The following is a 1153433-nucleotide window of genomic DNA, read 5'->3' as shown; positions in this document are numbered from 1 at the left end:
CTTACATTCATTTTTCTAGGAACAAAAATATATCATTGTCCTATTCCAGATTGTTTCTTGTCTAGAAAATTGTCTTGTCTACTGTGATCTTCCAATTCTACTCACCAAATTCATCAAAAAAACACTTCTTGGACACCTCCCAATCAGGCTTATAGACAGAGATTCCACATCTCTACCTCTCTCTCACACATCCAGAAGCTTCAGTCTTGCTTCCAGTGAAGGAATAGTAGATGTTAGACCTGATAGCCTTAGGGTGGTCTTTCCCGCACTTTTTGCCTTCCTACGACACTCTTTCTGACTTCGTGTTTGCTGGTCTTAGGACTCTACATAGTTTACCACTGCTAACCAGTGCTAAAATGATTGTGCTCTCTCCCCTTAACATGATAATATTGTTTCATCCCCAATTGGCATGTTTATTTTATAAGTCCCTAGTAAAGTGGTACTCCCTGTACCGAAGGCCTGTAAATGAAATTCTACTAGTAGACTTGCAGCACAGATTGTACTACACACTTAAGTAGCCCTTTATTCATGTCTCAGGTCTGCTATTGCAGAGCATGAGTGTGCAGTTTACACTGCCCTGTCAACCTGGCAAAATAAACCTTTTGCCAGGCCCAAACCTTCCTTGTTTACACATCTAAATCACCCGTAAAGTAGGCCCTGGACAACCCAGAGGGCAGGGTACAATGTATTTAAAAGGAAGAACATGTACTTTTAGGTTCTGCATGTCCTGGTAGTGAAAAACACTTACATTCCATTTGTTTTTCACTACAGCAAGGCTTGTATCTCTCATGTGATAACAGAGAATGACCTTATTACATTTTATAAGAGTGATTTACAAATGGGATTAGATAACTGATTAAAGTTTAATGTTGCTGGAATCACAATTTGAAAGGCAAACATGGTGAAGTTTGATTTTAAATTGCAATTCTGAAAATGCCACTTTTAGAAAGTTGGCTTTTCCATGCTTTAACCATTTGGTGTCTGTAGCCTGTGTCTGATCACATGACTGGGTTGCTGGGTTTATAGGGGTAAAGGGTGGGAAGTAATTTATTTTGAATTAATGAATAATTAGTTGTTATTTAATATTAATTATTGAATTGAAAATTAAATATGGAAATCGTGCAATTATTTTTAGGTGCGGGTTGTGGTATTCATAGGGCTAAAGGGGGGGATGTAATTTATTTTCAATTAATCAATAATTAGTTATTTAATATAATTATTGAATTGAAAATTAAATATGGAAATTGTGCAATTATTTTTGGGTGCAGGTTGTGGAGTTTATAGGGGTAAAGGGTGGGAAGTAATTTATTTTCAAGTAATAAATAGTTAGTTGTTAATTAATACTATTTCATTGATTGAAAATTAAATATGGGAATTGTCAATTAATTTTAGGTATGGGTTGTTAATATTTATTTAATCGATAATTAATTATGTTAATTATGGAAGTACATTTTATTTTTAATTTAGATGTGGGTTGTGAATTGTGTGGTGTTAGAGGGTAGAATGTAAATTAAATGAAGGGATGTAATAATGTTTTTGTTTATACATAATGTGTAACTAAAATATTTCTTTGAAAAAGATTTTTATATTTTATTTAATATAATATTTTTAGGTAGTGGAACATGGCGGCCGCACGTTAGCCGCTAGCACCCAGAGCTCCCACAGCAGCCACTCAATGAGCTGAATTCGGGATGGAGAGAAGCCTACGTGAATCCATGAGTCGGGACAGAGATTGAGGCAGAGATTGAGAAGGAAGAGATTGTCTTTTTAACTTTAAGCACCCCCGCCACTCCTTACCGGTGAGGTCGGATTTTTCCTCAGTTGCGGCGTGCTACGAGTCAGCCACGCGGCCGGGAATGTGCAGAGAGAAGGCGGGGAAACGTCTACCCACACCACCTCGCTGGCTGGAAGCCGCCCTGGAACTCCGAAGAGGACGTAGGGCGGCCGCGCGAGGCCACCTTAGGGGAACGACACCCGAATCGGCATTAGCTGCTTCTTCCGCCAGGAAATGGACCGAAGTGGAGAAGCAGCGCAGGAAGGTGGCGGTAAGGTCAGCGAGGCAGCAGCTGCTGCTACCGGTATACAGGACCGAGGCACCAGGGGGGAGACAGAGGACGGGGCGTTAGTTTCTCTGCAGGGGCAGCACTTGCAAGGGATTGTGGTTCTTGGCAGTCAAACCTCTCGAATCCCTAGTAGCACACAGGATGTTAATACACCGCAAACAGCTGTCATAGCTATTACCAGGAGAGGGCAAAAAAAATCAAACAAGGTCACAGCGAGTGGAAGGAGGGCCAAAGTAAATAGTAAAAATATCTCTGGGAGAATAGATACTCCGAGGAACATCGTAGAGCAATCTCAGGATCTGACCACTGCCGGGTTTATTCTAGACCCCTCCCACATTACTGAATTAGTGTCTTCAAGCAGTGGCTCTGCCTTTCAGGTATACCAGGTTAAAGGGAGGTCTATAAAACATAAGAAGCAAAAGAGTAAGTCAGTTAACAGCTTGGGTAGAGTGACTCCGTCGCTGCGCTCTTATTTCAGGGTTCAACCAGAGGTGCTGGTTATTAGTGCAAGAACTGAACCTCCAGGACAGAGCTCGGTAAGCTTAAACACCCCTATAGCACCAGCATTTACATCAGATATGGTCTCTGGGAGCAGTATGGAATCAGCATCAGACATGGCCTCTCAACAACAAAGTGATTCAGGGGAAACTCTTGGGGGCAAGAATGGTTCGAGCGCGGGCCTATTGAGCTGTCCTCTGAGTCAACCACAGTTACAGTTACAGCCACAGCCACAGTCACTGATAGTGTTTAACAGTAGTCCTGATGGGGAGCATGAGGGGGGGCCCTATCTGTACCGTCATCGATATCCTTACCCTCAGGTTGGGAGGGTCTTTTCGCTACACTTTCTGAGGACATTAAAAAGGGTTTTGCAGTATCCACAGTGAATCAAGGGGAAATTAGGAATTTCTGCGAATCCTTGGAAAAAAAGTAGTCTTAATAAACTCTAGGACGGTAGCTCTAGAGAATACTGTTGGAGAACTGAAAGAAGATCTGGGGCGGGCAAAATCTGATATTGATTTGCTAAATACATGTCATGTCGACCTTAGCGATAGAATGGAGAGGCTTGAGAACAATGCACGTAGGAATAACCTGCGCTTATTGAACATTCCAGAAGGCAGCGAAGGATATGACATCCGCTCTTATATCGTCTCCCTACCCAAGGCTTCTTTACAGCTTGAAGACTCGGAGGAAGAACTTAGCCGGACATACAGAGGGTGCACAGATATCCTTTTCGTAGGAACCCTGATAGACCTAAACCCAGAAAAATCCTCGTTAATTTCCTTACCTTCACCTTAAAGGATAAAATTCTCCATTCTGCATTGAAATTGAAAACAGTGAGAGCAAAAGAATTCTCGTTTGAGATCCGGTCTGATCTCTCGAGGAGTACTCTGGAGAGGCAGTGGGAGCTGGGCAGGAAGCTGGAAGATTTTAAAAAACTAGGCGCAGTAGCCCAGTTGAAATTCCCGGCCTTTTTAAAGGTGATGCATAACAATAAAATGCACAATATAAGATCAGTGCAGGAAACGGACGAGCTGCTTAACAGCATCAGTAAGGGAGGTTTATAATGGCTGAGCTTAGTTTAAGGAGCTAGTCAGGGGTGATACTGGGCCCAGTAGGGTCTTACCTTTTTCTCCTCTTGCACGGAAGAATAAGCATAATTAGAGACTACAGAGTCTATAGAGACTATAGAGTTTAAAGGTTAGTGACACCAATATCAGGATAGAGTACACTTATTTAAATTTCACACTATTTTTGTTTGATTAGATTCCATTTGAGTCTGCTTTACATGAAATATGGATAGAGCCTCTTCTCGTATCTGGTCTCCTTAGGTATTTTCTCTTTTTTCTCTACGCAGTGGCTGGGTGGGTACCTCTGGGATGTATTGCCTGGACTTCATCTGTCCAGATAATTGGGGTAAGGGTTCCTAGAGGTGGGGGGTGGGTTTGGGGAGGGCACTGGGTAGGGGTTTGGGTTAGGTGTGGCAAAAAAACAAATAATATCCTCATTCTCTATCTTTCTTCTTTTTTGTTTGTATTTGTACTCACGTCACTCTTAAGGTTAGGGTTTTGGAACTGAGCTGGTTCAAATGCTGGTGTGGGTTGCTCCAATTCATATTTTCAATATCCTGTGGGGCATTTCGGTTGACTTAACATGAGTCTTATACAGATTTTGTCTTGGAATGTCAATGGGTTGCGAACTAGACCAAGAAGGGACAAGATTATACAGTTTCTTCAAGATTCACCGGCCTAGGTCTTGATTCTTCAGGAGACACATCTTCTTAAAGAGGAGATAGCCTCTCTCCTTAAAAATAAAAGATGGATGGGCTCATATATATGCACGAACCAGACAGCAAACATTACAGGAGTCCTTATCATATTTAAGAAATCAGCCAAAGCATACGTTTTACAGCAACTGGTTGACCCAGGTGGCAGATGGGTTATCAGTAAAGTTATGATGAGAGAGACTCTATTCACCCTGGTGGGTTATTATGGACCTAACCAAGATGACCCCTCCAGTTTTAAGACCATTTTCTCACATTTATTAGATTTTCCTGAACCGATAATCCTAGCTGGGGGTTTTAATATAGTTTTGAGCCCTGCGTTGGACAAAACCCCAAACAGTAGAGCTATGGTCCTTTCCAAATGTCGCAAGTTTTTATTGGAGGCAATGGAACAATTTGCTTTTTTGGATATATGGAGTGAGAGATCGGGTCTGCAGCCGGGTGTATCATTTTGAAATCAAAAATATCAGCACCAATCTAGGATAGATTATGTGCTGATAAGTAACTCGCTAAGAGGCAGAGTGAAGGAAATTTCATATCTGGCCAACCATCTTTCAGATCATTCAGGGGTCCATCTATGTCTGGTGGGTCCACCAGTAGGGCCCGTCCGGACATGGTCATTTGACCGCTCCTTACTTCTGGAGGAGGAAGAGAAGTCCTTTTTATTACAAGAAACAGAATGGTTTCTGGAAACAAATCTGGGGTAAACTTCAATGATTAATGTATGGGATTCTCTTCAAGCTTTTTTGCAGGGCCAAATTACCAGCAGGGTATGATTTAGAAATAAAAGATACAAGGTGGAGGTATCATCTATAGAAGGGAAGCTGAAGGATGTAGAGGCTGATTTAAATCTCCAAGCCCCTCCTGAAATCCAGCAAGATCGGAAAGCTGAGTGGGACAGCTTAAAGGGGCAGCTAGAGAATATTCTACACTCTAGGCTAATGCGTAGATGGGAGACCAGCAAAATTGCCCATTTCGAGTATGGTGAAGATGCAGGCAAGCTCCTTGCATGGAAAACCAAAGTTGACCGGGTAAGAAATCATATTAAAGAGATCATTAGTTGTAACAATACTCTCTCCTCAGATGGGGAAATTAGTCAGGCCTTTCAGACCTACTTTCAGGACATCTATTGTGAAGACAAAAGTCTAGATGCCCTTAGTGTTCAAAGCTGGTTGGGGGACATCACCCTTCCCTCCTTGGGGCCTGAACAACAACAACAATTGGACCAGGTCTTTACACAAACTGAGGTTGGAGAAGCCATTCAACGTTGCAAGAATGGGAAAGCAGCGGGTCCGGACGGCCTCCCAGGGGAGATCTATAAGATGTTGGGTGATAATACCATTCCCACTCTTACGTTGCTTTTTAACCATGTGCTGGAGGTAGGTCTCCCAGCTTCCTGGACTGATGCTTTAATAATCCTGATTTTGAAAACGGGGAAATCTCCATCAAGCTGAGGGTCATATAGACCTATATCATTATTGAATGTAGATTGTAACATTTTGACTTCAATTTTAGCAGCAAGACCAGGCCTCATGACGTGGGATGTCCCCCACTTAAATCATAAGGGTTTTGTCAGAAACTGGCAGCTTTCGGATCTCACCTACGATTTGATTGGTGCTATTGATCTCGCTTCCACATATTCTCTCACTTTGGCAGCCATGACTTTGGACGCCACCAAGGCCTTCGACAGAGTGAACTGGATTTATCTCTCGGAGGTCTTGAGGAAGTTCAACTTGGGGGAGAAATTTTTCCGAATGGTCCAGTTGATCTACCAGAACCCATCGGCCAGACTTTTGGTTAACGGGAATATCACAGACCTGTTAAGATCACAATATGGACCAGGCAGGGCTGCCCACTCTCCCCTCTTCTTTTTGATCTTTACATCGAGCCATTTGCTCAACGGCTTAGGGATGGACCCTAATATTCAGACTTCTAAGTATGGAGAGTGGGAGAGGAAGGTAGCCCTGTACGCTGATGACATTCCGGTTTTATCTGCTAATTTACAGTCAGCCTTCCCAGTGGTCATCAGTTTAGCCCAGGAGTTTGGTTCTGCCTCCGGATATGAAATCAATGCTTCGAAGACGGAGATCATGACCTGGAATCTTGCAGGGACCCAGCATCGGGGCCAGCTTAGTTCCAAAATGAGATATTTGGGAGTTCATGTGGTCCAAGACATCACTAAGATTGCTGATACCAACATGACTATAGTGGCAAGAGACTGCCAGAGGCTAATGAGATCTTGGGTCTACTGCCTTTATCTATCGTGGGTAGAATTAATCTGATTAAGATGTCGATACCCCAGAAGATTACTTTTCTCTTTAATTGTATCCCTCTGTATTTTGAAAAATCTATGATTGATAAGTTGCAGAGTGAACTTAATTAATTTGTTTGGGCATCCAAGTCACCTAGGATCACCTGGAAAAAGATGAGGCGGAGAAGAGAAAAACGTGGCCTAGCTTTACCAGATCTTCAGTTGTATGCCTGGGCTTTCCAACTATCACATTCACGCATGTTATTAAGAATGCCTGTGAATACAGGTGCTGGAGGGATGTTTCTGGCTATGCTTAGGGGTGCCAAATTATCAGAAGAGGGTTTTTTGTTCAAATATGGGGATCGAAGTTTTAAAAAAAAGTCAAGCTGAAGGTTCTTCAGGGGGTGGCTAAAACTTGGGCCAAACTGAGAGGTTCGGTTTCCCTGGGGTACTTTTCCAGCTTAGCTCCCCTTTGGGATTCTCCAGGAGCCCCAGATTGTTTAAAGGACGTGTTGGCAAAACCTTTCTGAGAGGCTGGGTTGACGGTCTGGGGAGACCTCCTCCCTGGAGGCACTTTTGTTTCTTGGGAACATCTTGTACACAGAGTGGGAGTAGGCCTTTCCTGATTTAAATATTTTCAACTGGCAAGCTGGGTTCAATCCCACCCACAACCAAATTATAAGAACGCATTGGGTTGTGGTAGTTTTTTAGAACGCCAGCTTGTAACAAAACCCCCAGGGAGGAAGGAAGTTTCTTTTTGGTACTAAGCTTTGTTAGGGGAAGTAGATGGTGAATTCAACCTGGCTGAGGAACTGTGGGGCGGTTCTTTACCTGCACAGGACTGTGTTCAACTATAGATGAATTCTTGCAAGACCTTACACAAAGTTGTGAAACCGGCTTGGTTAAAAAGAAACCACCTGTTTACCATTCACAGTGCCTACTTTACCCCTCATAAACTGTCAAAATTCACCAAAGGGCCACCAGTGAGTTGCAAGAAATGCGGTCAGGTTGCTGCTACCGACATCCACATGTTTAATGAGTGCCCATCCCTGGCTGTCTTCTGAGGAGGTGTGGGTGAATTTTTAACAAACACTTTGGGTAGCCCTATCAACATAGATTTGCCCCTAATCATATTTGGCTTTGCAGAAAAAGTTACTGGCCCCGCGGGAGCTCTGCTCTTCTATGCTATTTTATTAGCTAGGAGGCAAATTTGTATAAAATGGACAGAATCATCTCCTCCCACCTTTTTAGACTGGCAATCTTCAGTCTTGGCGGTTTCCAAAATGGATCTTGCCAAATCAGGCAGTAATAAGAAGAGAGCATTTTGGAACCTTTTGCAATCAAGATGGGGTTCAGAGTCGCCGTAGTGAATGGTTTTTTGTTTTTTTCCCCCTGAGTCCTATGATTAAGCCATTAACACTCTTCGGGCTAAGTTGGGGAGTGCCACATTCTATGGCAAATTCTCTGACAGAAGTCATTTGGGGGCATATCAACAAGGGCTTTATCTCTGCTTTTTTGGCTTTAAAAGCCAAAAAAGGAGAGATAAAACTAGCGCCCTATCAACAACAGGGTGCTAACATGCACCCTTTTACTCTACGCTTCCCCTTGCATCTCTAATGAGATGCAAAGGGGGTGTTCCAGAGTAAAATAATAGGAGAAATGTCGCTAAGCAACATTTCTCCTATTATCAAGAATGTCGCTAACCCTGTTAGAGACAAAAAAAGCAGCGCTAACCGCGGTTAACGCTGCTTTTTTACGTCTGGTATTTTTCTGACTTAGCCATGATATCCTATGGAAGGAGGATATCATGGCTAAGTTTGCCTGTCCCTATCAACAAGGTAACGTGAGATTATCGCTGGGTTTCCAGCGATAATCTCACGTTAGCCTGTTAGCGTGAGGATTTTTATCGCTATTGAGATAAGCGTTGCTAATCGCATGCTATCTCAGCGATAAAAATTCACGCTAGCTGGCGATAATTATCCTAGCGCTAAGTGCGCTTAGAGATAATTATCGCCGGTTGTTGTTGATATGCCCCCTAGCTCTTAGAGCTTGGCAGAAGAGGTATCTCAGTGGTTACTTCATTGATCCCCAAGATGTTCTGGTACTAGTAGGTGGGTCTCCCTCTCTAACAACCTACGCCTCTCAGCTGTCTGGGGGTGAGTACAGACATCTAGGGTGTGATTTGAAGTGGGATAGGTGGCGAATGAGGACAACAAATATATATATATATATATTTTTTTTTAGGTAATAGTGATATGTATTTAACATTATATGTTTTTTATTTTTTTTATTTATAATATTACATTATTTGTATTTTAATTTCTTACATATTTATATATTTTTTTAATTTATTTTGTTTTTCAAATATTTTTTGTTGTTGTTGATATATTGTTTGTTTTTAATTTTGAATTGACTGTAGTGGGAATAGTAATTTATATCCCTCTGCAATCCAACACTTTCCCTCCTGATACACTCACTGGGGTGGTAATAGTAATTTTTACACCTCCGCTATCCAGCACTTTCCCTACCATTGCACTTATTGGAGTGGTAATAGTAATTTTTACCCCTCCGCTATCCAACACTTTCTCTAATGTTACACTCACTGGAGTGGAAATAGTAATTTGTACCTCTCTGCTATACAACACTTTCCCTACTGTTGCACTGACTGGAGTGGGTATAGTCATTTTTACCCCTCTGCTATCCAACAGTTTCACTACTTTTGCACTGACTGGAGTGAGAATAGTAATTTTTACCCCTTCGCTATCCAACACTTTCCCTACTGTTGCACTGACTGGAGTGGGAATAGTAATTTTTACCCCTTCACTATCCAACACTTTCCCTACTGTTGCACTTATTGGAGTGGGACTATTTTTACCCCTGCGCTATCCAATACTTTCCCTACTGCTGCACTCATTAAAGTGGGAATAGAAATTTTTACCCCTCCGCTATCTGCCACATTCTCTACTGTTGCACTGACTGGTGTGGGAATAATAATTTTTACTCCTCTGCTACCCAACAGTTTTCCCACTGTTGCACTCATTGGAGTGGGAATAGTAATGTTTACCCCTCTGCTATCCAACACTTTCCCTACTGTTGCACTTAGTGGAGTAGGAATAGTAATGTTTCCCCCTCTGCTATCCAACACTTTCCCTACTGTTGCACTGAATGGAGTGGTAATAGTAATTTGTACTCCTCTGCTATCCAAAATGTTCCCTACTGTTGCACTCATTGGAGTGGGAATAGTCATTTTTACCCCTCCGCTATCCAACACTTTCCCTACTGTTGCACTTACAGGAGTGGGAATAGTAACTTTTACCACCACTCCGCTATCCAAAACCTTCCCTACTGTTGCACTGACTGGAGTGGGAATAGTAATTTTTATCTCTCTGCTATCCAACACTTTCCCTACTGTTTCACTCACTGGAGTGGGAATAGTATTTTTTACCCCTCCGCTATCCAACACTTTCTCTACTGTTGCACTGACTGGAGTGGGAATAGTAATATTTTCTCCTGCGCTATCCAACAGTTTCCCTACTGTTGCACTCATTGGAGTTGGAATAGTAATTTTTACCTCTCCGGTATTCAGCACTTTCTCTACTGTTGCACTGACTGGAGTGGGAATAGTAACTTTTCCCCCTCCGCTATCCAACACTTTCCCTCTTGTTGCTCTGACTGTAGTTGGAATAGTAAATTGTATCCCTCCGCTATCCAACACTTTCCCTACAGTTGCATTGATTAGAGTGGGAAATGTAAGTTTAAATATTTTTAAATAGTTTAAGGTTTTATTTAATAATGGAATTTTTTTTAACACAAATTTTATGTTATCGGTATATGTATTTGTTACATTTTTATATATATTTAAATTATAAAATTTAAATTAATAGTTTATTGATTGTTTTACAGCAAATATATATAATAATTATTCTATATGTGTATTTAACTTTTTTAGATTGTTAAAATGTATATTAAATCTAGTTTTTCAAAATTAAGTTTATTATTTTATATATTTATTATTGATTTTTATGATATATATATATATGTATATATATATATGAAAAAACAATATTTTTACAGTTATATTTATGTTTTGTTTTGATATTTTTTTACTTACCTTTATAAATATAGGATGTCGATATTGTTGACATCTATATTTATGACTCAATATTGTGGTATGGGGATGTTTTGGGTGTTGATGTTTTGTCAGTGAACCGGCCAGTACTATAATGCCCCACATGCCCTTCAGGGGGGCTCTTTGCTTGAGGTCTTTTGAGCACGAGATACAGATGTGAGGTGTAGGGAGGAGGTGTTCTTAGGTGTTGGTTGGTGTAATGTGAAATGTGAATTTAAAAATAGCTTTGAGAAGGGAGTCGATGAAATAAGTTGCACAGTGGGTCATATGTGAAGGAAAAGGCATCCAGGGACCTCCATAACTTCCTATGTGTTTTACGCCAGGGAGAGGAGTGAAGAGAGATGTTTTCAGCCTCTCTTAGGAAGGTCAACCATTCTTTCCACATCCTAAAGGATATTTCTTTGGAATTTTTCCACTTACTGAGTACTATTTTGCAGGCCAGGGTGAGCATAAGATCTAACAAATACTGATCATTCTCATCCGGGAGCAGTGGGTCCAGAAAGCCTACCAGGATATAGGAAAATTCCCTTGGTAGGTCAATATTGAATGTTTTGCTAATACAATTGTACATTTTGTCCCAATATGTTTGCAGGATGGGGCATTAAAAGAGCATGTGGGCAAGGTTACCATCATGAGAATTACAATTCCAGCATATAGGACTCTGGCTGAGGTTAAGTTTAAAGATCCTTTCAGGGGTCCAGTGTGTCCTGTTTATTAGCATAAGTTTTGTTTGGGATAATATTGGTGATACTTCATTTTAGAAGGGAGTAATATGTATCTTGTCCCAGTGGAATGGGATTTCTCTGGAGTTAGCTTCAGATTCCCATTTTAGCTCACACTTCCTGTGAGTTTTGTGAGGCTTAGGGGATAAGAGTTTTTACACCTTAGAAACAGTGTGTCCTGACTCTAGTAACTGAATTATCTTTGAGAGGAGCGATGGTTTGGTGGGTTTTATAGAGCGTAGCGTGAGCAGTGACTTTAGTTTTAGAAATTTATAAAAATCTATTGATTTTTGGTCATGCCGAATCTGAAGATCGGAAAAAGGCAAGGGGAGATTCCCTGTATAGAGGTCTTTGACTAGATTTATGCAATTTTTTTACTATGTTTCCCAGAGGAGCATCTCTCCGTCGATCTTCTAGTGCGGGTTGCACCAAAGAGAAGTTAAGTTGGATTTGTTAACTTTTACTGCATATATATTATCCAGTCGTAGTAGGGCTCTTTTAGTATTTAGCATAATATATTTTGAGTGGGAATGGAGGATATATCCATCACACATACTAGGGTGCTCGTCCTCCATTAGTGAATTTACAAGCGTACACCCCGTATAGGATTTGTTTATCGATTTTCTATAATGTAATGCATATAAGCTGCTATGCCTTCTGTGGTACACCTGTATGGTATTTCTTCTTATAGAACATGTGAAGATTATGATATTTAAAGACCACCTATATTTCTTTCTAGTTTCACTGCAACTCCTACTGTAACGCACTTGAATAACTTACTGCCTTTTTACTTTTGTAATTTTTCCTGATTTTTATTATTACTCGTCAGTATTCTTGTGATCATTATTATTTTATCACTGTGTTTATCATTTATTTGTTCTTTTCCTGAAAATTCAATAAAAACGATTTGAGATTTTAAAAAAAAATAGAGATACCCAATTTAATTTAATAGGTGGGTTCTCTTGTTATGATTAAAAAGCAATGGGTGGCTGAATGTGAAATTAATGTTCCTAGCCAGGTCATAAAATAGTGTGTGTGTAGATCAGCATGTTTCTTGCCTCTAGTGTTGCTATTGATCTGGACACTTCTTCAGGACCGAAAAATTAAATCTTATCAACTTTTGACTGGGGGTAATATTTGTAGCATTAGCAAAAAGTACCCTAATCACACAACCACATCTTTGCAGTAAATTAAACCTAGCGATGTCTAAAACCAGACGTAGAAAAAATCAAGGAAATGTACACTAGTACAGTAAATATTCAATAAAGATACTTAACGCAGGTGCACTTGTCACACCCTTAATGATTACAATTAGTGGGAAAAAATCATGCCATGGTGCATATCTGTGTAGGTGCAGAATGGCATGACAAGCACACACCCAAACAAGCAGGTGACACACAAATGAAGTAATGCAGAAATCACAACCTGGCTAAAATACCATTTTGGGTAATACTTACCCCATGTGTGATGGCAGAGACCACACTAGCTGTGGAACAAAATTGAGAGAAATTGTCAAGTTAGACCTTAAGGATTCTTTAAATGCAGAAGTAACAGTAGGCGGTGGCCCTTAGTACTCCTAGAAGTTTCTTGCTCCCCTTCCCTCAAGAACTACATAACTTTTGTATTACATAGTATCCTATGGAGACTGTATGCTGCACCTTAAGGTGCTTTTAGCCAACATCTGTGTTTAGCCATTGTGCATGTATCCAGATTGGCCAGGTCAAATTCCATGTTGCCAGACAGGACCACAGACATTGCAGAAAAAATGGGATTTGGGTAAAAATACTATTGGAAAAATGAAAAATTTGAAATCAGGTAGAATTGAAAAAGGTTTGACTTGGTCTTAGTACAGAGTTGTAGTGAACAATGAGCTACTATATGGTATTGCACAAATACAAGTCCTATCTTCACCACTGATCACCAATGTTAGAAATTGGATTTTTGTATGGCTGAGGTATGCGCCAAAGCCAGGCAGAAACCACCACTCTAGTCAGGATAAGCTAAGTACACACTGAAAATTAACCTCTGCCCACCCTCTAGTAGGTTGGCACAAAGCAGCCAGGCTTATCTAAAGATGTAATGTGTTAAATATTTAGTTAAAACACACTCTCACAGTAACACAATGAATACACCCAAAAAAGACTCCACATAGGTTTATATAAATATTAGGCCTGGGCCAAAATTCCGTTCCCTCGCGGAAATTGCGATAATTTGGCATTTTCGCATTCCGTGGAAAGCGCGAAAATGTCAAAAATTCCGCAATCCGCATTTTACCGGTTTTTTTTCTTGCTCGCACTGTAAAAAAATACATTCTCGCGTGCGCGTGATCGCTTACCTGAATCCCCACGTTCGCCGACAAGTTTTCCCGATCCGGTCGCGTTCTCCACGAGATGTTGGATTGTTGGTAGCCAATTGCGCTGTCTCGTGACGTATTAACGTAATTTGCCGCACGATCACGTAATTTGTCGCGTGATCACGTCTTCTTCTCGCGATCATGCACCGTGAGAGTATGAGAAGATTGAGATCTCGAACACGTCATATCGAACGCGAGTGGGCGGGACAAGTGAAAACAAGATAGCCGCGCCCATGAGCATCCGCATGGGTAAGTTGGTGAGCCGTGATCATGCAAAAAATACCGCAAACAGGCGGGAAAAAACCTTCTGCGTCTTCGCGATATTTACGGTGTGTTTGCGGAGATTTTCAACATTTTCGTGATAGTTTGCGAAAGTGAATTTCGCAAATTCCGCCCACCCCTAATAAATATATTATTATATAATGAAAGAAGACCAAATCAACAAAAATCCAATGTATAGAAGTTGAGATATTGAATAAATGCAGTAAAGTGCTCAGAAGCAAGTAGTGCTAAAAGGATTACCTGAGGGCATGCTGGACCAGGGCAAAGTCAAAGTTTGCGCCAACCGCATTAGAGTCCCGGCCGGCTACAGGACCCAAGCAGGCCCTGGTGAACAAACTACGTTTCCTGGTCACAAGAAGCGAGATGAGTCGAGGTTGAGGCCTTCAGGTGCAGTATGCATTGATCTTCTCCACGCAGTGAAGGCAACGCGTCAGTTCTGAAAAACGATCCCAGAGTCAAGAGGCATTGAGCGATGTGTCGTAATTGCAGGGATGTGTCAATCTCACCAAGCTGCAACTGTGGCAATACGCTGTCTAATGCATCGTTCTCTAGAGGCAAAGAGCCTGCTCTAAGGTGATGCACCTATTTTACTCCTGAAACTGGGTGGATGCGCCGGTTCTGCTACATGCAGACAGGAAAAACATCGAAATCCATGTTGTAAGTATCTGGGACACTTCCAGTGAACCAGGCACAGAAGCAGAGGTAGAGGTAGAGTCTCAAGCAAAAGGAGGCAAGCCAACAAGCTCTTAGAGATCATTTGGAGTGAATACAGAGTACAGCTCTACTTCAGCAGAGTCGGAGAGCAGCAGGCATCAGGGCAACAAACGGAACAGCAGGCCTTCCATATCAGCAGTCTTGATGAGTCCTTTAAGCAGCACATCAGTTCTTCTGGCAGAGCTTAGTTAAAAGTCCAGTAGTATCTCATTTTAGAAGGTCAGAGACCCAGTACTTGTACTCAAAAGTGCCTTTGATGTGGGGGTAACTTCAAAGCATCTTTCTGAAGTGCACAAGGCTCCCTTTCAACCCAGTCATGTCTGTAGGCTACGCTTAAGGATAAAGAAAGTGACATTGAAAGTCTATGTGTTGTTGGTGACCAGGAACTGAATGAAGCAGCAGCAAAAAAATGAACTGTGTCATTACGCAAATTAATGTCATATGCTATACGGAGCAATAACGATAAAGGTGGATGCAACCAGTTTGCAATAGCAGTGCACAGCAATAGTTCAATACAAATAAAACTGAAATCCATGTGCTATGAAGCAGAGATTAACCCGGTGTTGGCGAAGAAATATTTAAGCACAATATCGGCCAATGTTATCTGCTTTCATGGACTTGTAATGTAAAAAGATGTATCTACTAGTCGAAACATTACGAAATCATCATTTCACACCATGCTGAGAAGCCACCCAGGAGGAAGGAATGGGGTTGTACTTTTGGAGCTGATCCCCACGAAGATCCCACCCCACCACTAAAAGCTGACGCATGGGGGCCCAAAACAACTAGTTAGACAGCTATAAATTAAAGTGCTCCGATGGAGAGCCAGGGCAAGATCCAAGCTCCAAAAGTTGCTAAAGCTGAGCCTGAAGCCAGCAAGTTCAAAGGGACGTGAGAAACTCTGCATGTCCAAGTTCCGCAAAAAGCGCCCGAGAGACCACTAGTGTCCACCAATGTATATACGGCTGCTGCATTCTTAAAACCGCCATCTGTATTTAGTACAGCTAAGAAACATAATATTGGCAATGGATGGGCTGCATGGATAGAGACTTTTGAAGATTTCATATATGCAATTGACTAAATAGATCATAAAATATCTGAGGAACATGGCTGGCGAAGGAGTGAAAGACGCCATGAAAAAGATAACATGTGAAGGTGACGTGACTTCTGATCTAATTAAATGGCCTCGAATGTCAAGTTTAAACTAAGGCTGGGCACAGTGCTACACTCTGGCCGCGGAGTGTGCGTAGCTTTGCCTACTTCACGATCCGCGAAGTAGGCGTAGGGCAGGCACGCTACGCACACCCACGGCGGAGCGAGTTGCCCGCCACCCGCCTCCCTCCTGCCCGCTTTTAAAATGCAGTAAGAATGATCCTAAACTTTTAAAGAACAAGCTTAAAGTAATTTAAATACCTTACCTGAGCTGCGGGCGTCCCGGGGCTTCTTCTTCCTTCTCTCGCCGACTTCTTCCTCACAAATGCGCATGCGCGGCTGCCCGCGCATGCGCATTTGACAAATGAAGAGGGAGCCCCGGGACGCCGCAGCTCAGGTAAGTTATTTAAATTACTTCAAGCTTGTTTTTTAAAAGTTTAGGATCATTCTTACTACATTTTAAAAGTGGGCGGGAGGGAGGCAGGTGGCGCGTAGTGGGGCTACGCGGAGTGTGCAGGTGTGCGTAGATTTGCCCCACTCCGTGATGCTCCGCTTAGCCCGGGGTTCGTTTAAACCAGTTCCAAATGTCAGTTATTATAGATACATGCTGATCGTTGCGGACAGGTACCTTTTGGGAACTGGTCCAATTTGTTTTTATTTAAAATTTGCACTGTACTCTAAACTGCTAACAAATCAATTTTAAAGTTGTTTATTTTAACAAGCGCCGTAATCTGATATTTTATACTGGTGAAATGATACCTCAGTGATTGTTGCTCACTTGTTATCCTCCCCAGTCCACTGCAGTCTTTTTGGGCTGTTTGAGTGGAGGGAAGAGTTTCTTACTTCGGGGGCCATTTAATTGATGCCATACGGGGAAGGAAATGTTCTTGTCTCTCCCCTGTGCACCTCCCTTCTTGTACTTAAGCAAGGAATGGTGCCGGCGCGCAGCCCGTCTGCGCCCGTCCATATCCGGAATGCGTCAAGCGCCAGATATGCGGCTCAAATTTCAGTAAACACATATTTTACTCAAGAAACTCTTGGCATTCAATAACAACTCGCATAACTGTAAAGACTCCAACAATGTGGCTATATGGCGGGGTCCCATCGGCTGTAGATTTTGTAACACAACTCTTGAACCCACTCAAGGTACACTGAAGAATAATAGCTGAAAATCGATGTACTTACAAGGGGGACTCATCAATGCCCTCTCACCATGTAAACATGCCCAACACATAAATGGTCTTATCCTTAATAACAAAGTAGATTGCCTTTTTATAACAGAAACCTGGCTTAAATAGTGGTGCAACCCCAACATTGTTTGTGCTTTCCCCCCTGACTATCTAATTTATAGACAGGATAGACCTGAACAGCGGGGAGGAGTCCTGCCGTTCATTTACTGCAAATCACTCAAATGCTCAGTATTTGTAATATTTGATCTTAGGGGAGCAGAGAGTATTGGCTTTTGTTTTCAACTAGACCACTCCTTTGCCTTCTCAGGAGCCTTGGTCTATCACCCACCAGGCCCCAATACCACCTTTCTAGAAAGCATAGGTGACATCACAAGTGCACTCACCCTTAGATTTGCCAACCTCACCCTATAAGGAGACTTCAGTATTCACTTAGACGTCCAAAGTGACCCTGGGACAATTCAGTTCCAAGAAACCATGACAATTCTTGGCCTAAAGCAGCATATACTGAAGTTCACCCATGACGCAGGCCACACCTTGGATGAAATTTGCTCAAACCTTATGACCATCATTGTTAAGGATTCAATCAGCCTCACCTGGTCGGATCATAAACGTATATCTCTGGAAATTAGACATGAGCATATGGCAAATCACTCAGCCCACGTATGCACTAACCAGATGGAAGGACATGGCTGCCCACCCTGATCTTAGTCTTGTAGCCTCAACAAGTAAGCCTATACTATCAGGGGACCCCACTGAAAATAACAAACGATTTACACTATGGTTAAACAACCTTAAGGATCATTTTACTTCCTCAGGTCCTGGAAAGAACCACTTGTTAAATAAACCCTCGGCCCCTTGGTTTACTCAAAAGTTAAAAGAAATGCACATCCATTGCAGAAAATTGAAACGTAGATGGCGACGCATATATAATCAGACGGAATGTATTTATTTTAAGGCTGACCTTAAAAACTACCATCAGAGCATAACAAATGCGAAGAAGTTGTACTTTACTGATATGCTTGAACAGGCTAACTCCAAGCAAAAAATCATTTTTAAGATTGTGAGTTTTTTTTAAAATCCCACTACACTTAAACAAGAGATTCCTCCCTCCCAATCTCTCTGTGATCACATAGCATATTTCTTTGCAATAAAAGTCCAGCTTTTGCAAAAAGACTTTCTTCCTCCTCCTACTCACCTTATACACACCACAACTGTCTTTGATAAATAGAGGCCCTACCCTTCAAGCGTTCCAAAACGTTATTCTAGATCAAACCCGTCAAGCAATTCTGGCTTTTAAATCTGGCTCACTTTTTGACCCCTGCCCCCCTCTGGTTTTACAAGCCTTAATAGATATGGTTAACCCAGTTATCCATAATATTATAAATACCTCCTCAATCCACAAGCCACTGCTCTCTGGGGTTCCACAAGGTTCTATCCTCAGTCCAGTGCTTTTTAACATTGAGACCATCTCTTACATGGACAACACACAGCTGGTGTTGGTTCTGGACAAAAATACCACACTGGCTGAGGAAAACCTATGCCAATGCCTCACAACTTTCTTTCTCTGGATGAGGACAAACCACCTGAGATGCAACTCGGAAAAAACGGAAATCATGCCGTTAGGGAAGGAGAATAATTTCGGCCCCAGACGATGGTTGCTGGCCAAGACCCCCGAACACATTAAAGGCAGCCAGAAACCTGGTGGTCAGATTTGATTCAGCCCTTTCCTTCCACTAACAAGCGTTATCTGTGGCAAGCACCTGCTTCCACCTAATCAAATCAATAAAAAAGATTTTTTCAACCTTCTCCCCATTACGACGAGGCAGACAATTGCAACAGCTTTAATTATATCTAGAACTGACTATTGCAACTGCCTCTATGCAGGAACTAATACATTTGTGCTCCATAAACTTCAGATGGTCCAACATGCTGCAGCAAGATTAACATTAAAATGGCATAGGAAATCATCTACATCAGCTGCTCTCATAATGCTGCACTGGTTACCGATTCACAAAAGAATTGTGTTTAAAATTCTGATAATCACCTACAGAAGTTTTCATTTCTTTGGTCCCTAGTATCTTCGTTCTATGTTCACTTGCTATGTACCTTACCGAACGCTTAGATCCTCCAATTCAAATCTACTAAAATCCCCTGCTTTCAGATGTATCACAAAAGGGGGTAAATCCATTGCAGTGTTGGGAACTAAGGCATGGAACCAACTCTCTAGCATCCTCCACCTCATACAATTAGAATCCCTCTTTAGGAAGACCCTGAAAACATGGATTTTCATGGAACCAGATGTACTATGTTGAGCACTCATCTAACCCCTTTTATTACAGTCCTTAATTGTCTTTCCACCTGAAACTCAATCTATTATAGCGCTATGATGCTCCTAGGAGTGACAGCTGTTCTCTATAAATATTCTCTAACATAACATAACATATTCAGTCAATAATGACAGAGACCAGGTGAAACCATCGATGAATTTGTTGAGAGGATGGATGTTCTGGTGAAGCACTGTAAATTAAATGATTTTAACTATGCGGATGCTATCTATCTCATAGTAATCGATGGTTGTCTGTCAGATGATTTTTGACTACGAATGCTGAAGGGTACTCTGAGCTTGGAGCAAGTCCTCAAGGCTGCTCACGTTGAAGTGCGTGTTGATTTTCAAGTGACTAGCATGGAGGTCAGAGGTGACCAAAGGGTGTCAGTCATGAGCATGGAAAGTGAGCCAAGGTACAAGGCAGAGGGTAACAAGGTAATGTCTCCACAGACAAAAAAAACGTGTCACAGATGTGGACTGTCATTTCCACACAACGGTAAATGTCCCGCCATTGGACAGATATGCATTGGCTATGGTAAAACAAACCATTTCATGATGACTTGCAAGGTGAAGAGAAAGGAAAGTGCATCATAGCTTGAAGACAAAATGGTCAACCAAAGGCTACCTCAGCGACATTCAACACCTTTCTACAAGGCCAAGCGCTCACATCAACTGAGGCAAATCGACATCAAACGAAGTCAATCATTATCTAAATCCTCCATAAAGAGTTCCTCAGTATCAGTTTCCAGTGAAAGTAACAATGACGATTGTGCAATGTTGATGTTTACTTCAAAAAGGCATGTACAAATTGGATTAGTCGAATCTGAAAAAAATTTCAAGTGATGAAAAATGGACATAACAAAAGCACCAAACACATTTGAACATTGTCCAAAGATCACTCTAAAGATAAAAGTGTGATCAATTTGATACCAATGTATCATCAACAGTGGTATGTCGATAAATATCATGCCTGAGGAAAAGTATCAAGATTTATCTCCATTACCGCAACCGACGAAGCCAAAGACTAAAGCATGCACATAGGCCGCCTCAGTGCTCTTAAAAAGTCAAGGTTTAATTATCAAGACTTTATTGTTTGATTATTAAAAATCTTTATAACAGAAACGCTCTGATAAAAAAATATATAAAAAGGAGATTTGTTAAGTACAAAAATTAAAATATTTAAGGATGCATAATTACATAAAGCCATGAGGGCACTGGATTTGAGTTTTCATGATTTTCCTAATAGAGTGCAATTTCTGTAAGAATTGTTCACGGAAGGGTTGCAGAATTAATTTGTTGCGAAAGAAACCTTTTCATTTAGAGCACAGTAAAAATACAGCAATGGATATCATTTAACTTCCAGCTGAAGGAAATAGACATGGCTCTAGTCAAAAACAGGTCAGAGTATCAATGCCACTCACTTTTTAGGGTCTGTTTCAAAGGAGAATAATCCATACATAGAGAAAGGAAAACTTTAAAGTCACAGGAGAACTTGGAACCTTGAGATGAGAGGCTGGTGTGCCACACAGGGCTGAAAACGAATAATCCAGAAAAAAGGTGACAATTAACTACTTGTTTAATGGATAGCAACCCAGTACAGTATAGTGGTGATAGTCATACTGGCACTCCCACTGCATAAGCCTTTTTACCGCTCTTGTGACGAGCTTGGTGAACCGAATGTTAAGCATCGGGTTCTCTGGGTTCATCGATGTTAAGATGACTTGGCGGCAGGAGCGAACACCAAGTTTGTTTCATTCAACCCATAGCAGCATCCTTCGGACATTAAGTTGGGCAGGGCAAACACACACCACGCACTCAATCAACTCCGGGTTGCACCCGCACCCCCTGCATGTTATATTGTCATTTGAACTGCGCCAGTCGGGTAAGTGGTGCAAAAAAGGTCGTTCCCCCATCCTATGGGCCAAAAATCTTTTTTGCCATACTGCTGCATAGGAGCACAAAATGTATGACACCAAAGTTCTTGGCTTAAACCCCACTGTAACCATCCAGGCGTGTTTACATTTTGCCAGTAGTGCCCTGTCAGAATGAAAAGACCAGCAGCTGACTCTTTTTTATGTATGTTTTGAGCACCAGCTGGGATGGATTGGTTCCCCAGATTTCATTCACTTCAACATTTACAGGGAGTGTTCTAGGTGACAACAGTCTTTTCGTCCCAGCAGACTAGTTGATATTTCTTCCCACAGCATAGCCTCCAAATTTCCTTCACTTGAGATGCGCAGCTTATTACACAGCTTGATAAAAGCAAGGTTTCTTTGTAGCCACAAAGAAACATAAGAAAACTGTGGTACAAGTGCCTATTCATGTACTTCAGGGAGAAGCTTCAAGTGTCTTGTTTGCTTGAGTTTCAACACTACTGCTGATATGGGACTGATATCAGTAAGCTACAATGTAAATGCTCATCATTAAATTGTAAGTCAATTTCCTTTATTATTTCATGGGTTAGGAAAACTCAAAACAACTAAGGTTTTGCATAAATGTGGATGTTTATCCTGTTGATCCCAGACACAGATGAGTTGCATTTCACTTGTAAGAAGCAGTTGAAAAAGATCTTAATTTGTTGCTTCAACATAACATCATTCGCCGCTCCACTGGTTCAACACCATGGGTTTTTCTCATTGTATTAGTGCCCAAAAGAGACATTAAAAAGCTGTACTTATATGAGCTGACATGCGTCAGACCAACAAGGCAATTGAATGAGAGAGACATCGAGGTCCACACATTGCTGATATGATAACTCAATTAAATGGTGGGAATTTCTTCTGACTCAACTTAAATAAAGGATCTTAGCGATTGGAACTTTAAGAAAAATCCAGGTACATTACAATCTCTTCTATGCCTATTGGGTTGTTTTGCTATCAGCGATTGACTTTTGGTGCATCCTCTGGTGCCCAACTTTTCCATGATATCATTTGGCATATCATGCAGTCTGTAGTAAATGCTTTTACATATAGTGATGAGATATTGATTTTCAGAGCTACACAGAAATAGCATGACATTTGTGAATGATGCAGGCTTAACTCTAAATGCTGACAATTGTGAATTCCACAAGAAAAGTTTGAAATTCTTTGGCCATGACTTTTCTGATGGGGTATTGAAACTTGGTCCAGCTAAAGTACAAGTATTGTCTTCTGCAAATACCCAACAAGACATTTCTATGTCACGATAATTTTTTGGAATGGCCTGTTACTGGTCTGAATGCATTGGAAACTTTGCTACAGTCAGTGCACTGTAACGAGAATTAAAGAGGAAGAATGTATCTTTTCATTAGTCACAAGAATGTGAGCAGAGCTTTCCAAAAAATCAAGCAAGCTATCGACAGTGCCACTTAAATGGCTACTTTGATCCCAAACTTTGGGGTTTGAGGTTGCAAGAATATAACGATACAATCCTTCATCATCCAGAGAAAGATCATATTCCTGCTGATTACTTTTTAAAAGTGCCATTACAATTAGGGGTGGGCGGAATTTGTGAAATTAACTTTCGCAAACTATCGCGAAAATGCTGAAAATCTCCGCAAACACGCCGGAAATATCGCGAAGACGCGGATGTTTTTTTCCCGCCTGTTCGCGGTATTTTTGGCGTGAACGCGGCACGCCAACTTACCCATGCAGTTGCTCACGGGCGCGGCCATCTTGTTTTCACTTGTCCCGCCCTCTCGCGATGCTTACTTCCTGTTCCGGGTCACGCAATGCATGTTTGCGCCCGTTCGCGGTAGATATTTCCTGTTGTTTTTACTTGATCGCGTTGCTTTTTGCTTGCTCGGGTAGAAAATATCGCACGAACTTGCGCACGTGGCCGCAATGGGCGCGGCCATCTTGTTTTTCACTCTATTGCATGGTTCTGGGGCCTGATTTTGAATCCTCCTTACATCTTTTCAATCCTTTGTTTAAAGCCACTTTTTTTTATCTTTCTTATTTATTATTTCTCTAACTATTTTCCTGCTTCTATATTTTTTGTTTTTGGCTACTTTTTTTTTGTTTTTTAGCTACTTTTTCTCTCTTTCTATTGCCTGCTATTTATTCCCTTTACTTCTTTAATTTTATTACCTTTTCTTTCCCGCCCTGTCCCAGAACCATGTCAAAGGGTAGGGCTGGTCGTCGCAGCCAGAGCCGCGACCGCCTTCATTGCGGAAGGTGGTGCCCACAAGGGGTGCAGGCACGGGCCTTATTCGGGGAGGTGGAGTTGGCTGCACTCATTTTCTTTGTGCAGCGCCACCTCCCCTCAACCCTGGCAGCAGGTGGCAGGCCTGGGTCTGGGTACGGCCTCCGGGAGCGTCGGCAGCAGTGGGGGACAGTGTCGCGCTTCTCTGGGGTCCGGCGCACCCAGGCGCAGCTGACGCACTGGTGGTCCGACATCCTGGACCTTGAGCAGGACCTGCTGGACCTGCTAGGAGTGGAGGTCCCGGGGCTTGGTGAGTAACTATTTAATTATTACTACTTTGTGTCTGTTCTTCTGCTCTGTGTTATATATTGCGAATATCTTTTTTTTCTTCCAACCAGCTAGAATGTTGCTGCTTACATTCCAGGTTAATTACGTTTAAAAGTCTTCTGTGATTATGACACAGGTGCTCTTCTGCGCTACTACTAATCTTACTTGTTTGCAACTTTGCGTTTGCGCTCGCTTAGCGTGATTCTGTAAGACTTTATTTTAGAGAAATTAAGTTACGTAATGCTACAGTGACTCTAGTCCACTCCTTACTTTGTCCTGTCACTAAGAGATAGGGGCGGATTGATACTTAGGTTTAGGTACTTTGTATGAGTTTCTAATTTGTTAGTGGTATGCGTGATGCTCCCTCAGTTATGTGACATGCTGCTAGTACGGCAGCCTTTATTAGAACCTTTTCTAGTTTGTTCAATGAGTGGTGGTAATTGGCTTAGCACTAGCAGAACATCAGCATCAATCAATCAACCCAAAATTTGGTGTATACAAAAAATGTAGTCATGTGTCCTCCATTTGACCATATGCATTGTTGAGGAATAAAAGAAGTGGAAATGCATACTTAATGTACAATTGGCATACCTGGAATAGGTGGGCTAGGTCGGGTGGTACGTCGTACTTAGGCTTAGTTGTAACTTAGTATTCTGGAATCAGAATGGAAGACTGGATTACTGTTGATAAAAAGTAACTTAAGTAGTCGATCCGCGAATCCCCCTATACTACTTGTTGACCAGATGAGATCGGTCAATTTAGTTATTGCAATTGTTGTTTACATAAGTGTTTTTTGACCATTCTTTAAAAATATTGTATTTGTTTGACACCATCCATCAATGTTTGTCTCTTTCTTATATCTTTCCTGTTTATCAGCACCCAGGGGCAGACAGACAGGGAGTGGGCAGTCGGCGGGACAACAGTCCGAACACCTCCACCAGGAGGACACCAATGAGGGCTCCTCTGCTGGCCCCAGTAAGTCTTCTTGTTTTTAATAATATTTCTTATTCCATAACATTCACTGCACCATATTTTTCACCAACTATTGTTTCAGTTTCCCAATGCTATTTTTTACCAACAATTATCCTTTGATCTGTACGGTTTCAAAAATCTTGTTATCCCTGCCTCTGCTATGATGACTCTCAGTACTACTACTACTACCAGTCTGTCTGTACTGTAGTAGCTAAGCTTGCCCAGTTGGCCAGTGCCACTCTTTATGTGAAAGGTTGTAATAAAACTCAGATTCACCAGTAGCTCTAGCCATTGAGTCCAGTCCTTTGGGTCGACCTCTTATACCACTTCTAGTCTTATTGCTCTTGAGTCTTTGTTAATCTTGAGGCTTTGACAATTCACAGCAACAAATTCCCAACCAGATTTATTACTGTTTTGATATGATAGCCTATAGGACATACTACTACTGTTGTAGGGATCTTGCACATACAGACCTTTGCACAAGAAAATAGGATGTTGGTGATGGTAGGTTGGACCTTCCTCACACACCTCAATCAGAAATTCAGAACCCACCCCAATCCCCTGCTCGACTACAGTACTGTCTTGTCATAACTATTAGGTCTCCAAACCCTCCCCCCAAGATACCCAACAAGTAGACAACCCAGAACATAACACACCCAACCTCTCAGTCGTGGAAGCAATGCACATGCACACCCTTACTTTAATTTGCTCACTCGTGTAAGTTAGTCCACACCAAATACCACCAAGTCTATGTAAGTTCAAAATGTTTATTTTGAATTGAGAAGCTCTGTACATTGTTCTATTATAAAATGCAGCACCAACTGTGACATTAAAACAATAAACATTGTTACACTTACTTACAGTTGGGAATTCAATCATGATAACTGAACAGTGGTGGAAGGCAGCACCACCATCCCCTAGGAATTTAGTTTATATAAATTTATAAATGAAGATCTGAGTGAAGGGACCCCTCACCTTAGAAGAACCTAGTACTGGTAGTTGTTGCATCATTCATAAGCTCTGCAAAGCTCTGGTTCGTAGAAGGGAATCTTCCATCTGTAATGCGAAAAATTAAATGGTGCGCGTTAGTATATTGCAACTTGCAAGCATTTCTCAGCCGTGCCAAAAAGTGTAGCATTTATGGATAAGCAATATGGACTAACAGTACACCAGTACTTCATAAAAAAGTGGCTTGTTAATGTTTTTGTTGACCGCTTGTACACAGCGCGTAGACAGTAGCAGTGTGAGGCAGGTCATGTGGGCTCAAAGGTGTCATACAAAAAGCTGCAAGGTAACGTCACATGTGCAAAAATAAAAGACACAAAGGTTAAATAGTTGCATGGCTCGGGCTAATTAAGCAAAGGCTAGAATGACCATATATAACTATTAAGGTCTACTCTACTACTACCTGATTTGTACTAGTGATGTATGTTAGTATACTATTAACTCATTTTTCAACCTTGCTACTGATCAATAGGGGGAGGTGTATATGACGCCTAATAAATGTGTAATGTTTTCTAGGCGCACTACCGACCACCATTGCCGGGGCCAGCGAAGGCGACGCGGAGGGAGAGGATGCGGCAGTTGCTGCAGATACCGACGATGGAGCGGTAGGGGGAGTGGCAGCACCAGTGGCGGGCGGTGCTAAGTTAGATTCATAGTCCTTAACTATTGTTGAACTTGACAGTACACTCACTGCAAGGGTGTACTGTATGTATACTGTACTGTTGAGACATAGGGCCCCATTAGGATGGCGGGCGTATTGCCCCCGCCAGGCCGGCGGTATTTACCGCCGACACCGCAGGGGCAAACCTCCCGCCATCCCTGTAGAAAAGAGTCAGACCCCCCACATGTCGACCAGGCGGAAAAGGGTTCAATAGGGTGGTGGTGTCTCTCTGAACACACCGCCAGCCATATAATCTGCATTTTGGAATGCCTTTGCGTGGCGGCATTGCCGTCCGCCACGGAAAGGCATGCAGACATTGCAGAGTATGCTTGGGGTCCCCCATGGAGGGTACCTATGCTATGGTTCCCCCCCTGCCTTTCAAAGCAAAACGTGACAGGCTCCGCGCGGGGCCTGTCATGTTGTGCTTGGAAAAGCAGCACAACATGTATTTTTAGCATTGCTTTCGGCACCGCCAACCAGAATGTAAAAAAACAGGATGCGCCCGCCACTCTGCCGGGCTCATCCTCCTAATTAATTGTCCCCACGGGACCCCACCCTTTTTAGCATGAGAGTGTTATGGAGAAGAGCACCTGGTGCACTGTTCAACTAAAAAGTGAAAGACGGGTGGAAGGAAGAAGGACGGGCGAGATTTAAAATGTTATGTACTACTGTGCTTTATATTATAGTGCTACTCTACCATGCCACTATGTGTATAAATAATTAACTTGTCTTACTGTTTTTCTAAGAATATATTTTACAATTGTCTTGTTTTTTTTCTTTTTGATACACAGCTACTCAATCGAAAGGAGTTGGCCGCCAAGCCACGGTGCCGGAAGCTGGAGGCAATCCAGCGTGAATACCGGCGGCTGGTGGTCTTGGCAGAGGAGGAGGAGGAGACTGCAGCAGCACTTGAAGCCTCCTCCAGTGCCCCGGGCCCCAGCCACCGCCCTCCAGCGGTACGGCGCCACCATCTGGCGGCTGCCCGCCGCCACCGCAATGCCATCTCTGGTGCCCCCCCACTGTGGCTGCAACTGCAGCGCCCTCAGACGCCGCGTCGCCCGTTTAGAGGGGCAGATGCGTGTCCTCCTTCAGTCCTGCCCCACTCCTTAGTCCCTATCTTCAAGTTTTAATTCTTGTTTGGGTGGGTGGGAACTGGTTTAGGCGTTGGGATTTCGGACTACTATTTACTCCTGGACTTTCCTACGGACATTGGTTGGGGTTAGGGAGGGGGGTGGGTCAGCTTTTGTGGGTTTTTAGTTTATTTTTGTTAGGGTAAATTAAATATATTTTTCTATGTTACATGCAATGTTGTTAATGTTTTGTAGGTGGGGTTACTGTTTTACATCACACTGTTTCCTTGCTGGTGCAGTGCCACCCATAGCCTGTGTTTGATTTAAATAATTGTCTGACTGTGTAAGACACAAACAGATAGATGCAACACACCTCACTGATTGACTTGTCCTACTAGTACTTTCAGTCTGTCCTCTAGTCTATGCATTCTTTATCTGGACTGGTGTGTGAAATTGAATTCATTGAAAACATGTCCATTATTAATTCTGCCTCCCCCAAACTTCTCTCTTACCTGTGCTTGATGTTTATGTTTAACTTAGGCACAGCAATGGCTGCATGGTGAAGATGGTTTCCTTTTTCTAACATGCCATGATTGGGGTGGTGGTGGTAGCATAGTAGTAGTAGTAGACACTGGCAGGGCGGCAGCATTTGCAAAAAAAGAAAAGGAGACAGTCAATCGGCTTTGAGAGACTGTTAGAGGAGTAGTAGAATGAAGTACAGTACAGAACTTACCGAGCAACAATAATATGCTAAAATATTTTATAACAAAACATAATGGTGGTTGGGATAGCTTACTAGACAGAGTTACAAACTATAGTTGTGTCGACTCGAGTCACTTGACTAGGTCTACAGCCTAACAGTTAGTGCTGTGTATGAGGAATGACAACAAACAAATCCAATCAATGCCGGCAATTAATGCTGAGGTATATGTTCCTTTGTTAAATAAAATAACCTCTAAAATATCCTACTCATGGGTGGGCAAGCAGAAGAAGATCATCGCTCTGCCTTGAAATTGAAGTACTGTTGCTTTTGCAACATCCGCCCCAGCAAGTGTGTGATTAAGTATTGGTGTACATTTAATTTAGTCACACCGACAATAAGTCACACAGCCCAGGGGAAGAGGGTTAGGGTTTATTGAATGGATAGGAAGGGGGTTTTGGGAAAGGTTTGACATTGAAAAACAGTATGCATGTACAAACAAACGACAATCTTTGAAGACTAACATATCCATATGTTAAGGGAGAAAAAGGAAATGCATGCATGATGATGAGAGACCCGGATTACATACACTTCTTGTTCTTTTGTTCCGGCCTTAATACTTTTACAGATAGCAAATAGAAATTTTAAATATTGGTAGGGAAGAATCGTAAACAGAGAGCAAACCTAATGATGATAATAACAACAACAAGAACACACTGTTGTGAAGATTGTATACAAAACAATTTTTCAAATTATTTAAAAGAAGATAAAAGTTGATACTGTTACTGTGTTATCCTGGTAATAAATGTTGACTGGATTTGCATCTCGGCATTCCTCTTGGTCCTCTCGTCCATCAATCTTGGATGTGTCGCCACTCGCCACTGCCCGGCTGGAAAAAAAATGTCGATTTATTGGTAAGGTAAGTGTGCAGTGTAATGTTTTCCAAAGTATAAGGCAAGGCCCGGCCTGTAATTGTAGATGGAAAACCAAAGGGGATATTGAGAAACAAATTTGAAACAAATGAACAAGTTATGGTGTAGTAACACTTTCCGAGGTGGCATGTATGCATCATCTCTACTCTAGTCTGTTTCCAGCATTGACCTTCAACAATAACAGGAGAGAGCAGGCCCACAGTGACAGGCCTGATGGCACTTTGCTTAGCAGTAGCGCATCCTACTTTTAGACTTTAGAGTACTTTTTTTTACTTTTATTTTTAAAGAGTTGGACAAAGGCAATGCACATTATCCATTCCAAACATAGCATTTTACAGTTTAAGTTAGTAAATCAATGCACCGCAGTCATCCCACCGCTACACTCTATTCCACTTCTACACAGACATTTGGGTCTGCTGTGGTTGTTGTTGACGTGTTTACCTTTAGGCTTTTAAGTTTTTCTTTTATGCCACTCATGAAATGTCCTCCTGACTTCATCATCATCTACGATACTTTTACTGACTGACTGTGAAGATCGTCCTGCAGTAGAAGTAACATTTTTATTACACAACAAGAGTAGAAATATTATTGACTTGAGTCAGTCTTTAGTGTGTACAGAAAGATAGATTACTAGTACACTTTGACTTCACTTTGTGCACAACAAACAAACAACGAAAACACAAACACCAATCGCTCAGAGTCAGGTGCCCAATGCATGCCATTAATTGTCATTACCTATTCCTTCTCATCTTAAGTTAACGGGCCGTCTATTTCACCATCATCATCATGGACAGTGCTGTTGTCTCAATCATACTCATTGCGCAGATTGAGTGAGTCCCCTTCCTGTATTTAATTAAAAGCAATGTATCACCAAGCTGCAAGGGAAGTACAAATTTCTTATTTGCAAGAAGGGGAAAATTGAAATCACCTTGAGTTAAGTTTAGTGTGTTCTGTAAAAAGATGATTAGTGCACAGTTACATAATTCATTGCACAACAAACACAACAAAATCATTCAGTCTGCGACTCTGCGTCCAATGCATGGCATCAATCATTACCTGTTCCATCTTATTTTCAGTTAATAATGGGCAGTATCTCTCGGCTCTGAAAGGAGGATAGCTATAGTAGTCATCTGATTCATGCTCCACTTCTTTTGGCAGGACTAGGAAAGTTTGAATTTGTTCTTCTAGTATTTACCATCATCCAATCATCATTCATGAGGGCAATGGATTTGGGCGGGACATTCAGTATGATGGAGCGGAGGAGCTGGATTTGGAGAACTGTACTGTCTTTAGTGTGTACAGAAAGATAGATTACTAGTACACTTTGACTTCACTTTGTGCACAACAAACAAACAACGAAAACACAAACACCAATCGCTCAGAGTCAGGTGTCCAATGCTTGCCATTAATTGTCATTACCTATTCCTTCTCATCTTAAGTTAACAGGCCGTCTATTTCACCATCATCATCATGGACGGTGCTGTTGTCTCAATCATACTCATTGCGCAGATTGAGTGAGTCCCCTTCCTGTATTTAATTAAAAGCAATGTATCACCAAGCTGCAGGAGAAGTACAAATTTCTTATTTGCAAGAAGGGGAAAATTGAAATCACCTTGAGTTAAGTTTAGTGTGTTCTGTAAAAAGATGATTAGTGCACAATTACATAACTTCATGCACAACAAACACAACAAAATCATTCAGTCTGCGACTCTGCGTTCAATGCATGGCATCAATCATTATCTGTTCCATCTTATTTTCAGTTAATAATGGGCAGTATCTCTCGGCTCTGAAAGGAGGATAGCTATAGTAGTCATCTGATTCATGCTCCACTTCTTTTGGCAGGACTAGGAAAGTTTGAATTTGTTCTTCTAGTATTTACCATCATCCAATCATCATTCATGAGGGCAATGGATTTGGGCGGGACATTCAGTATGATGGAGCGGAGGAGCTGGATTTGGAGAACTGTACTGTCAAATTGCAGACACCTGAAACTTGTATATGAAATAAGAAGAGTAGAAGACGGTGGTAATGGATTTGTTGTGATTCACAAGTTTGTAACCGGAACGACAGACACACAAATAAAGGGGGAAAAAAGGGAGGAAGACAGTAAGTGCAAGCCTAATTGTCAGGAAAGTATAGCTCGTCCTCAAACTCTGGGCGGTCAGCCAGTAGTAGGTAATCATCATGTGATACACTACTTCCGTCACCTGAGCCGCTGTCCTCATCTTTCTCCATTGCTTCATGTATTGTGTAATTCGGTGGTATGAAGTGCTGATTCATTTTGATCATTGTTAACCTCTCCACGTTTTTGGGCGAGAGACTGGTCCTTCTCAATGTTACAATGGAACCAGCAGCACTGAAAACATGTTCGGAAGAGACACTTGCGACAGGGCAAGCCAGATAGCTTATCGCCAGCCTGCTGAGCAGTGGCAATTCAGACCTTTTCCTATACCAATACTGCAATGGGTTTTGATCAATGTACACCTCTGTTGGGTCGTCCAGATAGGCCTGGACCATCCGCTCAATGTTCAGGGGTGCTGCTGGTAAGCTTTCGTGCTCTTTTCTCTGTGCATCAGCACTGTGCTTATTAATGCCTAACTGTACATACCAATCGTCTAACGATTGTACTGGGCCTAATGATCCAGTTATTGTTGCTGTTGTCGATAGTGATGGTGAGTGTTGTGATCCAAACGCACTGCCCTTAGCCAACGAAGTTGCACTTGATCCTGCATGCCCGGCTGCAGTACTTCTTGTGGGTTGATCTTGCGGGCTTTTAATTAGCAACCGTTCGTTTTCCAACTTACTGGCTGCTTCAGCTATACAAGTTTTGTAGCGGGCAACATCAATCCCGGAAAAAGCAAAGAATGTCTTCAGTCCAAATTTTGCACGTGGGTCCAGAATTGTGGCACAAATGTAATGTTCTTGTGACAAAATGTTATTTTGTATCCTTACATTTTCAGCTAAGCGACGGGCTAAGCTCTCCACCAAGTGATAGGCTTCCCTTTTGTCCTCTACACCTTTGTATGATTCAGACACATTCTTCAGGTGATGCTCTAGCATTTGCAATAATGGGATAGCTTGGCCCATTGTACAGTCCTCCTTGCTGACTTCATGTGTGAAGACCTCAAAAGGACAAAGCATCTCAGTCAGGCATTTAAGACGTATTCATGGAGCGACCTGTACTGCTTATACAGACGATCAAGCATGTAATACGTTGAGTTCCAACGTGTTGCCACCTCCTGGATGAGTGCCTTGACTGGCATCCTATGTTCACGTTGGATGATCCTCAGCTGCTTCTGAGCTTTAAAAGAATGTCTGAAATGAGTGCATATTCTTCGGCAGATGACCAGTAAATTGCTGACTATGGGTTCTTTTTTCAGAAAGTCTTGAACTATAATGTTTATGCAGTGCGCCAAACACGGAACCCTGAAATAGGAACCAAGTTCCATGGCCTTAAGTACATTACTGCCATTGTCTGTGGCAACAAAACCAATACTAAGCCCTCTTGGCCGCAGCCATTCCAAAACCTTGCTGCGAAACTCGTCTAAAATGTTTTCAGCCGTATGAGATTTCTCCATGGCGAACATGGCTACAGTTGCATGTTTCCGAGTACCTTTAAAAACCGCAGCTGTGTCAACAGCACCTCGTGCAGATAGCTTATCTCTAACCCCCACAAAAGAGACCCAGTGTGCAGTGATGCACATGCAATCGGTGGCTAGGCAACTGGTCCACATGTCTGTTGTCAGGTGGATATTGTGAACAGCACTCTGCTGCAAAGCTTGTCCAACCAATTCCAGCACATCATGATGTAGTGCCGGAACAGCAATTCTTGCGAAATAGGACCGGCGGGGAACCTTCCATTTAGGGCAGATGGCTGACACAAATTCAAGGAAACCCACCCCTTCCACAAATGAAAAAGGAAGAAGGTCCAGCGCTAACATTTTAGCCAGCTTCGCATTGTACAACCGTGCCATTGGGTGGTTGCGTTGGAACTGCCCCTCCAATCTAAACATGCTCTCAATGGTAGTCTGGATTACTTTCCTTTGTGGTGCTGTTTTCATTAACCCACTTAGGCTCAACGACACAGTTTGTCTCATTGCGGTACTCGGTTGCCTTGGTGTCTCAGCCTGACTCTGAGTATGGCTCTTACTGCGGTGCCACTCAGATGTTACTGAGGAGGATGTGGGCGGTACCACTGCACTACTGGGGACAGGGCTAGAAATGCCTCCCTCTTCTTCACCTTCCACCGCAATAATATCGCTTCCTGATTCTTCCTGACCAACTTCAATGGGTTGAGTTTTTCTACTTTCTTTTAACTGAAGTAGGTGATTCTCCCACACAATAGTGTGGTGTATTCTGAGATGACTTGCTTGGCCTCCGGTACCATAGTTTGTACCAAGCTTACCCCGCCGAACACCTTGCCGACAAATTGAGCAGATAGCAAAGTTCTCCTCCTTGGTGCTAACAGAAAAGAAGTCCCAAACTGGGGAGGAGAACTTTCTGGCACTGCTGGATGTGCCACTTTCAATACCAGATGAACTGGAGGGTGTGCTTGAAATGTGACCCTGTGCACCTAGATTGTGACTTTTACTACCAGTACCTACTGAGATGGTTGAGCTGGATGTAGGTCCCTGCCGGGCCTTGGAAAATATGGCAGCTGGAGGTAGTGGTGGTGTAACCTGTGTTGGTGATATCCGTGCTACATCCCGCTCAGGAGCAGCCTTTCTGTATAGGGTGAGAATGTTGGTCTCCAATCCCTTTGGGGCGGGAGTAATGTGCGTGATGACTGGCTCGTCTTCATCCACATCAGCAGCACCCCCCTCTTCTACATCTACCTCCATAACTCTAAGTTTTTCTGGGACCTTCCTTTTCAGAAGCATTGTCTTGTGGCGTATATCACTCTCAGACTGAGCTGGTGGGTGCAAAGTGGCATCACGATCATCAGAAGCAGGGCTTGAAGAAGAAGATGATGGACTAAGTCTCCTTTTCCTTGATGGTGGTCTGGAAGACAATAGATCTTCTGAAACAGTGGTTTGACTTTGCTCCACTTTGTCTGCAGGAAGCTCGATTTCCTGAAATGCCCCAACGTCAGGAGCAACAACTACTATGGTGGACTGTTGCGGCTGCTGCTGTTCTTGTTGCGGCTGCTGCTGTTCTTGTTGCGGCCGCTGCTGTTCTTGTTGCGGCTGCTGCTGTTCTTGTTGCAGCTGCTGCTGTTCTTGTTGCGGCTGCACCCTTATCTGCTGAGTTTGCGCCTGTGTTGATTGTGTACTACTTTGCGATAATGACATTTCTTCAACATCGCTGCTCGTTAGTAGACTGGCTACCTCTGCGACACTAAAGCCCTTGGGCCTATGTTGGTGGGGTTGGACCGCTGGTGCTGAGGTGCTGCTCCCAGCTTGGTTCCCGGACAACGCTGCTGCAGGCGTAACTTTTTTGGTGCCAAAAAAAACATTGGCCGGCACACCACCAGTCGTGGTTAATGGCACTTCCTTTTCCTGTTCCTTCTTCTCACCGGCAACTTTCTTGGTACTGGACCTGGTACCTTTCTTTGGGGTCATCTTCTTCAGATGTCAGGCAGGATACAGAAGCAACACAAGTTCTGGTCACACGTGGACGTGATGCGCAGCAGGACTTCTGTCTGGCTGGCAGTACAACAGGTAGCCAGGTGATGCTGATGACACCTCCTCCTCTGGCTTTTTGTGCACCTAAAAGCAAATAAGCCAGAAGAAGAACATCAGTGAAAAGTTGCATTTGTTGTTGTGGTTCAGTTACTTACTACTGTACTAGTGCAAACAAAAGATATAGTCTAGCCATTTATGACTTTTTTTTTAACAAGGGCTATGTTATACTACTGTGTACAGTCAGTCACACACTACACTCTCAGGAAGGATAGGAAAGTTAATAAGAACCACCAAAATAAAAATGTAATGGAAGTGGGGTGGACCCTATTTGCCATTAAATTATTTGAGCATCTCAGCATCCATGGAGCTGCTGCTGGCAAAGGGGGTGGATGGATGGAAGCAGTAAGCCAATCGGAAAACCATGCAGGCCTATATGGCAAAAGCAGGACACTAATAACTCCCAACACAAAAAAAGGCCACCAGCCACATGGACACTCACAAATCACAAACAAACAGGGGACCTGGGAAACACCAGGAGCTGACAAAAGGCCTATAAAAGCCAGGTAAAGGATGCATGCTAAAGCAGACTGCCCTGCCTTTTTAATGCAACAAAATGCAAATACGAACATTCACAGGCCCCAAAAAGGTCTGCAGGGTGCATGCATTGCACACCAACACACACCAGACATACACAACAAAAGCATGTGTTTAAGACAACCAACATCAGAAAGCCCACCCCCAAAAAACATACTTCCCCAACTCAATCCAATGCCATCCATGCCCTAAATGATGTCTAAATTCAACAGACCACACAGAAAACACTTGATTAATAAAGCTGGGGCTACCTGCTCTGATCCTACTGGATGAAAGCAGGCCTGTTGGCAGAAAAGGCCAGGCAAGCTTGCAGGCCTAGGCTTCAAAATGGCCACCAGCCACATGGCCAGGCCCAACAACATCAGAAAGCCCACCCCCCAAAAAAAAACACTTCTCCAACTCAATCCAATGCCATCCATGCCCTAAATGATGTCTAAATTCAACAGACCACGCAGAAAACACGGGATTAATAAAACTGTGGCTACCTGCTCTGATCCTACTGGATGAAAGCAGGCCTGTTGGCAGACAAGGCCAGGCAAACTTGCAGGCATAGGCTTCAAAATGGCCACCAGCCACATGGCCAGGCCCAACAACATCAGAAAGCCCACCCCAAAAAAACACACTTCCCCAAATCAATCCAATGCCATCCATGCCCTAAATGATGTCTAAATTCAACAGACCACACAGAAAACACTTGATTAATAAAGCTGTGGCTACCTGCTCTGATCCTACTGGATGAAAGCAGGCCTGTTGGCAGACAAGGCCAGGCAAACGTGCAGGCCTAGGCTTCAAAATGGCCACCAGCCACATGGCCAGGCCCAACAACATCAGAAAGCCCACCCCAAAAAAAACACACTTCCCCAAATCAATCCAATGCCATCCATGCCCTAAATAATGTCTAAATTCAACAGACCACACAGAAAACACTTGATTAATAAAGCTGTGGCTAGCTGCTCTGATCCTACTGGATGAAAGCAGGCCTGTTGGCAGACAAGGCCAGACAAGCTTGCAGGCCTAAGCTTCATAATGGCCACCAGCCACATGGCCAGGCCCAGCAACATCAGAAGCCCACCCCAAAAAAACACACTTCCCCAACTCAATCCAATGCCATCCATGCCCTAAATGATGTCTAAATTCAACAGACCACACAGAAAACACTTGATTAATAAAGCTGTGGCTACCTGCTCTGATACTACTGGATGAAAGCAGGCCTGTTGGCAGACAAGGCCAGGCAAGCTTGCAGGCCTAGGATTCAAATGGCTACCAGCCACATGGCCAGGCCCAACAACATCAGAAAGCCCACCCCAAAAAAACACATTTCCCAACTCAATCCAATGCCATCCAGGCCCTAAATGATGCTTGAAAATGAAATACATTAAAAAAACACCAAAGGAACAGTTGCTTCATCATGCACACACCCATGAGGCCATGACTAGCTCGGGCCTACTACTGACTACTACTACCCACAACATTTAAAAAAAAAGGAATGATGATAGTTACCAAAAATAAATTGTAGTTACAACAACTGCAATGCCCACAATCAAACAGACACAACAACCACTTACTTGTAAAATATCCAAATAAAAAATACTCAAATCCAATTGCAATGATGCAGCAGACAAAAAGAGTGATCTTTCCAGCTCAAAATCCAAAGGCAGAATGAGCAGGAGATGGACAAAGCACTGCGAGGAGCCTGCTGGACAGGAACAGGAAGTTGGAGATTCTGTGGCACTTCCTCCCTCTCCCCACCTTTTTAAAAAAGGACTCCTTGCACAAAAAAAGACAGCCAAATGTCAATCTGAGGAGTTGTTTTCATCCAAAATCATCATTTGCAGAAGGTTTCATGCTGCTAGAGCTGATATTCTTCTCCAAATTGAAAATTTTACATGTTCGAGTTCTCGAGCTTCACATTACTTCCACCGGATGTCGATGGCATGTCCACAATGACTTGACCGCGTTCTCTCGCTCCCTGTCGCGTTGGATATGACGTGTTCGGGGTCTCTTTCTCCTTTTCGCGTTCGATTAGACATGCCCGCGTCCTCACGCTCTCGCTCGCAGTGGAGAATGACGTGTTCGAGATCGCAATCTTCTCATATTCTCGCGGTGCATGATCGATCGTGAGAAGAAAGACGTGATCGCGCGACAAATGGCGTGATCGCGCCACAAATGACGTTAATGCAGGCGCGAACTGTCGCGAGACAGCGCAAAATGGCTACCAACAATCTAACATCTCGTGGAGAACGCGACCGGGTCGGGAAAACTTGTCGGCGATCACGCGGATTCAGGTAAGGCGATCGCGCTCACGCGTGAATTTATTTTTTTACAGCGCGAGCAAGAAACAAATTATTGCTAAGATGCGGATTGCGGAAATTTTGACATTTTCGCTAAAATGCCAAATTATCGCAATTTCCGCGAGCGGAACGGAATTTTGGCCCAGGCCTAATTACAATACCCTGATACCCCATCTAAGACAGCGGAGGCCTATATCAATTTTATTGTGAAATCGAGCAAACCAACTGCATTGTCTTTAGAACAAATTGTCATGAGCCAAAAACTGACATGTTAAAGTTAAAAGACATAATTTCTCATCAATCGTGGAACCAGCACTCTAGATCTCTCACTAATGACAGTGAGTATTTGAAGTTCAAAAACTTTAAAAATGAATTTTCATTGACTCAAGAAGGCCTCATTCTGCAAGGTACATGAATTGTTATTCACAAGAGTCTCCGACAACAACTAATCAACGTTGCCCATTAGTGATATCAAGGAATGGTTGCCCCTAAGAGAGCCCCCCGTGATTGAATCTGGTTTCTGTATCTCGGTGAAAGGGTCAAACATGAATCGAAGACTTGTCACATATGCCCCCTGAAATTCGATCAACTTCTAGCGACCTGACTGAGTGGCTGCGTAGGCTGCCACCACCAGACATGTTTCTGGACCCCTGGGTCAAGAGCCTGCTGCTCTTGTGGGCCTGAAACAATGCACATTCTGGGACGAGGTGCCAACGCTCCTCCCGCAGGATGGGCAGGATTCACGAAGGAGAAGTTTCAAAGGCATGCCGCCTTTGTGAGCCTCTCCAGACCATATGCTGCTTTCAGAAACTAGTCCCCACTGGTTCTACCCCCCACTTTGGGCAGGAGAACCAGCGGGAAAAACAAGTGAAGAAGGGAGGTGTGCCCACCTCTGCCAACTCCACCCCTCAGGTGGGGGAGGCAAGGTGAAGCACAACCTTGAGTCCCCACCATCTTGAGGACAGGCTCCTGCCCCCCCTCCCACAGGAGAGTGGCAGAATCGGGGGGTGTACCTACCCCAGGGAAGGGACCCATTGGTCCCTGCCCTTTACCTACCTGTAACATCCCTAAATTTAGTATTTAGGGAGCACCCTGAACCTTGCTTCCTCAGATTAGAAACCACAAGAAAAGAAGATAAGAAGAAGGACCACAGAGCCGTGCAGAGTTAACAAGAGGATGACGCCCACTGACTTGGCCCCAGCCCTACAGGACTGTCTCCCCTCGAACCTGCTTTTGCGAAATCCCAGTGTGTCCTGCAGCCAGCAACCTCACAAACCCCGGAGGACCTGCCCGCCTTCACTTCCAGGACTCTATCTCCCGAGAACACCGGACGTGTTTAAACTGCAGCTTCTGGTGCCAGCCAGAGAACGCGAATTCAGCACACTCTGCACCCGCCAACCCTGGCCTGAGCTCGAGCTCTTGTCCCAGAGAATCTCCATTAAAATCAACAGGACACCCGACCTCAAAACAGCACCCTGCACCTGGCCGTCTTCGTGCTGCTGAGGGCGCACCTTTGGTGCTACTTTGGTCCCCAACTTGCCCTGAGCTAAACCCTAGGAGATTTGCTCCCACGACCCCATGGCCCGCTTGCCAGCAGCCACCAACCGGAGTCCCCCTATCCTCCATAGGATAACATTGGGCCTCACACTCTGCACCCGGCCGCCCTAGTGCCGTTGAGGGTGCAACAACAGTGCATCACTGACCCTGGGAGACCCCTGAGTCTAATCCCAGAACCCCAACTTCAAAGACCAAGTACTTACCTTGAAACGGATAACCTGCTTTTCCTCACAGGATAACATTGACACTTTTTCTCCCCAAAAGTTTTTGTCGACTTTTGAAAACTAAGAATATTCTTTAAAAATCGCACAAATAACCAAAACACATTTTCTCAACTGTTTTCAGGAAATTACCCAGTGCTGAATCTAGGTATCCAGCATTGAGTAGGAAAAGTAACGTAAGAGTAACTTACCTGTGAATTGAATTTCCTTCCATAGGATAGCATTGGTGGTTCTCTGTGAAAAAGTTTCTAAGTGTCACCTTTTGAAATACAAGAATATTCTTTAAAAATCGTACATCTAACTAAAACGCATTTTCGCAACTGTTTTCAGGAAATGTCCCAGTGCTGAATACAGGATCCAGCACCGTGTTAGAAAAAGTAATCCGAAAAGTAACTTACCTGCAATTTATTGAAAAAGCCTATTTATTTGAATGTACTATACCTGCTAAGTGTTGCAAACTGCTTCCTTAACTGTAAACCAAAACCAGTATAATTTCTACAGCAATTTTGAACTGTGTTCACACAAGTATCATATTACCGCAAAGTATGTAAATGCTTACCTGTACCAGGCTTGCTTGGTTCTAGAAAAATAAAACAACAGTATATATTTTTATACAACAACTGTTGGCCTAGAGTTCAGTTCTTGAGTGTGTGACTTCATTTGCTGACTGAGTGTGTACATCAAATGCTTAACACTGTCCTCCGATACTGCCTCACTGCTCGACCAAGCTACCACTTTGGAGAGTAAGGTTCTATCTAACTTTAACCTCTGCCTACCTTTGGGGACTCTTGGAATCTATACACCCTGTAACTCACATTGGTGCAGTATATATAGAGCCAGTTTCTTACAAGTTGTCTTTGATCTCAAGTTATTCAGCACCCTTTGAAGATGTCAGAATTGCCAGATCATTCTTGAGAGAAAATTACTATTGATTTCTTTGGTCCTCTGGGGAATGGACATTGTTTTCTTTTTATTGTTGATAAATACACCCCATTTCCATTAGTAGCAGACCTTTCATCCACTGCACACGAAAGGTTTTGTGAAAATTAGATGACATCTTTGTGACATAGAGTGTACCTGCAATCTTAAAATCTAACAATAACCCCCGTTTTAATAGTTGAGAATTCAAATACTTTCCAAATCACCTCAATAGAAACCATTAAAAAAGTACTCCTCTTTGGCCCCAGGCCAATGGTCTGGTAGATTGGTTAATGAGTACTCTAAAGAAAGTTATTTAGCATGCTGCATTGGAGAAGCTTGACCTCAAAGTTGTTTTGAATACTATTCTTCGAGCTTTCCGTTCGACCTCTCACTCAATGTCAGGGCAACTCTCATGTCTTGAAAAATCAAGATGGCCAAGCTGTCCCAATGAACCAACCTTAGGTGCAGTAATATGAAAGACACTCATGCTATGGACTTTGATTGCAAACAGAAGATGAAAAGTATATGCTGACAGACAACGTCATGAAAAAGATGCACCTTTACAAGAGGAGATCGAGTGTTTGTCAGACAGCACATAAAAAGAAAGTTTGATGCTCCTTTTGCAGCGGAACCCTTCACCATCACTAACATCAAAGGGGACATGGTGACTGCCCAGCGTCTTGGGAAGTCCCTTACAAGAGATTAATCTCATTTTCAACATGTGGCCCATCACTCACTAAACATGGTTGTCAATGTAGAGACTGTTGCTGACACTGCGCCTGCTGATAATTCCACCTCACCTGTACAGATCACTGACACTTCAACTGCCAGTTCCTGATTTCCAGTGACCCGATCGGGACATGTCATTTAGACACCACAATGCTTAATTGAAGAAATATATTTGCCTGTATATCTATGATGATCTGTGTATTTACTCATGTATTCATTTTTGTATTTATTTATTGACTTATTTGTCTTTTTTGAAAAAATTGTAACTTTTTATTTTACAAAGCTAGAGATGTAGGGCCATATGTAGATAGCTAAATACCGGTCGGTAACGGCCAAATATCGGTAATTTTCCCCTTTACCGACCAGTATTTAGCCCTTTCCAATGTAGGAGGCAGGTTTTAAGGATTCGGTAATTTACCGAATCGGTATTTTAAGGAATCGGTAAAATACCGATTCGGTAAATTACCGAATCCTTAAATCCTATGTAGGGAGCACTCAAGTGAGTGCTTTTTTGTTTTAAGGATTCGTTATTTACCACCAACTACAGGTTGGTGGTAAATACTGAATACCTGTTAAAAAGCACTTTTGTGCTTTTCTAGAAATGCCATGTGGCAGACATACATGCCCTTAGGGCATGTATGTGCGCCACATGTGCACACATGCACGATTCAGGGGTGCAACAGGGTGTCAATGTGACACCCTGCCACCCTTGAATATGCTCCCCCTATTACCGAATCGGTATTTACCGAATCGGTAATAGTCAATGGCTTCCCATTCATTCCTATGGGCCTCCAGGTCCTTAGGAATGAATAGGAAGGTATTCCTTATTACCGATTCGGTAAATACCGAATCAGTAATACCGAATATTACCGAATCGGTAATATGTACTGATTTTTTACCTACATTCTATTTACCGATTCTTAAATACCGGTAAAATTCAGTATTTAGGAATCGGTAAATAAAAATTACCTACATATGGCCCGTAGTGTCTTGTAAATAAAAGAACGCAGGAACTCTTTTGTTTCCCACTGTACATCGAAGGCCGATGACATAAGTGTTGGAGAAATGAGTTGAAGGCAGGCTTAGAATGTTGAGTTCTGATACACACACAGCTGAATAAAGGTGTGTAAAATTACCCTCAATGTGTGGCTAGTTCATTGGCGAGTACCTGGGCTGACAGGACTCTACAAAACCCACCTTCACCAGTAAAGAAGAATTATCGTTACCATTCCAAATATATGAACAACTGCTTCCCTCCATATCAGAAATTACCATTTAAAAGTGTAAATGAGAATTCCCAATTTAAGCCTATGAGAAAGGTAGGCCTCACAGTAGTGAAAAACAAATTTGGGTGTTTGTCACTACTAGGACATGCAAAGATTAAACACACATTTCCTACCTTCTACTCCCATGGCACCCTGACCTTAGAATTACTTAAGGCATACCTTAGGGGTGACTTATTTGTAATAAAAGAGAAGTTTAAGGCTTGGCAAGTAGTTTTACATGCTAAATCAAAGTGGCAGTTAACTGCACGCAGGCACTGTAGTGGCAGGAGTGAGACAGGTTTGAAAGACTACTTATGTGGGTGGCACAATTAGTGCTGTAAGCCTACTGGTAGCATTTGAAGTACAGACCCTGGATATATGGTATTCGACTTTACAAGGAACTTAACAGAGTACCAAATGTGTCAATTAGGTAAGCACCAATGCGATCACATTTATGGGGAAAACACACGCACTTTAGCACTGGTTAGCAGTGGTAAAGTGCTAAGGCCAGAAAAAGGTCTCAGCAAAAAGAGGAGGTCAAAGGCAAAATGTCTGGGGAAACACCATCCTTAGGATGCCAGGTCTAATACCCACTCTGGAAAATGTATGAACCTACACAGTAATAAGGCAAAGATCTTAAAATAGCAAATCGCATCAGAACGAAGGAACGTTAAAATTAACGCAAAACATAATATCATACATAACCACTGAATATTTGGCAACAAAAGATCTTCTCATTGATTTTCTATTTGTATTCAAGTCCTATTGTAAATGAAATTTTACACTTTTAGCACTATTTATATTCATTTAAATAATGACAAGCAACAGACCTATTTTGTGGTATGTACTTATTGTAACGGATTTAAATATTCAAATCAATACAGTTTAATTTTCACTAATTGTGGTGTGGTATTCTAATATCGTGTTGTGGTTTTGCTGTTTCTAAACTGCTGTTTGTCGGTTCAAATGCTGTCTGGTCTCATAATATCGTGGTAAAAGATGTTTTGCACCAAGCACTTCCTTGTTTACCAGCAAGGAAATATAATACCATCAGCCAAAAATATGTTGTTATCCAGAACGAAGCCTCTGGGTCGACGATTTAATGAACAAATTAAATTACTGGAATTTCATAATATAAAGCTGTTTTTTGTTGGAGTGAAATTGCCTTTTAGTTCAAGTTATTATAACTATTTATAACGCACTCATTTAAATCAACATACTCTTTACTGCCTTTAGGAAACCTGCCTCCTACATATATGCCAGGAGAGACAACCCTTAGCACAGTGAATGTTATTGGAAATGTACTTTAGCTCCACTTTGAAGCAAACACCAGTTTGCTTCCAAATCTTAGCAGATGCTGCAGTCAATGTGGCATGAAGACTTCAGAGCAGATGGAGTGTGGTTTGCTTGTAAGAAGAGTTAGCCCTGCCACAGACAGACTAAGGATGATTGATGATTATGTTGTCAACAGTTGAAACTCCCACACGTTTGGCAAGAAGTGCCCGAGTTGACTAAATATACAGCAGGTTTTCTTATGCTACTTTTACAAGGATTATGACATCAAATATGTTCAGAACCGAATGCATTTCGCTACTAGTTTTAAAGGGTCTGATATAGTAAACTGCAGACCACCGGCTAGAAAAGATACGGTATAGAACCCCACAGTACTCCAAGACATTAATAACATACCTGCATTTATCAAAGTTTTGCAATTGAACTTTACACAATAAACTCGAAATACGAACAGTACCTTCTATATTTTATTACCTAGATGTACACAGCTGAGAGAAAAGGCTCTTCTTTAAACTCAATCCAGTTCATTCTCCTAACTAGTACCTGTAGCGTATTGATGTCATGTGCACTAGGAACCTTGTGGTTCTCGGACTTTGAAGAGGAATAGCGTAATGCTATTAGGTGGTGTTAATGATTGGTTGATGTAAAGTATGATGTAATGTGAAGTTTGTGAGTGTATCCTGAGCCATAAAGGAGTGTTTGACCGCAGCTCCTGGGTGGCGTATTTCATTTGTATGCTCCAGAGCTGGAAAAGACGCAATATATGGCAACGTGTAGGGGATACGTGCCCCAAAGAAAACAAGGGTGCTCTCCCTGAGAGTTTGCCACCCTACGGCAAACTACTTGTGCATGCCACGTGTGGATTAAATCAATGCAATGCAGTCTGCAACTGGTACATGTGGAGTCAAAGCTCTGCTCCAGCTCATACATGGCCAAATAAGAAAGTAAGGCCCTGCAGAGAAGCACATTCAAAACAACCACCAAAACCGCCAGCGATGAGGTCGATGGAAGTGCTGTGCTATGTCCCATATACAGAGCAATTACTAAATAGAGGCAGAATTAAATGTCCGCGACAACCAGGTATGAGAAACAAAGAATTTACTCACAGTCGAGTGCCATTGAAACATCCTGCAACCCCAAGTTAAGCACAAGACCTGTGTTTGCAGGTGTTGTCGGTGCGGAGGAAGGCAGTCTGAACAGCACGTGCTCTCAATGGTGGAAGAAGTGAGAGTGAAATACAATGCAGCCGTGTTCCTGAAGCTACCAACGCTCCTTCAACACCTCAAAGAAGCGGAACATTGGTGCCAGGTGGGCTGTGTGGATTGAACCATTTGATGACTTCATAGATGCACTAGAAGAAGAAGATCATCAAATACTTAAATAACCTTGTAGGCCATGGAATGAAAGAAGAGCTAAAGAAAGTGCCACAGAGTGATGGAAAATCATACCAGAAAGTAAAAGAAGCTTTGGAAGCCAAGTTCAATCCAATGCCAAATGTTGACTATGAAAGGTATATTGTCAACCAAGCACAACAATAGATTTGTAAAACAATGGATGAATTTGCTGAAAGGCTTGATGCACTCATAAAACATTGCAATTTCTGTGATTTCACCGACGAAGAAGCCATGCACCTCAGAGTCATTGATGGCTGCCATTCAGATTCGTCTAGAAGGCGCATGTTTAGAGAAATCCACAGCATGGAGAAAATGCTGATGGCACGTGCCACGTGTGGCTGAAATCAATGCAAATAAGTCTGCATCTTGTACATGTGGAGTCAAAGCAACGCTCCAGCTCATACACGGCCAAAGAAGAAAGTAAGGCCCTGCAGAGGAGCACATTCAAAACAACCACGAAAACTGCTAGAGAAGAGGTCGATGAAAAAGCTGTGCTATGCCCCAATACGGATGGAGCATTTACTAAATAGAGGTAGAAGAAAATGGCAGCAACAAGCAGAATGAACAGACTGACAAGCTGCTGACATTGAAGCAGGAACAGCTCACAGTAAATTGGTATTGGCTGTGAAAAGCAAGCACATGTAAAAGCAAGATGCATGTAAGTCGACATCTTCAAAGAAATCAAAGCTATGCTTTAAATGTGGGTTTTCGTTTCCCCATGAAGGTCACTGTCCAACCATCAGGCAGACCTGCGAAGATTGTGGGAAAAAAAATCATTTCATAAATGTGGTGAGGCAAAAACAAAATCCAGTATGTCACGATGGAAAGAAAAGATGGACGTGAAAATGGTCCAGGAACACTATCGCCAACCTCACAAAACAATAAAGCAACATCAGCTATGAAAAATGTAAACCAGTAAAAATTAATTGTCGTCAATCTCATCGTACAAAGGCTCTTTAACTTCAAGGACACCTTGCACATGTGGGGTTGGCTGCCTGTAATGAAGATCACAATTCCAAGAAAACTCATCACACAAAGAGACAAATTCCAGTTGGACATTGTCCCAAAATCATGTTTAAGGGAAGATCACTGAATAACTTTTATCATAGACAGTGGTGCATCGATTAATATTATTCCTTTGAATAAGTTTAATGACTTATACCCTGTGTCTCGCCTACCTCCATCCGGCACAAAAATATACACCTGGGATGCTTCTGAGCCACTGTAAAGCCAAGGGCTGTTGACAGCGACAATGCAACACAAAAAGATGCAAAAAGATATCGGTGCAACTCGCCATTGATATTTCTACAAGGTACTTCATTAAGTGAATCTTTGCTCAATTTTGCCACCACTGCTGACCTGGGATTAATATCCCTCAACTACAACCTCTGTGCTAAGTCGAACATGAGCCAATTCCTATTGTTGTTTTATGGCCTTCGAAAATACAAGAAATTGAAAATGCAGCTTCACATCAATGAAGACGTTTGCCCTGTTGCTCAGCGGCACCATCAAGTTGCTTTCCATTTACAAGAAGCTGTAGAGAAAGATTTTGAAGCACTTGCAAGCCATAGCATTATTGAATGTTTCACAGGCCCGAGCCTTGGGTTTCGCCCATGGAACAAGTGCCAAAGAAGGACATTAGGGGAGCGGTGGGCATTTGCATTGATATGCGCCAGGCAAACCAAGTCATCAAGAGGGAGCGACACCATGGTCTGCACAGAGCGGACATGATTATGCAGTTGAATGGACCCAAAGTGTTTTCCAGTCTTGACTTGAATAAAGGATACAATCAACTCAAGCTGGAAGAGAACTACAGTTACATTACTACCTTTTCGACTCATGTTGGTTTGTTCAGATATAAGAGACTGAGGGGCATATGTAAAAGAAGTTAACGCCACCATAGCAACGGCTTTTTTTTAGCGCTGTAATTACAAGTTGCCGTAAACCACAGTTAGTGGCAGTTTTCCTGCTTAAACGTGTGTTTACCACATTGCCACTTCTGTTAACGGGACTTAACAAAAATTAGATGCAAGGTGGGCATTCCGGTGTAAAAATTGCCGATAACCCCACTTCGCGATATTTACAATTATTTATTGGTCCGGCGATACTTCTGTGCATTAGGGAGACTAACCCAGAACCTCATTTGCTTACCTAAGGATGCCATTGAGTTACTACTCTTGCAGCATGGAGCCCCAAGAAGACCACTACCATCGCCACCGGTACCACCACAGCAGCAGCACCAAAGTAAAGAGCGAGTCTACCGCCAATGCATCACCCTGATAGACCTCCGGCCAGAGGATGTGATATCCCACTACGGGCTGAAAAGGACCTCCGTCGTACGCGTACTCACACAGATAGCGCCAAGGCTGCAGGCACCATCAGAGCTCTTACAAACATCCCACTGCAGACAAAGCTCCTTGCAGTGCTGCACATGTTGGCCTCTGGTACTTTCTAACCAACCACTGCCAGAGTTGGTGGAGCCTCACAGTCAGCCTTCTCCAGGTTCCTCCTAAATGTATTGGATGCCTATATTAGCCTGACACTACAGCACCTACACTTCCCCAACACTGCACAGGAACAACTTGACAACAAGCAAGGCTTCTATGACATTGACGGTTTTCCGCATTCATGGCTTATTCCTCCAAAAGTTCATATATCTGTTAAGTGAAAGGTAACTAAAAAAATGTGCCACACAGCTATCTTATATAGCAGTAGACCGAACATAAATTAAATGAAGATTGTGGTTGTTACAACGTATTGGCTATACGAGCAAATCAATGTGTATAGTCCCTCAGTGACAATCAATATGTGTGTGCTCTGTCATCCCGGGAGCACATACATGTCTGATGATATAAAAGAGTGCAGTACAACAAACACTGTATGTCTGATGCATCATTGTAGCTGTGCCCACATAGCTAGAAAACATCATAATATGTACAATCAAACATATCTGTGAAACCAATGGCACAGGAATAAAGGTGAGTGACAACAGTATCAAAAATACATTGCAGATCTGTACTGCATCCACTTCTGTGTGTGGAGGATGAAGATACAGATGATAGTACAGATATAACAACTTGTGTGTCAACACAGCTCTGGGAATGCCCCAAACACCAAGCACCTACAGCGAAACAACACATGTATTTGAGAACAACTCAAAAGCTAACACATTTGCCATTGCAATGATCAATAGTCACATGACATGCATCATTCACTGTGCATGTATCATTCTACAACACAGCAAATGATCTGTCAATGCTATTGACATACAAGTACAAACAATGACACAAATGCCAGACATGGGACAAATTGCTAAATAGCAGCACACAACTATGTGTATGTAGGACCATGTACCTGCCAATGCAATGTCAATGTTTGGTCTATGTCACATGCACCACAACATCTTGTCTCATAGCAATTAAGGGGTAGAATGGGCTACATCCTCATCAAAGAACTCTAGCTGCGTGTTCACACACCCAAAACAGTAAACTGCTTCAGGAAATACACTCAGTACAGCAAAACATCCCAACAACATGCAACATATTACAACAGGAATGGACATTGTGTGGGGTCATACGGTCATGAAATGATTCATCATAGCCCCAGGAAGGTGCAGCACCTAGATCTGGATTATGACTGCACGTTCAAACATGTGATTTGTATGATGTGTGTACGTTTGCACTTCAGCACAACTACAACAATCTAAATCGCAACACATCTGCAGGCACAGTTCAACACAAAGACAAGCATGCTTCTAAGAAGAAACGTTAATGTCACACAATGTAGCATCTCTCAAACAATATACACATTCTCATTATGAAATGGTGTTGTGAAGGCTGGCCAGCTATCATGTATGACTCATGTAACAGTACAGGGTGGACACCAAGACACTCCACCACAGTAAGGAGTATGACTGACATAAATATATGCACCAATATCATCCAGGGAAATCCAAAATACAACAAAGTTCTCCCCCACATGTGTTGATGATAGGCTGCACCACATGTTTGCCTCATGAATAGCAACATTGTCAAGCAGATACCATGTCCCATATCGTACATGGTAAACTGTTAGGTGCAATCAGTATTTTTCCAGATATTGTGAAGATACAACCCATGGTCTTCCTCTGCTTCACACTCAACCATTTCCACCAAATCAATACTACAGCAGGCATCACTACACAACACTCTCTCTCACTCACTGACTCAGCCAGCATAATCCTTGCTGAGTACATATAAAACTATCCTGGGTGCATCATGGTACGCAAACTATGCATTTAAAAATACTGATGCAAGGGATGCTATTGTACACTCTATTTTGCCCATTCACATGCCCCTTGCATCACACGTTTTGTAGAGTAGATGGGCCTCAACCTGGACAGTGACGGACATTGCAACCTACTCTTGCCTAATGATGTTCAGAGGACATTCAAAGAGATATGATGTCTACCTGTTAAATCAGTGTCCTCATGGTGTGTGTCCAGTGATCCACACTAAAATTTGCACATGACCAGTGGCACCTTCAATGATCAACACAACAAGTTGCACCATGCATACTTTTCATGTCAGTGATGTTAAAACAATAACATGACAAGCCTTGCCATCAGATAATGTTCATTGGTCACACAAGAATGACAAGAAAATGAGCCAAACATATCACACATAACACAGGCATTGTCATCCCTGTCAGTCTGCTGTAACTCAGCAGCATCTGTGTCTAGACACCAGGGTCTTATACAAAGGCACAGCATGATCTTCAGGCCATGTGGACTACTTGTGCTCACAGGCATCATCACTGTTGCTGTTGCAAGGACTGTGACATGCAAAGTGCTGCCTTGCCATTCCAAAGTGGCAATGACATGTTCACATGTGAATCTGGGCCTTCAACATGCTTGCACATGGCTGAGTGGGGCATGTAGAGCTATGCATCATTTTGAGGTTTCTGCTCCATTACGCCAATTGTCACACACATTTCACTATGCATCATCACAGCTGTCCCTGTAAGATCTTGTAGCCCATAGGGTACTAATAATATGTGTAGACACAACACCAAAATAAGTTACGATGGTATCTGTCCAGTCATAACATAATTTGACTTTACCCGCTAATATTAGCTCATTGCTGACATGCTGGAGCTATCTTGTGATGTTGCTTGCACAAGAACATACTCACACCATGTAACGCCTTGGTTAGAATTTTTTGGTAATATTGACAATGGAGATGGCCATTGCAAACAAACCATAGACCAAGTCATGCATAGCACAGCATAACATGCATAGACATATCTTGTGAAAATGAAGCCATTAGTGCGCTAACACAGACTGTCACCAATGTCCCCCTCTGTGTCTCCAGCTAGTCATTTTCACAAATGTGAATGTGAATTCATAGCTGTGCATTGCATGCTTTTTTTCAAATAGCATAGGCAAGTAGTGACTGCCTGTTGGTCAAGTACATTTGTGTAGCAAGACCATCGAACATGCACAGACATCACAGCAATGTGTGATGTAAGAGGCTCACATGTAGTGACACATACCACCAATGTCAACCCTAATGTGTGGTGACACTGTGGCATGTCTCTACGTACACACATGACCAGTCATGAACAGACATCAATGTGAGTGAATAGTGCCTCCTAATAGCTCAGGATCACTCATACCCGTACTGTACAGATACACTACACAAAAGTACAACACACAGATCACATCACAAATACATATTCTGCTTAGTCCAGACACATCTAATGAAATGGCACATACACTTAAAAAGCATCAATAATAGATAAAAAAAGCAAGCAAATCCACATTTGGGGTAATCTTTTTCATATCCGGCATGAAAAGTACTCTCAAAATATGACATCAAATCTTCCAGCGCACCCCTAGGTGTGTGTAAATATGTCGCAAATCACGGAAATGGGCCGCAAACGGCAGGAAAATATGTCAGTCTGCATCCTGTCCCATGGAGGAGTACAGTACACTTTCACTTTCTCTTTCAGCCACACTGTCAGTGGAGGTGTTGGAAGGTGTCTGCTGGTCTTGGTGTTTTTGAGAGCATTCGGTGTGTAGTGTACTGTCCATAATGTCCTTGGTGAGTCCTGTGCCTCTGTCCCTACGTGTTTTTGCGACTGTCTGATTGTTTTGTCGGGTGTACGTCTCTGGGGTATCTTTGTATATTTCTAAAGTTGATAGGTATTAATTGTGTTGTTTTGTGGTTTGCCAGGGGACAAGAATGCATTTGGGGAAGTTAGGTCAGGGTAGGGTGGGCAGGAAGTCCGAGGGGGCCTTAGGGGCCTTCCTCTGGCTTGTTACATTTTACCTGCCCAGGATGGTCGAGGCTGTGGGATGTATCCTACAGGGATACAATGTTAAAATCTGGAAAGAGAGATGGGAGTACATCCGGGAGAAGATGCTCAACATGTTTGGCGTGGACCGGTCTCTCCAGCTGTGGAAGCACCGGTGGCAGGACTTTGTGAGCTGTGAGTGGGACCAATTGGATCACCTTGGAATTATCTTCAGCAGGCAAAGTGGTAAGTGCATGACCAACATCGTATCACATCAGAGGATGAATGCACAAGACACAAATTAGGTTGAGCACAAGATATATGCACCCTTCATGGAAATTGCCATTTGGCAAAATAAGCATGCCTGTCATGATGTACTGTGCCACCCTACATGCTTTGATATAGGTACACTTCACATGATCAACAGGCTGACAATATCTGTGAGATACACAATGTGGGTCACCAACATGTCAAAGCTTGTGATACACCTGTGTGTAGTAGAAAACAGATTTGACCTACAAACGTCCTGTCTATTGATGTGTAAGAGAAAATTTGCCATTCATGAAGCAGTGTGACAGGTCGTAGTATGTTACATCACTCAGACTGTTGCAGGGATGTCCATTATGCCACCAGGGTGAAATTGATATGTGTTGTGGGTAAGACAGGCTCTGCATACGGCAACATGTATTTAATATGGTACCACACCTGACTATTACTGTGAATGGAATTGTATCATGAAACCATCAATGATGTATGTGAATCTTTTATGGAATTAATTTTCTGGTGGCTATGGTACATAGTACGCAACTGAATTAATAGCCCATCAATAAAAACTCTGTACATCACTCCAGCCATTGTTGGTACATCCCATAATGTACACACTGAAGTAGATACATTTGAGTAATGATGTTGATGTGTATGAACCGACCTGGAACACGTTGACATCCATGAATGATGTGCATGTTGGTAATTGTCCTGTCTAATAGCAGTTCCAGTTGACACTGACAGTTAGTTGTTCAAAGGGCATGTCACATAGCGACAATGACAACGTGATTATGTGTCACAGAGGGTTGACTGACATTATGAAACTTCAACAAGTTTGTCAGGAAAACTCTTCCAATGTAACACATGTTGTTGTTACATAAATCTGTCCCATCAAATACTTGTGTGTTTGATAAAATATCCTGTGAATCCTTTCCATACTGATGCAAGTAAGCAGGTCTCTAGCCAAAAAAAGGTTTGTTTTCTCACACTCAGTGCAGAAGCAGACATGAGAAAATCAACGTAGGACAATCTTGACTCATGCACCTGACATCCTTTCAGACTGCATTTAGGTGTTGAGGGTTTTACATTGTTACACTGCTAAGCTCATTCAGCATCACACAGAACCATTCACACAGGGGCAATATCGTGGAGTGTCAGATTTTGAGACTGTGTGTAAAATATGTCTATATTATGCTCTTTATGGTGACATGATCAACAGTTCTCTAATTCACATGCTACTAGTTGGTCATCAGAATGTGTCACACATGAAAAACACCATAGTACACTGATGGATGCGTAACATTGACTAACATGTGCTCAAATCAGACAACATAGCACTGTTGGGCGAGGGTGCATTCCTTAGCACTAGCATATGTGTGTTCACACTGCCACTGTTTGAAATGCAGTGCAGACAAATGTGTTGTTGACATGCAGCAGCATTGCTGTCCCGTTAGGACATTGCACAGATATGGGCAGTGCTGGTCAATACTGGTACGCAATACTTCATGCAACATATGCCCTCTTTCCTTGCATGCATGTGGAAATATAGCCATTCTTCCACAAATTGGCAGGTACATTTGTACATGATATAATTTGGTTGTGTAGCTGTGGTGACACCTCCAAGGGTTCCCTAATACAATGATTTTGCATTTCCTAAAATTTACAACATGTCTACCACTGTTGTGATTAGTCACCTGACATGATTGCAGACTGGGCAGCCTACTGTCTTTGTGTAGTCGGTATGGCACAGTCTGTCATACTTACTGTACTCCCCCTGTTGGACTCAATCGTTCATTTTCAAAGACAAATTACAAACAGCAATTCTACAACTGTTGTCACTGCACTCTGTGCTAACTTTGTCCAAGACCAGGCATAACCATGTTTTCATGAACATCCTACTCTATGATGTGTTTATGAATTCTCAGGTTATGTGTGTACTAGCATGTTGTTATTGATGATGTTCCCAAAATGTATGGCTCATTAGTTTTTGGTGTGGCAATTATGCATAATGCCATCATGTTCTTGGAGTCAGGAAACATGACAACTTGTCCCCGGAGGAGTAGCGTCTGTTCCTACAGCGGAAGGAACGTTACCAGCACATCAGGCTGGTGGCTAAGGTTTTCCACGCAATGGCTAAGAGGTACCGCGAGGGAAGGGCTTCTAGCAGGTGAAAGTCTATCACAGACAGCACTAATAAAGCTGGGAAACAACAGGCTACCCTGCCAGCCACCACAACACACAACACACCAGAGCCAGACCCAGCTAATACCTGGACCATCAGGAATTCATCGGAAGACACAAAATAAAAGGTCAGCTGTCCCTGGACCATCAGGAGCTGCCCTACATGTGGCACCCACATCTTCAAGCCAAAGTCGAGCCCCCTCACAGAGTGCACACGCGTGGACATCTTCCCGAGCTGCAGGACACAGAGAGAGGTCTGTCCTCACAAAAAAGTCAGAGGAGGCTCATGTACAATTTGAACGTTCGTATGGCCCGATTTAGATGGGACAATGATGAGATTAAGGAACACCTCATGGACATAAAGGGGGCCTTGGGGCTACCCTATTGATATGCAATATAATTTTTATCCCCACCCTGTACAGTCCCACATTTCCCCTCACCTATTTACCATCCTTTACATAGATTCAGCAGTGAGTTCATGTTAAATGTAGATTTAGTGTAGGGTTAGTATAGTGTTAGGTGTAGTTAGCTTTTTAAATTAGGATATACTCTTTTTAGTGCTTTTGGTTAAGTTTCCTTTTCCTTTGGGTGGGGGGTTGATGTATTTTTAGACTTATTAATAAAAAATATATAAAACAACAAAAAAATATATAATTGTTTAGTATGTATGTTCAGTCAGTTGATGTATAGGTTAAGGTGTCTTTGTGCCGTCCCTGATGTGCTGTAAGGGGGAGGTGGGTTGATGTTTAACATATGTTGTTATGTGTATAGTCTTAGGTAAGCTGGTTAGTTTAGAGTAGTTTAATATTAGTACAAGTTAGGTTAGTGTAGTGTAGGATTGGTAAGTATCATTAGTTTAGTTTTATAAGAGTGTTTTTTTTGTATTAATAAATTGCCAATGGTTGATGGTTTTTGTGCTCTCATTCATTTTTGCTGAATGGACATATTCTGTTGAATTGGTAGTGGATTACAACAGATGCATCCCCCACACAATCAAATAAAATGCTGACAAATGTAATTACAGCATTTTCAAGGGACAGGGTGCCATCAATCCAAATTTGATAATTTTTTTACAAAATGTACTGTACATTGTGGGCAACACTTTGAACAAATTGGCAACTTTTGGGCGAGGGATGTTGTGATGTGCGTTACAGCAAACATGTGCATGTATCTGAACCAGTAACAATTTTCTAGCTATGCTTTCCTACGCCATTCCTCTTCTTTCTGCTAGATAGAATTATTACAAATATGACATGTTGAGTGAAATGTCTTTACATGTGTCATGCCACAGCATACATCTATTCAAACATTGTCCTCCACATTCACTATGGGTAATTCTTTTAAGTAAATATTGTTAACATAGTTTTTTGAGGCACTTCATGTGGATTTACTCTGACATGAGTATTGTTCCAAGTCACGATCAACATCATGGACATGGATTATTTTTGTGTTGCCGAGACAGTGTTGTCTTACAGATCAGAGCACTGGTTGGGTCACACGTTTCAGACCCTCACAATGCCTATCATGGACACAGAGTAAGCATATTCCCTTTGCCAAATGTTCCTTGATTAGTAGTTATGGCTAGCGTGAACATGCATGTTTGGCAGATTTAAATATAAATGGTCACAGGTAAATAACATCTTAGTGTCTCAATTATGTTTATTTACATGTGCAGTAACTGTGGTAGCACACTAGCCCAGTTCTTTGTGCAACAACATCCCATTGTGTGAATGCCCAGTGTGGGGCCAGACAGAGTCTGGGGGTGGGGACATGTGCAGAGACATGTTGAGGAAGAGGCAGAGTTCAGTCAGCAGGCTGATTGCAGTGTCATTGGGAACTACACAAAAACTGGTAATCTATATCAAAGTCCAAGGTGAGTGTTCATTTGACAGAGATGAATGCTATCGCTGACTTCTTCACAAGATTGTTGGATCATCCACATCTTCCGCTTCTGATATGTCATGTACCTCCCGTAAGCGTGATGGAGAATTGGCTGGAGGGCTTTGAGGCTGTGACACATCAGGGGATGAGTTGTGGATGTTGAAGATGTAGCAGCATTTTTCTGTGCCAAAGGTTGAGGCAGCACTGCAGTAATGATAAGCTGCATGGCTTGCAAGACTCCAGCAACATCTCTGTGGTATGCAGCCATGGCTGCCATGTGTGCAACCTGCATCCGCTCCATGTTCTCCATGATCTTTCTCATTTCACACAACTACTTGGTGACATCGCTGGAGCCACTTTGACTGGACAGTTGTTCTTGTCTCTGAGTAAGTACTTAAGCGATGTCAGCTATGGAATGCTGGAGAGCAAGGAGTGGACTGTGGGTGCCTGCGATGGACTCTAGGTGGTCCCTAATGGGACTGAGACATCCACAGACCCCATCTAGTTTGGCTGCCAGGCTGTCAAACCCCACCCGCACCTGACCAGCCATCTCCTGCTGGACCTCTACCGCACAGCGTTGAAATATTAGAAGTAGGTCCTCAAGGTCCTGGGAGACAGCTGTGGTGGTAGGTGCTTGCTGCTCGGTGTTTTGTGCAGGGGGTGGAGGTACCACAATGCTACTGGATGTCCCTGCTTCCAGAGATGGGCTGCCAACGGAGATGAGCAGCTCTTGGAGGGTGTCCTGGTTGATAGTTGGGATGTCTTCATCTTCATCATTGAAGAGTGGGACAGGCTGCTGTACAGGAGGTGATGTGTCTACCTCTGCAATGTAATAGTGAGATGCTGTTGTCTGTGTGTCTCAAGTATGATCAGGCATTTGATCAGTTTACAAGCAGACTGCATGACACTGTCCAATCCAAAAACTTTAAGAGGAGATACCTATTATATACAGGATAGTGAATCACTATACAACATCACTGTTGTGACATTTGAGTTGTAATTTCTTTTCTTACAGTTTTCAAGCAGTTTTTAAGCATGCCAAATGTGAGTGGCCAATTTCTACACATGTGCTGCATCAGTTGTGTCCTCTGTTCAAGTAGTGACAGTGGTGCAGGTTGTACCACATTGTTGTCAAAGCAGATTCGCTCAGATGTATGTGTCTGTACACTGTATTGTAGTTGAGTCACCCCTACTCAATACACTTCAAACTTTTTTCAGATTGTCTAGTTTTGGAGGTGTGGATTGCATGCTACCACACATTGCTGTTGGCAATGCCACATGATTGTTATTGTGGCATGAGTAGGGCTATCATGCTGTTGAGATCAGGGTTGATGTGATGTGCCCCATGATATGACCAGGGAGATATGCTTGATTTGCCATGATCCAAACAGTGTAGATCCATTTTAATGTTGCCAAATCACATTGACAAATGACATCCTCATTGATGTATGTTGATATGGAGGTATGGTACTGCTTCTGTTTTTCTCTCCCTTCTTCCTTTTACCCGTTGACCCTTGCACTTATGTGCAATTACAATGGTGAGATGTTTCAAGCTGGAGGAAATATGGCTCTTGGTCAAGGTTGATACACTTGTGCATTGTTGGACTGTTGAAGTATGTCTTGTATTGGGGGTATGGATACATTGAAGAGACAGAGTGAGGCCTTCTCCTAACAGGATTGACTCTGCACTCATCCACTTCAGTGACAGATACCTGCACCATGTTTACAAGTTTATGGTGCAGGCATGCGTTTCATTATGCACTGGCACTTGACTTGTCAGTGTGGCACACAGACAGGTACCTTAGCAGGGTAGTGCAAGTGTGTCTGGGTTCAGGGCAAGAATGCTTATGGGGAAAAAGGGGCCCCTTCAGGCACATTAGCAATGATTGACAAATTGCTCTTTGTATGTGTGCTGCACAATACAGTACACATGTATACAGCAAACGCGTTAGCAATTGAGGATTTGCTTTATTTTTGCATGTTAGGGGTCATGGTTTTCCTTGTATACATTGCTTACTGGCCTCCGATTGGCTTCACCCTTGCGAGCATATGGCAGTGTGTCTTTCTATGGGTGTTGCAGGGTGGACAGCCAAAACAACACCCATTACCCTCTCCTTTTACACCATGTGAAGTATGTAAGTGGGCCTAGATTACATGCCTGTGGATTTACATTGGCTTCTTAGTGGTGCGAAGCCACTATCACCACTCCAACGTCACATCAAGTGACATTGGCATGGATGTGTGTGCTTGGAAATATGCCACTCTGATGGACACAGGGATGATACATGCTGTTCTGCTCAGGGTGATTGGATGCCTGTTGACTTTCCCCAAGGACTGGTTTCCATGCACGGCAATGTGTAATGGCCATCTCACACCAGGACTCTGATTAATGTAGAATGCTGTTATCTGTATGGCACATGTGGAGACTTTGATGTGGGTGAGTGCATTTTGACATATAGGGTGAAGGTGACATTTAGCAAGTTGACATGCACTGGTGCTACATTGTTATTCTTGCTCAGTGTCATACTTCACTTGATATGCACCTTGACAGGGACTGTATGGTTTTGTGAGCATGGCACACAGACTAGACATGTAGATAATTTTTATGGGACGCATTCCTGATATGCCTTACACTGTACTTTTGGACGCATATCCTTTCCGCTCATAGTTGAACATCACATTAGCCCTCCAGTACGCTGAATTTAGACATTGTGGAATATGCACCTTTTAGACACAAGAGTGCATATTTACTATGTAGTGGCAATGCATGCGTTTATGGTATAGAGACTCACTACATGCTTTGTCACTCTGGGAACACAGGGCGCATTTCATGAACAATCAAAGGGGCATATTGACTGAAGAGGTGGCATAGTGTAGCATTGGCCTCCTTGCCTCAACACCACGCTCATACAAATTGACTATACAGGGCTGCATCTCATCGACAACAACATGATACAGCCCATGAACCAAACTGCTCTGGAGCTAAAGTTAGCAGGCCGCCACCGATGGGGGCACACATCTACTATTGTGCAGGGGTGTCCTGAGTTGAGTTGAAGTTTGTACATGTGCATGAAGGGGGACCTTACTGCACATACACATTCTTGCACACAACACAGGCTTTGGTACTTCGCAGATTTTTGTAGTTTATTTTTCACGCGAAACATGAAAAAAGTGGCGTCACGCATATTAGCGTGCATTTTCTGTCCGCTGACTGGCCGGCCATCACTTTTTTCACGTTAGCGTCAAGATTTTTAGCTCCATAACGCTGGGCATAACATCAGCAATTCCCACAGCGGTGAGAAACTATTGCCCTGTAGCTACTTATTGTATATACATCTGTAACATGGCCATAGTTTTCAGTGGTACAAGGATAAAAGAGTTGCTAGAATTGCTAGAATTGTTAGTTTGCGGCAATTCTTGTACATACCCCCCTCAGTTTTGGAGTATCTTTGGCTGAAGAGATATTTCGAGGCATCGTTTTTTGGGAGAACTTAAGAAGAACACGACAAAGCCCTCACACAAGTGTGCAAGTTACTCATCGATGCAGGTCTCACTCTGAACGCTGCAAAGTGTGAGTTTCACAAAACTAAACTCAAGTTTTTTGGGCACATGTTTTCTGGTGTGGGGAATGACTCCAGACCCTGACAAGGTGAAGGAATTGTCATCTGCTTGCCCCCCCCCCACAAGATGTTACCATGCTGTGATCCTTTCTAAACATGGTCAGTTTTTGCTCAAGATACATTCTCAAATTTGATACAGTGAGTGCCCCATTGAGAGACTTGATGAAACAAAATGTACAGATTCAGTGGTTTCCCAAATGAGATTAGAGTTTCAAAGACATTAAACCTATAATTGAGAATGCAACTGAAATGGCCTACTTTGACATCAAGTTACATACCGAAATAACGGTTGATGCGAGCCCGGTAGTGCTATGGGTCATAATTACTCAACACTATGGCCACCTGAATGCTCAGAGACACATTGTGTGGCCTATTGTAGTCAAAGCCGGTCTGAAACAGAATGTGCCAACTCTCAGCAGGAGAAAGAAAGTCTGGCTGTGGTATGGGTCTGCAAACATTTTAACCTATCCCTATATAGAAAGCGCTTCACCATCATCACAGATCACCAGGCTCCGCTTACAATTTTTGGAAACCCGAAGGCTGAGATGGCCCCTCGCATTGAGAAGTGGAGGTTAAGACTACAAGAGTATGACTATGAGATCGTACACAAATCGGGGAAGTATCAAAACCTGGTAGATTACTTATCTCAAGTGCAGCTATCTCGCAACAGGTCAACCTCAAAGACAGCTAAAGCATATCTCAACTTTATTGTGAGATCTAGCACATCAGCAGGTCTGTCTGTGGAACAAATCATTGCTGAAACCCATGCTAACAAAGACATGACCATCATCAAAGAACTCATTACCGTGCACTCTTGTAGGAGAAATACCCAGCTCCTTGCTGATGATGTTTAATTCCCAAAGGTCAGAAATGTACAGGATGAGTTAGCAGTCACCCAAGAAGGCTTGGGAATCGTCCTACCTGAAAGCCTAAGACAGCGAATTGAAATGGCACATGAATTATACTATGGTATCGTGGCCACCAGGAGAGTCAAAAAGATTGAGTGTGGTTCTATCGGCTAGATGCATGAGTTGAGAAAGAGCTGAAGGCATGCCCCATTTGCAACTTCTTGTCCCCCAACGTGACTCAACATCCAGTGAGAATGTATGACCTTCCTGCCCATGCCTGGGAGAGGGTTGCTGTTGATTTTTTTAGGCCTTTTGGAGATGGATACCATTTCATGGTGGTCATAGACGAATATTCGCATTTTCCTATGGTGGAAGACTTGTCTTCGATAACCCATGACAAAATCTTATAATGGCTTAATAACATTTTTGCATTGTGGGGCATCCCCAAAATCAACGGCCTGCCCTTTAACAGCAAAGATGTTAAAGAATTTCTTGTCAGGCTCAACATCAAACACCAAAGGAGTACACCCCTCCAGCCCCAGGCCAATGGTATAGAAAAATGATTCAAAGGCACCCTCAAGAGGGTTATTGAATGAGCGTCCATGGAAGAAATTGATCTGAACCCAGCCATGAGTCAGGTGCTCCAAGCCTCTCAATCAACTCCTCACTCCACAATTGGTGAGAGTAGAGCCACCTTGCTATTTGGTAGAGCTATCAGAACAAAATTACCTCAATGGATGCTTGTCCAGTCAGTTAACACTGACAAGTTTCGAGATACCGACACAGCTCGGGAAAGGAAAATGAAAACATTTGCATCACTGTGCCCAGGAGACAGTCTTTGACAAAGGAGACTGGGTGCTGGTTAAGCAGGAACAGAGACAGAAAATGGGCACTCCTTTTGCTGCTAAGCCTTTACAGGGTGTGTCATGCAAAGGACACATGGTGACAGCACAGAGTTCTGGACAATCCATTTCTCTGGACACACCTCATTTCTCATTTCAGACACCTACTGCAACATTTGTTGAGTCCTGAAACCATGTGTGAGGTAGCTCCGCCAGCAGGTGCAGCTGAAGTGCCTGAGCATATGCCCAATGATGGTGGACCTCGATCATCTTGAATCACTCGAGCTGGCCGACCAGTGCAAACTCCACACCAACTAATTGGGGAAATGTAAATCTAGTGGTGCCTGCCATTTTTAATTTAACAAAGGGGGACATGCAGTATTTTGATATCATGCACACTAGGATCCTTGTGGTTCTGGGAGGACTTTGAAGAGGAAGTACTTAATGCGATAGGAGGTGTTTAGGTGTGGTTAATGTGAAATGTAATTTGATGTGCAGTGTGTGCTCAGAAATAAAAAAGCGTTTGACTGCAGATCCCATGTGGCTTATTTCATTCCCATGCCCCAAGGCTGGGGAAGATGCTACTATACCCTCATCCCAGGTTGGGCAGGAAATCCACATTGGTTACTCCACACCCAGAATTACCAATACCACAGGGTGCAGTCATTCTAGGATTCAAGATTCACAGATTATTACATGTTTGATAGTCTTGAATGGGGAATACCTACAGGAACCAGAGTTTGTTCGCTGGTTCTCAAATGCTATTTATTCTCTTGGGCCCTTTTCCCCAGCACAGATTTTGACACATTTTCCCTTGTGAAATGCTTATGGGCAAAGCAAAAATCAATGTTGTTTCTCTGCATAATTTATGATTCCAAGTTGAGCAGAAGCACCCATCTCCTCCCAAACTGGAATTTCAGAAACATCTGGAGTAAGTGTTGCAATCTTTCCAATATTCGCTCCTGTAATTGACCCTCTCTATATGCTTCAGTCGAGCATCAGTTTAGTAATATTGGACTTAGAAATCTCAATACCATTTGGTGCTGTAATTTCCAGGTGCAATCATTGTATACCATTACATTTCCCTTGGTTTCTGCACCAATTCTCACATGTATCTCCCACATTTAAGGTTTTCTTTGTACAAATTAAACAATGTTTTATCTGACAAAAAGTGTCATTAGGAACCCCAGAGTATGCGGCATTACTGCACATCTCGGAATCCCTATGTGGGCGGAAACTTAGATTTTAATTTAAAACTGGATTACTGAGATACTCCTAATGATGAGCATTGTGTGCTTCACATTTCATAGTCTCCTAAATTGAGCAAGTGATAAAAGAGAAACGCGTACTTTTAAGCATAAACCAGATTATGTTTTAAAAAAACTTAAAAACACACAATTTTAGAGTTAGATAAGATGCAACATAACTGGTGATCTGGAAAAAATACTCAGTACAAAAAGTAGACTACAAGCAGATAACCAAAGAATTACAAAGATAAGTGCTAGGTGAAGTCTGAGACCGAAGTTGCTGAAAAACAGTTTCAGAAATATATTCCCCAATACAAAATGACAAGTTTTTCATGAACCTCACCCAGTAAAGTAATTTTCTTTTTCTGCTGGTTCAGCAGCTAAATTTATGCACAAACACAGTTGCTGAAACTGGTGAAATCAATTTTCCGTACTGCCAGAAATGCACGACCATTTCCTTGCAACTTCCGCAATGCAGACACATTTTCCACTCCAGCCAGTAAAAACATCTATAGTAGTTATTTAAAACTGGATGTGAAAAAAGTCCTTGACTTCGCTTTAGGAAGTAATTTGTCGCTGAACCTACATGAAGCACAATTTTGTGTGAGTTTATTGTATGGTTTTCTAATAAAAACGGCTGTGCTTGAGTGTTTTTCCTATGCTGAATTTTTCTATCCCAAAAGACCATTGGCAAATTTGGTTATTGCAAATCAGAAGCTGATTAAAGAGCACACCTGTTACTGAGAGTTCAAAACAATAATAGATATGTGCAGGAATTGTTTGTACTGTAAGACTATCTGAACTCCCTCCTCCTGTCCTGCTGCGTGAGTAGTGATAATTTATGTGGGCCCTGGAAGCCCAGCAACACTGGGTCGCAGCATCCTTTGCCTGCAGCACCCACTAGCCTTTTTGGGAACAAGTGACTTTTTTCAGTATGGCTAGATAGACAATATGTATCAAAGTCTCAGAGTCCGAAGGTGAATATATCCTATTCCAAATCACACGTAGGTTTTCAAGGACCTTCCACAAAGTGAATGAAAAAGATCTTTATTTATGTACAACAAATTCCCAGCAGTCATTGAAGCCAACACGTGTTTCGAGTCCTTCTTGTTGGTGGTGTCCAAATATACACTACCAAATAGTCATATGATTCTTGGAATAGTTGGCGAGTTCACCCTTACATCCAACGCGTGTTCAAAATTCACACCGTCCGTGCATTGCTCTGCGTTATTCTGAAGCTTCAGAATAACGCGGAGCAATGCACGGACAATGTGAATTTTGATCACTCTGGCGGGATAGGGAACTGACGTATCAGGATCTGGCCTCCTTCGTTAATAGAGGCTATCTCCGCTTCACTGACCGTGTTCCTAATCACCACGTGGGACAGTACGGTCTTGAGTTGGGGCCACCAGTTGTGTGGATGTTCCCTTCACAATAATCACAAGACAGCCAGCATTATTTCACTGTCTATTTTAATTTCTGAACGAGTGATTGCAGCTACGGAAGCCGTTTGCACAGCCCCCTTCACGGCTTCATCAGCCAATGAATTCCCTTCAACGTGAATGCCATCACGTTGATGACTCAGCGTGTGTATCACGTGAGTGTTTTGTAGTCCATTTCGTAACTGAACTACTTGTTCCCAAAGCATTTTATGCTTAATTGTGCCACCTTTTGCATCCTTGAAACCATTTTAAAGCCAATTCTGTAAATATTCTTTATAAAACTGAACACAGTAAAAAGAATCACACACTATGAGTGTGGGGAATTCGCGATCCGTGTTTTCAAGTGCCATCTTGAATGCTTGTAGTTCAGCTCGCTGAGCTGTACAATCTCCTAGAGATTGCATTTTTGTGACCATTGGTCTGAATTTGCCATCACGTATACGACCTTTAACGATCGTGCATGCTGCACTGCAAGCTTGCTAACTCTCCGTAGCGGGTTGTGCAGATCCATCAGTATAAATTAATATAAATTAATAAATTCGTACTGATCAAGAGGGAGAATTTCAGTAGGCAGAGGACATTCGTGTTCGTATTGCAGGAATGCTTGTGTTTTCAAAAAAGGATCAAAAACATATTCAACATCAGTTGCAGCAAGAGAATTAACCCATTGTATCCATCTTGGATGTAAAGCTTTTGCATTTGGAATGCTAGCTTTAGTAACTGGCTCTAAGGCTGGTACAGGGGTTACGACCATAATGCGTTTCCCCTGTGCTAGGGCTCTTTCATTTGCTACAGCGGTTTGAACTGCTGTCAGAATCTTTTCTGTAGAAGTGAATTTCATTTCTGCTTGCGTATACAAATGTGATTTGTATGCAATTGGTACTTTTTCACCTTCGTTAAAAGTTGAGTAGGTGAATCCACATTGACCCGGAATGATTCGGATCACTAAGTTGTGTAACTTTTACGCATGTTTGCAGGTGTCTTGTTGCTAACATGTCTGTTTGAAGTCCACGCAGAATTTCTGTGTGTCCTTGTGTCCAAGTTGTGGTGTAGAAATCAGGTTTGATTAATTCGTAGATAGGTTTAACCCTGTATGAGTAGTTTAGAATGTATATTCTTCCAATATTCAGGAAACCTAGAATCAACTGTACGTTTTTCAGCGTTTTTGGAGGTTGGAACAGCGCACACTTTTCTAAAAAGTTGGATGCCAGGCTTTTTCCTTCACTTGATAGTTATATATACAAGGAAAAGGACGTTGAGATGGGCAATTCTGGACTTTTTAAAGTTGAATTTGTAACCCTCAGAGGCGAAGCCCAATAAATGGTGTTCACCCTGTTCAAGTGTCTGTCCAGGTCATCGTCTGTCAGATATATATCATCGACATATGACAATGCCTCGTCATTATAAATTTGTAGTAACTCTATTATTCTTGCCGAGAATAACCCCAGGCTGTTTTTGAACCCCTGTGGGAGTCGACAAAATTGATGCTGTGTCTCCATTATTGAGAAAGTGGTCAAATATCTACTTTTAGGTGCAATATTTTGACAAAAGAAACCATTTGAAATGTCTAATGTGGTTTTGTACCTTTTACGCACAATGTTATTCATTAATACTGTACTGTGTGCATTTTGCATTTCAAATGTTTTACAACATGAGTTTAGGTGTCTGTAGTCCAAAACTAGACGATATGTATTGTCTGGTTTGGAAACAGGAAACAAAGGATTGTTCATTGATGAGGTGCATGTTTCAATCACCCCTTGGTATTCAAGTTGATCTAAGAGCTCCCTGGCCTGTTTTTTAGCTTCTTGCTTAACCGGGTACTGCCTTTGTGCAGTTGGTTGATTTTTTAACTGGATTTTGTGGTGAGGTGAGTCCTCATCCCATCCTACATGATTTTTATATAATGCTGGGGCTTGGGCCACTGCCCATTTCCTGGCATAAGTATATTTTAAATGTATTGGAACATTGTTGGAGAAGGCTGGCATAATGATGTCTTCGCCATATGGACAATCCTGACAAATTCTGGTGGCCAGTCTCGTTCTGCTAGAAGTATATCATAACCCCTTGAAAGATGCTCCCAAAAGAGTGCTTTCACTTTTCTTGGTATGTCTCCCTCCATCCGGAGTGTTATTTCATATAACCTGTGCGGAGAACTAACCCTGGTGTCTGCAGTTTCAACTTGAATGTCCTCATTCTTGTCCACTGTCTCCAGAAGCCCCTTCAGGTTCTGGTGAGCTACTGTAACTTCTGCTGCACTGTCCAACATTGCCTGAGCCCATTCTCCGTTCTTGAGTGACTTTCTCAGAATCCTCGGCATGTCTGCTCTTCAGACCTGCTACCTTCTTCTTGGAGAATTGAGATTTTTGTTTGTTTTTCTGAACGTGTTGATCGTCTTTGGACTTCACGCGTTCTTCTTTGTTCTCTGACCATCCTCTTCTTTCGGATGTCTGTGATGATATCTGAAAAGGTACGAGAGGAACGTGTATCAGTATCTTGATATCTGTCAGGTTTTCTCAAATTATCCCTGTGCCTGATGTTGTACCTCCTTTCAGAGGGCTCCTTTTGAAGAGACCGGCCTCGGGATTGAGAACGCTTCTCTTTGGAATGCTGTTTGCTATTTTCCCACTTCTTTTTAGAAGAGGTAGGAGTGTTTTTTGGGGAAGACCTTATGAGGACTGTCAGACAGTCGTGGTTTAACTGGTTTCCCTCCCAAACTGTCTCTGCCTAATTCCTCATAGGATTTTTCCATTATTCTGGCTAGTTCTTGAGGTTGTTCTGTGATATAAAATTTTCTTAATTTCTGGTGGATTGCCACTGATGCTGCTTCTCATTTAATATTATATAATAATATTGTTGAGACCTGGTCGAAATTTTTCAGTAACTTCATACCTAAATTCAGAGCAGGCTCTGCCCCGTATTCATTTTGAATTTGTTTCAGCATATCAGGTATTACCGCCATGGACGGTACACCATGTGTTTTTGTGTAGATTGCAGCAAAGAATGTGCTCCAAGTGGTGCAGTCTTCCAGATATGGTGTGATCCCCATCGGTAAACAGATTGTTAGAATTCTGTGTTTCTCATAAGGGCTAGTATTAGGAAATACTGCTTCGATTTGAGTAATTTTTTGAGCTATCCAGAATGGAATTTGTTTGCGTTTTGTGGGCATTTTACCCATGACTGCGTGTAAAGTCTGTGGAGAGATTTTTAGTGTATTCCCCTGATGAGGGGCTGGATTTTGAATGGTTAATAGTGGTTGGACTGTGAAAGTCCGCATGACATATTGAACCAATTGTCTATAAATTTTGACCAGCTCCTTGAGTTGAGCTAGTAATTCTACATCTGTCATTTCTTCAATGTCAGGATGAGGTTTGTTGCCGGCTAAAATCGGCCATGTTGCTCCTGGTCTACCTAGTGGACCGAGCCTGGTAATGTGATTGTAATGTTTTAGGCCACCTTTAAACCAGAGCTCATGCTCCTGGTATGTGAGTGGAATTTCAATATCCTCGAAAGGAATATATTCTTCAGGTGGATCATCTTCTTTGTAGAAGTGAAACAAGTGTGTTACTGGATTTGATTCTGGGAATACTATCTATGAATAGAATATCTCTGTCTGGTGAGATTCATGTGCCTCTATTACAAAAACTGCTCTATCACCTCTTGGTGTTAGGCCATGTTTTGTAAGTTTTAGAGTGATGGCTCTCCTTAAATTTGGATGGATGATTATAGCATCCTCGTCGGTTTCTTGAAAACCTGTGCAATTAAAAGCTGCTGTGACTTGGTCAGCCGCAGCTCCACCAGTATCAGTGTTTGTGCTGTTTTCGGTCATTGTTTAGTGAAAGTGTCAGAGCAAGTTTCAAGGGAACAAAGATAAGGTGCACAATATTTTGGAACACTGTATCCTTCAACGTTGAACAAGCCAAACAGCTAATACATAGGATTTTTAACCTACTCAGCTATGGCGGATATTATCCCTACCCACTCCAGACGTCTTATGGAGTATTATGAATAGGGGTCTCTGAGAAAACCACGACTGAGTTACTCCAGTGTCTAGCGTTAAATTAGTGCCTTACCAAACGTTGGACGCCATGTAATGTAGTTCCTATATCCCTGATAGGCTCTGCGCATTGGAATAATACACACTATAGATTTGACATAGGACTGAAGTCAGTATGTCTCTACTGAGTACATTAAACTTAATTACTTGTGTGTGCCAGCTAACTCAGAGGTCACTAGAAACTACTCAAATATACAAGAAGGGATAAGTTTCTGACCACCGCATAAACATGACAACTTTGTTTCCTTTTGAGTCAGAACAATCTCAGAACCGTGGAAACAATAGATAACAGTTTCACTCAGTCAATCGTGCGTGCTTAGTTTCTACAGAGTTGCACAGAAGTAGAGAGACGGGCATTTCAATAAAAAGGGTTTATTAAACAGTCTAATTTCTCATGCAAGAGATATGAACTGCTACAATCGTAAGACAGGCTGCGAAGTACAATATGTACAGAGTTAGCAGTAAGATAAAATAATACTGCAATAGCATGGTTTGTAGCTATGACATATATTTATAAAATACATACATAAATAACACAGGCTAAAATGTGAATACTCATCTGATGCTTCTAAATAGTTCTACCCCAGTGTACCTAACCTAAGTATAGTATGAGGTAAGAAGTAGGTGCTGTTTTCTAAAGTATATCTAGCCATAGCTATAGTTTTGCCAAGAGTTGCCAAAAGTTACTCTAAGTTCTAGTCTGCTCCATACCTTAGAATGTGCGAGGTTGGAATCTCTTTCCGGGACTCGATATCTAACACTCCGCAAGGGGAGTCAGAAACACTGTAGCTGGATTCTCTGTGAGGAGGATGACAGTGTCTGGTCAGTGCATCGGACTGGGACTCGATCTCCTTCCGAATTTGCCGTGGTGAACCGCAAGTAGGCAGTCGAGCTGGACCGCACCGGAACCGTGGTTTGCCAGCAGAAGTGCAGGTATATTTATACCTTGAAGGTGTTTAGGAATGCCTATATTGACGTAAAAGTCGGGCATCGGAACGTCATGAGTGAACCCCTAAGGAATAGATGTTCATGCATAATAAATAAGTTCTTGGAGAAATCAATAACCAAGCAAGGGAAATTCCTAAAGGCTTAAGAGTCTGGTTTTCCAAGAACTCGTTGTGACGTGGATGGACGGATGTAGGAGACCATACCTGTATTTGCTTAGCATGGACAATGCCTAAATAGGGGCTGGATTTTCTATGCCTAAATAAGGTCAATATGAATTGTACCTATATAAGGGCATAAATCGGGAAACCTATGTACGGAATCTAAATCTACACACAACAATACATCAACCATACCCTGAACTTCCACCAAACCCCAAAGACCTTTACTCTGCCTCCCTTGCACAGACACCATCACATTCTCCGAAGCATCAGTAGAGGTCCTTCCTTGCTGCCAAGTCCTAAAACAGCCTTCCCCTCCCCCTCCAGACATAACCCTACTTAACAGAATTCAGAAAGAGACTCAAGACCTGCCTTTTCGACTGAGACCAGCAACCTACCACCTGGATACCCTAATGGGTGAATACAAGCGCTGTCGATATATGATTCGATTGATTAATATCACTTGCTTTGCTTACTTTACAAGTCTAGGTCTTGTAAACTAGGAAAGCAATTTTTTAAAAGAATAAAAATGGCCAGTGTTTTTTGTACCTTGTATCCAGTATCTTGACACAGATGTATTTTTGGGAGGACACAATCTCTTTTTGCAGCCTTTGATTAGTGTTCAAGCAAAGGACTGAGCTATTTACCAAAAAGGCTCTTTCTTAAATGACAATGGCAAATGTTTGCTCCACCTTTTAGAAATGATCTTACAGATGATACAACAACAGTATTGCGTGGCTCATAGTACGGTCCTCCTTGCAGAGTTTCCATGTCATAATCTGTAGAGGAAGTAGCATTTGAATCAGGCACTCAATTAGTCCTCTTTTGTCCACTTCCATGATCACGGCTTTGGCATTTGCATCTTCGCTCCTTTGAGTTAGAGAATCCTTGATAGTAGTTTAAGCTCCAATGTGTTGGCATCTCCTGTACATTTCACAGGTACTTTTTTTTTATAATACCGAATAATCCTTTAGTGCTTCTAGGCTTTGAATGAATGACTAAAATGTGTATAAATTCTTCCGCAGGTGACCAGTATGTTGTGGCCCATGTCTTCTTTTTTGAGGAAGCCCTCCAAAATTAGGTTTAAGCAATGCGCTAAACACTGGATTCTGAAGTATCCTCTGTCAGCCATGGATTTGACCACATTACTGCCATTGTCAGTGGAAAGAAATCCAGCGAAAAGAAATCCAATACTATGATGGAAGCTTGGCGATCCTGGCTGTTAGAAAATAATTTTGGGCATCGCAATTGATGGTGATCAATGACTGGGTCTACTTAAGTTGGGAGGAAACAGCCTACAGGGTTGATAGAGACTTGATGCCGTCCAGCAACTTTGAGACTATCCTCTACACATGCCGATCAAGGACAACCTTCTCAAGTCACACAGCCATGGTGGTTGAGTGCTGGTCAGGGGCCGAGACATACCTAGGGTGGCAGAATAGATTGACAGCCATGACCCCCCCTCTGGCTTAGCGATTGCTTGGCAGAGGTTTCCAACCTACAGGAGTTTTCACGTTGAGCACTAATAGGAATTGAACAACTGGGAGATGTCTAGAGGGATGGAGCTTTTAATACCCTTGACACATTGAGGTGAGAATACAACATGGCTGCCACCCAAGTATTTCAGTATTACCAGCTGTAACATGTTCTCCGCGTGCATATTCATTGCCAAACTCCTCCCCCTCAGAGGATTGTTTGCTCGCAGACCCCATTTCCAAGAAGGGAGTGTCAGTGATATATCAAAAATTGCTGAACAACTCCCAGGACCCATTGGGCCCCATATGAAGGGCCTGGAGCGACGATCTGGGTGACCTGAAGGAAGAGGATTGGGTGGAGGCACTCCAGGTACCTCGAGTCATATCAATCCATGCCAAAGTTTGGCTGATACAGCTTAAGTTCTTACATAGAGGTTAATATCTGCACACCCGGCTGTATACAATGGGGGCAATAGACATGTCGCAATGCGTGAGAGGGTGTGGACAGATTGGCTCCTTCTATCATATTTTATGGGAATGTCCGATGGACAGTAATATTAGCGGGCAGTGACCTTGGTGATGTCGGAAGCCCTCTCGATTGAAGTGCCAATGCATGCAAAGAAGTTGCTCCTATTGATTCAGGGGGAGGAGGTCTGGCCCAAACATAGTAAATTGTAGTTGGCATTGGCGGCAGGGGTGGCTAAACACAACATTACGAGGCGGTGCGAAGGCCTCACACCCCCGTCAATTTGGGAGTGGGAAAAGGACTTAGACTGGTGTCAGCGGGCAGTCCTGTTATACCTAATTTCAGTGTTTGTATTGATCCACTGTATCGTGTGAGCGCAGCAAGATACTCTCCAGATGTATTAGCGATACCATGTTATATTCAGCTACCAGCTTTGTACTTTCAGATTTTGTACTACTTGATGAGCATGTTTAAGAAAAAGAGTTAACAAAAAAATAAATCCAAAGCTGAGACATCGGTGTTGTCTCTATGAGAAGCAATGAAAAGTAGGCGAAAATTGACTAAATGAATAAAATAGTTGCTACGGCCCCTTAAAGGCCCAAGGAGGAGGCAGGAAAAAATTAAATAAATGAATAAAATAAATGCTGGTGGCATGGGGGCTCAACGGAAGGCAGGGAGAGTCTGGTAAAAAATTGAATAAATATATAAAATAATTCTGCTGCCTCTCCAAGTCCCTGAGGAACTCTATGCTAGGCATGGGGAGAAAACAATTGAATAAATACATTAAATAACTGGTGGTGTCATCCTAGAGCCCATGGTAACTCTATGGGAGTCAGGCAAAAATCGAATAAATTATTTTAAAAAAACAACACTGCACTACAATCAGCCATAAGCACAATTAAATCTATCAGGAAAAAACAAAACAATGAACAAACATGTCATGGGCCTTTTCTAAAAAATTTTACTGGAAAATGGCTCTTAAAAGTGGAATAAAAGGATTGATACACACACTGGCTGCTCATTCACCACATGGCAACTGAAGTAGTAGACATGGAAAACAGAGAAACACACTCACTAGCTTCACAAACTGATGGGACGTTGCACGGCCAACAAAGAAGGAGGTATAGAGAACAAACACAAAATGGCGGCCAATGATAAACACACATTTGGCTACACAAAATATCCATCACTGCATGGGCAGCAAAGAATGAGGCTTAGAGAACAAAGACAAAATGGCAGCTTATGGCAAACAAATACAATGGCTACACAAAATGACCACTGCAACATGGCCAGCAAAGGATGAGGCATGGAGAACAAGGATCATGATTAATCTGTTTTGCCTGGAGCACCCCTCAAAAAAACATCTAGTAGCATTGTGGGGTAAGGATTCCACTGAGGTACATTATCTACCCAAAATGTGTCTGGGCCCAGAAATGGAACTGCCCTTAACCAACCACCATTATACATATTGTATTGCCAGAAAACGATGAGCCTATCAATTAGTCCTCTAAAAACAAAACTATTATTGGTTGTAGATAAACCTGTAAAACACATTATCAACTCTATCACACATACACAAACTCACAAACAAATGGTGGGCAAGTAGTTAGTATATAGGAAATAAGGTAGCTGAGAACAAAGGGACATGCCTGGATACATGGCCTAGAACTTCAGGATTACACAGAAGAACAACAGTCCCTATAGATCATGTAAACGAGATAAATGATAATATGTGCTCAATCACAAGTATTAATTATAGGATACTCATAAAGAAGAAAACCAGTACATACTTAAATAATATGACCAAACACTGTATATGGTAAATATTCATATGTATTTGGGAGAAAGTATGTACACATAAGAAAATAATAGTGCTAAGTGTCCCATGTGAATATAGAACCAAAGAAAGTGACAAAATATGGCATACAACAAGGTTTCTAAATATGATTAAACGACCATGGCATAATGCAAAATACAAATGTATTGCCAACTGTACACATTCCAGAGACAGTAAATGGGTTGTTCATTTAAATAGTTGACAGTGTTTCTACCCCGTAATTAATGAGGGGTCTCATCAGGACCTAAAAATGAGGAACACCTGAAAATTGTATCTCAGAGTTGCCAACCAAAGTGCTCAAAACACTACGTTAGAATTAAGTGTACTACTCACGTAGGGCCCAGCCGAGCACCTAGGGGCATATTTACAATGAGGCGATAAAAAATTATCGCCGCTTTAGCGGCCGTTTTCGTCTGAAAAGCGGCGATAATTTTATCGCTATATTAGCAAGGTCACGTTAACGCGTGAAACCTTGCTTTAGCGTGGGGATTTCTAACGCCCAGCTTTGCATCTCTAATGTAATGCAAAGTGGGCGTTCCTGACCTGACATGATAGGAAAAATGACGCTAAGTGACATTTCTCCTATCATCAAGCCCCACGCTATGAAGCATAGCGTCAGGAAAAGTAGCGATAACACCTGTTATCGCTACTTTCCTAACACCTGCTTCAGGACTGACTTAGCCATGATATCCTATGGAAGGTGGATATCATGGCTAAGTTTGTGAGTCCTTATCAACTAGCTAACGTGAGATTATCGCTGGGTTTCCAGCGATAATCTCACGTTAGCCAGTGAGCACTAGGATTTTTATCGCCGATGAGATAAGCGTTGCTAATAGCACGCTATCTCAGCGATAAAAATCGGCGCTAGCCGGCGATAATTATCCGAGCGCTAAGTGCGCTCAGTGATAATTATCGCCCTTTGTTGTTGATATGCCCCTTAGTGAGGCAGGAGTTGTAGCATACGATAACTTTCTGGAGATACAGTAAAGGAGAAGCGGGCAATTGCACTCTGCGATGTACGGTTTCTAGCATAAGCGGTATAGCTGTTGCTGAAGAGGTGCGCTCAGTATAAAAGCAGTGCTGCCACGTGGAATGTGATGTAACTACGTTTCCTCCAGTTGCCCTGCCAGTGGAGTGACAGGATAAGCTGGAGCATAAGAGTACTGAGATGTGTCCCATTGTGGCCATGACCGGCTGAGGTGGGTTCATCCAGTTGCAATGAACTTCAGGACTAACCCCAATCCTACGCACAAACAGGCACATGCAGGCAAAAAATAACCTTCATTTTACATTTATTGCAAGGCTATACACAAGACACTACAGTAAAAAAATATATATAAAGCACAATGGGCAATGAGAAAAATACATCAAAAATACACCCAAGATCTAGTGCAGGGCAGACTACATCCCAAGCCACAAAAATATTACAGCAAAATAATAAATAAATCAGCTAAAATAAATCACATTTTCCATTATAATGTGAATCCCAGAAGGGCCCCTATTTCAAACTCCAAGCCATTCACCAACACAGATACAAAACAAAAAATCACAAAAAAAGAACAAAAGTGGGGGAATCTGCCTCTCCTCAAACAACAAACTTTTCCTAAATTGCTGTTATGAACTTATATGATTTTTTGATGAAAAAGTGAAGACACAAAGGGGCATATTCTTAAGGAGTTATCGCCGAGTTAACGGCACTTGAGCGCAGCCAAAGTCGCGATAAATTTATCACCCCATTCACAAGCTGGTGCTAACTGCCCATAGCACCAGTTTACCTGAGATAGCAGGCGCAAAAAACATCGCCACAGATGACCCCGGCAACTATATCTAATGAGATGCAGAGTAGGCGTTCTCGTGCAAAAAGCAGCATCAACACCACTCCTGAGCATACTCAACGACCAGCCAGATCAGCGATAAGATCACAAAACATGCGATAAGGCGCGTTAGCAGCAGGAAATTAACACCTGATCTCACCTGGTGAAAAGTCAGACAATAACCGGCAACAGACAAAGGAGCACAGCCCAGAGCCAAACATGAAGAACAACAGATGCACCCGGGCAACTGAACATGCAGCCCGGAGCCCCAATAGAGCAACAGCACCCACCACCACCACCGCCAGGACCCCCCGCTCGGACCAACACTGAGGCAGCGCAGACAAAGACAGCGACCTGCTAAAAACGCACCAGCCTCACAGACCCAGCACCTGGCAACGTCATTGTCCACCACAGTCTCAAAAGGACAACCGTCCTACGCATCCTGACCACCATTGCCCACAGGCCGACGGTACCAACACGGCGGACAACCAACATCCATCTGCAGACAAAGCTGCTGGCTGTGCCACCCCTGTTGGCCTCTGGGACCTTTCAACCAACAACCACCAGAGTCCGAGGAGTTTCACAGCCAGCCACATCAAAGCCCCCCAACTGTCTTGGATGCCATCATCAGCTTGATACCACACTACCTATCCTTCCCCCACACTGCGCAGGAACAGCTGTAGACCAAGCAAGGTGTCAAAGCCATAACTGGATTCCCTCACGTGTCAGGGGGCACTAGAATGCACACATGTCCTACTTGTGCCCCCTGGTGACACTGCACAAAATATCCGCAACCGAAAGCACACACATATCATCACTGTGCAGGCAATAGTGGACCACCTGGGAATCTTCACCAACCTCGACGCCAGCCATCCATTCCGAGTGCATGAGTCCTACGTCTTGCGACAGCCCATCATCACCCGGTGCTTCCTGGCTGGCACCTACGTAAATGCACTGCTCGTTGGCAAGTACCAAATGAACACAACACACACCTCAACTCCACAACCATGCAACTCACAACACTGGGAATGCACATGTCACAAACTCACATACAGCATGCCAAACAACATGCCCACCCACCAGACATGACAGCACAACTCACTCTGGCCACCTGGGCCAGCCATGCACATAAGCCATCAACTGCATGGCACCTCTGCCACACGATAGCAGATTGTGGGAAGAGGCGGGGACCAGGCAAGTGCGAAGGAGGCAAATGACCGATAAATGACAATGTACACAATGCCAAGTGTGGCGTTGAAGCGATGGCCAGACTGCAGTATGTAGACCGCACACACATCCATGTCGACATACACCAACTGGTGTGGACAGTGGACGCAACCATGTCACCCCAGCCAGTGGGGAAGATCCCGGAAATGTAGCTTGTTACGTCCCCCCCTGTGAGCGTGAGCGGAGTGGGCTGGCCAGGTTTACGACAGGCACATGTAGGGGTGTGAATAAAAAGCACGTAGCTCTGGGCGTGGTCTTCTTCCGGAATGCCCAACGACTCTGCCAGGGCGGCGCCCCTCACCATGCCACGAGGCCGATGCTGTCCCCATTAGCGGTGTTTCCTGCATTCCTGTGCGCCTGCTACACCCTGGGCCGCAGGGCCCTGTACCAGTTCTGCCAGGCCTGGCGCACCCAGGCCTCAGTGCACACCTGCCAACACCGGTGTGTGTCGATGAGGGCCCACCATGTGCAGGTGCAAGCTCGAAGCCAGAGTGCCGCGAACCTGCCAGCCTCCTTAGACCATCACGGCCTCCGTGACACCGGCCTGCTGTACCCCCTTCTCGTTGAGGTACTCCACCTGCATGCACAGCGGAAACATAGGTCACACATTTGGAACTGAGTCTTGATTACACTATGGCAGAAAAAATCAATTATGGCAGATTTTATCTCACTATACTCCCATGTGGTGCAACCAAGTCTGTGCATAGCAGTCCATTCACAGGTGTCTGTGGGCCCACGTGGACTACTGCCCTCGGGCCACGCTGCGCTCGAGTCATTCACACATGTGGGACTGAGTCTTAATTTGTCAATGGCAGAGTACATATCATTGCACACAAGGAGAGGTGTAAGAGGATGACGCGTTTCAGTCCAGAGGGTAAAAGGATCATCGTTACGGAGGTGATCGAACACTACCGACAACTGCCCTGGTGTCACTAACTCATGGGCAACGCAAGACAACAACACGTGGCTGTGGGTCCTTGCTGATCACTGCCTCCGGCCTATGCTGCGGGCGAGTAGGTCACACATTTGGTATTAAGTCTTGATCATACATTGTCTGAGTACGCACATTAATGCAGAGTTTACATCACTGTACTCCCTTCGATGTGGTGACACCAAGTATGTGCCTGGAATCCCAACCACATGTGTCTGTGAGCCCTAGATGACTACGCTGTCAGCCTACACTGCGACCCAGCAGGCCTCACGCCAATCCAATCCAGTCTGTACCAGGCAGGACACGTCATCTTCGCTGACTGAATTCCCGCTCGGCTCTGGTGCTTTTGCCTCCATCAACCACAAGTCACCCCAAATGTCATGTCAATGTCGTGTGTTAGAGTTCCAGGATGAGCTCACTGGCCCGCGCTGCCCGCTGCCTCAGGCCTCCACTGCAGTCGAGTAGGTCACACTATTCAAATTCAGTCTTGATTTATTTATGGCTGACTTGATGTCATTGTACAGGCCTCAACGCAGACTGCATCCCCTTTCAGCCCCGGTGCCACCAAGTCTGTTCCCCGAGACCCATGGACACTTTCTGGTTGAACTTTGTTGGCGACTGAGTCCATGGACTTGGGGTTGTCGTCGCCATCATGTCGGTGATACTAACTTTGTGGCTAAAATGATGCTGTGCCATTCCACTCCTCCATGTGCTGCTTCCAGAGAGCTTCCACCCTCTGCATCATGCCCTGGAGGACACCTTCCACTGTCCCCCACAACCCTCCGCTACATATACCTCAGATATTGATGAGGACCCGCTCAGCTCGCATGGCCTATCTGACTGCACCGCAAGTCACCGCCCAGAAATTCTGCTGTGTGCCTTTTATTCTTCTGCTCGCACTGACCTTTTGTGTGTTGTATTTCTTGCTACTAACGTCCTTACCTGCTATTTCTGCCTAGACCCCATTCCGCCACGGCTTGTGCCGATTGTGCGGAGGGTCGATCGGCAGCATACACGTCCGGTCCCGGAAGTGAAGGTCGGCGTCCTAGTGGTTGAGCTGCCCCGGTCACCCCTACTTAATCCGGGTTAGGGCGCGGACGCGCGCAGCAGCTCCTTTGGAGCACTGGCACCCCTGCTTTTCATGCTATTTGCACCTGACAAAAGGAAAAGTCACTGTAGGATCTGTTTTTATTTGTAGTATTATCGCCGTTTTTTAATAGAAATTCTTCTGTGTGCCTTTTATTCTTCTGCTCGCACTGACCTTTTGTGTGTTGTATTTTTTGCTACTAACGTCCTTACCTGCTATTTCTGCCTAGACCCCGTTCCGCCACGGCTTGTGCCGATTGTGCGGAGGGTCGATCGGCAGCATACACTTCCGACCCCGGAAGTGAGGGTCGGCGTTCTAGTGGTTGAGCTGCCCCGGTCACCTCTACTTAATCCGGGTTAGGGCGCGGACGCGCGCAGCGGTGCCTGTGGAGCACTGGCACCCCTGCTTTTCATGCTATTTGCACCTGACGAAAGGAAAAGTCACTGTAGGATCTGCTTTTATTTGTAGTATTATCGCCTTTTTGTTAATAGAAATTCTGCTGTGTGCCTTTTATTCTTCTGCTCGCACTGACCTTTTGTGTGTTGTATTTCTTGCTACTAACGTCCTTACCTGCTATTTCTGCCTAGACCCCGTTCCGCCACGGCTTGCGCCGATTGTGCGGAGGGTCGATCGGCAGCATACACTTCCGGTTCCGGAAGTGAAGGTCGGCGTCCTAGTGGTTGAGCTGCCCCGGTCACCTCTACTTAATCCGGGTTAGGACGCGGACGCGCGCAGCGGCGTGCCTGCAGCGCGCCAAAGGCAAGCCCGTCTGCGCCTGAACGCCGCCAGTCGCCACGACCTCTGTTCCTTGTCAGGTAATTTCGTACTTTTTGTGGGAAATTGATTCCCTCCTATAGTCAATTTGCTGTCCATTCTCAATAATGACTACTCTGAGATACTCGAGGGAGGAATTATTAGAAATCAACACTCCCATTCTGGTCAGCTCTGATTGTTATATAGTGAGTCCCGGGATAGCCTCAAGTATCCTGTATATAATTAGGAGGCGGATCCATCGTGCATCACAGATGGACAAAAACATCAGCAACTCAGGGCCGCTTATCTGAATGCTCGTTCCATCCCTAAGCACTCCATTGAACTATGGGCCCTTTTAGATCAAGAGGCTCCTGATATCTGTCTAATTACGGAGACTTGGCTTCATGACCATGCTTTGCCTGACATACATGTTGCTTTTCCTCCTCAATACAAAATAATAAGAGCAGATAGGACTCAGACAAACGGTGGGGGTTTACTAATGGCCATTTCTGGTGACCTGGATCTGACTGTTCTGGAAATCCATGTTGAAAGTTGCCTTAAAATTTGTATTTTTAAATTCAAGGGCGGCCAGCATGGATCGTGGAGGGGGGCTTTGGTGTACCGTCCGCCTGGTCCCAAAGGCAACTTTACAGAGAAATTACTGGAGCTCTTAGCCCCTCACGCCCTAGGCAGCAGATAATTTTCTTGTGATTGGGGATTTCAACTACCATATTGATGCATATGGTAACCCTGACACAGAAAAACTAATCTCTGCTATGAGTATTTTAGGCCTTACTCAAATGGTGCATGAACCTACTCACAAGGCTGGTCATATTCTGGACCTTCTTTTTACTAATCAGTCCGAAATAGTTGTATCATCTCCCGTTCCATTACTCTGGACTGATCACTGCCTCTTAAAATTTCTAATTCCCAATATGTCCAGGGAAAATAAGTCTCTGGAAATTGATTTCGCGTAGCGAAGATCTTGGCGTAAAGTAACCCTGCCTCTTTTCTAGAACATCTTCCCTGTGACCTAATAAGATCTGACCAAAATGTAACCCAGACGCTGGATTCATTGGAGGAAGCAGTTTCAAATGTGCTGGACACTATAGTCCCGCTGACGTTGGTAAAGACCAAGATAAGAACTGCTCCTTGGTTTACGGACCAGCTTAGAGCTACTAAGACTATGTGTCGTACAGCGGAGCGCAAATGGCGTAAGAATAAACGTCCAGAGGACCGCGCCAGATATAAAGAAGCTCATCATAGTTATATGTTGGAAATCAGAACTACAAAAAAATGGTTCCTCACTAACAGGATAAATAAGGCAGGCAATTCCACTAAGGAGCTTTATAAGGTCCTGAAAGAATTTACCATTCCTAGGAACTTGCCGTCTGCTCCTGTTTCACCACACTGGGTGGATTCTATTTCTAAATTTTTTGAAGATAAAATCTTATCCATCCATCAGTCTCTGACTTCCAATACTAACAGTTCGGACTTTGCGGAATTTACTGAGGTTGATCCAGGATCAGTCCTTAAGACTCTACAGAGGATAAAATCTGGTTCTCCCACCGATTTGATTTCCTCTAAACTACTTGTAATGATTTCCCCCGCATTGGTCGACAACATTACTGACTTATTTAACAAATCACTATCAGAAGCTGTTTTACCCTCAAATTGGAAAACTGCCTGCGTGAAGCCTATTCTGAAAAAACCCACGGCCGATCCTAGCCTCCTCTCCAATTATCGTCCGATCTCTTTACTCCCCTATCTAGGGAAAGTATTGGAATCTCTTGCTAATCAGCAACTTGTCGGTTATTTGGAGAGTTATGAGTTATTAGACCCTTCACAATCAGGGATCAGAGTGGCTCGGAGTAGCACGGAGACGGCATTGGTCGAGGTCACTGATAACATCAGACGGGCTTTGGATAGACAACAACCAGTAATTCTCGTACTCCTTGACCTGTCGGCCGCATTCGACACCATCTCCCACAGCATTCTAATACATCGGCTGCGGGAGATTGGTGTCAGCGGCACGGCTTTGAACTGGTTTAGAAGCTATCTCTTGGACCGCAGCACCACTGTCCAGTTGGGACTTAGTACCTCCTCTACTAGACCTGTTACTATGGGTGTCCCGCAGGGTTCCACTTTGAGTCCCACTCTTTTCAATCTTTATGTGGCTCCTTTGGCCCCAGTGATTAGAGCATACGGATTTGAGGTCATATCGTATGCCGATGACAATCAGATCATAGTCACGCTGGGCCCTGACCCAAAAGAAACCATGACGCGTTTCAAAAAGTGTATGTCCCATATCAACAGGTGGATGAAGGATAACCATCTGCAACTGAATGGTGCAAAATCCGAGATTATGCTTTTCGTGAAAGCGTTAGAATACTGGTCTTCAGAATGGTGGCCCAGTGACCTTGGTGCCTGTCCTGTTCCCAAGGAGGTGGTCCTCAACTTGGGTTTTTACATGGACAATCAATTGTCCAAGAGGGCCCAGGTTAATCATGTTGTCAGCTCCTGTTTTGGAATAATGCGTACGTTGTGGAGAGTCTTTAAGTGGATCCCCCTGGAAGCGAGAAAACTGCTGCTTCAGTGTTTGATCACCAACCGAATGGACTATGGAAATGCACTTCTGCAGTCCATAAATGAATCCTTTTTGAATAAACTTCAGACGTTACAAAATATTGTGGCCAAGTTGATTTTGAATCTCCCTCAACGAACCTCCTCTGCCCCATGTCTTAGAGCTCTACACTGGCTCCCAGTGAGAAAGCGCATTCTCTTCAAGGTTTTATGCCTTACCCATAAATACCTGTATGGGAACAAACCGCAATACTGGTCCAGAAAACTCTGCTGGTACAAGCCCCAGAAGGCATTGCGGTCGAGTACTAAGTCCCTGCTCACTCCTTTTAGAATTTACACCACTAGGCAGGGTGGTAGATCCTTTTCTTACTTGGCTCCGTCTTCTTGGAACAAGTTGCCTGTTGACTTGCGATCCATCCCCGTTCTTGGGTGTTTTCGAAATAAACTCAAAACCTGGTTATTCGATCAGTAATCTTGTCCTATTTCCTCTCCGCTTCCAGCCGCTGCATGCGCCATGAAACTCTTCGGAGTGATATGTTTGCGCTATAGAAGTGTTGATGACTTGACTTGACTAACTCTGTGCTGGTCAGGTCCGGGTCCCCTTCTTTTGAGATGTTGGATGGCCTCCAAGACGATGGCCTTGGGGTCATCAACGCCATATGTCTGTGGCCCTGCACTGTCTGCTGCCTCCGGCCTCAAATGAGGTCCACCAGGGCTCACACATCAAATCAAGTCCTGACCGGCCCATACATCGCATTACCGCAGGAAGCACACGCCGCCACTGCCAGGACCAACTCCAACCGCCAACTGCCAATGTCGAAACAGTCGTGCTGGCAGACTGACGGAGTTGCCCGCACCTGTCGTGGATGCCATCTTCTGCCTGATCCCCTGCTCGGCACTCCAGGTGCCATTAGCTCTGTACACCATGAATCATCGTCCATTACTGTTTTGGTTATGTGCTGTGGAGAGCTCATGCAGCAGTGTCACCTCAGGCAGTGTGGGAGATCTGGGACTGTGATGAGGAAGATGATACAGGTGAGACACTTTCTACACATGAGCACGCTCAGTTCTGGGGACCCAACCGCAGCACACTGAAACTCACCGACACTTCTGTTTGTATTTTGGGTGACCTTTGTTCTTGCTCTGGCTCCCTCCATGTTGATCAGCAGTTGACTATGTTATGCAGGTGTTTTCTGTTTCCATTGTACTGGTGTCCACTGTTCAAGTTGTTGCCAGCACCAACCACTCCGTGCGGGCTGGCTTATACTCACCCCACACACTTCCAGCACAGGCGTCACTGTACATGTGGCCCTGCCAATAAAGGGGCAGGGCGCACGTGCCTGTAGCCAGTTCAACATGATATCTGCGTGTGTCCCTGTCGTCTTGTTGTATGCATGAGGGCCCTGGGCCCTAGGACATTACATTGTGCTGTGTACAGTGGATGCAAACATGTCACCGCAGACAGCGGGTTAGAGCTTGGACATGTAGCTTTGTCGTCACCCATACAATTCGTAAGGGCAGTGGACTGTGCCATCATACGCAGAGCCAACGTGGGTGTGCAACTGATATGTGCGTGCCCCTGGGCGTGGTTCTGTACTAGGAATTGTTGCAGGGATTCTGCTTATACACAGAACTATGCGTAGAACCCCAGGACCTCAGTGAATTGTGGTGTACCAGAAACTCACCTCAGAACCCAGAACCCAGTACCCGGCTAGCATAAGTGTCCCATTCGTTATCCGAGGTTTAGCTCGGCGGTCCCAATGAAAAGACAACCCAGAACAAGCGACTCAGTGTACTCTCAGGAATGGTGGGAATCGGAAATACCTGTTCGTATATTATTCTCACATCAGTCCACAACAAGAATAAACAAAGACACGGAAAAAATAAAAAGGGTTTATTTTATAGACCACGTGTCCTAAGATGCAGTACGTTGGCTAATACAAGCAGACAAATGATTATAATTAAAACCATCAGCATCGTTACAATACCATAGAATATAAAGGGAGTGACCATGTTATAAATGACAGTGGATACTACCACCTTGCCTTTGCTAAGAAGCTAATATTATTATTATGCTAATAAAAGGTCTCTTAGGCTTGAATAGGGGACCCCATACCTCAAAGATCAGCTTAGTGAAATCACATCACAGGAGCATCAGAAGTCTTCTCGCAGGAAGGCTCGTCTTCGGTCTGAATATTAAACATGATGTCTGCAATATTAAAAGCACCAACTTTCAGGTATTCGCAGCTGCCTGTATGTTATGGCTAAATAGTGAGTCGATCAACCTAGAGTGGAAAACATGCATTGTCTAACGACCCAGACTGTTCTTGTTACACCATGTACAGACCAAGGTCGCTGCGCAGAGCTCGGGATGGTAACAACAGATTGCTCTCGTGTGAGGCAAAGCGTGAGCCAGCAGTTTGTTTGAACAATAACATGTAGATGCAGTGTCGTGCGCAAAAGCAGCAAGATGGCTTCCTAACATCTAACGTGGTTATGCTAACTTAACAATGTATGTACGTATTAAGGGATTCCTTACTACATGCCCCCTTGATCGAAGCACTAACCAGTAGGGAAGAAATGAGAGAACGCAGAGTTCAAATTCGACAGAGCTGAACAAGGTGTACTCAAATTGAAACCAAGTATCGGTGCAGAGAAAGTTCAAAAGAAAAAAGAAAAGCAAAAAACCTCAAAAAGGGAGAAAAAAAATGAAAAATGCTGCTTTAGCTAGCAATCCAAAGTCACAGGTAATGTCTTAGACATGGTAGAAAAAATATAGTGGATGACAGTTCACTCAATCCATGAACGTGTATGCAGCATACGTAGCAACAGCTTCCAACAGAAAATCGTTGGCACGGCCACTAAAAGTTTCAGCCATCCAGTTAATCAAAGAAAAGGAACATACATGTTCTTCAATAAGCGGAGCCTCTAGCACCATCAGAGGGCAACCGACGTGTTCTTCCAGATAACTCATATCCAAGAAGTCATAGGCAGCCCTTGCGATGTCCCAATTACCCAGGATTCCATGCGCCGCACCACAGGCCATAATCCGAACACCAGAACAGGCAAACTCGTGAGACACTAAGGGACTCATCAGTCGATCATAATCCGGGACCGGAGACACCGTGTTGGTTAAGCACAAATCCAGAGGCCATTCAAAGGGACAATCTAGGCAGTGAAAGACAGGTTGCACGCAGGTAAAGTAGGAATACCGGAAGGATAATCCATACGCCAGGCTCAAAGTCGCCAATGGCAGCGTACCATAATATTCAAGCATCCTGTCACGAAGAAGATGCAGACGGGGCAGGTTGTCGTGAGGCACAGAAAGTGCAGCCATTTCGTAGTATGAAAAGTAAAAGTAGCACACCTGCCACCAGTGCCAGAATCAGCGGGACACCGCCAAAGACGCTCGAAAAAATAGAATGAAAAAATGCCGGAATCACACCAAAAATAGTTTGGAAGGAGGTCACGAGGCCTGAGCCTACAAGTTTAAAAAAATGAGCCAGGCCAGTTGTTGACGAGGCATTGAAGATTGTTTGGATCAAAGCACCAAAATGCTGGGGGAGGTCAGTATTCAAAAGCGCCTGTACCTCAGTGCGCGTATTTGCCACGTGAAGGACAAATGTTTCGCGGGAGGAAGTCAATGGCACCTCCTTTTGGGACAATAGAGCTCTTATTCTGCTCATCTTGTTGAACTCTGCCTTCAAGGTCGGAATTGAAGGCCAGATGGAAACATCCAGCCGCCCATGCGGGGGTGGAAATAGAACATTATTGCAGCAGACTACTCTCTGCGATACAGTTACTATATATGGGATTCCCACTAATATCCCGCAGCAAGCTTCATTATTCAAAATTAAATAACTACCGTTTGCAAGCAGCATGAAAGATGGTGTAATCACTGGCACTGGGATCCCTTTGAGGACGCAGGCCAAATTTGGGGCGTGTACATTGCATGCACCGTGTAACTGAATGTGCCTACATACTACAGAATGATCAGGTGTCGAGGTGCACTCCTCACCTTTCAGGTAAACCTCTTGACCGTCTCTTGTACATCTATACGTAAAAGGGAGAGACCAAACCTCATGTAAGAACGCGGTACCCAACTGTTCATATCTACCCAGAGCATAGTGTTTCATGCATGACGTAAACTTAAAAAGCGCGAAAGGGAGCGTGATCAACCCATGTACTAACCACACGGCTGAATTCAATTCCGCCACAGAGAAAGGTAACGGCTCCAATTGTTCAATGTGTAACAATGAATATGTAGCATCTTTCATGGACATGAACTGCTGCTTTACAGTAAGGTTAAAGGGAAGGAATAATGATGTCGTATTCATATAGTCCCAGGGGACCTTTCCTGCCTTTAACGTTTGTAATGTCCATGCAAACTGCACAACAGAACGCAACTGGTTTTGACCATGATACAATACAGACATATCATCATGTACAATATCAACAATTGAAGAAACAATATTGTCTAATGTATAAATTCTGGAAGAAAGAGTGTTAATGCTGTTATCTATAACGGCCAAGACCTTTTCCATATTTGCTTGATCAATAGCCCTCAATCTTGAAGCCGCTTCAATCTGCGACAATTTCCATACTTCGTTGTAAATAGCATACGCCCACCTCTTGGATCTGCCACCCACAGGACCTTTAACAAAATCATTCAAATCTATTTTGTCATGTAATTTTGATAAATGAACTTTGACAGACGCCAAGGTGGAATGTCGCAGCCAGGATTGACATAATTTCCCTACAGAATAGGTAGTTACTGTATGAGAGGACTCAAACCGAGGGTCTGCGCGTTGCTGCGCATACCCCGGTTTCAGACCTAGAAAACGACGTTGACAGGCATCTGAACTGCTTTGCCAAATTAACCATCCTTCTCGACTAAATTTCGAAAGATTGAAAGATGTATTAGAGACTAATGACTGCAAAGCATGAAGGGACAGATCCGTGTGGTTATCCCAATTTGGGTAAGTTTCCAGATCTAGAACAGAGGGGAAATTTAGTTTTTTAGAAGTGGCCAATCCGAAACAGGTGGTCTGGAAGATGGTTGAATTTAAAAACAACATATGATTTGGTATAAGACAGGCACGATGTAAAGCTTCAGTTCCCTGAACCTGCCACGGTTTGGAACCCCAAACCGATTTAAGATCAATTGTAGCCTTCCACAGATCATAACCTTTGATTGACAACTCATCCATGAAGGACTTAGAATATAGTAATTTGGTGTGTGTCAGTCTAACCTTCGAGGCAGACTCAGCCCTCACTTTAAAATAAAAAGATGCTGGGCTGGAAACACTGAAATCAGTAAAATAAGTATATTTATCAACCAATGTAGGTGAACTGCCTAAAGATGGTGTAGGACAGTGTTCCCATTGGGTAAAATTTACAAAATTTCGAAACGTATTTGCTTTATGCAGGAAGTGATTGCCATAATGTTGAAAACAATACTGTTCTGCATAGTTAGCCGCATTTTCATATAAATCTTCTGCATCAAAAGCGGCATAATATTTCAAATCAGAAAACAGTGCTTCAATGGCATGAACATCCCAATCATCAGAACGAATGTTCTGCTTAACCACATCACCCATAGAAACACGAAATACATTAGGTACATTGATGACCTCAGTAGGACCATGAATTTGGAATTTAACAGCATCCCACGCAATTCCATCCAAAACGGGCCAGGCAGTAACATTCACAAAAGTCTGGTCCCTTTTCATGATGTGGGACGAGGAGTGGGGGGCCAAAGTTCCATTGATAAGTCTAATTGTAGATCTCTCTTTGAGATAGTGGCCATTCACCAGACGGAAAAATACTATTACAAATCCAATGGACATAAACAAAAAAATACTTATAAGCACCAGCCAAATGTATGTCTAAGGGGGAATCAAAAAATGTCTTTTGAACCAACTAACAAATATAGCGATGTTCGAAGGGGAAGTGGAAGGCAATGAGTTAGTGTCAAAGGAGAAACGTGACTGGTCAACCGCCGTAGATTGTAAAACAGGCGATTGACCATTTGTAGGATAAGCATACCCAGTCTCTTCGGGCAGACCACCAGCCGGCGGTATTAACAAGGGATCAGTAACTGACTGCATCTCGATGGCAACATCAGACAAGGTGGTTGAAGCAGGAACCAACACTGAATTTCTTTGCATCGTCTGGCATGAAACTGCTGGAGTCATACTAAGAAGTATCGGCCACTCGCTGAAGTTTGACATTGTCAACAGAGATGTACCTGTTATCCTTGCGACCAGGAAGTGGAGGTAAAATGACTGTTCGTGTACCCTGCACTCCAAGCACTGGAACCGGTGCACGATAAGAGGGGCCGAACTCCTTCTTGTTCTCCACCTTCTCACGGACCAGGTCTCCAACTCGGGGTAGCCAGCCGACTACCGGAATCTGAAGCTCAGCATCAGATGTGGAGGGCAAGTGTTCCTTCGATAGAGTGTCTCTGGCTTCTTGTAGGGTCTGCAAAACAGCACAGTGATCATCTACGTCAAAGGGTGCGGCCGACGCCGCCATGTCTAGACCATCAAGGTCTGGGACAAACATTCTGATTCCGAAGAGCATCATGTATGGGGTCCGCCCACCCAGAGACCTTCTATGGAGATTATTAAGTGCACGTTGGACGTTATACAAATGGGCTAGCCAATTCAGGCCTGTGCCTAAAACTCGTGCTGTCAAAGATTGCTTTAAGTCACGGTTCATTCGCTCCACCACACTATTACCCTCAGGTCGGTAGGGGGACGAAAATTTGACTTGGACCCCCAAATTTCTCATAGCCTCCTTGTAAGCCTTAGAGGCGAACGCAGGGCCCTGATCAGAATGGAAGGTACCACACGCAAAAGTTCCCACAAAGACACGCAAATCCCTGATGACAGTCCGTGAATCAGCACTCCTTTGTGGCCATACCCAAAGAAAACGTGTGCACGAATCCACTGCAACCAAGATATACTTGTACGCAGTATCAGAAGAAAAAGGACCGCAGTGATCTAGATAAACACAACCAAATGGTTTATTAGATATGTACAACTGTGTTTGTGGTGGGCGCGCAACAGTGGAAGGTTTAATCTGTTGGCAAATGTCATAATCAAGAACATAAGCGCGCGTTTGTTTGTATAAACCGAACCACCAGTAACGTTGTTGTAACAGAGATACAGTAGCGGACACGCCGGCGTGGGCAGATGCCAACCCCTCGTGCGCTGCTAGTATCAGAGATGGTCTGCAGTCCGCGTTGGGAATAATTCTGTCACCAACGTCGTTAATCCTCACTCACGGGACGTTATCAGGACTTAAGTGATAAAAATAACGCGAAGGAAAACCCTTCGGGTAATCACTTCCCTTCTCTGTAGCAGCAATAGCTGCCAAGATGTCATCATCAATCTTACTTTTAGATCTTGTAACTGCTGCCACTAAGTATGTAGCCACTGCTGTTTTTGCTGCCTCGTCAGCCAAGCTGTTACCGACAGCATGGACACCAAGTCGTTGGTGACCAAGAGTGTGAATAACATTCACGAGATGGAGACGTTCTTTAAAGTCTGCCACTCGAACCCAAAGCAATTTATGCTTAATTGTGCTACCTTTGGTATCGCGATATTCGTTTTGAGACCAGAAGTGTAAATTGTCATTGTAGGACTGGACACAATAAAAGGAGTCACTTACTATAAGAGTAGTGACCCGGGGATCAGCAAACTCCAGTGCAAGCACCAGAGCCCGGAGCTCCGCCAGTTGCGCGGTACAATCACCCAACGACTGCATATGCACGGCATCAGATTGGAATTCACCATTTACGAATGTACCCACGACAATTGCGCAAGCCGCAGAACAGGCATGCTTCTATCCAATCGCCGGCTGCGCCGAGCCGTCAGTGTATATGACACAATGGTATTCTTCGAGCGGGCGCAAAGACAGAGGAGCCGGATGAACGAATTCATACTGTAAGTACTCCTGAGTCTGCAAAGAGGCGTCAAAGATATAAGTGACATCTGGTGATGTCAGAGTCGTGGCCCATTGTATCCACCGTGGATGCAAAGCTTTAGAATTTGGTACACTTGCTTTTGTCACTGCCTCCAGGGCAGGATACGGTGTTACAACCAGTATGTGTTTTCCTTGTGACAGTGCGCGTTCTTTAAGGATCGCCATCTGTACTGCCGTCAGAACTTTCTCGACAGTGGAAAAACGCAACTCAGCAGAGGTGTACAAGTGTGATTTATACGCAATGGGGACTGTATCGCCCTCATTGAACGTCAAGTACGTGAAACCCACTGCGCCTGGTACTATTCTTATTACCAGGTTAGTGCGGTTATCACGCGTCAGTAAGTATTGTGAAGCAAGAAGATCAGCCTGTAAAGACTGTAGAATAGCAGAATGTTCTAGCTGCCAGCTAGACTTCGAAAAAGAAGGTTGTACCAAGGCATAAAGCGGCTTGATACGCTGGGCATAATCAGGAATATACGTACGTCCGAAATTCAGAAAGCTCAGCAAAGATTGTAATTTTTTCAGTATTGTAAAAGCACGCAGGCATGCGCACTTCTCCAGAAAGTGAGGAGCCAATCCCTTACCTTCATTGTTGAGCTCGTAGCCCAAAAACAACACTGTATATTCCGCGATGTGAGACTTCGCAAAATTAAATTTGTAGCCATAGTCCGCAAAACTCGTAATGATATTGTCGACTCGAGACAGATGTGGCATCAGCTCATCATCCGTGAGGTAGATATCGTCAACATAGGAGTATGCGTCGGGGTCCATTCTTTCTAAGAGAGAGACCACGCGAGCGGCAAAGACGCCAGGGCTGTTTTTATAGCCCATGGCTAATCTTGTGAACTGTTTTTGTTTGCCGCCTGAAGTAAACGCCATCCACTGGCTACTCAGTGTGGACAGGTTATGGCTAAAAAAGCCATTGGAGATGTCAAGTGTCGTTTTAAATCTCTTACGCAGGAGACTATCGACAAGAGCCGAACTGTGAGTATTTTGTACCGCGCAGGTCCGGCAATGCGACTTTAAGTGCCGGTAATCCAAAACTAAACGGTACGACCCGTCAGGCTTCGTCACAGTGAATAAAGGGTTATTCATAGGGGACACACAAGTTTCAATAACACCCTGATATTCCAATTGGTCGAGGATTGCAGCGACGTGCGGTCTAGCTTCACGACGCATAGGATATTGGGGCTGTGGCTGGGGCATAGACCACAATGGAATCTCATGGCAGGGGGACAACCGGTCCCATCCCACCTGAGTACGATACAATGCCGGCGCTAGCGCCAGTGCCCACTCCTCAGCGTACACTTCAGCCCGGTCCTTAGGCACTGTGTGCGCAAAGGACGGGAGGATTACCTCCTCCCCTCTAGGAGCTTCTAAAATGAAAGCTGGGGGCCAATCCGCCTCCGCTAGGAGGACATCATAGGTGGTAGTCAGATTATCCCCAAAAAATCCCTTTTATTGTACGTTGTATGTCACCCTCAATTAGTAAGACTATTTCATAGAGTCTGTCAGGGGGAGCCACTCTGGTGTCAGCTGCCTCAACAGTAACCAATGTATCAGTTGCTGTCGCCGCCAGAAATGGACGCAGAGCTTGACGGACTATGGTAATTTCCGCTGCGCTGTCTAGTAGCGTCAGCGCCCATGTCCGGTTCCGAAGCCGTGTCCGCACTATCTGAGGCATACCTTGCCGTCAGAGCAGCCACTTTCTTCTTCTGAAACGGGGGTCTTTGTCTTGCGAATTCTTCTTGCTTGCCTTTACCTTCAGTCTGTCGGGGTTGGTCACGTGTTTGTGGAGCACACCGACCTTTGCTACCGCCTCCGCCACCGGACTGTGAAGCCGATGTTTCCTGTGAAGAATGAGGAGAACGTTGTTCAGAAACCTGAAATCTATCAGGAGACTTAATAGTAGCACGATCACGCAGATCATAAGTGCGCTCACTACCTGACTGAACGGGAGAGGCAGGCCGAGACCCCTGTTTCTTCTGCTGCTTTCCCTGTTGTTTTGCCCGCCAACTCTGTTTCGGAAAGTTTGGACGGTCATCCTTACCAGAGGCTTCTGCCTTACCCTGCTGCTTAATTTCGGGAGTTTTTACAACTGGTTTAACTCCTAAAGAGCTACGACACACATCCTTGTATGCCGTCGAAATTATTTTCGCGAACTCCAGCGGCTTATCCTCTTCAGCAACTTTCTTCAGTTCATTACGAACCTGGAATTGCATAGCATCACCCTTAAGGTTACACATCACCATGGTAGCCACCAGGTCAAACTGTCCGAGGAGCCGCATGCCCAATTCTATCGCAGACTCCGCACCGTGATTATCTTGAACACGTTTAATAACGGAGGGCAGCACCGAAATAGATGGAGTGCCAAAGCACTGCGAGTACGTCGCTGCAAAGACCTTGCCCCAGTTTACACAATCATCAATGTCGGGGACCAAGTCTTTAGGCAAACTAATGGTAAGGATCCTGTGTTTCTCCACAGGAGATGTATTCGGGTAAACCGCTTCTATTTGGTCAAATTTTTCAGCAAGCCAAAAAGGGAAATCATCCCTATTTGGGGGGCGCTTGCCCATAACAGAATTAACCATAACAGGACTAATGACCACTGCGTGGTGGTCAGTAGACTGCCCCGCAACAGCAGGTGCCCCCACCTGCACATTGCGTGACACGTACTGCACCAAAGCCCTATGTACTGTAATAAGGGCAGTGTGCAGTACACACAAATCAGCCACCGGCACCGTTAGGTAACGGGGATGAGGCGTGTATCCGGCTAGTACCGGCCAAGTGGCCCCTGCAATTGACAAAGGGCCCATTCTCGGCGGTATAACCGCATGGGGGAGGGCGCCATTAAACCAAATAAGATGCTGCCAAGCAGATATTGGTATTTCTTGTGTCCTATACGGTGTATAGTTCGCTGGCACGGCAGTGGCAGTGTAAGTATGAAAAGAGTTATCGTCCTCACTCACCGCCGGAAGCGTCACCCAAGAGTAAAACAACTCATAAGGATGAGCCGCATCGGCTCCTACCACAAAGATTACGTTCATACCAGTGTCCGGCACCCCATACTGCGTCAAATGACGTCTCAGAGGTGCCCGACTGTGCGCCGCTATATCGACCGCCATAAGGACAAGCTACACTCGAAGTAATTAGTAGCACAAGGGTTCAATAACCTTTTTAATGATCAAGCTTGAAGAAACCTATATCAACAGAAATAGGTAGGTTGAAATCCGTCAGACTTGTTATCCGGAAACAAGAATGAGGGTGCTGTGGACTAATATAAGCACTACTAAGGCGTTTCAACTCATAGACCAAACGTTAGGTGCGCCATGTTGCAGGGATTCTGCTTATACACAGAACTATGCGTAGAACCTCAGGACCTCAGTGAATTGTGGTGTACCAGAAACTCACCTCAGAACCCAGAACCCAGTATCCGGCTAGCATAAGTGTCCCATTCGTTATCCGAGGTTTAGCTCGGCGGTCCCAATGAAAAGACAACCCAGAACAAGCGACTCAGTGTACTCTCAGGAATGGTGGGAATCGGAAATACCTGTTCGTATATTATTCTCACATCAGTCCACAACAAGAATAAACAAAGACACGGAAAAAATAAAAAGGGTTTATTTTATAGACCACGTGTCCTAAGATGCAGTACGTTGGCTAATACAAGCAGACAAATGATTATAATTAAAACCATCAGCATCGATAGAATATAAAGGGAGTGACCATGTTATAAATGACAGTGGATACTACCACCTTCCCTTTACTAAGAAGCTAATATTATTATTATGCTAATAAAAGGTCTCTTAGGCTTGAATAGGGGACCCCATACCTCAAAGATCAGCTTAGTGAAATCACATCACAGGAGCATCAGAAGTCTTCTCGCAGGAAGGCTCGTCTTCGGTCTGAATATTAAACATGATGTCTGCAATATTAAAAGCACCAACTTTCAGGTATTCGCAGCTGCCTGTATGTTATGGCTAAATAGTGAGTCGATCAACCTAGAGTGGAAAACATGCATTGTCTAACGACCCAGACTGTTCTTGTTACACCATGTACAGACCAAGGTCGCTGCGCAGAGCTCGGGATGGTAACAACAGGTTGCTCTCGTGTGAGGCAAATCGCGAGCCAGCAGTTTGTTTGAACAATAACATGTAGATGCAGTGTCGTGCGCAAAAGCAGCAAGATGGCTTCCTAACATCTAACGTGGTTATGCTAACTTAACAATGTATGTACGTATTAAGGGATTCCTTACTACAGAATGTGCATCTGCATGTGTCTCTATGGCAGTGTGGGTCTCCTTTGTGGGTGTAGGTCGTCCCTGAAGGGTAATAGACACCCACGTATGTGATCTAGTTCGCCTTCTATGGGTTCGGAACACACCCGCACCTGTTGGGCCACCTCCTTTTTGAGCTCTGACACCTGGTATTGGGGTGCCATGTGTGGGTCGGTGAAGTGTTGTGAGCCTGTGTGCTTGCGGGTGCTTCATGCTGTGTGGTCTGTTGCAGGGGCTGGGTTCTCCTCTAAGTAGCTTTGCTGCCCTGGTTCTGGTGGTGGGTTGCGTGGGATGTCCATGGGCTGTTGTAGGGCGTTTGTGTCGAAGGTGTGGTGGTCCTCTCCAGCATCACTGATGTGTGGTCTTCTGTGCTCTGCTGGAGGTTTTGTGTGTCCCTTTGCAATGTGGAGGGGAGATGCATGTTGACATTGTGTTAACATGTGTGTTGGTGCATTGTTCTTGTTTACATGCAGACTGTATGACAATGTACATTGTGACTGTTTTGGAGGTGCAGGATTTAGATGCGGTACAGTGTACATTTGGACTACATGACGGGTGTGATGTTTTACGCGTACATTTCCATTACACAGTTTCCAGCTCTGTCAGATGTAGTGGGCCTGTTCCTGCACGTGTGCAGAGCCAGTTGTATCCTCTGTTCTGCATTGTCGTGGTTTCACATTGTAACATATTGTCGTCAATGTGGATGTGCTGTTATTGCTATGTGTGTGTGCTGTAGTGTGCCACGGGGATGAGGGACATGACTCAGGGTCATTGTCGGTGTGCAGTGTGCTCTGCTTATTTGTGCGTGTGTGCCATTGTGCTCATCTCCCCCATCCCCACAGTTCCTGGTCTTTACTCGCCCTGTTGATGTTGTGTCAGTTCCTCCTGAGCTGTGTCCGCACTCCCGACTCCTTACACCATCTCCGCACTCTTGACTGTGGCCTCCGTTTCCTCCAGCTCCTCCTTTGGGGCAGGACTCCCACCTTCTGTCGCCGTTACTGCCTTCTGTGTCGGCGGCGTCTTTGTGCCTGGTTTAGATATTCACGTCATGCCAGCGCCTCTTGGCTTCCCCCATTGGCCTCTTCGACACTCCGGCTGCATTCAAGGTAGTCTGATTGTGGGTCAGTTGCTGGTTGAGTTCTATCACCTCCGTGATGCTGGTCTTGTTTTCCTGCGGACTGCACCCCGTCTTCCTCTCCCTCTTCCCCTTGGCCTTCCCCAAGCCTGTTGTTCCTTGCTGGAGGTCTGTGGGGCTTGTGGGGTTCGCGCTGGCCTCTGTGCTCGGTCAGGGTGCATCCATGTTGCTACGCACTTTGGCTTCTTTCTGGTGTGTTGTTTTTGTCGCTTTTATAGTGCATTTTCCCACCAGACGCGTGGGATTTGCAGGCCTGCCGCTGGTTTTTGGTGCTTTTTGTATCGCGATTGGCCTCATCGCATCTTTTTTTGGCATTCCTGTTTCGCATTTTGGCAGCGTGGTGTTGATTTTAACACGGTCAGTTGAAGCATTATCTGGTGACTATCGCATGGTACAGCCGTGTTGTGAATACCTAGTTAACACGGCATCAATTTCCCGCGAAGGACTGCGATGTTGAGGGTTGAGTTAAGTAGCTTTTATGATGGTTATCACACGTTCTTGAGAATATCCCCCAAAGTGTGTGGATGCAGCAGAGATTACAGACAAAGAGAGGGTGATGCATTCCTTCCAAAATACAAATCTAAAGTGACCAATGACTGAACAGATCAGAGGAAGGAGCCATCAGGCCTTGGAATAGGAAGCTACTACTGTATGTACATTTTGCTTCTAGTCTCTATGGTGCTGTCTTCCTGTTTAAAAAAGAAACCTGTTTTGTTTTCAAAATATTACCCAAACGATCGTTTTGGGTTCAAATTCAACTAGAAAATGTAATTTTGAGTTTAATTCCCGGTCGTTCTCATTCAAAACAGTGTCGCCCAATTCGGATTAGCAGTTTGGCACTTAGAAAAATTCCATGAGCGTTCTGTTCGGACAAAAATAAAATCGACCTGAAATGTTTATTGACTGAACTGCTGCTAATGTTGGGTTGGGAAGATGCTGCTTTCATTCCTGCTTTCATTCATGACAAATGGTTTCCCCTAGCATGTGTTAAGATTTGACCCTTAATAGAAGTGTTGTTCCATGATGTGGAGTAATTGCGTAATATCTGTAATTACTCGTAAATACCATTACCTAAAATTGCGCCATGTACGCAGGCAGCATAAAACTTTGCCTAGGCCTAGCCACTTGGTCTAGATTTGCGGACCACTTTGATACTAGAATTAGCAACTGAAAGTTGCACAGACCACAGCACTAGCCTGTGAAGCTTGCCCTGCCCTGTGTCCATGGCTCTTATTTGCAATCATGAATCATAACAATGGTTTTGAAAAAACAGAAAGAAGGGTCTGGCTGCACTCAGCAGGGATTGCCCACCCACTGAGGTTTGGATGCATTGCTTGAGCAGGGGCAAAGGCCCAGTGACCAACCCCCACAGTGCATGGCTGTAGGTTGTGCACAGTGGGGGTTGGCCACCTGCGGAGGGTGTTTGCCACCAAAGGCAGGACGGGTGCAGGGCCTGTTTGAGGCCAAACTTTGCAGCCAGTCTTCACTGCACACGACTGAGGTTGGTGCTAAGTGCCCCGGGAATGTTGAGCTCAGAGCCTGGTAGGAGGCCAGTAGGGTTGGCCACCCGTGGAAGTTGTGGTCAGCAGGTGTTAGATACCATGGAGTGTTGGGTGCAGGGACTGGACATCCACGGTGAGGTTGGGTTCAGAGGCCAGGCTCTAGCAGAGGCCGCCCCCAAAGGGGGCCTCGAGGGCCGGCGCCATAACGGCCGCCCGAGCCCACAAGGAACGGATCCAGTTTGCTCTGGTTAGCGCCGCCGGGAATCGCCACATGGCAAAAAGCACCTGAGGCCCTCTCCTCCCCCTCCCCAAGAACAAAGGGAAGAAGGAAAGGGAGAGGGGGATATAAGGCGACATTTCCCCTGGGCAGCTCACCTTTTAAATCAGGGAGCTGGGGGAGCGGTACCGACAGTTTTTGAATGCGTGGCATTTACAGCCAACGCTGCCCACTTTGAGAGCTAAGGAACTGAGTTTGAGTCTCGGCTACGGCAGAAAGTAATTTTAGGCGAGTTCATCACATCCCCCACTGTGGTTACCCCCACTGGCTACCAGGAGGCAGCACAGCCGGAACTTGGAGGGCCACGGCGAAAAGGGGGCTGGCGGCTGGATGCATGACCCCCAGCTTGCCCAGACATCGGAGCTCGGGAGGGAGGCCCGATGCACAACCAACCCCCCCAGCTCTCCCAGACATTGGAGCTCTCCCAGACATCGTTAAAGGAGGATATTGCGGCCCCCAGGGGAAGTGAGGTCGACAGACCAGTCTTCCCCTGGGGAGTTCGCGCGAGAGCAGGACAGGGGGTTAGAGTTAGTTTGGGGGGTGGGGTTTAGGATAGGTGATAAATGGGGCAGGAGAGGAAGTTCTTCCTCTTTCTGTCCCCAGCGCCCCAGGGTGGGTTAAGGAAGTTTTGCGTTGTCCACCCGCCCACCCTACTGTTGCAGGTGGAAGGAAAGGGTGTAGGATACAAAGCGTGCCAGTTTAGGACGAGTTGAGAGGGTGTGTGGCGGTACTTGGAAGGGGGGGAGTCCATGACGGGCATACTCACCCTTCCGGGGAGGAGGATACAGGTGCAAGGTGGGGGTGCGTCATGCAGGAGTGCGATGGCTGGAGATGATGGAGGAGGTTGGAAGAGAAGTGATGAAGCGAATGGGATAAGTGAGAAGGTTGCTGGGTGATGCGGGAGTGAGTATTTGGAGTATGGGAGTGAATGGAAGGATGAGAGACATGACGTTGGGGATTGTTGGGGGGTTTGATTGATGTTGTGTTATATGGTGTTCAACCCTGTCCTAATAAATGGCCTTTTACGCCAACTAACTGCGTGGAGTGGTTATTGCGCAACAGCTCCGGCTATGAACCGGGCGAAGCGGGACAGCAGCGGTTGCAAGGCGGGTTTGTGCGCTAGCTGCAACAAGGCAAGAGCGGGCGCAGACAGGGGTAGGAAATCCTGGAAGGTACTGCAGAGTCGGGCTGCTGCTTGGGTCAGGCCCATCTGCTCTAGGCAACTGCTGCGCATGGTCCGTTTGAGGCTGGGAATAGACTGTAGTTTCTGGCCAGTCGAAGATTGAACGTTGAACTATGCAATGCCGACAGATATCAACTTCTTGGGTTTTAATTGCATTTGAAGGTGGCTGGGAGGATAGCTCAGCGAGTAAACGCTTGCCGCTGAGAATGAGCTAATGGGAAGAGGATCGGGTGTTACGGCCAATGCTGGCGACCTTGTCAATGAAAACGTGCACGATTTATTGAATAGTGTGAGGGGCTCATACTACAAACTTCGCAAATTTACTGGTAGTACAATGGGTTATATAAAAATGATAGTTTAAAGGGGTTTTAACTCCCTGGAGCACAAAACACGTAGCGCTCAAGTTTTTGAGAATTTGCGAACTGGAGAGGGACTAAGAATGACCACGAGGATAGAAGGCAGACTAGTAAAAACCCGTAATTGATTGTGCGCGCTATACATATCCCAGAGAAAGAGGCAGTTACGCACCATCGTGTCGCAGCTTCGCAAGTTAAGTCGCAGTACTTTAGCTTAAAATGCCGCGACTCGAAAGCAAAAGGGGACGCAGTCGTTAGTACCCATGTCTCACTATAGGGCGCAGCTAAAGGGAAAAGCGTACAGAGGCCAACGACACCCTAAAGCAGAAACTGTGGCCAAATCAGGTGTTGGGACAGAACGGTGGAAACGGGGACACCAAAAGGGCAGGAGAGGTTGTGGCCGTACGGTCACAGCTGCCGACTTTGGAGCTAGGGAACAGGGTTCGATCCCTGGTTCGGCTCAGCTTCCTGGGATTTTTGGCAAATCACTTTAGCGCCACGCGCCTACCAAAAAAATAAAAAATAAAAAAATTAAAAAATGAACGTATGCTTGCCATCTCAAGAGTGTTAATATCTACGTGAGGGGAAGTGGCCTAGTGGCTAGGGCGGGGAATCCCGCATCGGGGAACGGGTCTCGAGTAGCTGGACAAATCACTATATCCCCATGCCTAAGAAAGAATGCCCTCAGCATGAAACACAACCGGGGCTCATGTAAAGCGCTCTGGTACCTCTGGTACCTTTGGGCCAAGTGAATAACAAAAGTTAGATTTTTATCAATTGCGACTTCACAGGCCCAGGCTGCACGCATGCTGCGCAGCTCAGGGCTGGCTCTAGAGCGGTCCGACCGCACCGGGTGCTGACTTGGCTTGGGGGCGCCTGTGTTACAATTTATATTGTGATAAAAAGCCCTGCTTCCATTCCCGTGCTCCAGATATTTCCAGGGAACGGTAATAAACGTTCTTCCTGGCGAGAGAGTCTGGCACTTTACAAACCTGGCAATATAGTTGCTAGGAGGCGAGTTAGACACGTAGACCTGTTGTTAATAACACTCAGTAAACACAGAGGTCATCTCGGGTCTAAGAAGGTAGTGAACACAAAAGACCAAGGCAGGTGAATTGAATCCCCACAGGGATAATCCTGAAAGAGGACTGGAGCCCTCACTCACCAAGAGGTGACGTGCTTCATCATCGGGTTCGTTCCTTGAGTGGAAAAACCTAGTTCCAAAGGGGGATACAGCTACAGCTTTTAGAAGTTTCCCCACTTCTAAAAGCCAGCAGCATAACCCAGGTTTTAAAAACAGTGATTTCTAAACATGCCTATTTGTTGTGCTTGCCTTTCCCACACGCGAGGGGCGGCATGGGGTAGGCAAGCTTGGAAAGTCACAGCCAGAGCTGTGCATTGGCTTTGCTTTCAGAAAAGCGTGGGCCGACACAGCAAGGGAGTCGACTTGTAAATGATACAGTGAAGGGCAAGGCTATTAACTGTCAAGGAACTACATGCAGATTGCAAGGCATGGAGTAGAGCATAGGTATGTTGACCCCCCGACTTTCATTATTCTAATGTCGCAAAAAGGGTTCAGTTGGGTTACATTTTAAATTCAGAGTTTGTGCTGGTCCAGACCAAGGACTCTTCAACCATACTGGCTGCCAGTATGGACAACATGCAAATTCACCCCTTGTTGTCCTGTGTCTAAGGTAACATTTTTATATACGCTGATTTACACACCTATAAAAGTCGGAAGGCCCGGTTACAAGGCAATTGGATGCTGCAATTTTGTAAGCTAGTTGGTGGGGAATGGCTCCCATCAGAGTATGTTTAATGGCTGTCAAAAAAAATGCCTGGTTTATTCACATCACGACAGTCCCAGGCATAGCTTCATGATCCCTTTGTTCAGGCTACAAGAGCACTTTCGTTTCTGGTGCTTGGCAGTACTGGTAATAGGAGCGGTAGGGCAAGGTCCTTAAAACAGTCTGCCTAAATACGGATGGCCTTTTGCTTAGTTTAAAGGCCAGGTTGAGGGGAGTCCAGCTTAGACACTTGGCAGAGAAATGTTGTGTTAGTGTTCCAAGCAGCACCCAAGAAAAGGTTTCTTTTGGGGTCAAAACAGGGTCCCAATTATGAGAATTGGAAGGGTGTCACCGAGAGTATTTGCAGTAATAGTAGTGAACTGCTGCAGTGTTTCAAGATTCAAAAACACACAAAACTATCCCTGAAGATGGGTGGTAAACACATTAGAAGTTGGAGGTATTAGAAGCAACAAATGCAATGTTAAAAGTGTTAAAATAAAATAAATAAATAATAATAATAGTAATATAAATAAAAAGCAATAATAATAATAATATTCTTACAAGACTACTTTGGAATGGGCGCCCCTACAAAGTTTAAGCAAACATTTTGCCAATGCAACGTTTACTAAATGGAAATGATTGACTGCAACCCAATAGAGCAGGTCATAGGCAGCTTTCTGGTAGTGTCCTGGTCCCCGGGGACAGGGGTAAAAGCGTGATCTGGGGCATCCACACCATTAGATGGAATTGCGCCCATTACACAGGATCAGATGGACAGGAGGGAAGTCAAAGTGAGACCTTCGCGAGGTCTTGTCGAACGCTCAATTGATGCAGCAATATAAAAATATGTACCATGGAGTTGGGTAACAATAAACAGCTGCGATTCAGTGCTAGGACCCCCTTGGGTGCAAGTGCAAGTCACAAACACGTAGGTTATGTTATCTGCATCCCCGGCAGTGCCAACTCAGGATTTCATCCTTCCAAGATAAAAAACAAGTAGAAGTGTGGGGGTAGTATATAAAGAAAAAGGTCCAATATGACAAAAGTACAACAAGGAAATGCGCAATTAAGTCCATGGGGGCAATCTGGGTACTAGTTGCGCAGGGTTCTTACTGGGGGGAGCCTGCCAGGAGCAAAGGAGAGGATGGTATTTAAGGAGTTATGTTGTATCACACCTCCACAAGCGGTATCTGACTATCTCCCAATTTTGTTTAATTTCATGTGTGACCGACCCATGGTGAGCGGATACAATGCCATAAGACTCTGAACGGGACACAAGCGTGCCACTACGCGAGGACGGAGCACCATGGCGTTTGTGGGGAAGATTACCTTCAGAACTTACCAGACGTCAGCCTCCCGGAGACACAGCTAGAGGTTGGTATCCTTGAGCGGAGCAACGGAATGGGCAGGCTCCACAGTAAGAGCAGCGGGAGGCACAAAGGGACGACAGAAGGTTGGGGGAGCCACAGGAAGACGGAAGCCTCCCTGGCGGCATGGTGGAACAGAAGATGTATTGTTTTGGTTATGGAAAGACACCGACAGGGCGGTGTGTAGAAGGAGGGCCACTCACTCTGGGATGCCTTACGGCTGGGTGAGTACACCTGACAAAAAGCGGGGTAGCAAACGGAGACGGCACTCGCAGCCCAGCCCCCGCCAGACAGCTGGGCGCAGCAGATACTAGCACGGTAGCGAGTTGTGGCCTGGCTCTGGGAAAAGGCTACCCCTCACACGCAAAGGGGCGTGGAAAACAACAAAGAACAATCTACAAGCTGTCAGGGTGATTTACGACCCTAGGATATGCAAATGAGCAAAAGACAAACCAGTGATATATGGCCAGCCAAGGATTTATGGCTGGTGATTTATGGTGCCCATGCAGAATGATTTAGGATGACAGATTTGTGACAGAATGATTTATGACATCCCGATGATTTATGACCATGATTTATGGCGGCTGATTTATGATGATCAGACAGAGCGATTTATGACAACAAAATGATGATAGATTTGTGACAGAATGATTTATGATACCCGATGATTTATGACCCATGATTTATGACGTCCAAATGACACTGAGTGATAACCAATTGTGATAATGTAGGATAATGATTTATGACCCGGCACGAGAAGGTGTCCAGGGGAGTTGTACAAATATGACGTATGTAATGAGTAATAAAACTGCGGCCAACAACCACCACAAAAGCAATGACTGTTGGCTGTATGTAGTAATACAGATATACAGGTATGGTATGGTTCCGGGAATGGGCGCGGTGCGGCTGTTATTGGAAGTTTGGGAACTCTCAGAAACATATACATTTTTGGGCAGTTCCAGACGATCATCCAACTTCTTCTCGCTCTTAGAATGGTCGGAGATGTACTCCAGCCCAGAGTGAAGTAACAGCCCTCACTGGATGGAAAGGGGAACAGATCACCCTAACCTTTAGTGGGGACTAGGTGAACGGCTTTCTGCATAGAGAAAAACAGTTTTCCTGCAGAGAAAGAAAGTGTGCATTTGCACACTCTCATGCAGGCTTCTTCACAATTATGAACTACTCCGTAGAGGGGGAGTAGGAACTGGCAGGGTCACCTAACATTCCGAAAAGGCACCTCTTTTTCAGCAGAGACTGTGTTGAACACCCCTTCCTACAGTGTGACTGCACATGGCCTTCAGCCATGACCACTATGTTCTGGGTGCCTCTGGATAGGGAATGCAATTGAATCCTCAGAGCCCAGCTGTCTTCTCACCTCCATTAATGTTATGAGTGTCATTTGTGATATTATTTGTGACATCATGTGGGGGTCATAAGCAATACATCAATAGAGTTATGTTGATGTTGCTCAACATCATTATCACAGTTGAGTGGTATTTATTCTTTGTATCATAACCTTGACGTTTCCACAACTAACATGTGTAAGAAATTGTATTTTTTTTTCACAAACATCTGTATATCAGACACAAATATTCCCTTCATTTCAAATGCTCTACTCCTTATCATTTCAGGGCGCTGAACCGCGCCAATTTTCAGGGACTTCACTGCTTGACCTATAGTAGATTCGGTAGGCATCAACCTGGTGTTGTCATTTCATGCAGTTGTACTTGTGGTCACGTTTTGTCAGCTGCAGCAAGTGAGTGCCTTGTAGTCTCTGAAGTTGCATTCAATCTCTGGCTTAATCTATTGAGCTACAGACAGACGCATGTAAAGAATCACATAGGATGTCTTCACGTGGGATGAACAGCTTTGAAAGATTTCTCCCTCCTGCACGCTAACTTGGGACACGTCATTGTATCCCCGGGTGAACTCGTGGTCTTTTTGTGACTCAGAGTTCTCTTTCTGTCAGATTGCCTGACAGTCTTATGATTGCTTATACAGAATTGCCATGAATACTCATAACATTTCAGTATCTAGATGAAGGAAATTTACTGCAATGATTCTTTCATTGCAAAATGTATTTTGTACTTGTTGTCCTTTGAATAAATGCATAAATGCATGTTAAGATTCAGGCACATAGAGGCGATTCTTTATTTGGTCCATTGCAGCGTTTAGGTATGAATGAGACTGTTCCTGCTCTTTACTGTCAAAATACATAAACGCTGGAGTCCCACCTTCAGTCCCGCTCTACTCTTTTTTGTTTTCAAGACCTAACTCTGTTCTCAGTTGAGCTATTGGCCTGATCACTTACCGATGCTCTTCATTACTCTAATTCCAAGGCTTGCTCATCACAGTCCATCCTCAGTAGCTGAGTCCTTACCCTAAAACAGGCAGGCACTTGAACAGGCACTTTAAATTCAATAATTCTCCCTCCCGCACCATCTATTTTAAACCCCTCCCCTTCTGATTCCTAAAAGAATGTCCAGGAACCACCACACGTTCTGGAAATCCCCGTGCTAGACCAGAGGCATAAAAAGCCAGTGACATGCATTGCCTTTCTGCTGGCAGCTTTTTGCCAGTGACTGTGGCATGGCAGAAAACTGGTGCACTCAGCTGGTAACACATCTTAGTACGTGTTGCAAGCAGCATAATTAGTTTACATGTGAGATGCCCACCATGTCCGCACTGCCCTCTGTAAAAATCCAGGCCAGGAAATGGAGTGCAGCCACTAGGGATAGCATGGGTGTGGGCTGCAGGTGGACTGAGCTCCTACTTCCAGTTACAACTAAGTCAAAAATCAAATCAGAAGACAATGACTGCTTCTCTGGACATGCAAATACTCTTAATCCTCCACCTGTAAATCCTCTCTCTGTCCTCCTCAAATCTCCTCCTCCCAAGGAGGGGCAAGAAAACAAAGATGTTCACCAGCATGGTGAAAAACAAATTTGTAGGCTTTGTTTTGCATTCTTATGTTGGCAGAGTGTGTGTGATCTGTTGAAAACTTGTTGATGGGTGTGGTGGAGTCCTGACTGTTCATATCCCTTGCAATAACAGATGTTTTTAATGTGAATTAAGCTTTGTTATAATATGTTTTCTCTAATATCATTTACTTGAAGGCTTGAAAATAGTTGATTTCAGCAGTTTTTTCATTATGCTACTGTAGTAGGCGAAGGAGTAACTTTGGTAAACAACGAATGTCTTAGTCTTTTGTAAGTATGTTTTAGTATTTGCATGTGTCTACCGAAAGCCCTCCTTATTATTTGCCTAACTCCACCCATTTATTAGTAGATATTCCACATGTTCCTACCATTCCCCCTTGCCCCTCCCACATGTAGCATTTCTACATGGAGATCTAACTGTGGAGTTCTTCACACTTGTGGCAGGGTATCTGCACATACAACATAGGGCAAGCATAGGTGGAGATCTCCAGCTGGAGATTTGTGAATACTTAAAAATGCTTTGAGATAGGCACCATAGTCAGCATCAGGCTGGGACACAAACGTATTAAAAGGGTATCTCAAGTGGACAATATCTTATGTTTCTTACCAACTTCAATTGATTATCCGTAGCTCAGTTGGGGCTTTCTCTAAAGCATCTGTTTATGGGATAAACTTTGATAATACAATTGTTACAGGTTTTAAAATAGGATAAGTAAAGGTGCTCAACTGATTTGGGTTACCATATACAGATGGTGCTCTCAAGTATTTAGTGGACCTTCCTCAAAATTGGTCAAATTATATTTACAGCACCAATGTCCTGGCCCTTTTAGACATGCTCTACAAGCACTTAGATAAGATGGAACAGACTCGAGCCGTCCTGCTCAAAGATTGCCTCTTCGTCTCCCTAAGTTGACCTTTGGTGATATCCTGAATAAACTGTTGGAGTTTGTTTGCAAAAAATAAATCAGTGAAGTTGGCGATAGAGTCTCTGTTTAAATCAAGATATGAACGGGGTCTGGATATGCCTAACGTAAAGAAATGCATATAAGCTGCACAATGGAACCAGACCTACACCGGTGAATTAGGCCTTACACCATAGTAAGACTGGAAAGGTAATGATAAAAAGTAAGCATGGAACGTTTACTCCTCAAATTTAGTAGTTGATCTCAACAATGTTGTGGTACTGGGAGCATGCGCTTCATTTGGGGACCATTACTATAATCCTATCAGTGATGTCATCTATACTGTGCAAAACATTTTCAAAATTTGAAGGCATGATGATCCTCTTTTACCAGGGGAACTATATGTAGAAGGGTAGTTCGTTTTGAACTCTCTGTGACATCATTGTATACAGACTCAGCGGCTGCAATGGGCAGGAGAAGAGGGGAATCGAGGAAAGCCAGGGAGGACCAAAAACACTGATGGAACAACTGTTTGAGCTGCAATAGAATGAAAAGAGTAATTCTAGATTTTACAATTTATTGAACACTCCAATACACATGCCAATATGTTTTGTTGGGAGAAGAAGGTGAGCCTAGAGGTCCCTGAAGGCAAAGGGAACACAGTATTGTTAATGACAGAGAAGTCATCTCTTCTCAATGTAGAAAGAGTTCTTACTGTATATCTATCTGATGGTTTTACACTCCTTTGGGACTTAAAACCATGTTTAATAGCTTGCACAAGTGTTGGGAGGGTGTGAGATGAGAAATGTACAATGTTGATTATATGGCGGTCTTGCCCTTATGGACCTGGAATGTGACTAGATGTAGACCCTTTGGCGATTTGTTTTGGGAGAGCTATTCATTTGCCCTTACTTCAATGGTAGGTGTTCTGAAACCCACATGCTATTAGCAACCTGAGTAATGATAACGTATACTTGGAAATGATCCGTATTCCCACCGGTAGCTCTGTGTTGGCAATAGCTATGCAGTATTTACGCTATGGAGAATATTGAATACATTGTGAATACATTAAAAGGTCTGTGCACCATTCTTGACTTAGCAAAGCGAGAAAGTGTACTTTCAAGTCTGGAATTTAAGGAAATTCTCCTTAGTGATAGTGAGCTCTTCAAATCTGTATAATAAAGTAATGTATGTGTCAACACTGATAAGTCAGTCAAATGTTTGCCTACATTCCTCTTCTGCAAGCCCTACAGGTGACATTTGTTTGTGGAATCACCTTTAAATGACGACCTGATTCCACCCTAGTATTTTCAACATACTTTTTATGGAGGGTTTCAAACAAAGTTTGTTACTTATATTTCATTGAGATTTCTTCCAACTCTACGTTCATTGTGCAGTCCCAGTCCTATTTTTTCATTATTATTATTGTGCCGATGCTTTATTCTTTATGCCAATATAATCTAAATAAAGTTCTTATATCACAAAGAGCAAAAGAGACACACAAAAAGCGGGTCCACGCTTGAAAAGTACCCTAATTCCGGGGGACTCTTGGATCCCTATATGGCCTACGACCTTAATAGGACCAAGATACTTGAGAAAAGTTATCAAAGTTTGTAAACAATTTAAAAATATTCTAAAGACTGGCCTCACACACACCTGGGTGTCGTCGTGCTTCATCATTGTCCACCCTTGCTCACCAAAGGATCCTCTAATTGCGCACAGGCTTCCCATGTTTGCAGGAAGCACTTATGGATGGAGGGTGGGGAATGGGATCCAGACAATGCAAAATAAATCACAGTTCCTGCCTCGTAGGGACTACTTTAAATCTTTTGAGAAAGCAGTGAGACGGATACAAACTGAGGGGATGCAGAGGAGCAATTATTACCCCTGCATCTACCAGGGTGAAATGTTTCAGTCTGTGTCCCCGTCCGGGGTCATGGGCTTTCGTCGGGACCAGAGATCCCTATCTTCCTATGCTGTTAGTACAAACACAATCAACACACAGCAGGCGTACATACAACACCCAACCTTCTCTTCCTGCTGGCCACTAGGATACTTCTTCAGCACAGATTATATGGTCCTGTGGTAAATAAACATACAGAAATAAGTAAGCTAAAATAATAAGGCGAAGGACATAAAGGAGAAACAGGGATCGGTAAAACTCAAAGACAATGCTCCTTGTTTCATGTTGAATTCCAGCTGTATGTGAAACACCATGCAGCACTTACAGTGGTTAGACACTGCAATCTGCAAACTAGTGAAGAAAGGAGAAAAGTGATAGCCATGAATGCATGCATATGGCCCACATCACATATCAAACTAAATACCCTGGGGCAGATTTACAAGGTCCGGCGCTTCTCTGCAAATCAGCAGGGATGCGCCAGAACACTTGCGACCCACAAAACCACCCGAGCGCCACCACTGATGCGCTGCATGGATGGGCAGATACGTGTCGCATCCCCCGGTGGAAATGCGGCGCATTTCTGGAGTCGCGTCGCAAGTGCGGCGCTGCTCTAGCAAGGCTCGGGGGTGCCCTAAGGCTAACATGCTGCGTCAAACCTTACACCTGCTTCAAGCAGGCGCAGGGTTTTGACGCAGCATGGCCGTAAAAGTGACTCCGTGAAATCTTGTAGATTTCACTGCGTCACTTTTATGAGGCGTACCTGCGAGGGAACGCCCACCCTGCGCTGGAACGCCCACATGAAACCTGATGCAGGTTTCATGTGGCCCAGGGGTTTACAACATGACGCACCTCCCTAGATGCGTCACGTTGTAAATACGGCGCAACATGGCGCATGATTTACGCTGCCACTGCGTCACAGAAGTGAGGCAACGGCGGAGTAAATTTGTCGCAAGGGGCTTGTAAATCTGCCCCCCAAACTTAACTCGGGCAAACATCACGGAGAAGAACAATGAGGGTGTCCTTGAAGTCACACACTGTATGAGCCCACAAACAAATACATTAGCGTATTCTATCATATAAAATGGTGGAAGGACTCAAATGGTATATTGAAACACCCGTTCAGCATTTACTTTGCCAAAGCTTGCACCCTGGCCATTCACCTAGAAATGCGCCTATCTACCCCTGACGGTATCTTGGAGGGAGCAGCATGTTTAAAAGGAGTTCCTTTGGGCTGTCCTGCATTAATTGTGTCACTGCACGGTCACGTGGTGCACAGGGCTGATGGGAAGTAGAGTCCTGCCTGCTATCCTTCACCCCGAATGACACCGGGCTGGGGATGTTGAAACTAAAAAGTCATAGGTTTCAAAAAATATAACCGAGGTAGCCTGGTATTTTACGATATGCAGAAAATGGGAATTTGAAAGAGGAGTAACACCATTTTTTATTCTCTGTACAATTACACAGATTGCATATATTGATGTAGCTGAGATGTGCTATATGTGTGTATATAGAATCAGTGTTCTTGGGAGTACCAGCCTTCGTTATGCCCTGTACAACTACATGGATTACATATATAGATGAAGCTGAAATGTGCTATTCATCTGTACATAGTCAGTGTTCTGGGGAGACATTTAAAATATTGAGAGGAAATATATGTGAAATAGGGTAAACAGCACTTTATGATAGAATACTCCTCCAGATAAGGGGGACTTACAACAGGACGAGTGGCTTCTTGGGATACAGATAAACTGATGAATTATGGGAATGATAGACCACCGCTGTCAGAAAGGCCTATTTGATCTGTAGCCATGGAAAATTATCATTCAATCCGTCAGTGTAGGTTTTGCGACGATACACTCAATGGTGTCCCCTAATAAATAACATCTGCACAATATTGCCTGTGGCAAATGGACACCTTCTCAAGCATTACCCATGTCATCTTTAGTGTGTTGAGTTTCAATGAAATGGTTAGCCATCTTGGTTGTGCGTTTCTTTCACCTGATATAACTCCTGCGTTCCTTGATCCTGATCCGGACCTTGCGTAATTCCATACCCACATATCTAATACCCCAAGAAAAAGTGATCAAGCACACCACTTTTCTATTACGCAGTTAGTGTGGGTTTTAATTTTCCGTGGGGCATTCCTTAGATCAGTCTCCTTATTTTTTTTTTTTTTAAGTTTAGAAAGATTTATTGAATATAATAGACAATGTAGAACATCAATACATTGAAAAAAGTAAAAAACGAGGTTGCCAGAAAAATTATAAGAAATTAAGTCCTAAAAAGGAATTTAAAAGCTATACCAATTACAAAAAGCTTTTACGGAGTTTTCTTTTTAAGAAGGAAAAGGAAAAAGAGAAAGGAAGAGAGAAAGAAAAAAAAAAAAAGAGGAAAGAGGAGAGATAGAAGAGAAAGAGCAACAAATCATGTACATTCAATATATAGTATTCAAATAACATGTCTGTAAGTGAGTGGTAACCATAACAAATCCTTTTTGATTAATAAAGGTAAAGAGGTGGTATAAGCACGATCAAGTCTATGATGGTGACATAACAGATTCCACCAAGCATTATATGAGATTTTTGACATGTCCTTCCAATTAGTTGTGATGATCTGAAAGGAAATAGCTATAAACAAATCAATAAACTTTCGTACATTACAAGAAACATTCCAAAGAGGTGAAGAGCCACCTAAAAAAATATGTACAATGTCAAAAGGTATATCTGTATTTAAAATAACATTAAGCTTAGACCATATGTGAGACCAAAGGGATTTAACCACATGGCAGTAAAAGAACATATGGAGGAAGTCACTATTAGCATGTGGACAGGACCAACAATTCTTGGAGTCAATTAATCTAAATTTATGAAGGTCGGAAGGGGTGAAAAAGAGTCTATTATAGAAGAAATATAAGGTCTGTGTAGTGCTTGCGGAGCGAGATGTTGTATGTATTTTTGACCAAATAGAATCCCAGATTTGATAGGAAAATTCCTGAGCTAGATCTTGTTCCCATATGAGTTCCAGCTTTGATTTAACCCTAACGACTTGCGAACTGGAAAGCATTTTGTATATAGCAGCAGCTCTGAGAGGAGTAGAAAAATCTGGTGAAGGGGGGAGGGTCGGAACATTAATGGGCAGAAGGATGTTTTGAGAAAGTGCTGAGGCTAAGGCATTTTTTAACAAGGGGTATTGAGAGGAATATAAATTAGAGACTTGAAAAGATTTGCGAATGTCTGAGAAATCCCTCGGTGAGTTATTTTTAAGTAAGTGGTCATAAGCGATGATGCCTTTATCGATCCACTCCTTCCAAAATAATGCCCTATTATTGATTTTTAAGAATTTATTATACCAAATCGGGGTCTGGGAATGAGAATCGATATGAAAAGTAAAGAAGCGAGACAGCAAAAGAGCGAGAGCTTTAGAATGTTTAAATATGGGGGTGATAAAGCGTTTTGGAGGTTGAGATAGACGAGTTGCTGTAAGAAATGAAAAAGGTGAGATTTGTGCGAGTTCGATAGAACTCCAGGCAGTTGAGGTAGAGCATGAGGTGTCTGAAAGAAAAGGCCAAATCTGTTTTAACGTGAAAGCAGAGTGGTATCTGCTAATATTGGGAAAGTTAATACCTCCTAGGTCTTTAGGTTGTTGAAGCCGGGACAAAGAAATCCTAGCTTTACGATTGTTCCATAAACATTTTATAAAGATTCGATTGATGGTTCTGAAGAAGAGGAGCGGGAGAGAGATGGGAAGCATGGAAAGATAAAAATTAACAATGGGAAGGAGCATCATTTTAATGGCGGAAAGTCTTCCCCACCAGGATAGAAAGAGAGGGGACCAACCTTCAATTATATTAGATAACTTTTTCAGTATGTCTGCATGATTGATATTAATGGTTTCTCTGATAGTATTCGCGTATAAGACACCTAAACATTTAATGTTCTGAGGATTCCATTCAAAGCCAGAACCTTGAAACATGTGAGGGAGGCAGAAGATCAGTCTCCTTATTGACCTTGGTAAATTTCCATACCAAGCATCTCTCAAATGGGTGGGGACCTGTAACTGGGGGAAGACCGCATAGTGTCATAGTAGGACCCTGTTTTATGTGTTTATTATGATATAAGTGATGCTTAATACTACTGCACCTTTTAAAGGAGAACCAAGTGCGGTCCAAGTTGTTGCCTGTATTCCACAGTATGTTCGAAATGTATAATATGATCTTTTGAACTTTATTCAAAATGTGAGTAATAAATAGTTACACATGTTAGTCTATTAGATGGAGCCTTAGGGACAGTTTCTAGCAGGGAGTCTCAGTTGTTGTTTCTAGCAGGGAGTCTCAGTTGTTGTTGCATGCTTGTTTCTTTGCTCTCCTGGTTACTCTCATAGGATATTGTCTAGCTCTGAGCTTATTGGTTAGGACATTCGCTTGTTCATCAAAAGTATTAAAATTGGAACAGTTCTGTCTGATGTGGATATATTGTCCAAATGGAAGGTTTTCCCTCAATGTATGACCTCCAATACCTTCAATTCTCTCCTTGGGGACGCCTGCATATAGTGGCTTGATTTTCATTGTAATGAGGAGATGGTTAGCCATATCAACATTCAGTTCTCCACTCCTTAAAATTTCTTGAAATTGTTTACAAACCTTGATGATTTTTCTCAGGTATCTTTGTCCTATTAAGATCGTAGTCCATATAGGGACCTAAGGGTCCCCAGAATTAGGATACTCCCTAGGCATGGACCATCTTTTGGTATGCCTTGTTTGCTTTACTCGATGTGGAATCTATTTTGGTGCATGCAAATGTAGAAAAGCCACACATCCCTCTCATCCCCTCAAACCCCATGACAGAAGGGATTCATAGGTTACCACAAAAAAACTTAGGGGCCTTAGCTCCATTACGATGTCCGCCCGCCACCGCAATGGCTAAAGGGACTGCCTGCCATAGGTGTGGCGGTCCCACTGTACGCATTAGGATGCCCCCGCCACACTGGCGGGCGCATCCCGCATTCCTAACATTGCGGTGGGCGGTGCTGTCAGCAGCACCCGCCGCAATGTCAGAAATGCATGTCGTGCATTTGCATGCACAACGTGGCAGGCACGGCGCGGTGCCTGCCACCTTGTGCATGCAAATACAGGGGGGTACCATAGGTACTCCCCATGTTCACCCCCCACCCCTCAACACCCTGAGGCCCATAACGGGCCCCAAAAAGCAAAGACCACATTCCTTTTCATGGCGGCAATGTCACCATGGAAAGGCTGATCTCCGCCAACATCCTAATATAGATGGCGGTGTCTTGCAGACACCACCACCATATTAAACATGTTTTCCGACCAGTCGACGAGTCGACCGGCGGAAAAGCGGTGGACGGTCTTTCCATCCGCCGCGAACCCCCAGCCATCCTAATATGGCGGGGGGTATTTCCGGTGTGGATGGCTAGAACTCACAGCAGGCAGAGTCCAGGTGCAAGGCTCAAGTTGGTTGGAGCCTTTTCTGTCCCTGATGCTCTAATCAGGAGGCCAGCCAACTAGCCCTTGGAGTCCCTCTAGTTGTCCTAGGTTCAGGGTGCAGATCCAGTTGTTCTTCCTCATACAGCAGGGTAGCAAAGCAGTCCTCTCACAGCAGGGCAGAAGAGCAGCTGAGCAGTCCTTTTTGCATCAGAACATTCCTTCTTCTGAGTCTTCCACAGGTCCAGAAGTGATCTGAAGAGTGAGTCTGCGGGTTCTCTTTTTATACCTGTTGCCTCCTTTCAAGTAGGAGAAGTTTCAAGAAGTTCCCCTTTCAAGGTGCTTGGAATTTCCTGCCTTCCTACCTCCCTGCCCTGGCTCAAGCCTGGCTGCAGGAAGAATGGGCTAGTGTTCTGACCCCAAATCTTGCCTGAGATGGCCCATCAATACACAACTGATCTCTCTTTTGTGTGACTGTTTGGGAGGAATATGTAAAGGTCAACCAACACTCACGCCCAGTCATGGCATCCTGGCACAGGCTGCAGGCACGAAATAGGACAGGAAAATGCAAACTTTCTAAAAGTGGCGTTTTCAAAATTATGACTTAAAATCTGACTTTACCATTAAAGAGGATTTTAAATGATACTGTTTCAGACACCAAAAATGACTTTCCTACCTGCTTCCGAAAAAAACGTTAGCATGTATTAATGTAATAAGGTAACCCAGTGTTATTCTATGGGAGAAGTAGGCCTCACAGTAGTGAAAAATAAATTTGGGAGTTTTTCACTACCAGGACATTTTAAACTTAAAAGCACATATGCAACTTTTTATTTGCAATGCACCCAAATTTATGGGCTTTCTAGGGCCTACCTTAGGGATGACATATGTAATAGAAAGGGAGTTTGGAGTTTTAGACTTGGCAAAGGGGATATTTTGCCAAACCAAATTGGCAGTTTAAAACTGCTAACAGGTTGTGATGCCAGGTCTGAGACTTGTTTTAAGGGCTACTTAAGTGGGTGGCACAATAAGTGTTGTAGGTCTCTTGTACCATTTAATTTACTAGCCAGGGGTACATGGTATACCACATTACTATGGACTTTCAAGTAAATAAAATATGTCAATCTGGGGTAAGCCAATTTTTCAATTTTTAGAGAGTATGCACAAGCCCTTTACCACTGGTTAGCAGTGCTAAAGTGCACAGAGTACAAAGGTCAACACAAACAAACTCAGTAAAAAAAGGAAGGGTGAAGCCCATAGGTTTGGGGGAAGACTACCCTAAGGCGGAAAGGCCTAATGCTCACTCTCATATCTACTATTTAACCTCACACATGCAGCCCCTCAACAGAAACTGTATTTCCTGGCCAGCTCCTGCAAGTGCACATGATCCAAAACGTTCACCAAAATATTTTTTAATTCAACATCTGTTAACTCATATCTTTGCAATATTCTATTGGTGCCACTCTCTTACAGTTCACACACGTGGCATATTTTGTCATCAAATTATTCTCTGTGTTCTATTTCATATTATACCTCCTTCAGCTTATCAAGTGCCTTGCCCCTTTTGGAAAATACATTGATTATGTTTAGCAGGCATATAATAGATGAATGCCTGCACAAAGCCAAATATCACCGTCAGTTTTAGGAACTAACTTATTATTCAATACCCTCAATGGTTTATAAAATAATTGTACCTCATAATTGTTAAATATTAAGAAGGAAATCTACTCTGCTGATGACAAGATCAGACTTTCAGCAACTTTGAGCAGTATCAGAATTGGGTAATTCTGTTAACTTGGGGGTAGGGGCAATTATTCTGGCTGTGGGAAGTCCATTCTTCAAGAGCTATGATCTTGAAGAATACTTGTTTGAACTTGCATTTTTATATTAGTAACTTTAATTTATATAGCTCTTCACCACACAGTTCTACTAGTTCAATGTGTTGCAACTTTCAGCAGTTGGTATTAACTGATTTAATGGTACTAAAAGTCCTGAAATTGGATGGAAGGACGTGGGCATGCTTCGTTTAGCGATATTCTGACATGGTTGACTAGATTGAGAACAATATTTAAATTAGTATTCTCGGAGTCCATTTTAGGTGTGAGGTACATTTAATTAGCTTCTGTAATAACATTCTTCAGCTGTTCACAAAAGGAGGCACATTTAGCGATGAAATACCCTCAATTTAGTTTGTTGAAAGTACGAGGCAAACTCAAAGACTTAACTTTGCAAAAACAGGTATCAATAATCCCAGTGCAATTAACCTATTTTAGTAAATAGTAAATGAGCAGAAATGGCAGCCAACTTGTGTGCTTAAATCCTTGGGCATATTTCCCATGTTTACTCATTACAGTGCATATCAAGTCCCTCCAATATACAGGGATTTAATTTTAAATACAACTATACTGAATTTCTACTAAAAAGAGGAGTGCTACCTTTGAAATCCTGCAAAAAGACTAGCCTCCTAATTATCTTTGGTAGATGCATGATCGCTCTTACTAGCTCTTCTTCTCTTATGATAGTCTCTAGCTCCATTTATAAGACACCTTAAAGGTTTATCAATTGCCCCACGAATAAATGTCTCACAGTGGCATCTATCTTTGCTATTTGGTACCGCATAAAGATTCTGAAAGCATTCAAACGTTTTCTAATAATGTTCGGCCTAGATTCGTTTGAAGCAGGATCACAAAATATTTTAGTGCCATTTCATGTACTTTGTGGCAAATAAGGCAGTGCTTGGTGCACACAACTTTATCCACCATATAAAGAAAGAAGTCTGGAGGTGGTTGTGTGTGGCAAGTTTTTGCATAATTATTGTGTTGCATATTGTTGTGGTAGTTATGAGATGATTAGTTTTTTGTGCTATTGGTTTTTGGGCTACATGATTGTAATGTAATGTTGGAGATATGCACTGTGGTTGATGCAGTTGTTTTTATTTTCATTGTTTTGCTGTGTTTTGCCCTGTTATATTTTAATTGTGTCATGTTGCTTTTAGTAATGTTATTGTGTTGTGTTCTGTTATTTATTTTGCAGATGTCACCAATTGCTGTTACATTTAAATCAAAAGCAGTGTATGCCTTTAAGGTTTCTGTGATAAGCAAGCATTTATAAACATGACTCATGAGGCCCTCATTACAAGTTCAGGGCTAAAAGCCCGTACTTGTGCAAAGAGAAGTTTGCACATGAATCAGAATTATAATTTGTGTGAGAATCATCACACTCTTGCAGTTTTTCCCTGATAGATTCCAACTGGACAAACCTACTCAACTTTATCAGGGGAAAGGCAACATGTGTGGTAATTTGTGTTAGCACTCATTTTCAATTTGGAAACTTGGAATAGGGAGTATTTACCAGGCATAGTTAATACCTCACCTGAGGTAATGGTATTTACCAGGTGTCGTAAATATCCCATCCCATTTTGCCTAACTTGTAATGAGGGCCTTTGGTAGCACAAGTCCAATGCTCCGGCTCTTCAACTGTTTAAGACACCAGTTAGCTCAATGATAAGGCAGTATATGATTGGGAAATGACAGCCTTTACAAAAGTAAAAGGCAGCCATGTTGTTTTACCCACACTTTTTGCTCTGTTCTGGGCTAGAGCCTTAGATATTGGTAAATAATAGGGTTTAAATTTTTTCCCTACCTAGTACAACTTTATTAAAGTTATAATAATAGGTAGGGCAAATTAATTATATTTTGCTATATATTTTTAATAAAGTCACTTTTGAAATCCTGCAAAAAGACTGGCCTCCAAATTATCTTTGGTAGATGCATGATCACTTTGTCTAGCTCTTCCATTTTGATCGGGCCCGATTCACAGAACTAACTTAAGACAAAATCCTAAACTTACTACCATTTTGGTATTCACAGAATGCACTTACTCATTTTGGTATTCACAGAAGGCACTTACTCATTTCGGTATTCACAGAAGTTAGGAGTCCTAACTTTAGGACTCCTAAATGCCTTCTGTGAATACCGAAAGTCTTAAAATTAGGATTTTTCTCAGTTTAGTAGTAGTATAGTTAGGACTCCTAACTTTAGGACTCCTAAATGCCTTCTGTGAATACCGAAAGTCTTAAAATTAGGATTTTTCTCAATTTAGTAGTCCTAAATCTAAACTTAGGACTACTAAATTGAGAAAAATCCTAATTTTAAGACTTTCGGTATTCACAGAAGGCATTTAGGAGTCCTAAAGTTAGGAGTCCTAACTATACTACTACTAAACTGAGAAAAATCCTAATTTTAAGACTTTCGGTATTCACAGAAGGCATTTAGGAGTCCTAAAGTTAGGACTCCTAACTTCTGTGAATACCGAAATGAGTAAGTGCCTTCTGTGAATACCAAAATGAGTAAGTGCCTTCTGTGAATACCAAAATGGTAGTAAGTTTAGGATTTTGTCTTAAGTTAGTTCTGTGAATCGGGCCCATAGTCTTTAGCTCCATCAATATAACACTCTGAAGATTTCCCAATTACCTTCCCAAAGAAATATCTCACTGTGGCTTCTATCTTTCCTATTTTTTAGCACATAGAACTTCTGAAAGCGTTCAAACTTTTTCTAATAATGTTCGGCCCAGATTCGTTTGAGGCTGGATCATAAAATATTTCTGCACCATTTCATGACCTTTGTGGGAAATAAGGCAGTGCTTGGTGCAAACAACTTTACACACCGTATTAAGAACAATTCTGGAGGGGGTTGTGTGTGACAAGACTGTTTGTGCATAACTGTTGTGTTGCATATTGTTGTGACAGGAATGGGATGATTTGTCTTTTGTGCAATTGTGTTTTTGTGCTAAAATATTGTAATATAATGTTGGTGTGTGTTACTGTGGTTGATGTAGTGGTTTTTATTTTCATTTTTTTGCTGTGTTTTGCCCTGGTATGTTTTAATTGTGTTATGTTGCTTTGAGTAATGTTATTGTGTTGTATTCTGTTATTAATTTTACAGATGTCATCAATTGCTGCTACATTTCCACCAGAAGCAGCTTATGGCTTTCAAGTTCCTATGTTCAGCAAACATTTACCAACACAACTTATGAGGGCCTCATTTCAAGTTCAGGGCTAAATTCTTGTACTTGTGCAAACAAGTTTGCACAGGGATCAGAATTATAATTTGTGTGAGAATTACCACACCCTTTAAGTTTTTCCCTGATAGATTCCAGCTGGCCAAACCTACTGAAATTTACCAGGGAAAAGGCAACGTGTGGTAACTTGTGTTATCACTCATGTTCAATTTGAAAACTTGGGATAGGAAGTATTTACCAGACATAGTAAATAATTCACTCTACACCACTCCAGTCTACGCTGCTCCACTCTACACTGTTTCCCTTTATGCCACCCCACTCTATGCTACTCGACTCTACGTTATTCTAATGTACACCACTCCACTGTGTGCCACTCAACTCAACACCACTCCACCCGACGACGCCACTCGCGTCTTATCCATCCACTGATTATGCCCTTTCATATTTCATCACTTATACCATCTGAAATTATAGCATTCATAACACCAACAAAATTGCAAAACACATCATTTGTAGGAACACAGTAAATAGTAGAGGGCGAGTTATAGTTAAAGTATCATGGCTACAGATGTATTTATTTATTTTTATTTTTATTTGCAAAGTTTTATATAGCGCTGGCTAGACCCGGAGGTGTCAGAGCGCTTTACCTGAGGATTAGCGAGTTACAGGTTATAAAATTACATCAATTACAGGATCCAGGTATAGACATAGAAAAACATGAGATTATGCAATAATATGAGTTATAAGCTTGTGGGGAATGAAATGTGGAGGAGGAATGGTAAACAGGGTTAAAGGAGTGCAGATAGAGTCAGGCAGACCGTCATTGGGGAAAAGTACTTCAGGGGGAACAAAGCGTTCAAAGTCAGAGACAGACAATACCGACCTGAGTATCGGTGAAAGTATAAGAGGGGAGGGGTGTGGGAGACCAACAGGGGGGTGTAGACTAGAAGAAAAGGTCAATCAAGCCAACAAGGTGCAGTCCAGCGGAAAAAGAGGGTAGGTTGAAACCGCCAAGAGGGAGGACATACAGAAGCCGATAGCATTATCCCCGAATGGTGGGAGATACAAAATTTAAAAAAAACAATAAAGGTAGATGACTCCATGGTTCCACGAGGGCTGGAAAAGGGGAGGCAGTCAAAGAGTCTCGGAGGGCTGGAGGCGGGAGGCGGGGAAGAAACACAACGGGGAGACGAGGAAAAACAATGTCCGATGTCTTGCTGGGTAGGTGACGGCCGAGGGGGTGAACCAGAGCCAGACTCCTCTGTAGGGACAGCTCCACCAGACATTGGCCAAGGTTGCTTGGGCTCTGCGGTAGGTGTAGACAGTTATGGTTTCTGCCCAGGGGGCATCGTTATAGTTCCATCAAAAGCACCAGTCCCGCAATTATTGGGGAGCACCGTCCGTCTCTTCCTCCAGTTTGCCTCCTGGTCAAGCGTGGTGAGATGAGAAATGGAAGGGACAGTTCCCAAGTCTGCAGATCTTCCCCATTTCCAGAAGCAGTAGTGAGTGTTGGGCATTTTTGCAGGATCCCAGCACACTCCCAATCCTCTACTGAATGTGTCTCCATTGCCGCTGTGGTCCCTCTCAGAGAGGTCCCTGTAGCCCCGGAGAACAAATGATGGATCCCTTGCCAACAAGGGGAGAAAAGAGTGCTTTTGTAGAAAGCCCACTCGTGGCGGCCATCTTAGGGACAGTCAGGCTGGTATGAATGTCCCTCACTGCTGTAGGGGGTATTGATTGCACGGCCTGTCCTGAGTGTTGCCGGCTGTTCCGAGGTAATCTCTAATTTCCCAGCACTATGCAACAGGAAGCCGGGGGCTCCTGAGTCCATCTTTTACTCTCCCCGCTCTGATGGCAGAACGCCTGTGCAGTCAAGAGGGTATGGCGCAGGGCCCTGAATCCCGGAAGGTGCCGCGATCATCGTCGGGGCAAACACCACGTCTGAGGCACATGCGGGGCCCAGCGGGTGTCCACAAAACACCTTGCAATCTCCCTGGCCTCAGCTATCGCTCCAGAGTTCACTACACTGTGTATGCAGGTGTGTGCATTATAATATTATGAAGGTGGTTGACTGAACCATATAGTCCTGGAGCCAGAATATTCCCTTTAAATTGAGTGTGTGCTAAAAGTCCCTCTCCTCTTTTGAGCCATTCAAACAACTATACCCTACCAGATAATCAAAATGTATTTTTCAGCTCGCCATTGTACCACAATCCTGAGTGGCCGGATGCTTCTGCTGAACATGATATTGACTGTGACTCTGAAAACAGTCTAGTGTTGCTGATTGCTTGAGCTTCTACTTGCATTTCAATGAAGTGGAACGTATGACGAAGGACTGGATTCAAGCTAGTCTGGCTGATATGGGGCGTTATCCCGAAACCAGTCCCAAAATGCTTAGTTCCGGTCCAGGGAAGACCTGGTTTGGCAGTTAAGGCTGGACTGTTCCCATGAGGAGCAGGGTCAAGACTGATTTGCATGTGGCTGGGTCTGAACTGGAGTGACAAAGGGCCATATGTAGGTAGCCTAACATTTACCACTTCATAAATAACGAATTTTACAGATTCGGTATTTATGAAGCGGTAAATGATATGTAGGTAATCCATCGGTAATATTTACCGATTGGGAATGGGTCGGTAATTTAGAATCGGTATTTACCGATTCGGTAATGATGCATACCTTCCCATTGATTCCTATTGGCCAGGAGGCCCATAGGAATCAATGGGAAGCCAGTTACCATTACCGAATCGGTAAATACCGATTCGGTAATGGGGGGAGCACAATCAAGGGTGGCAGGGTGTCACAGTGACACCCTGTTGCACCCCTGATTCCTGCATGTGTGCACATGTGGCGCACATACATGCCCTAAGGGCATGTATGTCTGCCACATGGCACTGTTAGTCCAGCAAAATATTGCTTTTTGCAATGTATTCGGTATTAAGCACCAACATATATTTGGTGCTAAATACCGAATTATTTTCCCTACACATCACTCAATTGAGTGTCACCTACATATCATTTCAGGATTCGGTATTTACCGAATCGGTAAAATTACCGATTCGGTAATTTTACCGATTCGGTAAATTACTGAATCCTGAAATGTGCCCCCTACATAGCAAAAGCCTAAATACCGGTCGGTAACGGGATATTTACCGAAAACCGGCCGTTACCGACCGGAATTAGGCTTCCTACATATGGCCCTAAGTGAGCTAAAGAACAATGATGGACTCAACCCAGATGTGTGACGGGGGGTGAGTGTCTGAAAAGTTTCAGTGCTCCATCCATCATCTCCTTGTGTTTGCTTTGTTCGCCCTAAGTTGGAAGGGCATGCCCAAACATGATCCCTTGCTCACTTTTCCACTGGATTCAAGCTAGCTTGGCTCATGAGTGGTGTTACCCGAAACCGGCCCCAGGATTCTCGTTTCTTGTCCAGGGAAGACCTAGCTTGGCAGTTCGGGCTGGACTGTTCCCACGAGGAACAGGCTCAATACTGATTTGCATATGGCTAGATCTTAACTGGGGTTGCAAATTGAGCTAAAGAACGATGATGTATTCAGCCCAGATCTAATAGTGACTGGGGGTGAGTGTCTGAAAAGTTTCAGTGCTCCGTCCATTATCTCCCTGTGTTTGCTTTGTTTGTCCTAATTTGGCAGGGATGCCCAGACGTGGGTCCCTTGCTCATTTTGCCACTGGATTCAAGCTAGCCTGGCTGATGAGGGGTGTTACCCCGAAACTGGTCCAAGGATGCTTGTGTCTGGCCCAGGGAAGACTTGGCTTGTCAGTTTGGGCTGGACTGTTCCCATGAGGAACAGGGTTAAGACTGATTTGCATATGTCTGGGTCTGAACCGGAGTGGCAAAGTGAGCTAAAGAACTATGATGGATTCAACCTAGATCTAATGGTGACCGGGTGGTGAGTTTCTGAAAAGTTTCAGTGCTCCGTCCATCATCTCCTTGTGTTTGTTTGTTTGCCCTAAGTTGGCAGGGTATGCCCAAACTTGGGTCCCTTGTTCACTTTGCCACTGGATTCAAGCTACCCAGGCTAATGAGGGGTGTTACTCTGAAGCTGGTGCCAGGATACTTGTTTCAGGTCCAGGGAACACCTGGCTTGGCAGTTCGGGCTGGACTGTTCCGATGAGCAACAAAGTCAAGACTGATTTGCATATGGATTGGTCAGAACTGGGGTGGTGAATTGAGCTAAAGAACGATGGTGGATACAACTCAGATCTAATAGTGACCGAGGGTGAGTGTCTGAAAAGTTTCAGCACACCCTCCATCATCTCCTTGTGTTTGCTATATTACTGAAGTAACCAACCACACTAATATTGCCTTTGCCAGTACTAAAATTGCAACAATACCACGCTTCACTAAATATTTTTCTTGCTTGTTTATGTGCACAACAGAAGAGGAGACATGACCCGCAGTACTGCCAAACAGAAGGCCTGCACAGTGACGTCACACGTCAGTCCTCTAATCTCTTCCGCTTGTGTAGCTCAGTGCCACTGCCAACTGACAGCTTTAAGACGGCCCAAAAGAAAGTTGCTGCCAAGAAAGTTGTCAGTGAAAAGAAGCAGCTTTCTACCAGTGGCGGTCCAACCCGTTTTTGGGCAATGTTTTGTGCCTGCCGCAACGGGCTCCAGGGAGCAATCTGGGAGCAGGACTCCCGCATCAACAGCACCACCCCAATCTAAGTCGAAGACCATGTCTGTCAGTGAAGCAGCCACTGCAATCATGGTGATGCAGACGAGCAGTGACTTTGAATTGGATTTGTCCCCTTTGCAATGTGGTACCCAGTCATTTAAGAAAACAGAGCTAAGTGGACAGCAGCCTCAGCCAGCAATATTACATCTTCCTGATGTTGGAGCAGAACTAGGGGTTGAGCATCCTGCTGAGCAAGAACCTCCTCTTTTAGAATCATTGGCTCCCAAACATCCAGCAAGGAATGGGAAGGGTACTATTCCACCGTCTTCTTCAAGCACCACTTCTGATGATGATGATAGGGGCACAATGTGAACCTGGCTAGAATGCAGGAGACACCAGGAGGGTAAAGAAAAGTTCCTGAAAGCCTTGGAATTATGGAAGGGGATAACAAGGAGGATGACAACAATGAGCTAATCACTGTGGAAGGTGACACAGGAGTCTATCATTGCTATTCAACCTGCTCCAATGGATATGGCACAGGTAGCAATGCCACCTCCCATATTTGCGGAGCCCCAGCTAAGACCTGCAGTAACCACTGCCTCAGAAGAAGTATGCACTGCAGAGAGGCAATCAATGACATGCCCACCTACCTCCAGTTCTTCTTCAGGCTTTGGCAGTGGCACAGTAAAAAAGTACTATTGCCCAGTTTGGGTCTTTTTTACGATTAGCAAAGATGAGGAGAACATTGCATTAAGCACCAATTGCCACATGAGTGTTCATTGAGGCACGTCTGGTTTACATTATGGTACTGGAGGTCAAATGACCCCTATGGAAAAACATCACGCAATCCGGCGGGAGGAGCACCTTAAAAAATTGCTGAAAGCGGTTGTGGTGGTGAAAGTGAGGTGAGCCGGGGAACATCAGCTACAAGTCCAATAATGGTGGGAGGTGATGATGAGGAAGAAGAGGGTGATATCCTTGCATAAAGCAGCCATGTCCCAAGCAGTGCACCAGCAGAATCACCTACCTCAGCAAATTCACAATGGCACAAGACTGAGAGGCAGATGGAGACACCATGTCACTCAGTGACTGCCCCACCACAACGCACACTGAGTCTTCCACCACTTACTTTTCAAAAGTCACCTGCATCAGTGGCCCCAGTAAATAAGAAAAAAATACAAGCTACTATTACGGGCAGGAGGTACTCTACAATCGCAACCACCCATTTTTGTACAATGTGAAGCTGCCAAAAATGTTAGCGCTGGATGATCTCCCTCCTTTATTTTGTGGAAGTAGTGAGATTCTTAGAATTTGCAGCAGCCATCTACCCAAAATGGAAGGTTCCAAGTCGGACCTATTTTGGCAGAGTTGCTGTTTCAGCGCTGCATCACAATGTGCTGCACTTGGTTGGACAAACTTTGCAGCAAAGTGTTGCTCACACTATCCACCTGATGACAAACATGTGGACCACTTGTCAGGCGACTGTTCACATGTGCATCACTTCATACTGGATCTCTTTTTTAGGGGTAAAGCAAAAGATATCTACAGCTTTTGGCCCTGAGTAAAGATTTAAGAGAGTTCTACGGCATGCAACAGTGGCCATGTTCACCATGGAGAAATAACATACAGCTGCAAACATCTTGGATGAATTTTACAGTAAGGTGTCTGAATGACTTCAAACCAGAGGTCTCAGAATTGGATTTGTTGCCACCGGCAACGGATGTAAAATAGTCAAGGCCATGGCAGACAATGGCTATTTCAGGGTCCTGTGGTTGGCTCATTGCATCAACGTAGTGGTGCAAGACTTTTTAAAAAAACAAGACATAGCTACATGCTGAACACCTGCAGAATAATTTGCACTCATTTCAGCCATTCTTTTAAAGCCCTGAATCAGTTGCAGATTATACAGTGTGCTTATAGAGTACCAGTTCAAACCCTGGTACAGGAGGTGCCAACACATAGGAACTCGACCTATTACATGTTGCAACCTTTGTTTGAGGACTACAAAGAGATCAATGACTATGTCATTCAAAAAGGATGGATTGCAGTTGAGAAAGCTATGACCATGGATGCAGAGAAATGGGGCCTAGTCAAATGCCTGAAACAGATGATGCTCCCTTTTGAAGTTTTCACAAGGTAAATTAGCAAGGAGGACATTACAATGGGCCAAGTTATCTCGTTGTTGCCTCTGTAATAGAACCAGCTAAAGAAGGTGTCTGAAAGGTTCACCCTTGCAGGTGTAACTGAAAGCACGGAAGATCAGAACTTGATTGAGAGCTTACTCTTTCGATTGTCTTCAAATGCAAGGCTGCAAGATGGTATCATCTTGTCCAAACAGTGCATCTGTCCCACACTACTTGACCCACTGCACTAAACAATTATGCACACTGGCATTCCTTTTCCTGTAGGGGATGTTTCAAAATACAAGAGGTGGATTGTTGAGGAATCTGGAGACCTGGAAGAACAACGGCTGGAACTTAGAGTCCCACCCCACAGTTTTAGGGTACAGCCTTCAAATTCCAGAGACGGCAGTCTTGTCTCACAGCAGCCAACAACACCATCAACCAAAACACCGGCAACAACAGCAAAAGAAGGACCAGACCCAACCTCTGCATTGTATTGGTATCAATAAGCAGCGCTTAAGTCCAGTGCGGAGGCATTGGCAAAAGAGGTCAAGCAAGTGGCAACAGCAATGACATCCAAAGGATGTTCCAGAAGTATCTGGATGATTCAAAAGAGAACTATGTGGATCAAAACCCATTGAGGTATTGGTTTGGGAAGATGCACAAATGGCCAGAGCTCAGCAGGCTGGCAAAAACGTCTCTGACTTGTCCTGTAGAGTGTGTCTGCTGAGCGTGTGTTCAGTCCAGCTGGTACAGTTGGTATAGTGAGATGGACCAGTCTCTCACCTCAAAACATGGAGAGATTGACTTTGGTCAAAATAACCAACATTTCATACCAAACAATTATACCATTCCTGAAACAGCACACGAGGAGGAGGAGGAGTGGTCAGAACCAAGTGTGTTAGCTGACCAACTTCTGGGTGAACCACCTGAGTTTGAGGACAAACTTTACTTCCCGGACTGAGTATGCCAATGCCAATATAGAACTTTTAAATTATTTCTCTTTGAACTTCTTCCTTTGCAAAAAAAATGTAACTTGTGGAACATTATGTTTGTGTCATATTTATGCTGCCCTGACCATTTTTTGTCTCATATATTGTTGGATTGCAGTTGGACCAGTGTGCAGTGAAGAAGCTTCCACAATTCCTTCATGACATTGAGACAATGCCTGCCTCCATCACATGCCTATCCTTTTTTATATCACTTAGCAGGGCTGTCCCAGAAGATCATTAATTTACAAGATTGCCAATACCAAATTCCATTGTGATGCCTGTGTCAAAGATATAACTGTGTACCTACTACCTTACCTATCCATGCTTGGATTGGAAGAGGTAACTACAATTATTGCAACATTGAGTGAGTGAGTGAGTGAGTGAGTGATTGTGAGTGAAGATTGATAGTTCATGTGGTGGCAGATAGTAAGGTCGGGTGATCACCTGTAAGTTATAAACTGGATTGAGATGATTTGCAATGTTTGGGGCCTAAATTATGGGTGATCATTTTCCTGGAGATGATTGGCATTTATAAAATTAGTTAGCGAAAAGTAACCTGCACGGTCCACTCCTATGATCCTTTTTTTTCATCACCTAGAAGGGCTGCCCTGGAAGTTCATTTGATTTGCAAGACTGCCAAATTCCGATCTGTTGTTTGCGTCAGAGAGGAGATACAATTGTATTCCTACCACCAAGCTTGGATTGGAACAGGTAACTATTTCACCAATGAATGATATATTATTGAGTGATTGTGAGTGATGATTGATGATTCATGTGGTGGCAGACAGTAATGGAGTGTGTTCAACTGTAATTTATAATCTTGAGTGAGATGATTTGTAATGTTTGGGGCCTGAATGATGGGTGATCATTTTTCCTGCAGGTCTTTTACAAACTTAGGGCCAGATGTAGGTGGCTAAATACCGGTAGGTTACGCCGCATTTCGTTAAATAAGGGAAACCAGTTACTGATTCCTTATTTAGCGATTAGCAGACACCGAAACTCCTAAATATTGAATCAGTAAATGAGAAATCAAATGCGATGTACCAAAAATCGGTAATACCGAATTTTCGATTTTTCAGTATTTAAGAGTCACTAATTACCACTGACTCAAAGCAGGTGGTAATCAGGTGCACTGCATATAAACAGCCCCGAAATGCAAAAGTGTGAACACAGTGGCGGCCCTCTACGTGATAGCAAGGCGGCCACGTTTGCGTGCATCAGGACTGATGACCTGGAGACGGGAGGAGCGCGTGTACAGACTGCATGTTACACTGTTCTAAATGACTGAGGATGAAATACATGAGAGGTACAGGCTACACCCCAAACCATCCTAGACCTGATATGGGACCTGCACCCACTCCTGGAGCATCAGACACCAAGGGCGCACGCCATAAGAACACATGTTCAGGTGCTCTGTAGCATGCACCTACTTGCATCTGGAATTACCAGGGGGTGATAGCTGTGGCAGGTGGTGTGTCACAGAGTTGCCTGTCCTGTTTCTGCAACTCCTTCTTGGATGCCATGTTGCAGAGAATGCATCACTACATACGCTTCCCCAGCACACAGGCGGAACTGCAGAAGACGAAGCTTGATTTCTACCAAAAGGCACAGTTCCCACATGTAATAGGGTGCATTGATGGGACCCACATACCAATCTGCCCACCTGCAGCTACAGAATACATATACCGGAACCGCAAATCTACGCATTCCATCAACGTGCAGGTGATATGCGATGCGGACAACCTCATCACTGACATCGTGGCCAAATGGACTCCTACATATTCAGGAACAGTGGGATCTACACACGTCTGGCTGGGGGTGAATTTGGAGAAGGATACCTGCTAGGTAAATCAATGTGACACACCCTGCTGTATACCTTAGATGAATGTGTTGGTGACTCTTATTAATAGCACTTCCTTTCTCATTTAGGTGACAGCGCATTTGCCGTACGGGCATCTATCCTAACTCCATACCTCAACCCTTCCATCCCAAGTGAGAGAAGATACAATGTGGCACATAAAAGCACGCGCGACATTGTGGAGCGCACCTTTGGACTTCTAAAAAGCAGGTTCCGTTGTCTCCACAAAAGTGGAGGTGCACGTCAGTACCGCCCCATCATCTGCTGCAAAATAATAGCAAAATGTGCCATGCTGCATAACCTTGCCACAAAGAAAGGAACAGCAGTGGAACTAACTGACTCTGAGGACGAGGGTGAAGACTGTCCACAGCCTGAGCACAGTGCAGCAGGTGCGGCAGCAGCACCAGATGGGAGACTCAGGCGGGCTGAGATAACACGCAACTATTTCTGAGTAAGTAAGGAGACACAGCCAGTTACTGTAAGTGAGTGACGGTGTTTAATTATCATAGCACAATACCACAACATGAAGGGCGTCACATGCCAGGCCTCATATAAATGCAGTTTCCAAAGCCAAAATGGGTTACACCGCCCATTTCGGTAAACCATGTGGTGGCTGGCATTACTTCCTGCGCCCACGCGCTGCACTGCTGTGTTCCTTGGGCACACTGTCCTCACTGCCAGTCTGTCCTGCAGCAGCGCTGTGCCGTTCGCTGCGCCTCCTGGACTCTGTGATAGGTGGCGTGATGCTACTGCGGCTAGAAGCCTCTTCACTATCCCCCATCACCTGTAGTGGCTACCTGGTTGGTCTGTAGCACTTCTAGTGCACTGGTCACTGTGACCAGCCCCCTTGCCACATCGCAGCTGCAGTGGGCCATCTCCTCCTGCATGGCCACTGAGCGCCTGCAGAGCAGAGAGGTTGGAGGGTGAAGTTCTCAAGTTTCTGCCTCTCCCTGCGCCTTGCAAGACGCGCCTCATCGAATTTGCTGCACAGCAGCCTCACTGCCTCGGAGATGTCCCTCATTCCCTCAGCCACCGTATCGTTCATGGAACAGATGCCCTTCTCTATTCGCAGCATGTGCCCATTCATCTGTACCATCTGCCACTGGACTGACCTTATGGCTTTGCCTTGCAGGCACTGCACCTTTAGCACGTTCCCTTCGAGACCAGCGAACACACTCTCATCATCGCCCTGTGAAGCTAGACTGGCAGCCCTTGCCCTGCGGCATCTTGCATGTGTGTGGGCGTGCTCTGTTGGGGACTGTGAGCCTGCACCTTTGGCATCCTCAGCCACCGTGGACTGTTGTCCTCCTATGCTGTCCTCCTCGGACACCTCCATCTGCTGGAGGCTGGCCACTGCAGGCCTCCTGGCTCTCGGTGCTGGTGGCGTTGATGGTGGCAGTGGTGATGGTGATGGTGGTGGTGATGGTGTGGTGGTGGTGGTGATGGTGGTGGTGGGGTGGTGTGCCCTGCGGGCAACAGGACCTCCTCCTCTTGTGTCCTCTCTGTCCTGGCTGCCTTTCCTTTGCTCCTCTCCACAGCCCGGCGCGATGGCTCGCCTGTGAAGACAGAATGTACATTTGCTCACTTATCTGGCAGCATTAGTATGATAATAAATTTCATGCCTGCCAATCCAACTGACTGTCCTCTGCTTGCTAATTGCTGATGTGTGTCACATGCCTTTGGGTTCAGTGAACTGACTGTTCTGACATGTGTTACTTCTGACTACATCTCCCATAATGCATTGCTGGTTTTTAGTAAAACATGTACCGGAGTGGGATTCACAATGCCTCATTGGGGATTGGGGTTAGGGAGTGGGGGGCACAGCAAGCAGTTCATGCATCTTACCTTGTTTGTTGCCAGCTCTGGCTGAGCTGTCTGCATCCCCAATCACACTCACACTCTCCGGCTGGAGGGTGGACTTGACCAGGAGATCCAGGGCAGTTGGTGCAGGTGCAGTGTTTCTCCCTCCACCTGTGCGGTTGGCTGGCTTCTGCCTCTCTGCCAGCCTCTCCTTAGAGAGCTTCCTCAGGTCATACCACCTTTTTTTGAGTTCCTCGATGGAGCGCTGGGTTACTCCAATTGAATATAATGGGAAACCCAATCTACCCTTGAGGGCTTGGGCAAATCAAATGAACGGGTAAAAGGCGCCTTCAAGGGATTGATTTGGAATACTCTGTTCTATTGCTTTTGATATATATTTTTAACTGCAAGAATTATTGATAAACTCGCCAGAGAGATATTATTCAAATGTATTTTATCTAAGAAATATTTTTGATCCTTGTGAGGACATAAGAACCAATGAACAAATCACAAAACAATAAATATTCAAAACACGGGTATATATAGAAAAAGGTTTTATCTTTTGAAATTTATCAAGGGTACTACACAGTTATACAAACAATGGAACAAGAGGAAAATAAATACAATTGTATAATCCTTCAATGTCACTATTGTAAACACTTCCTCTCATTGTACATTATTTTCCAGAAGAGAGTGTGAATGTCGACGTTTCAGTCTCTATGCATTTGTCCATGAGACCATCTTCAGGACTATCATAAATTTAACAGTTGACCCCTGAATGGTGTTTCCAAAGATTCAAGAATTATAGAATACAATTGATACGTATATGTCAAATCGATCGTCATTCTGTAGCTTTTGTTTAAGGTGAATAATCATCAAAAGATACAGGTAAGTGAACTCTGGTGCTTTTTGGACGGTGTAATTAAATTTCCAGTCCCCAGCAACTTCTCAATTGAAGAAGTTTATTCTGTTAAGTTTTGTAGCGCAGCCTTAAAGCTACAGAATGACGATCGATTTGACATATACGTATCAATTGTATTCTATAATTCTTGAATCTTTGGAAACACCATTCAGGGGTCAACTGTTGAATTTATGATAGTCCTGAAGATGGTCTCATGGCAAATGCATATTGTATGTTGCCTACATCAAAGAGGAGCTACAATTGTTTACCTACCACCATGCTTGGATTGGAACAGGTAACCATTGTGCACCTTAGTGATATATTATTGAATGATTGTGAGTGATGATTAATGATTCATGTGGTGGCAGGCAGTGAGGGAGGGTGTTCAACTGTAATTTGGGAACTTGATTTAGATTATTTGCAATTTTTGGGGCCTGAATGAAGGGTGATATTTTTTTTCCTGAAGGTGACTGATCCTTTCACATTTAGCCAGATTTACTTGCAGGGTCCACTCCTTTTTTCTGGTTCTTCAGAGACCAGACCAGTCACTTTAGTTAACAAACAGAAACCTATACAAAATACTGCAATTCTGTTTCTCTATTACTTCTTCAACAGCAGTGCACTACACGTCTATCTTGCTCAGGTCATGACTGGGACGGAGTAACTCAGAGTCAGGAGGAGGAGGAAAGAACTCAGGGCAAGACTGCCTCATCAACAGCGAGAAGAAAGAAGGTATTGACTTTAAAGAGAAACCATGACTCTGAGGCCTAGTACTTAGCTATATGGAATGGAGAGAGGTGTGTTGATTTCTGAAATGCTGCTGATTGTGTGTGTTGCACTGATGGCAAAATTGAAACTCTGAATCCTCTGGTTTTTTGCTATGCCTCTGAGTCTTCTTGGTACACTCCTCATGAAACTTGTCTTTCTTCTGTCCTTCTCCTGGACTCTACAATACAGCTTCTGCTTTATAATCTGCATGCCTTCTTGTCTCCTGCACGAACGAAGGGTGAAAGCTGAGCTCAGCACTCCAGTTTACCTACAGGACCAGTCCAGACAGGCACCCAAGAGTGATGGACATTCCTGTGGAGAATGCATATGCACCACCTATTTTTGCAATACAGGATCATTTTTCTTTTAACAATAGTATAGTTAGAACTGGGTGGGCTCACTCCTCCAAATTTTGATTTTTACCAAATCCAGAATAGAGAACATTTAGATATCTGATAACTTGGGTCGTTGGGGGAGAAGGACTGTTTACAATGCATTTAACTGTATTGTGTCATACACATTCCTTTGTTTACTTCCGCAACAGATTGATGACGATAATATGCTATCCATTCATCGAACCCCCAATCCTCTTCCCGCGGTCTGTGCGATTTATTGAGGACTGTCTTGATTTACATCATAAATGGATCACAGACTTGGTGGGGCAGATGTAGTGAAAGCAACACCAACTCACCGCAGGATTTTCTATGACCTAAGCAATAGTCCACACTTGTCCCATTTGCCTTCCTGCACATAAATGTGATCCATATTTTAGATGTAGAAAAACATCAGTTATCATTCATGCCTTGTGTTGCATAAACACTTGGGGCCATATGTAGGTAGGTAAATACCGGTCGGTAACGGCCGAAAATCGGTAATTTTCCCGTTACCGACCGGTATTTCGCCCTTTCTAATGTAGGAGGCAGGTTTTAAGGATTCGGTAATTTACCGATTCGGTATTTTAAGGAATCGGTAAAATACCGAATCGGTAAATTACCGAATCCTTAAATCCTATGTAGGGAGCACTCAAGTGAGTGCTTTTTTGTTTTAAGGATTCGTTATTTACCACCAACTACAGGTTGGTGGTAAATACTGAATACCTTTTAAAAAGCAATTTTGTGCTTTTCTAGAAATGCCATGTGGCAGACATGTATGTGCGCCACATGTGCACACATGCACAATTCAGGGGTGAAACAGGGTGTCAATGTGACACCCTGCCACCCTTGAATATGCTCTCCCTATTACCGAATCGGTATTTACCGAATCGGTAATAGTCATTGGCTACCCATTCATTCCTATGGGCCTCCAGGCCCATAGGAATGAATAGGAAGGTATTCCTTATTACCAATTCGGTTAATACCGATTCAGTAATACCGAATATTACCGAATCGGTAAAATTTACAGATTTTTTACCTACATTCTATTTACCGATTCTTAAATACCGAATCGGTAAAATTCGGTATTAAGGAATCGGTAAATAGAATTTACCTACATATGGCCCTTAATCTTGTCCACTCCAGACTTTGAGTCCACTTTTGATGACGCAAGGATTTTGTAACTTTAGTTTCAGTTAAATACTGGATCCTCATTGCTAAGAAGAAGTTACTCTTGCTTTTTTGTTATTTTACCACTATAATTATTCTTTGTTGCGTCCAGTCTCAATTCTTTGTAAAGCTATGATATAATTTATAACCCACTAACTTAGTGCTTTTTTTTCATTTAATTGCCTACACTGGATAATCCTTCCAATTAATCTTACTGTTGGAGCTCATCTAGGTGTTATTGGGACCTCGCTTGTGAAGTTGTGATGCCTTCCCTGTTATAGCTTCATTTATATTCTGGTAAGAGAACTTTGTAGTGAAGTTAACTAGTTAAGTTAGTAAGTAAGCAAGTAACTGCTACTGCATAAGACATCATTTATCTGTCAGGAATCGCGTTCGTTAGCGCCTGCCTGACTGTTGAACTACATGCCCCAGAATGCCTGAGGAGGAGGAGGTGGAGCTTGGGTCTGTATCAGGAAACGTCACACACAGGCTTGTGTGTGTAATTCTTTGTTTGAGTTCGGCTCTCAGCTGAGGGCGGAAACGGACGGAGAGATCTCCGTGCTCCGCGTTTGTTTGTAGGGGTGTTGCGCTCAGACACAGCCGTGGTTGGTGCTCCGCTGAGCACATAGAGAATCCCGCAGCTGGTTCGAGTGCTGCTCTTGACGTTCCACAGTTGAGGAAACCGGTACCTGCGGAGACATCTTCCCATGCCTGAAGGAGCTTTGCAGAAGTACCGAGAACTAGGGGTGGGCGGAATTTGCGTAGTCGCGCTACGCAAAGCACCGCGAAACAGTAAAAAATCTCCGCGGACACGCAGAAATTCCGTGAACATGCAGAATTGCTTGTTCGCGATGCTTTTTTCCTCTTCGCAAACACTGTTTGCGTGAGAACGTGAACAAGCAAAAATGTCCGCAAAGCAGCGGAACACAGAATTTTGGGCAATTGAGCGTTCTCGGTGGAACGCGAAAATACCCAAATTCCGTGAGCGGAACGGAATTTACTGCCCAGGCCTACCGGGAACTGGTGTCCTGTCCCCGTAGGGGCATCACTTTCCTTGTGCGGTAAGGAGACCGCTTACCGAGCTCAGAACTACTATACTCTGAGGTAGGAGTACAGCTTACTTTTCTTTCATGTTTCTTTGGTTTGGAATGTTCGTGATAAGGAGCAGTTCCAACGAGGAGCCCAGACAACTTTCTTTTAAAGTCCGGATATAACAGCCGAGACACTGTTTGTATGTGCTGTGATTCCATTTAGGACCAAGACTTTTATAATTGGTTTCAAGACTTTTTCTCCCAGACCCCACCTCATATATTTTGATAGCAAGTCTTATTACCGGTATGTATGGGAGTGATAGTGAGGGATGAATGCCTTGGTTTTGTGGTTGTGTTAGGATTTGGTAATCTTTTGTTTTTGTGTTTCTACCGACAGAGCCACGCTTGACTATTCATTTGGTTCCTGAGGTAAGGGTCTTTTGTGCTTGACGTCAGTGTGGATAAGGTAGTTAAGGAACTAGTGAGACCAATTGAGAGTAGTATTGCATGTACCTGTATTTACCTTTTTGTTCTTTGTTGTTCTATGTTCTTTCCATGCTGTCTCCATCCTACCCTTCTCTCATTCGATCACCCTAATTCTCCGTATATTTGAATGGGAGTTTGGGGATGTCGAAAGGTGGACCCTTTATTGGATTATCTGGACCGTGAGGAGTTGGCAATCCTGGCATTATCTTGGTTGTTGTAGGCAATATTGGTCATGTCAGCATTCCCCCACAAAGGACAAGATAGTTACAGTAGTATATAACTAACCAGAATACACTTTTATAAACAGATTAGAAGAAAACAGGCTGCATAACTAAAAAGACAGCATTGCAAAGCAAAAGTAAATCACAAATAAACTACATCAGTCATAAATCATTAAGATATAAAATGTTCCCCTTTACTTTTCTTTACAAAAAAAACACCCCTCTCTCCAAACAAATTGAGCAATCCCCATTCCACAACCAATGTCCAAATGTCCTACAAATATCAAAACCTGGCCCTAACTCTCTTCCCACCCTCTCCACTCACAACAAGTCCCTCCCACCAAAACAAAAATTATAAAAAGGGCTAAAAGAGAGCATTGTACATTTATGTCCTGAGCTGGTCCAGGCTTTACTCTGTCCTGTCCAGCTGGCTCTCTATACACCTCTCCTTGCAGTCCAGCTGCTGCAGGATGATCCACAGCAATGTCCTGTCAGAGTGGGAAGGGTTGGCAGCAGTTCCAGTCAGGGCCCCTACCAGCTGGCGGCGGCGCCGGTGATTGAATGGCCTGGGTGGCTGGAGGCTGTGACTAACTGGCTTCACTGGGGCCCGGCGGTTGACAGGCAGCTATTTTAGCCTCTTCTTCTTCATCCGCCTGGGCCACCAGCAGCCAATATTTCAGCTGGATAGTGTCCAGCCTCTGCCAACACAGCCAGGCCACTATCTACTACCAGTTGGGTGCTACGGGTGGACCAGCAGGAGTAGCTATATCAAAAAAACAAAAAGGAAAAGTCAAATTGTAAATAATGCTTTGTGCAGACAATTGTTTAACATTAGTGAATGGCACAGTAGCAGTAAATTGCTAGTCCCCTAGTGCCATCAGAATTTGATGTGATTATGATTAGGAGAGTCACAAGGCCAATGTTATATTTTACCCACACATGCCATTCACATAAAAAAACACTGTTTGTCTGTATTGTATTGTAGTAACTTTATTCGATATATAAAAATATCATAAAAGTATAAAACATTGTAAAACAATAATGAGTAAAAAGAACCCACTACAACGACGGGTTCCCCGTATATACAAGAATAAAATATCAACATAATTAAAACAACATAATTCATTGCCCCCAAAAAATGGGACAACAGATGCATTCACTTAGGGGCTGGGGGGGGTGGGGCAGAGGTAAGAAGGATGGAGTTTTACTCAATTAGTGGTACTTCTCGAGAAGCCTCTGCCTTATCCTCCAAGCCCTGCCCAGAAACTTAGCAGTCCCACAGATGATACTGGGCACTGTCGTTTCATACGTTAGAATACGCAAGGCCACCAAATGTGACCTGCATCCCAAATTGAGGCATACGGGTTTCAGACATCTAGACCACGGTTGTTTATAGGCCCGACAGGCAAAGAGAAAAGGGCCAATAGATTCCGTAGTGGATGCACAGCCTGGGCAACCCTTAGCAACCTCCGACCCGCCACTCCACCCTGCTTGAAACTCATGTAGTGGGAGTGTGCCATACCTTAATTTGAGGTAAAGTGACCTATCAATGGGGGATTCAATAAGGTCCAGCAGCATCTCCAGACTGGGAGCAGGTTTAACACTTAGAAATTTTTCAGTAAGGGAACCTCTCTGTGACCTCAAAGTAGTAGCATTAACCCAATCCCAGTAGATTTTTTTTACAATGGGTTTGGGAGGTGGCTGCTGATTCTCCCAAAACTCGCCCAAACCTAGCTCCAGCACCAGTTTTTTTAAGTTGGATAACCACAGAATCTCATGGCATGCTCCAAGATGAAGTAAGTCGTTCAGAGCCGCGGCATACTGACTTAGGTCCGGAGACCTTCTAAGCCTGACCCAGTACGGTAAAGGGCGCAGCCTTGCCACATCATTTATAGGGTGTCTACCAAGGTCACTGCAAAGAGGAACTAATGGTGTAGATTGGGGGAGTGAAAGAATATCTCTAAATAACTTATTTTCCGATTTTATCAGCTCTGTTACGTTATCGAATCCCCATAGTTCCGCCCCGTAGAGATAAGCTGATAAGGCCTTCCCCTGGTAGACCATAGTTACTGCAGCTATTGGTCGGCTGTATGATAGCCTCTGATGCCTGGTTATAGCTCCTGTGGCTCGTTTGTGGTACAGGAGCATTTTAGAAAGGTGAGGTGCCCAATTCAGCTTGTTATTAACCCTCACCCCAAGGTAATCAAATGCGGTCACAAGCTCCAGATTACAGTTGTCCACCCTGATGTTATTCCTAAATCTTTTAGAGGGGGACATGGTCATTAGCTTGGTTTTTGATGTGTTAATCTTAAGACCCCTAATATTGCAAAACTCCATGAAGCGAGACAATAGTTTTTGGAGACCCATAGGGCTCTTAGAGATCAGCAGCGTGTCATCTGCAAAAAGCAGAGAGGGTGATCTTTCCCCACTCAGGGTTGGGGCGTCGACCCCGTCATCTCTCAAATAGTCTGCCACCCCATTTATGAAGAGAGAGAACAGGGTCGGCGCCAAAACACAACCCTGGCGGACACCCCTCCTTACTGCTATTCTCTCAGTCATCTGGCCCTGAAGCCCCCGCCTGACTCTCGCGAAATTACCCTCATGAAGCCGCTTAAGGAGGTCCAAAATTAGGGGGGGAATACCCATATCAGCCAGGACTTGCCACAATTTTGACCTGGGTACCAAGTCAAAGGCTGTTTTAAGGTCGATAAATGCCAAATAGAGGCTACCCCCTTCAATGACGGATTTCCAGTAGATTGTACAGAATCTGAAAACCTGGTCAATAGTTCCGACCCCTTGCCTGAATCCCGCCTGGAAGTGAGACAGGATACCATCTTCATCAATCCAGGCTTTAATCCTGGTTAGGCTGACCCTGCCTACCACTTTTTGGATCACATCAATTAAACTAATTGGTCTGTAGTTGGCAGGGTCCTCTCTGTCACCTTTTTTGAAGATGGCCACCACCTTTGCCCCCTTCCAGGAATCTGGTACTGGATGCCCAATTACTATGTTATTCAGAGTTAGAAGAATGAACTCAGCCCAGAGTTCCCTGTCATATAGAAGGAGGTCTCCATGGAGGCCATCCGGTCCGGCCGCCTTGCCCGGCGCTATCATTTTAATGGCTGAGTGGATCTCTCCTAGGCTAAACTTACCCCCCCCCCCTCAAGGAGACTAAGGGCTCAGGTGTAGGGCCCATATTTCCCGGAGGGCACTCTTCACCAGGGGAATATAGGCCAGAAAAATGGTCGAACCACTGATGCCCAGTTATGTGGTTTGGAATTGGGTCTACCCCACCTCTTGTACTGATATTAATGAGGTCCCAAAACTGAGTAGAGTCTTTCAATCGTGCTGCGCACTTCAAGTCCTGCCAGTGGTCTTCGTCCCATAAACGCTTAGCTTTTCTAATAGAGCTATAGTAAAGTTTGCGCGCATGAGTAATAGATGACTGATCCCTTTGTTTTAAAGCCCTAACTAGGTCCTGTCTCTTTTCCCTGCAGTCGCTCGAAAACCACAGATTTTCCGTATGTGGTCGGGGTGTCTTGCGATCCCTTTTGGTATTGGATCGCAAAAACTCCCCCACCTTGGTGATGGTCTCCAAGTAGATCTCATTAAAGCTCTTAGTTGGCAAAGCATTGGGGGCACCATCTAAATCAAGCTCCATTAGGTTTGTGCTGGCTTTCACAATTTTGTTGATATTACCCAAATCCAGCTCTCGTTTGGCGACTACGGACTATTTGAGCCGTCTATTACAATTAGACGGGATGACCTCTCTAGACCAAAGTGTCTGGGCACTAATAGGCTCAATGGAGGTAGTAAACATCTCACGCTTGAGTTGCATGGTTAACGGGTTGTGATCGCTCTCATGCCTAGGGATGACTTCCATATCAATGAGATCCGGCCACAGCTCGACATCTGGCAAGATGTAATCAATGCGCGATGGGGCCCTAGTTCTAATGAATGTAGGTGCTCCCCTGGTGTCTGAGCGGGTTCTGCCATTTGTTGCCCTTAGATTGAACTCCAGGGTCAAGGCATTAATCTGCATGGCCCTTTTTGACCACTTTTTAAGAGGTAAGCAGAGGAATACCTCGCCTGGAGTCGGCCTCATCCGTGCCCAAGATGTTGTAGTCGCTAAGGGGCTCAAAGGTGCAGTTGAAATCACCGGCGACTACGACACCCGAGCCAGTACGGATGGCTGAGAGTTCAGACTCGAGAATTAATAACGTGGGGCATGGTTGTGCACCTGACGAACCTCTGGTGTAAACATTAAACATTTCTAAACAGGGATGGGATTCTATCCCAACAGTAGATAGATGAAGAATGTCCTGGGACATGCTTGTATTTTGCTTGACTGACCAATTCAAATCAATGCTCACCCAAATTAAAAGATCCCCCGAAGGGCGTCCTCTCGGAGAACTGGACGCTGGTACAAAATAAGTGGCAAACCCAGATCTGTGGACAGGATCCAAGCTCCATATTTCCTGGAAAAGGATGATATCAAATTTATTAATAAACTCATTCCACTCGGGATCGACAAGGTTTCTTTTTAAACCAGCGATATTCCATGATAAGAACTGGATAACTCTCGGGGAGTGCAGTAAGGATGAAGGAACTGCGGGTGCTAAGCATCCACCATCTAAGCCCCCCCCAGGAGCTACACCGTATGTCACAAAGTCAGCTGGTCCAGCTCCTGTGGGGTCTAGAAAAGAGGCGGGAGTCAAGCCTGTTCCCTCCAAAGAGGGACAATCAGGAATTGATGAAAGAGAGATTGCACGAGGATTGGTTAGTCAATCCACCTGTCTAAGGCCAGAATCATCGTATTCACTAGAATTTGACCAAACCGGGGTTCTACGAATTTGGATGGAGGAGTGTGCGGGAGATGATGTCCTAAATTCAAGCATTATTAGGTTTTCCGCCAGGGCTGGATCTATAAGCTCAATCTCCCCGCAATCCAATGGCGAGTCCACCCTAGACAGCCGGCGCACTCTCATGATGTCATCTCTGATAATAGATCTACATCCTCTAGTGTGCCTCAACCAGTGGATAACTTTATTGTGCAGTGACTCACTTCCTTCAGACCCCCCTCGAATGTACGATTTCGGGACATGCGTCATAAAAACAGTGGGCTTTACAGGAGGCTAATGAGGCCTAAGGCCACCAGCCATAGAGCGGGAAGAAAGGCCGTGCTCACCCCTTTTCAAAGAAGGGGTAGCATGGATATTGGGCCTAATTTGAGGGTATGTATTCAGCAGCCTATTGGACGCCAGGTTGCGCGTCACCTCGGCAAAGGACCTAGAGGCAGGGGCGGGTTTATTGTTACCCTCCCCTGATGCCCTGCCTTGAGGCGGACCCAAAGGGCCTTGTAGGTGGGGGCAAGTGAGAGGGGCCCGGTCACACGACTTTGGGGAAGATATAAGCCCCGAAGAAGGTAACGGGGCAGGAAGTACCTGGGGCATGCCTTGACCTGAAGCAAGGGTCTCCACCCTTCTGCTAAGTACTACAACCAACTCTTCCAGCCTTATAATCCTGTCCTGAAGTTCTTCTAAAGAACCAGCTGGTGAACCGACAGGGCTAGGGGAAATTGAAAGCGCCTTTTCGGAAAACGAACTGGGCTTGTCGGGATTAGGGTCTAATAAAGAAAACCTATTAGAACATAAAATGGGATTAGGGAGGGACTCATAATTATCTAAATCTGGTGCAAATACATGCTCATTTGCCATGGTCTGTTCCACAATAGCTGGGGGGTCATCAGTGGGCTTCGATGCAAGCATAATATTTTTGTAATGATGATTAGTGAACATAGAGGGAATCATTTTCTTGCCTTTTATTGGAGCGGGCTTGGGCGTGTTACACCCCCCTTTAGTTAATACATCGGTAATCCCGCACCCAAGCGACTCCTCACAATCATGAACAATGTGCTCTATTCGAGATAAAACACAGTTCATGGCGGCATGGGTAGTTTTTTTTAGCCTTTTTGTCTCTTTTGCTGCAGGTCACCAACCTCCCTCTGTGCATTTCCTCTTGCCCATGGGGATGATCCCAGATAACAGCACAAATGGCCAGTGATGAGTATCAATGCAGTCAATAGAACCAGCAAACGGATATAATGGCAGTATGACAAATCACAGTACCTTGCAATGGTCAACTATGGCAGGGGACTGTTTGTCTGGCATAAAAGTATTGAGGCAAAGAAACACTGGATTAAAAAACGGTGATTTGATTTTTATCTTCTTAAAAGGCTTTTCTGGTAATAGACTCTTTGTATGGAAAAATTAAAATAAATGACCTCTCATTAATGAATAAGGCATTATGCACTATGGAGTACAAGTTGTGTTGTGCTAAATTAATGAAGGCATGTTAGCCAGTACATAGGGTACTTTGCTACTTACTGTCTGTAGCTGGTGCAGCTATAGTTTACAAGTATCTATCTTTAATTCCAATGGCCCTGCACTTCTCCAAATGCCTTTCACTTTCTACCCTGACTCCAAAGAGGCAGATGAATAATAAATAAGATGCTACATCACACACCTCATGTATAAAATGTGGATATTATCCTGTCTGCCGTAAGTAGACCTTGGGAAAAAAACAATGCACTGCAGTACAGAGAAAGGAACATGCTATATAGATTGTATTTGGCATGTTTGTAACAGAGTATCCCGTATGCCAAACTTGAAATCAATTCAGGCACTTAGTCCCACTTTACTCACTGGTCTTGCCCACCACCACAAATTATTTCCAACAAATGCATTCACAGGGTAGTAAGGAAAGGACACTTGACTTATTCTACTGCATGGTAAGGCAAAGGAATTATGCGGGTAGGTTGAACTATTGATATAGAATAGTGGGGTGCCAATGATGATCAATTTGTCATGTGACTATTAAGCTTTGGATTATTTCATCTCTGTAGTTGCTGAAAGTCGAAAGGGAAAAATCTGAAAAGGCGTAACATAAATCTTTTATGGGAAACCATGAAATATATTTTGAAAGCACTTCACATGGCCACAAAATGTGGCACATGCCAAAAAAAGATTTTTACATTTTTGGCAGGCAGGAACAGAATGACTTATGGAAAGAATAAAGGGGTGAATTACTATGAAGTGACTGAGTGAGTGAAGGTAAACACACCTTGTGTGTTCGTAATACAGCAGAATGGTGGTATAATATATAGGGAAATTGGCGCATAAAAGGGTGAATTCACTTGATATCTCAATCTTATCCTAGTTGCAATGGTGCTGAAGGGTGGAGAGAACCACCAGCCTCCCCAAATCTTGTAGCCTGAGCTACAAACAATCTCTCCTAGGCAATCCTCCTCACCCAGCAGAATCCGTAAAAAGCCTAGGGGTCATAATAAGCAAAGATCTGTCCATGAAATCCCAGATCGGCGCGGTGGTATCGTCCTGCTTCTTCCACCTATGAAGAATCCGGAAAATTTGCAGATTCTTAACCGCCAAGGTTCTAACTCTAGTTCTCCTGGCCCTTGTCATCTCCCGTATTGACTACGCCCACTCACTCTATGTTGGCATCCCAGCTTACCAGCTCCATCGTCTACAATTGGTTCAGAACCAAGCAGCTAGGCTCATTTTCCATCAACCCAGACATCAACATGTCCGCCCCTTGATGGAGAGCCTACACTGGGTCCCGGTGGCCAAACGCTGTGCATTCAAATTGGGCTGCACCATCTTCAAAGCCCTGGACGGTCACGGCCCGGCTTTTATCTCCTCTATGATACATCGCTATACCCCCTCAAGTGAACTTCGCTCCTCCCACCTGAACTTTCTCACCATCCCCTCCTTCAAGCGGAAAAAGCACGGTGATCTTAGATTCTCACTCCGGGACCCTCAATTCTGGAACTTCCTTCCCACGGAGTTCAGATCAGTAACCTCATATACCCAATTTAGAACACTCCTTAAAACCCTTCTGTTTTCTCAGGCATACGAGTAAGCGCCTGTCACTACATTACTGCCGCATCCCGTCCTCAGCGCCATGAAACCGCCTGGTGTAAGCGTGCTCTACAAATAACTTTAACATAACATAACAGTGGGAATACAACCCACAACTTTTTCAAGGCAAAGTGGAGATACAGAATACATCACTATTGTAATTACGTCTTATCACTACATCACAAACACATTTCTTCAAAACCACCACAGTGTCTCCTTTCAATGGTGCAGAGCAAATAGTGAATGGCAATTCTAATCATGCACCCTGTGACCAACATCTGATCGGTAAACACCACATGAATGAGTGTGAACACAAGGTGGTTTATTGTTCAGATATTTCTAAATATAACACACCAAGCAAATAAGTGTGCTATGTGCATGTACATATCTTCTATATGAGCCTTTCTCACCATTACTAGTCATCTCTAGTGCATGCATCGGACTAGTCGGTGCTATGGCATGCTGTACCGTGGTACACCCTCTTAACACTTGTGAGCGAGTGCCTGTTCATGCAAAAGTTAAACCCGACCTATCCCACTCGTTAGTGCAGAGCAATGAGAAATCACCAACCTCTAATGTCTCTTGTTCTTAACCATCTATAGTACACAAGGGGAAATATATAATAAGAAGTATATGAATAGAAAGGTTACTTTATTAAACAACCACGTACTAATTCCCAATCATCGTGAACACATCAATCATAGGTCACCTACTGCATGTGTGGTGATAATTCCAACACACACGATCCTCCGGCATGGGCAAAAGTATTTGGGTAACTTTCAATCTCTTCATATACTGAACACCGATTATTAGGGTGAGTCCTCTGTAACAAAGAATAGATTTCATGACCACGCCAGTGCCTGTACCGAGTTACATTCCCTATCACTATCCACACCGGTAGGTATAACGCTGGTCAAAACTACTGTTATCGCTATTGCTTTTTTGAACAGTTCACTTCTCCACAGCTCGGAATCCATTCAAAACAATCCCACAATTTCGAACTACTAAACACTACTCCACATCGGTAGGTCTGATGCCGATGAATGACTTCCTTACGCTCTCATCTCAATAAGCAATATGTATTTCTAGAACTCAGTATCAGTAAATATTATTTCTTCATAATCCAAACGCTCACCAGCAACGCTATACTCCTCTCCATTAGAGCTCCCTTGCTCATTCATCCAAGATTTCCAATTAATCATTTATCCTTTCATTCATCTATATTCACTCATAACCACCATGATTTAAGTTTTACTTTCTCCCATCCAGTCTTTAACCAAAATTTCCAGCCCATTAACCATCAATTCAGTATCCACTCTTTCTTTGAACCATCCTTTCACCCATCCATCCATTTACCCAATACTCGCCCATGCACGCTTTCACCCACCCATGCAACCTTTCACTCATAGACCATTTCATCCATCCTTTCTTTTAACCTTCCTGTCTTTCCCATTTCCGTCAAGCCATCATTTTTAGCATTCATTATGTGAGCTTTTGCTGTGTTGCAGATAGAAGAGAGCATAACTCAACCACTGCTGAAGCTGCACAATCATGAGTCACAATGCTTCCCTTGTAGCTGTTTAGTATAATCCCTGCTGCTGCTTCTCCCTCTCCGATTCTCTTCCTCCTGCAGTAGCACTTGAACTGGCAGCACAGGTGGTTGGTGTAGCTAGAAAAACAATGATACATTTTTTAGAAGGCAGATATGCCTCAACTTAAGTTTTTTTAAATAAAAAATATACAACTGCAATACATCACTACAATTCGGTTAGCACTGTACTATCTTCTAACAAAAATATCAGTCTGAGCAAAGTCAGGCAGTGAAACCAAGCAAACACTTTATTGTAATAGCGGGGCAGAGCTATAGCCTATGATGATCATGATGACCCTGAGTCATTGAAGCACAATGTAGTGGTGGAATAATGGTCAATGAAAGACATATGGTATTGGTTGGCAAATGCAATAGAACCTCCTACTTTCCAGCCATGCTTCACTATCATGGAAACTGCTAGAATACTGTATGAATGAACTACACACCACAACACTGGAGGGGTTGGGGAGGTGGTCCATGACCATGGCCACTCTCTCATTAACTGTTAAACTATGAGCAATAAAAAGAAACCCTTTTCATCAAACATACATGGTGAATAATATTCATAATCCTAGCTTACATTATCCTGCAATATTCACAGTAGACAGTAGAGTACAAAACTCTGTTCTTAGTCTTACAGTACCACTAACCCTGGGTGTAGTTCTCGTAGTAGCGCTACGCGTAGCTACACGAAGTTCACTTCACACTAGGCGAGATACGCATAGCACTAAGGAAACTGCGTAGTATGCTGTTTGCAATGATTGCACAGTGCCGGATGCTTGTCTTCACTGTACAATCATTGCAAACAGCATCTAGCACAATGCAAGCGGTCGTTTTCTGCCGCTCGAGTAGATTTTTACTCAAGCGGCATCTTTCTCAACGCGGACTAGTAGTTTCTCATTGATGTTGCTGATCACGAACGAGGAAAACGTCTCGCAGGGATGTCATTTTGCTCGCTCGCCAACTTGATGTTGGGGACTGCGAGCGAGCAAAAAATGCTCACTACGCTACACAATTTTGCACTGTGCTACGTGCAATTCTCACAGCGCAAAGTAGCACAAACTACGTAAACTTCGCGAGCGTAGCGTAGTTGTCCGCCCATGGTAAAGTACCACAAGATATATAGGAGAGAGGGAAAGATTACCAACAAAGCAGAAGATAAGTGAACTCGACATTAGTACTGACCGGAAAAGGTTAGCAACCAAATAAACATGAAATAAGAAAAAAAAGAGATAATGTAGGAATGAAACAAATATTGGATAGGGGAGTGGGAAAAAAGGAGGCAGTATAAAAAAATTAACAAGGCAACATTTTACCATAGCATAGGGGGTAGAGGCAAAAGAGCTAATTCATTCTGATTTGCACATAAGGGTTTATATCCCATCGTCGTTGCCACATAAAAGGAAGACAGCAGGTAAGGGAGCCAGAGCAACCTTATTTCTCACCAGCAACAGCTGCCTCCAAGCAGCAACTCTCGTCCTGGAAGCCAGCACCCACAATCCAATACACAGGCCCCCCCCCAGGCTTATTATGCACTGGGGACCACCATCTCCTTGGAGCTTGATTAATGATAAATGGGGATTGCTCTTGAACTCCCTTTTGGTCCATCACCACCTCGTGGCCATACTCCAAACAGAAGTCGGGCGCCTTGATGACCCCCGTGCCCCAGGTACCACCACCTCTTGTGGGTTTATGCACTCTATGGGGGGACTCTTGGGCCCCCCGGTCCCTGGGACCACCACCTCCCCAGGGCCAAAAGCAAGTTTTAGATGGGGGCCTCAGGGGCCTTCCTGACTCCTGGACACCACCACCTCCCAGGGGCCAAGTTCATTTTTTAAAAATGGGAGCGAGACTGTGCGCCCCCCCCAACCCCCCTCCTGGCTGTTCTTGGCTCCAGGGATGCATACCACTCTGGGGAAGGCCCTGCAATAAGAAAGGAGGGGGGCCATGCCCCCCTCCTGGAGCCAAAGATGGCCCTGCCGACCTCAGTCCCCAGGTCCGGCTCCTGCTATGTCCTCGAGTGGCCACCTTTGGACATAGCTGTTTGCTATGGCTTGGGAGAGCTTTACCGCTCCCACCAAGCCATAGCAAACTGTGTTCTGCTTCCAGCACAAGAGCATTAAGAATACGCTGGCTGAAAGCGGAGCAGAATTTCTTTCAGAGAGAGGGAGCTTCGTGTTCAGCAGCCCCCTCTCTGTACAAGTAATGCCAGCTCCCACAAGAGACAGGGAGCCGGCAGGGACTGCGGTTGTTCTTCAGGCTTCCCCTCAACAAAAGTAACTGGGTGTCCTGGGTGTGACAAGGGCACCCAGAAGAGAGGCCCATCCCAGGGGCTGAAATCGGCTCGGGAGAGGGGCCGGATGGCCCCCTCCCTTAATTACAAAAGCAAATAAAAAGGCCGGGGAGGGTTGCTGATGGACACCCACCCCTATATTAAAAAAATGAAAAGCTTGGGCCACAGGGTCTGGCCGTGCTGCACCCCTCCCCCATTGCAGAAAGGCCTGGTCCTAGGGGATGGGATCACCGGGGCTGAAATTGCTGATGTCATATGTGAGGTCATAAGCAGTGTATTGCAGGGGCGTACGCTAGTTAGCTCAGTTAACTATAACTGCTGAATTTCACAGGTTTTGTACAAAGGAAATCTGAGCCTAACTATAACATCCCTGTAAACTTTGTTTTTATAAGTGAATATATAAATATATGTATATATATATATTCACTTAAAAAACTATAGGTTTCACACATGTTATAGTTAGTTGGACATTTCACTCGTAAAAAACCAATGAAATTCCCCGTTATAGTTAGTTCAGATAACTATAACTCGTGCGCCCGCAATCCACTGCTCATGATGTCACATATTACATCACTCATGACATGGTGAGTGGCATCACTCATGACATCACTGATGACATCATCCTTGTGGTAGAGTGGCGGTTGCGCGAGTTATAGTTATCTGAACTAACTATAACGGGGGAATTTCATTGTTTTTTTACGAGTGAAATGTCCACCTAACTATAACATGTGTGAAACCTATGGTTTTTTAAGTGAATTTGCAAGGTTTATTAAATGCTAATTCCTAACTATAACGTGTGTGAAACCTATGGTTTTTTAAGTGAATTTGTACGGTTTTTTAAATGCTAAGTTTTGTATGTATTATTATATATTTTTTTTTAAGGTTTTTCACCGTTCGCGCATGGTGCGCGCACCCCGCGATTTAAAAAAAATAATAATGTTTTTTTACCCTTCGGGGTCCTTCAGGGACCCCCTGACAAAGGCTAGGGGGTCAGGAACTCTCTACCCTGCCCCCTTTTCACGCTCGCCACCTCTCTTTTTCACTGTCGCACCCAAAACAAACAAAATGGCGGACGACACTTCCTGATTTCGACCGATTCGAATGTTGACTGACATGTAACCACCAATCAGAATTACGCTCACGCACGTTAGGGTGGGCGCACCGTGCGCACACGGTGTGCGCACGGTGCGCGCAGATAGATATTTATGTACTTTTAACTGCAATTTTCTCAGGAAATACTGAACAGATTGACTCCATATATGCAAAAGGCACATGCCTGGCCTGAGGACTACCTCTTTGCCAAATTTCAAGTAATTCTGTTCAGCCGTTCGGGCTGTACCTTCGACTAAAGGTCCTATGTGAAAATCTCAGCCCCCGCTTGACGAATCACCCCGAGACTTTCAGGGTAGGAGCTGAGCGGAGCGCCCCATTAGTTTTAAAAATTTCGCGAGGATTCGTCAACCGGCGCCAAAATTATTCAAAATAGAATTTTCAGATTTCCTATGGAAACACGGTCCTAACTATAACTATCTATATATATATAAATAGAAAGATAGATAGAGATAGATAGATAGATGTAGTTATAGTTAGAACCTAGTTTCTATAGGAAAAGCATTTTTGGATCTTCTAATAACTTTGGTGTCGTTTGACAAATGTTCGCGAAATTCTCCCCCCAAAAAAGTCTATCCAGGTCAGCTCCTATCCTGAAAGTTTGGGGGTGATTAGTCAAGCGGGGGCTGAGAAAAAAGGGGGTCCCAAAATGCATTTTCTCCATGTTAATTTCCATTGGACATTTTGAGACGGGCTACAGCCTGAAGTACTGAACGGAATTACCCCAAATTTGGCAAATAGGTAGAGCTTGGTTCAGAAGCAACCTTTTTTTTAAATGGTGTAAATCCATTAAGTAGTTTTAGAGACATTCAAAAAATAAGAGTTAAAAAATTAATTTCCCATAGGAAACTTTGGGCAAGGCTACAGCCAAAACTGCTGAACGGAATTACCCCAAATTTGGCAAAAAGGTAGTGCTTGGTTCAGAAAGCGACCTTTTTTTAAATGGGTTAAATCCGTTCAGTAGTTGCTGAGAAATTAAACAAATAAAATTTTCGATATCTGGGGCAGCGGTGGAGTCGCGACCCCTCCTGATCACGAGCTTCATTCTAATTGGCTGTCAACACTCCAAACCAGGAAGTGTTGGCAGCCATCTTGTGACTCAGTAGAAGCGAGTCACCAGAAAACAGAGAAACAAAGATATAAAACAAGAGAAAAAGCATTTTTTATTTTATTTCGGCGCAATACGAGCTGGGGTTGCGAGTTCTGCCGAAATTGTTTAAAAACAATGAAGCGTGGGTTCCCACGTTTTATTTTAATGAGGCCCCCGGGTGGGCTAGGTAACGGGGGAATTTCTTAAAAAATAATAACGGGGCCCGCTGGGGCCATCACGGGCTCCTCCTGGAGCCCATGATGGCCCTGGGGACCGCCACCCCCCCAGGGCCAGCTCATGCAGCATCCCAGGGTGCCCACCCCGGGACACTGCTGTTTGCTATGACAGTGTGGGAGCCGCACGGCTCCCGCCCTGTTATAGCAAACTTGCTTTGGATTTTGGAAGAGAGAGCAGGAAAACCTGCTCTCGCTTCCAAAATCCAAAGCTGATTGCTTTTCCACACGGGGAGCTGCATGTCAGCAGCTTCCAGTGTGGAAAAGCAATGCCGGCTCACGCAGGACGCGGGGAGCCGGCGGGACCATGGGGGCTTTGGGGCTCCACCCACGGTCCCCAACGGTGAGGCCAGGCCCCAGGGGATGGGGTCATTGGTGCCGGAATTGGCGACGGGAGGGGGCCAACGTGGCCCTCTTCTTGTTTTTTTTAAATTTAAATAATGAACATGTCGGCATGCTTTGGGGGATGGTGTCACCGAGGAGAATGTAAATTAGTGAAAGTGGATTTTTTTTTTAAAAATGGAGTCGCGACTCTAGCGCAGCTCTCCGCGCAGCCCCCGTGTGAAAGCGATGGGTGCGCTCCTCTCTGCGCGGCACTCGAGTACTTCTAAGTCGTTCAAACACCGAGGGGTATATTCTGAGGGATAAATCGCCGAGTTAATGGCACTTTTTCGCAACCAAAATGGTGATAAATTTAACACACCATTCACAAGCTGGAGCAAACAGCCCATATCACCAGTTTACGGATGACCCCGGCAAATATTGCTAATGAGATGTAGAGTAGGTGTTTCCGTGTAAAAAGCAGCAAACACATCACTTCGCAAGTTTCTCAACCACCAGCAAGATCGTCAGAGAGAGCACAAAACAGGCTATAAGGTGTGTTAGTAGCAGGAAGTTTACACCTGCTCTGAGCTGGTGTAAAGTTGGACTACAACCTGCAACATGAAAGGGAGCCCAGCCCAGAGCCACACCTGAATAATAACAGATGAAATGGAGCCAACGATCATGCAGCTCGGACACCCAACACTGCTCCGACACCCCCAGCCACCAGCCCCTTGTCTGCCATCCCCCCTCACCCCCACCCCCACAAACAAATGTGACAGCAACCTTAGGCCTGCTGCTGTGCACCCAGGCTGCTGCACCCCATCCACTCCCAGTGCCCGAAGGTGACTGCCCATTCCTGCGCACCCAGACAACTGCACCCCATCCACTCCCACTGCCTAGAGGTGTCTGCCTGCTCCTGTGCACGCAGGCTGCTGCCCCCCCCATCCACTCCAACTGCTCGGAGGTGTCTGCCGGCTCTTGGGGACCCAGGTTGCTACACACTATCCCCTCCCACTGCCCAGAGGTGACTGCCTGCTGCTGCGGAAGCAAGCCTCTCTGCTCACCTTCTGCCACCGGCTTGTGTGTAAGAGGGTCCACCACGTGCCAAAGCAACTTCCTCAGCTGTTGCGTACACGCAGTCAAGCCAAGCTCACAATTCAGAGTGGGTGTTGATTGCCAGGATGGCCATGCATCATCGCAGGCTAAACATGCGTTCAGCTCTGGTGGAACTAACTCAGTGGAACTGAAGTCATCGCCTCATGGCGGGAGGTCCATGTGGGGGGGTCGTCAATCTGTGAATCACAGCCTGCAAGACAAAAAGCAAGATAAGATTGTGCGTCATGCGTCCATCAAAGGAGAGAGAGAGAGAGAGAGTGAGATAGAGAGAGTAAGAGAGAGAAAGAAAGAAAGAGTGAGAAAAAGAGTGAGAGAGAGAGGAAGAGAGAGGGTAACAGTGCGAGAAAGAGAGAAACAGAGGAAGAGTGAGAGAGAGAGAAAGAGAAAGAGAAAGAGTGAGAGAGAGAGGAAGAGAGAGAGAAAGAGAGAAACAGTGTGAGAGAGAGGAAGAGAGAAAGAGTGTGAGGGAGAGAAAGGAAGTGATGGAGAGGGACAGTGAGTGCCCACACTGAGGACAAAACCCTGTCTCCAACTACGTGCCGGGACATAGTGGAGCCCTCAAGCTCACTCATCTGAAACATAGTACAGAATCAGTAATGGCAGAGTACATACATACGACTGCGCACGCCTAAATCGCTGTCCCACATTTGTGCATCCAGGCTGCTGCACCCCATCCACTTCCACTGCCCAGAGGTGTCTGCCTGCCGCAGCGCACCCAGGCTGCTGCACCCCATCGACTCCCACTGCCCGGAGGTGACTGCCCGCCACTGCGCACCCAGATTACTGCACCACATCCACTCCCACTGCTCGGAGGTGTGAGAAAGTGGAAGAGAGAAAACAGAGGAAGAGTGAGAGAGAGAGAAAAAGAGCGAGAAAGAGTGAGAGAGAGAGGAAGAGAGAGAGAAAGAGAGAAACAGTGTGAGAGAGAGAAAGAGAGAGAGAAAGAGTGTGAGGGACAGAAAGGAAGAGCTGGAGAGGGAAAGTGAGTACCCACACTGTGGACAAAACCCTCACAGCTCACCTTTCCACCACCGGTGTGTCTCCTACCACGTGCTGGGACATAGTGGAGCCCTCAAGCTCACTCATCTGAAACATAGTACAGAATCAGTAATGGCAGAGTACATACGACTGCGCATGCCTAAATCGCTGTCCCGCCTTTGTGCATCCAGGCTGCTGCACCCCATCCACTTCCACTGCCCAGAGGTGTCTTCCCGCCACTGCGCACCCAGGCTGCTGCACCACATCCACTCCCACTGCCCGGAGGTGACTGCCCGCCGCTGCACACCCAGGCTGCTGCACCACATCCACTCCCACTGCCTGGAGGTGACTGCCTGTCGCTGCGCAAACAAGCCTCTCTGCTCACCTTTTGCAACCTGCGTGTAGAAAAGAGTACGGGTGGGCGGAATTTGCAAAATTGACTTTCGCAAATTATCACGAAATTGCTCAAAATCTCCACGAGCACGGTGAACTTTCGCGAAGATGCGGAGATTGCTTTTCCTGCCCGTTCGCAATGTGTTTTTGTGTGGTCGCAGGAAAATATATCTCCAACTTGCCCATGCGGTCGCTAATGGGCGCGGCCATCTTGCTCGCGATGCTTATTTTCTGTTCCGGGTCGGATGACTCGTTCGCGATCGCAAACTCTCGCGGGATTGCGCGACCGGCTACCAACAATTCAACATCTTGTGGCACACGAGAACGGATAGGAAAACTCGTCGGCGAATGCAGGGACCCGGTAAGTCGCGACAGCATGCGCGAGAACGCATTTTTAAAGCACGAACTGGAAAAATACTTCCGTTTTGTGGCAGATTGCGAAAGTTTTGACTTTTTCGCGCTTTCCGCGGAACGCAAAAATGTCAAAATATCGCAAATTCCACGAGCAGAACGAAATTTACCACCCAGGCCTATAAAAGAGGGCCTACCATGTGCCGCTGCATGCCCCAAGCCTGGGGCCCGCGGACAGGGCACCCTTCATATCATGCAGCCCCGCTCCGCAGGCCACCAGGTCTCACATTCCGTGCTGGGTTTTGATTTTGTCATTGCAGAGGACATACCAGTGCACCCGGCTTTTCATCGCAGGCTGCACACACGCTCAGCCCTTGCGGTGCCACTAACTCTGTGACCAGCGAGGCAACGCCACATGGCGGTAGGCCTGCGCTGTCTGATGGCTCAGACCTACACTGCGGTCCAGCAGGGCACACAAAACCTGAGCTATCCAGACCGCCGGGACGGGCCATCACCGCAGGCTGCACACCCGCTCAGCAGTTACAGTACCCGTACCTCAGTGGACCTTAAGTCACCATCCCATGCCGGAGTGCCTGTGCCGGCCGTAGTGCACCCGGTGTGCGCAAATCTGAAATGGCGTAGAGCACGTGCATCCAGTCTTTTTTATTGGCAGGGTCACATGTCCTGTGACGCCTGTGCTGGATGGGTGTGGAGTGGGTGTATACCAGCCATGAGGGAGTGGCTATGGCGTAATGACAACTAGGCTGTGACCAGCAGATCACTGCAATGAAAATCTGGCCATGTAGCATTGTTGTGCTTCCCTGTAAGTGTAAGCGGAGTGGGCTGGCCTGGCATATGCCAGTCCTGCGCGAGGCTGTGATGAATGACTCAGGAGCTATGGGCGTGGCTTCGTCCTGGGCTGTATGAGGAATCAACTGATGCAGGTGTCCCTGTTGTAGTGCTGACGTCACCCGGGTCGCAAGCTCCAATGTGTCACTCTGTGAGCCAAGTTCCACAACATGGCCAACATGATAGGTACGGAGAATTACTGACCCTACATTCATCCATAGTTCCAAACATGAAAGATGGTGGACATGACACATCTGTGTGGATATGAATGTTTATTGCACATTCAGTGGAGTGTTGCAGCTATAGCAATACATGCAAAGTTCAAGTTTCAGTTTTTGGCACATGGAGGGCAGCCAATTAGAGGCAAGCTCGTGTTTGGCGCTAGGCTGCGCCAACATATGTACTTATACAATCACACCGCCAATCCCCAGGCATTTATAAATTCACTATACACTCTCCTTGCAGTACTCTAAAGTCCAAGTCTCTACCTATGTACTTATACAATGACCGAGACAAAGTTAAATACCCAAAGTTTTCCACACTGCCAGAGGTAACTTGGTTGTATACGCTGTCCACAGCACAATGTAATGTAGTATGGCCCAGGGGCAGCATCATGCATACATAATGAGCACACGGACACAGTTAGATATAGATTGGAACTGGGTACGGGCACGTGCACTCTGCCCCTTTTTATTACCAGGGTCATATGTCCAGTGACGTCTGTGCTGGGTGCGTGTGGGGTGAGTGTAAGCCAGCCCTCAGGGAATGGTTAGTGCTGGCAACAAGTACAACAGTAATCATCGGATCACACACATAGATTCAATCATAAAGGGTCAATGATTTGTGCTGCACTAAGTTAGGGGCACCAGATCTGAAATAATACACAAAAGATTCTATCATAAAGGGTCCATGAGTTATGGTGCACTGCGATAGGGGCATCAGAAGCATTCAGCATATGCATAGGCAGCGATGATGCGTGGTCCGGGAGGGCTGCACTGGTAGCAATGTCTGTTGCCTACTGGACTGCGTCATCTGCAATCGCGACTCGATGTGAATTGTGAGCCCTGTTATCCGCAGTGTAGATCGAAGGCAGTAGTCAGCACAGACATCGAGGAATGCTTTTTGCCACTTCCTCTTGACAAAATCCGAGAACATAGAGAACATTTCTGTCTGTAATTAATACATCAAGACTGAATTCAAATTGTGGGCTCTGCTGACCGCAGTGTAGGCGTATTGAACAAAAGATGAAACATTTATGGAATACACTGTCGAAACATGTAGGTTCCAGGGACGTTATAGTTAGTTGCCTACTGGACTGTGAAATTAATGAATGAAGACTGAATTTGAATTGTGTGCCCTGTTGAGCACAGTGTAGGCCGTAGGCAGCGGTCAGCAAAGGGCCACAGCGTGGCGTTCATTTGAGCTGCACAAATTGGGAGAATTTGGTTTTCTTAACCGATTATAGTCTCTTACACAATTTGCATAGGTACTAATCTTGAATTGTGAGCCCTGCTGACCGCAGTGTAGACCGGAGGCAGTGGTCATGAAGGGCCCACAGCCACTTGGCATTGACTTGAGCTGTATAGAGTTAGTGGTAGGTGTGGCGCTCAGCGTGTGGGCAGCCAGCGATGATGCAGGCCGCACTGGGAGCAATGTCTCTTGCCTACTGGACTGCGTCATCTGCAATCGCGACTCCACCTGAATTGTGAGCCCTCCTGTCCTCAGTGTAGATCGAAGGCAATAGTCATCACAGACATCGAGAAATGCATTTTGTGACTTCTTCTTGAGAAAATCCAATGAAATAGAGTACAGTTCACTCTGCAATAAATAAATCAAAACTGAATTTGAAATTTGAGCTCTACTGTCCGCAGTGTAGACTGCCAATTAGTGTTCCTTTGGACTTGCAAGATGAATTTGGTCATTATACTAAAGTGATAATTGATATCAAAAAAGTTCTTGAAGCAAGGATACTAAAAGGATATGATGTAGGTTTTAGGGACCTTGTAGTTAGTTGCCTACTGGACTCTGCAATTAATGAATCAAGACTCCATTTTAATTGTGAGCCCTGCTGACCGCAGTGTAGGCCAGAGGCAGCGGTCAGCAAGGGTCCACAGCCATGTGGCGTTGAGTTGAACTGCACAGTTAGTGGCATCAGAAGCATTCAGCGTGTACAGAGCTTGCGATGCTGTGTGGTCCGTCGGGCCGCACTGGTAGCAATGTCTTTTGTCTAATGAATTCTGCCTTAATAAGGGTACGTGGCGATGACTCATGGTGCAGTGAGTTAGTGGCACCTGAAGCAAGCAGCGCGTGCGCACCCTGCGATGATGCATGGTCCCGGTGGGCCACACTGGTAGCAATGTCTTTTGTCTAATGAATTCTTCCTCAGTAAGGCCACGTGGCAGTGACTTATGGTGCACTGAGTTAGTGACACCTGAAGCACTCAGCGTGTGCACAGCCTGCGATGATGTGTGGTCCGGGTTGGCCGCACTGGTAGCAATGTCTTTTCTCTAATGAGCTCTGCTTTAAGAAGGCCACGTGGCGTTGACTTGTAGTGCACTGAGATAGTGGTACATCTGGCGCTCAGCGTGTACGCAGCCTGCGATGATGCGTGGCCTGGGCGGTCTGCACTGGGAGCAATGTGTCTTGCCTACTGGACTGCATCATCTGCAATCGCGACTCCATCTGAATTGTGAGCCCTGCTGTCCGCAGTGTAGATCGAAGGCAGTAGTCTGTACAGACATAACTCTGTGGTGCTGTGCCGCTGTGTGCGCAGGGGGCCTGTGTCGAGGAGGCCCGCGGTCATGGAGGCAGCCATGTAGCAGGGTGAGGGCTGCCGCTCTGGCAAATGCGTTGGCCTTCACACAAGTGAACCATGCTCAGAGCCACGACCTATTTATTCACACTTCTACGCTGGAGTGGCGTACGTTGGACCAGCCCACTGCGCTTCCGCTTACAGGGGACGACGACACAGGTACATGACCGAGATCTTCCCCACTGCCTGAGGTAACATGGTTGTGTCCACTGTCCACAACTCTACAAGCACCAGCAGAATATGTACACATTGAGAAGTTTGTGCTCTGCATAGTGAGGACTGTCCAGCAAATCACCTCTACATTTGCTATTGTGTGCATTATTATTGGTGGGTGACTTGCGTCCTTCACACATGTTTGGTTGCCACATCTCGCAACATTCAGCTATTGTGTGGCTGAGGGGCCATGCCATTTTTGGAAGGGCAGCTGTCCTGTTGTGCGCTGCCTCAGTGGTAGTGGGGGGGTGGTCCGGGGGTAGGTCCTGAGGGTGGTGGCAGTGGGTTTTGTGGCCTTCTGGGTGTTCGGAGGTGCATGATCAGTAGCTCTATGACATGTGTTGGTCTTCAGAAGTGATTCTGGGCTGGGCTCCCTTTCACACTGTAGGTAGTCGTCCTACTTTACACCTGTAAAAGGCAGATGTTACATTCCTACTGCTAACGCAGCTAACCACCTGTTTTTGGATCGCACCGCAGATTTGGCTCCTCGTTGAAAATATCGAGAAGTGGTGTTTTCGTGTTATTTTTGCACAGGAACGCCTACTCTGAATATTATTTGCGTTAGTTGTTGCTATCATTAATGGCGATTTTTTTTGTGGAAGCTATTGCTGGAAAACTGGCAATATCGGCGGTTTTCACCAGGTTGAGAATGGAATAATAATTTAAAATCACTGAAAAAACTATAGGTTTAATGAACATTATAATTAGAAATTAGCATTTAAAAAACCTTTGAAATTCACTGAAAAAACCATAGGTTTCAGGGACGTTATAGTTAGAAATTAGCATTTAAAATACCGTAGAAATTCAGTGAGAGCATAATTAATATAACTCCAATTCTAATGCTGCTAGGATGTGATGAGAAGCTAAAGTACGATTATCGTAAGAAGAAATTTGTTTTTATTGCAACAGCTGTAACTCGACTTCCCATTGCTACCCATTGGAAAGATGCGGACCCTCCTCACTTCCAAGTATGGCTAGGTCACCTGCTGGCTATATATCATCTGGAGGTTTCATTATATAATTGTAAAGGCCGGGCTGCAAGCAGGAGAGGTAGGGGAATTTGGGTGCCCATGAAGAAATGGATTATAAACGAATCTACTATGCAAGGTGACAGACTGAATTATGTGGTTTCAGAAATTTTCTGAAAGGTAACAATTGATCAGGGATCAAAGATTTTTAACTTCTCTGTTTCTACATTGTAAATATATATGCAATACTGAAAAATAAGCTCTTGCTGATCAGATGTTAGCAGTATTTATATGTGAAAATTGCTTATGTACTTATTTTTTTCTACTCTGTATACTCTCTCCAAATAAAAAAGAAAAAAGAAAAAAAAAGAGACAAATATCAATAAGAAATTTAAAAAAAAGAAATTCACTGAAAAAAAACATAATTTTCAGGGACGTTATAGTTAGTTGGACATTTCACTCGGACAAAACCAGAGAAATTCTAACGTTATAGTTAGTAGAGCTAACTATAACTCGCGCCCCCTCAATGCACTGCTGATGATGTCACATAGTACATCACTCATGACATGGTCAGTGACATCACTGATGACATCTCAAATGAGATCACTGAGTGGGCCCCCACCTCTTCAGGCCAACGTCCTGGGGCCGTCATATGCCCCGTTGGTATTGCCAACTGCCTACCAGCCTCACCTACTGGCATCACTGATCTTTTACCCACCAGGCTACAAAAACTAGAAGGGTCCACCACACCACCGAAGCCTCGAGCCGCATGAGTTCCTCCAGTCTTTGATCCCTTGACCTTCGTCTGGCACCTATAACCATCACCCTCCCCCACCCTGCCCTTCAAACCTGTCTCCTGGCTCCTTGTTCACTGGCATGCCCTTTAACAAGGTGGCCCTGGTCCATCTGGATCTCAGTTCTGACCCCAGTCCTGCTGGCCTCTGCTCAGCTTTCTCCCCACCCCCGTGCCTTCACTGTTCCTTGGGCCCCTGCTCTGGGCCCTGCACCAGCCCCCTTTTTGCCTTGTGTGCTATTTGAGTGGGGACGCTGTGCCACCCCCCTTTTTTTAATTGAAACCGCAGCTGGCAGCATGCGCCGTCCGCACTCTGCCCACCCTTTCCTGCCCTGAGCCTTTCCACACGAGGAGATCATGCCACTACGGTGCCCACTACTCTGCCCGATGCGGTATGCTTCGGTCAGCTCATTGTGACCCAGGCCCGGTTTAAGACACCAGGCCTGACTACATCTGAGCGCCCTGTCGCACCGTGGGTATGCACGGTGGCCCTCACAACCTTGTGTTCATCCATGCACCCACTCATCCTGCGCGCAGACTTTCCTCATCCCTTCCCTATCTCTCTTCACAGCTTTCCTATCTCCTCTCTCCCTGTAGTGCGAAGGAGTCTGGAAGAGGCTGTCCATGCCTCCCTTGACTCCTTAAATACTTTCCATAACACCCATCCAACATCTGTCCCTCCATATCCTCTGCCTGGCCTTTCCCTTTCACAAAGTTTCCCGGGGGAAGACTGTTAATTCCTCACCACTGACATCTGTGATGAAATGGTAGTCACAAAATCACCATGCTTTTAGCAAGCTTAACTCAGGCTTTCATCCATTCAACATTGGGACATTCAGTACCAGTCAATTGATTAATATTAACAGCAGTTAACTACATCACCTGTAGACCGCAAAACCGGTGCATGAAGTGCTCTGCAACAAATTGCTATATTGTCAACAACAGTGATATCAATGTGTGCCTGCAAATAATTTAAAAGCAGCTATACACTTCGTACCATGTGTTTTATCAGGTGGACGCCAAAATTAACAGGGACATCTTAAGGAGTTTGGGGGACCTGGGCCAAACGTATTTTGGGGGCACCTGTTTTGATTTTATGATCCAGTGTCAGCTCTTTCACGCCCTCTTTGGCCAGGTCACTGACAGTGCACAGGCAGACTTATACAAATTCTAAATGTGTTTACAGCTAATATTCAGGGACAGTGGTGTGTGTTTTCACTATTGTAACACAGCAGAAGCTCATTAATATTACTGCAAATAATCTCTGTGACCCCCTTCTCAATTCTCATATGTGAGGTCATGTTTTGATCTAAAAGGACTTTTTAATGGATGTTGCATGAAACATAGACACAATATTCCTGTGCAAATTCTCTGTAATAGACCCTCACACATCACCCACATTAAAAATACATTTAATGAAAACTATATTTAAAACAATCTGTTTCAGAATTATTCAAGGTCACCAGGGCCAGACTCTGCAGAAAAGAGCTGGCTCTGTCAGGGGGCACCCTGAAAGGCTGTGGTCCTGGGCCACCCACTACGCCCATGCCTTACAGCGTCTCTGAACATTAACAAGTCTCCTCTGCTCTCCAGAGCCTGGATTGTTAGGTCGAGCATTCGAGACCTCTTGTATATACTTTAGTATATACTTTAGTAAATATACTTTAGTATACACTTATATGTGTATGTACTATGTACTTTGTGGGCTCTGGAGATCAGCCTTAGGACTTTTCTGCTTCCGCTTAGGGACTTTTTTCTGTTCAACTGCCTCTATTTAACTGTCTTGATAGAAAACGACCAGCAGAGGTCAGTAAAATACCAGCATTGCTTTCTGCATGAGGGACTTTCTTTTTTTTCTTTTTCTGGCAACTGCTTCTATTTAACTTTCTTGATAGAAACGACCAACAGAGGTCAGAAAAATACCATAATCACTTTAGCATTCTCAAGATTCCAGTCCATAGAAATTCTCTTCCACGAGCATCCGTAGACAATAATATTTTTTTCAAACCTTGTATTTTCAGTGATATGACAATGAAGGCCTTGCTTTTATATTAAAAACAGAGCTTTGGACTATACCATTTCCTGCTGAAAGGCAATATTTCTCTCCATGTGTTCCCATTCCGGGCGTATCACGCAGTTTGGGGATTACTTTCCATTAATGTTAAAGAACAGTAGATGTTTCAGCACCCAGGCTAACGTGCTGCAGAGCTAAATACATTTAAGGTCCCAAAGGCGAGACCAATTGCATTGCAAATGCTTGTTTTTGACTGAAGACAGCGCAGCTTCGACACTCCCCTTTGGTCCACGCACTTCCCCAGATGTTCTACATCCTGCTGCAGATATGGCTGCTGTGATATCGCTGGCCTAGCCAGGCTTCTCTTGTTCTAGTTTCCAGAGCACTAACTTCAGCTGAACTTTCACTAACTCCCCCCTCTTAGCTCGCGTCTGGAGCACCGATGTGAACGGATCTGACAGCGTTCGATGCTGGCGCTTGTTTGAAATGTTAGACAGTGGAGCGCGAACAAAGAAACCTACCTTTTAGCTCCTCCGACGGAAGGCAAGCTGCCATTTACAGCGCGTTTAGCAGGCTGAGGCTCAGTGATGCTAATAAGGCCGACAGCTAGCAGCAAGGGACTGGAGCTTCTCGGCCATATGCAGGCTTTGTGCCAGGGATGGGGAAGTGGCGGCGAGGGCGTCAGCTGAACCGCGGTTCCGCAGCCGCTCTTTTCCATTAGCGCAGCTTGCACCGGCCAATTATCCATTAATTATTGATCACAAGCCTCCAAATGAGTGCAGAACGTACGCCGGTGATCATTTACATGAGCCCTGTCTGTACAGCACATGAAATGTATAGTGTGAAAAACAGGCCCGTGCCGCGGCGCCACCCCTGTGCATGCTGAGATATTTGTAACTCTATAGTCAGGAGCCAGACTGATGAGCAGCAGTGTTCTCAAATCAGAAATGTATTTTCTACTTAGATTTCCCTTTAAAGTACTGTCATGGTCAAAGTTTCGTCAGTTCAAAGTTCAAACGCTTTCCAAGAAGTTGTGGACAGTGTCAAGAAAGAGATGATCTGAAAGATAGTTTACATTTATGCAGTGCCTGTAAACGTACCGCGGATTAACGGCAGAGATGAGCTGTGATTTTAAGGGCTTTTGATGGCAGGTGACAAGAAGCAGCAACAGCCACTGAAACCTGGCCCTCTGATGTCATCAGTTCGTTTCACAATCAAGTTTGTAAATTTCTAACCAAGAGCAACATCCTCATAAAGGGCTCAGAGATCTCAGCTGAAGTATAGTTTCATTGAAACATAGTTTAAATACCTTGCTTCTTGGTATTCTGTGGAAAATAGTCAACCTCTGCTCTGGCAGTGACACACTGAACACAGGGATATAGCTTTTCGATTTTTTTTTTAAATCAAACTTTGTTTATTCATTTAAACACTTTCCTAAAAAAAAAAAAAACATCGTTGATAAAATTTCAGCCTTGATGCAAAATCAAGGACAGCAGACAGATGACATACTGCTGAACCTCAAAACCTTGGGGTTCATAGATCTTTCAGGCAAATACCACCTACATTCTATCATACAAACAATTTTGCCTTTTCTTACAATAGCATAGCACAAAAACTAAAGATACACCCCAAGACTTGGCCAGACCAGGAAATTGGCATATTCTGGGTCCAAGCCTGCTTTGCAAACTGTTGGCCTGGGTTCTCGAGAGCACCCAGTGCCAGGGGTCACAGTACTCACAATAAATAAGACATTAGGCCCAATGATGCTTTCTCATTGCCTGTCCCTGTTGGGGTTAAGTTATCTTAGTTCTCTCTTGCTGGTGACAGTCGTTCTTCCTGGCTTTTGGAAGAGTCTGGTGGAGGACTTGGATCAACAGAATAGTACAAGAGGTCTGCAGGTACAGGTAGCAGGGCAACTTTTTTCAACCTCAATGCAACAAGGACATTAACCAAGTGGCAAACTAAAATGTGATTGTTTCTAATGCTCACATTTGCCCTGGGACTCTTCCCTTTCATTTGCACGGTGAAGAAACCAGGGGGAACATCTGGGGTCTGGTCATTTGTCTGACAGTTCGGCAGGCAACATGTTGCTCTTCTAAGATATTTTCAGGTGCAATATGCTTATTATTCACCACGGCTTGCCCCAAAATCTTCATAGGAGATCACTTTCTTTGTCATCAGTGAGCACATTATGCAAAACGTGGTGATTGTTTGGGAAGAGAACAGTGTGGTCTTCAGTCTAGACCTCTACATCACAATCTATCTCAGTGTATTTACCATCTGAGGCATGGTTCATGTCAAACCTAAGTTGAAGACAAAGTTGACAGTTTGGACTCCTGGAGGCATGTTGGGTCCTGGACTTGGCCCTGTCTGCAGGGTCATTCCCAGATGTTTTGCCTTCATCCCCCTGTTTTCTGAAACCTTTTCCGTTGACGTTTGGGACTCTGAACAATTTACCATTGCTAACCAGTGGCAAAGTGCTTGTGCTCTCCCCTTTAATCATGGCAGAATCGGCTTACACCCGATTAACATGACTTAATTTACTTGCAAGCCCCTAGCCTGTAAATTAAATGCTACTAGTGGGCCTGCAGCAGCGATGTGCCACCAACTTAAGTCAATCAATCAAACAATCAATCAGGGGGTTTATAGAGCGCGCTACTCACCCGTGAGCGTCTCAAGGCGCTGGGGGGGCGGGGGTTGGGCAGCTCCAACTCAGTCGAAGAGCAAGGTCTTGAGGTCCTTCCTGAAGGCGCGCAGGTTTGGGAGCATCTGATGCTGATTGGGAGCTTGTTTCATGTCTTGGCTGCGATGTAGGAGAATGCCCTTCCTCCTGCTCTGCTTCTGCGGATGTGGGGGATCTCTGCTAGGGCGAGGTCAGAGGATCAGAGATTCCAATTGGGTGTGTGGAAGCAGACTCTTTCGTTGAGGTATTTGGGACCGATGTTGCGGAGGGATTTGTAGCTGTGGGTTGGAAGTTTGAAAGTTATTCTCTTCTCGACGGGGAGCCAGTGTAGGTCGCGAAGGTGTTGCGTCATGTGTTCCTGCTGAGGAGTCCCGAGCACGAGTCTGGCCGCGGCGTTCGGGATGGTTTGGAGCTTGTGTAGGAGGGTCTTGTTGATGCTGGCATAGAGGGTGTTTCCGTAGTCCAGTCTGCTGGTTATGAGTGCATGGGTGACGGTTTTTCTGTGCTCGGGGGGATCCATTTGAAGGTCTCTCGGAGGATGCGGAGGCAGTTGTGGCTGGTGGAGGAGACGGCGTTGATCTGGCGGGTCATGGTGAGGGAGGAGTCAAGGATGATGCAGAGGTTTTGCACGTGGCCTGTCGGGGTGGGAGGGCTCCCGAGGGCCACCATGTGTCGTCCCAGGCGGAGGTCGAGGGTCCCAGGACGAGGACCTCTGTTTTCTCTGTGTTGAGCTTCAGGCAGCTGTCCTTCATCCAGGCCGTGACATGCTTCATTCCTTCCTGGAAGCTGGTCCTGGTGTCCTCGGGGTCCTTCGTATGGGAGAGGATGAGCTGGGTGTCGTCTGCCGAAGATACTATGTTGAGTCCGTGCTGTCTGACGATGGCGGTGAGGGGGGCCATGTAGATGTTGAACAGCATGGAGCTGGGCAATGATCCCTGTGGTACTCCGCAGTTGATCTCTGTGGGTTCGGAGGTGAAGGGGGGCAGTCTAATCCTCTGGGTTCTGCCAGAGAGAAAGGAACAAATCCAGTTAAGGTTAATTCCTTGTATCCCGGCGTCGTGTAGTCTGGCTGCGAGGGTGTGGTGTGAGACGGTGCCGAACGCTGCAGAGAGGTCTGTGAGAAGGTGGCCTGATATATGCTGTTCACTAGTTCTAGTGGTATTTATAATATTGGTCCCAGTATTAGAGCATCGTGTGCAAAAGGGGAAGAAAAAAATACAATCGTACTTAGAGCAAAATATTAAAACAAGACTGGATAAATTGTTACAGTGTTGTTTAATCACACTGAAACTAATTGAAAAATCATTAGGCAAATAATAATAGACATACATTTTAGTGAAACAACATCATCATTACAGTGCCCAAGGGGGGAGGAGGGAGGGGAGGGAAAGTGATTTGTGTACGGTGGTGAGGTAAATGAAATATAGGTAGTGATATCAATATCGTAGTTTAACAGTAGGGCATTTACAATTCGCAAGCACAAAAGTCAATAGGATATTAATCACATTTCATCTATGCATATTTAGCCATGTCATATACAAGTCCACAGTAAAGTAAGTACTGCTGAGAAAAACTGGCAAATTTTATATGCCCTGTTGTTTCACTAAAACGTATGTCTATTAATATTTGCCTAATGATTTGTCAATTAGTTTCAGTGAGATTAAACAACACTGTTTATCCAGTCTTGTCTTGTTTTAATATTTTGCTCTAAGTACGATTGTATGCTTTTCTTCCCCTTTTGCACACGATGCTCTAATACTGGGACCACTATTATAAATACTGCCTTGTACCCAGGTCCCAGTGATTTTTGGGTTTACCCGCTATCTGTCTCCACCATGGCTTCTTCCCTACCACCTGGAAGGAGGCCTTGGTGATTCCCATACTAAAAAAAGCGGATGCAGATCCCACTGTTTTTGCTAACTATCGCCCCATCTCCCTTCTCCCTAAACCCGCCAAAGTCCTGGAAAAAGCCGTGCAGCTGCAACTCACGGAATATTTGGAAAACCACTCTCTACTGCACGAATCACAATCCGGATTCAGAGCTGGATTCAGCACTGAGACGGCATTGTTGGAAGTATCCGAAACCATTCGGGAATGCGTGGACAGGGGCGAGGAGGCCATGCTGGTCCTCCTCGACCTGTCCGCAGCTTTCGATACGGTCTCCCACCCCATCCTCCTTGACCGACTTAAACAGATAGGCATTGGCGGCACTGCCTTCAGCTGGATCGAGTCCTTCCTCTCGACAAGAAGTCAGAGGGTTTTGCTGCGGCCCTTCAAGTCAGAGAAAAAACCCCTGTCATGCGGGGTGCCACAAGGTTCCGCCCTCAGCCCCCTGTTCTTCAACGTCTATCTTGCCCCACTGGCCGACGTTGTGGAGTCCTACGGAGTCAGGGTGGTCTCTTATGCTGACGACACTCAGCTGGTGTTTTCTTTCAGGGACCACTCGGACTCCGCATTCGCCAACTTCCGCCAGTGCCTCAACAACATCAGTGTCTGGATGACCGCTAACCACCTCAGACTGAATGCAGACAAAACGGAGGTTCTGTTTTTCAATCAGAAAGCTTCCATCCCCTCTTCTTGGTGGTGGCCCACGGCGCTTGATCCCGCCCCTTCTCCCGTTCACTCGGCTCGGAATCTGGGTTTCCAGTTTGATGACTCCCTTTCATGCAAAACTCAGGTTAATAAAGTGACCTCTGCCTGTTTCATGAAGTTGCGCATGATCAGAAAAATTCTTCCCTATCTCCCCCTGGATTCCCGCCGTACAGTTACCCAAGCCCTCATCACGTCCCACCTGGACTATGCTAACAGCCTCTATGCTGGTGCCCCCCAGTATCTGGTAGGCCGGCTGCAGATTGTCCAGAATGCTGCGGCCAGACTGATTGGTAATATCCCCTACCGCCAATCTGTTTCTGCGTATCGTAAGGAACTCCACTGGCTCCCAGTGGCTAGACGCATCCAGTTCAAGGTCCTTACCCTCACCTATCGAGCCGTCAACGACCGCGGACCCAACTACCTGAAAAAACGTGTCTCGATATCCCGCTCCACCAGATCCTTGAGATCCAATGACCTCCGCCTCCTGATCTCGCCCCGTTTTAGATTATCTAGAATGGGTGGCAGAGGGTTCAGTGTCATTGCTGCTAAACTGTGGAACTCTTTACCAATCGAGTTGAGATTCTGTCCCTCCGAACCCATCTTCCGAGCCAAACTCAAAACCTGGCTCTTCTCCGAACTCTGAGTCACCCTACTGTTTCTCCTTGCTCTATGCTCCCTCTTCTCCCTTGGAGGCTCAGGTTTTTAGCGCCGGGACACCCCTTCGGGGGTAGCTGTGCGCTCTATAAACTACATAAAATAAATAAATAAAATAAATCTGTAACCACTAATTCTAGTGGGCACCTTGTATCAGTTCCAACAACCCCTTATGGTGATAGGTTAAAGACAACCTTTATTGAAAGCTATCCTAGGGGTAGCTATGGAGAGCAGCCTTCAGGCTAAGCCTTGAAGGAATGTAAAGCAGCTTGTTTTACCAGTCTATAATCTCTTGAATGATCAAATGAAAAGACAACCACACCAGGTATACATTTAAAATATATGTATTTAAGATAACACACACCCCTCTAGTCTCTTTATGAGACTGGAGTTCGAAGTACTTAGTTTACAAGTAAGCAAGCATCAGTAAAAGCACAAAATACATGTTTGGGCCCTAGGGGCGTACCAAACCATATACCAAAAAAATGGTATAAGAACCACGAATGAAATAGGCACTAGGCCTATTGCCTCTAGAATCGCTGGGACCCCAAGGAACCACCCAAGGTAGTGACACAGGGGACCCACGGGAGCTGTATGCAGTGTGAAAACACAACCGCGGGTTCCTATTATCGTCTACGGGCAATGTCACGGTTGGAATTTTAAAGATTAGGGACACTTCTAATCGAGTCAGGAATAAACCCTTTTGGACTTAGGAAGTTCTAGGGCTAGCACCCACATGAGCACCGGAGTACTCGAGTTACCTCACCCAGGGAAGCCGGGTGCATAGGTGTCTTTAGGTGTCGGGTCGTGTCGTCAATTTCAATGGAAGCCTGCAAAGAACTGCTGCTGCCGTGAAGTGGAGAAGTGTCCAGAGAGATCCAAGCCTGGATCTAGGATGTAAGGAACCTTAAAGCAGAGGGGACAGAGTCTGAGTCACTAGCCAGTGACCTAGGGCAGGATGGACCAATGCCCACAGATGTCGGGTGCTTCAGGTGAGTGGATGGGTGTCTTGACTCTTCAGCCACGAGGTCCAGGAGGCGTTGACGAAGTCCACAACCCAGATTCGAGCTGTCCCACAAAGTCTGTCGAGTGCTGCGGTGTCGGCGACTAGAATGGACCCAAAAAGCCATGGCAAAGGCAAGTCACTGGAAATCAGAGAAAGGACTGCGGTGCAGACCAGCAAGGTCTGATGGACTCACCCAGCAAGGGTAAGTAAGAGCACGTCTGGAGCAACCAGGAAAGCCCAAGCAGAAGAGGAGTTGCCTCCGTGGGGACCTGCTAGCCAACAGGCTAGTGATCGCAAAGGAGCCTCGAGCGGTTGCACTTGAAGCTGGCCCACGGGTCACTCGTGGAGTGGAGGCCAACAATCTTCGGTGCAGGAGGTGCTCTAGGCTGGGGCTACTCGGAGCCCAAAGCACAACTTCGAGGAGGACCAGGAAGATAATGTTGCTGCAAAAGTTCACGGTGTCCAGGGGTCACGGTTCCACATCACCCACGATAGCCAGGGGCCTCAGCTTTGCTGTGGACTCAGGGTAGCCTCGGGGAAGTCTGGAAATCCACCTCTGGGGATGCAGAGACTTCGGCGTCTGGCGGGAGCTTCAGAATTGCAGACCGGTCAGTTGCTTCTTTGGTGCCTGCCAAGCAGGGGAGTCACTCCTTGACCCCAAGATCTCTTCAGTCTTCTAGTCAGGATAGAACGTCGAAGGTCCAGGAATGTAGTTGCAGAGTTTCGTCCAGGGTAATCTAAAGTCCTAGGGACTGGATTCCTATACTTATAGTGAGTTTTTAGGGGATGGACTAACTCTAAGGCCCCACCTATGGGTGGGCCAGGAAAGAGGGGTGGTTACACCCATTTCCTTTGTCCAGTTTCGCACCAGAGCAGGGGCAGGTAGCCCCTACAACCGGTTTGAACTGGAGTATGCACGGGGACACCAAGTGTGCCCCCAGTGCAGGACTTCAAAGCACCAGAGAGTGCTCCCGCCCAGCCCCAATACACATCAGCCTGTCTGGGGAGGTGTTTACACCTCCCCCTGACAGGAAACCTATTGTCCAGGCCTCCCCAGCCGGAGTTTCAGTCAGCAGCAGGAGGCAAGACCCGTGTCTGTGGCAGAGGCATCCATTTTGTGATGCCAGGGCTCAGGAAAGTCCTACTGGGTTTAGCCAGTGTGAACATGTCTCCCCCTCTAGAAGGGTGGAATGCGACACCCGCTGCCAGAATTGGCGGGGGGTAGTATTCCAAAGCATTTGACACCATACACAACATGTTTTGATGCAGCCATTCCAAAGCTAGCGTTTACCGCGAGGTTATAATGCACTTAAGAGTATATGGTATGGCTGTATCACAGAACAGCCATAAGGAAGTATTTCTGAAAGCTGCAGAGGGGCTCAGCTCATGCTTGGGCACCCTCTCACATAAAACCAAGCACTCTGCCTTCAGGATTGTCAAGGCCTGCCACAGGAGTGGCTTACAGCTTTATATGTGTCTGTATAGAGTAGTGATATAGGTAACCTATACCAAAGTAAGGGGTGCAAGCACACCCTTACCCAGGCTGCAATAGCAGACCTGTGGTGTCATTTTGGAGTGCTTCCCAGGGGTGGCATAATATATGCTGAAGCACCTGGTAGGCCTCTGATGTACCTATGCCCTAGGTACATAGTATACCATATACTAGGGGCTTATAAGGCACTCCAGAATCCAATTAGATATATACCTAATGTACATGCAAACCATTTTACAGAGAACGCAGATAGACTGGGGCCCTGAATAGCAGGATCCCAGTCCAACTAAGTCATAAACCAGCAAAATACCAGGAAAACAGTGGGGGCAACCATATAGTCAGATTCCACCTTCCTACAAGGTCCAGTAGGATGAGGGCTGTGGTGTGTCCCTGGTCGAGTAGCATGCAGATGTCGGTGGTGGCGAGGAGGGTGGTCTCGGTGCTGTGGTTGCTGCAGAATCTGGACTGGGAGGCATCTAGGATGGCGTTTTCTTCGATGAACTTGGTCAGCTGGGAATTCACGAGTCTTTCGGTGACCTTTGCGGTGAAAGGGAGCTGGGAGATGGGACGGTAGTTCTTCAGGTCCGTAAGGTCGGCTGTGGGTTTCTTGATGAGGGGCTTGACTTCCGCCCGCTTCCAGATGTCGGGGAAGATGGCGGATTGGAGGGAGGTGTTGATGGTCCTTCGTAGTTCGGGGCCGATGGCGATAGTGGCCCTCTGGTAGATGTGCGGTGGGCAGGGGTCCATGGGACCTGGTTTTCATCATGGTTGTGGTGATGAGTTCCACCATTGCGGGAGTCCAGGTGGTGATGGTCAGCTGGTGGTCAGTGGAGGGGGTAGGGGTGGTGAACGATGTCTGGTCACTGAAGTGGTTGTAGATGGCCTTGATCTTCTGATGGAAGTAGGAGCGGAGCTTGTTGCAGAGTTCCTGGGAAGATGTGACGTCTGTGGCCTTGCTGGGGGGGTTTGATGAATGGCTGTATGACGTTGAAGAGTTCCTTGGCATTGGTTGCGTTTGCGTCAATTTTGCTCTTGATGAAGGTTCGTTTGGTGTCCCTTAGGAGCTGGTGGTACTTCCTCAGGGCGCTCCTGTGGTTGTTAAGGTCTTCTGTGGTTTTCCGGCTTTGCCAGTTCTTCTTTTGGCGTCTGCAGGAGCGCCTGGCGACTTGGTATTCAGTGGTGAACCAGGCGGCTTTCGGGGGGCGTTGTTTGGCTGGGTGGCGGAGGGCGGCATCTGGAGAGCCATCTGTGGAATTCTGTGGCTGCGGAGTTGGCGTCGTCGCGGTGATGAGGGGCCTAGGAGGAGGGTGGAGTTGAGGATTTCTTCTGTGATTTTGCTCCAGTACCTTCGTGCCGGGTGTGGGTCCGGTATGGGTGCGGTGGTGGTGTTGAAGGTGAAATGCACGCAGTGGTGGTCGGTCCAGGGAGGCTGCGTGGTGTGGCTGAAGTGGATGTTCGATTCTCCTGCGAAGATGGGGTCAAGGGTGTGTCCTGCTCTGTACGTGGAAGTGTTGACGAGCTGCTTCAGTCTGAGGTTGGAGAGGTTGTCAAGGAGGGCTGTGGAGTCGGGGTCGCTGAGGTTGTCGAGGTGGAAATTCAGGTCTCCGAGTAGGATGTAGTCCGTGGAGGTGATGGCCTGGGGTTCGATGAGGTTGGTAATAGCTGTTGTGGCTGGGGAGCGGGCTCCCGGGGGTCTGTAGGCGAAGGTGCTGCATATCGTGGTCCTGGGGTTCTGGATCTGGGAGTGGAGGTGTTCTGTGTTGGAGTGGGGGTCACTCATGCTGGAGGTGGAGAGTCGGTGGAAGGTTTTGTGTGCGATAGCGAGTCCTCCTCCTGGGTGGTCTGGGCAGTCCTTCCCCTGGATCTTGTAACTTTCGGGGATTGCGGTGGCGATGTCAGGGCCAGAGGAGGCTGTGGTCCAGGTCACCGTGAAGAAGGCGAGGTCGGGCACAAGGGTGTCAATCAGGTCCCAGATCTCAATGGCGTGTCTGTGGAGAGAGCGCATGTTGAGGAGGATGCACATCAGGCCTTCTGTAATGCGGGCATCCCGTGAGCCTGCGACGGACGTGGGGCGCTGTCAACATTGCAGGATCATTGGCAGTGTCTGCAGGTGAAGGGTCCATGGGTGGTGTTCGGTGAGGAGCTCTGGCAGCCAGGATGTCTTCCGGGGTTGGGAGCGAGGAGTTTGGCGGCGTCATATCAGCGGGGCCCTGGGGAGCCAGTGTTCCTGGCTCTGGCCGCGGTCGGGTCACGGACGGGTGAAGACGGGCTAGCCTTTGGCGTGCCTTCGGCATGCCGGCAGCGCAACCGTGCACAGGTTGTCATTATGTAGGGGAGGGGAGGTACGCTCAGCTGGTAGGCAGGAAATGGGCAAGGGCAGGGGGAGGGGCCGCGGGTCAGCAGCGGCAGGCACAGGGTGAAGGGGACACGATGGGGCAGTGAGGCACAGCACAACCAGGGCAGAAAAACAAATACAGGTACAAGCCCAACAATGGCGAATGAAATGAAATACAAAATGAGGAGGGCAAATGAGAACAGAGGCATAATACTAATACACAGCACAACCAGGGCAGGAAAACAAATATAGGTACAAGCACAACAATGGGGAATGAAATGAAAATACAAAATGAGGAGGGCAAAAGAGAACAAGAGGCACAATACTAATAACGATTTACCGCGAAGCAGCAGGCGGGCAGAAGCAGCCTCGAACACCCAGACTGGGGACTCAGCGGCAGAGACAGAGTGCCGGAGCTGCCAGGGAGAGTGTAGGCCTGTGACCCAGGTCCAGGTCTCACAAGCGCTCCCCCATAGCCTTCGTCATTATGTAGGGGAGGGGAGGGACACTCAGCTGAGAGGCGGGAAACGGGCGAGGCAGAGGGAGGGGCCGCAGGTCAGCAGCGGCGGGCACAGGGAGAAGGGAACAGCGAGGGGAAGCAATAAGGGCAGTGAGACACAGCACAACCAGGGCAGAAAAACAAATACAGGTGCAAGCACAACAATGGGGAAGGAAATGAAATTGAAAATGAGGAGGGCTAATGAGAACAGAGGCACAATACTAATACACAGCACAACCAGGGCAGGAAAACAAATACAGGTACAAGCACAACAATGGGGAATGAAATGAAAATACAAAATGAGGAGGGCAAAAGAGAACAAGAGGCACAAAACTAATAAAGATTTACCGCGAAGCGGCAGGTGGACAGCAGCATACTTGAACACCCAGGCTGGAGGACAAGCAGCAGAGACGGAGCGCCGGAGCAGCCTGGGAGAGTGTAGGCCTGTGACCGAGGTCCAGGTCTTACTGGGACCTCATTTAAACATGTCTCAAGCCTGCCATTGCAGCCTGTGTGCACAGTTTTACACCTTTCCTTTTAATACATATGTCACCTCTAGGGTAGGATCTAAACGGCCTGGGGGCGGGATGTAGTGTATATAAAGTGTAGGACATGTACTTTTAAGTTTTACATGTACTAGTATTGGAAACTCCCAAAGGAGTTTTTCACTAATGCAAGGCCTCTCTTGCCCATAGGATAATATTGGAATTGCCTTATTACTTTTTATAAGTGCAATTTCCAAATGGGAAGAGATAATCAGCTCATGTTCGGTGTCTCTTGACTCTTAAAAATCCGGATGGTGAAGTCGGATTTCAAAATGCAATTTTAAAAATGCCACTTTTAGAAAGTTGGCATTTTTTTGGCTTAGCTGTTTAGTGCCTGTACTCTGTCTCTGGTCACATGACTGGGAGTAGCTGACAGTTGGGCTTTGTGTATTCCTCCTTGGCAGCCACACACAATAGGGAGCATAGATATGCCTGGAAGGGCCATCACTGGCATGATAGGAAGGAGGAGGTGGACACAGACCCACTTACACCTGAATAGGCTGTGCACTGCTTTCACACAAAGGGCTGCATATCCACTGTAGTTAGTCAGGGAGAGCAGCATGCCTGGGGACTACACAGGGAAACATCTAGAAGTTTCACCCCACTCCAAAAGCTCAACTGTGTATAAAAGAAGCACCTCAGACACCACCACTGCAGTGCACATCTGGACCTGTGTATACTCTGTCAGGAAGAAGGACTGCTGTGCTGCTAAAGGAATGCCACTCTGCTGGACTGTACTCTGATGGACTCCTGCTTTGCTAGGCTGACTTGCTGCCTCCTGGTTGGGTGAGAAGGACTGGGCCTGCATCTCTTGAACCCAGACCCCCAGAGTGACTCCAAGGGCTGGTTGGCTGACCTCCTGACTTGAGCTTCAGGGACAGAAGGCTCCAATAACCTTGTACCTGCACCTGAACTCTGCCATCTGTGAGTCTACCCTACCAAGTGGTGCCACCCCAGTCCTGGATTATTGGAAGTAGGCTTAAGGAGCTTCCCAGTCTCTGTGGATTGAGCGGAACAGATGAATCTCTGCTGCACGGCTCAAGTCTGAGCAGAAGCGGCGCATCCCTGCTACTGTGTGCATGGACCTATTGCAAAGATCCGCATTGCATCTTTTTGGAACCACCACATCACCCCAACTATACGATGTATCCTCAGCACAGGTCTTCGTCAACGGCCACCTAGACAATGACAGTGGACTCCGCATCGCAGCTCTTCAGAATCAACGCATTTACCCGACTGTGCACCGCATCCTTGAGGCTGGACTTTGCACCACAAGCCCCATCTACGGGATCCTCAATAAAAATGTAGGCCCTCACACTGCAGTCGCACCACACCTCACAACTGACGCATCGCTTTAGCTGCACAATGCGTCTTTGACACAGACCTTCATAATGCTCCGCAAACCAGGATTGAAGATACTTTGTTCAGCAGACCTAACTGTGTTCCTGTAGCCAGACCACTCTCCATCATGGTCAGCCTGAACTTGTGACTTGTGTCCCTGTCCGATGCAACAAGATATCCACAGTTGGTGCTTTATGCCTTTTTGGCACTATGTCTACCAAAACCTTCATATTGACTATCTCCATTTCTATTAGTTGGATGTTTGTCATTTTGGTCTTGTATATTTCTAATTTTATAAATTGGTGTGGGATCTTTTTTGTGTGTTGTTTTGACTTTATTACTGTTTGAGTGCTGCATAAATATTTTACGCATTGCCTCTAAGTTAAGCCTGACTGCTCTGTGCCAAGCTACCAGGAGATTGGGCACAGCTCAATTTGGGGTTTGCTTGTGCCTTACCCTGACAAGGCTTGTGGTTGCTGCTTGACCAGAGTTCACACACTAGTCAACCAGTAACCCAGTTTTGTACATAGGTGTTAATAGGATGGGCCACTCTGAGTTAACCAGGGGGAGTACCATCACCTACCACACTTGCGCATCACAGAGGCTCTGCCTGAGTACTCTCACAAAGAGATTGTTGGTAGTCTATTCTATTGTGACCCCAGACAAGCTGGGAACAGGACAGGGAGGAAGAGGGTGCCTGACACCTCAGGGGGTTGAAACCTCTAGAAGCTTCCTCGACTTCACAGTTGACATCATGTATAATTGTTGGCCCTCAGACCCTAAATCTTTAGTACACTTCTGGATCTGTAGACTCTGCCAGGAAGAAGGACTGCTGTGCTACTGAAAGGACTGCCACTCTACTGGACGTCTGCTCTGAAGGACTGCAGCCCTGCTGTGCAGATCTGCTGACTTTTGCATGGGTGGGAAGGACTTTTATGTCAAGAGCACCGAACAGAAACGGCAGGCGCTGCACCTAGATAACCCCTCTAGGACGGCATACTGTCCTTGGCACATACTTTCTTTGAAATACCAGGAGGGGATCAAATGTATAAGAATTATTGAACACCGCAGGCGTGTGGTGCATTCTTACTTTTGTGAAAACGGTGCCAGGATCGATAATATTCGCTGTTGGACTTACGCATGACACAAAGTGGAAGTACTATTTCCAGTAATAATTGATGAGTATACTGCCGAGTACTACTACTTATCCTGAAGAATTTTACTTCTTACTATGTTCTTTTGACATATATTATATCTTTTTGCCCTGATGAAGCCTTGTTAGGTGAAAAGCATTGGCTGCGCTCCTCTGAACAAATACAAAATGAAGCTCAAGATTGATTTCAGCAATGAATAACTACGAGTACTAACTTAATGTGGAATATGTATCACTCACCGTGTTTTAAATGAGATATATGTGTTGCCCCTCAAACATCTTGTATACAATTATCTCTTGTGGGAAGGACTGGACGTGCATCTGTTGAACTCAGGACCCCAGAGTGACGCCATGGGCTAGTTGACTGGAATCCTGTCTAGAGCCTCAGGGACATATAGCTGCAACAACCTTGAACACACCACGAGGCCTGCGTCAAGTTCACTGAGTTTCACTCCATGGAACTCCACAGTTACCAAAAAACTCCTCCCTATTCCGCGGAGTTCCACGAACCGGCTGAGCTTCCTACCACATTGACCAATTACCTTATTCGTTGATGGTGCAACTGCTTATCATATTATAAATATTATTACACATAAGCACCGTGCAGTCTAGCGCTTACCTGCAAGGTATGGCCCTCGGTGAGGGGCAGCCTGGCCGCCAGAGCGCTGCCCGCTAAAGTCACCAGACACAAGCCGCAGAGCCAGGCGTGCATCCCCAGCTGAGCCTGTTGGGTCAGGCTCTGTCCTCAGACATGCTGCTGTGTCTCCCGCAGGGTGCTCCTGATGCCAGCTCCAACCCATGGTCATGGCTGCTCAGCCACTGCAAGGGAAAGAGGGGAGAGGCATCATGCTGCTTGAGCACACACATCGGTTTTACTCGCACAACCACTACAGAAAGAAAGGCACGCTAATACTGTGCTGCTTCCTTCTCACAGTGGTACAAAAGGGGGGTGGTGATGGACGGAGCATCAGAACCAATCAAACACTCACACCTAGTCAACAGATCTGGGTTTGATCCATCACCGTTCTTTAGCCCACTCTGCCACCCCAGTTCACACATGGCCATATGCAAATCAGTCTGACACTGTGCCTCATGGGAACAGTCCAGCCCAAACTGCCAAGCCATGCCTTCCCTGGACCGGAAACAAGCTTCCTAGGACCGGTTTCTGGCATTTCAGCCGTCTTCAGCCAGGCTTGCTTGAATCCAGTGGCAAAGTGAGCAGGGGACACACGTCTGAGCATACCCTGCCAACTTATGGCAAACAAAGCGGTACAAAAGGGGGTGGTGATGGTCGGAGCATCAGAACCAATCAAACACTCACACCCAGTCAACAGATCTGGGTTTGATCCATCACCGTTCTTTAGCCCACTCTGCCACCCCAGTTAAGACATGGCCATATGCAAATCAGTCTGACACTGTGCCTCATGGGAACAGTCCAGCCCGAACTGCCAAGCCATGCCTTCCCTGGACCGGAAACAAGCTTCCTAGGACCGGTTTCTGGCATTTCAGCCGTCTTCAGCCAGGCTTGCTTGGCAGTTCGGGCTGGACTGTTCCCGAGAGGCACTGGGTCAGACTGATTTGCATATGGCCATGTCTGAACTGGGGTGGCAGAGTGGGCTAAAGAACGGCGATGGATTAAACCCAGATCAGTGGGGTGAGTGCTTGCAATGTTCAACACTCCGTCCATCATTTCCTTTGGTTTTTGCTTTGTTCGCCATAAGTTGGCAGGGTATGCTCAGACGTGAGTCCCTTGCTCACTTTGCCACTGGATTCAAGCAATCCTGGCTGAAGACGGCTGAAATGCCAGAAACCGGTCTTAGGAAGCTTGTTTCCGGTCCAGGGAAGACATGGCTTGGCAGTTCGGGCTGGACTGTTCCCATGAGGCACAGGGTCAGACTGATTTGCATATGGCCATGTCTGAACTGGGGTGGCAGAGTGGGCTAAAGAGCGGTGATGGATTAAACCCAGATCAGTTGACTGGGGGTGAGTGCTTGCAATGTTCAACACTCCGTCCATTATTTCCTTTGGTTTTTGCTTTGTTCGCCATAAGTTGGCAGGGTATGCTCAGACGTGAGTCTCTTGCTCACTTTGCCACTGGATTCAAGCAAGCCTGGCTGAAGACGGCTGAAATGCTAGAAACCGGTCCTAGGAAGTTTGTTTCCGGTCCAGGGAAGACATGGCTTGGAAGTTCGGGCTGGACTGTTCACATGAGGCACAGGGTCAGACTGATTTGCATATGGCCATGTCTGAACTGGGGTGGCAGAGTGGGCTAAAGAACGGTGATGGATTAAATCCAGATCAGTTGACTGGGGGTTAGTGCTTGTAATGTTCAACACTCCATCCATCATTTCCTTTGGTTTTTGCTTTGTTCACCATAAGTTGGCAGGGTATGCTCAGACGTGAGTCCCTTGCTCACTTTGCCTCTGGATTCAAGCAAGCCTGGCAGAAGACGGCTGAAATGCCAGAAACCGGTCCTAGGAATCTTGTTTCCGGTCCAGGGAAGACATGGCCTGGCAGTTCGGGCTGGACTGTTCCCATGAGGCACAGGGTCAGACTGATTTGCATATGGCCATGTCTGAACTGGGGTGGCAGAGTGGGCTAAAGAACGGTGATGGATTAAACCCAGATCAGTTGACTGGGGGTGAGTGCTTGCAATGTTCAACACTCCGTCCATCATTTCCTTTGGTTTTTGCTTCCTTCTCACAAGCACAACCAAAAAGGAGGAAACAATCCAGCACATGTGGGCAGGGCCACGACTTATGACGTTGATTGCTGCTTTACTGTCACTTGCTCAACAAAATGTTAGCATTCTAGTCTTTTGTATTATCGATGGTCCCTACACCCACTCCCTTCCGAGGATAGGTTCAAGCTCATCATGCAACCAATTAGGTCATGATGACATTCCTTCCATGGTGGCCTTGAGTGGAAAGACATTCTCTCCATGGTAACTGTCTCAGCGCCGTCCCAGAGCCATCATGGCTGCTCGACTTAGTGGCAGCTGAGTTTGGTTGTCTCCTACTTGCTTCCAGGCCATGCAGGTAGCCGGTAGCCCTGTTCTTCTCTCAGTGCCATCAGGCTTATGGGCCCTGCTGACACCACAAGCGTAGCCCCGGGGAGGTAGGTCTTCCTGGGGAAGTGGTTTTAGTAGAATACTGTACAATGACAGTATTTGTGGTGGTTGAGCATGATTGGGGTGACAGTGTGTGTAGAGGGCTTGTGTGGCGCGCACTGGTGCAATCCTTTTTGGTGACAGCTGCAATGTCTGATTCCTGTAATGAGCACATGTAGGGGAAATGTTGTTGAACACTTAAGACATGACTGTTGGGTAACGGGTACAAGAGTGTGTGTGAAACTGTTGGATTGCCACATAAGGGTGTGTATTGAGCTATTAATGGGGTAATATGTGTAGGGACGACAATGTTGAACTCAGACTAGGAGGTCACTGTTGGGATAACGATGTGGGCAGTGCAGGAATTGAAAAAAATGCTTTGGGATCCTCTAGAGGTGAGCTGTGAGTGGCGGTAAACTCCTACCCATGGCATAGGCAGAGTTGTTGCCAAACTGAGTTGCAAAAACTCAGCAAACTCCGTTGGTGGAGCACAGTTTACCACACACCCTTGCCAAGGACCTGGTCTCTGCCATTTTTGAGTTCTACACTGCCAAGTGGTGCCATCCCAGTCCTGGGCCATTGGAAGTAGTCCTGAAGGTGCTCTGCCAGTCAATCTGTGGTTCCAGTAGAATCAACCCAGTTCCTCTGCTGCACGGACCAACCCCAAGCAGTTTCTGCACATTGCCTCTGCTGTGTGGATTTCCCTGACACAAGTACTTAGCATCACTGCCAGCAGTCTCCCTAGAAACGCTACTGTTGTTGTATCCTTGACACAGGCCTTCCCTTGGAAAGGCCCTCCTCAACTGTATCCTCAAGGTCATTGTCATACATGAAGTGTATGAAAGCACTTTATGTATAACAATGATCTTGAGCGAACTATAGCTGTATTAAAAAAAAAGGAAACATTGTTTCTTAAAAACTGTTTATTGATGCATGTTTTCAATCTGCGTATAATATATGATATATCAAGATACACTTCTTTGTTTTTTTATTATTACTGCTTGTTATGTAAATAAAAATTAATGATTTTGTATAATAAGGAGACAGAGTTCGTCAGTCTTTAATATTTATTGCATCTCCATTTAGCCAAGGATAGTATAATTAGGGTTTCATGAAAACAAGTTCATTGGCTTAAGCACAAATACTTTACACATTGCCCCTAAGTTGAGTCTGACTGCTCTGTGCCAAGCTACCAGAGGGTTGAGCACAGGTTAATTTGGGGTTTGCTTGTGCCTTGCCCAGACAAGGACTGTGGTCACTGCTTGAATAGGGTCTCACTTCCTCTCAACCAGTAACCCACTTTTATCTACTGGGGCATTTAAAATATTCCTACTTGTGGGTCTTGCTTCAACAGTCCCAGCAGCCACCTTCTTTCTTGATTGAAGTGAAGGGAAATTGCTTTGCTAATCCAGCACTGAGCTTTGCTCACTACTCAATAATTTCTACCTGCCTTCAATCAATCTGGTCCCATCAGACTATTTGAGGACTTCTGGGCATATTCTTTAGAAGCTTTGCTTGACTTTTATGACTTCCCACTAGGCACTTCTGCATCCTATTTTCTGCAACCTACCAGTCACTGCCACATCTAACAGCTGGTTATCGGTATAATCTGCATGTCAGCAAGATATCTATGAAAGCCGTCAAAAGGTGTTAAACTAATATAAGGTTAAATAGCACATAACAGGTTGCCATCTTGCTCCCCTTAACACAATCCTCATGTTCTTTGTTTTCAAGGTCCCCAAGTTCAAAGTCTCATTTGTCTCATGCATCTTTTCTGAACCTGAGAGAAATATTGTCCTGCTGAGTGTTGAATGGCTAGGCAAGCATGTAACTTTTTCCTTATGTGTTCCGTTACATGCTTCACATGCTAACTCATGGGGAGCAAACCATACTAGTAAATCATTTCACACATCGAATATCTCAAGCAATTGCTTTGGCATATGAAGTCAATAGGGTGGGGAAATTTGCAGGGGTTTAACAAGATTGGGAACTTCTGCTTCATGCTCTCTATCTTCAGAGTGTGGGCATGTTCTTGATCTGTTCTTTGTTTTAATCTATGCCCAACTTGTTTCTCTGCACTTCCTCTCTTCTCCATTACTTTGTTTTTGCCAGCTCCAACTCTAACTTCATAGTAAGAGGTTTACATCTTGGATCAAACATTCTTAGACAGAGTTCTTTTTTGACTTGAGGACTCAGAGAAACAAAGGCTATCTCATTCTCATATACTTCTTCTTCCCTGTATACAGGCTGGTACATTAACAAGAACTCAGGAAAAGCTGTCTTGTTGTATGATACATTTGACTCCCTCAGTGTGCAGTACACTTTCAATGGCTCACCACTCAGGGTCCTCAACTTTACCTCTTCTATTTCCATAATAAGATCAATTTGCATCACAATAGATATTAAGACACAAACTTTATTGTTCTATTATAGTGTATTTCTTCAGATTGTAAAATTAGCCACCAGTCTGAGGCTGGGTCTTCAGCTAATACAGTCACAAGGTCCCACCAAGCCTGCAACAGAAAGTGGGTCTCAATTAGGCGCTATTGACTCTCTTGGCCAAGCCTTACCCGTAGAGAAGTTCTGGGGGGGGGGGGGGCAAACATGACAGCAAGGGAGATGGCTGTGCCGTTTGAAGGCTCTGGACCAATGTACCCCATAATGGCAGAACTAGTGGCGATAGTTGAAGTTATACTCAAGTCTCCCCTGTGGGCCAGAGAGCAGTGTCCACTCACTGTAAAGCACAGATAAAGTGGCATGGGACCTTATGGAGAATCTGACCAAGAGATGCAAGACCTCACATAATAGACAATTAAGAAGCTAGCACAGAGCCCATGTTGTTGCATTGCAACATAAAGCACTGTTAGCACCCACCTTGAAGTGCATTGATCCAGTGTTGGAGGGGGATAGTCCACAGGGAATGATTAGTGCTGTAAGCCTGGGCCGGTGGTGCCATATTCCTCTCATACACATTACTGAGCATTAGTTGTGCTGTATGAAGGTACTACTTTGTCATTATATGCAATAACGTGCTGCTCAATAGTGCCATTACCCCTGGCATACATCACTTTAGAGTGTGTACTCCTGTTCAGGAACTGACAAATTCCCCTGCCAACTGTTCAACCATACTTGAAAAGATGTACAGTATTACATCTATACTTACTCCTTCAGCCAGGTCCAGGATGTAAAGCATTTGTAGTACTAAAGGGCACATGTTTTGGCACCTGAATGAGGAGATTGTGTCAAAATTTGGTCTACATCCAACAGGATCCTGCACTGTAGCAGGCAACCTCTTATGATATATGCATACAAAGTGCCCTTCCTTTGCCAAGACAACCAGAGACCGGTGCCTTGATCAGAGCTCTTGTTCACAGAAGTGGTCACAGGGAAACCTCACAGGACTCCAAAAGACACTGAGGCAATGGCACAAAACACAGCCCTAGAATCAGTTCTGAAGGAGCAGGCTGCCCTTCCAACATCATTCTCCTCCATAGAAGAGAATACTATCAGGACATTGGTGGATGTCACCTTAATCAAAGCAGAAATAACCCTTAAACTCCAGTCTACTGGAGACAGATGCAGGCTCACAACCATGGAACATAAACTGGTGACCACAATGGGTAGGTATCAAAATCAGGTTACGGAGCTGTGGGAAAGAAACAGATAAAATAATGTGATTCTCAGAGATGCCAGAGACAATGAAGAAGGATAATATACTGACCTTTATTGCACTGATTTATTGTAAAACTCGCACCATTTGAACTGCAAAGAGCTCAAAGGATCAATTCTTGGAAAGATGACAGAGTGGCTGCTTCAAGGCAAATGATAAATGCAAAGAATGGGCAGAATGCAGAACAATGTCATAAATTCACCCCAGAGATCTGGGCCTAAATCCATCGTTTTTTTTCTCCCCATGCCATTCCAGTTTGAACCCAGCCATGTGCAAATCAGTCTTGACCCTGCGCCCAATGGGAACAGTCCAGCCCGAACTGCCAGGCCAGGTCTTCCCTGGACAGGAAACAAGCATTCTTGGACCTACCCTCATCGGCCAGGATAGCCTGACTCCAGTGGCATGGAGAGCACAGGACCCACGTCTGGCCATACCCATCCCACTTGGGGTGCCAAATGCAAAAAGAACAATTGATGGACATAATGCAGAACAATGTCATACATTCACCCCCGTACAGAGATCTTGGTCTGAATCCTTTGTTTTTTTGTTCCCCATGCCATGCTAGTTGGAACCCAGCCATATGCAAATCGGTCTTGACCATGCGCCCAATGGGAACAGTACAGCCTGAACTGCCTTGCCAGGTCCTCCCTATACTGGAAACAAGTATCCTAGGACTGGTTTGGGGGTTTTGCACCTCATCAGCCAGGATAGCCTGACACCAGTGGTATGGAGAGCACGAGAACCACGTCCGGGCATACCCATCCCACTCGGGGTGACAAATGCAAAAAGAACAATTGATGGACAGAATGCAGAACAATGTCATACATTCACCTCAGTACAGAGATCTAGGTCTAAATCCATCGTTATTTTGCTGCCCATGCCATTCCAGTTTGAACCCAGCCATATGCAAATCAGTCTTGACCCTGCGCCAAGTGGTAACAGTCCAGCCCGAACTGCCAGGCTAGGTCCTCCCTGGACTGGAAACAAGCATGCTAGGAACGGTTTCGGGGTTTCACCCATCATCAGCTGGGATAGCCTGACCCCAGTGGCATTGAGAGCACGGGGCCCACATCTGGGCATACCCGTCCCACTCGGGGTGACAAACGCAAAAAGAACAATTGAAGGACAGAATTCAGAACTGGGGTGGCATGGTGGGCAAAATAATGATGAATTTAACCCAGTGTCTTTTGCTTTCTCGCCCTAAGTGCGCTGGGTATGCCCAGACGTGGGTACCGGTCTCCATGTGCCACTGGATTCAAGCTAGCCTGACTGATGAGGGGTGATGCCCCAAAACGGGTCCCAGGATGCTTGTTTCCGGTCCAGGGAGGACCTGGCTTGGCAGTTCCATCTGGACTGTTCTCATGAGGCACAGGGTTAAGACTGATTTGCACATGGCTGGGTCTAAACTGGGGCGGCAAGGTTAGCATAGGAACAATGGATTTAACCCAGATCTATTGACTGGGGAAGAATGTTTGATGTGTTCTGCATACCGTCCATCATCTGTGTGTCTTTTGCTTTCTCCCCCTAAGGGCACCGGGTATGCCCAGACATGGGTCCTGGGTTCACTGCGCCACTGGATGGATTCAAGGTAGCCTTGCTGATGAATGGTGATGCCCCGTAACTGGTCCCAGTATGCTTGTTTCTGGTCCAGGGAGGACCTGGCTTGGCACTTCGGTCTGGACTGTTCCCATGAGGCACAGGATCAAGACTGATTTGCATATGGCTGGGTCTAAACTGGGGTGGCATGGTGAGCAAAAGAAAGATGGATTTAACACAGATCTATTGACTGGGGGAGAATGTTTTATTTGCTCTGCATTCCGTCCATCATCTGTGTGTCTTTTGCTTTCTCACCCTAAGTACGCCGAGTATGCCCAGACGTGGGTCCCAGGCTCACTGTGCCACTGGATTCAAGCTAGCCTGGCTGATGAGTAGTCATGCCCCGAAACCGGTCCCAGGATGCTTGTTTCCTGTCCAAGGAGGAACTGGCTTGGCAGTTCCGTCTGGACTGTTTCCATGAGGGACAGGGTCAAGACTGATTTGCATATGGCTGGGTCTACACTGGGGTGGCATGGTATGCAAAAGAACGATGGATTTAACCCAGATCTATTGACTGGGGGAGAATATTTGATTTGCTCTGCATTCCGTCCATCATCTGTGTGTCTTTTGCCAAGGTCAAATGATGGTCTCTTTTTTACACCACCAACAAGCTTGAGGCGTTCTTCTGGTGGCCAAGTGATGAGGTCTCTATACGGATGATGGACAAAATACATGTTAACCAGGATGTTTCCAGAGATATCATGATAAAAAGTAAATGCTTTCAGTCCCTGAGGCCCTGGCTTAAGAAATTTAAAATCTGCTATGGGCTCCTGAATTCGGCAATCATGGTAATTACCAGAGATGGCTGCATGAGAAAGTTCGATGAGCCAAGACACTTGTAATACAGACCAACCCCCACCTATGGAAACAGAATGACTAGAGGAAGTCACAAGAGTTTGGGCTACTGACCTCAAACCTAAGCATTCAAACTAAGCAGCACCTGTGAGGGACAAATTACGATCCCAGTGAAAAACATCCTTATGTATACTTCTAACACTGAAGTAGCAGGAAAAACCTATGCTGTGTGCATGTTGGTGTTCTCAATGGCACCTTACATGGAACTGACTCAGGAAGAATTGGTGTTATCAGCTTCGGTGTAATTGTATGATACTGCTTTGTTTTGCTTGGCTATGCTGTGTCATGTTAGAGAGCCTTATGGTGTTATATGTTTCACTTCCAACTGAAGTTAAAAAACTTTGAAGGAGAACTCCTGATGGCTTACTCACCGCTAAATATAACAGAGTTTATATTTTTTAATTAGTATGTTTCTGGTGGCATTCTCACTGTGGTGTCTAGGCAGCTTAATACCTTACAGGACTCACACTACCACCATGAGGTGAGAGGCTGGGGCCCTTGGATACAAATGACACACCCAGTTACAAAGTTTATACTCACATATCCCTTAAATCTTGGCTGCACTAGAAGCCACTTTAGGTGGTCCTGACCAAGTCAGGACTTAATCAAAATTCCCTGTGGATGCCAGATCAGTTATTGGATGATTGCAACATATACACCCGGGCACCACACAGGTGCCACCCAACTCTTCCCCAAGCAAATAGGATAGGCTGATCTGCCCTGAACCTTTCAGCAGAGCTTTACTTTAGCCAATGCCATTGTTTACCTTCCTTTTTCTCCACATGCTCTTATCTCTCTATTATGCAATCCACATGTGATCTGAGGGCTATTTCACTCAATGTCAATGTTTAGGAAAGTGTCCCTTTTTGACATGGTCATCTCACTTTTTGCCTGGTATCTGATGTAGTTTTGACAGAAGTGCCCTCGGTTTCTACTATCCAGGTCCCCAGTTCTGGATCTAATTCTCTAAAATTGTGCAATTGTTCTCCCAATTCCTTTAGCACCCCCTGTAAGTCCCTAGTAAATGGTACCCCTGGTACCTAGGCAAGGGGGCTAAAGAGGGTCCCTAAGGACTGCAGCAAGTATTGTGCCATTGTAAGAGATCCTTTAAGACCAACATGCAAACTGCCATTGCAGGCTGCATGCCTTGGTGCTGAGAAAAATAAAGACAAGACATAACACACCTCCTGTGTGCAATGCCTACAGACACTGCATGCAATATAGGTAAGTCACCGCTACAGCTGGCTTACAGCCCTGATGCAGTGTGCATTATACTACATGTGCGGACATATCTTCATGAACAGATATGCCCCTGTGATGTCTTAGTTGATTCTCAGATATTACAACTGAACAGGGAAGCCATTTTGAGAACATGTGCTGAACACTGGTGTTTACGAATTCCCCAGCTACATGATGCCTTTACTGAAACTTGAGATGTTTGGTATCAAACCTCTCATATTATTAAACCCACACGTATTCCCGTGTTGGATTTAATAATACATGCACCCAGAGGGTACCTTAGAGGTGCCACATGAAAACCTACAGACTACTAGTGTGCTGGGTGACTGGTGTAGACCAGCCTGCCACCACAGACAGGTTTCTGACCACTACAGGTGGGAGCCTGTTGTCTCTGAGGGCAGAAAAAATGCCTGGTCTAGCCGGAGGTGTTGTTACTCCTCCAAGCAGTATGGCTACGTGATCAGCATACTAAGGCAGGAGACTTCAAAGGCCTCTGCAGCCTTTGATATGTGACCTGAAGAAATAGAGCTATTACTAGGCCTGGGCGAAGCACTACGCTACGCTCGCGTAGTTTGCGAAGTTCGCGCTACTTCGCACTACGCGAACTGCACGTAGCACAGTGCGAACACGCGTAGCGTAGTGTTGCGTAGTGCTGCGGTCATTTTTTGCTTGCTCGCGGTCCTCAACGTCAAGTTGGCGACCGCGAGCAAGCAAAATGACATCCCGGCGAGACTTTTTCCTTGTTCGCGATCGCGAGCATGGAAAATAAACCTCCCGGCGAGATTCCCAACGCGAGGAGGTCAGGTTTCTCATTGCGAGGGGTCACGTATGCTCGCGACCGCTCGCGATGAGAAACTACCAGTTCGCGTTGAAAAAGCTGCCGCTCGAGTAAAAATCTACTCGAGCAGCAGAAAACTACAGCTCGCACTGTGCAAGATGTCATTTTCAATGATTGCACAGTGCCGGTTGCTTGTCCGCACTGTGCAATCATTGAAAACAACATCTTGCACAGTGCGAACATGTTACTACGCAGTTCGCGAAGTGCCACGCGTAGCTCGCGTAGTGCGAACTTCACTTTGCGTAGCTTCGCGAAATGATACTTCGCGAACTACGCCCACCCTTAGCTATTACAGCACAACCATGAATAGTATATACGAAGTCACACTGAATAACCAATAGTAAACACATGCGTTATTCAGAAACAGAACCCTGACCCAGAGAGCCTAATTCCACCAAAACTAAGATGGTGGGATTCTAAAACTCGTGTTCATATCAGTTTGCCCATCTTTTGGGTGGAACTAGCTTGAGAGGGGAAAACTACTCCTGACTAGCTAATTTCCCCACCTGTCCAGGTGCTAAATGGGTATGGGCCAGGGGGTGGCATTTCTCCTGTCTGTGGAAGCCTTGGGTCACATATCAAAAACAAATAAGGAAGGGTAGTGGTGTTCCTAAAAAGGAAAAGACCTGCACATTAAAGAGCACACAGTTGTATACAATTCAGTAAAATGACGTCAAACAGTTGGTTGTATAGAAAATAGATTTGGGTGCTTGACTAGCTATGGGCACTCACTACCCAAAAGTGCCAATAAGGTAGATGTAAAATCTACCTATATAACATGAAGAAATAGAGCTATTACAGCACAACCATGAATAGTATATACAAAGTCACACTGAATAACCAATAGTAAACACATGCGTTATTCAGAAACGGAAACAGATATATATATATATCAAAAGTTCTTCTGTAGAAATCTTCTGTTCAGAAAGAGTGAGATGAAAGGTCCATATTGTTTGTGATGCAAAACATTCTTTTATTCGATAGCTGTATCAGGATCAGAATTCAAAAGCGAAAACAGCCAACTCGTGTTTTGTCAGTACATTATTGGTACTAAAGACTTTCTCAAGGCTGTAAACAAACAAATAAGGTATAAAAAACTCAATATAAAAAAAAAAATTATTTTTATTTTTTGGCATAAAACATATACATTTAATATTATAATCCAAAAGACGATAACAAAGAAGTGTAATCATGAAAAGGCACCGATAAGGTTTATATATAGTACCAAAGACTGTGAACAGAGGCCAACGTCGATTAGAGAACACACCAAAGTGTGAAAAGATAGTGGATATTTGACAAAATTGATGTAAGATGACATATACTAAGCATACAAAAGCCCGTGTATAGAAAGAGGAGAGGGTCATATGAGGAAATAGAGAGAGATCAGAGATTGTAGGGTACGATGAAGAAGGGAAGTATGTAGGTACACTGACTTATTAAGTAGGTGAACTAACAAAGTGACCAGTCTTGAATATAAAGAGTCAATAGTATAGTGAAAAACGGAGAAAAAAAGAGTCGGAAGTCTAAAATAGCGACTCCTAGAAAAATGTATATATGAGTCACATACCTATATAAGCAAATAATGTGCAATGGAGTCCAAAGGTTTTTATAAAGAGTACATAAGGTGTGGCTCGAGTTAAGTAAAACAAGAGCGTCAAGGATATCTAATGAAAAAACATAGAAATCAAATTGGTCTTGGTCTGACTGCATAATAAACGCAATATGTATATAAGTATATCGCAAAAAATCGAATGACAGAGGAAGTCAGATATAAAAATAACCATCCGTGGCAACGTATACAATATGATGATCCATAAAGGAGTACACCTATAATGCCAAAATTAAAGAACAAGAATGTACTAGGTAACGAAGTAAATAGAAACCTAGTGGTGGCGTAGACGTGACCAATTGGGCACAAAAATCCATGGTAGTGGAGTGATAGTCATGATATTAATTAAAAAACCCAGCCATTGTTTTGCCCAAAACAGCAACTCACCTATATATTATCCCAAAAATCTTTGGTGCGGGAGTAGAGGGTCAGTGGATAATGTCCATTCAATACAATAACATCTAAAAACAAAATGAGCCATAAGTAAGAGAGAAACGGGGGGGTCCCAATGTAACTAGTAACCTTACTGTTAGTACCAGCTAGGACCAAACAATGACTCACCATAAGTAAAAGACGGAAGACATTCTCCAAAGTCGTACTCTTATAGTATCAAAAAGTCTTAATGCGAGAGTAGAGGGTCAGTGGATGATGTCCATATAGTACAAAAACATCTAAAAATAAAGTGAGCCATATGTACGAAAAAACGGGAGGTCCCAATAAAACTAGTAATCTTACTGTTAGTACCCGGTTGGACCAAACAACGACTCACCATAAGTAGAAAACGGTAGATATTCTCCTATCTCGTGTGCTTGATAACGCTCCACAGGAAGCAAAGTCAGACCAAGAAACGCCATGTTGGGTGGACTCATATAGTGAACCCAATCACATGATCAGCGCTGAGGGCCACCAGGCAGGAAAGTAGAGAGAGAGAGTGGACTGGTATGTGAAAAGTCCACTCTCAAGAAATACATTGAATTAAAAGAGGTACCAAGAGGCTTAAGAGTTATCATATTTCCAACATTTGAGGATCTTGATCCAGATCTCCTCCTAGAGTGGGAGAATCTGATATCCTCATCTTCTTTTGGTATGATGGATTTATTAATCCGACATGCAGAAAGGAAGAGAGGGAAAATAATAGAGGAAATAGAACAGATTGAGGAGGAAATCAAGAAACTGAATTTAGCTGAGGCAACAGAGAAAAACTTTAAAATTTTAAAAAAGGTACTTAACGTACATCAAACATATATTCGAGATAAAAAAATACGCAAACTAAAGAGGGATGAAAACGACTATAAAAATGGTCGCATCTTTACATTTGCGAAGAAATTTGACAAGGCGAGGCCCAGAGCTGGTATAAAAGAATTGGATACCAAGAGATCTGATGCCCACATAACAGTAACTGATTCCGATCTCTCTAGCACTGCTAGTGATACCAGTGATGTAAGAAGTGAGACAGCATCTACATCACTGTGCAACGCAAACATTGCTCCAGGAACATCTTCTTTTTTATCAGAACTAGAGAGATACAGAAAGGGGACCAGGTTGGGGTTCAACAACCCAAAACAAGCAGGAAGAAGAGAACCAGGCGAGGGGGGCACAAAAACAGACTTAGAAAACAGCAAAAGAATTATGAGATCGGCGTCGCGCGCACAGAGGAATTGAGTGATGACATTAGACTCTCTATGATTACCAGCGAATCAGTTGTTAATAGTTCTATGACTAACATTGAAGAGGATGTGTCGATCGTTAATTTGTCTAAATTAACATTGGATAATGCTGAGACAATAGTGTTGAAAAAGGGATTAAGTTTTTGTCCCAATTCGAGACCTGATTTCACTCAAATTCACATTGACTTATTCAAATTTATTCGTAAATTGAAATTAAAAAAATTCTTTGACAATCAGAACAAACTGTGTCCGTTACCTATATATACAGCTTCCAAGAGTGGACAAACTATTGAAGACATCAACAATATACAAATGCTCCTGTCCCTTGATGAAAGTTTGGACATGACACCTAGTATTGGAATGATACTGGAAGATCTAAACATAACCACCAATTTACAAACTGATAGTGGCTTGAAATTGAAATCTACATTCACCCCTATGTTGGCTTCAGACAATCTAATAGATTGCTTTTATAAAGCAGTCACCTCTGATTTGTATAAACTCGAGGACAAGTTAATACGCACTCCTAATAGACATAGAGACAATTTGACAACTCAAGAAAGAAAGGCTCTCTTTCATCTAGCTAAAAATACTGACATAACCATTAAGGAGGCCGACAAGGGAGGCAATATTGTCCTCATGGACAATGCTGACTACTATGGTGAAATAGAGAGACAGCTATCTGACAACAGGGCATATACTAAGATCGCTTACAATCCATTGCCAGCAATCAATAAACTAGTTGAAAGTACATTAAAATATTGGCAATCTGAAGGACTGTTATCAGACATGGAAGCTAAATATTTGTTCACCCCCTCACCCAGAATAGCATAGCTGTATATTCTGCCCAAGATCCACAAAAACCTTACATCACAACCTGGGAGACCCATCATTTCGGGTATTGGGGGACCCACGGAACACATTTCAGAATTTATTGACATCTACCTCCAACCAATAGTGCGCCAATTACCGGCCTTTATTGAGGACACTAAAGACCTACTTAACAAATTGGAAAATTTCACCTGGCAGGATGACCTAACTTTTGTTACACTAGATGTAAATGCGCTTTATACTAGCATTCCGTTGGACAAGGGTATGGAAGCCCTTACATATTTTCTGTCCAAAAGGGATGCCACTTTATATGAACATACTAAAATGTTGATTGAACTCACTAGGTTAACCCTGGATAACAACTACTTTAAACATCGTGATACTTGGTACAGACAACACCTGGGGGTGGCTATGGGAGCCAAATTTTCACCTTCCTTCGCCAATATCTATATGGGTCTATTTGAACACCAACACATTTGGAGATCCTGTCCATCCCACCTCACCAACTCCATTGTCTACTGGGGTCGCTTTATTGACGACATTCTTATGATTTGGAGAGTAAGTGACATTGACCTACATGATTTCATTACCTACATGAATACCAATGAGTACAATCTTAGTTTTACATATAGTTCCAATAAAGAAAGCATTGACTTCTTAGATGTCACACTGTATGTAGGGAATGGCAAACTGGAATCCAGGTTATTTCGTAAGGAGACGGCCTGCAACTCCGTCCTACATGCAACTAGTGCTCATCCAACTGCACAAATTAGGTCAATCCCTTATGGTGAGATGACACGCATAAGAAGAAATTGTAGCACGGATCAGATCTTTCAACAAGAAATCATAAATCTTAAGCAACGTTTCTCTACTAGAGGCTATGATAAGGATACACTTGATAGAGCACACACCAGGATCAACAACAAAAAACGCTCAGATCTACTGAAGTACAAACCAAGCAATGTCAACAAATCTTGTAGAAAAGTGGCTATTATCACACGATTTCACACACATAGCAATGAGGTATTCCGTACTCTTCATAAACATTGGCATTTACTTCGATTAGATCATGACTTGGATCCTTATCTTGGGAACAAACCTGTGGTTACATATGTAAGGGGTAACACTTTAAGGAACATTTTAAATTCTACCAACAAACAGCCCATAAAAAATGATTTAGCCCTGACCTGGCTACCGGTTAAACCGATAGGTTTCTATAAATGTTCAATGTGCAACATATGTCAGTTTGCCCACAACAAAATTACGAGCTTTAGTTACAATACTGGCCAAACACATAACATAACGCAGTTTATTAACTGCAACACTAAATATGTCTTATACTGTATTTTGTGCAAATGTAATCTTATTTACGTGGGAAGTACTATAAGAGCCCTCAAAGAACGAGTACAAGAACACATTCGAGCCATACGAAATAACAGTACGAATTCTCCTCTAGCCGTTCACTACAACACCGAACATAAATCTACGGAACTTCTGGGCTTAAAATTTCATGGTATTGCTACATTGCGAGATAACCCCAGGGGTGGAGATAAGACCTCAGCCCTTAGAAAATTAGAAGCTATGTGGCTCATTAAACTGAGATCAGTAGATCATGGGTTGAACATAGATAGAGAACTACATGTATTCCGACGGGATTAATCATATGCTTTCACCTTATGTTTTTTCTGTATTATCTTTGTTGTTTACTAAATTGCTAGCACAGGGATAATATAAGTAGAATAATGTTATCACTTCTACATCGGAAAGTTCTATACGTATACAGTATGTGACCTAGAACTCTGTTTCTACTTACTGCAACAATCCAGTATCGACAGAGTTTTTTCAGAACAATATAATATTGCTGTTGCCTTAACCCACTATATGTGTTATCATGTATCATATGCCGGTTTGCATATAAGTCTTGTCTCTTGGAGCTTTTGTTATAGCTTCACACTTCCTTTTCTCCTATATGTCTCATTATTTCTGAGCCTCAGCATCTTTTCTCCTTTTCACCCTTGCCCACTTCCAATATTGGATTTAGAAATCATTGATCCTAGTATTAGTGTGTGTAACACCTACCACTGCCTCGACTATATTACAGACATTGTTCATTGTTGCACTAACCATTACAAGATGGCGCCCGTTAATCTACTTTACGGCCCTTCTTACATAACTATTATAATGAAGTTACAGTGTTCACGTGTGGAGATTTGGCCATACTTGCCATTACACCACTATGTGTAGATCCCGTTCTCGGGACTACATATACTATCTCAACATTAGTTTAGTTACATATATTAGCCACTACAAAATGGCGCTGACTTTTCACATACCAGTCCACTCTCTCTCTCTACTTTCCTGCCTGGTGGCCCTCAGCGCTGATCATGTGATTGGGTTCACTATATGAGTCCACCCAACATGGCGTTTCTTGGTCTAACTTTGCTTCCTGTGGAGCGTTATCAAGCGCACGAGATAGGAGAATATCTACCGTTTTCTACTTATGGTAAGTCATTGTTTGGTCCAATCGGGTACTAACAGTAAGATTACTAGTTTTATTGGGACCTCCCGTTTTTTCTTACATATGGCTCACTTTATTTTTAGATGTTTTTGTACTATATGGACATCATCCACTGACCCTCTACTCTCGCATTAAGACTTTTTGATACTATAAGAGTACGACTTTGGAGAATGTCTTCCGTCTTTTACTTATGGTGAGTCATTGTTTGGTCCTAGCTGGTACTAACAGTAAGGTTACTAGTTACATTGGGACCCCCCCGTTTCTCTCTTACTTATGGCTCATTTTGTTTTTAGATGTTATTGTATTGAATGGACATTATCCACTGACTCTCTACTGCCGCACCAAAGATTTTTGGGATAATATATAGGTGAGTTGCTGTTTTGGGCAAAAAAATGGCTGGGTTTTTTAATTAATATCATGACTATCACTCCACTACCATGGATTTTTGTGCCCAATTGGTCACGTCTACGCCACCACTAGGTTTCTATTTACTTCGTTACCTAGTACATTCTTGTTCTTTAATTTTGGCATTATAGGTGTACTCCTTTATGGATCATCATATTGTATACGTTGCCACGGATGGTTATTTTTATATCTGACTTCCTCTGTCATTCGATTTTTTGCGATATACTTATATACATATTGCGTTTATTATGCAGTCAGACTAAGACCAATTTGATTTCTATGTTTTTTCATTAGATATCCTTGACGCTCTCGTTTTACTTAACTCGAGCCACACCTTGTGTACTCCTTATGAAAACCTTTGGACTCCATTGCACATTATTTGCTTATATAGGTATGTGACTCATATATACATTTTTCTAGGAGTCGCTATTTTAGACTTCCGACTATTTTTTTCTCCGTTTTTCACTATACTATTGACTCTTTATATTCAAGACTGGTCACTTTGTTAGTTCACCTACTTAATAAGTCAGTGTACCTACATACTTCCCTTCTTCATCGTACCCTACAATCTCTGATCTGTCTCTATTTCCTCATATGACCCTCTCCTCTTTCTATACACGGGCTTTTGTATGCTTAGTATATGTCATCTTACATCAATTTTGTCAAATATCCACTATCTTTTCACACTTTGGTGTGTTCTCTAATCAGGACGTTGGCCTCTGTTCACAGTCTTTGGTACTATATATAAACCTTATCGGTGCCTTTTCATGATTACACTTCTTTGTTATCGTCTTTTGGATTATAATACTAAATGTATATGTTTTATGCCAAAAAATAAAAATAATTTTTTTTTTTATATTGAGTTTTTTATACCTTATTTGTTTGTTTACAGCCTTGAGAAAGTCTTTAGTACCAATAATGTACTGACAAAACACGTGTTGGCTGTTTTCGCTTTTGAATTCTGATCCTGATACAGCTATCGAATAAAAGAATGTTTTGCATCACAAACAATATGGACCTTTCATCTCACTCTTTCTGAACAGAAGATTTCTACAGATGAACTTTTGATATATATATATATCTGTTTCCGTTTCTGAATAACGCATGTGTTTACTATTGGTTATTCAGTGTGACTTCGTATATACTATTCATGGTTGTGCTGTAATAGCTCTATTTCTTCATGTTATATAGGTAGATTTTACATCTACCTTATTGGCACTTTTGGGTAGTGAGTGCCCATAGCTAGTCAAGCACCCAAATCTATTTTCTATACAACCAACTGTTTGACGTCATTTTACTGAATTCTATACAACTGTGTGCTCTTTGATGTGCAGGTCTTTTCCTTTTTAGGAACACCACTACCCTTCCTAATTTGTTTTTGATATGTGACCCAAGGCTTCCACAGACAGGAGAAATGCCACCCCCTGGCCCATACCCATTTAGCACCTGGACAGGTGGGGAAATTAGCTAGTCAGGAGTAGTTTTCCCCTCTCAAGCTAGTTCCACCCAAAAGATGGGCAAACTGATATGAACACGAGTTTTAGAATCCCACCATCTTAGTTTTGGTGGAATTAGGCTCTCTGGGTCAGGGTTCTGTCCACTTCCTACAGGAAGGGGTCATATAGATGGTGTAGACACCCTAAAGGTAAGTAGCCCCTGCCACTCCCCTTAACAGCCTTAAATTGAGTATTTAGGTGGCACTCCTGACACCAGGAACTCAGATTCTATGGATCAAGATGGAGGACAAAGAAGAGCTGTGAGAAAAGCCAGAACTGAAGACTTGTTGTGGACTTTCATCACCAAACCCGGACTGCCTGCACCAGGCTTGAAAATTGTGACCAGAAGAGCTACTCTCCTGCAGTCTGCTGGCATCAAAAATGCAAAATCTGGTGTACCGAGTTGCTGCTCCCAGGTTAACCCCATGCATCAGCCTCCCAGCAAGAGGAACTCATGCTCCTAAAGGTCAGATCTGTCCTCCCCACCAAGAGAGGACATCAGGACCAACCGGAGCCGCACAGGACCAATACACAGGACCAATACCCAGGGTATCGAACCCCTTGCAGCAAGCAGAGCCCCTGAGAGTCAAATCAAGACTCCCACTACACCAAGCAGTCATCAAGTGACATCAGCATTGTGGAAATCCACCACCGAGTGGCCCAGATGCCCTGAATTTGCACCCTCAACTAGCGAGACTGACAGCCGAAAGGCCCTAGGATGCACAGAGCACAGCCGACGAACCGGCTGAGTCCCCTTGCCCCCAGGACCTTTGTGACCCAAGCCACCCATTGGCAGCTCCTGGGCTTGTCCCCAAGTACCCCTCTGCAGGCTGTTTCTAGGTCGTCCCCATTCTTTTCACCAGGGTAGCGCTCACAGCTACCATTCCGACCAGCACCTCTGCACCAGATGCTCAAGGGCAGGTAACGTGTAACTGCTGGTGGTTCATAATGAGACCCTTGGTCTACGGGAAGCTGCCAAGACTGGTGTATGAGGGGAGAACAGACATGCGTGTTCTGACTGGAAGGCATTAGAGTAGAAAGTGTCAGTTCTAACAGCTCAATATTATGCCAGGCCCATACCCGAGAATCTAGGTTTGCTCTTAAAAGTGAAATTTGACCAAAACAATTTATAGATCTCAAAGGCTGTGAAAATCCTTTTCTGATTAAAATATCAACAATATGAACAGGGTATAAAAGCAGAGACCTCCTAGCTTACTACCATAGAAAATTAGAAGCCCCCTAGATTACAGCAGTAATAAAAGATGATCAGGACCAGCTAGTGATGCACCTAAGGGAAATTGTTTTGGTCTTCTGCTTGTTTTATAACACCATATATTCTGCTGAACACTGCTGATAGCTGTTCTGCTGATTTCTATGGATTGAATTTATTTAACTTTTGAAAAATGGTATCGTAACTTCTGTATGTTGAATTTTTGTTGTTTTGATCTTGTTTTACTCAGATAAATATTGGCTATTTCTCTAAACTGATGTGGACTCATTTTGTAGTGTTTTCACTGTGTTTCTGTGTGTACATACAAATTCTTTACACATTACCTCTGATATAAGCCTGACTGCTCTTGCCAAGCTACCAAGGGGGTGAGTGGGGGTAATCTTAACCGTGTGACTCCTTTACCTTGAGTAGAGTCAGGGTCCCACTGCCAACTAGAGACTCCATCCCTATACAGGGGTTTAACTCGCTCAGCATAGTGAGGGAAGCAAGTACATCCAAAGTTGAGAAACTCCAGCAGCTTTTTTTTTTTTTTTTTTAAATTCTTTTTATTTGCAGTTTTCAAAAGCAAACTTAAAACAACATCACTCACTATTGTGTACATATGACAAGCAATGACGATACGCCTCCACATCGAGCAGCTCATCACAATTTGGGTACCATCACACGTACTCAGTGCTACATTATCAAGTGCGTGGCATACAGGAGCCGATCGACCCATCCCGCCCGCATGCGGCATCATAAACCAGTTCAGCACCCAAAAAAGTCCCCCCGAGAAGTACGGTCATCTCCATCTTGCGTCCGCCTTAGGGAATAGTATCGAGTCACAGCGCCTGCAGTGTAGCTTGCTCCAACCATTGTGTGAAAGGCCCCCAAATGTCCTTAGGTCGTGAACGCAGCGGCATAAGCTCCCAGTACAGGGCAAGTTGTGTCTGACAATAGACTGCGCTCGTGACCCACGCACGAATGCTAGGTGACGTAGCAACTCCCCAGTGCATCGCAACTTGTCTTCTAGCTAATAACAATAGCATCGCTGGCAGCTTGCGGTGCTTGGGCTTAATCATGTGCAAAATACCAAGCAGCGCAGCCTGCGGGGTGCACGGGATCTGTAGGCCAGTGAGTTCGCATATAATCTCTACTACCCTTTCCCAGAATGACGACAATGTAGGGCAGTGCCATGCCATATGCAAAAAGGTGGCGCCATGAGTGTAGCAGCGCCAACATTCATCCGTGTCTCTTAAACCCATTCGGTGCAGTCGACTAGGGGTACGGTAGGTCATGTGTATATATTTGAAGTGGATCAGGCGCAGCCTGTAGTTGGGGGACAAAATCTCAAGATTCTTACAGCACAAGTCCCAATGTTGTTCCGAAATATCCATACCCAACTCCGCCTCCCACAAGCCCCGCGCCGCAGGAAGAACCACGGGATGGTAAGTCTGCATTTGCACATACAAGCGGGATATAAGTTTGCGCCCAGACTCCACAGCTAGTACATTTTTCAAAGCAAGCAGGGCCGGCGGCGGCGCCGGGAACGCAGGAGACAGCCTCCGGCACGAGTGACGGAGCTGATAGTAAAGAAGCGTGTCCAGCATCGTCGGAGCCTCTGCATTACACATCTGCTCCGTAGTTAGGAAGGTGTCTCCCGGAAACAAATCGCCCCCAGTGCGGAGACCCAGCTCTTCAGCGCGCTCCCCGGTCTGCATGCTGCGCAGCGGCGGCCACATCGGATTCCCGCGCAGGGGCACAGAAGGTGAATAAAGAAGGTCAAGTCCGGCCCTCCGCCGCAGCCCATCCCATGCCCACCTGAGTGCGTGTACCGGGTCTATGTCCGCGCATCTCCGGGTGTGTGGCACGTAAAGTGCCACTTTCAGCGGCAGCGGTGCTACTCTGTCCGTCTCTATCGCCACATGTGGTTGAAACGGTGTGGGATGCGCCCAGTAATGCAGGAATTGAGCCTGTGCACAGTAGGCATATAAGGAGAAGTCCGGCGCTGCCAAGCCTCCCTGTCGCTGTGGGAGAGTCAGGGTCTCCCATGCCACCCTCGGTTGCTTACCCCCCCAGGCAAGCTCCACCATCTGCGAGCGTAGCCGCCGCAAAAAATGTGCAGTCAGGGGTAGAGGAATATTCCCAAACAGGTAGAGGAGTTTGGGCAGGATCACCATTTTGGCCACCGCAATTCTGCCAGCCAGCGAAAGGGGCAAGTGCTTCCAGCGGTCGACCCTCTCCTCCACCCAATTCATCACCCGTCCATAATTCTCCGTCCATATTTGCTGTTTATCCGTGCTAATCCAAATCCCCAAGTATCGCACCGGGCCAGTGGCCCATTTCAGCGGGCAATCTGGAGTAAAGCGGGGAGTCCCGGACGTCAGGGGCATAATTACCGACTTCTCCCAATTTATATTCACCCCCGATAGTTGACCATAATGCATCAGCTCTCCTGTCAGAGGGGAGAGGTTCGTCTGAGGATCAGTGACATATAACGTGATATCATCAGCATATAGTGAGATCGTCAGTGCCCTCGACGAGAACCCAATGCCTCTAGCCGCGTGATGCTAACTCCAGCAGCTTTTTCAGTGTATCGGGAGCTTGCAAGGTAGCACATTTCTGAAGGAAGTCTGGGGCTAAACCCTTGCCCTTGTTGGATAACCTGTATCCTAGGTCACCATCAAGTAGGCAATTTTCAATTTCTTGACTTCAGCAGCACTGTCTAGAAGCACTCTTGCCCAAGTCCTGTTTTTCAGGAGAACTCGTAGCAGTATCAGCATGTTTCTTAGAAAGTCCTGCTACTTTCTTCTTCTTTACTCTGATTTTAGAATTTAGTCCTTTATCCACTCACTTGACTTTGCCATCAGTCATGCATCTTGCTTTACTTTTCCTTCTGTGCTGCTCTGTTTTTTACTCGGACTTGCTCCCCCTTTCTGTTCTTTTACTGTCGGTATCCTGGAAAGAACGTGAGGAGCGGCTGCCAGAATACAAATACAGTTCAGGTTTTTACATTTTTTTGTGATCTCTTAAATAATAACCATGCCTACCAGATTCCTGAGAAATAGGTGATCCAGTCTGTCTATTATCTTTCTCCCTCTGTTTCTTTTTCCCTTGCATTCCAGATTCCTCCTTAACTGAACCCTCGGTATACACTTTAGGTTTTAAGTGTGGTTTAGCAGGTCAAGTACCTAAGGTATCTCTACCCACGGAGGTATAATCTTCTACAATTTCTTTTTGTAATCCAGTTCACAATTTTGAACTGGAACTGCATCCATTCTCTGGGGATGGTCTGAAAGGTTCCCCGTGTAATTTTATTCCTACATCTAGAATTGATACTGCTCCGTGCTTATTTTGTACCTGCCTAAGTACCGCAGGGAGAACTGCTAATGAAGGCATGCCATGTGTGCTAGTGTAAATACATGCAAAGATGCTTCCCCAGGTATTACATTTCTCTATGTCTCTATGTTTGTCTTGGGGTGTAGTGTACGGATACACTGCCTCTATCTGGTTGGTCTTGCGGGCAATCCAGAAGACCATTTAATTGCGCTTCATGAGCGCTTTTCCATGATAGCATTAATTGTCTGGGGACTAATGGTTTGAGCAGTCAGTCCTGATATGAGTGCAGGTCTGGAGTTCAAAGTACATTGTAGGAATGGTACAAGTCTCCTGTATAATCCGCTTGCATAGTTTAAAAACCTGACCACCTCAGCAAGTGTTTGGTTGTCCAGAAATGGAACAGCTGTGTAGCCAGTCAAGACCGGCCACCCAGCCCCTGTGTTGCTCAGAGGTCCCAAGGGTACATTTATGTATGTGTGTGGTAATTGATCAGCAAACCAGTTCTGATGGTTCTGGTAGGCCAGAGGGATTTCCAAATCTTAGTAAGCTCTATAATGTGCCAGCGGGTCTAATGCTATGTAGGCATCCATAGGATTGAACTCCACCCATGAGTACATGTCTCAAAGGCATTGGCTGCATTTGCAGTGATTACAAAGTAACTGCCCCCCTTCATAGGGGGCACCTTGAGATTTGGGATGTCGAGTAACTGCTTCCCTGTAACTGGCCCCTTTCAAAATAGGTGCTGCCATAGTGAATGGATTCTAATTAAATATGGAATCAAAGAACTAGGAAACACACAGAAAGGAGATTTGAAGAGTCAAGCTTGAAAAACCTGTGACCAAAGGTGCTCCCTTATCCACAGTAGGAGGTAACCATGATTACTACAGATATCTCCATAATAGCGCATTAATGGTTCATGTGTGTGTGAATAGTAAAAAACTACCAAAGGCGTAACAGTAAGATACAAACTAAATTTGGGTGCCAACTGTTGTGTAGGCTACAACTTTGGTGTAGTTCTACAAGGTATGCTTTCCCACCCATGGGGGATAACATTGAACTCAGCTCAGTGCACCAGTGCTGAATGTGAAAGACAGGTTATTGTAGCCCCGCAGAACCCTATCACATGCATTGATAAAATAGAGTTATTGCTTTTGATTTACTAACAATCCTTACGAAGTGATCAGAGGCACAGTGGTGACAAATGAACCGGTTTTGTTATTCACAATATCACATACTCACTGCACTAAGAAGAATAGACACTTTAAATAAAATGATTTATTGTGACAAGAATACCCTGTTTCTCAGTACATCTAAAGGAACTATACCGGATATCATAAAAACAGTAAAAAGGCACATTGCGAGCAATGAAAATAAAATGAACATTTTCAACATGGTTAAAATGTAATCTAAAATCGAACAGTTAAAACCTACTTCTATGTGCTAAACTAAGAGTGCATGAGTAGCAGAGAACTTGCAGTCATGAGTTTCTTAGGGAGAAGCACCGCATTGCATAAAATTATTGACATCAAATGCTGTTGTTATTAGCGGAGGTGTGAAGGCAGAGTTACCTGCAAAGGGCACACACATGTTGCGGTAGCAGCCTTCCTCTGTTGCTTGGCTTTATCAGCACTGAGTGAGCTATTGCCTCTTTGAAGTGCGCCTGCAGCAGGGGAGACCGTCTTCTGGCAGAATCTTGGGTGCTAATCTGGGTGAAGGACCTCTTAATTAATTGGTTAAATCACTGTCCATATATACTAAATCTTATCAGAGATTGAGATTTCTGACAAAAAGAGGATGTAAATTCAGACTACTCTATTTTGACTATGTGTCTGGACTTTTTTCACCTAGACATGGTGATAAGCAGACATTTGACCCAGATCTATATGGGATCAGGTGTTATATCTTTGTAATCAGGTGGATGACCTGACACATTCACAGTTCTTAGAAAGATAGGCAGACGTGACAATGATTCTGCATAAAGGAAGAAAAAAGACGACCTCTATGATCTGGGATGGCAACCTTTATGATCTGGGATGGCGACCTCTATGATCTAGGATGGCGACCTCAATGATCTAAAGTTACGACCACAATGATTTAAAATTGTAACAGGGCCTGCCCGAAATAAAGTCAGATTAGTCAGAGCTTAGGGGCTTTACATTAGGAGAGTCTAAAGAAAGAGAGATTATCCTAGTGAAATACCTAGTAACATGTCGGAGGTAGTCCTTTCAGTGAACAATGGAGCATGAAAGGGCAGGGGAAACTCCCTAAGCATCAAAGGAACCATCCATTTCCTCTCGTTCACATCCAAAGTATGACCTAGTACAAAGGATCTCTGGAATGTTCTGGAGAAGGCCTGCAATTCACATGGTTGTGTGGGTCTCTTTCCTGCCCTCCATCTCATCTACCACTTGAATATAGGAAACAAAATGAATTCCATTGTAACCACATGACATACAAGTGCCTCACGACCTATGAACTAGCAGGAGAGGCTACACAAAGTCCCAGGGTACATCCTCCCTAAGTTATAACTGTATACTAGGATGTTCTAGCTTTTCTGATGTATAGGAAATATTTATTTTCTTAGCACAAAAGATCCCACCCTCCCAAAGGTGGCGTCAAAAGGCTCCTCATCAAATTCATCAGTTGTGAGCACCAATGTTGGCTACTATCCTGCTATTCAAAGTACTCTTTCCTGTGTATGTGAGTTTTGTTTGAAGGTGTCCTTAGCTATTACAACAGAGAGGAAAGAACACAAAAAGTTAAACTACCCCCTGGTACACTATACACTTTGGGGCTTATTTACAAGCCCCTTGCGCCACCCTTACGTCACATTTCCCATGTTAAAAATGATGCAAAAGTGGCGCAAGGGGCTTGTAAATCTGCCCCTTTATTTTTGTCTCCAGTGAGAAGACTAAATGTGCAGGAGAATCATTAGACATTGTAAATAGATCAATATGTTTCAACCCAAAAGGTTGCCCAGGAGCAGGTCACCGGTATTTCATGAACACCATGATCCCAAATGATTTTTGAGATGGGAGACAAAGTGGTTCACTTCCAGAGTTCTCAAGAGATAGTCGATCATCAGGGAAACTTCAGGGAGCAGTATCCATTCACTGCAATCTTTTAGATTCATTGGATGCTGATCAGCAGTGCTGTTTGAGAGGCTGTGTAGGAATTCAACCCAAGCAATGAGGGACTTATTGTGGATGTAAGACAGACTTACTTGGACTTCTTGAACACTCGCCACATCAAGAAAACATTAAATGTTTTTGTTGATCTTTGCCACACAATGGGTATTTACACCCTGAAAGCCGAAGAACTATTCTCATAGTTGTGAAAGTGCACCATGAACATTAATGGGATGATTAAGAGAAGATATAATTTACTTCTAAACATCCTGACAAAGAGTACTCTTTGTGTGATTTACACTTACAAGATGATAAGGACATTGCATCCAATTTCACTGTAAGTGTTGCCGGTCTATACTATATAGTTTTGAAGCACTCCTCTGGGCACTTGGGCCACCACCAGGTTAGGCATATTGCAATACAACAATGAAACTGTATTCCCATTTGCACTATACCCAGGAACAATATACCCTTTGGCCAAACTACCTTATAAGTAGATTTTGGTTGAGCTGGGAGATATAGTGATCTTCTCACAGAGGACTTCAAAGGCAGCCAATCATTCAGAGAAGTTGGGAATCAGGAAAACCTGGAGATCCAGCACCTAGTCAGTGAAGTTTTTCAGATTTCTTTAGTGCTATCTGGCAAGGTTGTTGTAGTGTCCAGAGAGGAATTCGTCCAGACAATGAGGTGCCATGGCTAGTGTGCAAAGAACCATGGCTAGTGTTCTTCCAGGTTCTTCGGTCTCATGCCTCACACAATTTATATGCTGTCTATTTAAAGCATGGATGTGCAGGAGAAACCGTTTCTGGCTAGAGTCTTGACAGAAAAGATCCCTACTAGCAACTTGAGGGAAGATTTATCTGGGGATCAGAAACCACAGTAATGGATGCCTGAATATAGGCCCCACAGGCTAGCCAGCTCTGTCCTGATTTCAGGATCACATCGAGTTGGAACCCAAAAAGGGCTGTTTCATTACGGCCTCTAGGTTGTCTAATCACAATTGTTACTTCCCTGTGGAGTTGTAGTCTAGAGAGATTAAGTCCAAACAGGTGAAATGGTGCCTCAAGTGGAAAAACCTCCATAGCTGGATGCCTTTCTGTTGAAGTAAACTTGGTCCAATCACTGAATGGCCCATGATTCAGGCAAGGTATCTCAGAGCCTGTTTTGATCTTATGTTTTTGATCTTGGCACCCATGAAGATGGTGAGGTGCTCTGTCTCCTGAGAGGGAACACAGGCTGATTACTCAGTTGATAATGAGTCCTAGTTGATGGAGCAAGCTAAGGTATAAAGAGATGTTCCTCCCGCAAGACTCAATTAGGTGCTGGTTTATCAATGAATGAAAGCCTTTGGATACCTAGGCACAATGCAGATGGAGATTACAAAGTACCAACAGAGCAAAGTAAGAACCATTATCAAGGAGTTTTCTTCAGAGTACAAGCAATATAGCCAATACATTGACAGTTTAGAAAACTCAAGTGTAATGGTTAATCTTTACCCATTGAGGACAAAAATCATTATGAAAATCATTATGCACCTGGCCTCCTGGGCCTTGGGTGAGGGGGACGGACAATCCCCTTCTGTCTTTCACTTCAGGTGGAGCCTCTTCTGCAAAAAATAAACTCCAATTAACTTGAAAGCCACCTTTGCCTTTACTGCCATGTCCACATCCAAAATCAGTCTTGGTTAGACAAACCTCCTGCCCACAAAGTGCTTTCGTTTAACAAGATCGATCACAAAACTCATTTCCTATAAATGATGCAGCATATCGATGCCTGGGCTCTCTTGAGGGAGGAGCTGGTCCCCTAAGAGGAGACCTGCAGGGAAATCGAGATCCTGTTAATAGAGACATTTTTGCAATCAGATTGTCCATGCATCTGAGACTGAACTTGTGGCATGGTCCTGTAACAGTGGTGTTAATGTCACTGATCCAACAAATGAACTTCTGAGTTCAGACGCTGGGACTTGGACTGTCCAGCTGAAGAAGAGCAAGCTAGTTCCTACATATTCAAAAGTCTTTTTTTTAGGCTTAGGGTATTCAAAAGGCCATCTATTGCTTTAGAACATGGTCAATATATTTCGTAGGGTCCTGCACTATCCTCAAAATGCCTTGCATCTTCTACAAAGCAATCAAGGTCAGAACTCCAGCCTACCTTGCTGAAAAGTTCACCATGTACGGTGCACACCACAGAGAGGACACTACAAGCCTGGAGCAAAGAAGTGTAGAAAAATAAGTAAGGCAACAAACCTTCTCCATTTATGCACCCAGGATCACGAATGACATTCACATACACATCAGGATTGTCGCAACCCTCCTCTAATTTCTAAAGAAGCTAAAGATATTGTTCTCTAAAGAACATTACATCAAAGTAGAGTAACAGTCCACTTTGAGTTTCAGACTCTAGTTACCTCTCCAATAGCTCATTGACTATGTCCTTGCCTTTTGGCCATGCACAGTTCTCCTCTGCCTTTCAGGTAGCTTGTGCTATGCAAATAGTATATACATGCATGAACACCTACCTGACCTTTGAAAAAAGAAACCGTCAAGGAGTCGGTATCAGGGGTTAGGTAACGTTTTCAAACAGCAAATGTTGAGGATGGCACTGGAGTTGTCATGCTTTAGCATCAGATACACCCTTGCGATATGTGTTCACTGAGAATGAGAGTATAGAGGGCCACACCCCCAGGGGGAAGAAGTCAGAGCTAAGGACTGCTAAACTACTGTAAGACTTGAAGTAAATCAAAGAAATATAGCCAAATGGTTATGGACTAAAAGTAACAAATACATCTAACTACACATCTAAAAAGGAGCTGGAGCCCCTAATGTACACGGAATATAAATGCAAATAGGCATGAAACTCTAATCATACCAAGCTGAGCAAGTCAAACAAAATAAACAGCTTCTTTGAGCCCGCAGCAGCTTACTTGGAAAACAATTGATGCAGGAATCAATTAATGTTAGCACGTACACATCATGTGTTCAAGATTAGCTGTTCTGAGGCATCAGTGACATTGTTGTGTGCATGAGAAGATCACGCCCCCTAGCTGCATCTGAATGCGATGGAGCACCTGCAGCAAGGTGTGAAAGAAATTGAATAGATTAAATCTGTGAAAATTCTGAAAATGGGCCATCCTCTATGGTAGATGTAAGATCATGTTGAGAGGGGTACAAGTGATTACATCTGAACTTAAATAAAAGTAATAGAAATACAGGGAAGCCCCATCCAGCCAGTGATGTTTACTTGGAAAATAGCACATGCGGATGGCAAATAAAAGAAGCAATCATTTTAAACGCTAAGCAAATCTAATTTAGAGTACCACAATATGAAGCTGGACAGCAGTCTTAACTGTGATGGTTATGTGGCCAAGGAAGGGTGCTCATGACTTAGGTTGTGGGTGTAGCACAAAGGTGGTAGATCAGTGTAAGACTGCTCTAACACTGTTGCCTTTTCATGATGTTTTAGGAGAGTGGAGAAAGGTGGTCAATTATTGTTTACGGCAGGTGAGTCACATGGATTGATCCACGTTTCAGAAAGAGTAATGAAGTAAGAAGTACTGGAAGCCAAAGGAATCAGTGATGTATGAGGTTGCATTGCATTGCATATAAAATAGCCACCCTCTATACAACTTAACAATGAGTTGTTATAGGGTTCAGAAATTAGTGTTTTCAGGATTTTGTGGGTGTGGAAATTCTGATAATGTGAGATGGTCTGCTAGTGCATTTCTGCAAATTTCTTGGGGTATCAAGTCAGCAAGTGGGAATCAGGATTTTCAGAACAGGCCGGCAAAGAGGAAAAGATGAGAAGGGTAGATTAAAGTAGCATGGGTGGTGGATGATGGATGATGTCTGGAACGTTTCAGTGTTATCAGGATGCCAAGAAACCAAGCACTCAAAAGATGTATTGTGTCAGTGTTAGTAGAGTGCAAGCACAGGGTTAGAAGGGTACAATCAGCCTGTGGATCCACCACAGCATGAGTGGGGCACCAACAACTCTAAGGATACAGTTCACAGGATGTGGGCACCAGTCACACACAGGGTATAGTGCTAAGGAGACGTGGGGCACAAATCTATATAGAACGCATGGTTTATGTACCAGCAGTCATTGAGTGTACAAGTTTCGGGGTGCATGAAACTTCACCTACTCAGTGGGTTCAATTCTTAGGGTACTTTGGGCATCAACACTAAAATAGTGAAATATTCAAGACAATGAGGTGACAGACACTCACAAGGTGATGTCCACAGGATGCATTGGGCACCAATCAACTAGATCAGTGGCTCTTAACCTATTGCCCGGGTAGTGCTGGGGGTCCGTAAAGCCTACTCCGGGGGTCCGTGACTGCTTACAAAATTAAATAATTTTAACAGATTATTAAAGTGTATGCAAATAAAGCAGAAAAACGACCTACATACGCCGTTACTGATAGTATTGATACCCAGTTCCTTTTAATCATTACAGACATAAATCCCCTGATGAAGGGCTGTTGCCCGAGATACATTTAGCATATTGGTACACACTAAAATCATTCAAGTTTTGTGAACTTTAAAACTGTTGTTATGATGGAATAACACAGGACTGTTTCAAGATGTATGTCACACGAATACATTCAAAGTAAATGAACACTAGGAGGAACTTCAACAAGAAAGTATTATGTGATTGATTTTCATTTGAGTGCTGGTTGGAGCCCAGGGGCGTAACACAGGCCCCCGCATATCCCGCAGTGTTGGCAGGCCCCCGAGCTGCAGGGGGCCCCCTCCACCCAGTACTCGGCCTTAGAGCTCCGGATTAAATCCGGAATGGGGGCCCCTACATGTACCTTGCAGGGGGGCCCCCTCAGTTTTTGTTACGCCAGTGTTGGAGCCGCCCTTCACTTGGTGAGGTCAGCGCATTGTTTTACTTGTATCATTATCCTCAAACTCAGGAGGATACACCTCCCAGCATCACTGACCTTTCTGACCAAGAGCAAACGGATTACCAAGGAGTGCATTGGATCACACATTTTGAGGAATCAGCTGCACACATAGCATGAAAATGACTATTTTGCTTCTGTCTGGCCCATGTCTTAGAAGTGAATTGAGGTTATCTGCTTCAGGGCGCTAAGTCTTTTTTCAGAGTACTCTATTCACATTGAAAGTTAAGCAAACAATCTGACTTTTTCAATATGAATAGCCCGTGGCTGTAATTTACTCTGTGATTCAAGTGAACTGTTTAACATCGTTAAATGGTCTTGAACTTTTCCACAGCCACTTTTATTGCCTCTAGAAATCATTATTGTCAGCTGAACACTGCACTTTTACTTTTATTCTTTTCCTGTTCCATGGTCTGGAAATCACCTAATACTGCCTTTTTTAGCTCGAGCTAACAACCTCGAAAAGTGCATTGTCATTTCAGTTCAGAGTTGCAACAAAAATAAGTTTACATATTATGTATGCATAAGAATGTGGACTTACATACTGTAAATTGGGATATGACGCAACAAAAGAGTTAATTTAGACCCTAGCACATGGTCTCCCTTCCACTAGTGGGGTGAAGGCCATGTCCCCTGTCAACCCGATGGAGAACCATTAGCAATATTTAGAGATAACCGTATTCCTGGGTGTTTTCTCTGTGTTGTGAAGGGAGCCACCACTGCAGCACTCCCTTCCCAGCACTGCAGGTTTGCCAACAGGTGGCATATTGCCAGCCAAAGTATGTTTGAATAAAGCAATTCCCGGCTTGCCGGGAGCTTCTTTTGGCATGTGAGGGGCCATTGCGCATTGTTCCAGCTTGTGTCCACCAGTCCCCACCTGGTGGACAAAGACAGGGACAATAAGCGAGGGTCACCCCACTCGCCGAAGGGTGGGGCAAGTTTCACTACGATAGGGTACCTCTATGGAGGATGAGCTGCCAGGTCAAAGGTTTAATGTGGCGGAGTCAGCGAAGGCTCTGCCGCGGTACAGTAAACCAGACACCCCCGCTGCCTCTAAAAAGCCAAGGGGGAATGCTAGTTTGGCGGGAAAAAGCACATCTGCATAATGCCAGACGTGCTGCACCATTATGAGGGACAATATAATACAAACAGAGAGAGGGGGGTGTTTGCACTGGGTGGTGTGGGTAGGCAAGATGGAACTGCATTTCTGTTTATGTTATACTACAGAACATAGATCTCTTCATTATAAAAGAAGGAATTACAGCTCTCGGTATGAGAAAGATCAGATCTCGTCTATTGTTTGTTCCTCGACCAAATTATGAAGAGGACTCCCTCTCCCTCCGGCCCTTCCTGTCGGTAAGCATAGGTTGTTAAAGATCCCCACTGCTACATACAACACTTCTATGCTTCCTGAGTAGTAGGGTTCCAAGATGTATGTCTCACTACACATGTAGATACGATGGATCTTGATGTAGTGGAAGCGGGGGCAACATTTTTTACCACAATAACAACTTCAATATCTACCTGTCATTTCCCGCATAAACTAAATTTGGCCCATCCCTTTAATAACTGGTCCTCCGATGAATCTTTGGAGAGTTAATAGGGGCTGACTATTGATAAAACGGATAATATCCCCCTTATGAGGACCTACAACAAAGGAATATTCTTCAAGAAGCTAACTTTCCAATGTATAAATCATATTAATAATATTTATCAATAATGAAAAACTCTAATTACTTATCAGCTTGCTTTTATCTATTTCTTAAGCATATGAATGGTCAAACCAAACAACAGAGCATTGAATCACAGATCATTACACAAGAGTAAAAAAGCAATTCACAATAACATGTCATTTAACAAGCATGAGTGAGTGGATAGGAGAGGAGACAAAGAGCACTGCAATAAGATCAATGCAATTAAAGAGTTTCCTAAAAACCTAGTGAAAATGATAGCACAGCGTGCGAATAGTCTGAAAAGCTAACCCTCCAGCTAGAAGGGAAAGCTGAGCAACCTCACAAAGATATGAGGTCCAAAGTTAGAGTCAGGATCAGACTGCAGCAGCGAAAAAGGAAGCTTAAAGAAACAGCTTCACTCTCACTTTGACGCTCAAATACGCTTGCTCTCAAGGACAATGATCACACCAAGTGAATTCTACCACTAGTAGTTCTTCCATAAATTGTTCAAGTCCATCCCTAACTTTGTTTCACATCTCAAATGTTCACAGTTCTCATTGGTCGAGAAACGTAGGGTGTTTAGTCACACCACTTCCTTCGCACCTGACTTTCAAAAGTTCTTTGTTAGAAACAGGCTGTCATCATCGTCCTTCAGCAGAGGAAATCAAGTTATTCTCCTTCCGAAGCCTGCGCACATCTTCTGAGTATTTGCAACATTTTACTACTTACATTTTACATTTTACTATAAACATTTCTCCGGTCAGCAAGGAAATTCCACCAATATCTTCTCTGCATAACCGTGGACAAGGAATAATAAAAGACTCATTGTAAGAGACAAAATACAATTCTTTCTAGAGTTAGCCTACACTTAAAAAAAGCAAATTAATCCTAACAGTGGTTTGAGGCCTTCTCTGTGAAACCTGCCACTCTCTTGAAAAAATAAATAAACGTAGTTATTTGTTCACATAAAAAGCTTCATTGCATTATTCACTCTAGTCTTCTATTTTTCTAATGTAAACACAAATATTCTCAACAGGTATTTTATACAAATAATACCAATCAAGTAAAGCTCTTTTATTATTGTATTTTATTTACTTTGCACTAACATTATTTCTCTGCTACCTTTTGTGCAGACGTCATTTACGTCCTAGAAAAATCATTTGTCATATTCTCCTGCACATTTCTCGATTCCCTTTCCAAATACCCCATGTTAATATTTTCGCCGTTAATTTTTCATGACTTTTGTTAATAATTTTCACACAGAAGGAGGTTTAATCCGAGGTTTATCTTGCAAAAATCCTGCTCCATCAATCCCCCGTTGATGGCTACTTAAACCATCATAAATCCAAAAATCTGATTACAATCTGATTTGCCAAGAAAACCATAGTTCTCATTTGTTTCCACCTAACCCCATCTATAGCTTTCATTGCTTCATAATAAGCTCTTTTCTTCTCTTCCATTTCTTTTTCTTCTCTCTTTCCGCTGGGGGCCGTTGGGAAGATTAAGCAAGCTATTGCCCAGAGTCACATGGTGCTGGGCTAATCTGCCACCGGTGCCGGGGATCGAACCGTGATCCCCAGATTCCAGTGTCAGTCGCCATGGCCGCGGCGTCACACTTTTCAACCCAGTTCATTTAGGGTGGCTCATAACAATTTCTGTGGCTTGATTCAACAATTTCTTTAGCACAATTTTATAATGAAGCAACTGTTTCAGCAATCAAATACGTCCATGCAGGTGCTGTATATTTCTTGTTTGGAACTCTTTCTCTTTTTGTTCTTCGAACTGTATCTTTTTCAGAATCGCTTTGTTCAGATTGGCTCGATATTTCAATTATTGTATTTGGATTGCTTTTATTCATAGCATAACTCAGTCTTTTCACTCCTTTAGGCCGTACATCTCCTTTTCTTGCTTGTTTCTTCTGAACACCTTCAGTCTCATCGGATTCAAGACTTGTCTCAAAAATCTCTTTAGTTGATTCCTTTTATCTTTTTTTCTTTTTCGTTCCGGAACCAACTTTTTCACTGCATCGACATTGACAGTCTTACGAGACTCAGTACCTGCTGCCCACTTTACTCGACTTTCAGTCTGTTCAGGTTCTCTTTGATCAGTTTTATTTCTTCTTTCTTGATCACCTTAAACTGATACTGTACTTTCAAGTGGCTTGGGACTCTTCGTGTGTGACTAGCACAAATCCAATTTGGCAAGCCTCCACACTTCACTGCTGTTGTTGTCACCAGTATCACTTGATATGGCCCATGCCAACGAGGTTCCAAACACGATTTTCTCACGTGCTTCTTGACAAGAACCTACTCTCCAGGGCTCAAGTCATGTGCATGTTCTTGCTGTGTTGTAGTTGCAACTTCTCCAACGTGATAAAATACAGAATGCAAAACATTAGCCAATCCTTTGCAATAATCAAGCACTAAATCATCAGTTATATTCATCAGTTGATTCACTGGAGTTATTGGCTGTCTCTTTGCTCTGCCCATGACAATTTCATGCGGCGACAATCCAGTTCTTCTATCAGGGATAGACTCATCGGGACTAATGGCAACATATCTGGCCATTTCAGTGTAGTGGATGCACACAATTTTGTAAGTCTTGACTTAATTGTGCCATTAACCTGCTCAACCACACCTGATGCTTCTGGTTGATAGGCACAGTGTAATTTTGGTTCAATCTGTAATGCTGCACAAATCATCCAAATGATTTCATTATTAAAATGTGTCCCTCTATCAGATTTTAGAGGAGACTGGAAATCTATATCTTGGAATAGTCTCTTTAAGAAGCAGTTTAGCAACAGTTAGGCTATAATTGAGTCTTGTTGGGTAACCCTCCACCCAACGAGAAAACAAACAAACAATCTTCAGTACATATTTTAGTCCATTACATGGTGGTAGTTCTATGAAATCAGCCTGTAATCGTGTAAACGGACCAGCTGCTTTTCCAATTCGTCCCCAACTCACAACTGTTTTTCTCCCTGCATTTTGCTGCTGACAAGTCACACACCTTTGGCAAACACTTTCTGCAATGACTCTGAATCTGGGATTAAACCATGTCTGCTTGAACAACCTAATCATTGTGTCTCTACCAATATGTGTAGGACCATGATAAACTCTGGCCATCTGGGACAACAATCTATCTGGCATGATTGGTCTTCCATCAGTGAATATCCACACTACATCTTCTGCCCTATGTGAAGAACCTTCCTTGATCCAATTTTCCTTTTTTCCTACACTTGCTTCTTCCTGTATCTGCCTAATTTCTTCCCAAATTTCAACAGATGAGAGCATCAGATTGCACAATTTTTCATCAGATTTCTGTGTGTCTTTATTGATTGAAACTAAATTTAGTGCACAATAGCATGCAACTTCATCAGCATACCTATTTCTAACCGTGATGTAAACATTGCCGGATTTGTGTGTTGAACATTTCACAACCCCAATTTCTTTGGGCAATTGTAGTGCCACCAATAGGCCTCTTACATATTCTCCATTTTGAATTGTGAGCCTGATGAGGTCAAAAGAACATGTTGAGACCACAATTGCCCGAAATCGTGTATGACTCTGAAACCATATTAACTATCAGTAAATATGGTTATTCTAATGTTCTTTCCAAAGTAACACACCCTAGTTATTGCAACCAATTCTGATATTTGAGCAGATTTTACTCCCCTCAAGCATGAAGCTTTGATGACAATAGCCACTGTACAGATTGTGTAGAAAGCTCGTAAGGTAACCATTTCATCTCTCAAACAAGATCCATCCACAAACATAAACCTTATGTCATGCCTTGGCTTCGTACAGAACTCAGTCACATCCAGACAATCATGATCTGCTTCATCCACCACCACTTCACAATTCATATTGGGCAACAAGGTAGCTGGATTCAAATTTGTTCATCACATCACAGTCACATAATCAGCTCCCATTATCACTTGCTCATATTTTGTCAACCAACTGCTTGTAAGGTGCTATGTTTGAGTACAAGTCAACAAAATCTCAACAGAATGTGGTACATACACTTTCAATGGATGTCCCATCACAATCGCTTCACTCTGTTCCAAACTTACAGAAGTAGCAGCAAATGCTTTTAAACATCCTGGTAAAGCTACAGCTACGGAATCTAAAGGGACAGAGAAGTATGTCACTGGACGATGTGCTGTTCAATGCATTTGCATTAGGACTGAAAGTGTACATCCGTCTTTATCGCAACAGAACAATGCAAAGTCCTTGTTGAAATCTGGCATTCCTAATACTGGTGCTCGACAAAGGCTGTCTCACAACTCAACAAATGCCTTCATGCATTCCTCATTCAATTGAATCGGATCTGACACATCTTTGTGAGATAATCTGTGTAATGGCTTGGCTGTCAATGAAAATCCATTGATCAACCATACCCAAAATCATTAAAATTTCTCTCTGTGTTTTGGGTAGATTCATTTGCAAAATTGCATTTATTCGATCTTGTAACATTTTCCTAACTCCTTTTTTCAATTTTGTGGCCAAAATAATTTTATGGCAAAAGTGTAGTTTTTCTGGGGACACCTCATGCCCACCTACTAAAGAAAATATTCAGTAGAGCAATAGTATGTGACACACAGGCTTCTTTTGTCTTCGATGCAACAAACAAATCATCAATATATTGCCCCAAGACTGAGTCATTAGGCATTACTAGTGACTCTTAGAACCTCTTCAAAATATTTTTGAAGATTGAGGGGCTCGCTCTATACCCTTGAGGAACTTGGCATCATGCCAAAACATGGTCCCCAAACCGGAATGCAAATAAATATAGACTATCCGGATGCAAATGTATCAAGAAAAATGCTTGACACAAATCAATCACCGTGAGCCACTCCGCACCACGAGGAATTTGATAAAGAATTACTGCTGGATTTGGCATTTTTGAACAACAAGGTATTACTATCTGATTAATTTTTCTCAAATCTTGAACAATTGTATATTTCCTGCTTGGTTTTTTGAATTCCCATCATAGGTGAATTACAAGGAATACATAATATCTCTTTCAGAATACCTTGTTCAATCATCAATATTTAATCACAGGCGTTGCTCCTGTGATCGTCTTAAGACTCATTTTGTAAGGTGGCGTTTTTGGAAATTCTGCTCCTTGTTTAACTGAAATTTGAATAGGATCAACTTGTTTCATCAATCCAATGTCTTTCCCTGAAAAATCCCACACATCAGTCAACACAGTGTCTCTCAAATCAACAGGCATATCCTTTGCTGTAAATAAAAGACACAAATAATTCACCTCTACCTCTTGCTTTGTCATTGCCATTTTAAAAACCACATCCTCATCTTTGGTATGAAATGCTATTCCATCTGGTGTACAATAGATGGTGCAATTCATTTTGCACAACGAGTCCCTACCCAATAGGTTAACTGGACTTTTATCACACACCACAAAACAATGTAAATCTCGGAAATCTCCAATCTGCACTTTCATTGGTTTTGTCACTGGAGTTTTAATTAATTGATTTGAAACACTCACAAATTGGATACTATCTCCCGAGAGGGATAGGTTAGGAATTCCCACAGTTCTCACAGTGGAACGGATAGCACCAGTGTCTACAAGGAATGTAATCACATTACCCTCTACTTTACCATCCACAAAAAGACCACACTGATCTACCTCTAGGGATGCACCAAGCATGCACTCCTCCTCCCCCTCAGTCACCGTCATTGAGATGTATCTGAATCACTCTCTTGGCATTGCAACCAATATTGTGAAGCCACTTGTGCATTTGAATTAGCTGATTCATCCGTGTGAAAACCTACATTCGCACTGTATCTCTGCACTTGACCACTCATGTTCTGATTTGGCAAAGGAGCTTGTGGTCCCTGTTACTGTTGACTCTTATTCATCTCAGCCGGCATCTGCTGCTTCTGATTCATTTCATTATTTCCTAGCAAAGCCCTACACTCGCGCCTCCATGGTCCCAACTTGCCACACTCATGACATGGATATTTCTTCTTGAAATCCTCTCTGTTACCTCTACCCTTTCCTTGTGCAGAAATACCACCATTTACCACAACATCTCTCAAAACAATGATAGTCTGTCCATCCTGAACATTTTGACCCTTTCCCTAAAAACCTGTCTGAGAGAAATCTACAAACCCACCTGTCTATGCCGCTTTCATCTGAGACCACATTAATTTCTGGTTCAACTCTTTCTGTCTCATCTCAATGTTATCACTACAATACTTTGCATAACGCAATATCTCGTCAATGGTCTTACTTTGCCAACAACTCAAATGCTGCTGAATCATACCACTAATCTCTGGTCTTAAACCAAACACAAACCTGTATACAAAATGACCCATATCTTTGTCCGTAATGTTTTCAATACCACTATACTGTTTAAACACTTGAAAAAGCCTTTTATAATAAGCATGGACTGTTTCTTTCGATTCCTGAGTAGTTCTATCTATTTTGACCCAATCTGTCTCTTTAGGTGAAATCTTCCCTTTCAAATAAGTAATGACCTGATTATATTTTTTCATCACTTTATCACATGGTGCTCCAGTTTTTGCATCTCTTGGATATTCTTCTTTCGGTCAATCTATAGCAATTTTACACTCGACCCACACATCAGCTGGAACCACAATATCAAACAAGCCATCTAAGTCTTTCCAAAAACCTTTGAAATTTTCACAAACCTTTCTACCTGTTTGTACCACTCCTCTGGTTTCTCTCTCAATCTGGGAAATTCATTTGTAAAAGACAATATATCCTGCCTTGACCATGGGCCATGAACATATCCTCTTCCTGGTACTTCTCTCATTGGATATATCATCTCAGTCGCCTCTGCACCTGTTTCTCTCACTGGAAACAGTTGTAAAGCTCCTTGATTTACAACTGTTTCTTCCTTCTTTTTAGGCCAGCTGCCTCTCAAACGATCCAATTAACCCCATCATCTCAAGGTACTAATTAACTCCTTAATTTGCAATCGTTTCCCAGAAACATTCAAACTCTCCAAACCTTTATCATTGAAATCCAATCTGTATGTTTTTTGTAAAGCCTTTGACTTTTCTAAGTCCACTCCATATGTCTGTGCAACTTCAGCAAACTTCTCATGAAGATTTCTCGCTCTCATTGTAATGTTCTTACATAAGAATAACAACTCCTCTTCTTGATACTTACTCAATATCTCTGGACTAATCGTACCCAAAATCATTTCTTCCAAATCCGCTTTTAATTTACCCACATCCATGTTCGTGCCAACTTTATTAGACGTCATTCCTCTAATCCATTCATCCAATTCCTCTGATGAAGGCCCTAATGACCCTCCTGATATAGGTGTCACTCCCTTCGTATTCTGCACCAATCTCCCTGGAACTATTTTTCACTACTTTTTGGGGTTTCCACTGATCTCTCTAAAATATCAATCACTGTCTCTGTTTCACTTGCGCCAATATTAGTCCTATCATTCGCTACGGGAACAAAAGTGTTATCTAGAACTACAGGCACCGGTAGAGCATGTACTTTTGAAATACTCTGTCCTTCACTGTATAATGGAACAATTGTAGCAATAGTCACGGGAACTGACAAAGCATCTGCATTCAAATTCAAATGATTAATTCTTTTTGCTAAACCATCTTTTACCTGACTCACTGCATTTGTATTTTTCTCTCAAGGAGTTTCTAACTCAGTTACCAGAGCACTTGGTGTAACCCTCTCGTGTTCCTCCTGATACAGGGGTGATCTGTTCATTAATAACTCATCCAATAGTTCATCATCTACCTCATTTGGATCTGTCTCTGATTCTACAACATTCTTCTTCTTCTCCTTACAATTTCCTCTTACCTGATTCTCCACTATCACAACTGGATACATTCCTTCATCCATTGCCAGTACATCCCTTCTCCATTTTTTCATCTGTGCATCTGATTTCGCTTCTGAGTATCTACTCACGGTATTTCTGTATCTATTCTCAGTCATGTCTCTATCTCTTTTGAATGCCTCATGTTCCCATTCTCATACTGCATAGATCTAGGACTTGGTCTCAACTCGTTCATTTGATATCTCAGATTCTCGAAAATTCTAGTGTTAAAGGCACCATGTTCTGGAAAAGCTAAAATACCATCACCTTCTGTATATTTCACTCAATTTTCCAACCATGTACATGTATGGCAATCCCTTTCCAATGACATAAAAAAAGCAGGCGTACCCTCAGGAGCTACAGAGATTCCCTATCTAATGGGTATAGGCTCATCCTTTCTAAACAAAGTTTTCAACAATTTTAATAACTTCATATTATCTCGTTCGCTAAAACCTAAACAAAAACTCCTTCCATACTTCTAACAATCTGATTAGTTCACCCTGACCACTATTAGCACGACTCACACCAACCAACCAATAGCAGCACAGTACTTTCATGTCGATTCACACTAACTGACCAATAGCAGTAAAGGTTTTTGTGACGTCAGTATAACTCCGGCAACTGATCCTCCCTTTACAAAATTAATGGCAGCAATTTTAAAGAACTTTTTAGACAAAACAAGACTAGACCACATGAACACAAACAAGCTTGTCTGCTCCACCAAAAGAAAGAGAGATATGATTCACTCTAAGAAATCTTCTACTACTAGCAGAATCTCGACCAGCGTGATTCTACTCTCAATCAAGTAAAAACTTTCAGGACTTCTCCAGATGCGCTTTCCGAAGGTACCCAAATAAATCTCCACTTTACTAACTTCAAAGTTCCCTTTGCAATACCAACAATATGACCATTGCTCAGCACTGCATCAACAGCAGACAATGCAATTCTACTTGGATGCCACACTAAGACACGACATTATACTTATCCCGGAATCTTAGGCCTACTCCAGATCTGCTAACTCAATTCCTTTAAGGTGAGCAGCGGACCACAACATATAACAAAAAAGGTACGTAAACAATATTAATAGCAAGAAAATGATTTCCGTCTTTATCACTGGCCAGTATAATCAATCTAATCTAACCATCCTCTGCTACCAAAAACGGATGTAGCGGAAGTGGGGACAACATTTTTTACCACTAATAACCAACTTGAATATCTACCTGTCATTACCCACATAAACTAAATTTGGCCTATACCTTTAATAACTGGTCTTCCGATGAATCTTTAGAGAGTTGATAGGGGCTGACTATTGATAAGAAGGATAATATACCCCTTATGAGGACCAACAACAAGAGGAATATTCTACAAGAAGCTACATTTACAAAGTATAAATCAAATCGATAATATTCATCAATAATGACAGACTCTGATTACTTATCAACTTGCTTTTGTCTATTTTTTAAGCACATGAATGGTCAAACCAAACGACACAGCATTGAATCACAGATCATCCCACAAGAGGAAATAAGCAATTCACAATAACATCTCATTTAACAAGGATGAGTGAGTGAATAGGAGAAGAGACAAAGAGCATTACAATAAGATCAATGCTATTACAGAGTTTCATACGAACCTAGCGAAAACTATAGCACAGCGGGCTTATAGTCTGAAATGTTAACCATCCGGCCGGAAAGGAAAGCTAAACAACCTCACAAAGATATGAGGAGAAAAGATAAAGAATCAGGATCAGCCTGCAACAGCCAAAAATGAAGCTTAAGGAAACAGCTTCACTCTTGCTTCGACGATCAAAGATGCTTGCTGTCAAGGAAATTGCTCACACCGAGTAAATTCTACCACTAGTAGTTATACCGTAAATTGTTAAAGTCCTTCCCTAACTTTGCTTCAAATCTCGATCATTCACAGTTCTCATTGGTCCAGAAACGTTGGGTGTTTAGTCACACCACTTCCTTTGCACCTGACTTTCAAATGTTCCTTGTTAGAAACAGGCTTTCATCATCGTCCTTCAGCAGAGGAAATCCTTCTGAAGCCCGCGCACATCTTCTGAGTATTTGCAACATTTTACTAGCCAGTTATCCACAAAAGTAAACATTTCACAGGACAGCAAATAAATTCCACCAATATCTTCTCTGCACAACCGTCGACAAGAAATAACAGAACACTCATTGTAAGAGACAAAATACAATTCTTTTTACAGTTAGCCTAAATTTAAAAAGTAAATTAATCCTTACACTGGTTTGAGACCTTCTCTGTAAATCTTGCCATTCTCTAGGAAAAATAAACAAACTTAGTTATTCGTTCACATAAAAAGCTTCATTTCATTATTCATTTTAGTCTTCTATGTTTCTAATGTAAACGCAAATATTCCCAAAAGGTATTTTATACAATTTATACCACTCACGTAAAGCTCTTTTATTAGCGTATTTTATTTACTTTGCACTAACATTATTTCTCTGCTACCTTTTGTGCAGATGTCATTTACGGCCTACAAAAATCATTTGTCATTTTCTCCTGCATTTTCTCCTGCGCATTTCTCGATTCCCTTTCCAAATATTTTCACACAGAAGGAGTTTTAAACCGAGCAGGTTTATTTTCCGAAAATCCTGCTCCATCAATCTCATTAGCTTTACATATATCTTCTCGTCAGGCTGGGTTACACCTCATAGGTATAACTGTCGGCGTAGCAGTCTTTCAACAAAACCACTGTCATAATATATTAAATTGTTTAATTATTTATTGGCAATATACGTGAAATCCTGAACCAAGTATGCTTCCCAACCGCATTAATCTGGTTCATGTACAGTAAGGTACTGTTATCCAACACACTTTATAACAATAATTGACATTTCTCATTGTTGTGCACCTCTGAGAGAGGTGAAATTGAGTCTGTTTGGGCCATAAGCGAGAAAGATGCATATTTTCTCATATAAGAAGCCTACACACTTTTGAAAACAGGTGACTTTTAGACACCAAAACTATTTGTCAAATAATAACCTACTTTTTGATGGATTCATTTTGTATACAACTACTAACGGTGTACTAAAATAAATATCAATTATCATACGTGTAATCCTTCCTCACACCTAACACATGAATGTTATTTTTCAGAATAAACTGTAAACCGAGTGAATTTATATTTGTACTTACATGTTTTGATGTAATCTGTCTTACGTAGAATTGAAAACCCCCTGATGCCAGTGAGCATCAGAGGTGTATGCTAAAGATCGACACAAAATGCATAAAGGAATAAACTGATCAATTATTAAAATTATTTTACATTTATGTTACATGACACATTTGATTGATCTTGCATATCTTTAGTCCAAGAGCACATATATCCGGTACCGCTCATAGGTCTGAAATTATTTGAGTACCATAACTCAAATAAACAAATTTACTTCAATTTTACAACTCACAGGGTTTTGCCCATGAGTGCTGTTAGTGGAGTGAGGGTGTAGCCCTGACAGAAGATCATGTATTTTTAATGTGTAATGGTGAGCGGTGTTGCTTGGGGTTTTACAATTAGTACATGATGAGAAATGCTAAGGTTTTTTAGACCTTGGCAAGGCTATGAAAAGTCCCCTCTACAGGTGATAGTTTCAGGTTGAGTACTCCAATGATAACGTTCAATCTTGACCTAACAAAGAAAATGATGGTAAATTATGCATTTGCCTGAGCTGATTCAGCTGGCGTTAGTAGATGGTGGGTAAAGTAAGCTACCTACATGTGTCTTCCTCTTGATTGTGATGGTAACTTCAGGTTCTGATATGTAATATTGTATTATTTTACATAGCGCGCAAATGTCAAATGCGTCTTGGTGCTGATGTCTGCAGCAAGAGATCAGGAGCTACCCTTTAGTAACCAGAAAAGGACATATAGCTAATCAGGTGTCTGAGAAAAGAACCAGGTTTTAAGGTGCTTCCTAAAAATGATAAGCTAGGCTGACCTCTGAGCTGGTCAGGTAAATTATTCCAGAGTTGTGATGTAGTATGGATGAAGCTCCTGCCACCCTAATCCTTTCCAGGGGCGGCTCCTCTGCAATGGCGGAGGAGTGTCCCCCCCACTGACTCAGATGAAGCAGCAAAAATTAAAACGATATTTCATTATTGTTTTATTTTTAAGCAGCTGGCTTTTCCAGCATGTGCAAGGAGGGGCGGGCCAGGGCATGGGAAGGGGGGGGGAAGCAGTGCTATGTGCACTCTATAAGTGCGGATCTGTGTTTGGCCGGCCGTCTCCGGCTGGCAAAACACACATGGGCACTTAGGTTTCTCTAACCCGGCTGTATTGAGCAGCCAGGTTGAATAAACCCCACAGACTCTCTGACCTGAGTGAAGCATGTTTTCAGCCCGCTCAGGCCAATCTCCCTGCTGCTCTGAAGCACGGGTATTGGGCAAGAAGTCTGTGATGTAGTCGCTCGCTCCTGTCCCTCAGGCTGAGTGGTCGCTCCCCAGTGTCCCCTCGTGACACTCGGTATCGTTGTGCTGCTTTTGCCCTTGATTTCTGCCTAATTGCATTTGCCTGCTGTGTGCCTGCCTGCCGAGTTGTTCTTTTTGTTAGTTAATTAATTATACGTGCCGCTTTCACTGTACTCGGTATCGTTGTACCGCTTTTGCCCTTGATTTCCGCCTAATTGCATTTGCCTGCTGTATGCCTGCCTGCCGAGTTGTTCTTTTTGTTATTTAATTAATTATACGTGCCGCTTTCACTATATTTGCGCGTTCTGACTAGCGCGACGCTGTGCTCCCCCCTCCGCCTCCATTTTGTTGTTGTTGTGATCCCTGGAGCCCGCCCCGCCTCCCAGCTGAGCCGCCCTCCCACTGACCTGATCAGCGCTGCAGAACCTTAGAGCGCCGTGACTCGCTCCTGTCCCTCAGGCTGAGTGGTCGCTCCCCAGTGTCCCCTCGTGACACTCGGTATCGTTGTGCTGCTTTTGCCCTTGATTTCTGCCTAATTGCATTTGCCTGCTGTGTGCCTGCCTGCCGAGTTGTTCTTTTTGTTAGTTAATTAATTATACGTGCCGCTTTCACTGTACTCGGTATCGTTGTACCGCTTTTGCCCTTGATTTCCGCCTAATTGCATTTGCCTGCTGTATGCCTGCTTGCCGAGTTGTTCTTTTTGTTATTTAATTAATTATACGTGCCGCTTTCACTATATTTGCGCGTTCTGACTAGCGCGACGCTGTGCTCCCCCCTCCGCCTCCATTTTGTTGTTGTTGTGATCCCTGGAGCCCGCCCCGCCTCCCAGCTGAGCCGCCCTCCCACTGACCTGATCAGCGCTGCAGAACCTTAGAGCGCCGTGACTCGCTCCTGTCCCTCAGGCTGAGTGGTCGCCCCTCCCCCCCCACTATCCATATATGACAGTAGTTACCGCGCGCAGCGTTCACGCGCAGCGACCGCGCCCAACCCGCGCCGAAGGTGCGCCAAAGGTAAGCCCGTCTACGCCCGTCCGCGCCTGGACCGCGCCCAGCGCCAGACCCCCTGTCCCTCGCGCTGCCCAGCCCTCCCGCATTACTTACGATGCCGCCACCCTCCAAGCCCTTAACCCCGGTCGCGCCCCCAACTGCGCCCAAGCCGCTCCTGGACACACCCATGGTCCTTTCTCCTGCTACTCCTGCAAATTTAGCGGCACCGACAACATCTCCGCTACGACTACACCACAGATTCCCGACCCCAACCACCTACAATGCATCCTTCTCAACACCCGATCGGTGCACAGGCACGCCATTGACCTATGGAACCTACTAGACACCTTCTCTCCAGACGTCGCCTTCCTTACGGAAACATGGATGAATGCTTCCTCCGCACCAGACATCACCATTGCCATCCCTGAAGACTATAAGATCACTCGCAAAGACCGTACCAGCCACACAGGAGGAGGAATTGCTATCGTCCATAAGAAATCAATCCGCATCTCAACCAGCTCTGACACCAACCTCGCCAACTCCGAACACCTTCACTTCCAGATCCACATCGACCCTAAAACCACACTCAGAGGCACTCTCCTCTACAGACCACCAGGACCCCGCGCAAAATTCAGTGAAGACCTCACGGACTTCATCTCTCCACACGCGCTCCCCTCCAAAGACTATATTCTTCTGGGAGACCTCAACTTTCACCTCGAAAAGATAAACGACCACAACACCGCCACCCTCGTGGACAACCTCGCCAACCTCGGACTTAAACAACTAGTCACTTCCCCCACCCATATCGCAGGTCACACACTCGACCCCATCTTCACTTCCAGCAATCATGTCTCCTTCAGCCACACTACGGATCTCCTCTGGACTGACCACAGCTGCGTTCACTTCACCTACAACAAGCCAAAACCCATCAACCACTCCCAACCTACCCTGCAAAGAAACTGGAACAAAATCACCACGGACCAAATCTCCGCATCGCTCCTTCGAAACTCCCCAGCCCTCTCTTCTAACGCCAACGAAGCCGCCGCCAACCTCACCCTATGGTTATCCAATACCGCCGACACCTTAGCACCACTGAAAAAACGTCAAAGCAAACCTGGCAGCAAGAAGGCCTCATGGTTCAACGATGATCTCAAGAAGTCCAAGAAACTCTGCCGCTCCCTTGAAAAGGCCTGGAAAAAAGACCCAACCACCAGCACCAAGGACACCTTCAAAAGCGCCACCCGCACTCACCACCAACTGATCCGAAAAGCCAAGAAAACAGCATTCAAGGATCGACTTGACAACAACGCCCACAACAGCAAGGAACTTTTCAACATCGTCAAGGAATTTTCCAACCCCTCGGCCAACTCCAATGACATCACCCCCTCTCAAACCCTCTGCGACTCCCTAGCCTCTTTTTTCCACAACAAGATTGCAGACATCCACAACAGCTTTGACAACCAACCCGGAAACCAACCCACCCTACCATCTGCTGACCATCTTCCCCCCGTAAACACCCTTAACGCCTGGAACCCAATCTCCACTGAGGACACCATCCGCCTGATGAATTCCATCCACTCCGGATCCCCCACAGACCCATGCCCTCACCACATCTTCAACAAAGCAGACTCCGTCATTGCACCGCACCTCCGAGACGTCATCAACTGCTCCTTCAACACCGCTACCTTCCCAGAAGACTGGAAACACGCTGAACTCACCGCCCTTCTGAAAAAACCAACAGCGGACCCCACCGAACTCAAAAATTACCGCCCCATCTCGCTTCTTCCATTCCCGGCCAAAGTCATCGAGAAAGCCGTCAACAACCAGCTCGCCGCCTTCCTCGAAGCCAACAAATCCCTCGACCCCTCACAATCTGGCTTCCGAGCAAAACACAGCACTGAGACCGCCCTCATCGCAGCAACAGACGACATTCGAACTCTACTGGACAATGGAGACACAGTCGCCCTCATCCTCCTCGACCTCTCTGCAGCATTCGACACAGTCTGCCACAGCACCCTTCTACAACGCCTCAATAACATCGGAATCCAAGGAAAAGCACTTGAATGGATCACCTCGTTCCTCACCGGAAGAACCCAGAGAGTCCGCCTTCCTCCATTCAAGTCCGAGGCCTCTGAAGTCATCTGCGGCGTACCTCAAGGATCCTCACTCAGTCCCACCCTCTTCAACGTATACATGAGCCCCCTCGCGGCCATCGCCCGCCAACACAACCTCAACATCATCTCTTACGCGGATGACACTCAAATGATCCTTTCTCTCACCAAGGACCCCAGCACCGCCAAAACTAACCTACACGAAGGAATGAAAGAAGTCGCCGAATGGATGAAACAAAGCCGTCTGAAACTGAACTCAGACAAAACAGAAGTCCTCATCTTAGGTACATCCCCCTCTGCTTGGGACGACTCCTGGTGGCCGGAAGCCCTCGGAAAAGCACCCATCCCGACAGACCACGCACGGAACCTTGGCGTCATCCTGGATTCTTCACTCTCAATGAACAGACAAGTCAGCGCCGTATCCTCTTCCTGCTTCAACATCCTTCGCATGCTCAGAAAAACATTTCGCTGGATCGCCTCCGAAACAAGGAAAACAGTCACCCACGCTCTGGTCACGAGCCGACTAGACTACGGAAACACCCTCTACGCAGGTACCACCGCTAAACTCCAGAAGAAACTCCAACAAATCCAAAACGCCTCAGCCAGGCTCATATTAGACATCCCACGCAACGAACACATCTCTGGTCACCTTAAAGACCTCCACTGGCTACCCGTCAATAAGAGGATCACTTTCCGACTGCTTACCCACGCACACAAATCACTCTACGACATCGGACCAGATTGCCTCAACTCTCGACTGTCCTTCTACACCCCCTCCCGCCAACTACGTTCTTCCAGCCAAGCCTTTGCCACTGTACCTCGCATCAACAAGACCACCATGGGAGGCAGATCCTTTTCATACCTGGCTGCTAAAACATGGAACTCACTCCCCGCTTACCTTCGCCTCACCCAGAACCACCTAGCGTTCAGAAAGCAGCTTAAAACGTGGATATTTGACAAATAATCCTCCTCCCCTTCCTAAGCGCCTTGAAACCCTCTGGGTATGTAGTGTGCTATACAAATTTTATGACTTATGACTTATACAAATTTTATGACTTAAGTGTCTGCCGGGACACGGAAGACCCAGCACCGAGGCACAACACAGGAGGATGCCGGCAGCAGGTAAGTTTACATTTTTTTTAATTTTTATTATTATTAAAGACCTCACCCCCTCGCCCCCTCTTCCACGCTTCCCCATGCGTACCCCTACCCACCACTTTTTTTATGTGATGGCTGCCACTGACTCTTTCTTCTGATTTTGGAGAGATTTTCTGTTTTAGAATTTGCAGAGTGCAAGACTCTTCTTGAGGAGTACTGTGAAGGATTTTTTTTCCGGCGAGTATGCTGGGTCGTCAGCATACAGAGTATTGTGTACCATACAGTAGGCGTTGAACATTACTCTCTTCCTCACTGGGAGCCAATGGGGATTCAATAAAGCCTTTGAGACTGACTTGAACTTGGGAATTTTCTTTAGAAGTCGAACTGCTGCTTCCTGTTGGCATTGAAGTTTCTTTAAAGGGCGTTGATGAATGGCAACATGTAGGGCATTATAATTGTCCAACCTAGACAGAACTAAGGCAGTAACCAAAGATTTCTGAAGTTCATATGCAATGAATGGGAGAACTTTCCTGAAGGTGCACAAAAAAAAGCAAGAAGAAGTAAGTTTGTTATTTGAGCATCAAAGGCCAAACTGCAATCAAGAATTATTCTCAAGTTCCTAACAGAGGATACCAGAGTTGAAGGTATACCGAGCGACTGAGGCCACCAAGCTTGATCCCAAACAACCCTGTCCTTACCGAAAAGGAGAATCTCAGTTTTGTCTAAGTTCAGCATAAAGCTATTGTTGCTCATCCATTCTACAATTGCGCCCATACAGTTATTGAAACAAAATAAAGTCTTGTCAACATCATTCGAGATGGAGACAACAATTTGTATGTCATCTGCACAGGCTACTGGAGTGAAGCCAAATGGGAAAATCAATCTTATCAGGGGAGCCACATAGATATTCAACAGTGTGTGACTTGATGATGAACCCCGGGAAACACCACAGGGTAGTGAAAAGGACTTACAAATCAAGTCCCCTAGGGCGACTGATTGTTATCAGTGAGAAAAGAATAAAATAGTTGAAGGGCGATGCCTCCAATACCTATATCTACCAAGCGATCTATCATGAGAGCATGATTCACGGTATTGAAGGCTGCCGATAGATCCAACAAGATCATTGCTGCCTTCCCACCATTATCTAGAATAGCTCTCAAATCCTCTGTGGCCGCTACTAGAGCTGACTTGGTACTATGGTTTGGTCTAGATCCAAACTGCGCGGAGTTGAGAACAGCACTGTTCATATTCCTCTGAATAATTTTTCCTGGAAAAGTAGACAAGATGTTGGGTGATAGTTCTTTTCCTCTTTTCGGTCTAACAATGTTTTTTTCAACAAGGGGAGTATGGAGGCCTTTTTAGATCTCGCCTGCTCGCATGCACAGCGCGTGTGCTGTGCTTGTGAAATCTCTTGTATTTAATATATCTTAAAAGGGAAGGGGGCTCTTATCAGTTCCCCAATGCAAAATGGCTGTGTTCATTCGCTTTAGTGTGGAACCTTTTTTTTAACTTCCTCTAGCTGCATGCTTTTATGATACTTCTACGAAGCTGTTCACCCTCTTTAAGACACATTCACTGTCAAGATAAGATCTCCTCCCACAGAAAAGGCAGACAGCTACTAACAGCATGCTTGAATGCTTGCTTTTTATTACTTGGTTGTGTAAAGCAGATGCTTTAGCCTTAGAACATTTGTGGCTTTTCCTATTCATGCCTCAGTACTTTACTTTGCACTTTGTGGGCATTATCAGATAGATTTTTTCAACTTAATCTATTCGGACATTATGATCAAATTCAAAATATTGTAATAAACATTGCACTTTAAAAAGAAAGTTAATATACAAGAGCTATGCTATATTTTGCTACTAGACAGGCAGCCACAACTGCAGTTATCTTGCAGACAACAGGTCATAATTTGAATTGTGCGGCGGGTGAAGTAGCACCGGGCCCAAAAGTTGTCAGAACTCCTCTAAACACATAATATTGCCATATTCGACTAGTAAACAGGCAGTCACAGTTGCAGTTGCCTTGCAGTTAAGATGGACCTGATTTAAATTGTGCAGCAGGTGCAGTGACACCGAGGTTAAAAGCTCTAGGGACGCCACTAAACCCAGATTACTGCTAACATTTAAAACTAAACAGGCAGTCACAAGTGTAGTTACCTTGCAGAGAAAAAGGGTCATGATTTCAATAGTGCAGCAGGCGCAGTGACACCAGGACCAAAAGCTTCAGGCACCCTACCAAACACCTAAAATTGCTATATTTTACTATGAAACAGGCAACAGGCAGTCACAAGTGCAGTTACCTAGTGAACAACAGGCCCATGATTTGAATTTTGCAGCAGGTGCAGCAGCACCAGTCCCAAAAGTTGTCAGAACTTCTCTAAACACCTAATATTCCTATAGTTTACTACTATACAGGCAGATACAATTGCAGCTATCTTGCAGTTAAAAGGGGCTTGATTTGAATGGTGCAGCAAGTGCAGTGGGACCAGGGCCAAAAGCTCTACAGACCTCACTAAACACCAAATATTACTATGTTTGACTAATAAATAAGCAGTCTCAAGTGCAGTTACCTTGCAGCCACTAAAGTCATGATTTCAATGGTGCTGCAGGTGCAGTGACACTGGGGCCCAAAGCTCTAGGAACCCTTCTAAGCACCAAATATTGCAATGTTTTACTACTAAACAAACAGTCTTGTGTGCACTTACCTTACAGGCAATAGGGTCATGATTTGAATGGTGCACTAGGTGCAGTGGCACCTGGGCCAAAAGTTGTCATAGCTCCTCTAAATACCAAATATTGCTATATTTTACTACAAAACAGGCAGTCACAAATTCAGTTATCTTGCAGGTACTATGGGCATGATTTGAATGGTGCAGTAGGTGGCCTTTAAATTAGTAGTCCATTAACCCCTTCTGTGCGTCAGACGCGCGGGAGCTGTCCGACGCATAAGTGGTCATGACCCAGGGAATCCCTCTGGTGCGGGCACCAGAGGGATTCCCATTACCCCCATTACCCCCCCCCCCAAGAACCTCGGGAGCTGGGGAAGAGCTTCCCCAGATTCCGAGGCCCCACCCCTGGTTTCCCTGAAATGACGATCAGCGTGCACGTCGCGCTGACGTAATTTTAGTGAAACCGTAACAGAAACAGAGGCTCATTTAAGTTTCCCTTTCTACGTGCTCAGGGGGGTATCTCAGCCCCCTGAGCATGTAGAACGCCCTACCCCCCCAAAAAAATGCTACAGTCTTTCTACACCCCCCTGAGAGGCATATGGGGATTTTTTTCTCCAAAGTTTGGGGTGGGGGCTGCCAAGAATGGACATGCCAATGCCCCCACCCACCCTAAAAAAGATGCCACAGTCTTTCTGCCCCTCCCAGGAGGCCGATGGGGTAGTAGCCCCTTATCTGCGCCCCGGGGGGCAGAAAGCCCACTATGCGCCAGCAAACATGCTGACTTTTTGATACGCAGGGGTGGAGGCTGACCAGAATGGGCATCCCAATGTCCCCGATCCCCGGGGGGAAAACGGACTGTGCCTACCTGGGGATTTTGGGTCCTAGCGCAGTCAGCACCTAGGGAAACATAGTGAACCTATATATATTTGAAAACTAGACACTGAGGGAAATCCAGGATGGGGTGACTTGTGTGGCTCTCACTAGGTTCTGTTACCCAGAATCCCTTGCAAACCTCAAACTTAGTTAAAAAAACAAATTTTCCTCGCATTTCTGTGATGGAAAGTTCTGGGATCTGCATGGTTCCACAAACTTCCACCCACCACGCATTCCCAAAATATTTCCAAGAAAAATGGTACCTCACTTGTGTGGGTAGGCCTAGTGCCCGTGACAGGAAATGGCCCAAAACGCAACGTGGACACACCACATTTTTACAGTGAAAGCTGACCCCTTTTTTTCCAAAGTGCCTAGCTGTAGATTTTAACCCTAGCTCTACCGGTACCTAGGGAAACCTAGCAAACCTATACATTTTTGAAAACTAGACACTCAGGGTAACCCAGGATGGGGTGACTTGTCTGTCTCCCACCTGGTCCTGTTACCCAGAATCCCTTGCAAACCTCAAACTTTGTAAAAGAAACACATTTTCCTCACATTTATGTGATGGAAAGTGCTGGAATCTGCGTGGGACCACAAACTTCCACCCACCCTGCATTCTTCAAAGTCTCCCGGTAAAAATGGTACTTCACTTGTATGGGTAGGCCTTATGCTAGTGACAGGAAACAGCTCAAAATGCAACAGGGACACCACATTTTCACAGTGAAAACTGACCCTTGTTTTGCAAAGTGCCTAGCTGTAGATTTTGAACTTTAGCTCTGCAGGCACCTAGGGAAACCTAGCAAACCTATACATTTTTGAAAACTAGACACCCAGGGAAATCCAGGATGGGGTGACTTGTCTGGCTCTTTGTCAAAAAACCCACATTTTCCTCACATTTCTGTGGTGGAAAGTTCTGGAATCTGTGTGGATAAACAAAATTCCACCCACCCCGCAATCCACAAAATCTTCCGATAAAAATGGTACCTCACTTGTGTGGGTGGGTCAAGTACCCGTGACAGGCAAGGGCCCAAAACCTATTGAGGCCACATCAAAATGACCTATCACAAAACAACCTAGTTTTGCTAAGGGGGTCCCATGAGTTTTTGGCCCCTGGTTCGGCGGGCATCTAGGGAAACCTACCAAACCCACAACTTTCTGAAAACTAGACACCGGCAGGAGTCCAGCAAGGTTTGGCTTGCGTGGGTCCCCCAACATTTCTCTACCCAGAATCCTGTGCAAACCTCAAATTTAGCTGAAAAAAATCACTTTTTTCTCAAATTTCTGCGTGGGAAAGTTCTGGAATCTGCATGAATCCACAAATTTCCTTCTATAGAGCAGTCCCTCAGGTCTCCCGATACAAATGGTACCTCACTCGGGTGGGTGGGTCAAGTACCCGCAACAGGCAAGGGCCCAAAACCTATTGAGGCAACATCAAAATTACCTATCACAAAACAACCTGGTTTTGCAAGGGGGTTCCATGAGTTTTTGGCCCCAGAATCGGCAGCCATCTAGGGAAACCTACCACACCCACACATTTCTGAAAACTAGACTCCCGGGGGAGTCCAGCAAGGTATGGCTTGCGTGGGTCCCCCAACATTTCCCTACCCAGAATCCCCCGCAAACCTCAGATTTTGTTGAAATTTTCTTTTTCTCACATTCCTGTGTGGGAAAGTAGTAGGATCACTGGGCTGACACAAATTTCCTACCACCCTGCATTCCCCTAGGTCTCCCGATAAAAATGGTACCTCACTTGTGTGGGTAGGCATAGTGGCTGCAACAGGAAATGGCCCAAGTCATACCTATAACAAAACGACCTGGTTCTAGGGGAGGCACCTGTTTTTTTTGCCCCGGGCTCGCTGGGATCTTGGGAAACCACCAAATCCACACATTTCTGAAAACTAGACAACCTGGGGGAGTCCAGCAAGGCTTGGCTTGCGTGGATACCCCAGCGTTTTCCTACCCAGAATGCCCTGCAAACCTCAAATTTAGCTAAAAAGTCAAATTTGGTTTTCTGGCTAAAGTCTGCTTGTCCCTGAAAGCTGGGAAGATGATGATTTCTGCACCACAACCCCTTTTTTGATACCATTTGCGGAGGGAAAAATGCTTTCATCTGTAGCCCTTTTTTCCCATGTTTCCCAAAAAAAACCATTTAGCTGTATTTTTGCTAATTTCTGGGTCCCCTCCAGGGGAATCCACAAACCCTGGGGACCATTAGAATCCCCATGATGTTGGAAGAAAAGGACGCAAATTTGGCGTGGATACCTTATGTGGTTGAAAAGTTACAGGGGCATATGAGCGAACTACCCCAAATAGCCAAAAAAAAGGCTTAGCGGGAGGGGGGAGGCCTAGCAGCGAAGGGGTTAAAGTTGGCATTATTGGGTTGTTTGCTGCTAAATAACATTGCTTCATAGACCAATGCCAAACCACAACCTCTCTTACCTACTCTGTCTATCCTCATGATAGCGAATCAAGCTGGTAAAGCATCAACTAGATCAGGGTCAGAAGTTTCATCAGACCCGTTTCAGTTAAAAACACTATATCAGGAGTATGAGTTTCCAAAAAATAAACTAAATTCCATTTTATGCTTAATGAGAGAACATGTATTTATCAATGTACATTTCTATCTAGGGCCTTCAAGATTTTGAGGCTGAATGATAGAAAACCCATCCATTTTACCTTCAGGGAAAGTTTGTTCCAACCGACGAACAAAGTTGCATTACGGCAATATAAATTGTCTGAGACCTGGTTCAGGATAAAGCTGTTACATAACAGAAGCTTACCCATGTTAAGCTGCAGGAGATGCACTCTAGAATATGTATGGGATGGCTTTTGGACAGGGATCCTGGCACCAGGCGCAGTCTTGGCCCAGACAGCCGCAGACTGGAGCAGATCAGCTTGCCTTTGGCATGCCGCTGGTGCACCTGCTGTACATGTCCGCATCTCCAGGCTCCGTAAATCAAGACGTCTGAGCGAGACCTAGATTGCCAACCCAAAATGGTGTCACTTTTGGCCAATTTCGGCACTGAACATGGACAGGTTCTGCGAGTGCTTACTGAGTGCAAAATCACATAGTAGCACCTAGCATGCAGTGTGCAAAACTGTAAAAAGTTAAAATCAGTTAAAACTTTACAAATTCTCTCCTTTGAAATACACAGATAGACCGATCAGACATACAGGTACCACCTATTTCATATGTACACACAACATGTTTGCTGGGATAGTACCATTCATGCATCAAATTGCCACTATACCCATCACCACATCTATGTCACTCAATATAATGTCATTGTCATTGAATAATGGAGTAACCACCTGCCAATTTCTAAGATGTTCACTGGCTCAGCGGACATCTTTAGCACTGGCCAGTTTGACAGACAGCTCTGACAACATTAAAGAGCCGACGGGCAAACTTACATTGTCCTTTTTTTATTCCCTGAAACAAAAACCCAAAGTGGGATTTTGTTTTGAAAAATACAATAAAAAATACTTCCCTCACCATAGAAATTTTCTCCCATGGTGAAGGGGGCGTTTTGCAGCTTTCGCTGCTCCTTAGCGATGTGGTGATGGACAGTGAAAAGTGGCAATGTGTTCGCACATCCCAAATCGGGTAAGCAGACACATGGCAAAACACCCGATGACCCAACAGAGTAAGGTTTATGTTGACAGCAAAGACGGAATAGTTAATTTTTTTAATTATCTCAGAAAAATACCAAAAGGTTTTTAACCAGAGCCTCTGAAAGGGTTACTGTATTCATGTGGCATTTCCTACAGCATTAACATCACTACACAAATGGAGAGGAGGAGGAAAGGCTCCCAAGGCACACTTTTCTGGTTGAAAAAGGGGGGTCCCAAAACCCTAACCCGGAACCTAAGCACACATCTCATCGTGAGATCTGATTGGCTGTCAGTACTTCATCCAAGAAGCGTTGGCAGACATCTTGGGACCAATATACATGATAGCACCTCATTAAAAAGCATTGCAGTTAATAGAAGGTTTTAAGACTTTATTTACATTATAAATCATTTGTTGATGGTACCATACTCATTTTAGGAATTGTGGTATGTTCTAAGGTGATTTTACCATCTGAAAAAGTTTTCTGCTGTGATATCATGAATCATGTTTGAGAGAAAACTATTTTCTCATGTTTTTCCCACAGAGGTTTGGAAGGTGATCTATAAGCTAAACTGAGAGCATATTTTCTGTAAATTCACATTATCTTTCTCAGTCATGTGAGAATGAAGTCTGACATTCTCAGTAAAACATGTACATCCAACAAGGGCAGAGACTGTCAGTTGATTCCTTTGTGTTCTACTGCAGCTTCCCAGAGTGTTCTAAAGAACATCTAGAGCGCTAACAGTCCTACTTATGACAAACGTATTGCACACCTAAAGCCATCTTGATTGGAATAAAGTGGTAACTCTTAAAACATTTAATTTAAAAAGGAAAAAAATGAGGGGGTTCATTTTGCCATAGAAAGTATGATTAGTGCTGCAGAAAGAAAAATTGGGGCACATTTTGACTTCTTAAATCCTCTAATATTTCATAAAAAAATTCTGACATGCAGACTGAAACATGCACTTTGAATACCAGCAGCAGACTTCCTGGTGAGCAGTAGCTTTACTACAGTGATCTAATGAGCAACTAGAGTGCTAACATTCAGAATTTATGGCAAATGTGTGACACATCTGAATGCCTTCTTGATGGAACCAAAGTAAAAAACTGAAAGTATTTCCTACTGAGGAGACTGCAGTAAATGAGGAAATTAGGAAACTTCATAACAAATAAATCTCCCAAGATGCCACCAGAGACAAAAGAGCCCAAATGTAGCCCAAATATCACCCAGATGTAGCCCAAGTATAGCCCAATGACAGAATGTCCCAGAGTGTTCTTAAGAACAACTAGAGCGCTTACTGTCTTACTTATGACAAAAGTATGGCACACCTGAAGCCATCTTGATTGGAATAAACTGGTAACACTTAAAACATTTAATTTAAAAAGGAACACAATGAGGGGGTTCATTTTGCCATAGAAATTATGATTAGTGCTGAAGAAAGAAAAATTAGGGCACATTTTGAGTGACTTCTCAAATCCTCTTCTGTTTCATTGAAAAATTCTGATATGCAGACTGAAACATGCACTTTTAATACCAGCAGCAGACTTCCGTGGTGAGCAGTAGCTTTACTACAGTGATCTAATGAGCAACTAGAGTGCTAACATTCAGAATTTATGGAAAATGTGTGACATATCTGCATACCTTCTAAATGGAATCAAAGTGAAAAAACTGAAAGCATTTCCTACTGAGGAGACTGCAGTAAATGAGGAAATTAGGAAACTTCATAACAAATAAATCTCCCAAGATGGCCACCAGAGACAAAAGAGCCCAAACGCAGCACAAATATTACCCAGATGTGGTCCACATGTAGCCCAATGACAGAAGTGTGCAAAACACTTACTTTTTGTGTATTTGCAGTTTTATATAGTGCAGATCAAATTCATTTTGGTTGTATACATGGGGAGATTAAGTGATTGACCAGAATCACAGAATGTTGAGTTGAAGCAGAAACTCCAACCTGGTTCCCCAGTTGCAAAGTTTGCAGCTCTGGAAGTAACACCACATCCTCTCCCCTAAGTGCAACATTTAATCAAGTGGTCAAATGGATAAAAAAACACAAAGATTACAAATAATTTAAAAGTATTTTGTTGCTATTTGAAAACTCAGAAAATATGTCCTCATTTTAGTTTTTTAGAGCACTAACCATAATTTTGATGCAAATAAGACCCTCTCATATATGTAATTTCTAAAGGAAATACTCTAGGTATTACAGTTTTGATTACATCAAGATGACGTCAGGCGTTCCACACTTTTGTAATAAATATAGAATGTTAGCAATCTAGTTGTTCATTGGGCTACTGTTGAGACTTGAGAGGCAGAGGCCAGGGGCACGGACTCTGAAAATTGAAGGCAGGTAGGAGAGTGCAGAGGCAACAATTTGACCACACTGGGCAGGCAGGAAGGGCAGTGGCAGCACAACAGACTATGGAGGGAAGTGGAAAGGGGGGCAGGGGCAACAAACCAACAATACAGGACTGGCAAGAGAGGCCATTGCGGGCAGAAGGAAGAGGCAGTGGTAGTACAACCATACATGCCAACAGACCCGTTTCAGCCAGGAAACGTCCAATGTTTTTAAGCTCAAATGGGCTTTATTTGATCTGTCTCCTGTCTACAATCTCCTCTTTTTCAATGTAACTCAAAGGGGAAAATCAATACCCCAGTTTGTTTTTAAAATCTCCCTCTTACCAAGTTCAAAATGTATGGTACATTGGATCATGGAAGGCAGGAGGAATTGGGGTAGGGACATGGACTCGGATAACAGAGGACAGGGGGGACATGGAGAGGTGCACCAAACTGACCGTACAGGGCAGGCATCAGGGTTTGCAGCAGCACAATACACCACACAGGGCATGCGGGATGGTAGTGCAGCACAACAATCCATAGAAAGCAATAGGGAGGGGACAGGACCATGCACATGGACAACAGAGAACAGAGCGGAAAGAGGCAATGGTAGCTAGCTGACCATAATGGACAGACAGGAGAGAAAGCTGCAGCATAACAGACCATAAAGGGCAGGAGGGACGGATGAGGGGCATTACAATGGAACAGACAAGCCAGGAGGGAGGGAATGTGGGTCTGCACTTGGAAACAGAGGGCTGGGGGCAATGGGGCAGGAGCAGCAAGATGACCATGGAGGTCAGGCAGGATGGGCACTAGAAACAAGACACACCATGGAGAGCAACAGTGAGACGATGATGGCATACACACAGACCATGGAGGGAAGGTGAGAGGGGGTCAGGGGCAGCAAGCTGACCACAAAGGGAAGGTGGGAGGGGCCATGGCAGCACAGAAGACCATGCATGGCAAGCGGGAGCGTTAGTGGCAGCACAATGGCTATGATGGGCAAGAAGGAGGGTGCAGGGGCATGCACAAAGGACCATGGAGGATAGAAGGGAGGGTCAGGACCTGGGCACAGACAAGAGAGTTCAGGGGAAGGGGCCTCAAAACAGACCGCGTGGGGCAGGCAGGAGGAGCAGTTGCAGCACAACAGACCAGGGAGGGCAGAAGGGTGTGGCAGTACAATGGACCATGGAGGACAGGAGGAAGGGGATAGGGGCATGGCATGTGGACAGGCAGGGTGGAGGTGGCAGGGACAGGTTACAGTCATCTGACAATGCTAGGCAGGTGGGAGTGGAGTGGCAGCTCAACAGAACAGAGCAAAAAGGAAATTGAGGAAAAGGTTCGTGGGTGTGAGTGTGATGTAGACCAGATACTCCTGGACGGTGTTCGAAGTGCCCTCGCACACCCTTGCGGGTGCAAAGCATCATCATAGGGCGAAGCTCCTCGTGGGGGTGGCGCTGCAGTCCCTCACGGGCCCTTCAAGAGGGCTCTCTGTCGGAGATCTTTTATTGGAGTAGCCGTAGTTGTGCATGCGGGTGTGTGGGGATAGTAAGTGACGTGGTGAGGCTAAAGAGACCCTATGGTACCCCAAAATGATTTATTAGTGAGTCCGTCGGGTCTGGGTAAAATCTAACGGGGAATGGTGCCTAAAAAGCACTGTAATGAGTAGGGGAAAAAAGGTAGGCAATCCCACTGCTCTCAACCCGTGTATGAGGTTTAGAGTGAGAGTGAGGATGTGAAGAGGGTGGTCAACATGTTTCGCGCAGCCCGTGGTCCCTAGTGGATCCTTAGCGCTTCGTCAGGACCTTAGTGAAGAGGAGGAAAAATTCAAGATACGGGAACAGGAGTATCCTATAATCCCATCTTAAAGTGAGGGAAACACGTATTATTCGTGTCCCATACGTCGAACCTAGAGGGAAAAGAGGAGACAAAAGAAGCACAATGAGGAGGTCATCGCTATATCCAGGGTCATGGTACAAGTCGCCAGTGTGGAGAGCGGACCAGCTCCAAGTCATGCTGGGGAAGTGGTTGTACCTAATGCCAGGGAAGAAGGGTCGGGGTGAGTACAACCAGCCCCTCGTTGGGGTATGAACAAGATAAACTTATAGCTCTGTGAACTATGCAGGTGTGATGATCTGCTGGGATCAAGAACATAGCACATAGATGACAATGGGTGTGAGGCATACAGTGCTGTGGTCATACGTAGTGGTGATGGATGGTGGCCGTGCCATCGTGCGTACGACATGGAGCAAGGTATCATGGCAGTTCAAAAATAGCCTATGCAGTTATAAGTATAACGTATAACGTCGTCAGATTGGCTGGTTTGGAGGTTAGTAGAGCTAGACAATATCCAAGCCTAGTGTGCCGATTATAGGTGGCCGTGTGACAGACTGACGCTGAAAGGGGCGTGGAGAGGGTTGGGGAGACAGAAATCCTACCCACATTTATGTGGGTCCAGGCTGTACCGGAATAGACCGACTGGGGCGGGGGCAACAGCTAGGGAAAAATCGTATGTTAGCCAAAAACGAGCTGTATCTAAGTCATATCAAACGGGGGGGAAAAAACAGACACTTAAATGCAGATATAACGGAGCATAAGTCATCTGATTGGATACAGATGCAGGACGCTAAACAAACCAAGGGGTAGCAGCAGAGTTCTGCCAGTACTTACATGAACCCCGGGGAATACTGATCCGTAAACCTAGGGTGCCTCCAGGGTCGCCGGTAGCTTGTTTTGTGTGGAAGCTCATTATATGCGGGGAGTTGATTGGATAATTGTAGTCCAGGAAGTGAGTCAAGATGGACTGTGTTAGAGACTGAAAAGAGACTCTTGTGTCCCTGCGGTGGCGGCCATGATGGAACAGGTCCGCATCACACTTGAGAAAATGTCAGATTGATCCAATATACACGTGTCCTGGTATGGATAACTAAATAAAAAGAGACTAGTGAGGTTAGTCTTGGTGCATCACAAGGTGAGACTGTATGAGAAGTCCAACTGAAGGTTTCCAAAAAGTCGGACAAGAAATCGCGTCCTCATACCAGCACCAGGTTATCATGTACCAGAGGGCGGCCATGATGGAACAGTTCCATGGTAAGACTTGTGAGTGTGTTAGTCTGCTAAAATACACTCATGTCCTGGTCTGGGTAGTTATCAAAGAGGAGGATGGATGCAAAAGACTGGTGGGGCTGGTCTTGGTGTGCCATGCGGTGAGGCTGTGTGGTGACCCAACTGAGAGTTACCCGAAGGCGGAATGTGTAGGGGCCATGATGGTCACGCCCAGCAGCCAGCTCAACATTGAGTGGGTGTGTGGATGACATGCTGGACCCCACCAAGGGATAGGCATTACTAAGGGTTGTCAGTCTGTGAGTCTTAGTAAGTCACAAACACTTATATTGTGAACATAATAAGCTGTGGGGAAGACAAGCATGGCAAGTGTCTGCTGTGATCGTCTACGGTCAATCTAAGATTCGCTACCATAAAGTGGAGGTGGGTGACTGGAAAAAGGTCAAGCCCTGGTCAAGGTGGGGGTCAATGTAATGAATGGAGCGGAAGGCAGGATATGGGATGATCTGCCGGGTCTCATGGGAGGAGGGAGCTCCATGGGATATCGTCGTTGAGACCAGTGACATTGGATCTGAGTCTAAAGACCCAGCGTTGTTCAGTTTTGAACAGGGTCGCCGGTGTCCATGAAGGATTATGGTCAATCACGGTCCAGCTGAGACTGTCAGGGGGGTGGTTGAGTTCCAGGAAGTGGTTCTGCAACCTGGTCTGAGTCTTTTTGCACCGTATCGTACTCTTATGTTCCCCGATACATGTTTTGACAGGTCTTGTAGTCATGCCTATGTATCGGAGTCCGCAAGGGCAGGTGAGTAGATAAATGCAGTTTTTGGAATTGCAGTTCGTATGACGTTTTAACTGCCATGGTCTTGGTAGTCCCAGATCCAGCTTTTTCATGGGTTTAGTTTGGGGACAGGAGGTACATGAACCGCATGGAAAATGACCTACAACTGGAGGTAAGGACCAAAGGGTCTCTGGTGGTTTAGCATTATTTCTAGGACGGGTATGTACTAGAATATCTCTCAAATTCTGGGTGCGTTTGAACGCAAAAAGGGGGCTAGGACCAGGGTCAAAAGAGCCCGTTTTTAGTATTTTCCAGTGTCTTTTCACTATCCTCTGGATATTGTTCGAGAGAGGGGTGAAGGAGGTGACGCACGTCAGGGCAGTATTCTCTGGTCTTGTTTTGGTTTCCAACAAGGCCTCGCGATGATTATTCCTAGCCCTTTTGTGCGCTGTTTTTACAATGCTGCTGGGGTACTTTCTGGCTATTAAGTTCTTTTTAAAGATGGCCGCTTGGGCTTCGAACACAGTGAGGGTGTTACAATTCCTTCTCAGTCGTAGGAACTGTCCCACAGGGAGGTTATCCCTCAATGCTTTAGGATGGTGGCTCTGATAGAGTAGGAGACTATTCCTATCAGTGGGTTTTTTGTAATTCGTTGTTAGTAAACCGCCATTTTTGAGGGATATGGAAAGGTCCAGGAAAGGAATGGACTCGTGTGATTGGGTGCCCGTGAATTTGAGGAAGGGGTTGATCGTATTCATCCAGGTGAAGAAAGCTGCACATTCATCTGCACTCCCCCTCCAAAAGACAAGGATGTCGTCGATATATCGGCGCCAAAGAAGGATGTTATCTTGGAATGGGTTGGATGGATTTTGGATTTTTTCTTCCTCCAGCCTGGCCATGTAGAGACAGGCCAGGCTCGGCGCAAATGTACTCCCCATACATGTGCCTTGTGTTTGATGGTAGAGTTTGTTGTTGAACTCAAAGAAATTCTCTTTGAGTGCAAGTTGAGCACATTCACAAATGAAGGGTATCGGGGAAACAAATGGCCAGGGATCCAGACTGTGAAGAGCATCTTCCAGGACGGTCAGAGTGGCGTCCTGGGGTATGTTGGTGTACAATGCCTCTACATCAAGGGTGACAAGAAGATCGATAGTTTCAGGGGATTCAAACTGTTGTATCAGGTTGAGAACCTCCATGGTGTCTCTCAAGTAGGTAGGAGTTTTGGTAACGAGGGGTCGTAGGAAAAAATCACAAAATTTGCTCAGTGGTTCCAATAAGGAGTTAATCCCTGAGACGATGGGGCGGCCTGGGGGATATTGATGCCTTTATGAATCTTCGGAAGGCAGTAGAAATACGGTGTCCGAGGATTCGTTTGGTTCAGGAACACGGCTTCATCATGTGAAATCCAATCTTCTGCTTCAGCTTCAGTGGGCAAGCTGTGTATTTTGGTCATAAGACGCTTCGTAGGGTCCACGTTGATTGGTTGATAATATCTGGTATCTGAGAGTTGACGTTCGCATTCTGCTTCGTAGGTCCCTCTGTCAAGGATAACGATGGCACCACCCTTATCAGCAGGTTTGAGAATGATGGTCTGGTCGTCTGTAAACTTGGTAAGGATGTGACGTTCCTCTTTGGAAAGGTTATCAAAATGGTGGTGAGTAGTTGCATCGGAGACATCTTTCAGGACCGCCTGTTCAAAGGTCAGAACTTCGTTGGGTGTCATGGCCGAGGTAGGGGTAAACTTGGATTTGTTCTTCAGGCCAGTCCCTACCATTGGAGTTTCGGGTTTGCCTTCGAAAAATGCTTTAAGGCGCACCTTCCCGAAAAATTGATGGAGTTCTTGATGGAGTCTGAAATCGTCTTCTTTGGGGGTGGGGACGAAACCGAGGCCTTTCTCCAGAAGTCTCTGTTCGTCCACTGTCAACGCTCTGGTGGACAGGTTCACTACAAGGGTCTGGAGGATTTGCTCCTGAGGATCATCTGTTCCTGATCTTGCCACTGAGCAGTTTTGGGTCCTGTTCTTCTTCTGCCTCTTCCTCTGCCCCTCCCTCTGTTCAGAAAAGGGGGGTTCTGGAATTGGTGGTATTGAGGCATAGGTGGATTGGGTCCTAAGGGAGGGTTCCACATGGGTTGTGGGCCCATCCAGGGTCCTTGATACATGGGTGGTTGGTACGGAAGGCCCGGGAAGCCTTGAAACAAAGGGGGAAGTTGGGATGGATGTCTGTATCCTCCACGGTACCTTGGTTGCCTATTCTCATAGCTCGAGTTGCTATTGGTAGAGTGGGATCCAGATGAATGATTACTGCTAGCATCGTCCGATGTTTCAGCAGTTTGGAAGACATAGTCTTCCTTGGTGTAAGGGTAGATCTTCTCCTTGTCAAACCGTTTGACATCCTTCTGGAGTTGATGTATTTTCTGTTTAGTAAGGTATTCCTTGTGTTCGTTCATCTCTTGGTTTATCTCGGAGAGACGAGATTTGAATGTCGTGATGGCAATACATGTCTTTAGTCTGTTTTCGGAAAGGGTGATCTGAATCAAGAGTTCATCTGACAGCCGTTTGGCTGTGTTGATAATTAGTACCAGCCAGTCTCTGGTGCATTTCCACGAGATGCGTGACCATTCCCGCCGGAAGGTGTGATCTTCCAGGAAAATTTTAGGTGCCAGAGTGACAAGGAGGCCATTCGGGGCAATATTGGCTCTAAGGTATTCGGTCATGACTGTACCGTGTAGAGCGGTTTTGATTTGTAATCTTCTCAAGGCTTGTAGTGATTTCCAATCGTCGTCTCTACTACCTGATGGAAGGTTGCCATCCTCTGATAGTAAAGAGGGCGCCCTTAGGATTTCCACTACTGTTTCGTCATCGAAACAGAGACCGGGATCATCCATAATGGATGTAGGTGAGCTGAGTAAATCTTGTGATAGGGGAAGGGAGGGGGGTAGCGAGGAAAGGGCGCAGAGGGGATGTCCCACGGCTGGCTGCCGTACTAAAATGTAAACACACTAAGGGGGGGACGAGGAGCAAGAATAAGAGAGTTGGTCCTGTGCCAATGCTCCTAAGGTAACTACACAAACAATGGGGTAACAGTTCCTAAGAAAGACAGTGCCGGTATGGTCTACTGTCTGAGAGGTAAGAAACAGAGCAAAAAGGAAATTGAGGAAAAGGTTTGTGGGTGTGAGTGTGATGTAGACCAGATACTCCTGGACGGTGTTCGAAGTGCCCTCACACACCCTTGCGGGTACAAAGCATCATCATATGGCGAAGCTCCTCGTGGGAGTGGCGCTGCAGTCCCTCACAGGCCCTTCAAGAAGATCGATAGTTTCAGGGGATTCAAACTGTTGTATCAGGTTGAGAACCTCCATGGTGTCTCTCAAGTAGGTAGGAGTTTTGGTAACGAGGGGTCGTAGGAAAAAATCACAAAATTTGCTCAGTGGTTCCAATAAGGAGTTAATCCCTGAGACGATGGGGCGGCCTGGGGGGGGATTGATGCCTTTATGAATCTTCGGAAGGCTGTAGAAATACGGTGTCCGAGGATTCGTTTGGTTCAGGAACATGGCTTCATCATGTGAAATCCAATCTTCTGCTTCAGCTTCAGTGGTCAAGCTGTGTATTTTGGTCATAAGATGCTTCGTAGGGTCCACGTTGATTGGTTGATAATATCTGGTATCTGAGAGTTGACGTTCGCATTCTGCTTCGTAGGTCCCTCTGTCAAGGATAACGATGGCACCACCCTTATCAGCAGGTTTGAGAATGATGGTCTGGTCGTCTGTAAACTTGGAAAGGATGTGCCGTTCCTCTTTGGAAAGGTTATCAAAATGGTGGTGAGTAGTTGCATCGGAGACATCTTTCAGGACCGCCTGTTCAAAGGTCAGAACTTCGTTGGGTGTCATGGCCGAGGTAGGGGTAAACTTGGATTTGTTCTTCAGGCCAGTCCCTACCGTTGGAGTTTCGGGTTTGCCTTCGAAAAATGCTTTAAGGCGCACCTTCCCGAAAAATTGATGGAGTTCTTGATGGAGTCTGAAATCGTCTTCTTTGGGGGTGGGGACGAAACCGAGGCCTTTCTCCAGAAGTCTCTGTTCGTCCACTGTCAACGCTCTGGTGGACAGGTTCACTACAAGGGTCTGGAGGATTTGCTCCTGAGGATCATCTGTTCCTGATCTTGCCACTGAGCAGTTTTGGGTCCTGTTCTTCTTCTGCCTCTTCCTCTGCCCCTCCCTCTGTTCAGAAGGGAGGGGGGTAGCGAGGAAAGGGCGCAGAGGGGATGTCCCACGGCTGGCTGCCGTACTAAAATGTAAACACACTAAGGGGGGGATGAGGAGCAATAATAAGAGAGTTGGTCCTGTGCCAATGCTCCTAAGGTAACTACACAAACAATGGGGTAACAGTTCCTAAGAAAGACAGTGCCGGTATGGTCTACTGTCTGAGAGGTAAGAAACAGAGCAAAAAGGAAATTGAGGAAAAGGTTCGTGGGTGTGAGTGTGATGTAGACCAGATACTCCTGGACGGTGTTCGAAGTGCCCTCACACACCCTTGCGGGTACAAAGCATCATCATATGGCGAAGCTCCTCGTGGGAGTGGCGCTGCAGTCCCTCACGGGCCCTTCAAGAGGGCTCTCTGTCGGAGATCTTTTATTGGAGTAGCCGTAGTTGTGCATGCGGGTGTGTGGGGATAGTAAGTGACGTGGTGAAGCTAAAAAGACCCTATGGTACCCCAAAATGATTTATTAGTGAGTCCGCCGGGTCTGGGTAAAATCTAACGGGGATTGGTGCCTAAAAAACACTGTAATGAGTAGGGGAAAAAGGTAGGCAATCCCACTGCTTTCAACCCGTGTGTGAGGTTTAGAGTGAGAGTAATGATGTGAAGAGGGTGGTCAACATGTTTCGCGCTGCCCGTGGTCCCTAGTGGATCCTTAGCGCTTCGTCAGGACCTTAGTGAAGAGGAGGAAAAATTCGGGATACGGGAATAGGAGTATCCTATAATCCCATCTTAAAGTGAGGGAAACACGTATTATTCGTGTCCCATACGTCGAACCTAGAAGGAAAAGAGGAGACAAAAGAAGCACAATGAGGAGGTCATCGCTATATCCAGGGTCATGGTACAAGTCACCAGTGTGGAGAGCGGACCAGCTCCAAGTCATGCTGGGGAAGGGGTTGTACCTAATGCCAGGGAAGAAGGGTCGGGGTGAGTACAACCAGGCCCTCGTTGGGGCATGAACAAGATAAACTTATAGCTCTGTGAACTATGCAGGTGTGATGATCTGCTGGGATCAAGAACATAGCACATAGATGACAATGGGTGTGAGGCATACAGTGCTGTGGTCATAAGTAGTGGTGATGGATGGTGGCCGTGCCATCGTGCATACGACATGGAGCAAGGTATCATGGCAGTTCAAAAATAGCCTATGCAGTTATAAGTATAACGTATAACGTCGTCAGATTGGCTGGTTGGGAGGTTAGTAGAGCTAGACAATATCCAAGCCTAGTGTGCCGATTATAGGTGGCTGTGTGACAGACTGACGCTGAAAGGGGCGTGGAGAGGGTTGGGGAGACAGAAATCCTACCTGCATTTATGTGGGTCCAGGCTGTACCGGAATAGACCAACTGGGGCGGGGGCAACAGCTAGGGAAAAATCGTATGTTAGCCAAAAACGAGCTGTATCTAAGTCATATCAAACGGGGGAAAAAAACAGACACTTAAATGCAGATATAACAGAGCATAAGTCATCTGATTGGATACAGATGCAGGACGCTAAACAAACCAAGGGGTAGCAGCAGAGTTCTGCCAGTACTTACATGAACCCCGGGGAATACTGATCCGTAAACCTAGGGTGCCTCCAGGGTCGCCGGTAGCTTGTGTTGTGTGGAAGCTCATTATATGCGGGGAGTTGATTGGATAATTGTAGTCCAGGAAGTGAGTCAAGATGGACTGTGTTAGAGACTGAAAAGAGACTCTCGTGTCCCTGCGGTGGCGGCCATGATGGAACAGGTCCGCATCACACTTGAGAAAATGTCATATTGATCCCATATACACGTGTCCTGGTATAGATAACTAAATAAAAAGAGACTAGTGAGGTTAGTCTTGGTGCATCACTAGGTGAGACTGTATGACAAGTCCAACTGAAGGTTTCCAAAAAGTCGGACAAGAAATCGCGTCCTCATACCAGCACCAGGTTATCATGTACCAGAGGGCGGCCATGATGGAACAGTTCCATGGTAAGACTTGTGAGTGTGTTAGTCTGCTAAAATACACTCATGTCCTGGTCTGGGTAGTTATCAAAGAGGAGGATGGATGCAAAAGACTGGTGGGGCTGGTCTCGGTGTGCCATGCGGTGAGGCTGTGTGGTGACCCAACTGAGAGTTACCCGAAGGCGGAATGTGTAGGGGCCGTGATGGTCACGTCCAGCAGCCAGCTCAACATTGAGTGGGTGTGTGGATGACATGCTGGACCCCACCAAGGGATGGGCATTACTAAGGGTTGTCAGTCTGCGAGTCTTAGTAAGTCACAAACACGTATATTGTGAACATAATAAGCTGTGGGGAAGACAAGCATGGCAAGTGTCTGCTGTGAATGTCTACGGTCAATCTAAAATTCGCTACCATAAAGTGGAGGCGGGTGACTGGAAAAAGGTCAAGCCCTGGTGAAGGTGGGGGTCAATGTAATGAATGGAGCGGAAGGCAGGATATGGGATGATCTGCCGGGTGTCATGGGAGGAGGGAGCTCCATGGGATATCGTCGTTGAGACCAGTGACATTGGATCTGAGTCTAAAGACCCAGCGTTGTTCAGTTTTGAACAGGGTCGCCGGTGTCCATGAAGGATTATGGTCAATCACGGTCCAGCTGAGACTGTCAGGGGGGTGGTTGAGTTCCAGGAAGTGGTTCTGCAACCTGGTCTGAGTCTTTTTGCACTGTATCGTACTCTTATGTTCCCCGATACGTGTTTTGACAGGTCTTGTAGTCATGCCTATGTATCGGAGTCCGCAAGGGCAGGTGAGTAGATAAATGCAGTTTTTGGAATTGCAGTTCGTATGACGTTTTAACTGCCATGGTCTTGGTAGTCCCAGATCCAGCTCTTTCATGGGTTTAGTTTGGGGACAGGAGGTACATGAACCGCATGGAAAATGACCTACAACTGGAGGTAAGGACCAAAGGGTCTCTGGTGGTTTAGCATTATTTCTAGGACGGGTATGTACTAGAATATCTCTCAAAGTCTGGGTGCGTTTGAACGCAAAAAAGGGACTAGGACCAGGGTCAAAAGAGCCCGTTTTTAGTATTTTCCAGTGTCTTTTCACTATCCTCTGGATATTGTTAGAGAGAGGGGTGAAGGAGGTGACGCACGTCAGGGCAGTATTCTCTGGTCTTGTTTTGGTTTCCAACAAGGCCTCGCGATGATTATTCCTAGCCCTTTTGTGCGCTGTTTTTACAATGCTGGTGGGGTACTTTCTGGCTATTAAGTTCTTTTTAGGGATGGCCGCTTGGGCTTCGAACTCAGTGAGCGTGTTACAATTCCGTCTCAGTCGTAGGAACTGTCCCACAGGGAGGTTATCCCTCAATGCTTTAGGATGGTGGCTCTGATAGAGTAGGAGACTATTCCTATCAGTGGGTTTTTTGTAATTCGTTGTTAGTAAACCGCCATTTTTGAGGGATATGGAAAGGTCCAGGAAAGGAATGGACTCGTGTGATTGGGTGCCCGTGAGTTTGAGGAAGGGGTTGATCGTATTCATCCAGGTGAAGAAAGCTGCACAGTCATCTGCACTCCCCCTCCAAAAGACAAGGTTGTCGTCGATATATCGGCGCCAAAGAAGGATGTTATCTTGGAATGGGTTGGATGGATTTTGGATTTTTTCTTCCTCCAGCCTGGCCATATAGAGACAGGCCAGGCTCGGCGCAAATGTACTCCCCATACATGTGCCTTGTGTTTGATGGTAGAGTTTGTTGTTGAACTCAAAGAAATTCTCTTTGAGTGCAAGTTGGGCACATTCACAAATGAAGGGTATCAGGGTAACAAATGGCCAGGGATCCAGACTGTGTAGAGCATCTTCCAGGACGGTCAGAGTGGCGTCCTGGGGTATGTTGGTGTACAATGCCTCTACATCAAGGGTGACAAGAAGATCGATAGTTTCAGGGGATTCAAACTGTTGTATCAGGTTGAGAACCTCCATGGTGTCTCTCAAGTAGGTAGGAGTTTTGGTAACGAGGGGTCGTAGGAAAAAATCACAAAATTTGCTCAGTGGTTCCAATAAGGAGTTAATCCCTGAGACGATGGGGCGGCCTGGGGGGGGATTGATACCTTTATGAATCTTTGGAAGGCAGTAGAAATACGGTGTCCGAGGATTCGTTTGGTTCAGGAACACGGCTTCATCATGTGAAATCCAATCTTCTGCTTCAGCTTCAGTGGTCAAGCTGTGTATTTTGGTCATAAGACGCTTTGTAGGGTCCACGTTGATTGGTTGATAATATCTGGTATCTGAGAGTTGACGTTCGCATTCTGCTTCGTAGGTCCCTCTGTCAAGGATAACGATGGCACCACCCTTATCAGCAGGTTTGAGAATGATGGTCTGGTCGTCTGTAACCTTGGTAAGGATGTGCCGTTCCTCTTTGGAAAGGTTATCAAAATGGTGGTGAGTAGTTGCATCGGAGACATCTTTCAGGACCGCCTGTTCAAAGGTCAGAACTTGGTTGGGTGTCATGGCCGAGGTAGGGGTAATCTTGGATTTGTTCTTGAGGCCAGTCCCTACCGTTGGAGTTTCGGGTTTGCCTTCGAAAAACGCTTTAAGGCGCACCTTCCTGAAAAATTGATGGAGTTCTTGATGGAGTCTGAAATCGTCTTCTTTGGGGGTGGGGACGAAACCGAGGCCTTTCTCCAGAAGTCTCTGTTCGTCCACTGTCAACGCTCTGGTAGACAGGTCTGGAGGATTTGCTCCTGAGGATCATCTGTTCCTGATCTTGCCACTGAACAGTTTTGGGTCCTGTTCTTCTTCTGCCTCTTCCTCTGCCCCTCCCTCTGTTCAGAAAAGGGGGGTTCTGGAATTGGTGGTATTGAGGCATAGGTGGATTGGGTCCTAAGGGAGGGTTCCACATGGGTTGTGGGCCCATCCAGGGTCCTTGATACAACCTCCCACACCGGCACACCGAGACCAGCCCCACCAGTCTTTTGCATCCATCCTCCTCTTTGATAACTACCCAGACCAGGACATGAGTGTATTTTAGCAGACTAACACACTCACAAGTCTTACCATGGAACTGTTCCATCATGGCCGCCCTCTGGTACATGATAACCTGGTGCTGGTATGAGGACGCGATTTCTTGTCCGACTTTTTGGAAACCTTCAGTTGGACTTGTCATACAGTCTCACCTTGTGATGCACCAAGACTAACCTCACTAGTCTCTTTTTATTTAGTTATCCATACCAGGACACGTGTATATTGGATCAATCTGACATTTTCTCAAGTGTGATGCGGACCTGTTCCATCATGGCCGCCACCGCAGGGACACGAGAGTCTCTTTTCAGTCTCTAACACAGTCCATCTTGACTCACTTCCTGGACTACAATTATCCAATCAACTCCCCGCATATAATGAGCTTCCACACAACACAAGCTACCGGCGAACCTGGAGGCACCCTAGGTTTTCGGATCAGTATTCCCCGGGGTTCATGTAAGTACTGGCAGAACTCTGCTGCTACCCCTTGGTTTGTTTAGCGTCCTGCATCTGTATCCAATCAGATGACTTATGCTCCGTTATATCTGCATTTAAGTGTCTATTTTTTTTCCTCCGTTTGATATGACTTAGATACAGCTCGTTTTTGGCTAACATACGATTTTTCCCTAGCTGTTGCCCCCGCCCCAGTCGGTCTATTCCGGTACAGCCTGGACCCACATAAATGCGGGTAGGATTTCTGTCTCCCCAACCCTCTCCACGCCCCTTTCAGCGTCAGTCTGTCACACGGCCACCTATAATCGGCACACTAGGCTTGGATATTTTGTAGCTCTACTAACCTCCAAACCAGCCAATCTGACGACGTTATACGTTATACTTATAACTGCAAAGGCTATTTTTAAACTGCCATGATACCTTGCTCCATGTCGTATGCACGATGGCACGGCCACCATCCATCACCACTACATATGAGCACAGCACTGTATGCCTCACACCCATTGTCATCTATGTGCTATGTTCTTGATCCCAGCAGATCATCACACCTGCATAGTTCACAGAGCTATAAGTTTATCTTGTTCATGCCCCAACGAGGGCCTGGTTGTACTTACCCGACCCTTCTTCCCTGGCATTAGGTACAACCACTTCCCCAGCATGACTTGGAGCTGGTCCGCTCTCCACACTGGTGACTTGTACCATGACCCTGGATATAGCTATGACCTCCTCATTGTGCTTCTTTTGTCTCCTCTCTTCCCTCTAGGTTCGACGTATGGGACACGAATAATACGTGTTTCCCTCACTTTAAGATGGGATTATAGGATACTCCTGTTCCCGTATCCCGAATTTTTCCTCCTCTTCACTAAGGTCCTGACGAAGCGCTAAGGATCCACTAGGGACCCCGGGCAGTGTGAAACATGTTGACTACCCTCTTCACATCCTCACCCTCACTCTAAACCTCACACACGGGTTGAGAGCAGTGGGATTGCCTACCTTTTTTCCCCTACTCATTACAGTGCTTTTTAGGCACCATTCCCCGTTAGATTTTACCCAGACCCGACGGACTCACTAATAAATCATTTTGGGGTACCATAGGGTCTTTTTAGCCTCACCACGTCACTTACTATCCCCACACACCCACATGCACAACTACGGCTACTCCAATAAAAGATCTCCGACAGAGAGCCCTCTTGAAGGGCCCGTGAGGGACTGCAGCGCCACCCCCACGAGTAGCTTCGCCCTATGATGATGCTTTGCACCCGCAAGGGTGTGTGAGGGCTCTTCGAACACCGTCCAGGAGTATCTGGTCTACATCACACTCACACCCACGAACCTTTTCCTCAATTTCCTTTTTGTTCTGTTTCTTACCTCTCAGACAGTAGACCATACCGGCACTGTCTTTCTTAGGAACTGTTACCCCATTGTTTGTGTAGTTACCTTAGGAGCATTGGTACAGGACCTACTCTCTTATTCTTGCTCCTCGTCCCCCCCTTAGTGTGTTTACATTTTAGTACGGCAGCCAGCCGTGGGACATCCCCTCTGCTCCCTTTCCTCGCTACCCCCATCCCTTCTCCTATCACAAGATTTACTCAGCTCACCTACATCCATTATGGATGATCCCGGTCTCTGTTTCGATGACGAAACAGTAGCAGAAATCCTAAGGGCGCCCTCTTTACTATCAGAGGATGGCAACCTTCCATCAGGTAGCAGAGACGACGATTGGAAATCACTACAAGCCTTGAGAAGATTACAAATCAAAACCGCTAAACACGGGACAGTCATGACCGAATACCTTAGAGCCAATATGGCCCCGAATGGCCTCCTTGTCACTCTGGCACCTAGAATTTTCCTGGAAGATCTCACCTTCCGGCGGGAATGGTCACGCATCTCGTGGAAATGCACCAGAGACTGGCTGGTACTAATTATCAACACAGACAAACGGCTGTCAGACGAACTCTTGATTCGGATCACCCTTTCCAAAAACAGACTAAACACAGGTATTGCCATCACGACATTCAAATCTCGTCTCTCCGAGATAAACCAAGAGATGAACGAACACAAGGAATACCTTACTAAACAGAAAATACATCAACTCCAGAAGGATGTCAAACGGTTTGACAAGGAGAAGATCTACCCTTACACCAAGGAAGACTATGTCTTCCAAACTGCTGAAACATCGGACGATGCTAGCAGTAATCGTTCATCTGGATCACACTCTACCAATAGCAACTCGAGCTATGAGAATAGGCAACCAAGGTACCGTGGAGGATACAGACATCTGTCCCAACTTCCCCCTTTGTTTCAAGGCTTCCCGGGCCTTCCGTACCAACCACCCATGTATCAAGGACCCTGGATGGGCCCACAACCCATGTGGAACCCTCCCTTAGGACACAATCCACCTATGCCTCAATACCACCAATTCCAGAACCCCCATTTTCTGAACAGAGGGATGGGCAGAGGAAGAGGCAGAAGAAGAACAGGACCCAAAACTGTTCAGTGGCAAGATCAGGGACAGATGATCCTCAGGAGCAAATCCTCCAGACCCTTGTAGTGAACCTGTCCACCAGAGCGTTGACAGTGGACGAACAGAGACTTCTGGAGAAAGGCCTCGGTTTCGTCCCCACCCCCAAAAGAAGATGATTTCAGACTCCATCAAGAACTCCAACAATTTTTCAGGAAGGTGCGCCTTAAAGCATTTTTCGAAGGCAAACCCGAAACTCCAACGGTAGGGACTGGCCTGAAGAACAAATCCAAGTTTACCCCTACCTCGGCCATGACACCCAACGAAGTTCTTACCTTTGAACAGGCGGTCCTGAAAGATGTCTCCGATGCAACTACTCACCACCATTTTGATAACCTTTCCAAAGAGGAACGGCACATCCTTACCAAGTTTACAGACGACCAGACCATCATTCTCAAACCTGCTGATAAGGGTGGTGCCATCGTTATCCTTGACAGAGGGACCTACGAAGCAGAATGCGAACGTCAACTCTCAGATACCAGATATTATCAACCAATCAACGTGGACCCTACGAAGCGTCTTATGACCAAAATACACAGCTTGACCACTGAAGCTGAAGCAGAAGATTGGATTTCACATGATGAAGCCGTGTTCCTGAACCAAACGAATCCTCGGACACCGTATTTCTACTGCCTTCCGAAGATTCATAAAGGCATCAATCCCCCCCCCCCCAGGCCGCCCCATCGTCTCAGGGATTAACTCCTTATTGGAACCACTGAGCAAATTTTGTGATTTTTTCCTACGACCCCTCGTTACCAAAACTCCTACCTACTTGAGAGACACCATGGAGGTTCTCAACCTGATACAACAGTTTGAATCCCCTGAAACTATCGATCTTCTTGTCACCCTTGATGTAGAGGCATTGTACACCAACATACCCCAGGACGCCACTCTGACCGTCCTGGAAGATGCTCTACATAGTCTGGATCCCTGGCCATTTGTTACCCCGATACCCTTCATTTGTGAATGTGTCCAACTTGCACTCAAAGAGAATTTCTTTGAGTTCAACAACAAACTCTACCATCAAACACAAGGCACATGTATGGGGAGTACATTTGCGCCGAGCCTGGCCTGTCTCTATATGGCCAGGCTGGAGGAAGAAAAAATCCAAAATCCATCCAACCCATTCCAAGATAACATCCTTCTGTGGCGCCGATATATCGATGACATCCTTGTCTTTTGGAGGGGGAGTGCAGATGAATGTGCAGCTTTCTTCACCTGGATGAATACGATCAGCCCCTTCCTCAAATTCACGGGCACCCAATCACACGAGTCCATTCCTTTCCTGGACCTTTCCATATCCCTCAAAAATGGCGGTTTACTAACAACGAATTACAAAAAACCCACTGATAGGAATAGTCTCCTACTCTATCAGAGCCACCATCCTAAAGCATTGAGGGATAACCTCCCTGTGGGACAGTTCCTACGACTGAGAAGGAATAGTAACACCCTCACTGAGTTTGAAGCCCAAGCGGCCATCCTTAAAAAGAACTTAATAGCCAGAAAGTACCCCACCAGCATTGTAAAAACAGCGCACAAAAGGGCTAGGAATAATCATCGCGAGGCCTTGTTGTAAACCAAAACAAGACCAGAGAATACTGCCCTGACGTGCGTCACCTCCTTCACCCCTCTCTCTAACAATATCCAGAGGATAGTGAAAAGACACTGGAAAATACTAAAAACGGGCTCTTTTGACCCTGGTCCTAGTCCCCTTTTTGCGTTCAAACGCACCCAGAATTTGAGAGATATTCTAGTACATACCCGTCCTAGAAATAATGCTAAACCACCAGAGACCCTTTGGTCCTTACCTGCAGTTGTAGGTCATTTTCCATGCGGTTCATGTACCTCCTGTCCCCAAACTAAACCCATGAAAGAGCTGGATCTGGGACTACCAAGACCATGGCAGTTAAAACGTCATACGAACTGCAATTCCAAAAACTGCATTTATCTACTCACCTGCCCTTGCGGACTCCGATACATAGGCATGACAACAAGGCCTGTCAAAACACGTATCGGGGAACATAAGAGTACGATACGGTGCAAAAAGACTCAGACAAGGTTGCAGAACCACTTCCTGGAACTCAACCACCCCCCTGACAGTCTCAGCTGACCGTGATTGACCATAATCCTTCATGGACACCGGCGACCCTGTTCAAAACTGAACAACGCTGGGTCTTTAGACTCAGATCCAATGTCACTGGTCTCAACGACGATATCCCATGGAGCTCCATCCTCCCATGACACCCGGCAGATCATCCCATATCCTGCCTTCCGCTCCATTCATTTCATTGACCCCCAGCTTGACCAGGGCTTGACCTTTTTCCAGTCACCCGCCTCCACTTTATGGTAGCGAATCTTAGATTGACCGTAGACATTCACAGCAGACACTTGCCATGCTTGTCTTCCCCACAGCTTATTATGTTCACAATATACGTGTTTGTGACTTACTAAGACTCGCAGACTGACAGCCCTTAGTAATGCCCATCCCTTGGTGGGGTCCAGCATGTCATCCACACACCCACTCAATGTTGAGCTGGCTGCTGGACGTGACCATCACGGCCCCTACACATTCCGCCTTCGGGTAACTCTCAGTTGGGTCACCACACAGCCTCACCGCATGGCACACCGAGACCAGCCCCACCAGTCTTTTGCATCCATCCTCCTCTTTGATAACTACCCAGACCAGGACATGAGTGTATTTTAGCAGACTAACACACTCACAAGTCTTACCATGGAACTGTTCCATCATGGCCGCCCTCTGGTACATGATAACCTGGTGCTGGTATGAGGACGTGATTTCTTGTCCGACTTTTTGGAAACCTTCAGTTGGACTTGTCATACAGTCTCACCTTGTGATGCACCAAGACTAAACTCACTAGTCTCTTTTTATTTAGTTATCCATACCAGGACACATGTATATTGGATCAATCTGACATTTTCTCAAGTGTGATGCGGACCTGTTCCATCATGGCCGCCACCGCAGGGACACGAGAGTCTCTTTTCAGTCTCTAACACAGTCCATCTTGACTCACTTCCTGGACTACAATTATCCAATCAACTCCCCGCATATAATGAGCTTCCACACAACACAAGCTAACGGCGACCCTGGAGGCACCCTAGGTTTTCGGATCAGTATTCCCCGGGGTTCATATAAGTACTGGCAGAACTCTGCTGCTACCCCTTGGTTTGTTTAGCGTCCTGCATCTGTATGCAATCAGATGACTTATGCTCCGTTATATCTGCATTTAAGTGTCTGGTTTTTTTACCCCGTTTGATATGACTTAGATACAGCTCGTTTTTGGCTAACATACGATTTTTCCCTAGCTGTTGCCCCCGCCCCAGTTGGTCTATTCCGGTACAGCCTGCACCCACATAAATGCGGGTAGGATTTCTGTCTCCCCAACCCTCTCCACGCCCCTTTCAGCGTCAGTCTGTCACACGGCCACCTATAATTGGCACACTAGGCTTGGATATTGTCTAGCTCTACTAACCTCCCAACCAGCCAATCTGACGACGTTATACGTTATACTTATAACTGCATAGGCTATTTTTTAACTGCCATGATACCTTGCTCCATGTCATATGCACGATGGCACGGCCACCATCCATCACCACTACGTATGACCACAGCACTGTATGCCTTACACCCATTGTCATCTATGTGCTATGTTCTTGATCCCCGCAGATCATCACACCTGCATAGTTCACAGAGCTATAAGTTTATCTTGTTCATGCCCCAACGAGGGCCTGGTTGTACTCACCCCGACCCTTCTTCCCTGGCATTAGGTACAACCACTTCCCCAGCATGACTTGGAGCTGGTCCGCTCTCCACACTGGTGACTTGTACCATGACCCTGGATATAGCGATGACCTCCTCATTGTGCTTCTTTTGTCTCCTCTTTTCCCTCTAGGTTCGACGTATGGGACACGAATAATACGTGTTTCCCTCACTTTAAGATGGGATTATAGGATACTCCTGTTCCCGTATCCCAAATTTTTCCTCCTCTTCACTAAGGTCCTGACGAAGCACTAAGGATCCACTAGGGACCACGGGCAGCGCGAAACATGTTGACCACCCTCTTCACATCCTCACTCTCACTCTAAACCTCACACACGGGTTGAGAGCAGAGGGATTGCCTACCTTTTTTCCCCTACTCATTACAGTGCTTTTTAGGCACCATTCCCCGTTAGATTTTACCCAGACCCGACGGACTCACTAATAAATCATTTTGGGGTACCATAGGGTCTTTTTAGCCTCACCACATCACTTACTGTCCCCACACACCCGCATGCACAATTACGGCTACTCCAATAAAAGATCTCCGACAGAGAGCCCTCTTGAAGGGCCCGTGAGGGACTGCAGCACCACCCCCACGAGGAGCTTCGCCCTATGATGATGCTTTGCACCCGCAAGTGTGTGTGAGGGCACTTCGAACACCGTCCAGGAGTATCTGGTCTACATCACACTCACACCCACAAACCTTTTCCTCAATTTCCTTTTTGCTCTGTTTCTTACCTCTCAGACAGTAGACCATACCGGCACTGTCTTTCTTAGGAACTGTTACCCCATTGTTTGTGTAGTTATTTAGGAGCATTGGTACAGGACCTACTCTCTTATTCTTGCTCCTCGTCCCCCCCTTAGTGTGTTTACATTTTAGTACGGCAGCCAGCCGTGGGACATCCCCTCTGCTCCCTTTCCTCGCTACCCCCCTCCCTTCCCCTATCACAAGATTTACTCAGCTCACCTACATCCATTATGGATGATCCCGGTCTCTGTTTTGATGACGAAACAGTAGCAGAAATCCTAAGGGCGCCCTCTGTACTATCAGAGGATGGCAACCTTCCATCAGGTAGTAGAGACGACGATTGGAAATCACTACAAGCCTTGAAAAGATTACAAATCAAAACCGCTCTACACGGTACAGTCATGACCGAATACCTTAGAGCCAATATTGCCCCGAATGGCCTCCTTGTCACTCTGGCACCTAGAATTTTCCTGGAAGATCTCACCTTCCGGCGGGAATGGTCACGCATCTCGTGGAAATGCACCAGAGACTGGCTGGTACTAATTATCAACACAGCCAAACGGCTGTCAGACGAACTCTTGATTCAGATCACCCTTTCCGAAAACAGACTAAAGACAGGTATTGTCATCACGACATTCAAATCTCGTCTCTCCGAGATAAACCAAGAGATGAACGAACACAAGGAATACCTTACTAAACAGAAAATACATCAACTCCAGAAGGATGTCAAACGGTTTGACAAGGAGAAGATCTACCCTTACACCAAGGAAGACTATGTCTTCCAAACTGCTGAAACATCGGACGATGCTAGCAGTAAACATTCATCTGGATCCCACTCTACCAATAGCAACTCAAGGTATGAGAATAGGCAACCAAGGTACCGTGGAGGATACAGACATCCGTCCCAACTTCCCCCTTTGTTTCAAGGCTTCCCGGGCCTTCCGTACCAACCACCCATGTATCAAGGACCCTGGATGGGCCCACAACCCATGTGGAACCCTCCCTTAGGACCCAATCACCTATTCCTCTATACCACCAATTCCAGAACCCCCCTTTTCTGAACAGAGGGAGGGGCAGAGGAAGAGGCAGAAGAAGAACAGGACCCAAAACTGTTCAGTGGCAAGATCAGGAACAGATGATCCTCAGGAGCAAATACTCCAGACCCTTGTAGTGAACCTGTCCACCAGAGCGTTGACAGTGGACGAACAGAGACTTCTGGAGAAAGGCCTCGGTTTCGTCCCCACCCCCAAAGAAGACGATTTCAGACTCCATCAAGAACTCCATCAATTTTTCAGGAAGGTGCGCCTTAAAGCATTTTTCGAAGGCAAACCCGAAACTCCAACGGTAGGGACTGGCCTGAAGAACAAATCCAAGTTTACCCCTACCTCGGCCATGACACCCAACGAAGTTCTGACCTTTGAACAGGCGGTCCTGAAAGATGTCTCCGATGCAACTACTCACCACCATTTTGATAACGTTTCCAAAGAGGAACGGCACATCCTTACCAAGTTTACAGACGACCAGACCATCATTCTCAAACCTGCTGATAAGGGTGGTGCCATCGATATCATTGACAGAGGGACCTACGAAGCAGAATGCGAACGTCAACTCTCAGATACCAGATATTATCAACCAATCAACGTGGACCCTACGAAGCGTCTTATGACCAAAATACACAGCTTGACCACTGAAGCTGAAGCAGAAGATTGGATTTCACATGATGAAGCCGTGTTCCTGAACCAAACGAATCCTCGGACACCGTATTTCTACTGCCTTCCGAAGATTCATAAAGGCATCAATCCCCCCCAGGCCGCCCCATCGTCTCAGGGATTAACTCCTTATTGGAACCACTGAGCAAATTTTGTGATTTTTTCCTACGACCCCTCGTTACCAAAACTCCTACCTACTTGAGAGACACCATGGAGGTTCTCAACCTGATACAACAGTTTGTATCCCCTGAAACTATCGATCTTCTTGTCACCCTTGATGTAGAGGCATTGTACACCAACATACCCCAGGACGCCACTCTGACCGTCCTGGAAGATGCTCTACACAGTCTGGATCCCTGGCCATTTGTTACCCCGATACCCTTCATTTGTGAATGTGCCCAACTTGCACTCAAAGAGAATTTCTTTGAGTTCAACAACAAACTCTACCATCAAACACAAGGAACATGTATGGGGAGTACATTTGCACAGAGCCTGGCCTGTCTCTATATGGCCAGGCTGGAGGAAGAAAAAATCCAAAATCCATCCAACCCATTCCAAGATAACATCCTTCTTTGGCGCCGATATATCGACGACATCCTTGTCTTTTGGAGGGGGAGTGCAGATGAATGTGCAGCTTTCTTCACCTGGATGAATACGATCAACCCCTTCCTCAAATTCACGGGCACCCAATCACACGAGTCCATTCCTTTCCTGGACCTTTCCATATCCCTCAAAAATGGCGGTTTACTAACAACGAATGACAAAAAACCCACTGATAGGAATAGTCTCCTACTCTATCAGAGCCACCATCCTAAAGCACTGAGGGATAACCTCCCTGTGGGACAGTTCCTATGACTGAGAAGGAATTGTAACACCCTCACTGAGTTCGAAGCCCAAGCGGCCATCCTTAAAAAGAACTTAATAGCCGGAAAGTACCCCACCAGCATTGTAAAAACAGCGCACAAAAGGGCTAGGAATAATCATCGCGAGGCCTTGTTGGAAACCAAAACAAGACCAGAGAATACTGCCCTGACGTGCGTCACCTCCTTCACCCCTCTCTCTAACAATATCCAGAGGATAGTGAAAAGACACTGGAAAATACTAAAAACGGGCTCTTTTGACCCTGGTCCTAGTCCCCTTTTTGCGTTCAAACGCACCCAGAATTTGAGAGATATTCTAGTACATACCCGTCCTAGAAATAATGCTAAACCACCAGAGACCCTTTGGTCCTTACCTCCAGTTGTAGGTCATTTTCCATGCGGTTCATGTACCTCCTGTCCCCAAACTAAACCCATGAAAGAGCTGGATCTGGGACTACCAAGACCATGGCAGTTAAAACGTCATACGAACTGCAATTCCAAAAACTGCATTTATCTACTCACCAGCTCTTGCGGACTCCGATACAGAGGCATGACTACAAGGCCTGTCAAAAAACGTATCGGGGAACATAAGAGTACGATACGGTGCAAAAAGACTCAGACCAGGTTGCAGAACCACTTCCTGGAACTCAACCACCCCCCTGACAGTCTCAGCTGGACCGTGATTGACCATAATCCTTCATGGACACCGGCGACCCTGTTCAAAACTGAACAACACTGGGTCTTTAGACTCAGATCCAATGTCACTGGTCTCAACGACGATATCCCATGGAGCTCCCTCCTCCCATTACACCCGGCAGATCATCCCATATCCTGCCTTCCGCTCCATTCATTACATTGACCCCCACCTTGACCAGGGCTTGACCTTTTTCCAGTCACCCGCCTCCACTTTATGGTAGCGAATCTTAGATTGACCGTAGACATTCACAGCAGACACTTGCCATGCTTGTCTTCCCCACAGCTTATTATGTTCACAATATACGTGTTTGTGACTTACTAAGACTCGCAGACTGACAACCCTTAGTAATGCCCATCCCTTGGTGGGGTCCAGCATGTCATCCACACACCCACTCAATGTTGAGCTGGCTGCTGGACGTGACCATCACGGCCCCTACACATTCCGCCTTCGGGTAACTCTCAGTTGGGTCACCACACAGCCTCACCGCATGGCACACCGAGACCAGCCCCACCAGTCTTTTGCATCCATCCTCCTCTTTGATAACTACCCAGACCAGGACATGAGTGTATTTTAGCAGACTAACACACTCACAAGTCTTACCATGGAACTGTTCCATCATGGCCGCCCTCTGGTACATGATAACCTGGTGCTGGTATGAGGACGCGATTTCTTGTCCGACTTTTTGGAAACCTTCAGTTGGACTTGTCATACAGTCTCACCTTGTGATGCACCAAGACTAATCTCACTAGTCTCTTTTTATTTAGTTATCCATACCAGGACACGTGTATATTGGATCAATCTGACATTTTCTCAAGTGTGATGCGGACCTGTTCCATCATGGCCGCCACCGCAGGGACACGAGAGTCTCTTTTCAGTCTCTAACACAGTCCATCTTGACTCACTTCCTGGACTACAATTATCCAATCAACTCCCCGCATATAATGAGCTTCCAGACAACACAAGCTACCGGCGAACCTGGAGGCACCCTCGGTTTACGGATCAGTATTCCCCAGGGTTCATGTAAGTACTGGCAGAACTCTGCTGCTACCCCTTGGTTTGTTTAGCTTCCTGCATCTGTATCCAATCAGATGACTTATGCTCCGTTATATCTGCATTTAAGTGTCTGTTTTTTTCCCCCTGTTTGATATGACTTAGATACAGCTCGTTTTTGGCTAACATACGATTTTTCCCTAGCTGTTTCCCCCGCCCCAGTTGGTCTATTCCGGTACAGCCTGGACCCACATAAATGCGGGTAGGATTTCTGTCTCCCCAACCCTCTCCACGCCCCTTTCAGCGTCAGTCTGTCACACGGCCACCTATAATCGGCACACTAGGCTTGGATATTGTCTAGCTCTACTAACCTCCCAACCAGCCAATCTGACGACGTTATACGTTATACTTATAACTGCATAGGCTATTTTTGAACTGCCATGATACCTTGCTCCATGTCGTATGCACGATGGCACGGCCACCATCCATCACCACTACGTATGACCACAGCACTGTATGCCTCACACCCATTGTCATCTATGTGCTATGTTCTTGATCCCAGCAGATCATCACACCTGCATAGTTCACAGAGCTATAAGTTTATCTTGTTCATGCCCCAACGAGGGCCTGGTTGTACTCACCCCGACCCTTCTTCCCTGGCATTAGGTACAACCACTTCCCCAGCATGACTTGGAGCTGGTCCGCTCTCCACACTGGTGACTTGTACCATGACCCTGGATATAGCGATGACCTCCTCATTGTGCTTCTTTTGTCTCCTCTTTTCCCTCTAGGTTCGACGTATGGGACACGAATAATACGTGTTTCCCTCACTTTAAGATGGGATTATAGGATACTCCTGTTCCCGTATCCCGAATTTTTCCTCCTCTTCACTAAGGTCCTGACGAAGCGCTAAGGATCCACTAGGGACCACGGGCAGCGCGAAACATGTTGACCACCCTCTTCACATCCTCACTCTCACTCTAAACCTCACACACGGGTTGAGAGCAGTGGGATTGCCTACCTTTTTTCCCCTACTCATTACAGTGCTTTTTAGGCACCATTCCCCGTTAGATTTTACCCAGACCCGACGGACTCACTAATAAATCCTTTTGGGGTACCATAGGGTCTTTTTAGCCTCACCACATCACTTACTATCCCCACACACCCGCATGCACAACTACGGCTACTCCAATAAAAGATCTCCGACAGAGAGCCCTCTTGAAGGGCCCGTGAGGGACTGCAGCGCCACCCCCACGAGGAGCTTCGCCCTATGATGATGCTTTGCACCCGCAAGGGTGTGTGAGGGCACTTCGAACACCGTCCAGGAGTATCTGGTCTACATCACACTCACACCCACGAACCTTTTCCTCAATTTCCTTTTTGCTCTGTTTCTTACCTCTCAGACAGTAGACCATACCGGCACTGTCTTTCTTAGGAACTGTTACCCCATTGTTTGTGTAGTTATCTTAGGAACATTGGTACAGGACCTACTCTCTTATTCTTGCTCCTCGTCGTCCCCGTCTTAGTGTGTTTACAGCTCAACAGAACATTCAGAGTAGATAGAAGTGGCAGGTCCATGGAACATGGTGGGCAAAAAGGATGGAGCAGGGGCATGCACAAAGACATCGGCGGGCAGAGGGAAGGAGAATAGGGGCAGCAAGCTAAGCACAGAGGCTAAGCAGGATGTCAATGATGGGCCATAGAATTGGGCAATTGAGGGCAGGAGGAGTGGACTGGTACATCATGCTAAATGGAGGGCAGTGGCAGCACATCAGACCATGCATGGCAGGAGGGAGGAGGCTAGTCCATGGATTCAGACAACAGAGGATAGGGAGGAGGTGGATGGGGCAGCAAGCTAACTGTTCAGAGAAGGTGGATATTAGGAACTTAATTGTTTTTAAAATGTGTGTCTGTGCGAACTACTTAAAATATGAACAAGTATGCAGCATAATCTCACTTTTATTCAGGAAGAAGAGGACGTTTGTGACTGTGACTCCGGGCTCACTTGGTAGAAACACCCCCTGACCCTCCACCACCCATCGCAAAATGTAATGCCCGTGAAAAGGGTAGGTGGACGCAGTGTTATATAGAACATAGTCCTGAGAGCACGATTGAAAATGAAAACTAAATATAGTATATGGTATAAACTATGCACCAAAAAGTGTTATATAAGATGAACCGGGGCGTGAAATATAATATGCAATACATTGTGCGCAATGACAGATTCATTGGAGAGCGCGAGATAGCACAGGCACTAGCGCGTGCTATGCGATATGCACCTTGGAGTGTAATATGCACAGGGCAGTGTTGTGTTACCTAACTAGTCTCTAAAGTTGTAATATAAAATATGTGCTGGGAAGTGTAACGTTGCATATGCACTGTGACAAAGATATGGATCCCAGATTGTAATATGTATGGCATAGCGATGTGCGTTATAACATAGGCATTGAGGAAGGCACGTTAGATGGGGCAATATAACCTGTGCGAAGGCAAGTGTGGCATGACATATTCACGGGGTGGTGTTACAGTGCACATGGGCTAGAGAGTGTCATAGCATACGCACTAGCTGGTGGAATACAACACAGAGGTGTGTGGCACTCGGCGGGCACTGGTGGGTGTAACACAGCATTTGTCTCAGCCAGGAGCACGCTGTGACTCTCAAGTGAGGTTTGTCTCCTTTCCAGAGAGTAAAACAAAAAGTATTACACATCCGGCGGTGGATGTGTGTTTTATTAACCGTGAGGGGGGTTTCTTGCATAGTTTGGTGGAATTTTTGTCGAATCCCCTTTGAATGGCTTGGTGTGCGTGTGTATTAAATGTGACCGTCAATAGCTACCCATGTTTGTATAAATAAATGACAAGGGTGTCTACTTGGAGAGTACCCACCGGTGGGGGTGCCGGGATTAGGCACGGTAGGGCGTCAGACACGTCAGAGCTTCACTAGCGGTGTAAATACATTCCACGTGGATTAATTGTATGCATAGTCGCCTTTTAATGAATATCACGCAAATCGTCATGGTGATAGGTACATACGGTTTGTCCAGCATGTCCTAGGTGTTTCTATAAATATATATTTTAAAAAAATATTAAAAAACAAAGGCCGGCCCCGGGGAATGGGGTCCCCGTGGCCATAAGTGGCCTGGGGAGGGGGGCAACGCAGTCCCCCTCCTAAAGATTTTTTTTAAAAAAGGCCATGACCCGGGGATTGGGGTCCCCGGGGCCGATTAAGGCCTTGGGAGGGGGGCCACGTGGCCCCCTTCCAAATTTTTTTTTTCAACAAAAAAAATTAGGGTGCAGGCATGGGGTCCCCAGGGCCAATAAATTAGAAAAAGAAGGGGGGGCACACAGCCCTCCTTCTTAAAAAAATAAAATAAATAAAAGACCGGCATCACGCCAGTGGCCACGCCCCCTCCTTGCAGCACTCTGCAAACGCGCCCCCTGGCTAGTTGTAAATTGAGGAATTAATTTCCCTTCAATACTGAGTGTCCCTGAGGGCCAACTAGCCCAACAGGTATCTCCAGTATGCTCCATGGAGCTGCGTTGCAGACAGGTGTTCTGAGGCCACGCCCCTTTTTACACCTCTATGCAACGCAGCTCTGTGGCGCTTACTGGAGGTACCTAGTGGGATAGTTTGACCCTATGGACCCTTAGGATGCAAGGGGACTTAATTTCTCAATTTAGAACGGCCACAGGGCGCGTTTACACAGTGGTGAAGGGAGGGGACGGGGCCTGAGGTGACGTGTGCAAACACGCCCTGTGGCGCGTTTTAAGTTGGGGAAATAATTCCCTTTCAATCCTGAGGGACCCTGGGGGCCAACTAGCCCACCAGGTGCTTCCAGTAAGCGCCACTGCTCTGCGTTGCAGAGAGATGGTGCAGGCCGTGCCCCTTTTTACACCTCTCTGCAATGGCGCTTACTGGACGTACCTAGTGGGCTATTGTGCCCCTAGGGACCCTGAGGATTCAAGGGGACTTAATCTCCCAACTTAAAACGGCCACAGGGCGTGTTTACACAGTGGGGAACGGAGGGGACGGGGCCTGAGGTGACGTGTGCAAACGCGCCCTATGGCACGTTTGAGGTTGGGGAAATAATTCCCCTTCAATCCTGAGGGCCCCTGGGGGCTAACTAGCCCACCAGGTGCTTCCAGTAAGTGCCACTGAGCTGCGTTGCAGAGAGGTGGTCCAGGCCGTGCCACTTTTTACACCTCTCTGTAACGCAGCTCTTTGGCGCTTACTGGAGGTACCTAGTGGTCTAGTTGGACCCTAGGGACCCTCAGGATTCAAGGGGACTTAATCTCCCAACTTAAAACGGCCACAGGGCGTTTTTACACAGTGGGGAAGGGAGGGGGCGGGGCCTGAGGTGACGTGTGCAAACACGGCCAGTGGCGCGTTTTAAGAGGTAGTTTTAATCACCTGCCCTATTATATACTAGGGGCTTACAAAGGAGGTCATGCTAATCACAGGGGGACCCCAACGCATAGTGTTCCCTAGTGTATGTAGGTGTTTTCACTGTATTCTGAGTGTCTTTTAACATAGCACTGGCTCTAGGACTGGTTAGTCAGACTCAGTTACCACCAGTATCTGTCTGAAAAAGTTGAGGGTACAGGATGATTTTGCAGTAAGACTTCTTTCTGCTCTTCTGTTTGTTCTTTCTGCACGTTATCCTACTTCCTGCACTTTTCTTTGTCTTTGAGGACTTCTGTTGCTTCTTTCTGCATTTCTTTTTTTCTATCTGTGTGTTTTTTCTTCTTTCTTCACATGTCCTATCTCTGTAAGCATAGTTAGAAATTAGCATTTAAAAAAACCTTTGAAATTCACTGAAAAAACCATAGGTTTCAGGCACGTTATAGTTAGGAATTAGCATTTAAAAAACCTTAGAAATTCACAGAAAAAACCATAGGTTTCAGGGGCGTTATAGTTAGCTGGACTTTTCACTCATACAAAACCATTGAAATTCCCCCGTTATAGTTAGTTCAGCTAACTATAACTCGCGTGCCCGCAATGCACTGCTGATGACGTCACATATTACATCACTCATGACATGGTCAGTGACATCACTCATGACATATATATATAAAACAGGCTGGGGTAAAACAAATGGCTATGGTTCTATCCCCCTCAGAGGTTAGCAAACATGTTATAGCAAGACGTGATCATGGTGGTGTTGCATTAAGTGATGGTGTGTTTTTTTGTTGCTGATTTTCCCTGACTTGGGGTGGATTCAGACTCCTCGCAGCAGTGCAGATGCAGATCACCTGTAGTCACACACTACATAATGGGAAAGAATAAACAGTCTACCTCATCCTAACACTGGGAATTCTCTATGTGGATTGTTTTTTATTAATTCTTAGGTGTGACCACAAGATGCTTGCTTCTTTGCCTTGGGGCTCGTTATTGCCATATTCTTTTTTATTCCTGCAATCGTTAGTAAAGTGAGAAAATTGTCATGTAATACAAACATTTGATGTGAACACAAAGAAGCGAGAATTGCGAATGTGCAGGGGATAATTCACTGGATTTCAATTCATATTGTAAGGGAGGTTCTTTTCTGTATGTGTAACTTTGTGATTGCACCACGTTTTAATCAAAGTTCTGTAAAGAAGGCCTAGAAGGGACCACCACAAGATGCATGCAAACAGACATGCAGGTGAAATAATTCAACTCTCTCATCGAGTGGCTGGATGCCATGTAAACAGATACATATTGTGAGCCATTAATAAAGGCCCTTTTCGTAAGAGGAATTCTTGACACCAACCCATTATCTCTTGCAGTTTTTAGTGGAGATGGGTGCAAGGATTTTCATAGAAAGTGTGCCGAGCAAGCGGGCATACACGATGAACGGTTACATATGATCAGACAAGTTTATTTTTTTAACCCTGAACATCAGAATGAAGGTTTTTACACAGGCATTTTACATGGTCTGTGCCCATCTCTCACGCAGGTAGCCATGTTTAGCCATATTTCCATAGTAAGAGATCTCCTGTATACACTCTGCATTGCAAAATAACATGCTACTGACTTTGTTAAGGGGAAACTGCCCCCGATTAACCTATGATGGTCCAATCTGCTAGTTGCTGAACACCGGGAGCTACCCTGGTGGTCCATTTATTCATAGACAGAATGAATAAATAGAAGGGCATGGCTCTGCCCACCCCCTGTTCAGTGCTGTGGTAAAACTTGAGGGGGGCCCCCTGCAAGATGCATGTAGACCCCCCCCACCCCCCCCGGACTCAATCAGTATCTCACTGGTCATGGTCCTGTGCTGAGAGGCTTCACTGGAACTTGCGAAACCACCCCCGCACTGTAGGGGCTGTGGGGGCCTATGTTACACCACTGCCCCTGTTACCACGTCATCACATCAGTGGATCGAAAGAAGGGATTCGCCACAGCGATCATGGAAGTACTATTTCAATGGCCATGGGGGAAGTAGTTCAATAGTGCAGAATCTCAAGTATTTTCCACTGAGGAATTTTTACCTGGTTTACAGCATATTATTTTTTTTTTCTTGAAACTCTTATAATTCTTCCTGAGCTTTATTAGAGATAGGTGTTTAACCCACCCTTACAGTTTTAACCAGTCCTTGGAGGAATCAAAAGTATTATCCAGCTATATGGGTTTTTCTGGAGTTAGGGGAGGGTGACATTAATAAAGGTTTTTAAAGAAAGTTTCTCTTTAAGTTAGGTACATATGCTGTCATGTCAGTGGCTTTGGCTTAGTGGTCATTGCTACGAGTTCTTGTTTTCCCTTGTGGGTTAAAGTATATTTCAGATGTTATTATAATGGGGTACATACCAATTCCCAATATTATCTTGTCACACAAATCCCTTTAAAGGTTGTTCATAACTCCATGTTACTGTATGTACTGTGGTTAATATTTTCCATGTAAATAGTATAAATTACCTGCCATAGCCCAGCTGACAAATAATTAATTCCAACCACACATTGGAGGCCATATGCACAGTGTCATTTTTTTGTTGTTGTTTTTCTTCTGGCCCATTCCTGTTTCTGTGGATCTTGTGAATTTACTGGTTTCCTGATACCAGATTCCATTGAATGTTATCATTCAAGCCAATAATTGAAATATTTGGAGAATAGATCCATCTTTGTTTATAACATAGAAGGTTAGTGTTGGAAAATGGCCCTCTCTGAAGGGTCTCCCTAAACGTTTTTCCTTCAATCAGTCTATCAATCAAATAATTTGTAGAGCGCGCTACATACCCTCAAGGGTTCCAAGGCGCTGAGGGAGGGGAGAGGGGGGGTGCTGTTGCTACTGGTTGAACAGCCAGGTCTTGAGTTGTCTCCTGAAGGTTAGAGGGTCTTCGGTTTGTCGTAGGATGAGGGGGAGGGTGTTCCAGGTCTTGGCGGTGCGGTGGGAGAAGGATCTGCCTCCAGCAGAGGTTCTACGGATGTGTGGGACGGTAGCCAGGGAGAGGTCTGCGGAGCAGAGTTTCCTGTTGGGTACGTAGAAAGAGAGTCGACTGTTGAGGTAGGTCTTGTGGAGTGCCTTGTGTGCGTGGATTCGGAGCTTGAAGGAGATTCTTTTGTCGACAGGGAGCCAGTGCAGGATCCTGAGGTGGGGGGTGATGTGGTCGCGGCGCGGCATGTCGAGGATCAGGCGTGCAGAGGCATTCTGGATTCTTTGCAGTCTGTTAATGAGCTTGGTCGGTGCGCCGACGTAGAGGGCGTTTCTCTGCTGACTAGGGCCTGGGTGACTGTTTTCCTTGTGTCTGTCGGGATCCATCTGTAGATCTTGTGGAGCATACGGAGGGTGTTGAGGCAGGTGGAGGAGACAGCGTTGACTTGTTTGGTCATTGTGAGTTTCGAGTCGAGGATGACTCCCAGGTTGCATGCGTGGTTGGTGAGTGTGTGGGGTGTCCCTAGTGATGTGGGCCACCAGGAGTCATCCCATGCTGAGGGGTTGGGCCCGAGGATGAGGATCTCCGTCTTGTCTGTGTTCAGCTGAAGGTGGCTATCCTCCATCCATTCGCCGACTGCCTTCATTCCCTGGTGGAGGTTGGATTTGGTGGTGAGGGGTTCCTTGGTGAGGGAGAGGATCAGCTGTGTGTCATCAGCATAGGAGATTATGTTGAGGTCGTGATGTCGGGTGATGCGTGCGAGGGGCGCCATGTAAACGTTGAACAGCGTTGGGCTGAGGGAGGATCCGTGCGGGACGCCGCAGATGATCTCAGAGGCTTTGGATCGGAACGGAGGGAGGCGGACTCTCTGGGTTTTGCCAGAGAGGAAGGAGGAGGTCCAGTCCAGGGCCTTGTCTCAGATCCCTGCGTCATGGAGTCATGTGCGTAGTGTGCGGTGGCAGATGGTGTCGAAGGCGGCGGAGAAGTCCAGAAGGATGAGGCCCGCCATCTCGCCGTTGTCCAGTAGGATCCTGCTGTCATCTGTGGCGGCGATGAGGGCGGTCTCGGTGCTGTGGTTGCTGCGGAATCCTGACTGGGAGGGGTCCTGGATGCTGTTGTCTTCGAGGTAGCAGGTGAGCTGGATGTTGACTATCTTCTCGATGACCTTAGCTGGGAACGGAAGCAGGGAGATGGGCCGGACATTTTTGAGTTCGCTCGGGTCCGTCTTGGGTTTCTTCAGTAGGGTGTTGATCTCGGCGTGTTTCCAGCTCTCAGGGAAGGTCGCGTTCTTGAAGGAGAGGTTGATGATGTTGCACAGGTGGGGTGCGATAGAGCTGCCAGCTTTGTTGAAGATTTGGTGTGGAAAAGGGTCAGACAGCGAGCCGGAGTGGATCTTGTCCATGGTCTTGAATGTGTCCTCGATGCTCACGTTGGCCCAGGTTGTCAGGGGGTTGTGGTCGGTGGGGTGTGGTGGGTCCAGCGTGTTGGGGCCTGTTAGGGTCGTCCGGGGGTTGAAGCTGTCACGGATGTCGTAGATCTTGCGGTGGAAGAAGGTGGCGAGGGAGTCGCACAGGGCTTGTGACGGCGGGATGTCGTTAGCATTGGAGCTGGGGTTGGAGAGTTCCTTCACGACGTTGAAGAGCTCCTTGCTGTTGTGTGCGTTGTTGTCGAGCACTCTTTGAAGGAGGTTCTTTTGGCAGTCCTGATGAGGTGGTGGTGTTTGCGGATGGCGTCTTTGTGGGTTGCGCGGCTGCCCGGCGACTTCTCGCTGTGCCATTTGTTCTCCAATTTCCGGCAGGTGCGCTTTGACGCTCGGAGTTCCGGGGTGAACCAGTTGGCTCTCTTGCTGGTGTCTTTGAGGGTTTGATTTTTCAGTGGGCTAGGGTGTTAGCGCAGTCGTCCATCCATCGTCTGAGGGTGCGCGCACCATCGTTGGGTTCGAGGGGTTGGTCGTGGGTTGAGTGTGAGGTTTGTCTGTAGTTATACTTCGGTGATTTTGCCCCAGCAGCGACGGGGGATCTGTAGGGTGCGGTGATGTGCGACGGGTTTCCGAAAGGTGAAGTGGATGCAGTGGTGGTCGGTCCAGGTGGGTTCGGAGACGTGGCTAAAGGAGACATGTGGGCTTGAGGAGAAGATGGCGTCGAGCGTGTGTCCGGCGATGTGGGTCGGCGTCGTGACGAGCTGTTCCAGTCCTAGGTTGGCAAGGTTGTCTATCAGGGTGGAGGAGCTGCTGTTGTTGTTGTTCTCCAGATGGAAGTTCAGGTCTCCGAGGAGGATGTAGTCGGTGGAGGCCAGTGCATGCGTGCTGATGAAGTTGGCGATGGCGTCGCAGAAATGTGGTCGGGGCCCGGGTGGTCTGTATACGAGGGTGCCTCTTAGGGTGGTCTTGGGGTCCGTGTGGATCTGGAAGTGCATGTGTTCGGCGGTGCTGAGAGTTTCGTCGGTTTTTGTTGAGACCTTGATGGTCTTCTTGTGGACGATGGCGATTCCTCCTCTGACTCCGTTGGTGCGGTCTCTGCGGGCGATCTTGTATCCGTCGGGGATGGCTATGGCGATGTCTGAAGAGGCGGCTTCATTCATCCAGGTCTCTGTCAGGAAGGCGACGTCTGGTGATGTGGTGTCGAGTAGGTCCCAGAGCTCGACGGCGTGTTTGCGTGCAGAGCGGGTGTTGATCAGGATGCATTGGAGCTGGTTGTGCTCTGTCGTGGCGGAAGTCTCAGTGTCTTTGATGCAGGAGAAGCTGCAGTTCTGGCAGGTGAAGGGACCGTGGGTGCGCTTCGGGGTCGCCCTTCAGCAGGTGGGGGTCCGTTCTGGGCTGAGAGCAATGAGGGTGCTGGCGTCGTATCGGAGGCGGTCTCCATGGCTGGTGCGGGGTCCAAGGGTTCTGGGGCTAGGCGTGGTCCAGGCGCGGACGGGCGCATAAGGGCTTCCCTTAGGCGCGCCAGCGGCACGCCAGTGGCACAGCCACTGCGAGCGGCCACCATTTTAAGGGTAGGTGGGAGGGAGGAGCAGCTGGGAGGCAGGAGGCGGGTGGCAGGGGGCAGCGAATGGGCACAGGGCGGGGCTGCAGGGGCAGCAGCGGCAAGAACTGCGAGAGAATGGGCACGGAGGAGCAAGGAACGAAGCAAAATGGTCGCACAAGGAAACAAAAGCAAAGTGGTCACACAGGGAACAAAAAGCAAAAAATGGTCATACAAGTAAGGGGAAACGAAGGAGAGATGGTCAGTGGGGCACAGAGGATCACAGGGCACAGAAGACAATCAGAGCGCTGGTGGAGCTGTAGCGGGGGGAGCGACCTACCTAGCAAGGTCAAGGGTCGCTCTCCTCACCGCGCAGCGGCTGCCATTTTAAGGGGAGGTGGGAGGGAGGGGCAGCTGGGAGGCGGGAGGCGGGTGGCAGGGGGCAGCGAATCAGCACGGGGGCGGGGCCACAGGGGCAGCAGTGGCGGGAACTGCGAGAGAATGGGCACGGAGGAGCAAGGAACGAAGCAAAATGGTCGCACAAGGAAACAAAAGCAAAGTGGTCACACAGGGAACAAAAAGCAAAAAATGGTCATACAAGTAAGGAGAAACGAAGGAGAGATGGTCATTGGGGCACAGAGGATCACAGGGCACAGAAGACAATCGGAGCGCTGGTGGAGCTGTAGCGGGGGGAGCGACCTACCTAGCAAGGTCAAGGGTCGCTCTCCTCACCGCGCAGCGGCTGCCATTTTAAGGGGAGGTGGGAGGGAGGGGCAGCTGGGAGGCGGGTGGCAGGGGGCAGCGAATCAGCACGGGGGCGGGGCCACAGGGGCAGCAGCGGCGGGAACTGCGAGAGAATGGGCACGGAGGAGCAAGGAACGAAGCAAAATGGTCACACAAGGAAACAAAAAGACAAATGGTCACACAAGGAAACAAAAGCAAAGTGGTCACACAAGGAACAAAAAGCAAAAAATGGTCATACAAGTAAGGGGAAACAAAGGAGAGATGGTCAGTGGGGCACAGAGGATCACAGGGCACAGAAGACAATCAGAGCGCTGGTGGAGCTGCAGCGGGAGGGAACGATCAAGGGTCACTCTCCTCACCACGCAGCAGCCGCCATTTTAAGGGGAGGTGGGAGGGAGGAGCAGCTGGGAGGCGGAAGGCGGGTGGCAGGGGGCAGTGAATGGGTGCGGGGGGTCGGGCCACAGGGGAAGCAGAGGCGGGAACTGCGAGAGAATGGGCATGGAGGAGCAAGGAACGAAGCAAAATGGTCACACAAGGAAACAAAAAGAAAAATGGTCACACAAGGAAACAAAAGCACAGTGGTCACACAGGGAACAAAAAGCAAAAAATGGTCATACAAGTAAGGGGAAACGAAGGAGAAATGGTCAGTGGGGCACAGAGGAGCACAGGGCACAGAAGACAATCAGAGCGCTGGTGGAGCTGCAGCGGGGTGAGCGACCTACCTGGCAAAGTCAAGGGTCGCTCGCCTCACCGCGCAGCAGCGCCATTTTAAGGGGAGGTGGGAGGGAGAAGCAGCTGGGAGGCGGGTGGCGGGTGGCAGGGTGCAGCGAATGGGTGCGGGGGGCGGGGCCGCAGGGGCAGCAGCGGCGGGAACTGCAAGAGAATGAGCACAGAGGAGCGAGGAACGAAGCAAAATGGTCACACAAGGAAACAAAAAGAAAAATGGTCACACAAGGAAACAAAAGCAAAGTGGTCACACAGGGAACAAAAAGCAAAAAATGGTCATACAAGTAAAGGGAAACGAAGGAGAGATGGTCAGTGGGGCACAGAGGATCACAGGGCACAGAAGAAAATCAGAGCGCTGGGGGAGCTGCAGCGGGGGGAGCGACCTACCTGGCAAGGTCAAGGGTCGCTCTCCTCACCGCGCAGCGGCGCCATTTTAAGGGGAGGTGGGAGGGAGGAGCAGCTGGGAGGTGGGTGGCGGGTGGCGGGTGGCAGGGTGCAGCGAATTGGTGCAGGGGGTGGGGCCGCAGGGGAAGCAGCGGCGGGAACTGCGAGAGAATGGGCACAGAGGAGCAAGGAACAAAGCAAAGTGGTCACACAAGGAAACAAAAAGAAAAAGGGTCACACAAGGAAACAAATGCAAAGTGGTCACACAGGGAACACAAAGCAAAAAATGGTCATACAAGTAAGGGGAAATGAAGGAGAGATGGTCAGTGGGGCACAGAGGACCACAGGGCACAGAAGGCAATCAGAGCGCTGGTGGAGCTGCAGCGGGGGGGGGGGGGCGACCTACCTGGCAAGGTCAAGGGACGCGCCTTCTTCTCTTTTTGCTAAACTCTTTTGGTTGGCCTTAGGACTCTGAGCAATTTACCACTGCAGGCCAGTGCTAAAGTGCCTGTGCTTCTTCACTAAATGTGTGTAATTGGTGTCTACATAATTAGCATATTCAATTTACCTGTAAGTCCATTGTAAAGTGGTATACCATATACCCAGGGCATGTAAATTAAATGCTATTCGTGGGCATGCAAAACAAACACAAGGAGATGATGGATGGAGTGCTGAAACTTTTCAAACACTCACCCCCAGTCACAGATCTGGGTTGAATCCATCATCATTATTTAGCTCACTTTGCCACCCCAGTTCAGACACAGCAATATGCAAATCAGTCTTGACCCTGTGCCTCATAGGAACTGTCCAGGCCGAACTGCCAAGCCATGTCTTCCCTGGACCGGTAACAAGCATCCTGGGACTGGTTTCGGGCTAACAGCCCTCTTCAGACAGTGTAGCTTGAATCCTGTGGCAAAATGAACAAGGGACCCACGTCTGGGCATACCCTGCCAACTTAGGGCGAACAAAGCAAACACAAGGAGATGATGGACGGAGTGCTAAAACTTTACAAACACTCAACCCCAGTCAGGGATCTGGGTTGAATCCATCATCATTCTTTAGCTCACTTTGTCACCCTAGTTGAGACACAGCTAGATGCAAATCAGTCTTGACCCTGTGCCTCATGGGAACAGTCCAGCCCAAACTGGGCTTGCAGCACTGATTGTGCCACCCACAGAAGTAAACTTTCAAACCCATCTCAAGCCTGTCACTGCAGTGCCTGTGTTTGCAGTTTACTGCCACTTCGACATTGCATTTAAAACTACTTGTCAAGGCTTAAGTTTTCCTTTTCTTAAACATAAGCTAACCGTAAGGTAGGCCCTAGGTAACCCTAAGGGCAGGGTGCTGTGTAAGTGAAAGATAAGATGTGTACTTTTATGTTTTGCATGTATTGGTAGTGACAAACAGCTAAATTCGTTTTTCACTACCGTGAAGCCCACCCCTCATGTAGGTTAACATTGAGAATTCCCTAATAGCAAGAGGGATTGATCAATTATTTTCTAAAATGCCTTTGCAGGTAGACAACTTTTTAACCCAAGTCTGGTCAGATCATTTTCTGATTTAGTTTTCCTGGTTGACCCCCATTAAATCACGACTTTGTTTAGCTCAGCCTCTGCCTATGAGAAGAGATTTGCATGGAATCCAGCCACTGGACTTCGTCTGTGCCTTCAAAGATAATTGCCTTTCTCTGGATGGTCAGGTGGATGTGGATGTCCTACTGTTAGATAACTGGATTAGGGACTCAGCGGAGAAATAAGCTCAGCCTCTAACTTGTAGGTCACAGAAAATCAAGCCCTCTAGTCCTTGGTTCTTTTGCAGTCTTTTGGATGAGAAGTAACAATGCAGAATTCTAGAGAGACATTGGAGGAAAGGTTATAATCTGAACGGAATAAATGCTATAAACTGGCACATAAGAAATATCATGCTTAAATTAAAACAGCCATACTTGAGTTTTTTAGGCCAACATTGCTAGAGCAGGTAACAAAACCAGGGACATTTTCTCCATAGTTAAAAGGTTCCTAGCCCCCACAGCTGCTACCAGTTCCCTTAAACCCTCTACTGTTTAGTGTGAACAGTTAGCATCCTATTATCAGTCCAAGATTTTGATAATTCAGGCTAGCCTGTCCTCCAGCTTTCAACCAAATGTTGAGATACTAGATACGATACAGAGAAGCAGACGTTATGTAATCAATGTGTTGTTATCCAATTTTGAGCCTATTTCGCTTGAAGGTTCATTTACAGCTCTAAGGAGTTTAAAATCTGGTTCTCCATCTGACCCTGACCTGCCTGATGTGCATGCGTGAGGGACGCATGTAAATAACCCTTTGGTAAATAGGGTGCTTAGCTCATCACTAGAATTAGCTAGGGTACGTATCTCCTAGCAGCAAGCCATAATTCTGCCCTTGTTAAAGAAACCTTCAGCATATCCTTGAGTACCATCTAATTATAGACTAATATCCCTGCTCCCAGCCTTCTTTAAGACATTGCAGAAGCATGTGAATCATAAGCTCTCCACTCATCTGGAATTCTATAACCTGCTCTTCTCCAGTCAGTCAGGGTTTAGACTCCCCTTTAGCACTGAGACAGCACTCTTGGAGGTCAGTGAAAACACCAAAGGTACTCTTGATGTAGGTGGAAAGACAGTGCTGATTATGCTTGACCTATTAGCAGCCTTTGATATGGTCCCCCAGCTCTACCTCCTGAGGAGTCTGCAATCAATTGGGTATCTCATTCCTCTTGCTCAGTTAGTAGAGTCCCTGGGCACCAAAGTTATATCGTACACTGATGATACTAAGCTGCTGTTTTCATGTGGCAAAGGAGAAGAGCTTCCAGGGAGTTTGATTAAAACCTGTCTGATGGTTGTTTTTTATTGGATGACTATACCTTAGCTGAAATGTGATGCGGAAAAGACAGAGATTATTTTCTTTGGCAACAGCTCTTCCGATAGCTGGCAGGCTTTCTGGCCCGATAATGCCCCACCTCTGGGTGTCCGGTAAGGCAGTGCTAAGAACTTAGGAGTTTAATTTGATGATTGCATGTAATTTAAGCCACTAATTACATCAGTGGTGGGCACCTGTTTTGGTGTATTGCGCCAGCTGAAAATGTTTTTACATTTCCTGTCTTCTCCTGCTAAATAAATCGTAATCCAGGCCCTGGTCACATCAAGGCTGGATTGTGGCAGTGCACTCTATCTGTGTTTCCCAGAGTACCTGCTGGAGAAACTGCAGGTGATCCAAAATGGTGCAGCTTATCTCCTCCTGAAATTGATTGTAAAAGTGTATATATCACTTCATTTGCACACTCTACAATAGCTTGCCATTAGGAAGAGAATTCGGTTGAAGACACTAGTGTTAGTGCATGGAGGATTGCACTTATCAGGTGAAGAATATCTTAGAGCATGGTTATTGTTCAGGTTCCAGCTAGAAACTGGAGGTCTGCCAACAAACTACTGGCAATGACACCCTGAATTCGGAAGGACAGATCCGGAGACAGATCTTTGGGTCATCGGGTGCCACAGCTCAGAACATGCTCCCTCTGGAACGTTGCACTACTAGTGACCCAGCAGCAATTAAAAAAGTGCTGAAAAACGGGCTTTTCAATCAGGATTAAATGACGGAACTGGCCTATTTCTCTGAGCTGTGCAAATGTGCCAGGACACTCTGTGGAGTAGCCATGCACAATATAAATCACATTTATTTTGAGTAACCCTGGGTGTTAAACTCCGCTCAGCTTGCGGTGTTTGCGGATTTTTGGCAACTCCGCTTAGAACGCGAAGTTACCAAAAACTCTGCGCTCCGCACTGGAGCGGAGTTTTTTTTGAGTTCGCTCACTCAAAATGCATTTTCGCAGGAGCGACTTACCGGGATTTATTTATTTATAAAGTTTTACATAGCGCGAACTTGACCCTAGAGGGTATCAGAGCGCTTTACATTTAGGATCGTTGCATTACAAGTTACATCAATTACAGTAGCGTAGTAAGGTACAGTAAACAAAAATGAAGTGGCGAGAATTCATAGGAAAGGAGGGGAGGAAGGAGCCATAACAGGGAGACTAGGAAGAACTGTGCCCAATGTCCGGCTGGGTAGGTGACGGTTGAGGGGGAAACCAGGGCCAATCTCCTCAATAGCTGTCTAGCAGCTCCATCGGGCTTCGGCCATGTTGCTCAGGTCTCAACGTTCAGGAAAAACAGTTTTGAATAGATACATAGGATACAGTAGCACAGTCAAGTAATGGAAGAGCATGTCCCCACTAGAGGATAGAGGTAAAAGAAGGGGGAGTATAAAACAAACCAGAGAAGGAGCTGGGGCTGCCATTTAGGCTGCTGAGTAAACGAAGTCAGAGACGGCTGCCATTTTAAGGTCAGACACATCAAGTCCAGGCATCTGTATGTCCCTGTGTAGGCGCTGATGCGGTAGTTAGTCTCGGCCATGCTGAAGCCCTGCTCGTGGGAGGCAGCAGACAGCTCAGACCCCCTAGACGCCATTTAGAAGCCGAAACATTTGAGGTAAAAGCGGCAGTACTTCCTCTTTCTCTGGAAGACGAGGTCAAATTACGGAGGGACTGCAGGAAGATGAACAACAACTCCCCAAGTCCTCCACTGAGCAGTCCTTTGCCAGGAATAGAGAAACTAAGCTGAGTATAGCATGCGTGCTATGGGTGGTATTAGAGGTCAAGCACCTAAACCAGGGAATCCAATGTGGTATGATTAATAGAGCTCTTCAGCTCAAAGGAGAGATCAGTTCCTCTTTTTAAGCACTTCTCCTGCTATTCTGAGATGCTAATTTCACCGGGAGGCTTGCACTGTCATGATTCTCGTTGTTTCAGCGGAGTGCTGGCCGCCATTTTTAAGTCAGGCACAGTCAGGCTTGGGTTCACAACGGTGCTATTTTCATAATGTGGCTTGGCTGGTCGGGGCCCCTATTACATCTGCCGCCCTGAGGTCCTGCCAGGCCGCCGCAATGCTGCTCTACCTCACCCGTTGTAAGGGAACCTCCGTGTGCGTCTCCGGGGGTCGTCAGGTTTGCTTCCCGTCTTGTTTTTCCGATATGCCACTCAACTGGTCTCAGCTCACCGCGATGTAAGTACTGCTCCCTTGTTTCTTTTTTGCAGGGGTGGTAGTGCCTCTCAGCTGCTCAGATTGCACCGCGGGGGCTCAGCAGTGGATTCTTCCCCCTCCGGGCATGGTGAGGTGATCACCATTTTGTGATGTTCCGTGTCCGGGTCTGTCAAGCTCCAATGCGACTTGGAAAAGGGATCACGGCCAAACCTTAAGCCCTCTGTGTGGTTGCTAGGAGTTCAGCTGCATTGTAGTAGCCTTAGAAGCAAATTCTGGCAATTTTTACCAGCGCTTATGAGCTCGGACGCTGGCGTGGTCCGGGAGCCGAGACGAGTCACGCCTGCTCCCCCATCTTAAGCCTCCTATCAAGATGCCTTCGATCGCTGCCGAGATTTCCCATCCGTTCGCGAGCGCCACGAGATTTGATAGCCGGCCCTACAGTCCAGCGAGAGTGTGCGATCATGAACATGTCATTCGGACTTGCCATCGTACTTCTGGTGGAAGTTTTGTGAAGATCATGATCCCGAACATGCAGAATTTGGAAACAGGAGAAGAATCTCTCTCGAGTAGCATCAAATCCTTCTCAAAATGATGATTTGGATTGAAAAAACTCCTGATTGACATTTGGCTGTACTTTTTTTTTGCAAGGAGTCCTTTGTATTTTTTGGTTAAGTTTTGTAGAGGGAGGAAGTGCCCCAGTGTCTCCAACGTCCTGTTCCTGTCCAGCAGGCTCCTCCCAGTGATTTGTCCATCGCATGCTCACTTTTCATTTGGATTTGGAGCTGGAAGGATCCATATTTGTGTCTGCTGTATCATATATCATTGGATTTGAGGACTTTTGAATTTGAGATTTCACAAGTAAGTTGGAAAATTGGTGTAGTTTTATTTGATTCGGGCATTGCACCTACTTTTTTTGTACTTTTCATAGTTTTTCAAAATGTATTGTGGTGGGTGGCCTGTAGTTTCAGTAGGGGCCTAGTTGTTTCTATGTAAGTAATTGTTCTTCTTTTATAAAGGGAACATGTTGCAAAGTTCACTACATTTTTTTCCAACTTTTAAAATCAATTTGTAATATTTATTTAATTCACTAGCCCAGTAGTCTGCCAATAGGTCTTTCAGCCAGTAGGCCCAGAGCTACTCATGGGTGCATGAAACCACTGTTTCTGTGGTGTCTGTTGAATTTAAACATCATCTAGGGCATGGGTGGCATTGGATTGAAAGTAAAAAATAGTTTTTGGGGGTATTTCACTTTTTATGTGTGTTAAATAAATGCCTTTGTTGAATGTGTGTGGTTGTAACTTGCAAACCTTTATTAGCCCTGTGGATTTTCGTTGTTGGCATTGTTGTATTTAAGCTGTGTTACTTAGCATGCCTCCTTTGTCTGGCCAGTTTGTGATTGTGTTTGTTATGGTGGGCCAGCATTTGCCTTGGCTGTGCCTTCCCGTGTGGCCAGGGGCCATTGTGTAAAGTCTGTGTCCATATAGGCCTGATTGAGTTCATTGTTTTCCAGGCTTCCTGCTTGTTGTTGTTGCTTGTTGTGAGTGACCAAGTGACTGATGGCCATTTTGTTGTGGTGGTAGGTAGAGCGCTTGCGTTTGCCATAGGCCGGCATGTCTTCTTTCCTTTATTCCTCTTGGCTAATTGCTTTTTGTTGTGGTAGCCTGGCCATGTGGTTGGCGGCCATTTTGTGAATACAGCAAGTGTGCTTTTGCCATAGGCCTGCATTGTCTGTCTTCCCTTTCTTGTTGTTGTTGCCTGGCTATGTGGCTGGTTGTCATTTTGTGAAGGGGCAGCCAGTGGGCTTCTGCATTAGGCCTTCAAGCCTTCTTTGTGGTGGCCATGCCTTCTTGCTCGTTGTTGGTTTGCATGCAATTTTTTCTTCTTTTATCCGGCAAAAATTGTGGCACAGTTCACTACATTTTCTAATAAATTTGCAATATTATTGATTTGAATTGATTCATTCACTATGTGGCCGAGTCTGCCAATGGGTTTTCCAACCAATAGGCACAGAGCTACTCATGGGTGCATGAAACAACTGTTTCTGTTGCGTCTGCTGAATTTAAAACATCATTTAAGGCATGAATGGCATTGGATTGAAATGCAAAATATGTTTTGGGTGGGGTTTTCACTTCTTTTCATGTGTGTTAAATAAATGCCTTTGTTGGATGTGTGTAGCTGTGTTGTGGAACTTGAAAACCTTTTATAGTCCTGTGGATATTCGTTTTTGGCATTGTTGTATTAAAGCTGAGTTGTTTAGCATGTCTCCTTTGCCTGGCCAGTGTGTGAGTGTGTTTGTAATAGTGGGCCAGCATTTGCTGTGGCTGAGCCTCCCCGTGCGTCCAGAGGCCATTTTGTAAAGTCTGTGTCCATATAGGCCTGCTTGAGTTCATTGTTTTCCAGGCCTCCTGCTTGCAGTTGTTGTGAGTGACTGACCATGTGGCTGGTGGCCATTTTCTGGTGGTGGTAGTGCTTTGGTCATAGACCTGCATGTCTCATTTCCTTTGTTCCTCTTGGCTTATTGCTTCTTGTTGTGGGTGGCCTGCCTGGCCATGTGGCTGGTGGCCATTTTCTGAAGGCAGCCAGTGTTCTTTTGCCATGGGCCTGCATTGTCTGTCTTCACTTTCTTGTTGTTGTGACCTGCCTGGCCATGTGGCTGGCAGCCATTTTGTGAAGGCAATCAGTTTGCTTTTGCTATAGGCCTGTATTGTCTGTCTTCCCTTTCCTGTTGTTGTGGCCTGGCGATGTGGCTGGTGGCCATATTGTGAAGGCAGCCAGTGTGCTTCTGCATTAGGCCTGCATGTCTTTCCTTTGTTCCTCTTGGCTTATTGCTTCTATCCATTGTCAGCTGCAGTTCCCTGTATGCTGAATCCCACATGATGCGCAATGCCAAACCGGGTCTGTTATATTTGTATTTTTGTTGTTGTTCTTTTTCTTTCCTATCCTTCCTCAGTGTACTGTACACACTAGTACACCAACCATGAAAGCCCTTGTTTTTTATCAAAGTCTCACAAATGTCTACACTGTGTTGTTATGTTTTTTAATAACTGAGGTAATACATTTAATAATAATTAACCCTGGGCGTAGTTTGCGTAGTAGCACTACGTGTAGCTACGCGAAGTGCTCTTCGCACTACACGAGATACTCGTAGCTCTACGCGAACGGCGTAGTGCACTGTTCGGGATGAATGCACAGTGCCGGATGCTTGTCCGCACTGTGCAATCATTGAAAATGACTTCTCGCACAGTGCGAGCTGTTGTTTTCTGCCGCTCGAGTAAATTTTTACTAGAGCGGCAGCTTTCTCAACGCGGACTCGTAGTTTCTCATCGCGAGCGGTCGCGAACATACACGATCACTCGCAATGAGAAACCTGACCTGCCCGCGCTGAGAATCTCGCCGGGAGGTTTATTTTCCACGCTTGCGATCGCGAACTTGATTGCCAACTTGATGTTGCTGATCGCGAACGAGGAAAAAGTCTCACCGGGATGACTTTTTGCTCGCTCGCAGTCGCCAACTTGACGTTGAGGATGGCGAGCAAGCAAAAAATGCTAACTATGCTACTCTACACGTTTTAGCACTGTTCTACGTGCAATCCGCTTAGCACACACTACGCAAACTACGCGAGTGTAGCGTAGCTGGCAGCCCAGGGTTAATAATATTAATAACACTAAGTCTATATTATATTTGTTTATTTGTAGTAATTGAACCACAGCATTGAATGCCACGTATTACTAATGTTCTTCTTGCTTCTTTGCTTTTAGATGTTCAAAAGAGGAGGAGACATCTTCACCCATTGTACTACCAGACAATATTCCTGCTGCGCACAATGTCATGTGACATGTGACCATAGACAACTCTTCAACTCGTGCCACAGCGTTCTGCTGACATCTTCAAGATGGCCCCAAAGAAAGGTACCAGTTCCAGTACCAAGAATGTTGCCAGTGAGAAGAAGGCAATTTCACTTACCGAGACCGGTATGTCACCCAAGAATTTTTTAGCGAAAACAAAAACTGCGCCTGCAGCAGTGAGAGCAGCACCCCTGCATCAGTGGACCCACTGCACCAAACAAGGCCCAAGCCCATGTCTGTCACAGAGACAGCCAGTCTAATCACGACAACGCCAACGAGCAGTGATGTTGAAATTGACTTATCGTTATCGCAAAGTAGTGCCCAATCGATGCAGGGAACTGAGGTAAGTGGGTAACAACAGTCGCAACCACCCTCAATTGTAGTTGTTCTCCAGAAGTAGGGGCAGTTCAGGAGATCGAGCTTCCTGCAGAGGAAGAAGAAGAGCAAGCCACTCTTTCAGAAGAGCAATTGTCTTTCAGATCCCCAGCAAAAGAAAAGGAGTGTAAGTCCATCAACTTCTTCTCCAAGCCCCCTTTCTGACGATCTAGACACCACTTGGATCCTGCCTCCATTTGAGTTAGAGACACACCACACCCATGAGACAAGGCTAGGGAAAAGGAAGGTTCCAGAAAGTCTTAGAGTTATGGAAGTAGATGTAGAAGAGGAGGATGATGATGATGATCCAGTCATCATGGACATTAGTACAGCCCCAGAGGAGACTGACATTACCCCATCCCACATTGTTGTGAGGGATGCACGGATACCATCAACACAGATGATACCACAAATACCATCTCCAGCTTCCATATTTCGCCGGCAGCGACCTACATCCACCACAACCAACTCAGTGGAAGTAGGTACTGCAGAGGGTCAAACTTCACACCCACCTACCAGTTTATCTGGCATTGCAAGTGGCACCAGCAGTGCCAGAAAGTTGACCTCCCCAGTTTGGAACTTCTTTTCGGTTAGCATGAAGGAGGTGAACATTGCTATATAGTCCATTTGTGGACAAGGTGTTAGTCGGGGTACAAACTATGGTACCGGAGACCAAACAACCCAACTGAAAAAACACCACTTGATCCAGTGAGAGTCGCACTTTTGCGCCGAAAAAAATGTACCCATTGTTGTTGGAGGGTATGAAGACATAGAAGATCTGGTTGTGGTGTAAAGTGAACAGGAGGGAGACATTTTCTCTGCTACACAAAGTAGCTCTGTCCCCAGCAGTGCAGTGGTACCGCCCACATCCTCATCAGCAACATTGCAGTGGCACAAGAGTAAGAGTCAGGCTGAGACACCAAGGTGTCCCAGGCAAGAGAGTACTGCAACGAAACTTGCGTTGAGTCTAACAACATCTGGTGTCAAGAGGTTACCTGCATCAGTGGCACCAGAAAAGAAAAAATCCAGGCTACCATTCTCATCATGGTTAGGTTGGAGGGGTAGTACGAATGCAACCACCCAATGGCATGTTTGGCACGTTTGGGGAGAGGAGTTGGCCTAACGGCTAGGGCGCTCGACCTCGGATCTGGGGAACTGGGTTCGAGTCTCGTAATGACGCTGAACATCCTGTGATTCTGGGCAAATCACTTAATCTCCCCGTGCCTAACAAAGAATGAATGTGTGTCCTAATGTAACGTAACTGGTGCTATGTAAAGCGCTCTGATACCTGATTGGATTCGGGTCAAGTTCGCGCTATATAAAACTCTGCACCAAAAAAAAAAAGCCAAGCTGGCTAAAATGTTAGTGCTGGACCTCCTCCCTTTTTCTTTTGTGGAAGGGGGTGGTTTTCTTGAATTTGTAACAGCCATCTGCCCAAAATAGACGGTTCCCAGCCAGTTCTATTTCCCCAGAGTTGCTGTTCCAGCACTACAACATGACGTGCTGAAATTGCTTGGACAAGCTCTTAAGCAGAATGCTGTTCACACTAGCCACCTGACAACAGACATGTGGACCAGTTGCCAAGCCAGTGACTACATGTGCATCACTGCACACTGGATCTCTTTTGTGGGGGTTAGGGAAAAGATATCTACAGGAGGTGTTTTTGACACTGCTGAGATTTTTAATGGCACTCGGAAGCATGCAACTGTAGCCATGTTGGCCATGCAGAAATCTCATACTGCTGCAAAAAATTTGGAAGACTTTGACAGCAAGGTCTTTGAATGGCTGCACCCAAGAGGGCTTAACATTGGTTTTGTTGCCTTGGACAGTGGCAGTAATATAGCTAGGGCCATGACCGATGGTGGCTATATCAGGGTCCTGTGTTTGGCGCACTACATTAACATTATTGTTCAAGACTTTCTGAAAAAAGAACACTGAGACAGCAACTTACTGACCACATGCAGAAGAATCTGCACACATTTCAGCCATTCTTTTAAAGCCTGGAAGCAGCTCAGGATCATTCAACATGAAAATAGAATGCCAGTTAAAGCACTCATCCAGAAGGTGCCAACACTTTGGAACTCCACTTATTACATGCTTGAACGTCTGTTTCAGCAGTACAGACCAATCAATGAATATGTCATGCAAAGAGGGGATGCTACTGTGAAAGACATGATCATTGAGATGGACCAATGGGGCCTAGTTAAATGCCTGACAGAGATGTTACTTCCTTTCGAGCTCTGCACACCTGAAGTCAGCAAGGAGGACTGCACTATGGGCCAAGCTATCCCATTGTTGCACATGCTAAAGGAACAGCTGAAGGGGGTGTCTGCAATGTACGCTGATGTGGAGAAAAAAAGAAGCATATCAGTTGGTGGAGAGCTTAACCCTTCGCTTATCTGAAAATACAAGGGTGCAAAGGGGCATTGTGTCATCCAAACATTAAATTTGTGCCACAATTCTGGATCCAAGGTACAAACCAGTACTGAACACAGTGATTCCTTTTTTGGAAGGGGATGGTATCAACTAGAAAACTTGGATGGCTGCGGAAGCCAGTCACTTAGATAAAGAAGGGCTGGGAATTAGAGGCCCACTACTCCAGGCCACAACAAGTACTGCAGGGTAGCCGGCATCAAGTTCAACTTCAGAGCCTGAGGCCATGGGCAGTGTGGTTGGCTCACATTAGCCAAAACCACCAACACCACCAAGAACAGGAGCATCAGCCTCACCAAAAATGACACAGGAATGGTTTCTACAGCAAGGGTTTGTTAGGTCCAGTGCTGAGGCAAAGGCAAAAGAGGCTGAACAGAGCAGAGCACCCCTGAGCATTGAGCGGATGGTCCAGGCCTATATGGATGACCCAATAGAGGTCTACATTGATCAAAGCCCTTGCTGTATTGGTATAGGAAAGGCCAATGGGCAGTGCGCAGCAGGATGGCGATAAACTATCTGGCTTGCCCTATCGCAAGTATCTCTTCTGAGTGTGTTTTCAGTGCTGCTGGTGCCGTTCTGACAGTGAGAAGGACCAGTCTCTCACCCCAAAACATGGGAGGTTAACCATGATCAAAATGAATCAGCACTTTATACCACCGGATTGCACCATACCTGAAGTAGCAAAGCAGGAAGATGATGACGGTGACGTAGGTCATGGAAGTAGTGTGTTAGATGACCTACTTCTGGGTAAACTACCAGAGTTTGAGGACAAGCTCTACTTCCCTGACAACTAGACTCTTTCAATTTCCAGTTACTTTCTTTCTTTCTTTGACGTCCCTCCAAGAAACCCAAAAAGATATAGCCAAGAAACATTATTTACTTTATTATTTGTGTGTGTCACTGTCTTTCTGGTTCACAAATCCATCCCCACCATCTTACTCTTTTTATTGCTGGATCAGAGTTGCAACAGTGCGCAGTCAATAAAGAAATAAGTCCACTCCTCCGACTCCTGCTCCAGTCCTGACTCGCCCTAAATCCATTCCCCTCAAGCCAGACATTGGATGGGGAATAGTACAGGAAATGTGAAATGTGTGCCTGCCTCGTCGAGTCCCTCCAAAGAACCTGACTATAGCTATCCACCTTTCCGAGCCTAGAGGGACTGCCCCGTAGGAACAGGTAAATGATGGCATTCATTGGAAGCTGACTCTGAGTGATTGGTGTTCGTGTTGTTGTTGTGTATGATGTCTACTAGTATGAATCTATACACAAAAAAGTGACTCAAGTCAATGTTTCCCTTCTTGTTGTTCAATAACAAAATTGTACTACTGCAGGCTGATCCATTGCATTTTGGATTCTGGACTCACTTGGTACACTAAAGAGTTGGACACCATGATGACCATACCATACTTGCAGTCAGTCAGTAGGATCGGAGATGATTGATGGAATAACTTGGGGCATTTCATGAAGTGGCCTAAAAGGTCAACAAGTCAACAACAACAACACCAGACCTACATGTCTATGTAGTGGTGGAGGTGAGTGTAGTGGTATGACTGACAGCAGTGCAGTGATTTAGTTACTTAATTTGGAAAACTCTATGTTACTGTGTATTTGTTTTTGCTCAGAGCTGTCTGGCTCAAAATCTAAGCTAAGTAGAGATTGGGTGCGCGCCTTTGGCCTGATCCTGTTGTTGATGTAGATGTTGGAAACAGAGTAGACATGATTCAGCCATGCTGCTCTGAAAGTTTTCTTGTTGCACTCCTCCTTAATTTATGCAGTTTAACTTTACTTTTCTCCTTGATTTTTCAATATGCCTTTTGTTTTTCCTTCTACACTTACAGGCCGGCATTTACCTTTTGCTACTGGGAAAGACAACTCAAACTTACCTTACCAATCTGCAACCACCAGGCAGGCACCCAAGATTGACGGAGGGAGCGTCCATGGAAGGAAGGACCAAGAGGAATGCTGACTGCCGAGATGCAACTCCCAATTTGACCATAACATAGTCATAGTATCATATTCTTTTCATTTGATTCATTTTTTCCCTTCGATCATAAGGAGTGTGTGTGTTGTTGTTATTATGTTTGCTTATATTTGACCCCTACAGATATTTTTTAAATTTCTTTGCTAGCTTTAAAAGGACGCCCAGTACAACAGAACATAAACTGTATGGAACTTGGGTCTCTCTGGGGGCAGACAAGCATGGCAATTGCATATTAATAATTAATAATGTACTGCTGCCCTGTACTACTACTAGTATAGTACTACTCATCATCATCAAGTCATCATCATGTATGCATTTCCTTTTTCTCCCTTAACAGATTTATGATGGTCGTCTGCCGAGATTGTGTGTTGTCCATGTTTAGTGTTTGTCTTAGTCAAACCTTTCCTTCAAATACCCCTTCACAACCATTCATCAAAGCCTAACCCTCTTTCCCCGGGCTGTGTGATTTATATTGAGGTGTGACTAAATTAAATTTACGCCAGTAATTGATTGCACATTTGTTGGTGCGGGTGTGGAGAAAGCAACACTAACTCAAGGCAGGACGAGGATCTAATTCTGCTTGTCCACCCATGCTCAGTATTCACAAGTAATTATTTTTACAGAGGAACATAATCCATCATAATAAATTGCCGGCATCGATTCATCATCCTTCCAGCACTAAAGGTTACTCTTGTTCACTTCACAGGTCGAGTCAACTTCAGTTTGTGACATGTAGTAGGCTATCCACGCCACTATTATGTTTTATTTTACTTTAGCATTAATTATCATCATCCTGGTTACTAGTTTGCCGGTCTTCTTGTGTACTGTACTTCTACTACTCTTTCCGGAGTCTCCCTCAGGTGACTGATTGTCTCATTTTGCAAATGCTACTGTCAGTGTCTACTACTACTAGCACCACCACCACCGTGGCATCTTGGGAAACAAAATCATCATCAGCATGCAGCCATCGCTTTGCCTAAGTAAGTATAAAGAAACATCAATCACATGTAGGAGTTTGGGGGTGGTATAATGAATAATATGGAAATTAATTCATTAATTCACACACCTACACCCTTATGAGTCCAGTAGCAGACTGCATAGACTAGGAGCAGAGACTGACAGTACAAGTAGGACACGTCACAAGTGAGGATACCACAACTACCGGCAGATTATTATTTAAATCAAAAACTTGCTGCAGCCCTGCAGCAGCAAAGGAAACTGTGTGAAGTAAGAGTAACCCCCCACAAAACATTTACATCGTATGTAAAGTAAGTATAAATAATTTATTCCCCTAACAAAATAAACTAATGGAAAAACCCAAAACACCTGACCCACCCCTCTCCCTAACCCCAACCAATGTCCAAAGGGAAGGGTCCAATCCAATGTCCAGTCCAAAAGTCCATTGTCCATAAATATATAAACCCCAACTTTTCCCCAATGCCCAATTACCACCCACCCCAAAAAATTTAAAGAGGGGTGAGGCCACGGAGTTCTAGTTCGTGCTCGCAGTCGCTGGTTAATCTCCAGGCCCTCCTTTACTCGCTCCTCTAGGCATGCCATCCGGAGGAGCACGCAGCACTTGAATACTCTACAATTGCATCCACGGGGGGTGGACAGCAGTGTTCAATGAAGATGAAGTGCAGCGGGCGGCTTCCAGACCTCGGTGCTGTACTACTGGGAGGCCTGGCTGGGGCCCGGGGTATTGTGGGAGGCTGCAGCTGCTGCCGCCTCCTCCTCCTCTTCCGCCAGAGCCACCAGCCGCCAATATTCTGTGCAGATGGCCTCCAGCTTCCGGAGCCGGGCCATGGCTGCTAACTCCTTCCTGGTTGGTTGGGAAGGAGTAGCTACATCAATAAAGAAATAAGACATTTGTAACCAATACGCTTAGAAAAAGAGTAACACAAAATTAATTATACACATAGTGGCACAGTAGCACTAGCAAGCACAGTACATAACATTTGTGGTATCCTCCCACTTCCTTGGCCTCTAACATTTGTGGGAGTTTCAGGCATTACTAATGCTAGGCACTATGGAGACAACAAGTCTTTCTCTTTTCTCTCTCTTGTTTATCTAAATTAACCTTGAAGGCATGCCAGCTCAGTCAGCTTGCGCCCCAGACAGACAGACTTGTGTCGCAGACTCAAGTTATTTTTATTTGCTACTGTCTGCAGGTGGGGCAGCTGTAGTCTTCAACTACACAATTATCTTAAGTTCTATTATGGCCATACTCTGTTACTTCAATGGCAACTGCTCAATTTCACTTTCACCCTGACTACTACAACAAGGCAGATGATATCTGATCTAAATGATCATTGATTATATAGGGGATGACTTGTAACCATGCAGCCGATAGGCCACCCATGGCAGGCTGACATAGTTGAAAATGACATAGGTAGGGATTAGGGAGTGGGCCTCGAAGTTGTATGGAGGTACTTGATAATGGGTGGGTATGAGTGCCTTCATACACAATATACGTGCTGAGATTACAAACTACTGTGAGTAAAGGGAGTACTCTGAAATACAACCTTGAATCAAAAACCTTTTTAAAAAACAGTCCTTGTTTCTCTTCCCAGCAAATTTTCTATTTATCATTGCATTGCTCTTCTAGCATTATATTTTTTTAATTCAAATGTCTTTTTCTATTCTCCTTGGCTTTGCTACTCCTGGCAAAGTATGTTTTTCTTTTACATTGTCTTCATCCAGTGACAGTCTCTACCTATGCTATGATGATTGTACCATCCAGGCATCCATACATTTAAAGTAAACATGGCTATCATCCTTCTTAAATAATCTCTCAAAAAACCTTTAACCAACAACATACATTGTATGTTTTTTAATCACCACCCATGCGTCCTTCCTTGCTTGCCTTTGAGTTTGACCCATGAAACCCCCCAGAGGATTCTTCTTATCACCCGTACAGTTTTACCCACCCAGGCAGGCATCTTTTCTTTCACCTTCCACCGATCCTTCAACCACCCATGCATCTGATTCCTATCAGCCACCTATGCACCCCACGCATTCTTCTGTGCCAGTCATATATTACATGTCACCCGTCCTTCCTCCCTCCATCCTTCTTTCCCTTTTCGTTCAACCCATCCATCAAAGTCGTATGGCTCTTAGTTGTCTTTATAAAACTTTCCCAGCGGAGTGAAGTCAGATAGAAGAGGCCATTAGTTATTAAACTCCCGCAGCTAATGCTATTGCTAATGCTAAGTAAAGGGTGCCTTCTTCAACCGTTGTTCACAACTGCTTAGACTCTCTCAAAAGTACAGTGTTTACACATTTGAAGCGACTGTGTAACTCTTAGAAAGGAATATAGGTACAACTTTCCACTGCCTGCCACTGCTGCTGGCTCACCCACTCCTGCAGCAGCGGCCGCATCTGCACCCTCCTGGCTGGCATCGCCAGCCACGCCGCTGGCCCTGGGACTGTATGTATTAATGTATTAAATTCTTGTTGAGCGCAACTGTCACCCCAAGGGTATCCTGGCGCTGGGACTGGTGGTTGGTACACCTAGAAAAAACATTACACATTTTTTAGATGCCATATACGCCTCCCGCATTTATTTATTTTCATTAGCAAGGTTGAGAAAATACAATGCATACATATACCACATACATCACCAGTACAAATCGGGTACTAAAGTAGAGTAGACAGTAGTATGTCCTATCCTATCAAAAAATTGTAAAATTTCTGGTGGGGCATTTTGTTGTTGGCAATTGTCGAAAAGCCTCTCAAGATTAAGAAGAGGACAACCCAAAGGACTGGACTCAGTGGCTAGAGCTATTGGTGAATCTGAGTTTTAAAACCTTTTAAAAATTAAGAGTAGCCAACTGGGCAAGCTACAGCCAGACTGATAGTAGTACAGAGTCAGAGGCAGTTAGATTGATGTACAAAAATATAACTAAGTAGGTAGGTAGTGCAGAGATAACAAACATTTTGAAACAAATATATCGAAGATTTGGTAAAAAAAAGAATTAGGAAACGGAAATAATAGTTTGGAAAAAATGAGGTGCAGTAAAGGTTAGGGAAATATAATTTTTAATATTAACAACTGGAGGACTTACTGGGGCCAGCAGCAGAGCCCTCGGTGGAGGAGCAACCTGGCCCTGGGAGGCATCTCCAGCTCCGTGTCCCGCCTTAGACAACCCTGTTGTCTTCTTGCCCCTGGATGCTGATCAGCTAAGATATAATAAAGAGACAAAAATTGATTGGTGTGAAACAAATAAAATATTTTTTAAAACACACAAAAAACATTTTTGGACAGGAAAAATTGCAATAAAATTGACCTATCTAATCTAATTGACTAGTAGCAGTATTGCATACCTTCTAGTTATTATTTATTAATCCAGTCTTACATTCCGATTTCAGAATCCTAAACCTGTAAGTACCACCTAGCCTAGCCCGCCTATTCCAGAGACATTGGAAATAAATTGCTCAAAAATATTTTTGCTTCTTCTAAATTTCAATCTCATTCGAAATCATCAATAAATCAACCCCCTTTGACGGGCCAATTGTTCACTAAGTCTGCATTTCAATTCATTTTAGTCCTCAAAAATGCAAAGATGGATGCATGCATGTTGGATACACCAAATTGTTGGTTGGTTGCTGCTGATGTGCTGATGAGTTGCTATATTACTCACTCACTAACAAACTACAAAAGTTTTTACTAAGGACTGGAGTCAGCAGCACGTGACGGAGGACGCTTCACACCACGTATGCCCAGAAGTGGGTCCCTTGCTCACTTTGCCACTGGATTCAAGCTAGCCTGGCTGATGACGGCTTATTAGCCAGAAACCGGTCCCAGGATGCTTGTTTCCAGTCTATGGAAGACATGGCTTGGCAGTTCGGGCTGGACTGTTCCCATGAGGTACAGGGTCAGACTGATTAGCATATGGCCATGTTTGAACTGGGCTGGCGGAGTGAGCTTAAGAATGATGATGGATTAATACCAGATCTGTGACTGGGGTTGAGTGTCTGAAAAGTTTCAGCGCTCCGTCCATCATCTCCTTGTGTTTGCACTTTTAGAATGTTGGCATTTCTCTGCACTTACAGCTATGTGGGCCTTGCAGCTTGTCTTCATGTCTGAGGTTAGTGACTGCTACACTTGGTGCCTTCCCTCTGGACAGCGACAAACACAGGAAGGTTAGCTCTACCTGAGTACCCGTCAACATACCTCTACATTCTGATCGCCCTCCCTGGGCAGGATGTAAGGAAGGGGCTAGCACTTCACGGAATAGGTTGTGTCCTGTCTCCACACAAATGGCTGATATACCCCCTTAGATACCTTGGCAGACAGGACTGGATCGAAAAGATACTTGTGCACTTCAAAGACCACTCTTTGAAGTCTACCCCACTTCAAAGGCACTTTTCAGTGTAAGTACTTAAAATCAGACACTAATGGACTTGTAACTGAAGATCTGCCAGACAAACTGCTGTGTTGCTTCAATTTCTCCACTGGGCTGCTGATCTGGAAGGCCTGCTTCTCCCTGACTCGGGTGAAGGAGAGCTGAACTCTGCCTTCACTCCAAGTGTGCTGCAGGGGCTTGTTGGCTTGCCTCCTGTTGCTTGATGCTCAGGGATCTCAAAGTCTCTACCATGCTCCTGTGCCTGGTTCACTGGATGTGGACCCAGATACTTGCAACACAGGCAGCGATGCATCTCCTGTCTACGTGTAGCAGAACCGATGCATCGATCCAGTTGCAGGAGTAAAATTAGAGCTTTGCTTTCGGAACCAACACAGCGGCTGAAGAGACCTATGCATCGGAACCGAGCGGCGCCGCCACAGCTGGGAGCGATTGATGCATCTCTTGACTGTGAGGAAAAACCAGATGCATCGCTCTACGAACCATCACATCTCGGCCCGGCATTTGGCATTCGGAAACAACGCATTGCCGTTACTGTGTGGAGAAGAATTGACACATCCTCAACCTGAGGGATTGACATCGACGCATCTCCCAACAAATCTTGCAGTGGCGACCAGGCATGGTACTTTGTTCACTGGGGCCAGCATGGGTCCTGTAGCCAGCCGGTGCTTCATTGTGGTCGGCACACACTTTGACTTTGCCCCGGTGCAGCGCGACCTCAAGTAACCACTAAATCACTGTTTGCTTCTAAGTGCTATTTTTCAAGATTACATGGACATGTGATGGTGAAGACTACATTCCTTGAGTCAGAATTTGCATAACTCTTCAGAATCCAGTTGGTGTAAGACTGAAGTCTAGTTCCTTAGACTTACGTTAGGGGGCAGATGTTACATCGTTCACAGTGATAATGTCCAGTAACTGAGGAAAGATTCCATGTCGCACTTAGAATACTCTGTGAGAATTGGTTAACTAGATGATCACACAGCGATCTTCCACACATAAATTGATACATTGGATTTCAAAACTCAATAGTCGAGGTGTTAAAATTATCCAATGTCTGTTGATGATTTTCTTCACCAGGTTAGAATGGTATCTGAAAGTTGCAACACAAATTTGGTGATCTATCTAAAATTCTGAAAGGTTTAGGGTAGTTGTTCACAGGGTTTGTTTGAAGCCCTCATAATCCAAATTTTCTGGAAATCTCAAGATGATATCTTCACTGTTGATCCATTTCATGAATACATGTACTTGTTCCGAATCACCCTTCCAGAGCCTTAGATACCTAAGGAAGGAGTGTAAAACTCGCTTCCCCATAAATATATAACAGCGCTGTCCCCCCAGGCACTGGCCCACCCGGCGCAGGTGTTTTTGGAAGCATTTTTAAAACATTTTTGCCATAGGTCTACCGCAAATTTGTGGCAAAATATTTTAGAAATAATGTTTTTGATCCCTTGGAGGTCAATCAGGCTTAGTGGGGCAGGGTATCTACGCCTTCCCCTTATACTTTTTTAACCTTTTTTCTAGGACTCAGGACTGAGTGCCTGGTCCTAAGATGGCTGCTGCCACATTGTTGTTTATATGGTGGCAGTAAATCAAATCTCATTGCAAGATCGGTGGGTTCCTCAGACCCTCCACTTGGTGAAATGTACACATTTTTTTTAGGCTTAATTTCTCAAAAACAAATGAATGGATTTACACCAAATGACTAAAAGCACACTTTCTGGAACAAGATATAGCTTTCTGCCCATTCTGGTGTGATTCTGTTCAGCAGTTTTTGTGGCCCTGCTATTCAATTAGTCTATAGAAAAACAAGTAGGGAAAATGCGTTTTGCGACCCCTACCTCTTCTCGCCCCCTCATAACAGATCTTCCCAAAACTTTCCAAGACATAGCTGAGGTGGATGAGTCTTTTTTTGGAAAGTTTAGCAAAGGTTTGCCAAACAGTGCCAAAGTTATAAGCAAAGCAAAAAATGCATTTCCTATGGAAACATGATCCTTTCTATAACTACGCAGTGTGGCCCACCACTGGGTAATATTGCAGGTCATAATGAGATTAGCCTCACTGTTAAAAATAAGGCCACTGGTGTAATAAAGAAAGTATTCGAGCTGGCAGTCCATTTGGATTTGTGAGCCCATCAGATCTATTTACACATTTTAAACCAGGTTGCAAACAGGTTGTAGATCAAAAGCTGAAACCTTGATTAGAAGTTTGGCTCTGTCGATAATGATTTATAAATTTCTGAGATGTTACAATATTTGCTATTTTTACGTTTACACACTTTAAAACTGCCTTTGAAGGGTTCAATAGAGAAACTTCCTTGTACAAATTAGCCACTTGAGGTATCTCCTGATTATTACTGAGGGCTATACAGCTTTTTAACAAGGTGCCTGAGTGATTGTTAATCTTGGTAAACATTTAATTGTATCTAGAACGATCTACAGAAGTAGAAGGTAAAACAAGACTTAGTGGTTACCATAATACCTTTCAATCTTTATGTGACAGGTCTAGGGGCAAGCTCTGGTGAATTCTCAGTTATGACCACCGAAACTTAGGGAAGGGGCAACTCGCACAAATTCTAGAATACACAGCGTCAAAGTGAATTGGTGTTGTGGTGGAACAGCCACCGCAACACCCACTGCACGCCGCTTTCAAGCTCATTTTAGCATGAGAGGGGCCTTATTACCAAGGCAGCGTTAAGCCACTTAATGTGGCTTTTAGCCACGTTATGTGGTTAAACGCTGCCTTGGTAATAGGGCGCTGGCCTTATCGCCACCACAAAGTCACAAAAAGTGACGTTGTGGTGGCAATAGGGGCTTGGTAATATGCCCCATAGTGTCTTCTGTGGGACTTTGTGTCCACAGTTTTAAGTAGGTTTTACATTTATGGAATGATAGTAACGTATGCGTTGGATCCTTTTGGGATGTATGTATTCAAATGTGTGTAAGGCATTTGTATGTGCAAGCCCAGCGAAAAAGCAGTGAAGGGCATGTACAGGGACAAATAGGCACAGATAAATTCAATGAGTGATTGCAGTGGTTTCCAGGACCTGGGAGTTGAAGTGGACTGTTACTTTGTTGTGTATTTTTTAAAGAGGTGTGGTTTAAGCGTTGCTAAGTGGGGGGGCTGGGTCAGAGCAGTCTTGGTTGCACAGGAATGTTGTTCGAGCTCTTGGGATGCATAAAATGGAGAAGGTGGATTGCTTGCTTTTTTCAGTTTTTAGCACACAGTCATATAACAAATGTCCTGGCAGTGAATATGCTGACAGCCTCCAGAAATTATGAACTTCACAGACAGATAGTTGTGGCTGCTGGTTGTGTGTTAATGATGCGACTACTTCTGAGAATGGTGTAGGCTGGTATGTGGAGCCAGTGGAGTTTCAACTGGGTGTGAGTGATGTGGTTAAATATCTTCATGCTCAATATGATGCATGTTGTGGTGTGTAGATTACCCTTTAATGTGAGCCAGTATGAGTCTGAGAGGCTATGAAGCAGGGTGTTACATCATCATGGTAGAAATGTAAGAGGGCTTGAACAGCAGCTCTGAAGTAGCACTCTGGGAGGAACCATTTTACTTCTTTATGAGAGAAAGCTGACACAAGGTCTTCTTGGTTTTGATGTTTCTTAAGGGTGAGGTTAGTGGGCAGGGTAAATCTGAATGGCTTCACTGTAGATGAAAGTTGGGGTGTGAATTTATCAAGGATGTGTGAATTAATTGTTGCTTGTTGTTCTGGGTGAATTATAGACCTGTCAGCCTTAGGAATGTCTTTCCCCAAACATTTTGCCTTCTCCCCTCCTGTTTTGCAGAGTTCTTTTTTGTGTGATTGGTGTATTTAAGTTAATTTTAAGTCCCTAGTAAAGGGGGAAACCATATACCCAGGGCTAGGAAATTAAATGCTACTAGTGGGTCTGCACTTACAAAAAAGGGCATCCGCATCTACCCCTGTGGACTTGGGTACTCAAATGTAAACAGTTAACTGTGCCAACAAGGGATATTGTTCTGAAATACTCTGTTTATGATTTTCTCCTATTCAGTGATGCCTGTCATTTGCCTCTAAATCTAATACACTATCAATGCAATGAATATAACATATTTTTAATAAAATAAAAAGACAAATTATTAACACAGATGTGTAAACTGAAAAATGTGTATTTAACATCCAATATCAAAACAGCATTTTTTTTTCAACATTAATAAATATATTTTTTCCAGGGGTTATCTATAAGAAAGTTTCAAATACATCGATACTGTACAGTCTGTTACACCTGTTGGGTTGATGTTCTTAAACAAACATCAATGTATTGGATGCCACTTTCTATGTATATCTTGAGGATGTATGTCTGGTGAACATTACAAACCAGCTCTAATGGATATTATCAAAAGAAAGATGTGAAATGCATTGACGTTTCAGTCTCAAAATGTTTTTATCCCCAAGACCACCCTTAGGACAGCGTCGTTTGTATAAAAACAAAAGGCCCCTATGAAGATTTGAGAGCACAATGTCTGGAGTGTTGGCAAATTAAAGTCTTCCAGATAAGCAATGATTTGCATCAGTGTGCAATGGGCTCAGATTCGAATCCAGGCTCCTGGTCAAGATTAATCCAGCTTAATTTGGGCAAGTCGCAAAATGTTGATGGCTTCAGTGTATCGTGTCCTTCAGGTACAGCACTTGGGAGTCTAGCAGCACTTATTCTCTCACCCACTTAAAAAGCCCAAGTTTCAAGTTTATTTTATTTTTGATTATGGAACTCCAAAGAGGTCTACATAAAATCAAACAATTAAATACATATAAATGGGATAAGATTCTAATTTACATTTAAATACTCATAGTGAAATGTCCCCCCCACAACATAAGATCTGACAATTGTGGAACATATTGAAGGTTCTAAAAGGCTATCATTTAACAAGTAGACCTTTAAAACATGTACCATGTCTACCATTGCACAACCTGTGTGCAGTTTTAATCTGCAGATTCAGCTTGGCAGGCCTTAGCCTACCTTTTTATTCTATTTACAATACCCCTAAGGTAGCCCTTAAAGAGTTGGTAGGGCAAGGTGAATTGTATTTCAAAAGTTGGACATGTACTTTAAAGTTCTACATGTCCTGGTAGTAAAAAACTCACACATTCATTTTTCACTACTGTGAGGTCTCCCTCACCTGCAGGATAACATTGGGTGACCTTATTACATTTAATAAGTGATAACATTTGTTTGGGAGTAGGCGGAAATGTCATGTTTGATGTCTAAGGACCGTAATCTAAAATCCACTTTAATGGTAAAGTTGGATTTCACGATACAGTTCTGAAAATGTTCCTTTTAGATGGTTGGCATTTTCTTCTCCTAACATTTGGTGCCTACAGCCTGTTACTTGGATCACATTGCTAGGTGTAGTTGGTAGCTGGTCTTTGTGTATTCCTCCGAGACAGGCACACAATAGAGGGAGTGGGTTTTGGCATCATTCAAGCAAGATGGGGGGGAGAAGGGATCTGTGCACAGCCCACAGCACTTCAAAGATACTGCCTCAGATCACACACAAAGAACTGCACACCAGCCTTTTGTGACTGCAAACAACCAGGGCAGGGAGACAGTACATTTTTTAAATGTCTGTGGGGGGTGAACTCCAGAAGTTTCTTCCACTCCAAAGCTGGCATCAGGTATAAAACTAGCACCCTCTGACCCACTCTTCAGTACACCTCTGGACATGCGAGGGGCTCTCAGATGACTGCCTTGCTGCCTTTGGTCTACTGTGTACTTCAGAGGAATATCCTGCTTCACCAAGAGGACAGTCCTGCTGCCTGAAGCATGCCTTGTGTCCTCAGAGGACTGTCCTTATGCTTGAAACACGATTTCATGCTTAAACCAAGGACTTCCAGAGTGACTCCAAGGGCTAGTTGGCTGGCTTACTGATCAGAGCATCCGAGACAGAAAAGGCTCCAACTATCTTAAATCTGCACCTGGACCCGGCCTGAGTGAGTCCTGACCCTTCAAGTGGTGCCCCACCAGTCCTGGACCCTCAGAAGTGATGATAAAGGTGCCTCCTCTAGCACAAATCAAAACATTTCTGCCAAAAAGTGCTCTGAGAAGCGAGAGGAGATCGGGACCTACCTACTCATCTTTCCACGCAGGGTGCATCGCTGGTCGGCTTGACTTTGAGGCAGCTCCTCCTACGTTGTTCTTTGCTTCAGCGAATCCTGCTCTGCAGCTCCTTGCAGAAGGGTTATCCAGGCTCATGTAGTCCTCATCGGCTCCAACGTTCCGCTTCGCCCTGCTGGAGATTTTCGACTTCCATAAAAAAGATTACGTTCAAATGTTGAAATCTTCCCTGCGACTTGGTCCAGCGGCTCCTCAACCACAACCCCTCCTCCTAAAACACTGCTGGCTGCCTTGCCCTGCTAAACTTTTACCTTCTCAGACATTTTTCTTTTAAGTCCGAAGATAAGCGGAGACTGGGCCCAATCGTCTTTGTGTATAAAAACCATGCTCCATCATGGTCAGCGATAACTTTCAATTTTGCCCCATTCTTATGTGACTTCATGTTGGCGCGTTGAACATTTATATCTCTAGTTCTACGATTAAATGTTTGTTGTTTTGGTGTCAAGTACTTTATTAAAATGTACTCTATTTTTCTAAATTGGTGAGGGATTTTTCATGTGTTATGTTTTCACTTTATTACTGTTTAAGTGATGGACAAATACTTCTCACATTATCTCTAAGTGAAACTTGACTGCCTTTGTGGCAAGCTACCAGTGGGTTAAGCACAGGTTAATTTAGTAACACTTTTTAGTTAACCCTGAAAAGGATTGTGGCTGTTGCTTGAGAAGGGCTCGCATCTTCCTTAGTCAACAGCCCTATTTCTTACAAGGATCAAGTAGGTGCTGGACATCCAGGTGTGACTAAGTTGAAGGCAGTGTTTGAGACACTAGTTGTTTGGAGAAGAGACTTTCAAGTAGAGTTGACTGTTCTTGTCATACTGTTAAATTCTGATGCTGTTATCAGTGACTTGAGTTGGGATCTGCTCTTTTAAAGTTTATAAATGAGGCTGACCAAGATGGAACCTTGGGGTACTCCTCATGGGATAGGGACCCTTCTGGTACCTGGAGATGGCCAGGTGAACAAACTGGGGTCCATTAGTTAGGCAGGAGAAGGGACAGTGAACTAGAATTTCTCTTAAATCTGCTTGCTTCCTGCATATTTATGCCACTGAGCCACATTCATGTATTTTCAGCACTATGTTTTATGCCGCTTAGATGGAAATAATGCTTTAAGATGGATTTCTCTATAATAACAGCCTCTCACATATAACAATGTCTTATTAGGGCCTTAGGATATAGGATAGGATAGGATAGGATAGGATAGGATAGGATATATGCTTGTAGAGCGCTCGTATGCCATGGCATCTTGGCGCTGAGGGAGGAACGAGCCTAGTAAGACCAATAGCCTGTCACATACAACTATGTTTTCGCAAATAGCCATGTTTTCAAAGCTCTCCTAAATGTCAATCTGTTAGGTTGTAGACGCATGGCTACAGGCAACAAATTCCATAATAGAGCCGCACGGTGTGAAAACGATCTACCACCCCATCTTGCCTTCCTGATCCTATCCAGGCAAAGAAGATTCAGGGTTCCCGATCGTAGTGATCGGGCCGGAACATAGGGTCTAAACAATATACACATAGCCCTGGCACCTCCTCCAAAGAGAGAATATTTCTTGCAATATTACACTGAGTGAACTTTGGATCAGCCCCTTGCTAATGACTAGTTGGCTTTCTAGTCTATCCCAGTTCTCTGCTCTTCACTGGATGACGTTTTCCGCTATTTTTGAGTTCAACCACACCTTCCGCAATGCATTTATTCTTTGCTCTGGTTCTTCATTTGATGTCATATCCTTTCATTCCTCATGATATGGAACTATTTTTCTTTTTTATATTGTCTAGCATAATTTAATACTTAATGGGAGTGACTGCCCTTCTCCTTCCTCTCCATTTTTTGGCCAAGCATGCATGTGTGCTCTTTCTCCCCAATCCTCTCCCCTCTCTAGTCATGCTGTGTAGTCAGCACTGCCTTTGCACGGTTTTGGCTTCTTGCTCCCCTCCTCTGCCTCTCTCTCTCCTTAGCCTTTCTCTCCCCTTCCCGCCCATCCGCCACTCACCATCTCCTGCCACCCCTCTCTGATCACTCCTTTCCCATTTCTATTGACTTTGCCAATGCTTGATGCGTGTACAATTATGCTTTTGCTGTCAAAACCACAGCCTCCATGGTCGTAAAATGACTATTAGTAAAAGTTGTTTGAGAATACATAAAAAAAATAGTCATCTTACTCAAAAGTGTAAATTTACCCTTGTGAACTAGGCCCAAAAAGGCTATTTGTGCAGTAAGCTGAACTGCAACATGAAAGTATATTTTCAGATCGGGCCCACACAGTCTAAAACCCTGGCTATAGCGGCCCTCAAGTTTCCCTAGGGTATTGGTATCTTCATTAATTTACCTAGCTACCAATCTTCATCATAGTCACCACAGTGTGTGAAGTCCATAAGTGGTTGAAATGTAATATTAGACTGCAGAGTAATTGCTGATTTTGCTGCGGGCATAAAGGCAAGATTCTGAGATTCTGGCCCGCGGTATCTCCACCAAATTCGGCAAACTGGTAATAAGGGCCTTAGTGTGTGATTCACAAACCCATCACGGTGGATACGGCCATCCTTTTCATGAAAGTTCAGGAGCAAGTCACACATAAGACTGAAATAAAACACAGCTACTCAAAAAAGGCATCACAGATCAGCCCGCTGGTCTTTAGGTAACATTTGTTTTATGTCATCAGCTTTTGTTTTCAATTAGGAAGAGTACAATAGTTCTTCTAATGTCGAGGTCTGGTAAGAATTATAGGATCTCTGTGGTCATTATCACATCATTTCCTCAGCTGGACAGCTGTAAGAAATGATGTGACTGGGGAAGGCACACCTAAGTGTCATGCGGAGAAACCACACATCGGCTGCTCATCACCCCGACTGCAGCCCTACCCCGGCCTCGGAGATTGCGAGCAGGCCTTCTGAGGTGACGAGATACGGATGCACGCCGACCCTGCCAACGCAGATACAGAAAGCTGTTTGCAATTGTCCGCCCAATGCCTGGAGACGATCTGAAATGACCTCATACGCATTAGTGTGAATGCTACTTTTCCACTGTGGTCAACCAATAAACTCACGAGGGGTTTCTCGTTTTTGGCCACAAATTTCAAGTTCTGAGACAGGTTTGCTGAAAACGTTCACAGTAAGTGAAGTATATCAACAGCGTCTCGAGAGAAAAGGTTTGGATCCAAGAATGTGGTCATTTTTCTCCGTAGGTGCCATTCACCCAACAAAAGAGTAGACCCATTGTTAACATTTGGAAAAACATAACAGGCACGAAATGCTTCGATTATAGTGAATGGTTCATATGTTCACATACCTTTAATTCAGAAAACGTTAATTATGTTTTAAATGACAGCACCGTAAACGTTACTAAAAACAATACCGTGTTGATTAACACCAGCCTGTCAGTTGGATAAATTGCACATCAGTGTACCCTGTCTTTAGTTCATTGTCAGTATTTGATTATATCCTTTATGTCACATTTGCCCAATACATTGCTTATGAAACATATCATGAAATAAAGCATCAGTTGGCATTTATAAATATAAAAACATTAAACTGTACTGGTGTGCATTAAAAAAGATCGAGAATGTGCACCACAGAGCTATGATTTCGGAAACGTGATGTAAATTTCACTTTGAAGGTGGAGTGTGGATTTTTCTTACGGTTTTGCTGGTCTATAGTTTGCATTATCAGAGCTGACACTATGCTCTGAGAGGGATCCACCTTTAACTCGGTGCAGATTTACAATAACCCATTTTTACCCAGATGAAAAGAAACAACAAGGGGGAGATTTACCAAAAATTCACGCAACGCAGCGCAGCCCCCCACGAGATACGGCTCTTTCCACCCCTTTCCCTTGCGCCGCCACTGATTTCAGTGTCCGTCGGCCACGCACACACCTTAGCACCATAGTGCTAGGATGTGTGCATTAGTCTAGCATAGGTTTTCTACAGGAAGGGTACCCTTCCTTTACAAAACGCGATGCCCAGACACGATGCAAAGCTTTTCCCACTTTGTGTGCGTGCTGCACAGAGCAGCATGCATGCAAAGTAGGAAAAGGGAGGAGAAACGAAAGCATTCCTCCTTTCTAGCGTCTACTTTAAAAGGGCGCAGTTTCTCATGCTAAACCCAATCTACTTTATTAAGTAAATTGGGTTTAGCGTGAGAAACGTTGGGTCGTTGCATGGGAATGCCAATGCTCCACCCTTGGTGCAATCCCATGGCGCAAAGTAAAGCAAAGCAGCGCTATGCGCTGCTTCGCATTACTTTTCCGGTATTTCCAGCATTAAACATGTTTAGCACTGGAATGTAAAATGGGAAAAAAAGATTTTGCGCCGAATTGCGTCACCTTTGTGATGCAAACACGGTGCAAAACTTAGTAAATCCCCCCCAACATGTGCAGCAGGTATGTCCCGTGGTGAGAAGTTTCCTGGTAATCTTCATTGCTTTGAGCCTGTATTACTTGTAATCGTTCATACTCCTTCAAGTGAGCCAGGACACTAGACAGGGCAGCAGTGGTGCACCGGCTTAAGGTGTTAGACTGTAAGATGCAGTCACACCCTCTAAATACGACGTGGTCAAATTGTGCAAGTTATCAGCACTGGCACTCACTACGCCACTGGAGTCAAGCTATCCTGGCTGAAGAGGGGTGAAACCCGAAACCAGTCCTGGGATGCTTGATTCCGGTCCAGGAAACACATGGCTTGGCAGTTCGGGCTGGACTGTTCCCATGAGGCACAGGGTCAAGGCTGATTTGCATATGGCCATGTCTGAATTGGGGTGGCGTGGTGAGCAAAATAACGATGGAATAAACCCAGATCTGTGACTGGGGGTGAATGTTTTGCCAATGTGCAACATTCCGTCCATCTTGTGTGTTTTGCTGTTCGCCCTATGTGGGAAGGGTATGCCCAGACGTGGGTCCCGTGCTCACTACGCCACTGGAGTAAAGCTATCCTGGCTGAAGAGGGGTGAAACCTGAAACCAGTCCTAGGATGCTTGATTCCGGTCCAGGAAACCCCGATATCGGTCCTCGGATGCTTGATTCTGGTCCAGGTAAGACATGGCCTGGCAGTTCGGGCTGGACTGTTCTCATGAGGCACAGGGTCAAGACTGATTTGCATATGGCCATGTCTGAACTGGGGTGGTGTGGTGAGCAAAATAACGATGGATTAAACCCAGGTCTGTGACTGGGGGTGAATGTTTTGCCAATGTGCAACATTCCGTCCATCATCTTGTGTGTTTTGCTGCTCACTCTTGGAGACCAGGACTTGTGTTTCATCATAAGATTTTGACCTAGGCTAAAGAAGTCCTGAAAACAAGAACAGGGTAAATAATGAGAGAAAGCAAGTATAAAAAAGAACCGTCATGAGTAAAAATAAGAGACAGAAATTGTCGGGTGGTGAGAGAAAGAGGCATGAGGTGGAATCAAGAATAGTCAACCCTGGCATCCGGAACTCTCCATCCTAAGAATATATTTGGGCCTCTGCACTTATTTGTTTTACAATATAAGCTGCGAGTTTCACAGAATTTAATTGCTGCCCAAAACACTTAGAGGGCTCAGCGATTCTACATGCAGCAGCTGAACGCGGGCTATCGCGAATAAACAGTGGTCGGGGAACTACACGAAGGACAATATCATGTTCCATAAGAAATTCCAGATGCCTTTGGATATTTTATCATCCACTAAGATTCTGGCTGAGGTCAGATTGGATAATTTAAACACCTAGCCACAGTCCCCAACTCTTAAGTTTTTCAGGGAACAAGAGGCATTTCTCGCCAGCAATGGAGGTCAGATCTTTTTATATACAGTTTATGACTCAATGGATGGATCAATTCATAAAAGATTTGAATTGTGAATCTATTGTAAAAATTAATCATATTCAATGCTGCCTCTTGTTCTAGGGGTTCCTTCTACACCATAGTGTCGCTTCTGAGCTTCCCTGACTATTTTGTGCTGCAAAAAGAGGATCTGGCCCTGCTCACCATGTATCTCTGTGGCTTCTGAATCTGAGTTTGATGAGATTTGCTCATCCAGGGGAACAACAAGGGCTCTACGTGGATGGTGACTTAAGTAGCATGAAAGGGTTTTGTGCTCCGCAGGATTGCAAAATATATTTATGTACAATCTATTGGCTTTAATCCTAATAACTCAGTCCCAAAAAATGATTTCTGAACTGCTCTGAGAAATGGTAAACTGTATATCAGAGACCCGGTAATTAAGTAAGTCTTGGAACAATTTCAGTTTGACAACATCTACCGTCCAGATCAATAGAACATCATCTAAGTATCTACACCAACTGGCCCAATTTTGTGGATATGGATTAGCGTCATTGTATACATAGATATGCTAAAAATGATCCATGTTAAGAATGATTTGCCAGGTCTGGAGCAAAACCGGCCCCCATTGCAACACCCTTCACCTGTTAAAAGTAATCCTTTTGGAATTTGACATTGTTTTGTCCTAGAGAGGTCTCTAACATGGACATAATGAAAACAGAAGACACTGGAGTCGTAAAAATCCTTTTCTCCACTGTTTCTCGTATGACATTTAAAGGTTCCTGTTGAGGAATATTGGTTTATTATGATTGTGTGTCCATGATCACCAGCACTTGCTGAGTGGGGTCCAATAGGAAATCCTGAATAATGTCCATGCTGTCCCTGATGTATGCTTTGGTATTCGGAATGAATGGTTTAATTAAATAAAGCAATGTATGCACACAATTATTCCAAAATGGAATCACAGCCATGTACTATGATGTGCCAGGTAGATTATCTCGCAGTATGTTTATTAATTTTTGAAAGAGTGTAGATAGTAGACATCCAAGTAAAACATTTGTTTACGTACTCACATTCATTATGGTTGAGAAGCCTAGTCAGTAAGGCATCATTTGCTAACTCTCTTATGTGACTACTGAGCCCCAAAGTGGGGTCAGATCTAAGCTTGGTGTATCGCGTTGGTACCAATAATTGCTTCAGGATTTCCTTTCTGCTCTCTGCCACATTCTGGACCGCTATGGCACTTCACTGGTTTGCTGGTCTGATTGCTGTCTTACTGTTGCCTCTATGTGTGATAAGGGCAGCACATTCCTCTCTTAAAATGTTACGTTTGATACATCTCCTCTTCCCCAAGACATTTTGTAAATCTATTAACACTACCTATTCAAATGTTAAGATATTTGTAGCTGCAGTGTGAGCAGGTTGGCTGAATGTGTATCCATAAGAAACATAGTGCCATCATAGGCAGCAAAAACACACAATAGGAATAGAAGAATTAAAAAACTTTCATGTCTCAGTGGTACAGAAAAAACAAAATCAATGTACTGAAATTGCACCATCACCCACTTTGCTAAAAATGTTTCAATGAAGTATGTCTTGAACCTTTAGAGTGGCAGTAAGTTCTCAGCTGCCCAATACTCCCACCCAATTGTGTAACTTAAAAGCTTTAGGTGTCTTTAAACATGCATTCTCTGCTAGCAGATCGCTCACATCAGTAGGTCTAGTGTCTACTAACAGTTACTCTTTTGATTCAATTGATTAACTTTTCATAACCATCCTTGGTGCAGCCAGTTTGCAGGTATCCAGGAGCAAAGGATCAAATGGAGACCCAGATTTGCAGCTGGCCAGTAGATTGGATGAGTTCTTAAGTGTGAGGGGATCAAAATTGGATAGCAATAGTCCAGAATAGATATTCCTGTCCAAGATGGGGATTGGAGCCTCTTGTGGTGGAAATTTGCCGTAAATCAATTGGATTTCCTTATAGAAAAAGTCTGAGAGTTCCTTGCACATCATGGCAGAAGATATCAGGTTATTTTCAGAGGCACTGGGTGAGAAAAAAGAATTCACCACTCTAAAACATTTGCTGGGTTTATTGGCGGTGGTGGCTGTAGATGATGAAACAAACTCTGTATGCGCCTTGTGTACTGCACTACGAAAGTTATGTCGCTTTTTTTTATAAGTTGCTTTAGAATCTAGGTTGTAAGATTTCCTCCACCTGTGTTCAAGGTGCTAGCAGTGTGACCTATCCTTTTTTTAAAGCAGCAGTAAACCAAGGTGCTGATGGAGTTGATCCCTGTTGAGATACTGCTTTTAAAGAAGCGATGAGGTCAAGGGCCAAGGACAGCAGTTATACACTCTGGCCAGGTTAGGGCATACTGCCCCTGTAACGTTTGAGCGGGATTGTCTATAATGCTTCCAAGAACAGCTGTTCAGAGACTTGCTTCCAAGACATGATCTTTTTCGGAAAGAGAGCTGCTATTTCTTAGGGCAGACCCTGTCAATTTTAAAAGGCACCAGGAAGGGATCTGACCATGTTACTTTAAGGATCAGAGCCATCTGAATATTCAAGCAATGAGAGAAAATAAGGTCAACTGTGTGACCGGCCTCATGGGTCGACCCTACCACATGTTGAGTTAAGTTTAAGTCGAGAGGAGATGTTTAGCCAAAGAGCAGTTAGGAACGGCTGTGGACATGCTAAAGATGCCTAGCAGCAGGAAGTTTGAGCGGGGAATGGAAAGTTGACCTATCAATAGGGGTGGGCGGAATTTACGTAATCGCGTTACGCAAATCTCCGCGAAACAGTAAAAAATCTCCGCGAACACGCGGAACTGCTTGTTCGCGATGCTTTTTTCCTGTTCACAGTTGCTGTTTGCGTGCTCGGGGAAAAATATCTCGCGAACACGCATTTTGAGAACGCGAATAAGAAAAAATTTTGCGAAGTCGCGGAAAGCGGAATTTTGGGCAATTTTGCGTTCTCCGCGGAATGCGAAATTACCGAAATTCCGCAAATTCCGCGAGCGGAACGGAATTTACCGCCCAGGCCTACATCAAGTCCGTTAGTCGGTTAAGTGATTAGGGCAAACAGTTGGGGGTTCTATAAACTAGTAGCCCTGTAACTGTAAAAGAGGGATTAGGGTGATTGTAAGAGAGAGGGCCTCAATGGCACCCATATTCAGAAGTTTAGACATAGAGCACTGGTAGGAGACTCTATACACTATCGCCACTCCCTGCCCTGTTTATCGGCTCTGTTTATGTGCTGGATTCGGAAACCAGCTGGGCTGGAGAGAGCGATACCTGGGACAGAGGAGTCTGAGAGCCAAGTTTCTGTCAGGAAAAGAAGATCACTTTTATTTCCTGAATGTAGTTAGCTTATTTTGAAAGAATGTTTAGGGAGGTATCAGTAATTGATTAAGATGGCTGAAAGCGAGGCTCCCTCCTGATCATTGCTGGGACAAGTGATCCCTTCTGGTCATTGGTGGGACAAGTAATCTCAGCCAGAGGCGGGTGATTTAAAATCAGGCACATGTGACCTCAGTAAAGGAAATGTAAACAAAGCCACAGGACGGACAGATTTTTGCAACAGGGCTCAGTAGAGTACTCAAGTCAAATGTGTGGCTAACTGAGGTCAAAGTTGGCTAATTTTTAATCGTTAGAAACTCATACTTAGAGTAGGCTAACAAGAAAGGAGCTTGCTTGACTCACCAACAGCGTGGCTGGTGCCGGACCTTCGGCTGCCTGCTGCACACATATGATGATCATACGCGGCATATTCCACTTTTTATCTGCTAAGGAAGCAGAGATTCCAACCACTAGAGTGCGACCTGCCAAAAATGGTATCTCTGTGGTGGAATTAAAGTAAAAGTGAAATACGCGCTCCCAAAATTGCACTAGCCCAAGACTTTAAAATAAAGGTCTTTAGCTGCTCAAAACAGTCAAAACAGGAATTTTACGTGCAGAAGGAGCCGCTGTGTGTCTGTGGCATTTCCCGCTTTTGATCTGTTATAGAGCACAACATTTTAAAAGGAATAAAAGGTTTTAGCTGCTCCCAATCCCATTATCCTTCCTCATTTTCACCATTCAAAATAGCATTCTTCTAAACATTCAAAACAGGAATTTTAAGTGCAGAATGGGCTCCATATCTTTTTATTTTTAGTAGAAAAATCCTGCTGCACACCAGGGGTGTAACACAAGCCTCTGCAATGCTTGTGGCACAGGGGTGACCACACCCTTCGGAGGACCCCCATTCAGTCTTAGGTCTGTGTAGTTATGTGAGGTATGTTTGTCTCTCACCTCATTCTGTCGGGGGGCGAATTTTCTACATTACAACAGTGCTGCACAATGAAACCAGTGTAATGATTTTAATATCTGAGAGCAGCCTAGCTGCTGTACATTGAACCAGATGTAAGTGATATATCATTTTAGCTGCCCATCCTATTAGGCAGCATTACCATATAGATCAATAGAACACAGTATTTTCTGTGGGAGACCTTAAGAACCTGAGTCCTCACCAAAAGATCTGCATCCACCCAAATGTGCAGGTTAAAGACGGTCTTTACTGGTCGATGTGAAGGTCTCATAACTTCAGGTCAGACACCCTTTCTCAAATCTGGTCATTAGTTGTAGTGAGAAAAATCTTGGTTTTGATGAGGTTGAGTTTAGGAAGTTCTTGAACATCCACCCATTAGTAACAGTAGGGTTATTTGCTAATATGGCCTGACCTTGGGTTCCTCCCTTCAATGCCCAGCATTTTGTCCAGCCCACAGAAAAAGTATGTGTTGTCTGGATGCCTATAAAATCGAGGTTCTGCAGGATGAGGGAGAGTAGAAAGAAGCTCTATAAGGAGGTTGTATAACGGGACAATATCAACCCTTTTGATACACCACAGCTGGTCTCTCAGGGCTTTGATAGTAGGAAACACAACGGTTTGAACCACAGCCTACATCCCTTCCATACAAAGTCCCATCAAACTTCACACCACAAGGCCTCTATTGAAAATAAGCCTTTCCATATGCAATGTATTTCTGCTTTACATTTTCCAGTATCTATATTGTGATCATTCTTTCTGCGTAGATGTGTAAGTCACAGGTCCGCAACAGGAAATCTGCACATGACATGCTTTTAGAAAGTGGAACCTAACACATCCAAATGCATGCACACACCCACCCACACATACACACACAGTGTACCTTACTGCACATTTACATGAAGAGAGGACACGTATATAGGTGCACAAAGAGTGTTTACATTTGTCTTTAATGTAATGCTCTATTGCAACCATACTGAAATGTGTTAATATCATACCACACTGAAGAACACTAAAACTATTACCACCTGCAAATGGTTGGTGACAACTACTCTGCACATCATTGTGAAAAAACAATGGTAAACTCAATTAAAATAATTATCGCCCATGGATGTGCATTAAAACCAGTGCAATACCTAACATACTGAATGTGGTATTAGACATTATCCCTTTAGGATCGATACATTCCATCCTTACGACTGCCTTTATAATGTTGTTTAGGGCGCAACCTTTAATTTTTCTTCATAAAAACCATGTTCTATAAGTTATTTTTGGGGGGTTTGAATCATCAACAATACTTATGGCTGTCACTTGTCAGCCTTAGGGTGGTCTTCCCACATACGTTTTGGTTTTACCTTCCATTTTCTGCTGAAATTAGTTTTCGTTGGCTCCAGGCCTCGGTTCACATTACAACTGCTGGCCAGTGCTAAGGTGCTTGGGCTCCCTCATGGTAAAATTGGTTTACACCTGATTGGCATATTTAATTTACATATAAGTCCCTTTAGAGTGATATATCATATACCCAGAGGCAGTAAATTAAATGCTACTAGTGGGCCTGCAGCGCTTATTGTGTCACCCACTTAAGTAGCCCCTTAAATCATGTCCCAGGCCTGCCATTGCAGCCTGTATGCAGTTTTAAACTGACAATTTGACTTGGCAATGTAACCCCCTTGCCAAGCCTGAACTCCCCTCTTATTGCATATAAGTCACCTCTAAGGTAGACCCTAGGTAGCCCAAGGGCAGGGTCCATTGTAATTTAAAGATTGAACGTGTACTGGTAGTGGGTTGCCTTATTACATTTGATAAGTGCTAACTTTTGATTGGGAATGGGTAAACATTGTGTGTTTGGTGTCTGAGAAATTGTATTTAAAAATCTTCTTTAATGGTAAAGTCAGATTTTAAGTTACTGTTTTGAATATTACAGTTTTAGAAAGTGAGCATTTTCCTGTCCTTATGATTTGGTGCGTCCAGCCTGTTACTAGGTGACAAAACTAGGTATAGTTGGCAGTTAGACTTTGTATATTCCTCCTGGACAGTCACACAAGGTGTGCCTGGATATGCCATCAACTGGCTGGATGGGGGGTGGAGCTGGGTACAGCCCCACTTGCAACTAAATAGGCTAAGCTCTGCCTTAAAACAAAGGACTTGTCACCCCTGCATTGTTCATGCAGACAGCACAAAGCCAGGACAGGGGAGCCTTCAAGCACATCGAAGGAAATTCTCTAGAAACTCCTAACCTCAATGAAGTCACCAGTTAAAAAATTAGAAGCCTCAGACCCACTCTTCAGTTCACATTCTGGACCTAGGGAAGGTAGTTCAGAGGACTGCCTGCTGTTGTGGCCTGTTGTGTAATCCACAAGACTGTATTGCTGCTCCTGGAAGGACTGTTTTGCTGCCAGGAGCCTGGCTTGAAACCTCAGAGGTATGTCCTACTGCTTGAGCCATGTTTCATCACTTGAACACAGGCCGACCAGAGTGACTCCAAGGGCTAGTTGGCTGTCCTCCTGTTCAGAGCCCGCTCGGACAGAAAAGGCTCCGCCCATCTTTAACTCACTCCTGGACCCAGCCTAAGTGAGTGCTAATGCCCCAAGTGGTGCCTCACCAGTCCTGGACAATTGTTGGTGGTGCTAAACGTTCCTAGATAGCCAAAAGCCAAAACTTAGGACTTAGAAATTTTGGGCCGAAAAACTGCTCTGAGAACCAAGAGAAAACTGAGACTAACCTGCTCGTTTATCCATCCAAGGTGCATTGCTATTTGGCCTCACTTCGCAGAACCTGTTGCTAAAGTCTTTTCCACAGCAGCAAATCCTGCTCAGCAGTCCTTCGCCAAAGGGGTATCCGGCCTAAAGGAATTCTTGTTGACTGCAGCCTCCAGCCTCATCCCGCTGTAGATTGTTGACTTTCCACAAATATACTAAGTCTGAAAGTAGAAATCTTCACCATGACTTCAAACAGCAGCGCCCGGATGATTGCGCTTCCTTCTTGCCATGCTGAAATTTACCTTCTAAGAAGGTTTTTCTTCTAAATTTCTTCTAAGGCTGCAGCAAGGCATCAACTGGGCTCAATACGCTTTTTATATGCGACTTGTGCTCCATCGCGATCAGGCATATTTTTTTACTTTTACGCAGTCTGGCATGAGTAGATAGCCACAGTTAGCGCTTTAATATTTTAGCCGCTTGTTTCTCCCATTAACTTTAAAAATTCATACATCCACTTACACTAATTGGGTTTTTGTTGCTTTGGTGTCAAATAATTTATTAAAAGTTACTGTATTTTTCTAAATTGGTGTGGGATTTTTCTTGTGTTGTCTTTTGATTGTATTACTGTTTGAGTACTGCATACTTTCTTTACAAGTTACTTCTAAGTTATGTCTGACTGATGACTGATTTTATGCCAGGCTACCTGAGGGTTAAGCACAGGTTAATTTAGTGACTTTTGTGGTTAACCCCGACAGGGAATGGGGCTGCTTCTTGACCAGGGTTAACACCCCAGTCAACCAACAACCCCAATTCTCACATAACTGTAGACTGTATTAAATGAATGTTGGTTATGTATTTAGGACAGATAATAAGATTAATACCATTGTTCTTATATATTTGCCAATTGCAGCCAAGATATCTATGATTTTGGGTTGTTGTCTAACTGTTCATCACACCTCATGCACCACCTCTTTCCACTTTTTCTTTATGGAGCACCTTATGTTTATTAATTGTTATTATGAAGATTTTGATGATCTCACCTGCACTAGGCTGAGAATTGGTTTTGTATGAATAAAATGCTTTATTGAGAGGACTTAATTACTCTCTGCCAAGCAGTGGAATGTTATATGAAGTGATCCACAGGAACTGTACGAAAGTGGAATATTATTAGATAGGGGTATTCATCACCCTCAGTGAGTAATAATACCACAAACACTAATAGGTCCTGTCAAGTTTCAGTAAATTGATAATTGCACAATCCTTGGTAGCTTGGCAAATTAGCAGTCAGGCTTAACTTAGGAAATATGCATGTGTAAAGCATTTAACACCACTAAAACAGTATATAAGTAAAAGACACAATACAATAAAAATCCAACACCAATTTATTTAACCCCTCCCCTGCTCATGACGGAACCACTCCTTCATGAGCCACGGTCGCCGTGTGCTCATGACGGAGTGGTTCCGTCATGCCGCGGCCGTTGGCGGCCGCTCCGCCCACGCGGCGCTAATTCCCCGCCTGTGCAGGCGATTAGCGCCGTGGGCGGAGTCATGACGGAACCACTCCGTCATGAGCACAGCTCAACCGTGGCTCATGACGGAGTGGCTCCGTCATGAGCACAGCGCCACCGCGCTGCCCCCAAACCCCCCCCAGCGCTGCAGCGGAATTCCCGCCGCAGCGAAGTGGTTAAATAGCTAATATTTGTTATCCTTAAAAAACACCAATAAAGCAAAAATCCAATATAGGGAACCAGTGATATGAATGTCTAAAGATTCAGATGAATTAGCGCCAAAAGGCGCAAAGCACACACTGAGGGTATCTAGTCTCATCGGACTGGGACAAAGTCACAAGCTCAGGCTAATTTCAATGGAGCGCAGTCCCAACATAAGACCAAGTAAGGCCCACTCAATATTGTACCATATGTCTTTGGTGCATGGTCTGTGCAGCATTGCTTTGCAGGGCTTCGCTTGATCCAGCTTCAGTTCAGTGAAGCTGCGAGGGCTGTGATGTAAGGCCTTGCGCCATGTCACATCACGCTGAGTCGGTTCCAATGATGCTGTGCAGAGAGGCTTTGTGAGGATTCACATCGACTTGCATTGGTCCAGTTGAATCTGTGGGGTGAGGCTTGATGAGGCTTTGTTTCAACTCTGTTGATTCTGTTCAAGCTGGCAGTTGAGCAGCTCAGCTTTGCAACATCTCATGTCAGTTACGATGAGGCTGCCAGCTGGTTTTTAGTTCATTTGGGATGATAAGTGTCCTCTAGCACTGGCCAAGGGTTCAGAGGTTCTGGGGTGGCACTTGGGGGGCTCGGCCTCTATCTCCCACAATGCAATTGTACAGTCCAGGACAAGGCCAGTTACAAGAGGTCAGATAGGGTGTCCTCTTTTTGGCTTTGCAGGTGACTTCTTAAGCTGTTTTATGCCTGTTACTGATCAGTGAGTCCCCTCTTTTCCTTTTGAAGTCAGGCACAGTCCTTTCTATGTGAAGCCTTATGTGTGCAGCAGGTGAAGTCTTTTCAAGTGCAGTTCTTTCTGTGGTGCAGTCCAGAAGTCTAGCAGGGCAGTCCTTCTTCTCTTCTTCTTTTCCAGGCAATGAACTGAGGAGCACCTTTGGCTCTTCCATATTTATCCTCCAATTCTGGGCTTTCAGGAGAGCTCAAAGATGCTCAAGAAAGCTCCTGATTCTGTACGCTCAATGGGGGTGAAGTCTGGTTGAGTCCTCGGTCCACATGTGAATGGGGGCAACTGTCCATGGATCTCGGGGTCCCACGAAGTCCTTTGTACAAGGTTCCAAGGGCTGCCAATGCAGACCTTGCACTTTTGCAACAGAGCTGTCATGGTGCAAATCTTTGGTGACGGCTGATGTTCATCTTAGGTGATGAATCTGGTCAAAACCAACACCCACTAGTCCAGCAGACATGAGTGAACCTTTTGGCTATCTCTGAATTGTCTTTTAGGCTGCTTAGCATCCAGAAGCAGAAACGTTTCTTCAGCTGCTACCAGAGATGCAACTTTGACTTTTTCAGCTTTAATGTCCCCATTGCCATTCTGGGAGGTCACCCAACTGACAGAGTCTCTGCAGTGGCATAACACATGCCCCTGCAGCCCCCGTGGCGCTGGGGCCCCCAAGGTCCAGGGGGCCCCCTCAGCCCGGCATTCTGGCCAGAGAGCTCTTGATTGAGTCTGGAGAGGGCCCCTCCACATACCTTGCAGGGGGGCCCCCTCAGGTTTTGTTATGCAAGTGAGTCTCTGCTTCAGACTGGGGTCAGGAATCATCTTTTCCCCTAGCCAGGCACACAAAACAGGGTCAAAACTCTGCTAGCCCAAAGTGCAACAGGTGGAGTCACTCCGGCATCGCAGGCTCTCTTTGTGCACTTCCAACTGGTGCAAAGTGGTCTTCTAATTGTCCTCTTTGCAAGTCCAGCAAGTACTGAGAGGCAGGGTGCCAGTGGTGCCCTACTTATCCCAAGAATGTTCACCGGGGGACCACGCGGCCACCAGACAATGGGCTATTGGATACCCTCCTCTCTATCGATGATGTTCCTGTGCTGTGTGGCATCTGGCTCTCCCAGAGTGCCCCATTCTTACCCCCTTCAAGATGACATGACCCTTCCTCGGTAGTCGGGAGCAGGGTAGCCCACCCTATAGGTGTGGCTACCAGTGGACTACACACATACAGGAAAACTTGTTTGAACACAGTTTTCCCTCCCATAGCTCTGTCTTCTAATTGTCTGCAGGAGCAAAAGGCATCCTGCTAGGGGATGTTGTCACAAGTGGCCTATCACAAGTTGCCCTGGAAGAGGAAGGGGACACCTCGCTTTTCTGCAACTGCCTTTGTTCCCGGGTGCGGGAGTCGTTCACACTTCTCCCCAGGTGGTCCAAAACCTGTCTATCAGTCAGTGCCTGTGAGAGGCTACTGAACTAGCTGGAGTGCAGAGTGGCAACTTTTCAAAAGTTGCTTAAGTTTAATAGTGACTTTAAATCTGGCCTGGGCAGAAGGTCAGATTTAATGTCCCAATAAATGTCATACTTTACGTGACCCTGTTAAGTGGTCCCATTCAGATATTAGACGGGTTGGGGTGCCAACCGTTCAGCCCTGTGTTAGTCAATGGGGCTCCTAACCTTTCTAAAGCAAAACTACAATTTAGAAGTGTTGCTGCAAAGACTTATTAAAAATTATATGCCTAGGCGCGCTGCGGCGGCGATTCAAGATGGCCGGTCCCTGAAACAATCTCCGACACTGAGCTTCGGTCAGCGCTGGAAGGCTCTTTAAACGTTTGCGGTCCCGCCACTTAAGTATGGCTCCATCTGTAGGAAGTAGCAGGGCACCCTGAGGCAAGTTTGTGGACCTATTGAAGGTCATTTTCACTGCTTTTTCTCCAGTGCTTGCCTCACCTCAGTGTCTCTGCTCTGAGCAACCGCCATTTTGCGAGTTTGCTGTTGCTATTTTCCCTTCCACAGCAATGACTTGTCACAACCTTTTTTGGGGGGATTCTAGTCTTTTCTCAACAAAAATCATAACCTGGCTTATTAAGAGGAACCTAAATGGATCACTACTGTCATATATTTGTTGGACTTTCTAATTTTCCCTTTTTAATTGCCTGCCATTTACAGCTGCCCATTAATTGCAGGCACTTCACCACAGTGTTATGTGCAATGAAGGTCTCAGGTCTCTTCTTTCTTTTGTGGCCTCTTTTTTGAAACCTTGCTCCTCACGTTAAGGTTTTAGGGGCTCATTGACCCAAGTTTATAGACCCGTTGTCGGTCTTTTTTTTACATCTACTCCTTTAAACTTACTTCTCCTCAAGTGCTTCATTCTATGTGGCCGCCATTTTGTGCTTTCTGCTACCAGAGACTTGTTATTAGAGAGTTCTTTCCACAGCATATATGAATGAAAGTAATTTTTGGTTCTTTCTGTAATATCTGCAAGCAATGGACTTTGTTTGATATCTGCACATCAGAACGGTTCAGTTATTGCCACATGTCTGTTGGATGGATCATCTCTTTTACATTCAAAGGTAAGCTTCGATGTGCTTTAATCTGTCCTCCTTTCTATTGAGGCACTGAAGCTCTTTGGCACTTTTCAGTTAGCTTTGCAAGTGGTTTACTGACATAATTTCTAATTGTCTGCACTACTGGTAACCTTGGAGTTTTATGTCCTACAAGATCCTACCTTCTGCTGCGTTGTTCACATTATTTCGCTATGGATTCTTCACACTCAAACAAGCCCCTTGGAGCTACTGGGTCCACTTCTGGAATTCGTAAAGATTCAGTTGCAAGCACTAACAAACGCCCCAAAAAAGGCCCGTCTTCTCCAACAAAATCACCTCTTCCTCTGACGTTAGAGGACATAATGGACGAACTACGCCACATTAGACCTTTCATGTCGGATACTACTGCTACTCTTCAGAGAATTGAAGAGAAATGGTCTGGACTTGAGTCAAGACTTTCGGATGTGGAACAAAAAATTAGTGATTCACAGTACGTTGGTGCCAGAGTCGATATCCTCATTAAAGAAGTTATTCAACTTAAAAAGTCTACAGAGGCATTAGGTGCAACAATTTACACATCTATGGAATTCCAGAAGGTTCTGAAGGCTCGGACATGATCTCCTTTTTGAAGTCTCAAGTCCTACAGATTGTTGGTCTTCCGAAATCTCTGGCTTTTAACATTCAAAGGACGCACAGGTTGGGTCCACAAAATGCATCTTCCTCATCTAAACCAAGAGGCATCATTGCCTATTTCCTCCTGTACTCAGATCTCATAACAATTCTTAATGCTGCCAAGCAACACAAGCAGATGCTCTGGTCCGGTCACAAAGTATTTTTCAGTCAAGATGTATCTAAACCAACTGCCACTCGGCGTCAGGAATTTCTCGACCTCAGACCATCTTTGAGATCCATGAATGACCGCTATGGTCTTACACATCCGTGCTTTTTCAAAGTGACTTATAAAGATAGAACTTTTTCTTTTGACGATCCAGCTGATCTTTGGAAATTCATCCATACTTATAAAGGAGAAGCTACGGAATTGAGCAAATCTTAATTGTTTTCATGTCTGTTCTCTTCCCCATTTCTTAGGTCTTCTCTGTGCAGTTCCTGACTCTGATGTTCATACTCCTGTTCTCCCTATGTTTCGTTATGTATGAGTTATTCCGTTCATTGTCTTCCCAATGTCTGGTAAGTTCCCTCCCATTTTGTTTAGTATGTTTACCATTTATTTTTAATCTCTTATTTCTTCTTTTTTCTTTTCCATTTGTAAACTTAACCCTTCTCGGTGTCCCCCCTTTTTTGGAGTGGCGTCTTGTTCTTTGCCTCCCTCCCTCATTAATGTTTTTCCTGTTTTTGACCACCATGACCAAAGCCTCTCGGCTTTTCTTCATATTTTCTATGTTAACTCTTTCTGGGCGACTATACTCCCCTTTTCATTTCCTCTTCTGTCCCCTCTTCCTTTTCATGCTCCCCCTCTCCTTTTTACGCCTCTTCGCTCTTGTCTCTACCACATCTCCTTTTATCCATCTCATGCTTATGGTACGTCATTACTTTCTCCTTCTTTCATTCTTATGGATACAGCAAGTTAGTAATTCTAATTTCCTTCCTCTTTGTTTCTTTCTATTTTCTGCTCCTTATTAATTTTTACTTATCTCGATGTTATCTAAATATGCTTTTTTCAAATACTGGTATATCCTTTTTTTGATGGGCTTGTCACACCTTTTTTTCCTACTTCTTCTTTAACTTTCTTTTACTTTCATGCTTATTTTTAGTTACATTTTATCGATGACTGGCTTTCGTGTAATCTCATGGAATATTAATGGTATTTGTAATCCTGTCAAAAATCAGCGAGTCTTGTCTCACCTCTCAAAATTGAAATGTCATATAGCGCTATTACAAGAAACACACCTCAAGTTGCAGGATCTGTCTTCACTGCGCAAACAGTGGGTAGGAGAGGTTTTCTGCTCCCCGGCAGTGAACAATAAGAATGGTGTTGTTATTTTGTTTCATATGTCTTCAAATGTTCGGTTACAAAATGAATTCCAAGATACTAATGGTAGATGGCTGTTTTTGAATGCTAAAGTTAATAATATTCAACTCTCCGTTTGTAATGTTTATGGCCCTAATGGCATTGATTTAACTTTTTGGAATGATTTTTCTACTCTTCTCTCTTCCCATGCCGGAGATAATTTGATTGTGGGTGGCAATTGTAACCAATTTATGGACCCCTTCCTAGATCTGAAATCTCAAACTAAATACATTGCTAACAAGATGCAGAAAACTTTTCACAAGGTTATCACCTCTAGACGACTGGTTGATTCATGGAGAAACTCTCAGAATATTCCCTTTTCTCCCCGTTCATAGATCTCACTCGCATAGACTACATTTTTCTCACTCAAAATGCTCTCCAATTTATGACTAATGCAGATATTGGCTCCATTCTTATTTCAGATCACTCCCCCGTAACTTTAGCTATTGCCTATCCTTCCCCTACATCCCGTCGCTGGTGTTTTAACAACTCACTTCTCTTGGATTTTCAATTTGTTGAACAATTCACACTTTTTTATACAGGAATTTTTTCACAATAATCTCTCCTCTGCTTCTCAGTATCATTTTATTTGGGATGCCTTCAAAGCTACTGCCACGGGCTTCATAATCGACTTTGTATCCCAGAAAAAAAAGAAAACTCTTATGGATTCAACCCTTATCCTCAAACAAATCAAAGCTCTTGAGCATAAATACTTCACTACCAATTGTCCTGACACTTTGTTAACTCTTATCAAAGCAAAAATGCAATATAACAAATATTCTTGGGATTCCGCTTGTTATAATCTCCTTAAATTCAATGCAAAAATGTACGGTGGCCGGAATAAGGCAGGTAGATCCTTAGCCAATTAACTTAAAATCAAAAAACAAAAATCTAAAATTGTGGTTATCACAGATAACTCTGGAGTCGGCATATTACAGAGCTAAGATTCTTGACTGCTTTACTCAAAATTATACCTCCCTTTACACTCCAGAGTCCACCCCTTCTCCTGAACAAATTGATTCCTTTTTTCAAACTATCCCCAAACCTCCTGAAGATTTCATCGACCTCACATCCTTGGATGTTCCTATCTTGGAACAGGTAATCATTAATGCCATTAACCTATTACCCAAAGATAAATCACCTGGCCCGGACGGTTTTACCGTTCGATTTTTTCTTCATTTTAAACAACTTTTAGTTCCCCAGTTATTCTCATTGATAAGTCATTTTCTCACTAGAGGTGAATCACGAGGATCTTTCACTCAGGCAATGTTATGTTTGATCCCTAAAAAAGATAAAGACCCCTCCCTTTGCAAAAACTATAGGCCCATTTCCCTCATTAACACAGACTGTAAAATCTTTGCTAAAATACTTGCCCTCCATATTAATAAGGTAATCCCAGACCTCATCAATGTTTACCAATCAGGATTCATCAAAGGACGATCTATCACAGATAATTCAAGAACCTTTCTCAATATTATTCACCTTGCTTCTAAAATGGATTCACCAGTTACTGCCATTACATTAGATGCTGAGAAAGCATTTGATAGGGTCAACTGGGAATTTATTTTTGGCGCATTGAGATGGAACGGCTTCAGCCCTTCTATTATTAAATACATTCAATTGTTATACTCTGCCCCCTCTACCTCCATTTGGGTAAATGGCTGTCAATCTAAATATTTTACACTCCTTAGAGGTACTAGGCAAGGCTGCCCTCTTTCCCCACTTTTATTCATTCTTGCTTTAGAACCCTTCTTAGAGAAACTTAGACGTTTTCCACATAATACAGGTCTCCAATTTAAAAACATCGACATTAAATTCACTGCTTATGCAGACGAAATCTTGTTATATATCTCCAATCCGTCTACTTCCTTGCCGGCTCTTTTCTCTTTATTACAATATTATTTGTTAGTTTACGGCTATAGACTGAACATTGATAAATCTGAAGTTCTACCTTTAAACAAATACTGCCTTTCTCATATGTTTCACGGCTCAGGTTTTGAGTGGAACCCCAAAAGTATCAAATGCTTAGACATTCTATATGCTAATAGCATTAGGGAAACTATTAAAATTAACCTTGCTGATATACTCAAAAAGCTCTCTGTCCTTATTGAGAGCTGGTCCCCTCTTTTCTTAATCTGGTGGGGTAGATTGGCCACAATTAAAATGATGCTGCTTCCAACTATTAATTTTTATCTTTCTATGCTCCCTGTTTCCCTCCCGCTAACCTTTTTTAGTACCATTAATCGCTCCCTGATCACATTTATGTGGAACAACCGTAAAGCTAGAATTTCACTTTCTCGTCTTCAACAATCCAATTATTTAGGTGGAGTCAATTTTCCCAATCTCAGACGTTACCACTCTGCATTCACCTCGAAACAAATATGGACTTTTTTAACCGAGTCTCTTCATACACCTAAAACGGCTTGGAACTCGTTAGAACAAGCTCAACACACACCTTTTTCGTTTATTACAGCTACTCGCTGATCTCAACCCCTGAAGCGTTTTTCCTCACCCACCTTTATTCATTCCAAAGCACTTGCATCCTCTCTGCTTCGAACTCATCTTTCCTCTGCGGATCAACACCCCAATCTGGTAAAATAAATATTTAAAGATTAATTATAGAGCATTATTCTTGCAGGAATGGATTGATCATTACTCTATACCATTTATTGAAGGATGGATCCCCTATGGACTGTTCTGACATTTGTGAGTCTTTTGGCATCTCCACCACAAATGCCCCTCATTATCTCTTACTTAAGGCGCCCCTGATTCATCTCCTTTCCCAAGATTGTTCCTCTAATACACCTGACCAGGCCTCCTCCACCCCACTTGATTTTTCTACCCAGCACAAAGCAGCTGTTATTTACAAAATGCTATCCCGTTCTCTGGATGTTAGATCTAAATCCAACTTAGAACTCTTATGGGAGAAAGATTTGGCCCAAGATTTTTCGTTTCAAACATGGAATTCTATTTGGTAAAAAATACACACTTCTTCACGCTCAGCTAGCACTACTCAGACTTTTTATTATTTTTACAGCAGACTTTTTATCACTCCTACTGAACTGCACAAATTCAAGTTATTAGACTCCAACAAATGCTGGTCTTGCTCCCATGTGAATAGTGATTTCCTTCATATGTTTTTCCACTGCCCTTTGGTTAAGTCCTTCTGGTCTCGTATTTGGATGAAATTGAATGAAATGTTATCTACAAACTTTTCTTTTGAAATTGTACATGTGTTTTTGGGTAGTTCTTCGCTTATCTGGGATGTCCAGAGTAATGTGGGTAAATTTATAGACTTGCTTTTAGCTATTTCCTTTCAGATTATCACCACCAATGGAAGGACACCTCAAAAATCTAATATCAAGCTTGGTGGAATTCGCTTTGTCATCATCACAGGCTTGATCGTGCCCACGCCACTTCATTACTTCTATTGATAAAAAAGACTTGTTGTGGTCACCACTAACCTCTTTTCTTTCTAGAATTGCTACCTGATTTCACTTGTTTTTAATGGTACCATTGATATCTTTTATCACTTCATAATACTTAACGTTTTCCACGATTATGCATTACTGTTTTAACTTCTGATTTATTTCCCCTCCCTCTCTCTTTCCCCCCTTCTTTTTCTTCTTCTTCTCATTCTTTGAAATTCAATATGTTAAAATGCATTTATTCTATGTACAATTTTTCCCTTTTGAGGGTTTTGGTTGCATTTTAGTCATTTATACTTTTTGCTATTATTTCTTTTTGCTACATGACCATGTAATGATGTTTTACTTTGTTTATTATATCAATAAAGCATTTTAAACTGCAAAAATGGTATGTCTTAGTTAAGTTTTTATAGCTTTCTGCCATAGGCTTCATAGGCCTTCATTAGGTGAGACTTGAAAATATCCTTAAGGGAAGTGGTGAACTTGCCATTAAGTGTAATGGCAAAGTCAAATAGGCAGTCTGCAGTGGCAGGCTGAGGTCTATTATGTCTCTGTCACATGCAGGGTGGCACAAACAGTGCTGCACCCCTGGGTGAACACCTTACATGCCATTGGTACCCTGTGTATCATAGACTAGGGCCTCATAAGTAAGTCAATCCTTGCCAAATTGGTGTAATCAATTAAGCATACCTTTTGTAATGGGTCAGAATACTGGCACTGAGGTCTGGACAGCAGGCTGCTGTGCACTTTCAGAGTTGAAAGACCAGCAGCTAATATTCCAAATGGGGGAAAAAAGTAGGGGGAAACGTTCACAAAAGCCTCTTTACTTACACTTACCTATCAAAGGTTTTCGGTAAATAACATACAGATTTTTGTGCTTTCCATAACAAAATACACATATTCTAACAAATACCAGGCATTTTGCCCAATGAATATTGGCAGTTCTGAACTGGGATATTTATCACAAAACTCATATTTAGGATAGGTTGGGACACAGGATTTACCGAACACACCAGAATTTATTGGCCCGCTCATAATGAGTGCCTTATTGAATAGCGGAAATGTAAAACTTAGGAGTGGCAAAGAGTTCCACATTACACAGTTCTCTGAATGTCATGTTAGGTTTTGGTGACTGGAGCCCGTGGTTAACTCTTCACAGACTAAAAAAAGCATCACACAAATGCGAGTTAGCAGGTGCTAATGACAAATCCTATTGCACCAAGCGATTCCTCTATGTCCTCAGTTCCACATACATGATAATAATAAAAGTACGCCTGTGTCACAGGGTGAGGGTATATCTTTTTTGAAGCAGAAACCTCTCTGCATGGAATGCAGCTTGATTTAGTTCAAAGCGTTATTTGTTGGTACCTGGCATATCATATTTCAAAGACCCGCTATTGAGATGTCGATGAGCTGATTTTAAATACATATTGGCTTCCTTTGCCACTATTGAGAACCACTTTTGAATGACGTATGTCACTTAGAAGTTGCACTTTGCCTCATAATCTGCTTCTATATCTGACCAGAGTAAGCCTTGTGCAATGCCGAGAGGCCCACTGTGTCAGCGTCACTATATGTACTTACCGATCGTTATTCAATGCTGTCTTAACGAACGAATGCCAGAATTTAAATCTACTTGTACCTCTCCGCTTTCCCTGAATGTTAAATCATACTTCAGCTCCTAACCTGATCTATTTGTTTAGAACATGACGGCTGCACGTTCTTATTCCTCCCAGAATCACTTCCCCTCTCGGGTCCATCTGAGGTCATACTCAGCAGTGAACACGCGCCATTTCGCCTACTTGAGGCGTGCATAACAATGATTTTTTTTTAAAAAACACACACCGTCAAAACGTTAACATGAATTTCATGCGTGTAAAGTAAATATAACAAGCCACAGGCCAAAAGGAGTGTGAGTGTTCAGCTTCAGACGGGCGAGAAAATTCCCCAGAGACACCAGTCATCCGCAAAACAGCTGGTGCAGTGAACAGTGTGAAATGCTCCTGTGGCATACTGTAAGTGGCAGACATTGAAACCTGTAAGGAAAGAGTAAATGAGCATAAATTAAACTTTTGAACAAGGGAAGTGAAAGGACATATTCCCCATCAGTTTCATTTTTGAAAGTGGCCCCTCCCTTGCCATGTGGGAGAGAGAGGCTGTGGTCATTAACCTTTCCGAAGAGCACCGGGTTAAGCCTCTGTACAGGGAGTTCAAAGGCTGAAACAGTTCCCATAAAGATATATTTTTAATAAATATTTCACTGTTCCTTGCTCATTTTGGTTATTGAACAAACTGTTGATAAAAAAATTGATATGGAGACATAGGACCAGATTAATAAAAGTATTTTTACGTGTCAGCTGTTCTCAGTTAACATTTCTAAATGAAGATGCTTGCTCACATCATAGTTGGTATTCACAAATTGAATTTGCTCACACTTACGATTACACAATATGTTCAATGTTCAGTGCATACAATCTGGTCACAAGGAAGAGTTGTTGCTATTCTAGGGTTGGGATGATTCCCAAAATAGGTGAACATTCGCAAACATCAAACTTGCGGGTATTTAGAAACCTTTTGTGTGGCATCTTCCCACCTTGAACATGGTCAGCACGTTACTCTTGCCAGACCCATGAGTAAGTCCCTTTTCAGATTCAAAACGAGGAGAAAACACCCCCAACACTGGTGGGTCTATAAGGAAAGAAGATTGCTCCAAGGAACTTATGTAGTATATGTACCCCTGCGCGCGTGTATACGTCGAACACTCATGTTTAACTAGTTACGTATGTGAAGACGCCTGGAAAACTGAAGTATTCAGCTTTTGAATAATTCTTGAAATGTTTGTGAAGAGAAAAAAAAAAAATCTGAAATGTTCTCTAAATGTAAGCGAAAGTCCACGGGAGTGTATCACAATTGTTATTTGAGAATTTTGACCCATAAACACATATGTTCTTTCAAAAGATAAATGAATAGTGGGTACAGTTTGCCTTGTGTAATACCACCAGGGGCTGAAGCGTAATCTACTCTCACCTTTAATACATGTGCGGTCGTGGTGGTGATGGAACCGAACAGGCTATCTAACATCCCACGATATGGGGCTGCATTGATCTAAGGAAGGCCAAAGGATGGACAGCTTTTTGCAGCCGTTACAAACCATGGGGCATATTAACAAGGGCTTTATCTCCGCTTTTTTGGCTTTAAAAGCCAAAGAAGCGGAGATAAAAATATCGCCCTATCAACAACAGGGTGCTAACATGCAAAATCGCATGTTAGCACCCTTTTTCACTGCGCTTCCCTCTGCATCTCTAATGAGATGCAAAGTGGGCGTTCCAGAGCAAAATATTAGGAGAAATGTCGCTAAGCGACATTTCTCCTATTATCAAGCTTCACGCTAACCCTGTTAGAGACAAAAAAGCAGCGCTAACCACGGTTAACGCTGCTTTTTTACATCTGCTATTTTTCAGACTTAGCCATGTAATCCAATTGGAGATGAATTACATGGCTAAGTCCACCATGGGCTATCAACAAGGATATCCCTATCCTTGTAGTTTTATCGCTGCATTACCAGCGATATCCTCACAAAATGCCGCTATCGCTGGATTTTTTATCGCCTAGGCAGTTAGTGTTGTTAATAACGCGATAACCAGGTGATATTATCCAGCGATAGCGGGCATTAAAAAACTTAATGCTAAGCGCCCTTAGCGTTAATTTTCCCTGTTCCTTGTTAATATGCCCCTTAGGATCATGGACACTGGGGCATATTAACAAGGAACAGGGAAAATTAACGCTAAGGGTGCTTAGCGTTAATTTTTTTAACGCCCGCTATCGCTGGATAATATCGCTTGGTTATCGCGTTATTAACAACGCTAACCGCCTAGGCGATAAAAAATCCAGCGATAGCGGCATTTTGGGAGGTTATCGCTGGTAATGCAGCGATAAAACTACAAGGATAGGGATATCCTTGTTGATAGCCCATGGTGGACTTAGCCATGTAATCCACCACCCATTGGATTACATGGATAAGTCTGAAAAATAGCAGATGTAAAAAAGCAGCGTTAACCGTGGTTAGCGCTGCTTTTTTTGTCTCTAACAGTGTTAGCGTGAAGCTTGATAATAGGAGAAATGTCGCTTAGCGACATTTCTCCTAATATTTTGCACTGGAACGCCCACTTTGCATCTCATTAGAGATGCAAAGGGAAGTGTAGTGAAAAAGGGTGCTAACATGCGATTTTGCATGTTAGCACCCTGTTGTTGATAGGGCGATATTTTTATCTCCGCTTCTTTGGCTTTTAAAGCCAAAAAAGCGGAGATAAAGCCCTTGTTAATATGCCCCACTGTTTGTTCCAAGTTGTTTTTGATTGACTTTACATTTTGAAGAATGCTTTTAGTTGGTGTTTTCTTCCTTGGACCTTTGACGGTTTGTTTTGAATGTCCTCTAATAACCGCTGCTATTACAAGACGGAAAGTGATAGAGCCCCTCCTCTCTATCAGGTGCTTTCTTCTGTGCTCACCTTTTGGGTGTGTTGATGGCTCTGCGCCCTTCTCTGTGGCTACAGACAAATAACATACAGATCACGGAGAATGCATATTTTGAATCACAACTGAGACATTTTTACTATCAATTACTTGCCCCTATGCAGTAAAACAGACACAAACTCAGAAGGCATAGGCAGAATACATCAAAAGAATATAAGTAAGGTGAGTTGCCCTGCAGGGCTGCCTGGCAAGCCGACAACCACTAAAATGAATTGAAAAGAGGCGGTATAAAAGGAAAAAATGGAAAACGAAATGATTGGCCTGCTAAGGCAGCACTGAAGCACGCTCGTTTTTAGGTGGGGGTGCACATTTGATAAAGTAAAAAGCCATCATTCAAATGTCAAAGAAGCCATTGGCAGAAATGGATTCACGCATTGCCCCATGCAGTATGCTGTCAAGGGGAGAGTTAGAATGTGAATGGCACTTGAACAGACAGTTGAGGGCTTACTCAAAGTCTCTTCATGCATGCATGTACACATGTATGTAGAGTCTGTAATTACAGGTATTTTGCAGACATGTACACCAGCCATGTCCTCCTAAGAGAGTCTAGCAGGGATTATCATGGTGCAAATCTTCAAACCCCAGGCTTCGGTTAAGAAGGAAATTAACACCACCATGCCTGTCTAATATAGCAATATGGAGATTCCATATAACAAAAACCTGTATGCAGGCTTTAACAGAATGTAATAAGAATCCACCCAGATATGCCTAATTTCTTTAACATTGGATTCTCACAATAGGTCAGGCTTACTGCATCTGTGGTAATATTTGCATAATAAACAGATTGAACCTATAGCATCAGACATTATATTTTCTTAAAGAACCAATCAGGCATATAACCTCTATAATTGGCTCATCAACAAAAGCAACTCAGGTTTGCCATAAAAATCATAAGCTTTCTCAATAAAAAGCAATCAGGCAAAGAGGCAGCAAAATTACAAATACCTATAAAATTACTGTTGCAAAAACTCCACTTAGAAAGGTCTCACAAGGACTATCACAGTACAGGTAGTCTACTCCAGGGGAAACCAATACTGGAACCCTCTCTTTCCAAGGTAATCTGAGATTCCATGTAAAAACAAAATACCACGCTGCAGCCTTCCACTCAGTGTAATAACAATGCACCCTTAAGGCCTACTGGCTTTGAAAAAAAGCATTCCACAATAGGTTAGTCAGGTCTACTTCTTTTGCAATAACTTGAACATATGCATGCTTCAATAAATCAGTCAGGCCCACCGTCTTTGTTGTACCTTAAGGAAAAACTGATGAGACATATGGTATTTTTCATAATATTTCTCAATGAAACAATCATGCCCATAGCCTTTATCACAGGCGTCTCACCATACTCCACTCTGGACTATAGTATTAAGCGTAAACATTCCCACAAATCAATCAACAGGGAAACAGTCGTAAAAGTAAAAACATACAAAAAACTACAAATGGTAAAACAATTTTCAACCTATCCTAAAAGGTCCTAGCCAGGATTGTAACAGTTAAAGTTTTGTACCACCTGGTATTCTCAGAGAGGGTAACCAACACCAAAATACTTGAATCTGAGATTCCATATAACAATATAACTGAAATTCCAATGTGCACGCTTTAACATAATATAATTATCGGCTTTAGTATATTGTTTCACAATAAACTAGTCCTACGTCTAACTTTTCATAATAGGCAGATTAGACCTATAGTCTTCATCGTAGCTTTTCCAATGACACAATCTATCTTTATTTTAAAGTATTGGTAAAAAGTTCTCCTCTGGTGTTATCCACCCCTTTGCTCATCAAGGTACTGCTTCTCTCTTGCACTGGTGCTGTTATGTCTCCAAGGTACGCTGATCCCCTCCTCTCTCCTCAGTGTACTGATCAGTTCCTCTCTCCTCACTATTCTAACCACACTTTATTTTATGGTGTACCCTTCCCAGTGTGCTGTTTTTTTTTCTCTCTCTCTTGCTGCAGTCCATTGAATCTAGGTTTTTTTTTCATCTGGGTGTTGCTCACGTGTTTTCAGAAAGTGCTTTCCTGTCACTCTCATGGTGGAACTTTCTCTTAGGGCGTTGCCTTCTATAAAGGGCTAGTGCCCACTCTCTGGCTCGCACATCCATCTCCGCATCAGTGTGGCATTCTCTCCTTTCCAGGTACCGTTGTGTCATTCTCAGCATGCCACTACCTATTTGACTACTTTCTCCTCTGAGGTGGAGTTCACTGCTATGGATTCCACACTGTCCCTCACCAAAATACACAAACTCTTGGGGTACTGTTCTTACTGTAAGTTCTGTGGAATGCCTCTCTAGTACTGGCCCACCCGTTTCAAGAGTATCTTTGACAGATCTATTGGGAAGAAATTAACAAATTGAATTATTGATTGTTCAATTGTAGGTTACCAGTTGGAACCTATATGCATTGTTGTATGTTTTAATTTTTAAACTGAGTGCGTAGAAAGAAATCCCTTGCAGGCACATTTGCCTGCTAGTACATACATTACCCAAGCCTCCAAGGGTTAATTGGGTTCCCCACTTTTTCATGCTGGGCTGAGTTCTAGGCGCTCTTCCACCCGCAGGCACCCACTGCGCCTCATCTCTGGTGGTCCAGTGGGGGGCATCTCTTTTTGCACCCTTTTTCCTCCATGTCCTTGCCACTGTTCGTCCTCTGCGGCCCGCACCCTCCAGTGCAGCTTTCCTGCTTCCCGCTTCCTGCTTTCCCACCGCCCAGCTGTCCAGCCTCCCTCTCACACTACTTAATGGCGGCTGCTACATGGTGAAAGGAACAATCCCACTAACATTGTCAGTGAACTGATTCCCTTCCTGCACAGCTCTGCGTAGGTAGCTGCTGCCCCTGACCCTTGTTAGTCTGAGTTTGAGGCCCTCCTACACCCACAGGCATCCGCCTGCACCTGATCCCTGGTGATCCAGTGGGGAGCATCTCTCCTCTTCTGCTGTTTTGCCCACTGTCTCTTTGCTTTCTGCCTTTCTGATCTATTTTTCCCTGCGTTCACCTTTCTTCTCTTTTTGTCACTTATTGTCTCTTTTTCTTTCACTCGTCCTCATTTTGTGCCAGCCATTGCTCATCCCCTGCAGCCCGCCCCCTCTGTTTTCGACATCGCCACTGGCATCCTAAATGGTTACAAGATCACTCACAAGGACTGCATCAACAAGCCGGGTAGAGGCATCACCATCATACACAAAAGCACCCTCAGCCTCACTGTCCACTTAGACTACCACTTGACCAACACGGAGCACCTCAACTTCCAACTCCAGACCAACCCGAACACCACCCTCTGTGGCACCCTCATCTACAGATCCCCACAGGCCCTGTCCATCCTTCAGCAATTCCATCCTCGACTTCTTCGCACCCCACGCTCTTGCCTCCACAGGCTACATCCTCCTCAGTGACTTCAACTTTCACCTGGACAAACCCAATGACAAGAACACCTCTTACCTGCTGGAGAACCTCACCACCGTCAGACTCAAACAACGGGTCACCTCCCCAACCCGCTCAGCAGAACACACGCTCGACCCCAACTTCACTTTAGTGACAACATCTCCTTCAGCCACACAACGGAGCTCCTGTGGACCAACCACAGCTGTGTCCACTTCTCCTTCAACATACCCACAGTACATCACCACACCTACCGTGCCCCTAGCAGAAGCTGGAGCAAGGTCACGAAGAACAGCTTACTCCTTCCTCAGCAAAACCCTTCCACCGACATCCATGGATGTTAATACCTTACCACGCAACCTCCACCGATGGATCTCCAACTGCGCCAACACACTGGCTCCCCTGCAGAAAGCCCCAGGCAAGCAACAGTCCAAGAAAACCAGCTGGTTCTCTCCCACCTTCATGAGGCCAGACACACCTGTAGATAGCTCAAGAAGAGATGGAGAAGATACAAGACCCCGGAAGACAACTCAGCCGTCAAAACCGCAGTCACTGTACACCACCACTTCATTAGAACAACTAAGAAAGCGGCCCTACAAGAAAGGATCAACGTCAAAACGCTCAGCAGCAATGAACTGTTCGCTGTGGTCAATAAATTTGCCAAACCCAGCACAAAGACAGCAGCTATCCCATCCTCCCAAGACCTCTGCAACAACCTTGGCACCCACTTCCACCACAAGATTAAGGAGATATATGACACCTTTGACAGCTTTGATACCCAAGACCATCCCACCCCACCCTCAACCACTGCACCCAACAACACTGGACCCCAGCAGACCCTGCTCAGCTGGATTCAACTCACCACTGGCAACACCCTCAAGATTATGCGGAGCATCCACTCCCGAACACCCTTTGACCCCTGCCCCAATCACTTCAAGAGAGCCAGTACCCCCATTGCCTCCGAACTCTGCTGCACCATCAACTGCTCCATCAACTCCGACACCTTCCCAGAAGCCTGGAAACACTCAGTGATCAACCACTTGTTAAAGAAACCCTCTGCCGACCCAACGGACCTCAAAAACTTTAGACCCATCTCAATGCTACCCATCCCAGCCAAAGTCATTGAGAAGGCTATCAACGCCCAACTGCCTGAGTTAATCAAAGCGAACCACATCCTGGACCTCTCCCACTCCAACTTCTGAAGCAACCACAGCATCAAGACCACCCTCCTCACCTCCACAGATGATGTCCGCAGACCTCATCTTCCTGGATCCACTCCTTCCTCACTGGCCAAAAACAGAGAATCAGACTCCCACAGAGATCAGCTGCGGAGAGCCTCTGTGCTCCTCCCTGAGCCCAACTCTCTTCAACATCTATGTGGCCTGCTCACAGCCATCATCACGAACCACTGACAACATCATTGCAGAACACACCCAGCTGATTCTTTCCTTCACCAATGAACCCACAGTCACCAAGATCAACTTCCATGACTGGATGAAAGCTGTCACCACCTGGATGAGGAGCATCTGCCTCAAGCTCAAATCAGATAAGACCAAAATCCTCACCCTGGGCTCCACCCCCTCTGCCTGGAATGACTCCTGGTTGCCCACAGCTCTCAGAACCCCCAAAGACAAAGCACAAAACCTCGGCATCATCTTGTACTCCACAGTCACCATGAACTGCCAAACCAATACCATCTCATCATCCTGTTTCTACTCACTACACCTGCTCCAAAAGTTATTTTAGTGGATCCCCACCAAGTCCAGAAAGACAGTCACCCACGCACTCATCAGCAGCAGAATTGACTACGGCAATACACTATACGTCGGCATCTCCCAGAAACTCTTCAAGAATCAGCGGAACACTCAGAACGCCTCTGCCAGAGTTATCCTCAACATCCCCCACCACGGCCTCGTCACTGGCCACCTGAGGGACATCCACTGACTCACAGTCAACAAAAGAATCACCTTTAAGCTCCTCACACACGCCTGCAAAGCCCTACAGGACGTGGGACCTGCGTATCTCAACCACCACCTCGCATTCCATGCAGCCACCAGAGACCTCCGCTCCGCCACACTTGTCCTGACCACCGTCCCATGGAACCACAAGACCAAGGCCGAAGGAAGATCCTGCTCCTACCTCGCAACACAGACCTGGAACACCATGTGCCCCCACCTCAGGCAAACTCCATCACTGACTCAATTCACAAAGAATCTCAAGACTTGGCTCTTCCAATAAACCACAGCACCTTCAATGGGTCAGCATCACCCCATCTCCTCTAGTGCCTTGAGACCCTAACAGGTGAGTAGTCGTGCTTTACAAGACACTTGATTGATTGATTGATGCAGACTTCATGTGAATCTCTTCCCAGGGCACTGCTTAGAGTTTCCGCCTAGAGCAGTGCTCTCTGCATGCCACCACCCTCTCCTATGCTATATTTATGGAGCTCTCCCCTCTCTTTGAAAACTTTCAGGATAAGCTCCTGGCTTCTCCTTCTGTGTGCTGTCTTTTCTCACGGTACTTTCCCCTTCCTGTGAAATGCCTCCCTGGGAGCAGTTCTCTCTCAGGGAACTTTTTCATCCTAGGAACAATAATCAGTGCACTGTTATTACCGTAAGTGGTTTCTCTCAGAGTGCTGCTGCCTTTCTCTTTCGTGCTATTTGTCAGGGTACATCTAGTTCCCTCTGAAATACCTCTAAGATCACTGTTCTTTACTACATTTACACGTCTGCACTGGCTCAGAGTCCTATGCCCTCTGCTAACTTACAGAATGCTGTCCTACATGTCTGCCCATCTTATGCCATTGTTCCCCTCATGACTCTGCTGGTCTCTCAAATTCAGTAAGATGGCTGTCTTCATATGTATATTTTTGCCATGTTCTCCACTTGATCTTTGGTTGTCCCCCGATCACACTGTTTCCCACATTTTCACTTTCATGCTTTGAGCTTTGTCTAACAAAAGTGTTACTGTGCTTACCATCTGTCTAACAAGCAGGACCCGTTTGTTGTTTCTCTGAGCCTTTTCTTTTTTCAATTTGCGTTTTATTTATGGAAAACAAGTATGTGATTTACCAACATCCTCCACGTCCGGTTAACATTCTGTGATTTTGTTGAATTCCACCTCTGCCTTGGTCCTCACTTTCCATCTTTGGCATGACTCTCCACCCATTTCTTGATCTTGTCTCCCAGATTATGCCTTTGTCTCGGTTTCAAAACCAATGTATCTCCTATACCTGGTTTCTCCACACAGAAATAGGGTGCAGCACTTGTTCGGGGGGGCCCTCTCTGCTGCCTCTTGCCGCACCGTCTTTTCTAGCTGGCCTCCCGAGGGCCTGATGGTGCTGCGGGTCGCACAAATGCACTCCTTTCCACTTTACTCCCCATTCCCTTTCCTCACCTCATCGATTCGTTTTTCTGCTCATTTAAGCAACTTTTAGGCTTAACAGAAATAGTGCCCCAGGTCAGGCTTCCAGCCCCTCCAATGAGGTCACCTCCTTGGTTGCCGGTCAGGGGTCTCCTCGCTGGTCAGCATAGAAAGATATACCCAGGGCCGGCTTTAGGGCCTGGTGCTGACTTTGGTGGGGGGAGCTGTGTTTAATAATAACTGTTGGTTTAAATGCATGTGAACTTCATTGTGCATCTAGCAGTGTTCAGGCAACAATAAAATGCCAAGATGACGCTGGTGATAAATGTTCCTACTGGCGAGAGATCAAATTTTGTCTTGTGGCAGTTTGACTCATCATAAAGAAGTTGGGAGGGTTAATATGCCTACTGCAAAGAACATGTACCATGGAGATCACTGCAGTCCCCCCCACCCGCGGGGTCACGCGGGGTGGGGGGGGACAGGCGAGTGGTCACGAGGGAAGTGGGGGTCGCGCAGGGAGGGGAGGTTTAAATAATAAAAATCGAAAAAAATCAACCGTACCTTTTCCTGTCCCACGTCTTCACCACTCGGTCTGCTCCTGCTTTCCTGCCTCCGCAGGAACAGGAAGCAGGCAGCCTCCTTCCCCTCCCCTAAGCCAATTACAATGCTGCAATGATAGCATTGTGATTAGTTGGAACGCCAACCACACAAGCATCTGTGGGGAGACCATTTTCTCCATGTAGGCTGCATGCAAAAGGGAGAATGCACATGACTGGTTTGGTTGGCCCCAGAGGGCCGGCCAAACAGTCAGGGCCTGCAACATTGGGCAAGCCACTCCTCCCCAGCCCCCGTGCAGACCCACTCACCCGCCCGCGCCCTACCAAAACCCTTCTGCTTTTACACAGTGCAAGAAGCAGAAACATAAAATGGTATTTATAATACCATTTTATGTTTCTGCTTCTCACACTGCGATGAAGCAGTGGGGTGACGCTCTTCCGTCCACATGGAGGAGACTCCCCAGTTTAAATGGTGCCCGGTGCTGTGAATGTGTATTGATAGCCATGATTGCTGGGCTACTGCGACAGCAGGAATCCTGGGAAAAAAAATGGTTCCCAGAATCCCCTATTCTCATCATCCCTTGATCCATTGTTGTTTCTACACTGTACACCGTCTACCACTCCTCGCACTTTTTGCACAGAGGCCAAGTTGAGAACAAATTTGTGTCCTCAAGGAGAAGTCGCAGCTGGTTGTCTGCAGCCCTGGCTGAGAAAGACAAAATGCGGTGGTGGCGGCAGGGGGTTGGGGGTATCTGAAGCCCTTTTAGCCCATTGGGCATTTGCGCGCCTGATGCTGACACGTACATGAGCTGCTTGGAAAAGAACACAAAAATGCTGAAGTGATCCCGCATGCTTGAAACTCCACCAGAGTCATGCCTTGTGTCATTAATTCAGAAGTCACTCACACAAACACATCACCAAGTGCAATTTGCGGCTGCGATTTGAGAGGACAAATAGACAAATGTTCCCATGTCCGGAAGATGCCTAAGTGGACCAATTGTCATTTACTATAAGTGTTTTGTCTCCTTCAGAGAAGCAGCCGTTTTTGTGCAATTTTGCAGACGTAGACGGTGATCTATTTCTTGTCCCTGTATCTTGTCCTTATGTGTGCCTTTCGATGCTCCTTAAGAGAAAATATATTTAATTGCTGTTGCAAGTCAGGCTAACTTGCCAAAGTAAATTTTATTTTAGGTTTCATAACACTTAATAAAAAATCCTTACATTTACTTTACAAGGCAGCAGCATATTTTTCTCGAACAGAAATGTGGCTGGATGACATGTTTCATTTATAAGACAGATTGCATCCCTTCATCCTCATCAGGCTGCAAATAAATTAGATATTGATTATACATTTTGCATGAACATTTGCATAACTTCAATATTGCATTTATGACTTTATTTATTAAACACTTTACAACTTCTCACAAAATAAGGCAGAAGGGCATGCCTGCCACTAGGTCAGAGCCGCCTCACTGCACAATTAGCACCACCTGAAGATCAAACATGCAGAACTAGCGCCGTTATTGCAAGCCAAAACGACATTTTGCTTTGGTCAGTTGGTTCAAATATCATTCCAAATATTCCTGTCAAATCACCAAACTAGTGAAATGTAGGCCATCTGGAAAGTCTGCAAAATATTGACAAACCAAACCTATGTATAAGACCTAATGAGCAACAAATACTGTAAGCCGCTCGAGATCCCAGGAAAATGATGTACTTATCACTCAGACATGACAGAAACTGCGGAAGAGTCTGTGCTCCGTGTGCTTCCAAACTTTACCCAAAATGTTTTTCAGATTGTGTGTGGGGATAGCATATGGCGTTGCTGAGAGCCATAGGCTGTAGAAATTGCATCCACGTGACAAGAAAATCTTCTCTGCGAGTGTTTGGCAGAAGTTATGGTAATTTAATTTTCAGTTCAGTTAATGTATAGCGTGTCTGGGCAACCAAATGAGTGGGAATTTACCTTAGTGGTGCTTAGAAGCGACCCTTCAGTTGGCATGACGACTGCCACTCCCTCCATCACAGAGATGCTCATAACTTTTGAAATGACTACAGAGCACATAATTCCAGGTTCATTAAAAGGATCAGCATTGATGAACAAGGTAACTTATGCATACTAAAATATGTGCTTTACAAATAACTTTCGGATATCAGCCTGCCGGGCGTCCATTATGGTGGCCTTCACAACTCCACTTACCATTTGGTTTTACTATTTATTTGTCAAAACACCAGAAATGTGAGGCCCCGATTACAGGAGGGATTGGTCTGCTTTATTCTTAGTTTGTTTACTTGCTACAGACAGAGCCATTCATGTGTAATCTTCTTTACGAAAGCTGCATCTGACACATGTTTCACAGTTACATCTCCTTTCTCAGGGCACCTCTTCAAATTTTAACTCACTAGTCTTGTGTCATAATTTGGGGGCATATCAACAAGCAGGCGATTACAAATTATCGCCGCTTTTGCGGCCGTTTTCGGCCGAAAAGCGGCGATAATTTTATCGCCTAATCAGCAAGGTCACGCTAACGCGTGAAACCTTGCTTTAGCTTCAGGATTCCTAACGCCCAGCTTTGCATCTCTAATGAGATGCAAAGTGGGCGTTCCTGACCTAACATGGCAGGAGAAATGTCGCTAAGCGACATTTCTCCTATCAGCAAGCCTAACGCTATGAAGCATAGCGTCAGGAAAAGTAGCGATAAACCCTGTTATCGCTACTTTCCTTACGCCTGCTTCAGGACTGACTTAGCCATGATATCCTATGGAAGGTGGATATCATGGCTAAGTTTGTGAGTCCCTATCAACTAGCTAACGTGAGATTATCGCTGGGTTTCCAGCAATAATCTCACGTTAGCCAGTTAGCGGTAGGATTTTTATCGCTGATGAGATAAGCGTTGCTAATAGCACGCAATCTCAGCGATAAAAATCGGCGCTAGCTGGCGATAATTATCCGAGCGCTAAGTGCGCTCAGCGATAATTATTGCCGGTTGTTGTTGATATGCCCCTTGGTTCGCTTACTGTGAGGATTTTAATAGCTTTTTCAGATTCCATGTTTTTCTTCTACTCAATAACGCGCCTAAATAACGCAAACTTAATTTATCGTTCTCACATGGTTAGAGTTTTATGAACATTTTATTCTGAAAATAAATATTATACTAAATTCAATTATGCATCATGGGTGGAATTATAGAAACACAATAGTCCAAAGTGGTATATTCTATAAACTGTGAACAACTAAAGAAAATGTTCTGATTCTTATAGTCCAGCATGCGGAGACTCACAGAGTCTAATTCACAAAGGTAACCTTACACTTCGATTGTAAGTATATGGGGGCAGATTTACGTTCCCTGGCGCATCCCTGCAAATCAGCAGGGATGCGCCAGGGAAGAAGCGTCACGCAAGTTTGCCCTTGCGCCACTGCAGATGCGCCGCAATTAAAATGCGGTGCATCGTGGCGCAAGGACAAGCAGATGCGTGACGCATCTGCCGGCGTAAGGTTGGCGCAGTGCTGAAGTTGTGTCACAAGCGCGATGCAACCCCAGCACTGTTCCAACCTGCCCTATCCCTAACATGGTGCGTCACGCCTTACGCCTGCTTGAAGCAGGCGTAAGAATTTGACGCACCAGCGTCAGAAATGTGACTGAGTGAAATCTTGTAGATTTCACTGCGTCACTTTTCCGAGGCTTTTTCCGACATAACGCCCACCCTGCATACATTAAACCTGACGCAGGTTTAATGTGGCGCAGGGCTTTACAACATGACGCATCTCCCTAGATGCGTCACGTTGTAAATCTGCCGCAGCATGGCGCTAGCTTTGCGCCGCTGCTGCGTCACAAAAGTGATGCAACAGCAGTGCAAAAGTGGCGCACAGGGCTTGTAAATCTGCGCCTACATGTTTTGCAATTCACAAAGGAATTTTACGAATACTATCTTTACGAGTGCGGAGCCATAAAGAGCCTACTTGCAAAATTTCTTTTTGTATAGCAAAAAAATGTAAAAATACACCAAAGTGACCCGAAATACCCATTTGCTGCGCACTTCGGTCAACATCACGGTCCTGAACATTTACTAAAGGCAAAATTCATGGAGCATTATAAGCTAATCATAGGTGACAATTTCAGGTTTTTGGATTTTATTTGAATATGCACCATCCTGGACATACTGAAGTTCAACCTGCCTCCAACTAGAGTGGCTGGACCTTGAGTTTGGCCGAGAGAGATGGAGTACCCTCGCCTTAAAATTCTAAATCTTTCTCTTTCCATCTCAGTGCATGGAAGTAACATAGAAGCATATATTGCCATCATGTAAAATTGAGGTACTGAGCTTCTGTAGCTGAATTTTCGTGAAATTTGATTTATTATATTCAGTTTGGTCCTTATAATATTAACCATAGTGAAGCTGGTGGTGTTATATTGTAATACAACAAACAAATGATGGACGGAATGCTGACAATGCAGACATTCTCCCCCAGTCAAGAGATCTGGGTTAAATCCATCGTTCTTTTGCCCACTACGCCACCCCAGTTTAGACATGGCCATATGCAAATCAGTCTTGACCCTGTGCCTCATGGGAACAGTCCAGCCCGAACTGCCAAGCCATGTCTTCCCTGGACCGGAATCAAGCATCCTAGGACCGGTGTTATATTGTACACAGGATTACCTATGCGGCGCGGTTTGGTATTTATCAGATGCAGGAATACAGCAGCGGCCTAAATTCATCCCCTTAAATAATATATTTTCTTCCATTACAAAGTGCAATTCTGGGCTTCTATGTTTTTCCCCACACAAATTAAACCAGGATTTATCTGTGGAAAATAATGCAGGATAAAACAGGCGTGGCATTTAACTACTGACCCTTTTGGAATCCCAAATTCGATGCAAACTCTTAATTGCACGAAGGCGGATTCCTGCCACAATCCTAATGAGGGCCTCAATGTTGTATCGAACATATTTTATTACATCTTCCAGCTGAGGCCATTTATATAGATACCCAAAGAAGCCAGTGCTCTTCGATTGGGAAAGAGGTGGAGACATTACATTAGTATATAATGCTATTACCAAAAGGCTTAGAAACTGCGCTTAAAGCAGGGGCACACCTGTTTAAGAACAGATGCAGAAACGACACTCCTGAGGCGATCAGCCGGGAGGAAACGCACTTTTTTAAAAATGTAATTGAATTTTTGAAATTGATTTTACTTGTGTACTGCACCTCCCCCTGGGCACTCCCCCCTCGCCAACCAGTCCAGCTCTCCCCGCGCAGCCGATTGAAGCGCTGCTTCGGGTTAGAGAACCAATCAGGTCACGCCACTGTCTAGGCCACGCCCCTCTCCCCTGCACAAAATGTGCCTCCACGGACGCGCAGCGGACGCGTGCAGCGGGCACGCCGCCAGCGCTCCGAAGGCACGCCAAAGGCAAGCCCGTCTGCACCCGTCCGCGCCAGATCGGGCCACGGGCCCAGCCCCCCTGCACCCCCGATCACATCACCCATCACATACTCTGCATGTGATTTACGGCAACTCAGGACTAGTACCCCTGACCATTGTCTCCACTCAATAACACCCGAGCAGAGTCAATGCATATGCAGACATTGCTCATACAGACTCACTCCCCACGCTACTCCCAAACCTCGCACAACTAAAATGGCCCTGCTCAACTGCAGATCCCTTCCAAAACACAGGACCGAGATTAATCTTCTCATACTGAAAAATGACATCGAGGTACTGTTCCTCACAGAAACCTGGACCAACCCAGCCTCCGACCCAGACATAGTCCAATCTCTACCTCTGGGCTACCTTATCAAACATCATGATAGACCATCAGGGCCAGGAGGCGGCATAGCAATCATCACCAAAGCACCCATCTCATGCCAGATCTTGGACAGCCCAATCTTTGATTGTGAAAACATCCACTTCTCCATTCACCTCTCCCCAGAGAAAACCTTGTCTGGACTGCTGGTCTATCGTCCCCCGGGCCCTCTGGGACAATTCCCCAACTCCCTAACGGACACAGTTACCTCACTAGCATGCCTCTCCTCCAACTTCACCGTGCTTGGAGATCTTAATATGCATTTCGATGATCCAGGGAACAAAGCAGCGGTAGATCTTAAAGAAGACCTAGCCGCACTCAGCCTCTCCCTGAAAAATCATCACCCCACCCATAACAAGGGCCATCTCCTGGACCCAATCTTCTCCAATATCCTGGGACTCTCCACAACGACTCCCCTACCCATTCCCTGGTCTGATCACCACTTGATTTGTCTAAACTATCCGTTTATCACCAAAACCACACACAGCTAGACACGGCTGTCTGGAACAACCTACTGACAGCTTCCACTCCTATGTTGGACTCGGACCCCTCTCTGGTGGACATAAATTCGTTCATGGTTAGAAACATCCCTAAACTCAATCCTCCCATACAAATACCTACCTAGCAAAAGGGGATCTTTCAAATCACCCTGGTTCACTCCAGAACTGCGCGAACAATGAAAACAATGCAAAAAACAAGAACGCCTCTGGAGGAAAGACTGGGCTCCCAGTAGTAGAGAAAAATATAAATCAACCATGAAACAGTACAAAACCTGTATTAAAAACACACAAGCCGCTTACTTCGAAAACAAAATCCTTGCAGCTGCCAACTCCTCTAAAGAGACCTATCGCATCGTACGGTCACTCATGAAAATCCCCGAACCTCAGCCCATCGCAGACCCCCCCGGCGCAAGATGCACCAAACTCGCCGAGTTCTTCTCCTCCAAAATCCTAAAAATCCTAAAAACCTTCTCCCCTCACCCCCCCCCGGCTAGATTCACCAGCCCAGTCAACTGTCCCAGACGTCCCCTGCCTGGACGCCTTCTTCCCCATCTCTATTGAGAGGATGACGGCCACCCTGACCCAAGTGAAGAGCGGGTCACCAGCATATCCTGCGCCCATGGGCAAATTGAAACTAGTCGCCCACATTATATCCCCTGTCCTCACTAAGCTGATCAACGCCTCCCTCTCCCAAGGGAAAGTTCCTACCAACTGGAAAAACACGATGGTATGCGCCCTCCTCAAAAAACCCCATCTGGACCCTACGGATCCCTCCAACTTTAGACCAATCTCCCTTCTCCCAGGCTTCAGCAAAACGGCAGAAAAAATAGTGAATGAACAACTTTCCACCTTCCTAGAAACCCACAACCTCCTCCGACAATCCCAGACAGGGTTTAGGCCTGGACAAGGGACTGACACCACCCTCCCGGCCGTGATAGAAGAGACGAGATCCATCTTGGACGCAGGGGATCAGTGGCAGTGATCCTCCTGGACCTGAGCGCCGCCTTTGACACGGTGGACCACACCATCCTCCTCCACCGTTTGCACAATAGCGGAATCACTGGGACCGCTCTAGCTTGGTTAAAATCGTTCCTAGAGCACAGGACCTTCCAAGTGACCGATACCTACGGTCGCTCCAATGCCCTTCCCCTTCAGTGTGGGGTCCCACAGGGATCCTCCCTGAGCCCCACCCTTTTTAATGTATACATGGCCCCTCTTGACGACATAGTCTCACCATTTGGCATAAAAGTGGTCATGTACGCTGACGACACCCAACTAGTCGTCTCCATCAATCAGGCTAACCAGTCCATGGAGAATCTGGTCTCCTGCCTGCAGAGCGTTTCCAAATGGATGGTAGACTCCCGCCTTAAACTCAACGGCGAGAAGTCGGAGATTATGCTTCTAGGCAACCGCGACAAACTCCCCAAGTCGCTCGCTTGGCCGCCCAGCATGGGCGTTCCCCCTACACCAAAAAACGAAATCAAGAGTCGAGGCATATGGCTTGACCAAGACCTCAGCTTTAGAACCCAAGCGAGAAAGACAGCCGGTACATGCCTTGGCCTCTTACGGTCAGCCCGGAAGATCCTCCCCCTGATTCCCCCCCAGTCCAGAAAAATTCTCATCCAAGGCCTTATCATATCCAGACTTGATTACGGGAACGTCCTATACCTGGGCGCCTCAGCAACTGTGATCAACAAACTCCAGCACGTGCAGAACGTGGCAGCAAGACTCCTCACGGGGACGAAATACAGATGTTCTGCCAAACCTTCTCTAAAGGCTCTGCACTGGCTCCCCATTCAGGAGCGCATCACCTTTAAAACCCTGTGTATCTCTCATAAAATCTTCCAGGGTAAAGGCCCCCCTATTCTCAAACCCCTTATCAAACCCCACACCTCCACCAGACAGCTAAGATAGGACTCCCTCTCATTGGCCAGCATACCCAGAATAAAAAGAGCACGTACGGGTGGGCGCCGTTTCGCTTACAACGCCCCAAAGCTCTGGAACAGTCTCCCCATCAGCATCCGTAAAGAAACCAACCTGCTGCCCTTCCACAGGCTTCTGAAGACCTGGCTCTTCCCCCGATAACTCCGTCCCAGGATCATTTCTAGCTGACACTATAGCGCTGGGACGCCCTCGGGTAGCTACACGCTTTACAAAACCAAATCCAAATCCAAATCTGGGCGTATATTACGTACAGGGCATACTGTGCTGGTCTGCACCATGGGACATGTTTAAGTGAGTGTGGTGAGCGGAACAGTATTCCGTATTACAGTTCATGCACTTTCCCTAGGACTGCTGCAATCTTTTACTAGCCCTAGGGACAGTGTATGTATTAGTGAGGCAAGCCGGCTTTTTAAAGGAGTGGATCCATTTGCACAGAAGTGTCAATATCTGCTAAACTGGTGCTTTTGGCCAATATAGAGGAAGAGGTTTATACATGTGGGGCATATTCCATTGTAGATCTGAGGTTCTTAATTGCTAAACATAAGGTAGCTAAACATTGGTGGTCACCCGCATGCCCCCACCCCTCCAAGAATAGTTCTATGGAATGGACAGCTGCTCACTGTCTGAGAAGGCAAATGACTGTCATAGAGGATGCCAAATGAAACATAAAAAAAGATGGGATCAGTGGCAGAATACAGAAGGGGAACTAAGTACATCTTACAATTACAAAGGCAGTAATTTGTGCGTGTTCTGTAATAAACCGAAAAACATTTTGACTTTTAATGTAGCTTATCTTTCATCCTGTCTGAGATGCTGTTACTATATTTAAATGCAAATAGATGTTTAATAAAAAGAACAGTAAACGTTCTGGTAGGAAATGCTTTGGTTCGGCCAACTGACTGATATAATGTTGAACGTTGTACTAGAACAGCAACATAATTTGCTTATTTTCTGCTCACCAATGAAACGTCTGTCCATTATTAAATGTCACCAAGACCCTGCACTGTTAGCCCCCTAGTATGTGTGATTCTGCCAGAATGTGGATTATTAATCTGGGTGGAGAGTACCCCTTCAACAGAATAAAAACACCAGGCTAACGTACAACATAGTTCTCAGAGAATCTGTGCTCTGGTAACAATTTCCTTATCCCATTCCAGGTTTTACCTTTAGACTCAGTCACTTTCTTGGTTCTCAAAATCTTCCAAATGGCAAGGCTGGAAACTGATGCAGGCAGGGCTCCATGTGGATAGATGTCTTAACTGCAAGGTCCTGTTGAAATCTTTTTCTTCACAGGAAAAACTCTTTGAGACAAAGCTAGATGTCTTGCCTGCTGAGGGTGCACATACCCTTGAGAGACCATAGCAACTTGTCCAGGTCCTCTGGAGGTTGTGAAAAGCCCTACAACTCTCTAATTGCTGAGAAAGTTCCTTTTGGCCACTCCAGCATCCCTCAGATATTCAGAGAAGACTACTAGGCACCTAGCCTCTCTCCTTCCTGGGTCTTCCCGTGGCCTAGTCCACAGTGGTCCACTAGGAATTCTTCAGACCAATGATCCCATCTTCTTTTGGTGTCCATACAACAGAAACAAGTAGGCAATAACTTGACCCTTGGAGCGCACTAACAGTACCTGAGTGAAAGCGGCAGTTAGAAGTCCTTGGGTCTCTTTTCACCAGCAGTCAGGCAGAGTCTTCTTCCTTCCTAATGTTTCATTCCAAGTTTTGAAAATGTTTTTATGGGTGATGTCAGTTGTATCCTGTGTAGGAGCTTGTGATCTGAGAATTCTCTATACCCAATCTATTGCCAGCCCTTGCAGCTTTCCTGCCTAAAACTACCCTTTCTCAGTTTAATTGCAAATCTTCCCAGAGTTTATCACTTCTTTTAAGGTTGACTGTGCTTCCATCTGGAGGGGGCCTGGCAGTAAGGGCTTGACAATTCCTACTGACTGATTTGCATATGTATGGCCTCTGTCTAGAGTGGCAAAGTAGACAAAAAAACATTGGACTGTACTTCATTCCAAGTAATTACTAGGTACTTTAATCTGGTGTAATCTTTCATAATTGTGTCAATTTTGCATATATTTGTTGCATGAAATTTCCAAATCACACTCTTAAGCCATATTGTGTAATTACAAGCGGTTTGTGACAAAAACTTTGCCTGAGCGCACTGAAACAACATAAACAGCCAGGACACAAGAGGCTGGTTTGTGGCACTTGTGTATTTGGATCTGAAAAAGAACTTTACGCAAATGACAGTTTGCCATATTGTGTATTGTTTCTAAAATGTGCATAATTACTGTCAGACCTGGCATCTTTTGGAATGGTTTCCCTGAATTTTTGAATTCTGACCCCCTGTTTTTGACTGTATGTTTACTTTCGTTTTTGCTAGCTTTAGGACTGTGTGCACGTTTTCACTGAAGGCCAGTGCTAAAGTGCATGAAATTAAATCAAACTGGTTTTGAACAGGGGCCCCCACAGTAGGTTTGGCCCAGGGCCCCCAAAATCCTTAAACTGTCCCTGCCTGGATTAAGGAAGAATGCTGGTAATTTGCTAATTGATGCACATTCTCAAGGTTCTTCTGCATCATTGCAGTCATTACACAACCCAAGGAGACCTACAGTTCAGGTCTATTGTGCACAAATCTTTCCAAAAGTCACAACAAAATCAAATCAATTGCACAAAGGGTGTCATTTTACTGAATGAAGAATGCAAACAGCTGACAAAGGTGTCACCAATGAACAATGCCACTGTGGGTGACACACTTAAGAAACCTGAGTAACAAAATCTGTTATTGCTAATCCCTCATCAATGTAATCTGTCAATTAGAAAAATTAGGAATGAGATACTAGTTTGGCTGCTCGATAGATCCTCTGCAGAAATGTGCTCTTCAGCTCTGCCCAAGAAATCAACATGCCATTGGTCGAGATGCATATGCATGTGTCAAATAAATCATTATCATCTTTAATCACCGTGGATGCACAAGTATTCAACTTGTTTTGTACCGCCTAAAACATTTCTGGATGAAGACACCAATTACCTGAAGTTCTGCCTTGCTGCTTGTCCAGGTATATCACTATAGTCTCATGGGCATCCGGAGGAGTGAAGCTTACCTCATCCAGAGAAACACAATTGGGAATTCAGCAGAATATTTTCCTTTAGGCAACAGAATCCATCTCTGCTGGTCTAAGCCGACAGATCATTCCCCTGAGGACGAGGAAGCTCAGAGTCAGAAGCTTCAGACGGTGATTGAGATAGAGCATTCTGCTATTTTGCAGCACCAAGGATAGACTCTGTTTAGAGACCTTGCTTTTATGGGCAGATTTCTAGAAACTGCAAAGTCCTTCAGCTGCTTGTGAACATGACTTTAAAATGTTGACACCCCACTCTATATTTTCATTATGGATTGATTGATGCCCACTGCGTGATGACTAATAAGCCCAAAACAAAATTCTTAGAAATTAGGCTGTTAATCTGCAAGGGAGTTATCCTTGCCAATTTATTAAACACAATGGGGCAGATTTACAAGCCCCTTGCGCCTCCTTGCACTGCCATTGCGTCACTTTTTTTGACGCAATGGTGGCACAAACAATGCGGCCTATTTACAACGTGACGCATCTAGGGAGATGCGTCACGTTGTAAAGCCCTGCGTCACATTATACCTGCGTCGGGTATAATGTATGCAGGGTGGGCGTTACCACGCAGGAAGGCCTCATAAAAGTGACGCAGTGAAATCTACAAGATTTCACTGCGTTACTTTTAGGATGCCACTGCATCAAAACCTTACACCTCCTTAAAGCAGGCGCAAGAAGTGACGCAGTCCAGTAAGTATAGGCCTCAAAATACATTGCTGGAGTTGTGTCGTGCTTGCGACACAACTCCAGCAATGCGTGACTTTTGAGCCAACAGATGCGTCAGAATTTCTGACTAATCTGTTAATCCTTGCGTCATGGAGGGTAAACAGTCATAATATCGAGAAAAAAATATCGACTGGACAGAATATCGAGTTTTTAATATAGAATGGACAGAATATCGAATTGCCAAAATATAGTGGTGAAGAATATCGAAAATCAGGTAAGAAATATCGATTTACATAATATAGAAGTAAGTAATATCGACAGTCAGAATATAGTTGTTAAAATATCGATTTTTTTAATAATGTTTTAAGTGTTAGTATATGTGTTAAAAGTATGTATTAATTTTGGAATGTATGTTTGAATATTTTTAAAGTAATGAATTTTATGTTATTTAATTTTTGTGTAATTTAATTCCGTAGCGGGTTGTGGGTTTATAGGGGATTAGGGTGGGAAGTAATTTAACTATAGTACATTAAATAATAATTTTTAGGAATTATTAATTATTTTTAATTTAATTTTGCGTTTTACTTCTGTAGCGGGTTGTGGGTTTATAGGGGAATAGGGTGGGAAGTAATTTAATTGTTATTAAGTAATTATTAATTGGTATTGATAATTAATTTATTGCAATTAATTATTAATTGGTAATTAATTTTTAATAATCGGTAATTCTTTTTTATTAATTGGTAATTCATTTGTATTAATTGATTAATTGATAATTATATTAATTGTATTAATTTATTATTCAGAGTGGGTTGTGGGTTTATAGGGTAATAGGGTGGGAAGTAATGTAATTATAATTAAGTAATTATTGAAAATATTTTTGTGTATTGATAATTAATTTACTGTTAATTATTAATAGTTTTTTTTATTATTTATCAATTTTTGGTATTGAAAATTTATTGGTTGTTGATTAATTGGTAATTGGTAATTAATTTGTATTAATTGGTAATTAATTTGTATTAAATGTTTAATTGATAATTATGTTAATTGTATTAATGTATTTTTTGTAGCGGGTTGTGGGTTTATAGGGGAATATGGTGGGAAGTAATTTAATTGTAAATAATTAATTATTTAAAATATTTTTTATATTGATAATTAATTTATTAATTAATTATTAATTGGTATTATTTGTATTTATTAATTTTTGGTATTGAAAATTAATTGGTTGTTAATTAATTATTAATAGGTAATTAATTAAAAAAATTATTGGTATGTATAATTAATTAATTATTAAACATATTGTGATTGGTAATTCATTTTAATACTTTTTTTATTGGTATTAATAATTAATTTATTTTTAATAAAATATTAAATTAATATTTTCCCTACTATTGCACTTACTGGAGTGGGAATAGTAATTTTTACCCCTACGCTATCCAACGCTTTCCCTACTATTGCACTCACTGGAGTGGGAATAGTAATTATTACCCCTACACTATCCAACGCTTTCCCTACTGTTGCACTCTTTGGAGTGGGAATAGTAATGTTTACCCCTACGCTATCCAACGCTTTCCCTACTGTTGCATTCTCTGGAGTGGGAATAGTAGTTTTTACCCCTACGCTATCCAACGCATTCCCTACTGTTGCACTCTTTGGAGTGGGAATAGTAGTTTGTACCCCCACGCCATCTGACGTTTTCCCTACTGTTGCACTCACTGGAGTGGGAATAGTAAATTTAGCCCTCCCGCTATCCAACGCTTTCCCTACTGTTGCACTCTCTGGAGTGGGAATAGTAATTTTTACCCCTACGCTATCCAACGCTTTCCCTACTGTTGCACTCTCTGGAGTGGGAATAGTAATTTTTACCCCTACGCTATCCAACGCTTTCCCTACTGTTGCACTCTTTGGAGTGGGAATAGTAATTTTTACCCCTACTCTATCCAACGCTTTCCCAACTGTTGCACTCTTTGGAGTGAGAATAGTAATTTTTACCCCTACGCTATCCAACGCTTTCCCTACTGTTGCACTCACTGGAGTGGGAATAGTAAATTTTACCTTCCCGCTATCCAACGCTTTCCCTACTGTTGCACTCCCTGGAGTGGGAATAGTAAATTTTACCCCTACGCTATCCAACGCTTTCCCTACTGTTGCACTCTCTGGAGTGGGAATAGTAATTTTTACCCCTACACTATCCAACGCTTTCCCTACTGTTGCACTCACTGGAGTGGTAATAGTAAATTTTACCCTCCTGCTATCCTGCGCTAAAATTTTTGAATATTTTTTATTAATATTACGTTAATATATATATGTATTAAAAAATAAAAATGTATGTTTATTTTTCTTTTACTTACATTAAGTATTTATTATATTTAAGGTTATTTAAGTATTTTTAAGTATGTTTTAGTTAATTATATTTATTATTTAATTTTTTTACATTATTTAAAAAAATCGATTTTTTTTGACTAACTATATTTTTTACAACGATATTTTTGATTCGATATTTTTGTACTTACCTGTTTGTAGATAGGAATTCGATATTTTTGCATTCTATATTTTGTCAACGATATTTTGGCAGGTCGATATTGTGGCATTCTATATTATGTCAGTGATCCGTCATGGAGCACTGTATTGTAAATACAGCGCATCCATGGAGGCGCAAGGACATCTGATTGTGGCGCAAGGAAACTGACGCATCTATGCAGATGCGTCAGTTCCTTGTAAATCTGGCCCAATGTGGTTAGTCTTTAAACATAGTTTGTAGCGAATGTCTGTTAATCCAGTGATAGACAACATGGCACAAGCAGTAGGCAATGGCACAAACAAATGCAAATTAAGTTTAATCAGTACAAACACACTTGAAGATAGCACCAAGAAATGGAGATATATAGTTGAATTTTTTCTTTTAAATACGCAGTCTAGTGCATACAATATGCACTGTAAACACACAGAATGCCCACCCAAAAAAATCAGTTAAGCATGTAACCATCAGTGGAAACAAGATAAATGTTTCAAAAATTGTTAATGAGTTCCCAACTTTGTAAAACCCTTAGCTATTTCTAAGGGCTAGCTTAAACCTTAGCTAAAACCTGCCTTGCAAGTTTCTTAGAATGGCTCGTACAGCTTACCTTTTAACGGTTGCAGCTATTTCTAACTAGGGCTCTGCCACAGTAGTAGGGTATATACTCTCTGTGAAGGACATCTTCTACGCAGCTTCTGGAATACATTTTTCGAATAAGAGAAAGGGGCTCTGCCAACTGCCATGACCTCCGAAGATAGTTCTGGCCAAAGACCTCTCCTAATCAACGGTCAATTCTCAGAGTTTATTTTCCATTTGAATACTGATCTCATTTTGTATATACAAAACAAAACAGGGTTGGGAGACAACAAAGCTTCTCTGAAACTAAACTAACGTGGCGAAAAATGAGTTAGCTCCATCCACATGTTGATGTAAAGCCTCCATCTTTGTAAACAATAAGCTCGAAATGCAAGGGACCATTTTGTAATGGTTGCAGCCAAAAATATGAACAGAAATAAGGTCAGCCTATAGGGTTGTCTGCATCATGTCAACCTTTTTCTGTGTGCTCGATTATGTGCAGACTGTCTAATAAAGATAAAGGAAATTCTAACTGCAGTCAATGAATAAAGACAGGCCTCTTAATAAGAACTGTCAGAGTGTTCATATCAGTGCTCCCTGAAGCCAGATATTTTTGTCATACATGTGGGTGCTGTAAATATGCATAACAGTCCACATCTGAGATGAAACTTCTACAGTCCACTTTCTGCACCAACTAACACATTTGCCTGATGGGACAATTAAATAAACTATTTGGGTGAGACAAAGTTTGTAGTACCATTTTAGAGGCAGAGCACATGCACTGTGTCACTGATTGGCAGACAGAGCCACAGTGCTGAGCGTTCTTATACCAGCAAAAAATAGAGTCCAAAAAAAGGTGCAAAATCATTTGGGAATCATCCAGAAAAGGTAGATTTCCTACAATAAGCATGCTAGAACAATTGTGGGACATGATTCTTCTCACTTGACATGGGCTATAAATGCTTAGCTCGAAAATATCCTTGAAACAAAAACCGGTGATATGAGAAGGACCAGAGGGTGAGCTGCATTTGAGATGCCCACAGGTCAAGACTAGTTGATGTGAAGGTCTATCAAGCTTCCCTCTTAATTGTCTGACAAATTAGTGACTCCTCCCAGTATCAACGGTTGCCTCCTTCATGTAATCTACACGAGAAGGGTGTTAGGTGTCTCCTTAAGAGCTTCCTAGTTTGGAGGAAATTCACATGTATAGTTATCACCAATCTCCATGAAACGAATAGAGTGTCTAAATTATATTCACCCTACATTGACCACCGTCACCAAATAGTGAGGCGCATGCTACTCAGATGGAACCCTAAATAAACGATTGTACCTTAATTCTTGTATTTGAGCACCTAAAACAATATGAAAAGTGTTGGACATTAATATTATCTGCGGAGCACATGAGGCATAGGCTGACTCTATCAACAGAAAATTTCCATGCCACTGACGTGCCTTGTCGCCTATAATGACATCCTCAGTGCCTTGCTACCAAACTCCCACAATATGAAAATGATGACGCTAACCTATAAATGAAATACAAAAATATGTGTAAACTTAAACCACTATACCAGACCTCGTGGTTCTTAAAGTTCATCCCGTCGACAAGTTACTCAAAAAAGACTTGTCTTACCTTGGTTAGTCTTTCCATGTGGCCCAGTGCAAAATTTGCACCTTTGCTCCGTATTTCATATGGTCGACTACAATCCTAATGTCCACGTTACATGTGTAGATATATTTAGTTCTCGTACACCAACCAATATAATTTCGGCAAAGTTCCCTGAAGTACGGGGATATATAAATAAAATACCAAGATATCCTTATTGTCCAAAACTCATATCCTTTAAAACTATCCTACGTGTAACTTCTAAGGCTCCTCTCCTGCTTACCTTTGAAACGCTCTCGCCCCCGGATTCAGGAACGCGTAGGCGTTGTCTATAATCCCGTCTACTCTTTTGTAATCACAAAAACCAATGAGGTGACTCCTGTCAGGTTCACCTAAAACGGGCGCCATCTTAAGTCGGTATCACATAAAGTAACCCCCTTAATCATAACGGGCGCTATTCTTTTACTGGTATTCACACATATCTTGGTTTCGCCCAAATCTATAACGAGATTCTTTTTCTTATGCACCTTACTTATCAATTCAATCATTCCTGTCTACTCTTAGGAAATCTTAAACAACGACGAGGTAACTCATGTCTGATTCGCCTCAAATGGGCGTCATCTTACGTCGGTACTATAAAAAGTAACTCCTTTACTCATAGTGGGTGCCATCTTAAGCTTGTATTCAAACATGTCTCAGTTTCGCCCTGAATCTATAATAGAATTTACTTTGCTTTGTACCTCCCTTATGAATTCATGCGCTCCTCAGTAACGCAAATTTAAATATTCAGACTCAATATCTATTTCAGTCGATTCCTCTCCCATATAGATCATGCATGCGCCAAAAACTCATACAAAAAATGTTCATATAAAAATTAAATTAAATAAAAAGATTGCATTGAAGGGGTTAACCGAAACTCTATTAGTATCATTTACAACCTTGTTCCTCATTGTTTACCAATAACTGAATATTCACTAATGATCAATAACCAAATTAATCAACCTCGTTGTCTACTCTCCTAAGAAGTACTGTAGCTCTCGGTCATAATTCAGACCCTCTTCCACAGCCCTCAAGCGCATGATCCACCTCGCCTCATGCATCCGCAGTATAAGTTCTCTATTCCCACCACGTGATTACCTTTTAACATGTTCTATACCAAAACTTTTAAAAGATTTGTGTGTGCCTTGTGCTGTACAATTATGAACATGCTCTGCAATGGGATACCTCACATCATTATTCTTAACTGCTCTCCAATGCTCACTTATATGGTCCTTAAGAGCCCGTATTGTGCTGCCCACATATATCTTCTCACATTTACACAAAATCAAATAAACTACATACTTTGTGTTACAATTAATATTAGTCCCAATATCAAATGTTTGTTCTCCATTCACCTTGAATTGTTTCGCTTTATCCTTTGCATATTTACACATTCCACAATGGCCACATTTAAAAAAAACCTTTACTAAACTGTGTCAGCCATTGTTCTCTATTCACATCTGATGGGTAGCTTGGACTCAAAATCGTACCTAATGTTCTGCCTCTTCAAAAGTAATCTGAGGCTTATCCGAAAGAAATTCCCATAGTGTCTTATCCGCTTTGAGAATGTGCCAATGCTTGAACATACTTTTGTATAAAATTCTACTTATAGGTGTATATCCAGTAATCATCCTGATGGGCAGTGATACTAGTGTTTTTACTTTGCTAGGTTTCAAGGTGGATGAGCGCTTTATCTTGAATGCCCTCTGTTTCGCTACACTAAGATCCTCTTTACCATAACCTCTTTGGATAAACCTTCTCTCCATGTCTTCAACACATATTTTAAAGTGATTTTCATCACTACAATTATGACGTGCCCTTAACATTTCTCCATAAGGGATTGCCCTAATCTGATGCCGGGGGTGCGCACTGTCAGCATGCAAGATAGCATTACATGATGTAGGTTTCCGGTACATATTGCTGCAAATCTTATCGTTTTGTATAGATAACTCTACATCCAAAAACACCACTTTAGTGGAGCTGATACATGATGTAAATCTTATATTCATGTCATTACTGTTCAGATAACAAATGAACTATCGTAATTTGTTTTCCGTTCCCGTCCAAATCATCAAACAATCATCAATGTATCGTCCCCAATACAGAATATCATCATTCCAATGTCTGCCTGATGGACCCCATATCACCATTTCCTCCATCCATCCCATGAATAGATTTGCATATGCTGGTGAAAATCTAGAACCCATTGCTACTCCTTGGGTTTGCCTAAACCATTCTGCATTAAAAAGAAAGTAATTATTAGACAATATCAATTCAGTCATAGCTAATAACATTTGGGTGTGTCCCCATTGACTCGCTGGTCTTTTTGTGAGAAAATGTTCCACCGCTTTGATTCCTAATTCATTTCGTATGCTAGTATATAGCGATACCACATCCAGTGTTACCAGCCAAATATCTCCAAGTACATTCAGAATATGCTTCATGTCCTTAATATATGATGGCAAATTCACTACTATTGGCTGTAGAAACAGATCAACAGACTGAGACAGTCGCTCTGTAGGTCCCCCGATTCCTGCCACAATTGGCCTTCCTGGTGGAAAAGGGAGGTCCTTATGAATTTTAGGCAACGTGTACAGGCAGGGATACCGTGGACGGTTCACTCTCAAATATAGGAATTCATCTTCATCTAGAAGAAACTCATCATGCCATTTTTGTAACAACCCATTAATCCTTGTTAACAGAGAGAACATGGGATTATACAATATTCTTTGATAACATTCTACATTATTCAGTTGAGAATATATCTCACAATCATAATCTGTCTTGTTCATCACCACAATATTTCCCCCCTTATCTGCCTTTCTGATAATTAGATTGGGGTCTTCCACTAAAGTCCTTAGTGCTTGACGTTCAAGTGTCGTTAGATTATCCCCTAGGTATTTAAGAGAGGAGCCTAACTTTCTCATACCATTCTCAAGATCATTAGTAACTAAGGTATTAAATATTTCTATATTGTTACCACTCACTAGATTTGGAGACCATCTCGATTTTTCTTTCAATCCACTTGTTACTGATAAGTCTGGTCTTACATCCAAGTCTTCTAATACTCTCCCTATAGTAACCGGATCTTCTTCCAATTCCGTAATTGAAAGTAAAGTCACGGTATCTTGAATGTCCCTGATTGTCAATACATTGGACACGGGATTACAGATTTGTGATATACTCTCTTTATTTGGCTTTGGATTTGAAGCAAAATGTTTTTTCAGTTTTATTACAAATCATAATAAATCTATCTTGGTGTCACAGATATCTCCCTTATAGTATGGACAGAAACCTAAACCTTTCTTCAATAGCATTACCATATCATCTGTCAAGGCTCGATCCGAAAGATTGATAACTTCCACTTCTCCTCCCCTTGATATATTTATTCCTTCTTGTTCCAAGACCGAGTCTTCATTCCTGTTCTGTCCCCTTCTGTTCCCATTTCTCTTGCCCCTCCTTGTTTTCTTGTGTTTTCTACTCTTTTGACCTGCTTCCTGTTCCCCCTCTTGATGCGATTTACCTCTTGTAGGAAAGAAGAGTTTCCTAAAGGGCATGGTTGTCTGATCAAAGTGTTAGGTCCACCCTCTACATCACTCTCACTCGTTGGTACCGTGCTAAGTGCCGTATTACTGGAGCTAGTGGATGGTGTTTCTGATATCTTTTTATTCTTATCCATCACAACCAAATGATCATACTTTTTTGAAAAAGTAAAAACTCTCCCATTATTATAGTCTACTTCATCCCTCTTTAGCTTCCGTGCTTTTCTTTGTCTGATATCATTTTGGTGATTTACTAAAACCCCTTTCAAGATCTCATAGTTTTTTGCTGTTGCCTCAGGCATGTTAAGAGATGCTATTTCACCCTCCAATTGTGCAATCTCTAACTGTAAACTTCCTGTGAGTCAGCCTGGGAGGAGAACTTGCAAAGTGCGCATGACTGTTTGGCCGGCCGGAGAGGGCCAGCCAATCAGTCATTACGCCACTCCTCGTCCTGCTCTGAGAGCAGAGCTGATCTGCCCTGCCCCTACAAGATGTGCAGCAGGAACAAATAAAATGAAAATAACATCAAGTTATATTTTTCCTGTTTTTTACACTGTAAAAAGCAGTGGCGCAACACTCCTATGCCTTACCGGAGGAGCCGCCACTGCAGGTGACAGTGGCATCAGTGAACTAAGAGGCAAGACACTTGTCATAAACCCTGTTTGAGGCCCAGATTCTGATATAGGTGCAACATTTTAGTCTATCGAATTAAACACAATACGTTTTTGTGCAATGGGTATTCTGAACGCGCCTATGTGCTTTCGTCTGCAAAAATAAAGAAAAAGGAGGAATGGTGAAATATAATAATTGCCTAAAATCACCCAGTTTGGTTAAGCGGGGAAGCAGCATTTAATCCATGTTTTCTGGTTTTAAATTGTACAAATCAGCCATTAAAAGAACATCTAACTTGTTTTTTTTTTTCACCCAAATGTTAATGTTTTGTTTTTACCTCTTTGTGAATCAGTGTAGAGTGACGGTGGCAGGCAGAAGCCAAGTGAAAGTTCGGCTCATTATGAGTTCCAGGTTCCAGCAGAACCCAGTGCTTGATTTACATAGGACAGTTTGCCACATGGTGGCCCTGTATATCTTATTTAGAGATGAGCACAATAGCAGTTGTGTATAAATTCAATATTCTCTAAAATGACTAATACCCGCTGCCCAAGCCATTCTATAGTTTTGGGTTTGTAGAATAGTCTGAATCCTCACACTTGTAGGAGTATGATAGTTAGTAGCTCTGTTTGTATTGTCTTTGGCACGCTGGCAGGGGCTATGAGTAGTACAAACTGAAGTGGCCTCCTAACAAGGGCCATGGCATTTATTTTTCTACAAATTAAGCACTCACAGAACCTCAAACTAAGACAGAGAGAGGCTTCATGCTTGAGCTTTCAGAGCCTCACCCTCCTGTATTCTGGTAGTGTACCTGCAACACGCTCACTGAAATACAGTCAGCTTCTTACCTCACAACCTTGTATACAACTCCCAGAACCCCACAGTACGTTAAACCAGAGAAATAATAACGAGTGGGATTCTCCGTATGTGGCATGTGCGTTCTACCTGTGCTTCACTCAAGAAGACGTCTTCAAAGCGCCTACTTATGGTCTATGCCCAGCATCTAGCCTTTCAAACAACAGGTTACTTCATGTCTCCAGGGGACACCTTGTTGTAATCCTGAGCATTCCTTTTCAATTGTGTTAGTCCAATTGTGGCTGTTGAAATGAAACAAGACTACCATTCCCAGCATACACTAGGTTCAAATAATAAGGCCAGGACAGGAAAATGGTGCCCCTGTTGACATGAAGCCATCTCGAAATCTTCTTAAGTAAACATATGAGGGTATTTGTTGTTACCTAGACCGAATAATCTGAAATTTGATGCTGCATCCTTATTTGGAACCTTTTGATGAAGATCATAAGAATTTCATCAAAATAGTATTTTCACATTTTAGTAACTTGCCAGTTTGGATTTTTACCATCCAAGGTCATCTTAATGTTGTTTCCAGTTTGGAAATGCTTTCGTATTTGAATTTTACATCATTATTTGTAATGGAGTGAATCCCAAAACAGGTCAGAGAACCCCAAAACAAGGCCCCATGTATGAACAAGTCCTGGGACCGTGCCTTTAAATCATCCCCCTCCTCCTTACCTTTGACATTTGTTAAAGATGTGAAGGAAGAGCAGTACAAGAGAGTTCCTGAGCTGTAGATTATAACAAATGTGACTGCTGGTCATGACGCTACCAAAACACATCCGGAGGGCGTTCTTTAAACCTGGAAGCTAGGCGCAAGGCTGTAAATTGGGCATGTCCGCTAGTAATTGGCACTTGCAAAAATTAAAAATACACATCCAAATTGATCTCTCTGAGTTTATACATTAATGCCCTTATCTTTGAAGGCACAACCTCTTACCTGTTTCAATGTTTTGAGATACTCAAAATAGCAATGGATAGGAGCCGAAGCCGAACCCAATGGAGGCCCGGGCCAAAGGCCGCACGTAGGCGGGAAGCTCCCCGAAACCCGGGAAAAAGGGGCGACCGCGATTGGTCGCCCCAGGTGTAACTCCGCCTCCCCCAATCAGGGGGAGCAGGCACAAGCCGCGGAGGGTTTTAAGAAGGGGTCAAGCAGCCCCCTCGAGCATTCAATCCCCTCAGACGGCAAGAGAAGAAGGTCAAAAGGGCGCAGTTGGAAAAGGACTAAGGGAGGGGGAGGCAACTTGCCGCCTGGGAGGGGTTGGAAGCTGAGCTCTCCTTGCATTCTTGGACTTGTAGTCTTGATTTTATAATGAGTCCAAAAGCACTTCAGAAACCTAGAATGCAAAGAAAAATTCTTGGGCTGGTTAAGTGACTCGTGCATGGAACTGTAAAACTTGAGTGCTCTAAGGTGAGAGACAAAGTGCAGGTGAATGGACTTCCAGCCACATGGAAAGAGATCTGTGGAGGAAAAGGGTGTGCCAAGAGAAGAATGCTAATAGCTGCACATTTTTCTGATGCTGAATAGACATCCGTGCTAACAAGCATTAGTAAAGCCATAGTTCTGGATTGTTTTAGGAGTATGTGTTCGTTCTAGTTTGGCATTTTGGATACACTAACCCAAAACACACATGGAAACACCGAAACACTGGTCAGGTGGCACACTTTGCCTAGCATAGGATTCTAGCCATCTCCCATAGTTTAGGCCATGATCAAACGTACATAGTTTGGCAAAGGATTTATCAACCCCACCAAGATGCGTCATGTGCTGCTGTGGACTTAATATTAAATTAAATTAAACATGGACTGGAACATCACACCACACATCGACATGGGAAACGTGGCAGGGCTGTGTTTACCTTCTTTGGCCACACCCTTTGATACCACTTGCCAGTCATAGATCTCATACTGAAGACTGGCAACCTCAAGTACCTTAAGGCACGAGTGGGGTGCGTCAAATCCATACTCTAGTGTGTAGTGGGATCAGTCCAAAATAGGTCTAACCAGTTAATGCATATGCAAACAGGACTCCTCTCCCCCCAACATGAGGGTAGATTTAACCCATTTCTTTTCACTGAGGAACACTAGTACAGTGAGACGTGTAGTTTTCTTTATCTAAATAATAAGGCATGGGCCTGCTCACCCCTTCATTGTAAATGTAAATGTAAATGTAAATGTACAGATATTTATATAGCGCAAACCACCAACCGGTCTCTAAGCGCTTGCTTAGGGAACCCGTCCTGGTATTCCCCTGTGAGATAACCCAGCAGGGCATCCACAAGGTGAAAGCCAGGCATCCCGCCGCGAGGGGCCATTGTGGAGATTAAGCAAGCTATTGCCCAGAGTCGCAGAGTGTGAACCCATGAATCGAGTATGCACTGGAGCGAGAATTATCGAGTCCATGGACAATTTATGGACTCAAGACCCAGCTGAGCCGGGAATTGATCCCTGGTTCCGGGTTGACCTCTGCTTCCAGGTCTGCCTACTCTAACCAGTGAGCCACACTTCTCCACATTCATTCTTAGTGGTGTTATTGAAACTTTTACACCTCGCTGTTATGACCGACAACTTAGTTACGAACTATGTTTTAGGTGTGGAAACAAAGCAAAGTAAGGGGTATGGCCACTGTAGTCTTTAAAATATGAGCAGGCATTGTTGTTAGGCATAGCAATATCAGAACACACCAGGAGGGTCTCCTCAATGTTTGAAGTGGATCAACTAATCTGGACAGCGAAAGTGATAAATTAGAGCTTTTTTATTCCAGGTCTGCGATTGGAGATATGTCTGCATTCACAAATAGAGTAACTGGCATACAGCTATTTTCGTTCAAATGCCCACATTATTGCCCTGGTTTTGCATGTGTGGCAGTGGAGACCCCGAGGATGCTTATCCGTGCAATCATCCCAAAATGCCTAGAACTATTCTCTGACTATCTAGAACATCGCCCAGGCTAATGTAGGTATGAAGTTAAATGAAGGGTATACCCAAAATCACTGGGACCTGGGTGTAGGATAATATAGTAAGAAATGGTCCCAGCACACCATGAACAATACAAAACGAACGTTAAGTAAACAAAAATTAAAGCAAAAAGAGAAAGTTCAAGTGTTCTTTAATCACACTGAACATCCAGTTTCATGTGTACAGCTTAAACATTTCAGCAAACAATACTTCACAGAATAGATCAAATGTGCCCAAACAGAGACGCATTGAGGATTGATTCTCTCACGGTGATCGAGTAAATGCGACACCCCTCGTTTTGCCGCAGTCCATGTTGATTCTTCCGTGGCTGTACACAGACAGTAATCCAATTGATAAGGGATTGATTTCACCTTGGCTAAGTGGCCATCACTCTCACCCATGTACCGCTGGGCGACTTATGACCCCTTTTCTCTGACGACATTCTGCGTCTCAGAATCCTGCCAACCCAGGCAGTAACGGTGCTCTTCCACTTTTTCACCCTCCACCCACGTCCTGAAGAAGACCCCATTTTGTCAGGTCCAGATGAAAACCTACACGAACCAGGGGGTCGAAACGTCGACATAATCTACCTACCAGTAACATCAACAGTGCATGCTGCGCTGTGATTCTCATTCTACATGGCAACTTATAAGCATAGTGTTTTATATGTCGTGATTAGTCCCATGTATAATATTTGGCATTAAGAGAAACATGCCGGTCAATTTGATTGCCAATTAAATTACATTCTGTCCTCTTCACATGTTCTTCTGATTCCACACTAATTCACAGAATCCCTCTTTCCCACTTCTTCTCTGTTTGGGCACATTTGATCTATTCTGTGAAGTATTGTTTGCTGAAATGTTTAAGCTGTACACATGAAACTGGATGTTCAGTATGATTAAAGAACACTTGAACTTTCTCTTTTTGCTTTAATTTTTGCTTACTTAACGTTCGTTTTGTATTGTTCATGGTGTGCTGGGACCATTTCTTACTATATTAATGTAGGTATGAAAGCAGAAGAAAATAATGGGCCATGTTCATTGCAGCCTTCACTGTAGAGGCTAGAGTAGGACACGCATGGAGACTATGATGTACCATTAGGGTGTGACTGGATTCCAGACCAGATTTGAGTTCAATGACGTCAGTTCCAAAGGAGGCCTTGGGGTCTTCCACACCTGTGCCTGTTTAACTGCAAACTGCATGGCAGTAACTGGCAGTCCCTCAAAGGCGACTCCAGTGGGACCGACCCACTGACAGCAGAAGATGGCCGGACTTTACACTTCTGTCCCAGGCAGTTTTATATGAGTTGACATTGTGTGACAAGATGATGGGAAATGGCCTCCAATGATCGGACTAGTTTCTGCTCAGAAAAAGAAAATAGAAACAAAGTTATATATTGAACGCCTGTAAAGTTTCATACACGAAGCCAGCAAACCCAGCAGTCTGCATTTCAGCATAACCCCCTTCTTTTTAAGAGTGGAGTCAGAGTAGTGCAAAGGAGCTTGTGAATTGTAGTCTTCCAAGTATCAGCACAGACATGATTAGCAGTCCTAGTACACCACAATGTATCAACATTTTAAAAAAACTACATTTTTTATGTGCATTTTTATGTAGCACAAACTTTACCTAAAGGTGCCAGAGCGCTTTGCAGTAGAAATTTGTTACTACATTGCATGTATGGTTGCAGTAGGTTAAAAATTGTCAAATGTTGCCAAATATAGTTACATAAGCTCTAGAATTATAAAATTACAGAGAGTGGCTAGTTACTCTGTAGCTAAATACAATAAGTATGTACAGTAGTAAGGCAGTAGGTATATGCGACCGTGAAACATTTGTAAGCATTCAATAACCTGGAGACATTGCAGATCCGGAGCAAGAGGGTAGCATATACACAGGGGGGAGGGGAGAGAATTGGCTGCAATGACGTAGCTAAAGTATTGTTGAAGGAGGAGGGTTTTCAGTTCCCATTTGAAGGTCACCAGAGAGGTAGTAGTATGAAGTTTTGGAGGTAGTGAGCTTCAAATCTGGGTTGTTCTACTCAAGAAGGATTGTGCAAGGAGCTGTTCCTTTTTAAGGATCGAGGGTTCTAGCAGCAATGCTTTTGGGGTTTGGGGAAGGACTAGAACCTCCTAAATGCTTGAGTTTTCCTTCCAGGTGATGGGGAGTGGATGTGTGCAAGGCCTGGTGGGTGATGCAACCGGTCTTGTATATGGCCCTGGCTTCGATACACAACCAATGGAGAGAGACCAGTATAGGAGTAATGTGGTAATTCCTTTTGACCCATTAGACAAAGTGTGCTGCCGAGTGTAGTATGTACTTCAGGGGGTTAGATGGGCTTTGGTGAAACCAGTTGGGAGGGTGTTACAATAGTCGCCTCAGGAGAGCACCAGTGTATGAGCAAGAGAGTTCAGATATTGCTCTGATTTGTATCAGTGGATTCCACAGACAAGACGCAGATGGTAGCGGGCATTTCTATCTGACCACGGTACTGATTTGAGACTGCAGGTTGAGATTCTTGTCTAGGATGACTCGTAAGGATTTGGCACTGTCAACTATGGTGAGTTTACTGTGAAGGATGTTGAGTGTGTCCATCCAGAATTGTACTGGAAGTGTTAATTTCAAAGGGGAGAGGAGGAAGGATTCATTTTTTGAAGGATTCTGCTTTAGGTGGTGAGAGTCACCCAGTTTTGAACTGAGCTTAGGGTGACGGTCAGGTGTGAGATTTTGTTTGGTGAGGAGCCCTTTAAATATAGTTATATGTTGTCTGCATATAGATTATAGAAAATCCTGCTTTCTTAAGGAGGAATTCTAGTGGTTCAATGTACAGGTTGAAAAGGTTGGGGCAAGGATATATGCTTGTGAGGCCTTTTGCTCAACCACCATCAGTGTTGAAAGACAGTCATCATTTTTCATCCTCTGTGATCTGACCACGAGGCAGGATTTGCACCATATAAGGACCATGCCATCAATGCCCATTCAATTTTGGGTGCACCTAGGAGCGTTTGATGCTTTTCTATGTCAAAGACTGATGACAGGTCAAGGTTGAGATGAATCAGGAAGCTGCAGTTGGCTGAGTCTAGGATACAATGTGTATCATCAACCTCCTGTAGCTAAGCTGTTTCTGTTCTGTAGCCCTGATTGAAAACAAATTGGCATTTACTTAGGAGGTTGTCATGTTTCATGCGTTGGTTGACCTATTCTGCGACACACCTTTCAATGATTTTTACTAGGTAAGGTAGTTTGGAGATTGTACGATAGCTCTTGAGGTTATTAGTATCTGCCGAGGGTTTTGTGAGGAGAGAGTTGACTTGTCCAGTTTTGAGGCAGTCAGGAAATGTTCTTTGACTGAGGAAGAGAACCACCAATTGTGTCTAATAGGGAAGCATGTGGTTATCAATGTCTTTGACAATGTTATCTGGGATTGGTCCCACAGAGTGGTTTGAGGATTGAATTTTTATTGAAGATTTTAATAGGTCTTGCTCCAAAATTGTGTTAAATATTTGCCAAGTGTCTTTTGATTTGCACAACAGAGGAGGGTGAGGGGGGATGTCTTGGTGTAGAAGCAATTTTAATTAGGAATTTAGAAGCGGTATAAATTCTTCTGCTTTTCTTTGGTAGGTCATCACATTGAACCATAAGGCTGATGGATTAGGGTGTTTCTTTTTGTTTTGAACTGAAGCAATATTATCAAGCAGGTCAGAGAGGCATTCAAGACTGTGGGAGGTCAGGTCATTAACCTCTGGGAAAGGGCAAAGGGGAGGTATTATTTTCTGGGCAGTGTAGCTAAGCATTCTGAAGCCTAAGTTCTTGGTATTGCAAAATCAGGTAAATGCCCTTTTAAGTTGGCCCATTGTCACTGTATGGGAGTCAGAAGGTGAAGGAAATAAGGAAATGATGAGACCAGTCTATTGTCTTCTTTGGAGATAATTGAGTTCAGTATGGAACCCTTTGCATGTCTTGGTTTTAGATTATGTTGAATTAGAACTCAGATATGTACTCAGCAACCCATACAGGCACTCACACATCCACTAAGCTACTCATACAGGTACTCACACACTCATTCACTCATCTATACAGCTCCTCACATACCCACTCACTCACCCATGCAATCGCTAACACATGTACTCATTCAGCCATGCAGTCACTCACACAGGCACTCACTTACCCATACAAGCACTGCCATACCAAATTATTCATTTATATAGCCAGTCATGGACCTATTCAATAACCTGTATAGGTACTCATGCACCCATTCCATAACCCAAAGGTCACTTGGACATGCAGTCACTCACCCATACTATAACTCACATATATACTCACCCACCCATACATCACTCATACATAAGCTCAGCCATCCTTACAGGTACTCAGATACCCACTCATTTACCTATACAGATACTGATATCCACTTACTCACCCATAGAGGCAGTTGTTCACCCTCTCACATACTCATAAGCCACTCACATACTCAGTCACCCATATAGCTATTCATATACCCTTTCACTCACTCAAATAGCTGAGACACTCTGGCACTCACCCATACAGCCAATTACACACCCTTTCATTCACTCATATAACCACACACAAACTCACTCACTCATACTACCACTCACACACTCACTCACTTACCCATGCAGCCACTCATGCACCCTTTCACTCACCTATATAGCCATTCATGTACCCACTTACTCACCCAAACACCTACTCATGCACCCTGTCACTCACTCATACAACCACTCACATAACTACTCACTCACAGATATACCCACCCAACAATGATTCACTCACCCACACAGAGACTAATGCACCCTCTCAATCACCCATATAGTCAGTCATGCAGCCACTCACCCATTCATACAGCCACTCACATACATACATACTCAACCACTGATACAGGCACTCACACACCTACTCACCAATACAGCTACTCATATACCATTTCTCTCATTCCTACCAGCACCCAGTCACTCATACAGTTAGACACATACCCACTCAGTCAACCATACAAATACTCAGACATCTAATCAGTTACCCATAGAACCAGTCATGCAATCCTCACTCATTATACTACCGCTCACATACTTGCTCAGTCACTTATACAGCTACTCACATACCCTCTCAGTCACTCATATAGATACTCGAACACTCACTCACCCATGCAGCCACTCACACACCCACTCACTCACACATACAGCCACTGATATATGTACTCATTCACCGATATAACCACTGACATGCACATTCACCTAGTCATGTAACCACTGACACACCTACTCAGTCACCAGAGAGGTAGTAGTATGAAGTTTTGGAGGTAGTGAGCTTCAAATCTGGGTTGTTCTACTCAAGAAGGATTGTGCCAGGAGCTGTTCCTTTTTAAGGATCGAGGGTTCTAGCAGCAATGCTTTTGGGGTTTGGGGAATGACTAGAACCTCCTAAATGCTTGAGTTTTCCTTCCAGGTGATGGGGAGTGGATGTGTGCAAGGCCTGATGGGTGATGCAACCGGTCTTGTATATGGCCCTGGCTTCGATACACAACCAATGGAGAGAGACCAGTATAGGAGTAATGTGGTAATTCCTTTTGACCCATTAGACAAAGTGTGCTGCCGAGTGTAGTATGTACTTCAGGGGGTTAGATGGGCTTTGGTGAAACCAGTTGGGAGGGTGTTACAATAGTCGCCTCGGGAGAGCACCAGTGTATGAGCAAGAGAGTTCAGATATTGCTCTGATTTGTATCAGTGGATTCCACAGACAAGACGCAGATGGTAGCGGGCATTTCTATCTGACCACGGTACTGATTTGAGACTGCAGGTTGAGATTCTTGTCTAGGATGACTCGTAAGGATTTGGCACTGTCAACTATGGTGAGTTTACTGTGAAGGATGTTGAGTGTGTCCATCCAGAATTGTACTGGAAGTGTTAATTTCAAAGGGGAGAGGAGGAAGGATTCATTTTTTGAAGGAGTCTGCTTTAGGTGGTGAGAGTCACCCAGTTTTGAACTGAGCTTAGGGTGACGGTGAGGTGTGAGATGTTGTTTGGTGAGGAGCCCTTTAGATATAGTTATATGTTGTCTGCATATAGATCATAGAAAATCCTGCTTTCTTAAGGAGGAATTCTAGTGGTTCAATGTACAGGTTGAAAAGGTTGGGGCAAGGATATATGCTTGTGAGGCCTTTTGCTCAACCACCATCAGTGTTGAAAGTCAGTCATCATTTTTCATCCTCTGTGATCTGACCACGAGGCAGGATTTGCACCATATAAGGACCATGCCATCAATGCCCATTCAATTTTGGGTGCACCTAGGAGCGTTTGATGCTTTTCTATGTCAAAGACTGATGACAGGTCAAGGTTGAGATGAATCAGGAAGCTGCAGTTGGCTGAGTCTAGGATACAATGTGTATCATCAACCTCCTGTAGCTAAGCTGTTTCTGTTCTGTAGCCCTGATTGAAAACAAATTGGCATTTACTTAGGAGGTTGTCATGTTTCATGCGTTGGTTGACCTATTCTGCGACACACCTTTCAATGATTTTTACTAGGTAAGGTAGTTTGGAGATTGTACGATAGCTCTTGAGGTTATTAGTATCTGCCGAGGGTTTTGTGAGGAGAGAGTTGACTTGTCCAGTTTTGAGGCAGTCAGGAAATGTTCTTTGACTGAGGAAGAGAACCACCAATTGTGTCTAATAGGGAAGCATGTGGTTATCAATGTCTTTGACAATGTTATCTGGGATTGGTGCCACAGAGTGGTTTGAGGATTGGATTTTTATTGAAGATTTTAAAAGGTCTTGCTCCAAAATTGTGTTAAATATTTGCCAAGTGTCTTTTGATTTGCACAACAGAGGAGGGTGAGGGGGGATGTCTTGGTGCAGAAGCAATTTTAATTAGGAATTTAGAAGCGGTATAAATTCTTCTGCTTTTCTTTGGTAGGTCATCACATTGAACCATAAGGCTGATGGATTAAGGTGTTTCTTTTTGTTTTGAACTGAAGCAATATTATCAAGCAGGTCAGAGAGGCATTCAAGACTGTGGGAGGTCAGGTCATTAACCTCTGGGTAAGGGCAAAGGGGAGGTATTATTTTCTGGGCAGTGTAGCTAAGCATTCTGAAGCCTAAGTTCTTGGTATTGCAAAATCAGGTAAATGCCCTTTTAAGTTGGCCCATTGTCACTGTATGGGAGTCAGAAGGTGAAGGGAATAAGGAAATGATGAGACCAGTCTATTGTCTTCTTTGGAGATAATTGGGTTCAGTATGGAACCCTTTGCATGTCTTGGTTTTAGATTATGTTGAATTAGAACTCACACATGTACTCAGCAACCCATACAGGCACTCACACATCCACTAAGCTACTCATACAGGTACTCACACACTCATTCACTCATCTATACAGCTCCTCACATACCCACTCACTCACCCATGCAATCGCTAACACATGTACTCATTCAGCCATGCAGTCACTCACACAGGCACTCACTTACCCATACAAGCACTGCCATACCAAATTATTCATTTATATAGCCAGTCATTGACCTATTCAATAACCTGTATAGGTACTCATGCACCCATTCCATAACCCAAAGGTCACTTGGACATGCAGTCACTCACCCATACTATAACTCACATATATACTCACCCACCCATACATCACTCATACATAAGCTCAGCCATCCTTACAGGTACTCAGATACCCACTCATTTACCTATACAGATACTGATATCCACTTACTCACCCATAGAGGCAGTTGTTCACCCTCTCACATACTCATAAGCCACTCACATACTCAGTCACCCATATAGCTATTCATATACCCTTTCACTCACTCAAATAGCTGAGACACTCTGGCACTCACCCATACAGCTAATTACACACCCTTTCATTCACTCATATAACCACACACAAACTCACTCACTCATACTACCACTCACACACTCACTCACTTACCCATGCAGCCACTCATGCACCCTTTCACTCACCTATATAGCCATTCATGTACCCACTTACTCACCCAAACACCTACTCATGCACCCTGTCACTCACTCATACAACCACTCACATAACTACTCACTCACAGATATAGCCACCCAACAATGATTCACTCACCCACACAGAGACTAATGCACCCTCTCAATCACCCATATAGTCAGTCATGCAGCCACGCACCCATTCATACAGCCACTCACATACATACATACTCAACCACTGATACAGGCACTCACACACCTACTCACCAATACAACTACTCATATACCATTTCTCTCATTCCTACCAGCACCCAGTCACTCATACAGTTAGACACATACCCACTCAGTCAACCATACAAATACTCAGACATCTAATCAGTTACCCATAGAACCAGTCATGCAATCCTCACTCATTATACTACCGCTCACATACTTGCTCAGTCACTTACACAGCTACTCACATACCCTCTCAGTCACTCATATAGATACTCGAACACTCACTCACCCATGCAGCCACTCACACACCCACTCACTCACACATACAGCCACTGATATATGTACTCATTCACCGATATAACCACTGACATGCACATTCACCTAGTCATGTAACCACTGACACACCTACTCAGTCATCCATACAGATGCTCAGACATCCACTCAGTCACCTATGGAGCCAGTTATGTACCCTTTCACTAACTCATATAAGCACTCACTCACTCAGTCACCCATACAGCTATTCATCTACAATTTCACTCACTCATATAGCCATTCAGATATCTACTCACTCCCCTATACAGCCTCTTATACAGCCACTCATTCATCCATATAGCTACTCACACTCCCCTCACCTACCCATACAGTCATTCATGCACCCACCCACTCATCTATACAGCCACTCATGCACCCTCTCACTCATTCATACAGCTACTCAAACACCCATCCCAGTCAATCATACAGATACTCTGACAACTACTCAAGTTACCCATAAAGCCAGTCATGCATCTTTTCACCAACTCATACAGCCACTGAAACACCAAGTCACTCACTCATACAGCTACTTACATACCCACTCACTCACTCACTCTTAAAACCACAGACATACCCATTTTCTCATCCAAATAGATACTCACTCACTCACTCACTCACTCACTCACATAGGCAGTCATGTACGCATTCACTCACTCATACAGCAACTGATACACCTAATCAATTATACATCCCGATACTCAGACACTCACTCGCTCACCCATGAAGCCATTCAGTCACCCATGTACCCACACATAAACCATGTCACTCACTCATACAACCACTCACATACCTACACACTCATATAGCCAGTCATGTTGCAGCTCACTCACCCATATAGCCACTTATGCATGACATTCACAATCACTAAGTCATACAACCACTGACATACCCACTCACTCACCCATACAATTGCTAACAGATGTACTCTTTAAGCCATGCAGTCACTCATACAGACACTCACTTACCCATGCAACAACTCATACACCCACCCACACAACCATAGAGACACATACGTAGGCCCTCACCCATCCATACAAGCACTGACACACCATAATATTAATTTATATAGCCAGTCATGTACCCATCAAATAACCTGTATAGGTACTCATGCAGCCATTCAATAACCCAAATGTCACTTGAACATGCGGTCACTCACCCTCACTGCAACTCACATATATACTTACCTACCCATACATCAGTCACACATACACTCAACCATCCTTACAGGTACTCAGATACCTACTCACTCATCCAAACAGATACTGACATCCACTCACTCACCCTTAGAGGCAGTTGTGCACCCTCTCACATACTAATATGCCACTCACATACTCAGTCACCCACACAGCCATTCACTCTGCCACTAAGACACCCAGGCACTCACCCATACAGTTACTATCCACTCACTCACTCATACAGCTGGTGACACACCCATTGCCTCACCCTCACACACCCTCTCATTTACTCATATAACCACTCATAAACTCACTCACTCATTCATCCATGTAGTCACTCACACACCCTTTCACTCACCTATATAGCCACTTATGCACCCATTTACTTACCCATATACATACTCATATACCCTATCACTCACTCATGCAACCACTCATGTATCCTCTCGCCCATACAGCCACTCAACACCTATTTACTCACTCATACAGGCAATCATGCACCCTCTCACTCACCCATATAGCTAGTCACGCACCCATATAGCTAGTCACGCAGTCATTCACTTACCCACACAGCCACTCATGCACATACTCAACCATCCATATAGACACATATACACCCACTCACTCACTTACCCATACAGTTATTCTTATATACTCTCACTCACTCATACAAGCACTCACACATTTATTTATTCATGCAGCTACTCACATACCCACTCAGTCACACATACAGATACTCAGACATCCACTCAGTCACCGACAGATCCAGTTATGCACCTTCTCACTTACTCATATAGCCACTCACACACTCACTCAGACACCTAGATAGCCATTCATGTGCCATTTCACTCACTTCTCATACAGCCACCCAGATACTCAGTCACTCACCCCTACAGTCACTTACAAATCCACTCACTCATGCAGCCACAGAAACACTACTGACTCAACCATACAGTCATTCACATACCCTCTCACTCACTCAGACAACCACTCACCCACTCACTCATTCACTCACTCACTCACTCACTCATATAGCGCTCACACTTACATACCCACTCACTCACCCATATAGATACTGAGGCACTCACTCAACCATGCACCTACTCATGTACCCTCTCACTCACCTAAATAGCCACTGATGCACCTAGTCCATCACCCAAACACCTACTCATACACCCTGTCACTCACTCATACAACCACTCACATATCCACTCACTCACACATATAGCCACCCAACACCTGGTCACTCACCTATACAGATATTAATGCACCCTCCTACTCACCCATATAGTCAGTCATGCTGCCACTCATCCATCTACACAGCCACTCACCCACATACTCAGCCACTGATACAGGCACTCACATACCTACTCACCCATACAGCTAATCATGTACCTTCTCTCATTCATACTAGCACTCACTCGCTCATACAGCTAGTCACATACCCACTCAGTCAACCATACAAATACTCAGACATCTACTCAGTCACCCATACAGCCAGTCATGCAACCCTCACTCACTCATACAACCACTCATACACCCGCTCACTCACTTTTACAGCTACTCACATACCCACTCAGTCACCCATATAGATACTCAGACACTCACTCACCCATGCAGCCACTCACACACCCACTCACTCACACATACAGCTATTCATATATGTACTCACTGACCAATACAACCACTGACATGCACAATCACTCAGTCATGCAAACACTGACACACCCACTCAGTCACCTATACAGATGCTCAGACATTCACTCAGTCACCCATAGAGCCAGTTATGTACCCTTTCACTTGCTCATATAACCACTCACTCACTCAGTCACCCATAAAGCTATTCATCTACCCTTTCACTCACTCATATAGCCATTCAGATATCCACTCACTCCCCCATACAGCCTCTTATACAGCCATTCACTTATCCATGCAGCCACTCACATCCCCCTCACCTACCCATGCAGCCACTCATGCACCCTCTCACTCACTCAAACAAACACTCACATATTTACTCACTCACTCACTCATACAGCCACTCAAACACCCACTCAGCCACTCATACAGATACTCTGACATCTACTCAAGTCACTCATAAAGCCAGTCATGTATCTTTTCACTACCTCATACAGCCACTCAAACACCTAGTCACTCACCCATACAGCTACTTACATACCCACTTGCTCAATCTTATAGCAACTGACATACCTATTATCTTACCCATATAGATAGTAACTCACTCACTCACATCGGCACTTATGCACCCACTCACTCACTCATACAGCCACTAACACACCAACTCACTTATAGATCCAGATACTCAGACACTCACTCATGCACCCCCTCACTTGTATAGCCAATGACCCACCCACTCACTTATGCATCCAGAGCCTATCAACAGTCCTCTTTTAAACGCCTTTTACGTAAACTGATGCTTGAGGATTTTCATGCCCTTCTTTCTTTACACGCTCCTAAACTGCTTAGTGACCCTGATTTGTCGTATAAATCACTCTGTAATTGGATTCTTCATGCTCCTGATTCCCTCATTCCAGCCAAATGGTCTAAATGCCATAACTTTGTTTCTAACCCATGGTTTAACGATTCTATGGCCGCTATACGTAAGTCTTGTAAAAAGTTGGAGCGTGCCTGAAGAAAGGACTATGACCCCCTGGCTAAAAAATGCTATCAGGCCGCCATCAAGAGCTACCATAGGACTATAAACTCTGTCCGGGCTGCTTACTTTGCCAATGACATCAATTTAAGTCGCAACCTGGCCAAGTGTATCTTCAAAATACTTAAGGATCTCAAAGTTAGGAAAAATGTTACTGCCTCCGTGATTATGTCTGAGCAACATTGTGAGGACCTTGCCACTTTCTTAGTTAATAAAGTGGAAACAATCTATAGGTATTTCCCTTTGGCTCCTCCTTCTCGTGCTGCTCCTCACGGACCCCCTCCTACCCATTCTCTGGAGGTTATTCCTTCCATCTCGCAGGATGAGTTTTTACTGCTGAGTGGTAAAGTTACATCTGGCTCTCCTGTATTTCCTTTGAAGCCTGCCCAGTTCAGGAACTCCCTACCTGTGATCCAGGCACCTCTGTGCCAGGTTGTTAATACATCTTTTTCCACAGCTGTTGTCCCTAAACTATGGAAGCAGTCTAAGGTAGTTCCTCTACTTAAAAAACCTTCACTGGATCCGACTAAGTTGAGAAACTTTCGTCCTATATCTCTCCTACCATGGGTAGCCAAGATTGCCAAGGCTCACACTAATAACATCTTAATGGAGTTCTTGAATATTAACGCCACCTTGGACCTCTCCCAGAATGGTTTACGCCCCAGTCACAGTACGGAGACCTCTCTCCTGGCTATGACCAAACATCTGCGGACCGTTCTCGATTCAGGGCTCACTGCGGCACTGATACTGCTTGACCTCAGTGCCACATTTAAGAAATTAACAACCTAGGCAACCATCAAGGCTAGAAACAATTGCTAAACATGTGTATTTTAGTCTAAACAACCTAAATCAACAATGAATAAGATGTAAAATATAGAAAATATTGAGTATTTTTTTATTATTTAGTTATCCTTAATTCATACATTCATACCATACAAGTTGTATGAAATTACAATTTTATTTTACATCAACATATAGTAAAATCATTACAATCATAAAAGACAAGTATACAATGCTGTGGCATGACTGTATACTTTTCGACGCGCGTTTCGGCGTAAATTACGCCTTCGTCAGGAAAAAGCCACAATTCCTATACTCCAAGGTGGAATAATTGGAGAACGGAAGATTAAAATATTGTCTGTGGGTAAATACCTTATTAATTATGTATTTATCCAGCTAGTGATAAGGGATCAATCAGGGTAATGCATAGCACTTCTTTTTTAGGTTGTATATGGAGATGATTTACAAAGATAATCAGATCTCAAATTGATAGGGAACCTATCCAGACAGTAAATTTTGTCGCTTGCTTAAATTGGCGAGCGTATTTCGTGTAGATGGGGAATATATAGAGAGGGTCTGATGTGACCTCAGTTTACGAGTATTCTTAACGTGGAGAGGCTTTCGTATGATATGAGAAGCGGTGCGTCACCGGATTTGACACGGTCTCCCACAAGATTCGTTTAAATCATCTGGAGGAGGCTGGTGTCATTGACCTAGCTTTTGGAATGGTTCAGATCTTTCCTGTTGGAGAGAACATTCCAAGTGATTGCCCCCCCTTTTCTCTCCCGTGTCCAGTTCATCGGGCAGGGTATGCCTCTGGGCTCTGCTCTGAGTACTGTACTATTTAATCTGTACGTTCAATCTCTTGCTGCGGTGGCTTGGGAAAAAGGTCTTACCATGGTCTCATATGCTGACGACACACAGTTGGTGGTGGCCCTCTCCGACGACTCCACGGAGGACGCCTCCAAATTTAGGAGTGGCCTGGTGGCAGTCGTGGAGTGGAAGACCGCCAACTGCCTCCAACTTAACCCAAATAAATCTGAGGGGTTGCTGGTGGGGAAAGACAAGGGACTATGGAGTGAGCAATGGCGGCCCAACACCCTTGGTAGTGCACCCACGTCAAAGGCGGTGGTAAAAAACCTAGGGTTATGGATGGACTCTACACTCAGCTTCTAGGAGTACACCAAGAAAGTGGCCAGCACTTGTGTCGGCCTTCTCTAGGAACTTAGGCCCCTGCTGGTGTTTTATAATCCACCCACCTGTCAGTTGATTGTCCAAGTGGCTATCTTATCTTGACTGGACTATGCCAGCTCACTCCTCTTAGAAGCTAATCAGGCATCGGTGGTGCATCTGCAGCGAGTTCAAAATGCAGCAGCCAGAGCCCTGCTGGGGCTCCCGCGAAGCTGCTCAACAGCCGGTGCCTTTCGGCGGTTACACTGGTTGCCTATGGCTAAGCGGATCGAATTCAAGGCTCTCTACTTGACCTTTAAAATTTTGAAGCTTGTGTCTCCTGGGAGTTTGGCCAGCTTGCTGGTACCTTCTGTTCCTATGCACCAGCTGCACTCCTTGGAGCAAAACTTGGTTGCTGTCCCTCGAGTGAACTGTCTCCGTGACGGGGGGCGGTCTTTCCGCTGTTTGGCAGCCAAACTGTGGAACTCCCTGCCCTTTCAGATTCGCAGTCTGGATAGCCTGCTGGCCTTCTGAAAGGCCATTAAGACATACCCTTTCCCTGTGGCCTAGTTCTTAGCCTCTATGTTACACTGCTTTCAGCGCCAATACACCACTTCGCTGAGGCAGCTGTGCGCTATATAAGTCTAGTTAACAGTAAAATTAACATTAACTCAGGCACTCACTTGCTCTCCCATGCAACCACTCATGCACCGATACAGGCACTGACACATGCACTAATTCACCCATACAGCCATTCCCATACCCTGTCATTCACTCATACAACTACTAACACACCCACACCCTTGCCTATACAGCCACTCATGCATCCACTCACTCACTCACCCATACAGCCACTAACAGGCACATTCACTGAAACAGACACTCTCATAGCCACTTACTCACAAATATACTCACTCACACAATGACAAACATAACAATCAATCAATCAATCATACAGTACTTATAAAGCACTGCTTGTCACCTGAGAGGTAATCCAGGTACTTTTCTGTGGAGTCAGTCAAAGAGACAGTTCTTGAGTCCCTTCCAGGAGTGGGTCAGCGAGGGTTAAGTGCAGAGGTGGAGGGAAGTGTGTCCATGACTTGGCGGCAAGGAGGGAGCAGGTGCGTCCTCCACTGCAGCATCAGTGGATGCATGGTACCTGTGCGATGGTTAGCAGAGTGTAAGTTCCTGGAAGGTAGACAGAAGTTCAGGCGCAGGTTCATTTAGGCAGGTCCTTTGTTGTTGGAGTGGGCCAGGAGCTTGAATTGCCATCTTTTCTGGATGAAGTGCCAGTGGAGGCCTTTCAAGTGCTCAGTGATGTGGGTTCTCTTTGTCAGGTTGAAGATGAATCTGGTTGCTTTGTTCTAGATCATCTGGAGTTTCCTCATGCGTTCAGTGGTGGTTCTTGCATAGAGTACATTGTCGTAGTATGGCTGGCTTGTGTTAAGGATCTGTGTCACAGTTTTACCGATGTGGATGGGGAGCCACTTGAAGACTTTGCAGAGCATACAGAGAGTGTGGAAGCATGCTGAGTAGACAGCGTTGACCTGATGTTTCAAGGAGAGTTCACTGTCCAGGATTTTGCCGCGGTTGGTCTTTTGTAGTGGGGGTAGGTCAGAGTTCTGATTGCCACCAGGACTCATTCCGGAGGGAGGTGAGTCTGCTGGAGATCAGTACTTCAGTTTTGTCAGTGTTTAGCGTCAAACAATTGTTCTTTATCCAGCTTGAGACATTCTTCAAACAATTTGAGGAAACTGGTCTTCATCGTGGTGAGGTCCGCTGAGAGTGAGAAGACAAGCTGAGTGTCGGTGGCGTAGGAGACGATGTTGATGTCGTGGGTTTTGACAATGTCTGCGATTGCTGTCATGTAGATTGTAGGAAAGTGCCTCTTTTTGCATGGTTAGCCCCACATTTTGCCTGATGTGATTTTGAACTGTAAGTGCACTGGGTCCCTGCTAACCAGGCTCCCAGTACCAGATCTCTTTTCCAAAACACTGTACCATGATTGGCACAACTTCAGCTACCGAGGTAAGTCTCTAGTAAGTAGAACCCCTGATACCTCAGACATAGGTACTGACAAGGATCCTCCGGGGCTGCAGCACTGGTTGGGCAACCACACGGCCCCCTCACCAAGGGTATGTACTCTGCCATTGCTTGGTGCAGGAAAATCCAAAGAGTCAACATGGTACACAGCCATGTGTGCTACGCCTCACATGTACTGCATTAGATATAGGTACGTCACCCCTACTTCAGGCCTTTAGCCCTACAGCAGGGTGCACTATATTCTATGGGTGGGCATATCAGCATGAACAAACATGGCTCTACAATGTCCAGTCCATTCTGTGATGTTGTAAGTGAACAGGGAAGCCATAAGGAGTACATGGGATGGCTACTTGTCAGCACAAGTTTCATAGCTCCATGATGGCTTCACTGATTTCTAAGATGTTTGGTACCAAACATTTCATCTTAATGAATCCTCACTGTAGCCAGTGTTAGATGTGTTAATAATTTCACAAAGGAGAACCTTTTAGAGGGTCCCCTGAAACTTAACCAAACACTAGTGGGGTCTCTGGCTAGTTTTCACCACTACCAGGCATGTTTCTGACCTCATGGGGTGAGAGCCAGGACTTTCAAAGTACAGAAACACTACCTGCTCTTGGTGGGGGTGTTTCACTCCTCCTCCAGGACAGGATGGCCATCCCAGGCAGGAAGCTTAAAATGCAATGCTGCCTTTGAAATCCAACCCAGGAACCCCCAGATAGTGGGAAAGGCCAATCCCCTTTTTCTGGTCCACATTTGGTGGAGGAAAGGCAGGAAAAGTGGTTAGATGAGGAGGAGGGTGGTGGGGCAGGTGAGGTGAACCCCTTTTCTGAAATTCCACCATCTTGAGATGGTGATAAAATCGCCAACCAGGGCTAGAATAGTGCCCCTTCCCACAGGAAGTGGTCACTAAAGGGTACAGACAGCCTAAAGGTAGATATCCTATTGGCTATTGCTTGTCTCCCTTTGTAATGCCACTAAATTCAGTGTTTAGGTGGCTCCCAAAGACCTGAATCTCAGATTCATTGGACCAAAGAAGACCAGGACAAAGAAGACCTACTGCATGAGAACTGAACCCTGCTGCAGAAGCAAAAGGTGCCAACCCTGCCAGCTGCCCCACGGACTTGACAATCACTGCCTGCTGTGTTGCCCTGAATCTGCAAACAAATAAAACCTTCGGGAAATCAAAGAAAAGCTCCCTTGGAGTGGAGGTATTACTCCCCTGCATCCTGCAGGCACCGATCCTGTGACGTCTGGTTTGTCGACTTGCTGCTCTGTGCCGACCTTGAGGCAGCACTGAAGCAGAGGTACAACAGCTCCTAAGGGCCAGATCTGCCTTTCAACCAAGATTGGAGGCACCAGGACCTACCGGAGCTGCAGTGTACCAATACCCGGGGTACCGGATCCACAATGGTAAAAACCAAGAAGACTCCCAAAGTACCAGAAGCAAGCACCCATTAAGGGTTGTTGAGACACCCAAGACCCACTTCCTGAGTGGCCTCGCTGTACCAAGATCACCTCTCCAAGTTTCCTGCTCCAGACCGCAAGGACTCTAAAGACGCACGACGGCCAGCTGACCTGTTTGCACTGCACCCGACTCCACTGGCCCCAACACTGACTGAACAGCTTATCACCCATGGTCCCCAGACCCTTGTGACCACCTCCCTCTAAGGAGACCCACCAGACTTACCTCTAAGTCCACCTGTGCATTTTCAAGTGAACCCTTTTTCTTTATGCACCAGTTTCCAGGACCTTCAGCACACTGCTCCCACCTGGTCTAGGATGATACCTAACTTCTCCTGCTGGAACTTTGGATCTGGTCCTGACATCAACCTAAAATGAGAAGGTGAGCTTTGTGAATGTATTCCCTCATTTTATATGCATTTTTCCTCTTTTCCCCTTTTATTTCCTATGGTGCATAATTGCGTACAAAAGTGATATAATTTTGGAACTTTGAAAAATCATTACTCCAAAAGTTCTTACCTTAGAATTATGTTCTTGGTATTTAACATACATAAAAATCAGTTAACATTTTTTAAAATTGGTCTTGGATTTATTCAAGTGTATGTCTCATGTATTGCCTCTGTGAGTACAACACATGCTTAGCACTACCCTCTGATAAGCCTAGATGCTCTCCCCGTCTACCACACAAAGAGCATTACAATTATCTGCTTTTACCTCTGTGTACCATTTGGGGATTCTCTGGACTCTCTTCACAGTGTACTTCTTTTTTAGAACACCATATAGAGAGCCAGCTTGTTGCAAAGATGTTGAAGAGGGTTGGACTGAAGTATGAGCCTTGGGGGACACCGCAGATGGTGAGCTTGCGTTGAGAGTTTAAAGTGATGGAGACGGATTCTCTGGGTGTGCCCCATTAGAAAGGAAGCCATCCATTTAAGCACATCACCAGTGATTCCCATCTGATGCAGTCGATCAATGAGTGTGTGGTGGGAGACGGTAGTGAAGGCTGTGAAGAAGTCGAGTAGGATCAGGGCGGTTGATTCTCCTCTATCAAGTAGAGTGCAGATGTTGTTTATTGCGGTGACCAGGACTGTCTTGGTGCTGTGGTTGGCTTTGAATCCTGATTGGGAAGGGTCCAGCAGATTGTTTCTCTCGTGGTCTTCAGTGAGTTGGAGGTTGAAGGCCTTCTCCAGGACTTTGGTGGGAAACAGGAGTAATGAGATGGGATGGTAGTTCTGAAGATCGCTGGGGTCTACAGAGTGTTTCTTGAAGAGCGGTCTAACCTCTGTATGTTTTCAGGCATCAGATAAGGTGGCTGTGGTGATGGATGATGAGGGTGGTGGTGAGCTTGTGTCTGATCTTGTCTCTTCCGAGGCTGAAAAGTTGGTGGGGACATCGGTCATGGGTGCTCCAGATTGGATGGAGTTCATCAGAGTTTGCTTGGTGTTTTGAGCTGTTCCCATGTTGTTAGCGAGTGGTCTGTTGCAGAGGTCGATGGGATGTCGAGGAGTTCAGTGGGCCGGGTATCAAAGTTTATTGCTATCTTGTCATGGAAGTGGTCTGCGTGGGCATCACAGAGTTCCCTGTGAGGAAGGGATTGAGTTTTCAGTGTTTGATGTTCAGGTGAACTCTCTTACGATGGTGAAGAGTTCCTTGGTTTGATTGCCACTCGTCTTGATCTGGTGTGTTAGAGCCTCTTTTTTGGCAGCTTTGAGCTGGCAATGGTAGTTGTTTAGGGCCAACTTGAAGGTGGCTAGGTCAGTGTTGTTCTTGCTGGTTTGCCACTTTCTTTCCAGTTGTTTGCATCTGCGTTTCAACATCCTAAACTCCGGGTGTACCAACTGGCTCGTTTGGTGGATCTGTGTGTTCAGGCTAGTTTGGTGAGAGCGACTCGGTCGGCTGCTCTTGTGATCCAGGCATTGAAGTTCTCTACTGCCTGATTAAGGTTTATGAGATGTTAAAGTTAAGTAATAAAATATTTTAAAAACCTCAAAATTCACGAAAAAACCAAAGGTTACAGAGACATTATAGTTAGGAAATAGAATTTTAAAAACCGTACAAATTCCCTGAAAAAACAAAGTTCACAGGAAAGTTATAGTTAGGAAATAAAGTTAAAAAAACACAGAAATTCACAGAAAAAAAGAAAGGTTACAGGGACATTATAGTTTGGAATAGAGCTTAAAGAAAACCTAGAAAGTCACTGAAAAATCCAAAGGTTAGAGAGACGTTATAGTCAGGAAATAGAATGTAAAAAAAAGTTGAAATCCACTGACAAAAACAAAGGCTACAGGGATGTTATAGTTAGGAAATTGAATTAAAAAAACCTAAAAAATTTGCAGAAAAAAACAAAGGTAACAGGTACGTTATAGTTAAGTTCACATTTTACTCTACAAGCCTATATAAATTCAGCAGTTATACTTACCTGAGGTAACCATAACTTACACCCCAGCAATGCACTGCTTATGACCTCATATATTACATCACTCATGACATGGTCAGTGACCTCACTGATGAAATCACTGATGGCTATTTTCTAACTATAACATCCCTGTAAGCTTGTTTTTTAAGTGTATTTGTAATGATTTCTAATGTTCCATTTCTTAACTATAACGTCCCTGTAACATTTGTTTTGTTCACTGAATTGCTACATATTTTTGTGACTGTATTTCCTAACTGCAATCCATAACCTTTGAGAGTGCCTTTGTGGTTCTGTGAGTGGGTGTATGAGTGTCTGAGTGGGTCTGTGAGTGTGTCTATGAGTGTGTGAGTGGGTCTGTGAGTAGATAAATCAGTGGGTAAGGGAGTGCCTGTGTGGGTCTTTGAGTACCTCTGTGGGTATGTAAGTGGTTGTGTGAGTGCATGGGTGGGTCTGTGACTGGGTCTGTGAGTGGCGCTATGGATCTGTGAGTGGGCATGTGAGTGGCTGTGTAAGTCTGTGAGTGGGTGTGTAAGTGCCTGTGTGTCTGTGAGTGGGTCTGTGAGTTGTGCTATAGATTTTGGGCATTATTTAAGACATTTAAAAGGGAGAACCATGGACTCTACTCTCAGCAGCAGATGACAAGAAAGAAACCCCTTGTCATAGTCACTACATGAGATGTTGTGATTGAAAAAAAGCAAGGATACAAACACCTCCAGCACGGATTACAGATAGCTTTTCACAGTGGAAATGCAGAGAAAACACACTTGCTTTGCCTTGGCCATGCGCACAAAGTTAGGATGATTAGTACTTTACAAAAGTGGAGCTTCAACTCGGGCACCTGCTTTGTTTTGTAACTAGTCGCTGCCCCGCATATATATTCAAGAAGAGGTCACTGTTTTGTGCAACACCTCTACCCAAGTGGACTACCTTCTACTGGCTACTTAGTAAGTCCTGGGTAAATGTATAGAGTGTTTCCTATACTGCAGCTGTGTAACGGACACCAAGGAAATGTCTCCAATGATCTTGTGTTTCTGTTACTTTGCCAAAGTGATTGTTCCTCGAGCGTCTCAGCCAGATAACCTTCCAAGGTGGAACTGCAGAGAAAACACACTTGGATGATTTGTACTTTACAGAAGTAAGTGCTTCTTTGTTTTGTGCAGATGTGATCATATTCCTAAGCATCAAGACCCCGTCTCCAAAATCGGTGGGAAACACGCTCCGGGGAGCCTTTTAATAAGCTGTCAATCATCCTGGGAACACGACGGGAAGACTAAGCATACCACTAATGTATATGAGGCAGGACCTAATGGGCGGGATTTTCAGGCATGTTTACCTACTTCCAGTTAAAAAAAGTTTAGAGCACGATCTCTGGTCTCAACAGCAGATGACAAGAAAGATCTGCCTTGGGGGAAGGAGGCCACAATTTCGGCCCTGAAGACCCATTACCCTGAGCCTGGCAATTAACAAATGGAGGAGGGGCCCTCCCAGGGCCGATATCAGACTCGGCTTCCCATGCCCTGGGGCCTGCTATTTTTGCAATGAGGGAGGGGGGGCTGCACAGTTTTGTTTGTTTGTTTTATTTCAGAATTATCTTTGGAGTACAGGAATCTTCGTGGAAGTGAAGGAGCAAATATATATTTGGGTTATGCCCTTCGGGCTGATAGGAGTGTGTAGTAGGCGAATAAGCTTCATTGGCTGCCATAACAGTAGTGCAAAACAAATTGTGTTGAGGTTTTAATAGGTTTTCATTTACAGAGGCAATAGAACTTAGAGGACATATGTTCCCCTACTTGTCTATTATTATAGGACAACTTAGTGAACACAGAGCACCACGTGCATTAGAAATCATAGGTCATTATCATATTCAATGTTATACTTCAGTGGCGTTAGTACCCTTTTGATCTATTGTGTTTTGGACTGTAAACAAAATGAATAATTAGAGGGACTTTGTGTAATGGAGCTTATTATGTGTTATGATTTGCATTAGATCCCTTGGTTTGTGCCACAGTGACAATCATTTAACTGTATTGGCAAATGCCTTTAGTCCACTTGGGCTTCATGTCTCTCACACACACTACATTGCACACATACCGGAATGCCTGTGTATATGACAATGCCTCTGCTATGTAGGTTTCATGGGCAGGGCAAGCCCCGAATGGGACCATTTTTGCTATTTATTGCAATTGCATTTTTAAGCATTTAGTGTGAGCTCCAGATTGGGGCTTACATGTGCATTATTGTTTACTTCATTTTAATTTATTGGCCCACTGGAACAGAATACTAGTTGAACCTTTTTAGTGGCAATTGACATTACTCACAGCTTGTGCCATAAATACTGGTGTGCCTGCTTCTTGAGCCTTTTTCTCGCAGCTTGAATGTGTCCCCGTAACCTTTCATTTGAGTAATTTACAAATGTGCTGCCTATTATTTATTTGTTACGAATGTATTAATATTGATGTGCTAAAAACGCATTGTGATTTATGAAAGGACATATGTCTTCCCGTTTTCGAATTTGTTTTAAATCATTAACTGCATAAGAAATCTTTTATGAGTCAATCACATGTGACAAATGCAGGTTTCCAGCCGAAACGCGTCATACGTACCGATGCTGTAGCATTAAAGAAATAGAATTTTCACACGCATTGGACTGCCCATACTTCTTATATATTTACTTTTAACATTAACACATTAACACTAATTAGCTTGCACCGAATAAGGACTAAACAGATTAAAAAGAAATTAAAATACCAAATAAAACAACCAATGAAACTATACTTAATATAAGCTAAACAAATAAACACTTTATTAATTAAACAACCCCTGTAAAAAACACTCCGAACTAGCAACACTTCAAGAAAGCAACATTCTACTGTATTTTACACAGTACAAATGAAGAAACTTACTTAAAAATCAAAAATAATAACTCTAAAAAGTAAGTCATATTAATTTTATCAAGATAAAACCACCAGCCACACTTATATTAATCTAAAAAATAATATAATGCTTTCTATTTATATTACCACCATAAAGCAAACCAGCAGAGTCAATCCAGAAATTGGGGGACAAAAATATGAATATAATCTTTCTAAGCTTCATGCTCTACAAACCTCATGTAACTTAACCTAAAGCAATCGAAAACATTGTGTTTCTTAAACATAAATGTATAGTAATATAATGGCCAATAAATATTCCAAAATTATTTTTCAAACAACTAACACTAACAAGTGGTGTTTTTTAAATAAGTAGAATCATGCATCTGTCTCAAAACATTCCAACAAAAACAAAGATCTCAACATGTTTACAAAACAACAGAAAATCTAATTTGTAAGTTCATAAAGTAAAAAAATAGTGCACGTGTAAATATAATTTCTACTAAAAATATAGTTATTAAAAACATAATAAATATTTCCAAATTCCACATATATATCGGAAAAGCTGTTTTCATCAAATCTCAAAAAGGCGACCTGTTGTTGATTCTCATGGGATATACTTGCAGTCAAGAGAGCAAAAACACAGTAAAAATGAATAGGAAATGCACTATTTGAGTGCAGGTTATGTGAGGGCTACAACTGGAAACAAAATTGTACAAAATGTTGGAGAGCATAATCACCCACCTAATGTTATAGAAATCAAAGTGAGAAATGTGTTACAAATTTTGGGGATGTAAAAGCTAAAGCAAATATTATAAAACATATCATACCAAACATTACTGACTATACTAAGAGATAGTCGTAGGTGTCCAAAACCTGAAAAAACTCAAAGCCAAAAAACCCACAAGTGAAACATCTGATGCCCCTAAAACATTCAGACCTAAATATTGTCAATAATTTAACTACAACAATTAGTGAGGCACCCGTCCTTACGTATGCTAACTCTAACAAGGACAGAAGAAGAAAAATGTATGCTACAGAAAATAACTTGCAAAAATTAGCAGGAAGCAACGCATGGAAAATGGACGTTGCATGTAAATCATGCCCTCCACCTTTCACACAAATACACACAATTTTCACTGAATACCACAACACAAACATACCTTTAGTGTATGCACTTCTGGATAATAAACAGCAGCCTATCACAAACTACTAACTCCAATAAAATCCTTAACTAACACTAACACTGCTCCCTAAAATCATCATTGACCTAGAACAAGCAATGATTAGTTATATTTTAAAAATATTCCCACATACCGCTATTCAGTGCTGTTTCTATCATTTTAGCCAGAGTACTTTTAGACACTTCAAAGCATTTACTCTAAGGGGCTTATTGGATGCACGTCCGACCTGCATCATGTCAGAATGGAAACCGCCTGACTAGTAGTCGGCAGTTCTAGCCACAAATTAAGATGCGACCACCCACGAAGCAGTCGGAAACATCATTTTTTCCCTTGCTGCTTGTGCTGCGGTCAGAAAAGGGCAAACATGAGGAGATGATAGGCGGAGTGCTGAAACCTTTTAACACTGACCCCAGTCACAGATCTGGGTTGAATCCATCCTCGTTCTTTAGCTCACTTCGCCACCCCAGTTCTGACCCAGCCATATGCAAATCAGTCTTGACCCTGTCCCTCATGCTAACAGACCAGCCTGAACTGCCAAGCCAGGTCTTTCCCGAACTGGAAACAAGCATCCTGGAACTGGTTTCGGGGTAACGCCTCTCATCAGCCAGGCTAGCTCGAATACAGTGGCAACGTGAGAAAGGGACCCACGTCTGGGCATACCCGGCCAACCATTGAAAGTCTGTCTGAAATTGACTTTGTAATCCCGACGGCGGTGCCTGAGCAGGCACCGCCCTTATTGTAGGAAATTACATTCCAACCAACAGTCGGACGGGCTCCTTTAGCCCATCTGAAGCGTCGGTTGGTCCCTCTGCTCTGCCTCCAACGCCGTGCATTTTAATTTGGGGGTCGGACAGCAGCAGCAGATGTCGGTCGGACCGCAAATGTTTGCCTGTCGGTTGCAATCCGACCAACATCGTAATGAGGCCCTATCTGTTGAGAACTCAACAAAAAGCCAATTTGCCTACAAAATAAAAATAATATTGCCCTAACACACATCCAAAAAACAGAGGTAGAAGGCCACTGAAACATTTAATGGGAATCTCCCTACTGCCTAAACATAAAGACAAATTAAATCTCCTAATGGACTATTTTGAACGTACTTGGGTTGGCAGACTATATTGTTCTGGTCACAGACGTCAGCCTATGTATCATAGACCATGGTGGAACATTTTGGCAGTACCATAGCACAGCAAACCAAAATAAAGACACAGGTGAAGGGTGGCACAACATCTTCAAAGGCACCCTACCCTCTACCAATTCCCAGAAATATAAAAAAAAGTACAAACCTACCAAGAAACTGGGAAAAAAAATATAATAATTAAATGAACTAAAACATAAAGTATAAAAATAAACCAATGAAATACCACAGTGCAAAGTGCAAACATGTACCAGCATCCAAAGCCTACAATAGCTAGAATCCAATGCAGGAAACCTACTCTTAAAAATGCAAATATTCCAATTAGAATGAAAATCCAAGTGTAAATATCAAAAACCTGCCGAACAAATGTATTTATAAATATTATTTTAATAAATCTTTCAAATTAGTCATAAATGTGCATTTTATTAAGAAGAAAATCCAGTCAGCTGAAAAATTAAGCTTACTAAAGCAAATAACTTTATCACACAGAAACCAAACAAATAACACCTCTTAAAACACAACACCTACAACCAATTAGCAAGACATAAATACAATAGATACACATTATAAACTCTCATAATAAGAGAAACACTTCTAAAAGAAATAAGCACTTACTATCTATTTAAAAAAATATACAACTTACAATTTAGCTGCTGTTGATTATGACCTTGAAGTAATCCACCAAAATATACACCCACAAAAACTAGATAAGAGCAAATCCCCTAAATCAATGCAAAAATTAAAAGTATGAAAAAGAATATCCACACAGAAGAATTGTAGTACTCGTAAACCATCTAAAACCCGAAAAATAATGTATAAAATTACTCCAGAAAATCAAAAAATAAATTACGTTAAAAATGCTACTGGATAACACGTAGTCTTATTTCCTGTACAATTTAAAAAACACACCCAAAAACTGGGAAAAATTATTAAGTCCAACAAAAAACATGAAATATAACACAAAAAATCTGCCAATGCAACCACTTTAAACATAAAAATTACAACATTAATTGTAAAATAACCGACATACAATACACTTTCGAAAACATAAAATAAAAACATACAAAATGCATTAAGGCCTACTGCAGTATACAATGAAAGCTAAAATTGCAACCTAAAATTTAACCTCTAAACCACAACACAACACTAACTTATGCAAGCTATACACATTCCCCAACTGCAACAGCCCCAAAAGGAACTTATAATTACAATTACCTGATTTGTACAGTAGCAACAAGGAACCACAACCATGTGAAAGATGGAGCAACCGAAAACGAGGTTGATTGACTAAAATATAAAATGCGTATAAAATCAAAAATGCTCCAAAATGAACATAAACAAGACTTACCATTGATAGAAAACAATGGAAAATAAATAACATACTTTAAATAACTTTCCTACATTGGAAAAATGTTTTAAACTGTCAAGTATGGACCAAAGTAAAGATACATGTAAATATATTGAGAAGTACTGACATAAATATATTTATTACTTTACAGTACTTACTAACATATGAAATTAGCATGTGTCTGTAACAATGCTATGAGAAAATATTTTTGTGAAAAATCAAGTTTATTAAAATAAAACGTCAAAAAGTGTTATAAAATTGTACAATTTGCAAAAGTTAAGAAAATGTATGTAAAATATTTTTTAAAGTAAAGATATGGACATGTAACAAACATATAAGTGAAATCAAAAACAATGTGTCTAAATATATTTTCAATAACACTACACTCTTGCCTTCGTAGAATGGAATGGAATGACATTTATAAAGCGCAATGGCTACCCGTAGGCCTCCCAGCGCTGCAGACAGACAGGCAAGGAACAGGAGACAAAGAAGGAAGCTAAAACAGCCACATTTTTAGTAGCCTGCGGAAAGAAAGAAGGTTAGGTTCCTTCCGTACTTGAAGCGGAAGAGCATTCCAACCAGTGGTACCATTATATGAAAAGGATCGGCCACCACATCTGGCCCTCCTTATTCTGGATTGTAGGGCAAGAAAAGATCCAGATGACCTAAGGTCTCTCTTTGGATGATAAGGGGTAATCAACGACTGAAGAATGGGATAGCCATTCTTCCAGAAAGCTTTGTGGACCAGACACATAGCTTTAAACTGGATCCTTTCTCTGCTGGCAGCCAGTGCAAGCTCAATGCCTGTTTGGCAGAATGCCAATGAGGAATCTGAAGAAGTCTACGGGCAGCACAATTCTGTATGACTTGGAGCTTATTGATGGTATATAGCGGTGCTCCCAGGTATAAAGCATTTCCATAATCCAGGCGAGAAAGGATCAGGGCTTGGACCATGATCCTTCTAGCGTGGAAAGGGAGAAGGGGAAGAACCTTATGCAGCATCCTTAATAGCCCGAAGCAGGTTGCAGAAAGTTTTGCTGCCTGATGATTAAACGAAAGAGAATGATCAATCCAGATGCCCAGGCTCTTGATTTTATCTTTAGGGGCCGGAGCTGGGCCGAGGCAGTCCGGCCAAAAAGAGGCTGGATTAAAGACAGGAGAGTTACCCAGGAGCATAAGCTCTGTCTTATCCACATTAAGCCCTTCAGTGCCCCGCCCTTTCCCCCTCCTGTGCCGGGCGTTACATTAGCGGGCGGGGTCCATGACGAGATAGTCTTGTCATGGGCACAGCGCAACCGTGCTCCATGACGAGACTATCTCGTCATGGGCATAGAAGATGTTAAGCTTACGGCACGATCATTCCATTCACTTGGCAACCTCCTCTAGGCAGCAGCCTAGCGTGCTAGATGACCCTTCGGGGTGGTTAAGAGCTACCACGAGCTGGGTATCATCTGCATGGGAGACGATTTTTATGCCAAATGGATGGACAATCTCTGCCAGAGGTCTCAGATACATATTAAATAGCTCAGGGCAGAGCCCTGAGGGACCCCGCAGTTGAGGGGATAGTGATCGGAAACTACATCTCCCTCAAAGACCCTAAAAGAGCGGCCACTGAGAAAATATTGCAGCCACTCTACTGCCATACCAGACACTCCCAGATTCATGAGTCTAAGAAGCAGGGTGGCATGATTAACAGTATCGAATGCAGCGCTGAGGTCAAGAAGGATAATAGCCACAGTGCCCCCTTGATCCAAAATCCTTCTTGATTCCTCTGTCACTGCAAGGAGGGCAGTCTCAGTACCCATTTGGGGACAAAACCAGGTCTGGGAGGGGTGTAGTAAATTATTAGTTTCTAGAAAGGCTACCATGATGTTATTTACATGCCTCTCTAGAATCTTACTCAACCAAGGCAGCAGGGAACTAGGGCGATAATTAGCGAGATTGTCCTGATCCAAGTTAGTTTTGTCTCAAATGTCTGTGCCCACTTCCCAGGATCAGCCAATGATTCCTTCGTACTGCAGAACAGTGCCATACACCAGCTGATGTCACAACTGCTACTGGAGAGGGCCTGGCTTGCTGGTATGTATGATCTGTCCTAACTTTGTGCGGGTGATGACAGGCAGTATGATCACAAAATATGTAACTTATTTTTGCACCTATGTCTGTCTTCCATCTAAGAGACACAGCGTATCCCAATGGTCCATAATAGTTGGCACAGCGGAAGAATCCAACTACACCAGGGGATGTCAGCTTCATTGAGGCCCATAGAAGATCACAGCAGCCAATGGAGTGGGCTTTTGGGCTCCTGAGGGCCAGATTCAAATGTTTGGACAGGACTGAGGGAGCTCTGCTCTATTCACCCGGGAACGTGTGTCCAATCACAATGGCCTGCTGCATGCTCCACAACATTGCCCTGTGAAGGAACATCCCATATAAGTTGCAGAGAATGGAGACCATGAAGTGCCACTGGGTGTGGATCTTGAAATGCAAAATGATGATGATAGTGGTGAAGAGGAATGAGCTGACTTTTGCCAAGATCTCATTGACAATTTTTCTCATGAGTATAAGTATGTTGTGAGATGTCATGACTTTAACTATTAAAGCAACGCTTGTTGTGATGATGCGAGGAGTATGTTTTGGAAAAATATTAGAAAGCTAACGCTCTGGCAAAATCTGGTGAAAGGTTTTTGTGGAGGAAGGGTTTAACCATGCTCACGTTGTTGGTGTTGTGAAGTTCACATGGCAGTACATATATACATTGCTAGATGTGGGAGACACTACAGCAGACAATGAGTTTGTGACTAGTGTATTTATTACAGTGAACAAAGAGATGCAACCTTTCTTACTAGGGGTAGTGGAAGTCTTGCCATCTGCACCTCCTGGATTTTTGGGTGGACATCCCCTTTGCAACCGTGGGGGGGATCCACTGCTGCTGAGACATGGGTGTCTAAATATGTGTATTCCTCTGACAGGGCCTCCCTTCCAGATGCTGCTGCAGATATAGATGGGCCTGATGTAGCTGGCCCACAGGAAGATGTAGATGGTGGTGAAAAAGCCATGCAGAGGGTGGTGTTGATTTCCTGCAGCACCCCAATGAGCTGGCCCATGTTGGTGTTGTGGGTGGCCAGCTCCTGGTGTGAGTTCCTCTGCAGCTGCTTCATCTCCTGGATTTCTGTTAGAACTCTGCCCATCACGTTTTGGGACTTCTCATAGGCTCTCAAAACTGGGTTGATGGTGGCCTGGGTGTGAGTGGCCCCAGTGGCCTCACTCAGCGGGCCCACAGTTACCCTCCCACAACCCCTACCCCAATAGGCCTGTGCCCTTGGCCCAGGTTGCACCGTCCCATTGGTTCCTGGTTCCTCAGTGACTGGGTTGGTGATTGTCACATCAGGAGCGAGGACTGAGTGGCACACAAGGTGGATACTGTGCAAGATTGGGGAACAGGGTTTGACTGAGGTGTTGCAGCTGGGGTGAGAGGTGTTGCTGTGGGCACCGGGAAACTCACTGTTGCCGTCTGCCCAGGCTGACCATAGGGGCCAGGAAGGTCATCCATGTCCACATCTCCAGGAGTGTCTACATATCTAAGCAGCCCCAAACCTGCCATGAAAAGGCTTCAAACAATACAAAACACAGCAGTTTGGATGGTGCAGAATATCCCGAAGTTTCAGTCAGTTACAGCTGAGAAAATGTCACTGCACTGACTTCCAGTAAAAAAGAGGATATATTTCAAAGCACTTTGCTTGGCATACAAACAAATACAGAAAAGAGGATCCACATTGATACAAAGACTTTTGACTTCCATCAACCTTCAAGGCATAGGTGATCCTCTACCCAGCAACATCTTGTTGTCCTCAGATTAAAAAAAGCTAAAGCTGGTGGCCGTTCCTTTGCCATTATTGTGCCTGAGCTGTGAAACGTACTTCCTCCACAGATAAGGAAGGCAGATTCTAAGCTCTCCTTTGGAAAGTTGTAAAAAGTTTTCTATTTGAGTAATTAATATTTTCTCTTCCCTGCCACCTGTCTAGCGCTGGGAAGCCCAGTGTGGGCATCCATGCGCTTTATAAATCCTATAGACTAGACTTGTCAAAACTGAGGGCTTCATCCAGGGATGGAGTGGGAGTCTATTCGGTGGTCAAGCTCTGGGCTTCTGCTGTGCTAGATTGACCTTTTGAGAAATAGAGAACATTGTTATTGGTGGAAGTGTGGTATCTACATCCAAATGGTTTGTGTCAATGTAACTAGAGAACTACGAAGAACAAAACAGATAGGGATTACTATTGTGATATATTTCCGTGGTACAGAACTTGTTAAGAAGGCATTTGGAGACATTCAGTACATGTACTAAAATTGAGCAGCTCATCATTAGATGTCCCGATATGTTGCATTTTGGACTAAGGAATGAACATGACATCTCCCAAGCATTTCAACCAACACAGTGGAGAAGTAATATGTGTATTTGACCATTCCAAGGCCTAGTTGTGTACAATACTGGCAAACACACAACTTGGTTGTATATTTAGCATTAGTCATCATGTGAGCAGTGCAGAGTCAGTGGGTCACGTGCCACTTCTAATCAGGTGAGTTGCCTTAATGCTTTACAATTATTTGAGGTACACACTTGGTATGGTGTCACTCATGCCAACAATAGTTTCAGTTGAGGAGACCAGTACAACATCAAGCCAAGTAGGCAAAATTGTCTCTGAGCAGAGCATTGTATGTAGATTCTTCAGTCCATGAGAATCTCGACTGGACAACCTTGACAAATGATGAAGTCCATGAGAAATGAACAGCAGTTGTAACATATGAGACAAATGAAAATGGGCATCTAGTTTTGATTTAGAGAAACAGAGCCTCATGGTAGTTGTAGTCATTTCAATCCTGACGTGCAAACAATTGCAAAATGGTTAGTATACCTGTTGGCAAAATGCAGTTGGGATGGACCATACATTTACATATTGACAAATATCATGGGCCCTTGGTAAGCCTGGGCAGCGAACTCTTCTCCGCTGCGGAGTTTGTGGATTTTTTCGTACTCCTCATTACGCGGAGCTCGTGGAGTTCCAAAAAACTCCGCTTTGCGCAGCGCAGTGGAGTTTTTTTCCACGCTCGCGTTCACCAACGTCAAGTTGGCGAGTGCGAGCGAGAAAAATGCACCTCCCGGCGAGATTTTTCCTCGATCGCGATCGTCAACATCAAGTTGGCGAGCGCAAGCTTGGAAAATAAACCTCCCAGTGAGATTTCCCAATGCGGAGGGGGGGTCAGGTTTCTCATTGCGAGAGGTCGCGTATGGTTGCGACCGCTCGCGGTGAGAAACTGCCCGTTCGCGTTGAGAAAGCTGCTGCTCAAGTAAAAAATCTAGTGGCAGAAAAGAAAAGAAGGGACCGCTTGCACTGCTCAAGGTGCTGTTCGCAATGATTGCACAGTGCGGACAAGCATCCGGCACTGTGTAATCACCGCAAACGGCATTTTTCTATGGAACTCCGCCGCTTGCTGAGCTCCGCGTAGTGCAACAGAGTTTTTTTGCCACTTGGCGGAGTTCTGCGTAGTGCAACTCTGCGAACTCTGCCCGGGGTTAGTCCTGGGATGATGCTTTCATAGTAATGCACTTACAGACAGCCTTCCCACATGTGGCATGTAATGGAGTTGTTATGTGTGATCTTACAAGCAACATTACACATTGAAACTGACAATCAAACATCTCTGATAATTTGAGTATTGGATTTTAGGAAAATAGATAGACAACACAATAGCAAAAGCTGAGATGAGAGCAAACAAGATATTGAAGTCTTGTGACAGTAAGTGAGGTGTAACTCACCAGACTCTACTCTCCCAGCTATTCCGTTCAACCCTCAGAATGCAGGATGGTGTACGCCTCCTCTTCCCAGGAAGAGTTGTAATGGAGTGCTGGGAGGATGACTGCCAGTCTTCCGGACCACCTGGTGATGCTTGGAGGCCAGGAAATGGACCTTCACTCCCCGTTCATGCCCCCTCTTCCTAATGTCCTCCTTTGTGCTCAGGGTGTTACCTACAGCATTCACTTTGTTGAGTTCCTGGACCACATTTCCATTTTCCTACTGAGAGTAGTATGTTGGACTTGTGCTCCAAACAATTGTGGATCTACTCTTATGATTTTATCTACTGTGACTGGCAACCTAGCCTCTGAAAAAAGTGTATTTGTTTGGTGTACCATAACTAGAAATTAAAGTGACAATGACTAACAAAAAACACCAAGGGATATTAGTGAAAAAAGCAAAAGAAATGTGTGGCGAGAGTTAAATGGGATAGGGAAAAAAGAGAAGCCGTCTAATGGCTGCTCTGAGTTGCTGTGCAGCTGTGTAGAGGCAAAGGGTCATGGTCTGGGATGGGGTGTGTTTTATAGAGTGATTAGTAGGTGTGTCCACTTGGCCAGTAGATATCAGCTGTGTAGTTTTTTAATCCATCCAATGGGCACTGTTCTGGTGCTTTGCTGACATCGTAACAAGATGGCCCACCGCCTTCGGGGAACTGCCACTAGGGAACCATCCCTAGGGAACCGCTGTTAGGGGACTGCCAGTACAACTGTGTTATCATAGTCAGTGGAAAACCACTGCCCTGATGGCATCAGTGTACAAATCGCCAACCTTGAAGTTTGCAGTTTGCCTCAGCCCAGGGGAGAACCCCTCCGATGACAGCGGTCGGCAGTTCAAGCTTCATGCATCGTAATAGAGCGGGTGGAAGACTACCAGATCAGTGGTCTTACTGGGACCGCCAATGAGGACGTACGGCAGTAAGACTGACAAACTAATAATCGTGGCGATAATTATTATTATCATCTTTTCATGCATTCTGCAAAACACAAAGCAATTTCTTCATCTTGCATTTTATTTTCAGATGTAACGGTCTAAAGTACTGACTGATTGTCAATGTCTTTGGTTGATTGCGATCCACTAATCACATTATCAACAGAGTGGTGAATCCATTGCACAGAAGGCTTCTGAGTTATATGAGAATGCACATTTTTAGTTTCAAAGAAAATTTACCTCTTTTCAATGAAGTCTGAAGTTTTATGGCTGCTGAGTAACTCATCAGAGGAGTGTGCAGGTTCGTTATGGGATTCACATAGCCTGTAACTTTCATCAGGTCAGTTCAGATTTTCAGAATGGCACTGGCAACAGGGAAACCTGACATGTATAGGCATCCAAAAGCTTTGCTCATTCTCTCTCCAATTGCTTTTTGACACTACTTCCTCAGGAAGAGGTGAAAGGGTGCACCAGGTGCAAGGAAATTATTATCATTGCACTATTGCACCATGAATTAGTCAACTGCTCCATTTCTCTATTGGAGCTTCAACAGCAATGTATGCTGATCGTTGCAGTTTCCATGTCATGTCTTAACACAAAATTCCAGTGCCAAAATAGAGGAATGGCTCACAGTGGCAAAACAATGCCCAAAAATCCTTCTAAATATATAGAAACAAAGTAAATGAGAAGCACAACTGTTGTCAAAGAACACAGCCCATTTAAACCCAGCAAACTATTAAATATGCAATAATAAAGACATATAAAAGAGTTTCAAATCAATATAAAAGGAGTGACATTGGGAACCTAACTTGTGGTTGAGCTGCAAAGAAAGAAGATGTTACTTAGTGATTATTTCTACAAATATATCAATATACTATGCTTATGAGTGGTGATTAAACTTCTCTCAACCTATAGTTTATGACACAGGGGTTGCTAGGAAGTACAGTTTTCTGTGATTTATGGCTGCTAAAATAAAATTAGCAAGTCAAGAATGCAGAATATGAAGCACCTATCTTGCTATAGAATCTTAGGGATGCCCTATACTTGTCACTTTTAGTTCCCCATAGTTAAACTTTACTTGAAATCTATGTTATAGCAAAATATTACCTGACAATTGCAATCAAATTATCATACCAGAATACTTTGCAATGCCTCATCAAAAAAGATTATGTTGATTTTCTACTGCTATAATGCCTTCTATATTAAAAACAATCATTTGTATACACCAGCACTGTCCATTATCTTAAGCCAATCCTAATGCTTTACCTTACTTTATTTGTGAAAAAAGCCTCTTTTTGCATGGTCACCCACATTTTATGGCTCGACTTTGTCTCTGTACACTGGGGCAGTGCAGACTTCTGACCCCTAAAACAAGTTGAAGTTGCCCAATCCCTCATTAGCTTATTTAGATCTTCTATAAAGCCATACTATGTGGTGTGGAAACACACCCGTGCATGAAAAGTTATATCTCACCTGTGGACCAGAGCACTTATTGTGATATTCAGTAGTGTCACATAAGAAAACATGGCTTCAGGCCTGCCACTGTAGCCTGACTATTGCAGTTGAAAACCTGAAGACAGACCTGTTAAAATAACCATTTTAACAGGTACAAATAGCCCTTTCAAATATTAGTAAGTAAGGCCTATGTAAGCCTTGAAGCTTATTAAGTAGGGTGCATAGAATTTAAAATGGGGCAGATAGAAAAGTAATGATACCCTATCCCTACAGTGTCAAGGCCCTTAATACCAATACTGCTGTCTTTGAAATGGTACAAGCTCTACAAATCATCAAACCACTTTTTTAATAGTTTTTAAACATCCAATGTTGAATGTGAATTTTTAACACAAAAGTTTAAGGATAATGTACTTTTAGAAAGCAAACTTTTCCAGCCTGAGCAGTTGGAAGGCTGATTAGCAGAAGCCTCTGCCAGCTCCAAGCCTGTGCTCAAGCCCTGGAATAGGTGTGAAATGTCACCCAAGAGCAGACAATAGGCTGACCTAAATTGTCAGATATGACTCCTCTGAACACCACAGAATACTGGGGGTATATAGAAACCAGCAAAACACGTGAGAGTAACCCTTCAAATAGCATTTCTTTCCTACAAACACAGGCTGAGGGCTGTGAATGGCCATTCCACTTCCGATTCTCAACTTCATCATACATACAAGAGGGCAAACAGGAAAACCCGAATAGCTTACTTTCCGATTGATGTCCACTTATGGTCAACTCTTGTGGACATGTGGGTCATAAAAACACGCGACAGTTATCACAATGCTCTCTCTCTCTAGAACTTAAAGGCACATCATGCTCATCCGAGCCACTAATAGAACCCAAATAACTTAATTGTATTATTACCAGTAACAATAGAAGGAGGGTTAGATTGCCACAAATAGAAAACAGTGCAGAGACCCTGGCACAAATATACAGTATAGTTAATGACTTTCTGAAGACGCTAGAGGCTGATAATGTGGAAGAGCAAGTTAAGGTAGACACATTCAAAACCTTAGTTAAAAATATAAACACATTTTTCTACAAAGTCAACAGTCAAAGGAGGAAGACCAAGAGCAAAACAAATGAGTGGTTTAACGAAAACTGTAAATCAGCACGCTAAGCCTTAATGGGAGCAATTAAGTCCGGCCTGGGAAATAAGATAGCCATTGACAGGAGGGCTTACAAAAATGCACAAAATGAGGCCCTCAGGAACTGGCACATGGGGATATGGCAAGATCTATTAGTCGCAGCACGCACCAATAATAGCAGAGAATTCTGGTACCTAATTGCGAAAGGATCAAGATCTCAGGTAATGAAAGAACATTTCCATATTCTCCCACGGACCAGGGAGGACCACTTTCCCAACTTATATGTAGGGCCAGTGGATAATGGTGCATCCCCCATAGTACCCTTACCCCAAGGGCCTGACAATGACAATGACTGCCTAACTTTCCCTATAGACGAAACCCTTGATGCAATTGCAACCACACACAGGGGGAAAGCTCCAGGATTAGATCTGATACCGGGTGATGTCTATTTATCAGAACCTCAAATATGGAGTGTCATACTCAACTGTACACACAATGCCATATTTAAAGGGGCAGAAGTACCAGATTCCTGGTTAGGTGCCGAGGTCGTCCCCAACAAGCATTTGCAATGCAATCGGTCTCACATATGGGACCTTACATGTATTTATCTATGCAGCACATTAGCCTGGGTGCTGAAACATCTACTGTTCTTTAAAATGGAGGGAAAGTAAGCACCAAACTGCGTGACACACCAGGTATGGGAACACATGGAGAGAAATGTTGCCTTTCAGCAGGAAATGGTAGAGGCAAAAGCTCTGTTTTAATATAAAAGCTGTCCCTTTGGTGGTCATATCACTGAAAATACAAGATTTGAAAAAAATATTATTATCTACGGGTGCTCATGGAAGACAATTTCTATCGACTGGAAACTAGAGCATGATAAAGTGATTCTGGTATTTTATTGACCTCTGCAGGTCAATTTCTATCAAGAAAGTTAAATAGAGGCATTTGCCAGAAAAATTAAAAAAGAAAGTTCCTCAGCAGAAAGCAATTCTGGTAGTTTTCTGACCTCGTTTTCTATCAAGACAGTTAAATAGAGGCAGTTGAACAGAAAAATGTCCCTAAGCGGAAGCAGACAAGTCCTAGGGCTGATCTCCAGATCCCACAAAGTACATACACATATAAGTATATACTAAAGTATATATTAAAGTATATACAAGAGGTCTTGAATGCTCGACCTAAAAAGGGAGACAAAAGTGACCCGGCAAATTACAGGCACATTAGCCTTATAGACATTGCCCGAAAAATATTCTGCTGTCAAGTGCTGGAGAGAATAAACGATTGGAAAAGGGAGGGGGATCTACTTTCACCCCTGCAGGCAGGTTTCAGAGCGAAGACAAGCACCCTAAATCAGCTATTCACTTTTCTCCTTATTCTATGGAAATATGTAGCAATTGGGAAGGGCACACTATACATGGTATTTGTAAAGCTCTGTGCTGCCTTTAATCTAATGCCACGAGGGAAACTTTGGGTTGCTCTGGATAAACTTGGGATCCCAAACCATCTCCTGCATACCATCAAGAGATTACATGCAAACAACTATGCCCAAATTAGATGGGGGAAGGAAGGTGGGCTCACAAATCGGATAGGGGTGAGTTGTGGAGTAAGGCAAGGGTGCGTTCTCGCCCCAACGCTTTTTACAGTTTACATGAACGGCATGACTTCTACACTAACAGATTGTGAGGGCGATCCACCCAAGCTAGCAGGCCTAGAGGTGCCTGCATTACTCTATGCAGATTAAACTCTACTCATTTCATGAACGCCGTTGGGGCTCCAAAATCTAGTAGGCAAGTTAGGGAGGGCCTGTACAGACCATGGTTTGGAAATTAATTTAAAAAAACGAAATTCATGGCTTTTAATTATCCAAAGACCTTCACGCGTAACATAATGCTGGGCTCAGCCAGATTAGAAGAGGTGATACAATTTGATTATCTTGGGGTACTGTTTAAAAATACACTCTCTTGGTCACCACTGGAAGTCAAACTATACACCACTGACCCCTGCAATTCAAGTATATCAATCCAAAGGATTAGGGGCCGCACTTTATCACTGGAAGAAGAGCATGCAAACGCCATCCTTGCATCCTCGCTACTTTTAGAGATGCGACGAATGAACGTTTGTCCTCCTTTGACGGCACATTTATCGCTTTCTTATTGACAATTTTCTTTCGCATACGTACTGAAATTGACATCAAGCTCCTAAGATACTTGTTACGTGAGTCTCCTTCATTAAAGTTCTTTGGTAAGGTGTCTTGGGCTCAAGCACCACTAAAGCACTAGTCTCTATCTTTGTAAGACTTTTTGGAACACCTACAGATTCACTCAATCTTCATTTTTCCTTTTTGCGTTTCATCAATCAACTACAAGTCGAGTGGAGTGGACGTAGCATCCTGTGCAGAATTACTTATCCAAAACAGTTCATATTACAAGTTGTCTACATATCAAGTGGACGTAGCGTCTTTTTCAGAATCACTTTTTCAAGACAGTTCATATTAGGCGCTTAGCCTCTGTCTCTCTTCTAACTTGATATTTATGTGGCTTTTCCTGAAGAAAGCGTCCTGCACGCCGAAACGCGCGTAGAGAAAAATCGTACATCTACAACTTTCAGCCACTCGTGGGTCATACCACTAGAATATTAATTTTGTCTTGTATTGTTCTTGGCTTATTTGTTTTATGGTATTGTCTAAACTGATTATTTTATTAATTTGTCAAATGTGTATACATTGTTGGTTTATATGTCACGTTTATGTTATATCATGGCTGTTTATGTCCAAAAACTATTTTGAAATTTTATATGAATAAAATGTAATATTTTTAACCTATTTTTGTAGTACACTGAGCCTATGTTCTTATTATCATTCCATGTATAAGACTTGATTCTCAAATAGTCCCTAGTTGCCTAGGAATGTTACTTCATAAAGAATTGTTTCCCTGTCCTAGGAACGTCTAGAATTTTCAGGGGGTCCTTTATTCTTGTATTAGATTTGTTGTAGCAGAATTGTGGGGATACATCATTGTAAAATAATCAATGGGGAGGGAAGGAGAAGCTGTGGTCCATTCGGCTTCCTTTTATTAATGCAAAGAATCAATGAAGAGTGGACCACTTGTCCTGTGTAGCCAGGGTCTTTTTGCTCTTGGTTTCGTCATAAAAGAACCCTCATAACTATACACAAGTGCGAAGGCGGTATAAACTGGGTCACCGCTTGTGTGTATTAGTACAGCATCATCATCGGGTCTTTTTTAGTATGTATGCTGACCTCCGCCGGGAGGAAGACCAACTGGTTGTACAGTAGCGTCCAGACATAAATATGAGGGAGGGTGTGAAAAGTGTTCAGATCAAGTGAAGTTAAAATTCTCTAAATCGTTGTTTCTGCTGTAGCTTTATTCTGGGAATATTGACTAGAGAAAGATAAAAAAGTTCGATTACGGATGAAGACCGAGTTACTGGTCTACCGTACTTATCAAATGATGAGGGTCGACATGTTTCAGCCTTCTGTCATAGTCTAAAGGCTTTCGTCAGGACCGATATGAAGGAAGGCGCGTTGTGGCTCCTTATTTAGTGAAAATTATCCACTAATCATGTTTATGTGGTCAGATCCGTGGTATCTGTACCTAATTGGAATAAAGAAAATAGTATTTGAGTATTCCTGGTGATACATATAGTAATGGATCTATGCCTCATGGGTTCATATGTGGGGCTACCGTTATGTTAAAAAATTGTGAGGTTAATGGCTAGGTGGACTAATGAGTAATCAAATCTGGGCAAATGGCCCGAAACAGAGCGACTATGTGAAGAGAGGGAACTCTTTATAACAAATGGATCGTATTTTCGTTTAAAAAGATGTAAATATCAGTAAAAAGTCACAGGTTAGAGCGTTACTGTGACCGCTATTCTGTGTAGTTAGTCGAGGGTGTAGTAAGTTGGTCGCATTTAGTTCAAACATAGTGGTATCAGCGTTGCGCGTTTATAGTGCACTAAGTGTGGCCGTGATTAGATATGTTCGATTGTAGCCCTGTTCTGCTTGTATCTCTATCAAGGTGCTGTGTAGATGGTGATTCAAATAGCCAGTAATTTATCAAGGAGTCGCCTTTCCCGCAGTATGTCCAAAGACCAACCAGGCCCCAGCAACGCGAGTCACTGGTGATAAATCTGACAGATACAACACTCACGGAAGACCAAGAGAAAATACTAAATAAAGGACTAGGTTTCGTCCCTACTCCTCCACTAGACATCTTCAAAGTGAAATGCGAACTATCAGAGTTCTGCAGAAAAATCAAACTCAAGGCCTTCTTTAGGAACAAAGAAAATGAGACCCCGAGAAGTGATACCAACCTGAGACCAAAATCAACCTTCTGTCCACCCAATCACCTGGTCCCCGTAGAAGTACTAGCCTTTGAACAACATCCTGAAAGAAGTGGATAACATCAAACACTTGTCCAATAAACCATACATCAACATCACGAGGCGAGAGAAACAAGCGATGGAAGAATTGAGCAGGAATGAAAATATAATTGTCAAACCAGCCGACAAAGGAGGTGGTATTGTCCTCCTCGATAAACAAGGATACGACACACAATGTCTGGATCTACTGTCTGACCAGAAATTCTATGAGAAAATTGTGAGTGACCCAACCAAGAGGTTACAAGGAACCATAAATTTGATGGTAGAAGAAGCACAGGTTAACCAGTGGATATCTAACCATGAGCCACAACGCGCCTTCCTTCATATCGGTCCTGACGAAAGCCTTTAGACTATGACAGAATGCTGAAACATGTCGACCCTCATCATTTGATAAGTACGGTAGACCAGTAACTCGGTCTTCATCCGTACTCGAACTTTTTTATCTTTCTCTAGTCAATATTCCCAGAATAAAGCTACAGCAGAAACAACGATTTAGAGAATTTTAACTTCACTTGATCTGAACACTTTTCATACCCTCCCTCATATTTATGTCTGGACGCTACTTTACAACCAGTTGGTCTTCCTCCCGGCGGAGGTCAGCATACATACTAAAAAAGACCCGATGATGATGCTGTACTAATACACACAAGCGGTGACCCAGTTTATACCGCCTTCGCACTTGTGTATAGTTATGAGGGTTCTTTTATGACGAAACCAAGAGCAAAAAGACCCTGGCTACACAGGACAAGTGGTCCACTCTTCATTGATTCTTTGCGATACATCATTGTAACCACCATCGAAACAACAGAAAATAACTTTATTAGATCTGTTTTGGAGCTCCCTCGAAACACCCCACTAACACCAATGTGATTAGATATGGGCACAAAGAGCATTGCTCATACAATTCACTTACAGCCTCTAATCTTTTAGATGCATATTTGGTTAAATGAGTCCCCACTGCCAATGAAAGAATCACTACAAGAAAAATTATTGCTGGACACCAAAGGTAGTGTCCAATGGCTAACCCACATCAAACAATGGCTGGGTAAACTTGGTATGAGTGACCTATGGTAATCCCCCGGAAATATCCCACCCAAAATCTGTCAATCTTCTTAAAAAGAAATACTGGAGCCAAGTAGAGGATACCTGGTTAAACAGAATCAATGCAGGGGCACTAACAATTTCATTTTTAAATATTAAAGACAAGATGCATCAAGAAGAATTATTGGACAGAATAGAGCCACCGTTTGCAAGATCACTTTGTCTAAAATTGGGATATGGCATCCTTCCAATTAACAGCTGTGTTGGTTGATGGAAGGGTGTTGATGTCTCAAACAGTTGCCCTAGGTGCAAAGGTGTTCTCGAATCAGAAGTCCACTTCTTGTTCTTTTGCCCCATTTATAAATAAATAAGAAGAACTTGGCTAATTCCGATTTGTCGAATTCAGGCAGCCAATCGCTTAGTAGAGATTGTCCGAATCCTCAAAAGCGACAGCATTGAATATCTAGTTTTGGCTTGTCCATATATTTATTCTACAACCAGGGTCAGGGTAGTTTTTATTTTTTTATTGTGAAAGACACTAGGCTGCTACCACTCAGTACATCCACTTCAGTCATGCCACAACGTGTTTTTAGCATGTGACGGCTTAAATGATTATGTTGATATCCTGTTAGTGACGACAACCTTGATGTTTGATGGCTCATGTAATTGCAAAGGAAATATTAATTTTATTTTTGATTTTACTCTATATAATTAACTGTTAAATGATTGCTTAGAGTTTTGTGATTGTAAAGGCTCCAGGCACTTTACAAAGAATTCTAATTGGATGTTTTATGTTTCACTTAGGAAACACCAATTTTACTACGATTTTATTGTATATACTCAATTTTATAAAGATTATTTAGAGCTGTCTGATCGCAAAGGCACCAGGCTCGCTACTAATAATTTGCTAAGTTTTACAGCACACACAGAGAGATACAGCATGACTCATAACTACATATCAAGAAACAGATAATGGAGATTGTTTATAGCTTCATGATTGAGTGACAAAGAATAGGTGTCAATCAGAATCTGACCCCATACCAACTAAGGATCACTGCTGTGGAACCTGTTTCCCACTCCCCACTATCTGTTCGAAAATGTATCACCTAAATGTTTGTAAATTATGTGCTTTTATGGTTTTTATAATGAAAATCAAATAAAGATATACTACTACTACTACTACTACTACTACTACTACTACTACTGGGGGGTATATTTACAAATATTTTGCATTGTGTTTTACCACAAAAGTGACACGAATCAACGCAAAATGTTTTTTCCTATTTAACACTTGAAAGTAGCGTAAAGCAGCGCATAGTGCTGCTGTGCATTAGTTAGCACAAAGGAGGCATTCCATGGATAGTCAGTGGGCATCCCCATGTGACCACTCAAGGTTTTTGAAGCAAACCCCTATTTGCTCCAAAAAGATAGACAAGGTTTTGCCTTAAAAAACAGCACCTATTTCAAATAGTCACTTTCACTGAGAAATGCTTTTACTTCTTTCTTTTCCGACCATTGCATGTGTGCTGCACTGTACAGCACACATGCAATGTAAGAAATTGTTAAAGTTAGTCTAAGCATAGTACATTGAGCTGGATGGGTATCTTTCCAGTACAAAGCCTTACTGGACTCATACAGACACCATGAACTATGGTGCAATGGTGTGCATGGTGCAGAGCTGCCTGACTGAGCGTTGGCACTAGGCAGAGGGGAGGAGACTGACACATTTCGATAAATATGGTGCTTTCCTGCGCTCTACTTCTCACGCAAGGCAGTGCAGGCTTTTTGGCTGCTGTGTGAGAATTTAGTAAATCTGGGCCTTGGAAAGGGGACTGTGGGAATCCACCACACTCTGAGATCCTGCATGATAAGTCTTTTGAACCACATGTTACACTTGGGGTACCCTGGGAAGAGAGAGAACAGTATGACAAGACAATTCCTGTGTAGCCCTGCGTGTTCCCCAGCTTTTGATCTACCAGTCTTTTGTCTCTCGGTTTGTTGTGGATACAGTGCCTGTTTCAAACTGGATTTTACTGTTAGATGTAGGAGAACACTGGTGATTTCCCTATGACACCCACACACACCCAGCTCCCAGAGCCCAAGTTTAATGTGGCTTACTATGTTTGCCATCTTGAAAATGCCCTGGCACATGGCGTTTGTGCCTGTTTGCAGAAAGACAAACCTGAATGACAGAAAAAGGAGGTAGGGTTGCCTGGGAATTTTTACCTGCCTACTAGCTGGTGCCAGGAAGGAATGTGGCACCTCAAGGGACCTTCATCAGAACACAGCTGGGCTTTTGGAAAGGATAGCAGGTAGAATGAACCTTCTGCACTTACCATCTGTGACCTGAGAGAAGGGTCTGATGAGGTAGGACTGCCTTTAATTTTAAATTGAAGAACAGAAACATCTCTGAGGATCATAAGACTGTTCCCCTAGGTGGCGTCAGGAACATAAAAAAGCTGAAGAGGACACTTTTGTGAATAATCCCAGCTGGACCTGGACTGGACTTTGTTGTTGCCCTCTGTCTGACACCCTGAGAGTCTCTAAGTGCTCCACCTGCGTTCATTGGAAGTGTACTCCTCTGGTTGTTTGGGCAGCAAAAGATGATTGGGAACTTTTTCAAACCTTTTACTCTGGAGTTTCACTAGACCGACTGTGAAAAGTATCTGATTGACAGTCCATGGCATCGGGTTAAATGTCAGATTTATCAGACATGAAAAAGAGCTTTTCTTCAGAAATATGACAAAGTTCCTTTTCAGATTAGGACTTTTTTGAACAAATACGATAGTGGTGAACACAATTCGAATCTACTTTTTTAAGTCACTTAAAAACAGTTTTTTCAGAGTCTTGGTACTGCAACCAAATTGCCAATTGTGTCCATCCTTAAAGTGAAATTTGGATGACACTTCTGAGTAAGGAAATGCACTGCACAGTTCTTCACTACCCATTAGCCCGATATGATTTTTTAAATCGTTGTGAGACTACTAGAGTCCTTGGCTATTTTATTATTGATGCTGCAAGGGAGAAAGATATATATATTGGCTCATTATTAAAAAAATCTGAAAGTGGCTGTAGGGATATTTTTTCGATTTATTAGCATTTCATTAAAATATACTAAATGAGGTTGAAATTAGTTTTCTTATTCGTCCTAGCTATTTCATAGAAATAAATAGTTTGACATTTTAATTCTTTTTTCCAATTTTCTCCAAGGGATTTTGGCGTTATTTTAATTATGCCCCCATCATTATTAAGATCTGTTCATTTGCTTCGAACAATTCGCTATTAATTTGCGCTTTACACTCTCCTGCACTAAAAGCATTCCTGACCACTCTTCAACTAAAATACAGAAATGCGCAGAAGCCTTCTGTGCAATTTTGAGAGCCTATTACAGCTTTTTGAACAAATACAGACCTATGTCCCGCAGTATGAGGTTGGAATGTATTAGAGAAGCAAGCTTTGCAAGTATCTGCCTTTTTAATCGGATCCTTTTAACTCTCTTAATGAAATCGTTTGAATGTATGCTAAGATAGAGTTCAGGTAAGGTGACGAATTTGGAGCTGAAGGCCCCACAACAGTCCCTTCTTTCGCACTCACCCTGCAAATATGCATTTAAAGTACTCAGGATGATGCTTACACACAATGCTTATGTAGCCACTGGTCTTCATTTTGTGAGTGCTCACCTAGATGTGTTTTTGTGATGAATCCTACAGTGCTTTCTATATGCAGTTAGCTTCTGTCCATCGGGAACTGAGCTAAGACCATAAACACATTTTACACATTTAGACGAGCAAGTAGCACATAATAATGTATTGTAATCAGCTACTGGGAGAATTACAAAATCTTTGCAACTAATTTGGCCCTACAATATCGACTCCCATTACAGCTTCCATTCCCAGGGACATTTTAAGGATTTTGGGGCCCTTGGCCAAACGTATTTTGGGGGCCCCTGTTCAGAACAGCTTTGAATTTATGATCCAATTCAAGCATTTTCATGCCCTCTTTGGCCAGGTCACTGAAAGTGCAAAGGCACACTCGTCCAAATTCTAAATGTGTTTACTTCTAATATTCAGGGACAGTGGCATGTGTTTTCAATATTGTAACACAGCAGCCGTTCACTAATATTACTGCAAATAATCTCAATATGTTTTAGATATATTCAAGGTCATCAGAGCGCAGCTCTCTGCAGGAAAGAGCTGACTCTATCAGGGCCCCCCTGAAAAGATGGTGTCCTGAGCCAGAGCCCACTTTTGCCCATGCATTAAAATAGCTCTGCCCATTACAAGATCCCCAGAGCAGTATCCCTAGTGTCCCCAGCGATACCGCTCCCCCAACCTCAAGTGGTCCATTGCTTCCTGACTTAAAATTTCTGGGATTGGACACACCAGAGTGCATTTACGAGGTATGAGCCTCTGTAAAAAACAGGGCGGGACTACAGGCTATACAGGGACAGTTTAAGGATTTTGGGGGCACGGGTGAATGCATTTTGGGAGCCCCTGTTTGGAACTGCTTTGAATTTATTATACAATTTCAGCTCTTTAACCCCTTCAGTGCCCATGACGAGCTGGACTCGTCATGGGCCGCGGTGGCGCTGTGCCCATGACGAGTCCAGCTCGTCATAGACCCCGCCCGCTAATGCAACGGCCGGCACTGGGCGGGGAAAGGGGCGGGCACTGAAGGGGTTAATACCTTCTCTGGCCAGGTCATTGACAGTGCACAAGGGCACTCGTCCAAATTCTAAAGTTGTTACATCTAATATTCAGGGATAGTAAAGTGTGTTTTCTATATTTTAGCATAGTAGCAGCACAGTAATATTACTGCTAATACCCCCTGTGACCCCCTCCCATTTCTCATATGTGAGGTCCTGTTTTGATCTAAAAGAAACTTTTTATTTTGATGTTGCATGAAACATAAACACACCATTTCTCTGCAAACTTTAATAGACTCTCACACATCACTCACCTTAAAAATAAGGTAAAGGGAAATAGTATTTAAAACAATCTGTTAAAGAATTTTTCAAGGTTATCAGGGGAAGACTTTCTGCAGAACAGAGCTGGCTGTATCAGGGGGTCCCTTGAAATTCTTGGGCCCTCGGCAAGAGCCCACTTTGCCCATGCCTTAAAACGTCCCCGAGGCTATTGGCACAGCCTGGCTCCTGCCTGCCACTTCAGGCATTACGGGCGAGCAGACAATCCTTCACCAGAGAGCCTAGAGCCTTCAGGCTCCTCACACCTAAGACTCCTTTACTGCCATGCAGTGATCTATAACAGTGCCCCACAGAGGGAAACAGCCTTTACCACGAAGGCTTTTCTACGCGTTACGTTTACAGCGGTACACTTACCTCGTAAACGTCTTTACAACGCGTATTGCTTCTACGATCGTCTTTACCACGCAAGCAACATCTTCACGTAACGTCTTCTTTCTCATCCGATTCAGTCCTTTTTTTAGTGTCGGCGAAGACGTAAGTAAAAGGCAAAAAAAAGAAAAAAGGGGGCTTGTGGGGGGTCTCCCCCCCCCCAAATAAATGCGTGGTAAAGGAATAATAGAGGTAAAGAATATGCGTAGAAAAATCATGCGTGGTAAAGGCATGCGTTGCAATGGAATGCGTAGTAACGACATATATTCCCCCACAGATATTTACCTCCTACTAGAAAAGGTGGTAAATGCTGACATTAAGCTCTCTGGAATCGGGGAAAACCTGCATAAAATTATCCTGTACTTCTAGGTCCAGCCAGTTATTCCCCACTGCAGGGACTTTTAACATGTGATCACTGTTATATCATGGGAAGACACCAGCCAGAATTGTAAATTCTAGCTCCTGTATCTCCTATCGGAGATAACAGGGAACTTGTAAAGTAGGCCTACATCTTCAAGATAAGTCGATAAGCAGTTAATAATAGGAAATTTACACTTCACTATCTATACTTACTTTGACAATATAGTGGTAGTCGATATTGTGGACCCAATATTGTTGCAGTCGAGGTTTTGACATGCAGTCTCACTAACAGTAAATCTAATAGCAGCTAAGAAAATCAGAAGGCTACGTGGCAACCTGTTTATGTATCCCTGAACCATGGGTGTTGTTGCAGACTGACTAGACATATACTGATAATTGTTTTGTGTCTATACTACTTCACAAATGCATAGTGCTGCAGGGGCATAGTGGGGGTGGCGGGGGAGGGCAGTCTCCAGGGCAGCATTAAGTCTAGCTACACCACTGTAGTACCAGGTACTTCTATTCACTACAATATTTGTGCAATAGGCGCAGGTGGTCGGCACTCACTCATTTATGTGTTTGCATGGACTTATTTCTCATCAGCAAACTTTTACCCACCACAAGAAAGTAACAGGACGAAGAAGTAGGACTATAAATATAGGATAACTGTGACAAAGCAGGGATGAAAGAGAACCTGGAAAAGTGAGAAAAGCAGAAAGGAAATGTGGAGTGGTGCAAGAAAGAGGCATCAGATTAAATTAGGACTAGGCAGGCTTGATATTCAACAACCCTGGCATTTAGCAGCACCAGTGCAAGGCTCCAAAGGGGAACTGCAGGCACTTACACACTGCACTATTTTTGTTGGCCAGTATTCACAATACCGTACACATGTTGGTGTTAATAAAAGTTGTTTCGTCAGAAAATTCTCATATCTTCCAATTTAGATAGTGATATGATCATGACTAGGCAGTCATTCATAATGTTTTGTACATGTAAACTTTTAGGATAATGTCAAAATACGTTTTTAAAAATTGCTGTATTAGTTACACAAGACAAATCCTACATAATAATTCAGTTGACCTGTCAGGTGTTCTGGTTGAGGGTATATCTCAATCTATCTTTGACCTTTTTACTGTGTGTGTCCTAGTGAGTCAGGTAGAGAATCATGAATCTTTCATTTTTAAAGGCATAAGAAGAAAATTGATATGACTCACTGACATTGGGTTAACAGTAATTTTTGCAGTCTTCCCATGTTTGAACAGGAGCTTTGATGTGGCAGTCTAGGGTAGATTAGGGTGGAGGGAGTAAGCTTAGTCCAGACTGTTGAGAATGATGGTCCTGAACCAACAAGGATGATGGTGAAGGTGATGAACTGTGTAATGTGCCATTTGAATGTTACAACATGAAGAAGCACACCATATTACAAAATATATTTCAATACATAAAAAAGAGGTGTTGAATATCTTAGTTATTCAAGGCTATTTGTTAGACTTATTTTTGTCAATATAATGGAGAAGTTAAAAAACAAACTGATGTAGAAGCATGCTTTGTATACATCGCCTTGCACTGGCAAATAGGAATTCTACTTCCAGTTTCAAAACTGAAAAAGACTCTAGACAAAGGGTGACGCTTGGTGCTGATGATGACAACAGGGTTCTGGTAGGGCTCCGCTCGAAGTTGCCCGTTCTTTAGAGCATGAGTGGAGGAATGGAAGGCCAAAACGCTGTAGAACAGAGCCGTGGATCGGAAGCCAGTCGGAGAGAGAATGTGCCACATTCTGACCTGCCCTGATGATGCAGGATTGTTGGAAAACAAAGCACGGTTCAAACATGGTGCTATCATATGTTTGCATCATTCAGGAACTGAGAGACGAGATCCATTCATCGGCCCTTGAGACCAGCAAGTACAAAAGTAGCAGCATCACAGAAGGTCTGAAACCCCATAGGGTACTTGCATATGGGCCTTAGAAGCCTCAACAGTGTATGCCACCTACTTGAATGCTGTATCTTAGAAGACATGCGCTGACCTTTGAGGTGGCAAACAAAGCAGCCAGATCCTGGAAGGAAGGCAGTCTCTGCCAATGAGGCACTATAGGAAGTGGCAGAGGGGATCAACCTACACTGGCTATCAGGAGATTGAACCACCAACAAGCAAGTTTTAAGTGCTTGGCAAAGAAAGGAGACTAGGTGCTTGGGGAATGGTGGTTATTTTACACTACTCCTCCTGGAACAGGTCTCCGTACACCAAGGTAGGCGATTATCCTGTCATACAATATTGGTACAACAAAAGTAGTGGTAGGCAAAATAAAAATACGACTCAAACAGAAAAGCTCAAACCATAAAAATGCTTATGTCACACTGGAGACAACTATGAAGGAGACCTGTAAAACTGGCCTTTGGATCAGTGAACACTGATATGAAATAGTGAGTTAGATAGTCTCAATATGAGCCGATATTGCATTGTTCAAAGAATGCCTGTCAGCAGCTGAACACATGGGGCCCGATTCACAGAACTAACTTACAACAAAATCCTAAACCTACTACCATTTTGATATTCACAGAAGGCACTTACTCATTTTGGTATTCACAGAATGAACTTACTCATTTTGGTATTCACAGAATAAACTTACTCATTTTGGTATTCACAGAATGAACTTACTCATCCTAACTTTACGTCTGCACTCGGGCCGGAGTTTACGGTCCGGTGGCAGAGATTCCTACCCAATGGCGAAATCTCCGCCTCTGGCCTGGAAACTCCAACTCCGGGCCGGAAGTTCCGCCTCTGGGCCGGAAAAAACACATTTTGGCCATTTTAGCATTTCAAGTGCCTACCATCCCCCACCATGCTCCAGCTGAAGTCAATTAAGACCAACTGCAAAATCAGTACCACATAAAAGCAGCACACATTTAAAGACCAGGTTCGGCCACAGAGAGTTCCTGTTTGCTTTGCTGTTCATCGCTACTGGAAAATGTACAAACTGAGGAGGAAGAAGAACTTCACAACTGAGGAGACCACCATGATTGTGGAGTTCATTGTGAGGCACCACAAACGCCTATATGGTCTCCCACCTTACTGCACCAGTGGCACACAGAAGGCAGCTCTCTGGCAGCAGTTAGCCACTGCTGTCACAGCATTGGGGGAGGATGTGTGCACAGTCTATGAAATAAAGAGGAAATGGCAGGACGAAAAGCTGAGTGTGAAGGAGAAGTACTCCAGGATCGAGTTGAACAGAATTCTTCCTGCCTCACACTCTGGACTCCGCCTCCATCTCACCCCACTAGAGGAGGATATCCTCACAACAATCCACCCTCACATGCTCCATGGGCTGCCTGTGAGTGATGTCCGCAACGTGGCACCAGGTAAATGGGATGACAAGAACAAGTATACAAAATGTTGTCTGTGTCGCACTGCCATTGTGAGTAAGAAAGTTGTCCAAAGTTCATATACAAATATAGTCAGTCAGAGGCCCATGTGTTTCCCTCTGTATGTGGCACCCCAAGTCCCAGAATCCTTTGTATTAGAAATGGAAAATCCCTTTCACACCATTAAATACAAAGGCCCAGTACTGATGCCGTATATACCTAACACTGTTAAGTAGCAATTGTCAAAGTGCCCTTTCCACTTATCCAGACGCGGCTGGGTCAGTCAAGAACGTAAGGGGGTGGGGCTGCAGTGCAGAGGCAAATCAACAGACAACGGAATAGAGAAAATAACTACAATATATTCTAAAAACAACTCACATTGGGCCTGCCAAAATCACAAAACCGAAGATGAGAGAATCCTTATTTCAAAATATTTCATTCCCATATCCCATTATTTAATTCCCACCCTGCCACGCCATCACATCACCAACACCCCACTGCTCCTACCTGCACCAGCCGTGGCAGTACTTCACAAACTGTTAGCATGCAGAAGATATGAGGAAATGTCTTACAAGTTACACATGTACATTTTCCATGTGTTCATTTTTCTCTCTTCACACCCATTGACACATTCAGCCAGAGCACAAACAACCACTGTAGCAGAGGTCCCTGCATCTTCTGGGAGGAAACATCATCCAGAGCAAAGCAGACCACCCTTACTAACTGGTAATTCAAACTTGTCAGGAGATAGTCAAAATGCATACATAGGCAGCAGACAACAGAGGGAGATACATAGTGTCTGCATTTCAAAGGCAACTGGAGAGGAACAACTAGCCTTACAACTATTGGCATTCTCAAAGGACATTTACCTTTAGCAAATTATATCTGTGAATAGCGAAAGACAAAATATAACATATCTAGGCTCATCACATCATTGTGTTTTATGAACATTACATGTATTCCACCAACAGTTCCAGGACTGGGAAGTCGATCATGGAATTGAGTGCTAGAGCAAGTCGGAATGTATCCACCTCTAGATTGCAATTATTTTTGTAGACAAAATCAAAAAATCCAATGAGAACAAATATGATAACGATGAACAAGAAGTAAGATTCAAATATCAGGACTGAGAATGCGTCCACTGTCTAACTTAGAATGTTTCTTTTCCATACATGAATTTGTCCAGTCCAAACAGCTGGTCATAGATGTCATAATTGTATTATATGTCTTTTGGTCCATTAACAAAACATGATAGTGGACCTTACTTCAGGAAGTGTTGTGTCAATTTGATAGATGTTGCTACTAGGCAGTGGGGCCATAATAAGTTGAATGTGGCATCACTCATGATAATTTGTGGTAGACACTTCTGCAACGGTAGGGCCCACACTGCTTGTGCTCATCCTTTGTGCTTCAAATTGAGTGCATCACATGTGGCAGCCGAAATGTAAAGTTGCGAACACACTTATCATTGTAGGTCCAATGATGTCCTCCCAGAGTCCAAGACACACATTGACTTCTGCTACAAGGTTGGCTCTGACATCTGCTCGGGGACCACACACTCATCAGGGGCTGGGCCATGGTAAGTAAACCCAGGAACAATGAACCTGAATGACCATGCCCATGAATGTGCCTTTAATCTCCGCTGTATGTTATATGTGTTTCACATAAATGTTGCCCTGCATCACAATATGCCTACAAATGGCATTGAACCATATACCAGATCACACCATGGTGGCTAGTGAAATGATGTCACAAAACATATGACAACTGAGTGTAGAATGGACATAAAAATAGTATATAGTCTCACATGAAGTGTACTAGACACAACTGGATCGTAATTCAATGATATGAAAACTAACCCCGGGCGTAGCACTACGCTTCGCCCACGTAGTGTACGTAGCGCTGCCTGCTTCGCACTTTCCGAAGTAGGCGAAGCAGGGCAGCGCTACGCACACGCCGAGGGCGAAGCGTAGCTGCTTGCCACCCGCCACCCACCTCCCGCCCGCCCTTCTTTTAAATAATATGAGCAATGAAAATTAAGTAAAGTAAGTCGACTTACCCGTAAGCGCGGCGTCTCCGGGGCTCCCTCTTTCAGTTTCTAATTTCTTCTGGCAAATGCGCATGCGCGGACACCCGTGCATGCGCATTTCTCGCGAGAAATGCGCATGCGCGGGCGTCCGCGCATGCGCATTTGCCAGAAGAAATTAGAAACTGAAAGAGGGAGCCCCGGAGACGCCGCGCTTACGGGTAAGTCGACTTACTTTACTTAATTTTCATTGCTCATATTATTTAAAAGAATGGCGGGTGGGAGGTGGGTGGCACGTAGTGGGGCTACGTGAAGCGCGTAGTGTGCGTAGATTTGGGCACACTACGTGCTGCTTCACGTAGCCCCACTACGCCCACTACGCCCACCCTTAAAGAAAACTTCCTAGCACAATTCCAAATGACAAAACAATTTGAAATTGGTGTGGATGATGCTCGCACTGCTGCCAGTTCTGCACATTTGTGATGGATGTATGGGCTGCTGAGGTGAATCTTCAGGAACTCACATTTCAAAATCTCTTGACTGAAAGGCCCAAACCTAATCCAGTGTAGGCGTCAACCATTAAAGATTCACAACTTACCCACAATGTGGTATCCTAATCAAATGTTGCCCTCTGCTTGCCTCCTCTTCTACTGTATCCACCTATATAAGTGAGTGTTTGATATATGAGGTAAGGATGTCTGCTGTGCAAGACATCATCCATTGTCAGCTTAGTTCTACCATGATGTAGGAAATGGATAATGGGAACAGAGGACACTCCAAGGATGAACATAACAAATGTGTGATCTCTCAATCCAAAATGAGCTTTGTGACTCAATTGGTAGGGAAGCACAAATGACACACAAAAGGTACCTGACTATTGTACATTTCACATATGAACTCTGCAATGCAATGTTTGAACTGATGTGCAAATGTGAAACTGGTCAGTCTGTGGATATACTCTCCTTTCAACTTGTCAACAGACAACAATGTATTGTATTGTATGTGATGCTTATATAGCGCAGACTGTCACCCCACGGGTATCCTGGCGCTGAAACTTAGTAGATGACATCAGCAAGCAACTCATGAGACATATTAGTCTTAACGATGAAGGTGTAAGCAATGTCATGCGGTGGCGTCCTGATCATTTCTCGCCTTCCTTCCTATATCAGTAACCTTCTCACAAACGTTTGTTGATGTGTCATCTCATTGATAACAGTGCTGTGTGGAGGTAACAGCTGCCAATTGCTGCATGTGAGCAGGGTCCCACGTGTAAAATCCATGAGGTGAACATGCTGCACATTGTCCAGGAATAAACTATCAATGGTCAATGAGAATGACATACACATGTTAGCTCATAGCTTCCATCTGGTGTGCTAAAATATGAATATGTATATCTCATCACAGCTGCTGACAGGATGACACCAGTGCAGCGTAGAACACCATCCCGGGGAATGCATGACTTCCTGGCTGCAGCAGTGAAACCCTCTCGCACATGTACATCAGGTAAATGTGGTGTGAAGTGTTTCCCTATCAAAACCATGCAAACATCAAAATCCCCTTCTGCATAGAACCTGCAGTTGTTGTTGACAAAGTTTCATCCATATCAGAAGTGTCACATGTGCCTGTTTGTAAATTGGTAATGCAGATGATTAACATTGGTGTCACTTCCCTCTACAGCTGCTGGATCGGGGACTGCTTCGTCAACAAAACCTATGAGGAGCATGGTTCAGCAATTGACATCAAGGGGGATCGCAAAAGGACACAAAGCTGTGGATGGAGCTGGTAAGTTTTCTTTTTCAGTGTACATCTCCGTTTCACCCCTCAGTGCTATTGTGTAAGCTGCCACTTGTAGGGGTACCCAAACCAGGTCACATGTGCGTCATCTGTTGATGCAAAGTGCAGTAGAACCAACCCTTGTGTTGCAGGACATATCATACTAGGTCAATTACTTATCCTGTTGCAACCTCTGCGTTCCAGGTGATGATGACGATGGGGAGGATGGACCTTCCACCAGTGTTAGGCGACGGGCTATCAGAGGTGAAAATCCACTGCTCCTCTAGGCAGTGATGTCAGCTGCAAGTACTGCGCAATAGGAGGAGGAGGAAGTATCGGAGGAGGATGAAGTATCAGCCGATAGTGACTGTCTGTTCATCCCCTCAGAGGATGAAGAATCTGATGCCATGGACAGTAATTTTCCCACATCGCCCACATTTAGCAAGGCATCACATCCTCCACCACGCAAAGTGCGTCAGCCTCCTCCAATGCAAAAGATTGCCTGTCCACAGCATAGAGATAACCAGCCACAGCTCACCCACACCCCAACACAGACCTCACAGCCCTCACATCCAGGACAGACATTGTGGTTCCCCTGCACACTCCTCCCCATACAGAGTATCCCAGGCATTCTCTTCGCCATCTGAGGGAAGTACCAACCCTGTTGTGCTGCAGGTATCCACTGGGCACCATTCACCTGTCCACAGGCTTCCACATGCCAACCCCAACCCCAGCTATTGGACCTGGCGGTCTCATCCATGGACGACCCATGTAGAGAGGGCCTGCAGCCCTGCACATGGTCGTGGTGGCCAGTGGGAGCAGGACTTCTTCAAACAGCAGACAGGTGTGAGGCAGGACATTCGTGCCATAGGGGCCACCCTGTCAGACATGTCTGAGGCCCTGCTCCAATTCCCTCAGGTGGTGGACAGACAGACCCATGTTTTGGATAGGTTGGATAGAACTTGGCAAGATATGTCCAAGAATATCAGAGACACAATATCTTTCCAAAGGGAAGAGAGTTTAAGACACCATGCCTTAGCGATGAAGGTGATGGACGGCATGATGAAAGTGACCAAAGTCTCCCTTCACGGTCAACGCAGGAAGGGGAGCCATCACATCTGCCTGCAGCACATCACACCCACACACCCGTAACACAAATTGCACAGCCCCACAGCACGGGTACACACCCACCACCACCCCCCATTCAGGCACTCCCCCCACCTGCGCATCCACCACCACCCCCTGAACAGGCACTACCACCACATGCACAACAACCCCCTGTCCATGCACATACACCAAGTGTACAGACACAATCCGCCCCTGCACATGAACTTCACCCTGTACAGGCACATGCAGGAGACCAACCAGCACCTCGGCGTCAACCTAGACTTAATCCCTCACAGCGATCATCACCCCTGAAATTGCAAAGTCACAATCATGATCCCCATTGAAAACATCCCAGGAACTTTTAGACCAGTGTGAATATGTGTAAATAAAAAAAGAAATCAGTTCCCAAGTCAAAACTCTGTTGCGTATCATGTACTGATAAGCTAATGTTCACCAAGTTAGTTGCCGTAGAGATGAGAGGATGTATGTGTGTGTGTGTGACACACGTACAAGTGTAACCCCGTCATTGCAGCAAGCCCTCATGTGCAGAGCAGATGACTACCAAAATACCTGGGCATATTTTGTAGAAGACATTCACAATGAAGCCAAACAAGATAGAGAAAGTATGAATCAAAATAAGTTTTTCTGAAAAAATATGTGGGGTTAGAAAAACAACAACAGTCCGCCTGGAAGGGAGAAAGGAAAACAAATGATGTCCTTACTGCAGAAGGAGAAGGGAACTTGGATTGGGGTAGGACAACATAAATATAACACGTCAGGGAGCGTCAGGGAAACCAGTCTATGTACAAGGGGAAAAGTGAATCATTGTCCACAAAGAAAAATCTGTCCAACAGTTCACGTGTCCTTCTGGTCATCCTCCAGTACCACAATGTCCAGATCCTCTGCATCTGATGCGTGCTCCTGGCTGGCCGGTGCATGAACAGGCACCACACGGGGTCGGGACACATGAGGAGTAGGGGGGGAAAGAGTATGGGGCAACGGACAGGGGGAGACATTGATGGTGGTGTTGGAGGGATGTTGGGACACAACAGACGACATGGCTGCACTCAGGGAATTGATACTGGCAGTGAGGGTGGCCAGTTCTCGTGCAATTTCCTCTCGCATCATGCGCACCTCTAGACACAATTGCAGCAAGATGCAAGAGGACATGTCTGGCTGACCATCACATGCCCACATCAAAACATCTGGTACAGCCACAGACAGAACAACACAGGGAGGGTTTTGGGTCACACGTGGGGGGTGTGGTGCCTCAGGTTCAGAGCCAATGTCGGTGTCTACCTGGCAGCTACGATGAGGGGGACAGATTGCAAGGGATGCAGCTGGAGGCCCCGATGGAATGGGGGCCTCTGGAGTTAGGGAGGGGCTGATGGCAGGCCCAGGTTGCGTAGTGGCCTGTCCCGGGGACACCTCGGCAAAAATCACAGGTGAATGGTCCATGGGAGAGTGGCTCTCCACCCCCCTGGCCAGAGGTGTTCAGTTCATCACCCCCCCCCCCCTCACTGTCCTAAGCCTCCACCCGGTCTGTAACACCAGAGTTGTCTTCCTGGTCAGTCCGGGTGGGCACAATCCCCATGCCTCCTGATGTTGAGAGTTCCGCCTCATCGTCCTCTTCCTCAATACTGGTCATAGCCGCCGGCGCACCACAGATGTCCTACTCAGAACCCGGTCCTCTTGGCCACTGAAATGTGAGACCAATCATTATGTAGTTGGTGTACACATCAGGAAAAGACACATATCAAGATGAGCCAAGGTCAGACTTTGTTCTCCTATGATCACACTATAGAGTTGTCAGTGTTTATGAGCTTACATGCATGTTCACTGTCATCTCCTGATTTGAGTCTGACATGGACATCTCACAAGATAATTGGTGGTTTGCACGTCTGTACTGCCAACCCTCGGCTATGGCATTCTTGTGACCTGTGTGTCCTGTCACTGCTACATGGGCAGGTTCCATGACCTAGTCCACAAAAGGAGATCAGTGAGAGTCCAGATGAAATTGGAAAGGGCCTGTGATATGGAGTGTCTGCATTTTCACGTCTGGACAAATGTTATCTGCTGTGTAGCATTGGATGGGACAACACAAAGGCCAATTGAGGATAACACATCCATATAGGGTCTGGCCAATTAGGTTTGCTAAGTTGTGAGTCTAAACTTTTGATATCCTCTCACAAAAGCTGACAATCCAGTCCCACATATTGGCTTTGGAGGCTGATCAGGTAGTGCTGTGCACTGGTGAACAGTAGTGGCTTGTTATTACAGCTACCTGTACATGGAAAATGGCATACAAGCTACTGGGGGTAAGACGTGTGTCTGTGGATAAACTTGGCAAAATTTGAAACATTTATGGGTGTGGCAAGGGTCTCAAAGTCTTGACTTCATGGCACATGATTATCTGACCCCATCAAAACCCAAAGTCACCGAAAGAAATGTAAGTCACAGCATCCAATTCCCATTGGCCTCACATACACACACTGGACAGTGTCTGTACCATTCCTCATCCAATGCACACATCAGTTATGATTCCCTTGGTTCACTGTTAGTGGTGCTGGCAGTGCAATTTCATTAGTAATGCAACTGTGTTTCTCAAATCCCCAGTTTTCATGATGACACTACAACTCCCAGAATGCACTCTGCCCTGTACAGATAATGCGCTACAGTGAGCTTTTTCCTTCATGATGACTGCTGCATAGACACAGAATAGGTGACTGGAGGCATGGGACAAAGAATGGTACAGCTCTGTCTGCACTCGCATCATACTTCCAGACACATTTTGCATATCCAGGTCTCTGCTGCTCTTGCTCCTCCAGATGAGCATGGAGGGTCAGAAAAGCTGCACGCAGGACCCTCCCGTACACTGGTGAGAGGCGAGGACGATGCACATGGTGCTGGGAAGACTGGCCCAGTAGCTCTTCAGCCTTGATCCTGGCCCAGCGTTTCAGGTCCTCCTAGCGCTTGCGGCATGCCATCGCGTTCCTGGTGTGAACGCCCACTGTACTCCAGCGCTCACCAATTCTGGCCCATAATCTGGCCCGCGCTGCATTGCTCAGCTGTTCCTTTGGCCCCCCCCATAAAGCTGAGGACATTTCAGTATCACCCTCTCAGCTAGGATGTCTAATTCCCTTTCACTGAAAGGGGGTGCTTTCTCTTCATAATCCTCAGCCATTTTGGGGGTAATAAGGATGATGAGAGCAGCAGAATATCAGAGGATCTGATCTGTGAGAGAGAATTACTCAGAATGAACACAAAATTGCTGTCAACAACTTCCTGTCATGTATTTCCTGTCTCCCACTTCCTGTATGTCATTTCCTGTATGAAATTATGGGTTCCGGTCATTTTCCGGAGTTTACGGTCCGAAAACGTATTTTCCACATGCGCAGAGTACTCTACGCATGCGCAGAGTATGCTACTGTGCCGGAGTGTGCGAATCCGACCAGGAACCCATTATTTCATACAAGAAGTGACAGACAGGTAGTGGGAGACAGGAAATACATCACAGGAAGTAGTTGTCAGCCATTATGTGTTCATTCTGTGTGCAATGACCCGGTTGCCCGGATTCAGAGCTAGCCGAGGTTCAAGAGGTATGTGTAAGCCATGCGTTAAAGCGATATTGTGCAAGACACAACAGGCCATAATGATCTTGCACACAACTTCAGGGGAGTACGTCAGCATACCACATGTATGGCTGAGACATCTGAAACGTTACTTCAACAGACCAAAAGTGCACTCTATGATGGCTCAAGTACGTATGTGTGCCCGATTGTACTTACACAGCAATACAGTGGTTGGATGTCTGTAAGGTGTAAGGAGTTGAGGGGAGAGTGCATACCCAGCATCGCCTGAGGAGGGAAGATAGGGCAATAGGTTACATTTTCATCTGAAATTTGAACACAACATGATCTTAACTTAGTACATGCAGTGTCTGTTGTGACCATGCATGTGGCTGGGTGATTCTTATTGTAGAATGGTTGTTGATATAAGGTGGCATTTATTCATTATTGGGCTTCTTGACAGGCCCCTTGCGCCACCAGTGGCTCACTTTTCATATGTGAGAAAGTGACGTACCGGCAGCGCAAGTGGCTTGTAAATGAGCCCTTTCATAAGCACACAGCACTCTTTTTAGTGCTTGGTACTTACCCAGTAACCACATGCTGCCAAATTCTCCTGCAGCCATCCGCCGAGCAAGAGGTGACATGCGGAATACGAAGCTGTCATGTGTACTGCCTGGAAACGCTGCATGCATATCTATGAATCTCCAACTGGCATCACAGACAGCCTGTACATTGATGGAATACCATCGGTGTCTGTTGCAGTATATGTGTGCTATGCGGCGGGGTGGCTGAAGGGCCACATGGGTACAGTCAATTGCACCCAGCACACGTGGGAAGCGGGAGATGAGGAAGAAATCCCTAACTGCCGTTTGTCAGCAGGATAGTGTATGGGGCATTCCTATGTGAAGGTGAGCTCTAGAATTGAAGCAGCTCAGTACCTGATGCAAGCACCGCGACTGGCTAGCCTGGGAGATGCCACAACATCACTGGTGACCCTTTGGAATGACCCAGTCGCAAAAAAATGGAGAGCAGAAAGGACCTTCAAACAGGCTGGTATGGCATGGGAGCAGCAGGTAGCAGAGTTAAGTTCCTCCTCCCAATCACATACCATCTCCAAGATGACTTCTGGAGAGAAGCGGTATCTGGCCCTTACATCTTGGGTGGACATCCCAAATATGTTGATCCTCTGTCTGAAGATCCTCTCTCTCCTCCTCTTCCTCTTCAAGTCTTCTTGCCGCATGGCAAGGGGCAGAGCAACAAATACATTCAGCGACATGTTGAAAGTGTTTCTTTGTGTCTGCTCTGCTTTTATATGTGCTGCAGGGCTGGAATTGGCTGCAGTGTGTAAGCTGATGCATCATGGGGGGTGGTAGGCACTTGCACTGGTGTTTAGCATTGAGGTAATGCTCAAACTGCCAAAATGCAGATATTCCGGCCCGGAAGCGGAGTTTCAAGGCCGGAGGCAGAGATTTCGCCATTGGGCCCGAATCTCCACCACCGGGCCGTAGATTCCGGCCCGAGTGTGTACGTAAAGTTAGGATGAGTAAGTTCATTCTGTGAACACCAAAATGAGTACGTTCACTCTGTGAATACCAAAATGAGTAAGTGCGTTCTGTGAATAACAAAATGGTAGTAAGTTTAGGATATTTTTGTAAGTTAGTTCTATGAATCGGGCACCTACTAACTAACGTTGAGCAGAGGAAGACCCAGTCATTAGATTAGAAAGGAGGCTACTGGCGCCTACAGAAAAAAAACTCCGACCTAGAAGACAGTGAGAGAAAAGATAATATCTGAGTCATCAGCATTGCTGAGAAAATAGAAGGGAACAACATGATCACTTTTCTCACTCGCCTCCTGCCAGAACTTACAACTATATTCAACCCACCTTTAGAATTCCAGAGAGTGCACAGAATTAGGATCTCTAGTATTTAACCAAGGCAGACAAGTGTTTGCTTCTACAGAAACCCACAGTCACACCAGATAGTCATCGCCACAAGAAGAATAGCCCCTTTATACATGTAGCCCATAAAATATACATAATGTATACAGAAGAAATTCATAGCCCTGAGACTACAGCTATGAAAGTGGGACATACTCTTTGGAGTGGCTAAGCATGTGACCATCTTGGCCAAAATAAATGGAAAGACCAAGGGATTTGGCAACCCTGACTCACTGGAGAAATTCCTGGCCCTCATGGATACCTCAGCCTTGGACATCTCTCCACTGACTAAACAAGTACACCTCCATAGAATCTTAACAGACAAACATCTGCTGATTTGCTGCAGGTGGAGAGGGAAAGATGTTTGGCATCTGGATCGAAACATAGAGTCAAACAATGTGAGGGCCCCAGAGACAAATCTCTTTTGCTTCTAAAAGATGCTTGATGGGAAAACAACTGCTTCTCCCTTTTTCTGCCATCACATCCCAGAGATAGAATATGTGGACTCAATGGTTCATGGAGTTCTAGTAGGAACAGCCAAGGCATGATTTATTGACTCTCGACCATATCATCTGATAAAACAATGATGTAAGCTGGGTGGACAGGTCAACTTAGATCTCCAAGGCCCACCAGTTTAAAGTAGTTTTGGTCTATTGACCATTAAGAGTCATTGTTTAACTCATTTTTTGTTCTATATCGACTCGCTCATTTCTCACATAAACTTACCTAGGAACACATACTTTTGCTAGTACACCCTTAGCAAACTCACCTACACCTATGTGGTATGAATACCCCATCTACCAGTCTATCTTCTGTTCCTTCCCAGGCCACACATGGTCTTAGAGATCATAGAGAAATCCTGAACTGCACTGATTTGTGGCCCAAAAAGCTACATGGTTGGGCATCTCTGGCTTTCAGGAGGATCTCCTCTTTCAGTTGAAAGTCATGAACACAGGCAGTATGTCCAGTGGTCTTACATTATTACCCCTGGGGTGGCCCACTCGGGGGACTCTGTCTAGCTATATGTTGTGCTCTCCCTCCAAGGCTAGGATCAGCTGGAAAAGCATCATCACATTTTCTGTGATGTCCTTTACCTCCGTGCCTGTTGGGATTACTCTTATTCTTATGGTGTTCCTGTGTCACCATTTCTCCAGGTCCATCGCAAGAGCCTGCAAGCCAGTTTTTCACTCCTGCAGCCTGAACACTTCTTGCTGGAGTTGTACCTTATCTTGTGCTGTCTCCTTATGCTCCAGCATAGCAACCCTGTACCTCAGAGCCCCGAGGCTTGCCGCACCACCTTAAGTTCCTGTGTGAGATCTCTTTTTACAACTTGAAGGTCTGCTCGGAGGGAGTCAAAGAGGGATTCCATGAATGCTCTAGTGAATGGTGCTGTGTCCACCATATAATATTCTGCTGTCGGGGCCCGGTATGGTGATGAGTTCTCTTTGGTGGTGGGATTCGTGGACCAAGTCCTCAGAGTTCAGTTCTTGTGGGTTTGATGTTGGAAATGTAACCACAAACACCAGCCAAAGATCAAACATCTTTTGGACATGAGTTGGGGGTTAGGATTCTCTGAGAATCTACAGGCAGGGTCCAGGGAAGATCCAGTTGGAACTGGTCAGTTGGGCTCATCATATGCTTGGGTGTATTGACGATTTTGTGTCCCTGGTGCTTCTTAGGAGGCCAGCCAACTAGCCCTTGAAGTCCACTCTTCTGTTCTGTTCTGGAAACAAGTAGGAGCAGGTCCAGCACTTAGGGTATCTATCCAATAGTTACAGCAGGCACAGTCCACTTTATCCAATGTTCAGCAGTGCAGTTCTTCTTCTGTCTTTTTCATTTCAAGCAGTGTTCTGGAGAAAGTATGCAGATGTGCCACTTTTATGACACTAGCTTGTGGGTTGAGGTGTGTTAGACCTGGCACCTTGGCGTGAGTTTCCCTTCCACTTTTTGATGGTGTGCCTCGATTGTTTTGCTGGTGTTGTCCGCTCAGGGCACTGCGCCACGGCTAATCCGTGCCGCAGTGCAAGTGCTCCCTAGGTAAAGTGTACCTGTAAATTGATGTCCATGATTGGTTTATTGGATTCACTGTCAGTCCCCAGTAAAGCGCACCAGGGGTGCCAGGGCTTGTGAATGCCAATGCTGCTGGTGGGCTTGCAGCGCTGGTTGCGCCACCCACAGAAAGCGGCCGTGTAAAATGTGTCTAGGGTCTGCCACCGCAGACCCTGTGCGCGGTCTGGGACCGTCGCGCTGACTGCGCAAGTGCCCCCACTTGCCAGTCCCTAAACCTTCCTTACCTACATATTAGCCACCCCTCTGGTAGGCCCAAGGGCAGGGTGCATTGTAGGCATAAGGTAGGACATGCCCTGATGTGTGTGGCATGTCCTAGTAGTGAATTACAGCCCTTTTCGTTTTTCACTATTGAAGGCTACCTGCTCTCCATAGGCCAGAATGGGCTGCTGGAGTCACTACACACTGTGACCCCAGTGGACTCAGAGAGCATGGTAGAATGTCAAGTATAGTATGCCTGAACTCAGAATAATAAAATACTTCTTGTAGTCAAGTTTATTTTAATATCCTGGGTTTGTAAATGCTACTTTTAGAAAGTTAGTATTTACTGACCTGGCCATTTCAGTCCGCCTCTGCTGTGTGTGTGTGTTCTGCCTAGCAACAGTAAGGAGCAGGGTTGGGGAATCCCCAGAGACAGGTTGGCTGCCAGGTGGTGGGTAGAGAGATGACACCAGGATGGGTGGGAGGAGTACACCTTGACTCTTGAATAGACCTGTGCTCTGCCACCACAAAGCCGGCGTCGCCCCCTGTGGAGCGGCTGATGTCTCTGCCCTGCTGCTGAAAGGAAAGAGCAGAGTCACCATAACAAAGTGCTCCAAAACTGGACTGAGCCAGGCCCAGGCCCTCTGGCGCTAAAGAACAAAAGAATCACGGTATAAAAGTAGGAGCCTGGCTCCTAAGAAATCAGAATCCTGTTTTACCACAAAGAACCTCTGCCCGACTAGAAGGAGAAGAAGACGCTGGAGGAGCTGGCCTGCTGCTTGCCTTGCTGAGGAAGGAGAGGAAGAGACTGCTGAGAAGACTTTGCTGCTTTGTGCTTTAAACATTCTCCAAGGGCTTGATCTGAGCTTGCCCCCTGAACTGAACCCCAGGACCAGTGGGTTCTCTGTGCTTTTGCTCGTCCTCCGATTCGAGCCGTGTGTGCATCCCGCTGGAAAGAGACTGCGCCCCTCATCGCCCCTCCTAGGGCCGTGACACTCAGGAGCTTGCCTGCCTCAACCCCGTGAGAGCCCCGCTCCGTCCAGAGCCGCTCTCTGTCCCCGGGCTAGGTTGCCTGCACCCCTGTCACCGCCTGCCACTGGAGCGCGCTGAACGCGCTATCACCCCTCCCGCCGGAAACCGTCCGACGACTGTGATCTACGCCGGGTCATCCAGCTGCACTGACCGTGCCCTGTGACCCCGCTTCGCTATCCCCGGACATCTCAGGCCGCGCCGCCCCCGCTGTGGAGACCCCCCCTGCACCGCCGTGCTGAGGGTCGCTGGCCGCGCCTGCCTACCTGCCCACACCCGCTGATCGAGGACCCAAGACCACTTCCCAAGCTGAGAGTCGCACCGACCTGTGCCGACTCTCCACATCACTGAAGAAGTTCCAGTATCGGGCTCGGGGCCCGCAACGCCTTATTTCCCCGTTCGCAGGAGTCGATCTCTGTAAGTACTGGAACCACAAGTAACATTTGCGAGAGACTACAAAGTATCCATTTGAAGCTACGAACAAAGAACATTTGCCTGCTTTACAACCTGGTGGCATAGCGAAAACGTTATTGGTCTTGTGATAAGTCTGCTGAAGATATATATACCTATTTTTACATAAAGAAGCGTATTTTTCTACATATCCAAGTCTGGTGTCCGTTTCTGGGGGGATTGATGAATTTACTGTGTGTGCGATTATAAGTGCTTAACCAACAACGCCTGAGGAATCGCCTTGGCTGCTCACGCCACGCACCTAGAGGGTGAGCAAGGGTCATTCAAAAGGGGTTATCCTGCGCCCTGACGTGGAGGAGAGGGTTCCTGCTTGACACAAGGGCAACCTTGCGCCAACCAGAGACCCCCAAGTCTAACAAGGTGATTCCCTAACCAATGGGGAAACATGCACATGGAAACCTTATCCACTTTGGCCTCATGCCTTGGCGGTTTGGCGCTAAACAATCCCATAGTGACCTGCTCTGTCAAAATCCAACATGGCAGAATCTTTCTTAACTAGGCCAGCGCTCTGGGCACACCTCTGAGGTGTGTCTAGGGAAATAAGAAACTACACATGAAAAAACAACTCTGGGACAGGTAACCCCCACTGAAATTGGTGCCATTCTGGCTACTTGGACCATGGCAGTGGCAGGCCTATGAGTGAGTTACATCTGCTTTTGATGAGGGTTGCCCCTCTGAAGGTTACACAGTTGGTGGCCACATCTAACATGAGTTAAGGCCCTTTGTTCCCAGTCATGAGAGCAATTCACTCTGCCCATCAGGCTGCCAGGTGACAGTAGAAGATTATCTCTGAAAAGGCTGCTAGAGGCCTTAGGCATGAAAATGCCAGCTTTCTACAATTGACAGTTTCCAAATAGTATAGTTTAAAATCTGGCTTTACCATCAAATTGGATTTTAAATTCCTATTAATAGGTCCTTGACTAATGATTCTAGCTATTCCCAAACTGGAGTTATACATTATAAGGTGTTATAATGTAACCCAGTGCTCTCGTATGGGAGAGCCAGCTTTGCCAAAGTAAAAAACAACATTAGAGATTTTTCAATGCTAGGACATGTAAAACTTAAGCACACATGACCTAATTTTTAAATATCATGCACCCTGCCCTACCCACATTCAGGGGCCTATCTTAGGGATTGCTTATAAGTAATTAAATAGGAAGGTTAAGCCTGTTAAAATGGTGATTTTAACTGATCTAAATTAGTTTTAATATTTTCTGTGTTAGGCTGCCACGCCAGGCCTAGAGTCATGTTTTACATAGCTACTCTAGAGGTGGCACAATACATGCTGCTGTTCACTAGTGACATTTAACTTACAGATCCTGGGTCCACTGGGTGCCATATGCTAGGGTCAAGAAATTATCTAACTCTCTACTAGAGAAATAGACAAAATCATCCCATAGCTTGGACTAAAATGTATGGAGAACAGTACAAATAATACAAATGAATGTGACAACCCAATTTACTTATATTTTCTCCATGGTACTGTTGACAGAAAACTCCTTGTAAAAGAAAACAAAGACTTTGATCTGGGGTGGTGCAAAACCTAGATTGAAAGGTTTGAAAGTCCATGCAACCACTAAATCAGGAGCCTTACATCTACCGCGCATGAAGTATTACTGGACAGCACACCAATTATTACAGGTAAAATATCTGCACGTACTTAAACTCACTATGGCATACATTGAAATTCAGTCCTCTACTAGGAGGATAGCAGGTACATTCTATATATTATCGATAACTAGATTAGGGAGAAATCAAATCCCAGGATTTACTCCTTTGCATATTCTTGGAGAAAGGCCCATACTACACTAGGTTCCCACAGTAGAATACATACCAGGGCACGCATTCAATATTCCCTCTAATTTCCTTTCCACTGTGTGTTGCAATCAAGGTACTCTGTGCACTGTGGCGAAGGTTAGGATATTTAATATGAAAGGGCTCCACAGACAAAGATTTGGTTCTTTAATTGATTCGAGGCTGAGCCTATTTTTGGAATCAGGACTTCGTTGTAGCAGATGTACTAGTCACTTCCTGGTTTTCTAGCAGCATACATCCTCATAATGATCTTAAATTGACATTGATCAGGACCTCACAAATGTTAGAACATAGTTGGCAGTAACAGAGAGATATTCCCAACTCCTCTAGCCATCTCTCCAATTCTCACCTTCTTCTTTAAGGTGGTTCTTATTCTCTCCTTCCCTACTCTTATGTTACTCTGTCTCTTCAAGGTACATTCTTCTTTCTACCTTCTCCCGTAATGCCTTATTCCATCTCCACCTGCTTCCAGATCCTTGTTTTTTTTCTTATTCAGCCATTCATCACATTTCCTTTATTTATCCACTGTTACCCTGTACCTCTCCGAAATCGCCAATTCTCAACAATTCTACACCTTGCACTACTAATTCTTCATTCCACTTCTGTTACCTTTTCTCATCAACATCTTTCTACCTTCAGAGCCATCGCCCTCCACTTTTCTTCCCTCCCATTTGCACATGTCATAATGCTTTACGTTTACTTTACACATCTCACAAGCCTTTACTTCCTTCCTCCCTGTTCCCTTCTTTGGTTTCTGCACTCTTTCTATCTAATTTAAACATGTTCTGCTACCCTGCTTCTCTCAAACTGTATCTATTTTCCTAATGTACAATATACCCTTTTTTCAGTCTAAACAACTGCACACCTTCCTTCCTCTCCCAGGCCTCATACGTAGATACCATGATGACAGTGATGCCAGGAGCTGTAATTGCGCCCCCTGGAAAACTAAGAAGAATAAGAAGTAGTTTAAGTGGGATGAAAATGGTTTGGTGTCTGCAGAGGGGCGTGTCCTTGAATACTTTATTCGAGGCATTGCCAATGCAGGTAAAGCCTAATCTAAACTATGTTTGCTGTTTAACATTCTCTTAAGAGGCATTCTTTTCAATGATGAATACCGAAATCAGCAAGCAAAAAGACATAGGACCTGATTACGAATGTGGGCGGTCCTACAGCGGGTGGGACAACGCGGGTAGGACTGCCAAAGTCATGGTGCTGCAGACCGCCAGATTAGGACTTCACTCCTGGTGCTGCAGCTGTCTGCCAGTGGCAGTCTGTGAGGCTCATAGAAGAGCCTAACATGCGGACCGTCACTGACAGAGCGCAGTGCAAATTCAGGGGGGCACAGCATGTGCCCCTCCCCGCATGCACCCCCAGGCCCCGAGGAACCATGGGGGGCCCTTTTCAGGGCGGGCTCACTTCCATGAAAAGGGTGGATAGAGAGGCAACTTAAAATATGCTTGTCGGTGCCGCTGCAGCACCACCAACGTATTTCAGCCTCTGACTGCTGCACGACCGCGCGGGATTCTGGATCCCCCACGGACAGCAGTCCTGTGGTGGTTCGACCGGCACACTTGTAATACTGCAGGCGGGCCTGCAGTATGGCGGTGGTCGGACCACCACCAGAAGTGGACTGCCTCACTGGTATCAGGCCCATAGAACAATGTATACACCATTGGAGATTTTAAGTGGACAAAGGTATTTTTCAGGGAAATTGCTGCTATTTTAGCATTATATTTTCAGCAACAAAATCAGCAACAAAATACTATAACACATTTACACGTTATCCTTCCCAACATTTTGCCTTTTGTTACACACTGCAAACAAGAACGTAATAGATGTTATTTTGGCTTTCTTAATCAAATACCGGTGCAGTAAGAGGCACTCAGTGTTTGAAGCAATTCGGCAAAAAATATAATGCCTTATAGCTGTACTTTATGATCTCAGTGATACTGCTATGATTGTTAAAAGGGTTTTAGTTTTAAGGTCTTTACTGCAAGAGCAGGTGACAAATAAACCAGTAAAGTTAACAAATAATTCTTGACCTCAGTCACATCTTTTTCCATTCCTGAGCTTTCTTTTAACACAAAAATGCATTATGGATGTTATAATCATGAATCCTTTCTAATGAGCCAATCACACTAACATTTAAAAAACAATGGGGCATATCAACAACAACCGGCGATAATTATCGCTCAGCGCTCTTAGCGTGAGGATAATTATCGCCGGCTAGCGTGAATTTTTATCGCTGAGATAGCGTGCTATTAGCAACGCTTATCTCAATAGCGATAAAAATCTACACGCTAACAGGCTAACGTGTGATTATCGCTGGAAACCCAGCGATAATCACACATTACCTTGTTGATAGGGACAGGCAAACTTAGCCATGATATCCTCCTTCCATAGGATATCATGGCTAAGTCTGAAAATTAGCAGACCTAAAAAAGCAGCGTTAACCGCGGTTAGCACTGCTTTTTTTGTCTCTAACAGGGTTAGCGACATTCTTGATAATAGGAGAAATGTCGCTTAGCGACATTTCTCCTATTATTTTACTCTGGAACGCCCCCTTTACATCTCATTAGAGATGCAAGGGGAAGCGTAGAGTAAAAGGGTGCTAACATGCAAATGTGCGTGTTAGCACCCTGTTGTTGATAGGGCGCTAGTTTTATCTCTGCTTTTTTGGCTTTTAAAGCCAAAAAAGCAGAGATAAATCCCTTGTTGATATGCCCCAATATGATTAAAGGATTTCTCCTGACTGGAACGTTGGGGCATATCAACAACAACCGGCGATAATTATCTCTAAGCGCACTTAGCGCTAGGATAATTATCGGCGGCTAGCGTGAATTTTTATCGCTGAGATAGCGTGCTATTAGCAACGCTTATCTCAATAGCGATAAAAATCCTCACGCTAACGTGAGATTATCGCTGGAAACCCAGCGATAATCTCACATTAACTTGTTGATAGGGACAGGCAAATTTAGCCATGATATCCTCCTTCCATAGGATATCATGGCTAAGTCTGAAAAATACCAGACGTAAGAAAGCAGCGTTAACCGCGGTTAGCGCTGCTTTGTTTGTCTCTAACAGCGTTAGCGACATTCTTGATAATAGGAGAAATGTCGCTTAGCGACATTTCTCCTATTATTTTACTCTGGAACGCCCCCTTTGCATCTCATTAGAGATGCAAGGGGAAGCGTAGAGTAAAAGGGTGCTAACATGCAAGTTTGCATGTTAGCACCCTGTTGTTGATAGGGCGCTAGTTTTATCTCTCCTTTTTTGGCTTTTAAAGCCAAAGAAGCAGAGATAAAGCCCTTGTTGATATGCCCCCTGGTGTCTTGGATGACATGGAGTCTTCTAGTAATTAAACATGATGCAGGACCGCAGGGGGGAAGAGCTAAAACAATGGGGCATATCAACAACAACCGGCGATAATTATCTCTAAGCGCACTTAGCGCTAGGATAATTATCGCCGGCTAGCGTGAATTTTTTTCGCTGAGATAGCGTGCTATTAACAACGCTTATCTCAATAGCGATAAAAATCCTCACGCTAACAGGCTAACGTGAGATTAACGATGGAAACCCAGCGATAATCTCACGTTACCTTGTTGATAGGGACAGGCAAACTTAGCCATGAAATCCTCCTTCCATAGGATATCATGGCTAAGTCAGAAAAATACCAGACGTAAAAAAGCAGCGTTAACCGCGGTTAGCGCTGCTTTTTTTGTCTCTAACAGGGTTAGCGACATTCTTGATAATAGGAGAAATGTCGCTTAGCGACATTTCTCCTATTATTATACTCTGGAACGCCCCCTTTGCATCTCATTAGAGATGCAAGGGGAATCGTAGAGTAAAAGGGTGCTAACATGCAAATTTGCATGTTAGCACCCTGTTGTTGATAGGGCGCTAGTTTTATCTCTCCTTTTTTGGCTTTTAATGCCAAAAAAGCAGAGATAAACCCCTTGTTGATATGCCCCTATGTTCCTTAAATGGCAAACTGTCACCAGAGTGAGTGACAGAACAAATGTGAGAGGCCAGCAGCAGGTGGAGGGTGAGAGACCAGCAACATCTAGCCACGATAGCACCTTTCACAGGGTACTTGGTCAGCAAAGTCCAGTGAGGGCAGTGTCCCTCACAGCGTGCCGGCCCAGCAGCATGTAGCGAGAGCCCGTACTTCTGGGAAGGTGAGGTGGGGGGGGGGAGTTGGATTATGTGTAGAAATATAGAGATTTGACGTTGGGCTGCCCAACCAGTGCTCAGCACTTACATAACTTAAAAACAGAAATTGAAAACTGCCTCTACCGGTCCTATATTCATATCCTCCTCTTCACATGCAACACTGTGAATTCTTTCTCGACATTGTGTATAAGATTCCTTAATGGGCCTTGCCAGTAAGGTCGTATTGATTACTTTTCACACATTTTATTTCAAGTTTAATGGAGTATCTGTGCCTATGTTCTGGAAGTATTTCCTTTTCCCAATTGTGTTTCTGTTGTTGTGCTTTTCATGCAACATGTGAATCTTGTTAAAAGCATAATGTACTCCATGTCACTTCTGGGCGCTCACAAGTCGCAACGGGTGTTCAACTTTGGACAATTGAGAGCTCTGGAGGCAGTGTGCGTTTCTGGCAGTGTCTGTCACTGTGTCAGAAAAGGGTTCCGAGTAAATGCTCATTCAATCCATGGCCTCTCTGCAAGCACAAAGACCGAAGCCTGTAACAAGGGTGCTGTAGGAGAGTGAAGGAACAATGTAAACAACGGTAGCAATATGGACAGCACCAAGGAGGCGAGGGATAGGGCAGGTAGTGTAAGACAAAGCTGCCTGCACCCCCGTCACTGATGCTGAGAGGCCAATGTCCCCTCCTTCAAATAAAGGGCATCTCTGTTTAAAACCTTCAGAGACATGCAGCTAGAATTGAATTTACCTCATTCTCAATCCTGGAAACAGAGGCAATTGACACACTGTTCAAAGGAAGCTTTTGTTTCCCCAACCAATGGTTTGTATCAATCAGCCATTTTGAAACGCACACTCATACTACACAAAAATCTGTTGAAAGCCTTAATAGGCTTTTTTTTAAATATAGATCAATGTTTTTCATAACCCATTTTTAGGGATTTGATAAACTGGTGGGAGAGTCCATTATCAGCAGAATTTGCAGATGTTAATCGAGAACAGTTGTTTTTTAAATCATGATAAAGGATTAAGAGAATTAAGTTCTTTTATAACCTGCATCAGTAGTGGCACTGGACCTTGTCCTGCCTACACTTGGCTGGGCTAAGCCCAGTGTCAACCTGCTGGAGATGTGAGCAATCCAACAGTGACACTTTCAACATTCACTAGAAATGTGGGAAACTAAGGAAGTTTAGGAAGTCTATATGATAAACAGGGAAAGAACACTAGGGGACAAGGGGAAACCTTGATGCCTGAACTGTACTGCTTCTGGAACCATTCACCCTACTGGAAACCATGCCCAAACAATGTAGGTGGTTTTCAACATCTATAAATATAGCAAAGGTTAGGATTTTATGAAACTCCAAGGTAACGATCATATCTACATACGAGTCATGGCTAAGTGATGTGCTCAACATGTCAACAAAAGAGAGTACATTGTATTAGCTGAATGATCAGATGGAAACACTTGACAAACTCTGGGGTGGTGTTCTAAGAGACTGATAAAGCCAAATGTGAGGAAGGTGTTGGTAGATTTACCAACTACTACACAAATTTGGAAACATTGGGGTTCCTGAGAGGGAATGCATTTATGACAGATGAGACTTGGGTTTTTTCTCACCCTTTTCATAGTATATAGTAAACACTATGTTTTTCTTTCATATATAAAAACATCACAATTCCTGTATGTTTCTAATGGTGGACCATATGGTTCTTTTCTTTTCTGTTTACTGTTGAGATAATTTAGTGTTATGATACTAACAAGATACACTAGATAAATATGTCCCTGTCACTAGCACTTATCAATTTCTTTTTTGAACCTCTGGCAAAATAAGTGTGCCTGAATATAGAGGTTACAGCATTGAATTTTAACAGGTATAGTATAAAGACATGACACTGACGAACTAAAGATGTATGCTTCCGAACTCCAGAGAATGACACCTCAAGTCAACAGGATAATTGTAGACTTTGGTGCAACGTCTGAGTGTGTGGAAACCTTTTGTGGGAAAGCTGATGTCTTATCGCCAATCATTACAGAGTGGCTAGTATGAGAAAGGCTCCCACCATTGAGACTTTGGGACACAACTAGACCTTCGGAAGAATAGAAAAAGATTAACCTAGTCCTGTACCTGCTTGTTGGGAGGTCTGACGCCTGGCCTGCCTTCTAAATTTACCCATCCTTTGTCAAAAAAATGCATATTTAAACTAGCAGACTAATGGGATCCAGAACCTGTGTCGGAGCCCTATCGGGAGATCATAAAAAACAAGCATGGTATATTATCAGGCAGGTGGGAAGTAGAGCATTTGCCAGGGCACTGGCGCAGGAGCGTGGTTGAGCCTGTCTTCTAATGCTATCTTTGCCTTGACATAATTTCATTTTCAATTTTCATTTCAGCTTGGGAACTTTAGGTGTGATTAGAAGGAAGATAATTAGCAACCTGAGACATTTGTGAGCATTTGAAGGTACCAGCCAGTAAGAAATTGACCCTGTCCTTGCTAATGTGGGGTAGCACAGTTTGCAGGTAACATTTTGTGGCTGCTTTTGGTAATTCACCTAGACTAACATTGACTGTTACATGATCCTGTGGGATTTTGTGACATTTTGCTAATAAAATCTGTCTGATGACCCACTTATCCGATTGTTGCTCCTTTGGCTTTGTTTTACTCATACAATATTTCTTCTTTAGACTAAACTAATTTAGGAGTTTTACTCAATGCTTTCTTGAACTTTAGTGTGTTGTACTCCTTCTTAGATATTTTACTCGAATATCCGAGGAAAAGTCAGTTGATTTGGGACGTAGATACCAGTGGTTCACTGAGGTTTTCTCATTTCAAGTGTATGTACTGAATAAGGAACCGAAATGTATAATTTTATAGAATCAATTAACCTTGCTTTCCCCCAGTTAATCATCACAAGATTAGCTTGGCTGGACCGACAATTAGACTTTATTTTTAATACAAACAAGAAGTTGACACAACACTGTAGTTATGGAGCAACAAGAGTAAACCGAGAATTACTAAGGACCTTGGCTAAGTGTAGTAAGTGAGCACAGTGATACCTAAGTAAATGATATGAAGAACTAATAAAGTTCAATTGGTAAATTAAGAAATTATAAACAATAAAATTGACTCAGTAGGCGCCATTGACAAACTTGCTCGGTGGTTGCTTATGAGTGATACACATGTGTGATCAAGTATGTATAGATTTGTAAAGCACAAATGCCAGGGTGGTTATAAAACTCACTAACAGCTTCAATAGAAAATATTAAGAGTTATCATTTCAATCATTAAAAATTGCATATGGCAAAATTATCACCCTAACTAACCCCTTTTGTGGGGTATATGGAGCAGCCGCGGTCTGTGCAGGTAACAATGGTGGGACAGTGGGGCCGCATGGGGGGATTTCGAGGGATGAAGCAGAGGGAAATGAATTATTTAATTTTCCCTCTGCATATTCCCTCGAAATCGCCCCTCACGCGGCCCCACCACCCCACCACTGTTACCTGCATGGACAGCGGCTGATATGGAGTGCTATGCTCAGCTGAATTTTACTGAGGGCCTTCTATGGAACGATGCATATGCCGTTTGTGAGTCTCCTCTGATTGGAGTAGTATGAATTGATTACAATGTCAAGGTCCTGATTTTGATCTTTGTGGAATCGGTCCAACCATTGCTTTTCTAGCGGCATTCCCACCCACCAACTTGGGGGTCCACCAACCTATTTCGATGTTGGCTATTGCATAGACGAAAGACTGCCGTGGTCCCGCCGTCACTGTCACAAACTCTCAACTGTGTTGACAGCTGGCTAGGCAAAAGCTGCTGTTGGAGGGCAGACCACCAGTTTCTCAGCCAGGCCAATCACAAATTTAAAATGTGCCTTGTGTGAGGCATGTCCTGATAGTGAATTACTGCCAATTTAGTTTTTGACTATTGTAAAGCAATCTCTTCCCATCGGACTGAATGGGGAGTTTGTTTATAACATCTTATAAACATAACTGGCCCTGGGAACAAGGAAGAAATAGAAAGTTTAGTTTGCCTGAGCTAAGAATGCTAAGTTGCATCTTATAGTGAGGGTGATTTTTGCATTCTGGGTTTCAAAATACCTCTTTTAGAAAGTAGGTATTTTGTTGCCTTACCATCCAGTGTGCCTCTGTTAGGTTTGTGTATTGCATGTCTGGCTTTTGGATGACAGGGGCTGAGAGGGGAAGTGGCTCCAGAAGTCTGATGAGTCCGGGCTGGGCTGAATAGGCCTGTCTGCATTTAGAGTAGGGGAGGAGATTTCCTTTCACCTACATGGGCGTTGTCTGCCTTCAACAATGCTGTCTCCACCTCCTGCCAGGAAACTTCACCAGTGAAGACAGAACTGGTTTTGGCTGGGTACAGACACTTTCTGTCTTCAGAGAACAAACGATTTTTGTGTATAAAAAGAGGAGCGCAGACCCCAGACTTTTGGATCACTTCTGGTAATCAAGAGGAACCTTTGCCAAGGAGAAGAGCCGGAGAAACTGAGGAGGAATACTGCCCCTGTGCTGTTTGCTGTCTGGGGTTGGCCTGCAGTTGCTACTTGCTGCCAAGGAAAGGAGAAAAGGACTTTGCTGTTTGCTTTGTCACGTGCTTGTGGAAAAGATCTCCAAGGGCTTGAACTTGTGTTTGCCTCCTGCTCTGAAGTCTTAGAGATACAAAGACTTAATTTCTTCTGTATCTGGAACTGCTGTTTCAGCTGCCACAGAAGTAAACTGCAACACCGACGCCAGCGAGCAATGCCGTAACCTTCACCGAAGCCGTGGGCACCACTCGTAAAGAGCTCGATGCACCGCCCTGACTTGCACCGTAGGCCCGATGCCTGCTGACCCCGTGCCACATCGACTCCAAAGCCGTCACTGAGGCCACTGCCTGCACTGGAGCCAAGGACACCACATGTGACGTCCACGATGCAACGTCCTGACTCGCACCCCAGCCCCGACTTCACCAACGCCGGTGCTTCATCAACACAGAGCTGATACTCGACGTGGGTGACTCCTGAATCCATCGACACCACACCGTTGTAAGGAACCGCTGCCTCGCTGCCACCATGACGTCACCTCCCTGACACAGTAAGGAACCGACGTCTCACCTACCCTGCACCGCAGTAAGGAATGGAGGCTTCACCTCCCTTGGGGTCGTAAGGAACCAACGCTACTCGGTCCCAACGAAGCATCACCCTCCCCGACGCCGTGCACCGTCTCTTGCTTTCATCATTTCCAAGGTACTGTTCTTTGGGGTCTACTTGAATTAGCGCCCGACACCAGGCACTTCACAGTTGGCACAGTTCTTTGGGATTTTTATCTGTCACAACGTCGTAATAACTCCAGGTGAAGTTATTTGTTGCTACAAACTTTAATTGAGTGAATAACCTATTTTTTGGGATATCTTGATAACTGTACTGTGGAATTTTGTCGTTTGGTCTTGTTTAGATAAAGATTACTTATTTTTTCAAACTGGTGTGGTGTGCATTTGTAGTGTTTTCAATGTATTACTGTATGTGTTCACAAATGCTTTACACACTGCCTCTGAGATAAGCCTGTCTGCTCGTGCCAAGCTACCAAGGGAGTGAGCAGGGATTATGTTAGAAGTGTATCCCCCTTACCCTGACTAGAAGCAAGGGCCCGTATTTGGACACAAGTACCTACCTCTGCCAACTAGAGACAACAATTTCTAACACCTGGGTGTTTATAAAACCCACTAACAGCTTCAATAGAATATATTAAGAGTTCTCATTTTAATCATTAAAAATTCCATATAGCAAAATTATCACCCTAATTAACCCCTTTTGTGGGGTATATGGAGCAGCCACAGTCTGTGCAGGTAACAGCGGTGGGGCGTTGGGGCCGCGTGAGGGGGATTTTGAGGGACAATGCAGAGGGAAAATTAATTGTTTATTTAATTTTCCCTCTGCACCGTCCCTCGCAATACCCCCCATGCCGCCCCACCGCCTCACCACTTTTACCTGCACGGACCGCGACTGATATGGAGTGCTATGCTCAGCTGAATCTAATTGAGGGCCTTCTATGGAACGATGCATTTGCAGTTTGTGAGCCTCCTCTGATTGGAGTAGTATGAATTGATTTGGATATTAAGGGCCTGATTTTGATCTTGGTGAAATTGGTCCCACCATTGCTTTTCCAGAGCTTTTCCACTCACCAACTTGGGAGTCTACCCACCCTATTTAGATGTTGGCTATTGCACAGACGAAAGACCGCCGCGGTCCCGCCGTCACTGCTAGAAAATGTCAACTATTTTGACAGCAGGATAGGCATAAGCTGCTGTTGGAGGGGGGACCACCAGTTTCTCAGCCGGGCCAATCACAAATTTACAATGTGCCTTCCCACCGATGTGACTATGGCGGTCAAACCTCTACACCTGAGTTGGCGGAATGAAACGGATATACACCTGAAACTCACCTTTTCTCACTTTCACACATCCTGTTTTGCCATGGATCTCGCCTGCCAAATCCTGACGCTGCTTGATGACAAACAAATCTAACACCGTCATGGATGCAATAGACAGTAAACCACACTCTTACCTGTTACCCATTGACCTGTCTGTCAACATTTGCACTGGACTTGTGCATTTATAAATAGCCTGTACAAGCAATAGTATACCAATATGCAATGCAGATGTCTCTAATGTTGAAGTCTTAAAAATATTAAGATACAGACCTATATCAACACATTGTATGTATGATTTTGGGTCAAGCTGCCATAAAAAAAATGGACACGCACAAAAATAGGATATCGAAATAAAAATCTAAAAGTCACCATACAGGTGTGTCTAAAGAAAGGTTGAAAATTCAAACATTAAAAACATGTACAGCACAGATCATAGGTTTAAGTGCAATGTAACACAATATGGAAATTGCACTCGACAAGGTATTACCATCACCTCAGAATTTAACAGTCACATGAATGTCTGTCACAAATTAGTAGTAAGCATACACATACATGTAACATTTCCTCTTGTCTATTGCAAGTTCTGTATTGTAGCCAATATCAGTTGTCACTATTGAAATTTAAAGGTGTCATGCATATGTTCTCATATTGATCAGTTATCAAGGTGAAACCAATACATCCCCAAAACCTTTACTACATCAATTAGTTGGTGCAATCGACCATTACTATGAAGGATGCCTGCATCTAAATTTAAATGACCATCACATACAATGTTAAGCAGTGTATGCATTTAACAAAGTAGACATTAAACAAATCAGTTGTATCATCTGCCATCATTGGAAAGACAAATTAGTACTACAGATTTTACTCAGAAACATTCCTAGTTATAAACCATTTGCTAAGGAAAAATAATGCCTCAACAATCTTGATTAAATGAAAAATAGGTATTTATTCATACCAATTAGTCTTTTAAGTTTTTAAGCTATTCAAATGGCAGCCCATTCCTACTGTTATTTGTCCTGGGCACTGTTGTGCTGTGGCATTCAGCTTGCTTCCTACATAACTGCCTAAGGGGACCTCCTCAGGAAGGCGCATCTAGTGGGCAGAGCAGGCACCTTCATGATCTTTCATTGGAGGGTTGGATGGGGGTTTGGGAGGGGTACCCTTGAGTTTGGAAGGGGTGCCCCTGGGTTTGAGAGGGGTGTCATTGGCTTTGGAAGGGGTGCCCTTGGGTTTGGGAGTGGCAGTGTCTGATGTGTATGTGTGTGTTGAGGGTGCCGGTGCATGTGGGTCTGGTGAAAGCTAGCCTTTTTTCTGGGTGTGTTTTCTGTTATAGGTCTCTGTTGTTTGTGTGCTTGTGAGTGTCTGAGTTTTTTTTAGTGTATATTTTAAGTTACTTGCGCCTGTATATGCGTGTGCTGTGTGTGGTAAAGGTGCATGTGGAGGATGTAGTGCATGTGAGTGTGGTGGGTCACTTGAGTTTCTTTTTGTGCTGTTTCTGTTTGTGTGTGTGCTGCTTGTGTCTGTTTGAGTGGGTGTATGAAAAGGTGTGAGTGTGCTTTGGACAGGGCTGGGAATAGAGAATTGGGATGGGGACGGGAGGTGGGGCAGAAAATTGGAATTACTGGAAGGCTGCAGTGAATGAGGAAGCCAGAGCTTGAAATAACCTCTGTAGGTAAATGCTTTCCAGGTAAGCTGCCATTTCTTGCATATGGCAGCTAAGCCCCTGGCAGGCATTCAGCAGGGCAGCCTGGCCTACAGAAATGCCCCGGAGGAGGGCAACAGGCTCCTCATTTAGCACAGCCGGGGAGACTGGGGTAAGGGGGTAAGTGCCTGCAGCAAAGGAGATCACTGGTCTTTTAGCGGACCTGGGTGGGCCAACTTTGAGGGGGAGCAAGTGAGAGGGTGGAAATGTTACTCTGGATGTCAGACAAAGATGCAGGTGTAACTTGAGCAGTAGGGTCCACTGTCAATAGGGAGTGCTCCCTGGAGGAGGCCTCCAAAGAAGATGTGGTGTCACTGGTGGCCTCCATTGCACTCCCCTCACCCTCAGGGCCACTGTGTCGATTGGTGACAGTACCAGAACCACTGTGGCCAGATGCTTCCTTGCATACGTTGAGACTTTCTCCTTTGCCTGCCCCAATTGATGCTAAATTGACATATACAATGGTGTTATTGTATCTGTGTAAACAGAACAGATCATTAACATTCATCAAAAAACCGTTACCAAGCTGCCACATTTTTTTTTTTTTTTTGTATATAAAAATATACAGTTGTTTTATTTTAGAACCAAAATGCTCTAGTTGAATACTTTCAATAAGCAATAGACTTTCAAATGCAATAGTTACAGTTGTTGCAATAGGCAACACAAGTTAAACACAATTATAACCTTGAGCTCAATGGGAGTTTTTAAGTAAAGGCAATATCAAATACTTTGCATAGGTTTTTCTTACTCAGGGCTGGATCCTGGATTCAGCCCTGGTGCATCTCCTGTAAACAGTTGAAATAAATCGTTTTTGTTACATAGGAATTTTTTTTTTTTTTTAAACTTGTTTTTATTTTATTCATTAGCAGCAGCACAATACAGCAATCAAACACATAATTTTCCATGATGAAGAGCAATGTAATAGCCCCTGAATGCGACAAGTTGGCAGAAAACAGTTCAACAACAGTACATTTCTCCAACATCCACCATCCCGCTCCCCCACCCCCGGGCTCCCCCATCCTAGTCTGAGTCTGAGGCATCGTCTTTAGGGTCCGAGGGCGGGTCACAGATGTCACCCCTATAGGAATTCCACACCCCCCCTACTTTACTCCATTTGCCAGGACAGCCCCGTCTAATAAAAGTTGCCACATTTAACCTGCTTCAAGCCTCTAAAACGTTGGTTCTACATTAGCAGAAGCACACACATGTAGATAACATTTTAAGAAGACACTTGGTCATGATGCCATTCTCCACAATAGCTCCTCTCTCATGTATGATCTTGTGTCATTTCCATTATTATGTCTCTTCAGGCACTGTTGCACACCTCTGAATGGTTGGCCTTTGTTGTGCAGATTAGTGAACTAACGTCACCAAAAAGCATATACACCAGCAATACCTTTGTACTGTGTGCCCACTAGTCCTTAAAATCTGCAAACTTATCATCATCAATAAGTCAAATATGACTCAATGTCTGCCAACATATACCACGATAATGTACCAGTATTGGCATAAACTGAAAGCGGGTTACCATTGTTTCGACATTTCATGATGGTAACACTCATGCCATGTCAGTAAAGTATATTTTGCAAGTGTAAACATTGATAAATTAATTCTGGACTGAAGTAGGTTAGCAATGTATCACATACTATCTACATACCTATACTGTTGTAGACAGTCTGAAAGTAATACATGGGTGGATAAACAAATGACTACTACAACATAATGACACACTTAGCCATTGTAACATTTCTAATACACCTCAGTACCGAGCAAAAACATCATCACATTTAAGTCCTAAATATCTATAGGTATTTGAACCTTGTATCTTTGTGAAATAGTTTCACTAAATATGCTGGCGACATGTTAACCACAATATGCAACGAAGTAAACCTTTATGCATTTCAACATTTGCCTAAGAAGTCATGAGTTTGGCCGAAATCTGAGTTTTCTTGATGGGATACTTATACTTATATGTTTATTCAAAGTTCTTTTTATAGCCATTTATCAATAAAGAACATTACAACAACAGGAACCACATATGAAGTGGGGGAGGATGTTTGAAAGAAGGTTCAAGTGGGAGGGGTGGGAATCAAAGAAGTGGTCTGAGGGCGAGCACAGAACAAAGTCAGGAGTTGACGCAGAACAGTTCCTTTTTGCAGGACAGTTAGAGAGAATAACAGACCAAGACTAGGATTTAGACCTCATGTCATATACACACAACATTTCAAAACATGTTGTCATGCAAAGAGTATAATCTGAATGCAGGCCTTGACATTGCCACAAACTCATTTACCTCTCATACATATATCAATCAGGGATTCTGTAAGCGCGCTACTCACCCGTGAGGGTCTCAAGGCGATGGGGGGGGGCAGCTCTGATCAGTTGAAGAGCCAGGTCTTGAGGATCTTCCTGAAGATGTGCAGGTTGGGGGCGCATCTGATGTCGATCGGGAGCTCGTTCCATGTCTTGGCCGTGATGAAGGAGAAGGTTCTGCCACCCGTTCTTGCTCTGCAGATCCCGCCACCTGGTCTTTTTCTGCGGAAGCGCGGAGGTTCGGCGAGGTCAGCCGATTGGAGGTTTCTTTTGGGTACATAGAAGGAGAGTCTATCGTTGAGAACTTGGGGTTCGGTGTTGTGGAGGCACTTGTAGGTGTGGATGAGTATCTTGAAGGTTACTCTCTTCTCAACGGGTAGCCAGTGGAGCTTACGCAGGTGTTGGGTTATGTGTTCGTGTTGAGGGATGCAGAGGATGAGTCTAGCGGCGGTGTTCTGTATGGTCTGGAGTATGCAGAGCAGAGACTTGTTGATGCCGTCGTAGAGGGCGTTTCCATAGTCCAGTCTGCTGGTTATGAGTGCATGGGTGATGGTCTTCCTTGATTCAGGGGGTCCATTTGAAGGTCTTTTGGAGGATGCCGAGGATTTTGAACCAGATGAAGGTGACGGCGTTGATCTGTCAGGACACATATATGTTATGTAACATTCCATCTTCCAAAATACCTTCACATTTCCCATTTTACTCCATCATGGATAGTTCGTCTGGACATGACAAAGGACATCGAGGAATGGTTTGGGCTATTTGGTACTCTGTCACAATTGTGTACACTTTCCTGTCTGTTTCATCACAATTGTACGACTATCTCAATAATTTGGCCAAAAGCAGACTGTCTTACACACGCACGTTTGTGAAGCAGTAAGATATCATGCTAATCTGTCACTGTTAAACATGTATGAAACAGTATTTCTGATGCAGAACACATTGTGGATATGACATTATATCAATATTTAGCCACCAATTCTGCAGTCAGTCATATTGGATCACTTGCTCGCTTTGGTTTGTGTAGAATCCCAATTTACCAATGTGACGGCTGGTACATCCACTGTATTATAAGTAACTAGTATGCTATGTCACCTGTAATAGGTTTAACATGACATCATCCACATCAGTGAAGGAGCATCACACCTGACACAATGAAGATCAGTTGCCTTTTTGTTACAACTGTCCCTCATGACATAAAATAACATGATGTATATGTGGAGTTTAGGCAGCCATGTGTTTGCTCAGAACAGTCCATTGTGGGAAACAGGAATCTGGTGGGAACATTATCCAAAAACACATCATCATACACCTTGTTCAAAAGGGAAGCAGCGTTTACATCGCATGCAGTACAACACATGCAATTACAACACTGTCATTACAAGGCTAACCATTACAATGCAAGTAGTTTCTACGACTTGCTGTAGGGGTGCTCTAAACTAAGGAATGATATAATTTAGTATTCCAAGACCTTCCGTACTGTTGCGCAGGCTGGATTTGGAATAGTAAATTATACTATTCCTAAGTCCAGCGTGCCCCCTACAGCAAGTCATAGAAACAACTTGCGATGTATTGCTATGCGTTGTAACAACGCGGTCATTGTAGTGACTGCATTGTAATTGCATGCGTTGTACCGCATGTGATGTAACGTCGCATATTCATTCAAACTTACATCTTCAAGAACTCTTCCTCAGGGTTGGACTTGAGTCACCCTGAATGTTGATGGCAAAAATCCTGGCTGTAACAAAAAATAGGTCATGTAATGTGTAACTCTGATAAGGACATACTCCCTTGTTGTTGCTGTTTGGCCCTCAACTGCCCATCAAGCTCCGGATAGGACACAGCAAGAATGCAGGCCATTTGGGAGAGGGTCAGTGTACGGCGCAGCCCTCACACATTGGGAGGACTTCCTGAGCTAAACTTCTGCGATCTTCCGGGTCCAACATCTTACATCCTCCCAATCTCTTGCGGCAATAGACGCTGCACCAGTTGTAGACCTCCAGGGTCCGCACCTTCCTGTCAATGGCCTTCCATATGTCTTGCTTCTAATGCGTGCTGACCTGTATGGATACACGAGAGGAAAGAACAAACAATGGTGTTGTGAGTTTTTGTTTGTCTGTATTGCTGTCACAGAATTGTCTACAGCTAAGTTACCATACATGTATTGTCACATGCTGAGCTAAATAAATATCATCATACACATGTTAATAGTGACCTGTTGCTATCCTCATCACATGTCATGGTCCCAACACACAAACCCAGGCCTGTGAAATCATCTAGCTTAGGTGCCCCTACATAATCTGTGATGTGACCTACTCCTTATAATTGCTAAAGATTGTGAACTACTGAAGGCTAAGAATTAAGGATTATGGCACAGTGAATAGTGATAACTGTAAATAAGGGGCCTGAAGTTTGTACAAAACATTCTTTGAAGTGTTATTCCATTGAAAAGAAGTGTTATCTCAATAAGCCAAGGAACTCACACTTTTAATTGTTGTTCATTTAAATGCATCTAGTGCATAATCTAAGCAGACCTCATATTTTGACCTGCAAAGGAGATATGTTCTTACCAGCTGTACCTCAGTGCATTGATTGTATGATCCTGTGACTCAGGCCCAGCCTGGCCCATGAATCCGAATGAGTACTACTCAATTACAGGCCTAGCTATCTGTAGCCTGATGATCACGATGTCACATGAACACAATATTTGCTCAACTTTCACATTACAATGGTCACCTTGTTCTCATCCAATAAGTCACCTCAAGCCTGTGTGCTACTCTGAAGGGGTCTGGGAGCTACTGGTAGCTCCCAAACTTTATTATAAAGTGCACTGTTCTAGGCTGAATGATGTGTGGGACTATCCACATGGCTATCATCATTTTCAATTTGGTTGGACACAGTACATACAGATCTCCAAGTGTAAAGAGTTTATGATGTTTTTACCATTTACCATGATGTTATTTGGCAACCTATCACAAGTACATCAAACATATGCTTGCATAGATCTCTATATAAACATCAATATGAATCTAAGGTTTGTAACATGCATGGTGGTGTTATATATTTGATATTGGAGAGAACATGCAATTCCCTAACATCATTGTCCTATGTAAGGATCACATTATGTGACACTTAACATCAATCACTACACTTCACTGTGGAACTCAAAGGGACATTGTAGCCTGTGGAAATGAAAAAGATCCAGTTAGGCAGATTCACATATGTATACCAAACATGTACCTGTTCCTCTGGTGAGCCATAGAGATGGCCATACAGGCAGAGGACCTCCTTTGCCAGCAACTCTAGATTCTCAGTTGTTGGACCTGGAATGGTTGTTCCCAGAGGTCAGAAACAGAAAAAAAGTAGAGGAAGTCTTATTAGCAGCAGTCTTAAGAGACAACTAAGCTTTTTTTGTACACCGCCACGCACATGTACACCACGACACATACGATTGTCAGCGGAGATGGACACAGCCATTGACATGCTACCATTACTTTTACCAACATTAGCTTATAGCTGTGTCCGTCGTGGAGCTTACTGCTCACTTCACAGTCAACTGCTAGCGCCGTCTCATTTGAAATGTCCTATCTGCAAAGTCAGGCATCCGCCATTTTAGGACTTCAAATTAATGTGTTAGTGACAGATAAGTGCGTCATTATTTGGACAGAGTAGCCCCTGGTGACATTGGCGTTTTACTTATGCTTTTTCATGTTTCACTTCAGAAAATATTTCATTACCGCCAGTATTTCGGTATAAAAATACACCTCAAGTGTCTCCAGACATGGAGTTTAAGTCGGACAATACTAATGAATGCACCTTTCCAATATGACTGACATCGGAGTATAGAATATCAGCCTTAGATCTACTCTTTCAGGGTGACCTGTGCTGTTTCTATTTCGTTTAGTTCCGGTTCTGGGAACCTCATGGATTTATAATCAGTTTCAAAACGCCTCTCTCGCTACATGCGATATGGACGGACTGGAGTCCATGATTACGGACGGTCTGTCTAAAAGTGAGGTAAGTGTCAAGCAATATTTTTGGTCCCTGGTATTAATGTACATTTTCATTCCCGACCTACGTAAACTCTGCTTAAAATTATATATCTAACGGTTGACAGCAGTGGTTTCTGTCACGTTAACGACGGCTAGCCCACGTAGAAAGATAATAATTGTTACTTTCTATCCTAACTATAGGGTCTTTTTATGTCCCTAAGTGTTTTCTCTGTTTTTACTACTTTTTGGACTTTACTTATATAAAGGAGGGACTTAGAGCCAGATGACTCTGCACTACATTATTATGCCGTAATGACTATTGTCGTTTTAAAATATGGACAACTGATGAAGAGTTTATTTGATGTTTAGAGGCTTATTAAAACTCTTCAAGATGACAGTAGAGGTTTCTGTTGTCTCAATGGTGGTTAGCCTACTTATAGAGATAAAACGTTGTATTCTCTATTTTAACTACGGGGTCTTTTCATGTCCCCATCTGTTTTAGTTGTTTTGGTGACTTCGGGCAGAATTTACACAAAGGAGGGACATAGAATAAGATGACTTTGCACCATACAACTATGCCGTGATGATTGATGTCGACTTTTCAGGGGCTTATCAAAGCTCTTCTAGATAGCCGTGTGTTACTACAAATACATCTCTTCATTGAACTGTTTCACCAGTAACACTTATGACACGTAAGTGTTTGGCCTTATACAGTTCACGTGGGTAGGGGTTGTCCACCACCTATTTAATAGTGATTGGGTCTTCAATATAACAATGGCTTTCCCTTCCTCTTTCGTTCATTAGGGGCCTATAATAGTCAGTCAGGAGTCATTTACGAACTTGAAATTTGGTCACCACCTGTTTTTTACTAAATCTATTCTGGTACAAGACGTGAATTCCACCTGAAAGACCTATTTGGCTGTGCTATCCGCAATTTGGTTCAGTACACTCAAGATTTCCCAGATGGTATTTGGAAGTAAACATAGAAGGCAGTGACTATAATACAACTAGACACACAAATCTGTAACTGTACTAATTTATTCTCTTCTCACTTTAGCCTTCAGAACGTAATTTGAATCTGAATTTATAATCTTACAACGTGAATTTACTGGCGAACCACCATCATCTCATAGCATAACAATCTCTACAAAGGTCAGAATTCGCAATAAGTCTGTTTCCATAAATTTGCAATCCCTTTTTTACATTCCTATACTGAGCAACACGTTTCCTTCTCTTTTTGAAGTATCACTGTGCATGTTGGTTCTGGATCCCCTTTTGTAGTTCCTTTCTTTCCTTGTAGAAAGGTTTTTATTTCTTCTCCTCCAAATATAATCTTGCTCATGGCACGATATGTCTCTTTTCACTTGGGTTAAACACTTTCCATCTTGCCGTAGGGCTGCTGGACCTTCTTCTTCTTCTTTTCCTAAAAATCCTCACTTATGTATCCCTCGGTCTTGAGAATACAAGATGTGTTATGTAATGTAAGGTTAAAATTAACAGTATGAATATGCCCATATTATTGTATTTACAGCCTTGAGGAAGTAACACATGTGACGACACACATGTTGGCTGTTCTCGTGTTCTCTTACAAGGACTGGATCACGCTATCATAACTTAAGAAACCTCATTTTGTAACCATTCGTCTGAATCTTTAGTGTTTTCAGTCCCGTTAAATATATTCAAAAAACGCTTTTAGTTAACCTTGAAATTTGTATGGAATAAATCTATGAACATTTAGATAAGTAAATCTCTGGTGTTTTCCTGTGCTAAAGCAGACTTTTGTCTCATTAGTCCTGACCAAATAATGTCATATATTTGAAATCTAAACATTAGGAGTGCCTGGGTATATCTTATTGTATACCAATCTCACAGGTCACCTCTGTGGTCACCTGTGTTTTCTTCACCCAAGGTAGTGGGGTGTTTTCTACCCTGAGTGGCACCGTCTTATATTTCATTGCCTCTTGATTCGCGTAATTGCTATTTGTACCTGATAGCCCATTTGCATATGTTCAATCATTGATGTGCGACGCTTGTATCCACCACTACCGTCCTTTGACTTGCCTGTTCTCTTTTATGTACTCTTACATGCCTTTATCTGGGGAAAGGACCTCAGCAAATAACATTATACGCATATATTCAGGCAAAACATTCTGAACAATGAGTAATATGATTACATATATGTCAAAGAACATACAAGGTAACCTATGTTATTTTATCAAATTATTTGTTCATTATTAAAAATAATCACATTTAAGAAAATATATGTATATACCTGATAGTTTTTTTCATAAACAGTTTTTCATAATTTTGACCAAATTTACAATAAATACATTGATAAATACACATGTGATACTGTGATTCACATTTTTTCTCTTTTTTCTCATACATTAAATGAATTAATGAAACATTATTACTCCTTAAGAACAGTACACAGTGGAGATAACTATATGAATGAAGAAATCTGGCGGTATGTTGACACTGATGTTATTTTTCTAGGTCCTTTCCCCAGATAATATTTTCCCCGTAATCGGCAAGGATATCTTGTACACAGGGGCCCCCCTTTTCTAAACTCCTACATGCCTTTATAAATTGACAGCAAAACATCTAGAATGGGAATAATTAGGATATATTCATGTACAAATAGAAAGGACTGTGCCTTCTTGTTCTTTTATTAACATTTCGAGGTATATTTTACAAAGTCATGTAAGAGAACATGTAAGAGAACATAAAATAATACTTCTATAGTACTACTTTCCATACTCATGAATGCATTTGGGAATCAATCCTATAGTTGTTACACTTCAAGTCAACAAGAGTCAATCTTGCTATAATGTATATAATTCCATGCTCCACAGGTTCTGGCCTTTCAAATTATTCAATTTCTACCACAACATCTTTTTGAAGTGAAAGTGGTTGCTTCTCCACCATCAGCCCCTCTTGTCTCGCAGGATTGGTCTTCATTCTATCAAGAATCTTTTCACGCTACAACCTTACTTAACTCCCTTTCCTCTCTGTTTCTACAACTTGTCTCCATCTACTAAGATTGTTTTTATAGTTTCACTAGTGTGTAAGAGATTTGTAGTGTCTTTACAAAATAGATTTCGACGGACGACGAAGAGCAAAAAATAATTATTTATTTAATTTTCCCTCATGGACGTCTGTAGATTTCCCCCCAACCCAGCCCCACAGCTCTTACCTACATTGACTGCTCCTGGTAAGGTGGCTTTTTAATAGGGCAGTGAGCATATAAGGTGTTAACTGATGCAAATGAAAGTGTGCTCTGAATATCAATAGACTTGTCTATGACTGAAAGCATAATGCTCTGCTATCATGGAGTGATCAGAAAAACTCTGCTTTCAGTATGTGAACTTCCGAATTGCTCAATATATAAAAGTAAACTTGTCATATTGAGTAGTGATAGTTATATAATGAACATGCTACAGATATAGGTATTTGTATTATGTATGTGGCTGACATCATAGCAGTCAATAAAAGAAGAAATTGGTGACTTGTCTGAACAGTGACTACGCGTTACACTGACAATCTACAGATGCCAAGGTGTTCCCCTTGACATCCCTAGATAATGTTAGACAATAATATAATGTGTAAAATATAGTGGTGTCTAGAACATCATGAGACATAATGTTCAAGGCAAGGATATTGTTTTTCCACTTTGAAAAAAATATCTTTATTTATTATATAATTTACTTTAATATAATTTTAAACAATTGCCCTCTTGCTTTATTTTTGGAAGTTTAATTTTTGTTTTTCCCCCATTAATTTTGTTTAGTGTTATATATGTCCTTAAGTATTTTTACATTTTTAGAAAAATTGTTGTTTTGATCAAATATTTATATGTAAATGTACCACACAGAGGGCTAGACACATAGGGGCTCATTAGGAAGGCGGACGGACTGGAGTCTGTCGGCCATCCTGGTGTAAACCGGGACCGTCAGCCATGCATGTGGCAGTCCAGCACACCGGATCTGGATGCGACCACCACCGTGGCGGTCGGATCCTGCATCTTAACATTGCGGTGGTTGCTGCTGACAGCAGCACCTGCCGCAATGCTAAAATGACATTTTGTGCATTTGACAGCACTACGGTGCCTGCCACGTAGAGCTGTGAAATGTAGGGGGTACCATGGGTACCCCCCCAAGTGCACCCTTGCCTCCCCCAACATAAGGGGGCCCCGCAACAGGCCCCCACACCCAATCCCCACCAACCTTTCCATGGCGGTTCGACCGCCATGGATAGGTTGTCTCCAGTCTTTATCGTAATATGGAGGACGGTGCCTGCAAGGCACTGCTGCCATTTTACCGGTGGAGGATTGCCTGTGGCGCTTTCGTGACAGATGGTCTTTGCGACCACCACGGTCGTGGTGAGATTCCCCCGCCATCCTAATTTGGCGGGGGTAAACTTGCGGTCGGCGTACGGAAGGACCGCCACCACACGGCTGGCAGTGGCAGTCCTTCCTCAATCCTAATGAGCCCCATAGTCATTGTTAATATATATGTTAGATATGTTTTCCCAAATATTACTCTCAGAAATGCTGAATCATCTAAAACAGAGTGCCCTACAAATTATTGCACGTGACTGCAATACAAGACTTATCTCTGATGAGATAAATCTAGACCTGATCCTACAGACTTTCAAATTACTAATAAGATCAAGGCCACAGGAGCAAATTGGAATAAAACCAATAGCCGTGGCAGTGCAGTTGGATGATATGATTGGAGAATATGGACTACGGATAGTGAATGGTAACTCCAGCTCAGATTACCCTACATGTCCATCTTTTAAAGGAGGACTTACAATTAGCAGTACAGATTTTGTACTGCTAGATCAAGAATTATGGCCCTATTTGGTCAACATGAAAGTCGTCCATAGATCGGACAGCGACCATCAAGCTCTGAGTGCTAAATGTATTTTTCCTATTTTTATGAACTCAAACCTGCCACCCTCAATTTCTAATAGTCCTGTTGAGACAATAAACAACAGGAGATATGAAAAATGGGCAGAAATATCCAAATACAAATTTACAAGATATTTGTGGAAATGTTGTCCCCTAAAAAAACAAAAGATAGGGCAAAGTCGGAAGTTGTTAATGTGCATTGTCAACTCATGGAGCAACTGAGGCCCCTCGTTGTAAAGGCCAGGACGAAGGGAAGTCATCACAAGACATCCCCCAGCTGGTTTAGTAAAGAATGTTGACTCACAAAGAACCGCTTATTATTTGCCATAAAGAAGGGAACCCTTACCTCAACCATCTGAGCAATAGCATTATGAGGGGCAACAATATTCCTCCTACCTTGCATGGTGCTGCTATAATACCGATCTACAAAAAGGGGGCTAGAGACTTGCCCGCTAATTACAGACCTATAAGTTTAATTGACAATAGTAAAAAATGCTTTGTAGGCAAACCCTGGTAAGGCTGCAAACATGGACGTTGGATAACCATATCCTTGAGGACACACAAGCAGGCTTCAAGAAAAAAGTTGGTGCCCTTTACCAGGTCTTTCGCTTCAAGGTGTTATGGTGGAAGCATGTCACCATGAAGAGGGTTGAAGATATTGCTTTCATAGATTTGAGGTCGACATTTGACCTGGTTCCGAGGGACAACCTATGGAGGGTGTTGGATGCCTACGGACTTTCTGGAGATCTCCTATGGATTTCAAAAGTCCTACATACTAACAGTTATGCAAAGGTGAGATGGAACTTTGGAGGAGATCTAACAGAAAGGATGCCTATTAAACGTGGAGTAAAGCAAGGATGTGTCCTTTATCCCACACTATTTAGCCTTCATATTAATGGGACAGTGAAGTGGTTATTCAAATGCAAACATGACACATAAAATTGCATGTAAACCCACCCCAATCTTAATGTTCTTGGACGATACTTTACTTTTCTCAAGAACTCTCATGGGTCTACAGATAGAACTGGATTCTTTGGCCACATTTTGTAAAAATATGGGCATATAAATTCAATCCACCAAAGACAATATATATGGGAATAAACCCACATTGGTCATTTAGAGGCAGAATGATGATAGAGGGCTCACAGATAGAACAAGTCAAACATTTTGACTATCTAGGTGTCTGATTGATAGGGGCTCAAATGGGGGAGAGCAAAACAGCCCTTAATCAGAGAGCACCTCTAATTCGTAGGAAGCACAGGGCTACTACAGGAGTTGCGGTGACACCTGCTCCTAAAATATATTTAGAGCTACAGCGATGGTGGCAGCCATGTATGGGGCAGAGATTTGTAGGTAAACTGAAGCAAACACCCTTACACTTGTAGAGAATAGATTTATCAGGGGTCTTTTTAACTTACCCTCAAGAACTCCACTTATACCTTTGAGGATGGATTTAGCACTAAACCGCATACTCATGGTGACTTGCTTGACATACTGGGTATGGCTCTGGTCTGGCGCTTACTGGAGGTACCCAGGGGCCCTCAGGATTGAAGGGGACTTTATCCCCCAACTTAAAACGCGCCACGGGGCGCGTTTGCACAGTGGTGAAGGGAGGGGACAGGGCCTGAGGTGACATGTGTGCAAACACGCCCTGTGGCGCATTTAAAGTTGGGGAATTAATTCCCTTTCAATCCTGAGGGCTCCTGGGGGCCAACTAGCCCACCAGGTGCTTCCAGTAAGCACCACTGTGATGCGTTGCAGAGAGGTGGTCCAGGCTACGCCTCTTTTTACACCACTCTGCAATGCAGCTCTGTGGTGCTTACTGGAGGTACCTGTTAGGCTAGTTGGCCCCAGGGGCTCTCAGGATTGAAGGGGACTTTATCCCCCAACTTAAAACGCGCCAAGGGGTTCGTTTGCACAGTGGTGAAGGGAGGGGTTGGGGCCTGAGGTGACATGTGTGCAAACACTCCCTGTGGCATGTTTAAAGTTGGGGAATTAATTCCCTTTCAATCCTGAGGGCTACTGGGGGCCAACTAGCCCACCAGGTGCTTCCAGTAAGCACCACTGCGCTGCGTTGCAGAGAGATGGTCCAGGCCACGCCTCTTTTTACACCTCTCTGCAACGCAGCTCTGTGGTGCTTACTGGAGGTACCTGGTAGGCTAGTTGGCCCCCAGGGGCCATCAGGATTGAAGGGGACTTTATCCCCCAACATCAAACGCGCCACAGGGCGCGTTTGAACAGTGGTGAGGGAAGGGGGCAGGGCCTGAGGTGACATGTGTCCAAACATGCCCTGTGGTGCGTTTAAAGTTGGGAAATTAATTCCCTTTCAATCCTGAGGGCCCCTGGGGGCCAACTAGCCCATCAGGTGCTTCCAGTAAGCGCCACTGTGCTGCGTTGCAGAGAGGTGGTCCAGGTCATGCCCCTTTTTACATCTCTCTGCAACGCAGCTCTGTGGCGCTTACTGGAGGTACCTCGTGGGCTAGTTAGACCCTAGAGACCCTCAGGATTCAAGGGGACTTCATCTCCCAACTTAAAACGTGCCACGGGGCGCGTTTGCACAGTGGTGAAGCGAAAGGTCAGGGCCTGAGGTGACATGTGTGCAAACACACCATGTTGTTCATTTAAAGTTGGGGAATTACTTCCCTTTCAATCCTGAGGGCCCCAGGGGACCAACTAGCCCATCAGGTGCTTCCAGTAAGCGCCACTGTGCTGCGTTGCAGAGAGGTGGTCCAGGTCATGCCCCTTTTTACACCTCTCTACAATGCAGCTCTGTGGCGCTTACTGGAGGTACCTGGTGGGCTAGTTGGACCCCAGGGACTCTCAGGATTCAAAGGAACGTAATCCCCCAACTTAAAATGCACCACGGGGCTCGTTTGCACAGTGGGGAAGGGAGGGGGCGGGGCCTGAGGTGACATGTGTGCAAACACGCCCTGTGGCGCATTTTAAGTTGGGGAATTCATTCCTCTTCAATCAATCCTGAGGGTCCCTGGGGGCAAACAACCCCACCAGGTACCTCCAGTAAGCGCCACAGAGCTGCGTTGCAGAGAGGTGAGCCAGGCCACGCCCCTTTTTACACCTGTTTGCACACATGTCACCTCAGGCCCCCCTCCCTTCACCACTGTGCAAACGTACCCTGTGGCGCGTTTTAAGAGGTAGTTTTAATCCCCCTGCCCTATTATGTACTAGGGCCTTACAGAGGAGGTCATGCTAATCACAGGGGTACCCCAACGCATAGTGTTCCCTAGTGTATGTAGGTGTTTTCACTGTATTCTAAGTGTCTTTTAGCTTAGCACTGGCTCTAGGCCTGGTTAGCCAGAGTCAGTTACCACCAGTACCTGTCTGAAAAAGTTGTGGGCACAGGATGATTTGGCAACAAGGCCTCTTTCTGTTGATTCTTTCTGCACATGTCTTGCTTCTTCCTGCACTTTCTTTGTCTTTGTGGACTTCTGTTGCTTCTTTCTGCATTTCTTTTTCTTCTTTCTGTGCGTTTTTCTTCTTTTTCACATGTCCTACCTCTGTGGGCATAGTTAGAAACTAGAATTTAAAAAACCTTTAAAATTCACTTAAAAAAACGTAGGTTTCAGGCACGTTATAGTTAGAAATGAGCAATTAAAAAACCTTTGAAATTCACTTAAAAAAACATAGGTTTCAGGCACGTTATATTAGAAATTAGCATTTAAAAAACCTTAGAAATTCAATGAAAAAAACATAGGTTTTAAGGAAAGTTATAGTTACTTGGACATTTCAGCTAACTATAACTCGCATCCCCGTAATGCACTACTGATGATGTCCCATATTACATCACTCATGACATGGTCAGTGACATCACTGATGACATCACTGATGACATCTCAAATGACATCACTGATGACTTTTTAAAATAGAAATGCAATTTTTTTTGTAATAAATATCAAGTGTAAGAACATGATTATATTAATTATTATTTATTTGGTAATGTTTTATCAGTGGCTTTTAAATTATAAGTGTGCATTTTATATGTGATTTAGACAGTAAATAAATTGATTTTTGTTTTTAGTTCTGTAACGTGTTGATAGTTCCCTAAAATATTTTCATTGTTTGTTTATATTGATTTATATTTCATGTACATTTTCATACCATTAACCTAAATATTAAATACCAGGTTTGTTGTGGATCATTTAATTAAAAGATATATAAAAATAATTATAAATAGGTTTATATTTATAAAATATATATTAATGTATTACAGTTGTAAAAATGGAACACTTTCCACAATGGTAGTTAGGATGGAGTGGTAGTAGTAAATCTTTACTCCCCAAAATTTAACACTTTCCCCTATGATAATTGGAATTGGAATAGTAAATTTGGACTAACCCCCAAGCACACTTTCTTTAGTGGTCATTGATTTTCAGTTAGAATAATAAATATTCTGTTTAAGAAAGTGAGTTATTAGCTCGAGAAGTAATAAATACACACACATGTTCAGTGTAGCACAATGTTCACTAAATAAACCAGGTCTCAACCCCCTGGTAACTATAACACAGAACAACCATGCAAAACGTAGAGGAAATATGTACATTATTGAGCAATACCTAAATGGTTTAAAGTCAAAACACAACACAATAAAAATCTAACAACAATTTTCTAAAAATCAAGAATAATTAAATGAGAAAAATTACAAAAAATGATTAAAATCCAATCAGAAGAATCAGCAATGTGAATTTTAAACGTTTTTTAAGTGACAAAGCACCAAGGAACACCATAGCATCTGTGTGTGGCTGACCAGAACCTATTTAAAGTTGAGGCTGACTGCAATGCACCACAGGCCAACTAAACCTACTAGGTTGATCTGGTCAAGTACTTTACCTTTACATTTAGATTTTTTGCTGAAGGTAGAAATCTTCCAACAGGACAAATTGCATCTGGTAAAGTCATCTCAAAGACAGATATGTGTTTGATGAGATGTTTCTGAAGCTATTGGTTTTGTCAGGAAACTCACTCATACCTGCAGATGTCCTCTCATCAATCAGATACCAGCGGTGCCTTTGCCCAGTACGGAGCAACACTGGGTCTTTTTTTACAGCTCAGAATTCTCCAGTAGGCAAGGCAGGAAGTTGTAGCCAGGCAAGGTGCACCAAAGCCAGATAACCTATCTGTGTGAGGCCACTGGAGCCTTCTTTCGAGTGGTAAAATGGTCTGGTTGAGACAAATCTGATCTTCTTGAATGCCACCAAAGTCTCTACTTTGGCAGACAGTTCTAGTGTTTATTATCTGTTCTTTGGTAGTCAAAAAATGACTACGTCCAATTTGTCTTCTTTTTGGAGCAGGTTACACTTGAAGGTTCCAGGACAATAAGGATTAGAAATCAAGTCTCATTCCAGCCGAGACACCAGCATAGTGAAGTCAGTTTCCACTTGCTGCAGATCATCTTGGTACATCCAAGAAAGGCCTCTTGACTATTGTTGTGTCCCTGGAGCCAAACAGGAGGTCAGCAACTGACCTTGGAGTCCACTTCATAGTCTGGGTACAAGTGAGTGGAGATCCAGCTCTTCGGGTCTTTACAAAGGTCTTAAACAACATATTCAGTCTTCTTCTGTACTTCTGAAGGTGTAGAGAGCATTCTGGTGAGGTTCCACTTTTGTATCATTTGTTAGAGAGTGGGTTGGGTGGCTCCAGGACACACCTTAACCAAGAACACATGTTTCACTTTTGTATCTCTGACTGTTTGTGTTACTGCAAACTATCTCACAGCGCGCTAGACTGAGGCAAATTCAACATGGCAGAATCTTTCAGGACCTGAAGGGAGCATGTTGGTCAAACAAGGCATGTTTAAGGAAATGAGAAGTCCCTCCTCTTCAACCACACCAAACTGGTTTTGGGACCAGCTCCTATTCCCACTTGGCTTATCTTTGCTAGGTCTCCCCTTACAGCTAACTATGGATAGACAGGCCTCATTGTGGTCCCTTTCAAGTCAATGACGTTCCTGTCCCTTCTGAGCTTACTGGGAAAAGGAATGCACTGGGAGCAGTTTTCACATCTCATTAAGGGGTAGGACTGGCAGGGCAATCTTCCAGCAGGATAATGCTAATTAGCCCATTGGAGGCAACATCAGGTAAAGTGTAATTTGTAAAATGTCTCTTTTCCTAAATATTTATTAAAACTCAACTTCACTTTTGAATTGTTTTTTTGTAAACATTAAAGATAATGTTTGGATTATTCCAGAAGCTTGCCCAAAACTGGAGAAAGCAGGGTTATGATTTTAATCTGAACTCTAGTTTTTCTCATACTACAGCTATAGCCCTGCGTTTATGAGCTACTCACTGTAACTGCATACCAACATTAAGGTCCTCATTTTGATGTCGGTGGTTGGACCACCGACTCTTATTGCAGGAGACTGTTTGAGAAGCAGTCAGAGGTCCTACTGCCGAATTATATTAGGACCGCCATGCTGGTGGTTGGAAAGTGTTCTTTTACATGGCAGCTTGTGGTGTGGCCCAGGAAAAAGGCCGCAGCACAAGCCGCTGTATAAAAGAGCATCGTAGCTAGGGGGGGGGGCCGTGGGGGCGGTCTGCCCCAGGCGGCACTATTTTGAGGGCGGACAAAGGCATTCAAAGGCTCGGCTTCCTTTCGTGGACGTTCGGGGATGGGCAGAGAAGGAATAGGACTCGGGCAATGTCCTCTTCTTTTTTGTGCTGTCAGCTGTCCCCCCCCTCTTCCTATTATTCCCTCTCTTTCTGTCTTGCTCCTCACTTACTGAAAACCGTAACTTGAAGAAACGGTTCACAACCTCTTTCCTTCTTTCATTTAGTTGCTTCCCTGTGAAATGGATCCAAAAAAGAAAAACACTCTTGCGGGAAATGCCCTTTTTTCTGACATTTTTCTATTCCAAAGTGCAGCGGGATGGAAAGAAATAGAAGGTTTTAAATATGAAAAATAAATACATAACTAAATAAAGCAAGACAGAGTGGTTGCAAAGTGGCCAGATTGGTTTTATTCACATCCAAACACACCAGCCTCACTTTAAAGAGTTTGCCAGTGAAGCGCTACTTTTGTTTTCTCGTCTTTCTTTGAACAGCATTGTTGTCCCCAGGTGGGGAAGTGCACCATTCCTGGAGGGACTGCGATACCTGGTTGATGGGTGGATTGGAAAACAAAATGTGTACCATGGCTCTGTTTATGGATGTGGTCTTTTTAAACCATACTGCTTACGTTTATTAAGGATACAAGCAATGGACATTGAAACGGTTCCCTTCATGGCTCTGTAGTCATGTCCTTAACTTTTCAGGTAAAACCACTCGCTGATTTCTGAATAGTGAGTGAGAGATCGTTAAGGTAACCATGTTGTTTCTGCTTACATTTCACATGCTTTACTTAATCTTGCATTCCCTATGAGTGTTTGCTTTAACTTTTTTTTTTAGGCAGCATATTACTCTTATCAAGTGCATAATTTGAATTGAGCCACATCTAAGGTGCCGATCACGATCCGGCAAAAAATTCCCCCGTGCGACTCGTATCGGGTCTTTTTACCGTACGAATCGTACAAGTGCCGTACGAACTGGCAATCACGATTCGCATGGTAAAAAGTCCATACGAACCGCACTGGGAATCATTCCCCACACGTCCTCGGGTCGGAAAATGTGTCCGACACGTCCTCGGACGATTTACCTTACAAACGTGAAAAGCCAAGTCCGACCGAGGAATCACGATCCATCCCGTGCGTCCGAGCGTACAACCGTATGGAAAAAACACCGTCCGCACCGAACACCTATAGCAACCATGGAGACATGTGCCCGCATACGCGCCCAACACTCCCCCCAGCCCCCGTACGTCTGACACGAAACCCCCGTATATGTATACCCCCACCCGTCTAGGTACACCCCAGTACGTTCCAGTCGTACCCCCACCCCAGTACGTGTCGTACCACCGTCAATGTACACCCCCCCACCCCTGTACGTGTCGTACCACCGTCTATGTACACCCCAGTACATTCCAGTCGTACCCCCACCCCAGTACATGTCATACCCCCGTGTACCTACACCCCAGTACGTTCCAGTCGTACCCCCACCCCAGTACGTGTCATAGCCCCGTCTACCTACACCCCAGTACGTTCCAGTCGTACCCCCACCCCAGTACGTGTCGTACCCCCCGTGTACCTACACCCCAGTACGTTCGAGCCCCACCCCCACCCCAGTACGTGTCATAGCCCCGTCTACCTACACCCCAGTACGTTCCAGTCGTACCCCCACCCCAGTACGTGTCATACCCCCGTGTACCTACACCCCAGTACGTTCCAGTCGTACCCCCACCCCAGTACGTGTCGTACCACCGTCAATGTACACCCCCCCACCCCTGTACGTGTCGTACCACCGTCTATGTACACCCCAGTACATTCCAGTCGTACCCCCACCCCAGTACGTGTCATACCCCCGTGTACCTACACCCCAGTACGTTCCAGTCGTACCCCCACCCCAGTACGTGTCATAGCCCCGTCTACCTACACCCCAGTACGTTCCAGTCGTACCCCCACCCCAGTACGTGTCGTACCCCCCGTGTACCTACACCCCAGTACGTTCAAGCCCCACCCCCACCCCAGTACGTGTCATAGCCCCGTCTACCTACACCCCAGTACGTTCCAGTCGTACCCCCACCCCAGTACGTGTCATACCCCCCGTGTACCTACACCCCAGTACGTTCCAGTCGTACTCCCACCCCAGTACGTGTCATACCCCCCGTGTACCTACACCCCAGTACGTTCCAGTCGTACCCCCACCCCAGTACGTGTCATACCACCGTCAATGTACACCCCCCCACCCCTGTACGTGTCGTACCACCGTCTATGTACACCCCAGTACATTCCAGTCGTACCCCCACCCCAGTACGTGTCATACCCCCGTGTACCTACACCCCAGTACGTTCCAGTCGTACCCCCACCCCAGTACGTGTCATAGCCCCGTCTACCTACACCCCAGTACGTTCCAGTCGTACCCCCACCCCAGTACGTGTCGTACCCCCCGTGTACCTACACCCCAGTACGTTCGAGCCCCACCCCCACCCCAATACGTGTCATAGCCCCGTCTACCTACACCCCAGTACGTTCCAGTCGTACCCCCACCCCAGTACGTGTCATACCCCCCGTGTACCTACACCCCAGTACGTTCCAGTCGTACCCCCACCCCAGTACGTGTCGTACCACCGTCAATGTACACCCCCCCACCCCTGTACGTGTCGTACCACCGTCTATGTACACCCCAGTACGTTCCAGTCGTACCCCCACCCCAGTACGTGTCATACCCCCCGTGTACCTACACCCCAGTACGTTCGAGTCCTACCCCCACCCCTGGACGTGTCGTACCACCGTGAACCTACACCCCAGTACGTTCGAGTCCTACCCCCACCCCAGTACGTGTCGTACCACCGTCAATGTACACCCCCCCACCCCTGTACGTGTCGTACCACCGTCAATGTACACCCCCCCACCCCTGTACGTGTCGTACCACCGTCTATGTACACCCCAGTACGTTCGAGCCCCACCCCCACCCCAGTACGTGTCATACCCCCCGTGTACCTACACCCCAGTACGTTCCAGTCGTACCCCCACCCCAGTACGTGTCGTACCACCGTCAATGTACACCCCCCCACCCCTGTACGTGTCGTACCACCGTCTATGTACACCCCAGTACGTTCCAGTCGTACCCCCACCCCAGTACGTGTCATACCCCCCGTGTACCTACACCCCAGTACGTTCGAGTCCTACCCCCACCCCTGGACGTGTCGTACCACCGTGAACCTACACCCCAGTATGTTCGAGTCCTACCCCCACCCCAGTACGTGTCGTACCACCGTCAATGTACACCCCCCCACCCCTGTACGTGTCGTACCACCGTCAATGTACACCCCCCCACCCCTGTACGTGTCGTACCACCGTCTATGTACACCCCAGTACGTTCGAGCCCCACCCCCACCCCAGTACGTGTCATACCCCCCGTGTACCTACACCCCAGTACGTTCCAGTCGTACCCCCACCCCAGTACGTGTCGTAACACCGTCAATGTACACCCCCCCACCCTGTACGTGTCGTACCACCGTCTATGTACACCCCAGTAGTTCCTGGCGCACCCCCAACACAACCTCCTAAGTACGGAGCGCACCCCATGCCCCAACATCACAACCGCATGTACGAGTCGTACAAAGCCACACACAAGGACATAATCGTACAACCAAATGGCCCATGTACACACCGTACACACGCTCAAAACGCACGTACACAACCAGGACAAAACAAAACAACACAAGAATACACCATTCGAAAGGCACAAAGCCACTAAACATGGCCAACAACCACTAAAATAACACAATCACTGACCTGCAACTGCCAAAAACAAACAGAGGCCCAATACACCACCACTCCTTATAACACACCCACCCAAACTTCAAACACTGCCACACCCACCCATGGACCAATAAAAAGGGCCCACACACACAAACCATGAGCCTTTGCAACAGACTCACTGCTGCCAGACACCACAGAACCAGACTACAAGCTACACCACACCTTACACTTGCACACCTTCACACGACCACCCTCACAAACACCCTCTCATCACATTCACACACACACACACAACCATCCACACCCCCCCAACATCCACACACCCCCCACACCCACACCATCCCCACCCACACCCCTCACCATGCCCACTACCAAGAATCCAAAGTTCAGTCACCGAGAGTTGGAGGTCCTTGTTGATCAAATCCTCAGAGTCGAGCCACAGATCTTTGGAACATTGGTCAGAAGCACCAGCCAGGCAGCCAAAACAGCCATGTGGCAGACCATCGTCGATGCTGTGAATGCCGTTGCGGACACCAGGAGGACCAAGCAGGATTGCCAGAACAGGTGGTACGATCTGCGGAGGAGGGTCAGAGCCAAGAGGCAGGAGGAACACGACCAGGCCAACGCCACCGGAGGAGGGCCCTCCCGCAGAGCCGTACAGTACCATCCCTGGGAGGAGAGGGTGATGGCCATACTGCCGGTGGAGGCAGTTGAAGGATTAGAAGGACTCCGAGACCCGGGTGAGTCCACAAACAACGCACCTCACATGGGGGGAACTGCAACCACAACCAAAATTACTAACAGGCACGCAACCACCACAAGCCATCGCATGACTCAACCACACTCCATGAGCAGGCACATGCCACTGCTGCCACCATGCCCCATGCACCCAGCTGGACAATGTCAAGTCACAGGCCACAGAAGACAACAACACATGACACGGTAACCCGGATGGCGGGAGGCTGGGCACCAAAAATCACATAGTGCGACTCCAAAGCAGACAACAATGCCCTCTGCCCATATGGCCTAGGTTACAGCCAGACAAACAGTGTGTCCCAACACAGGAATGACTTGCCAGCAAATGGCGGACGCCTTGCATCAACACATGGGGGTGAAGGCACTGTTTTGCACATGACAGCAGCTAATGAACAGCCAACATTGTGAAAGAGTGGCAGCACACACCACCACAGCAGCAGCGCACAGACACACATCACACCAAATGGGTGCCTGGAGATCAGAAACAAACTCACATCAACAGGCCAAGGGCCACTCAAAGATCTGCTAACAGTGTGTGCCCAGGAAGCTGGGCCAAGGTGACAGAGGGTGACACATGGAGGGAGGGAGAGGGGGACACAGAGGGAGGGAGAGGGGGACTGAGAGGGAGGGAGACGGACAGAGGGAGGAGGATGACACACAGAGGGAGGGAGAGGGGGAAAGAGAGGGAGGGAGAGGGGGACAGAGAGGGAGGGAGACACAGGAAGACGGACAGAGGGAGGAGGCTGACACACAGAGGGAGGGAGAGGGGGACAGAGAGGGAGGGAGAGGGGGACAGAGAGGGAGGGAGAGGGGGACAGAGAAGGAGGGAGACACAGGGAGAGCAAATCAGTCCTTTGGTGTGTGGGAATGTCTGCTCGTCAGCAGGTGGACTGCGTGCATGTAGACAAGGGTGGCCAGTGCCAGAACCCCCCCTCTTCATCATGGCAAAACGCAGGGCCATGTCACAACCTGTACACGAGCACAAGGACAGCTACCTGCATCATATAAGTGTGTGGATCCACTCCATGTGCACATGTACAGTGCTACAAGGAAGGCGCAAATGCATGGCTCGCCACACCTGCACACTCCACTGCTGACTGCAGTCACACTTGACGCAGCAAGTAAGACTGTGCCACACATAGTTAAAGGGGCCAAATTGGTGCCCAAGGGACACACCCATGCACAAGTGCACTGTGAGTGGAATGCAAGACAGATCCTAATTCCAAGAGGAAATGTGCCAACTTTGAAACGGATGAAACATGGATGTTGCATGGACCAAAATTAACATTGTCTCTCTCACACACAGGTCAACGTCGTGCTGCACCCCCCAACACTGGGGGGGAACACTCACAGGACCCGGATCTGCAGGAGACCGATCCCACCGGCAGCGACCACTCTCACCACTCTGCGGACGACCCCGACCGACCTGGCCCCTCTGGTGTCCAACCACCTGCAGCACCTGCGTCAGGTACAACCGTGCCAACCACCACCCCCACTCCTGCCACATCCCAGGAGACACCCAGGATCCCTGCCCCAACACCACAATGCAGCCAGGCTCGCCAGGAGGGACACGGTGTCCCGGGCACCCAGGAGGAGGCAGGCGACAACGCCAATGCCACCCCTCAGGGGTCCCGGAGACCCGATGTGCCCACAAGTGCAGGCCAGGCGCAAGTGGGCAGGGGTGGTGGGAGTGGAGGACGGCGGAGGCGCGAGCCTGACCAGTTGGCTGGGGATCCGGTATTTTCCCATGTCCGTAACATCCTGGACTCATACCGGCAGGACACCACGGGCATGGCCCAGGTTGTGTCCGTCCTCGAGGGGATCAAGGTCCAGCAGGCCCAGCAACATGCGGAGCTAATAGCCTGTCTACTGGTACACCAACGGAGGATGGAGGACAGACAGGCTGAGCAAGTGACGGCGTTCCAGGGGATTCACGCTACACTCCGTCGGATGGCCGACACCATGGCCGACCCTCCCTGTGCCAGAAGGCGGAGAACATCACCACCCACAGGGAGGGATCAGGAGGAGGAGGAGGAAACATCCGACGGAGCATCCCAGACGTCGTCACGGCCTGCTGCTGAGGTTCCCCGCAGGAAGCCGGGTCGTCCACGGAAAGGACCGTGAGGGTGGCTGCTACATCACCATCTCCCAGGACACCTGGCCTGGCACCTGGCCCACTGGAGCAACAGCATCACAGCATCAAGAGACATTCTCTGCCACATGGCCCTGCTGGTCACTGGCTGACCAATGTTGACAAAGACTGTGGCATGGACTCTGAGGATTTCCAATGGCAAGGACACCAACTCCCCTACTGAACTTTGGATTCCCTAATCCCGGAAAGCCCCTCACTTTGTCCCCCCCCCCCCCAATAATAAATCACACTATTAAGTGTAGATGCCTGCTGGTAGCATTATTACCTAACATGTGTCTTGTACAGTCTAAACATGCCTGAGTCATCTGTTCTCTTCAACCATCCACACCCTGGGGCCTGAGTCTGGCACAGGACACATGGGTCACAGTTTATTAGGCAAGACAGACATGGAGCACCATACACACCCGTGATGGGCACAACCAGCTGAGGGGGTGGCCGAACAACCGTGCTGACAGACACATTGAGTACAGCAACAGTCATGCGCAGAGGTCAGGGATCCTGGCCAGTGTCCTGGGGGGCACCCAGGTATGTGTAGACAGGTGGCAGAACCATGTCCTGCAAGCTTGAGTCCGGTGGATGCAGAGAATGGGGTCATGGACAACGTTGGATGCATGGGGATGGCACATGTCACAATACCCACACAGTCATGGATATCATGCCCAATACACAGTCTCAGCACACACACACAGCTTGCATCTTGCCACTCGACACATTGACACATAGCCACAATCAGGGAATACCATGCCAGACATGCAGGATGCACCGTGCCAACACACCAGCATTGACTGAGAAGAGGCACCTTGGAGGCATAGGGACACCTTTATTAGTCATGTTTTTGGGATTGCAGAGGCAACTTGAAGTACACATGAACACATCATGTGGAGTAACATGTGGGTCCAACACTGGCACCCCCCTTCTGCAGCACAAATGCGTGATAGCCATGGAACTGGCACACAAGTGTCGGCTAACAGCTAAATACCCACAGCTGCACACGGAGAGCCTGACATACACCATAGATCCGCTGATGTGGAAGTCCCACGCCATGTCAAGACAATGTTAACCGTATGTGTCCGAGGGCAGTGTCACACACATTGATGCCATCATCACAATCCACTATCCCATCACTGATGACTGACAACCAGGCAGCCCATCTATTCAGGTGTACCCAGCTGCATGTCGTGTCCCATGGGGATGCCACATGTCTGCAGAGGAACCAAACCCCGACCGGGGCAGTGTGCACACATCGTGAACAACTGCCATACCCAATACACCCCAGATGCATCCCTTACCCCATGGAGACTTCCAAACGTGTCCGTGCCTGTAACGCTGAGTCAGCCCACGATGCCATGTCCATGAGGAATAGCAGTGCCACAACAATGCAACCAGAAGATGGCATGCGCAGGTACCTGGGGAAGAGAGACACACAAGAAGTCAGCCACAAAAAGCACAGCCACTTGCATGTGCATTGACTCGACACATGTATGGATGACAACATGCTAGGTCACAATTATGAGTGTGGAAATACTACCATCACTCCAGTGACACACCCACACACACCTCTGACTCACGTGCCATACATGCAGGTGGAGACACACATCACAACACATGCCACACGGGGACCAAGGCGTGCACACTCAGACACTGGTACTCACCACTAAGCAAAGAAGTCGCGTATGAGGCGAGTCCGGATGTCCTCTTGCGGCTCCACATCCTCCACATCACTAGCCCCATTGCCAAGCCCTTCGTCCTCCACGGGTGGATGGTCCTCGTCATGTTGATTCAGGATGAGTGGCACAGCTCTTTCAACTGCCATGTTGTGCAGCATGCAGCAGACCATGAAGATCTTGCAAACCTTCGCCGGGGCATATGGGAGTGCGCCGCCGGTCTTGTGGAGGCACCGGAATCGGCTCTTCAGCATGCCAAACGTCCTCTCTATCACTCGCCTTGTCCGGCCATGGGCGGTGTTGTAGCGGAGCTGGGCCGGCGTGATGGGGTTGCGGAGAGGTGTCAGCAGCCAAGGCATGTTGGGATAGCCAGCGTCCCCTACAAGGAAAGCACATGGATATCGTTAGAACTGGCGAAGCGGTCGTGCTGCTCGGCTATACAGAATACAGGACAGACAGACTGTACCCACCAACAACACATGCCCGTTCGTTGCGCAGCTGCATCATCATATCAGGCATCCCGCTACGCCTCATGATGTAGGCATCGTGTGCTGATCCTGGGAAACGAGCACAGACATGTGAAATCACCATGTTGGACAGACACACCACAAGGGCATTGATGGAGTGGTAGTGCTTCCGATTTCGGTACGCCACCTCCCGTGCGTGTGGTGGTACCAAAGCTACATGTGTCCCATCAATGGACCCAATGACATGGGGCATCCCTCCCAGGGCATAGAATCCACGCTTGACCTCTGTCATCTGTTCAGGGGTTGGGAACTTAATGAAGTCATCCAGGTGAATCAACATGGCCTCTAAGAAATCATGCAGCACACCGCTGAACATGCTCTGGGACATGCCACCAACATGAGCTATGGTATATTGAAAGGTACCCGTGGCAAGGAAATGTAGGGCAGCCATTACCTTCAGCTGGGGTGTCAGTGCCGTGGGATACCTGTGCAGCGGTTGCAGGTGTGGTGTCAGTCTCGCCGTCAACTCCAGAATCAACGGTTGGGTGAAGCGGTAGAGCCGGATGCTGTCATTCTCCTGCATGGCAGCCAAGTCTGGAATTATCCGGGCAAGAGGCGGTGCTCTGCAGTAATGAGGAAGTGATAAGGAAGAGTGAGTGCACTACGACAACAACTCATGTCTACTGAGCACATGTAAATCTGGCAATACACACATGCTACATAGGGAGTCAGGTATGTGCTACATGCCCAGGACACGTATGGATGCAAGGTGACACTCCTTCCAAGACCCAGCTACACACGGTGATTGAGAACCTCCCCATGCCACGCCATGGGAATAGCTGTGTCCCAGTGCAAGTGAACAGCCCGACGCAAGACAGGAGTGACATACACCCACACATCAGCAGAAGTGGGATGCCGATTGCAGAGACTGGTAGCGGAACACTGGAGCCACAGGTCACATGACATTACACTAGTCCAGCCCACACACCTTGCCATGAAGGTGCACATGTCATGACTCACCACACATTCCTTGTGAGGATGCTGACATGGCCTTGTCACGCTACTCCGTGTCCCATGCATACATGTGCACCTCACATCCGATAACACATGTGGCATGGTGTGCGGAACAGTGTGCAATGACAATCTACACACAGCCACATGTTGGTTGCTGCAACGGCTGCAGCTTTTGAGGGTGCTACAACATCAACCTGATGTAAATCCCGGACACATATATGACATAGTCACATTGTGCACTGTGGGTAGTGACAAGTCATGTGTCATGACCCCTGTACCGGGCATCATGGGACACTTCCGTGTGTTGGTGTCCGTGCCATGCCAGTGACGCTCACCCCAAGTGCGCAGTCCGACATGCACACATGTCAAAGGAGTCAAGGGCATGCCTGGCACACATTGCACCCTCACACAGTACACCTGTACACATCTCATCATACATCTGGTGCCTTCTCCACTCAGGAGGCATGTTCCACATCACAGCCTGTGACACCTGTGCCCCACACATGTAGTAATGCACAGACGATGCCTTGATGTCCATTCCTGGACAAGTATGTCCATCCATGGACAAGTATGTCCGCCCTATTCCTACCTGTGTGTCGCCTATCACCACAGTGATGTGTAAAAACCGCCGTACTGCTGCTAAGAGGGCCTGTGTATGTTCCCAAATCACTGTGGGAGTGCTGCCGTATGTGTACCCATCGTGATGGCGAGCGTACAGGCATTTGTACGGTCCGTAGCACTACGAGTACGCATACGCGTGCAGACCCATAGTGATAGGGCCGTACACACGCATGTACGCTCACTATCACTATGGGTCTGCACGCGTATGCGTACCCGTAGTGGTACGGACCGTACACACGCATGTACGCTCACTATCACTATGGGTCTGCACGCGTATGCGTACCCGTAGTGGTACGGACCGTACACACGCATCTACGCTCACTATCACTATGGGTCTGCACGCGTATGCGTACCCGTAGTGGTACGGACCGTACACACGCATGTACGCTCACTATCACTATGGGTCTGCACGCGTATGCGTACCCGTAGTGGTACGGACCGTACACTCGCATGTACGCTCACTATCACTACGAGTACGCATACGCGTGCAGACCCATAGTGATAGTGAGCGTACATGCATGTGTACGGTCCGTACCACTACGGGTACGCATACGCGTGCAGACCCATAGTGATAGTGAGCGTAGATGCGTGTGTACGGTCCGTACCACTACGGGTACGCATACGCGTGCAGACCCATAGTGATAGTGAGCGTAGATGCGTGTGTACGGCCCTATCACTATGGGTCTGCACGCGTATGCGTACCCGTAGTGGTACGGACCGTGCACACACATCTACGCTCACTATCACTATGGGTCTGCACGCGTATGCGTACCCGTAGTGGTACGGACCGTACACACGCATCTACGCTCACTATCACTATGGGTCTGCACGCGTATGCGTACCCGTAGTGGTACGGACCGTACACACGCATCTACGCTCACTATCACTATGGGTCTGCACGCGTATGCGTACCCGTAGTGGTACGGACCATACACACGCATCTACGCTCACTATCACTATGGGTCTGCACGCGTATGCGTACTCGTAGTGATAGTGAGCGTACATGCGAGTGTACGGCCCGTACCACTACGAGTACGCATACGCGTGCAGACCCATAGTGATAGTGAACGTAGGCATGCATGTACGGGCCGTTGCCATGCATTTGGGGTGCCCTAGGGCCCCGAAATGCACCGTACCTGTGTGTGATGCTCCAAATTACATAGGGGACAAGTATTAAGGCCTACATGCATGCTGGTTGTCATGGAGACCAAGTTCAAATTTCGAAATTGTTCTGGAAGGTGCACAGCAGAAGTCAGTTGGAATTCTTCTACTTTGTTGCAATGTGTTTGTGGGGCTGACATCATGCAGGAGAATGAAACCGATAGAGAACCCACAGACTGCTAGGTTTGAAGGGATTGGTGGAAACATAGGATGCAAATGTGAGTGACCAATCACTCTGTACTCCTGTGCATGAGACTGGGCAGAAGGGCACATATAAGGCAGCCAGGTCCCATGAGGGAGTACTTGCCTGCACATCTTTGCATTCGTCGACCCAGCTGCTGCTACTGATTCCCTGGAACCATGTCAAGGGCTGTGGAGAGGACACAGCCATTCACCCTGGAGGAGAACATGGCTCTGCTGGATGTGATCCTCCCACAGTACTCCATGCTGTATGGGCGACCAGGGTATCAGGTGAGTGCATAGGCCACTGCCACAGACTGTCCCTATGTTGTGACTGTGACTTCTGCCATTGTGTTCAGGTGTAACACACATGCCATGTACTGTCGGGGGGGTCCCAGGGGGGGGGTGCCTGATGTCTCCCAGCAGTGCCCTGAGACAGGAGGGGTGGGGGCCTATCACTCACAGCAGTGCCCTGAGCCAGGAGGGGTGTGTGCAGAGTCCTCCCAGCAGTGCCCTGAGACAGGAGGGGTGGGGGCCTATCACTCACAGCAGTGCCCTGAGACAGGAGGGGTGTGTGCAGAGTCCTCCCAGCAGTGCCCTGAGACAGGAGGGGTGGGGGCCTATCACTAACAGCAGTGCCCTGAGACAGGAGGGGTGGGGGCCTATCACTCCCAGCAGTGCCCTGAGACAGGAGGGGTGGGTGTGATGCACAGTGTGAGCCTTGATCATTGATTGTGACATTGCCATCATTCCACCTGTGTACCCACTGTGGCACGTACTGCTTTTTCCCTCACCAGGGGATGATGTCCCTATGACAAAGGTGCAATGCGTTGGCTGCATGACATGCCTTGTTGTAACCAGCTAATTTGTACCCATATGTCTCTCTGTGACATGTGGCTGGTGTATTGATGTGGTGTCACTTGTTCCTCCTCACAGGTAGGCGCCACTGCCAAGGAGCAGATCTGGCTGACCGCCGTCAGTGCCGTGAGGGGTGTGGATGGTCGGAGGCGGAGCCTGCCCCAGGTGAGGAAACGCTGGCAGGATATCCGGTGCTGGACGCGGAGGATTGCACGGCTCCTGCTGGGGGACTCACCTGAGAGCCACAAGAACCGCGGCCGCCGCCGTCTGAGCCACCTCCACAGGCGTGTGCTGCCGGTGGTCTTTCCAGACCTGGAGAGGCGCTTACAGGCGATGCAGCAGCCGGAAGGGGGTAGGTACATGTGTGTTTGTTGTGTGTCACCGGCATTTGTAAGGGCACAGTAGCATGAATTCACTGGCAGGGTTTAAAGGTGCTGTGCAGATCCTGTTTGCCCCAGTATAGCGCTGCGCCCCTGCCACCCTTCCCCTCCTTGCAATGTGTTCCCTGGTCTGTGTGTAGTCACTCCTTCACAAGGTAATGTAGGCTGGCGCTTTGTCCACGAGAACAATGACTGTAGCATCATGTGTGGGGGTGGTGTGTAACAGGTTGTGGGACCTTGCCTGTGCACTGTCAAGTTCACTGCATGTGGGTTCCATGTCAGTTGGCACTGATGCTGACTCCAGACATGGGAGTTGGTCTCTCATGTGTCATGCCTTACAGCGCGCATGTCCTATGTAGTGGCCTGTGACATGATGTGCATGAGTGTGCGATACACATAGTGCAGGGATGGGGACGTGTGTTGCAGTCATTACCATTCAGTAGCATGTAGTTGCGTGCCCACTACTGTCCCCTGGGGCACCTTTTCCTCAGTGGTGTATGTGTCATCATAAACGTGGCCAATCTCAGTGTCTACAGCGTAGGTTGTGCTCTGTGCCATTGTCCCCTGTCACCATGTATATAGACGTGCTATTTTGTACAGGTGTCCACTGTGCAGCCTGACCTGATTGTCCTTCTTCATACTCACAGTTGCCAGTGCCTGTGTGTCTTGTTATACTCATCTGAGGATGGGCACTGGTACCTCATTATTTGTACAGGCGCACCTTGGCTGTTTGGCGTCCAATCTTGCTTTTTGCCTGCCCCTGTGTGTATCACCCAGACTATGAGATGTTGGTGCCACCTGTGTCTCAACAATTTGCCTCGTGTAGGGTCTTGTTGGGGCGGGCAATGCCTATGTGTCAAATCCTGATTTCTACTTGCTGGGTCTGGGCAGTGTGTGATGTGTCTGGACACACACGCAATGTGCAGTGACCGAGTCATGTTGGGCATGTTTTCAGCATTACCTATGCAGCATGTGTCTCAAGTTCATGGATATGGTCCCTGGTCATCGGTATTTTCGCCAACGCTGTGTGGTGCAGATGCAGTGCTGGATTGTCCCCAGGGCCTGGGTGCTATGTCAGACTCCGTTTCCTGTGTTTAGCTATTGTCTCATGCTCTCCATGGTATTTCAGTGGCATGGTGGCTCAACCAACTGTGTGTTTCATGCCCTACATCGCTACCTTGTTTAGTAGATGTTAGGGATCTTCCTTTTCAGGCTATGCAGTGTTACCTATGTCGATTGGACTCATGTGACTGATGTGTACAGCTGTCTGATTAATTTCTGTCTCTCCACCCTGCCCACAGCATCGTCGGGGGACACAGAGGGAGACATGGACACAGGCAAGGCGGAGGGACCGAGCACCAGTGCCAGCCGTGACATCGGGGCTGGCACATCGAGTGGGACAGAGGTGGAGGATAGTGCGGCCGAGGACCTGTCGACTGGCACGTCAGAATACGAAGCTGACAGGTCCGAGGAGGATGTCTCCGAGTGGGCGGTGGCTGCACCAGCAGCTGACAGCGGAACAACACCTCGCACCGCCCCCTCAGTTCCCACCAGCCGCCTCCCACTTGCTCGTGCCCCTTCCCAGCGTGCCCGGTCACAGCATGTCTCCTTCCTGCCAGGCACCGCACCCCCTGCCCCTGTCTCCACTGCTGCCGCCAATGCAGAGTCTGTGGACATCCAGCGGCAACTGTAGGTTGGTCAGGCTGCGATCCTTAATGTCCTCCATGCCCACGGCAAAACCCTCACCAACATCGAGGCTTTCTTGGAGGGCATTCATTCATCGCAGGCTGACCAACGCAACTTGCTGAGGTCCATAGACTCCACACTGACTGCAGCAGTGGGTCTCCTGCAGCGCGACCTCCCCCCACCTACCCCTGCCCCATCCACACTTCCCACTCCCATGCCTGTCCCACGTACACCCAGACGTCGGCATGCACCCACATCAACGGACACGGGCACCACACCAGCAGGGAAGGTCCACCGCACTCCTCCTGACACGCACACACAGGGTGAGGTAGGCACATCCACTGGGTCGGGGGGCAAACGTGTGACACGCAGCCATAGTGGGAGTCCGCATTCCACCCAGTCCACTCCCTCCAAATCCCCTCCCCTCAGCTCTCCTGGCCACATCTCCCCCAAGGACTCCTTCATGGCCGCTCTGTCCCTGAGCCCCACAGTTACACCACCACGCAAGCGGTCAAGGAGGTCCCCGGTCAGGGTGGTTGAGTCTCCCCCCCTGTCTCCACCCTCCCCCGGTGGCGCTGCGACCCATCCCTCTGACCCCCCCCCTCCTTTGGGCCTGAGGTCCCTTCGGGTGCAGGGGACTCCCTGGAGGACCTTGCAAAGGTGTGTAGTGCCATCCTGGCCTCCGCCTTTGGCACTGACCCACCCCCTGTGGTGGAGTCCTCCATCCCTGCACCCACAACGCCGCCCCTTTGCCCTGATGTCCCTGCGGTGCCTGTTGCTCCCCCCCCCCCCTGATGCCCTCACCAGTGTGGAAGACGATGCCATTTGACTGTGCAGGCAAGGTAGGGGACACGCATCCCACTGTGTCCCCCATCCAGCTGAGAATCATTGACTGCCCTATGGGCTTTGTGAAGATTGAACTGCCTGCGATCCACGGACATTGTGCTCATGCTGAATAAAGCTTAATTTTGTTTTCATTATCACACTACTGCTATGCTGGTATTGGTGTTGGTGGGGCTGCTACATGGTTTTGGGTGGTGTGTAAGGGTTTGGGTGTGTGGGATATGTAGTAGTGTACTGCTCATTGGTGGGACCCTGGGATCTGTGTGCCATCACAAGGTGTTGGCTAACTTTCTTTGTTCATGTAAGCAGTTACTGCATGGTGCACTTGTCCCAGGGTGTATTCCTTCCTCTGTGTACCCAGCTTTCTTCCCTGCAGGGTGTTCCCAATGTTTAGCGCAGAGCTGTGTCTACATGAGCTGTGTGTGTGACGGAGCCCTTCTACTTTGGCCATGCATGCAGGGCCATGTCTCCACCTGCAACAATCGTGGCATCCTTGGTGATCACTGTACTTGTGTGTGGAGTCTGTTGACATGAGTTCATGGGGACATGTTCCCTTGTAGCCAGTATGCATGTGGATAATTCTGGCCTCACACACATGTGTTACACCCCTCCTGTCTCAGGGCACTGCTGGGAGTGATAGGCACCCACCCCTCCTGTCTCAGGGCACTGCTGGGAGGACTCTGCACACACCCCTCCTGTCTCAGGGCACTGCTGGGAGGACTCCACACCCACCCCTCCTGTCTCAGGGCACTGCTGGGAGGACTCCACACCCACCCCTCCTGTCTCAGGGCACTGCTGGGAGTGATAGGCACCCACCCCTCCTGTCTCAGGGCACTGCTGGGAGGACTCTGCACACACCCCTCCTGTCTCAGGGCACTGCTGGGAGGACTCCACACCCACCCCTCCTGTCTCAGGGCACTGCTGGGAGGACTCCACACCCACCCCTCCTGTCTCAGGGCACTGCTGGGAGTGATAGGCACCCACCCCTCCTGTCTCAGGGCACTGCTGGGAGGACTCTGCACACACCCCTCCTGTCTCAGGGCACTGCTGGGAGGACTCCACACCCACCCCTCCTGTCTCAGGGCACTGCTGGGAGGACTCCACACCCACCCCTCCTGGCTCAGGGCACTGCTGGGAGTGATAGGCACCCACCCCTCCTGTCTCAGGGCACTGCTGTTAGTGATAGGCACCCACCCCTCCTGTCTCAGGGCACTGCTGGGAGGACTCTGCACACACCCCTCCTGTCTCAGGGCACTGCTGGGAGGACTCCACACCCACCCCTCCTGTCTCAGGGCACTGCTGGGAGGACTCTGCACACACCCCTCCTGTCTCAGGGCACTGCTGGGAGGACTCCACACCCACCCCTCCTGTCTCAGGGCACTGCTGGGAGGACTCCACACCCACCCCTCCTGTCTCAGGGCACTGCTGGGAGTGATAGGCACCCACCCCTCCTGTCTCAGGGCACTGCTGGGAGGACTCTGCACACACCCCTCCTGTCTCAGGGCACTGCTGGGAGGACTCCACACCCACCCCTCCTGTCTCAGGGCACTGCTGGGTGGACTCTGCACACACACCTCCGATTTCAGGATATGTACGCTTGGAACATACACGGTGGGGGTACGCTCAATGCATTCGAGGTGAGGGTACGAGTCTACTTACACTGGTGTGGTGGGGGTACGCTCCATGCATACGCGGGTGAGGGTACGGGTCGTACTTACACTGTTGGGCTGGGGGGTATGCTCCTTGCATACGCGGGTGGGGGTACGGGTCGTACTTACACTGTTGGGGTGGGGGTACGGTCCGTGAGTCCGCGGGTGGGGGTAGGAGTCGTACTTACACTGGTGGGGGTGGGGGTACGGTCCGTACGTCCGCGGGTGAGGGTTCGAGTCGTACTTACACTGTTGGCATGGAGGGTACGCTCCATGCATACGCGGGTGAGGGTTCGAGTCGTACTTACACTGTTGGCATGGGGGGTACGCTCCATGCATACGCGGGTGGGGGTACGGGTCGTACTTACACTGTTGGGCTGGGGGGTACGCTCCATGCATACGCGGGTGGGGGTACGGTCGTACTTACACTGTTGGGCTGGGGGGTACGCTCCATGCATATGCGGGTGGGGGTACGGGTCGTACTTACACTGTTGGGCTGGGGGGTACGCTCCTTGCATACGCGGGTGAGGGTACGGGTCGTACTTACACTGTTGGGCTGGGGGGTACGCTCCATGCATACGCGGGTGGGGGTACGGGTCGTACTTACACTGTTGGGGTGGGGGGTACGCTCCTTGCATACGCGGGTGAGGGTACGGGTCGTACTTACACTGTTGGGCTGGGGGGTATGCTCCATGCATACGCAGGTGGGGGTACGGGTCGTACTTACACTGTTGGGGTGGGGGTACGGTCCGTGAGTCCGCGGGTGGGGGTAGGAGTCGTACTTACACTGGTGGGGGTGGGGATACGGTCCGTACGTCCGCGGGTGAGGGTTCGAGTCGTACTTACACTGTTGGCATGGAGGGTACGCTCCATGCATACGCGGGTGAGGGTTCGAGTCGTACTTACACTGTTGGCATGGGGGGTACGCTCCATGCATACGCGGGTGGGTGTACGGGTTGTACTTACACTGTTGGGCTGGGGGGTACGCTCCATGCATACGCGGGTGGGCGTACGGGTCGTACTTTCACTGTTGGGGTGGGGGGTGCGCTCCTTGCATACGGGGTGGGGGTAGGGTCCGTACATATCCGTCCCCACGCTATGTGATGTTTGTGCGGCCCGTACCCAGGCCTTTGCCACGTGGGTGCGATCCGTCCCGCCATTGTTGGGGTGACGTGTGTGGGCGTGGTCCGACTCGTACCCACGCTCTTCAGGCGTGGGTATGGGACGTACCTGTCTGGTTGTGTTGCCGGTTCGCGTGGTGACGGACTTCCGTTGTGGCGGTCGCTGGCTTATCAGGACACGCCCCCACCCCCTCGTGGTGACCAGGGCATGGGAGTCAGGTATGTCCAGGCCATGTGTGGTGTGTGACTTATGTGGTTGTTTTGTGGCCTGCCCTGGTCCTGCCACCCCCACCCCACCCCACTTTCCCCCCTCCCTTAGTTATTCTGACCTTCTGCGGCGTCTGCGTCGTAACCTGTAGAGGAGGTGGACTGCTATGAGGGCAGGGATGACTCGTAGGTTCGGGTCCATGTCTGTCCGTCGCGTACTGGTACTCCTTGATCGCGTCGTCCTGTCTCGTACGGTTCCTCCTTGATCGCGTCGTCCTGTCGCGTTCGGGTCCTCCTTGGTGGCGTCGTCCTGTGTGTCCGTCACGTACTGGTCCTCCTTGTTCGCGTCGTCGTCTGTCCGTCGCGTACTGGTGGTCCTTGTTCGCGTCGTCCTGATTTCCCGGCAGTTTTTGGCTGCCGCAAAATATTCACCGTGCGGGGTGACGTCGGTGCGAATTGTGATTCCTGGGTCGTGAATGGCTGGCTGCGAGCGTCCCGACGTCAGGTCGGCGCTTTCCCGGATCGCATTGGTAGGTGTTTTTTTGTTCGGTCGGCCTTTTTTACGATTCGTACGGTAATGGTGTACCCGTGCGAATCGTAATTCCTTGTTTGTAAAAATTGACGACCGGGTACGCGTTGGGCGGAGATTGTGCTCCGTCCGACGGTTCGTACCCGGTTTTTGCCGGATCGTGATCGGCACCTAAGTGTTTATAGCGGGCACAATTAGGTTGTAGCTGAAGGCAGTGCGAGTTTCTCTCAGTGGGGCAGTATGGTGTTCGGTGGGGGAGAGGATGTGGCACTATGGCCAGAGCTGGGGAACTGGGTTCAGCCTTCATGACCAGTCCACCAGACCAATCTACTGAGGGAGCATATTCCCATGCTAGACCTTACAAGGCCCCACTAGACCTTAGACGGCTTGATGTCTTAGCACAAGCAGGTTTACCCTAGTGGTGTTAATTCTGAGTTAACCTTAAAGGCCTGTCCACCACAATCCATACTGAAGTTCATCTCCAGCCTTGCGGGCAGGCCTACGAAGCAGCACACCCTAGAGCAACAGTGATCCAGTCACTGTGACTGTCACTGAGGTCACATGAACCTTGAGCAGGTTAGGGCGGAGCAAACAGTGTGACCACACTGGGTACCTATTTCGGGTGGGTGCGTAGTGTTTGCAAGTATATTATGGTTTTAGAAAAACTTGCTGCCACCTTCCTGGCCTCCAGCAATTTTCAGAAACAATAAAAATGTCATGATAACTTCGGTGAATAATGTTCTTCCTAGAGAGAGATCCGAGTTTTGTCTACTGGAAGGGTTGACTCCTGGAAAGGTAGCACAGAGGGTTAATATGCCTGCTGCAAAGAACATGTACCATGCAGATCACAAAGTGCACTGCTTTAATGGGGGAACCATGATGAATGGTCATTTAATGTCAGCTGTACATGATGGATCCCTGAACAGTGTCATGTATGTTCATGTTTGCATTGTGCTGAGGGGATTACCAGGTATTTGTTCACGCAGCTCTCTGATGGATGTCACATGCGGTTTTTCTGAGTCCCCAGATAGATCATGCAGTCTGTGTGTTCTATTTTGTACTGCCAGTCACTGGTGTATTCAACTGTGTAGCCTTGGACCGTGTCATGTATGTGCATGTAACTTGCATGATAGAGGTAACTATTAGCGGCAATACTACGTGTCTCTCGGTCCTCTTTCAAGTGCTTGCCGTCCTTTTTCCCCAGCAACTCCCCCCCCCCCAGGGGTGGCAATCTGAGGGATAGCCCCGGGCGCCACAAGCTCTAGCTACGCCCCTGCTTTGTGCATATCCATGCACCGTGTGCCATGCACCATGTGATGGATGGCACATGGTGTATGGATGTGAGTGGAGGCACTGCATTTGCCCCCAGGGCCAATTTGCAGTGGCCAATGAGGGACAGGGCCCGGTTTGTGGCCCCCAAAGTCCTTTTCGGACAGACTTTTCATGACATTTGGACCGCCATGAAAAGGCTGTGGGAAAGGGACATCATAATTCCGACGGAAATGCCTGCCTTGGCACCATTGCCATTCAGAGATTGCGATTCCTAATGTCTCCTCATTGGGATCTATGATCCCTGAGAAGACGGTGGTCTCCACTGCAACCGCTTGGGCTCTGACTTCCAGAATTGAAATCTGGCGGTCATACCACAGGGCTATCTGTTGGTTGGACCACCATCAATTGCCTTTCAGTGGTGGTCAGATAGACATAGTAATGAGGTCCTAAGTTATTAAATGTACCACTTTTAAATTCTAGACACTATACTTTGTAGGCTGCAAAGCCTACCCAGGGATGACTTAAATTAATGTTTAAAAGCAGTATTCTTTTCTGTCAAAAAATGTTATTTTGATACATTTGCCTGCAGGTTTAAAAGCTGCAGGGGTCAGGCTACACAGGCCTGAGGCCATGTTGGCTTTGTTAGCATAGTGGATGGCACAATCTGTGTTGCAGTCCCCAGATGACATAACTGTTTCATGCCAGTAGTGCATTTCATGCACCATATACTATGGACTTACTGGGAAGTTATATATGGCAATTAGCAGTCAGACAGTTTTACCATGTTTTAGGGTACAGAACACATACACTGGGACTGGACAATACCGTTCATCCAGCAGCACCAGTCCAAAACAACAGATAATTGGTAACGAGATAGGTTCCTTAGTGTAAAAACAGACTCGCAATAAGAGGCCTGTTGTTAGACCTGGCACCATTGGCGTGGATCTCCCCTGTATTTTTGACTTTGCCTCCTGTGTTGTTGCTGATTTTGGACCCCATTTTGCTGGTCTAGATGCTTTGGGCACTTTGCCACTGCTGTTCAATGGCAAAGTGCAAGTGCGCCCTTTGTAAATTGCATGTGTGGATTGGTGTTTCCATAATTGGCTGATTTGATTTACTACTCAGTCCCTAGTACCGTGCACTGTGTGTGCCCAGGGCCTGTAAACTAAATGCCATTGTGCCACCCACAGAAGCAGTCTGTAAAATGTAACTCTGGCCTGCCATTGCAGAGCCTGTGTGCAGTCTGGTACTGCCATGTTAACTTGGTAAGTGCACATACTTGCCAGTCCCTAACCTTCCCTTTTCTCACATGTTAGTCATCCCTAAGGTAGGCCCAAGGTACCCCTCTGGGCAGGGTGCATTGTATGTGAAAGGTAGGACATACTCTGATGTGTGTGGTATGTCCTGATAGTGAAATACTGCCAATTTAGTTTTTCACTATAGCAAGGCTACCTGCTTCCATAGGTTATAATGGGGAGTCTGTTTATAACATCTTATAAACATAACTACCCCTGGGAGCAAGGTAGGAAAATAAAGTTTAGTATGCCTGAACTCAGGATGTTAAAATGCATCTTTTAGTTAGTGTGATTTTTACATTCTGTGTTTGAAAATACCACTTTTAGAAAGTAGGTATTTTCTTGCTTAGCAATCCAGTATGCCTCCGCTTGCTTGTGTATTGCATGTCTGGCTTTTGGATGACAGGGGCTGGGGAGAAGCAGTGGCTCAAGAGAGCCTGATGAGTCAGGGCTGGGCTGAATAGACCTGGGTTGCATTTAGAGTAGGGGGAGGAGATTTCCTTTCACCTGAATGGGCCTGGTCTGCCTTCAACAATGCTGTCTCCAACTCCTGCCAGGAAGCTGCACCAGTGAGGACAGAACTGATTTTGGCTGGGTACAGACCCTCTCTGCCTTCAGAGAGCAAAGGCTTTTTGTGTATAAAAAGAGGGGTCCAACCCCAGACTTTTAGATCACTTCTGGGAATCAGGAGAAACATTTGCTGATGAGAAGAGGCTGAGGAGGAATACTGCCCCTGTGCTGTGTTCTGTATGGGGTTGACCTGCAGTGGCTGCTTGCTGCCAAGGAAAGGAGAAAGGTCTTTTCTGTTTGCTGTGTCCCCTACTTGAGGAAGACCTCCAAGGGCTTGAAACTGAGCTTGCCTCCTGTTCTGAAGTCTCAGGGACACAAGGGCATCATTTCTTCTGTCTTTCTACCTCTGGAACTGCTGTTTCAGCTGCCACAGAAGGAAATTGCAACACCGACGCCGGTGAGCGACACCATAACCTAGACCGAAGCCGTGGGCACCGCCCATGAAGAGCATGACGCACTGCCCCGACTTCTACTGTAGGACCGACGCCTGCTGACACCGTACCTCATCGACTCTGAAGCCGTCACCGAGGCCTCTGCCCGCACCAGTGCCGAGGACTCCGCTCATGACATCCACAACGCACTGTGCCAACTAGCACCGCAGCCCCCGACTTCAACGACGCCGGTGGTTCATCAAGGCGGAGCCGATACTCGATGAGGGTGCCTCTCCGCCACCGTGACGTCACCTCCCCGACACAGTGAGGAACCGACATCTCACCTCCCCTGCATCGTAGTAGGGAACCAAAGCTTCACCTCCCCTGGGGTCCTAAGGAACCGACGCCGCCCGATGCCAACGCAGCATCAACTTCCTGACACGGTGCACCATCTTTGCTTTCATCGTTTAAAAGGTACTGTTCTTTGGGGGGGTCTGCTTGACTCCGCACCTGACACCAAACACTTCGCGGTTGGTGCAGTTCTTTGAGATTTTCATCTGTCACGACGTTGCAATAACTCCAGGTAGAGTTATTTGTTGCTACAAACTTTATTTGAGTGACTAACCTATTTTTAAGGATATCTTGATAACTGTGTTGTGGATCTTTGTCATTTTGGTCTTGTTTGGCTTAGATAGAGATTACTTATTTTTCTAAACTGGTGTGGTGTCCATTTGTAGTGTTTTCACTTTATTACTGTATGTGTTCACAAATGCTTTACACACTGCCTCTGAGATAAGCCTGTCTGCTCACGGGTTCCCCACGGAATTCTTTAAAAAAACGGCGGATCTTCTGGCTCGCCATCTGTTGGCGTTATTTGAGGGGGCGCGGGGAGAGGGGTGCCTCCCCCCGGATCTCAGATTGGCCACGATCGTCCCGATTTTCAAGGAGGGGAAACCGCCGGAGGAGTGCACGTCGTATCGCCCGATCTCGCTGCTTAACACCGAGGTGAAATTACTGGCGACGGTGCTGGCCCTCCGGCTGCGGCGGGTGATCCCAGATTTGGTCCACCTGGATCAGACGGGCTTCCTCCCCAGTAGGGCGACGAGATTGAATCTGAGGCGCTCGCACAACTGGCTACAGGTGGTGAGTGGCCGACGGGACCCCCATTGGTTTCTCTCCTTGGACGCGGAAAAGGCGGTCGATGCGGTGCATTGGCCCTTCCTAGAGGGAGTCATGGGGCGTCTGGGATTCGGACCTGTCTTCCGCCAATGGGTGCGACTACTGTATACGGACCCGAGGGCGCGGGTGAGGGTAAATGGGGTTACATCGGGGGAATTCCCTATTTGCAGGGGTACGCGGCAGGGATGTCCGTTGTCCCCCCTGCTCTTCACGTTGACGATAGAAGTGCTGGCGGCGCGGGTCAGACAACACCCGGAGATTCGAGGTTTTCGGAAGGGTCTGCTAGATGACCTGGAGGAAAAAATATCTCTCTATGCGGACGACGTCCTTCTGTATGTTACGCACCCCGACACGACAATCCCGGTAATTTTCTCAGAGCTAGAGCGATATGGTGCCCACTTGGGTTACAGGGTGAACTGGCATAAGTCGGTGCTATATGCCCCGGAGGGGCGGGAGGACTGGCCGTGTCTCCCGGACAGGCTCCAGGCGACGACGGAGGGGTTTCAATATCTTGGAGTGTATATAACACTAGACCGGGCTGTCTCCTACGACAGGAATATTGGGAGGGTTCTGACCAATTTCGTGGAGGATGCGCAAAGATGGCGTCGGCTGCCGCTTACGCTACTGGGGCGTGCAGCCATGTTTAAAATGATAACGCTGCCCAGGTTCCTGTATGCGTTCCAGAATGAATATTATCCGGTCCTTAGGCGGGTCTTTCGTGAAATTGATTCGGAACTACGTAGCTTTCTCTGGCTCGGTAGACAACCCAGGGTGGCGATAAAGACCCTGCAGAGGCACCAGTATAGCGGGGGGATCTCGCTTCCCAACATTGAGGCCTACTACTGGGCGGAACACCTGGTATACATTAATGACTGGCTTCACGCCCCGGCAATGCACCCGACGTTTGCTTTGGAAAGACATGTCATGGGCGCCCACTCGTATCATTATTACTTATATGGTGGCAAGGGTACGGGACGGTTACTGATGGCCACTAAAATCACCCTGGCGATTTGGAAAAGGGCGACCCGGGAGATTGGCTGGGACAGGAAACTAAGTAGACAGACACCCCTATGGCGCTGCACGTGGCTACCAGAACTGAACAAGTTGAGGGGGTTCACGCACTGGGATAACACCGGGGTATCGACACTGGGAGACGTGCTAGTGAGGGGGGAGCTGAAATCCTTTTCGGTGCTCCGCAGGGAATTTGGATTGCTCCCCACGCAGTACTATAAATACGCGCAACTGAAACATGCTTGGCAGGCAGAGGGGATACAGACGGCTTCTCTTCCCGAATACGCACCACTAGAGGGGAGACTGTTGCAGGAACACATGGTGGAAAGGGCGGTGTCCCTCACATATCGGACCCTCATGAACAATATGCCTGATAATATGGGGGCGCTTCGGGCGACCTGGGAGGCGGACGTGGGTGAGATGGACGAGGTGGACTGGGATACAGTTCTCATGCACCCACGAGAGGTGGCGATTAAGTCCCGACTGCGGCTGATCCAATTCAATATTCTGCATAGAACATACTTTGATAGACTCCGACTGTTCAAAATGGGATGGGTGGGGGACACGTCGTGTCTGAGGTGCGGAAGGGAGGGAGGGACTTTCTATCATGTACTTTGGCTTTGCCCGCAGATTCAGGGGTACTGGCGGGGGATCCTAGGGGAACTGAGTAAGGTGCTGGAGGTGCCACTGCAGGAGGACCCCAAGTTAGTGTTACTGGGTCCGACACATGATGTGGATCTCCCCCGCCCGCTGTTGACTTTCCTGGTGCTGGCTCTAGTGGTGGCAAAGAGGGACATAGCAAAATACTGGGGGGCGCCCTCGCCACCCCGATTGGAGGAGTGGAGGAGGGGTCTTGACGTCTACATGGCGGCCGAAAGGGTCACGTACAAAGCACGAGGCTGCCCCAAAAAATTCACCAGGGTGTGGTCCCGATGGCGGAGGTATCACGGCCTGGAGGGGGGAATCTAGTGGGGTGGTGGAGTGGAGGGGGCCGGCATGGTTCATGGATGACGTGTACAGCCCTAGGGCACGGACAGTGGTGTATGCTGAAGACGCTGGTGCCACCCGCAGCATAAGTCCGAAACAGACTTCCTGTGTGATGAGAGAGGGGTGGGGGCGGAGGGCGGGCGGGATGGGGGTGGTGCTCAGTACTGACCTGTTTGTTTGGTTGTTTTACTCTGTGTGTAGCAGTAAACCAAAAATGCCAATAAAAATGTTTAAAAAAAAAAAAAAGCCTGTCTGCTCATGTCAAGCTACCAAGGGGTGAGCAGGGGTTATTTTATAAGTTTATCCCCATTAAACGGACTAGAAGCAAGGGTGCCTATTTGGACAAAGGTGCAAACCATTGCCAACCAGAGACCCCCATTTCTAACACCTGTCAACGGCGGATTGCATGTTTTGAGTCATGAGAATATGCATACAGTCTTTATTAAATAAAACCACAGATATAATTAGAAAGAGAACTGTTAATTTTTACACCAAGGCAACACTAAAGTATGTGCACCAGGTCATTGCCAGTTAACCCAATTGTTGAGCTCTATGGCATAGGACTATTGAGTAGCACCACAAGAGTGCTCGTAATCAGCCATGCTCACACCCAAAATATGAGACACAAAATGGCGTGACCAAGCAAAAGGAAGCACTTTCTCACTTGCACTCCCAAAATAATCACTTTCCTCAGTGCTAGTTGTTTTAGGTAACAATAGTGAACCTGCACTCCCCATAAAGAAACACATTGTATAAACGTAATTGGAATGGAGCGAGAATAGTAACTTAGCAATCCCCCACCTGGCCTAGGTGCCCCCACTGACAGCCCTGCTTAGTCTGCACCCACAGACCTCGCTCACCGGGCTGTATGCTGGGGCATGCCATCATAAAAGGAACTCCCTGCCCCCCGTGCTACCCCCTCATTACTCCTCTACTACTGATAAAATTAAACCAGCTGGGTTATAGGAGTTCACGACATTTCACACACAGGGCTTGACGAAGCCTGGTGGCACCCCCCACCATAGACTCCCTGTGGCCTTTTTGATGCAGAATAAAGGGGGATGTGCAGGGCTGTTTGAGAGAAAGAGAGTAAAAATTAAGAAAAAAATAACATGATGTAAGTAGCACGTAATTAGCATAGGCTCCTGAAAGTGCTCAGATTAAGGAGCTGAGAGTGCCCGTTGATTGCTGCTTCCTGGTGGCTTTAATTGAATGCAACCTGAAGCGAGCGTAAGAGGGTCTGTGCTCATGCCTCTGATCTTTGATCTTTGTCTCACAGAAAGGGATACTGCTGTATGCAGACAGTTTCAGCCAACATCTATGGTACAATCTGGGGCAGTGAGAGCACTGCAATGTGACATTCCCCCAGGCAGACTTACCAGAGGAGTAATATGGTGATAGGTGCCACATCTTCCTCCATTGCACTGCTCTGAGCCTGTATCTGCTGACCAGCCTCTCTCAATTGACACCCCCCACTACGCTGCAGCCATCTCCCCTTCAACCGTTTCTATCCTCCTGCATTCTAAGAAACATAAGCACTCCAACAGGCAAAAGAATGAACCTCAACTCCAATGCCATCGAAATCCCTCGAAAAATTAAATGAGAACCCTGCCCTAACCTCAGCGCTGGAGCATCACCTAGTGACCAAACCATGAACAACTGACTGGAAAGATAACCACAGCCCTGGAAGCTCTCCAAGTAGCCAACCCATGATCCTCTAGCTCTCCACCTTAATTTCCTAGAAGACTCACCTAGTGGCCAAATCCACACCCTTCACCTAAGGAGAACCACTAAAGGCCTCAGACTCTCAGCTTCATCCCAAGTTCTGGAGCCCACCACTAGATTACCTTCACATTGCAAAATTATCATGGAAAGATGCGGTCCCAACTCATTCCGGATTACATTTATGCGTAATCTCCCTAAACATTTATCTAAAAGCTAAAAAGAACATCTAGAGACACTGATTACAGACCTCTTCTACACTCCAACTGAATTGGCCTAAAAACTGACTTCATCATCTACATGAAGAGACCTGCCAAATGGAGAGCGAACTTTATCCAACACCTTCACGTAACTAATACTACTCAAATCTCCTATGGAGCTACACTAACTGTATCCCCATCCCAGAACTTTCGAAAGGACTTTTCATAATCATTTACAAAAATGGGAACAACCTAAAACAAGCCTCCGATTGAAACCTAGTTATTTTTGATCACCACTTGACTTTACTCTGCATCTCCATGCCATTTACTCCCACCACTGTCCCTCCACCTGATTCCAAAGAACTCACCCTAGCACCCCTCCCTTACTGATGAGACCCTCTACTCCGATACCCCTCACATTGTCCCCACCTCCACACCAACAACATCCTTATCCACAACCAAATGACATAAAGCCTCAGTCTCATTACCAATACTACCTTACACCAGTGAGCCCCATACACCCTCACCTCCAACAGCTGAACCTCTTGCTCTCAATACCCTTCTCACTGTCGCCCCTCCACATGCCTCACAGCCTTCAACCAGCTGTCCTAAGCCCTCAACCTCGATACCAGAAGCACCTCCCCCCTCTGCGTGGCACAATGCCACTGCCCAGCCCAATCTATCCATAGCACATAAGTACTCTCAGCCCATCAACATCAGCTGGCTGCACTCAACCCTGGCCTCCACCCCTGACTCCAACAAGCCCCATCATACTTCACTCCCCTCCACTGACCAAATCTTGTCTCCTGCCCTTTTCAACCTATATATGGAACCCCTTAAAGTGATCCTGAAACAAGCCAGAATTGTTTGTCACCGCTAGGCTGACGACACCCAATTCTACATAAGTTCTTGTCAATTAGAGACATCCAGCACCTAAACAGCACCCTTCCCATGGTCCAATCCTGGCTGACTAACAATCATCTTAGCTTAACGCAAGCAAAATTGAACCACTACTCATCCAACCAAACAATAAGTCATTTCCGGTAGACACCTGGCTTGACAACCTCACTGCATTAAACTGCAAACTATCCATCTCCAACTATGTAAAAACTCTGGGGATTACACTTGACAAAAACTTTACCATGAAAGGCCACATTAATGCCTCAGCTAAAAGTGCCCTCTATGCATTAAAACTCCTGAGAAAAATCAAACCCTTCATTTCAAGTTAAGACCTAAAGACTGTGGTACAATCCCTAGGCTTCTCCCAACTGAACTACGGTAATGCTTTGATCACAGGCGCCCACACAAACACACTTAGCTCCTTTGAAAGCGACACTCCATGCTGCAGCCAGACTTCTATCGGGGGAGCCGCTTTGACCACATCACTCCCACTCTTATGAAACTCACCAGGCTACCAATCGAGGCTAGATGTGTATTCAAAACTGCTTGCATAACTCACAAAGTTCTATACTTGGGAACACCAGTTTATCTAGCAAACAAACTATCAAAAGCCAGACAAAAGAGACCCCTTGGAAGCTCAAACAGTTTGCTTCTGATTCCGCCCAAATTCAAGAACGAAAAATCGCTCACTTGCTCTTTGTCCGGGAATGCTCCCAGAATTTGGAACTCGTTACCTCAGGACCTATAAGACAATCACTCATTTCCTCATTCCCTCATTTCAAGAAGAAACTTAAACTTCTTCTACTCAATATATATCTACCCACCCCCCCAAATGATCTGATTCCTTCTTTACTGGAGTACCCCTTCCCTGAAAAACTGTGACTCCACTCTCACCACTCCGCAACTCCCACCATATCTACCGCAGAACTATATTGTTTTATCCTACTGTTTATAAGTATACCTCTTAGTATATGGTTTCTATGAACTCTTGTCATCACTTGAGCAATTGCTGCTTTATCTTTCTTATTTTCTTTTCTTTATTCTTTATTTTTTTTAAATAATTTTCCTAAATATAACTTTTATTTTGTGCTGCAGCATTTTTTATTTTTAAGTGTCTTGTAAACATTTATGTGTTAATGCACTAGACAATATGGAGGGTCACCATTTTTTTGCAGTTGTACCTTTTGTTTTAGTGTTATTGGTATTTTGATAACCTATATATGTTTTCAATGTTTTTGATTTTTCTGATATTTTGAATGGCAACATTTTTGTAGTCAATATTGTTGTTATTTCCACTGGAGTTCAAGAAAGAAGATATTGTGGTTATCAATGTTTTAGTCACAATATGTTTGCATGTGGATCATTTTTTACTCGAACTCGATATCGTGCCATACCGTTGTATCAAAATGTTGGCTGATTTGAAGATTGGAAATTACATGAACAAACCAAATTAGGTCATTTATTTAAGATGTGTGTTTACTTCTGAAGTATTTCACAATCATATGTTAAGTGTACGTTAAGTGTACGTTAGTGCCTCATCCGTAATCGTCTGTGGAACAGCTAGGTGAATTGTATAGTCTGCGAATTAGGGGGCATATAATTCCAATTGAAGCCCATGTTAGATGTACTTCACATCTAACATGGGCTTCAATTGGAATTCCATAGAGCATATTATCAAGCGCATTATCGCCGTTTTAGCGGCAGTTTTCTGCCGCTTAAGCGGCGATAATTTTATCGCCTGGCTTGTTAATATGCCCCAATGAAAGTGAGACCAATCTGTTGTAAAAGATGAATAAAGAAATCACAGGTGGTACACACATCTGACAAAACAAAAAGAAGAGAAGCTTTAGGTAATTCCTGTTCATTTACACAAACTATACAAATGGACTGCATCTTCCTGTTTCTCATCATACTGCTGTTTAGAACATCAATTAATTACCTCGGAGCATATCCTGAATCTCTTGATGTGCTTCATTTTATTTGCGTGACTCTACCTTCTTCCCGTATTAACAGGAAGCTGTGCACTATGCGAAATATTACTCTTCTGGGTGCTATTAAAGCCAAACAATGATGAAAACAAGTAAATATAATTACACTTAAAATGAACCCTTGCAAGTTTTCCTCTCACTTCTCGCTTTCGCACAGAAAAATCTAGTTTTTAAGTGCCTCATTTATTTTTAGATAATTCTTTTTAGTTATTGTAATTCGCATTTAGTAAACAGTTAATACTTAGTGTAACACTTGCCATCTAGTCCACAGGCCAGAAAATTAAACAAACCTTAGTGCAAATAGCTGACCAGATCACCAAACATGTTTAAATGTGGCTGCTATCTCATGTCCTTGGTGATATGTTAAGGAAGTGTTTGGCAGGAGCACTTTTTACGACCATGATATGAAAGTAGGGTTGTAAAGGTTTTAATGCGCGACAAGAATATTTTATAGTATTTCGTGTGTGGTGTTTTGTTTTCGTGATGTGTTCAGTTGTGTTTTTTTGTGCAGCTGAGTTTTTGCGTTGCAATATTTCAATGGAACGTTGTGTTCTACTGTAGCTGTGCTGTATTCTACTCTAACTGTGTTGTTGTGGTGCACCCTGTTATGTTTTTTAATTATGCTATTGGGTTGCTTTGTATATTATTGTGCTATTTTCAGTTTTACATTCAAAAACTATTTGCTACTGACTAAGGTGGTAAAATAGTACTTCTCCAGCCTTTCCACTATCTAAGACATCAGTCAGATGCACACTGAGGCAGAGATCAATTCTTGAATATCTTTCAGTGCTCACTTTGTGACAAGGCCTCAGTGGCAGCTGCAACCCATGGGGAATGGTGAGATGAGCAAATGGGAGGTGGATGTCGGTGCATGCGACGCAACATTACATCAACAAAATTGACGACATGCATTACATTATGATAAATTCAAAAAGGTAATGTAATGCATGTCGGCGATTTGGTGAACCTACATCGAATACATTTAAAACGTAAAAAAAAAAAGGAAAACTCACCTAGCGGCATATCCGTGCTCCTGTCTGGTGCCTTTCACTCTCCAGCGCGGACCCTAGGCAACTCCCCTTACCAATCCTAATGCTGCCCTTATGCAGTTAACCAGCATGAGGGCAGCGCCAGGATTGGATGGAGCAGGCTCGCTCAGTGCTCCAGAGAGCACCGGAGGCGTTTCCCCTGTCTCAGTCCAGCTGTCCAAGACAGCTGGGTTGAGAGGTGTAAAGTGTTCATGTCTGGCTGGCCTTCGCAAGACAGCCAGCCAAAGGGACATGCGCACTTTAAACATTAGTGCCCTCCCCATAACTTCTTTCTGCTGCTGCCAGTCAGCAGCTGCCACACCTCCGTCCTTGCTCTTGGATCGAGACAGGGTTATTGAAAAGTAAAATGATAATACACTTAATGTATTACCATTTTATTTTTCATCTCTGAGGCATAGGGGCATTTCAATCAGTGGGTCAAAGCTTTATGTGACACAGTGATATATGTTTTGCATTGAATGGGCATCATCTAAAACATTTGCACTCATTACTAAGGGCCTTGTTTAATTTTTTGCGGAGGGAACTCCATTATAATGGTGACGAAGGTCCCTTCCCTTAAAGACTATGATCTGCTTGTTCGACATTGATTTGGGTGGACCATAAATTGATGATTGCAGAGACTATTCCATCTCTGCCTTGGTTAAACTTCTTTTATGGCCAGACAGAGTAAGAGACGGTGGAGATTTGGCTATATGTCCACCAACCTTTTAAGATGTGTTGTCTCAGATAGCCATTTTTCAATGCCCATCACTGCCAAGAAAAACCTGGAGGTAAGGGGTATTAAAGAGTGCTCAATACCCCTTCACCATGGGAGGAAACTGTCATAGCAAGGGGGGGCATTGTTTTTTTTCCAAAAGAAAATGCCACTTTGGGATGTTCTTTTCTAAAATACATATTTTTTAAACTTTGCTATATGGCTCAGTTATGATTGATGGAGCCATACAGCAAAGGTAAAATTCATTGGCAAGAACCTCCTTCATAGCAGTTTCTGTCAATGCTTGAAATGTCCGCTACACAATTCGAAATTTGGTGGTCGGCACATTCATTAGGGCAATGGAGTATGCTACTCTGTTGCCTGGTGGAGGATGGGCAAACCCCCCATAAGTTGGCCTCTTAGATACAAGTGATTCTTTCACTGTGAAAAAACACCAGGGTCAGCCAGAAACTTTTAGGATCAGCATCAAGATATAACATCCACAAGATAGCTCATTGAGGGGTCTGAGCTGTTCACACCCTGTTTACCTCAAAGAGAGAAAAATAGTTCTAGATACCAATCTAGGTGAATCTGATGCCCTCTCCTATATTATTAGCTGGCTTTATCAATGAGTGCAGGTGTAATGTGTTCATCTAGGGAAGACATGTGGGTAGTAATTTGGGTAAGCAGGCTCATCTTCACTATGTTATACAAAGGCATGCATTGACAATTTAAATGAGCTACACAGTGAGGGATAAAATCTATTAGTCATAAACTGAACCACTTTTAATGTGCCTAGAGGCAGAATGGTTTACATATCTCTTAACAATGTTTAATCAGGACACATTTATTACATGCCACCAAATAAGCTAATTTAGTGCTCTGCAATATTAACCTTACCACATATAAAAGCATCCCTCTGCATATATTAAGCATTAGAAAATGCATAGAGGCCATGATCACCATGAGTTAAACATGCATTTGCACACAGAATGCCACACTAAATTCTAAAACTCCTGACATTACCAGTAAGCACCTTCAAACACACTTTGCATGCCACCTGTATGGAAAGGACCAACCTTTCTTCAAGGTAAAATGTTTAGCATTTTTGCAAGCTATCATAAAAATAAACAGAACTAAGACACTGCATTCCCCATGTGGCCATGAAATAAAATTTAGATCAATGGCAACAGAATGTAAACCAACACATTTACTGCAATCAGATTCAAAAGAACTTCCTGTGTGGGTGGGGGGGCAGCTCCTCTGCTCAACTAAAGCAGTTTTCTTGAGTGCCAGGCCCTGAAATGAAATAGGGACAGTAGAAAAGCTAGAGGTGAAGTCTTATATCATAATCTAAACTCTCTTGATGTAATTAGAAAGCATAAGTGTTACAATTGACAGCACTGCCTTTCTTTGAACCCAACATTGTAACAAAAGTAACTAAATACATAACTGGATGTATCAAAGAGTGTGACCAAAATGAAGATTGATAGTAGTTCCCTTCCCGTCTTCAATAAAAGTGTATTCTCCTTTTCATTAGGAAAGCGTCTTATGGTAACGATGTGTATCAGGTAATAATTTCAGTGAGTCAATTGTTTGAAATAAAAAGTGAAGCCCATTTGTTTAGATCTAACAGCCTTAGGGTGGTCTTCCCTCCAATGTATTGCCTATCTACTCCACTTTTCTGACCTAGATTTTGCTGGCTTTAGGACTCTTTACACTTTACCACTACTAAAGTGCTTGTGCTATTCCCCCCCTAAACATGATAATATTGGCTCGTCCCCAATTAGCACTTTTAATTTACATATATGTCCGTAGTAAAGTGCACTACATGTGCCCAGGGCATGTAAATTAAATGCTACTATTGGGCCTGCAGCACTTATTGTGCCACTCACTTAAATAAGCGTCTGACCATGGCTCCGGCCTGCCATTGCAGAGCCTGTGTGTGCATTTTATATTGCAATTTTGACCTAACAAGATAAACCCCTTGCCACGGACAAACCTTTCCTTTTTACACATACTAGTAACCCCTAAAGCAAGCCCTAGACAATCCACAGGGCAGGGTACAATATATTTATAAGGCAGGCCATTCACTTTTAAGTTTTACATATACTAGTAGTGAAAAACTCTCAAACTCATGTTTCACTACTGCAAGGCCAATCTCCCTAACAGGATAATATTGGAATTACCTTATTACAATTTTCTAGTGTAATTCCAAATTGTAAAGACATAGACGTTTTCAAGTTTGGTGTCTCTGGAATCACAATTTAAACTTAAGGTGAAGTCGGATTCTGAAAATTCTGATTTAGAAAGTTGGCATTTTCTTACTTTAGCCATTTGGTGCCTGCTGCCTGTCCCTGAAACATGTCTGGGAGGGTGACTGGTGAGCTTTGTATATTTCCCCTAGACAGCCACACACAATGGGAGCTGAGGAGTGCCTTGATGGGCCATCCTGGTAGGATGCGGGGGAGGTGCTAGACTCAACCTCCCTTACACCTGGCTGGGCTGTGCCCTGTACCCACACAAAGGGCTGCATACCCCCTGCAGTGAGTCTGGAGCCAGGTCAGGAAGGGAGGACCTGTGTGCACTTCGAAGACCTGGCTTTGAAGTCGCCCCCACTTCAAAGGCACAAATGGTTATAAGTACTGGACCCCTGACGTCACAACTTCAGTACACTTCTCGACCTGTGACGACTCTGCCAGGAAAAATTCTGCTGTGCTGTTGAAGGACTGCCAATCTGCTGAACTACGTCTTTGCTGGACTTCTGCCTTGCTTTGCTGCCCTGCTGCCTGTTATTCCTCTGCCTGGGTGAGAAGGACTGGACCTGTATCACTTGAAACCATAGTGACTCCAAGGGCTAGCTGACCTCCTGTTCTGAAGTCTCAGGTACATAGATGACTTCCAACTTACCTGCTTCATCACCTGGACCCTTGGAAGTGGGCCTAAAGTGCTTGTTCCAATAAGAAACACACATTCACCGTCGTACCGGCACGTCAGTGCCTGGCAGCATTTCACATCATCACACTCATTGCTACGTACCCTACCTAGAAGAGCCAATCTGATATTTCTATGTAATGGCTGACTACTCATCACAGAAAACAATGTCTCCCAATTTCTTTAACTGTGCATACATGGGAACATTTTGGGCCTGTAAAAAAGGTATGCTGTTCACCAATAGTCATATATAGGAGGATGTAGGAACTGAAACAACTGCTCTTGTAATTGCTAAGTTTACTACCAGAGTTTGGAAAATCTCAAGATGTCCTTTACAATGAATGTGCTGGGGACGTGGCCAAGATGGCGGCTTGGTAGGATGCAAATCTCCGTCCCGCCGGCCTCGCCGACACGAAGCGTTGTATTAGCCGCATCTCCCGGCCCTTAAATCGCTGGACACGGAGTGGACCTGACCTGTGCTTCCTCCGGTGCCAGTGGTGAGGAAATTACAGACCGCACCTGCACTCCCGGATGGGGGCGTGCCGAGGCCATGACGGAGCATGGGAGATCACAGCGGTGGCACCGTCAGTGAACCTGAGGAGGCCTGCCTGACTACAGCATGGGCACCGGGTGATTGTGATCGGATTCAATAAAAGGAGCTGTTCCGGATCGGAGGCCCGTCCAAGGGCAGTAGGAGGTGAGCGGCATGGCACCGGGCAGCGGAGGGGTCAGCTCGCCCCGCCATCTTACGTCTCCACGAGGCTCACCAGGCATGCTGGAAACTGCGCTGGAAGCTGACGCGCCTGGAGTCTTGCAACGCCACCGGTGGCCCCTGAGTGAGCACGAGGCCCGGCGCCCCACCCTGCTTGAACTGTGGCCTGCAAACTCTGCTTGAACTGTGGCCTGCGGCCTAGAACGGACTGGGGCAGTGGGGTCCCTACATTCGGAGACTGGCTCTCCACTCACCATCTTGTTTTCTCTCCCGACCATACCGGGTTGCAGCATTGCAGACGGGGCACCCGGGAGCCTGGGCTTTCCTAGCTGCGGAGCCTAGCCGGGGAACTGCCCCATCAGCCTCTACCGGCTGATGCACAACTCGGCGCCAGACAAAGCAGTGAGCTGCCTGCGGAGCATCACTCTACCCCCGACTCCCGGTGGGTGCGGCCTTCCCTTCCCGGTGCACCTGCTTACACCCACTTGGTACTCCTACTCCCCTGCAACGGCCATCACGGTGGACTGTGGTCAAGGAGCGACAACGTTGCCTTTGAGGGTCTCCGCTATAGTTTGTGGATTGAGTTTGAGAGCAGCGTATGCCCCTTCTTTGGACTTCCCCTCCCATCGCCAAGGGGTGGGAGCTGTTCTGCTCGTGAAGACCGGCCCAGGACCCACCCGGCTTGCACGAACGTTGGCGCCTCTGCCATTCGCCCAGAGCGGCCTGGGGCTTCCTCCTGTGACGTGGGCGCTGGAATACGAGGGATCTACCCCGGAACCATAAAGCCCAACTGGTTGCAACTGGTGGGTCTGGAGATATACCCACTGCACCCCGCTGACCCCCGGTGTCGTCTCGACAGCCTGATGACCCTCTAACGCGGACCCCTGACCACAGCAGGTGTCTGGACGTTGCCCTGGCGGCCCCCCTGCAGCCCTTTCCGGTGCCCCACGCGTACCATCATGGCATCAGCACAGGCGAGGAGGGAGAAGACCCTCAAGGAAATGCTACTGAAGCAGCTGTCTGGCCCGGACTCAGCGACCACGACACCCCAGGACTCGGGGCTTCCGGAACAACTAGACGGGTGGCTCTTCTCAGCAATTAAAGAAGACATCAAGGACCTGAGGGGGCAGCTCCTGGCCGACCTCAAAGAAGTCTAGATGAAGGATGAAGTAGGGGAGAGGGTGGCCGTTCTCGAGGATCATGAACTGCATCGCGAAGAAGACCTATATCAGCTCCGGCTGCGTGATCAAAACCTAGATCTCCAGGCCCATGCGGAGGATTTGGAGAACCGGTCGCAAACGAACAATATCCGCATCTGAGCGATTCCCTGGCAAGCGGAGGGAGACGACCTCTGAGCCTACGTTTTGGCTCTCTTCCGGCAGATCCTGGGTGATGATGGCCCGCAGGAGATACAGATGGACAGGGTGCAGTGCGTGAGCCTTCCCAGGGGGAAGAAGGCCCCCCCATCTGGACGTGCTCGTATGTGTGCACGATCTACAGCTTAAGGAGCAGATCCTCCGCAGGGCTCGAGCGGCCCAGCCGATACAGTTCCAGGGGCACTCCCCAACCCTCTTTCACGATCTCGCTGCGTCAATGCTTGCCAAACGGAGAGACTTCCGCGTGGTCACCTCTCACCTCCGGGATAAAGGCATCCCTTATTCATGTGGCCATCCCTTCTGCCTCATATTTAAGCACCGGGAAAACTGCGCCAGATCCGCTCCCTTACTGAGACTCTAGATCTACAGGGGCTGGACAACTCGGCAGACACTGGACGGAGGGAGAGCCCCAAGGACCGCTCCACACGTAGATTCTCACAATGGCACACAGATGGGAAGCCGAAGGCCTCTGCGAAACCTGACCCAGTGGAGATGGCGAAGGAACAGGAGGAGGTGATCTCCTCTCTCTCACAACCCCCTGACCGCCCGTGTTCCCCCTGAGCACCCCGAGCACGCAAACGGAGATGGCCACCTTGGAGTGAGGTCTGAAGGGCTCCTGGGATGACTACTATCCAGCGCTCAGTGCCATGCCCCTCTACGGCTCTTGGTTCTTCAGGTACTCTGCTCGGCAGCCTCCTGCCAGGGACCAGGCCTCCTCTGACATTGACCGACAGACGGACCTATGTCTAATGTACCCCTGTGGGACTGTTTTATTTTGGGCCATTTTTCAACGCCTACTTGTTGGACTTTCCCCCATTTTTTCTACTTGCGCTAGCCCTTGTTGACCTGAGATGACTCAATTTGGTTGTTGTTGGGGTGTTTTCTTATCTTTTGGGTTAGGGAGGGTTCTCTTCCCAGTGAGCTCTTTTTTTTCCCCACTCCTACTTTTGTCCAGTAATGCCTGTCTCCTTCCTCTCAGGGACTTCCCCTTATGCCCTGCCCTACAGCACCTTGTTCGGGGCCTCGACGCATGCGCCAGCTGGCTCGTCCCTTTCCCATGGAACTTAAGGTAGTTAGCTTTTATGCCCGGGGGCTTAATAACCCAGTCAAACGGAAAGCGGTTCTTTCTCTGCTTGAACACTCTGGTGGAGATATCTGTCTCCTTCAAGAAACCCACCTGCTTCACAGTGACACACACCGCATGCGTCATAGCCACTTCCCCTCACAATTTTGGTCCCCCGGGAAGAGTAAGCGGGGTGTGGTTGCGGTCCTAATCTCCAAGCGCTTTAGGGGCACAGTGGGGGGTCCTGTCGCAGAGATCAAAGGACATCTCCTTACGCTGCACCTTAGTATAGGGCATTTTCACTTTACAGTGGCCTCTATTTACTCCCCAAATGAGCGACCAGAGAAATTTCTAATAGATGCCTTTGCTGATGTCCTGCACATGCCTGACCCAATGATGGTAGTGGGGGGCGACCTCAACTTAGTGATGGACACGGAGATGGACCGTTCATGCTCACGAACCAGTGGAGTGGGGGCCCTGTCGACGGGAGGTGGTGACTGGCTGCGTGACGCAGGATTCGAGACGCTTGGCGATGCCTCCACCCAGACAAGCGAGACTTTTCATACTACTCGGCGGAGCACAAGACCTATGCCCGCCTAGACCACTTCCTTGTTACCCCAGCCGCTTGGTCCTGCATTACAAATTCCACCATTGAAGCTCGCTCCCTGTCTGACCATGCACACATCACCTTGACCATGCGCCTTCGATCTGTAAGATCCCCACCCGCCTCCCACTGGTGCCTGCGAGACTCACTACTCCGATCCCCGGTGGTGTTGGACGACATTAAGCGTTGCCTGACCGACTATTCAGCGATTAACAACGTAGGACTTTCACCACTTTCCTCGGTATGGGAATCACTTAAACTTGTTGTGAGAGGGGCGCTAATCTCCAAGACTGCTTATGAAAATAAACTCAGACAGTCCAAATGCACAGTTCTAGAAGCTAAAGTCAGGGAACTTGAAGCTATTCACAAACGCACTGACGCTCCCAGAATCTGGCGGCAGTTGGAAAAAGAGCGCCTTCAGTTTAGACGGTTAGACCTTGACAGAGCTGGGCACGCGGTCATTCGAGTCAAACACAAATATTATGTGGGCTCCAATAGATGGGGACGAATGCTGGCGCACTCCCTGTGCAGTCAGCAAGCGGCACAAACCATAAAAGTGCTACGGGGAGAGGGTGGTTCGGAGTTCATAGATAACAACAGGATACTGTCGGCCTTCCGCTCTTTTTGTAAAAATCTATACACTGCCTGCTGTCCGATCGCAACGAGTTCCTGTAGGGAGCAGCAATCACTCCTCTTCCCATGAATGAGGCGGAGGCCCTGGAGGCCCCCATTCGTGTTGAGGAGGTGATCTCCGCTAGACCATGAAGGCACCGGGCCCCGATGGCTTTAGTGCTCTTTTTTTATAAAATGTTCTGTGCCGAACTTGCCCCGCTGCTTACCTGCTTGCTCAACTCCTTCGCAGATACGAGGTCCCTCCCACCCTCAATGTTGCAGGCCTCTATCTCAGTCATCCCTCAACTGGGGAAAGACCTGGATCTCTGCAGCTCATACCGCCCGATTTTGCTGCTGAATATTGATGCAAAACTATTCTCTAGCATTTTGGCCACCTGGTTGAACACTCACATGCCAGGTCTGGTCGACCCGGACCAATGAGGCTTCATCCCCGGTAGGCAATGTGGGGACAACACCAAGCGACTCTGCCACCTGATCGACAAAGTACAACGGTCCAAAGCAGAAGCCTTACTACTAGCGGTCGATGCGGAAAAGGCTTTCGACCGTCTGCACTGGTCTTATTTATTTGCCACTCTGGAGCGATTTGGGTTGGTGCCCAGATTCCACCAGTGGATAGTGAGCATCTATAGCTCTCCGACAGCAGAGGTGTGGGTCAACGGTTTGCTTTCCGATAGCTTTGCGGTGGAGAGGGAAACGTGGCAAGGCTGTCCCCGCTCTCCTCTGCACTTCGCTCTTTATATGGAGCCTTTCGCCCAACGGCTCCGGGACAACCCCAAGGAGTAGGGCGTCCCATTCGGCTTAGACCACCATTTTATCAGCCTCTACGCCAATTATGTCATCTTCTCAACGGCGCAGCCCGAGACCTCCGTGCCGGCGATTGTGGAGGACCTACAGACCTTCAGCCAGGTTTCCGGCTTCAAAATTAATATGCAGAAATCTCAGGTACTCAACCTCACCGCTGCCCAGGCAGCAGTTGATGCCCTACGGGCCAACTTTGCCTTTGACTGGGTGATGGACGGTATCACATATCTCAGACTGGTCCTCCACAAGAGTCTCGCAAAACAGCGGAAGTGAACTACACAGGCCTTCTAATTCGCATCCGAGCAGACCTGGCCCGCTGGCGACACCTGCCTTTGTCATGGTTTGGTAGGCTGTCCGCTGTCAAAATGAATGTACTTTCGCGGGCCCTGTATTTGTTTCAAACACTCCCTTTGGAACCTCCACCGCAGTCACTTCGCCATATTCAGACTGCGATCGAGCATTTTGTATGGGGCCCGATCTTTCCTCGCTTGCAGAGGACCTTGCTACAATGCCCTAAGAAGGAGGGCGGTCTCGCCTTCCCTAATATCATCCGCTACCATCAAGCTTCTCTACTACGGTCCCTGATACAGTGGAACCGCCAGATGACTGAAATATATTAGGTCTTCATGGACCAGACGGTGGCAGGCCTCCACATCTGGTGAGACGCCTGGCTGCCACGCCCCGCTCGTGCCTGGGGGCTTTATTCCTCACCAGTCACCCACCCCACAATGTTGGTTTGGGATAGGGTCTCTCTCCGGGCTGATCTAACTACGTTCCCCTCGCCAATGACCCCAAACTTTTCCAACACTGCCTTTCCAGCTGGCATGGACCAAAAGGTAGCAACGCGCTGGTAGAGGGCGGCTGCAAATGCCTTGGGCATCTGTAAGGAAGGGTTGTGGAAGGAGGGAAGTTGATAATTTTCGTAAACAAGGGAAGACACTTAGATCTCGAGCTGCCGGTTTCACGAGGTATACTCACACTGTTTCCAGATGGCTCTATGTCACTACAAGTGGGGGAGGAAATTTTTGATATTGTCTTTTTTGTTTCATAATTTAGTTGGCTTGGTTTCAAGAGGGGATGGGTGTTTAATGGCAGACCTGCGCAAAACTGTAGCTGATGTTATTGTTTTATAAAATCAAATGTCTTCGGCTTTTTAATTATTTTTGATGCAGTTCTTTTTAATTTATTTGCAGTACCCCTGAAGAAGAACAAATGTTCGACATGCATTTGGTTTATTCACTGCACCGGTTTAAGGAAGGTTGAAAGCACGTGTCAATGTTTAAGCTTTCAGCAGCATTTGGCATTTGAAAATGCGGAATAAAACGTTCCAATTCAACTTGGCTGTCTTGTAAGTGATTTAAAAGAATGGAGTACATGGATTATTACTTTCGCAAACTTCTACTGGATTACTATGGATTACTTGGTTTACTTGGTTGAAATACTGATTATTGGAAGAGGAAGATTCCTCATTTTCGCAGTGCAGCAGCAAGGGGCACAAGTGCTGCCCCTTATTTCTTATCTTTTTGAATGCTGTGTGGTGGGGCGACCACATGCGCTGTTATGCACGCACATTTGGCAGTCAAAGCAAAATTTATTCATGAAGGGAAGGAGTGCACTCGCGGTATATTTTCATATTTGCTGCGCAATTAAATTCGTCCCAAAGCGAGTTGCACCCCACAAGTGACTTACATTGAATCAAACGAGTTATAAAAGATACAACATATATATCACTTTGGAGACAGGATAACTTCCAAGACCGCAAGATCAACGATCAAAACAAACATCAAGCTTGAACTGCATCAGTTTTATTCTAATGAAATTGCCTCGACAGCTAATGGGTTGCTAATTACATTATGGAATTTGCTTTGCTGAAAGTCATTGACTTTAGATATTACATTTCAATGTTCATGTTATTTTTCTTTTTCTTTGGCAGTACATTATAGTAGGAGGTTTTGCATTTAGTATGTTTACAAATCATTTTTGGTTAAGGAAGATTAGTTTCGATTTGTTTTATATTCCTATGTGGTGTTCTGTTTTCTAGGTTAGTGCATTGTGGGATGGGTAGTTTATGTGGTGTTTAGGAGCACTGAAGGATGCAGTAGGGAACAGGACGCGATCTAATCAAGTTTAATTGGGAAAATGTGTGCAAAACTGGATTTAAGGAAGGGTTGTGGAAGGAGGGAAGTTGATAATTTTCGTAAACAAGGGAAGACACTTAGATCTCGAGCTGCCGGTTTCACGAGGTAAACTCACACTGTTTCCAGATGGCTCTATGTCACTACAAGTGGGGGAGGAAATATTTGATATTCTCTTTTTTGTTTCATAATTTAGTTGGCTTGGTTTCAAGAGGGGATGGGTGTTTAATGGCAGACCTGCGCAAAACTGTAGCTGATGTTATTGTTTTATAAAATGAAATGTCTTGGGCTTTTTTATTATTTTTGCTGCAGTTCTTTTTAATTTATTTGCAGTACCCCCGAAGAAGAACAAACGTTCGAAATGCATTGGGTTTATTCACTGCACCGGTTTAAGGAAGGTTGAAAGCACGTGTCAATGTTTAAGCTTTCAGCAGCATTTGAAAATGCGGAATAAAACGTTCCAATTCAACTTGGCTGTCTCTGAAGTGATTTAAAAGAATGGAGTACATGGATTATTACTTTCGCAAACTTCTACTGCATTACTATGGATTACTTGGTTGAAATACTGATTATTTTCGCAGTGCAGCAGCAAGGGGCACAAGTGCTGCCCCTTATTTCTTATCCTTTTGGGCATCTGTTCGACATTCAGGGCCTCACCCCCTTTAAGGAACTGCAGGAGAGCTACAGTTTTTGCGGCTCTGATCTCTTCCTCCACTCCCAGATGACGCACTGGATCTCGGAAACCAAGACGTGCCCCCTGGCACACCGCCTGATGCGACCGTTCGAGAAGTGCCTCACCCGCAAAAAGGATGTTCGTGGGCTTATATCTGAAATATACTCCTTTCTTATATCAGGTATCCAAACCACTCGCTCGGCAGGACAGAGACGCTGGGAGGCAGAACTGGGGCATACACTAGCTGATAAGTAATGGGAAGATATTTTCTATAGATCTCACCACACAGCACACTCCATGTGTCATGCGGAAACTGCCTTTAAGATTACGTCCTATTAGTACTACACCTCAGCCCGACTCGCTAAATGGCACTCTAATTGTGACGGCCTTTGCTGGCGGGGGTGCTGTAGCCCTGGTACCCTCCTCCACCTGTTATGGCACTGCACAAAGCTTACGCAATACTGGGAGAGGATACTAGATGACATCGATAAGGCCTTCTGCACTGCTATTCCCAGGCTCCCGGTTTACACCCTACTAGGCCTCCCCAATGCCCTGACCTTCCCCCTGCGCTCTATTAGCAGGAGACAGATGGCGCTTGCTCTGAATGCCGCACACCGAGTGATTCTTGCTGGGTGGAAAACAGATAGAATCCCGGACCACACGCAATTATTGCACCAACTCTGGTATCTTTTGGGTATGGAAAGACTCTCGATGGCTACCCTAGGGAACTACGCAGATTATGCCAAGATTTGGTCCCCATTCATACCTATCCTTTCCACTGACTTTGGGGAACTGACGTGCCCCTACTATCTCCGGCTCCTGAAATTAATCCCTAATAAGGTGGCTCCTCGTGGGACCCATGGACCCCTCAGACTAACGATGGTTACGCTCCCTACAAAGTCTACAGGCTGAACCCTTTCTTTTTCCTTCGTTTCCTGCTCACTGGGTAGGGTGGGAGGGGTTGGGAAGGGAGTTGATGGGTTTCTTTTTTCGTTTTTCTTGCCTTTTGGGAAAAGCAGCACCACTATGCAGCTGTGTCCTGTCTTAGGCCGCCAGCTATCACTGCTTGCACGACTGACAGCACACTGGACCATATGGATACCTGTACGCTGGGGAGGCGGATGTCGCTCCCCCCTTCTCTCCTTTTTACCATGCGGCCGTCCCTCTTTGGGTTGTAGGCATCATGCTGTGTTATCTACAAGTTGGTATGCTCTTGTTCATTGTCTTGTTGCCATAATCTGCTCAGCCTTTAGCCAGCCCATTGGGTTGTAGACGCCAGTGTTCTGTTTTACCTTGCTCCGTACTCTGCCAATAAAATTGATTTAATACTAAAATAAATGTGCTCAATCTACAATGGACTCATTTCATTGGTTTAACTAGCAAATTACAAGGATCTAGGATTTCTTGATGGCCAGTAACTGCGATTACTGGCCCCATCAAAATTAAAAATATCACAGGAACAGAGCACATTTCAACTTTTCACCAAGGCACTTCACCTGCTCAGAGCAAACAGTGATGTGGAAATCTGTAATGAAATGTGTGAAAACATGCTGGAATAGCCATGGATAGACCAACTCCCTTGGTATTTCCCATTGTCTTGCAACCTTGAATAGTTGCAGCGGAAGGACTGAAACCTGTGAGTTAAATTATTGTATTTTATTTATAGTTTGACATAGTGCCTTTATGACTGCATGGGTTTCAGAGCCCTTTAAACAGAATGACAGTTGTTAACAAAAGGAGAGTTTCACATTTACATATAAATGCCTATCATAGGTGAACATTTTATTAGCTGCATGTTAAAGATCGTTGTCGACATCATTGTATGAGAAAGTCTTTTCATCTTCCAGGCCCCAGGGAACACTCACAAAAAACACATTTTGAACAGGAGAATGAGTTTGAAACTAAAGCCAGTGTTGAGAATGTAAACCCCCATCCTCCTCACGACCCTTCTCCTCTCTGGATTCCCATTGTAAAAGCAAGTTATTCTTTTACTTGTTTTGCTTTTGCCTCGGTGACAACACACAGTACCCTGGCTGATGCCACACACACTCTTCTTCAATTCAAATAATGGAAGCACAATTAATGCTGGCACTTGTTGAAAAGCCATATGTTTTTCTCTAGAATTAAAGGAAAGAATGAGAGTGTGGAAAAGTACATAGATTGTTTGTGAACATTGGCACACACTTTGCGATGTTGACCCTTTGACTAATTCCCTTATAAGAGATGAGTTAGTGCATTGCATCAACAAAGTCTAAAGTGCAAGAAAAATTATTAACAACAAGTCCTGATCTCAAAGAGGTCATTCCCATTGTTGAACAGGTGGAAAGTACAAAAACATGGGTGCATGAAATGATAGCTGTTCCTTCTTCCTTGCAAAGTGACTCTTCTAATTTAACAATGAATGAAGTGATGGAAGAAGTGGTGGATAAATCTAAACAGGATAAAGATAATCAGGAGGTGAAACAATATAGTCTGTCCAAAGATAATAGAAACAGTAGGTTGAAGTGTTATTGTTATGGTAATCTGGGTCATGCAGGCAACAGTACTCAGTGTTATTCCAGAAATTCTATCTACAGGAATTGGGGAAAAAATTGTGTTATGCTTTTGTGTGCAAAGGTGATAAAAGTCAGGCAGTTGAAATTTTATTTTTTATTTTTTATTTTTATGGTGAGTGAGGATGTGACCAAAATGGTTTTGGTGATAAAGCCTAATCCTGAAGATGTGAACCATGGCCAAATAAGGATGCGCGAATGCAATGCCAAGTTGAATGAGAGAAAAATAGTGTTTCTAGCAGACTTTGTTTAACCCCATACTATGGTGGTGGAAAAGAATTGAGAAAAGGAATTTGGAGATGAACGAATCACCATGTTTCCACCAGATACAAACCCAGTGAGTTATGGGGGTTCCAATAGTGATGTTCTGGGTTATGCTGTATAAGTATCACATTTGAGGGGAAAGAGACAGCAGGGATTGAGTATATTGCAAAGAGGGGATAATTTGCATAGTTGGTGTCATCAATGTGAAATGGGAATTGTGTTAAATCCCAACGCTGCTCAACCTGTTATGTCGGTATCACTTAAACAGGAGCATGGTGATATACTGGAACAATTTCCCAGTGTGATCAGTGACAATTTGGGTCTCCTTAGGAATTTTTAAAACAAAATCATTTTGGAAACAAAGTGCTGTTCCCTGTGTTCATAAAGTACGGAAAGTCACTAACCTCAACATTGAGTTATTAAAGGAGGCTATTAAGCCTGCAACAAATGTGATAGAGGAAACTGAATCCTCAGAATGGTTTGATTAAATTATTTTGGCACCATATGTTGGGGATAAACAGATCAGGATGTGTGTTGATCTTAGAAACTTAAATAAGCATATTTGAGTTGATTGTCAGCCTCTTCCCAATATCTCTGAGGCCTTGACAATGTTGGGAGCTGCTAAAGTATTTAGTGTGTCAGACCTCTCGTCCGTGAACCATCAGGCCAACCTACATGATGACTCTAGACACTTGACATCTTTGATCACACATTTTGGTTGGCATTTGCAGTGGCATGTTTCCATAAGGATCATGAAGAAGGTACTAGAGAATGTATCCAGCATACTTTTCTTTCAGGATGATATCCTCAGCTATGGTGAAGATCGGGAAGATCATAATGATACTTTGGAGAGAATGAAAAAAGAAGGGTTAACAATGAAGAACGAGAAGTGTAAGTTTCATGTTGGAGCAGTCTAATACCTAGGACACACTGTCTCAGCTGAAGGAACCAAACCTAAAGTGGAGTTGGTAGATTCAATTGTCAAGGCACCAGTGCCAGGTGATAAGGATCAAGTAAGATCTTTCCTAGGAATGGCGAAGCTTTACTCCAAGTTCATACCAAACTTTTCTGCAGTGGTACAACCCATCAGAACCCAATTGAAAACATGTGTATGGTTTGAGTGGTCTGATGAGTGTGGTGAAGCTTTTGGGGGCCATTAAATGTTGGATTGGAAAGATGCCCACTCTTGGACATTTTACTGTTTCAAGGAAAACCATATTGACCACTGATGCCAGTCTTAAGGGTCTAGAAGCTGTTCTCTCACAGATTTATGGTGGTGAAGAAAAGGTGGTGGCATTTCCATTACTATCTATCAAGGATGCTGAGGGATGTAATTCTGTCAGAGAAAGGAAGGTTCAATCATTGTTTTTATATAACCAATAATGAATTGCTGTAAGGTCAAAGTTGTGTTGGCTTCAATTTATTATTTTCACAGTTGTTCACATACCTTGCGTAAAAATTCATTATACACAGGCAACCAACACATGTTTCGTCATCCAGACTTTTTCAAGGCTGAGGTCTGCAATCATTGCCGGTGCTTCAAATATTGTAAAACCATAGAGTAGTGCCTCACATATAATGAAAAGTGTCAAGTGTGATTATGACTGAAGTATTTAAAGGAGATTAATACATCCTGTGTCACTGAAGGCGATAATCTAAAGCAGCATATTTATTCCTTAAGAGACATGTACAGCATGTGCCCCGTGTAAGCATGTGTCTGACGATGTGCCAATTTCCGTGTGAAGTACATTACTGGTTCTAGAAATAAAGTTGCAGATTGTCTCGTCTACCACTGGACAGGGGTACAGTGCTGATTTAAACTGAGCAATCCAGTTGGGTTTGCGAGAATGTATTACGAGAAGTTGAGTGGAAAATGTTGAGAAGGGAAGATGAGGAGACCAATGAGCTCAAAGAGTGTATAGTTGAAGGTTAGCCTAAATACAGAACACTTTCTGAATCCATGAAGGGGTTTTGGAATGTGAGGGGTGAATTGAGTTGGAATGATGATGATTTATTTAGAACCTTTAGGTTGATTTCACCCAGGGGCATCAGAGAAAAGATAGGGAATTTGGCACATGAAGGCCATTTAGGAAGAAGCCTCACCAAGGCCAGAGTTAGATAATTAAACTGGTGGCCTGGGTTATACTTGCAAGTGGAAGATGTGGTCAAAGCTTGTGCTGCATATGCCAGGAGTGACAGGAGTAAGACAGTGAGAAAAACTCTCCTGTCTCATGTGGAGATTTCTGAAGAGTCATGGAGGAAATTAGGTTTGAACTTTGATAGTCCTTTTCATCTCTTGCCACCCGATGAAAGTTATTTGATATTTTTAGTGGATTATATGTCCAAGTGGGTGGTTATGAAATGTGTTGGTTCAGTGGATCCTAAGGTAGTGATCAAGTTTTTAAAGGAAGAATTTGTTTGGGAAGTAGTACCTCAGGAAATGATCACAGACAATGGAGTCCAATTAGTTTCACAAGAGATGCAAGCATTTTTTAAGAGTTTGTCCATAACTCATTGAAAAACAGCTTTATGTACTCCACAAACCATTGGTTTGGCTGAACATGTGAATCGTGTGGTGAAGACATGTTTACAAAAAGCAGTAGAGATTAGATTGCCTTTGGCTAACATCCTGGACGAGGTATGGTGTGCTCATCACAACACCCTGAGTTTTGTAACAGAGAGGTCACCTTTTTTCTGGATGAGCGGCAGTGTTGGCAACACCAAAGTACACCCAGCATGGTTGAGTAGAAAAATGCAAGGGTCGGAATGGGTGGAAGGAAAACTGAGTGGGGATAAACTTAAGAGGAGAGGGTAATGGCTGAGAGATAGGTACCAGATCATTTACAAGAATAGATATGATTAAAATAACTGCACAAAATTACATAAATGGATGGTGGTGTTAATATTGAAAAATTCAAAGTCGATGTACTCCATGATACATGTATGTATAACAATGAACTCACATAGCTGTTGTTTAATCCACCCAGTATGACCTCCCCACCAACCCGAATCAGAAACACTTGGTCAGGCAGGCCCTGTGACCGAGGCCTGAAGCAACTGATTGATGGATCATAGGTGGGGTGACATGTAGCTTGTAGACAAATGCGTTAACAGGGAAAATCCAGATTGATCCCACAGATAGGCTGCAACACCACAATGGTCTTAGGAGATTGGTCCCAATAAAACATGTTTTGCCAGAGTGGCACACGTTCTCAAAACACCATAAAGTCAAATGCTACACTAGGGGGTTCATTACGATAGTGGTCGGACCATTGAAGCGGGATTGTGACCGTCCGACAAGGAGTCGGCGGTCCCACCCGCCATATTTTGATCAAACTGCTGTGTAGGCAGTTGAAAATCTACTGTGGCTAATGCTGCGGCCCCGAAAAGGGCCGCAGCACGAGCCTTAGTAGAAAAAGGCATATTTCAAACATCCATGCACCGTGTGCCAGGCACCACATGGTGCCTGGCACAAGGTGAATGTTTGGGGGGACACCAGATGTGCCTCTCTGGATGCTTTGCAGTAGCCCACGGGGGATGGGGCCCTGCTTGTGGCCCCCAAATTCCCTTTCAGTCAGCCTTTTCATGGCGGTGAGACCACCATGAAAAGGCTGTGGGAACTGGACATTGCGATCCTGAAGGTGGTGCCTAAGCAGGCACCGTCTCCATTTAGGATCACAATTTCAACTGCCGCTTTGTCTGGATCAGTAGATCCTGGTGGAGGTGGCAGTCCATTCCCCTAATGCCATCTGAAGGCCGCCGGTGGTGGTCCCACCAGCATCGTGATGTGCCCCTCAGTTAGGAACACTCAGCCAATCAGAACACAGCATGCACACTACACGCAGTGATCAAGCGCTCCCCATGCTGGACATCTGGCTATGTACCCATTGGCCCCACATTGTGTCCACGCTAAGTAGAGACCAACCTGCGCTTCTTATCAAATGGCCTGACTTATGGCCCAGTGACTAGGCCCAGATTGTGACGCTTCGTGTAATGTATAAAATAACGGCCGAAACCAATGTGCTTTGAGACAGTCTTCATACCCCGAAACTATTGCCTGCCCTACCGGCCGCTGAGTTTAATTAAACCAACTGTTCCTGTTTTGCCAAATGTCTCTTGTCCTTTATTTTCAAAAGGTAAATTCATGTTCGAGCAACAGTTGGTGAGATAGTTTTCGTGAAAAGACCAGGTTTTGTGAGGAAAGGTGAATCCAATTACATAGGTCCATACAAAATCAAATCTGTATTGAGAAATATGGTCAGGTTGGATAATGGAGGTGTGTGGAGCTCGTCCAGGTTGGCAAAATAGGGTGAGGCAAGTCTTGATAACACACAATCCGGAGTTAATGGGGATAACAACCCCGATGAGGGAAAATTATCTAATGTATCTTGGTGATGGTGATGGTGAGTCGACTTTTCCATGTATACCAGAAGGGCTGCTGCCAGGGCTGGATGGTGGAAGGATTATGTAGTGTCCTGATGAATTTAGTATGGTGATGGATAATTTCCTTTTCTTCTTTTTTTTCAGCTCCTGTTAAAGGGACGTTATTTGTTTATTATTTGGGAGGGATATGTGTTGTAATGCACTAAAGGTCATGTGCAGTATTGTATCAGCATGCCTTAGAATGCAACTGTGTCATCCTTTTGTGGGCTGCCTGTGATCATGGAATGAAGTGTAAAGTTCCAGGATGACAGTTAGAGATGAAGACTGCTGGAGGGTGCCTGAGTCCTTCGGATGGTGAGAACTCTGATCAATAAATCTCAACATTGGTAACATTTATGTCTCCTACACTTGAGCTTTGTAAAACCCCCTGCCTCTGCACTGCTACCTTTGGTCAAGGCACCATCAGCAGACGTTGATTGCAATAATGTTCATCCGCTCAACCAACACTGCCTTTTATAATCAGGCTTTTACAGTTTTGGCAAGCCAATTTTAATCATTTGGCGAACCACGTTCTTATTGGCAGATGGTCTACAGGCAGGAGTGTAGCTATAAATGGTGCTGTGGCACGGGGGCCCAGTGGGTGACAAGCTCACTGAACGCTGATGATTTGTAATCTTTTTTTCACAACCCAACTGGTGGTCAGAGCTCATTTTCTTCATTTGCAATAAGGCCCATGGCTCAATAGCCATCTCACTGCATGCTCTAAAGATATTCAGTGCCATATTGTTCACTTCCTGCCTGAAACTCAAGTTCTCAAATTCGACAAATAGCATGCAAAAAACCCACACAAGTTAACCAGCTTCAGTTTTGGTAACTACATGTAATGGTCTGCACCAGGTACAATACTTACTGATCAGAAACCAGTGATCCGTGTTTTCTGTTTTAATGTGACCTAAGTCATAAAACAATTTCTGCTTACGTTTTTTGCATGAGAGTATTAATAGCTTGCAATCAGCACTGCTCATTGCGGCAACTTGGCAATTAAGTATTACTCCTTTTACTTGGCACCTAATCAAAACAAGAATAAATTATGGCTGACTTTTCCAGCTTGATAGCTTGTCATTATAGATCCCTTTTATCCATAGTTACAGTATTTAAAATTACCATAATTATGAAGTAAAATTCTAAATTCAATCCACAGTAAGAACCACCTCTCCTGAATTAAAGAGCTGACAAGTAGCAAAACATTGCAAATCCAGACTATAATTCTCTGCACGTCCACAGCACATTTGAAACCTTGGTGCATATTACACAACAGAAGGTGCGAATATGGTATATCAATGTTCACAAAAGAGGAAGGGGCATAATCTCAAGGAGTCATCACCGATTTCTCTGCACTTTATCGCAGCCAAAGTCGCGATACATTTATCACCCAATTCACAAGCCAGTGCAAACAGCCCACAGCACCAGTTTACCTGCGATAGAATCCGCAAAAAAATCACCACAGATGACCCCGGCAACTATCGATAATGAGATGCAGAGTAGGCGTTCCCGTGCAAAAGGCCGCGACCACACCGCAACATTCTCAACGACCTGCCAGATCGGCAATAAGTCCACAAAACATGCAATATGGTGCGTTAGCAACAGGAAATTAACACCTCCTCTGACCTGGTGCAAAGTCAGATGACAGCCTGCACCACAAAAGGGAGCCTAGCCCACAGCCACACCTGAAGACCAACAGATGCCATGGAGCCACTGTTCATGCGGCCCGGACACCCAAGAGGGCCACAACACCCACCGCAACCACCCCCAGGAACACACCCCACCCCCCGGACCCTCACCACCCCCCCCAGACCAACACTGAGGCAGTGCAGACAAAGACAGCGACCCCCTGAAAACGCACCAACCTCACACACCCAAGACCAGAGAATGACATTACACACCACTGGCAAAAAGGGACAACTAACATCCCACCTCAGACAAAGCTGCTGGCTGTGCTGCACCTGTTGGCCTCTGGTACCTACCAACCAACAACTGCCAGAGTCGGAGGAGCCCTATCAAAATTCCACAAACCTGTCCTGGATGCCATCATCAGCTTGGCACCGCAGTACCCATACTTCCCACACACTGCTCAGGAACAGCTGGAGACCAAGCAAGGCGTCCACGCCAAAGCTGGCTTTCTGCACATTGTGGGTGCAACTGACTGCACACATGCATTATTGAACAGGGAAGGGTACAGTGGAAGTGATGGCTTAGAGAATAATAATCCTTCAAGTGACACACCAAAGAAATGTACAAGGGATGACAAAGCAAATGAATGAACGGTGAATGGTGACGTAGAGTTCTGTGACTCAGAGTACTGAACTTTATATTCCCCCTGCTCAATATATTCGAAGTGTCCTGCGGATTCTGTAGTTTGGGATCCATGTTCAAGGTATTGGTGTAGTGCACAGTTGCTTGGTTCCTTAGCACTTTAGGTTTTAGTGAGAGATGTGTGCCTGTAGTTATGGGTTTACCAGGCAGAGAGTCTCTGTGTTGTGTCAGGAGGGTATTACAATTTAACCCAACCCCACTCTGCACACAAAGGCTATCTACCAAAATGTTACTATTTTAGAATTAGGGAGCTGTTAAGCAACTGAGAAGATGGGTAAGGTGAGTAAACAGATGTGCCAAGAGGATGATGTACTTTTGCACGTCGAGCTCCTTATTTTTAGCCTCTTAAAAAAAAACACATCATGCCTCAATTTTTTTTAAAAACGGACACATTTTTAACCCACTAGCTTCATACCTGCATTATCATCTCAACACTCATTTACTTCCAGTGCTTAATTCGTAAAAAAATAAGTGCCTGGTCTCTCGTCAGGAGCCCACTGTAGCTCACACCACACATTGCCACACATTGCCCCTGCTATGCTTCCTTTGATAGTAACAACACAACTACTGACCATCACTCTCCTACAAGTGTGACAATTTGGACAATTTCAGACCCAAAAGCTAAAAGAATGGCTTTGGAGGAAGGTAATAGTCATTTTTAATTAATATAATATCAATAATTAACTGTTGTTGTGTTCCTCTCTAAATTAGCTAGGCAGCATCACCTTGTGGCAGGCTGTTACAGGGTCCAGTGCTGACAATTTATTGCCAGTGCCGAGCACCGGAAACCACCGGCTCAAATTAAGCACTCAGGAAAGCCTTTAAATTAAACAGCTTATATTCCAACAAAATGTCATTTGGGAGTGCCTTGAATACAAAATGTTAATGCACTAGTTGTTCATTAAGATTTAGTGGTGAAGCTGTAGTTGATCACTAGTGAGCTAACTGACAGACAGCTGCTGGTGTAGGAAGTACATGCTTCTCCCTGCATGTCAGAATGTTTTACTCTCATGAATGAGGAAGATACTTGATAGCTCACTAAAAATGTGTCCGGATTTTAGCTTTCTAGAGCACTAATCACAGTTTCTACAGCAAAAAAGCTCTGATTTTATTATTTGACTGCAGTATCCCCTGTAGGGAGTGCTTTCTGTTCCACAACTTTGATTCTTTCAAGATGTAATTTCACTTTTGTCATAAATACAGAATGCTAGTGTTCTAGTACAGCCTTAGAGCCTGATGTAGCAGGCTCTACGGGCCAATAAAGGCTCGCTCCAGTGTTAAAGGCCAGAGTCAAAGGCGAGCCCCCCTGACTAAAAACACTTCAAGAGATGCCACTTTATGAGTATAAGACACACGTGTTTTACCTAGCCACAAAGAACTAAAGAGAGCCAAGATTAATGTGTGGCTAGATTACAGAAATTGGCAATTAATTTTCCATTTGGGAATATGATAGAATTACTAATGAAAGAACAAGTCATTGTTCCGTGCACTAGCACAAAAACAGTAGTGGTTCTGTCCAGCTGTATGAAAGGAATGAGAATTTAGAGAATAAAAAGAGAATAGATGAAATTTTGTAGTTTGACATGTCTTTGTAATAGCATAACCTGGTGGTCAAGGATGTGTTGGAGAAATTAGGGACAGCTAGTTTGATTTTCAAAATGAAAAATTTAGATATATAGTGAGATTGAATACTTGGACTATGCCTTCAATGTAAAAAGATTAAAAGACAGTAAAAATGTGTTGAGTGCCATGTAGAATTCATCAGCCCCAAAGGGTAAAGAGCAAGTAAGATCATACCTGAGGTTGATGGAATACAATGCAAGTTACTTCAAAATGTTTCTGTAGAATACATTCCCTGCTGGAACACAAACAGATTGGCTGTCAAGGTTGCTGTATGGTGTAGAAGGAGAGCTAGATCAAGATCATGCATTGGAAGAGATTTTCCCTAATGTATGGAACAAGTTTGAATATTTTCTTGGTATAATTTCAGTCATGGAAGCAATCAGAAGAGAGTTTGTTCACCTTGGACAGAATGAGGTGTATAACTAGGAAAGCTCTAGAGAGAGCATGGGAGTGATATCTTATGGAGGAAGAGGTTTATCCTTTATGTGCACATATGGCGGAGGAACCTAGGACTTGCTCATGAGGGGCACCAAGGACAATCTCTTATGCTAAAAGAGTAAAATAATTTTTTTAGTACCCTGGGATGTTTGAGTGGGAGGTGGATTTTGCAAGATCATGTGGGATATGTAAAGAGAGCAAAAAGAGGTTAATGCAGGGGGTAGGCACCCAGGATTACGGTGTCAATAGATTTTATAGGTCTCTGTGATATCAACATTAAACCTAGCGTGATGTTGATCTCTAAAGCATAGTTGTTATCTGGAGGTAGAATGAGTCAGTGAAATAACCACTTACAGTATCATCAGGGTGGTGAGAAGTTATTTTAGTGGGGAAGGTATTCCATAATAAGTTAGCTGCAGATAATTGCGCGCAGTTGTGCTCTTAGGAAATGATTACATTTTTGACAGAGTTTGATGTGAAACATGTCAGAACTACAGTTTGCAACCCTCAATTGAATGGCATGGTTGAGAGGGCGAATATTCCTGTCAAGAGGATGATGGAGATGGAGTGTAAAGGTAAAAAGGAGTTGGGTCAGGAATAAGAAGACATGATTTGGGCGTATCAAGCGGATGTCAATACCATCAAATTCCATTCAAGTTGATGTCAGGGATAGAAGTCAGCTCAAGGTTGCTGCCATTTTGGTTGAAGGAAGTCTTAAAAGGCATGAGTTGTAAATAGATTCAGGACAGGTAAGAGAAAGTTTGTGGGTGAATGTGGGATATTTATTGAAGATGAACAATGGACATTCTGGGGTGGCCAGTCCAATTTTGAGGAAACATTCAAGGTCACTAGAGCAAGTCGAGATTGGGTAGGGTTAGGAGGCCAGAGTTGGAATACGAGGAGAGTATACTTTTATATAAAAAAGTGCATTTTCAATAGATTTGAGAAAAGTGGGTGGAGATGTTAAAAGTGATGGGTGCAACTGTAAAATTATGATGACAGACCAGGAAAGTTGTGCAAAAGTTAAGATGATTCAAGAGAGAGTAGTGATGGCACTGGTGCAGTAGAAGGAAGTGGCCAAGAAGAAAGGTTTCTAAAATCTCATGTGTTAATATAAAGACTAGAAAGAATGCCCCCATCCTGTTTGCAGGGTTATGTTTGGAGAGTTTTTGCATTGCAGCGTATAGAGATATGTGATGTATCCCTCCCAACACTACTCAGTACAATTGTTGGACGTACAAAAAAATGTAACAGATTGCCCTCACCCATCACCAGATATCATGCTTCATCATAGGACAATCCTCGCTCTCCAAAACCTCCGTTTGATGGAGAGTGGGCCTACACCTGGAGTAAGGGAGGCATTTCTAATTAAGAATGAATCTGTGATATAACTGTGTTAAAAACTAATGTGGCATACTAAAACAGTTTATTCACTAGACATGACACTTGGTTATTGAAATCAATTGTGGAGATAAGGGGAATTAGTACCCCATCACCATCCTTACCATCAACATGTTTCTGCCTTGTAGCTCAATTGAGTCCGTGGCTTTCATCAGGACGGGCATACGGAATCCTAATGAGGCAATGTGCTTTCCCTCTAAACCAGAGTGACCTGTGTCTAGCTCTTAACAAATCTCACTTTACAATACCTATGGATAGACAAGAATGTCCTTACCATTCCATATTCCACATGTAGGGAATGCATCACAATGCTTGTAAAAGCTTGAAAGCATGCAAAACTCTCATGCTTCATGGTTTTGTAGCAATTTACACATGAGGTTAACTCATGCCATTTTTACAGTTGTGAGACGAGCTCACAATCTTACCCCAATGATGGGTTTACTATGCCCCATAGAAGGAGATCGCAGGACTCCTGTAGTCACACTCTAAAGCATAATGAAAGGAGGGGTAAAGCTTTTAGTGTACAGCATACACGTTCATCTACATTCATATATATCAAGGAATTTTGTGTCCCTCTGATTAATCAATCTTTTATTTCGTCAAGGTGTGTCCCTTACGGCAAGCCTAGATGCATCTGCTCATTTCTCCGGATGTGTGTGGAGTGGAGCGGGGAGAGCGTTTTTATGCTGGCAGGGACTCGCAATCAACAGGTAATTGGTAGCACCTGCGAGGGGAGGAGCTGTCGTTCCTGAAACTGAGCTACCTCCATAAGGGGCGGTCACTGTGTCAATATGTCATGTGACTCAAGGTCACTTCCTGTTGAAGGCTCATGGGAGTTGTAATTTTGGGTGTCAGAGTGGGTACCCAACATCCAGGATCATGCTAAATTTTGATGCAATTGGTCTGAGAAGTCGGGTACCCAAGGGGAATCGTACGTTGGATGCACATTCACTGTACTTGTGTAATGTCTATCAATAATTTACAAATCAATGGGGTAATACCATAATGCCCGATTTACAGCGGAAAATACCAGCAAGAGGCTGATCTCAGGGGCTGATAATTTTTATAAAATTATATCTATCTCAGTCAATATATATATAAGAGCCACAATAGCCTTTATTTTTAATTACTCTATCGGACCTGCATGTGTGAAGTCTGGGGATGTTATAAGTGTATATATATATATATATATATATATATATATATATATATATATATATTATCTACTGGCGGTCGCCAGTAGATAGTTATAGTTAGGACCGTGTTTCCATAGGAGATCCGCAACATTCTATTTGGAATAACTTTGGCGCCGGTTGACGAATCCTCGCGAAATTTTCAAAATAGGTGGGGCGCTCCGCTCCTACCCTAAAAGTCTCGGGGGGATTCGTCAAGCGGGGGCTGAGAAAAAAGGGGGTCCCAAAACACGTTTTCCACATGCAATTTTCCATAGGGACCTTTAGTCCAAGGTACAGCCCGAACGGCTGAACAGAATTACTTGAAATTTGGCAAAGAGGTAGTCCTCAGCTCAGGGATGTGCCTTTTGCATATATGGAGTCAATCTGTTCAGTAGTTCCTGAGAAAATCAAAAGTAAAATCATATATATATCTGGGCGGAGCCTAACCACACATCTCATCCTGAGATCTGATTGGCTGTCAGCACTTCATCCAAGAAGTGTTGGCAGCCATCTTGGGACCAATATACATGATAGCACCTCATTAAAAAGCATTGCAGTTAATAGAAGGTTTTAAGACTTTAGTTACATTATAAATCATTTGTTGATGGTACCATACTCATTTAAGGAATTGTGTTGTGTTCTAAGGTGATTTTACCATGTGAAAAAGCCTTCTGCTGTGATATCATGAACCATGTTTTAGAGAAAACTATTTTCTCATGCTTTTCCCACAGAGGTTTGGAAGGTGATCTATAAGCTAAACTGAGAGCATATTTTCTGTAAATTCACATTATCTTTCTCAGTCATGTGAGAATGAAGTCTGACATTCTCAGTAAAACATGAACATCCAACAAGGGCAGAGACTGTCAGTTGATTCCTTTGTGTTTTTCTGCAGCTTCCCAGAGTGTTCTAAAGAACAACTAGAGCGCTAACAGTCTTACTTATGACAAAAGTATGGCACACCTGAAGCAATCTGGATTGGAATAAAGTGGTAACACTTAAAACATTTAATTTACAAAGGAACAAAATGAGGGGGTTCATTTTGCCATATAAATTATGATTAGTGCTGCAGAAAGAAAAACACATTTTGACTTCTGAAATCCTCTTTTATTTCATAAAAAAATTCTGACATGCAGACTGAAACATGCACTTTCAATACCAGCAGCAGATTTGCCTGGTGAGCATTAGCTTTACTACAGTGATCTAATGAGCAGCTAGAGTGCTAACATTCAGAATTTATGGAAAATTTGTGACACATCTGAATGCCTTCTTGATGGAATCAAAGTAAAAAACTGAAAGTATTTCCTACTGAGGAGACTGCAGTAAATGAGGAAATTAGGAAACTTCATAACAAATAAATCTCCCAAGATGGCCACCAGAGACAAAAGAGCCCAAATGTAGCCCAAATGTAGCCCAAATATCACCCAGATGTAGCCCAAATGTAGCCCAATGACAGAATGTCCCAGAGTGCTCTTAAGATGAACTAGAGCACTTACTGTCTTACTTATGACAAAAGTATGGCATACCTGAAGCCATCTTGATTGGAATAAACTGGTAACACTTAAAACATTTAATTTAAAAAGGAACACAATGAGGGGGTTCATTTTGCCATAGAAATTATGATTAGTGCCAAAGAAAGAAAAATTAGGGCATATTTTGAGTGACTTCTCAAATCCTCTTCTATTTCATTAAAACATTCAGAATTTATGGCAAATGTGTGACATATCTGAATACCTTCTTGATGGAATCAAAGTAAAAAACTGAAAGCATTTCCTACTGAGGAGACTGCAGTAAATGAGGAAATTAGGAAACTTCATAACAAATAAATCTCCTAAAATGGCCACCAGAGACAAAAGAGCCCAAATGTAGCCCAAATGTAGCCCAAATATCACCCAAATGTAGCCCAAATGTAGCCCAATGACAGAAGTGTGCAAAACACTTATTTTTTGTGTATTTGCAGTTTTATATAGTGCAGACTTGTCAGGTATTGAAGTGCTTTACATGAGCATTGGTTACATCACACAAGATCAAATTCATTTTGGTTGTAGACATGGGGAGATTAAGTGATTTGACCAGAATCACAGAATGTTGTGCTGAAGCAGAAACTCCAACCTGGTTCCCCAGTTGCAAAGTCTGCAGCTCTGGAAGTAACACCACACCCTCTCCCCTTGGATGCAACATTTAATCAAGTGGTCAACTGGATAAAAAAACTAAGATTACAAATAATTTAAAAGTTCTTTGTCGCTATTTGAAAACTCAGAAAATATGTCCTCATTTTAGTTTTTTAAAGCACTAACCATAATTTTGATGCAAATAAGACCATCTCATATATGTAATTTCTAAAGTAAATGCTCTAGGCATTACAGTTTTGATTACATCAAAATGAAGTCAGGCGTTCCACACTTTTGTAATAAATATAGAATGTTAGCAATCTAGTTGTTCATTGGGATACTGTTGAGAGGCAGAGGCCAGGGGCACGGACTCTGAAAATTGAAGGCAGGTAGGAGAGTGCAGAGGCAACAATTTGACCACACTAGGCAGGCAGGAAGGGCAGTGGCAGCACAACAGACTATGGAGGGCCGTGGAAAGGGGGGCAGGGGCTACAAACCAACAATACAGGACTGGCAAGAGAGGCTGTGGTGATGTAATAGACCATTGTGGGCAGAAGGAAGAGGCAGTGGTCATACAACCATACATGCCAACAGACCCGTTTCAGCCAGGAAACGTCCAATGTTTTTAAGCTCAAATGGGCTTTACTTGATCTGGTTCCTGTCTACAATCTTCTCTTTTTCAATGTAACTCAAAGGGGAAAATCAATACCCCAGTTTTATTTCAAAATCTCCCTCTTACCAAGTTCAAAATGTTCGCAAGTATGGTACATTGGATCATGGTAGGCAGGAGGAATTGAGGTAGGGACATGGACTCGGATAACAGAGGACAGGAGGGACATTGAGAGGTGCACCAAACTGACCCTACAGGGCAGGCATCAGGGTTTGCAGCAGCACAATACACCACACAGGGCATGCGGGACGGGAGTGCAGCACAACAATCCATAGAAAGCAATAGGGAGGGGTCAGGACCATGCACATGGACAACAGACAACAGAGGGGAAAGAGGCAATGGTAGCTAGCTGACCATAATGGACAGACAGGAGAGAAAGCTGCAGCATAACAGACCATAAAGGGCAGGAGGGACGGATCAGGGGCATTACAATGGAACCGACAAGCCAGGAAGGAGGGAATAGGGGTCTGCACATGGAAACAGAGGGCTGGGGGAAAGGGGGCAGGGCAGGAGCAGCAAGATGACCATGGAGGTCAGGCAGGATGGGCACTAGAAACAAGACACACCATGGAGAGCAACAGTGAGACTGATGACATACCATGGAGGGAAGGTGGGAGGGGGTCAGGAGCAGCTAGCTGACCACACAGGGAAGGTGGGAGGGGCCATGGCAGCACAGAAGACCATGCATGGCAAGCGGGAGGGTTAGTGGCAGCACAATGGCTATGATGGGCAAGAAGGAGGGTGCAGGGGCATGCACAAAGGACCATGGAGGATAGAAGGGAGGGTCAGGACCTGGGCACAGACAAGAGAGTTCAGAGGAAGGGGCCTCACAACAGACCGCGCGGGGCAGGCAGGAGGAGCAGTTGCAGCACAACAGACCAGGGAGGGCAGAAGGGTGTGGCAGTAAAATGGACCATGAAGGACAGGAGGAAGAGGATAGGGGCATGGCATGTGGACAGGCAGGGTGGAGGTGGCAGGGACAGGTTACAGTCATCTGACAATGCTAGGCAGGTGGGAGGGGAGTGGCAGCTCAACAGAACACTCAGAGTAGATAGGAGTGGCAGGTCCATGGAACATGGTGGTCAAAAAGGATGGAGCAGGGGCATGCACAAAGACATCGGAGGGCAGGGGGAAGGAGAATAGGGTCAGCAAGCTAAGCACAGAGGCCAAGCAGGAGGTCAATGATTGCCCATAGAATTGGGCAATGGAGGGCAGGAGGAGTGGACTGGTACATCATGCTAAATGGAGGGCAGTGGCAGCACATCAGACCATGCATGGCAGGAGGGAGGAGGCTAGTCCATGGATTCAGACAACAGAGGATAGGTAGGAGGTGGATGGGGCAGCAAGCTAACTGTTCATAGAAGGTGGGTTTTAGGAACTTTATTGTTTTTAAAATGTGTGTCTGTGCGAACTACTTAAAATATGAACAAGTATGCAGCATAATCTCACTTTTATTCAGGAAGAAGAGGACGTTTGGGACTGTGACTCTGGGCTCACTTGGCAGAAACATCCCCTGACCCTCCACCCCCCATCGCAAAATGTAATGCCCGTGAAAATGGTAGGTGGACGCAGTGTTATATAGAACATAGTCCTGAGAGCACGATTGAAAATGAGAACTAGATATAGTATATGGTATAAACTATGCACCAAAAAGTGTGATATAAGATGAACTGGGGCGTGAAATATAATAAGCAATACATTGTGCGCAATGACAGATTCATTGGAGAGAGCGAGATAGCACAGGCACTAGCGCTTGCTATGTGATATGCGCCTTGGAGTGTAATATGCACAGGGCAGTGTTGTGTAACCTAAGTAGTCTCTAAAGTTGTAATATAAAATATGTGCTGGGTAGTGTAACATTGCATATGCACTGTGACAAAGATATGGATCCCAGATTGTAATAAGTATGGCATAGCGCTGTGCTTTATAACATAGGCATTGAGGAAGGCACGTTAGATGGGGCAATATAACCCGTGCGAAGGCAAGTGTGGCATGACATATTCACGGGGTGGTGTTGCAGTGCACATGGGCTAGAGAGTGTCATAGCATAAGCACTAGATGGTGGAATACAACACAGAGGTGTGTGGCACTCGGCAGGCAATGGTGGGTGTAACACAGCATTGGGCTCAGCCAGGAGCACGCTGTGACTCTCAAGTGAGGTTTGTCTCCTTTCCAGAGAGTAAAATAAAAAGTATTACACATCCGGCGGTGGATGTGTGTTTTATTAACCGTGAGGGGGTTTCTTGCATAATTTGGTCGAATTTTTGTCGAATCCCCTTTGAATGGCTTGGTGTGCATGTGTATTAAATGTGCCCGTCAATAGCTACCCATGTTTGTATAAATAAACGACAAGGGTGTCTACTTGGAGAGTACCCACCAGCGGGGGCGCCAGGATTAGGCACGGTAGGGTGTCAGACATGTCAGAGCTTCAGTAGCGGTGTGAATACATTCTACGTGGATTCATTGTATGCATAGTCGCCTTTCAATGAATATCACGCAAATCGTCATGGTGATATGTACATACGGTTTGTTCAGCAACACAGCCCCCCTCCTAAAGAATTAAAAAAAAAGGCCATGACCCAGGGGTTGGGGTCCCCGGGGCCGATTATGGCCTTGGGAGGGCCAAATTAATTTTTTTCAACAATAAAAATTAGGGTGCAGGCCCTGGGGGATGGGGTCCCCAGGGCTAATAAATTAGAAAAAGAAAGGGGAGCCACACAGCCCTCCTTCTTAAAAATAAATAAATAAAAGACCGGCATCGCGCCGGAGGCCATGCCCCCTCCTTGCAGCACTCTGCAAACGCGCCCCCTGGCCAGTTGTAAGTTGAGGAATTAATTCTCCTTCAATACTGAGGGTCCCTGAGGGCCAACTAGCCCAACAGGTATCTCCAGTATGCGCCAGGGAGCTGCGTTGCAGACAGGTGTTCTGAGGCCACGCCACTTTTTACACCTCCATGCAACGCAGCTCTGTGGTGCTTACTGGAGGTACCTAGTGGGCTAGTTTGACCCTAGGGACCCTTAAGATTCAAGGGGACTTAATCTCTCAACTCAGAACGGCCACAGGGCGCGTTTACACAGTGGTTAAGGGAGGGGACGGGGTCTGAGGTGACGTGTGCAAACACGCCCTGTGGCGCGTTTTTAAGTTGGGGAAATAATTCCCTTTCAATCCTGAGGGACCCTGGGGTCCAACTAGCCCACCAGGTGCTTCCAGTAAGCACCACTGCTCTGCGTTGCAGAGAGGTGGTGCAGGCCGTGCCACTTTTTACACCTCTCTGCAACGCAGCTCTGTGGCGCTTACTGGAGGTACTAGTGGTCTAGTTGGACCCTAGGGACCCTCAGGATTCAAGGGGACTTAATCTCCCAACTTAAAATGGCTACAGGGTGTGTTTACACAGTGGGGAAGGGAGCGGACGGGGCATGAGGTGACGTGTTCAAACACGCCCTGTGGTGCGTTTTAAGAGGTAGTTTTAATCCCCTGCCCTATTATATACTAGGGGCTTACAGAGGAGGTCATGCTAATCACAGGGGGACCCCAGCGCATAGTGTGCCCTAGTGTATGTAGGTGTTTTCACTGTATTCTGAGTGTCTTTTAACATAGCACTGGCTCTAGGACTGCTTAGGCAGACTCAGTTACCACCAGTATCCGTCTGAAAAAGTTGAGGGTACAGGATGATTTTGCAACAAGGCTTCTTTCTGCTCTTCTGTTTGTTCTTTCTGCACGTTATATTTCTTCCTGCACTTTTCTTCGTCTTTGAGGACTTCTGTTGCTTCTTTCTGCATTTCTTTTTTTTCTTTCTGTGCGTTTTTCCTTCTTTCTTCACATGTCCTATCTCTGTAGGCATAGTTAGAAATTAGCATTTACAAAACCTTTGAAATTCACTGAAAAAACCATAGGTTTCACACACGTTATAGTTAGGAATTATCATTTAAAAAACCTTGCAAATTCACTTAAAAAACCATAGGTTTCACACATGTTATAGTTAGCTGGACATTTCACTCGTGAAAAACCATTGAAATTCCCCCGTTATAGTTAGTGCAGGCAACTATAACTCACGCGACCGCAATCCTCTGCTGATGACGTCAGATATTACTTCACTGATGACATATGTGTCTTTCTGAAAAAAAAATATTTTTAATATATGTATAGCTAAAAATTAATGGAAGAAGACATGGGTAAGTAAGTGTCTAAATACAGTGATGTAATATCTGACGTCATCAGCAGAGGATTGCGGTCGCGTGAGTTATAGTTGCCTGCACTAACTATAACGGGGGAATTTCAATGGTTTTTCACGAGTGAAATGTCCAGCTAACTATAACATGTGTGAAACCTATGGTTTTTTAAGTGAATATTATCTACTGGCGGTCGCTAGTAGATAGTTATAGTTAGGACCCTGTTTCCATAGGAAATCCGCAACATTCTATTTGGAATAACTTTGGCGCCGGTCGACGAATCCTCGCGAAATTTTCAAAATAGGTGGGGCGCTACGCTCCGCTCCTACCCTGAAAGTCTCGGGGGGATTCGTCAAGCGGGGGCTGAGAAAAAAGGGGGGTCCCAAAACGCGTTTTTCCCATGCATTTTTCCATAGGACCTTTAGACACAGCTACAGCCCGAACGGCTGAACAGAGTTACTTGAAATTTGGCAGAGAGGTAGTCCTCAGGTCAAGGAAGTGCCTTTTGTAGGTTTGGTGTAAATCTGTTCAGTAGATCCTGAGAAAATAGCATTTAAATCAATATATATATCTGTGGCAGCTTACGGTGCGCTTACCGTGCGCTTACGGTAAGCTTACCGTACGCGTACGGTGCCGTGCGCGAGCGCGATTCTGATTGGCTGTTAGATCTAAGTAAACATTCGAATCGGTCGAAACCAGGAAGCGGCGGCCGCCATTTTCTCTCTCGCACTCTGAGTGGGGCAGCAAAAACAAAGGCAAAAAACATCTAAAGGGGCTGTGTATTCAGTTCCTAACCACCTAGCATTGATGACGGTGTCCCCAAAGAACCCCCAAGGCCAAAAATTCAATTTTATTTTTATTCGAAAAATCGCCGATTACGCTTACCGTACGCGTACGGTAAAAAATAATTAAAAAATAAAAATTATCCACACTATCCACACCCCATATAACAAATCTGAACATATAACAGATTACCATGCAAAACGAAGCGCATAATATGTCCTCCATGTGCGCACGGTGCGCGAAGCGCATCGTGCGTACATGGCCCATGTAGCGTAACGTGGGCACGCGGTGCGCGCAGCGCACCGCGTGACCACCGTGCGTGCACGGCACTAACTGCGTAAAGTGGGCGCGCGGTGCGCGAAGCGCACCGCGTGCTCACTGTGCGCGCACGGTGCGCGAAGCGCACGGTGCGCGCACGGAACGAACTGCGCTAACTGGGAGCACACGCCACGAATGGCATAAAGTAACTTAGCATTTAAAAAACCGTACAAATTCACTGAAAAAACCATAGGTTTCACACACGTTATAGTTAGGAATTAACATTTAAAAAACTTTGCAAATTCACTGAAAAAACCATAGGTTTCACACATGTTATAGTTAGCTAGACATTTTACTGATAAAAAACCAATGAAATTCCCCCGTTATAGTTAGTGCAGGCAACTATAACTCACGCGACCGCAATCCTCTGCTGATGACATATGTGTCTTTATGAAAAAAAAATATTTGTAATATATGTATAGCTAAAATTTTATGGAAGAAGACATGGGCAAATAAGTGTCTAAATACAGTATTAGCATCAGCAGAGGATTGCAGTCGCGTGAGTTATAGTTGCCTGCACTAACTATAACGGGGGAATTTCATTGGTTTTTTATCAGTAAAATGTCCAGCTAACTATAACATGTGTGAAACCTATGGTTTTTTCAGTGAATATATATATATATATATATATTACTTCCACTCCTCTTCTAGCACTCGTTTTGCCGCTGCAGGTAGGAGCTCGGACCACAATTTTGTACTTAATATTTTGCTTTATTGTCTGCTCACAAGCACATCCATTACGCGTTTCGAGCCCACAGGCCCTTGATCACATGATGCTGGTAACAGTCTCTGCTGGGCTTTTAACCATTTTTTTCACCTGATGTGCGTTTTTTCTTTTTTAAAGTGACAAGTGCTTATATATATCGCTTTTGAAATGGTAATGGACATAGAAAAAATTGCTTAAATACTGGACACATATCCATGCTCACAATATTATTTACAATAGATACTACCTATTGTTTACAATAAATAAATAAATAAATGTCCATCGTTGTAAAATCTTTTGTAACAATAAATATATAAATATATAAATATATAGACATCTAAAACCATCACTGACTCCAATACAATGAATAAATAATTAATAATTTAAGAACCGCATAAGATGTCATGTAACAATTCTAATATTGGATCATGGTTGCATTACTGACACAGTGTCACATTTATAACAAATCAATCATTATCATCATAGTGTTTCCCGTAGTGGGATCAAATGTATACATAAATGGGACTGTGTCAGTGAAACATGCTGGGCAATTAGTGTCATTTAATAGTACTGATAATATCTATGTCCAAATCCTGATTGTCCAATTTTGTTCTTTTTCGATATATTTAACAATGTTAATTGTGTATATTGTGACGTGTGTATTGTTACTTGTGTATATATAAAAAAAACTATAAAACCTATAAGTGAAACTGTGATGAAGACAGAGAGATAGTTGTTTCTTTCTCTTTTTATTCCTAGCATAAATGCGGATTACTTGTTTTTTAAAAGATTTGTTTCAGACTCATAAATTGATTGACTTTGTTTATAGGCAAGTATAAAGATCCTCCGTTCCGTTCAGGCCCAAAGGTTGTTTATTGTCTAATTGCAAAATATACCTGGTTTCTAACTTCCTAAGGGCTTTTTCTCTGTTGCCCCCTCTCTTGTTATGTGGCACGCAATCGATCAAAAAATATTTTAAGCCTTTGTGGTCTCCATTATGTGACTCTTCGAAGTGACGTGCCACGGGGTAAGTTTAATCTTTGTTTATATATACACATGTATTGAGATGACTCATGTGAGTTGTAACCATAGAATCTCACATGACCCTTTTCCCTTGTCCCAGGACCCCAGGCGATACACCCATATTTGCTTGTGAATCAGAAGTTTCTTCTGGAGGTCAAGGGTGTTGGTGGTTACTTTTTCTAAGACCACTAATGTGAGATCCATATCTCTGTGTTTCACCTAGAGGTAATGGCGGGTCAGTTTAGTGTTATTTTGTTTGCAGTGTATTGTACTCCAGTGTTCATTAATGCACACTTTTATTTCCCGTGTGGTCATTCCAATGTAAAATAAGCCACATGGACAGGTAATCAAATAGAAAACATTTTCGCTGTTGCAATTGGTCAATCGTTTTAGAACCAATGGTCTTCCTGTCTTTATATCCACCTCTTTGGTTATTTTAGTGAGGTGGCAAGACACACAGTTGCCACATGGATAGCGAACCACAGGTGCTTGTCTATCTCGCAGTATTGCCTGTGAAGGGTCTTGTGATGGTGGTGTCCTAGAGTGAAACCAGTTTGTCTCAGAGGTTGGTATTTCTTTTAAATGCAAACAGGGGAGACCAATATTTAGTTCCACCATTTCAGTTCTTCCAGTTGTTCTTGTTAATGGTTTGGACTTTATTTGAGATAGGAGTGTATGTGGTCACACATACCACTCTATCCGTATTTGGTTTCTATTACTTTCCAACAATGCTTCCCTATTGTTGTTCCGTGCTCTCTTCTTAGCCTTGTTCACCACCTTTCTTGGGTAGTGATGGGCTACCAGTTTCTATTCCAAAGTATTGGCCTGTTTTAAATGTCTCCAGTGAGGATCAATTTTTGTCTGACTCACAGGTAAGTTTTGGCATAATGCTCTAGAATGGAAACTCTAATAATAGAGTAGGCTGTTCTTCTCTGTTGTCTTATTGTGGACCTGTGGATTGTGCTAATACCTCCCTTATCAGTGGTGATTACAAGATCCAGAAACACTGCTTCTTTCTTCCACACAGTGTGTGTGAATTTCAAGCGTCTGTCTCTGGTATTGACCCAATCCTCAAATCTCTGCCTCTGTACTTGCATAGTGAAATCCGGAAAGAGTCGCATGACTGCATTGTCAATGTGAATGTCCCCATGCACTCTGGGTGCTTGGAGGATCGCATGCAGGTCCCTGTAATTAAAGATGAGCGCTAAAATGGTGCATGGGGGCTCCCTGCTTAGTTCTTTGCCCTAATGCCCAGTGGGCCTGCCTTATCAAGAAGATCTTTGGTAGGCGCTTGGGGTGGGGGTATTGAGTATCAGGTCCTCCAAGTACAGGTCTGCCCTGGGTCCCTCTGCCCCTTCCGGAAACTCTACCACCCGAATGTTGTTTCTCCTAGACCGCCCTTCCCGGTCCTCAAGCTTTGCTCCCATGATGGCAATTTGTTTGGTAAGGGCTGAATCTGCTCCTCAAGCCTTTTTGTCTTGGACTGAAGACCTCCTATGTTAACTTCCACCATCTTCACCTTGTCTGAAATTTAGCCGAACACCGATCTAAGCAAGCTGATGTCTGTGGTGACAGCATCTAGTTTGGGCTTAAATGTGTTGCATAGCACCTGAATCACCGCTATTATCTCCTACAGGGAAGGTTCCCCCATGGCTGGTTTAGGCTGGTCCATCTGCATATCATCTGTGGTTGCCCCCTGGGCTGATCCCCCAGGGCATCGCCACTATGCACTTGTCGGAATTATTCAGCTGTATGGGTTTGGATCCGCGATTGCGCACCATGTCCCCATCCGCCGCCGCTGAGTCCCGTCATGCCTTGCGCATCCTGCTGCAAGATATTCTCTGTTCACTGGGGCCGCTGCGCCAGCCCTCTCCATTTGTATAATTTAAATAATACAGGCCTCTGATGGCCCCCACTTCTCCACACAGCTATGATACTACCACGTATCGGCTGTTTTTTCTGTTTCTTTTCTCAGAGTTACAAGGTGTAACTAAGAAAAATAAAAGCAAGAAACCAAACAACAAGGATTTTACCCTTTTATTTCAGATTTTATGGGTACATACCTCCACCAACTAGCTACAACTTATCCTTTTAAAACAGCTTTTGGGTGTAGCCATTTTTGAGGAATGTACCTTCGACATATTGGGTCACTACGAGGCTAGTGTGAATCCCGGATTTATCAAGACCCTGGTCTTTCCTACATACACATGATACTTCCTTGGGCTGGGCCACCCCCAACACCCCTCCGGCAGTTGTCACGCATTTCTCAGGTGCTCAGTACCTCCTGAGAACATGCTGGGTCCGGGGGCCACACCCGCCCTCCTCCTCTGTCCAGATTGGGCACTTTCCTCCTCCACTTGGCCCTATGCAGGGCTGCAGGCACCTCTAGGAGTCCAGAAGCTCCAACAGGAGGCTCTCTCAGCTCTCCTGGGCCTCCTACGTTCGCTCCAGGGCTTACCACGCCCTCTGCTGTCCTCCACCGCCAGGCCGAGGACTCTTCACAGTGGGCTGGGCTGAGGCCTCCTTACCGCGGGCCCCCTAGTGGGCCCTCACCTTCTCCGCAACCTCCGCCTGCACTGTCAACCCGGTGTATAGGAAGTTGTGCCCCCACAGCAAACCTCTCACCTCCTGCCTTCTTGGCCACTGGCGGGACGTGCACTTCGGGCAGCCCAGCTCTGTCCTGCACTCTGCCCTTGTGACTGCACTGCAGGCTGGCATTCCGACTCGCAGCACGGCACCAATGGTCGTCTTTGCTGCTGATATGTTCCCCAGCACACTACCCCTTCCACGGGGCAGGTTATATGGGCACTGGTTGGATATAACGTATTTGGAAGGTATTAGGCGCCGTCAGCTACACTGCCTTCATAGTGTGCGGCCATTAAAGTTGGCAGTTGACCACGCCCTCAGTCCTCCATTCTCAAACAAATAGCCCTTTTTCTGATAGAAAGAAAGACAGACTCCCAGCCTTAGAACCAGAACTGATCTGGAGCACTGAGAAAGCTAAGTCTGTTATTGCTTCCAGCTGAGCAACAACATAAATTCCCTGCACGCTGAGTACCTGCATCACCTCTACTGTGAGAAGTGCAAGAGTTTTGCTAATACATCTATAGAGAAGGGTTTTTGAAGGCCAGGGAATATAGGCGCTCAGCTGTGTGACACAACTCGTTGCTTCGAAAATCCATTAGGATGGTGCTACTGGGAGAGGGGATGAGCCCTATAACCCCTCAAAAATGTGTGGGAAGAGGTTCCCACACTTACACAATGTGCATCCAAGTCCAGGCACACATCAGAGTAAATGAACAGTATGTAAAGTCTCTACACAATTCATGAACAATCAAATCAATGATCAATGAATAATGAAGACAATGTTGCTTTGTCTTTAATTCCGTATTCAATCCGACCAAAACAAAACCAGCCGACATGTGCTTCGTCGCATGTGGAATTAGTTCTGTGACTTCCTCAGGGCTGAATGGAGACGATTAAGGTCTTTGTAATCGCGCTGCCGGTGATAATTCCAACCCGGCTGGGATATATCCTAAAGTAGTACCGATCAATGTACGAAATGCGTCTGAGAATAGACTGTTTGGGTTATTAACATGGAGCGGGAGACGTGAGGATGTCGAGCGTCAGACGGTGGCTACGCTAAACAAATAACTGTAGCGAGTATGCTACGGACTGCCTCACGGACGATCTATAGAAAGAGTTTTGCTATTATGAACTTTTATGCAAGGAACCGCTGTACATGTGAACTGTTTTCCCAAGATTGGGAAGTTAACACTACCGCTTCACCACCTTCTTCTTGCTCCACCTAAAATCTACTGAGGGACTAATATGTACTTTAGGGATAGGACGTGGAAAACATTCCACCAGCAGATTCTTCTTTGGTTTTAGCACATCCTTTTCTAAACCATACATTTTGCCATTCTGAGCAAACTTTAAATCATGCTCTTTACCTTTTGTTTAGGTTTGGCTTGGCAATCACTTAATTTTTGTGTTTCGTTTTCTTAATATATGTGCACTCTTACCAGGGGGCTGTGAGATTAGGTGAATGAGAAGTTTATCATGCTGCAACTTCTGCTGTTTTCCCATCACATTTTGGATTTTAATGTTGACTTCTCGGTGCACAGCTTTTGAAAATGGTTTGCCTTCATTCCTCAAACAGAGAGACTGAAGACTTTGGCATCCTGGCTAATGAAGTAAGTGCTTTGATGCTCTGGATCAAGCAGGATATTATCTAGGGCCAAAGTTATCAAAGAGTTGTGTTGCCCTTGCACCATGCAATGGGGGGCAAGTGCGACACAACTCCTCAGTTAGATGTATCAAGCCACGCAAGGCTCCCTTGCGTGGCCCTGAGTGGCTCGATGACTCTGGAGTAATGCAACGCAGCACAAAACCCTGTGTTGCGTTACTTTGCCCCAGGTAGGTGTTCCATTTGTGTAGCATGGGTGTTCCCACGCATCTACCCATGGACTTTGCCATATTCTCAAATTTACCATTATTGGAAATGCATCAAAATGCTACACATCCTCAGGGGAGGCTTAACACAGAGAAATATCTTAATTTCTCCTCGTTTTTTTCCCCTTTCTATATGTGAAACATTCTGCAGCACACATGCAGGAAATGCCTCAGGGGATTGTTGTTGTGCAGGAAGGTCTCCCTTCCTGCACAAAACCAATCCTGGTTACAATGTAAGCACCCTTGCACCATTGTGCAAGAGCACCTGCGTTGGCGCTAGCCAGCACATTGTGCTCCAGTGCAGAGAAAAGAAGGTAATGCATGTATTATGATGAATACAGCGCGTTCCTGACCTTTCCCTATCACACAGCGCAGCAAGGTGGCTTGCTACGCTGCGTGATCTTTTAATAAATATGCCCCTAGATTTGTCCACTGTGACACGAGATTTGTGTCTTTTTCATCTCAAAGTGAGGCCACGTTTTCTTTTGCTTTTAAGTCCAGCAGATCTTTGTGGTTTTCAGATGTGGATTAATTAAATCATTTTGACTTTTTCAGATTTAGAGTAGGGGGAGCTGTGCGTTTTCAAGTGTACCTTAAACAATAAATAATGCCTTTAGGATGCCAACATTTTAAGTTGTTGAAATGAAAAGAGAACGTTTTGTCTTGCTGTGACCTGCGGCTGAGATGTATGCAGGCAAAGCTAGGCTCACACTTAGTAGCTTGGCACGAAAAAAATGCATCAAATCTGAAATAGCAGTACAAAATAAACAAATGACTTAACATTTCCACATTTTTTTAAAATTTATTAAAAAAAAGAAAGAATTCATGATAAAAATAAAACAAAAAGTAATCTGATGTAGAAATCAGAAGTTATTAATACAATAAAAGCATTCTAATGGAATCCATTTGAACTCACAAATAACTGCTATCCTATGTCATGTGGTAGATTTCGACCTAGACACAACCCACAACTCACCAGCGATGAGGTGTTATCGCAAACAAGTTAGCAGTTCATTTGAGTCAAACGTAATGGAGGACTGAGTCCTACAGGCCAATCACAATTAATCATGGTGGATTGCAATCAGAGAAGGTCTTGTGGCTCAACCAAATCGCAGAGAAGGTTTTTCTCAACGTTATACCATGAGTTCTGGTATCATTGAAGGTTACAGTCGCATCTCACCCATGCCGTAGTCCTGGAATGGATGTATGTCAGATAGTGCAGAGTGACCTCATCGGGTTTGAGGGGAAGCTTAGTTAGTTGCTCCTAGGCAGGTGATTCCATAGTGCTGTCATCAATTATGAGTTCAGAAGCAATCCTTTTGAGACTGCGTTACTTAAATTTGGCAACGAGTGTGCCTTTCAAGGGACCTGCTCCTGCCAGTGGTGGTGGTATAGAACCCATACAGAGGGATGCAACAGCCTATGGTGCATTCCCTGTCAATAACAATTCAATACTGCAGCCTCCTACCATACAGAACCATGATGAGATACTTAAGACTGACGTCAAAACTACTCAGAATTAGGTACTGTCAATCTTATATTTCCCCGTCAGCACTCAACAGTCCCAGCGGAACTTCATGAGACAATACGCAAGAGATTGAATTGCAAGGCGGCACGCACGTGCTCACTTCAAGCATAAGCCGAAAAAGCACTCACAGTCACACCAGGCCAAGTATGTGCACCAGAATGAAAACCAAGCACTCGTTTATAGTGCATGGTAACAACTCAAGGGCTGTACACTGGCCTCTAGCGTCCAGCTCAAAGGCCATCAGCTCTATCGATCAGTCCTCGCTTCGCCCGAATTCAACAGCGTGACCCACTTCTGTGTGAAAGGGAGAAAGGGTGGAGCAAGTGACAAGTGACACCAGTGTTACAGAGAGAAAAATAGGCCAATGAAACACCAGTATCACAAAGAAAAAACATAACACAATGATCTCCAATCTGGTCTTAAAAAAACAGAAACGATTGTACGGCAAGGTTCTCAACAATCACCTGTCAGGGTAACAAAGAATTATTACTTGCTTGAACGGGAGAATCAAAGTGTTTCACTCCACCAGTCAGTCATCATCACGGATGTACCAGCAATGCATTCTGTAATGCCCCCACAATGATTCCTAGTAGAATCTGTACCTCCAAGTGCAGATGGGAAAATTGACCAATAGTTTTCAAAATCATTTGAAGGCTTTAGATGGTTTAGGCTTTACAAGTAACAGAAAAGGTGTAAATTCTAGGAAAGGAGGACCAACGTCTGTGTGAGTCTTCCGTGGGTTTCCTGGGTGGGGAGCGACCTGGAACTTCTCTCGAAGTCTTTCAGCTCTCGGATAGACCAGAAGTGACGTATGCAGCATTGTTAAGAATTTGGAGAGCTTCAGGAAGTCTGAAAGCATTTGAGTGCACCTTTCAGAAAAGTCCCCTTGCTCATCCCCAAAGCCTCTCTGAGGCAGTTTCTTGATTTTATTTGGTGCAAGAGTGGCCTTTGGTGGCTTCTTCTGATAAAGCACAAGGACTATAATTGACTCACATGACACCATTGTTCCTTAGGGCACTTTCTGACTTTTAAACGTAAAATAAATCCAAGTATGTTCTTTTCTCTTTATCTGATTTTCAACATTTTTGTGTCTTTCTCATTATTAAATTTCACGTAAGTGTTATAACTTGTTTAATTGTATTTTTTTCTTGGTTTTGGTACCGCTTGAAGCTATGATATCTTTTCTGATGAGAAGTCTGCTGCTTTTGCAATAGATATTAGGGACTGGGCATAGTTTGGTGGGTGAACTGTGTTGTACATTACTAAGATAGTGTCATAGTACGTTGTGTAGTGCACCCACATTCCAAATTATTAATTTACTTTCTGACACCTGAGAAGGTGATCTCGATTTAGCTGTGCACATTAATATAGGGGCTAGGAGGTTCATTCTAATTAAGTCACTGCATATTGGTTACACCTTGAATTTATGTGGCAAAACTCCCACCCTTCCTTTGGATGCAATAGACATCCCCATTAGAGGAGTAATTTCTGTCAGTCTCTTCCCATGGGTGTGCTCCTGTGCTTTCCTTGCTTCCTAAAAATCATGCCCCCAGAGAGTATTTTTTTGAAAATTACCACTTATTGGGTGGTATTCCTTCAGATTTTTGCGTTCCCTTCCATGTTTGTTTTGCTGAACCCATTTTGTTGACTTTTTAGACTCTGCACACTTTACTCCTGCTAACCAGTGGTAAAGTGTGTGTGCTCTCCCATTCAAACATGGTAAAATGAGTATACACCGAATTGGCACATTTAGTTAACTTATAAGTCCTTAGTAAATGGTACTACCTTCACAAAGGGTGCAAACAAATGAAATGCTACATGTGGGCTGCAGCACTCGTGCCACCCACTAAAGTAACACTGTAAAACAAGTCTCAGGCGTGCCACTGAAGCCTGTAGTGCTGTTTTAAAACTGCTATTTCAACCTGGCAAATTAATCCTTATGTCTGGTCTAAACCTTTCTTTTTAATATGTATAGGTCGCCCCTATGCTAGACCCTAACAGCTCATAGGGCAGGGTTCCTGGTATTTAAATAGGAGGACATACGCCGGGTTACCTTATTACATAGAGTAAATTATTTATTCAGTGAGGGAACAGATAGAGAAATACTTCTTCCACTTGTTTGAATTGTAATTAAAAATCCTCTGTGATGTATAGTTGGATTTTAAATTAACATTTTGAAAATGCCATTCTTAGAAAGTTGGCATTTTTCTGCCTATACCAAATGTGCCTTTCTGCCCTTGTCCAGTGTCACATGAATGTTAATGGTCCTCCTGTAGTGTGATGTGTATTCCTACCAGGCAGGGAGCAAAACTGACTTGGGTGTGGGGAAGGGGCTAACCCTGAGCAGGATGGCCTTGGGGTTGTACAAAACCCCTTCCTGACCCTCAAGGGGAGCTTTAGGACAGTACTCGGCTCTTTCCTGACTTCAGAAGACTCCTGCACTTTTGGATGTGATGCAGGGCGAAGCAAGGGCTCCACATTAGTGCACCATGCAGCTTCTGATTTGATTGGAGAGTCAATGTACCCAATGCAGAACCTCACATTGCAGCAACCTGCAGCCCCTGCATCAACAACAAAATGTTCAACTCCCAGCTGGCCTTATCTGACTGGTGCACCATCGTGGTCTGTGTGAACTTTTGACTTGTCCCTGTCTGGTACAACTAGATAACCACAGTTGGAACTTTACACCTTTTGGTGCTATTTTTACATTAAACTTTAAGAAATTATTACTCTAGTTATACTGATTCGTTTCTGGTCATTTTGATGTCATATTATTTATTAAAATATCCTCTATTTCTCTACATTGGTTTGGGATTCTTCTTGTGTTGCGTTTCCACTTTATTGCTGTTTGAGTACTGCATAAATAAATGCTTTAAACATTGCCTCTAAATTAAGCCTGACAGCTTCTGTGCCAAGCTACCAGTGGGTTAAGCACAAGTTTATTTAGCGACTTTTGTGGATCACCCTGACCAGGATTGTGATGACTACTTGAGTGGGGCTCTCACCCCATTAACCCAATTCTGTACGTGCACTGACTGTTGACTTCCATAGAACTGTCAGTGATTGTTTGGGTGTTTGTATTGGTGCTTAGACCTCACAGGCTGCTGTGGTTTCTATTGCAAAATAAGGCTCCCTTCCTCCTGGTTGCATTATGACATTAGGAATGTTAAAATTGTGATCATATGAGGTAGGGGATAGTGTGGTTGCTGAGTTCCTTGACTTGGCTGACACTTTGAACCGGCTTTGGGCGATAGGGGATCAGGATCATTTTTGAGACACTTCATCCTCTAGGTCACTGGACCTTCCACCTCATCCCTGGACTTTCTGACCTAACCTACCCATGGTCAACTTCTGGCATGCGTGTTTAACATATTACCTCCTTCTATACTAGCTCCTAATCCCAGTGATTTTACCACCTGTGACAGAGATGCTGTTTTTGTCTTTGACTGTTTGAGTAGATGGTTGAGATTGTTATGATACATTCCTTTTTCCAGTTCAAGCATTCCACAAATGGTTGTTCCTGTTTGTTTCATTCGCCATTCTTCTTTTTAGGTCTCGCCTGACCCAGCGCATGCGCTGGTCTGGCAAGACTTATTGAGAGGGCTCCAAAAAGTGCTGCCAGGCCAGCCTAGAGGTACAGTGCATGTGCGCGGGCGCGCGCGCCGCTCTTTACCGAGATTAATTTCACTTTCGCGGCCACACGGCCGCTTGTTGAATCTGCGTGTTTGTCAACATGTGCTGTGTGTTCCTTGTTGAATCTTCACATGCAGCACTCATAGCGCCTCTTTGGCTCACGTGCGGGTGTGTTATCAGCTGCTTTCATTCAACATGCGGTGTCTCTAGTGATGCGATAAAAGCTGTTTAATAAAACTTATACTGCTTCTCATCTTCAGGCGAGTCAAAAGTCGTGATGCCGCTGTGGGTTAAAGGGCATGTGGTGTCACTTCTGTTATGCCAAAGATTTTAAAAACCGGCTGCATGTAAATGCGGGCACATGTTTGTACTGATCGAAAACAATTGTATTATTATTTTGGCTTTTTCCCGTTCATCCGATTAATGTTTTATACAAAGAGCGCCTTTGCCAGGGTTGATATTAATGATGAACAGGGCGTCTTTCCTATGAACACCTCGGTAGGTCATGAAGTGACGAGCAAAGAGACGACCTTTACTTACTGTGTGTGCACTTTAGTTGTGTAAATATTACTCAAGAAATATGCATCCCAATTTATACAGAGCTAACTGTGTATTCAAAGGAAGCGTTTCTTCTAGCTTTCCTTGCAGAGATCCAGGTTGTTCTACGGATTCCTGTTCCTAAAACTGACCGGTCCTTCTACCAGGCCCCTTGTTTGATTTCCGTGCTGCAACCCAGGGGTCGCGCTGTTCAGCTGCGAGGAATATTCCATCCCAGTTCCCGGTTAAACGTCAGCCTACCCTTTGGTGCCCGAGCTAGAGTCTGCTGGCACCTGCCAGTGCTAACGCCTCAGAAATGGAGCCGAGTCAGAAAGAAAAGAATAGAGGAAGGACTGTCATCAGTTATCACCTCGCGCTGCTGAGAAAGACCTCCCAGCTGCTTCTGCTTCCTCATCGCATGGAACGAGAATTATCGGGACTGGACGATTGGCTGCACCTGAGCATTGAAGAGAGATACTGACACTGCAGACCAAGCACCCAGAGCAATGTGTCCACCCAAAGACATCCTCACACATCACACCGACAGCAAACAATGCAAAGGCTGCTGTGACCAAACAGAACACAGTTCAATATTTACATTAATACCTTCAAAGTTCTAGCGGTAATTAGACTGAAATATCAGCACCTGCTGTTTCTGGGTAATAGGTTGGTTGCAAGTATGCTTGAAATAGTACCTCCCCTGTATCAAACCCGGAAAATATAAATACATCAGTACATTTCACCCCTTTGTCCTCCTTTCTTCGCACAGTCCTTGCATTGTGTGATTGGGTCTGGTACAGGGCAGGTGCCCTTTCTTACTTCCTTCGTTTTTTTATTGTTTTTTTACTGCATCAGGATGGGCCTCACTCTGCACGCTGAGATCCTGAAGGCCTACCATTGCCTTGGACTTCTTACTGTGACACCCTGGACCTAAGAGTCCTCTAGCTGGTCTCTGCTGATGGGGGTGTGTTAGTCCCTCGCCCTTGCTGTTTACCTCCTTACAAATACACTCTCCCGTCTAGACAGGTCAAGGTGCAAAATGCTCCTATCCCTATTGCTTCTTCCGGACGAGGGCGTGGACTGCAGCCAAGTGGACAGTAAACAAAAGAGATGCAACCCTGTGCCTTTAAGACGATTTTGTCTCCACCCTCTACTGATCAAAGTAGGAAGTTTTCATGAGAAACGCCGTCAAAGCAGCGGAATCCGAAATAAACTCTGCTCTGCAATGTTGCTATATCCAGTCGCCGTTGTCTCCCTTCAGACACAGTAGGAACCCTCCAGTACAACACATGCCATCTCACGAAGACAACGGGATGAATGTGCTACTTCTTGTAAGGACACATATGCTCAAAATGCGTTGTTTACATGTTTTGTAGATCGCCAGAATCATAGGATGATTGAGCCTCCCGCCAGACTCCAACCTGGTCCCCAACTTAAAAGTCGCAATAAATTCACCTAAACAAAAACGCACATCTGGGCCCTGCACGAACGCGCACCCACGTCATAGGGGCCGGTATTTGTAGTTCAATGATTGCCCATTTAATAAAACAAAGTGTATTCCAGTTATTGTGGGTGAATTCGGGACACTATATCTGGGCTGTGCCACCTGCTTATCATGAGCACCAGTTTAGTTACAGAAGGACACATTCATTTTTGGAAGGCACAGGGAGATTACGTGATTTGCCCACAATTACAGGATGTTGAGCGTCATAGCTGAGACTCGAACCCGGTTACTCTGCTTTGAGGACGACCGCTCTGCCATAAGGCTACATCCTCCCCCTTAGTTCGAACACTCTCTTTCCCATGCGTGCTAAACTGATGATAGTCTACAGTAGGTTCACTTAATAACGTAAATTCATCTCAGCAAATGTCTCAACGTATTTTATCTTTAAACATATTTGCTTAATTATATGATCGGTTGTTGATTAAAACTTTTGAGAGACTTTTTAAGAGTTTTATGACACGCATAAACAAATACAGCTTATCTGAATTGAGTCCAAGTTACACGTTTTTGCTGTCATTGTATTTGGATTGCCGTCCTTGTGTCAATCCTTGTTACACACACATTGGCAGCGATTGCTCTCTTATAAGATCCCAAAGGTGAGACCTATTGGCTATGCCAATGCTTGTTTCTTCTGTTTAAGGAGTAAGCACTAGAGAAACCATAATAGATAAGGTAGCTGTGCAGTACGATCTACATGGTGCACAGTTGGCCACCCCTCAAGGGCCTTTTAACTTGGGGCATAACACCGGCCCCCGCAGCCCCTGCGGTGCGGGGGGCCTCAAGCTCCAGGGGGCCCCCTCGGCACTGCACTCTGGCCAGAGAGCTCGTGAATGAGTCTGGAGGGGGCCCCTCTTCCAACCGTGCAGGGAGGCCCCCTCAATTTTCGTTACGCCAGTGACTTGTGTAGCTACGTGGATTTGATTTGGACTGGATTGGCATCTATAAAGCACACGTTCATACACAGGAGCATCCTAGCTCTGCATCAAAAGACACATTAACATCAGTCTGGTGGCTTAATCTATAGGGCCCTTATACATCCGTCCCATCACGCAGGGTGCTTTCTACTTTCATTCTAGCTATATGTCAACATTCCATTGCCATATAGTTAGACTAATGTTGCCATGGCGTGTTCTGCCCTCTCTCCTCTGCCCCTCAAATGTGACTATAGTAACTGATGTGTGGCAAGTGTTACTCAATGTAGTGGAAGCTATATCATTTTAAGAATTAGTTCGTGCCATCATAAAGTTCTTGCTCCTGGTGTGATGGTATCAGATCACAATGACATAATTTTATATTTTGACATGCGTATCTAGTTGTTACTTGCTGTATGACTTGTTGACTTCTACTAATCTCAGCAAAGCAGTTAACTTTGCGTGCTAATAGAACTGAATCATTCTCATATAGAAACATTGGAACATTTCTGGAAAAGGTGAGCACGATTTGCCTCCTTCTTTTTCAGAGCAGCGGTGTCTGAATATCAAGCACTAGCTTTGAGAAATATTGGGTTGAAGTGAACTGAATTTACGCCCGACAGGTGCACAAAACAGGTGCTCGTCTGTGTGCTGCGCCAGAAATCCCATCGTGATGTGCCCACAGGCGTTTAGTATTTGAAGATCTACTGCCTGTAATACAGGTGGTGCTACTGGTACTATCTCTATCAATGCATGGAAGTAATACATTCAGTAAATTATATATTCTGAGTTTACAGCTTCTTTATATTTTCAGAGTTTCAACTGATACATTCCGAGCCTCTGAGTTTTCTCAAGGCTTCAAAAATAATAAAAAATAATAAATTTGATCTCAATGCAATAATCTAATCGACAGCTTAAATTGCATACCACAATAACATATCGGTCATCTAAGTGTCATGTCAAGTCCGTTTATGATGTGATGCTTCAGAATACATCATCAGCGAAAGCTCTGGATAAGCTGTACATTGAAAATATGTTTAATAAAACAGAACATTACCAATTGCGTTGGACCGAATCCATCGATCATGCATGCAGTCAGCTGATCAATCTCCTTTTGTTATTTTGTTGCAATGGGGGTGGAAGGGTTCAGCCTAAAATATTACAGTCCGCTACCTCAAGAACAGCATTTGTATCGCCACCAGGATCACAAGGAAGGGCTGGATTCAAAATATTGACTACATACACTATTCTTAACTCCACATCTGTGTTCCTTCTTCCTCTTTCTCTCTCTCGTTTTCTCTTTCTTCATCTGCCTCTATATATAATAGATCAACAATGTACACATGTCTGGTGTTAAGTAAAGTAAACCTATAGTTACTGATATATGCTTATCTTGCTGATATCTTGGACCTTGATATTTTGTCTATTATATGCCAATACTACAATATTCTGCTCTCAATAGAAAGATTCAATACCTAAAGAAGCTACTTATCCTCATACATAGAGCTCGATAAACCTCGAAGTTATTGTTGCACATATGATGATTCTCTTTCCTTAGAAAGGAATGTGCACCTTATAACTCATATTTGTTAAATGTTTATGTTTTACAGACCCTTTCTGAGATCTCAGAATGAAAATATTTTTATATATAAGATGTTGAAGCTCATACCAGATATAACATCTGACGTTGCCGATGATGAGCTGAAAAAGCTTTGTAGGTTTGTCACTTTTGAATCATGGGAAGCAAAAACTAAAGGTATCATCAATATTTCTATATTCGTCTATTTGGGATAATAATCTGAGGGTAAACTAAAAACAGTATTCTTGACTAGAAAACTTTTTTTACGCCAAACTCCCACAAAATTAAGTATTCTGTTCTTTTTTACCACACACACGCAATTATGAAATGTAATCTCAGGGTATAAAAGCAGTTACAATTTACCATCAATATTCTACAACGCAAAAAAAATCTTATGTGTCAGACATGTCACTTTTTGATAATGAAATAATTTGCTTATCAAAACAATGCTTGACAAATGCACTGCCTCTGGTCATGAATCATTGTTTTAGTTCACCGTCAGTAAAATTCAAATGTGTATGATGCATGGGTCTGGTAAGATATAGTTATCACTGTACTTCATTTGGAGCCTAGTAAGTGGCCCTCCAGGTCAGCTGAGATTCCTTTGAAGAGGACTGCCTGCAAATTATATTTGCATTTATAGAGCTCTTAATACCCCTCAGGTGGTGTTAACGTTATTTATGCCAGGCACAGGAATCGAAGTTTACTGGTTAGTCCTATTGGCTATTGTTGGTTACACCCTATAATTTATAGAGATTAGTTTTATGCGCTCAAGCAAAACCAGTACTATGCATACACTTCAGTTTCTTTGTGTTAGATTAAAGTAGTAGAAGTTATATATGATCATTAGTAAGGGAAACTGGCAAATGGGCATATGTGAGTTCATGAAGGTGTTTGGAGGGGTAATAGATGAGCACTAGGTACATTAGAATAGGTAGTGCTAGGTTGCAGGAGTATCACTTTCAAACAAGAAGGAAAGGATTTGATTTTTAAAATGAGTTGTGGGCAATTTACAGAAATTCAGTGATAGAGATTTAGCAAACCTATGTGATTTATAGAGGGTCTTGCTCGGACAGAAGAGACATGCAGAGGATGGAAAGGAAGGGCAGAGCGTTTTGAAGGGAAAAAGGATAGGTGACAATTAGAAGGCTTAAGTAAAGTTCAGGTTATCATGACTGATTTTAGGAATAATGAGGGATTTTTTTAAATAGCATGCAGTTTGAGGCTGTAGAAACGCAGAAAGAAACAATAGTATTTTCATGTGAAGAGAGGGCTATTTTAGGAACGTTTGATATGCAATAGAATCTGGTGACCCGTCTCTCCACTGTAGGCCACCGTTAACCCATGCTGCACCAAGAAAAGCTGACCGGTGCAATGATTGGAAGCATGAAGTAATGGCTAGTCGCAAACATTGAAAGGGGATTCTACAAATGCTGGACCGGATACCACTGATGTTTATCCTCAAGGTTGAGTCACAGTGTTAATTATAAACAACAGTGGGCCTCATTTAGGACATCTCTGATTTGACATGGCACAAGATGGAGGGTGTGGAAAGCTTCCCAGATGGTGGCAGTTTACTGCCTGCATTCCTGTGTCTGGAGGGTGGAGATTCAGACACTGAAATTCAATGAAGACTTTGTTAGCAAGGGACTGCTGAAGAACTGCCATTTGTTAGATGAAGAGGACCTTCTGGGTGAGGTCCAGCCTTTTTATTAATCTTGATTGCAGTTTCAATTTGGCTGATTACAGGGAATTGCTGAAATCTCACACCTCTTTGTGCCTCTGTTGTGGTTGCTCTAGGCCAGAGACTACCCTACTGCGAGGGGCATCATTGCACAATGATTTTGTCTGGAGAGCAGCCTGAAAAAGATATTTAAAAAGAGAAGCAACCTAAAGCTGTTCTTCAGAAAATACACATTACAGGATTTTCCAGGCATACACAAGAGAAAAGTTGCCTTCCGGCTTCAGGTATGCACGTACACAAATGACAAAGACGTTTTCTTACGGTGTCAGACATGTGCTGCACAAAAGGTTTTACCCAACACATGCAAATGCTGCTTTTCCAGGAGCGATCTCCAATGTTGAAAACTATGCCCTTGCTCTCTTCATGGACCAAGCAAGATGGTATGGAGAAAAGCAGAGATGGGTAGCCTGTGGGGTTCTACTGTTGAACTCTAAACCTTGGTAGCTGCAATAAAGCGTCAAGTCATGTGCACCACCATCCCATTACAAGCCTCAACAATTCATAGGATGAAAGGTGGGAGGGTTGGGCAATAGCAGAATGAAAATGGGGACCTTTCTCCTGAAAATGAATTTTAAAGTGTTGGCAACACAGTTACATTGCTTGAGAGAAATGAATAAATAAACCCCAAATGAATGCACAAGTGACCCTTGGAGAAAAGTCTTGCAGGAGGGGTACGGAAGAGGACTGGCACCATATGCCATAGCACCCCTCATCCATGCAGCCACAGGCCCAAACCCCCACATGGGAAAGTAAATCTAAATTCCCAGAAAGCAAAGTGTTTCTGGCCCAAAACCAGGAATGACTAAGCAAGTGTTTATACATAACATGGGGATTCCTGGCAGCTGTAGGGGAGGAGCAAGAGGTAATCATGAATTAATCAGTGATTATCCTCTGTTGTGCAACACTAAGCATTTTCATTTGGGATTTTAGCCCACACTATGGCCAGCGTTTATTGCTGACCACACTACAGTTAAGGAGTAACACATATGAGGCACACTATATAATTAAACTTTTGATGTACCTATGAAGACTATGGACAATGCTCCAAAATCTACAAAGTGGTAGAAGAGAGATAGGTCTGTAGTTTTCTATAGCTTTAGGATCAATATTTGTTTTCTTTAATAATGGCCGAATTATGGCATGTTTCCATTCTTCTGGAACACTGCAATATAATGCAACTCTCAGCCACCACATAGTCATCAGAAATTACACTGGAAATAGTTCCATAGGAAATAACAGAAGAGGGCACCTTGGTGGGAGTGATTGAGGGAAAAATGTTAGAAATGATAACTGAAATGAAGTCAATTAGAGTGAATACTGACATGTTTGAACATACGTTAACACAGACAAAAGGGTTGATGGTCTGGAAAAATGCATGAATAAAACACAAGACTGAGGTTAAGTCTGAGGGCATCTGTATCAGAAGACTATCAACCTTGAACACTGATCGTGACATATTGTGATTGTAAATGTATTTATATAGCGCTTACGACTCTATGGCATTCCAGAAAAACATGAGAGGGACAATCTGTGGAATATCGTTGCACACTTGAATCTGAAACCGTGATGTGACAATGCATGGCCACTCCAAGGAACACTGTAAGCAGGAGCAGCTTGAGTGCCTTTTCAACCGACTGGATCAACATGATATGGAAATCTTCAATGTATTGATGCAGCAACAAAATTACTCACGCCACTGACTGAGGTAGGACACACCACAAAATTGAAAGATGGAAGATCCTACTGACTGCATTCAGCAAGCACAATTTTAATCAAGCCATTCAGACTCCAAAGACAGGGACAAATTGATATCTCCCTTGAAATATGCCAAGAGGAACAGTTAAACACTCAGTTAACCTTGAGGTGTACAAGGAATTAGATTTTAATAATAAAATTAACGCGTATATAATCTACCCTATCTGGATGGAAACCTTCAACCTGATGCCAAGCTCTCTGTTCATTTCTATCATTGACATTTCTCACTCATTTGAGATGCGTGGTATGAGTGTAAAGGTAATATAGCCCACTTTTTTCTCCCAATAAATGCATACATCAACTGAATTACAAATATGCCCATCTTCTCTTAGCTACATATGCACTTATTCTTGGAACTTGATTACAAACTACAACCCAGTAAACCGAGATCTACTCGCTCCTTTCACATCTATAATTTGGATTTGGATGAACTTCTAGATGCTCTTCTTGTACCACTAAACAATCCATATTAAAGTTTGATGGCAGCAGGCAAACAAGCATTTGTATTAATCTTCTGTGATAGGTTAGTGATAACTATGTGATCTTCCACTGCCATAACCTTGATGCACATCAATAACTGTCTTGCACCAAGCAGACACTTCAAGTTCTTTACTTAAAGAGGAACTATGCTCTCAATCTAATCTACTAATCTGATTTGCCTTCAATACTCTTTCTATTAGATCCTGCAGATCATACTTGCTCATCTATCACTTAAGTCAAATTGTGCCACTTCATTAATATTGTGTGTCATAAAGGGTCGCTCTTATACGTCCTCTGGTCAATTATCAACTCTACCCTTTCAATTCAAATGGCTTAACTTGTAGGCCCTCCAGCTCCCCACACAGTCCTTTCCATGAATGGCCTTTCACCTTACATTAAATATAAAGAAAAAAGTGGCATTGTCCCTATCTTTCAAATTGGCCAACATCATCCTCCTCTAAGAAGCACCTCTTTCACCAGAAGAATCTGATACATTCAGAAGAGATTAAGTAGACTAAGTAATATACATCAGCTGAATGTCCTCCTTGCACAACTCAAATGCTTTCTCATTAAACAGTTCTAAAAATTTCAGAGTAAATCGCTGGCATGCATAATTCTTAAGACATGCATGGACCATGAGTCGAGGTTCTTGTTTGCTAACGTTTCATGGATACAATCCTAATCATATGCTTCAACGTGATCATCACTAAACAAGCCCCTCTAATGTTTCAGCTTCTACATTACAGGTGACACTTGGATGTTGATGTGTCCTGATAGGGGCAATTCAAAAATGTCTGTAAATCCTTTTCTTAGACAGAACATGCCCACCTGACAGATAAAATGCACTGGGCAGGGCAGAATTAGGGGTGTGTTGGGGGACCATGGAGTTATTGGTATCAATAGTCTTGGTACTAATCCACCTCCTACTACCATTGTGTGCAATCCTACGGGGCCTATTCGCGGTAATCCCCATACACATGATTTGAGCAATGACGTTAGCGCTCTACTTACCACAGAAGGGTTGCCCTCCAGTGCAAGTCAACTCCTATCTATTTACCCAGCGACTTACACCTCCAAGAAAGTACTGTCTGAAACTAGTATTATTTCTTGGAATATTGCTGGGTTGCGTGCAAAGATTTCAAATCCTGTATGGGTTGAGTTTATAGATAATATCGACATATTATGCCTACAAGAAACACGGGAGCTGGAGCCAGTCCATATCTCTGGTTATTTGACCTTCAATACCCTGGCGGTGAAAGGCCTGGGAGGAAGGCCCAAGGGAGGCTTATGTATGTATATATCTAATATGTTAACGGTGGATAGAATTGTTTTTTCCGCGGGGAATTGCTACTATCAGATCATTCAACTGTACGTAAAACCTCCTAATAGAATGCTAGTGGTACATTTTTACAATAATGTACCTGCAGGAGAGTTGGGGAAGGAGCTTTTTAGGATTGGCGAGGCCATGGACGTTATTTGTAATTCGAGCTCCATGGACACTGTGATTATCCTGCCGGGGGATTTTAATTGTGCACTGTGTAAATCTGCTAACCTGAAAATTGTGGCACTGATACGCAAGAGGGGGTACTCAACTGTCATTTTTCTCACACTAAGGCTGGGGTTCATCTCAATGACTTAATGTCTCGTTATGATTTGGGATTTGCAAATGAACTTGTCCCCATCCCTGTGATTATGTCCCCGACTTTTATTGGTAGAGGTTTCGCCTCCACTATTGATTTTATGCCCTTGCCCCGAGTTTGTTGTCCTTTATGATAGGGACCATTGTGTTGAGTGACCACTATCCACTTTGTCTTAAGCTACAACTGCAAGCTCAAAATATTGGGAGGAAGAACTGTGTGAACCAGGTGTTGGGTTCCTTAGAGCTGAGCAAAGCGAATGGGTATGCTCTTCGCTGGTCCAAAGTCGACCCTGAGGTACTGACTAAGCAGCTTATTGTATCATGTAAAACTGCGTTTGACACCTGCCTAAATGATCTTTCTTCTGCAGATGACCTAACCCGATCTTTTCTTGAGATAACTAAAGAGGTTAGGAAGTTACTGTCTGCTCAATGCCGTACTGGGCCGAAAACCACTGGCTGGTTCGATAGTGTATGCACCAAGGCATATTCCAGCCTGAAGGCAGAGCTCCATAGGCAACCTAGATCTCAGGAGGGGATAAGGAGGGCTAGAGCTTCTTATAGGAGGATAATTGCTGCCAGAAAGACGTCACTGAGGGAGGAAGCCTGGGAGTCGTTACATGCCGCAGCTCAAAAAAAGGACTCTGCGGCCTTTTGGAAGATCTTAAGCACCTGCCTTTGTGTGGGGGTGGCGGACCTTCAATTGAGAATGCAATCCCAGAAAAAGATTGGATAACCCACTTTTCTGCACTATATAATGGCCCGGACACCGATGAGCTCCCATCTCAGGGTCCTCTCTGCGTACATAATGACAACCTCCTTGTAACCTTGGATGAAATGGTACTGGCTCTTGCCCGTAGCAAGGGGGGTAAGGCTCCCGGCCCCGATGGCGTGCCACTTGACTTGTTTAAGTCATGTGTCCCGCTCTGGGCCCCATTATTAACTCAGATGGTCAATGCCAGTGACTGCACCTCCTTCCCGAAGACTTGGACGGAGTCCATCACTGTCCCAATATTCAAGAAGGGAAACCGCCAAGACCCTGGTTGTTATACACCAATTTCCCTTCTTGACTCCATGGTGAAGGTGGCAGGACGAGTCATCCTGCATCGATTACATGACTGGGCAATAGAAAATAATGTTCTGTGTGATCTCCAGTATGGGTTTCGGGAGGGCCTGGGAACCCTGGAACAGAGTCTAAACCTGACTATGATGGTCGGGAAATACACAAGAGCCAAAAAAGGGAGACTATACTTAGTATTCGTTGATTTGACTGCAGCCTTTGACTCTGTAATCCATGCGAGGCTATGGGGGATTCTTGCCAATCTTGGTGTGGATCCTAATATTATTGCCTTCCTGCACCGTTTTTATGAGGGAGCTTCAGCAAGCGTAAGATACGGGGTGGATGGTCAGTGTACAGCAGGATTTCCTGTTAGAAAAGGGGTCAGGCAGGACTGCATACTGGCCCCCTTTCTTTTTAATTTATACATTAATGGTCTGGCCGGGGGACTCCTTAAGAGTGGGCATGATTTTCCTCAGGTAGGTGGGAGACCCTTACCGGCTCTCCTTTACGCTGACGCCGCCGTTTTAATGGCGCGTACAGGCAATGGGTTACAAAGGGTCCTGACCAGTTTTAATACTTTCATGCTTGATTTGGGCTTAAAGATTAATGTTTCCAAAACTTTTATAATGAACTGTGCTACTGGCACCCGGAGCATTATGGGTCGGGACATCTATCTGGATTGTAGGACGCTAGCAACTACTACTTCTTTCTCGTATCTCGGTGTCCTTTTCAGTCATAACGACACATGGACTCAAGCAATTGAGCAGAAAAAACTAGGTTTTAGTAGATCAACCAGGGCCCTGGCTACTTTTGCAAAGAGACTAGGAAGGAAGCCGCCCAGTGAACTCTTGCAAATCTACAAGGCCCAGTGTACTTCAGCAGCGATATACGGGGCAGGGGTGTGGGGCTTTGCGAATTCCCTTCCCTTACAAAATGTGGAAAACGCTTTCCTTCGGTATATCCTCTCCGTCACTCCTGGCACGTCTTCTTTTGTGTGCCATGAGGAGTTGGGCCTCCCGTATTTAGCAGACCTTATCAAACTTGAGCCAATTCTTCTATGGCATAGGATCTGGATCAGTGAGCAGACCCATTTAAATAGAGACATCCTGCTTGACTGTATTAAGTTGGATGGGACGCTGAAGATACCTTGGCTCAAGTTTATCTATAGGTTTATGAATGATCTTGGACACCCAGAGTTTTATTCAAATCCCAGCTATATGGCCCGAGTATCTAGGAAAACCCTGAAGAATGAGTGCCTCGAAATGTTGGGCTCTGTTAGAATAGCAGATGAGGCTTCCAAACCTACAGTCATCCAACACCAACTAAGGCTTAGTACTTTGGGTATGGAACCTTATTTAAATGTTGTCCCAAGTGGAAACGACAGAATGCTGCTGGTAAGATTCAGACTGGGTGTGGTACACAGACTAGTGACCACACCCAGAATGAATGACTGGTCCAGAGTATTACCCCCCTGCTTGTGTGACACCCACTCAGAGTAGTCCACCATTCACCTAGTCTTTTTTTGCAAGTTTTTTAAAGAATTAAGGAAAGTCTGGTTACTTCCCCTTTTAAGACAGCAGGGCCTTAGGCAATGCCATCCAGCACTTGTTTGCTTACAACTTCTAGACAATGAACACGTGGCCTGGAGGGTATCCACTTTTCTGAAAAAGGCCCTGCGGTTGAGGAAAAGCATGTCTCTCGAATCTTGGGAGGTTGCACCTTAGGTGAATTATTGGGACTTGAATTATGTCTGGATATCATGTAAACTAGATTTTTAATGTAAGGTGTCTTTGTTATTTAATCTTTTCTTTTAACTTGGATATTTTAACTGTGCACTTTTATCTTGAAATATTTAATGATTGTGATACGTGCTTTTATGACTGTAATTTTCATGGTCGAATAAAGCTTAATTGATTGATTGATTGGTATCAATAGTCACCAATGCAATACACTGTCTATAACATGCTGTGCACGTGGTAGAAGCTCCAGGATAGAGTATTTCTTATCCACTAGTTCCTTTATATCAGAAACATTTGCATGAAGTAGCCATAACAAGGTAATTTCTGATCAGACCTTCTATTATACTGGAGTTAAACTTAGCATGTCCACAAAACGCTGGAGTACGAATGCTTCCAAATACAAAATACCTAGGAAAAAAACATTATATTAAGCATAGAAACCTATCTGTATGAGATCAAAGGTACCATTTTTTTGACTCAAGATGTGATGGGCAACAAGCAAGGCTTATCTAACAGGCTTGGTGATGGGAGATACAGCCATAGTGAAAAGAATAAACTACAACAGAAACATTTGGCCTTTTATGAGAATTAACCAAAATGTGACCGTTTCCCTCGTATGCAGACTAGATGTGCCAGTGAAGAAGAAAAATGTACAATCAACTCTGTCTGTACATTACGGGTTAAATATGTTCTAAAAAGGTTGCAATAGCAACATTACGAACAGAGAGAAAAAGCAGGCTGTCTCAATGAGGTACAACTGAAACAAAGGGAAGTGAGGGATGCCGTTCCAAATATATGTAATAATTTGGGTGAGTTGTGTCCTCAACTTTAAAAAATACTATATGTTTCAAGCTTGTATTATGTGAGTTTTATAAAACAGAAGCTTCTAACACCTTGAATCAGAGCAGTAGTTCACTCTTAATTCACCATAGCACATTGATGCTGACAGGGCCCTATTAGAAGATAAATTGGCAGTGACATTCGATAAATTGAACAATAAGACAATATCCTCAGTGCTATATGCAGTTTACAAAGAAGCTGAGTCAGGAGCCTAGAATGAGCTTCCAATATGGCCCTATTCTTTGTATTACCCGAACCAGGGAAAAACCAAGCATACAGTACCAGCTACACGCCAACATCCAAGATTAATGGGTTTAAGAAACTGAGTTAATAATTTGGGTGGATGGAAGTCAGTACAATCAATAAAGCCACTAACCTGTTAGGTCCAGTCAAAGGTTTCAGTAAGTTAAACCTGAGCTTAATCCCAGTAGCTATCACACACAGCAGAGAGAGATAATTAAAAAAAAACATGCAAAGCATTTAGAAGCACCAAAACAGTCTAAAAGTAAAAAACACAACACAATAAATATCCCACACCAAATTTTGTGCTATGGGAAGTGTAATGAATGGCATTATGATGGGATAGTAAAGGTTTTTAGGGTTCAGAGAAAGGTAACATTAAGATGTAGACAGGGGTTTTAAGGAACACAGAATGTTAGCAGTAAGTGGAAGTAAGGGTTGTTAGGGTTCAGGGAAGGGTAACATTAAGGGGTAGTGAGGAACTTTTAGTATTCAGGGAAGATTCGTGTTAACAGGTAGTAAGCATTTTTTAGCATTCAGAGAAGGGTGTCATTAAAGGGCATTTTGAAAGTTCAAGGGTTCAAGAATGGGAAGCGTTCAGTGTCACTAATGGCTTATTAGAGTACACTTAGAAAAATAAATTCAAGAATTAATGTAATAAAAACATCTTTTAGAATTAGACATGTTTGGAATTGTGACAGGTAGGAATGAAGGACACAAAATTATTAGGGGTGGGCGGAATTTGCGGAATTAACCTTCGCAAATTATCGCGAGAATGTTTAAAATTATCGCAAACAAGCAGAAATATCGCAAAGATGCGGAAGTTTTTTTCCGGCATGTTCGCGAGATTTTCTGCATGGTTGCGGGTCGCCAACTTACCCATGTGGTTGCTTGCGGGCGCGGCCATCTTGTTTTGAGTTGTTCTCGCGGTGCATGATCGCGAGAAGAAAGACGTGATCGCGCGACGCATGACGTCACTGCGGGCGCGAACTGTCGCGAGACAGCGCAAATGGCTAAAAACAATACAACATCTCATGGAGAACGCGACCGGATCAAGAAAACTTGTCGGCGAACGCAGGGATTCAGGTAAGGCGATCGCGCGCGCGCGAGAATGTATCATTTTACAGCGCGAGCAAGAAACAAATTATCGCCAAGCTGCGGAAACCGGAATTTTTGACATTTTCGCGCTCTCCGCGGAACGCAAAAATGTCAAATTATCGCAATTTCCGCGAACGGAACGAAATTTTTGCCCAGGCCTAAAAATTATGACCCCAACAATTTCAACGCAACTTTAACATTGTTGACATTTTAAAAGTCTACTTAATTGTATTATATAGATCCTCAGTGAGATCAGTTTCATTTTAATTGTGTCAAATTTATGCCACCAATATAAAAATAAAGGAGACTGTGTTCTAATTAAAGAATCCAGGGTATTTATTTGCTTGATACAATTCAGACACCAATCACCTAAATATTGAATCTTTCAATTGTTTCAAATTAATCCTTGGCTTTCAAAAAATTATTTAAAGACAAATTTCCCAAGCTTCTCTACAAGAGAAGTCAATAGTCAATTTATGTCGGGTGCTCTTTTAGAAATCATGTATTTGTTCAAACAAAACCACCATTGAATTTGCAGGAAGAAGCATAAACCAAAACACCATCTGTATTAGCATTCAACTCTAGCTCTAAACTTCATATTTGGAGCCTAAAGTAGAAGAATTGTGCCCAATTCTTGAAAGGAGAAGTCCTAAAGAGTAAATGGAAGAGAAAGCTGATAAAGGACAACATTTCCCTAGTTCCTCTCTAGAATAAAAAAAAATAGAGGATGCAATATTAATAACAGCAACCACTGGCAAAGCCTTGATAGTTGTATTAAAAGTGCGCAGAGTCACATGGTCTGTTCACATACTGAAATAAATCATACATCCTCACACATATGTTGGTCCCAGGAATTAATGAGTTGTAAGGGGACCATGCAGCAATAAACTCCACTTGGGCCATTAAGATGACCAAGAATGTAACACCATTAAAATTCTGATGGGCACATCTACATTCTTGTTATACCAAATTCCTGAGCTCATGGCAGAGATAGCTCATTCTAACATTTCCTTCCACAACACCATTGATCCTAGGGCTAATAGAAATGAACACAACAAACAAGCACAACCTGAAATCTTATATTTCCAAAAAACATGGAATCTTTCTCTAAATTATCTAAAGCATGCTTCATTTAGAGAAGATGATCCCAGGACAGGAGCCCAATATCTAGGTAATAGCTGCACAGTGAAGTATACTTTTGTTTTGATAATCAGGCCAGAACAGGTTTTGGAATGACATGTTCGATTTGTCCTAAGCAAAGTTGTCCTTGGACAGTAAGGAAATAGACAGCCCACAATCCCTTTTTAATTGTTACATACTAACTTCATTTTTGTGCTTCTAAAATTTGCTTCAAAATAATCTTTAGACAACCATTCACAAGCCACATCCTGCTAACATCCCTCCATAGAGAAAATGTGAAATGTAGAAGACACGAAAGAACTGTAAAGGGAGAAAGGAGGCAAGGGCGATAAAGTGAGGGCGTAAGTGAGGAAGCTTCAGAAACAGATGGAAAGAGAATGGGTAGAATGAAAGAAAAAGGAGGGAAATAGAAGGCAAACAGTTGAATGAAAAGAGAAAAGCAAAGAACAAAGAGAAGGAAAGAGAAGATGGTAAGGAATAGTAGATGGGAAACACGAAAGGCAGAAAATGGGAACAGTCACAGAAGAACTATGACTGGAACAGGAAGAGGAGCATGTAAAAAGAAAAGAAACACTACAAGCCAGGCAAAGACAGATGAAACTGAAGAAGGTTGGCGAGAACAAGGAGGAGAGACAATAAGAGAGACAAGAGGGAACAAAAGAAACAGAAAGAAGTAATGGGTGGGGAAGATGGGTAGACAGAGGGGTAGGAGACACAACAAAAAGGGCTGAAAGAGGTCAACCAGCAAGTTAGTAAGAGAGTGTCAGGAGGGATAGTACAAAAGGGAAGAGAAATCAAATGTCATAGAAAGAGGCGGAGAAACGAGCAATAGTTGGAGCGAGTGAAGTGACCGCTCAAGACAATACTTGAGGGACAACTGAGACAGAAAAGGGGCTGAGAGAAGAGACAGAAAAGACAAGTGGAGTATAGAGTAGTAGAAAATTAGGCAGTGGGAAATTAGAGAATGGGGAACAGAAACCTCAGGAGATAACATGAGATGCAGAAATGAGAGGCAAAGAGGTACAAGAGAAGGAGGAACAGCAAAAGATGATAAGGTGATGGTAAGGGTGCAAGGGAGGATCCAATGAGCAGAACTGTGCGGCAGCCTCGGGAGAGCCCGCTGAGAGACTGCTTGTGTTTGTTTGTGCTCCAACTGTCGGCAGTCAGTGGATTGACAGCTATCTTTTTTGGGCCGGGGACCCTACATCAAGGCCAGCCGGTCAATCTGCCAAAATGGCCGAGCCAGCTGGACCACCTGATGAACTACTGAGCGACACTTAAGGGTGAGGTCTGCATTGCAGACCCCTGCAGATCCCTGCAGGTGGCAGGTGGCAGATGGTAGACTGGGCCCCAGCCCCACACCATAGGGCTTAGCTCACACCACAGGTACCTCAAAACATTGGGATGGACTTAGAAAACCCTCAAGACCACAGAGGCTGGTAAGAGCCCCAGGTGGGGCTGCAGCATTGGTAGCTGTGGTTAGACCCTGAGCCTATTGGCAGAGCCCCAGGCCTACAGAAGCAGCCTGACCTGGTTCAGGTATGGCTTGTGGACCGTGTGTGCTCCCTTGCCTACATCCTAAACTAAACATCACACCCTTCGCCTGGTACAGACCCAGTGTGCATTGCTCTCAGTGTCTCCAGCACACCTGATTCCTGCACTCCTGTATTCCTGTTCACCTGCATTCACCCACCCTACTCATACGCCGCTTAAGGTGGGTCACATTCTAAACACAACAACACCCCTCAATTGCTCCTCCCAATTGTGGGGTTGATGACAAGACATCACCCCCAGGTGGGGCTTACAGCAGGGGAAGCAGACCTGGTGCAAAAAAAAGGGATGACTCACCACAGGATACATTACCAAGGGGGAAAGCAGTGAAGGCCTTGATACCGCGAGGCAGCGAGGTCTCAATAAGAATTCATTAAACCTCAGGCCCTGCAGCTCTTTTAGTCTCCATCCAAGACTCCTGAGTTGACTGTGATACTCAAGGGCATAAGCTGTGCCCTTAAAATAAAAAAACAAGAAGTTAGAAGCGTCAGCAGGTAGGACTTCCTCACTTGATCACCTGGGCAGCACCTACTACAAGAGTCCTAGTCGGCCTTTAGCCACCGCAATATCCAACTTCAATGGTACTCATAACACTACAAGCCACCACCTGTGTAAATACTGACAAACCCAAAGGAGCCAAGAAGCACCTTCCCGCAGATCCCAGGAGAAGCAGCATCTTCCAAGATAACTTGAAGATATCTCACAGGGTGTTCAATCAGAGAAAAGCTTCTGACATGACCAAAAGAGAGCCGGGCAAAACAGAAGCCCCATTAAGAGGTCAGCCACAATCAGGTCTGCAATTGACAGTCAAAACATCACTGACTCTGGGACTACTCCTGCCCCTATAAGCAAATATTTCACAAGAATGCCTTTCTTAAACTAGGAATGAACCGCAGAAACATCAACAAAATTAACACCTTTGGCTCTGGATGATCAGGCCTGTACCCCAGCTCCATCCCCAGAGCAAAAGCACAATTGCACTGATTAGCAGGAAAGGCTGGGGTCATGTTTTAACCAAGGGACCAGTTTCAAGATGCCCAGGTAGCAATCCTCAACACATGAGATAATTGAGTTTTCTTCAGCTCTCACATCAATGCCAGCCTTGAACACCAACGATGAAGAACACACATCACAGCACAGTGGCTGCTACTTCAGAGACTTGGTTAATGCCAATACCCCTTCTTCATCACAGTGCTCTCTCTAGAACAGCCCTAAGGGAGTTATAAAATGCATCCTAGTAGTATTGAATCTCAAACTCAAGTTAAATACCACTAGCAAGACACTTTATTAGCATCAATAAATTCAGGACTAGCCGCAGCAACCAATGTGCTCACATGGCAAACGCACAAGTTGGAGCTGCAGGTGGACACTATGCAGGCTATCGCCATGGCAATTTCCGACATGGCAATAAAAATCGCAAATTAGAAGCAAATCATTGCTCTATAGGTGACAATTGCTCATGCCTCCCCATTGTGGAGAAACTTAGCACACCCCTGGCAGTGCTTGCGTTACTAGTTTCTGAGCTGAAGACCTCCCAGGCGCCACCTAACAACCCTAACTCAAAACAGCCTGCCACTTATGCAGGGTGCTACAACAATGCACAAGTTACCGTTGACGTGGCGTCTGAATTGATCACCCATGGCAATACTGATAACCCTGCCTCTGCAATGGACCCAGCCTCACCCTAGTCACCCAAACCTCTCGATAGCAGTATCAATCAATCAATCACTCAAGGAATTTGTAGAGCGCACTACTCACTCGTGAGGGTCTCAAGGTGCTGGGGGGAGGCGCTGCAACTGCTTGAATAGCCAGGTCTTGAGTAGCCTCCTGAAGGTTAATAGGTCTTGGGTCTGCCGTAGGAGGATGGGGAGGGTGTTCCAGGTCTTGGCGGCGAGGTAGGAGAACGATCAGTACCCACAAGAGCCCCAGTCGAAAACATAGCTACTATTCAACCACTATTTAGAAGACCAAAGAAGTGGTTGAAGAAGCAGTCAAAACATTATAACAGGCAGCACCACCATCTTTCTATAGGACTCAGCATTCAAATAGCTCCACTTGAAATGGCTCATCTAGCACCAAAGGCTGAGACAGACCCCAAGACTCAGAAGCTGTTTCCAATTTTCCAAAACAAGAGGCTTTCTAATAAATCACCCACTCCCTTGGATGCACAAACAACAGCCGTGCACAAGCAATTTGTAAGACCAAGTACTCCAGAAAGTGCAGAAGTACTAGGATCAGTCTCTCCACCACCCTCGAACATGCCACAAGCAGGATCACACTCCCCATAAAACACAGAGATAAGAGCCCACACATCCCCCCCCATTTGCGGTCAGGCAACTGGCAAAGGCATGCACCGTGGAAGCCACAGAAGCAAGCATACAGCCTTCATCAGACAACTCCTTAAGGGGGCACAATACCTCCATGGTGCACACCTGCTCATCCACCTCAAATACCACATCCTTGGTTGCACTTCACAGTTCAACTCGAACTAAAGAAGCCAAAAAATGCTACTTAGAAAATAATATCAGGATCTTTACTCCAGAGTATACTCCACGAGAGAGCATGGATAGCTGAAATAGGTCAAACGTCTTGCAAATCTTGCAACACATCCCAGAGCTGGCACACTACACATCTGATGATCTGGCACAGGTAAAATGTAGCCTCTTTAATTGCCACACAACAAAGGAATTGACAATAGCCACCTGGAATATTGTGTACTGGCCCAAAAGATATTGGCAGGAATGGACCAAATTTGCTAATTGGGGGGTCTGTGTCCAGGCGCCACAAGAAAGGTATCCACAAATGTTGTTGAGAAGCTGCAAATCTGTTAATGCCTAAAATAGGTCAAGAGCATATATTCCTGATGCAATACACTGACGACTACTAATGGATCACATGAAAGCGGGAATGTAGAGAGCCCTGGATGCCCTAAATACCTACAATATTAACAATAAATTGGCCGCAAACAGCAAGAAGACAAAGGTTGTCATATTTGTGTGCCATCCCAATAAATACAGGCTGTACTGGACACTGGAAAACTTGAAAATACAGAGCATCCCTAATTACAATTATCTGGGCGTGTAGTTCTCAAGCAACAGCAAGTCTAAGGTGCCCATCACCCACACAGAAGAAAAGGGCAGGGCACTATACTTTACATTGCCTATCCACGGAAGTCATACACATGGCAATAAATGTAAAACCCTTACCCACCCTCAGCGATGGCCAAATAGCCTTTCAAGGGGCCTTAGTAGACACCATGGAGCAGACGTAATGCCACACTTACAAATACATCTTCCAAATCCCTTCACACTTCAGGATATTTCTGATTACAAAAAGGAGATCACGAGACAGATCTCAAACTATGATCACTATTTGAGACTCAACGGAAACCCCACGAAGGAACTACAGACCACCATTTCATCACTTACCAAAAAAGGTCTTGAAGAAGGTTTCCTTATTAAAAATGAAGATATTTTTCTTAATACCAGGAATCCTAGAAGGCCTGTGATATACACCCTTCCCAAAATAAATAATGATCAAACAGCTTCCCCAGGCAGACCGATCATTTCTGGATGTCGCTCAATTCTTGAACCACTCAGAAGATACATTGATTTTTTTCATCAAAGAATATGTACCTGGATCCAGCCGCGGTCCATGCAGGTAACAGCGGTGGGGCGGTGTAAGGGGGGATTCCGAGGGACGATGCAGAGGGAAAATTAAATAAATAATTAATTTTTCCTCTGCATCGTCCCTTGGAATCTACCCTTTTATGGCCCCACCGCCCCACCGTTGTTACCTGCACGGACCGCGATTGCCTAGAAAAAAATGCTATGTAAAAGATAGCACCGGTATGATCAATCAAGTTGAACATATTCCCTTTAACAGAGACACATACTTACCTTGTACTTTAGACATTGAGTCTCTATGTACGAACATTACCCAGGCAGAAGGAATAGACGTTATGAGACAGATCCTTGAGAACAGGGAACAGCCTCATACAGTCCCGTCAGATTTAATTTTGGATCTTTTGGAATTGACTTTCAAAGCAAATTGTTTCTTATTCGAAGGGAGTTATTATCAATAAATTAAGGGCACTTCCATGGGGGCTGTCTATGCCCCAGATATTGCAATTCTCCTTATGGACGCAATAGAGACTCAAACCATTTTGACTAAAAGGAACCCATATAATGACAGGATATTAATGTGGAAGAGATATATAGATTATATCTTCATGATTTGGAAGGGTGATGAGAACACCCCAACCACATTTATCACTTGGCTCAACACAAATTGAAAAGGACTTACATTCACATCCCAATCCAATAGACAACAAATTTTCTTTCTAGACTTCTGATAAAAGACAATGATGGGCAGCTGTATCCTACCCTATACCGCAAACCCACTGAAAGTAACACATTACTAGCATACTCGAGCATGCTCTAGACTAAACTATTGGCCAGAATTTACCCAGCAAACTTATCACCAAATCCATTAAGAGGGCATTGACCAGTCCGCGTGAGATACTACTCTCCCCTAAACAAAAAAACTCAGACAAAATGGTATGTGTGACCACTTTTCACCAAATTCTAATGAACTCCAAAAAATTATTAAATGTCATTGGCATTTCCTAAAAAGAGATGAATTATCCATTGAGCGCCCACTTTTTGCTTTAAAAGAAAAAGCAAGAACATAAAAGAGCACTTAGTTAGGGCATGCCTTCCTCCTACTAAGACAAATTTAATATTGCACGACCTGTGGGGATCCACACTTTTGGTTGGACATTTCAAATGCGGAGAATGTAGTGTGTGCCTATACACAATTGAAACAAAAGAGTTTGTTCACAACTATGTGGGAAATGTTTTAACTGAATTTCTAACTGCAATACCCAGAACGTTATTTATGTGATTATGTATCCTTGCAAAATGATTTATGTAGGGCAAAACACGCAAAAAATATGCAGCAGAATTTGCCAACACAGGAGTTGAACAAGATGCAAGGTGGCAAATGCACCACTGGTGGAACATTTCCAAAGGTGTGGACATTATGAGAATGACATTAAATGGCATGTCATGGAAGTCATCAAGGACCCTATGCTGGAGGAGACATCTCAGCCATCCTCAACAAAACTGAATTAAAATGGATTCTGAAGACGGATAGTTTTCAAAAAGGACTAAACCGGATGGAGTAATGGTCTACGCTTGTGTGATCATAATTCATATAACTGCATTATTGGCCGTATGTGCTAAATGACCTTGGTGCACATTCACACAATATGATTTCGTCAGCATTATGTTCATTTGTTAGAAATGGGATTTCTGGTTGGCTAAGGCTTGCGCCAAAGCCAGGCAGAAACTACCACTCTAGTCAGGCTGAGGGAGTTACACGCTGAAGATAACCCATGCTCACCCCCTTGGTAGCTTGGCATGAGCAGTCAGGCTTATCCCAGAGGCAATGTGTAAAGCGTTTGCGCAACACACACACACAGAAGCAACACACTAGGCACACTACAAAAGGAACTCCACACAAGGTTATATAAAAAATAGCCTTTGTATTGTCATTAACACATTAGAAATATAATCACACATTTACTCTGTGCCAACTGGCACGGGCAATATTCACAGGGGACTATATACAGGACCAGGCCAATAGGACCACGGTCAGAACCATCAGAACAGGTCAGTAAAATGTAAACCACAACCAGTAGTTACTGGTACTATAATGACTTAAGCATTATCACATTAGACATAAACCCACACTAGGCCCAAACCTCATCAGCATAAACACATTACGCAATGGGCTCACCAGCATAAACACATTATGCACTAACCCCATAAGCATAAACACATTACGCAAATAGGTACTACCCCAAAACATCACAACATGACATTAGGCATCACAAGCATTAAGACATTATGCAATAATCATATTAGGCATTACCATCATAAACACAGTGTGCAATAACTCACGGTGCACAACATGACCCCCAAGCCAACTGGCGTGTCGCTGGGGCTCAAATGCCCTCTGTCCCAAAATGTCAGGGCGGCTGCCACTGCAGCAGAATCCACACTTTGCGCAATTGCGCTGGGGGCAAAGGAGTGTTTCTCACTCCTATCTCCTACAAAATGCCCCCCCACAGGAAGGTTTGGCCTACACGTTGCAGCTGCCCGCTAATTGCTGGGCAGCTGTGACCACCACTGAGGCGTGGGCCTTCACTGGGCCCTCTCTGGGGCTACCAATATCCACGTGGCCCAAGTCCCCCTCTGGGACTTCTAAATAGCAACTTTGCCCCCACGGCACTCCACTGTGCCGCCCAAGGACTGAGGGGAGAAGAGCTGGTGCCTAGTAGTAACTGGGGAGCCCCCCTCCTTCCCGGGGCTCCTCTCTTAGAACAATGCCCTCACAGTGCACTTCATTGTGCAGGAAAGCCCTCACTCACCGGGACTCTCCTGGTGGTCGGCAGGTGCAGCAGCGGGGCTCTCCTCACCACACGGGAGCCTCATGCTGCATTTGGCCATGATGGTCCCTGTCCTCTCCTTGGTTCACCCGGACCATCGGGTAGGACTCCTCTAGGTGGCACACGGGGCTCTTCTGGTCTCCTCGGTGTGCTCGGGAACAGCGCCGGGGCTCCCAACCGCTCACGGGAGCCCTGCTCGGATCTGCCACTCCCTCTCCTTCAATGCGGTGGGGGGGCAGGCACCGACAATGTGCCTCGGCCCCCTGTGCCGCAATCCGCATCACGAACACCACGGGGCTCTCCCTCACACACAGGAGCCCCACGTCCCCGGACTTCCTCCTCGGCCACGCTGCCATTGGCCGGCCATTTAGCTCTGCCCACAACCAGGCAGTTGAGCCTGATTTTCGGGTCGGATGATGCTAAATCGGGTCGCGGCGGTGATACGGGGTAGGCTCCTGTTATTATTAAAGCACATAAGCGGGGTGGGCCCTGCAATAAAATAAAAGCAGAAGCAGGGTGGGCACCCGCCATTTTTAAGAACCATAAAGCGGGGTGAGCTCCCGCTCAAAAACATGCAAAATGCGGGGTGGGCACCCGCTCAGAATGGCATGACGGGGGAATCTCTACGATGGGGATTCCCTCTCACAGGACGAGCAGCTCAGTGCTGCAGAGCCCTCGCGCTCCTTCTCTTGGGGTAAATTAAGCTAAAGCGCTCCCAGGCGCTAGATGCAGCAAAAGTCCTGGAGTAAAGAAGGATAAGTCCCAGGTCCAAGGGGCATAGCAGGGCCTAGGGAGGACAGCACACCGGGCCCTCCAGCAGGGAGGTAAGCCCCCATGGCGGTTCCTCCTAGGCCCCAGCAGCAGCCAGCCCCCTGCAAGTCAGCAACAGCACCAGAACTGAACAACATCATGGGGTCACAGCCCCTATATTTATATTAACATTTCCTTTGTCTAAAGTGCAGAGCATGGGGGAACCAGATGGAACTGGTTCAGGGGGGATTTGGAGCACTTTGTTTTTCAAGCTCCTCTTCCCCTTTGTCAGGTGGGGGCTGGGTGATCAGACACACCACAGGAGGCGGAGCTAGCATTGTGCAGGCTGGGCACAGGCCTATTCAGGGTTAGGGGATTACTCCTCCCACTACTCTCAGCCCAGGTGCCCCATTCAGCCTAGCGCTGACTCACCCTGCCCCTCCTGGAGCCACACACACCTCCCAGCCCCTGTCACTCACAAGCCAGACATGCAATTCACATCAGGCAGGCAGACACATAGCACACAGAAATGCCAACTTTTAAAAGTGGCATTTCTCCCATAGTCATAATAAATCTGCGCACACCATTGCACAGCATTTATTCTCACCATTTCATACATACTAAACTCGACCACTCTGCTCCTCCCATACCATGAATTACCACTGACACACACTGAAAAGGGAATCCCCAATGCATTCCTATGGGAGGGCAGGCCAATCTCACCTCACGTGCACAGAAAGTGCACACATTTTACACTGGACCACAGTGCTAAAGTGCTCAGAGGCCTAAAATCACCAACACCAGGTTACAGAAAAAGGCCAGGAGAATGCAAAATGTTTCGGGGTGAATCTGCCAAAAGGGCCAAGTCCAACACCATTTGATTCATTTTTATTACGATATGATGATTTTCACACCAGAGGAGATCATGACGACAAGAGAATGACTTATTTAACAATAAAGTTTACATGATTATGATAATAATATGACCCACATTTCTCCTCTTTTGGTTTCTCACTATACAATTGATTGTTTCTCAATAATGCCTAGCGATACTAAGGGCCCTTCCAAAATGGCTGCAGTCTTCTCTTAAACATTTACTATTCCTTTTTGAACAAGTCCTATTTCGACTTCCTCTGTGTGTAAGCATGCTCTGCTTTCCATTTTGAGCCTGTCCTATTTCTACTCCCTCTGTTTGGAAGCATGCTCTGTTTTGCACATGGCTATCGGGTCAGCATTTTATTTATTTATTTATCTCACTTGTAAAGCGCACTATCTCCTAGCAAATATACTGGCGCTGACAAACACGAGTGCACAAATTGTAGGTAAACCCTGAGGACCTGACAACAAACTAGGTATCGGGGAATAACCAGGTTTTTAATCTCTTCCTGAAAGGGAAAAGGTCCCTGACTTGTTTCAGTTCCAGCGGAGGCTCATTCCATAGTCTGGCAGCTGATACACCAAAGGCTCTGCCGCCTGATTTGACTTTCCTGACTCTAGGTGTTTTCACCAGTCTAGCTGAGGAGGAACGCAAGCATCTCCCTGGAATGTACCATTCAAACTTTCTCTGCATGGAGACGGGCCCGATCCCATGCAGGGCCTTGAACACTAAGCAGAGAGATTTAAACTGCATTCTTTGTCTAACTGGGAGCCAATGCAGCTCCACCATAGCCAGTGAGGATGAGGAATCTCTAGGCCAGCCTAATACTAACTTGGCTGCTGTTGACTGAATCCGTTGAAGTCTATCTAAAAGATATTTCGGGGACCCAAGTAGCAGCGCATTGCAGTAATCTAATCTGTTTAGTGCAGTACTTTGTACTACTAGCGCTCGCGCCTGGGAAGGCATTAAGGGAAAGATCTTTCACAGAGTTCGAATAATGGCGAAGCAACTTCCCACTGTTTGGTTAACCTGAGCCTCCAACGTTAGTTTGTTATTAAACATAACGCCCAGGTTCCGAACCTTCTCCACCGGTCGTAATGCGGTAGGTGAATCTAAAGGCCAAAAGTTAACAGGCAGCACAGAAGGAACCTTCCCGACTGAATAATAAAGGACCTCTGTCTTTCCAGCATTAAATTGCAAAGAGTTTCCCCTCAACCAGTGAGCCATGGCCCGCAGACAGCTTCCAAAGAGGTCAACTGATCTCCCTCTAAGGAGAGAATCAGTTGCGTGTCATCGGCATAATTTACTAGATTAATATTATGAGCCCTAATGACAGCAATCAGGGGTAACATATAAATATTAAAAAGAATAGGGCTAATTGCAGAACCCTGAGGTACACCATGCATGATGTTAGTAAAGGCAGATTGGTAAGGAGGAAGGGCCACTGCTTGACTCCTATCTGAAAGAAAGGATTGGAACCAGCTCAGAGCGAGGCCAGTCACCCCAACCTCACTCAGCCTCCTCAACAGGATGACATGGTTGACCGTATCGAATGCGGCAGACAGGTCAAGCAGAATAAGAACTGCTGCCTGCCCTCTGTCTGCCCGCATCCGAAGCTCATCCATCACGGTCACCAAAGCTGTCTCAGTGCCATGCGCAGGCCGGAAGCCAAATTGTACATCCTCTAAGATTTTGTTTATTTCGAGGTTATTTGAGAGATAGCTTCCAACCACTCTTTCTACAATTTTGGCCGGAAAAGGCAATAGGGAGATAGGTCTATAGTTGTTGGGACTGGCAGGGTCCAGAGTGGACTTTTTTAACAGAGGAGTCACCAGTGCCTGTTTCCACTGAGACGGGACCACACCACTAAGGAGAGACTGATTACAGATCACCCGAAGTGTAGGAAACAGCTCTGCTTCAAACTCCTTCCAGAATTTATGCGGCAGGGGGTCCAAAGGTGAACCCGAAGAAATCCCTAGGGCCACCTTCCCAAAGTCTTCTGCTGAGAGTATCGCAAACTCAATTAGATTATCAAAAGGCTGACTCTCCGAGCCTCTAGGTATGATTTCATTACCACCCAAAGAGCAGCCACTAAGACCGTTGAATATCTTTTTATTCGGGACCACTTCTCTAATAAGGTACGACCCACCATCCGCACCGATAATTTCTTTCTCTTTTGCCGAATAGACACTCTCCATAATCATAGGAGCTATTTTTACATATTGCTCTCATGCTAGATTTGTTTTTTGTCTTTGTAATTCGTCTCTGGACAGGAAGTGATTGATTCCCACTTGTGGGTTATGTGATGTCTTCTTCCTTCTCGTGACATGATGTACATTCCAAAGAATGTAGAACGCTGTTTGTGAAAGGGAGTTCCTGAGCGGTCAGTTGCTTCTTGGACTGATGGCTGAGGTGTTACCAATTAAACCTCTTCACTGAACTTGACGAGTGTACCTCTTTAATGTGAACATTACATTGGCGACGATTTATGGGATACTAAGGAAGAGTGAAGAAAACACCTCAACATCAACGGCATCGGTTTACCGAGTCAGAGGAGGATTGAAAGGCGGAGGAGGAACTGTTCTGTCTGCTGAGTTTCAAATTTTTGAGGAACGGTTTGGCAAATCAGAATTTGCAAGGTACTGTTTCATGAAAGGAATATATATATTTATTGCGCGTTATTCAAGTCCGATTGAGGAAAGCTTTGCCCGGTTATTTAAAAATAATTTAAATGGGTTTGTTTTTCCGGAGTAATCGGTTCGTTTTAAATTGTTAAATGCGCATATGGATGTCAAGGCGTTTGTAAAAGGAAAGGTAAACTATCCCCTCCAGCGGCTGAATTTAAAGAAGGGAAGCGCGTAAAGAGTTTCCCCGGCGGCAGGCATTTTAATGATTATTTAAAAAGTGAGACCTTACCTTTGAAGGGTAACGAGGGGCTGAATCTGTGTGCTGAAAGGATCGGCTAGAATTTGACAAGTCGAGGAAGAGTCGAAGGAGGTCGGGTTCCTGTTGTCAGTGGAGCTTCGTTTTCATGTTGTTTGGAAGCAAGGAGGTCCGTGTAGTTGCGAGGCAAGAGGAAAATGATGACGCATTAGAATCCTGTGTGGAGTCGGCGAAGTGAGCGCGTTACTTCATCACGTGTTAGCGCGTCAGAATTATTAAAGGAGAAAGACTCTTTGACGCATTGGAATCTTGTGTTTGGAGTCGGCGAGTTGAACGCGGTATTTCAGCGCGTCGGAGTTATTAAAGAAGAAAGACTCTTTTCATTTTTAAAAAAAAAAGGAGACGAAGGAAAGAAAGACATTCTTTAAGGTTTAATGTTTTTGCTCATAGTATTGGGTAAAATTGTGTGAAACTTTAGTTAAAATAACAGTAAAAGGGTGACTGTAAAAAGGAAAAGAGCATATTTACAAAGAGGTAAAAATGGTATATTGAAAGTCTCTGTTTTTTCACTTTAAGGACATTTTTCTTTTAAGGAAAAGTGGATTGTGTTTTTTAATTTCATGATTAAAAATAAATATATTTATATAAATGTTATATAAATATATTTATAGGGAGGCAAATTTATGATGAGAGATAATAACCAGAAATAAATAAATAAAAAAAAAAAAAAAAGGTATAACAGGATAGGAGAGACTACTGTTGAGGTCTGTGTAAGTTTTTGGGTTTGATTAGTTTAGTTAATACATTCAATATGCAAAACGTAACTCCACCGGCGTTTTTTCTACCAAGTCCAGGTGATCCTTTGGTGAAGTGGAGTAAGTGGAAGAAAATATTTGCGCACTATGCTAGGGTTTGTGGGACTAATTTAAGTGCGGAAAGGAAACATTCCTTACTTTTGCATTGCTTAGGCGGGGAAGGACAGGAAGTATTAGAAAACTTACCAGATTTAACAAATGAAGAACAGAGGGGTTTAAATGAATATGAGATTTGCATTTTACAATTGGATAAGCACTATTTACCCAGAACTAGCACCATTATGGAAAGATATCATTTTGGTTTGAGAGCGCAAGGCAAGGATGAGTCTGTGGAAGATTTTGTAACTGCATTAAGGAAGCTTGCTTCAACTTGTAAGTTTGGGGGATTAAATGAGGAACGAATAAGAGATCAACTTGTTTTAAAATGTAGAGAAGAAAAAATAAGGGAAGAGTTGTGGCTGAAGGATGAGCCAGCTTTAGAAGAAGTAATCTCTATTGCAAAAAGAGTAGAGCACATGTTAAAATGTGTATTGGAGTTGAAAAATGAGAAAACTAAGGTAGATAGTTCTACGGAGGATGTACAGAAAGATGTGTGTGTGGTGAAAGAAGGTAAATCTTCTGTTATGTTCAGTGAGGAAAAGAAAGAAGAGGGTGCGGAGACTTTGGTTGTGTGTATTCGATGTGGCATGACTGGCCATAAAGCAAATTTTAAAAAGTGCCCAGCGATGAATGTAAGTTGTCATACTTGTGGGAAAAAAGGTCATTTTATGAAGTTCTGTAAAACTAAGCAAAAGAAAGTACAAAATAAAGTGGTAAAGGAGGTAATTTGTCAAATTAGCAAAAATAATTCAGAACAACATCCTGTGGGTAAAGTAAAAATTGATGGAGTTGATTTGGAGATGAAATTTGATTCTTGTTCACATTTGACCATTATTGGAAAGGAAATTTTCAAAAAGTGGTTTCAAGAAAAGAATAATTTACACAGAATGGATGTGAGTCCAGGTGGTTATGGAGGTCAGCCTATAAAAATGCTTGGTTATTTTAATGCTACCATTGAGATGGAAAATAATTTAATTTTAGGTAAAGTCTATGTAGCACACAAAGGGGATGATTTATTAAGCTGGCCACATCAACGTTTGTTAGGTGTCACCCTGAACCCAAATGCAGAACCACAAGTTCAGATTCAGGAAGTAGAAGCAAGTGAAAAGATTGATGTAGTAAAAAAAATTCCAAATTTATTCAAAGACAAGTTAGGTTGTTTGAGAGGCTATAAACATGATATTAAACTCAAGGGTGGAGCACAACCTTCCATAGCTAAAGTAAGAAGAATTCCTATAGCGTTACAAGGAAAAGTGGAACAGGAATTGGATAAGTTGTTAGAACAAAGTATAATCACACAAGTAGAAGCATCTGAGTGGTTGGCTCCGGTAGTAGTTGCCAACAAGCCTAATGGAGAGATTAGACTTTGCATTGACCTTCGCTCGCTGAATAAAGAGGTGGTTGTGGATAAATTTCCTTTACCCAATATAGATGAAATTATGTCTACTTTAGATGGTGCTAAAGTGTTCACGACATTAGATCTTACGCAAGCGTATCACCAAATTGAGCTAACTGAAAGATCACAGATTTTGACATCATTTATCACTCCCATGGGTGCGTTCAAATATAAGAGAATGCCATTTGGTTTGGTGAGTGCAGCCTCTGTTTTCCAGAGAATAATGTCATCTATCTTAAAAGGCATAAAAGGGGTAAAATGTTACCAAGATGATTTGTTGATTTTTGGTGCGAATCAAAAAGAACATGATGTAAGACTGGAACGTGTTTTGAAGAGATTAGAGTGTGCAGGTCTAACGTTAAAATATGAGAAATGTAAATTTTCGGTAAATGAAGTGAACTATCTAGGTCATTGTATTACTTCAATGGGTGTGGTACCTAAAAAGGAGTTGGTTGATACCATTGTAAATTTGAGTGCTCCAAAAAATAAAGAGGAATTAGTCTCTTTTTTAGGGATGGTGGAGTATTATGGAAAATTCATTAATAATCTCTCAAGTAAGTCAGATTCGATGAGGGAGCTGTTGATAAAGAATAAGGAATTTAAATGGTCAGATGAGTGCCAGGGAGAATTTGAGGAATTGAAAATGAATTTGAAGGATGCACCAAAACTTCAAGCTTTTCTGCCAGGTGAAGAGACGGTAGTGGTAACTGATGCTAGTTCGAAAGGATTGGGAGCAATTTTAAAACAGATTAGAGATGGAAAGGAACAGTTAATTGCATGTGCATCTAGGAGTTTGAGAGGTGCAGAAATAAACTATTCAGTTATTGAGAAGGAGGCGTTAGCTATCTACTGGGCTTTGAACAAATTTAGAAATTTTATTTGGGGGACTAATTTCAAAGTCTGTACAGATCATAAACCTTTAAAGCAGGTGTTTGAAAAGAAAGGTCTGGATTTTATCTCTTCTAGGATAAGAAGATGGGTAATTGGTGTGCAGGATTTTGATTTTGAGGTTGAACATCTTCCAGGGGTGGAGAACATAACGGCGGATTGTTTATCTCGTTTGGTTGGTTTAACTAATGAAGATGTAATTTGTGAAGGAGAGTTTGAAAGTGATATAAGAGTGTGTGAAATAACTAGTGGTACTGTGAGTGAAGAAGAGTGGAAAGAGGAATTAAAGAATGACTCTGAGCTAATGGAAGTTGTTAACATGTGTCAGTCAGGTAACGCTGCTGATAAGTCGTTAGATAAAGTTTGGCGTATGGTTGCTGATGAATTGTCAGTGGATAATGATGTCCTACTAAGAGGTGATAAGTTAATTTCGCCTAAGTCTTTGAGAAAGAAGTTGATAGAGGAGGCTCATATAGGTCATCTTGGAATTGTAAAAACAAAAGAGAGGTTAAGACATAGCTTTTGGTGGCCGGGCATGGATTTGGAAGTTGAACGTGTAGTGAGAGAATGTCTTTTATGTAAAGTAAGTGATAAAGTTCTGTCTCCAAGAACTCTGCCCATGGTTTGTCGAACTTTACCAAATTCTCCTTGGGAGGAGGTTGCTATGGACATAGTGGGTCCACTCACTGGAGAGCACACCACGCCTTATTTGTTAGTCTTGATTGATTTGTACTCTAGGTGGGTAGAAGTATTAAGTGTGTCTGATGTGACTTCTAGTAGTATTATTTCATTTTTGAAAGAAATTTTCAGAAGGGAGGGTTTCCCAACAAGTTTTTTGACGGACAATGGTCCTCAATTTTGTTCAAAACAGATGGAGGTGTTTTTGGAGTCTTGTGGTATTAGGCATAAAAAATGCTCAGTTTATCATCCGGAAACAAACGGCACGGTTGAGAGGTTCAACAGAGTAATAAAGGAGAATATTCAGTTGTCAAGAGTGAATTCTTTGAGTTGGAAGGAGGAATTGCAGAAGTGTATTTTAGCTCATAGATTCTCTCCTCACACTTCTACTGGTAAATCACCTTTTGAGCTGTTTAAGGGGAGGACTCCAAACACGAAATTAAGCCCAGGATGGATGACTTGGGGGAAAGGTATCAAGGATAATAGAATTGGCACTTGGCGTGAGAGAGAGGAAAGATTACAAGGGAAAAATAAATTATATTATGACAAGAGGAAGAATGTAAAGATGTTTCATGTTAAAGTTGGAGATGTTGTTAGAGTTAAGGCACCTGTAGGAACAATGTCTTGGTCTAAATTTACCAAACCTTTACAAGTGGTTAAATGTTTCAAAAATGCTGTGAAGTTACAAGATGGAAGGATTTGGAATTTAAATCGTGTTGTTTCTCTCAAGTCATCACAAAGGAAAATATATGACAGTAATACTAATGCTGATGTCAATCATTCTAATCTGTGTAATGTACCAAGGAGGAGTGGACGGAGATCTGTAGTTCCTTCACACTTAAAAGATTTTGTGAGCTAAGTTATTCTGTAACTAATTAGTGGTTAGGTTTGTTTTGTATTTTTAGCATGAATTTAATTTGTCATTTTCTTGATAATAGAAGGGAGATGTGTGATGTCTTCTTCCTTCTCGTGACATGATGTACATTCCAAAGAATGTAGAACGCTGTTTGTGAAAGGGAGTTCCTGAGCGGTCAGTTGCTTCTTGGACTGATGGCTGAGGTGTTACCAATTAAACCTCTTCACTGAACTTGACGAGTGTACCTCTTTAATGTGAACATTACAGGTTACTCTCGCATCATATTGAAAACGCAGCAGTAGTAAAGGTCTTCAGAATTATTACTATACTAGTCTTTTACACCAGAATATAAGTTAGACTCACTTAATTGCTTTATTTTAGAAATTATTGTATTGTTATATGGCCATATATTTGGATTTCCCCCAAAGCCGCTGCAATTTTTGGATACAACAGTGCACTACCTTGAAGGCATATCTGCCCTTATATTTTTCGATTCTTCACACGTGCATGGGACTGCAATCACACTCTTACCAGTCACCTTGATGCTATGGATTATTGATTAGTGCGTTACTAGTAATCATTTGTTGCCAGGGTACAAGACAACATGTTGCCCTTGTCTCACGGTTCATGCATGATTGGCTGTTGGTCCTTTGCTTTCACTACTTCAAGAGAAATTTTTGCAGTACACATCTCTCTAGGTGCATGGCCCTAATAAACATATCTTAAAAATAAAAATGATTTCTTCATTCTCCTAATTCTCATTCCAATTCCTTCCTTTTCTCCCTTTGTTTATTTTAGGTGCTTCATCTTCGTATTATACTCACGGACAGGCACTAATTGTGTTGAAAAAGCCTGTTGTTTGTTTAATTACAGACTGTTGAAAAATCAGGTGCTCTATGTAATATATCAATTGATACCATGCCAGGTAACTGATCCTCAGTCCTGATGATGATCTCATACTTTTACGGGATCTAAATGTTGTCGACACTCTGACCTGGTACACTATGCTTTGTAGTATTTTTGTTTTAGGTGCAGTACTGTTTTGCTTTTAATAAGAAGTGACCTAAAGGTGTTATATTAATGTTGGTCACTGTTTGCTTGCCTGTATATGTCTATATGTCTTTTATTGTCAGTTTTTAACGCCTGATTTTCTGTGCATTATTGTTTTTTTGCTCATTGTTTGTTTCAGTTAATTGTCTGTTTGCTCTCTTGAACTTTGTTTTTTGTAAATATTCCGGCTGGGGTAATTCAATTTTTTATTGAATTGTGGTAATAAAATTGAAAACTCTGATAATTGAATCTGTTTATGGAACTGATTTGAAAATACAGGCTGCAATGGAAACTCGGAAACTTGAAAAAACAGAGTGCCTCTAATTATAATTACCTGAGTGTGTAGTTCACAAACAACAGCAAGTCTAAGCTGCCCATCACCCACACACAACAAAAGGACAGGGCAGTTTCCTACACCCTGTGTAAACTGCACTCTACTTTACATTGCCTATCCACGGATGTCATACAGAAGGCAATAAATGAAAAACTCTTACCCACCCTCAGCTATGGCCAAATAGCCTTCCCGGGGGCCTTAGTAGACACCATGGAGCAGACGCAATGCCACACCTACAAAAGCATCTTCCAAATCCCTTCACAAGTTTGCAATTCTCTAGTATGCCTTGAGTTCTGTCTCAACAAACGATCTCTTGAGAACTGGGCAGTCATTGCCCTGTACTACTGCAGAGCCCATTGTTCACCTCCCAATACAATGAACGTGATTCTGAGGGACATTTTCACAATTGGGAAGAACTCTTGGTAAGATTACCTGAATACAGCTTGCTCCAACTTAAAGTTGGTGATAGAAACATTGCAAACCACCCTATGGCCCAAATAACTGTATTGAAAAAACAAGTCTGCCTCTTATCCAAACAGGTAAACCTTAAATCTATTGAAAATCTATTAGTAACATCCAGGTTTTACTAAGCTTGCACAAAGAAAAACTCCACCAGCCATACTTAAACTGTGAGCTACGTAAGCCAATGCTTAAGCAGATTCTCTTCGCAAGACTTATATCTCTTCCAATCAAAGATCTAAATGCCCGCTGGAAGTCACTTATAAACATTGACGCTTGAAGCCTATGTCACCTAAAGAAGGAATCCATGGACCATCTAATCTGTATGTGCCCGGTTCTTCTAAAAGCACACTGCACTATATTAAAGCCACTTTACTTAAAATATGGAGCCCATTGGTGCAGGGAAGCTAAAGAGCTGCTTTGTAACTTGGAAACCTCTGTGGAGTTGGCAAGATTTTCCATATGCATTGAACTATCCCGAAAACTGCTAACCGCCCAGATACGTACAAGCCCTCATGCTCCAGTCAGTGTGTTCCAGTAGTTTAAATATGACTATTTTCTCACAACTGTTACTGAGCACTTTAGACCTGGACTGGTCGCAAAACAAGTTCCTGCCCTTTTGGCTCGAAAGATTTGGCTTGGCCTGCACAGCAATTTATTCCACTGCAGGTTGCACCTTTAGATAAGCGGCGTAGCTTCGGGGGGTTTTTGGGGTGTTACGCACCCTTAAAAAATGTATTTTCTGGTAAATAGTTGAGTCCAGGTGCTTTTAGTCGGGTATGGTGAGGTGTCTATCGGATTTCACCAGGAATTGTTCCACACACACAGATAAAAACCCACACACACTCTCTCACTCTCAAATATTGTGTTTGCTCTCACTTCGTAACCATACCAATTGTCATTCCTCTCATTTTCCACTTACCCTTTAGTCCCTCTCATTCACCCTGTGTGTTGTATTATGAAATGTAATATATGCCGGTGTGATTGTTGGGAAATCCGCACCTCCCCACCCACTCCCCCACCCCAATCGTATTGATTAAGCTACTCCCCTGCTTGAGATGCGGCCTGTACAGTAACGCATTCTACTCCCTGTTCCTCCTTTTAGATGTGCCCCCCCTCCCCAAAGAACACGATTAATCCAAGGGGCGCCCGTAGTATCATTAGGTGCTGTCAATATGGCTGTTATAACGTAAGTATCTCCTTTTAACTGTATTTGCGCGCGGCATTTGTTGGGCCTGTGCTAGAGTCATATTTGACCGCACACAAGATAAGGTTTGAAGTCTTTTAACAAACATTAGTTGTTTTAATTATATTTTATGCTTATTGAAACTTTGTAACAATTTTCATTAATAGAATCAAATATAGTATGACTTACTGATGATAAGATAATAGAAAGGGAGCAGAGTAGGGGCAATAAAAGGGAGGGGGAGGAGAGCGATTGGTAGAAAAGAACATGCGATCAGTTGTAAAACACTGCATTCCACAGCTATCCTAAACTGATGGCATGCAATCTGATAAGTGCAAAAAATAGGGGTTAGGAAAATAGGTGCATGCCAATAATAGATTTACAAAACATACATATTCATATACTCATGACCGCAGGCGTAGTTTGCATAAATGTCTAAAAAAATGAATCTCAATATCTCGAATATTCATAAACAATGATAAGAAGTTGCAGGATACTCATAGTGTAAATTGTAAACTTTCCCTCGTATATATTAACCGGCCCGATCTAAGCTATAAGGCTCCACGTGAAAGAAGCATGTCAGGCTCAAATGTTGTGCTACTCAATATTCAAGAGTCTTGCAGTGCTGCAAAACTGCCATACTGGTCTCTGCGCCCCGCAACCAACCCTGATACCAGTCTAACATTGGTGAACCAAGCAACACAGATGTAGTGTCCTGAGAAATGGGGCACTAGGACCCAGACGAGGGCAGAGGGCAGGAGAGGTCACCGGACACCAGTTCCGGTCAGCGAGGGTGAGGGGCAGAATACAGAAAGCAGGGGCTGAGACAAGACGTGCAGCATGCTGGCTGCCAGATATATATATATATAATAAAACGTAGAACCTGACCTGGCTGTGTGGTGATCATTGCAGCGACGCGACAACTGGCGACGAGGCGGGATCGAAATCCACGCATCGCGGCGACTGTCGGAGCCCACCCGGTCGTGGAAAGAAATTCGGAGCCAGGAGCCCACCCTGGTCCGAAGTGCCCAGCAGAAAAAACATTGTTGCGGGAGCCCACCCCAGCGCTGCTAACAGAAGTAAGAGCAGCGCGATACTGAAACTGACGAGGCAACCGAAGGAAAGATTAGATCCCTCCCGCGCGTGAGTTTCAACGAACTCTTGCGAGAGGAGGCGGCCATTTTAAAGTCAGGCGAAGTCCCGAACAGTGCGAAATCGCGCGAGAGTGCGGCGGCCATCTTGGAGTCAGGCAAATTGGGCCGATAGCAGCACAGGAAGGCCGGGAAGCCATTTTAAAGTCAGGCAAAAAGGAAAATAGAGCAAAAAAGGTCTAAATAACAGGAACACGACAAGAAAAAGGTGCCAAAGGAAGAAAATAGCACCAGAGGAACAAGAAGGAAGAGGAAGGAAGGCAATAAATACATAAATAAATAAAAAGAAAGGAAGAATATGGGTGACGAAGAAACAAGAAGCACACAAGCTGTGTTCCGCAGGCCACTGCCATTTAACATATCGGAACCGCAAGCAGGCATCAGATGGGAGAGATGGCTACGACAATTTGAACGATACATGCGCGCAACAGACGTCGCAGAGAGCAAACAATTAGATTTGCTGGTCAACCTTGTGGGAGACGAAATAGAAGATTTAATGATGACACTACCAAGTGAAAAAACGGCAGATTACAAAGGCGCGAAAGCGTGCCTCACAGAGAAATTCGACCCCCAACGCAACATCGACTTTGAAAGATACACGTTCCACACAGCATGCCAGCAACCAGAAGAGAGCATGGAGGACTTCGCGACAAGGTTACGGAAGTTGGTGACATACTGCAAATTCGATAAATTTGACAATGAAGAAGCAATACGAATGCGCCTCATCGTAGGGTGTTTGTCAGTAGAGTTCAGAGCATGCATCCTCAAAGAACCAACAACACTTGAGAAAATACTGACGATGGCCCGCACAGAAGCACGGGCCACGGAACATGCCAAACAAATACAAATCGGCAAAGAAAAGGGAGAAGCAATGGCACACCGGATGACAGAACATTTCAAAAGGAACGACAACAGGGAGCAACAACATCCCAGGAAACAAGCGGTCACATGCTACAGATGCGGCTTTGATTTCCCACACGTTGGCACCTGCCCTGCAATGGGCCAGAAATGCAGAAAATGCAACAGGGACAACCACTTCGCAAGCACCTGCATGAGCAGGCAATTCAGGAACGAGAGGGGACGAACAGCAAGACCAGGGACAACAGGCACCAGACACGCCAGACACATGGAGACAGCAGAGAGAGGCTCGTCGGAAGAGTCGGATGAACAGACGACGGCTGGGAGAGAAGCACGGCTATACCTCATGTCCGACATACCAAAGGAAGGAAGACAGCAGGAACACATCCAGCTGGTGGAGAAACAGCAAATAAAAAAGACGGCCACAGTAGACATCGACGTCGGGCGCCACAGAACAAAATTTGTGTTAGACAGTGGTGCCACATGCAACATAATGTGCATGTCAGAGTACATGAAGATGAGGATAAAGCCAACGCTATCGCCATCAAAAGTAGATGTGTTCACGTGGGGATCAAAGACACCAGTCGAAAACATGGGCAAGTTCACTGAAACTTTAACGTATCAGGACACGACATGTCAAGAAGAGATACACGTGCTGAAAGGAGACATCCCAGCTCCCTGCCTGCTGAGCAACGTCACGGCACAAGTCATGGGGCTGTTGGCGATGACATATCACATGACAGAAAAAGAGAACATACTGCAAGAATATCAAGAAATACTGCAGGGACTGGGGAAGCTAAAAGACAAACAGGTTACCCTACACATAAATGAAGCGGTGAGACCAGTGGCACAGCATCACAGGAGGGTGCCGATTCACCTACAACCGCAAGTGGAAGAAGAAATAAACAACTTACTACAGCAAGACATAATTGAGCCTGCAGATGGGCCGACACCGTGGGTATAACCGATTGTGGCAGTCCCGAAGAAAAATACGTCAAAAATACGGATCTGTGTGGACATGAGAATACCGAATACTGCAATATCGAGGGAACGTCATCCAGGACCTCACCTGAACGACATGATCAGCCGGCTGACAGGGGTGTGCCGATTCTCAAAGCTAGATCTGTGCAAAGGGTATCACCAACTAGAGCTGGACCCACAGTCAAGGTACATAACGACATTCTCCACACACCTAGGACTATTCAGATACAAACGGCTCAGTTTTGGTATCTCGTCAGCGGCCGAAATATTTCAGGAGACAATTGTATTGTATTGTATTGTATATCGATTTGTATAGCGCGATTGCTGCCCCACGGGCATCCAAGCGCTAGGTATGTAGACAGGGCTGGGCGGTGCAGTAGAAGTTTAGGACTCGTTGGACCTGGCAAACAGAAGGGTCTTCAATTGTTTGCGAAAGGAGAGCAAGTTAGGGTTGGACCGGAGTTGTAGAGGAAGTGAGTTCCACAGTTTTGAGGCGTTCAGGGTGAACATCCTGCTTCCAGTTCTAGCTCTCTTAACTTTCGGCACCACGGCCAAGAAAGCCTCCGTGGAGCGAAGATTTCTGCTTGGGTGGTAGCGGGTGACTAGGTTGTCATTTATTGCTGGACCTGTTTTCCAGAAGGCTCGATGTGAAATACACAATGCCTTAAAAACCACTCTCTGCTTCACCGGCAGCCAGTGTAGACTTTTTAGTCCAGGTCTGGCTGACTGCGTACGTGGGATCTTAAGCAGGGTACGGGCTGCGCAGTTCTGCACCACCTGTAGCTTCCGTAGGGTCATCTCAGGGGCTCCCACGTAGAGAGCGTTATTAAAATCCAGCCGGGACTGTATCAGGCCTTGTAGTGCCACCTGTTTGGCCTCCATTGGTAAAAGGGGCAAAACTTTCCTGAGTGTTCTGAGCAGGCCGAAGCATGTGGCAGATAGCTTAGTGGCCTGGGGGGTAAATGTAAGACTTTTGTCCAACCAAATTCCCAGGCTCTTTACACTTTCTTTGGGGGTAGGGGGAGTGCCCAGGCAGGAAGGCCATAAGGAGATAAATGGCACTGGCGACATTGGGCCCAGGAGCATAAGCTCAGTTTTATCCCCGTTGAGCTTTAAGGAGGAAGCTGTCATCCACCCTTTAACCTCCTCTAGACATTTCATCAGGCCTTGCGGGGTTTGCCTGTTGCCCTCCTGCGTCAATGAAACCACTAGCTGGGTATCGTCCGCGTATGATATGATCTTAATACCGTGCGGTTCGACGACCCCAGCCAGTGGTCTCATGTATATGTTGAACAACGCAGGGCTCAAGGAGGAGCCCTGCGGAACCCCACAACTCAGTGATTTGCTGACTGACACTGTGTCCCCGTCAAAGATCTGGAAAGATCTGTTAGTCAGGAAAGAATCAAGCCACCTCAGTGCATTGCCTGTTACCCCGATGTTGAGGAGACGGTTCAGTAAGGTGGTGTAACTGACCGTGTCGAAGGCTGCACTTAGGTCAAGGAGGATCACTGCCACTGATCCTCCTTGATCCAGTATCCTCCGTGACTCTTCGGTGACTGCCAACAGCGCAGTTTCAGTTCCGTGTTTGGGTCTAAAGCCTGTCTGGGTAGTGTCTAATAGCAGGTTGTTCTCAAGGAACTGAATTAGCTGGGTATTTATGTGTTTTTCCAAGATCTTACTTGCCCAAGGGAGCAATGAGATTGGGCGATAACTGGCGTGATCTTCTGGGTCAAGATTCGGTTTTTTTAATAGTGCCCGTACCATGGCTCTTTTCCATACAGTGGGCACTATGCAAGATGAGATGGAAGAATTTAATAGATCCAAGATTACGGGCAGAGTGATTTGACTTGCCCGCAACATGATCTCCGGTGGAGCTGGGTCAAGTGGAGAGCCAGATTTGACTTGCCAAGCCAGTTTATTCAAGGTGTCGAGGTCTAGAGGTGGGAAATGTTCAAGAGTTGGCTGGTCTGGGAGAGTGGAGGGACTCGAGAGTGTTTGCTCAGCTCCTCCAGAATTTGAGGCTACTGTCGGAAAAGAAGAATAAATCTGGGAAACTTTATTATGGAAGAATTCCGCTAGCTCGTTGCACTGATCTTGCATTTTTGGCAGGGGTATGGCTGTGTTTAATCTAGTGCATTTTTTTACCAAGTGAAAGATTTCCTTGGGTTTGGATTTAGCTTCCATAATAAGACAGGTGATACGACCAGTGCACAACAGCTTCAACTACAGTGACGACATCCTAGTTTTTGGGAAATCGGACGGAGAACATGACAGCGCCCTAAGGCAAGTGTGCAAACAACTAAAGCAGGCTGGACTAACACTAAATGGAGAAAAGTGCGAGCTAGGGAGAACAGAACTGATCTTCTTCGGGCACATATTCTCGGAAAAAGGGATGAGGCCTGATCCCAGCAAAGTGGAGACGCTGAAGAATACAAAGCCACCGTCAGATATGGCAGAAATAAGACCATTCCTACGCCTGGCAAGCTACTGTGCCAGATACATACAAGACTTTGCCACGGTGAGCACGCCGCTGAGAGAATTAACGAAACAAGGCCAGAAATTTGTCTGGTCTCAACAATGCAAAGAATCGTTTGAAGAGATCAGGAAGGCCGTGATGACTGTGGAGCACCTCGCATACTTCGACCCTCTGCTCTGCACCGAGCTGACGGTCGATGCCAGCCCAGTGGGGTTAGGTGCAATATTAGCACAACACCTGCCGGGAAAGGAGTCACCAAGGAAGATTGTCTCATACGCCAGCAAAAGCTTGACAGACATTGAGAAGGCGTACTCCCAGCCGGAGAAAGAAAGCTTGGCGGTGGTATGGGCATGCGAGCATTACCACATGTTTGTGTATGGGAAGCCGTTCACCATCATCACAGATCACCAAGCACCAGTAACAATCTACGGTAACCCAGCAGCAAAGATGCCGCCCCGCATCGAGCGCTGGGGCATCAGACTAATGGATTACGACTACAAAATTGTCCACAAACCTGGGAAAGAGCATAATCCAGCAGACTACATGTCACGGCATCCGCTACCGCATGCAGAAAAAAAGGCCTCAATGGCAGAAGAATACTTAAATTTCGTGCTAAAGCAAAGCACGCCTGCACCAGTAACTCTAACAGAGATAGAGCGAGAAACGGACAAAGATGACACGCTCCGAGCGGCCAGAGAAACGACGAGACAGCAAAGATGGAGACATATAAACAACAACTGCACATGGAAGGGAGGAGTAAAAAAGGAGGAGATGCTGGCTCTACAGAAAATAAGCGGGGAGCTGTCGGAGACAAATAGTGGAATTGTAATGAGGGGCACCAGGATAGTCATTCCAAGCTCACTACGATGCCAAGTGGTCAGCATTGCACACGAGTCACACAGGGGCATTGTGGCAACAAAAAAACTGCTGAGAGAAAAGGTTTGGTTCCCAGGGTTAGATCGTCTAGTAGAAGATACGATTGCGGCCTGTCACCTCTGTCAAACAACAGGTTCGCCTGCAAGACAAGAACGACTACAAATGTCAGAACTGCCAAGAGCTGTATGGACAACAATGGCTGCCGATTTTTTTGGACCTCTAGACGCGGGAACTTACCTCCTGGTCATAATAGATGAATACTCCAGATTCCCCATTGTGAGATCAGTCTCCTCAACGTCAGCAGCCGCAACGTTACCTGTTCTGGACGACATATTCGCAGCCTGGGGCTCGCCAGAGACATTGAAAACTGATAATGGTCCTCCATTCTCAGGAGAGGAATTCCGAAGGTTCATGGCCTACCTCGGAATACAGCACAGAAAGGTAACACCACTATGGCCGCAAGCAAACGGCATGGTCGAAAGGTTCATGGGAAACATCAAGAAGGCAGTTCAGAGGGCGAAGCTGTCACAGATTTCCCTAGGCCAAGCACTATGCCAAATACTGAGGGACTACAGAAACACGCCTCATGGGTCTACAGGGAAATGCCCGGCGCAGTTAGTACTAGGGAGGACAAGCAGAACAAGGCTGCCACAGGTAGAAGGACTGGCCATGCCAGGGCACGAGAGCGTGGCAGCAAAGGATGAGGCGGCCAAGAAGAAAATGAAAGAATATGCTGATGGAAGGCGACATGCCATCAAATCACACCTCCAGGAAGGGGAGATACTGTATTAGTACGACAGAGACAACAACGGAAGTCGGACAGTGCATTCGCCCAAGACCCATTGACGATAACACAAGTGAAAGGAAGAATGATAACAGCAGAGTCAGACAGCAGGCGAATAACAAGGAACAGCTCACATTTCAAAGGCTTGAAAGAAGAAAATGACGAAGAGCACGTGACAGGCATCGAAGGGACAACAACAACAACAAGGGAGTGCAACAGAGCAGGTGCCGCAGAAGCGACCAGGCCAAAGGAGGGCCAAGGACACGTGGAGAGACCAAGAAGAGACATTGTGAGACCAAAGAGACTAATAGAAGAAATGTGAGATGCTGCTCTAGGCAGCATCTCACGGGTCACATCGATCGACATTTTCACATCTTGCAACAGACTGTAAAAAAGAAACTGTCCCATTTTGATTACTAACTAATGCTACTGTCGTAATGTCTTTGTGACAAAGGGGGGAGATGTAGTGTCCTGAGAGATGGGGCACTAGGACCCAGACGAGGGCAGAGGGCAGGAGAGGTCACCGGACACCAGTTCCGGTCAGCGAGGGTGAGGGGCAGAACACAGGAAGCAGGGGCTGAGACAAGACGTGCAGCATGCTGGCTGCCAGATATATATATATAATAAAACGTAGAATCTGACCTGGCTGTGTGGTGATCATTGTAGCGACGCGACAACAGAGGCAACATTTTATGTGGGTCACGAGATCGTCAAAAAACATACATTTCTGACATTCACTCGCCAGCAAAACAATTAAAAAATTGACGGCAACATCTTTGCATACCATGTGGTCCGTTGGCTAGACTGCCGTCTTTGGTGCTGGAAACCAGAGTTCGAGCCTCGGGGTCGCGTCCACATCCTGTGATTCTGGGCAAATTACTTAATCTCCCCGTGCCTGAATATGTAACGTAACCGGTGCTCTTGTAAAGCGCTTCAATACCTTCGGGTCGAGTTTGCGCTATATAAAATCTGCAAAAATAAAAAACGTTATTCCTACACCCACAAAGCGTACAGCGAGCCATGTATGCTGCCCTTGGGTGACTTCTCTCCTTCAGTTTATACTTTACTGGTTATAGTACTGAAAGACAGATAGGACTGTTTGGGCATAGTAGGTCATTCGCAGGGCAATGGCGTCCATCCCTGTACACCAGTCTGCAGTGCCCTTGGTCAATCCACAAGCAACCGTTTTTTCCTAACAGGCACTGTGGGCTCCAGGATTTTGGACTAAAGTGGTAAAACACAAGTTGCTATGTATGTGTCATTGAGCTGTGATCATAGCCTTCCAGGGAAGCTGCTTTGACGTAGGCGACACACCTTGTTTTTAACTCCTCAAGAACCCTTCACCCATAATTCCTTCCACATAAAGGATGCAATTACTGTCAGTGCAGCAATGGTTTTGTGACAGAGCGCAGCAAGTTAAATAGTCTGGTGAGGAGAACTGCCTTCAGCTTAGTACACAGAGGCTCTAAACCAGGCATGGCTGAACAAAATTGCTGTCTCCCAAGGTCAAGAATGACTTCCACTACATTGAATCTTCAAGGGGTTAGCCCAGTTGTCAATCTTGAAATCATAAATATGGTGTTCCTCCACACCGCGTCCCTTTTTCCTCAAACCTTCAATGGTATGTGATGAAAAACTGGATAAAGGAACATTTCGCTGCATTTGTAGTTAAATCACATCAAACTCCATTAGTTGAACACAGAGCTGACCTCAGATGGTATTCCATCATGAGAAGTATTTGAATACCTTGAAATCTATCCCAGTCTGCATTACCTCCTCATCCCATGTCTTGTCCCACTACTTACTTAAGTAGAAGGGTCAGGCCCCACCTGATTAAGGGCACACCCTCTCAAGCTCCTCCTTTTTAACAGAAAGACAAAGTGGGCTGATGACCACATCCAGTTTTTTTGTTATTATTGAGAGCGCACTGTCGGTGCCACTCTTTTGGAACAGTGCATGAGTCTGTGTAAGTTCTGCATTTCTTTGTTGAAACTTGTGGTGCAGTAGCCTGCATTGTATTGTTTCATGGAAAAAGGCTTGGGGGTGAGGACTGTTTTGCACTGTACAGCATAGGAGGTGAGCTGTCTGAGGAAGCAAGACAGACCATGTTAGGCCGCCCTTGAATAAACTGCCTGCAGGGTCACTGCAATATGCGTGAAGAGCCTGCTCTTCTCCTGCAATGCAGGCCTGTCTTCGGGCTGCTCTTCGTGCTCAGATGGCGGCCTGCTAGGGCGGCCGATACTCCCTTGAGCCCACGTGGCATTAAAGGTTGTGCAGTACAGGGATCCGCGGATACCTTTTTAGCACCCTGGGAGGAGAAAAAGGCAGACCTTTGCAATAATCTCCAGAAATAGACCCAAATTAAGGGGCAATGTATTTCTTGGAGCTATGGCTTATTATTTGTAAATCAAATAGTCTTTTCAAATGGTGTGCCTCCTTCTACAACCAGTAAAAACTTGCAGAATTGTTGTTTTTTGAATGTTCCTAGAATATTTTATTTTGTAGGTGTGCAACATATTTGCCTGGTTAGAAGAGAGCTTAAAATATCGGGCGTCTATTTACAAACTGCATGTTGAAGAACTACCAACTCTTCATTCATGCGTTTCATACAGCAGAGCAGGAACATTATATTCTCATTACACAAACACTAATGGGAGAAAAAGAAGGTACACCGCACAGACATGTTTTGTGCGACTAATTGCCATTTGGATGTTCAAAATGTGCATTTCTTTTGTAAATGCTGCATCCTGAAATAAGTGGAAAGTTATGAAGATAAAAATTAACTAGCATGGCAGATTTTCCACCACAGGTGTAGGTTTACGGGTGGGAATAAAGCATGGGTGACCACCGAACATGTGGCAAAGGCTCCCAAAGACATAACTCTGTGATTATTTTATTTTTATTTTTTTATTTCTTGTGGCATAATTAACTTCGTGTAGCCACTTCAGCGGGAGGCAAAGATAAGCTGGGGCCCACAAATCCCTTAATGTTGCCCACAGTTTGTCTTTCAGCACCAAATCAAAACGCAGATTTTAAGTCCATGAAAATGAAATAGAGGCACAGTCTTCCACTGTAGAAGTTAGAGCCTAAAAATGTGGTCTGTTGTTGACATCTTTTCTCTAAAACCAGCTTGAAATGGGCTAAGGATATTGTGCACCTTCATCCAGCTCTGGAGTCGTCCCAACAGTACACAGGCGAATATTTTTTGGATGACATCAATGAGAATTATAGGTCTATAATTTGTGGGCAGGAGTGGTGAGCCCTTTTTGTAAACTGGGAGGATTTCCACACCAGCCCAAGTAGCAGGAATCACCATTTCCTGTAAAATAGCATTGTACACGGTTCACAAATAGGGGACCCAAATAATACCTTCACTTCGAAAGAGGTCCCCTGGGATCTTATCTAACCCCGGAGCTTTAGATGGCACTACTTTGCTTAAGGCATTAGTGATTTCCTTGAGGTTTTTCTCGGGGCCTCACTGCAGTTTACCTGTGGGGAGAAAAACTCATTAGCTATGACGCCTCCTTCGACCTCCACCCTTCAGTAGAGGATCTCAAAGTGTGTCTTCAAGACATCTTCTCCAATATTAGGCTATATAGCCTGTTTTACTTCAGAGCAGCCCGTATGTACTACGTTCCAAAAGACCTTCATGTCATGGTTGGCTAAGGCCCTTCTCACACTCCCACCTTTTTTTTAGCATCAGCAATGGTGCTTTTATAGAACATCCTTTTTTCTCTAATTAGGTGTCTATCCTTACCTTTGATTGCAGCAATAAGAGCTAGCTTGGCTATTCTGCAGCTATTACTGAACCATACATTTCGGACCTTTTTGTGCTTGCTTATTCTATTGATAGGAAAGGAGGAGTTAACCAGAGTGGTTGTCAATACTTTGTGATTCTCATTAACTTGCATGAGGTAGATGGATACACCATTGATAGAAATAGAGTGTTCTGCAGCCATGAATGATGGATTCATATAGAGAGGACAGCATTTCTTGGGATTGATATATATCCATCCATCGGACTCTCCTCCTACAATTAGTGAGTGTTAGTCTATCATCGGACGAAGATTTTGGGTCAGGTCAGGTGTGGTGTCAGCAGTTGGCATTGCTACATCTAAGATCAGAACATTATGATTGCTATCATGGCAGGGCACAATCTTAAAATTAACCACCCTATGCCAAATCCTCGTATCTACTAAAATGTAGTCAAGGATGAATGTATGCCCTATTCTATTAAAAGTATGGTTCCCCGGTGAGTCTGATTTGGTACGGCCATTGCAAGCCCTTAAAGAGTGTTTCAGGGTGACGGAATTAATCTAGAGCACCAGTGGAGTCCAAGCCCTAATTAGCACAATATTAGGCTCGGGAATAGCTCAGTGTAGGTCCTCTTCACTGGGATTTCCTCCATTCAGGCCGGCCAAGGGCTCAAACTGGCAGTTGAAGTCACCACCGAAAATCATCGAAAAGTGGTTGGGTATGGTGGATATAAAGGTGGTCAACTAATTGAGAGTCGCTGATTCTTGGCTATAACAAACCGGGCGAGAATAAAAATTGACCAGAGCAATTCGACCCTTGATGAAAAAGTAAAAAGACTACATAAAATATTGTTGGAGAATGACTCCATCTACTTTGCTGTGCAACCCAAGTGTGAGCCAACCCATGTGCAAAGACCCTCTGAAGGCCTACCCTTTCCCTCAAAGGCGGCAGCTGCTCTAAATGACGCATATCCCAGCTGTTGTGAGTCCCCTCTTGCCCAGGTTTCTTGAAATATGCAAATATCATGTTGATCTATAAATACCCCCGAGTCAGGATTGTCCAGTTTAGAGATATGATCCGCAACATTCCATGATAATACCCGCTGATCATCTTTGCCCTAAAAGTGGTACTAACATAATTTTTACCATGTGTGAAAAGTGGGGATTGTGGGACCACTAGGGTAGAGAGATCAATAGCCTGTACAACCCCATGGGTTGGACTTATAGGAAGTGTGTTTGTTATAACCTTGGGCGGTTGTACCCTGTCGACTCCTCCCTTCAATGCATCAGGGTGTACCTTCCCTCCATCCCCCTCCAACCCAGGTAGCACACTGAAATAATAGGACTCTCTAGTTGGAGAAGCTCTCCTCCGGGGCTCCCCCTGAAGATGGAATATCTCTTCCTGATAACAGAGGGGTTTGAGTCAATCAACTGCCTCTAGGACCCAAAATCTGTTTGCTGTCGGTATGTTAAAAAATAAAGGTCTGGGCTGTTCCTGGCACAATCGGGTAGGCAGACAGATCTGGTTCCATTCCCCCATCTTCAATCTAATTTGCTCTCTGGTTGGTGGAGCTAACCCTGGGGAATAGAAATATCCCAATGGAAGAGACATGATGCCCCCTTCCTGCCTGTAATGGTTCCTGCCTAAGAGGTCTTGGACAACCATTGGGTTTTTAAAATTGATAACAATGCAATCCCCTTGCACTTCTTTCGGTCTTTTGCCTACCCAACCAACCCTCCACGTTAGGAGTATCTAGCCTGCATCTTTATAGCCAAGTTGTCTCTGCTTGGCAAGCCAGAACATACACTTGTTCCTTAATGCATGATAGGATTCCGTTTGACCCTTTTTAAGCTCAGGCATATCTGTTAGAATAATGACATACAGGGATGAAGTGGGAGGTAAGTTAATACAAGGCAAGAATACCTTCTCTTCCCTTCCTTCTATACCAGAAGCGAGATCATTCCCCTCCCTACATCTAAGCCCCTGCCGATGCATACAATCTTGCTCTGTTGGCATATTGGGGTGTGACCTGCTTCTATTCATAGCTCCATGGTTGGCCTGATTTGGGTCAGTGATGGGAATCAATTTTTGAGCAGGTGGGGGATCCGACCCTGTTCTAGGTAAAGCTGCCACCCGATCTACCCGGCACCTAACCTCCTCACCCCCCCTCGTGATTGTTGCTAGGCTGCCTACCCTTGCCTCCAGCAGTGTAGCCAGCTTGTCCGCCCGAGATGTCAATGAGCTAAGCTCGTCCTTCATAAAAGCCCTAACTAGAACCTGAAGATCCACCACCAATTTTGTCACCCAGACTGGATAATCCGTAGCTGCTTGTGGACAGCCTACTAGCCCCCCCTCCAAAATATCTCCGGGGTCCGATGAACCATCTGCACACTTTTTCCATGATGCCGCAGACCTCACATCTGGCTTGACTTTCCCTTTTGTAGCAGGGCCTGGGATAGCAGCCCCTTGGCGCGGGTCGATGTTGGAAACTTCACGTGCCATTACACAGCCCATCGGCTAGGCCTTGGGAGAGTTAATGACCAAGGCTAATGAGGTGCATGGGGGATCAGGGCCCATCAAAGATATTTTTATATCCGGGGTTAAGGACAGCTGCCTTTCAGTTAGTTCAATATTTGTGGCCACTACACGTATGACACTCTGTAGCATCCTGTCAATAGAAGTTGGGTGCAATGTTGAGGATGGTGATAGAAGGCGCACTTGATTTTTGTCACTGCAGGTTCGTTTCCCCATTGTTATGCTCAGGTGTAGCGCTTTAGGGCGTGTAAGTGCTGCTTACTGCTGGCGCACTTGCCGCTCCCTGGAAGTGCGGCTGCAGACCCGGTTTAGAGAAAAGAATGATAACGGCTAAAACTAGACAACATTTGGGTGAACTGCCGCAGGGATGTCTAGGGGCTGTGGTCCTGCTCCCAGCAACAGCAATCTCGGGCTCCGTGAGTATTGCTGGACATTGAAAAAAATGTTCCTTAACACCAAATGCACTCCTTAAATTACTACACAAAAGACTGAAATGTGTAAATATGGTGTACAAAATCCCCCCAAAATGCTTTATGTACATGTTCTTTTCTCTTAAAGATGTATGGTTTCCTTGTCGGAAAAACAGTGAAAGAATATGAAAATTCATGGGCATGTTTTGAAAAACGTAAGCAACCAGATACATCAAAAGCAGAAAATCCATCCTAACACCGATGGGGCCGATAACTCCTGTTATCAGTCCCATCGGAATTTTCGGATCACTGCTAATCGAGGACTAAGCTTAGGTCTTTACACATACATACATCTTTGATTTTCCAATATTTAGCTGTGTTTTGTTTGAATTTTTTTTTTACTTTGGATATAAGTTGTAAATCTATGCATACTGTAAATTAAAACCGATGAGGAAAGATTTATCATTTTGTAAAATAGCTTTATGAATCAAGCCCAGAAATGTTTTTGTGTACATGTGATATCCACTTTTTCTTGCAATGTAAGAAGAAATTTTGTACAGTGCACAGGGTCTCTTTGTACCTGGAGAGGTACAACATCGCCCCAGTTTAATCACCACCTCGACATTTCCTTGCTGCCGCCTATTTCGTCTGCAGCATTCCCTGCTCTGAATTAAACGACACTGACCTTCCCTGGTCTGCCCATGACCGGGGAAGGTCAGTGTCAGGCATCAGCTCCACCCTGCTGCTATTCTACCTAGCTGTAAAGTTCTCTGATGCTGCTTGGAGCTAGGTTCCCACGAGATCATATACATGTTGTGTAAGGATGCCATGGTAGAGCACACTTGTCTGTGACTGATGTTATTTACAAAGAAAATCAGAATGATATAGTGTGTGGCATTTTTTTAGGAAGACATGCACGTGGAAGGTATTTACAAAGTGTAACTGGGAAAGTTATATTAACTTACAAGTTCTAGTTTTTATGAAAATAATCAACTCCCCCTAACTCACTGTCATTTAAACTGATTGATGATGTGGAAGCAGCATGGCCTGTGTGCTTTAAATAAAGATTGTGCTTCATAATATTCAGTATACTTGAAAGAGGTTTTACCAATTTGATATTCATAATGTGTTCAGCACATTTCTCACAAATTCCTTTCTAGTAAATCATTAGATAATTGATTAATGGAGGAAGCGCAAAGTCTCTTCTCAATTGCTTAGATAGATGATTAGATTGGGGATTTGGGGATTTTTGTAGCAGCGCCATTAGACCAAAAGGGGTTTCAGAATCCTTAAAGGTTATTCTGTGAAAGGAGAATGATTAGCAAAAAAATAAGAAATCGAAGCCACAATTTTGTGATCTAGCAGTAAAAGCCATTCTCAAATAAGTGTTCCCAACATTCTTACTTTTATAATATCCCTATATATTATAGCCCTGAGAGGCAATATCTACCTTCTCGCTCATAGAAAATCGTTTATTCCTTAATGCATTCCATACTTTTTCAATTCCTTCAATTTGAACCACATCTTGCTGGAAGCCATCGTGCACATTGAGCACAGTAGTTTCCACCTTCTCCTCCCTCAATTATCCTCCTCAACCTCCCCTATTCCTTCCCTCTCTCCCCTATTCTTCTCTTCCCTTGCCTATTTTTCTTTCTCATGTTTATGCTATGCTTTTTTACTCATGTAATTCCTGTAACTACGCTCCAGTAACTGATGTAACGATGTAACCATGCTCTGAAACAATCTTTCTTCCTCATGTAAAGCGCTCTGATACCTCCGGGTCTAGCCAGCGCTATATAAAACTCAATAAATAAATACATTGTCTAATATTGTTCCCTTCCTGTAATATTTCTAAAGCCTAATATACTGTGTGCCACTGTATAGCTATAGGAAGGTCAGAGTGTCCGTAGGAAGAGCATTTTTGGTTTCAATAGTAACTTTGGCGCTCTCTGGTGATTCATCATGAAACTTTCCATAAAACGTTCACCCCCAAAAAAGGTCCATTTGCCACAGTTCCTTCCTCAAAAGTTGTGGGGTGATGCAGCAGGCAGGGGCCAATAAAATCAGGGGGTCTCAAAACAGAACAATGCCATGTTAATTCCGCTATGAAATTTCAGGACGCTGTATTGAAAAAAAAGGTAAATGGAATAAGGCCAAATTTTGCGGAAAGTTGGACCTTTGTCCTTTACTCCAAAAGTGTGCTTTTCATTATGAGGTGTAAATTTGATAAGCTCTTTCCGAGATGTTCACATTGACATTTCAATAGGTGTTCACAGCGGTCATGAAGAGATTAAAATTTTAGCGACATTTAGAGGGTTGGTCCTGCAGGATTCCTGTAGTACCATAAATTAAAAAATAAGAGAAAGCTTTTTCTCCCACCAGCCTTTACAGTACCGCAAGACAGTCATATGTCAGAATAACGCATGTGTTTAACATGAATGCCGTTACTCCTCAGTCTTTTTAACTAATGCGTCTTTATCACTATAGTTTCAATGACATGCCTTAGGGAAAGCTCTGGACTTTGGAGTGGTATAATTTACTATTCCAACTCCAGTCTGCGCAACAGTCGGGAAAGCGTTGGACTTTAAAGTCCAGCGCCGTTTTCTCTAAGGCATGTCATTGTAATGATATGCATGGTAAAGGAATGCATGGTAAAAATGCATTGTTGTAACGTTCGCGCCACCTTGTAAATGCTGTTTCCCCCGCAGGACCAGTACCACAATACTGAACAATCTGATTGGCTCACTGCAACTTCAAGAAAAATTGAGACTTGTCCTGAAGTGTCTTGTGTCCTGAAGTAATTTGTAAATACACATATAAGATGCAGGTCTGGGATACCCTTCCCCCTGGCCCTTGTGAGGGGGACTCTGAGGGGCACACTCCACCCCAGGGGCCAAAAACAAAAAAATACTCAAGCAGTGGGTTAAACAGAACTCCCACAGGACTGAGCTCAGCCCTTCTGTGAGGTACCGTGGGACTCTTGTGGGAGCCTCGTGCAAACAGCACCCCCTGGTACAGTGGGGCTCAGTAACTCTATGGTAGAAATGACTATTGTGTCATCCGTGATGTAATAAATTATGTTATTTGAGATGACATCTGTGGCCAGGCCCTGAATCCAACGCGTCACGGGCTGCCAACCCCAAGCCGTGCACGGCCTTCGGACATCCATAGCACTGCGACCAGACCCAGCGCCCAACCCCTCGCTGGTATCCAATGTGAGCCGTTAAAGGAAAGGGGGGGTTTGGCCCAGAGCCTGGTGTCCAACACCTGTGGACGCAAACAGCTGACTATTTTATGTTACAATATAAAGGGTGTCATTTTAAGTAAGGCAGACCTACTGACTTTGTCAAAGGGTCAGAACACCAAAATATAGAAAGTGGCGCTATTGGTTTTATGAAGGGGTCAGCATGTGAACATATATAAAGCACACTTATTGTCTTTGTCAAAAAGCCACCAATAATTATACTCAAATGTATATTTCAACATAGAGTGCAATTTTGGATAAAAGTGATGGTAGTTAAATAAAGTTTTATAAAGTTTTATTTAAAAAAGCATGAACATGTCTTTGAGTGTTTTGCCTTAGTGCAGCCTTAGAACAAACCACAACAGGATTCTGTACCCCAGCTGAAGAGCACAGAGCTCTAGGTAGGAGTGCTTGAAAAGAACATATGATAAGCTCTCCTGGGGTCATGGATTTAATGACCCAGGAGATTTACTATTTTTTTATTGTTGCTGATGGTGCTTGCTGCACTCTCTACACCTGCCATAGCATTCAAATAAATGCTTGATGGTGCCCCTGCGTCTTCTAGCGACACCACCAGGCTAAACAAAAATCAATAAAAATCCTGCACAGGGCATTACGGTGCACTCCTTGCTACGAGCAGTGAATATTAAATGATCAGCAAGCCCCTGCCACTCATTTATTATCCTGTTTTAAAATTTTTGGTTGCCCAGTGCCCTCCCAGGACACCTCACCTTTATTTTTGCACATGAGCCAGCAACACATTTTTTTTTTAATCAAACTGCGTTGCCCCGGTATCCATGAGTGGCATCCCATAGATTTACTTTTGTTGTGGGCTCTGGGGGAGCATTTTTTTTCTCATACTTGGCAGGGGCAATTCTAAGTTTTCTCGCCCATGAGAGAGCAAGCAGGGAGAAACTTATGTGTTCCCACCCAGTGGTAGCACATAACAGTCCCCTGCCTGTGCTCTTGAGGGCAGGGAAACTGGGCATTGGGGTCCCCAGGACACCTCAATGGAGCCAGCCCCGGGGGATGGATTCCCCAGGGCCATATAATGGCTCAGAGAGGGGCGTATGTACAACTCCCTCTTCTTTCAAGGGAATATAGGCGAAAGGGTCCCAGGGCCTGACAAAGGCTTAGGGAGGGGGGCTTTTAGTTACATATCGCCCGGGAGAGGGAGTTCATAGATCCTGACAAAGGCTCGAGGATGGGGTGCATGCGCCCACATGTGGCCCAAGAGTTGGGATCGCTTCCTCAATATTACAAATTATGCAACCCCAGCCACTGGCACATCCCAGGCCTTTTATTTTTTATTTAAACATGGGATTCTGCACTTTAAAAAAAAAACGTTATCATATATTTGTGGATCTACTGCAAATTTGTGGTAACATCTTTACAAAATGCAGTTTTTGGCCCCAGGGGGTCACCAGGCAAAGGGGGCTGGGTATCCCTTCCCTATCACCTTAAATTATTTTTAAGGCTTTTTTCCAGGATTAGGGACAGAGTCCACATGTATTAAAATGGCTGTCATCGCATCTTTGTTGATGTGGAAGCAGGCAAACAGATCTTATTTAGAGTTCTGTTACTCTGCTTATCCTACACAGTGTGAAATATTTATATTTTTTGCCTTAATTTCTCAAAAACTACAGAAAGGAAATACATAAAATCACAGAAGGCACACTTTCTGACCAAGATCTAGCTTTCTGCCAAATTTGGTGCAATTCCTTACTTCCACTTTGGTTGTAACTGTATCTAGTATTTCTGCAAAATAAATCTGAGGAAAAACGCATTTTGGGACCCCCTTCTTCTTGGCCTTTGCTTTACGGATCATCACAAAACATTCCAGAAAGAAACTGAGGTTTTAGGAATTTTAAAAAGACCAGGGCAAAGACGAAAGTTATGACTGATTGCAATGGAACTGGGCTCGGATACACAAAGTGGTCTGGGCCCAGTCTCCGCTTACCTTGAGAGTTAGAAGAAATGTCTATAAAAATTGTCTGAGAAGGAAAAGTTCAGCAAAGCAAGGGAACTGGCAGTGTCCGAGGAGGAGACATCATTATCGGCGAGCTGCAGGGCAAAGTCGCGGTGAAGATCCTTCTTTCAGTCTTTTTTGGAAGTCTAAAATTTCCAGCAGGATGAAGCTGCCGACTTTAGTTAACAAGAGCTCCATGAGGCCAGACAACCCCCCTTCTGCAAGGAGTCAATTAACAAGATTTGCTGCTGCAAAAAATAACATGCGAAGTCAGGCTGACCCGCAGGCTCCTGTAGGTTCGCAGAGCACTTTTTGGCCAAACCTTGGATTTGGACTATCTGGGCACCTTTAGCCACCTCCAAGAATCCAGGACTGGAGGGATAACCATTTGAAGGGTCAGGACTCACTCAGGCAGGGTCTAGGTTTGGGTTCAAGATGAATGGATCCATATCTGTCCTTGAGGTTATGATCAGGAGGTCAGCCAACTATTGTTTATTATGTGTGTGAGACATATTCTTTCATTAAGGATGGCTTCCTTTGCATGAGATTCAACCCTTTCCTAATATAGTATCAAACGGAGGAGCCCCCCTACAATATTGTAGTACGGAGTCTCCTGTGTACATCCTTGATACAGGCACCCTGCATTTTGTGTTGTTGTTGCATGTACAGGAGGAATGTGTGGGTGCTCTCTCTCCCCTCTCTCCCTTTGTGATATGAGGTCAGCCAACTAGCCCTTGGGATCACTCTAGAAGTCCTGGGTTCAAGATGAAGGGCAGGGCTCAAGCAGCAGGGCAGACATCTTGAGTACAAGGAAGGCTTCAGGCAGCAAAGCAGTTGTCTTTGGTGCAGCATAGCAGTCTTCTGAAGTACACAGCAGGCCACAGAAGCAGGCAGGCCTCTGTCCTCTGAGAGTCCTGTCGTAGGTCCAGAAAGTGAACTGGAGAGTGGGTCTGAGGTTCCCCTTTTTATATCTGATGCTCACTTTAAAGCAGAAGTATTTTCTAGAGGTTTCCCTTTCCAGAATTGTGTGGAATTTCCTTCCTGCCTCCTTCCCCTGGTCCCAGCTTGTCTGGATACAAAATGGCTAGTGTGAAGATCTATGTGAACTGGGCAGAGCCCAATTAAGTGCAAGTAGGGCTGTGCACAGCTCCGCCCCCCATCCTACCTGTGATGGCCCATCCAGGAATACCTAATCCCTCCATTGTGTGGATGTCTGGGAAGAATATACAAAGGCCAACTGTGGAAATGTAGCTTGCAAACTGAACATTATCTGCGCCATCTTGCCTCTCCTCAGCGCCACGCACAGCGAGTACACGACAGCCATTTTAGGCACCCCACTCTCTCCGCCGCTCATTGTCAATCGCCAGCACGTTCCCCTGGCGCTGCAAGCATCCCCCGCTCTCTCATACATGGGCCATAAACCTTCTCCTTCTGGGCGACCCTGCCATGGAACCACATCCCACGCCTGACCGACATCCCATACTTGGTCATGCCTCTCTTTGATAACCCCCTTCCTCTGCGCCCCATTGTCCGAACTGATCACAGGCCATCACCTAGCCCTGCGGATGCAGTTTATTGCCCCTACTGTAAGGGAAACACCCCACATCAAAGGGATTACAGTGGATCAAAGCCCCTACCCCCTGAGACCCGGCCGGTTGCACACATCCCCGGGAATTGGCGGAATGTCCAGCTGCGTGATAGCCATCTCCTACCGTAGATATGTGTGGGAACGAGTTCGAAGTGGGGATTCCGAAAAACATTCTTTTCTACATCAAAGTAATCTCAAGAATGTGCCATGTACAATAAACCTGCAATAAAGTCATAAACCTGTGTATAAGAGGCCAGGCCTCAGAGATGCAGTTAGAGCACCTCGTGACGATACCTTGCTGTCTGATCTGATGTGTTCTGCTCCGACGGAATAAAACTTTGTTTCCTGCCTTCCAGTCTCCGGCGCCTGCCTCTTTCATTGGTAAATTATCGAGTGGTATGAGAGGCGATTACCGCCGGGCAATACTTAAAAGGTTATCGACTGAAACTGCCGCTACCATTTAACAATTGGCGTCCCAAGCGTGGGGCCCATCAGCGACACGTGGATCCAGTGGGAGAGGTCCCGACGACAGAGTGAACGACTGCAACGATCGGGAGAGCTCCTGCCCAATAGACCCTCGTCTGGCAGCCGATCATCCGAACTTCACTGGTTCCGAGCAGACCTCTCTCGAGTGATCTACGGTCCTGACTGGGAACCATCAGGAGTGCCGCGGCAAATACGGAGAGTAGAGGACGATCGGGCGCTGGAGGCGGAAGACGAGAAACTGTCCACGCGGTCCGGGTAAGGTCGTGATACACGACAAATTGCGAAATAATTGATTGATTGTTTGAAGTTTTGAAATACTAGTATTGCTCATTTATTGTTCTCTTTGAGATATTCGCTGTCTACAAACGGGGAGGAGTAGAAATACTCTCTCTCTCTCCCTTTGCAGATAGTGACGGGTAGGTAACGCAGACTTTTGTCCCCGTTGTAACCCGCCGTGCCTATCTTTATCTCCCCACTGATTGATTGTCCAAACATTGATTGTTTTGAAGAATAGTGCTCTTTGAGATATTCTCTGTTTGCAAATAACGTAGAATAGAAATATTCTGTCTAGTCTTTGCAAATAGTGAAGGGTAGGTAACGCAGACTTTTGTCCCCGTTGTAACCCGTCGTGCCTATTTTTATCTCCCCATTGATTGATTGATTGATTGTCCGAACACTAGTTGTTCGATATTGGTTCTTTGGAGGTATTCTCTGCTTCCAAATAACGAGGAATAGAGATATTCTGTCTAGTCTTTGCAAGCAGTGAAAAGATAGGTAGTGCTGACTTTTGTCCCCGTTGAAACCCGTCATGCCTATCTTCTCCCCACTGATTGGTAGTTGGTTCTGCCCGGACCGCTTATTAGAGGTGAACCATCCGGCTCCACTGGAGGGCACCCCTAATAAGGACATGTTCACTAAATATGGACTAGTCGCCGTAGCTTATAGCAAGCTGTGGCATAAATATACCAAGAAGGACCCCGAGAGTCAGTGGCCACTGATGGGATCCTTCGACGACCATAAGATAGAAGTGCTAGAAATAGCTCTGCGTAGCAATAAGACGACGCCTACTATGCTTGACAGTATCGGCATGTGGCGCAAAGAAGCAACGCAACGTAAAAAGAGGGAAGAAGTAAAAGCAGAAAAGGAATTACGAAAAGCAGCTCACCTTGCCGCTAGAAAGTTAGAAGAAGAAATAAAGGAGAGAAGGGAAACTAAACTAAGACAGGAGCCCGAAACATCAGGCCAGTACGCTGTTAGGACCCCTTCTTTGCTCTACCCTGAGTTGTCCTCTAAGCAGCGAACGAATGATGAATTACTATTAGGTCCCCCGATCATTTACATGCCCCCTCCATACGCACCCTCCCAATCAATAGTGCAACACCCACAACCCCCAAACACGAGCGAAAGCAGTACAGGGGCCTCGGTCCTCACGGCCTCCGCGCCGGCCGAGCCTCCTGTACTGAACACAACGTCGGCAATAACGTTGGATGACCCTGAGATGAGAAAGAAAGAGTCCACCAGAATGAATCGACTAACAAAGGATGAACGAGCAGGAATCGACAAAATAGTAAAGGCACTGGTGGGATCCTTTTTTTTGACCTTACAAAACTAAAGTAACGCTAGGAGATAGCCCTTTGTGGGACATATGAAACCAAGGGAAGGAGCCAAGCTCACGGTCGAGACGGCCACGAGGTAGCCCGACTCCATTACTCTCGCTACCTAAACATGTCTGCCCTACTGCCCACCCCGCCCAATAAGCATGACAAAATCCTGCACAAACGGAAGCCTGCTGACACCCACCATCGACGTCACCAAACTATGGCTAGACCGCGCACAATTGGGCTATGTTATTTTTCCGATTACGCAGTAACCTCCTTGTGCTCGTCGCCAGATTGCAAATATGTACAAACACTCCAACGAAGTAGTATAGTTATAACATTTTAATAACTTATAAGATATAACAAACACACCAACAGGGTAAACAGGTTAAAACACGTTTTAAAACAACTATTTACATGACAGTCTGCTGCAACCTCCATCCCAAAGCCTTAACGTCCACGTGACACCGTCCTCGCCTCTCCTTCCTCGAAATTGCAACATTGGCCTGTTTTGGGCGGTCCTTTTAGTCAGCTCTGGGCTATAAAAACCATGCCAAATCCATCGACTTCAGTGGCGGACGGTTGTGCGAATAGGCCGGAGGCTATACGAAGCGCCAAAACTCTAACAGCGCCAAGATGGAGTCTGCCACGCTGGGCGGATCTTCCCATTCTTTTCTTCTTTCTTCAATAACGGAGGGGTGCCCTGGCCGGGGGAAGCGCCGCGGACAGGCCTCCCCCACCTCCCCAGGTGGAGGCTCGCCAGCAGATGAGGGCACCCCAACCGTCTTTGACTCGCCGGCCAGCTAAGCTGCACCCAACCGTCTTTGACTCACCGGCCAGCTGAGCTGCACCCTGCAGCTGCACGCGACCACCGGACAACCGCCCAAGCACGGGTTCACCAGGATCGCCACTAGCGCCCGACGCGAGGAGTGGGCCCCCGCAGCCAAGTAATCGGGGACCCACCCCGGTGGCGATACCATCCAAACTGCTGTCGTTGCTGCTACTGGAATCATCCCGGTGGCGATACCATCCGAACTTCTGCTGTCGCTGCTACTGGACCCACCCGGTGGCTGTACCGAAGAGCTGCTACTGCTGCTGCCTTTTGACTCCGGCGGTCGGCTCCTCCGGATCCAGGCCTAAGCCCACCGTGAGACAATCCTGGACTCGAAAGCTTGTCTGCTTGGGCGTGGCCCCACCCTTGACAAAATGCTCCCCTCAGCTTTGCAGAATCGGCTGGAGTCATTTGACACTCGACTCCCACGGACTTCCGGTAAGGACAAACCGCCGCCGTTGCTCTTTGCCCCGGACGGCAGCCACCTTGCCTCCGCTTGGTGCAGTGAGAAAGACTGGTTCGAAGCGTCGGCGGAAGAACCCGCCTGCTGCCCCGCCCCAAGAACGAACCATGGCATTTCTACGGGGTCGCAGTGACGCCATGCTGACGCAAAGTTGACGCTAACGAAAGTTCTCGAACTACCGAAAGGAATTCTGGTCCAACAGCTAATTCATGGAAAGACTTAGACTGTACTCTGGCCCGACCTCGCCCCAAGATGGCGCCGATGTAGGAGAGGCCTACAAACCCTTGTGGCGTTCCAGTCACGTGACATTTGTGTTAAAAAGAGATATATATATATATATATATATATATGCGATGCTTCCACACATGATGGTCGGGGAGGGGCGGGGAGGGAACCGATTTTATGCCGTAGTAGTGTTGCTCATGACACTCGACGCCTCTCACGCCGTGGCCGGCCTGAACGGTTGTAGGCCCGTATCTTGTATACTGACATTGTTTTAAATAAAGGGCCTCTTGAAAGAATTACGGAATCAGTGTCATGACTAATCACATAGGTTGATAAAGATTTCTTCTTTTGAATAAATGATTGTTACTCCCAAGCAATAGAAAACAGAAAATGCAGTCCCCATTTGCCTGAATCTTTTTGATTAACGGAATTTGTACCCATCACACCTATCTTTTTCCAAGAGTTGTTAAACAATGGTCAACCATAGCTCAGGGTATATGCCGAACGCAAGGTATGGTATCTTGCACCTTAATACACGACCGATTGAGAAATGCATGTATGACAAGGGAACCCGAATTTAGGAAATGAATAAATTAGAGCATCTTTGTCTCGGACAAAAAGAATAATAGGTCTGTGGTATTACCCATTCCTGCGACTAGCCTGGTACGTGGTAAGTAGAACTTTTTCGTGTCTGCGCGCGCTAGGGTACTTTTGAATACTGCACATCCCCTCCCCTCTTTTTTTTCCCTCTATAGGTCACAACGAAGTTCCGACTGAAGAGTGGAGTGGACAATGACCGCACCAAGTTCAATATCAGGGAAAACATAGACAAACGATTGTGAGATAGTGCGTAAAGTACAGACCACCATTGGGAACATGAAAAACTGTATGATATGATTGTGCGTGCGTGCTACGATTATACGGCATGAATGTGTATGCATTTCATGCTTGGGTCACTTGAAGAGAGCGTCACTGTATGATTGAAGTGCTCGCCCACCGATCAAAGGGAGGAGAATAAAGGGTCCGACACCCCCTAGGATAAACTACAAAATACTGAAAGTACGCAGCATGCATAGGAAAAGAGTACAGGAAAGGAGAGGTCCCCATACTCAACGTAGCCCTGAGTCTCCGTCTTAAGTTTCTGCGCTTGATGCATGTACTGTCACACCCTATCCGGCATTTGTGTGTACGTGATCACCGAATTTATGTCTTTTCCCCGCTTGTGTTTTCTTACATGGAACAGACCCATGCTACTCCATGTTGTGTGTGCACCAAGTGGCCTATTATCTTACCCATGTCTCTCTCGTTTTGTGTCGTATGTATGCCTAATAGCCTACTTGATGCACACCTCTCTCTCTCTCTCTCTCTTTCTCTCTCTCTCTCTCTCTCTCTCTCTCTCTCTCTCTCTCTCTCTCTCTCTCTCCCCCTCCCTCACAAAAGGCTCTTTCTTGCCCTCTTTCTTCTTGAATAAATTAACGACACATACCTCTTCGGTAAGTGTATAATTGGCCTGAAACACGGTGGTGTTCGAACAAATTGACAGAAACAAAAACGACCATACTTTACCACGTTACTACCTCTCCTTTTTGCAAATGTTGAGCTTAATCGGCTGAGAAAGAAAGGACAGGTAAGACGACTGATGTCTCCCAATCTGGCCCTCAGCACGGGGACTATATGTCAGTGGTTTTTATTTTTTTAGAAGACACCATCTCCACCACCCAGAATTACCCCTGACCAATTACCCCGAAATAGAATGTCTAAAGCACCCTGTTCTCCCAAAGATAACCCCAGCCCTATACTAGACGTCTCAGAGTACTTTGAACGAAACAGCTGATGACCCTATTTTCTAATAATACATCGCCTAAACTGATAAAGGGTTACCTATTGTCCCCAGCAAAAAAATAAAAAATAATGCTTAGCTTATGTTCCTCTCCGAAAAAGGATACTCGTGAACGCATGACAGTAGCACCTCGCACTTACTTTTTCATAAACTTAGTAGTCCTCGGAGGAAGATGTGTATTACCAAAACTTGTGTTGAGATGAACGAGTCTCTACCGGAGAAGCCGGTTTGATTTTTTAATAGACTAGAAGGTTGACGGATGTCAGGCTTCCTGCAACAAGTATCGGGCACAGGAATCAGCACCTAGAAGGCCAGACGATGGACAGGGACACCCCACAGAAACTTGCACCACAGCAATGATTAATAGATTAGTAACACACACACTAACATCAGAGTTAACAGACATCAATCATACAGCAACCGATAAAAGCATGTCCGCAACTACTCGGTGGTTGGGAGAGAGGATGAAGTATGTAAATGTCTTCCCTGCCAACTCTCTAAGATTTTGTTTCTTGTACTCATTTAAAGATAACGTGCTGCCATCGGAAGGGAGGGGTCGGACGTGACGCACAGCCTGGCTGCAGACCATGGAACATCTATGACATCGACCAAGGGGGAAGCTACGAAGCAAAAAGGGCGTGAGACGAGACACCATTATCAGGATGATAAGCGCGAAGGGCTACATCGAGGCCCCCTGCTCACTGACCAGCGTGCCTGAAGTCTCAACCCGTCGGGCCCGATTGATGGGCCCAGTGCTGGAAGATTCTGCTCCCCTTGGTCCGCATTTTTGATCCGATCCCACTCCACCCCCTCTTCCCTCGGCATCCCGAAGCACGTCACACCCTTCTCTCTCTCTCCCTCTTTTATATGGATTATGAATCTGACTTACCTACAGAAGAACAAAAAGCAGGTACCCTGTCTCAAAGTACCTATGGTGAACTGTGTTAAGGAACAGGGCTGTGATCGGAGAACAGTGAATGGTCACACCCTGCCACGTGAGAAATTGGATTTGAGCTGGACCTTAGCTCCACCGCCGGTGCTCAACAGTGCCAACGAAAGAAGAACAACAATAAGAGCTTACCAGTGAAGGCTCTTTATAAAAAAAGGACACTGGAAAGAAGAACCCATGTCAAGCTGAAAATCCTCTCCCAACCACCTTTTTATAATAACTATCTTCCTATCAAGTTTTCATGATGTTGCATCAATCACTTCCGACTGTACACTGAGAAGTTAAGAAAATGTAACTTTGTATAGTGACATTCATACAACACCAGCCATGTACACGACTATACTGACTATTTTCGATCCACACGAAGTCTGGGCCTTAAGTAATGTACGAAATATCCCCTGTTTTGCCAGAAACATCCTGTTTGCTTTACAGTATCCTATTTGTGCTCAAACAAACTCCCCTCCTCCTGTCCCTGGGCCTGACATGCGGCACAGCTGATGTAACTTTGTATGTACTACCTCCTCGCCTACTTTATCACCTGTATGTAACTATGAGCAAATGTGTCAGATTACTCCTGCCTGCCCTAAAAACTCTGTATCTTTAAGGAATGTACGAAAGACATTAACGATATTATAGCTGAAGGTTAACGAAGGTAAATGTCGGCCAGGCAAGCTGGCGAGATATGTTAAAAGGGAGGACTGTGGAAATTTAGCTTGCAAACTGAACATTATCTGCGCCATCTTGCCTCTCCTCAGCGCCACGCACAGCGAGTACACGACAGCCATTTTAGGCACCCCACTCTCTCCCCCGCTCATTGTCAATCGCCAGCACGTTCCCCTGGCGCTGCAAGCATCCCCCGCGCACCGGCCACCCCTGCTCTCTCATACATGGGCCATAAACCTTCTCCTTCTGCGCGACCCTGCCATGGAACCACATCCCATGCCTGACCGACATCCCATACATGGTCATGCCTCTCTTTGATAACCCCCTTCCTCTGCGCCCCATTGTCCGAACTGATCACAGGCCATCACCTAGCCCTGCGGATGCAGTTTATTGCCCCTACTGTAAGGGAAACACCCCACATCAAAGGGATTACAGTGGATCAAAGCCCCTACCCCCTGAGACCCGGCCGGTTGCACACATCCCCGGGAATTGGCGGAATGTCCAGCTGCGTGATAGCCATCTCCTACCGTAGATATGTGTGGGAACGAGTTCGAAGTGGGGATTCCGAAAAACATTCTTTTCTACATCAAAGTAATCTCAAGAATGTGCCATGTACAATAAACCTGCAATAAAGTCATAACCTGTGTATAAGAGGCCAGGCCTCAGAGATGCAGTTAGAGCACCTCGTGACGATACCTTGCTGTCTGATCTGATGTGTTCTGCTCCGACGGAATAAAACTTTGTTTCCTGCCTTCCAGTCTCCGGCGCCTGCCTCTTTCATTGGTAAATTATCGAGTGGTATGAGAGGCGATTACCGCCGGGCAATACTTAAAAGGTTATCGACTGAAACTGCCGCTACCATTTAACACAACTATTGCTTACTACACCCAGCCAAACTTAAGGTTATCTGGCAATCCATTTGTTTCTTTTTGAAATTCCTGAAGTGGGTTGGGATTGGGCAGTTGAGCATCATTGTGCAGAACTGGGTCTCTTGATTGCTGAGAGGCCAGTGCAGAGACCCCATCACAGTTGACATTAATGGGAGTTGGTAGTCACATGTGCTGCGAATCTAGGACAGAGACAGACTTACCTGTGGGTGTTCTTATAGCTAGAAGGCACTCCCTTGACATGGTGCATGGAGCTTGTGATGGCCTACTGGTAGCTGACCTTCAATGAGCTCAAGAATATTCTACTGCTTTGGCCACATCCAGGCCCACGACTACTGATGAACTACTCCTTAACTCGGATGGGAAACAGTCGAATATAGCCTGGATAAGATCAGAGGGGGTGACTCCAATGATATGAGAACCAGGCCGCAGATGATGACATGGACTTGTAGATCTGTTAAGTTTGAAAGGGTGCAGTAACGCTGTGCCCTCTCTGTCTATTTGTGTGTGTGTTTCTTTTTGTGTCTTACGGCTGCATGTACAATAGTTGCTTCTAGTTGCTTGAACATCTCATCAGTCTTCAAAACTCATAACAGGCCATTTGGTGATGGATGGTGACTAATGGGGTTGCTGAACTGGAGCTAGATATTTCCCTTATAATTGGGTGTATCATCAGACCCTACCCTACTGACGTGTTTTTTAGGAGCTATGTGCTTATGCAATGATTGACACAGGTTCCATACTCACAACAGAGCTACGCCTTTTACTCTAGCCAACACGGATCCTTTTCTAGGCTGCCTATATCATGATTCCTGAATCAGACATGATTCAAGTTTTGGATTATGGACTGAGGTCCCTTTGATCATTCTCCTTCTTAATTGAGTGTAAGGGGAACGGGGCACCATAAGCGGTGTGGCATGAGATTGTCCACATGGTGGTTAACTGTCTCTGATTTAATGCACACCTTACTGAACCAGAGGGGTACTTTGGACAGAATATTGGCTCAGCACAGTCTCCAGATTACCTTCTGGGAAGCCTTCAAGGCACATGTGCAGGGGTGGAACATCTGTTATTTGGCTGGCAAATGCAAATAGGAAATATTGGAGATCGTTGACTTGAAAGGCACTGTTTAGACGCTGGAGGCTCAGAGCCGGCTGAACTCTGCCCAGTTTTCCAGTGTAATATTGACGACCCCAAAATTAGAATCCATCAGTTACTGCTGGGGGGGAAGAAAGGGGGCATGGCTGCTCCAGAGAGCCAGGCTTTTCAATGGTAAAACAATGACTCTGAATTGTTACATTAGCTAAGTAAGCACAGGGAGGATAGGGGGGAACCATGTGACCTGCAACTCGTTGCCATAGTAATGAGCCCAAAACCTGGAGCTCCTCTAGACAGTTATGAATCATACCAACATATCTTCCTTATTAATGGAGATGCAAAGTTAACTGCCAGGATTCTGGCAACCCGAATATTAACGGTGATTGGATTGTAGACCCACAAACACCAATGTGGGTTCATGCTCGGGCGAGTCACTTGACATAATATTAGCAGCCTGCTAAAGACATTGCTCTAGCCGGTAGGCTTAAAGGTCCCTGGCACTTCTTATGATGGATTTCGAAAAGGTCTTCAAATCAGAAACCTGGGACTATCTATTTGTGATAGTTTTCATAGGTTACAGATGTCTACTTTATACCAATTTGAGAGCCACAAGTTCACAACTATCTGAGGAATTTCCTGTGGGGCAGGGGACAAGATAGAGTTGCCCCCTCTACTCCTTGATCTTTGCACTAGCCATTGAACTGCTCACAAGGTGGCTCAGTATAGAGGCCTTAACGGATGGATTTCAGTGGATGAGGAAAGTCTCGGACAAGATATCGCTTTTTACTGATGACCATTAAATATTTCATCAAGACTCACAGAAATCCGCGACTCAAGCCTTCTAGATACAGCAAATCTTCTGCAGCTCTCTGGGTTTCATTATTAATATGGCCAAATAATTGATCTACCTGATCAGAACAGGTTTACCTTGGCTGTGCTTCATTGTTGACGGTGTTGCGAGATGTCTTTAAATATCTTGGCATCTATGTGACAGATGATACGGATGGTGCTTGGGAGCACAATATATTACACCAAATTACCAGGCTGTGCGCTGACCTGGCATTCTGGTCCAACCTTCCTTTATCTCTTATGGGCACAGCTGCCATCTTCAAGATTCTTTACAATGGCGTTGCTGACAGGGCTCCTGCATCAGCTGACACACTACCCATATAAGATCATGCAGGCTTTCTTTTACCACAAAATGTTGATAATACAGACCTTTCTTGGGAGGTAATTTAAAACAAAAAGGATAGAACAAAAAGGATAGCCATGGGTAAGTGTTATAAATTGCCGTACTATGGTGCCATTGGTGCTGCAAATGTACAGAAATAATACAGAGTGATTGTCTATTAGACACACTCCCCACAATCAAACCCGGCTTTTTCCACAGAGAGGTGGCCCATGGGTGACACCTTTTTCATTCCTTCCTTTTTTTTGAGCCAGTACCCACCGTCCCCTCCCCCGCCCCCCCCCCCTCCCCCCCCCTCCGGCGATGCAATAAGTCTCTGGCCTGGGACTCCTAGGGATTTGCGGTGGTCTGGATGGCTTGCCAATGATACTCCGTTCTGGGTGGATTTATGTTTGGAGACAATGTAACATGGCAGATTTCAAGTGTGGGACATGAACAACCTTTCTGCTCTGAGGAAGGTCATGGAGGAGGATACATATGGTGTCCTTTTCTCAATTGCAGGTCTTCTTTAATATGAATTCCAGCCTGGAATGTAAAAGGCTTTTGCCATTTTTTAGCTCATCCTGGATGGCACTGTGCTAATCCAATAGGTAAAAACTCTACTAGAAAGAAGTATCAGTGGCATTGTAGAAAGTTCCATATGCAGGAGCTGCTATCTTTCTAAATCTTGGGAACTGCACAGGGTGCTCTTTTTTTGCATAAATTCTATGGCACTCTAAACCTGAAAGCATATTGTTTTGAGATATATAGCTCATTTGTTATTTAATGCTCTGGGAAGGAGTGCATATATTGCCCTTTCAGGCTAATTCAAATATATTTTGATGCATGGTGGTGCCCCAATCTGGGCAGGAGCACAACCAGCATATTTTTGATGTGTTATGGTGGGCTGCACGGAGTGCAGCAGTCCCCCAGAAATACTTTGAAAAAGCATAACCTCATGTTTCCTGAGGTCTATATAACATGAAGCCAGGAAAAGGTGATGATTTTTTTAAGCATTCCCAAAGATGAATCTTTTGCTCTACAGCTTGGGAATACATGGATCCATTGTGGTTATGGCTGCATTATGAGATTTGACAAGTGTAAAAGGTGGAGTCATAAACCCCTCCAATACTATTGCCCTTACTTTTTAATCTTTATCAATGCCCATTGCCCACTTTCTTCAAAATCTAGGGGTCTCATTGACACAGCGTGGCGTCGCAGGCCATTTTGAATGACTGCATCGAGATGCGTCATTTTAAAAGCACAGGGATGAGTCGTATTAACATCAATATGACGCATCTGGCTGCTTTCACCTGCGCTGGTGCACAATTGGCTGCCCTTCACCAATGCAGGCACCCTTGTGTCATGTTGCCAGAGTGCCTGCGTTGCGGGGATGATTGTTTTTGTGCAGGAAGGCACACCTTCCTCCACAAAAACATAATTGATGGCATTTTCCTCTTTTAATGTGTGCTGTAAAATGCAGCATGCATAGAAATAGGAAAAAACAAATAGAATATAAGTATTTCTCTTTGTTGCGGCACTGCTACACATCTCCTGGGGAGGATAAGGATTCTGACGCATTCCCAGCTTTACAAAAATGTGTAAATCTGGGAATGTTTCAGGTTCCATTGATGTTGCATGATGTTGCATGAGAACACACACAGCAACACCCATAGCATGCCCCTTTCATGCAGAGTAATGCGGGAAAGTGTCCAAATTTGCAAGGCCATGAAAAGTCATGCAAGGTGACTTTACGTGGATTTATAAATATGGACAAGCACACTGCGCCGCTGGTGTCTGAAAAAAAGTGATGCACCGGCGTGCCATGGCCTTGTAAATGAGGCCCTAGGTGTTCATACATATTTCTGCATTAGCGACATTTAATGTGCCTTCAAGCTTAATAAAAAGACCCCGGAATTAAACAGCCAACTGATGCTAGTGTCAAATACTACTCTTGGCAAATTTATTACATTAAATCAGAATATAACAGCAATTCCCTCAGTATCACAAAAAGATTCCAAATGGAATAACTCCTATTGGTTGACTATCCTTGGGTAACTGCCCATGCCAACTATAGCAGTACACAATTTAAGAATAGCACATGATTTCCAACTCAAAATGGACAATCCAAATCAGTATCTAAATCATGTATGTTCCAACTGAGTTGTGTGACAGAATATAATGTACAACAATATCACCTGCCATGAATACCAAGTCACAAATATCGTTTGGCAAAATATTGTGTTTTATACATAAATATTTGGTCACAAATATTGTGGGAGAGAAGATAGCCCACAAAAGGTAAGAATATTGTGTCTTTAATAACTTCACTCTAGAGTAATTCACTTAAAATACTAAATTTGTTAAAAATGATATAAATAAAAATAGTTAAAAGCAGCACCCTTTTGAGCATTGAGTTCTGCATAAATTATGCATAAATGAAGAAGAGAACTCTGGGTAGTTCCCAAGTTTAGGTGGAGAGCAACTCCTGTATAGGGCACCCTACAACACCAGCAACACTCTGAATTCGCCCTGCTCAAATGTCTGCTTTTATATCAACATTTTTAAGTATAGGATAAGCACATTGCCATTCATGCTGAGACAGAACGGGATAAAGTCTTTTGCCAATTTTACATCAAAGTCTTTAAGCATAAGATTAGCACAGTGCCATCCATGCTGAGCTGGAAAATGACAAAAGCCTTTTATCACTCCATTCACAGTATTACAGTTTTGGATTGGTAAAATACCATCCAGGCCAACCTGGAATTAATAAAAGCAAACCATGACCGATGTTTCTCTATCATTATAGTTCTTTAGAGAGGTTTAGCTTTGTCCAAACACAAGAGAGCACCCAGTATAAGTCAAAACAGCACTCTTTCAGGTATAGAGCGCTGCATAAATTATGAAAAAAGAAGCAGAGAACTCTGGGTAGTTCCAAAGTTTAAATGGAGAGCAGCACCTGTATACAGCACACTACAACATCAGCAACACTCTGAATTAGCTCAACTCAGTGTTTGCCCATTCACCCATTTTCTTAAAAATCTAGGAGTGCATACATATTTCTACATTAACGACAATCAATGTGTCTTCAGCCAACTGATACTACTGTTAAATACTTCTTTAGACAACTTTATTTAATTGATTCCGGCAATAACATAAATCCACCCAGTATCAACAAAAGATTCCAAATGGAATAACTCCTATTGGTCAGCTACCTTGTGTAACTGCCCATGCCAACTATACCAGTACACAATTTAGGACTAACACTTGATTTCCAACTCAATAAGAAAGGAGAACAAAATGGAGAACAAAAGCTGCTGATCTACGCTGGGGAGTGTCATTCAATGTATGGATTGTTGGTTGGGGATGGCACACTGCCATTCCTCTGGGCTGTACTGGGAGTTTTTTGACATCCTCCGTGGGCCCTCAGGTACCAAGGGAGACCGAGTTTGAACATCCTAGGAGAAGGGTACATCCTGGAAATGCACAGCTTGAGCTCTACAGTGCTCAGAGGGCTGCATGGTGTCTAGATCTGTTGTTGTGTCTCTCCCCTGAAATTGGCCTTACAGCTTGCCAGTGGGGAGCCCTTCCGGGGCCCCTTGCCAGCCTGATCACCAGGGTCCCTGCTGCTGTGGTTATGGGGCACGAGCCGAGTGACATTGCGATGTGCTCTGACCGCGGACAAGTGGTGGTTCATGATGGTCTGGCCCTGAAGGCAGGCTCCTGCTGAGGGACCTGTGAACTTGATTCTGATGATGTTTTGGACTATTCCATCTCCCAGCCCCATGGATAGAAACAAACAAACAGGAGCCCGCAGGGGAGCACAATTGAACACTATAACCCTGGGGTCAGTGGTGCGGCAAACCATGCGCCATGAATCTGGGTGAGCGGACCAGTACTCTGATCGGGACGCCGAGGATCCTGCGAAGGCAGAACTTTTGGCAGCCATTCAGGGCTTAAGGCAGACACTGGAAAACAAGACCCAGAGAGTGTCCGTTGAAGTTAATTTACTTTGTACAGATTTATGTGAAGTCTAAGAGAAGGCTCGAGTGACTGAGGACTTGATAGCAGGCCTACAAACAGAGGTGGCCACTTTGAGGGACAGGTATCTGAGGTCACATCCCACGCCGGAGTTCTGGAGGACTGGGTGGAGGAAGCAGAGGGGAAGACGTGTCATAAAAAATATAAATCTATTGGAATAGGGAGCTCCACTCCACATGCAATTCATTTGACAGGACAACCTTGAGTTACTTTCAGCTACTGCATAGAGAGGGAGACAAATTGGACAAGCTTCTGGCCTGGATCCTTAGAAGGGAAACTGAGATCCCACCCATATTACTCATCTGTGATGCACAGGGGTGCCTACAAACGAGGCAAAGAGATATTCTTTTGTCTCTGTTGGGCAATTTTAAATTAGTATATCGGGATGGTCCCGAGGTTCCTGATGGCACAATAGATGGGCTTCTGACCGGGTTAGGGCTCCCAAAATTGTAGGATACCCTCATAGAGGACTTGGAGGAAGATCTCACCTAAGAAGAAGTGGGTGTTGCCCTGCAGGCACTCAATAGATTCAAGGCATCGGGGGCGATGGGCTCCCAGCAGAAGTTTATCATACTCACTCTGCTCTCCTAAAGGAGAAATTGCTTGAGGTATTCCAAGAAGCAAAGGAAAAGGGTCTTCTTCCACCAACCACACGTGAAGGTATTGTGTGTTTAATGGTTAAGCCGGGGGGGGGGGTGACTCATCAGACCCCTCATCTTATAGGCCCCTCATAATGCTCAATACAGATCTCAAAATCTTGTGTAAAATATTAGGAAACAGGTTATAAAGGGTGATTTGTAAACTGGTGCATGAAGACCAGTGTGGGTTTGTGCTGGAAGGTAGCACCACTTACAATCTATGGAGGTCGACCCATGTGTTACATAGCGCCTTGGACTGGGAGGGGAAGATGACATTGGTCTCCCTTGAACTTGAAAGGTGTTAAATATGGTGAAGTGGGGATATTTAATGTCCGTATTAAATGGTATGGGGTTTGGCCCAATTTTTGCCCCATGATCCACCTTCTTATACATGGAACCCTCTATTCAGATATGGGTGGGGATGATCTCACTGACCCGTGGTAGATGGGTCAAGGCAATTGTCAAGGATGCCCCCTTTCACCCGTTCTTTTTGCACTGGTGATCGAGCCTCTCATGCTGCTGCTGTGCGGTGTGATCGAGATGTGGGGGATTAGAGTGGGAGACACAATTCATGTAGTCTCTTTGTATGCAAATGGAGCTTTAGTGTATGTTCACTCCCCATTCAAGTCGGCCCTGCTCGTATTGCGATTGCTGGGCTCCTTTGGAGAGATCTTAGGCTTGAAGGTCAATGTCTGTTTCCCCTGGGTTGGACTGATTGGTAAAACTCTGGATCAATTGCTGATTTTGGGGCTCTGCTGGGAGCTGTAGGGGTTCCGGTATTTGGGCATATCGGTCAACCACACTGAGGCGCAACACCAACTCATAAATGTTGATAGGGTCATGACGGGACTCAATAACTCTTTCCATTTATGGAATAGGCTTCCCTTATCTGTGGTGGGAAGAGTGGCTACTGCAAAAAATGGTCTTTCTACCAAGGTGTGTGTTGCTTGTCCAGAATTCAATTTTTCCACTCTGTGAAAGATTTGTCAGTAGGCTAGACGGCCTGTTGAGTTCCCTCATATGGCAGGGGAAACACAGTAGGGTGGCACTGATGACCTTTAAGAGTGACTAGGAGGAGGGTGGTCTTGCCGTTCCAGATTATGATTGTCATATTATGCTGCATACTTAAAGCATCTGCCCGCTGGTTAACGGAGTTTGATCATTGGGAGAAGCGGCTGGTGGGGACCAGATTGAGAGAGGATTTGTTACCACAGTTGCTGATGCGTGGGGGCAGGTCTGACCATGCATTGCCTTATTTTATTAAAATCACTGCAGAGATCTGGGAAAAGGCGGCACAGAAGATACTCCACAGGGCTCCCTTCAGCAGGGAACTGAAGCTGTGGGACTTAGCCCCTTTTAAAAACATAAACGTAGACATGTCCATGGAGCAATGCCTGGTCGCAGGTGATGCATACCCAGGAGAAACATTTATTATTTTCCTAGAGGCGCAGGACACATTCGAGGTCGGGCCAGTGCACTTCCTGCGTTACACTAAATTGGAAAGCATTACAAGGGAGCTCTGTAACTTTCCCACTGCGCCACAGCCCTCCAGGGTGCTCAATCGTCTTCTCCAGTGGGGACAGGGTGACTTCTGATTAGCCTATTTTATAGAGCACTCAGGGGAGATATGGTGCACAAACAGTATGCAGTTTGTGTGGCGTGTGACCGGAAGTTGGATCTACCCATTTCAGATTCGGAGTGGGAAAAGGCAGCGGAATTAGTGCATACAGTGCCACATAATAATAGATTTAAATTACGGCATTTTCACTTTCTACACCTCACCTAAATAAACCTATATAAATTGAATAAAATGGATTCCACCAGGAAAGCGAAATGTGCTAGATGCGGGGGGTGGGTGCTACCTTTATGCATCTGGCCTGGGACTGTGAAGTACTGGGAATTTTAAACCCAGCGGTGCAGGGGAACACACCCTAAGACTTCGGGTTCTTCCTGTTTCAGACCTACAGAAACACAGAGTCTTCTGGGTGAAGTCAAAGATCAGTTTATTGGCTGCAGACCAATTACAGGTATCCGAGAAGTACAACAGCATGTATGTTCTCAGGAGACTGCTTAAACTTACAGAAACGGTCTTCTCCTTTAATACAAAATATCATGCTTCAGGCACACATTCCTTGTTTTACGATATGGTCATTCACATGTATACATTACAAACGAAAAGGCAGAGTCATGATGACCATCCCACATTCCAGTTAAGCCAGCCCGCAATTATTTACCAAGCAAGGCTCTGATCCCACATCAGATATCAACAGGCCCCAATAAACACGAACATCTCCTGTTTGGAAAACAAGCCATAAAGCAGGAAGAGTCAGGTGTGAAAGAGATTAGCCGGGGGCTTGTGTGGGATGAAAAGGCTTTATGGTGTGTCAAATCCTGATGCTAATCACAGGTGGCCGCAGGACGGGGAGCTCGTGAGACCGGACTGACCTGGGGCAGCGGAGCCAAGCTGCCCAGGTCACAGAGAAGTCAAAGGAAGGCACATGTGCTCTAAAGGCCCGTATTTGCTTCATGATATGTAGCCTATGTGAGGGCAACCATAAGATGGCCACCGCTCTAAGATGGAACCCACAAAGTCAATGTATAATAACGTATACATAGTGCACTTATCAATGAAATGTTATATAAAGCACTTGTACATACCGCATTGACCATTCGCGGTTCGCTAATACCGGAATAGACAGGGGTAGGGCCCTGCCTCCTACGCGGTCCCAAATTTCAAAGTACCACAGACCCTCCTTTTGCCCTTACATAGGCAATAACTATGCTCACATCAATCCGAGTCTAGGTCAATATTCACAAAGTCATGGAGATGTTGCTGTAGCATCATCCTATTACTTAGCTCGTCCCTCGATACAGGTTTCCTTACACATAATGTAGCACAGAGGCCACATATCGCAGTAGCACACTGTATGCACAGACAGAACAGGAAAAGAATGGCTAAGATCATTCCAATGACCATCAGAATCTTCCAACCCCAGGCAGATATCAGTTCTCAGAACCACCCCACCAGTGACCAATCTCCTTTATCCACGTGTATGGATTCAGATATTTTATGCAGTTTGGAGATGGCTTGATAAACCGTTGGAGCGTTATCTGGTATGAAAATGCAACAACTAGATTGGATAACCTTACATACCCCACCGCGGTCTGCAAGTATGACGTCTAGAACCATGCGGTTCTGCAAAGTCATGAGGCGATCCGCTTGGAGCTCAGCTGTCAAATTACCAAGGGCACCAGCCGTAACATTAACAGTGGATTCAACCACACGAGTCAGTTGTCTCAGGTTCCTACTATTGACCATAGGTCCCCAAAACGGCAGGAAACCCAAAAAGAAGTCTCTCGCTTCCTGACCGGCAGTATCCTCCTTACTAATCACGCCTCTCACAACTCTGGTCTTGTGATAGTCAGAGGCAGCAGTAAATGTCGGCGGTAGCAAGTTTGCTATATAACATGTGCCCGAGAAGTCAGGGGGCAACCATGTATATGCTCGGTCATTGCAGACAAAATATGTACCCTTGGCAGCCAAAAACGCAGGGGAGAACTGCGATGGAAAAGTGTACGTTTCAGTACAGTCACTTCTCCCCAGTTGAGCTCTTGGATTCTGACCATTACCTTGTAAACAGAACCGACCCATGTGGGGTACGACCCAAATTGGGGATGAGATTTTTCGCTGCCTTTCACCCAGACTAATACTATACCCCGTCACGTTCCACCCTCCATAAGCTCTCAATTCATCTTTGGGTATAGATGAGTATGCGTCGATATCTCTGCTCATATCGGCAACTCCTTTCATTAAAGCTTTATTATTTGTGCTAGGTCTGATGGAACGCGGTTGTCGCGGGGAGTAGGCATCTAGTGCAAAGAGGAAAATGGTCTGGAATGCCCATGACGATCCATTGTAACTAAACGGCAGCACTAGATAAGGAATACCCTTATTAATGGTATGTGGCATTAAACCACACACCCAGCAATTGGTTGTATTCATGACTAGTTGGTGCTGGTGTAGGAGCTGAATAAACGAGTTGTTTACAAACTCTGATCGTCTAGCTTGTTCGTGTTCAGGCAGAGGGTGAAAAGAGTGTGAGGAGACAGTAGGAGGAGGTATAGGCTGTACAGTGGGTGCAATGGGCTCTTGAGAGGAGAAGAATACAAATCCTACGGTAAATACTATCATACCACATAATACAAACAGACATAATAATATAAAACGTTTGCTCTTCATTATTTTACATATTTTTGCTTTAAAGTTCATTTCCTCAGCGAGTCTCTCCATCTTGAAAAACTCCATCCTCTAATCGTGCCGCTCGCGGCGGGTGAGTATCTTCTGCTAAGGAGTACGCCTGTCGGTCCAGGGAACGCCCTAGACCAACCAGAACCGTTGACCTTACGTCTTCGGCCTGTACCCCAAAGTCTTGGCACCGCGACCCTGTGGCTGAACCCGGATGGTGGTTAGAAAAACAAAAATCAAGAAAGTCCTTCAGATGGGAGAGCTATGATATCAAAAACAAAAAGGTAAGGAAAAGAATATTTGTTTGTCCATAGGCCTTGGTCTTAAGTTATAGTGGAAACGGCCAGGTACTGTCTGATCTTGAAACAAGAGTTCAGGCTCTGTGGTGCCCAATCGAATTGACGGTGGCACAGCTTCTTGCACAATATCGTCACTCTGTTGTGCTGAAGTTGTGCCTTTTACGCGTGCATCACTGAACGGCACAAAACGAGGTACAGTGTCTGTTTCAGAGTCAGCGATACCCTCCTGGACCCACTGGTCATACGGTAGAGGCAAAGGTATCCTCTTGATGTGGGCGCCGTGGATCCAATTCTTTTTCCCCTTTACTCGAACAGCTGATCTTGTAGACAGAAGTACGAGGTGAGGGCCAATCCAACGGGGCTCATCGTTGCTCTTCCGCTGGAAATTCTTGATGAGCACCCACGTGCCAGGGTCAATAGGGTGTCCTGGAGCTTCAGAGGCCTGGGAGAGAGTATCATGCACCTGTTGGTGTAAAACTCGCAATTTAGCCGTCAATTCAGACAAATAATCAAGCAGTACTGGATGTTCGATTTCGCTGAATTTCGTCGGTCTTGGCACACCCCAGACATTGGCTGGGCGGCCAAAAACCACCTCGTATGGACTGAGTCCCACTCGTGAATGCACAGTCATTCTGGTGGATAGGAGTGCTAAAGGCAGAGCGTCAGGCCATTTAAGACCGGAGCTCGCCTGGATTTTGGCCAGCTTGAGTTTTAGAGCGCCATTGTAGCGCTCTACTAATCCAGCTGATTGGGGGTGATTTGCAGCGTGGAACTTTTGCTTTATCCCCAACCCCTCACACACATTCTTCATCACTTGACCCACAAACTCACTCCCATTATCACTCCACACCATTCTCGGCATTCCAAACCTAGGAAAAAAATCCTTCAGAAGGGCTTTGGCTGTGGATAAAGCAGTGTTGTCCTTTAGGGGATATGCTTCTATCCATTTTGAGAAAGCGCAAACAACAACCAATACATATTTCAAGTTGTTGCACCTCTCCATGTGGATAAAATCTAGCTGCAAAACTTCAAATGGATATGATGGAGGCGCAAAATGACCAGCTGGAGTTGGGGTTCCTCTACCAGGGTTGTATTTCAAACATACCATACAATTCTTGACCACATTCTCTGCACACTTGGGAATTCCAGCATTCTGCCATACTGGAGCCAACAACTTACAGATTCCTTTCATACTGATATGTGCCATTCCATGTGCCATAGTAACCACTGGAAGCACATATGCATCAGGTAACAACCATCGCCTATGTTCTGACAGATCAATCCAACAACCATTCTCATCCAATTTACCCGTACTTTCTCTCCACTTGCTCAACTCTTTCTCTGTGGCTTCAGCTTGAAGGGACTTCACACTCTCTATCGTGTTTTCACACATTCCAACATCACCAACCCATCTTGCAGGGCCTGCAACATACATTCGAGTCTTCACATCTTTTGCTGTTTCTTTCGCGGTTTCATCAGCAAACGCATTACCACGACCAACATCATCAGTGACTTTCTTGTGCGCACTGCATTTCATAATCGCAACTTGTAACGGTAGGGTCTGCGACTCAAGGAGATCATTCACCAACTTGCCATTCTGAATTTTAGCTCCATGCGAAGTCAGGAACCCACGTTCTTTCCACAATCGCCCAAAACTATGAGCCACGCCAAAGGCGTACTGGCTCTCCGTATATATGTTCACTTTCATTCCTTCAGACAACACGCATGCTCTTGTAAGGGCAATTAATTCTGCTGCTTGAGCCGAATTATGTGGCACACGCGCAGTTTCCACAATCGTGTGCAAAGTCGTGATAGCATATGCAGCAGTCGTATCACCATTCGGAAGCTTGAAGCACGAACCATCCACCCATAAGGTACCATCACACTCAGTCAGGGGAGTATCTTTAAGATCTACTCTCCCTTTCGTCTCTTCTTCTGTTCTGAACAGACAATCATGTTGCTCAATCTCATCTAGGTATGCTGGAATTGGTAATAGTGTAGCTGGATTCAACGTGTTGCATCTCTTTATGTGTATATGGTTTGCTAACAGTGTCAACTCATATCCGGATAATCGCGCACTAGTTAAGTGCTGTGTCTTGGTCCTGTTTAACAATGTGTCCACAGCATGTGGAACCATAACAATCAATGTATTATCCATTACTAGTCCAGCAGACTGTCGAATAGACATAGCTGCGGCGGCTGTAGCTCTCAGACAACTTGGCAATGCCCTAGCTACCGGGTCCAAGGTTGACGAAAAATATGCGCATGGACGCGGTCTGTCGCCAAAAGGCTGTGTTAACACTGATAATGCACAACCATCTTTTTCATGAACATACAATGTAAAAGGCTTGCTGTAGTCAGGGGTACCCAACACAGGAGCTGAACATAATGCATTACGCAATTCCCAAAAACTTGTCTGACACTCTTCAGACCATGGGATAGGATTCGGTGTGTCTTTACATGTTAATGCTAACAAAGGTTTTGCCAGCAAGGAGAAATTTGGTATCCAGTGCCTACAGTATGAAGTAATGCCCAAGAAAGCACGCACTTCTCTCTGTGTTCTAGGCACACTCAACTGTGCAATGGCTTGAATTCTTTCTGGGGTCAGTTTCCTTCCCTCCTTCGATAAGAGATGACCTAAGTAGGTCACTTCTTGTCGACAATATTGCAATTTTGAGAGAGACACTTTGTGATGGAAGGCAGACAAATGACGCAACAATGACAATGTATCTTCTTTACAAATCTTTTCAGTATCCGCGGCGATTAGTAAATCGTCAACATACTGAATAAGGCTAGCGCCACTGGGTAAAACCAGTGCATCAAGCTGCGCTTTAAAAGCTTGACTGTATATTGATGGACTTTCACAGTAGCCCTGGGGAGCGCGTTTAAAGCGGAAGCTGCGACCTCCTAAACTGAAGCCAAAAATGTCTCTGCTCTCCTCTGCAATTGGGATGCTAAAGAAAGCATTCTTCAGATCGATCACTGAGAACCATGCAGCGGAGGCTGGAATCATGGTTAACAAGGCAGTTATATCAGGGACAACTGGAAACTGTGGCACAACAATCTTATTAACCTCTCTAAGATCAATCACAAATCTGTAAACAGGTGGCTGTGAAGGGTCCGTTCGTTTTAAGACAGGTAAAACAGGACTATTGCAAACGTTGCCTCTTGTCTCTTCAATTACACCCTTTTTAATCAAATCGCTGACAATTGCTAGCAACGCTTTCTGACCTTCATTGGAGATCTTATACTGGGGAATGCGTGGCAATCTGACATTGGCTTTTAAAGTGACCACGTATGGCGGTGTTTCCAAGAGACCCACATCATTGGGACCAGTAGCCCAAAGGACATCCGGTAGGGATGACAATTCAGGTGGCATTGCATTCTTAGACAAATACATGGGGGAAATCACTTCCTTACCTAATGTAAGTTGTACTCCTGAGGGAGAACAATATAGCGTCGCATGCAATCTTTTTAACAAATCTAATCCTAGCAGATTTTCACCACATCCTGTCGTTAGGATGAGGGGTGCTTTTAGCTCACAAGGTCCAACAGAAAGTGACATAGGACTAGAAATCGGGTTCCTAACTGGGGCGCCAGAAAAACCTACTGAAACATTCATTTCGCCAGACAAAGGCGCGCCAGGGAGTTTTGAATGCATGATTGAACTCTTTGCAGCACCAGTGTCTAGCAGAAAGGGCTCTGTTACACCCGCTGTAGTTACTTTAACATATGGTCCGCTCTGATCCACTGGCACTGAAACAACTCCCTCTCTCTGTCTACGGCTGTCCTAGTAATCATTACCTTCCACCTTGTCGTCTTCTGCATAATAATCATTATTGTAGTACTGAGCTGTATTACCAGTTGCATTCGCTTGCAGATCAAAGCTATTTATGGTATTTTGAGGCGGAAGAGGACGCGCGTTCTGGGGAACATTTCCACGCCCCCTACCTCTAGGAGCTTGTTGACCACCTCTGCCTCTTGCGCCATACGCATTACTGTTACGCTGCATTAATTTAGGACAACTATACTTGAAATGACCTTCCTCTCTGCAATATGAACATTGATTGGGACCTATAGGAATACGTGGTTGATAATACCCATTCATTTGCTGATTATTCTGAAATTGTTGGGGCTGCTGATAGATACCTTGGGTTTGCCTATAATTATTCTGTCCTCCATGTGGCGGATAAGCCTGCTGGAAGAGGACCTTTGTTTTCAGTTCTTTCGTTTTCTTATCTGTTCTATTTTTCTCGTCTTTATCTCTATTTTCATAATACTGTGCAGTAGCCAGTATTTGCGCTGAAGAGGAAACAGCCCAATAACTTTCTGAATCTTTTAATTTCTTACACAACTCGGGAAGTAGATTCTGTACAAATTTATCCACAAATAACCGTTGGCCACCTTCAGTACTCATGTCTTGACCACTGTGGTCGATAAACGTTTCTTCAAACCTTGTAAAGAAATCGGATACTGTCTCATCTTTCTTCTGCTTGCATGCAGATAGTTTATCCCAATTTACTCGCATCGCGGGCATTATAGTTTTCATGTATGTAATAATTCTACCAGGGAGGTCTGCTACCAAAGGGTCAGGCTTTGCGCCACCAACTTGGCCAGCGTCTGCTGCAATTATATTAGCCCATGTGTTACCCAATTCTGCACCGTGATCTACATTACGAATGGATCTCCATAAAGGCTGTGGAACCACATTCCCAAACAACATATCTATGTCAGCCAGATTCATTACACACGTTTCTGCAGTTTGTGATAACTCCTTATAATATCCTGTAGGGTTTTTACGGGGGTCAGGCAATGTCTGCTTAAGCGCTAACACCTCAGAACGCTTCCAAGGGACATGTACCCAAACACGCTGAAAATGAGCTGGGACAACTGGATTAGCATTTGGATCAGCAGGTCTCCACACTGGAGGAACCTCACGCATCGGATATTGGCGCGCTTTTACCTTTTTCCCCACAGGGAGTTCCTGTTCGAACAATGATTGCTGACAATCGCCATTTCTGAAGGACAGTAAAGTCGCAACTGCTTTATCTACATTGGGACCCACAATTGTACCTGTTCCAAAATCAAATCGCACTCGACACAATTCCTGTGGGTTTGGGTTTGCACAATTATCCTCCAATTCCTCACAGAGGAATTCACACATTTTATCAAAGACATACCTCTGTGTTGGGGCATCCCATTGGTGAAAAACGTTAACAACTGATTCCACATTATAGAGTGAAGGGAAGCCAATCCACCTACGCGCCAGATGATCTAACACCTCTTTCTCGTCAGGACCAGGCAGCTGACTACGCAATTGCTTATGCTGTAAACCAGGAGTCGCACTGGATGACCCAAAGAGAGGCGACATTAAACTAGTAACTACATTAGCCAGTCGTTGTCGTGCTGAAGGAGAAGTTGAGGCGAAAACGGGAGGATAGACAGAGGGAAGAAAAACGGATTCAGATACAGGTACCGGGGTAGTGCAAGAAGGAGCACCAGGGGAGGCAGCTGATGTGCTAGGCAAAGTCGCAGGAAGCGCAGGGGCAACAGGTAGCAAAACTGGCGGCCCTTGAGAGGGCTGCACTACAGGGATAGGAGCCAGCTGAAGAGGAGCTGGCGGCTGTGGGAAGGCTTGCGGCATATTTACTGGGGGCTGCACATTCACAAGCTGTGGAGGTGCTGTGGCATTCTGCGCATACGGGGTGGCGAACTTAGCAGATGGGACATTAGGGAATCTTTCTCTTTCTCTTTTGTCTCATCTTGCACAAGGGGTGACAAAACAGGGTAACATTTATCAATCCCTAGTATGCGCTGTCTATGCAATTGCTCATTTATTTGTTCCTCCTCGTTATCTTTAAATTGCACAGCTGCTTGCATCATTGACATACCTCTTTCTCTCTTATTCCTTTTTGCTAGCTTAATTTCCTTCTGTTTGGCTTCCTTTCGCCATAGGCGGAAAGAATCAAACATCGCTGGCCGGGCTTTCTTTTTAAACAATTTAACTTCCAAATTATCTAAGTTATCTGTATCGAAACTACCATTTTGGGGCCATTTTAAAACACCGTCCTTTCTGGTGTATCGGATCCATACTTCATTACATGCAATGGGGCCCACGCCATGTTTTACATAAAGCTCATAAGTTGGAGTTCCAATTGGAGGAACCGGACATGAATCCTCTAACTGGAAATCCCTTCCACAACCCAAACAAAACAATCTTCCAAATACACTAGCACCAGGCATCTTCGCTCACTAGTCTAGTTTCAAACTTCAAAGGATTATCGATTACGATAGTCTCGTGAATACACGAGTCCTCTGGCTTTGGGACTTGCAAGCTCCAAATCGAAATGATCCCGAAGGATACCAAAAATCCCGAAGGATACCAAACAAACTGGGAGACGCTCCACTTATACTTAACTGAATATCGATGATCAATGGCGTCACCAGAAGACTCTCTCGATTGTTTCGCTCTACCAAAATCGTCAAGGGTCCAAAACAGGGCGATTAATCAGGGCAGCAGTCCTTCGTAGCCGTCGGGACGCGGAGAACCTCGCAGAAAAGACTTTCGGACCACGTCGACATGCAGGGGTCGATGAAGTGGCGGCCTTCCTCCAGAATTTTTACACGAAGCTCCTCACAAATCTCTGGCTTGGACCGGTACCGCTGAAATCGCCCAACATTGGGCGCCAACTCAAGTACTTGGAATTTTAAGCCCAGCGGTGCAGGGGAACACACCCTAAGACTTCGGGTTCTTCCTGTTTCAGACCTACAGAAACACAGAGTCTTCTGGGTGAAGTCAAAGATCAGTTTATTGGCTGCAGACCAATTACAGGTATCCGAGAAGTACAACAGCATGTATGTTCTCAGGAGACTGCTTAAACTTACAGAAACAGGCTTCTCCTTAAATACAAAATATCATGCTTCAGGCACACATTCCTTGTTTTACGATATGGTCATTCACATGTATACATTACAAACGAAAAGGCAGAGTCATGATGACCATCCCACATTCCAGTTAAGCCAGCCCGCAATTATTTACCCAGCAAGGCTCAGATCCCACATCAGATATCAACAGGCCCCATTAAACACGAACATCTCCTGTTAGGAAAACAAGCCATAAAGCAGGAAGAGTCAGGTGTGAAAGAGATTGTCAAATCCTGATGCTAATCACAGGTGGCCGCAGGACGGGGAGCTCGTGAGACCAGACTGACCTGGGGCAGCGGAGCCAAGCTGCCCAGGTCACAGAGAAGTCAAAGGAAGGCACATGTGCTCTAAAGGCCCGTATTTGCTTCATGATATGTAGCCTATGTGAGGGCAACCATAAGATGGCCACCGCTCTAAGATGGAACCCACGAAGTTAATGTATAATAACGTATACATAGTGCACTTATCAATGAAATGTTATATAAAGCACTTGTACATACCGCATTGACCATTCGCGGTTCGATAATACCAGAATAGACAGGGGTAGGGCCCTGCGTCCTACGCGGTCCCAAATTTCAAAGTACCACAACTGTGTCAGACCCAGTGTTACTGAGAGCAGGTCCTACCATATATAGTAAATGCCACTGGCTTGAGTATTCCTCGAATGCCATTGGCATGCTTACTGGGCTAGTGACCAGGCCAAAAGATCACAAAATTCCCTTTAAACTGGATCAGCTGGCCCTCCTGTTGGCAAAGTTTAGAGTGGCCATTGGGTGGTTGGGTGCAAGGGCTCCGACTTAGGGCCATTGGCTGAGGGACTTACTAGAGTTGGGGGCGGCGGCGGACGAGCAGCATGTGAAAGTGTAGTGTATGGATGAGGAAGCAGCTGATGAGATAGCACTATGGACTCAGCTTCTTCTAAGGTTTCAAGAAGGTGCTTATTCGAGCTCCAACAGTGGCTCTGAAGCATTGGACTGAATTTAGCAGATGTTAATGTGAGATTCCTCAGTGCATAATTTACTTTTTTGACTCGGTTTCATTGAATTATCTGCCGTGTTGGTCCGGACCTTAGGAGCCCCGGCGGTTGGCCCTATTTATGTGACTTCACTCCAAGATTGCTAGCATTGCATCATGATGGTGATTGGCATAACCGCTTTCAAATATTTAAGGAAAAGATGTATGTGGATCAGATCACTTGCCGCGTATATGTTTGTTTCTGTTTCTCTGAAAAATCAATAAAATACAGTTTATACAAAAATAATAATTGCATTGCAAATGTTGCAATGATATTACCGATGATTTCATAGAAGATGTCATGAGTGATGTAACATGTGGGCTAATTAGCCGTACATGATGAGGGCGCGAGTTATAGTTATCTCAGAGCATAAGTTATAGTTATTTGAAATAACTCTACTTTCTTTCAGAATTCTTTCAGAAAAGCGCTGAAAACTTGGCTTTTCGCAAATTAAATCCTACCTCCTTTCTTTCATTGCTGGCAGACTCCTCTGTTGCAGCGCCTAGACGCCCCTGGGGATTCGAGCGCTATATAAATCTCAAAATCAAATCAATCAAATAACTACAACTATAACTGGTGAATTTCTGTCCTTTTTTTAGTTTAAAACGTTATGATGTTACTTTTCACCTAACTATAATGTTCCTTTAACATTTTTAGTGAATTTCTAAGGTTTATTCTTAATGAAAAATAAACTTTGTCCACTGCTCATAGCCTTCAGTCCTGCATGGTGCAGGATTGGTCACAGGGCCTGGCCATAGATAAGGCACTGTGGCCAAACCCCCTCGCAGGCGGCTAACCCCATGCTGCGCACAGACTTCGGTTATGCACAGTGGGGGATTAACCAGAGGGGCTAGCCTGCGGCCGGGCCCTGTGGGCAATACACCTGCAGGCTGCCAACCCTACTCCATGCATAGCCTTTGACGTGCATGGCATAGGGATGGCTTTCAGTCCCAGGGACCCCATTCTGTGGAGCTAAAACATATATATCCCCATGCTCTTCATGACTGCTCATGCTAACCCCATGCTCCTCATGGCCTTTAGTCATGCGAAGGGGGAGACTGACCACAAGACCTGGCCTGTGGCCAGGCCCTGCAGCCAACCCACCCACTTGAAAGTGGTAATAGGTAGGGACCTACTACTAATCTATATCTAAAGCCCTGACACTGAACACAACCAAACTGTTGTGAAAACAATATGACTGCATTTTCATTCTCTAAAAACAGCCATTCCCCAACTCTATACTGACTTGTCATCGCCATGTTCCATGTACTACAACGTTATCACAGTATGCCATGGCCCAAAATATAACTAAGGCCTAGCTGTATTATTGGTCTGCGTTACCCTTGCATCACTCATTGTGCCACATGGGCAATGCAATACTTAAGTCAGATTTATAAAGGAAAGCAAGTCTACCATGCATGGCCCTGTGTTAATTGGTGGATTTGGAGAAACACAAGGCAGCGCAATTCGCTGTTTTGTGTTACTCTGCAAACTGTAATATACATTGCTGCGAAATTTCACATACATCCATATACCATGCCACTGTAGCCACTCCACTATATGCTATTCCACTCTAAACCACTCCACTCTATGCCTCTCCACTGTGAGACTCCACTCTACATCACTCAATGCTACGCTATCACACTGTACGCAATGCCACTGTACACCAATACACTCAATGCCCTTAGACTGTACGCACCTCTACTCTACGCCATTCCAGTCTATGTCACTCCAGTGTATGCAACTTCACTAGACGCTACTCCATTAAATGCTAGTCCACTCTTCAGCATTCTACTCTACGCCACTCCACTCTACTCAATTTCACTGTATGCCACTCCACACTACAAGACTCCACTGTTCAGTGTTCTACAGTATGCCACTTCACTCCATGATACTCCACTCTACACCATTACAGTGTATGGCACTCCACTCTATGCCACTTCATTCTACGCTGTTCGATTGGACCCCGCTCCAATGTATGCCACTACCCTGTATGCTACTACACTCTACCCCACACCACTATACGCCACTCCAGTCAAAACCACTCTGTTATACGCCACTCCACTGTACACCACTCCACTATACCCTATTATACTCTAAACCACTCCACTGTCCAACAATCCGCTTTATATCCCTCCACTTCACACTATTACACTGTACACAACTCCACTCTGTACAAATACACTCTGTGCTATAACACTGTATGCACCGCCACTCTAGACATCTTCAGTGTGCGCAACTCCACTGTATGCCATTCCACTGTAACCTACTCCAGTACATGCCACTCCATTCTATGCGACTCCAGTGTATGCCACTCCATTCTACCCCACTCCATTGTACGCTATTCCATTGGATGCCACTTCAGTGTAAGCCACTCTACTGTATGCTATTACACTCTACCCCTTTCCAGTGTACGCCACTCCAGTCTACACCACTTCACTGTACACCACTGTACTGTACGCTACTTCACTATAAGCTATTCCAGTCTACACCTCTCTACTCTACATCACTCCACTTCACGCTATTCCACTGTATGCTACTCCATTATACACTACTCCACTCTATGCCACTCCAGTGTACGCCAGTCTACTCTACGGCACTCTATTCTACACTCATCAATTGAACACCACTCCACACTACGCCACACAATTATATGCTAATTCTCTCTACCCTATTCCACTGTGCACTACTCAAGTCTACACTACTCCACTGTACACCACTCCGCTCTATGCTATTCTACTCCACACCACTCCACTGTCCACCACTCTACGCTATTCCACTGTACGCCACTCCACTTTATGCTATAATACTGTACGCATCTTCACTCTTTGCTCCTCTACTGTATAGTATTCCACTCTACCCCACTCCATTGTACGCCACTCCACTGTATGCTATTATACTCTACCCCACCCCACAATACACCACTTCAGTCTAAACCAATTCACTGTACGTCACTCCACTGTATGTTACTTCACTATATGCTATTAAACTATACGCTACTCCACTTTATGCTGCTACACTGCACGATATTACAATCAATGCCACTCCACTGTAGGCCACTCAAGTCTATGCGACTCCACTCTATGCTATTCCACTTTATGCAACTCCACTGTACACTAATCCACTCTACACCACTCCAATGTACTCTCCTCCACTCTATATATAACTCCTCTTTACAAAACTCAACTACACTCTATGCCACTCTACTAGAATCTACTCCACTCAATCCCTGTACACTCCACTGACCAAATTTGCTCTTAACTCTATGCCCGTGCACTCTATTGCACAACACTCTACTCCACTCTGCGACAGTTTCCAACACTGTATGACACAGTACTCCACTATACTGTATGAGACCCTACTCCAATTTATAACAGTTTTCTCAACTCTATGCTACACCATTTGAATACATGCCACCCCACTCTAAGCTAATCCACTGTACCCTACTCCACTCTACACCACTCTACTGTACCCCACTCCAGTCTATGCTATTTCACTCTATGTTTCCCCACTCTTCTACACTCTACTGTACTGTATTCCACAGTACGCTATTCCACTGTATGTTACGCTATTTTACAGCAATCCACTCTACACCACTACAGTGTATGCCACTCCACTCTACGCTGCTCCAGTGTATGTCACTCTCCTCCACTCTATATAACTCCACTCTATAAAACTCTACCAGACTTCATGGCACCGTACGACATTCTACTTTACTCTATCCCCGTTAATTGCACTGTATGATACAACAATACACTCTATTGTACTTTACTCCACAGTGTGTTACACCACTCCACTCCACTAGACTCTACTCCACTCTACAAGATTTTACCTCATTCTATGCTACTATGCAACAATTCACTCTACGCAGCTCTACTGTTTCACACACTGTTGTACTCTATGCAGCTCCACTCTACAACACTCTACTACACTGTATGCCACTCTCCGATACTTTACTCCTGTATATACCCCTTCACTTCACTGTACAACACTTTACTAAACTGTATGCCAATGTACAACACTCTATGGTGCTCTAGTCCACTATATAAAACAAAACGCAACTATTTGTATGCCACTGCACCCTACTTTACTCCACTCTACTCTGACACAGTACTCCACTCTGCTCCACTACTTTACTGTACGCCACTTCACTCTATGCCACTCAATGTCATTGTACTCTGCAACACTGTATACCAATCCACTCTAGCACACTCTACAGAGCTGTACTGTACTGTGCACCATTCAACTCAACAACAATCAACTAGACTTTATGCCACTCTACTCTACTGTAGTCTACATCACTTTCCAATACTTTACAATACCCCACCACATTCTACTGTAGAACACAGTATTCCAATTCATGATACTTTACTCAACTGTATGCTATGCCACTCCACTCTACTGCATTCCACATCACTATAGTCTATGACTCACCATTCTGCTCTAGGACACTACTCCACTCTGCACTGCCCCACTCCTGTGTACTTCACTATAGTCCATTCTACTACACTTTATCCAACTCTGCACCACTGTACTATACTCCGCTCAGCACAGCTCCACTGTCCAACACTTTACTCTACTGTATGCAACTACTCTCTGCAGCACTGTTCTATACTCTATGCCACTCTATGACACTCTACTCTACTCGATGCCAATCTACTCTATGCCACTGTACCACACTATATGACACTTGACGATATGCCACTCAACTTCTCTCTACGATACGCCACTCCACTATATGACACAGCACACCACTCTACAACACTATCCTCCACTGTACTCTACAACACTTCACTTGACAATACTTCACTCTATGACACTCTACTTCACCCTACTCTACTTTTAAACACTCTTCTACTCCACAGTATACAACACCCTACTCTACTGTTCAACATGCCATTCCACTCTACAACTCCCTTCTCCAGTCTTCGATACTTGACCCCACTATATGAGACACCATGCCACTACACTATATAACACTTTATTACACTGTACAATATGCTACCACACTCTACTTTACTCGATTCCAATGTACAATATTCCAGTCTATGACAATAGACTTTGCAACACTCTCTTCCACTGTACTGTACGAGACTTCATAAAACAACGTTCCACTTATGACACCGGACTCTACTATTTAAAACACATTTTATTAAAACTTTTTTTTTAAAGTGAAATTCAATGAATGAAAAATCAAAAGTTAAAGCTTAGTTATAGTGAGGAAAACATATTTTCACTATGCAAACCAAGCTTAAACTACACAAACCTTAAAAATAATAAAGCTCTAGTTATAACTTTCGTTTACAATTTATCCACCACATTCAAATTATAATAAGTAACGTATCTCGTTACACACTCTTTTCAGTTCTTGAACCAGGCAACACTAACTATAACTCTCCACTTACCATGCACTGTGCTCTCACAAATTGTGATACTCCACTGTATAATACTACACTGTAAGAGAATCTCCATCACTCTACCACACAACATTACACTCAAGAAAAAATGAAATGAAAATGAAATGAAATGAAAAGAACATTTATAAAGCGCTTGGCTACCCAGGAGCATCCCAGCGCTAGGACTGACACGGGGGAGGCAGAAAGAACTAAGGAAACAGAAAGGTCTTCAGTTGTTTATGGAAAGCCAGATTATTGGGAACTATGCGAAGATGTAGTGGCAGAGAGTTCCAAAGTTTAGCGGCGTTATAAGAGAAGAGCTGTCCACCACTTCTGGCCTTTTTGATCCTAGGGACCTCGGCCAGATGCAATTCATCTGACCGAAGTTTCCTATTAGCTTTGTAAGGACGGATCATGGCTGAGTTGATAGGATGCTGTTCTGCTTGGGTTTTCGGATCAGATAGAACCCGCTCATCAGAGCCTCACTAACCCAGCCAGAACGTTACCCCCTCCCTAGAACCTATTTACAATCCTGCAACCACATATATCTATCACCTAAGGACAGGGGATTCCTACTATGCATACCAAGACCTCACAATCGGCGGCCTCGCGATCCCATACGGATCCAGACCTTTCTGCCCATGCGACAGTATCACAAGTGGCGGCCTCGCGGTCCCATACGAACCCAGACCTCTCTACCCAGACGGCAGTCTCAGCACAATCGGCGGCCTCGCGATCCCATACGGATCCAGACCTCTCTGCCCATACGACAGTATCACAAGTGGCGGCCTCGCGGTCCCATACGAACCCAGACCTCTCTACCCAGACGGCAGTCTCAGCACAATCGGCGGCCTCGCGATCCCCTACGAATCCAGACCTCTCTGCCCGTACGACAGTATCACAAGTGGCGGCCTCGCGGTCCCATACGAACCCAGACCTCTCTACCCAGACGGCAGTCTCAGCACAATCGGCGGCCTCGCGATCCCCTACGAATCCAGACCTCTCTGCCCATACGACAGTATCACAAGTGGCGGCCTCGCGGTCCCATACGAACCCAGACCTCTCTACCCAGACGGCAGTCTCAGCACAATCGGCGGCCTCGCGATCCCCTACGAATCCAGACCTCTCTGCCCATACGACAGTATCACAAGTGGCGGCCTCGCGGTCCCATACGAACCCAGACCTCTCTACCCAGACGGCAGTCTCAGCACAATCGGCGGCCTCGCGATCCCATACGGATCCAGACCTCTCTGCCCATACGACAGTATCACAAGTGGCGGCCTCGCGGTCCCATACGAACCCAGACCTCTCTACCCAGACGGCAGTCTCAGCACAATCGGCGGCCTCGCGATCCCCTACGAATCCAGACCTCTCTGCCCATACGACAGTATCACAAGTGGCGGCCTCGCGGTCCCATACGAACCCAGACCTCTCTGCCCATACGACAGTATCAGCACAATCGGCGGCCTCGCGATCCCCTACGAATCCAGACCTCTCTACCTAGACGGCAGTCTCATACGACAGTTCATCCTATAATCACCATAACATACAAAAAGGGAATCAGTCTCACTATTCATCAGACCACACAAGGATTGCCAGTTCGGGCATAGCCTGTTCTCAGGTTCGAGGGGCTCCTCTTTCCTTTATTCAGTTACCACTTACCTGATCAGGGTTAACATCTGTTCATGTAGCCGCAGCTGACTAGAAGAATAGGCTACCCTCTTATGCAAGAACACGCAGCACATGTTGGTTCACTACAAACTGGATACTTTATTACTCATTACATACACAATCACATAACATTACGACATAACACATAACCTGCAAAGAAAAGTGAAAGATTAAGTTGTACACTCTAATAAGAAAGGGTCGACATCACCTTAGTAGTATGTAGCCTGCACTCAGTGGTCATCTAGGCTCCCTTCTCGTCTGTGCCTCGGCTCGCCTGGAATCACCCTTCTCCGAGTCACTGGGACCTCTTCCTTATCGGCTACTCTCTCCTCTCTGGCTATTCTGCTAGGAAAGCATCTGTCTCTCGGTTCTTCTCCGCCTTCAAGATGGCGTCTGTCTTCCCTGGAATAAGTAGTAGCTTTACTGCTAACGGCAAGATGCCTCCTACGGACTGAACATGTAACTGCCTCAGACTTTCACTAATATAGAGGTGCATTTCCTCATGGAAAATTCCGGCCCGTAACCTGCCGCCCACCAAATTCTTGTACCTCCCCGTACCAAGGACACGTTCCCAGCCGGCCGGTCTGATGTAGTGTCTTCGGCATGAAGAAAAATACAATCCTTCGATAAGGGCCGGCCTGAACCGGTTCTCTCCAAGCGAATAACACCTCATAACTAAAACATTACTTTTGACCTAGAAGCATCCCAAGCTGCCGGAGCAGAAAGAAAGATGGAGTCTCTCCCGTTTGAGGCCTACCAGGCCTGAATTCAGCACAGCTCCATGAAATACCCTCACTACAGGACAGGTTATCCCTAATACTAACAAATCTATCCCCTAGGCTATGTGTGCAAGCCCTGATCTATGGGGAAGAGCACCGAATCATGTCGAAGTGCCTAGTAAATAGGCTCCATTCACTACTCTAACCCTTAGGCTTGAATGGTAAGAGACTGAAGTCACATTCAATCACTTGTTAACACAAGAAGGCCGGGAAAATCGAGCAGAACATTTCACCCTTGACTTCAGTCTATTATACATTCATTAAACAGAACTAACATCTGTGGAAGAATAATATGAAACAAGACTAACTGATCTATGTCTAGTACCAGGTGTGCAGAATTGAAGTAGTGAAGGAATACACTGAATAAAGCAACAGATAGAAATCAAAATGCCAATAGCAATCAGAATACCTCCTAATATTTGACGTAACAAATGCAAATCAGGTAACCAATTAAAGAGCCAGTCAAACCAGCCCTGGTCAATGTGTTTTCTAACTTCTTCTGTCAAGTCATGTGATTTATCAATGTGAACCTGAATGGATTTTGTATGATCCGACAAGTTAAAACAACAAAGACCCTCAAAATCAGAACAATCGTGTCCATGTTTAAGCAAAAGATAATCAATGGCCGCTCGATTTTGCAAGATAGCCCTTCGTTCACCCTGGGCGTCTAATAGCATGTCAGACAGGATTGTAGAAGTATGATTGATGGATTTTACCATCCAGCAGGCCATTTTCCCAATAGATTTGGCATTATAAACTGCCAAAGCAGGAACACCAACAATTGAAACAGCCAGGCTAAGGTATTCAGACTTGGAATATAAATGCAAAGATGAGTCACAATCCTCCTGTAACCTCACTGTATCTCGGATCACACGAGAGTTGGCATTCGGATGTGACGAGAACATTAGTAAGCTCAGTCTAGTAATGGCACAAGGGCCTCCAGAAATATTTGCGGGGATATATGGCCAGGAAGTATTACCACATGAGAAAAGCCATCCGGCAGGTAGCAACATCGTGCGATAGTGACTGGGGGTAACTACCATACTCTTGCAAGTCATGTTATTCTGAACAGAAGTACATGTTTTCGGTGTCCTTTGAAAGCACAAAGTTCGTTCATGAGCGGTGAATGAAGTGGCACCTTTCAATTTTAAACGCATACATTCAGAAATCGCACTAGGATCACAAGTAAGGAAAAAACATAAATCACCTTGTGTGATATTATAGGTAACTATTTGGGACTGGACAGGCGGTATCGGGTCTGACAGTACAGTACACAAGGGGCAATACTCATGGGCAGCGAAATCGCCCAGAAGAACATTGGGGCGAGCATTTGTTATATTAAAAATATGAATCAGAGTCTCCAATGAAGCAGGGACAGCAACCAGACAAGTTGCTAGTATATCCATTACCGATCTCATCGGTGTCAAGCAGAAATGAGGGGTCTTCGTCACTTGCTTGGCCAATGTAACCCAAAAGTTTGGCGACGAATCCCACGCAGCGAAGGAACGCGACACTCGGGTTCTCAACTCAGCCCGGGTTGATGGGATCCCTCCTCTCTCGTCGTACCATCCCAAAAGGAGTCCAACGCCGACACATCCTGCAGCAACAGTCCAAAGAATGATCTGAAAAAGAATCAAATACAGGCATTATTCATTCTCGTAAGTAACATTTGTCAGCCGGGACTGCTTCCCAGCTATCTTTCCCTGGTCTCATAACTAAAATGGTGTTGTCTTGACCGGTTGCAATCACTTCTGCTTGTTCAGGGGGATTCTTAGGCGACTGCACCCAAACTCTGGCCCCAGGATTATCTGTGGAGCCAAAACCTTTCTGGCCTCGTACAGTTAGCAACGTTGGGGCAGTGCCTTTTGTGATCTCACCACTGAAAACAGGCATTATTAGCAATTGAGCCACTCGGTCAGTTTTATGTATCAGTAAGTCAACCTCACTGCTATTCAGCAGGAGCACCTTAATCTCTCCCTGATAATCACTATCAATGATTCCTCCAAGCACCTGAATGCCTTTTACAGCCAGCCCCGATCTAGGGGCAATTAATCCGAAATTTCCAGGTGGTATCTGAACACCAACACCTGTTTCAATGATGACTCGATCTTTACTTTTTATAATGGTGTCATCCATGGCATGCAAGTCTAAACCTGCCGACCCTGGGGTCGCTCTGCATGGAGCCAAAGCTCCGGGAGTAATCTCCCAGTACATCACAGTCTCTCTGATCTCATTGGGCTTAGCATTAACATTCGGAGGAAACAAACGCATAAGTGGGGATTCAGCATTTAGAAAAGGACGGTTATTTAAAATCAATAGCGCTTGAGGCAAAAAATCTCGCCAATTCTTATACTTGTCATCTGTTAATTTGCGCAATTGGTCTTTCAGCAGGCCATTCAACCTCTCCACAAGACCCGAGGCCTGTGGATAATATGGTATATGAAACACCCATTCAATATTGTTTTCCACACAGAATTCCTGTACCAATCTTCCACGAAAATGGGATGCATTATCAGATTGAATTTGGAATGGCACACCATAATACATCATAATCAATTCCAATGTTTTAATAGTATTCAATTGGGTAGCTTGCTTACAGGGAAGGGCCACCAACAGGCCACTGTATGTATCAACAATGGTGCAAACATATTGACAATTCCTACTCATAGGAAGTGGACCAATGTAATCAATCTGCCAAATTTGAGCGGGCAATTTCCCGCGATGTAAATGACCTTTAACAATTTGGGGCACTTTGCGCTGCCTGATATGCTGACAAATGGGACAATGTAGAATAATATTTTTAATAAAATCTAGGGGAATATAAATTCCTCGATCAGCAGCCCACCTGCTAGTGGCTTTCTCTCCAAAGTGTCCTGCTTTCTGGTGGGCCCATTTCGCCAATCCCGCAATATCAGAATCTTGCGTGTCCACCACTGCCTCAGCAATTTTAGATTTCTCATCTGCAATGTTATGAAAGAATTTGTCAAGAGAGTCTATCGGGGTATGAGCATCCACATGGAAGATTGTAACAGTACTCTGTGGGAGCATTTCCCAAATCTCCTGCCATAATTCTTTTCCCCACAATTCTTTGGAATGGATTTTCCAACTATGGGAATGCCAAGTCGGTAACCAAACTGCCAGTCCATTGGCAGTAGACCAAGAATCGGTAAAAATATGACATGTGCCAGGTAACTCTTGTTTCAGAACTTGATAAACAGCATAGAGTTCAGCAAATTGACTGCTCTTACCCTCACCAGTTGTACTCAGCAATTTTTGTGTGATCGGATTATAGGACACTGCCTTCCAATGCCGTTTCGTCCCTATGAACCTTGCTGAACCATCCGTCGAAAAACTGGATGCGCCGAGACCGCGGGACGAGCATCACAAGGAGCTCGACCAGTACACATAGAGGAACAATCAGTGGAAGAAGCATCGACCCCGCTCGAAGGACGAGCGCAATCATGGGGTGTACCATCAGAGGCGCAAGAAGCAGATTTACAAGCACGGCCGGAGCGAGAGGACTCGCGCTTGGCAGACTCCTCACCCGAGGAAGGAGAATCACTCGAGTTCCAGATATTACCATCCCATTCATCAGGATTCCAATCCAGTCCGGCTTTCGCCACGACCAGACGCACCTTTCGCGTCGAGACCCGACCACGCCGATTCTTGTATTTATAACGAGCAATTCGCACAGCCGCCCTCTCGGCAATAGTTTGGTACGTCTCAAGTTTATCAGCAAGCAACTTATTTTGACATCGCAACAAAGTATGAGCATTCTGAATCTCAACAAAGTTCGCTTCCAAATCCTTATGCAAGTTCTGTAACTTCAACAACCTCTCATGCAGAATTCTGTACGCAGACAGAACAATCCAACCTCTGCGCCCCAAAACGGGAAGCTCATCACCCTTAGATACCGGCGCCTTCTGTAAACAAGTAATCACATTAGCCGGCTCCGCCAGCTCCAAAAAAGAATTCCAATTCTCACTCAAACCAGTAGAATCAGCCCACTCACGGGCTAAGGCTTCATAAGGCGTTGAATCCCAGCCGGGAATATCAACGGGCAACTTAAAAGCAGATTTCGACTTTCTAGAAAACATCTTTGAAAAGAAAGAAAAAGAGAAAAAGAAAAAGAAGAAAGAGAAAAAAGAAAAGAAGAAACAATTATATAGAAATAATATACAAACGAAACCACGCACGCACCGAAAGCAAACACGATACAACCACAACGCACACAGGTTTCGTAAACGGTTCGTGACGCCAAATGTTCTGCTTGGGTTTTCGGATCAGATAGAACCCGCTCATCAGAGCCTCACTAACCCAGCCAGAACGTTACCCCCTCCCTAGAACCTATTTACAATCCTGCAACCACATATATCTATCACCTAAGGACAGGGGATTCCTACTATGCATACCAAGACCTCACAATTGGCGGCCTCGCGATCCCATACGGATCCAGACCTTTCTGCCCATACGACAGTATCACAAGTGGCGGCCTCGCGGTCCCATACGAACCCAGACCTCTCTACCCAGACGGCAGTCTCAGCACAATCGGCGGCCTCGCGATCCCATACGGATCCAGACCTCTCTGCCCATACGACAGTATCACAAGTGGCGGCCTCGCGGTCCCATACGAACCCAGACCTCTCTACCCAGACGGCAGTCTCAGCACAATCGGCGGCCTCGCGATCCCCTACGAATCCAGACCTCTCTGCCCGTACGACAGTATCACAAGTGGCGGCCTCGCGGTCCCATACGAACCCAGACCTCTCTACCCAGACGGCAGTCTCAGCACAATCGGCGGCCTCGCGATCCCCTACGAATCCAGACCTCTCTGCCCATACGACAGTATCACAAGTGGCGGCCTCGCGGTCCCATACGAACCCAGACCTCTCTACCCAGACGGCAGTCTCAGCACAATCGGCGGCCTCGCGATCCCCTACGAATCCAGACCTCTCTGCCCATACGGCAGTATCACAAGTGGCGGCCTCGGGGTCCCATACGAACCCAGACCTCTCTACCCAGACGGCAGTCTCAGCACAATCGGCGGCCTCGCGATCCCATACAGATCCAGACCTCTCTGCCCATACGACAGTATCACAAGTGGCGGCCTCGCGGTCCCATACGAACCCAGATCTCTCTACCCAGACGGCAGTCTCAGCACAATCGGCGGCCTCGCGATCCCCTACGAATCCAGACCTCTCTGCCCATACGACAGTATCACAAGTGGCGGCCTCGCGGTCCCATACGAACCCAGACCTCTCTGCCCATACGACAGTATCAGCACAATCGGCGGCCTCGCGATCCCCTACGAATCCAGACCTCTCTACCTAGACGGCAGTCTCATACGACAGTTCATCCTATAATCACCATAACATACAAAAAGGGAATCAGTCTCACTATTCATCAGACCACACAAGGATTGCCAGTTCGGGCATAGCCTGTTCTCAGGTTCGAGGGGCTCCTCTTTCCTTTATTCAGTTATCACTTACCTGATCAGGGTTAACATCTGTTCATGTAGCCGCAGCTGACTAGAAGAATAGGCTACCCTCTTATACAAGAACACGCAGCACATGTTGGTTCACTACAAACTGGATACTTTATTACTCATTACATACACAATCACATAACATTACGACATAACACATAACCTGCAAAGAAAAGTGAAAGATTAAGTTGTACACTCTAATAAGAAAGGGTCGACATCACCTTAGTAGTATGTAGCCTGCACTCAGTGGTCATCTAGGCTCCCTTCTCGTCTGTGCCTCGGCTCGCCTGGAATCACCCTTCTCCGAGTCACTGGGGCCTCTTCCTTATCGGCTACTCTCTCCTCTCTGGCTATTCTGTTAGGAAAGCATCTGTCTCTCGGTTCTTCTCCGCCTTCAAGATGGCGTCTGTCTTCCCTGGAATAAGTAGTAGCTTTACTGCTAACGGCAAGATGCCGCCTACGGACTGAACATGTAACTGCCTCAGACTTTCACTAATATAGAGGTGCATTTCCTCATGGAAAATTCCGGCCCGTAACCTGCCGCCCACCAAATTCTTGTACCTCCCCGTACCAAGGACACGTTCCCAGCCGGCCGGCCTGATGTAGTGTCTTCGGCATGAAGAAAAATACAATCCTTCGATAAGGGCCGGCCTGAACCGGTTCTCTCCAAGCGAATAACACCTCATAACTAAAACATTACTTTTGACCTAGAAGCATCCCAAGCTGCCGGAGCAGAAAGAAAGATGGAGTCACTCCCGTTTGAGGCCTACCAGGCCTGAATTCAGCACAGCTCCATGAAATACCCTCACTACAGGACAGGTTATCCCTAATACTAACGAATCTATCCCCTAGGCTATGTGTGCAAGCCCTGATCTATGTGGAAGAGCACCGAATCATGTCGAAGTGCCTAGTAAATAGGCTCCATTCACTACTCTAACCCTTAGGCTTGAATGGTAAGAGACTGAAGTCACATTCAATCACTTGTTAACACAAGAAGGCCGGGAAAATCGAGCAGAACAGAGGCCCGTTCCCCTGCATGGATTTCTGTACTAGGCACAGGGCCTTGAATCGAATACGTTACTGCACTGGGAGCCAATGAAGGGAGAGGAGTGCAGGTTTCGCCGATTGTGTGTTGGGAGCTCCAGTCAGAAGTATGGTGGCACTGTTTTGAACAGACTGTAGTTTGGAAACTACTGTTGTGGGGGCACCCAGATATAGTGCGTTACCATAATCTAGTCTGGAAAGTATAAGTGATTGGACCAGTACTTTTTTTAGCTTGAAAGGGGAGAAGGGGGAGGACTTTACGGGCCATTCTAAGCAGACCATAGCAGATGGCTGCCTTCTTCCTAGCCTGTACTCTAAAGTTCAAATCCTCGTCCAGCCAGATGCCCAGGCTCTTGATTTCTGACTTAGGGACCGGGGGAGGACCCATACCGACTGGCCACATGGAGCTGGATTTAAAGCTAAGGGGGTTGCCCAGTATCATGAGCTCAGTTTTTCTTTCATTAAGCTTGAGCTGAGACGCATCTATCCAGTTCGAAACATCATCTAGACAAGAGTAAAGGCCATTTGTTTTTTGATCTGCTTGGTTTAACGCTACCACCAATTGCTTATCATCGGCATAGGTCACCATGCGGATTCCAGAGGGGGCTACAATGGCTGCCAGAGGAGCCATATAAACATTAAAAAGGGTAGGGCTAAGCGATGAGCCCTGAGGGACTCCGCTCAGTAAAGAAGTAGGTTTAGATGCGATTTTCTCCTTAAATACCTGAAAGGATCTTCCCTCCAGAAAGGACTAAGTGATTGGAGCACCGTTTCTGTTAATCCTATATTCCTGAGACGATGAGCCAGGATCCTATGGTTCACCATGTCGAAAGCTGTGCTCAGGTCAAGGAGTATGATGGCAGACGAACCTCCTGAGTCTAAGATTTTTCTACTTTCCTCCACCACTGCTAACAGGGCCGTTTCGGTGCTCTGACGAGGTTGGAATCCTGTTTGAGAGGAGTGAAGCAGGTTGTATGTTTCAAGGAAGCCGAAGAGGGTTTGATTAATGTATTTCTCTGCCATCTTACCTATTCCTGGCAGAAGGGAGATAGGGCGGTATTTGGCCATGTCTGCCGGATCCAGATTAGGTTTCTTAAGTAGGGCTTTCACCATGGCCCCTTTCCAATTGGTAGGAACTATTCCTCTGGACAGTGAGGCGTTAATCAGGTCTGTCATATTGGGGGCTATTATCGAAGCTGCCTGCTTCAGAATGTTGAGCGGTGCGGGAGCCTTGGGTGATCCGCTCTTTACTGAGGACACTAAGGTAAGGAGTGATTCCTGCAAAAGGGGGGGAAGACCTCTAGTGTGTGTCCAGAAGGACGTGGGTCGGAATCCATCTGCTTGTAAGGGGTCTCGTCATTGTCATCCTTATGCGGCAGGGATTCAATAATATTCTGAAGCTTTGTGTTGAAATATTCTGCCAGTTTATTGCAACGTAGACCAGAGGTGTCCGGTGCTATTCGTGGGATGGGGGATTTAAGTAGTTTTCTTTAATGATAATGAAGGTTTCTCTAGGAGAGTTAGCAGCTGATAAAATCTTACCCTCGTAATAGGAGGCCTGGGCTTTTTTTATTTCTGCTTTATAGACACAAATAGCTGCCCTGTATTCCAAATTTTTGATGGGTAGAAAGACTTTCCTCCAATGTCTTTTCTTAACCTTACAACGCTGTTTTAAGGTGCGCAGTTCGGAGGAGTTCGGAGGAGAACCAGGGGGAATTATGAGGCCCGACAGTCTTTTTTATCCTAGTCTTTGGAAGGACCGCATCAAGTGACTCCTCTATCCAGCTAGAAAAGTCCTCATTGGCTTTGACTGGACATTGGTCAGGTTTGGGTCTGGTCCTTTCCAGTTCCTGGGCCCATTTATCCAGGGGGATCTTGGCCAAGGAGCGACTTTGGGTCCATATAGATTGAGTAAGAGGTTCGGTGACCTGTGTAGACCAGGAAAGGGAGACAAGGACGTGGTCAGACCACGGAAGAGGGGTGGGATCTTTCCCTTTAAGGTCCTCTAGACTAGAGAACAATGGGTCAAGGAGGTGTCCTTTAACATGAGTAGCATGCAGGATTTTTTGGGGCAATTGGAAAGCCGTAAGGTTGTGGCCAACTCGACTGCATTTACAGCTCGTGGGTCGTCAAAATGAAGATTGAATTCTCCAAGGAGAGTGAGATTAGCCGCCGAGCTGGCCAGGTTAACCGCTGCCTCCAGCATTTATTTATTGAATGTTCCTACCGCTCCAGAGGGGCGATAGATGAGAATGCCTATGAAAGAATGGAGTGGCGTGAATTCTATGGTAAAGCAGGGTTCAAGTGAACTGTTCCTTATGGATAATAGCAATCCCACCGCGTTTACCTGCTGTTCTGTCTACCCTCTGCATCACAAAACCATGTCGGAGTACTTGCACAATGTCTGGCTCAGAACTGGAGTTGAGCCAGGTTTCCGTAAGAAACAGCACATCTGGATCAGAGACTTTAAGGAGCATCAAGATCTCTGCTGTATGTTTGGGCAGGGATCTGCAGTTCAATGAAAAGATTTTAAACTGGTCCTTAGATGAGGTGGGTACTGAACCATTAAAGGAAAAATGACACCTGCAGTGTGGGTATCTTTCGGGAAACTTTTCCGGCGAGATAGAATGGGCACAGGTAGTCCCCAAGGAGCCATTTAACTGTTTGAGCTGAGTACTGGAGTAATAGTACTGAGTTGGGGGAAAAGATGCAGGGTTCTGGCCTCTGGGCCCGGTCGGGCGCGGATGGACGCAGACGGGCTTGCCTTCGGCGCGCCAGCGGCGCGGTCGCGCCATCACACACCTTTATCTGAGTGATACTGCGCCGGGAACAGCAACTAGACTGCTGACCTGGCGTTCGGCGTGTAGAAAGCGGAAGTAGGTGAGCCCCTTCACCCCCAGAGCATTGAACACAGCTATGACCCCACCCAACACGTAAGTAAGTTTAAAAAAGAAAAATCACAGTTTAAAAGGCAATCTGAATAGCAGCATAAAGAGCTAAAAACAATCTGACCTGAAGAGTCACTCTAAGTGCACGAGTGCTCTGCCTCTGATCTCGTGTCAGCCCAAGAGAGGTTGCGTCAACACGCGCCTTTATCTGAATGATACTGCGCCGGGAACAGCAACTAGACTGCTGACCCGGAATTTGGCGTGTAGGAAGCGGAAGTAGGTGACCCCCTTCACCCCAAGAGCATTGAACACAGCTCTGACCCCACCCAACACGTAAGTAAGTTTAAAAAAGTTAAATCCCAGTTTAAAAGGCAATCTGAATAGCAGCAAGTAAAGAGCTAAAAACAATCTGACCTGCAGAGTCACTCTAAGTGCACGAGTGCTCTGCCCCCAGTCTTGTGTCAGCCCCTGAACTATATGACAATCTACTCCACTGAACTCCATTCCATGCCACTCCACTCCACAACACTCTACTACACTCTGTGCCACTCTACGACAGTCTACTCGATGGTACTCCACTCTACCACACTCCATTTCATTATACTCCAGTCATTCTGTTTGACACACCACCACACTGTACAACAAGCCACTCCCCTCTATGGTACTCCACTCCATGATTATACACACCACGTCACTCCACTGCATAACACTTTACATCATGGTATGCTATGTCACTCCACTCTACTTGACTCCACTCTACAATACTCCACTCTACAACACTACACTCAATGACACTCTCCTTCACTGTGCTGTACTACATTCCTGTTAGACCTGACAGCCTTAGGGTTGTTGTTCCACCAATTCTTTGCTTGCATCCCTCCCTCCATTTTACTGATCTTGTTTTTCCGGTTATTAGAAGTCCCTGGACTTTACCACTGCTAACCAGTGCTAACGTGCTTGTGCTCTCTCCCCTTAACATGGTAATATTGGTTAATCCCCAATTCGCAAATTTAATTTACTTATAAGTCCTTAGTAAAGTGGTACCCCTTTTTCCCTGGGCCCGTAAATGTAATGCTACTAGTGGGCCTACAGCACTTAAACAGCCCTTTAAACATGTCACAGGCATGCAACTGCAGAGCATCTGTACAGTTTACACTGCCATATGGACCAGGCAAAACAACCCTTTTTGACAGGCCCAAACCTTTCCTTTTTATACATATCAGTCCCCTTAACACACAGGGCAGGGTATGATGTATTTAAAAGGCAACACATGTACATTTAAGCTTTGCATGTCTTGGTATTGAAAAACTCACAAAGTTGTTTTTGACTATTGCAAGGCTTATCTCTCCCGTAGGATACCATTACGATTGCCTTATACAATTTTATAAGCGTCATTTCCAGATGGAAAGAGATAAGACCCCCAAGTCTAGTGTCTCTGAATCCCAATTTAAAATTCCAATTTATGGTGAAGTTGGATTATAAATTGAAATTCTGAAAATGCCACTTTTAGAAATTTGTTACAACAAACAAATGATGGACGGAATGCTGACAATGCAGACATTCTCCCCCAGTCAAGAGATCTGGGTTAAATCCATCGTTCTTTTGCCCACTACGCCACCCCAGTTCAGACATAGCCATATGCAAATCAGTCTTGACCCTGTGCCTCATGGGAACAGTCCAGCCCGAACTGCCAAGCCATGTCTTCCCTGGACCGGAATCAAGCATCCTAGGACCGGTTTCTGGCTATCAGCCATCATCAGCCAGGATAGCTTGACTCCAGTGGCGTAGTGAGCACGGGTCCCACGTCTGGGAATACCCATCCCACTTAGGGCGAAAAACGTTACAACAAACAAATGATGGACGGAATGCTGACAATGCAGACATTCTCCCCCAGTCAAGAGATCTGGGTTAAATCCATCGTTCTTTTGCCCACTACGCCACCCCAGTTCAGACATGGCCATATGCAAATCAGTCTTGACCCTGTGCCTCATGGGAACAGTCCAGCCCGAACTGCCAAGCCATGTCTTCCCTGGACCGGAATCAAGCATCCTAGGACCGGTTTCTGGCTATCAGCCGTCATTAGCCAGGATAGCTTGACTCCAGTGGCGTAGTGAGTACGGGTCCCACGTCTGGGAATACCCATCCCACTGAAAGCCCGAAACCGGTCGTAGGATGCTTGTTTCCAGTCCAGGGAGGGCCTGGCTTGGCAGTTCGGGCTGGACTGTTCCCATGGGGCACAGGGTCAAGACTGATTTGCATATAGCTGGGTTCAAACTGGAATGGCATGGTGAGCAAAAAAACGATGGATTTAGGCCCAGATCTCTGTACTGGGGTGAATGTATGACATTGTTCTGCATTCTGTCCATCAATTGTTGTTTTTGCATTTGTCACCCCGAGTGGGAAGGGTATGCTCAGACGTGAGTCCCTTGCTCTCCATGCCACTGGAATCAAGCTATCCTGGCTGATGAGGGCTGAAAGCCCGAAACCGGTCCTAGGATGCTTGTTTCCAGTCCAGGGAGGACCTGGCTTGGCAGTTCGGGCTGGACTGTTCCCATGGGGCACAGGGTCAAGACTGATTTGCATATAGCTGGGTTCAAACTGGAATGGCATGGTGAGCAAAAAAACGATGGATTTAGGCCCAGATCTCTGTACTGGGGTGAATGTATGACATTGTTCTGCATTCTGTCCATCAATTGTTGTTTTTGCATTTGTCACCCCGAGTGGGAAGGGTATGCTCAGACGTGAGTCCCTTGCTCTCCATGCCACTGGAATCAAGCTATCCTGGCTGACGAGGGCTGAAAGCCCGAAACCAGTCCTAGGATGCTTGTTTCCAGTCCAGGGAGGACCTGGCTTGGCAGTTCGGGCTGGACTGTTCCCATGGGGCACAGGGTCAAGACTGATTTGCATATAGCTGGGTTCAAACTGGAATGGCATGGTGAGCAAAAAAACGATGGATTTAGGCCCAGATCTCTGTACTGGGGTGAATGTATGACATTGTTCTGCATTCTGTCCATCAATTGTTGTTTTTGCATTTGTCACCCCGAGTGGGAAGGGTATGCTCAGACGTGAGTCCCTTGCTCTCCATGCCACTGGAATCAAGCTATCCTGGCTGACGAGGGCCGAAAGCCCGAAACCGGTCCTAGGATGCTTGTTTCCAGTCCAGGGAGGACCTGGCTTGGCAGTTCGGGCTGGACTGTTCCCACGGGGCACAGGGTCAAGACTGATTTGCATATAGCTGGGTTCAAACTGGAATGGCATGGTGAGCAAAAAAACGATGGATTTAGGCCCAGATCTCTGTACTGGGGTGAATGTATGACATTGTTCTGCATTCTGTCCATCAATTGTTGTTTTTGCATTTGTCACCCCGAGTGGGAAGGGTATGCTCAGACGTGAGTCCCTTGCTCTCCATGCCACTGGAATCAAGCTATCCTGTCTGACGAGGGCTGAAAGCCCGAAACCGGTCCTAGGATGCTTGTTTCCAGTCCAGGGAGGACCTGGCTTGGCAGTTCGGGCTGGACTGTTCCCATGGAGCACAGGGTCAAGACTGATTTGCATATAGCTGGGTTCAAACTGGAATGGCATGGTGAGCAAAAAAACGATGGATTTAGGCCCAGATCTCTGTACTGGGGTGAATGTATGACATTGTTCTGCATTCTGTCCATCAATTGTTGTTTTTGCATTTGTCACCCCGAGTGGGAAGGGTATGCTCAGACGTGAGTCCCTTGCTCTCCATGCCACTGGAATCAAGCTATCCTGGCTGACGAGGGCTGAAAGCCCGAAACCGGTCCTAGGATGCTTGTTTCCAGTCCAGGGAGGACCTGGCTTGGCAGTTCGGGCTGGACTGTTCCCATGGGGCACAGGGTCAAGACTGATTTGCATATAGCTGGGTTCAAACTGGAATGGCATGGTGAGCAAAAAAACGATGGATTTAGGCCCAGATCTCTGTACTGGGGTGAATGTATGACATTGTTCTGCATTCTGTCCATCAATTGTTGTTTTTGCACTTTTAGAAATTTGGCATTTTATTACTTTAGCCATTTAGTGCTCTGTTCAGTCTGGGTTGGTTGACAGCTGGGCTTTGCGAATTCCCAATAGACTGCCATACACAAAGGGAGCTTATGTGTGAATTGAGGGATCTTCCTGAGAGGATGGGAGGGAGGAGCTGGGCACCGCCTCACACTTACACCTGAATAGACTGTGTGCCCTGTCCATACACAAATGACTGCATATCCCCTATAGTGAGTCTGGAGCCAGGGCAGGTAGGGTTGACTTCTGTGCACTTTAAATACCCTTCTTTGAAGTCTCCCCTATTTCAAAGGCACAAGAGGGTTTAAGTATTGGATCTTTAACACCATGACTGCAGTATACTTCTGGACCTGTGAAGACTCTACCAGGAAGAAGAACTGCTGTGCTGCTGAAGGACTACCATTCTGATGGACTCCTGCTTGCTGGACTTCTGCCTTGTTCTGCTGTCCTGCTGGCTGTTGTTCCCCTGCCTGGGTAAGACGTATTGGACTTATATCACTTGAATCCTGAGTGACTCAAACAGCTTACTAGATTGCCTCATGATCTGAAATCTCAGGGACACTCCACACTGCAATTTGAAACACTTGTTTTTCATAAAAAAAATAAAAACCATTAACGTACAAAGAAAAAAATAAAGGTTAAGGATACTTTATAGTTAGAAATACCTTATGAATTCTCTCTATACAAACCCAAGTTAAAATATACAAACGTTAAAAATTGTAAAGTTGGGGGTGTGGCTTAGGAGCCGAGCGAGTTTGCTGCGCTCTAGAGGAGCTCGGACAACCGACTCTGTAATCCCGCATAAATCCATTTAGTTACCTAACCCTGCTGGCGGTTGGTGCTGGCGCTGCATTGGGGACCCCCGCAGGCTGACCTTGGGCTGTGCAGAGCCCAGAGAAGATAGCTGTCCAGCCGCCACTTACACCCCGGCGGCAGCGGCCTGTGTGACACCTGGTGACGTGCTTGCAGCGGAGTGCGGAGGTCGCGTAGACGTCTTCCGCTTGTCACTCCACAGTGCGGCGGAATTCCACTTTGATCCGTGGCCTGTGGCACGGCTTGGCTTCGGAGCTCAGCGCTCAAAAGCGCGAGGCCGCAGAAGTGGTCTGCCGACATAGGACCAACAACTACAGAGTCTGCCGGAAGCACTGGTGAGCCAGCCGGGCAGTCCCCTGTGTAAAACAAAAGGTTACTGCTTGTGGTGCTTTATTGGACACGCTCTGCCGGTGACGATTGGGGGGTGCACTGCAAGTTGGAGAGCCGTTGGTGTTGTGTGACCCCCACACAGTGTTTCCAATTGTGAAGGCGAATGCGGACAGTCTGCCTGGGAAGAAGAGAGTGGCAGGCCTAGCATGGAGGGCCTCTAGGCGTGATTGCTCCCTGCAGTGAGCGCTGGGGGTCCGGAGGCGCCCGCCTGTGATCCGGTGCAGATCACAACCCCCATTGGACCGGCCACTTGGGCAGAACGAGCAGCAATGAGGCCAGGGTTGCAGTGACCCTGGGGATAACTGAGGCTTGACTGGTAGGAATGCCCATAACTTATCGAGTGGAGTTCGACCGGGGCGAATAGTGTCTGCTGACTTGAGAATGGGTGAGTCCGATATCTGGAATTAAGGGTCCTCGCAGAAGAAGTCTGACTGTGGTTGCATGCCCATAGAGTGGTGATAAGTAGATAGCGATACAGTAAGCCTGAACTCTGCTGGGTGACAAGCCCACTGCGTATTACCAGAAGGGGCCCACGGCAGGTGCGCATAGCTCAGAGCGGTGGTGCATGCCATACCTCGAGGATAGCCAGCCAGAGCGACTGTGGCGACACTGGTCCCTCAGATGAAGCCCAAGGGACAATCTGGGACACAGACAAACAAAATTGATAGATATGCTGTCCTGAAATCAATGGCGGCCGTCCTGGACCAGCGAATGGAGGACACGGCGGATCCCTCCCTGGGTGCTAAAATTGGCAGCACTTGTGAATCTCAATGGCACGATCGAACCTAAATTGGATGCCGTAATGGTGGACATAAATTTCCTGCGGGCCGATCTTCACAAAATGGCCGACAAGGTGGCCGCTACAGAGACAGAGGTGTCGCAACTGCAGACCAATATGAAAATCCTCGAGGAGCAGTTCCGGTCCCTTACGAAGCAACAAGCAGTGATGGCGGCCAAGCTCAAAGACCAGGAAGGGCGGGCCCGCAGAAATAATATCAGAGTGATTGGTGTCCCGGAGGGAATGGAGGGCCCGAGTGTTGATTTGTTTCTGGAAGATTTAACCCTTACCTGAAGCCTCCAAGGCTCTCTACGCACTTTATCATTGAATGCGCACACAGGGCGCCCATCCCTAGAAGCCCGGTGCCCTGCCCAGAACAATCATAGCATGACTCCTCAACTACTGGGATAGGGACGCCATTCTACAAGCAGCACGCGGTGATTTGCATCATGAAAATGCGGTGATACGGTTCTTCCCTGACTTCACTCTGCAGGTTCAGCAGCAGAGACGAACATTTGAGGGTGTGAAGAGGGAACTCCGAAGTAAAGATATTAAATACTCCATGTTGTTCACTGCAAAGCTGAGAGTGGACGCTGAGGGGAAGACATGGTACTTCAACACAGCTGAGGAAACCTGGAACTGGCTGGAAGGTTGGCGCACAGTGGGCCACACTCCTCACCATGGGACACAACGGGTCCAGGGAAAGGCAAGCATGGGGGCCCGGCGGAGACTGGGACAGAGGGGTCAGACCAAGGTATGTTCGGGGAGAGGGACCCAGCTCCAGCAGGTAAAAGAGACACTCTAACATTGGTGCCTAGAAACTTATGGGGGTTCGCCATGCACTGAGTGGCAGATGAGACCATGTGCACAGGACAATATCTGCTGGGACCTGTAGGCGGCCAGTGGCCTGGTGTATAGCTGGCAGGACTGGACCAGACTTGGTGGTACGTTGGAATGTGCTGGAGATCAGAGATGGCACTCCATTCTGCTCATCACCTGCCAACCCCTTAAGCAGTTACTCAGTTCAGGGTGACAGCAACTCTCCGAGTTGCGAAGGTGGGTGGTTGTTTCACCCGCCAGCAGGGTAGCAGGGAGGGGGGTAGGGGTGATCAGGGTGTGATGGGTTATTCTAGTTCTTTTAATGAAGTGTATTTTCTCTTAGTGAAATGTTATTATGCAGGTTTCATACAATACTCAGTACGGAAGACGATATGGGGGATGAATAGATATATAGTGAAAGTGTTATCCTCGACCAAATGGAAGACCAGAGTGTGAAGGTGTCGCGCCAGGGGGATCATTGACATCCTAATAATCTTAGGGTTCTGTCCTGGAACGTTAATTGGGCAATCGTATTAAGCATACTGTGGTCTTGCAATATCTTCATAGACATGACCCAGACCTAGCACTGATCCAAGAAACACACCCTAAAGGCAATAGGTACAATGCGTTAGATGATATGGCTATAGGCTTGCAGCACACTCCAGATACACAACAGGGGGTGGGGATTCTGGTCAGGACTGGCCTCCCATTAGTGGTGGGGGAACTGTGGCACGACCCCTTGAGAAGATTTGTGGCACTTACTGGAAGGTGGGAGGGTCCGACGCTGAATATAGTTTTGAGCTACATACCACCGGTTCTACACACTGTAAGCCCTGGTGGCCTTGCTAGTAGACCTCTCATCGGGCATTTTAATATTAGGGGGGCACATGAACTCCACTATGGACCCGGAGAAGATAGAGTTACTAGGGCAGTGAGGGGGAGGGGGTGGAGCCGCTTCGCACCTTTGTAGAGGCTATGAGCCTAACAGATGTGTGGCTCTTTCATCATCCCGAGAACAACAGTACACTTTCTGCTTAGCCGTACATGGCAGCTACTCCCGCCTTGATCATGTTCTGACCCTTCGGGGAAATGAGGGGTGGTTCCGTAATGCCCATATTAAATTGCAAGGAATTTCGGATCACTCACCGGTGGAGGTAACCCTTCAGGGCCCAACGAGAACTACTGTTTTGCCGCCCAGAATAAATAATTGGGTCTTTACCAATAGGGACTTGGTTGACCAAGCTAGGGAGAGAGCGAAATTGTACTTCCAAGAAAACGAGAGCTCGGTGGATTCGGCGTGCACCCTCTGGGAGGTGTTTAAACCGGGCATATCCAGACCCACTTGGGCGACATCAAAAAGAAGAGAGGATTCAGTGGGACACATTGGAGGCTGAGGTGGTCGATTGAGGGGCTAGAATTCTTTTCGGGGGGGAAAAACAGCCCAGCTTGACCTCAAAAAACAAGAAATAAAGATTCTTGCCGACAATTCTGCGAGGGCTGCCGCATTGGCAACGCAATGGCGAATATACGACCTCGGGGATAAGGCCAACAAAATGATTGCTTGGTTGGAGGGAAGGGGTAGAGAACGCAATTGGGTGGCTGAAATACCTGATTTACGGGTGAAGGCGCACGTAGATGGGGAGGGGATAACGGAAACATTTGCGGAGTACTATGAGGGAGTTTATGCCACCAAACCCGTCAGAACGGAAACAGAATGTCAGGAATTATTGGTTGACGTCCGATTGCCTACATTATCGAATGAGGACAGGGAGGATATGAAAAAGACTTTACGGTCGAGGAGACTGAAGGGGCAATCCAGGACTTGCAGTCGGGGAAGACCCCTGTGCCGAATGGCCTACCAGCAGAATTGTTTAAAACCATGACGAGTGTTCTGGCGCCATACATCCTGTCTATGTTTGAGGAGGCAAGCAGCGTGGATCAGTGGTCATACCTAAGTTTGCGGTCAAGCCACTAGACCGCTGTAGCTCCAACAGGCCTATATCCTTACTAAATATGGAAGTTAAGATCCTCGCTAAAGGCCTAGTGAACCACCTCTCAGGGGTGATCACATCATTGATACACCCTGATCAGTCTGGCTTTATGCCGCACTGGAGTACCAGATTAAATCTACGCCGTTTGTACAGCGTGATGCATTTCAATGAGATTCGACTGGCTGAGGGAGCAGGATTGCTGTCAATGGACGCGCGTATGGCGTTAGACTGCATCGAATGGCACTATTTGTTCACTTATTTAGACAGATTTGGGTTTGGCCCCCGCTTCCATCCGGCTATTGTACACTAACCCTTTGGCTAGGGTGCTGGAAAATGGTTCCGTCTCCCGCTCTTTCACTTTGCACCGGGGGACGAGACAGGGATGTCTGCTGTGCCCCGTGTTGTTTGCGCTGGCTCTGGAGCCACTCGCGGTATGGGTGCGGGGGGATCCAGTGGCCTCCGGTATCACTGGTAATGAGCAGTGGGAGGAGAACATTTCCCTGTACGCTGATGATGTCCTTTTGTATGCAACCAGACCTCTCTTTACGATTAGTAGGCTCCTGCAAATCTTTAATTTGTGCGAGGGGTACTCCAGTTATCAAATTAACTGCGATAAGTTCCTGTTGTTTGTGCTTTCGGGCGGCCCCCACACCTCTTCTCCCAGAGCGGATACAACTACAAGCGCATGATCATTTCAAATACTTGGGCATTGTTGTTACCAAAACGGAAACAGAATTCATGGTTTGTAATTTGTTGCCCCAGTTAGAACGTCTGAGAAGAGATGTGGCACACTGGAGGACCTTGCCCATCTCCCTGATGCAGAGAGTCGTTCTGTTTACAATAATGTCACTTCCACAAATTATATATGTCCTCCAGAATACTCCATACAAGATCCCTGATGTTTTTTTAATGAGGTCAATAGCGAATTGCAGAAGCTATTATGGGACGGGGTGGTGGCTAAACTCAAGCGGGGCGTATATGAGGGGGCCCTGGCAGTGCCAGATCTCAGGAAGTATTACTGGGCATCGCAGCTGATAGTCATAAACGATTGGGTTTTCAGAGATAGGAACAACCCGGCATATCGAGTCAACCATTTCGTAATGGGTACTAGAGGTTATCCAGCCGCAAATTGGTTGGGAAGTCTATGCCCCCCATACAAAGGCAGTATTGGATGCGTGTAAAGGGGTCAATAAGTTTCTCAGGTGGGACAATAGGTTGACGGAACGTACTCTGCTTTGGGACAGTGATATGTTGGAGGAGGTTGGGAAAGTACAGAGTTTTGGCAAATGGAAGCTACTAGATATAGCACATCTGGGAGATGTGTGGTCGGGCCTGGCGATAATATCATTTCAAGCCCTAGAGTTTGAGTTCAAGTTGATAGAAGTGGAAAGATATAGGTACATGCAGCTGGGGCACGCACTCCGCACACACATCCGAGAGGGAGGACGTATCCCGGAACATAGTCCCCTGGAAGATCGACTCCTATTGGACCCAATCCCGGAAAAGGCACTATCCCTCACATATAAAAAGATCGTCAATAACTCGATCGATCCCCTGAGGGTGCTACGAGAGGCTTGGGAAAGCGACATTGGGTTACTGGAAGATGATGACTGGGTAGAGGCCATGCAAAGCCTGAGAGAGGTAGTGGCTAGGGCAAGATTCAGGCTAGTGCAACTACGAATCTTCCATAGGTCCTACTCCACGAGCACACTCATGCATAAACTTGGACGCCTCCACACAGTTACCTGTATAAGGGGCTATGACCGAAAATTTACCTTTTTCCATATCCTATGGGAATGTCCTATTATACATAATTATTGGAAGAAGGTAATATGGGTGATGCCAGAGGTCCAGGGACAAGATATTCCCATAGATGCCTGATGGCACATATTATGATTAACAAGGGAACAGACATGGCCGAAATATCAGAAACTCTGGCTGAAGGTGGCTGCAATGGTGGCTAAGAAAAATATAGCCAGAGCATCGGGAGCTGCCCTACCACCGGGGGTGCAACAATTGAAGACCGATATGGACTGGTGTTGCTTTATGGAAAAAGTTGTGTATGAAGGCAGGGGATGCCCTACGGAATGGGAGAAAGTGTGGCATCACTGGGTAGTCTATAGAGGTTTGAAAGCTGAGAAGGGGAGTGGGGGTGGGGGATGGGTTTGGCGTCAGACGACCCATGGGCTCTTACATGAGAGTAGTTAGAAATGCAAGATCCGTACTCTAATGTACCAACAGTTTGAAATACGAAAATTGTATATGGGGATGTCTTTATCAGCTATTTCTCAAGGATGTTGTACTGTATACTGAATACATCTATATTCAATAAAAAGATTTGTTGAAAAGAAATTGTAAAGTTGTAATTATAATTTTAATTCATAATTTGCACACCACCTTCAAATGACTATACAGCAAGCACTTCTGAACACTCGCCTTTTCCATGCAATGTTTATACCCTTGCATACTACATCACTTATGGCATGTGACATCATAGCATTCTTAGCAACACTTATAACATTTTATTACATTACATTATTTTTCACAACATAGTGCATTGTAGAGTGGTGAGTTATAGTTAGTGTTGTCTGGTTAGCAGCCTGAAAAGATTGTGTAATGAGGTCCGCTAATTATAGTAATTTGAAGGTGGTGGATACATTGTAAATGAAAGTTATAATATAACTTTCAAATTTTTAAAGTTTGCGTAGTTTAAACTTGGTTTGTGAAGGGAAAATAAGTTTTCCTGACTATAAATGAGATTTAACCATTGGTTATTTTCATGGAAACTATCTATCTATCTATCTATCTATCTATCTATCTATCTATCTATCTATCTATCTATCTATCTATCTATCTATCTATCTATCTATCTATCTATCTATCTATCTATCTATCTATCTATCTATCTATCTATCTATCTATCTATCTATCTATCTATCTATCTATCTATCTATCTATCTATCTATCTATCTATCTTATATATATAAAACCTACTGGCAATAGCCTGTAGGTAGTTATAATTAGGACCAACGATTCCATAGGAAAAGAGTTTTTTTTGCCAATAACTTTGGCGCTGCTTGACAAATCTTCCCAAATAAAAAACAAAAGTCCTCTTTTTGGTTCAGCTGCTGTGTTAAAAGTTTTGGGGTGATCCGTGAAGCTGGGGCCGAGAAAAAAAGGGGCACCCAAAACGCATGTTCCCCTTGTTATGTCTATGAGGATTTTTCATTGTTGGAACACAACTACAGGCCGCACAACTGAACGGAATTACACCAAATTTGGTAGAAAGCTAGATGTTAGTCCACAATGCATGCTTTTTGTGATTTGGTGTAATTCCATTTGTTAGTTTCCGAGATATTTAAGTTAAAAAATATATAGATATCTTGGAACCCAGGAGGGGTTTCTGGCCCCCAAGGACTCTCAGGAGGAAAGGGGACTCCATCTCCCAATCCCCAACCAGTAGTTCACCAGGAAGTGCGTTTGCAAAGTGGTGGATAAGGGGCATAGCCTCCTAAGACCTCTCAGCAATCCCGCTGTGTGGGACTTCCTTGAGATAACAGAAGGGGTTCCTGACCTGCAAGGACCCTCAGCACCCAAGGGGACTTCATCCCCCAACCAGCAGTGCGCCAGGAGGTGTGTTTTGTAGAGTCGTGGAGAAAGGGGGCGAGGCCTCCAGTGACTTGCCATACTGCATTATTTGCAAACCACTAATAAGAAATTAAAAAGCCAGGAAAGGCAAAATGTATCCCGGGTTTTGACAACTGAAATGCAGGGATACAATTCATGCTTTCCTCAGAGAACAGTCAGGTATCTATGAGGACACTAACTGCCGATGGAGGCCTACGGGGATCTTCAATAATGCAATCACTTCATATAGAGAATAGAACAACTCTAAATATTGTTCAAGAGTTGAATTAGAGCAGTGTTGTTTGGCGAATCTGTAAGGGCCTGCGCAGTGGCACAGACAAACACTCAGTGAAAGAATATTCTCTGTTCACAAACTGCTTCTTGTAACCAAGACTCTTGTTACAGGTGTTGTAAGAAGTTCATTGTTTTGAGTGTATACAATATTTCATTGGTTCAGTTACAGCGCGGAAACCTGGGTAACGGGAATCAGGACAAAACCCCGTACCTAATATCCTCCATTCGTCACAGACCAAATATCACATAACACCTTCACTCCTAGAATCATTGGTGGGGCCCATAACACCAACATTCACACTTCTCTTCTCACTGGCCTGCACTTACAGGAGGGATAAATGTTCCAAGCACTGACATGAAAGGAATACCTTATAACCTATAGAGAGAAATTATTTACACTTTTATGCACTAATACCCTTATTCCTACTGTTGCAGGGATTCTGCTTATACACAGAACTATGCGTAGAACCCCAGGACCTCAGTGAATTGTGGTGTACCAGAAACTCACCTCAGAACCCAGAACCCAGTATCCGGCTAGCATAAGTGTTCCATTCGTTATCCGAGATTTGGCTCGGCGATCCCAATGAAAAGACAACCCAGAACAAGCGACTCAGTGTACTCTCAGGAATGGTGGGAATCGGAAATACCTGTTCGTATATTATTCTCACATCAGTCCACAACAAGAATAAACAGAGACACGGTGAAAATAAAAAGAGTTTATTTTTAAAGACCACGTGTCCTCAGATGCAGTACTTTGGCTAATACAAGCAGACAAATGATTATAATTAAAACCATCAGCATCGTTACAATACCATAGAATATAAAAGGAGTGATCATGTTATAAATGACAGTGGATACTACCACCTTCCCTTTACTAAGAAGCTAATATTATTATTATGCTAATAAAAGGTCTCTTAGGCTTGAATAGGGGACCCCATACCTCAAAGATCAGCTTAGTGAAATCACATCACAGCAGCATCAGGAGTCTTCTCGCAGGAAGGCTCGTCTTCGGTCTGAATATTAAACATGATGTCTGCAATATTAAAAGCACCAGCTTTCAGGTATTCGCAGCTGCCTGTGTGTTATGGCTAAATAGTGGGTCGATCAACCGAGAGTGGAAAACATGCATTGTCTAACAACCCAGACTGTCTGTCACACCATGTACAGACCAAGGTCACTGCGCAGAGCTCGGGATGGTAACAACAGTTTGCTTTCGTGTGAGGCAAAGCGCGAGTCAGCAGTTTGTTTAAACAATAACATGTAGACGCAGTGTCCTGCGCAAAAGCAGCAAGATGGCTTTCTAACATCTAACGTGGTTATGCTAACTTAACAATGTATGTACGTATTAAGGGATTCCTTACTACATGCCCCCTTGATCGAAGCACTAACCAGTAGGGAAGAAATGAGAGAACGCAGAGTTCAGTTTCGACAGAGAAGAACAAGGCATATTCAATTTGAAACCAAGTATCGGTTCAGATAAAGTTCAAAAAAGAAAAAAAAGAAAAGGGAGAAAAAAACCTCAAAAGGGGAAAGGGAAAAAAAAGGAAAAAATGCTGCGCTGACCAGCAATTCAAAGGCACAGGTAATGTTCAAGACATGGGAGCAAAAAAAAAAAAAAAACATAGCGGACGACACTTCACTCAATCCATGAACGTGTATGCAGCATACGTGGCAACTGCTTCCAACAGGAAATCGTTTGCAGAGCCACTAAAAGTTTCAGCCATCCAGTTAAGCAAAGAAAAGGAACATACATGTTCTTCAATAAGCGGAGCCTCTAGCACGATCAGAGGGCAACCGACGTGTTCCTCCAGATAGCTCATATCCAAGAAGTCATAGGCAGCCCTTGCGATGTCCCAATTACCCAGGATACCATGCGCCGCACCACAGGCCATAATCCAAACACCAGAACAGGCAAACTCGTGAGACACTAAGGGCCTCATCAGTCGATCATAATCCGGCACCGGAGACACCGTGTTGGTTAAGCACAAATCCAGAGGCCATTCAAAGGGACAATCTAGGCATTGAAAGACAGGTTGCACGCAGGTGAAGTAGGAATACCGGAAGGATAATCCATACGCCAGGCTCAAAGTCGCCAATGGCAGCGTACCATAATATTCAATCATCCTGTCACGAAGAAGATGCAGACGGGACAGGTTGTCGTGTGGCACAGAAAGAGCAGCCATTTTGTAGTATGAAAAGTAAAAGTAGCACACCTGCCACCAGCGCCAGAATCAGCGGGACACCGCCAAAGACGCTCGAGAAAATAGAATGCAAAAATGCCGGAATTACACCAAAAATAGTTTGGAAGGAGGTCACGAGGCCTGAGCCCACAAGTTTAAAAAAATGAGCCAGGCCGGTTGTGGACAAGGCATTGAAAATTGTTTGGATCAAAGCGCCAAAATGCAGGGGGAGGTCAGTATTCAAAAGCGCCTGCACCTCAGTGCGCGTATTTGCTACGTGAAGGACAAACGTTTCTCGGGAGGAAGTCAATGGCACCTCCTTTTGGGACAATAGAGCTCTTATTCTGCTCATCTTGTTGAACTCTGCTTTCAAGGTCGGAATCGAAGGCCAGATGGAAACATCCAGCCGCCCATGCGGGGGAGGAAATAGAACATTATTGCAGAAGACTACTCTCTGCGATACAGTTACTATATATGGGATCCCCACTAACATCCCGCAGCAAGCTTCATTATTCAAAATCAAATAACTACCGTTTGCAAGCAGCGTGAAAGATGGTGTAATCACTGGCACTGGGATACCTTTGAGGACGCAGGCCAAGTTCGGGGCGTGTACATTGCATGCACCGTGTAACTGAATGTGCCTACAAACGACAGAATGATCAGGTGTCGAGGTACACTCCTCACCTTTCAGATAAACCTCTGTACCGTCTCTTGTACATCTATACGTAAAAGGGAGGGACCAAACCTCATGTATGAAAGCGGTACCCAGCTGTTCATATCTACCCAGAGCATAGTGTTTCATACAGGACGTAAACTTAAAAAGCGCGAAAGGGAGCGTGATCAACCCATGTACTAACCACACGGCTGAATTTAATTCCGCCACAGAGAAAGGTAACGGCTCCAATTTTTCAATGTGTAACAATGAATATGTAGCATCTTTCATGGACATGAACTGCTGCTTTACAGTAAGGTTAAAGGGAAGGAATAATGACGTCGTATTCAGATAGTCCCAGGGGACCTTTCCTGCCTTTAATGTTTGTAATGTCCATGCAAACTGCATAACAAAACGCAACTGGTTTTGACCATGATACAATACAGACATATCACCATGTACAATATCAACAATTGAAGAAACTATATTGTCTAATGTATAAATTCTGGAAGAAAGAGTGTTAATGCTGTTATCTATAACGGCTAATACCTTTTCCATATTTGCTTGATCAATAGCCCTCAATCTTGAAGCCGCCTCAATTTGCGACAATTTCCATACTTCGTTGTAAATAGCATACGCCCTCCTCTGGGATCTGCCACCCACAGGACCTTTAACAAAATCATTCAAATCTATTTTGTCATGTAACTTTGATAAATGAACTTTGACAGATGCCAAGGTGGAATGTCGCAGCCAGGATTGACATAATTTCCCTACAGAGTAGGTAGTTACTGTATGTGATGACTCAAACCGAGGGTCTACGCGTTGCTGAGTATACCCCGGTTTCAGACCTAGAAAACGACGTTGACAGGTATCGGAACTGCTTTGCCAAATTAACCATCCTTCACTACTAAATTTCGAAATATTGAAAGATGTATTAGAAACTAATGACTGCAAAGCAGGAAGGGACAGATCTGTGTGGTTATCCCAATTTGGGTAAGCGCCCAGATCCGGAACAGAAGGGGAATTTAGTTTTTTAGAAGTGGCCAATCCGAAACAGGTGGTCTGGAAGATGGTTGAATTTTAAAACAACATCTGATTTGGTACAAGACAGGCACGATGTAAAGCTTCAGTTCCCTGATCCTGCCACGGTTTGGAACCCCAAACCGATTTAAGATCAATAGTAGCCTTCCACAGATCATAACCTTTGATTGACAACTCATCCATAAATGACTTAGAATAGAGTAATTTGGTGTGTGTCAGTCTAACCTTCGAGGCCGACTCAGGCATTACTTTAAAATAATAGGATGCCGGGTTGGAAACACTGAAATCAGTAAAATAAGTATACTTATCAACCAATGTAGGTGAACTGCCGAAAGATGGGGTGGGACAGTGTTCCCATTGGGTAAAATTTACAAAATTACGAAATGTGTTCGCTTTATGCAGGAAGTGATTGCCATAATGCTGAAAACAATACTGTTCTGCATAGTTAGCCGCATTTTCGTATAAATCTTCTGCATCAAAAGCGGCATAATATTTCAAATCAGAAAACAGCGCTTCAATGGCATGAACATCCCAATCATCAGAACGTATGTTCTGCTTAACCACATCACCCATAGAAACACAAAATACATTAGGTACATTGATGACCTCTGTAGGACCATGAATTTGGAATTTAACAGCATCCCACGCAATTCCATCCAAAACGGGCCAGGCAGTAATATTCACAAAAGTCTGGTCCCTTTTCATGATGTGGGATGAGGAGTGGGGGGCCAAAGTTCCATTGATAAGTCTAATCGTTGATCTCTCTTTGAGGTAGTGGCCATCCACCAGACGGAAAAACACTATTACAAATCCAATGGACATAAACAAAAAAACACTGAAAAGCACCAGCCAGATGTATGTCCAAGGGGAAACCAAAAAATGTCTCTTAAATCAACTAGCAAAAACAGCAATGTTCAAAGGGGGAGTGGAGGGCAATGAGTTAGTGTCAAAGGAGAAACGGGACTGGTCAACCGCCGTAGATTGTAAAACAGGCGAGTGACCATTTGTAGGATAAGCATACTCAGTCTCTTCGGGCAGACCACCAGCCGGTGGTATTAACAAGGGATCAGTAACTGACTGCATCTCGATGGCAACATCAGACAAGGTGTTAGAAGCAGGAACCAACACTGAATTTCTTTGCATCGTCTGGCATGAAACTGCTGGAGTCAGACTAAGAAGTGTCGGCCACTCGCTGAAGTTTGACATTGTCAATAGAGATGTACCTGTTGTCTTTGCGACCAGGAAGTGGAGGTAAAATGACTGTTCTTGTACCCTGCACTCCAAGCACTGGAACTGGTGCACGATAAGAGGGGCCGAACTCCTTCTTGTTCTCCACCTTCTCACGGACCAGGTCTCCAACTCGGGGTAGCCAGCCGACTACCGGAATCTGAAGCTCAGCATCAGACGTGGAGGGCAAGTGTTCCTTCGATAGAGTGTATCTGGCTTCTTGTAGGGTCTGCAAAACAGCACAGTGATCATCTACGTCAAAGGGTGCGGTCGACGCCGCCATGTCTAGACCATCAAGGTCTGGGAAAAACATTCTGATTCCGAAGAGCATCATGTATGGGGTCCGCCCACCCAGAGACCTTCTAGGGAGATTATTAAGTGCACGTTGGACGTTATACAAATGGGCTAGCCAATTCCGGCCTGTGCCTAAAACACCTGCTGTCAAAGATTGCTTTAAGTCACGGTTCATTCGCTCCACCACACTATTACCCTCAGGTCGGTAGGGGGACGAAAATTTGACTTGGACCCCCAAATTTCTCATAGCCTCCTTGTAAGCCTTAGAGGCGAACGCAGGGCCCTGATCAGAATGGAAGGTACCACACGCAAAAGTTCCCACAAAGACACGCAAATCCCTGATGACAGTCCGCGAGTCAGCACTCCTTTGTGGCCATACCCAGAGAAAACGTGTGCACTAATCCACTGCAACCAAGATATACTTGTACGCAGTATCAGAAGAAAAAGGACCGCAGTGATCTAGATAAACACAACCAAATGGTTTATTAGATATGTACAACTGTGTTTGTGGTGGGCGCGCAACAGTGGAAGGTTTAATCTGTTGGCAAATGTCACAATCAAGAACATAAGCGCGCGCATGTTTATATAAACCAAACCACCAATAACGTTGTTGTAACAGAGATATAGTAGCGGACACGCCGGCGTGGGCTGACGCCAACCCCTCGTGCGCTGCTAGTATCAGAGATGGTCTGCAGTCCGCGTTGGGAATAATTCTGTCACCAACGTCGTTAATCCTCACTAACGGGACGTTATCAGGACTTAAGTGATAAAAATAACGAGAAGGAAAACCCTTCGGGTAATCACTTCCCTTCTCTGTAGCAGCAATAGCTGCCAAGATGTCATCATCAATCTTACTTTTGGATCTTGTAACTGCTGCCACTAAGTATGTAGCCAGTGCGGTTTTTGCTGCCTCGTCAGCCAAGCTGTTACCGACAGCATGGACACCAAGTCGTTGGTGACCAAGAGTGTGAATAACATTCACAAGAGGGAGACGTTCTTTAAAGTCTGCCACTCGAACCCAAAGCAGTTTATGCTTAATTGCGCTACCTTTGGCATCTCGATAATCATTTTGAGACCAGAAGTGTAAATTGTCATTGTAGGACTGGACACAATAAAAGGAGTCACTCACTATAAGAGTAGTGACTCGGGGATCAGTAAACTCCAGTGCAAGCACCAGAGCCCGAAGCTCCGCCAATTGCGCGGTACAATCACCCAATGACTGCGTATGCACTGCATCAGATTGGAATTCACCATTTACGAATGTACCTACGACAATTGCGCAAGCCGCAGAATAAGCATGCCTTGATCCAATCGCCGGCTGCGCCGAGCCGTCAGTGTATATGACACAATGGTATTCTTCGAGCGGGTGCAAAGACAGAGGAGCTGGATGAACGAATTCATACTGTAAGTACTCCTGAGTCTGTAAAGAAGCGTCAAAGATATAAGTGACATCTGGTGACGTCAGAGTCGTGGCCCATTGTATCCACCGTGGATGCAAAGCTTTAGAATTTGGTACACTTGCCTTTGTCACTGCCTCTAGGGCAGGATACGGTGTCACCACCAGTATCTGTTTTCCATGTGACAGTGCGCGTTCTTTAAGGATCGCCATCTGTACTGCTGTCAGAACTTTCTCGACCGTGGAAAAACGCAACTCAGCAAAGGTGTACAAGTGTGATTTATACGCAATGGGGACTGTATCGCCCTCATTGAACGTCAAGTACGTGAAACCCACTGTGCCTGGTACTATTCTTATTACCAGGTTAGTGCGATTATCACGCGTCAATAAGTATTGTGAAGCAAGAAGATCAGCCTGTAAAGACTGAAGAATAGCAGTATGTTCTAGCTGCCAGCTAGACTTCGAAAAAGAAGGTTGTACCAAGGCGTAAAGCGGCTTGATACGCTGGGCATAATCAGGAATATACATGCGACCGAAATTCAGAAAGCCCAGCACAGATTGTAATTTTTTCAGTGTTGTAGGAGCACGCAGGCATGCGCACTTCTCCAGAAAGTGAGGAGCCAATCCCTTACCCTCATTGTTGAGCTCGTAGCCCAAAAACAACACTGTATATTCCGCGATGTGAGACTTCGCAAAATTAAATTTGTAGCCATAGTCTGCAAAACTCACTATAATATTGTCGACTCGAGACAGATGTGGCATCAGCTCATCATCCGTGAGGTAGATATCGTCAACATTGGAGTATGCGTCGGGGTCTATTCTCTCTAAGAGAGAGACCACGCGAGCGGAAAAGACGCCAGGGCTGTTTTTGTAGCCCATGGCTAATCTTGTGAACTGTTTTTGTTTGCCGCCCGAAGTAAACGCCGTCCACTGGCTACTCAGTGTGGACAGGTTATGGCTAAAAAAGCCATTGGAAATGTCAAGTGTCGTTTTAAATCTCTTACGCATGAGACTGTCGACAAGAGCCGAGCTGTGAGTATTTTGTACCGCGCAGGTCCGGCAATGCGAATTTAAGTGCCGGTAATCCAAAACTAAACGGTACGACCCGTCAGGCTTCGTCACAGTGAATAAAGGGTTATTCATAGGGGACACACAAGTTTCAATAACTCCCTGATATTCCAATTGTTCAAGGATTGCAGCGACGTGCGGTCTAGCTTCACGACGCATGGGATATTGGGGTTGAGGCTGGGGCTGGGGCATAGACCGCAATGGAATCTCATGGCAGGGGGACAACCGGTCCCATCCCACTTGAGTACGATACACCGCCGGCGCAAGCGCCAGTGCCCACTCCTCAGCGTACACTTCAGCCTGGTCCTTAGGCACCGTGTGCGCAAAGGACGGGAGGATTACCTCCTCCCCTCTAGGAGCTTCTAAAACGAAAGCTGGGGGCCAATCTGCCTCCGCTAGGAGGATATCATAGGTGGTAGTCAGATTATCCCAAAAAATCCCCTTTATTGTACGTTGTATGTCACCCTCAATCAGTAAGACTATTTCGTAAAGTCTGTCAGGGGGAGTCACTCTGGTGTCAGCTGTTTCAACAGTAACCAATATATCAGTTGCTGTCGCCGCCAGAAATGGACGCAGAGCTTGATGGACTATGGTAATTTCCGCTGCGCTGTCCAGGAGCGTCAGCGCCCATGTCCGGTTCCGAAGCTGTGTCCGCACTATCTGAGGCATACCTTGCCGTCAGAGCAGCCACTTTCTTCTTCTGAAACGGAGGTCTTTGTCGTGCAAATTCGTCCTGCTTGCCTTTACCCTCAGTCTGTCGGGGTTGGTCACGTGTTTGTGGAGCACCCCGACCTTTGCCACCGCCTCCGCCACCGGACTGTGAAGCCGATGTTTCCTGTGAAGAACGAGGAGAACGTTGTTCAGAAACCTGAAATCTATCAGGAGACTTAATAGTAGCACGATCACGCAGATCATAAGTGCGCTCACTACCTGACTGAACGGGAGAGGCAGGCCGAGACCCCTGTTTCTGCTGCTGCTTTCCCTGTTGTTTTGACCGCCAACTCTGTTTCAGGAAGTTTGGACGGTCATCCTTACCAGAGGCTTCCGCCTTACCCTGCTGCTTAATTTCGGGAGTTTTGATCACAGGTTTAACTCCTAAAGAGCTACGACCCAAATCTCTGTACGCCGACGAGATTATTTTCGCAAACTCCCGCGGCTTATCCCCATCAGCAACTTTCTTCAGTTCATTACGAACTTGGAACTGCATAGCATCACCCTTAAGGTTACACATTATCATGGTAGCCACCAGGTCAAACAGTCCGAGGAGCCGCATGCCTAATTCTATCGCAGACTCCGCTCCGTGGTTATCTTGAACACGTTTAATAACGGAGGGCAGCACCGACATAGACGGAGTGCCAAAGCACTGCGAGTACGTCGCTGCAAAGACCTTGCCCCAGTTTACACAATCATCAATGTCGGGGACCAAGTCTTTAGGCAAACTAATGGTAAGGATCCTGTGTTTCTCCACAGGAGTAGTATTCGGGTAAACCGCTTCTATTTGGTCAAATTTTTCAGCAAGCCAAAAGGGGAAATCATCCCGAGGTTGGGGGCGCTTGCCCATAACAGAATTAACCATAACAGGTCTAATGACCACCGCGTGGTGGTCAGTAGGCTGTCCCGCAACAGCAGGTGCCCCCACCTGCACATTGCGTGACACGTACTGTACCAACGCCCTATATACTGTAATAAGGGCAGTGTGTAGTACACGCAATTCAGCCACCGTCACCGTGAGGTAACGGGGATGAGGCGTAAATCCGGCTAGTACCGGCCAAGTGGCCCCTGCAATTGATAAAGGGCCCATTCTCGGCGGTATAACCGCATGGGGAAGGGCGCCATTAAACCAAATAAGATGCTGCCAAGCAGATATTGGTATTTCCTGTGTCCTATACGGTGTATAGTTCGCTGGCACGGCAGTGGCAGTGTAAGAATGAAAGGAGTTATCGTCCTCACTCACTGCCGGAAGCGTTGCCAAGAGTAGAACAACTCATAAGGATGAGCCGCATCGGCTCCTACCACAAAGATGACGTTCATACCAGTGTCCGGCACCCCATACTGCGTCAAATGACGTTTCAGAGCTGCACGGCTATGCGCCGCTATTTCTACCGCCATAAGGACAAGCTACACTCGAAGTAATCAGTAGCACAAGGGTTCAATAACCTTTTTAATGATCAAGCTTGAAGAAACCTATATCAACAGAAATAGGTAGGTTTAAATCCGTCAGACTTGTTATCCGGAAACAAGAATGAGGGTGTTGTGGACTAATATAAGCACTACTAAGGTGTTTCAACTCATAGACCAAACGTTAGGTGCGCCATGTTGCAGGGATTCTGCTTATACACAGAACTATGCGTAGAACCCCAGGACCTCAGTGAATTGTGGTGTACCAGAAACTCACCTCAGAACCCAGAACCCAGTATCCGGCTAGCATAAGTGTCCCATTCGTTATCCGAGATTTGGCTCGGCGATCCCAATGAAAAGACAACCCAGAACAAGCGACTCAGTGTACTCTCAGGAATGGTGGGAATCGGAAATACCTGTTCGTATATTATTCTCACATCAGTCCACAACAAGAATAAACAGAGACACGGTGAAAATAAAAAGAGTTTATTTTTATAGACCACGTGTCCTCAGATGCAGTACTTTGGCTAATACAAGCAGACAAATGATTATAATTAAAACCATCAGCATCGTTACAATACCATAGAATATAAAAGGAGTGATCATGTTATAAATGACAGTGGATACTACCACCTTCCCTTTACTAAGAAGCTAATATTATTATTATGCTAATAAAAGGTCTCTTAGGCTTGAATAGGGGACCCCATACCTCAAAGATCAGCTTAGTGAAATCACATCACAGGAGCATCAGGAGTCTTCTCGCAGGAAGGCTCGTCTTCGGTCTGAATATTAAACATAATGTCTGCAATATTAAAAGCACCAGCTTTCAGGTATTCGCAGCTGCCTGTGTGTTATGGCTAAATAGTGGGTCGATCAACCTAGAGTGGAAAACATGCATTGTCTAACAACCCAGACTGTTTGTCACACCATGTACAGACCAAGGTCGCTGCGCAGAGCTCGGGATGGTAACAACAGATTGCTTTTGTGTGAGGCAAAGCGCGAGTCAGCAGTTTGTTTAAACAATAACATGTAGACGCAGTGTCGTGCGCAAAAGCAGCAAGATGGCTTTCTAACATCTAACGTGGTTATGCTAACTTAACAATGTATGTACGTATTAAGGGATTCCTTACTACACTACACATCATAAACCTAAACATTAAGATACTCCTCCCACGTAATCAATAGATCATTTAGTTGATTTGAGATTGATGATTTAGTCCAGCTAAAGCATACTCAAAGATTCTAATCTACCCCCTTTTCAATAAACAACCAAACACATTTTCATGTTAATCAATATTTTGTTTATCAAAATAATGCAAGAATTTTAGTTCCATCTAGTAAATGTAATAATCATTACGCAAGTCACAGAACACCATATTTACCTATTCTGGCTATCGGTCGTCCTCTAAGTCATCTAATTTGTTGTCAGCACGCTACAGTCCCAAAGATCGGGTCAGAGACCAGAGACGTGCAAGTATCGATCAGTGCCCATATATTTTGGAAGTCTTGAGTTCATCAAGAAACTGGGCAGCAATTCAGTCTGTCAAAGATTCAGGGGCACAGCTGTCACGTAGCGTCACCGTCGTCTCCGTCAGCAAAAGGGAAAGTACGAGATAGAGCTAGCCATCCTCTCTATTCTAACGTCATTTATATAATAGAAATAAGGTCTAAAAGATAAAATATAGAGAATTTGGGCTCATCCCATAGGTCGGTTGGGGTCGTCCGGTGAGGTTTCACACAGTTCGGGATGTTAGGTCATCCTACATGTTCCATCCGGTTTTTTATAAAAGTCTATTGTCAAAACACTTGGCAGGCATCCCGTCGTGACCTTGCTTGGGTACATCGAGTCTGGGGTCATGTCGAGGCCACTGGTACGTGTGGTTGGCGCAGGCGCACTTCACCCGAAACCTCGTGGAATGGTGGCCATCACGTCCAGTATGTCAGGCGGCCATCTTGATTTTAGGCCCAAAGGACAACTTAAGCGAAACAAACACAAAAATTAATTAAAACATAGAAATAACGAATAAAATGTTAAACCCTCACTACTTCCCCTATGTGCTTGTAATTATCTAGCGTATAGCGACATTTAAAGCGTTCATACTCACCCATTGATGTCATTTGGTGCAACATACGATTATGTCACAAAAGCAACATATATCATGCGATATTCTATTTCTCTAGTATTAGTATGCGTACATATGTTAATTACAAATTATTTTAGCCATGCAAAATGCAAATCCCACGTTTATTTCATACATTAGTAATGTTGGTTAGACTTCACACAAACACATTAATAATATTATAATTAATAGATTATTCTAGTTAGTATAAACATGCAGAATAGGGGGGGTATACAAAATTTTGTTCTACCCGCTCCATCAATCCCCCCTTTGGCGATTATATCACCATACCATTAAAATGTTGTATTTCTTTTTATGGAGTCGTAGTGAGTTCTTGCTTTAATTCACAACTCAGTCTCCCCAGTCTCTTCTCTTTTTGCTGTCTTATACATATTTTCCTTAACTTCTTCTAATTCTATTTCTTCAAATTCCCTCTCTTGTTTCTTATCTTTTCTCCTTAAATTTTCTCTTTTTAACTTTTTCAGAATTTTCTTCTTTTTATGACAAAGACATCCTAATCTTAATATTAATACTAGGAAAACCACACGTTAATGGAAATAAGATTTTACCTATAAAGAGACTACCTAGATTTACTACAAAATTCTTGATAGCAGATATTTTCTTTCCAATCGTTTCCCAAACACCTTCAACCTCCAGTGGTGCAATTTCGTCATGCAGTTGTTATATTTTTAATATAAATTTTCAAATCTTTACTTTCGTCTGGAATGTAAGTAGAACAATGTTGAACTTTCAGCATTCCACAGACTCCACCCTCTTTTACCCATAATATATTACGGGCAAGTCGATTTTGCATTACCATGGCACGCATGGCAAACATTTCAGTGTTTACCAATAAAAATCCTCCAGCGGTGCTTGTTGACAAGCGATCCACTACTGTTGATAGCCTTCTAATTTTGTTTGCGTTCAGAGATATTCCCACTGCTGGTATCAATGCTCCAAAGATATCACCCACAATTTCTGACCAAGATTCTATATTCCTTCGTGCTAAATAACTACCTAAGCTATGTACACCATCTTCTCCTCTTCCCATATGAAAAATCTTCGGAAAAACCAGGCCTACATAACATGTGCCATACCAATGGTCTGGCAAACGATAATACGCCTTCTTCCCACAAATAAAGTATAAACCAGGAAAAACTGGATCCTTTCCTCCTTTAAATCCCCATCCACCCATGATTCGGTATGTATCATGGCACTCACTATTACCTAAAAAGTAATTATCATATGCAGTTTGATTCCTTCTAATACAAAATTTCCCTTTCTGAGGCCAATCTAAAGCCACAGTTGGACTAGCTTCTCCTTTCAAGTGTTTTTCCATTTCTACATCCCAGACTGTCTTCTCCACCTATCCTTCAGATGCCTTCTTTTGCATTTTCAATATCCTTTCTTCAACCATATCCAAAAATGTATTTTCTTCTTTCTTTAAACTGTTAGTTCTTTAGTCTCCAAGAAAAATTCACCTGCAGGTTTTACCTTGTTTAGCTTGTTAATTGATGGTACTTGTGAAAATATGTTATCTACCTCTGAAAAATAATATTCTAACTTCCCTGTTTGGTCAAATAAACTAGCTATTACACTACATGTTATTCCACAAGTTACTGGAAGGTGGTGATAAGTCACTCCCTCCGAAACAGATGCAGGTAACTGCATACAAACGTAGCAGTCCCTTACGTCCATTGTCTTTACATATTCATACAATAATTTCGAAAATACATTATTAGAGAAATCAGTTATTGACCTGTCTTTATGCAAATATTTTCTATCTATTCTAGTTGGAACTACCTTTTGAATCTTTTCTATATTAGTTTTGTTTTCACTATGTCCTTCTATTGTATCTATAGTAACCTTAAATGAGATCATTAGAGCAAGTATACTCCACAGAAGCATTAGTAATCCTGTACAACAACAACACACTTTACACCATCTTTTCAAAAATATACATCTACCTTTTCTACTATCTGTGTTTGCCATTTTTCTTAAAATGAACAGTGTCGTTTGACTTAGCCTCTTCTATTTCACAACTAGTTTCTCTAACCCAAGGCTCTAAGCACCTACTTGGTTCTACCAGTTTTTGTCTTTTTCCCGTATTTTATTGTCTTTCCATTAGCAGCTTTCTGGTCTCAATCAGTTTGGCATCTCATCATCTTTCACCTTTCCTTCGTGATATGAGTACAGAATGTCCTGAACATCCGCTTCTTCTCCAATATCAGACAAGATAACTCTCAGGATTTCTGATTCTTCGTCCTCCTCAACCACTTCCGGTACAGTCACCTCTGGATTTCCTTGGCTATCCGCCTCCTCCTTTACTTCAGGCAAAGCCACATACGTCCATTCTGGCGACTTATACTTCTGGTTAGGTTTCCTCGTTCTTTTGCTTTCTTTAATTACAACTATTTCTTCATCTTTTGATTTCTCTTGACTCGTTACTTCATTCACTTGTTCAGCCCTTGGTGAATTTACTCGTGTCAGTCGATATCTCAGTCTTTTTATCTTATTCGGCCAAACTTCGTCTTTTGCTGCTCTTTTCAGTTTACTTCCTTTATCATTCTTTTCAGTTCTCCAAGCTCTCTTTCTTAGAACTTTGACCTTCAGGTACTTCGCCTTCGCTCTTCCTCTGACTCTTTTTCAACTTGCTTTTTACTCTCAACAGCTTCTTTTTCCACCACTTCTTTCGTTTCCCCTACTTCTGTACCTCCTCGAATCTCCGGCACGCAATCTTCCTGCTGACTACTTGTCCCTACTTCTAACTGGATGTTGGAGTTCCCTACACCTCCTCGGGGGTCTTCCGCAGAAATCTTTCCCTCTCTCTGTGTATCTGGCACCTGTCCATCTAAATTGGTTATCTCAGGTGGAATTTCTCTCAATCTTTCATCTGGAACTTCTCTCTCAGTAATTTCTTTAATTGCCTTTTCACTGTCTTTTCCTTTTCTCAAACATTAAGTTCCTTGTTGAGTCTCTGAGTCTGAGCTGGTATCAGAAATCTGTAGCCTTCTTCTCAAGGAAACACTTCTGGGGATGAAAACTAGATCTGACTCTGATTCCCCCCTTTCAGGGTTTTCTTTGGTTCTTGTCCCTTCGTCATCTGATTCAGTACTAGATTCTGATTCGTCAAAATAATCCTTTTCTGTCCACTGGATTTGGAATTCTCAATGTGTGACTTGCATGAATCCAGTTTTTCAGTCCAGCACACTTCACAGCTGTTGTTGTGGTCAAAATTACTTGACGCGGTTTTCCCCACCTTGGGACCAGACAATTTCTTCTTCTGTGTACTTTGATTCTTACCCAGTCCCCTGAGCTCAGATCATGGGCTTGCTTCTTTTCAAGGGTGGTGGCATCCGCTCCAACCTGATGAAACACAGAATGAACTGCGTCAGCCAGGCTTTTACAGTAATCCAACACCATGTCATCAGTTATAGGCATCAGCTTGATGACTGGTATGAACACATGACGCATTGTTCTACCCATGATGATTTCATGGGGGCTCAACCCTGTAGTTCTGTCTGGAATTGATCTAATAGTCATGAGTACCAGAGGCAAGACATCAGGCCATTTCATACCTGTGGCTAAACACATTTTCCCTATCCTGTTTTTGATAGTACCATTAATCTGTTCCACCACACCAGAAGCCTCTGGGCGATAGGCACAATGTAGTTTTTGTTGTACATTTAATGCTTCACAAATCAGTTTTATGATCTCATTATGGAAATGTCTTCCTCGGTCTGATTCAATTGTTACCGGGAACCCGAATCTAGGGACAAATTCCCTCAAAAGTAATTTTGCCACTGTGATTCCATAATTTCTCCTTGTTGGGAATGCTTACACCCATCTAGAAAACTAACAGACCATAACTAGAACATATCTCAACCTGTTACAGGGAGGCATCTCAATGAAATCCACCTGCATTCTGGTAAAAGGCCCCCCTTCTCGACCTATTGTTCCTAGGCTCACTACTGTCTTTCTTCCAGGGTTGTATTGCTGACATATAAGGCATCTTTGACAAAGACTCTCTGCTACAAGTCTAAATTTTGCATTGTACCAGATCTGCTTGACCAACCTGATCATAGCATCCCTCCCTATGTGACCCTGGCCATGATACATCCGTGCCATGGCAGACATCATGCTATCAGGCATAACTTGTCTTCCATCCCAATAGACCCACACATGGTCCTTTTCCCTTAGTGCACATCCTGCTTTTACCCACTGCTTCATTTCCTCATCTCCTGCTTCTTCCTGCAATTGCCTTACTTCTTCCCAGGTACCTACAGTGTTAGTAAACATCAAGGTGCAAGAAATCACTTCCTTCTCCTTTTCCCTGTTTATTGAATTCTGATTACGTGCACAATATTGAGCCATATCATTGGCATACTTGTTGCTGATGGTGATGTAATCGCCAGACTGACTGTGGGCAGCACACTTCACAACAGCCAATTGCCTAGGCAGCTGTATTGCATCAAGCAATTTTCCAACCACCTCAGCATTCTTCAAAAACCCTCTCTGCAGCCATTTTTGGCCAAAATCGTGCACCACACCAAATCCGTACTGGCTGTCAGTTATCACGGTCACTCTCACACTCTTCCCAATCTTACATGCTCTAGTCAAAGCAACAAGTTCAGCTACTTGGCCTGATTTTACTCCTTTCAGGTAAGATGCTTCCATTACTGCTGCAACTGTGCAAACTGCATATGCTGCACTCAGCATTCCATCATCTGTTCTCAGACAAGACCCATCTACAAACATCACAAAATCACTTGGTATATCTTTTATGTCAGGACGTGGTTTGGTACAGAAATCGAGTACATCCAGACAATCATGATCTGCTTCTTCTCTGACTTCCACATTCTCAGCATCAGGCAGCAACGTTGAAGGATTTACATTCAAGCATCTCACAAGACTTACATTTGTTGCACCTAATATGACTTTCTCATACTTAGTCAGTCGACTATGTGTCATGCACTGAGTGCAACTCCTCGTTAAAAGGATTGCCACATCATGAGGAACAAACACTTTCACAGGATATCCCATCACAATTCCTTCGCTCTGTTCCAAACTCCGACAGGTAGCAGCCACTGCTTTCAAGCACCAAGGTAAGGCTACAGCTACTGGGTCTAGCATAGATGAGAAGTATGCAATTGGTCTCCTCAGTTTTCCATGCTTCTGTATTAGTACAGAAAGCGCACATCCATTTCTCTCACTGCAATACAACTCAAACTCCTTCTCATAATCGGGCATTCCCAATGCTGGCGCTTCACACAAACCATCTCTCAACCGCTTAAAAGCTGCCCATTCCTCTTTGTTCAAATCAATGGGATCTCTCACATCACTTCTTGTCAAGCGTACCAAAGGCTTTGCAATCAGGGAGAAATTGCTAATCCACTGGTGACAGTATCCAACCATTCCAAGAAACATTCTCACCTCTCTTTGAGTCATGGGAGCTCTCATTCCTTTTATTATCCTGATTCTGTCTATTGTTATATTTCTAAGTCCTTTTTCCATATTATGGCCTAAATAATGTACTTCTTTCTTGCAAAATTGTAATTTTGATGGTGACACTTTAAGTCCTCCATCAGCCAGATGATTCAGCAAGGCTATAGTGTCTATTTCACAAGCTTCACGGGTTTTCTTACGCCACAAGAAGGTTGTCGATATATTGGACTAACACTGAATTTTCAGACATTTCTAAACTCTCTAAGGATTTCTTCAATATCTGATTAAATATTGAGGGGCTTTCTGTATACCCCTGTGGAATTCGGCACCAAGCCAAAATACGTTCGCCAAAATGAAACGCAAAAATCTGCTGGCTGTCATGGTGCAATGGAATGGAAAAGAAAGCATGGCATAGATCAATCACTGTATACCATTCTACATCATGAGGAATCTGATACAAAATCACAGATGGATTTGGTACAATGGGACAACATGATACATCAATTTTGTTTATCTTTCTCAAATCTTGCACTATCCTGAACTTTCGATTAGGCTTTTTCAGTCCCATAATCGGGGAATTACATGGACTACTCATTATTTCTCTCAGAATGCCTTGTTTTATCATCTTTTCAATCCCAGGAGTAACTCCTTCAATTATCTCAGGTGTCAATTTATATTTAGGGATATTTGGATAGCTTATTTCCTTCACTGTTATTTTTACTGGGTCCACATTTCTCATTAGTCCCACTTCTTCTCGTGTGAAATCCCAAACTTCTGCTTTTACGGTCTGTTTTAATTCTTTTGGTAATTCATCAGGGTTAAACACAGCATAGGCTTCAGTAATCTCAGTTTCCCTGTTTGCCATAGTCATTTTATGCAAACAAGAAAAACAGGAGCAAGCCCGTTAGCCCAGTTGAGACCGGGTATATGTAATAACAAAAACAATGTCTCAACAGGGAAATTATGTCAAGGGACCAATAAATACAAGATTTAATCAAACAGCCAAGGAGGGACAAGGGAGACCAAAGGAAATGAAAAGGTAATGATTTATAATTAAATACACAATTGGTATATACAGTTTGAAGTAACCATAACAATCATATGTGCACTGATAGTGAAGTGAACAAGTGAACGGCGCAGTGACATAAGTGTTAGAAGGACAACATGGTGCGGCAAAGAACTATTCAAAAATATTAAATTCAGGGTCAAAACAAAGATAATACAGTAGACAGTTTACAAAATATTTTTAAATCACAAATGGCCCTTTAACAAGCCGCGATTACTGCTGTCAAGTCGACGACGTTTCAACCTCCTTACGTTGAGGTCATCATCAGGACTATGGTTACCAGAGTATTAAAAATACCTATGTGTAAAAGGAGAACAAGAAAGAAAGAATGAATTGTGGAGCCCAAAAGATGCCAACTGAGGTAAAGGAGAAGGGGATGAGATAAAGCATAAAGGACGAATCATACCTGTGTATGAAATTGTTTAATTCACAGCGTCATGGCTGAGTACAGGAAAATGAAATTCCTATGTGATTAACAAGGAAAAAAGAGAAAGGGTAAGTACCAAGGGGCAGGGGAATAAGGGTGTATACTAAAGAAACAAATGGCCCAAAACCCTTACCAATTAGGAGATTGAGGGAAAGGTGTATAACAACATCAATGGAGGTCCGCCAATGAAGGGAGGCACGTATCTAATAATGTCTGGAAAATAGAAAGGGAATCTGATGAGGGTAATGAGCTACTAAAGAGTAATGTGACAAGGCCATGGAGGCAAGTACGCTTACCAATAATGGAAATGGGGTCTGAGAATCGAGGGCAAATGGAGCAAACAGCAATGAAGGTTTTAGACACTGTATTAATCACTAATCTGTAAAAACAAAGCAAAAATGCAGGGATTAAAGAAACGTGCTATTACGAAGAGTGACGTGACAAAGCCATGAAGGCAAGTACGCTTACCAATAATGGAATTCAGGTATGGGAATCAAGGGCAGTCGGAGCAACCAGCAAATGAAATAATAAGGCACTGTGTAAATCAGCGATATGTAAAAGCAAAAAGGCGGGAGTTGTGGAGACGTGCAATTACGAAGGAATCCGTAATTAACGCACAAGAAACGGGTCAAAAAAAGAGAGAAGGAGACTTACTCGAGGTGTCAAGCCTGATTTTCAGAGACGGGATCAGTCCGGAGGGAATCACTTCGTCGTGACGATCAAAGCGTCTGGCGAGTGTGATGCGCGGAACCCGGAAATAGATTAATCGGGTCATGTGACCACGCAAAACAACAATGAGGAAGGACTACGGGATATGAGTGAAACCAGCGGAGGGACGGGGAACGAGAACAGCGGGATGGTGAGGAGAAAAGACACCCAATGTGTGAAGGTTTATAAAAACATAATAATATACACTTGTGGTGATAAATCCATGAATTCTAAACCATCTTTAGACAACAAATGGGTACACACTGAAAAGGGGAATATTTTACAAAGCAGCAATGATGTTTGAGTGTTATCGAAATTGTTCGTTATTATAACAAATCCGGGGTACAAATGCGGTAAACATATCACAATTTGGTGAACTCAGATAGACAAAAATTGGGCAGAATTAAGACATACATATTACCAATTTGAGCACTGTAAAAGAGAAAACAGTATATCATTGACAATATATAAGGATAAATAACAACCAACCATAGAGATATTAAAAACAGCATATAGAGAATACATACTTGCGATTAAGAAAACAGTCTACACCCAAAATAGAGGCGTATTGAGTACATGTATCAATAGGCAGAAATTGGAATACAGCAATATGGAAAGGACACTGTGTACCAAGGATACTAGCCACTAGTGATAACTGTATTCCATTCATCTAAAGAGTTCAATCCATGTGACACAGAGTTACAACGTGCAATCCAACGACATTCACATTTGTTTAATAAAGTATGAAGATTGCCGCCTCGGATGGAAAGTTGTGGACGGTCTATGACTTGCCAAGTCATATCAGTTTCAGAGTGATTGTGCTCCTTGTAGTGCAACACCAATGGGGCAGTAACAACATTACATCTAATGCGGCTCTTATGTTGCGAGATGCGCTGTTTAATCATCTGTGTGGTCTGTCCGATGTAAAATAAAGTACACGGACAGCGTACCACATAAATAACGTTGGTAGAGCGACAATTAGAGAAATGTTTCAATTGATAAGTGTGCGAAGGAGTAACAAAGACTTTGGTCTTGGTAGTCAGTTCGCAAACATTGCAGTTTTGGCACTTAAAGTGTCCTATCACAGGGGGAAGGTTCCATAAAGTAGTCACGGTGTGTTCATGTTTTTCTTTGATGGGCCATGTGATAGCATGGACTAGTTTATCAGATGAGTTGTTACCCCTTTTGTATGATAATAAGGGGGGATCTGTGAAGTGTGGAAAAGAACGTAGCAATTTCCAATTATTCCTGATTATCTTAGAAACCTTATTGCTACTCGGACTGTAGGTAGAAACAAAACGGATACGTGTGTTAACACGTTTGGCAGATGGTGCCAAAATAATTTCCCTATGGTTATACCATGCTCTTTTTTGAGCTCTTCTAACCAAATGTTTGGGGTAGCCTCTATCAATCAATTTTGTCGAGAGGATAGCAGCCTCTCGAAAGTAATCTTTTCTCCACTTACAGTTCCGCCGGATCCGGAGGAACTGTCCGTATGGCAAGCCATCCCTAAGACCCCGAGGATGGTAACTGGAGTAGGACAAGAGGGTATTACGCTCTGTTGGTTTGCGATATAGGGATGTCCCAATCAGACCCTCTTCTGCATGTAATGTAAGGTCCAAGAAAGGGAGATCATTATTACGAATGTCTGAGGTAAACTTTAGATGATGTTGGATGGAGTTCAACCAAGTAATAAAAGACAAGAGATTCTCATGTGTGTCATGCCATAACAAAAGAATATCGTCTATGTACCTGCGCCACAGGGTAATGTTGGTCAAAAATGGATTACTGATATTCAAAAAAATGGTGGACTCTAGATGGTGAACATAAAGAACTGCAAAATTTGGCGCAAAACAAGCTCCCATCGACACGCCTTTGACTTGAAGGTAATATGTATCCTTGTACAAAAAATAGTTGTTGGTCAAAGCGATGTGTAACAGTTGGACTACAAAGTCCGTAGGAATGCGTGTCGGACGAGGACGAGTGTTCAATAGAAGTTCCATGACCATAAGTCCATCTGCCTGGGGGATATTCGTATACAAAGACTCAATGTCTAAACCCACCATAAAATCCGAATCAGGGTTAAAAGGAAGATCGTCTATAATATTGATAAGATGTGTACTATCTTTGACAAAGGTGTCAGTTAATGGGACAAACACCTTAAGGATAGAGTCAATATACTTGCCTAGGGGTTCCAACACGGAGCCACACCCTGATACTATGGGGCGCCCAGGAGGAGTAGCTAAAGTCTTATGGACTTTCGGTAAGGTGTAGATTACCAGTGTTCTGGGGAATGGACTATTCAGAAAATCATATTCTTTTTTATTAATAATACCATTCAAAAGTGCCTGGGATGTAACAATGGCAATCTAATCTTGGATGGAACGCAAAGGGTCTGAGGTCAATTTACAATAATGCAAGGTATTGTCAAGTTGGCGGAGGATTTCTCAATCATAGTCCTCACGATCCATTACGACAATACCGCCCCCCTTGTCAGCAGGTTTAATTATCAAATTTTGGTTGCTACTAAGACTATCAATAGCCAATTTTTCTGTAAGCGGCAAATTGTAAGGTACAAATTCATGATGTTGTTGTAACTCATTTATCTCCAACAACACAATTTTTGCAAAGGTTAAAATTTTGTGTGGCATCATAGATGTTGGTGGTAAAAATGTAGATACCGGTCTAAATTGTGCTTCATATGGTAAATTGGTCTCAGGTTTGTCAGAAAAAAATAGTTTCAGACGGATCCGTCTGAAGAACAAAAGCAAGTCTTCCTGTAACTTGAAGAAATCACTTCGTGCCGTAGGGACAAATGACAAACCCTTACTTGATAAGGAAATCTCGTCTGAGGATAGGGAATGACGAGAGAGATTAAAAATGGGAATAGTCATATCGATGGTAGATTGGTCCTGACGGGGTAGTGGAGAATTAGGCAGAATGATGTCGAGGCCGACGGTTAACGCAGCCGGTGCACAAGTGTCAGGAGTAATCGCTATATCACCCGAAGGCAATAGTGGGGGTAAGTTAAATACCTCCAGGGAAGGCATATACCTACTGCGGCCGCGGACGTGGTCGCAGACGACAGGGCTATCAATACCAATACGCGGGCGAGAGACAGACCCGACAGCAGTTTTATCAATGGGGGCCCCCACAATAAAACGGCTATCATATGACACTCAACAAGGGCCTTCTAATGTTATTTCGACGGGTTCTTCTAACAGTACTAGTGGTGACTCATGTCTGACTTCTTTGGGAACAGGTTCCAAAAGTAGGTATATGCCTTCTCTGGAGGTATTTAACTTACCCCCACTATTGCCTTCGGGTGATATTGCGATTACTCCTGACACTTGTGCACCGGCTGCGTTAACCGTCAGCCTCGACATCATTCTGCCTAATTCTCCACTACCCCGTCAGGACCAATCTACCATCGATATGACTATTCCCATTTTTAATCTCTCTCGTCATTCTCTATCCTCAGACGAGATTTCCTTATTAAGTAAGGGTTTGTCATTTGTCCCTACGGCACGAAGTGATTTCTTCAAGTTACAGGAAGACTTGCTTTTGTTCTTCAGACGGATCCGTCTGAAACTATTTTTTTCTGACAAACCTGAGACCAATTTACCATATGAAGCACAATTTAGACCGGTATCTACATTTTTACCACCAACATCTATGATGCCACACGAAATTTTAACCTTCGAAAAAATTGTGTTGTTGGAGATAAATGATTAACAACGACATCATGAATTTGTACCTTACAATTTGCCGCTTACAGAAAAATTGGCTATTGATAGTCTTAGTAGCAACCAAAATTTGATAATTAAACCAGCTGACAAGGGGGGCGGTATTGTCGTAATGGATCGTGAGGACTATGATTTAGAAATCCTCCGCCAACTTGACAATACCTTGCATTATTGTAAATTGAGCTCAGACCCTTTGCGTTCCATCCAAGATAAGATTGCCATTGTTCCATCCCAGGCACTTTCGAATGGTATTATTAATAAAAAAAGAATATGATTTTCTGAATAGTCCATTCCCCAGAACACCGGTAATCTACAACTTACCGAAAGTCCATAAGAATTTAGCTACTCCTCCTGGGCGCCCCATAGTATCAGGGTGTGGCTCCGTGTTGGAACCCCTAGGCAAGTATATTGACTCTATCCTTAAGGTGTTTGTCCCATTAACTGACACCTTTGTCAAAGATAGTACACATCTTATCAATATTATAGACGATCTTCCTTTTAACCCAGATTCGGATTTTATGGTGGGTTTAGACATTGAGTCTTTGTATACGAATATCCCCCAGGCAGATGGACTTATGGTCATGGAGCTTCTATTGAACACTCGTCCTCGTCCGACACGCATTCCTACGGACTTTGTAGTCCAACTGTTACACATCGCTTTGACCAACAACTATTTTTTGTACAAGGATACATATTACCTTCAAGTCAAAGGCGTGTCGATGGGAGCTTGTTTTGCGCCAAATTTTGCAGTTCTTTATGTTCACCATCTAGAGTCCACCATTTTTTTGAATATCAGTACTCCATTTTTGACCAACATTACCCTGTGGCGCAGGTACATAGACGATATTCTTTTGTTATGGCATGGCACACATGAGAATCTCTTGTCTTTTATTACTTGGTTGAACTCCATCCAACATCATCTAAAGTTTACCTCAGACATTAGTAATAATGATCTCCCTTTCTTGGACCTTACATTACATGCAGAAGGGGGTCTGATTGGGACATCCCTATATCGCAAACCAACAGAGCGTAATACCCTCTTGTCCTACTCCAGTTACCATCCTCAGGGTCTTAGGGATGGCTTGCCATACTGACAGTTCCTCCGGATCCGGTGGAACTGTAAGTGGAGAAAAGATTACTTTCGAGAGGCTGCTATCCTCTCGACAAAATTGATTGATAGAGGCTACCCCAAACATTTGATTAGAAGAGCTAAAAAAAAAGCATAGTATAACCATAGGGAAATTATTTTGGCACCATCTGCCAAACGTGTTAACACACGTATCCCTTTTGTTTCACCTACAGTCCGAGTAGCAATAAGGTTTCTAAGATAATCAGGAATAATTGGAAATTGCTACGTTCTTTTCCACACTTCACAGATCCCCCCTTATTATCATACAAAAGGGGTAACAACTTATCTGATAAACTAGTCCATGCTATCACATGGCCCATCAAAGAAAAACATGAACACACCGTGACTACTTAATGGAACCTTCCCCCTGTGATAGGACACTTTAAGTGCCAAAACTGCAATGTTTGCGAACTGACTACCAATACCAAAGTATTTGTTACTTCTTCGCACACTTATCAATTGAAACATTTCTCTAATTGTCGCACTACCAACGTTATTTATGTGATACGGTGTCAGTGTAATTTATTTTACATCGGACAGACCACACAGATGATTAAACAGCATCTCGCAACATAAAAGCCGCATTAGATGTAATGTTGTTACTGCCCCATTGGTGTTGCACTACAAGGAGCACAATCACTCTGAAACTGATATGACTTGGCAAGTCATAGACCGTCCACAACTTTCCATCCGAGGCGGCAATCTTCATACTTTATTAAACAAATGTGAATGTCGTTGGATTGCACGTTGTAACTCCATGTCACATGGATTGAACTCTTTAGATGAATGGAATACAGTTATCACTAGTGGCTAGTATCCTTGGTACACAGTGTCCTTTCCATATTGCTGTATTCCAATTTCTGCCTATTGATACATCTACTCAATACGCCTCTATTTTGGGTGTAGACTGTTTTGTTAATCGCAAGTATGTATTCTCTATATGCTGTTTTTAATATCTCTATGGTTGGTTGTTATTTATCCTTATATATTGTCAATGATATACTGTTTTCTCTTTTACAGTGCTCAAATTGGTAATATGTATGTATTAATTCTGCCCAATTTTTGTCTATCTGAGTTCACCAAATTGTGATATGTTTACCGCATTTGTACCCCGGATTTGTTATAATAACGAACAATTTCGATAACACTCAAACATCATTGTTGCTTTGTAAAATATTCCCCTTTTCAGTGTGTACCCATTTGTTGTCTAAAGATGGTTTAGAATTCATGGATTTATCACCACAAGTGTATATTATTATGTTTTTATAAACCTTCACACATTGGGTGTCTTTTCTCCTCCCCATCCCGCTGTTCTCGTTCCCCGTCCCTCCGCTGGTTTCACTCATATCCCGTAGTCCTTCCTCATTGTTGTTTTGCGTGGTCACATGACCCGATTAATCTATTTCCGGGTTCCGCGCATCACACTCGCCAGACGCTTTGATCGTCACGACGAAGTGATTCCCCCCGGACTTATCCCGTCTCTGAAAATCAGGCTTGACACCTCGAGTAAGTCTCCTTCTCTCTTTTTTTGACCCGTTTCTTGTGCGTTAATTACGGATTCCTTCGTAATTGCACGTCTCCACAACTCCCGCCTTTTTGCTTTTACATATCGCTGATTTACACAGTGCCTTATTATTTCATTTGCTGGTTGCTCCGACTGCCCTTGATTCCCATACCTGAATTCCATTATTGGTAAGCGTACTTGCCTTCATGGCTTTGTCACGTCACTCTTCGTAATAGCACGTTTCTTTAATCCCCGCATTTTTGCTTTGTTTTTACAGATTGCTGATTAATACAGTGTCTAAAACCTTCATTGCTGTTTGCTCCATTTGCCCTCGATTCCCAGACCCCATTTCCATTATTGGTAAGCGTACTTGCCTCCATGGCCTTGTCACATTACTCTTTAGTAGCTCATTACCCTCATCAGATTCCCTTTCTATTTTCCAGACATTATTAGATACGTGCCTCCCTTCATTGGCGGACCTCCATTGATGTTGTTATACACCTTTCCCTCAATCTCCTAATTGGTAAGGGTTTTGGCCATTTGTTTCTTTAGTATACACCCTTATTCCCCTGCCCCTTGGTACTTACCCTTTCTCTTTTTTCCTTGTTAATCACATAGGAATTTCATTTCCCTGTAATCAGCCATGACGCTGTGAATTAAACAATTTCATACACAGGTATGATTCGTCCTTTATGCTTTATCTCATCCCCTTCTCCTTTACCTCAGTTGGCATTTCTGGCCTCCACAATTCATTCTTTCTTTCTTGTTCTCCTTTTACACATAGGTATTTTTAATACTCTGGTAACCATAGTCCTGATGATGACCTCAACGTAAGGAGGTTGAAACGTCGTCAACTTGACAGCAGTAATCGCGGCTTGTTAAAGGGCCATTTGTGATTTAAAAATATTTTGTAAACTGTCTACTGTATATATCTTTGTTTTGACCCTGAATTTATTATTTTTGAATGGTTCTTTGCTGCACCATGTTGTCCTTCTAACACTTATGTCACTGCGCCGTTCACTTGTTCACTTCACTATCAGTGCACATATGATTGTTATGGTTACTTCAAACTGTATATACCAATGGTGTATTTAATTATAAATCATTACCTTTGCATTTCCTTTGGTCTCCCTTGTCCCTCCTTGGCTGTTTGATTAAATCTTGTATTTATTGGTCCCTTGACATAATTTCCCTGTTGAGACATTGTTTTTGTTATTATAGCCATTTTATACAGCACATCTTCATCAGGAGTTTCAAATGCTATCCCATCAGGGGTACAGAATATAGTGCAATTCATTTTGCATAGCAAATCCCTACCGAACAAATTCACAGGACTTGTATCGCACACGACAAAGCAGTGCATTTCAGAGAATTTCCCTATGCTAACTTTTACTGGTTCTGTAAGATAAGTTTTAATCTATCTGTTGGATACACCAACTACTTGGATCATTTCATCCGAGGGAGAAAGATTCTTAACATCAGCTGACCTAACAGTTGATCGAGTAGCACCAGTATCGACTAGGAAAGTAATATTTTCATTATTTATCTTCCCATCCACAAATGGGCCTGTCTGGTCTACTTCTAGAATTGCGCCAAGTACGCACTCTTTTTCCTCCCCTCGGCACCGTCAATAACCTTCTTCTGAATCGCTCTCATCGCTTTGTAGCCAATAGTGCGTAACAGCGCTAGCGCACGGCAGCTTAGTTACCTGTTCTTCGTTGTAGAATCCTGTCTCATTACTGTATTTCTGGGAGTTTTTGCTTTGTGGAAAAGGCAGTTTTGGCACCTGATTCTGTTGGGTAACAACCTGCTGCTGTCGCTACGGTTGACCACTCACCTCATTCTGCACCTGTGGATTCAATGATGCATTTTCATTGTTATTACTTTGGGGTAATTTACACTCGGATTTCCAATGCCCTACTCTCCCGCAATTATGACATGGGAATTTCTTTTTAGCTTCTTCTATATTAAAATGTTTCTTACCTTTCCCAGGAATTAATTTTTGTCTGGGGCCTGTATTATTCGCTTGTTCCGCTAACTGAGCTTCCTGCCTCTCTGCCACTTTTACTTGTGCCCACATAGCTTTCTCTTTTAATTTACGCTGTTTTGCTTCAATCTCATCACTGAAATATTTTACATGTCTCAACACTTCATCTATTTTCTTATTTTGCCAATCTACAGTATGTTGTTTGATCATTTCACTGATTTCTGGACGTAGACCATATACAAATCTGTATACAAAATGACTTAAATCCTTTTCACTCAAATTTTCATCACCACTGAACTGTTTAAAGGCCAAAATCAGCCTTTCGTAATAGGCATGTACCAACTCCTTACTTTCCTGATGAGTTCTGTCAATTTTCACCCAATCTGTTTCTTTAGGAGGTACTTTATTTTTCAGAAAGGCAATAACCTGTTCATATTTCTTCATAACCTCTGGATCAGGGGCTCCTGTCTTTAGATCCCTAGGGTATTCCTGTGTTGGCCAATTTATCATCAGCCTGCACTCTGTCCATAAATCTGCTGGTACTATTATGTCAAATAGACTATTCAGATCAATCCATAATACTTTAGATAATTTCACAAATCTGTCCACTTGCCTATACCACTCGACAGGCTTTTCACGTAGTCGAGGAAAATCATTTGTAAATGACAAAATATCTTGTCTAGTCCATGGAACATGTACATATCCTCCTCCTGGAATTTCTCTCATGGGGCATTCTGTTACTACCTTTTCTTTTTCCCTCACCGGGAATGCTGCAAATGTTTTATCTGAGGCATCATCTCGTTTTCGGTACCACCTGCTTCTCCATTAATCTACATCTCTCCATTTTCTCAACAAAATAATTATTTCCTTAATCTGACTTATTAGTCCTGTGGTATTCAAATTTTCAATATCTTTTTCAGTAAAATCTATTCGATATGGTTTTTGTAAAGCCTTCACCTTTTCAATATCTATACCCATTTCATTTGCTAATTCTTCTAGTCTTTCATGCAGATTTGTTGCTCTCCATGTTACACTTTTGCACAAAAACAGTAACTCCTCATCCTGATAAGTTTTTAACTTCTCTGTCGGGAAAGTTCCTACTATTAACTCTTCTAGTACCATTCGTAATTTGGCCACATCTATTGATTGGGATTCTTTGTCTTTCCTCTGCAAACTTCTCAACCATTCGCTCAATTCTTCTGAAGATAGACCTACTGGTTTCTCTACATTACTTCGTTCTAAGTCTTTTTGAGTCTCTAATACTGATTCCTTTGTCATTGTATGTCTTTCTGCTATATTCGAACCTATAAATGGGTTATTCGAAACGTTTGGTTCGATCATTGTCTGTCTCCATGGGTTTTCATTTTGGCTCTGCTTTGGCTTCTCAGCCTGTTTATTACTATTATAGGGAACTGTTAAACAATGTTCACTATCTTTCTGTTTATCAAAAATAGGCATCACAGGGCCTATAGTCACCGGAACAGTTACTTCTTCTAAATTTTTAGTCAATTCTCTTATCTTTTCAGTTAATTCTAAAGTTGTTTTTGCTAATTCTGCCGAATTTTCACCACTCATTTTATCATCTGATTTTCTTACTACCTCTCTGATGGCATTATTTTTCCCTAATTCTTGTGGAACAGGTTCAGTCTTAATGATCCGCAAAGTTTCTCTCATTGGGGCACTTGTTGTCAACATTTCAGATTCTGGTTGATACGGAGGTGGATTTTTATAAAACATGTCATCAAGAACATCATCCTCCGATTCATTCATTCCATACCCTCTTGATTCTATATTATGTCTTTTTCCGTACATTTTCTACCTCCAAGTTCTTCAGCAGTTCTTACAGGAAACAGACCTTCAGTCATACTTGCATTCCTCCACCTTCTCATTCTCTCATCATGAGTGTCATGCCCATGTCTACCAAACATGTACTTATACCCTCCGCCACTCCTCTGTCTCTCTCTGTCATGCATTTCATCTTCCCATTCAGTCAATGCTTCAAACTGTGTCAGTCTAGGTCTCGGTTCTAGGTTCATCATTCTTTCTCTCAAATTTCTCAAAACCGCTAAATTAAATGAACCATGCTCTGGAAATGCCTAAACTCCGTCATACCTAGTGTATTTTACCCAATTGTCTAACCAAATACAAGTATGATATCCGTATTTCGCAACCATAAAAGAATCGGGCGATTTCGGCGGGGGAAGCAACTGTCCTTCCCTAGTCACAATCGATTTATCTTTTTTAAACCGTTTCTTGATTTTTCCGAACCAGGACTTTTTCTCCTTTTCAGGTGGATCGTAATACATCATTTCGTCTTTCGTGTATCGCTAGTCTTTTCCTTACGACTGTTCTGTTATTTTAACCAACCGTAGCGTGACTCACACTAACACACCAATCCGGTGCGTCTACGTCACTTCTGCAATTTTCCAATCCCAGTGCGACACACACTAACGCACCAATTCGGAACATCTACGTCACCCAGTAATTCTCCACTCCTAGCGCGGCGTACACTAACGCACCAATCAGGAGCGTCTACGTCTCTAGCTGACTGGCCAATCCCAGCGCGGTCTTTCTGACGTCAGAAGCCGCTGCTGCAGCTCCTGCTCCTGTTGACCCCTCCTTTACAAAATTCTCTCGGTAAGCGTTTTACGTTCTTCCAATTCACAAATCTGTTAGTAACGACATAAAAACGCCACCATTGTCCGCTTTGCTAACCAAAGAACAGTCAATGACCTTTCTCACAAGAATTCCGTCTTTCCCGAGAGCAATGCTTACCTCTGCCCTACTACAGAATCGTTACTTCCGTTGATAAAGTAGCACATCCCTCTACTTCACCCTTCCAACAAGCATCAGCTAACCGTTTCTCCAGAATTAAGATACCTAGTTGGAGGCCCAATGCTCCTGAGAAATAAAACTAGAGTTTCACAATTAACCTGAATGCTATTTCATTCACGCACTTTCATACAGAAAATGGAGTTCATTCACACAGAATTCTGTCTTTCCCGAGAACAGCGAACAGTCTGTCCTACTACAGAATTATGACACACGTTAATAAAGTAGCACTTCCCTCTACTTTATCCTTCTAGCAAGCTTAGGGAACACCTATTACCTTTCCAGTGATAAGCGTTATCAGAGCTCCTTCTGGACTCCTGGTACCTAAGACCAAATTTCACAGGTGACCTTCGCTACCAAACACTTCTTTCATACAGGAGATATTTCTAATGGCAACACAGGATGATGTCACCGAATCAAACCCAGACAATGCGTTGTACAACTTCACTCGTTACACGCTTTCCCTGTGTACCTACAGGGCAACAACAATTCCGTCTTTCCCGAGAGCAGCGCTTACCTCTGCTCTACTACGGAACTGTTACAAACCTCTGACTTCCTACATCCCAGAAGCTGTGCAAACAACATAGAACCTGACACAACTCAACTTAGAGTGTTAATACATAAACCAACACCAATCAATATTCAACCATCGATAAGCTATTTACAAGCAATAATTACCAAACCAAAACAATAAAAACCATAACTCTGCTACCAGAAAATCTGTTGCAGCGCGGAAACCTGGGTAACGGTAATCAGGATAAAACCCGGTACCTAATATCCTCCCTTATTCACAGACCAAATATCACATTAACACCTTCACTCCTAGAATCATTGGTGGGGCCCATAACACCAACATTCACACTTCTCTTCTCACTGGCCTGCACTTACAGGAGAGATAGATGTTCCAAGAGCTGACATGAAAGGAATACCTTATAACCTATAAAGAGAAAATTATTTACACTTATATGCGCTAATACCCTTATCCCTACACATCATAAACCTAAACATTAAGATACTCCTCCCACGTAATCAATGGATCATTTAGTTGATTTGAGATTGATGATTTAGTCCAGCTAAAGCATTCTCAAAGATCCTAATCTACCCCCTTTTCAATAAACAACCAAACACATTTTCTTGTTAATCAATATTTTGTTTATCTAAATAATGCAAGAATTTTAGTTCCATCTAGTAAATTTAATAATCATTACGCAAATCACAGAACACCATATTTACCTATTCTGGCTATCGGTCGTCCTCTAAGCCATCTAATTTGTCGTCAGCACACTACAGTCCCAAAGATCGGGTCAGAGACCAGAGACGTGCAAGTATCGATCAGTGCCCATTGATTTCGGAAGTCTTTAGTTCATCAAGAAATTGGGCAGCAATTCAGTCTGTCAAAGATTCAGGAGCACAGCTGTCACGTAGCGTCACCGTCGTCTCCGTCAGCAAAAGGGAAAGTACGAGATAGAGCTAGCCATCCTCTCTATTCTAACATCATTTATATAATAGAAATAAGGTCTAAAAGATACAATTTAGAGAATTTGGGCTCATCCCATAGGTCGGTTGGGGTCGTCCGGTGAGGTTTCACACAGTTCGGGATGTTAGGTCATCCTACATGTTCCATCCGGTTTTTATAAAAGTCTATTGTCAAAACACTTGGCAGGCATCCCGTCGTGACCTTGCTTGGGTACATCGAGTCTGGGGTCATGTCGAGGACACTGGTACGTGTGGTTGGCACAGGCGCACTTCACCCAAAACCTCATGGAATGGTGGCCATCGCGTCGAGTATGTCAGGCGGCCATTTTGATTTTAGGCCCAAAGGACAACTTAGGCAAAACAAACACAAAGAGTAATTAAAACATAGAAATAATGAATACAATGTTAAACCCTCACTAATTCCCCTATGTGCTTGTAATTATCTAGCGTATAGCGACATTTAAAGCGTTCATACTCACCCAGTGATGTCATCTGGTGCAACATACGATTACGTCACAAAAGCAACATATATCTTGTGATATTCTATTTTCCTAGTATTAGTATGCGTACATATGTTAATTACAAATTATTTTAGCCATTCAAAATGCAAATCCCATGTATATTTCGTACATTAGTAATGTTGGTTAGACTTCACACAAACACATTAATAATATTATATTTAATAGATTATTCTAATTAGTATAAACATGCAGAATAGGGGGGTATACAAAAGTATGTTCTACCTGCTCCATCACAGTACAGCAACTGCTTAGGGGGAAGTTTGTTAAGTAGACTACCAGCAATTACATACTTATTTGCCTAATTGTCTGGCTCACAGCATAATGGTAATGGATTCTCACCATCTCAAAAACTTCAGTGACAAAACAGCATCTCCTAATTTAATGAAACTGAAGTTATCTGCAAGTGGCTAATTTTCTGTCACTTCTTGCCACTAGCTGCCGAGATTTTCCAGTGCCTTCTTCCTTCAGGGCAATGGTTTCTTAGGTTATATTGCAAGCGAGGAAATATCAGGTTCTTCTGGTTTTAACTTGATCTTGGATGATCCAGTGACTTTCTGACAATGCTGCAGAACTCATAGGAGAGTGAAAGGCCAGCTTAGTTTTTCTGGGGTAGGTGTTACTAGTTGAACACATTTAAAACCGATGTGACTGAAACTCACAGCATTTGCCATGGGGTTTCAGAGAGTTAAAAACAAATGGGATTACTCGACAGGTGGACGGGCAAATTTGAAAATTTGCCTATGAAGTTTTGCGAAGTTTACAAACTTCACATTTTGTGGCGGTTGTAAACGTTTTGAAAGGCGTGGAGGAGAGACTTCTCTGCCCAGGTGCAGAGGGAGTATATAATCACCCTGAAGTGCTATGATGGGCTGATCAGAAGGGCTAAGGCATCCTATTATCAGGATAGAATAAGGCCGGCTGAGAATTCAGTGAAGGAATTGTTTAAGGTCCACAAAAAAATATCCACCCTAGCAAATACGGCAGCACCAGTGGTTAGCTCGGAGGAGGCATGCAATCATGTGGCGGATTTTTTTGCAGATAAAGTAGAGAAGATCAACTCCACTTTCCCGGCTGCTACTCGAGCATGCCATGTGACCTCCGGAGAAGTTGGACCCGCTCCAGGGATAGGCTGCATGGATGAATTCATGGTCCCTCCCCCCCGAGACCTTAATAAAAATTTGTATTAGTGTTAAGTCAGGCTCCCCCAGGGACCCTGCCTCCCCTAAATTTCTTAGAGGGAGTATTGGAACTCTGGAGCCTAGTATTAGACACCTCCTGGAGCTATCCTTTATGTCAGGCACGGTGCCAGCAACATAGAAGGAAGCGGTGGTCCTTCCACTATCTAAGAAACCGCACATTAGCCCAGATCAACTGGATAATTTGCGTCCTATCTCCTTGCTTCCATACTTTGCTAAAGTGGCGGAGAAGGTGGTAAACACACAACTCACAGCGCACATTGGGAAACACAATCTCCTTCACGCTACTCAGTCGGGTTTTCGGTCCCTCTACTCTACGGAATCGGCTCTGCTACTCTCCATGGAAACCATCAGGAAATTTGTCGATGCAGGACAGACTGCGGCCTTAATTCTGCTTGATTTAAGTGCCGCCTTTGACACTGTTGCCCACCATACTCTGCTGCATTGTTTGAGGAAAGGTGGGGTGTCTGGCAGCGCGATGCGCTGGCTGGAATCTTTCCTGTCAGAGCGTAGTTTTCAGGTGTCGCAGGGCTCTTTTTATTCCAAAGTTGTCAAACTCAAACAGGGGGTGCCTCAGGGATCTACCCTGAGCCCTACCCTGTTCAATCTCTATGTTACTCCTGTAGCTGAGATTGCAGAAAAATTTGGAGTCATGGTTGTGTCCTACGCCGATGACACTCAACTGGTGGTTTCCCTTACACAGGCACAGGACACGGCAGCCTCCGACTTCGTGGCGTGCATGCAAGAAATTGCACTGTGGATGGCCAACAACTGCGTGAAGTTGAATGGCAATAAGACCGAGGTGCTTGTGTTTGGGAAAGCTCCATCAGTGTGGTCATCGGCGTGGTGGCCCCAGAGTCTGGGGCCTACCCCCACGCCCTGCACTCAGGCTAAGAACCTTGGGGTATGGATGGATACCAAGCTCTCTTTTGAGCATCATACCAGGCGGGTGGCAGGCATTTGTTTTGGAGTCCTGCGGGGCCTTCGGAAAACCTTGGATGTGCTGCCTACAGCAGCCAGGAAGACCATGGTACAGGCCCTGGTGACATTGCGCCTTGATTACGGGAATTTACTGTACCTAGGTACTACTGCTAAATGCATGCAAAGACTCCAAGGCATCCAGAACACAGCTGCGCGCCTGGTTCTTATGATCCAGAGGAGAGCCTCTGCTAAGAGGGCGCTGGTCTCCCTCCACAGGCTGCCAATTAGGGAGAGAATTTGGTTCAAGGCGATGTGCGCCTGCCACCGGATTATCCAAAGGACGGGCCCCTCTTATTTGTTTTTCTACTTACCCCATATTCCCCAATCCGGCAACTTAGATCAAGCGGGACGGGTCTGGTGTGTGTGCCTCCCATTAAGCGAGCACGGATGGGGGGCCGTTCATTCCACTTTGTGGCCGCACAGCAATGGAACAAACTCCCCCTGAGCCTCCGGCTGGAGGGTTCAGAGGCTACTTTCCGGAAAAAACTGAAGACGTATCTCTTTCCTGTTGCATAGTCGCTCGTTTTAGGATAGGTCTTAGCGGCAGAAGGCAGTTTGCACCGCAGCGCGGGGACACACTGGCCTAGTGTACCCAGGCATTTTTTTAAAATTTTAAAAAAATTTCAACTTGTGAGGGAGTTATAGGAATTTGTTTTTCAAAACCATTTTTGGAGAGAATTCAGTTAGTGAAACTGAGGTCTTGCTGACATTTTTTTTCTTCAAAATATGCACTTGCATTTTTTTCCTGCACTGCAAACTTTGCAAGCATTGAAGACAATTGCAAAGCTTATTGAGGAAAATTTTCAACACCACTAAGTTACTCAAAAACACCAATAATACTGGATTACAAATTGTGAAATAGGTATTTGTTTCTGTTTAAGACATTTGTACTGTTGTTACAGGACATTATATAACTAGTAATTGACTATTCATATCTGAATCGAATACTTGTCATAGATTATTCTAAACGACAGGTGAGTCATAGAGTTCTGTGCAATACACGTCCAAACTTTTGAGCAGAGATTTTTTTATCCCAAAAAAATAAACAGCAAATTGAATGGGATCATTAGACACCCACCTTCCCAATGATAAATGTATTTTAATTAAACAGCTTTTTACTGAAATGAGTCTTCTGTGATGTTTGGCTAATCACTGGAAGCCGTTTACATTTGTTTGGCCATTAGGTATGGTGTTTTCTTTCATTGCTAGAGTAACGCGGCTGTTAAAGACTTCCATTTCTTAGTTCAGATACGATTGCTCAATAGTTGTGGATTTTGTTGACTTTTCATTTGATTAATCTGATGCACACTTTTCCCGCAGTCTCCGCAAATAGTGGCTTCTATGTAATCCTGAAAGGTCTGGTGACACCTCACAAGGATACCAATGGTCTAAGACCAGCGAGACGCCTCCAGGGACCAAGTCCTCGCCTTTCCTCAGCGTACGCTGCGGTGGTAAGCATGCTGTGTTCATCATTTGTAACCTGCCCTGAAGAGATGTCTCACCTATTTCTTACAAGTGGTTCTTTGATTGAAGATTCCACTGCAGCCACAGGAAAAAAGGTTGTGATATTTTATGAGACAACTGTCAGATATGGATTGCTCAACAGTTTAACATGAGACTAGACTGCTTAGCGTCTCCATTACAACTTCCTACTGCCGCGCACCGTGATTTAGAATTAATCAATGCCGATAATATTTGTCTGCTCCTATGATGCTTTGGTAAGTTGGTGATCATAGCAAAATTTTTGGGGCATTTTCACTCATCACCGACTCCTTTGTTTGCAGTATCAGCGAAGACATAAAAGTCTATGGGGCATATTAACAAGGAACAGGAAAAATTAACGCTAAGAGCGCTTAGCGTTAATTTTTTTAACGCCAGCTAACGCTGGATAATATCACCTGGTTATCGCGTTATTAACAACGCTAACTTCCTAGGAGATAAAAAATCCAGCGATAGAGACATTTTGGGAGGTTATCGCTGGTAATGCAGCGATAAAACTACAAGGATAGGGATATCCTTGTTGATAGCCCATGGTGGATTTAGCCATGTAATCCACCTCACATTGGAACGCCCACTTTGCATCTCATTAGAGAGGCAAAGGGAAGCGTAGTGAAAAAGGGTTCTAACATGCGATTTTGCATGTTAGCACCTTGTTGTTGATAGGGCAATATTTTTATCTCCGCTTCTTTGGCTTTTAAAGCCAAAAAAGCAGAGATAAAGCCCTTGTTAATATGCCCCCATAACCTTAGGCGCTCTCCAAAGTCTCTCTCTTTCCAAAGTGTGGTGTGGAGGATATAGGACTAAATGGTTTGACAAGACGTGCACATGGGCACTTAGTTCCCTCAAGTAAGCTCTGAAAAGCTCACTGAGGGTCCCAATAGAAATTTGGAATTGCAGGAAGCTTTCCAAAGAAGCTATCAAATTAAGGAAATAAGAGAGGCTTGGGAGTAGCTGGCTGTTGCCTGTTCAATGAATGATGTGTCACAATTTTGGAAGGTAGATAATATACCCTTTTTCTCAAATTGTTCCTCCACCAGCATAGATGTGACCATTCATAAGCATCTCTGGGTCAAGCATTTTACGAAATTGTATGACTCACATGAAGCAGAATCCGCTAAGGATAATGTCACAGAGGATGCATTAAACCTAGGGGCTGAAGAAGAATTAATAATCTCCGTTGGGGATGTAATTCTGGCTCTGAATAGGCGCCCTAGCAATAAAGCACCGGGACCAGATGATGTCCCAGTTGACCTTTTTAAGGACAATCTGGCACTTTGGGCCCCAATACTGGTGAATGTTCTTTGAAGTGCAGTTTGTGTTGGCCCCCCAAATCCTGGTCTAGGGCAATTATTGTACCAAGTTATAAAAAGGGGGAAGAGAGTGACCCACAATGCTACGGGCCAAAATCCTTAATTGACTCCACAGCCAAGGTGTTGGGCAGAGTTTTGCTGGACCAACTGGAAACATGGGTAAATGAGAAGTGCATCCTAACTTCTGGACAATATGGCTTCAGGGGGGGCTTAGGGACTGTTAACAGGTACTTTAATTTACATTTAATCATGAGCAAATATGTGCCTGTTAAAGATGAATGCCTCTTTCTGGCATTTATGGACTGAAGTGCAGCCTTTGATAATTTTTCTAGGGAGAACTATGGAATATGCTAATAAATAGAGGTGTCAATACCAAAATTGTTCACCTGCTTTCCCAGTTGCATGCAGATGTAGATTGAAGTATCTATTTTGGGCCAAATGGGTGGAATATCTCATTTATAAAGATTGTGAAGGAGGTCAGGAAAAGTTGCTTGCTGGTCATCTTCCTTTTTAGGTGCCGATTCCGATCCTGGAAAAACCGGGTACGAACCGTCGGTCGGAGCGTTTTCTCCGTCCGACTCGTACCCGGGAAAAAAACCCTACAAACTTGCAAGTACGATTCGTACGGAAACACCATTTCCGTACGAGTCGGAAAAAACACAGACCGACAGTAAAATACATACGAATGTGATCCGGGACACCGCGGACGTGACGTCCGGACGGAGTTAGGCATGTTTTTACGTACCAGCAAGTACGATTCGTACCGACAGCAGTCCGAACGGCAATATTTTTACAGCACCCAAAAAGTGCCGGAAAAGCGAAGTACGCCGCGATGCGAGGGGGCCCGGTATGCGCTGTAACCCCCCCCAGCCCCCGTCAGTACGCGCCGTCCCCCCCCAGCCCCCGTCAGTACGCGCCGTCCCCCACAGCCCCGGTATGTACGCGCCGAACACCCCCCCAGCCCCCGCATGTACGCGCCGAACACCCCCCCAGCCCGTGGATGTACGCGCCGTACCCCCAGCCCCCCCGCGGATGTACGGTGCGGACCCCCACCCCCGTATGTACGGAGCGTACCCCCACCCCCGTATGTACGGAGCATACCCCCACCCCCGTATGTACGGTGCGTACCCCCACCCCTGTATGTACGGTGTGGACCCCAAGCCCTACGCGCTGGGGGTCCGCACCGTACATACACAGGTGGGGGTACGCTCCATACATACGGGGGTGGGGGTATGCTCCGTACATCCGCGGGGGGGCTGGGGGTACGGCGCGTACATCCGCGGGCTGGGGGGATGTTCGGCGTGTACATGGGGGAGCTGGGGGGGGTGTTCGGAGCATACATACGGGGGCTGGGGGGGACGGCGCGTATGCGGGCACATGTCTCCATGGTTGCTATTGAAGTTCGCTCCATACGGTGTTTTTCCCATACGGTTGTACAATCGGACGCACGGGACGGATCGTACTTGCGCGCTCGGACTTCAGTTTTGTGTCGGGGTATTTTCCCAATGCGATTCGTATGTATTTTTTCCCATACGAATCGTACTTGCCAGTTTGTACGGTACTTGTACGATTCGTACGGAAAAAAATCCGGATACGATTCGTACGGGGAAAATTTTACCAGGATCGGAATCGGCACCTAAGTCTTTTGCATTAATACTTAGATGGTGTCCTGATAGACGTTGCAGCTGATCCTCCTAGTAAGGGGTCCCAACAGTTACCTGTTCTTATGCACGCCGAAGATTACGTGCTCATGGCTAAAACAGCGAAGGGCCTTCAGAAGCTTTTAGATAGTTTTGTAGCCTTTATGTCTGATCTAGGTCTCTTAACAAATAAAACAAAATCCCTTGCTATGATTTGCAGTTGCCCTTGGAGCAGATTAACATATTGGTGGTACTGCCCTTAAATGAATACCCACATTCACTTATCTGGGGGTTCCATTTGTCAGCCTGAGTACTTGGAAGCACTTGAGGAGTGTGAGGGTAACCTATTTTGAACAAGCAGCAGCTTTTCTGTTTAAATTTGCTGCTAGGTTATGTTCTATGCCCTTAGACACTGCTACTACAATACACACAGACAGACCTGTTTTGATTGCCACCTATGCGCAGGGGTGTGGGGGTACACTGAGCACTCTTAACTTCAAATTAGTGAAAACTATTTTTTTGCGCAGACTCTTATCACTTCCCTGCAGTGTTCCTCCCATAATAATGCATAAGGAGTTAGGGCTACAGTATCTGGGAGATGCCGTAAGGATAGCACCTATTATGTTGTGGCTCTCAGTTTGGTCCTGGCCTGAAGCAGTATTGACACAAACAGTAATTACCGATTGCCTTAACCTTTCAGGGGCCTGTACTTTTAAATGGCTGACAGATATCAAAAATTAGCTGTGATCAATTAATAGAATTGAATTGTTTGATAAACTGCTGTGTATATCCCAATCTGCCAAATCTTTGGTGAAAAAATAACTTTTAAGATCTATAGTGGTAGAGAGACAGGTGGGTGAAATGAGAAAGAGGATGGTGGCGTCATACCACCCATTATGTACACCACCTGGTATTGAACCATACTCGCAGAAGATGTCACGCCACCAAAGATTTTGTTTATCAAGTTGTAATTTCTGGTCTCCTATCCCTCTAATGTTTATACTGAAAAAGACCTGATACCGTATCCATGCACTTCAATAGTGCTTTAATCTCAATAACACACAATGTTTTTCGGTGAGCTGTACATAGATCAAAGAACCTGAAGAACTGAAACCTCTTCTCAGGGATCTAAACATTAGGAAATGCAAAGAAGCGATGGAATATTTGCAGTTGCTCCAAATTGGTGATGTATGCGTAAGTATTTATAGATTTTTGGCTCTGTTGTAAGATTTAGGAGAGTAACCAGGAAGTAGAGGAAACGTAATGGCCGGCTCCTTTCTCTTTGCAATCTTTTTATAACATGGTTTCAATGAATTGTATTCAGTAATTTTACATTTTATGCACTAAGACACTTTATTCATTGATTGTATGGTAATCTGTGGGCACAATCATTTCTATTTTAAAGGAAATTTAACTGATTGTATTTTATGATGTACTTTTATGGTTTGTATTTAACCTAATAAAGTTTTTAAAAGTGAAGTACATAGGTCCTGATTCACAGAACTAACTTAAGACAAAATCCTAAACTTACTACTTTTGGTATTCACAGAAGTTAGGATTTTGTCTTAAGTTTGTCTTAAGACAAACTTAAGACAGACTTAATACAGACTGAAGACAGGTTTAAGACAAACTTAAGACAGACTTAAGACAGACTTGAGTTAGGATTTTGTCTTAAGTCTGTCTTAAGTCTGTCTTAAGTTTGTCTTAAGTCTGTCTTAAGTCTGTCTTAAGTCTGTCTTAAGTTTGTCTTAAAACAAACTTAAGACAAAATCCTAACTTCTGTGAATACCAAAAGTAGTAAGTTTAGGATTTTGTCTTAAGTTAGTTCTGTGAATCGGCCCCCTAGTGTATTATGTCCTATGGCATTTGTAACATGGCGGATGTGATAGCTTACTCACTTGCAGTTTAGCAGACAAAATATCAGTCATATTTGCGATGTAGTATCAGTGAATTTCTAAGGTTTTGTTAATGTTAAGCAAGACACAATTACTGTTCCTTACGAGAATGACAGTTTGACCTTTGTTTTTTTCCAATGAATTTCTAGGGTTGTTTTAATAACAAGTAATATTTTATTACTATACATAAAGCCGACCCCATACCATGCATGGCCTTCGACTGTGCATGGCATCGAGTTGGCCACAGGGTCTCTGGCCAGGCCCTCCTTTCAACCCCCATGGACATCCATGCCCCCGCCATGCATGGCATGGGGTCAACTGCAGAGCCTGTGGCCAAAACTATGTGGTTAAATCACCGCAGTACATGGCCTTTGATGTTCTAGCTGCCCCCCTACAGGCAGCCAACTCCCTGCAACTCATGTTGGCTGGTGTTGAGTAAGCTGCTTGATCTGGCCTGAGGGCAGGTCCTGAGTCCAACCCTGTGGGCAGCCAACCCCTGCGGTGGCTGTAAGTGACAACCGATTGGCTGTAGGGCCTAAATTGACTTCCAACCCACATGGGCAGCCAACCCCAGCAGCATGTGGCCTTCCAACACCCTGTGGGCAGCTAACCCATGCGCAGTGGGCCAGGCCCTGCGGTTGACTCCCACATGGTCAGCCAACCCCTCTGCCAGGCACGACCTTTAGCAGCAGAGTGGAGTTGGCCACTAGAAGTCAACCCAGACACTCAGGCCCAACCCTCTTATTCTAAATATTTATTTTAATCCTTTGAGTATCATGCAGGAGCCAGACAGACCTCCTGCACACCTGTGGGACTTCCCCACTTTTGTAAATTTAAATTTGGGCCTAGGGAGAGGTCAGGGTACCCCTACCGTGCCCCTTTATACTTATTTATTTAAAAAATCTTCATTACACTGGTACAAAGTCCCCGTGTCCTGAAATGGCAGGCGCAACATTTCTCTTCATTTTGCAGCCAGCCAATCACAGCATGAGTTTGAGCGGGAGTTTGCATGTTCTCAACACTCCCGCAGGAGCAAGTTGGCTCAAGAGGAAGAAAGCCCTCTTGAGCTAATCAAATCGCTTTATTTTTTAAGTAGCATGATCACAGGCTCTCATGACGCTCTCAGGAAACCAACCATCCAGATATACAACGTTTTTGAACCTGTATTTCTCAAAACCTACTCAGCAGATTTATACCAAAACACAAAAAGTACACTTTCTGGACTAAGATCTAGCTTCCTGCCAAATTTGGTGTAATTCCAGGAAGCCGTTTTTCTGCTATTGCTGTCAAATCTTCCTATGGAAAAAGAAATGAGAAATTGTGTTTTGAGGCCCCCTTTTTTCTCACCTCCTGCATTATGGATCACCCCGAAACCTTCCAGGAAAGAGCTGAGGTGGATGTAATTTTTTGGGGAAAGTTTTTTGAAGGTTTGTCAAATGGCTCCAAACATATTAGCTAGCCAAAAAATGAATTTCCTTTGGTAACTAGGTCCTAACTACAACTACTCTGTAATACACATCTAGATATACATAGAGATATGTATAGACCTGATTTACAGTTTTGTCTCATGGACATAGGCATAGAGAACACTTTGAAAGCTAAAAGTTTTATGCTGATAGGGAAAGGCCTAAAGTAGAGAGCAAATATATATGGACAAGAGTTACAGTTTGATGAATGGGATACTCTGTCACAAACAAGACAGATATTTCATCCACTATATTGCAAGAGCATGAAATATCCCATACGTCATATTACAAATGCCATGTAATATATACACACTTTGAACTGCACATTTGTAATCAATGCTGCAATAAGTCACAGAGAGGAAAAATGGGTCAGTATTTTTATGATATGGGAACATTCAGGGCTTTATTCGAACACTGTGCATTGAGCAATTTTTGTTGCCCTTACATCAATAGTTATATGGAGCTCTTTCCTGCATGAATAATGTTTTTATTTTGGGAAGCCTTTCAAGCTCAAGTTTAACATTGCTTCTAAAATGCCATACTGGCCAAAATATTAAAGTAAGACACAGTTTATGGCAATCAGTAAAATCCCGCCATCCTTTTTAGGCAATTCTTGTAGGAAGGGTGTAGAAAAATGTTTACCTGGAGAGAATAACTAGGCACATAATAGAATGTGAATTCAATATTTGAGATAAATATTTGTATGCACACTTTTGGGTTACAAAACATACTACACATTTTCATTTAAAGTAATGCACTTTCCCGTATGTGTGGAGTGTATTGTCTGTTTAAGATACGGAATTAAATGAACTGTGCTGTTTAAGACTTAAAAAGATGGGCCAATGTGATATTTGGAGTAACTCTAATTTGAAGTAAATGCTCTTTTTAAATGTACTTCTTGAAAATATTTTTAGTTCATAGAGGCTATGGCTGGAAACTATGCATCCATAAGTACTTTGCTTTATCACCCTGCAAGTACCGTGGCAGTACAGTGAAATAAAATATTAAACTTCATGGAATGGGGAATGCATTTGTGGAACTAGATTTACTGTCTAGGATTCCACACTGAATTCCCTAGTACATGAGTTTAATGTAGATGTTTGGCATATGCTCTGTAAAGCTGGAAAATGTCTGCAAGAGTACTGTGTGCGGCATGGTAGGGTCAAGGAGGGTGAAGGAGGAAGGGGTTGATGTCACTGGAAAGAGGAGAGTATTGCATGCTTCCCCCGCGCCTTGTTTTAGGGTTTAAGGGGCTGGAACCAGGGCCAGAGTGCACTGTGGAGTATTTCCTAAGGTGGTTTTACTAGCTGTAATCTCTGGCAGGTAAATTCCGGTCCTTTGGTGTCACAACCAAAAAGAACAGAGGCAGCACACCAGCTATTTCATAATTTCTGAGAGAATTTCACATGGGATTTCTGCTCTGCACAACTCACAATTGTGGACTGTGTAGGAATTTTGATTGTTTTGTAGTGGCTTTATATTTTTAAATGGTTTGATATGAAAAAAAAGATCTGATATCTTAAAAATATTTGTTTATGTGAATTTCTCAAATGTTATCATATGCTAACAACCCTAAGTTAAGTCTACACATACACGTAAGTTTGATTATGAGACTCCCAGACCTAGGAATAAGTGGGACTTGTAGTTAAGAAAGGGTATATCTCTTAGATTGCTAATGTTAAATATGTCTGACAGGGACGTCCTTTCCCATTTTGTTGAAGATACTTATAGCAAATCTTTTTAAAGGACTTGAGGAAGTGGATCCAACAGCGGAAAACATTCATATACCAATGTTATTTAAAGGAACAAAGCCAAGGGACAGTGGAGAACACCTATGCTCACTTATTATATCCTACAGAGTTAAGGCTTGTACAAAATTAAATCACAATCAAGATGCTTGAATGGAAGGGTGGTCACCACACACCCTTAATCCACACAAGAGTTTTGGCACAACAACAAAAGTCCTTGAGCACATGTTGCACAAACAGTCCACTGAAAGTATTTCACAAGTCCAATATTCAGAAGTCACCAATCTTTATTATCTCTCGACTCTCAGCCAACATGTGTTTCGTCTCCCAGGTGTATCGCCCCATTACTTCATCAGGGCTGAAAATAAAACAAAATCTCCATTTAAACAGACTATTCAGAGCAAGATCAGTTACTAATAACGCACACTTCATGAAATGTCAAGCTAAACAATTATAAAATAAAATATACTTTAATAAACAAAGCAAATGAAATCCATAAACAATGCCAATTAAAAGAAAAATAATTTATGTTAAAACAAAGGCCCGATTTCAAAGTCTAGGAGACTCCAAAAATGATTCCCATGTTCAGAGAATCAATGGGTTCCATGAAGGAGCCAGCATCTGCAGGCGATGTCAACCGCAGTGGCCTGAGAGGCAAGTTCCAGGAACAAACATCATCATATCCAGTGTGGTGGTCCACCACCATTTGGCCTCGAGGTAGAACATTCATTGCGGAGCAACAAGAATAGGATCAAAGTAGCAACACCAGGACTAACATCAGCAGTATGCCTCCAAATACAAAACTCCTATACCCAATCACTTAAAAAAAGTATACTACTCCCAGGTTTTTTGAAGCATTAAATCTTTGGGGGCAGATTTACAAGCCCCCTGCACCACCAGTGTGTCACTTTTCGTATTTACAAGGACAGGAAAAGTCACCCTGTGTGACTTTTCTTCTCCTTGTAAATACGGCCCCTTCACACGCAGCACTTAGCGTTGAAGAAGTGTTCCATGGGTATTGCTGTGGGTGTTCCCACACAACACCCATGGAACAAGACACATCTCCATATTTACGAGAAATAGTAAATCTGGAGATGCGTCTGAATGCTAGGCCAACCTAGAGGTGGCATAGCGAGGCGCAACAAGGAGAAATGTTTTCATGTCTCCTCGTTTTTTCCTCTTTAAATGCGTGCTGCATTTTACAGCACGCACAGAAAGAGGAAAATGCCTGTAGTGATTGTTTTTGTGCAGATAGGTGCCCCTTCCTTCACAAAAACAATCTCCCCATGATGTAGGCATCCTTGCACCATGGTGCAAGGGTGCTGTGCCGGCGCATGGCTGCAGTTTGTGCGCCAGCACAGGGGGAAGCACAGAGATGCAACATATTCTTGTAAATATGTCGCATCCCTGTGCTTTGGAAGTGCCACAGCGTGGCGCAGCCAAAGGGCTTGCAGTGCCACACTGCGGCACTTCCTTTGTAGATCTGCACCCCAGTGTACAAGTTCACCAAAATGAGGCGGCAAGTTTGTGCTCAATAGTAATTGAACTTCAGGGAAAGACCATGCAACTTGAAGATCAAATGTTTTTGGAGCAGATGCTAATGCATCATCCTTCTGAAACAATAAGGCTTTCAGTCAACTTAATTTATCAAAGTTGATGTTAAAAATAGGAATCGAGGAACACAAGGTATCTTCCCTAATCATGTGTGTGAGTGGAAATAACACGTTATTACAGCCACGGCCTTGGAAACTGTTACCACATACGGCACTCCTTGCTTCATCGTACATCAACCTTGGTCTTTCAGGATCAAAAAACTTCCATTTGAAAGTAATCGAAACAGTGACTTGTTCAAGGGACACCCTTCAGATAACATGCCAAATTGACCACAGAAGCATTGCATGCATATGAAGTGCTACCTCTTTACAAACTAATGAATGTCCGAATGAAGTTTCACAACTGTTTCCACTAATAAATACTTCAGTGGTCCCACTCAGACATCTGTAATCAAAAAGCTTAACCTACAGTTTGTGAACAAAACCCACCTTCATTGCTTCATATCAGCGCACTTGAAAGTGTCAACATTGATATTGGTAGTGTGATAAACCCATGAACAAACCATACGTCTGATGGTGTCTCAGTGACTGTAAAAGGCAATTTTGCTAAATGGTCTATGTTTAACATTGTATACGTTGCATTTTTCTTGCATTTTTCTTTTCCATTAGTCTTCGTGTGTATGTTAAAGTATACGGCAACAATAACTCTGTTGGATTCAGATATTTCCATGGCACACAGTTTGATTTTAAAACCTGCTATTTCCAGCTCAATTGCATAATAAATCTAAACTGACTTTGCCCATGCTGTTAAAGAGACATATCATTCTACATCATATTCAAAGCAGATGACACAATATTAGTCATAGAATAAATTTGAGTCAGCAATGTAGTTATGCCATTATCCACAACAGCCATTGCTTTTTCCAAATTTGTCTCAAATGTTCCTCAGATTCTTGCTGAGAGATTTTCTAAAGTTCATTGTAAGTGACATATATAAACTGTTTAGAAAGTGATGGCCTAGGACCCAATAAAAATCTTGTTAATCCGTGTCATCAGAAAGGAGAGATAGATGTTCTATAACTGCAGATAAGGTGGAATGTTGTGACCATTGTTGGCATAACCTTCCTATTCTATAGGTGGTAGCCACCCCTGAATATTGCGTTTTCTCGTACTGGGGTCCAGTATGCTTGCTTTGAAACCCTTTGAGGGGTTTAAAAAACATGTGTTATAACCATTAATATCAACTGGCTACACTAATCACGATCTGAACCTGAAATTGAAGAGTTATATGTACCATACTGCACCATACTATTGAGCTGTTCTTCTGTTAAATTTGCAACATGTTGCCAATTGTCAAGCTAGGTGTGTTAATTTTAGCCAAACCTGGGCAAGTAGTTTGCTGCACTGTTTTGTTCAGAAAAGATACATTTTCTAGGGTTTAGATAGGCTCTAACTAAAGCATCAACCAGCATTGTGTTCCTCATATTGATTTTTTTCATCAATGTTTTCTTTCCAATATTCATAACCCTGTATGGCCAACTGGGAAATAAATGAACCTGAATAGATTCATTTTGTTTGGATCAGCACATTTTACTTTGCTGGGGAAGGGATAAGCTTATAATAATGAGAAGATGGGTCCAACTACCCACTGGTATGGTATGGAAATGTTCCCATAGTGTGTAATTGTATACTGTACTAGCTCTGTGTAAATAATGATGGGTATAGTGATAATAAAAAAACATTTCCCCATAGTTGGCGGAATTAAAAAAAAAAACCTTCATTTTTTAATACTGTATAATATTATAGTTCAGAAAGCATACTTTTGACTGTTTCTATGTCCAATTCATCTGACATGGAACTAGGAGTAATAACATCATTCATAGCCACCGTAAATGCATAAGGAATCTGCAGAGTTTCTGTAGGACCAAAAAATCAAATGGGACTCTATCTCATACAATTCCATCAGAGACAGGAAATGCAGAAATTTTCACAAGTGGCAGGCCTCTTCACACTTTATGTGAAGAAGCATGAGGCATCAATAGCTCAGCTACCAGTTCTGGAGCAGACCATTCTGGAAGGTAATTTCCATTCAGAAGTAAGAAAAATACTGTAATAAATCCAATCCAAATGAATAGGAAAAACAGTGAAATAGAAATTCAAATATAGGACCATGGAGGAATCAGATACGTCTGTTTCAGCCAAAGAAACAATGCACATATTCCAGGCAGTGAAGTATGTGAGAAATCAGAAGAAAAAGCATCAATGCCGGCAAAGTAACAAGAGGAAGTCTGTGCAGAAACATGGACTTTACGTGGTAGAGGAGAATTGATAGACACCTCCATAGGTGGTTGGTAATACACAACTTTACTGTTAGGAGTAGAAGGTGGAACACTGTAGACTCACATCTGATTTGTATCCTGAATTAACAGTAGTTAGAGAAAGAAGTAAAAGTTCAGCATCTGAAGTCCCCTGCCGGGGAGAAGCAATATTTTCATTACCTAATGCTCGTGGAGGGATTTCCTATATGGTAGTGAGAGGAGGCAAGTAAGTACCCAGGAGCCCTCATGACCTACTGTGTAGGACTGGCCACATGATGTCGCTTGGTCAAATAAACTGAAACAAAGCGTTTCTTTCTACAACAAGCAAGTGGTGGCAAAATCACAGTTATTGTACCTTAAATGCCAAGAACTGGCACCAGTACTTGGTATGATGGGCCAAACTGCATCTTGTTGATTATTTTCTCGTGTACTAAATCCCCATCTTTAGGAATTCAGCCAGAAGTTGCTGATTGCTTCTTCACTTTGTCAGTGGCAGAACTTTTGCAAATTTCATTTGAGCGCTCATCTGGTAAGTCTTGATTTCCTGTAAGACAACAAAACTTTCATTGATGCCAGGGTTATCGAGATATGGAACGTACATCTGGATGTCAAAGAGGACCTCATGGGGGTCCGGTCACCTAAGGATTGTCTAGGCAGATTATTTAAAGCTTTCTGGACTCCATACAAGTGATTACTCCAACAAATACTCTAGCTGTTAAGGACTGCTTTAAGTCACAGTTCTTTCTTTCCACTATAGAATTTCCATCAGGATTATAGGGAGAGCAATAATGCACAGCAACACCCATGGCTCTCATTGTGCCCTGGTATGCCATAGAGGCAAAGGCCGGTCTCTGGTCTGAGTAGAATGCTGCTGCTGCATATGTCTCAAGAAATATCTGAAAGTCTTTAATAGCAATTTGAGCGTCAACCCAACTCTGTGGCTAAATCCATAGAAATTTAGAACATGAATCAACTACCAATAGAATGAATTTATATGCACTATCTGAGTGCAAAGGACTGCAATGATCTAAGTAGACAAAATTTAAGGGTATGTTTGATACTAAGAGGGCGTCTGTGGCAGATGCGCTGCAGTGGAACTTTTAAAATTGCTGGGAAATGCAACAACAGTGGACATACAGTTTGGCGTGTCTCTACAGTCCATACTACCAATAGCATTTCTGTAGTAAGGAAACTGTAGCAGCCACACCTGCATGGGCAAACACCAATCCTTCATGAGCAGCTATGATTAATTCTAGCCTGCGGTCTTGGTTGGGTATCACTCGATCACCCACCCAAGGAATGTAAGCAAAACGTATGTTTTGGGCACTCAATAAGTAGGAGTATTTTGCTGGAGAATTTTTGATAATGGAGTATCAATGCTTGAAGCAGCAAGAGCAGCCATGATGCTGTCATCCACCCTCATGTGTGAATGAGTAACTGTAGCCACTACTGTAGTCTACTCTGCACTGCAGCTTTGGCAGCTTCAACCACCAGTGAATTGCCAACCACGTGTATTCTATCATGCTGGTGACTCAATGTATGAATTACATGAGCCCATGACAAGTAATCTTTAAGATGCACCACTTTTCCCGCAAACATTTATTGCTTGATACTGTTTCCTTTAGAATCTCTGAATCCATCCAAGTGCCAATAATGTACGTTTTCATTCAAAGACTGGACTCAGTAACAAAAATCACACACTGAGGTGCCGATTACGATCCGGCAAAAAATTTCCCCGTGCGACTCGTATCCGGTCTTTTTACCGTACGAATCGTACAAGTGCCGTACGAACTGGCAATCACGATTCGCATGGTAAAAAGTCCATACGAACCGCATTGGGAATCATTCCCCACACGTCCTCGGGTCGGAAAATGTGTCCGACACGTCCTCGGACGATTTACCGTACAAACGTGAAAAGTCAAGTCCGACCGAGGAATCACGATCCATCCCGTGCGTCCGAGGTCACAACCGGATGGAAAAAACACCGTCCGCACCGAACTCCCATAGCAACCATGGAGACGTGCCCGCATACGTGCCGACCCCCCCCAGCCCCCGTACGTACGCGCTGACCCCCCCCAGCCCCCGTACGTACGCGCCGACCCCCCCCAGCCCCCGCACGTACGCGCCGACCCCCCCCAGTCCCCGTACGTACGCGCCAACCCCCCCCCCAGCCCCCGTACGTACGCGCCGACCCCCCCAGCCCCGTACGTACGCGCCGACCCCCCCCCCAGCCCCCGTACGTACACGCCGAACCCCCCTGTATGTACACCCGTGTACGTGTCGAACCCCCGTGTACGTTCGAGTCGAACCCCCCGTGTACGTTCGAGTCGAACCCCCCCATGTACGTTCGAGTCGAACCCCCCATGTACGTTCGAGTCGAACCCCCCCGTGTACGTTCGAGTCGAACCCCCCCGTGTATGTATATTTTCGTCGGTCGGTGTTTTTTACGATTCGTACGGAAATGGTGTTTCCGTGCGAATCGTAATTCCATGTTTGTGAAGTTTTACGACCGGGTACGAGTCGGACGGGGAAAACGCTCCGACCGACGGTTCGTACCCGGTTTTTACCGGATCGTAATCGGCACCTATGAGTATGGGGAATTTAGAATCAGTATTTTCTAGTGGCTGAATTAAAGCTTTCAAATCAGCCAGCTGAGTGGTATAATCCCCTAGGGATTGTGTAATTTTTTTTTGCTGATGGAGTTGTCCATTTATCATGACACTGCGTACTGCTGCACATGCTGCAGAATATCGTTTCTTAGTGTCAATCGCAGGCTGAAATGAACCATCAAGCTATATACTATAAAATCATACTGATCAAGAGAAAAAACATCACTGGCCAGGGGTATTCTTGTCCATACTGGTGAATTCTTGCAAAGTGGGTCATAGACATAGTCTACATCAGTAGTTGTTAAGGAGGTAGCCCACTAAATCCCCCTTGGATGTGAGGCTTTTGTGTTAGGAATAGGCCTGGGCGGTAAAATCCGTTCCGCTCGCGGAATTTGCGGAATTTGGGTAATTTCGCGTTCCGCGGAGAACGCGAAATTGACCAAAAATCTGCGTTCCGCGACTTCGCGAAATTTTGGGCTTGTTCGCGTTCTCAATATGCGTGTTCGCGAGACATTTCACCCCGAGCACGCAAACAGCGATCGCGAACAGGAAAAAAGTATCGCGAACAAGCAATTTCGCGTGTTCGCGGAGTTTCTGCGTGTTCGCGGAAATTTTTTACCGTTTCGCGGAGAATATCGAGTTTAAAAAATCAAGTTGCACAAATTTCGGTTCAGAAATATTGTGGTTCAGAAATATCGACAGCAAGAATATTGTGGTCAAGAATATGGACGTAAGGTAAGTAATATCGATTTTGAAAATATCGAAGTGTATAATAGTGTTTGCAAAAATATTGGGGTCTATTAGGATGGCGGGCAGATGGGCGCCATCTGCCCGCCATCAAAACCCGGAAAACCGCTGGTCCGATTAGCATCGCGGTTGTGACCGCTGCAGTGTGATTTTCCACCCGCCACTTTTCCGCTGGTTGCAGTCCGCCTGCTTGCATGGTGGGTGGAGCTGGACCTCTACAATTGTTGCGGATCAGGGCCAAGCACCGCCGGCACGATTATGATGCCGGCGGTAGCCAGCCTTTCCGCTGCTATGAAACCGCCATGGAAAGGCATGCAGAGACATTTTCTATGGGCCTAATGCGGGCCCCCAATGTGTTGAGGGCAGTGTGGGTGCACTGGGGGGTTCCCATGGTACCCCCTACGTGTCCCTGTACCTGGTGGCAGGCACTATGCAGTGCCTGCCACGCAGTGCAGTGACATGCATGACATGCTCCTTTTGACACGGCGGCGGTGCTGCTGGCAGCAGCAACCGCCGCAATGTTAATCGCCAGAATCCGACCACCGCGTCGGATTTCGACTGCGGAGCATCCTAATTTGACCAGCGGTTATGCCGCGGTCCTTGCTGGCGGTCTTTTCCCGCTACCATGACGGTCGGGGAGATTTTCCGACCGCCATCCTAATAGACCCCAAAGTTGTTAAAAATATCGATTTTTAAATCAATGTTATGGATTTTAGTATATGTTTTAAATGTATGTGATGTATGTTTTTTGTATAAGAATTGTTTCTATTTTTAATATATGAGTGTTCATTTTTAGTAGTTATTAATTTTTTTAATTTAATTTGTTTTGTTTTTAGCTCCACAGTGGGTTGTGGGTTTATAGTAGAAAAGGGAGGGAAGTAATTTAATTATATTAAATTAATTGATTATTTTTTATATATTGATATTTGTTTAATTGAGATGTTATCGTGTTAAATGTGTAAAGTAATTTATTATTATTCAATTGATAATTTGTTGTTAAAATAATAATTAATATTTATTTTGTACTTAATTATGGTAATTGTGTAATTAATTTTAGGTGTGCGTTTAGGGGTTTTTAGGTGGCAAGGGTGGGAAGTAATTTATTTTTAATTGATGAAGTAATAGTTTGCTGTTAATTAAATCTAATTAATTAATTATGGTGAGTGTGTAATTCATTTTAGGTGTGTGTTTTCGGGTTTAGAGGGGTAAAGGGTGTTAGGTAGTTTATTTATTTTTTACTAATAATTATTTGTTAATTGATATTAATTGAATTATTTAAAAATGTATTATGGCAATTGTGTAATTAATTTTAGGTGTGTGTATTGGTGTTTATAGGGGTAATGGATGGGAAGCAATTTGTGTTTAATTAATTAATATATAATTTTAATTAATGTTAATTATTTGATATTTATTTTGGGTAATTGTTTATTTTTTTGTGTGTTTTTACTTTGAATGGGGTAAAGGGTGGGTATTAAATGCATTATAAATACTTTATAGTTAGTTGTTAATAGTAATAGTTTTTAATATAAAAAGACGTTTTATAGTTTAATTTAGGTGTGTGTTGTGAACATAATAGTGTTAAAGTGTGTGTAGTTAATTAAGGTTTATTAAATTTTTTGATTAATAATATTTCTTTATTTGATTATTAATTATGTTGGTTATGGAAGTAAATTTAATTGAAAATGTTGAAGTCTGTTGTTATTGGTGTGGTGTTATAGGGTAGGAAATAAAATAAATACATTTATGTATTAATTCATGTTTTTGTTTGTAAATATTTTCTAGTTGAAAAGATTTTTTTTTTAATTATTTGATATTGTATATAATATTTGTAGGTATTTGTTATATATAATTAATATTATATCATATTATATTATGTTTTATTTTTATATATTTAATGTATTTGATTTTTACTTTTTTAAATATTATTTATTTATATTTTTACATTTGTTTTATTTGTAATATTTTTCAGTTTTTTTTAACTTTTGGAGTTGCATCTGTTGGAAAACTGTTGCATTCACTGGAGGGGGAATAGTAATATTTTCCCCTCTGCTATCCAACAGTTTCCCTACTGTTGCACTCACTGGAGTGTGAATAGTAAATTTTAGCCCTCCGCTATCCAACACATTCCCTACTGTTGCACTCACTAGAGTGGGAATAGTAATTTTTACCCCTCCGCTATCCAACACTTTCCCTACTGTTGCACTCACTGGAGTGGGAATACATTTGTTGACGCCTTCACTATCCAACACTTTTCCTACTGTTGCTCTCACTGGAGTGGGAATAGTAATTTTTGCCTCTCTGCTTTCCAACACTTTCTCTACTGTTGCACTCACTGGAGCGGAATAGTAATTTTTACTCCTACACTATCCAACACTTTCCCAATTGTTGCAATTACTGGAATGGGAATTGTAATTTTTACCCCTCTGCTATCCAGCACTTTCCCCACTGTTGCACTCACTGGAATGGGAATAGTAAGTTTTACCCCTCGGCTATCCAACACTTCCCCTATTGTTGCACTCACAGGAGCTGGAAAAGTAAATTTAATTACTCCGCAATCCAACACAGCAAATCCCATTACTATGCGATCTATTCTAGCTGAGTGATTTTATGACTGTTTAAATGTTTGCAGTTTAAAGCCAGGTGATAGGAATGATCCGGATAAGCTAGCAGAAATAACGTTTTGCTTCATGTTTGTTTTTATAGATACCTTAATTATTTGATTACTTAACACCATTTCAAAGATATCTAATTTGCAGAGTAAAAATTAATATATAGAGAAAAATGCTATATAAAAATGTTGTTTGTGCACAATTCCGGTGCAATTCATTCAGCATCTAACTAAGAGCAATTTAAAAGGACTTCTAGACTTGTTGGGTGCTGGACTACTTGCTGCTAGTGGGCAGGGCAATGTCCAGCCATTGGGATATACTTTCTGGCAGCCTATCCTTTAGCACTGTACATGCCAGGTGTATCAATATGACAAATTTGGCCATGTCTGCCATTGTTACCAAAAGAAAATATAAGGTTTTGAGCCTCTATAACAGAAGGTATACCATGGCATTGAAAGATTGGCCACAGGAGTATATGGTGGGCGTTATGTAAAGCTGGACAACAGCTAAACAGGTGGGCCAGTGATTTGTAGAAGTCACACAGCAGCGGATGATGTTTTTCTGTGAGTTCCAGCCAGCATTCAATGTTCTTATTGGAAGGGACACCAGACTTGCCCAGCGTATTAACTTTGTATGCCCAACGCTTGGTGGAGGTGCAGTTGGCTCGACTGGATTCTGGAAGATGTTATTAGGGGGGCATGTATGCCACTGTCCAATAAGGCTTTCATGTTGGTTTCTCAAGAGCGGAGATGCAGTTGCTTTATATGGCAGCTTTGATGGCTGAGTAAGTAATGGTATTTTGCATCCAATTTTCTACAACTAGTTGTGGCTTCTTCATCCCCATGTTAAAATGCCTATGCCACAGGTTGCTCTTAGATGTGAAAATTGTTTTAAAAACTGCCTTCATTTCTGTTCTCAGAGAGGGTTATAGTCTGGTAGTAGTATTTTGCCAGGGCGGCACACACTTAAGTTTTTAGGCGTCAACACCGAATTCAAGTTTAATCAATGTTTTCTGTGTGTGCAAAGGCAGTTGGAAAATGCACTTAAAACCCATACATTGTAGCTGGTCTAGTTTGGCCCACAGCATACCAGTATTTGCATGCTCAGCATAGTTCATGGGAGGCATGAGTTTTGCTGTGATCAGCCTTCTGATGTCCTTGGTCGTTTGGGCTGTCAAGAGTGTTATTTAATTTGCGGAGAGCATGTATAACTATCTTTTCGTTGTTCTTAATTTTTTGCAGATGTAAGGTCAGTTTTCCTGTTTCACAAAGCCACGTCCAAAGATAATTATAGCTCTGAATGCACTCTAGTCTTTCTGCCCCTAGCCCCCATTTCTTAGCTCTTTTTTTGGGTAATGCCCGAAGATCACAACTTTGGTTTTACTCGCATTGACAATAAGTTTATGCTTAACATTATATATGCTCAATACGTTAAGTGCCTTCTGGAGTACTATTTTCATGTGATTTAAAAGGACAAGGTCATCTACGTATTGCATGAGGAAGATTTTCATTTCTCTGATCCTCTGAGTTGAGAGTGTTGTGCCTGATAGTGCTGGGCCCAGGTTTGCTTTGTATATGTTAAATAAAATTGAGGCGAGCACACAGCCATGTTTTAGCCCTCAATCCATAGTGATTTTTGGCATGGTTATATCGCCGAAGAGCTCTACCTAGACCCATGTCCTGGAATAGAGTGACATGATAGCTCTCAGTAGTTTGGTGAGATGTTCCAGTTCTCGAGCTTCTGCCAGACAGCCAGAGTAAGTTACGGACTACTCCGTCAAATGCCATGGAGTAGTTGATGAAACATGAAAAGACTGGCAAGGTGTTTGTGTGACTTCTTGGTGGGCTATGAAGGAGAGGGCCACTATGTTATTGACTGTTGATCCTCTCTCTCAGAAACCCATTTGATAAAATGGCAGTAGGCACTCATCTGATACCCATTTGGCTAGTACTTGTCGTATAGTACTGGCAAAGGCTTTCCTCTCAATGTCAAGCAATTAACAGTCGAAGAGCTAAAGAAAGTCTTGAATACCTCCAACACCCCAACCTCCTTCCTTGAAGACTGGAGACATGCCGTAGTGAGGCCCTCCTGAAGTAATAATCTGCTGACCCAGCAGAGCAGAAGAACTACTGGCCCATCTCCCTGCGCCCCTTTCCAGCAAAGGTCCTCAAGAAGGCAATCAACCAGCAACTCACCAAACACCTGAAATATAACACCCTCCTGCATTCCTCCCAATCCACATTCTGCACCAACCACAGCACAGAAACAGCTATGATTGCAACCACTGATGACATCAGGACTATCCTGGACCATGGCGAAATGGCAGCCCTCATCCTTCTGGACCTGTCAGCCGCTTTCGACACAGTCTCCAATCACACCCGATCCCTGATCAACAGACTCCACCACATCAGAATCTAAGAAGACCCCCTCAAATGGATTGCCTCATTCCTCAGCAGAGGAACCCAAAGAATCTGTGTCCCACCATTCACCCCGAAACCCAAGAGATCTTGTGCGGCATCCATCAAGGATCATCCATCAGCCCCACCCTCTTCAATACCTATGTGAACCCCCGTGGCCAACACCATCAAATCACATAGATTCAACATCAACTCCTACACCAACAACACACAGCTCATCCTATCGCTGGCAGAAGACCCCTCTACTACAGGAGCCAACTTTTACAGATGTACGAGGAACATCGCTATAGACCAAACAAAACTCAGTGCAAGACCCATCCGCAGTCACCCCACCTTATGAAATTATACTGTCTCCAGATCCAGAAGAGATGCCAGTTCAAAACGTTGACCCATGAATATAAAGCTCTGCACAATGAAGTACCAGCATATATCAACAAACGAATGACCCTCCATCAACCAACCGGACACCTACGATCCACCTACGGTTTCCTTGGAGACACACCTGGATCTGCCAAGTCAACAGCAGAGGTCGCTCTTTCTCTCACCTGGCAGCAAAAGCTTGGAACGACTTTCTTCTACATTTCAAGACCGATCTCTTGTGGGCTAAGTTGGTGGTGATCAAGCCTCAGTCATGTGAAGTGTCGGGACTTATACCCTGTGGCATGATTGACCTTCGGTCTCCTGTGGGTGCTTCTGGCTGATACCGAATAATGAAATTTGTGTAACTTAGATTAACTTTGCTGCTTGTGGTTCCCATTAAGATCCATTTTTTATGCTGTTTTTTCTATGGTCAATGGACTTGTGTTTTAAGATATAGGAGCATTTTTACCGTTCCATAATTTGGACTATTATCTCCCTGTTCGCGAACTGCTATTTTTCATGTACCACCTTTTTAGCCAGTCTTGCATCTCACCATGTTAAAAGTGCTGAATCTTTTGCTTTAATTGAACCAGTGAAGTTAAATTATACGATTATTATGTCTTCACTGTTGATGGAGGAGAATGAGAGGTGTCATGCAGCAATTTAAACACAGTAGATCTGTTTAGAATGTCAGAAATGCCCCTGAATGCGCACTGTTGGATGTGTATCATTTTATAATGTCCAGCCCCCTCATCTTCATTGGGTCCTGCCTTTTTTGTGTAACATCGGGAGTTCCGCCACTTGGGCAGTTGAGGAGCCCACCTTATGGCTCTGTCAAATGCATACCCATGCGCTGACCTAGGTTTTGTAAGGGGTGAGATTGTCTCCGTAGTGGCTCGTTCTACTCCCCCTGGAGTTGATATGGGCCTATAATGATCTGGCCCATTGGGTGTGGCCCATTTTTGGGACCCCATTAGTCATTCAGCATTGGGCATCCTGGATGATGTTGCTAAGCTGCTTCTGTTATTTCTTTTGTCATCTGACACATTGGTGCTTGCTCTGCGTTTTGTTCCCCTACTTGGGCTGGGATTAGTTAGGTGTATACTATTCACCTGACTCTCATGTGGTGATTGAGACTACTGCAGGGTCTACAGCTTGTGACTTTCTGCCTGGGTTAGAGCCTCTGTGCCTTTGTTGAATTGAGATTTCTTCTTAGGCCTGCATTGTTGACTACAGGGTCTGCTTGTGTGTATATAGCGTATCTATACATGTTGTCGATGTATGGCTTCACCTGCTCAGCTATTGGAAGGCCTGGACGTATGTGATCTTGTTTAGGGTTTTAGGGTATGTGTCCTCACTAATCTGTCGGTCCGTGTCTCACATTCAGTTTTTTTCAAATATTGGTCAAAGAAACCGTAGCTGATGGCTGAGTTTTTGCAGCTACTATTTCTTTATGTGCTTTTAGAGCGCCTTTTTTATTTGCTGTGTCTTCATTGATTTGGGTGCTTCTTCAAGCATTTGTTTTACTCTCGTTGTTAGTGGCATGCTTGCGTGCTGCCTTGCCCTTTCATGTACAACATAGCTAGTTTGCCTTTGCTCCCCGGGTGGTTCGCCAATGTTCTCGTCTATAGAGGAATTTGCAATTTGGAGCACCACCTCTTCTTCTGACTCTGTCTGGCATGCATTTTGATGTTTTTTCATTGTCATTCCCAGAGTACCGGTCTTGTTTGTTCCACCGTCCACTTCCCTGGTACATTGTATTCCTGGGCACGTGTTGTTTTTTTCTTTAAGTCAGTGACCAATGTGGTGAGGATGGTAGGTAACGTGGGCCATTTTTTCACTATGTCTGGGCAAAGTCAGACTTTTGTAGCCACGTTTTTATTGATATTGTCTATTTTTTTGATTTTCTTGGACATTTCAGCCATTGTGAGGGCCATTATTTACAAGGTGTCCACTTGCACTTCAGGTTTGTCGGACTGCCATGTCAGGGTATTTGTGGCTGCCATCAGTGTGGAATTGATGGACCTTAATAGTTTACCATGTGTGTAAGAGGGGTCCAAGAGAAAGTACGTGGGGGTTCTTGGTGAATGCTCCCAGAGCTCTGGATGGTGTAAAGCCTCAATTCCTAGTATAGTGCCTACAAGAGATTCAAGATTTTGGGGTATGTCAATCAAGGCTGGACCTTCAGTTTGTCTTATGGCACCTGGCAACCTACTCTCCCCTACCTCATGTCCTCATAAATGGTGGAACTGTGCGATGGTTGTCTCCCTTAGTTAAACAGGGTTGTTTAAGAGAGGAGACCCTTGTTTGTACTGTCTGTCTTTCTCACCATATACTATGTTTTTTGATGGCGGTAGGCCATTTATTAATGATAGTTCTATTATTGAGCTTATTTCCTCCAGCTTTTGCTTGTTTCTGCCTTATTTTGCTTAGTTTTGCCCTCTTTTGCTTGGTTTACCAGGCCCTATGACTAGTTCTGCTTTCAAGTAGGCTGGCATGAGTAAGCTCTATGTAGGCTCGAGGCTTCCAGAGGGCAAGGTTCTCCATTCCTTTTTCAGGAAGTATGCAGTGATTTCACTGGCTGCCTCCCTACTGCTGAGTGTATTGCTACCCCCTGGATGCTTGGCTAGGTTGGTGGCCCTTGAGGTCTTGGGATGCTTTGATTAATCCCTATTGACTGAATGCATGTTTCTGGTTTCACAGTTTAGGGTTGTGGGGGATGGTCCTGTCTGTAGCTGTATCTGTGCCTTCCTCTTTGCTATTGCTGCATGTCTCCTTTATATGAAGGCTCTCTGTGCTAGGTTCCAGCTCCTGGGTAGAAGGTTACTTATGTTTTTTTAGCTGTGCTTAAAGCTGGATACTGTTATTGCGTATGTTATTTGTTGTGTGAGTTTTGCACCTTGCAGGTTGCTGTGCTATCAGCTTTCTCATCTGGACCATGGAAGGAATTATCAAGGGGCCGTCCAACTTTGCACCCTATCTAGGCACATTAAGGGGGTTGAAATTTCCAACTAGTGAATTGGAGATTATAGCATGCAGCATGTTGCTTTTGGTTGAAATGACAAGCACTTAAAATGAAAGTTATGTATTTTATTTTGTAGTCCGTAGCACTTAATTTTGATTTTGCAGTGCATATACACCTAAAAAGAAAGTATTCTTTGGTGTGTAGTCTTCACCACTTGAAAATGGTTCTCAGTGTTCTCAGTGTCTTCGCAGATGTGTCAAATTGACAGTGTACAAGGAGCTGATTGAGGCACCAGATTTGTGTAATGATCCAAGCTGACAAATTAGCCACATGGCTCTTTTCTTTCTGGGGTGAGGAGGTTTTGTAAGGAGCGCATACTGGAAGTACTGCTAAGGCAGTAGTGAGGTGTAGGGATGGTGGTGACAATTGCCAGGCACACTATCAGCACCCCAACCTAATGGGGCTGCTTCCATGAGCCTGGGCTCAACTGAGTATAGTACTGCTAAGCGACAACCCTAGGACCCCTCTGCTTTTCTCTCCACCTCTCCACCACCTAGACCTCTCACGACCACCATGCATGGCAAGGTCCTCGGTGCTCCTTTCTTCCAGTGTCTTAGTCCAGGCAGATTGTCTCTGCCTCTTCAGCATCAGCAAGTCATAAGTGTTTGTTCCAAGTTTCGTCTCCTAGTTGTTCGCAAAGCTTCTGTCTTATCTTGTACTATTCTGCAAATGCAAAATAAGACATGCATGTTAACTTCAGTTCTGGCACCCCACCTCAGCCAGGCATTCAGTGAGGCTTAGACTGCAGGGTGCAGATGAGGCATCTGTGCTGCTTACTGTCTGTGTTGGAAGAGGGTGAAGACGTACTGAATCTTATTAGCGCTTGTTTAAGAAATTCTGATTGGCATCTAGATTAAGGCAGGACGATACTCAGGCTGCAAGTGTAAAGGGTTGGTGGTTTCATGTTTAGTTGGGTGTTGTAGTTGCACTTGCGGGCTGGACCTTATAGGAATAACATAACCAGAAGACTCCTTATCCTAGCCTACATAACTGTGGTATTATGCCAGGGCATGTTCAAGAGCCCATTCTGCAGCATATGCTTGTTTTACAACCTCAGGAACAAGAACTGAGAAGCACGGTATAGTTACATATTCTCCTTGTGTGACTTTTCTTACAAATTCAAGTACCAATCCACTTCAGCCAAGAGAATGTCATAGGTGGTTGTTACATTTTCCCAAAATGTTACTTTGATAGCACACAAATGATAAAGTCTGTCAGGAGGGCTCAATTTCTGATGTAGTGTTTCAACTTGAACAAATTCATTACTTGCTCTCAAAACCAGAAACTCTTGAAGATTCTGGCAAACTATTGTGACCTTGCTGTGCTGTCTATCAGTGTCAGCATGCACATCTTGTTCAATATGTGTAGCATATTCGGTGGAGATACCTGCCACTTTCTTCTTTTGGAAATGGGTTTTTTGTTGTGTAACTTTCTCTTCCTTTTTTACGATGATGTCAGATAAGCATTGTGAGTCAATTTTCGGGTTCACTTACTCTTCGTGCCTGCATTCCAGTTGTCCCCGTCTCTGTGGGTGTATGTTTGGTGAGTTCTGAAAGGAACAAGAATTATTTGTATCAGTATACTAATACCTATCAGGCTGTTTAAATGTATCAAGACTACGTAAATTGTAAAATGTTTTCAGTGAGCTCTGGTTGCAGAGATCCACCCCCTGTTTTTGCTTTATCTTTATTTTTCTGTTTGCCCCAGGATTTTTTTAGAAAACTCTGCTGTTTGCTTGGTATTATCATTTTCAGAATTGAGCTTAAGGTGAAGCTTATTAGGCCTGACTCAGAAATTTTTCTGACCTGTAGATGTATAGGTTTCAGCAATATTTTTTGTTTTTTAACGCTCTTGGCATGCAAGAAGAACCTGTACAAGGCGTTGGCATACTGCCAGTGCTGCTGCCTCCCCTTTAATATTACTTTAAATAATTGAGGAAACTGTGCCAAAGTTGCCAATTAATTTTATCCCTAAATCCAGGGCAGGGGCAGCCCCATATTCATTTTGAATCTCGTTTAGTGCCTCATGCAAAACTGCAATTGATGGTATGCCATGTGTTATGGTATGTATGGCAGCGAATACTGTGTCCCAAGTGGCACAATCCTTTAATGGGGAAGCACTTCTGTTTGGTAGACACGTGAGAGTTCTATTTTTGTCTTGGGGTGCCTTATGTGGAAACATGCTTCAAGCTGGTTTGTTTTTTGCACAATCCAGAATGGAATTCCACCCATCTGGGGAGAACGTTATGCATAATTACATTGATGGTGACTTGACGAATTGCAGGCACAGCTAACTGTGGCTTTACAGCTTGAACAGCCCTTGCTGGGGCAGTTGCTATTGTACACATGATGAACTATGTTGAACGTCTATATAATCTAATTAGACTATGTAGAGTGCACAAAGTTCTGCAACATTTAAGGGTGCTAAATTTGGATATGATGTATAGCCAACTAGGACTGGCCAGGGTGCCCCCTCATTACTGACGGGACCAAGTCCAGTTGTACATTATTTAGCGGATGTGGTAGTGTGCTTTGGAAACTGATCTATATTCCTGATATGTTAAAGGTATTTCTAAATCTTCAAATAGCCTATAATTGCCTGGTAAAGCAGCTGGAGTGTATGTGTGAAATGCTTGTGAAGTGACATCAACTGCAAGAAAATGAACACAGGAATAAAATACTTTGGTTTTATACGCTACGTGGGCCTCAACCACGAAGGTGAAATCTCCACCCCTAACTGGGAGCCCTTGTGCCAGTATCTGTGCTGTAACAACATGTCCACGATTAACAGGAATGTTATTTGCTAGCCCCATGTTTAATGAATGGATTACAAAGAAAGGAAAATACTATAGTGGAGTAACCCTTTTAAAGGTTCAAGCTTGAACAACCTACAGACTAAAAACAGGGATATCCTATTAAGCTGAGGATGTTGAGCATGTTGTTAGGTATTAACCTAACAACATGGACATCTCCTTATAAGGTCAAAAAGAAAACCTTGGGAATCCGCAAGTACTACTCAGGAGCAATGTTCCTTCTAATGTTTTCCCTCTGTGTGTGACAGAGTAAGGTATCTGTGCGCTGCAGCCAAGGCTATGTACGCCAAGAACTCGACGGCGCGTATAGACCAGGGCTTTAAGTGGAATGAAAAAACTAGGGGGCTCTCAAAGGGGCGTGACTGATGCAATTAAAGGCATGGCTTAAAAGCATTTAAGGTAAAAATCTGTGCTTAGCATAGTGTGCCACCCGACTGATATTTTGCTTCATCTGTCATTGCATCCAGATATATAAAACAAGTAACATTGCACCTACAAGAAGCAAGGAATATTTGCTTTGTCAATGGTTGTTTGTTACATAACGTTGTATATAATATTGAAAATGCTTCTGCTCCTGTGGTTGAGGTTGTGGCTTAAATTTGAGCTGCTGACTTAGAGATGGGTTTTGAGTCTCGGGTCAGCTTAACATCCTGTGATTCTCAGCAATCAATTAATTTCCCCATGCATACCAAAAAATAATAAATCATGTAAAGCTCTCAAATATTTTTGGGTTGAATTCGCACTATGTAAAACTTGCTGCATTTCTTGTCTAAATGCGGGGCTGATGGTTTGCCTTGTGAAAGAATTAATGTTAATTGCAGCCCATGACGGGTGCTGTGATCAACATCATTTCTTTCAAAAGGCCCACAATCAGCCCCGCAGCCGTGCTGCATTAACAAAAGAAATGCAGCAAGTCTACAAACACAACGTGTGCTTTCAGGATCATCTGAAAGCACACATTATGTTTTTAAACTTGATGCTTTATTTTTCTTACACCGTGGCTGCGGGGCAGATTGTGGGCCTTTTGAAAGTATTTATGTTAATCACAGCACCCGTCAAGGGCTGCATTTAACATAAATATTTTCAAAAGGCAAACAATCAGCCTATCAGCCGCATTCTATTTAGAAAAGAAATGCATCAAGTTTAAAAGGACGAAGTTGTGCTTTCAGATGATTCTGAAAGCACGACTTGTGTTTGTAGACTTGCTGCTTTTCTAAATAGAGCACGGCTGTGGGGTTGATTGTCTTTTGAAAGTATTTACGTTAAATGCAGCTCTTGACAGGAGCTGTGATTAACACAAATACTTTCAAAAGGACCACAATCAGGCCCGCAGCCGCACTCTAGTTAGAAATGAAAGGAAGCAGTGGAGTAGCATTATCTGCCTTTCGGGACACGAATGCTCTCCCGTGATGCGCTGTTTGTGTGTTCTTCACACACAGCACTGCACACTCAGGAGGGCACCATATGAGGAACAGTGTTCAGGTGAACTATTAAATAAGTACCTGACCTAGAATGTTGGTGGCACCATGTTATATGGTTCATACAAATAAAATAGGACTATGTATCTGAACAACATAAATATGGGGACACATATCATCAGAAAACATTGGCCTAATTCCTAGCTAACTCACAGTGTCCCATCTGAACCCCTAACCTCACCAGAGAACCAGATGGTATTGGCAACCTTGAACACAACCACTGTTATTCTCCAAGGAAATTGTAGAAACAGATCTAGATACAAACATATTGGCTATTCAAACATTTATTAAAATAGTCCTAATCTGGTAAAAAATGTGTGTACTGCAATTATTAGGCAGATGAAACAAAGCATTTTAACCAGTATTATGCAAATGGTGAAAAAGAGACACATTTCAACTATCAATCAATCAATCAATCATAGCATTTTAAAGCGCACTACTTACTCATGAGGGTCTCAAGGTGCTGGGGAGTGCTGGTACTGCTCGAAAAGCCAGGTCTTGAGGAGTCTTCTGAAGGTCAGCAGGTCTTGGGTCTGCTGTAGGTCGATGGGGAGGGTGTTCCAGGTTTTGGCAGCGAGGTGGGAGAACGATCTGCCACCGGCTGTCGCTCTTCGGATGCGGGGGAATGTGGCGAGGGCGAGGTCGGCAGAGTGGAGCTGGCGTGTGATGGTGTATAAGCTGAGTCGTCTGCTGAGGTACGCTGGTCCGGTGTTGTGGAGTGCCTTGTATGCGTGGGTGAGGAGCTTGAAGGTTATCCTCTTGTTGACGGGGAGCTAGCGTAGGTTTCTCAGGTGGGGTGTGATGTGGCTGCGGTGAGGGATGTCGAGGATCAGGCATGCAGAGGCGTTCTGGATGCGTTGAAGTCGTTTTAGGAGTTTGGCCGAGGCTCCTGCATAGAGGGCCTTTCCGTAGCCCAACCTGCTGCTGACGAGGGCCTGGGTGACCGTTCTTCTCGTTTTGATGGGGATCCACTTGTAGATCTTGCGGAGCATGCGGAGGGTGTTGAAGCAGGAGGAAGAGATGGCGTTGACCTGCTTAGTCATGGAGAGGGTGGAGTCGAGGATGACCCCTAGGTTGCATGCGTGGTCGGTGGGTGTTGGAGCTGTTCCCACTGTGGTCGGCCACCAGGAGTCGTCCCAGGCTGAGGGGGTGGATCCGAGGATGAGGACCTCTGTCTTGTCCGAGTTCAGCTTCAGTCGGCTGTTCCTCATCCATTCGGCGACGGCCTTCATTCCTTCGTAGAGGTTGGTTTTGGCGGTGTGGGGGTCCTTGGTGATGGAGAGGATCAGTTGGGTTTCATCGGCGTAAGAGATGATATTGAGGTCGTGCAGTCGGGCAACGTGGGCGAGTGGTGCCATGTAGATGTTGAACAGCGTTGGGCTGAGGGATGAGCCCTGGGGTATGCCGCAGATGATCTCAGTGGCTGCGGAGCGGAAGGGGGGAGGCGGACTGTGAGAAGTTGGCCTGGTATATGATGCTCACTAGTTAAAGTGATCACCTTGTACCATGCCAAGCAACCCTTATGGTGTGGTTGTAAGTCAACCTTTTCGGACTAGCTGCCCTAGTGGTAGCGTAGGCTAAGCAGTCTTTGAGGCTAAACTCGTGAAGCGTGTTAAGCCAGCTGTTTTACCAAATGCAACCCCCTTTTATACCAATGAAAGGACACCACACAGATATATATTCAAAAATATATATGTATTTATTTCTTAAAGTAACCCCTAGTCTCTTTATGAGCACAGGAGCACAAATCGTCAAACAAGATTACAGTAGAATACACAGAAGTTGCACTTTATATGGATAGGCCCTGGTGGCCGCTCAAACCATATACTAAAATAGTGGTATAAGTACCACGAACAGAAAAGGGAAAAGGCCTAGGGCCTCTAGAATCGCTGGGCCTACAAGGAGCTAACTTCAGTTAGTGACCAGGAGGTCCACGGGTGGCGTGTGCAGAGCAAATAGTCACACGCGTGCTCCCATAGGTTTCAATGGGTGCGTAAAAAGTACAAACTTACTGCAAAAAGGATCTTCCGGATGGACTAGGAACTCAAGATTTGGAACACAGGCACTAAAGATGTAATACTACACTTGGGCACAGGAGTGCCAGCTTTACCTCACCCACAGGAAGCGGGTGCATAGGCCTCGAAGTGCGTCGGGTTTCTTCTGTCTGTTCCGTGGGGCCTGAAGACAAAGATGCTGCAGGCGGTCGGTCCGGGAGAGATGCGGTGGATCCAAGAGTGGATCGGAGATGTTGAAGACCTGTAAGCAGAGGGGACAGTGTTCACAGTCACTAGCCAGTGACCAGCGTGGCACCAGGTGGGTACCAGGCAATGTCGGGTGCAAACAGGAAGAAAGGTGTAGCTTGTCTCTGCAGCCACGTGGTCCCTGGAGGTCAACGACGTCCAGGAGTCGGTTCACGAGCTGTCCCACGCAGGCTCTCGCTGTCGGCAGTGTCGGCGACTTGATCGAAGCAAACAAGCCTTGGCAAAAGCAATTGTTGTAGGAGATGAAATAAGATGATGGCTCTGACCAGCAAGGTCAGAAGGACTGCTCCTTTGGAGGGGAGCAAGGGCCAGTCTGGAGCAACCAGACCAGCGGTGTATTTTTTGAAGTTCGTTGCCAAGATGGCTACTAGCCAGTGGGCCAGCAACCGGTTAGGCGCGTCGAGTGGCAAAATGCAGAAGGGCCCCACGCAGATCGTGGAGATGCTGGAGGGCTCACCTTTGGTGCAGATGCTGCTCGAGGGTTGGGCTTCTCAGATCCCAAAGCACAACTTGGAGGGAGCCTCGGTTGTTGCACTTGTCAGCTTGTCGTGGTCGTTTCAAGATGGCTGGCTCCACGTGTCTCGGTGCCTCCACGGGTCTCCTCTTTTCAGGGACTGTGGATCGAGCAGTGAGAGGTCTGGAGGTCCAGGTCTTGTCAGTCTCTGGGCTCGGGCTCCGGCGGGAGGTGGCGGCAAAGCAGACGTTGATTCGCTGGATGGTGCTTGCGTTAGCAAGGTGGTCACTCCCTGACCACAGGGGAGATTTCCTTCAGTCTTCTGTGCAGCAGAATGTCGAAGTTCCCGTCTTCTTCTTAGTTTCAAGTTGATTCCAGGATGTCTGAAGTCTTAGGACACAGCTCCTACCTTTAAGCGGATTCTAGGGGCCGGACTACCTGCTAGGTCCCTCCCTATGGGTGGGACCAGGAAGGGGGGTGGTTACACCCCCAGTCCTTTGTCCAGCTCGCCCCAGGCCCGGTTTGAACTGGCATATGCACCGAGGCTCCTTGTGAGCCACAGGCATGTCTGGTTTCTTTCAAGCCCTACCTGACCAATACACAAAATCCTGTCTGGGGTGGTGCATGCACCTCCCCTGGCAGGAAACCCTTTGTCCACACCTCCCAAGCTGGAAGGACTCCCAGCAGCAGGAGGGCAGACTTGTGTCTGTGGTGGCAGCATCCATTTTGTGGAGCTGAGGCTATGTCTGATTTAGCCGGGTTTCAGGTACTGTACATGTCGTGTCCCTCTAGAAGGGTGGAATGCTAACCCCGTCGCCAGAATTGGCGAGGGGTTAGTATTCCAATTCGTATGACACCTTACTCGACATGTTTTGATAAAGCCAAACCAAAGATAGCATTTAACCGCGAGGTTCATAATGCACTTAAGAGTATATGGTATGACGATATCTGGAAACAGTAGAAGGAAGTTGTTCCGACCACTGCAGACAGGCTCAGCTCATGCCAGAGCACCATCTCACATGGAACCAAGCACTCTGCCTTCAGGATTGTTAAGGCCTGCCATAGGAGTGACTTATAGGTTACCAGGTGTCCCATTCAAGGTTAGGTATAGGTATACTACACCTAAGTAAGAGGTGATTACACCAACTTACCCCAGCTGAGTGATCAGCCAGTTGTGTCAGATTGTTAGGCCAAGCCTGGGGTGGCATAATACATGCTTCAGCCCCTGGCAGGCCTTGGGTACACCAATGCCCTGGGTACCTAGTGTACATTGGTACAGGGGCTGACAGGGTGATCCACTTCCAATTGGTTATGCACCTAGGGTGCATAGTTTTAATTTAGTAGAGAGAACAGCAGGCTGGGGTCTGATTGGCAGGCCCACAGCCTCAATATGTCAAAAACCAGTGAAGCAAAAAGCAAAAATTTGGGGTGACCATAGGATAGCAGACCCTACTCTCCTACACAACCCCCCCCCAAACGCAGGGACATTAAACTAGCCTTGACCAGTCTCGTCTTCATGTCCTAAGTGGAAGTACCTGGAGAGACCATCTGCATTCCCATGGTCAGTACCTGGCCGGTGCTCCACTGTAAAGTCCATCCCCTGTAGGGAAATGGACCACCTAAGCAGTTTGGGGTTTTCACCCTTCATCTGATTTAGCCACAAGAGGGGCTTATGGTCGGTCTGAATCTTGAAGTGAGTGCCAAACAAGTATGGCCTCAGCTTCTTCAGGGCCCACACCACAGCAAAGGCCTCCCTCTCAATAGCTGACCAATTCTTCTCTCTGGGGGTCAACCTTCTGCTAATAAAAGCAATGGGTTGGTCTTGACCATCTACATTAAGTTGTGACAGCACAGCTCCCACACCCAACTCAGAAGCATCTGTTTGGACAATAAACTCTTTGGAGTAGTCAGGACTTTTCAGGATAGGTGCAGAGCACATGGCCTCCTTCAGGTCATCAAATGCCTTTTGACAGCTTACTGTCCACTGAACCTTTTTGGGCATCTTCTTGGATGTCAGATCATTAAGAGGAGTCACAATGGACCCATAGTTCTTAACAAACTTCCTGTAGTACCCAGTCAAGCCCAAGAAAGCTCGAACTTGAGTCTGGGTGGTTGGAGGGGACCAGTCCTTGATGGATTGTATCTTACTCTCCAGTGGTTGAACTTGGCCTCCACCTACAAGGTGGCCCAAATATACAACCTTACTCTGCCCTATCTGGCACTTAGTAGCCTTGATAGTGAGGCCTGCCCTTTGCAGAGCCTCAAGAGCCTTCTTCAAGTGGATCAGGTGATCCTCCCAGGTGGAGCTAAAGACAGCAATGTCATCAAGATATGCTGCGCAAAAGTCATCCAACCCAGTAAGGACTTGGTTCACCAGCCTTTGGAAGGTGGCAGGTGCATTCTTCAGACCAAAGGGCATCACCACAAACTGGTAGTGCCCACCTGGGGTTGAGAATGCTGTTTTGGCCTTAGACTCCTCAGCTAATCTGATTTGCCAATAGCCAGCTGTCAAGTCAAATGTGCTCAAAAACTTTGCAGAAGCTAGTTTGTCTATGAGCTCATCTGCCCTTGGAATAGGGTGTGCATCTGTCCTGGTGACAGCATTGAGACCTCTGTAATCCACACAGAACCTCATCTCTCTCTTGCCATCTTTGGTGTGAGGTTTGGGGACCAGAACCACTGGGCTAGCTCAGGGGCTCTCTGAGGGTTCAATGACACCTAATTCCAGCATTTTATGTACCTCAGCCTTTATACAGTCCCTGACGTGGTCAGGTTGTCTGTAAAGCTTGTTCTTTACAGGCAGACTGTCACCAGTGTCCACCACATGGGTACACCAGTCAGTTTGACTAGGTATTAAGGAAAACATATGTGAAAATGATTGTAGAACCTGTCTACATTCAGTCTGCTGATGGGCAGTGAGGTTGCCTCCAAGGGTCACTCCTTCAACTGAGCCATCTTCAGGGTTCTGAGACAACAGGTCTGGGAGAGGGTCACTCTCTTCCTCCTGCCCCTCATCTGTAGCCATGAGCAAGCCCATGTCTGCCCTGTCAACATATGCTTTAAGCCTGTTAACATGGAGTACCCTGTGGGGACTCCTGGGAGTTCCTAGGTCTACCAAGTAGGTGACCTCTCCCTTCTTTTCCAGGATTGTATGGGGTCCAGACCATTTGTCTTGGCGTGCTGCTGGGGCCACTGGCTCCAACACCCATACCTTCTGTCTTGGCTGAAACTCAACCAAGACAGCCTTTTGGTCATGCCAAGCTTTCTGTAAGGCCTGGCTTGCCTCAAGGTTTTTGGATGCCTTCTCCATATACTCAGCCATCCTGGAGCGGAGACCAAGTACATAGTCCACTATGTCTTGCTTAGGCTTTTTGAGAGGTAACTCCCATCCTTCCTTCACTAAACACAGTGGGCCTCTTACAGGGTGCCCAAACAACAATTCAAAGGGGCTGTAGCCAACTCCTTTTTGTGGGACCTCTCTGTAAGCAAACAGAAGGCAGGGTAGAAGGATGTCCCATCTTCGCCTGAGCTTTTCAGGTAATCCTTTGATCATACCCTTTAGGGTCTTGTTGAATCTCTCAACAAGCCCATTGCATTGTGGGTGATAAGGGGTGGTGAACTTGTAGTTGACACCACATTCCTTCCACATAGCTGTCAAGTATCCTGACATAAAGTTGGTACCTCTGTCAGATACTACCTCCTTAGGAAACCCCACTCTGGAGAATACTCCCAGCAGGGCCCTGGCCACAACAGGAGCTGTAGTGGTCCTAAGGGGAATTGCCTCTGGATACCTGGTGGCATGATCCACTACCACCAGTATAAATCTGTGCCCAGATGCAGTGGGAGGATCCATGGGACCCACTATATCTATTCCCACTCTTTCAAAGGGGACCCCCACCACAGGTAGTGGTATTAGGGGGGCCTTTGTTGTGCCACCTGATTTGCCACTGGCTTGGCAGGTCACACAGGAGCGACAAAACTCCTTTGTATCTTCATTCATATGAGGCCAGTGAAAGTGAGGGACAAGCCTGTCCCAAGTCTTGTTCTGGCCTAAGTGTCCTGCTAAAGGAATATCATGGGCCAAGGTAAGAAGGAAGCCCCTAAATTGCAGAGGTATAACCAACCTCCTGGTAGCACCAGGCTTGGGGTCTCTAGCCTCTGAATAAAGGAGCCCTTCATCCCAATACACTTTATGGGTACCTTGAGCATTCCCAGCAGCCTCAGCAGCAGCCAGCTGTCTGAGGGGTTCAAGAGAGGGACAGGATAACTGAGCCTGCCTCAAGTCAGCCCTTGAAGGTCCCCCTGTCCCCAGAAACTCAACCTGATCAGGTTCAAGTTCTTCAGGGACAGTTCCTTCAGGGTCCTCTAGATCAGCTTCCTGGGAAGGCTGATCATCACTCTGAGGCAGGGGGGAAGGCACAGCCTTGACCCTCCTGTTCTTCTTCTTGGTAGGTGCTTGATCCATTGTTCCAGGATCCAAGACCTGAGGTTCAGTGAGGCACTTTTTGGCCTGTGACCTGGTCACAGCAAGGACATGTGATGATATACCTAACATATCTGCATGAGTCCTGTACTCCACTTCTGACCATAGAGAACTCTCTAGGTCATTGCCCAACAAACATTCTACTGGGAGGTCTACACTAACCACAACCCTTTTGAGGCCAGTTACCCCTCCCCATGAGAAGTTAACAACTGCCACACTATGTGAAGTAGTGGCATTGCTGGCATTGGTCACCAGGTAATTCTCACCTGGTATGTACTGTCCAGGGTCCACAAAGCCTGGTGTCACCATAGTGACACTGGCACATGTGTCCCTGTAGGCTTGAGCCACTTTTTCGTTAATTAAAGGAGTCTGTCTGTACTTGCCCAGGTTACTGGGGCTCACAGTCAGGGACAAATCAATGTCCCCATCACAGATCAAGACTGCCTGTGTCAGGGTTCTGTCTAAGTCAGAATCTCCTTCAGTTCCCATAGTGATTCCCACTACACCCTTTGTCTGGGGACCAACACTGCTAACAGTAGTACTGGGAGCAGGTGCCTTAGGGGCAACAGTGTTGGGGGCTCCACCCTTCTTACAATCACTAGTCCAGTGAGTTGTATTCTTGCAATGATTGCACCAGGGTTTCTTTTGACCTTCTTTCTTCTTTCCCTTAGTTTCTTGTTGGGACCCACCCTCCTTAGCAGTAGTTTGGGGCCCTGTTGAAGACTTCTGGTCTTTGGATTTCTGATCTCCACCCTTTTGGTCTGTTTTCTTCTGATCACCCCCTTGGCCCTGGTTCTGGTTCTTTTGCTTAACCCTGGTTCTGACCCATTTGTCTGCCTTCTTTCCCAATTCTTGGGGAGAGGTCAGATCAGAGTCAACCAAGTGTTGATGCAGTTGCTGGTTTTGACAGTTATTTAAAATCTGTTCTCTCATCATCAAATTATACAATCCTGTAAAATCAGATACCTTACTTCCCAGCAACCAACCCTCCAAAGCCTTAGTGGCACATTCAATATATTCAGACCAGTCCTGAGTCTGTGTCTTTTGGGTGTCTCTGAACATTAACCTGTACTGTTCAGTGGTTAAGCCTAACCCATCAACTAGAACACTCTTCAGGACTCTGTAATTTCTGACATCCTCTTCTCTAACAGTGAGGAGTCTGTCTCTGCCTCTTCCTTCAAAGGAGAGCCAGAGGATTGCTGCCCACTGGTCTTCAGGAACCTGCTGTACTTTGCAGGCTCTCTCAAGAGCAGTTATCCATTTGTGGATATCATCCCCACTTTTGTAGGGGGGCACAACCTTAGACAGGTTCCTATTATCAAAGACCCTATCTTTGTCCTTAGGGACAATGCTGCCACCAGTGGGTATAGACCCACTCTCTCTAGGTTGCCTAGCCTTCCTCAGTTTTTCTTCCATCAGGGCTACTTCTAGCTCCTGCTTCCTGATCCTCAGCTGGGCTTCCTGCATTCTGACCTCATGTTCCCTCCTCTGAGGGGTGGTCATCCTTTTCCTGGAGTGACCTTGAGAGCCTCTAGAGGCATGAGAAGCATTAGAGTCACCTGAGCGATTCCTTTGCCTCCCAAGCCCCTGGTTAAGTCCACTGGGGAGATCCAATGGGATGGTCCCATTGTCAGTCCCCAATAGCCTTAGTTTAGCTGGGCCAAGTATAACACTTGGCACTGGGCTAGTTCTCCCTTCATCATCACTACTCTCTGTATCCTCCCCACTTTCCTCCTCTGTAGTATGGTTCTCATCTAAGGGATGGCTATTGGAAAGGGGTACTTCTGTAGCATTTTCAGAAGGGGGCCTCCTGTTCCTGGCCCTAAGGGGGCTAACTGGGAAGCTTTCTTGAGCTCTCTCTGATTTTCATCATTTTGCAAGAGTTCTCTGAGCTCAGCAGAGGTAGGGTTTTTGGGCTGTTTAAGGCCTCTAAGAGTTGCCAAATGCCTGAGCTCATTCTGGTTAAGGGTAGCAAAGATGGATGGTGCCCTCTGGGGGTCACTCTCAACAGAGATAGGTACATTGGACCCCTCTGCCCCAGCCATTGCTCTTAAGTGTGGGTGGATGTGTTGCAATCTACCTACACTTGGGTTTACCTACTAAACCTATCTAGTAGTTGTAGTCAGGGTGTGCTACTCCCTTTGCTCTACAACAACTAAGTTCAGTAGAACTTATGTATATCTAATCTTGTTTTATATGTACCTACAGGTACCTATGTGATCTTTCAATTGGTAACCAAGAGATTACAATGGTAAAACACAGCAAGCTCAAATCCAACCGCTGCTCACCAATGTGAGAAGTTGGCCTGGTATATGATGCTCACTAGTTAAAGTGATCACCTTGTACCATGCCAAGCAACCCTTATGGTGTGGTTGTAAGTCAACCTTTTCTGACTAGCTGCCCTAGTGGTAGCGTAGGCTAAGCAGTCTTTGAGGCTAAACTCGTGAAGCGTGTTAAGCCAGCTGTTTTACCAAATGCAACCCCCTTTTATACCAATGAAAGGACACCACACAGATATATATTCAAAAATATATATGTATTTATTTCTCAAAGTAACCCCTAGTCTCTTTATGAGCACAGGAGCACAAATCGTCAAACAAGATTACAGTAGAATACACAGAAGTTGCACTTTATATGGATAGGCCCTGGTGGCCGCTCAAACCATATACTAAAATAGTGGTATAAGTACCACGAACAGAAAAGGGAAAAGGCCTAGGGCCTCTAGAATCGCTGGGCCTACAAGGAGCTAACTTCAGTTAGTGACCAGGAGGTCCACGGGTGGCGTGTGCAGAGCAAATAGTCACACGCGTGCTCGCATAGGTTTCAATGGGTGCGTAAAAAGTACAAAGTTACTGCAAAAAGGATCTTCCGGATGGACTAGGAACTCAAGATTTGGAACACAGGCACTAGAGATGTACTACTACACTTGGGCACAGGAGTGCCAGCTTTACCTCACCCACAGGAAGCGGGTGCATAGGCCTCGAAGTGCGTCGGGTTTCTTCTGTCTGTTCCGTGGGGCCTGAAGAAAAAGATGCTGCAGGCGGTCGGTCCGGGAGAGATGCGGTGGATCCAAGAGTGGATCGGAGATGTTGAAGACCTGTAAGCAGAGGGGACAGTGTTCACAGTCACTAGCCAGTGACCAGCGCGGCACCAGGTGGGTACCAGGCAATGTCGGGTGCAAACAGGAAGAAAGGTGTAGCTTGTCTCTGCAGCCACGTGGTCCCTGGAGGTCGACGACATCCAGGAGTCGGTTCACGAGCTGTCCCATGCAGGCTCTCGCTGTCGGCGGTGTCGGCGACTTGATCGAAGCAAACAAGCCTTGGCAAAAGCAATTGTTGTAGGAGAGGAAATAAGCTGATGGCTCTGACCAGCAAGGTCAGAAGGACTGCTCCTTTGGAGGGAAGCAAGGGCCGGTCTGGAGCAACCAGACCAGTGGTGTATTTTTTGAAGTTCGTCGCCAAGATGGCTACTAGCCAGCGGGCCAGCAACCGGTTAGGCGCGTCGAGTGGCAAAATGCAGAAGGGCCCCACGCAGATCGTGGAGATGCTGGAGGGCTCACCTTTGGTGCAGATGCTGCTCGAGGGTTGGGCTTCTCAGATCCCAAAGCACAACTTGGAGGGAGCCTCGGTTGTTGCACATGTCAGCTTGTCGTGGTCGTTTCAAGATGGCTGGCTCCACGTGTCTCGGTGCCTCCATGGGTCTCCTCTTTTCAGGGACTGTGGATCGGGCGGTGAGAGGTCTGGAGGTCCAGGTCTTGTCAGTCTCTGGGCTCAGGCTCCGGCGGGAGGCGGCGGCAAAGCAGACGTTGATTCGCTGGATGGTGCTTGCGTTAGCAAGGTGGTCACTCCCTGACCACAGGGGAGATTTCCTTCAGTCTTCTGTGCAGCAGAATGTCGAAGTTCCCGTCTTCTTCTTAGTTTCAAGTTGATTCCAGGATGTCTGAAGTCTTAGGACACAGCTCCTACCTTTAAACGGATTCTAGGGGCCGGACTACCTGCTAGGTCCCTCCCTATGGGTGGGACCAGGAAGGGGGGTGGTTACACCCCCAGTCCTTTGTCCAGCTCGCCCCAGGCCCGGGACTGGTGTGCCCCAGGCCCGGGACTGGTGTGCCCCAGGACCGGTTTGAACTGGCATATGCACCGAGGCTCCTTGTGAGCCACAGGCATGTCTGGTTTCTTTCAAGCCCTACCTGACCAATACACAAAATCCTGTCTGGGGTGGTGCATGCACCTCCCCTGGCAGGAAACCCTTTGTCCACACCTCCCAAGCTGGAAGGACTCCCAGCAGCAGGAGGGCAGACTTGTGTCTGTGGTGGCAGCATCCATTTTGTGGAGCTGAGGCTATGTCTGATTTTACCCGGGTTTCAGGTACTGTACATGTCGTGTCCCTCTAGAAGGGTGGAATGCTAACCCCGTCGCCAGAATTGGCGAGGGGTTAGTATTCCAATTCGTATGACACCTTACTCGACATGTTTTGATAAAGCCAAACCAAAGATAGCATTTAACCGCGAGGTTCATAATGCACTTAAGAGTATATGGTATGACGATATCTGGAAACAGTAGAAGGAAGTTGTTCCGACCACTGCAGACAGGCTCAGCTCATGCCAGAGCACCATCTCACATGGAACCAAGCACTCTACCTTCAGGATTGTTAAGGCCTGCCATAGGAGTGACTTATAGGTTACCAGGTGTCCCATTCAAGGTTAGGTATAGGTATACTACACCTAAGTAAGAGGTGATTACACCAACTTACCTCAGCTGAGTGATCAGCCAGTTGTGTCAGATTGTTAGGTCAAGCCTGGGGTGGCATAATACATGCTTCAGCCCCTGGCAGGCCTTGGGTACACCAATGCCCTGAGTACCTAGTGTACACTGGTACAGGGGCTGACAGGGTGAACCACTTCCAATTGGTTATACACCTAGGGTGCATAGTTTTAATTTAGTAGAGAGAACAGCAGGCTGGGGGTCTGATTGGCAGGCCCACAGCCTCAATATGTCAAAAACCAGTGAAGCAAAAAGCAAAAATTTGGGGTGACCATAGGATAGCAGACCCTACTCTCCTACACGGATGCTCTGTGTTCTGCCGGAGAGGAAGGAGATGGTCCAGTCCAGGGCCTTCTCTTGGATCCCGGCGTCGTGGAGGCATGTGCATATTGTGTGGTGGCAGACCATGTCGAAGGCGGCTGACAGGTCCATGAGGATGAGGGCTGCGGTTTCTCCGTTGACTAGCATGGTCCTGATGTCATCGGTGGTGGCGATGAGGGCAGTTTTGGTGTTGTGGTTTCTGCGGAGCCCGGACTGGGACAGGTCCAGGATGCTGTTCTCCTCGAGGTAGCGGGTCAGTTGTTTGTTGATGGTCTTCTCGATGACCTTCACCGGGAACGGGAGTAGGGAGATGGGCTGGAAGTTCTTGAGGTCCTTGGGGTCCACCTTGGGTTTCTTGAGTAAGGCGTTGATCTCGGAGTGCTTCCAGCTCTCCAGGAAGGTTGCTGTCTCGAAGGAAATGTTGATAGCTTTCCAGAGATGGGGTGCGATGGCGGTGCTGGCTTTGTTGAAGATATGCTGTGGGCATGGGTCTGACGGAGATCCGGAGTGGATACTGTTCATGATTTTGATGGTGTCGTCGTCATTTATGTTGGTCCAGGAGAGCAGGCGGTTGGTGGGGATGGTGGTCGTGGCGGCGGAGGTCTCAGTGGATGTTGGGGTGGTCGTGGCATTGAAGCTGTCATTGATGACTGTGATCTTGCGATGGAAGAAGGTGGCCAGCTAGTCGCACAGGTTTTGCGAAGGTGGGATGTCGTTGGTGTTGGAGCTGGGGTTGGAGAGTTCCTTCACGATGTTGAAGAGCTCTTTGCTGTTGTGTGCATTGTTGTCTAGGTGGTCTTTGAAGGAGGCCCTTTTGGAGGATCTGATGAGGTGATGGTTCCTGCGGGTGGCGTTATTGTGGGCTGCGTAGCTGTCCAGTGTTTGTTCACGGTGCCAGTTCTTCTCTAGCTTTCGGCAGTTTTGCTTAGAGGCCTGGAGGTCTTCAGTAAACCAGCTGGCTTTCTTGCTGGTGTGGCTGTTGGAGGGTTTCTTGATCGGGGCGAGGGTGTTGGCGCAGTCGTCGATCCACTGTCTGAGGTTGCGGGCGGCTGTGTCAGGGTCGGTGTGGTCGGCGGGTGGGCTCCGGGCGAGGGTGGTGCTTAGCTGGTCTTCGGTGACTTTGCTCCAGCAGCGGCAAGGGATCTGTTGGGTGCGGTGGTGCGGTGTGGGTTTCTGGAAGGTGAAGTGGATGCAGCGATGGTCGGTCCAGTGGAGTTCGGTGGTGTGGTTCAAGAAGACATGGGGGCTAGCGGAGAAGATGGGGTCAGGTGTGTGGCCGGCGGAGTGGGTGGGTGTTGTGACGAGTTGTCTGTGTCTGAGGTTGGCGAGGTTGTCAATCAGGGTGGTCGAGTTGGTGTCATTGTCGTTCTCGTAGTGGAAGTTCAGGTCCCCGAGAAGGATGTAGTCTGTGGAGGCGAGGGCTTGTGTGCTGACGCAGTCAGCGATGGAGTCGCTGAACAGTGGTCGGGGTCCGGGGGGTCTGTAGACAAGGGTTCCTCTGAGGTTGGTGTTGGGGTCGGTGTGGATCTGGAAGTGCAGGTGTTCGGCGGTGCTGAGGGTGTCGTTGGTGTTGGTCGAGACTCTGAGAGTGTTCCTGTGGAAGATGGCGATTCCTCCTCCTACTCCGATGGTGCGGTCACTGCGGGTGATCTTGTAGCCTTCCGGGATGGATATGGCGATGTCAGGTGCTGAGGAGGGGTTCAGCCAGGTCTCCATCAGACAGGCGATGTCAGGGGAGGTTGAGTCGATTAGGTCCCAGAGTTCAACGGCATATTCGCGGGCGGAGCGGGTGTTGAGAAGAATGCATCTGAGGTAGTTGCGTTCTTTCCTGGTCGGTGGGTTGGTGGGCCGGATGCTGGTGTAGCTGCAGTTCCGGCAGGAGAAGGGACCTTGGGTACGCTTCGGGCCGGCCAGGCAGCAGGTTTGTGATCGTCCGGCATTGAGTGCGAGGAGGGTGCTGGAGTCGAAGCGGAGACGGGCATCATGGCGCTTGCGGGGGGCCAGGGGTTCTGGCGCCGATGGGCTTGCCTTAGGTGCGCCTTCGGCGCTCCAGCGGCGCGGGCGTGCAGTGGCTGCCATATAAGGGGAGGTGGGAGGGAGGAGCAGCTGGGAGGTGGGAGTGGGGCGGTGAATGGGCACTGAGAGGGGGCAGGCCTCAGGGGAGAAAGCGGCGGGAAAACGGCGGGAGTACGAGCGCAGCAGAGAAAACAGTGAAATAAGGCTATAATAACAGAATACAGTTAAGTACAGAAAAAGGCAATAACAGGAGCAGGTAACACAAGTAAAATAGAAAATACAGGGGGCACAGTAAAGCAAGTAAAATAGAAAATACAGGGGGCACAATAATGACACCAAGAGCAGCGGCAAACTTACAGCAGTGACGGGCTGGGACACACTAACACACTGGTGGTGCTGTGCGGCGTGGGGAGCGGCCTACCCTGAAAACAGAGTAATTAGTGTGTGATTATACTCCTAACTAACACTAAGTACACTATCGAGGGCACAGTGGGAGTACCCCACAGGAAGTAGATATGTTATAGAGCAGGTTACCATCCTTTGCAGGATAGAGGTCAGAGTCAAGGGGTGCATCCCAGTCACAATGAGTCTCATTCCAGGTAACCCCAGCTGAAGTGCTCCTCTGCTGAATGTGGCTCAGAGGCTGTTTATATAATAAAAGTGCTGTTCCAATCGCACTGTGTCAAAGGTGCAGAGCTGATGTGATGGCTTGTCTAGAGGTCTAGAGCTGTCTCCATCCTAACAATGTAAATGCAGGGACCTCGTGTTCTCTGTGCCTAGCCTTGGACAGCGTGTACGAATAACATGATGATAAAACTTACTAAAAATGTACTCTATGTGCAACTTCTTCTAAGTACATTATGTGTAAGTATTAAGCATGTAAAAAGTCACTTATTAAAAACGCAGCCAAGCTAAAACATGAAACAAAAATGATGACTCGGAGCGGCCATAAAGTAATCTCACAACAAGACTAGTACCCAAATCAGTTTTCCCATGGGCATGTAGCCCATAGGTAGGCACGCCTCTAAGATGGACTACCAAACTCCTAATATGCAAGAAAGGGTTCAGACATCTTGGGAGTGGGCAGAATAGTGCACCCTGGGATTTCTAGATGCCACATATAGCTGGAGGTCATTACTGGGTGGGAGGGATTTTCGTAGTCCATTGGCTGGAGATCATATCATCCCTCCAGGACACTTTCTGGGCATAAATATGGTACCCCTGGCACCCTGAACCTCATATCACACCAGAAATTGAGAAAGGGCATAGGAAGGACTGCCCTGATGGTCCCTGTACCTAGCAAAAGAGGTTGCACCATCTGCTGGACTGCACCTGCTGTACTCTGGGCTAGTGAGGAGAGGACTATTCCTGTGGCACCTGGCTCATGGACAAGTCACTCCTGAGTCCCAGACCAAAGATGTGACTCCAAGGGTCAGTCAGCTGACCTCTGGAACTAGCACCAGGGCCATTAAAGTTGAAAGAAGCCCATATGATCAAGTCAGCAGCCACTTTCTGTGAATCACCGCTGACAGCTGCTGGATGCCCCAAGAGTCTGGTCCTCAATGGCCAAAAGTTGCACCTGTGTCTGCTCAACCCTGGAATGTCAACTGAGTCCTGAGTGGTCGCCCAAGAGGGTCACCAGCCTTTACCAAAGGATAGAGATAGACCCATTGTGTACGGAGGTTGGTAGTCCAGCCACAGTTGGTCTTCTACTGAATTAAAGTGGACTTTGAGGGACTCAGACCGCTGTGGCTAAACTTGCCCCACCTAATCAGTGATGTAAGGTGTGGACCTGGACTTGAGCCTGCTTTGGTGACTAGCTAACTGTCCAAATACTCCTTAGGTGCTCCCTGACCTTCTCCCTGTCAGACTTGGCGCGCCACTTGGGCTGAAGTAGCCGAACACAACTCTTTCAAACTTTTCAAATGTTTCTAGAATTTACGGTTACCAATGCTTGTTTGTGCTTTGGACTAAAAAGCTGAGATATAGATTTTGCTTAGCAATCTATATATCAGGAACCCTCTGGGTCATTTTGCCCATCTTGGTGTCTAAAAATTACTTAAAATATAAAATATTTTTACAGATTGGTGTGGAATTTCTTTCGTGTAGTATGGCTCTCTTATTTCGTTGTTTGGTGCTTCTAAATGCTTTACAACAGTTCCTTTGTTTAAGCTTTGTTGCTTGCAGCTACCCAGGGTTGAGCTAAAGACTTTACAAATGACCCTGACTGGATTCTAGACAAAAATGAGTCTATTACATGGTAATGTCACAGATCCATACCATATAGCACACCACAATCCTCACAGGTAGTAATCAGGAATATTCCTATCTTGGTCTTGTGGCCAGCAAGTTTGTAAGCCACTAAGAGTAGCAAGGAAGAGGTTTACTGGAATGACCATTTGGCCATTCCCTCAGATTGGATATTCCCCTAGGCTTTTACCCTCATCATCATCTTTATTGCAAAGTGTATGTCTAGCACTCTCCTCACAAAGCATTCTTCACTACTGACCTGAAATAACAATAGCAATGTTCAATAAAACCACAATGTGCTAGCAACACCCTCTCAATTTTCACTTATTTGACTTTACAGTTGATATTACAAACAGTTGTTTTCCAAACGTGTGTGAGCAATTCGAGCCTCCATAATCTTTGCAGGATTATAATTACCACAAGAAAAATAGAATGTGTGCATTATTGGAAGGAATCCTATACCAGCTACCTAAATGCTATTAGGATGTTATATAAACAACAACTGTCTGGTCAGAGCGAAAGTTAAAAGGCAATGAATAAAGTGTTTACAAGCAAAATATCACACAACACCATTCGATGAATGCAACACAAGAACAAACCCACATGCCAAAAGCAAGCAGACTTATTGGCTTTGCCAATGATTGTTTTGACATGAGACAGAACTAAACTCCTAGCAGAATCTTGTGTTTAGAGATGCCCTAGCTCAAACAAAATCTACTAAATTACATTGCTCGACCTTTACCCCAAAGGAAATCAGAGGCATAGAGAACACTGTGAAACCTAAATGTTTAGAGCTAATAGGGAAAGACCTGGAGCAGAGAGCAAATTAGAAAAGGAAAGAAGAGACTTTGCCACTAAGTACAGAATGAAAGAGGAAGACAATTTGAGATGGAAATTATCAGTCAGCCAGTAAAACAGGTTCCTAACATAAACTAAAGCTTTCATGACAACTGTATATGATCACCATAAATCAGTGCAAATCTGCAACCACTCTCACAACTTAGAGATGCTTTAAATGAAAAGGCGTTGACATGGTTTCATGATGATGTTAGCTGAGGAGGTATAAGTAGGCCCCAGCACATTGTAAATATATTAAGGATAAAGATAGATGGTTGGTTCTCCAGCCCAGCCTTATACTGCATCATCATAGGATGAGGAGATTGAACTGAACCTGTTATCTGAAACCTGAGCAGAGCCCAGAGGACTGGTTCTGCTCTCTCTCTTATACCCAGGACAAAGAAGGGCACTCCAAGGGTCGTAAGGACGAAACTCCTGTTTAAGTTACAGGGTTACAACAAGGTCTAAGAGGCCTTCCCTGCAACACCCCAACTGCCCAGAACTCTGCTGATGGCTTTTACTGGAGCTTCAAGTGCTGTTTCCGAGGTCCTAGGACCCTTGGCTGTGACAAAGTGGAGTCACCCAAACATCATCAGAAACATGGGACTTAGAAGGTTTATGGCTGCAAAGACCTCAGGAGGACAGAAACCAACCTGCTAAGCAGAATTGGAAGGTGAGTTTTCCCTTGGCTCAAGATTCAGCTAGCTCCTGCTTGGAGCTTTTCTGCAGCATCAAACCAAATTCTTTCCACACGAAGCTTTCCGACAAATGTCAGCAGCTTCACAGGAACCGTGTCCAGGGACTATCTAACATCGTGGAGCCTAATCGTCCGCCCTGCTGAGGATTTTTGACTTCCATTTCAGACACTAAGTCCAAAGGCAAACATTTGACCAGATCGAATCTGTATTTTCTATCTGACCTGCACTGCACTGCACTTAGCATCAACTTACTGCTAGCTACCACAACCAGATGACCATGGTTGGCACATAACGTTTTTTGGTTCTATTTTTAGCTTCAAACTTAAAAACTCATATCTCCGGTTCCCCTTATTGAACTTTTGTTGTTTTAGTGTCATTTTATTTATTAAATGTACTCTATGTTTCTAAATTGATTTGGGATTGTTCTTGTGTTTTGGCTTTACTGTTTTAGTATTGCATGAATACTTTACACTTTGCCTCTAAGTTAAACCTGTCTGCTGTGTGGAATAGCTACCAGTGGGTTGAGCTCAGGAGCTCCTGTTCTAAGTCCCAGGGACATCAAAGACTTTACCTCATCCTGCTACAGTACCTGGACTTTGCTTGTTACAAGTTTTGCCCTGCCAAATGGTGTCCCGGGCCCTTGGAAGTGGGTATAAAGTGCTGCTTAAACCAGAACCCACACATCCTCATTGGAACTGTCACATCTTCTCCTTTGCGTGAGTCAGTACCAATACATCCTTGTCATTGTGAGGAGCAGACCCGGCACATCACCTTCGGAACCAGCCCATCGCCTTCGAAATTGACGCATCGCCTACTGCGGGAGAAGAAGCCATGCATTACATTCAGAACTAGCGCCTTGAACTTGGAACCAATGCATTGCCACAGTTGCTTGGAGAAAGTTGACGCATATCGTCCTCTGTATGGCTTAACACCTGCGTATCCCTTTCGCTGCACCTCGCATCCTTGTTGACGATGACGCATCCAAGGTACTTTGGTTCAGCTAGTCCAGGTGGATCCCTGCATCCAGCCGGTGCTCCATCATGTTCAGCTTGAACTTTTGACTTTGCTCCTGACCAGCGCAACCAGAGAACCCATTTTAAGCGATTATGGATTCTGAGCACTATTTTACATTTATTCTTGGAAAATTCATTTCTTGACATCTACTTGCTGAAAATTTATCATTTTGGTCTTATTTTATTTATAATATTATTCTCTATTTTCCTAGTCTGGTGTGGATTCTTTTTGTTGTGTTTTCACTGTATTACTGTTTGAAGTGTTGCACAAATACTTTCAACTTTGGCACTTAAGTTAAGCCTGACAGCTCTGTGCCAAGCTACCAGAGTGTGAGCCCAGAAGAAATGTGTGTCTTACCCTGACTAGGATTGTAGTTCCTGCTTGGATACGGAACATAGCTCTGGCATCCAGAAACCCAATTTCTAACAATTGTCATACATTGGGCTCCAATGGGGATCAATTGGCAAAACTTAAACAAAGGGAGGTTGAGCGGGTGCAGATGCGAATGTGGGATAGTACACATTCGATCTTTGGATTTATACAAAAAAATACAAACTTTCAGAGATGAGCAAGCTACTTGAGAAATTCTTTCTTACAATGCAAGACATGAGAGTGTGACTTTTTTTTATGTCAGAAGCATTGTAGCTTGGTATTATTATTAACATTAGCAAGAACATTGCATCAGCTCCCACAGCTAAGTTAAAACAAATTAGAAAAATGTCACCAAAGAAGCAAAGCTGATCAGTATGCCATTACCAGGAGTTTATCTTTCAGGAAAAAAATCAATGTCACTGGCTCACTGGGAGTGTTCCTTGTGGTTCTGAGCATGGCACTTGTAGAGAAGAAAAAAAGGTCTCACTTGGTGTTGGAAGGTTCCAGGAGAGGGAACTACCAAATGTGAAGGGAATGGGGGGACGGGAGGAGCAGAGAGAATAGAAAAACTCTTACCTGGATATGGTCGGCAAGCCACCGTACCACATCTGTCCCCTTCTCGTCTCCCAGGCAGAAGGAACCAGGAAGCAGACATCCTCCCAGACTCCCCTGACCAATCACAATGCTGCCTTACAGCAGCATTGTAATTGGTCTGAGCACCGTGGGTCAGGGCTGAGAAAGGGGCTGGGAGGTTGTGCATGTTCTCCATCCAGGCTGGAATGCAGCCTGGGTAGAGAACATGCAAAATGCACATGACTGTTTGGCATGCGCACTTAGGAAGTGCATATCACTCCTCCTCCAGCTCTAAGTAGCCCAGCCACGCCTCGCCCCACAACCAACTGAGCAAGTACAGTTAAATAAAATGATAAAGACCTTGCATTATTATCATTTTATTTTTCCATTTTTAATTGTTCAGTGGGGCGACGCTCCTCCGCCTAAGCGATGGAGCCACCACTGGAAGGTTTGTCCTAAATAGGGTGAGCCTTCCAATGGCATGTCTACTTATGGGCCAGACCGGTGGGGTTATTTATGATAGCATAGCCAGATAGGCCCCCACTGTCAAGTCAAAGAATTTGCCCCAGCAACGATTCAGTTGGTGAAAATGAGAAGCCACCAACGACCTCTAAATTAGCCCATTATTATGTATAATATTAGCAAAAAGATAATTGTGAGAGACACTGCAATCAGGGAATTATTATCAGCATATGCGCCACTGAACCAAAAGGTCATTTCCATACCAAAGAACCAAAGGCAAATACTTGATACCCAAGATAAGAACATCAAAAACAAGGGGCTTAAATCTGCTAGATTTGCTCAACTGATCATTGATATCTTTCATTTGCTTTTGCAAATGTTGAACCCTGTCAGTTTTATTTCATGCTATGCAGATTTGTAGAGAGAACTATCATCCGAAATGGTATCCTGGTGCTGAGCTGGTGTGAGTCAAGGCAAACCTAGGACCTAGTGGACCTACTCAAAAAGCCAGATTTTAAGCAGCTTCTTGTAGAATTCAAGAAGTAAGGAGGAGGTTCTTATGTGTAGCAGTAGGTCTTTCTACACTATAGGAGCAATGTAGGAGAACGTTCAACAGCAGTATCTGGTTTTCTTTATGTGCAGACTATGTGCAAGTAGGAGTCTGGACGAGTGGAGGTAGCTGGAAGGTTTGTGAACGCAGATGCAATTGTTGAGGTATGCTGGGCCAGTGTTATGCCAAGAAAGCATGGATGAGGAGTTTGAAATGTGCTTGTTTATGATGAGCCAGTGGAGCTCCTTCAGTTGTGTTGTGATGTGTGTGTGCCATGGAAGCTTGAAGCCAACTTCTCTCAGATTCTTTATCTCATTCTCTTTCAACTAGCTGATACCTGTTTTGCTTTCACCATGTCAGGTGTGAGTGATCAAATGGAGATAAAGCATCAGGAATGCAAAATGTCACCTCCGACTACATATTCTGTCACTAAAGCAATTCCTGCAGTGGAAGCATTGATAATTCATAGCATCTTCTTGCAGATTATGCTTTACACTGAGAATTCCTGAGGAGAAGTGAAGTTTAGGGGTAGTATGGAAATAATAAACAACATGTCTGATGCCAAAATAATTTCTGAGAGTAAAGGAAATGTTGGACTATCAGCTATGATGTTGCTGGGATCCAACACACTTAACTAAGAGGAAATCAAATTCTCAAAACCCTTAAAGAAGTCCTTAGAAGTCTCAAGCAACAAACTATTCACTTCTTAAAAATAATGAATGGAGAATCTGAGACCTTGCTCAATTGCAGATCTTGGTCATAACAGGCTATGGCAAAGTACTTGATCCTATTGTCAACGAACAACTCTCCTCCTACCTGGAGGTGCATTTCCTCCTGAGTGAAAATAAGATATTTTAAGAAATTGGGTTGTTGGTTGACTGTGGTGTGAGCCCTGGTGGGGTGTGAGCCCTGTTCAAGCAGCAACCACATTCCCAGTCAGGGTAAGGCACAAGCAGACTCTAAATTAAATTTGGGTTCAAGATGAAGTTGCAGGTCCAGTTCTTCTTCCTCAGGCAAGAGCACAGCAGGTCAGCAGGGTAGCAGTTCCTTCATAGCAGCAGTCCAGCAGAGTGGCAGTCCTTGTAGCAGGACAACAGTCTGTCTTCCTGGCAGAGTATCCACAGATCCAGAAGTGTACTGAAGAGTTGGGTCTGAGGTTTAGTCTTTATACACAGTTATGCTTTAGAAGGGGGGAGAAGCTTCTAGAGGCATGCCTTTGAAGTGCACAGATACCCTACCTTCCTGGCTCTGGCTCCAGACTAACTAAAGTATGCATCCCTTTGTGTGGATAGAGGGCACAGCCTATTTAAATGTAAGTCGGGCTGGGCCCAGCCCTCCCTCCCATCCTGCCAGTGATGGTCCACACAATCACACCTAAGCTCCCTATTGCGTGTCTGTATAGGAGGAATAAACAAAGCTCAACTGTCAGATACAACCAGTCATGTGACAAAAAGACAGGCTATATGAACTAAATGGCTAAGGTTAGAAAATGCCAACTTGCTCGCTGAGCCCCTGGATTCAAACTAGCATGGCTGATGAGGAGTGATACTTCGAAACTGGGCTCAGGATGCTTGTTTCTGGTCCACGAAGACCCGACTTGGCAGTTTGGGCAGGACTGCTGCCATGAGGAGCTGTGTCAAGACTGATTTGCATATGGCTGGGTCCAAACTGGGGTGGCTTAGTGAGCAAAAGAAAGATGGATTTAACCCAGATTTCTTGACTGAGGATAAGGGTTTGATTTATTTAGCATTCCGTCCATCGTTTGTTGGAGCAGCATTTTTCACCCTAACCGGGATGGGTATGCCGAGACGTGGGTCTCATGCTTGCTGTTCCACTGGATTCAAGCTATACTGGCTGACGAGGGGTGATACACAGAAACCGGTCCCAGGATGTTTGATTCCGGTCCATTGGCTGGAGTGTTCCCACGAGGACCAGGGCCAAGACTGATTTGCATATGGCTGGGTCCAAACAGGAGTGGTGTAGTGAGCAAAAGCACAATGGATTTAACCCAGATTTCTTGACGGGGTTGAGTGTTTGATTTATTCAGCATTCCATCCATCATTTGTTGCCACAGCAACTTTCCAAATGTGGCATTCTCAGAAATGCAATTTAAAACCAGACTTCACCATAAAGTTGGGATTTTAAATTGTGATTCCAGAGACACCAAACATGACTGGTCACCTCTTCCCATTTGGAAATTACACTTATAAAATGTAATAAGGCAAATTCAGTGTTATCCTGTCGGAGAGATAGGCCTTACAGTAGTGAAAAACAAATTCAGGAGTTGTTCACTAATGGGACATATGAAACTTAAAAGTGCATGTCTAACTTTTTAAAGACATTAAACCCTGACTTCTGGACGGCCCAGGGCCTACACTAGGGGTGACCTACATGTATTAAAAATGAAGGTCCGGGCATGGCAAACGATTTATTTTGTTAGGTTGGAATGGCAGGTTAAAACTACACACACAGGTTCCAATGGCAGGCTTGAGACAAATGTAATGGGCTATTTAAGCAGGTGGCACAATCATGGCTGCCGAGCCATTAGTAGCATTTAATTTACAGGCCCTAGTTACATGTAGTGCCATTTTACTATGGACATATAAGTAAATAAATATACCAATTGGGTATAAACACATACAATAACTTTAAAGAGAGAGTACACAAATTTTGTCTGTCACCCTTTAGAGAGGGTCAGGTCCAACACGACCACCCCTTCCAGCTTAAAGCATGAACCCTGTAGAGATGGCCAGGTCCAACATGACTCCCCTCCAGCCTAAAGCCAGGTGAGGCTAATCAATACCTTGATGGGCTTTCCGGCTTAGGTGATAGAACATGGACAATGGCCCTCTACTGCAGAGGCACTTGTCAGTTCTACATCCTACTGAATTGAGTTGGACCTCTTAATCTACACTCTCTGAGTCACTGAACTCACCCATGAGGAACCCTCCTCCTTATCTGTGGCCCCACTCTGTGCAGCTCTTAACTAGGGGTGGGCGGAATTTGCGAAATCCACTTTCGCAAATTATCACGAAAATGTTTAAAATTATCGCAAACAAGCGGAAATATCGCGAAGATGCGGAATTTTTTTTCCCGCATATTCGCGAGATTTTCTGCATGGTTGCGGGTCACCAACTTACCCATGTGGATGCTCGCGGGTGCGGCCATCTTGTTTTGAGTTGTCTCGCGGTGCATGATAGCGAGAAGAAAGACGTGATCGCGCGACGCATGACGTCACTGCGGGCGCGAACTGTCGCGAGACAGCGCAAATGACTAAAAACAATCCAACATCTCATGGAGAACGCGACCGGATCAAGAAAACTTGTGGCGAACGCAGGGATTCAGGTAAGGCGATCGCGCGCGCGCGAGAATGTATTATTTTACAGCACGAGCAAGAAACAAATTATCGCCAAGCTGCGGAAAGCGGAAATTTTGACATTTTCGTGCTCTCCGCAGAACGCGAAAATGTCAAATTATCGCAATTTCCGCGAACGGAACGAAATTTTCGCCCAGGCCTACTCTTAACCTTGACTTGCTCTCAGATGAATTCTAGCACGCAGATAGTATCACCATGGGCAAGAAAATGGTGTGCCTATTGTGCACCTTGGATCAGACTTCTGTCACCAACCTACAAACCCAAGGAAAACTCTGCCCATAGGGTAAGTAACTGACAAAGGCCACTGACAGCTGTTATTGTCAGGAGCCAGACCCCGGGCCATTTGCTGCCAGGTAGCCTTGGGCTGCAAAGGAGTTCCTTATGGGCTCCTAAGGCTTCCCTGACCTCTGAGGTGTCTCAGAGTAGGGGCAGAAGCCTCAGGTGGTTTGCACCCTACTTCCTCTAAACTTCCTACCAATTTATGGGTGGTATCCTGAGACTGGTCAATCAGCCCAGGTGTAAAGTGATCAAAGATGACTCCAACCACTTTATAGGTATTAATTATTTGTGAGGCTCTTCTTGGACAAGTAAACCAAAATAAAATAAAAGGTGTTTGAATCTCTCTCTCTCTTTCTCTGGGTTTGCAGATGTAAGGATATTTTAGAAGAACCGGGGCCTCTGGGTGTCAAGAGAACAAACCAAACCTGATCTGAATTTTACGTTTAATACTTCTCCAATTACCTTCACCAACACCCATGTCAAACATCAGAGACCACTTCTGTACCACCCTTGCGTCTTTCTCACCCACCAGTCAACTCCTAGTCCTTGGATTCTTCCTCCTGGTCTTCCCTTGTGTCCAACGTCAGGAACTCGGTCAATCCTCCCTGGGCTTCTTTCTCTTGTATTTCCTCCACATATGGCTTGTCCCGGTAGGTGTCAGCTGCCTGCTGCTTAGGAATCTGACCCTTAAACTGTGACATCTCATTGCAGATAGGTGAGTGCAGGAGCACAGCTAGAGCATTGTGTTTTAGTTCATACAGGTGTTCTTCTTCTGCCATGTTGGGAGTGTCTGGATATCATCTGCTTTATTTCACCAGGCGCTATACCCTGAGTCTGCACAGGAGACAGGTGAGAGCCCACACTCATCCCGCCCCTCCATCTGGGCACACATACCCTCTGTTTGAGAATGCCATCCCCATAAAACTGAACTGTCAGGGCTCTCTGGGCAGCCACCTCTCTCAGTTCTCCTGCCATCGGGGGCAACTAATTCTCCAGAGTGCAGTCTATGGCATCTGGTGACTAACTCTGACCCTCTTCTGAATCAACTCCACGCCCCACTCCAAGGATACAAGGACCATAGGCCCAGAAAAGCCCTGCTCATTGGCCTAAGTTAGGCTACATGCCTGCTGGTGTACTGCTCTGGGGAAGCTAGCCTTTCCTCTACCATGGACTGGCTAGCCCAGTGGCCCCCAGAGTAGTGACAGGAATCCCATTCACTTTCACCTGCGTGTTTCCCAACTGGGAGCACTTAAAACAGCTGAGTTGGAAATGGGGTGCCTTGGGCCACCACCCACCAGAACCACTCCCTGTTGTTCAGAGGGGCATGGGAACCATTTCCTACTCCCTTGCTCTGGGTCTTATTTGGTTCATCTTTAACCTCTCCCTCACTCTGATGGGAGGAACCTGAACCACTGTTTGGGCCCTCTGGTACTGACCCAGATGTCTACCTCCTCAGCAAGCTTCCAGGTGTCAGGTACATGTTGGAGCTCTGTAAAACAGGTACTGAGCATGTGCTATCTCAAATTAGGTTGTACAACCCAGCATGATCATTACTCTTGCTTCTCCTCACCCAGTCATTCACTGCCTTGCTGGCACAATCCAGGAAGTCTGCAACTTCTGACTGTCCCTGAAACTGATTCAGTTTTTTTAACCCTGGGCGTAGTACTATGCTACGCTCATGGAGCATGCATAGTTTGCGCAACTACACACTACGCAAAATGCACGTGGCACAGTGCAAAAACTGTGCTAAAACACATAGCGTAGCAGCAAAATCAACAACACCCACAAATGCTTTGATAAAGCAATTTTACATGCTAAAAAGCATATACCCAATTCATAAAGATGAACTGTGAGAATGAAAATTAGGCAATGAGAGAGGTGATGATTTTGGGGTCCCCCGTAACCTAGGGGGAGGACCAAGCAGATGCCTTGAACACAACGAGCATATCATGCTGGTGAACAATTCAGTGGTGGTCCCTTCCTCCTAGGACCACCCCGAGAACAGTTATGGGCAAAAATACAATCCCAACCAAAGGCCCTGCAAAGCATTATGGGATGAGATTAGCAGTAGGCAGTGAATATTATAGTGTCCAATATCAAAATAATTCTACAAAGAGCTGCAGTTCAACTGGTCATTACTAGATGTCCATCACGAGTCAAATGCAAAAGCATTGAAACCCTTTCATGAAGCTTTTGCATTTGACTCCTAAGGGACATCTAGTAACGACTAGTGGAACTGCAGCTTGATGTAATAATAATTTCAATGCTTTTGCATGTGACTCGTGAGGGACATCTAGTAACGACTTGTTGAACTGCAGCTCTTTGTGGAATTATTTTGATATTGGATACTATAATATTCACTGCCCACTGCTAATCTCGTCCCATAATGCTTTGCAGGGCCTTTTGTTGGGATTGTATTTTTGCCAATAACTGTGCTTGGGGTGGTCCTAAGAGGATGGGACCACCACCGAATCGTTCAACAAGATGTGCTTTTTGTTTTCAAGGCATCTGCTTGGTTCTCTCCCTAGGTTAGGGAGGATCCCAAAATCATCACCTCTCTCACTGCTTGCTATTTTATAATTTTCACTTTTTTGAAATGACTACATGCATTTTAGCATATAAAGACAGGTATACTTATTTTATCATAACTTTCACTGTGCAAGATGCTGTTTGCAATTATTGCATGGAATAGATAAGCATACAGTGCCAACAGCTATGCACTACGCAGTTTGTGTAGCTGAGAGTAGTTCAAAGTGCTACTACGCCCAGGGTTAGGTTTTTTTTCGAGTCAAAACTTGGTGACAAGGAATGGAGTTCATGGGGGCATGTATGCTTTGGTCCTCCATTACAATTGTAAGAAGTGGGTCTCTCCCCTCTGGAGGCATGTGTTTTCACAAATCACCCCACCCCAGCGCTCCTATGACCTCAAATGCAGCAAGCCACTTACCTATGTCATGCCCTACTACAAAGTTGGGCACCAGATCTTTGGGTGTGTGGATCTTTTTGTCTCCCTCAGACACTGCAGGTATGCTGCCACCATGCTGCTGGAATCTGCCTGCCTTGCTTTTGGTTCCAGCTCCTTAAGACTCCTTTCATGAGCCAAATGCTCCAAAGATAGTTTCTCCTCCATGGCCAGTTTCCTCTCTTCCATCCTGAGCTTGGTCATCTCTAGTCTGAACTCTCTGGGTCTCAAGCGCGACGCAACTCTTGCAATGCACAGGGGCCGCCCATACTTCACGTGGTGCGTCACTCCTTACGCCTGCTTCAAGCAGGTGTAAGGATTTGATACAGCAGCGTTGTACAACTGACTCAGTGAAATCTTATAGATTTCACTGCGTCAGTTTTCCGGGGCTTTCCTGCGAGGGAACGCCCACCCTGCGCCAGAACGCCCACTTGAAACCTGCCGCAGGTTTCATGTGGCGCAGGGCTTTACAACGTGATGCATCTGCCTTGATGCGTCATTTTGTAAATAAGTCGCAATGTGGCGCCTGGTTTACGCCGCTGCTGCATCGCAAAAGTGACACAAGGGCAGCGTAAAAGTGTCCCAAGGGGCTTGTAAATCTGCCCCTCTGTCTCTCTCCTTTCTGCCAGCTCCTCTAGGATCAGGTTGTGGGAAAAACACTGCTCCCTGCCCTGACAGGCGGCTTCACTTCCGGGGCTAAGCCATGCCGCTCAGCATAAGGCTGGATTTTAGGGAGGTCCTCTTCTTGTCCTTCCATCACCTTGTTTCCTTCTGTGGCTTCCACCATTGACTGGTGAGCTTCCGCTGAGGCCCTCAGTGCATTTTGCAATTCCACCTTCAAGTGATGCTCCTGGCTAGAAATCCCCTCTCCTTGCAGAACTCCTTGCAGGTGTGGTTTCAGACACTTAGGTCAGGGGAAGAAGTTGGAAAAAAGAAAAAGAAGCCAATCAAGGAGAATTGTTCTTATATGTGAGTTGGCAGTGTACACTAAATCACTGTATGGCACTGTACAAACACAAGTCCTAGCCTCACTGCTGAGCACCAGTGGTAGAAATTGGGATGTTGGTTGACTGGGGTGTGAGCCATGGTCAAGCAGGAAACACCATCCCAGTGATAGTAAGGCACAAGCAAACCCCAAATTAACCTGTGCTCAACCCCCTGGAAGCTTGGCACAGAGCAGTCAGGCTTAACATAGAGGCAATGTGTAAAGTATTTGTGCAACACGTCAAACAGTAAAACAATAAAAATACCATACAAAAAGATCCTACAGCAGAGTAGAAAAATAGAGCTGAATTTCATAAATAAAGCAAGACCAAAAACAACAAAAATCCAATCAGTAGACCGGGATATATGAATTTTTAAAGAATAAAGTGTTACATATCGCTTAAAAGCATAAAGTGCTCGCATTAGACCAGGTTAAAGTAAAAAATCAAGGCCAACCATGATAAAGCATGGGTTGGATACAGTCCCAGATTAGTAACGCTGAAAGTCTCACTTCTCAAGTTTTGAGCTAAGAGTCCTGTTCACATTAGAGAGGGTCGCAGGGAGCAAGGAGAGCATCCCGGGTGGTGGTTGGTATGGCGCAAAGAGCAGGCCATGAGTCGCGGACGGGCAGGCTGGAGCTTCGTGTTGGCGTCCTCCATGGGTGATCAATTCTTGCTGTGTGAGGAGATGGGCTGGAGGCAGCTCATGCTTAATTTAATTGCGAACAGTGTACGGCACAGTCTTGGTGCAAACAGGCCTGTTTGCAGTCATGAAGAGCCCAAAAGCCTGATTATAAGAGTCCATGAGCAACACCAAGGTTTCAGGATCTGAGAGGCATCACTTGGGATTCAGAAAATCACTGCAGCTGGATCAAGAAGATGGTTGGGAGCCTTTTGCACCCCTGAGGCTCACACCAGAAGGCCAGCAGACTGGCCCTTTGACTCTCTGGGAACCTGGGTTCCATCTGAAGTTGCAGGTCCAGTTGTTCTTCCCCAAGCAATAGGGCAGCAGGTCAACACAGCAGGACAGCAGTCCAGCAGAGTGTCAGTTATTGTAGCAGCACAGTAGTCCTTCTTCCTGACAGAGTATCCACATGCCTAGAAGTGTACTGAAGAATTGTTGTCTGAGGTCCAGTATTTATACACAGTTGTGTCTTTGAAGTGGGGGAAGCTTCTCGAGTCAGGCCTTTGAAGTGCACAGATGCCCTGCCTTCCTGGCCCCAGCTCCAGTCTAACTACAGAGGGGTATGCAGGCCTTTGTGTGGAGACAGAACATAGCCTATTCAAGTATAAGTAGGGCTGGGCCCAGCTTCTCCATCCATCCTGCTAGTGATGGCTATCCAATCACACTTCAGCTCCCCATTGTGTGTGGCTATCTATGAGAAATACACAAAGCTCAACTGTCAGCTATACCCAGTCATGTGACAAGAGACAGACAACAGGCACTAAATGGTTAAGGTAAATAAAATGCCAACTTTCTAAAAGTCTGCAATTTAATATCTACCTTCACATTAAGTTAGGATTTAAAATTGTGATTCCAGATACACCAAACATGAACTGGTTATCTCTCACCATTTGGAAAATACACTTTTAAAATGCAATAAGTCAACTCCAATGTTATCCTATGGGCGAGATAGGCCTTGCAGTAGTGAAAAACAAATATAGGAGTTTTTATCTAACAGGACATGTAAAACTTAAAAGGACATATCCAACTTTTAAAATACATTTCACCCTGGCCTCTGAGCTGTCCAGGGTCTACTCTTGAGGTTACTTATATATATTAAAAAGGAAGGGCTAGGTCTGGCAAAAGGTTTATTTTCCCAGGTTCAAATGGCAGTTTAAAACTTCACACACAGGCTGAAATGGCAGTCCTGAGACATGTTGAAAGTGGGTGTCAAGTCAAGTCAATCAAGCTTTCAAGTGGGTGTCACAATAAGAGCTTCAGACCCACTAGTAGCATTTGGTTTACAGGCCCTGGGTACATGTAGTGCTACTTTACTAGGAACCTATGAGTACATTTAATATGCCAAGTGGGTATAAGCCAGTCCAACATGTTTGAAGGAGTGAGAACAAGCACTTTAGCAACAGTGTCCTGAGGCCAGAAAAACTCAGAAAAATGTTGAGGGTACAGGCAAAACGTTTGGGGTGACCCTGCAGAAAGGGCCGGGTCAAACAGATATGAAATCATTCCCTCCTGGGATCAGTGTCTCACCTTTGTGTTCATACTTAAAGATTCCATTGCTGGTTTTGGTAACATCAACCATCACATCCCTCTTGATTGTTCTGCTATGTTTTAATGCTGCAACAGCTCAGTATTAGCATGTTTGATGTCCTGACTGGATAAATATAACCATGTTGACATTCTTTTCTCATTTTAATAATCGATAAAGGAGTCCCTGCAAAGAGGTGATGCACTTTACAGTTCCCAGTCTATAAACGTTCATGGAAAAGCATCCACCTCCTGCTGCAAATGAACCCAAAACAATATTTTAGCCATCACCAAAAACACAGGTCTAGGAGAGATCTCCCCCTAATGGAAGAAAGAATTGGCAACAATTACTGATCAAATACTTCCCAAGCAAATCTCTCACTAGGAAAGCAAGTTTACATGCCTTACCTGTTAATTGCCTCACCTGTTCCTCAATTTAAGTGAACCCTGTAGGGCACCATATCATATAAAAAGGAATAAAAGATGGCTTCAGTGCTGACTTTATAGCATGACTTGAAAACAGCAGGATTCTTGTGTTCCCACCATCAAAGCTGTCATTCATCAAAATTAGGGATCAAAAAATACACATTCTCTGTTAGAACCGACATCCTTGGTTTGATGTCCCCCCAAACATTTTGCCTGCACCTCTCCTGTTTTGCTGGATTCTTTTTTGTTGATAGTAGGACTCTGTGCACTTTACCTATGCTAACCAGTGCTAAAGTACTTGTGCTATTTCCTTAAAACATGGTCAAAATGGCCTACACCTACTTGGCACATGAAATTTACTTTTAAGTTCCTAGTAAATGGTACTACATGTACACAGGGCCTACAAATTAAATGCAACTAGTGGTCCTGCAGCACTCCTTGTGCCACCAACTGAAGTAACCTTTTAAAAAAACATGTCTCAGGCATGCCACTGCAGCCTGTGTGTGCAGTTCTAATCTGTCATTTTGACCTGGCAAAATAAACATTTTTGTCTGGCCTTTTTAATACTTAGAGGTCACCACTAAGGCTCCATCATCTTTAAGAAGTAGGGCAAGTGTTCTTATGTTTTACACTGTGTTAAGGCCTATCTCTCCCTTTGACTAACACTGGGTTCCCTTATTACATGCTACACGCTAACTTTGGATTGGCAGCAGGTAGAGTTGTCATGTTCTTAGGTTTTACACTACGTTAATGCCTATCTCTTCCTTTGACTAACACTGGGTTCCCTTATTACATGCTACAGGCTAACTTTGGATTGACAGCAGGTAGAGTTGTCATGTTGGGACTCACAGTAATTGTAATATAAAATCCTCTTTAATGGTAACATTGAATGTTTAGTCACAATTCTGAAAATGCAACTTTTAAAAAGTTGGCATTTTTCTTGTCTTAGCCATTTGTGCCTTTTACCGGTGTCCTGGGTCACTTGAAGGTGATTGACTATCCTGTTGGGGTTTGTGTGTTCCTCCCAGACAATGACACAAAGGGGACAAGGTGTGGACAAGATGGGCCAGTCTTCAAGGATGGCTGGGGTCAGAGCTGTACCCTGCAGCATTTTCACTTCAAATGGCTTTCCTCCAGCACATGCAAAGGACACTGACACTAGCCTTTTGTCTCCTCAGACTTCTTAGAGCATTGATAGGGGACGGGGGAAAAACTTTTCAGAACCAGAGAATCCCCGCTGCATCAAAATCTGACACCAGATATATATTATTGGACCTCCAGAGCCACTTGTCAGTACACTCTTGGACCTGTGGACATTAAAGAGGAAAGGCTGCCCTACCACCAAAGTACTGCCTTGCTACTCAATGAGGATTATACTGCTGCATGATGACTTCCTTGCTGTCTGAGAAGGAAGAATGGACATGCTTATCTTCATCCCACACTAACCTGAGTCATTCCAAGGGTCATTTGGCTGATCTCCCATTTGATCTACAAGGACAGAACAAGCTCCAGAGATTTCCCTGCACCTGCCAGCTGACCTGTTGCACTGGACCCTTCTGGACCTGCCTAAGCCCTGCTGCTGGACTCTGTGTGACTCGCTGATCCCCAAGAGGTGACATTTTGGTCCTGGACCCTTGACGGGCATCACAGAGCACTCCTCCCACCCTACCTTTGGGTCCCACCACATCTGACTCACTGCAACACAACCCAAAGCCGGACCTTGCATCACAAACCCTCACAGCTCCTTATTGGTGGCCTCATCGGAACTAATTCAGCGCGCCGCAACTCAGCACAGAACCTCTCATCACAACTTCTGTTCAGCTGCCTCATTAGATCAGATGCAGGGCTACACAGCTCGATTTAGGGCCTTGCATCACAGCACCTCATTGGTGGCCTCATTGGAATCAACGCAGCACGATGCAAATTGACACAGGACCTCACGTCACAGCCTTCGCTGCTCCTCATTGGAACCGATGCAGTGTGACTAACACTTTCCATCAAGGGCATAAGGTACAAATCTCAGTTCCGTCGCAGTCAGTCTGAACTTGTGACTTTGTGACTTTGACCTGGGGTGACTGGGGTCGAATGTTGGCATTGTTCAGCATTCCGTCCATCAATTGTTTTTTTTGCATTTGTCACCCTACGTGGGAAGTGTATGCCCAGATGTGGGTCCGTGCTCACTGCTCCACTGGATTCAAGCTAGTCTGGCTGATGACGGTTGATGCACCAAAACCGGTCCCAGGATGCTTGTTTCCGGTCCAGGGAAGCCCTGGCTTGGTAGTTCGGGCTGGACAGTTCCTAAAAGGAACAGGGTCAAGACTGATTTGCATATGGCTGGGTCCAAACTGGCGTGGGGTTGTGAGCAAAAGAATGATGGATTAAACCCAGATCCTTGTGACTGGGGTGAATGTTTGCACTGTTCAGCATTCCGTCCATCAATTGGTTCTTTTGCATTTGTCACCCTAAGTGGGAAGGCTATGCCCAGACATGGGTCCCGTGCTCACTGCGCTTCTGGATTCAAGCTAGCCTGGCTGATGAGGGGTGATGCCCTGAAACCGATCCCAGGTTGCTTGTTTCCGGTAGGCCTGGGCGAAGCACTACGCTACGCTCGCGTAGTTTGCGAAGTTCGCGCTACTTCGCGCTACGCGAACTGCACGTAGCACAGTGCGAACACGCGTAGCGTAGTGTTGCGTAGTGCTGCGGTCATTTTTTGCTTGCTCGCGGTCCTCAACGTCAAGTTGGCGACCGCGAGCAAGCAAAATGACATCCTGGCGAGACTTTTTCCTTGTTCGCGATCGCGAGCATGGAAAATAAACCTCCCGGTGAGATTCCCAACGCGAGAAGGTCAGGTTTCTCATTGCGAGGGGTCGCGTATGCTCGCGACCGCTCGCGATGAGAAACTACCAGTTCGCGTTGAGAAAGCTGCAGCTCGAGTAAAAATCTACTCGAGCAGCAGAAAACTACAGCCCGCACTGTGCAAGATGCCATTTTCAATGATTGCACAGTGCCGGTTGCTTGTCCGCACTGTGCAATCATTGAAAACAACATCTTGCACAGTGCGAACATGTTACTTCGCAGTTCGCGAAGTGCTACGCGTAGCTCGCGTAGTGCGAACTTCACTTTGCGTAGCTTCGTGAAGTGCTACTTCGCGAACTACGCCCACCCTTAGTTTCCGGTCCGGGCTAGACTGTTCCCATAAGGGATGATTTGCATATGGCTGGGTCCAAACTGGGGTGGCGTAGTGAGCAAAAGAATGATGTATTAAACCCAGACCCTTGTGACCGGGAGTACATTTTTGCATTGTTCAGCATTCCGTCCATCAATTGTTTCTTTTTATTTTGGAAAGTTGGCATTTTCCTGGCCTAACTATTTGGTCCCTGCGGCCTGTTTCTGGGTCCTATAGCTAGGTGTAGTTGTCAGATGGCCATTGTGTATTCCTCCCACTCAGTTTCCCAATAGGGTTCTAGATGTTGGCAGAATTAGCTGTGCGGGCTTGATGGGAGGGGGTGGAGTAGTCACCTACCACACTGGTCCAGCTCACACACAAAGGACTTCACTCTAGCCTATGGTGCCCCCAAACAGACTGAGATCACGACAGGGAGTCAGAAAATTCCAGACACCTATCTAAGAAGAAAACTTCTCTCACTTCAAAGGTGGCGTCAGCTATAAAAATAGAATCTCCAAACCTGTGGCTAGTACAGATGAAGTACTGCCTGCTGCCAGAGGAATGCCCCGCAACTTGAAGCCTGCTCTGCTGGCTGAGAAGGAAGCCTATACCTGCATCCATTCCTGTGACACCCGGCCTGCTCTTTATGCTATAGCGACGACCATCGGCAACACTCTCCTTGCTCCTCATGGCCTTTTCCCCCGCGAGCTGGACTCTCTATGATGGACTTTACAAGGTAACTATTTTCAGCTAGACTAACCTGGTTCCTGTATCTGGCCCAAGCTCCATCATGGTCAGGTTGTGCTTTTGAATTTCATCCGGTCTTGCACGACTAAGTAACTGCAAGGGGTGAGATCTGCTTTCAGGCGCTATACTTGCCTTACATCTTTGAAAATGCATATCTCCAGTTCTACCGATTCAATTGTTGTTGTTTGGACAAATAATTTATTAAAATGTTCTCTATTTTACTAAATTGGTGTGGGATTTTTCTTTTATTGGGTTTTAACTTGATTACTGTTTGTATGATACATAAATACTTTACAGATTGCCTCTAAGTGAAGCCTGACTACTTTTGTGCCAAGCTCCAGAAGGTTAGGCACAGGTTGATTTGGTGACTTTTGTGGCTCACCCTGACAAGGAATGTGGCTGTTGCTCGAGAAGGGCTCACACCCCCTCCCCACTCCTAAACAACAACCCAAATTCTCACACATCCAATAAATAGCATGCTGACTAATGTCATATGGGTAATTTTGGGCAAACAGTGAATAAAAGTGCACCATTTTATCATAAGTTTCTGAAATCTATTTTAGGAAGGGTGAATCCCAGAATATCTCTGAAGTGAGCAAGGGTTGGCTGGTGCAGCATAACATGACGAAATTGTTCTTAGAAATGTACCAATTAGCCTTTTTTTCAAAATGTTCTTGGAAGAGAACCCCTTCAAAAAGCCCTTCAAAAAGTCATACTCACTGGCTCGCTCAATGAATTTAGGGGCAGGAATTTACATTCCAACTCTTTTCGCCTGCCGCTATTGATTAAAGGTAGGTAAATGTGGAATTACAATCGCAGATAAGTGCTTACCTAAATACACTCACGCTTTGACATACATCAGTATTAACTCATCTCTCTCCCACCCATTTCAACCTCGAATACTAACACAATTCTTCCCACCCTTAATTCATACCCTTCAGTCTCTGACAAACCGTTGTATGGCCCCCAAAAAATCTAAGTCATCAATACCATAGTACTCTTTTGGTATTTTCTAAAGCACAACACAAACAAAAGAACCATGTTCAAATTAAAATGTCTTTGTACAAATCTCAAAAACCACACAGAACTTGCAGCTTCTTGTTATTACATTAGCACAGTATAATCAGACAACAGAAGCACACCAGTCTTCAAAGCAGTAGAGCAGGGTATCAGTCCTCCTTCCCCCATACACATCACACACCGTGCAATAGTCCACTATAGCATTTGGACTCATGCGACACTATTAGATGTAACGTTGACACCGCTCATATCTCTAACAGCAAACACCTCATTACTGCACTCCCAGTCCTCTCATGGCTTTGATTCCAATCACTTCGCATTCTCTAGGCTGTATTAACCCCTGAAAGCCACCACTCCTAATGCAGACCCTGCAAAGGAGCCCATGATAGGTGGCTGGAATGAATGTACAGAAGGCAGTACAAGAGAGGCTGGAAGAGTTGTGCCACTGAAGAAAACCTATAATACAAACACCCTAGATTCACTGGCGTCTGCCTGTAGGAGGTGAATAGGTAATATATAATGCATGGATAGTACAAAGGAATGCTATCATAATGTCTACTTTCAATCATTTTCGTTCAGGTTTGATTTCAGATGCCAGATTTTATGAGCACATGCACATGATTGCTTGGGACAACAATAAGACACTTAAAAAGAATACCTTTCAGAAACAAAAAGGGGGAGGGGAGGTGAGGAAATGATAAAAATGCATTTTTGTAGTTGTTTTGCTTTCCACTGCACACAAAAGCTTCACCTCTCCAGTATCATCTTGGAGTTAGCTGACTCATCTGAGATTAGTATTTAAAGGGCTCCCGACTTCCTAATGACACATCCAGGGCCAGGCTTAACTTTTTTTTGAAAGACTCTATGAATCACATAGGTCAGGTTGATTCCCTGCTGGATTGCCTTTACTCACTGTGACTTCTAAGTTACTTTTCTGAATGGCAGAAGCAACCCACGAAGAAAACGTAATAAACTTTCCTTTGATAGCTCTGCTCCAGGTGAAGAAGCTGTCAGGGTTTTTTATGAACATCAGACGACTGGCCATTTGTTTTAAAGATTCCTCATTCACAGAGCAGATTATCAGATTTACAGTTTACTCTACCAATATATTTTCCTATGAAGCTGGCTAGGATTATACAGCTCAATAAAAATAAAGCCACATCTTTTGTTACAAACTTTGTAAAGCTGCTGAGGGAATTGGTAACCGCGTGGCCGTGGTGTTAAAGCTTTTATAAACCGTGCCCGTACTTTATATACACGCTCCTCTTGCTTAAGATTTATCCCTGTTTGTCTGTGAAGCTGAATATATGTCAGAAACCATTTAGAAAAGGTGATAAAAGGCTCAAGAAAAAAGAAAAGCAGTATTTTGTCTGATGTACGTTTGTGGCATCTTTTCAGCCTTTTCATTTTTCAGTTCAGAAGTCTCTAGCTGCTTCTCATGGTGGTAATCAGCGATGGTCCAATCGCATCACAAACGTTTCAATTCAAGATTTTTACTAGAAATGATTTTAAAACCATTTTTTTTGTTTGAACGAATAAGTCATTATTGACAAAATATATTGTTATTGAATAGTATTTTAATTACGTAAATAGGTGCTACAAAACTGAAAAGTCCTGGCGACTCCTTCTGTGTGCTTATCTGTTTGACTGTTTGCTTATTTGTGCGTCTGCACACTTATCTTCCTTGTTGTTTTCCTATATGTCTGAAGGTGGCTCTGATTATCTAGATAATAATCCCAGCAAATTACGATAATACCTTGGTGCATGAGGCTGTTTGTGGGGTATATGAGGTTTAACTTGAAGTGAAGTATATAGTGTTGCGTTTGGGATATGAGGCTGGGCCTGGGCATATTAGACCTGTGTCTTGACATATGAAGTAAATTATGGGCACACCATGAAGTATTGGGATTCTTCAGGACATTTGGACATAGGAAGGGCCTATGTCCTATTACCTTCAGCCATTAATGAAATGCCACAATAAGGTATTACACCCTGTATTGTGTTATGATAATTTTCTTATTTGCTTATGAGTATTTTAGTTGTGATATTTAGCATATAAATGTATTTCTTTTGCATTTAAATAGCAACGTATTTGGTGTTGCTATAACCTACGGATGTACAATTCATTCTAACAAAAGGCTTCTTCCTCTGCTAATGAACAGAAAGGAACATTTTAACAAAGGGAGATGATGCAATACAATTCATTTATAAAGCGCACAGTTCCTTTCGAAGAAGCATCTTGGCAAGTATTAGGGCTAACCCAAGAGGCCAGCTCCCAAGAATGGGAGATTACGCACAAAAATTAAAAAAGAAACGTCTTCAGTTTTTTTCTAAAAGTAGCTTCAGAAGGGGCTAAATGAAGACAAGGCGGACAGGAGTTCCAACACCAAGCAGTAAGGTACACAAAGGATCTCCCTCCGCTCCTAGCCTTGCGACTCTGGGGAGTTTGAGATAGCTTTAGGTTATTTCATCGCAAAGATCTATCCTGACAATAGGCTTCAAGTCTTTCCTTAAACAGAGCAGGCCTTTATGCTCAAATGCTCTATTATAGGCAAAGGTTAGAGCCTTACATTGAATCCGTTTGATAACAGGCAGCCAGTGTAATTGTCACAAAGTGTCGCACTGATAAACGTGCAAGAAGTATCAAAACTAAATGAGCCACTGCATTTTTAATAAAATGCACTGACTCAGGTATGCCGACAAGCCCAGATACAGGCTGTTTGCATAGTCCGATTTAAAAGTTACCAGAGAATAAACAACAGTCTTGTGAGTATCCACTCCCACCAACTGCAACATCCTCCCTGAAGGTTTGAGTGTTGCAAAACAACTAGCAGACATGGCTTTAACTTGGGGTTCAAAAGAGAGATTATTTTTTTTTATAGAGTTTTATATAGCGCGAACTTGACCCGAATCGGGTATCAGAGCGCTTTACATAGCACCAGTTACGTTACATGAGGACACATTCATTTTTTTTAGGCACGGGGAGATTAAGGGGCATATGTATCAAACGATTTTGTATTCGCAAACGCTGCGAATCGCAAAAAAACAGCGTTTGCGAATACAAAATCGCAAAAGGAGATGTATGATTTCAGCCTCGCAATCTTAAGGAATCACAAAATTTGCGATTTCTTAAGTTTGCGTAAGCATTTAAGAAATCGCAAATTGCGATTTCTTAAATGCAATGTAACACGCACCCAAGTTGTGCGATTTCTTCTTAAGAAATCGCAAATTACCACCAACTTCAAGGTGGTGGTAAATTGCGATTTCTTTGAAATATGCACTCTTTTTCCATATTTCAAAGTGCCATGTGGTGCACATACATGCCCTTAGGGCATGTATGTGCGCCATATGTGCACACATGCTGATTTCAGGGGTGCATCAGGGTGTCATCATGACACCCTTGCACCTTTGAAAATATTCTCAATTTGCGATTAGCAAATAGCGATTCGCAAATTGAGAAGGACTTCCCATTCATTGCTATGGGCCTCCTGGCCCATAGGAATGAATGGGAAGGTATTCCTTAATTGCGATTTCGCAATTTGCTAATCGCAATTAAGGAATTTTAAGAAATCGCAAAAATTGTGCGATTTTTTAAATACATCCCGTTTTGCAATTCTCAAATAGCGATTCTCTAAAAATCGCTATTTCAGAATCGCAAATGGAGATGTTGATACATATGCCCCTAAGTGATTTGCCCAGAATCACAGGATGTTCAGCGTCATTGCCGAGACTCGAACCCAGTTCCCCAGGTTAGAGGTCGACTGCCCTAGCCGGTTAAGGCCAACTCCTCTTGAATCTAATTTGATGCTCAAGTTTCTTACAGATGAAGAGAGAACAGGAGGGAACCCCAGCTCAGAAGGCCACCAATATCACGATTCATGGCAACATTTAGCTCCCAAAAAGAATCTCCATATTATCGGAGATAACCCTAAGACAATTACTGTTCATCCACTCACTGACTGATTTAAGACCTATTTTAAAGGTGCTGAGAGCTTTCACATCATTCTCCTGAAAAGATGGAAGGAGATGAGCATCATTAGCATAAGAAATCACACATAAAACCCAGGATTCAACAAGGCTCCAAGTAAACATTGAAGAGGGTGGGACTCAGAGGACAACCCTCTGTGAAAACATTTATCTGATATCAGTAGGCAGTTCAATGACACTCTTGAGCTCTTCATGCGAGGGATGCATTTAGCCTAACACAGTTAAGTAGGAGCAATACTTCCCTTCTCTTTTTTAAAGTTTTAATTATCGGTTTTACAAAACATGTTTTTGACAACATTTATATGTAGTCACAGACAATAATGAACCATACCTAGTGATGAAGTACATCCATGTAGGAAAGTGGGATTCTGGTTGACAGAGGAATGCACCCTGTCCAAGCAGGAACCATAATCCTAGTCAGGGTAAGTCATATACTCATCCTAAATTAATCTGCACCCATCCTCTGGTAGCTTGGCACATAGCAGTGAGGCTTAACTTACAAAACAATGTCTAAAGTATTAATACAACACTTAAAACAGTAAAACAATGGAAACACCACACAAAAAGATACCACACCTGGATAGAAACATAGAACTTAATTTCTTGAATAAAACAAGACCCAAACAACAAAGGTCCAATAAGTAGAACAGGAGTTATGAATTTGTCATGAATTTCTTGAAACCTGGGTTATCTGGTTACGCTAGACCGGGTCAAATCCAAAAGTTCAGGCTGACCCCGATGGAGCACAGGTCAGATACAGGGAGCAACCTTGTGTAGCTGAAAACAGTACCTTGGTTTGGGGTTGCATCAGCGTTGAGGGCGAGATGCAGCAGCAGTCGGTGGTAATGGGTCGGTGCTGATCCTTAGGATGTAGGCTATGTGTCAGTTCTAAGCCACGTACATTCAGAGATGAGTCATCGTTGATCCCCTCTGATCTAGGCGATGCAACATTGTCAAGCTGCGCAGCTGGTGATGTCACGTTCCAGATCCTGGCATCAGCGGCAATGCATCAGCATTGAGGGAGATGTGCTGGTTCCAAGCTGTGCAACAATGGCAATGTGTGGGTTTTTGTAGTTGCAGTACTTTACACCCACTACCTAGGGCCCATGACCGGATTGGCACCACTTGGCAGGGCTAGACCCCTAGCTGGCAGAGTCCAGGCACTGGTTGTGGAGTGGATTGAAGTCTTTAATGTCCCTGAGACATCCAACAGGAGGCAAGCAGGAAAGCCTTTTGAGCAACTATGGGTTAGATTGGTGTAGGTCCACACATTCTCACCCAGGTGAGTAGGGCAGCAGACAGACCAAGCACAGTAAAAACGCAGTTCTTCCAGAGAAGCAGTCCAGCAGAGTGGCAGTTCCTTCCGTGGCACAGCAGCCCTTCTTCTTGGCAAACCACAGGCCCAGAAGTGTACTGAGTTGGTATGGCCAGAGGACCAGTACTTATACTCAGTGATGCCTTTGAAGTGAGGATGACTTAAAAGAAGGGTCTTTGAAGTGTACAGAGGTCTTTTCTTCCTGCTCTGGCTCCAGACTCACCACGGAGGGGTATTCATCCCTTTGTGTGTGGACAGGTCACGGCACCTTCATGTGTAAGTGTGAGGCTGTGCCCAGCTTCTCCCTCCCATCCTGGATAGCCCATCAGGATAAGGATGGCACATCAGACACACCTGAGCTCCCTTTGTGTGTGGCTGTCTAGAGGGGATACACAAAGTGAACTGTCACCTTGCCCAGCCAGTGATCAGAGACAGGCAGCTGACACCAAATTGCTAAGAGCAGGAAAATGCTTAACTTTCTAAAAGTCCAACTTTCAGAATAGTAATTACAAGTCCAATATTACCATTAAAGAGGATTTATCATTACCATTTCATAGGTGCTAAACATGGCATATCACCTTCTCTCAATTAGGAATTACAGCAGTAATCTCTAGTTGATAGAAACACATTTACCTGGACATGTAAATCTTAAAAGTACATGTCCTACCTATTGATTACACAGCACCCTATGGGCTACTAGGGCCTAGCTTAGGGGTGGCCTATATGTTATAAAATGGGAGTGTAAGACTCAGCAAAGGGTTTTAGATGTCAAGTCAACATGGCAGTGTAAACTGAATTCAGGCTCTGCAGTGGTAGGTCTGTGACTTGTTTAAAGGGCTACTTAAGTGGGTAGCACAAGCAATGCTGCAGAACCACTGGTAGAATTTAATTATAGCCCCTGTGCACCTATAGTGCAGTTTACTAGGGACTTAAAAGTAAATTAAAAATGCCAATTGGGTATGAACCAATGTTAGCATGTTTAGAGGCGAGAGCACATGCACTTTAGCACTGGTTAGCAGTGATAAAGTGCTCAGAGCCCTAAAGCCTACAAAAACGAGGTCTGAAAAAGAGGAGGAAGGCAAAACATTTGGGGTGATCCTTCAGAGAGGGACATTTTCCAACACTCCAGTACTGCTAAAAGGTGGCATATCTTGTAAACATCACACTTCAAAAATATTGATTTAAAGACAGATATTTTTAGACAAGTGGTTTGGTATAAGATACAGCTAGGGAAGGCATTTTCTGATACACTGTTTGCAATAAGCTAAGAGAACTTTCATAATCTACAATTGCTCAACCTCTTCCAACCCTATTCCTGCCAATCCTTCTGTTGGTATGATCTAGTTTAATATTAGAATATCAAAGTTATTGTTGCTACATTGTGGGTCTATATCAGTGCTGATTGTGCCTCTATGGCCACGGCTTAACGTGTCCCTATAGCAAGAAAGGCATTCATCTTACCCTGCAGTCTATTATTTGTTCACATGATGTCATTTTCCACAATTCAGCCAGCCAATCTCTTTTTCTTGATGTGATGTGGGATTGCCAATGTCCAAGTAGGGGCACTTTAACTGTCGCCAGTGCTAGTGACAGACATCTGTGTTGTTGGAATGTTAAGTCAGTCAGGTCAGCAGTATCATGCAGGACAATCTATCTGTGAAATGAATATTGGAATCACTGTTCCTGAAAATAGTTTCCCATAACAATTTCCAGTATGCTGCAAGGGTCATGCATGACCATAGTATATAAGTTGCAGTATAAGTGTTGATGCTGTAATTAAGATATCAAAGGGGCATTAGGCAAGAATGGGACTATTTAAGTCTCTCATAGACATAGTCCAATGCTATTAATAGATCATGCAGATGACAGCATTATAAAGTTAATAGCCTTGTGGGTTTATTACCAAATATGCTTACAGAAAGCAACACGTTTAATTAATAAATCGGAGAGTTTGGATACTTATAAGTATCTAAATACATTGGTAACATAGACTGACGTTGTCTGTCTCCACAGAAAGCCCTGCTCTGTGCCCTGTAGCTAAAAGTAAAATGAAGCAATGTTGGCTGTTCCCTCATAATCATGCCTTTTATAGTGTTTTAAGACAAAAGGCATACATATTTTAATTGCATGGCATTTCATAGAAGGATTGGATTATGAAGGTTTCCTTCATGACAACCAATAAATATATTAGCTGGTACAACACCACTAGAAACTCCAACGTCCTAAAGCATCATTTTGGTCAAATCTGTACATATTTAATTAAGGTGATGGAATCATAAATTATGAAACACATAAATACACTAGCATGTTCAGCTACCAGCAGAGCTCTGCTAAGTGACCTTGAGCTTGTAACAGAAACATGTCCTTCCCTTCAGAGAGCAGAACAAATTATAATTCATTTGTTTAACTCTGAGACAATGGCTGAAGTTGTATTTCTGTTAATGCATAATGTTAGTCATTTCTGAATGCATAATAGGTTTAGACATTCTTGATGCTGGTCGTAGGTTTATATAGAAGAGCAATGTCTGGCAGATGGGTTAGATCAGAGATCTCCAACCTTTTCTGTAGTGAGAGCCACTTCTGATCAGTGAAAATCATTGTGAGCTATTGAAGGCTGATCAAATTGTTTCATTGTTACCAGACACCCCCACGCCTAGCTTTATTGACTTTAAACCTAATGCCCATAGAGTCAGATACTATGGCTTGAACAAAATGCATTGACACAGGGCACTATAACAGGGCTGCGATGTATGTCAGTGAGAGCGTGGTCTTGAGGGATGCATGAACATATGTGCATATGAATGAGATGTATTTGTATGGGTGCCTGAGAGCCTGTGTCATATGTACTGCAGCACAGGACATAACTCTCACCATTTGGGACACAGTTACATGTAGAACATACACATTCCATCATTTTTATTAAATGGGAGAAATTAAAAGTACAAAACATTTTTTGCAAAAATTTTGATCATATGGAACATTTTTCTGCACTTTAAATGTATCTCTTTTAAAACTATAGGCTGTATTTTTCAGTTATACTTATGGCACAGTATCCACTGGCTACTGGTAGCAAGAGGCCTGCCGTTTATAAATGCAACACTTAGGAATGGGAGAAAAATGTAAAAAAGTGTTAACTTAATCATTAAGGTAACTTTTAATTTTTTAATTTTCTCCCATTTAAAATCTTTCAGAAACATCATTTTGTTTTCAGCTCCAACATTGAGTTGATATGGAATTTTATTTAGTAGTTAAATACCTAAATGCTTGAGTTGTTCACATCTTTGCCCTAGCTCCATCCTAGAAATAAATCTGACTGTGCACTGCTTATTATCATGCACTGCTATCAGCAGCCTGATGATAATAATGTAAAATAAATACAACCTTCACTTGACTTTTAAAAGGAAAATATGACCTTGTGCTTATTTAAAAATGAACTCAAGTCTTCGAACTACTCTGAAGGTGTCTGAGAACTACTGGTAGGTAGTGAACGACCGGTATGAGACACCTGGGATAGATATAGGGCTTTTTAATATGAATCTATGTGAGGTAAACCCATTCCTTCTAGATGTTGTCATTCTATTGGTTTCAGAGCTATCAGTCTCAGTCTCTGGTGACCCCAGACAAGGATCGTATGTCTTGATCAATATTATAGAGCTAAGATAGTGTGTAAATCAGTGAATGCAAGCTGAGGACTTAAAGGTAGTATCAGGCGACCACCATTATAATGGTTTGGATGCTTTTTCAGAAGGGACAGTTGCATTTGGTGCTATCAGGTGTAATTATTCATTGTTTAATATTTTCTGAATTAGATGTATTAAATGGTCTTTCAACATTGTCTAGTCCACTTTTTAATAGAATGTCCAGGTATTTAAGTATGTCTCAATTCCATTGAAAATTAAAGCCTTTAATAGAAGATCTAGTGGTGACCCTCGACATGGGTAAGGTTTCATTGCTTTCCCAAAATATCTTAATATTCAGAGAAATATGAGAAGTTATTAATTATAAACAGTAATGTGAAGGTTTGAGAGTCTTTGAGAATGAGTAGTAAAATTCTTACCTTGATGTGGATACCTCTGATCTCAATTTATTTGATGGGTGACAGTAGCTAAGTATTCTAAGTAGACCTGGGCAAAATTAATCTTACAGTGGGCTAATTTGCATAACATGGGGAATTTCACGTTATCTTTGTGAGTTGTCTTATTACATTTGTAAAAGTTACCAGGGGAGGGCATCTTCCCAGCGGGGTTTATTATAGGGGAGATTTGATATGGCTGTAGCTTTTTAACCTTTAGATACCCCACCTTCTCGGAGGCTCCATTCTTCAGGAGTGAGGGAGGGCACTGGGATGGCTGTTGAGAGCCAACTTCCTTTTTCATGGTGTCTTTGGGGTCTGACCTGTATACATCCTTGTAGAAATGAGGCAACGTTATTCACAATGTCTTGAGGAATTAAATGTAGCTTGCCCTTGAAACCACAAGTAGCTGAAATTGCTAAGGCTGCATCTCTCTTTTTAAGGTAACCTGCCAGCAGCCTACTACCTTTATTTCCATGTTCATAATGATGGAAACATGGGTGGGAGGGCATATGTTCTGCTTTTGAGGTATAAAGGAAGTTCAGTGCCAGCTTTGTTCTCTCTATGTGGTTGAAATTGCTGTCCATGGGGAGCTGAACTTAGTTCTGGTTCAAAGCTCAGATAGAGGATTCTAGTTCAGTTCCTCTCTGTTTGTATTGTTTTTTTTAGAATGGCCATATCTCTCATCAGTTAATAGGCCTGCCTTGTCTGCTTCCCACAATGTCTGCATGGACAGCACTAATCCTTTGTTTTCAACGATGTATGTTTTGATATGGTCATTTGCCATATGTTTAATCTAATAGTAGTTTGTATCGAGAGACAGTCATATGCCAAGACTTGTGGTTGATAAGGTGATGATGATGATGAGAGACTTTTATAAAGCGCTACATATACCCTGAGGTGTCTAGGCGCTACGTTCCGACAGACAGAACTAGATGGAGTTGTTGGAGCTCAACCTCTAAAAAGCCAGGTTAGCATTTCTGAGGCAATGTTCTAAAGTCAAGTATATTGGGGCATGATTTGAGAGAATCCCTTCCATGACTGCACACCTAGAGAGCAACAGAAGCAATGAAAGGTCATGAGGAACTAATCAATCCTAGATTCAGAGCCTGTTACAATTTTAGATAAAGCAGTAATCCTTTCCTTTTGGGTTATAGAAGTATCACATCCGCACATCTACAGGTCTGTAATCTTCCACCAGATCATTCAGCAGGGACCAAATTGGGCCATTGTTAATATCAGGATTTCCAATTCTATACACAATATAATCTGGAGCCAGGTTCCTATCACCTCCACTAATTGCCTGGATATGGCCACATCTGTCTGTAGGCTGGAAATGATGGATCAATGTAATGTTTTAGTAGTCTGGTGCATGAACTAATCGCACAATTAGGCATTTGTTAAGTAGAGAAAATTTGACAAAGACATATTTCCCTTCATTTTCTGTCTGTGTTTTAGGATTCTGTATAGTAAAGATTTTTTGATCATTATAGCTACATTGCATTTCTTGAAACTGTTGTTGGGAGTGTAAAGAGCACCATTTGTGGGCACCATGCACCTTTTCTACCAATCACTTCTTGGTGTGTATGTGGATCCAGTTATGAAGAGCAAGCTGTCAAGCAAGTGGAATTGGTGGGATAACTGCAGTTCCAGGATTCAGGAATGACAGAATAGATCAGTCAATAGAAACACATCCAATCTTTCTTTTACTGAATTGGTTTTGAGACATAGGATTTAGGAGGTGCATGGGGAGTGGGGTCGAGAATAGTGATAGGAACTGGTTTAATTATTTGCCTCAGTCAGTTGGTATTCATTTACACTTCCTGAGTTTCAGCAGCTAGCTGGACATGTTCCTTTCTCTGTTCTTCACTAAGGTTTCAATTACATGATTACATTCTTCTCTATAGGATGGTGTAGGAGTCTGCCCCTAGTTTTTGTTTTCATATTGGTGTTTCTTCTGGTATGGCAGGGGTGGGTGAGGTATTGATTGGTGAGGGATCATACGGTGTTCATGCCTGCTGCACAAGACTGTCCAGGAAGTATTTTAAGGTTCTCTTATTCCATGTACTCTTAAGATGGGTTTGTGTTGGAAATGGGGGTCTCTAGATGGCAATGGTTTGCACCTTTGCCCAAATGGGGACCCTTCCTTCTAGTCAGGATGAGGGGGATACACTACTGAAATAGCCCCTGCTCACCCCCTTGGTAGCTTGGCATGAGCAGTCAGACTTATCTCAGAGGCAGTGTGTAAAGCATTTACACATAAACAATAGTAATACAGTGAAAACACTCCAAACAGACACTGCGCCAGTTTTAGAAAAATAAACAATATTTATCTGAGCAAACGAGACCAAACGAGACCAAAATGATAAAAAAACAACATACAGTAATCAAATATATGCACTTTGCAAGAATGACTTTAAAATGCATTTCCTTAAAGCCGGTAGCTCTGTCAGGGGCTACCTCAGGACTGAAAACAAAAGAGCCCAGCAGTTCCGGCTGACCGCGTTGGTGCGGACAGGCGTTAGTGTCAGCACAGCAGACTCGTAAACAGTACCTTTGGTTCTGGCTGACTGCGTTGTTGCGGGCCTGTCAAAGCAACCATGGTGGTTGCAATGTGAAGCTTAGTGGTGTGGCGTGTGGTGCCCTCAAGTCGTGGTGCAGGCAACAGCTCAGTGATGGTCGTCCAGTAGCGTCGGTGAGACTAGGCCAGTGGTGTGGAGTGAGGCAGTGCTTGTTACGGTGCTGACAGGTCACAGTGCAAGCAACAGTGCCGGTTGATGGGAGTTGGCATTGGTCGGGCCAGACTGCGGTGTGCGATGGGGCGGTGCATCGTGTGACTTATGAGTGGTGGCCCCAAACTACGGTGAGGTTTTGGGTGTCGAGGTGAGTGTGCAGTGATGTTGTCGGTGAGACCAGGGTGGCAGAGTGAAGTGAGGAGGTGCAGAGTGCAGTTCCCATAGGTCGTAGTTTAAGCAGTGGCTCGGTGGTGGCAGTGGATGTCGTCATCCGTGAGACCAGGGTTGCGGTGCGAAATGCGGCGGTGCCTTCTGCAGTGCCTTCAGGGCACGTAGCCAGCAGTGGTGGCTCCTCTGTGGCAACTGAAACCCACGGTTCCAGAGGCAGAACCCAGAGGAAAGTGAAGTCTTTGCTGTTCCGGAGACTTTGTGAACAGGCGGCAAGCTCTATTTCAAGCCCTTGGAGATACTCAGCGAAAAGTGAAGCCCAGTCCTTTCACTGCTCAAGGCAGAAGCAGTGACTGCACGCCAACCCAGCAAAGCAACAACACAGCAAAGGGGCAGTACTCCTCCCGGCAGTACTTCCAGCTCTTCTTTTTGGCAGGTTCCTCGATCCAGGTGACTTCTCTGAAGTCTTTGACCGACGATGCACCTTGGCGGATAGAAGAGCAGGTTTGTCCCAGTCGTCCCACTTTTCTCAGAGCAGTTCTTAGCCTAAAAATGTATAAGTCCCAAGTTTAGGATTTTGGCTATTTGGGCACATTTAGCACTATCACCAAGGGTCTAGGACTGGAGGAGCACCACTTGGGTGTTAGGACTCACTCAGAGTGGGTCCAAGTGCAGTTACATGGCAGGACTTAGAATCATGCAGTTCTCTGAGAGTCCTTTAGCAGGTCTAGAAAGTAAACCAAAGTGGGTATGAGGGTCCCCTTTTTAGACATGGTTCCTTCTTTGAAGTGGGAGAAGTTTCTAGAGAAATTCCTATGAAGTGCTTGAAGTTTCCTGACCCCTGGCTCTAAACTGGCTGCATTAATATTGCATATGTGACAAGCCCTTTGTGTGGAGGCATGATCTCAGCCTATCCATTTGCAAGTGGGACTGTGCCTTGCTCTTCCCCCTCCTGCCAGTTTATAGTCCTTCCAGGCACACATAATCCCTCTATTGTGTGGCTGTCTAGGAAGAGTAAACAAAGTCCAGCTGCCAACTACACCCAGTCATGTATCCCAGGAGGGTCTGCAGGCAACAAATAGCTCAGGACAGGAAAATACCAACATTTTAAAGTGGTGCTTAAATGCTTACCTGTTCCCCCATCAAACGTTAGCATTTATTAAATGTAATAAGGCAACCCAATGTTATCTTATAGTAGAGGTAGGCCTCACACTAGTGAAAAATGAAAGTAGGTGTATTCACCATCAGGACATGTAAAACTTATAAGTACATGTCCAGCCTTTTAATTTCAATGCACTATTAATATGCAATAAAAGAGGAGGTTAAGTCTTGGAAGGGTATTATTTTGCCAGGTCGAATTGGCCCTTTAAAACTGCATTCAGACTGCAATGGCATGTCTGGGGCATGCTTTAAGGGGCTAGTTAACAGCGCAGCACAGTAAGTGTTGCAGGTCCACTAGCACCAATTAATATACAGACCCTTGGTATATGGTATACCACTCTACATGAGACATATACTTAAATTAAATATGCCAATCAGGTGTAAGTCAATGTTACCATGTCCTAAGGTCAACAAAATGAATTCCGCAAAAATAGGAGAGGTGAAGGCAAAACGTTTGGGGGAAGACTACCTTAGGGCTGACAGGTCTAACACCAGTCCATGCTTCTTTTCTGTCAGTCTTCTTTGGCTTACATCCTTTTTCCAAGAACCGCAAAACTATTCTGAAAGAATGACATGTCATTGAGTGGCTGTGTGCGAGGTATAATCCACTCAATCTCAATCTAGACTGGTATTAACTCTATTTATGCTCTCTTGAGCCTTTACCAGAGTTCAATAATAGGCATCTCACACACTTGGTAGTATAGACTTGTTCGGCTCTTTTTTCAAGGAATTGTCAGCAGTTGTGTGACCAGTAACATATCATGTCATTACCCTATTCAAATCCAGTGGGACTGGGTGTTGTAGGGTGAGATCAGACTGCCAGAAATAGTGGTGGAGAACTTTCGCACCAGATGAAGCTGCACTCAACATGTAGTGCTGTATTCAAGTTCAGTTTTTGAACCTTTGTCTTTTATGATCTTCTCATTGGTTTATATGTAGAATTTCATCTGCAGTTTGGATACTTCCAAAGGTGGTCAAAAGCCTTTGAGTGATGTAACTGCGCCTTGTATGTTGTAGAATCCGTGCTGAGGAAATGCATCATGGTCTTTCTAATGAGCATAGGGTTCTTGGATTAGTGGTGGTAAATTGGGAGTGTGATGCAATTCCAAAGTGGTAACAAAGATGATCTGTGTATCTTCTGCTCCCTCTGTAACTGGGTTGCTCAACAATGTGATTGTAGCCTCCGCGTCACTGATTCCATCTTTGCAACAGATATACTTCGAGGCCGGTAGTCTCTTCCCGAACTCTAAGGTTGAGTTCCATCTCTCACTGGTATGCCCTTTGATTGTTCCTCCAGTTGAGGCTACCCATATATGATTGTGCAGGTGACAGGCTTGGCCCTCTCTTCATGCCTGAAAACACTGATAAGGCTGTGACAAAGCATATGTCTGACACTCTCTGGGTCTAGAACTCTCATCTCCAGCATCCCCCTGGCCCTGAGTGACTTCAAAAACAGCTCTTTGTCTTTAGTATAACTTCTTCTCCTCAAGTCTGCATCAAGTTCCTGACTGGCCATATCCAGTCCATTCCAATTTTAGTGATAATCAGAGCAAACTCATTCTATGCACTCATTTTCTAAGATAAGAAGCAACAGTACAATGTTAAACTGAATGCTATACCAGGTAACCGATATATAGTAATATCAGTGCAAACATTGCTCAAAGTTACCATCTGTAATAGGGTTTGAAAGACATGGCTTTAGGTCGAATTACGGAAGCTTGCTAATCGAGACTACGTATTGATCTAAACTGTGCCATTGTTGGAGCCATACTTTGACATTGTGACTAATACTTTCGACAAGATGCTCTGACCAGATTTAAGTTTGTATTAATTAGATGTCAGCTCTCCTTTCCCTAGGCCATTATTTGCCCTTGCGATGAGCATTCCCTACAAACCCTGGAGCATGTTGTATTCTTTTATAAATGTTTCCATATTTATACTAAAAGATTTTTTTGTCAAAATCTTTTTATTAAGTTTACAAAAGTATACAATCTTTGTAGCTCAGTCGAGCTCAAATACACGAAAAATGAACATGCCAAGATCATCAGTTAGCTAAAGGTAATGCACAGTTTGATCACAAGTTCCCTGCATGCCTGAAGGGGTTAACTAGGAGCAGAAAGTCCCATTAATAAAAAGATTCACTTTAACACATGATATGTCTTATATTGCTTCTGCGCCCTATTCCGGGACTCAACAGTTAAACCTAACATAAAACAGAAACATACAAGAAAAAAAAAAAGGAACATTTCCGAGGTGTCATGTGTCATCAGTGCGCAGTTGTGATGAGGATAGGGGGAGTGTGGGGCATGTGTACCCTTGCACCTAGTGGTGAGTGAATGAAGGTCTATGAACCCCTCATGGGGGCCCTCTTTATTAAGTCAGGAAGAGGTGGAGGGCTCTCAACCTGGGCCCGCAGGCAAACAGTGGTAATCCCTCTGACAGATAGCTCACCAAGGGACTCCAGATATAGTCAAAACATTTACAAGAGTCTTCAATGACATCTGAAATCCGTTCAAGAGCTAGAGCTTGCCATAAACGGGCATGCCATTGGGTCAGAGAGGGGGCTTCGGGTCTTTTCCAGGCAGCTGCTATGGCCATCTTGAGTGATCGCCTTGTGTTTGGTGTTTTATGCCGGGGACTTGGAATCCCAAAAGTGTGTGTTCTAGAGAGGCAGGAATCGGGTATCCCAGGATTTGTTTAATTTGGGAGAGGATCTCTTTCCGGAAGGGTTGAATAGTGGGACAGTCCCACCAAATATGATGGAAGCCCCGCCAGCATCTATCAGACGTATTTGGGAAAATAGAGTGTAGTTTCTGGGGGTGAAGATACCATTCATCCATGATTTTGTAATGGGCTTCTCTAAAAAACATGGAGTGATTATATTTGGTAATATCATTGTAGAGGGACCCCCACTGTTTCTCCCTGATAGGAGCCTGTAGTATGTCATCCCAAAATCTTCTGTATCGTGGAGCTTGATGTGGGCCATGGGTGAGAAGGAGGGCCTACAGGAAGGAGACGCAGCCCTTAGCTGTGGTACCGGTTTGGACAAACTTTTCTATGGGGAGCAGAACCTTGGTTGCAGCTTGTCGCATCTGAGGTTGCTGTACCCAGTGTTTCAGTTGGATGTAATGGTACTCCTCCAGAGGAGGGAGCTTAAAAAGGGTTGCACAGTCTGTGTACGGTTGCAAGTCCCCTGCCTGGAAGAGGTCCGATATCATAAGGCATCCCCCTCCCTCCATTTATCAAAGTCCCTTAATCAAGTGCTGGGGAGAAGGTGGGGATTAAGTGTATAGGGGTGTAAGGGAAAGGTAATGTAGTCAACTGAAGCTGAACTGAAGGCTGTGGGGGTTATTTGGCCCGTCCGCTTTCAGTTTCCAGGGCAGATCCCAGATTGTTCTTCCCGCAATCTGCCTGTTTATATGTAGCCATAGTTTGTCTGATGCCTTAAGGGATCATTTCCACAGGACCCGTAATTGTGCCACTCTATAGTATGAAAGATAATCAGGGAGAGAGAGACCACCCTCTAGTCGTGGTCTTGTCAAGAGGCGCTTGGAAAGGCGAGCCTTCTGGCCTTGTCAAATGAATTTTATGGTCATGCTCTGTAGCTCTTAGAATAGATCCTTGTCCAGTGTGATGGGGAAGCCCTGGAAGAGATAGAGAAGGCGGGGCAGGACATTAATTTTGATGGGATTTATTCGGCCTATCCACGTTAGGTATGCTGCGCTCCATCTTTTAAGGGCAGCTTTCAGTTGTCGCAACAGGGGAGGAGAAAATTAGCTTTATACAAGTCTGCCAGTTTGGGGGTGATGTTAATGCCCAGGTATGTAATTTCCTTGTGCGCATACTGAAATGGAGAGGCGCCCTCAATGTCCCTCTGTAAATCTGGAGACATTGTCAAGTTAAGTAAGAAGAATTTAGAGAGTTTAACCTTGAACCCCGACACTTGTTCACAGTGAGTGAGTTCAACTTGTACCACAGGGAGAAAAGCAGTGGGGTTAGTAATAGGTAGTAGGACATCACCCGCGAAGAGGAACATTTTGTGTTTGTCTGATCCAAAGATGATGCCGCTGATCCCCGGGTTGGATCGTATTTGCGCCGCAATGGGTTAAAAAATGTGAATGTGGGTCCATTGTCAATGTTTCCCCTGCCCTACCCCCATTCCTGGGCGTCTGCCATGAACCAGGCAAGGCTCGCTCCCTCAGCTGCTCTGTACGTAAACTCCCTGCAGCTGCTCCCAAGGTCTACCTGCTACCACCGTGGGTAGGCCAACCATACAGGGCTATCATGCTGCTTCTTCTCGCCATCCACCCCCCCCTCACGGGCTTCCCACCTGTTTGACATGTTGCGGGGGGCCGCTACACACCTCAGCTTGTTGTAACACAGGCCTAGCTGTGGCCCATTCCCATCTGCCTCTCTGCGTCAGCTTCAGTGGGAGCTCCACCCAGGCAGTGGCATCGGATGGCTGGCCCCCACATTGGCTGTGGATGATAGGGGGGTTTCCCGCCTCAGAGCCTAGCAGTGCTCGGGAGCCGCCACCATCTTGGCCTCCCCTCTCAGCCTCGCTGTCTCGGTCCGGGCTCGGAATGAGCTCTTTCTCTGCCCTGTGAAGCTCCCAGCTGCATCCGCTTAAAATCGCGCGCTGGGTACCGGCATCTCTGGGTGTTTTCACTGGGTGCCGCATGCCATGATGGACAAATTCACGGGACTCATCGCGGCCACGCCCCCACTAAAAGGTTTTTGATTCCATTGCTTAGTCTGTGACTAGATGTATCCCAGCATTATAATATTTACAGATCCGCTCTACAATTGAGATGCGTATATGTGTTTCTACACATCTTAAATTTGCCCTCCGATGTAAGGAGTCTTTATTGTTTTAGACTGTCTGACATCCATTTTAAACACATTTTTACATATCTTAAACCAATCTGGATTTGCTAGTTATTGTCTTTTTATATTATTGATGTGATGATGGGCTTTTAGAATTCTTTCTTTTTAATGATCGAATACAACTATCATAATTTAAGATCTCAATTCCATTCCTGGTGCCAGAAATTAGGTGGAACATGTTCTTTCAAATAGTGCATATATCTTATATACACAACATTGTTAGGTACTTTGTTACATTATTTCTTAGGCCCTTATTACGTGTTTGGTGGTCCAACAGACCTCTGAACCCGTGGTGGTGGTCTGCCAGCTGCATTTGGACTGTGCGATACCAAAGGGGATGATGGACGGAGCGTTTTAGCAAATCAAACACTCACCCCCAGTCAACTGATCTGGATTTAATCCATCATCATTCTTTAGCTCACTCCACCACCTCAGTTCAGACATGGCCATATTCAAAACAGTCTGACCCTGTACCTCATGGGAACAGCCCAGCCCGAACTGCCAAGCCATGTCTTCCCTGGACCAGAAACAAGCTTCCTGGGACCGGTTTTGGGTTCATAACCCTCATCAGCCAGGCTATCTTGAATCCAGTGGCAAAGTGAGCAAGGGACCCATGTCTGGGCATTCTCTGCCAACTTAGGGCGAACAAAGTGATACCAAAGGGGCAGTTCGGGCTGGACTGTTCCCATGAGGCACAGGGTCAAGACTGATTTGCATATGGCTGGGTTCAAACTGGAATGGCATGGTGAGCAAAAAAATGATGGATTTAGGCCCAGATCTCTGTACTGGGGTGAATGTATGACATTGTTCTGCATTCTGTCCATCAACTGTTGTTTTTGCATTTGTCACCCCGAGTGGGACGGGTATGGTCAGACGTGAGTCCCATGCTCTCCATGCCACTGAAATCAAGCTATCCTGGTTGGAGAGGGGTGAAACCCCGAAACCGGTCCTAGGATGCTTGGTTACAGTCCAGGGAGGACCTGGCTTGGCAGTTCAGGCTGGACTGTTCCCATGAGGCACAGGGTCAAGACTGATTTGCATATGGCTGGGTTCAAACTGGAATGGCATGGTGAGCAAACAAATGATGGATTTAGGCCCAGATCTCTGTACTGGGGTGAATGTATGACATTGTTCTGCATTCTGTCCATCAACTGTTGTTTTTGCATTTGTCACCCCGAGTGGGACGGGTATGCTCAGACATGAGTCCTGTGCCCTCCTTGCCACTGGAATCAAGCTATCCTGGCTGAAGAGGGGTGAAACCTCAAAACCGGTCCTAGGATGCTTGGTTACAGTCCAGAGATGACCTGGCTTGGCAGTTCGGGCTGGACTGTCCCCATGAGGCACAGGGTCAAGACTGATTTGCATATGGCTGGGTTCAAACTGGAATGGCATGGTGAGCAGAAAAATGATGGATTTAGGCCCAGATCTCTGTACTGGGGTGAATGTATGACATGGTTCTGCATTCTGTCCATCAACTGTTGTTTTTGCATTTGTCACCCCGAGTGGGACGGGTATGCTCAGACATGAGTCCTGTGCTCTCCTTGACACTGGAATCAAGCTATCCTGGCTGAAGAGGAGTGAAACCCCGAAACTGGTCCTAGGATGCTTGGTTCCAGTCCAGGGAGGACCTGGCTTGGCAGTTCAGGCTGGACTGTTCCCATGAGGCACAGGGTCAAGACTGATTTGCATATGGCTGGGTTCAAACTGGAATGGCATGGTGAGCAAAAAAATGATGGATTTAGGCCCAGATCTTTGTACTGGGGTGAATGTATGATATTGTTCTGCATTCTGTCCATCAACTGTTGTTTTTGCATTAGGACTGTGGCAGTTGGACCGCCCCAGGACTGCTGCTGTCTCCAGGGATCCACGATCCCTGCAGTGGCACAATGGTATGAGGACCCTAATATGATGGTGGTGCCACTTTAGCACCACCAAGAATATTAAGAGTTTCCTCACTGCCACACTTTTCAAAAGTGGGGCGGTGAAGAAACAAAGGGGGCCCTGTTGCCTCTGTGCCATTGAGTGCATGCCAGGGGGCATATGTGTTACCCCCCTGTGTACATGCACCCCCAGTTCCTTCAGGGCATGGACTTGACAGTCCATGCCCTGCAGGAACTGCCTTTGATGCTCCCATTGCTCTGCCTTTTTCAAAGGCATCGCAGTGGGACCGCCAAAGAGCCACCCACCAAAGTAAAAATAAGTCATACTCTTGCAGGCAGTCTTTAATGGCTTTGGCGGTCTTGGAGTGGGGTGGCAGGGTGGCGGCCCCACTCAGAGACCCCCAAAGTCGGAATAAGACCCTTACCGTTTATCTGGTTCTGGACATCCATTCTCAAACATCCTGTTCATTCTCCAAACATATTGCATCTCACAATCTGTATTTAACCCCAGTTTAATAGACTTCAACCTTGCAATGAAGAGTACATCTTACCTTCTTAGTTAATGTTCTGACAAGGGACTGGCTTTAAGAAACCCAATGGCATGAAACCTAATATTTGCATCTCTAAAAATGTCATAAGTGATATTACAGTTTGTCAACGGGGCATATCTACATCACCAATTTGAGTTGCACGTATATGTTCCATACTGTATTCCTTAAGCATATAGGTGCAAAAAGCATATACCCCATACATCTTTCCATATATTGAAATTACTCTATAAATCAAAGATTTTGTTTGCCAATATATGAAGTCCTTGACCTAGTAATTTGTCTATGTGTTACATTGAAACATTTTGCATCCATGTACCATGTCTGCATGTGCCAAATATGCCACATTTGAAAAAGCTTAATCTGTCCATTTGCATGGATACCTCGAGCAAGCACAAATGTATAACCTCCTTCTATCTTCAGTCTTAGGCTAGTTGATAACACACTGTTGAGAACGGGGCTCCCCTGTAGGAGATTCAGTATTTTTTCGGAATGCAAGACAGTAATCAATCAATCAATCAATCATAGCATTTATAAAGCGCACTACTCACCCGTGAGGGTCTCAAGGCTCTGGGGGATGGAGAATGCTGGTACTGCTCGAAAAACCAGGTTTTGAGGAGTCTCCTGAAGGTCAGCAGGTCTTGGGTCTGCCGCAGGTAGATGGGCAGGGTGTTCCAAGTCTTGGCAGCGAGGTGGGAGAACGATCTGCCACCGGAGGTCGCTCTTCGAATGCGAGGGTCTGTGGCGAGGGCGAGGTCGGCGGAGCGGAGCTGGCGGGTGGGGGCGTAGAAGCTGAGTCGTCTGTTGAGGTACGCTGGTACGGTGTTGTGGACTGCCTTGTGTGCGTGGGTGAGGAGCTTGAAGGTTATCCTATTGTTGATGGGGAGCCAGTGCAGGATCTCAGGTGGGGTGTGATGTGGCTGCGCGAGAGATGTCGAGGATCAGGTGTGCAGAGGCGTTCTGGCTGTGTTACAGCCGTTTCAGGATATTGGCTGAGGCTCCTGCATAGAGGGCCTTTCCATAGTCCAGCCGGCTGCTGACGAGGGCCTGGGTGACCGTTCTTCTAGTTTCGGTGGGGATCCACTTGTAGATCTTGCGGAGCATGCGGAGGGTGTTGAAGCAGGAGGAGGAGACGGCGTTGACCTGCTTAGTCATGGAGAGGGTGGAGTTGAGGATGATCCCTAGATTGCATGCGTGATCGGTGGGTGTTGGAGCTGTTCCCAGTGAGGTCGGCCACCAGGAGTCATCCCAGGCCGAGGGGTGGACCCGAGGATGAAGGCATCCGTCTTGTCTGAGTTCAGCTTCAGCTTGCTGTTCCTCATCCATTCGGCGATGGCCTGCATTCCTTCGTTGAGGTTGGTTTTGGCGGTCCTTGGTGAGGGAGAGGATCAGCTGGGTGTCATCGGCGTAGAAGATGATATTGAGGTCGTGGAGTCGGGCGACATGGGCGAGTGGTGCCATGTAGACGTTAAATGGTGTTGGGCTGAGGGATGAGCCCTGGGGTATGCCGCAGATGATCTCGGTGGCTTCGGAGCAGAAGGGGGGCAGGTGGAAGCTCTGTGTTCTGCCAGAGAGGAAGGAGGTGGTCCAATCCAGGGCCTTCTCTTGCATCCCGGCGTCGTGTAGGCGTGTGCGTAGTGTGCGGTGGCAGACCATGTCAAAGGAGGCTGATAGGTCCAGGAGGATGAGGGCTGCGGTTTCTCCATTGTCTAGCAGGGTCCTGATATCATCGGTGGCGGCAAAGAGGGCAGATCGGTGCTGTGGTTGCTGCGGGACCCGGACTGGGACGGGTCCAGAATGCTGTTTTCCTCGAGGTAGCGGGTCAGTTGTTTGTTGACGGTCTTCTCGATGAGCTTTGCCGGGAACGGGAGCAGGGAGATGGGCCGGAAGTTCTTGAGATCATTGGGGTCCACCTTGGGTTTCTTGAGTAAGGCGTTGATCTTGGCGTGTTTCCAGCTCTCCGGGAAGGTTGCTGTCTCGAAGGAAATGTTGATGGCCTTCAGGAGATGGGGTGCGATGGTGGCGCTGGCTTTGTTGAAGATGTGGTGCGGGCATGGGTCTGACGGAGAGCCGGAGTGGACGGTGTTCATGATCTTGATGGTGTCATCGTCATCTATGTTGGTCCAGGAGAGCAGGCGGTTGGTGCAGATGGTGGGCATGGGGGTGGAGGTCTCAGTGGTTGTCGGGGCGGTCGTGGCATTAAAGCTGTCGTGGATGTCCGCGATCTTGCGATGAAAGAAGGTGGGCAGCTCGTCACACAGGTCTTGCGAGGGTGGGATGTTGTTGGTATTGGAGCTGGGGTTGGAGAGTTCCTTCACGATGTTGAAGAGCTCTTTGCTGTTGCGTGCGTTGTTGTCTAGGCGGGCTTTGAAGGAGGCCCTTTTGGCGGATCTGATGAGGTGTTGGTGTCTGCGGGTGATGTCCTTGTAGGCTGCGTAGCTGTTCGTTCACGGTGCCAGTTCTTCTCTAGCTCTCGGCAGGTTTGCTTGGAGGCCTGGAGGTCTTCAGTGAACCAGTTGGCTTTCTTGCTGGTGTGGCTGTTGGAGGGTTTCTTGAGCAAGGAGAGGGTGTTGGCACAGTCGTCGATCCACTGTCTGAAGTTGCGGGCGGTGGAGTCGGGGTCGCTGGGGTCAGCAGGTGGGCTCTGGGTGAGGGTGGTGGTTAGCTGGTCTTCGGTGACCTTGCTCCAGCATCGGCGAGGCATTTGTAGGGTGCGGTGGTGCATTGTGGGTTTCCAAAAGGTGAAGCGGATGCAGCAATGGTTGGTCCAGTGGAGTTCAGTGGTGTGGTTGAAGGCAACGTGGGGGCTTGCGGAGAAGATGGGGTCAAGCGTGTGGCCGGTGGAGTGGGTGGGTGTTGTGTCGAGTTGTCTGATTCCGAGGCTGGCCAGATTGTCGATCAGGGTGGTAGAGTTGGTGTTGTTGTTGTTCTCGAGTTGGAAGTTCAGGTCCCCGAGTAGGAGGTTGTCCATGGAGGCGAGGGCGTGGGTGCTGACGAGGTCGGCGATGGAGTCACTGAACTGTGGTTGGGGTCCGGGGATCTGTAGATGAGGGTACCTCTGACGGTGGTGTTGGGGTCGGTGTGGATCTGGAGGTGCAGGTGTTTGGCAGTGCTGAGGGTGTCATCGGTGTTGGTCGAGACTCTGAGGGTGTTCTTGTGGACAATGGCGATTCCTCCTCCCACTCTGTTGGTGCGGTCTCTGTGGGTGACATTGTAGCCTTCCGAGATGGCTATGGCGATGTCGGGTGCCGAGGAGGGGTTTAGTCAGGTCTCCGTCAGAAAGACGACATCTGGGGAGTTCGAGTCGAGTAGGTCCCAGAGTTCGAAGGCGTGTTTGCGGACGAAGCGGGTGTTGAGAAGAATGCATCTGAGGTGGTTGGGTTCTTTCCTGGTGGGTGCGTTGGCGGGCCGGGTGCTGGTGAAGCTGCAGTTCCGGCAGGAGAAGGGTCCTTGGGTGCGCTTCGGGGCAGCCTGGCAGCAGGTGCATGATCGTCTGGTGTTGAGTGCGAGGAGGGTGCTGGCATCATAGCGGTACCGGGTGTTGTGGCGGTCCTGGGGGCCAGGGGTACTGGAGCTGGGCGCAGTCCAGGCGCGGACGGGCGCAGATGGGCTTGCCTTAGGCACTCCTTCGGCGCACCAGTGGCGCGGCCTCCATATAGGGGAGGTGGGAGGGAAGAGCAGCTGGGAGGTGGGAGCGGGGCGGCGAATGGGCGAGCAGGGGGGTAAGGCTGCAGGGACGCAGTGGCGGGAAAAACGGGTGGAGGACGGCGGTGGGAACAGAAGGCACAGAAAATGGCGGGAGGGAAAGAGAAAAAGTGAATCGGGCAATGCAAATCAGGCAAGTACAACCAAAGCAAAAGACAAGTACCACCAAAGCAGTACAGCAGCGTGGGGAGCGACCTGCCTGAGAGCAGGGTCAAAGGTCGTAATGATTGCACTCAGAGATCAATAACATAGACTTGTTTTAGTATAGTTATCAGTAGTAATTCTCTGTATGCAAGCGTCTCCTTGTATTATTACATTTTATGATTTCTTTATGGTTCTAACCATGTGCTCAAAATCTTTTTTTCATTTCCTGAATATTAAAGTCTTTCTTCTCGCTGCAGTGCCTATATTACATTACGCAGTGGCCATTTTCTTATGTTTGGGATGATACCTTTGTGCATGTAAAACTGTTTTGCCTGGAGCATCCTTGCGATGTAATCAACTGCCATACCCTTGGTTAGTTAACAAATTTTACCATCTTGATATATAATCTTATCTCTTCTTGTAAATCTGAAAATGTAAGCATTACTTTTAAAAAATGGAAACATTTTTCACTGGTTTGGGATGGTAGCTAGCCAGATCAGGAGGACATCATTTATGTACTTTCCCTGCAGAATATGTTACAATGCAGATATCTGGTGGCCCGAGTTCATGCCCTCTCAAATCAGTCATAAAGAGGTTGTTATAAGGGGAATCACCTCTAGTGCTCATGGCCATTCTACTTCTCTGCTTGTACAAGATGTCTTTAAGTGGGAACATGTTGTTGTTCAGCTAAATTTACAATGCACTTGTGTTGTCTTTGAGTCACATGGGCAAATGCAAGGCAGAACATTTACAAAGTCATGCAATCTATATTTGCATAGTCTTGAGCTACTTTTCACTTACAACGCAGTGCCTTGCACTGCCTTGCTTTTCCCTGTACGGGTAGGCGTTACATAGGTGGAGCATGGGCACCCATTTGTGTATTTTGATGCAAACCCAGATTTACTAAAGTCATTAAACCTTGTTTTGCTCCAAAATGGTGCACCTACCCACCTTTGGCGTCACAAGGAGAAACATCTTTATTTCTCCTTGCTACATCCTCATTGCAAGTGTGTTGCATTCTGAAGCACACATACAAAGTGGAATAAACCTCTAAAAATTGCCGTTGGACTGGAAGGCATGCCTTCCTACACAAAATTCCTAGCCACAATGAAGGTACCCCTGCAACATGGTGCAAGGGTGCGCCAGTGAAGGGAAGAGCTGAACAGCGCTATATCTTTGTAAATATTGCATAGTTCAGCTGTTTCCCATTCATGCAAGGCAGGCCAGCAACATTCCTTTGGCACTGTGTTGCTTCAACTATCAGTAAATATAGCCCTATATATTTTCTAAGATGGTATGAATTAAGGAATCTGTTGGTGCAAGCCAGACCTTCTTTAACTCCACTAGTTGGCCAGTAGAACTCTGCAAACATGATGTTTGTCATAATTTTAGGATTTCATTTCCAAAACACGGCAATTCCCCCCAATCTCCCTCAAGCAGGAACGTATCCCTGCCAACGTCTGACCCCCAAATCTGTCCATTGTAGTCTACTAAGTGTGGAGGTACCAGACATGCCCCAGCTTTTTAATGGTTCAAGGGTCTACAGGCGATAAACTGGGTGCCGCGCATTTCACAACATTGGAAACTAACTGCAAGCAAAATGCTAGTTTATGCTACTTGTGTTTTGGTTGCAGGTATCACCACATATGTTTTTCACATCGGGAAAATCTAAGGTTTGTATTGCTAGGTGCCAAACCTCACTCACTCTGTCTGGATAGCTGGGAAATGGCGCTGAACATGACGTTTGTCAGATTTTTTGCATTGTTCCCAAAACATGGTAATTCTGTTCAGTCTGACCATGAGACACTAACAGACATGCATGGATTTGCTATGGGTTTTGGGTGCCCTCAGGCAATAAATTAGGTACACTTCTTATGGGCAATTGAGGAAACAACTGAAAGTGAAATGACGGTTTAGGACTGCCACACACCTATATTTTTGACATGTATACAGCATAAGGTTTCTATCACCAAACTGTCTTTGTCATAACTGACTGACGAAGAGCTGAAAAAGACATGTTTGCAGCATTTTCATCCAGAACATGTAAGCTTTCTTCAGTTTCCCTCTAACTTTTTGCCTTCAGGTCTTCTGTTTTTGCTGGTCTTTGGACCCTGCACATTGTACAACTGCTAACCTGTGCTAAAGTGCTTATGCTCTCTCCTCAAAATATGTTAGATTGGCTTATACCCAATTCCATATTTAATGTACTTGTAAATCTGTAGTAAAGTGGAACTACCTGTGCCCAGGGCCTTTAAATTAAATGCTACTAGTGGACTAGCCGCACTTGTTGTGCCACCCACTTAAGTAGCATCTTGAACATGTCTCAGGCCTACCATTGCAGCCTGTGTGTATGCCATTTAGACCTGCCAAAATAAAACTTTTGCCAGGCCAAACAAATCCCTTTTAATACACATGTCACCCCTAGGGTAAGCTGCAGTGTATTTAAATAGTTTGACATGTACTTTTGAGTTTTAAATGCCCTGTTAGTGAAAAACTCTTAAATTAGTTTTTCATTACTGCAAGGCCTACCTCTCCCATAGGATAACATTGGAATTACCTTCTGGAAACAGGTAACCAATTTTATTTTGTGTTGCTGGAATTGTAATGAAAAATCCTAACATATGGTGAAGCTAAATTTGAAATTACAATTTTGAAAATGGCACTTTAAAAAAGTGGACTATTTCCTGCCGCAGCCCTTTGGTGCCTGCAGCCTACCTCTGGTTCACATGACTGGGTGTAGTTGACAGTTGGGCATTGTGTATTCCTCCTAGACCACCACACACAATGGGGAGTTTAGGCGTGACTGGATGGGCCATCACTACAGGATGGGTGGGAGGAGCTTACACTTGAAAAAGCTGTGTCCTATGTCCACACAAGGGGCTGCATATCCCCTGTATTTAGTCTGGAGCCAGGGCCATGAAGGCAAGGCATCAATGCACTGCAATGACATGCCTCTAGAAGTTTCTCCCCACTTCAAAGGCACAACTGGGAATAAATACTGGACCTCAGACACCAACTTCTACACTTCTGGACCTGTGGATGCTCTGCCAGGGAGAAGGACTGTTGTGCTGTCCTGCAGTTCTCTTGTTTGCGTGGGAAGAACTGGACCTGCATATCTTGGATCCAGTAGAACTGGCTTATCTCTACTGATATGCGGTGCAAACCCAAGCAGAACAGACGCATTGCAGCTGCTGTATGGATTTGATCGTCGTAAAGAACTGCATCGCCTCTGCATCTTCAGCTCCTCACACCACTCTGCAAATCAGGATTTAAGCCACTCTGTTCAGCGGGCCTACCTGGGTCCTTGTAGCCAGCCCATGCTCCATCGCAGTTGTCCTTAACTTGTGACTTCGTCCCGGCCTGGCCAGACCAGATATCCACAGTTGGTACTTTGTGGCACTATTTTCACTGACATCTTTTAAACTTGCGTATATCTCTACTCCTATTAATTGCATTTTTGTCATTGTGGCCGTGGGATCCTTTTTGTGTCATGTTTTTCACTTTATTACTGTTTGAAGTGTTGCACGAATACTTTACCCATTGCCTCTGGGTTAAGCCTGAATGCTCTGTGCCAAGCTACCAGAGGGTTTGCACAGGTTAATTTAAGGTTGACTTATGCCTCACCTGACAAGGATTGTGGTTGCTGCTTGACTGAGGCTCACACCCCAGTCAACTAACAACCCAATTTCTTCCACTGACTGATACAATGATTTCTATGTGATAAGAATTGGTGGCATCCATGCAAGCAAGACAATCAATGTATTTTCCAGGAGTCTACTTTTCTGACATTATTTTGATTTTTTTCATTGTCTAAGAAAAAGACCAAAGCACAATGATTCCTTCCAGGGTCACAGAAACCCCAGGAAGGAGCAAAATACTGATTAGATTTTTTTCTTAGCATAAGAAACTCAAGCAGCATTTTGCTGTTCTCTGGTGCACAGATGTATGTTTCTGTATCTCAGCAAGAAGTGAGTTGTACTCTTGGCTTAACCTAAGAAAAATCCAAACAGGATCTAATGCCACTCAAAAAATATACTCTAAGCGCCACGCAACAAATTTGAACAATCTTGTTGCACATTACCACTTCCATAAACCTGCTTTCAAAATACAATGCTGAAAGGTGTTCCAGTAAAAAATATTTAGTGATCTGGCCCTTAGTGTCTATTTTTTACTTCCAGTAGTACTTAAATTGTAGCCAGCTATAGACAAGGAACAGGAAGTAGAAATCATACTTGTCTCTGGTGATGATGTATTGCCTGCCCTCTAATTTCCCTTTTTCAGTTGGAAGTAAAACTATAAATGATTTACAAGAAATTATCTTGTAGTTAGTTTATGTAGATATTTGTATTTTTGCAAATTTCTTTTATGGCATTAAAAAACCAATTCTATGGGGGAATTTAAATGGGCAGAGAGGTTGGTTGTGGATGGAACATATTTTTTGTTCTATACTGCAGTATGTGTGTTGCTGGAGATAAAATATGAGGAATGCATTGTCATGAAACTATGTGCGCTAGGACCCTTGCGGTTCTGGGTGATCTCAACAAGGAATTATGTAACTTGCTGGGAGGTGTTAAGGTGTGGCTATTAACGGTCAGAGCATAATGAGTATGCAGTGTGTGAGTATATGCTGAGGAATAAAGAAGTACAATCCAGATGCCTCAATTTTTGGTCTTGTGGCACTTCTCTTACTGATTTGAATGTTGAGGTAGGTGCTTAAAGTGTGACGAGTCCTGTGTGAGGGACTTTCCGGGACGATGCACTGTCACCAGATCCCCTTTGCAAGTCACAACCCACATAGGATTGAAAGCAAACAAAGTGTCTATTTTATTCTTTCATTTCTGCTTGACCAGGACCCAGTCACTTCATCGATTGCTATTTCCTGTGTTCATCAATGGCGATCAGTAAATGTTTTCATCTGGTACTTCCCAGAAGAGTCCGTGACACAAACCTTATCTGCATTCAAGGATCAGTGCAGCTTAGTTCCGATGGCTCTCCCAAATAGTAAGGTGGCAGGACTCTCACCAGTTGTGGAGTGAGGAGTTGAATGATACGCACAAAGGGCTTGACAAAGGGACTGGTTTAACTTGATTCCCTCCATCAATGCTTGTTGAATTACCCATTTGAGGGTACTCATGAATCGTTCTACAACACCATTAGCTTGGGGATACATACATGTGCTCTTTTGATGCTTGACATTTAGTCTGACCAGAAATTCTTTTAATTCGTTGGTATTGATTGGAAGACCATTGTCAGATTTGAGAATGTCAGGGATATTCCATGCTGCAATTATGTCATACAGACGCTCAATGACCTTGTCATGGGTAGTTGACGATAACTCCTCTACTAAAGGAAAACGTAAATACTTATCAGTGACTACCATGAGATGATGACTGTATTCTAAAGGTCCAAACAAATCTACTGCAATTCTTTCCCATGCATGTGAAGGAAGGTCAGATATTGTCAATGGGTGCTGTGTCACATTAGGAGAAAGACAGTTGCAAAGATGGCATTCTTTTATTTCCCTCTCCACTCGCTCATCTAGGTGTGGGAACTACACTCAGTCTCTTAGGACTCTTTTGGTGGTTGCAATGCCACAATATCCTTCATGAGCTGGTTTAATGACTTACTGTTTGAGGCTCTCAGGTATGAGGATTTGTAAGCCTCTAAATACAACACATTCCTTGGTAACTGACATTTCCTCATGTACATTTTTGAATTTCTAAAATTCCACTGCGTCAGCAAAAGGTCGAGCATGCTTCTTCCATGACAGAGTTGAAATTATGTCTTTGAGGATATGCATGTCCTTATCGGCATTAGCAGCAGCAATGATCTGTGCAATGGATAGGGCTGCTAGTGTGCTGGACCTCACAATGAAGTTAATGTACTCCTCAGCTGTTTTGGATGTTGAACTGTGCCGCTATAACGGTACTTGTGAACAGTAATCAGTAGGCTTCTCATCTTTACTTGGCTTGTGTCCAGTTGCATAGTCATAATCTTTCAGTTGCAACACCCACCTCTCACTGTGAGGAGGCGTATTGCTTTTGGGCTTCCAAAAACAGTCAGCAGTGCTTGGTGATCTGTAATGATAGTGAACCATTTTCACTATAGAAATACATTAAAATGTTTGCAGACCCACACTACACCCAGGCTCCTTTTCTGGCTGAGAATATGCATTTTCTCAGTCAGACAGGCTTCGACTAGCATAGACCTCAATGTGTCTCTGAGCATTTGGATGACCATTATGCTGAGCAATGATTGCTCCTAGCTGCACTGGGCTCATATTGGCTGTGATCTCAGTATGTAGCCTGAGGTAAAAATAGGCCATCTCAATTGCATTTTCAATTGCAAATTGTATTCTTTTGAAAATGTGATCACATTCAGCAGACCACTGGAAAGGGAAATCTCATTTGATCAAGTCTCCCAATGGGGTACTCACAGTAGTAAAGTCACAAATGTATCTTGAGCAATAGCTGGCCATGCCTTCGAAGGATCCTAGCATGGTGAAATCTTGTGGGGGGCAGGTAGCTGATAGTGCTTGCACCTTTTTGGGTGAGGAGTCATTCCCCCATCAGAGAATATGTGTCCAAAGAATTAGAGTTTTGTCTTGTCAAACTCACACTTTGCTGCATTTAGAGTGAGACCCGCACCAGCAAGTAACTGGCACACTTGCGTAAGAGCCTTGTCATTCTCTTTTTTTCATTGCCCTAAATACCAGCATGTCATCACTGTAATTAAAAGCACGCTTGACAGGATGAATTATTTGACATATAACATCTTGAGATATTTCTGCAGCTGACAACACTCCAAAACTCAAAATTTGTATCTGAAGAAGCCAACGTGAGTTGAAAAAGTAGTGATGTACCTGCAGTTTTCTTCCAACTCAAGTTGATGGTCTCCCTTGTTCAATTCATGATGGGAGAAGACTTTGGCACATTTCAGTTGCATGATCATGTCCGCTGTGTGTGGACCAGAACATCTTTCTCTCTCAATTGCTTTGTTGGCCCTCATGCATATCAAAACAGATGCACACTGCACCTCCCCTGTGCTTTTTTGGCACCACCACTGTGAGTGAAACCCATGGAGTAGGACCGGTGGAGCACTCAATGATGTAATGCTTCAACAGCGTTCATAGTTCTTTCTCAACTGCTACTTGCAAGAGGAAAGGGGCTCTGCAGACCGACTTGGCAACAAGCGAACATCCTCTTTGATGTGAAGTGTCTTGAGCCTACCTAGGCCATGAAATAAGGGCAGAAACTGACTCACTACTTCAGATTGAGTGTGGAGGTTGTAATTGAGAGATATTAGTCCCATGTTAGCAGCCGTGGCAAAACTGACGAGGCTCCTTGAAGAGTGTGAATTGACACTTGCACTATACTGTTTTGTGACTCATTGTCAGTATGAATGATCATTGACTTTGCTACAATTGTCACTATGAATGATTTTTGACTTTGCAACAATTTAGAAGAAGCCCAGCAGCCCACCCGTATACTTTTGTGTTCAACAGGTTGAGGAACAGCATAGGAGATAGGCCATTGAACATTTTGACCAACATGATGTTAATTGTCGCACTACTGTCATTGATAAAGGCTATAGGACAACTGTTGACCTTTATTGTAGGCCTGGGGCAAAGTCCAAATGAATTCTGTTGTGTGTGGTGGTTTACCTCTGTCTTTTGTTATTCTTTGCATGCAGCCAAATCTACATGTGCCTTTCGTTCCTTGGTCAATATCATCATTGATCATCCATCTTCTTCACTGGCACCTCATATAGATGTTGATTAGTCTTTGTAGGATGAACTTGATAATGATCGACTTTTTCTGGTTTCTATTTCTCATTACTGATGTTGCTTTTTGGTTTTGTGAGGGTGGCGAGAATGCTTCTAGAATCTTCTGGTGTCTATTTTCTTTTCTCGCTGTGACATAGTTAGTTTCTTTTTCTCTTTGCAAACCGATATGAACTGGTTTTTTTTACTGCAACCATTGCAGTTTGGTCCTATGGCTGGACATTTGCCTTCATTCGGAAATGAAAACCCACATCAGAAACACAATGTTTTCTTCTTTGTGGACATCGGCTTGCATGCATCTACCTTGTACTTGTGCTTGCTTTTCATGACTAATGCTGATTCATTTTTCCTTGTTCTAGCTTCCATATCAGTTGCGTTTGATCTGCTCTTTCCTTGGCCTTTGCAGCCATTAGTACTTTCTCTAAGCTGAGTGTCTCTTTCAACATGCTTCTTCTGAAATACAGCCATCAATGACTCGTCGAAGTGTGGATTCTTCTTCATTAAATTTACTAACCTTGCAGTGTTTGATAAGTACATCAAGTCTTTCAACAAACTCATCCATCATTTCACCACCATTTTATAGTCGACATTTGGCATCGGATTGAACTTGTCTTCTAACGCTTCCTCGAGTTGATGGAATGATTCTACATCAGCTTGTGACATTTTCTTTATGGCTTTTTTCACTACATCACCATCAAGATTTTTTAAGTACTTGATTATGTTCTCATTGCCTGCTTTTTCCAGTGCGATTATGAATTCATTGAATGTCTGGATCCATGCAGTCCACCTTACAGCCAATATTCTGCAGTCTTGGCCACGTTGAATGGTAGTGGTAGTTTCAGGATTGCAGCTGCACCATACTTCGCTCTCCCTTCTACAGCCATTGAAAAACGTCATGATTCTGTAGACCATTCAGTGCCCTGGATGCCACTTGCCACTGTGCATGCATCGACAGATCAACTGGGCCTGGTCTCACACCTCATTTGAGGTCTTCTGGCACTTCCCTCTCTCTTGCTGGTAAGTAAGTTTGCAATTTCCTACCTGGTTATCACTGCCTTTAGCATTTGCTTTGCATGGATACTGGCTCTGTGTTATGATGCAATGCAGTGTTTCTTCTTTCAGCCTTATCAACAAATTCTGGTGGGCTTTTTGAATGCGCTCCTTCGCAGGGCCTTCAACTTCTTCAAGGGCTGTGTATGGGCTGGAGCGGGTTTTCAAATCCACACATGCTAACATTGAACTGCCTCTCATCGACTTGGGTGCATTTGGCACACACAAGCAGTTTGCTGTAGCAGTGCAAACTCTCAGGGAGAGCAGTATTACACAGATCCCACCCTCGTTGCCAGTTGCAGCATCCTCCCCAGCGCTGGTAGCATGCAAAGGAATATGCCACACACGGAGCACAGTCAGAGTGCATCTCAACCATCTCATACCACTCAATCCATTAATCAACATTTTTGTAGAGTGCACTACTTACCCGTGAGGGTCTCAAGGTGCTGAGAGGTGAGGTGTGGGCAGCTCCGTTGGGGTCATTCGAAGAGCCAGGCCTTGAGGTCCTTTCTGAATTGGTGCAGTGTCAGGCTTCGTTGGAGGTGAAGGGGGTGTTTCAGGTCTTAGCTGCGAGGTAGGGAAAGGATTTTCCACCTGCACTGGTCCTGTAGAAGCGAGGGTCGTGGCTATGTTAAGAATGGCTGAGCTGAGGTTTCTCTTGGGGGCATGGAAGGAGAACTGGTTGTTGAGGTATTGGAGTCCGGTGTTGTGGAAGGCTTTGTAGGCATGTCTGGCTGACTAGTGCGAGCATCTGGATGCCTTATTGAACAAATATGATGTGACTGTTGTTTGTTCCTTTTATTTAAGAACGGGGAAAATGTAGTGTCGTGAGACTATGGGCCATATTCTCTAGGAGCTATTGCCGATTTAACGGCACTCTAGCGCAGCCAAAGTCGTTATAAATTTACCGCCCCATTCACAAGCCGGTGCAAACAGCCTACAGCACCACTTTTCCGGCGTTAGCATCCGCAACAAACATTGCCACGGATGACCCCGGCAACTATCGCTAATGAGATGCAGAGTAGGCTTTCCCGAGCAAAAAGCAGCAACAACATCACTCCGCAACATTCTCAACGACCAGCCCGATCTGTGATAAGAACACAAAACATGCGATAAGGCACGTTAGCACCAGGAAATTAACACTTGCTCTGACCTGGTGCAAAGTTGGACCACAACCTGCACCAGACAAGGGAGCACAGCTCATAGCCACATATGAAGAACAACAGATGCCCCCGAGCAACTGCCCACGGACACCCAAGAGGGCCACAACACCCACCAACACCACACGCAGTCCTGCAACCCCCCCTGGACCTCCCCAACTCCGGACAAAGAAACTGCACACCAACACTATGAATCCCAAAACAAAATATTTTGCTAGATGTCGCACAAGCAGGAAAATCAACAAACATGCGTGGCCAGAAAATGGAGAATCAGTCATACAGCAATGCAATCAACAACACAAAACACCATTGAAACAAAAGCCAAAACAACCATTCGGATGAGTGCTAGCGGGTCCTCACTGGACAATCTGTAGGACACAGCCTGGAAGACAAAATCCAAGAGAAGAAAGTGTGCCATGTGCCCAAGAAAGGAAAGAGAGGGAGAGAGGGAGGGAGAGAGCGAGGAAGAAAGACGGAGTGAGATTTCACAAGCACCTGGCTCCACATGCCAACATGTGTGTGTGTATCGCCATCGATACACCATGAGCTCAAGACCTTGTCTCAATCTCAGCCCCAAAGCCACATCTCATTCCAAAAACGCAAGTAGTAGTCAGACAAACATTAGGAATGAAGCTCCTTTGTTCCAATGCAGAAGGCGGGAGGACACCTGCACCTCTGTCCTTGACCCTGAACTCGGCTGGAACACCCTGAGAGAGATGCCATGGCAGATGGGGACGACTCCCATACCACGCATTGAGCAAATGAACTATCCAACTTATCCACACCTCACACACAGAAGCCTCTGCCTGAGGTGCTCACGGAAACAGCAATCCATTCTCCCCAACGTTGCACACACATTCAAATCATTGCTCAGAGCTTTGGCATTTCCTCCACACAACTGCCGCAGTTCAGAAGAGTGCCGGTTCCACGAGACGCACCAACGCAATAGCAGGCCATCCCAGGCACATGCACAACCCCCATCACGTGGAACAGTACCGTGCATTTATGCTGCATTTACTGGGCACATTGCCACTGAGCTTCCGCCTTGCCTACGTCACCTGCGTCCAGCCCTGGTTCTACTGCCGAACATGCACAATCGAGTGTCCCATGGATGTCTGCCTATCCAACACAACCATAGATGAATTGGACTATGACTCGTGTCTGCGCCCCCTGTTGTATCATGAACAGGAGTGTAACTGAGACAGCTGTGCATGGTATGCCTTGACATCTTGCGTATGTATTAGCAGTTGAGCATGGGAGATTGCACAATTCCTCGTGTGCCGTGACCACATCGAGGCACTCCCCTATTGCGCTGTGTTGTGGATTGGTGAAACGGCGTAGGTTGAGCACACCTGCCTGGACCAGTTAATGGATTGGCTCATCCTGGTGTTCCTTGAACACAACAACGACGTACTATTGGAACGCATTGCACATGAAGCTGCACAGGCATTCATGGACGAGTAACTATGTTCCTGCAGTCACATCGGATTGTCACCCACAGCACAGGTCCCAACAACTTGTTGCATCATAGGGAATGCTCACATATCCCACCACAAAAGAGGACATGTCTGCCTTTGTCAGGACTCTGGATGCATGTGCGTGGAGCTACCTGTGCAAGGTGATGCAGGTCCATGGTCGGAGCAACACAGCGTCGTTTGGCAACGTTACCAATTCTGACACATTGCTGGGGGAGAGTACACACATGGCAATGTAGCACGACATGTGAACCTGTCAGACCCTTTCATCTTATCACTGTCAGCAGAGCAGACAATCGGCGCACTCCGGTGGCAGAGCACTATGCAGATCCCATGGGCAGTAAGTCGTGCCCCCTCACACGGGGCAATGGGCAGACACCAAACAACACATGACTCGTCCAGCACGGCAAGGTGGGCTGAGACCGTTGTCATCTGTGATGATTGTTGTCCATTTTTGCCTCACCATTTTCTTAACCTCGACATGTTCCCATGCTGCGTGTAAGTGTCTTAAGCATGTCCCTGCCTGTTGTGGCCGTTGCCTCGTCCGTACTGACACGCCCATGCCCATAAAGTCTATGCAACTCCACTGGTGTCTAAATGTGATGAGTGTTGATTAGATTGTCCACTCGTGTGCCACAATGAGCATTGTCCCTACACAGGGAGGAACTGACTGATGCATGAAGAAGGAGGGTGGCTTCCTTTTGCAAGCTCCACCTCTGTGAGCCAGAAATTGTTTTGGCATAGATGCTGGCCGACCTGTGCACTTACATGACTTCAGCAATGTGAGTATGGTGTACAAAACAGACCATGTGGAGCAATGTTATGAATTGTAACAGGACGTGTCCACACAGATGTGTGTGGGTAGGTATGCGACATGAAGTTCGGTTGTCACATGTGATGTAGGACACCACTTCTGGCCTGCTACCGATTTGGTCATTCATACACACAGCCCTATTCTATACATGGATGTGTGCCTACGTTGGGGAGTTGTGAGATTGGTGTTGATGTGTAATGGGGACCCAGCTAGTACTCACCTTCACAGTCATCCAATTGGCCATGTGTCTCAGGGACACACATGCGCATAGATGTCAGTTACCAGGGTGTACCTTTGTGTTCAATCATTGTGCCTACATCCATCCATACTTCCATAGGTGAGTGAACATAGTCATGACACATCTGTGTGATTTAGAATGTTTTATTCGCATTCAGGTGATTGATGGAGCTGGAGCTGTACATGGCCATCCAAGCCCACATTACATAGAAGCCCAGTGGTGGGCCAACCAAAGTCCTTTGGGGATTAAAAAGTGATTTGGAAGAGGGGGCGTGCAGTCCGCAGAATGATTGCTGTGTAATTGTCCAGCAGTGAAGATATGGCAGTCCGTGTCGGGGTCCGGGTGAATGTGGCAGAGTGTTCCGGGGATCAGTGGGAGGTATTGTCCCAGGGCATGATGCATAGGTCAGAACCAGGCAGGGACAGGCCATATGGCGGTGATGGATGCTACTGCCTCCTTCCTCACACATTAATTACCATCCCCATCTTACTCCCCTGATACGGGTTCTGTATCCGGTGTGTCTGGTGTGTGTGGCGGGGTAATAACTGCATTACTGTGTGCCACTGACACATCAGACTGCAAAGGTGATGGGGCTACATAACTGTGTGCCACTGACACTTCAGGGGTCAGAGCTGTGTGTGTCGATGTTCCCGCTGCAGTCATCTGGGACAGGCTCAGTGGCAGCAATGGCAAGATGACGAACTGCAGGGCACTGAAGTTCCCAGCTACTGCTTACTGGTGTCCAGCCAAGCCAGCCATACTTCCAGCCTGCATCTGCTCCATGGTCTCCATTTACCTACGCACCTGTGCCAACTCTGTGCTGTCATCGCTGGTGCCTGTCTGACCAGACAGTTCTTGTATCCGATTAATGGCCCCAGCGAGGTCAGCTAAGGTCCATGGTGGGGCATGGTGCGTTCAGGGGTTGTCCGATAGGGACTGTACGTGGTCCCTGATGGGATTCAGGCACCCACGTATGGCATCGAGTTTGGCTGCCACAAGCTCGAAACCCACCCACAGCTGTTCAGCCAAATCCACCTGGCAACCCCACACACGCTGTTGGAAATCCATGTATTGGTTGGGGGGGGTCCTGGGAGACAGCCGTGGTGGTGCATGTTTCCTGCTGTGTGGTCTGTGCAGGTGGTGGAGTCACCTCGAGGCAGCTGGCCTGCCCTGCTCCTGGGGATGGGGTGCGGAGGCTGTCCATTATCCGTTTGATGGTGTCTTGACATATGTGCAGGTTGTCCTCTTCATCATCAATGATGAGAAGTGTGGTGTGCTCTGCAGGAGGTGTTGTTTGTCCCTCTGCAATGTAAAGGGGAGTTGCAGGTTAACAGAGTTACACATGTATGTTGAAGATTTGCAGATTTTTACATTCAGACTGCATGCCAATGTACATTGTGACTGTTTTGGTGGAGCCGGCTATTTGATGGCAGTCAGTGTGCTTTTCGACTACATGACGGATGTGTGGTCATACCCGTACATTATCATCACACAGAGTCAGGCAATGCCAGATGTGAGTGGACATTTACTATGCATGAGTGGAACCTGTTGTGAGCTCTGTCCTGTGGTGTTGGTGTTGCACTTTGTCCCACATTCCCATCATTACTGATGTTCTCTGATTGCTATGTGTGTGTGCTGCATTGTGGGGGAGTTGCCCCTGCAGCTCTGATTTCGTTTACCCTTCTCCCTTTGGGGTGGGGTGCCTTTGAATTGTGTGTTTTTTGGAGGCTGAATTGTTTTTGACTTGGGTCATATGTGCTCTCGTATTGATTTTGTGGCCTGGTGCATTGTTCGTCTGCTGCGTGTATTGTACGGCATGGGTTGTGGGTGCACTTGGATATGTCAGAGTGTGACCTGCTCCATTACGGATGTGATCCGCACTGGGCCACCTCCATGTGGATTCGTGGGCCATGTCATGTTTTTTGGCTGCTGCCATGCTATTGGGCATGCAGTGTCACTTGCATAGTCAGTGTGGCTCCCGGAGCCTCTTCTTTGCTGGATGCAGCACATGTGCATGGGTAGGTTGTGATATTGGTGATAGGGAGGGGGGCCCCTTTGTGCACATTGTGGACGGGGCCTACTTGGTATTTCTATGTGTGCTGCAGTGTTCCAAGGCTATCAGGGACATATTCCACGATCATTGTGGGTGTTCAGTGTGCTACACATAATTGTGCATGTGTGCCATTGTGCCCATCTCCCCCCGCCCCCCCAGTCCCTGGTCGTTACTCACCCAGTTGCTGTTGGGTCAGGTCGTATCGAGCTGTGTCCTGGCCCCCAAATCCTGCCACCGTCTCCACATTGCTGACTGTGGCCATCATTTCCTCCAGCTCATCCAGCTCCTTCTGTGAAGCAGGACTCCCACCTCCAGTCGCCGTTGCTGCCTTCCTGTTGCCGGCGAGTTTCTGTTTGGTCTGCCTTTTCACATCATGCCAGCGCATCTTGACCTCCTCCATTGACCTCCTCGACACTCTGACTGCATTGACGTTGGTGACGATGGACTGCCATAATTCTGTTTCGGTTGCCAGTGCCGCAGTGGAGGTGCCGAACAGTTGTTGATGGCATTCTATCACCTCCGTGACAATGATCCGGTCTTCCTGCGGACTGAACCCCGTCTTCCTCTTCTCCTTGCCCTTCCTCAAACACAGGGTTCCATGCTGGTCCTCCGTGGGGCTTGTGGAGTTCGACTTGTCCTCTGCACTCGGTCCGGGTGCATCCATGGTACTACGCAGTTTGAATTGGGTTTGATGTTTTTTTTTCTTTTTTTTATAGTGCATTTTCCCACCAGAGGCGTGGGATTTGCAGGCCTGTGGCTGGTTTTCGCTAATTTTTGTACCGCGATTGGCCTCATCGCATGATTTTTTGCGTTTGTGCTTTGCATTTTTGCGGCGTGGCGTTGAGTTTAACACTGACATTTGATGCGTTATTTGGTGGCTATTGCATGCTACCGACGCGTTGTGAATACTTGGTTGGCACGACGTAATTTTCCCGTGATAGGCTGCGATGTAGATAGTTGTGTTAAGCTACTCTTGCGGTAGTTAGCACACGTTCTTGTGAATATAACCCTTGGTGATCAGAGTGAAACATGCCATAAACGTTTTGAAATTTGTGCGGCTTTACAATAGATTTCATGAGGTCTCAGCATTTTCAGTATGCTGCTGAACAGCATTGGTTGCAAATGATTTTGAAGTTTAGGCGGTCATCTGCAAACATCTAGTAGAAGCAGTTGTGAAGCGGTGGTGATAGTTGATATTGATGGAAGATTTAGCTGTTGTGAAACTTCTGTAAATTCTTGCCAGGCTTTAATTGGGTATTCTGGGCCGTAAACATCAGTTTACATCAGAAAATACCTTTCTGAAGAGGCCACATGGTATGGCTAATATCAGCATTCAAAGAATGCTTGTTAGCCATTGTACAAAGATTGATTGTGTTCATAAAATATGGCTTCTATTTTCTATCCGCAATTTCCTCTAAAATGTATTAGAAAGGTTATTAAAGTAGATAATGCGGATTTTGAGAGGCATATAGATAGACAAAGGCATACACCTCCTCTTCCAGCGCCTTAATGAATTTGAAATCAGCGAGTGAACATCTTTTCGGTGGATTCTTTTAAGCGCTTATCACAGATTACTCAGAGTTCATTTACTCAGCAGTTCAACAAAAGGTATACACAAATACTGCATGAAAATGTAGAATGGCCTCTGATAGTTTGCGGTACTGTCTTCAGATGACTTTCGGGCACACATCCTTTATACAGCTGCTTTTTTTGTTTAAATGAACTAGCCATTCTTTTAATGCGTTTTTGTAATGAATTTCCGATGCCTCAAGTTTCATATATAACCTAGAAAAACATGTAGGTTTTTTTTTTTATTTTTTTATTTCAGTTATATTAGTTTAAACATATGCGGAATTATGTATGTATTTTTGGTTGCACAATCCTTGTCAATCAAACTTCTTTCCTGGTAGTATTTCTCAAATTACTTCATATTCCAAGATTGTTTTTCTTTTAAATGCAACCCATATGTGTACCGCATGTGTCTTATTTCAAAAAGTGCTAAACCCTCACTCTGAGGTCATTTCCTAACCTAGCTTTTCTAATGTATCCATCAGTGTCTTTCAAAATGACTCTATTACCCCTACTTTATTTCCTCACCTCTTCAACAGATGTATCAGTGACTTTTGGGGATTTTACATTGTTTAAACGTGTCTGTATAAAGCACAAATTAAAAATATTATACGTAGGCTGGAAATTCGATCGCCACTGGATTTCAACTGGAACCCAGGTGAACAAACACAAGTCGTTTGGGAGCGCCAATTTCAAGACAGTGTTGCAAAGAATCAAGATATGTTTGCCTTTAGTCCCTCAGATTGAACAGTCCGTTGGATTTTCTATGTTATTAGATTTGGGGATGTGTGGGAACATGGATGTTCGCATGGAAGCAACACAATTGATGCGCACAACACTGTAACTTTGTTGCCATTCACAAACGTATCCACTGGTAATTAAAATACAAGCATACGGTTGTGAAGGGCACCCAAACATAGCTGTCATTTATGGCATATGGGAAAAGGGATCTCTACATAGGGAAGAAAATGTCACCTGTGTACACTTAGGCACATCTGTGTGACTATCAGACATCCACACACATCATTGAATAAAACCACAGCTTCCTAGATTTCCAACTGTCTTTGTTTTCTTTGCTACTCGGCTCCACTGTCTGCACTGCCTCCACACTGCAGCATTCTTTCTCTAGGCTGCATGCCATTGTCTCAGGCACAGTTGGACATGCTGCTTCAAGCACACCGCACTGTGCAAAGTTAGGATGAAGATGATTGAGTACATGAGAGAGTCAAGGAATGTCATTATTTGCACAGCGCATACAGTGGAGCCGATCACAAAATGCTATGCCTCTATGCAAACCTGTAATATATCTTGCAACAAAAGGCCTCACTGCCAGTGTAGAAAATGGCAATTATTTCAAATCTGCATCATTGCACACATATTCCCATGGCTATGCTGGTCAAACTTCTGATAAAATCCTTAGAAAATTTCTCGGAAAAAATGTTCCAGGAACACTTTTTTTCTGAGTGTCCCATAACACTACCCTTCACATGCAATCTATGCATCCTCACTTTTCAAAATGCACACCGTACACTATTTGTCATTTAAGTTTATCTTTTCAAACATCCATCCATTTTGGGGGTTTGTTCCATTCTACCAGCCAGGATGCAACATAACCACTTGCTGATTGGTATTGTTTACTACATTGAACTGCCTCTTATACTGACCTTTTTGTGAATGTTTCCAACCTTTTCCACAACAGTGAATCAGCTTCTTTAAATTAGACTATAATTTTCGGAGGAGTTTCCACCACACATTAGTGAGGCAGATGGGAAAGCTGGCAGAATATCCACCACTCAAGTACATGTAAATAGAATAAAATGAGCACTTGGGTAATGAAAGGAAAAGTCACCAGTTTCGCTGTGGGTTCTCCATTGCCATTCTCCTCTAAGCCTGATTTACAGTTTGGCTGATGAAATCCTTCTGCCATTTTGACCAATTTGCCACTGCCACAATTGGGGCAAAGTAAATCTGCCATATATACCAGTGTTTCACTGGGATGGTGTATCTTTCACTCTCAGGGGCATTTTCTCAAGGATTTATTGGCACTTTTGTGCAGCCAAAGTGGCGATGAATTTATCGCCCCATTCACAAGCCGGTGCTAACAGCCGATATCACCAGTTTTCCTGCGATAGCAGCCGCAAAAGACATTGCCACAGATGACACTGGCAACTAACGCTAATGAGATGCAGAGTAGGCATTCCCGTGCAAAAAGCCGCGACGACACCACTCCGCAACATTCTCAACAATCAGCTAGATTGGCGCTAAGATCCCAAAACAGGCGATAAGGCGCGTTAGCAGCAGGGATTTAACATCTGCTCCTAATTGGTGTAAAGCCAGACGACAACCTGCACCATGAAAAGGAAGCCCAGCCCAGAGCCACACCTGAAGAACAACAGATGCCATGGAGCTACTGATCATGCAGCTCGGACACCCAAGAGGGCCAAAACACCCACGCCACCACCCCCACGACCCCCCCGGGGCCCTTCCCCGGCACCCCCCCCCCAGACAAAGATATTTCACATCAACTTTACAAAATCATGAACAAAACAATTCGCCTGATGTCGCACAATTACAACAATCAACATTTATGTGTGGTCAGAAAAAGGAGAACCATTCATTCATCTTTTAATTTCCAAACAAATCATTTTATTCAAATTACTCTCAAAACAACTGTTTGGACGAATCATGGCGGGTCTTCTCTGGGCAATCTGTAAGTCACCGCCTGCAAGACAAAATTCAAGATAAGAAGATGTGTCATGCGCCAATCAAAGGACAGAGAGAGGGAGAGAGAAGGAGAGAAAGAAAGAAAGGGAGACAGAGAGAGAGTGAAAAGAAGAGAGGGAGAGAGAAAGAGAGAGAAAGGAAGAGAGGGTGTGCGAAAGAGAGAGAGATAGAGAGTGAAAGGAAGAGAGGGAGAGAGACAGAGAGAGAGAAAGAGAGAGAGAAAGAGAGAGAGAGAAAGAGAGAGAGAAAGCGAGAGCTAAAGAGAGAGAGAGAGAAAGGGAGAAAGAAAGGGAGAGAGTGAAAGGAAGAGAGGAAGAGGGAGGGAGATTGCCGACACTGCAGACCCAGGCCTTACTGCACACCTGCTGCCACCGGTGTGTCCCCAACCACGTGCCGGTATACACTGCAGTGCACCAGGTCCCTTACCTAAACAGAGTCCAGATTTATGAATGGAAGAGTTCATATAATTGCACACGCCATCATCGCTTGCCCGCCACTGCGCACACAGGCTGCTGCACACTAGAACCTCCCGCCGCCCAGCGGTGATTGCCCGCCCCTGCGCAAACAGGCCTCACTGCTCACCTTCCACCACCTGCGTGTCTCCAAAAGCGACCACCACGAGCCGGTGCAGGCTCAAGCCTAGGGCCTGCGACCTTGGCAGTCTCCACATCATGCAGCCCGCACCGCGGGCCACAAGGTCGCACACGTGATTCTGGGTCTTGATTTCGCAATGGCAAAGAACATATCAGTGCACACGGCATCGCAGGCTGCACACCCGTTCATCTCTATAGCTGTCCCTAACTCTGTAAACCGCGAGGCAACGCCACGTGGCGGTAGGCCCACGCAGCCCGCTGGCTCAGGCCTACACTGCGGTCCAGCAGGGCACACACAAATCCTTATCAGTCCGGACCGCCAGGATGGCGCATCATCGCAGGCTGCACACCCGCTCAGCACTTAAGGTGCCCCTACCTCAGTGCACCGAAAGTCACAGTCCCATGGCGGTAGGCCTGCGCCTGCCGCAGTGTATTCAGTGCCATCAAGTCTGTGCAACGCAAGTCATGGACCCTTTATGATTGAGTCTTGTGGTGCGAATGCCATCATGTCACCTCCGGCAGTGGGGAATGTGATGTGGTAGGGCCCTAGGCCCTCATGCTTAAATAATAACTACACGAATACACCCAGATAGAGAGTGGAAATGGCGTCCAGCACGTGTGCCTAGCCTTTTTTATTGGCAGGGTCACATGTCCTGTGATGTGTGTTCTGGATGGGTGTGATGTGGGTGTAAACCAGCCATGAGGGAGTGGCTGTGGCATGCTGACAACTAGACCTGTGATCAGCAGATCACAACAGGGAAGACCTGGGACATGTAGCGCTGTCCCTCCCCCTTGTGAGCGTAAGCAGAGTGGGCTGGCCTGGGGTATGCCAGTCCAGTGTAGGGGTGTGAACAATGGCCACTTGGCATGGTTCCATCCTGGGCTGGACAAGGAAGTAACTAATGCGTGTGTCTCTGTTGTAGTGTCAGCACCACCCAGACCGCAATCAGTAATGTTGCACCCACAACATGAGCAACATGGATGTAAAGGGGACACACTGACCCTACATTCATCCATACGTCCACACTTGGATGATCATAGACATGACACATCTGTGTGAAAATGAATGTTTAATGCACATTTAGTGGAGTGTTGTAGCTGGAGGAGTACAGGGCCATGCAAACCCCACTTTACATTGTTGGCCCGTGGAGGGCCAGCCAGAGTACTTTAGGGAATGACAAGTTCATTGGAAGAGGAAGAATTCAGTCCACAGTCTGATTGCTGTGTCATTAGTAAACAAACAGAATATGGCAGTCCATGTCGAGGTCCAAGGTGAGTGTCGCAGAGTGTACTGGGGACAGTGGAAGGTGATGATGCAGAGGGCACAACCAAGCAGAAACAGGCCATATGGCGGAGATGAATGCTACTGCGTCCTTCTTACCACTAAGGCAGAATCATCTGCATCTTCGTCCTCTGCTGTTTCATGTGCCTCACACGTGGGTGGTGGTGATCTTTCTCCAGCACTGTATGGCAGTGACACCTCAGGGGCCAGAGGTGGAATGTCTGCCGCACTGTGTGGCACTGACACTTCAGGGGGCTGAGATGTGGTTGGAGTGGTAGCAGCAGCATTCATCCATGCCAGGCCTTGTGGCAGCAATACCATGAGGAGGGACTGCAGGGCGTTGAGGAACCCAGCTACCTCTCGCTGGTGTGCAGCCGTGGCAGCCGCTCTTTCCGCCTGCGTCCGCTCCATGCTCTTCGTGATCCTACACATGTGTCCCAACTCCCGGGTGACATCGCTGGAGCCACTCTGACTAGACAGTTCTTGCCTCAGAGTCAGGACTCCAGCGATGTCAGACATGGATCATTGGAGAGTATGGAGTGGACTGTGGGAGTCTGTTAGGGACTGTGAGTTGTCCCTGATGGGACTTAGACACCCACGTATGGCATCTAGTTTGGCTTCCATGCATTCGAACCCCACCTGCACCTGTTCAGCCATCTTCTCCTGGCACCCCAACACACGGCGCTGGAAGGCCATTTGTTGTTTGTGGGGGTCCTGGGAGGCAGTAGTGGTGGTGGGTGCTGCCTGCTGTGTGGTCTGTGCAGGGGGTGGGGTCTCATCGATGCAGCTGGGCTGCCATGCTCCTGCAGGTGAGTTGACGTAGCTGTCAATGAACTCTTGGAGGGCGTCGGTGTCTAAGGTGTGGAGGTCCTCTTCGTCATCAGAGAAGAGAGGTTCGGTCTGCTCTGCAGGAGGTGTTGGTTTCCCCTCTGCAATGTGAAGGGAAGATGCAGTTTAACATTGTGTTCACATGTATGTTGACACATTGTACATGTTAACATATAGACTGCATGACATGTGTGCCATTGTGCCCATCTCCCCCCGTCCCCCCAGTCCCTGGTCGTTACTCACCCTGTTGCTGTTGTGTCAGGTCATGTTGAGCAGTGTCCGGTCCCCCAACTCCTGCCACCGTCTCCCCACTGATGACTGTGGACACCATTTCCTCCATCTCATCCAGCTCCTCCTGTGGCGCTGGACTCCCACCTTCAGTCTGCATTGCTGCCTTCTGGTTGTTTGCGAGTTCCTGCTTGGTTTTGCGCTTCGATACATTCCAACGCCTCTTGACCTCTTCCATTGTCCTCCTCAGCACTCCGACTGCATTTACCTTGTCCATGATGGACTGCCATATTCCATTTTCTGTTGCCAATGACACAGTGGAGGTGACGAACAGTAGTTGATGGTGTTCTATCACCTCCGTTATCAGAATCCTGTTTTCCTGCGGACTGAACGGCGTCTTCCTCTTCTTCTTGTCCTTGCCTTTCCCTGATACCGAGGTCCCAGTCTGGGCATGCGGGGGGCTTGTGGGGTTCTGGTTGTCCTCTGAACTTGCTCTGGCTACCTCCATTGTGCTTCGCAGTTGTTTTGCTTTTGTTTGTATTTTTTTTCTACTTTCTATAGTGATTTTTCTAGCCTGACGTTTGTGAATTGCAGGCCTGGCGCAGCTTATCGTTTATATGGGCCCATTACAACTTTTTTTCACATTGGTGTTTAGATTTTTAACGTCGTCCCGGTGACTTTATCGCGGACATTTGACGCTTTATCTGGAGAGTATTGCATGTTGCCGCCGTTTTGTGACTAGGGGGCATATGTATCAACATCTCCATTTGCGAATCTCAAATAGCGATTTTTTGAGAATCGCTATTTGAGAATTGCAAAACAGGATGTATTTAAAAAATTGCAAAACTTTTGCGATTTCTAAAAATTCCTTAATTGCGATTAGCAAATTGCGAAATCGCAATTAAGGAATACCTTCCCATTCATTCCTATGGGCCAGGAGGCCCATAGCAATGAATGGGAAGTCCTTCTCAATTTGCGATTCGCTATTTGCTAATCGCAAATTGAGAATAATTTCAAAGGTGCAAGGGTGTCATGATGACACCCTGATGCACCCCTGAAATCAGCATCTGTGCACATATGGCGCACCTACATGCCCTAAGGGCATGTATGTGCACCACATGGCCCTTTGAAATATGCAAAAAAGTGCATATTTCAAAGAAATCGCAATTTACCACCAACTTGAAGTTGGTGGTAATTTGCGATTTCTTACGGAGAAATCGCACAACTTGGGTGCTTGTTACATTGCATTTAAGAAATCGCAATTTGCGATTTCTTAAATGCTTACGCAAACTTAAGAAATCGCAAATTTTGCGATTCCTTAAGATTGCGAGGCTGAAATGCCTCATACATCTCCTTTTGCGATTTTGTATTCGCAAAGGCTGTTTTTTTGCGATTCGCAGCATTTGTGCATACAAAATCGGTTGATACATATGCCCCTAGGACGTTAACATGGAGTTATTTTCCCGCGATAGACGGCGATATGAGACATTGCATTAACCTGATTTTGGCGATGATTATCGCACGTTCTTGAGAATATCCCCCTCAGTGTATTCATCATCCTAGGAAGGCGACCTGCAGAGGAGATTGGGATGGGGTATACCACAAAAGATCTGCCAACGCTTGTGTTAGCTGCTGAACCTCTGCCACCAGATGTGGACATAGGAAATGTGCAAGCAGATCTCACGTTAATGACTGCAGTGGGGTTATTCCTCTGCATTAAATTAAAAGTAAATTGCGAAGTCTAGTTCCATCAATTATATTTAATCAGTCGTAGCACTACACACTTGGAATTCAAACATTATTGTTATTCTTTACTTATAAGACAAACCTGATGCATTTCGCATGTCCTTTGTCTGGGGGAACGTGAGGCAAATTGCTATACTATTTAATTCTAGGGCAAAAAACTAAACACAATACCTATCAAAAGATGAAGCTCTTGCAAGAAATGAGCTTACTGTGTATGTTGGAGTGCTCCTAGAAGCAAAAACCGGTGGAGGAGCGTGTGGGTGTGTACTCATGCAAAACACGTTCATAATCTATTAAAAACAAGAAGCCTAAATGATCAAAAAACAGTGAACATGTCACCCGAAGTAACATTAAAGCAGTGTGTAAGCAGTGAATCTCATCACCCTAGAAATAATTAACACATCCCTCAACTCCGAGATGCATGCAAAATGTAATCTTACATCCCGCGGGATGCTCACCCAGGGTGAAGAACGGTGTCGGAATTATGTCAGTGTTCCTGAATTTCAGAAATATGATACCGGTTGGATTAGTAATTGGGAGTGTAGGCCAACCGATGCGGCACTCCTGACCTTTTTGTAGTTACACCCAGCTCTTACTGTCACCTCTGCAACAGCAGGCACCCAAGACGTCCTTCACATCCCAGGACCCTACTCGCTGTCCTTCCCTTTGAGCGCCTGTGCCAGGTGTGGTGCCATCTCCTACCACAACTGTGCCGCCACCTTAGATCTATTCACAGGACACTGCAGAGAGACAGCTGATACGGAGGGAGAAAGCCAGAGTCAGCCGGGGCTCCATTGAGGGAATGTTCCTGGTGCTGACTGCTGCTTTCGAGAGCCTGGACACTCCATGACAGGCCCATCCAGTGCCTCGTATGTGTAACCCTGTCACAAAAACGAGTTGCACCGGAACTCCGAGGAAAGTCAGCCATTGTCCCGCATAGCAAGCTCTGCTCCAGTGTGCCTCATTTATATACTGAAGGAAACTGCAGTTGTGATGGGATTGTGGCTGAGCTCCCACTAAGCTAAAACAGGCTAAGACCTGTTAGGCACACTAGTTTATGTGAAGAATTCTTGGCTTGTCCTTAGTATCATGGGAAAATCAGCAAGACCTTCTTCAGAGAAAATAATATTTGGTTCATGTGCAACAACACCAAAATAATTTCACGATTGGGAAATAAATAATAAAATGTTCAAATCACTTCCTTATGAAGGCGAATCATGTAATGATAAAATAACAAACAAAAAAAACTGAATGCAGGTTTCAGGATTAACATAAATCAAAAACTGCTCCATGTGAAAATATGGGAGGTCAAAAATCTGGCCAGCTGCTGGAAAGAAAGTGAGCACTCTTACCAAATATTCAATCCATACTCCCAGAAGGCATTAGACAAAAAGCAAATCATGCCCCTTATTTTCAAGGTTAAGGGCAAGCGATTCAGGGGGGTCAGGAAGAGGTTTGCATGAATCATAGCAATCTAAGTGACATTCTTAAGCTAAAGGAATTATGAACGAACAGCCAAAAGCATCAACAAGTACTTCAGTAAGTCAGATGCAGAGGGAAATACCAGGTTGTAGCGCTGCTGCTTGCCATAGATAGAGACCTACTTGCAGCGCTTAAGGAGAGGACACCACTCCGCCATTTAGATGAGGCGGGAATTCCAAGAGCCGTCTCCAATCTTTTTTTTATCACCTCGGGACTAGCCCGCCTGAGGCGTGAATGCACATAGCAACATTGTATGAGAGAGCCCGGATGGCTCTCTACATCCCTCCTTTTCTTTAGCACGCATATATGTATATAACAGAATTGTACAATCTAGGTGATGTACATACAAAGTCTCTTAGCCATTGGCTAGGAACAGGGTTCGGCCGGAGATCATACTTCTGACTCCTGCGGTTGGAATCATTCTCTGCTTCAGTCTGGCTGTCTGGTGTCTGTCTGATGGGCATGCTCCGACCAATGACCTCCGGCATTAGTGCCTCCTGATAACCCCATCTCCCTCCGAGCCTTGATAGGGGACTGGAGATCCCGGCGAACCATTGAAGAGGTAGTCCCCCACCTCTTCTGACCTGGCGAGTTCTTCTTGGTCCTGGCGACACTTAGGCACTTTCTTAAACCATGCTACATTCCTGCTGACCACCTGTCGATCTCTCTTCACGGAGACCATCGTCCCCAGGACACAAATGACTTCCCATACCTCCGGCTCGTATTGATTACAAAACTTTCAGCTGGGGTGTCAGTCTTTGACCACAAAGCTGTCTCCCACCTCCAATGATGGTGTCTTGGCCCCTCTGGTGAGGCTTGCCTTTTGATTGGTCCTTTCCCTGCGGGCTTGCACTGCTTTCTCTTCCCTCGCTGGTGGGCTCCAGGTAGGATCAGCCGGGATGCTGTCCTGCGGGGCTCGCTTGAAAAGTAAATGGGAGGGTGAACAGCGGGTGGTGCTGTGAGGGGTTTGTCTACAGGCATCTAGAAATTGGTGCAGGGCTAGGTCCACATCTTTCCCTTGCTCCACCGCAATGCGAAGCACCCGGTTGGGCGTTCTCATGAAGCGCTCAACCTCGCCATTGGCTTGTGGCCACTGTGGGGTAATTTTCCAATGTCGAATGGCTTTCTTTTCTAATTACTCCTGGAACTCTCGGCCTTGAAACGGAGGTCGGTTATCAGATCAGATCTCCTCAGGGAGACCCATGAATGCAAAGGTTTTGTCCAGAGTTTTCTGAATATGTGCGAATGCTGTGAACGCAACTACCTCCACTATTGGGATCTTGAAGTATGAGTCCATTAGAACCATGGTACTGCGGCCATTGGGAAAACTGCCAAAGTCGATACTAACTTTACACCAGGGCATTTTGCTTGGTTCCTCTGTGATGATGGGTGCAGTTGTTGGGTCACCCCCTGTTATGGTGCATGAGTGGCATTGTGTTATCTTCTCTTCTACCATTGTGTCCATACTTTGCTTCGTAAACGTACTTTAGTTTTTGCCATCCCCTGGTGTCCGATGTGTGCTGGCTCCACAATTCGGTCCTGTAGTGTTCTCGGGACCACAATGACATGTCCTGTAGTACAACTCCGTGTTCTCCTTTGCTTAGTTAGCTGCAGACTCTCCACAGCTGCTGTCGTGCATGATTGTCCTCAGCAGTGAGCGTCTGAACACCTTGCAAGAAATGGGCCCAGTCGTAGGCCTGTAGTACATCCTTGACTTTTGCTAACGCTTCATCGGTGGCTGTGGTTATTCCAATCTCTTCTAGAGTCACCGCTTTGGGACAGGCTTCTTGAGTGATCATTCAGACGAACGCTTTGGTGTGTTCTTCATCTCTGGGCATGTGCCGGGCGTCCACTGCTTCCGGGTATCTTGACAGGTTGTCTGCCGGATTGGGTGCTCCGGGGTGAAAAATGACCTTGAATCTGTACGCTTGCAGCTGTACCGCCTACCTTTCGATCCTAGGGGGTGCCAGTCTCAAAGTCCCTGCGAACAAAGGCAGCAGTGGCTTATGGTCCATTACTACTTGGACCTCTTGGTAATAGAGGTACAAATGAAAAGGCTGGCATGCCCACTTAATTGCCAAAGGTTCCCTTTCGATATGGGTATATCTTGTTTCCATGTCTGACAGGGAGCGACTGGCATAAACAACTGGTGCCCACTTGTCACGGTTGCTCTCTTGGAGGAGGACCGCTCCAAGGCCAACAGGGATGGCATCCATTAATAGTTTGGTTCTCTGCCCTGGGTGAAAATAGGCCATTACTGTTTTGTCCATCAGTGCTGTCTTGATGACCTGGAATGCAGTGTTGGCTGTCGTGGACCATTCCCAGATGCTTCCACTACGCATAAGAGCACGTAGAGGCTCAGACAAGGAGGCTAGAATTGGAATTAATCTATTGCAATAGGTCACCATACCTACAAAACTGCGAACCTCAGTTGGCGTAGTGGGAGTGCTGGCCGATCAGATAGCTGTTGCCTTCTTTGGATCCACTCTCAGCTCTTCTCTCGAGAATATGTGCTCAAAGAAGTCTATGGATTCTTGATAAAAGGAACATTTGGCCTTGTGGAGGGTCAGGCCACAGTCCTCCATTCGTTGTAGCGTGGCTCGCAGATGTGTGTGATGGTCTTCCAGGTTGTGTGAGAACACCAGAATATCATCACTGAGGTTAATAACGCCTTGCAAACCATACAATGTTTATTTGATGGCGTTTTCGAAAACGTCAGTGGACGAGGATACCCCAAAACTCCACCTCTTGTATCACCATAGGCCCACCTGCGTGGAGAACGTGGTGATGTAACAACTCGCCTGCTCTAGCTCTAACTGGTGATTTTCAGCGATTAGATCGAGTTTCGAGAACCACATGTGGTCTGCCACTATTTCATCCTTTGTGGGTGTCAGGTGTTGTTCACGCTTGATGGCTTGATTCAGGAGGCGCATATCCATGCACAGCCGGATAGCCCCAGGTTGTTTGGGCTTTGGCGCAATAATGAGCAGCGACACCCACGGGGTGGGTCCAGACACCTTCTGGATGACATCGAGGTCTTCCAATTTTTTTAGCTCTGCTTCTACTTGAGGGCATAGGTGGAATGGCACTATCCTGGGCCTCAGGGCCGTTGGCCTCACTGTGGGGTAGATATGCAGTTTAAACTGTTTGCCTTTAAGTTTTCCTAATTCCTCAAACAGTTTCAGGAATTCCTGCAATATAGCTTCGGCGTGGGAGTCATGTACTTTGTACGCAAAAAATAAAAAATAAAAAATACACTTCTGCCATGTGCAGAAGACACGGCAGGTCTTCTGCCGTGTGACAGCTGAGCAACGTTCCTTTCTTCCCCTCGGTGATGTGGGACCTGCCATTCATGGTGTGCTGGTCACTGGTGATTTCCGTTTCAATTACCACTCGTAGTGGAAGTGGATAGGTCCCCCTATAGGTGAAGATTCTGGCTTTTGTGGGAGCCAATGGGAGGCCTGGGGACAGCTGTTCATAATGTTCTAAGTCCATAACGTTTACAGATGCCCCTTTGTCGATCAGTGTGCGAACCGTGGACCCTGCTACTTTGATGGAACTCATGGGAGGAATTATTTTGATGTCTGCCTGACCAGCTTACAACGGATGTGAAGAATACGTCATCATCGTCTTCCTACAGGGTGAAATTGCGGCCTTGTGCTGTATGCTCCTCTTGGGTCTGGGGGTCATGGATCAATAGTTGCCGGAGTTGTTGTGTTGTCCCATGTGGTTTTGAGTAGGACGACCTGAATCTGCCACTTCTGCTGACTTTAGCAAAGTGGTTTGATTTTCCGCATCAGGAACACGTCTTTCCTTTCGCGAAACACGGCCCTGCTGGGGAGTGGTCTGCCCCACAGTGGCTGCATGTTCCGCTCGCCTGGGGTCTTCCCATCACTTCAGCGTACGATTTAAAGAGATTACTTCATTTTTTAAAACCAGTTAAAATTAGTTAAATGTTTATACTGTAAATGCTTGGGTGCTTTCTGGAAATTTAGTTCAGCCATTTTGAGTAAGGGTGGATGGAGCTCGCGGAGTTGCACTGCGCGGCATTCTGTGGAGTTAAATAAAAACTCAGTGGAATTCTGAAGAGCTGCTCCGTTCCAAGCCCTGGAAAGATGCATATATTATTATACCCATCCAGCACACAATGCACACACAGAGTTGCACATCACCCTCTAATTATTGAATTGAGCTCACACACCGCCAGCACAGCCAGTTAAGTTTCAGAGGTCCGGAGCTCCAGAAATATGTCAACTTTCACATCCACTGCTGTTAGATTGAACGCTCCACAGGCAGTCCGATATCTCCACTCTTCTGTATCCCTGCACACTGTCTGCTGAATTACTGATCCCATCTGCAAATTAATTTATGTTTGGAAGGGAAGGACCACTTCTGCACATCAAACGCAAATGTTAGTACAGCTAACATGCCTGCTGCAAATGTTTGCAGTTTTGTGCCACTCTATATAAAGTTTTACCAATAAGTGGATGAGTGGTGCAGTAGGCACAGGCGAAGAAGTGGCGCCAGCGCAAGTAGTAGCACAGAAGAGATGTAATTTTCCAGTTCAAATATAGCATACCCTTGTTCAAGAGAGATGAGTTATGGTTGCATTTTACCTCAGGCAAGGCCATGCTGTTGGCACTGCAGGCGCTCAGGTGGCTGTAGTTCATTTCCACTCTGGTAAGGTGGCAGCTGTTCATCTGCTCAACCAGGACTGGTTCAGGGAGTGCAGGCACTGCTGTTACTTAGCTGTTGCTGGCTCCTGCTAGTACCGGGCTGCTATCTGCATGTGGGTGATGGCTGCACAACTCTGCTTCTGCTGTTTGCTCTAGGTCACTTCGTTTGGCACTAAGGTAATGGGAACACCCTGGTGCTTGGGAAGAGAGAATCCATAGGGGCTGGGTCTCTCTCTATGCAGACTAACCCTGGGTGGCCAACTACATTACGCTCGCGTAGGTTGAGTAGTTTGTGCTACTTCGCTCTACGCGAATTGCATATAGCACAGTGCAAAAACACGTAGCGTAGCGTAGTTGGCATTTTTTGCTCACTCGCGGTCGTCAACGTCAAGTTGGTGACCGCAAGCGAGCAAAATGACCTCCCGGCGAGACTTTTTCCTCGTTCACGATCAGCAACATCAAGTTGGCGATCGCGAGCGTGGAAAATAAACCTCCCGTCGAGATTCTCAACACGGGGAGGTCAGGTTTCTCATTGCCAGTGGTCGCGTATGCGCAAAGAGAACTACCAGTCCATGTTGAGAAAGCTGCCGCTCGAGTGAAAATCTACTCGAGTGGCAGAAAATGACAGCTCGCACTGAGCGAGATGCCATTTTGAATGATTTCACAGTGCCGACAAGCATCCGGCACTGTGCAATCATCCCGAACAGCTCACTACACAGTTCATGTAGCGCTACGCGTATCTCGCGTAGTGCGAAGTACACTTCGCGTAGCTCCGCGTAGCGCTACTACACAAACTACGCCCAGGGTTAAAATTGCTGACCCCCCTTCGACAACCAGTCCAGAACCACCCCTATGCAAATTTGACAGAGAGTGACCCACTTTTCCATGTTAGAAGGCAGCGAATGAGACTCAGCTAAGTTTCAATGATGACGCTAACAGGCTTGCGTCACATCCCCCTTCTCCCCCTCCTAACCAGTCATAGCCAAGAGGCTGTTGTCTGTCTCACCTTGGAGGCGAATCACACTGGCTATGGGCTGTGGCCTTCGCCCCTCACTACACTCTTCGAGCAAACATCATTGCAAATTCATTGCTGCGGTAAACTCCGCTCCACTACGCAGTTCTAAAATAATTTAATGCAGTTTTATTGCTCAATTTCCTTCTGAAATCCAGCATGGTTATTTTGGGGTTACTGCAGTACACCTTGCACCCATACTTAAAGTGCCTATGCTACGCAACCTTGTAATTCGGCACCCCAATCTTCTATAACACAGGCCTGGGGCTTTTGAGCCAAACTTTGGGCCCCGCACTTATTGTTTCACAAATTAAGCACTCGTTTTGAGCAGTGTTGTTTAAATATGAGTACCCGCTAATAGGTCCACATTGACATGTCCAGTGTTTCTAAGAATACTCAGAGGAAATATCCTGTCAGAGATCTGTGTCACCATCAACACACACGGCACAGCAGTTTTTTGTCAAAAAATGCAGCAGATACTGCTAGACTTGGCATTATTCTGAGCACTAGGGCCTTAGCCACGATTTTTTTTGTCTCACATACTGTAAGGTTGAAATTGTGATTTTTCAGTTTCCATATATCACTCATATATGTCCTGGGATCCTTTTGGCCTATGGCTAGTTGGTTGCAGCACCTTTCTTTCAGAGGTTGTTTATCTCCCCATAGACATGCACTGTGATAGTAAGGTGTTCTAAAATTAACCATAAATAGATAACTGGGGGATTTCCTCATGCTAACTTCAGTGTTATTGATGTTCTAGGTATGTATACTATCTGAGTTATACCACTGTATGTGTACCATGACTGCAGACTTGTTTTTTCATTGTACGTGAGAAAAATAGAAATCCTGCAGCTTTTTGCCGTTTGATGCTGGCTGAGTCCTTTTTCTTGGTACCCGTTGGCCTAAGGGCCAGCTGAACAACAGAGCACTTGCACGATGGAAGAACTGATCCAGCGGAAAAAGGGGGAACAAATTTACATATCCTCCCTGCACCACAGACCCGTCGTCACGCTGACTCATTCACACACTCATTCATTGGTGGGGCCCATAACACCAACACTCATACATCTCACTCGAATCTGCACACAGGAGGGATGAGGAATCCGCTGGACATGTGGGGGGTACCTTATTAACAATAGGAAAAATATTTACATTAAATACATTATGTACATCTGCATCTGTAGAATCCTAGCTTTAACATCAAGGCACTCCACCACTTGGTCGATGGACCAATTAGTTGGACTGGTTGATGGTGATTTAGAACCAGCTAAAACACATTAAGCTTCAAAATCCTTTTAGTAACCTACTTGAAGAACCACAAACTCATTTTCTGTTAATCAATATTTAGTTTATCTAATTTCTTGCTTGCAATTGTATAATTAGCATTTCAGTTAACCATGTTGAATTTAATCAATCAACACAAATTTGCATGACATTTTATATTTACCTATTCTTGCTATCGGGGTTCTCTTCTAATTCAATTGGCTCTGCATAACCCAAATTATTTTGAATAATCGTCCCAATCGAATGCAGGCCAAACTCAATAAGTCCGAAAGTTCTTTTTCGCTCAGCACGGCACAGTCCTAAAGATATCCAATGGACTAAGCAATCGTGCAAGCAATTCAGGACACCTCCCTGGAATGCACTAACACCTCCAGGACGCACGCTGTACGCTGATAACTCCTCCCTATTCTACTATTCTTTTATAATGAAATTTTGGGTAACATGAAACATTTATTGGACTGGGAAGAACTGTGATTGGTCCATCTGGCAAACATTGTTATATGGTCCAGTTTTCTCACTGTCTTGGGTTCTCAGAGAATCAGCTTGGTCATATCTTCAGTTTATGTCATGCTCATGCAACAATGTTGATGCTTTATTATAGGTGACTATTGTTTTCTCCGGGTAAATTTTGCTGACTGAAATCTGGCAGTCCTCCACGTTCCTATCCTTGAACAGGAACAATGTGCTCTGAATTGAGGATGCCTGGAGATCTTCGGAGCCATCCGAGTCTGCGCAGAAGACATCACGCCCAGAAAACGATGGCCACTTCTGAACTCCATTTTGAATGTCGTGGCTTGGTAGGCCCGAATGCCATCTTAAGCAAAACAAATACAAAAGAATAATTAATATGCGGAAATTAAGATTCTAATGTTAAACCCACACTAATCCCTTTATATATTAGTATTTTCCTAGCTTATAGCGACATTTAAAGCAATAATATTCACCATCTGGCTCCAACAGGAACGCAAACATCACCAAAGCAACATAAATCATGCAATTTTGTATCACCACACCTTCTATTGTTAATAGGCGTACCACAATTAGTCATTAAAGTTATTCTGCCATGCAAATAACAATGAGTTCCACGTGTAATTTGTGTTTATCAAAAAATGCACGTTGTTGATTAATATATCACAGCACACAGTTAATTCAAATTAATATATAAATTGATTACGTCATTAGTATTTGCATGCAAAATAGAGAAGGTATACACAATCTTGCTTTACCTGCTCCATCAGAACCACAAAAGAAGCTCAGAACTTTCAACTAAGATGTTTAGAGCCTTGAAATTTAGATAACTGGTAAAATACCACACTAGAACTTCCCAAGAAAATGTAAATGCAGTTTTGAGGTAGTATGACTGTTTACACACTTGGAGCTCCTCGGGTAGGGAATGGATATTTGGTTCTATTCTATGTAGAAGAGGTGAACACTAAAGATGGAATTCTGCAGATATGAATATTACAGGGATTCTGTCGAACCACAGAACCATGGGGGCCATTATGATGTCGTGCCGATCGCCACCGCTCGGCCGGCGGTGGCGATCCACACATCATAACATCACAATTTGCCCCCTGCCATATTACTATGGCGGGGGGTAGCACGGCGGACAGAAAGTTCGTCCGCCGCTTTTACACTGGTCGGATTGTAGGCCGGGCAGAAAAGGCCCACAATATGGTGGCTGTGCATTGCAGGCACCGCCATCCATATTATGATGTATGCAGTGTGTATGCGGTTAATGGCATTGGGGGCCTGTTGCAGGCCCCCAGGGGGTTGGGGGGTGGGTGGCTGCACTTGAGGGTAATATGGTACCCCCCTTCATTGGCATGCACAAGGTGACAGGCACCGCGCGGTGCCTGACACGTTGTGCATGGCAATGCACAACATGCAACTTTTACATTGTGGCAGGTGCTGCGCACAGCACCGCCTACCGCAATGTAAAAGATGTGGGATGCGACCGCCAGGGTGGCAATCGCATCCTAATTAGCCCTGCGGGACCGCCGCACCTCTGGTGATCAGTCCCGTTTTCCATTATGGTGGCGGGTAGACATCACAATGGGGGCCTTTGTTTGGGACCATAGAACCTTGGTAGGCAGGGACTTATTCATTCCACCACCTTAGTACCCATGAGCCCGGGACCGACTAGCTATAGTGTCTCTCTTGCCATCCTACTAACTCACAGAGGATGAAGTAATTAGACACCCCAGAACATAACACTCCTGACCCTCCCAGAAATCGAGGTGACAAGACACACCCTTCGCTCTCACACTCTGACACAAGAAAAGTTCTAAATATTTTTTTAACCATCATCCTCTAGTATGCAGTAAGCGTGCCACAACAAGTAGGAAAATGCCTAACACAAATACTGTCAGCATAGTAATTACTCCATGAATCATAAAATGAGCTGTCATTATATTCACCTACCCTTTTACAGAAGTTAGGTGATTATATATTAAAAGATCTCAGTGTGTTTGCAATGGACCCCGTGCATGCACAGATGAAATACTACATATCAGGTGTAGTCGCAATCTCTTCTGTGTGTGTTTGCATGTCTGTGCATACCTATATGACAAAGAGTACGTGTTTCCAAACAGCAGCTGCATTTATGTGGTTTTTTTTATCTAGGTGCTAGAGCCTGACCAAAACTGAAGAACAAGGGGCATTGTTATTTGACCTTGTCTATGGTGTTCAGACTAAATCCCAGGGAAGAATAGAACACAAAAACAGCAGCAGGTTCTGTGTGAAAGTACAATGTGGCACAAAGCAAAGAATGTTTGTATAGTAACTTGAGAAAAGCAAAGAGCAGCCTTCAGCTTGCTCATGCTAACATAGGGAAAATGACAATGGGCCTGCACGGGACATGTGACATGAACTGCCCAGTCCCACCAGGTTTCAATTTTGTTCTCCAAACACTCCAGTAATCTCCTTTTTTGACTCCAAGGGGCCTCTAACTTATGGGGCTCTTGATCACCAAAGGACCCCTTCGATGCCCCGTGCCAATGTTGTGAATTCATTTTGTTTATTGATGCTTACTAATGTTGATTGCATAACACTATTTTAAAGAATTAAAGGCAATGAATGACCTAGATATAAAAAAGAAATTTGATCATCTGACTTGGAGAACTTATACTGGCCAACAATTCTATGACATACTATTGTAGCCTCAATTTTTGTCTGAAATAAATATTTTGTCCTAAATATTACTTTAAAAAAAAGATTGTTTCATTGGATGTAGATTTTCGATTTTTAACTATGCAGTGATATTTTTGTAAACCATATTTGGAATGATATTCTGACTACAACATTTTATACCACAACTTAGCTTAAGCTGAGAAAACGAAGACAGAAAAACAGGCAGAGCCCATGACATGGTTTAATCCAGAAAAGTGGTGTTTTGCCAGAATATTTGAAGAAAAATTATTGTAATACAAAAACATTGTGTCTAGAATATTGGGGCACCAGAAATATTTTTGACAGGAATATTAAAGGTAAAAATATCATTTTTAATGGGGTTTTAATATCATTGGTAAAAATATTGATGTAGCAAATATGTTATGTCATTTGTAGGCATTAATTAGTATGTAATCTTTTGTACTGTGTTTTATTGTATATGTTTTTTATTTGTATTTTTAGTAAGATTATTTTGTAGTTATGCTATTGTTGTAATTTGTATAATGTTATGTATAATAATGTATATAAATACATTTTTAATACTTTTTTTAGTGGCAGGATACTGGGTATTTAGGAGATAAGGTTGGTGATATTTGTAAAAACATATATTTTAATTTCAAAATGATGTTAAAAATTTTGAATATATTCATATACATAATTTGGAATTGTTAAAAAAAGTTTGCTATATTTATATTTTTATTAAATGTTAATTTAATTTTACTCAAAGTATATATGAATGATATAAAATATAAAGGGGCATATTCCCAAGGAACTATAGCCAAGTTAACGGCACTTCATCGCAGCCAAAGTCACAATAACTTTTTCGCCCCATTCACAAGCTGGTGTTAACAGCCAATAACACCAGTTTACCCGCGATAGCAGCCGCAGAAAACATTGCCACAGATGACCCCGGCAGCTATCGCTAATGAGATGCAGAGTAGGCGTTCCCGATGAAAAAGCCGCGACAACACCACTCCACAACATTCTCAATCACCAGACAGATCGGCGATAAATCACAAAACAGGCGGTAAGGCACATTAGCAGCAGGAAATTAACACCTGCTCTGACCTGGTGCAAAGTTGGACCACAGCCTTCAACAGAAAAGGGAGCCCAGCCCACAGCCACACCTGAAGAACAACAGATGCCATGGAGCCACTGAACATGCAGCTCTGAGTCCCAAGAGGGCCACATCACCCACCGCCACCACCCCCAGGACCACCCCCACCCCCAGACACCCAACCCCCAGACCAACAATGAGGCAGAGCAGACAAAGACATCGACCCTCCGGAAATGCACCAACCTCACAGACCCAGCACCAGAGAATGTCATTGTCCACTACATGCTCAAAGGGACAACCCTTTGCCCACAGGCGGACGGTACCAACACAGCGGACAACCAACATCCCACCTCAGACAAAGACATGTTGGCCTCTGGTACCCTCCAACCAACATCCGCCAGAGAAGGAAAAGAGGCACACAGCCAGGCCAATCCAAGTCCCTCACAACGTCATGGATGACACCATCAGCTTGGCACCACACTATCTATACTTCCCACACACTGCGCAGGAACAGCCGGAGACCAAGCAAGGCATGTACACCACAGCTGGCTTCCAGCACGTGTCAGGGGCAATTGACTGCAGACATGTCCTACTAGTGGCCCCTGGCAACACTGCACAAATAAGTGCAACAGAAAGCGCACATATCCCACCAATGTCCAGGCAATAGTGGACCACCGGGGAATCTCCGCCACCGCTGCTGCAAACCACCCAGGTAGTGTGCATGATTCCTACACCTTCCGACAGTCCATCATCAACCTGTGCCACCAGGATGGCACCCACGGAAATTCCATGCCCGTTGGCCAATACCAAATGCACACACCACACACCTCAACTCCACAATCATGCAACACACAACACAGGAAATGCACACGTCAGAAGCTCACATACAACATGCACACACACCAGACACAACAGCACAACTCACTGTGGGAACCTGGGCCAGCCATGTACATTAGCCATCAACGGCATGGCACCTCGGCCACACAATAGCAGAATGTCGGAAGAGGTGGGGACCAGGCATGTGCGAAGGAGTCAAGTGACCGATGAATGAGACTGTACACAATGCCAAAAGTAGCATGGATGTGCTGGCCAAACTGCAATATGCAGACCACAGACATATCCATGCCGACACACACCGCTGGCGTCTGGAGTGTAATGGACAGTGGATGCAACCATGTCACCCCAGCCAGTGGGGAAGATCGCGGATATGTAGCTTGTTACGTCCCCCCCGTAAGCGTGAGCGAAGTGGACTGGCCTGGCATATACCAGGCCAGCGTAGGGGTGTGAATAAAAGGCACGTAACTCTGGGCGCGTTCCTTTTCTGTAATGCCCGACGTCTCTGCCAGGGCAGCACCTCTCACCCCGCCACGAGGCCGACGCCGTGAGCGGTGTTGCCAGCGATCCTGTGTGCCTGCTGCACCCTGGGACACCAGTCCTTCCCGCCCCTGCGCACCCAGGCCTCAATGCCCACGTGCCAAAACCGGCGTGTGTTGAAGAGGACCCAGCACGCGTTGGTGCAAGCTCCAAGCCCGAGGCCTGCGACCTTGGCAGCAACCTCAGACAATCACGGCCTCCGCAACACTGGCACGCAGTACTCTTTTCTCGTTGACGTACTCCACCAACATGCACAGCGGACAAGTAGGACACACATTTGGAACCGAGTCTTGATTACACCATGGCAGAGCACATTAATTATGACTAGGGCTCCCGGTTTTATGGTATTTATATTTTTGTCATTTCCGTCTGTATTTATCCATATTTATTTTTTGCTAATTTTACCTGTATTTATCCATATTTATTTTAGGTTTTGTGTAAAAATTAATCTGAAATATGTATATTTCTGCATTTATTTAACCGGTTAATGTACACTTTTGCCTGAACGCCTGACAGGTTTCAATGATATATATATACACACTCAGATGATAAAATATGCACTTATAAGAAAAAATGCACATTTTAGTATTATGGTTGTGCAAACTACTGCTGTTTAAGGCACTATAGTAAAATTCCTTTCTTTTTGCAATCCCCTTGCCTGTTAATCCGCACAGCTTTTGGCCTGGCAGTCATGATTGACAGTATTCAGAATCACTCAAAAACAACCCAATTTCCTTTTTTATTCACATTTAAAAATAAATACAGACAGGAAAATAAATGGTTTTCTGTCTGTATTTATCTGTAAAAATCAGTAAAAACGGAAAACAGGGAGCCTTAATTATGACTGAGTGTATGTCACTATACACCCTTCAATGTGGTGCCACCAGGTGTTAGTCGTACATCACAACTTCAAGATTCTGTGGGCCCACGCAGAATACTCCTCGCAGAATACTCCTCTCGGCCTACGCTGCGCTCGACTTGGCCACAGAATTAGAACTGGATATCGATTATTCAAAGGCAGAGTGCATATCATTGCATGCAAAGAGAGTCGTACGAAGATGACGAGTTGCATTTGGGAGGAAAAAAGGATAATTGTTACGGTGGTGATCGAATACTACCGACAAGTGCCCAGGTGTAACTAACTCTGTGCATCGCGAGCCAACAACACGTGGCTGTGGGCCACTGCTGACCGCTGCCTCTGGCCTGCACTGTGGTCCAGTAGGTCACAGAGTCTTGATTTAGCAATGGCAGAGTTGATGTCAGTGTACCGGCATCATTGCAGACTGCATCCCCTCTCAGCCCCGGTGCCACTAAGTAGGTTCCCCGACATTCATGGACACTCTCTGGTTGTACATTGGTGGCGTCTGAGTCTATGGACTAGGGGGTAGTTTTCATCTTCATGTAGCTGATATCGAATTGGTGGTGGCAACCAGGCTGTCATTTTCAACTCCTCCATTTGCTGCTTCCGGATAACATCAGACCTCTTCATCATCCCTGGAGGACACCCTCCACTGTCCCATGCAGCCCTCCCCTACATTCACCTCGGACATCGATGAGGACCTGCCCAGATGCGTGGCCCTACCTCAGTGCACCGCAAGTCACAGTCCCGTGGCGAGGTGCCTGTGCCGGCCTCTGTGCATCCATGGCCACTAACTCTGTGCTGGTCAGGTCCGGGACCCCTTCTTCTGAGATATTGGATGGCCTCTGAGGCGATGACTTTGGGGTCACCAACGCCATGTGTCTGTGGCCCTGCGCTGTCCGCTGCCTCCAGCCTCAACTGAGGCCCACCGGGGCTCAAACATCAAATCGAGTCCTGACCAGTCCGGACGTCGCATCACCGCAGGAGGCACATGCCACTACTGCCAGGACCAACTCCAACCGCCAACTGCCAGGATCGAAACGGTCATACTGGCAGACTGACGGAGTTGCTCGCACCTGTCGTGGATGCCATCTTCTGCCTGATCCCCTGGTCAGCACTCCAGATGCCACTGACTCAGTGCACCGCAACCCATGGACCGTTACTGATTGAGTTTTGTGCTGTGGAGAGGTTGCACAGCATTGTCACCTCAGGCAGTGTGGGAGACCTGGGACGTTGATAGGGAAGTTGGTGCAGGTCTAACACAACCCACTGCATCTGCATCAGGAATAACGCGAAGGGACACAATCCTAGACATTTTCTTCACATGAGCGCACTCATCTCTAGTGCCCCAACCTCAGTGAACTGCAACTCACAGACACTTCTGTTTGTATGTTGGGTGACCTCTGTACTTGCTCCGGCTCCACCCATGTTGCTCAGCAGTTGACTCTGTTATGCAGGTGCTTTCTGTTTTCATTGCACTGTTATCCACTGTTCAGGTTGTTGCCAGCACCATGCACTCCATGTGGGCTGGCTTATACTCACCGTACACACATCCAGCACAGGCGTCACTGTACATGTGGCCCTGCCAATAAAGGGGCCGGGCGCACGTTCCAGTAGCCAGTTCAACATGATATCTGGTGTGTCCCTGTGGTCTTGTTGCATGCATGAGGGCCCTGGGCCCTACGACATTACATTGTACTGTGTACAGCGGACACGGACATATCACCGCAGGCAGCGGGTTAGAGCTTGGACATGTAGCTTTTTGGCGCCACCCACTCAATTCATAAGGGATGTGGACTGGGCTGTCGTACGCAGAGCCAACGTGGGTGTGTGACTGATATGTTCATGCCCCTGGGTGTGGTTCTGTACTGGGAATGTGCATCTGCATGTGTCTCTATGGCAGTGTGGGTGTCCTTTGTGTGGTGTAGGTGGTCCCTGAAGGGTAATAGACACCCACGCATGTGATCTAGTTCGCCTTCCATGGGTTCGGACCACACCGTACCTGTTTGGCCACCTCCTTTTGGCGTTCTGACACCTGGCATTGGGGTGCCATGTGTGTGTCAGTGAAGTGTTGTGAGCCAGCCGTGCTTGCGGGTGCTTCATGCTGTGTGGTCTGTTGCAGGGGCTGGGTTCTCCTCTGAGTAGCTTGGCTGCCCTGGTCCTGGTGGTGGGTTGTGTGGGATGTCTATGGTCTGTTGTAGGGCGTCGGTGTCAAAGGTGTGGTGGTCCTCTCTGGCATCACTGATGTGTGGTCTGCTGTGCTCTGCTGGAGGTGTTTTTTGTCCCTCTGCAATGTGAAGGGGAGATGCATGTTGACATTGTGTTGACATGTATTTTGGCGCATTGTTCTTATTTACATGCAGACTGTATGACAATGTACATTGTGACTGCTTTGGTGGTGCAGGATTTAGATGCGGGACAGTGGACATTTGGACTACATGATGGATGTGAGGTTGTACGCGTAGATTTCCATTTCACAGTTTCCAGCTCTGTCAGATGTAGTAGGCCTGTTTCTGCGTGTGTGCGGAGCCAGTTATGTCCTCTGTTCTGCAGTGTCGGGGTTGCACATTGTACCACATTGTCGTCAATGTGGATGTACTGTTATTGCTATGTGTGTGTGATGCAGTGTGCCACGGGGATGAGGGACATGATCCTGGGTCATTGTGGGTGTGCAGTGTGCTATGCTTAATTGTACATGTGTGCCGTTGTGCCCGTCTCCCCCGTCCCCCCAGTCCCTGGTCGTTACTCACCTCGTTGTTGTTGTGTCAGGTCCTCCCGAGCTCCCGAATCCTTGCACCGTCTCCACACTGTTGACTGTGGCCTCCGTTTCCATCAGCTCCTCCTGTGGCGCAGGACTCCCACCTTCTGTCGCCGTTGTTGCCTTCCTGTTGGCAGCGGCTTTGTGCCTGGTTTAGATTTTAACATCATGCCAGCGCCTCTTGGCCTCCTCCATTGGCCTCCTCAATACTCCGACTTCATTCCCGGTGTTCTAATTGTGGGTCAGTTGATGGTTATGTTCTGTCACCTACGTGACGCTGATCTGGTTTTGCTGTGGACTGCCCCCCGTCTTCCTCTACCTCTTCTCCTTGGCCTTCCTTGAGCCCGTTGTTCCTTGCTTGTAGTCTGTGGGGGTTGTGGGGTTCGCCTTGGCCTCTGCGCTCGATCAGGGTGCATCCTTGTTGCTGTGCACTTTGGATTGTTTCTGGTGTGTTGTTTTTGTAGCTTTATAGTGCATTTTCCCGCCAGATACGTGGGATGTGCAGGCCTGCCGCTGGTTGTAGCAGCTTTTTGTATCGCGATTGGCCTCATCGCAGCTTTTTCTGCGTTCGTGTTTTGCATTTTTGCGACGTGGCGTTGATTTTAACGCGGTTTGTTGACGCGTTATCTGGAGACTATCGCATGGTAAAATATGTAGCAACATTTTTTATAAATTTAATATTTTGAAATATTTTCTGTAAAATCTTATATTTTTATAATGTTTGGAAATATTGCTGTTCAATTGAATATTTTTTACATTTTTGTACTAAATTAATAATGTCATTAATACATTTATAAAATATAACATTTAATTAAATCTTTTTGTATTTTATGATTGTTAATTTGGGAATAATATTTTATTTGTTATTTTATGGTTTGAATGTTAAGAACATTAAAAAAAAATCAAAAATGTTAAACTGTCAATAGTAATAAACATCTTTTTATATTTTAATGGTTACGTTTGTATATATAGGTTTGTAGTGTAGGGTAGTTTGTTTTTAGATTTTTTTTTAAATTTTATAGCAACAAATGTGTATTAGTATGCAGTAAAAGTTGTGTATTTAACTTGTTTAGTTTCACATTTTAAGCATCCAACACCTTTTTCAATTAGCCTTAGATTGGAGTAGGATTATTAAATGTCATCCCATTAGTGTTCAGCATCTTCACAAATTGGTGTAGATTGTTAAGTAGGAATAGTAAATGTCACCCCTTTAGTCTACAACACCTTCCCCCAATATGGTTGGATTTGAGTGAGACTAGTAAATATCACCCCTTTAGTGTCTAAAGCCCAGTATGGATGGATTGGAGTTGGAGTAGTAAATGTCACCCCTTTAGTGTTCCATGACTTTCTCAAAATGGTTTAGATTGGAGTGGAAATAGTAAATGTCACGTCTTTAGTATCCAGTACCTTCCCTAAATTGGTTTAGATTAGAGAGTGTATAGCAAATGTCAGTCCTTTAGTGTCCAACACCTTCCCCAAATTGGTTTAGACTTGAGTGGAAATAGTAAATGTCACCAGTTTATTGCCAAACACCTTCCCCCCAAATTGGTTTAGATTGTATTGGGAAAAGTAAATGTCACCCCTTTATTGTCTAACACATTCTCCAAATTGGTATAGATTGCAGTGGGAATAGCAAATATCACCTCTTTAGTACTCAACAATCTTTGAAAAAAATATTCATGTTGGAGTGTGATTATTTAATTTTATACTTATTCTGAAATTATTATTTTATTTTTATTTATATGTAGTTGAAATCCTTTGGGCCTGATTACGATGTAGGGCAGAAACTGAACCACCCTACTCCTTGTCGGATTCGGTTCTGACCAACTCATGTCGGCTGCTCCGCCCAACTCATTATGATGCTTCCGAACACTGTTTGGAAGGACTCCCATTGCCTTCAATGGGAGCCTATGTTCCAACCAACAACACAGGCTCCTATGGGGAAATGGGTGTCTGCGGAAAACCTTGCATCCTGTTGCGGGCACCCCATGGTGCCTGCGCACTGTGCATGGTTTAAGAGGGGGGGTCCCTTGGGTAACGCCACGACCCCAAACCAGAAGACTCAGGATGAAGGGGGTCTGCTACAGGCCCCCAAAGTCAGTTTCCAACAGCCTTTTTCTGTCGGACAGACTTAGGGGGATCTAAATCAGAAAGCCCTACGGCCGACTTGGTCCCATAGAGCTTTCCGAGCGACTCGCACTCCGAGGCTCCAAGTGACCGAGTGCGATGCAATTGAGTGCTGACGGACTCGGGTCGCTCGGAGTCCCATTGAAGTCTATGGGAGCCTGTTGTACATAGTGCACACATGCTCCCATAGAGAATAAAGGTAGGTTTCAGAAAAGGGTGCCCCGTGTCATGGGAACACCTCAATGTCGGCCGCCCCATGTATGCATGTGTAGGGGGTCCCCCCCAGTGACCGAGTCATGGGGCTACAGGTGGAGGGGGGCTCGCTACAGCCCCCTGAAGTCTGCTACCCAACACTGTCTTGAGTCGAAGGCTCTGACTCGATCCGGCTGCTGGAGGCACGCATCATACTTGGTCGCTCGGAAATCGGCCCCATTGCGCTGTTCGTGTCGGCCAGGACGGAGTCATCCGGAGGGCCTCACTGACGGGTGCGAGTCGCTTTGAGCACGAGGCTATATGAGCATCATACTTGCTTGCTCGTACAGTGGTACAAGTCGTCCGGAAAAAGTGCTGACGACTCGGACTTGCTCCTGACTGATGCCGTCAGGAGCCCGTCCGAGTGAGATTGTAATCAGCCCCAGAGTTGGAAAGCTGTTGAAATTCGACATTGTACTCAATTGATCGGAAACACTGTCCATTGAGCTGTACGAATCGGCTCCGACCGACTCGGAATCTCCAAATGCCTGTCAGAACCGATTCGGGTGAAGCATCGTAATCGGTCGGTCGGAATTATTTCCGACCGAGTAGATATGATGGGTTCTGACATGCTCTAAGAGATCCCTGTCAGCCTGGCTTGAAGGCCTTTATGATACCACAACAATGGGCAACCAATTTTGTTATCAACTATCATCATATCATTGCAGCAGGTTATGAGATTCAGACACTCAAAATAAGATAGAGACTCTCAAAACATAACACAAAAGTAACCCCTTTCTTTTTATCAAACTGCACCTCTAAAGTTGCTACAGCCAAACAAATACCCACAACAGTAGTAACTATACTTCCACTCAGAGCTGGAGTAGGTCCTGCACCACTTTTGTTCACTCACAGGTACTGCAACACTCTCGCATAGAAATATTAGTGTTTAAAGAGACCAATAAAGCAAATAATATTACAATAAATTAATTTATTTAAACGTTTACAGATATTATATACATAGATAGCTATCTAGATATATGAATATATGCACTTTTATTATCATGTTTTATATTTTAAAAAAATATTCTTTTTGATTAAAACACATTTACATAACCTTTTTCAACTGAAAAATAAATGTATCTTTCTTTAAAAATACATCTACTTCTTTTAAATCAATTCTGTATGCAACTTTTATTTTTTTTATACATACTAGATAAATTTTTTCATCTTAGGTAGCATTATTCAAAAAAATGCAAATTGTTATATTTCTTACATTTAAATGAATTTCATTTTTAAGTAAAGATTTAATTAAGTGTTGTAGCACAACAACAATTGTTCATATTTACAATTCATATATAAAGTTGTTCTAGGGGTGGGGACATGGAACTAGATGTTTGAGTAGTAAAGTTACTCAAACAGGCAAGAGTAAATAAATGAATATGTGTGTCATAGATCTTCTGTTATACTCATCACCTGTATTAGCTTCAGCTAGCAGTTAACCCTTTAGATGATGCTTCTCCAGTTAGTAGCTCATGAGCTACTGGTAGCTCTTCAACTACCTGTAGGTACCTCACTCGTGTGCCTCCCAGCCTACTAAACTAGATGTTTTCCTTAGTTAAATTATTATTATATGTGTACTGAAATAGATCTGTATACTTTCAGAACTCGTAAACTGATGTTTGGAGAAAACCAGCTTGATTTCCAAAATATATTTAAAGGTTGTTTTTGAGTGATAATTCATGTCTTTTTGTGGACACTTATTGCTAATATTATTACCTTGAAGCCCAGGGCACTGCACTAATGGCTGTTATGTATTGCCCATGCAAAGGATTTTAAAATTGACAAAGCATTTTTACATTACTGCTGGCAACCCTGTATGTTGCCCCAAAGTGATCACTACTAGCCATCTTGCATATATTGAACACTAATATAATATTGTCTGATGTGGTCACTATTATAACACTAATAATGTTAGTCGCTCAGGATAATTTTCATTAAATATAAGTAGCCTACATTGAATATAACCCTTCTATTTCTCCTTATTGAGCCATTTTATGCCCAGTTTTACCCCTTTAAAACCAAGCTCTCTGAAGCTAGAGGAAATTCATTGTTCAGTGGGCAATAAAAAACGTATCATCATCAAACATGGTCAGTCATTCACTCGCTTTCTAAGTAAACAATGCCATTGTTCTAAGCCGACGTTCTTCGTTTGACCTAATGATTCACAGTCTAGGCAATGTATTAAATGATAATCTCTGGTATTCTTTGCAGCTCGCTACGGGAAGTTGTTTTGGAACTCTTACAGAAGTACCTCCTGACGAAGATTATGGCAGCATTTTGTCGATTTATACATTAAGCAATTGCGATTTTCTCCGAATATCCATCAATGACTTCTCACGAGTAAAAGAGGTAATGAAACATTTTTTATCACATTTTTTGCAATATTCTATGTGGTGAATGTTTTCTATGTTTTTTATTTTTGCGGTTTATGCATACTTGCAGTTTTTGAGGTAAAGAGGTTTGAAAGTCACGGGCTGGCTATACATTTCATTATTTTAACAACAAAGAACTGGCAACCGGGGGCACCCTTCACTTTATTCAGGACTGGGAAGAGGAAAGACAATTTTATCAAAAACCTCCAACATCTATATAATATCTTAGTGTAACCCAATCCAACGTGCCACATATGTTAAAAATTCAAGAAGACAGAAAGAAATAAAGAGTGAACAGTCAGTACTCCAACAAATTTTTTTTATTTTACTTTACACACACCCCCTTTCACTATAAATGTGTAAAAAATGTGTAAAGAAAGAGAAAGTATCTCACATGCGCACCACCAGAGGAGCTACTGGTAGGTTCTCACCAGCTTGCCCACGATTGTTTCATCATTGATAACTTTCTCGCAAAAAAGTAATGTGTCCAGTGAGGAAAAAGACATTTGAAATAAAGAAAGATTTGTGTCCCCCGTGAAAAACAGAGACCCAAGAGGTCTCGAAGTCAGAAAGTAAAAAAGGAGTAGACTCACAGATACTATCTTCCTTTATTCCAATTAAGGAGTCTATCCCACGATTAAAAACACAGCATGTTGTATACCATTTTGATGACGGCCAACATGTTTCATTGCCAATTTATTTGTGGCAAATTCATCAGGGCTAATGAGGTCAACAATCACCTCCCTGGACAGACAACAATAAAAAAAGAGACTAGTGGGAGCTATGGGCCCACATACCAGCTCCCAACAAGTCGACAGGACGTGTACAATATACAATTTATCGTCCCTTACAAAAAGCACTGTCGTTGCTAGTGCTTGCGTCGCACTCCTTCACACACGGGCGGTAACTCAACCCAGCATGCAAATTGCTCGTAGCACAGTGCAAACATGTGTAGCGTAGCGTAGTGCAGCGGTCATTTTTTGCTTTCTCGCGGTCCTCAACGTCAAGTTGGCGACTGCGAGCAAGCAAAATGACATCCCGGCGAGACTTTTTCCTCGTTTGCGATCAAGTTGCCGATCGCGAGCGTGGAAAAATAAACCACCTGGCGAGAATCTCAATGCGGGGAGGTCAGGTTTCTCATTGCGAGTGGTCGCGTATACTCGCGACCGCTCACGATAAGAAACTACCAGTCCGTATTGAGAAAGCTGCCGCTCGAGTAAAAATCTACTCGAGCGGCAGAAAACTACAGCTCACACTGTGCAAGATGCCGTTTTCAATGATTGCACAGTGCCGGATGCTTATCCGCACTGTGCAATAATTGAAAATGGCATCTTGCACAGTGCGAACAGGGTACTACGCAGTTCGCGAAGTGCTACGCGTAGCTCGCGTAGTGCGAAGTGCACTTTGCGTAGCTACGCGTAGTGCTACTTAACAAGCTACGCCCAGGGTTAGAAATGATGCGCATTTCGATCCGCCGAGTTTGTGGCACCACGTCCCACGTAAGAACAAATACGTATGAGGTCATGGCAGCTGTTACTTTGGTATGCGATGGGTACGCAATACTATGATGCGTGTTACGTCATGTACGTATGGGGTTGTGACCGCTGCGCATTGCGTATGCGACGACTGCATGCTGCCAGGCCCTGTGTTATGTCATAGACGTATGGTGCCGCGCCGGGTATGCCATTCCCTCATTTTTTTGTGTGTCTCAAAACTATATCTACATAACTTTAAAGTGAATATGAGAGCAAGCTGAGTGCGCGATTGCCATGTGACCTTAAAAAAAAGCATTTGATTGGTTCATAACATTTCCCATTCTACTATTTGGAAAACGCCACCCATTTTAGTAATTCTCTCTACAGCATTTGATGAGACACACGTCTTCTGCTTAGGGAGTTTTTTTGAAAACATTTTGCTATATACACATATCTTACACTACACACAACATGCAACCATCATCTTCATCAATATTCATGGTCTGTAAAGTAGCCTTCCACCTGTGATAGGCACACACCTAAAACTTACATAACTGAAGTTTTCCCCACTGCCAGAGGTAACGTGCTTGCATACGCTATCCACAGCACAATGTAACGTGGTACGGCCCAGGGGCACTATCATCTCATTTGTGAACACTGCTGTCTGCAGTGTAGACCAGAGAGAGCGGCCAGCAAAGACCCACAGCTATGTAAGGTGGACTTGAGCTACACAGTTTGTCATACGCAAAGCAAGAAAAAGCGTGTGCGGAGCCAGCAATGACGCGTATGCATGGTGCAGACAATTTCAATTGCGATTTCTGCTGTCCACAGTGTAGACTGTTCAGTGTTCCTTTGAACTTGCAAGATGAATTTCACCATTGTACTAAACATATAACTCATCTGCATTCTTCAAGCAAATATACTAAAAGAATATTCTGTATATTTTGAGACGTTGTAGTTAGTTGCCTACTGAATTCTGTAATTAAACAATCACAACTCGATCTGAATTGTGAGCCCTTCTGCCCGCAGTGTAAGCCAGAGGCAGTAGTCATTAACACCTCACAGCCACGTGTCGTTGGATTCGGATGCACGGAGTTGGTTGCACCTGGTTGGAGGGGGTACACAGAAATTATCACAGACTTTAACTTCTGACATCCTCAATCATATAATCAAGACCCCGTTTCACTGTTCGGACCTTCTGTACCACGGTGTAGTCCTCCGACTACAGTCAACTAAGCCCAATAATCATGTGCAGCAGTTAACTACGGAAGCACAGACACTGATGCACCTCAACGGAAACAGTTCTGTGAAAAGCAAGCAGCAGTTAATATCGGACACCGTCCATTGTGGGATCAAGACACCGTTCCACTGTTGGGACCTAGAGTTGGTAGTACCTGGTCAAAGGAAGTACCTTTATCTCCACTCTCAGGTGCAGTTCTAACATCGTCCATTGTGGGATCAAGACACCGTTCCACTGTTGGGACCTAGAGTTGGTTGCATCTGGTTGAAGGGAGTACCTACATCTCCACTCTCAGATGCAGTTCTGTACTGCGTTGTACTCCACCGACTGCAGTCACCCAACCCCAATAATCATGTGCAGCAATTAGTTACGGAAGCACAGAGTCTGATGCACCTCAACGGAGGGAGTTCTCTGAAAACCCAGCAGCAGGTAATATCGGACATCGTCCATTCTGGGATCAAGACACCGTTCCACTGTTGGGACCTAGAGTTGGTTGCACCTGGTCGAAGGGACTACTTTCATCTCCACTCTCAGATCCAGTTCTAACATCGTCCACTGTGGGATCAAGACACTGTTCCACTGTTGGGACCTAGAGTTGGTTACACCTGGTCGAAGGGACTACCTTCATCTCCACTCTCAGATGCAGTTCTAACATAGTCCATTGTGGGATCAAGACACCGTTCCACTGTTGGGGCCTAGAGTTGCTTGCACCTGGTCGCAGGGAGTACCTTTATCTCCACTCTCAGATGCAGTTCTAACATCGTCCATTGTGGGATCAAGACCCCGTTCCACTGTTCAGACCTGCTGTATTGCGGTGTACTCCACCGACTGCAGTCACCCAACCCCAATAATCATGTGCAGAAATAAGCTACGGAAGCACAGAGTCTGATGCACTTCAATGGAGGGAGTTCTGTGAAAACCAAGCAGCAGGTAATATCGGACATCGTCCATTGTGGGATCAAGACACCGTTCCACTGTTGGGACCTAGAGTTGCTTGCACCTGGTCGAAGGGAGTACCTTCATCTCCACTCTCAGATGTAGTTCTAACATCGTCCATTGTGGGATCAAGACACCGTTCCACTGTTGGGACATAGAGTTGGTTACAGCTGGTCGAAAGGAGTACCTTCATTATTCCCGCAGCCACCTTCGCTCACGACGTTAGTTTTGTGGCGGTGTAAGCTGCGCAGACCTGACAGACATGTTCGCCATTCCGGAAGAGACCCACACCCAGAGAAACGTACCTTTTATTCATACCCCTATGCTAGCCTTGCGTACGCTGAGCCAGCCCACCACGCTAAAGATTTCGGGTGGGAGAGGGGGCACGTACGCGCTATGTTTTCGTAATCTTGGCTACTAACTGTATTATCATGGTTGCGTCCACTGTCGACTTCACTCAATAGACCATCAGTGTATGTTGACATGTAAATGTCTGTGCTCTGCATACTCAAGTCTGTCTGGCACATCCCCTCAACACTTTGCATTGTATACTTTTATAATTGAGAATCACTTGCCACCTTCGCACATACTTTGCCCCCATCTCTCCCCGCATTCTGCATTGTGTGGCAGAGGTGCTATGCCATGTTTGGTTTGTGTACATGGATAGCCACAGTTCCCACAGTACGTAGTGTTGTTGTGTCTGCTAGGTGTACATGTTGTTTGTCATGTTGTATGTGATTATATAAGGTAGCGCGTTTATTCACGAGCAGTGGTTTCTCCCATTTACATATCGCTGTCTTAAAGAGGATAGCGAAGTTTTTCTCACAGGTGAAAAGTGGGACCACAATGGCAATCATTCATTACTATGCAAGAATGTCCAACTGCACAACGCTTCTAAGCTTACAGCCCCCAATCGTGCGTGCTTTCTTGAAAGCACGCCAACTTCCACAATCAGCCCAACCTTCACACAGCTTTTTAACAGCAATTATCTGTTTCTAAATAACATGGACGGCTACGCAATGTGAGCTGGCATACCGTATGTCCTTACTGTTTCAAACAGGATAACTTCCTCTGGCAATCTCTATTCCCACCCACACAAAGTAACTCCCAAAGTTCAACTTGGCCTTCAATACCTACTTTGAAAACAGATTTTATTAAACGGAGCAAACTGAAAGCGCTTTTGTTTCAAACAGAAGTGTCCCTCACTTCTCCAAAAGTAATTTATCGACTGCAGATAGCACGAACTTCAAGTAAAATACACTCCCTTTTAAATACAAACCTCCCATTACACTTTGTGAATTATTACACAATTTTCAACACATCTGACATTTAAGGTCTGGCACACTTTTTTAACATTGTCTCCTCCAGCCTTCTCACAGGCTTTCAAACTGTTTTTAGTCTAATACCAGACTTCATTCATTCGATCATCTCTGGAATAGCAGCAACCGTGCCCATGATTCTCGCTCTGTTTGCGGCCATCCTACTACTATTTTAGCTTGTTAAAAATGGCTACGCTCCCTGTGGTAACAAGCATGTCCGACAGAATACGCCTCTACGCAAAGCTACATCAATACCGTGAAAAAATGGAACAACTTTTCGGCTGCCTGCCTCTATCTATTATCGGAGCCAGCTACAACATGACATTTATTTACAAATATACAATCTGCATGCAACCATCTTTTTATTGCTAAACTTACCCAATCGACTGGCAAATGGATCTATGCCTTGCCAACATCCCAGCAAATGCTCCAGATATCCATCAGGTAATGGAGTATCTTGAAACCATGAACTTAATTGTGAGGGCAGTGGAGCAATGGTGGATGCAACGCAAAAAGGTATCCTGGCGGAATGGGTTTTCTGCGCAGCGGCGAAAGATCTCCTGCAACGGGCGAACTTTGACAACATCGCAGATTGCCTGGAACTGGTTGGCACAGTGTGGTAATCGTATCCTACCTTTATTTTCATTCTACAATTTACAGTCCTTCATGTCTAATAGGTATTGTTTATGTCACATGGAACTGTAACATGTAATGTGGAATTGACTGATGCAGAAGCTTAGCTTTGAATACAGCAGAAGCGGTTGGAGTTTGCCTCAGATGGATGCCTTAGCTCTTGCACCAGTGGTTCCATTTATGGCACTTACATAAAGACACTTTTTATATAACTTGCAGACTCCATCGCTTTATCCCACAAAGCCACTTTCTTAAACACACCTGATTTCACCATTTGTCTTCTGTGGCATTGCAACATTCTGCATTATATTCTTCACGATTATTTCTTTATTCCTGCTTGCTAAAACACTCTATTCCAGTCTTCAGACTGGTAGGGGTGAGTAGTTTGCAGTCCCGCTATAGTCTAAACCCATACTAACACCACTTGCACAGCAATGCTACAGCGGCCTGTATGCTACAGCGCCAGGAGCACATCAGTTTACAGCAATCAGCTCACGGTTTCATCCCCGAGTGTACTGGCACCTCACCTCAGCACCATCTCACTCTGGTCAAGACAGCACTTTCACACCGCTAGGGGTGAATACTTCACTTCACACTCCCTGTATAGCACACCCTACCCACCCCACAGAGCTCACACTGCTATACTCTAAACCCATACTAACACAACTTGCACAGCTATGCTACAGAGGCCAGTATCCTACAGCGCCCAGAGCACATCAGTTTACAGCAATCAGCTCAGGGTTTCATCCCCGAGTGTACCGGCACCTCACCTCAGCACCATCTCACTCTGGGCAAAACAGCACTTTCACACCAGTAGGGGTGAATACATCGCTTCACACTCCCTGTGTAGCACATCCTAACCACCCCACAGACCTCACAGCGCTCCTTCCCTCCTCTTTCCTACTCTTTTCAACTTTTTTCCCCATACTCGCTTCAACGGAATCACAAAATAGCAGCCAACACTTCCTAGTTGCAACCGCTAGCAGCGCTCACAACCAATAAGCAGCAAGCTCGTGCTCGTAACACCTCAGCCAATCAGATGGCAGAATTCCCAAATATCAATATCTGTAAATTTCGATATTTCTCAAACAATACTGAATGGATTTACACCAAATAAACAAAAGTGTGCTTTCCAGACCAAGACCCTTCTCCCTGCCAAATGTGGGGTAATTCCGTTCACCCGTTCAACCTGTAGCCTTGTCTAAAGGTTCCTATGGAAATTAACATGGAAAAAACACGTTGTAGGACCCCACTTTTTCTCGGCCTCCCTTGACAAATCACCCCCAAACTTCCCACATAGGAGCTGATGTGAACAAAGAATTAGATTGGAAAATTTCATAAAGATTCATCAAACAACGCCAAAGTTAAAAGCAAAACAATCAATGTTCTTCCTATGGAAACTTGGTCCTAACTATAACAACCTACTGGCGACCGCCAGTAGGTAATATATATATATATAGATATATATATATATAAACCAAGGTGTATTCAAAGAATGAGTTGGTGTATGAGTGTCTGTATGGATGATTTAGTTGGTGCCTGACTGACTGTATAAGTGAGTGATTTAACATGTCTTAGTGAATGTAAGGGTGAGTGACTAATCTGTGTGAATGTGTGTCAGTTGGTGTGTAAGTGCCTACATGGGTTGCTGAGTAGGTACATGAGTGTCTTGATGGGTTAATAATTGGTTGTCTGAGTACCTGTATGGGTGCCTGACTGTCTGTGTGGGTAGGTGAGGGTGTGTGAGACTCCTTGCATGAATGTATGAGTGGGTGATTTCCTGGGTCTATGGGTTCATGAGTACATCTGTGAGGGACTGTATGGGTGAGTGAGTATGCGTGTGGCTGTGTAAGTAAGTGAATGGATGTCTCAGTGGTATATGGATGAGTAACTAAATATGTGAAAGGCAGTATATGTGAGTCTTGGAGTATTTAAGTGAATGTATGTATGAGTGAGTGATTGTGAGAGTGGCTGTATGGGAGTGTGTGCTGGTGTCAGTTACTGTATAGAAGAGTAAGTATTTGTTAGTATCTGTATGATTAAGTGAGGTGTTGTGTTTATAACTGTATAGGTGAGTAAATGGCATTGTGATTGACTCTTTGGGTGACTAATTAGGTGTGTGAGTAACTGTATGGGTGAATGGGAGTCACTGAGTGTCTGTATGGGTGTATGAGTGCCTATATCAGTGGCTCTATTGATCAGTGACTGCTTGTATATGTGACTGTATGGGTGAGTGAGTGGATGTGTGTGTAGACCTATGAATCAGTGAGTGGGTATATACTAGCTGGTATTGGTGTGTCAATGGTTTTGAGATTGGTTGTCATTGTTTTAGAGTGGATGTATGAAAGGTTATATTAGTGTGTGAGGAGGTGCATCATAGATTAAATAGATGATGTCATGAGTGATGTAATTTGAGATGTCATTATTGATGTCACTGACCATGTCATGAGTGATGTAATATGTAATGTCATCAGCAGTGCATTGCAGGGGCATGAGTTATAGTTAGCTCAGCTAACTATAGCGGCTGAATTTCTCTGGTTTTGTGCGAGTGAAATGTCATCCTAACTATAATGTCCCTGTAACCTTTGGTTTTTGCTATGAATTTCTAAGGTTTTTAAATGCTAAATTCTAACTATAACCTCCCTGAAACCTGTGGCTTTTTTCAGTTAAATTCTAAAGGTTTTTTAAATGCTAAATTCTAACTATAACGTCCCTGAAACCTGTGTTTTTTTCAGTTAATTCCTAAGGTTTTTTAAATGCTGAATTCTAGCTATAATGTCCCTGAAGCCTGTAATATTTTCCTGTGAACTTCTAATGTTTTTTTAACTAGTGGTCGAATTTTCAGAGTGGAACATAAATGGTGCTACATGTTCAACCATTTCTGAAGAATTGTAATGTGTACCAGTTATAGCACATCTTAAGAAGGCTTGTTAAAAATATTTTCACATTGCTAAAGGTAACATTATTTTTCAACTCTTTTTTCATATGTATATTTGTTAATTTATATATATTTTTTTAAAAACAGTCAAAATCACATACCTTAGCATACCGGTCATGATGGGTGAGCAAATCTTAGAATCGCAGTGCCATATTTTAATGTACACATAGGAGTGCGCGTAGGGTGCATGGTGGGTGCACGGATCCCACATTTTTGAATTGTTAAAGTTAAATACATGATATATACTATATAATTTTGAAATCAATCGTATTTATTTTATAGAAAGCCTTATAAAATGGACATAAATATAAATATTTCCGGAAGCGCTATAGGTTCGCAACTCCAGGGCAAATTATGTAGTTGTAAAAAACATATATATATAATTTTATATCATACATTATACCAATAGATATACTTTCATATTCGTAAATATACTATATATGTAACTAAAATAGATATACAACATTGTTTACGCATATTTTCCAGATTCACGTCTGGTGCGCGGTAGTTATACATCCGGTTCGCGAATCCCATGTGACTTCAAAGGAAACAAGTTCATTGGTCAAGAATCTTTCTATCGTACTATTTGGAGGGCCCCAGCCAATTTGTTCTTTCTTTCTGGAGCTTCCTGAGAATAAACACCTCTTGTGTTCTCTCTTAGTCTTAAATTTATTTTTGGGGTGTTTCAACTCAACACTACAAATTGCATCTGTGAATCCACCCACAGATGAAGTTCAAGATGTGGAGGAGGAGGAGGAGGAGGAGTCTGTGAAGAAAAGAAATCATTGTCTGGACTTTTTCCTCAATTTCACCTGGGGAGAAAAAAGTAAATGCACGCAAAGTGCCTTGCACATTGTATGAAAAGGTTTTATTTAGGGGCTCTGAGAAAGAGTACTCCTGTGGAACCTCATCAATGATTAAACATCTGCAGACAATACATCCTAACCGTCTCACCAGAGAGCAGCACCAGCGAGAACTGCAAGAACAATCACAGAATGCTGAAGTTCCAGGATCTAGTATATCTTCAACTTCTACTTTTACTGCTGGTTCAACCTTGCTTGTACCTGACTGTGCTGGTTTAGAGCAACACTGCTTAAAGTATAAGAAGCTCCTTTGTGCTGGAGAGCAGTCTATCAGAGCATTTATTCTTGCTGCAAAAATCACAAATACTAGTTGTTTTGTTTGTTTTTGTAATAACGTTCTGATTGCAAAATGTTTTTACTGCTTTACAGCAGTTCATTGCCTTGTTTTTTGGACTACGTTTATTTTTACAAACACCCCCAAAATAAATTTAAAAAAAATGAAAAACACAAAAAAAGTAAAAAATTAAAAACAAATTGTTCTTTTTAGAACTGGCTAGTTGGTTGAAGATGGACAAACTTGTACGTGTTGTATGAATGAGTGCAACGGTAGTGCCTGTATAATTGGATGAGTGTATGGATAGTTACTGCGTAATTGATTGAAAGCATGGATGGTGCTTGGGTGATTGCATGAGTGCATGGATAGTGCCTGGGTGAATAGACAAATGTATGGATAGTTACTGGGTGATTGGGTTAGAGCATGGATGGTGCCTGGATGATTGTATGAGCGCATGGGTAGTGCCTGGGTGAATGAATGAGCGTATGGATAGTGCCTGGATGAATGGGTGAGTGCCAAAGCAGTGCCTGGGTGATTCCGTGAGTACATGGGTAGTGCCTGAGAGAATAAATGAGTGCATGGGAAATGCCTGTGTGAATGGTTGAGTACAAGAATAGTTGCCTGAGTGATTGCATAAGTGCAGAGCTACTGCCTGGGTGATTGGATGAGTGCATGGTTAGTGCTTGACTGAAAGGATAAGTGCAAGGATAATACCTGGGTTATTCCATTAGTGTATGAGTTGTGCCTGAGAGAATGGATGAGTGCATGAGTAGTGCCTGAGTGAAAGGTTGAGTACGGGTCCTTTTCCCGGCTACTCGGCACTTTGGCGGCCATATTGAGTGAGTCAAAGTCTCCGGGCGGCGCCATCTGGTTTCACGATCTAGCGTCACAAGAACGCTCGACCTCTTCTTAAGGAAGGAAAATCAGAGGGTCAGTCTTGCCAGTTGACCGATTGACCTTCAAGAGTGGTCAGAGCGGTCAGAGCACGCTGCGCCTATTGCTGCTGTTCTGCCTTTGTATAGGCGATTTTTAAATTCCCCGTTTTCTATTTGCTTTTATTTTAGTTGCTCTTTTCCCCTTATTTTATCTCTGCCCACTTACTTGCACAGTAATCTGTTGAACCACCGCACTTTTGCGGGTCCTTTTCCCGGCTACTCAGCACTTTGGCGGCCATATTGGGTGAGTCAAAGTCTCCGGGCGGCGCCATCTGGTTTCACGATCTAGTGTCACAAGGACGCTCGACCTCTTCTTAAGGAAGGAAAATCAGAGGGTCAGTCTTGCCAGTTGACTGATTGACCTTCAAGAGTGGTCAGAGCGGTCAGAGCGCGCTGCGCCTATTGCTGCTGTTCTGCCTTTGTATAGGCGATTTTTAAATTCCCCGTTTTCTATTTGCTTTCATTTTAGTTGCTCTTTTCCCCTGATTTTATCTCTGCTCACTTACTTGCACAGTAATCTGTTGAACCACTGCGCTTTCGCGGGTCCTCTTCCCGGCTACTCTGCACTTTGGCGGCCATATTGGGTGAGTCAAAGTCTCCGCGCGGCACCATCTGGTTTCACGATCTAGCGTCACAAGGACGCTCGACCTCGTCTTAAGGAGGTCATGCTGACGCGCTGCGGGTGCGTGCAGCGGGTACGCCGGATCCCCGCTGGAGTCACGCCAGAGTCCAGCCCGTCTGTGCCCGTCTGGGCCCAGATGGGCTTAGGGCCAGGCTCCTTGGCCAAAACGCCAGAAAGAAGGTTGACATATTCCCGGGAGGACATTTTGTCGTTACGCCCCCTCAAAGACACAACATGTAAGTATATCCACAAAGGTCCTAAGCTTTTCTCCGGCTGTAGGATATGCCAGTCGATCCAATCAGCGAAGGCAATGAACGCCCTGTATATGGCTTTGCTGAATTGCAGATCACTCCCGAGCCACTCATTAGAAATTAATCTCCTTATACAAGATCATGACTTAGATATCTTGTTTTTGACGGAAACATGGATTACATGCTGTTCTGGGGTGGATATGGTTAGAGCCCTCCCTCCAGGCTTTCTAATATACCATCTGAATAGGCCTGTGGGGCGAGGGGGCGGCATAGCCATTATATACAGAGACACTTTTGTGTGCAGGGCTCAGAGTGGGGGGGTGCTAGACTGCGAGAGTTGTCAGTTCTGCCTGCGGATTTCTCCCACGGTGTCGGTGTCAGGCTTATTGGTTTATCGCCCGCCAGGCTGTGTGGGTAATTTTGTCAGCTCGCTGATGGAAACAGTCACGTTCTTGGCTTCTTCCTCGGCTAATTTTATGGCGCTAGGAGACTTTAATCTCCACTTTAATGATCCGGCAGATCTTATGGCGGTTGACCTGCAGTGTGAGTTGAAAATCTACGAGTCGAGTTTAATCAACGCAGGACCCACGCACAATAGGGGTCATTTGTTGGACCCCATCTTTTCTAACATTTCCCGTCTCAGGGCCTTGCCCTCTTACCCTCTCCCATGGTCAGATCACTTCTTGGTTCCTTTAACGTGGCAAGTGGAATCATTGGCCACCCCCCTCCCTAGGGTTCATACCTTAGAGAGAGCCTGGTCTAGGTTATTGGTGGATAACTGGATTACTATTTTTGAAGGTAGGTGTCCTTCTCCAGTTTCAGACCCGGTAATCACAGATGCGAACTTCAATCAGTGGTTGACCAGCTCTCTTGATGCTATTCTTCCTAAAAAGAGAGTGCTTAAGAGGGAGAAGAGAATGGGTTCGGCCCCATGGTACTCACCCAAGTTGAGATCCCTTAGGAAGGATTGTAAGAAGTTGGAGAGGGCATGGAAAAAGGATGGGGTGGAAGCCAGGCGAGAGGAGTACCGATCGGCAATTAGGGTGTATAAATCTGCTCTCCGTTGCGGTAAGGCTCAATTTTTTGAGGAGAGAATAAAAAGCACCTCTAACTCCTCCAGAGAGACTTTTAGAGTGGTAAAGGAACTTCTTAAAGTTCCCGAGCGCTTGGTAACTCATGACAGCCCAGGTGAGAAATGCAAGGAACTGGCTAACTATTTTCACAGGAAAATAGAGAACATTTTAAATACCCTGCCCCAGGCGGTACTGAGAGCAGAGACTGGCAGTCAGTCTCGAGGAGCACTTACCCATCTGGACACCTTTGGGTCAGCCTCAGTGGATGAAGTCCTTAAGGAATTGGGTTCTATGAAGAGTGGCTCGCCTAGGGATCCTGTTCCTATGAGATTCTTAAAACAGGCAGCAACCACTATTGTGGCTCCGGTTACGGACTTAATCAATGCTTCCTTTGTCCAGGGTCTGGTGCCACCAAGTTGGAAGAGAGCAGTGGTAAAGGCTCTCCTGAAAAAGCCAAATCTAGATCCATCCGATTTGGCAAATTTCAGGCCTATCTCCTTGCTCCCTGGACTTGGTAAGATTGCTGAAAGGTTAGTGAACCGTCAGCTGTCACACTTCATGGAGTCCAACGGCCTGCTGCGAGACTCCCAAACGGGATTTCGACCTGGTCAGGGCACCGATACCGCTCTTCTGGCAGTCGTTGAGGACGCCAGGAGAATATTAGATTCAGGAGGATCAGTGGCAGTGATCCTCTTGGACCTGAGTGCGGCCTTCGACACGGTGAACCATCAAGTGTTGATCCAACGGCTGTCAGATATAGGGGTTACAGGTGTCGCTCTGAAGTGGCTCATGTCATTTCTCTGTGACCGGACGTACCAGGTTTGGGAAGGATGTGAACGGTCGGCGGCTACCCCCCTCCAGTGTGGTGTGCCACAGGGCTCTTCCCTTAGCCCCACATTGTTTAATGTATATATGGCCCCCCTGGAGGATGTGGTGGCCCCATTTGGTATTAAAATCGTCAGCTATGCTGACGATACTCAGCTGGTGATCGCTTTATCCCAACTTATGGTTAACCCAGATTTGCTGCACTCCTGCATGTCCAAGGTTCACACCTGGATGTGTGATTCTGCTTTGAAGCTGAACGGCTCGAAAACTGAATTAATACTGCTAGGGAACAAAACCCCCTCTCTCCCTTCGACTATTTGGCCTAGCTGTCTGGGAGATCTCCCGAGCCCTAAAGAGGAGATTAAGAGCCTGGGGATCTGGCTGGAACAAGATCTTTCGTTCAGGACCCAGGCGAAGAAAATGGCAGGAGTGTGTTTTGGTCTTCTCCGTTCAGCTCGTAAAGTTATCCCCCTGCTTCCTTGGATATCTAGGAAGCTGCTCATTCAGGGGCTTATTGTATCAAGATTAGACTACAGCAATATTATATTTTTAGGTGCCCCTGAAGCCACGTTTAACAAACTCCAGCAGGTTCAAAATGCTGCTGCTAGGCTGCTTATGAATACACCAAGGATGCAGTCAGCCAAACCCGCATTGAAGGCCCTGCACTGGCTTCCAGTGCGGGAAAGGGTCAAATTCAAGGCTCTATGCACAGCGCATAAAATTCTCCAGGGGAAGGGACCTCCCATCCTGAGGAATTTAGCTGTGCCTTAAAAGGCTAACAGAGCTTTGCGTTCCGACCAGAAACATCTGTTCCAAGTTCCCAGAGTGAAAAGGGCTCGGGCGGGTGGGCGTAGATTCTCGGTCAATATAGCCTACCTGTGGAATGCGCTTCCTATGAGTTTGCGCTCAGAGACTTGTACCTGTCGGTTTCGGAAACTTCTTAAAACTCATCTTTTTCCTGTTTGACGCTGCTGACCCGTCTGTTGCTCTTGTTGTCGCCCTGGACAAGCTCTGGGATGCCCTAGGGTAACTATGCGCTATATAAATCTCAAATTCATTCATTCATAATACCTGGGTGAATGAATGAGTGTATTAGTAGTACCTGGGTGATTGGATGAGTGCATGCATAGTGCCTGGAAGATAGGATAAGTGCAAGAGTAGTGCCTGGGTGATTGCATGAATACATGGGTAGTGCATGGGTGAGTACCTTCATACAGAAGACATTACAGGCTGTGCAACCAAATGACAGAGCAGAACTGAGAGATTTGTCCACCGGTCGGAAAACTGACCAGGTTTTCAATCTACCATCTTGAGATGCATAACAGATAAGACAATAGATGTGAAAGTAGACACATACTTCACTCACAAGAGCACGCAGACCTTTAAACTTGACAGACTGCATTTCTTATTTGAGACAGATACCTAAACTTATATGGCCTACTTCAAGTGTACCTTTCCACAAACATATAGGAAGTAGCCTACTCACTAATCCTTTTGCCAACATGTCTTAAACCTTGCTTTTACCACACACTGTCTTTGTATACTCTGACATATGCCAAAGACAGAAATGGAAGTGGTCAAATTAATTCTGTCCACAGATTGAGAAGGCTAAAAAGAATGTCAATAAAGCTGTCTCTGATTTCCTCAGAGACCATAATATGGGCTCTATCTATAATACAATCTTCGTTTTCACATGCATAACATCTACAAAAGTGATGGAGTTCACTTCACCAATGAAGGGAACAGAGTCTTTCTCAACAACCTTAAGCTGTGCACCCGCAATTACATGTAGCTTCAACAAATTCATAATAAACACAATGGGTCTTCTTAGAGACAATTCAATTAATCTATATTCGATTCACACAAAGGTGTATCATAAAAGTATACATGAAAGTCACAATATATTAAAATGTCGAGATAATAATATAAAAACAGAGCTAATAAAGTGTAGACTCAATTTGGCATACAGCGGGTAATGATTTCCTTCTAGTTTATACTGCCCTAAAGAATCTTGCTAGTACTACGCATGTATACAGATTAGGGAGTAATTGCAGATATAAAAACGCAGGCCTACATTGTTTAAAATTTAAAGATTTCATTAAAGGTAGAATAAAAGATCTCCTCAGATCTATAAAAAATTTACAAAAGAACAATATGTGTATCGTTGATTGCTTAGACATGTTGTCGCAAGGGCAGGGGATTCATTCGCTAGACCAATTGTTAACATTTGAAAAACTCATCAAACGGTGAAAGATGTCCAATCTAAAGCACATTAGAACAAATCTGTGTTGTAAATTAAAAACATTAAAATGATATGGTTGCATTGAAAAGGTGGTCAAAACCATTTGATTGTGTTGGACAGTTGGTTTGACCACTTCTACCGACAGTCTCAATTCCTCTAGAAGGTCTAGACATTCTGGGCCTCATTTATGAAAAGTGACACATCACTGCGTGAAAACAGTGATGCGTCACTTTTCACTGCACCCTCCCTGCGACTCCAATGATGCGTCATATTTACAGTATGACGCATCATGTCGCAAGGAGTCACAAATACGTCAGTATTTCTGACGTATCTGTAGGCGCAAAAGTGACGCATTGCTGGAGTGTGTCACAAAAGTGACGCAACTCCAGCAATGTGTCCTTTCACATGGGGCAAGCCCCATGTGAAAGGGCCTGCGTCAGTCTTACGCCTGCTGTGAGGCAGGCGTAAGATATTGACGCATTTGCACCCTAGAAGTGGCGCAGTGAAATCTCGTAGATTTCACTGAGTCACTTCTACGATGCTTACTTACGTGGGAACGCCCACCCTGCATACATTATACCTGACGCAGGTATAATGTAGCGCAGGGGTTTACAAAGTGACGCATCTACCTAGATGCGTCACTTTGTAAATATGGTGCAACAAGGTCCAGTTTTTACGCCGCTTATGCGTCACAAAAAGTGACGCTCCGGCGGCGCAAAAGTGACGCAAGGACTCATAAATGAGCCCCTCTGTTTTTAGTGCTGTACTTGTGGTACTATTTAAGGTTTCGGGTTTGAGTATAATATTCTGGATGACCAATATCTAACATAAAGTCCATAATAAACTTTAGCCATGGAATTTTTAGTGCAGACTCAGAATCACAGCAGACCTTTTCTAAGGCTTGAATATATTCCCTATGCTCTGAAGTCCAGATCTTGTGCCAAAGAAGGACTGGCTGTATCTTTATCAGATCCATTAAGTTGGTAGCACCCAGTTCAGAAATACATATGAAATTTGAACAGCCAGAAGGGAGAGCCAAAAGCTTTTTAAGGAAGGCATTTCCTATCACCTGTAGTGGTTCCACGTTTATGTACCCCCACAGCTCAGAGCCATACAAAGCAATGGTTCTACATTTTGTGCTATAGATAGTCAACATTTTTTTTGGCTGTTTATAGCCCAATTTCCTTGCAAAATTGCACAGGGCCGTAATTGATCTAAAGAATTGTAGCCTTTTCGAGTTGATGGTGCTTCTCCAACTACCCTCACAGTCAGATAAAATACCCAAGGATGAAAAAGAAGAAGTTAGTAGAAGGGTATCTTTTCCTATAAAGATATTGCGCATCTTAGTTGTACTGCGGACTATTTTCATTACAAAAGTTTTGAATATATTAATTCGCAACCCCAGATTCTCCATAAAACTATGAAGGAAACGCTGCAGAGCCAACGGGGTACGAGCCATAAGTACAGTGTTGTCCGTATAAATCAGAATAGGAATTGGACAATGCTTGATTCGTGGCAGAGTGTCACACAGATTATTAATGTACAAATTAAACAAAAAGAGGCGAGCACCCTTGATGGACCCCTTTTTCGATACTAATGGAGTGTGTGCATTCGCCTTTTGTACCGAAACGAACCCTGGCACTGCTATTTGAATATAGGTAACTTAAAAAGTTAACAATGGTGCAATCTATACCCATTAAGGACATAACGGGCCAGAGCTTTTAATGAATTACACAATCAAAAGCAGTTGACAAATCAACGAAGTCCTAAAACAGATTACCTCTTTTGATATGATCATATTTGCCCAGTAACAAATTCAAGTTGATGGCCCGCTCCATAGTCCAAATTCCCTTTCGAAATCCATATTGTAGATCCGAATTGATGTTATTGCAGTCAGCCCAACTTTGCAGTCTGCTTAGAATTATACGACCCACAACCTTAACTAGAGAATCTTACAAGGAAATGGGTCTATAGTGTGCCTGGCAGTTGCAGTCACCTTTTTGTATATTGTAACAATTTGAGACTCGGACCAAAACATTGGGAACCCAACACTCTGGCATGATCTAAAGACAAGGGTCAAGAGGGGGCCCCAAAGATCAATATCAGCCTTAAACAGGTCAATCTGAACCCTGTCAGGACCCAGTGCTTTACCTCCCTTGCTTGAACTTATAGCCAGGTTAACCTCTTCCAGGGTAAAATTAAGATCAGACCAGTCATAAAAGATAGTAAATGATGAAATATCCACCATCTGGCTGATGTAGAGTTACTACCATCACCTTTTGTTGGGTCTGCATACAGCTTAGAAAAATGCGCTACCCAATTCTCTTTGCCGTGTTGTCCCCGGTAAAAAAGGGCGAGTTTACCACACGCCAAAATACTGTAGTATCATTGTTACAGCTAGCACCATACAATTTTTCCCATGCCCACGCTTTCAGACTTCTTTTGTGGTTTTTTAGAGCAATCCTGTACAGACGTCTCCTTTGTTGGACCTTCAAATAATTCCTAGGTGTACTTTTTAATGCTATTTTTAAGTTTGTAAGGGCCACTGGGCATGCATGATCAAACCAGGGCTTCCTCTTTACTAGACCTCGCTTCTGATGGGAACTTAGGCCAATTTTGATTGCCCCGGTAACTCGATATTACAGAGGCTTCAGTCGAGTCACCCAAACAAACATCAAAGGCCCTTCTTTGCTGGTGAATGAGTTGCTCTAGGAAACCATTAGGTTCGACCATTGACCAGCGTAGGATGTAGCCATTCAGTCGAGAGAGTTCTATGTTCTCCACAGACAAAGTGTAATGACAAACCCCTTGTTCTCTTACATAGTCAGAGTTCAACACTAGGCTCTGGGGGAAGTGGTCACTCATTGCTAGGTCGTGGATTTCAAAGTTAATAACTAAGGCCGAGTAACGATTGGGAAAAAGCAGAAAATCAATGACACTTTTACCTATGCTACCCATGCTACCATCAAATGAACCGGGTACCTCAACTGGATTGTTCTCAAATTCATTGCTGAAACCCATATCATATTTAAAAATAAGCTTGTTAAAGTTTTTCACAATATTCTGAGTGTAAAAAATGGGTAACATCGTCATTTATTGGTGCCGAAAAACCACAGATCTTGCTGGATGGCAATGTACACGGTTGAATATTAAACCCCCCACCACACCAACATTTTGTCTCAATTTCCCTTAATAATTAAAGATTCTAGATCAGTATCAAGTTGGTCCAAGATGACTGGTATATCTTAGTCACAAGCATTATTATAAAAATTAACTAAAATCAACTGGGAAGAGCCTGAAAGTTCAACAGAAACAATTTGATAAAAAGTGTTAGGGAACTTTACATTTGGAATAGAAGAACTGAGTTTGTTTGACACATAAATACAGATACCACCCATGGGTCTGCAATGCCTTGATGGAATAACTGGAGTATTAAATGTTTTATACCAATTCAGATGGATTGGTTTCATGACCCATGTTTCCTGCAAACAAATGATGTTAAAACCTGTCACAAAGTCTAACCCTTCAGGTAAACTATTCTGGGTATGAAGCCCAGCTACATTCCAAGATAGTAATGGTACTTAGGTCAGTAGTTATACAGTCCTTATTTATCTCATTGCTCAGCGTAGCCCGCTCCTCAGTTAGTTGGGCAACCGATAGATCCTCCACTCTCTGGTGGTTATTGACAGTGGTTATGGTAATACGGACAGGATTATACATAGATGTTCCTAACACTGGTTCGGCCTGTAGTCAATCCTCCCCAGCAAGACTAGAGAGGCAATCAAATCTGTTGGATGTTGCAATAGGATATTTCAAGGGACGTACATTGATTGAATTTAGAATTGGTGGTTGGACAACTCTTGCAGTTGGAAAAATTGCTGAGCCACCCTATAACCCAACAGTGAAAGTTATATATTTTTTAACATATATATTATTATTATTTTTTTTCGGATTCGCGAACCCATCGCAAATTTGCAACACAAAAGCATGTATTCTATGTACTACAACACATCTAACCTTTCAACTTTAACATTTAATTTACATTTTAAATATTATATTAAACTTGCACAATTTTAATATTATTATGAGGTTCAATCTCAGTACATGCGATGTTATACGGGGGCTGCACTGGCCACCACTATAGGGTTGCAACTCCTATCACGAGAAAAAAAAAATAACACCCCCTGTTCCATACGGCCATTTCGGCCCCAGGGACCAAATCCCCCAGCACCAATTAAAATGAAATTTAAGGATTGGGGCTGCGTGGCCCCCCTCCCAAGGCCAATTAAGGCCCTGAGGACCCTATCCCCCAATGACCGACCATTCTATTTTTTTCTCAAAGAACGGAGTGGGGCGGGACCCCATCCCCCGGGGCATGGCCATCATTAAAGGGACCATAGAGGGAGCCTGAAGGCACCTACAGTCCTAGACGGCTCCCACCTCCTGTGGGGGCCTGCATTGCTTTTTGCCTCCAGGGAGCTGCTGACATACAGCTCCCTGAAGGCAAAAATAAGTGCTCCACTGTGAACAAGTGAGAGCAAAGTTCTCTCATTTTTTCACAGGGAGCACTTGTTTGCTATGGGGAAGGCACCCTGGAAATTGCTGGAGCTGGCCATGGGGTTGGTGGTCCCCAGGGCCATGAAGGGTACCAGGAGGGGGGCATGCTGCTCCCCTCCCATCTTGAGTCTAGTCCTGGGGAGGTGGTGGTCAAAGGGGCAGTGTCGGGGGGCTTGATCCTCCCCACTGTTAATTTTTAAATCCAAGCCCCAGGGAGATGGAGGTCACCTGGGCAGCATAGGAGGGCAGGAGCTCCCCACACCATTTTTTTTTTAACGAACCAGGGAGGTGGCAGTCCCCAGGGCTGCAGGGTCCTCCTTGGGCCCCCGTATAATCATTAACCATTGCCCCCGGGACCTGGCCCACCCGGGGGCTTCAAGAAAACAAAGAACGGAAGTCTGCTCTTCATTTAAAAAAAAAAATCAATTTATTGGGATTCGTGGACCCTGTGGGACCCCTTGAGCAAGCCTAGGGGGTAAGGGTGTTTCTACCCTGCCCCCTTTTCACACTTTCTCACCTTTTGTCTTGTGACTCAGTTGATTCGAGTCACACGATGGCTATCAACACTTCCTGGTTGGAACTGTTGGCAGTCAATCAGATTGCAAGGCATGAGATCGGGAGGGTTTGCATATCCCTCGCGTCCATATATAGATATCTGTAAATATTTTATTTTCTCAAAAACTACTGAACAGATTTACAACATTTAACAAAAAGGTCGTAGACACTCATACACCCACTCATTCGTCAATACTCTTTGGCGTACATATACATAACATTCTTAAACTTTTCCGAAACACTCAGTCACTGGATGATGTCATCAGTGATATCATTGGTGATGTCATTTGAGATGTCATCAGTGATGTCACTGGCCATGTCATGAGTGATGTAATATGTGACATCATCAGCATTGCATTGCGGGGGCGAGAGTTATAGTTAGCTCAACTAACTATAATTGGCCGAATTTCTCTGGTTTTGTATGAGTGAAATGTCCAACTAACTATAACGTCACTGAAACCTGTGTTTTTTTCAGTGAATTTCTAAGGATTTTTAAATGCTCATTTCTAACTATAACGTACCTAAAGTTTTTTAAATGCCAATTTCTAGCAATAACGTCTCTGAAACCTGTGTTTTTTTCAGTGAATTTCTAAGTTTTTTAAAATGCAAATTTTTAACTATAGCGTACTGGTCACGTTTGCAGAGTGGTGCAGAAAGGGGCCTGGGCCTCCGACCAGTGCTCAGGAATTCCGCTGCGTAGGACTTATAGGTAGTACCAGGATGGCTACTTGGCCCCCAAAGTTCCTCAGGAGTAAAGTTGACTTCATTCCCTAACCAGTAGTGTGCCAGGAGGCGCGTTTGCAGAGTGGTGGAGAAAGGGGGCGTGGCTTCCAGAGACTTCTTAGCAATCCCACTATATGGGACTTACTGGAGGTAACAGGAGCGGTAGTTGGCCCCCAAGGACATCCCTGGGGGCCAACTACCCCTCCTATTACCTCCAGTAAGTCCCACACAGCAGGATGGCTAAGTTCTCACAGCAGGCCATGCCCCGTTTGCCCACCACTCTGCAAACACGCTCCCTGGTGTGCTCTTGGATGGGGATGGAAGTCCCCTTCGCTGCTGGGTGTCCTTAGGGGCCAGCTAGCCTACCTTTTATCTCCTTTAACACAGTAGGATTGCCGTGAGGTGGACACAGGCCACTCCCACTTTCTCCACCAATCTGCAAATGCTCCTCCTGGCATGCTCTTGATTTGGGGATGAAGTCCCCTTGCCTCCTCAGGGTCCCTGGGGGCCAACTGGCCCTCCTGTTACCTCCAGTAACATACACACAGCTGGATTGCTGAGAGTATTCAGAGGCCACACACCCTTTTTACACCACTCGGCAAATGCGCCTCCTGGTGCACTACTGCTTGGGGGATCTTTGTCCTCAGTACACAAGGAGACCTCATCACCAGCAGTGCGCAAAGAGGAGCATTTGCAGAGTGGTGTGAAAAGTGGCATGGCCTCAGACCACCTCTCAGCAATCCCACTGTGTGGGGCTTACTGGAGGCACCTGGTAGGCTAGTTGGCCCCTAAGGACCCTCAGGATTGAAGGGGACTTAATTCCCCAACCCAGAACACGCCAGGAGGCGAGTTTGCAGAATGATGCAGGGAGGGGGCGGGGCCTCCGGCGAGTTGCCGGTTTCTTTTATTTTTATTTTGGGAAGGGGGTCCCCTTCCCATGAGCCTTTTGGGCCCCATGGACCCGGGTCCTAAGGCATTTAAAAAAATAAGAATAATTGAAAAGGGAGGGGGTGCGAGGCCCCCCTCCTAAGGCTGATTATGGCCCCAGGGACCCCATCCCCTGGGGCTAGGCCTTGGTTTTTGTTTTTTTTAAGGGGAGGGGGGCGAGTTCCCGCCCAGGCTGATTTTGGCCCCAGGGACCACCATCCCCTGGGTCTTGGCCATTTTTTAAAATAAAAAAATGGGAGGGGGCCGAGTGGCCTCCCTCCCGGGCCATTTTTGGCCCTGTGGACCCCATCCCCCGGGGTTTGGTAGACCGCGCTTAGTTTAAAAAAAGAATTCAGTGGGATTTGTGCACGCTAAGCAATTCCCAACAAAAATATATTTTTTGTAATGCTTTTTTTGGGCCCTGGGGGTCCCAGTGGGACCCCTTGACTAGGCCTAGAGGGTCTGGGTGTTTCTACCTTGCCCCCTTTTCTATATTTTTTATCATTTTCTTACCTTTTTGCTTATTGACTCGGTTCAACCGAGTCAAAAAATGGCTGCCAACACTTCCTGGTTTGAAGTGTTGTCAGCCAATCAGAAACAAGCTTAAGATCAGGAGGGTTCAGCCAATCAGATCTCACAATTCTCAAACATCAATATCTGTACATTTTTCGATTTCTCAAAAAACTACTGAATGGATTTACAACATTTACACAAAAGCATGCTTTCTGGACCAAAAGCTACCCTTTTTCCAAATTTGGTGTAATTCCGTTTAGCAGTTCAGGCTGTAGCCGTGTCTAAAGTTTCCTATGAAATTAACATGGAGAAAACAAGTTTTGGGACCCCCCTTTTTCTTGTCCCCCGTTGACGAATCACCCCAAAACTTGCATGAAGGCAGCTGACCAGAGCGGGGAATTAGTTTTGAAAGTTTCGCGAAGAATCGTCAACCGGTGCCAAAGAAATTGACAAAAGAAAAAAATGCTTTTTGAATAAAGACAAGGTTCTAACTATAACTACCTACTGGCTCCTACCCTTCTTCTATTTGAAAAGGCTCCCTTGAGCTACTGAGCTGATGACCTTCTGATGATGCACCAGAGCCCAGTGAGTGGGACAGAGACTTGAGAAGACTTTGGGCAGCATTTCCAACGAACCCAAAATGACTTGTTGCTCTCACTTATAAAGGAAAGATCCAGAAGCACATGTCTCGAGCTATACGGGATAGTTGGGATATGAGGCAGTGTGCTCCCACCCTCCTTCTAGGTTAACATGTACATCACTGCCGTGATTATTTTATTTGAAAGTTAAAAAAAATTGATTACAGGCAAACCTGACATGGTACTAGTCATATAAAAATGGCATCCATTATACAAGATCAAATAGAATTACTTTTCCCCTTTCTCAATATTGCCCAGCCTATATGATATTGCACAGGTTTATGTACAATCATGCTCTACCAGACTTTATTATGATAGCTGATCCAAGATGACAATATATATTTTGTTTCCTGGAAATATACCATCTCTGCTGAATACTTTGATATTGTAATTGTGCCATCTACCAGTAGTTCTGAACGTCAGGAACTACTAGGCTCCCTTTCTACAGTCAGCAGTCAGTTGAGTGGATTTAGAAATAAGTGGTGGTTACAATACCTTTTTTTTTTTTAGAATCCATAGCACAAAAAAAGAACTTAAACAGAAATTGAATATATTTAATGATAAGAGAGGGCAGGACATCCCTTATAATTAGGCTTATTCAAGGAGACTCTGAATTGAGGAGTAGCTTCTCACCCCCTGGGCAGCAGCCCAAGCTTGCCGATTGGCTCCCTAGCTCCAAAGCAACCCTGAACTCTCCTCTCACACCTGCTCAGGTCCCTTAAGGGTTTGTTGGGTGATCCCTAAAACATTCACCTCCATTTTGTGAGCTGCAGTTACCCTGTACTCATGATTGCAGGGAACCAAGGACCAGGAGGTAGTAAGAAGGCAGACTTGTGCTATCTCTTTCCTGATTGCATCATTTTTCATCTGACTTGAGGTTTTTACTTGCCCGTGGCGGTTTCATTTTACCTGTTGAATTGTGGGCTTTGCAGTCCAAAATCTGTTGCTTTATTCACGACCGAGAGTAGCTGATTTTCCCTCCTAATCTCTCCCTTGCTCTGTGCTCAGACCTGTTTGTTAAACAATACACCCAGGGTCCCATTTTGTATTAGCAAGTGAGTGAAACCAGATTACCCCCTACTCCCTTAGCAACAGAGATAATATACATCAAAGACTGAATAGAGGGCATAGTAATCTGCTGTTAGCTGTTTAAACTGTGTTTGTTAGGGAGCGTAAACTCATTTTTTGGCTAGGAGAGTGAGTGCAGTTTTGTAGAACCAGTATTTTTAGAGGGCAAGGCCCTTACCTGCAGAACTCCAAAGTATGGATAGAGCCTGTCTGTCTCCTAGTTGATTCTGAATTGAGGGGCAGCTTCCAGCTCCCTGGCCAGCAAACATTGCCTGCTGTCGCAAAGAACTTATAAAAGCTGCTATTGGATGCTACATGTGTGCACTGATTGGTGGTTGTATCTGGTGTTTCTATTGGATTAGGGTTAGTGCACTCATTGGTTGGGACTTTGAAGGTACTGATTGGTTCCTAGGTAAGTGATTATATTGATGTAGGGCTTAGGGCTACTGATCTGATTGGTGGATTGGTTTAGGGTTTCCGATTTGTTCCTAGGGCTGGGTTTTCTATTGGACGTAGGGTTTAGGGTTTCATGTATGATTGGCTGCAGGGACTAGGGTTGGTAATAGGGCTGAGGGTAGGTTTCTATTGGACGTACGGCTTAGGGTTTCATGCCTGATTGGATACTAGGAATAGGGTTGTGATTCACTGTAAGAGGCGTGTCTCCTATGTGTCCTAGAGCTTAGGGCTAGTATTGTGATTGGTTATGGTTAGGGCTAGAATTCCCATTGGCGGAAGGGTTCACCAGATTGCTAGCGCTATTTAAGGCCAGGGTTCAGGGAGTCCCAACCCGGGCATCGAGGCTAAGGGCAGAGAGGACAAGGGCAATTGCCTGTTTGAGCCTGTTCAATACTGGTCTGTACTAGGGCCATAAATGCTGGCCATTTTCACATTCACCAGCACTCACCCTACCCCATCCACAACCACACTCACCTCCCATGATCTCTACTCATTTACTGTAAACTAACCCCTCCTATCCGAGCTACCACACATTTCTACCATCACCTACAAACAGTGCACAACTCTATCCTATACCACTAACCAATCCACTCATCACTAACACAACCCAAATCCACACAACACTTAACTATATCCCATCTAGACAGACACTTCCCGCTCTAAATACTCCTATCAGACTTATTTTGGTCACTAACAAACCTATACTCAGCCTTCCATCATTTCTCCAACCAACAACCTCCTCTTCTTTTTACCACAATAACCCAACTGCACAACACTCACACTCCACTGCACCACATGTATTACCTCTTGCTGCAATCAAGTCTAAGACAAACACTCTTAACTATACTTCATCCCCTCTTACACACAACATACACTCTATTCACAAACACATCACCACCCCTTTACCTTACAACTTCCACTCACAAACAATACTATGCAAACAAATCCATCTCATACAACAAATACATCAGCAGCACCTTCTTGCACTGCTCCTCAAAAACAAAACATAACACGCACACCAGCACAACAAAATCTCTCAGACACAACACCTCATAATACTTTGAGTCACATATTACAAACATACACCCATGTTTCAGACTACACAAACTAACAAACTCCCATGCCAAGTTTTCGCTCTTCCATCCCACCTAACACATATACAGCTACACCGGAACTCTCTTTTAACCACCGCTCATCCAGGGGATAATTTATCTTACTACATGACCCGCATGCTGCACCCCCACCCCTAACTCATACATCTCCTGCCCTAAATAGACGCAAACAATATTAGCAACGTGTCACACCTCACAACTTCACTTCTCCATGTCTACTGCACAACAAAGTTACGCTACAAAAACAACACAACATACCAACTCACTCTCAACCACCATCTCCACCACCTACACACGCAGCCCCGTCAAAATGCCTTCTTAGCCTGCTGGACGAAGTACACAATACAGAACAGCTACATGATTGCAATCCTCATACAGCTAATACCAACACTAAGGACACACCTGCTGTAAGCCCCCAAAATACTGCTCACTCTTCGACAAAACAAAATGACACTATCACCAAAGTACATTCTCTAAACTGTCTACTAATAAATGTTTAATCGCTCTCTAAAAACAAACATTACATCTACTATCTTCTCACTGACACAAAACCTGACGTACTCTTCATAACTGAATCATGGTTGGGGGGTGATATGTCCTGCATGAAGTCATTCCTCTAGGCTATCAAATGATAACCTAAAAATCGATTAGGCAAAAAAGTAGGTGGCATGGCTGTTGTGTTCAGACAAACATTTGATATCACTAAAGCTGACGACGTCTCCATAAAAGAATGTGAGGCCCTTTTCACCAGATGCAATCCTACATTGTCTTCCCCCTGTAACTCCCTGCTCCTTTGCAGACCTCCACCTAGCAATGCAACATTCCCAGACATACTTTTAGACACGGTTTCAAACCTGATAATGCTATACTCCAGCCTCTGCGTTCTGGGGGAACTCAACATCTGATTTGACAAACCCAATATGACCCATCCGAAAACAATCATTGCTGGCCTAGATGCACTGAACCTACATCAAATTTTCTACAAACCCACACACATCGCTGCACACATCCTAGATGTCATTTTTGCAAATACAAAACTAGGTACCTTTCAAACAATGACTCCAGTCACATGGTCAGACCACCATTTGCTTTCTATCCAACTCTTAAACCATTGTTCGGATTATAGTGCTATCCAACATAAAGCACCACTAATCGACACACCCAAAACCACCATACATCTACATCATATATCAAGCGTGAAACAAACTCAACCTGTATTACTTAGAAACACAACTAAAATCCAGTACAGATCTAGACAAAATAAATTCAGTTAAAAAACTACATGAGTGGCCACAGGAAGCTTTTGGTATCCTGATACCACTAAAATCCACACAATAGAACAAAAGAAAGCAAGTACCGTGGAAAAATACATAGATAAAAAAGATAAAACATCAGATTAGAAAATTGCAATGTGCCTGGCTCAAAACAAACACTAATAAAGACAAACTTCGCCTACAGAAGATTAACAGATTATACAAATCAGCTACCAAAAAAGCTAAGAAAAGATACTATTCAGACAGAATTCAAAATGTTAAATGTGCAAATAAAGAATTCAATGTATTTCTCAATGAATTTCGTAAACCAAATTGCCTAGAAGGAGCTCAACTCAAGATTTTACAGACAAACTGGCAAATCATTACACAGACAAAGCAGACACGTTGGACTCATACCTAAAACAAAGCATCAGCGCTGACTCTTTTCCAAAAGAACAATCCAAGAATACTCTAACCCAGCCTCTCTATTCCTTCCAACACATTTCACATGATGAATTTATGGACCTGGTCAAAGCAAGCAGGCCTGCTGGCAACCCTTTTGACCCGTGTCTACCACAAAGCTTCAAGAAAATTCTTCTAACAACCTTTGCTGCCTCTCCAGTAAGAAGAATCATCCACAACTCCTTAACTACCGGAATATTTCCAGAAGAACCCAAAAAGTCATACATATGCCCATTACTGAGGAAAACGACCTTGGATCCACTGAAGCCTGGCAACTACAGATTGAGTACAAATGTACCTTCCATGGGCACACTGATAGAAAGAGCAGCATATGCCCAGATGGCACAATTCATTGTAGATAAGGCCATACTTTCAGACTGCAAGTGCAAGTGCTCCTGTTGTAAATTGTTATTATGGATTAGTGTTTCCATGATTGGCATATTTGATTTACTGGTAAGACCCTAGTAAAGTTCACTGAGTGTGCCAGGGCCTGTATATCAAATGCTACTCGTAGGCCTGCAGCACTGATTGTGCCACCCACATGAGTAGCCCTGAAAAGGTATCTCAGACCTGCCACTGCGGACTCTGCATGCAGATTGTAATTGCCATGTCGGCCTGGCAAGTGCACTTGCCAGGCCATAACCTTCCCTTTTCTTACATATAGATCTCCCCTAAGGTAGGCCCAAGGTACCCCTGTTGGCAAGGTACTGTGTATGTTAAAGGTAGGACATGTACTAGTGTGTGTGACATGTCCTGGTGGTGAGTTACAGTGTATTTCGTTTTTCACCACTGTCCCATAGGAAAGAATAGGAGTTCTACTTATAATGTCTTATAAGCATAACCTCCCATTGGGACAAGATAGAGGGATGGAGTTTAGTATGCCCGGAATCAGAATGTAAAAATGCCTCTTTTAGTAAGGATGATTTTTATGTTTTGGGCTTGAAAATACCATTTTTAGAAAGTAGGTATTTTCTTGATTAGCCTTCCTGTGTGCCTCTACTGGGTTTGTGGATTGACTGTCTGGCTTTAGAGGAACAGGGGCTGGGGATTTGAAGTGGCTCCAGTGAGCCTGGATGAGTCACTGCTGGGCTGAATAGACCTGGACTGCATTCAGAGTAGTGGTAGGAGTTTCACTAGCAACTCAATGGGCCCAGTCTGCATTTACAGTAGGGGGAGGAGATTTCCTTGCACCTGAATGGGCCTTGTTGGCCTGGAACAATGCTATCTCTTGCTGGGAAGCAGGGCCAGAGAGGACCAAACTGGTTTGGACTAAGCCCAGACACTCTCTGCCTGAGAGAACAAAAGTATTTTGAGTATTAATATTGGGGCCCAGACCCCAGAATTTTAGAACTCGCTGGAATCAAAGAACCTGCTAAGAAGAAGAGCTGGAAGAGCTGCCAGGAGGAGTACTGCCCCTTTGCTGTGTTGTTGCTTTGTTGGGTCGGCCTGCAGTTGCTGCTTCAGCCTTGGGCAGAGAAAAGACTGGACTGAACATTCTTTTACTTGTGCTGAGTCTCTCCAGGGGCTTGATGTAGAGCTTGCCTCCTGTTCTGAAGTCTCAGGGACTACAAAGGCTTCACGAACCTCTGGGTACTGCTTTTGGAACCGCTGTTTCAGTTGCCACGGAAAAGGGAAATACAACTGATTCCGTCACTGGCTCTGTGTCTTGACAGCAGCGCAGAGGTCTCACCAACGCTGTTGCTGCTGCTGACTTCGACACCCATGACCGCATCGTGGCTGGGGGTCCGCCTCGTAAGTTTCACGATGCACCGCCTCGTCCCACACAGCACTCTGTGCCAACCGATGCTAGCTCTCGCTAACTGGCTCTGTCGCTTGCACCGCAACCTGCCAGCACCACATTGAGCACTGCCTCACCCTGCACCATAAGCCTTGATCTCACCGACGCCGTCTGGACGATCGTTACCCAGCCAGCAACGCATCGAGAGGGCACTGCACACTGCACCGATTCCATTTTGCAACGCAACCGCAACGCTTCCCACGACCAGCTTGCACCAACGTGCCAGCCAAAATGAGAAAGGTACTGTTACTGAGTCGGTCCATGCTTTCACTGGCCCGTATCGACATGGTCGGCTGGAACTTTTAGACTCCGTTACAGTTTCGCGGTAGCCCCGGAAAGAGCTACAGAACATACGAACATGTGTTTTTGAGGTATTCCTGCAATTTTAAGGATATTTTGCAAAGTATATATTTGTTTAAGTACTGTATGTTGGATTTTTATTGTTTTTGTCTCGTTTTGGATATATAAAAATATTGGATATTTTTCTAAACTGGTGTGGTTGCCTTTTGTAGTGTTTTCACCGTATTTCTGTTGGTTATAGGCAAATGCTTTACACACTGCTCTGAGATAAGCTTGACTGCTTGTGCCAAGCTACCAAGGGGGTGAGCAGTCGTTATTTTAAAAGTGTATCCCCCTTACCATGACTAGAAAGAAGTGTCCCCACTTGGACAAAGGTGCAAATCCTTGCCAACTAGACCCCTCATTTCTAACACCCATACTTTTCAACATCTCCATGAAGTCATTACCGGCAATGATCAATTAATTTTACCTCACGTGCTATAACTATGTAATGACACACAAATATTCCTTCAACTGAAATGCCCCGAAGACATTGGGAACTCGCCCATTTTCAGTTGTCTCGTGGCTCCATGGATGACGTGGAGCCATGTCAAATTGAATACTTGCAAAACTGAAATACTCACATGTGGTGATTTGTAACATTATGATCCGCTCACCGCATGGCCTGATGATCTGAATACCACCTAAAGTATCGAAGAAAGTAAGAAACCTCAGAATGACCATGGACACCAAGCTATCAAGTGAATGCCGAAGTGGACAAACTAGCAAGATCAAGCTTTGTTACAATAAAAACTCTGCAACAAATCTTCTCCCATTTGGGGTTCCCACACAAGGTCCAGGGTACTATCTGCCTTGTTCTGTCTAGAGTCGATTACGCCAATAGCCTCTACCACAGATCACCTTTTACAACCATGAAAAGACTACAATGGATTCATAACTCGGTTTGCGAGACTACTCTCACATATAAAACCACACAACCACATCTACCCTGCTTTGAAAGCCCTGCATTGGTTACCGGTACCAGATTCGAGTCTCGGCAACAACCCTCAACATCCTGTGATTCTGGGCAAATCAGTTAATCTCCCCATGCCTGACAAAAATGAATGTGTCCTTATGTAATGCAACTGGTGCTCATGTAAGGCACTTTGATACCTGATATCTTTGGGTCAAGTTTGCACTATATAAAACTCAGAAAAAAATATATATATGCTCTACCTTTACTCTCTCATTCATCGCAAACCTCATACCACTAATATGATCCCCAAAATAACCCTTCCCAGACTCTTCCCTACTCTACCCCACCTTGCATCATCTAATACTTCTTTTACCATTCAGATACCCCAAAAGTGCCTTTCTAAACCCTTCCCTCTGACTCTTCCTCCTCCACCTCGCTTTTACTCATCCCAAACCTCCTCCACTATCCTTTTCAATCCAAATAACTGAGCAACATGTCCACCACTCAAATTAATTTCATTTTTCACTATACTAATTCACCACTAATTGTTTATGGGTTCCAGAGTAGCGTGCTACTCGCCAAAAAAGCGCTTCAACGCCTCATCAGGGGTAGCAAGCACTATATAAATGCAAACCTTTTTCCCTCTTCTATCCCTCTGATATCTTTCTCAATCCAAATAACTGACTAACATATCCTCCACTCAAATTCCTTTCACATTTCACTATACTAATTTACCACTAATCCTTTATGGGTTCCAGAGTAGCATGCTACTCGCTGAAAGAGTACTTTAGCACCCCATCAGGGGTAGCAAGCATTATATAAATGCAAACCTTTTTCCCTCTTCTATACCTCCGCTATCCTTCTCAATCCACATACCTGACTAACATATCCACCACTCAAATTACTTTCATATTTCACTATACTAATTCACCACTAATCCTTTATGGGTTCTGGAGTAGCGTGCTAGTCGTCAAAAAAGCATTGCGACACCTGCAATTACAATACAATACAATTAATGGCAGAGTCGTGTTGCAATACAATACTAAGCTTTTTAAGTAAGGGTTGATGAATAACTCAATCTAGTGTTGGCAAACACGCTTGTTTTAGTGGTTGCAAATGAAAGAAGCTCATCAGTAATGTATTTCCTCCATTCATCACTCACTGATTTTAAAAAATCATTTAATTTGACATTTAATTAAATAGTTTGAATTGTCTCACAATTTCATCCAGATTTGAAACAAACAAACTTGTTTATTAAACTATGAAACTCCTAAATGATATTCTGGGTAAATAGAGCAGTCATCATTTAGAAACAATTTATGTTCCTATCCTACACAATTAATAGTAGCATGTTGGACCTGGCCCTTTCTTCAGGGTCACCCCCAACCTTTTGCATTCAATCCTCCTTTTTTTCTGAATTCGATTTTGTGCTAAAGTGATTGTGTCCTCTCCATAAAAACATGGCCACATTGGCTTACACCTAATTGGCATATTTATTTACTTATAAGTCCCTTGTATGGTGGTATATTAAAGCCAGAGATAGACCCTTAATTAGAGCAAGTAGGGTGTTTTATAGGGCTTGTATTACTGAAGCCAAAAAAGCTTGGGAGGTGGAAAAGTGGGAGTCCATCTAGCAAGCCCTTTCTGCCCATGATATGAAGACTTTCTGGTGCATAGTGAATAATGGCAGCAGGGAAGGGAAGTCAACCATTGAACCAAATATTGCTGCCTATAAATGGAAAGAATACTTTGAGACACTGTATCAAGGACTTGGAGATGTAGTTACTAATATAACCTATGAGATTACTCCTTAGCAAAATATGGACATAGAGGCCTCTCAGATAACACTAACAGAGATAATGAATGCTCTAAAGAAAATTGCCCTCTCCAAAGCTCCTGGCCTTGAGAAGACCCATGGTGACCTCTTTTGCTCCGAGCCAACTATCTGGGTCCCCTACAGTTGGTCTTTTTCAATGCCATATTGCAGGGAATGGCTATTTCCTCTACATGGGTAGGTGCGGAAATTCTCCCAGTTCACAAAAAGGATTCACCCCTTCTCCCCTCTCACTATAGGCCCATAAGTTTAATTGACGTAAGTCAGATGATTTTTGCCAGGGTACTGTTGGTCCGGCTTCAAGCCTGGATGGACAAACACAATGTCTTAAGCCCATTACAAGCTGGTTTTAGGGGAAACACTTCAACTCTGGACCAAATATTCAGGCTTCAACTCTTGTACTGAAAAATGGTAACAATAAAGGGTGGCAGTCTCTATTTAAAATTTGCGTTTGAACTGGTACCAAGAGAGAAGCTGTGGGCCGTTCTTAGTGCTCTGGGGTGCATCCTTATCTTTGCCATATGTTGATGCATTTGCACGCAGGCAATTATGCCTAAATTAGATTTGTCAAACACGGGGAACTTACCTCACCCATTCCAATAGATAGAGGGGTTAGGCAAGGGTGCGTGCTCGCACCCATTCTTTTCTGTCTGTTCATCAATGCACTTGTTCATGTGTTGAATGCGGGGAAGGATAATGATGCACCCCAGCAGAAAAATACCGGCAATGATGTTTGCCGATGATACTTTGTTGCTCTCAAAAACACCAAAGGGCATACAGAGGATCGTCAACAACTTCAAGGCCTTTTGTGACAGTAGGGGACTCGAGATCAATTGCTCGAAGACTAAATATATGGTCTTCAATCTGACTAGTACCACCCAGTAACCGATTGCCAGTAAGTGTGAAGCTGTGGGCATGTCCAGGCCATATGCAAGAAGTCAGCTTGTGGTGCATTGCATCTTGTACATCAATCGTTCTCCCAAAAGCCATATTTATAGAGTAGAGTCGGTGTATAATATACTTGTTGTAGGAATTTAAAATGTATAATACCACAAGTTGCAATTGGAGGTGAGCATTTGTGTGAGGGTGCAACTAGAACCCCTGTCCCCAGTGGATATCGTGGTACCCAGTTATCTTCCCAACGATGTAGAGGTTGTTCGTGCTCTAGATATTGTTCTTGCTGAGCTGCGTTATATAGGTTTGTCACTAGTCTTTGACGTGTGGGTGCTGTTAAAAGTATTTGGAGTGCAGAGTGTGTCTGTGGCTCACTGGGGAATGTGGGGTAGAAATCTTTCACTGCCGCACGCAGTCTAAGATATGCAAATATATTTTACGGGTGCAAGGATGGTTACTAGCGAGGTATCATTTTGCGATATAAACTGACCTCCGGGGAATATATTTCTCATAGTATGTAGGCCCATAGTGTCCAGCAGATTTAGCATATTGTTTTCTTGCGTTACTGTTATACGTGGGTGGTGCTGTAGAGGCAGCGCTGGTGCATATATGGGCAGTTTGTGCGCGCGTTTCGCCAGCATGTACCATGCCAGTGATGTGCAGTATACGGGGTTAATTTCTGCTTTAGGGGTGTTTTGTCGTGGCTCTAGAGCATATGCAACTAGATGGGTCAGATGCACACTTTCATATTCGACTGCTATGTGAGGGATATGAGCATGCAGGTGTATCCAATAATGTGCCTGCTGTGCCTGCGCACAGAAGTAATAAAGTTGTAAGTCCAGTGTTCCGAACCCTTCCTGTGCATAGGGCCTGGTCAGTTCCTTCCATCCTACTCGCGTCTGTTTTCCTGCCCATGTAAGCTTGGTCATATGTGTACCTAATTGTGTAAAGAACTGTTGTGTGAGCCTCACTGGTATGTAAGTAAATAAATAAAGAAGCAGTGGGAGCACCACCATTTTTTCTATTGCTAGCCTATCAGCCAGCGATAAACCTGTCTATTTGGCCTTCTAACTTCGTAAGGGCTTTACCGTAATTTTGGCGTATTACTAGCTCCGGGTCTCTGTGAACCCATATTTCCAAATTCTTCACCGGGGATAATCTAGCTGAGGCTGTATTCTAGCAGGTGACAATTGATTCACCACAGATTTAGTCCAGTTTATGCTGAGGCTGGAGTAGTTTTCAAAGCAAATATATTCTCTGAGTAGTTTGTTTAAATTGTCCGCTGGGTGTCTTGTGTATATAACCATATCGTCTGCATACAGGGATATGCTCACCAGTCGGAGTTGAAACTGCAGAGCTGTATCCGCATGTTTTTGCCATACTTCGCATGCTAATGGCTCTAGTGCTAAGGTGAAAAGTAGCGGTGATAGCAGGCATCCCTGTCTCGTGCCTCGATGTATGTGAATAGAGTCAGAGGTGTTGCCATTCACCCTCAGACGTGCGCACGGTTCTGTGTATATTAGCTTTATTCAGCACAGGAAAGGGACAGGGAACCCCATTCTGCTAAGCACAGAGTACATGAATGGCCATTAAATGGAATCAAAGGCCTTCACGGAGTCTAAAAGGACTGCCGCCGCTGGCAGTTCCGGGTCTAGGTGATGGAACTTTGAGAAGATGGTTCGTAAGTTGTGTGTCGTTGATCTTGTGGGGATGAAGCCTGATTGGTCTGATAAGACCAGCTTGTGCATTAGGGGTTGGATCCTCAGTGCTATAACTTTGGCTAGGATTTTAGCGTCTATGTTTATTAGTGACAATGGACGGTAGGAGTTGCAGCTAGTGGGGTCTTTATCGGGTTTAAGAAGTCTAATAAGTAACGCTTCCCACAGCGAAGGAGGCAATAAACCTTCTTCATATGCTTTAGAATACATCGCTGTTAAGTGAGGTCATATTAAATCGTTATATTTTTTGTAGAATTCCCCAGGGAGTCCGTCCCTTCCAGGGGCTTTATTATTAGGGAGTGTGTTTATTGCTGCTTTTAGCTCGTCCTCGGTTATAGGGTGGCTGAAATATTATAGGTGGTTGTCAGAGAGCCAGGCCAGGGCAATGTCATCTAAATATTTGTCCAACTCTGCAGTGGGCACAGTCGCTCCGGCGGAGTATAATTTTGTTAATATTCTGAGAAGCAGCTAAAAATGGATGGAGTTCGCCCTGTTTTGGGTGTCTAATATTTGCGTAATGTGAGATGCCGGGTGTGCTGGGCATATTTTGCTGAATAGTGTGCGGCATGGTCTACCGCCATCGCCGTAGTTTCGCGCTGTGTTACTGCGTGATATATATTTTATCTCGCTATCCGCGAATTCATGCTATATGTTAAATTTATTTCTAATTTCTGCTAGTGTAGCGGGCCTCTGAGTCTGGACATAATCCATGTCTAACTGTTTAATTTCTGCTTCAACCTTGGAGAGCTGTTGTTGTATATCCTTCAATATACCCACTTGTTTACTTATGAAGTAGCCCCTGATTGTTACTTTAAAGGCTTCCCACAGTGTTCTAGCACTATCCACCGTGCCCTCATTGTGCTCAAAGTAGTCTGAAATGGCTGGTTGTAATTCTGTCCGAAACACTTGATCTAACATCGCAGTCGGGTTAAGGCGCCATGTGAACTGTTTGGGAGTGTGTGTGAGGAGTGTGATTCTAGGTGGACCGGTGCAGGATCCGATAGCATCTTGGGCATGTGTTCAACAGATATTGTCCATGTACTAACTTCACAGGTTGGTATCCAATATTCTATTCTAGACCCTGTATTGTGAGTCGTAGATACCCAGGTTCCTTCTTTTATCCTGTTATGCCAAATGCGCCATATATTTACCATCTCCCACACCTCCATACCTTCCTTAAGTATTTTTGTGGTCTGTTTTCCGTATTTGTCATTGCTTGTGGATCTGTCAAACTGCGGGGTCAAGACATGTGCTGAAATCTCCTCCCCATATGATCACTGCCGGCGTCAGCGTTCTTAATTTAGCCCGAATTGTCGCGAAAAATGCTGGGTCATCAGTGTTCGGGCCATATGTATTTTCTAGGGTTAGGACTGTCCCCCAAAATTTCCCTGAAGAATCGCATATCTCCCCTGTTCATCAATCTTAGTAGTAAGTGGTGTAAAGTGTACCCTGCGCCTCTGGCATATGTGGAATAGGATGAGGCTAAGAGGAACGATACCCTAAGGGAGCCCGCTTTGCTCATGGAGGAATGGGTGAGGTGAGTCTCTTGTATACATGCCACGTCCACTTTGTGCCTATCAAGATAGGTGAGGACTTTCCTAATTTTTTGCGGGTTGTTAAGTCCTCTCACATTACAGGTCATGAGTGTTAGGGGTCTAGTGCTATGTGCCATTGTAGAGGCTATATGACATAATTGCTGTGTATGCGATTACCCTACCACTTGACTTCTGCTGTGAGATCACCTGTGGTCTCTGCAACTGTGTTTTTGACCGTATTTTCAATTTTTTTGCCTCCCCCTCCCCCCACACCACTGTCCCAATTACAGCAGAGACATTTCCCATAGGTTGCCCCAGTTCCCCAACTACCCCCAACAGTCCCTAAAAAGAAACAATAACATGGTGTGGTGCACACATATGGGTGGTAGCTACCAGCTGAGAACCCCGGTGTAAAGACACACGGGGCTGCTTATCAAAGTATACATTTGCATCTGTTTTACATATTATGATACAACCTGCTGTAACGCAATCCTTTGTCATGACCCAGCCTAGCATATTTATGTATATTCTATCAATAGTGTCCATGGACTGCTACTTGGCTTAAACAGTAACACAGGTATTAGGTTTGACAACACTTATCTGTATTCGCCAGATCTTAATCGTCAAGCTGCGTCATGCCTTTAGATATTTTTAGTCCTTGCAGTTCATGATTAGTTCTTATTCATCTGTTCCAGAGGCTTGTTCTTGCTCATCAGGGCCACCTCTAGGTGATTTCCTACGTGGTTGTTGGGAGCTTTTCTTTTGCAGGTATTGCAGTACTGAATTGGGATCATTGAAGATTTTGGTCTTTCCCTCATCAATTATTTTTAGGCAAGCAGGATAGAGCATTGCATACTGTACGTTTTGAGCTTGTAGTTTCTTTTTCACTTCCAGATATTTCTTCTTAGCTTCCTGGACTTGTGGCGTGAAGTCCGGGTAGATGGAGAGTTCCATACCTTCGTGTCTCAGATTCCCTAGTTCACGGGCCATTCATAACGCTGCATCTTGATCTCTGTAATATAGCACTTTTGTAATGATAGGCTGTCGCATGGTGCCCGGCGGTGGCGGCAGGGCCAGAGATCTATGTGCTCTCTCTATTATGAAGACTTCTGAGAATGCTTCTCTGCCCATTAGAGTGGTGAGCAAGTTCTCCACGTACTGCTCCATGTTTCCTGTATTTGTTGATTCCGCTACGCTCATAATCCATAGGTTGTTGCGGTGCGAGCGTGCCTCTAAGTCCTCAGTCGTCGCTTGGAGAGCTAGGAGAGTTTTCTCTATTTTTCCCTGGGTTACTCCCATTTGTTGCTGGGAGTCTTCAAATTCTGAAAGTAGTCGCTCCGCCATGTCTATACGCTTGTTATGTTTGCCGAGGCGTTCCGCCATTCGGTCAACATTGTATGTCAGTGCGTCAAACTTGCCATCAATGGTCATAAGGGTAGCCTGCATGGCTGTGAGCATTTGTTTGAGATTTCCACTCACTTCGATAACTGTAGCGGTTGTGGGTGCATCTGAGTTGTCTTGATCCTCCTCGCTTGTTTTTTTTGTGGCTCAAAATAGAGCTTTGGTTGCGTTTTGTCTGGCTTCACCATTGTTTACAGTGTAAAGGCAGTGCGCCCTTTCCACAGCAGTTTCTAGGAGAGAGAGCACAGCCTGGGCCGTTGGGCTTATATTCTGTGGCACACTTCTTGATCTTGGCCTCGGAGTGTTTGAGCTTTATAAATCCCAAGTTGTTTAATTATTTCCAGTAGTAGCATGTGACTGACGAGCAGTTAGGTGGCAGGTAGCTGCAGGGCCGTGTTATGGTGCGGCTCAGTGTTTTTTATAGTCCCTCTTTTTCTAAGGCTTCACCCTTCAGTCTGCCAACCACCACTATTCTCTTGTAAAGCCCAAACTAAAATCTGAATGGACCATATGGAGGCTCTTTCGTTCGCTCCCAGTGTTTTGCGCAGCGTGGGTATGCCCAGGGGGGCTATTTACAGCTGTACGGGTAGCTTTTGTTTGTATTGCCACTGCCCCAATCTTTAATTTTCCACCCAATGCGTGGCTGTCGTTCCAGCCATTTACAACGCTACCACGCCAGGGAAGGCAGAAAGGCACAGTGTCTCTTCAAACATGTTCAGCGGGCACTGGTATGGCTGTTGCAGAGCCCCACTGCGCAGTCTTGCCGTGCACCCCCCTCTTCTGAGGCACCCCTGTTGATCTGCACTGTGCTCTCAAAACGCAGGCCCCCCGCTACTTACCGCCACATCTGCCCTTTTTTGTTGCCTTGTCGGTTGTGTAGGCGGCGGCCGCTATGGACTATGCGTTGTCTGAGAGGGTGCTGGCTACATCATAGTTTCTCTTGGTCTTCTTCCGCCGTGTCTGTCTTTGGCCTGGTGTAGTCAGCTCCTCAAGGTCGTCTGGGCCAGAGTCCCTGGCGGTCTCAAAGCTTCAGCTGCAATTCGGGCCCGTGCAGCGTGGGGGTCAGGGGGGTGATCAAGTCTGGCGCCCACAGGTTCAGCTGGCTGTGCAGGGGAGATGAATCCCACCGAGCCCCGCAGCTGCTCTCTCAGCGCAGACCTGCCACGGCACCGCGCATGTCTCTGCACCACCGCACCCGAGCCACCAGAGGACCACCCCCACCCGACTACCACACCCGCGAGGCCCTGCCCACCTACACCCTGCAGGCAGGAGTCGGGGGCACTATAAAGGCAGTCCAACACAGTTCATTGCCCACAATATTCATGGAAAGGTGCGTGGGCTCCCGTGTTCTTCTCCGTTCTCTGGGAACTGCACTGCGTAACTGGGAGGCCTCCCGGGCTCCTTCATGCATGTGTTAGGCCCTCTGCGCGTCTGTGGTTCAAAAGCGAGAAATGTGTTCTTACGGTCTGTATTGGCAATCGACAGGGGGATGGTTCAGAAGCCCTGATTTTCTGATGAAGCAATCCGCACAGGTTATCTTAAATTACTGGCGTTAGACGCAGGATAATGTAAGATTATGTAAGCGGCCGAAGGAGTTCGCTCAGAGCGCGGCCATCTTCCGGCATCGCTAGCTCTAGCCCCTGAGTACAGGAGGGTTAATGAAGCTATTTAGGAACTTCCAGTTCAAGCCCATTGGCCCAATAGTGGAAATTTACTAGGGGTTCTCCTATGTATGGGGCCTAACTTTGGGGGCATAACTCTCTAAGAAATATTACCAAGATTGAGAATGCATCCACCAGACAGATTCTTGGTCTTCCACCTAGTACTCCGCTTATACCACTGCGTCTAGATCTTGGGATAACATCCATTGCTGAAGATATTGCCCTTAGACCACTACTCCACTGGTGCCGACTATGGGTAACCCCGGAATTGGCTGCTTACCGGGACGAGTTAAAGGATGTTTTGACTCTGAATGCTGCTGAGAAAATACCATGGTTATCTTATGTTAGGGACACCTTTCAGAATATGGGCAGAGCGAGCCTATGGCACACCCCTGAGGAACCCTGTGTCATAGTTTCTCGTAAGGAATTGGCGAAGGGATACAGGGAAGATAGACTGGCCAGAATACAGGGGTGTTCAGCAATAGGTTCACTGGCAGCTTCGTTTATGAGGGTCAATATAGCCTAGAGCCTGCCCTGGATGAGATACAACCTGCGCTAGCAAGGAAACTCTATGTCCAGTTTAGGCATGGGACCCTCCAACTACGCGCCTGCAGAGGAATCAGAGTTACATGTCTTCTTTTTCTGGCCTGGTTATATAAATTTTAGGCGTTGTTGACTGACTCAACTCTATAGAAACTTGGGCACCAGACGCTGAGTGGAGGCGTTTAGGCCGCTGAAGTATAATACGCTAACTCCTATTGTATTTGCGGTGTCACGCTTTTTATTATCTATGTGGTGTGTGCGTAGGCCATTTTTAAAAAGTATCCCATATGGGTGCAACTGATAACATCACCCCTTTTTTTATCTACGTCTTTTTTCATGTTGTAGACCGTGAAATCCTTCTGCACTTGTTTTTTAATGTGTTTTACATATCTTTTTTGATATCGTTTTTATGTGCTGTACTGAATTTTGCAAATTTTTTATCGGGGAGTGGGTAACTACAAATATCTGGAGCTGTTACCATTGGGCCTTTGGTGTTTTAGGACTATGTATCTGAGAATGTTTTTTATCAACATGTACCTTATCTTGCACTTTTATGGTCTATTGACCGCAATAAAGATGTTTTGAATTAAATTTAATTGAATAAATAAAACTAAATTCGTTTATCACTACTCTGAGGTCTAACTGTCCCATAGGATAACATTGGATTGCCCGTATTAGCATTTAATAAGTGCTAACTATTGATTGGGTCAGATGAGCATTTCATGTTTTGTAGCTATGAAATTGTAATTAAACAATTAAAATGTTCAACATGCCACATTTAAAAAGTTTTCATTTTCCAGTTCTTTGCCATTTGGTTCCTGCAGCCTGTTCTAGGTCACATAATTCGATGTAATTGACAGTTGGACTTTGTGAATTCCTCCCAGACAGTCAAACAATAGTGCTATTAGGTGTGCCTGAATGGGTCATCTAGTGGAAAAATCTGGCGGGGCAGAGCTGGGCACAGCACAACTTGCAGCTGAATAAGCTGAGCTCTGTGTTCGCACAAAGGGCTTGTCACCATTGCATTGTCTCTGCAGCCAGCTTGGAACCAGAGCAGGGGAGCAAGGAAATTCCAAGTACTTTAAAGAGAAACCTCTAGAAACTTCTACATCAAAGAAGACACCAGGAATAAAAATAGGACCCTCAGACCTACTATTCACTTATTCAGTTCACTTTCTGTACCTGCGGAAGGACTCTCATAGGACTGCCTGCTGCTGTGGCTTACTGTATACTCCACAAGACTGCTTTGCTGCATCTAGGACTGTTTTTCCTTCCTGAAGCCTGCCTTGAATCCTCAGAGGCCTGCCCTGCTGTTTTAGCCCTGCTTCTTCACCGGAACCCAGAACTATTAGTGTAATTCCAAGGGCTAGTTTGCTGGCCTCCTAGTCAGAGCCACAAGGACAGAACAGGCTCCAGCCATTTTGAACCCACACTAGGACCTAGCCTAACTGAGTCCTACCCTCCAACCCCAAGTGGTGCCCCTCCAGTCCTGAATGCTTGATGGTTGTAAAAGTGCCCAGATACTCCGAATTCACAACTGGGAACTTAAAACATTTTGGCCATAACCTACTGTGAGAACATATGGAAGACCAGGATCAACCTGCTTGTCTATCCACACGAAGTACATCAATAGTAGGCCTGACTTTGCGGCTGCTCCCATTGTGTTCTTCTCAGCAGCAGCAAATTCTGTTCATTGGTTCTTTGCCAAATTGGTATCTGTCCTCCTGGAACTCTCATTGCTACAGCCTCCTGCCTCATTCCACTGGAGATCTTCGACTCCCATAAAATTGACTAAGTCTGAATGCAGAAATCTGAACCGTAACTTCATCCAGCAGCTCCGCAATGATGACGCTCCCTCCTCAGACACTTCCTGCAGCTTTGCTCCGCTTAACTTTACCTTCTCAGAGCATTTTTGTCAAGAATTTAGTCTAAGTTCAACGGTAAGCGCCAACTGGGCGCAGTCCACGTCTTGTATCTGACGCGGCCCCATCACATTTGGCCATATTTTTTTACTTCAACTCGGTCTCACGCGACTTGATGTCTGCGATTGGTGCCTTGTTCTTTTAGACAGACACTAGTTGTTACTAAAAACTTTAAGAATTCATAACTTTGGTTCTGCTGATTGTATTTTTCTAATTTTTGGTGTCACATAATTTATTGAAATATGCCTCTATTTTTCAAAGTTGTGTGGGATTTTTCTAGTATTGTGTTTTCACGTTATTACTATTTGTATCCTGCATAAATACTTTACACATTACCTCTAAATTAAGCCTGACTGCAAGGCTCACCATGGTTAGGCACAGGTTAACTTAGCTACTTGTTGTGGTTCACTCTGCCAGGAATTGTGGCTGTTGCTTGACCAGGGCTGACACCCCAATCAACCAACAACCCAAATTTTCACACAACAGAATAATTGTTCTGTTCAATTGAGTTAGTGAATGGTTCCACAGTAAGAATGCACATAAGAGGAAAGAGCAAATGCCAGTGCCAGCTGCTTCAGCATTAAATATTAGGAACCAATATTAAACCATGTATATTTAAATTGTACAAGGATTGTTATGTGAAGGTTGCCCTATTCAAATAAAATTGCACCCAAATCCAAATCTCCTAAGTCTAGCTTAAATATAAATTCCCAAGCAACAAAGTCAACAGCTCTTGTAAATTCAATAGCAGTAAGACCCCTTTCAAGGCAAATGATACCTTTTGAGTGGCCATTATGATACATTTTGCAATTCTCTGTAAAGCTTTGTTGTTGCTATGAATTAGTCTAGGTGTGATTGGTGATGATCTCTTGGCTATTATTGTTGCTATAATTTTATAATAGAGATGCATCAGATAATTGAATGATCTTAGTTAGGCTGCCACTCATTGTCCCTTTTTACAAAATCATATGCATTTCAAACTTTCTTTGTTGTCTTTGAGAAGTTAATTGTTTTAAAATGCAACTTACCAAAACCTTTGAATTTCTGATATTGAGTGGATAACTCTTCTGCAAACCTGATATGGCACAGAATTGAAATCCCAATTGCTGCATAGTTATCAATAGCTCATACAACTAGTACAATTTCACTCTTATTTCAGGTAGAAATAAAAGATTTGTATCTGCTTTCTCTTGGGCTTGACAACTAGGCAAGCCATTCATCCTTGATGACTTGGTGACAGCTAAAACCAAGGTCCTCTCTGAAACTTGAATTGTTACCTTAATGTGCATACTAAATACATTGAATTGTAGGATTTGTGAAATTGTTAATAGTACAGCTAAGGGTAGCTATGTCTGTTTGATTGCTTAGTCATGTCACAGTACTGCAAGGCAGTTGCTAAATGGTTAGGTATAACCTGATTTGGGTGAGTTTATGGTCTTAATTGCTTCTGTAGGTAGACAACCACATTCTGATGTTCCAAGAACCACATTCATTGGTGGATCGACAGCCAATAAAATTAAAGGATTTTAACTAAGAACAGCAGAGACAAGGTCACATGCTTATCTTACCATTTCTGTTTAATCGTCTCCAGAGCTAGAAGAAACCAATGGAAAGGGCTCTTCTCCACCCTTCTGTACAAATGCTGTTATGACTGGTCAATATATGCTATCAATCTTAGTCTGAGAAGCAGAGAGTGAACATTAACCAGGGCAACCCAATATGCCATATGAGAAACCTTGGTGAAGCGGAACATTATAAATACAGTGGATCTCTGTAAACTCATATAGCAACATAGACATCACCAAAGTGTGTGCATGCAGCTTTGATACAGAGAGGAGATCAAGCTTTTCTTTCCTTGTACTTTTGGAGGTGTTTGGCTTCCAGTCCAACCATTCAGCCATATTGAAAGGGTGATCCCCTTCATTCTATTTCTTTTATGTTTTAAAGTTCTCATCTTTTTTTACCTGTTTTTAATTTACTAGTTGCTATTAGTTTGCTGGGAAGCCTGTAACTAATTTCATTTTTAATTTTCCCAATCGTTCTTGATCTCACCTAGAATTGCTGAAGCGCTGTCGAGCATGTTGGCCACCCCCCTGCCATGTCCCATAACACAACAAGCTGCATCAAAGCTGCCAAAGCATGTTCGCTGAATAGACGTGAGCAGTGGGCATGCCACTGGCGTGACGAAGGTGTTCCAAAGTAAGCCCATCTTCAGTTGACAATACCCGGATTGGTTCTAGCACTTGTCCCTCTGGTCCCCCAGAGGCAGACTTAATGACTCCAACATATTTGCAGGAGGAACTGATTACTTTGTATCCAGATAATAACATGAATTGTCCTAAACTTGACAGTCTTTTAATCTCAGCCAAGGCCCTTCGTTGTGGCGACCAACTAATAATACACAACACAGCGATTGCAATGTATGCCCACTCTCCTAGCCCACATAATAACAACACTTCTCCCAAGAACACTTTGCTCTGTGTATTGCCTAATGCCAGATCTTTAATTAAGCATAGTTCCTAATTGTATTCATTTATGGACACTCATAAGCCAGCCCTGGCTTTCATTACGGAAACGTAGGCCGACTCCTTGTGCATTCCAGATCTGTTATCGGTGCTATCCTCGGGCTTTACCATTTCTAGACAGGATAGGCTGCACAAGCAAGGCTGAACTAAAAATCAGCTCCAATCCAGCTCCTACACAATATTGCAAAAGCACTTTCTTTTAAAATTGCACTAACGAATGCCCTACTTTCATTGGCATGCTCTTTTATTGACGTCCTGGTCTCAGACACATTTTCTCTCAGGGAACCATTAGTCTCCTGAAGGGACACATACTGATTTCACTGTTCTAGGTGACTTTCATCTTTACTTAGAAGCACTTCATGATACAGATACACTGGCTCTCCTTCAGACCATGACTAGCCTTGGCTTCCCCCAAATTATACATGGCCGTACATATCATGCAGGGTATACCCTAGATGGAATCTTTACAAACCATACCTCTAACTATTACTAACACTTTTCCTTTAGCATTTTCTGACCACCGTGCTATTTGTTTTATACTTACATACAACCCCCCAAATCATAAGACTAAAATCAGACCAGGCACTTTCACCTCCCGAGCCTGGCACAAAATTCAGGCAGATCTTTTCTTTGAACAACTACAGATTTTGCTTCCTACTCTCGCCAACAATATTGATACAACAGCTTCTCAATACACAACATGGGATGACAATGTGGCCCATCTGCTGGCCCCACCCAAACTGAGTAAACCTAAACATAGCAATCTATCAGCCCCCTGGTTCATGGCTGACCTGAGGGCACAAAAACAAAGCTGCCACAAACAGGAGAAAATATGGAGGTGAAACTACAACTAGGTAGAGAAGGCTAATTATAAGCTCTTCTTAGCTACTACACGTCTCTCATTATCAGAGCAAAGACCTCCTGTTTCACCAGAAAGATAGAGGAAGCAAAAATAAGATCAGTCCCAGCAGTCAATACTTCTGCAACATCATGGTCAATATCTTTATGCATAAAGTGGAAGCAGTCTATAATTTCCTCTCCTCCTCTATCCCTCACTCAGACAACACTAGTGTCCCCACCATCTCACCTGAAAACGGGCCAATCCTCAGCAAGCTCACACCGCTCACTCTAGAACAGGTTACCAACATACTGAATGCCACATCATCGGGATCCCACCACGATCCTTGCCCACCAAAGGTAGCCAAACTTGTTGCTGAGACCATTGCACCTCAGAATACACCTATTATCTGGCCCATGATTTTGGCTGATTGGTTCCCTTCCATTTGGAAGAAAGCTTCCTTGCTTCCACTATTATAAATAGCAACTCTGGATGCCAAAGATCCCAATAGTTATCACCACATTTCCTGCCTTCTTGCCATGAAAGATCATTGAAAAATCATGAATATCCAGCTGGTGGACCATATTCAATTAGATGATCACCCAGATACCACCCAGTTTGGTTTCTTCACTGGCCAGAGCATGGAAACAGCTCTGATGAAGGCTATCGAAGAGATCAGGAAGGCGCTCGATCAGGGGCAGAGGGGCAGCCCTCATCCTAATTGATCTCTCAACTGCTTTTGATACGGTAAATCATGGATTGCTGTTGGAACATCTGACAGTAATCAGTGCCACTGGTATGACCTGGTACTTACTTAAATCATTCCTTTCTGATAGAGAACAGTCAGTACAGCTGGATGAGTTTGCCTCTCATCCTTTCTCTTTCCCATGTGGCGTCCCTTAGGGTTCCTCGGTCAGTCCCACTTTATTTAATGTCTACATTACACCTTTGGCTCGTGTAATTAAAAGTTTTGGCTTCTCCTTGACTTCTTATGCAGATGGCACCCAACTTGTTGTTACACTGGCCAAGAAGGATACAAGCGTAAGCACCAGATTTTGTGATTGTATGCAGGCAGTCAGCACATGGATGAGCAGGGACTGCCTGAAATTGAACGTAGGAAAAAATGTAAGTGATCTCTTTGGTGCACAAACTTCCTTCTGGACACTGACCTGCTGGCCAGCAGATATGGGCCCTCCACCAACTCTTGTCACTAACATCCAGAACTTGGGAGTGCTAATCCATAACAAACTGAGCTACAAAAATCATGTCAGTGCCCTTTACTCTTATGCTTTCTTCACTTTGGGAATGCTAAAAAAGATTCTCCCATTCATTCTGTCCACCTGCAGAAAACTCTCATTACATCATTAGTAATGACTAAATTAGATTATTGCAGTAGTCCACTACTCACCGCACACCAGTATATCCTTTACAAACTGGAAACACTGCACAATGCTGCGCCAAAACTTATTTTAAAGATTCCAAAAGATCACTCAGTAGCCACAGCTATCAAAAACATACATTGGCTCCCTATCAGACAGAGGATTACTTTGAAGGCACTCTGTATCTCCTACAAGGCATTCCATGACTTGGGCCCCAACTTTCTTCAACAGCGTTTTAACTGGTAAAATCCAGGCAGAACCTTACGTTCTGCCACAGCCAAACATATTGTTGTCCCCAGATTCAAATGACCCATCTGTGGTGGCATGAGTTTCTTTCTGGGTACATAAAAAATCTGAAACGCTTTACCACTATACATCAAGAGTGTACCTAATCTCATGACCTTTAGGAGGCTCTTGAAGACTTGCCTTTTCAACACCTGCTAGATATCATTCCATTTCCCTGCTAATCTGCTCCTGTATCAAAGTCAGCACCAAGACAGCTTAGGAAAATTGAGTGCTTTAGAAAACATATTAACGTAACATAACATAACAAAGTAATAACTATCCTTGTGGATGACTCAGTAGTCCAGTATATAAGCAATATTACTACATGTAAGATAAACCAGCCAGTTTCAAGCAATCATTCATTATGATTACAAGATAAAATAACATTTTATTCATGAATCAGGAACAATATAGTGCTCAAATTGTAATCACATAATACAGCGAAGTGAACTGTGACATGTCTGTATGCAAAAAACAGCTGTGTGAAGACTCAATAGCTATATTTGAGAAAGTATTATCTAGGGCATTAGCTGTGTGCATGTTAATGACAGTGTTTCAAGATCATCAATAATATGGAGGTCCTCATCAGGACTAGCAGTACTGAGATGACTAGAAGAAGGTACAAGGGGTTGAACCATGTATCTGACGGTGTTGATGAAAGTTCATAGAAACTAAGACCATGGAGAAATGTGTCCAGGAGGCACAGTGGATCATAAAAGTTTGAGGCTCAAAAAGAGGCCTCAAAACGAGGCCCCAACAGGTATATCAGAAAAGCTTCATAACCTAGCATCCAGAATAATACTTTGCAGAGACCTAAAAAGTCTAAAAAGGGTAGAAGGATGGAAGCATTCATTCACCCTGAAGCCCAGAATTGTTCAAGGCATATATCTTTCACCAGAGCCCCTAATAGACCCCAATTTCTTCAAGCTGAATCTGCTTGTCATAATGAAAGAAGGTAGGCTTAGAAAAGCCTCTTCAGAGTGAGTGGTGCATGTTTACCCATTGTTTGCCCTAAGCTTCACCTGGAATGAGTATGCATACTTGCAATACACATAGCCTGGATGGAATTTGTAGGATATATGGCCCTGCCTCTAGCTGAAATTAGGGGCAGGAGCAGCCACAGGTAACCAGAGTTCCAGTATCAGAGTTCCTTCAAAGGCCTGTCATACTGGCTGGCTTTATTCTAGCCCTCACACTCTCTTAGGGAGAAAGGAGGTACACAGCAGGAGAGGAAGGAACAGGAGCAGGGAAAAGTCCTCTTGGGGTATGTGGCATTTAAAGAGCATACGGCTGATATGTTACTTGCAGGTCAACTAGCCCCATCAGCAGCTGGAATTAGGGGCATAAATGGCCACGGGCGAAAAATAGAAGGAGAGTTCTAGTAAGCAGAGTCCATACACAGAGATCCAGAAAAAGATGGCTTTCTTTCATTCCCCTCACTGTATTTGAGAGACAAGAGGTACACAAAGAGGAGTCATTGACGCCAGAGATGGGCAAACGCTTCCTGGTAGTTTATGTTTCAATTAGGTCTTATTCACAGCATCGGGAGTAATGGCTATGTGCTTTTGCCGAGATGCTAGTCAGCGATTAACGTTTACACATTAGGCCAAATTTCATTTTGCTGCAACCCTTTGTCAATTGGGCCATATTTAAGGCTTTTGAGCCAATCTGGTGCCCTTTTCTGACAACATCCTTTGGTCCAGATGTTTGGTGTTTAAAGTATTCATGTGGGAGTGATTGCAATTTCGACTTCCCCCCAAATATCTAGTTACTTTGCATGTCTATAGTTGCTTCTTGGGGCCGTATTATAGAAAGTGCCCTAGGGTGCATGAGGCATGTACCACTGCTTTATGTGCCCCCATGGCACTTTGGTTTTGCAGAAGGGGCCGTGGACGCTTGTGCAGCCCCTTCTGTAATACTATTAGCACTGGTGCTCATTTAGCATCAGCACTATTGTGAGAGGGCATTCACTCATTCGCATGGAGTGTGGCTCATGCAAATGAGCAACTGAAAAGAAAACAAGGATGGCTGTGTAATTAGTGGCACACTTAATTAAGTACAAAAAATGTAAGCAACATAAGTACTCAAACAACTTTGTGCACAAAAGGGGGTAAGGAAAGATATCAGGAAACAACTCAACTGGAACTAACAACAGAACCAGATGACCTAAGCACTCCAGGTGAGTCAAAAAAGTCTAGTTGCAGTCTTTGTTTTTATTCACAAGAAACCATTGTGTCCTCAGCTCACATCTTCTGCACAATTCCAGCCACCAGCATGTGTTATCATCATTGGATCAATTTCCCATCAGTTTCCTCAGGGCTAGAGTAATTCAATATAATGAAATAACAATAGCTAAAACTAACTTCATGAACCTACATCAAGATCACACTAACCTCAAAAGTGCTTAAGAGAAGAACTGTAAATACCATGCTGAAGATCTATAGTTCCCTCATGCACACTATCGATAAATCAGTATTATCCATCTGACCAAAATAAAATCATATACAATGAGCATGTCACGTGACACAACAAAGAGTTGACTCCCATGTACCTTGAAAAGACATTTATGTGCTAAAAAAGTTAACCAAGAGTGCATTAATCACATGAAAAATAACAAGAATAGACAAATTATATAAGAGCTCACTAGTTTTTTGTTGCTATCAAATCTCCAACATAACTATAAGGAAAGTGAATAGAGTCACTCTATAGAAGAAAAACATCAAAATCAAACTTATATCCCTCAAACTCAGAGATCAAGTTAATTACCAAATCTATTCACGATGAAAACTAAATTCATGTGGTCGGAAAGTAAGTTATCTCTCGCTGCTACCCAAACTCTACATTTCATTATAGAGGGAACTCATCCAAAGCAAATAAAAAATCTTCAAGTGTAAAATTTTCAAACAAACAGCACACAATCTGAGAGATGTGCAAATTATCAAGATAGAAACCAAGTTAAGGACAATTGTAAATATGCCATATTGACAACTACATTTATGTGCCAACTCCATAATCCAACTGAATTGCATAAAGCAAACAACATTTTCAGTGTGAATTAAACTTGACCTGGTAATTACCATAGGAGTGGATTGAAAATGCTTACTAATACAAATATCCATAATAGACATAATATTCAGTCACAATCTTATTGAAAATCCAAGAAACCACCAAATATCAGTGCAGCAACACTAAGCACAAGCTTACCAGTAGGAGTGTACTCCATCTACATAGACCAGCTCTCATGTGTCTATTAAAAGCGTTCTGAACTGGCGGCATTCCAATCACCCTACGTAATTGAGTAGATATAAAAAAAAGACTGCAAAAGTCCGCAAACACATCCTAGCACAACAGTTGATGTCAGACATCTTAAAACTATATAATGTCAAACAAGTTTTTATTTTGCCTACAAGTGGAAAAGGAAAAATTGCCTGACTCAGACACCCTAGCACTCAGATAAGCTCGGCTTTTAATAATACATCAAAAAATGTATTAATAATATATCTGCCCATATGATGTTTCTGTATATCAAACCTAATGTGTAGCTTCATTGCAAATTCAAAACCAATGGGGGACTAGCAGTAAACAACATTACCAACGTATTCAAACATTGCAGCAATGCCATGAATCATATAATGTCACCAGGACCCAAACAAAAATGTTCCTGCATAAGGGAGAATACATCGAAAATCAGTTCCAGGATATGTCACTGACCATATAACCATAGGCGTAAAACTAAATAAACGCAAGGCAAACCCAGAACTGTAGTTATATATAGACAAATAGTACATCTAGGTAAATGAAAGATATATAATGGAGAAAAGATGAAGAAATCCCCAATCCAGCATCCATGTGTTGGAACAGTAAGGATATCATGGATGAAAGGTTTTTTATGGTGTCAATTATAATATAATTGATTTAATCTCCCTAGAAATAATGCAGTTCGTAAGTAATATTAAGAATCTAAGTGCTCTCTGATAATGGTCTGATCATACTCCCAACATATATTTTTTGACATTTACAAATTAAAATGTATACCACAAAGTTTGTTCCATGATTTATATTGCTACTATTCACAGAATCCTTACTATTATTATGAATGAATGAATGAATGAAATTGGATTTGTATAGCGCTTAGCTACCCTGAGGCCTCCTAGCGCTTTATGGAGCGGAGAGACTGAAAGGTGTGTCCTGCTAGTGGGAAGTGATAAAGAGATGTGTTTTAAGCAGTTTCTGGAAGACCAACAGGTTAGGTTCCCCTCGGAGGGTGGGGGGGGAGGGAATTCCATAGGTTGGAGGCATTCAGGGAGAAAGAACGTCCACCCCATCTGGATCTCCGTACTTTCAGTGGAGTGGCAAGAAAAGCAGAACTGGAACGAAGACTGGAACTGGAACGAAGACTCCTAGAGGGTTGATAGGGGGTAACCAAGGACTGAATAATGGGAGGGCCAGATTTCCACATATAGCAAAAAGTTGTTTTTATGTTGATTGTCAGTCTACACAAGTTACAGTGCCCGCATTTGAAAAAACGTTGGTGATATTGGACACCAAGGTATTGGGGATCTGGACATTATTAGCTGGGTCTAATAATATTTTTTAGCATGTTGCCTATTTGATATGTAACACTAGGGTATGTTATAATGTATTTGTTTATTATATTGTCCTCAATAAGTAAAGGCCACTCTTTGTTAAGAATTCTACTGGATTTACCAGTAGCGGGATCGTAAGATATAATTAGTCTAGTTATCTTCTTAGTGTCATTTTTTATCTCGTAATGTGGATTTTCTTTTGAGTTTCTTAGCTCATATAGTAGCAGATCTATTTATATGTGGATCATATGCTGTCTTAGGAAATCTCTTCTCAACATCACTAAGATTACTGTAGAATTCATCACCATTGCTGTAATTTCTACAAGCTTGAACCATTTCCTCAGAGTTGACAATACCATTGCAGTGGGCTTGGTTGGCTTAAACTGTATTTCTTCATAGGTTTCTCTGTACTTACTTTGGTTTGGCTACAATGATGATGACATTTATTTCATTAGAATAACAGTGCCCAATATTTCTGGAAAGATACTGCTATACAAATTTGAAAGGGTCTTCTTTGTGCAGTCCATTAACCTTTGGAATTCCGATCACGAATAACAAGACTTAGACTCATGGTTTCAATTAGTTTACAGTGTCCCTGGCACCTTACATGCAATTCTGTTCACTGAAGGTAAGCATTAGTCAGGATTCCCTTTTTTAAGGTAAGCATTTGCAGTCTAGTGATGGTTTTCAATGAGTCAAACAATGCTGGCCATTTGATTAAAAATTAATTATGAACAAGATATCCTCTGCTGCCACCATCCACCCATGTCTTTTATTTCCCCTCCAGCAAACTTGGGATAATTTGAATTACATTTTGCACGTAAACTCTCATAGAATTCATGTCTGAAACCTATTGCAGTTTAATCTTGGGTATTGTGGATTATGTCTGTAGAGTTCTTCTTTGCATTTTCACAATTTTTGTTTCAGCAACTTGCTGAGCGCACAACTCTATTAAAAAGAAAATTGATTAGCCAAAGTACGTTCTATTTGTTGTGGCCTGAACAATATATTGAGAAGATGATTCCTCACCTTGATTTGAAGCATTTTCCTGCCGGCTCTGGTGAGTTAGTATTTACTTTTCTTCAAAATGTATATGAAATTATCATGCTATTAATGCCATTTCTTTATAAATGAAAAAGACATTAGTCTTGGTTCTTTAGCGTGGCAAGTACATATAGCTTATTTCAGCAAGGCTTGCGTAAAGCTGGCATATGTTTTTATGCATGTACGTATGAATATATGTAGGCATTTATGTATGCAAACCCATTCGGGGGTAACAAAGTCCAACTGGCAAAAGTGTGATGCAGGATTATTTACATATTTCTTATATTTCCTCATCACCAGTTTGGCTGCGTTCTTGCTGCGGATGTCATGATAGGCCAGGAATGTTAGTTCATGTATCACATAGGGATAGGTGCCTTCATTTGTGGCCTTGTAAATGATGCATCTGGTCTTAAAGATAAAGTGAATGGAGCCAGTGGAGTTCCAGCGGGAAGGCGGCCATATGGTAAGATTTCTTCAGGTATTTGTTGCGGTGTGCTGCAGCACACAAAACACCTTTATGGAGTGCCAGTGTGGTGTCTGGGTGGCTGTGAAGTAGGGCCTTGACTCGATTCAGGTGAAGGACTATGGAGGCCTGGAAGGCAGTTGTTAACCTTATCTCAAGGATGAAGGGTTTACTTATTTTTAAATAGAGAGTTGGTACCAAGCTATCTTGGTCATTTTGGTAAAGTGTTCTATTAAGGACAGGTAAGTGTCAAGGGTGAATCAGAGTGACTAGATGTTCATTGATAGTTGAAGACTTCAGCTGTCCAGTTTTATTTCTTTCAGTCAGTTTTGGAATAAATGTTGTTTGTTCTTGTTGGTGAATATTGGAAGGGAAAGTCCCTCACATAGTACTAGATGTGAACCCCTGCCCTGAGTGACCTCGCCTAGGCCTATCTCATGGATTGCAGGCTAGTAAGACTGAGAGGGGCACACCATGTGCCAACCTCATAGTGGTGGAAGACTGCCATTCTCGTCCTGAGCTGAGTAACACAAGTTCAATGGAAGCAGCAAATCATTTTTATAGTGAGTAATCAGGTAATATGCTCAGGCCTTCTGATCTTTCTCATGGAGGCGGAGCCTACCAGCACATTCATAGATGTTCCACTGCTGTGTGCTCAGTTCAACCATGGCTTACATCAGGGAAGATGTCGGACCAGTGCACACATCTGTGCACCACATTGGTATGCGCGTGAACCTGTGAGAGCTGCAGTACACAGAGACAGTGTGTCTGGATATCTGTGCATCGCACTGAAATATTCATGTGACTGCTGGTGGTACAGCACAGGAAGGGCTACAAACTTGTTTACTTAAAGCACCAAGGATGCATAGGTACTTGTGAGGTGTAGAATGCATGAGAACCTGTGGTGCACCAGCTGGTGGACCTTGTGGAGGTAGAGAAGCCCTCCACACAGATTTCGGATTGCTGTATTCCTGAGAGCTGGATTGGTGCTCACATACTGGATGAAGGAAGAGCTAGGCTCTTGAATAACATTTCAAAAGGATTCTTTGATTCTGAAAGAAGTGACTGATAAAAGGGACCTGGACACATCTCAGGAAGGAGATGGGGCTGATAAGAGAGTCATAAAGAGTTGGGCTGGAGGCCTTTGCAACCTTTTGATACACATGCACAGAGGCTGACATCCATGTGTGAACCTGAAGCCACTCTCATGGCCGGTGTTTTGGGGCTATCAATTATGGAGACACTCATTCTGTGATAGAAAGCTCTTTGGAAGATGAGTAAAACAGAAAGAGAGGCACTTTAAAGTAGGCAACCTCCAGAATATAAACTTCAAAGACAGAGACACTAAAACACACTTGTGTATGGAAATTGCTATAAAAAAGGGAGCTTGAGACTCCCAAATTGTCAAACTGAAGCTTTACATCAGCATGGAGAAGCTCTACACAAGTTCTGCCTGTTGTGACCAGGACTGGCACTGGGGATCTAGCATTCTCCCATGCTAGGTGAGGGGACATCTCCCAAGGAAATATAGAACACTCTCCTGGAGCCTGAAGCACCAGCTTCTTCCTGACCCAAAATCAAACGACCCTGTGGGGAGCAGGAGAATGCGTAGAGGAAATGAGGTCCTGTGGGGATCCTGCCAAGTGGCTTCTGAGAGTGTGAGATTCTGGTCAATTGGGACTGCTGCACTAGTAAGGCTGTCTGCCTTTATGTGTAGTCTGTGACTCCCATGTGCCAGGTGGAGGCCAAGGTGAAGAATAAGGGTTGTCACCCTTGGTGCCATGCTGAAGGAAGAAAAGGGCTGTCAGCCTGTGCAACGCCATGATCTGAAGAGGGCCGTTGCTGTGTTTGTGTAGTCTGCAACCCCAGTATGCCAGCTAGGAGCCGAGCCGTGGAGAAGATTTATGGTTGGTGACCTACTGCAGTGCTAGATTCAGAAAAGGGTTGTCATCCTGTGTGTCACTGTAGCCTGAAGGGTTGTCACCCCGTGTGCACTATTGCACCCCCATGTGTCCGGAGGGGGTTGTAGGTGAAATGAGAAGTCCGCTGCCCTGAAGCAGCGTGCAGCCATGAAGAAGCAATGAGTCATGACTCACGGACAAAGAGCAGTGATTCAACTATAAGAATTCAGTTATACCCAGGAGCTGCCACCAGATTCAAAGTGAGATTTACCACTGACCAGAGGAACACTTTCGACACCTGCAGTGTTGACCGCAGCACACAGCCTTCTGCTGACTTGCGGGACAGAGACTCACACTCAGGGACTCTGGACTGCCCCTCCAGTGAGAGCAGGTAATACTGTCTACTAGGCCACCGGGCCTTGGGGGATTCGGCTCTGACTAATGCACTACGGCACTGGGACTTTTTGCTTCAGAAAGCCATTGTAGAATGTCTGAGACTTGATTCAATAGCGGGCCCAGCTTGAATGGCACCTCATTTGAATGGGGAATAACTACAGTCCTTTTAATGAGAAGTGGGACTTGAGCTGACCCAGGTAACGGTAGCATATCTGCAATATGAAGACTGTGTATATTATTTGTTGTGTTCCTTATTGTACTTTGTCTTTGCATATAAATATTTTCTTTTTACATAAAGCAAGTATTCAAATGGACAATTATTTATTGGGATTCTTGGATGTGTTTTGAGATGTGAGCCTGTGTGCACCCTATACCTACTTCCTCTTCGAGACGTTTTGGACTGCTTGACTCGGGCTACCAATGGCAGTCAAGTGCTGAAGTGCTATTTGGCTCAATTGCTTAAGGTCCATAGCAGTCCAGGCCCCAGGACGTGAGGTGTAAAAGGCCTCATCACCTATGGTTGGGCCCAGTAATGCCTGCTTGCCCCGTGGCCTTCTGAAAGGGTTTCTGACTTGGGATATGTGGAAATTGGCCCTGGTTTGGTAGAGTTTCATTTAGCTATGGGTCATTCAGGACTGAATTACATGAACACAGTGCTTGAGACACTGAATGACAATGATTGAGGGTCATATTGATAAAGTTGTGTGTTGGAGTATTTGTGAATATTAATTTTGCTGTGTATGAATAGTATTCTCGTATGAATAGTATTCTCAGGGGCTCTATGGAGAGATTGAGAATAATGGTGGAGAGGATGTAACCTTAGGTTACTCTGCAGGTGAAGGAAAAGTTAAGGGATCTTGAGATGTGCATTTGGACATGCTGCGGGCTGTTAGATATATAGGAATAGAACAACTGTAGGACATTACTAGTGACATAGGTCTCTAGATGAAAGGGTATATTTGAAAGAGAGTAGGCTGGTTGGTGGTGAAGAAGGCAGCAAAGACATACAGAAATATCAGGAAACAGAAACCCTTTGTCTGTTGTCAGGAGGGCATCATCTATTATTTGTATAGTGAATTTTACTTTACTTCAAGCCTGATTTATTAGTTATGAAGGATGTGATTGGAGCTGATCTATTCTTGGAGTTGAGTATAAACTGTGTCTATGATGATTTTGCAGAAAAAGCTTGGGGTGGTAATTGCCAAGGTCATCGGGGTTGATACAAGGTTTCATCAGGAAAGGAGGGATCTAGGTAGTTATGATGGCTTTCAACAAGATGCTGTGGGTGAGGGAGACATTAATGATATTGAGCAGGGGAGAGGGAATCTTTCAGATAAGGGTTTTGATGAAGGGTGAGGGTAGGACATTGCCTACGTAGCTGGTGGCCAGAGGGAGTTGAGGTTGTCGGTGAGTTATGTAAGAGATGGGACGTTGATGAATTGCTGTTGTGAGATGTTGCAATATGGGATCAGTGGTAGGAGGGATATAGGCTTAACACTGTCAATGTGCTGTCCATTGTTTTGTATTTTTTATTTTAAGAAGACTTTGATAGCGCTGTACTTGTCCACTGAATGTCAGGTTTGTGGCTCTAGGAGAGGGTTCACTCAGTGCATGATTGTTCTGCTTATGTTGGATGCTTCATTGATGATTTAGTATAGGATTTGGCTTTCATTGATGTGAAGAGTTATTTGCGTATTTTGTGAAACAATTCTGATTACATCAAGGGATCTGTTGTTTTCCCAATTTCTTTCGGTTTTGCAAATTATGCACTTTTTGTCAGTGAGTTTTTTGGAGTAGTGATTGTCATTTGACACTTTTATGTTTTCAGTGGGGCATGGATGCCTATGTGTTTTTTCAGTAATGAGTTCAGTTGTTGAGAATGGTGTTTACATCAATTGTTATGGGTAGTGGGTTGAGAGTTAAGTTTACAGTGAAGGGTGGCAATGGAGATGTCATAAAAGGTGTGGAAAAATTAATGTTCTCACTTTGATTTGCCTCAATTAGTTGTTTTTACATAACGGAGGGTGTTGAGGATGCACAATAGTTGGTATAGAGCAGTGAGCAAATCACAGGGGGTGGTTTGTGAAGTTGAGAAAACCAGGTCTAGGATGTGGCCTTTGTTGTGGGTTGATTGGATGATATGCTCTACTATGTTGAGTGTGTTGATGAGGTTCAGCAGCTTGTCTCTTCTTTTTCTAATGTTTGAGTTGGCCAGGGTTTTGCGACTTTGGAGAATGGAAGAGGTCGCAGTTCTAATGTGGGAGACGGGGCTGTAGAATTTGTGGATTAAAGTTCATTGGGTTGCCAAGAGTGGGAGATTTCATGTTGAGACAGCCATAGATTTACTGTTGTTTGCTTATCTAGGATGCATGGCTAAGAGAAATTGTGGATGCCACTGAGTCCCCCCCTTTTTTGTATATGCTGTGTGCATAGTGAATGATGAAGCATCTGAGCACAAGGACATCCAGGATATGTGAGGATGTGGAGATGATCCATATTCCAATTATACAAAAGGTCGAGATTGTACTGTGTGATGAATTCTGAGATGCCGTGAGCATGATGTACTAAAGAGAGTATGTTAATTAGCAAGACTTGTTTATTTTGTCTTGTTTGTGAGCAGTGATTAGTTGGCTATGGATAAGGTCTGAGCTGTGCATATGTTGTATGAATGTTTGTGGTGCCTTAGTCTGGGTGTCAGTGTGGGGAAGGGCAGTGTTTTATGCACCTGACAAATGTTGGTGAATTATCTGGAAGATGTGAGATGCTATCACTGTTGGCGAAAGAATTATGTTGCTAGGCCCTTCCAGCCAAGAAGCATGCTTCCAGTGTTTGCATATTATCCTAGCTAAGAAAGCTAGCTAAATGTGATGCCTTGAGGGTAAGATACAAGTGTGGGGCAGAGGATTGTCAGAAGCTGCAGGTGTTGCTTTCTGATGGAGTTTCCTCCCTAGCTCCTTCACAAATGTCCTGTAGAGTGGTTTTATGGACCATGTGGTGGCTCTTAACAAAGGATGTCAAGCAATTAATAGCTAAAGAGCAGTAGAAAACAGTATTATAGATCAAAATCAAGAAATAAAACCCTCACAATGTCATTAAAAGCAGAGGAAACAAGAAGAACTCCGTGTAAGGGACAAGGAAAGCAACAAAAATGGGCTCTCGAACCTTGTTATGCAATGATGTCATGAAAACAGCCCCTTCTATATGTCAGTGCTGTTCCTTTCCCATAGGACATGGAAGTATCTTTCCTCCATCTTTTATTTGTGTAGCCTATGTAATAGAATGGCACTTCCTGTTACCTGTTTTCATGCCATACCGGCCTCCAGTTCTAGATGTTCTCTTCTCCCCAATGATGCCAAATCTCAAGATCTTTTCTCCACTGCCACCTCTCAAAACATAAAGGCTGATGGAAATATCGAGCTTTTGCCCCATAATGGCATTAGGTGATTGGAAAGCGCAGACTGGAATTGGATTTCAATATTGGCTTAGCAACAGGTAGAGAAGCACTTTTGGAAATTGTCAGTGTCAGAGAGTGTGCTTCATGGTGGCACCACAGGAAGAGCAGGTATGGCAGTAGACCGGGGCCCTGTTGTGAACCACGTTCTGTGTGGGAGGGTTCTGATCACTTCTACTCTGTTTGCGGGGCCTTGGGGCCGCAGGCAGTGGCACGGAGACCTGTGCCATGATGAGCAACTGCACGCTAGCCTTCAATGGTGGTTGAGAACACTAGTGATCTCAGGCTGTCCTACCATGCTGATGTTTTAGGCAAATCTATGTCTGCTGAAGTGCTTCATGGAGCCAGTCTGTGGTCTTCAGTGCAGGAATTAGTCTACATGAGGAGGCTGTGGGCAGGAAGTTGCATGTGGGACCTAATTGTAGGAGTGCTGCAGGAGCCACGAGTGACGTTAGCAGTACTGTTACAGTGCTTTCTGGAAAGAGTCAATGGTCTAGAGTTCAGGGATTAGTACATTTGTGTCAGTTGCAGGACACAAAGCTGCGTCCTGATTCACAAGTGGATGAACTGAAGAAATTTCAAGCAAGAATGCTGCTGGCTGGCCCTGCAGGAGTATCACGTGACATCAGACAGTCCTGCGTGGTGCTGCTTCCTGGAAAAAAAAATATGGACTGCAATGTGAAGTCGCTAGGTGGAAAGCAGCAGGTTGGTCCTGATTGAATGAAAACCATGTGAAACCTTATCTGACTTATCAGACAAGCAGACTTTAGTTATCAGTGTATCAAAACATCATACATACTTGCTGTTAATGAAAGCATTCCTTTACATACACCAGAGAGCTGGCTTACATGCCCTAGTTGTCAAGGATATCAGGACAGAACTGGAGATGGTTGAAACGTCTTGGCATGCAATATCTATTGGTCATAATCCATAACGTCAATGACACACTAGATCAGATCTCATTGAAATCACGACTAGTATGCTACACCAGGAACTCCAAACTTCCCAGTGACACAACACAATAAATGCACACAATTTATTATTACACACCTAAGCCATTGGAAATGGCAATTCAGAAGGCCATTCCAAAACTCAAAATCATTAAACGTACACCACATGTAACATAAGCCACATGGATTTATCCACCCTTACTTGGGTGATTATTCCACAAAAAAGGTAGACCAATCACCATATCAGTGGAATTAAGACTGAGTGGTATCTACTCAATTCTAATTTACCAGTATGCTTTCCATCCCTTGTGGAGCTTCCTTCACTTTCAGGTTGCCTTCTTGCGTTCTATGGAGATGGTGCATGTGCTCAGTCCCATTCACAGCTGTGGATGGCTGCCAGGTGAATCAGTAGTGTTTCCAGGTCCAAGAAGGCCATAATTGAAACATGCTTACAATTTACAAAGTCCCCTTGTAGTAGATTAATGCTACTATCCTGAGGGATAACATTTTCTCTGACCAAAACATAGCACATCAGGAGACGATGCCACATTTTTGATATTGAACAATAAAGGTACTCTGCCTCTGTGGATGGACAGGGATATCAGACAGAACGCTCTTGCTACATGCCCTCATACATTTTATATAAGAATGCCAATTGATGCTAATGCAGTGTAGCATTAACTAATTAACTGCAACCAAGACATCATGTACATGAGCGAACTTAAATACAATTCTAAATATAGAGCATTTGTAAAGAGTTGCCTAATGAAACAGGCAGATGAAACTTGGATAAAGACAATAAAAAAAGAAATATAGGCAGAGAAATCAGACATCTATCTGAGGGAAAGAACTGAAGGCAGGTTGCAAGCCAGGTTTTTCCTACTGTTTTCTATTGCCTGCTGTGATAAATGTAATTTCTAAAATGTGATGACCTGTTACAGTGTCTGACCACATTCACAAAGAAACTTGAACCCGTCGCTCTGTCCCTTTTAAACTTACTGGATCGTTATTTTCTTAATAAAACAGCTGTCTTTGAGGTTCCAAGAGATGATGTCCTTTTTTCAGCATTTTTGGTGAATTTCTATAAATTGCATGGCGAGTAAAGGAAAGGGCCTTAAAAAGGTAAGCCTTGACTGGACATCATTGCAAATGCAGAAGCACTGTTGCCATATGCTTTCTCTGGAATGATTTGGAAGCATCCCCAGAATGCGCTGCAGGCTGGAGACTATTTTATTTTTATACACAACATGGTGAAACAGTTAAGCCAAGGGCAGCAGCTGGACTGCAGAATTCTTTACTGCAGGCAGGACATCAAACTTTTGCTTCTTCATAGGCAAATGAACTCTAGAAACTCCTTGGAAGGGGTGATAAGAAACGGTATAAACAGCCCTTTCCAAAATGGTGGTCTGCCCATTGGACGATGTGTTTCCTGTAGTCAGTAAGTAGCTACTTTAAAGCATAGATTAAAATAGGCTGTATGAGAGGAAGATGCAATTTATTTAATTTCCTGTTTTTTTGTCACAGACTTCGTCTTTTCTGCTAATCCCCCACCCCCCCACATTTTAGCTTTCAGCAGGTCTCTTTTCTTCTTTCTGATGTCAGTAGAAGTTTGTTACCTTCTAATTTCGTTAGCACAATTTTCATCTTCAATCAAGGGTAACAAGATTGCCAAAGGATTTTTCCCTCCTAGCTGTGACCCTATATATGGGAGGCGCTCCACAGCGTTCATGGATATGATTCTGTGCAGGTGGCACTATGGTTACTGGGGGAGTCACGCGGGCGGGCACTCGAGAAGGGTGCTCATCAAGCCCCAAGATGTTCAAAATTGCTTCCATCCAGGTGGCACTTTTAAATGCTGTATCGTAGATTTTGAAGTTCTTAATAGCTACACAGACTCTTCCCCCATTTACACTCGGGGGTGGAGAATTAATCCATTCTTATGCTATACATAAGCTGCCAATATTGATAAACACAGAAGGTGGCATCTTTTGAATTATGTACTTATCCGTGCCTCGAATAATGCTTCTCGATGTTAATAGTAAATCAACCTTAGCATGATAAGAATCATTCAGATGTGTACAATCAGCAAACGTGTAGATCATCTGCAGTTGTCACATCAAAGTAACCTTCCATTTAAACAATGTATATGGTGTATAATTATTATTATTTATTATGTATTATTATTAACATAACACGTTATTCATTTTAAGTTCTTTCATTTTCAAATTAGCTGAATCAAGTGTGTTATATCCCAGGCAATCTCATTCAATACCTCCTGTATGCTAATGACAGTGCTAGGCTTCTCTGACCACCTTTTTTCCAGTGCTTTGAGACCATCATCAACGTCTCCAAGAAATGCTGAATGTTAGACCTTACATCCTTGGCATGGCACACCCCCAGCCGTATTGCCTTCACCCCTCCTGTTTGCCGAATTCATTTTTGCCTATTACTGTTTATTAGTTTTTGTGCTGAATAAATACTTTACACTTTGCCTCTAAATTAAGCATGACTGCTTTGTGCTAAGCTAAAAGAGGGCTAATCACAGGTTAAAGAAGCGAGTTTGATGGTTCACCCTGATAGGGATTGTGGTGTTTGCCGGCGTGGGGGTTCCATCCTCCTGAGCCATTAACCTGATTTCCTGCACTCCTGTCCTACAAAATGCAGTTTGAGAATAGATCCAAAGTTTTATGATAATTCTATGTTTTGTGGTAATTACTACACTCACGTGTTACCCCCACTCAAAGCCACACGATCCTGATATTCACACCTTGGAAAGGGGACAGAAGGTATTCATGTGTCATCCCCTATTCCAAGTGTGAAACTGGGGATGGTGATGTACTTTGTATTCCTGACAGTCATACTACTGTATATAATTGTAGGCCGCACGTAATGAAGGCCAAGGGCTCTTTGAAGAACACTACGGGCAGGATTGTGCTGGCCTGTAACATTGTGATCCCTGATCACGCCTGTTTTTGCAGGTACTGCGAATAAAAGTGGTGGGATGTTTATCCCTCCCAGTTATTTCCCAGTGCAATAATGATCGCACCCTTTGTTACAATTCGACAGGGCAAAAATACTTAATTTAACTAGGACAAATGGCCTGATATTTACTAGGACATGCAGATATTGGTGCGGTAATCACCAAAATCTCACTGTAATGCCCCAAAAAGTCATAATAGGTGATACTTTTGCATCTGAAAAATTCTGAACACTTCGATGTGGCATTTTTTTTAATCAGATGCGATAATGATCGACCTACTCGAAATAAAATTGTTCTGCATAAAGTGCTATGTTTCGCTTTGGTGCTCAGTTCACGCAGTATCTTTTATTTAAGCCTATTTATCCAACACAATGCCGTGGGGGTAAAAGAAAATCAATAACATACATCGCCTTATAAACTTCAATGCTCTGTTCCTAAAGCTTGAAATCAGTTTTCATACTACTCAGTAGTTTCGACATAAAGGCCCGATTCACAGAATTAACTTAAGACAAAATCCTAAACTTACTACTTTTGGTATTCACAGAATGCACTTACTACTTTTGGTATTCACAGAATGCACTTACTACTTTTGGTATTCACAGAATGGATTTACGACTACTAACTTTACGTCCGCATTCGGGCCGGAAATTCCGGCCCGGAGACAGAGCTTCCGGCCCGGAGGCGGAGCTTCCGGCCCAGAGGCAGAGCTTCTGGCCCAGAGGCAGAGCTTCCGGCCCGGAGGTGGGGATTCCGGCCGGTGGCGGAGATTTAGCCATGGCCGAAATCTCCACCTCTGGGCCGGAAGCTCCGCCTCTGGGCCGGAAGCTCTGCCCCTGGGCCGGAAGCTCCACCTCTGGACCGGAAGCTCCGCCCCCGGGCCGGAAGCTCCGCCTCCGGGCCTGAATTTCCGGCCCGAGTGCGGACGTAAAGTTAGTAGTCGTAAATCCATTCTGTGAATACCAAAAGTAGTAAGTGCATTCTGTGAATACCAAAAGTAGTAAGTGCATTCTGTGAATACCAAAAGTAGTACGTTTAGGATTTTGTCCTAAGTTAATTCTGTGAATCGTGCCCAAACTTCTCTCGGAAGAATACACTCAGAGGTCCTAGAAAGCCCAAAAGGAGGGAACGGATAGCTGAGAGACAAAAGATAAGCAATTACATAAAGTACAATAAGATATACCCCACCATCATCCCCCCTCACAAAGTATTGCAAACCATCCTATGAGCTATCGCCACCACTCCGTGATACCCAGAGCAACACCTTGAGTGGCATTTATCAAACTCTAATACCACTTGGGCACAACTCGACCCAGGGTTTGTGGACAGTGTTTTTAATGCGGTTTGATTGTATTAATCTGCAGGGATGTGTATTGTTTCCCTTTAAAATCCACTTTCAGAATTCTCTGTAGCCCGTAATTGTGCAAAAATCTAAATAAACTCTAGATGGACTGTCTAATCATCTTCACCAGCAGACCCAACCGCTTACCAAACCATATGATTAACTCCTCTGTAAGAATGTCAAAAAACCTTTCTTGGCTGGGACCGTCACCTCAGGTGGACCAGGCATTAAAGCCTTACATCAAGTAACGACATGCCCGCGAGGACTTCGGCCATGAACGGGGCCAAGCCCTGCACTGCTTCAACTGGTTCCTATAGCTTTTGATCGAATGACCTAATTTAAGTACTGCCTCTTCCTGCTCTTTTTCCATCTCCATTATCTTTCTAGAACACCTGCAGTTTTACTCTCATCAGCATCAACAGCTAGCACTGAGGATGTGTTTTCTCCATAGAATCTTTACCTGAGGAGCACAGTGGGGTTCTCTCTCCTAGTGAGCTCCACTATTCCTGGGGATTCACAGCTCTGTGTTAAGTTTAATCACACATGCCAACTCGCGGCTGAAGGAGCCCCTCCTTGTGTTCCAGCTGTCCATCAAAGAGTGTTTAAATCAACGACCTAATGGAGGCATCAGGTAATTCACCAGCAGACCCAACCGCTTACCAAACCATATGATTAACTCCTCTGTAAGAATGTCAAAAAACCTTTCTTGGCTGGGACCGTCACCTCAGGTGGACCAGGCATTAAAGCCTTACATCAAGTAACGACATGCCCGCGAGGACTTCGGCCATGAACGGGGCCAAGCCCTGCACTGCTTCAACTGGTTCCTATAGCTTTTGATCGAATGACCTAATTTAAGTACTGCCTCTTCCTGCTCTTTTTCCATCTCCATTATCTTTCTAGAACACCTGCAGTTTTACTCTCATCAGCATCAACAGCTAGCACTGAGGATGTGTTTTCTCCATAGAATCTTTACCTGAGGAGCACAGTGGGGTTCTCTCTCCTAGTGAGCTCCACTATTCCTGGGGATTCACAGCTCTGTGTTAAGTTTAATCACACATGCCAACTCGCGGCTGGAGGAGCCCCTCCTTGTGTTCCAGCTGTCCATCAAAGAGTGTTTAAATCAACGACCTAATGGAGGCATCAGGTAATTAAAAAAAGATATATTAATGTTATCTCAGGTTTGCTCTGTGTGCATTTCACACCACCCCAACCTCGAGGCCACTGCAGGAATTCAATTAGCACAGAGGGTTTGTGAATGTTCAGCCTTGTGCTTTCCATGTGCACCATGGGGTTTGAAGCTACTGGAAGGCTTCACCAAGAAATGCTGTGGCGCTGCAACACAGACACCCTTGCACCATGGTGTAAGGGTGTCTGCATTGGTGATAGGCAGCTTTTATTAGTGCCAGCGCAGGGGAAAATACAGGGATGTGCCGTATTTTTGTGAACACTGCACATCCCTGTGTTGTTTTTTTTTTTCAATGACGCAGCACAGTGCTGCTAAATTTCTTGCAGCGCCACAGCATTTCTTGGTGAATATGCCCCAGAGTTTGGCAGTTGTGTGGTGGTAACCGCACATTGTGTCATTCTCCCATGTGAGAGAGAGGTCTACCTGGGGGGGGGGGGGGGGCGCAGATTACATACTAGTCTAAGAAATCTATGGTGAGGTTGATATTGAAGCTGTCCTCCAGGGACACTGTGAGAGGAGGCCTTCATTGGAGGAAAGGCTTTGTGACTCCAGAACGCCTTCCAGTAGCTTCAAACCCCATGGTGCACATGGAAAGCACAAGGCTGAACATTCACAAACCCTCTGTGCTAATTGAATGCCTGGTGGGCCCGTTTACCACTTGCTTGTTACAAGCACAAATGCATATATACCTTGCAAAACTTCTTACATGTGCATTTACTGACTCAAAACTGCCCTATTTGCAAATGCGGGGCACTTTTCTAGTTATCTGTTTGGGTAATGGGGGACAATTTTGTTTTGGTGCCTGGGTCTATTTTCTTTTCGTCAGACCCTATGGATGTGCACAAAACTGGTCCATACTGGTCTCCACCACTACTATTGTAATAGTCGTTTTTATTGTGAGGGTTATTTGGGTTTGAAATAGGTTATGTCTAGGAAGGAAATGTTGATCCTGGATAGGACACACAAGGAGATGATGGACGGATGGCAGGGTATGCCCAGACGTGGGTCCCTTCCTCACTTTGCCAATGGATTTAAGCTAGCCTGGCCGATGAGGGGTTGTTACCCAGAAACCGGTCCTAGGATGCTTGTTTCCGGTCCAGGGAGGACCTGGCTTGGCAGTTTAGGCTGGGCTGTTCCCATGAGGCACAGGGTCAGACTGATTTGCATTTTGCTTGCTCTGAACTGGGGTCCAACCTCTACCCCACCACAGCTAGAACCAGTGAAACCCTGGTAGGTTAGTGATGACTCAAGTTGATGCTGATTTCCCTTCATATGGATTAAGGTAGCACCAATTTGTTTGATTGAGGACGGGTTAAGTGTATGAGGAATAAAGTGTATGTCATCCTACTCAATAAGCTGCTGGGAGTCTTGCATTAAAACCTTATAATGAAACGGGAGAAAATGGAATACGAGAGTGCCCGGATATCGCCACAGTGACCTTGGACTTGGAGCATTCCAGCTAGAGGAGGCACGGCGGCCATAGTCAGTGCCAAGGAAGGGGAGAAAGAATCACACCTACAAGTGAAGCCAGCACATACTTGTGCACTGACTGCCTTCCTGTGATCGACGTCTCGAACAGCGTGGGTAGTGCGCGGATGATGAGAGATAGAAAGAGGGGTGCGGGGATGATGAGAGATAGAAAGAGGGGTGCGGGGGTGTCATGTCCATGCTCAGTATCACCCTTCAGTGCATTTCTCTTAGACAACAGACACGTTTAACATAAAAGCAGGTAGGATGGTCACTGAGTGTAACTGCACTGTGAAGCGAGAGGAAAGGGTTAGTAATATAATTCAGTTAAAAACGGGGAGGATGGAGTAGGGGTGCGGGTGACATGGATCTGACCCAGGACAGTCTGCAAACAAGATAGGTAGCGCGGAAAGAAAGAAGAAAGTTATTCAAACAGGGTAAGGATTCCGGGCAGGGCTAACAACAGTGGATAGGTAGTCAGCACTTTGAGAATACTTCAAATCTAAGAAGTATATGTACAGCAAGCACAATCGCTAAACAATGAGAATAAAATAAGTATAGCAATAAAAAAGCACACATTTTAAGCAGGAAAAAATAAATAAATAAAGGAACGAAATAGCGCAGTGAAATACTGTTGCAGCACTTGGCTGAAAGATGCTTCCAATGTTTATCACTCAAGATCACGTACTAACTGTGAACTCCCTGCTGTTCGAAAGCAAGGAGTACAATGCTGCTCCTGCTCAACTCAAAGCAGGTGCATACACATTGGAAATCTTACAAATACAGGCAGTAAGATTGGTGTGATCTGTAACGGACAACATTAAGATCCTACCAGAGTGGAATTAGGTGTCCTAGTGACCATGGTTCACCAAAACACACATGTAGATATAGTCATCTACCAAATTAGGTTTAGAGTGTTGTTCTATTGAAAAGTGACTATGCCTTGAACTCAGGGATCTTAGGTATTCTCGACAATTGGTGATGACCAATTTCAATACTGATGAGAGCAGACAGCTGGTTGACCCTCAGGGACAATCAGTGTGCAAGTGTGAAGGCCATAGGACACAAACTGGGCAGTTATAATGTTTTGCTATTTGGCTGGTGAATGGCCAATGCTCTCACCACATCAGGTTGATGCCAGTGGGTACATAGAATGCATGAGGTGTGGGCACCACAAGAATATTGTTAGGTCTGGCTAGAGTGTTCTCAATAGGCATAGTCACAGCTCAGCTTACCCCCACCCATAAATGGTGGTATCTTTGCCCGAACTCCACTGGTTGAGTGGGTTTCTTGAAGCCGGCTGGCCATGTATCAGTACATCTTGGGCCAGCTGAAGGGTTCTTATGGTAAAGGTCGAAGCAGTCTCAGGGCAGGCAAAACAGTTTCATCAGGGCTTTCAGCTTAGGTTCGCATTCAGAAAGCACCACAGAATGGGGCACACATGTCTAAGCCAATGTTGATATTACCTGTCCTGGAGGAGGGCTCCAGCTTATTTCTGCAGTCCTTAGGTAGCAGCCCACTGCCAATCACTACAAGTGACTCTTAAAAGATTGAAAAATAAACCAACGTGGAGGAGGCATCATTTCCTTCCTCAGGCGTTTAGGAAGAACAGTTCCTGGTGTGATTTCTGAAAGCACTGTGGGATGGTTGTTACAAGACAATAGACAAGTACAATCTCCAGGGGCCTTATCTGCCGGTAAAGATTGGGAATTCTTCTCAGACAGAGCATGGTGACAAAAGACCCAGGAGATGATGAAGTGCAGGCAGCACCCATTCTCCGCCTTTCACCGTATTATGATAAAAAAGTGCTAACAATCATTTAATGGTAATCTCAGTGACATCTGGACCGAACGAGATCACAATAAAGTTCCCATCTGTATTAACTCCAATATTCATAAATGCAAAACGAATGCACGTAATGTGATTGATTATCTATATTCATAATATCAAAACGTAAAACAAAGGAGCTTCATTTTCCTTTATCTCTTTTCCTTTTCCTTTTAATTACCGTTATTGAGTGCCAAAGATTATACATGGCTGCCACTGACAGAACAATAGCAAAGGGGTCTGTAGACAAGAGTCTGTAGAAATCAACTCAGTGTCTCTCAAATCCTGCCTGGGGCACACCTTTGGAGCACCTCATCAGCAGTCTGGAGGGTTCTATTGGAATATGGACCTCTCAAACTTTGCCACAGGGTAGGATATAAAGATCAAGGAAAGTCATTGAGGTTGCCGTGTCTTGCACTATCTGGCTCGAACCAGTTTGCATAGTCTTTCTCACTGATCGATTTTTTACTTTATGCTTTTCGGTGTTCATCGTAAAATTTGATCCTCCATCACAATGTTGATATGAAAGTCTATCTATGATAAGTGAGTTGTTTAAAATTTAGTTGATCATAATATTATTAACAAATATATGGGCTGACCTATATATTGTGGCCAAAATATCATTTATGAAAGTATTGCTTGATTGGGTGTAATTTTTCTATTATTAACAACAATGGGGCAATATTGTTGTAAACTACATTTTGGACACATGCATGTTATCATATAAGAACCACAATATTCTGGTACCCCACCAATTTAATGTAGAGACGTGTATCTCTGAAATCACAATAGACAGTCAGCTACATGAATCATATATTTCCTATCAGATGAAGGATCTGTTTTTGCTTTGAGTATTTGATATGCCTTTGACACTGACAATGATTCCATTTGGCTCCATAGCATATAACAAAGTTATCCGGGGTGTTCAATTTCTCATTCTGAATCTTCACCCTGTAAACCTCATTGTCAAACTAACAATGTCCCAATGTAATCCTCTTTACCTCTTGGTATGGGGTAATAGCCGCAGGGTTCACAGCTTGGTATGCAATTTGCAGCTATCCTGATAATGGGGGTTCGACATCCTGTCCCCAACATTCTGAGGGCCAGGCTGCCGCAGTTGCGCCCCTCTCAAAATTAGTGAAGAAAAAGTGTGGGTCCTCACCCAGTGGATATTTCTGCAAAACAGAGCTCGCTATGTTTGGGTGTACCTTGGTGCTAGCAACTGTGTCAGTCAGTCTCTGAATGTCCGTGTCCTGGATCAGTTGGTTATCCACTATTACTGTGGTCTAGGATTTAATGGCTGTCTGGAGGTTTTCTCTATCCTGTTGGATGGCTTTGGATTGCCCCTCTACCATCAGTTGAAAGTTTTGTCGACCCTCTGCCAGTTGTTTAATCATATCCTCCATTGTCACCACAGGTTGGGCCATGTCTGCTTCCCATCAAGGATGACTAATTCCCACTTCTGACATCACTGTGACGGGAAGTGAGACGAGACCCAAACCAGCATAGGATTACGTTTAAGGGTTTATTAAATGGAGTATACAACAGGTATAGTATAGCATCTGGGGCGACTTCAGCAGAACCTGTTTTCCTGGCTTCCCGCTACCTGTGCCTTTTGTTATCCCCTGTTGTGTGTCGTGGTCCCCGGCAGCTTGTTCCATCTTAGCCGGGACGGACTACAATCCCCAGCAGTACTTGCGGCGGACCCGGAAGCCGCAGGACCCTCTCGCGCGCCTGGAGGCGCTTAAATTTGATTACCGCCGCTGTCAGAGCGGGCGACTTCAGCAGAACCTGTTTTCCTGGCTTCCCGCTACCTGTGCCTTTTGTTATCCCCTGTTGTGTGGCGTGGTCCCCGGCAGCTTGTTCCATCTTAGCCGGGACGGACTACAATCCCCAGCAGTACTTGCGGCAGACCCGGAAGCCGCAGGACCCTCTCGCGCGCCTGGAGGCGCTTAAATTTGATTACCGCCGCTGTCAGAGCGGGCGACTTCAGCAGAACCTGTTTTCCTGGCTTCCCGCTACCTGTGCCTTTTGTTATCCCCTGTTGTGTGGCGTGGTCCCCGGCAGCTTGTTCCATCTTAGCCGGGACGGACTACAATCCCCAGCAGTACTTGCGGCGGACCCGGAAGCCGCAGGACCCTCTCGCGCGCCTGGAGGCGCTTAAATTTGATTACCGCCGCTGTCAGAGCGGGCGACTTCAGCAGAACCTGTTTTCCTGGCTTCCCGCTACCTGTGCCTTTTGTTATCCCCTGTTGTGTGGTGTGGTCCCCGGCAGCTTGTTCCATCTTAGCCGGGACGGACTACAATCCCCAGCAGTACTTGCGGCGGACCCGGAAGCCGCAGGACCCTCTCGCGCGCCTGGAGGCGCTTAAATTTGATTACCGCCGCTGTCAGAGCGGGCGACTTCAGCAGAACCTGTTTTCCTGGCTTCCCGCTACCTGTGCCTTTTGTTATCCCTGTTGTGTGGCGTGGTCCCCGGCAGCTTGTTCCATCTTAGCCGGGACGGACTACAATCCCCAGCAGTACTTGCGGCGGACCCGGAAGCCGCAGGACCCTCTCGCGCGCCTGGAGGCGCTTAAATTTGATTACCGCCACCGCATCGCGGGTCCGCGCGCGGGTCGGCGCCGGGCTAAGCCCGGGCAAAGGGCGGGCCCTCTGTGGCCCTCAGAGGCCAGAGGAGACAGGGCTGGGCCACGGATCCTGGATTCATCTGCAGTATAACTTGCTCATTCACTATGTTGTGATTTTAATTGTGCTTACTTCCACGTGTCAGTAGAAGTTAGAAATACAATAGGGACACCTGGACAAATTTGCCTTTGTTGCCCTTGCTATTTGGATTGACCGTGGATTCCTTGTATTTTGACCAACGCTTGGCCGAACCCGTTGCGCGGGTCCCGCTTCACAGAGGGGTGCTCTTCCTTGTGGGCTGCTAGCTGCAGCTGGGGTAAGATAGGGGCTGAGGGCTGCGAGCAAGAGGGCCGGGACTACATTTCCCAGGAGTCCCAGTAACCCCGCCTGTTCCACCTGGCCCGCTCTCCCTCCCCACCCCCAACGACCGGGTAGCCTCTGTCAGAGTCATAAATTAACGCGTGAATACGCTGCGCGGAGCGCAACGGAGCTTGTCGGGGGTTGAAGGGGGCTGGGCTGGGCCATCCCCCGGACAAGTATTCTACAGTTTCCTTTCTAGTAAGTGAATTTTTTGTATCCTATTGGTGTGAAGTAGGGCAATGTCTGCCTTAACAAGTACCGCCAGCGCCCGTTCAACTACTTCACCGACTGAGACTGGTCTACTGGCAATTGGCCCTTTAGATAAATTCTTTTTTAACCGTTCATCTTTAATTGACAAAGAGTTAACCTTGGCCGAGAGGCGCGCTGAGCGCAGACTATCAATTGAATTGCTTAAAAATTCTACGGACAAGTATTTAACTCAAACATATCCCACTCTGGTGACTCCATTATCTTCTGTAAACTTTCCAGTTGCCAACGAACAACCTGAAGGACAGGCACAAATAATAAACGAGGAAATTGTTACAGGTTTGAACAGTTCCAGTGGGAGTTACATCCATCCTATATTGCTTCCTGATCCAGGTGCTCAGGTTATCCCGACTCGACCTAAGCTTGGGTCCAAAAGAAAAAGAACAGCCCCACAAAGAAAATGTAAAAATGTGGCCAAACCCCCTCTAAAGCATAGGAAGCTGCACAAAACTGTGAGTACTAGAGAGGCTGTTATTGAAGGAAACCATAGCATAGGAAGTGTTCAGAACTCAAACCTCGTTCCCTCGGGTAGCCTAGACTCGCAAGAGAAAATTTGCCCTGAGTCTGCTTTATCAACTAACGATAAATTGCTACCACTTGCAAATCTGCTCCCTGAGCTAGAAAGATTACTTAGATTAATACTTATCCCGATAGAGAATAGAATTGCCAAGCTTTCTGATAGGTTAAACCACTTTGAGCAGGCAACACTAGATAATTTTTATTCTACAAAATCATTGATTAAAGCTAATGCAAGGGTGGATTTAAGTATAAAGCCCCATGATAATATTAATCTTGTCACTCAAGATAAGGGTAGAAGGTCTCAAAACAACCCTCCTTCACCCCCTAAGACAAGTAACACCATTGTCAAAACAACTACCAAATCTACTGATTTGGTATATTTAGGCCCTGTCCAACTTCAGCCTAATACCACAAATCCATCCCAGTCTATGGTATCTCAGTCACAAAATCTATCTCCCGTTGCTGGTTTAGGGGTTACTGTATGTTCCTTAGTGGGAAAAACTCTAGTACCCACAAAAATAACCAACAAGCAGATAGTTCGAAACAATCCTGCGGTTGGGACAGGGGATAATGTATGTCCTCCAGCGGGTAAAGTTCTAGTTCCAACCCAACCAACTAATAATCAGTTGGTGTTGAATCCTGCACCCCGTCCTGTTCCTATAGTTTCCAAATCAATCCCACCTCCCGTGATAAAGCCACACCACAGAAAACCCCCAGTAAATCTTACTCCGGATTCCTTCCCCTATGTAGTAGTCCTTATAAATGTTCCACCACTTCCCATAGGGCAGAGAGAAACCTTCCAGATGCTTAAAAATAAGACCATGCACTGGTTAAGGGAGAATAGACCTCTCCCAGGAGACCTCGACGGGTTAATCATAGGGGTAAGGAGAATAGATTGGATAGGGTATACACCGAAAAGTTTGGGTGGGGACTGTGTTGTGGTTAACTTTCAAGATCCAAGGGTGGCGGGATGGATAACTAGGCAGGGATGGGGTGAAAACAAGGGAGATATTAGAATTGTAGATCTTACCTTTTTCTACCCCCGCCCAACCAGTGTACTGACTAGCCTGCATAATGAACCCCTGAACCCTTCTGTTGTATCATGGCCAATTACTTCCATACCAGCTTCATTATTTGGCCAGAACTATACCACATGTACTAACTATAATCCTCAAGCTGGACGGCTGGACCCAGGGTGGGGATATTGACAAATTATTAGAGAGTTGAACAGTAGTATTGGAGGGATTAATAATGAGTCCAAGGGGGCCTGTGAAGATCATGTTAGTTCTACTGTTACAATCTTAACTGTTGGTTACACAGAGAAGGGGAGTTTTGTTGTAGAGGGAGGTACTGGGATGGAAAATATAAATGTTAGTACTGTGAAACTACCCTTAACAACAGCTAATACGATTGCTGACCCTACTGACGATCTTGGGAAGGTCGTTATCAACATCAAAAGCCCAATGATTTCCCGAGTGTCTTCTTATACTAACAATCATGATGGGTCTGAGTTTAGCTTTGGCACGCTTTTATCCTGGAATGTGGCAGGGTTGAGTAGCAAGTTAGACTCCCAACTTTGGGTGGAATATATCTGTGGGTTCGATGTTTGTTGTTTCCAAGAAACCTGGGCTTGTGACCCCCTGTTTTGTTGCGGTTATTTAAACTTTTCGATACCAGCATCGAAAGGTGGTAGGGTTGGCCCATGGGAGGTCTTACTGTATGGATAAAACAAGATTTGGACATTACCATCAAAATATTGGACCTGGGAACTAGCGATTTACAACTGCTAAGAATCTCAGCAGATAAGGGTCCGTCATTGGACTTGTATAATGTTTATATAAGAGGCAGTAATACAACCAATTCCTCCACCTTAGAACTGTTGTCTGCCTGCTTAGAGACCAAGTCCCAAGATAGCAGGGTAATTATAGCCGGGGATCTTAATAGGACTTTTGAACCTTTAGATTGTACAAATGATCCCTTAGGGAAGGATGAGGACAACCTTTGGGGAGTACCATCTTTATGTTTAAACCCCCTCCCAAGGTGGACAAAAGACATCCTATTACTAAATGCTATTTGTATGGAACATGGTCTAAGAGCACTGAATGGGAGAACTACAGGGGACAAGGAGGGTAGTTGTACCTTTGATAATGGTAACAGCAGGCGCAGAATCGATTATATAATATGTAGTCTTCAGTTGTGGCAGGGGGTTATTGATATGGCCATCAGGCCTAGAGTAGAAAGTGATCACAACCCCCTTTGTGTGACTCATAGGTGGTGGAATGTAGGAGTGGGAAATTTGCACCTAAAGAACGATCAGATTCCAGTCATGAGCAACGACGAACGTAGGCTAAAATGGCCAAGGGTATTGGCTAACGAGGAAACCATGACCTATATCAACCATGAGGTTGATAGTGCAATTATCGCAATGGAGGCGGCTGATCCAATAGTTCCCGGGGTTAGGGATATCACTGATATCCACAATAAGTTATTTTCCCTCCTCAAACCATGTTTTTTGACCAAGAGTAAGAAAGGGAGGAAAACCCAGGATGTTGGAAGGTGGTTCAATCGCCAATGTAGATCTGCACGACTAGAACTGGGACAAGCTATTAGGAACAGGGACCGCGTCGCAATAAAAGAGGCAAGGAAACTGTACAAATTGGCCATTTTCCAAGCCAAAAAGAAATGGGACGAAGACCACTGGGCTGAGTTAAAAGAGGCTTCTAGCAATAAGGACTCTAGGTCCTTTTGGAAAATTATTAAGTGGGGTAGAGGAGGTGGCCCAGCAAAGCCCGATAATAATGTAGCTGAAGAAGCCTGGGTTGACTACTTCAGACCACAATATGCTGAAGTCATGCACCCCGGGGTAGGTGAAGGCATAGTGCCAGTCTATGCTATTGACAACATGTTCTCCCCCAAATAAGTAGAAATCGCGATTAGATCTGTGAAAAGTGGGAGAGCGCCAGGGTTAGATGGGATACCCCCGGATATCTTCAAGTACGATATGACGAGATGGGTGAGGTATATTTTTTTAGTAGCAAACGCCCTAGCCAAGGGGGGGGTGGTCCCCGACCTTTGGAAAGGTGCAATTATTATTCCCATCCATAAGAAGGGAGATCGCTCATCGCCTGCCAACTATAGGCCCATAAGCCTAATAGCAACCATGCAAAAAGTAGTGGGAAGAATGGTTGCAAACCAGCTTATGGACTGGGTTGATGCCAACAACGCCCTTTCCTTATACCAAGCTGGATTTAGGCGAGCTACCAGCACCATTGATCAGGTCTTCCGCTTTACCATACTGCGGTGGAAGACGGTTTTACTGGGAAGAGGCTGCCTGTATGTCGCGTTTGTCGACCTGCGGGCGGCATTTGATTTAGTCCCCAGGTTTAAGCTATGGTTGGTCTTGCAAAAAATGGGAATTCCTATTGATTTGCTTACACTAATTATGCGTCTACACGAATCCAATTTCGCAAGAATACAGTGGGGCGGGAATGGCGAGTTTACTTCGGACTTCCCCGTGGAAAGGGGTGTCCGACAAGGCTGCTCCATGGCTCCCTTACTCTTCTCATTATTTATTAATGGGATTGTTAGGCGAATGTTGGAAGCAAGCGTAGACGCACCTTCGTTAGCGGACGCCAGGGTTCCGATCCTGATGTTCGCTGACGATACTCTTATCTTGTCTAAAACCCCTGTAGGGCTGCAACGTGCATTAAATATTTTTGATACTTTTTGCACAGAGCACGGGCTTGAAGTAAACGTGGGGAAAACAAAACTAATGGCCTTTACCCCAAACCGTAGAATGTATCCCAAGGTAACCCTAAATAATTGCAAGTTAGACACTGTTAAGGAGTTTACATATTTAGGGGTACAGATAGCAGAGAGCACTGGCTGGTTGCATCATTTGGAAAAAGTGGCCATAAAACATCAACAACTTTCAGGTGCTTTGAGGGGAGAACACCGCAAATCAAAAACAAAACCGATTAAACCCGCACTTATAGTGTACGATGCCAAGGTTTTAGGTGCCACTTTATATTGTGCGGAGTTATGGGCCTGGGACAATCTTGCAGCCCTACAGATATCTGAGAACAAGTTCCTCAGAGGGATTACAGGACTTCCTCAGAGCACCCCCCTAATACCATTGTTCCTGGAGTTGGGTAAACGCACAATTACTGATAGAGCGCGATTGCGCCCTGTTCTCTACTGGAGGCGTCTTTGGACAACTCCAGAGATTAGACAATATGCAGAGGGTTTTCTTTGGATAATTAAGGAAGACATCTTCCACAAGATAACATGGCTCAAAAATCTAAGGGCAATGCTAATTGATTTGGGGTTTTCCAATCTTTGGAATAACCCAGCGGAAGAGGAGTTCCCAAGCAAAGAAGCCCTCAAATCACGTTATTGGGATTGGGTGGGTGGCAATCTGCTGAAAGACGTTAGGTCTGACTCTATGGCTGGTCGTTTCCTGGAGACAAAAATTTTTCCTATCCTAGAAAATTATTGGGATACTATTACGGTACCAATGGATAGGAAGCTAGTCTTCCAGCTAAGATCCGGATCCATTCCCCTAAAAAAACTAACGTCACGCTGGCATAAGTCGACTAACAGGTTATGTCCAGCTTGTGGTAACGCAGAGGAGAGTGTAGGTCACTTTCTATTTGTATGCAAAGCCTACTCATTACCCAGGAGACTATGGCTCACTCCTGTATGTAAAAACCTGGGGACACGTGACAGTGCAGTGGCTTTAAGAATTTTGTGTACAACAACTCATGAATCGATAGTCATCGGGGTAGCTAAATACTTGGGTTGGGCCTGGGTCATCAGGCAACGTTTAATGGGGGGGACTAGTTAATTAGGTTTTCCTTTTATCTCTATTGTCTAATAATGTAAAATTATTTGTTATATGTAAACTTTTTTATGCTAATATTGTATGAGCTGCACAGAATGCCTATATGAATTTATATTTGTAAATGTTTCGTTTTTAATCTGTAATGTTTTTATGCTGTGCTTTTATGAGAAATATCTCGAATAAAGCTTGTACAAGAAAAAAAACCAAAAAAACAAGTATAGCATCTGATGTTTCCCTCAGGGTTCCTCTGCAGGTGCTTATCGTCTTCCTCAACCTCTTCTTCCTGTGGGGCGTCTCATTGACGGTCAGACTGTACCCACAGGTAAAACAGAAGTAGACCTTAAGTACTAGTCAGGCTATAAATCGGAACCTAATACCAGAGTCACATTTCCTTCTATTTCTAAAGCGCAACACTTATCCTCTACGGGATACCACGGGGCTGATTACTTACCTATTTTCACTACTGAGATACCATGCAGATCAACAGTTAAAGTAGGGATCACTAACCCGGAAACAGCTAGGTTTTCAGTTCCTTTCTAAACCTGGTATTGATGAGATGAATATTCAAAGGAAGGGAATTCCATTGAGTTGCAGCTAAATACGAGAAGGCTTGGCCCCGGCTCTAGCTTTCCTTCTTAATTTTAGCTAAGGCCAAATTAAGGGATCTCAGATCTCATGTGGGTTTATAAAATCCCACTCTGGTTTGTAGAATTTTTGGACCCTCTTTAAATAATGCTCTATTAGCAGAGTAGTTAAACAGGCAGTTTCAAACCTATCTATATTACAAATTAGCTTGCCTGCTGCATTTTGGATTACCTGTAATCTAGTAAAAAGGAAATCAGCCATGACTGCATATAGTACATTGCCACAGTCCAGTCTACTTGCTATGAGGGCATGGGCTACGCTCTTGCCCAAAGCTATAGGGATCCATTTAAATATTCTTCTTAGTAGATTTAAAATGCTAAAACATTTATCACATGTGGTACTAACATGCTCCGACATGGAAAGTTGATCATCAATTATGACCCCTAGATTTTTAACTGCTATCTTGGGCATGTGCATCTCTCCCAATGTGTCTGGCCAGCAAGAGGCGTTGAAAATGGGAAGAGATCCTCTGAACAATAGAAACTCTGTTTTTACTGCATTTAACCTCTTCAGTGCCCATGACGAGATAGTCTCGTCATGGAGCACGGTAGTGCTGTGCCCATGACGAGACTATCTCGTCATGAACCCCACCCACTAATGTAATGCCCGGCACAGGAGGGGGAAAGGGCGTGGCACAGAAGGGGTTAACTTCAAGCAATGCTTTGTCATACAGCTCGCAACTTCAGTGAAGCATTCCCATAAGTTACATCGAGTCTCATTATGGTCCTTGCCCAGAGACATCATCAATTGAGTATCATTTGCATAAGACGTAATCTTGAAGCCCTAATTTCTGATGATTTGCGCCAGTAGGGCTACATAAATATTAAAAAGAGTGGGGCTCAATGAGGAGCCTTGTGGGACTCCGCAGTTGGATGTAAAAGAGCTGTATGTGCATGATCCCAACTGCGCTGTCTGTGTTCTATTGCGGCATAGGAATGTACACCAATCTCACGAGGCCTGTCGATCAATAGTCTGTTTGAGGCAGTGTCAAATGCTGCAGACAGATCAAGTAGGAGCAGGGCAGCAGCACCACCCTGATCAACTATTGATCTGATATCCTCTAATACTGCTAGCAGCGCAGACTCGGTGCTGTTATTAGCTCAAAAGTCCTTCTGGAAGGGATCCAGCAAATTGTGAGTCTCCAGAACATCAGTCAATTTTTTGTTTGCTACTTTTTCAAGGATTTTGGGCATAAAAGGTACAAGGGATATTGGTCAGTAATAGGAAAGGATTGACACATCCATGCCAGATTATTTTGTCAAAGATAATACTATTGCTTCTTTCCAGAACTCTGGAATGCCCCTTCACCCAGAGATTGATTAAAAGCTTGAGTAAAATATGGGCCTAGGATCATAGCTAGCTGAGAATAAATAAAATGGAGGCAGGGATTGAACCAGATTTCACCTCCCTCATCAGCTGTATTATCTGTGTTTCAGGAAGTGGTTCAAAAACTCCCAATTTCACCTTACTATTTGGGTGAGGATTCAAGAGAATCTAATCCACATCAATGAAAGGGGAGAGGTTCTCAAAGGTCCTGCTATAAAGGCCAAAGTTCTAAAGCCACCATTAAGGGATTGATGGTGTTAGACCCTGTGTGAAGAAGGAGTTAGCCAAAACACCTATGGCCAAACCATGTTCACCACCTAGTGATGTGATAACAACTCACACATCTCCAAGTGAAAGTAGAACCTCTCCATGCAGACTTAAATACTCTCACCCATTGACCTTAAAACACAGTGAACAATTGAGCCCTCACACACCCAATAAGTGCTCCCCACCAAGCCAGTTACAGTCCAACCAAGTAACGCCTTGTCATCACCCACCAAGTCAGTGCTTGTGGCCTCACTCAGGTTACTTGTCTGACTCAGTGACTCTTTCCAAGAGCCGTGGTGACCTCATCCGTCTTACCTTTTCCCAGGGTCCTTTGAACACCATTCTCTCCTTCCTGAGAGATCCCGTCATTTGCCAGTGACACCTCCGACTCTTCTTTCCAAGAGGGCAGTACAGCACCACCGCTGCTCAGACTTCCTTCCCTCTCATGCCCCTTTGGCTCTCGTGGCTGGAGTCCTCATGCTTCCCGTTCATTCTGCCTTGGTATTCTCTATTGTCACGCAGTCCTCTCTCCTGCTCTACTCCCATCAATGCTGCATTTTCCTGTCTTCCTCTCTTGTGCACTACCTTGGCCTCCTTTACCCACCTATTAGATGGCATCGGGCAATGAGGGGGAGTGGCCTGGAGAATGACTTGTACACCAGTCAAGATGTCTGTCTCACCCCTGGGGTCCCTTTCACAAGCAACAGACAACGAAGTTCCGACGTCCTGATCACAGTACACTATTTATATTATGTCATATTCAAGTTTTGTTGCAGTTTGAGAAGGAACTTCACAAATTCTGAACATCTTGGGGGAACAGACTGAACTTTGGTAGAGTCATGACAGCCAATGTACAACATGAGATTTAGAGCCTTCCTGTTTTAATCAAGTGTGGACTTGCTGTACAGAATAAAAAAAATTAAGGATACAATCACCAATGAACATGTATGTTTCCAAGATGTTACTTAATCAACTGTTTTGAATATGAGAGTGTGTTTGAAGAGAATAAATAGACCAGTCTTCACAATTTTATTGATTGGCAAACACAACATCTATGGCTTGGACAGTGCCTATTTCAGTACACATCTTGGATAAAAACATGACTACTTGTCGTCTAGCAAGTTATTTTGATATATAGATGTGACAGAACTCTCAATTGTTTTTGCCCTGGAACGAGGGACCTGTGACTGGACAAATGTTGTTGGGACCTAAGGGAACCGCCTTAGTCTTTTTCCAGTGGCATTAAACCAGACTCACCTGAGAATTATGCCTATTTAAATGAGTCTTTGATGATCTTCAGTCAATATATGACGAACATATGAAGACCGATTTATTATCCAGTACAAGTCTCTGATTTTATAGGAAGAGACACTTTTTCAGATATCCCTCCACTTGAAAGTTGAAAGCACTCACAAAATATTGTAGCTGTTTCTTTAAAACACAATCTGTCCCGGAGGATGATTTATGTGATTTATGGAGCTTTATCTTGTAAATTGTTTTTGACAGCGAAGATTTCTTCGAACTATGTTTCCTGTGTGTTGTTTATAGCAAGAGTTGCTATGTTAGAAGCCTGACTGACTTCTTTTGAGGTATTCCTGGTGTATTTTTTGTGCCCTTTATCTCAACCCTCATTAAGCATAATTTAGGTTTGCTTATGGGTTAGAAAAGTCAATGCACTGTTGATATCTGTCACTGGCATTTTTGTTGGTTCTCATATTTGAAAGATGTTTTTACTTTTAGAGAGAACATCATTTTTTTAAATAATTTGTCCTGAAGAAGGTGGGGTTAACAAACTGCGTACCACCAAAATGCCAAGTCGACAACTTGATTATATGTAATATGTTTTTTTAAAATATTTTTGATAATTTGCAATTCTGCTTTCTAAATCTTTGGAAGCATTTTCTATGTGTTGCATCCATTGGATAATATTTCTCTTACCATATGTATGAAACAATAATGATCGATATGGTTTTAACTAAAGAAATGTAGTCAAATACTAGTATAGCAAAATATTGAAGAAATATAGTAAGAATAGAAGTGGTTTGTGTACATGAAATGCTGATTGATTATTTTATGAACTTTTTTGATGACATTTAATGTAATGAATTTCGAAATTGTCTTATGAGATTTTTATAATGGTGACAAGATTATCTGCATGGTTTATAATAAAAATACAGATATTTTTGCAATAAACAGGTCGCATAGCGTGGTTGGTAGCATGAAAGAGTGTTGATAAAATGATGTGTGAGGAAAAAGACTAATGACAAGTGTATTAATATATAAAGGATACACAAGAGGGACCTTTTTTTGTTCATATATACTTATCATTAAAGGCCCATCATTGAAAATATGGCCTGGTAACCCTATTGACTACTGTATCAGGAATTAGGAAATATGCATCATTACATTGCACTGCTTATGTTAACCCCAAAGATTTCAGCTGAAAGCAGTCAAAATCCCAGTGACAAGAGAATCAGTAATTATTGGGTAATCGTACCGCAATCACAGATCTCCAGGTAATTACTTCCGGCGATTCTTAGCGTTAGACCCGGAATCCCTATCAATGTCTCACCATTGGTGGTAACCAGTATGCTTAATTTCCTTAACTGCGGGTATGCCTAATTTACCCTCCAGCATTCGGGTATTTTGTCCTCTAGCCGCACATGTTGTGATAGGGGGAGTTCAGCTCTTACATGATCCTTAAATCTTGTCAAAATAAGTGAATATGTCATGCTTTGAACATTGTTTTGAAAGGTTTTATAGATTTTGGATTGACCTCCGCACCTTGTCCCATCAAACCTAGGTGAGAGGTTGAACTCTAGGTAGTGGGGTTGTTTTCAGATCTAGGAACAAGAGTCTATTGATACTGGACATGAGTCGATGGAGTGAACCCCTCCTTGTTAGCAGGTTGTTAACATTGCACGTTTTAGTATTTTGCCTGAAGAAATTATGAAAATGTGGATAGTAACTGTTCTCTGCTATCACTTAAATGGAGTCTGCGGTGATGGTACATTGTACCTTATATTTATGTTCTTAGTAGGCTAAGTGCAAAGAAATAGCACCAAGAGACTGAAACGCTTTGATCTGCTATTTCAGAGTTTGCAACCATTAAAAAACTATTTTTGTCTTTATTAAACCCGTTTACAGATTCTAAAAATCTTTTTCCAAATTGGTGAATTGGTTTAGAAATGGTTTAGAAATCACAGTTTAGAAGGGATCTGCCTTCCATATTGCAATTTTTACCTTGATCAATAGCGGCCGGTGGTGAGAGTGCTGCGGGGCGGTGGGGCAGGGCGGGGGTGGAGCAGGGTGGGTGGTAGTAAACTAGGAATATGGCCCAATGGAGGTAAGTAAACAAATAAATAAATAACATTTATTTCATTGCGTGCGCTGCATTGCCAAATGCGATGCAGCGCGCGCAATGACATTCGTTTTATTTATTTGTTTACTTAACTCCGTTGGGCCGTATTCCATAGTTTACTACCCCCCACCCTGCTCCGCCCTGCCCCACCGCCCCACAGCACTCCCACCACCAGCCGTTACTGACTGACTGACTGAATTCTGGTCGCAAACCATTGAACACTTACTGGTTCCCAAGTTTGAGTAATACATTATTGTCAAAAGGAAAGCTGTCCTCATTACAGCCCTACCCCTGTGAAAATTGGGATATAAGTTTCAGGGGGAGCAGACAGTAGTCGCAGGTACTACTGCCATCTGTCACTGAAGGTGTCAAACAGGAAAATAAACTACTTTAAAAGATCTTTACTGAAAAGCACCTACAGCATTGGTGGTCTACTGACCCTTCAGGGCCACCAATTTTTTGATTACGACCAACCATAATGAATAGCAAACTGCGCTTTTAGGAAGGCCAGTCTGCAACTCACTATGGGCCAGATGTACGACGTTTTGTAGCATGCGCAAACTGGCCTTAGACCCGTTTGCACACGCTGAAAAGCATGGGCCCATGTACAAACAATATTTTGCGAGTTGTAAATAAATTGCGAATCGCAAAATACTGTTTTGCCACTCGCTATTAGGAAGGGGCGTTCACTTCCTCATAGCGACCCCAAAGCAATGTACCGATGCTTTGCAACTGCAATTGCGGTCACAAAACACTTTCAAATTACCACCTACTTCAAGTAGGTGGTAATGCATACGCAAATGCATGCACTATTATTTTTTAATGGTAGGCAGTGGTCCCAGGGACGAAATGTGTAATTTTCTTTTTTTAATGCATCCCATTTTCCTTTAAGGAAAACGGGCTGCATTTATAAAAAAGAAAGCTGCTTTATTTCAAAGCAGTCCCAGACATGGTGGTCTACTGAGCCCAGCAGGCCACCATCCCTGGAAGGGCCTGTCATTTCCAATGGGCTCGCAAATTGCAAGAGGCTCATTAATATTCATGAGCTTCGCAATTTGCGACCGCATTGGGAATCGCAAACATTGTTAAACACACTTTTGTACACGTCAAATACAGTCTCGTAAATTGCCAGTCGCAAAGGCGACCCAATTTGTGAGTCGCTATTTGACAGGTCGTAAATCTGGCCCATAGATTCGTATGGTTTGTAAAATATGACTCCGTTCGCAAAACGGTGTGCTATTTGCGACTGATGTAATCTTCGTACATCTGTCCTTATATTTTGAAAATGAGAAAGCTAGTAAAACACAATTTCCAACATATAGTTTAATTTTCATTAGCTTTCTTTGTCTGAGATTAAATATAGTATTCTCAAATGCTTCCTTGATTGAGTTTTTTTGTAAGGAATCAGTGTTACCTTAAGGCAATTTTAGCTTTACAAATGAAAATGAGAATTTCATCAATGTTCTTTATTTAATGCATTTGTTCCTTTAAAAGTTTGCATGTGTGACTAAAACATTTCTCGATTGAAGAAAACTATTTTAGTTTGGCAGTTTCAAAAATGTTTCCACCTTGCTTGCAATCCTTAATTGAAACCCATTACTGTGAGAGATGTTCCCTCTCTTAATGTCAAAGTAATTTTTACGCGTGGGAAAAGCTACCTTAATTAATACAAGGTACTTGTACATTACTTCGAGTGTAAAATAAAGAGGACTAGCAAACCGGAAATAATTTACTAGAAAATTATATTGAAAAACTGAAACAGGAAAGATTAACAATTTATAACTTTTCAACCAACAGAGACATAACACAAATTAGACATTTTTTAATCAGAATTGTCTGTCTCAAAAAACGACTCGGATTTTTGGATACCATAATTGCAGCAGGAATAGTGACTGGGGGAATTCCAGAAGCTCTTTTGCTGATCTCGCCGCCGCCGTGTTAAGCTAGCAAACGTTTACTTCACTGTCAGCTAGATGGGCTGGGCATCTATCTATCTATCTATCTATCTATCTATCTATCTATCTATCTATCTATCTATCTATCTATCTATCTATCTATCTATCTATCTATCTATCTATCTATCTATCTATCTATCTATCTATCTATCTATCTATCTATCTATCTATCTATCTATCTATCTATCTATCTATCTATCTATCTATCTATCTATCTATCTATCTATGTCTGTCTGTGTCTGTCTGTCTGTCTGTCTGTCTGTCATTCAATTTTCTATAGCATGTGCATTGCAGCAAGAGTTTGGAGAACTGCACAATTGAAGCACATCTGATGGAGAACAGGAAGGGCCACTAATGTTAAGGCAAACAAGAGCAATGCAATTAACGAATAATAATAATCAAATATAAAGTGAAAGCTGCAGTGGAGGAAAGCATGGAATAAGGTGAGTCTGGGTGTGGAATGTGGGATTAGAAACCTGAAGGAAAGAGAAAGAAACAGACATTGGAAAAATATACAGGTAGCTCAAGAATATAGACAAAAATAGTTCATAGCAATAATTATTATTTACAAGTGTACTGCGGCGACCACACATTGCTGAGTCAAAAGAAAACAGTACACTGTAGGTACCGGCAGTTAGAGTTGTGGCACAGCTAATAGGGGGCAAGGTGTGCCATGTCCCACCCTGCTTCCTGTTTATTCCTGATGCAAATCAGCTGCAAGGGTTGGTGGGCTGGTACTTCGAAATTCAATGCATTTAAAATTGAAATACAAACATATAATTTACAAAAGCAGGCCAAGTGCCTTGATTTTCCAAATAAATATGATTGCATTTCAAAAAACAAATGAATTCCAATGCATTATGTTTGAAAGTTTCCCTGACAGTGACCTTTATTCTATTGTGTTACTTCAGCTCAAAATCAGCTGGCCCCAGACAAGGTCCCCATTTGGGCAGGGGAGTGGCATAGAATGAGCGAATTGACTTCCACTACAGCTAGGAGAAAGGAAGTAATCACTTTCAGGTTAGGAGTCGGAAAATAAGTAATAATATGCAAAGGGACAGTGCTTGGGGCAAAAGGTTGCAGAGCATTTATGAAGGACTGTGATGAAGCCTTGTGTGGTTGAAGATCTCAGCGTGCTTGGGGATCTGGTCAGAGGCCTTCTGAGGCTTCTCTGATGGCTGCATGAGCTATAATTCATAGGGACACCTACAAATAATGTCACACTCATTCGATGATGTCATCAGTGATAACAATGCTCACATCAATTATATTATCTGAGATGCAACCATGATGTAATTTTATGTCATGCATAAGGTAATATATAACATAATAAGCAGTACAGGACGGGGTCACAAGTTATAGTTAGTTCATTGACGTATAACTGGTGAACTTCAGTGATTTTGCTTTGTAACCACTACTGCACTCAGCTGTGTTTTTTCCAATGAATTTCTGAGTTTTTTAAACATATGTTAAGATGGAATTACAAGACCTAGCTATAACATTAAAATAATGTTTGTTTTTTTCAGTGGATTTTCTGGGGGGTTTTGATTGTATTCGGACTGGATAGTTTTTGGACCTCACCTATGTTTGCAGCTAACTTCTGGCTAGACCTTTGCATATATCTGACCTCAACAGCAGACTGCCTTCGTATTTGCACAGTGGGCATGTGGCACATATCATGCCTTGCTGATCTCAGTTGGGTCAATGGTCCTTCAGAAGCTAGCTTCTCGACCATGGTGCTGCAGCACTGTGAAAGATTCCGTTGCTGTTGTCAGGCCCACGCAGCCTAGAACCTGCACTTTACCCTCCATGAGCAGCTGACTCCATTGCACACAGTGCAGACATGCATGCACACTGCTCTTTGTGCATGCCCTTCATCTGTGTGCAGTGGGGCTGGGGTGGACACAGAGACTGTCCTGCAGTGAAGCCTTGATCGCCACCCTTGCAAATAGCCATGCTCTCCTGATGCAAGGTGCATGGCCTGGTGTGTTGTCAGACCCCACATCCCTTCCTCAGTTGATGCCTGACACTGCTGCATGTGGCCTTCGACCGCGTGCAGTGGAGACAGTGCACAGGGCCTCCATGAGTAACAGATCCCAATGCATAAGGCCTTTGGCCCCCAACCCCAGCAATCAACCCACCCCATTGTGCAGACCGCAGCCAATCATGTGTTTCGAATATGATGAGTGAACAACCCTAGTATGCAGGGCCTGCCCTCTGCAGACTTGCAGAATGCAAATTGCAGTGAACATTAACAGCATTGATAATATAAAGCATTAATTACAAGCTCATTGTACTCCGTGGCTATGATAGTTAGCTATGACACCCCTGTGGGCTAAATCTTTTGTCATTCTTTAGTATTACTACTATTGACAGAGGTCTCCATCATTCTTCTGTGGGATTATGTATATACCCCCAAAATGTGTTGATGCCAAAGTGAGCCACTTAATTCCAAAGTTCATCTTCAAGAGTAAGACCAAGGACATTACTCTAAATTATTCTGATACACATTCTCTGCCTGTTGTGTTGCTTATAAGTGATCTTACATACTCTCATCAATGATTAGCCCACATGGTACTCTGATGTCTAGTTCTATGATGTGGCGTGACTTCAACCTTCTCAAGGTCTTTCCCTATCTCCACCCCTGGGATCCCTGGTGATGGAGTCTATCACAAAATGTTAAAACTCTCCACTATCACCTTTGTGAATCTTGTAAAAATGGTGTGCAATAGTATAACTGGTATTAATGGTTACACATAGGAAATATGTGTTTTAATATCCATTAATGGACTGGGAGAACAGCACTACAAACAAATATGTTAACACATGGACACTGTAAAATATATATCGAAATGATCACTTTGCAGTTCTCAGGCTTAATATTTTTTAGGCTACCTGCCAAATGGTGTTTCATATACATTTTGTTTATACCATAATGACAGGCCTTGCATCTGTTTAATTTCCTATACCTTAGCTCTGTTCTCAACAACATATTATTATCACCTGTTTTCTGACTGCTAGTGACCAACATGTCTCTTATCAATTTCTCTCTTCTTTACATTATACTAGGTCTGTTAGTTATATCATTTCTTATTACTAGTTCATTGCTAAGTAAAGACCAATGTTTAGTCAATAAATGTCTAATAGTGCTTTGTTCACAGCTGTAAATTATTACAAAACTGCAATTTGCTTTTCTAGATCTTATAATCTCATTGGTTCCAAATAAAATCTCTCTCTTCTGATGTTTCACTCTTTGTACTGCTGTGTCTCTGTATTTGCTACCCTCGCAAATTAGTGGGTCATTTCTGCCTATACTTCCTCATATTTAGCTTCCTTACTGCAGTTGCTCTTGCCCCTTAGGATTTCTGCATACTGGATACCATGTTTTAGATTAACTTGTTAGAAACTGCTTGCTCAGAGTAGGCTGTTGTCTGCTGTCTTTTTTTCTGTAGACTCTGATCTCTAGTTTTCTGTTCTGTACATATACTTTCAAATCTATAAAAATCTTCTATTTTGCTGGTAGCGCTAGTAAATTGTAGACTCAAACTATTATCATTTATCATCCCCACATCGATACCCTTACAGTTTATAAATACGTTGTCAATAAATCTTTTCTTTTTTAAATATATTTTATGGTTTGTAACATTTAAACAATAGCAATATTCAACTACAGTCGCATGGCACCATACAGTGTTATCTCAGTGAAGGACATTATGTCGATGATTCCTTCATTGTGTCCTTTCCTGCTTAGCTAGGCATAGTTTAAAACATTTTGTGCAAATCCCCCCTTTTCTTCTCCTACTGTAAAGTGTCAACTTCCCCGGTATCCAGGACAAGAATACTCCACATTATGTTATGCAGTAATATGGTGTACATTTCACTCAGATTCCGACTGATCTACATTCATTATAACATCCAGTCCTTAATATTTCCTCCAGCTCCCCCAGACCTTGTGAAATTTTTTCGGGCACCCTTTAGCCTTGTATGTGATCTTCTCAGCAGCCTTATACATATTCATCCCCATTTTCCACTTGAGGATCGTTGGCATGTTTGTAACACTCCACCGTCTCACTATATCTCTTTTCTCCACCACTAGTCCTAGTGAGCTAAAGAGCAGTTGTGGCCTTCCCACGTCTAAGTTGTTCGGGATTTCTAGCAATATAAAATTGGGATCTAGGGGTATATTTGTCTCCAATATTTTGTTAAGTTCTGTTATGACAGCCTTCCGTTATACCTGTATGGTTGCACATTCCCAAATAGTATGGTAGAAATCTGCCTCTTCCCATGCACACCAGTGTCACATTGGATCCATTGTTCGCCCCATCTTGTGCAATCTGACCCGGTTGTAGTAGGCCCTGTCTAGTACTTTATATTGGATAAGTCTGAGACAGGAGTTCATTGCTACCTTTCTAGGGTGCATCAGGGCTGCCTCCCAGTCCACCTCCTCCATTGTGTCTATATCTTTTTCCCATGTGGTCCTCAGCTTGTCTAGTCTATCTGGAGCGTTGTTATTTAGGGTCTTGTAGGTGAACGATACTCCCTTAAGCGTGAGATGTTCCTGTAGTAGTCTCCCCTCCAGTGGTGCATAGTCTGGCAGGGGGGTATCTTTTAGGTTTTCTGCATGCCTAAGCTGAGCATATTTAAGAAACTGGGTTGGTTGTAATGAGAATTCTGTCCTAAGGGCCCTGAAACTTTTGAGATTGCCTTTGTCTGTAATGTCTCTTATCATAGAAATGTATATGGTGTCCCGCTCCCCAAATTCTCCCAGTTTTTTAAGTTCTTTCAACCAATTACCGTGCCACAGAGATATTTCTTTAGTAAGTTTATGATCCCACCCATTGCTTTCGTTGTAGTCTATAAGTGGGGTGGTCACCCGGTGTATGTATCCAATCATTTATTGGAGTTAAGTGTTCCGCCCAATAGTGAGCTTCTATGTCTGGGAGTAAATGTCCATCCATTATATTGATTGCATTGCACCATATGCAGTGATGTTCTAGGTTGTTTCCCTAAACACAGGAGTGAGCATAATTTGGCATCTATTTTATGAAATATCAATCGTGGGAGGGGGTAGTATGTGTATGTATTTTGTAGAGCAGAAAGAAATTGCGGGAAGGTTATCATAGCCGCTCAGCCCAGTATAGTGAGTGATAGTGATTTCCATAGTTGTGCGTCCCCCTTAAATTTCGTATGTATACGTTAAATATTTTTTGGGCGACAGAGGTTTCTGTCTGTGGGGAGGAAGATTCCTAGGTATGTGAACCCGTTGTTTGCGACCTGGAGACCTCGGAGGAGTGCGGGCCAGGTGGTCATCTCACCAGAGCTGTAGATCACTGATTTGTGCCAATTTATTTTGTGTCCCGAGTTTTGTCCGTATGTATCTGTTATGCGAAATAAGATGGGAATTGTTGTGTCAGGTTGGGCGATATATAAAAGAATATCAGCCACATATAGAGAGATCTTTTCTTACATGGTGTCCTCTGGACTAGTTTGGAAACCATGTATCTCTGGATGTTGGAGGACCAAACAGGCTAAGGTCTCCACCGTCATGGCAAAGAGCAGGGGGGACAGGGGGCATCCCTGCCTCATCCAGCGTCCTATGGGGAAATCGATGGAGGTTTGCCAGTTCACACGAACATTCGCCCTGGGTTCCTTATATAATAGTCCCACCCATTTTCAAAGTTTTGGCCCAAGGGCAAAGTTTGTCAGGACAGCCTCCAGAAAGGGCCGGTGAACTGCATCCACAGATAATAGTAGATGTGGGGTGTCCCGATTTTTCAGCTGCATTATCCAATTGTGGGTTCTACGTAGGTTCCATCTAGTAGCTCGGCCCGTCATTAATCCGGACTGGTCATAATGTATCAGGATTGTTATAACCTGGCGCAATCTTGCAGCCAGGATGGTTGCCATTATCTTCACCTCTATGTTGAGGAGAGATATTGGGCAGTAGGACTCAGATTTATATTTTGGTGTCCCTGTTTGTAAATCGGCACTATTGAGCCATACAGAGATCCAAGGGGAGGGTGCCCTCGTCATATACATCTGTAAAAAGAGTGAAGAGGTGGGGGCTAAGGAGTTCTGTGGACTTCTTATACCACTCAGCGGGTATACCGTTAGGTCTTGGGGTCTTTCCTGGGCGTAGTCATGCAATAGCTGCCCAGATTTCCTCAATCATGATGTCTCCCTCCAATCCCATTCTGTCAGTGTCATCAAGTATTGGTGTATGCACCTCTGTCAGATATTCTTCCATATCAGGGTCCATTCCCAGGGGGTGGGCTTCATAAAAGTCAATGTAATATAGCAAAAAATTCTGCATTATCTGTTTGTCCTTGACCTGTGCCTCTTCTTGTGTCTCAGTAATACACTCTACCCATCTGGTTTCCACTTCTGTTCTGCTGAGCCAAGCCAGGAGTTTCCCTGATTTCTCCCTTACATCACATAATCTGTGTAAGGCCACCAAGGCCTGAGTCTTGGCAGCCTGGCAAGTCATGTCTTTATATTTGTTCTGTGAGTCTAGCAGTTGCCTAACTATTAGGGGGATCTTTCTGTGCAATATTCTGTTTTTCTAGGGCTAAAATTCATTTTTCTAATCTTGTTAGGTCTTCCTGATCTTTCTTTTTCTCTCACGTTATGCGGTTTTGGGCTCTGTCTCTTAAAACTGTTTTATATGTTTCCCATAGTATAACTCCGGATTCTACCAATCCTAGATTTTCTTCGAAAAAGATTGTCGTGGTGTCTGCCCTTAAGCCTTCTAATACAGTTTTATTCTGCAGGTCCCAGTCTCCAATGGGTGTACATACCTCATTGTCGACCTCCTAATTGTATATAGAGTGACAAGTAATCCGACAGACCTCTGGCCAGATATTCTGCTTTATGTATCTCCCCTACTTCTCCTTTCTGGCTGAAAACATAGTCCAGTCTCGAATGTACGTTATGTGCTCCTGAGTAGTATGAGTATTGCCTTGACCTTGGATTAATATGTCTCCATATATCTACTAGCCCCAGTGTGCCTGTGAGGCATGCCAATGGTGTGGCTATGGGCATCGTGATTTGTCCCCCCTTTCGGTCCATGGGTGTGTGCATAACGTCATTAAAGTCTCCCCTTATTATGTGGAGTGAAGCCGGGGAGTCTAATAAAATCCCTGTCAGTTTATTTAGTGTGCGCACTTGTAATTTTAGTGGGGTGTATACAGAGATAAGGGTCAAGTTGCGTCAGCCCCACTTCCCAGTCACCCCACATATGTGCCATGTGGATCTGTCCATGTATGTGTAATGTGGTAAGGAGGGGATTTTATATCAGGATCATCACTCCTATGGAGCTGGAGGTGTATCCTGCTTGGGCCAGGACCGTATATGTTCCCCTGCCAAGGAACCCGCAGTTTGTGTCCTTCAGGTGGGTTTCTTGCAGTAACACCACATCCGGGTGTATTTGCTTAACATATCTATTTACTAAATCCCTTTTTATCTTGTCCCCGAGGCCATTGAAATTCCATGTCAAGATGGAGAGAGGGTCGTTATCTGGCCTTGTCTTCTTGGTCTGGGGAGACATATGTGTATTTTTCTGGGGTAAAACTTATGTTGGAGCCTGGCTTGGTGTCTTTGTCGTGATGTGCATTCTGTATGAATCCTGCAACTAAACCTAAAGGTTAACTCACTTAGTCTAATCCCATCCCAACTAACCCCCCTCCCACCTCCCGCCCCTCCTTTTCACACTCTTCCCCATGGTTCCTTTCCAGTTCCTGTGTTTAGAGGTAGGAGAGGTCTGTTGCCCGCCCAGTGTCAATTTACACTTCGGGTTCAAACTCCCACATCGCTAAAACTTACAATAAACAAAGAAAGCTAAGATGAAAGCAAGAAAAAAGGAGGGGGTGGAAAGTGAGAAAAAGAGTAATGTATCAGGCCTCCTCCAACCTGTCACCTTCACTTGGTCTCGAGCCCCTGTCCCTGTACAGTTCCAATGAGGTGAAGGGGGCGGGTGGCTTTATTATCTTGGCTCCTGCGGTTTGGTTTTGTAGCTGTTCCTTATTTCCTTTTTTTAATTTGAATCGGGTGCACCTTCCTGTGTTGAGGATTTCCCCACTTCCTTTTCTTGTTCCATTGCTGTTACTGCTGTTACTAAGGGATGTTGTGTTGCTTCTTCTTCCTCTCCTGATGTAATTTCCCTGCTGTCCAAGTCTGTCTGGGATTCCCTCTGACTGGCTATAAGGGTGCTTTGGGAGTTCTTCTCTCTCATGGGTTCCTTTGTGGCCAACATCCTCCTTCTTAGTCTACTTGACCCTCTGGAGGAGTACAGCGTTGCCCCCCCATGTACGCATTCTCCTATATTCCAGAGTCCTTATCTTCTTCAGGTGCCCATGCGTTCGCAGGTCCATCTCACGTGACTTCTCCCTGCTCTGATACTGCTCTTACCAGCTCCGTAGGTTTGGACATTCTTCAACCAGCTCCATGCCTCTTCTGGGGTCTGAAAGAAGTGGATTTTACCCATGAAGATTACCTTCAGCTTCGCAGGGAATAACAACATATATTGAATTTGGTTCATCTCTGTTGTTGAACCTCCCTGCTATAATCCGGGAATATCATTATCTGTGAGTTCTCATGCCTAATTTCACCTAGTCTTCTTGCTTCTCTTAGTGTCAAATCTCTATCAAGAAAGTTCATAAATCTTGTTATGATGGGCCTCAGCTGTGCACCAAGAGCGGGCTTTACTGCGAGTGCTCTATGTGCTCTCTCAATCATAAAGCATGCAGAGAATTTGTCTGCAGGGATGAAGTTCTGGAGCCAGGAATGTAGAAACTCCAGGATGTTCATTTCTTCAACCCCCTCCCAGAAACCCATGAAGCGTGAATTATTTCTTTGTTCTCTGTTTTCAGGGTCCTCGATACACCACTGGATGTCTTTATAGGATGTTTTTAATTCTGCCACCCCTTTCCAAAGATCCCTTATCACTTCTTCCACTTCTGTTACTCTGGTTTTGGATTCCATAACTCTGTCAGATAAATTGCAGAGGACCTGTCTCAGTAGTGTAACTTCTGAGCCTACTGCTCCTATTTTCTCTTCTAGTGCTGCTCTGGATGCTTGAATTGCTTGTAGCAGTGTCTCTATGACTGTGCCGAGCAGCGGCAGTTCTTCTGGAGGTGGGGTAACTACTTTAGTGTTGCAATCCATCTTCCCTTGTCTAGGGGATTTAGGTTTTTTGTCTTTATCTTAGTCTTTACCCATATTTAGGGCTGATGTATTTTGTTTCTAGAGGGGTCAAAACTTGTTTTGTGCTGTTTCTCCTAGTCTTGCGTCTTCATCACATATGTGTCACTGCTTCCGTCAGGAATTCAAATGCACAAACCTCTGTCACCCTCTCTCTTTTACCTCTGACATCTTTATTTTCAGGGAAGGGGGAGGAATTGCTTCCCGGCTCCAGTTCTCCCTGCCACCAGTTAGTCACTCTACGGTATGGACCAGGGGACTTCTTTGCTCACCTCCTTGAATCTTGCTTAGCACTGTGACTATGGCAGACGGGGGCCCCAGTGAGCCCAGGTTCAGCAGCCGGGTTCTTAGGGGCCCTCTTCTCTATTTCGGGTCAATAGTTTCCCCCAGCGTAGTGAACCGCATTCAGGTATTGCTGTATGTGACACTTTGGGCTCTATTACGATTGTCCCCCCGCCACCGCAACGGCAAAAGCGACTGCCCGCAATAGGAGCGGCGGTCCCGCCATTCAAACTGGCGGGCGCTTCACGCATTTCTTACATTGCGGTGGGCGGTGCAGTAAGGGGCACCCGCCACAATGTAAAAAATGCATGTAGTGCATTTGCATGCACAACGTGACAGGCACCGAGCAGTACCTGCCACCTTGTGCATGCAAATGCAGGGGGGTACCATAGGTACCCCCCACCTCCCAACATCCTGGGGGATCACTACGGGCCCCCAACAGCGAAAACCGCATGCCTTTCCATGGCAACCTGATATGGTTTGTGGTGTCTTATAAACACCACCACCATATTGTGGCAGTTTTCCGCCCAGTCGACGAGTCGACCCGCAGAAAGGTGGTGGGCGGTCTTCCCGTCCGCCGCGGACCCCCGAGCCATTCTAATGTGGCGGAGGTCAATCATGGTAGGATGGTGGGCTTATCCCCCCCACCGGGCCGGCGTGGGTGATCCGCCCGTCATCCTAATATGCCCCTTTATCTCTATTAACTCTCCCCCGGTGGTACTCTTACTCACCAGCAAGTGCTGTTCCATGATTTCCCTCATGCTCTGAGTTTGTTGCCTACTTGAAGTTTCTGCTCAATTATTTTTGCCCGTTCTGGGTCCTTCCAGATCTCCATATACCAGGCCTTCTCACCTGTTATGTGGCCACATTGGTGTGGGTCTAGTGCGGGCCATGTCCTCTCCTTTGTTCTCAGGGCCGCACCATGCAGGGTACAGCAGTAGGGGGTGGTGACGCTTCACTGTCCTCTTTACCACTGCTAGGGCCCATCCCCTGCTCGTGGCCAGGTGCTGACCGCCGACTGCGAGTCCCAAGCACGGAGTCTGAACCGGGTGCGGAAACTCCCACTTCCATTCAAGCCCGGGGGCTCAGGATCCAGCTCCCCGGCTCCTGGGCTGATGTTGCCTTCTTCACCCCCGGGGACCACGCCCCCCAGCGTCCCGGCATGGGGTGGGCCAGTCTCGGTGTTTCTGTCCAGGCCTAATCCCGAAAGGTATCCCGATGCTGCCCAGTCGGCTGCGGCCCCAATCTCCTTCTCCGCTGGCCACCGCAGGCCCCGGGACAGCCTCTCCTCTTCAGACGGGCCCGTTAGGACTCGGACTGATTGGATTGAATTCCAGCTCCTTCTCAGTCCTCGGCCCCAGTAGGGACACCCACGTCTCCCACTTCACAGCTGTATGTCTTTTGACATAGTGGGCAGGCGCGTGTGACAAATACGGGCCCCAATCTGATAGGGGGCCTCCTCGCTATGCTTCAAGACTGGGGGCATAAGAGTCAACCTCCCAGTCAGGCCACGTCCCAGACCAATGTCGTCTTTTTCTTTATTTTATGTGGATTGCCTCATTCCATGCCTCCGGGGGGACCCTCCATAGCTGGTCGCAGCGTTCCCAGTGAGTTCCGGCCCTCATAGGTGCTTTGCTCTGACCCACTCGGAGACCTCTAACTGTAGACCCTGTAGGCCGTCCTCCGGCCTTCCCCACCTCACGGGCCTCCTTGGTTTCTCTGCGCCCCTATGCAGTGAGACTTGACCCCACTACTCGTCGCTCTCACGGCTCGGGGACCGGGGCCATCTCATCTGCTTCCAGTCTCAGGCCTTATCGATTCATATTAGGTGGCTATCTTGTTTCCGTGGCGGCAGGATCGATACTCAGGACATCACCATCTTTGCTCGGCCCGATCAGGTATCTACCTCGCTGCCTTGGTAGCCGTCTTTCTCCAGTTTTCATCCCTTCCCTTGCCCTAAGATGCAGGATTAGTTGTTACATATGTGTTTCCAATTGAGGGCAACTTATTCCCTAGCCTGGAACTGCCGGATTACCTTTGGATTTCTTGGTTTCGGCCGGAGCTCAGTGGAAGTTCGTCTTACTCGGCCATGTTACGGGCCACGCCTCCCGTTGTCATTAAATCTTGAACATAGGATGATAATCGCTGTTCACTTTGGTATTTGGGTCCCCTCATAACACCACTGTTGTAACTATCATTAAACTATAATTTTATGTTGGTACAATCTCCCTCAGTTGCCCCAACATAGCATGTCTGATCATTCAGTTTTCATAACAGTTGCCAATAAAATATATGTCTTGAAATTACAATTACACCCCTCCTTGTATAAGGTTCTACCATGTAGGCACAGTTCTTACTCAATTTTATCATCAATATTTCATAAGCTTCTTTAACTTAGGTTTGTCACTTGAGGGCCTTCAACCTCTTACTATGCAATCTTTTTAGATCCTGTATGATACATTTCATAAAATATCTAAACAATCTATTGTCATCTGTGTTTGTATATATATCTAGGTTGGAATCCTCTGCCTAATTACTCCATCCAGCCATAGTTTTGTTACTGACTTTTAAGAAAGTAGGTCATCAATGCCAAGTATGTCATTTTCCAATTGTAATACAGGTTCAATAATTTAGGGTTTGGCAGGCAGAGATAAGTCAGTCATTATTTCAGATTACTTTGTTTCTGCAATACTTAGGGTCCTCTACCCAACACATTTAGTGTTACATGCCAGCCATGCGGAAAACTTTAAACATTAGTAGGAACCCATATCGGGCCGGTTCCTATCATTGTATTCAAAGTTTAAGAGACAGTACCATTAATCACATTTCTAACATATTTTAGATTTTTCACAAACAAAACCCCAAATAAGGATTTTGTTTTTGAAACAAAAAAAAATAAAGATCTCCCTAGTCCATTGGGGGCATATTATCAAGGACGGCGTTAAAAACTATCGCCGGTTTAGCGGCAGAAAACTGCCGCTAAAGCTGCGATAATGGGCTTGATAATATGCCCTTGAGAATTCCAATAGAAGTCCATGTTCTGGTGTGAACAGCTTCTATTGGAATTCTCCAGGGCATATTATCAAGCCCATTATCACCGCTTTAGCGGCAGTTTTCTGCCGCTAAACCGGAGATAATTTTAACGTCGTCCTTGATAATATGACCCTTGATGTTTTAGCCCTTAGTGTGGGGTTTTTACTGCCGTTTCCCTCCATGTTTTTCACAACAGTGAGGGAGAGAAAAACTGGGCATTTCACTGCCCACTCTAAGGGCTCGATTCACAGAACTAACTTAAGACAAAATCCTAAACTTACTACCATTTTGGTATTCACAGAAGGCACTTACTCATTTTGGTATTCACAGAAATCACTTATTCATTTCGGTATTCACAGAAGTTAGGAGTCCTAACTTTAGGACTCCTAAATGCCTTCTGTGAATGCCGAAAGTCTTAAAGTTAGGATTTTTCTCAGTTTAGGAGTAGTAAAGTTAGGACCCCTGACTTTAGGACTCCTACATGCCTTATGGGAATACAGAAAGTCTTAAAGTTAGGATTTTTCTCAGTTTGAGAGTAGTATAGTTAGGACTCCTAACTTTAGGACTCCTAAATGCCTTCTGTGAATACCGAAAGTCTTAAAGTTAGGATTTTTCTTAGTTTAGGAGTAGTAAAGTTAGGACTCCTAACATTTATGAGGGTAACCTTACTCTGAAGTGTGTCTTACATGTCCCTACCCCGAAATATGAGGTGGAGCCAAATCTACAAGTACAAAGTTACTACCACCAAAAAGGAGCATTCGTAAATCATTCACCACACATGGTGACACTGATACTTTATCATGCTCCAACAGAAAGTTATCAGGGACTTAAAATGTAACCCCATAGATGTTAATATTACATTTAATTAATTTATTTCCACTTTTTAAAGATATTCAAAATTAAGTTTTATTAGGGCCCAGAACTCACACCACCCAGCTTCTGTCCTCACTGCACTGGCTTCCAGTGCGGAAAAGAATTCATTTTAAGGCCCTGGTCCTGGTCTTCAAAGTCTTCCACAAGATTGGAGCCCCCTACCTTAGGGATAGATTCCAACCTTATCTTCCTCAGCGTACTCTGAGATCTTCTTCCCAATTTCTTATCATCGTTCCTAAGTCTCAACTCTCCCGGATTGGGGGCAGATCCTTTCATGTTGTGGCCTCTAGGTTGTGGAATAGCTTACCTTTGGCCATCAGACAGAGCCTAGACCGCCTCACTTTCAGGAACAGTCTGAAAACGTAGCTATTCCAGTTGTGAACTTCTGAGCTGTGGTTGTGCTTGATTTGATGTTATGTGGTCTAAGTTCTGCCTAGCGCCGGGACTCTACAAATACGAGTTAAAATAACATAAAATAACAAGTAAATGTTAAACAATTAATATAATTAAAAAATAATTGTTTTCTGATAAAAAATGTCATAACATGTCTTTAGTTTAAAAATAAATGTAGCTTTAATGTGCACAAATCATTTAGTAATGTTTATTATAAAAATATCTATCAATTTACATTTTAGTTTAGGTAGGATTGTTTTGAATTTCATTTTCAAAAATTGATGTTCTACATTAAAAATAAATAGGCAAAATTAATTTACATTAATATTTAATGTAAAAATATGTGTTCTAATTTTTGTTTGTTTTATTAACTGTCTGCATTTACCCTATATGTATCATAGGGAGCTCTCCACCCCTTCCCACGTTTGCAGGACATCCTGTTTGCCTTACTGTAAACTATCCCATTGTGCATTATTCTAAGGCTAATCAAATACAACAGAATCCTTCTGCCTCTGAAGTGAGCTTGTCTGCCAGCCAGGGCTGTCTTAAGAGAAATGAGCAGTCCTCTCATCCTTCTCAGCAACACCAAACTAGTTTCACACCTCATTAAGCACTGGCAGGGCCATATTAGAGCAGGCTTATGCTAATTAGAATACTGTGGGCTTAGGCAGACAAGGTCTACCTTTTTAAAATTCACTTTTCCTAAAGAGCTATTGAAACCAAAGGTAGGTCTGAAGCCATTTTTCCTTTGGCAATCTAATGTATGGCACCGCATGTGCTACAGTCCTCAGATTACATTTAACTTGCAATGTCATTAGGGTATTTCCTGCACCACATACTATGGGCCTACTGGGAAGTTAAATATGACAATTGAGAGTTAGTCAATTTTACCATGTTTTTTAAGTCACGTGACATACACAGGAGACTAGACAGCAGGTCCACAGTGCTCTGAGTTAAAAATAAAACAGCAGCATCAGTAAAAACAAATATGGTTGACGCACTTCTCACAAGTGCGTCAATGCACTTGTAAGAAGAAAGCCTTTTTCTCTCTGTCTTTGTCAGTACCTTACCCATCAAATGAATTGTCATTTTCTCCATCTCCATGATTTACTCACACTCTTCGTGCTCTTTTTCCATAACTTTGACAAATGTACTTCTCTTACTTCACCACCTATCCTTTTGTACCTTCTTCTCTTGGGATTATTTGTTGTTTTCCCCATGATCTAAGGTTCTCCTCTCTAGTCTTAAAAAATGAAATTCATCTATTTGTTATGATCCCTCATCAAGGGCTTGCTCTACTTCATAGCTTATATCAGAGCCAACATATTTTGCAGTAGTTTCCTGTCTTCTCATATTGAAATCTGATTTAGACCATCTGAGATGAGGCTTGTTTGCTATTTGCCTCTCACTTCTTAAGCATTTCTGGATGTGGACTTTCATAATTTTGAACAGTCAATATCCACAAACCGTGCTCCTTCCGCTCTATCACACATAGCACCCCATAAGACATATCACCTTAACACAGCACACACTTTAGCACAGCTTCATATGACCTACATTCCCAAATATGTGCTCTGTCTTTCTCCCTCTTTCACTTGCATTCACTTACCAGGGGGAGCTTGACGTGTGGCTGAAGACCCCAACACTGCCTTCCATGCTCCTCAGCCACTGGCCATTCAAAATCTTTTTTCTAATATGATTCTATATTGCCTTCTGGTGACATCATGAACCACAAGGCCAAAGCTAAGTAGTTTGCAAATGCCACCAGAACTTCAAGATGGCAATATTGGACAATTTTACATATTACCAATTACAAATATTTATACTGTCTGCTTATTTGGTGGCAGGCTTAAAAAAGGTATTTTTCAAAGAGGACATTTTTATTGCAATCGTAAGGGAAATGCCGGATTATACGGTTTAGTTATCTGTCAAAAAAGGAAGAGGAAAGAATTTATGTGCATACAACTGTATAATTTGTTTTTAAAGTTGCTTTGCTTTCTTAAAATGAATGGACAATGATAAAGCTCTGCAGAGTCCTTTTGATCTGTCTAAATGCACTGCCATGCTTAGATACTTATTTGCTGTAGGGAAAGTAATCAGTCTGAGAGAATGCCTTTCATTAGATGAAATAATCCACATTTATCAAGAGCTATATAATTTCAGGAAAACATAATATATCGAGACAAATGTCTAAAGTAGAAACATGTAATGTTAGCCAGAAAATTTACATGTGATTGGTAGTTGAGTCTTTTATCTTGTGTAATTTCTAAGGAATTTGAGCTATAAATGATCACTTGGTTACAGTGCAGAATGGCAATGTCAATCCAACATTCCACTGGAATTTTCAAGTGTGTAGGAGAAAGAAGGAGAATGTCTATTTTTGAGGCCTTTCTCTGGGGGGTTATTTCCGAACTGAACTGAAAAAAAATCAGCATCTGCCTCTTTGGTCTCCTTGTGCACTTAACAATCTATATATTTTATTTTCATTACTTTCAAGGCTATGTATTGATGTGAACCCTTCATCAATAGCTTATAGGAGCCTGAACATAAAATCAAAATGTGGAGATAGTGTCATTAATTTATTTAAACGTTGCTGAATATTTTGTTGTATTTCTCAAAACCCAGCAGGCGAACAAATGCCATTTTGCTCTGAATGGCGGGAGTCTGCCAATACCAAATATATGTGGGTTTCCTTGGAAAATATAACCTGCACAATAAATTATAGAATATTAACATGGATCACACCATTATGTCAAAATCATTGCATACAGTGCACTGCTAATTTGATGGCAGATATAAAAAGAAGGGTTATATGAAAAGTATAAAAAAATATGTTTATTAAGTCTTTGTTACCTAAGGTATCCATTGGTTCAAGTCAGGCATCTGTTGACTAATAGAAATATCTGAAAACATTTGTAGCAGTTTCTTCCCAAAACATGACATTTCCGTCCAGTCTCTCTTGCATAGGAACATATGCTTGCTAAGATCTCACCCCTTGCATTGGGGTACCAGACGTGTGGGTTTTCCAAAAATTCAAGATGCCAACAGGTGATATCCTGGGTGTAGTGCATTTTGTACATTCGGAAAGTAGCTGCAAACTAATTGTTGGTATATGGTATCTGCCTTTTGCCCACAGATAACACCCAGTAGCACTATGAAAACATAGCACAATCATGTATTTTTACCATTTACACATCTTAACGTTTCTATCGCTAAGTGCTGGGCCTTTCTCAAATTAACTGGTTGACCGGAAGATAGCGCTCAACATATTTGTCAGTTTGTTTAGCATTTTTCCAAAGTGTGTAATTCTCTCCAGCCTTCCTTGCACAAGAACACATCCCTGAGGAGAATTTATATTCAACTTTGTTCCTCTGGGTCTCCCATAGGTGATAAACCAAGTGTGGTGCATTTGGGAACTTATGAAAGCAACTTATTTGGTCATTGTATCAAACCTGAAATATATGAAATTCTACTTCAACCATATATTTTCATTATCTATACATCATAAGAATTATATCACTGGGTGCCAGACATCACTTACATTTACTGGATTTTCAGCATTTTACCCTTAAAAGATTGTAGTTTCCTTCAATTATCCTCACACAGGAACAAATCCCTTTTCTATGCTCCACTAGGTTATATGCATAAGGTGTTACCAGATTTGGAGATTTTCCTTGGCTTCAGCAGGGACCACACACTAGACACCACACCAGGGAATGTTTTTGATGGTGAGAGATTCCATAGGAAATGGCTGCAGGATTTAGACCTGGTATTGACTGGCACTGTGGGGAGCCCACTGTAGAAAGGTGGAATCTGACTGCATGGTCGCCTCTACTTTTTTCTTGGTGTTTTGCTGGTTTTATTTTAAATGTGGCTGGGATCCTGTTATTCAGGACCCGAGCATATCTGCTTTCTCCATTAAATTGATTACAATTACCTTAGGTACACTCCAGATTGAATTCTGGGGTACCCTTATGAGTCCCTAGTACATGGTATCCTATGTACCCAGGACATAGGTACCGTAGAGGCCTACCAGTGGCTGTAGCATGTTTTATGCCACCCCTGGGAAGCCTTTCAAAATGACACCACAGGACTGCTACTGCAGCCTGGGTAAGGGGGTGCATGCACCCCTTACTGAGGTATAGGTTCACTATATCTCTCCATATCACTACGCATATAAACCTATCAGTCACCCTTATGGCAGGCCTTACCAATCCTGAAGGCAGGGTGCTGGGTTTTATGTGAGAGGGTGCCCATGCATGAGCAGGGCCCCTCTGCAGCCTTCGAAACCTTTATTTCGGGGTTGTTTGTGATGAAGCCAAACCATATACTCTTAAGTGCACTATAACCAAACTGCAAATGCTAACTTTGGGATGGCTTCACGGAAACATGTCATGTTTGGTGTCAAACACCTTGGAATCATACCCCCACACCAGTAACTGGTGAGGGAGTATGATCCCACCCTTCTAAAGGGAGAGACATGACAGCACCGGTATACCCGGTACCAGATAACAGAGCCCTGGCATCACAAAATGGATGCTGCCAGCCACAGACACGAGTCTGCCCTCCTGCTGCTGGTTGAAACTCCGGCAGGGGAGGCCTGGACAATAGGTTTCCTGTCACAGGGAGGTGTCCCCCACCTCCCAGACAGGTTTTAATGTATTGGGGCTGGGTGGGTGCACTCCAAGAGTGCTTTGAAGTTCAGCATGGGGCCACATTTGGTGTCCCTGTGCATAGTCCAGTTCAAACCGGTTGCAGGGGCTACCAGCCCATGCTCTGGCACAAAACTGGACAAAGGACAAAGGTGTAGCCACCCCTCTTTCCTGACCCTCCCATAGGTGGGTCCCAAGAGTTTGTCCAACCCCTTCCTTGGCTATTAGAAAGGAAACCCTGGCTACAGGACTATAGATTACACCTGGACGAAACTCTGATACTGAATCCTGGAACTTCGACGATCTACACTGAACTAGATGACTGAAGAATCTCCCTTGGAGTAAAGGAGTTACTTCCCTGCTTGGCAGGCACCAAAGACGCATCTGTCCGGTTTGCACCTCCGAAGCTCCCGCCGGACTCTAAAGAATTTTGCAACACAGGAGGTGGGTTTCTGTGGTCTCTGCGGTCGATCAGTGCACTCAGCAATTCTGAGGCCTGTATCCCTCGAGAACAACCATGCAACCTGAACCCCTGGACACCACGACCATTTGCAGAAGCATCAGCTTTCCAGCAACTCCTGCAGCTGAGCTTTGGGTTATTTGTAGCCCTGACCCCTGTCCCTTGCACCAAAGATTTCGCTTATTCAAAATGTTGTGGTATCGGTCATAGGTACGTTGGCGCTTCAAGGGAAATTCACATTCATATGTTGATATTCATTTATATGACGGTGCTGTAAGGTGTAGAGAAACCACCAACTCTACAAAGAAGAGCAAGAGCTCTACGTAACAGTTCAGCAAATCCCCTGCACTCGTAATTATTACAATTTCAAACGTTTTAGACGTGTAAGTCAGGAAAAAACATTGACATCAATAAATCATATGCGAAGTTTGTCTTCCTTGTTCTTTATTTTCCAATGGAACATCCTAGTCACAGCCAACACGTGTTTCGTCGTGTAGGGACAGTAATCCCACGACTTCCTCAAGGCTGTGTAAATTAAAAGACAATAAATACCACATGGCATCACAAGCTTCTGAAAAGAGGGGTCGTGTAAGGTATACATTACAAGTCAAAGATGTCTTGAATAAATAAAAAGAGGTTTCACGTGCGGTGAAACGGTGTACAAAGATATATGAATAAGAATCCATTAAAATACGAAAGTGAAGAAATACACATTGCAGGTATATGCAAATAGTCATTTGAATAGAAGTGTACCAACGTGAAATGAGATCAACAATTTGTAGGTATCTAGTAAGACTAGGGACCAAAAAGGATGGAGAGAAAGGGAAAGGGCGTGAGAAAACAACGTGACCTGATCCCGCCTAGTAAGATACTAAGTTGACTTGATTAACGAGATTAAAGTGACGAGGTGAGTGACAAAACAGCATGCCAACCATAGTGAATCCACTTAAAACGAGGCCAGTGGCCAAGCATAGTTACCTATTTTCTATTCAATAGGATCTCTATTGTAAGAAAACACAATAAAGGGACAAGTGCGTTAGTGCTCTAGTCCACAAGGTGTTATTGATTCTCTTTGATGAGTGTGTACAAACCAAACCTACTTGTTATGTGGTTAAAATTCCAGACCACATGGTGGTCAAATCCAGGATGGGGACAGTCAAATTCTACGGTCTCTTAAACAACGTGGCGTGCGTATAGCGCTGAGCTGTAAGTAATAAATGTGCCAATAAGTAATAATAAGTAGACATATACTAACGGGTAAAAACGTGGTCACCTATTATTATTATAAGGCAACTATTTACCAAGGCTGTCATTATATCTCCCAGGAAATGAATATCGAGAATCGTTTAGCTGTCATGAGCTCACAGTCATAAGTGAATTACTCATATTTATGTGCTACTGGGTCCTGAATTTACCAAAGTCTCTTATATTCGCTAGCTACAATCACAGTTCACCAGATCCCTCACAAGATAGGCGTTAACAATGCTACGCTCAAACAGTGAACTTTCCTACCCAACTTCTCAGTCGGTATCCCGTTATCTCAGTCTCTTATATTCGCTAGCTACAATCACAGTTCACCACAGGGGTACCTTGGGCCTACCTTAGGTGTGACTGGCATGTAAGAAAAGGGAAGGTTAGGGCCTGGCAAGTGAGTACACTTGCCAAGTCGACATGGCATTCCCAGACTGTACACAGGTTCCGCAATGGCAGGCCAGAGTTACATTTACAGGCTGTTTGTGTAGGTGGAACGATCCAGTGCTACAAAACCACTAATAGCATTTGATTTACAGGCCCTGGCACACTCAGTGCACTTTATATGTCCTACTATACAAAGCAGAGCAAAGAATAAAAGGAAATTATCTCTTGTATAACTATAGTCCAATGAATAACCAGTTACTCAGTGAATTAGTAATAGAGTCATTTAATGTAGATGTGTATTTACTGTTTTTTACTGACATCTACTTTCATTTCAAGAAGAATTATAATGCCTGACCAAAGAGGAGACAGAAAAAAAACAGAGGAAACATATTACCAACTTCAAACAAAATAAGGAGGAGAATGTCTACAGGAAAAAAGAAAGGCTAGCTAGTAAGAGTTCTAAGTAGTTAAAAAAATATGATGTGAAATGCCAATTGAGGCTAGAGTCTTTTCTGAAGATAAAATATACATATCCAGTGGAGTATATGTTTCCGACAGGAGGAATCATTCTAGGAAAACAGGTAGTTTGTCAAAGACATAGAAACAGTTTAAGAAGCTATGAGCTAAAATATTTTGGACTAGAGTAATTCAAAGGATGAAGAAATATAAGTAGAGTAATGCTGTATTTGAGCAAAAGCAACACATTGCAAGTATTGTTGAGAAAGCGTTTGCTTTGAAGAGGAAATTATTTATTTTAATATTGAATAGAATGAGGACACTAGACAATACTTGCATTCAGACAAAATATTGAAATAAAATATCGCCATACCAAAATATTGGGTCCAAAATATTGTGATATGGAACTATGATCAGCAAGAATACAGTTGTCAGGAATATCGATTTTAAGGTAAGTAATATCAATTTTTAAAATATGGTATTCATTAATAAAGTTTTTAAAATATAGTTTAAAATATTGTTTTGTAATTGTTATTATGTATTTTAGTATATATTTTAAATGTTTATGATGTACATTTTTAAATAAATATTGTTTATGTTTTTTAATATATTTGTTACATTTTTAGTAGTTATTAAATCTAATTTCATAAATTTTAGTGACGTAGCAGGTTGTGGGTTTATAGGGGTATTGGGTGGAAAGTAATTTAATTATAATACAAATAATGATGATTTTTTATTTAATAATAGTTATTTAATTGATATGTGATTAAGTTAATTGTATTATTAATTTTTTTCAATGTCAATTTTATGTGCAGGTTGTGGAGTTTACAGAGGTAAAGGGTTGGAAAATGCAATCTTTAAATGTAATGTTTAATTGCTTCACCATATTTCCACAGTGTAATGTTTCATTATTAACATGAACATTTCTATTGTAGAAATTCGATCTTTTCTTTCCAAATTCATAGCATATAGCAATAACTTATATTTATGTTTTCTCTCTCTTACCACAGATCAATGAAACCATTTATTTCAACAATGTAGGTGACTAATTAAATATTTCCCTTTTACAAAGCATTGAACAGTACAGTAAGGCAGACGTTGTTGCATTCAGTGACAAACTCAAGCACACACTGAAAAAAGGGGGGCTCCAAAATGTTTTTTCCCATAGGGATTTCTAACACAAATACAGCTCGAACAACAAAACAGAATTATTCCAAATTTGCCAAAAAGCTAGATATTGGTCAAGAAAGTGTTCTTTTTGTGAATTGGTGTAAATCTGTTCTGTAGTTTTTGAGATATTAAAGGCAAAAATTATAGATATCTAGGAATGTGGATCCATGTAGTGGATGCGTGGATCTACAGTCCCCATGCTGAAATTTGATTGGTTGCCAACACTTCAACCAGGAAGTGTTAGCACAGTCCTACAAAAAATGTAAAAAATATAGAAAAAGGGAAGTAGGAATACCCTGACCACCCCAATATGGTGGTGGTGGGGGGCGGGGGGGGGGGTTCACAGTGACCCTTCTGGGCATTCAAAAGAGTTTTTTTATTTTGCTGCAAATTTACTGATGGATCTGCGGCAACATTTGAAAAAAACATGCAGGTTCAAGTGCTTCTTTTTCAAGAAGCCCTGGGCTGGGTCAAATCCAGGGGCATGTAAACAATAAAGGAGGGGGCTTTCAAAACTCTGAATGGGGACCGCACAGACTGCCCTGGACTCTTGGGACCACCACCTCCACAGGGCTTACTTACAAATGGAGCAGGTGGCATGGGCCACACGGGAGCATCCACCTCCCTGTGCCAAGATTTGTAGTTAAAGAGGGAGCGGGTTTTGGCCCCATAGACCACCACCTTCCTGGGGTGGACTGTTAAAATGAAGCAAGGACCCCCTCACAAAACAAATAATGCCCTTGGGTACCACCACTATCCAGGGCAGGCTTTTACTTTGTCCCAGGGTGCCCACCACTGGTACATAGCAGTTTCTTCTGACTTGGTGGAAGCTTTGACAGCTCCCACCAAGTCAGACCAAACACTTTGCTCTCAGCAAGTTGGAACTCTATTCCCATTTGCTGAGAGCTGAGGTGTCCTCTATTTCCCTGCCTGCAGACATGTGGTTAGGGAAACAAAGGACAATTGCTTTGACATGTTTAGAGGCTCCCTGTGCGCTAAAGCAATGCCGGGTGGTCATTTAGGTTTCCCGCAGTCCCCAATGAAGATGCCAAGCCCCGGGTATGTGGTCCTCGGGCTAAAATTGGCATGGGGAGGGCGGCCGCGAAGCTCCCTTCCCCTATCACAATCATTTTTTTTAAAGGCTGGGTTCCGGGGAATGGGGATTGGGGGCTAAAATCATCCCAGTGAGGGCCACACATTTCCTCCTCCTCTTAAAAGTTAAAAAAAGGAAAGGCCAGGCCCCGGGGTGGGGTCCCCAGCGCTGACATTTGCCCCAGGGAGGGTGGCCACACAATCCCCTTCCCCATAAAGGTTTTAAAATGCCAAGTCCAGGCCATGGGGGATGGGGTCCCCAGGGCCAAAATCAGTGCTCCCCAAGGATGGGGGGTTACACAACCTCCCTTACCTAATAAATATGGAAAAAATGAGGCAGGAAGAAAGTTGTTGGAGGACTGCTCACTTTCACCACCACTCTGCGAACACACCTCCTGGCACACTAGTGGTTGGGGGATCAAGTCCCTTTGTCTCCTGATGATCCTTGGGGCCCAGCTACTGCTCCTGTTACCTCCAGAAGGTCTCACACAGTAGGATTGCTGAGAGGTCTGTGGAGACCACATACCTTTTTCAAAAACTTGGCAAATGGGCTTCCTGGCACACTACTGGCTGGGGGATGAAGACCCTTTGGATGCTGAGGGTCTTTGGGGCCAATAACCCCTCCTGTCACCTCCAAGAAGACCTACACAGCAAGGTTGCTGAGAGTTAGTCAAAGACCCTGCTCCCTTTCTCCACCACTCTGCAAATGCACCTTATGGTCACAACTGGTTGGATGCTGAGGGTCCTTGGGGGCCAAGAAGCCCTACTGTTAACTCCAGTAAGTCTGACACAGCAGGATTACTGAGAACTGGTCAGAGGCCCGCCAGCTTTCTCTACCACCCTTATACAAAACTACTAGTTAAAAACGTATAGAAATTCACTGAAAAATATAAAAGTTACAGGGACGTTATAGTTAGGAAATAGAATTTTAAAAACCTTAAATTCATTTAAAAAAACTACGTTTACAGGGACGTTACAGTTAAGACAGAATTTTTTTTAAGCTTAGAAATTCACTGAAAAACAAATGTTACAGGGACGTTATAGTTAGGCTCAGATTTTACTCATATAAAACCATAGAAAATCAGCAGTTATAGTGAACTGAGCTAACTATAACTAACACTCTTAATTGCACCGCTTATGACCTCACATATTGCATCACTCATAACATGGTCAGTGACATCACTGATGACATCTCAAATAACAACAATACCACCTACCTATGTCTGGAGTCTGGCCCAAATATTACCAGTCCAGTCAATGGGTACATGGCACAGAACGAGCTTACCTATTTTTCAGCGCAAACAGGGTCATTATATTCATGGTGAAAACACTGTTGTGAAGGGGGACCTGGTGGAAGGGATATACATTGGAGTCTGATGGAAAGAACAGGAATTGGGTGAGTATGTACCCAAATCCTTCAATTCTGCTGGCTAGAAGCAGGTGGTCTGACCACCATGGTCAGCCCTTCGAAAAGCCAACTCATAATACGGATGACAGTGTACTCCTCTCTGGCACTCTATGACTTCTGCTTTCCTTCCACCACTGCCATGGTAGTCTGTGGCTGGCTGATGGTGTTGCCGGATCACCAGCGGTCTCCCCACCAGAAATCCAACAATCTCTAAATACTGTGGGCCGACCGCTAGGCCACGGTGGTGGTACTGCCACTGTGGCTACCACGGTCTCGGGATCCGCCAAACTCATAATCAGGCCCTAAATGTATTGTATTTAATTAAGTACCACCATGCATTATATTAGACATATCTAATTTCAAGTTAAGCAAAATCGGCTATAAAATTGCTAACAGTGGGTTCTTAGCACTTGTCGCTTCAGAGAGAAATACCAATTGAATATGCATCCTCACATTCTCTGCCTTTTATCCGTATAGGTGTGCAATCAGCACATATTACTCATTTTGTACAGTGCACTCATTTTTAGTACGATTTTTACCTTTTTACACTTCTTGTTAATAATATTTTAGTTATGTTATTTTCAAAAGTGTTTGTGTGATTGGCCAAAGGAAAATAATTGGCCTTCGTTTTTTAAGTCTGTTGTGTAAGGTCTGTTCAGGATTTTAAACTCTCAGGGGCTTATTTACAAGCCCCTTGCGCCACTTTTGCGTCACTTTTAACATGGGAAAAGTGACGCAAAAGTGGCGCAAGGAGCTTCTAAATCTGCCCCTCAGTATATTTGCTGTGTTTAAAATACATTCTAGCACGAGTACATGCTATTTTCTGGGCTATGCATTGGCAGTTTTAGCTTACATAAGGAACTTGCTCTAAGATCTAGTTCAGCTCCGCGATCACACTAGTGACATGCGATGTCCCACAAAGCTGCAGCCTCTGGCCAGTAATTTTCATTGCTTACATGAGCCGTCAGCTAGTTGTACTGGCAGACATTCAAGGAAGCATCCAACAATACATAGATGATATCCAGAGCCACCTGAAATATGTGGCAAATGGAAGGACACATCATTGATCAGTGATTGATAAACTAAGTAGTGAGGAATGACAAATTGCACATTAAGTAAAGGTAATTTATTAGGCATACTGTGCAATAAAGGAAGAATGCAGTACATTTTATGCCATTGTTATTAATAATAATTTTATCCTGCACCGAAGGACAGAACAGAATTGAATTAACATTGTCTTCTTAACCTCCTAGAGTAAAATCAAATGTATAAACCATATAAAATGGTGCATTCAGCAGAAAGTAAACCTACTTCTACAAGCCTCGTACAATACAAGGTCTGACTAATTTATTTAGAACATTCAAGTTACCGTGTAAAAAGTGTTTACGGATTCCATTTTACCCTGTGTTCGCAGTAAAGGTTTTGTGGTAGAACATTATCCCTTAAAAGAGCAGCCCAGCAGACTAGTGGAATAGCATTATTTAATATGCAAATGACTCATTAAGAGACACTTCAGAACTCAAGCTAATGGACCTTAAAGAAGGTGCACTGTGTCTGGGATCCTTCTAAAGTGTGTGTGCGATTGTGAAATAACTGCTTTTTTTTGGTACAGTGTCTGATATACAAACTTGTGTGTATAGTGAAAAGAATATTTCATGTCTAAGAAGCAATCATTACTCACTCCCTTTTGCATTACATTAAAGTATTTTGTGTCTTTGAGGCACATGCATCAAGCTCGCATTTTGCGATTCCCAAACAGCGAAATTTGCCGATTCGCTATTTGGGAATCGCAAAATACCATGCATGTAGGAATCGCAAAAGAATTTGTGATTTCTACACATTCCTTATTTGCGACTCGCAAACTGCGAATCGCAAATAAGGAATGGCTTCCCATTAATTCCTATGGGCCTAAAGGCCAATTGGAATCAATGTGAATTGCATGCACAATTTAAACTTTGAAAAATTTACTTTTGTACATTTTTCAAAGCTTTCACAAATTACCATCAACTTTAAGTTGATGGTAATTTGTGTTTCTTAAAATCGAAATCGCTATTTAATTGTTTTTTGTTGCATTGCATTTAGGTAAACGCAAACCCTTCTGCGCTGCCTCTGTGGTTGTCCTGGTGGGCGTTCTGGGTGTGGATTGGGGTCCTTGGGTGGTATAAATGGGTGTTGTGGCCCTCTTGGGTGTCCGGGCCGCATGATGAGTGGCTCCTTAACATCTGTTGCACTTCTGATGTGGCCCTGGGCTGTGCTCCCTTTTGTGGTGCTGGCTGCCGTCCGACATAACACCAGGTCAGAGCAGGTGTAGATTTCCTGGTGCTAACGCACCTTATCGCATGTTTTGTGTTTTTATCGCCGATCTGTCTGGTCATTGAGAATGGTGAGGTGTGGTATGGTCGTGGCTTTTGGCACTGGAACGCCCATTCTGCATCTCATTAGCGATAGTTGCGGGGGTCCTCTGTGGTGATGTTTTTTGCGGCTGCTATCGCGGGTAAACTGGTGCTGTGGGCTGTTAGCACCAGCTTGTGAATGGGGAGGTACATTTATCACGACTTTGGCTGCAATAAAGTGCCGTTAGTTTTGCGACAGCTCCTTGTGAATATGGCCCTTAGCTTCCTATCTCCTCAAACTCATTGAACCTCCTCAGTTTTGTGTCCAATCTGTGTAGCCACTTACTCTCATGCACAACCTCCTCAGTATTGTGTTCAATTTGTGTAGCCACTTGCACTCATGTATGTGCATTGTGTGTTGGCAAAATTGCCACCCCTTGGGTTGTCCGTAAAATTTCAATTACCAGCCATATCAAAACTGTTTGGTGGGCACCCAAAGGTGGTAAAAGTTTCAACCAGAGCTACTCCCTGTACTTTGCAGTGTATCCTGCTACAATCTTGTAGAAAATGTGCCTTTACTCTCTGTTTTTTTTCTCCATATAGCAATAGTCACATGGGTACTTGATTTAATATATCACATCAGTACTCTTGCAGTTGGTATGACTTCTCACTGTGTAGTTGCGTTCATTGTGCGCAAAATTCTTGGTATCAATCATTAATGCACATGCTGTATAACTACCACATTTAAAATGCCCCACAATTTGTAGTAAGTGTGAAATGATTGGGTTTAGCGTATCCAGCCTGGAGGGTGCTAACTACATGGTCTTTGACACTTACCTTTCTTGGAAACATACATAGGTAGTTACTTCGTGTCAACCTCATCAGGAACCAGGTTCAATGTCTGGTCATGATCATTTTGATATCATTTTTCTGTGTAAAAAATGTGATCACTCATAACCTCTTTTTGGGTTCCAGAAGGATCTCGCTGGGACATTACCATGTCCTCTTCCATGCGTCCTTTAATAATCGTTTAGGATATCAACATGTCACTAGTCGCTCCAATAGGTCATCTGATTCCTGAAAGTAATCAGTTCTTTGGGAACAGTTCCTTTAAAATCTAAGGAATTGGCCGTAAGGCAAATTATCATGAAGGTTACCTTGGGTAGTGGCTAGAGTATCTTAAAAGTGTATTCCTCTCACTCTCTTTATGGTAAAGTGGGGTGTGTGGACTCTTTGCCATTTTCAGATCAGATAGTGATGTCCAGAAACTTATTCTCAAGATTGGTATGTGCTTAGATGAATTTAATATCTTGAGACCTGCCATTGAGCCAAGAATGGAACCTCTGTAATCCCATCTCACTCCCTGTCCAAATCATCAGGACATTGTCAATGTATCGCTTCCAAAAAGCGATGTTCTGAAAAAATGGATTAGCCTCAGTGTATGTTTGTACACATTCATATCTATCCATGTACAGGACGGCTAGGTCAGGTGTGAACAATATTCTCATTGTGACACCCTTTGTTTGGAAAAATTAGTCACCTTGAAAGTAGAAAAATAATTTGACATTGCTATCTCAAATAGATGGACCATGAATTTGGTGGGAACCTGTACTGGTATTGGTCTCCTGTCAAGTGCTTCCCTAATGACCTCCTGCACTGGCCTCTGAGGGATATTAATATATGGGGAAGTAATGTCCATAGTGACCTGAAAATGTTCCGTAGGTGTAAAGGCATAGTTATCAATCAACTAAATTGTCTCCATGGTGTCCCTAAGATATGACCCGGTAGACTCGACACAGGATTTAGGAAAAAGGTTGACGTACTTGTAGAGGGGCTCGAGAATGGATCCACACTCAGATATTATCGGGCAACTCAGAGGTAATCATATTCTAACTCATTTAAAAAGCTTTCATTAGCCTTTCGTTAGTAACTCTTTTTATATTTCTTTTGTGGGATCACCTTTTAGGTTTTTGTATTTAGTGACCTCACTTAGGGGCTTAATAAGATGCTGGTTAGATTGGTTTCCGTGGTCCTGTCGGAGGTGGGCGGAATGCAGTGCTATCGTTGGAAGCAGTCGCTCTGACCGCTGGATTAGGGTGCATGCATATACACAGAATGCCGACTGCTGCGATCCCTCTCACTCCGCCAGGAAATTTGAACCGCGCTACTGTCAGAAAGGACCCCTTGCCCAACTACCATGCAGCTCTGATGAGCCGACCGTGGCAGTCCAACCACGTCATCTGAGTTCGAAGAAAAGGAGGTATATGGAGCTAAAATGTACCTGTAGGCTGCTCCTCCTGTCCTGTGCCGCCTTGGAACCAATTGCACACATCCTGCTGCTGTACCTGCTCGATGATGCCCAAAATCGGAACCATCGTGGAACTAACCACCAGTATGTCTCACACCTAATCAAATCAATATCCTGTCATGGTAAAGCAGGGGGTTAACTTGGTCAGTATGAGTGGGGGGGTTTGAGCAACTGATTCCAAAGAATCACGCTGAGAAATTTTGCCAATACACATATTATGAAAAGCAGGAAATGAGGGGGCCTGAAGGCACAGTGGAAAGATCAAGTAGTGCGAGTTGTGCAGTGGGTCTTGAAGTGTGCAAGGGTCTGCCAGTAGTTAGCAGGAGACTTGTCCCATTGGACTCTCCAATTTTGCCCTCACCATCTGGGTGAGTCAAAAACTCAACTCTGCAGCAGTACCACCTTCCACTGCTGCAGATGTAACTGCAAAGAGACTTGTAATAGTCCATGTACAGTCTCGTCATGTCAGAGCTGAAGCATTATTATAATCCTATGCAATGAAGCCACAGTTGTTGCTCCAATATCTATTGCAACTAACAACCACTGGAAAATTCAATAGTTCTGGTTTCTTGAAGGTGCATTGTAACTCGCTATATCAGCTATCTGGATGTTGTGTAATGACTGAAGTAGTAAGATATCATTTGTGCAGGACACTATGCCAACCACAGATGTACAGCTTACGTGCTCGATAGTCACACCCACATGTACATCAGCCATTGTGAGAGACCCCCCCCCCCCAGTACAGTCATCCCACTCCAAATTCTGTTGTGGAGGGCAAGAAAAATACAAATGAAACACAAAATTAACAACACTGTTCAAGTCCACCTCATAGTGTATGTGTCACTGTGGGCAGGTAGCTCTTGGAACGCATTGTCTTGGAATCAGATCAACGTCCCCACTGTGCACTCCAGGTGAAACGTAGACTATTTGTTTCTTTACTCTAAGGAATATTCATATATTAATCCAAATTAGTTATGCAAGTTTTCATTTATTTTATTTCATCAGGTTTTTTAAATGATTAATGTTCATTGTGTTAAATCATCACACGCTGAGTTTTATATTCCAAACAAATCCCACTGCATTTCAGGACAAGCCCTTCTTCAGTGGAAAAAAACCTGCGATGTAATGAACAATCAATATTCAAAGATTTATGGATCGAAGAAAACAGCCATTCTTGAAGTTCAGCAATAAAGTGACTGCCATTTTTGAAAGTGAAGGGTGTAAAAACTAGAAGAAAACCCAAGACATTAATATGATAGTCACCCGAATAAGTCTAATAGTAGTGACTTAGCCAAAAATTGTACCTACACCATACTCAGGTGCATTAAGGAACTCAGGTGCATTAAGAAACAACAGTGAGAATGGCAAAGTGAATGTTAAACGAACAGTGAACAACAAATGAACCAAATGCGATCAGAACGCCTTGAACATGCCGGCAGATGACAGTATATGAGAATCTGGTGACAAGTAGTTCAAGCATGATAACTAAAAGGGCGTTACAAATCAGAGAACCTGCCATATCAGTGAAAAAAAACAAAGTCTAACGCGTAATGTATTGTAAATGAGTAGTAAACGGTTTTGTGAAGTTTAGTGCTCCCGACACAAATAGTTACGCGGTTCCAAATCATGTAATTTGAAAAATGTGCAAGGTCAGTGCATAAACAAAGGACTCTTACAAGCGTGGCGGTATGTAAAAGCTATAGTAAGCACCATATATGAAAAGTGAAATAGTTGCGAAGAACTGAACATGTATCAATCAAACTGTGAATCAGTGAAAATAAAGTTGAAATAAAGTACAGTAAATGAAATGTGAATACATTAGGTGCAATCTAATACTCCTGATGCAAATGTGCAAGCACTTAAGAGTCCTACCAAAGGTGCAATTAATCGAAGAAACAAAAGCACTACGTAAAGGAAGGACTAAAATGAAAATAACCAAGAATATTCAAACTGTAGTAAATGCCATATTAGAAATTATTCTGAACATATCTCACAAGTCTATAAGTAATTACAACAAGTGTTTAACTGTGTTCCAGAAGATATCATGTAAAAATGAATCACCCTCATTGCTTTAAAAAAACAATTGCCCAAAAAACGTTCAATCACAAGGTAATTAAATCTAGTAATGAACATCATAACCATAAATGACTGAGGAAAGAATTAACAGCACAAAGATCTCCTGCGTGAAATCAAAGCTACCAACTCTAGCAAGACGTTAATTTAAGCCTCTTGGGCTACATGAATCCAATTTATTGATCCAAAATGTTTCATGTTGGACTAAAAATAATTCTTGTCTCTCCCTTCTTGGATCAATACACTTTCCAAAACCAGAAACCTCAATTGAATGACGCGGTGTTTACTGTTAGTGAAATGCACAGCGACCAGTGATTTTTCATTGTGGGTCTGAATATTATTTTTATGTTCAGTTAGTCGAATTTTGATTTTGCATTCAATTTTGCACACGTAGACTAGACCACATGAACATTTCAACATGTAGAAAACATTATTGGAGTCACAAGTGGCTGTAGTGTGAAGCTTGTTCCTTCTACTGGATGTTGCATCATATTGCCTTTAATTATGTTATTACAATGTCCACAATTGTAACATGGTGTGGTGCCTTTATGATTGAGATTGATTTGAGATTTTTTCTGTCTGCTTAGACATTCTTTAAGATTTCAACTTCTTTAGTAAGCAAAATGGTGGATGGTTAAAAATCCCTTTGAAATCAGCTTCAGTTTGTAACATGGACCAATGTTTCAGGACAGCACTCTTTATGAGGTGACTCCGGGTGGAAAATTTTGAAAAAAACACAGGTCTTTTTGTATTATTAGGATTTTTTTGGTTTGTTAATAGTGAATTTCTGTCTTTAGATTTAGCTTGCTCGATGGCTGTGTTCAAAGCACTTTCAGGGTACCCTCTTTGTTTGAATTTCTCAACTAGTTTGTCGCAACTTTTGTTATAGTTTTCTTCATTGGATGATATTTTTTTAATTCGAAGAAGTTGAGAATAGGGGAGATGTTGTTTTAACATTTTTTGATGACATCTATTGTAATGTTGGTTGTTTCTGTATGTAGATTTTGTAAATACATTGGTTTCAAGACTCTTTCCTTTTATTGCAATTTCAACATCCCAAAAATGTATCCGATGTTTTCTCATGTTGTTAGCAAAACAAATGCATGACATGAGTCGACATTGTTCAAATCATGAATTTCAGAAACCAATTGAGACTCTTGACCTTTCCATATCAAATATATGTCATCTATATTTCTCAAAAACGTGATCAGATTGTTAGACCATTCAGATTTTTGTAGAATGTTATCCAATTCAAAATGATACATGAACAAATTGGTGCAGCATGGTGCTGTGCCATTCCCCATAGAGGTACCAGAAAGTTGTGGATAGAATTCATTCCTCCATATGAAATAACTATGACAGAGCGTGAAATGTAATGTTTCTAAAATAAGCTCTATTCACTTTAGGCAGGTAAAACATCCCAGGTGAAAATCTACAGTCACCTGACCGAAAGCACTCCTAGCAAAATATGTCGTACAGGATATATCAATCATGGGGTTGTGACACTACATACACCTCCGCCCCCCTCGAGCGACAAGACCATAGATAATGCTAGGTGTGTTGTATCCTTGGTCCAAAAATATTTTCTGGGCCCATGCCCACAGCATCACACAATGTATGTTCCCATCACATCTGCATGATGCCCTCTGTGTTCAGATCACTGACAATGTACAGGAACACTCTCACAAACTCAACATGTGCTATATTCAGTGTCACAAAAAAGAAACACCTCATTAAAAACAGAGAAATCAACTTATGTGACACTCTCACATTGCTCATAAGCTATATCCTGTTGTGACATTGAATGTGGATGTGTCAGGAAAATAAAATACACCTTCACAGCAAAAGCACTGTAATGGACCTTTACAAATCATTCACATAAAAAGTTAGATAAATGGGATTCCCAAACACCACAGTGTCAAACATTCAAAGGCCACAATGGAAAGACTCCTGGCATGTTTAGGTTACCCAAACCAGGGGGACTCCTGGAAGGCTACGGGCTAAGGCCACTGTCCATATTGCACCTGCCTCAAAGTCTCCATATGCGGAGGTATTAAAAGTGTGTGGAAAGAACGCACATGAAAATGGGTACATGTGCATTTAGGTATGACAATACAACACCCCCCACATGTGGAGTGAAGGAAGTGGCCCTTAGGGGCCACCCAGGTTATCTACAACCACCTAATCGCCTTCCAAACAAAAGAAGATTTGGGCAGACAGTAGAGAATACAAACAAACAGTTTATTAGCAATACTCTGCAGAGGAGTCCAGTCCAATCTGACCTGCACCCTAAGACGTCTGCCGAGGGACTGGCCCCCCAACAGCCTGCAATGCATAATCGATCCTCCAAGAACCCCCAACCACGCCCACAGTGGAAAGTTACCGGCTCAGGTCGAACATGAACAAAGGAAGCACAGAAGGATGAGCTACCACCTGCTGGACGGGTACATGTTATCATTCTTTCAAGGTTGCCGTGCTAGGGCTCGGCGTCTCCTAACGTGGGAGCAGAGCTATACACAGGGATAGGTATGCGACTGCAGAATGGCCTATTCATTAGTGAGACAGGATCCAACCTTGAGCAACTAAGAAAAATAATCACTGGACACAGAGTTCTGCTGAGGCAAGCAATACGAGTCATGAGACCTAGTTCAGACACAGCCTAATAGGGGTTACAAAATACAAAATGGAGACACACTTGTTTTACTGAAGCTTGCACATTACATAGATACCTCAGTGGGTTGCACGCAGTGAATATGAATGGTTTCTATTTAGCCGCACACTGCTAACCTAATATAACACATAACAAGTGCATAACGATAATGGGTTTTGCAAACCTAACAGAGAAACAAATGCCTATGTTGCACATACTAAACACATACCCACCCTTCATCTCAGGTAGTACTGCAAGCCGAAAGATGTGGACATTGACCAAGGTAACCTTCAATACTTACCCTAGCAGATACCAACAATGCAATGTAAGCACCAATTGGAACTCATCCCAGATATACATCCATTGAACATTGAACATCGTCCTCTGTAGCTCCATAACTTGTCCCAAGGTCTGACTATACTTACCTCTGCAAATGGATCAGCTATCATGGTAAAACAAACCCAACTGTAGTCACACATCCCATATTATCCAATAAAAGCAATTAGCATTAACAGCAATGGCAATGACAGGACAAAGGTGTTCAAAACCAAGCAAGTTGTTTATTAGAGAGAACAAATTTAGCTGGGTCTGACCATGCAGGGGATCCTGTAACCATGGAGGGTAGTGATGGATTTAGAGAGGGGGAAACAGGTGTTGTAGGGTTTTTGTCCGACTGGGTTGGGTTGGGGAAGAGGACCTTTGGGTTTTTGGGAGCAGGTGGGTCAGTGATGGGATGTCTGGCTCTTTCTTCAGATGGCCTTGGGTCTTGGCACGTGTAGTGAGGGGTTTAGGAGACGGGAAGGTGTTTTTTGAAGTGGAAGGGGTGGTTAGGGGTTGGAAAATAGACCTTCTGGCTTTGGGATGGGGCGGGCAGCTGTGGCAGGGAATAGGTCACGGGCAATAAGGCAAAGTTCTTTGTGAGACTGGGGAGGAAGTAAGAAAAGAGATTGGGTTTTGGAAGTTCAGGGATGTGAAGTGTGAGATGTTTGTTTGCGTGTTGAATGTTTCAGTTTTTTGGTAATGTGTGATGTGTATGTGGCTGGTGGTATGGGTGTGGTGTCTGGGTGTGTGATGTGATGTCAATAGTGGCAGGGCCTAGTGGTGTGTTGTCTGGGGGTATGAATTATGTACTGGCTGTGTCTGGATGTATATGTATAGTGGCAGTGTCTGGTGGTGTGGTGTCTAGATGTATGTGTATGGTGACTGTGTCTGGGGGAGCAGTGTCTGGATATATGTATGTAGTGGATGTCTATGGTGCAGTAGATGTGGTGTCTGGGTGCATGTCACTGGATGTGGTGGTGAGAGTGGTGAGTGCCTGGCGTGTGGTGGTGAGTGGTTGCATCTTTTTTCATGTGTTTCTGTTTGCGTGTGCTGCATGTGGATGTTGAGGTGGATGTGCATTGATGTGTGCATGTGCTTTGGATAGGCATGGGGATAGGGACTTTGGATGGGCAAGAGGCAGAATAGGGTGGAAAGGTGGATTTAGTGAAAGGCTGCTGTAAGTGTGGAAGCCAGAGCCTGAAAAGATCTCTCTATGGCAGAATTGTAAGTGTGAATGCCTTCCAGGTTCGACACCATTAGGTGTTCGCTGGGGGCTTTGCACCTTGATGGCATTCTGCACTGCAGTCATACCCCCAGAGATCTATCTCAAGATGTCAATAGCCTCTACACTTAGGGCAGCAGGGGAGACAAGGGCAGGGGTGGGGTGCCTGTTGCAAAGGAGATGCCTCCCCTCTCAGGGGAGCAGGCCCGGAGAGCTTGGTTGGGAGCTGCAGTGAGGGTGAAAATGGAACAGGGGATGGTGGACATGCATATTATGTACGCTGGTACAGGTGAGTCCACCAATATCAGGATGTGGCCACTGAGGCTCGACTCTGATGATGATGATATGCTGCCTGACTCCTCCATGGCACTCCCCTCTGGGCCACTGATTCAATCTGTGTCACTGCTGCGACGGGAACAACTGTGGCCAATTGTTTCCCCAACGGTGTCTGCTCTGTCTCTCCGTTGCCCTGGGTTGATGTTGAAATAATACTAAAAATAGGTACATTGCAATTCCATGAGCACACTGGGCAAACAGATCCTAATTTAACACATTACTCAATTGCACATATCACACCATGTACAAGGATGACTACATTGGCTCTAATATTGGCATGAGCACATGCATGAATGATACATGACCTGTGCACGGTCACACATAATGGTGTCATAATCACAAACTGAATGTCTGACCTTGGCCCATATCCACCCTCATATGTGTAGCAGGAGATATTATCACCCTGTCAACCTAGGCCCGTGCAGCATAACATGGTTACCTGATGTCAGCAAATGCGATGTCCACATGGAATGCATTACTACCTATCCCCACAAGGCTCTGCAATCAGCAAATTGCCAGGTGTCCATAACCCACAACATGTACAACTGTTGGGTACCTACTACAGCTAAGTTGCAGCAATATGTGATTATCAAGAATAAGGTGACATGGAAGTGCCCATTCCTTGCTGCTCACACTTCAAAGTGACACTTTCAAATGTGTTCACTGCCAGAAGATGCAATTGAAAGCTGCCCATGAGTAGCTTGGCTAGGTGTCACATGTAGTACAGAAGAGTGGAAACAATGTGGATCCAATTGGTGTGAGATTGTATATGAGTTTGCCTAGGAACATCCTCAGTCAAGATTGGTTCACATGAACACACCTTTTTCAGATTGCAATTGTCAATGCCATTAGAACAGTGAAAGTACATCCTCCCAACTTTTCCTGCAGTGGACATTGCGTCGGCAAGTGACCCCCAGGGTCCACACCCTCCTGGTGATAGCTTTCCCCATGGACACCTTCTGATTGGCGTTGACGTGTATGGATGCAATAGATGATGAGACTAAGTAGACATGCAAGATGTAAGTTATCTGCTAGGGTGACACGGAAGTTGTCCTGCATAACCATTGATCAATAGTGTAGTACACACACTACAAGTGTAATGTGCACATGCTGAGCACTACAAAAGCATTACTACACACTGTTGAAGTCATCTGAGGACTGCCCTCTATCCTTATCATGCCTACTCTGACTAGGCCAGCCCACTGACATCATGTAGCCCTGGGTTACACCTCATGTGCTCTGAAATAAGTTACTATGTAACTGCCTCTCCAACAACAGTGATCAATGGGCGAAATGTCTCCTCCAGATCATTGTCCAGCATCTCTTACACCTTCCTCACCAAAAATGTTGAAGTGTGCGCAATTGTATATCATACAATTATGATGTGAATTGCTGTGTACTGGAAACATATGCAGGAATGTTTGGTCACATGACTTTTGAAGTAGGAGACAACAGCCTCCTGTGTACCGGACATTTCCAGACCTTGACACAATGGCAGAATGAGTGTTTGTCTCAATAGGCAGACAATACAAATTTATGTCAACAGTTTTAGCCCCACTTACGTCCTTGAATACATTTTCCCACATCTCTGCCACCAATAGTGAGACTCATGGCAGCACTGCATTTCCTGGCTACAGGTTCCTTTAAGTAGACTGTGGTTATACCTGTTGGAATGTCACAACCTATGTTCAGTGGTGTAGTGCATGATGTGCTTTCAGCAATGATGACACACATGGACAGCTACATCTAGTTCCACAGACGTGAAGATGTGGCCAATGTGAAGGGTGAGTTTTATAAATCTGATCTCACCCCACATGTGGTTGGAGGAATTGATGGCACACATAGTGCCTTAGTACCACTGCAAGCCAGAGAAAAGGTTTATAGGAACAAAAAGCACTTCCTTTCTATCAACATGCAAGTGGTATGTTTACCAGATTTATATATCTCACCTATCTATGCTGTATTACCAGGATCTGCCCATCACTCATTCATGCTGCAGAACAGCACCATACCACAGTCACAACTACTAAAGGAGAAGGCCTGGCTTATTGGTGAGTATGATGTGTCCAAACACTGTGTGTATGATGCCAGTTCATTTAATCTGACAGTGTGTGACTCATTATTCCATATGCATGTCTTCCATCTAGGAGACTCAGCATATCCCAATCTCCCATCGTTGTTGGCACCGTTCAGGAATACAACAATGCCAGGGGGAGTCTGCTTCAATGAGGCCCATTGAAGAACACAGTAGCCAGCGTACCGGGATTTTGGGCTACAGAAGGCCAGATTCTGATGTGTAGACAGGACTTAGGGAGCCCATCCACTACTCACTCAGGAAAGTGTGTCATATCACCATAGCCTGCTGCATGCTCCACAACCTTGCACTGCAACAGAACATCTCTCTCATCACAGAGGAAGGAGCCACTGGAAGAGGATCCTGAAATGCCAAATAATGATGATAGTGATGAAAACGAAGGTATTGACATGTGTCAAGAGCTCATCAACAACTTCTTCTCCTGTGTGTAAATATGTTGTGAGATGTCATGACTTTCACTATTACAGTGACTGTTGTGATGCTTTGAGGGGGACGTTCATGGATACATGTTAGGTATGTAAAACTGTGGCAAACTCTGTGCGCATCTGTTTGTGGAGGAAGGTCTTGACACATGCACACTTTGTTGATGTTGCTTTGTGTAGGTGAAATTTTCCCATTTACTGTATTCTCCGGAAGTTGACTTTTGTTGTCTTATATAAGGCTTCCAAGCTAATCTCTTCATATTGGTCTGTTTTAGGTACCTTCACCAAGTCATCTTCACTTGGACATTTCAGAGTTGTGATATCAGCAAGAATATCATGCTGTTTCGAAGTACGAAGTGGATGAGGATTGTTTCTGGGAATGTCTGGAACAGACTATTGGGGTCCAATTCACAAAGGCAAACTAAGACGAAAGTCTAACTTTACGCATTTCAGTATTCACAAAGGGCATTTCCAAGTAGTAAAGTTAAACTTTTGTCTCCTCAGCTAAACTTAAGTTTTGGTCTTACGTTTAACTGAGACCAAATTTTGGTCCGATGAATATGGCGCAGATTTGCCCACCATATGTGTTACTCGCTTACTTGAGAGATGAGCAGCTATGCAACTCTAGGTGAGTTTTTTGCTTCAGGAAAGCATTGGGTTTTATGAGAACACTCCAGACACAATTTTAACTGAGAGCATCCCCACACAGGTTGCCCCATTTGCCCATCCTGATGAAGTCCCATGTGAAAGATTTTTAGTGACCACACGTTTTTTCTGGGTCCAAACATTGAAAAGATACTATCTATGATTGTACTGAACCATTTTCCTTAAAGAGCAATCTGATTGATTAAAACATTACCTCTGCCAGAAGGAAATTAATTATGATAGGTATTTTCAGCTCAGACAGGCTGTATGCAATTGTTTGCATGCGCTGCAATTCATGTTCCATCTTTTTATCTGTAAATATTGATCACTTGTCACTTTGCGTGAGCACCTCTTTTGCACTTTTTCACCCGATGGAGCAACCACTATCATGCTGTGAATCATTTGTATAGGCTACAAAAACTTGAATTTTGACAATATTTTGCATATTTTTGGCTCTGGAGTTGTATGTCCTTTGTTCTCTCTTTTTATTCCCCATAGAGATTAGCATGCGATAAATAATAATTTATTTCGCTTTCAAAATAATATTGTAGTACTGTCTGGACCATTTTGTTGTTTGTGCATTCCTGGAAAGTAAAATGGGTTCAATATGTGCTTTAATAAGATTATAAAATGGAGATTTACTAAGAAATTGATGGTCTCATCTGGTAAGGGGGGTTATTATGAGCAGGAAAGAATAATGTATATTCTTGTGGAATGAACTAATCTCTAAGAGTCAATCAGTGCTCTGTGAAAAATAAAAGAACAAAAATGTTTGTGCATTTTAAGTAGGAAGCATTAGCCAGTGTATTGTGTATCAAGAAATGGGTGACATATTTGGTTGCAATCTCCATTAAAAGAAAATATTCATCAGTAAATTGAAGACATTTCTTTTCAATACCAGTCCAAAACAAAAATCATTTTGGGTTGGAGCATTAACTCTATAGACAATAATAGGTATTTTGTTAATAGATAGTTTAGTTGCAATCCATCTACCATATGAGTCTGATACCTGTGAAAGAATAGAGATATCAAGATGCTTCTTGCAAAGAAAAACAATACCATTCTGTTTTTTTGTACGAGTGAGACAAGTACCATCCCAACCTAGAAATGTTTCAACTTTTGTGCCTCTGGGTCTGTAAGATGGGTTTCCTGACGGAGTACTAAATCTGCTTTATATTTTGACCTGTGAAAGAATCCTTTGTCTCTTGATAGGGTAATTTAAACTTCTAACCTTCCAAGTTATAACTCTAAATGCACACAGTTGTACAATATAACATAATAAACTGGTCTGATTGAGCTGCTTGTAGGACCTTGAGAAGATCAGTATATTTCAGGAATAAAATAACAATGCCTCTGGTTTTAAGTGAAGAAGTAGGTGTAGAAAATTTATGACCAAGCCTATGTGCCCTTTGAATAATGAGGGCCACATACTTGGGCAGATCAAAAGCTGTGGTAAGAAATTAGGAAAGAAAGAGACAGGATTCTTGCCTTCAATCTTCTCTGGGAGACCATTGATGCAAAGATTATTACTGCGATTTCTATGTTTTTGAATGAGCTTGAATTTGTTACTGCATGGAAGATATTGTGGAGGTTTTATCTTGGAGGTCATTGATATGCTTCTGTAAGACGAGAATCAGAGTAGACCATTTTGCATCCTAAGCTTGTATTTTATATTAGATTCCTCTACAAAATGATGTGGAGCGCAAATTTCTTCTACCAAACTTTCCATAGATATTGGCAAAGAGCTTCTATCTGGAGATGGTGGATCATGCTTAAGTCATTTTGATGAGCCAGATTGTTGTGGTTTTAATGTAGAGGTTATTTTGGATATGGCTGACGGCATAACATCAGTATAGTCATAGGAGCAAAAGAAAATTTATAATTAAAATTGAGCTTGTGTATTTTCCCCATAAATGTAGGCTGACATGAAGAAAGAACGATCAAGAGGCAGTACTGCATGCCAACAAGTCGTAGATAATAGAGCAGATTGCAAAAGCAGGCGCAAAGCAGAAAATCTAAAGTGTCAAATAGTAGAAAAGTCAATAAAAAAAATATCAAAAGGTTTCAAAGTTCCACAGCATTTGAAAAGCCAGCAAAATAAAACTTAGAATGAGCGTGTGCTCATATTGATACCTGAGATACATGTGGTGCAATTTGAGGGGACGTCCGAGGAAGCACTTATGTAGATATTATAGCAGCTGCTTCGGTGAGAGAAAGATGCAGTGGTGAAATCCTCAATCATCACGGCCAGATAAGGTGGTGCAGGGAGCCAAAAGTGTGCCGAACTTCACTGCGGCAACTCCTGCAACATTTTCTTCCCCTTGTACACGCAGCAAATCGCTAATTATGGAGAGCCAAATAGAGAGGCCTCTGTCGCTGCACAGAGCTCAATTAACCTGCTGCTTTTCCCCTCAGTGTGCTAGCCACACCCGACCTATGACATTTCCGATTCCTCATTGATTGTGAGAAAACCTACTTCAGTATTATAAATGCAAGTTTTATTGAAACGCTGATGGTTGGCCAGCATACTTGCTCGGTCCCTCACTGTACTTTGCACTTTTAAGCTCCTGAACTGTGACCAGCTTTGTTTTTTGTATGAGTTCTTAGCCTTTTATACTTTTTGTGTTTGAATCTGATGCTCTGTTGTGGCCTTTAAGTGGGGAAAAGGGCTCACATTTGTTAAAGGGAGAAAAGAGTCTTCCGGATTGGACGACTAGTGACTCAGTTTTTTGGTTGTGCATGCTGTAGTCATCACCGGGGCATGTGTTCAAAAAGAGACAACACACTGCACTGACACAACCGCTGAAGGTCGGTCAGGATACTTGCTCGGTCTCTCGCTGCACTCTGCACTTTTAAGCTCCTCAACTGTGACCAGCTTTATTTTTTTGTATGTGTGCTTAGCCTTTTATTCTTTTTATGGAATAATCAAATGTATGTCCAGTTTGAATGTGATCCTTTGTTGTGGCCGTTAAGTGGGGGAAGAGTGCTCACATTTGTTAAAAGGAGGAAAGAGCCTTCCAGGTTGGATGACTAGAGACTCTATTTTTTCGTTGTGCGTGCTGTATTTGTCACCGGGGCTTGTGTTCAAAAAGAGACACGCTGCACTGACACAACCGATGAAGGTCAGTCAGCATACTTGCTCGGTCTCTCGCTGTGCTCTGCACTTTTAAGCTCCTCAACTGTGACCAGCTTTAAATTTTTGAATGTGTTCTTAGCCTTTTACTTTTTATGAAATAATCACATTTATGTCCAGTTTGAATTTGATCCTCTGTTGTGACCGTTAAGTGGGGGAAGAGGGCTCATATTTCTTAAAGGGAGGAAAGAGTTTTCTGGGTTAGATGAATGGAGACACCATTATTTGGTTATGCATGCTCTAGTCGTCTCCGGGACTCTTTTTCAAAAAGGGGCACACTGCACAGACGCGCTGCTGGTTTGCCTAGGTCATGCGTAAGACATGTCTGTCTGTGCCCGTCAGCATCCCCAAGGCATCCAGCGCCAGCCACGCTGCCTGGTTGTCTCCAGAATGTGGGATCATTATTAAACTCAGTAGAGCAGAGCTTCTGCAGCTTGCACCAACTAGTGAATGCATACAGGAGCGCTGGGCCCCTTTGGCGAGGCTAAATACTTGTTGCCCTGAATGTAGCTTCAAGTTCTCTAGGGATGGTCAGAAATGGATTCAATCTAGGACACTGGCAATGGGCATGTCCGGGATCACGGCTGTCTTAGACAATGCACGCTCCATACAAAAACACCCGCAGAACATCTATGATTTGTTAGATGAGGGGGTCTCGATTTGCTGTGTATTACGGAAACTTGGCTGTCTGGAGCCCCGAACCCGTTCATTGCCATGGCCATACCTAAGGGTTTTAAGATTTTTAGGATGGACCTGAAGGAGGGAAGGGGGAATAGCAATTATTGTGAAGGAAGGATGGGGTTGTCAGTGTAATGAGATTATTGAGCTAATGGGAGCAGAAGCAATGGGTTTCTGTATCAACCTTTCACAGCAGCAATCAGTTGCAGGAGCCTTGGTGTATAGGCCACTGGGTCCAGCAAAATCTTTTTTTAAATCACTGGGCAATGCCAGTACACACCTTGCCCTAAGATACTCTCACTTTCTGTTCTTAGGCAATTTTAACTTACACCTAGATAAACTTAGCAATGGCGAGTGCATCAAATTCAAAGAATTTATGAATCAGCTAAGCCTGAACCAATGTGTTGAAACCAACACATTAAGGGGTCACATATTGGACCAAGTCTGTTCCAACGTGGCTATGCTTATGAAAGATCCATTACTTTGATTTGGTCTGATCACTATCTGATTGTGTTCTCTTGGCAGCTCCCTATAAAATTGGATGAGATACTTAACGGGCAAATCCAAAGGATAAAAGCCTTTTGATAAGATCGATACTCCTGAATTTATGGAGCTTCTAACCCGGAACACTCTAGAGCTAGTAGACATAATCGAGGATAATTCATGAAAATGTAATAACTGCATCAGAAATGCTACAGAGAAGTTGGCCCCTGTTCTCAGGTGTAGAGTATCCAAAGGCATACCCTCCAAACCTGGTTTTGTCCACTCGCAAATTTTAAAAAAAAGTGCTGTAAGGCACTGGAATGTAAATGGGGGAGGGAATATAATTCAGTGGATAAATAATCCTTCAGAAAAGCTCAAAAGAACTATTACGTGGCCATAATGAAAGCTAAACTAATGTATTAAGAGGAGAGAATTGGAAAAATAGGACATAGCTCGAAAGAGATTTTCACAATAGTTAAGAGTTTTATGACCTCATCTGTCTGCACTCACTCCAAAGAGGCCTCGGGTGAATAGTGTGAAGAACTAACAGGTTTTTTCAGATCTAAAGTCCAAAGTATTCAGGCACGACTAGAAGTAGGCAGAATACTGGCTACTGATGTAGAAACTCCAAGTAAGAAGTTATCTATAGGCAATTCAATACTGAGCTCCTTCCAAGCCATCTCTTTGGAGGGGTCTCTTACAGTTCTCAAAACTATAAAGTCAGATTCCCCGAATGACCCATGGCTCCCTAAACTGCTAACTACAGGGGCTGATATCATTGGTACATTGGTCAATAAGATTCCTAATACATCTCATGGAACAGCCATGGTTCCTAGAGTTTGGAAACAGGCAATAATTCGACCCCTTTTAAAAAAGCAAACAGCAGATCCAGCTGCCCCATCTAACTACAGGCCAATTTCCCTGCTGTCAGCATTTTCCAAGATATTAAAGAAGCAGGTAAATGGACAACTATCGAATTATGGGGAGGCTACTGGGCTTCAACACCCAAATCAATCAAGTGTCTGCAGTCAACCAGTACAGCACAGAAACGACTCTAGTAGAGGTATCTGAATTTATTATGGGTACCCTGGACACCGGGGTTGTAGATGCACTAATATTATTGGATCTGTCAGCAGCCTTCGACACGGTCCCACATGCTCTACTCTTAGATCATCTTCAAGAGATAGGAGTGACAGGGTAAGCCTTGAGCTTGTTAAAATCCTTCATAGAAAACAGAAGCCAACAAATCTGGATTCACCCCTGCTCTGCAAGCCCCCAAAAGGTGGATGCAGGGGTCTCTTATGGATCGAGGTTGAGCCCTACACTTTTAATATTTATCTCACCCCTTTGATCCAGCTAGTAGAAAAATTAGGAGCAAAAGTGATCTCCACTGCGGATGATACACAGTTGCTCTTCTCCTGGAATAAGGGAACAGAAGTGATGAGCTCTCATGTTAAAACCTGTCTCACCGCAGTCTTTTATTGAGTACAAAAGCGCAATTGAAATGCATTCAGGAGAGAACCGAAATTGTCCTCTTCGGGGAGTTCCCCCACAGTTCTTGCTAACCTTTTGGCCAGACGATGCACCCCCGCCTGATCCCCAAAGAGATCTGGTAAAATATTTGAGGATTGGGTTTGGTAATACGCTGCCATTTGGACCCCAAATTAACAGGTTGGCTGGAACCTGCTTTGGGATCATGAGATCTCTGCAGACTGCCTCTCTTATCTTTCCATGCAAAGAAAACAGACAATCAGGTATTGATCACATCCCGTATTGACTACGGCCTTGCCCAGTATGTAGGCATTCTGGAAAATCCCCTAGATAAACTTCAGGTAATCCAGAATGTGGCAGTTTGACTTTTGCTCAATCTCCCAAGATGGACGTGCATCAGACCGTATCTTCAGGATCTCAATTGGCTGCCCATTAGGGAGAGAGTGAACACTAGTCTATGGTGCTGGTTCATGCAGCCCTCTAAGGCAAAGGACCCATCTACTAAGTACCAGATTTAGCTTCTACAACCTGCCAAGACAGCTTTGAACCACAAATACATTTCTGGCACACACCCTAGGATCAGGAAACAGAGAGCAGGAGGTAGATCACTCACTTTTTTGGGTGCAGATGCTTGGATTCAGCTCCCCTTGGAATAGCACACGCTATAAATGATCCAGGGCTGTTTTTAAAAAGCTGCCAACTTGGTTCTTCTGGGGAATCCGAGCTTGTTTTACTTTCTGGCTTTCAGCTTGTACCCCCCAACCCCCCCCCCCCCCCCGGGACACTCCTAGAGTAGCTGCGCGCAATATAATTTTCTATCATATCGTGTCATGTAATTGAATTGTTTACTTTTTTGTATTGCTCTCAATTCCAAATATAACAAAGGCAACAAGTATGGCTTTTTAACAGTAAATATCAAAATATGTGCATATTTTCAAAAACATCCTTAAATGTTCAATATGGCTAAAATGCTTATTGTAGGACTTGGCCCTTTTTGACTAAAGTCCTTAAAATGTTTGCTTTCCCCCTAGACCTTTTTTTCTGACATGGTGTTGCCAACTTAGATGCTTTGGACACTTTGCCACTGCTAACCAGTGTCAAAGTGTAAGTGTTCACTGTATACAGTAATGGTAATTGGGTGTCCATGATTGATATGTTTGTCTTACTAGTAAAGTCCATAGTAAAGTACACTATGTGTGCCAGGGCTGGCAATGCAAATGCTACTAGTGGGCCTGCAGCACTATTTGTGCCACCCACACAAGTAGCCTTAAAAAGGGAACTCAGACCTGCCATTGCAAGGCCTGCGCGCAGTTCTGTGAAGTGAACTCACTTGCCAGACCTTACCCTTCCCTTTCTGTGCACCTAAGATACCCCTATGGTAGGTCTGGGGTCCCCCTTGGACAGGGTGTAGTGCATGTGAAAGGTAGGACATGTACTAAGGTGTGTGTCATGTCCTGACAGTGAAATAATCTCCATTTTTTTTCACTGTTAAAAGGCCATCTTGCCCATAGAACAGAATGGGAGGGCTGTGTAATATGTTTTCCAGCCTGTCCTCCCAAAGGCTTAAGATGAAAAGGGGAAGTTTAGTATGCCTGAACTCACAATGTAATAACACATCTTTTTATGTAGGTGGTTTTTGCATTGTGTGTTCATAAGCCGCTCTTTTGAAAGTGGCTTAATTTTTGTGCTCTGACATTTCTGTGTGTCTCTGCCTGGCTGTGGATTGACTGTCTGGATTTGAATGCGATAGGATCTGGGGAATGCATTGACCCAGGGGAGGAGGTGAGACAGCAACAGGCTGACCTGCATCTGGAGTGTAGGGGGAGGGAGAAGCCCCTAGAGGTGGAGAGGCCTGGGCTGCTGCTATAAAACAATTGTCCCATCTCCTGCTGAGTGATTGAGAATCCAGACCCCCACTAATCAAAGGAAGAAGGTGTCACTGGCAGGGAGACACCCAGAACTGCTTTGAGCAGGGGTCAGTCCTCCCTGAAGCACAAAGACTTCAAAGCCAATGGGGGGTATAATTAAGAGAACTGAAGCCCTGAACTTTGTAGAAAGGCTTGATCAAGTGTGACTGGAGCTACTTCGTGGTCAAGAGGACCTTTGCCAAGGAAGAAACAACTGAAGAGACAGATGGATAAGACTGCTCTTGCTGTGTGATCTGGGTCCTTGCCTGCAGTTTGCTGTTTCAACCAAGGAAAGGCTAAAGGGACTTTGCTGTGTGCTGTGTCCCCCTGCTTGAAGGACTTTGCGGTGTGCTGTGTCCTGAAGTAACTATCCCCAAGGGCCTGAGGTGAGCTGGCTCCCTGTTTGGAAACACAGGAACATAAACATTTCCAGGAGAGTCTCGGCGGCGCTGTGTGAGCGCGCCTGTTGCAGTCTCAGACCCTCGTAAGGACTACCTGTGATCGTAGGCGTCTGGCATCCAAATGAGTCTCAGTGGCACTGTGTGTGCGTACTTTGTGAAGCCTGAGATCTTCAGGAGGATCGGTCTGTGATCGGGGGTACCTGGAGTGCAAGCAAGGATCAGCGGCACGGTGTGCATGTGCTTTGTGCAGCCTGAACCCCTTTGTGAGGATTGTCAAGTGATAGTGTGCACCGGAATCCAAGTGAGTCTCAATGCTGTTGTGTGCAGGTGCGTTGTGCACCGCGAGACTTTCATGAGGGTTGGCCTTGCTATCGTGTGCACCGGAATCCAAGTGAGTCTCAACGCTGTTGCGTGTGGGTGCATTGTGCACCCTGAGACCTTTGTGAGGATTTGCCATGTTATCATGTGCACCGGAGTAAAGTGAGTCTCAGCGACACTGTGCATGTGATCTTCGTGCAGCCAGAGACTCATGTGTGGAGTGCCCAGTGATCGTGCACCCGGAGTGAAGGAAGATTCAGCAACGCTGTGTGCGTGTGCTTTGTGGCAGCCTGAGATCTTCGTAAGTGAAGTGGCCCGGACCAGCAGTCCCAGAGGAGCTGAGTTGCCGGCCCGAGCCACTGTTGCCATTTCACAAAGCTGCATTGGAGGCACAGCCGCTGACTGAGGAGGGGAGAGTAAGCTCGCACTGCCCATGTAACATGTGTTGACTCCTGGGGCGGTGCGCGGGCTTGGAGGGAGACGCTCTCGGCCTCTCTCTCGGGTTGGCAGCTCGAACCTCTGCTTTGGCTCATGTCGCGGCCCGTGTCGCCAAAGGAGTGGTGGTACCGGGGCTGGAGTGCGGAGCTGCACTTTGGGATTACATCGTACTGTGTGAGGGGCAACTGTGAGAGGCAGAGAGACCGCCTGAGGCCCTGTGACCGGGGCCTGAGTGTATTACGCATTATTCTATTTCTGAAGAACGAAGTACATGACTGTCGTATTACACATTGCATCATTTCTGTATAACGGAGTACCTGATTAGTGTATGACGCATGGCATTTTTATCTGCATAACGAACTACCTGATTGTCATATGACTCATTGCATTGTTTCTGAATAACGATCTCCCTGATTAGCGTATTGCGCATTACATTTCTCCTGCATAACAAATTACCTGATTAGTGTATATGCATTGCCTTATTTTTGCAGAACGACATATCTGGTGGTGGTATCACGCATTGCATTATTCGATCTTGCAAAGTGCCTGATTGTTACGTTACGCATGACAGTATTATTACATTGCACAAGTATCTGATTCTAGCATTACGACTGGATGATTATGATAATAGGAGTACAGGAAAATGTTTAGAAGTGCTCATTGATATCGCAAGAACTTACAAGGGCTGGCTGGTCTAACAACCGGCCAGGAGAAATATTACACAACCTCATATGTTGGTTTTATATCATGTGGTCTTATCGTATATCTTTTTACATAAAGTTTATACTCGTTTTTACAAAACTCGTGTGGAATCTATTTGTGGTGTCATCATTGGATTATTGTGAGCGCGGTTGCGAATACTTTACACATTTGCCTTGAAGATAAGCCTGGCTGCTCATGCCAAGCTACCGAGGGGGTGAGCGGGCTATCTAAAAAGGTGACCTTCCTTTCTCTGACATTGGAACCCGGGTCTCTACTTGGCCTAAAGTACCTACCTCAGCCAACCAGGGTCCCGGGTCTAACACTTATATTCAATTGAACAGTTGAACTAAGGTTTTATAATTGCCTACCACGTTATCGCTACAGGCTTATATGGAGATGTGGTTATTTTAGTTGTAAGAGTGTGTTACACCACATTTAGGGTGGTTGTTTGATTTCTGTAAGCTTTCATGAGTGCTGAGCCTGTACAGGTTGCGAAGCCCTGAAGAGGGTGCTTCCATTGGTTTTACCAACTGCCATTTTTTATATATTTGTAATTGCATGTAGTATTTAGTTTTGCATGTATGAAAGTATTTTTCCCTTCGCACTTGCTGGGCATTGATTTATTGAATGTTATTTGTTTCATTGCTGAGTGCTGCACCTCCACTACCATAAGCATAAAAAATGGCCTCCAGTGCTATGATGTTTATATTGATTGAGAAAACAGTGCCATCAGTTCATTGTCTTGTATGAATGAATCAAACAATACATTAGTGAATTCAACGAGAATATATTTCATACATGAAGAACATAAGGATCATAGGGAGCTGACTACTAGTCTAATACATGTGTAATTCAAAGTAATTCACACAATTCAAGAAGTTCCCTAGGTACACGTTTCATCATTTAAACACATGTCATCAATGCGAATTTCCATTTGTGCGAAAGAAAAAGGCTAAAAGAGGTGTCCTTCACCAGTGAGAGTGATGAAAGGAAATACTGAGAATGTAGACACTTGAAAGTATTCAGAGAATCTGTTACAAGCTTTGTTTGCAGGGAAATGAACACTAGTGCACAAGTTCAACTTGCAAGTGGAGAAGCCATTTATATAGACTATTGTTAAACTGTACAGCCTACAAATGCTTTAAATAAATGCTTTTTAGCAGCTCATCCTAACGTGTTTTCGCCAGTCCATTCCGCTACAACAAACCTAGTAACAATGTATTGACTGTACCGATTATGTAAATACTTTTAAGTCTCCACATTTTCACTAGTTTCTTTGCTCACTCCCACTCGTTTAGATTTTTTGTTTCACACGAATGGAAATTTGCATTGATGACGTTTGTTTAACTGATGAAACAGTCATCTTAGGAACCTGTTAAATTGTGTGCATTACTTTGTATCTAAACACATTAGACAAGTAGTGATCTCCGTATACTCTTTATACTCTTTATAGATAGGGTATGTTCACCTTGAATCTGATAATGTATTTTGTTTATTTATTCATGCAAGACAATGAACTGATGGCCCTTTCTTACCACACAATATAAAAGTCTTAGCAGTGGGGGCCGTTTCCAGGGTTTCGCCTCCTTTGCCTTTTAAGGACCCACCCCGATCCATATTGGCATCTCTAGCCGCAGCACCTCCCTGAGTAAGCCTTGAACCACTCTTCCTCCGTCACATGTAAAAGGGGTACTTGACTCCCAATTTGAGGGTCTGCAGTACAGGGGACCCCGGACACCAGAAACTTCTCATTACCCTGGTGCCTCTGACCCGAATTACTCTCGGTTTCCATCCTGTTTTTTTGTCACTTTGTCCTGGGTGACATTTCTTCGCGAGGGTTTCACTGTGGACTTGATTGGAATGGCTGAAATACAGTACAGCAGTCCCTCCAAGCAACCTCTGTCGTGAAGCAACTCCAGATATCTGCTGATGTTGAAACTTTTGGACAATTGTGCCGTAGGAAGGTATTTTGCTCTTTCCCATAGTGATCTACATTACCCGTATATTCTAAACCAGTGAGAGGGCGTGCATATGGAATTTCATTGTGGAGAAATAAAACATCTAATTTAACAAAGCATCGAGTACGATGAACAAAATATGTTGATGCACTTGAATAAGGTAGTATGATTACAAAATTGTAACACTCCTTATTTAGCATATTGTGAATATCTAAACCTGATGCACTGTAATATGTGTACTGATAGCAATCTATGCATGCCATTCTGCTCTCCCACATACAGAAATCAGTTAAAATGTGTGTAGGGCTTAACTTAATTACCGATCCCTGCCAAATCTCCAAAGCTGATCAGCAGTTTCACAGTGAGCATGACGTGTGTGAACCACTTTACCTTTAAAGGTTGTGCAGCTAGATAACCATGAAGGATTGATCCGGGAAAGTGATTGCTGACCGCTCATCAATTTCAATCACAGAGGCAGCCAATGGCATTGGAGCGTTTTCAGAGCGTACATATAGTATCCGTCTGCAAGGGACACGCAGACGTCTTTCCCATTCAGATGAGTGTCACACCTTACTGCGGTATTCATATTTCTTTTTCATTTTGTATTCAGTGTCCTATTCATCAAACCAGTGCGCATGCACGCATTGCAGTGGGGATACATACGTTTGGAAACCTAGGGGCATATTATCAAGCACGGCGTTAAAATTATCGCCGCTTTAGCTTGAGAATTCCCATAAAAGCGCATGTTGACACCAGAACATGGGCTTCTATTGGAATTCTCCAGGGCATATTATCAAGCCCATTATCGCCGCTTTAGCTGCAGTTTTCTGCCACTAAAGCGGCGAAAATTTTAACGCCGTTTCTTGATAACATGCCCCCTATTGTGGCTTCCTTCAAGCAGTTAAAACATTTTGCACCAGCCGCTGGTGGCATCATATAGGGGCACATTATCAAGCATGGAGTTAAAATTATCGGCGCTTTAGCGGCAGAAAACTGCCGCTAAAGCGGCGATAATGGGCTTGATAATATGCCCTGGAGAATTCCCATAGAAGCCCATGTTTTGGTGACAATATGTGCTTCTATTGGAATTCTCAAGTGCATATTATCAAGCCCATTATCGTCGCTTTGGCGGCAGTTTTCTGCCGCTAAAGCGGCGATAATTTTAACTCCATGCTTGATAATATGCCCCATAGTTAGTACATAGCGTTAGTCTCAACATGAAAACTTTCGCCCATTTCTGCAACATCTTGATGTTCAAAACACAGGCAACTTTCCAAAAACATGTGAATGGGTGTGAGAAAGAATTAGAGGACGTGCCGACTCCTCAGAGCAAATCTCGACATTGTTGACATAAGGGCAACTATAAGAAAATGAGAACGCCCTCTCGGGACTGTGGCGTCGAGCTAGAACCAGAGTCATATGTCGTGGAGAAGTGTGGCTCAATGGTTAGAGCGGCAGACCCTGAAGCAGAGTTCTGGCCCGGGACCAGAGTTCAATCCCCTGCCTTGGCGGGTCTTTGATTCAAATTCCTCGGACCTGATAATTCTCGCCTCGGTGCCTATTCTAATCATGGGTCCCACGCTGCAACTCTGGGCAATAGCTTGCTTAATCTCCACAACGGCCCCAGCAGCGCTGGGATGCCTGGCTTCACCATGGGGGTGCCCAGGAGTGGACATTTCACAGGGAAAGGCCAGAAAGGGTTCCTCAGCGGTATGAGTAAAAAGCGCCAGGATACCCCCCGTTGGGGGTGGCAGTGCGCTATACAAGTACATACACATTTACATTTACATTTTAAACAATCCGGCTAGAAGGTTCTGATTCTAGCTTCTGAATAGTACGGGGCATGGGCCGCGGTGCTGTCAGGCCGACTTCAAGTTCTTAAGAAGAGATCTTGTCCATTTCGGATTTCCGGCCCAGTTGTGAGAGCAGATGCCCTCTCCAGCTCCAACATTCTTTCCCTTTGTTCAGATCTTCGTGGGTGGTGCTTTGGGTGTCGATCAAATCAAAATAAGCTTTGGTGTGAATCATAAAAGCTTACACAAAAAAAACAGTATACAGTGTGCAAGATAAAATACAATCCGCTATTTAAAAACCAGATAAGATACAGATGCAGATACAGCTTAATGAGGAGCAACAGTACTCTGCTCCTGCGTTACAAAGTAATAACTGCCCATACACATTTTGATAAAACAGCACATATATACAAATTTGGAAGTAACTGTAAATATAAAAAAGCTGGATGACATTGCATAAAATTTAAGGGCTTAATTAATGAGTGCCTCAAATCTGAATAACATTTATAAAAAAACAATATGTGCATAGTAGGCTATTTAGATAAATGATCACAAGGGCAATACACTAGTTCACGTGAAGACAGGTTCTGCGCACACGTTAAAGAGTAAACACAATGTGGTGGGACCGGAGGGTAAGGTCGAAAGTACGAAGAAGGTCTACACCAGAAATGTCTTTGTAGATTTAATCGTGCGTATCATCAAATGAAACAAGGAACATGAGAACAACCAGCCGACACGTGTTTCGTCAACGGGAAACAACCCGTGACTCTTCAGGGCTGGGAAGGACACAAAGAGAACAAATAAACATACAAATCATAATAAAATGGTAAAGCAAACAAGAACGGTCGAAGGCGGAGGAACATGAGGTGGATGTCCTTCTGTAAAGAAAAGAAACAAGGAACACAAAGGAATGGCACAGTGAGAGAGTACACACGGTCCGTGGAGAGGTACATGCGGAACAAACTGCGCGGCAACTATTGTGGAGGGGCCAAATCATAGTTGTAAGGCAACAGTTGGGTCATAGGGGGTAACAATAGTACCACATGCATTGGAGGTAATGCACAGAAGACTAAAATGCCACACAGTACGTAAAGGTATCTAACATATTATCAATAAGATCACAGTGTGTCACAACAGTGAGATTGCCATTCAAAATGTGGAGAGGGATGAACGAAACTGAGAATATTTGAGAAAACTGAAGCGAAAGAAACAGAAGCGAAAAATTCCAGGTAGTCGGTACAAAGGTAGGAAGGCTATGAGAGAGGAACCACAGGCAGACAGAACAATGGTGCAGTGACTGATAACATGCGTATCGCGAACGGGCACCCCACGGGTGAAACGGACTGAGAAGGCGTGGGGAGGGTAAACCACTGACAGTGAGCAAGAAGTAAAAGTAAAGAAAGGGAGGTCCGCGAGAGAAGGAAACGGATGGGTAGAGTGACAGAGAGAAGTGGAAGAATCCAACAAGTAAGCGACCCAAGACGCGTAACGTGTAACCGAGCACGGTACAGTGCAAGTGAATAAACATGGATGAATGTGAACAGGAGCGATATTGAGAACGATCACACGTGACAGGCGTGAGAGAAATCTACCTGAAAAGAATAAGGATGGCAGGTAGCCAAGAAGTAGTCTCGATGGGTGGAAAGAGGTGAGGATATCACCGTATCGATCGCGGTATGCAGGAGAGTGGAAAGCTTCGGAATTGGCGCTAGAAGGAAAAGTACAGGGGTAAGGACAAAGGCCGGCCAGTAACAAAAGAAAAGGCCAAGTGGGAGTCGCTTACCGTAGGCGCAGTAAAAACACCAAGAAGTCTCTTGCTCAGTTACGGCAGAGACAAAGAGCGGGTAAATCCGTTGGGATGTGTGGATGACGGGTAAGTCACTCCACAGTGAAATCTAAGGAAGGTAAAGGGAGCGTGTAAGAAGGTCTGAGTGAACAGGGGGGGGTGTTAGAATGGAGGGTGGAGGTGGAGTGCTTACCGTGAGGTCCGGGCAGCGAGCTGGAATCGTCTCGCGCTCAGCAAGGAGGAAGCAGGAAGTGAATATAAAGGATAAAGAAAAGGACTAGAACGTGAAGGGCCAGCCAGGCGGACCGGAAGTGTGGATAATGGCATCCAGGGTGAAGACGATTACGGGAGTGAACCGGAAGTGAGGAAATTGGCATCCAGGGTGAAGACGATTACGGGAGTGAAAAAACTAAACAGATGAGTCCTTAGTGGTGATGGAACAAGCCAGAACAAGCAAGGGACAAAGTAGCAGAATGGTAATCGTGACAAAAGAGCACTCTTAGCATTCAGAGGCGCCAGAGACACAGAATTAAAGTATTGTCAGTGGTGCATAGTAAAAATCCGAGAAATCGCTAGTAGTGCGAGAAAAGGACGGTCTTACAGAAAGGCGTACAAAAGGAAAAGGGAATGGAGTATAGTAAATAGACGGAAAACAGTAGAAAGACAGGAAGGGGGGTGTGGAAACAATAAGAAACAATGTATCAAATGCAACAAAGGCAAAAAGCACATGTTAGTGAAAATACAGGCATGCATAAAGCAGTATCCAAAGGTAAAAAGCAAAAGGGGGCATGTCAGAAGCAAGGATGAAAATTAATAAAAGGAGGAATGCATAAATCAGAATTAGGAACCTAGAAAGTACTGTAACTCATGGTCAATGTTTAAGCCGTGTCGTACGGTATGAAGGCGCATGATCCAGATTGCTTCCAGGCGACGTAGTTTCAGTTCCCGGTTATCACCTCTGACATTCGGTGGTGTAGTGTCTATTCCAAAAAAGGTAAGTTTCTTCAGAGTGCCCTGGGTCGGGCATGACATCACCTGTATGGCCATAGGATATCTGGCATCACCATTGCGCATTGCTCTTGCATGTTCAAAGATGCGTTCTTTCAACGGTCTGATGGTGCTTCCTACGTACTGTTTTTTACACGTGCATTCCAGGATGTAAACAACGTACTTCGTGTTGCAGTTAATGTTGCCCCTGATTTCAAATTTTTGATTCACTGCACTAGTGAACTTGTTGATGCCGTGAAGTGCCCATTTGCATGCACCACAGCAGCCACATTTGAAGAAACCTTTGGTATGTTGAGTGAGCCACGTGGTGTTTAAGGTGGTGCGTGGGACTGTGGGACTGAGTCTATTTCTAAGGGTTCTCCCCCGTCTGAAAGTGATTTGAGGCTTGGTGGTGATGAATTCCCTCAATGTCCTGTCTTTGAGTAGAGTGTTCCAGTGTTTGTTGAAACTGTTTCTAATGACAGTACTAATCTCATTGTAGTCAGTGATGAGTCTGACCGGTTGGGACTCTGAATCGGTTCTCTTTTTGTTGAGTAAGGTTGCGTTTCTGGGGATCTTCCCAATTCTCTGGGCTGCCTTCTGAAGGGTGCGTGGTTTGTAGCCTCTGTTGATAAATCTCCCTCTCATGTCTCTGAGACAGGCCTCGAACTCACAATCTTCGCTGCAGTTTCTACGTGCTCTAGTGAATTCTCCGTAGGGAATTGCCTGTATTTGATGTAAGGGGTGGGAGCTTTCGGCATGGAGAATGGCGTTACAGGAGGTAGCTTTACGGTGAAGACGGCTGTGGAGAGTGTTGTTGCTGACGTATAGTTCTACGTCTAGAAAATTGATTCTGCTCGTGCTGGAGATGCACGTGAAGCGCATGTCCATATTGTTGGAGTTAAGATATTGGCAGAAATCAGTGAGACTATCTTGAGTGCCAGACCATAGTAGGAGACAGTCGTCGATGTAACGACCCCAATATATGATGTTGTCAGTCCATAGTGCCCCGTTAGGGCCCCAGATCCAGTTGGCCTCTAGGGTGCCTATGTACAAGTTGGCAAAAGATGGAGAAAATTTCGAGCCCATGGCTACACCTTTGATCTGTTTGTACCATTGTCTGTCGTACAAGAAATAGTTGTTATTTAGGATGATTTCCATCATGGAAATGAGCATGTTGGTGTGTTGCCACAATGTAGCCGGTCTATTTTCTAGGCAGTGAGTAACTGCTTTTAGACCAAGAATCGGTTTTATGGAGGTGTACAGAGACACCACATCCAATGTGGCCATGATCATATCAGGTTGCCACACGACGTTCTCAAGGACACCCAGAATGTGTTTTGTGTCCTGAATGTAGGAGGGTAGGTTTCTGACCATGGGACTGAGAAAAAGGTCAACATATTGAGCTAATCTTTCTGTGGGTCCTCCTATGCCCGACACGATGGGTCGACCAGGAGGAAAAATGGCTTGTTTATGGACCTTGGGTAGAGTGTAGAGCCAGGGGAAGGTGGGTCTTACTACTTTCATATAGAGTGCCTCGTCTTCATCAATCAGACCAAGGGTGTGCCAGTCTGACAGGTTCTTATTGATCAAGATGGTTAAGGGGCCCGTGGGATTATCACGCAGTAGTTCATAACAAGTATTGTCTTGGAGTTGTGTAAGGATCTCATGGTGGTAGTCAGTGCTGTTCATGACCACCACGTTGCCACCCTTATCAGCTTCTCTGATAGTGATTTCAGTATCAGCTCCAAGTGTTTTGAGAGCTAGGCGTTCGCATCTCTTAAGATTATCCTTGGGTCTACGTGTAGCCATCATTCTTTTATTTTCAAATACATCTAGGTCTTCTAGGACAAGGTTGTGGAATACATCTATAGAATTACCTCCCGCTAAGGTGGGTGTCCATTTAGATTTGGTTTTGAGGCCACTGCAGATGGTGGCGTCAGTATCTATGTCCAGTTCCTGTAAGAGGTGTTCCATACTCAGGGGAGAGTCCTCAGTGTCGGTGAGTGACAGTAAGAGGTGCGTGGCTTTGATGTCATTAATGCTCTGCATGTTGGAGGTAGTAGTGTCTACGGTGTGCTTGGGTCTATAGGTTTCAGAGGAGATAGCAGAGAAATGTTTTTTAAGTTTAAGACCCCTGATGAATTTAAACAGGTCAATCTTGGATCTGCAAAGGTCTCCTGTCTCATGAGGGTTAAAATTAAGGCCTTTGCTAAGGAGAGAGATCATGTCGTCAGTGAGACTCTTGGAGGAGAGGTTGATAACCTGTACTTCTGAGGTGGAAGTAACTATTTTTTCCCGTTCCCGGATCTTAGCTTCCTCTTGTATTCTTCCTTGCCCAGCTCTTTTCCCTCTGTGGGTTTTCTGTCTTGTGCGCCGAGTCTCTGTTGGGACCTGTTTTCCCTTCGTATGGCCTGTATCTCTCGTAAAAAACCAGAAGTAGTAATTCTTTCAGCAGAGGGGCCCTGGGTGTCAAGTTCACTGTCACTGATCGGGATTGAATTGAGTGAGGAAGAACTGGACGAGATAGTGCCCGTGTTGGTTCTAGAAGTTGTGTCACCACGGGAAGAATTCTGCACTAGTTGATCATACTTGCGGGCAAAGGTGAAGACACGTCCCTCCGTGTAGTCTGCCTCGTCTCTCTTGAGCTGTCTGGACTTCCTATCCTTAATCTCGTTTTGATGTTTGTTCAGAATCTCATTGAGTATGTTGTAGTTTTTTTCGGTGGCTTCTTTTAGATTAAGCTCCTGAATCTCTTTCTCTAGAGTAGTGATTTCTGTTTGTAACGCAGTTACTTTACGTTCGGCACTTTCAATAAGAATGTGTATGAGTGTATTGGAGTTTACTGTTAGAGCTTCCTCCCATTTGCCAAGTAAATCGTCATCTAGGTCGTCAAAGGTAGGGAAGATCTGTGAGCGGAGTCCCCTGGGAACCCGGTTAAGTCTAAGGTATTGCTTAAGGGTGGCGCTGTCCCACCATCTGGAATTCTCCATTTTTTTCAATCTCTCTAGTTTCTGAAATTTATCTCTGAGTCCTTCTCTGAGTGGTGGGTTACCACTGTTGGGGGTACTGGCTGTGGGAGTTCCTTTAGCTAAATTGTCAAACAGTTCTGATGCGACCTTATCTCTATCCATATCAAGTAGTGTGTAGTGGTGTTGTGGCTGCCCTTCCTAATACTCAAAATAGGTTCTGTGAGGGGTTTAGTTAATGAAGGAAGAATGGCGCTCAAACATAACACACCAAGGGTCAGAAATTGGACTGGTAAGTACGGTGCTGCAAGATCAGGGGAAAACAAACCCTGGCAAGAAAAAGAACCCCTGCGATTTGGGGTGTAGGAGACACCCACTACAAATGAAGACAGGTTCTGCGCACACGTTAAAGAGTAAACACAATGTGGTGGGACCGGAGGGTAAGGTCGAAAGTACGAAGAAGGTCTACACCAGAAATGTCTTTGTAGATTTAATCGTGCGTATCATCAAATGAAACAAGGAACATGAGAACAACCAGCCGACACGTGTTTCGTCAACGGGAAACAACCCGTGACTCTTCAGGGCTGGGAAGGACACAACATACTCAATGAGATTCTGAACAAACATCAAAACGAGATTAAGGATAGGAAGTCCAGACAGCTCAAGAGAGACGAGGCAGACTACAGAGAGGGACGTGTCTTCACCTTTGCCCGCAAGTATGATCAACTAGTGCAGAATTCTTCCCGTGGTGACACAACTTCTAGAACCAACACGGGCACTATCTCGTCCAGTTCTTCCTCACTCAATTCAATCCCGACCAGTGACAGTGAACTTGACACCCAGGGCCCCTCTGCTGAAAGAATTACTACTTCTGGTTTTTTACGAGAGATACAGGCCATACGAAGGGAAAACAGGTCCCAACAGAGACTCGGCGCACAAGACAGAAAACCCACAGAGGGAAAAGAGCTGGGCAAGGAAGAATACAAGAGGAAGCTAAGATCCGGGAACGGGAAAAAATAGTTACTTCCACCTCAGAAGTACAGGTTATCAACCTCTCCTCCAAGAGTCTCACTGACGACATGATCTCTCTCCTTAGCAAAGGCCTTAATTTTAACCCTCATGAGACAGGAGACCTTTGCAGATCCAAGATTGACCTGTTTAAATTCATCAGGGGTCTTAAACTTAAAAAACATTTCTCTGCTATCTCCTCTGAAACCTATAGACCCAAGCACACCGTAGACACTACTACCTCCAACATGCAGAGCATTAATGACATCAAAGCCACGCACCTCTTACTGTCACTCACCGACACTGAGGACTCTCCCCTGAGTATGGAACACCTCTTACAGGAACTGGACATAGATACTGACGCCACCATCTGCAGTGGCCTCAAAACCAAATCTAAATGGACACCCACCTTAGCGGGAGGTAATTCTATAGATGTATTCCACAACCTTGTCCTAGAAGACCTAGATGTATTTGAAAATAAAAGAATGATGGCTACACGTAGACCCAAGGATAATCTTAAGAGATGCGAACGCCTAGCTCTCAAAACACTTGGAGCTGATACTGAAATCACTATCAGAGAAGCTGATAAGGGTGGCAACGTGGTGGTCATGAACAGCACTGACTACCACCATGAGATCCTTACACAACTCCAAGACAATACTTGTTATGAACTACTGCGTGATAATCCCACGGGCCCCTTAACCATCTTGATCAATAAGAACCTGTCAGACTGGCACACCCTTGGTCTGATTGATGAAGACGAGGCACTCTATATGAAAGTAGTAAGACCCACCTTCCCCTGGCTCTACACTCTACCCAAGGTCCATAAACAAGCCATTTTTCCTCCTGGTCGACCCATCGTGTCGGGCATAGGAGGACCCACAGAAAGATTAGCTCAATATGTTGACCTTTTTCTCAGTCCCATGGTCAGAAACCTACCCTCCTACATTCAGGACACAAAACACATTCTGGGTGTCCTTGAGAACGTCGTGTGGCAACCTGATATGATCATGGCCACATTGGATGTGGTGTCTCTGTACACCTCCATAAAACCGATTCTTGGTCTAAAAGCAGTTACTCACTGCCTAGAAAATAGACCGGCTACATTGTGGCAACACACCAACATGCTCATTTCCATGATGGAAATCATCCTAAATGACAACTATTTCTTGTACGACAGACAATGGTACAAACAGATCAAAGGTGTAGCCATGGGCTCGAAATTTTCTCCATCTTTTGCCAACTTGTACATGGGCACCCTAGAGGCCAACTGGATCTGGGGCCCTAACGGGGCACTATGGACTGACAACATCATATATTGGGGTCGTTACATCGACGACTGTCTCCTACTATGGTCTGGCACTCAAGATAGTCTCACTGATTTCTGCCAATATCTTAACTCCAACAATATGGACATGCGCTTCACGTGCATCTCCAGCACGAGCAGAATCAATTTTCTAGACGTAGAACTATACGTCAGCAACAACACTCTCCACAGCCGTCTTCACCGTAAAGCTACCTCCTGTAACGCCATTCTCCATGCCGAAAGCTCCCACCCCTTACATCAAATACAGGCAATTCCCTACGGAGAATTCACTAGAGCACGTAGAAACTGCAGCGAAGATTGTGAGTTCGAGGCCTGTCTCAGAGACATGAGAGGGAGATTTATCAACAGAGGCTACAAACCACGCACCCTTCAGAAGGCAGCCCAGAGAATTGGGAAGATCCCCAGAAACGCAACCTTACTCACCAAAAAGAGAACCGATTCAGAGTCCCAACCGGTCAGACTCATCACTGACTACAATGAGATTAGTACTGTCATTAGAAACAGTTTCAACAAACACTGGAACACTCTACTCAAAGACAGGACATTGAGGGAATTCATCTCCACCAAGCCTCAAATCACTTTCAGACGGGGGAGAACCCTTAGAAATAGACTCAGTCCCACAGTCCCACGCACCACCTTAAACACCACGTGGCTCACTCAACATACCAAAGGTTTCTTCAAATGTGGCTGCTGTGGTGCATGCAAATGGGCACTTCACGGCATCAACAAGTTCACTAGTGCAGTGAATCAAAAATTTGAAATCAGGGGCAACATTAACTGCAACACGAAGTACGTTGTTTACATCCTGGAATGCACGTGTAAAAAACAGTACGTAGGAAGCACCATTAGACCGTTGAAAGAACGCATCTTTGAACATGCAAGAGCAATGCGCAATGGTGATGCCAGATATCCTATGGCCATACATGTGATGTCATGCCCGACCCAGGGCACTCTGAAGAAACTTACCTTTTTTGGAATAGACACTACACCACCGAATGTCAGAGGTGGTAACCGGGAACTGAAACTACGTCGCCTGGAAGCAATCTGGATCATGCGCCTTCATACCGTACGACACGGCTTAAACATTGACCATGAGTTACAGTACTTTCTAGGTTCCTAATTCTGATTTATGCATTCCTCCTTTTATTAATTTTCATCCTTGCTTCTGACATGCCCCCTTTTGCTTTTTACCTTTGGATACTGCTTTATGCATGCCTGTATTATCACTAACATGTGCTTTTTGCCTTTGTTGCATTTGATACATTGTTTCTTATTGTTTCCACACCCCCTTCCTGTCTTTCTACTGTTTTCCGTCTATTTACTATACTCCATTCCCTTTTCCTTTTGTACGCCTTTCTGTAAGACCGTCCTTTTCTCGCACTACTAGCGATTTCTCGGATTTTTACTATGCACCACTGACAATACTTTAATTCTGTGTCTCTGGCGCCTCTGAATGCTAAGAGTGCTCTTTTGTCACGATTACCATTCTGCTACTTTGTCCCTTGCTTGTTCTGGCTTGTTCCATCACCACTAAGGACTCATCTGTTTAGTTTTTTCACTCCCGTAATCGTCTTCACCCTGGATGCCAATTTCCTCACTTCCGGTTCACTCCCGTAATCGTCTTCACCCTGGATGCCATTATCCACACTTCCGGTCCGCCTGGCTGGCCCTTCACGTTCTAGTCCTTTTCTTTATCCTTTATATTCACTTCCTGCTTCCTCCTTGCTGAGCGCGAGACGATTCCAGCTCGCTGCCCGGACCTCACGGTAAGCACTCCACCTCCGCCCTCCATTCTAACACCCCCCCCTGTTCACTCAGACCTTCTTACACGCTCCCTTTACCTTCCTTAGATTTCACTGTGGAGTGACTTACCCGTCATCCACACATCCCAACGGATTTACCCGCTCTTTGTCTCTGCCGTAACTGAGCAAGAGACTTCTTGGTGTTTTTACTGCGCCTACGGTAAGCGACTCCCACTTGGCCTTTTCTTTTGTTACTGGCCGGCCTTTGTCCTTACCCCTGTACTTTTCCTTCTAGCGCCAATTCCGAAGCTTTCCACTCTCCTGCATACCGCGATCGATACGGTGATATCCTCACCTCTTTCCACCCATCGAGACTACTTCTTGGCTACCTGCCATCCTTATTCTTTTCAGGTAGATTTCTCTCACGCCTGTCACGTGTGATCGTTCTCAATATCGCTCCTGTTCACATTCATCCATGTTTATTCACTTGCACTGTACCGTGCTCGGTTACACGTTACGCGTCTTGGGTCGCTTACTTGTTGGATTCTTCCACTTCTCTCTGTCACTCTACCCATCCGTTTCCTTCTCTCGCGGACCTCCCTTTCTTTACTTTTACTTCTTGCTTACTGTCAGTGGTTTACCCTCCCCACGCCTTCTCAGTCCGTTTCACCCGTGGGGTGCCCGTTCGCGATACGCATGTTATCAGTCACTGCACCATTGTTCTGTCTGCCTGTGGTTCCTCTCTCATAGCCTTCCTACCTTTGTACCGACTACCTGGAATTTTTCGCTTCTGTTTCTTTCGCTTCAGTTTTCTCAAATATTCTCAGTTTCGTTCATCCCTCTCCACATTTTGAATGGCAATCTCACTGTTGTGACACACTGTGATCTTATTGATAATATGTTAGATACCTTTACGTACTGTGTGGCATTTTAGTCTTCTGTGCATTACCTCCAATGCATGTGGTACTATTGTTACCCCCTATGACCCAACTGTTGCCTTACAACTATGATTTGGCCCCTCCACAATAGTTGCCGCGCAGTTTGTTCCGCATGTACCTCTCCACGGACCGTGTGTACTCTCTCACTGTGCCATTCCTTTGTGTTCCTTGTTTCTTTTCTTTACAGAAGGACATCCACCTCATGTTCCTCCGCCTTCGACCGTTCTTGTTTGCTTTACCATTTTATTATGATTTGTATGTTTATTTGTTCTCTTTGTGTCCTTCCCAGCCCTGAAGAGTCACGGGTTGTTTCCCGTTGACGAAACACGTGTCGGCTGGTTGTTCTCATGTTCCTTGTTTCATTTGATGATACGCACGATTAAATCTACAAAGACATTTCTGGTGTAGACCTTCTTCGTACTTTCGACCTTACCCTCCGGTCCCACCACATTGTGTTTACTCTTTAACGTGTGCGCAGAACCTGTCTTCATTTGTAGTGGGTGTCTCCTACACCCCAAATCGCAGGGGTTCTTTTTCTTGCCAGGGTTTGTTTTCCCCTGATCTTGCAGCACCGTACTTACCAGTCCAATTTCTGACCCTTGGTGTGTTATGTTTGAGCGCCATTCTTCCTTCATTAACTAAACCCCTCACAGAACCTATTTTGAGTATTAGGAAGGGCAGCCACAACACCACTACACACTACTTGATATGGATAGAGATAAGGTCGCATCAGAACTGTTTGACAATTTAGCTAAAGGAACTCCCACAGCCAGTACCCGCAACAGTGGTAACCCACCACTCAGAGAAGGACTCAGAGATAAATTTCAGAAACTAGAGAGATTGAAAAAAACGGAGAATTCCAGATGGTGGGACAGCGCCACCCTTAAGCAATACCTTAGACTTAACCGGGTTCCCAGGGGACTCCGCTCACAGATCTTCCCTACCTTTGACGACCTAGATGACGATTTACTTGGCAAATGGGAGGAAGCTCTAACAGTAAACTCCAATACACTCATACACATTCTTATTGAAAGTGCCGAACGTAAAGTAACTGCGTTACAAACAGAAATCACTACTCTAGAGAAAGAGATTCAGGAGCTTAATCTAAAAGAAGCCACCGAAAAAAACTACAACATACTCAATGAGATTCTGAACAAACATCAAAACGAGATTAAGGATAGGAAGTCCAGACAGCTCAAGAGAGACGAGGCAGACTACAGGGAGGGACGTGTCTTCACCTTTGCCCGCAAGTATGATCAACTAGTGCAGAATTCTTCCCGTGGTGACACAACTTCTAGAACCAACACGGGCACTATCTCGTCCAGTTCTTCCTCACTCAATTCAATCCCGACCAGTGACAGTGAACTTGACACCCAGGGCCCCTCTGCTGAAAGAATTACTACTTCTGGTTTTTTACGAGAGATACAGGCCATACGAAGGGAAAACAGGTCCCAACAGAGACTCGGCGCACAAGACAGAAAACCCACAGAGGGAAAAGAGCTGGGCAAGGAAGAATACAAGAGGAAGCTAAGATCCGGGAACGGGAAAAAATAGTTACTTCCACCTCAGAAGTACAGGTTATCAACCTCTCCTCCAAGAGTCTCACTGACGACATGATCTCTCTCCTTAGCAAAGGCCTTAATTTTAACCCTCATGAGACAGGAGACCTTTGCAGATCCAAGATTGACCTGTTTAAATTCATCAGGGGTCTTAAACTTAAAAAACATTTCTCTGCTATCTCCTCTGAAACCTATAGACCCAAGCACACCGTAGACACTACTACCTCCAACATGCAGAGCATTAATGACATCAAAGCCACGCACCTCTTACTGTCACTCACCGACACTGAGGACTCTCCCCTGAGTATGGAACACCTCTTACAGGAACTGGACATAGATACTGACGCCACCATCTGCAGTGGCCTCAAAACCAAATCTAAATGGACACACACCTTAGCGGTAGGTAATTCTATAGATGTATTCCACAACCTTGTCCTAGAAGACCTAGATGTATTTGAAAATAAAAGAATGATGGCTACACGTAGACCCAAGGATAATCTTAAGAGATGCGAACGCCTAGCTCTCAAAACACTTGGAGCTGATACTGAAATCACTATCAGAGAAGCTGATAAGGGTGGCAACGTGGTGGTCATGAACAGCACTGACTACCACCATGAGATCCTTACACAACTCCAAGACAATACTTGTTATGAACTACTGCGTGATAATCCCACGGGCCCCTTAACCATCTTGATCAATAAGAACCTGTCAGACTGGCACACCCTTGGTCTGATTGATGAAGACGAGGCACTCTATATGAAAGTAGTAAGACCCACCTTCCCCTGGCTCTACACTCTACCCAAGGTCCATAAACAAGCCATTTTTCCTCCTGGTCGACCCATCGTGTCGGGCATAGGAGGACCCACAGAAAGATTAGCTCAATATGTTGACCTTTTTCTCAGTCCCATGGTCAGAAACCTACCCTCCTACATTCAGGACACAAAACACATTCTGGGTGTCCTTGAGAACGTCGTGTGGCAACCTGATATGATCATGGCCACATTGGATGTGGTGTCTCTGTACACCTCCATAAAACCGATTCTTGGTCTAAAAGCAGTTACTCACTGCCTAGAAAATAGACCGGCTACATTGTGGCAACACACCAACATGCTCATTTCCATGATGGAAATCATCCTAAATAACAACTATTTCTTGTACGACAGACAATGGTACAAACAGATCAAAGGTGTAGCCATGGGCTCGAAATTTTCTCCATCTTTTGCCAACTTGTACATGGGCACCCTAGAGGCCAACTGGATCTGGGGCCCTAACGGGGCACTATGGACTGACAACATCATATATTGGGGTTGTTACATCGACGACTGTCTCCTACTATGGTCTGGCACTCAAGATAGTCTCACTGATTTCTGCCAATATCTTAACTCCAACAATATGGACATGCGCTTCACGTGCATCTCCAGCACGAGCAGAATCAATTTTCTAGACGCAGAACTATACGTCAGCAACAACACTCTCCACAGCCGTCTTCACCGTAAAGCTACCTCCTGTAACGCCATTCTCCATGCCAAAAGCTCCCACCCCTTACATCAAATACAGGCAATTCCCTACGGAGAATTCACTAGAGCACGTAGAAACTGCAGCGAAGATTGTGAGTTCGAGGCCTGTCTCAGAGACATGAGAGGGAGATTTATCAACAGAGGCTACAAACCACGCACCCTTCAGAAGGCAGCCCAGAGAATTGGGAAGATCCCCAGAAACGCAACCTTACTCAACAAAAAGAGAACCGATTCAGAGTCCCAACCGGTCAGACTCATCACTGACTACAATGAGATTAGTACTGTCATTAGAAACAGTTTCAACAAACACTGGAACACTCTACTCAAAGACAGGACATTGAGGGAATTCATCACCACCAAGCCTCAAATCACTTTCAGACGGGGGAGAACCCTTAGAAATAGACTCAGTCCCACAGTCCCACGCACCACCTTAAACACCACGTGGCTCACTCAACATACCAAAGGTTTCTTCAAATGTGGCTGCTGTGGTGCATGCAAATGGGCACTTCACGGCATCAACAAGTTCACTAGTGCAGTGAATCAAAAATTTGAAATCAGGGGCAACATTAACTGCAACACGAAGTACGTTGTTTACATCCTGGAATGCACGTGTAAAAAACAGCACGTAGGAAGCACCATCAGACCGTTGAAAGAACGCATCTTTGAACATGCAAGAGCAATGCGCAATGGTGATGCCAGATATCCTATGGCCATACATGTGATGTCATGCCCGACCCAGGGCACTCTGAAGAAACTTACCTTTTTTGGAATAGACACTACACCACCGAATGTCAGAGGTGGTAACCGGGAACTGAAACTACGTCGCCTGGAAGCAATCTGGATCATGCGCCTTCATACCGTACGACACGGCTTAAACATTGACCATGAGTTACAGTACTTTCTAGGTTCCTAATTCTGATTTATGCATTCCTCCTTTTATTAATTTTCATCCTTGCTTCTGACATGCCCCCTTTTGCTTTTTACCTTTGGATACTGCTTTATGCATGCCTGTATTTTCACGAACATGTGCTTTTTGCCTTTGTTGCATTTGATACATTGTTTCTTATTGTTTCCACACCCCCCTTCCTGTCTTTCTACTGTTTTCCGTCTATTTACTATACTCCATTCCCTTTTCCTTTTGTACGCCTTTCTGTAAGACCGTCCTTTTCTCGCACTACTAGCGATTTCTCGGATTTTTACTATGCACCACTGACAATACTTTAATTCTGTGTCTCTGGCGCCTCTGAATGCTAAGAGTGCTCTTTTGTCACGATTACCATTCTGCTACTTTGTCCCTTGCTTGTTCTGGCTTGTTCCATCACCACTAAGGACTCATCTGTTTAGTTTTTTCACTCCCGTAATCGTCTTCACCCTGGATGCCAATTTCCTCACTTCCGGTTCACTCCCGTAATCGTCTTCACCCTGGATGCCATTATCCACACTTCCAGTCCGCCTGGCTGGCCCTTCACGTTCTAGTCCTTTTCTTTATCCTTTATATTCACTTCCTGCTTCCTCCTTGCTGAGCGCGAGACGATTCCAGCTCGCTGCCCGGACCTCACGGTAAGCACTCCACCTCCGCCCTCCATTCTAACACCACCCCCTGTTCACTCAGACCTTCTTACACGCTCCCTTTACCTTCCTTAGATTTCACTGTGGAGTGACTTACCCGTCATCCACACATCCCAACGGATTTACCCGCTCTTTGTCTCTGCCGTAACTGAGCAAGAGACTTCTTGGTGTTTTTACTGCGCCTACGGTAAGCGACTCCCACTTGGCCTTTTCTTTTGTTACTGGCCGGCCTTTGTCCTTACCCCTGTACTTTTCCTTCTAGCGCCAATTCCGAAGCTTTCCACTCTCCTGCATACCGTGATCGATACGGTGATATCCTCACCTCTTTCCACCCATCGAGACTACTTCTTGGCTACCTGCCATCCTTATTCTTTTCAGGTAGATTTCTCTCACGCCTGTCACGTGTGATCGTTCTCAATATCGCTCCTGTTCACATTCATCCATGTTTATTCACTTGCACTGTACCGTGCTCGGTTACACGTTACGCGTCTTGGGTCGCTTACTTGTTGGATTCTTCCACTTCTCTCTGTCACTCTACCCATCCGTTTCCTTCTCTCGCGGACCTCCCTTTCTTTACTTTTACTTCTTGCTCACTGTCAGTGGTTTACCCTCCCCACGCCTTCTCAGTCCGTTTCACCCGTGGGGTGCCCGTTCGCGATACGCATGTTATCAGTCACTGCACCATTGTTCTGTCTGCCTGTGGTTCCTCTCTCATAGCCTTCCTACCTTTGTACCGACTACCTGGAATTTTTCGCTTCTGTTTCTTTCGCTTCAGTTTTCTCAAATATTCTCAGTTTCGTTCATCCCTCTCCACATTTTGAATGGCAATCTCACTGTTGTGACACACTGTGATCTTATTGATAATATGTTAGATACCTTTACGTACTGTGTGGCATTTTAGTCTTCTGTGCATTACCTCCAATGCATGTGGTACTATTGTTACCCCCTATGACCCAACTGTTGCCTTACAACTATGATTTGGCCCCTCCACAATAGTTGCCGCGCAGTTTGTTCCGCATGTACCTCTCCACGGACCGTGTGTACTCTCTCACTGTGCCATTCCTTTGTGTTCCTTGTTTCTTTTCTTTACAGAAGGACATCCACCTCATGTTCCTCCGCCTTCGACCGTTCTTGTTTGCTTTACCATTTTATTATGATTTGTATGTTTATTTGTTCTCTTTGTGTCCTTCCCAGCCCTGAAGAGTCACGGGTTGTTTCCCGTTGACGAAACACGTGTCGGCTGGTTGTTCTCATGTTCCTTGTTTCATTTGATGATACGCACGATTAAATCTACAAAGACATTTCTGGTGTAGACCTTCTTCGTACTTTCGACCTTACCCTCCGGTCCCACCACATTGTGTTTACTCTTTAACGTGTGCGCAGAACCTGTCTTCATTTGTAGTGGGTGTCTCCTACACCCCAAATCGCAGGGGTTCTTTTTCTTGCCAGGGTTTGTTTTCCCCTGATCTTGCAGCACCGTACTTACCAGTCCAATTTCTGACCCTTGGTGTGTTATGTTTGAGCGCCATTCTTCCTTCATTAACTAAACCCCTCACAGAACCTATTTACACTAGTTCACGTGACCAATTGTTAATGTTAGGAAAGCTTGTTAAACGATGAAAAATGTCCACCCTGAATCATGTCAAAACAAATCTATGTTGAGCATTATGTGCACTTGCTAAATACGGCTGTAAATCAAAGGTGGTTAAAGTCATCTGACAACCTTGTTTCCTCAAGCAATGCTAGGCACTCCAGTCTTACCACCTTTCTAGGAATATTGCCCAGCGTTTCTGGTTGATCTAAATATTTAGAATGACCTATGTCAGTCAAAAATTGGTTGATATACTTCAGCCAAGGAACTTTGGAAGCACACTCTGATCTAAGGCAATCGCATGCGATGGCTCGAATGAGCTTCATATGGTCCGATGTCCAGATATTTTGCCAGAGCAAAACTGGCTGGACTTTTATCAGATCTACCAAAAATGAAGCTCCCAGTTCCGAGTGGCAAACAAAGGTAGAGCAACGTTTAGGAAGAGCTAAAAGATTTCTAAAAGAGGCATTGTCTATCAGTTGCAAGGAATCAACGTTTACATAACCCCAAAGCTCAGAGCCATACATTGCAATATATCGACATTTATCATTATACATAATCATCATATCTTTTGGATGTTTAATGCTCGATTTCCGAATGAAACTGAGTAAGGCCATTATAGATTTGACAAACTGAAGTTGCCAAGAGTTCACTGCATCTTTCAAGCTCCCCTCCCGATCAAATAAAATCCCTAAGTGAGAGAAAGTTGGTGTATGATTTACAGTGATGTTCTTGATTTGAATGGTATGACATTTTGCAGCTTTTTTACCCACTTTCATGACAAAGGTTTTACTTAAATTGATTTGCAGCCCCAGGTTCTGCATATAGTGGACAAAGTCAGTGAGTAGGCACTGTGGTGCCAATGGAGTACGGGCCATAAGCACCGCATCATCTGTGTAGAGGAGGGCTGGGATGGGTCGATGCCCAACTTGACATATACTCACTAAGGTGCAACCCAAGCTGTTGATATACAGATTAAATAAAAAGGGGCCAAGTACACACCCTTGGCGAACCCCTGTCTTTATGCTAAATGGCCTTGTACATTTACCTTTAAGACCATAGCGTACCCTTGCTGTACTAGTCGAATATAGGTACCTAAGAAAGTTAACTATGTTGATATCTACCCTGATAGTGAGTATTGAAGTACAAAGTTTTTCATGTATAACTCAATCAAAATCTCAGGACAAATCAGAAATACCGTAAACAAATTACCGTGTTTGATACCCAAAAATATTTTCCTATCATTAAGTTCAAATTAAAAGCTTGTTCCATTGTCCCAAGACCTGGTAAAAAAACATATTGTAAGTCTGAAATTATATTATTAGAGTCCGCCCAATTCTGTAGTCTGCACAACAGTATGTGACCAACCACTTTAAGTAAAGAGTCAAGTAAAGAAATAGGTCTACATTGAGCAGGACAGTTGAAATTGCCTTTCTTGAAGATAGGCACAATATGCGACTCAGACCAGGAATCTAAGAAACCAGGACTCTGTCAGGATCTAAAAACAAGGCTTAAAAGAGGGCGCCAAAAATCGATGTCAGCTCTGAAGAGATCAATCGTGATACCATCTGGTCCCGGAACTTTACCCTTCCTTACTCGTCTTTAAAGCCGCTATGACTTCTTCTAGAGTTAAATTGAGATTTATCGAAGTATGAGAAGAAGCAGTCATGAGGGAATTAGCCAAGGACACTGGGGTGGCGATCAAAGTTCTTCAACAGAGACTACTACTTCAGCATGACCTTATGAATAATAATTTTCAGACTCTCACAGCTCTTCTGTGCACTCACCGAATTTTAACCCATATATTGTAGTTTCAGGAAAACTAATGCTGCCTTTTCTCATTCACAGCACCATAGATGATTGTGGTGTGTTTATGTTGACCCTGAGCATTTTTAGGTTAAGGAGATAGGGGATAAATTGGGAAAGTTTTCTGAAGCTATCACATTCTGTAAACCATGTCATAAGATGATTATAACCATCACAGTGTGTTGAGCAAATACAGACCTTTGGTGGGCAATCTGTTTCATCCTATTTCTCGTCCAGTCGTTCTTTCTATTTAATATAAGAGTTACGTGGCTAGGAGGAGTCCAGCTGTAACAGTTTGCATTTGGTGTGTACAAAATTTCATACACACCGTTTGTCCTCATTGCGTCATATCCGAGCACTGGCATATAGATGATTTGACTTTGGACAACTTATTTGACTTACATACTTAATGGCATTACTGGAGATTCTGACAACTGAGTCTAACTGCAAATAAGGTAACACTGCGGACATAGAATCAAATTGGAGAAGTTATGGATTTCTAGAAACAGCATATTTTTGTTTGTTTCTGGCCCTGAAGAAGCCCAAATGTTAGGCAAAACGCGTTGGTGGTAGTGAACTGTCGGGATTAAATAAGAAGATGTTGAATACATGAATCAGTATAAGCAAAGAAAGGGTATCTTGTGTCATCCATTCGCTATGAACATAATAATGTGCTTAATTATGCTTTTCTGTTATGAGTTGCGTCTCTATATGTTTATACTGAGTGAGCATCCTCCCTGACACAAAAGACACTACTGTCCTTGTTGGGACAGTTGTCATCCACTGCTACACAAAAAAGTATCTGAGTGAACACTATACTTAGCAATGTTTGTGCAAAAAAATGTAAAGTGGTAGTAGGCTGAAATTTGATTTGTTTCTGGGCAAAGAGACAATAGGCAAAGCACATCAGCATGCACCTATTACCAGATCTATACAACCAAAATGTTTGTGTGTGTGTCGCACATGGTCAACCCTCAATATTTACTGGCAAATGACTGCCTCTAACATACAAATTAGCCAATGTAACATTAAGAAATCTGGCTAGTACTCACCCTTTTGTAGCTGCTGTCGGGCACTCAACTGCCCATCCAGCTCCAGATAGGCTACTGCCAGTACGTGGGCCATTAGGGTGTCAGGGTCCGGCAAACATGCTTGGATGGTTGGGAGGACTGGCCAAGCTGTACCTCAGCACACTTTTTAATAGCGAGTCTTACGTCTGCCCACCTCTTCCTGCAGCTTCCACACCTTCCAGGCAATTGCTTTCCACAAACCTTGCTTTTGATGGGGGGTGACCTATATGGATGGAAAGATGATGAAACAGATCTGGACAGCTAGTGTAAGGATGACTTCTTCGTCTAAGTACATCTTGTAGGCAGCTACAACACACATTCATAACCACTTAACACACTACATGTGTCATTTCCACAGGCTATGCATTATTAAGACATTGATCCTCAAGATCCTATGCACATGTTGACTGTGCTCAGCCATTGTCAGATCCTGAACTGACTAACGCTGCCCACTACAATTATGTAGGTCAGGGACATTCTAACTCTAATGTCAGGTGATGATCTATGGAAAACACCACACCATTGTGCCCTTATGAAGGCCAAGGTACTTTTGCATTACTGTACAGTTACGTTTCCTGACAAGCCCATATACTACATGCATGTGGACCATACAGGCAAGTAACATAGTATAAACCACATCCTAACAATTAGGTAACATAAAAGGGGCAGGCAACTCTGTCACTGACAGTCACATCTCTTGGAATGTGTGTACATGTCAATTTCATAATGTGATATCTGAGTACGTATGATTGACTTGCTGTGGTATATGCAGCCATCACAGGACACACCTTTAACTACATGTGGCATTGTTACAGGGATGACATTACACATCTCATCAAAGTTCTCGTGAAATAAGGTGGATTTTAGCATGCTAGTGATTCAGACAACAAGATTACATCAGAGTCAAATAACGATCTGCCCTGAATGTGTCATGTGTTCAATAGGCCTGTAGAGTGCAAGCATGACATGAGAAAGTGACCACAGACCTGTGTGATGAAGAGGCTGATGGTGAGAAATATTTTACACATTGATAATGTGGACCAATGTAAAGAGATAGCTGGTCCAGGGTTCACCACGGTCCACTAATCGACATGTAATCGATGTATGAGAAATGAGAGCCACTATGGGTTCATGTTACAGATTTAGTGCACAACCAAGTATCTGTAGGTCTACAGGGAGAATACTCTTTGCATTTGCAGTATTGTCACTATGCCTATGTCCCAGCCTGGCCCATGTACTAGACTGAGCACATCATGGGTCATATTGGCTACAACTCATTTTCAGTGCTTGCCCTCTGCAGGCTAATTATACAGATCCCACATGAAACTCACAATTCAAGCTAATCAATACATAACAGGGCACTTTGCGGCTATTGAATACATTACCTCATGGGTGTGGCACTTTGAAGGGGGTCTGTGAGGCATACTTAGCTTCTATACACCAGTTTTGTGAACCATGGTATTGTCTCAGTGATCTGTGGGATTGTGCACATGGCTAAAATCATCCTCAAATGCTCTATCAAGTATACATACACTGCTCTTCCACTAAATCTATACTTGACTCTGCTCAGTCCATGATCCCATTGGCACATGTATCATAGGTATCATGAATAGGACACATGCATTGATATGTACATGCAACTCAAGTCTGACATGGCACTTCTCAACCATCACAAACCACAATGGTGATGTAAACTTCACACAGTACAGTACACCACAATCCATCACATATTTACTCTACGTGGGAATGACGATTTGTTACTGCTGGAATCTGACTACACCCTGCAACTTTGAGGCACACTGCAGCCTGGGGAGATGGGAATAAGGCAGTTAAACAGAGTTATATTTGTATGTCAGACATTTACCTGTTACTCTGGTGAGCCATAGAATTGACTATAAAGAGGAAGGACTCCATCCACTGGTGTCTTGAGGGAAGGCACACGCTCTGTCACCTGTTTAGACTGACATGATTGGTCCCAGAGGTGGCAAACAGCAGCTAAAGTTGAGGTGGTGTTATTCTCAGCAGTGTCAGAAGGCAAGTAAGTTATTCTTCAAAATAATTTGCCCATAGCCATTGGTCCGCTACCGTCAAAACAATACCGTTAGCCTATGGCAGACAGATCCATGGATGTTACTGTCTACTGCGTGGATCACTTCTACCGACGGTCTTAGGTTCAGCATATCCTACAATTGCGGTAAGGCATCCTCCATTTTAGCGGTCACAAATACAGTATAGGGGAATGCTAATTTGGTCGAAACCACTAGAAATAACTTCACAATTGTAAATAGTGTTATAAACCTTTTGCTCTGCACTTTCATTTGCAGCAAAAAGGACAGATCTGTTGCGTTACTTTGTAGAAACTCAACCTTTCTGCTGTGCACTGTACACCGGTGATGAGTAACTTAATTCTGGGAAACTCCCATATAACATCAAAAAAGTGATCGTTATACATGTTAGAAGGTGTGATTAGCACATTGTTGTGGCAGACTCATGTGAAGAGAACACAATTAGTAACTAGAGGTGTATGTTGGACTGTACACAACTATATGTGTAGTGTGATAGTTTCACAGAGATGGTTTTTATTCAACATAACTTTACCCTTCTGTGAAACATATGTCACTTTGGACACTGTGCTAAAAGAAAAAAATTGATGGACAGAATGCACAACAATGTCATACATTAACCCCACTACAGAGATCTGGGCCCAAATCCATAATTTGTTTGCTCACCTTGCCATTCCAGTTTGAACCCAGCCATATGCATATCATTCTTGACCCTGCGCCCAATGGGAACAGTCCAGCCCAAACCGCCAGGCCAGGTCCTCCCTGGACTGGAAACAAGCATCCTAGGACTGGTTTCTGGGTTTCACCCCTCATCAGCCAGGATAGCTTGACTCCAGTGGCATGGAGAGCACGAGACCCACATCTGGGCATACCTGTCCCACTCGGGTAAGTTGGCAGGGTATGCCCAGACATGGGTCCCTTGCTCACCTTGCCACTGGATTCAAGCTAGCCTGGCTAATGAGGGGTGTTACCCCGAAACCAGACCCAAGATGCTTGTTTCCAGTTCATGGAAGACCTGGCTTGGCAGTTCGGGCTGAACTGTTCCTATGAGCCACAGGGTCAAGAATGATTTGCATATAGCTGGGTCTGAACTGAAGTGGCGAAGTGAGCAAAAGAACGATGATGGATTCCACTCAGATCTGTGACTGGGGTAAGTGTCTGAAAAGTTTGAGCACTCCATCCATCAACTCCTTGTGATTACTCTGGACACTGTGCCCAATGTTAGCATCATTTGCAAATCCCCAAATAGGTACCCTGGAAGAGGGAGAAGGAGGCAGCCTCCTGTGTACTGCCCATTTCCAGATGTACAAATCATGGATGAGAGGGATGTGAAAAAAAGTTTCGGCTGAATAGGCAAACAATCCGTGATTTATGTCATCAGTTGGAGCCTGATCTCCTGCTGCAGAAAACACATCCAACATGTGTCACTTCACTACTTATGGCAACACTGCATCTTTTTCCATAGGTTCCTTCCATTACATAGTGGCAATTTCTGGTGGCTTGTCACAAACAATGTTCATGCATGTGCTGAGATAAGTTATTTCTTCTTTAATGAGACACATTGACCGCTGCATCCAGTTCCCCAGACAGCAAGATTTGGCCAATGTGAAGGCAGAGTTCTATGGAATAGCTTGCATGCCACATGTGATTGGATCGATGGCTGGCCCCCATAATGCCTTAGTACCACTGCACAATAAGGAACAAGCTTACCTAAATCACATACACTTCCATTCAATCAACATACAAGGTTCCTACGATCAGCACATGACTCCTTCATACTGAAGAACAGCACCATACCCCAGCTGATGTCACAACTCCAAAAAGAGAGGGCCTGGCTTGCTGGTGAGCATGAGCTGTCCTAACTCTGTATGGGCAGGTCAACAATGACTGTGTGACACATTTTTGCACTTATGTTTGAGTTACATCTAGGCGACTCAGTGTATCGCAACTGACCATGGTTGTTGACACCACTGAAGAAGCCAACAACGCCAGGGGTAGTTCGCTTCAATGATGCCCATGGGAGAACACTGCTTCCTGTGGAGTGGGTTTTGGGCTCCTGAAGGTCAGATTCAGATGTCTGAAGAAGGCAGGAGGAGCTCTCCTCCACTCACCCGGGAAGGTGTGCAAAATCATCTTGGCCAGCTGCATGCTGCTCAACATTGCCCTGCAACGGAGCATCCCTATTCTCATATAGGATGATGACCACAGCAACCCACCGGGTGAAGACGATGAAATTCCAAATGATGATGATAGTGATGAAGACGACAGAGGGAACTGTCATCAGGATCTTATCAACAATTTCTCCTGAGTGTAGGCACTTTTATGACCTTATATTACTAGGACTGCTACAGCACCTCAAGTTGTAATGATGACAGTAGTCTTCTAATTAAATTTAATATTAAAACCAGACCTAGACAAGTTGTGGTCAAAGGTGTATTTGGAACAAGATTATGACACATATGAGTCTTGTTTCTGCTTCAGTGTTCAAGTTACAGTTTAGGGCAAGACTATGTTCTCCAGATGTTGACTATGCTGAATTTTGTATATGTTTGGATTCTAATCCACTTTTTCAATGTTCTCTTGTTCTAGGTATCTACTCCTTTTCATCTTCATTTGGAAATTTCAGAGTTGTGACATCTGCGGCCGTATGTTGCTGTTTGGAAGTACAAGGGTGAAATGGCTGGTTCCTGGAAGTGACAGACACAGAGTTTGGGAGTACAAATGCAGAATCAAGACAACTTGATGAGTTTTTGAATGGGAGGGTTGACTTGTACTATGGACTTGTTCCCTGTTGTCTGTTGGTTTTGATACAATATATGTACTATGATGGACTCCAATCTCATGTGGGCGTGTAGCATATTTATGCAGAGTATTCTTCACATTGACTTTATCAAGATGTCTGGTGAAATAGATGTAGCTGTGATTGTGTCTCATAGTCATCGTAGCACGTGACTGAACATTGTTTTTGAGATACCACCAGATATTTTCCATGTGTACAGGATGGAACCAGTGGGAAACAAATGCAATGCAGCCCTCACTTTGAGTATTGGTGTGATACTTGTCGGATTTGTGTTGTAAGGCAGGTGATCTGGGATCAATTGATGACATTTTTCCATGATGAATGGCCTCAATGCCTCCAAAATATTTAACATGTTCCTTTTTTCCATGTATGTTTCATCAGTGATTATAACATGTTTTCCACTAATTCATTTTGGTGTACTGTTTTCTTTTGTATGTAATTAACATCATGATAGACCATGGTATTTCAGATAGGAGAAAGAAGGTTTTTTTTCAAGAGATTTATGTGGGCGTGACGCATGGTTGTGAATCTATGGTAAAAATTGTGTACATGCTAAATATCCATTCCTACACACACAACACTTTGTACATTTGTAAACTTCAAATGGAAATACATGAATGTGTTGGGAGATATGAGATATACTACCACTCTCAAGAGAATTCAGAGAAGTGCATTTATGTACATGAACAGGTATGAATTAAACAATATGTGATATGGGGAACAGTGAAAATGAGCAGTGAAGAAGCCAGTCATGGTGGATGAAGGTGTTATTGTAGAAGGCAAATTGTTTGGAGTCCAATGTCCAACATGCTCCTGCCATCAGAAAGGAAAATGGGTCCATAAATAGTCCACAAAGTGAATGGTTGTCATACATAGGAAGATATCAGGTCTAACGCTCCTTGCTGGTGGTGGTTTTGGTCTGACCAACCGAAGAGGCTGGATATTTCCATTGACAACCCGGCTTGCCAGTGCAGGAGAGGGGGATCCACAGATGTAGATGCAGTGACTGGGATGCTGGTTGTGGTTTGCTCCTATGACAGGGCCACCCTTCCTGTGGCGGAAGCTGGTGTAGAGGGGCCTGATGGGGAGTCACCAAAGGAAGAGGTGAATGGTGGACGCCTTTTTTTCCAATTTTGTTTAGGACTATGAACTGGGTCCCTAACCCTAAGATGGCTGCAGCCACAAAGTTGTTGATGTGGTGTCAGCAAATCAAATCGCTCCAAGAGATCTGTCGGGAAAACAGATCTGCATTATATATACAAAATGTTTGAGCATTAATTGCTCATAAACTACTGAATATGTTTGGTGGTTTGGGCTGTAGCTGTATCCAAGGTTCCTATGGTGAACTGTATGTGGAAAACTTGTTTTGGGAAGCCTCCTTTTTCTTGGCTCCTGCTTGGCAGATCACCCCAAAACTTTCTAGGAAAGAGCTACGGTGGAAGAACTGGCACCAAAGTTATTAGGAAACCAAAAAATTCTTATCCTATGGAAATGTGATCTTAACTATAACTACCCAGTGGTGACCATGACCACAACTGGGTAATATATATATATTACCTACTAGCAGTCTCCAATAGGTAGTTTTAGTTAGGAACTTGTTTCTATTCAAAAAGCGTTTTTTCTTTTGCCAATATCTTTGTAGCCATTTGACGAATCTTCAATCTTCGTGATATTTTCAAAACTAATAGTCCACTCAGGTCAGCTCCTGTCTTAAAAGTTTCAGGGTGATTTGTCAAGCAGGGGCTGAAAAAAAAGGGGGGTCCCAAAACACGTTTTCTCCATGTTAATTTCCATAGGAACTTTAGACAAAGCTACAGCCCGAACTGCTGAATGGAATTACACCAAATATGCCAAAAAGGTAGATTTTGGTCCAGAAAGTGTGCTTTAAAAAAAAAATTATGTAAATCCGTTCAGTGGTTACTGAGAAACTCAAAATATAAAAATATTGATATCTGAGGGCCGAGGAGAATTCGTGAATCCTCCCGAGCACGATCTTCATTCTGAATGGCTGTCAACACTCCAAACCAGGAAGTGTTGGCAGCCATCTTGTGACTCAGTAGAACCGAGTCACAAGAAAACTGTAAAAAAAATGGATAATAAACAAGAAAAGGTGGAAGGGTAGAAACACCCCGACCCCTGACCTCCTAAGCCAAAAAATATATTTTTTTGATTTATTTTCAGCCGAATTTGATTTACCCACTTTAAAATACAGATTACCATTCTCAAAACCATTGACGAACCAATACCAGTTAGTACATACCCACTCACTGATACCTAGGTCTATACACTCATCCACTCACTCATACATGCAGACTCATCATATATATATGTGAGTAAATGGGAGTGTGATTGATTCTTTGCATGACTGACTAGGTATGTGGGTAACTCTGTGGGAGAGTGGCAGTGTTTGAGTGTCTGTATAGGTGTGTGAGTGCATATGACAGTGCTGTATTGATGAGTGCCTGAATGTATGAGTGACTGTATGGGTGAATGAGGGGATGTGTGTGTAGACCTAGGAATCAGTGAGTGGGTATGTAGTAACTGGTATTGGTGTGTCTATGGTTTTGAAAATGGTAGTCTGTATTTTAGAGTAGATGTCTCAAAAGTTATATTAGGGTATGAGGAGGTGCATCAGATTATGACGTGGATGATGTCATCAGTGATGTCATTTGAGATGTCATCAGTGATGCCATTAGTGATGTCACTGACCATGTCATGAATGATGTAATATGTGACGTCATCAGCAGTGCATTGCGGAGGCGCGAGTGATAGTTAGCTCAAGTAACTATAACGGCTAAATTTCTCTGGTTTTGTACGAGTGGAATGTCCAACTAACTATAATTTCTCTGAAACCTGTGGTTTTTTCAGTACATTTCTAAGGTTTTTTAAATGCTAATTTCTAACTATAACATCCCTGAAACCTGTATTTTTTTCAGTAAATTTCAAAGGTTTTTTAAATGCTAATTTCTAACTATGCCTGTTGAGGTAGGACATCTGGAGAAATAGGAAGAAAGGTGCCGAAAGAAGCAAGAGAAATGCAGAAAGAGGCAACAGAAGTCCAGAAAGACGAAGAAAGGTGCAGAATGAAGCAAAAGATGTGCACAAAGAGCCAACAGGGGAGCAGAAAGAGGCCTTGTTGCAAAGTCATCCTGTGCCCTCTACTTTTTGCTGACAGGTACTGGTGGTAGCTGACTCTGACTAACCAGGCCTAGAGCCAGTGCTATGCTAAAAGACACTTAGAATACAGTGAAAACACCTACATACACTAGGAAATACTATGCGTTGGGGTACCCCTGTGATTGGCATGACCTCCTCTTTAAGGCCCTAATACATAATAGGGCAGGGGGATTAAAACTACCTGTAAGTCAGAGGTGCAGAAAGATGCTTCTTTAAGTAGTAGTCACCTTTGCAGAGTGGTGGAGAAGGGGTGATGGGCTGACGACCAGCGCTCAGGAATTCCGCTGAATAGGACTTAGAGGAGGTACCAAGACGGCTTCTTGGACCCCCAAGTCCCTCAGGAGTAAATTGGACTTCTGATGTACCATAAAAAGAAACTAAAGGACTATACCTACCAATAGTCCCAACACCATTGCCAAATAATCAGTCAGTTGGCAGTGAAGAAGGTTCAATCATTTATTAAACAAAATACTCTGTAGACTGAAGACTGTTGGCTCGTATTCAAACATGAGGTTATATACTTTTCGGTTCAATACATACAACTACTGTAAAAGGAAAAACACCAGTTGGCCCTCGAGCTCCAGGAAAGGACCATATATGGCACACATCAGACCAGTACAAAGGCTTGACTGTTGACTATTACTGATGATGTCAGGAGGTGTGACTCCCTTTCGGGTTGGTGCCTGGGAGTGTAGACACGGCGCTTCCAGGAATGCGATTATCGCCCCCCAAAGGCAGATGCGACCTTGAGTCTTAGAACAGTCGAGTAAACAGCCTACCTTCAGCTGCTACCAGTAACTCAAATGAACTGGGGCCTGACAACTGCACGTGATCAACACGTGATCACGGCCCGTGCTCGAGCATATGTTCAGAAGATGGCGTCTGTATGGTTCTCGACCTACTCTTTTATCAATAGATATACAGGGAGGAAATAAACAAGTTTCCTCCAAGCAAAAGCATATATATCAAACAGGGAGTGTGCGCATAGATGCATCATGCTAACATAATATAGGTCCTATACTCCTTATATACAGGAAATCTACTTTTTATCCCTGAGAACGGCCCTTTTAGCATGATGTAGCTAACAAAAACAGTTAAATCTTCAAATATTCCCTCATCAATCTGCATTAAGTCTTTGAGCTCCTGCTGAACCAGCTGAGCTTTGACCGCTGTTGGGGATGGACCAGACACAGAGGAAGTGAGTTTTGTCGCACAATAAGAGCAACATGCAGGGCCACATTGTACACAAACACAACACGTGAATATGAGACTGGCTATACATGCCAGCACCATCAAAATTTTCCATCCTCAAGTAGACAGCAAACCCCAGAACCAACCAGAGAGAGACCACGTACCAGTTTCTACATGTATCTCGGAAGCTAAACGATGTAGCTTCTGTACAGCCAAATGAACGGAGGGGGCGGAGTCAGGAATATAAACACAGCAAGAGCTGCCGATCACACGGCATGCTACTCCTCAATCTGCCAAGATAACGTCCAAAACCATACGGTTTTGAAGCGAAACGAGTCTGGTCACCTGTAGCTCTACTGTTATATTGGTCAGTATTCCTGCAGTGGTGTTAATTACCCCTTCAACCACTCTAGACAAACGTCGTACTTCGTGGCTAGTAATCATAGGCCCCCAAAAGGGTAACACTCCCTTCATAATGTCGGTGAAATGCTGCAGTGGAGGATCGGTCTGATCTATATCAGTGGTATCTATCACTCTTTTATTTCTCCTAATAAGCACACTACGTTTATCTAGTCGGTGATCCTTGTGATAATCAGAAGGGGAAATATAGACTGGAGGGTACAGGAAGTACAGGTAGCAACATCCATTCCAACCTCGTGGAAGCCAAGTATAGGCACTTTCTCCACAGACAAAATATACATTAGGAGGGGTTAACAATGGAGGGCTGCTAAAGGTACACAACTGATAAGTGCAATTAGATTGGCTTTTCCCTACTGATATGTACCCTGCCCCTTGAACACAAAACGTAGAGGTGATGTTTAATACAGGCACTGGAATAGCCCTATCTTCAGTAACATTGCGGTCCTGAAAGTGTCGATAATATTGAGTGAAATTGAATTCAACAAAGTCCAAAATTTCATTTTTCAACCAAGTGGTATTTTCGTGAGTTATATACATATTCATACAGGCATTCGGATCTAAGGTTTCCTCTCCATTATTCCCATCAGGGTTGAATCCTGGATGAACCTCAATATAAGCTAAAATCATTTCATAATCTCTCTCCGAAAACATTTGAGCATCCACAGTGTAATGCATATTCATCATAGAAAGCAATTTGAACCAAGCCTCGCAACATCCCAGATGAGACAAAGGTAGAGATATAAATAAGTAGTGCTTGTGCATAACAGATGGTAAAAGACCACAAACCCAACAATTCGTAATATTAGTGGCACTGTGTGCTTGATGAAGCATTTCAATGAATGCGTTTTTCACATAGGTCTGATGATGCCTTTCCTTATGAGGGGCTAAAGTATGAAACACATGTTCCGGAGGTGAGGTAGTTGTTCCTAAAACAGTATGCATAGGGTGGCGAAATTCTAAATATATGAATACTCCCAGTAATATAATTAGTAATATTGCTATAGTAGCTATAAATGCAATTTTAACATGATTGGTCCAACTAGAAAAAACAGGCATAGATGTAGGAAAATAGCGTGGTACAAAAGGACGTTCCTCTTCAGGAACAAAACGAGCAAAGGGATACATGCTAACTAAAAGTCCAACAATAAACTAGGGCAATGCAGTCCAACTTGCCAGAGGGTGCTTCTTTCCTGTGTCCGTTTAGAGCCTCACAGACAGGCTCCTATCGTTCATCACAGATAATACCAAAACAAACTTCTCACGTTGGAGTTATGTTCTCACACAACCCTTGAAGAAAACACAACCTGGGCCCCTTTGAACATGAAATTCAGTCTTTCTTTCTGAACAGAGCAAACGAAGGTTCAAGGCTCTCAGCGCGTTCAGTCCAGTGTCTCGCTCAGTACACCAGAAGCGTATCTAACAGACATTCATAGCACAGGTCTGTACCCTATCACTCAAGTCTCTCCCTATCTCCTACCATGTTCACCTGGTGTACCGTGTTGTTTTCTGGGCCGCAGGTTGTATCAAGTATGGCCAGGCACTTCTTGATCAGAAAACAAAACAGAGGATGACGAATCCGGTGAAACAGGGGTACTGCGAGCCTCTGGGTTAGCTGTAGGAACAACAGAATCTGGGGCGATCAATTGTGCTGATGACAGAGCCCCTTCCAAGCCCGGTGCACCTTCTCCTTGCCCTTCTCCAATTACCTGAGCGTCAGAAAAAGGGATGAATCGAGGAACTCACTCACTTTCCTGAGTCAGAACCGCGTCCTGGATTCGCTGATCATATGGAAGAGGGATGGGTAGTTTTTCAGATGTGACACATGAATCCAGTGTCGCTTGCCTTTCACTTTTACCACCTTCCGCGTGGCCAACAAGACTTGGAACGGTTCAGACCAATTGAGGATCCAAGCTGGATTTTCGCTGATAGTTACAGACTAGAACCCACTTTCCTGGTTCCAAGCGATGTCCAGGACCCTCCGGCAGAGGCTGCAAAACTGCTGAGACCTGTTCTTGAATGGAACGAAGATCTTTAGTCAAAGCATACAAATAGTCTGTCAGCATAGGATACTCTATATCACGAAACGTTCTGGGTCTCAGGATGCCCCAAACATTAATAGGGCGCCCAAAAATGACCTCATAAGGAGACAAACCAGAACGGGAATGTGGGGTAACTCGTATTGACATTAATGCCAGCGGCAAAGCATCTGGCCACCTCAATCCAGCACTTTCTTGAATTTTAGCTAATTTGAGCTTTAATATCCCATTATACTTCTCGACCAGCCCAGCGGACTGGGGGTGTCGAGCCGCATGGAATTTCTGTTTAATCCGTAGTCCATTACATATACGTTTGATGAGTTCTGCATTAAAATGTCTTCCGTTGTCACTCCAGAGCACACGAGGCAATCCGTAGCGAGGGAAATACTCCTTTACCAACGCCTTTGCCGTTGCCAAAGCAGTGTTTTCTTTTGTCGGGTAGGCTTCCACCCATTTACTGAAAGCGCATACTACGACCAGGACATACTTCAAATTGTTAACGCGCTCCAGCTGGATATAATCCATTTGAAGCACCTTAAAAGGCAAAGATGGTGGTGCAAAGTTTCCACTCAGAACAGGCTCCCTGCCCCCTGGATTATGTCGTAAGCACACCATTCAATATTGTACCAAATGAGCAGCGGTCCTAGAAATATTGGGATTATACCATACAGGATCTAATAATGCACAAATACCTTTCACCCCAATATGAGCTGAACCATGTGCCATTGTCACCACCGCATTCACTAATGCATTAGGCAACAGCCACCGCTGCTTTTCTGTCAGATCAGTCCAACAACCATCTGCATCTAATCTCCCAATTCGCTCGTTCCAGTGAGCCAGTTCAATAGGGGTAACTTCTTTCTGTATTTCTCGGACACTCTCCATGGTATTATCAAACATCTCTGTTTCCGCCACCCACCTAGCAGAGCTAGTCACAAACATTGGGGTCAATTTGGATTTTGCAGTTTCCTTAGCTACTTGATCGGCAAAGGCATTACCCTCCCCCACTGCATCAACCACTGCCTTGTGTGCACTACATTTGACTACAGCCACTATTTCTGGTAACGTCAATGCTGTCAATAATCGCAAAATCAAGGAGCCATGCTGTATTCACTGACCATGAGAAGTAAGAAAACCTCTTTCTTCCCAAAGTCGGCCAAAACTATGAGCCACGCCAAGGCGTACTGGCTGTCGGTTTAAATATTTACTCTCAGTCCTTCACTTAACTCACAGGCCCAAAACAATGCCACTAATTTAGCCGCCTGTGCTGACTGAAGCCTCAACTATAGTGTGAAGAGTAGTTATCGCATATGCAGCAGTTGTCTTGCCATCTGGTAACTTGAAACAAGAGCCATCGACGTACAACTCCCCTTGAGGGTCAGATAGAGGAGTGTCAGTCAGGTCTACTCGTCCCTTCGTTTCATCCTCAGTCCGAAATATACAATCATGAACATCATTGTTTTTTTCATTCGAAGGGAGGGGTAGTAACGTAGCAGGGTTCAGAGTGGCGCATCGTTTAATCTTAATGTGTGGAGCAAAAAAAGTCAATGTGTATCCGGTAAGATGCGCACTCGTAAGGTGCTGGGTCTTTGTTTTGTTCAATAATGTATTCACAGCGTGCGGTACCATCACTGTGAGGTCAGTGTTCAGAACGAGCCCTTCCGACTGTCAAATAGCCACCACAACCGCAGCAGTGGCTCTTAAACAGCTAGGGAGTGCTCTGGCGACGTTATCCAACACCGCCGAGAAATAGGCACAAGGTCTCTGCTTACCACCAAATCCTTCTGTTATCACAGAAAGCGAGCAACCGTCCACCTTGTGTACGTAAAGCACAAAAGGTTTTCGGTAGTCAGGAGTACCAAGAACAGGTGCAGAACAAAGCGCAGATTTCAAAGAGTCAAAAGCATCTTGACAAGCATCAGTCCAGGGTAAAGGTTCATGCACATCTTTAGTGGTTAAATACAGAAGAGGTTTAGTAAGAAGGGAAAAATTAGGGATCCATTGGTGACAGTAAGAAGTTATGCCGAGAAATGCACGAACATCACGCTGAGTACGAGGTACAGACATATAAAAAATGGTAGTCACACGCTCAGGGGTTAGTCTCCTCCCCTCCTTCGACAGTGGATGACCGAGATAGGTCACTTCCTGTCGACAATATTGAAATTTAGAAAGGGATACTTTATTGCCATTAGCAGCCAAATGAAACAATAATCGGACGGTGGCCCTCTTACAACCGTCCTTGGTATCAGAAGCCACTAACAAATCATCTACGTATTGCAAAAGCACATTACCAGGGGGCAAGACTAAATCATCCAACAATGTTTTCAAAGCTTGACTATAAATACTAGGACTCTCTGTGTACCCCTGGGGAGCGCGGCAGAACCGGAAGCTGTGACCAGATAATGAGAAGCCAAAAATATGGCGGCTATCAGGATTAATCGGAATGCTAACGAAAGCATTCTTTAAATCAATCACTGAAAAATATTTAGCAGTAGGAGGAATCATAGTGAGAATGGTAGTGATGTCGGAAACCAAAGGGTATTGGGGCACCACTATTTTATTAATTTCGCGCAAATCAATCACAAAACGATAGGTATCAGCATAGTCAGGATCGCTTCCAACAGGGGCTCTCTTTAAGATAGGCAATATGGCGCTGTTATGCACATTAGCAGCTGTCTCCTCAACCACACCCCTTTTTACCAAATCCTGTATGATGGAGAGCAAAGCCTTCTCGCCGGCCGGAGAAATTTTCTACTGAGGTATATGAGGAAGCCGAGCATTTTGCTTCAAAGTAATAGAAACAGGCGGAATCTTTAATAATCCTACATCTGTGTCACCAGTGGCCCACAATGTTGTTGGAATAACAGCAAACTCAGGAGGGAGGGGTTCATTTTTAGTGAAACACTTCAAAGTATGCTTCCCAAGGAATTAATCGTCAAGTAAACACCATCAGGTGAACAATTAATCTTAGCATGTAATTTCTTCAAAATAACCAAAACAAACACATTTTTGCCACAATGGGAAGTCAAAAGAAACGGGGAGTCTATTGTAACAGGACCAATTGTAAAAGGAATAGGTTTGGAGATGGGGCTCACCACCGGAATTCCCGAGAATCCTACCGAAACATTATTGTGCCCAGACAGAGCAGCCCCTGGGACCAGGGAACGAGAAATAGAACTATTTAGGGCACCCGTATCAACTAAAAACTTTTCAGATGTCCCCATCAATTGTGCCTCTCATAAGGTCCTTGCTGATCAACGGGTATGGACACCTGGCCCTCACTCTGTCCATGGCTATCGTATGTATAAGCATACCCTTCGGGAGCGTCCATTGCACACTCCTCATTATAATACTGCCTACCTCTTGGATTATCAAAATCATTTTTTCTTGTCCAACTTGCGTCGCCTCTTCTCGTCGCATGTCACTGCGATCCACACTTCCCCGACCTCTTCCTCTACTTCTCATAGCCCCGTTCTGGGTTTGCAACAAGGGACACTGAGATCGCCAATGCCCTTCCTCCTTACAATAAGCACACTGATTTATTCCCAAAACAACAGCCGGCCCTCTGCCTCGTCCAGTTCCCGCCCCCCTCGGGACGAACCCTCTACCGCCTCTCTCTCTGCTTCTCTGCTTCGCCCTTGAACTTGTTGCAACAACACCCGTGTTTTAAGATCCTTCGTTCTCTTTTCCGTCTTATCCTTACTCTCATTTTCTCTATGTTTGTAATATTGGGCCATACTCAATATTACCGAGGGCGTGGAAGTGGTCCAGGTACTTTCAGTGGCTTGTAGCCGTGCAGAGACTTCTGGTAGCAAATTGGTCACAAAACGATTAACAAATAATCGTATGCCGCCTTCCAACGATAAATCCTGTCCACTAAAATCAATGAATACGTCCTCAAATCTAGTGAAAAAATCAGAAACACTTTCATCTTTCTTCTGTTTACATGCGGTCAATTTGTCCCAATCCACCTTACGAGGCGGAATTAAGGAATGCATGTAAGTGATAATACGGCCAGGTAATGCCAATAATTCAGGTTTCGGCTTATCTCCAGGCTTACGATCCTTGTCCCAATCTTTTATCTGCTCTCATGTTCCGCCTAATTCTTGAGCATGGTCCTGATCATGCACCTGACGCCATAAGTCAACGGGAACTAACAATGCAAAAAATAGCTCTAAGTCAGCTAAGGTCATGACGGCCGAAGAGGCCGCTTCTGTGAGTTCTTTATAATAAGCCGTGGGATTCTTACGGGGGTCGGGTAATTTGATTTTAGCGAGAGGACTTCACTCCTCCTCCAGGGGTTGTGAAACCATTGCTCCTGCACTCGGGCCTCTACATGAGGTCTAGTCACCACGCCCTGGTCATTCTTTAGTTCCGGTATTTCAGGATGAAGGATAGGATGAACTTCTCGCACAGGATCCTGAGTGTTCCACGAGGGACACTTTTGACACACCCGTTCTCTATAATTTAATAAAACCTCCACATTTCTATACACTTCATCTGGGCTAAGTTCAGACTTATGAGCCCTGTCCCGGATGTCATACATCACTTGGGGGGGGGCATCCCTCCTGGTAAACACTGTTTCCAGAGAGTAATAATACGTGTAGCCATGTGTTTCAAGGCATGTTGCTGCATAACAGGCTCATAGTCTCGAAGCGTGTTCCATATATCAGTTATAGTGTAAATAGGCTGTCACATCCACTGGGATGACTGATTCTCAATCATCTGTTTCTCATTCGGTCCTACAGCCGAATGGGTAAACGACTTCCGTGCGTCGAAATCCCCCGGATTACGAAATGGAGTCGAAACAGCTGGAGATGGGAAGGGAAAGGGAAGCCCACACAGTGGTGGGGGGAGACATAACAGCTGTGGACAGGGCAGAAGGCGGCAGTGTAACAGGCCTTAAGGTAGCCGTCTCAGACACTAAGGGAGACAAAACAGCGGACGTTCCCGGAGAGGCAAGGGAAAAAGAATCAACAGGGGCGGAAGCTGAAGGGGCCTGTACTAGAGCCGGGGGAACAGCGGGATATATACGCTGCGATGCATAAGGTGGAGGTGGAGAGCCAATAAATCCTCTATCTCTTCTTCCGCTTCAGTCCTAGCCACATAGGTCATATCCACTTACAATCTAAATTGTCCATCTGCACAATTAATCCCTTGTTCAGTTCGTGCCTTAGCTTTCTGCGTAATCGTCTGATTTTCTTTCATCCTACATACTTTCTCCTCCCGCATACGTCTACGCTTTGCTTCCTTCTGCCACAGGTTGACAGAGTCAAACATTGACTGTCAACTTTGTTTAGAAAATAACCAATCCTGCAGGAAATTTATCTTTTTTTCATCAAAAGACCCTGTTAAAGGCCATTGCAATTCCACATTATCTTTAGTATATTTATGCCATAGTGTATTAAACAAGAGAGGTGTAATACCATGCTTTACATACATATCATAACTTGGGCTGCCCTCAGGCGGGGCAGGTTGACTTTCAGCCAAACGCGTATCATTAGGGCGGCAACAACATCCTAAACAACTCAATTTGCTAAACAAGGCATGGTTATTGCCGTCACGCGTTCCTCATTTGATCATAAGAATAAACTTCCAAACATGGCCATGTTCAAACATTCACAAAACACACAACCTTACACTGATTCAAACATACACAATACAACAATATATATATACATATACACACAAAGATATTCAAAAATGACGTCTTTTCAAACAAAGAACAGAGCCCGTCGACTCCTTTTCGTGGAGAATCAATCAAATTCAGATTCCAAGACCGACAGATACCAAAATCAAACAGTCCAAAGACTACCAAGAGACCGTCAGACAGGTATAACCACAGACCGACCTACGGACCAGTCCGCAGCCTTCCTGGTTTACTCTTGGGACTATTCTGACTAAGCCCGCTTCATTAGCACCGCTTCAGATGTGTTCCCAAGGCTACCCAGGTACAGCCACAGCGACAGGCTTTTCCGAGAGCAGTCTGGCCGGGTGCGCACCACATGCCACACCGGGCGTCCGATCGGCGTCTCTATTATTCACAAAAGGTCCATGAAGCATCATACGTGCAGCCACCACAATGCTGCCCCATCAGACCCCCAAGATTCTCCGTGGTACACTGACTACCAAATACTTACACAGTTAAGTGCTTCAAAAGCACTGCTCAACAGTGCATGCCAAGAACATCAAAACTATTCCACTCACCTGGTGCACACAGGTACAATGACACGTTCTCCACTGCCAACTCCTGAAAACCAACACGGTCAGCTCCTGGGTTACGTCCGTAGGATTCCGGTGAAGGGTCACTAGCAGCTGGGGATACTCTGATCGTGAGAGCGAAGTAAGTTCATACCAAAGATGGCTAAATTTCAAAGGATCCTTTTTCCGTCCACCCGCTCGACCAGAATTACCCAATTTCCTTACCACCCGTTTACGGGGTGGATGACCCAATCACGGAGTCCCGGCGGAGTCGTCAACTGATGTACCATAAAAATAAACTAAAGAACTATACCTACCAATAGTCCCAACACCATTACCAAATAATCAGTCAGTTGGCAGTGAAGAAGGTTCAATCGTTTATTAAACAAAATACTCTATAGAGGAGCGTCTCCAAACCTCACCCATCAGGGGCGCCGAGAAGACTGTTGGCTCGTATTCAAACATGAGGTCATATAGTTCAATACATACAACCACTGTAAAAGGAAAAACACCAGTTGGCCCTCGAGCTCCAGGAAAGGACCATATATGGCACACATCAGACCAGTACAAAGGCTTGACTATCTATTACTGATGAGGTCAGGAGGGGTGACTCCCTTTCATCTTGGTGCCTGGGAGTGTAGACACGGGGCCTCCAGGAATGCGCTTATCGCCCCCTAAAGGCAGATGCGACCTTGAGTCTTAGAACAGTTGAGTAAACAGCCTACCTTCAGCTGCTACCAGTAACTCAAATGAACTGGGGCCTGACAACTGCACGTGATCAACACGTGATCACGGCCCGTGCTCGAGCATATGTTCAGAAGATGGCATCTGTATGGTTCTCAGCCTACTCTTTTATCAATAGATATACAGGGAGGAAATAAATGAGTTTCCTCCAAGCAAAAGCATATATATCAAACAGGGAGTGTGCGCATAGATGCATCATGCTAACATAATATAGGTCCGATACTCCTTATATACAGGAAATCAACTTTTTATCCCTCACTTCTTCCCCCATCCTGTAGTCTGCCAGGACGTGCATTTGCAGAGTGGTGGAGAAAGGGGGGGCATGTCCTCCTTAGACGTCTTAGCGATCCCACTGTGTGGGACTTACTGCAGGTAACAAGAGGGGTAGTTGGCCCCCAAGGACAATCTTGGGGGCCAACTACCCCTCCTATTACCTCCAGTAAGTCCTACACAGCAGGATTGCTAAGTTCTCATAGCAGGCCATGCCCCTTTGCCCACCACTCTGCAAACGCACTCCCTGGTGCATTCTAGGATGGAGACTGAAGTCCCCTTTGCTGCTGGGGGTCCTTCAGGGGCCAACTTGCCTACCTCTTACTTCCAGTAAGCCCCACACAGTGGGATTGCTGAGAGGTGGACAAAGGCCACACCCCATTTCCCCACCACTCTGCAAATGTGCCTCCTGGCGCGTTCTAAGTTGGGGTATTAAGTCCCCTTCATTCCTGAGGGTCCCTGGGGGCCAACTAGCCCACCAGGTCTCTCCAGTAAGTGCCACACACCTGGATTGCTGAGAGTGGTCGGAGGCCATACCCTCTTTTTACACCACTCTGCAAATGCAGCTCCTGGCACACTGGTGCTTGGGGGATGAAATCCACTTGTGTCAGAACACAAGAGGACCTCATCGCCCCATCAGCAGTGTGCCAAAAGGCACGTTTGCAAAGTTGTGTAAAAAGGGGCATGGCCTCTAAGCACATCTCTGCAAACCAGCTATGCGGCTCTTACTGGAGGTACCTGGTGGGCTATTTGGCCCCCACGGACCCTCGGTATTCATGTGGATTTAATTTTCCCTCCCACAATGTGCCAGGGACGCGTTTGCAGAGTGATGCAGGGAGGGGGCGGGGTCTCCGGCGTTATGCCGGCTTTTTTTTTTTTTTAGAGGGGGACTGTGTGGCCCCCCTTCTTTTACAATTTTTGGGGCCCTGGGGACCCCAACCCCCAGGGCACGACCACTTTAAAAAAAAGAAAGAAAAACGGGAAGGGGCCATCTGGCCCCCCTCCAGAGCCAATTTCGGCCCTGGGAACCCCATCCCTCGGGGCATGGTCACGCGTACATTTTTTAAACTTTTAATGGAGGGGGGCTGCGTGGTCCCCCTCCTGAGACAATTATCTGCCACCAGGGCATTGCCTCTTTTAAAAAAATATATATATTCTGGAGGGGGGCCGCGTGGCCCCCCTCCCAGACGACTTCTGGTCCAAGGGACCCCATCCCGCGGGGCTTGGCCATTATATCTTTCTTATTTTTTAAAGGAGGGAGCTGCATGGCCCCCTCCCCAGGTTATTTCAGCCCCAGGGACCCCATTCCCTGGGGCCTGGCCATTTTATTTTTCAAAGTAAAGGGAGGAGGCTGCTTGGACCCCCTCCCGGGCCACTTCTGGCCCTACAGTACCCTATCCCCCGGGGCCGACCCTTGGCGTTGGGGACCATTGGGGGAGCCCCAATGCCCCCATGGTCCCACCAGCTCCCCGCCTCCTGTGGCATTGCTTTTGAGCAAGGGGAGCTGCTGACATGCAGCTCTCCTTGCTCAAAAGCAATCCTGCTTTGCTTCATTGAAGCGAGAGAAGGTTTTCCTTCTCTCTCTTCAATGAAGCAAAGCAGTGTTTGCAATGGCAGGGTGGGAACCGGGTTCCTGCCCTGTCATAGCAAACAGAAATGTCCCGGGGGTGGGCACCCTGGGACATTGCAGGAGCTGGGGGTCCATAACGGACCCACGATTTTCAATAATTAGTGCCCCAGGGAGGTTGTGGTCCCGGGGCAGTGTGGGGGAGCAGGTGCTCCCCCCACACCTATTTTCCATTAATTTAAGTCCCAGGGAGGTGGAGGTCCCCGGGGCTGTGGGGGGCCACGTGCCCCTGCATATAATTAGCATATCCCTGGGGAGGTGGCAGTCCCCGGGGCTGCAATTTTGGCACTGCCCCTGGGACCTAGCCCACCGGGGGCTTATTAAAATGAAGCGCAGGGGCCTGCGTTTCATTTTTAAAAAAATTCTCAGCATGATTCACGCACCCAGTTCTGCCGTTTAAAAAAATAAAATAAAAATGTTTTTTTGGGCCCTGGGGGTCCCTCTGAGCAGGCCTAGGGGGTCAGGGTGTTTCTACCCTGCCCCCTTTTCTTGTTTTTCATCTTCTTTTCACCCTTTTTCTTGTGACTCGGTCACAAGATGGCTGCCAGCACTTCCTTGTTTGGAGTGTTGGCAGCCAATCAAAGTGAAGCTGGTGCCCAGAAGGGTTTGTGAACCTTCCTCAGTGTCCAGATATCAATATTTTTATTTCTTGAATTTCTCAGGAACTACTGAAAGGATTTACACCATTTTTAAAAAAGGTCTCTTTCTGAACCAAGGGCTTCTTTTTTGCCAAATTTGGTGTAATTCCGTTCATTAATTCGGGCTGTAACCTGTTTCAAATTTCCTATGGAAATTAACATGGGAAAAACATGTTTTGGGACCCCCTTTTTTCTTGGACCCCACTTGATGAGTCAACTTTCAAGACAGGAGTTGATATGAGTGAAAATTTAGTTTTGAAAATTATGTGAAAATTCGTCAAATGGTGCCAAAGATGCTGGCAAAAGAAAAAATGCTTTTTGAATGGAAAGGAGGTCCTAACTATAAATACCTACTGGCGACCGCCAGTAGGCTATATATATATATATATATATATATAGATATATATATATATATATATATATATATATATACATTCACTGAAAAAACCATAGGTTTCACACATGTTATAGTTAGTGGAAATTTTACTGATAAAAAACCAGTGAAATTCCCCCGTTATAGTTAGTGTAGGCAACTATAACTCACGCGACCGCAATCCTCTGCTGATGCTAATACTGTATTTAGACACTTATTTGCCCATGTCTTCTTCCATACATTTTTAGCTATACATATATTTCAAATATTTTTTTTTCATAAAGACACATATGTTATCAGCAGAAGATTGCGGTCGCGTGAGTTATAGTTGCCTACACTAACTCTAACGGGGGAATTTCACTGGTTTTTTATCAGTAAAATTTCCACTAACTATAACATGTGTGAAACCTATGGTTTTTTCAGTGAATTTGCAAGGTTTTTTAAATGCTAATTCCTAACTATAACGTGTGTGAAACCTATGGTTTTTTCAGTGAATTTGTACGGTTTTTTAAATGCTAAGTTACTTTACGCCATTCGTGGCGTGCGCGCCCACTTAACGCAGTTCGTTCCGTGCGCGCACGGTGCGCTTCGCGCACCGTGCGCGCACAGTAAGCACGCGGTGCGCTTCGCGCACCTCGCGCCCACTTTACGCAGTTAGTGCCGTGCACGCACGGTGGGCACGCGGTGCGCTACGCGCACCGCGCGCCCACGTTACGCTAGATGGGCCATGTACGCAAGATGCACTTCGCGCACCGTGCGCACACGGAGGACATATGATGCACTTCGTTTTGAAAGGTAATATTTTAATTTTTCTTAATTTTTATAAGCCATGCACAAATGGTGCCCTTCGGACATCATTTGCACACGGGGTGGAGAGAGTGTTGTTAATTTTTTCTTTTATTATTTTTGTTTAAAATATTGGGGTTTTTCACACCTCCGATTAAGCACTGCACATTTGGTGGCCTGCGGCCACCAAAAGCACAGGGGGTGGGGAGAGTGTGGATATGGTTTTTTTTTTTTACATTTTTTACCGTACGCGTACGGTAAGCGCAATCGGCGAAATTAGCGAAAAAATAAAAATTGCATTTTTGGCCTTGGGGAGACTATGGGGACTCCCTCAACATGGCTATGTGTGTGGGAGCTGTCTAAACAGCCCCTTTATATGTTTATTGGTTTTATTTCACAACCTAGCTCTCAGTGCGAGAGAGAAAATGGCGGCTGCCGCTTCCTGGTTTCGGCTGTTTCGAATGTTTACTAAGATCTAAGAGCCAATCAGAATCGCGCTCGCGCACGCCACCGTACGCGTACGGTAAGCTTACGGTAAGCGTACCGTAAGCTGGCTCAGATATATATATTGATTTAAAGGCTATTTTCTCAGAATCTACTGAACAGATTTACACCAAACCTACAAAAGGCACTTCCTTGACCTGAGGACTACCTCTCTGCCAAATTTCTAGTAATTCTGTTCAGCCGTTCGGGCTGTAGCCCTGTCTAAAGGTCCTATGGAAAAATGCATGGGAAAAATGCGTTTTGGGACCCCCCTTTTATCTCAGCCCCCGCTTGACGAATCCCCCCGAGACTTTCAGGGTAGGAGCGGAGCGTAGCGCCCCACCTATTTTGAGAAATTCGCGAGGATTTGTCGACCGGCGCCAAAGTTATTCAAAATAGAATGTTGCGGATTTCCTATGGAAAAGGGGTCCTAACTATAACTACCTACTGGCGACCGCCAGTAGGTAATATATATATATATATATATATATATATATATATATATATATATATATATATATATATATATATATATATATATATATATATGAAACACCACACTTTTCTCTTCCGAAAGTATACACGGACGCCAAGGAGATTTGCAGTTTTAAAGCTGGTTTAATGGACTGCACACACAACGCGTTTCAGCTTTCGCCTTGTTCACGCTGAAACGCGTTGTGTGTGCAGTCCATTAAACCAGCTTTAAAACTGCAAATCTCCTTGGCGTCCATGTATACTTTCGGAAGTGAAAAGTGTGGTGTTTCATAAGTGGGGCTGCCGATTACCCCAACACGGACCGTCCTGTCAGACAGCCTTCATCATTATCGGGATTGTTTTGGTGATATATATATATAGGTAGGTATATATATATTTAGGTAGAGAAGCAGAAATAAAATCTTCCTGCCAGCAATAGGGGTCCGCTTACTCTGTTCGCCGCTGCTGCCGTGTGTTTGTAGCGGAGGTTTGAGGAGTTCAAGGAGTTGCATATATATATATATATATATATATATATATATATATATATATATATATATATATATGTATGTATGTATGTATGTATGTATGTATGTATATATATATATATTCACTGAAAAAAACATAGGTTTCAGAGACGTTATAGTTAGAAATTAACATTTAAAAAACCTTAGAAATTCACAGAAAAAAAACATGGGTTTCAGGGGTGTTATAGTTAGCTGGACATTTATTTCACTCATACAAAACCATAGAAATTCCTCCGTTATAGTTAGTTCTGCTAACTATAACTCGTGCGCCCGCAATGCACTGCTGATTATGTCACATAATACATCATTCATGACATGGTCAGTGACATCAGAGATATGAGAGAGATATTCATAAAAATAATATATTTGTACTTATAATAAACGTATATTATTTTTAAATATATTTTTGCGAAGTCGGGTCGGGTGCGTGCTTCGCGAGCGCAGAGTGTGCGGATCCCATGTGACCTCGAAAAAAAAGATTTCATTGGTTCATAACATTTCCCACTGTAACTTTTGAAGGACCCCATCCATTTTAATCATTCTTGTTGGAGCATCTTTAGAGAGACATCTCTTTTCCTACAAGAACCCTTTTTGCTTGTTTTTTTGGTGTTTTTCAAAAAATATCAAACAAAATGGCATCTAGACAGCAGCAGCAGCAGGAGGAAGTGTCTTCTGAAGAAGAATTCTTGCAGGAGGCACCACGTCCACAGAGGCCGGAATCTGTTGTTTGGAAATTCTTCACTTTTCCACCTGGAGAGCAGAAAGTAAATGCGAGAAAGGTGACGTGCAAAATTTGTGACCGAGTCCTGTCAAGAGCTAGTGAAAAAAAATACTCTTGTGGCACTGCTTCTATGTACAAGCCTCTCCGGACCACACATCCTCTCAATCTTTCTCGGGAGGAAAGGAGGCGAGCTGCTTTGAACTCCGCACCTGCTGTGGCAAGTACATCTGGAGCGTCCTCAGGAACACCTGCAATGGACATTGGGCCAGAATTCGCCTTTCTCGAGCAACACTGCGAGCAGTTGGTGGATGCAGTTTGTGCTGCGCAACGCAACCATCGTTGTTAATTGTTTTGTTTTTTTGGTTTTGGAATGATAAGTAATTCCAAATGTTTCCTGTTTTATTCGTTCTTTTTTTTCTTCATTTTTTGAAAAAACTAATTATTTAAAAAAATGAAAAAAATACAAAAGAAAAAAGAAGAAGAAAAAAAAGTTCTTATCAGAACTACCTTATCTGGTTAAAGAAAGAACTATAATCGCAAGGTAATGTGTGAAAGTTTGGTTGAATATATGTATACAGCATGATTGACGGAAAGAATGCATTAGTAGTGTATGGTGAATTTATAGGTGAAGATTTATGAGGAAGTACTTCAGCGTGACACTGCAAGCTCTTTAGTTGCACTGCACTGTGGCACTTCCGAAGCACAGGGATGTGACATATGTACATGAATATGTTGCAACTCTGTGCTTCCCTCTGCACTGCTGCACAAACTGCAGCCATGCGGTGACACAGGCACCCTTGCACCATGGTGCAAGGATGTCTGTGTCATGTGGAGATTGTTTTTGTGCAGGAAGGGACACTTTCCTGCACAAAAACAATCAGTATAGACATTTTCCTCTTTCAATGTATGCTGTGGAATGCAGCATGCATTGAAAGAGGAAAAAATGAGAAGAAATGAAAACAATTCTCCTCGTTGCGCCTTGCTACACCAACTCTAGGATGACGCAGCATTCACACACATCTCCAGATTTACGATTTCTCATAAATCTGGAGATGTGTCTTGTTCTATGGGTGTTGCGTGGAAACACCCACAGCAACACCTATGGAACGCCCCTTCAACGCAAAGTTCTGTGTATGAAGGGGTCGTATTTACAAGGAGAGGTAAAACCACGCAGGATGGCTTTTCCTCTCGTTGTAAATATGAAGGAGTGCCTGGCGCCATTACTACGTTACAAAAAGTGATGTACTGGTGGCGCAGGGTGCTTGTAAATCTGCCCCATAAGTGCTTAGGTATTGGCAGACTGATACAATAAGAACATAGTGCTGGATGGGTGATTGAAGAATTGCATGAGACTGACAGGAGGTATCCTACGCTGCATGGGTACTACTTCAGTATTTAATGGAGTGAACCAATAGTATGTATCTGCTTAGAGATTTGTAGGGATTATGCACAGAATATTTTATGTGTACTTGTGTTGGTGCCTAGGTCATTTTATAAGAATACCACTAGTAACTGGAATGATGACAGTGCTGCAAACAGAATGAACACTTAATTTATAAGTGTTTACGTATTGGTGGAGTGATAGGATAAGTAGATAGTGGTAGATAAGGGATTAAAGAAGTGCAAGGGACAGACTGGACGATTCCTACACTACATGAGTACTAACTGGGTATTTAGAAGAGTGTATCAATAGTATGTAGCTAGTTAGAGGTCTGCTTGGATAGTGCACAAAATATTATAGATGTACTGTGTTAGTAGCTAGGCCATTCCATTAGTCCATTACTAGTGACTAGAATAATTACAGTATTACAAACAGAGTGTATAGTGAATTTATAAGTGCTTAGGTATGGGTGGAGTAATAGGATAAGTAGATAGTGCTGGATGGGTGATTGGAGAAATGCATGGGACAGACAGGAGGATTCCTACACTGCGATAGGTACTAACTGGGTATTTAGAAGAGCGTATCAATAATTTGTAGCTGGTTAGAGGTGTGCATGCATAGCATACAAAATATTGTACCTGCACTTGTGTTTTTGACTACGCCATTCCTTAAGTATACGACTAATAACTGGAGTGAATTTAGTGCTGCAAAGAGAGTGCATGCTAAATGTATTAGTGCCTAGGTATTGGCAGAATGATAGGATACGTAGATAGTGCTGGATGGTTGAATGGAGAAGTGCATGGGACAGACAGAAGGATTCCTAGACTGCATAGGTACTAACTGAGTATGTAAAAGACTGTATCAAAGCTATGTAGCTGATTAGAGGTCTGCATGCATAGTGCACAGAATATTGTAGCTGTACTAGTATTGGTGTGTCTATGGTTTCAAGAATGGTAGTCTGTATTTTACGGTGTGAGGAAGTGCATCAGATGATCACGTAGATGATGTCATCAGTGATGTCACTGACCATGTCATGAGTGATGTAATATGTGGCTTCATCAGCAGTGCATTACTTTAATCCAAAAAGCTGGCGGCCATATTGGCCTGGTCGCGATGTGAAAATTCAAGAATTGATACACAAAAGAAAAGAAAATAAGGGTTAATATGCACACAATGTCATTTCAGCATATCTTGCCCCGTGACCGCCATAACTGTATTTTCGTCAATGGGACTTATTCATAATAAACAAACTTAGAATTGCAAACATCAACATAAACAATGGACTACACATTACTTTAAAGTGAAAGGCTATCGGCCATATTAATCTGGGCATGTTGCGTATTATAATGGTTCTTACACGAAAGAAAAGGAAAAAAAGGGGTGTTAATATACACACACTATCCCTAAATAAAGTTCTAGCGATTATAGTTCCATTCCATTCACAGCTCATTTGAGATGCCATGAGTGATGTAATGAGTGATGTAACTGACCATGTCATGAATGATGTAATGTCTGAGGTCATTAGCAGAATATTGCGGAGGCGTACATTATAGTTAGCTCAGGTAACTATAACTGCTGAATTTCACTGGTTGTGTAAGAGTGAAATCTGAGTCTAACTATACTGTCCCTGTAATCTTTGTTTTTTTCAGCAAATTTCTAGGTTTTTGTTTAACGTTAAGTAAGATGCATATCACAATGGATGGTGGGGGGTTGGAAGCAGGGCCTGGCATTGTGCTGCCCCCACCCAAGCTTGCTGCTCCTGCCTTCCCTCCTCCTAGCCATCCATTGTCCAAGTCCATGTCCCTGCTCCCTTATTACAGTCCTTTGTGGCCGTTGTTCTGTCACTGGCCTTCCCGCCTTCTCTGAACAGTTAGCTTGCTGCCCCATCCACCTCCTCCCTATCCTCTGTTGTCTGAATCCATGGACTAGCCTCCTCCCTCCTGCCATGCATGGTCTGATGTGCTGCCACTGCCCTCCATTTAGCATGATGTACCAGTCCACTCCTCCTGCCCTCCATTGCCCAATTCTATGCCCCATCATTGACCTCCTGCTTAGCCTCTGTGCTTAGCTTGCTGCCCCTATTCTCCTTCCTCCTGCCTTCCGATGTCTTTGTGCATGCCCCTGCTCCATCCTTTTTGCCCACCATGTTCCATGGAACTGCCACTCCTATCTACTCTGAGTGTTCTGTTGAGCTGCCACTCCCCTCCCACCTGCCTAGCATTGTCAGATGACTGTAACCTGTCCCTGCCACCTCCACCCTGCCTGTCCACATTCCATGCCCCTATCCCCTTCCTCCTGTCCTCCATGGTCCATTTTACTGCCACACCCTTCTGCCCTCCCTGGTCTGTTGTGCTGGAACTGCTCCTCCTGCCTGTCCCACGTGGTCAGTTGTGAGGCCCCTTCCCCTGAACTCTCTTTTCTATGCCCAGGTCCTGACCCTCCCTTCTATCCTCCATGGTCCTTGATGTATGCCCCTGCACCCTCCTTCTTGCCCATCATAGCCATTGTGCTGCCACTAACCCTCCTGCTTGCCATGCATGGTCTTCTGTGCTGCCACGGCCCCTCCCACCTTCGCTGTGTGGTCAGCTAGCTGCCCCTGACCCACTCCCCCCTTCCCTCCATGGTCTGTGTGTATGCCATCATAGTCTCACTGCTGCTCTCCATGGTGTGTCTTGCTTCTAGTACCCATCCTGCCTGACCTCCATGGTCATCTTGCTGCTCCTGCCCTGCCCCCTTGCCCCAGCCCTCTATTTCCATGTGCAGACCCCTATTCCCTCCCTCCTATCTTGTCTGTTCCATTGTAATGCCCCTGATCCGTCCCTCCTGCCCTTTATGGTCTGTTATGCTGCAGCTTTCTCTCCTGTCTGTCCATTAGGGTCAGCTAGCTACCATTGCCTCTTTCCCCTCTGTTCTCTGTTGTCCATGTGCATGGTCCTGTCCCCTCCCTCTTGCTTTCTATGGATTGTTGTGCTGCACTCCCGTCCCGCATGCCCTGTGTGATGTATTGTGCTGCTGCAAACCCTGATGCCTGCCCTGTAGGGTCAGTTTGGTGCACCTCTCCATATCCCTCCTGTCCTCTGTTATCCGAGTCCATGTCCATACCCCAATTCCTCCTGCCTTCCATGATCCAATGTACCATACTTGCGAACATTTTGAACTTGGTAAGAGGGAGATTTTGAAAAAAAACTGGGGTATTGATTTTCCCCTTTGAGTTACATTGAAAAAGAGGAGATTGTAGAAGGAGACAGATCAAATAAAGCCCATTTGAGCTTAAAAACATTGGACGTTTCCTGGCTGAATCAGGTCTGTTGGCATGTATGGTTGTACTACCACTGTCTCTTCCTTCTGCACACAATGGTCTATTATATTGCCACAGCCTCTCTTGCCGGTCCTGTATTGTTGGTTTGTTGCCCCTGCCCCCTTTCCATTGCCCTCCATAGTCTGTTGTGCTGCCACTGCCCTTCCTGCCTGCCCAGTGTGGTCAAATTGATGCCTTTGGACCCTCCTACCTGCCTTCAATTTTCAGAGTCCGTGCCCCTGGCCTCTGCCTCTCAACAGTATCCTAATGAACAACTAGATTGCTAACATTCTATATTTATTACAAAAGTGTGGAACGCCTGACGTCATCTTGATGTAATCAAAACTGTAATACCTAGAGAATTTCCTTTAGAAATTACATATATGAGAGGGTCTTATTTGCATCCAAATTATGGTTAGTGCTCTAAAAAACTAAAATGAGGACATGTTTTCTGAGTTTTCAAATAGTGATAAAGCACATTTAAATTATTTGTTATCTTTATGTTTTTTATCCAGTTGGCCACTTGATTAAATGTTGCACTTAGGGGAGAGGATGTGGTGTTACTTCCAGAGCTGCAGACTGTGCAACTGGGGAACCAGGTTGGAGTTTCTGCTTCAGTTCGACATTCTGTGATTCTGGTCAAATCACTTAATCTCCCAATGTCTACAACCAAAATGAATTTGTTCTTGTGTGATGTAACCAATGCTCATATAAAGCACTCCAAAACCTGACAAGTCTGCAATATAAAACTGCAAAAACACAAAAAATAAAAAGTGTTTTGCACACTTCTGTCATTGGGCTACATGTGGGCTACATCTGGGTGATATTTGTGCTGCATTTGGGCTCTTTTGTCTCTGGTGGCCATCTTGGGAGATTTATTTGTTATGAAGTTTCCTAATTTCCTTATTTACTGCAGTCTCCTCAGTAGGAAATGCTCTCAGTGTTTTACTTTGATTCCATCAAGAAGGTATTCAGATATGTCACACATTTGCCATAAATTCTGAATGTTAGCACTCTAGTTGCTCATTAGATCACTGTAATAAAGCTACCACTCACCACAGAAGTCTGCTGCTGGTATTAAAAGTACATGTTTCAGTCTGCATGTCAGAATTCTTTTATGAAATAGAAGAGGATTTGAGAAGTCACTCAAAATGTGCCCTAATTTTTCTTTCTTCAGCACTAATCATATTTTCTATGGCAAAATGAACCCCCTCATTGTGTTCCTTTTTAAATTAAATGTTTTAAGTGTTACTAGTTTATTCCAATCAAGATGGCTTCAGGTGTGCCATACTTTTGTCATAAGTAAGACAGTAAGCGCCCTAGTTGTTCTTAAGAACACTCTGGGACATTCTGTCATTGGGCTATACTTGGGCTACATCTGGGTGATATGTGTGCTACATTTGGGCTCTTTTGTCTCTGGTTGCCATCTTGGGAGACTTATTTGTTATGAAGTTTCCTAATTTCCTCATTTACTGCAGTCTCCTCAATAGGAAATACTTTCAATGTTTTACTTTGGTTCCATCAAGAAGGCATTCAGATGTGTCACACAGGGGGAGGAGCCTAGCGCGCAACCAAGATGGCCGCGTAGGTGCGAGGCTCCCGGGGACCTCCGCAACCTCCTACGACTATCCTGAATTAATCCTGTCTCGGACGAGGGGAATGTGTTGGTGAGCCTGAGCTGAGGTGGCACCCGTTTCCCGTTGTCAAATCGGACCTCGGACACCGGAGTAAGCACCGTTTGAAGTCTGCGGCCTTCTCCTCGCCAGACCCCGGATTTGCGCGGAGGGGTGACCCAGTGACAAATTGAACAACAGCGGCGGGCCGGGCCTGGCGAGTCGCGTACCCCGCACTTTCGCTTTCGCACCCCCTTGCTGTCTCTGCAGGGTTGGGTCGCGGGGCTCTTTGTGCTGGTGTGGTCTCGCTGGGAGACTCGGCCTGCCCGCCGGCTGTGACCCATCCCGCCGATCTGGGGTGCCCCCCCCCGAAGCTTGTGGCCCTGATTGCTTGCCCTTCACGACGTGGCTGGTGCGACCGGGGGACTGGTGGCCATGGCCACGAAACAAGATGGAGATCGGGCAAAGACCAAGTCGACCCGGCGTGGCACCACCCCTCAGGCCAACAGTATGGACCGCTACACCCTCCAGAAGGGATCTCCCGGCGGACCGCACAAATCCCTTGAGGGCCCTCCTGATGCTCCGGACCTCCCCACGGATCTGACTCTACGGGATGTCATGTGCGCCATCGCCGAGATGAAGGCCTCGGTGGGCCAGCGGTTCGACACACTGGCACAGCAGATCGACTCGGTCCTCGTGGATGTTGGCCTGGTGAGAGCCGATCTTTCCAAGACCAATGACCGAGTTGATTCTTTGGCCCACACCGCATCGGGCCTTACCACTGAGGTGGCGGTACTACAGGCAGAGGTGCGCCAGCTTGGTCAGGCGACCGCGCTTATGGGTCGGCGCCTGGAGGACTCCGAGAGTCGGGCCCGGAGGAACAACATCCGCATCATCGGGGTGCCCGAGGGACGGGAGGAAGCGGCGGCGGACCTGTTTGTGGAGGACTTGATCGCTACCCATCTCCAGCCACGGGGGCTGAGTAAATTCTTCGCTGTGGAGCGGGCCCACAGGGTTCCCGGGGGAAGGCCGAAGGTCGGGGCCCCTCCACGGCCTCTCATTGCCCGGATCTTCAACTTTCGGGACAGAGACGCTATCCTGCAAGCATCCAGACTGCATGGGCCGGTTAAGCTTGACAATATGGAGGTGAATTTTTACCCTGATTTCACCCCAGCGGTCCAGAAGCAGAGACTGAGCTTCCAAGGCGTCAAGCGCCGTCTTCGGGACCTGAACCTTAAATACGCTATGCTTTTCCCGGCCAAGCTGCGAGTGGAGGTAGAGGGTCGTACGCACTTTTTTGACCGTCCTGAAGCGGCCGGTGACTGGCTGGACACTCTGTCTGGGGATCGTGATCCGGGGGGCGGGGGGGGGGGCGGCGGGGGGAGACGGCACTCAGGATCGGGATTGAAGGGGTGATATTGGACTCCGCTCTGGGCAAAACTGATGCCACTCTCGATTAAGCGTCTGTTTGTATAATTTCCCCTCCTATGGATGCTGTGTGGGGTCTACTGGGGGTTCTCCTTCCTCCTCTAGGGGGTTTAGCTAGTCTTTACTATATATATGGGGCGACAGGCACACTGCACGTTGGGGGGGCTGTTCGGGCTCATGCAGGGGTGCAGGGAGGGGGGAGTTTTGTTGGGATGGGTGGGCAGGGATGGGGGGGTGTTGTTCGTTTTTACCACAAGGCAAAATTATCATTGTATTAGCTTAATAGTGCTCTCGGGGGGACAAATGGTGGCCTCTGTTTATGATGGGGGGTAGGGAATTAACTCTGTTGTCCTGGAACGTGAATGGACTGGGGGACAGGATAAAACGAGGGGTAGTCCTGCAGTTTTTGAAGCGAATTTCGCCCGATGTAGTTTTTCTGCAGGAGACACACCTCATTGGCAATTCCTTCTGCGCCATGAATCGGCGTGGCTATCGCCTGGTGGCCCATTCGGGCTTCACGTCTGGCTCAAGGGGTGTGGGCATCATGGTTAAGAACTCGCTCCCGTTAGAGATTGATGAGGTGCTCCATGACGACAGGGGACGTTATGCGGTCTTGGTGGGAAGGATGGAGGGCAAAGTGGTTGTATTTGTGTCAGTGTACGTCCCGCCGGGGCTGCAGTCGACTACCTTTGCGGACCTGGGGCGCCTCCTCCTTGGCCTTCCGGGGGGGATTCTGGTGGTGGGGGGGGATTTTAATGCGGTGGTTTCCGGGACTGTGGATCGTCACCCCCCTAGGGACCTCCCCCGGGCCCAAGCGTGGCTTTCTGGTCTATTGGACACTTTGGGGTTGGTGGATTGCTGGCGTTTAAAACATCCCACGCAGCTACAGTATACCTTCCATTCGGGGGCCCATGGTAGTCTCTCACGACTGGATTATGTCCTGGTCCCGGCGCACTATGTTGGGAGGGTGGGAGAGGTGCGCCATTTGGCACGGGGTATCTCGGACCATTCCCCGCTCCTGTTACACCTGGATCTCTTTCCGAGGGGTGAGGGTAGGGTGGTCCCGATCAATCCCTGGTACCTGCGCGACCCCACCATTCGTGCTGAATTGATTAAATCCCTCCAGCGCTATTTTGACGAGAATGTGGGGTCCGTGCCTTCGGCTGTCTCACTGTGGGAGGCATTCAAGACAGTACTACGAGGAGAGGCTCTGTCCCTTATTGCCCACACCCGGAGGCGCGAGCGGGAGGAGGTGACCCGGGTGGAGGCTGAGATAGCCGAGCTGGAGGGTAATTTAGAATGTGGGGTGACGGATGCCGTATTACATGTTCTTCAACTCAAGCAAGCGGCCTATAGGGCCCTCGTCACGGAGGCAGCCAGGGGCCTCAGTAGAGAGCAACAGGGGAGACTGTATGATGTGGGTGATAAGGCTGGTAAATTGATTGCGTGGCTGGACAAAAAGGAGAGAGCGAGTCGTGTAGTCCCGCTGATTGAGAAAACGGACGGTGTGTGTGTTACTGAGCCGGAAGAAATTGTCTCCTGCTTCGCTGATTATTTCCGTGGGGTGTATTCCCCGGTGTCTTCCCGCTCCGAAGAGGATTCCCGTGCCCTGCTCAGGGATATCGCGCTGCCTTCCCTTTCGGAGGAGGACAGAGTGTCGTTGGACGCCGCGCCAACCTCCGACGAAATCGCCCTCGCCATACGTTCGGTCGCTTCCGGCAAGGCCACGGGTCCTAATGGTCTCCCCATCGAGTTGTACAAGTTGCGACCGGATACGCTGGCACCACATCTCCGTTCGATGTTCCTGGAAGCTCACTCGGTGGGCTCCCTCCCGCCGGACCAGCGTCTGGCTACAATTGTGGTTATCCACAAGGAGGGGAGACCTCGGGACCGGGTTACATCCTATCGGCCCATTTCGCTACTGAACGTGGAGCCCAAAATTCTCGCCAAGGTCCTGGCTAATCGGCTGGTCGGCGTGGTGGGCAAACTGGTTCACCAGGATCAGTCCGGCTTTATTCCCCAGCGTAACACGGCCCTTAACTTGCGGCATTTGCATGGGGTACTCGCACGTGCTCAGTACATACGTGAGCCGGCCATTTTGGCGTCCTTGGACGCCACTATGGCGTTTGACACGCTTGAGTGGCCATACATCTGGGCGATGCTTGCGAAGTTTGGCTTTGGCGCAGGGTTCATCAGTTGGGTCAAATTGCTGTATTCAGGCCCACTGGCGCAGGTGGTGGTGAACGGTAGAGTATCGGCTCCGTTCGAGTTGGGCCGGGGCACGCGGCAGGGCTGCCCCTTATCGCCGCTCCTTTTTGCGCTTGCCTTGGAGCCCCTGGCAGAGTGGCTGCGGTGGGAGCCTTCCATCCGTGGTCTCCGTTGGACCCCCGAGTATGAGGACCGCGTATCCCTATACGCTGATGACATCCTCCTGTACCTAGCTTCCCCACGTAAATCGCTGATAGTACTGGTTGATGTTTTACATTCATTTGGTCGTAACTCCGGCCTTGTCATCAACTGGGCTAAATCGTGCGTGTATGTTCTTTCTGGGAAGGCTCCTATTCTCCCGCGGGGCTGTCCGATTCAGATCGCCCCTCAGGGATTTTGGTACCTGGGTGTCTTCATTACTCTGGACCCGGAGGCCCGGTATGAACGGAACTTGCTTCCCCCCCTCCAGCGCCTGAAGGTAGATGTCGCGCGCTGGCGGCGCCTGCCGCTTTCGCCGCTCGGCCGGGCGGCATTGTTTAAGATGATGTCTCTGCCGCGTTTCCTGTACGCTTTGCAGAATACTATGGACCTCGTCCCAGCGCGCTACTTCCGCGAGGTGGAGAGTTTGCAGCGCCGCCTGTTCTGGGACGGGAGGCCGCGTATCGCACTGGCGAAGCTGACGCTCCCATGGTATGACGGTGGGATCGCCCTCCCGGATATCAAACGGTACTATTGGGCATCCCAGCTGGCTGCGATTAATCACGGCCTGTACGGGCCCGCTTTAAACCCGGCATTCGAGATGGATAAGATGCTACTCCCGGGTGGGGACTATAATCGAGCGCTCTACTCCGGTGCGCCCGACGCTCGGCTGACCGGCCCCACGCGTGTCATGGTGCGTGTGTGGCACGCGGCCAATGTGGCGATGGGGTGGAAGGACCGTCTGACCCGGGCAACACCACTATACGCGTCCGAGCGGTTGGGCTCCCTGTGGACCTCGAAGGGCTTCGAGAAGTGGGACATGATAGGCATCAGTAAAGTGGGGGATCTCTGGACGAGGGGAGGATTCAAAACGTTCAAGATGCTGCAGACGGAATTCCAGTTGCATGATAGGGAGTACTTTCGGTATTTGCAGATCCGTCATGCACTGGGCTCCGTCTTCCCGGACGTTGCATCCATCCCGGAGTATTCCCCCCTGGAGGATAGAGTGCTGGATGGACACGTTCCGGACAGCACGATCTCACTGATCTACAAAAAACTGATCAATGACCGCTTGGGCTTGCTGACTGCCCGTCGCGAGGCTTGGGTTGCCGATGGACTGGAGCTGGACGACGAGGACTGGGCCTCTGCGGTGGCCTCCCCGAAAGAGGTGGCCATACCGGCCCGCCTTCGCTTCGTCCAGCTCAAGATACTCCACAGAGTCTACATGACGGGGCCAGGGCTCCTGCGTATGGGCTATGCTGTGGACGGGTTGTGTAAGCGCGGGTGTGGTGCTTTGGGGACCTTTCTGCATATACTGTGGGAATGCCCGGAGGTGGAGCAATTCTGGCGTGGTGTGCATGAGGTTCTGCGTGTGGTTACGCATGTGGTGCTGCTACCCGAAGCGAGGAGATGCCTGTTGAATGTGTGGGAACCTACCGACTATTCGGTGCCACAGACGTGGTGGGTGACTCTGGGATGTATGGTGGCCAAGCGTGATATTGCTCAATTGTGGGGATCCCAGAGGTCCCCGACTGTCTCGGCCTGGAAGGAACATATGGACTGGTGCATGTTTCGGGAAAAGGTGGTGTATGTGGCGAGAGGTAAGCCTGGGACATGGGTGAAAGTATGGGGCCCCTGGAACGCCTACCGCGGGGGGATTTGTGCTCCGCCGTTATTGCCCGATTTGTCGCCTGCCCCATCCCCTTAGCCGATCCCTCTTCCTTCGCTCCGGGCATTGAGTTTACCCAGCCCTGGTCCTGATCTCTTCCCCTTCTTGATACTCCCATGGACTGGTAGGGTCCCCCTTCTAGGGGAGCACATGCTGCTATTTCTGACTGTGGATTGCCTTGTGGGTTTGTTCTTTCTGGTTGTTTCTTTCAGTTTAAAATGAAACCGTATAGTGTGGTCCGGATGGCGTGGCCATCAACGCTGTTAACTCCTGTGCTCCTTCCTCAGCCGCAATGCACGCTCTACAATGTATATCATATGCTCCTTTTGTTTACTAGCGGCCGTCCGGAAGGTTGTAGGCCCATCTTTGTATATTTTTATGTGTTTTGTAATAAACGGTTTAAAAAAAAAAAAAAAAAAAAAAGATGTGTCACACATTTGCATAAATTCTGAATGTTAGCACTCTAGTTGCTCATTAGATCACTGTAGTAAAGCTACTGCTCACCAGGGAAGTCTGCTGCTGGTATTCAAAGTGCATGTTTCAGTCTGCATGTCAGAATTTTTTAATGAAATAGAAGAGGAGTCAAAATGTGCCCTAATTTTTCTTTCTGCAGCACTAATCATAATTTCTATGGCAAAATGAACCCCCTCATTTTGTTCCTTTGCAAATTAAATGTTTTAAGTGTTACCACTTTATTTCAAACAAGATGGCTTCAGGTGTGCCATACTTTTGTCATAAGTAAGACTGTTAGCGCTCTAGTTGTTCTTAAGAAAACTCTGGGACATTCTGTCATTGGGCTATACGTGGGCCACATCTGGGTGATATTTGTGCTACATTTGGGCTCTTTTGTCTCTGGTGACCATCTTGGGAGACTTATTTGTTATGCAGTTTCATAATTTCCTCATTTACTACAGTCTCCTCAGACGGAAATACTTTCAGTTTTTTACTTTGATTCCATCAAGAAGGCATTCAGATGTGTCGCACATTTGCCATAAATTCAGAATGTTAGCACTCAAGTCAAGTTATTCTTTATTCGGTTATTAATACCAAAATAACCATAAAAGTACAGAAACAAAATCACAATTACATAAAATTACATAGGGCCACACATAATAAAAACCGAGTAAGTTCAGATCTCAATTGTTTTCCGTAATTTAAAAACATTTTTCAGGAATGAGGAAATAAATACGACAGTTAAAATATTATCCAACTTCTGTACAGCTAAAAAAGCAGGGCGACAGCGATCAATTTCCATCATTTTTAGCAAAGGTACAACAAACATTTGTCTTGGTCTAGTATAAAATTTACAAAAGAAAAGTATATGCATGTCAGATTGTACTGATAAATCATCGCAGGGACATTTACTCATAATTTTTGACCAATTATTCATATTTGGAAAGCTGAGTGCTCTAAATAATAGATTAAATCTAAAACGTGTCAATAAAAACCTTTCGTAATCACTCATTTGTAGCTTTAGATATGGCTGTAAACTATAGCAGATTATAATTTGCTCGTGAGCTACTACCGTAGTTTTCTTAGATTCTGATTTTAGTCTGGTTTCTTGCAAATAGGTCATACATTTATCTTTTAAACACTTCCTCGAAATATTACAAAGAGAGAGAGGATCAGTAAAATAATCCCCTAAACCCAATAGCGTGAGAAAATTATTGATATAGTGCAACCATCTAATCTTCCCACACTTCTCTAGACCCATTGCATTTCTCATAATCATTCTATTTAAACCAGATTCATCTACGGTCCATATTCTATGCCATAAAAGAACTGGTGCAGTTTTTATTATATCTTCTAAGTATGTTTCCCCTAGTTCATTATGGCAAGAGTATGTTGACACACTCTGTGGGACAGCCAGGAGATATTTCATAAAATTGTTTTCAACAACTTGTAGTGTGCTGACATTAGCATATCCCCATAAGCCTGCTCCATAAGTGGCAATTGCTACACAAGTTGCTTTGTAAACAGTCAACATTTCTTTAATTGGTTTCTTCCCTATTTTCCGGCTAAAGTTCTTTAAGGCCATGATAGATTTACAGTACAAAAATTTCCTTGTCTTAATAGTATTATTCCATAGCCCAGAGCTATCGATTAAGACTCCTAGATAAGGAAATGTTAAAGTATCCTCAACTGGGGTGGTTCCAATATAAATTGCTTTTTTCTTCCTCTGCGCACCCGCCCCGCAGTACATGGTGAATGTCTTAGAACAATTTATAGTTAAGTCTAGCTGGTTCATAAAATCAGAGAAGGAAGTGACTACCCTTTGCATGGCCTGCGGTGTTCTAGCCATTAATACCGCATCATCTGCATATAACAGAATTGGGATTGATCTATTTTCTACCATTGGTACATCCCTGCACTCTGTTATCAGAGTCTTTTCCACGTTGTTGATATAAAGTGTAAAGAGAAACGGCGCCAGGACACAGCCCTGTCTTACACCCCTTCTGATTGCAAATGATCTAGTACATTCACCATTTTTCCCAAATCTTACTCGGGCCGATGCTCCTGCATAAAGGTCTCTCAGGAAGTCAATAATCTGCTTATCCACACCCATTTTGTCCATTACTAGCCAAAGTTTACAGTGTGTTACTGAGTCGAATGCTGAGGTAAGATCTACAAAAGTTAAAAACATTCGTCCCTCTTTCACTTTGGTATATTTTTCAATTAAAATATGCAAATTCAAACACTGTTCAATTGTACCAAGACCTTTCCTAAAACCGTACTGCAAGTCACTTAAAATATTTGCTTCATTAGCCCATGTATGTAACCTATTTAAGATTACCCTTCCTAGAATTTTAATAGTAGAATCCAGGAGTGATATTGGGCGGTAACACTTGCAGTTTTCACGATCGCCCTTTTTAAAAATTGGCACTATCAGGGATTCACACCACGATGGCAGGAGGCCTTCTTTCAGAGTGGCATTAAACATGCGTGTGAGGATTGGTGCCCAGAGTTCCTTGTTGTTTTTAAATAAATCAACAGGGACTCCATCAGGACCTGGTGCTTTCCCTGCCAAACTTGCATCAATGCATTTCTGCACCTCTGTTATTGTTATTTTAGGTTCGAGTTGAATACTCCTCTGTACATGATCTCTCAAGTAACTATCATCATTGGTACTAACAATATGATCCTGTACAATGGAGTACAAATTAGTAAAGTGCTCGGCCCACTCATTCTCAGTGATTGCTACATCTAGTGGGTCCGTGTCACTAAAGTTTGAAAAAGGGGCATTAACGACTCGCCAGAATGAGGCGGAATCTTTATTTAACGAGGCGTCACATAAAGCATCCCATGCTTCTACTTTTAGTGCGTTTTTCCTGTTTTTAAGGGTCTGCTTATAGACACTCCTACACTTCCTGATTAGGTCAACATCCTTCTCAGTAGCATGTATAGCATATTTTAAACTTTTATACGCCTTCGTACATTCAGTATCAAACCACCTCTTCTTCCTTGTGTTCGTACCTTTGGAATCAACCCACAATAACTTTCTTATTTGAGCAGTGATTGATGTAAAATTACTAATAAAATCTATATCTTTGGCATTTACATCTGTACATACATAAAATTCTGGCAACATACTTCTAATTAATTTCTCCTGAAATTCTAGGGGGCAAATTTTTGTCCACTTCAGAGCATAACCATTTTTTCGGACCATAGCGATATCGCCTATTATCACTTTAGATTTGGTCCTACCACGATAGTTCTTACATCCCATGGTTATTTTAAAACTTAATGGAAAATGATCACTAAGTGGGCAATCCAAAATTCCGTATTTCCAGATCGTGTCCCTATGTCTAGAAGTCATTAGGGCATAATCAATAGTTGTATTTGCCCCTCTGCCATTAAACGTTGGTAAAAAGGGGATTTCCGGGCTGATCAACTTATTTACAAAGTCCAGATCATTTTCAAATATTATTTCATTTAAACAATCCCCTCGTACAGTGTGCTCAAAATGACTAGAACCTTTATCTCTATCCAGTTGTATCCCACACAACCCATTCTCGCCACTCCTGCATATTTGGCAATTAAAGTCTCCTACCCAAATAATGCAGTAATCCTCTGACCTCCCCCTAGCTGCCAATGTGATGTTACTACCTAATAGTCTAAAAACATCCTTTGGGTCTTCACCTTGGATGTTATCATAAAAATTAATCAAAATTATGGAAAACCCCTTGTTGACTGTGATCCTTATAATGTGATAATATACATTATTAAAAACTAACTCAGTTTTAACTCCTACTAGGAGGTTCGAAACATACGTACACAAACCTCCTTTAGCCCTGCCGTAAACTGACCTTACCGCTGGGGAAAAAAATGTCTTAAAACCATTAATATGTATGGGTTCAGTTGTCCAAGTTTCCTGGAGGCTAATTACATCAGACTCACCTACCATTTTTGCCCAATTTTCATTACCCATTTTAGACCTTAGTCCTGCAATATTCCAACTCATAAGGGACCAAACTTCCCCGCTAGGTTGATCATCATCTAGATTGTTACTACTATCAAGAGGCATTTCCTCACCACGGGATGCCTCAATTTGTGAGCTATCAGTGATAGGGACCACCTTAACTACCTCTGTTTCGGTGGGGGTATTCCGAAGCCCTTGGTCCCTTGTCTGATACCTTTTGGGGATATTCAAATCAGTGGGTCTATTATCTCCCTTGAGTCAGTCAATATCTTCTAACCCCTGCAGGCTCTGAAATCTATTTGCTAAAGGGATTGTAAAATTTGGACTAACGTTGCCTCTATGTCTGTACCCATAATTCCGAGAATACCAGATATTTTCTCTCCTTAAATCCAATAACGGGTAAAAATAGGTTAAATCTAGAGTGTGAATTCTGCCAATATTATAGTTTGGTTCCCATTGACAAATGTGACTCACAGCTCTTCTATCCCTCAAGTTTATGATAATACAATCTCCTTGGATATCTTTATGCCTTTGTCCAATCCAGTGTACCCTCCTAACATTTAAAATTTCTACACGAGTTTGTCCAGGCAATGGCCTATTGTGATTCAGCCAGTAAATTACCTTATTCTTGAGTTCCTGATAATTTTCTATCTTTCCGTCACTCAATTCTGGTACCCCGGTTAACACTACTGTATAAGGTAATGACTGTGGAGGGAGGTCAATATGTATTTTCTTAACCTTATCATTCTGTTCTTCAATGTTTTGGTTCATCATTCTCTCCTTTTCTCCATATCCCTTACCTTTCTCTTTTTCAATTCTTTTTTCACCAGTATCTATTTTATTCGACATGTTTTCCCCCCTAGATATAATAAGGGGTGCATCATCCTTCTTACTCCTTTCAGATAGAGTCTCTGCTACTGATGTATGCGGTACAATAATAGCAACATCATCTGCGCTAGGAGTGCTTACTGCAACTTGAGATTTAATCAGTGCGCCATGCTTTTCCAAAGATTCTACAATAACTACCCCTTGCTTTTCTAAGCCCTCAATTTTATCAAAGAGGGACTTTAATCTTCCTACCACTGGTAATATCAGAGACTTCATTACCTGCTCAATTTTCAACATAAAATCTACCAAATCACTCAGTGTAATGGCTTCTTGTAAAGAGGAGTTTTCTTCAATACTACTTGGTGGCTTTCTTTTAGCTCCATTCTCTTGGCGAGAGGGTAAAAAGGATTTCCTATTTTTCCCTTTTAATTTCCCTTTTTTACGCACAGTCTGTGCCACTTTAGTCTTCGGTCTACTATCCTGTACCTCCTGCAAGGAGGTTACACCAATTTTCAAGCCCATAGAGTTTGTATCTTCATTCTCACAGATAATTATCTCCTCCCTATGATTGGAGACATTATTCGTATTAGATTGTCCCTCACTTGATTCTAATCTAGGGGTTAGAGACAACCTATTGTCTCGATTCATAAACTCATCAGGAGGTGAACTTTGTGAAGATACAACACAAATCGGGTCCTTGACCGGAAAGTCCGCATAAGAGGCCATTAATATAGATTCTTGTGACAATTGCATACTCAGCATGGCGTTAGAGTGGTCCTCTGTATCCTGTTGATGTTGCGCTAACAGACAGAGACTAGGAGGTAGTGATAGCCGCCTCTCAGTGCTCTCAATAGCATTGGCGACGACTCCAATTGTTTTTTGCAACATCCTGTCTATTGCTGTTAGACTTGGGAGAGGAGTCTTAGTAGGGACTTTAGATTTAACAGATGAACGAGTAGCCATCCGTGTAGTTTTCCCCATTATTCACTCTGAATATACAGTTCAACACGTAGATTTATGCAAGCAGCAAAATACCTGTGGTAAGGATCAAGGGGGGTGGCCCGGCCCGGCCTCCTTCGGCCCCGGACGGCCACAGACGGTCCCGCCCTTGTCCCGGGCTTCTCCCGGCGCCGACCCGCGCGCGATCCCGCGACGCGGCCTTCGGCTGGTCTTATGTGCGCCTCCTGGCGCTGGCGCTACGTTCAATGCGCGCGCCGCCGCTAGTGCTGCCGGGATATGGAGTCCCGGGGCGGCGACGCTGACTCTGGCACGGTGTGACTCTTGGCGGTGGCGGCGACAGCAATGGCGTGTTCCGGCGTTTGCAGGCTGCCCAGGTAAGTTTTCTGCTCCCCCCCGCTCAGCCGCCTTCGGCTGGTCTTATGTGCGCCTCCTGGCGCTGGCGCTACGTTCAATGCGCGCGCCGCCGCTAGTGCTGCCGGGATATGGAGTCCCGGGGCGGCGACGCTGACTCTGGCACGGTGTGACTCTTGGCGGTGGCGGCGACAGCAATGGCGTGTTCCGGCGTTTGCAGGCTGCCCAGGTAAGTTTTCTGCTCCCCCCCGCTCAGCCGCCTTCGGCTGGTCTTATGTGCGCCTCCTGGCGCTGGCGCTACGTTCAATGCGCGCGCCGCCGCTAGTGCTGCCGGGATATGGAGTCCCGGGGCGGCGACGCTGACTCTGGCACGGTGTGACTCTTGGCGGTGGCGGCGACAGCAATGGCGTGTTCCGGCGTTTGCAGGCTGCCCAGGTAAGTTTTCTGCTCCCCCCCGCTCAGCCGCCTTCGGCTGGTCTTATGTGCGCCTCCTGGCGCTGGCGCTACGTTCAATGCGCGCGCCGCCGCTAGTGCTGCCGGGATATGGAGTCCCGGGGCGGCGACGCTGACTCTGGCACGGTGTGACTCTTGGCGGTGGCGGCGACAGCAATGGCGTGTTCCGGCGTTTGCAGGCTGCCCAGGTAAGTTTTCTGCTCCCAGTAAGTAATATCAAAATTCATACAACGATATGCACTAACAAAGATTAATCTGCTTCATGGCTGTGGTATGACACAGCGTTTATCTCCACAAGAACACTTTGGTAAGCAGCACCAGAACAAAAATTGCAGTTCTTGCACATGCAGATCATAATATAACGCACTCATCATGGACAAATGCCTGACACTTGCATTGACATTACACATTTGCGATGTCATAGGAATTTAACACAGTTCTGAATTGGCCCAGGCACCAACAGCAATAAACATTCCCATCAGGCCCCATATGTCGATGAGAATGACCCTTGAGCTTATATCGACCTTTTGTATTACATTATATCTTTCAGCCCCTTGGGCGTACTTTAAAAGGTAGTGAAACTAGCATAAAATAAGTCTTGGTGATGCTTTGATACATACATTAGATTAATGAGAAGTTGGCTTTTAACTGTGTTCATCTACCCTAAACCTTTATGGGAGGGTGTACATACTGTATCTTTTAACCACATTTTAAAATGCACCTTGTTTATTTCTGAATAAATTATGTGTGTGGAGCAATCTCTGATTTTATAAAATACTGCTTCTCGAAGTAACCTTTCTGTTGATGATGATGATAAAGTTTCATATGTAAGTTTAATGAAGAAAGCCCCATAAACTGCATCTCCTTCCATCTCCACCGATCTCTCAGAAACTGTGTCACAATTTCACTTGGCATGAATATAGTTCTCACAATTCACAGACCTCATGATAACAAACCAAATTATACAAGTCACTGAATTATGCAACTAAAAATAAAATTTGCATCGCTCACAGTTTGTCCAAATGAAAGCATACACATATCGGAAATCACCTTGGCGCAGCGGCCAGAGCTGCTGTCTCCAGAGCATGGAGCTCATGATTCGATCGCCGGCGGCAGCTCAGAATCATGAGACTCTTGGCAATAGCTCAGGTAATCTCCCCAATAGCCCCCAGCACCTTGGAACCCTTAAGGGGTGATTAGTTTGCACTTTACAAATACAAAATATTATTATTTATGGAAAAAGTATGCACAGGGATCCAATGTCCGCTGACCCATTCCAACTGGAACATATCAATCATGCTGAAGTCCCAGATCCATGCTCCTGAACACATTCACAAACAGGCTCAATGTCACTAAGCCCCTCTCAAATGTCCACAGCTGTAACCCAATATCAGACACACTATTGCTTGGGTATAGGGTGAAATCCACCACCCTCTAAAGCAGGAGGTAACCTAATTGCCCTATTTTATGGTTTCTTTGACATTCACTTTGCTTTCTGACCCACCCAATTTTCATAGGATAAGATAATGGGAGGGCATTTGATTAGTTGTCTTACCAGAGCTGCCATAGCTTGAGCTACTGCACTGGTGACCACAGATGACCCAAGCTTGAGCGACTACTTTGCCTTTTTGGTGGTCTTTTGCCATCTTTTACAGGCTGGATTTGTAAAGCTGGACCAACCTCTGTGAGATTCCATGGAGTTCTGCGAGCAGGCAGAACTCGTCAAGTTGCACTGCTTGTGCTGATTCTTTGCTGTGGCAGTTTGTTCCACACTGTAAAATAAGTGCAAACGGCACCATGTGGTGCATCACAGGACACTGCTTTTTCTACCACTCGAGTACATTTTCTCATTTGATCTCGCAAACTTAACATTGGCGAGCTGTGTATGAGAAAAAACACCACCACGAGGCGGTTGGCAGAGTTTTGCTTGAACTTTGCATTCCAGGTGGAATGCGGAGTGGATAAAAGTCCGCGAACTCTGCCAGGAGAGCAGAATTATTTTCCCAACCCTATTTTCAACCTATGTTGCCTGCTTAAAGAGTCTGGCTGCCAAAACCACATGATTAGAACAAGTATTTTTTACATCATTCTGCCAGTGCTTAAAAGAAGAGATAAAGGATGTGTTGATTCATATGCCTCTTCGTTGTAGCATCCTTACCTCTTTACACGTCACTACATCTTATTCCTCTGCACGCAATTCACCACTCTCTATACATGTCTATCTGCCTCACTTCTTTCTTTACTTGACCTTTCTTTCTGTACCTCTTCCCATTTTGCACTTCTCTCTACTGCACCACTCTGTACCTTGTATCTCTCTATGATTCTATCACTACTTCACCTCTACTTGCATACCTCTACCTCTATGACTCTATCTAGATCTCATTTCCCTTTTTCTACTTTACCCATCTTTCTGTCTCACCTCACTGTGAGAAACCAGGGCTTTTTAACAGTGTCCCCTCACTTTTTACCTCCATTTTGACTCCTAGATGCTGATTTTCCTATTATGATTATGCCCTGGGCTCTGCTATCCAGACCCACGGCCTATGCTCTGATTAAAATTACATGGCAATTAGGTATATTAACAATTGGTACTGACAACCCACCTGCAAGTTACTAGTATATGGTAGTTCACATAGGTTTAGAGGCCCCATAGACTTAATACACTTAAGTTTGCACTTCTGGGCAGACTGCTGTCACTTTAAAGACAGTCCTGCTTTGCAGGCTGCTTTTAAAAGTAAATTATATGTAAATTCGACTTTGGAATTGAAGGTCTTAAACTACTTTTTTTTACATATAAGTCACACCTAAGGTCTCCTCTAGGTGCTCCAAGTGTTGGGTGCTTTGTAACTATAATCAGGGACATTATAAAATATGTTTTATATTCTCTGGTGACGGAAAAACTGCCAATTTCATTTCCCCCATTATAGCATATTTGCTCCAAAGGATAAAATGGGAATACATTAATAAAGTATAACTATTGATAGGGGTGAGCTACAAATATACTTCAAAGTATTAAAATGATAGACTAAACCTTGCCAAGGTTAGAATTATGAGAACTATCACAGAAAATGAGTAATTGAACTTGCTTTTCTGATGTGCTAAAATCCAGTCTTCTGGCAGCCTCTCCTTATTGGCCAGTCTTTGACAGGCTGAGCCAATCTGCTCTGTTGAGGTGTGAAGTCGCCTGCACAAAGACAAAGGATATTTGGTGGGAGATGATCTGCAGCTGTGGAGCAAAACGCAGGATGGGGGTAGAGTAGCCCAACTGGTCTTCAAAGAGGGAATGACAGTTAGGACAGGACACAGGCTCACTCCCACATCATGCACCCCCAGTCAGACAGGAGCTAAAGTAATTGAATTAGTGGAGAGGCTTGAAGGGGAGTGTGAGAGAAACTTTGCCACACCAGAGGGTTGGCTTAGCCAAACCTTAACCTCCAGGAGAGAGTTTCTCGATTTCATATTTTGAAGGAACTGTGTTCTCTGGGACAATAATATGCCAAACTTTGGACGAAGTTGTCATTCCTGAGGGTGGCACCCTGCATCTCATTGGTCAGGAGGCCCTCGCTTGTCACCCAAGAATACCGGATAAATATGCGAGAGAGGCCATGAAACTCAGATCCCTGCCTTGAAACCACAAGAAGAAACAGGACTGCTGTGTTGAACCCTTGGACTGCACAAGAGACGAATGCACTCATAAGGGCTGCACCTGCTGCACATCTTGCTCTTCATCTCAAAAAGGACTTTACCTTACTCCGAAAGTTGAAGGAGTGGACTCCGTGAAAGTAACAGGTCAGAAGAGCTCCACCTGCATCATCTCCACCAAGAAGAACCCAGCTGATCAGCGTTCAGTGGACTTTTAAGGATTTGGCCATGTGCATTGTGGGTCTTATACTCCCAACTTCCCAAGGAGCAACTCAGAGATTCTGGAACCTTAGATTGGTGTTGTAAACTCTCAAGGACATTAAAAACAAATCTGGAGAAGGACTGACCTGCAGGACCCTTGGACTGCGAGAGTGTCAGGACTGGTCGATTCTGGGTAAGATCTGCTCGTTTTCATCCCTTTTCTGGGTTAAAGAATACGAGGTTGTAAAGTTACCGATTGTACAAGCGGCACCAATTCCTGTCACAAAGGTACCTTCAGGTGTTGTTTAAGCTGATCCATTTTGGTCCACGGCAGAAATACAAGATGGCGGTTGCTAAAACTTTCACTGTTAGTGAGCAGTCTAGTGTTTTGCCAAAAGAGGAAGTGTAGTGTTTATTGCGCTCGCGCTCTACGCACTTCAACCGTCTTTTCCTGAAGCGAAGCAGCATTTTGGTCACCGCATATGTCTTTTCCTGAATATTGGCAGGGGAGTAGTGTTTTTACTTCAACGTTACTCTGCCTGTCATTATTCAAGTATATTACATCCAGTACCCTGTAGAAAAGAACTCGTTTCCTGATTTCCAGGTATTTGTGGAGCTCAGCAGTTGTATAATCTGGGTGAGTGTCTCAGTTAGATGATATTTCATTTTTGCAAATCAGAAGGAAGAATAGAAGAACCTTATGTAAAACAAGAATAAGGAGAGCAGCAAGCCCACTGCATTATTCAGGTAATAGGGCTAGCACTAGGCCCGGGCGGTAAATTCCTTTCCACTCGCGGAATTTGTGTAATTTTGTGTTCCGCAGGGAACGCAGAATTAAGCAAAATTCTGCGTTCCACGGCTTTGCAGAATTGTTTGCTTGTTTGTGTTCTCAAAATGTGTGTTCGCAAGATATTTCCCCCTGAGCATGCAAACAGCATTCGCGAACAGGAAATAAGCATTGCAAACAAGCAATTCCGAATGTTTGCGGAATTTCTGCATGCTCGCGGAGATATTTTATCGTTTCGCGGAGCTTTGCGTAGCGCGACTACGCAAATTCCGCCCACCCCTAGCTAGCACTTGGAAGGAAATGTGTGTATGATTAGAGGGGGGGTCAGTATAAGAAGTAGTAATTTTGTGTTTGTGCTTACAGTTGCTCGCGAAGACCCTCGCTAGACATCCAGTGAGGAAAAGCACTGTGGTGGCAGTCTCTCTTGTTATCTCATTCCCCCCCCTTACAGTGAGTGGATTATAAAAATTAACTTGCAGTGGAGTCTGGGATTTTGGACTAGCTCTTCTGCTCCTGCGGAAGCCAAGTTTCAGGTTTGTGTTACTTTCAGAACTGAGAGATTAAAGTGCCATTTATCAAAACTTTTGCCTGGGCGGAATGGCTGAAGGGATAGACGTTAAGGGCTTAGCTACAGTATTCGAGGGGTTACAGAAACAGCTAAGTGAGACAATGGTAGAGAATAAGACCCTTAGGGGCATATTAACAAGCGGCAGTGATAATTATCACTGGCCGCTCTAAGCGAGAACATTTTTATCGCTGGCTATCGCAGGAAATTATCGCCATACTAGCGTAATATTAACAGCGCATAGCGCAATGGCGATAATTTCCCAGCGATAGCGATGTTTTCCATGGAACATCGCTGGTTTTTCAGAGATGTTCCATGGAAAACGGCGATAACCTTGCTTATACGACTCTGTGGTCGTATCAGCACAATCCACCCCCAATGGTAAGTATAGCTAAGTCTGCATTTTAGCAGACGTTAGTTTTTGGAGAAAACAGCTGTTTTCTCCAAAAACTAACATCTGCTAAAATGCGTGGGCTGCCTTGTAAATATCGCAGTGTGTACATCAGCGATATTTACAAGGTTGTACTGCCCAGTGACGCCCACTTTGCATCTCATTAGAGATGCAAAGGGAGGCGTCGGGTAAAAGGGTGCTAACATGCGCTAATGCATGTTATCACCCTCTTGTAAATGGGGCACTATTTTTAGCTCCGTCTTTTTGGCTTTAAAAGCCAAAAAAGCGGAGATATGGCCCTTGTAATATATGCCCCTCAGTTAGGAAGTCTAGTCAGGAAGCTGATTATCTCGGACAGAGGTTCAATGAATTAGTAGTAGGATCTAACCCAATGTCCAAGGAGCAAAAACCCCAACAATTTTCCCCATCTCCTTCAGCAGCTGAATAGACTATCCAAGTAATTCATGCAATCTCCATAACAATTCCATTAGCAGCCCCGGAGAGGTTTAATGGTGTCCCCCATAAACCTCAAATGTTTCTCATGCAATGTTCACTGCATTTTTTATGTAGGCCCATAATTTTTAAGAAAGACCAATCCAGGTCTTACCTGAGCAGAGATACGGCAGCTTGGTAGATGCCACTGGTAAACAGCAATGATCGTATCTTATACGACTTTGAGGATTTTAACGTAGAATTTATTCGCATTTTTGATCGACAAGCCATTTCATAGACTACAGATAATGAGCTATTAGATCTGAAGCAAGGGAATCAAGAGTTGATTGCGTACCTAGAGCAATTTAACAAGTTGATTGTTGAAACCAATTGGCCGTAAGCCAAGGCAGCAGCAATTTTCTATAGAGGTCTCAAAGGTGAATTAAATAATGGCCTGGGCCAAATTCCAAATAGACCCATTGATGTTTCTGAATTAATCGATTTAGTATTACAAATTGATCAACAACAAAATGAGTTAAAGAGAGAGTGACGAAAAGGCGTTCAACATTTCCCTCCTCAATTTGACAGGATTAAGCCTGACACAACAAAAACCAGTGAAACCATGCCGGGGAAAGAGCCTATGCAAATCGGCACAGTGCGGGGTCCCTTGACCAAGGAAGAGAGAGAGAAATAAAGAAGTGGGAAGCTGTGCATGTACTGCGGAAATTCCGGTTATTTTGTCAAAAAATGTCCTAAGAAGCCAAAGAATAATTCTTGGGTAAAAAACAGGCTCCACCAGTAAGAAGAATTACTCTGGTGGGTGCTTCTGATAAGACACTAACACTTTACAATCATCTGCCCCTCATCTGATTATTTCCAGCCTAATCAAATTTGGGGACACTGAAGTGGATGAGGTCCCTGTCATTATAGATTCAGGAGCCACTGGAAATTTCTGTGATATAAAATTTGCCAAGTCAGTTGGAATTCCTTTTGTTAGGAAAGAAAGACCAGAACCTGTTTGAGCAGTTGATGGAACCAACCTTTCTTCAGGACCCATTACTTATGATACCAAGGAAATTTCACTGATAGGACCCGGCCAATACCAAAGCTTGTTGAGGTTCAGTCTCATCGATGCCCCACAATTTCAGCTTATTCTTGGACTGCTGTGCCTTACAGAACATAATCCGAAGATTGATTGGGCTCAAAGAACTGTTGAACTGAATTCAGAATACTGTAAAGAACAGTGCTACAACTCGTGTATTACTGTACAAGAGCAATCGCCACCGTCTCTGTTAGCCACGCAGTTTTGCACGGTTTGTGCTTTAGAACTCCAAGAGATCCCTAGAGAATACCATGATTTGGCATCCGTTTTTGATGAACAAGAGGCCAAGAGAATACCCCTGCATCGGGAATACGATTGCAGGATTGTGTTGGAACCCGCTGCTTCCTTGCCTTGCAGCAGAATCTATGCCCTCTCGGAAGTGGAGAATCGTCAGTTGAAGGAATTTTTGGACCAGTGCCTAGCTAATGGGTTCATTCGTCCTTCCCAGTCCCCTGTCTCGTCTCCTCTGTTCTTCATTGCTGGGAAGGATGGAAAATGTAGGACTTGTATAGATTATAGAGCCTTGAACCTAGTCACCAAGAAGAACCGTTACCCTCGGCCTCTGATTTCAGAACTTTTGGATCAGGTCAAGGAAGCTCATGTATACACCAAGTTGGATTTGAGAGTGGCCTACAACTTGGTGAGGATGGCAGAGGGCAAGGAGTGGAAGACGGCGTTTTGAACTCGATTTGATCTGTTTGATTATCAGGTCATGACTTTCGGCCTGTGCAACGCTCCTGCTGCATTTCAGCATTTCGTCAACTACATTCTCAGGGAGTTTTTTGATCGCTTTGCAGTCATTTTCATCTATAACATACTAATATTCTCTGCTAATATGGAAGAACATTTTTTACACGTGCTTGCAATTTTGGAAAAATTGCTGGATAATCAGCTCTATTTTAAGCTGGAAAAGTGTGTATTTCATACCACTCAAGTGAAATTTTTGGGTTTCATTTTGTCTCCTGATGGAGTGTCTATGGATGACGTGAAGGTGAAAGCGATCAAGGATTGGCCTTCTCCCTGAAATGTAAAAAAAATACAAAGTTTCATTGGATTCGCCAGGCGCTTTATCCTCAATTTTTCCAAAAAGGTTTGTCCCCTCACTCATTTACTGAAGAAGAAAGAGAAGTTTGTTTGGAGTACAGAAACTGAGGAGGCTTTCCAGTTGCTGAAAGAAACTTTTACTATTGCTCCGCTTCTGTTGTATCCAAATGTTGAAGAACCATTTTTTGTTGAAGCAGACGCATCCAATTTGTCATCGATGGAATCTTGTCACAAAGACATCAGAAAACAGGCCAACTACATCCGGTGGCCTATCGGTCCAGGAAATTGACTGCTGCAGAAGTAAATTATGCAATTGCGGATAAGGAGCTGTTGGCAGTAAAGGACGCCTTTCAGGAATAGAGGCATTATTTATTGGGACCAAAGCATGAGATGACAGCCTTTACTGACCATAGAAATTTGCAGTTTTTGAAGTCAGCTTGAACACCTACCCTCAGGCAATTGAGATGATCGCTCTTCTTTGCAGGTTATAACTTTGTTTTAACCTACAAGCCGGGATCAGTAAATGGAAAGGTAGACACCTTGTCTCGTGTAAATACAGGTGAAAGTAAAGAGATCTCTAATGAGGGGCTGATTATCCCCGAAGAAAAGATCATTGGAACCATTCAGCACACAGATCTGGAGGACAAACTTAAGAATTCTCTTTCTGAAGAAGAAATGTTGAATTGGATCAAAGAAGGTTATGGAAGAGGATTAAAAGGTGATAAACTTTATTATCAAGGAGACCTTTATGTTGCAAGTGAGGATTTGCGTAAAGAAGTCATTAGGCATTGCATTGATAATCTGTTGGCCAGACACAAAGGGGTAAAGAAGATGCTGGAGCTGATAAGACGAGAATATTTGTGGCCAGATTTGGAAGCTCAGGTGAGGCAATATGTGGCATCTTGTGAACAGTGTGTCAAGGAAAATGTCATCAGGCAGGCTCTACAAGGCTTGCTTATGCCTTTGCCCGTTGCTCCCTATCCATGGCATAAAGTCTCTATGGATTTCATTGTTGATTAGCCCTCCAGAAGGGGTTGTCCACCATACGGGTGAGAATTCATCATTTTTCTAAGAGGAGTCATTTTGTCCCACTCAAATCATCCCCAATTCTGCACAGCTGCCCACATTATTCACTCAACAAATTGTAAAGACACATGGGATTCCTAAGGTGGTTATTTCCGATTGGGATCCACAGTTTATATCACATTTTTGAAGGGCCTTCTTAAAAAGATTTAGAGTCGATTCTCGGTTGTCTACTGGTTTTCATCCCGAGACCAATGGACAAACCGAGAGGGTAAATAAGGATCTGGAGCTATATTTGTGCATGTATCTGATGGATCAGGAAGTTGCTTGGTCAAGTTTTATTTGGGCTGCTGCATTTGCCTATAACAATGCTGTACACACTTGCACTGGTTATCCTCCGTTCTTTTTGAACTCAGGCAAGCATTCTAACATGTTAGGTGGTAAACAGGAGAGTGAAGTAACTGCAGTGGAGGTCATAGTAAGAGATCTGCAAAAGGCCTATCAGATAGCCATCAGTAATCCAGTGAAAGCTAAAAGTTCTTATAAGAAGCAGGCAGACAAAAAGAGGAGAGAGAATCCTGTTTATGAGTCAGGTGATAAGGTTTGGATCTCCACTCGTAATATGTGCTTAAGAGGGAACAGGAAATGCCAACCTCAATTGGTGGGATCCTTTCTGGGTGACAAGATGTTAAACCTAGTCAGTGATATGATTTAAAACTCCCCTTTAAGTTGCGAATACACCCTGTGTTCCATGTATCCTTGATTAAAAGATAGCCACCTGATTGGAGAAAAGATCTTCCACCTGCCCCAGTTCAGTTCCAGTCTGAAGAGTGATTCAAAGTAAAACAAATTATAGATTCTAAAGTAAAGAAAGGGAAGCTATTTAAGTTGGTAGACTGGAAAGGTTTTGGCCCAGAGGAAAGGTTAGAATGTTCATGCCCCTAGACTGGTTTGAGAGTTTCACAAGACCCATCATAAGAAGCCCAAGGAGGGAGGAGAAGGGATTGGGGGGGCACTGTCAGGACTGGTCGATTCTGGTTAAGATCTGCTCGTTTCCATCCCTTTTCTGGGTTAAAGAATAGGAGGTTGCAAAGTTACCGATTGGGCAAGCGACACCGATTCCTGTCACAAAGGTTCCTTCAGGTGTTGTTTAAGCAGATCCATTTTGGTCCACGGTGAAATCCAAGATGGTGGCTGCAAAAACTTTCACTGTTATGGAGCGGTCAAATGAGGAAGTGTAGTGTTTATCGCACTCACACTCTATGCGCTCAGCGCACTTCAACCGTCTTTTCCTGAAGCGAAGCATGTCTTTTCCTTAATATTGGCAGGGGAGTAGCGTTTTTACTTCAACATTGCTCTGCCTGTCATTATTCAAGTATATTACATCCAGTACCCTGTAGAAAAGAACTAGTTTCCATATTTTCAGGTATTTGTGGAGCTCAGCAGTTGTATAAGCCAGGTGAGTGTCTCAGTTTGGCGATATTTCGTTTTTGCAAATCAGAAGGAAGAGTAGAAGAACTTCAGTAAGTCAACCAGTTAATTCAACTTGTGAAAACATTCTTCTCACATTCAGGCAGCAATTGTGTGAGAGGAATTCTAAGGACAATAATCAATCTAAATTAAGAGTGAAGTGAATTTGAACTATTGAATTCAAGGCTCAATTATTCCTGGAAGTCAGCATTGAGCTACTCAGCTAAAATTGTCTACCTCTCTATCTAGGCAACTTATTTCTCTGTAGATATAAATATTTAAACATGCCTCCTTCGGTGTGTCATAAACACCAAGGAATGCTTCTCGCCGAAATGCATTTGTTTGCTGTTGGTTGCTGAATAAAGTTTCAAGCGCCCCCCGCGAGTGTGGTATTTTCTTTATTATTCACGGAATCGAGCGAAAATATATAGCATGACCCACTACCGCAAACCGGCACTCGCCTGTGTGTGCTCCGCTTTAAGTGGATATCGTATATATATATATATATATATATATATATATATATATATATATATATATATATATATATATATATATTACCTACTGGCGGTCGCCAGTAGGTAGTTATAGTTAGGACCACGTTTCCATAGGAAATCCGCAACATTCTATTTTGAATAACTTTGGCGCCGGTCGACGAATCCTCGCGAATTTTTTTCAAAATAGGTGGGGCGCTACGCTCCGCTCCCACCCTGAAAGTCTCGGGGGGATTCGTCAAGCGGGGGCTGAGATAAAAGGGGGGTCCCAAAACGCGTTTTTCCCATGCATTTGTCCATAGGACCTTTAGACAGGGCTACAGCCCGAATGGCTGAACAGAATTACTAGAAATTTGGCAGAGAGGTAGTCCTCAGGTCAAGGAAGTGCCTTTTGTAGGTTTGGTGTAAATCTGTTCAGTAGATTCTGAGAAAATAGCCTTTAAATCAATATATATATATCTGAGCCAGCTTACGGTGCGCTTATGGTACGCTTACCGTACGCGTACGGTGGCGTGCGCGAGCGCGATTCTGATTGGCTCTTAGATCTTAGTAAACATTCGAATCGGCCGAAACCAGGAAGCGGCGGCCGCCATTTTCTCTCTCGCACTGAGAGTGATGTTTAAAATATAAAGCACAAAAACATGTAAAGGGGCTGTTTAGACAGCTCCCAAACACATAGCCATGTTGATGGATTCCACAAAGATCCCCCAAGGCCAAAACCGAATTTTTATTTTTTCGGTAATTTCGCCGATTACGCTTACCGTACGCGTACGGTAAAAAATTATAAAAGAAAAAAAATTATCCACACTGCGCGCACGGAACGAACTGCGTTAAGTGGGCGCGCACGCCACGAATGGCGTAAAGTAACTTAGCATTTAAAAAACCGTACAAATTCACTGAAAAAACCATAGGTTTCACACACGTTATAGTTAGGAATTAGCATTTAAAAAACCTTGCAAATTCACTGAAAAAACCATAGGTTTCACACATGTTATAGTTAGCGGAAATTTTACTGATAAAAAACCAATGAAATTCCCCCGTTATAGTTAGTGCAGGCAACTATAACTCACGCGACCGCAATCTTCTGCTGATGACATATGTGTCTTTATGAAAAAAAAATATTTGTAATATATGTATAGATAAAAATGTATGGAAGAAGACATGGGCAAATAAGTGTCTAAATACAGTATTAGCATCAGCAGAGGATTGCGGTCGCGTGAGTTATAGTTGCCTGCACTAACTATAACGGGGAAATTTCATTGGTTTTTTATCAGTAAAATTTCCGCTAACTATAACATGTGTGAAACCTATGGTTTTTTCAGTGAATATATATATATATATATATATATATATATATATATATATATATATGTAATATAACGAAGAATTTCGCCAAGTGTGCTCCTGCGCACCAACAGTCTCGAGGAGAACAGGAACAGACGAAAGCTGACCCAGGATGCAAGTGAGAAAATTACTTTATTCCAGTTTTTACAGCGATGCCTGCATGACGCGTTTCAGCCTACGAAAGGCCTTGATCACATGACGCCGAGGCTGAGCAGGATCAATTTAAAGTGCAAGTGCAAATGACTAACGTGCATTGATTGGCTAACGCATGAAATAGCGTAATAGACATGGAAGAGATATATGCACAAAGAGATATATACACATTTGTAGTTCACTAATAGTAAAATACATAAATGTAGCAAACATTAATAAACAGTTGGTAAAAACACTCCTTAAAAGCAGAGAGAGCACTGGTGTTAGGTGCAATCTAAAATCAAGGTAAAACCAACGGGCAGTAACAGTTTTTAAAAAAAACTTATATGTTTAAAAAAAACAGACATCTGCATACGCAACAACGGCGAGGACTGTCACAAAATGGAATATGAAATTCCATCTTGTTAACCCCATGCCTACAAGCTTTGCAGCTAGAACAGCGCTTGAAACCCTTGCTCATCTGTAGCCATGTTTTGGTGGTAACAATTTCAGGACTGGATTTAACTAGTGCATCCTTCATCGAACGAGCTTTTCTGAATGTAATGACCGGACTAGCTGCCATCAGGTCCCCAATGACAGGGTCATTACAAACAAGGCTCCAATATTTCTTGAGTATTTTACGAAGAGCCTGATGCTGACGATTGTAGGTCACAATCAATCTAATCGGTTGATTAGTTGGTATACCTGTTTCAATAGGCACAGACTTTTTTAAGGCCTCACTCCTAGGGATGCGATTAGCTTTTAGAATAGCACTATCAAGCATAGCAGCAGTATAACCCCTTAGAATACCGTGCTTTGCTAGCTTGTTGAGCTTTAGTACATTCTGAATCAGTGCTACAGATACGCCTGATACGCAGTATCTCCCCGTAGGGTATGCTGCGTATAAGATGTGCCGGGTGGTGACTTGAGGCATGCAACACTGTATTGCCCGCAGTGGGCTTCCTAAAGAGTCGCGTTGTTAAATGGTCGTTGCTGGCAATAATCTCTACATCTAGGAAGCACACCGACTCCTGGCTTATGTTGGACGTAAAGTGGAGGTTAAGAGTGTTGATGTTGAATGCACTGATGAAATCTAGGGCTGCCTGTTTGGTACCTTGCCATTTCAAAAAAATGTCATCGATATAGTGGAGCCATACAGTTACATGTTTGGAAAAAATATCATGGTGTTGGCCAAAGAGGACCTGTTCCTCCCAGCAGCCCATATGCAAACAGGCATAGCTGGGACAAAAATAGGCCCCCATGGCTACTCCTCTGACCTGTTGAAAATATTGGTTACCAAACATAAAAAAGTTGTTATACAAACAAAATAAAATCATATCAAATAACATCTTGTTGTGATTGGCTAGCATAATGGGTCTGTTCCCCAAATAGTGAACAATAGCTTTCAAGCCATCAGAATGATGAATGCTTGTGTATAAAGCTGTTACATCAAGTGTAATCAACAAATACGTATTGTCCCAAGTGGTGTCTTCAATTTTCCTTAGAAAATCACCTGTGTCCTGCACAAATGACAGTAGGGTTTGGACATGTTCCTGCAAAAAATTGTCAATGTACACAGATGTATTTTCCAATAGCCCCCCACAGGCTGAGATGATAGGCCTGCCAGGGGGCTTAACGGGGTCCTTGTGTACTTTTGGGATGAAATAAATCACCGGGGTGATTGGATGCTCATTCTTGAGGAACTTGAGTTCATCCTGACTCAAAAGTCCGGTACTTCTCCAGGCGACCAAACAAGCATAAAAGTCATTTTGTGCTTTTCTCATTGCAGCTGCCTCACACTGTTTATAACACAGAGGATCATTAAGCTGGCTGTGGGCTTCATCTAGATATAGTTCACGAGGCCAAAGCACCACATTGCCGCCTTTATCTGATGGACGGATAATGATGTTGTTGTTTGCCTGCAGTTTTTTAACCAACTGAATGTAGCTAGTATTCTGTGCGGTGTGTTGCGTTTTTTCACGTAGCGTGGATGCATACAGTTTTTTCATGCCTGCTGTGGACAATTCGTGAAAAATGTCTAGATTATCATGCAGCATCAAGGGAGAAAACGTTGATTTGGACTTAAATTTGGTAAGGCCTGACACGTTTGGAATCAGTTCATCATTTATACGGCTAGAGCTGGAATCTTCATTATGCAGTTGTTGTAGATCTTGCAGCAATTGAAAATCGCTGACACTCAGTCCATGAAATTGTGTAGCCATAGGTAGAGGTTGGGGTCGTGGAACTGGAGGATTGAGCCGAAAGTACTTTTGCAATTTTAGCTTGCGAATGAACTTATAGAGATCAATTCGTGTTTTGAAGTAGCTGAAATTGCTGGCTGGACTGTAGGAGAGGCCCAAATGGAGAATTTTGATATCGGCTTGGCTCAATTGGATGTCTGAAAGATTGAGAACAGATATGGAGCCGCTTTCTACTCCTTCCAAATGTTGCCCATCTACTGTTTCTTCCATTTTCTGTTGTACTTTCTTTTTGGCTTGGCGCTTGGAGACTGCTTGTCGGCGCGCTCTGCGTTTTTGATTGATTCTTTTACGTTGTTGGAATTTTGGCGTCTCGGTCTCAAAGTTTCACGCCGATCTTGTCGCAAGCAGTCCACCTCTTGCGCTAGGGAATGTTTGGTAAACCCCAAACGCATTAGGTTGCTATGGCGTTCATTATCAGACTCACTGTCGGGTACTGAGCTCAGGCCAGAGATTGAAGATGCCCCTTGATGTACTTGATTGGCACTTGAACCTGGCTCAGACGACAATTGTGTTGGAGGCGGTTTAAAGGTTTTGATGGCGTCGAACTTCCTAGCAAAGGTAAAGATCCGACCTTCTTGATAGTCGATTTTATCGCGTTGGAATATATATATATATATATATTCACTGAAAAAACCATAGGTTTCATGCACGTTATAGTTAGAAATTAGCATTTAAAATACGTTTGAAATTCACTGAAAAAACCATAGGTTTCAGGGTCGTTATAGTTAGTTGGACATTTCACTCGTACAAAACCATAGAAATTCCCCCGTTATAGTTAGTTCCGCTAACTATAACTCGCGCCCCTGCAATGCACTACTGATGACGTCACATATTACATCATTCATGACATGGTGAGTGACATCACTGATGACATCACTGATGACATCTCACATGACATCGTTATAGTTAGTTCAGCTGATTATAACTCACGCGCCCGCAATGCACTGCTGATGACATCACATATTACATCACTCATGACATGGTCAGTGACATCACTCATGACATCACTCATGACATCTCAAATGACATCACTGATTACATCATCCTTGTGATAGAGTGGCAGACCTCCTCTCCCCCTAATATAACCTTTGATACACACATTCAAAAATAGAAACTAAAATTTTCAAAACAATGGACATACCAATACCAGTTACAACAACCTATTCAGTAATTCTAAGATCCACATACACATCCACTCATTCACCAACAGTCCTATACAGTCACTCATACATGTACTCACTCATCATTTGTACTCATACACCTATACATCCTGTTACACAACGCCACTCATCCATAGAGTTACTCACACACATAGTCACTCATGCTAATAAAGAATAATATGTGACGTCATCAGCAGTGCATTGCGGGCGCGCGAGTTATAGTTAGCTGAACTAACTATAACAGGGGAATTTCAATGGTTTTGTACGAGTGAAAAGTCCAGCTAACTATAACGCCCCTGAAACCTATGGTTTTTTCAGTGAATTTCTAAGGTTTTTTAAATGCTAATTCCTAACTATAACGTGCCTGAAACCTATGGTTTTTTCAGTGAATTTCAAAGGTTTTTTAAATGCTAATTTCTAACTATGGCTACAGGGATAGGACATGTGAAGAAAGAAGAAAAAACGCACAGAAAGAAAAAAAAGAAATGCAGAAAGAAGCAACAGAAGTCCTCAAAGATGAAGAAAAGTGCAGGAAGAAGGATAACGTGCAGAAAGAACAAACAGAAGAGCAGAAAGAAGCCTTGTTGCAAAATCATCCTGTACCCTCAACTTTTTCAGACCGATACTGGTGTTAACTGAGTCTGACTAACCAGTCCTAGAGCCAGTGCTATGTTAAAAGACACTCAGAATACAGTGAAAACACCTACATACACTAGGGAACACTATGCGTTGGGGTCCCCCTGTGATCAGCAGGACCTCCTCTGTAAGCCCCTAGTATATATTAGGGCAGGGGATTAAAACTACCTCTTAAAACGCGCCACAGGGCGTGTTTGCACACGTCACCTAAGGCCCCGTCCCCTCACTTCCCCACTGAGCAAACACGCCCTGTGGCCGTTTTAAGTTGGGAGATTAAGTCCCCTTGAATCCTGAGGATCCCTAGGGTCCAACTAGACCACTAGGTACCTCCAGTAAGCGCCACAGAGCTGCATTGCAGAGAGATGTAAAAAGGGGCACGGCCTAGACCACCTCTCTGCAACGCAGCGCAGTGGCGCTTACTGGAAGCACCTGGTGGGCTAGTTGGCCCCCAGGGTCCCTCAGGATTGAAGGGGAATTATTTCCCCAACTTAAAACGCAGCATAGGGCTTGTTTGCACACGTTAACTCAGGCCCCGTCCCCTCCCTTCACCACTGTGTAACATGCCCTGTGGCCGTTTTTAGTTGGGAGATTACGTTTATTTGAATCCTGAGGGTCCCTAGGGTAGCAACTAGCCCACTAGGTACCTCCAGTAAGCACCACAGAGCTGCATTGCAGAGAGGTGTAAAAAGTGGCATGGCCTGGACCACCTCTCTGCAACGCAGCTCAGTGGCGCTTACTGGAAGCACCTGGTGGGCTAGTTAGCCCCCAGGGGCCCTCAGGATTGAAGGGGAATTATTTCCCCAACTTAAAACGCGCCATAGGGCGTGTTTGCACATGTCACCTCAGGCCCCGTCCCCTCCCTTCCCCACTGTGTAAACACGCCCTGTGGCCGTTTTTGAAGTTGGGAGATTAAGTCCCCTTGAATCCTGAGGATCCCTAGGGGCAAAATAGCCCACTAGGTACGTCCAGTAAGCGCCTTTGCAGAGAGGTGTAAAAAGTGGCACGGCCTGCACCACCTCTGCAACGCAGAGCAGTGGCGCTTACTGGAAGCACCTGGTGGGCTAGTTGGCCCCCAGGGTCCCTCAGGATTGAAAGGGAATTATTTCCCCAACTTAAAACACGCCACAGGGCGTGTTTGCACATGTCACCTCAGGCCCGTACCCTCCCTTCACCACTGTGTAAACACGGTATATGCAGACTGAAACATGCACTTTTAATACCAGCAGCAGACTTCCGTGGTGAGCAGTAGCTTTACTACAGTGATCTAATGAGCAACTAGAGTGCTAACATTCAGAATTTATGGCAAATGTGTGACATATCTGAATACCTTCTTGATGGAATCAAAGTAAAAAACTGAAAGCATTTCCTACCGAGGAGACTGCAGGAAATGAGGAAATTAGGAAACTTCATAACAAATAAATCTCCCAAGATGGCCACCAGAGACCAAAGAGCCCAAATGCAGCACAAATATCACCCAGATGTAGCCCACATGTAGCCCAACGACAGAAGTGTGCAAAACACTTATTTTTTTGTGTATTTGCAGTTTTATATAGTGCAGACTTGTCAGGTATTGGAGTGCTTTACATGAGCATTGGTTACATCACACAAGATCAAATTTATTTTGGTTGTAGACATGGGGAGATTAAGTGATTTGACCAGAATCACAGAATGTTGAGCTGAAGCAGAAACTCCAACCTGGTTCCCCAGTTGCAAAGTCTGCAGGTCTGGAAGTAACACCACATCCTCTCCCCTTGGTGCAACATTTAATCAAGTGGTCAACTGGATAAAAAAATATAAAGATTACAAATAATTTAAAAGTTCTTTGTCGCTATTTGAAAACTCAGAAAATATGTCCTCATTTTAGTTTTTTAGAGCACTAACCATTAATTTGATGCAAATAAGACCCTCTCATATATGTAATTTCTAGGTATTACAGTTTTGATTACATCAAGATGACGTCAGGCATTCCACACTTTTGTAATAAATATAGAATGTTAGCAATCTAGTGGTTCATTGGGATACTGTTGAGAGGCAGAGGCCAGGGGAACGGACTCTGAAAATTGAAGGCAGGTAGGAGAGTGCAGATGCAACAATTTGACGACACTGGGCAGGCATGAAGGGCAGTGGCAGCACAAAAGACTATGGAGGGCAGTGGAAAGGGGTGCAGGGGCAACAAACCAACAATACAGGACTGGCAAGAGAGGCTGTGTCAATATAATAGACCATTGTGGGCAGAAGGAAGAGGCAGTGGTAGTCCAACCATACATGCCAACAGACCTGTTTCAGCCAGGAAACGTCCAATGTTTTTAAGCTCAAACGGGCTTTATTTGATCTGTCTCCTGTCTACAATCTCCTCTTTTTCAATGTAACTCAAAGGGGAAAATCAATACCCCAGTTTGTTTTTCAAAATCTCCCTCTAGCCAAGTTCAAAATGTTCGCACGTATGGTACATTGGATCATGGTAGGCAGGAGGAATTGGGGTAGGGACATGGACTCGGACAACAGAGGACAGGAGGGACATGAAGAGGTGCACCAAACTGACCCTACAGGGCAGGCATCAGGGTTTGCAGCAGCACAATACACCACACAGCGCATGCGGGATGGGAGTGCAGCACAACAATCCATAGAAAGCAATAGGGAGGGGACAGGACCATGCACATGGACAACAGAGAACAGAGGGGAAAGAGGCAATGGTAGCTAGCTGACCATAATGGACAGACAGGAGAGAAAGCTGCAGCATAACAGACCATAAAGGGCAGGAGGGACGGATCAGGGGCATTACAATGGAACAGACAAGCCAGGAGGGAGGGAATAGGGGTCTGCACATGGAAACAGAGGGCTGGGGGCAAGGGGGCAGGGCAGGAGCAGCAAGATGACCATGGAGGTCAGGCAGGTTGGGCACTAGAAAAAAGACACACCATGGAGAGCAACAATGAGACTATGATGGCATACACACAGACCATGGAGGGAAGGTGGGAGGGGGTCAGGGGCAGCTAGCTGACCACACAGGGAAGGTGGGAAGGGCCATGGCAACACAGAAGACCATGCATGGCAAGCAGGAGGGTTAGTGGCAGCACAATGGCTATGATGGGGAAGAAGGAAGGTGCAGGGGCATGCACAAAGGACCATGGAGGATAGAAGGGAGGGTCAGGACCTGGGCACAGACAAGAGAGTTCAGGGGAAGGGGCCTCACAACAGACCGCGCGGGGCAGGCAAGAGGAGCAGTTGCAGCACAACAGACCAGGGAGAAGGGTGTGGCAGTAAAATGGACCATGGAGGACAGGAGGAAGGGGATAGGGGCATGGCATGTAGACAGGCAGGGTGGAGGTGGCAGGGACAGGTTACAGTCATCTGACAATGCTAGGCAGGTGGGAGGGGAGTGGCAGCTCAACAGAACACTCAGAGTAGATAGGAGTGGCAGGTCCATGGAACATGATGGGCAAAAAGGATGGAGCAGGGGCATGCACAAAGACATCGGAGGGCAGGGGGAAGGAGAATAGGGGCAGCAAGCTAAGCACAGAGGCTAAGCAGGAGGTCAATGATGGGCCATAGTATTGGGCAATGGAGGGCAGGAGGAGTGGACTGGTACATCATGCTAAATGGAGGGCAGTGGCAGCACATCAGACCATGCATGGCAGGAGGGAGGAGGCTAGTCCATGGATTCAGACAACAGAGGATAGGGAGGAGGTGGATGGGGCAGCAAGCTAACTGTTCAGAGAAGGTGGGTATTAGGAACTTTATTGTTTTTAAAATGTGTGTCTGTGCGAACTACTTAAAATATGAACAATTATGCAGCATAATCTCACTTTTATTCAGGAAGAAGAGGACGTTTGTGACTGTGACTCTGGGCTCACTTGGCAGAAACACCCCCTGACCCTCCACCCCCCATCGCAAAATGTAATGCCCGTGAAAATGGTAGGTGGACACAGTGTTATATAGAACATAGCCCTGAGAGCACGATTGAAAATGAAAACTAGATATAGTATAAGGTATAAACTATGCACCAAAAAGTGTGATATAAGATGAACCGGGGCGTGAAATATAATATGCAATACATTGTGCGCAATGACAGATTCATTGGAGAGCGGGAGATAGCACAGGCACTAGCGCATGCTATGCGATATGCGCCTTGGAGTGTAATATGCACAGGGCAGTGTTGTGTAACCTAACTAGTCTCTAAAGTTGTAATATAAAATATGTGCTGGGGAGTGTAACGTTGCATATGCACTGTGACAAAGATATGGATCCCAGATTGTATTATGTATGGCATAGCGCTGTGCGTTATATCATAGGCATCGAGGAAGGCACGTTAGATGGGGCAATATAACCCGTGCGAAGGCAAGTGTGGCATGACATATTCACGTGGTGGTGTTACAGTGCACATGGGCTAGAGAGTGTCATAGCATATGCACTATCTGGTGGAATACAACACAGAGGTGTGAGGCACTCGGCGGGCACTGGTGGGTGTAACACAGCATTGGGCTAAGCCAGGAGCACGCTGTGACTCTCAAGTGAGGTTTGTCTCCTTTCCAGAGAGTAAAATAAAAAGTATTACACATCCGGCGGTGGATGTGTGTTTTATTAACAGTGAGGGGGTTTCTTGCATAGTTTGGTCGAATTTTTGTCGAATCCCCTTTGAATGGCTTGGTGTGCGTGTATATTAAATGTGCCCGTCAATAGCTACCCATGTTTGTATAAATAAACAACAAGGGTGTCTACTTGGAGAGTACCCACCGGCGGGGGCGCCGGGATTAGGCACGGGAGGGCGTCAGACACGTCAGAGCTTCACTAGCGGTGTAAATACATTCCATGTGGATTCATTCTATGCATAGTCGCCTTTTAATGATTATCACGCAAATCGTCATGGTGATAGGTAAATACGGTTTGTCCAGCATGCCCTAGGTGTTTCTATAAATATATATATTTTTTAAATAATAAAAAACAAAGGCTGGCCCCGGGGGATAGGGTCCCCGAGGCCATAAGTGGCCTGAGGAGGGGCGCAACGCAGCTCCCCTCCTAAAGAATAAAAAAAAAAAAAGGTTTGGGTCCCCGGGCCGATTAAGGCCTTGGGAGGGCCAAATTAATTTTTTTCAACAAAAAGATTAGGGTGCAGGCCCTGGGGGATGGGGTCCCCAGGGCCAGTAAATTAGAAAAAGAAGGGGGGGCACACAGCCCTCCTTCTTAAAAAAATAAAATAAATAAAAGACCGGCATCACGCCGGAGTCCATGCCCCCTCCTTGCAGCATTCTGCAAACGCGCCCCCTGGCCAGTTGGGAGTTGGGGAATTAATTTCCCTTCAATACTGAGGGTCCCTGAGGGCCAACTAGCCCGACAGGTATCTGCAGTATGCGCCAGGGAGCTGCGTTGCAGACAGGTGTTCTGAGGCCGCGCCGCTTTTTACACCTCTATGCAACACAGCTTTGTGGCGCTTACTGGACGTACCTAGTGGGCTATTTTGCCCCTAGCGATCCTCAGGATTCAAGGGGACTTAATCTCCCAACTTAAAAAACAGCCACAGGGCGTGTTTACACAGTGGGGAAGGGAGGGGACGGGGCCTGAGGTGACGTGTGCAAACACGCCCTATGGCGCCTTTTAAGTTGGGCAAATAATTCCCCTTCAATCCTTAGGGCCCCTGGAGGGCTAACTAGCCCACCAGATGCTTCCAGTAAGCGCCACTGAGCTGCGTTGCAGAGAGGTGGTCCAGGCCGTGCCACTTTTTACACCTCTCTGCAACGCAGCTCTGTGGCGCTTACTGGAGGTACCTAGTGGGCTAGATGGACCCAAGGGACCCTCAGGATTCAAATGAACTTAATCTCCCAACTAAAAACAGCCACAGGGCGTGTTTACACAGTGGTGAAGGGAGAGGACGGGTCCTGAGTTAACGTGTGCAAACAAGCCCTGTGGTGCGTTTTAAGCTGGGGAAATAATTCCCCTTCAATCCTGAGGGACCCTGGGGGCCAACTAGCCCACCAGGTGCTTCCAGTAAGCGCCACTGCGCTGCGTTGCAGAGAGGTGGTCTAGGCCGTGCCCCTTTTTACATCTCTCTGCAACGCAGCTCTGTGGCGCTTACTGGAGGTATCTAGGGGTCTAGTTGGACCCTAGGGACCCTCAGGATTCAAGGGGACTTAATCTCCCAACTTAAAACGGCCACAGGGCGTGTTTATACAGTGGGGAAGTGAGGGGACGGGGCCTGAGGTGACGTGTGCAAACACGCCCTGTGGCGCGTTTTAAGAGGTAGTTTTAATCCCCTGCCCAATTATATACTAGGGGCTTACAGAGGAGGTCATGCTGATCACAGGGGGACCCCAACGCATAGTGTTCCCTAGTGTATGTAGGTGTTTTCACTGTATTCTGAGTGTCTTTTAACATAGCACTGGCTCTAATACTGGTTAGTCAGACTCAGTTACCACCAGTATCCGACTGAAAAAGTTGAGGGTACAGGATGATTTTGCAACAAGGCTTCTTTCTGCTCTTCTGTTTGTTCTTTCTGCACGTTATCCTTCTTCCTGCACTTTTCTTCGTCTTTGAGGACTTCTGTTGCTTCTTTCTGCATTTCTTTTTTTTCTTTCTGTGCGTTTTTTCTTCTTTCTTCACATGTCCTATCTCTGTAGGCATAGTTAGAAATTAGCATTTAAAAAACCTTTGAAATTCACTGAAAAAACCATAGGTTTCAGGCACGTTATAGTGAGGAATTAGCATTTTAAAAAACCTTAGAAATTCACTGAAAAAACCATAGGTTTCAGGGGCGTTATAGTTAGCTGGACTTTTCACTCGTACAAAACCATTGAAATTCCCCCATTATAGTTAGTTCAGCTAACTATAACTCGTGCGCCCGCAATGCACTGCTGATGACGTCACATATTACATCACTCATGACATGGTCAGTGACATCACTCATGACATCACTGATGACATCTCAAATGACATCACTGATGACATCATCCTTGTGATTTAGAGACAGACCTCCTCTCCCCCAATATAACCTTTGATACACACATTGAAAAATAGAAACTAAAATTTTCAAAACAATGGACATACCAATATCAGTAACAACAACCTATTCAGTAATTCTAAGATCCACATACACATCCACTCATTCACCAACAGTCCTATACAGTCACTCATACATGTACTCACTCATCATATGTACTCATACACCTATACATCCTGTTACACAACGCCACTCATCCATAGAGTTACTCACACACATAGTCACTCATGCTAATAAAGAATCAAATATCCATTTACTTGCATATACAGTTATACACATACCACCACACTTACTTCTCCAGAAACTTACACATACTTAGTCTTTTCAACAATCACTTATAGAAACACATACTTATTCATACAGGAACACTTTCAATCTCTCACTCTCACATATACTCACTTATATACACCAATAGTCACATATACTAGTTTAAAACATATGTAGTTACTCATAAAGACACTATTGAGACAGTCATTTTCTTTTTTTTTTTTTTTTTTTTTTTCTTACAAAGGACGCCGCACTCTGGAAACAATTCTTTTCAAAGTTTTATTTTACATGAAGCCCAGTCTGTCTATCCGACGCGTTTCGGCCATGACGGCCTTTCTCACGGTAGGTGACATTACTATCAGCTGATGTTATATGTCATTTCCTGTAAGGTCATTGCTCCCATTGAATTCTGGGAGTTGTAGTTCAAAAAAGATTACCAATCACCTAATGACAGTAAAACTTAATGTAAATGATTGTTATACTTTTCTAGTATATCGTAACAACCGTGATTATAATGCTGTTAGATGCAAATTAATTATTTTCGAAAAACGTATTATACAGAGAAAATACCGGTCTTCATTTCTGTAAAGCCACATGTCGAATGGTAGTATATGCAACTATGCCAGTTTAAATTATTGACAGGGTAATCGTATAGTACGATTTTTTGGGCATACAGACTGATAATGTATTTAAGTTGAAGTGGCTTGATGTTGATTTGCATATTCAAGATATGTATCTACATTCTGAATATCGCAGGATACTTTGAAAATAACAGTACATGTCTAGTACAAAACTTCAAACAATTATTATTGCACTCTCATGTTTGTCACTATAGGTGAACATGAAGTTCCTCATCAATGTTCATTCCTTTCGGATTTTTTGTCCGCAATCTGATGATATACTTAGATTCTAGCTGTCGGAGCGTTTTCTTACGATCTCCCAAGCGTTCACTTTCTTCTACTGTATCTATGGCAAAGAAATTCATATTTTGCCACTCTCCATTCTGACATGTGAGAAGATGTTTGGCGGTTGCATAAAATAGGTCTCGATTTTTTACAGCTCTAATGTGTTCGAGAATCCTCTTTTTCAACATGCAGATTGTGCTCCCTATGTATCTCATCATGCAGTTGCATTCAATACAATACACTACAAACTTGGTGGTACAGGTTATTCTCTTTGTAATGTCAATTATTCTACCATTCGGATCTCTGATGTTTTTCTTATTTGTACCAATTTTGCATGCCTTGCAGTTGTTGCATTTCCTGAATCCGATTTGTTGTTGTGTCAGCCAATTCATTGTGATGTTTTTTGATTGAAAATGGCTCTTTACTACAGTGTCCTTGATTGAAGGCGCTTTGCGGAAGGTGATGAGAGGTCTAGGTCCGATAATTTGATCCAGATCTTGATCTTGTTGGAGTAGTGGCCAGTATTTTTGCACGCTCTGTCTGATTATGTGTGCTTCTTTGCTGTAAGTCAAGATTAATCGCGGACATGATTGTGTCTCCTTAGAATCTTCTCGTGGTTTATTAATCAAAATTTGAGTCCGTGTTAATTTATCAATCTTGTTCTTGCTTTTGTTTAGATCACGTTGTTTGTATCCTCTGTTGCTGAGTCTTTGTGCACTTTTTTCAATTTCCTTGGATGCGTCCTCATTTTTTGAACAGTTTCTTTTCATTCTCATGAACTCCCCGAAAGGGATGCTTCTAATGGGTGCATGTGGATGGAAGCTGTCAGCATGAAGAATGCTGTTAGTTGCTGTTTTCTTACGATATAGGGTGGTATGCAATTGGCCTTCATCTATGTAGACTGTGATGTCCAAAAAATCAATTATGTGTCGATTGATGTTACATGTAAATGATAGACCAATGTCGTTATTGTTCAAGATAGCAAAGTATTCCATGAATTCCTCTTTGCTCCCATTCCAAATTAAAAAGAGGTCGTCGATATACCTCGACCAAAGGACGATCTTTTCCAAGGCGTTTTGATTGTGGGGGCCCCAGGCTATTTCTTTCTCCCACCATCCCATAGTGAGATTAGCGTAGATGGGTGAAAAAGAGACACCCATGGCACAGCCGCAGAGTTGATGGTATATTTGATGATTGAAAAGAAAGATGTTATTGTTGAGACACAACTGTATCATAGTCAGTAACATTGCGGAATGTTCAAGTTCACCTATGTGTCTTTGTTTGAGGAAGTATGCGCACGCATTGAGTCCTACCTTGTGTTGGATAGAGGTATATAGAGAGACAACATCGATTGTGACCATTAGATATGCTGGGTCCCAAGTAATTTCAGACAAGATGCGGAGAAAGTCTCCCGTGTCTTGAATGTAAGAATTCAGGTCGCGGACCATGGGGGCCAGATAGTGGTCTACATATGATGAGATGTTCTCATATAAGGAATTGCAGGATGAAACGATAGGTCTGCCCGGTGGATTAATGAGGGTTTTATGAATCTTGGGCAGAAAGTAGATAGTGGGGATCGTAGGATTCTCTACAAAAAGGAATTTTCGTTCATCTGCATTAATGGGGCCTTGTGATTGCCAATTGTCCAGATTTCTACGGACTTCATCAATCATTTTGTAGATTGGATTAGATTGTAGTTGAATATATTTATCCAAATCATTGAGTTGTCTGTATGCCTCAGCCTTGTAGTCACATACGTTTTGGATCACTATGTTGCCACCTTTGTCCGCGGGCTTGATGATAATGTAGGGATTGTTGGAGAGTGATTGTAATGCTAGGATTTCAGATTGAGATGTGTTTTCTCTTGCTTTGGTGTTTCTTACTTTGGCCATAGTGTCTATTTCATGCATGACAGCCTCTGAAAAAGAATCAATTTTGTTGCCAGGGTATAACTGTGGGCAGTACTTGGATTTGTTCTTAAGACCACTGGGAGTGTGTTGTTTGGTATTAATGTCAAGTTGTTGTATCATTTCCATTTCAGTGCATTCATGATCATCCACATTGTAGGCGAGGTCAAACAGAGTTTGGAGGTTAGTATTTCCTCAATTGTTAAGGCAGATTGTTGTATTGTGTCTGATACATTTGAGTCCTCAATAATATGAGTGGGGTCTATGTTAATGATGGGTTTTTTGGCATGTGTTTTGACAAGTTTCAGTTTCCGCACATATTTGAATAGGTCAATCTTGGTGTTGGTGTAGTTGAAATGTTTTTGAGGGCAAAAGGTGAGGCCTTTGTTTAATATTTGATATTCAGTTTTGCTTGGAATGTAATCCGACAGATTGATCACAAGGTTTTCTTGTTCTAATTCTTTTTTGTTGTTTTGTTTCTCAGCCAATATTGTCTTTTTTGACCTGGATCTTCTCGTTTTTCTATGGCTGTTGAAGATTTTGTATCTCCTCTTCCAGACCCGCTGCCTCGTCCTCTGCCCCTGTTTCTTCCTCTGCCTGGTCCACGGTTCCTGGATAGATTCTGATCCAAGTTGACCAGGCGCATTTCCTCTAAAAAAGTAGTTGTACCTGTCGTGGTGGTATTGGCCAATAGTTCATTGTCACTTTCAGTAATGTCAGATTCACTGCTTGGCTCATCCCTTGTAACCAGAGGTTTCGAGGCATAATTTTTCTTAAGTGCATCAAATCTTTTGGCAAATGTTAGTATTTGTCCGGTTTTGTAATCTGCCTCGTCGCGTAGAAATTTCCTATGTTTCCGCTGTTGGATTTCATCCTCATATTTTTCGAGGCGGTCTTCCATTTCGTTGCGCAACTTGACTGTTTCAGCTTTGTTTAGTAGTGAGATTTCTGTTTCTAATTTAGTTATTAATGCATGTATTTCCTCTAAATCTTTTTCGGCGTATTTAATTAGAATCCTCATCATGTTTTGGCTGCAGGCCATGTTATTAGCTCCCCATTCCTCTAGCATGTCTGTCCTCGTGTCGGGATGAGTTGGCATCGTGAATATTCTTAAGCCTCGAGGTACTCTGTCTACTTCCAAGTATTTTTGCAAGGCTAATGCTTCCCAACTTTTACTAATCTCACGTTTATATTGTTTTTCCACTTGGATGAACCGCTGTTTCGCTGTCGGGTTTAGATCAACTGGGTTTGTTTGTTCTGAGTTGGAAGGCGGTGTTGATTTCCCGCCGGGTAGAAACAATGTTGCTGCGGTCAGCGCGCGTTTCACTTTGCGAGCTTCCATTATGTTTGAAGAAAGTCACGAATGTTAGTATATATGCAGAAAGTATTGATAGTCGTTTGATTATGAGTTTTATGAGGGCTGAATTTGTGAAATAAATGAAGAAGGTTCCAACTTAGGAAAAGGTTACGGTAATCAGCACAACAGTGTGTGACAGTGCCGTTGACGAAGTACTCGTTATTCCTTTCAAGTCGCTTCGATGAGACTAAAGTACTGTGAATTTTGAAAGAGCGAAATTCTTGAAGCACTTACCTGGCAGGGGAGACTCCTGTGTGGGCGGCGCTCTCTGCCCCGTCCTCCAGCGCTCGACCCAGCACGGATAGCAGTGTTCCTCGCTCAGCGGATCAGTTTGTGTCCTGATGTAAATCTTGTAGGTCTCAATCGGGCGCCTCCGGCTTGTTATGAGTTTAAAGCAATGCAGTTTAAAGCCGGATCGCACAGCAGCGGGTGCGAGCGTGGGGCCAAACCCAGGCCGGTTTCAATTTTCTTACAAAGGACGCCGCACTCTGGAAACAATTCTTTTCAAAGTTTTATTTTACATGAAGCCCAGTCTGTCTATCCGACGCGTTTCGGCCATGACGGCCTTTCTCACGGTAGGTGACATTACTATCAGCTGATGTTATATGTCATTTCCTGTAAGGTCATTGCTCCCATTGAATTCTGGGAGTTGTAGTTCAAAAAAGATTACCAATCACCTAATGACAGTAAAACTTAATGTAAATGATTGTTATACTTTTCTAGTATATCGTAACAACCGTGATTATAATGCTGATAGATGCAAATTAATTATTTTCGAAAAACGTATTATACAGAGAAAATACCGGTCTTCATTTCTGTAAAGCCACATGGCGAATGGTAGTATATGCAACTATGCCAGTTTAAATTATTGACAGGGTAATCGTATAGTACGATTTTTTGGGCATACAGACTGATAATGTATTTAAGTTGAAGTGGCTTGATGTTGATTTGCATATTCAAGATATGTATCTACATTCTGTATATCGCATATATATGTATATATATTCACTGCAAAAACCATAGGTTTCAGGCACGTTATAGTTAGGAGTTAGCATTTAAAAAACCTTAGAAATTCACTAAAAAAACATAGGTTTCAGGGGCGTTATAGTTAGCTGGACATTTCCCTCGTACAAAACCCTAGAAATTCCCCTGTTACAGTTAGTTCAGCTAACTATAATTCGCGCCCCCGCAATGCACTGCTGATGACGTCACATATTACATCACTCATGACATGGTCAGTGACATCACTGATGACATCACTGATGACATCTCAAAGGACATCACTGATGACATCACTGATGACATCATCCAGTGTCTGTGTGTTTCTATAAACGTTAAATATGTTTATTATATATAGGGAAAGGCATATTGAAGAATGAGTGAGTGTATAAGTGTGTGAATGGATGATTTTATAGGTGCGTGACTGACTCTATACGTGAGTCATTAAATGTATCTTACTGAATGCATGAATTAATGACTAAACTGTGTGAATGACTGTATGCGTCTGTCTGTTGGTATGTAACCGGATGCATGGTTTTGTGAATAGGCACATGAATGTCTATATAAGTTATTGATTGGTTATCTGAGTGTCTGAGTATCTGTATGGGTACCTGAGTGTTTGTGTGGGTGGGATGTGTGTGACTCTGTGCATAGATGTGTCAGTGGGTGGTTCACTGGGTGCATGGTTTCACCACTAGGTCTGTAATGGACTGTATGGGTGGGTGAATATCTGTATGGTTGTGTTGGTGTGTGAATATATATTTCATTAGTACATGTATAATTTACTACATATGTGAACGCCAGTATATATGTATGTTGGAGTACAGAAATGACTATAACTGAGAGTGTATGATAGTGTGAGTGGCTGTATGGATGAGTGTGTGCTTGTATCATTGATTGTATAAGACCATAAGAATGTGCTAGTATTTGTATGAGTAATTGACCTTGTGTGTGTATAACTGTATAGATGAGTAAATGGCAGTGTGATTAATTACTTGCATGACTGAGTATGTGTGTGATTAACTCTATGGATGAGTAGTGGTGTGGGAATATCTATATAGGTGTATGAGTGCATATGATAGTCCTGCACTGAGTGACCATAAGTATGAGTGACTGTATGGATGAGTGAGTGGATGGGTGTTTAGACGTAAGACTCTGTGATGGGGTATGTACTTATTGGTGTTGGAGTGTCTATGGTTTTGAGAGTGGCAGTATGTAATTTAGAGTGGGTGTATCAAAGGTTATATTAGGGTTTGACAAGAAGCATCAAATGATCACATGAATGACGTCATCAGTGATGTCATTAGTAATGTCATTTGAGATGTCATCAGTGATGTCATCAGTGATGTCACTCACCATGTCATGAGTGATGTAATATGTGACGTCATCAACAGTGCATTGCGGGGGCGCGAGTTATAGTTAGCTGAACTAACTATAACGGGGGAATTTCTAGGGTTTTGTACGAGGGAAATGTCCAGCTAACTATAACGCCCCTGAAACCTATGTTTTTTTCAGTGAATTTCTAATGTTTTTTAAATGCTAATTCCTAACTATAACGTGCCTGAAACCTATGGTTTTTTCAGTGAATTTAAAAGGTTTTTTAAATGTTATTTCCTAACTATAACATACCTGAAACCTATGGTTTTTTAAGTGAATTTCAAAGGTTTTTTAAATGCTAATTCCTATCTATAACTTATCTCTTAAGCTATAATGTTTAAGGATTTTCATAGGATTGCTAAATCTTTATATTTCAGTGTATCAATTCCTTTAATTATGTTTTTTTGATATTGTTTTTCACCAAGATTTTTCCAATTCATTCTTTTAAAAATTAAAAAATATGATTTGTTTTTAATGATTTTTTTTAATTGAAATTGGTTTTAAACTATTTTTTATATTTTGTAAAATATTTTTTAAAGTATATTTTTAATACTTTGTTATTTTTTTTTACAATTTTTTCCTTGGAGTCGCGCTCCCAACGCGTTAGAAACCGTGCACCCTACGCGAGAGAAATCGTGGTCCCAACACGTTAGGATACGCGACTCCTAATTTTACCGTAAAAAAAAAAATAGCCCCTATCACTAATTTGTATTATCCCCGGGAACCCCATCCCCAGGGGTTTATTCAAAAACGTTGGGGACCGTGGGGAGAGCCCCAAAGCCCCCACGGTCCCAGCCGGCTCCCCGCGTCCTTCGGGAGCCGGCATTGCTTTTCCACATGGGGAGCTGCTGACATGCAGCTCCCCGTGTGGAAAAGCAATATCGTTTGGATTTTGAAAGAGAGAGCAGGTTTCCCTGCTCTCTCTTTCAAAATCCAAACGAAGTTTGCTATGGGAGGGCAGGAGACTCCCGCCCTCTCATAGCAAACAAGAGTGTCCTGGGGTGGGCACCCCAGGACACTGTAGGAGCCAGCCCTGGGGGGTGGCGGTCCCCAGGGCCCTCGAGGGCTCCAGGAGGGGTGACACGCAGCCCCCTCCCTCAAACAATAAAGCCGGGGGATGGTGGTCCCCAGGGCTAGGGGGGGGGGAGTTCAGCTCCCCCACCCTATTTTCTAGCCCCGGGGGGTAGCGGTCCCCGGGGCTGGGGGGCCCACCTGGGCCCCCCATTAATTTTTACAGATTTTGCCCCCCGGGATTTGCCCCCCCGGGGGCTAATTATTAAGGAAGTGTGGAAGCCCGCGCTTTGGTTTTTTAATTTTTTTCGCCCGGATCCGCGCACCCTGCACGCATTTTGCCACGTCGTGAACAAGGCGAAAGCTGAAACGCGTTGTTGTGTGCAGTCTATTAAACAAGCTTTAGAACTGCAAATCTCCTGGGAGTCCGTGTTTACTTTTGCATAAAGAAAAGTTTGGAGTTTTATAATTGGGGCTGCCGATTACCCCAACTCGGACCGCCCTCTCTGACAGCCTTCTCCATTATCGGGACTGTTGGTGATATATATATATATATATATATATTTATATATATATATATTTTTTTTGTACTTACCATCTGTAGTTCTCCGGTGCTGTCAGCATCTGTAAGAGAATTACAAAATTACAAGAACATTCATAACATTATACGGCATACACTTACTAAAGACAGTCAAAAGTAAGGAGAACAGCCTGCAGCTGAAAAAGAGTTACAAAGAACTAAATAAAGATATAAGGCTTTCATTTCCTTATGTAAAACAAGAATAAGGTGAGCGGAAAGCCCACTGCGTAATTCAGGTAATAGGACTAGCACTACGAAGGAGATCAGTGTATGATGTCAGGCTTCTCCTTCCAGAATCCTCGGAGTGGTATCGATGCTCTATGGGGGCCCACCTCTCGATAACACCAAGTCTGGAATAAAATATACACAGACTGTTGGAGTCATCAAGCGGGGGACGGAAAGGGTAGGAACAGCTGGGAGGGAGACCTGAGGATGACACAGGAAAATACTATAAGGATATATACCTCAACACTCCTACTCAGTTTTAAACAGTTCATTTTCATATGCCAATTCCTAGAGCGACTCTCACATCCTACCTGAAATAACAAAAGACGTAAAAGATTGATGCCAGAAGAGAGCAGGGTGGTTGCATGTTCCTCAACCTGAAACTATAGGAGAGAAAGGAGAGCATGCAATGTAAACACTGCCTAAATCAATTGATACCTTGGTTAAGTACGCTTAAGGAAACCCTTATATCACCTACCACAGGTTACACAACATTATGGCCATAGATGAACACTGAGAACTGCACCCTTTTCGGAGCACTCTCTTCTGGAAGAAGAAGAAAACAAGGAACAACCAAATTGCAGGGTACAAGGTGGGATAAAGTTCTATCACAGTCTTGCATAATATCCAAACAAAAGAAGGAGGCCCAGGTATGTTGATACTCCACAATATCCTTGGCATAAAGTAAGCGACATACAAAGTACCAGTGTGGCCCTTCCGTTTTAGGAAAAACCACTATTCACACAAATGTCGGGGTAGGGTCCTGAACATGGTGTTCTGCCCCACAAGGCCACATCCAGAGAATATCCAATAAACCTTTTGTTTTTTCCCTGGTTGAAACCGGACTGGTTTCTGCCAGCAATAAATAGAGTTGGCTAAAATAATGCCCCAATGACTGCAAGCGTTCCTCTGCAAGGGACCATAAATACCGGTCCCGGCCAACAGAGAAAAGCGCTATCCAAATAGACAGTCCCTGTCACCGGTAACCTTCTCTGCAAGAGCCCTGCAATCTGGACTCGGCCAACAGAGGAGGAGCGCCAGGGAAAGCAACGAGGCACGAACCCTTTTCCTCTTGCTCAGGAGAAATGCGGTACCAAGAATGTGCAACAGCACTCTTACCGCCTTGGAATTCAAGTCCGTAGGAGAAGTCTGCTTCAGCGCGGCGATTAGGATAATCGGCAGCGTCTCTTCTTTGGCTACCACCATTTAGCCGGCTTCCGACGTCGCCTCGCGGTCACGTGGGGCATGACTCGCTTTGCATGCCGGGGATCATAGTCCTCAGCTCCCTACACTTCCGGGTTCGTGCTAGTGGTGCAGCCAACGCGCAACTGGTGATTATTCCTGACATATGATTAGAGGGGGTCAGTGTAAGAAGTAGTCATTTGTATTTGTGCTCACAGGGCTCACGAAGACCCTTGCTAGACATCCAGTGAGGAAAAGCACTGCAGTGGCAGTCTCTCTTGTTATCCCATTCCCCTTTCCCCACCTTTACTATGAGTGGATTATAAAGATTAGCTTGCAGTGGAGCCTGGGATTTTGAACTAGCTCTTCTGCTCCTGTGGAAGCCAAGTTTCAGGTGCGTGGTACTTTCAGAAATGACAGCAAGAGAGGACTGCACTCATAAGGACTGCACCGACTGCACTCACAAGACTTAAAAAAATAAGGAATTTTGCCTGTCTTGAAGGATAAGGCATGGATTTGCTGATCAAACACAGGTAGAAAAATGCTGGAAGGGCTACCTGCATCCTCAACGACGAGGAAAACTCCAGCTGACAAGCTTCACCTGGATTTTACTTGGATTGACCAGGTGCATTGTGGAGCTACAGTCCCAGACCCCAAGAGGCAAACCAGAGGTTCTAAACCCTTGGCTGCTGCTGTGGACAACTTTCTTGCATCAAGACACACTTCTGGAAGTAAGTGTAAACGTGTTAAATCCTGGTTGGCCTGAACTCTTAACTTTGTCCTGCTCCAGTGGGACCTCTTTTAACCATTTAAATGCTATTTGCTTCTAAAAGCTAATTTTAATTTTAATCTTAAATATTCATATCTCTGGTTCCCTACATTGGATTGTTGTCGTTGTGGAGTCATTATAATCATAAAATTGTTTCCTATCTTTATAAATTGCTGTCAGATTTTTATTGTGTGATGTGTTTTACATATTCAATTTATTGTTGTTTATTATTTATTTATTCATTTATGTTTTTATTTATTTATTGTAATTCTTTACACACGTCTCCTAAATTACGCCTGCCTGCTCACAGCCAACTACTGAGGGTTGAACAAGGGAATAATTTTTTGAGACCTTGACTGGGCCCTTATATTGTGATTGTGGCCTTATTACTAGTGGTAGGTACCTACCTACACCTACTAATAAACCATCTTAAAACACTCACCTTTTATGTGTCTCACCCTTTTCTCACTTTCTTGATGTCTTTCTCTATATTTCTAGGTTCCCATACCTCTCTACTTCAATATAAAACCTTACCTATGTCTGTAGCTCTTTTTCTATGTCTACCTCTTTCTCTTTCTACTGCTCTGTATCTTTATCTATGGCTGCCACTCCTTTCTATATTTACCTTTTCGTTCTCTCTACCTCTCAATCTACTTTCTCTCCCTACCTTCATTTTCCCTCTACTTGACTGTTCTCACTACACCATTATCATACCCTGATGACCTTCTTCTTCTGGGGTCATGAGAGCAAGGTCTAACATGAGGTTGCAAATACAGTAATAGATGAGTGCTAATTTGGTCGACATCACTAGAAATACATTCACAATTCTAGATAGGGTTATAAAACCTTTGATCTGCCCTTTCATTTGCAGTAAAAGGACAGATTTGTTTGGTTACTGTGTAGAAACCCAACTTTACCGCGGTGCACCGTATACAGGCAATGAGTAGCTTAATTCTGGGACACGTTAAAAGCACAATAGTGACAAGAGGTGTATGTTGGACTGTCCACAAACTATGTGTAGTATGATGTTTTCACAAAGACATTTTTTAATTCAACATAACTTTAACCTTCTGTGAAACATATGTCACTCTGGACACTGCCCAATGTTAGCACAGTTTGTAAATCCCAAATAGGTACCCTGTAAGAGGGAGAAGGAGGGAGCCTCCTGTGTACCACCCATTTCCAGACCTGCAAATCATGGAAGAGAGGGATGTGACAAAAACGTTTTGGCTGAATAGGCAAACAATCTGTGATTTATGTCATCAGTTGGAGCCTGATCTCCTGCTGCAGAAAACACATCCAACATATGTCACATCACCAGTTAAACTGATGGCAGCACTGCATTTGTTTCCACAGGTTCCTTCCATTACACTGTGGCAATTTCTGGTGGTATGTGTCAACCAATGTTCAGGCATGTGCTGGGAGACATCCTTTCTTCTTTAATGAGACACATTGGCAGCTACATCCAGTTCCCCAGACGGCAAGATCTGAGAAATGTAAAGGCAGGATGTTATGCAATAGCTTGCATGCCACATGTGGTTGGATTGGTTGATGGCACCCATAATGCCTTGGTACCACTGCACAATAGGGAAGAAGCTTACCAAAGCCAGAGACACTTCCATTCAATCAACATGCAAGGTTCCCAGGACAGGACACATGACTCCTTCATATTGAGAAACAGCAGCATACCCCAGTTTATGTCACAACTGCAGAGAGTGCCTGGCTTGTTGGTGAGCATGAGCTCTCCTAACTCTGTATGGGCAGGTCAACACTGACTGTGTGACTACTTTTTGCACTTATGTCTGACTTACATCTAGGCGACTCAGCGTGTCCCAACCGACCATGGTTGTTGACACCACTGAGGAAGCCAACAACGCCAGGGGATGTTCACTTCAATGATGCCCAAGTGAGAACACTCCGTTCTGTGGAGCGGGTATTTGGGCTCCTGAAGGCCAGGTTCAGATGTCTAGACAAGACAGGAGGAGCTCTCCTCTACTCACCCGGGAATGTGAGCCACATCGCCATGGCCCTCTGCATGCTGCCCAACATTGCTCTGCAACAGAACATCCCTATCATCGCAGAGGAGATGACCACAGCAACCCACCGGGTGAAGACCATGAAATTCCAAATGACTATGATGGTGATGAAGAAGACGGAGGGGACTTTTGGCAGGATCTTATAAACAACTTCTTCTCCTTAGTGTAAGTACCTGTATGTCCTTATATTACTAGGACTGCTACAGCACCTCATGTTGTGATGATGAAATAAGTCTGTTAATTAGATTTATAAGTAAAACCAGATCTAGATAAGTGGTGGTTAAAGGTGTATTTTGGAAGAAGGTTATGACACATGTGAGTCTTATTTCTGCTGCAGTGTTCAAGTTCCATTGTAGTGCAAGACTATGTTCTCCAGATATTGACTATGCTAAATTTTGTATATATTTGAATTCTAATGCACTCTTTCAATGTTGTCCTGTTCTAGGTGCCATTGCCAATTATTGAGAGGTACCCTTAGAAATGTAGGGGAAAGGGTGCACTTTAATATGAACAAAAGATATCCCCCACACGCCAGCGTCTAAATCTAATCCATACATTCATGCATCCATTACAAAGTCACAAAATCTCTGATCTCATAACACTGAACCCAGATATATGCAAAAATGTCTGATAATTATTATACTACTCCAATGTACATATACAACACCGTTAAAATCATTTGATTAATTTTCACTATAAACTTAATCTCCTATATTGCTTTCATGTCAGTGTACTCGTACCGTATTTTGGGAAAAACACCTTTTCTTAACACAATCAATTTTTTTTTAATTAGCTTTTTACTTTTTTTTACATAATGTGCAAATAAGCAAGATGGAATAAACAACATTCCTTATACAGATATCACATAAAATTTAAAAATGCTATACAGCATGTAGTTGTGGATGCAGCGTTTCATTGGAAGTTGATATACCACCTTCTTCATAGTTAATCACAACAATCATATATAAAACATTTACATGAAACATAGTTACAAATCTGATGAGTGCATAACAAGTTTACATATACAGAGTTCAGTAAAATCAATCACACTAGTATCCAAATAGGACATCCCATTCAACCAAGAACCTAACCTGTTAAAGGACTTCAATATTATATTAAAAAATTGAATCTTGACTTTGTTTCTTATCACTAACTTAGTCTCCAGGTTTCTATCGATGACATAGTTTTTTACAATTTTAGGATAAAGATTGTTAATTACCATTCATATCATTGTCCAAAATTAGCACTTAGTTATTTTCATGCTTCTTGTCAAATGTGGGTTCTATAACATAAAAATCACATTTAGTGTGGTCAGTTTTATAAAGATGCATCACTACTTAGTTATTTTAGTATATCAATATTATCTTACCTCCTGACTGGTACTCATGAATTTAACCTCAGTCTCACAGGTTTGAGATTCCCTCTGACATCAATGTGACCTACAGAGTTCAACAATATGTATTAAAAAGAAAAATCCTCTCTCTTTAATTTTATAGACATACACTATATTCAGATGGTTATAATTCTCATCTTTAATTTAAAAGCCTTTTCCACTTGTTTTAAATTCTTTTATGATTGATGAATTGTAGTTCCTTAAAAACAATTTCGGTAGGAAGTCACCAAATTTCTTTTCAATTTTGGCAGTGGCACCCTTTTAGAATCTGTGGTAATATTCAATATCCACATAAGTTTTTAATATAAAGTTTCACATCCAATTGGGAACTTACACCACTTGTAATGTATTACTTTTAAGTTAGTTTTAAGTTACTGTGGTTTTTCAGTGATTGAAGAAATGGATTCAGACCACATTAATACTTATTCAATGTGGAATTTATAGATTCTAAACACATTCCTTATCATGAGGCTAAGAGGTGGGAAACAACCATTACAATGCAGTCATTACAAACCACAAACTTTACAACGCAGTCATTACAACGCAACATCCTTTACATCACATGCCATTACAACCTAGCCATTACAACGCATGTCACTACAACACATGCCATTACAACGCATGCCATTACAACCCAATATAAGGTAAGTATTGGAAAATAGTAATTTTTACCACTACACTGTCCAACATTTACCCTACTGTTGCACTCACTGGAGTGGGAATAGTCATTTTTACCCCTACACTATCCAACACTGACCCTACTGTTGCAGTCACTGGAGTGGGAATAGTAATTTTTACCCCTTCACTATCCAACACTTACACTACTGTTGCCCTAAAAGTATTATGCGTTGTAATGGTATGCATTGTAATGGCATGCGTTATAAGTGTAGTTTCTAAAAATGCATTGTGATGGCATGCGTTGTAAAATCATGCATTGTAATGGATGTTGCGATGTAAAAACTGTGTTGTAAAGGCATGCGTTGTAAAAGTTTGCGTTGTAACATGTCCTATTCCTAACAGGTTCTCCTTATTTTAAGTTTATAATTTATTTGACGAAAAGAGACTCACAAAATTATGCTCCAGACACATCTCCCATGAGTCCCCATATGGAGGTCGCTGTGCTGTTTAAATTGCATGTAGTTTAAATATAAGTACAACCGCCAAAGAAGGGCAGCTTCCGGCATTTAATACCATGCTTACACCCGGTGCTGTTATGTCCAATTGACTAATCAATTAATTAAAGTTTAATTGAGGCTCATCTTATCTGGGTCCCCGTTTAAAAGCCCCCGTGATGATTAAATTGCATGAAAGTCAACGGAAAATTAAACCGCTAAGAACAAAGTACCACCAGATATTGTCCCTGTGTACTGACTGGAACCAGTGGAAAGAAAATGCAGTGCGGCCCTCGCTTTAACTATTGGTGTGATACTTCTTGGATTTGTGCTGTGAGGCAGATGATATGGGATCAAGTGTTGACATTTATCCTTGATGAATGGCCTTAATGCCTCCAAAATAGTTAACATGTTCCTTTCTTCCATGTATGGCATGTCTGTGATTATAAAATGTTTTCTACTAATTCATTTTGGCGAACTGTTTTCTTTTGTATGTAATTGACATCATGATAGACCATTGTATTTCAGATAGGAGAAAGAAGGTATTTTTGAAAATATTTTTGTGGGCGTGTTTTGTAAAAATTGTGTGCATGCTAAATATCCATTCGTGCACAAGCAACACTTTGTAGATTTGTAAACTTCAGATGGAAATACAAGAATGTGTTGGTAGATATAAGATATACTACAACTCTCAAGAAAATTCAGACAAGTGCATTTATGTACATAAACAAGGAGGAATTAAACAATGTGTGATATGGGGAACAGTGACAATGAACAGTGAAGGAGCCAGTCATGGTGGATGAAGGTATTATTGTTGAGGGCAAACTGTTTGGAGTCCAATGTTCAACATGCTCCTGCCACCTGAAAAGGAAATGAGTCCTCAAATAGTCCACAAAGTGAATGGTTGTCATACATGGGGGATATTAGGTCCAATGCTTCTTGCTGGTGGTGGTCTTGGTCTAGCCAAACGAAGAGGCTGGATATTTCCATGGACGCCATGGTTTGCCAGTGCAAGGGGCGTGTAGGGATCCATAGATGCAGTGACTAGGATCCTGGCTGTGGTTTGCTCCTCTGGCAGAGCCTCTCTTCCTGTGGCGGAACCTGATGTAGAGAGGCTTGATGGGGAGCCACCACAGGAAGATGTGGATGTTGGTGGAAAAGCCTTGGGCAGAGTGTTTTTTATGACCACAAGCACCCCAGTGAGGCAGCCCATCTTGGTGTTATGTGCTTCTAACTCTGTGTGTGTGTGTGCACCTGCTGATTCTCCCTGTACTCGGTGACTATCTGGTCCACCTTGTCTTGGGACTGATGGCATGATCCCAAGACCTGGTTGGTGTTCAACTGGTAGTGACTCTCCCCAGTGGCCTCACTGTACTGGCCCACAGATACACTACTACTACCCCTGTCCCAACAAACCTGCGCCCTCTGCACAGTTTGGGGTGCCCCACTGTTTCCTGGCTCTTCAGTTGTGGCGGTAGTGACAGGGACCTCTGGAGCCGGACTGGGGGCACAAGATGGGAGTCACTGTGCTAGGGGCACAGTTTGTGGCAAAAACCCGTGGCTGAGTTCTTGCACGAGGGTAGGATTGCTGGTACAGTGAGACTCACTGTTGGGGTCTGCCCAGTCAGCCCAGATGAACCAACACTGTTGTTCACATCAGCCTGTCCTGCAATGTTGTCCTCACTGTTGGCATGCTCCTGGGTGAAGTGACGGTCTCTTCTTTGGCAGAGCTCTGGCCACTTGGTATAACGATAGACCTATTGGGTAATTGAGAACATTGTTATAGTTTGATGTGTGATACGTACCTTCTGATCTTGTAACACAGTTAGTGGGACCTAGAGGGAGAAAAACTATAGGTAGGGATTAATTTGTAGATAGTTTTAGTTTTCATGCATGTTACTCTGACAATTAGAGGTTTCATACTCATGTACTTCAGATACACAGCTGAAAGAATGTCCACAATTGTAAGGTGTTTGTTAATTTAGTATACATGGCATTTAACATCCATTCTATCCGACACATTAGTGGTGAGTTTGGTAATGTTACACTTTCCAAGGCCCAGCTGAGTACAAGACAGTAGCTGATACGACTTTGTATAGTCATTGCCAGTTGTGCTCATGGGAGCAGTGCCGAGTCAAAGGGTCACCTGCCACTTCACATCTTTTGATTTTTGTTACTGGCTTTCAATGTTTGCCCAACGCACTTGTTGTGTCATACATGATGCCATGTTATAATCCAATTGATGTGACCAAGGTTACATACGAGATAGTATAGTGACATATATCTGAGGAGTGCATTGGATGTTGCCTGCTCACTCCATGTGAGTTGTGGATCAGTTGTTTTGTGTGTAACATCTGACATTGTGCACATAGAAACTTCAATCTTGTTTTGGATGATTGACACAGGGCATCATGGCACTTGTAGTCTTTTGAATACCATATATTTTGCCATATCTAGATGGGTGGTGTCATACCTGTCGACATTGATCTGTTGGTATGAGCCATACCTTTACATTGGGTGAGGTCATATATATTAGGGGATCTTTGAATTTCTCATACACTTACAGGCATAATGGCATGGTGTGAGACTTGCTGCAACATAGCCTATATGCAACACAACACATGGGAAACATTTCACCTCTGACATTTTCCAGTTTGTAAGTTAGCAAATTATTGCTAAACACATTGTTGAGTTCTAGTTTTCGAATGAAGTGACTATTTAGGTTTTGTGTGAGTTTCAGAAGTGACACTTACCAGGCTGTGCTCCTCCAGGTATTTCATGCATGCCTTCAGTGTGGATGGTGGCTTATGCACATTCATCCTGAGGTCATCCCAGCACTTCCTAATATCCCCCTGTGTGTTGGATTGGTGCCTACCACATTCACTTTGCAGATTATTCTGTCCCTTATTTCCCTTTTCCTTCTAAGAGACGTATGTTGGATTTTGGCTCCAAACACATATGGCTCTACTCTAATAATTCTTCTACCAGGACTGACAACTTTTGCTCTGAAAACGTAGCTTTTTTCTAATGTGGCATAAGGAAATGGTGAAGGGACTAACACTACAAAATGAAAAGACACCCACGAGCACCGCCGCGAGGGAACTGTCAGAACTGCAGTATTTTCATAATTGGATGGGAGGGAGACTGCCTCAGTGACGTTGTCAGCAAACTAATATCCAGCATTTAAGTCTGCTGCATCGCTGGCAATGAGCACTCTGTCATGGCAGTCTGCCACTCAATCTCCATTCATCATAATACAGCGAGCCTGGGACCGCATCGTCGGCAGTCTTCTTGGGACCGCTGCCATGGCTGATGAATGGTCTGACCGCCAAACTTGCAATTGGCCCCTATGTCTGCTCCCATCAGGAAGGAGTTTTCTAAATGCTTCCACCTGCTGGGAGCAGATTTGTTTCTGTTGGGAAACAGAACACAAAGTGCTTCAGCCCAGAGGAAGCAGCATAAATAGCTACTCACTCCAGGCAGGAGCAATGCTGGCTCACCCACCATGAGCAGGCTGGGGCTGCTAGACCCCTGGGTCTCCCCTGTGGCTTCCAACATTTTGCTTAGTGGGTGCCTTGGGTGGGCACCAGGACACCCTCCAATAAATAATGGAGGCCTCGATGAATGGGGTCCCCAGGATCCGGCATGGTTCAGGGAGGGGGGTGCGCACCCCCCTCCCCTTTTTAATTATACTTGTAAACATAATTTAGCAGATAACTCCTGTTACTGATTGCATTGGGATAACCTCTAAGCTCCAAACTGGGGCCTTGGCATTTTACATTGCAGTGGCTAATTGCCTGGCTGTTAGTAATTTAGAATATCAGGCATTAATAGCCACAAAGCAAACACAAGGAGATGATGGATGGAGCGCTGAAACTTTTCAAACACTCACCCCCAGTCACAGATCTGGGTTGACTTCCGTCGTCTTTCTTTAGCTCATTTTGCCACCCCAGTTCAGACACAGCTATATGCAAATCAGTCTTGACCCTGTGCCTCATAGGAGTAGTCCAGCCTGAACTGCCAAGTCATATCTTCCCTGGACCGGAAACAAGCATCCTGGGACCAGTTTCAGGCTAACAGCCCTCATCAGCCAGGCTAGCTTGAATCCAGTGGCAAAGTGAGCAAGGGACCTACGTCTGGGAATACCCTGACAACTTAGGGCGAACAAAGCAAACACAAGGAGATGCTGGATGGAGCGCTGAAACTTTTCAGACACTTACCCCACAGTCACAGATCTGGGTTGAATCCATCATCGTTCTTTAGCTCACTTTGCCACCCCAGTTGACACAGCTATATGCAAATCAGTCTTGACCCTGTGTCTCATGGGAACAGTCCAACCTGAACTGCCAAGCCATGTTTTCCCTGGACCGAAAACAAGCATCCTGTGACCGGTTTCGGGCTAACAGCCACAGCCCAACCTGTACATGATACCTTCTCTACATTGTAGCCTAATTTTTAGAATTTAGATTGGGCATTTTACAAGTACACCCTGTGTGGTTTGTTGACAAATGGAACAAACTAAAAAGAAATAGCTAAGGAAGAAACACCAGTATACCATGAAACTTTGACATATTTTATTCTTCTTTGTCCTTTTTATGCTATGGTATCAACTAAATGGTTCATACTACTGCTACAGGTTAAACAAATATGAGAGCTTAAAAACGTCTCATTGAATACCTTGACCATTGAGCTTAGATCAACCTTTTACATTAAATTATATATTTCAATCCCTTGGGCATACTTTAAAAGGTAGTGAAATTAGCATAATATAGGTCTTGGTGATGCTTTGATACATAAATTAGATTAAAGAGAAGTTGGCTTTTAACTGAGTTCCTCTACTCTAAACCTTTATGGGAGGGTATATGTACTGTATCATTGAACCACGTTTTAAAATGTAACTTGCTTATATCTGAATTATGAGTATGTTTGTGGAACAATCTCTGCTTTTATAAAATACTGATTCTCGAAGTAACGTTTCTGTTGATGATGATGATGAAGTTTGATGTGTAAGTTTAATGAAGAAAGCCCCAAAAACTGCACCTCACAATTCACAGACCCCATGCTAACAAACCAATTGATAAAAGTCACTGAATTATGCAACTATAAATACTAATTCGTATAGCTAACAGCTCGTCCAAATGAAAGCATACACACATCGGAAACCACCTTGATGCAGGAGCCAGAGCAGCCATCTCTGGAGCCTAGGGCTCACGGTTAGATCGCCAGTGGCAGCTCAGCATCATGTGACTCTGGACAATAGCTCACTTAATCTTCCCAATGGCCCACAGCACCTTGAAACCATTAAGGGGTGATATGTTTGCACTTACAAATACTAATTACTATTATTTATTGGAGGAATATGAACAGGGGTCCAATACCCATTCCAACTGTAACATAGCAAGCATGCTACACTCCCAGATCCTTGCTCCTGAAAACATTCACTTAATGTCACCAAGCCCCTCCACCACCCACTAAAGCAGGAGGTAACCTAATTGCCTAATTAGTATCCAAACTATCATATTACCTAACCCAATATGCATAATGCCCTTTGAATTACGCCAGTGTCTGCTGGAGCACTAAGATTTGATGGGGCATCAGAAAAAACTGGAAGAATTTCTGGTTTCATTGACAGTCACGTTTTTCTTTGACCCACCCAATTTTCATAAAATAAGCTAATGGGAGGGCATTTGATTAGTTGTCTTACCAGAGCTGTCATAGCTTGGGCTACTGCACTGGTGACAGCAGGTGACCTAAGCTTGATCAACTACTTTGCCTTTTCGGTGGTCTTTTCCCATATGTTTTAAAGGCTGGATTTGAAAAGTTGGACCAAGGGAACCCTCTGTATATCCAGCATAGATGTCAATCTGTTTCAATTAGAGGAGCGTGGAACTCGCGAGGTTCAACGGAGTTACGTAAAAACTCTGCGAGATTCCATGCAGCTCTACAAGCAGGTAGAACTCATCAAGTTGCGCTACTTCAGCTGATTTTTAGTTTTGGGAGCTTGTTTCACACTGTAAAATCAGTGCAAACGGCACCATGTGGTGCACCACAGGGCACTGCTTTTTCTGCCACTTGAGTAGATTTTCCATTCATGCAGCAATTTTCTACACAAATGGTTTTGACCTGCCACGACTGCCCGCATTGAGAAATCTGGCCAAGAGGCATTCTAGCAACCAAAAATTGCAAAAGGGGACACAAATTCTCACTCAATCTCACCAACTTAACGTTGGTGAGCTGCACATGAGAAAAAACTCCACCACGCGGTGGTTGGTAGAGTTTTGCTGGAACTTTGCGACCCAAACGGAATGAGGAGAGGACAAAACTCCACAAACTCTGCTGGCGGAGCCAAATTATTTGCCCAACCCTAGTTTCAACCTATGTTGCCTGCTTTAAGAGTCCGGCTGGCAAAACAACATGATTTGAGTAAGTATTTTTTACCTCATTCCGCCAGAATAAAAAAAGGATGAATTGATTCACATGTCTCCTCAATGTAGCATGCTTACCTCTGTATACCTCATTACATCTTATCCCTCTGCACACAATTCACCACTCTCAATACCTGTCTCTCTACCTCACCGCTTTTTTTACTCAATCTTTCTTTCTGTACCTCTTCCCATTTGTCCTGCTGTCTACCTCACCAATCTGTACCTTGTATCTCTCTATGATTCTATCACTACTTCACCTCTACTTGCATACCTCTACCTCTAGGGATCTACCTATATCTGATTTCCTTTTTTCTGCTTTACCTATCTTTCTGCCTTACCTCACTGTGATAAACCAGGGCCTTTTAACAGTATTCCCCCACTTTTTGTCTCCATTTTGACTACTAGATGCTTATTTTCCCACTCTGATTGTGCCTGGGCTCTACGAACCAGACCCAGGGGCTGTGCTCTGATTAGAAGTACATAGCAATTAGGTTTAATTACAATTGGTACTGACAATCTACCTGTAAGTCCCTGGTATATGGTAGTTCATGTAGGTTTAGAGGCCCCATTGACTTAATGCACTTAAGTGTGCACTGCTGGGTTCACCATTGTCCTTTTAAAGGCAGACCTGCTTTGCAGGCTGCTTTTAAAAGTAAATTATATGCAAATTCGACTTTGGAATTAAAGGTCACACCTAGGGTCTCCGCTAGTTGCTCCAGGGGGAGGGTGCTTCAAAACTATAATCAGGAACATTATAAAATATGTTTTAAGTGCTCTGGTGACAGGAAAAACTGCCAATTTTGTTTTCCCCATTTTAGCACATGTGTTACACAGGCAAGCATGACAATACTTTAATAAAGTATAACTATTGATAGGACTGACCTACAATTATACTTCAGAGTATTAAACTGATAGTTAGACTAAATCCAACAACTTGCCAAGATTAGATGTATTATAATTATCACAGAAAATAAGTTATAAAACGTACCTTTCTGATGTGCTAAAATCCGACCTTTCCTGATTGACCAGCCCTTGACAGGCTGAGCCAACCTGTTCTGTTGAGGTGTGAAGCGACCTGCATAGACATAAAGGACCTCTAGTGTGAGGTGATCTGCAGCTGCAGAGCAAAATTAAGGATGGAGTGGAGTAGCCAAACTGGTCTTCAAAGAGGAAATTACAGGTATGACAGGACACAGGCTTACCCCCACATCATGCACCCCCAGTCAGACAGGAGCACCAGAAATTGAATTAGCATATGGGCTGGAAGGGGAGTGTTAGGGAAACTTAGCCACACCAGTGGGTTGGCTAAGCCAGATCTTAACCTCCAGGAGAGAGGTTCTCCATTTTGGATTTTAAAGGAATAGGGCTTTCTGGGACAATAATATGCCAAACTTTGGAGGAAGTTGTCATACCTGAGGGCAGAGCTCAGTGGACTTTTAAGGATTTGGCTAGATGCATTATGGGTCTTGTAGTCCCAACATCCCAAGGAGCAACTCAGAGATTCTGGAACCTTGGACTGGTGTTGTGAACCCTCAAGGAGCGAAAAGAAATGTCTGGAGAAGAAGAACTGACCTGAGGCACCCTTCTACTAAGTCTGGGCAGTAAACTTCATTCCGCTTGCGGAGTTTGCGGAGATTTTCGCACTCTGTGTTACGTGGAGCTCGTGATTTCTGAAAAACTCTGCTCCGCGTAGCAAAGTTTTTTCCCTCGCTCGTGTTCGTCAACATCAAGTTGGCTAGCGAGGATAATCCACCTCCTGGCGAGATTTTTCCTTGTTTGCCATCGTCAACATCAAGTTGGCGAGTGCGAGCGTGAAAAATAAATTTCCTGGCTAGATTTCTCAACGCAGACGGTCAGATTTCTCATTGCGAGTAGTCACGTATCGTCACGACGTCTCGCTTTGAGAAATTGTCTGCTCGCGTTGAGAAAGATGCTGCTCGAGTTTTTTCCATCGCTCGCATTCGTCAACATCAAGTTGGTGAGCGTGAGCGAGGACAATCCATCTCCCATGAGATGTTTCCTTGTTCGCGATCATCAACATCATGGTGGGCAGCGCAAGCACGGAAACAAAACTTTCCGGTGAGATTTCTCAATGCAGGAGGTCAGATTTCTCATTGCGAGTGGTCACGTATGCTAGTGATTACTTGCGTTGAGAAACTGTCCGCTTGCGTTGAGAAAGCTGCAGTTCAAGTAAAAATCTACTCTAGCAGCAGAAAGGAAGCAGCGCCCGCTTGCGCTGTGCATGGTGCCGATCGTGATGATTGCACAGTGCACACAGCAGTTGGCACTGAAAATCACAGCAAACTGCATTTACCCAATGCACTCCGCCGCTTGCGGAGCTCTGCGGAGCGCAGCAGAGTTTTTTTGCTCTTCGCAGAGTTCCGCATAGTAGAACTCTGCGAACTGCGCCCATGCTTACTTTGGACTGCACAAGAGAGGACTGCACTCATAAGGACTTCACCTGCGGCACTCACAAGGCTTCACAAAAAATGATTATGCCTATCTTAAAAGATAAGGACTGGACTGGCTGATCAGCAGCAGATAGAAGGGCTACCTGCATCACCAACAATAAGGACAAATCCAACTGACAAGCTTCACCTGGATTTTACTTGGATTTACCAGGTGCATTGTGGGAGTTGTAGTCCCAAACCAGAGCTTCTGAACCCTTGGCTTCTGCTGTTGACAACTTTCCTGCACAAGAAACACTTGTGGAAGAAAGTGTAAAAGTGTTACATGGTGGTTGGCCTGAACTCTTAACTTTGTCCTGGTCCAGCGCGGCCTCTTTTAACCCTGGAACGCTATTTGCTTCTAAGAGATATTTTTACTTTTAATCTTTAAATAGCCATATCTCTGGTTCCCTACATTGGATTTTTGTCATTGTGGTTTCATTTTAATCATAAAAATATTTCCTATTGTTATAGATTGGTGTTGGTTTTCTGTGTGTAGTATATTACGTATTTAATTTATGTTTTTCTTAATGCTTTCCACACCGGTCTCCTAAGTTACACCTGCCTGCTCACAGTCAGCTACCAAGGGTTGAGCAAGGGAATAATTTTTTGAGACCCTGACTGGGCTTTATATTGGTATTGTGGCCTTATTACTAGTGGTAGGTACCTACCTACACCTACTAATGAACCACCTTACAACACTGACCTTTATGTGTCTCACCCTTCTCCCACTCTCTACATGTCTTTCTCCCTATTTCTAGGTCCCCTCTCTATATCAATATAAAACCGTACCTATGACTGTAGCTCCTTTACTATGTCAACCTCTTCCTCTTTCTACTGCTCTGTATCTTTCTTTCTGGCTACTGCACCTTTCTATATTTACCTTTTGTTTCTCTCTACCTCTCAATGTACCTTCTTGCCCTACCTTCATTTTCCCTCTACTTGCCTGCTCTCTCTATACCATTATCATACCTTGATGACCTTCTTCTTCTGCGGATGTGAGATCATGGTCTAACATCAGAAGGGTTTGCATAGAAAGAGGAGCTGAGGGAAGAGGCAGGGGAAGAGAATTAAAGAAAAAGAGTAGCACATTTCACCAGATGGAATGGTGAAAAAGCCTAGAGAAGTGTTTAGATTATCACTGTTTTGACGAGAATGCCGACTTTAAACAGGATTTATTTGTGATTATGAATATCAGGCAAATAAAGCTCCATTTCCAGCTTTGTATATGTATATTTCTTTTTAATATAACCCACTAGTCTGCTAAAACTCCAGGTCGCCCATATAGTGATTTTTCTACAATAGAAAAAACAGACTTGTTACATACTGAATTCTACAGCAAATATTGATTTTCCAATTTGACACATTCGAATTTGTTCCGAACAGGGGTTCCCAAAATGTATTTTCCCTGAGACCCACAATATCATTAAGATGTCACTGACAATAGCATGGCAAATAAAAAGTATGCAAGAATTGATGACTAAGCAAAACAGTTTAAGTAACCATGGACAAGTGTCTAAGAACCCCTTGTTTTACATTATTTCACAATGAAAAGGGAGGAGTGTGCTGTTTTCAGAATAATGTAAATAGCACTGCATCTCTTTGATGCCTGTGGGGCTCTTTGAGATTTAGAAAAATGGGACAGTACAGGTGGACACTCTGAAAAATCTTCTATTTGCATAGTTTGTGCTAGAAGTGATCCACTGAACTGCAATATAAAGTATCACTCTGAAGATGCTGAGGAACATCTTGAAATGGCTCCCAAGGAACACTAAAAGAACTGTCACTAACGCCCTAGTCAGCAGCAGGTTGGATTACGGGACTACCCTATATATCAGAATCACCAAGCAACTCACTACAAGACTATTAACCATCCAGAACTCAGCAACTAGACTCATCCTCAACCACCCACACAGAACTCACATTGCACCACGCCTCAGGGAGCGCCACTGTCTCCCAGGACACAGGCCAGCTCATTCAAGCTCATCACACCCATATTCAAGGCTCTGCACAACTTAGGCCCCACCTACCTGACCAGTCACATCTCCTTCCACCAATTATCCAGACACCGCCACTCTGCAGAACTTCAACTTTGCACAAATCCCAGGCATACACAGAACCAGATCAGGCGGACTGGGAACCAAAACCGGCCCTGGCACAGTGCTTGGCCAGCCCCCCAGGAGGTTGGGGGGGCAGCTGAACTGTTTGCCAGGGCCGGTTTCGGCCAGTTTTGTTACAGGGCCGATATTGCAACTATGCTGCAAAAACGTCCCTGTAACAAAATCGGCCCCCCAGAGGCCTAAAGCCGGCCCCCACCCTAGCGGCCCACCGGGGAAACGTCCGGTGCCCACTATGGCCAGTCCGGCCCTGACTGGCATTCTCTTACATCACTCTGAAAGCGGGGAATGGCCTCCCACTTCACATCAAAGAATCCTCCACTCTTCTTGAATTCCTGGCTTTTAAATTAACCAACCTACTATAGGCAGGGCTTGGCACACACACCTGCTGAGCCACAGAATACCCTTGTGGGTGATGATGCGCTGCGCAAATACAAATAACAAAACAATGGGTTGCATGCACACCTAGCAGTAAGGTCCACTCTGGTCATGTTCTTCGAAGATGTCGCCGGGCCTGGTATTCTTACTGCAGCCCTTGCTCCCTCGGTGTGTATCAGACACATTCCCTGGCTGTCCAGCGCACAAGAACAGAGAGGATCATCCTTATGCTAATGGACACCATCAGCCCCCGGGACGGTGTCACAGGCGAGACCTATTGGCTTTTCCAGTGCTTATTCCCTCCGCACTCTACTTTACTTTTAGAAGCTCAGGCAAATGTTTAACATCTAGCATTGTTTTCTGGCATCATTCCCTTCAGAACTGCCTTTAGTTGTGCCGATTTCATTTATTTCGCACCAAGACACTTCCCTGTGCTTTACAAATAAACGCTATCACAGCATTACATTGTTGAGCCTCCGATATGTGGCCCAGCCAGGGCTCTGCTGAAAGGCAGCGGGGAGGGCAGCCCAGTATAGCATTCGACTGATAACAAGGGGACTCGGGCCTTGGTGGAATATCTGGTCTGCCTCAGCTGTTCAGTGGTTGGTTCTGCGCCTATTGATGTGCCCACGAGGGTGCCCATAACTGGTGTAGGTTCGAGACAGGTCTTTCTATAGACCAAACATATCTCCTTGGGGGTAAGCCCTCAAATGTCCCTACTCTATGTCAGTATCTCATGCGTTTTCTATGCCCACAGTTCCGCATGTGTTTTACGCTGGGTCATGGCACGAAGGGTTCTTTAGCAGGACGTTGCTCGAAGCCGTCATGAGACTGTACTCGGCACCACGCGTTTCTGTTGAAAGCAAGCAGACAGCGAAATGATAACCATGCAAAGTTCCTTGGTAAACCGAGGTATTCCTGTCTCTTTATGGCGCTCAAAGCGCATCTGTGTAATGATGGTCTTGGGATAGTCTGTACTCTGGAAGTGGGCAGGATAATTTGACTCAGCAAATCCCGCGCTCCGCTCATTAAGCTCCCCGCTGTCCACCTGACGCCCAGCAGCGCTCCGCCGGATCTTTAAGCAGCAGCCCTGGGATGCGAGGGTTCATTTAACTCAATTTGTTTCAGTTCGCTACAGGTCAACTGCTGCCTAGCTGCGCTCGCGCTGCGGGAGTCAGATTTATCATTGCACTGAATCCTCAGTGCACAGCGAGCCTGTGCTCGCAGTCACATTAAAATATGTCCTGGGGGCAATACCGGCATATATTATTTAGCACGCTTCCAGTTAAGAGCCGAACACGCGCACTGAATGAATCTCGCTTGCAAAGGGATGTACCGCAGGCTAAATAAACCCAGCATTATACAGCGAAAATGAAAAGTGCTTTCCACGCAAAGCGGCTATTTGTTTCATTGAACCGGGTACACAAGGTCAAATGTGTAAAGACCTTTAAAACCAGAGGGCTTCATCTACATTGGGCCGTCCATGCGTCACTTTTCTTAATGCACCAGCCAGGCAATGGAATTGCCCAAATTTACATGGACAGGTCACACCGTGCGTGACTTTTCAGGGCCTTGGAGACATGGACCCTTTTTAATCTTTACTCTGCATGAAAGGGTCATTCCATGGCTGTTGCTGAGGGTGTTCCAATGCACATCCATGGAACTTGACACATTCGCAAATTTACAATATTTTGTAAAGCTGGGAATGTGTCAGAATCCTCTGCCTCCCCAAGGGAAGCATATGCCTGACACAACCAGGCGAAATACTTTTATTTTTCTTTGTTTTCTGCTTTTTCTATGTGTGCTGCATTCTGAAGCACACATAGAAAGAGGAAAATGCTGTCAATTATTGTTTTTGTGCAGGAAGATGTCCCTTCCTGCACAAAAACAAATATCCCTACAACGCAGGCACTCTTGCAGCATGACACAAGGGTGGCTGCCCTGGCACATGGCAGTCAACTGTGCACCAGCCCAGGGGAAAGCACATTAATGTGTTGCATTGTTGTTAATATGATGCATCCCTGTGCTTTTAAAATGACACAGTTCGGCGCAGCAGTATGGCTTGCGGTGTGGGTGCATCATTTTGTAGTAAATGAGGTCCAGAGGGGCTTATTTACAAGCCTCCTGGGCCACCGGTACATCACTTTTTCCCATTTTAAAAGTGACGTACAAGCGGCACAGTGAGCTTGTAAAAAAGCCCCAGAATTTTTGATTTGGAGGAATACACATGCAGTGGACTCCTCTGTAAGGCATTAAGGGGCATAGTTACATGAAAATGGCGCAGCGCAGTGCTGCAAGCCATTTTGCTGCACCGAGCTGCATAATTTTCAAAGTGCAGGTATGTGCCATATTAACAAGAACATGGTGCATCCCTGTGCTCACCTCTGTGCTGGCACAAATAAAGCTGCACAGCACCAATGCAGGTGCCCTTACACCAACCCTTGTGCAAGGGTACCTCCATTGGTGCTAGTCACCTTTTCAGGGATTGCAGGGATGATTGTGTTTGTGCAGGAAGGGAAGGGACACCTTCCTGCACAAAAACAATCATTAATGGCATTTTGCTCCTTCTATGTGAGCTGCAAAATGCAGCACACATAGACAAAGCAAAAACTAAGGAGAAATAAAAGTATTTCTGCTCCTTGTGGCATGATAAATGCCTAATTTTGAAAGGTTGTGTGGCAGAGGACCATATTTACAAGACTGTGTTAAACCAAGCAAAGTGGCTTTACGAGGTCTTGTAAATATGGAATTGCACAGACCGCCATGGGTGCGTCAAAAAAGTGATGCTCAGGTGGCGCTAGGGATTTGTAAATATGCCCCTAGGTGTATAAGTTGTGTTACCTTAACGATAATCACAGATACAAAACTGTGCTTCTATTAAAATAAAAATATATGTAGCTTTTATTATGCCATCGTATTAGTTTATGAATCTCGTCGCACGTTAGATGAGAAGCAGGTAAAGCATTGCATCTAATTTAATTGTTCTTCTCATAATTATACCACACAATTGCTTTATGGTCATATAGTTAAGTATATTAAAATGTTGTCTTCAGTTGGAGCCAGGGTTAATGTGCCACATTGTCAGAAGACTATATATGGGATAAAATACCCTCTGCTGTACATTATAATGATTTTGCAAGTCACCTAGGAGTTCCATGACCATTCATGGCGAAATGAGGCTGAGTTCCTTTGTAAAGTTTTCGAACTCCGAGGTGACTTTAATATCTTTATCATGTATGGCAGGGGGTACTTTATTCCATATAATACAGGTCACAGCATCACCTTTCCCATAAACCATTACATCCTTGGTGCATAGCTCTTTCATATGAAGAGTGAGCATGTTTGCAAACATGAAGTATAAAATGAGAATCCCTAGTGTAAAATTAAACACATCAAAAAGCTGGCAGATAGTTGTTGCAAAGAGATGTTAACCCCTTCTATGCTCATAACGGAATGGTTCCGTCATGAGTACAAGTTCTAGTGTGCTCATGACGGAACCTTTCCGTCATGAGCACATGCTCAGGAAATCCCTCATTGCAGACAGCAGAGGGATTTCCCTTTTTTTTGCCTGCGGAGGTGGGGAAGAGCTTCCCCAACCTCCCCAGGCTTATTTTTGTATTTCACTGTAATGACGATCACGCGCATGGCGCGCTATCGTCATTACAACGAAATCGAAACTGAAACATAGTTTCAGTTTCTTAGTTTTGTTGCTTGTGGGGCTAACTCAGCCCCCCGAGCACCGAAAAAGATGAGAGAGGTATCGTTGGAAACTCCCCTTTACAATGGTACCATTCCCTAGTGAATCCCTGCTCGGGGATCACCCCAGGAGGGAGATCCCTAAGCAGGGATCTACCCACTAGCACCAGAGAGGGGGGAGCGGCCCCTTGGGCAAGGGCCTATGCTCCCCACATTGCGTTTTGGGCACACCATTCTTTCTGCCTCCCCTGGGGGGCATGAAGCCCACTTGCGCCAGGGATTTTTTATCCCAAAATTTACTTTGGGTGGGGGCTGCCCAAAACAGGAATGCCAATGCCCCCTCACCAAAATTATAGCCTTTCTGCCCTACCTGCAGGGTAGATGGGGCAGTGGCCCCCAATCTGTCCCCTGGGGGGGCAAAAAGCCTACTAGATGCCAGGGATTTATTTTGGGCAAATAAAATTCGGGTGGGGGCTGCCCAAACCGGTCATGCCAATAACCCCACCCCCCAAAAAAACTGTGAGTCTTTCTGCCTCCCCTGGGGGGCAGATGAGATGGGACAGTAGCCCCCAATCTGCCCCCCGGAGGGGCAGAAAGCCCACTAGCACCAGGGATTTTCCCCCCGCAATTTTACTTAGGGGGGGCTGCCCAAAACGTGCATGCTAATGCCCCAACTCCCACCCCACCAAAATTACAGCCTTTCTACCCCCTCTGAGGGACAGATGGGGCAGTAGCCCCCAATCTGCCCCACCGGGGGGGGGATCAAAACACCCACTAGATGCCACGGATTTATTTTGGGCAATTGAAATTAGGGAGGGGCTGCCCAAAAAAATTGCAATCTTTCCGCCCCCCCTGGGGAGCAGATGGGGGCAGTTGCCCCCAATGTGCCCCTCCAGGGTGGCAGAAAGCCAGGGATTTTTTTGGGCAATTTTACTTAGGGTGGGGGTTGTCCAAAATGGGCATGCAAATGCCCCCACACCCCCACCAAAATTACAGACTTTCTGCAACCCACGGGGGCAGGTGGGGCAGTAGCCCCCAATTTTCCCCCAGCCCACTAGAAACCTGTTTTTTTGTATTCATGTAGGGGTGGGGCTGCGCAAAATGGGCATGACAATACCCCAATACCCACAACCCCCTCCCCAGAGAAATTCTATTCTTTCTGACCCCTGGGGGGCAGATGGAGGCGGTGGCCCACTAGGTGCTAGTGATTAAGCTGGCTTTTTTTATGCACGGGGGTAGGGGCCCAGAATGGGGTATACCAATGCTCCCATCCCCCAAAAAATAGCCACAGTCTTTCTGCCCCCCTTTGGGGCCATATCGGGGCAAACTCCCCCCCCCCCCCGATTCTCCCCCAGGGCGGCAGAAAGCCCACAAGGCACAGACTTATTTTTAGCAATGTTTCTTCCTGTGGATTTTGGGCCCTAGCGCAGCCGACACACAGGGAAACCTAGCAAACCTATACATGTTTTTTAACTAGACACCATGGGGAATCTAGGATGGGGTAACTTGTGTGCCTCTCACCAGGTTCTGTTACCCAGAATCCCTTGCAAACCTCAAACTTTGAAGAAAAAAAAACACATTTTCCTCACAATTCTATTGTGGGAAAGTTCTGGAATCTGCGTGGATCCACAAATTTCCTTCTACACAGCATTCCCCAGGTCTCCTGATAAAAATGGTACCTCACTCGCGTGGGTGGGTCAAGTACCCGCGACAGGCAAGGGCCCAAAACTTAGGGAGGCGACATCAAAATTACCTATCACAAACCAACCTGGTTTTCAAGGAGGGTCCCATGAGTTTGTGGCCCCGGGCTTGGCGGCCATCTAGGGAAACCTACCATACCCACACATTTCTGAAAACTAGACACCTGGGGAATTCCAGGGAGGTATGGCCTGTGTGGATCCCCCAACGTTGTGTTATCCAGAATCCCCTGCACACCTCAAATTTAGCTGAAAAAATCACTTTTTCCACACATTTATGTGTGGGAAAGCTGTGGCATTGATGAATACAGGCCCCAGCTAGGCCCGCAGGACAGAAGGGTTCGCTCTCCTGTAATGGAATCTATAAGGAAGTTGGCACGGAAACTGCAAAGTACAAAGACAGCATTTATTAACCCTTAAGGGTGGTCCTACAATCCACACAACACTCTTCAGTATTGCATAGAGTAGCACAAAGAACTTTTGTACATGGTCCCCTTTTATACACAGTAGAGGGGCTCATAAGTGGGTGGATACAACATGAAGACGAAGAACATTACCATTTATGGTCATTTTCGATACTGAATCAATATGTGGGCGGAGCTAACGCACTCCTTGAGCCCGCGAAAACATGGTCAAGCAAGGCTAACTGATAACAGATGTGGTCAAGTCTGGGCATGCGCCAGATGGACAAAGGAGCTATTTATAGACTGTTACTGGGCAGATTACAAGAGCAACTAACACAGAGGTTGGACTCTTCTCGTGGGAAACACGTGGAAGCATGACAATACAAAATGGAGTCCAAGCTTCAGTCAACATAACAGAGAAAACACGATCTATAACAGAGGAATTAATGTCTTTAGTAAATGCTTAATCACATCGTTGTTTCAATTTACAACAGACGACCCTTTCAGCATTTACTGAAGACGTCCGGTTTGTTAGGATAATCATCATATATGTCAATTGTCATCATTCCTTCAACTTCTTTAGCTAAACGTTTTTGGTGGGCAACATCAGCAATAGCTTTCTTATCAGGGATACAGAATGATACACATAATGAGCAGAGCAAGGGACCACATTGAATACAAATACAGCATGAAAACAGAACCGCTACAATAATGCAGAGACCAGTTAGAACCTTCCATCCCCAGGCGGTAATTAACGCCCAAAACCATCCAGAAAAAGACCAAGTGCCGTTTTCTGTATGGATCTCAGCTGCAATTTTATGCAGTTTATTGATGGCATTATAAACTGATGGCGTATGATCAGGAATAAACACACAACAGCTACTTCCAATAATTTTACATGCTCCTCCTCTGTCAGCTAGCATAACGTCTAATACCATACGATTCTGCAATGCAACAATTCTAGTGATCTGCAATTCCTCCGTAAGATTCCCAAGAGCAGCAGCAGTCTGATTTGTCACAGCTTCTACCACTCTTGTTAATCTTCGGATCTTCCTACTGTTCAGGGCAGCTCCAACAAAGAAAAACAGTCCCAAGTTAAAATCAATATACTGTTGCAGACTGGTGTCAGTCTGATCTACATCATCAATTGATAAAGTACGTTTATACCTATTTACAGTCACATTATTTAATAATTTCAAATCCTTATGATAAGATGCGGGAGCTAAGAATACTGGAGGTAATAGAAACGATACATAGCATACCCCAGACCACCCAGCCGGCAGACGGTAATAACCTTTATTTCCACACACAAAGTACGTATTATGGGAGGCTAAGAAGGTACTATTGTTCAACCCATCAATATTCAAAACGGTAATGCAATCACTGACACCAACAGGGATGAAACCCACACTCTGGACACACAGGTCCGCTTGAGCTTGTGCTACTTGAATCACAAATTTATCTTTTCCCGCAGTGTCTCTTGTGTTCGTAAAGATGTAGGGAATGGATTCATTGTCTGGTCGGTACTCTTCCCACTCCCAAATTGTCCCATTCGCTTGTGGATACCCATTCTTGTCTTGATGGCATTCTTTATTAAGTCTAAAAAGCAATCGTCCCACTGTCGGTTTCCGAGTGGCAAAAAGCAAAGTATACCATGCTCTACAAGAGCCATTATGAGAGAAAGGAAGTGGTATAAATGGCGTTCCTCCTTTCTTCTGATGAGCTGGCATCATCCCACATATCCAACAGTTCGTAGCATTCGTAGCAACGTGGGTATGATGCAGCATCTGGATGAAAGTGTTATTCAAGTAAGATTGTCGATGCTTCAACTCTTGATACGGTAATGTATAAAAATAGTGCTCCTCAGGCACCGGAGTTGTCAACACAAGAATCTTCCGAGCGGGAGTTACATCCTCCACGAACCATGTGGTTATCCCCACAATGGCTACTGTCAACATGAACCCTAATGCGCAAAGTATTTTCTTTTTCTCCATATCAAAGCAAAAATAAAACCCAATATCTTCCTGAAACTAGAAGTCTGTCAGAACTCTTCCCCTTGGGCAGCGGCCGGTTCTTACCAATCAAGAGTCCAGATTCCAACTGCCAAGCTCCACAATCGCCCAAACGGCTTTCACGGCAAGACCGACAGAAGAGGTCTCAGTCGAGGACCGGCGCCACCCAGACGGTCAGCTCGGAAGGGAAGGAAGAAAAACCTTGGGATGCCAGGGCTAAGACGCCACTGGCAGTGATCACGTCCCCGGCCCAATTCCTCACCGTCGTCGCGACCAGTCCTTCGAGCATCCGAGTCGCCGATGAGCCCCACGTGACGGGCGCCAATTGATGAATACAGGCCCCAGCTAGGCCCGCAGGACACAAGGGTTCGCTCTCCTGTAATGGAATCTATAAGGAAGTTGGCACGGAAACTGCAAAGTACAAAGACAGCATTTATTAACCCTTAAGGGTGGTCCTACAATCCACACAACACTCTTCAGTATTGCATAGAGTAGCACAAAGAACTTTCGTACATGGTCCCCTTTTATACACAGTAGAGGGGCTCATAAGTGGGTGGATACAACATGAAGACGAAGAACATTACCATTTATGGTCATTTTCGATACTGAATCAATATGTGGGCGGAGCTAACGCACTCCTTGAGCCCGCGAAAACATGGTCAAGCAAGGCTAACTGATAACAGATGTGGTCAAGTCTGGGCATGCGCCAGATGGACAAAGGAGCTATTTATAGACTGTTACTGGGCAGATTACAAGAGCAACTAACACAGAGGTTGGACTCTTCTCGTGGGAAACACGTGGAAGCATGACAATACAAAATGGAGTCCAAGCTTCAGTCAACATAACAGAGAAAACACGATCTATAACAGAGGAATTAATGTCTTTAGTAAATGCTTAATCACATCGTTGTTTCAATTTACAACAGCATCACCAGGCCTACCACCCAGCGTTCCCCCAGGTCTCCCGATAAAAATGGTGCCTCACTCGTGTGGGAGGCCCAAGTACCCACGACAGGCAAGGGCCCAAAACGTATTGAGGCGACATCAAAATTGCCTATCACAAAACAACCTGGTTTTGCAAGGGAGGTCACCTGGGTTTTAGGCCCTGTGCTCGGCGACCAGCTAGGGACACCTACCAAACCCACACATTTCTGAAAACTAGACACCCCGGGGCTTATATGGAGTTATGGTTCTTCCAGGACATTATTTGCGATTTGAATAGACCTCCAGGTGGCTTTAGTGGAGTCCATTCCTTGTGCTTTATCCAACTTTACGAATTCTATTGAGAGCAGGTCAGTTGAGCATATACCTTTTAATGTTGGTATTGTACCTAGGAGTTGGAGAATATTTCCTCTGTTCAAGATCTCGAAGGGTCCTTTCGATTCGTATTCTGGGGTGAAGATAGTAATGGCAGAGTTCCTAGTTTGGTTAGCTAGAGGAGTTGTTGCAAAGTTTGACCCCAAATCATTTTCTCTGGTAAGGTTAGTGGATTGCTGAATCGGTCCAATGGAGATATCAGGAAATAGGGGCTCTTGGTTCCTAGGGCCTGTGGGTACTTCTAAGCCACAATCTGAATTTAAGTTTCCTGTTCCATTGAGGCCCAAATGCCCGATTGTATTTGTCCTCGGCTCATGAAGGGCTCCCCACACTTCATTATAGGCTCTACTTGTGCTATCGTTTGTTCGATTTACATCCCCTGATGCCTTGATTGAGTCCTGAGTAATCTTGTGTGCTGGCGGCTCGATTTGCAAGGTTGATGTTTTGGGATTGGTGCCCAGTGGAAGTGGCAAAAGTGAGGTTGAGGTTGAGGCCAGCTCCTGGTTTTGACCGTGGATGAGAGAGGGCTCCTTTTCCTCAATTGGTTGTGATGATCGGCTATTTGTGCTATCATCCTGTTTCAGCATGGCTTTAGTTTTTCTATTGCCTTGGGTGTCGGTTTGACTACTGACTACAGACTGCCCCCAAAGATGGTGTTTCCACTTGTATCGCATCCATATTTTCCATAGAGTGGGTTTCCTTTGGCTGATTAGACCTTTTCTCAACTTCGGAGACATGTGTTATAGTTGTTAGTACTTGCGCTTGCTGCTGTGATGTTTTCGTTGTAAATAGAGGATAAAATTTTGTGAGGCTCGGAGATGATATTTTATTACGACCATTTCTCCTAAGTTGTCTGCGTCGCTTTGCATTCTGAATTGATGTTTGCTCCTTGGATTATGAATGGGTCCCAGTGGGCGGGCTGCCCTCATGACAAGCCGGGAGATTGTTGCCAGCGATTTTTTGGACAACAAGATCCCTATTCGATGACTCATTAGGCACTGCTTTGTTTGGATTTGCTCTTGATTTCTCTTGGTTCGTGCCCTTTGACAGGCCTTCTATAAGAGTAGGTACAATTGAGGGGAGTGACGATAATTTGTCAATAATAGGACCACAGCTGCAGTTCAATTTTGCTTCCTGCTGGGCTCTGCTGATTAGAAGGTTTAGTTGCCCCAATTTCTCATCTATACCCCCCACAAAGAGGTCCAGAGTATCTAATAATGTCAACGTCAGGTCGATTTTATCTGACTGGTAGTGTAGCACATCAACAGTTTGTTACATTGAATTTAATAAGATGTCCCATGTGTTCGATGCCTGTTTCACCGTTTGAATTGGTGAGCCTGAGGTCAAAGTAGAAATTGGAGGGCTTTGACGTGAGATTGAGTTATTAGTCGCTGCTTCTTGATCATTTCCTTGTTTAGCACCTTGATTTATACCAATTCTAACTGTAAGCGGAAGCTGTTTTTCAGGAGTATCCAATGCGTAGGATGCTATTAGGTCCGCCCACTCCTGTGATCCCAGGTAGGAGAGGGTATCCTGCCCGCCTTCCCTGGAAACCGGGGAATCTGACAAGGTTTCAGAGGTCTCTTTGGGATTTTCGTTCCTGCCCCCTGTTTCCGCTTCTAAGGACAGTTGGGCCGACTTGATGGCCTCTCGATGTAATGGCAAGTCGTGAGGGGATTTATGGAGGTTTTTTTTACAAGACTTTATGCTGGTGTTCGGATTCGGGAGTGTGATTCGATTTATGTCCACTTGAATCCTCCTGCCCTAAATTTGTGGCCTTCGCATTCTTTGTCGTAGACTCTTGTAAGAATTGCGCTTCCTTCCGCTTATTGAGATCGGTTGAGTCAGTAGTAGTGTTACAGGTTAGGGTGAAGATGGGCAGGGATCGACAAGTGGCGTGCTCCTAAACACGCGTTTCCACCTCCCCCTCTTGAGAGTCAGACGAGCTGCTAGTTTTGTGTTTACAGATTTTTTCTGGTGCTAACAGGGGAACCACAGGTTGGACCGCTAGAGTTCCCAGTGTAGCTTGTACCGTGACTGGTGTAGTTGGTGGTTGTAGGGGAAATGTTATGTTATGTTATTCAGATTTGTATAGCGCACAGCTGCCCCAGCAAAGGGGCGTCACGGTGCTGCAGCATCAGAGAGCGGATCCAAACCCTAAAACAGAGGAGCAGCAGAAAAAGGTGAAATGGTCTAAAAAAAGAAAAAACTAAATAGGAGGAAAGAGAAAAGTTTTAATCGCCTTCCTAAAGCTGGAAAAACAGGTCATCCTACGAATCTGAACAGGCAAGGAGTTCCTTCCCCCCAGCGTGAAGGCATTTTACGCGGGGGAAAATAACCAAATGCTGCCCCAGGGAGCACAGCTGACGCAAGGGAACATAAGGGATGAGCAAATTACTAAGCAGACTGGGAGTGGCCAGCTTCAGAACCTTAAAGGAAAGACACAATGTCTTAAATTGAATGCGCTCCACCATAGGAAGCCAGTGAAGTCTTCGAATGGCACTGGCAGAGGAGCATAACCGCGGGAGCTCTAAACAGGAATAGGGGGAGTAATGGATCTTGAAGGCCCAGAATTTTGCCACTGGAGGAAAATATGACGATGCTGGGTCCTTTAGAAATTGGAATTTTGAGGAGATTTTTGGTTGGTGTAGGTGAGGTCGGTGACTTCCAGGCCACTGCTATGCTAGGCCACTGAGGCCGCTGGGGGCCTCTACTTCCTCAGAAGGCATTACCAAAATTGTTGTTCTTGGTTTTGTTTTTCCATTTTGTTTGGCTTTGCGCACGGCGACCACAGGCTGCCCCCTTTTCCTACCAGACCCATGGTTGGAAATACTCCGGAACCTCCGAACCTGCCCTACTTTCTCACGCTTGACCCTTGCGTTGCATTGCGTGGGGGCCCTTCCAAGAACGAGTCTGTCGGCTACCAGTAGGAGGGCAGCTCATCAATTCAATTCAGCTCAGGTTTAGTTCATCAAGATTGGGTTTTGATTGACTTTTCAACAGTTGACAGTTTATTTGCTGTTTAAATGCTGTTTGTTCTGACTCCAGCAGCTCTTGCTACTCTTGCTGCTGCTGTGCGACTCACAAGCACTATCCCAGGCAGATTGGCAGATATACAGGCGGGCGATTTTCCCGGTTTGGTGAGGCAGGTCTGGCGCCTAACTGCAAGTTTCACCGATCCGTTCGGGGCCTGGCGGTCGGCCGGGGAAGAGGAGGGAGGCAGAGGACAAGGATGAGGGACGGAGAGGGCAGAGGGCCACGCTCGCTCTCACACTCCCCACCCCCAAGAACCTGGCTGCTTTCTGCTTGCTGCGAGGCACCGGGGAAAGGTAGCAGGGGAGGATGACAGCGGGCCCCTGGAGAGTACCGGAGGCTGCGGGGGCCCACAGCGGTGGACGGAGGGTGGTCAGGCAAGTTTATGATGGCCACTCCTCATTACTCCCCCTCACCACCTCACCGCCTTTCCACAGTCTCTCCACCTTTCTCCACTGCTAGCTCGGGTGATACAGCCACCAGTCGTCTCAGCCTCAGCCTCAGGGACCAGGGATCAAATCGGCACAGACTCAGCTCTAGCTCTGGCTGGACCCGGCTGGACCCGCAGATCAGCTGCTGTTCCGCCTCTCCCTGACCCGAGGCACCTCGTCGACGCCCAACCAGCACCACGGCACGGAGACGTAGCTGATGTCAAGCCGATGTCAAGAAGCTGCGGCAGGGATTTGCGGTGAGGATCTACGGCAGCCTCCATCCTCCAAACTGAAACCAGCAGATTCCAATCCACTGCCGAACCACAGCACGCACCACGCAGCTCCCCAATCGCAACACCTCCGCCTCACAGCTCACGCTGCTCACGCTGATCACACTGCTCTGGAAGCACTTCTCAGACACCTCTCCTAGGTGATTTTCCATCGTCTTCTCCATGTACAGTCCGTTGACCTTGGTTCCCAGGCCTCCTCAGTGAGAAAGAACATTGGCTCCCAATTATCAACATTCCTTATACAATGTTTCATCTCTCCTCCAGGCCTAACTCCTAAAACAAAAGGAATTAGTTATAATTAACAAAGGCAGCTTCTTCCACCTGCAACTGAAACGTGAGAATCGAACATCCTTACATGCACATGAAATTCGTTGACTACTTCTAAAATGAGAGCTTACCAGGGAAAATACATTTCAGGCCTACACAATTCAGCTAACATAAGAATAAATGAACTGGCCTTTCATAGCAAAATGTGAACATTCATTTAGGCCTTTACACATCAGGGTTTACACACATTAATAATACTTCTGCTATAAACATCTAATATTATCACATGTTAAACATAGCTCATTATTTCTTCGTGCAGTCTTCATCATGGTGCACATTTAAATCAAAATGCATTTCATTACACATAAGCTTTCATTAGGTAGCTGCAACATACTAAGGATTACAACATCAAAATAAACAGTTTTTGGTTTCTTCTTGCATAACACAAACTCATTTCCTAATACCACTTGTACATTCTTTTGTCAATACATTACAATTCTACTGATCGAAAATAATACAACACAAAATACATATGCTGATGCGGACTATCTGTGGTTACGATGCACCCCTACAATTTTAAAGCACCATCACGCTCTATCAGTTCCCCCCTCTGATGACTAGTGTCATCATAACAAATCACAGTCCCTGGAGAAAGAACCAACCTAAACAGAGCTTGTAGCCATTCTCCCCTGTCGGAACTTCTCTCGGCTCTTGATGTTCTCATAATGACTGTCCTGCAGTCTTTCCATCCTTCTCGCTTGCTCTTTAAAGGATCTCTCAACTCTGTTTGCCCTATGCCACTTATAGAGTCTCACTAATCCCCATAACAGAATCACACAAATCACCACTGTAATGATAGGTTTCAAGATGTATCCAAGAATTCCCTGTCCTAGGGAAGCAAACCAACTCCCTATCTTACCAAATCCTTTTCCAACCTTATCCAAAACTCCTTCAGTGGCCAAATCATGCACCTCGTGGTGAATCTCAGTAATTTTGCTTATATACCTCTTCAGATCTTTGCTGTTGTCTGGTATATAAGTACAAAATTCTTGGACTTTCCACATTTTACAGACTCTGCCCTCTTTTGCCAATAAAACATCTGAAGCAAGACGATTTTGCATCACCATAGCCCTTATTGACACCATCCCTCCATCTACAAGTAACAACGACTGAGCTGTATTAGTTGATAACTTGTCCACTATGGTTGACAACTTCCTAATCTTGACATCATTCAATGCCACTCCCAGACTGGGTATCATTGCTCCAAAAACATCTCCTACTATTTCTCCTGCACTCATGCCTCTCTTGCTTCTAGAATGTAATCCACTTTCCAAATGCTTGAGATCCTCCACATGATAAATCCTTGGAAAAACTACTGCCTCATAACACGTACCATACCAATTCAATGGCAATCGCACATAGGCATTCCTCCCACATACAAAATACACATTTGGCTCCACTTGTATTGCATCCTGCAAAAATCTCTTTGCTGAGGCCTCAATGGTGAAAGTATGATCACATACACTTTCTCCCATAAAGACCTTATTATAGTAAGTTTGTACTTGTCTCACACACAATTTCCCTCTTTGCGGAAAATCTAACGCAATTGGACCACTACTCCCTTTAGCCTTGTGGGCTAACACCTCCTTGGTCCACTCAACCTTAACTCCCTTGTTGTAATTGTTTCCAATCAATTATCTAAGTCTATTTTCTACTTGATCTATGAACTTCTTTCCTACATCTGTTAGTGAACATGTCAAATTGTGTTGGTGTGCATAAGCTGTATCTAATGTGACAGAGGTATGACATAGTTTCCTACTCAATCTTCCTGCTTGTAATAATCATACTTATTCAAAGGCTTGTAAGCTGGAACTTCTGAAAGCACTACATTATAGTTAGAAAAATAATACTCATAATGACCCTTATCATAAAACATACTAAGTAACAAACTACAAGTAATACCATATGTCAAAGGAAGATGGTGGCATAGAATACCCTCCATCACAGACACAGGCAACTGCATACACACATAACAATCTCTCACATCCATCGTTATAACATACTCATGTATCAGCTTTGCATATGCGTTAAGTGTGTAATCACCTTTGGGCAAATCTACATGCAACACACGGCTAGTCTGATCTAGCATAGCCTTTTCAGCTCCTACAATACCCTCTTTTGTGCTAGAAGTGATAGGTGTGGACGTCCCTTATACCCCCACTTCCCGAACATCTGCAGCATGTGAAAGAATTATAGATACAACAACTACTATTACGATTGCTACTATCTCTCCTACAATAAATGTACCTATTACACACTTAGGCCTACGGTTCGAATTTTCAGACTCCATCTTTAACTTGTCGATTCAGCTCAATGAGAGGATACACATAGGTCTCTTTTTCCTCTTTGGATAGCTTGTTCAAACAGTTCGAACACAGTTCTTCTAAATCCTGGAAATTTGTTTCACAGTTCAGTTCCTCTACTTTTTATTTTCACAGTCCAAAAGACTTACCTAGCCCTCTTTCTTCTTCTTCTATAGGAACAACCTTAAATGTATCCTTCTTCCACTTGGGCCTAGGTTATCTTCTTTGAAAGCTTTATTTACAAATCACAGTTCATTCACAGTCAATTATAAGTTCAGAACTAATTTCAATCAACACACTCTGCAAAATTTCATGGGGAACAGCTGTAATCTCTTGGGTTGGTGGCTGATACTCAAAGGTCGGAAAGGACAATTCCCGAAGGATCAGAATCCGCACCTTGCTCAATACTGGAGATCTTGGGATGGTGACTGTCAGCACCCCCTCTACTTCCAATCCAGGAACTATCAATCCCACCTAGATTTTCAACTTGGGTGTTCTGCTGATCACTTGCGAATATCTCTGTCTTCTGGTCCCCACTACTCCGGCATCTGTTACCAGATAAGTCCACTGCGGGGCAGCGTACTTCTGACAAGGTACTCTTACTCTCCTTGACCTTCTTGGACCCTCCTGAGCTTGCTCTTCTTCAGTCAACTCGAATTCAGAAGTCTCCAACACAGGAGCAAGATCTCTCTCAGGAGCTTGTCTCAATTTTAGCCTTCTTTGTCTCCCAGGCCACGACTCCCCTGCAGCACCGGCAGTTCTTCTCTGCTCCCAACCACCTTGCACACCGGTCACTTCAGCCGAGTCTAACTCTATACCATTTGCAACGTTATCTTCTCCCTCAGAGTCAATACCTCGGTCTTGTATATCGTCGTAACCCTTCTTAACTTGATCTGATGAACCAGCTCCATAAGCAACGCCTACTGCTTGGTTCGCCCTCTCTTGTGGCCCTGCTGCCACATCTGGATTTTCATCTCCAAGCAGTGCTGTTTCTGCCAGGGGTTCAGGAACTCTGCAAGTATGGGCGGCGTGTATCCAAGTCGGCAATCCTACACATTTCACCGCTGTATTTGTCACCAAAATCACCTTATAAGGACCTCTCCAACGGACATCAAGGTAACTTTCCCTCACATGCTTCAGACTAGCACCCAGTCGCCTTGACACAGGTCATGGCAAAAGATTTCTTGAGGTCAGTGCAGTTGCAGCTTCCACCTGGTGAGACACAGAACGGACCACATCAGCCAGTCCTTTGCAATAGTCAAGGATCAAATCCTCTGTGATGTTTATCAAGGCTGTGGATGGCACTGCTGGTAATCTCATAGCCCTCCCCATCAGAATCTCATGGGGTGAGAGACCAGTACGTCTATCAGGGGCACTACGAACACTCATCAACACCAGTGGCAAGGCATCCCGCCACTTCAGAGACGTAGAAGAACAAACTTTTGCCATCCTCATTTTCAATGTCCCATTAATCTGCTCCACCATACCAGAAGCCTCTGGTCAATAGCTACAATGCAGTCTCTGGTCAACATTCAAAACAGCACTAAGTAGTTTCATGATTTCACTGTGGAAATGTGTTCCTCTATCCGACTCAAATGAAGTTGGAAAACCGAACCTTGGGATTAGTTCCCTAAGTAACAGCTTTGGCAATGTAAGGCTATCATACCTTCTTGTCGGGTACGCTTCCACCCACCTTGAGAAAACACACACCACAACCAAAACGTATCTCAAACCATTGTACCTAGGCATCTCAATGAAATCAAGCTGTATCCTATTGCCCTCCAGACCTCCCAATGTGACTCAGGGCAACCACAGTTTTCTTTCCAGCATTCATTTGCTGACACGTAACACACCGATGACACACTGCTTCAGAAAACGCACAAAATGGTGGGTTGTACCAGATCTCTCTCTGAACACTCGCACCACATCATCCTTCCAAGGTGCACTGCTCCATGAATCTGTCTCACCATAGGAATTAACAAATTGTCTGGTAACACTGCTCGACCATCATTTGAAATCTAAATCCCTTCATCTACTGCTCTAATCCACACAGCTTTTTCTTCATCTGAAACCTCTCCCTGCAGGCGCTTGAGCTCATCCCAAGTGTCTGACATGGCTAACATCATGCTGAGCTCGGTTCTTTCTGGGCTCTCTCCTGTATAATCTCCAGTAAAAATGCACCCTTGTTCAGCACAAAAATGTGCAACTTCATCGGCATACCTATTTCAAAGAGAAACAAAGTCATTTTCCCTCCCACGGGCTGCACATTTTACCACAGCAATTTCCTTTGGACGCTGTAAAGCTTCTAGCAATTGTCTCACATATTCTCCATTTCTAATAGGAGATCCTGATGACGTTAGAAACCCTCTCTGTGACCACAGCTGTCCGAAGTCATGAACCACACCGAACCCATACTGACTTTTGGTGTAAATGGTGATTTGAATTTGATCAGCAGCCAAACAGGCGCGAGTCAGAGCAATGATTTCAGCTACCTGTGCGGAGTAGACTCCATGTAACAAGCAGCTTCCACAACTCCAAAGATGGTACACACAGCAAATGCTGCTCTCAAATGACCCTCATTGTCTCTTAAATATGAACCATCTACGAAAAAGATTTCATCAGGCTCAGATAAAGGTTTGTCAACAATGTCAGGCCTCGGTTTGGTGAAAAATTCAGTCACATCGAGACAGTCATGGTCCTCACATTCTTCATCAGCAATATTTGACACAGGCATTAAAGTAGCAGGATTCAAAACAGTACATTGTTTCAAAGTCACATTTTCTGAGGCAAGTATAATCTGCTCATAGCGGGTGAGTCTATTGTTTGTCATATGCTGTGTCTTGGTTCCCGTCATCAGGAGCTCTACTGAATGTAGGACATAAACCATAAGTGGATGACCCATAACAATACTTTCACATCTCTCAATGCTGACACTGGTTGCAGCAAAGGATTTGAGACATCCGTGCAACGCTGAAGCTACTGGACCTAAAGTAGCTGAGAAGTAAGCAACTGGTCTACGGACTCCTCCATGACTCTGAACTAGGACTGACAAAGCACAGCCTTGTCTCTCATAACAGAACAGTGAGAAGGACTTGTTATAGTCTGGCATTCCCAGAGCTGGAGCACAACATAGGCTGTCTCTCAGCTCCAAAAATGCAATCAGGCAGTCATGATCCCAAGGCACAGGTTTACTCACATCATTATGCGTCAGCCTCTGCAGGGGCTTCGCCTTCAAGGAGAAATTGGGGATCCATTGGCAACAGTACCCAACCATCCCCAAGAACATTCGGAATTTATTTTGTGTGGTAGGCACATTCATGTTCATGATTGCCTCAATTCGGTCTGGTGACACTTTCCTTTTGCCTTTCTCTATTCGATGACCCAAATACTGAACCTCACTCAAGCAATACTGTAACTTGCTCGGTGACACCTTGTGCCCATTCTCCGCTAGATGGTTCAGTAACACTACAGTATCGATCCTGCACGCATCCTCTGTCTCAGACGCAATTAAGAGACCTTTGATGTATTGCACAAGAACCGATGGACTCTCTGTATACCCTTGAGGAATACGACACCACGTTAACACACAGTCATCCAGCCGGAAGGCTAAAAAAACTGTCTCTCCTCGTGTAAGGGTACTGAAAAAAATGCTTGACACAAATCAATCACTATGAACCATTCTGCTTCCCATGGTATCTGAAACAGTATCACTTATGAATTCGGTACCACTGGACAACATGGAACCACAATCATATTGACCTTGCGCAGGTCTTGCACAATCCTATACTTCCCACTTGGTTTCTGAAATCCCATGATTGGCGAGTTACATGGACTTCCCATTATCTCCTTCAGGATTCCCTGTTCGATCGTAGATTCAATCACAGGGTTAATTCCTTCAATAGTCTCTGGTGATAGATTATACTGGTGTATTCTCGGAAACTCAGCATTGGGTTTGACTTGGATCTTGACTGGCTCAACCCCCCTGATTAGTCCTATCTCTTCTTCTGTAAAATCCCATGCGTCCAGAGAGACAGAGTCCCTCAGGTCGAGGGGGAGTTCTTCGACTATCAACAGAGGATATTCCTCCACATATAGAGTCTGATTCACTACCTTGAACGCAGCGTCATCATCATTGATCTGTAACTCCACTCCCTTGGGTGTGCAATAGATGGAACAATACAGGCTACACAAAATATCACAACCCAACAAACAGACTGGACTCGAGACACATCCCACGAATTGGTGTCTGTCCTGAAATGTTCCTATTCTCACAGGTATCAGTTCAGTCAATGGGTTGTTCATTCTCTTATTGGCTACTCCTACAAATTGGATCGATTGTCCCGAAAGGGGAAAATTAGGAACTACTGCAGATCTCACAGTAGAACGGGTACCACCAGTGTCAACCAAAAAGGTAGTTGGGTGACCGTCAACATCTGCCTCTACATACGGTTCTCTCTGGTTTACCTCCAAGACTGCTCCAAGAGTACAGTTCTCCTCCCCCCTCAGGCACTGTCATTGCCATGGGTCTGAATCAATTCCATCAAAAGTCTCGATCAAAGGCATCTGCTGGTATGTTCGGTTCCCCTCTGGGATTCTCGGTGGCTGGGGAACTTGTACCTGCAAAGCTACTGTCCCCCATGTACAGATCTGGGTCTCGTCACTGTATTGACGACCTCAGGTGTCTGCACCACTTCCTCCTGCTGAATCTGATTAGCTGGATTCGATCTATACTCGCGCTTCCAATGCCTGATCTTGTGACAATTATGACATGTAGTGGTCTTCTTTAGGGTAGCAACGTCTATTCCTGTCTTAGGATCTATAGATTGCCCCTTCCCTTGTCCTGTTGTATTCCCTCCTTGATAATTTCCCTGTCTTCTTCCTAAAGTTCCTCCATCTGACTGTATCTGATCTTCCTTTTCTGCATTCTGCATTTGGACAAGCTTCAGTTTATCGTTAAGCTTCTATGCTCCGCGTCTACTTCATCACTGCAGTATCTGTCATACCATAGGATTTCGTCCACGGATTTATTCTGCCAGCAAATCAGATGCTGCTGAATCATAAGACTAACTTTTGGTCTCAATCCTAGTACAAATTTGGAGACGAACTGTCAGATATCCTTTGGGACGAAGGTGTCCAAACCACTGTACTGCTTGAAAGCCTGCAAGAGCCTCTCATAATAGGCATGTACAGTTTCATTTGGCTCCTGAACAGCTCTGTCTATCTTAACCCAAACAATGTATTCAAATCAATCCATAGCACTTTTGAAATTTTAACACATCGATCAACTTGTTTGTACCACTCAACAGGTTTTTCCCTCAGCTGAGGAAAATCATTGGTAAATGCTGCTAAATCACCTCTACTCCAAGGCACAAGCACATACCCTCCGTCCGGTACCTCTCGCAATGGAAAGGCCTCTACTCTCACCGTTCCTCCTCCCGGAAGTGGTGTTTCCCCAATGCTCTTTCTAGCACACTTCTTCTTTGACCATCTTTCCTCCCACTTGTCAAGCATGCTCCACGCGCGTATCCCTATAATCAGTTCTCGAATGTGCATTTTCAACCACATGACTCTCTTCTCATCCAGTTCCTGATCACTGTAATTTAAACTGTGATTTCCCTGCAACATCTTTGTCTTGGTCAAATCCACATCATATCTCTGTGCCAACTCTGTTAATTTCTCATGTGCTCTCCTCAACTTGCAAGTCACATCCTTCACCACGAACAGCAATTCATTTGGTTCATAGAGTTCAATCCTCTCTAAAGGCAAATTCCCACTGACCCTCAATTCTGCTTTAATTTTTCCCTCTACTTGACCTACTATTCGACTCTCCACTCTCACTGCTTTGGTCTTCCCGCTGATTCTCTTACATTAAGTTCTGTGAAACAGATTGATTCCCCTCAACGGTTGCATCCCTATTTTCTCTGTTGCCGCGGAAATCCTTCCTCTCACTCCCACACTGGGGTTTGTCTGTGTCTCTCCATGCTCCTCTGTAAGTTCTCTCATTCCCTCTTCCGAACTTGGGTTATATGGATGCAGACGCTCTGCCAACAAACTCTCCAATAAGCTGTCATCTGTGTCACTGTCGTCTGCCTCTTCTTTACTCTGCTTGTATCTCCCACTTTCACTAATAAAGGAAACAATCTATCTCCCTCGATGGTGTCTACCCTACATCTTTTCATCAATGCATCCCACCGTGCATCTTGGAATGCCCTAAGCAAACTTTTCATTCTTTCCTGAATTCGTTCTCTTCTCCTCACATACGCTGCTCTTATCCATGCATCTAATGCTTCAAACTGTGTTGGTCTGGGTAGAGGTCGCAACGCATTCATCACTGCTCTCAATTGATACAACACATCAAGTCAAAATGAACCATAACGTGGGAAAGCCAAATCTCCCTCTTTTTCAGTCATCTTTTGCCAATTCTGAAGCCAAAGTATAGTATGGAGCCCTATGTTCGTAGCCATGTAATGGGCTGGGGTATCCTCAGGCAGTGCTTCTTCCCCCACTCAAGTTACCACTCCTCTATCTCCCCTACAAAGACCTTGCAATATCTTAAAATATTTCATGATGAAATCAACTTTCCTTTACACACAGTGTTTTTGTTTTACTTCCTGTCAATCCACCAACACCAGCGCGGCTTTACACTAACCGACCTATCACAGCGTGGCACACTTCAACATCACTCTTCCTCCTCACTCAGCAGTTCCCCTCCTTCACAATTCGTCTCAAGCTTTCTCACATGTTTGACTCATACAACAGGTAACTGTCTGTCCACCATACGACCGGACAATTACCTGATCGACTGTATGTCCACAAAACGACCGGACAGTCCCTCATAATTGTCTACCTCAATCTGACAATTGTCTGTCCACAAAACGACCGGACAACTGCCCTCCACCATCTGCCCACCAACGGTCAGACGGTCACATAAATCATTGATATGATCCAATCATTCAATTTTGCACACACAGTAACCCATGACCTGCGTTGGTCACTCAGACACTCACTCTCTTGTTCCCTATCTCGGGTGGGGTTGTCGATGACGTCTCACGACTCCCACAATCAATGGTTGACAATTACAGCTCTGGGTGTCTTCTACACCACTATCTATCTATCCTGGGATCTTAGGCTGCTCATCGAGCTTGACATCAAAAATCACATGGACCGCGCGCGCTCACAGTCTGAAACAACAATCACTCAACTCTCATTCCAACTCTGTAAGACATCACACAATCAATTCATCACCGCAATCTAACAACATCCTTGTTCATACTCACTCCTCCATGAACTGCTGCTTCCGCCTCACCATCACCCTCTGTCCGTCTCCGCCACACACCGTCGTTCTCTCTCGATCTTCGGGTTAACCATCTCTTGGGCTCTATGGGGCTGTGTAACTAACCTTTCCCTATCCTCTCCCCTTGCTACAAAGGTAACCATCCTCTGCTACCAACTGATAAAGCCAGGTTCCCTACCAAAATTTCAACATGGAACTCTGGGTCGATGTATCTTTTTTACCTGCTGAAAAGTGTGAAGGGGAGAAACAATTCAATTTAGACTTTCCAAATGTGGCTCAAGGATGACAGACTCCAATTTCAGTTTTAGAGAATTTATTAAAAGCCAAACACAACTGAATATACAAGCACCTCAAAACGAGGTTGTAGAAATACATAGGAACTAATACAAAACCAAATCTATGACTAATTCTCATCCAGAAAATCATGAAAAGAATGAACAGCTCTAAAAAGATGACACAAGCCAGGACTGCTCCGACATCCAAGTCCGACCTCATTTGCAGAAAAAGGAAAGTAAAATATTAGACTGTCCCTACACTGTCACTAAAATGACATCCCTACTTAGCATTTCCCAGACAAAACCCAATCAAAAGGTGTCAGCTTGTGAAGTCTTCCTAAGAAGCACATTCACAGTAAAAGTCAGATGATTAAAGCTACAGAGTTCGTTCTAAGATACTCTTCCCATATCAAAACCTCTAATCCCTTCTCCTAACTCATACTGTCTTCCCTGCTCTCTAACCCTCTTCTGCACTCCTCCCTCGGAGCTCTTTCCCTAATACAAAATCACAAAGACGTAAACATGCCCACAGATCACCTCATGCTAACGGACACCTTTCCTAGGTGATTTTCCATCGTCTTCTCCATGTACAGTCCGTTGACTTTGGTTCCCAGGCCTCCTCAGTGAGAAAGAACATCGGCTCCCAATTATCGACATTCCTTATACAATGTTTCATCTCTCCTCCAGGCCTAACCCCTAAAACAAAAGGCTTTAGTTCTAACTAACAAAGGCAGCTTCTTCCACCTGCAACTGAAACTTGAGAATCGAACATCCTTACATGCACATGAAATTCACTGACTACTTCTAAAATGAGAGCTTACCAGGGAAAATACATTTCAGGCCTACTCAATTCAGCTAACATAAGAATAAATAATCAGGCCTTTCATAGCAAAACGTGAAAATTCATTTAGGCCTTTACACATCAGGATTTACACACATTAATAATACTTCTGCTACAAACGTCTACTATTATCACATGTTAAACATAGCCCATTATTTCTTCATGCAGTCTTTATCATGGTGCATATTTAACTCAAAACACATTTCATTACACATAAGCTTGCATTAGACAGCTGCAACATACTAAGGTGCCGATTAGGATCCTGGAAAAAATTTCCCCGTACGACTCGTATCCGGTCTTTTCACCGTACGAATCGTATAAGTGCCGTACAAACTGCCAAGTACGATTCGCATGGGAAAAAGTCCATACGAATCGCATTGGGAATAATTCCCCACATGTCCTCGGGTCGGAAAATGTGTCCGACACGTCCCCGGACGATTTACCATACAAATGTGAAAAGTGAAGTCCGACCGCGCAAGTACGATCCATCCCGTGCGTCCGATGTTACAACCGTATGGAAAAAACACCGTCCATACCGAACTCCCATAGCAACCATGGAGACTTGTGCCCGCATACGCGCCGAACACAACCCCCCCAGCCCCCGTATGTACGTGCCCAACCACCCCCCCAGCCCTCGTATGTACGCGCCGAACCCCCACCCGTGCATGTACACCCCCGTACGTACGGACCGTACACCCACCCGTGCATATACACCCGTGTACGTATGGCCCGTACCCCCACCCGTGTATGTATGGAGCGTACCCCCACCCCAACAGTGGATGTACGGACCGTACCCTCACCCGCGTATGTATGGAGCGTACCCCCACCCCAACAGTGAATGTACGGACTGTACCCCCACCCGCATATGTATGGAGCGTACCCCCACCACAACAGTGAATGTACGGACCGTACCCTCACCCATGTATGTATGGAGCGTACCCCCACCCCAACAGTATATGTACGGACCGTACCCTCACCCGTGTATGTATGGAGCGTACCCCCACCCCAACAGTGTATGTACGGACCGTACCCTCACCCCCGTATGTACACCAGTGTATGTAGAACCATACCCCCACCCACGTATGTATGGAGCGTACCCCCACCCCAACAGTGGATGTACGGACTGTACCCTCACCCGCATATGTATGGAGCGTACCCCCACCCCAACAGCGTATGTACGGACCGTACCCTCACCCGTGTATGTATGGAGCGTACCCCCACCCCAACAGTGTATGTACGGACCGTACCCTCACCCGCGTATGTATGGAGCGTACCCCCACCGCAACAGTGTATGTACGGACCATACCCCCACCCGTGTATGTACGGAGCGAACACACACCCCACCAGTCTAAGTACGGAGCGCACCCCAGGCCCCAACACCAGCACCCTCACCCAACATCGCGCATGTACGAGTCGTACCAAGCCAGAGACAAGGACAGCACTGTACAACAAAATGGCCGATGTACGCACCGTACAGACGCTAAAAACACACGTACACAACCAGGACAAAGCAAAACAACACAAGAAGACTCCATTCGAATCGCACAAAGCCACAAAACATGTCCAACAAGCACAAATACAACCTATTTACTGACCTGCAACTGCCAAACTCCCAAACAGAGGCCCAAAACACAACCACTCCTTATAACACACCCACCCAAAGTTCAAACACAGCCACACCCACCAATGGACCAATAAAAAGGCCCAACACACACAAACCATGATCCTTTGCAACAGACCCACTGCTGCCAGACCACACAGAGAAACAACTGCACCATACTCCAACCTCCACTACACCTTACACCTGCACACCTTCACACAACCACCTTCACAAACACACCCTCATCGCATTCACACACACACCTGCACAACCACACCCACACACCCACAACCATCCACACCCACACCCCCCACAACCATTCACACCCACACCCCCCACCATGCCCACTAACAAGAATCCAAAGTTCACTAGCCAAGAGTTGGAGGTCCTTGTCGACGAAATCATCAGAGTCGAGCCACACCTCTTTGGAACATTGGTCAGACAGACCAGCATTTCCGAAAAAACAGCCATGTGGCAGACGATTGTCGATGCTGTGAATGCTGTTGCGTCCACCAGAAGGACCAGGCTTGAATGCCAAGCCAGGTGGTACGATCTGCGGAGGACGGTCCGCCGCAAAATGACCGACGACCACAACCAGGCCAACATCACTGGAGGAGGGCCGCCCCGCAGACCGGTACACTACCATCCCTGGGAGGCAAAGGTGATGGCCATACTGCCGCTGGTGGGAGTGGGGGGAGTAGAAGGACTCTGAGAGCCTGGTGAGTACACAAACAACTCACCTCACATGGGGGGAACGACATCCACAACCAAACTCACAATCATGCACGCAACCACCCCAAAGCTATCGCATGACTCAACCACACTCCATAAACACGCACATGCCACTAGCGCCACCATGCCCCATGCACCCAGCTAGACAATGCCAAGTCGGATGGCGGGAGTGTGGGCCTCAAAAATCACATAGTGCAACTCAGAAGCAGACAACAATGCCCTCTGCCCATATGGCCTAGGTCACAGCCAGACAAACAGTGTGTCCCCTCACAGGAAAGACTTGCCTGCAAATGGCGGACGCCTTGCATGAAGACATGGGGGTGAAGGCACTTTTTGCACATGACAGCAGCTAATGAACAGCCAACACTGTGAAAGAGTGGCAGCACACACCACCACAGCAGCAGCACAGACACAGACACTACACCCAATGGGTGCCTGGAGATCAGAAACAAACTCACATGAACAAGCCAAGGGCCATTCAAAGATCTGCAAACAGTGTGTGCCTAGGAAGCTGGGCTGAGGTGACAGAGGGTGACACACAGAGGGAGGGAGAGGGGGAGAGAGAGGGAGGGAGACACAGGGAGACGGACAGAGGGAGGAGGCTGACACAGGGAGGGAGGGAGAGGGGGACAGAGAGGGAGTGAGAAAGGGATACACAGGGAGACCAATTCAGCCTTGGGTGGTGTGGGAATGTCTGCTCATCAGCAGGTGGACTGCGTGCATGTAGACAAGGGTGGCCAGTGCCTGAATCCCCCTCTCTTCTCCATGGCAAAACACTGGGCCATGTGTCAACCTGTGCACGAGCACAACGCCAGCTACCTGCATTATATAAGTGTGTGGAACAACTCCATGTGCCCACGTACAGTGCAACACGGAAGGCGCCAATGCATGGCTCGCCACACCTGCTCACTCCACTGCTGACTGCAGTCACAATTGACGCAGCAAGTAAGACTGTGTCACACATAGGTAAAGTCTCAAAAGCTGTGGCCAAGGGACATACCCATGCACAAGTGCACTGTGAGTGGAATGCAAGACATATCCAAATACCCAGATGAAATGTGCCAACTTTCAAACAAATGAAGCATGGATGTTGCAAGGAACAAAAATAACATTGTCTCTCTCACACACAGGTCAACGTCATGGATCACCCCCCAACACTGGGGGGGAAGACTCACAGGACCTGGCTCTGCGGGATGACGATCCCACCGGCAGCGACGACTCTCACCACTCTGTGGACGACCCCGACCAACCTGGCCCCTCTGGTGTCCAACCACCTGCAGCACCTGCGTCAGGTACAACTGGGCCAACCACCACCCCCACTCCTGCCACATCCCAGGAGACACCCAGGATCCCTGCCCCACCACCACAACGCAGCCAGGCTGACCAGGAGGAACGCGGTGTACCGGGCACCCAGGAGGAGGCAGGCGACAACGCAAATGCCACCCCTCAGGGGTCCCGGAGACCCGATGTGCTCACAAGGGCAGGCCAGGTGCAAGTGGGCAGGGGTGGTGGGAGTGGAGGACGGCGGAGGCGCGAGCCTGACCAGTTGGCTGCGGAACCAGTATATTCCCATGTCAGAAACATCCTGGACACATACCGGCAGGACACCACGGGCATGAGCCAGGTTGTGTCCACCCTCAACGAGATGAAGGGGACCCTCGAGGAGATCAAGACCCAGCAGGCCCAGCAACATGCGGAGCAACATGCCTGTCAACAGCGACACCAAGGACGGATGGAGGACAGACAGGCTGAACTTGTGACGGTGCTCACGGGAATTAACCGTTCTCTCCGTCGGATAGCCGACAACATGGGCAACCCTCCCTGTGCCACCAGGCGAAGAACATCACCACCCACAGGGAGGGATCAGGAGGATACATCCGACGGAGCATCCCAAACATCGTCACGGCCTGCTTCTGAGGGTTCCCGCAGGAGGGCGGGTCGTCCACGGAAAAGACCGTGAGGGTCGGCGCAACAGCACCATCTCCCAGGACACCTGGCCTGGCACCTGGCCCACTGGCCCAACAGCAGCACATCAGCAAATGACATTCTCTGCCACATGGACTTGCTAGTCACTGTCTGACCAATGTTAACAAAGACTGTGGCATGGACTCTGATGATTTCCAATGGCAAGGATACCAACTCCCCCAGTGAACTTTGGATTCCACACACCCGTAAAGCCCCTCTTGTCATACCCCCCCAACACGTACCCCAACACAAATAAAAACTTACACGATCAAGAGATGATGCCTACATTTTGCATTATTACCTTACATGTGTCTTGTAAAGTCTAACCATGCCTGAGTTCTCATATGACTTCAACCATTCATACCCTGGGGCCTGAGTCTGGCACAGGACACACATGGGTCACAATGTATTAGGCAAGACAGACATGGAGCACCATACACACCCGTGATGGGCCCAACCAGCTGAGGGGGTGGCCGCACAACCGTGCCGACAGACATATTGAGTACAAAAACAGTCATGCGCAGAGATCAGGGATCATGTGGAGTGTCCTGGGGGGCACCCAGGTACGTGTAGACAGGTGGCAGAACCATGTCCTGCAAGCTTGAGTCAGGTGGATGCAGAGAATGGTGGCCTGGCCAACGTTGGATGCATGGGGATTGCACATGTCACAATACCCACATAGTCATGGACATCATGCACAATACAGAGTCTAATCCCAGACAAACAGCTTGCATCTTGCTACTCTACACATAGACACATAGCCACTATCACTGAAAACCATGCCAGACATGCCGTATGCACCGTGGCAACACACCAGCATTGACTGAGAAGAGGCACCTTGGAGGCTTAGGGACACCTTTATTAGTCATGTATTCCGGAATGCATAGGCAACTCGGAGTACACATCCACAGGTCATGTGGAGCAACATGTGGGTCCAACACTGGCACCCCCTTTCTGCACCTCAAATGCTTGATATCCATGGAACTGGCACACAAGTGTCGGGTAACAGCTAAACACCCCCTGCTGCTCACGGAGAGGCTGCCATACACCATTGATCCTCTGATGTGGAAGTCCCACACCATGTCAAGCCAATGCAAACCGTATGTGTCCGAGGGCAGTGTTACACACATTGATGCCTTCATCACAATCCACTATCCCATTACAGATGACTGTCAACAAGTCTGACCATCTATTCAGGTGAATCCAGCTACATGTCATGTGTCCCATGGTGATGCAACATGTCTGCAGAGGAACCAAACATCGACAAGGGCAGTGTGCACACATCGTAAACAACTGCCACACCCAATACACCCCTGATGCATCCCTTACCCTAAGGAGACTTCCAAACTTGTCCGTGCGTGTAACGCTGAGTCAGCACACGATGACGTGTCCATGAGGAATAGCAGTGCCACAACAATGCAACCAGCAGACGGCATGCGCAAGTACCTGGGGATGAGAGACACACAAGAAGTCAGCCACAAAAAGCTCATCCACTTGCATGTGCATGTACTCGACACATATAAGGATGACAACATGCTAGGTCACAATTATGACTGTGGAAATACACTCATCACTGGCACCATCACTCGAGTGACACATCCACACACACCTCTGACTCACGTGGCATACATGCAGATGAACACACACATTGCAACACATGCCACACAAGGATCAATGCGTGCACACTCAGACACTGGTACTCACCACTAAGCAAAGAAGTCGCGTATGAGCCGACTACGGATGTGCTCTTGCGGAACCACATCCTCCACATCACTAGCCCCATCGCCAAGCCCTTCGTCCTCCATGGGTGGATGGTCCTGATCATCTTGATCCAGGATGAGTGGCACAGCTTTCTCAACTGCCATGTTGTGCAGCATGCAGCAGACCATGAAGATTTTGCAGACCTTCGCCGGGGCATATGGGAGGGCGCCGCCGGTCTTGTGTAGGCAACTGAATCGGCTCTTTAGGAGGCCAAATGTCCTCTCTATCACTCGCCTTGTCCGGCCATGGGCGGTGTTGTAGCAGAACTGGGCTGGCGTGCTGGGGTTGCGGAGAGGTATGATCAGCCATGGCATGTTGGGATAGCCAGCGTCCCCTACATGGAAACCACATGGACATAAGTAGGACAGGAGAAGCAGTCGGGCTGGAAGTCTACGCAAAATACAGGACAGACAGAGTGTACCCACCAACAACACATGCTCGTTCGTTGCGCAGCTGCATCATCATTTCAGGCACCCTGCTACGCCTCATGATGTAGGCATCGTGCGCTGATCCTGGAAAACGAGCACAGACATGTGAAATCACCATGTTGGACAGACACACCACAAGGGCATTGATGGAGTGGTAGTGCTTGCGATTCCTGTATGCTACCTCCTGTGCCTGTGGTGGTACCAAAGCCACATGTGTCCCATCTATGGACCCAATGACATGGGGCATCCCTCCCAGGGCATAGAATCCACGCTTGACACCTGTCAACTGTTCAGGAGTTGGGAAATGGATGAACTCATCCAGGGGAAGCAACATGGCCTCTAAAAAATCATGCAGCACACGGCTGAACATGCTCTGGGACATGCCACCAACATGAGCTATGGTATATTGAAAGGTACCCGTGGCCAAAAAATGTAGGGCTGCCATTACCTTCAGCTTGGGTGTCAGTGCCGTAGGATACCTGTGCAGCGGTTGCAGGTGTGGTGCCAGCCTTGCCGTCAACTCCTCAATCAACGGTTGGGGGAAGCGGTAGCAGCGTATACAGTCATTCTCCCGCATGTCAGCCAAGTCCGGAATTGGTCGGGGAAGAGGCGGCACTCTGCAGTAATTTGGAAGTGACAAGGAAGAGTGAGTGCACTACAACAACAATTTATATGTACTGAGCACATGTTAATCTGTCAATACACATATGCTACATACGGAGTCAGGTATGTGCTACATACCCTGGACACGTATGGCTGCCAGGTGACACTCCTACCAAGACCCAGCTACACACAGGGATTGTGAACCTCCACATCCCATGGCATGGGACTAGCTGTGTCCCAGTGTAAGTGAACAGCCAGACGCAATACAGGAGTGACATACATCAACATATCAGCAGAAGTAGGATGTTGATTGCAGAGACAGGTAGCGGAACACTAGAGCCACAGGTCACATGAAATTACACTAGGACAGCCCACACACCTTGCCATGAAGGTGTACATGTCATGACTGACCACACATACATTGAGAGGATGCAGACAGGTCCTTTTTACGCTACTCCATGTCCCATGCATACATACACACCTTACATCCAATACCACATGTGGCCTGGTGCGCGTAACAGTGTGCCATGGCCATCTACACACAGACACATGTTGGTTGCAGCAACTGCAGATGCATTTGAGGGAACACCAACATCAAGCTAATGGGAACACACCACACATACATGACATAGTCACATCGTGCAACGTGGGTAGTCACATGTCAGGTGTGGTAACCCCTGTAGCGGGCATCAGGGGACACTTGCGTGTGTTGTTGACTGTGCCATGCCAGTGACGCTTATCTCAAGTGTTCTGTACGACATGCACACATGTCAAAGGAGTGAAGGTCATGTCTGGCACATAGTGCACCATCACACATAACATCTGTACACATCTCATCATACATCTATTGCCTTCACAACTCAGGAGTAATGTGCCACATCACAGCCTTTCACACCTGTGCCCCACACATGTAGTACTGCACAGACAATGCCTTGATGTCCATCCATGGACAAGTATGTCAGCTCGATTCCTTTCTGTGTGCTGCCTGTCACCACTGTTATGTGTGAAAGGCACCGTACATTCGCTCTGAGGGCGTGTGTACGTTCCCTATCACTATGGGAGTGCTGCCGTAGGCCTACCCATAGTGATAGTGAGCGTACACGCGTGTGTACGGTCTGTATCAAAATGGGTACGCATACGCGAGCACACCCATAGTGATAGTGAGCGTACACGCGTGTGTACGGTCCGTTTAACTATGGGTACGCATACGCGAGCACACCCATAGTGATAGTGAGCGTACACGCGTGTGTACGGTCCGTATCACTATGGGTACGCATACGCGAGCACACCCATAGTGATAGTGAGCGTACAGGCGTGTGTACGGTCCGTATCACTATGGGGGCGGAGGCGGCTCCAACAGCTGACAGCAGCACAACATCTCTCCCCGCCCCCTCCATTGCCATCAGCGGCCTCCCACTTGCTCGTGTCCCTTCCCGGCGTGATAGGTCACCACATGTCTCCTTCCTGCCAGGCACCGCACCCCCTGCCCCTGTCTCCACTGCTGCCGCCAATGCCGAGTCTGTGGACATCCTGCGGCAGTTGCAGGTTGGTCGGGCTGCGATGCTTAATGTCCTCCATGACCACAGCCGAGTGCTCAACAACATGGAGGCATACTTGGAGGGCATATCAGCATCGCAGGCTGACCAACGCAACTTGCTGCGGTCTATTGACTCGACACTGACTGCAGCAGTGGGTCTCCTGCAGCACTTCGTCCCACCCCCTACCCATGCCCCATCCACACTTCCCACTCCCATGCCTGTCCCACATACACCCAGACGTCAGCATGCACACACCCCACCAGACACAGGCACCACACCAGCAGGGAAGGACAAGTGCACACCTCCTGGCACGCACACACAGGGTAAAGTAGGCACACCCACTGGGTCGGGGGGCAAACGTCAGACACGCAGCCAGAGTGGGAGTCTGCATTCTCAAAAATCCACTCCCTCCAAATCCACTCCCCTCAGCTCTCCTGGCCACAAATCCAGCAAAGACTCCTTCATGGCCGCTCTGTCCCTGAGCCCCACAGTGACACCACCCCGCAAGCGGTCAAAGGAGTCCCCGGTCAGGGTGGTTGAGTCCCCCCCCTGTCCACACCCTCCCCGGGTAGCGCAGCGACCCATCCCTGTGACCCCCCCCCCCTCCTTGGGGCCTGTGGTTCCTTCGGGTGCAGGGGAGACGCTGGGCGACCTGGCAGTAGTGTGCAGCGCCGTGCTCCAATCCACCTTTGTGATGCCCCACCCCCTGTGTTGGAGTCATCCGTCCCTGCACCCACAACACCTACCCTTGCCCCTCCTGTCCCTGCGGTGCCTGGTCCTTCCCCCCAACATGATGCCCCCCCCCTGTGGAAGACAAAGGAGTCTGACTGTGCAGGCAAGCTAGGGGACACACGTCCAACTGTGTCCCCCATCCGGATTTGAGTCATGGACTGCCCTATGGGCCTTGTATATATTGACATTTATGATGATTCTTACTTACTTCCTGCTGAATAAAGCAATTTGTTTTTTCCATGGAACACTACTGTTTATCTGGTATTGCTGTTGGTGGACCTGCTCCATGATTTTGGGTGGTGTTGATGTGTTGGGTGTGTGGGAAATGTAGTCTTGTGCTGGTCATAGGGTGGACCCTGGTATCTGTGTGCCATCACAAGCTGTTGGCTAAATTACTTTGTTCATGTAAGCAGTTACTGCATGGTGACATCGTCCCAAGGTGTGTTCCTTCCTCTGTGTAACCTGATATCTTCCCTGCAGGGTGTTTCCAATATGTGGTGCTGAGCTGTGTCTACATCAGCTGGGTGTGTGACGGACTCCTTCAACTTTGCACATGCATGCTGAGCGATGTCTCCACCTGCATCATTCGTGGCATCCTTGGTGGTCACTGTACTTGTGTATGTAGACTGTTGAAATGACTTCATGTGGACATGTTCTCTATTAGGCGCTGTTGGACAGGCCACACAGAGGGCTTGCTCCCTCCCCGCACGACAGGGCCCGAGCTCCGGCCCACCAGGCATACCCCCGTGACAAGCCCCTGTACTCCGTCTCCCGACGGACCCTCTGCCCTCGGACCCCTACTCATCACGGGGTCCAGCCCCACCGGCTTCCCCGGCCGGGTCAAGCCGCCATCTTGGGCCCTGCACCACGCGGCCGCGTGGCCTCACCTCGACCCTAACCCCGGGCCTGGCCTGCCCCGACATCCCGGCACCACCATCCACCCAGGAGGTGAGCGGACCACTTGGCAGGTCAATGGGAGAACGAAGTGTCAAGAGCTCTTCCCCCGCCAGGTGCCGATCGCCTCCAGCTCCCCCAGGCGCTGGCTCCACCCCCTGCTGGGTGTCTGGACACCTTCATCCCGGACCCTCCGACCTCCAAGTGCGAGGGTCCGGACATCAAAGGGCACCAGCCCTATAACTGAGGCAGCTCCGGAGCAGGAAGGCAGTTGTATCCTGGAGTCGAGAGACACCGAGTGAACTCAACCCTGACGGTCTACTGGCGCTGCCGTAGCCCGCTCTTGTGAATCATCGTCCTGCCTGCTGGCGCTGCCGCGGCCTTCTGCAACCTTCTTCTTCCTGGGACCTGCTGGCGCCGCCGCGGCCCGTTGTAACGACCATCCTCACCGGGACCTGCTGGCGCTGCCGCGGACCGTCATCTTCCTGGGACCTGCTGGCGCTGCCGCGGCCCGTTGTAACGACCATCCTCACCGGGACCTGCTGGCGCTGCCGCGGACCGTACATCTTCCGGGGACCTGCTGGCGCTGCCGCGGCCCGTTGTATCGACCATCCTTACTGGGACCTGCTGGCGCTGCCGCGGACCGTACCACCTAACCACTACGCTCGAGGATTGTGAGCTCATCATCATCTCATCCGAACTACCTGATTGGTAAATAGACTGACCCGCTACCCCCTTCCCTACCTTACGAGACTCTAATCGAGGGGACCCCTGCGTCCAGACCTCCTTGTACCATTCTACCGTATCATAACGAAGTACCTATAAAGAACACTGAACCTTATCCGTGTGTGATATCTGTCTGTGGGGGGGAAGTTACTTGTCTGTACGATCGCTGGAGACGGCTCTCCCCGGAGACCTCTCCCCCTGACCCCGGCCGGCCCTCCCGGTCCGTCTACCTTTTCTAACAGGCGCTATGCATGTGTGTACTCCCAACCTCGCACACATGTGGTACATGTACTGCAGGGTCTTTGTGCACCTGACTGACATTTGTGGGCATTGTATCTGTGGGTACTCCACCTTTTGCGTTCCATGGGCACTGCTGGGAGGACTCTACACCCACCCCTCCTGTGTCTGGGCACTGCTGGGAGGACGCTACACCCACCCCTCCTGTATCTGGGCACTGCTGGAAGTGATAGGCACCCACCCCTCCTGCGTCTGGGCACTGCTGGGAGGACTCTACACCCACCCCTCCTGTGTCTGGGCACTGCTGGGAGTGATAGGCACCCACCCCTCCTGCATCTGGGCACTGCTGGGAGGACTCTACACCCACCCCTCCGGTGTCTGGGCACTGCTGGGAGGACTCTGCACCCACCCCTCCTGTGTCTGGGCACTGCTGGGAGGACTCTACACCCACTCCTCCTGTTTCTGGGCACTGCTGGGAGGACTCTACACCCACCCCTCCTGTTTCTGGGCACTGCTGGGAGGACTCTACACCCACCCCTCCTGTTTCTGGGCACTGCTGGGAGTGATAGGCACCCACCCCTCCTGCATCTGGGCACTGCTGGGAGGACTCTACACCCACCCCTCCTGTGTCTGGGCACTGCTGGGAGGACTCTGCACCCACCCCTCCTGTGTCTGGGCACTGCTGGCAGTGATAGGCACCCACCCCTCCTGCGTCTGGGCACTGCTGGGAGGACTCTACACCCACCCCTCCTGTGTCTGGGCACTGCTGGGAGGACTCTGCACCCACCCCTCCTGTGTCTGGGCACTGCTGGGAGTGATAGGCACCCACCCCTCCTGCATCTGGGCACTGCTGGGAGGACTCTACACCCACCCCTCCTGTGTCTGGGCACTGCTGGGAGGACTCTGCACCCACCCCTCCTGTGTCTGGGCACTGCTGGGAGGACTCTACACCCACCCCTCCTGTTTCTGGGCACTGCTGGGAGGACTCTACACCCACCCCTCCTGTTTCTGGGCACTGCTGGGAGGACTCTAAACCCACCCCTCCTGTTTCTGGGCACTGCTGGGAGTGATAGGCACCCACCCCTCCTACGTCTGGGAACTGCTGGGAGGACTCTACACCCACCCCTCCTGTGTCTGGGCACTGCTGGGAGGACTCTGCACCCACCCCTCCTGTGTCTGGGCACTGCTGGGAGTGATAGGCACCCACCCCTCCTGCGTCTGGGCACTGCTGGGAGGACTCTACACCCACCCCTCCTGTGTCTGGGTACTGCTGGGAGGACTCTGCACCCACCCCTCCTGTTTCTGGGCACTGCTGGGAGTGATAGGCACCCACCCCTCCTGCGTCTGGGCACTGCTGGGAGGACTCTACACCCACCCCTCCTGTGTCTGGGCACTGCTGGGAGGACTCTGTACCCACCCCTCCTGTGTCTGGGCACTGCTGGGAGGACTCTACACCCACCCCTCCTGTTTCTGGGCACTGCTGGGAGGACTCTACACCCACCCCTCCTGTGTCTGGGCACTGCTGGGAGGACTCTACACCCACCCCTCCTGTGTCTGGACACTGCTGGGAGGACTCTGCACCCACCCCTGGCCATGTACGCTCCCTACATACACAGGTGGGGGTACGGTCCGTACATACACTGTTGGGGTGGGGGTACGCTCCATACCTACGCGGGTGGGGGTATGGTCCGTACATACACTGTTGGGGTGGGGGTACGCTCCATACATAGGCAGGTGGGGGTAAGGTCCGTACATTCACTGTTGGGGTGGGGGTACGCTCCATACATACACGGGTGAGGGTACAGTCCCTACATACACTGTTGGGGTGGGGGTACGCTCCATACATACGCGGGTGGGGGTACGGTCCGTACATACACTGTTGGGGTGGGGGTACGCTCCATACATACGCGGGTGGGGGTACGGTCCGTACATACACTGTTGGGGTGGGGGTACGCTCCATACATACGCAGGTGGGGGTACGGTCTGTACATTCACTGTTGGGGTGGGGGTACGCTCCATACATACGCAGGTGAGGGTACGGTCCGTACATACACTGTTGGGGTGGGGGTACGCTCCAAACATAAGCGGGTGAGGGTACGGTCCGAAAGTCAAGAGAAGAATTCCCCTATTTGGCACGTCATCAGGTGAACTCAAAGATTCTTACTCACAACAAAACATTCACTCACCAGAACAAGCACCCTTGTCTTAACCACATGTGGACTCGTAATTAAAAATTTCTATATTTTATTAGAAACAATGACATAATAAAACATTTCTTTATAGCAATCACAAGACAGTAAAATCTGCGCCCAATGTTATAATTGTTGGACAGTTAACAAATAAAGAATTTACAATAAAAAACATACAGTAAAAATATATTAAACCAATTTCATCCTAAGGATCATTTGTAAACACTGGGAGAACACAAGTAAGAAAGATGTTTTCTAATCAAAAAACAAAGGAAGACAAATGATCTAGATCAACTATTCTCATTGCACTAGATACTTAGTGTTTGCATTTTCCGGAGAACAGATGTCATTCCGATCTATGGTCTCCCTTTTTTTAGGTTGCGTCAACGCGTTTCGGTGGAAAACAGAAAATAGAAGACCACCTTCTTCAGGACAGTTAATTATGGTCTCCCACAATATAGAGAATCTTCTATTCTAGCCAGTACATCCAAGCGGTAGGTACTTGAGGATTCCTTCCCTTAGTTCTCTTTAACGGGAGTGCGATAGGTTCATAGGGTACATAAGGGAACACACCTCTTAATCTGCCATCCTATGTATCCGTTTTAAAATGCGCTCATAGTATGAGGAAGGTGGGACCGGTTTAAATAAAAATAGGGAACAATCCCGTCTAAAAAACGTCTCAAGGGTAAGGAAATACTCTATTCTTTTAAGAGCATATCCGTCCTAAATATCCATACTTCATTAGCTGATGTATTTGGTTGGATCTCGATTCACAAGTATTCTCGAGATTCCAAAGATTTCCCGTTGCAGAACGTGGAAATCTTGAAGCCTTGACCTGGTCCCCAATGAAGCGCGTGGGTATGGTCCGTACATACACTGTTGGGGTGGGGGTACGCTCCATACATACGCGGGTGGGGGTACGGTCCGTACATTCACTGTTGGGGTGGGGGTACGCTCCATACATACGCGGGTGGGGGTACGGTCCGTACGTACCCGTGCCCACGCTGTGGAATGCTTGTGCAGCCCGTACCCAGGCCTTTGGCACATGGGTATGGCCTGTACCGCCATTGTTGGGGTGACGTAGGTGTGGGCGTGGTACGACTCGTACCCACGCTCTTAAGGCGTGGGTACGGTACGTACCGGTATTGTTGTGTTGCCGGTTCGCGTCGTCGCCCACTTCCGTTGTGGCGGACGCTGGCATTGCTGGACACGCCCCCACCCCCTCGAAGTGACCAGGGCCTGGAGGTCAGGTATGTCCAGGGCATGTGAGCTGTGTGACTTGGGTGGGGGTTTTGTGTCCTGCCCCTGCCCCCCCCCCCTTTGCCCCTGGGTGTTGTTCTGACCTTCTGCGGCGTCTGCGTCGGTACCTGTAGAGGAGGTCGACTGCTATGAGGGCCGGGATGACACCTAGGTTCGGGTCCATGTCTGTTCATCGCGTACAGGTGCTCCTTGTGCGCGTAGTCCTGGTTTCCCGGCATTTTTTGGCTGCTGGGAAATATTCTCCGTGCGGGATGACGTCGGTGCGAATCGTACTTCCTGGTTCGTGGAACGCAGGCTGCATGCGTCCCGACGTCACGTCGGCGCTTTTCCGGATGTCATTTGTATGGTTATTTTCCTCGGTTGGTGTTTTGTACGACTCGTACGGAAATAGTGTTTCCGTGCGAATCGTACTTGCATGTTTGTAAAGTTTTACAACCGGGTACGAGTCGGACCCTCCGACCGACGGTTCGTACCCGGTTTCTCCAGGATCCTAATCGGCACCTAAGTATTACAACATCAAAATAAACAGCTTTTCGTTTCTTCTTGCATAACACAAAATCATTTCCTAATACCACTTGCACATTCTTTTGTCAACACATCACAATTCTACTCATCGAAATTAATACAACACAAAATATATATGCGGATGCGGACTATCTGTCATTATGATGCACCCCTACAATTTTAGAGCACCATCACGCTCTATCAGTTACATCCTAAACAAGCATTTGCAATGCAATAGGTCTCGCATTTACACGAGTTTGAGCTATTGGCATTATAATTGACAATGCCTTTTTATTATGTTTTGGTTTTTAAAACATAAATAAAAGTAATTGTCATTTACAATGCCAATAGCTTAAACTCACGCAAATACGAGACCTATTGCATTGCAAATGCTTTTTTATTTCTTTTCAGTAGATGTGCCCTTGACTATAGATTCCTTGGTTTTCTTGGAAAGCTGAGCTTTTTCTGACCACCTATGCAGAAATAACCCGAAGGACTGTCGTCCCTCTTAATAGCAATCGTCTGACGTTAGAGTGCCGCCTTGTACAGGACTGTGCATGCAGCCTCTTGCACGAAAGGCGTCGGGCGTATTTATGTCAAAAAGTGTTTTCATAAAAAAAAGTTGTAGGCGCACAAGCACAATCAAATGTAAATACCGTGTTGAAAAAAGGAATCCTGCAAAACAACATAAAGACTGCGTGGACCCAGTCTTTTTGACAACTAGTAAATGTGGCTAGGGCGAAATCTGTGCTGAGCGCACAAAGTGGGCTGCAACGGAAAAGCAGGCTTGCACTCTTCCCTATCTGGCACGCGAACAATTTACAGTCTAAATTATGTAGACAGGTGTGTGCGGGTGCATCTGTTCCTATCTCAGTCTAAGTGCGTGTGCAAGTACGCACGTCACGCTTGCAGTGTAAAATGTGTTTTCTTATATTTACGTATTGTGGTGGCTGTATTATCACTATCAATAAAATCAATAGTATTGTTATTGCTAGTCTTATAATTGGTATTATTTTTATTGTTGCTATAATTGTTATTTATTTCATTATAGCTGTTGTTAATATAATAACTTGTCGTGCGTAGCGTTTTTAAAACATTGTGGCAGCTCCTGTGTGTTACCATTAATCAAATTACTCTGTACATAGAATTGTTATCGCCTCAGAACTTAGCTAGACTAGATTGGCCTCGACCACGACTGTGCATTGTTTCGTAATGGCTTTATGAGTTATGGGTGCAAATTCAGCAGTTTTTCCTAATCGTACTCTGTTCGGTATTTCTTATTGGCAACTAACATCTATTATGCCAGTTTCTTATTGATGCAACTGGCATTGCATTCTCGTGCCACGACATAGCATGTTTTCAAGTTCCTGTAGGGGGCACTGCAAATATTTATTTCCCCATCTTTTCCTCCTAGGTGATTTAACAGCCTCGCTCGCGGTTTTGTACGAGAGACATCGTAATAATCGTCTTCCCACTAACAATATTTTTTTCTCCTGTAAAATTGTTTGCACTAACGCTGTGCTTCCTGTAACGTGGGAAATGTTTTTCAAACAAAATTCGGCACTGAGTTTTTCAAATTCATTTGAAGCATAAATTCGTGGCTCGTATTTTCTTTTATATATGTTTGCTAACAAACGTATTCTGCCAAGATAATCTTCTTTGAAATATTTGCCGAATCGATTTTTTCTGTTAATATTTCACCCCCTCACCAAGGCTGTGTTATTAAATACTGACATCTTGTGCCAGATTCATACTGCTAATATGCTGTTTAGGTCTCGCCTGACCCAGCGCATGCGCTGGTCTGGCGAGACTTTTTGAGAGGGCTCCAAAAAGTGCTACCAGGCTAGCCTAGAGCTACTTTCACTTTCGTGGCCGCACGGCCGCTTTGATGTTTGATCGCGATCACTTTCGCGGCCGCACGCAGTAGCGGTCCGTGGAGGGAGTTCCGTGAGGCGGGCGGGGGAGGGGCATGGTGGGAAAATGTAAACACCGGAATATGGATGAACAGAGGTAAGTACACATTTAACTAAAAAAAACGAATTCCTTTGCACGTGCTGCATCGCAAAATGATAACCACCCAGCCCCTCCCCCGCCCCGCCTCACCGCCCCACGGAACTCCCTCCACGGACTGCTACTGGCCGCACGGGCGCTTGTTTAAAAATGCAGCTTCTCCTCGGGCCTGGTAAATGGTTAGGCACATTTATTGCTTTATTGGGGTGGGCCCTGGAGGTGAGGTCGCTGGTACTTGTTTCTCAAGATGGCGTAACTGCTACTGTCTAACTAGACGACCTCTGTTTCTAATGCTACCCATCCATAGGTAGTCTCAATGTTTTATTTTGTGTATACGAAAATTGTATAGCGCCACTTAAGACTAAAACAACCCCAGAACTCTAAAGAGAATATACACACTAAAACATGTGCTGTGAAAACTCAAATGCATTCAGCAACTTGGTTTAGCATATCAATATAATAAGTCGACTTTGTACGTAACAGTTGGCAACGCATTTTTTCGTTACGATGACTCCTTGTAAATGTTAGGTATTACAGCTACCAGGCTCTATAATACCCATGAGATGGACTTGGAAGAATGAAAGGCCTGCTTAACGTCGACAGAATGTGTCAGACATAAACCAGGAACACGGAGGACATCTGGCTGCGTTTCACGTTAATAAGCAATGTTGTGTCATGAGAACCTAATTACATACATTTCCAATGCATTGCACTTACGAATGTCAGAGGCACCAAGTCTCACTAATAGTGAATGGGACTAAAAAAACGGAGGTTTGGCTTTCTCTCACTGACAGCATGCTAAATATCACACATGGGAAGGTGTAGAACCTTAATCGTAAATGCGACTCCTTTTACAGCTCCTTTGTGTCCCACCTGGTGAGGAGTTGCACTTGGCTCGATGATTACCGTGCACTGATATTTGTCATGGGGCCGCGCGCGCATCGGAGCTGCACTGAATAGGCGAGTGCCAGCTGATCATGCGTAATGTAGTCAGTGTTGTGCAAACTCGCTGCTGCTGGCCACTCTCACAGTGACTTCCCTTCAGTGAGAAGGTAGGAAATTGTGCTGCGTGCATCGTAATTCCTACTGCGCTGCAGCTTCTGAGCTCATCTGGCCACTGCCGTGCTTCCTCCAAGGCAGCTTTACTTTCACAGATAGCATCAGAGAAGTCTGTAGGCAAGAAGGCAGGGGTGTCCAATCTCCTCTTTTGAAGGGTCCTGTGTTTGTTTAACATTTTAAATGTTTAAATAGATGTTTTGTATTGCTGTAACTTCACTGTTTTTCTTAAGTGTACAAGCCACAGAGTTTTCTTTCTCACGATTTCCTCTATAGTCAGTTCAGCTTCTTTGAGAAACAGGGCTGTTGCTGATCATAAAAAAAGTTGCAATGACTGCAGAAAACGCCTATCTCTATTAAAACGCGGTGTCGGTTAAATATAATAAAGTGAAAACGTTACAGTCACAGCAATACGAAAACATGTCTTACAGTGAAAAAAAAACACAAGACTTCCGGCACGAGTTATCTGGGCATCCCTTCACTTCAGACTTCTCCTGTCCTCCTTATCTGCTCACAAACCTTGATAGTGTTGTCATATTTCTTAGAAGAGCTAGAGAGGGGATGTGGCCTAAAGGTCAGAACTGCCAACTTTGGAATCGGGGAACCAGCTTTGCTGCCAATTCTGGCGTCAGCTCAACATCCGGTGATTCTGGGCAATTAGCACACAAATTAGCCTGCTTTGTAGATGCTCAGCGAGATCACGTGGTGCACAGGTCTTCATGGTGTAATCATTTTCCTGCTCTTACTTTCTTAGCCCTAGAAATATGTGCCAGGTATTCAAAGAAATCAATTCTAGTGGCAATTGCTGTACACGTGAGAAGTTTAGCATAATTATGTGGAAGCATGCCTCTTTTTCTTCCATCACTGAAGTTTAGAAAAAAAAAAGAAATTGGTTATGCTTCACAGATCATGCATATGTATGCCCCTAAATTATGCCCTTTGTATTGTAAAGCAGCAACCTCTAGTTGTCCCATGACAGATGTGAGTCCTGTTTGTATGCGGTGTTTGTAGTTTTGCTTTTCCTATTGTAAATGCACAACTACAAGTACCATAATGCAACACTTAATGATTAGCTAGACTCACCAAACAATGTAAGGTCAATCTAAAGGTGTAATGAATGATGTTATGGTTCACTTAAGTGGCACAGGATCCTTCTTCAATGCATCCATTAGGTATATTTCTCTTTTCATATTGGTAGCTCTCCCAAAACATAAATATACAGACCTATTTGTTATTGGAGTCTTTGGTGGTTCCCAAATAGGGTTTCCAACTGAAGTACTATGATTCGGCCAGGGACCTCCAAGCACGCAGGGCCTAGGGGTCTCTGGGGTTTGGGGGATGGGTGGTAACATGCACAAGTTTTAATTAGGCAGACGGTGGCGCAAGGTGATCTTAAGGGAATTATTGCGAACAGATGAATTGTGATCATGTCAATGGCAACAGTGTAGGCAGTTCGTGCCGCTGGGGCCATTGCTTTTAGGGCAATTACACTAGTTAATTTAATTGATGATATCACCTGGAAGAAATACTGCTGTTGCTGAATGACATTTCTCTGCTTGGATTGGTGACTATGCTTGTGATAAAATGTCACATACAAGAACTGGAAATGTCACACAGTTTTGTGATGCAAACATGGAAATGTGACCCCTAAGCAGACCGGAATAACTACATTTGCCATCTTTATTCGAAAAACACTAGCCATTTGTTCATATTATGAGACTATGGAAGGGTCTGTAACTGGTACTTGAATATTAGTAGGTGTAAAATCCACTGTTCTCTAACTTAGCAATTTTGATTATGTTTGCTTTAACAATTATTTAAGAGTAACTTAGAAGACTATAAAGTAACTTAAAAGTGATTTTTCTTCATGTACGTGATGTTTTAAATTTATATTTTCAAAGGGAAAAACATTCTAGCTTTTAGCCTTTCACTGATATTCCCAATTTTCATTTCAGTTATGCCAGTAAAATACTATTCAGGTGTCTTGCTACCTTTTACTTCCCCTCCTTATATCTCAGTGCTTATCTTTAAAGAGTGCCCAAAACCTTGTGCCATCTGCGCTACCTGAGGATAGTAACAGATAATGAAACTACTTTACTGACTTACTGAAAGCAGTCTTGGAACTATAAAGAACTTTCCAGTGGGCTTGTACAGTAGCCTTGTCTCATTCTCCGGTGAAAAGTAAGATGTGGGAAGGAAAGAGCTGAGGGGAGGGAAAGATGCTCTTTATAGGGGCCCCTTGTCAAGTAAGTATCCAGTCTTGGGATTTATGCTGCTTCATGGTATTTAAAGGTTTGCATAATGAATGGGGATGAATATAACTACAAGCGCAACAGTGAACTTGAACTGGAGCATCTGCTGACACAGGCACGCGCACAGTTGCAGAATCTGAGCTACCAGTTCTGTATAGAGATGCCTCAAATACATGCTGTCAAATCGCATCCATTAAATCTGTCACTAAAGCAAACATTAAGTTCACCACCTTAGTTATTTGCCACACTTGATTTCTTAAACTGCAACTGCACTTTAACACACTTAAAAAATTAACAAATCCTATCCGCCTTGGCTCACTGGACCTTCTAGCAATGTGATGGGTGATTTGTACTTCAAAATACAAAAAATTCCATGAATTAATTAGGAAATTTTATCGAGGATGCCCGAACGCACTCACATATAATTGTACTTCAAGTGTATTCACATATTTCTTTTTTGAAAAATTCTGTATTTTGTAGTCCCTTTAAAAAAGGTTCTTGAGGAGGCATTCACTCATAACTCCAAAGTTGTATACAATGAAGTCAGTCTTTGTTGTGTGTTTATTGTATTATATTCCTCTCTTTTGCTAAATGACCCCACGTCTCACACCCGACCATCAGTGCGACCCTTCATCATACCCCAGATTGTACTTTTTTACCCCAAGCAAATGTTTGTGAGTGCCCATGCTTTAATGCATGTCGCACAGCAGCCTGTGCTGCTGTACAACATGTTTAAAAAATGGATAGATATAAAACAACAAGCATTGGCATAGCCAATAGGTCTCGCCTTTGGGACCTTATAAGTGTTTAGTTATCCAACACAATATCCTTGGTGCAAAAACATCAACTGTTGTATGACTAAACACTTATAAGGTCCCAAAGGCGTGACCTATTGGCTATGCCAATGCTTGTTTTTTGTAGAAAAGAGTTGAGCCCTTTAAAACCCGCAAGTTGGAACATGGGCAGAAGTTACTCTTGCTCGAGACAATGTTGTTAATTTAAAAGTGGGCGTCGTGCTGAAAGTTAAAGAGTGGCGGGGGCAATGAAGGTCTTTAAACCGCGGGTGCCATTAACGACTGTGTGCACCCGTGTATAAGAAGAACAAGAGTAAACAAATAGAGAAAAAATGCCGGGCCACTCCTTTTTTTTTCTATTTGTTTACTTTTGCTACAATCACGGCACCCGCGCTTCACTTTAACCCTTGCGTGCGGGTTTATTTCTCCTGCTGTGTGGGAGAAATAAACGGCGTTCGGGAACACGACGGCTCCTGGCCGTCGTGCGCACACGCCCACCGTAATGCACGACGGCCGGGAGACGTCGTGCGCACGCAAGGGGTTAACCATGTTAAAGGTAAATCACAGGTGCCGCGATTGCTGCAAAAGTAAAGAAATTGAAAAGAAAATCTATTCCTGTACTTTTTCAACAATCGCAGCACCCGTGCTTTACTTTAGTTAAGCTCGGGTGCCCGGATTGTTGAAAAAGTAAAGAAATAGATTTTTTTTCTATTTCTTTACTTTTGCAGCATTCGCAGCACCCGCGCTTTACCTTTAACCATGTTAAAGTAAAGCGTGGGTGCCTTGATTGTAGCAAAAGTAAAGGAATAGATTTTTTTCTATTTGTTTACTTTTTCAACAATCGCGGCATCAGCGCTTTACCTTTAACCATATTAAAGAATAGCTCAGGTGCCGTGATTGTAGCAAAAGTAAACAAATAGAAAAACATCTATTTCTGTACTTTTTCAACAACCGCGGCACCCGCACTTTAGCTTAACATGGCTGAAGGTAAAGTGCGTGTGCCGCCAAAGTGAAAAAAAAGTAAACAAATAAATAATAAAAAGCATTACACATTAAAAAAAACAAGCGCTGTGCTATTGCGGGCTACATGGCGACCCGTGATGCGCGGAATGTACACAAATGAGTGCTTACCCACCAATAACGGCGACAGTGTAACGCCACACGTAAAAGGAGACAGGGCGGTAACTAGGAGAGACTAAAAAGCCTCACTCACAATCGAAAGCCAGCGTTTAGCACGAAAGATGACGCCAGCCAATGGAAAGAAGGGGCGAAGCTGAGACTCCACTTCCGAATTCATCTTGATTACAAGACGCCTCGCAGAGCGAGAAGCGCATGCGTGCTGCAACGCAGGTCTGCGAGACCTAAAAAAGGAAAAGAGAAAACAAACTTCAATCAGGATTCGTATTTGGGTATTATATTATAAATCCTTTCCACTGAGAGTAGGTGTAAAGTGTGGTTGGGTGCCATGTGCGGCTTATGAACGTGGTGTGCGTGGGAGGATGTTGGGAGTCAGGCTGTCTGGAGGAAGCGGTGTGAGGGTTTGGCCAAGTGGTCATGTGGCCAGAGGAGGCCCAAGCATGTGTGGCGTAGTGAGGGGCTGCAGTCTGTTGTCAGGCAATGGGAGTTTGAAGAGAGGCCCATGGGGGCAACCTGATATACGGGTCAGAAGGAGAATTGGACATTCAGGAGTTAGGGCAGACATCGACAGTAAGGTGTTTGGCTGATGAGTCTGTAGAAGCAGGTGTTTTGTGTAAGGATCAGCGGAGCAGGAAACTCCATATGTCATTGAAAATATGTTTTTGATTTGTATATCAGGAGTTCACGTGCTGTCATGAGAGCCACACTCTCCAGCAAATCCTCCTGAGTTGGGTCCCTCGGTGCGACCATGGTCCGTGTATGCACAGTTTAGCTGCAGTCAGTACATAGTCTACCACCGGTTCTTGTGGAGGGGAAGAGCCGGCAGACCTCAGGTGTCATAAAGTAATGCCAGCAGAGCCTGAAGGGGAACAGAGTGTCTGAGTTATTCTCTCAATAGCCGCTCAACAGCGTTCCAAAAGAGTGAGCACATGGAAGGACCAAAGAATGTGCACTATGCCTCAGCCTGTCTGGTGGCAGCGTCAGCAGTTGGACATGGGATCAACCTGGCCCTGTGCGGTTTGGTCGCAGACCAGTACTAGTGCCAGTCCTGTAAAAGCTTAAAATAATAAAACTTCATCTGGGCTTCCATCAGGCCCTTGCCGTGCGAGGCCAGGAGTCATGACCAATGCACTGGAATATAGTCGACTTGCAGTTGATTTTGCCTATCAGGTCAGGAGGAGACAGAGATTGGAAACCAGTTTTGACACCAGGAGTCCATATAGGCCAGAGACCATTTATTTATCGGTACCCCATTGCACCAGATAGGAATGAAGCAAGGAGTGGGGGGAGGAAGTGGGGGGGGACCAGCTCCTCAAGAAGTATTGGGAGTAGAGGCAATGTCTGAGTTGGAGATATTTCCAAAAGAGGGAGCTTGAGAGAAGGTACTCAGCAGCAAGATAGGGAAAAACCTTGATGGTACCCTCTTTCAGCAGGTGTTCTACCTCTAGGACATCAGCACGGATCTAGTCCGGCCAAGACAATGGTGAGTGATCGATAGTAATGGATATGTTGCGTCATAGGGCTGCTTTAGGATGTAAGAAGCATGGAACATCTACCGGACCACATTCATCTCTGATAGCATTGGATGGCGTGGATCACTCAAGGCCCAGGGGCCAGCACAGACGACTGAGAGGCCCTGTGTTCCATATGGAGGGGTTTTCCACTGTGTGTACTCAGGTGATATGTCATCTGGGACAAGTGTTGGGCTCTGTGATGGGTCCACAATTGACAACAAACATAACATTAAAAAAATTAGAAAGCATACTCAAAACATCCACGTTGTGTTTTTGATGATACAGTGTTATTTAATCACACTGAACATACACTAACTTTAGTGTCAATGATTGAATCGAACATTTTGAAAGCAGCCATTGCCCAGAAGGGAAAAAAGGAAAGTAATGGGAAAGTATGGCGATTTGAGTGAGGATAAAAAGATACAAAGGGAAAGAGTATTGTGCAAATCACATCATCTTTTTACATCAAACAATGGCTCATCGTTAAGCCAAAAACTTCATAACAATATCTAAACATTGTATAGCCATAGTTGGAAACAATATCACAGTGAAACAATCGCTGTTGATTATGCTGGCCAGATATAAAGTGTCGACGTTTCGACCCCCAAGAGAATGTAGGTTCTTCAATTCCTTACTGAGGGGTCTTCCTCAGGACTGTGGTCCCACACAGAAAAGAATCTAACGTGTCCCTTTCAAATCATCTCCTCGAAACATACAGGCCGCCCAACGTGACAAATTGCAACTCGAAGGGATGGCTCTGTTCTCGGGAAGGGAACAGAGCCATCCCTTCGAGTTGCGATTTGTCACCGTTGGGCCGCCTGTATGTTTCGAGGCATTCCCGTATGTAGCGACTGTGCACCATATGGGCCTTTATCCTGAGTAATCCTTCAGAATTTTTAACTGAGTGATCTAGCCAAGTTATCTGGTTTGATTAGGCGAAGGTTTGGAAGGGACACATTAGATTCTATCCTATCAGAGTGCTGTTCTTCTGCTCTCGCTTCTGTGGAGCCTGTGCGCCCTACGTTTTCCAATCAGCCCTCTGTGTGGGTCATATTCCAAAACTGGCATGGCTCAAAAAAGGCTTATAGCTATTCAAATCTTTTTAATCTTTTTAAATCTTTTTGCATCAAGGCAAAGCAGTCAGCCTGGGTCGGCCTTTGTAGATGACATGACTTGTGCCAATGGTCATAGATGATTGCGGGATGACCTTGATGGGACAAAGCCCACCTGTTTATCATGAATCAGGGACCTAATAGCGCGATCCAGGTTTCGGGATAAACTAGATATGTGCTCTGTTGAATTCCGACCATAGAGAACCAGAAGTCCATTTTCATTGCCATTTGTCCTCACGGCAGCAACAGCCCTTGCAATTCTGGCTTCTCTCATCAACATCCCACACAGGTTGGCCTTTCCTGATGCCTATGGGAGCTGTCAGCAACAGGTAGTCGGTCTAGGTGAGGCTTCAACCAAGCCTTCTCCTCTTGTGATTTAAGTTGTGTCGTGTTTAATCACAGAGCGTCGGGAGCATGCCGGTGTCTTTCGGACCTCCCTCATACCTTTAGCTTTGTGGAAGATCATGCCCCAACATTGTACTATGCGCTTGACCCTCTGGTCTCTCAATGTAAACTGCATGACACGGTATATTAATCACAAGAAGACGCTAGCCTCACAAAAACCTGACATTGTCCTCATGCAGGAGACACACTTCAAAGCAGAGGAATCAGCTAAACTCAAATACAACTGGGTGGGTAAAACCCTTTTTTCTACAGGATCAGATAATTACAAAAATGAGACTCAGCCTTCCTTACATGTCTTCCTCCAAGAAAAACGGAGTGGCTATTTTTTTTCACAAGTGGCTTCTGGCAGGGATATCTTAAGGGTTTTGGGGACCTTGGGCCTCTAAACATATTTTGGGGGCCCTGTTCGGGACAGCTTTGAACTTATGATTCAGTTTCTGCATTTTCATGGCCTCTTTGGCCAGGTCGCTGACAGTGCACAGGCACACTTGTCCAAATTCTAAATGTGTTTACATCTAATATTCAGGGATAGGGATGTTTTCAATATTGTAACACAGCAGCTCACTAATATTGCCTCAAATAATCTTTTCTACACCCTTCCCATTTTGCCTTTGTGAGGTACTGTTTTAATCCAAATTAATTGGATGTTGCACGAAACTCAAAAAACATTTCTCTGCAAACTGTTTGTAGTCAACTCTCAGACAGAACCCACATTACAAGTAAATGAAAATAAAAGGGTATTTAAAACAATCTGTTTAGGAATTATTCAAGGTCATCAGGGTAAGACTCTCCGCAGAACAAAAGTGGCTTTATCAGGGGGCCCCTTGAAAGGCTGCGAGCCTGGGCCAGAGCCCACTTTAACCAGATCTGGCTTTATCAGGGGGCCCCTTGAAAGGCTGCGGCCCTGGCCCAGAGCCCACTTTAACCAGATCTGGCTCTATCAGGCGGCCCCCTGAAAGGCTGGGGCCCTGGACCAGAGCCCACTCTGTCCATACCTTAAAACGTCTCTGGCTTCGAGTCCATGTTCTCAAAACACGGACTGATGACAATTCCTGCTACATGTTTGAACGACTGAAAGTCTTGGACCATAACTTAATCATTGGCTCCATATAGGCCCCTGGGAGTGTGAAACGTCCTTGGCTGGAAAACCTCATAGACTGCTAGTAGAGTGGAGCTCTCATGAACTCATCATTGGAGGTGACTGTATTATTTCATGAATAAAACAGGAAGAACACACATGAGACAGGATGCAGACAGGGCTAGGCTCCGCGACCTGATAGACGACCACTCCCTACACGAAATGTGGCCCTGGTACATCTTACAGACTAGGTGGCAGATTTACAAGCCCGTGCGCCACTTTTGCACCACCGTTGCGTCACTTCTGTGACGCAGCGGCGGCGTAAAGCTAGCGCCATGCTGCGGGGGATTTACACCCTGACGCATCTAGGGAGATGAGTCACATTGTAAAGCCCTGCGCCACATGAAACTGGCGTCAGGTTTCATGTGGGTGTACTGGCGCAGGGTAGGCGTTACGGCACAGGAATGCCTTGGAAAAGTACCTGAGTGAAATCTACAAGATTTTACTGAGTCACTTTTCCGACACAACTGCGTCAAAACCTTGCGCCTGCTTGAAGCAGGTGTAAGGTGTGACGCACCATGTGGAAGATAGGCCGGGTTGGCACAGTGCTGGAGTTGTGTCGTGCCCGCGACACAACTCCAGCACTGCGCCAACTTTACGCCGACAGATGCGACACGCATCTGCCTATCCTTGCACCATGGCGCGCCGCATTGTAAATGCGGCGCATCCGTGGTTGTGCAACGATGGCATTGCGTGTTGCACGTTTCTTGGCGCATCCCTGCTGATTTGCAGGGATGCGCCAGGAAAAGTAAATCTGCCCCTAGGAATAAATGTACCTCTCTCCTGCTTATAGTTCAGACTCCCGGCTGGAGTTCTTCCTAATTAACACCGCGATCCTACCTCTGACATAAAAATACACCATTGGTGTAGAGGCAGCTTTCCATTAAAGACCCATGGCTTCTTTTCTCTGATACAGGTTACTATCACATGGAGCTCACAGATTGCTAACAGCACGAAGGAACACATTCTAAAACCTCTCATTGTGTTTGCAGGTGAGTATACATGTATACATTTTTCGGCACATGGCTATTATACAGTTTTTTTTATCGTGTCTCCCTTCTGATATATTCTGGCTCCATCTTGTAAGAATAAGCATTGTATTCGGGTCTACCCCCGGACGGTCTTGATTTCTGATCACGCAGTTTATGAGGAAACGTAACAGTTCCCCCTGTATCTCTACTTTCTGGAATTCCATAGCTCTGTTAATACATTCTGGGTCTCGCCCTGTTTGGACAAAATGATATATGTTATCTAGATGCGTAGTCATTCCTGGTAACCTCGCTAAATACTCTGCGGCTCGTCTGATACGTAATGATGCCAGGACCATTTCGTCCTCTTTACCGACCACCGGGTCATATCTACAATCTATAAGGAGTTCCTTAAGCGTACGTTCACTTACGAATTTGGGTGTACGTGAATGCGCTGATTCTTGAAAAACAAGTTTATTTATTCTAGGTGGCGTAAAAGTATTGCTTGCACCTCCCGTGGCCCCTTCAGGGGCGTCGGGTGTGAATGGATTCGTCGAACGTGATACAGCAACTATAGGTGTCGATACCACTGTAGAATCGATTGCGGGGACAGATGCGGAAACAGATGTGCTTGCCGGAGCTCGTGTCGGGACTTGCTGTTGCACGGGGACAGATACCTGATCCTGACGTTGAACCCCTCCGCCAGACGGTCTATGTGGTGTGGGGTTAGCATACTCGGGAGCTGCGTCATCTAGATATGAGGAAAGAAAAACATCTTCTGCGGTTCTGGGATGCCCTTTTGGATGTACCTTAATTGGAAATAATGGGGGTGGCAAGTCTTTTGGTATCTCTGGAGTAGCCTTAGGTAATCCTTCGGCTACAAGAGCATACAGTTAGTCTGCGTATCAGCTTACTATTTGATATTGTACCTATATAGGGAAGGATGCCTTTATTGAAATCTACATACTTGTCCCATGCCGTCTCAGTATAATCGACAACTGGGAGATCTCTTCGCTCTCTATTGTGTACTAAATGAACATTCCGATAATAATCAGGAGGAGCTAGGAAAACAGGTGGCAAAAGGAATGCTATGTAACAGGTACCATCCCAATCTAGAGGCAGACGCATATATGCCGTCTGACCACATATAAAGTAAGAATGGCGGGAAGCTCTAAATGACGATTTACCTTGATCACTATATTCTACCGTAGTAACGCATTGGCTATGGCCCATATGTATGGAACCAACTTTTCTTACACATAATTCACCCTTAACTGGAAATACTGACATAGTGGGCAGAATTAGTTCAACTTCGGATTTGACTTTCAGAATCATAAGATTAGGTGTAAAATTACCTAATTTATACACTTCATTTTCTAGATCAGTTCCTGTTCTACTGGGGTGACCCTCCTTATTAGGGTGACAGACGTTGAATAAAACTAGATTCAGATTTCCCCATATCCAATGTTGTTGATAAACTGCTGTGTCTGGGTCTATGGAATTTAGTAAACTAAACCATGCTCCACAGGAGCCATTGTGTGTGAACGGATGTGGAAAGAAAGGCAGAACTCCTTTGTTATTCTGATAGGGAGGGAGTCGGCCACACACCCAACAATTGGTGGCATTACTAGTCTGATGGGAATGATGTAACATACTAATGAAGGTGTTATTGCGCAGCGCAAGTCTATAAGATAATTCATGTGGCGGTAGGTCACTAAAAGAATGTTCAGCAGCAACATTATAAACAAAATTAATAATGTCCTCATACAGTAGCTACGCAGTGATTTACAATACGCCTGTCGTTTCAACATTTCTCGGGTATTTTCTCTACTCAGGTCCAAGGGATACATGTCGGAGACAATTCAACCGCTTCACCTTGGAGAGGACTTAAACAATCAAATTGCTCGACTGTTTGGGCCTAAGCTTTAATTTATAGCACTGAGAGTCATTCTGTTCAACAAAAGGAAGTTTTGAATCAGTCTGTGAGGGAGTGCAGGGCACAGTGTCTATATCCGAGGATAGTCCATGAAATTTCTTAATGTGGCTGGAATGTATCCAGCCCTTGCGGCCCTCAACTTTCACGGCTGTTCTTGTGGTCAGCAGGACTAGCTTCGGTGCTTTCCACCTGGGCTCCAACTGGGTCTTCCGATCAAAATTTCTTACAAACACCAGATCCCCCGGAGCAACGTCATGGGGTTTCACCTCAGTGTTGTCAGGAAAAGCTGCAGCTACCTGTGAACGACAAGATTGTAGTGCAGACATCAAGGAAGCCAAGTAATCTGTCAGCATATTACAATTAACATCAGTTATTTTACGTGGTATAGGCGTCCCCCACATATTTGGTGGCCTTCCGAAGATCACCTCATACGGGGATAGCCCTGTTCGAGAGTGTGCTACCATTCTTATGTAAAATAGTGCAACTGGTAATGCTACTATCCAGTCAACACCTTTCTCCTTACATATTTTAGACAATCTGATTTTCAAAATTTGATTATGTCGTTCCACGAGACCTGCTGCCTCGGGGTGTCGGACACAGTGGAATTTCCACTGATATCCCAACAAAAGTGAGACATGTTTCATTAATTCGGATGAGAAAGGCTGGCCGTTATCTGAATATACAACACGTGGTAAACCATACCGTGGGAAGAATTCTCGGACTAACTGTTTGGCAGTAGTCGGGGCCGTGTAATCTGATACTGGGTACGCCTCAGTCCATCGGGAGAGAGCGCAGACAACTACAAGAACATATTTGAATCCTCGACATCGTTCCATCTGGATATAATCCATTTGGAGCACTTCAAAAGGATGATCAGGAGTCTGGAATCCACCCTGTTCTACGGGAACACCTTTTCCTGGGTTGAACTGACAACATATCATACAGGTACGGACTTTTTGTTTAGCTGCTGCTCGTAAATGTTTGTTGAACCAAATGTGTTGAATGCTATCTAGCATAGCTTTCTCTCCTAAATGCGCCGGGCTGTGAATTGTAGCTATAATGGCTTGGACCATAGAGTCAGGAAGAAACCATACAGATTTCTCCTTCGTCATCCATCCCTGATCTGTCTGGATCCCTCCTAGTTCAGTCCATTTCTTTAATTCTTCTGCAGTAGCATGTGTCTGTATGTCAATTACGTCAAGTGCGGGATCCTTAATTGTCATACACTGTGTTGGTGTCTGAACTATTGGCTTTGTCATGTCTAATGTGCGATTCTGAGCAGTCTGTTTAGCTGTTCTGTCAGCTAAATCATTGCCTTGAGAAATGATATCAGTAACCTTCGTGTGTGCTTTACATTTCATAATCGATATGGCAGTTGGTAGATGTATTGCGTCTAACAAGGCATGAATGAGGGTTCCGTGCTGAATGTGGGCACCATGGGAGGTTAAATAACCTCTCTCTCGCCACAGCACGCCGAAGTCGTGTACAACTCCGAATGCATAACGTGAGTCAGTGTATACATTAACTTTCTTATTTGTGGCTTGAATACAGGCTTGTGTTAGAGCAATAAGTTCTGCTGCTTGGGCTGACAAAGTATCTATACAATTTGTCTCAATAACTTCAGTGTCTGTTGTGACTGCATACGCGGCCACTAAGTCTCCTGTACTTGCTCTCATGCACGATCCGTCTACATACAACGTCAGGTCTGGATCTAACAATGGAACGTCTGTCAAGTCTTGTCTAGGTTTCGTCTTTATTTCAATAATTTCAACACAATCATGAGCTAGTGGGTCTGTTCCAATTACAGGTAATAGTGTAGCAGGATTCAATGTATTACACCGTCGGATCTCTATGTGTGGCTGAAACAATGTCAGTTCATAACCGGTAAGTCTTGCTATGGTCAAGTGTTGTGTTTGTGTTCGGTTCACAAGAACTTCTACTGCATGTGGTACTTGTACTGTCAATGGATGTCCTAACACTATGGCATCGCTTTGTCTGATTGCTAAAGCTGTTGCTGCCACTGATTTCAGGCACGCGGGCAAAGCCTGAGCTACGGGATCTAATGTACTGGAAAAATAAGCACATGGCTTGCGTGATCCTGCTTGATCCTTAGTGAGTACTGACAAAGCAGTACCTTCGCGTTCTGTAACAAAGAGTGTAAAATGTTTGCTATAACATGGTGTTGCTAAAACAGGTGCTTGGCATAAAGCTTCCTTTAGGCTTTCAAAAGCTTGTGTATGTTCCTGAGTCCAAGGGAGAACAGTCGATGTGGCTGCCTCCTGTGTGGTTAACTGAATGAGTGGTTTTGCTAGAAATGCGTACTGAGGGATCCACTGCCTACAATATGAAGTGAGGCCTATGAAAGCCCGCACCTCCTTTTGTGTCTGGGGTATTGACATGTTAGCAATTAACTGGATGCGATCTGGTGTAAGCTGCCTTCCCTCCTTGGACAGCGAGTGACCAAGATAAATAACTCGCTGGACACAGAATTGCAGCTTAGAAGGAGACACCTTGTGCCCCTTGTCGGCTAGAAAATGTAAAACTGTCAGAGAAGCCTTTTCACATTCAGGTTCGCTTCTCGCGGTGATCAGCAGATCATCGACATATTGAAGCAGTGCAGTGTTGACTGGCATGTGGATACTGTCAAGTTCTCGTTTCAGTGCTTGGCTGTAGATGCTGGGGCTTTCTGTGAATCCTTGGGGAGCGCGTGAGAATTTAAAGCTGCGCCCATTTAAACTGAATCCGAACAAATATTGGCTTTCCGGATCTATTGGGACGCTGAAAAAGGCATTCTTGAGATCAATTACAGTAAAGAATGTTGCTTCGGAATCAATTGCTGTCAATAATGATGATATATCGGGGACCACAGGAAATTGTGGCACAATGCACTTGTTTAGTTCACGCAAATCAATAACCAATCGGTATACTGGCGGAGCAGTAGGGTCAGTTCGTTTAAGAATCGGAATTATCGGCGAATTACATACATTGGAGTCTGTTTCTACAACTACTCCTTGGGCAATTAACTCATCAATGATTTTCAGCAAAGCCACTACAGCATCTTGCGGTAACTTGTATTGTCGCAATCGTGGTAATACCACTCCTGCCTTGAGTGTAACTCGGTATGGTGTAATGTTCATGCAACCAACATCAGTAGGGCCTTGTGCCCATAGATGTGCTGGTAAAGTCTGTAGTCGGGGATCCATGTCTCTAGACACATAGTGACCTTTAAAATCACGTAAAAACAACCTTACTCCTTCCGGAGAACAACATATTATGGCTCCTAGGGCTTTCAGAGTTTTAATTCCTAACAGATTTTCTGGGCATGATTTAGTAAGCAATAAATCTGTAGTTCGTGTCAAAGGTCCTATCGTAAGTGGAAGAGGCTGTGATACTTCATTAACAATAGGTTTTCCTGAAAAACCAAGGGAAACATTTTGAGAGCCTGAGAGGGGTGCCCCTGGAACTTCACTACGTTTTATAGTTGTTCGACTTGCCCCTGTATCGAGTAAGAATTTTCTATCTTGACCTAATAATTCACTATGTACATAAGGTCCTTCTTGATCTACAGGAATCTCGATAAGCGGTAAGTCAACTTCCCTCTCTAGGCTGGTTCATGCGTAACGCTGATACTCAGGATATTCATACTGTGCAGTCTGATACATTTGTCGTGTTGTGGTTTGTGTGGCAGTAACAGGCAACGGTGGTGCAGCTGGCACAAACTGTATTGGCTGTTGTGCGGCTGGCATGGCCTGGGAATGCGGCATAGCTCCTTGTTCATTCTGATCTTGTCTGAGTGGCCGTGATCTTTCTTGTGTTTTACCTATGGCGATATTATGTTTTAAAACTGGACAATCGTGTACGTAATGACCTGGCTTTTTGCAATAATTGCATGTCCCTTTTACCGGTCCTGCTGAATCGGACTGTGTCATACCCTTTTTATGTCCTTCAGCCGGTACTGTCTGAGACACTAGCATTTTCATTTTTGTATCTTTCATACGTCTTTGTTCGTGTTCTTGTTCATCTCTAATTCTATTGTGATGATACTGTAACATTTGTAGCATTTGTGACGGAGTGTTACTTTGCCAGGTACTCTCGAATTTCAATATTCTATTCTTTACTGGAGGTAAAGCATTTTCTACTAATTTTGTCACAAATAAATGTGGATACGACTCACTACTTGTTTTTATACCACTATTTATTCCAAAACATTTTTCAAATCGGGCATAATAGTCACTTGTGTCTTCATCATGCTTTTGTTTACAGGCCGTGATTGCACCCCAATCTTCCTTTTTCGTAGTTAATAAACGTGGCAGTACTTGTACTAGTAAACCTGGTAATGCTTTGACTTTATCCCCGAGCCCTGAACCTGCAGCTCGGGCCTTTTCTTCCGTTTCTAATGCTGTCCAATCTATCTTTTGGTCTCCCACTTCCCACTCTTTTTCTTTCAGTTTTTCATAAATGCCAGCAGGTAAGAGCACCTTTAATATCGTCATAATATCAGGATAGGTATACTCTCCCATCAGCAACATGTCCTTAATTTCTCGGTGGAAACCCGCTGGGTCTTTGTCATGACTTGGTACTACTTTCTTCATTTCTAACAATTCAATTTTTGATATGGGTGTGTATACAAATACACGGTGAAACTCATTGTCTTCGCCTTTTATTGGGTGCACTTCTCGTAAGGGATTTTGTCTATCCATATAATACGGCGCTCTTTCTCTGCGGGGCAGCGAGAAAGAATCCGGACTTACAAAAAGGACATACTGTTTACGTGACACTAATATTTCTTTAATTAACTTGTTACTAGAACCTCTCCATCTGTTCGTGAGTAGTTCCGTTAATATATCAGGTAAAGGACCAGGGTCAGCATGTTGGCTCTTATATAGTATAAGGAGTTGCTGAATCATATAGATTCCAGCTAAACGTTGTTCATCTGCACTAAGGTTAAAAAACGTGTGTGCTACGGTCTCATCACCGTATTTTTCAGGACTGTCAATCCAGTGAACGGCTGATCTGGCCAATTCTTGCTCATCCATGGAATCGAGGAGGTGGTAACCCCTTCGTTCTCGTAGTAGTTTATCTGCGGCTTGGAACAAATGTTCAGGAGACTTTAAATTTATTACAGGCGTCGGATACGTTCTGCTATTATTTGGACATTCTGAGTGTATGGGATCAGAAAAGCATCTAGTATTATCACAGGATCTTCCTCTGCCTACGTATGCTATGGTTTCTGACTGTCTTGCGGAATTCCCTGATTCGGATACTTCATCTTGCTCGAACTCGTCTGTTTCCAATCTTTCTTCGTGAATACGTTCTATTTCTCTACGGATTTTTCGGCACATGGCTATTATACAGTTTTTTTTATCGTGTCTCCCTTCTGATATATTCTGGCTCCATCTTGTAAGAATAAGCATTGTATTCGGGTCTACCCCCGGACGGTCTTGATTTCTGATCACGCAGTTTATGAGGAAACGTAACAGTTCCCCCTGTATCTCTACTTTCTGGAATTCCATAGCTCTGTTAATACATTCTGGGTCTCGCCCTGTTTGGACAAAATGATATATGTTATCTAGATGCGTAGTCATTCCTGGTAACCTCGCTAAATACTCTGCGGCTCGTCTGATACGTAATGATGCCAGGACCATTTCGTCCTCTTTACCGACCACCGGGTCATATCTACAATCTATAAGGAGTTCCTTAAGCGTACGTTCACTTACGAATTTGGGTGTACGTGAATGCGCTGATTCTTGAAAAACAAGTTTATTTATTCTAGGTGGCGTAAAAGTATTGCTTGCACCTCCCGTGGCCCCTTCAGGGGCGTCGGGTGTGAATGGATTCGTCGAACGTGATACAGCAACTATAGGTGTCGATACCACTGTAGAATCGATTGCGGGGACAGATGCGGAAACAGATGTGCTTGCCGGAGCTCGTGTCGGGACTTGCTGTTGCACGGGGACAGATACCTGATCCTGACGTTGAACCCCTCCGCCAGACGGTCTATGTGGTGTGGGGTTAGCATACTCGGGAGCTGCGTCATCTAGATATGAGGAAAGAAAAACATCTTCTGCGGTTCTGGGATGCCCTTTTGGATGTACCTTAATTGGAAATAATGGGGGTGGCAAGTCTTTTGGTATCTCTGGAGTAGCCTTAGGTAATCCTTCGGCTACAAGAGCATACATACCGTTCATAAGAGCATTTCTTTGTCTATCTACTTGTTCTGATTTCACTCGGATTCCTTCCTCAATTAATATATTTTCTTGAACTTCCTTTGAACTCTCTTTACTCCTCTCTTCTTGTCTACGTGCTTTTTCTGTACGTCTATGAGATTCTTTACGCCATAACTCAACAGCGTCTTTCTGTGACTGTCTGACTTTTCTTTTCCATAACTCTTCCTCCACTTTCATGATGCACTCTGCATCCCAGGTTCCCGCTGCGGGCCACCTTTGACTTTCCGGCAATCCCTTGGTATAATCTACCCATAGATCGGTCATCAGCAGGTGTGCTGACACAAAGAGGTGGCACACAATCAGTACACCCCGAAGGGAACCCTTCGGTAGGGAGTACAGTAGTCCCAGGGAACCCCAAGACATCTCCCTCCAGGTTTGTGCACTCAGTCACTGCACCTGTGAGAAGATAGATTCCTGTACCCCTTTGAAAGTGAAGCCAGCTTGCCATTTGAATAAAAAAACATATCAGCGGCTTCAAACAGCTGGCAGACTTTTTATCAGTGTGCAGTTCACAGTGTCGGCGTGAACTCATGGCTGCACTGTGAACTGTCCGAGTTTGCACCGGACACATTCCTAAGGGTGTCCTACAGGCAAGTAGGACAGTGCTCCATATCTGTATTGTGGACCTTGGCATTTATGAAAATGATCTTCACTGTCTAGAACACATAATCAAATTCCCCACATCATACTGGGGTATTTGAGCAGCACTCAGCTGAAGGAAGAGGGTATCTTGGCAAATGGCACCATCAGTTCTACACAGGTACAATAGGTAAACATCTGTGTTACTTCTCTTGGCCCAGGTTTTTTTATGGACACAATGAAATTGTGAATTATTCATTTGGAAGGTTAGGTAGACAATATCTGGCCCAAATAAAGTGCACTGAGAAAACGAACGTTACTTTACACCTGGTAGGTAAAGCACAAGCAGCAGGCTTTTCAACAGATGAATGCGAGACAGGTTGAAGCAATACTAAACAAAATTACAGCCAGGAAAGAATACAATTACATTTATAAACCAACTGTAAAAATCGTATTGAAAGACAGGAGAGATTAAGTTTTTGGTCCAAAAAGTGACAATAAAATCATAAAGTGCCAGTAAAAGTCCATTGAAAATTTAAGCGGTACCTAGGTGAAAATCCAGACTGATCATGACAGGGATTCGGGAATGTCATGTTGGTTTATCCCCATTAACAACACCATGAGGCTAGATACTCCTCAACATGTCCTGTGGTTGCTTTGAATGGTGCTTCAAAATCTACGAGTGGTATAAATCAAAAAGTCTTAGTGCAGAGGTCCTGTCATTTTCAGGGAGACTTTGGGTCTGGTTATGACCACGGCGGTCTGATGGACTGCCATAGCCACGGTGGCGGTGTGGGCACTGCCACACAGGCTGTCTGACCATCCTATTCCAAGTTTGGCAGTCAGACCACCACTGGACCGCTGCAACTGCTGGGGAACCGTGATCCATAGACGATTGTGCAGCGGTGTGAGGTTGGAATATGCTTGGCAGTGCTGCCATGAAAAGGGTGTTAGTGAGGAAACTAAGGGTTATATTCACAAGAACGCGTGATAACTACCACATGGGTAGCGTACTTCAACTTTCAATACCGCGGCCCATCGCGGGAAAATAACCCCGTGACAACTTGGGATTCACAACAAGGCGGTAGCATGCAATAGCAATCAGATAACGCGGACAATGCCAGCGTCAAAACCAACGCCACGCCGCAAAAATGCGAAACGCGAACGTGAAAAAACATGCTATGAGGCCAATTGTGGTACAGAAATCAGCGAAGACCAGCCACAGGCCTGCAAATCCCACGCGTCTGGCGGAACAATGCACTACAAAAGCAAAAAAAAAAAAAGCACCAAAACAATTCAAACTGCGTAGCAACATGGATGCACCCAGACCGAGTGCAGAGGACAAGCCAAACTCCACAAGCCCCACGGATGACCAGCCATGAACCCCGCGTCCGGGGAAGGGCAAGGACAAGAGGAAGACCGGATCATCGTCACGGAGGTGACCGAACACCATCAACAACTGTTCTGCACCTCCACTGCGGCACTGGCAACCCAAACAGAAATATGGCAGGCCATAGTCACCAACGTCAATGCAGTCGGAGTGTCGAGGAGGTCACTGGAGGACGTCAAGAGGTGCTGGCATGATCTGAAAAGGCAGACTAAACATAAGCTCACCGCCAACAGGGAGGCAGCAACAGCGACTGGAGGAGGACCTCCTGCGACACAGGAGGAGCTGGATGAGCTGGAGCAGATGGTGGCCACAGTCAACAGTGAGGAGACGGTGGCAGGATTGGGGGGCCTGGACACAGCACAATATGACCCTTGACCCTGTTTCAGGCCAGGCCGCTCCCCCGCCTCATCAGCACACCCTGCCTGGTGCCGTGTCCCTGCCCCTCGCTACTGCGGCTACTGCTGGAAGTTCGAGGCCCTCCTTCACCCACAGGCTCCCTCCTGCGCCTCATCCCTGGTGGCCCAGTGGTGGGCTGTAAGTCTTGTAAGTATTGCTCTGCCTGTTTCTGTCGGCTTTCTCTCTTCTTTTGCTCATTTGTGCTTGCTCTGTCCATCCGATTGTGTTCTGTCTGCTTTCACTCTCTCTGCTCATCTGTGCTTGTTTTGTGTCAATCTGATTGCGTTGTGTCCCTGTCTACCTCGCTTTCTTTCCGTTTTTCGTGATCCCCCATTGTGCTGCCTCTGCTCCCCTCTGCTTCCCCCCCCGAGTGAATAAAGTTGCCTCCTTGTCTTTTTTGCTTTTTTCGCCGTCCTTTCCCCGCCGCCCGCTTCCCGATCTTTCCTGCCGCTGTGTCCCCTGCGGCCCCGCCCCCCTCCCTCCCATTGGCTCCCGCTACCCGCCTCCCAGCTGCTCCTCCCTCCCTCCACCCCTTCTTAATGCAGGCCGCTGCGTGGCGAGGAAGCAGCCCTTGACCCTGTTTCAGGCCAGGCCGCTCCCCCGCCGCATCAGCACACCCTGCTGGTGCCGTGTCCCTGCCCCTCGCTACTGCTGCTACTGCTGGAAGTTTGAGGCCCTCCTCCACCCACAGGCTACCGCCTGCGCCTCATCCCTGGTGGCCCAGTGGTGGGCTGTAAGTATTGTAAGTATTGCTCTGCCTGTTTCTGTCTGCTTCCTCTCTTTTTTTTTGCTCATTTGTGCTTGCTCTGTCCATCTGATTGTGTTCTGTCTGTTTTCACTCTCTCTGCTCATCTGTGCTTGCTTTCTGTCCATCTGATTGCGTTGTGTCCCTGTCTACCTCGCTTTCTTTCCGTTTTTCGCGATTCCCCGTTGTGCTGCCTCTGCTCCCCTCTGCTTCCCCCCCTGAGTGAATAAAGTTGACTCCTTGTCTCTTTTGCTTTTTTCGCCGTCCTTTCCTCCTTTCCCCGCCGCCCGCTTCCTGCTCTTTCCCGCCGCTGCGTCCCCTGCGGCCCCGCCCCCTCCCTCCCATTGGCTCCCGCTACCTGCCTCCCAGCTGCTCCTCCCTCCCTCCACCCCTTCTTAATGCTGGCAGCTGCGCGGCCGCGCGCAGCTGGCGCGCCTCTGGCGTGCCGGAGGCGCGCCAGAGGCAAGCCCGTCTGCGCCTGTCTGCGCCTGTCCCCCTGGTCCCCGACAGGCCCACCGTGCACGACGGACCTTCGATGCCACCACCCTCCTCGCACTCAACACCGGCCGCTCGACTGCCTGCTACCAAGCCACCCGAAGCACACTCACGGACCATTCTCCTGCCGAAACTGCTGCTACACCAGGAGCCGAACCACCGCCTCCCACACCAGCCCAGGAAACAACAACGACCTCAAGTGCATCCTACTCAACACCCGCTCCATACACAAGCACGCCATCGATCTCTGGGACCTCCTCGACTCAACAGCCCCGGACGTCGCGTTCCTGACAGAAACCTGGATGAACGCTTCCTCGGCCCCTGACATCGCCATTTCCATCCCGGATGGCTACAAAATCATCCGGAGGGACCGTACCAAAAAGCCCGGAGGAGAAATCGCCATCGTCCACAGGGACACCCTCAGAGGAACACTCATCTACAGACCACCGGGTCCATGCCCACAATTCAATGAATCCATCTCCGACTTCGTCAGCATGCACGCCCTCGCCACCACAGACTACATCCTCCTGGGGGACCTGAACTTCCACCTGGAAAACAACAACGACAACAACACCACCACCCTGCTCGACAACCTCTCCAACTTCGAACTGAAGCAACTAGTGAACACCCCGACTCACCACGCAGGCCACACGCTGGACCTCATCTTCTCCGCCAGCACCAATGTCACGGTCAACCACACCACCACTCTCCACTGGACCGACCACTGATGCATCCACTTCTCCTACAAAAAACTCACCGCACACATCCAACTGCCGCAGATCCCCCGAAGATGCTGGAGCAAAGTCACCACTGACCAGCTGACCGCCGCCCTCGCCCAGGGCTCCCTGGCCAAAGCCTCGGACACCAACAACGCCGCCCGAAACCTCACACAGTGGATCAGCAACTGCGCAGACACCCTCGCCCCTATCAAGAACCCTCCGAACAAGCACAACAGCAGGAGAACCACATGGTTCACCACAGACCTCAAGGACTCCAAAAAATCCAGCCAAACTCTAGAGAAAGCCTGGCGCCAAGAACGGACTGCGGAAAACCTCGGGGCCCTTAAGACCGCCACACGCAAACACCACCAGCTCATCCGCATCGCCAAGAGAACGGCCTACAGAGAGCGAATAGACAACAACGCACACAACAGCAAGGAGCTCTTCAGCATCGTGAAGGAACTCTCCAACCCAAGCTCCAACTCCAACAACATACCCCCCTCACAGGACCTCTGCGACTCCCTCGCGGCCTTCTTCCACCGCAAGATCGCCGACATACACAACAGCTTCGCAAACCAGATGCCTCCACCAGCCGCAGAACCAACGCAGAACCAATGCCCCCCACCGCCCTCCTCAGTCGCTGGACCCCCGTCAACACCGAAGACGTCACCCAGATCATGAACACCATCCACTCCGGCTCTCCAGCCGACCCCTGCCCTCACCACATCTTCAACAAAGCAGACACCATCATCGCACCCCACCTCCGAGACATCATTAACAGCTCCTTCGAATCTGCCACCTTCCCTGAGAGTTGGAAACACGCTGAAATCAACGCCCTCCTTAAGAAGCCGACAGCAGACCCCAAGGACCTCAAGAATTTCCGGCCCATCTCCCTGCTCCCCTTTCCCGGCGAAGGTCACCGAGAAAGCAGTCAACAAGCAACTGACCAACTTCCTCGAAACCAACGGCTCCCTCGACCCGTCCCAGTCTGGCTTCCGCAGCAACTACAGCACCGAGACCACCCTCATCGCCGCCACCGACGACATCAGAACCCTGCTTGACAACGGAGAAACCGCAGCCCTCATCCTCCTAGACCTCTCAGCTGCCTTCGACACGGTCTGCCACCGCACCCTAAAAACACATCTCCACAACACAGGGATCCAGGGAATGTCCCTGGACTGGATCTCCTCCTTCCTCACCGACAGAACCCAGAGAGTCCGCCTACCCCATTCCACTCAGAGGCCACCAAGATCATCTACGGCGTACCCCAAGGCTCATCACTCAGACCGACGCTCTTCAACATCTACATGAGCCCCTGGCCGACATCGTCCGCGCACACAACCTCAACATCATCTCCTACGCCGACGACACCCAGCTGATCCTCTCCCTGACCAGAGACCCAGTCACCGCCAAATCCAACTTCCAAGAAGGAATGAGGGCCGTCGCCGAATGGATGAAGATCAGCCGCCTGAAATTGAACACAGACAAGACGGAGATCCTCATCCTTGGACCATCCCCCTCAGCCTGGAACGACTCCTGGTGGCCCGCCGCCCTGGGCACAGCACCGACACCCACCGACCACGCACGCAACCTAGGGTTCGTCCTGGACTCATCGCTCACTATGACCAAGCAAGTCAACGCCATCTCCTCCTCCTGCTTCAATACCCTCCGCATGCCACGAAAGATCTTCAAATGGATCCCCATGGAAACAAGAAGGACTGTCGCCGAAGGCCTCGTCACAATCCGGCCCGACTATGGCAATGCACTCTATGCAGGGACAACGGCCAAGCTACAGAAAAGACTGCAATGCATACAGAATGCCTCCGCACGCCTCATCCTAGACATCCCCCGCCACAGCCACATCACCGCCCATCTGAGAGACCTGCACTGGCTCCCCGTCAACAAGAGGATCATGTTCAAGCTCCTCACCCACGTACACAAAGCGCTCCACAACGCTGGACCCGAATACCTCAACAAACGCCTCTCGTTCTACGCCCGACTCGCCAACTCCGCTCAGCCAGCCTCGCCCTCGCCACCGTACCACACACCAGAAGAACAACAACAGGCGGCAGATCCTTCTCCTACCTCACCGCCAAGACCTGGAACTCCCTCCCGCAGAGAATTCCAATAGAAGCCCATGTTGACACCAGAACATGGGCTTCTATTGGAATTCTCCAGGGCATATTATCAAGCCCATTATCGCCGCTTTAGCGGCAGTTTTCTGCCGCTAAAGCGGCGATAATTTTTAACGCCATTCTTGATAATATGCCCCTTTATTCTTTACACAATTCGCTCCTAAAGTGATATTTCATGTAATTTCAAGAAAAAATAGACAATTTCCCACATTCATGCTAACTACTGCCACTTGTGACAAGGGAAATAAGGAGAATTGGTTTACTTCTCGCAGGCAGAAAAAAGATGTTTTTATAAAGTTAAAGTATATTTAGCAAAAATCTAATTACACCAATAAACTATATTTTCCAAATAAAATTGGAAATACCATTTTAGAATGTTCTATTGGAACAGTGCAAATTTTACTTTTAATTATAAAAGGACTTCTAGATACAATAAAACTACCACAGCCTATCCACTGAAAAAAGTACTCTGCAGCTAATTAGAGTAGGAACATATTATTTTTTTGCATATCCAATATTCATACATTAGACACTTTTTGCTGTAGGCATGCTTTGACTATCATTACCAGTGGGCAGCTGTCATGAGTCCACAATAGTAGGACTAGAGCCATGTTTTTCCGACACTCATTTGACATATCCGAAAGTGTAAGTGTGCATTGCAGGCCACATGTGGCATTAACATTTATGCCACAGATGCAGTTCCATCACTAGTTTACTGAATTCTTACCTAACTGTCAAAGAGAAATACTTGATTTAGTCAACTTTTTAACCTATTTTAGTATTGGAGCACAAGCACTGTTAGTTTGAATCACAGTTTGGCTGTGCCCACATAAAGACACAAATACTACTGGCAGCACCAGGGCACCCTCCAAGGTGATAGTGCACTCTAGAAATCTGTATAACATAACTGTTGTTTATGAGAAGAAACCTCTGGGTTCCACTTTGAATCTGTATTGCTCTTCTTGGGGGTCTGCTCTTCACCTGTGCTCGAGGATCTCTGGCTCAGACAATCTCCAACTCAAACGCCGAGTTCATCTTCTCAGAGGTTTCTGCTTGTGGTACATCTTGGAGGTTCTTCTGCAGTGATCCCACATTTACTGGGCCCACAAATGATTTAAATCACTTACTTAGGTCCTCTGAAGCATCTTGCTCACCACGTTGAGGGATAAAGGACATTTTGATGATCAAACATTGGCTACCCAATGAGGACCAGGAATTGGTAGCCATATTACAAATTAGTGATTAGATTTCGATATATGACTCTCAGGACCATACTGTAGAGGTATAACATGGCAATAGGAAGTCATAACGTCCTGAAGAAATTCAAACAGGTTAAAATCACACAAACTAACAATTCTGCTACTGCAATACAGATCAGCAGCACCAGATAGATACTGAACTTTATTCGATATGTAAAAACAATATCAAAAAAGTACATACATATAAAAATCCTTTAAAAACGGCTAAAATTACATGCAATTAATAACATGATTAAAATCACAGAAATTAAGAAGATAAGTACAATCAGGCAACAAAGTATGAGGCCGGTTAGGGTTGCATTGATGACCTCAGCCTCATCGTCATTTTCAGGTAGGATGACATAGCTGCCAAGACTAAAGGGGTTTCCAGGGTTTTTAATTTGAAGTATGCCAATTTACATGAGCGTATGCCCCAGGATTTCAGCAATGGTTTTAAAAAAGTAGTCCTTGGCAGTTGATAAAATCTGCAGAAGAGGATGCAGTGGATATTAGATTGGGACGAGAGGCCGTCACAAGGGCATTTTTGTAGGTCAGTGGCCCAGCAATTTGGGTTAGGAAAAGTTAGGAGTCTAAAAAACGTGTTGGGGCGAAAACGGGTCAGGAGCATGCGGGTAAATGGGGATGGTTCTAGTAATAAGTATTGCTGAGTACCAGTCACAGTGATCAGGTTTTGATAGTCAACAATGGTGGTCTTCTGTATTTCTAGGAGCCAGCGTTTACGGTACAGATGATTTAAGACGAGTCGCTTTAGCTCGGCTTTGGATATGTGAGTTAAGGTTGATGGGTCAGCAAAGAATTCCGGGTGCCCGATGTCAGTGGACAACCGTTTTAAATAGTTCAACCACTTAATGTTCCTGACCTCTGTCAATTTTAGACAATCTGTGATAATTTCCCTATTGAATGGGGTTTCTTCGTTGATCCAGACTTTATGCCATAGGATAAGGGGAGAGGAATTAATCGTGTCTACAATGTGTGTGAGGCCCAATTCTGTGTGCACCATATGGGTAGAAGTGCCTGGGGGGACAGCCAAGAGATAGCGTAGAAAAGCATTCTCAAGGCGCTGGATTTGTTCGGCGGGTTCGATCCCCCAGATCCCTGATCCATAAGTGCCAGTTGAAGTGCACTTCGCCCGATAGATCTGGAGTAAAGGGCGTATTGGGAGACCCCCTAGATTCTTTGAAAAATTTGTCAGTGCACCTATTGCTTTAGACATTGCTGAGCCTCTGGCTTGGGCCGCAGCTCTCCAAGTACCCCTCTTATTGAAAGTGATGCCCAGGTAAGGGAAACTATCGACGTTGGTTAATTTATTACCATTCAAAAAAATAGTACATGGCTTTTTTCCAATCCCTAGGCCACAGGACATGGTGTGAGTTTTGGAGGTGTTGACATTTAAACCTCTCTTTGACATGAAGTCAGTGAATTCGGTAACTGCCCTCTGAAGCCCCATGGGGGTCTGGGACATAATTGCCGCGTCGTCTGCGTAGAGCAAAATGGGGATCGATTTACCGTTGATTATTGGGTAGTCGTGGAAAGTTCTAGACAGATGGTGACTGACAGAGTTGATATAAAGGGTGAAAAGTAAAGGAGCGAATATACAACCCTGTCTTACACCTCGTCTAATAGAGAATCTGTCAGAACATTCTCCGTTGTTGCCATATCTCACGCGGGCCGATGCATCCCTATACAACTCTTTGATGAATAATATAATAGTAGGATCTAAGCCAATCTCTGTAAGGGAATCCCATAACTGCCCATGGTCAACACAATCAAATGCTGAACTGAGGTCAACAAAAGTTATAAAGAGGTTTCCTTTTTTCGCCTGGGTATATTTGGCTATTATAAGGGACAAGTTTAAGCCCTGTTCGATGGTGCCTTTACCTTGTCTAAAACCATATTGCATGTCAGAAATAATGTCTTGGGTACTTAACCAGTCATGTAATCTATTTAAAATGATTCGCCCGGCTACCTTCATAAGGGAGTCTAAAAGTGAAATAGGGCGATAATTGGCGGGATTATCCCTCGCGCCTTTTTTAAAAATCGGGACGACAATTGCCTCTGGCCAGGTGGGAATAAAGCCAATGGTGTTCAGAGAGTTCAATGCGTTAGTGAGCAGTGGGGCCCATAAATCAGGCTGTGACTTAAAAACGTCTATAGGGACGCAGTCTGGGCCTGGGGCTTTCCCGGAGGGGCTATCTTTTAGAGCCATTAGTACTTCAGTGTGGTCAAAAATAATATTTAGGGGGAAGGAAGTAGAGGTAGTTGGGTCGGGAGAGGAGTTGGATACAGAATCAATCTCAGATGGTAGATTATCCAAGTTAGTAGGATTATATAAAGTACTAAAATGAGTGACCTAGGTATCAGGGGTAATGGCTGAGTCCAAGGTTGAAAGCTGAGAGGATCGGAAGAAGGGGGCGTTGACTGCCCTCCAGAAAGCAGTATTGTCTCTCTTTTCGGAGGCTTCCACCAGAGCTGCCCAAGCCAGCAGCTTCAGCTGATTTTTCCTCGCCTGACGCTTGGTGCGGTAATTGTGTCTGGCATACTGGATCTCTTGACGGTTTCTAGGGTTGGATTTCAGAGCTGCTTTCAACAAACGCAGGGCTTTAGAGCAGTCCCTGTCAAACCAACCATGGGGGGAAGGGGCAGATTTCTTTGGCACACACGCAAGAAGAGATTTGATTTCTGTCAAGATTACGGAAAAAGAACTAGATATTATCTGTGGGTTTTCCGTAGATGACAAGCAAATTTAGAAGTGATCGTAAGTATTAATGACTAACCTTTTAAGAAAAATAGAGGGGACTACTTTGTCCCATTTAAGAAAAAGGCCCATGGTGGTGCCCAACTGCAGGGGAGGGGAATAAAAGGTATTCTGCCTGACCGTGCCATTGGTGTTCGGGGTTAGCTTTAAAGTAACCTCGATGGGGTAGTGATCACTGATAGGAATATCAAGGGTCTCCCAATTAGTTATCAAACCTGAATTCCTTGAGGATATAAATGAATAGTCAATCGTAGAGTGAGAACCTCTCCCATTATAAGTAGGTTTAAAGGACTTAGGGGGAAGACATAAATCATTAACAAAGGATAAATTAAAATGAAATAATAATCCGTTTAGCAAATCTCCCAATTTAGTGTGGCAGAAATGATTAGGAGAATCATCCATTTCAGTCGTCCGACCACAGGTGCCACTGATATTCTGAAAACAAAGCGGGCAGTTGAAATTGCCTACCAAGATGATTAAAGTATCAGAGTTGTTTTGGGACTCTTTGTTTATTAGGTCGGATTTTAAACCATGAAGCACCGTGTCCAAATATGCATTAGGGATGTTATTATAGAAATTGACCAGAACGATGTTATGAATGGAGCCGCCGGTCAAGCTAATTAACTGGTAATAAGAGGATCCTGTAATGTAAGTAGGTTTTAATCGGGAATCTACAGAAATGTAGGTCGTAAGTCCTCCCTTATATCTGCCGTGAGGACTGGGAGAGGCTGGGGTGTGAAAGGTCTGATATCCTAGGAGATGGAGCTCTGTAGGGGTCCAGGTTTCCTGGAGGCAGATAATACTGTATCGGGAAACGATTTGGGTCCATGCAGGGTTAGACAACTTGTCGAGGAGACCTGCCACGTTCCAAGACAAGAGGCTGTCACCCTGCAGGGGCTCAGTCGTGCCGATTATACCAGTCGGCGAGTCTGTTACGGCCTTAACAGTTTCTAGGAAATGCGGGGAATTTATCGGAAAAGGAAAGTCACTGTGGGCCGGGTAAGGGAAAGGGAGATTGGTAGTCAGGCCCGCCGACAAAGACGGTAACTCTGAAGATGGAGAATGGGGAGCGATGACAGGAAATGGTTTCCACCCCGCGGTGCTATTAGGCAGAGTATGAGTCGTGGTGTTAGAGTTATCTAATACTAAGGTGGGTGACAAAATGCTCATGGCAGGTGGATTGTCAGCCGTAGGTCCAGGGTGAAGGAGTCAATGCTGATCATTCAGTCCCGAGAGGGTGGCATAACTGTTAGAGGTAGGGATAGTGAAATGGGATGTCTCTGAGGTGACCCTCGATAATAGGCGTGGAGGTGTGGGATTTGTCAAAAGGGAACAAGGGTAAAAATAACTTAAATCGGCCGTTAGAATTCCAGAGCCCCTGCCCGGGGTGTACCAGTCCACTATGTGAGGTAGCACTCTACGATCTCGAAAGTTAATAATGATGACATCTCCCTGTTTGTCCTTGGGTCTAGGGCCCAGCCATTTCAGTCTCCTGACGTGTAGGATTTCGCCGTTGATTTCAGGGGGGAGCGGTCTATTCTGAGTCAGCCAGTATACTACTTTATTTTTGAGTTCCTGGTAGCTCTCCGTTTTACCCTGAGGAAGAACTGGGACACCAATAAGGGTGACTACATAAGGTGCCGCTTCAGGGGGCAAGTCAATATGTAAGCTTTTATCTAATTTGTGAACTGAAGAAGCCTGCCTATTGATGTTAGTACCCAGGGGCGCTGTAATAATGGGAATTTGATCTTCTCTGGATGCTCCTTTGGCAGTGGGTTGTATCTCTGGAGTAGGCAGGGAAGCTTGTGTATTCTGTATGTGATTTGATGTGTTAGACTGGGTAATCGTTTGAGTGAGGGGAAAAGAACGGGTGGCCGTGGAGTTTTTACATAAATGGGAATTCAATTCAGTGTTTGATGCAAAGAGAGAAGCGTGCGAGACTTCCAAACATGCTAGCTGTGTTGCGATGTTCTTAACTCTCTCTATTAGAGGTGAGAGTAAAGATCTTACCAGATGCTCTATGTCGGTAAGTAAGTTGGAATAAGGGGAAATAGGAGGCTGCGTTGGAGATACTGGAGGCCTAGTTCGTGTAGGAGACCGTATTAGTTGGAGCTTGGTTTTAGGCACATCCGGGTGGCCATCCTTTCTCCTTTTTTTTATTGGAGCAGTCCGAGTAGTTTTTGCTGTTGCCTTCGAGCAGCTGGGTCTATTATTTACCAGTTTTCGCTTAGGAGTCTTTGCAGTGTGAGTGGATGATAAGTTCACAAGGGGAGTGCCTGCAGTGGGTTGGGAGTTGGAAGGGCGGATGTCAGGCTCGATTAAAATAGACGCTGTATCTATTGGGTCGCAGTGAAGCGCAAGTGGGCCAGGGTCGGAGATTAAATCAAGGTCAGAAGCCCTAGGTGGCGGTGAAATGACCTGTTGAATGTGGCCCAATGAGGAGCGCTTCTGAAGGGCGGGGTCCAATGATAATCGGCGTTCCGTGATGGCGATCTCTTTTTCCAGCACGGAAGCGGCCCTAGTAATAAAGTGGTCAAGTGTCCCCCTAACTGAGCCCCCAACCAGAGAAAACCTTGGTTTAGTCGTGTGAGTGGCCATGTTGATTAACTTGGTGAAATCAAAACGCAGGTAAAGTAAAAACTAATGCAATCATACAATATAGAGAATAGGACACATAGGCCAGGCGGAGGTCTGTAGTGAGCGGCCCCAATATACCCAGAAGGAGACAAAACACAAGTCAATCACCTGGGTCAGGGAAGGTTGACGGCGTTAGAGTGTGCAAGAACAAGGGGGTGGCCCAGCCCAGCCTCGGTCGGCCTTGGACGGCCGTAGACGGCCCGCCCTTTGCCCGGGCTTAGCCCGGCGTGTCCCGCTGCGCGTCCCGCGAAGCGGGAGGCGCGAGGTCAATTTCAAGTCCTGCCGGTAGAAGGGGAGGGGCTGCTGGTGATGACGCTGCCCCTCGCTGCCTCAGGTCCCTCTGGTCTCTGTAGTTCACGTGTCCAGTAGGCAAGTCCGTGTACCATACGCTGCGCGTCCCGGGAAGCGGGAGGCGCGAGGTCAATTTCAAGTCCTGCCGGTAGAAGGGGAGGGGCTGCTGGTGATGACGCTGCCCCTCGCTGCCTCAGGTCCCTCTGGTCTCTGTAGTTCACGTGTCCAGTAGGCAAGTCTGTGTACCATACGCTGCGCGTCCCGGGAAGCAGGAGGCGCGAGGTCAATTTCAAGTCCTGCCGGTAGAAGGGGAGGGGCTGCTGGTGATGACGCTGCCCCTCGCTGCCTCAGGTCCCTCTGGTCTCTGTAGTTCACGTGTCCAGTAGGCAAGTCCGTGTACCATACGCTGCGCGTCCCGGGAAGCGGGAGGCGCGAGGTCAATTTCAAGTCCTGCCGGTAGAAGGGGAGGGGCTGCTGGTGATGACGCTGCCCCTCGCTGCCTCAGGTCCCTCTGGTCTCTGTAGTTCACGTGTCCAGTAGGCAAGTCCGTGTACCATACGCTGCGCGTCCCCAGCAAAACCTGATGCTTGGTGGACAATTTATGACCACCTTTACTATACATTAGTAATCTAAGACTCCCAAACACAGTCCCAGTGGGGAAAACATACATGAAATTCAAAGGACACAGGGGCATATTAACAAGGAGCAGGGGAAATTAACGCTAAGGGCGCTTAGCGGTAAGTTTTTTTAATGCCCGCTATCGCTAGATAATATCGCCTGGTTATCGCGTTATTAACAACGCTAATCGCCTAGCGATAAAAAAACCAGCGATAGCGGCATTTTGGGAGGTTATAGCTGGTAATGCAGCGATAAAACTACAAGGATAGGGATATCCTTGTTGATAGCCCATGGTGGACTTAGCCATGTAATCCACCTCCCATTGAATGACATGGTTAAGTCTGAAAATTAGCAGGCATAAAACAGCACCGTTAACCGTGGTTAGCGCTGCTTTTTTTGTCTCTAACAGGGTTAGAGTGAAGCTTGATAATAGGAGAAATGTTGCATGGTGACATTTCTCCTATTATTTTGCTCTGGAACACCCACTTTGCATCTCATTAGAGATGCACAGGGAAGCGTAGTGAAAAAGGGTGCTAACATGCGATTTTGCATGTTAGCACCCTGTTGTTGATAGGACGATATTTTTATCTACGCTTCTTTGGCTTTTAAAGCCAAAAAACCGGAGATAAAGCCCTTGTTAATATGCCCCTTAGATATTAAAGAGTTTAATTAAAACCATGCATAGTGACAGGCAAACCAAGAGTCTCAAATAAATGAGTTACAAGTGTAGTGTAAAACTACACATTAAACAGAGTCTCAGAAGTAGGAGTTCTTCAGCCTATTGGACTGGGCCATTCATAATAAGGATCCAGAACGAAACAGGTTCACAGGGAAAGTTCAGCAAGACATTATAAAGCTATTGTTCAGTGAGGGAAATCATGGAAAACCCGCCAGCCAAAGGGGTCCTAGCAATACCAGGTCAGGAGAATAGGTCTGGAAAGTTCTCTTAGTGTTAGCCTAGGATCTGGGAGGAGTTTGCAAGTATCTCTCCTCCACGCATCTCCCGAGGCAAGAGTCGACAAAGAATGGCGATGACAATGAGGAACATGTGCAATGAAAGAAGGATGCTTCCGCAGGTGTGGCAGGGCTGGCGGGGGCTTCCCTGACTTCAGGGAAAATTGGTATTATAGTTCATCAGTCCAGAGGTGATACCCACTGTATCACACTGTCATTGCACCATCATCATCTCATCATCGTCCAACATCTATGAGGTAATCATCCACTCACAAGGTGCAAGATGGCAACAACTACAAATTTCCCACACCAAGCATGGGAAAACTGTCCCTCACAAGGCACACAGGTTAGTCCACAAAAGGCTATTCATTGCTGAAGCCTTCCACGTGCTAGTTGTGATAGTCCAGTTCTCAGGGAAGCAATATTCTAAAATAATATGTATTCACTTTCATAGCTTCTTATATGAAAGTGTAAGAATGTTACCTGCATAAAAGCTGCAATGAAGTACTTTTTCGCAGACATCATGAGAGAGCACAGGCCTAGACTATGTCAAAATTAAACGTAATTTAAAATTATGTAGCATAACCAATAAACAGATATACATTCAAACATAAATGTGTAATTTAATTTAAACATTTGTCAAGACAGTCAATGTCATAGATTATTTCATAAAAACGTTCACTAGCAAGTATAGTCCATTACTGCATTAGAAAACATATACAATTTGTTGTCTTAGGATATGTGAGACTCTTCACATATTAAGATAATGTCAGGAATGTTTTAGCTTTCTGGCTATTAGTCCAGTAGTTTTACACCGAGTTTTCATTACTCAATTTTACATTACATGGGGAATAATAAAGAAGGATTTTGAGACCATAACAAAATTATATTCCACAGACAAATCATTTTAGTTTGCAAATAAAGCTTAATAATGCATTGCAGTTATAACTTTCATATATAAATTCTTATTAATTAATGAATTGCAGAGGATGATTTAGAACTATACGTAAATAAAATGTTAGACAATTAGGCACACAGTATATACATTTTCACGGGTTCTACAACCTAAGCACTCTTTTACGGTGCATGTACTATATTTTTATTATGATCAATGTCATATTCTCAAGACATTTTCAGAAGCCTCAAATTAGGGACTTTCTAAGAGAGTTTGATTTGTTCCTTTGGGTTGTGAAACTACTGTTGGTTTCTTGAACTACCATTTTATCTACATATCGGAACTCTTTCTCTTTTTTCATGTTGCACGGTTACAAATGTCTCTTGGCCTTCCTAGAGTTTTTGCTAATCAAGAACGAACTTTTTGATTTTTGGTGACTTGTGGAGCTTGAACAACTGTGTATAAGACATCCGAACAGGATCAGTCTCACAACAATCCTGTTGGCTCTAACAAGGTAAAGGAGCTGTGTCCTATTGATAAGTTGAGTGTTTAACATAATACTAGCATGATTCTTGGGTATGTTTTCAGTTTCTGTAGAATGTTACCATTCTTGCCAACTCTTGTAATAGAAAAACCTGCATGCAATTGAAATTGATATAACAGCGGACAGTACCAGTAGACTTGTGTTCTGTTTAGTATGAAACAACTGCTACTTGTGAGAGACTCCAAAAAACCCAAAGAGAGGCTCCATCTGCCAAGATGAGCTGTGTGAATGCAACCTGATGATGTCTCTTGTGAGCCTTCTGCTACATCCCTATACCCCTTGGTGCCCTCTTCTCCACCAGCCCCGAGTCCAGTTTGGGTCACGTTCGGCACTGTCAATGGGGAAGGAGGCTGTTGGGTTCCACATCGTTCTTAGATAAACATTTGGATTTACAAGTTAGTGGTAACTTAAGACCTCTGATGGACCCTTCTTGTGTCCCTATGCCCATTTTCTGTAGGGTTGAGTGAACGTTCTTGTATACTTTGTATATTGGAAGCATAATTCCAGTGATAAGTATGGATTTTAATTGAGGTACACAGGATTGCCCATACATTTGAAAATGGAGCTTTTCACGATGCTCGTCATCATGAGATCCCTGTTATCACCATCAGTTTGTTAACATAAATTACATTTGCACCTTTCCTTGCAACAGTCCACTGCCTAGACGCATGGTGAATGTTGCTAGCACTGCACATGTGGTGCACATCCAGTTTCGCAGTTAATTCTAGTCGAACCTACTTTCCAACAAATAAACATTATGCTGTTGTCATTGTTGTAAGGAAAATAGAAAGCAGCCAGAGGAGCTATGAATATCCCAGTTATTAGGATCCACAAACAATAATTCTCCTGTAATACAAAATACACAGCGGACTCATTTTATGCCATCTTGGCTCTGGGGGTCTCACTGAAGATTGGGTAGCTGTGGAGAGGTAGGCGGGGCTGAGGTGACTGGCAGTTCTAGAGTCACGCTATGAGAAGGTATAAGGGGTGAAGGGCTGGGCCAAGTACATTTCTGTCTCACCAGTTGTACAAGGCTGAAACAAGTTGGGCCAGAGTGTAGTCCGGCAGGAGAGTCAAAGTTTCAGTATTCCCCCAGTAAACTACACCACAGGGTGTTAGCAAAAATAACATTCTGGTGTGGTGTGAGGTGTTGCAGTTTAGGAGATGGCATGGCGGTTTTGTGATCATAAACTATCAACTGTATGATAAAATATAGAATTGTAGATGGGTATCAATCAATACCATGATTGTGTTTAGGCCTGGGCTAAAATTCCGTTCCGCTCGCTGAAGTTGCGATAATTTGACATTTTCGCGTTCCGCTGAGAGCACGAAAATGTCAAAATTTCCGAAATCTGCAGTTTACCGGAAATGTTTTGCTTGTTCGCGCTGTAAAATAATACATTCTTGCGTGTGCGCGATCACCTTACCTGAATCCCCGCGTTCGCCGACAAGTTTTCCCGGTCCGGTCGCGTTCTCCACGATATGTTGGATTGTTGGTAGCCATTTGCGCTGTCTCGCGACAGTTTGCGCCCGCAGTAACGTCATTCGTCGCGCGATCACGTCTTCTCGCGATCATGCACCACGAGACAAGCGAAAACAAGTTGGGCGCGCCTGCGAGCAACCGCATGGGTCAGTTGGCGAGCCGTGACCATGCAGAAAATAGCGCGAACAGGCGGGAAAAAAACTTCTGCATCTTCGCGATATTTCTGCGTGTTTGCGGAGATTTTTAACATTTTCGCGATAATTTGCGAAAGTGAATTTCGCAAATTCCACCCACCCCTAATTGTGTTCCACTCAATGTTTCCAAGTGACATCAGAAAAACAACGAGAGGGAGTTGAGTGTATATATGCAGAACCTGCTTGGGAGAGTGTAAAGTATCATCTTTGGTTGAAAAAAAGTAGATTATGTACAGGTGTTCCCCAGACCTTTGTATTTTTAAATCAATGAAATTCAACTGATGCTGAGCCTTCTAGTTGTTAGTTACTTCTAAAACCTCATTATTGTCTATTTAAATGTTGTGCTTACACTGCTCACTGTAACCTGAGTGGCAAGCTAAATCATTGATTTGCATTTAAAATTTCAAGTCACATTGCTGTTAGGTTGACTTGGTGGCAACTACAATTAACCAAACGACATAGTGATAGAGTTTAAAGCACAGTAAAACCAATTAGGAAACGGTCCAATTCTTATTTCATTATTTATGTGTACCTGGTCAAGCATTGTGCATTGTTTATCTATTCACGTGCAAACTAGGCTAGATCGCTGAGTTTAAAAACAATCCCTGCGTATTTTAGAGGGGCCTGCTTCGTGAAATAACATGAATATGCATATTATGTTTCATTTTTTTTGTGATCTGAGGCTATTTTAAATGGGGAGACTATGATTTATTTTAATTGGTGTTAAAATCAGGACCAGTGACATGGTACTTTTAGTCGTTTGATGTACTTGGGCATGAAGGTGTTTATTCTCATATGTTGACTCTAGTAAGGATCTTGAGGTGGATGATGTGCTTGAAGTCTTGCTTAAGGGGCATTACCATTCATCCTGTATATCTAGCTTGTATCTTGCCTTCCTGGACCAATGTTGGATGCTTCTGCCCTTGAAACATTTGCACACCCACATACTTGTGTCACTGACAACATTCACACACTTTTGCTTTGCCAATTCCAATTCCTGGAAATGGACATAGATCTATTTCTGTCAGGAGCAGTAGTAACTGCTTTCCTACTTTCCAACATAGGGAAGTAGAGGAAGACACAAAAAACTGAAAGCAAGTATGTAGGGGAAGGGTTATGCCATATGGAAAAAAAAAGAAAATTACCCTTTGCAGAAAAAAGTAGAAAAAATATCAAATACTTGCTCTGAGATTTTCACAAATATAAGCATGTATACCTGCTTATGAAAAAGTCACAAAATAATTCCAGTATAACATCTGTGGCAGTTGCAACTTCCATAGAGTACTTCTGGAAACATTTGTGAAGTCCAAATAAGTCAGAAATGTTCTCCAAAAACCTGCTTTTGTATTAACAGGAGTCCCTTTTTCCTCCATACTCATTGCTACCCCATCTCCTTCAGGCTATCTTCTGAACCTGTCTGTTTTTACCATTAAAGATTGGGCCTGTTTCCTTAACCTATTAGTGTCATGTAGCTGTTTTAGAGTCACCCATGTTAGAACCTTGACAATAAGCACCTCCCAGTGCCACTTAGAGATCAACAACTTACTCATTTGGATCCATGGATTCCTGTGATAGCAGAACATATATAAAAGTTTGAGGTACATACACATATACCTGTATTCTCACAAATGAAGACACAAACATGTGTATTACCAGCCACTGTTGCATATGACTATGTTAACTCAACATAATATGGACAATGGCATAAATATTTGGAAAAGCATTTCTCCCATGCAGCTCAAGAGAAGGTACACCATGGCTACCATGCAAGTTTAATAAAGCGGAGGTACAGTGGCCCTGATAGTAGAGTATATAATCATCATTAAGGGTGGGCGGAACTCACAGAGTTTCACTCTGTGGAATTCTGCTGAGTTACCTGAAAACTCTGCAAGATTCCATGGAGTTCTGTCAAGAGGCGGAAATCAGAACGTCGCACTGTTCACGCTGAATTTTAGATCCAGGAGATTGTTCCTTTCCGGAAAAACAGCGTGAACAGCAACACGCGGTGCAACAGAGGGCGCTGCTTCTCAAGTTGGTTTTGCTGCCACTCAAGTATATTTTCTACTCAGGGGTACCTTTCTCACTGCGAACGGTCGCAACCACCTCTGTTGGGAAAATCTCACCGAGTGCCCTTCTAGTGCCCAAAAATCATGCTAGGGGATATTAATTCTCACTTGTGCACACCAGCTTAATGTGGCAAGCCGTGTGCGAGAAAGAACTCCACCACATGGCTGTTGGCAGAATTTGGATGGATCTCTGTGTTACATGCGTAACGTGTAGTGGCCAAAACTCTGCCACCTCCACCAGAAGAGCAAAATGTATCGCCCACCCCTAATCATTAGTCAGCAGGTTGGCAAAAAAGGAGGATTTTTATCCAGCTGTAGATGACAAAGAGTCCCAATTGCCAGATCCCCAAAAGCTAGCCCTAGGAAAATGTACACCCCTGCCCACCCAGATATTCATTGAACAATGTCTGCAATTCTGCAGAAGACTAGTACAGATTCTGCATTCCACAGCTTTGAGTGGTAAGATGTCCACAACACTTTTTGCTGCTTGTAGACCACGATTCTATAGGGTTGCTAACAGCTTGAGAGGTGTTTAACGAATATTCACAACACATTCTCCCAAAAAGCATCATCCATCTCAGCTCCATCCTGAATACCTTTGGGGTGATCGTCAAGCAGGGGCTGAGAAAAAGGGGTGGGGAGTCCCCAAATGCATTTTCCCAATTCATTTTTCCATACGAAAACTGAACAGCCATACCATGAAGGTAGAGGTGTGGCGCAGCAGCCAGAGTGTCTAACTCCTTAGCATGGGGCTCATGGTTCGATCCCCAGCGGCAGCTCAGCTCAGCATCATGTGACTCTCAGAAATGGCTCACTTAATCTCCAGACGGCCCCCAGTACCTTGAAATCTTAAGGGGTGAGATGTCCGCATTTTACAAATATGAATTAGATTTAAATTTTATACCACAAAAACCGTTGGACTGAATTAAGCCAAATTTGTCATAAAGCTAGATCTTGGTCAAGAAAGTATGCTTTTTGTGATTCGGTGTTAATCCATCCAGTTGTTTTAAAAATGAAGGGTCAAAAACGTTACATATTTAATGCTGCGGATGATATGCGGAGCCAACAAATCAGATAAGATCTGCTTGGCTGCCACCACATCCTCAAAGATGTGGCAGAAGACATTTTACCACTGCCCGCTATTGCAGCATTCTGGAGATGGCCCGACAAGCAGGTGGCGGTCCGACCACTGCATTACAATGTGACTGCCAGGTTGACAAAGTACTCCTTTTCATTGTGGCTTGTGATGCGGCCCAGGAAAAGGGCTGCAGCACAAGCTGTTCTGAAGATGAGCACTTTCTGCACATCCATGGACCATATGCCATGCACCATGTGGTGCATGGCACTCGGTGCAAGGAAGTGGGTGCAGACAATACACATGCCCCCAGGGCCACTTTACAGTGGCCCACAATGGACGGTGGCCCTGTTTGGTTTCAACAAATTCTGTTTCCAACAGCCTTTTCATGGTGGTTTTCCTGCCATGAAACGTCAGCCAGAAATGGATACCATAATCCCAACAGTGGGGCTTCCTCGGCACCGCCACCATTCAGGACTACGAATCCAACCGCCGCCCCTCCAGGGTCACTGATCCTGGCAGATGCAGAATCTTGCTCAGACCACTGTGGGTCTGACCTCCGGTATTATAATCTGGCGATCAGACTGAGGGGCTGTCAGCGGTTGGACTGGCAGCAACATCCTGTCGGTAGCCATCCGCCTGCCATCATAATCAGAACCTCAGTCCCCCCATCCTGAAAATAAGGCAAAAAATCAATGAGGTATATAGACTGCTAATTGCCTTATTTTATATTCACTGTTCAAGGATGGAGTGCCTAAGATGCCCTGGAGGGCATCTCATTTACATTTATGAGATTCTGGTGTGGCCTCATTGTAGTTGTTTCCATGGCTGCACTTTGTAGCTTGAAAAATGGTAATGCAAAACTCAAAGGCTTATTTTAAGAAAACTTTATTAAACTTTTTTATGGCAATCACTTTTGTTAAACTTTGTACTGTGTGAATTCACTGTGCAAACTGATGAAATATACATTTTCTCCAGTGGGAGAGGACAGTGTTGGACGTAGACCCTGCAGCCAACCTCGTGCTGAGCATGGCCAAAGGTCACCATGAGGAGTTGGATGCAGGGCCTGGCCCCAGGCTAGGACCTACTGCAAAGTTGGGAAGATTTGGTGTTTAGTATGGTAATAAAATATTGTTTTGGTTAAAAAAAATAGAAATTCACTGAAAAACTCAAAGGTTAAAGTGATGTTACAGTTAGGTATGGTAATATTATATTGCTTTGCATTAAGAAAAACATAGACATTCACTCTATAACACTAAGGTTAAAGGGACTTTCTACTTCCAAGAAAACGTCAGTTAAAACATACTGTTAACATACTTGACATACTTTACATTTACATTTACATTTACATTTACATTTACATTTACATTTACTGTTAAATGAACAAGATTACTGAAATTCACCCGTTACAGTTGTCTCAATGAATTTTAACTCACACCCTTAAATAACTAAATTGGTGTCCTTACCATGCGCTGCTAGTTACCTCATATATAACATACTAATGACATATTTTATGACATCATTGATAACATCACTGCAACGTCAGGAAGTATATCATTGATGACAACACTGTGTATGGTGGACTGGTACAGTGGAATGATTAGTTAGGGACTTTTCAGCGGTTTACTTCCATACAGCCTTGGACAGTACTGTGGGGCCATGCTATGCCTGTCTGGGGCTTGGAGAAGAGAATCATCATTAATAGATGACGACACAGGTGATAAAAAAGGAGGCATTACTAGTGCGAGCAATCTCTCGGCTTGAGTGGACAAATAGGGTTTCTACCGGTATATCTGGTACCGCTTCCACAGTGTAGACAAATCTCTTCCACCTGACAATGCCCGTGCCATTAATGAGCTGTTGACCCAGGTATAAATACCATTCCAAACAAAATATGAGAGAAGACTTGAGAAAGAGCATTTAAGCCTAAACTTGTTGCCCTCAACATGGCTAATATTGCTAATGTTTTATTCTAATTCTAGTCTAAGCAACAGTAGGGAAAGTGATGGACTCTGGTGGGTTAGATTTACCATTCCCAATGCAGTCTAACAAGAGTAGGGAAAATGTTGGGCTCTGAAGTGGTTAGATTTACTAGTCCAACTCCAGTCTATGCAACAATAGAGAAAGTGTTGGACTCCGGAGGGGTTGGATTTACTGTTTTAACTCCATTCTATGCATCAACAGGGAAAATGTTGGCCTTTGGTGGGGCTAAAGTTACTATTCCCACTACAGTCTACGCAACAGTAGGGAAAGTGTATTCTCACTCCAGTCTAGACTACATAATGCTATTGAAAGTGCTGAACTCTGGAGGGGTCAGATTTACTATTCTCACTCGAGTTTAAATTACAGAATGGAAAATGCTGGACTTTGGAGGAAACACACAAATTATTCTACCTCCTAATCATTTTATACAAAACATGCAATGATTGAAAATGTGCAAAAAATTAAATCATATTATAAATACAAAATACACATTATGAATTCAAAAAATATAATAAAATATATAAAGTAAAATTAAAATAAAGAAATTAAAATCAGCTAAAATAAAATGTACTTTCCTACCACCCAAAAAATTTAACACAGAAAAATTACTTACATAATAAATTCAAAAACATTTATTTATAATATGTTACTTAAACCTTAAACAATAGCAACTTTTTATTACAATACAGTAAAGATATATTTTGCAAGCATTATTAAAAACACTAAAAACTAAATTATTGAATAAAACAAATGTTACAAATAAAACAGACGCAAAAAGAACAATTGATGGACAGAATGCAGAACAATGTCATACATTCACCCCAGTACAGAGATCTGGGCCTAAATCCATCGGTTGTTTTGCTCATCATGCCATTCCAGTTTGGACCCAGCCATATGCAAATCAGTCCTGACCCTGCACCCAATGGGAACAGTCCAGCCTGAACTGCCAGGCCAGGTCCTCCTTGGACTAGAAACAAGCATCCTAGGACCGGTTGAGGGCTTTCAGCCCTCATCAGCCAGGATAGCTTGTTTTCAGTGGCATGGAGAACACAGGACCCACGTCTGAGCATACCCGTCCCACTCGGGGTGACAAATGCAAAAAGAACAATTGATGGACAGAATGCAGAACAATGTTATACATTCACCCCAGTCCTAGGATGCTTGTTTCCAGCAGGGTCAGCAGCAGCAAGAAGACATCTACAGCTGTCGATTGACTGTCAGGTACAGGGATTGCATGGATTTGGCAGGATAATCAGGGGAAGGGTACGGAGAAGGCTCAGAACATGTTCACCATCTTAGGCACCTGGCCACACCCTGTGGCGGAGATTAATTTAAGCATTCCATTCATCACCTTGAATTGATGTCCTAAGGGTGACTGGTATAACCAGAAGTTGTTCCTATGCTGACTGTGCCACTGGAACCAAGCCATACCTGGCTGAACAAAACCGATCCTGGGTTGCTTGTGTTCCTTTCAGGGAGGACCTGGCTTGGCAGTTCCGGCTGGACTGTTCTTATTGGAGCAAGGTAAAGACTGATTTGCATATGGCTAGGTCCAAACTGAGGTTGCATGGTGGGCTAAAAATGATAGATTAGGATGCAGCTCAAGCGATTACCAGGGGCTGTCATCAATTCAAACATTCTGACCATCACCTTGTTTTTGATGCCACAATTTAAATCTTTAGCAAAATATTGGCCCCCAAGTATGTGCCTGATTCTACAAATCTCTCATAAATAGCAGCTTGTACAAGACTGTAAATTATTAAATCATTTTTATACTAATAATGATGTCAGAAAGCATGTGTGTATTGCAAACGTTCTTCGGCATGGCATGAAATGAATTTTCCATACGCCTGCACACACATCTATGGATTTCCTCGAGGTTCATTGCTCAGCCTCACGCTCTTTAACACATACATGATCCCTCTAGCCAATGTCATCCCTGCACTCATCAAAATCCTCTCCTATGCTGATGACATGGAAATCAAACGCTCCCACTCTGATGAGACCTCCAACACAGGAAACAAGTTCACCGCTTGCATGACTGAAGTCGCTAACTGGATGAAAGCCAAATGTCTAAAGCTCAACACTAATGAGAAAGAATAGGCAGGGTTAGGCACATACTCCTGCTTAACACCAGGATGCCCTTGCAAGTGATACTGTGCTTTACAAATACACATAACAGCCTATGTTATGTTTTCACTGTGTTGGAAAATGAATGCTATCCTGTATATATTTTAGCAGAAACCAATATTACGCTGAGCAGCACAAAGACTAAATATGAGTCATTTGTAAATAGCAAAATGATACTTGTCCACTTTAAGTTGTACTACTGAATGTCAACAGCAACAATATTATGGTGCAAGAATGTTGAGGACAGAATTTCAAGGGACAAACTAGCGACCAGTAAGTGAATATAGGAAAGTAAAGATGAACTATTCCTAACTCCACATCTATGTAGCTTGAAGATATATGTATTGCGTCGGTACATAGATGTGGAGTTAGGTATAGAAATTCTAGACTTAGGAAATGATTTAGAGTTCGGTGGATGGGTTACATCGTCACAAACATGACGGACATGCAATTCACCATATTAAAAGTGCCATTGTATATAATGCCCTTGTAATACTGCGAACAGGATATCCATCATGTTTTTGATGAAGTGACCCGTCCACTTTACTTTAAATTGAGCCCTCAGATGCCTGTCAATGTTTTTTACTGGGTATTTTATCCTCTATGCACTGTCCTACCTATATTGTGTGTTCAATATTCATGATGCACAGCTCCCCTTTGTGCTCTCGAATTTAATATTGGACATATTGTAATCCAAAAATTGACACAATAGTTCATTCCCAAATTACACTGTAGATTTAGGTGAATGTGAAAGCTGCCATCGTGTTGCATGAACTTTGTAGTCAATTGAAGGTTTTTATATTGAGATATTGTTTTGACAGGACTAGCCATCATTTTTTGGCCACCATTATACTCGCTTGTTTTCAAGGGAGAGCACTGAAGGGGGAGGTGACGCCACGTTTTCCTGTCAGAAACCAGAAAAATGACCAATATTACCCTTTGCAGCTTCGAAGAGCTTGGATATGAAAAACTGCTGTCAGTAATGATGTAGAGTGTTGTTACTTCTGTTAAAGGTCTTATAAATCAGTTTAATGACGATCTGCAAAATGTGACCCTCGCTGTACAAAACAAGCCATTTTATTACCGTGTTATCTTTTATTCTACTGACATTTGGAAAGAGGCATACCCAAAAAGATTTTTTCATGTCACAATTGTTTTTGAGCAGTATCAGAATGCTGGGTTTGTGGGTTGGAACATCCCCTTCAACTCACTGTTTAACGTTTAGATGAGAAGATGTGGTGCTTTTTAAATGCCAACATATATCAAAACAATATCTAGCCATTCCATATTTCATCTGTCCCAAACACCTTTCTATTTCTCATATGTTGCAGTTCTTAGTACCAATCACTACATTCTTTACATTGATCCATTTGTATGGCTTAATCCGTAATGCACCGTTAGCATACCTTCTTGCTGCATAAATAACACCTTTAAGGTGCCAAGATGAATGCAATTTTTGTCAGCTTTCTTTAAAGTAGAAAGCTGCCACCCAATGGGGCCTGTCTAGGAAGTGTGGCATACATGTGTGGGTTTCTGGGTACTCAAAAGTAAACAGGAGTCTCCACCACACCCTCCAACTGGTGTTAACTAGATCTCAGCGAAGTGTAGGTGCCCAATTTTGTGGAGAAAAGAGCAAGAACAATAGGATCTTTAGGGGAAATTAGGTAGGATTCCCCACTGTGGTGGTGGGTGGCTGAGGGGAGTGTGGCTCTTTACCAAGTGTAATGTTGCTGCAGCGAGATGAACTTGCTGTTTCTGAATAAATCAGTAGACATACCAAAGGGGAGACAACATCCAACATGCGGTGCACTGGTACTTGTGGTACTATGCAAAATCATAGGAATATAAGACAAACATAATAGCAAAAACATGTGTAAGAAATTAGGTTATTAGTTGTGACAGGTAATGATAGTTGTAGTAGGTCCACAATTGTCTCCATATTGGAAAAAAATACCCCATTTTAACACTTGACTCTCTCTGGGTAGTGAAGAACAGCAAGCCATGGTCTCCTCAGGGGAGTTGGTATGGACTAGTAATCTCCATTCGCTGGAACACAACAGCTACACTCAATAAATGATTGTCCGGTCAGCGCTTTTTCTTTGAAAAAGAAAAAGTACATTTATAACACCAAAACTGATAAATACTATGGCATCTAGTTAGAAATATATCCAGAAGGCAGATGGGAATACTTTCAATGGCATCCTTAAATCACATTTTACCACTAGTGGGTCCTGAATAGTATAATCACAATACCAGCACCTGTATCAGAAACATTACAACGTAAGAGGGTGACATTATATATGAGGCAGTCTTATCAGCTTTGTCAAGGGGCCACCATATCCATAAAAGCAATATTCGCATGTTAAAATCCGTCATTTTCATTGAGAATCATTTTCAAATGCAGTTCATGTACGTATTGCACTGTCATCATATTTACTGTTTTTAGAGTTTTTATGCTGGCATTTTTAACTGTGAGATGTGTTCTTTTCTAAGGGGTGATTTACCGCTATATATGAACTAGTGGATGCTAGGGCTTTAGGTGACATAATGAAATTTGTTCTTGTAATAATTCTTTTTTTACCAGGTTGCCCACATTCTTTGAAGATTAGTATTTTAGATGTTTTTATGGTGTAGTGTACGTCAATATATCTATTGTACTTTTATGGTTTTTATTAACTGAATAAAGTGGTGTTGATGATGATGATGATGATGATGATGATGATGACTATCTGGATTTCGGAGAGGGGCCCTACACCTGTCCGCTCCAGCAAAGAAATAGGGAAGGCCCCTTTGATTGTAATGAAGTTATTGGCACAGTCCTCAAGCCATCTTTCCAAGAGAAGGACAAGACCTCTCTACACCCAAGGCCCTTTGTTCCTCTTCTGTAAGCTATTCACATCTCACTACAGGGGAGCGATTCAGCTACCAGGCGATGTTTGGGATACTTAAAGAAATGCCTCTGGGAGACTTTAAGCAGGAAACACATTTCCTTTTTTTAGTTGCTAGATACAATTCAATGCTACCATTACATTGGATTTTGAATAACTATTAAAAAGAGTCCTTGAAATATTTCTCTAGCTGTTACCAGTCCAAATTTAGCATTTATTAAATGTAACAATATTGCCCAGTGTTTCCCTATGGAAGCAGTCAGCCTTGCTACATTGAAAATAGCTGTTGGGTGAATTTTACAGGAA

Source organism: Triturus cristatus, chromosome 5_1 (genome assembly GCF_964204655.1).
Source record: "Triturus cristatus chromosome 5_1, aTriCri1.1, whole genome shotgun sequence".
NCBI classification, from domain to species: Eukaryota; Metazoa; Chordata; class Amphibia; order Caudata; family Salamandridae; genus Triturus; species Triturus cristatus.
This window is presented reverse-complemented; position numbering follows the sequence as displayed.